The sequence below is a fragment of the Maylandia zebra genome, linkage group LG12 (genome assembly GCF_041146795.1).
Source record: "Maylandia zebra isolate NMK-2024a linkage group LG12, Mzebra_GT3a, whole genome shotgun sequence".
Taxonomy (NCBI): Eukaryota; Metazoa; Chordata; class Actinopteri; order Cichliformes; family Cichlidae; genus Maylandia; species Maylandia zebra.
Window position 1 is genome coordinate 3276344 of NC_135178.1, and position 1127500 is coordinate 4403843.

General features: G+C 41.4%; 22 protein-coding genes, 6 long non-coding RNA genes and 1 other non-coding gene across 58 annotated transcripts in view; 16 read left to right on the top strand and 13 right to left on the bottom strand.

Annotated features, from left to right (window-relative positions):
- Positions 1-3514, bottom strand: part of ccn1l2 (cellular communication network factor 1, like 2) — a 3946-nt gene extending 432 nt beyond the window's left edge. Inside the window, exons 1-5 of one of the 2 annotated variants that reach the window (XM_004558591.3) lie at positions 3136-3514; positions 2786-2995; positions 1218-1565; positions 845-1047; positions 1-751 (exon numbers count right to left, since the gene is read on the bottom strand). The exon at positions 1-751 is cut by the window's left edge and continues 432 nt beyond it. In XM_004558591.3, coding sequence (XP_004558648.2) covers positions 461-751; positions 845-1047; positions 1218-1565; positions 2786-2995; positions 3136-3433 — 1350 coding nt within the window. In that variant the 5' untranslated portion in view covers positions 3434-3514 and the 3' untranslated portion in view covers positions 1-460. Of the gene's footprint in view, positions 752-844; positions 1048-1217; positions 1566-2785; positions 3000-3135 lie in introns of both variants that reach the window. The other variant, XM_004558592.5, reaches the window with a different exon arrangement.
- A 2658-nt stretch (positions 3515-6172) lies between these two features.
- Positions 6173-8114, top strand: LOC143421321 (uncharacterized). Its single transcript, XR_013100941.1, has 3 exons — positions 6173-6389; positions 6706-6756; positions 7613-8114. It is a non-coding gene; the product is annotated as an uncharacterized LOC143421321 (long non-coding RNA).
- Positions 8115-17077: 8963 nt separating this feature from the next.
- On the bottom strand, positions 17078-44572 carry fkbp15b (FKBP prolyl isomerase family member 15b). Of its 3 annotated transcripts, none has more exons than XM_012921151.5 (30): positions 44363-44572; positions 34190-34293; positions 34023-34101; positions 33762-33831; positions 33595-33669; positions 33297-33395; positions 32938-33087; positions 32754-32822; positions 30377-30520; positions 30109-30251; positions 29978-30026; positions 29775-29891; positions 28069-28153; positions 27893-27993; positions 27707-27761; positions 27485-27594; positions 27289-27387; positions 27107-27201; positions 26453-26555; positions 25881-25964; positions 25195-25366; positions 23467-23603; positions 23206-23361; positions 22953-23090; positions 22456-22548; positions 21584-21697; positions 19571-19678; positions 18422-19086; positions 17775-17883; positions 17078-17604 (listed from the first exon to the last, which is right to left on the bottom strand). In XM_012921151.5, the coding sequence occupies exons 1-30, from the start codon at positions 44410-44412 to the stop codon at positions 17527-17529; spliced, it is 3651 nt and encodes a 1216-aa protein (XP_012776605.3). In that variant the 5' UTR covers positions 44413-44572; the 3' UTR covers positions 17078-17526. The 3 variants fall into 3 exon arrangements, with proteins under 3 accessions (XP_012776605.3, XP_012776604.3, XP_004558647.3); XM_012921150.5 differs by having other exon boundaries at positions 22953-23105; XM_004558590.6 differs by lacking the exon at positions 25881-25964 and having other exon boundaries at positions 22953-23105; positions 44363-44571.
- Positions 44573-47846: 3274 nt separating this feature from the next.
- On the bottom strand, positions 47847-53761 carry fgf17 (fibroblast growth factor 17). Of its 2 annotated transcripts, none has more exons than XM_012921141.3 (5): positions 53337-53761; positions 53215-53251; positions 52797-52941; positions 50861-50967; positions 47847-49052 (listed from the first exon to the last, which is right to left on the bottom strand). In XM_012921141.3, exons 1-5 carry the CDS (start codon positions 53366-53368, stop codon positions 48771-48773), a joined length of 603 nt encoding a protein of 200 aa, XP_012776595.1. In that variant the 5' UTR covers positions 53369-53761; the 3' UTR covers positions 47847-48770. The 2 variants fall into 2 exon arrangements, with proteins under 2 accessions (XP_012776595.1, XP_004558644.1); XM_004558587.3 differs by having other exon boundaries at positions 52797-52974; positions 53337-53759.
- A 36995-nt stretch (positions 53762-90756) lies between these two features.
- On the top strand, positions 90757-102922 carry LOC101480120 (ectonucleoside triphosphate diphosphohydrolase 2). The gene is made up of 9 exons (XM_014414629.3): positions 90757-90932; positions 93483-93600; positions 95709-95859; positions 95973-96132; positions 97937-98164; positions 98660-98932; positions 101153-101272; positions 102265-102399; positions 102496-102922. The coding sequence occupies exons 1-9, from the start codon at positions 90816-90818 to the stop codon at positions 102700-102702; spliced, it is 1509 nt and encodes a 502-aa protein (XP_014270115.3). The 5' UTR covers positions 90757-90815; the 3' UTR covers positions 102703-102922.
- Positions 102923-104536: 1614 nt separating this feature from the next.
- On the top strand, positions 104537-124013 carry nelfb (negative elongation factor complex member B). The gene is made up of 13 exons (XM_004558586.5): positions 104537-104809; positions 108045-108205; positions 108315-108414; positions 108996-109226; positions 113270-113455; positions 113564-113676; positions 113763-113865; positions 114643-114738; positions 117329-117471; positions 118886-118992; positions 120498-120639; positions 121367-121475; positions 123595-124013. Exons 1-13 carry the CDS (start codon positions 104708-104710, stop codon positions 123751-123753), a joined length of 1752 nt encoding a protein of 583 aa, XP_004558643.1. The 5' UTR covers positions 104537-104707; the 3' UTR covers positions 123754-124013.
- Positions 124014-131081: 7068 nt separating this feature from the next.
- On the top strand, positions 131082-135603 carry LOC101479832 (P2Y purinoceptor 2). Its single transcript, XM_004558648.2, has 2 exons — positions 131082-131140; positions 133946-135603. Exon 2 carries the CDS (start codon positions 133963-133965, stop codon positions 134956-134958), a length of 996 nt encoding a protein of 331 aa, XP_004558705.1. The 5' UTR covers positions 131082-131140; positions 133946-133962; the 3' UTR covers positions 134959-135603.
- Positions 135604-146340: 10737 nt separating this feature from the next.
- Positions 146341-156750, top strand: arrdc1a (arrestin domain containing 1a). Its single transcript, XM_004558585.4, has 8 exons — positions 146341-146529; positions 149438-149548; positions 149799-149849; positions 152405-152559; positions 153071-153253; positions 153812-153988; positions 154412-154946; positions 156073-156750. The coding sequence occupies exons 1-8, from the start codon at positions 146412-146414 to the stop codon at positions 156108-156110; spliced, it is 1368 nt and encodes a 455-aa protein (XP_004558642.3). The 5' UTR covers positions 146341-146411; the 3' UTR covers positions 156111-156750.
- Positions 156751-164312: 7562 nt separating this feature from the next.
- Positions 164313-177182, bottom strand: LOC101487098 (glutathione hydrolase 5 proenzyme). Of its 3 annotated transcripts, none has more exons than XM_076890557.1 (12): positions 177060-177182; positions 175097-175224; positions 174915-175022; positions 169999-170176; positions 169452-169612; positions 169080-169226; positions 168836-168966; positions 168197-168381; positions 168001-168092; positions 166339-166445; positions 166054-166164; positions 164313-165967 (listed from the first exon to the last, which is right to left on the bottom strand). In XM_076890557.1, exons 2-12 carry the CDS (start codon positions 175218-175220, stop codon positions 165830-165832), a joined length of 1482 nt encoding a protein of 493 aa, XP_076746672.1. In that variant the 5' UTR covers positions 175221-175224; positions 177060-177182; the 3' UTR covers positions 164313-165829. The 3 variants fall into 3 exon arrangements, with proteins under 3 accessions (XP_076746672.1, XP_004558641.3, XP_076746671.1); XM_004558584.3 differs by lacking the exon at positions 177060-177182 and adding an exon at positions 176425-177035; XM_076890556.1 differs by lacking the exons at positions 164313-165967; positions 166054-166164; positions 177060-177182 and adding exons at positions 167061-167125; positions 176425-177035 and having other exon boundaries at positions 166338-166445.
- Positions 174394-183298, top strand: LOC143421421 (uncharacterized). Its single transcript, XR_013101052.1, has 3 exons — positions 174394-174459; positions 174805-174847; positions 182627-183298. It is a non-coding gene; the product is annotated as an uncharacterized LOC143421421 (long non-coding RNA).
- A 3166-nt stretch (positions 183299-186464) lies between these two features.
- On the top strand, positions 186465-394112 carry dgcr8 (DGCR8 microprocessor complex subunit). Of its 2 annotated transcripts, XR_013101055.1 has the most exons (15): positions 186465-186604; positions 186924-187890; positions 188662-188824; positions 189915-190057; positions 190612-190951; positions 191061-191258; positions 191372-191473; positions 191890-191988; positions 192859-192941; positions 193147-193247; positions 193878-193984; positions 195202-195329; positions 196035-196148; positions 196369-196642; positions 394102-394112. XR_013101055.1 is itself a non-coding variant. In XM_004558580.3 (14 exons), exons 2-14 carry the CDS (start codon positions 187204-187206, stop codon positions 196450-196452), a joined length of 2349 nt encoding a protein of 782 aa, XP_004558637.3. In that variant the 5' UTR covers positions 186465-186604; positions 186924-187203; the 3' UTR covers positions 196453-198538. The 2 variants fall into 2 exon arrangements, 1 of the variants encoding a protein (XP_004558637.3); XM_004558580.3 differs by lacking the exon at positions 394102-394112 and having other exon boundaries at positions 196369-198538.
- Positions 198596-203111, bottom strand: trmt2a (tRNA methyltransferase 2A). 3 transcript variants are annotated; one of them, XM_004558581.3, is made up of 12 exons: positions 202961-203111; positions 201967-202594; positions 201753-201861; positions 201328-201509; positions 200998-201112; positions 200797-200912; positions 200565-200676; positions 199720-199842; positions 199515-199590; positions 199259-199375; positions 199079-199175; positions 198596-198994 (listed from the first exon to the last, which is right to left on the bottom strand). In XM_004558581.3, the coding sequence occupies exons 2-12, from the start codon at positions 202578-202580 to the stop codon at positions 198847-198849; spliced, it is 1809 nt and encodes a 602-aa protein (XP_004558638.3). In that variant the 5' UTR covers positions 202581-202594; positions 202961-203111; the 3' UTR covers positions 198596-198846. The 3 variants fall into 3 exon arrangements, with proteins under 3 accessions (XP_004558638.3, XP_004558639.3, XP_076746682.1); XM_004558582.3 differs by having other exon boundaries at positions 202971-203097; XM_076890567.1 differs by lacking the exon at positions 202961-203111 and adding an exon at positions 202788-202943.
- On the top strand, positions 204919-211680 carry LOC143421399 (uncharacterized). The gene is made up of 4 exons (XM_076890505.1): positions 204919-205443; positions 209595-209647; positions 209789-210040; positions 211592-211680. The coding sequence occupies exons 1-4, from the start codon at positions 205361-205363 to the stop codon at positions 211678-211680; spliced, it is 477 nt and encodes a 158-aa protein (XP_076746620.1). The 5' UTR covers positions 204919-205360.
- Positions 212314-215443, bottom strand: LOC143421422 (uncharacterized). Its single transcript, XM_076890558.1, has 2 exons — positions 215083-215443; positions 212314-212819 (listed from the first exon to the last, which is right to left on the bottom strand). The coding sequence occupies exons 1-2, from the start codon at positions 215340-215342 to the stop codon at positions 212549-212551; spliced, it is 531 nt and encodes a 176-aa protein (XP_076746673.1). The 5' UTR covers positions 215343-215443; the 3' UTR covers positions 212314-212548.
- Positions 247603-252184, top strand: ranbp1 (RAN binding protein 1). The gene is made up of 6 exons (XM_004558579.4): positions 247603-247760; positions 248635-248768; positions 248851-249008; positions 249582-249710; positions 249807-249875; positions 250984-252184. Exons 1-6 carry the CDS (start codon positions 247746-247748, stop codon positions 251115-251117), a joined length of 639 nt encoding a protein of 212 aa, XP_004558636.1. The 5' UTR covers positions 247603-247745; the 3' UTR covers positions 251118-252184.
- On the top strand, positions 250166-250294 carry LOC111500368 (small nucleolar RNA SNORA77). Its single transcript, XR_002721067.1, has one exon. It is a non-coding gene; the product is annotated as a small nucleolar RNA SNORA77 (small nucleolar RNA).
- Positions 252239-313782, bottom strand: zdhhc8b (zDHHC palmitoyltransferase 8b). The gene is made up of 11 exons (XM_004558575.5): positions 313201-313782; positions 268265-268386; positions 264893-265050; positions 263439-263611; positions 263184-263286; positions 262301-262392; positions 261307-261439; positions 258350-258455; positions 257259-257365; positions 256084-257150; positions 252239-255491 (listed from the first exon to the last, which is right to left on the bottom strand). The coding sequence occupies exons 1-11, from the start codon at positions 313302-313304 to the stop codon at positions 255359-255361; spliced, it is 2298 nt and encodes a 765-aa protein (XP_004558632.1). The 5' UTR covers positions 313305-313782; the 3' UTR covers positions 252239-255358.
- Positions 313944-318549, top strand: pgam5 (PGAM family member 5, serine/threonine protein phosphatase, mitochondrial). 2 transcript variants are annotated; one of them, XM_004558576.5, is made up of 6 exons: positions 313944-314704; positions 315115-315287; positions 315468-315593; positions 315705-315793; positions 316763-316896; positions 318092-318549. In XM_004558576.5, exons 1-6 carry the CDS (start codon positions 314475-314477, stop codon positions 318240-318242), a joined length of 903 nt encoding a protein of 300 aa, XP_004558633.1. In that variant the 5' UTR covers positions 313944-314474; the 3' UTR covers positions 318243-318549. The 2 variants fall into 2 exon arrangements, with proteins under 2 accessions (XP_004558633.1, XP_004558634.1); XM_004558577.5 differs by having other exon boundaries at positions 313948-314704; positions 316766-316896.
- ankle2 (ankyrin repeat and LEM domain containing 2) lies at positions 318616-336212 on the bottom strand. 4 transcript variants are annotated; one of them, XM_076890563.1, is made up of 14 exons: positions 335018-335162; positions 333724-334227; positions 331598-331789; positions 331023-331207; positions 330271-330459; positions 330045-330167; positions 329618-329681; positions 328834-329013; positions 328632-328734; positions 325790-325980; positions 324688-325546; positions 324249-324380; positions 320333-320473; positions 318616-319684 (listed from the first exon to the last, which is right to left on the bottom strand). In XM_076890563.1, exons 2-14 carry the CDS (start codon positions 334214-334216, stop codon positions 319660-319662), a joined length of 2877 nt encoding a protein of 958 aa, XP_076746678.1. In that variant the 5' UTR covers positions 334217-334227; positions 335018-335162; the 3' UTR covers positions 318616-319659. The 4 variants fall into 4 exon arrangements, with proteins under 4 accessions (XP_076746678.1, XP_076746677.1, XP_076746676.1 ...); XM_076890562.1 differs by lacking the exon at positions 335018-335162 and adding an exon at positions 336096-336212 and having other exon boundaries at positions 318616-320473; XM_076890561.1 differs by lacking the exon at positions 335018-335162 and adding an exon at positions 336087-336191 and having other exon boundaries at positions 318616-320473.
- Positions 336445-352632, bottom strand: golga3 (golgin A3). 4 transcript variants are annotated; one of them, XM_004558573.3, is made up of 24 exons: positions 352447-352632; positions 351225-351492; positions 349919-350185; positions 347804-347916; positions 346663-347375; positions 346320-346428; positions 345873-346179; positions 345580-345782; positions 345334-345471; positions 344968-345129; positions 344491-344859; positions 344185-344262; positions 342654-342917; positions 342461-342555; positions 342009-342225; positions 341312-341455; positions 340444-340641; positions 340212-340328; positions 339803-339942; positions 339543-339675; positions 339132-339254; positions 338856-339020; positions 338274-338440; positions 336445-338130 (listed from the first exon to the last, which is right to left on the bottom strand). In XM_004558573.3, the coding sequence occupies exons 2-24, from the start codon at positions 351391-351393 to the stop codon at positions 337941-337943; spliced, it is 4581 nt and encodes a 1526-aa protein (XP_004558630.2). In that variant the 5' UTR covers positions 351394-351492; positions 352447-352632; the 3' UTR covers positions 336445-337940. The 4 variants fall into 4 exon arrangements, with proteins under 4 accessions (XP_004558630.2, XP_004558631.2, XP_004558629.2 ...); XM_004558574.4 differs by having other exon boundaries at positions 350045-350185; positions 351225-351504; positions 352447-352631; XM_004558572.4 differs by having other exon boundaries at positions 351225-351504; positions 352447-352631.
- si:dkey-112e17.1 (uncharacterized) lies at positions 360172-388417 on the top strand. 3 transcript variants are annotated; one of them, XM_004558564.2, is made up of 7 exons: positions 360172-360375; positions 373020-373993; positions 377766-377817; positions 380672-380789; positions 381891-382027; positions 386703-386936; positions 387156-388417. In XM_004558564.2, the coding sequence occupies exons 1-7, from the start codon at positions 360295-360297 to the stop codon at positions 387816-387818; spliced, it is 2259 nt and encodes a 752-aa protein (XP_004558621.1). In that variant the 5' UTR covers positions 360172-360294; the 3' UTR covers positions 387819-388417. The 3 variants fall into 3 exon arrangements, with proteins under 3 accessions (XP_004558621.1, XP_004558622.1, XP_023007871.1); XM_004558565.2 differs by having other exon boundaries at positions 386706-386936; XM_023152103.2 differs by lacking the exon at positions 360172-360375 and adding an exon at positions 360611-360749.
- chfr (checkpoint with forkhead and ring finger domains, E3 ubiquitin protein ligase) lies at positions 388549-406621 on the bottom strand. Of its 3 annotated transcripts, none has more exons than XM_004558560.2 (18): positions 406461-406621; positions 405458-405599; positions 404625-404724; positions 402634-402743; positions 402474-402533; positions 401865-402053; positions 397951-398034; positions 397656-397803; positions 396779-396933; positions 396440-396602; positions 396105-396307; positions 393970-394086; positions 393570-393653; positions 392874-392944; positions 392624-392711; positions 392431-392538; positions 392224-392296; positions 388549-391394 (listed from the first exon to the last, which is right to left on the bottom strand). In XM_004558560.2, exons 2-18 carry the CDS (start codon positions 405558-405560, stop codon positions 391352-391354), a joined length of 1899 nt encoding a protein of 632 aa, XP_004558617.2. In that variant the 5' UTR covers positions 405561-405599; positions 406461-406621; the 3' UTR covers positions 388549-391351. The 3 variants fall into 3 exon arrangements, with proteins under 3 accessions (XP_004558617.2, XP_076746680.1, XP_004558618.2); XM_076890565.1 differs by having other exon boundaries at positions 401895-402053; positions 405458-405653; XM_004558561.2 differs by having other exon boundaries at positions 405458-405653.
- An 11274-nt stretch (positions 406622-417895) lies between these two features.
- On the bottom strand, positions 417896-708137 carry fbrsl1 (fibrosin-like 1). Of its 10 annotated transcripts, none has more exons than XM_076890570.1 (20): positions 706786-708137; positions 623825-624049; positions 581001-581096; positions 576391-576426; positions 522269-522298; positions 509255-509284; positions 451835-451883; positions 433891-434293; positions 433004-433263; positions 430885-431114; positions 427388-427438; positions 427089-427184; positions 425399-425470; positions 425193-425222; positions 424823-424894; positions 424014-424146; positions 423266-423349; positions 421956-422039; positions 420869-421127; positions 417896-420395 (listed from the first exon to the last, which is right to left on the bottom strand). In XM_076890570.1, exons 1-20 carry the CDS (start codon positions 707086-707088, stop codon positions 419099-419101), a joined length of 3840 nt encoding a protein of 1279 aa, XP_076746685.1. In that variant the 5' UTR covers positions 707089-708137; the 3' UTR covers positions 417896-419098. The 10 variants fall into 10 exon arrangements, with proteins under 10 accessions (XP_076746685.1, XP_076746684.1, XP_076746683.1 ...); XM_076890569.1 differs by having other exon boundaries at positions 423272-423349; positions 430864-431114; positions 706786-708136; XM_076890568.1 differs by having other exon boundaries at positions 430864-431114; positions 706786-708136.
- Positions 708138-733777: 25640 nt separating this feature from the next.
- Positions 733778-750274, bottom strand: LOC143421322 (uncharacterized). The gene is made up of 3 exons (XR_013100943.1): positions 750148-750274; positions 745771-745863; positions 733778-734274 (listed from the first exon to the last, which is right to left on the bottom strand). It is a non-coding gene; the product is annotated as an uncharacterized LOC143421322 (long non-coding RNA).
- An 80572-nt stretch (positions 750275-830846) lies between these two features.
- Positions 830847-837530, bottom strand: LOC143421423 (uncharacterized). The gene is made up of 2 exons (XR_013101056.1): positions 836653-837530; positions 830847-833333 (listed from the first exon to the last, which is right to left on the bottom strand). It is a non-coding gene; the product is annotated as an uncharacterized LOC143421423 (long non-coding RNA).
- Positions 837531-899631: 62101 nt separating this feature from the next.
- galnt9 (polypeptide N-acetylgalactosaminyltransferase 9) lies at positions 899632-1008269 on the top strand. Its single transcript, XM_004558551.3, has 11 exons — positions 899632-900790; positions 913400-913580; positions 928887-929053; positions 941950-942124; positions 958268-958465; positions 969007-969124; positions 991244-991429; positions 992809-992946; positions 996686-996781; positions 1006950-1007117; positions 1007238-1008269. The coding sequence occupies exons 1-11, from the start codon at positions 900550-900552 to the stop codon at positions 1007382-1007384; spliced, it is 1815 nt and encodes a 604-aa protein (XP_004558608.1). The 5' UTR covers positions 899632-900549; the 3' UTR covers positions 1007385-1008269.
- Positions 1008270-1023351: 15082 nt separating this feature from the next.
- On the top strand, positions 1023352-1024227 carry LOC143421323 (uncharacterized). The gene is made up of 3 exons (XR_013100945.1): positions 1023352-1023512; positions 1023826-1023974; positions 1024056-1024227. It is a non-coding gene; the product is annotated as an uncharacterized LOC143421323 (long non-coding RNA).
- A 39662-nt stretch (positions 1024228-1063889) lies between these two features.
- On the top strand, positions 1063890-1073731 carry atad1a (ATPase family AAA domain containing 1a). Its single transcript, XM_004558550.5, has 10 exons — positions 1063890-1064008; positions 1064419-1064619; positions 1064879-1064977; positions 1065047-1065167; positions 1067021-1067221; positions 1067605-1067711; positions 1067825-1067914; positions 1068553-1068603; positions 1068846-1069018; positions 1071408-1073731. The coding sequence occupies exons 2-10, from the start codon at positions 1064446-1064448 to the stop codon at positions 1071535-1071537; spliced, it is 1146 nt and encodes a 381-aa protein (XP_004558607.2). The 5' UTR covers positions 1063890-1064008; positions 1064419-1064445; the 3' UTR covers positions 1071538-1073731.
- An 11239-nt stretch (positions 1073732-1084970) lies between these two features.
- LOC143421324 (uncharacterized) lies at positions 1084971-1085460 on the top strand. The gene is made up of 2 exons (XR_013100946.1): positions 1084971-1085201; positions 1085289-1085460. It is a non-coding gene; the product is annotated as an uncharacterized LOC143421324 (long non-coding RNA).
- Positions 1085461-1127500: the final 42040 nt, after the last annotated feature.

Consider the following 1127500-nt stretch of genomic DNA (forward strand, 5'->3'; position numbering starts at 1 on the left):
TCAGTACTTGTACGGGGAACAGGTGGACTGTATCAAGCACAATCCATGTGAACCAACAATCGATGCCACTGCTCCTCAGCATTTTAAAATGTGGTGAAGAACAAAGATGCATGTCTTTGATAACCATTACTTCCTGTTAATATGCCTGTTAAAAAGCCTTCTTTATGTTTGACAAGTTGTCGTGTCACCCTCTGTGGAAAAGAAAACAAAGTTGAAAATAAATTAAAGTTTCAGTTAAAGCTCTCGGCCTACACTGTGGCATAGCAGTCACACTGTTTTGTGTCGTCCTCGAGACTGCATAGGACGCTGGAGAGGCACCGCCTGTAGCGTGGACAAAGTGACATCATCATGACAGCAAGCTTAAAGTGCAAGCGAGCGGACTCCTTTCCCACCCAGCGGACAGACATTGAGGCAGTGAGTTTAGCGAGGGGGAGGTGCAGAGTCCGCTGATAAGTCAGCATCAGTCTCTGAAAGTGTGGATGTCATTGTAGAGGTTGACGGAGGTGCTGGAGTGATAGGTGTGTTTACCACAGCTCGTACCGCAGCTGCAGCGCTGGATCCACATTACATTGTAGAGGATGTCTCCACTGGGGCAGTGGAAGCGGAGCTGCACGGTGCGAGAGAGAGACGGGGCGCAGCAGCGGCCGTCAGTGCAAGTCCCACAGGTCCGAGGCCGATATCGCTGAGCTGTAGAGCATCCACCAAAGGTGATGCTGACTGGCTCGTGTGGGCGGAAGGTTCGCTGACATTTCTTCCAGGATGACAGAGACAGCCACAGTTAAATAACAAATCTCAGATGTTCCTATCGGCATTCTACATCCATCTCCATTTGAGTATACACTACCTTCTTAGTTATGGGAAGCTGCAGGTCACAGTGCTGGATCTGGCACAGTCTGGTTTCTCTGACTAGCTGACAGTCTGGGTTGTGATTGGTCACACGACTTGAAATGCCCATCCCACATGTGGCAGAGCACTGGGTCCACTCAGTGGTCTGTGGGAAACACTGGGGCTCATGTAAGACCTCAGAGAGGGGGAACAATGCGATCTCTGCGTGAGAGCACAATACAGCAATGAAGTCATGGATGCCAGCAGACAATTAGTTACCTTGTGAGTCACTTCTTGGAGTTCTTGAGGGTTTTGTGAATATTTCACATCAATAAAGTCATCAACTTATTTGAGAGTGCTGCTCTGATGATTTACAGTATTTTCAACTTTACCTCTGAATGTATCTGCTCCGCTGGCAGCTGGGAGGGGATTCTGTCGCTGGACTGGCAGCAAAGGACTGATGTGGTTTGGGTGCAGCTGGCTCTCTGTTGGCTCACTCAGCTCCTCGCTGATGCTGTTGTCATCATCACACACCCATTCTTCACAACAGCCACCCTCGGGCTGCGCCAGCCGGGGCTTTGAGCATCGCCACCGAGGCAGGGGCACTTGGTAGGGACAGAGGGGCATGCAGCCCACCACACCATTCATGCAGGTGCACTGGTGCTGGCAAACGGGCTGGAAGTCCTCACCATGCTGGTACACTCGCCCATTGAATGCACAGGGTACGCCATGAGCTTCAGCTGACATAGAAAACAGGAAACTGAGCTGTTAGCAGACACTTTTGAACTTCATGGAAGGATACGGCAAAAACTTAATGAGTCTGTTTGCTGCGTTTTTGTGTTTTTACCTCTCACTTTGTATGTTGTATAGCTTTTTACGTCTCGCTCACAGGAAACACTGCTGATGAACTACCATTTTGGCTTTTCCATGCTTTCCCTCTGTTGTTTATCTATGTAACATGTGTTGAGGCCATCCTCTAAACACAGATGCTGTCAGCTGCCTCATAGTTCACCATTTTCCATTTTCGTTTCCATGCTAAAGCCACTTTTCTAGCTGAAGACTCAGAGTGTTGCTTTGAGTGTATTATAGTGGCAGCAGCTTCACAACAGGAAAACTGTTAGCGTTATCACGTCTGCAGCTTTGATGCTAACATCAACCAATAATCAAGCATCGTCTGTGTGTTAATGTGCTGCTGTGTCACTTTTTCTGCTTTAGTGCAAATCAAACTGACTTTTTATTTCCCTGAAGGTACATGTGTGAAGGTCAAGATCCATGGAATCAAAAAAAACACATACTCATAAAATCTGTAAAATCTGCTCAACCTTTTACTTTTCTTCACACCAGGCCAGCTGAGCAGTCAAAGAAAAGGTTTCTTATGGAGGACGAGCTAAAACAAAACATTTCTGACTGGAGGTCAAAAGAGATGCTGAAGCAATGTATTGCAAAAAAAGAATAATAAATAAGCATGTAAACATTATCTAGTAAAGTTAACCTGAGTAACCTGTAAGTGAGCCTAATATTGGCCCTTCAGCTAAGACGTCATACTCTAGAGAAATACACCAAGAAATCAAATGGATTTCCTATCAGGGAGATTTCATGCTTTTTGAACAGTTTAATGCTCCCTTGTGATCTGTAATGATCCCACAGATTCATAGCACCTTTTATTTCAAATAAATGTTTGCATTCCTGCTTTTTCATTTATTTATTTTCCAGCTAGACCTTAAGCAGCTCCTCCAGAGCCATTAGAGTCATTACATAAAAGTGTCCAGAGTTCCTTTGAAATGCATCTGCAGGGTGTTTGTGGACAGTTGCTCTGTAATTTCAACAGTGTGCATCTACCCTTGCTGTCTGATTCTCGGTACAGGAGCTGTGTTTTTGTTTGTAGCTTTTGTTCCAACATCAGAATAATTATTCCTTTAATGATTTGAAGCTGTGAGCTTTCAATAAACTCCTTGCTCACCTTGACACAGTCCTCTCTCTGGGTTTCCTCCAGCCCCCAGATGGCAGTGCAGCCCCTTGATGTGATCACAAGGTTCTGTCGTGCTGCAGTCCTCATTAAACTGCCGAGCACAAACTTTGCAGCAGCCACAGTCGTCAGTTACATGACTGACGCCGGGCAGGCACAGTGGAGGCGAGGGGGGGCAGGAACATTCAGCTGGGCATGCACTGTCTACCTAAATACCAGGGTCAGAGGTCAGCTCAGACTGATTTTTATTTATTTATTTTTTAAAATGGTAATCAAAATGTTATCTAAAATAACTATATGGAAGATCACAGAAATAAAAAGCATTTAAAGCCACAGAAACTCACCATTACTGCAGCTCTGCCCAGCATAAACAGGGTGAAGGAGATCCGCTGCAAAGCAACAGGACAAAGCATCCTGATCCCAGCAAATAAAGCAAGCAAACAAAAAGTAGGCTTTCACATCCAGATTCCCAAGAGGAAAGAAGTTATTTTTGCAGCTCCAGGATGAAAAGTATCCAGAGGTGAGTTTGGCACCCAGAGGTAAATTTGCCTGTGCCTCTCCAGCAGCGTGGCTCAGCTCTACTTCAGTCAGAGGTTTCTCTCTGCACTTATAGACACACATGCCCCTGCCCTGTGACATCATTACCGCGCCTCTCAGCAGAGCGTCCAGAGAGAGGAGGAGGAGGTGTGAAACACTTACAGATGTGTTAACGTCACAGTGTAATTATGGATGAGTCAAGGTGTCATTAAAGGTGTCACCAGGAAAACCCTGGTTTACAAGAGCTGCTAAGTCCAGGTTAAACTGCTTGTAGTTTTCAGACTGTGTGTGAAAATCGTTAGTTTTCTATGCATGAACACGCTAGAAAGGAAACAGCAGAGGACATACTTAGCACATGAAAAAAAGAAGCCAGTGGTTGGACAGGTGTAATGGAAAACTTAAGGAGGGAATCCCGCTCAGTGAGGCTCAGAATGATTAACTGTGAGAATGGAGAAACTCCCTGTAAACAGCTCTCTTCTACACTGAAGGACAATGTGCTCAGAACATCCTGTGTTCCCTCCGTCTCTTTCCTAATGGGCAGCATTCCAGGAAACACAGGCTTATCCTCGTGTTCCCATGATTGGCAGGAAAAACTCTGCATTCCCATTGTCACCGTGGTGGCACGTAAAGAGTGTTTTGCTGGAGAGCAGGAAAGTCCTTGCATTAAGTTGGCCTAGGCTGTCAAGAAACATGGGAAACTTAATTTGGCTTTCGATAAGGCTGCTGAAGTTTCTCTGGCCTGTTCCTTAAAAGCAGCACTGTGCAAAAGTCCACGATCGTCCCCTTAACGCTTTACATTTTGCACCTCACAGTTTAGTTTGTGAAGCCACTTAACACTGAGCTATGAATGTTTCAAGCCTTACAAAGACACTTAACTCAAGGGATGAACCGGTGTTGTGTCTACACGTAACAGACTATTTTAAATTGTATATACTTTGGACGGTGGGAGGAAGACTCCGGCTTCCTCCCACTGTCCAAAGACATGCAGTTAGTGGGGATAGGTTAATTGGTTAATCCAAATTGCCACTAGGTGTGAATGTGCGAGTGAATGTGAGTGCGAATGGTTGTCTGTCTCTGTGTGTTGGCCGTGTGACAGACTGGCGACCTGTATACCCCGCCTCTCGCCCTATGACAGCTGGGATAGGCTCCAGCGCCCCCCGCGACCCTGAAAAGGATAAGCGGAAGCGAACGGACAGACGGACAGATCTATACTTTGTTACTTGCAGCCTGTGACAAAAGCACGTCTACAAATAACATGACAAGGATAACACAATTCTGAAATAGCATATACATATCTTGGCATGGTGTGCAGTGTGTCCTTACAAAACTTGAGGAAACTGGACACGCGGAGGACAAAAGAAGAAGCAGGTAAAAAGATAAGCTATAACAAAAACTTGAAATCCTTGGCAGAGCCTCGACTATTGTGATTAGCCTGTTCCATTGATTCCTGTCGTGCATTTACAGCTACACTTTTTTTGAGAGTGAGAGAAAAACACTCATCCCCTGAACATAAAGAATAATGACGAAGAAGAAAAATGTCTCAGCATTTAATTTTTTTCTATTTCTAGGCACCACATTGTAATTCACATGTAATTCACCACACAATAGCATAAATGTGAGCAACGTCAGCCACTTATGTAGGTTGTGTTCTAGGCTCTACAAGAGTTCCCCACAGAACTCTGATTCAGTCCTGAGACATAGAACATGGATGAATGGGTGAATGAGACATATCACATCTATCACATCTATCACTCCCAGCATGTAAAGCGCCTTGAGCATCATTAGACCCGGTTTACTTGCAATATTTAACATGGAGAAGAAAGGCTGCTGAAACATCCACAAAGACTCCTTTCATTCCTGCAGTGGACTATTTTCACTCCTGCTCTCAGGAAGGAGGTCCAGGTGTCTCAGGACCAGCTTTGACCCTGGTGCCAGACACCTGAACTGTGACCCAGCCTGATCACATCCACATGAAACAGCCATGAACTGTCACTCAGTGCAGCTGCTTGCTGGCAGTTATCACTTTTCCATCTGCTAATACTCCACATGCCTATGAAGTTTATGTCATCTTTGGAGGATGCTTTCATTCTTAAACTAGCACAGTCCACTGCAGCTCCTATATTATAGTTATACATGCAAATATATTTTACTGCTTCACTTATCTTGTAATTCTGTTTACCGAAATGACCAAGACATTTCAAGGTGTCAAAGATTTCACATTCAGACGTGATTTGAAGACTCACCCAAGCCTCCCACAGCCCACCCTGAGAGCTTCATCAAATCTGAGCATGCTGCAGTGAGCCAGCCTGTGGCCTTCAGCTCTCTTCCTAACAGCAGGCATTGCAGCTTCAGACTGAAGCAGTCATGTTACTGTGTGCAACATCAAATCAAACACAGTGTCCCGACTTATGCAAGCAGCCACCCAGACAGCCCGGCCAGCTGGCTTGTAAAACAACTGGGACGCTGAGCAGCAATGGGAAAGGGGGGGGGGAAGCACCTTGCTGGGCAGCAGCAGGGAGGTGAGCAGTAGTCTGGATTCTTGGCATTCCTGGCCCACAAAGCCAGGATGTGTGCACTGGCCACGATGTGCATCGGACACTGATGCAGGAGCAGGAGGAGTTGAGGGTGGAGAGGTTGCCAGTTTGGCAGCCTGCTGCCCTGACTGTGTGCCAACCATTGTTTGTCAGCCAGGCAAACTTTTCCAGACCACATGGAGGTCAGGAGGCATCAGGGATTTGTTTGTTTTCTCAGTTCAATATCTGACACCAACCACCAGCCTAACTTCCTATCAACTCCTCCAACAAGTCAGTTTTCCTGCATGAATCAAGCAAGGCAGCACGAATGAATCCATGTCCAGCTGTCATTTTCTATCCTGATATTTTTAGATTCTTTCAATGTGAGACTTCCTGGAAATCTGGCAAACCAAATGGCACAGAAAGAGTGGGGATCACAGTTTCGAAGCAAACAGGAAGTATGTGCAGGATACGTGTGGAGGTGCTGTTGCTTCTGACCACAGCGAAACAAGAAAGACACAACAGGGACCCAGACAGGACCCACAGCAGTGAGTGGATTAGACAGAATTTATATATGTGAAAACTCTGCCCCTCTCACCTGGTGAGGGGCGATATGTATATGGTCTCAGTTTTCTGAGAATTTAATTTTAATTGAGCATTACAGAATATTAACCAAAAATATTAAACACCCCCCCCCCCCCCCCCCCCCCCCCCCCCCCCACACACACACACACACACACACACACACATAAAAGCCTCAGGATGCAGGATGCAAGTTTTCACATAACTCCACCATTAAATAGAATATTTGCAATGATTTCTGCAGATGGGTTGTCACTGTTGTTCCCACTTCTTCTTTTTCAGATGTCTGGGTTCGACGTTACCATTCACATTTTGTGCTACAACATGAAAATGGTAAGAAAAGAGCACACATGAATTTTACATTTTCCCTCAACATGTGGTAGCTGGTAAGTGGCTGAAGGACACTAGAGACATTGTTTGAGACATTGATGGTCATTAAGTGAAACACAGAAGTTTAGTGGAGGTGACCAATGTGAAATGTCTTTATAACCTAAAGCTAGCATTTTATGTCTGGTGCCTGTCTTATCAATATAATCTTCCAGTTCAAAACATATGAAACGTTTTTTTTCATTAATCCAAAAGCCTAAGTGAAGTGGTTCCATAGTGTTGTGGTCTACACAACAACATTTGCCCAACATGTAAAAGGTTCCTGTTTCAAAACTGAGACGAGACACAAATCCCCTGGGGGTTGCATCAGAAAGAGCAGTCAGTGTAAAAGGGAAAGAAGATCATCTGATGTGGTGAACCATGAGGGAGCAGCTGAAAGAACTTCAGTCCTAAAGCCTGCAGAAAAACCCACTGGCTGTTTTGTTGAGGGGCTAACTTGTGGAATTGGGATCTTCATCCCGATCTCACATTTGTAGCAGTTTATTCTGCCCCTAACTACCTTTCATGAACTGGTGTACGCTTTTATAGTGCCAAAGTACTATATAAGTTATATAATATAGTGCCAAAAAAAACCCACATTATTATTTTGGGCAATTTATATATAATTTCTTAGTTTTTACCTCCTTAATTTCTTTTTACATTCATTCATTACAGGCTACAGGATTTAGAAGCTGCTGGATCATGATTTAATAGAAGTTAAACTCTTCATCTAACAGCGTTTGATAAAACAGGAAATGACCATTAAAGTAACTGAATAAAAGTTAATGAAAATATGGGCTACTCCTCCATGTGGTGTCTGCAGGTGTGACTGTCCTGCAGCTGTATACAAAAGACAGTCATGGTTCAGCTGGCAGCTGCCCAGGAACCAGGACAGAGGGAAGCTGTGGTCTGCACATTCCTCCTCAGCATCTAATAGCAGTGATGACAGCGGGGAGCACAGAGCACTAGCAATAACCTGGCCATTGTGCGTCTGACATGAGCAGGTGTGCTGCAGCTCCTGATGGTCCCACCCCTTCCTCATGGTGCATAGAGAATGCAGCGAGTGGATTTAATCAATTAGTTTTCCTGGGTGCTGTGACTCAACAGCTTCTCTGTGGGCTGTATGTGTAGTCTCCGATGTCTTTAAATTGAGTATCTTACCCTTTTATTAGGTTATATAAACTGGGCAAAAATGAGTGCGTCTCATCGTATCAATGCATAAATAATAAAGAGCATCACCAGGAGCAAATAAGCCCAGAGGGAACTGCTTTTTTTTGTACTGCATTCATGCTATTGACTCATTTAAACCTAGTGATCAGGTTCAAAACCTGAACTTCACAATATAAAAACAAATTAATCAATAAAAATAAAATAACAGAACAATGGTTCCTTAACTTTTGTCATATATACAGTACTGTGCAACCACCTAATACTGAACAGAATTTGCAAAAAAGCAAGGCATCAACCAGTGTTTAATCTATGCATAACAAGCAGCTTGGCAAGAAAAAGAAACCATCCATCTTCTTCCGCTTTATCCGAGGCCGGGTCGCAGGGGCAGCAGCCTAAGCAGAGAAGCCCAGACCTCCCTCTCCCCAGCCACCTCCTCCGGCTTATCCGGGGGAACACCAAGGCGTTCCCAGGCCAGCCGAGAGATTTAGTCTCTCCAGTGTGTCCTGGGTCTGCCCCGGGGCCTCCTCCCGGTGGGACATGCCCAGAACACCTCACCCAGGAGGCGTCCTTGTCAGATGCCCGAAAAATAAAAGGGGTTTCTTTTTCTTTAGGAGTCAGCTGAGGTGGTTCAAGGTTCAAGGTTCAAGGTTCTTTATTTGTCACATGCATATACTTGTATAACTATGCATGTGACAAATAAAGAACCTTGAACCTTGAACCTTGAACCACCTCAGCTGACTCCTAAAGAAAAAGAAACCCCTTTTATTTTTAGATAATTTGTTATTAGCAGCCTGTCACAAAACAACATTTTAGTTTTTTTTAAATTGTGTTGTCTCAGTTTTAATTGTCTCAAATTGCGTGAGCAAACAGCAAAGGTAGGGGAGTGGCCAGTTGCATTAAGATATTTAATTGGGCAATACAGAGTCAGTAATGACAATGAACAAATGGGCTGCTGTCAGTCCTTGTACGGCCGGTGTACAGCAGCCATTCAGGCCGCCATCGGCCCAAAAGTGTTGGTCCACCGGCAAAGTGCCCAGGAAATGCCCTGTGTCCCAGATTAACAGTCCAATCACTATCTGCAGAGGGTCAAGCAAGTCCTTATAGTCAGCTGAACAGTGAGAACAAGATCGGGGCTATCAACACCTACGCCCTGCCGTGCCTGTCAGATACCCTGCTGGGATAATAAGCTGGCCACTAACATCAAAACCAGGAAGCTCCTGACCATGCATGGAGTCAGTACCACAGTCCAGGATGAGACAACAAACATCCACGAGTACATCAGGAAGATGTAGAAGATTAGAGGCACTAATCATGGCAGCAAAGGAAAAAGCTCTAAGTACAAGTGCCATAGAGGCTGGGGTTTGGGGGCAGGATGCAAGACGCTACCAGGCAGGGCATACATGGAACGCCATAATCAATAGTATACCGAAACATCTGTGCTGAGTATGGCCTGGAAGTCCTGAGGTCAAAATGGTAGACGTGGTCGACAACGACCGAGCTAAGATCCTGTGGGACTTCCAGACAAGTAGAGGAAGACGACCACTGTGTGTAGACATAGCGATACTGAATAACAGCGACATCAGGAAGAAGGAACATGAAGAGCTGGAGAAGTACCAAGGACTCAGAGAGGAACTCGAGAAGATGTGGAGGGTGAAGGTAACAGTGGTCCTGGTGATAATAGGAGCACTTGGTGCAGTGACCTCACAAGCTAGGCGAGTGGCTCCAGCAGATCCCAGGAGCAACATCAGAGATTTCTGTCCAGAAGAGCGCAGTCCTGGGAATAGTAAAATATTCCCAGTGAAAGACCCTCGAGCTCCCACGGCTCTGGCAGAGGACCTGAGCTTGAAGGATAAAGACCATCCGAAGGGGTGAGAGGGGACTTTATTCATACATGTATATAACCGGAGAGGGAAAGGAAAAAGTTAAATAGACTGGTAGCTCTGTCCTGACCAGTATCCTAGACCACATAGAGTAGGTGGGCTAGAGGAAGATGTTAGCCAAGATAATGTCCATTAGGGACGACACCTCTCACACCCTGCATGACTGTCAAGGCCCTGAGCAGCTCCTTCAGCAGTGACTGTTACAGCAGCACAATACCCACAAAGGATAAACACTGTTAAAAATCCATGAGTGTTATTATCGCTCCCACTGCACGTTATGTACACATAACCAAAAAAAAGTCCTGGTGTATTTTCCTACATCGTCATTATTCCATCCACTGTGCAATGCACCAGTACCACTGGCAGCAAAACAGCCCCACAGCATTATGCTGTCACCACCATCCTTGACTGTTGGTGTTCTCACCTTTATTCCTGCAAACATACCTCTTGTTATTGTGGTCAAACAGCTCAATCTTTGTCTTGTCTGATCCTTTGGCTTGTCCATGTGGGCAGATGAAAATTTTAGACAAGTTCGAAGGTGCTGATTTTGGAGTAGGGACTACTTTTTTGGTCGGCACCCTCTCAGTCCATGTGAGTCTTGGTGGTTCCTGGGTTGTTCACCTTAACCAGTTTCCTCTTATCTGACAGTCTGGGTCTTCTTCCAGACCTTGGGAAAATGTTGAAACTGATTTTTTAATAAGTGTGGGAGTGTGTTATTTGAGCTTGTATGTATACTTTTAACTATGTGCAAGAAAATCCAAAGTACATTTCAAATTTCAAATTATACGCCTTTGACGTGGTATATCAAAGGTGTACGCCATAATTCAACCCTGGAAAAGGAACAATTCAAAGAAATAATCAAAAGCCCAAAATTACATGACATTCATGCCCAAGATGAAAACGTATGTAAACTTTGGATCACAACTGCATGTGAAGCTGAGCACTAACTAAAGAAGGAAAAAAGAACTTTTATCAACTGGCGAGGCAGAGAAATAAAGCTGGAAAGGATGTGCAGCAGGTTAGGGTGTTTACAGATGTACTAACAAACATTTCTTGTTGAGACTGAGAAGAGAGGCCCCGATCAATGAGCAGCAGAATGACTTCTTGAGAATCAGTAAGAGCTCTTACAGATACAACGTTTGCTTTGTGCGTGTCAACAGATAAGTACAGAGAGGAGGTGCATAATGTCTGTGAATCTAATGACAGGATATGATCAGGTGAATCAGTAGAAGCAAGACAGAATGCATGTGTGTGAATGAGACAGAGACAAGAGTGAAGCTACAAACAGTAGAGTGAAATGTGGACACGTTTAAATACTCAGAGTCAACTATCCAAAGCAATGGACAGTGCACAGAGAGGTGAAGAAGAGATCATAGGTAGGTTGGAGTAAATGGAGGCGATTATTAGAAAAACTTTCCTTTACGTTTGGTGTGAACAAACTCCGTAACACACTTCCACTTTTGTTTGTCAGCACTTGGGGAGCTCCAACCGCTTGGGTCTGGAATCCCAGAAAGCACTGTGCCATCCCTGCAACAGGTTTCAGGAGATACAGACAAAAAGGACTCTGGAGGAGTCACGATTCATAATGTCACAGGAGGATAGAAAAAGCCAAGCCAACCAAGTAGCAGCGTGAAAACAGAACTGAAGACACTTGCAGGATTTAGCTAAAAATGACTGAGGCCAGAACATCAAAAAATGCTGCCTCTCCCTACAGCAAACCTGAGGTTATTTGACCTGCACACTGCATATTTAGTACGCTAGAATAAACAAACTGGTATTTCAAAGGAACTTTAGTGTGGGAGCTGGCAAAGTAGCCGACTGACAGACAGTGTCCTGTTAGTGGGCAGGGGAAAGGTGGCACCACCACACAGCACTGCCTGTGATTCAGAGGGGAAAATGTTATCGCAGTAAAGCTGTAAACACAAAATGTTCCAGAGCTCCCCTACGGGAACTGGGGCACTAACACATAAAGCTCATTGTGCCCGAGGAAGCTGGAAAACCATGTACACTAAAAGAAATCAAGTCATTTTTAATGAAATGACAGCACATAAGGTATTGTACATGTGAAAAAAACAGGCCTGGCTGTATTTTGTTTCCTTTGGTGAACTAGCAGCATTACTTGTTTACTTAGTAGCTAGCAGCACGCACTAATACCCAGTGACAAATACTCAGTGTTACTGGGAACTAAAATTAGGCATAGGTGTTTGTGCTGATATTCAACTGAACTGAGGTCATTTATTCAAAGGGCTCTTTGAAAGTCTTCAAGGTTTAGGGTGTGAACATTTGGGACCAACCTGAATGGACAGCATGCGTTTGAAATCTGGGTTTGTGTAGCTTTAAAATACAATTTATACAATCAAACCAAGCCAAGGAAACTCACTTGTAAACAAAACAATGTTAGTATTAAAGCTATTCTTGCTTCTGCTGTTGTTGGTCCTTAAACCAGCCGTGGAGAAGAGCAAAGCTATGACACACACTGAGGAGAAACTGAGCTTTAAAAACAATCAAAGTTTTCACTGCAGCCGCTTCCTGTGTTTTTACCTTTTTTTTCACATTTCTCCCACTTCCAGCGTCTCCCAAACACCACCATCACTCCCTTCCCCGTATGCTGTGGCTCTGTACAGGGGCCCATGTGCCACAAACAACCACTCTGGGACACTCTGGTTCTTTTTTGTTGTTGTCAGCCTGAGCCACAGAGAAGGCCTAAGTCATGATATGAAATGGATTTCTTCTTAATGAAATGAAAGCTAATGTTTAAAAACAGTACAAGTGTCCACTAACTGTTTTTCTGACTTGAGCAAGTTTGACTTTGAGTTGAGGCCTCCTTGCCTCCTGCTCTGTCCCACATTTGTCATCTGCATTTATGAAGTGAGAAACAAAGGAAATTGTTACCTTTGACAACTTACTTAGCTCAGGTGGTAGAGCGGGTGACCTACTTACTGGAAGGTTGGTGGTTCGATCCCATTCTGCTCTAGTCTGCGTGCCAAATATCCTTGGGCAAGGGTCCATGTTGCCCACCGATGCATCCATCAGAGTATGAATGTGAGTGAATGTTAGATAGAAGCATGAAAAACCTTAGATAAAGTGCTTGTATGATTGGGTGAATGCACGAGTTGTATAAAGTGCTTTGACTGCTCAGTGAGAGTAGCAAAGCGCTATATAAGGTAAGAATCAGTCCATTTACCATGATGAAGCAATGTGATGACAAAGTTCAGTGAAACCTCATGTTGACACCTGGCATAAACCTAAATCTTGTTGCAGTCCACATGGACCATTTCGTACAAAGACCTACTCTGCAGAAGAATGTTTTATGCTGGTTTTTTGCAGAGTTTTATTTTATGATTAAAAGGTCTTAGAGGATGTAATCTTTAAAAAACATTCAAGTCATAGTTTAACTGTACAAACCTCTCAGATTTCAACTTGAGTGCTTCCAGGACTTTTGGGTCAGTGCTGCACCATAGTGACTCGTACTATATTAGATAGTTTATATTAGGTTGGTTTTCCTGTTGTACCTGATGTGGCTGGATGACAGGAAATGACTTGACAATAACAAGTATGTCCTTTTACAAGTATCCTTGGCATACATGAGAAGCTTATGAGGAGTTGAGACAGAATTCATTTCCAGCCTTCCTGCATGGAGGCCAGGGGAATCAGGAAAATACGTGATCAACAAGCACTCTCTACACACGACACTGAAGACTAAACCCAGCAGTTGTGTTTGTATTAGCACTTTGATCTTATTCCCACTCTCACTGTGCAGTTCCTGCGAGTTGTCCAACTGAATCCCACGTAAAAGACAGTCCTAGGGAGGGTCAGAGACCTCTTTGTGTCTGTGTCAGCCTCTGATTTCTGGGTCAATATAGACTTCAAATGAGGCACTCTTAAGTTGGTTTTTTTGATAAATATGGTTTTATGCTTTTGATAACATAACAGGATATTAGTGGTGTAGTGCTGTTTTGTTATCTAAGTTTACTGTGGCTTCCCAACTTGTGCAGATTTGGGTTCTTTCACATATTGTCAAATTCCCAGGTGCAGTGTTTTGGTTGGCTTTATGTTTTTTTCACAACCTCACCAGTTGCAGTCCGGAGATGGGTCATTTCTTTCCCTCTACAAGTTTGGCTTACAGTTTTCCATGTACATGTTGCCTGGAAGGAGGCGCTGCTCTAAAGACAGTGTCAGTGCAGCATAAAAAAGATCGCCCAAAAAGACTGTAAAATGAGTGAATGTAACCCTGATCTTTAAGATATGCAATGATTCATCACTACAAGTCCAAAAGTAACACTGTGAGAAATCATGAAGTTGTTTTTGACCAGAACATATCATTCAAAGTGCAAATTAAACAAATATGTTTAATATTTGTGCATATATGCATTTGTGCAACATCTCTAAAATTAGAAAAATCCTGTCTCAGAGTGACGCTGAAAAACTAGTTCATGCGTTTCTTACTTCTAGGCTGGACGACTGTAATTCACTATTATTGAGATGTCCTAACAACTCTCTAAAAATCCTTCAGTTGATCCAAACTGTTGCAGCAAGAGTCCTGACAGGGACTAGAAAGAGACGGAAGATTTCTTCCATATTGTCTTGTCTTCATTGGCTACCTGTTAAATCCAGAATCGAATATGAAATCCTGCTCCTCTTGAATAATCAGGCCCCATCTTCTCTTAAAGACCACATAGGATCGTATCCCTCCAATAGAGCCGTTCAGGCTCATCTTCTGTGCAACCAGCTCCCAGTTTGGATTCGCGAGACAGACACCTCCTCCACCAAGTTAGCGCTCCACCTGAACTGTGGACAACCTTATTCCAAAGTGGGTTGAATTCATTTTTCTCCATGAACACCCAGAACACCCCATAATGACAAAGTGAAAGAAATTAGCTTCAAATTCATCAAAATTTATCAAAAAAATAAAAAAAATACATGTACATAAGTATTCACAGCCTTTACACAATAATATGTTGAAGCATCTTTGGCAGCAGTTACAGTCTTACGTCTTTTTGAGGATGACACTACAAGCACAGCTTGGTGTATTTTTACTCCCATTCCTCTTTACAGAACTTGAAGCTCCGTCAGATTGGATGGGAGCATCACAACCACGTGCTTCGCCCCAATCCAAGGTCCTGAGGAGGTTATCATCAAAGAGGTCTTAGGTCATTGCTGCATTCATCATTCCTGTACTTCAAATATAATCCACTTTCAATGTATGAGAATAAAATAAAGCAGGATACTTTCTCCTTGCTTCCTGCAGTAAAGCCACTTGGCTAATGGCAGTGCTAGTAGCAGCTTCTAAGAAATATTCTCCATTCCAGTGAGAGAAAATCCCAATGAGCCACTCATCATCAGCCCACCCTGACACATTAACCACAGTGATGGATGGAAACACATCATCTGGTAACACATATATGCTAAAATTAGCCATCAGCCTGCATGAAACACATTATTTCAAAGTGCTGCGGCGGGTTGAGAGATGTCCCCACCTTCATAACCTGTTGCTGTGGCCCTGCTGGAGGAAAAGATTTCACCAGTCCAGCCAAAACGAATACATAACAAGTGCATGTAAACATAAAAGAGGTTGTTGGCAATTTCAATTTTTAGACAACACAAGCAATATACAACCGAAAGTGAGCATATTTTCTGCCAAGGTGTGACATGGTGAGGCGACTTCCCTGGATTCATCCGCCAGTGTTTTAACACATTATGGTCTCAACACGTGCATTAATTTCAGTTGAGTCACAGTTTGGTAACGATTAAGAACCAAAAGATACTCGTTTAGGTTTCAGATCACGTTTTGGGTTTAAATGCCACTTTCTCAAAAGACCCCATCTGGCAGAAAGCCATGAAGGCTAACTTCTCTCCCATATGCAGTTATTTGTTTTTTATGACAACTCTTATAAAGAATAGTAAAAAAAAAAAAAGAAAAAAGTTCCCTTTAACTATAAATGTTGCAGTGATGCTTTTTTCCTTCCTTTTCGCAGACAAATGCCGAGGATCAGTAGGAGCTTGGCCTGTTTTAAAGACAGTTACCTGGTGAGTGGCTATGTAAGAAAAATCCAACAAAAAGTGGAAAAAGTTCGCTGATCCTCGCAGGTCTGAGACGATCAGGTGATTTTTGTACCATCATACTACGAAAATTTAGTTACAGGCCCTCTGAGGGCATCAGGGTGGATAAATGTTGCTTTTATTCACTTTATTATCACAATCATCTTTGAGACCCAGATTCATTTTCCAGGGCCAAAAAATGCATCTAAGATCTGTTAAAAACTGCAGCCTTGTCAAGTGTCATATTCTAAAGCTAAAAATAAATAAATCACATACTGGCACCTATTTGAGTATGAAGGTAAAATTATTACTTCATTAATTACCAAATATGGTGTACTTAAAAACACTGTATGTATGTAAATAAAGGTATTTTCGGCATTAATTGATACAAAGTAACTATGAGTTGGTGAATAAAAACTGACCTGGAGTAAATTGCCTGATGCTTAACATTTCATGGGAAAGCAAGGCTGAGAAATGCTTTTTCTGAGGACTTGCAACATAAAAGCTAGGTTCAGTTTATTAGTCCCACATGTTTTTATGCTGGGACAAATCAGAATGTTAGCCTTGAAAAAAATACCAAGTCACTAACTGTACTTAAAACCATGAGCCAATGAAAATTTGACAGCTATATCCCATTGGAAAGGACTACTCAGAAGTCATTTATATATGTTTATGTTTGTGTGTGTATATATATATATTTTTTTTTCTTTCCATATTTTTATAGAATTTAAAGGTACTAGATTTAAATGTAAGTTGCTGGGCCACTGAAAACACTGCACAGGGTAACATTAACCCCCCTAACAGACTAAATGTATTAAAGGCTCACTTCATGCCAACTAAAACTAGGAAAAAGGAAAAGTAGGAAATTTTGGCTTTTCTCACATTTGAATTGAATTCACTAATTACAGAAACCTTTCATCTGACGCCGAGCGTACATTTTCCTACAGGTTGCTCGTCAGCTTGATGGCGCTTACTCAGCAGCAGTGTAGCTTTCCTTTGGTCTAGAGCTCCCTCTCCTGGTCATTGGCAGACATGCCACTAAAGAGGCAATCATGCTTTGTGCTTTAACTTATAACCAATCAATAGTTTTTATATGTAAATAAAAGGATGATGTTCACTTCAGTGAATGTTCCTGAAATAGCCAGGACTGAACTTACACAGTTACAGTAAAACACATAACACTGAACCAGGAGAGTCAATAAAGGCCACGTGTCTCTGATCATTTATTTTTTGAAATTAATATCAGCTTAACAAAAGTACGTAAAAGTTCAGTTTTTAAAACTGTGATTAAAAACTTAGCGAGTACAGTCTGAAATCATTTATTCCTGCATGTGAATCTGCTACACTGCATGTTAAAATCTGGGCCTGAACTGATTGCATCATCAACTGTTATTAAACAAGTACAGAAAGGCATTTCATTAGATTCCTCTAATTACAGGCTTTCAAGGCTGAAGCTTTGCTTTGTCTGCAGCAGCCGATCAATGAGCAGGATCACACGGAGCTGCAGAGCTAGACTGACCATCCTCTGTTCAGTCAGTTCATCTCTTTCACCTTCACGGCTCTACCGTGGAGACACAGCTGGTACACCTTGCAGTGTTTGTAGCTTTGGAAATTAAAAGACGCAGACTAATAGTGCTCTGGTTCCATGTCAGTTCATCCAGTCCAGATCATCATCATCCTCGTCATCACCAAACAGGGGAGCAGGTGGTGGACGCCCCTTTAGGCTCTGGACACAAAGCAGAGGCAAAAAGAAGAAGAAGAAAATCACAAATAGTGTCCAAGTGCTAAAACATCTCCGACACAACACACAGGGGAAGGGCTGGGTTTAGTGGGATGAGGTAAAAGCGCTCAATCAAATCTGAGAGCTTTGCCTGAACTCTACAGATCCTTCCTTACCATCTCCTCTTCCTCTTCCTCCTCGCTGGGTGCTGCGGGGGGATTGGCAGGAGTTGTGTTCTGGAAAAATGGCTCCTCTCCATTTTCCTCATCAATTCTCCCAGTCAGACTGAGAGAATAGCAGAAAGAGGTGGGGCGAGGCAATAAAGCCAGCAGGATAGCGTTTATGCAAGCGGTTAGTTAGCAGGAGGGTATGTCAGTAGTAATGTAGACATAAATATGTTGCAAGTTACAAGTCTTTTCTTAACACTCTCTATGCGCTTAAGGTTACATTATTCATTGGCTCCACTGGTAAACTTTTCAGTATTACTGACAGCTGTTTGCCACGACAAGAAAGAATACTTGAAACGTGATGCGTTCAAGGACGCATTTATAAGCACGAATTATAAGTCCTCACATGACGAAGTACATGAGCCCCAATTAAAGCAACCATGTAACAGACCAATGTTCACTCTGTCCTGTGTGTATAATTTTATACTGAAACATTGTTGTGATTGGCTGGAATAACATTAACCATAAAGTGTATATGAAAAGTGGACGCAGCTTCCCAGTCTATAGGGAGGCCAATGAGGCTTTTTGTTTTTGACCAGCAGAGCCACAAAATCAAACTCGTAACTTTACCACCAGCCGTTATGACCTGTGCTCACCCTGCGTTCTCTCCCGAGGTGTCCTGAAGTTCGCTCGGTGGTGGAGGCGGGTTGGATGGGGGTCCAAAGGCTTTATGAGAAGCAGCATTTTTTTCTCCTACATCCTCTCCATCATCTTCCACGCTGTCCACGCATGCCTCACTGGTCACTGCAGCGTTCGTTTCTGACACAGCATCTTGCCCATCGTCAGGTGAACGCTCATCTGGATCCAAAGACTTGCTGGTGTCTTTATCTTCTGCAGAGCTTTCAGGAGCAGGTTGCTGCCCCTCCTCCTCCTGTACCTCGCACTCTGCTCCTGGTGCTGCCGTTATTGTCAGCTCTTCTGATTCGAGTTCAGTCGTTGAAACTGGATGGATATCTGTGCTTTGTGAATGTTCTGCCTGAGTTGTTGTGTTTGACTCACACACCGTCTCCTCAGCTGCTTCTTCCTGATCCTCACGAGTCTCCCTGACTTGATGAGAATCTGAATCAGCCACATGTTCCTCCTCCTCCTCTTCCTTTCTGACCTCTGTCTCTCCATTTATGTGCACATTCTGGTGAGGTTCTTCTTCCTGTTTCACATTTTCAACCTCTTCTTTCTCCTCTTCCTCCGCTGTTTCCTCCTCTTTTGTAATTGGTCTTGTTGCAGCCCCGCCTTTGGCACTAAGGAGCTGCAGAGTTACATTCTAGAAGAAAAGAAAACCACATTAATGGCTGGTTCTAGAATTCTGTGATTCAAAACCAAATGCCAGTCAAACACTTCCATTATCATGAGATGAGTGCTGTGATTGTACAATATGGATAAATGAACAATGCCTTTCCACCTGTGGTGATGTAAGACAAAAGATGTGTCGATTAGTCCAAACATTTAAGAACTCTGAATTTGTGCACAAAGGCTGCATATAAAAAAGAAAGGTGTGGTCTGTGGCTCTGCTGCAGTGGAGGGGTGGTACAGTAAGCTCACAGGGGGCGGTGCCAGGAGGTCTGAGGGGACAGGTGAAAGGAACTGGAACTAATGAACTCTTGGCGTGTGTGGTGTGGCAAGGAGCTACAAAGCTGGCTTCCTGGTTGAACATAAGGTGCCGAAGCAGTGGAAGTGTTTTAGAATAAAGGCGCTACGACTGACACTCGAATGCTGTGAGGCTCCTGATCGCTTCAAAAGGATTTTACCTTAATGGTAGAGACAATGACCCCCAGCACAGCCTGGCCGGTGTAGGATTCAGTGAGATCGAACTCCCCTCGCAGTGAGTGGAACACTCCGTTCATCACACGCTTCACCTACAAGAACACAAATGGTGAGTTATGTCCCAGCATGCACTGGCCTTCGACTTCACACAGCATCACACTAATGCGCGTACCAATAAGCAAACTTTTACTTCAGCTTATTGATAAGCGCTTTGAGTGCTCAGAGTAGAAAAGCGCTATATAAGAACCAGTCCATTTACCAGCTGTGATCCATGATGCGTACCCACACTAGGAAACCCACTGATTATGAGCGAGAACACGTGTTTGGTATTTTTAGGACTAAATCATAGAAGAAGAAACTCTACGTCCCAAAATCAGACCTACTGTTGATGTACTACAAAGGCTATGATGGTGATCGGTCATGCTGTCTCAGTTTAAAGGAGCGTGAACATAATCCTGTATTTCATGCTCCTCACTCGATTTTTCTATATTATTCATTATATTCACTCATTACATTTCATCTAATGATGTTTGATTTTACAGGAGCTGCAGAGCCATCACTCCTCTGACCTAAGCTTTAAGCAACCATGACTATGGTGCAAATCAGCACTGACTTCCTGTTGAACCTGATGTCTCAGATATGTCTGAAGGTTCTCAGTCATCTAGGTCATGGATGAAAAGAGACTTAAAAAGAAGAAACTTCAGGAATGTTTTTCTGTCTCAGCTCCTTGGACTGATTTCTCAGAGAAACCTGTTGTCCTAACTGTTGGCTTCTCATAAAAAGATGGAGATATTCGTACCGTTCTACATAGAAAACAAAATGAGAAAATGAATTTACTGAAGCATTATTTACGATACAAACCCTCTGTGAAAAACTGTGCTCTCAAGATATTAAACATTATACAAAGTGTCTCTTCAAACAATACATCAGTCATTTAAATCAAATTAGGTTAATATTAGGCCTCTGGAAATATATAAGAGATTTTGTTAAATATAAATGTCAACTTCATGCCAGGAAGATTTTAATAATTTTATTTTGCCAGGACAGATTTCACCTGCTCAGCAGCTTAAAGCTTTTCATAATGGCCAAAATGTTTCTATATAAGCACATCATCTTAGTCTTTGCTGTGTGATGCCGTGTTCTCCACAGCAGAATCGTGTACGTTTTCAATGCAGTCCTGTGTCAGGATCTGAACATCTTCAATGTTCGATACAGGTTTTACGTACAGACACTGCTCAAGATTCTCTGATTCTTTTACTGATATTCTGTAACATATATTATAAAATTAGCCAATACTTTACAGCTGTGCATGTAGAAATATTATTTTTAAACTGTTGAACTATGTGCCCACACAGCCTCTCAAAGTCTGGGACGCTTCCCCAACTTTACTTCTAGAAGACTCTGTTCTCTCAGACTGTAGGAAGCTCGTTTCATATGCAATCATGTTCCGAGTAAACCATTTAGTTTATATGGGAATTATTTTTTACCATAACTTTCTGTGTGTTATGACAAATCACTGGATTCTGCTTATATTTACATTTAAATCTCAGCTTTTTTTGTGTTTGTTAAATTGTACATTAAAAAGTTTCCCTTAAAAAAAGTCAAATTCCTGCCAAACATACAGCATTTTCTATAATGTATATGTTACGTGGGTAAAGTTGCTAGATACACTTGAAAGTATCTCTCAACACGTCAATATAATAAATAAGAAATGGTTTTAAAATGGGTTCAACCGATATTTAACATGACGGACTCAACATCAGAATCCAGTACTGGATTGGAAACATCAGGCAGTATTATGGAAAACAAGCTGAAAGCTAAGACTAAAGCGCCTGCACTGGCATCTGGAGACATTAATGAGCTGCTGCTGATCATTTCTGATTTTCATTCTGTGATTTCTATCAGCTAAACAGCTTCTTAAAGTGACAGATGAAGACAAAGGCTGCACTGCACCTTCTATTAATGGTTCTGTTTGAAAGGTTTCATGTACTTCTCACCTCTGCTGCAGTGTCTCCAGAAGCCTCCTGCTCTTCCAGTTTGCTCTCCAGTTCTGCCACTCGTCTTCGCAGCTTCTGTCTTACAGTCGCTCCCTGCTGCTCCAAGGCTGTGTACTTGAAGAGAATAACATGACATAAATATATGTAATGTAAATCACAACGGTATGGTTGTAACCCCTCCCACCCCATGCACGCCTCCATGATGGACCATCGGAGCACACGCAGCAAAAGACTGGAAATGCAGAACTGATCCTTACAACTCCTCCTCACTCTGTAGGTGATTTTCCTGAGGATTAATAACAAAGCTATTCTGTCATTCAGACCGTGCACCAACAGTTTTTCATTGAATGTTTGTTTCATCTCCCCATCATAGCACAATACTATGTCACTTTAGAATCACCTGCACTGATAAGCTTCAGGATTTAGTTATATTGTTACAGTTATTTGATCTTATATTTTGCACTATCCTACTGTATACTTGTATTCTGTTGTACATATTGTATCTTATTCCTCTGCTCCTCTGCCTCTCTCGCTGCACTGAACATGTGTACAAAAGAATTTCCCTCAGGATAAATAAAGTTCTTCTTATCTTATTTTAATCAGTCATAACAGGCATTTAACAGTTACTTCCCAGAGAAACAGAGGAGTCCCCGCCACACTTATTACCATCACTTTTAAGATCAGGATTCTGTGTAGCTCTGCTTTTTGTTCAGGTGAAAATGTCAAGATTTGGCTACAGCTTAGGCACAGTCTCCGTGCTAAAGGGCTAAATATTCCTGGGTAGTGAAGTCGCTGAAAAAATGCATTCCCAGCTAATAATAAATATTTAATCTTGTTAGACAAGATGAGTCAAATGCAGTCATCCATCTTACTTTTTCCTGAAGAGCGTGCAACTCCTCATGATGCTTGTGTTGCTGCAGCAGACTATGTTCTTCTGAGTCTCTCAGCTGCTTCAGAGCTGTAAACTATTGACAGCAAACATGATTCAACAACACACCATGTAACGTGTACGTGTCCCAATATAAACTTTTCTCAACTTTAAACTGAACAATTGAAGAAACTACTGCTGAGTGGCACAGGACACCGCAGTAATGAAACGTGTGGTAGTATTATATTATATATGTGGAATGTTTGCTAGTTACTAAATGAATGGTGAGTTAAAATGATTATTATTGTTATAATAATCATCTAGAAAAGGTCAGTGTACTTCTCACATTTCTACGTTAATTAAGAGATTCATTTAAAAGTAAGTTTTTTTGTTTTTTTAAAACACGTTTCAGTGACAAAGCAACTCAAAGTGCTTTACATGAAGTGCCAAAGGGCGTAAAATGAACATCATAAGACGATATGAGAGCACGAGCTCATGCACCTTTTCCTGCAGCTGGGTTAACTTGTCCTGCAGACCCTCTCTCTGCTCTGTTAGTTCAGCCACCTCTCTGCTGTGCTGCCCTTTAGCTGAAGCCAACATCTGGGAACACTTGCCCTTCCATTCCTGCTCAAGCTCTGCCTGCAGCTGAGACAGCTTCAATAAGCATGTAAAGCAACGTTAATGTTCACAAAACACTGTTGATCTTTCCATTTAGAAGATGTGATCGCCCTTGGGCTGGATGCAGAGATGTGACCTGTTCTGATGCAGCGTTGTCACTGCTGGTCCTGGCCTTGCGAAGTTGAGCTCGGAGGTTGTCGAGCTCCTGCTGGCTGCTCTTGCGGAGCTCCTCCACCTCCTCATCCCGACGCTGACGCTCCACCTGCCATTTCTTCTTTCTTTCTGAAAGTGCCTAAATGTGAGGCACACCTTTTTGTCAGACATCCCTTTTTGATTTTGTTTCCATGGTGACTGTGTATTGCTGTAATTCATTCACAAAAGAATGAAATCCGCTTACTCGTTCTAGGCTCTCCTTGTCAGTCTTCAGGTCCTGCAGCTCCTCTTCCATGGTGTTCACTTTCAGCTCCGTCTCTTTGCGTCTTTGTTTCTCTGAGCGGTACTGAGTCTGAACCCTCTCTGCCTCCTCCTTCAGCTCTGAAACACATGAACACACAGATGGTTAGTCCGGTCCATTTTTCAAAAAAATAGTCTGACATCTTCTCCTTTGCTCTTTATGTACCAGGCACTAGATGTTCTTACACAGGGTTGCCTTGATTTTCTTGTTGCTGATGTCACACATGCATATTTTTTAAAATCAAACGTTTCTGTTAAAGTAACATTCGTAGCTCAGATGTTGGAAGGGAAAATATCTGTGTGGTCGTTAGCTCTGGCCGTAAGTTTACAGGGAAAGACAAAAGATTTAAGGCATGGACAGAACTTTCCAAATCACCACAAGGACACTGAGGCTGCTCTCCATTTCAGCAAAAAGGGAAAGCGTGAGCTCCCTGCATGGTCGAGAGTAGAGAGAGCATACATTAAGGCATTCGTTGAGAATGAAGAATTCAAAGAGAATTCAAATATTCAAATCTATCCATGCATGGATAGGGGGAGGGGGGGAGAAGTCAGATACACCCTGGACAGGTCAGCCTCCTTCCACCCCCATGACATCTGTCTGTGCAGGCCACAGAGACAGCCAGATTTAACGATTAGCCTAACCCCATTAGCTGCGCGTCTTTGGACTGTAGGAGGAAGCCCGAGTACCCGGAGAGAACCCACACAAACAGGGAACATCCAAACACCCCACAGAAGGGATTCTAACCCAGTCTCTTCTTATTGTGGGGCAACAAAAGTGCTAAGCACTAAACTTCTGGTGCTAAACGTTATGAGGATACGGGACAGGCTTCCTTCTGTGTGGCTGCTGTATGTTTTGCAGTAAAACACAGTTTTGATTTCCTTTTCTAACAATCCGATTTCAGCTTCTGTGTGACCTCAACTAGTCCTGTTAACTGTCATAATAATGTGAAGGAACAGTTATGTTAAAGAAAGAAAATCTTCTGCTTTAAGTCAGACAATTTCAGATTCAGACAGATTGTTAGGAAAACGTTTGGGGAATGTTTAACAGTGGACCTAATGATGACTATGAACCAGCCAAAGTACAAGCTCGTTACACATTTAGTCAAATTTATGAGTTTGTTCGCTCTCTCGAGGCGCTCAAACCTTTGGGTGTTTTTGCTTCTTCACTTGTATGAAATGTATTCATCTGATAAAAGGATTTGTACATTCTATAAATAAAATGAGTCTTATCCTTCCATGTTATGTCTAATATGTCCAACATGTCTTGCTTCAGCATCAGCTGCTCTAAGTTTAAACAACAGGACAAAGAAGCAGTTAAACCTGCGTAAACCATCGCTGTGTTTTTCTGTTGGAGATGTTTTAGAGAGACATGAATAAAACTTTAATTCTTTAGTCCCTGTGTGTTGGTCCTGTGACAGACTGGCGACCTGTGCAGGGTGTACCCCGCCTCTCGCCCTATGAAGGCTGGGATAGGGTTCAGCGCCCCCCGCGACCCTGAAAAGGATAAGCGGAAGCGAATGGATGGATATAATATCTGCGGAGGTAGACTCTGTATTGAATGCACCTCTCTGATTGCAGCACCAAAAATTCTGATATTCATAAAAAGGCACAATTTTTATAATGTTTTTTATACTTATCGGGCACAGTGTATTTAAATCGAGCACACAAGCACCTTCCAGCTGTGCTTCCAGGGCAGCGACGCGTTGGCAGCGGCTCTCACCGTCCTGCAGCGCTGTGCTCAGTTTACCCTGCAGCTCCGCGGCCTTCTGCTGGTGAGCTGAAGCTTCGAGCTGCAGCTGAGACACCCGCGCTGCCGCTGAAGCCAGGTCCTCTGTTAGACGAACCTGGGGGAGTTGGCGAGAGGTGAGAGGGGAAGATGTACTGGTGGCACTATATCAAAATAAAAGCCACAGAGATGGTGGAACAACATAGAAACAAGCCTGGATGAGTGTCTGCTGGTGCTAGCAGTGTGTCCCTGTGGAAGGAAAATGGTGAGTGCTGATTGATGAAAAGGAAGCAGAAGGACAAAAACAGAAATAAGGTTAGTTGAGGTGCCAGTGAAGGATGATGAAAAAGGGTGATCCAGTGGCTGCAGTCAGACTGGGATCAAATAGGAGCTTCTCACAGTTCTTTGTGCTAAATTTTGTGCTTTCTGGTCTGCAATGACCTGGAAATGACTATTTAGAGTCTCGGGATTTTTTTCAGCTGCGCTCTCTTACAGCATAACAACAAAACTGCTTTAGGCAGCATTGTCTTCCTGTAATTTAAACATCGATTATAATTCTAGATGCTTTTTCTTATTTTACAGATTCTAGCTGACCCCAGTCTGATGGCACTACACAGAGGAAACAGGCTCACCTGGCCAGAGCCCAGGTCCAAAGGCAGAGGATGCTGAGAAGAGAGAGCAGTGAATAGGAGTTTTTCCTCAGAGCAGCACTGCAGCTTGAATACAATGAAAAGAGCATTTGGAAAAGAGTGGAATCAGCAGACAGCAAACCTTTCACCAAGTCCAAACTACAAACTGGCGACACACAAGTGTACAAACTATAGGAGCACAATAAGAAGGCAGGCTGGAATCACCAAATACACCACGTTATTAAACCTTACACCACACCCTTTGTACACTTAATAAGCAATTCAATTACAAAATCACAAATAAATCCAAAACAGTTTAACCAACATTTATTCTCAGGTTTTAAGAACAAAAAAAAAAAACAAAAAAAACATTAAATCTCAATTGTGAAGACCCGCAGCCGCCTGCCACAAAATCAGCAGACTGTAATATGCTGCATGTGACCACTAAGTCCAACACATGTCCTGTTAAGTTCTTAGTCCTTTCACTAAAAGGGAAGTCTGTCACCACAAACATCCAAAACTCAGCCAACAGCCTTATTTGATTCATTAAAGACCAAAAATACCAAACGACTCACTTTGTCCTGCTCAGCCTGCAGCAGTCTCGCCTGGTTCTGTTCACTGGACGACTTGAGGGAGTCATTCCTCTGTTCCAGCATCAGGTGACTCTGCTCCATGTACCTGAAAAATCACACGTCTGCATCAAGCACACTCAGGCTCAAAGACTCCCTCGTGCTTTCATTAGGCTATGTGGGACTGCTTGGTTACTGTTAAGATCAAATTACAACGTGACAGAGAGACAGACAATTAAACATTAGAACTAGAAGCAACCCATTCTGAACTGTTAAAAACTGCATCACACTAAAACTCGCTGGTACTGACAGAACATCCAGGCTTATGTCATTAAAAAGTCTGAATTACAGCCTGGTACAAAAAAATGTTTTAAACTGTTAATGTTTCTGCTGTTTCTATAAAGTTTCATAACAACTGCAGCATCAAGGAATTCATCTTCACGTTAGCATTTCAGCTGCTTCCACATTGTGCCTGTATTAACAAACAAGCAGCCACACACTTAACAAACAGGCTTCAAAAGTCAGAGTCTATAAATCTCTGAATTTTACTGCCAAGATCCCTGATGGCACTGTGCAAGGAATAAGAATCTGAACATCTAAAGAGACTTAAGCTTTAGGCTGCCCCGTATCTGTGCGTAATTCTTAATTCTTTCAACTCACCTCTGGTTCTGGTTGATGAGATCTCCGATCTTACGGTTTTGCTCCTCGATGCGAGAACTTTTCTCAAACACTTCTTTTTTTAAACACTCATTTTCCTGAAAGCAAAATAAGTGCTCAGAACAGCTGCAGATGGGGGGATTTAACAATGCCTCTATAAAGCACTGCGCTGCTGATGCATGTACCTGAACAATTCTTTGGATATTGTGCAAGATCATGGAGGTTTCCATCGACACAGTAGACAAACCCGTGGAAAGGCCCCCCTGCTTTTGAAGATCATCGATCTGTTAAGATTTTGAGGAAAGAAGAAAAAAAACGAAATCAAATGTTTCTGCTTTGCATTAAAGCTGCTTCATGATTTTGTACCATTTCAGAGTGTACCTTTGAAGCCAGCTGATCCACTTTATCGCCTACTTTTCCAACAGCTAAGCGAATCTCTGTGTTATGCTGTCTGGCCTCAGTCATCAAGAAGGAAGTCACATCCCCAGAGCCTTGAGAAACAACAGGAGCACACAAGGGTGTGTAATTTGAAACCATTGCATCCAGCATTATTATCATGAGGTCATCAAATGAACTAGTGGCTTCCTGGTGGTTGAATCCTACCCATGTATGGGACAGCTGGTGCAGGGTAGACCTGGCCCACAGGCTGCAGTGGAGTCTGTGTGTAGGAGCAAGGCTTTGAAATGATGTAATGCACTGACATAAACACACATTTTCCATCTCTGCCACTACTTCTTCCAACATGTATTAGAAAATATTAAGTTAGTACAAACAGTGGCGATGCTACACCTGGAACACGTGGCTGCTGGTTGGCAGTCCAGGCTGTGCTGTCACAGTGCTCATAACAGGAAGTAAGGCGGAGGTGGGAGGAGCATGAGGATGAGGATGTACTGCAAAAAAAAACACTGCAATTTTACAGATGCAGGAAGAGAGAACTGACGGATGAGTAAGGACAAGAAGTTTACCGTGTGCAGCAGCTGCAGGAGCAGTGGTGATCGGCACTGGAGATGAAACTACGGGATGATCCTTTGCTCTGCTGCCACTGGTGTCCTGGAGATAAACGCACAGCAGTGTGAACTCACCAATGATGATGCCAGAAAACATTTTGTGCGTCATATTTTCATGTGAAAGAGATGCATTAATCTCATCATTTTTCTTTTAGACTTAGATTAGATTTAAGGACATGGCGAGCACCACTGCAATTTAAATTTTTCCTCTTCGGCTCTGCTGTCTGGTAATGTCCACAGTTTTGAAATCAAAATGCAATGCTAGTTTCCTGTTTAACTAAAATTAATCTAAGAGCATAAGACAGTGTAATAATCCCACACACCTATACAGCCACAGACCATATTTATCAACAAGATGACTTAAAAATCAATAAAGACAAAGTGTTAAGAGCATTCTAAATGTATGAGAATAAATATATATATATATATATATATATATATATATATATACACACACACAAAGATACTTATTATTAGTTATTCATTATTAGTCATATTAAAAAATATGGTTACAATCGCAGTTTTGTAAAATCAAACTAACCTGAAATTTAATGACTCATACACACTGTCTTCTATTGCTAAAGACAAACATAAAACACTATTTTAACCATATGTTTTAAATATCATTAATAAAAGGGAAAAAAGTAAAACATGTAAATGTTTTACAAACAGAAAAACATCCAAACATTTGTGTTTGTGCACATCCATGGAGACACACAACAGTATGAAGTACAGTTGTGTTTGGGACAGTGTGGCTAAGTGCCAGCTGATCCACATTTCACTCAGATGCCACTTTAAATGTAACAAGAAATAACATACAATATAAAACAGTTTCATCTTTTGTGAAAACATAAGCAAGGAGCCATTTTATTCCATATACGGCGTTTGTGGGTTTTGTACAGACAAAGTTAAGCAATTAAAGCACTGGACTAATTTTCCTTTGTTTTTTTTTTACAGAAAATAGCCTCCTAATCTAGATCAGCTGTGAGAGCCAAGGAACAATCTCAGGGACTTCCTGACATGAAGTTTTTACCATAAATTTGTCCTGTGAAGCTTAAACACCAAGTCTTTTGAAGCAGGTACTGCAGATAACACTAATAACGCTAATACTTCTAATAACAACCCTAATAATAGTTAAAGTGCAAACGACAGTCAGGACCCATTCCATGACCTGAAAACATGAAGAAGCAACGCTCCCATCCACCAGTAAGAACCCCAGCATACTGGCAGCAAGTGTTTTCTATCTAACATTCATACGCGTATTCATGACGCATCCATTGCAGAGCACTGGGTTAGTATCTTGTCCAGCGGTGTTTGGTATGGAGACTGGAGCAGGCAGGGATTTAAACACCAACTTTCCAATTAGTGGATGACCTGCTCTACCTCGTGGACTACAGCTACAAACAGTACACTGGCCCTACAGGAGGGCGGTGGTCATTTCCAAAGATAGAAATCTTTTTAAAGAAATGCCTAAAAATACACTAAACCAGGCTTAGCTGCAGGATTCAGGTACATTTTCTGGAGAGTATTTTAAGCACCTGTGGGTTTAAAATGATCTACAGGTACAGGAATAAAGTTTATCAGGCTTTGGATACAAGGGCAGTAATATTTAGGTTACTGACAACAGGAAAATGCTAAACCAGTACACATGACAAGATACTGACCTCAAGCTCAGAGTCACTGGATTCAGGCTGGCTGGCCGCCCCTGTCAGAAACGGCAGCATGGGCTGGCCCATTTTTGCCATCCGAGAAATCAGTTTGGCTTTAGTAGCATCTGGGTTCTGAAATTGGAGAAGAATAGCAGCTCCAGTCTTCACAGCACCAAAACAAATGAATACCAAAAACACAAAATGAGGTGCTTGCTTACAGCCAGCTGCTCACTCAGAGAGTTTGACTTTGCACGAAGTGGTGGCTCCCTGGGAAGACAAATCAGCTACTGTGAGGGAAAAAAAAGTTTAGAATAATAGTGCTAACTATTTTATCAGGTTTAAATCTTACCCTGGTCTTCCTGAACCTGAAGAGGGGGCCTGTGCTGAGGGCTCTGGGACCAGATTTTCAATACTGAGGGCTGGGGAAGGAGCAGCAGAGTCTCTGGAGCCAGCACTTGCCCGATCAGAGCCACTGTCCTTTGAGAACTTGACCTAAACCACAAAACAAGCTCAATAAGCTTCTAATATTTCAGAAAGTGGTTGAACGGTAGACTATAGTTGCTAAAACAGATACAAGCAGATGAGGGAGATGTCGAGGACTGTGCAGCGGATGTTACCCGTCGAAGCTCTGCTTCAAAGATAAGAGTGCTGTTAGCCGGGACACGGTTAGGGACACCCTTAGATCCGTAAGCTAAATCGGGTGGGATGACAATGAGACGACGGCCTGCCTTCTTCATCCCCAGCATCCCTTCCTCCCAGCCCTGTGCATACAGCGAAGGAGAGGAAAGAGATGATGAGGTAATAACATAATAGCAACAGAAGAGTGATAAACGGCACAATCTCAGTGCTCACACACTAATTTAAAGCTATGCTAGAACCTTTCAAAAGGAACTGTAGCATTTTTGGATGATTAGAAATGCAGGACAGACCCAACACAAGAGCAAATATAAATAAGTGATGATTTAATAAACTGAAAATTATATTTATTTAATCGACAACATCATAAGTTAAGATGAGCCTAAAAGCAGCTGGCTAATCCACTGGTCTCATTTACGACCCCAGCATTGTAAAACAAATTAATATCAAACCTAATGTGAGAATGTAATATTGGCTTTTTTTGTCATTTAAGCAGGCAGTAGCTAAGCCGTTTCATGTATTATGTGCTTTTTATTTTTAATGAGTGAATGAACTGTAACATATCTTTAAAAATGAGGCATTCTCCAACTTTCTTGGTTGACTAACAGTCTGTGGACAGTGAAGAATGTGGGCTGTAGTCTCTCTAAGTGAGAAACAAACGGCTCTAAGCACAGTGCAGGTTACAATCTATAACATAAGAATAGAACCCTCTAGTGTTTTGTTAGCTTGTCAAATTACATCACAAGCTAGCATGAGGCATGTCAGACAATGATGATTATTCCCATCACCAAGTCTTGTACAAAGAAAAGAAAGAAAAAAGAAAAGCACAAAGATTTCTGCAACATCAGTACTGATAGGGATGAGTTTTCTCTCTTCACTGGCTGTACTGTAATTCATTATAATCATCAGGATGTCTTAAAAACTCCCTGAAAAGTCTTCAGTAGCAAGAGTCCTGACAGGGACTAGAAAGAGAGAGCACATTTCTCCTGTATTGGCTTCCCTTCATTGGTTCCCTGTTAAATCCAAAAACCTGCTCCTCACATACAAGGTCTTAAATAATCAGGCCCCATCTTCTCTTAATGACCTTGTAGTACCATATCACCCTATTAGAGCACTTCGCTCTCGCTCTGCAGGCCTAATGGGAGGCAGAGCCTTCAGTTTTCAGGCCCCTCTTCTGTTGAACCAGCTCCCAGTTTGGCCCAGGGAGACAGAGCTCCCCTCTACGTGTAAGATTAGTCTTAAAATTGTCCTTTTTCATAAAGCCTAAAAAAAGGATATAGTTAAGGCTGGATCAGGTGATTCTGAATCCCCCTCTACTTATGCTGCAATAGGCTTAGCTGCTGGGGGCTTACCATGATGCTCTATTTCACTCACCATCATAATCATTATTCATTATTAATATCTGACTCCCTTCCACAGTGTGTATTGTATGCCGTCTTCCTCCCATCAACCCAACTGGTCATGGCAGATGACCGCCCTCCCCAAGCCTCATTGCACCAGAGGTTTCTTCCTCTTTTAAGGCAGTTTCTCTTTACCACTGTCGCCAAGTGCTTGCTCAAAGGAGGTTTGATTGTTGAGGTTTTGTCTGTATTATTGCAGGGTCTTTACCTTATAATTTAAAGAGACTTGAGGTGACAGTTTTTGTCATTTGGTGCTATACAAATAAAACTGAATTTTAAATACTGAATGTAGAACTAAATCTTTTCCAAGAACAGTCAAGATGGGAAGATTAGGCAGCTCTCTGCAATATGGAGAGCATAATGTTTCGAGCTTAGTCCTTTTACAACAAGCTACTTAGTCATGGTAACAGGAACTCTGATCATCATACCTAAAATATGCTAGTTGATGTACATACCGTACATATAATATTACAACATCGTAGTGAAGGACAGTCTGGTCACACAGTGTGTTAACATGAACGACACACAAACTTCAGTTCACTTAAATCCTGTGTGCATCAGTGAGTTTATCAAGTTGCACAGAGCTCCATAAAAATGTAGCTGGAATTACAGTGTTTAGCTATGACAGCTACATTATTCATTCACGTTTTACTTGATTCAATGAATCCACACAGAAAGCAATTAGCTCAGCATGCATTATCTTGCTGCTGAAGGTTGGTTGCTAACACACATTCAATGCTCAGGCTGCCTAGATAATCCTCCGATGTATTTAGCACCCTGCCATGCCAATCAGCAACCACCTCATTTAGTTTCACTCGAACCACCAACTTCATATCGCCCGCACTTATTTCACCCATTCTTTTTATGGTGTTGGGTTGCCACATCACTGCATGTCACTTCCTGTGTGGACAGCCCTTTGAGCTACTATTCACAGTCACTGCAGTATACTTTCACTCACTCTGATCACTTTCCCAGCTCCAATCTTCAGTCGCAGCAACTTGTCTTTGTTTTGGTTGGAGTCAAACATCTGTAGCAATACAAATAAGATTCAAAGACTTGTTCGTCATCATAACCAGAAAATCCACAAGAGAAAAAACAAAAAACACTGATACTTGTTAAAATGAATGATGTGAGTGTTTGACCTGTCCACAAGTGTGGTTCTCCAAAAGCCAGCCCGTGTACACCACCTCCACAGAGTCTCCATTCTCCACTGACTGGCCCTCACCAAGACTGAGGTCCTGGAGTACCACTACATCTACAGTCGCAGCGCTGTTCACTTTTGCTAAACATACCTGATGATAAAAGATAAGATAACCTTTATTAGTCCCACACATGAGAAATTTGTGAAGACTTCTTCATCATGCTTGTACATAATGTAGACTACACACATCGTTTTTTGAAGATCGCCTGATACTTTTGGACTTTGTGCTGTCAATAAACAAAGTCTGTTTGTTTTGTGTTGGCCCAACTGTAATCACAGTATTTATTATTTGAGGCTCACCTCTTTGCAGAAGTCTGAAGCTGATTTCTCTGACTCAAACATAAGGGACCAGTTCTGCCTCTGGTCATCATAAAAAGTGCAATAATTGTTTTGCTGTACCTGCAGAGGAAGAAGAGCATGTAGCCATGAAAACAGTCAGTGGGGGAAACAGCTATTCTTTACAGCTGCTACAAGCTTTTCAAAAGAAAAACTATCTAAAGAACAGGGTTTAAACAGGTATCGCAATGATTATCGGAAATATATAACTAACATTTTCAGATGGTGCATCTACTTTTGTATCCTTCATGACTATACTCACCGTGAAAGCAAAGCCCACGTGAATCTTGGCAGAGGTTACTTGTTTCTGTTGGCTTAAATACAGAAGAAGCTTGTACTGAAGAAAAGAAGAGCTGAGCTCATTATTAAAAACCAAACAAAAGTCAAACCAGGAGCATAAAGTAAGAGACTAAATAACAAAGCTCCAACCTCTTTTGTTGTATGGTTGCCCAGCACAGCAGCTCCCAGCTTTCCCTGCTTCATGTACTGTCCATTAATACTACATGAGACAACACAGCTGTTCAGTGAACAGAGAGAGAACTTTGGGGGAGTAAAGAGTTTAATTTGTGTAAAGAAAAGGGGGATAATGCTCCAAACAGATGTAAAAAACAAATAAACATGAAAACTGACATTTAGAATATAGCACCTGACATATTTAGATGAGTGCTTAAAAATGGTTTTCAAACTCACTATCTGAAGGCTTGGACTGCTGTTGCAAATAATACTGCTGGAGCTCCAGGTTGTAGAGCTGGCTTCTGATTGGATGGAGCTGCAATAATATTAAAGAAATGATCAGTGGTGGCTCTGCACGACAACTGGATGTAAATTCAGCAATGCTGCAGTTCTGAGACTGTTACCTTGGTTGGAGCTCTTTCTAGGCTGTTTGGGGGCTGTGTACTGGAATGACTCGTTCCCCTGACTGGTTTCCTGGTCTAATCCAAACAGGGAAGCCAGCTTGGCCCTAAAAAACACAAAAGATTATGTACATGTGGTTGTATTTGCATTGCTATATGGTGCTTTAAAAAAAAAACAAAAAAAAAAAAAAAAAACATGCTGGACATCTATACTGATACTGGGTAATGTGTTGGGAATGAAAGTATGCAAAATAATGTCATGGAAATTAAAATGATTAAATAAAAATTATTATATTGTATGCATGTCTGAAACATCAAACCATGATCCCAAATAGATGACAGATGGTTTCCTGGGGATCTCCCCTCAAACAGAATCTTGACCAGCTGAAGTGACACCAACACGGCAGCATGGCAGAATGCACCAGTAGATGTGACATTGTTCCGGGGAAGGGCCTCTGTGCCACAGGGGCTGAGCAGTGAGCCGAACTCTTCAGCCCAACTGTTTACCACACATTGGTAGAAGGTTATTGCTACGGTGGTAATACTGTATACGTTTATACGTCTGATAGGCATGCTTGACTAAAATCTGTTCCCTTATGTCATTGCATTTTACTGTATTAAGTAATTAAAAATAGCTACAAAAGAAATAACAATGCTTGCTTGTTTTTATTATTATTTTTATTATTATTTTTATTATTAGTAGTAGTATTAGTAGTAGTAGTACTACAACAGCCAGAGACATACCAATTATAGCTAGTAACACTGACTACTGAGCTAACCAAAAACAGCCTGGGTTTCTATTTCTTACTAGGGTTGGGGGGGGGGGGGGGGGGGGGGGGGGGAATCGATTCTGTAGTATCGTGATATTTTGTTTACTAATAATGTATCAATACAGGGACAGCAGAAATCGATATTTTGTTACAAAAAAGGTTTTTGTGCTCTGACTTCAGAGCATGTTGATCCTTTTTCTGAGCAAGAATCCTGACATTCCTTCACTGTCCAAATGTGTTTAACTTTATTTTGGCAGCAATAAACATGACAGTTTACTTATTTTAATTTAAGACACGTTTTATTTTAATTAAGTTTAAAACTTTTTTATTTAATGTAAAATTATATTTTGTTTTAATTTACTTTTAAATTCTTCAGTTGCTGAAGGGGCTGCATAGTTTCCATAAATTGCATAGTTCAGAATAGCTGTAATTGTACCAGATGGTTGCATTCAGTTAAGTTGGACTAGACTGTAATACAAACCGTTCAGTTTGTCAACAATAAAACTGAACTGAGAGAAAGACTGAGTGTGAGACTTTGATATTAGATAAAATGAATATTGATAAAGTTTACCTTTATGTACAGAATCTGAATATCGCAAAATATTTTTAAAAAATTGCAATAATATCGTATTGTGCGTTAAGTATTGTGATAATATCGTATCGTGGGATGTATGGTGATTCCCACCTCTATTTCTTATACAGGTAGACTACAAAGACAGTTGTCAGGCACAGGCTACATCCACACTAGCCCGGATAGATTTGAAAACGGCGTTTTCGTCTGAAAGCGAAAGCGAGTGAGAATTAAAGAATTTGAAGAAAAGCTATCTGCAGCATGTACAAACTGATATTAATCTTTAATAGGACTGTCAAAATTGAGAGCAAACAAAACAACTGCCGTATAATGCCTTCTTAGTTTAATTGGTCACATGACTGCATCACATGACTAAAATGTAATTGTTTTCAAAAAGTCTTTTCGCTGTCCACACCGCGACGTGAAAGCACTGTTTTTAAATGTATGCATTTTCGAGAGCGTTTTCAAAACGCTGCATTTTCCTTCAGTGAAAACGCCGTCTCAGTGTGAACAGGAGGCCAAAACGGAGAGAAAACGAGGTGTGGACGTAGCCACAGTGTCATGGTGCTGCCCCCACCACCCACCCCTCTTTACTGAAATCCCACCTACTCTTATGTGTGATGGCAAGTCTTCAAGAGACAAAGACCAGGAAGGAACCAGGTCCAGACAGTGTGTCACCCTCCTGCCTCAAAGTATGCTCTGACCAGCTGGTTCCCATCTTCACACTGATCTTCAACAGATCCCTGAAACTGTGTGAAGTCCCCTCCCATTTCAAGCACTCCACAATCATCTTGGTCACTGGGTTAAATGACTACAGACCTGTCACCCTGATATCCTTTGAAAGACTGATGCTGGTCTGCTGGTGCTGGTTGTGAATCTTAGCTTGGCAATTCACCAGGCCTCGAGTATGGACAGCTTGTTGTACTTCTTAGGCACCAGTTTCTTCATCACACCTTCCTGCAGTTCTGACAGATGGCTAACTTCCCTCCATGCTGCCTTTATGGGCATTATTCAGACATATGCAGCAGCACAGCGCTCCCAACTACTGTACACCTTTTTTGTGTTTTTGTCCTCTAATGCAGCGGTCCCCAACACCCGGGCCGCGGACCGGTACTGGTCCGTGAGTCGTTTGGTGCCGGGCCGCAAGAGTTGAGGCTCGGGTGTGAAATGTATGGTTTTCAGGGTTTTTATCGTTAAGTCGGTTTCCCTGGGTCTTTTTCCGTGTTGTAGTCGTATGTCTTATTTTGAAAGAACTATTTACGCATTGCCATAGCGATCAGAGAGCATCAAGAAGCAGAGAGGAGGATCTCCAAAGGTTGATTCTGTTCGTCTGGACGTAGCGTTTTGTGGGAGAAACGTTTCGTCACTCATCCAAGTGACTTCTTCAGTCTCAGCTGACTGCAGGTTTCCCCAAACGCTACGTCCAGAGGAACAGAATCAACCTTTGGAGATTTACTCACTGAGCATGCATCAAGACAGAGAGGATGTTACTCTCAATGTTGTTGGCGCATTTCAGGAGGTGGCTGCTAATAAAGTTACACAATTACACAGTGAATTCGGTTTATTATTATATTTGCAAAATACCACAGTTTGTCTTTGTCTGTATCATTTTATTTTGTTGTATTTGTCCGCGACACCTTAAAGGCTGGTCCGTGAAAATATTGTCTGATATTAAACTGGTCCGTGGTGCAAAAGGTTGGAGACCGCCGCTCTAATGTGTGCCTTTCTCTTGTTTTGTATACATGTCTCATATTTGTTATTTATTCCTGCTGTCTTTATATTTTATGACCCAACTTCCTCACTCCCCCTTGCCATAGCATTTGTGTAGAGATTAAGGAGTCAGCTGAACAAGAAAAACACGATTCAGGGAGTTGCCACATATGTCCTGTCAGTCATCAGATACTTTACTGGGATAATAAGACAGTCAAAGGAGGAGACTGGTCCCACTGACATCAGGGCAAGAAAGTTCCCTAGCATGCATGGAAGGTTTCACCACAAAAGTCCAGCACTCTGACACTTTACGCTAAGTGGAAGGAAAGAAGCTTGGGACTAGTGAGTGCCAGAACCACTGTTCAGGATGAAACAAAGATCCGCCAGTATGTCGGAAAGATGACACAACTCAGTGGTTCCCAAACTTTTTTTGCTGGGCCCCCTTTGTTTTACAAGAAAAATGTTCGCGCGCACACATCCTCCAACCACACACACACCCATATTTTGCTCCATTGCGGTTTATTTCAAACATTTAGTAAATAATTAAGCAAATACAAGTAATCTGCAATAAATTACAGGTAGTAAGAAAATAAACGACTAACTCTTTTACGCTACGTCCGCACCTACACGAGTATTTTTGAACACGCAGCTGTTTCGTCCACATGGAAACGGCGTTTCGAATCACTGAAAACTGAGATTTTTAAAACTCCTTTTTTGAGTTTAGTGTGGACGAGGAATACAGAGTTCGTCACACAACATCAAAGGTATGTGCCTTTTTCCACGTCACGCTGTACGCCACGTTATTGTTTACATGAGATGAACTGCAGAATGGCAGACACAAAATACTGTTAATCTGACTGACTGCAGGTTTTACACACAGTTACTGTCCCTCCATTTACAAAGGCAGAGGCATCACAGTGTGATTATTTTACGTGTAGTTGTTTTTTTCCCCGTGTAATAATATTCAACATTGCTTTTTCAAAAAATGCCTCTCTGTGCAAAATGGGTTTAAAAACATAAACAGCTGTGGGATACTGTTTGTCCATGATTTGAACCGGGGAACAAATCGTGGCAGGATCAGCCTGATGTTATTTGTATCCCGCTGTAACTTTACTGTATAAAGTATAGTATAGTATGTACAGTGGGGTAAAAAAGTATTTAGTCAGCCACCGATTGTGCAAGTTCCCCCACTTAAAATGATGACAGAGGTCAGTAATTTGCACCAGAGGTACACTTCAACTGTGAGAGACAGAATGTGGAAAAAAAAAAATCCATGAATTCACATGGTAGGATTTGTAAAGAATTTATTCGTAAATCAGGGTGGAAAATAAGTATTTGGTCACCTCAAACAAGGAAAATCTCTGGCTCTCACAGACCTGTAACGTCTTCTGTAAGAAGCTTTTCTGTCCCCCACTCGTTACCTGTATGAATGGCACCTGTTTGAACTCATCATCTGTATAAAAGACACCTGTCCACAGCCTCAAACAGTCAGACTCCAAACTCCGCCATGGCCAAGACCAAAGAGCTTTCGAAGGACACCAGGAAAAGTATTGTAGACCTGCACCAGACTGGGAAGAGTGAATCTACAATAGGCAAGCAGCTTGGTGTGAAAAAATCAACTGTGGGAGCAATCATCAGAAAATGGAAGACATACAAGACCACTGATAATCTCCCTCCATCTGGGGCTCCACGCAAGATCTCATCCCGTGGGGTCAAAATGATCATGAGAACGGTGAGCAAAGATCCCAGAACCACACGGGGGGACCTGGTGAATGACCTGCAGAGAGCTGGGACCAAAGTAACAAAGGTCACCATCAGTAACACACTACAACGGCAGGGAATCAAATCCCGCAGTGCCAGACGTGTTCCGCTGCTGAAGCCAGTGCATGTCCAGGCCCGTCTGAAGTTTGCCAGAGAGCACATGGATGATACAGCAGAGGATTGGGAGAATGTCATGTGGTCAGATGAAACCAAAGTAGAACTTTTTGGTATAAACTCAACTCGTCGTGTTTGGAGGAAGAAGAATACTGAGTTGCATCCCAAGAACACCATACCTACTGTGAAGCATGGGGGTGGAAACATCATGCTATGGGGCTGTTTTTCTGCCAAGGGGACAGGACGACTGATCCGTGTTAAGGACAGAATGAATGGGGCCATGTATCGTGAGATTTTGAGCCAAAACCTCCTTCCATCAGTGAGAACTTTGAAGATGAAACGAGGCTGGGTCTCCCAACATGACAATGATCCAAAACACACCGCCCGGGCAACAAAGGAGTGGCTCCGTAAGAAGCATTTGAAAGTCCTGGAGTGGCCTAGCCAGTCTCCAGACCTCAACCCCATAGAAAATCTGTGGCGGGAGTTGAAAGTCCGTGTTGCTCGGCGACAGCCCCAAAACATCACTGCTCTCGAGAAGATCTGCATGGAGGAATGGGCCAAAATACCAGCTACTGTGTGCAAACCTGGTAAAGACCTATAGTAAACGTTTGACCTCTGTTATTGCCAACAAAGGTTATGTTACAAAGTATTGAGTTGTATTTTTGTTATTGACCAAATACTTATTTTCCACCCTGATTTACCAATAAATTCTTTACAAATCCTACCATGTGGATTCATGGATTTTTTTTTCACATTCTGTCTCTCACAGTTGAAGTGTACCTCTGGTGCAAATTACTGACCTCTGTCATCATTTTAGGTGGGGGAACTTGCACAATCGGTGGCTGACTAAATACTTTTTTGCCCCACTGTATATCTCCAAAATGTCAGAAGTAGTTAGTCATTACAAGAAGTGTTTGTGAACAAAAAATCACGAATGTGGGATACTGTTTGTCTCTGCAGGGAGACCTACCTCGGCACTTGTGCAGGTGAAGCCAAAGGGCAGATTTGCTTCACCATATTTTCTAGTCTTTGGCTTAGAATGAAACATATTCAGCGATGCTTCATCTCCTGCTTTGCGTTTCTGTAGGTGCCCGTGCTAGCAGTGTCCAAGCGTTTTGTTTTTTTTCCCCCCTTTCCATCCCGCGCCCCCCTGCCATGGCTCTGCGCCCCCCACACTTTGGGAAGGTCTGACACAACTGATCCTACAAATGGCTGGACAAAGCTGGACTAAAATACAGCACAGAGGCACTAATCATGGCAGCACAGGAATATGCACAAGACTGACAGAGGCTGGGTCTACAACACTAGGCACGAGCCCAGGTGCAGGCTGAAATGGTGGTTGTGGTTGAGAATGACCAGGCCAAGACTTCCAGATACTGATGGACAAATTGGTGGCAGCTAACCAACCACATGTAGTAGTGGTGGGCAAGAAGCGGAAGAAGTCTGTAGTAACAGATATAGCCATCGCAAGTGATAGCAAAGAACACAAAAGCTTGAGGAATACCAAGAGCTAGAGATGTGGAAGGTGAAGGCAACAGTGAGCCCTGTGATCATCAGAATACTGTTGACCACAGGCAGTACCCGCCAGACGGCGGTAACAGCACCAACATTTTATTTTATAGTCAAGTTCCCAGGTATAAACTGTATATATAGCAACCAGACATGTGTAAACAAGAAAGTGTCACAAAACCACACATCATCGAGCTGGCATCAAGATGTCATTATTGTATCCATTTTAACCACTACCAGCTGATGTTTGTTGTTTTTTTTAAATTCAAATATACTATTTTGTCCACAGTCATAATACCCATATGGAAGAGATATTTATAAATCTTCTGACGTTTGTATCTGTCTTGTGTGAAACTTGTATGAAAAGCATACAAGAGTGAAAACACATATAAGATCCCTTGAAAAATGATATAAATGAAACTTGTATCTTTTGGATATTTACTAAAACAATATATGAAAGTGGCCACTTTCATGAGTGAATCATATCAGCCTTATATGATTCACTATATGAAGAAGGCCACATCTGATGCAAGTCTTTTATAAGTTTATTCTATTTCTTTTCCATATGGGGGGTAAATTATGTGGGACAGTAAGTAAACTGTCTGTCACATATTTCACATGACATCAAGATTCTTTCTCTAATCACATATTTTATAAGCAAATGGCTGAAATGATTAGTTCGTTATCCAATTACTTGCCAAGTAATTTTTAGTCACTGGTGGCAGCCTCATACTGACCCCTGGAACTCCTTCCACTGGTAATCACTGGCATCTCCCAGAACAGACATGTTGAAAGCCTTAACGCATTCATCTCCGACGGTAAGGAACTGGGCTGAGGAGGGGCAGCCAGTTTGCATGTGTGAGTCAGAATCCTTTTAATGCTTGTTCCAATGCTCGTCTCGCTTGCTATGCTGACCACTCAACCCCCAGTGCTATCACACTTGTGTGACAAATTCAACAGCGTAGCAGAAAAAGAAGAAAAGCGCAGCGCTCTGGCTTTAGTGCTGCACGGGTCTTTGGAGGGAAGAGATGGGCTGTAGCAGAAGCCTTCAACTCCAGTCTACTCTAACAAGCAGCATGTGAGAGGAATTAGATTCCATAACACTTGTCCCTCCTCAACAACAGGCTCTACGCTTGCCACTGATCCCAAACGCTCACACACACACTGCACTACAGTCACACAGAACTCGTGCAGAGGGAGGAGGCATGAGAAAAGTGGCAAAGATTAAAAAGTCAGCTGGAAGCTTTCCTAATACTCAGTGAGTCTGTCCCATGACAAAAGTGCACCAAGTTTGGGTCTTTCAACACACAGATCCCTTTTTTCTTTAAAGAAGAAGAAATAATTCAAGCTTCTGGAACTACTTTTCCAATGACACTAAGAAAGCTGCAAAACGCTGCATTTTGAAAATAGTGTCAAATTAATTGTTTTAATTGTTATGCAAAGGTTCGAATTTACACACAGCTGCTTTAAGCTACCACATTCTAAGGCCAGGCTTTGGCTGAAAAATGTAAAAGAATAAATAAATGAATGACTAAATTTATTCATAGGTTTGATAGTGTGCTTGGCATCATTGTCCTGTTACATGGCTGTCTCAGCCAACCTTTAGCCCTCGATAGATGGCCTTTTACTCCACAATACATCTCCCAGATGCTCTATGAGTGTCACCTGGTCCAGCTCGAGACATGATTATCAGATAATGAGTTCATGGTTTTTAGAAATTTAGAGAGAACATAAAAATTTAACAATAAAATACATCACTGTTGCAAGAAAGAAAAAAATTAGATTAATACTTTATAAAATTGTTAATCTAGTGATTTAGTATGCAGTGGTAAAATACACAATTCAAAACAGGTTAACTGTTTTATTGCTGCGAGCGCTCTTTATAGTGCTGCACATTAGAGCTCTGAAGCTTAGTGGACACAGTCAACATAAAATATAACGTCCCATAGCGCAGTAAAGGTGAAGCGAAAATGATTTGGTTTTTTGGCATATCAATGTGAAACTGCTCTTACTGATTGAATGGGTATTTGTGGCACGTGTCCTATGCTCTAACTGCATTTCCAGTAGTGTAAAACAGACTAAGAAGCTAAGTCAAAATCAAGTATAAATATGTTTACACATTTTGTGAATGGTTAAATGAATACACACACATTCCCATGACAACGTGACACACAGTTTGCATTAACAACTGGGATTACATCATGTATTCCCCAGTACAAACTCTATAGTACTCTTAAAACACTGGTTTTTATTTTTCCATTGGTAGTATTTTAAAACACGTCCAAACGTCCAAAACTTGCTTCTACGGACATACGTCCCCATTCTTATCAATGACCGTTTACCTTCCTAATTCCTATGGAAGCAGTAAACTCTATAGAGTCATGTGAACTCTTTTTCACATAACTGTATACCACAGTTAAATGTAGTATAGCCATCAAAGTGTCTATATCACTGTGAATCAGCCTGCAGTGTTCTCATTGTATTCATTTTATTATTATTTTTAAACTGTGTGTCACAGTTTTAGACGTCCCATATCATGCTGCTTTTGTGGCTTTAGTTTCTAGAAGTAACCTCTTTATATGCACATGCACGCTTCCATAGTAAATACATTCATTTTCATTTACCAGTTATATGTTAATAGTCAGAATGTGGTTCAGTAAGTTGACTTGAGGAATCCTGTACTGCTTACATTGAGGGCAGGATGGGTTAAATGTTTTTCAAGAACACTTTGAAGCTCAAACAACAGTCCAGTATCTCACAATTTACTTGGCTTTCATTTTTTCTGAAAAGAAAATATCCCGATGTCAGATCTTGTTGTGCTCATTCACCCTGTGTGCAAAGCATCTCTCCTCACTCACACACATTTTTAAACAAGAAAGTCTGTGGCCAGTTCACGCATGAAAAAACATCACGCACCAACTAATTTTCACGCACCTGTCCATAAAATAAGTTAATAACTTCAGTAAATGAAAATAATGAAACTCTTTAATTTGCAGTAGCGTCCTTCTGAACGCGATGACGTTTACTGTGAAAAGGGGTAAACGTCATCGCGCTGTTTAAAAAAACAAAAAGCCCCGAAGTTTTGCAGGTTTTTGCCTGATAAAATCATCTACTTCTTTTATGCTTTTATTGCGGGCGACAGATAAACACGAAAGAAAAATTACATTTGATGAAGGCTTGAACAGTCTGAGAAGCTACATTCATGAATGCTACTTGGAAAATGAGCCACAGAATCATGTGAGCAGGCAGAACCAACACCGGAGTGTTTGATATAAGCAATCATACTGCCGCAAACCTATAAGAGGTCACACTTTGCATGACAAAACGATTCAAACCCGCTCATACCGGTTAACTTTACACTGCATTAATAGTCCTGAACTTCACTTAAATGCCGTTTTATTTTCTTCATTGTGTATATGAGGTCACTTTGAAATTCGGCACAGATATGTTGCTTTGACAAAACTTCACATCACTTCACCGGGATTCTCTTGATATTCCGGTAAAACACGTAACAAAGGGAATTAAAACCATAACTGAAATATGTACTACATGTTAGAAAGGGGCTTAAAATGATCCGCCTGCTCTTTAGACTTTTTTAATGGTGGTGGACTCCATTTAATCACGATTAATACAAAGATTAAAATGAAAGCTGGGTCAACGGCTAGAACATGGGCTAAATCCTGGTGAGCTAGTTAGCTTATAGCCTAAAGAGCATTAGCTCGGAGTACAAAACCAACTCACCCTCCTGTGGGAGACAAGAAGTCTCCGTCCTCATCGTCCCCAACGAACATTTTTTTAAAAGTTTGAAGCCTTCGTCTATTAAATAAAAGAAACGCACAAAAATGTATTAACTGTTTGACATGACTAGTCTGCGACTTCCCCTTCCTGCTTGTGCAAAAATCAGCTGACTGTCCACCTGATCCGAGTTCAATTGACCGCAACTACCACTAGAGGGGGCCAAAGACCATATATAATCCCTGAAACACGACCAGGACAGGTGAGGTAGGCAAACCGCACAAGGTCATCAGGAGTTGAGTGTTGCTCAGGCTGTGTCCCAATCCAGGGTCTGCAGCCTTAAAGGCCGCATTTTAAGGCCGATTACATTACAGCGGCGCGACGAAGGCTGTCCCAATTCAAAGGCTGCTCGAAATGCGGCCCTCAAATGTGGCCTTCATTTCCCTGAATTTTAAGGCTGTGGCGGTGTACATATCCCACAATTCATAGCGCGGCAGTCGGTGTGGATAATTTTGCCGCAGACGACAGAAGCGGAGCGGTCAAAGGGTAAACTGTCAAAAGTAAGTACTGAATATGATGTCACTTATTTATGTGCAAATGTTTAATAATGAAGAACATTAAAACATTACTGTTGGCCACATGTCGGCAAAGTTATGTGACATTAGTGATGTTTGTACTTTCAGCGTTTACTTTGTTTTAAACCCTTTAAAATATAATAATACAATAGTCGACCTTAATCTTACAGAGATTGTGATGATTTTGTGGATAATTAAAGTCAGTCATATATCCACAAACACAACAAGCTGAAAGTCAGTGATGCTGCTCGGTTTGCAGTCCTGAATATCACAGCACAAGCAGGATTCACTGCACTGTTAATGTGAGCTGTGTTATATTGCTGCCTCTGTTCGGTCACACATGTGTCCACTGCACCATCTGGGAACTCTTCTTGTTTACACTCGTAATAACACAAACACTAAATCCTGCTTCTCTGTGCTGTTGTGTAGCAGTGTGTACACCTGAGACTGTCACCTGTCTGTCTGTCCTGCACTCTCTCTCTGTTTCTTTCTCTCTGATTGTGGAATAAAAGTATGAACGTGTGTTTATAAGTTACACTTGTGTTTGAATCCTGCAGCTTATCACACATTTGATTTCCATGTGTGACACCTGCAAGTGTCCAGAGTGAGGACAGACTGAGGGACACACTGCTGCACATCATCTGTGAGGCTTTGCAGCCCTGATGATCCACCAGGACAAACTCAGCAGTGTGTGAGGAAGAGGAGGAGGAAGAGCCAGCAGCAGCTGACAGATGGAGAGAATAGACAGACTGTTCCCTGTTTGTGAAGGACTGCTAGGAAAGTTTAACATAACTGTCTGTGCTGAATCAGTCTTATTAGGTAATGTTCAAATAATGTGATCATCCCAGTGTTTCCAGTGTGGGAGAAAGTACTCAGGGCCTTCAAGTTACACACTATGAAAGGCAGCAACAAGTTTAATGTTCAGAAACCTAAAGTGTGTATCAGCAGCAGAATGGAGCTAAAAATAAATGTTGGTTTCAGTTCTATGAAGCTTTGAGGATTTTGGATCAGTAGCTGCTGTGTTTGTTGCATCATATTGCTGTAATTGTTTATATGCTTTATATATTCTGAGCTAAGTTGATCTATAGTGTTACATCATATTCTATAAGGATGTTATGTGTTTGTAGACTTTCTGCCCAGTTTGACCCATTTAGCAGAAGTCAGCCTGTTTAAGGCTCTGATATCTATTCTGTATGACTTAAAGCAGTTATGACATGGTCTGATTTTCTCAGCCAATAAAGGAATATTTCATATATCAGTCTACTCTTCATTCTATCAGAAACAGTTATCACAGCTCGTACATTTGCTTTTACACATATAAGTAAGCATTGAGCCAAATTTAGTAATGCCAACATATTAAAAGAACAATATTTGCCTCTTATATATAATACATCTATAGATACACTGTCACAGACACTTGTCTTTGAGTGAAGATTTAAGGTGATTGGAAATTTAAATAAACGCAACTTGAATCTTTACTGAAGCTCAGTGTTTGACACAGAGTTCAAGTTCACTGCTGTAATATAATAATCTGACAATAACTATAATATTGGCCATATTATATTTACATTACCAAAGTGAGATGATTTTAGTCTCACGACCAACATTAGCTAATTGTTATTTACTAGCTAATCTTAAAATGACTGTTCAGTACAGAAAAGCCCAACAATCATGTTTTACAGTCACGTGGTCTCAGCCTCAGATACTCAACTAATCAAAGTGATCTCATTGAAAAACAAACGAATTTACAAAAAAACATTGTTCTCCTTCATTTCTGTCAAACAAACTGTATGAAACGTTTCGCGCGGTTAGTATCATGGTTGCTAGGCAACCTGAGCAGCGCGACGAAGGCTACACCGTCCCATTTCACAAGCCTCGCACTTCCGCACTTCTCGTGCTTCCTAGCACGCGCCGTACCTAGGCGAACTGCGCGTACTCCGAAGCATGGGTCGCTGGATTGGGACACAGCCATTCAGGGGATGCTGTCCTTTAGTCAACTCTGACCTTCGACCTTACAAGAAAAAGAAGAAAAAGAGCAGAGAATAATTTCAAAGATAAAATAAAAGTAGTAAAATACATTAAATTCTGCTGAGCTTCCATTGTTATTCCTGATTTTTAAAAAAGACAAATGTGAAATTCATAATCAATGAGGGCTATGATCCCTACACATGCGACTGAAATGACTGCTGCTGTACTTTTGGGAGCACTAATTATTACAAATAATTGTTATTGCTTTGTGGTTATTATATATGTAGTACATTTCATATATTATATCAATATTTTTTTTTAATGAGGTGAAGATACTATACATACATATTCACATCTGGTTTATCAATATTAAATATTATCAATATTTAATGAAATCATTTGAATGTTATAAAATTATTTCTATAAATTTACTGTGAAAAACATTCTGAAGCCACACATCTGATTTAAATGGGATTATTAAATACTCGTGTGCTTCCTCCATCTTTTTTTTAAGTGTTTTCCTACCATTGTTTTAAAAATAGATCTCATTATATTCACATAAATGCAAGCACATTTCCCTCCATCAGTGTTAATACTGAGTAAGACTCAAACCTTCCTTGTTTGCCAAGTTCATTAAAAGAGCTACATTCACTGGCTCAACTCCAAACAGCATAGGTCAGTCCTGACCGACAGCAACACAGTTTAATGTGATATGAGCACTGGTGTTTGTATGTAAATGTATTTGCAGACACTAACAACACTCCATCCTTTCTGTGAAAGTATAAGTGGACCACTTGCAAGCACAGATTGGTAAACTGTTAAATGCAGACTGAGTTATCTCAAATAACTTATTTTTATGATGAGATGTCTGTTTGCCTGCGTCAGGCTGGCGACCTGTCCAGGGTGTACCCCGTCTCTTGCCCTATAGTAGCTGGGATAGGCTCCAGGCCCCCCGGGACCCTGATAAGGATAAGTTGAAGAGAATGGATGGATGTTCACGGCGTACACAGAACAAATCTTGCTGACACGGATAATGTACAGATTTCACCCTTGGCATTCCCATGAGGTTGAGTAGTGTCCTAAAATCCAAAACATTCCCTTTAGTTCATGCATGTTGATACATGAAATATCTTTGCCACTAGGCTAGGAGAAAATGTGGTATGTCATTGATCCGATTACAAAGTCAGAGCAAATATCTAGACAGTGATTGTGTAATACAGCTAAACATTTAATGTCATTTTATTAGGAAAAATTAGATTTTACATCAAAGTAAAATATGTTTCTCCATTCTTTCTTTTTTAATTGAAGTGGCAACCCCCCTTCTGATCTCTCTGGATAGATTACCCCTTCATAACAATGTAGGGCTGAATCCAGCCAGCATGTTTGGGCCAAAAATTCAAATTTATTTTAAATCTAACTGTCCAACTGTCTCCAATATGACCTTATTGGAACTCTTTGTTTGTTACCTGCTGCTTTAAAAATGTTTCCTTGTGGTATGAATGGTAGTATTGTGTCGACCCACTGGGATATAAAGAAAAACATCCTTTAAAGCACAACTGAATGTATTTTATGATTGATTTGAAATGTGAAAGTGTAGTATCTAATGGTGTCGTGGGCTGTTTCATAGGCTTCCTCAGATTTCTTGCTAGCCACCCTATGCATCGTGTCACTTCATCCCTCAACACTCGCACAGACGTAATAGACAATTTAATACAATCCACTTGCTTTACTCTCTTTCAGTATTTACAGCAATATTATGGCATCTAAGGTATTTTTCACTTGTCAAAAAATATACAAAAATAAAGTTGCATCTGTTTCTTCCCATGTCACAACTGTCATCAGTCCATCACTTTTGCTGCGCCTAGGAAGAGCTAGGTGATTTTCCTGTTCCGCTTCGCTCTACGTGTGGACGGAAATCTGATGAACTCAAATGGTTTACTTTGGTCCGTGTTGGGGAAGGGAGGTAATCCTGTGTGCAGCCTCTTGATGAAATGGACCTCTCTCTGATTCTCCCTCGTTCTGGAGGCTTTCATGGGCCTCCCTTTCCGGGTGAAAGCCACATACCAGCCCTCATACTTGGCATTCTGGAAGGCTGTGTAATTGTTCTCCAGTACAATCTCAGTGAAGATACAATCTTTGCTCCGGCCATTTGGCTGTGTGAGAAGACAGAAAGGTTTCTTGTGTTACACCTGGACAAAAACTGATTCATCTATATATAAAATTATTGCCTGAACTCATGGAATAAATGGCTTTATACAGTGTCAAAAAATGTCAGTGCAAACAGCTTAAAATAAGACTAACATTTGGAAGACAAAACCAAATTCTGATATAAATGAGATGCTGAGAGAACGAGCAATAACCCAGAACAATAACCCTTCTTATTTCAGTTTACTCAACAGTGAGCTTCTGCTGACTCACTTATGCAAATAGCTTCTGATGTGTGTCAGGTAGAATTATTATTTTCTTTCTTCACTAATTGCAAAAACAAAACGTATTCAGATTGCCTAAGGTGAGGGTTAGGGCTGGAACTGGCTGGAGCCTTTATGACTTGTATTCATGGATTTCAGTTGGAATTATTGTTCTATTTGTTCCCTTATTGCCAAGATTTGGAAGAAAAATGGAAAACCAAAACGTTCATATTATCATTGCCTACGATTAGTTAGGGTTAAAGTTGTGATCGTCAATGATAACGACTTAAGCCTCACATGGTTAAATGCTGGCAAATATTGTTACCTTTGCACAGAGATGTGCTAGCTGTCTTTATGCTGCGCTAAGCTTCTGATTTTAGATTATGTTAAAACAGTTGATAGGTATCAAATTAAAAATGTAATCACCCCTTTCCCCAATGATCAAAGGAAACTAATGTGATTTAATCATTTGTTGTCATCTTCTGATATGTTGATAACAGGTACAATCTATAATACTAGAAAAATGTAACAGAAAATGTGTGATGGTTACATTCAAGTTTGTTGCAACTTTGTACACAGAATTATTGAAAAGAACTGTTCTTTTTATCTTCACCTACAGACTGTGTCACTGAACTTCTTATCTCTGTACAGATATCACAGCAGCCACAATTTCAACACCTCTGAATCGTGATGAGAACGAGATTTATGACTTGTCATGTCAGCCAGATATGTGATTCCATCTTTTCCATTTCCGTGAAGGAAGTGGAGAGTTGACTTATGACCAAACACACAGGGTGTGCATGATGGGAGGGTACTTCCCCCAGTCATTGTCAACCATGGCCAATAGGACTGAGTGATATCACTCAGTCCTGAGAGGATCCCTTTTTTCCAGTACTACATCATGTCCTGAAGTGACTGACAAGGTATGAGAATTCAGTAACAATGGACTGGAGCTTTAGCATCTGAGCTACAGTGTATGTTTTATTGGATATGCAGTGTGTTAAAGTAAAGTCTGTATTTCCTCTGAGGAAAAGTTTTCTCATCAGTGGTAAGTTTTCTTATGGGAAGATGGTTACGCTAACTTTACATGCTACAGACGGAACAATAGCACTGATGTGTTCTACCTGATGTGTTCATTTTCAAGATGTTCAAGGTGTTCATTTTGCCTTAACCTCTCAGTATCCACCAGCATCCACCAGATCATTGGGAACCTAGGGTTACAGTTAGGGTTAGGAGTGGGGTTTGCGTTCAGTTAATATCTACCCCAAATAAAAGTTTTGGAAAAAAAATATATATACTGCATTGGCAAAGTGTGCTTCATTTAAAATATAAAATATTGTAGTTTCTGAAAACCTTCCTGTTTAGAGTGTAGCTAAAACAAAACCCAACACTAACCCTAGATGGGTTGACCTGGTGGATGTCTACTATAACACAGTTTGACTGCTTTTTTGTTTCTTTATTTCTTTTTGCTTCACCACATTTGTCCCCTACTTTGCTCACTAAAGTCAGCATAGGTGTAGTTTCTGTGTTAACACATACTCCTCAACACATACCTTTCCAACAAGCTTCCCCTTCCGGTTCATACAGAGGTAGCGCCCACTTTCTGCACCTCTTATCCTAACTCGACTGCCAAAGGTGTCTGTCTCAACAAACAGGCGAGCTGCGGGAAAGACACAAGACTGTCAGGGGGCTGAAGACAAAAGGAGCCTAGGACACAGCCACAGACTCACTTTTGTCTTGTGTGTGTAATAAGTCATGTACAAAATGTCTTTATGGGAATCAGGTATTATTGAAAACACACAGTGACACTGAAATATAAAGCCCAATTTCTGCTGTACCATGTATGACCAGCATTTAGTGTCTGCTATTCACTACAGATATAAAACCTGCAGGGATAATGAGTTAATGCTGTTAGTATAAGAATCTGCACTTCTTTGCTCTGTGGACTCTGTTGAGCTGAAACTCCTTAGTGATAACAACCTGATGAAAGTCAAAACACCAACTGATTAAACAAATGTTATGTCTGGTCATTAAAGACCTAGATCTTGCAAGCTGAATATACATTCTCACTTATTATTCTGCAGTTAATCATGGCCATTACAACAGTCTTGTGTATTGGGACTACAGAAACAAAGGGCTTGTCCTAATCAGCCACTAAATTCATCAGACGATGGTTTCATGGATGCAGCAGGGAGGCTGAATTAACATACAGGACTGAAAACACCTCAAAGTGGGAGGGACGGGCAGGCTGGATGTGAAACTGCTGGCTTTGCCTGAGGACATCAGTGCCCAGCAGGGGCTAAATAGCTGCGCTGTGGGGAACCACAAAACTCCAGATTGTCACTAATTCCTCGGAAGAGTCTCTTTAACAAGGCATTGTCACTGATTGCAGACTAGTGTACTGCATTCTGCCAAACTATGCAAAACCCTTAACCTCTTAACCTCCACCAAGTCATTTGTGACTTATTGGGACAGGAGTACGGTTTCGGTTCAGCTGACGTCTCAGTGGATTTCAACTGAATCTCTACTGAATATAGAATTTTCTCCTATTTGGAAGATCGAAATGTTAAAGCTTTTAACAGAAAAATATGTATGACACTTTATTAACATGTTCAGCTACTTTGTGGAAAATGGCCCTTTTTTAGTATGTGGCTAGCATCATTTTGTGCCTTTTGATAATGCAACTATTACAATATATAGAAATCTTGGAATGAACAAACTTCTTCAATTGGATTTTGGAAAAATAAATTAATACTCAAAGCCTACTGATGATATCCATGATTTTTAAATATCAAATATATTGTGAATGTAATACACATTTGAGATATGGTAAATAAGTATGCAATTGCTCTTTTCAAGGTTTCTGTACAGGTATAGTTACATAGTCACAAAATGTACTATCATTATTATCATTATTATTGTTATTATTATTACTGTTATTATTCTTATTATTATTGTTGTTGTTGTTGTTATTATTAATTTATTATTATTATTATTATTATTATTATTATTATTATTTCCTAAGGAAACATTAATAATAATATCAGTATTATTTTACATGAATATTCAGCCATAATATTAATGTAGAGAAAAGTTCATATTGTGGCAGCTCTATTCAAAATAAAAATACAATCCGGTGGTGAGTCTGTCAATATAAATGTATTAAATTATATCTAAATGTATAAAACCAGTTTGTGATCATTACATATTTATCCCGACACGTTTTAAATGATGTTAATTGCCCAAATGTTAACTGTACTTCACAGTATGCGTGTTTGAACAAAAATGTACCTTTACATTAAGAAAAAGAAGAACATAAAACAAATCAGTTGAAAATCTTTTTCACGTAAATGTTTTTGTATTATTTTTTCGAGGGATGGGCTGCTGGAAAGAAAATTGACAACTTAATGCTTTCTCATGAAATATCTACCGGTAGGCCTTAGTGATCGTAATCCTTGGTTATTCTTAAAGTAACTTGTTAGCTCTTACCGTACAGATTTCCATCCTCGGCGGTGGCGGTGACCCTTTTGCCGTGAATCTGGACGTGTTTCCCGCTAGTGCGACTGTAGAGCTGGTAAACTCTGACCTGTCTTCGGCTGAGCTGGTCCGTCACTGCGCCCTGCGTCCTCACATACTGGTTAAAATTAGGAGACGGGTGATTCTCCCCCTTTTTTATGCAAAGGGAAAAATGAAATACATAATGTTGTCTTTCTAATCTGGGATAAAGAAACGATAGCCAATTTTAGAAGCACCAAAATACGTCAGATTTTTTCACAAATGAATAGGCTATTCTTTTGCACACTAACATCGGCACTCATATTCAAATGTCGTTTGGATCGTAGCCTTGTAATTGTTCCTTCTTTCAGCTATTCCTTATTGTTAACAGGTTTAAGTTTTAGTGGCTTACCTGAGCCTGACACCACAGCACGAAAAAATGAAACGATCTGCAGGAGTAACAAAAAATGAATGAGCAACAAAGAAGTGATTTTTTTGTGGCTATCATACAATCAGAGTGTGTGGCCCGCTTACATGTAAATACAGTGTTGGTTTATTCCATACATTCTCTCTCTTATTTTAACCGGTCAAGGAGCAGAGTTCTTTCGGCAGTAAATCCCAGAAGGATGCGGTAAATAAATCCAAGCGTTCCCACAGTGTCGCATATGCACTCCTGACCTGTCCATCCACACCGACAAAGTCTGCAGCAGTTATTTCCTGTCACATTTATCAGAAAACTGATCCAGCTGATTGGGTAGTGAAAAATTCTTCGAAACATCAAAAGCGGACGCATCCATTATAAAGCAGAAAGGCTGTAATGCTGCTCTTTACATGACTAGGATGGAAACGTGAGGGGATCCCCAGCTCGCTGCGCTGCTGCTTGGTTTGATTCCAGCTTTTGAAAAGCCCTCTGTGTCACTGGGACCCGGCTACTCACTGGTTAAATGGTGAAAGGCTCAAGTCCCTCCTTGAAATCTTGTGGGTGGGGACAGCAGCGGGACCAATAATTTACAGTTTGTCAGAAGTGCTAAGACAGATTTCTCGAAACTTTCTGAGCTTTTCTTGAAACTGTAAATGCAAAATACAGTTTTCACAGCACATTTGCATCACACACAGTTTCAGTACAACGAAAAACACGTTTGCCCCGAACAAAGGTTCAGTCAGCCTGTTTGTTGCAGATGTTGATGATTACGCTTCAATTCTTTAAAAATACCCACAGGATCTATTTTTCAATTTACCCCTGCAATTCACTGCTGTCGTGGATTAGTGATATATAAATAACTGAAGCGAATACTGCTGTCAGTGTTGTGTTTAAGAAATGACATCTGTGCTTTAGTTATTTAACTTGTCCTTCCAGAGGGAAACACCTGGGACAGGTCGCCTGTCTGTCAGGGTTTAATCTACTTTCAACATTAATTACAGCACTGTGTTTGAAAATGAGAAGCCTATTAGCAATTTATGGGAAATGTTGGGAGGTGTTAATGAAACTACAGCAACCTCCCACAACACTTCTGCTTGTGTTACCTGGTCACACTTTGGGCTCATGTAGAGCAAATCATTTAGACAAAAAGTGTGTTTTTTCTTCACATGAGCAATCAGCATCCCGAGAGAAGCTCCCGAGCTGCGCTAACAGTGGAGTTCAGAACAGCCTTTTCTTAATCCGGCCAAAACAGTGTAAGAAATCTACGCAAGCCAATTTTGGATGTTGTCCTTAGGTTTTTTTTTCTGTTCCGATTTAATGTTGAAAACCACTCTAGTTTGTAAAAGCTCTCTGTTCAAGATAAACGACCTTTTGTTTTCCTACCCCACATAAAGCTTTATAACGTGAAAACAGGAGTGCAACTGGACACAATACCAGTGCAAGATTGTTGAAACCCAGCAGATAAACATCAGTCACCAGCTCTGCTATGTTTGCTACAAGTGTGAGACGGACAGCACATGAGTTTTCTGAAAAAATAGCAGTTTCTGCCTTACCTGAAGGCTCTTCCTGGAGCACTCACCTCACTTACTCAACTGCCTGCAGCATTCTCTCCACCTGTGGAAAAGCAGACCAGTCACCTCTTCCTCAGGAGTCCAAGTAAGCTACCTCACTTTCACTCACTAATTGGACTTTCCTTACAGAACTTATTTGGACTTCTCAGAACTAATAGCTCTCTGTTCACCCAGAGTCACACCTGTCATGTTCATATCAGCTAAGAAGAGTCACCTCCGTCCTTGCTGCCTAAGTTCAGCCCATGTGGCCCATTAAAAAAAAGTGGTTTGGGGTTCAGTGGTTGAAGCATTGATCTTCCACTCAGCAGATGCCCAGTAGACATTAAAGCAATAGTCAGTGGTTTTGAGACTGCATACTGGCCTCTGTGTTCCCGTATTACATTCCCTATGGGCTGTTTTAACTGCATGCAATCAACCTATGGTCAGATACACGATATTGCCAAAGGTAGTCTCTTTCCCATGTAAATCACTGAATTCGAGAGTTCCAATCCTTTCCATGGCCACAGGTGTATAAAATCAGTGACCTAGTCATGCAGACTGCTGCTACAAACATTTGTGAAAGAACGAGTCTCTCTCAGGAGCCCCCTGGGGAACAAGTCCAGTCATGAAAAGGCCTCGCTACTAAATATTCCACAGTCAACTTTTAATGGTACTATAACTATGTGAAAGCGACTGGTAATGACAGAAACTCAGACAAGAAGTGGTAGGGCTGAATAAAATCACTTAGTGTGGTCGGTGGATGCTGAGGCAGAAGGTCTTCATCTTTCTGCATAGTCAATTGTTACAGACCTCCCCACCTCATGTGGCCTTCGGATTAGCTCAAGAGCAGCGCATGGAGAGCTGCATCCAAACCTTATATCACTGAGCACAATGCAAATCCAGGGATACAGTGGTGTAAAGCACATCTCCACTGGACTGTAGGTGTAGACGGGTTCTCTGGAGCGATTAATCACGCTTCTCCATCTGGCAATCTGACGGATGAGTCTGATCTGCGGTTGTTTTTCAGGAGTTGGGCTCAGATCCTTAACTCCAGTGAAAGAAACTCTTAATGCTTCAGCATACCAAGACAGCTCTGGACAATTTCATATTCCCAACTTTCTGGGAACAGTTTTGGCATGAACGTTACGGTTCCAATCTGACCGTGCACTAGCGCACAAAGCAAGGGCCATAAAAGCATGAATGAGCGAGTTTGGTGTGAAAGAACTAGACTGGCCTACAGAGAGTCATGAGCTCAAACAGATGGAATACATTTGGGGTGAATTAGTATCATCAGTATCTGACCTCAGCTGACCTGGAAACTTCTGTCCAGGTACCCTCTCCTCCAACAAAATGGGAAACCCCGAACAAACCTTAATTCTGTGTTGCGTTGTCAGGATTTAGAAATTTGATTTAGAGCAGTAAAATGTTACCTGCACGCAAAATGCTCAAAAACAATAAACAACAAGATGAAAACAGAAAATCAAACAGAAATGAAAAAAGACGAATGAGACAAAATGAAAGAGAAAATAAAGGAAGGTAAAAAAGAGGAGCCAGAAAGGACAAGGAAAAGAAAGATGATGGGGAGAATTAGAACAGGGGAATATGAGAGGTGAATAGGAACGAGAGAAAAGGTAGAGAAGAAAAATGATCAAAGAAGATCTGAGAAGACAGCAGAGCTGGTAGATGGGCGTGTATTTTGTTAGCTGCTGGGTCCAGATGAGGTGTATTTTGTGAACAACAGTGTAACATGAAGCTTCAAGTGCCTTCACGTCTTGGCCTTCTCACGTTCTCTTGACCTCACTACTACAATCATCCCCACCGAGGGCAATAAAGCAGTAAAATGCAGCAGTTAGGCATCTCTGACATGTTGATCTGTTTTTAACTGCTTGACAGGAGTCACTGTTACTGACTGCTGATGTCACCTTTACTGTAAGCCCATCAACTCATCCATCAGTTCTCCTCTAGTGGAACAACAATTAGTATTGTCTTAGTAAGAAAACACACACTTAGTAATGTGAGTGATGATTTAACAGCATGATGCAGGCTGCAGCAAGTGTGTTTTTGTTTGCCTGGGGAAATAACTTGGCCCGTGCCAGCTTATAATGCTGCAGTGACAGTTCCACATCATCCATGCGATGAGAACGCTCTCTCCGATTCATCGTAAACTGTCTGAAAGAAAAAATAAACTGACAACAAAATTCTTACAAACAGCATAAATTCAGTGACTGAGTGAATGATTTGTTCATGTGATAAATGAAATGATAAAACCTGGATTTCAGACAATAAGAAAACTAAGACTAGGAAAATTATATTAGAGATTATATGGTTAGAAATAAAAAGTAAATACAAATATGTGTTTATTATTAACTGTGAAAGAAATACTTTGATCAAACTGGAAGCATCACTGCTTGCCGTGAAACTGCTGAACTGCAAATTTCTCAGAAGAAAATTTGTTAGTGTGTCTGTGCAGCGTTCCCTGATTCTCAGGGACATCTGAGGTGAAACGAGTTTGAAATGATTATTTTTCCAAAATAATTTCTATTAAAAAAATGAAAAGAACTTGGAGCACCATCCCTACAAATTACTTTGGAAACGGTGCACACCAAGGTCGCTGACCTACGCTATAACTTAAATAAGTTTTGTGCTCCAAATCAGTGTGTTGAAATTGTGACTTAGCATCCTAAGAATACTGTAGCTATCATGGTTGTTAGGTTGAGGGTATAAGATAAATGCCTGACCACTAATCTTTTCCTTAAGCCGAATCTGTGATTGAAATGCATCTTATCTAAAATCCATATACATAGTTGGGGTAGTGAATGGTGCCCTTTCATTGTATGTTAGTTTTTGGTTTTTATTATAATTTGGTTGAGTTTAGTGATACAAAATCTGGTTAATTTCTTTTATAAAACAGGTTTAGATGTCAAAAATTAATGGCTGGGTTTGGATTAAAAAAACAAACAAAAAAACAACAACCTAGTTCTAGTCTTGTTGTAGCCCTGATGAACAATCAATATGTAGCATGAGAACAGGTTGGGCATTAGCATTGTGCTGACCATTGCGTACTTGCATTCTGTTTATGGATCCTTACTCATCCCAAATACTTTGTATATCCCAGAAACACTTTTCACAAAGTGTCTGTGAAGGTTCTCAGTCATCCAGGTCATCGTAGTCAAAGGAGCTTGTCTATACGTACAAAGATTAAACATTCATAAAGATATTCTGTCAGCAGGTCTGCAGATTGCATTACCGTCAGTTAAGCTGCTTTATACCAGCTCAGAATATGTTATGGAACTGATTTCAAGACTTTTGGTCCCAGTTAAATTAATGACCTACTGGTACCACACAAGGCAGTTATAGTGCTTTAGAGCCTCAGACCTCGGGCCTCAGTGTGTGGACAAGTCTTTATCTCCTTTTCTGACTGCGTGCCAGCTGTTCCTTTGATGTGCTCTTGATAGTGCCTGACGTTGTTTTTTACGTTGTGAATGGAGATCATTTTTCAAAACAGTTCTAGAGTGGACAAAATTTTCTTTTTAACAAGTGTGTTGAAAAATCGCATTAAAAAAAAAACTACATACATGTTTGTATAGACAAAACTTAAATCAAGAAAGGGAATAGAGTATTGGCAGTCAGGGCCACTAAAGCCCTGGAATAACTTAGCAGGAGAAAACCAGGCAGTCTAAGTCAACAATGTATTTCAATCCCACCTTTCGAGGCTGTCTCTTCATTCATAGTATTTCAAAGACTCTTAAGCACTGTGCTGCAGCCCACACATGATGCAAAGCTCTGAAGCTGTTCAGATGTTTTTCTAGAGCAAAGCGCTTTTTGTTTCAATGTTAGTATTTCTTTTGCTCCTGACATTAGCTGACACAAACTGGACTTACTTTACAAGTCACATTAACAATTCACCTCATAGGTAGCATTCTGCAAGCTTAAGAAACATGACCCACAGTTACACAAGCTAGCAGGAATTATTCTGTACTTGATGTATGATGGCTGTTGCAGGACTTGCTGTCATCACTTTGGAACTCACTGTTTTCTCGTTGTCAGCAAGATGTTTATGTAATGGGATACAGAATGAAGATTCAGAGGAGATGGCCCTCATGTAGCTTGCCCTGCTCCTCTACATCGTCAACTTCCAATACATATGTCAAACACATTACTGCAGGGCAGAAGATACAGAAAATATTTAATGCCACATGCAAAAACTCTGTATAATACACCTGCAAGGCCCTTTATAATTCTTCTTAAATCCCGTTTGTTTTATCTGATAGTTATATCTTATTATTAGTAATAGCAGACAAGTGCTGCAACAAAGGAATACTCCAAATCTGGGGTAAATAAGACATTTAATATCTTTATCTTTACCCCCAAACGGTTGATTCTGTTCATCTGGCTGTTTTCAATTGGAGAAATGTTTGGTCACTCATCCAAGTGACTTTGGTGTCACCTGGACCTGGTGCACCTAAATGTATAATGAGGGTATGCTGGGAATGCCTAACAAAGGCCGTGGTCCACGAGATCTTCAACTCTCACCAAAGCATTTCAGCAGAAGGATCATCATCAGCACCTCTGTTGCTGAGGCTGCTGCACTGAGCGGTGGCTGCAAGGTTGTTGGTGCCTGTCATGGGGATAACCCTGGAACCAGCTGGTGGACACCAGAGGTTGAAGCAAAAACTTGGATCTGGGGGGAGTTCAGTGAGGCTGTGGAAAAAGAATTACAGACTGCCTTGAAGTGATTCTGGCAAACCCTCGGGGAACACAGGACGGGAAAGCAGTGTTTTACTGACACAGTGTACAGTGTGGTTAGTGCTGCTGATTTCAACCGAGGACTGAGGGCGGTGGAAGGAATACTTCAAGGACCTCCTTAATCCCACTGACACATCTTCCATAGAGGAGGCAGAGTGTGTGGACGAGGGGGGCGACTCAGGTTCTCCCCTCACTCTCACCAGACTTGAGAATGTGCTCCAACTATAGGGAAATCACACTCCTCAGCCTCACCATGAAAGTCCATGCCAGGGTGCTGAAAAGGAGAGTCCATTGGTTTTTCGAATCTCAGATACAGTAGGAACAATTTTTGTTTCACTCTGGTCGCAGGACACATATTTGAGGGTTCATGTGAATTCATTCAAACAGTCTAAATGTATTTTGTAGACTCGGAGAAGGCATTTGTCCCTTGGAGTATTCTGTGGGAGGTGCATCAAGGGAGTGATGGATCGCCAAGGGTACAATTTTTCACAGCCTCCTGCACCTCTTGGGTGAGGTGTTCCTCCATCAGGAGGAGACCCTGGGGCAAACCCTGAAGAGATTATATATCTCGACTGGTCTGAGAATGCCAAACCCAGCCATTAATGTTGTTCTCCTCGACAAGCTGGGTGAGATGGCTGAGGAGAGGGAGTTCTGGGCTTTTCGGCTTATATAAAAAAGAAAGAAAGAGAAAACTGATGAATGGATGCATCTTTAAATCCAGCACTATATTGTACACTTTACTGTCTGGACTATCGATTTGGCAGCTGTTTAACTGAAAGTTAATTCGACTTTACCTATAAGTTTTAAAAAGTTTGGACGTTTCTGTGACTTCTATAATGTATGATTTGTACTCACCCTCACTTTAACCCCCATTTGTACTGTTTTGCTGAACACACTGCTCAGGGGTGCTTCCCCCTTCAAACTCCCCAATTTTTATGAAAAAAGCGAAGAGAACATGGACCAGGGGTCCTCTCGTGTCGACCTGTTTGTCCTCCCTGGTTTTCCCTCTCTCTCACCTGTCAGCGTGCATGTGGTCTCTTTATCTGTTTCATAGGCAGGGTTCCTCGAGGGTTTTATAATACGAGGCTTGTTCAACATAGGTAACTTTCTGTTATCTGAATTCACTTACACTAACAATGGCGATCAGGATAAATGCCACACGAAGCTGGCTGTCAGCTCATTAAGTTAACCCTGAGTTTCCCCTGCACATTCACATTAAAGGGAGAATCTAACCAATCTCTACATGGATCATACAACTTTTCTTTCACAGAAACTGATGCTTATTAGTGCTGCCTACTCCAGAGATGTTATCAAACGGTGATTAAACATCTGCAAAGGACATAAAAATACAACAGTTAACTAGAACACAAGAGAACGTAATTAATGCTGCAGAAAATGATTAATCTGGTGAGTTAGCGCTCAGAGCAGTAAAATAAACATTTTAACGCCAGTTAATTATTTTACCATGATGGCTACACATTAGAGCTCTGAAACAGTTTGATGCAATTACACATAGAAGCTTACCAACCTAATAAAGGAGAAATTAGTTCAGTTTATCGCAGAACAAAGTGACATTAATTTGACTGATTGAACAGGTATTCTTAGTATGTGCTCTGCTATTTATTAGTTGCCGTGCCAAGTTAATTTCAGCAGCAGCCTTTTCAACTGCACCATATTTGCATAAAAGTCAATAATATTTGTTTAGGAAATTTAATGACATGTGGATACAAATGACAGCATTGTGTCGCCTGCAAGTTTTGGTTTCATCAGACTTTTTTCTTTTGCAAACTCCCACACAACTCCGGCCTTTCTCAGGGCTACTGTAGCTCCAGTGACAAACCAAAGGGGAGCTGGTGGTCTCCAAACAGCTCTGACCACATCGTAAAAATCTCAGCCATAAAGAGCAACTGGCAACTCTTTCTGACCCTGCAAAAATAGAGGCAAAGGTTCAGAAAGTGGGTGGTCCCCTTATGAATGATCAAAAGAAGAGAAAATTTTAAAAAGAAAAGAATGGAGGATTCACTTGGGCGAGCAGTGGGGGTCTTCTTGTCCTTCACAATCAGATCAATCTTCACTGCTCCCAGTCAACTGATTCTGCATCCTAGGAATGTTCTATTCAGAATGTGTGTCATTAGTTTTTATTTTGATGACGGCTCACAGGCAGAGAGAGATGAAAATGTACAACTTCGTGCTTATTACAAAGGCTGCTGACCCTTAGGTATTGCCCTGCCATTTGGAAGCTGACCATTTGAGCTTGCCAAATTTGACACAGCTGACGCAGGCAATAAATTTGAACTAGTTTCCCCACCCCCTATATCTATAATGAGTATTCCTCTTCAAGGTCTTTGTACACACACGTATTCAAGCAATCATAATGGAAATCCTAATGTGATAATCATGGGATAAAAGTTGCCTTAATGAAGAACAATGCCAGCACTGCAGAATTATGAATCTGCACATGTGAAAACAATGTTTAAAATGTAGCATCTGCAAGTCAGAATAAGGTGTGTGAATAACTAAAGCGGATATGTAAGAGGTAATGGGTGACAGACAACATTGTTAAAGTGACCAGACTGTGCAAATCCCTCCCAGTCCTGCAGCGCTCCAATGTCTGACAGGTGAAACCCAAGTTGCTGATCCGTGATTAACACTTGCCAGTTGCAGACAGGCTCTGCCTGCAGATGAAGCAGTCAGAGAACTTAGGAACATGTCAGACTTCAAAACTAATAAAGTGACTCACACAACTGCAATTCTCAGGGCAACAGACACTGAGAGTATGGGAGGGTGAGGGGTTACAAGGGGTGGTGCTAATGAAAATAGCTGGACGCTGCCCAGCTACGCAGAGTCCACAGTGTCAAACGGGGCCCAGCATCTGTGTTATTTTTAAGGAGCAAAACGTCACTGAGCAATGAACATGCTCAAGGCGCATATCTAACAGGGTTAGATGCAAGGTCATACCCGAGCCAGATCGCTTTCTGAAGACAGACGCTGTCGCTAATAGTAGTGACACACGTGCTGTTGCTTTGAAGCAGTAACTGAAGAGAGGGCTCGAGAAATTCATTGTTGCCTTTTAATTGATGGTATTGGCGTGAAGCTTTCTGTAGTGTAGTTTAAGAACTAACTGATATATACCCACAGACCAGAGCACAGATCCACAGGTGGGACTCTCACAGCTGCTTCTAAAATCTTGACCAAGACTAAATGAGTAAACAAACAATTAGCCAGAGCCTTTCAATTCTAGAGAATCTCTTCATACTACTCAAATCTCTTTTAAAGCCTTATACAAAAAAACATTTCTCTTTGTTCTCACTTTTGTTTTATATCTTTTAAGTATAATTTTGATCCTATTTATCTGTATTTTAAAATGCTTACAAATAATTTTATTGATCTTTTATTATCAAAATGTACCTATACAAAGCACTCAGCTGGTCATCCTGACTTCTACCATTATCAATTTAAATCTCATATTTAAATAAAACTCTGCAGGTATCTTTTTATGAAATTAAAAAAAAACCTGTCACTTGTCAATTTCATGTTCACGTGTACAAACAGGATTTATAATTACTGGGTTGCATACATCTGCTGGCCACCATACTACTGCATCTGACAAAACACTGAACACTTGGGGATTTCTGGGCTGACTGAATCGTATCTTATCAGCTTACTCCACAATCAGGGTGGTGACCGTTGGTTCATGTTCACGGCGGATGCTTTATTGCCAAGCGGAAGAGCCTCTAGTGTTTCAATGTTTCAAATCGTTCACATTTGTTAAAGTGCTTTTCACTCACCGTGAAAAGCACTTTAGACTTTTGGCACAACTTATGGTTTTAGTCACCACTGATAATGAGCAGTGTCTGTAAACTCTTTTAATGACTCAATGGAAGAAATACATGTCGGCTTCTCATTTGGAACTGTCTTCATCCACAAGCAATTTCCACTCATTCTTTTTCTTCCTATTACAATCAAAGTCTAGCCTTTTTTTTTTATAGTTCATTTATCCAGAATGCATTGCACACACAATGTAATGGTAGCACAGGTTATGGGAAAAAATCTATATTAAACAAACTGACGTTCAAAGCTAATTAATAATTTATTTTTGTAGTTTTGTAATGATGTGCTTTAGCAGGGAAAGGCATCGTATCATATAGCACATTATGGTCAACAAACTGGAAATATAGCAGTTCCTTTTACTGACTGTGTTTACAGCCAATATTTTTGTTTACAACTTTTATATGGACTTTTTTTGGAAAGAAAAAGCCGGCTACATGAACTGAAGACCAAAAAACTACATTTAGTCACGTGGTTAAATCATCACAGTGTTTGTGGTGAAATAACTAGCTCTCTTTAAACAAATGATATTGCCAATATTTAAAAGGTTTAGGTGAGTTTCTTTTAATTTATTATGGAACAATTCAAGTCAAAGTTTTTTTTTAAACAACCTCCGTGGACCAAAGTGCTGTAAATGTTATACAAAAACAATCACTAAATTAGTAAAGTGAAGCAACAGAATAAAGAGCTGTCATTTCAGCATGTAGCTAATTTTCATTTTAACATTTGATAACCTCACAAAATTACTGAATCCGACCAGAGAGGAAAAAAAGCATCCAAACAATGTGACCTCTGAACACCAGCTCAGGGAAACTGGACATTTATTAGAAATTAGTTATGGATGGAGAAACATGTGACCTCTTGCTCCGGGAGGACACATCAGGCCATTCTATTTGGCTGGTTTGGGATTTCAAGGACTAATTGATGGCCATTTTCAAGATTCATTCTGTCATCAGTTGACGGTAAAGCTACAGACATATGCCACGGATGTCACTGGGCCTCGCAGTCAAAATACAACCCCCCCCCCCCCCCCCCCCCACACACACACACACACACACACACACACACACACACAGACACACACACACTAGCCCTGAGGAATTCTTCAGAGTAATCCTTTTGAGTCAAAGACTTAGGTGTTCTTCAGTTCACAGAAGAAGCCGACAAAAACATTTGTAATCAAAGACAGAGAATCAACTTTATATATGTATATATTTGTGTGTATATAAATCAATTTAACAAACAGGTTTCATAGTTGTAGGCCACTGGCATTTTCTTCCCCTCCTCGTCTTTTCTGGGGGGTGGGGGTTTCACTAGTTCACTACTGGTACCATGAGATCATATCTGGACTCCACAGAGCATACACAGCCTCTCCTCTAGGATGGCACATCAACATGTGCCAATGGCAGAAAATTTGCTCTGTCTTCCAGCACAGTCTCAAGAGCATAGAGCAGATTCCAGGAGATAAACAGTTATTCTTGGAGAGCTCGACAGGGCTGTAGAAGTTCCTTAACGTATCAGCAGGACCCAGTGAGGATGGGTACCGCTGTATTAGGGTCCTTTGATGGGTCTTTTGTATTAGGAGAAACTGGATAAGCAGTGCCAGAACCCTACAAAATGACCTCCAGCAGGCTACTGGTGTAAATGTCTCTGGCCAAACGATCAGAAATTGACTTGATGAGGGTGAGGCTTGACATCCTCTAGTGGGCCCTGTGCTCATTGCCTGGCACCTTGCAGCCTGAGGTCCACCAGTGGGAACCTTTTTGCTTTTCACAAATGAGAGTATGTTCACCCTGAGCACGTGTCACAGACCTCAAAGGGTCTATTTAAGCCATGGAGAACATTATACTACCAATGTTCAGCATGACCACTATGGGTTGGGTCTGGATACAAGGCCAGCTGAGATCTTCACTCTTTGCTAGGTGCTTTCCTTTACCTGCCCTTGCTCTGTTGTGTTCCCTCCTAGTTTATTCTGGTACACATGCTTTGGTTGTATTCAAGAGTTGCTATGACAACAACCACGCCCATTAGGTAGTACTGGATTGTAATGGAAAATCAGTCAATCCTAGTCAAGTCGTGGCGATCCATGATGAGTCAATCTGAGTAGGTACTAATGGAAAAGATGCTCATGCTGCATGGACCCCTGTGCTGTAAATACCTGTTATACTTACTCGTATCCAGGCAATATTGTTTTCTTATTTCAGTGAAAGAGTTAAACTTGCATTGACCTCCTGGGTCTTGTACATACATACATTTCTATGTATGTATGTATGTAAAAAAAAATATCAATAATTAGAGAAGCTGTTCAGTTATTCATTATTATTGTTATAATTATTATTATTTGGAACTTATAGGCCAAAGATATATGATTGCATGAGTGTTCCTAGGATACAAACTGTATGAAATATGTGGAGGAAAAACATGTAGTTCCCATCTGTGCACAGTTCTCCTCCTACCAGCAGCATGTTCATTCTACTAGTGTGGTGAGAATGTGAGACCCTGGGCCCCAGTGCCAGTTGGTATGCTGCCGTGGAAGAGCTTTATGTAGAGCTGCAGCAGCTGTCTGCTCTCTCCCTCCTTCTCTGATCTCTGCTGTGCAGTTCACACCTGATCAACGACTGCACTTCACACAGGAATTTTCCATTTTCTATTTTCTGTCACCCTATGGAGCCCATCCCCTCCCCCAACCCCATCAAACAACAGCCACCAGACCAATGGCAAGACAAGTACCCTTCCAAATTGGCGGCTGGTGACAGCAACACCCATACTAGCCACTGACACAATAGCACGCCTGGTATTTCCATCCAGCTTCCATGACTCTGTTGCTGCCTGTCACTGATGAAAGAAAAGCAGCTAAAGGATACTGTTAAAGGTACTATGTTTAGGCATTTGTCATAACTACATTATTGTCAAATTCATTCTGGAAATAAGGATACTTACCTTAAACGAATAGGCACATCTTAAAGGATATTGTTATGTGGTTTGGGCTTATACCCCACAAAGAAGTGGACATTATGATTTTATCTGTTGGCATGAGCATCAGGACATCACAGACTTCAGAGTCTCTGGTTTACCCAGTTTGTGAGGAAAAATAAACAAACCCTTATGAAGGAGACATCTAACCATAAAAGTGTAATCTTCACAATGAAACCACAAAACACTACGCTAGAGTAAATCACAGTTAATCATCATCACTGCCTAAGAAGAACAGCAAGCTGCCCATACCTGAGGCCTTAGAAACTGGCATGCAAAGACTCACAGCCTTGGCCAGCCACTTACAGAGGTATACCAGAGACCTAGAAAAGCAGGAAAATAAACAAGCTGATCTCCACTGAACCATCTAAGGTGTACTCTCAGGGGCAGGGGAACAGCCCCACCAAGGCTGAAGATGAAGCAATACTAGAAGAGCACATGGGAGAAGGACGCATCACATAACAACAATTCTCAGTGGCTAATGGAGCTACGTGCAGACCATATAAGGAGCCGGATCCAGTAGGCATCACAGTGACAGATATCCAAGAAAGCGTCTCCAATATGAAGAGTTGGACAGCACCAGGCCCTGACATGATTCACACCTACTGGCCAAAGAAGCTGACTGCACTCCATGAACGTCTGGCAGCATAAATGCAGGAGACACACCTGGAAAGGCTAACTTTAGGTTGAGCATTCCAGATACCCAAGGATCCCCAGAATAGACTCAGCAATAACCTGCTTCAGTACCCTATAGAAGCTCCTGTCAGGCATTATAATGGCTAAGATAACCAGGCAGATGGCTCCATACATGAGTGGGGTATAGAAAGGAATTGGTGGAAACACCAAAGGGGCAAAAAAAATCAGCTTTTTGTAGAGAGAGCAGTCGGTTGAGACTGCAAGACCAGACTGACTAATTTGTGCACCGCCTTGAAAGACTACAACAAAGCCTATGACTCAGTGCCTTTCACATGGACCCTGGAATGCCTACAACTGTACAAGATCAACAGGACCCTAAGAGCCTTCATCAGGAATTAAATCAAGATGTAGCAAACAACACTAGAGACCAACCTCAAGCCAAATGCACAAGTTACCATCATGTGCTCTACCAAGGAGATGCTCTGTCCCCACAGTTGTTCTGCTGGTCATCTACTGATTGGGAGGTTGGTGGTTCAATCCCTGGCTCCCCCAGTCTGCATTCCAAATATCCTTGGACAAGACACTAACCCCAGGTTATTCTCCAATACATCCACCAGAGTATGAATGTGTGTGAATGTTAGCTAGAAAGCACTTAACAAGCATAGGAGAAAGTGCTTGTGTGAATGGCTGGATGTGGCATGTTGTATAAAGTGCTTTGAGTGCTCCAGGAGAGAATAAAAGCACAGTATTAGAATCAGTCCGTTTATCATTTGCACCTCAGCCATATAATTAACAAGACTGGTTAAATGTAAGATCCATACCAGGGAGGTGACTGCTTCTGAGGAGTTTCTGTCTGAGGCTTCCGTGTATTTCCTTTAAAAAGTAAACGCGCCCAGACCAGATAACATCCCAGGTCATGCTCTCAAAGCATGCGTTAAAAAACAGGGAGATGTCTTCAACCTCTCTCTGTGTTTTTTTCTGTCGTCCCCTGATGCTTTAAGAGGACTGCCATCATCCCTGTCCCGAAGAAACCTAATAAAGCTGTCTCGATGACTATCACCCACTAGCACTCACTTCCACTGTTATGAAGTGCTTTGAGCGTATAGTCAGGACTCAAATCACATCTTCACTTCTAGCCTACAGACTAAACAGATTCACAGATGATGCAACAATGCTAGCTCTGCACACTGTCGTTTCCCACCTGAACCATAAGTTCATTGACTAAAGCTCCCCTTTCAGCACCATAATTGTCAGGATCCTGAGTCTCCAGACCCAGCGTTTTTAGTTCTTTGTGATTTTTGTATTTTGTACTCGTGTGATTTATTCTATGGTTTCTAGTTTTGATTCATTGCCCTTCATGTTTCCCCGTGCCCCCTCTGTTCTGTAAGTCTGTGTTTCGTGGTCTGTGTCTTTGCATGTTTTGAGTTTCTTGTGTTTTCTGTCACTCTGTATAGAGATCGACAGACCACGGGACTTTTGCGCATTGCGGGGACGAGTGGCAGCAAAATCAAAACACTGCATCAAGCACTAGTATTTCCAGCACCGGTAATCATTAATTCTGCAGTTTTAATCCCTACTTGCATTTTATTTGCCCCAAAAACAGTTCTGTACAAAACAACGGAGAACATGGCAGCTCCGCACAAAGACAGACGTGACGAGGAGGCAAAACAAAAAGTACGAGGAAAAAATCAAAGGAGTGAACAGGAGTTTAGAGTTTAGTTTGTGATGGTCCAGTTTAGTTTAGTTTGCTTTTGTATGCTTTTTCCCTGCCAGCAAATTAAGCTGAGTTCCTTGTGTTTAAACCTCGTGCCTGCCACACAGCGCTGCCTGACAATAATTCCATTCAGGCTTATCACCAAGCTTTGAAATCAGCTAATCAGTGTCTTCTTATGCAACTGGATCCTGGACTTGCTGACGGACAGACCACAGGTGTCTGTCACGTCATCTACACTGACGCTCCACACTGGTGTCCCTCTGGGATGTGTGCTCAGCCCCCCTATTGTACACCCTGTTCAGCTACGACTTTGAGGCCACACACAGCTCCAAGACCATTGTTACATTTGCAGACGAACCCAGCATCATTAATTGCATTTTGAATGGAGAGGAGTCTGCTTACAGAGCAGAGGGGAGAGCCCTGGTGTTGGGACAACCTGCTGATCAAAATCACCAAGACCAAGGAGCTCATTGTGGAGTACAGGAGACTGCAGGGTGGAGGGCACACCCCTGCTGACATCGAGGGGACAGAGGTGGAGATGCTTCAGGTTTCTAGAAATTAACATCAGTGAGGATAAGAGCTGGTCACAACACGTGGATGTGATCACAAAAGCAGTGAAACAGTGGCTCTTTTCTCTGAGGATGTTTGGCATGGACTCTCAACTTCTATCGGTGCATCATTGAGATTATTCTGTCTTGCTGTGTCATGACCTGGTAGGACCTCAGCTCTGTGGAGGAAGGTCAAATCAGCACAATGTATCACAAAGTCTACACTGCCAGCCATTCAGAACCTCTACAGACAGCACTGTATGAGGTTGGCCCTCCAGATGCTCTCTGATCCCAGCAATACACTCTTAATGCTTCTGCTTGATGGCAGCAGGTATGAGAGCATCCACACCCACACCAGCAGATTCAGGGACAGTTTCTACCCACAAGCCATAAGGGTACTGAACTGCTGAAATATCTGACAGCTGCTTTTGCTGTATCACTGTACAAGTGTATACAATTACCTCTGCACAACAGCCACTACAGTATTTTGTCATATCCATCCATCCATCCATCTCCGCTTATCCTTTTCAGGGTCGCGGGGGGCGCTGGAGCCTATCCCAGCTAGGGCGAGAGGCGGGGTACACCCTGGACAGGTCGCCAGTCTGTCGCAAGGCTAACACACAGGGACAGACAACCATTCACACTCACATTCACTCGCACATTCACACCTAGTGACAATTTGGGTTATCCAATTAACCTATCCCCACAAGCTGCATGTCTTTGGACGGTGGGAGGAAGCCGGAGTACCCGGAGGGAACCCACGCAGACACGGGGAGAACATGCAAACTCCACACAGAAAGACCCCGGCCTGATATTGGAATTGAACTCAGGACCTTCTTGCTGTGCGGCAACAGTGCTAACCACCATGCCACCGTGCTGCCCATATTTTGTCATAATCTGTATTTATTTATTCAACGCTTGTTGTTGTTGTTGTTGATGAATCTATTACTTTATGTGCAAATTTTGCTTTTCTTGGTGCAATACTGAGGGGGCTCTGAGCCTAAGAAATACATTGCTGGTAGTGATGTGCCATTATCACCTGAATATGACAAATAAAACTTGAACTACTCCAATTTTTCGTTCAGGCCCTGGTATGTCTCTGTTTCCTTTCTGATGTTGCTGTCTGGGACATCTATCACAACTATGGTCTTCTGATTCTTGCTAAGTAGAAGTACAGGTACTTGTGTTAAAATACTCTGAAAGTTGAAGTACTGATTCAATTTCCTTACTCTAAAAGTTCTGAAAAAGTTCTGAAATGTACTCAAAGTAAGAAAATAAAAAGTAGATACTTTTAGGACCTTTTACCAGCATGTTTGTGCCGACCTAAATGAACCTTTTCTGCCTACATTTAATGAGAATCAGAATACTTTATTGATCCGTAGGGGAAATATTTGAATAAGAAAGAGGAGCATGTGCAAAAAGGGTGTAGCTACTGCAGTAAACAGTGTGTTAAGTGGATGAGCTGTACAGGGAGATGGCCACAGACAGGAATGATTTCCTGTGTCGTTCAGTGGTGCTTTTTGGTACTCTTAGTCTCTCACTAAACGTGCTCCTGTGACTGACCAGTGTGTCATGGAGTGGGTGGGAGGTGTTATCCAACATCGTCTTTATCTTGGACAACATTTAAAGGCCAATTTTGCTTTTGGTTAGTGCTGTTGCCTCACAGCAAGTTCGACTGAGTTCGACTCCACCATCTGTGTTGAGTTTGCAGAGTTTGCCTCTGGATGTCTGGAGTCTTGATCTCCTCTGTGCCTGCTTCATGCCCTGGTGGACAGGGCTGTGGCCCCCCCACACCCTCTAGCAGATCATTACATGAAGGAACCTTTTAAATACAAGCGCGTTCATGCTCACAGGTGTACACACGGGTGCTCACACACACAAACTACACCCTTTTTGGCTCCTACCTCAAAGCACACTGTGTGCTGTTGATCTTACGTGCTGCACAATAATGTTTAATATTTAATATTTACTGTTATATTCACATAGATCATCACGATGATGTTGTTTATTATGTTGCTCTTTTTTTTTGCTTCTTTTTTCTTTCTCAACAGGTGATTGATATTTATATTTTTTGTCTGTTTGTTTTGTTGGTTTTTGCCCTTTATCACCGTCCCTCTTCCCCGCTCTTTTTCTTTCCCTCTTTCTTTTTCCCAGTCAAGTCTGTCCCATGTTCAGCAAATGAAAATAAAATAAACAATAAAAGCGAAGGTGAATCAAATAGACCAATATGGCAAGGCTGGGATGGTCCATTTGGTAAAGTAATTCCGTTGGGCATCTTTCTTTACCTTTAGACAATAATTCTGATGCAAAAGAACCAAACGGGACAAAAAAAAGAGTTTGCATGTTTGAGCGGGTTGTCTCCACGTGGATTGTGGAATCAATCAGTCTCCGGCTACAGCTTATGTAGCAAATCATGACTGTAGACAGTCTCACTACCAGTGTTGGTCAAGTTACTTGAAAAAAGTAATCAGTAACTAATTACTGATTACTTCCCCCAAAAAGCAATCCCATTACTTTACTCATTACTTATTTTCAATAGTAATTAATTACTTAGTTACTTTTTAAAAACACGATTTACAACCTGAAGAGGTGATAAAGTGATAGATCTTTCAGCCCAATTCTACTTTTTCTACATAATCCATCATACAAAATGTAATCAAATGGAAAAGTCTCTTTTTAAAACTTGTTTTATTAGTTTTAATCTTTTAACTTTATGCATCAAGCAAACATTTAATTATCTGCAACATTCTCTGACTGGAAGAAATTAGTTTAACATTTAAACCTATTTTCTACACATTCCAGCACATAAAATAAAATATTTTTTGTGTTTACACTCAGTCTTTCAAATAGATGCAAGTAAAACACAGCAGAAAATAAATAAAGTCAAAGACTAGCGGTCCTGTTGCTCTATTTTCACCTGTAAAGCAGGAGTGGGGCAGGCGGAGGTTTACCCTGGTGCAGGTGTGCCGCAGCGGTCAGTGGAAGAATCCACGAGTTTCTCTGTGAGTTTCCCATTACGTCGTAGCTACTCGGTGCTTGCTCGGAAGTTTAGGGGTTTTTTTCGCTGTAAAAAGAAGTTTTCTTCCCACGCACGATGGACACTAATGAACACAGCTGGGGCTAACAACACAACGAGACAGAGAATGCAAAGCTGAACATAACACATCAGATGAGGAACCTTGAAAGTAAGTGAACCAAAACAGAACATGGTGCAGGAGACAGGAGACTACCAACGTAAAACAGGAAGTAACGGAAACACACAGACCAAACCCAGACAGACCCGACACAGACGACACCGGAAAATAACAGACATGAAATCATAACTGAGGCAACGAGACACAAGAGCACAGGAAAGGCAAAGTAACAAAACCAAAACTGAGTCAAAAGAACTCAGGTTGCCAGTGATGAGTCCAGAAAAATCAAAAGCCCAGCAGCAGGAGTCCAGAACAAACCAGAGGAGCTGGGTCAACCATGAGACAAAACAGAAAGTCCAAAGCAGTTCTGGGGGTCAACCCGGGGATCGAGAGCACCATAGTCCAAAAATGGAGCTGGTCCGGAGGCCGACCGTGTTGAAGACGGTGGCTGAGGAGCAGACGTGGCTGTCACCGACATCCCTCGGGTGCTGGGCCACTGGACGTGGCTTGGTAGGCGCAGGATGAACCTAGGCAGGACGAGCCAAGGCAGGAAGAGACGAGGCAGGACCAGATGAGAGTGTGGAAGCCTGAGGCAACGGCGCAGCCAGCAGTGGCATGGAAGCCACAGGCGGTGCAGGTGGTGGCTGAACGGACCTACCAGAGCCACCAGCAAACATGAGAAGGTGTTGGAAGGGTTCTCCCAAGCCTCCAGAAGGAACAGCCGGTGACTGTACACCAGGTGACTGACTCTTAACTGCTCTCCTCCAGTGAACAGGAATGGGTGCTGGGCCTGTCTGAACATCAGCCATCCCCACCCAAGGAACATATTCAGGTGCAGGGACGAACTGGGTTCTGGCTACCCTTACCCTGGGACCGGCATAGGTGCAGGAGCTAGCTAGACCTCTGCTTCTCCCACCTAAGGAACTGAAAAGGGTGCAGAAGTTGGCAGGGTCACAGTTGCCCTCACCCGGAGAACAGGGACAGGCACTGGCAATGACTGGGCGTCCGCCATCCCCACCAGAGAAGTAGATGTGGGTGCAGAGACAAAAGGAGCCTCCCCCAGCCTGGATACTGAAGCAGGGACCAGCTGGGCCACAGCCACCCTCACCTGAGGAACAGCCCTGGGAGCAGGAAAGGGAGGAGGAGAGAGAAGTCCAGGAGCAGTCACAGGTGCAGGAGTATTAACACAGGTTGTGTCTGAATAAACTGGGAAGGGAACAACTGTGTCCGGGGGTGAAGCAACAAAACTGACAGGCTGTGGAGTGAAACAGATGTCGAAATTCTGTTTGACATGTAAACACAAGAGTCCCTAGGAGAATAGTCACTGGAAAAATCAATACACTCGGGCCTCAGCTGGCTGGGAAACTAGAGAGGCTGACCTGCTAACAGAGTTACTCACAGTGAGTGAGGTGTCAGAGGGTCTGGGGTCCGAATGCTCGAACAGGCCAGGCTGAAAATCCTCCGGTGAGCCGGGCTGAAAATTCTCTGGCGGGCTGTACAGCAAGAACGCCAGCGCGCAGATCAGCAGCATCAAGTCGGGGGAGAGCTGAACAGAAGGAGGTGAAGAGTGTGTGCCCAGCTTAGTGTCTGTAAAGAACTGAGTTAACCGTGGGTTACTCAGAATGACAGCGTGTACCACGCTCAGCCCAACAAGAGTCTTCAGTGGGAACTGCACAGTCCTGGCCACAAGTGTTCGTCAATGGGTCCTGTGCAGTCCTGGTCATCAGGGCCTTCAGAGGGTCCTATGGCAACATAACCTAAACTCGAGGGTCTCGAGCCACCTGAAAATGAGCAGCCAGAATGAGGGTCCCAAGTTACCTGAACTTGTGTATGGATGTCCCAAGCTGGCTGAAAACAAGCTTGTGGGTCCTAAGCACCCCCACAGGTTTTTCCATTCATGCCACTGGCTGCCTCACCATCTTTGGCCCTTTCTTGGCCTCCTTCAAAGCCGTACTCCATAGAAGCTGTACCTCTGTTGCTGGTCTAACCTCCTTGGTCCTATATCCTGCAATACCATGACACAATTCCCTTTTAAGTGGCTATGACCTCCATGTAGACTGCCATCGATCTCTGTCTGTCCTGCTGCTTCACTGCTGGCATTCTATCTGGCCTCCTGGTGGGCTCTGTCTTCACTGCTGCCAGCCTCCTGAGGGTTCCCGTTTTCTCCTCCACTGACAGTGGTTGCTGGACACGCCTCTGGAAAGACCTCATTAAATAAATAAATAAATAAATAAATAAATAAATAAAGTTTTATTTATACAGCACCTTTCTAGACAGAGTCACAAAGTGCTGCACACAAGATAACAAATAATAAAAGGTCAAACAGACAATATAAAACAGGCAAAAATTAATCAAAAGCAGTTTTTAAAAGGTGAGTTTTGAGTTGTTTTTTTACAAACAACGACTGAGTCCACAGTTCTTAAGGTTTGGGGAAGAGAGTTCCACAGTCTCGGGGCCACAGTGGCAAAGGCTCTATCACCCTTAGTTCTCATCTTAGTCTGTTTTATAGCAAGTAAGCCCTGATCAGATGACCTCAGGGACCTGCTAGGGACATAAGGCTGTAGCAGATCGGAGATGTAGGCTGGTGCCAGTCCATGCAAGGCTCTAAACGTCAAGACCAGGATCTTAAAATTGGCTCTAAATTCAACAGGAAGCCAGTGTAGCTGAGATAGTAATGGTGTCACATGTGAATACTTAGAGGATTTTGTCAAAAGCCTAGCTGCAGCGTTTTGCACAACCTGCAGACGATCCAGAGAACCTTTGCTTAGACACATAAACAGTGAGTTACAATAGTCCAAGCGTGAGGAAATACCTCATTATACCTCTTCTACCCTCCTATCCAAGGCATCATAGAGCCTACTTTTTTGAGCCTATTTTTAGCTCAAATAAAGGTTTGTTTTTTGTTTCTTTAGTTCATCTCCGTGTCTGCAGTTGGGTCCTCTATACTGTAACAGAATGACACACTTTTCCCTGACTGTAGCCTCCATGAGGTCTGTCATCAACCTTTGTTAATCTCTCCTCACATCTGGCTTCTACAGGCTGTATTTTACCCTCCATGACAACTTCAGAGCCAACGAGAGCCTATGCAGACTCTGCAGCCCTGTTATCTTTGCTCTTGCAGACAAAATGCATAGGCTCTCTCAGAATGCCATCAGTCACGAGTTCTATACATATATGACTTCAGCAAACAAGGTCTTGTGTTACTTCAGTCAAGAGGTGAGAGAACTGCTAATGCAGGGTAGTAGCAGTGATATGAGGCTCAAGTACCATAACCACAACTTAAGGACATCTGTACTTGTTCTGGGCCACTTCAGAGTTGGCCCCAGAGTGTAAGCTATGGATGAACCTAAATGTAATAAGCCTGTTTTGTCGTGTGTGCTGTGTACTTAAATGCAGGGCTCAACACACTAGAGGAAGTAAACTTAAAACGGCAGCTTTATTTGCTGGAAAAAACTCCACAATGAAAACATGAGAACTAAACCAGAAACATGAAAACTAGGGAACTAAACTCGGAGAGAGAACTAGAAAATACAAAGAGCATGGAAGAAACACACAGCACGGAGAGGGTACGATGCAAAAACTATTGAAGAGAAACACAGGACTTAAATACACAAGCAGGACAACGAGAGGATGGGAACAGTAACACAGCTGGGACAAATCAGACCTAACAAGACAAGAGAAGCAAAATCAGACACACTGCACACAGGACAGAGACTATCAAAATAAAACAGGAAACACGACAGGCACAGAGGCTTGGACTTGACACTGAACAGAGGGAACTTGGAGCACAGAGATAGGAGACACGACTGACTGGGGAACAAGAAAATAAACATGAAGACAGAACTAAACCTACACTAAACATGAGGGGCAAAGGAACAAAACCCAAGAACTAGAAACAAAGAAGAACCAGAGAGCCAGAAATACAGAACCATAAACCAAGATGAATAAAAACACAAAACACTGGGTCACCAACCCAGGACCACAACAGCTTTAAAAATGTTGAAAGTATGAATATTTGAGTGAAACGTAAAAGAGAAAAAGTAAAAAGAACTCAGAAAAATCTAAACTCAATTAAAAAACAGCTACCTGAAAACTTTACTTCGATACAGTAACAAAGTATTTGTACTTCCAGCCTCATGAAACAAATGTCTAGGACTTTCTTTGTTTACATTTTTATTATCTTTCTGTCTATATTGTCAACAATAGAAATATCTATGCATTGTCCTTAAGCTGTACTACTGTAATTCTTTATGACTCGATTGCCCTAAAACTCTCAGTCCCAACAGCCTTTGTCAAGGTTCACAGTGTGGCAGGCTGAGAAAGGAGCCAAATGCAGGACACTGACATGAACGTAGCGAAAATAGCTTTAATGCTGAACTTGACAGACTTAGAGCAAGATACAAAATAAAGGCAAAGCTGGGAATGAGGGACAAGGGAAAAAAAGAGCACACAGCGTGAAGGAAAAGACAGTGAGACGTAACAAAAACAAAGGAAACGGAGGACTTAACAGACATGAGGTAATTAGGGAGATGGTACATAGCTGGGGAAAACAAGGCACAGGTGAACTAGGTCAGACTAAAAACAGAGGAAGCAAAACTAAACATAACAAACACAACACAAGGGGATTTCAAAATAAAACAGGAAGTAACTAGCATGCTGGGCCACAGACCGAGGACCAGAGGCTACAGCTATCAACCTTCTCTCCTGTTGAGAATCAGTATTAATCAGTAATTAATACTGATTTAAACTTCAATTAATTGTGCCACATATTATGATTTGAAACGGCCTTTTTCAATTATTATAAAATAGTTATTATTATACATTTTTTTAGTTTTACAATAACTGTTTAGGAATTGCAGCAGCTTTTATACATGGTCGCCCAATTTCAAGAAGTTAATCAATTAACTGGCAAACAGTTTCATGCCATAGCTGAACAACATGTGTGAATGACGATAAAACTGTTTGCACAGTTAAGAAAACAACTTCACCAAGTTGGGTTAGGTTAGGCACATACCATAACAGGAACACTGGTGTTTATTGATGATGTAATGAGGTAGCAGAGTTAACACTAAAGCATAAAGGCTTATACTCGCTGACACTGATCAAGCAATGCTTCACAGTGCAAATGACCAAATGAGTGCAAAACAAAAAAAATGAGTTTGTTTCTAACTGCAAAGAGGTGGGTTATTTTTCTAAGGTCAATTCAGTCACCTGTCAACTCAAAAAGCACGCTTGTCAACTAATGAATGCAAAACTAAATAGAGTTTAGTATCTGGTAGAGTATCTCAAGGGAACATATGATGGTGTCCATAGGTTCCAGACTTCAAGTAGTCATTGACTGCAAAGGATTTTCATCCAAGTATTAAATACCATCATTATCATTAAAATTATGTTAATTTCTCCAGTTAATTTTGTACCTATAAGGCACTAAAAAACAGCTGTTAATGCAAAAGTTTAATAAGCCCCTTGAGTTAAAGCTGAAAGTCTGCACTCCAATCATATATTTATTGTTTGATTTAAAATTTAGTGTGGTGCAGAGAATTAAACTGTGCAACACATTATTGACGCATTTGTTTATAGCTTGTACATTAAGACATATTTACACTGAAGAAAATGAGTCTTAAGTTATTTTTCATATCTTTTTCACACATTTAGGAATTACATTGCTTTTCTGCAGGTCTGACAGAATTAAAAAGGAGAGAGATCATAATATTTAACGTCAGGGTAACCCCGTCTAAACTATGCTCAGTGAAATGTCTAAAATGCTCAGAAAACTAGCTTAGTAACACCAGTGAGTATCAATAAGCATGTCATTATGCAGGAGGGGATACGGTCAGGTGGTCTTGGAGGGATCTCTCTAAGAGAACAGCACTTAAACACTTCAAAAAAACCCACACAAGTGTGTCTCTTTTTTCTTCTCCTGGATCAAGCCCTAAGCAAGTCCCTACAGGATCTATCAGTGTGGCTGCAATTGTGAGTGTTAACCTCCCATATCAGCTATTAATTGTCTCCATTAAGCCCTAACTTAGTGGCATTACTGCAATCAGAAGCTGGATCTCACTTGCTGATGGCCAAGTGGTCTTATTCAAAGGGTGCTCTGATAACAACGTTTGATCTTGTTTGGTTGAGTGGAAGGTAAACGACTGTGGGGGTCAAAGACGTTTGCAGTAATTCCATTAGCACATTCAGTTGGGTCATGGGTGCATGACCTAATTGGATGATGGTTGTGAACCCTCAAACGGGTATTAGCATAGTATTATGAAATAAACAACAGCTTTCTAATTACTCTGTACTAGAGCTCTTTTTTTAGGTAAACATTAAATGTTTCCACTTAAACAATTAAAAAAATTAAAATGTTCAGGAAGAAATATTATATTACCCAGATTTATTAAGTACTGAAAGACCATTAGCACAAACGAAATCTACTATTTTTCAATCGAATTCTTTTTTTTTTCTTTTTGTACTTAAGAACAGTGGTGCTTTCTAATGCCTGATTTACGCTTCAGTTGGAAATCCATATGTAACCTGCAGGGTAACTGCAAACCCCTCTGAACCCTGCTTCGTACCATACGATGTAAGCTGGTGTGCACCTCCTGAGGAATGTATTTCACATCAGGTCAACATAGCCCACAATTATTGCTATGCCTTCTTCTTGTGTATTTCTGGCTACTTTTTTTGTTGGAGTTTTTAAAATTTAACAGTAAGATAATATTAATCATCACCCCAGCATAAAGAATAATAATTATTGCCTTAACATAACGACTCATGAATATCAGGAGATTCCTGGAGGGAGATTGCTGACATTTTTGAAATGGACATAAGGGAATGTACAAAGTAGTGGAAAAACCTGAGGGACAAATATGTTTGCCTCTGAAAAAAATCTAAAACAACTCACCACAGCAAAAGCAGGGAAAAGGCCCAACATTTGATTTATTTCTATCACTGGCACCGACACATCTGTCCCCAAACACACAGTAATTCACACCTAAGCATGAAACAACTTCTCCATAGTCAATGTACAGAACATGGACCTAAGTTTATGTGACTTCACTGTTTTAAAGGGCGTTTTGCACCCAAACAGAAATGTTAAACAGCAAAACTGTGAAATGGTAAACCAGCACTTTTAGTGTTCTACAATGACAAAAGTTACAGTTTTGCTTTTTACATCAGTGGAGTCTGATGGCGTGGAAGAGAAAGAGTTGTGTAATAGTTCAATTTTCCATTGGCAAAAATCTCTCCAATTGAAAGGTACAGGAATGAAAATGCTTCAAATACTGCAAATACTTTCTCCCCTTTTAAGCAAACTGTTTTGGTTGTTTCTTTTATTTTGTTTTGTTCAGTAGAAGTTTTTCTGACTTCATTTGAAGCAATACATTGCTTACTTTCCAGTTACTCCTATAGTTTCTCCAAAATGAGGGTATACCAAATATCTACTGTAGGTAACGCACACAGGTAATACATGGATAAAGAAACTATCCAGCAAGAATCTTTAACGCCTTTATGTCTTAGTTACCATGCTAACATGTTTTAGTTAGCTAATTAGCACTCAACACTGCCACCTGGTCATAGATCAAACCAAAACAAATGTAAATGTTAACCTGATGGTGGTGGCAGATAAAAACCCAGATCGCAGTGACAAAAATGTTCAATTGATTGAGTTTTTCTTCTCCATTTCACCCTATCCTTAGCATCCTTTACCAGTCAGTGTCCCAGCATTTTTTAGTTCAATTCAATTTTATTTATACAGAGCCAAATCAAAACAACAGTTACCCCAAGGTGCTTCACATTGTAAAGTAAAGACCCTACATTAATACAAAAAAACAGGAAGAAACCTCCAGCAGAACCAGGCTCAGGGAGGGGCGACCATCTGCCACAACTGTCTGTGGGTAAGGGGTGGAAAACAGGACTAAGACATGTTGTAGAATAGAGCCAGAGATTATTAATAACTAAAAATTCAATAGAGAGAGGTGTATAAACACATAGTGAGTGAGAAAGGTGACTGAAGGAGAAACAGTCAAGGCATCATGGGAATCGCCCAGCAGCCTGCACCTATTGCAGCGCAACTAGGGGAGGATTCACCTGATCCAGCGCCAACTATATGCTTTATCATAAAGTAAAGTTTTAAGCCTAATCTTATAAGTCGCCCAAATCCAAACTGGAAGCTGGTTCCACAGAACAGGGGTGTGAAAGCTGAAGGCTCTGCCTCTCATTCTACTAAGGGAGGCAGGAACCTCAATGCTATAGGAACCTCAAGTCCACAGTCTGAGAGCAGAGAGCTCTAATGGGGTGATATGGTACTATAAAGTCATTAAGATAAGATAAGAAGACAGTTTAACTAATTGGTGTGTTATCTTACATATGAGTGAACCTGTATGCTATGCCTTGTAATGATACAGAAAGCATGACAACAGAATTGGTCCAAGCACAGAACCCTGTGGAACTCCATAAATAACCTTAGTGTTTGAAGGTGACTCTCCATTTACTGAAACTCTTCAAATGACCCACTCCTCTGCAGATGATCAGTTAGCTGTTGTACGACTACTCTTTCAAGACTTTTTGATAAGAAAGGAAGGTTGGAGATGAAGATGAAGCACACAATGCTACATAATGTTACGTCTGTGAGATTATTTTTTTTCTAATGCTTTCAATTTTAAACATTTAAAGCCGCCATGTTCACCACCTCACCCCTGTATTTCCTTCTTCCTCAGTGTCTCCAAACGTGCCTTCCCCCTTTGCTCTTCCTTTATTTTCAGCCAACAGTAGCACAGTTTCCACCGGCAACCTGTTGCCCAACAGCACCATAAGTGGTTGGCAAACAGGTTAATATGGTTGTTAACCTGTGCCCCAACCAAACATCGTTCTTTACGACCTGCACATTTGCTCTGACAGAGTTTTTATGCCTGATACTCTTCCTGATGCAAACCTCCCTATTTATCTTAGCTTGGGACCAGCACTAAGAGTACACTGGTTTACTCCTAGTGTGCTCCAACTGCACTAACCCCTCGTGGCTGGGTTAGGTATTTCTCCTTTTATATATGGGGAATTTGTCTTTGGGTTTTGTATTGCAAGCATTCTTTATTTTTGTCATTTGTCAAATATATTTTAACATTTCTGATATTTTAAATCAGCAATTAGCTTATTAGGAAACATTTCACTCTTTGGCCTGATTCTGACTTTTAACCCTTGCACCATAACTATCTGAGTAAGCTGAGGTGCACCTCTCCAGAAATGTAACTACATGTCAGGTCAATGCAGCAAAGACTGACTGGCGCAGAAGGTAATGGCACAGGATTAAAAGGGGCTCCTGGTTAAATCACAAATTACGACATAGAAGTCTAAATCACGCTTTAATGAGACTTCCAGTGAATACCTCTAAATATCTCCAGAGACAAAATAATGAAGCTACAGGGATACTTACAAGTTTTTATTCACCTAGTCCTGATCAAAACGTTCCTGGAGAGATGGAAGGAGGAAGGTCAGCTCCCATGCAAGGCTCTCAGGTTCTGACAGGATACATCAGCATACTGAAGGAGCAGTCAACAGCAGAGCAAAGATAAAGTCTGAGATCTGACAGGGGATATGGTTACATGTCACTTCTGATAGCTCCCAGCATTCCTGAGAAAATGTCTGCCTATACCTTACTTCAGCACTCCAGTCCCCTCTCCCTCCTTCCCGTCTCTCAGGTTGACAGGCTGGGCAGCAGACACAGGGGTCCACAGCAGGGAGTGTGTGTCTGTGTGTGTATGTGTGGGGGGCATTGATGGACAAGCATCACCCTCCTACAGCCTCCCTCCCCCACAGCTCCCTGTATATTTCCAGTCACACTCCAATTAAAACAGAAGCAGCTCCCTGCTCTCGGGGCTGGTTAGGTGCAGACAGAAGGTCAGTCAAAGACAAAAAGAGTTAGACACCCACTCCTCACAATGTTTTTCTTTTACACCAAAGAAGAAGATGTGCAAGCACGACTTCTAATCTCTCATGGCTGTTGGGAAAGAGAGTGTAAGCTTTCATTCTACCTGAAAGCATAGCAGTAAAATGTTCAAGAGGTTTATTGCCTTTTATTATTTGAACAAAGATGAGAAGCAGCACACGGGCCACACTCATTAAGCCACTTATTTGCCTGTTTCTGTAAATCTATTGTTTCGTTTTTTGTGTATTTTTTATATTGGCAGCTGTGGCTCACCACTCCTACTTTGTGAAATATTTGCGTGATTATCAACTGATAATATCAAAAAGTTTTTTCTCTTGTGGTGCTTCTTTAAAAGGGAAAACATTGTGCAAATGTTTGAGGTCTAATGGCCAGCCGATTCTCTGGCTGTCAAAAGAAGTTTCGTTGTGTAATTTAGTTTAATTTCATTTTTGTAGCACATTTTCACATCTGTGTCAGTGAATACACACATGTAATAGTAACATTTACACACATAGGGGAGAGAGGGGAGTGAAGGAGAAGTTCCTGGTGCATCATGGGAAGTCGCCCAGCATCCTGAAGGACTGAGCATCATTCTCCATTTGCAGTGTGAGGACAGACCATCGGGAACTGCAGACAGTCCGTCTACTATGACTATGGGCTACTCTTGCTTGTTCTTTTGTTGGTCTTCTCGGCCAACTGCCGAGAAGAGCAACGTTATAACACACAAAGAGTGGAAATAAAAATGAGTGTGAAAAACAATGAAGCTGCTATCTGCACTTTTCATCTTTATTTCTTTACCTTTGATGTTTCTTTTATGCTTCTCCTCTTCCTTGTGAACTCCACTGTCCCTCCCTTCTCTGTGCTAGCCCACTTGTCGACCATTCATCCATGTCGAGCGCTGCTTGCTACCAGGTAAAGCAGACAGCTGCTTAGGGCCGCAGTGGGGGGCTGGGAGGTTCGACAAACTTTGAACTACAGCAGTGGCAGTGTGATCTGTATAATCTGGGAATCTCTGATCTGAATAAAAACCAACACGATTGTACATTCCTGTCTTTAACCCAGCTTTGTAGACAGCAGAGATGGAAGTAACGCGTTACTGTAATCCGATTAGTTTTTTCAAGTAATGTCAAAGCAAAGTCCTCTGCTTTTGTTCAATGCACACAGTAATACTTTGTGTGTGGGTACAAGTTGGGGTTCGGTATCTTGCCCAAGACTAAAATCACTGGGGAGTGGTAGATGGACTGGTTCTTGCATTGCACTTTACAACTCTGAGCACTCAAAGCACTTTAAACTTGCCTCATTCAAACAAGCACCTTTTTCTTATGCTGTTTTAAATGCATTCATTGCAGGCTGGGACCAAACCACCAAACTTCCAGATAGTAGGTGACCTGCTCTACCACCTGAGCTACCTATTGGTCATCTCAGGTGGCTGAGTCGACCACCGACCTTCTAACTGGTCCATCTCTACCTCCTGGATCACTGTGTTGGTTTCAGTTTTCAGCCTGCTGACTGCTGCTAGACACTAGCAGACAAATATTTGCAAGCATTTTTATCCTAAAACAAAGCGACAGTGTTATATGCGTGTGTTGGCTGCTGCCCCCAAGTGGCTAAAATTCTCATTAGAAATCTGAATGTATTTCCAGTTCCAATAAATACCTTTTATGGTGCTTAACATTACATGCCATAGCAGCGGCTTTTGAGTGTAGAAAACCCCAACACCTGTAAGAACAAAGCCAAAGTGAATGAAGCTGCTCTACGATTAGATCTAACAGCTACACTTTCAAAAGTAATGCATTTCATGTCCTGATAGTCGTTTTAGCCCTCACTCTCAAAAAAATTGCAGAATAGAAGAAAAATGCTGGACCCTCACACATGCTCTCTTTTAAAGACATTCCAGAAGCTACCAATAATTGATGTCCTGCAGGGTACTGTATCCATCAGACTAACCCACCCACTGCAAATTCTGACCATCTCAATGCTCAAGTGCACCTGAACCGTGAAAGGAGGGTAAAAATTAAGTCTATTTTGGGGCATTAAAAAAAGCCTGCGGCTTATCTCCCGGCTGGAGCATTGCCCTCCCCTATCTGACACACAAGGAGGCAGGGAAGCTGTCTTGAATGGGAAACAACATGACACTTTACAAAGGCATGTTAGAAACAATTAGCCCTGAGTGCCAGGGTTTTGATTTGACCGTCTAATTGCCGGTTCAGTATGTGAGGTGAGGCTGGGAAGGATAGGGAGCTGTGAGAGCCCTGGGGGAGAGCCAGTGTCACACAATAGCTGCCTTTATTTCACATCCAGCTTCTGCAAAGTGGGTATGCTCAAAAGATTTAATCCCACATTCAGTCCTGACAAGAGAAGTCATTCATATTGAAAAGGTGGGTACAACACTGTTTCAGGTGCCTCCAGTCTACCTCTTATCCCTACCCACCCTCAAAAGTCTGAGAACATGAAAAAAATCAGTATTATAGTAGGTTTTTTCATCTTTGACTTTTTTCTTCTTCAGGTGAACAAGGTAGAGATCCTGATCCTCAACAGACTCGCCTCTGAATCCTTCACTGCAGCTCTTCTCAACGCACTTGCTTTTTCACAGAGGCCAGATTGTCCAGGATACTCTTCCTGACTGTAGTATTTGTGAGTGATGACTAACACAAATAACAGTAGGCCGTGCATGTGAAAGGATGGAACTAAGCTGTAGAATTACAGTGGTTTGAGCCTCATACTTTCACCTCCTAACATGGCTGAGATTTCACCCCTCCACCCCTCTTTTCCCTCTGTTTCAAGAAGTCCATCCTCACATACCACATCCCCTCCCAAACCCCCACTCTTAAATATCACCTGCTTTCTGCTCTTTAATCACCTCAATAGGCATTCCTTCATGCAGTTTACAGCAGTCTGTCATGCACAGGTAAGAAGCGAAAAAATTCTCAAAGCAAGAGTGAAGCAATCCATGCAAGCTACAACGACAACAAAGTCCTTGGAGCGCTGCACAAGAAGAAAACACACGAGGAACACGCCTGTAAAAACCACGAATATCTAAATGTGACAAAGAATTCCTACACACACAAACACAAATTCAGGGTTCATACAATTTGTGCCCAATGTTTAATAATAATAACCAGTTAGTTGAACTGGGATTAGAGGATTGTTCTGTAATTTTAGCAGCAGTTACTGTAGTTGAGAACAGATCGCAGTAGGAATATCTAAGAGAGCATCATTTTGCTTCTATCACAGCACACACTTTAACGGGTAGACCAGGATTTCTGTGGGGTTTGGTCATTTAATGTGCAATGTTAAGATTGTATTCATTGCTTTTTCACAAAATGTTGTGACACTGTAAAAACAAACAAATGTAAGAAAGTAACGGATTTAAAGAAACAGAAAGCAAGCACTATGTTTACATTTATATCGAAAAGGGTCTGAGACATCTGTCTTCTCATCTCATCTGAGAACAACACGGATCTTCACTGTTTTCAAAAGGTGATAAGCAGCAATACAGCAGCAATGGAATATGTGCTGCAGGTAACTTGGCTTTATCTTGGTGAATGTTTTTTTGTCCATACTGTGTGCCTTGAGGTCCTGGAAATCACAACCATTTATCATATTATTTGATATGAGCTGATTTAAAAAAAAAATTTTATCAGTTAAATGAAGATAATTGTGTCCTATTTTTATTTTCATTTTTACTTCTGACATTTTGCCAATCGAGGTTATGCATTTCGATGTACAAGAATGTTTTGAACTCATGATAGACTGGCTTGTCTCGAAGGACAGTCTCACTAAGCCTAGTTTGTAGAGTGTTTTCCAACAAGCCATATAAACCCAAAGGTGTGTTCACACTGATTAGAGAAGACCCTAAATTTCTCCATCACCTAGGTTGACATAGAAGGTCACTTCAGGCAGACACCAAGTCATAGGGGCAATAGATCCTGGGACCAACAAATGCACAAGTTGTAAAACTTAACAAGGTGTGAATGCCCTTTGTGTGCCCTGGCCCTGCAGTATGCAGGACAGCCTACGATAGTTCTCAGGACCTTTGATACACTGCAAAAGATGTTGAGTCTGAAGCTATGTAGTCTTTAGAGCTCAGCTGAATTACTTTTGACAAGATGCACAGAAAGCGTGTTCGCCTATCTAACATAGTAATACCATAGATGCAGTCCATTTTCATCTTTAGAGTCACTTCCATCGAGCCGAGCTTCTGAAATGTATTCAATTTAAGCTTGGACGGTAAATGATCAGTTGTCAGGAACTGTCAGTGGCTTGCATTAAATGATCAATTCACAGGAATTAAACACTAGTTAAATATATTCTGAAGTGTTCTGTTGGGTTACAGGAGGGATTTGGGAAAGCTGCTAATGTAGATAATGAAAGGAAGTTGATTAAAGCTATTAAAAGCAACTCTTCATTGATAGATACTGTCAGTGTTGTCATAGTTACAGTGCTGTGAAAACATATTTCACAATAACAGGAGTAAATACAAAATGCAGATTTTACCAGACCTGTTGAATCAAGAAAGCATTTAAAGAAAACTTGTCTGAGTGAAGTACGCTAAATGATGAATAAGCAACACTTCATGCTACGATCTGAAGAAATTCACGACTAGATGAGAAACTAAGTCAGTGACATCTGGCATGATGCTGTTTCTAAGACTCCAGTGAACCATGATGAAAGACATTATCCACAAATGGAGAAAACCTACTTCAAATGTGTGTCAATAACTCCTCCAGGAGGCCACAAAAGAACAAAATTTAAAGAACTGCAGGCCACACTTACCTCAGTTAAGGTCAGTGTTCAACAGTAAGAAAAAGAGTGGGCAAAAGTAGCATCCATGGGAGGGTTCCAAGGTGAAAACCGCTGCGGACCAAAAAAAAAAAGAAAACCCACAAAGGAGGCAATTACTTTTCCACATCGGAGGACGGAGGTATAAGTAAGTATGACAAATATGCAAAAAAACATAAATCGGGAAGGGGAAAAATACTTCTTATTGGCACTGTAGACAATAAGAGTAGTCTCTGTATCAGAGAAACAAAGAAGCCAAAGGTCATCATCTGTTTGTCTAGCTTCACTTCTGTTTATTTAGTCATTTATTTAAGTTACTGTTCACAGTGTGGATGAACCAAACTGCTCATGTGGAACTTGTCAGCCTATTTCATGTGTCCTGTTTGCCTCAGGACCAAAGCAACAGAACGTATACAAACTTTGATGACTTTTAATTTACACACAGATGATGCAAACTGAACATAATGTAACATCACAGTTCTAGTGGGGTGATAAGAAAAACAGAAGAATTGCTCTTTGTAATAAATGTTTTTAAATTACATATAGATGTTAATAATTGCTGTATGTGTCGTGATGTCTGTGCAAAGATTTGATCTGGTTGACTCGCCCATTACAGAGGACATAGGGTACATATTTGTTTATGTATGCTTAAATATACTTTTAGTTACTATAGTGAACAAAAATAGTCTTTTCATTTATGTCACTAAATGGTTTAACACAGTTTAAATGACACAAAAGCTGTAATTAAATTTTCTCTGAGACAGCTAAAATGTCCCTCGTAAGAACCGGCGACTTCATTCTTGAGAAGTTTGATGGATGTTTGCAATCACCACCTCTCACCTGCAGCAGTAGCGCAACAGCTGCAGCTGTAGTTACAAGTAAGAGCTGCAGGTGAGCACTACTGAAACAAAAACCATATGATTAGCACAGGTCAGGAAATATACAATTAAACCACCAATAACAACAAAAGATAACAGAGGAAGAAGCTTGCAGCAAAATTAAGGCTTGTTTGTGTGTGTGTGGGGGGGGGTTATTCCTGAATACTAGAAGAATTTCTTCTTCCGCTGCTCTTGCATGTGGCAGTCATGTGTGCAGCCTTAAAGCAGTACGTTTTTTACAGTGTAGCAGCTCTGTTGGGGGAGGAGTGGGTGTTTGGAAAGGAAACATCAGGTGGCTGGTTGGACGCCGTGCCTGGACACTTCTGATTTATCTGTGCATTTCAGAATTATGTTGCTGACCTCTTCACCTCATGGCCATTTGTGTCACCCCTTGAAGTTCTGTTCATGTAATCATCCCCACCACTACCACACACACCCCTACCAACCACAGAGACAAAACAAACTGCCGTGTCATCTACAGTTCAGTACAGACACATTTGGTAGATGTGACAGTCCAGCTTTAATTTACTTAAATCTACTTCTTGAGCAGCTGAGGAAAGGCTCCTTAAAGATGTCTTAAATTAATTCTGAAAAACATTTTACAATTATAAATGATGCCAAGGTGTTGCCAAGATATTTTCCCGGGAATGTTGACATATTATCAAGTGTATTGTATGTTGTGTGATGGTATTTTAAATGTTTATTGTTGTTGTTACTGTCAGTGAAACTAAATGTTGTCAGGTGACTCATGAAAAGGTCACCAACTATCAATAAACGCACTATTGCATATCATGCAACTACAACTCGTACTTAAGTATACATGTATGGTTTTTCTCATATTACCATGAGCCCTTGAAACTGATTAACTAACGGAAGAGTTGTAATATTCTGGAATCTGTATCTAAAGAAATTCCTGCACATAAGTCGAATCACACTAAATGCTATAAGAAGTCTCATCAAAGGTGCCTTTCAGGTATTAGACTGTGCCTCCCTCTGGTGGATGTCAAGAGTTAAGTTCTCCCTATTTATCTTCCAATGGGCCTGATCAAATCAGTTACACTTTTACATTACCTGAAATTTAAGCCCATCATGATCTTGGGTCTTTGATGAAACGTTTTTGCGCTGCTTTTCCACAGAATGAACCTTTTGGGATTTCCTTACCTGCATAACTGAGCATGCATCAAGACTGTTTGAGCTTAGTTTTTCCCTCAGTTTAACTTTTCTCATGCTTTTGTGTCAATTCCTCTGTTTATGTCATTCTTTCCCCATTTAGTTATTGCTTTTCTATTTCATGAAGCTGTTGCAGAAGGAGGAACCATCAACCTGACCTGTATATATGATGGTCTTATCAACAACATCCAGTGGTACCGACAATACCAGAGATCCAGACCTGCGTTCCTGCTCTACATCATGGAGGGAGGATCATCAAACTGTGTCGGGTTTCTCGGCTCACATTGACCAAACTAAGAAAGGTGTAGATCTGGAGAGCTCTGGATTTAATGACTCTGCTGTGTACTGCTGTGCTGTCAAGCCCACAGTGACAGGGAACACCAGAACTGTATAAAAACCTTTGGAGCAAAGACAACACAATACTCCACAACATCCACCAGAGGGAGCTACACACCTTTGTTAGGATACAAACTAGAGTCATAACACACAGCTCTGATGAAAAAAAAGAAATCAAAAGATTAGATTCTTTAAGTTTCAAAGAGATTTAGTTTATATATTTTATATTATACAGTAAATGTATACGAGTGACCGGCAATAGTTCAGTCAAATTATCCTTGAAACTAGCTACTCTTTTGTAGTTGCTGGCTCTCTGAAGTTTCTCCAAGGGACGGGAATTTCACATCCCAGTTCATGCATCCATAAGTGTCTTGGATAGCTGCTCCCTGTTCTGTGTTTTTCTCATTTATTTATTATAGTTTAAGCCTGAAGACTCGTGCTGACAGATTTCCACCAGCTCCTTTGTTTTGGCCACATTTAGCTGCAGGTGGTTCACCTCAAACCACCTCACAAAGCAACCAATCCACACTTCCAATAATGGCTGTGTCATCAGAGAATTTCTGAAGGAGACAAATTTCTGTGATGTAAACTGAAAACAGGCTGCAGTTGCACATGGGCAGGTGACATAAGTTGACCTGCTGTCACCCGGATCTGGAGCTGTACTGTAAACAAACACTGAATATACTTAACAAACTAAAATAATTAAGTACATCAGTTCCATGGCTGGAAACTCTCGATATCCGAGCAGAGTATGGATCAGTAGGTTAAAGTTTGCTAATAATCTCTGGTGATTTAAGCTACGCTGCCTAATGTTTCTGACGACATATAGAGAACAAATAAAATAAGCACACACTATAAGTCACAGCAACATTATCAGAATAGTTTGAACATGTGCTTTATTCAAGTTAAAGTGTGTTTGAAACTGCATCACATCTCTGCATCTGTTCTCTGCTGCAGCAACAAAGTCTAATTATTAATGAGAAACCAGCCTGTGTGTGTGAGACCGTAACCTGAGGACATCAACAACACTGGACATAACACCTGTTTTCATTCTATCAACAGAAAAGTTACAGAAATATTAAATTTGAAGACAAATTCAGAAAATAATACTAAAATGGGCTATATGTAAAATTTGGGGGTGCTCGAGCGCGCGGGATAAGTCTGTAAACTCCCCTATGAAGCATTTGTCTTGTGCTTCCCATGAATGAAGCTCATATTCTATACACAGTGTTTCAACCACGTCTGAGTGCCCGTGTGGGCACAAGTTAGAGGAAGCGGGACTCCGTAACATGCGCGTAACACGCCAGGAGCTCACGCGAAAGCCATGGTTATTTAATGCGCCTTTACGCGGAACTATTGGCGGCAAACATAAGCAGCAGCGTTCAGCATGGGTCTCCGGTGCTCCCAAACCGTACCGGCGGTTGTGCTAATCGTCGTGGCAGTTGTGGGGATTCTGTTGCTGGTCCTTCCAGCTAAAGAGATGGCGCTGCCTCCAGAAAACATGGTAAATATTATTGTAGACGCATATATTCATAGAGGCGCAGAACACCGTTTCAAATCTAGGTCAGGATTTTGGTAATGTGTGCATCAGAAATGCACATTAGAAGTTAAATTTGGGTACACAGCTAAGCCAGATTTTAATATTAGTTTGAAAAATGTCAGATTTTCATTTTAGAAGGCTCTGCGCAAAGGTGTGACTGAAAGTACAAGAAATCTAAACATGCACAGTTCATCCCATACTACGTTTTCTGCCATCATCATGTATCAGTCCAAGTAAGGAAATACAGAAGATCTTTATTTTAATACTTTATGTAAATTATACCACGGAGTTTACACTATGTGTAGAAAAAATTAGGATCCTAAAAGCCTGTCTCTGCTTTTGATACCTTTCAAAAATTTACTTTAGCTTGTATGTGTTGTCAACTGTAGTTCTTAGAGCAACAGCTTTGTATGATAGGCCAAACTAGGCCAAAAGGTATTGAAACTGCTAGATGTTTGTGGGATGTGTGTTGGTATACTGACAGGGAGCGAGTCTTTGCACAGTGAAAAATGAGCTCATTTAAAACTGCTCAGTGCTTGTCTACATCTGAGCTAAATGCTCGTAATTTCACATCCAGCTCTGAATGCATTTCCTGACAATGGTTTGCAAGAGGAAGTGACACAGAATACCCTGAACGAGTCAAGACAAAGAGTGTGACATAAAAGAAGTAGTTTGTTTTATTTGATAGTTATTCTGTGCTAATTGCTTGTGGGCTTTTCATTTTGTTCATCTCACAGACAATTTGAAATCTTTTAAAGGGCACCACAGAATAGGTATTTAGAAATAAGTCTCATGAAACAAGTCTGCTTTGATTTGGTCACTTCAAAGAGTACACATACATGAGAAGAAACCTAAGATGTATCGTTAAAAAAGAAGCAGTAAATCTGCACAAAAATAGCGACTGTTGCAAACTTGCTATGTTATAGGTTTTAACCACATCCTGTCAAGACCTCACTTAAAGTTCAGTAAGTGGAAAATAATACCACCTTCGCACATTGGAGTGGTTGCAACTATCAAAATGAGTAGGTTAGTGTACAAAAAAGTTGCAATTTGCAGCAGTATCAGCTCAATATCATGCAAAGCATGCAACAGACACACCGGTCCACTGTGTAAATAAGAAATGGACTGGGTCTTACAGTGCTTTTCTACTCTGAGCTTTCAAAACACTTAACACAACTTGCCTCATTTACCCATTCACACAAGCACCTGCTCCACCTCATGAGCTACCACAATTCATGCTTTGCCTCTCCAAAGTGTGAAATGGCTATGCTTGCAGACGTTGAGAATACAGACCATACACGCATTAGGCCACTAATTCTTAAGCTACTGCACAACTGAAAAATTAGACACCTCAAGGAGAATTGCTCTTCATGAGACAACAATGTATCGTTTCAATTAGAAATGACCACAATTTTAAATGGCATGTAATAAGTCATATTTATGCTGTTATATATCTACAAATAATGCTAATAAAAAATTACACACTAAAGATAAAGAAATATTTAAGAAAAGGTCAACAAAAAATCCATCCATCCATCCGACGGGCAATTTAGTGTTTCCAATTGACCCAACTCTATAAACAAAACAAAAAACAACAACAACAAAATGTTTGTAAAAAAACAAAAACAAAGATAGAAATAAACTGTCTTGATGCTCGATCAATCATCCAGGTAAGTAAATGCCAAAGGTTGATTCTGTTCATCTAGGTGAAGCATCTTCAATGGGAGAAACGTTTTGTTACTCATCCCAGTGACATTGAAAACGCTACGTTTTTAAATAATAATTAAAAATATATTTAATTGTACTAATCGAGTGTAACATTAAAATGTTACATTGTTTTGTGCTTGTACTGTAATTGTTTTGTTCCTTTTTTCCTTTTCTGTTTATATTTTTCCTTGTATTTCCGTTTTTTTCCCTTAATTGATTATTTCTGAAAAAAACATTTCTTGACTGTGTAATCCACTCACTGCACCACGGTTATTGAACAATAACAAACCAAAGTTGGGCGATATGAGAGGAGACACTTGTCTTCAGGGAAGAGTGTCTGTAGTTCAATACAAATTTATTCTGGGTGATCATGTTTATTGTTTGATCAAATATTTTATCCTAATGAGATTCGTCTATTCCCAGGACACAAGGGCTTACTGAGTGATTTCATGAGGATATAAATAATGTGAATTATGCTGTTACCCACAGTCACCAGCTCTCAGCCTCGCTTAACACACATTAAGATTTAGGACGTATGCATTATGCAGTTTTCTGTGCAATATGTTCTATCCCATCAGAAGCTGTTATTGACAAACGTCATGGTCTAAAACTTTAGAGCATTATATATATATTTATGATATATGTATAATTGTGATATATCTGTGGTTCATGTGTATATTGGAAGAGCAGATGGATGATTGTTAAGTCATTAGAGGGTCACAGAGATAGCTTACAAATACCCGATGAAGTTGGGAGGCTTACCTCTGCCTGTGGTCACCTACTATACTGTATATCTGTCTCTTTTAGTATGGAATCGTTCTGGATGCAGGCTCATCCCACACCTCCATGTATATCTACAAATGGCCGGCTGACAAGCAAAACAATACCGGCATCGTTACCCAGCACGATGAGTGTAATGTAAAAGGTGAGTTCATTTGCATTGTTCAAGACAAAGTTGATCAAAAGAGAACTCAATCATTACTTTATCTCGTGGTTTGAGTGGTAAATGTGGGCAACAGCATATACTCAGAATCAGAAGCGGTTTTTGATACGGGCGGTTGCCCGGGGCAGCATCGTGGTGGGGAGCGGCATCACGGGCATCGGCAAAAAATAAAAATAAAAATAGTTGCTCGTACTCATGCTGCCCCGGCGTCATGCCAGCGCATACTGGGAATGGTACAGGCACCGATCGGTTTTCTATCGCCCATTTGCTGGGAGTAAGGGCGCCCTCCGTTTGCGAGGTGCGCCTGCTGCTTGCTGCACAGGGAGGAGAGGGCGGGGCGGCGGGGGATTCTCTGGCTGGCTGGAGCAGCGTCTAATAACCAACTCGCAAAATAAAACAAAATAAAAACAAAACGAAAACACCAGACATCATGATACAGACTTATAATTTGCACCGACGTTTTTCTCAAATCTATACGCGAAAAGTGAGCGCGAGAGCCCTCGGTGCACATGCTCACTGCTGAAGTCAAAGTAAACTTTATTGTCATCTCCGCAACATGCAGTCCAGCATATAGAGATGAGACGACGAGGCTCCAGTTACAGCAGTGCAAGTAAACAAACAATAAATATAAGAAGAGTAAGAAAATAAATATACACTTTAGGACCAGGAGTAAAGGGATCAATAACAATTTATAATTTACAGTTTGATGATTTAAAGTCTCACACACAACCCGTTGAAAGGGGAGGGGGCCGGCTGCTTCCAAATAGAGCACATGCTAGCACTAGAGGGAGTGTTCGCCCAGGGCGCCAAACAGGCTAGGACCGCCACTGCTCAGAATGAAATCTAACTTTTAGTTTCTAAAAGTATAATGTCAGCAGAGCCTTCAGCTATCAGGCCTCTCTCATACGTACGGTTACATTGTAACCTTGGTTCACTGAGTGAGAAACTATCTCTCCGTAACTCCGTTACACATTCCATATGTATGGGGTAACTCTTAAAGACACCCCGCAAGGAGACAGCGCAGCCGAAAACCCAGAAAGTGTACCAAAAGAACAATTTTCAAATGTACATATATACATGCCACCCCAGTCAAGGCCACGCCAGACGCAAAGGCCGAGCCAGGGGCCAGAGGCTTCAGTCTGCCAGATGCAAGACTTACCTGAGCGAGTCCTGCAAGACGCAAGGATCGCAACTGAGCAGCCACTCATGGTCAGCCCTCAAGTTGCTAGGCTAACCAAGGACCTAGGCTACTGCTGATGGGCACCCAGCACCCAAAAGACAGGCTGGCTGCCACGTTCAAGCGATAAAACTGCATAAAGGTGGTAGCTGAGGACCATGCTGCTGCCGCACATGACCTAAGAGGTGGCCACCCCATGGGCCAAGTGGGCCCACACAACCAAGGGAAGGGGAGCTTCCACCCCTTCCCATCCGGGAATCACCTGCAACACTCACTGTGGACCGATAGTGCCTGGAGTTCACTAACTCTTTTGGCAGATTTTATGGAGGGAGGTTTTTAAGTGATAGCCACTTTATCTCAGTGTTCTCCAGAGGCTCAAAGGGAGGGCACTCAAAACTCAATCACCAGTTTTACATCTGCACACACTTAAGCTGTGGGGCATTGCCGGGTTAGCCAGAGTGTCGCCACAACATAGAGGGGGTCATACCCTTACATATGGAATATGTAACGGATCACAAATATTTCTCAAATTATTGCTAAGAAATACCAAAACTATTTATAGAAATGTTGCTGGTGTTAAGTGGAAAATGTTTGCAAGCCTCCAGAACTGACCATTTAACCCCAGAAGGTTCCACTGGTGAGGGCACTCTCACTTTCACTTCCACAATTTCACCCTATAGAAAAATATCCAGTGCCGTTAAGGATATTCAAATTGTATGTGTTGTGTAAGACTTAAGTGGTCCACTTCCTCGCCAGACATTCTTTGCTAACTTAGTAAGTACCAGCTGTTCCCCTTTTATTGGCCTTGTTATCAATGTTTCCTTAGAAACACCAGTGGATGACTCCAAGACAAGAAAGTGCAGCCTTAGATCAGGTTCTTAAACAATTAGAGTTACTTTTTCTTCTTGTCCAGGTGGTGGGATATCAAGCTATGCCGACAACCCTAGTGGAGCAGCAAAGAGTCTCGAGAAGTGCTTGGAACAAGCTTTGACGCATATCCCCAAATTCAGACACCATCAAACTCCACTCTGTTTGGGAGCGACTGCAGGCATGAGGCTGCTGAGGTTAGTAGTAGTGGTTAATAATTCACCACAAACTCCATCAGTGATTAATATCTGTATTGAAATGAATTCAGAAAGTCTTTTAACCAAGCTTCATTTAACCAATGTATTGATAGCATCACCAATGCCTCAAAGTCGCAGCGTGTAATGAAGGAAGTGGAAAACAAACTCCAGTCCTACCCTTTCAAATTCAAAGAGTCAATAATTCTGAGCGGGCAGGCAGAAGGGGTATTTGGCTGGGTCACTGTTAACTACTTACTGGAAAACTTTGTCAAGGTAAGTGCTGTCTCTTTGATGAATTTCTGCTTTTTCTGTTAACATGCAAGGCAGCTGGATAGCAGAGTGCACTGCCTCACAACCTCATGAAACATGAAAGGTTTTGTTTTTTTAGGATATGACTAGAACTGAAAGGGTCACATAAACTTAAATAGTAGCTTCTGATTAAAATATTAATTTATAATCACATAGATGTTTTTATTGTTACTGTTATTATTTGTTTTGGACATAGCCCATATCTGTACATACACTGAACAAAAATATAAACGCAACACTTTTGATTTTTCTCCCATTTTCCATGAGCTGAACTTAAAGATCTGAAACGTTTTCTACATACACAAATGACCCATGACTGTCAAATATTGTTCACAAATCTGTCTAAATCTGTGTTAGTGAGAACTTCTCCATCCCACCTCACAGGTGTGGCATGTCAAGGTGCTGATTAGATAGCATGAATAAATAAATGTTGGAGACTGTGTGGAGAAACAGAAGCTGATTACCCACATATATTTTGGAAGTGCATAAAAATCAAAAAGTATTGGGAAGACCTTAAAATGACCATGGATAATATTCTGGGTTATGCACTCCCAAACACCAGTCAAGTGATGTACCTTGGAAACATAAAGGAACTGGTATAAAAGGAGGACATGTATCTAGTAAAAATAATCCTAGCCGCAACAAAGAAAGCAATCACAAAGAACTGGTTACACCCAGACCCTCCCACTCAACAAGATTGGATTAGGATTGTAGAAGGTATCTCAGAAATTACTTTCAATATTAGACTGATGGGGTGTAAGTATGACAGACAATGGAGGAAGTGGAAAACATTTTTAAGTGGCACCAAAAACACGACATAAAAAGAGATTTGCATGTGATAGAAGGTGGAAAAAGAAATGTAAACTCCAGACTGGTTGTAATTTTCTTTACTGTATAACTAAAGCTAATAAAAATTAAAGTTGCAAAAAAGAAATACAAAGCCATTACAAGCCATTCTTAAAGAAGGGTAACGGGGAAAAAAGATGAGGTGTGTCACATTGCACAAGATCTGCAATGAAAAATAGGGGCAACAGGTCTGATGGAGTAAGCAATCAAAATTGAAATTTCTAGAAAGGGACTAATAACAGCGATCACCTAAAGAAGAGTTTTTATATTGTCCTTTTGTCCTTTTATTGTTTTATTGTCTATTGTCCTATTCCTGAAGACTACTTACAGAAATTACAAAAAAGCTCTCCTAAGAGATTTCAGGCTGATGATTAAAGACAGTCATCCTGAGTATTCATGATCAAGCCTGTTAGAATTGTTTGTTTTAACCTGAATATGTTTCAGTAAATCGCTTCACCTATTTTCCAAGTTAGATATTTATTAGTTAAACTGACTTATTAACTAATAATTTTACTTGTACTTAGCTGAGTATCTTGTTTGTGGTTGTTAACTTACTTACAGTGAGTATTATTAACAACATAATGAAAACTGAGTTCAGGATCTAGTTAACATTTTTAATTAAGCACTGTGTTAGAAATGTGATGGACTGACTGGTGTACATGAAGATGCCAAGTGCTGGAAGCGTCCCAGTTGAAAATTACATGGAGGTATTTTATGATGCATGAGTTGCATGTTTAGGTGGGGGTGTGGCCTCTTTTCCATTTACAAGTGAAGCCAAACAGCTATTTTAGATCTAAATTTCTCTTACAGTTTTAGAGCGTTCGAGTGCTTTGGTCATTTTTCCCTAAACGTTTTCATTGAATGTTATTGGTTGATTCTAAGAGATTCTAATTCCACTGTGGTGTCCTTTGTTATTACCCAGTATGGTTTTGTAGGTCACTGGATGAATCCAGGCAGAGACACAATTGGAGCTTTGGATTTAGGAGGAGCATCTACTCAGATTACTTTTGAGACCTCTGAAAAGGTGGAGAATAAAAGTAACACAATGGAGTTGAAGCTTTTTGGAAAAACCTACAGACTATACACCCAGAGCTTCCTGTGTTACGGCCAAGACCAGTATTTAAGGAAACTGCTGGCTCATCTCATTAAGGTACTGTTCAACAAGTTAAAAGACTCTAACTGTTAATGGCGACCAAATCCCTGTTTGTTATAATGATTCTGTATCTTCTCAACAACTGAGAAGTTCCGATAGCAAGACCATATAAAACAGCATGTGTAAACATTTTATTGTCTTGCTGCAGTCCTGCTAAGCTATAAGGATGTTTGAAACACATCTCCATTAAGCTTACTAAATGGATTAAGTTCACATTTGTCACATTTTGGGATCATATTGTTACATTCTTGCTAAGAGAGAGATGAAAGCTTGCCATACAGATTGGACAGGAGAACTGCTAGCTCGTTAACCAAATTAAATAACCAGTCTTTACCAGTTTTAGGAAAATCAGAGTTGTTGCTACAAGGAACCTTAGAACAATGCAGTGTCTGTGTTATGGATGGCTTTTATTGCTTCAACAGTGAAATGGTCTTTGTAAAGAAAAATAAAAAAAAATGTTTTCTAATAAAATTTTAATCTTCTAACTTTAAGGATAACTATCCAAACAGCACAGTGTTCCACCCCTGCTATCCAAAGCAGTTCAACGAATCTGTCATCCTGGGGAAGGACGTCTTTGATTCTCCGTGTACTGTGGACTCCAAGCCAGACAAGATTGACCTGGAAATGAATGTAAACGTTGTGGGCACAGGGGACTACCAAAACTGCTTAAAGAATGTAAAGAAGATATTCTCCTTTGAGAATTGCAAATACTCCAAGTGCTCCTTTAATGGAGTCTTTCAGCCCAGCTTGAGAGGAAGATTCATGGTGAGAGGCTTTTAGATGTTGTCTAAAATATCCTATATTGAGGCAAAAAAGCATAGAAGCATAACGTAGACTCAATTTTGGGTATCATTTTTAATTCTTTGTTCTTGGATTGCTCATTGTAGTGATTACAGTGAGTTTTTTTAGTTCTTACGTTCTAATTCTACTGTAATTATTAGCATTCGTAATTCATAGAAAAGCTCTAGGTCAGCTGGGTTTTTGTGTGCATGTTTTCTGAGTGATCAGTTAAAACCCATGCATGGTAGGTTAATCGAGATATCTTAACCTGCTGTTAGTATGAATGTGATGCTGAATAGCTTCCTCCCTGCTCTCTGACGGAGTGGCAACCTATCCAGCATGTACCCTGCCTCTTTTCTTTTTTCATCTAGGATAAGCTCAATGATCCCCTGGAACCCTCCATCCAAACACCTTCACAAAGCACTGTTAAAACATTCAACAGGTTTATTTACAGATTGTTAAAGTAAAATTGCTATCTTTGAATCGGAGGTTAAGAGACAGAGATAATACACGCTGTTCAATGGTGAACACACTGTCAACAGAAAACATGCCCACAGACAGACACAGACAGAAAAGAAGGAGAGAGTCAGTGGTAGTGTGGTAGTAATTGCATCAAACAGCTATGCAACCAGACCCTGGAATGTTCATTAGCGAACAGCCACCAACTTTAAAGATATGGAACGAGTGAATTGCTTCCTATGTGGACACAGTTTGGACAGGTGTTTGAACAGTTTTCCAGATGTTCTACACCGAAATCGTCACGTGTATGGGAGCTCTCTGGTAGATATTTTGAATCCCTTATGCACACTTTCTGCAATTTTTGCCTAAGAGACTTACTCGCACATAAACAGTCATACAGACAAGCATACAAGACTTAAAGAGCTGGAAAGTTTCAAGAAAACATTTGGATAAAATCACAGGAATCCGGCATTCACTTTATTACATATCAGTCACTCTGTCTCTGCTATTGACTATGTTGCCTCTATTCCATGTGCAATATTTTGGTCTTCCCCTTTTTCTGTGCAATATTTTGTTCTCTGTGCAATATCCTGGCAGATGTGCAATTACCATCCTCATCCTAAATGACCAGTGACCTCCCTTCCACCCTTATCTATATATTATATTGCTGCCCTTGTACACACACCCACAATGCTTCTGTGACTCATACCCGTGTATATATATAGAGTGAGAATATTATATACTAGTTAGATATATATTCTTATTTGTATATTGCTTTCTTTACTTTTTTAAAAATAGACTTTTGCACTTTGTGGTCTTGCTACCTAATTTCGATGTGCAAGAAACTGTACAATGACAATAAAAAAAGTTCAGATACAACACCTCTTTTACCAGTGACATGTGGGCCCACTGGTGGACGATGAAGGTACTGCAGGTGATAACAGAAGATAAATCTGAAATTACTCACAAGCATATACAATTAAATATTTAAATAAACGTATTTATCTATATGAAATTAATTAAACTGGTAATATGAGGTGATTAGTTTGCAATATGGCTTATTACTCTGACCTAAATATGTGGCTCTTGTTTTGAAGTTTGTGCCCTGGTGGTTGGCTCGGTCCCACGTTGGCCTTAATACTGATTTATGCATATGACTGGATAGCATTAACAATTAATAGCCAACAGCCTGTATTCCTTATGTTTTTTAATGCATTTTATTCAAGAAAATACATCACTTTCTCCTGGATTAGGGGGAAGACTTGAGATTTAGTGTGCCTAAGAGATTTTTGTGGGGTTTTTTAAGTGGGCCGCAGCAATCTTGACTTTGGGAATGGCCAGGTTTTTAATCTTGACAAAGCAGTAGAAACCAGTGTTCTAGTCAGTATTTCCTCAGTTCCAGGTCAATAATAGTGCAGTATGCTCTTCACTGAATGAGCACTAATTTTTGCTTTCTGATATCCTTTCTTCTTTACACACACACACACACACACACACACACACACACACACACACACACACACACACACACACATATACATCGATTGATTGATGATTGAAAATACTCCTAAACACTAAAGATGGATGCATTACAGGCATTTGTATCAGGACCTAATGGATTGTACTGACGCTTCCTTTGTGGTTACAGGTCACATTTTTAATTCTGTCTTCAAAAACAGAAATTCAGTCAAAGCAGCAGGGGGATACTTAACCTTCATCCATTGCACTATTCTTTCTTCTCCACAGGCATTCTCTGCTTTCTACTTCACTCACAAATACATCTCTACCCTCACCAACATGGATATGACGTCTCCTAATCAAACCGCAAAGGCTGTCCGGCGCGTCTGCAGCATGAGCATCTCTGAGGTACTGTCCATAAAGACTTTGAGACGTGTTGATTTGTAAATCCAGCAAACAAGCCACCAATTCTTCACCATGTTACTTGAAGGTTCTAAAGTCACTGTCGACATATATCTACATATATTATCTATTATATATTTTTGTATTGTATTTGTATTTATTTATTTATTGTCATTGTCAAGAACAATGAAATTGCGTTTGGGGCTTCCATACAACCCAAAAAAAAAAAAAAAAGAAGAAAATAATAAATACCCCTTAAAACCCAAGTGTACATATTTAACCCAGTGTGACTCCAATGCAATAAGACAATCCTTAGCAATAATGTTCGTAGAAATTCAGACAAAGACCTGAGAAACATGACAAAATACAACAATGCAACCCATTCAATATTATTGTACTGTGAGATATGATATCAGATATGATAGTTATCTATTTAAGAAAGAGGGGGGGGGGGCAGGAGGGGGAAGAGAATAAAGATATGATGCACCAATGCAGACCAGTTCATTGCTATTAAGAAGTTGGATATGGTTATTGTCCGGGAGAGGGGGGCAGAGAGTTCAGGAGCCTCACAGCCTGTGGATACAGGCTGTTGGCCAGTCTGGATGTTCTGGCCTGTATAGACCTGTACCTTCTCCCTGAGGGCAGCAGATGGAAAAGGTGGCGCGCAGGGTGATGTTGGTCCCACAGGATACTGTGCACCCTCCTCAGACAGCGAGTGGGGAAGATATTACTGATCTCTGGCAGACTTGTTCCAATAATTCTGCCAGCTTCTTTCACCACCCGCTGGAGTGCTTGCTGATCGGCCTTGGTGCAGCTGGGGAACCACACTATCTATCAATATCTCTGTTTCTACACTCGTTTTTTTATGAGTGCTTGATGTTTGTTGTATATTTCCGGCTTTGACAACTCAATTTCTCTCTGGGATTGATAAAATCTCTCTGATTATGAGCTTGAAATAACATAATACAAAACCTCACACATTGTATTTTCACTTATAGATGACGACTAGGACAAAGCAGGATGAGAAATACATGAAGAATGTCTGCGCCGTCTCCAATTTCGTCCAGGTGCTCTTAACACAGGGCTACCATTTTAACGAGGTTTCCCTTCCTTCTATTTCTTTTGAAAAAAAGGTGAGAGGTGAAACGAAATGATTTGCTGGAATTTAGAAACTGATAGAATCCACAATATGATGTGATATCACTGCACCTCTTCTTGTGTTTCTGTAGGCCGGAGGAGCATCTGTAGGCTGGGCTTTGGGTTACATGCTAAACCTGACCAATCTAGTTCCAGCCGAAAATCCTGTAGTGATGAAGGCCCTGCCCATAGGGCCCTGGAAAGGCATCCTCTTCCTCTCCATCATCCTCATCTTCTTTGCACTGGGATACCTTCTCTTTGTCTACAGAAAAGCAAAAGCTAATGAAGGAATGGTTTGAGAGCAAGGGTAGCCAAGTTGAAGTAAATTTCTCTCAGGCAAAAAGCCTTCAGTAAACACCTTTTTAATTTTGGCTTTTTATATTATGTAGCGAAAATCATTCTTAAAGTAAAGCTCGCCCTATACAAGTTTTGCTTTAGATTCACAAATTTCAGTAAATGTTCAGCTTACTCATGTCAGTGTGCACAAAATCCAAAATAAATGGGATCCTTTTTTAAATATTCCAGACTCAGTGTGCAATACAATACCACTTGTGATTAACTTGTCATTATTTAGCACTTTTCTAGTTTGAATGAGCACTGAAAGTAGCTTTTGCTACAAGCTATAGTACATAAACCCATTCACACACACATTCAGGCAGTCTATGAACGCATTTTCTATCACACACTACCTCTGAACAAATCAGGGACAACTTAAGGTTCAATATAGAACTGTGGCATACATACTCTAAGACACCACTAACAGCTAATGTGTCGTTCAAAATAGCCATGTGCCTAACAGAAGGCTTTTGAAGTAGTGATGGGATTTCCGGTTCTTTCGGCTCCGAACCGGCTCTTCAGGTTGTTTTGTTGCTTTAATTAACTTATTATTAACAATAATATACAATTATGCACAAAAGGATTAATTACTAATGTAAAAAAACGTGGTTTTATTTATATATGTTTATATATAAATATATGCGGTGGCCCCTACAGACAAAGCACGAACAAACTCAAAAACACATTCCTAGAGTTAACTGAACTTCCAAAACAGCTACCTAGATCACTTAAATTACACAATTGAAAGCATGTGTGTATTGTTTGTGTATTTATACACAGGCATTCATATATATTCAAATAATTTAAAAAAAAAGTTCATTTACCTGTTACTACCACACACCAAATCTGGTCGTTGGTACTTGCTGGCTTGTGTAGCCACTAGGTAACAAAAGCTCAACACTGCGCCCAGCATCCTGGAGCACTTCTGTTGTGTTTTGTACCTGCGTCGGAGTTTGTACGTGTTTTGAAGTTTGTACATGCTTTGTCTGTAGGGGCCACCGTAAATATACTTTTATTTATTCACGCCACATAAAATGTAATAAATAAATCATATAATACAAAAAACGGCTATTTACATTTCAACTTTTAAGTATTTAAATTTTCAGCTTTTTCCTTTTAAACAATTTTAAAGTGAAACAACACAAAACACTGCAAACCACAACACAATTAAATATAAATTCAAATATGAAAACAAAAAGATGCACATTCTCTCTCATATGGGCCTGCATGAATAAACTTTCTGAATCCAATAAGGAGCCGGCTCGCGTCGTTCACTTCAAAGAGCCGGCTCTAAGATCTGTTTAGTTTGCGACCGACACATCACTATTTTGAAGACTGATGTGTTATGTTTAAATTTTTAAAAAGTTGTTAGTTGTTTTGATGGAGTAAAACTTTTCAAATATGCTCAAACTTTTTTGTATGAGTCTGCAAATATGCTTTTTGATCTCTTTAGTTAAGCATTTAAAAATGACTTTATATGAGACTTTAAATAAAACTTTAAACGTATTTTCCCGAGGTAATTATACTTCTACCACGATCTTTGCCACAATAGAATCTTCCCATGTTTGTGAGTACGGCCAATTTACGGTGGAGCAAAGGGAGTTTGAAATAGAGCAGACAGCTTCAGCTGAGTTCACCGCGAACAAAAACACAGCATGAAAGGCACAGACAGTAAATGCAGTGGACACTTTTAACACTCGGTTTTACATCAGCTCTCTGTACGTTCGCGCTTCTCCGCAGCTTGCAATCGAACCCTTGATGCTCGCCCTTTTACCGCAGAGCACGCTGGAACGTTTCATCGCGGATGTTTCTGGCGGAGTGTTTACAAAGTTGCAACACAGGAAGCTCTCACTGAAAAGGCGAATGTGTTGTTTTCTGCAGAAGGAATTTACTTTTGTTGACTAAACTCCCGCCAGAAGACATCGATTTGACTCAGATAATTTAATTGATGCTTAAACTGAAAGCACGATGTTCGCGGGGCTGCCTGAGCTTGGTATATCCAACGGAGAGGATCTTAAAGAAACTCTCACTAACTGCACAGAGCCGCTGAAAGCCATCGATCAGTTTCAGGTAACACCCAACAGCTTAATGCTTCGAGTGATAGAGTGTACATTTCGACTAACGGTAAATAAGCGTTCCCGGATTGATAAACAAACGATAACGTATGTTCTTAACCACCCAAAGCTAGTCACCGTTCTTCGTTGTTTCCTACCAAGCTATTTTCATCACTGTTGTAGCGATAAACAACAACAAAACAACACAGATTGCAAAAAGAGAAAGTGGGAGAAATGGTCAATGAAAATTGCTCTCTACTTCAAGTTCATATTTTTGAGCTAATATCCTGCATTTAAAAAAAAAATCAAAATGCAGGATTTTCATCGCCTTCTCGCCCTTTATTCGGATCTCTCCCGCCAGATCTGTAAAAGCAGGAGAGAGGATTGGAGATGGCAGACAATCTCACAATGCACAGAACGTATGCCGTTCTGTTGTGTTTGTTTGTGGTGTGTTTGGAGTGTTTTTACCTCCATGAGGTGAGAGTAGGTGATATAAGTCGACGACAACTTAGAGCTTTAGAGAGTTTGAACAGCTATTTATTGTCTTAAATAGGTAATACAGTTTGAGCACAAACCATAGACTGTATATGAAAAATGGGCATACTTTTGTCATGTGAAAAGTGAAACCAGTAATCGTGCTATTTGGCCTTTCGGTTTTATATCGGTGCTCAGGAGATAACCCAGACTGGGCCCCATGGAGATACAGCAAAAAACAGATTCCTGCCCCTGTCGTGATTTGTGCATTTTTAATTTTTATTTATTTATTTATTTATTTTTTTGCGTAGAAGAGGTTGAGAAGATTTAGTCCCATTTTTAAAAAAAAAAGATATTTAAAAAGATTTGTACTCAAGTCAATCTTCCCTAAGTATTAGGGATGTCACAGACACTCTTTATGGCAACAGTAGGAAGGAAAAACTTGTTTTTAACAGGAAGGAACATTGTATAGTGGGATTAAGAGTAATGGCTCTACCATATCTAAACCTGCATTCTTTTACATAGACACCTTGGGGCAATACCTTTGGTTGTAGACATTTATGGGAAAGCAACCATTAAACTTCTTTGATTTGTGTCCTCAATAGACACTTTACTGGGTGATTCATGGGCTCAGTATCTAGTTTCAGTTTTATTTAATACAGCCTGATATTCATGTCCCATAACCGACTAAGATATGAGCATGCAGTGTCTCTCCATGGCACTGAACAGCGTGGTTCAGAACGTCGGATTGATAACTAGCAGGTGATGTGGCTAACTCCATCTTTTGCACATTTCTGCCCCTGCTGATTTGTAAATTCCAGCTATGTCGCTTGTCCTTAAAATTGCACAGATGTAATAGTCTTGTGCAGTCAAAAAGATGAGCACTATCCACGCAGTGTCCACGAGAGTATATAATCACTGTCTTATAAGGCCCGTTGCATGTGTAATTTGTTTCATAGAAGAGTCTCTGTAGGTTCTCAGTCACCCAGGTCATGGTAATCTAGGAGCTTGGAAATAAAAGTTTCTTGAAGATCACCTTTCATCCAAGAAGCTTCTTCAGTTCAGGGAACTATTTCAGAAAACTGAAGAAGCTTCTTGGATGAGAGAAACATGAACAAAACATCTTCAAGAAACTTAAAGAAGTCCAGTGACTGTGAAACTCACTGAACCAGTGATTGCCTGCAGTTTAAAGCTGCAGATCTCACTGATGTCCAGGTCATGAAGAGACTGGCTGTAGTAAAATAAGAAATACATTTTAATAAATGATTGTAAAAGTAGAAAAGTTAAAGTTTATCATCTTGTCCACATCTGCGGTGAATCTTTGAAATAAGATGCGCCAACATTTTTCCCTCCTGGGTCTCTTTTTTTTTTTGTCCTCAGTTTTTTTTAGGAGTAAACACATTTGTCCCTCAAGTTTTTCCACTTCTTTGTACATCCCCTCATGTTCCTTCCAATAGCTTCACTAGTCTTTGCTGACATCTGTAAGTCCTTGTAATGATGCTTTGTTTATTATTTCCTATATTGAGATGATCATAGTTATTCTTTCACTGATAAATTAAAACACTGCAGCCAAAAAGTAGCTAGAAATTTGAAGGGAGAATGAACAGTGCTGAATCAACCGATCACAGTAACTGAAGTAAGTGTGATTTTTAGGGCGGAGCATGTCAAGTTACAACATAGGTAATACCTTAGGTTTTCAGAGGTGTTACAATGTAAATTAAAATCTAACATGATTAAAATAGAAATATCCTGTGTTTGTGTTTTTGTCAGTTTGATCAGATTTGCCAACTCATAAGAGAGACTACGTTTGCATTAAACGTAGTCTCTCTTATCAGAGCTTTAACAATCTTGAACATTTTCAGCTTGGGAACATGCTGAGGCAGTTTTATTATTTTCCCAGATACCAACCATTATGACAGAGCTACAGAAAATCAGCGATTTAATCAAATTCAGATTCACTTGCAACAAATTCAGTAACTGTTTATTTGAGCTTTTCAAACACCAATCCTCAGCATTCACTGGTAATACTGAGTGTTTGTGGCTTTGTCGGGTGTTTGTTTGTTTGTTTTTTTGCATTTTTTTCATGCTAAGCTCAAAATATTTAGGTTTTTGACTGGTCATCAGGGAAAAAAGGATATTTCCAAAGGCGATGTGAAAAACAAAACGGCCATCACCAAACTTACTTTGGTCAGTGATAACAATTAAATTTTGTTTAACAAAAACATGACATATTGATTGAAATTTTTTTATAAGGGATTTCCCTAAACGTTATAATTCAGATGACTAACAAATGTATGGGGGAATATGAGAATAATTCTTTTTCTGGACAACCTACAATAAGTTGCCGTTTTTTACAGACATATGTTCCTATTATGCATATAGGCTATGCCCATGTCGTGTAGCCATTATAGCACAGTTAAAGTTGATTTGTTATTCAGCTCTCAGTTCGGTTTCAAATCAAAATATTCAAAATGAAAACATGGTGTATTTCTTCTCCTGACGTGCTTAATTCTTTTTTCTGTTTACATTTTTAGGCAAAGAGTCAATAAACCTACTAAGTTTATTCATTTATGCAATTTACATTTCATATTTAACTTACATTTAATACTTTGTGGACCATTTAAAGCCCGTATTATATGAACCATATCATGGAGTATAAAATGTGGTTGGCCATGTTTTACAGGTGTGTGCCCTTATGGGTAAGCTGACTTTGAATAGAGTAGCTGCACGGCTAGAACTAATTCCTGATGAGTCCTTGACATGTTACATTATTGCAGATGGAAAATGGAATCTTGCTGCCAACGCTCCAGTCTGCTCTTCCTTTTCTCGATCTCCATGGCACGCCTCGGCTTGAGTTCCACCAGTCTGTCTTTGATGAGCTTAGAGAAAAGCTGATGGAGCGAGTTGCCGTCATAGCCGAGGGGAAGGAGGAGGACAGGTCTGTGATTGGTTGTGTTTTGGTTTTTTTAATTTATTTGTATGCTTGCTGAGGGAACCAGTGTTTTTATGACTTTTTTTTTTTTTTTGCTCTTTTCTTCTATCTATAGATACAGGAAGCTTGAAGAGCTGCTCGAGAAGAGCTTCCCACTTGTTAAAATGCCATCTATTCAGCCGGTGGTGATGCAGGTCCTGAAGCATCTACCTAAGGCAAGTATTTCAACCATTATCCGTTATAGGAATTGATCCTTAATTGAAAGGATTAATAATTTCATCCGTAATTAATCCTGCATTGAAAATACAAAGCAAATGTGGCTAAGGGATTTATTTTAGTTTAAACTATCACCTGGGAGTTGGATTGGGCTCGGATCACTTTCACACCATAAACAAAGCACTCTGGAGTTCATTTGGAACCATACTCAGACCACATCCTCCAAAGAGCCTCGGTGGGAGGGAGGTGGGGGGAGTTTGATTTAAAGAGATTAAATACCGCAGGTGTGAGAATAACCTAAGACATGCTGCATTTGTTTCTTGGCCAACTCTCTTTAATTCCCACAGAACAATCACTGTGAGTGTCTACTATTGCCAGACACTGGTACAGCATAGAAATAATCAGCCATCGTGCAAACTGGAGAAGTTAACTAACTTCAGTCTCCAGCATTAGCTGATGCTCGTAGTAAGGGAGGGGAATGTTGTAAGCAGTACATGAGAAAATATAGTTTTGACAAGAAGCCAAGGATCCGTTTTAGGCGGACCTCTTTTTAACCTTTATTGCTTGCTTCTTCCTGCAGGTGCCAGAGAAGAAACTAAAGATGGTGATGGCTGACAAAGAGCTCTACAAGGTGTGTGCAGTAGAGGTAAAAAGGCAGATCTGGCAGGACAACCAGGCTCTGTTTGGGGATGAAGTCTCACCTCTCCTAAAACAGTACATTGTGGAGAAGGAAGCAGCTCTGTTCAGCAGCGACCTCTCCATCCTGCACAATTTCTTCAGCCCTTCTCCAAAAACACGACGCCAAGGCGAGGTGAGTTGCAGAGCACAATAACACTGGCTTCAGATTTATTTCAGACTAAACAATGTAACACAATTTTAATTTCCTTAAGCTCCTTTAGCAGCCATTACAATCTGGACATTTCTTGGACAGATTCCACCCATTCTCCATTTATAATAAGAGGGTAGTGGACCTGTCTGTGCCTCCTGAAGTTATGAGTTCTTTTGTTTTAAGGACATTCAACTTCAGGGTATTTTCGGAGCACTAGCGGAGCAAGTTTTCTATCTCCGCCCTCTGCGCTGTCTGATCTCCATCGGCATACTTGACGATGATGTTGGTTGGGTGGGTTGGTGTGCAGTCATAGGTGTACAGGGCGTACAGTAGGGGCTGAGAATGCAGTCCTGAGAAAACATAGTGGTGGTCCCAGCCAATGGTGGGCTTCTTTTGCACCATTCACAGACAGTAAAAGCCACTGTAGTGTTGTTTAGGTCGACAGGCTTCTATAGCTCTCGTCTCAGGCCATGTGCATTGTCTGTTTGGCCGTCCTTAGATCTGATTAGTGTCCCAGTCCCCACAGCTGTGAATCAGATTCATTTATTTAAAAGAAAAGAAGTTTGGTGCAACTTCTTTACTTGCACGGGTGTCATCCAATAAGCAAGCTCCAGTCAACCTTCTGTTACTTTCGCTTTGCATATGGCTCATGTTGACATATTGTGTGCAAGCTGTCATGGACCAAATTAGTTGAGAGACATACAGAGGACTTGCCTGTCCTGTTGTCCTGTTATGTTGTATGTGCTTTTCATAATGTGTCTTGCACAACATGCAGCTAGCTGGCACCTTGCCACGGTGTTATCAATCTGTAGAAGTCAAATGCTAGTTATGTTTGCATTGTACCATTGTAACATGAGTTACAGATGACTAAAGTCAATATGTTAGAATAAGTCAGGATTATGGATCGTGCTGTACCTGGTTGTAACTATTGGGTGCTAGCATCGTCACTCTGAAATTATTTTGTTAACAATTCTTAGCAGTTCTGACAGTGGAATTAGAAGAAAGGCATAGGCACTGAAAAGCAATGAAAGAGAAAATAACGTCACCAAAGATGCATAGGAAACTCTTAAATGTTCAATAGTGATGTGTCGGTCACGAACGAAATGGCTCTTGGAGCCGGATCTCTGAAGTGAACGACGTGAGCCGGCTCCTTATTGGGAGCTGTGGTTTTTTCTTCTTTCTCTCTCTCTCTCTCTCGCACTTTTTCCCGCTTCACTCCGCACATCAGCCTTGTGCTTTGCACTGGGCAGAGGGGGGAGGGGCGGTAGTTACACTCACAGTAGCACAGGAACAGAGCGGGAGGGAGAGAGAGAGAAAGAGAGCTTTCCTTAAGCTTAAGCCGTTTGCCTGCAACACCCTAGTCTTGAGTATCATGAGGAACCTGCAAGAGCTGCTGAGTCAGGATGCTTTACCACGAGTGAGTATACTGTGCATGAGAAACAGAAGAAGTGATACACAATTGTGCTGACAATTTGTGGTATTATACTGACTGACAACTTTGGGGTGATACAGCAAAAACACGCAATGTGGCGAAGAAAAGGAAGGGAAGCACATTTAGAAGTTTAGACGATGAAACAGTGCCACTCTAAGTGCAAGTTTTAGTTGTGCAACACAGAAAGTTGAAATAAACCCAAAACACAATAATTCCCTGCAGTTATTCTGCAGTGTCATATTATGTTTAAGGTTGTGAGGTTATTTCAGTAAAAGAAGAAAATACAACAGTGTAAAAATGGTTGATTTTAAGCAAGCAGTCAGAGCGGTGCATTTAATTCATGCAGCCACTGACAGAAACAGACAACCAGGGACAACAAGGTCACATTAGAAAGGTATAGTAATCATCCACAACTATTTTCAGTTGCAGATGATAAAGGATTCAGTAAGTTTATTCATGCATTTAAATAGTTAAAAGTTGAAATGTAACTAGTTGGTTTTTGTATTATATGATTTATTTATTACATTTCATGTGGTGTGAATAAATACAAGTATATTTACGGTGGCCCCTACAGACAAAGCACGTACAAACTCCAGAACACATACAAATTCTGAAGCACGTGAAACCTCCAAAATGCGCACAAACTCCAAAACACAACAGAAGTGCTCCAGGATGCTAGGGGGCAGTGTTGAGCTTTTGTTACCTCGTGGCTACACAAGCCAGCAAGTACCAACGACTGAATTTGGTGTGTGGTAGTAACAGGTAAATTAACTCTTCTTCTTTTTTTAATTATTTGAATATATATGAGTGTTTGTGTATAAATACACAAACAATACACATATGCTTTCAATTGTGTAATTTAAGTGATCTAGGTAGCTCTGCTAGCATTAATTGAACTTCCAAAACAATGTGCTCTGGAGTTTGTACGTGTTTTTTTTCTCTAGGGGCCACCGTATATATTTATATATAAACATATATAATAGGGGTGCAACGATATTCGTATCGATATTGAACCGTTCGATACAGTGCTTTCGGTTCGGTACGCATATGTATCGAACAATACAAAATTTGTAATTTATTTTATCAACTTTCCTTCTGACGATGCTGTCTGTGTTGAGCGCTCAGTGAATCTGCGTTCGACTACTCCGCCTAGGGTCGACAGTGCAGCCTAGGCGGAGTAGTCGAACGCAGATCCACTGAGCGCTCAACACAGACAGCATCGTCAGAAGGAAGAGCGCAGGGCAAGCTAGCGAGACAGAAGTTAAGCTCTCCTTGCAAGATGGACCTCCCCCACCCTCATTCAGATCTGGCATTTGGAATTATTTTGGTTTTCATGTGACGTATGACCCTGAAGGTAAGCGCGTCATGGACTAAAGTAAAACAGTATGTTGGATGTGCCACGCAATGCTCAATTACATGGGTGGGAACTAGTGTGTTAGCGCAGTTAGCTCGTTAACGTGTTGGCCGTCTAGCCCCACGCACGGGGCGATCGGCGGTAGCTCATTAACGGAGATTTGCCGTGTTGTGGTGTTAAGGTCATTTCAACGAGATTAACCTGAAAGCACTAGTGGGAACACAACGAATATGACTGCACATTTACGCAGACATCATCCTAGTGCAAAGACAAAAACAACAAGCATGCTACTAACTTTAGCCGAGTCATTTAGACAGCTGTTTAATATGCTGCTGAGAATATAGCCCAGAAGAAGCGGATAGTATAGCTTTTATTTTGGAAAGAGACATTTCTCTGTAATAAACTCTCTTTTCCAAAGATGAGTGATTCCTCAATCAGATACAGGGCTCGCAATATCGCTAGCCCAACGTCCCCGGGCTAGCGATTTTTTCAGTCGGGCTACCAAAATCTATCTCTGCCCTGCCCGTCGGGCTATTGTAGGAAAAATATATGTCAATGCTTTTGCATTCTTTCGGAAATGTAGCTGGGTAATTATGTCATTGGCATCGGTGAGCCACTGTCAATATGTGACATATTGAAATCGCGTTTGAATTTGCGCTTGTTTTTTTGCTTTCACTTTGCAATCGCGCGAACTGTGTATAGAGAGCGACAGCACTGATGCGCATTCGCTGTCAAAATAAAAAACGCGCACAAGGGTTAGGGTTAAATTTAAAAACTGTACTTTTGAGTTAAAATATATATTTATAATTTTAATAAATGACAAATTAAAAAGGCATGAACATTTTTTTGTATCGAAAAAATATCGAACCGTGACACCAAAGTATCGAACCGAACCGAACCGTGAATTTTGTGTATCGTTGCACCCCTATTATATAAATAAAACCAAATTTTTTTACATTAGTAATTCCTTTTGTGCATAATTTTATATTGTTGTTGATAATAAATTAAAGCAACAAAACAACCCGAAGAGCCGGTCCTCTAAAAAGAGCCGGAAATCCCATCATTAATGTTCGAAACAGCAGGTCTAAATAGTTGATGAAAGTGCTGTATTTAGGGGAGAGTAAAAATAACTTGGCATTCTTAGTCAAAGGTCTGGGGTTCTCAGGAGCATGTAAATTATATACAGCTCCTGTTTTGGAATTCCCTTTGCTGACTATTCCTGTTGTCTATGTACTGTAGGTGGTTCTAAAGCTGACTCAGATGATCGGGAAGAATGTGAAACTGTATGACATGGTGCTGCAGTTTTTACGAACTCTCTTTCTGCGAACCCGGAATGTCCACTACTGCACCCTGAGAGCAGAACTGCTCATGTCTCTTCATGACCTGGACATCAGTGAGATCTGCTCGGTGGATCCCTGCCATAAGGTGAGGGCACAGATACTGGTGGTAAATAAAGTCCCTAATCACATCTCCAGTGTATTTTACTTTGTGTGTTGAATGGGTTCTTCTCGTTTGTTTTGTGCACTTTGACAGTTCACTTGGTGTTTAGATGCCTGTATCCGTGAGAAGTTTGTGGATGGTAAGCGAGCCAGAGAGTTACAGGGTTTCCTGGATGGAGTGAAGAAAGGACAAGAGCAAGTCCTTGGGTAACAGACGAGGAGCTGGTTTATGAAAATAGTTGCTGATCATTGGTAGATGCACAAAATAATGTTTTGATCATTGTGCATTGCAGGGACCTGTCTATGATCCTGTGTGACCCGTTTGCCTGCAACACCCTAGTCTTGAGTATCATGAGGAACCTGCAAGAGCTGCTGAGTCAGGATGCTTTACCACGAGTGAGTATACTGTGCATGAGAAACAGAAGAAGTGATACACAATTGTGCTGACAATTTGTGGTATTATACTGACTGACAACTTTGGGGTGATACAGCAAAAACACGCAATGTGGCGAAGAAAAGGAAGGGAGGCACATTTAGAAGTTTAGACGATGAAACAGTGCCACTCTAAGTGCAAGTTTTAGTTGTGCAACACAGAAAGTTGAAATAAACCCAAAACACAATAATTCCCTAAGGTTGTGAGGTTATTTCAGTAAAAGAAGAAAATACAACAGTGTAAAAATGGTTGATTTTAAGCAAGCAGTCAGAGCGGTGCATTTAATTCATGCAGCCACTGACAGAAACAGACAACCATTCACACTCACATTTGGATTCACCAGTTATCCTTGGGGGCAGGAAGCTGGAATACCAGGAGAGAACATGCAAACTCATAAAGGCCAAAGCAGGATTTGAACACTGGACCTTCTTACTGTGAGGCAACTGTGCTAACCACGACAACACCATTACTGCCCCAGTACATGTTATGTTTTTAAAATCAGTTTCAGTTAGTGAGCTAATGTTATGTTGAATGTGGGCTTGTTTTAAACTAGTCGAAATAAGAAACAAAATTCATGCACTAATTTAGGTTAAACATAATATTTCAATGCTGTTCAGCAGTGCATCTCTAATTTTAAATGTTGTCTAATGCTAATTACTAGTTGTCTGTACCCACATACATATACTGTGATGGGGCAGCATTTTTGATAACAGTCTCATGTCGTATGTTTTTGCTCACAGGATAGTCCTGACCTGATGCTTCTGCTGAGGATGCTCTCACTGGGTCAAGGAGCCTGGGACATGATTGACAGTCAGGTCTTCAAAGAGCCTCGTTTGGTGCGTAAATGCCGACAACACAGGTTTATCTGAATCTGTGCATCAAGTTTTTGCTTTCACTGATTAGAAAACAGGGGACCTGCTGTGTACGTAAATATTGTTACTCACAGTATTGTAGTGTCTCTGGAAAAATCTGTATTTTTATTTAAACCAGCTATAAATCAAACTGAAGCAAATTCCTTTAGTTTGATTTCTATTTGATTTGAATTTCTTTCGGTTAATAAAAAAAAAAAGTAAAATGTATTCATACCATATAGGCCTTTGAAAGGCAAGAAACCAGTCACAGTGGGCTTTACAGAGGTTTCAATAACCAGCTTGTCTAAGGACAAAATGAACATGTATGAACTTGTAAAACAACACAGAACATGAAATATGAGCCAAACGCCAAACAGATGAGTTTTAAACTGTTTTTTAACACAGAGGCTGTGGTACGAAGAGAGGGTGGTAAGCTATTCAGTAGTTTGGGATGCACAGTCCCCCATAGATTTCAGACAGGTGTGCGGGACAACAAGAAGAATTTTATTTGTAGACATGAGAATAGGAGTGGAGTGGATCAAGGATGTAGGAGGGAGCCTCGCCTTGTAAGGGTATAGAAGTAAGAACCAAGATGTGAAACAGAAATCTCAATGTTACAGGAAGCCAGTGCAGAACCTTTGAGAACATTTTTGGACAGATTGGAGGGAATTAATAGATGCTTAAGACAGGCCAAACGGACTGATCTAAAATAAACTCATGGTTCTGCGCATTGGCTTTTACAGTGGATGAGAAGCACTTATTTGGCCAGCAGTACTCAGAAATGATCATTAGAATTATAAAATAATTTGCTGTCTAACCTTTGATTGCATTATGAAAATGTATTAAATTGAGTAATTTATCCAATTCATGGTATTTAATGTCAACTGTCGACAGATAATAAGAAATGGTTTTTAAAATACTGATAATCTTACAATAATAGTCGTATGTAATATATATTTCAATACTTGTTTTCTCAACAAGTACTGAAAGCTATGACAACAAATTCTCTTTTAGTCTACAATAAACTAGCTGCCTCAATCCCATAGAAGTGTAGGGGCGAAGACAGTTTAGACGCATGTCTCCATCGCAGTGCTGATGTGGTCACTACACCTGTAACTCATATTTTCAATTCCAAAATTTTAGAAGGTCATGGCCCTAGTGACTCAATAATTACTTCCCTCATGCCGTCCTTGCATTGTGTTATAGGCAGAGCTACACAGCTCATGAACTTGAATATCTCAATAAACCTTGATTTCTTGACACAGAACTAAATACACTTACCACAAAAAGTAAGATCATTCGTGTTTAGTCAGTTATTTCTTTCTTGTAAGAATGCTTCTTCGCCCTAAATCTTATGCTGTTGGAAAGCCTATTTATGTCCCATTACATTGTGCCACATTTGTAAGGCCAATCCATTAATAGGTTGAGCAGCAAAGTTGACTGTGGGTTGCACCTAAAATGTGGCAAATCTTCTCTACCAGTGCCATACAGCTAATTCTTCTATTGACTCTTGTCTTGAGCTTCTGGTACCCCAGGTGCTGATAGTCAGATGCCTGGTTTGTACCTGTGAGCATGGACCCTGCATGCCAATCTGGTTATGCCCTGTGCCATATGGCAACTTCAAGCTGGTGTTCCCCAAAACCAATTTGCAGCATTATTTGAAGTGAACCCTAGTACCATCTCCAATTGAAGGCCCAGCTCCAGTGTAACGTGAGATGTCAGAAATAGGCTGCAAAGTGGGTGTCCGAGGAGACAACGCAACGACTGTATCCTTACCCTCTCAGCACTTAGGAACCATAGACAGTCTTCTACAGATATGCTGAGATTATCCCTCTACCCAGACTATCCAGAACAGACTGCACACATCCAATCGCCATTCACTGCCTTTCACTGTCAGGTCCATTTGTACTGGTGATGGTAATATATGCTGGGAACTTGTGGAGGAACATTATGTTCAGCAGTGAGTCCAGATTCTGCCTATGGCACTTGTGATGGCACGGGGCAGCATCTCTGTCACTGGAAATTTAGCTTGTCATCACTGGAGGCAATCTCAAAGACTACATCCACTATTTGGGAGTGGAGAGAATGAAGTGGCCTGCATGCAGGTTCAACCCCATTGAATGTTTCTGGGATCAGCTTGGGTCTGCTGTTCTTGTCAGAGTGACCAATGCAGCCACTTTGGCTGACTTAGGTGTCTCAATTCATCAGAGATGGGAGCCCTACCCCGTAATAAAAACATTTTAGAAGCACCAAGAGCACTCTAATGCAACCTGAGTTTATATTTGGCATTTTCTGCACCCTGTTTGTACTGTAACAGCAACAGGGAAAGCTGCTTCTCCACCTCCTCTTTACCTCTGCACGTGCCTCGTTCCTTCCTCGTTTTGCTTTTAAAAAGTGATGATGCGCATTGTTGAAGTCTTTTATATTGTCCGGTTACAGTAATCCAAATCAGCAAATGATAAATCTCCATTGTAATAATTTCAAACATTACTTTGAAAGATATCACTGCAAGTATCAGGAAAGCAGTCCAGCAGAAGTCACCGTGACATTATTGGTATTTTTATGTCACCCTCAGGATTTGGAAGTGGTTACTCGCTTTTTGCCTGCAATGATGTCAGTGGTTGTGGATGATCACACCTTTACTGTGGAACAGAAGCTCCCAAGTGAAGAAAAGAGCTCGCTGTCATACCCCACCACCCTGCCTGAATCCTTCAACAGGTAAAAACACAGCAGCAAAAGAGGAGAGGCAGATGTTATATTGCATCAAACGCAGGTTGTCATCAGTACTTTCATCTCATAGCTTCCTTTCTCGGGAGGTAAGAAGCACTGTTACCACGGTAACCCTCACATCTGACTCTAATGTAGGTCACTTCTAAATTTAACTATAAAATGTCAATTCTTCACATGTTTGTACAAAACAAATCACCAAACATAAGTGAGAAATCATAAACCACAAGTCTTTAGTACTGCTCCTTTATTTTTCTTCTCAGAGACAGTAGTTTTAAATGATAAACTATAGAGATGTTGATGTAACATGATGTATGTAACCACGTATGAGGTGTAAGAGATCAGTTGCATTGACTTCATTACTTGAAACCTTGGGCATGTTTGTCTTTATGACAATGACTTCTATGCTTCTAGCAACTTCTCCTTGGGTCAGTTTATTATCCCAGCAGGCCAGGCATCAGTAGCATCCGATGATTGGCAGGGCATACGTGTTGGTTCCACAGATCTCGTGCTTCCTCTGCAGCTGTTTGGTAGTTGCATCTTTCCCAGTGGCCTCTTTGTGGTTAAAATTTGCCTGTCAGATTTCAAGGTATTTATAACGATCCTCAGTGTCTGCAGCGTTGCCTTCTATCAGAGCAGTCCCTACAGCTCCGTCTATCTAAGTGTTGTGGATCAGTGAATTGATGTCTTACTTATTTCTGGCATAACGTTGGAGTCAACCATCTGTAGAGGAGGTGGCCTGTCTGTAGCCTGTCATATTTAAGGACCTGAGTGAGGAGCTATGCAGCACAGCAGTGGGGACAGAGCATCTCTTTGGCAAATCCTGCACTTGATGGAGGCTTTGGCTTGAAGTTGGCCTTTAGTCTCATTTTCCATATGCCCGCTGAATTACTGTTGAAGGCTCTTGGGGTTTTGTTAATCTTTGCAGTTGTAGGCATTCCTGGGTTGAATCATAGGCTTTCCTACACAAGTACACGGGTTGGTCATTCTGGTCTGCTCTGTCTACCAGTAGCTGGCCTGTTCACTTTGCCCTAATGATGCAAGGGCATCCAGACTATCGATGACACACATAGAATAATATACTACCGACACTTTATTCACTTTCAGTCACTTTGATTTTTAAACTGTATATTCTGTGTATTTATTATCTCACTCTTATTGTCCTTATCTTCAACGTTATGCTGCTCTGTTGTATGTTAATTGCCCCTTGGGGATAAATAACGTCTTTCTGATTCTGATTCTGTCCTGGGTGGAATTTGAAATGGGATGTAGTGAATTAGTGGGTGGATCCGTTTGTGGAGGCAATTCATTAAGTCGGTTCACTAAGCTGAACAAATGGTGACAGTAGTTGTCTCCAGGACCACACACAGAGGTGTAGCAGGTTATTGTTTCCCTACCCCCTCAGATACCTGCAGGAGAACAGAGTGGCCTGTGAAATGGGTCTCTACTATGTCCTCCACATCGCCAAACTGAGGAACAAGAATGCCTTACAACGGTTGCTGCCTGCACTTGGTGAGTGTCTGAATTATAACTATAACAACAATTTCATCCTGTAACTTGAGTCAAAATGCAGTATCACTGCCTTTTTTTCACGTGACTGAGTCTTATACCTGATCTCTCAGTTACGTTGCTTGTTTTATGGTTTTGTTAATAAATCACAATATTAACAAAGATGTGCACGATTAGTCGACTACTCTACAATATTTTCAGCAGTCTGCAACAGACGCACCAGTCATGTAATATGATCGTTAATATTTTGATTGCTGTCCAGTGCCAGTACATAGTTGTTATGTAGCCCTCTGCCCCCAGATGGAGCTGCACCCCTCCTAACGTGGTTTGCTCCAGAAAATGAAAACAGAGTTGTATCTAGGCTTTGTCAGAATAAACTGGCTGTCAACACTCAACATGAGCAATACACATATTTAGCACAGGCATGGGGACGTTCATTTTCATGTAAAGAAAGCTTTTGCTAACGTTAGCCACACCAGTATGACATTGTTTACCTGAATATGCTACAGTCCGTAGCTCATCACAGCAGAAGATTTCACTCAGTGTTGTTGAATGCAGAGGCTTTCAAAAGTTCATTAAATATAATGAGCCTGAATACACGGTGCCTGGCAGACTGTAGCACAACCAAAACTGACAGAGGAAATGAAGCTAAGTATGCAACAGCAGGCTGTTCAAATTCCACGACAAATGAGTCGTGTGTCAAAAATCTGTCCTTTTATTACTGAAGGAAATTAGCAATGCTTTTAATTTGTGGATTAGAGGAAAACTTGGCAGCATATCTGCGAGGTGCTGTTAGCAAGTTGGGACTGGAAGACGAGGTCGTTACGTATCCAGACAACAGAAGCAATAAGGTAGTGGCAAACAACATCATGTTGGAGTAGGAAGCAGTTTCTTGTTTTGATGATGAAACTTGATGAAAACTGCCGGTTCTGATCTAAACAGGACAGTCACAAAGCTGATGGACGCACATGCTGTGTGTCCCTACCTTAGAGCTGTCAGATGACAATTAAGGGCGTGGTCCCTGTGCTCCCTCAAAAGTGCCACCACTGGTCTGTGTTGAACTTTTACCATGAGTTTGCTGAACAATACCCTCCTAACATAATTAAAACACACGAGGAAGAAATGAATAATTTTCAATTATAAAATAGTTCCCAACCCCAAAGTCAGCCATGTATTAGTCGTTTCCCATGACTACATCAACTTGCAAGTCGCTGTCTATGTTCCCACTACATCTGCTGTTGTCAAAGAGTTTTTCTGCTGCTGGACTTATTGCCAGTGAACTGAAATCACGTGTTTCACCCCTATGTTAATTTCGCTGAACAGAAATGTTTCTTCAGTAGAGTAAGGACACTTTCGATGTTTAGGCTTTTCTAGTTTAGTCAACTAAGAAATTAGTCACCAGGAACATATATTCAGAAACTTCACATTCAGTGTGTTAATGACTGACCATCCCACTTTATAGGAACAGTTTGAGTCTTACAAGTGTTTCCTTTTTTGTCCCCCCGTAGTGGAGACCTACAATGATATGGCTTTTGGTGATATCTTCCTTCACCTGCTGACTGGACACCTCACACTTCTCTCTGATGAGTTTGGATCAGAAGAGTTTTGTTCAGTTGTCTTTGATGGATTCCTCCTTACATCTTTCTCCAGGTAGGTTGACTCAGTGTTACAGTATAAGACTACATCCCCATTCTCATCCCACACCACCAAAGTTGACTAAAAATACACAAAGCTCTTATTACCACCCAGCTTCTGACAATAGCAGAAAGCTTAGTGGTTCAGTAGTTTCAGATCCCCAACTGCTGACCGTCCCCTTTCAACGCCACCAGCCTAAATTCGCTGAGCAGTTAGGAAGGTTAATGGATGACAATATTAACAATAAAGATTTAATTTCTGTAGCATCTTATAAACACGTTTTACAGAAGTTTAAAAGTGATTTTAAAGATGTAAGCAGGTGCTGAAAGGGGCCATCCCAAAACTGCCAGTCCATGTCCTTAAGCATGAAAACATGGAAAGATCATTTATTCTGTGTGTATCAGGACATAATTTAACTGTGGAACATAATACTGCATGTAAACGTGAGTTCCTGTTAGCATAATACAGGAAGCTAACAAGGCAATCACACAAGTCACCTTCAAGTGTGGCATAAACTGTGCTGCATAGGTCTCACCCCCTACAGTCCCTTTTACGTAGGTCACAGCACAGTGAACAGCTCTCCAGTTGGTCATTCAGTGTTAGAGAATAGAGGATTGTCATTGGCTAAAGACTCATGATTGACACGTCTTTGCCCAAAGAGCAAACACCCTTCTCTCATCACATGATTTGTTGTTGTTGTTGTTTTAACCAAGATTGTCTCGACTGTCTGAATTCGTTACAGTAAAGAAAATGTCCACAGACACACCCTGAGGATGTTACTGCATCTACACCACAAAGTGTTACCATCATGTATGGAAACTTTAATGAAAACGCTGGACCCTCCAAAACAGGTAGGTTTCAGGTGGAGAGCTCCATTTAAACCCTCGTGTTGAACCACTTTTTGGCACAAGGGAGCAAAACGATCGCATGAGTGCTGCTGTTTGGAAGAATAAAGTAGTCGTGGCAAAACAATCACATGACCACTTCACGATGACAAAGCAACAAGGTGATATATACCAGTTTTTAAATTGTGCTGATAGTCCACGTAAAACCAGAGTCATGATAAACAAGATATACGCAGAATAGTTTCGTCACGTTTAATATCTAAGGACAGCGCAGCGAGACCTCTCTGCTTATGACCTTATGTCAGACCTGCAGGTATCAGGCTGTGATGTTCTCTTAAAGTGGACAGAAATTATTTTTTGGAGTGGCACAAATAATTTGTGTGGCGTCTTATTTAATGCAGAACAGCTGATTGTTCTGTAAATAGGTTGAAATGTTTATTTAAAAAAGGGTAAAAGTTTGCAAATAACTTTGTTGTTTGCAAAACTTGTGCGTAGGATTTTAAAATTTGCAATTTTATTTGCATTTAAAGTTCTGAAATATGATCATTAAACATGTTTGTGGTTGTTACAGTAAAAAACTTTTTTCTACTCAGAGTTTATGTTTTTTGTCTGATTTCAGATCAGTTGTGTTAATACAGTATATCAAAATGAAAACATAACTGTAAATTCAGACACGTGAGGTTGTGTGAGGATGACACCAAACAAGGCAAATAAACAGTTTTTAAAGGTGAAATGTGGAGGAAACATCAAAAGTGGTCAAAAACAGCCTCTGGACCCCAGAGGGTTAAATATTTTTCTAAAGTAATGCAATAGTTACTTTTCCTAGTAATTAATTTTAACTCCGTCACTAACTCAGGTACTTTTTTGAATAAGTAATTAGTAACTATAATTAATTACCCTTTCAAAGTAACTTGCACAACACTGGTCATTATCACCAGAGGTTTCGGGAAGAACTATTGTGAGACATTACCCCACCCTGTCATGCGAACACTTAAAGTCACCTGACAAAAGGTGTGAGTGGGGGTTGAAGGGCCTGGGATGGACTCTCAAGAGTACATTTGCTACATTGCAGGTGGCAGGCAGCTGGTGTTGGAGCCTCTCCCTCTGTTCAATGATGGTTGATCACATCATTCATTTTTTACTCCGCCTTCAAAATATGCATCTTAACTGGCCCGAATACCTGTGTGTAAGGATGAACTTGAATATTTAGATGACAGTTATATCTAATTCAAAAATGTGACTTATCAATAATTGCTGGTAGCTGACCAGTGATTAAGCATTTAGAACATTGTAGAACTTCCTCGACCACAGTGGCGTGTACTTCCTCCCCCTCGCTGTCATTTCTCGTAATAGTCTTTCTGTTTTTGAAATTTGCACTTTGCACTGTGCCGCTGCACACAGACACACAGCTCCTCTACTCACTAAGAGCAGAATTAATTAACATTCATAACCCTAAACAACACTTGGAGGGATTTCAGAGGTAGAAAAAAGTTTCATTTTCAACAGCACTGTAGTGTTGAACAGTTATTAGGTTGACAGGTTATAAATGTTAACCTGGTCGGCACACAAACTGACATTAGATGTTTAACTCTTAGCAGTTATCCACCACATTGGCATCTGTTGTCTTTAATGTAGCATCTAGCAGCCTGTGCTTGGATAGAAGATAAATAATCATTCCAGGCTGAAAGGATCATAGATGGGATATTGAGCCCTGACCGAGCAGATTACAGGCAGAGGTGAACTGGGCGAGTCGGTGCTGTCTGTGCAGAGCAGCCAGATAAACTGAGAAGAAGGTTCAGAGTCTGGAGAACTAATCTGAGTACATAAAGATTGACGTCTGGAGCAGAGCAGTCTAATCAGATGTCAGGCCTGAGGAGCAGAGCTGCAGACTGAGATGCAGCAGTACGAGCAGGGGATCAGAGAGGCTGACAGATGAGATTCACGATTCTTTGCTGTCATATTCAGAATGAAATTAAGGGCATAGAGTGTGGACAGGATGATGCACTTTAACTCATTTTTAAAATGCGGACAGTGATCATTGTAGTCTTACACGCACACACACGTGTGAACGCGAGTTGAATGTCAGTATACTGTATGTGCTGACACGTGTGCTGTGTGTTCACAGTGCAGTGAGCCACTGAAGGAGCTCTACACCCAGCTGACAGAGAAGATGGAGGCGCAGAAAAAGAGCCCGCCTCCAACAGATGAAACTCCATCCCTGGACTTGGGGCTGCACCCAGTGACTGTTCCCACTACGGCCTCCACACCAACCACACCTCTCTGAAGATCTTAATCGCTGATAGACTTTACATGCAGGCTGCAGCTGATTCATGAAAGGCTGGAAATTTTACAGTTGTAGGATTTTTTTTCTTTTTCATCAAGGTTTCATTCCTGTAGACGTGTCTTCCAGCTCTGACAGTGTACTGCTGGTTTTTTTTGCATTATTGTTCAGATATACAATATTTTCATGTGTATCTGGGCTGTGTGTGCTTATGAAGTGTGTCAGTAGTGCAAGAACCCTGTAAATAAAGAACTGTTTGCAAATATAGTTTGATTTACTATGAGCCAGGCAAAATGCACCACCTGGATAATAACACAATCACTCGATGAGACACACTCGACTGCAACAGGAAATAAGAGACTGATGTGTGTAAACCCCATTGGTTAACTTACCAACAGCCAAACATAGAGTTCGACATGCTGAAGACTTGTTTGACTCTGGTAAGCTCTCACACAAGCATGAACATGTCAGTTAGATGTCCCTGCGCGTTTATTACACTTTGAGAAAACAAAGCAGAAAAACAGGGATTACAGTGAGAATTACAAGTACGGATCTGCTCCGAGGCCACTGGAAGCTGCATGAGTGAGTGGGACACACACACACACACAGTGAAACAAAAATGATCAGTGATGCCTCTGACATTATTGCACGAGTCTTGTTTTCTTCATCTGTGGGTCTTTTTTACTCAAATATGATAAATTATCCTCACCACACACACATGCATACACAGTGATGTTCTCGCTCTCAGGTATCCCTCTGCACACAGACCAGCTGAAAAAAAGGATTTTTTAAAATCCAAATGGCAGTTTTGATGAAGTATTTCTTTTCAGTTGTACACGCAACAAGAACAACATCTGAAGTTTGGGAATTGTTGCCTTGGCTTCAGTAAATCTCATTAACATAGTTAAAACGTAAATGAGATGACTTTTCACGCAAAAGATGTAAAAGTAATTTAATGTCGAAATACTCATTGCACTCTGATTGTCACGTTTTGACATATGGATATGTTGACTCAGCAAAGGTAATATTAATGGAAAATGTTTTGCCTCATTACTTGCAAGTTTAATGAAGCCTTACTAAGCTTTTGTGCTTTTTTGTGTTGTACCCAGAGGTTTCAACACAGCTGTTACATAAACTGCTTGAGGTCCTAATTAGTGCTGTGAGCAAAATGGTGCCAAACCATATTTTAAAAAGTAACTTTATTCTAAAGAAAATAAGAGTACAAGTACTTTTTTCCCTCATCAATCTGAACTTATTTTGTGAAACAGTTTTTGCTGTTTCTTTAGAAGTAATGTTATTTCTGACTGAATCCTATTTTAAGATCATCCAAATACTTTAGTAGGCATTGTAATCCTACTGCAGCGTATTTAAATCTTTTAGCCTACTTCACTTTGTCAGACAGAGAATGTTATGTGATTTATTGGCTGGTGAAACTCAGCTTTACAAACAGTGTGCTTAATTACAGTTAACAAGGAAGGCAATTACTTTTTCACACCAGGTAGGTTTGGACAGCTTTTATAATTTAAAACCTGCATTTTGTCTGCATTTTACTTGTGTTGATATTAAAATGTTCTCAATGATGATGAGGAGGAGGAAATATACAGGAAACTAAGAAAAATCGAAGGGAGTCTGTTTACTGTCCACATGGGTCACACTTATTGCTTATCTGGGGAGCTGAGCTGAGAGATCAGAGTCACAGTATCTGTAAATACACATTATACTACAAGTGTTTCCAGGATTGTTTTTAAGGGCTTGTACATCACAAACATGAGACATGAGGGCACAGGAAATAAGAATATTTGTTTAAATACACTGAGGACAGTTTTGAGGCATGAAGAAGGTTCGGCCCTGTGCTCTCATATCAGTGTATGTCATTAAAATAAGCTGCACAAGAGTTTAAACATTGTTTAGTATTGAATAACCATTTTGCAAAGAGAAAACATTTAAACATCAAAATACACTTTAGGAGTGAAAGTACTCATCATTGATGGAGATTATTTTAATCATTTGTATGCTGCTTGGTACTTTTATCTACAAGTACAAAATGCAACATTTGCAAACAGCATGAAATAGCCTAATAAAGTATACTGCAAGTGCAGAGTACATTCAAATATCAAAGTATATGTACGAAGTTACATTGCTACCCATGATGTCAGTGGCACTTGGCACTGTGAGATTACAGTACTGCAGTGCAGGGGCACTGGGAGAGACCGATCAATGCATTACAGTCAAAGCACAAAACAAATACCCTACAAAAGTCAGTGAAGTGTTGATTTTTTAAATTGCAATCACATCATGATCTAAAGAAACAAATCTGAAACAAAATAACTGACTTCTATCATTCTGGAAAGGGTCGCATTGAAGGTGTTCATGAATCAACAATAAGAAAGAGACTTGACAAAAATGGCATCCATAGAGCCACAGAGAGCTCCAAGGGAAAACCACTGCTCACCAAAAAGAACAACAAGGCTCATCTTATGTCTGTGAAGGTTCTCAGTCATCCAGGTCATCGTAGTCAAAGGAGCTTGCAAAGAAAAGCGTCTGGACTTCTTTTGGCACAGAAAAGAAGATCAGACACCAGCGAGGGAGGATAAGAAGGACAGACGCAACAACATTGTCTTGTATCAGAGAAACTCAGGAGAGTTTTCTCCAAGCATGACATCCCAGTGTATCAGACAGAAACTGGTTCACCCGAAAGACAAAACGGCAAAACACAAACTTAACAATGTGGTGTATGCTGTACAGTGCAGCGAGGAATGCCCAGACCTCTACATCGGAGAGACCAAACAGCCACTTCACAAGCGCATGGCACAACACAGAAGAGCCACCTCCACAGGACAAGACTCAGCAGTCCATCTGCATCTAAAGGTCAAAGGTCACTCTTTCAAGGATGCCAATGTTCACATTTTGGACAGAGAGGACAGATGGTTTGAAAGAGGAGTGAAAGAAGCATCTATGTCCACTGTGAGCGACCATCTTTGAACAGAGGCGGGGCTTACGACACCAACTCTCTGCCATCTATAATCCAGTTCTGAGATCCCTCCCCAGACGCCTTAACGCCCACTCACATCCTGGGCCATCTGACCTCAGGAATTCACATGATAAGGTGGGGCCAGGTTTCACAATGAGCTCACCCGAAACTCTGGCTGATTGGGACCCACACCCAGTTTCACACCTTGGCTCAGGCGATTAGAGGATCATCAGGGGTCCTTTTGTCCCTCTGTGGGGGGAAACTCCCACTAGGTTTATATCTGGGACTCTCCACCATTTGACCTTAGAACTGAAGAAGCTTCTCGGATGAGAGGTGAAACGTCTTGAAGCAACTTAAAGAAGTCCAGACGCTTTTCTTTGCAAGCTCCTTTGACAAGGCTCATCTTACATTTGTCAAAAATATCTTGCTGATCTCCAAGATTTGGGGAAAATATCATGTAGACTGATGAGGCAAAAGTTATAAAAAGAACCGTCAGCAGTTCATCCATGCACGGTGCTGACACTGTCATAGTCTGGAGCTGCTTCACTGTTTCAGGATGACTTGCCATCATTTATGGAACCATGAAATTTGCTCTCAATCCGAAAATCCTGAAGGAAAATGTCCAGCTATCAGTTCACGTCCTTAAACTCAGGGCGCACTCGAGTTATTCAGCAGGGCAGTGATTCAAAACACACCAGCAAGTGCACTCCTGAATCACTCAAAAAGGACGAAGAAGAAGGGTTTAGAGTAGCCTAGTCCTAAAAGGCCAGACTAAATTGCCATTGACATCATTCAAACTGTTTGTTCGTGCTCCAGTGTGACCAAATTAAAATAATTTATGTTTAAAAAATAGATCATCATTTCAAAACTGCATTTTCATTTATGTGGGTTAGCTTTCTGTAATATTACTTTTTTTTTTCATTTCAATATTTAAGTGTGAAAAGTATACAAAAAACTGAAAGTTTGCAAGGGGACAAATCCTTTTGTCACTGTAATGTATAACATGGTAAATTGTAAATGGCTTGTATTTGTATAGCGCTTTACTTAGTCCCTAAGGACCCCAAAGCGCTTTAAATATTCTTATATTATAACATTATAACACAAATAACACAGAATAATCGGAAGCAGTCCAAACAAATCTCAGACGTCTGAAAGCTGCAAATAAATGCATCAGTTTAAGAAAAGACTGCAGAACACATTCTGTATAAAGCAGTGTTCATGTCTGTCTGCCCTCAGACAGAGCACACAGTGTTATTCTGTCTGTACTGTCCAGGATTCTACATTTTACCACGATGTTGACAATATTTCCCCAGCTGGAAATATGCACCGTTTTTGTTCCCCTCATTGTTTTTTCATTAGGTTACCTGGCAATTCCCTACTGACTCTCACATCCTCTACACACTATCATGTGTCCCTGACATGTGTTACTAATAAAAGCAGGTCCGTTGTCAACAGAAGATGCAAAGCATACTTTTTCACACTAAGACTAGAAATTGGAACAAGTTTCTCCATGTGTTTACAGCTGACGCAGTTCAGAGTAGACTACTTCTCTCCAACATTATTTTAATATAAATGAATCCATCGGACAGAAAGATGATTTTGGCCCCTCACAGCATTTTAAAATGTTACTAGCTATGCTGGATTATGTCTTGAGTACTGGACCAAATAGTGGCATAACAGGACAAAACAGGAACTCTTTGAATTCACAAGTAATATCTGCTAATACACACACACTGCATCTCCTTCTTTGTGTAGTTTGTCATCTGCAAAAGGACATGTCTCTTCTTTCATAGTGAAAGAGCAAATGTTTTTCAGGCCACACGGGACACACGGGTTTCATTAAGTCACCATTGAAGCTCCTGCTCACTAAACATAGCATGTATATAAAAAAATCTAGCTTTCAGGTCTGAAACGCGACGCCAAACATGATGGCTTCTTTGGTTACAGTGTTGCCTGAGACCTTAGTGCACTTTTCTGATAAATTTAAGGTTGTTTTATGTCACGTAAAACACCATGAAATTAATTTAGTACATTTTGGTCCTTTTAGAATCAGAAAGAGGGCTAAGATGACACACTGTCGGGTGGCCCTGTGTTGTGGCTGAAAATTTAGCACCATATGTGTCTGCAGTATTTCTTGGTTTCATTCTCTGCATATCAGTGTGGTGGCAGTAAAAATGTCCAGCTCCATGCTCAGTGCAACTTTCCAGCATTCATCCATTACACAGGTCAGCAGGCAATAATCATCACAGGTACTTCTCTGTTAGTTATTTTCACAATGATTTCAAACCTGTACTTAGTTTTTCTCCAGGACATCTAGTTCTTCTGATGAACTTTTTTATACATTTTGTGTTTGTTGACCACTATTTTTGGACCAGAAGTCAAAGCGTACAGCACAAAAGGAAATGAAGACTTATTGGTAAAAGCGGTCTGCTGTTTGCATGGGTATGTAAGGACGATGGTTTTCGACTATGCATGTAAGCAACCAAGCTTTAAGCTTGAAAAGCATTCAAGTGGCTCTGTGAAAACTTAATCAGCTGCATACTGGGAAGTAAACAGAAAATGTGCTGCTGCATGTCACTGAAAACCCATTTCCTACATTCACATTTGAAAAGTCTGTGAATGGTGAGTAACAAAGGAGAGCGTTTCCAACATGATATTCAGCTAACAGAGGGTTGCTACCGGGGTTTCTGGAATGAAACTATGCTGAATGCTTTACTGTGACAATCCAGATCTAATATGGTACAAAATAAAATCATGCTCCATGCCTTTCTTGACATGACTGGAAAATAATAAAGGCACATGTAGAATCTGCACCAAAAAAATGTAGGAAAGTGTGTTTAGGTCACTTGCAAAAACTTTTTATGTTGCTTTGTGTTATGTGCTGTGCTTTGAAAAGCACCAACAAGGCACTGCATTCTGTTGCTTTTCAGAGCTTACAAGACATATGCCTGTATTTTATTTAGCAGACTTCAGTCACTTGGCTACAGCGTCAAATGTACATGGAAGAAGCAAGTAGTAAGGCTAAATCAGAATCAGAATCAGAATACTTTATTAATCCCGAGGGAAATTGAAGCCATCAGGAGTTGCTACAAATTGCAGTTCCTCTAACGAACACTTGAAGCTAATTCCAAAAGAATGTTAATGTCAATAGAATCTTACATAGTAACTTTACTGCATTAAATGGTGTGTGTCCAGCTTGGTGCAGAAAATAGATTCAAACCCTAGAGATAGTTTTCCCCTTCCTTGCTACTATATGGTGGATGAAAGTATATTTTAACATTCATCCACACATCCACGTCCACATCTGGCTGCTTGACTGACAGCATCCCAACAGGCAGCCGTAGCAAATCAATGTGTACTAGGCCTCACTTTCTCTACCAGAAGAGAAAAAAAAGAGTCAAAATTTTGATATTAAAGTTGAAAATCTATTTTGAGAAAAAAAAAAGTGTGTAAAAAATGAAAAATGTGTAAAAATGTGGAGATTACAGTTGTTGTTTCAAGACAAACTGCTACAGTTGCTACACTTTCTGAGCTGTTGAAATCCTTCTTCAGAATCAGTTTTAGCAACAAGAAAGTATTTAAACATATTGTGGTGATGAGTATAGGAGTATATAAATGGTTACATCCTCGTGCAGTAAAGTGGATTTATGATGTATCACAAGACAGATCCGAGACGACAATCTACACAATCAACACAAGGCTTTTGTAGAGAACAGCGGAGGCAGTTTGTCTTGGTTAAATTCTCAAAATCCTTTTTTTAAGAGTCACAAAACAGACAGAAACACAAGACAATAAATATACTTTGTATATGAAGCACCCCTCATAAAATCAGCAATAAGAAATTCATCCTCTGTGTGTGGAAACGGAGGTCTCGGGCTCATGTGGTCTGATGAAACTGCAGATTGCATAAAAGTAAAAGAGTTCACAATTCACATTAGTTTCTGTTACAACTGCTTTTTCATTGCATGTGAAAAGCTGCATACTGCAGAGGCATAAGCGTTACTGTGCACTCCTGACACTTTTTCTTTGGTCGAGTTTCTAAATGTGTTTTAATGAAGAACTCTATTAGAACGTAAACAGAAGGAAGATTTGATTAACTATTTATCAGTTATATGGCAGCAGTCTTATCGTTGTATAGATCCATTCACTGAAAAATCTAAAGAGAGCTGAAACAGAAAAAAAGGCTGCTTTGACTGACGGGCATCCCAACAGGCAGCTGGCAGTTTCACGTCATCTACACAAGGCACATTTAAGGAAATTGTTACTTTGAGTCCTGACATAGCTGGCAGGAAAAAAAAGCTGCTGTCAGTAGTTGTCACTGTAGAGCTCCGCCCCTAACAACTCTACATGCTGACACGCCTCAAGAGAGGCAGTCATTGTGTTACTGGATACAAATTACTGAGGATAACTTCAGCTCTGGTAAGATCTTTAAAACAATTGCAATTACAAGAAAGTACAAGACTTACATATTTTACTTTGCTTTTGCTTTAAAGCATGTGGTTCATTCATATATATGCGTCACATATGTATGATTGTAGCCAATGAAATCTTTCACATTTTCATGTAAGCTTAGAAATAACAAGAAACTGTGAGAAATTACACAAGTACAGTTCTAACTGTAAAAGTAAAAGAACATTAATATTTCAGACTGTGGACTAATGAGCAAGAAGATGTACTTTAGTGCTCCTCCGAACCAAAGGTCAAATTTCCTTGAGTTAAGGAGATGAAACTGATTTTATCAACTCATTGTTCCAAAAAACACTCTTAAATGTAAACAGTTATCGTGGACAGTATGGCATCTAAAAGTGTCAGAAGAGCTGTTAGTTTGATCTTAGACACAAGGTTGGTAAGACCACGTGAAGCTGTAAAACTCTTTGTGGAAACTGAATCAGTTGCATCAAATGCAGGAACAGGCAGACCAAAGGTGAGCTCACTATTGGAAGATCAGTTCAGTGAGAGATAGAAAAGATACAGATACAGGATTTGATTCCACAAAAAAGCACAGGTCCTATCAACAGGTGGTGTTCTTAGAGGAAAGTCTTCAAAACACTGTTCAGAAAGATAAAGCAGGACAAATGGCTCATGCAGACAAAGACATCCAAACATTTTACAAGAAGAAGCAGCAGCTCAAGATTCAAAACTGCATATAGGTTAATAGAATTCTTCCAAAAATTCTTGGATCCAGATCTCTAAAATCTCTGAAATCACAGGCATCATGAATTCTACTAACAGACATGATTTTTACATTACCTCTACCAGGGAGGTTAAAGTCTGAAGACAGAAGAAGACAAACATAACTGCATGTCACCTGACCTTAGCTCCACTGAACACTGACGCTGTTAGGAAAGCTGCCACATCACGCTGGGATGATGTCTGAGTCACCAGAATCTGGAATCCATGCAGCTCTTCACTCATTACTACAGCACATAGGATAGTGCAATTCAAAATGTTCAGACAGGATCATAGAAAGCCTGACAGTAAGAAAGTACCAAGCAGTTAATAAGCCTATTTAAGCCTGATGCATACAGGAGACATTTATTTATTTGTGAATAACAAATAAGAAAAAACGCAGACTGTTGTACTCAGACAGGCAGTTTCAAAGCTGAGCCTGAAGTCATATCAGCATGGGCAACAAGGGAAACTGCTTCAATCTCAAACTGTGCTGAGATTGAAGCAGATTGAAGAGAATGTGGCCGGATTTCTTAAAAGTTGTTCATTATTCATTCAGCATTATGAATAAATAATGAAAAAGAGTGCAAGGGCAATAATATAGAAAAGATTCAGTAAGAATAAACAGATCAAAGGAAAAAAGAATGAATAAAGTGAGATTAACATGAGGCACTGAAACTGAATCTGTTGAGTACTTTACTCTTACTTTACTGAAGTGGATTGTTTGAATGGTTTCAAGGTGAACCATGCTGCTGTGCAGTTTTACCACAGTAAAATGTCAGGAAGCCTTGTTTTGGGGAAGCAAGATGATGGACACGGATGTGTAGGTGTGTTTATAAAGGAAAAACAAACACACACTTCTCAGTTGCAGAACAGCATCAACAAAATGAAAGGATTTCTCTCCATGAGCTTTCTCTTTTTGGGAGGAATTGGCTAAACATACTGCCAATTCAGAGTTCAAACAAAGGCTTTGGGAGCCTGAAGTGACTGTCACTCACAGTCCTCAATAAACAGGAGCAGATGGCATTAAATGGTTAAAATAATAATCCAGAAGCAGGACAATAATACTAATATATTTGCATGCTGATTGGTCAGTTAAGGATTCCTAACAGCACACAACACTTCAATGGCATTTGATTACCCAGTTTATCTCAACTCTATTAAACAGATGGTAAAAATTGCCAGTAAAATGTTACCCCGTGTAATTTAAGGCCTCATTTATTTTCAGCAATCTCTTGATCAATCCCAAGGAGGGTTAGGGTTGCTTGCGTGAAAGGGTGAATGAGGCAAGTTGTGTAAAGTGCTCTGAGTGCTGGGTTAGAGTAGAAAAGAGGCACCGGTTCATTTACATTCAAATCAAATCAGCCAAATCCTCAACAAAATCTCAACTAATAAGCTTTTAAAAAAACAAGCAAACAAAAATCACCTAGAGAAGTGTGGTGGTTATGTAAGCCCCAATAAACCCCAAGCAAACACACAAGGTTACAAAAACTGAGATGTGCACAACTGGCCAAAACCATACCAAAATGTGACTTGCACCAGTATGTGTGTCATTTTGGGGCAAGAACAGTGAGTACAAAGGGCCCATTTATATTCACTGCTGCAACCTTGTGTCACAGTCACTTGTATTTAAAACCGCCATTGAGGTACAGGAGCCGCTGCAGTATTATCCTGAACAACAGGTGTCGACACTCAGACAATATTGTCACACAAACGCTGATGTAAAAGAGGAAGAAGTCAAAACCAGAAGCCAAGAATTTGTCATGTGTTTGTTTTTCACAAGGTCCAGAATTTTCAAACTGTTCCAACGTCTCCCTCTGTATGTCTGTATGTCTCTGCGCGGGAACATTAAACCGACACAACCATACACTTGCGTCTTGCCTTGGTCGCCACAGCTGAACAGCTTACAAAAAGATACACATGGTGTGACACCCACGACACAGGCAACGCAGTGAGCATAACTACCCATTACTCTGTTTGGAGCCAGCCTCAAGCGGTCAAACTACAGCTTTTGCCACATGACTGTGTTGTGATGATTGCTTTGTTTTCTCACAGGTGTAAGGAACTCAAAGATGCCTGGTGAAGTTCTCTCTCAGCTTGGGAATAACAGCAATGCTTCTGACCTTTGCCTGGCGGAGAGTCAGCATGTGTCCATCACCATCCTGCTCTGCCTGGTCTTCTTCATTGGCTTCCTCCTGAACACCTTCAGCCTGTGGGTGTTCTGCTGCCGGTTGCCCTGCTGGACGTCTGGAACCACGCTGCAGTTCCACCTGGCCCTCAGCGATGCCATCGCCACACCAGTCACTCCCATGATGGCAGTTTACTTTGCTATGGGTAACAACTGGCCATTCGGTCAGTTCCTGTGTCAACTCAAGATTGCCCTGCTGAGTTCACATTTCTATGGCAGTACCATTTTCCTCACTCTCATCAGCATTCATCGGTATGTGGCTGTTGTTCACTTCAACAGGAGCTCTTGTATAAAACGGAAGGAGTTTGTCAGGAAGCTCTGCGCTGGAGTTTGGTCTCTGCTACTGATCCAGGCTCTGATCTTTGCTTTTACTCTTCCTACCACCACAGAAGGGAAAAACAAACAATGTCTCTCCATTCATCAGACCAAACTGACAGAATCCTACTTTGTCATTAACTTTATCCTGTTTATCTTCGGGTTTTTACTCCCTTTCTTTGTGTCTGCTGCATGCTATAGCCGTCTAGCAAACACCTTAACTCGCTTAAACATTAGCACAGCTAAAGGTCTGAAAGTGAAGGTGAAATCTCAGAGGATGATAGGTGTGTGTCTGGTTATATTCGCTTTGTGCTTCCTGCCTCTGAATGTGGTACGGACTGTAGGAGTCATATTAAAAAAATACTACCCGCAACAATGCCATCTTCTCCTTCAGTTTGAGACAGCATATTACGCAACCTGGATTTTTGCGGGAGTAAACAGCTGCCTGGATCCACTGTTGTACTACTTCGGTTCGCAAAACTTTCGAGATACCTTCCAGTCTTTCAGGAAGGGGCAGGTAGACATTCAGAACAGAAGTGATTCAGAAATGACTGGAAATTTCTAACATGTGGATATGACATGGATATGACTGGTATCTGAGTCCCAAGATCCAGTGTTGGCGGAAGACTATGTTTGAAATTCCCATTTAGAAACAACACAGATGTTATATAGTTAGCTGGTTTACGGTGAAGATCTCTCTACGTACCCAAAATATTAACAGATATCACACAGTACCCATCTTTTATCTATTATTTCACAACTATCTTATACACAAAACTATTTTCTGTATTTTTTCCTTTTCTATATATATTACTAAATGGTGGTGGTAGTAATCACCATATTTATGAACTGCACTGGGGACCAGCGAGTGGGTGGGATTGTTAATAAACTTACAAACCATACAGCAGACATTCATGATTGCATCCCACCAAACCATGACAGTCTGTATTATAAGGGATTCTGGAATGATCTCATGTATTCTAACATTTTCAGTATCACCTGTGCGTTTCCTGTTGTCACATGCCAAACTGCCAGCAAGAAAACCATGTCATGTGTTGCCACACCACACTCCAAGTTTCACATCCAGACTCCAGCCTGTGGTTAGACAATAAAAGCACCTAGGTTAAGGTAAAGGAAAGACCATGGTGTGAAACTAAATGTTGGCTCTGAAGTCACTGTGTTCTCTGTGTATTAAAGTAACTGTCTTATAATAAAAAACAACTCCATATCTTGGTTGTGCAAGTTTTATATTATAGAAGACACAGAAATAATGTCTTTAAAATGGGTTTTCTTTATTTTAACCCTCAAAAAAGTTCAAAGAGACAGAATTCAAAAATATAATTAGTGGGCCCATAAAAGAGGTCAACTAAATATAACTCTAATCAAAACACAACTTCCAGAAACTGAAACAAAGTTGACACAATTTAACTCACAAACTGGCCTAATCGCAAAGACACAGGAGGGTAGATTTTATAGTGGTCGGCATTCAAAGCCCTCAGCCCTCGGCCACACCTTTTGCCCAGACAGGAAACAGCCACCGCCCCAAACCAGGTAACTCAAAGAAAGAAAAACATAATTAATATAACAAAAAACATCTTTAGAAAAACCACACAATGCCATTATGTGCACGCTTCATTAAATTAGTGTCAGGTTTAAGTAAAAACATTAATGAATTATATTAGTGAAGCAACTGCAAATCAAACTAATAAAGTGAATGAATGGACTTGTTTTATCTATGTGTGGCTGACGCCATCACACAATCACTCACACTGTAACCCATACAGCAATGCTTTTATTGTGCTAAGAATTTGATATAATAATTCCCAGTGCACCACTAATTTCCCATGCCCATTGATTCTTTGACTAAAATGCTCCAAAAACTAACAGACTTTGCCTTTGCAGATCTTAAGATCTTTGCAAATTTAAATTAGTCCTTCCCCAATTTAGAAAAAGGTCAGTTTCCTCTCCTTCCATAGCACAGATGTGATACACAGAAGCAGTTTCAATATTAGTAACACAGTAACTGTGGGTTTGTGAAATATTGCCTTAGCTCAAGTCCCAAGAGTCCAAGACTCTGTAACACTGTTCAAGTGACATTAACAGGCACTGCTGCACAGACCACTGTTGTGTCAGGTGGCCTCAACAAAAAAGATATTGAGTGTGCCAGCAGAAGTCAAATAACCACAAACTAAATGCTGGTGTGTTTCGAACTGACAAAAATATGGAGAATTGGAAAATGCAATGGCCATTTAATGACCCAGCACTCCAAACCACAAACTCCATATTATATTCTAACTTGGGGTGCATTCATCGGAGTGTGAATGTTGATTAGTTTGCACTTGTGTTTAGAAGTGCTTGTGAGACTGGGGGTGAATGAGGCATGTTGTATAGAGCGCTTTGTGAGTAGAAAAGAATCTATACCATATAAGAATCATTCCATTTACCATAACTTACTTCGATTATCCTCTTAATACATTCTTGTAGTGACGCAATAATCAGTGCCCAACACATGCACTGTCCTGAATAATAATGTTCAACTTCAAGAAAACTATTTTTTATTGTGACAAACACAGAAAGCATTACAGAGGAACAGACTTACATACTTCGCACATAATAATTTGCCAAAAATAAAAACATCTGTAAGGCAGAATGAGCCTATTGTTATGTGAAAGTTAGTGACTCATTTAGCTTCTTAGTGGTCGAAAGTAAGAGGCTGGCAGAACCGCTTCCTTTTCAGTGTTACTTTACACAGCTAATCGACACTTGCACTTTAATAACAAATTACATGGATGCATCAATAGTAATAAGTCATTTAAAGGCGGCAACTAGCATTTACAGACAGGTATTCCTAGAATAATCATTGCGTTCCATTAAGAAATACTTCTATCACCTAAAGCCTGTTTACGAGCTGAGCTCAGGAACCTGTAACTTAGAGGAGCCACAAATATAATGGGTCATTAGTGCAAACTACTTTTTGCAATCTGATTGGATCCTGTGGTGTCTAGGTTACTTAATCTGATTGGATCCTTTTATAAATTATTTGTCAAGCACATCAAAGTAACAGCGACCAATATTATTTCTGCATAGCTGATCTAGTTGCAAGTCCATTCAGACATGGGCTGTGTGACATTGCTGGCTTTAGGAAGGCTATCCTAGCTGCTATATGGTCAAAGGCAGGTTCCAAATTAAGTTAGACGTTCAAATTTCCAGTGAGAATGACCCCAAACTCCAAGTTAATGATCAAAGATGGCAGAAGTGCAGATGTGTCCTTGGGGATCAGGACAAGTCTTCATGCTGGAGACTGTTTCCTGGATATCTGTGATGGTTACTGGATCCTGTTCAGGGAGGTTCCTGCGGTCTGCTCTTAGCTCCACTAGCCTCTAAGCACTGTGGTTATGTCTTGAATCTTTCTCCCATATTCAGCACACACACAAATATATACTGTTACTGTTCTTATTGTGTTGAAGTGTATACACACTTGTGCTGCAGGGACATTTATTTTTAAAGAACAGAATTCCCACCATGTGCCACATGTCCAATACACTTATAGTGAAGTTAAAGCACGTGAACAAAGGGGCAAAACATACCTGTTAGCAGAAGTATGAAGGTGCGCAGGAAAATCTGATGTACATGGTAAACTGCACCGACGATAATTAGGGAGGAACAAACACATCAGCCTTCTGCCATTTTGGATGAACGCTCACGCCCCCGAGAGAACGCCAACTTTATTAACAGCCACACACATGTAAATCACACCTCAAACATAAATAAACCCTCTGGCTGTTTCCATAATTGAGAGCATTTTCTTTCTTCATGTCAACACCCCCACTTGCTCTCATATTATGACTCTCTTAAGTAACAAAAACACATATAGGGTTTCTCAGCCGGTGCTGTATATATGTCTGTATACCTGGTTAATGTCCAAACATAAACTTTTCAAACTTGAACAACTTAACTTTTGTTGCAGGTTTTGTCATTACATCTGCTACCATCTCTTCTGTTGAACAATAATCCAGAGTTACTTTTCCTTCACTCGCAGTTGACCTTACAAAGTGGTACTTTATGTTAACATGTTTACATCTCTGTCTCGTTACAGGATTCTTAGCCAATCTTCATAAACCTTTGGCGGTGCATATTCTTGTCCATCGATACCTCGTAACAGTTACATTAGGTACAAACACTCCTGTAGGTAGGGTTGCAGCTACAGCCATGTACTCAGCTTCACAGGTAGATGATGCAACAGTAGGTTGACTTTTGGTTTTCCATGAAATCAAAGGACCATTTAGAGCCAGACTTATACAATAACCAGTCGTACTACATCTGTCTGTTACATCAGCTGCCCAATCATCACTGTATGCCCACAACCTCAGTTCTTCATTGTCACGTTTTCTGTAACACAGTTCTTTCTCGGATGTTCCCTTCAGATATCTCAGTACATGTGTTACTGTGGTGCATTGGTCTTCAGTTGGCTCAGTGAAATACTGTGACAGTTTACTGACTATAAAACTCAAGTCTGGTCTTGTGCATGTAGCCAAATAGATCAGACTACCACCTGCCTCTCTGTACCTCTAGATTAGATTAGATGAAACTTTATTAATCCCCTGGGTGGGTTCCTCCGGGAAATTCCTCACTCATCTTTTCTGCACCATCAGTGTAGTTCAGTGTTTTCTCACAAGGTGTCAGTCTTCCTGCATGTTGAACCTTTCAAGTATTTTTTTCCACATACTGTTTCTGTGACATTTTTACACAGTTATCGCTCTGGTCAAAATCTATTCCAATGAAATGTCTCAGTTTACCCAAATCCTTCGTTTTGAATTTTGCTGCACAACAGTTAGTTCACTTTCATCACTAGTAGTGATGATCAGGTCATCTACCCATATTATCAAAATCCCACAATGGTCAGTGGGATTTTGCACAAAGTTGTTCTCACTCAGATATTCATGCAACACCTTGTTTTAGCCCATAGCTCTGTAACCATATGGCGACTTTTTCAACTTATACACCCATTTTTCATTTGTGTCAGGTTTCACCTCATAGCCCTCAGGTTGTTCCATGAATACCTCCATGTTCCATGCGTGTAGATAGGCAGCTTTAACATCCACCTGATGTAAAAGCATGTTTTCTTGTGCATCAACACTCTGATAGTAGTCAGGTTAGCAGAAGGGGAAAATCTTTCTTCATAATCCACACTTATCTTCTGACTGTATCCTTTAGCAACATAACGTGCCTTGTACTTCTCAGAACCATCAACATTGTTTTTGACTGTGTACACCCATCTATCATCATGTCAGTTTGTATTTGTCTCTACTCTTGTTTTGGTCTCAAACTTCACCAGTCTATGCTTCTGTACTTTTCTAGGTAGTAGCCCATATAAGCTGGACTGTTCCTGTCATTTGTGGCACTGCCCCCTGCTGTCTATTAAACAAAACTCTGCCTCCCCTCTTTGCTCTGCAACTCTGGTGCACTTAGTGCCGTCAGCCAACTCCACGTAGTGTGTCTTGGTCTGGAAACTGTCGTCAAATTTTCCGAACTTCGTTATATCTGTAATAATATGCGAAGTTGCCCCTGTGTCCACCATCAGACCCTTTTTGTTGATGCCACGTTCTGACTGGAACTCTGTATCCTTGCTGCTTATCCAGAATGCGTAGTCTTTGCTGCCCAACTCCTCGGAAACTTTTTGTGCATTGTTCTGTTGCTGTCTCCGTCTGCAGGTTGAGTCCCAGTAAGTGGTTTTACACTATTTACACCACTGCTTGCACTGACACATCTTGGCTTTGTGTCCCTTTAGTTCGCATCTGAAACACACCATGTCTCTGTTGCCGGCTCCCCGGTCATTCGAATGTTCAAACATGGGTTTGTTACTCGGTCGTGCACGTCCTTTCATGACGTTGTCATCTGATGCTGCAGCGTGCATTTTCTCTGTGTCTCCGTAGCTTCGCAGTTTGGTTTTGAATTCAGCAAAAGTCAATTCAACTTCACTTGGATAGCAAAAGGTTTGAATGATTCTGGCAGTCCCTTCAAAACCATTGCAACCAATCACTCAATGTTTCTCCAGCATTTCTCAGGGCTGTGATAGCTGTCTCTGATCGTATCACATACTCAGTCACAATCTCACTGCTGGACTTTTGGGGCGATCGTGGCTCAAGAGTTGGGAGTTCGTCTTGTAATCGGAAGGTTGCCGGTTCGAGACCTGGCTTGGACAGTCTTGGTCGTTGTGTCCTTGGGCAAGACACTTCACCCGTTGCCTACTGGTGGTGGTCAGAGGGCCCGGTGGCGCCAGTGTCCGGCAGCCTCGCCTCTGTCAGTGCGCCCCAGGGTGGCTGTGGCTACAATGTAGCTGCCATCACGTGTGTGTGAATGTGTGTGTGAATGGGTGGATGACTGGATATGTAAAGCGCTTTGGGGTCCTTAGGGACTAGTAAGGCGCTATATAAATACAGGCCATTTACTTGCATAATAGGTTTTTAAAATGCCCAGCGCCTTCCAACATCCATGCATCATTGGCAGCTTCTCGCATAACAAGAGACAAACTTTTATCACCCAGAAACTGGATCAGCTCCGCGTAGGCCTCTGCATTCCTTGCTCCGTCTTCTTCTCCCTCCACGTCGGTAGGCTGCTTCAAAATAATGTCTTTTAGTCCTTGCAAATGAAGGTGGCCCAAAACTTTGTCTGCCGTAGTTACTCCATCAAAAACTAGCCCAGACCAACGGCTATTTGACTCAGCGGCTCGTCGGCTCATGGCGCTATGGTATGCTGATCCTCACCGAGCACGCTGTACGTTGCGACATTTCTCTCTATGTGGCAAAAAAACTCTTTTAGAAAGGTTCTTAGCTCTCTGGGTCCATAACCTGTTAGCAGAAGTATGAAGATGCGCAGGAAAATCTGATGTACATGGTAAACTGCACCGACGAGATAAACACATCAGCCTTCTGCCATTTTGGATGAACGCTCACGCCCCTGAGAGAGCGCCAACTTTATTAACAGCCACACACGTAAATCACACAAATAAACCCTCTGGCTGTTTCCATAATTGAGAGCATTTTCTTTCTTCATGTCAAAAATACCTATGAAACATCTGCAGTGCTCACCACAGCAGTACATGCAAAAGCAGTGAGAAAAATCACTAGTTTGAAAGCACCGCCTGCATGCTGCCATGTAGCATCATAACTGCAGCTTAGTGCAGTCATTTGACTGGAATTTACTGGCATTCTGCATTCACTGTTTCAATGTCAGCAAAACAGGAAGAGACTTCAAACTTGTTGGCTTTTTATTTTCTGCTAGAATAAATTGTGTTTTCAGGCGCTCAAGAGCAAAACAAAGTTAGCCTTTGGTTATAAAACAGAGCTCAATATATTTAGTAAAAGTAAATCTATCACTAGTCTGTGTTGCAACTACACTACTACTACGAGTATTGCTTTTGGTGAGTGGAATAACATTCCATTATATTTTTACCCATTTTCATTCATTCATATGCAAAACAATTTTCCCCATATAGTGTACTTAACACAAAAATGTAAACTGAAAAATGAAAATATAGAAGTGCTAAAAACTGAGTTTCTAATGGGCACTTAAGGCTCATTACAAGTTGTGCTTGTTTTAGATAGTTCTCAACAGTTTCATTAGGGTGGATTTCATCTGTCAAGGCTTAGGGGCATTGCTGCTTTGATCTACAGATATCCTTACACTGGCAACTGCACTTTCACTCCAAGTAACTGAACTGGAACTCTCCACTGTGTTTGTGGTGTCAGTGTGTTGTGTTAACATTTTAATATAAAACTAGCTGACAAACAATTTGTCAGGGTTTACAAGGAAATTGGTAGCAGGTTTATCCAGTTAAAGATAATTCACAGGTGGCATCGAACACTGCAATAATTGCAAAAATGGAACTTGATACCGATGGACAATTGCTGGAGATGTGATGGCCAGGGTGCCTCGATTCTACATATTCTATGGAGCTGTTGAGGATGTCTGTTACCCACCAGCTCGATAGCTGACCGGAAGGTCGAGGCTCACTAGAACCGGCGAGAACACCCGACTCCTGACACATCGTTTTCTACACACCCCTGCCCCCTTGCCCACCCATTTAAAGTTCAGCTTCACAATTGGATTTTATTTAATATTTAAGTGTTACTTGGAGAGCTTTTTTTTTTTTGTCTGTTTTGGGTAAAAACCTCTCTCGAGCCTCCACCTCATGAAAGAATGTCTGGAGATTGTCTTTTGCCTCCGCCAAACACACTGCACCACCCCTCCTCTTCAGCAGAGCCACACCTTTGCCACAGGAATGTGAAGTAATTGAAGAAATATTTGCAGCTAAAATTCGATTCATAATAAAACAGTATCCTACATAAATAAAGTTGGGCTTTAAAATAAAATTTAAAAAAAACCTCCAAGCCATTCTCTTTTTCTTTTTTTTTTAAGGTGCCCAATGAGGCATTCTCATTGCATAGTTCAACTTAAACTAAAACTCCAATGCATTTCAGCATACAGGCCTGCATCAAAGATTTAACCAACACACTAGATACTAGATTTTTTCTAGTGGTGTTCCACCAACAGGTGTCATGGTCTCCCAGTCCTCCTGTTCCAGTTCACCCATTTCTCTCTTTTGCTCTCTCTCTCTCTCTTATATCAGTATGTGTGTTTTTCAAACTTGTCTGGCACTTTATGCAATGAGACCTGATGCGATGTTGTGCCAAAGACATTTTTGCTTTTTACAAGATGAGCTCTATAAATTCTCTATGGGCTCCTTGAGTTTGTATGTTACTTTTATCTGTTTATTCATTCATTTCTACACAAAATGTGTAGTATGACAATGTCTAAGCTGACAGGCAAGAAAATAAAAAAATTGAAGATAGGAGAAAATAGTAGAAAATATTTTTTAAAAAAAGGAAAGAGCACTAATACAAAAGCATGATGTATCGCTAACTGCTGTACCTGTAAGAAAAAAACAGAGAAAGAAAGAAAGAAAGAAAGAAAGAAAGAAAAAACATACAGCACCTTCAACAGAAAAATATGAGCACAGGAACACAGATCAACAATCAATTGATAATAAAGGTGGCAAGCCAAGGAAGGATACAGGAGATTCAAGGCATCCACAGTCCCCAAGGGTACCTGAAGACCTGAGCCCACACATCTCAGAGGCAAGAGAAGAAGGGAGGCTCCACATGGCCCACGGCCAAAAGGGCAAGCGTCCCAGTGAGCCAGACGCAATAGGCAATCCCACCAGAGGCTAGCCAACCTGACGAGGGCCAAGGGCAGGGGCCCAAGGCCCAAACTGGGAGCTGATTCAACAGAAGAGGGCCTGAAAGCTGAAGGCTCTGCCTCCCACACTACTTTTAAATACAATAGGAACCACAAGCAAGCCAGCAGCCTGAGAGTGAAGTGCTCTCATGACAGACACTAGGACAATGCTTCGTGGGCTGCCTCTGTTGACCGACATGCCGAGCCTCCGACAGCGTGCAGTGATGCCTTGGTGTTCGGGTCCCCCACCCGAGCCGGAGATTGATGGTGAGCCAGAGGTGGACTACTACAGGAGGCTGAGGGAGCGGCTGCGGGTGGTTCATAACTACACCTGCCAGGCCTAGGCCGGCGCCGGAGTACGACAGAAGAGGGCCTACGACATCAGGTGCCAGTGGGGGAGCTTTTGTGCTTGGTGACAAGGTTTGGGTGTACTGCCCTGTCCTTAAGAGAGGAGTGTCCTCCAAGCTCTGCAGTCACTGGCAGGGGCCGGCGGAGGTCGTGGAGCGACCTCCAGAAGTGGTGTACAGGATCCACATGCTGGGCCCGAGGGGTATGGTGGTGTGGCATCAGGACAGACTCTCACCGTACCGACCGCTCGCTCAACAGTCGCCAGGGCAGGGGATGCTAGTGGCACCCCATGTTCTGATCTGAGTGACTCTTCCCCTGCCGGTTGAGATCGGCCGGTGCGCCGAAAGATGACACCGGGACATTTGCAGGACTTTGTGTTGGGTAATGGGGTTGTCGGGGATGACTGACCCCTTAGGTGGGGGCTATGTAGCGGGTCAGGGCTGTTTGGGTTTTATTTGGCAGCTGTATTCGGTTGTTTCAGGCGGCAGCGTTATGTTCCCACGGTTACCACGTGACGCGCTCTCTCTGCGACCATGTTTTTCTGTGTGGGGTGAGAGAGTGCTGTTGTGTCGTTGTTGTTGAATGCTAATAAACGGCTCCCTGGCTAACTCGGGGGAAGCAAGACAAAACGACACCTCTCTCTCCTCCTTGTCTGAGCAATATGGTTTGGTTAAAGATGTTTTGGTTAAACCTTTTGCCTCTTCACCAGGTAAGTCTACCTGTCTTGTAAGCAGCCCAAAAACAAATATCAGAGGTGAAAAAGACAAGTCTATTAATATCTTTCCCCCCAGTAGGATATGCCCAGAATACCTCACCCAGGACGAACCTAGGAGGCATCCTAGTCAGATGCTCAAACTGCCTCGACTGGCTCTTTTTGATGTGGAGGACTAGTGGCTCTCTTCTGTGCCCATTTGAATGACTGTACTCTTCATCCTATCACTGTTGGAGAAAGGTCTCACTAGTTTGTAAATGTTCCCTTTCACTCTTTTTGCAATCCCTCTCTCACAATTTTCCCCAACACTTGTCTCTTGCACTCTTCTTTATCAGGCTGAGCCTGAGCCATCTGCCACGACTGATTGGGGATGAGGGTTGGGTAATCTGAATAAATAATTTCCTTAGGGATTATTAAAGTATTCTGATTCTGATCTGTCTTGCTACCTACTAGATTTCCCTTCTCTGCAGTGCATACTTTTTCCATTTCCAAATTCTCTGCCACCTGGGCCACCTCTCTACAGATCACAATGTTGTATGCAAGCATCGAAGTCTACAGGGACCGATGCCTAACCTCATCTGTCACCCTATTTTTCACCACTGAAAACAAGAACAGGTTTAGAAACAGTTCCTAATGCAATCCAGCAGCTGTTACTTTGTTCCATTAAGTCATAAGAATGTAATCTGCAAGAGCACTCCCTAATGACATCAGCACATTATACTACATTGCATAAATGTCACTATCTAAAGACAACGTTGGTATCATTGATAATTAATTGTCTTTGACATACTTAACTGTTTTAACATAAGAACAAGGTAAGTATGCGGTAATACAACCTCGTGGTTTTATTAATAAGCTTCATCCAAATGCAACTAAGCTCATTTGATATTAACCTGTTATGGAAACCCACCAAACAAGAGACCTTCTGGGGATGCAGCTGAGTTACGTTTAATTAAAAAAAAAAAAAACAGTCTGGAGAAAATATTGTTGGTTTCAATTCAATTCAATTTTATTTAAATAGCGCCAAATCACAACAAAAGTTGCCTCAAGGCGGTTAATTGATGGGTTAATTTTAGTTTGCTCACTGCTAACCTTAATATCACCGAGAATACTTAAATATCTTAAATGTTACAGTTGCCCTCAGCTGGCTCATGCTTCATTCAGCTGTGTTAATGTAAAAAGTGTCATTTTTAATGACACCACTGAATTTCCCGGAGGAACCGCACCTGAGGGATTAATAAAGTAATCCCTAATTTAACAGTGTTTAAGTGCTCACCAGTTGGTCTGATGGTGTATGTGGTGTGTCGTCGTCAATTCTGCTTCCCAGTTTCTGGGGAAAAACACTCTGGAATTGCTAATGGTTGTGAGGCGGTCCTTCTCCTTCAGCCATTAAGTTCTGGGAGTTGATCTACGATGAGAATACAGAGGCTGTGAGTGCTGCAGGTAAGTGTAATGGGTTTTTATGCATGTAGATATTTTCAGGCATATGATACTAGGCAAAGAAAATGAAACTTTGGAAAACTTTACTTGTTTTATGCTAAGAGATATGCTAAGAGACAACTTCGTTATTAATACGCCTGAAAAAGCAGTCTTTTATGTAACGTTTGTCCGGTGAACATGACGTCACTAAAAGGGGTGGGGACGAGGAGGTAAAAGTGAGTGCTGTCGCCTGTGCGCACAGGTGATTTTCAGTCTTGTTTCGCATTACGTCGGGTGAGAAAATGGGAAAGCTTCAGGAGTTTAAGATTGCCTTTGAGAAAAACAAAGAAGTGTACAGTCCGGGAGAGTCCATCTCTGGAACCGTGACAGTAAAACTGGGCCAACAGCTGCAGTGTAAAGGTAAGAGCCATCTGCGCTCAGCAGGTGGGAAAACGTCGACCTCGAGAAACGAGGAAGTGAGTTGATTTGGTAACGAGTCGTAATTCCTACACTGTTCCCACGCCTGGTTTTAGAAATAACTTCTTCTATTTGAAGATCACTCAGAGGTTGAAAAGCCATCCTGTGGTGTTCTGTGTTTGTGGTTCTAAAACTTGCATATGATTTTTCATTGGCCGTTTACCGCGGTGTAGCTCTGCACACTGATTCAATGGAAAATGTTTAATGAGGCCTAATGGGAAATTTGCTTCTGTGTTTTGTAACACTTGGTTCAATGTTTTATCCCAATTTCCCAAACTATCCAAAACACAAATTGACGGTCTTTCATTAAATTACAGCAAAATACCTGGATTTTGGACTATGTAAATATTCTGTTTTGATAGTTTATAATTTGTTTAACATGATTCTTAGTTCAACTCCTCAGTCCTACTCAGCTTTATAAGCATAGATTTCCTACTGTTTTTATGTTACGTGTAGATTAAGTTTAGTTAAAAGTTGAAAGATTAGCTCAGAAAATGAATTTAATTATACATTATTGCAGCACTGTATTCTATACACCTCTCTTTACCTACCCGACATTCATATTCAATCTAAAATGACTAATTAACCTAACATGCTTGGCTTTGGTGAAAACTAACTTGAGGAAACCCACACAGGCATCAGAGTCCCCAAAGAAAAGCACCAACCAGGATTTTAACCAGGGACATTTTTGTGAGGCGACTGTACTAAATACTCTATCACTTTGCTGCCTTATTCCAGTTTTGGCTCTGTGTCAAGGCCCCCCTCTCTGAAGGGACCCTCTAAAGCATAGGTGTCAAACTCTGGCCCGCGGGCCAAATTTGGCCCGCAGCCTAATTACATTTGGCCCGCGAAGCCATACCAAATTACTATCAGAGCTGGCCTACTATTATACAGCTAATATATATATTGTTTAGTATTAAGCTTTGCTTGTTCCATATTCAGTTTTTCAGCAAAACGTGTTTGAGTCCATAAGAAAAGATTCATTCTTATATCTGGAGGAATAAATATATTTCAGTAAATATTAATGTTAGCCCGCGACTTTGTTCCAGTTTTGAATTTTGGCCCACTGTGTATTTGAGTTTGACACCCCTGCTCTAAAGTAATGCACTGGCGTTGAGCAGTGTCTAATTGGTTCTGCTGTTTTATTTATTTTGTAGTGTTGTATAGTCAGACTGTACATTTAAACATACTTAAGACTGTCATCAAGAGACCAAAATGAAACTTGAAACAGGAAAAGTGAGTGTCATTGTCCAGATTGCTGTAAAAGCAACATCTCATCCATCTGAATGCACTTATTCATTCTTCTTATTTGGGATATTTAACATCTCAAAGGTTCTACTGTGTCAACAAGGACAATAAAAGGTAACACATTTGAATGCAGATTGCAAGGGAAAGGTTTCTTCTACTCTTTGTAGCTCTCAACCTGCTGAGTGGCGTCTTTGTGTTTTGTTACTTTGAATGCTTGCGAGGCCTCTGGTCTGTTTACATTCCTCTTCAGGTAAAGCTGGTCGGACTGTCGGCTCAAGATCTCTTATGCTACATGCTACAGTTTCACCGTTTAAAATACTAATGGTATATTAAACTATTTTAAGTACTGTGATGAGACGTGCCACTGAAAAATATTAACACTGCAATAAAAATCTTAGTTTCACTCACCACTATTCACTTAAACAGCCAGTTTATTGAAGAACCTACAAACAACTTTTCACATGTTTTGTTCTGTTTTGGGATTTCTTGAGACTGGTAAAGGTTGTGTTTAATATTCTAAACGTTTTTGGCGCTCTTCATTCTGTTCATGTGATGCCATCATTATAGCAGTGTGCTTTCTTCTATTGCTGTTAACTCAAATGTGTTACTGAGAACATTTTGAACATTTTTATGTGACTTAAAATTGGGAATATAACAACATGTATTTGGACCACAGACTGTATTGAAAAGATGGACATTCTTACCTTGATGTCAACCATTTAATTTCTGGACAAACATCACCACATTGTAGGTCCTGGACATTATTAGCAGGTATTATTGTTGCTGGTATGTTCTTTCAGAGGTAGATGTGCCTTTATTTTGAGCATATGCTGAAACACGTGAAATTTAATTGGCATTCAGTAATAGACACCATAACTCAATTCTAAAACTTTAATCACAAAAGCTGAAGCCCAAACTTCTTGGTAAGTCATTATTTTAACAAACCATATTACTCGTTAGATCATTTTTCAATCGAGATGGTTCTCCAAAGGCACCAACAGCACAAAACGGCTTAAATAAGTAATGATGTATGAACAAAATGGAAACAAATTTGGCTAACATTGTAGCTGTAAAGCAGGGGTATTTTTTTATGTTCATAGAATGTAGGACCTGGATTTTATGTAATGGTTACCTTTGTTTCTGTTAATGAAGGATTACATTAAAACAGTAATAAAGCATTCAGACTAGTTGAATAACCTTCAGACTTTGACCAACAGTAGACTGTAGGAACAATACAATGTTGTGGAATATTTGGCTGCCTTTCCTAATCTGGTGAAAATCTGGTTCAAGCATTTTATGGTTTTCAGTATAAAGTCAAGCTTTCTTTATACTTTTGACCAGTAATTGGTTTTTGGTCTGTTTTTGTTACAAAACATTAGCTGGCTTAGGCTATTTCCCAAATCAAATAATGCATCCTAAACTCTCCTGAAGGGTGTTTATTACAGGTCTTTTGCACATATTGATGTTGTATAAATCTGGAGCAATATGCCATTAAACAGACCAATAACACACCCTTGAGGAAAAGACTGATTACGAAAAGCGTTTCCTGCTGTGGCTACTACGAATCGTCTGTAGTTAAACTTGTGTATTTTCTTATCTGCAGCTATCAAAGTGAACTGCAATGGTTTCTGCGGCATCACCAATAAGTTCAATGACACAGCATGGACGATGGAGGAGCAGTACTTCAACAGCACGATCTCAGTGGCAGACAAAGGTGTGCTTCCAAATGCTAATTAAAACCGTGTGCAAATGTCCAGTGTCCACAAAATACTTCCTTGTGAGATGGTTTGTTGTGATAATTAAGACAAATTTGCAAATGGAACTGGTTCATGTGACAATATGTGAAGATTACAACTTCTCATTTTCCACTGCAGCCTTGAGGCATATCTGACTGTTTGGAAACAACAGAGCAACTGTTACTGTTTCCATCAAAGGATTTTATTTGTGCTTTGTGTCCCAAATAGGTACCCTGAAAGAGGGAATGCACACATTTCCCTTCAAGTTTCTCATACCAGGTAGGTGAAGTTGATGGGATATTTTTGCATGTGTTTATTTTCCCCTTTCATTTCCCAGTCTGTCAGACATGTTCTGGCATGTTGTGAGGATGGGACTGGTTTTCTTTTCCTCCCAAAATGTTAAAAATATATGTGTGTGTACACACACACACACACACACACAATATGCATGCTTTTGTTGTCTCGTCAGTTTGCCTCAACATACGCTCGTCATATTCTGTGATATGATTTACTCTGACATGTTTGACGAGGTTAGTGGTGTTGCCACAGCACCTCACTTTCTTGCCACATGTATCATCATCGCGTCTTGGCTGTTTGTGGAGGTAAAATACGTCCACACATGACTTTGTTTACGCTCAGCCATTGTGAGTGCGCACGCCAGAGGCTGCGACACATTTATTCAGCCGTATTTCACATATGACTGTGAAATGCGTAAGAGGAGGTAGTTCCTTCCAATTTAGATAATCCCAATGATGTAGTTTCTTTCCACTGTGTTCCTGTTAATAAAAAAACTACAAATTTACCCCAAAGTACTAAAATGGTGATATTTTAATATGAGAATCTATTTTCGAGCATAAATTACTGGTATTGGAAGAATCGATATTTCAATATCAATCCGCACACTGCTAGTGAAGGGTTATTTCTCATGATGGTTGGGGTGGTTTTAGTTTAACCTCCAGATAAAGTGGTTAAGAGATCAAATTGATTCTTTGTTTACAACCTGCTCAGAAATTTGTTCCTTTTATTAGCCTCTTCTTCTTCTGTTTTTACATTTTTGCCTGACTATTTGATCTTCAGCAAGGCTTTGGGTTGTTCATTTTTCAGTGTTGTGTTGAAAAACAACAGTGTAGTCGTGAGTCTTGACTGCGTCACTGACATAGGTATGCTGGGCAGCACTGACGCTGTGAGATAAGGTCACTCTAAATCTTTGACGCTGTCAGAATTTTGTCCATCAGTAGTGATAAGGCAATTGCAACAGTTCTCGTTTTGGGGCCACCACAACAGATAATTTGGCCCTTATAACCTGCCATCAGTCATCTTTTCTCTGGAACGGGCCACAATTGCAGAGCGTATACATGAGTTTAATGAGGTGCCATGATGGTGTCTAACTAAGAAGAGACTGGTGGATGCTTTCCACTACCATCCCTGTAATGGTTACTGTGACGTCAGCAGTATACAGTGTGTTCCACTGACTCATAACAATGCAATCTTTGAGAGAACTCCCTGGTTACACCATTAATTGTTATGGACTCTTAAGATAACTGTGCATAAAGATGACGAGACAGTTGAATAATGAGGAAATATTTTAGTATCACCATTTGAAGACTTGTTAACTTTTTATTCAGTGCCAAAACTGTTGCCTGAAATAAAATACTTGACTTCCTTTCTATACATTGTCTTGATTTGTTTTGGCTGTCACACAATAGAACACAGGCAACAGTGTTTAGTCATTGTGTAGGTGCATGTCTGCAAGATGACATGCAGACAAGACAAGAAGCCTTTTATGTAATGTAGCTAGGATCACAGAAACTCAGAACCAGTCAAGCCAGTTTTTGTGAATCTGATATGAATCATTAAGCTTGTTTGCTTTCACTCCTAGAGTGCTGGCAGGTGCCTACCAAGTTTTTGTTTGTTTGTTTTTTGGTTTGTTTCTGTATTTGTCAAGATTTGGAAGGTTAATAAAGAGAAGAGCTCTATACTTTATAAATTAATATCATAGTTCTTTTGGGAAAAGGTGTCAAAACTCAGCAGCTATTTTGGAATTAATCTGGATGGATTATAGCTTTAAATTCAGTTCAGCGGCTCGGACATAAAAACTCCCTGGACTGTGTCAGTCAAATCCAGTGAAAGCTATTTCAAATGTTGGTGCCCCAAAATAGGTAGTTAGTTTTTTCCCTGCAAGTTATGCTACTACCAATATTACTGTTATTACTGTTCATGCACACAGTATCAGAACTATACAGCTTCACTCATTCACTGCCATTGACGTCTATAGCCGTCAATGGCAGTGAATGAGTCAATGGGTTTAACTCATTCACTGCCAATGGCTGGCAGTGAATGAGTTAAAGGACTGGAGTTAGTGTTGACTGAAACCATGTCTTATACTACTTTATAGACAAAAACACAAACAGAAAGCGGAGTTGGTTACATTTTTACAATGTTTTAAAGCACAGCTGTACATGTAGGTTAATTAAACACAGCACAAAGTACAATTACTTTGTTCTGAGGTATCTGTATTTTACTTGAGTATTTATTCTCACAATGTTTTCTTTTGGTCCCTACATTCTTCAACAAGTCTTTATAGTCTTCATGTTCAATAAGTGTGTTACTTGAGGGTTAACACATTTTAGAGGAGTTACTCAAACATCCCTTCCAGACATTAAAAGGATTTAAATCTAAAATGACAGATTACTAATATTGTGGCCGCCTGAGGAAAAAATATCCCTGCTCCTGGGTGCTCTTCACTCTTTCTGCAAAAACTGTAACTCTTTTAAAAACTGTAGTTCACACTACTGTATAACTACAAACTAACACAGTTCACTTCTTCCCCACAGCCACTGCTCCAACGTCTTTTGAAGGCATCTATGGAAGGATCATTTACAGAGTGAGGGCTTTTATTGATACACCACGATTTTCCAAGGACTACACCACAGAGAAAGCTTTCTTCCTGCTAAGCCTTCTGAACCTGAATGAAGTGCCAGATATATGGGTGAGACATTGTAGCTGTATGTCTGTATTCAGTCCCTGAATGGTTGGTCCTAAACATTGAGTTAATTAGTCTTCAGAGTTCAAACACACAACAGCCAAGTTTTTTTGTTTTTTTGATTTGGAGCTTGGACCAACCCTAACACTTTGCTGTTTATCAGAAATAGTTCCAATGAATCCACAAACTCTAGATTTTTGGATAACTGGACAAAGAACACAAGAGAACTTGCACATCTTCCTCATCCCATGGGGCAGGTGCAGAGCTGAAAACAATGGGACAGGGAGGAGGTAGAGTCTGATGAAGAGCAGGTGTGCAGTTGTCAACTAAATGCAATAAATGGGGAATCTAGAGTTCTGCATTTGTGTGAACCGTTAATTCTAATCCTTTGAATAACTAGACAAGAAACTGTTTGAGTGTTATTTGCTTTGTTTTGTACTTACTGGCATTTAGATTCACCAAATTAATTTAAAGTCAATTATACTATTCAAAGTGTCTTTTGCCATGACCCATATAGGGAACCTGCTCATCTGCAGTGACTCAGCAGTTCACCTACATGTTGATGAAAACTGGCACAATAGTCTTGAGGGCTCAGACGCACATGAAGGGTTACACACCAGGAGAGATCATTCAGGTGACCGCCAACATCCACAACCAATCTGGGAAGAACACTGGCAACATGGCAGCCAGTCTGATGCAGGTTGGAACTTTATCTCCTTAACTCTGGTTACCTTCTGGTATTAGTTTTCTCACTTTTAGTGTTATGTTTTTACATTTACAATCCATGTTTTAAACTTATTTTCTATATCTTCTAAATATGATTGCTGCGTCGATAAACCCAACAGAAGACCAAACTTGAGTCTGACACTATAGGAATAACAGTTTCTAAATTTACTATTGCTAGCTACTAGCAGTCCTGCTCACATTTAGCAGGACTGGCCCTTCTGGCATTTTCTTCTATAAGTTAATTGAATGTCAAAAGTATTTGTTCATCTGTCTTTGCATGCATTACTTAACTTAACTGACATACCATTCTTAATGAATAGGGTTCTAATATGATGTTGGCCTAGGCTTTGTAGCTATTACAGCTTCAATTCTTCTGGGAAGGCTTTCCACAATGTTTGAAAGTGTGCTTATGAGAATTTTGACTATTCTTCCAGAAGCCTATTTGTGAGATCACACGCTGACTTTGGGCTGTATTTTGCAGTCAAAACACACTGATCACAGTTTTTGACTATCCATAGTCGTATGTTTTCAGAGAGTGACCTATGAGACGAAGAAGCCGACCTATGATCTGAGAATAATAGCGAAGGTGGAGGGAGGCGTGGTGAAAGCTGGCAAAGAGGTGGAGTGGAAGGAGCAGATCATTGTTCCTCCCCTGCCTCAGTCCTCCCTCGCTGGCTGTGAGCTTATAAAGATCGAATATTTTGTCAAAGTAGGTTCATATTCCTTCTCTGATACATACTCGGTATTGCTTTTCTACCTGTCTGAAAAATTATGAGTAGTATGTGCAATACTGTAAGCATGAGGATGGCTGCAAGAACCTATATTATTTATTTATGTGTGTGTGCATGCACACACACACACACACACACACACACACACAGAGTTTAAATGATGATCCCAATGTTTAGCCAAGGTTTTGAATAATCAGGTCAGTGACAAGCAATTTCTAGTAATCCCTAAGAGCCAAGAGCTCCCATAGTCTAAAAAAGGTGATTTATTTATTTATTTTGTGCTGATTTAAACTTTTGACCAGCTGACAAAGCAGATTTACATCCACTAATATTGACAAAGAATGAAAATCAGAGTCTATTCCACCAACCGACATTCTTTTTTTGTTCTGCTGATGAACCAGGTGTGTCTGAAGTCTCCTGATGTCATGCTGACACTACCCATCCACATTGGGAACGTCTCATTAGACAAAAAACAACGGCCTTCCAAAAAAGCATCTGCTCCTTCCACTGAGGATACGCCAGCCTCTGACTCAACACTAGACACATCCATTTCTGCCTCCTCGCCCACCTTGCCCCCTCGTCCAGCCCCAAAACCTGCTCCTCGTCTTGCCCCTCGCTCTAGGGGATCCTCCCACAATTCCCCCAGCGCTCCTCCAGCTGAGTACCACCCAGGAGCAGAGGGAGGGGCCTTGATGAATGAGGACTTCCAAAACAAGCGGCAGTCTCAACTGGTGTCACCCAATGCATTTAGTTATGCACCAGGCCTCTTTTTTCCTCAAAACCAGCAGCCAGTCGGACCAGCTGCAGCACCCAACGGGCCTGAATTTAGTGGGTCCACAGGGCCCACAAGTCTTTACCCCTCTTTGAATGGTACCACTTCAGTGGCAACACCACAGATCCTGCCTCCAGACTACAGCACTTCAGATTATCCAAAAGGTCAGTTGCCACACAATCTACCACTGTTGCTCTAGAAATCAGTAGACTCTACTTTTTAAAAACTTCAGCGATGGTTCAAGCCTCATCGCTGAGTAATTACTCACAGTATCGACTGCAACAACTTTAATGAACCCTTAGTTATTCCTAGAAGTTCCTTAAGTAATGGTTCCTGTAGCTGCTTATTAGACTTTGGACTCGATTTAACAGTCCTAGGCCATGCAGCACTAATGGTTAAGGCAGGACTCTGACATCCAGTTTTGATTTCTTGTCCTATATCAGCACTTATGTGGAGGTTTCAATAGCAACGCTTATCTTTTGGGAGAATACTACAGTGGCTACCTGTGCCGTCATGGCAAGCATAAATAGATGGCTGTATGATGATTTTACCAGCAACTGGTCTGGATATTCTGGGGCCTTCAAAACCTCTTGCTGCAGTTTTGAATTTATTGTTCCCTTAATGATTGAAAGACTGGGTAGCAAAGCAGTCCAAACCATGATGATCCCTCCACCATGCTTCATATTATGTGATAGTCTGTAGGAATGTTTTGTACCTTTGTGCAGCATGGCAGCCAGTTTAAAATCTCAATCTGCATGGAATTCTTTGGAACAGGAATTCATGTTGGTGGAATGCAATGGCTTACTAATTGTAAAGTATCATCAGCTCATCCCTGTTCACCAGAAACAACAGAGTCTCATGAACCCCAACTTAGTTCAGTAAAAGTTTCTGGTGTGATACAGTCACTGCAAGGTGTTAGTGGTGTTGCTCAGCAATCCCATGGGTGTGGCTCTTTGCAGAATCAATGCAGCTCTTCCCCACAGCAGTACTCTTAAGGAAATTAATAGGAGATTGATTGGCTCTACAAATTCACATATAGGAAAGTCCAGTTGCGGGATAAAGTCTAGTTACCCAACTAGCTTCATGCTGTGAAAATAGGTGCAGTAATTTGATCCATCAGAAGAACCACAGCTACTAATGTGGTCCAAACAAGAGTGTATTCCGATTGAACAAAGTCAACTGGAATACAAGGACCTAGCTCATACTGCTTGTTTTGTGGCAATATATAAAGTGTGGTATTTAACAGTGTTTAAATATTAACCAGTTGGATTGATGGTGTGTGTGTTTCAGAGGCTCCTCCTTCTTACAATGCGAGCTGCAACACATGATATGGACAAAGAAGAAGAAACCAGGAACGACTAACAATTAAATAGCATCTGTGATGTCATGTTAGTTTTTTAGAATATAATAATTGAAAACAAGTCCAGAATTTAATTATGTTGATGTCATTCCAAATTTAAACTGTAGGATTTGAAATGAAACAGATGTCGCCTTATTTTCTTGAAATGCTTTGTTCAGAAAGGGTTTTGTTTTAATATGCTTTTAATCAGTTTGCTGATGTGTGATTGTGTTAAACGAGCACTTCCTTTTGTAAGCGGTCTACATGTAGCTCTGTGAGGACATGATATGGTGGCGTTTAGCCAGATCTCCATCTGTTGAGGCATTTACTTTCATGTCTTGTGCTGTAGGACATAGAAGTAAATGACCAATGGGGTTGTGTATTCCTTCTTTTTCACTACTGCATGTATGTCACCTACATTATATGTTGGTTCTGTATGTGCCTTTTAGTTGTTCCACAATAAGGCAGGTGTGACCTGATGCTATATTTGGGCCTTCATAATGAATAACACTTGAGATTTGTCTTCATATATCTTTGTTGAATCACTTGAGCATGCTGAAAGCCCATTTATTTATTGTTCCAACTTCCAACTACTGTTTGGATTCTAATAAACCTGTGAAACCCATAAATTGTGTCATACTTAAGACTCATTAAGCATTTTTAAGACCTTTTTTAAAGGAATGCAGTTACACTAGCCGGTCATTTTCACCCACCACTTGCTAACTTGCCTATATTCCTGCTAAAAGCCTGACAGAGTCCATCTGTTTGTTTTTTTTGCCTAAGTGCAGTGTAGAGTGTGAGGCAGAGTGAGCATGTCCCATTGCTTTTTTGTTTTTGTTATTACTGGCTGCCAAAAACCTGGAGTTTCATGTGCCACTGAAGGTTTTTGGGAACACTTTGTAAAGGGGTTTTTTTTTTTGTTTTTTTTTGTGTGTTTCATGATTCTTAATATACAGTGGTGTGAAAGTGTTTGTCCCCTTACTGATATTTTTATGTATGTTTGTCACATTTACATATTTCAGATCATTAAACACATTTAGTTTCAGTTTAGCTCAGTGGGTGAGCAGATGACCCAGTCTGACCCAAGGCCCCCCAAAAATAAATACATCGAAATAACACAAGTGAACCCAAAATGCAGTTTTCAAATGAATGTAATTAACATTAAGGGGACAAATCGAAACCCCTGTGTGCCCCCTAAACTGCAATAACTGGCAATGAGTCTTTTACAGTTCTGTGGAGGAATTTTGGCCACTCCAGTCTTCATTTGGTTTTTGAGCCATTCAGAGGTGGACTTGCTGGTGTGTTTTGGATCATTGTTCTGCTGTAAAAAAACCAAGTGTGGTTCAGCTTGAGGTTACGAACCAGTTGGTTTTCTTTGTTATCTTTGTCTAATATTTACATTTGTTTAATGATCTAAAATGTGGCAAACAAGAAAATCAGGAAGGGCTCAACCACTAACTGCTCAACAGATGCCTTGAAACCTCTTTTTAAACTATAAAATAATATTAAAGTTACAATCTTCTTTTGGCTGCTCTCTTTAAGAATTACTACAGGAAAGGCTTACAAGATGGTAGTGAGACCGGCTAATTTTCACCCCATCTCTAGAATCTTCTATCACACCAACCCTATCCTTTAGGATTGTTTGGACATGTACAAGCTTTCTTCTTTAGCTTTGTCTTTAACCCACTCAACCCAAGCCGTTCCTTTGATACTCATTTCTAATCTTGTAACTCCCAAGAACTTCCATCATCTCTAAACTGTACCATAGCAGGTCTCACTACCATCTTGTAAGCTTTTCCTTTCTCTCTAGCTGATAGCCTTCTGTCACAAATAACCCCTGACATTCAACTCAACCCAATCCCCACCCTAACTGCACACGTTTACTTCAACTCTTGTGAACTGTTCATTGGATGGTTGACCCCAGTTTTTTTTTTGTCATCCATCTTCAATTACTTTATTGAAGTATATTGGAGATGAATCTTTTTACAGGGTGGAATAAAGCCTCTATTTTTAATAACTTTGGGAAAAAAGAATTTCATTTTGTCAAAATTGTACATACAGGCTCAAATAATGTTTAACATTTAACCAAATGTTAACCACTAATATTTGGTTAAATGTCCATCTCGACCTAACCCTTCTTGTTGCCATTAACAAGCTTCTGGTAAAATTTCGAACAGATATTTGACCACTCTTGGGTAGTTTTGAGGCACAGATTTGGAGAGCAGTCCACAACTTTTCAATGCAGCTGAGGTTGGAGCTTTGAAGCCATTGCAGAATCTTAATGTTAAATAAACCAGTTTTGATTTGTGTTTGGGATCATTATTCTGTTGGAACCTCCAGTTGTGTCCAAGTTCTAACTATAGTTACTGATTTGGAGTGAAGTTGAGGAATAACAAGGTAGTCATCCTCCTATCCCATCCACTTTGTGCAATCAGAATCAGAGAAACCTTATTAATCCCAGAGGGTAATTGAGTTGTTATAGCAGCAAATATACAACAAACATCAAGCACTCATTCAAAATGAGTGTGGAAACAGAGTTATGATACGTAAATATTAAGATAAATATAGAGATATAACTATACATATAAATCTAAAAGGACGAGTATGTCTTCAAATATGTCATGGTGTACATGGTGCATTGTGGTGTGATTAATTCTGTTCCACATTTGTGGATCTGACCTAAGTGGATGAATTAAAGAGTGTGATAGCAGTAGACTTGTAGTCAAGAGACCAAGACAATACCAAGACCAGAGGGTATGGAGACCAAGACTCAGACAAAAAAGTCTTTAAACTGCAGCCAGATGCTGCTTCGTTTACGGGTGTCAGCCATATTTATGTATTTTTGCAATGCACAGCCCTCCTCTCTCTCACCCTCTCTTGTTTTTCACATAATGATATTATCCTATATCCTCGCATGTAATTGGCCACAATATGAAGGGATTGGAGCATAGCTGAGCCACTGTGTGAGAGCTGAGCAGCCAAAGGAAATTAAGTGAGGAGCCGGCTCTCGCTCAATGGGAGTCTATTCTTCTGATTCACTACAAAGCGCTCTCTAAGCACGGCTCTTAGAGCTGATGCTTTAGCGCACGGCACATTATCAAACGTTACGTTGTGTGTCATGGATACTGTTGACTCCATAGGCAGAGCCAGACATTTTATACACCTGGGGCTTAACCCTAAAGGGTCGTATGCATGTGGGATGGGGGTCAGAAATGACTGTGGCTGTGTTTTGAGTTTTGTTTAAAAAAGAATGACTTCATCTTTTACTGATGGCATGAAGTTGGCTTTAATGTTAGTTGTAAGGTCTTGGGGTTGTTACAGCTTCACCTTGATCACAAACTACACCACCGTCGAACTAAAACATAACATAAAATTCAATGAAATAGTAAGATGAGTGAAATAAAGACATAAAATGATCTATATAACATACAAACATACCTCGCTGGCTGAGCCATGCTTTGAGGCAGAAATGAGCACTTTACAGATACTTTTAAGAAACAACTTTCTCTGAATTAAATTGGCTTCTCTTGCTTCAACTTGCCATGCTCACACATCAACATGGGCGTGCATCTCCCTCAGGTGCACCAGTGGGACCAACATGTAGTACAATAGTTCCTACATGAGAATTTTCACAATAAATTACCTAATGGCATATAAAATATGCATAGTGCAAAACAAAATACATTAACTGAAAGTAAGGCAGTAAAACTAGTTTTTAATTAAGCAGCAAGGCAGAACAAAATCAGAGCTGTATCCAGACACGCAGACTAAACCCCAATTCAACCAGACCCAGAACTGATCCTGAATTAAAACAGGACAACAACAGTTCAAAATCAGGACTACTTAGGATTTAACCACGACCAAACCAGAATCAGAACTAGATGATAGCAGCACTAAAATCATCATAAACTTGCACTATACTTGTTTTTTAATTCTACCAAAGTACAATATTTAGATTGAGAAAAATTTATATAATTATTTATCCTTGTTGTGCAAACAAGCCTGCAAAACTTAATAAATATAGAATTTGAAAAATAACAAATGGTATCTAAAAAGAAACACTAGGTACGAGATACATGTTCTGATGAGTTTTGGCAAACAACCATCTGACCTCACCTGCTCTTATTCCATCTCTCTCTGTTCCTCTCTCTCCCTCTTTGTGCTGACAATCATCAAATATACAGTTGAAACCAGATATTTACAAACTCTTCAGATCAAAACACAAACACTTTTTTAATTGTAACATCAAATCAGACTAAATGTTTATTTTTGTTTAGATTGATAAATATAAAAACACATTTGTTAACTTTAAGAGTAAAGAGAGAAAATCTGTATTTCTTAATTGCAAATGGCACCAAATTGTATTCAAACTGAGCCACACTTATGGAGCTCCACAGTTCTCTTCCTGGTGTTTTGTTGACATCTCTTGATGTTCCCATGTCACAGAAACAGGCTCTGTGTTTTGCCTTATATGCATCCACAGCTGTGCCACCAGTTTACTCACATGGACTCTACGAACCAATCAGAAGCTTCTTCAGCTCAGAATGGAATCGTCTGCAGTTTTCTTATTAATTAACATTAAACTTAGTGTACATGTACTCCTAAATTTGATGAAAGTGATAAAAATAGAAGCTCTGTCTCTTTTTATTCTGACATTTAACTAATTCGAAAGATATTTCAATATTTATTTATCTAAAACAAAACAAGTTTACTTTAAATTGATGTTGTACAGTAAAAAAAAATTGGTTTTATGTTTTTTCCCTAAAGTGTAAATATCTGGTTTCAGCTGTGAATATACTGCTGTGTGTTGAAGTTCCTCTTGTTTTGCATAGAAATATACTGAACAACATACAAAGCATAATATATAAAATAACATCTACCTGAGTTTTTCTTTGAAAGAAGCTCCTTATGTCCATTGTTGTGTTCATCAGTACATAACTGAAACGCTTTGTTTAGCCGTGGAGGGAAACAACTGAAAATATGAAATAAACACATGTGAGCTGAGACTCTCTAAAGAAACAGCTTTGTTGTTGTTCGGCTTTTCATTTCGCCATTTGTTGATTCACTTGAAGAGCGAGTAACGTAATATGGGTCAAGTGATCAGTTTGATATCAATCTTTCATGATTCACCGTCATATTTACATTATTTGTACCGAATTATTTGCTTTGGTACCTGGCAGGGGCGATTTTAGCCCATTTTGGGGGGTGCTTCAGCACTGTTTGCATTGACCACTGGTCAGTTCTGCATTTCGGGGCAATGAGTCTTTTGCTGCGTGTGCCCTGATGGTCCATCATGGAGGTGTGCATGGAGTGGGAGGGGTTGTCCATGATACAAAGAAGCTTTTTTAGCATTCTCCTCACAGACACCTCCTCTAGGTCCAGTCTGACACCCAGGACAGAACCAGCCTTTTTAATCGGTTTGTTCAGCCTGTTGGCATCGGCTGTCTTCACCCCACTGCCCCAGCACACAGCTGCAAAGAACACAACACTCTTTACCACAGAGTGATAAACATGGTCAGCATTTTCCTACAAACATTAAAGGACCTGAGCCGCCTCAGTAGGAAAAGCCGACTCTGCCCTTTTTTAAAGACAGCGTTGGTGTTCTTGGTCCAGTCCAGTTTACAGTCCAAGTGTACCCCCAGGTACCGGTAGTCCTCCAGGATCTCTACATCAGCCCCTCTGATGGTGACAGGGGGAGGAGGAGGAGCCTGCTTCCTGAAGTCCATGATCAGTTCCTTTGTCTTTGTGATGTTAAGTTGTAGATGGTTTAGCTCACACCACTCAACAAAGCTGTCCACCACACTCCTGCACTCCTCCTCCTCCTGTCCGTCTGATACAGCCCACAATGGCAGAGTCATCAGAGAGTTTCTGCAGATGGCATGACTGAAACTTGGACCTGAAGTCAGACGTGTAGAGGGTGAAGAGGAAGGGTGATAGGACCGTCCCCTGCGGCGCCCCAGTGCTGCTCAGGATGTTGTCCGAGCAGCAGCCCTTCAGCCGAACATGCTGTGGTCAACTTGTTAAGTAGTCTGTGATGCAAGCTACCAGTGGGGCATCCACCTGCATTTCTGTGAGCTTATTCCCCAGCAGTGATGGTCTGATTGTGTTAAAAGCACTAGAGAAGTCAAAGAACATGACCCTCACAGTGCTTCCAACAATGTCCAGGTGAGAATAAGCCTGGTCCAGCAGGTAGATGATGGGGTTGATAAGCAAACTGTAGGGGGTCTAGCCAAGGCTCCACCAGCAGACGCAGATGTCTCAGGATGAGTCTCTCCAGCGTCTTCATGACATGTGAAGTCAGAGCCACTGGCCTGCAGTCACTGGGGGTCGACGGGTTAATCTTTTTAGGGACAGGAACCAGGCAGGATGTCTTCCAGAGTGATGGGACCCTCTGCAGTTTCAGACTCATGTTGAAGATCCGATGCAGAACTCCAGACAGCTGCGAAGCACAGCACCTGAGGGCCCTGGGACTGACACCGTCAGGGCCAGCAGCTTTACTGGAGTGGAGTCTGCCCAATTCTTGATGTCATCTTCTGAAAGGGACAGGGTGAGACAGGCTAAAAATGTTTCTCCAACTGAAAACGCTACGTCCAGATGAACAGAATCAACCTTTTGGGCTATGATTAGTGTAACTTTGCCAGTAACTCTTTAAAGTCAACAGTATACACTACTGTGGCTGTAGCTCAGGTGGCAGAGCAGGTCAGCCACTAATCAGAAGGTCGGTGGTTCGATCCCAGGCTGCCTCCTGACTGCATGCCAAATATCCTTGGGCAAGATACTAACCTTGTTTGCCTACTGGTGGTGGTCAGAGGGCCCGGTGGCGCCAGTGTCCGGCAGCCTCGCCTCTGTCAGTGCGCCCCAGCTGTGGCTACAATGTAGCTGCCATCACCAGTGTGTGAATGACTGAATGTAGTGTGAAGCACTTTGAGGTCCTTAGGGACTAGAAAAGTGCCATTTACACTCCAACACATAAGGATTATTATAGATAGATTCTATTATAATTTAATAGAATCCTTGCCATCCCTCACAAGTGAGCCCCAAATACATCTGTGGGTAACATTACTACATTTACTGTAAAAACCACACAGGTTTACAGTTGGTTTTGAGCTTTATTTTTTGCTCAAAGCGCTCAAAATTTGGATGTGTTTGGTTGACTTCTACATGTTTTTTTACATTTTCTGGGAGTTCCTGTCATCAGGTTTGCTTTACTTACACAGTAGAACAAAGCTAGAAGCTGGAATAGAATTTGGTTTTATTTTTAGTCAATTTAACACTAAATGTGTTTTCCTTCTTTATAAAAAGTTGACATGTATTATATTTTGATGGACTAATTCTGATCAGTTGTAACAGTCCACTTCATGCATGCTGACTCGAATCATCCTCTGCTGAGCGACTTCTGAAACATGAAGAAACCTTTTTAAAATTTATACTGCTGTGAATGTTGTATATCTTGTAACAGTGACATGATGTTTACTGTGAGTGCTGAGCTTTGGTTATAGTAAACCTGCCTTGTGTTGTTTATCAGATATTCACACCAGAAGCATCAGCAAGAATTTTCTTTAAAAGAAAAGAAAAAACGAATCTGTTATGAAAACTGTTACGAAATCGATCACCTGAAAATAATGGATGTGTTTTTCTAGCTTTTCTTATCTACAGTACAAATATAGTGTGTATATAGTGAGGATGACATTTTTTTATTGAGATATTTTTATGAGTTTGCAGCTTGGTGTGTCTCTCTCTCTGCTTATATGAGTGAATGGAGCTCACCCGGCAGTATCTTGCTTTCTCCAATCTGTAAACCAGGATTATCAGAGTAGGATATTTATCTATATAATATTGATTTGATTACGCTTCAAATTCAGGTCAGAGAGAGGGTATTGTTTTCTTTTACACATGTGTGTTTAATAAATTAAAGCAGTAATGATTAAATTATTACAAATCACTCCAGTTGATAAAAATGTGAATTCTGGCGCCTGGCAGAACCTTGAAGCCGCAGGTGCGCCACCTGTTGGAACTGGGGTGAAGTGCACCAAAACTTCAGATTTTGTCAGAATTACGTGACCTGTGTGTTTTGAAAGCAATTGTTTTCTATAAGCTTCTGTCATCTCCGCAGAACATAAAGTTTCTGACTCGTGATTTCCAAAAGGCAGCCTGGATGAAATCCAATAATGAAAACTAGGCAGACATTAAACACTGAAGAAAGGAATTTATTGTACACAAAACTGGCAAAATAAAACATTTTCAGTTCAAGTCCGGGTTGTCTATTCCTGTCAATAAAACACATTAAACAACTATAAAAAGAAAAGTGTTGCTTCACAAACTGTTTGTCTGATTAACTTTAACCCTGAGCACATCAGCAGAATTACCCACACTTTATAACAGCAAAACAATAACAGGATGAACTGAGCAAAAAATCTTAATATGCAAACTGAAGAAAAAAACCTAATATTGAAAAGCATTTAAATGTGGTGTATAATATTCAGATAAAAACCTGACCTTTCTGTTTGGCTCGAACAGTCTGTGAGATCTAGTTTTGTTAATGCTGACATGCCTGTAACAGTAACTGCACTGCTGTTGTAGGACTCCAAACTTTTTTGGTTTTGTTTATTTGTTTAAGCTACAAATCAATTGATAGATAACTTAGGGCTGTCCTAAAGTGGACCTTACTTTCTCTCACTTCTGGACAATCCAGTGGGCTAAAATTTACAAAGTAAACATGAATTTGATGAGACTTGAAAATGTGAATTGTAGCTCTTTTTCCAACAATCTTTCATATAACCAAAGATTTCTGCGGTCAGTCTCTTCCTGCTGGCCTGATGCAGGTTGAAGAAACAGACACAGGCTTCACATTTCAACCTGAAAGCGGTGTCCTTGTTTTTATATATTCTATGATAAAAGAATATAATAGATCATATTGACTGTATAAAATCAAGGCCGATATATCAATCTCTCAAAAAAATTCTATCATGCTGTCTTTGCACTATTTTGCATTCAATTTGGGATTTAAATAATATTTTCAACACTCAGACAGTCGAAGCGGTCTCCAGGGTGAAACAATCGCACAAGTGCTGCTGATTTGCTGAGGAAAAATAGCCATGATAAACCAATCACATGACCAATTTAAGATGACATAGCAACAACCCAAGACAACCCTGAGTCTTCACTTTTGTGTTAAAAGTGTATGTTGTGTTGATAGGCCACGTAAAACTAGAGTCATGATAAAAAAAATATATGTAATGTTTTTTCCTGAATCGTTGTTTATGTTTACTGAGGGAAGAAACAGTAAAAACTGCATTTTCTAAGGCAAACACTCAAAAGCACAAAAATTATAAAAAAACAAGAAACAAAACCATCCTTTCCTATTGGTGTTCTGTAAACAGTTTGAAATAGTTATCAGGTCTTTAAGTTTGACGTCATTAACCGTTTCTGGGTCCCGCAGTCAAACGATCACTGTGGCATCACTGAGAGTTACAAACTGTCTAAATTCTTTCATCTTTAATAAGATGATCAGTGTTCTGCTCTACCAGGTGTAACAATTAAGTTTAACTTCCAGGCATCCATGAAAACAGAATTTATTAAATTCAACAGAGTTAGAAGTTAGCAGGAAGTTAGCTCGCTAGCTTCCACTTAAACATAATATGCCATGTCCAGCTCTGCTATCATAACCTTAAAGCCATGCTGTATAACTGACATCACAGAGTCTTGGTCTCAGTAACCAGCTGCTTCACCATTTTTCCTTTTATCAGACCACGCAGAGATACAGTTGCCCGCTTTTTCCACAGCGTTAACTGTGTTGTAGAATTTTGCTACTTTATGTCCCAGAGCTTCAAGACCATCAACTACATCCTGCAGAGCAAAGAGGAGAGAGACTCAGATGGAACAAAACCTGTAGAAATTATTAATTTATCATTTAAATACACTGAATAAATTACCTTTTCAAGCTTGGATTCAAGTGTTACTTCACTTTGAGAGTCTACAAGAACAACCAGAGTATCAATTGCCTCCTTAAGACTCTTTCCAAACCAAAGGTGGTTCATGAGCGCCTTGGAGAGAAAAAATAAATCTATGAGGTGAGAATGTGATGATTACAGGATAAATTAGGGTGAAGAGTCCTCTTACTGTGATGCAACCTTTAACAGCAAAGACGGGCATCGGTCCACATGAATTTATTTTATTTAATATGTAACGGCACCTTTGTGTGTACCATGCATACGTACCGAGGCCACAGCCGGTGGAATCATTTCAGAACCAGACCCTCCAATCACCAGCGTCTTCAACGGAGACTTCAGCACAGAAGGGGCCATATTGGAGGGAGGCCGCTCCCCTGAGAAATACAACAAAGACCTTGAACGGCGAAACTAGAAAGCAGAAATCAGTCTGTACACACATATTTGAGCATAAATCATTCATACAAATGTTTCATACACAAATCAGTGACTGTATTTTCTTGCAGTATTTTCATACCTGGATTGCGGGGGCAGTGGAGCCTATCCTAGCTATCATAGGGTGAGAGGCAGGTTAAACCCTGGTCAGGTCGCTAGCCTGATGCAGAGCTAACACAGAGAGACACTCAACCATTCACATTCACAACTATGGGCAATTTAGAATCACCAATTAGCCTAACCCTACTAACTGCATGTCTTTGGACTGTGGGAGGAAGCCAGAGTACTCAGAGAGAACTCACAAACATGGGGAGAACATGCAAGCTCCCCACAGGAGGTGGGATCGAACTCAGGGCCTTCTTGCTATAAGGCAACATTGCGCCACCGTGCTGCCCTATCTATATACAGTATAAATGAATATAAATATCCATATACTGTTAAATCACAACAGCACATTTATATTATAAGGTTAACCCACTTCAGTAGAGACAAAACTGAACAATAAGACGAGCCCCTTGTGAGCAGGTACTTAATGACAGTGTGAAGGAAAAACTCACTTTTAACAGCAAGAAACCTCCAACAGCACCAGGCTCACAGAGGGGCAGTCATCTGCTGTGACCAGCTGAAGAGTGAGGTGAGGAAGACAGGACAGATTTAGAGAGCTCGTGTAATTTGTGTTTATAGAAGTTCACTCAGAGCTCAACTGTGCCTGTTTTTGAACATTCAAAACATTTCAGTAGGCTATGGCATTAAATGGAAAATGGCATTTTAATCCAAATTTACATGATGTGCTTCAGTTTGGCAGTTTTGTTGATTGTTTTCATCAATTGTCAGATGACAAGGTGTCACAATGAATTATGAAATGCAATTTTCTGCGCTCATTTCCTCAATGGTGCTTTTGTTTGGTACTCTTAGATTAATAATTCATGGTGTGCAGTTTCCTGAGGTGTTGTTGTTTTTCTTTCAAATTTCTTATATTTGCCCCCCAACATGCTAACATGTGCAAACATGCATATTTATAAAGTATATGTTATATTAACCAGCGGTCCCCAACCCCCGGGCCTTGGACCGGTCCGTGAGTCGTTTGGTACCGGGCCGCGAGAGTTGAGGCTCAGGTGTGAAATGTATAGTTTTCAGGGTTTTTATCGGTTGTCAGTGTTATTTTGTTATCGTTTTTATTGTTAACTCGGTTTTCCTGGGTCTTTTCACGTGTGTTATGAATAAATCTTCTTTTTTTCGGTACCGGTACTAGTTTTATTTTGTTGTATTTATCCGCGACACCTTAAAGGCCGGTCCGTGAAAATATTGTCGGGCATAAACCGGTTCGTGGCGCAAAAAAGGTTGGAGACCGCTGATATTAACCATGCTAAACACGTTAGTTGAAGTAAAGATGAAGATGAAGTACAACTGCGAATTAGCACTATACAAATCAGAACTGAGGTCCAGAATATTTGTTAATAAATATTAAATTCAGAAGGAATCCTGCTGATCCCTTACCATGAAAGATGTTATGAGCTCGACCACAAAAGTCATTTAGATGGTTGTTGAGGATGATTCCAGTGCTTGAAGAGAGGACATTGGACCCAAATCTGTAAAGAGTAAACATTAAATGAACTAGGTCTAAACCCTGTGACACTGTTGTGGAAAAGTCAGCTGGTTTCTAACAGTGAAACAGAATGATGCAGGTACTGACTCATCGTTGATGCTGCTGGTGACAGACACAGCAGATCCATCTTCAGCCAGCACAGATACATGTGTGGTGCCGATGCTGTCCAGATATGAGTTTTTGCCGTAATACTGGGGATCGTGAGTCTTGTCGCTGCTGATCAAACTCCGTATGTGGTTGGCAAAGCTATCCTCTGTCAAATTCTTTGCCATCTGTGTGAAATACAGAGAATTAAGACCCATAATTAAATAAGCACATTACAGAAAATACATTGATATCAAGAAAATTAACAATTTACAGCCAAATATTAACAGAATTTTGATCATTGATGCATCACTGACGCTGCTGGTGACAGACACAGCAGAAGCATCTTCAACCAGCGACTTGCAAAGTCGCAAGCTCACCCCAGCAAATTAACCCAAAGTCCGACTGTGCAATGCTCAGAGATATTACAAAAAACTTCAGACCTCAACTCATTATCAATGTGCATAAACCGACTGTGGTGGGATGTGGTTTGTGGATGAGCTGCAGGCGGGGTGGAGCACAGGGTTCAGGCAGAGCAGAGGCTGATGTGGTGTTGCTACATTTACTCGTTTAGTCACTTAAATATAATCATACTATATGCAACAAAGCAGGTGCAAATCTGTAGGATTTTCAGATACTTACTTTATCTGAGCTGAAGTTTGGATCTCTGATATGTTTCTTTAATCCATTGGCAAATTTTAAAGCTTCAATATAACGGTGATAAAACAAAATCTTTTCATCAGTCATGTTAGGTTCTGATTCCATTTTGTATCCTGAAAATATAAATAATTGTTTGTTTTTTATTTAAAACATCCATTTCTAGTGTATCACATTTGTAAAGATTGATAAGGATCATCTCCACATGCTAGAAGCAACAATCAGGAACCTTTCATGGTGTTGAGGATGAAGCTGAGGATGGCTCCTCCTGAAGGAGGCGGAGGGAAGTACATCCGGTAATCTCCCAGAGAAATATTCCACGCATCAGTCACATTAGCTTGATACGATGCCAAGTCCTCCAGTGTGAGTGTTCCTCCTGAGCAAAAACATTAAAACAAATGATTTTGTTGAGCAAAAATGAACACAACGCATTTCATAATCAAGACTTTGAATGGATCCAGACAGATCAGAGTGTAGCACACAGTGATCATGGTAGATTTTTACAGAACGAATCGATTTGTTAATTTGTAATTAGATCATTGTGCCTGGCAAACAGAAAATGTTCAGAAAAGAGAGCAGGATGAATCCCGTCTGATAATACCTGCTTTCTGTATGTCACTGATTAAATTCTTTGCTATTGTTCCGTTGTAAAACACATCTGGTCCCTCGTTTGCGATCGTCTCCAAAGTGTCAGCCAGTTTCTCAAATTTCACAGTATCCCCGGTCTTAAGCAGGTTCCCATTTTTATCTAAATATAACTCCCTAAAACACAAAGACAGTGAAATAATAATAATAATGATTGCATTTATATAGCACTTTTCGGGGCCCTCAAAGCGCTTTACAACACCACTATTCATTCACTCTCACATTCACACACTGGTGGAGGCAGCTACATTGTAGCCACAGCCGCCCTGGGGCAGACTGACAGAGGCGAGGCTGCCGGACACTGGCGCCATCGGCCCCTCTGGCCAACACCAGTAGGCGACGGGTGAAGTGTCTTACCCAAGGACACAACGACCGAGACTGTCCGAGCTGGGGCTCGAACCGGCAACCTTCCGGTTACAAGACGAACTGCCAACTCTTTGAGCCATGATCGCCTAAAACATTCATTTGTATTTTTGAAATCACATTGTTGGTGTATTTCATACCGTAGTGACGTGTTGCCAATGCGTGGGATGTGTTGACCTTGGTAGTGAGGAATAGGGAATCCTCCTCTGGCTAATTTGATGGTCGGCTGAAAGAGGTCGGCCCACGGCAACTTCCCATAAAGCCGGTGTGCCGCTTCATAACCTCGAATTTCCCCAGGAACCCCAATCCATCTGCTATCTGGTTAGACAGATAATGGGTAGTCAGGGCTGGAAAGTCCCACATACATTTACTCGTGTTTTGAGTAAACTGTAAGGTCCTGACCTTTAATGGTCTGAGATGACATTTGTTATAATTTGGTGCTTTGTAAATAATCTATTCTATTCTGCTCCATTTCAGAGGGAAACACTGTAATTTTTAAATGTGTGTCTGTTTGTAACTGATTGTGTTAGAGATAACATTTTGCATCCTACACTTACTTTTAGTTTATTTCACTACATTTACATATTTACACTATTTCTGGCTTAAAGAAGCATTTAGCATCTTATACTTACTTTTCTTACTGTTTATGCAGCCTGTGTGCAGGAGTGTAGCACAGAACTCTGGACCCTATAAATAAATGGTGTCTGGAGCCCCCTTTCTTTTCTTGATCCATTTACCTCACACATATTTTAATTTCTATTTTCTTTATTTATTTATTTTATGTCCGCCACAAGTGAACTGCTATAATAAATACTCCTCGTATTGCTGTCCATCCCATAGGTCAAAGTCAACACACTATAGACAATCAGGAAGTAATGCAGGAAGGTCTTTTGTACTCTGCTGACAGCAACATAAGGGACAGGGACATGTGCATCCACAGCAGCCTGTGTCTCTGGCCTCACAAGATCTCACAAGATTTCCAGCTTAAACTCCATAGACAGATAATCTGCCACAGAACGAGTGAAGATTAGCCAAATTAGAAACAATGACTGATAAAGATGGACTTGTGAGGAAAGTTAAGATTTGTCCTGGGGACCAGAAAATGGGAAAGATGGACAGCATCCTGGCAAGCTGTCTACACAAATCAGAAAGTTCCCCAACCAGAAGCCCTGGATCAACGGTCAGGTACGACACATGCTGCGTACTCGCTCTCTTGCATTCAGATCAGGCAATGAGATGGAGTACAAAGCTGTGAAGTACACACTGAGGAAAGCCATTACAGCAGCTAAGAGGCAGTACTTCTATTCTTCTGCTGACCCCAGGCGGATGTGGCAAGGCACATCACAGAATATAGGGCCACCACCAACACCATCAGCTCCACAGGTGGTCTGCTGGAGGATCTCAACCCGCTTTACACCTGCTTTGAGACCCCCCAGACCTCCCAGATCCTCCACACCTCCCATATCTCCCAGAACCTCTAGACCTCCAAGACCTTCCAGAACCCCCAGATTACCCGACCCTCTCCCCCGCCAGCGGTCTCAATAGACCAAGTGCACAAGGTCCTGAGGAAGATCAACCACCGCAAGGCAGCAGGACCAGACAACATCCCTGGACGGGCCCTTAGAGCATGTGCTAACGAGCTGGCTGATGTTCTCACCTCCATCTTTAACCTTTCCCTCAGTCGGAGCATAGTTCCCACATGCTTCAAGACCACAACTATCATCCATCTCCCCAAGAAAAGCCCAGCCACCTGCCTAAATGACTACAGACCAGTTGCACTCACTCCAATCATTGCAAAGTGTTTTGAGAGAGTGGTGCTGGCCTACATTAAATGGTAAATGACCTGTATTTGTATAGCGCTTTTCTAGTCCCTAAGGACCCCAAAGCGCTTTACATATCCAGTCATCCACCCATTCACACACACATTCACACACTGGTGATGGAGCTACATTGTAGCCACAGCCACCCTGGGGCGCACTGACAGAGGCGAGGCTGCCGGACACTGGCGCCACCAGGCCCTCTGACCACCACCAGTAGGGTGAAGTGTCTTGCCCAAGGACACATTAAGAGCAATATTCCAGACACTCTGGACCCCCTGCAGTATGCCTACCGGCCAACAGGTCCACGTCAGACGCCATCGCTGCTGCCCTTCACTATTCACTCTCCCACCTGGAAAATAATGACTCCTACATCAGGGTACTCTTTGCTGACTATAGCTCCGCCTTCAACACAGTCATCCCTCACAAACTCATCCACAAACTGTCTACACTCGGCCTGCACCCCACCCTCTGTGACTGGCTACAGAACTTTTTCACTGGCAGGCCTCTGTCAGGATCAGCAACAGGACTTCAGTCAGCATTACCACAAACACTGGCGTCCCACAAGTTTGCGTCCTCAGCCCCACCCTCTACACCCTGTACACCCACGACTGTGTCGCCTCCAACAAAGACAACATCATTTTGAAGTTCACAGATGGCACTGCAGTGATCGGTCGCATCACTGGAGGGGACGAAGCGGCTTATAGGAGAGAGGTGGCCGGTCTGGTGTCATGGTGTGAGGACAATAACCTCACCCTCAACACTGAAAAACAAAGGAGATGAGCAGTTTTAGGTACCTGGGCATTCACATCAGTGAAGACCTCACCTGGACACTGAACACCACACAGCTGGTCAAGAAGCCTCCTGAGGAGGCTGAGGAAATTTGGGATGTTAGCCAAGATCCTCAGCAGCTTCTATAGCTGCACCGTGGAGAGCACACTGACCAGCTGCATCACTGCATGGTACGGCAGCACTACTGCTATGGACCACAAGCGCCTGCAGAGAGTGATAACAACTGCGGAGAAGATCACCAGGACCCCGCTGCCCTCTCTGCAGAGCATCTACCATCGCAGAGTCCAGAGGAGAGCTGCCTCCATCCTTAGAGACCCCACACACCCTCAACATGGACTGTTCACACTTCTGCCCTCGAGACGAAGGTTTAGGAGTGTGAAATCCAGAACATCTCGACTCACTAACTCCTTCTTCCACTGCTGTCGGACACCTGAACAGCTGACCTACCTCAACTGCAATTTGCATATAAGGACAATTTGCACACTAAGTTCATTTTGCACATAGAAATGCTATTCCTTCTGTACACATGAAAATAAACACTTTCTTGAATCTTTGAATCCAAAAATTTGTAGTATTGCACAGACTAAATTCTAAAGTATGTAAAGAGCTGTGTGGTTACAGGTTATTTTGAGTTTAGAAATCATTAATTTTATATTTCTCTTTGTTGTTAAAACACACACACATAATTTGGTGGAAATGTAAAATAATAGGACACTTGAGGACACTATTGAGGCCGTGCCACAGTCAACTTTCATTGTGCTCTGGGCTGCAATTGCTTATTAACCCTTTTTTTGTCTTTTAACAAATGTATTTAATAAAGGCATTTTAATACTGGAACCAATTTGCCTCAGCAATGTCTCTTCAAGCCTATGTAATTCTTTTGTTTAGTCTGAAAACACACTCTCTTTATATTTCCTAGGGTTGAAATTCCCCTAGGTGGCGCTGTTGCATTTTAATCATAACACCCCCTGACCACCTCGCCACAACAGTAAGCATGTACTTAGTTTTTCATGGTTCAGTGTGCCATCCACAAATTTAAATTCTCTATCATGCAAAAAAGAAAGTCATACATGAACATGATCCAGAAATGCAGCTGTCTTCTCTGGGCTAAAGCTCACTTAAAAAGGACTGAGGCAAAGTGGAGAACTGTTCTAATGTCTGACAAATCTGTTTGTTTGTTTGTTTGTTTGTTTGTTTGTTTGTTTGTTTGTTTGTTTGTTTGTTTGTTTGTTTGTTTGTTTGTTTGTTTGTTTGTTTGTTTGTTTGTTTGTTAGAAAATGTGGATCCTGCATCCTCTGGGCTAAACAGTAAAGGGCTTTAACAAGTGCTGCTGTTTTTGCAGCTTGTTATCACCACTCAATTCAAAACATTTGAAGGTGATTACATTACTGCCTATGGAATTGGCTGCTTGCACATCTGTACACAGGTCTTAGAACAACTTACGCTCCCATCGAGTTGACATCAGCAAGACCGCGCATACTGTATCTATTACAATAGCATGGTTTCACAGTAGAAGTACCTGGGTGTTAAAATGACCTGCCTGCAGTTCAAACCTTTGACCAAGAAAAAAAAAAACACATCGGATGCACCATGAAATGAAAGATATGACAAAAAGGACCCAGGACTTTCTTTGTGTCCAGTCCGTCTCTGTCTCATCTGAGGGTCCTGTCTTTAGTGTTTTGTTCTTTTGTCCAACTGTTTTGTCCCAGTTTGTCCCACTTTCATAAACAGGAAACTCAAGCCTGCTTTAATGTTAGCTTATAACCAGCTGTTGTTGTTTAGCTGGTTTTTCGTTGACTGCCTGGAGTTGGAAGCGCTCCATGTCTAATCTGCTTACAGTAATTAAATAATAATGGTTATGCATTCCTTAGTGTGTTAGAGCCCTGACTTTATTTCAGGAGATGAGGTTAGAGGTGAGGAGGAGGATACCTGTCATGCTGTCTCTTTCCTTCGCTTCTTTGGTGACAAGAGCCCTATCCCAGATGATAAAAAGTAGGTATGATCCTTCACATCTTGAGTTTGTCTTACAGACTAAGGTGCAGAATGTAAAAAATACCTCTGCAAATAACTGGCTACACCTTTAGAACTTTTGTGTTACATCTTGTGCATAATTTGGAAAAAGACCCGTTAAGACCTGTTTGGAGAAAGAAACTACTTCAATCTCTCTGGTTGCTTCTGAAACTAAGGAGCATGTGTTTCATGGTTTTAATTTATGCTAGATTATTCTGATAGTGTCATATACGACACCGACTCATTGTCTTGAATAACTGCCGACAGCCAAACCCTCTGTAGTGGTTTGCTTTATCTCTTTTTTTCTTTTCTTTTTTATTATCCCAGTTTCTCTTTCTTGAGGAATGAGGAATGAGGCTGTGTCATAAAGGTGAGTCCAAGAGCAGATTAGACTAAACCATTATAAATATTAGCATTATGGCAGAAAAACAACCCACCTTCCAGCCACTCCATGGTCCACTCTGTGGTTTTACGACACAACTTAAGCAGGTCAGAGTTCACATTTCTGGGGACAGTCTCTCTGGAGTTGATGATTTTCACTTTACCTTTGAAAAGATGACATATTATTATGTTAAACCCCAGCGGGGTTGAGCTAAGAGGAGCAAGGGTGTCTTGTTACCAGAGCTGTCCATCACAGTGAATATGACCCCGCCTCCGATGCCCGCGCACTGTGGGTTGATGATGGAGGTGCACAACAGCGCAGCAATGGCAGCATCTACTGCAGAGCCGCCTTTCTGAAGCATGTTCCTGAAACAGTTCAGAGAAATAGATCAGGCTGAAGTTCATGTCCCGCTCCCGGCTATTCGCGGGGATAAACCATTATTGCAGTCACTTTTAAAACAAAGTATCCAACTGCATAAAAGTACCACTGAGCATCTGGTTCCAGGAACTTAGAAAGAAAATGTTTGAAAGTGATGCAAGAATACTACGCTTGCGAGCATATGACACAGAAATCAGCCCTGTTAAAACTGATAGTAGGTTTAAATATTGGTGCAACTTTGGCATTTCCGCATATTGGAAAGCATCATCTGAAAAAGGCCTGGTTACCTTTCAACAAATGTCAGACAGTTAAAACCTGGAGAGGGGTTACTTCTTTAAATGTCTCCAATTAAGACCTCACTGTAATACAGATATTGTGTCCAAGGAGAGGGAATAAATCTATCTGAAGAAGATTGGTTTTTGGTTTGCTATATATATATATATATATATATATATATATATATATATATATATATATATATATATATATATATATATATATATATCAAACCAAAAACCTTCCAGTTAGTAGGTGACCCGCTCTACCTGAGCTACAGCCACCCCCATCTCTTTAAACATTTCTTTTCATGTTTGCTTGAAATAAAATATCACTGTTGGTACTGCAGCTTACTGCAACCTAAGTATGCGTTTAAATTTAATGCTTAGGAGAGGCAAAGGGTGATATCCACATGTTGGACCATCTATTACGTGCTTTACCGTGATACTGGAATATTATTCCCCTCTATGTTGTCATTACAGACGATGTCAGTAACAATAGTAATTTGTCACTTAGGAACGAAACAGATCTTAGGTCCGGATCTTTGAAGTGAATGATGGGATCCGAGGCATGATATTTTTAATCTCTATACTGTACTGTCTGTTGACAATACACACCACATCTGTAAGAATCATAGTTTCTACGTAATACGGCTTTTTCTCCGTTTTGACCAATAAATCATTTAGTAGGGAAATGGCATGAAGATTTTATACAGATCACACCGAATTTTGACTTTTATTTAAAAAAAAGGGGGGGGGGGGGGGGGGACATAACCGCACACTTCCATGATGAGACGCTGTCATGCAGTTTTCAAAGACGTTTTAGCGCTAAAGTTTGCATTTGGAACAGTGCATAATTTTATGTGTAATGCGAAAAACGAAAATGTGTCCGAAGTTTAAAATGTTACTCACCGTCCAATCTCTGAACAATTCCAGGAGTCTGCGGCCACAGCAGCTTTTGAGAAAGGGCAATTAGCACTGGTGTCCTTACACTCACTTCTACCCTTCCAATACCCATAATAATCAGCTAGTAGACCAGCTACTAGAGCACCTACAATTAGACCAACTACAAATAAGCCAACTGCTACTAATACGCGGAGAACTTTGGCCAGGCGTTTTCGTTTTGCTCTCGTTTTTGCGCTCTCAACGTCCTCGTCCTTAATGTCCTCGTTGGGGGGGCACATAGGAGTGGTATTTGCCCCCACAACGTCCTCGTCCTCAATGTCCTCGTTGGGGGGACACATAGGAGACGTATTTGCCTCTTCCACGTGCTCGGTTGACTCAGGCATCGCTGCTTTCTTCTCTGCGTAACCGTCGGTAATTCACTTCCTCCGAAAGTTAACCGCTTGTTGATTTCCCAGACAGCACAGCGATGTATTGCGCACATATATCCGCTGTGTGGGTACTGATAGGCACAACGCAACGGAGACGTGTGTTTGTGGTAAGCAGAGGTAGCTGCTCCCGGTGTGTAGGACGTTTTGTCAGAACACCGGTAGCCCTGATGTTTTTTGCTCATCTCTGCAAGACACTGGGTGGACTTTTCTTACCTCAGCCTTTTCCTCCATGTGCTTGATCCCACCGGGGATAGTGTGCACGTCGTTGTCCCACTGCAAAAGGATCGAATAACATCGACGGCTCTTATCGCTGCTTTATCGACCTCCTACTGTTCGCTGTTCATGAGCCACGCGCTGGTCTTCCTCACCCAAACCATAAATACTTTGCATCAAGATTGTGACTTTTAGTCTCTCAGTGATGTTGGTTCACTGACCAGAGTGGGTGGTGAAGTGGTAAATTATGATCTTCAGTTGGACTAATATTAAGTGCAGCTGAATGTTCGGGTATCTGTCAGCACTGCTCAAATATGAAGAAATATATTTGGTCTAAAACTGAAATAAAAATTCAAGTGCGAAAATGCAGTTAACTGCAATTTAAAACTAAACTTGAGGTTAAATAAAAACTGAAACAATATTTTGTATTTAAATTGAAACCTATGTGAACTGTATTTAGCTTAAATGTACTTTGTTAGCTTCAGATTTGGACAAATTTGTCAACACAACCATCATCAGTAGCGGTTTTAGATACGGGCGACACGGGCGGTTGCCCGGGGCGGCATCGTGGTGGGCATCGGCAAAAAAAAAAAAAAAAAAATGCTCGTACTCATGCTGCCCCGACGTCATGCCAGCGCATATGGGGAATGGTACAGGCACCGATCGGTTTTCTATCACCCATTTGCTGGGAGTAAGGGCGCCCTCCGTTTGCGAGGTGCGCCTGCTGCTTGCGGCACAGGGAGGAGAGGGCGGGGCTGCGGGGGATTCTCTGGCTGGCTGGAGCAGCGTCTAATAACCAACTCGCAAAATAAAACAAAATAAAAACAAACCAAAAAACACGAAAACACCAGACATCATGATACAGACTTATAATTTGCACCGACGTTTTTCGAAATTCTATACGCGAAAAGTGAGCGCGAGAGCCCTCGCTACTGAAGTGAAAGTAAACTTTATTGTTATCTCCGCTACATACAGTCCAGTATATAGAGAGACGAGACGAGGATCCAGTTACAGCAGTGCAAGTAAACAAACAATAAAAATAAGAAGAGTAAGAAAATAAATATACACTTTAGGACCAGGAGTAAAGGGATCAATAACAATTTAAAATTTATAATTTACAGTTTGATGATTTAAAATCTCACACACAACCTGTCGAAAGGGGACCGGCTGCTTCCAAATAGAGCACATTTCATTCATAATGTTGTAAATCCAAGCCCATTATCTACTCATGATTTGAATCCTGGGTTGTGCGAAATCCCAGAAATAAACCCTAGACAAAGTGAATCTGTGAACTAAGGTGTAGGTCTGTTAGGTTGTGTTGTGGTGATCCTCGGGTTGGGGGATGGGTGTTCATACTGGAGTGCAACATTAAAACCAATGGAAGATGGACAGGAAAAGTTCAAAGTCATGGGGTGCAAAAGATACAAGTAAGCAGATGTGTGATTGGACCATGGCAGGTCATCCTGAAACAATCAGAATCATAATCAGAATACTTTATTAATCCCTAAGGAAATTATGTAGGTTACAGTTGCTCCAAGAAGAAATTGTGAAAATAGCAACAGACTAAACTCCAAACAATACATTATGTTACAGATTTTACACATGTAAGAAATAGCACTATTATATACAGACCACTCAATTATAAATATCAAGAATTAACAGAGGTGATTTTAAATAAATATCAAGAACATTGGCAAGAATATTCCATGAAAGAGCACGTGTAAAAAGGGGTGTGACTGTTGCAGTGTTTACAGTGTATTAGATGGAGGAGTTGTACAGGGAGCCACAGGCAGGAATGATTTCCTGTGTCGGTCAGTGGTGCTTTTTGGTAATCTCAGTCTCTCACTGAACGTGCTCATGTGACTAGCCAGCAGGTCATGGAGTGGGTGGGAGTTATTATCCATGATTGTCCTTATCTTGGACAACATCTGCCTCTCAGACACCACCCTAATGGAGTCCAGCTCCACCCCCACAACATGTGGATCAGTTTATTTAGTCTGTTGGCATCTGTGACCCTCAACCTGCTGCCCCCGAATGCAACAGCATAGAGGATGGCACTGACTACGACACAAATACAACAAGATAACATTAATTAGTAGGCATAGTGAAAACTTGCCTACTAATTGTAGATTCAGTGTCTACTGTTTACTATCATAAACAGTAGACACTGAATCTTTTGGACTGTGTTCAGCACAATATTAATTAGTCATTGTGAATTGTTGATTTGTCCGATTCTCATTGTATGACGAATTGTGTTGGCTGTTTGTTAGTCATTTACAAACTATGCATACTGTCACTCTGGGGAGTGTTCGCCCAGGGCGCCAAACAGGCTAGGACCGTCACTGGGGCTAAATAACTATTTATCTGCATCACATTTTAAGAGATCTGGAATAAGCAGGACTTTATCATTGACAAGTGATATTTACAACGATACAAGTAATCTTTTTTTTTCCACTGTCGGTCGCCCTGTGTCTTTTATCCTAAAAGCCCAGGTCCTGTACCAGAGACCTGGTTCAGTGTCCGCATATCGTCACTGTTTGTAGGACTGGAGTCTTCTCTACAGAGATCTCAGATGTCATTTCTGGGATCACACAGCCTGCACCTGGGGGTCTTGCCTGCAGTGGTAGACCCCAGCCGCTACTGATCTTGTGCTTAGGCGTGTTCCCGCGCTCCATGATGCATGTCTATACAGGCTAAGCCTACGCTGGAAGCCACTGAGGTGTTCGTTAACGGGGGTGACGCGATATCACTGGTATGCATGCATTCATTAAACAGCCCAATAACTCCAGTTCAGTTTCAGTTTTATTTGTCATATGCAAGTTAGCACAGGGTCAACATTGCAATGAAATGTATTTGAGGAGCAGCAGACAGTCACTCGGCAGTACGTAAAAAACTGTAAGAGCAAAATGTTTAGAAATACAGTAGTACTTATCTTGTTCATGTTTATCTATTTTAACATAACAGCGCAGCGGTCACAAACTGTTTGTCTTCTTCCGACTAACAACACACCTGACGCCCATTGAGTGCGTCCACCTTAAATACCTTTACATAAACCTACCATACAGAAAACAGAAACAGGGGACCTCTAGCGGCAACATAGGGTATTAACCCAAAAAACTTTCATACATGGTAAAGAAACTTGTCTAGATGTCAGTGGCTTCTATCACCTGCTTTGGCCAGCTTATTCTCTCAGAAGGGACAAAAGCCTGTCAGCAACATCCCTTAGATCCCCGAGACACACAAACCCTCCTGCCACGGTAAGGTAGCTATTCATCGATTATTTTTCTAATAATGAGAAAACTAATAATAATAAATAATAATACATAGAAAACAAATAATAATAAAACAGTAAAACACAGACAATATATCAAATGTTTAAAATGTGACATTTTACTATTTTATCAAAAATATCAATTCATTTTGACTTTGATGGCAGGAGCAAACATGCTAGGTCGGGGCAACAAAATGTTTAAATAATAAGTGGAACTAAAAACAAACAGCTGGAGGAACATTTAAAAGTTAAGATAATTTGCAACAAGTCAGTAACATGATTGCACATAAAAAGAGCAACTTAGAGAGGCAGAGTTTCTCAGAAGTAATGCCGGACAGAGGGTCACCAATCTGCAAAAACATATTATGGATCAATTTCAAAATAATGTTTATTAGTTTAAAACTGTGAAAACTTTGTGTATATCTCATCATGTACAGCACATCACCAAAAGACTCACAGAATATGTGTGCAAAGGACAACACTAAAAGTCAATATTGGATGCCTCACAGAATATTTCAATTAACAAACTAGAAATCTAAAAAAACAAAACAAAATAACTGGGAAAACAGACCCAGGATAATAAATGTGCCATCCGAAAATGCAGATTACAGCGCTGCCATGCAAAGAACAAGCCATATGTAAACATGATCCAGAAATACTTGCATCTTCTCTGTGCCACAGATCATTTAAAATGGACTGAGGCAAAATGGAAAACTGTTCTGTGGTCAAGCTAGTTAAAATTTGGAATTTCAACATGCTTCTTTAGTTAAAATTGTAAGTACTGCCAGTTACTGTAGACAACTGGCATCATTGATTGATTGATGATACTTTATTTCTCCCGAGGGAAATTGTTTTAAAGGCTGCCAGACAACCGGCATGTGCTCATGATAGTGCCGGATAAGTGCCAACATAACAGTGGAAAGACAGAGAGGTACGAAAAAAACCTGTAAATACACAAAACATGAGGAAAGAGAAGGAGAAAAAAAGAGCCCCTCCCAGGCTGAGCTCCTAGTTTGAGAACAGAGAAGAAGAAAAAAACACCACAGCACAGAAAGCACAAAATCTTTCACATCTTACAACATAAAATCGAATGATTTCATGTTTATATCTCAGATACTAAAAGTTATGTCATAAAAAAATATTATTTCAACCATAATTAAGCCAGATTAGGTTATTAGACACACAACCACAACAAATCAGATATTAAAACTGAAAAGTTTTGTTCTCTAAAAACAATATAAGGTCACTGAATCTTAAGGTTGATGTCTCACAGATGATGTCACACATCCTTGTGGTATCACCATTTAAGATAATGTTATGAATAAATCTCTACAGTGTGTAAGCTTTGCTGTAGTGACATGGCTGTAACAGCGACATCAGCCCTGGTGTTTTGGATTCATCCTAATTAACTGTGATTGTGTGTTTCACATATACTACATGTGTTAACCTGAGCATTGTGACTGTGGTCATCTTGTTATGTGTTTTAAAACTGTTTTTGTTTTCTTTCTTTTGAAACCAGAAGTCCAGATATAGACAGGCCACCCTAAGCGTACTCTACTTTATGATCCTTTTGGACTATTGTGGGGTTAAAATGACCAAAATAAACATGCATTTAGTAAGAGTTAAAATTATGAACTGGAACTATAAACTTATTAGGACAGTGTTTACTGTGAGAATAATCAGCATCTTGTTTAATGATCTTTAAGTACTATGCACACTATTGGCTACAATTTTGTGATTTTGTGGCTGCGGGAGTATCTATAACCTTAAAGCCAGGCTATTAAACTAACACCCCTGGCTTTTGGCCTCAGTAACCAGCTGCTTTGCCTTTTTTCCTTTCATCAGACCATGCAGAGATACAGCTCTCCTCCTTTTCCACAGCGTTAACTACGTTGTAGAATCTTGTTGCTGGTTGATGATTGTGTCCCTTTTTCTTAAGAGCCTCAATTACATCCCGAAGTACAAAGAGGAGAAGAGATTCAGATGGAACAAAAGCAGAATTTCTTATTGTGGCATCATTTAAATACACTGAATATTTACACGTACTTTTTCAAAGTTGGGTTCAAACTTTACTGCATTTTCAGAGTCGACATAAACAACTGGAGCATTAATTGCGTCCTTAAGGCTCTTTCCAAACCAAAGGTGGTTCATGAGCGCCTTGAAGAGAAATATTAGAATACATTGCAGTCTTTCAGATGGGAAAGTGATGATTAGAGGATGGATTAGGGTGAAAACTTCTGTGACTACAGTGTTTACTCTTACACTAAAGAGGATCTGTATTATTTTCTCTCCTTAGCAATTTGTGTGATTGCCATGGACACGTACCAAAGCCATTCCAGTACTGGTCATACTCCCACCAGTCGATCCAACCACCAGTGTCTTCAACTGAGACTTCAGCAGAACTGGAGCGATAGAGGAGGGAGGCTGCTCTCCTGAGAAATACAACAAAAGCCTTGAGTGACAGCACAAAACTACAATCCACACTCATCACTGTTAAGAGAAAAATGATCACATATAAATTGCTTCTGAATGATGTGAATCAGATGATGATGCATTTATTCAACCCGGACACGTGCCATTTACTTTTGTTCAGCATCATCAGACACTGATGAATGCTGAAGGAAATGTTGTTTGTTTTTTGTTTTACTTTTTTCCTCTGAGAAATGTGTGTTGGAATGTAACAAAAACCTTGCTTATGAGTTAATTCTAAATAGACTTTATTCATTCCCTAAGAAAATAACTGCAGGAAATAAAATAAACTCTGTGTCATTAGTTTTGGAACAATCCTCACTGTGCATCCTGATCTCCACAATGCTCTTCCCTGTGCTTGTATTTCATTAATAATGAGTGTAAAATGTATCCAGCTGATCCCTTACCAAAATTAGATATTGTGCAGAAGTCAAACAGCACATCATTAAGGATGATTCCAGTGCTTGGAGGCAGGAATTTGGAGGCAAATCTGCAAGTAGAAAACGGTAAATGAATGACAACACGTACGAGTACAGAAATTTTGCAAAGCAGCTTCTAAAAATAATCTCTTAAACCTTTTCAATCTTTCAGTTTCAAAGGAAGACACATTTTTGATAGCTGCTTCCTAACAGTGAAACAGTTTCATCCAGACACTGACATGTGGTTGATGCTGCTGGTGACAGACACAGCGGATCCATCTTCGGTCAGCACAGACACATGCGTGGTACCCATGCTCTCCAGATTCGAGGTGATGCCGTAATACTGGAGATCGTGAGTCTTGTCGCTGCTGATCAAACAAAAGCTTTAGAGAGAATACAGGAATATCAAGAGAAAAAACAAATTAAAGCTGAATCTTAAAGAGATTTGAGTTCAAAAACCTCTGATACATATTTGTTTCAAATATTATGCCTTTTTCCATTGCAGTTTGACATCAATTTAGTAAAAATAATAACAATAATAATAATTATTATTATTATTTTTTTGAAACCAGGAGCTTCACTTAAATATTTTATCTATATTTAGTATTTTGTGCTGAAATGTTGCCATTTTTACTCCAGTCAGATCTAAATACTTCTTCCACCACTGTTCACTGTTCAAGTTAAACAGCTCAGCTCAACACATTAAGATTTCTAGAAAATGTCAATTTGTGATTTTGTGATTTCAGAGTGTAGAAGATCAGCATCTCTGCAGTCGGTGTCTTTTTGTTCCCTTTTGTCCTTTTCCTCTAAAGAAATCACCAGGCTCAGTGGTTGAGATGGGGGAGCAAAACAACAACATGTTAACAGAAACTGCTGAGGTTCTTGGATGAACTGGAATATTTGAAACGTCAAAGCCTTGATCTGAGCGGGCTGCAGTCATCCATGTGTCCTGTTCTAATAAACTTAAATGTCAGGAACCCTTCTTTAGATCTGTTCAGTTTTATTCATATAGCACCACTTAACAATCAACAATTCTTGTCTCAAAGCACGTTATATTGTAAGGTTGTAGGTGTACAGTGTTAATCTAGGACAAATGTTCACTCAGATTCATTCATGAAGTGAATGCAAGTCGATAACCAAAGGTGGGTTTTTGCCATAACTGACTGTATCATGAGTGGACAGACATGGATGTAAACCACAACTGAACTGTTTGGCTGAGTCAAAACAACCATAGCAGTGATTCTAGCTTAAAGATACTCTGGATATTGTTAAATGTGCAAATACAGTCCATAAATATTTAGACAGAGACAACTTTTCACTGATTTTGGTTCGGTAAATTTCCACAATGAATTTAAAATAAACAACTAAGGTGGAGTTTAGTGCAGATTTTTAGCTTTAATTCAGTGGGTTGAACAAAAAGATTGCATAAAAATGTGAGCAACTAAAGCATTTTTAAAACAAGCCTTCATTTCAGGTAGCCAGAAAGTAATTGGACAAATTAAATAAGTGAAAATAAAATCTTAATTTCTAATACTTGGTTGAAAACCCTTCGCTGCAACGACAGGCTGAAGTCTTGAACTCATGGACATCACCAGATGCTGGTTTCCTCCTTTACTGCAGCGACTTTTAGTTGCTGTTTGTTTGTGGACCTATAGTCTTCAACATATGAAATTCACACTCAGTTGGGTTAAGATCAGGTTGACCATTCAATAATAACAGAATGAAGGAATTACCCAAATTTCCCCCTGGAATAGCCTTTGAGCCAACTGTCCAATTACCTTTGGTCCCTTTAAAAAGAGATGTTTCAGTAAACAAGGAAAAAAACAACAACGACAAAAACAAACCTAAACTTGTGTCAGTGACCAAATATGTCTATGGACCTAACTGTTAGATGTCCTGTTTCAAGAAAACACTTTGGAGCCACTTGAATGCATATACAGTATATATATATATATATATATATATATATATATATATATATATATATATATATATATATATATATATATGCACAGTGCTATATACAAATCAAATAAAGGTTGGAAAAATACAAATTGTACATGGACTACACTGGTCAATGACTAAATTGTCCAGATTTAGACCAGATCTGGGTCCTACCTGTGATAAATGTCAGCAGGCTTCAGCCACCCTTCTACATATGTTCTGGGTTTGTTCAGTGCATCATCAGTTCTGGCAAGTAGTCTTCTCTACTCTTTCTAAAGTTTTAGGAGAGCCATTTGAGCCATGTCCCTTTGTTGGACTAGTTGGTACTGTCCCACAGGGTAGGCATCTGAACACAAATAAAGTTGAAAACGATAGCCTTTTATACTCTGTTAGCCAGGAGACAGGTGCTGTTGCATTGGAAAGACTCCTCACTCCTTTCATGTTCACATTGGATCATAGAGGTTATGCAGTATTTTAAACAGGAAAAGATAAGATGCTCCCTCAAAGGATCTACGTCCAGCTTCTACACTACCTGGCAACCATCTCTGACATTTACTGACAAATGGAAAGATGGATAGTTGCCTCTGTACAATTTGTGGAAATGTCCATAAATGTCAATTTTCCATCACACTGCCTAATTTGACCCCCCCCCCCCCCCCCCCCTTCCTTTGGCAGACAGGAGAGTGGGGTTTCAGTTTATAAGCAGTATGCTATTGTTGTGATTATATGATTTCTTTCAATGAAAAGACCTTGATTAAAAAACGTTACAAATATTTTCATAAATGTTCTAAAAAAACAACAACAGGTTTTTACAAGGTTTGGAGCTAAATGTGGAAAAATGTTGCTGTTAATGTTTCAGTTTACAAACCGTGCCCCATAGTACTCTGTGTAGAGTGTTTGTAGATGTCAACATATTGTTTGGATGATGAAGTAAAATACTTTTTTTTAGCTTCCAAAATATTACATGTGCCTTTATAGCTCTTGTAATTCATATATACTGAGAAATACTGAACTTTTACTTTTCTCAGGATATGCCCATCATTTGTTTTAGGTGGGTGATGCTTGAATATAAAGGTTTTTCCAAATATATTTATTTCCACTGAAAGGAATGAGAGTGCTGGAGACGTTGTTACAATTACTGTTGGTTTCATTCGAATTTGGACCGTGTCCCCTGCTTTAGGGAAAAGCACGAAGCATTGCCATGTTGCTGATAGGCCACGAGGTGTGACGCTGTCGTGTTGATTGGCCGAATAATGGCGGTTGAAGAATGCAGTGATTGGCCATGTGAACATCCGGTTCTGAAAAAGCCGGTAGAGGAAGGCGGGGCATGAGTTTGGGAGCCGCGGCTAGGATTTTCTTCAAGATGGCGGCGCGACGAGAATTGTGTTAATTTAGAAAGGTAGATAGTTGCCCAAGAGGAGATACCCGTGTCATATTTATCAGTGAGTACGCCTGTATCCCAAATATCTGGCTGTTTTATGGGTTGCTGACCTTTGCGGGTTTGCTCGGTGAGCTGTAGCTCAGCTCATTAGCATTGATGCTAACCTTAGCAGGGGCCCACTGTGAAGCTTCGGGCTGAACAGATGCGCTAAAGAGTGGTTGTTCCCCATTTTATTCAAATGTATAGTTTGCATACAACATATTCAAATTCAAACCCAAAACACGTCTATTTGTCGAAGCTATTTTTACGTTAAATATCGTATTGTAATAGTAATAAAGTTGTGCTTTCTGACATTATTCTCACTGGTCCCTTTTTTCTAGCTTCCACAAGATCGCAGTGGAGGATGATCAGTGCCTAGATCCCATATTAAGCTGAATGCATTGTGATTTCCAATAATTGAGACAGTGATTCTGAAAGCTGTCTACATTAATGAAAAGAACAATGTAGTCAGCTTAGCATATTCACCTCTGGTACGTGGCCTATGCAGGGATGTGCTTCTGCATGCATTCTGTGTTTAGATAAGAAGATAGCCTCTCACTAAGTAAAGAATTTAAAATTAAAATTTCAGTCTATTTAAGTTAGCTATATATTTATAAGGAAATGGAGATAGATGATGTTCTACCCCCTCTCCCCTTGGAGCCACCTGATGATTTTGGCCTAGATGAGGGAAGAGCACCTCCACCACCTCCCCTGCAAACGTCCAGTGACGCAGAGGTAATGGACGTTAGCTCTGGTGGTGATGGATACACATACACCCCAGGGGACGGGGAAACCAAGACACAGCAGCCCCTCAGCAGGGGCTCACTGACTTTCTGTAGTCATCTCTCAGATGAGGCCAGTCCCGCCCCACCGTGCCCCAGAACAGCCCGCCATGCTCCCCCGGTCACCAAGTTTCTGCCAGATCTCAAGCTGCTCAGAGATGTTAAGATTAGTGTGAGCTTCACTGAAAGCAGTAATAGCAAAGAGAGGAAGGTTTTATATACAGGTGAGAGGCAGGAGGCAGGGAGCGAGGATGGCTTAGAAAGTCTCAATGGTGAGTTGCACGACATGGCTAGTGAGCAGGAGGTAGCCGAGGTGACTGGTGGAGCAGCAAATGCTGCAGGCAGAAAGTCAGAGGACACAGAGGTAGATCTAGAGAATAAGGTTGAGTTTGCTGTCCTGGATGAGTTGGATGACCTCTACGAGAACTTCCTGGAGCCCGACGATGGAGAGCATGGAGGCTTTAAGTCTGACGTCATAGTTCAGCAGGAACAGGCATATGACGAAGTCACGGCTTATTCTTATGAGGTATGACTGGACTTTTATTTGCAGTATCCCCTTTTAGTGACAACTTTGCACTGAGTTTGTCCTTCGTTGTGAAATACATAATAATGCAGGACTAATGCAGACCACAAACACTACAGTCACTGCAAGTACAGTACACTTCTTAATGTCATATTTCATCACTCTTCTGCATCAAGCTTTTATTTATAAAAACAGGACCAAATGTTTAAGTAAATGTTTGATAACCAATGTTTTTTTGTTTTGTTTTAAATCACTGAAAATGTGAAGTGTGAAGCTGGAAGAGGTCAGTGTTTTAATTTTTACCTTCAATAGCGGAGTCTGCATTTGACCCAAAAGATCTTCATATGATTTTCTAGTAGGAGAAGTTACTGTTAGACGGATGAATTCTGGTGAGATCCTTAGAGAATCCATTTTGACAGGCTTTAAGCTCACTGTGGTTGGTCGGACCAGCTGGTACTTTTGAGGAAATATTGGCCAGTAAAATCACAGCTGTGGAGCTTTGGTCATTTTTTAACGTGCCTGCCCTTTTCCTATTTTCAAGGTAATTTTTTTTTTTTTTTGAAACCTGGCTAGTTAACAGAGGGGCATATCCTCTCTTTCTAAACTCATAATTGCTTTTATGCACCATTTTGCAGCTGTAATGTTTTTTTCTATATTTCTACAGAGTTACACACACACAAACACACAGTCTGAGAAAAGACTACAAAGAATTCAGTACTCTCTAGAACTGCCCAACAATCATCATCTGCTGGCCTTAACCCTTCACTCTTCTAGGAGGAATTTGACAATGATGTCGACGCTCTGTTGGAGGAGGGCATGCCAGTCCCAAAGAAGATGCGCCCGGCAGAGGATAAATATGGTGGGGACAGTGATCATCAGTCAGATGGTGAAGGAGGTGTTCAACCCATGATGACCAAAATTAAGACTGTCCTGAAGAGTGAGTTGGGGAGGGGCCTGTAGTCTGAAGTATACTGCAAATACTGTCTTGTATGTGCCACATATTTGTCTTATTAGTTACTTTTGTTTTTTTGTTTAAATAAACCATCTGAAATTGTAGGAAATTTATTTTATCTTTTGTATATTATATTTTTGTGTGTGACCTATGGAAATAACCTGCTCTCCTTTGAGACACTGCTTGGTAGATGTGCTCTCTATAAATACACTAGACAACTAAGAAGTCCTCTGAAAGGATCACACAGTCTAACAGCACATGGTCATTGCTGTCTTTGAGTGTTGTTGTTGCATTACACAGAATGACCTACTAAACAAGTCTGGTCTGAAATCCTAAAAGACAAAGCAGAAATATTTTCCAAATTCCTTAAAGTTCCTTCAGAAATCATTGTTTGAAGTTTCTAATTTCAACTTCAGAACCGTGTCTCACTTTTTCTTTTACCAAACTTTAAATTAATGTGGTTGCATTGGTCGCATTTTAAAGGCAAATTAATGAAAAGACTTCACCTTCCCAGCTAAGAAGCATTTAGGCCTGTTAATGATGGTTTTGATGTAATGAATAGCAAATAGTCTCTCAGTCTTCACCCCATACCCATGAGCTGAACATGATTCGCTCTCAAAGTTAAAAAGCGATGTCTTTTTCACAGGGGACAAACTCCCATAGATTTTTAGCAAGGTGCTTATTTACAACAAGGTGACCTAAAGTGTAATGATTACTGCTAAGAGTGAGAGGGATATCATGCACCTACACTGAGACTGTAAAGAACTTTTCTTTTCAAAGTAGCAAAATATTTACAGAAAAATAAATTCTTCTAATTTGCCTTGAATATCTGACAAAAACCTCACACGTGTTAAAGTCTTAGTAATGGTTGCTGTTCTGGCTTTTTTGGTTTGTTTTGGATTATATTTACATGGAAGATGAAGCAAATGAATAAAAATGCCTTCGATGTTTTTTGAATGAATGATTATTACAACTCCTAGAAATGTCAGTATTTAGTATTACTAATGAGGTATACCACAAAGTGTAGTGTACTATGTAGTACTTATATTTACATTTGCATTTTCTTATGTACTAGGTCGGGGACGTCCGCCCACCGAGCCTCTCCCTGATGGATGGATAATGACATTCCATAATTCAGGCATTCCAGTCTACCTGCACAGAGAGACCAGAGTGGTCACTTGGTCCAGACCGTACTTCCTTGGCACTGGAAGCATTAGGGTAAGAACGGCATAAATTTCACAACTGTTTCTGTTTATGAAACTGGTGGAATAAAATTTAGCTTTGCTTACATTAAACGTCTGCCTGTGTCAACACTCTAAACAGATTAGTGACAGATTTTGCTTCTGCTCTCAGTTTGGACTAAAGTAGTCTGCCACCAAAAGCCTAAACTCTGCACTGTTCCTCGTCTGTTTGTTCCTGATTAATCTGAGTTAATTCACATAATACAAAAGTAACAACATTTGATGTGGTGTTATTTTTGTTGTTCAAGTTAGTGTGAAATTAGTGATTTAAAGGGCTTGGGAACCCTGCCAATACTGACAGTGTTTGAGGAAACAAAGGCTCAAATGTTTTTGCCTAAAGAAAACCATAACGACACTGTTTTCCCCAAAACGCATATCGGCACTGGATGAGCTACATCTTGAACATTTTACAGCTGGGTAAACATCACTTTGAGAGATTTTACCTTATTTATTTAAAGCCTATGGACACTTTCCAGGTCATTTTAAAATTAGTCTCAAACTTACAGCACTGTTAACATATTGTTCAAACAGAAACACGACCCACCTGTAAGCAGCATCCCCTGCCTACACTACAAGAAAATGAAGGAACAGGAGGAAAGGGAGCTGAATGGGGAAGTGGTGCCTGATGCAGAGGAGTCTGTTGTCAAGCCTGCTGAGGAGGCCAACGGGGGAGAGCAAGTAGGCACATCAGATGCTACAGCTGAGGACCAGGATGTCATGCCACCCTCCAGTCTCCCTGGTGAAGGTCGGGATGGAGAAGGTACCACTGACAACAGCATCCAAAATAAAGAGTCTCTTCCCTGTGACTCTGCACAAGGAGCCTTAGGGCAGGTCAAGGCCAAAGTGGAGGTGTGCAAGGATGAGTCCATCGGTAAATAGCTTCCCACACTAGCAGTGACTTTTGAAATGTTCTTTTGTTTGTTTGCTTGTGTTTTGCTGCAGTAAAAGACATCATCTGACATCTTGAAACTTCCTTGCAGAACTTGAAGAATTTCGCCTGTACCTGGAGAAATGCTTTGACTTTGAACAAGTGACTGTCAAGAAGTTTCGCACCTGGGCTGAGCGAAGACAGTTCAACAGAGACATGAAGAGGAAACAGGCAGAGTCGGAAAGACCTATCCTGCCTGCCAACCAGAAGCTCATCACACTGTCAGTCCAGGACGCTCCTACTAAGAAAGGTGCCAGTACCTGTGATTCATACTGTGTACATTTCATACAGTTTGGGTGTAGATATTAAACATATCCTGTTAAGTTTTTGTTTGTTGATGCAATGAATTGTTTGTTTCCACAGAATTTGTTATAAATCCTAATGGAAAGTCTGAAGTTTGCATCTTACATGAATATATGCAGCGTATCCTCAAGGTTCGCCCTGTTTACAACTTTTTTGATTGTGGTAAGTTCCTCTTTCTTAAGCGGCCAAAGGTAATACAGTAATTTACAAGGGTGTACTACGAAGCAATATTAGCAGGTTAGCTACCTATGTCAGTAGCTCTCTTTTTACCTTATCTTAAATAGACTCAACAACTGAGCTGTAACCTGGTGTTGGATCTGGAGCAAAAACACCGGGTTAACATATAAAACTGCTATTAAGCAATGTGAAAGCCCGATATATGATCTCTGATTTGGTTTTATCAAGCAGCTAATGCACAGACAGTCAAATTCATAGTACGCTATTACTTCTTCCACTCATTTTCTATCAGGATTTTTTGTGCATAAACTAGTAAAAGTGTTTTTGTTTTTTTGTGTTTTGCCTGTTTTTGATGTTGACCTTTTTGGAATATCCATTTTAATTTGCCATTCTTTCCACAGAGAACCCAAGTGAACCCTTTGGAGCGTCAGTCATTATAGATGGAGTCACATACGGCACAGGGACTGCAAGCAGTAAAAAACTTGCCAAGAATAAAGCTGGTAATTCTTCTTCTTTACAATATTGGACATTTGATCATGTGGTTGATATTGGTCACAGCTTAATATATAAAAAAATTATGGTGTTGTATTAGAGGTTGTCCTTTGGAGTTGGTATAAATTTAAAAAAAAATCAGCATAATGACCTTAAAAAACATGTCAAGCCCCTTTTCCATTAGTACCTACATCACGTAGCCACGACTTGACTCCAATTCACTGGTTTTCCATTGCAAATGAGCGCCACCTAATGTGTGTTTTCGTTGTTATAGCAATACATCGCATGTTATTAGAATGCACCACAAACGCTACAACAAAGGTGGACGTTGAGGCAAGAATATACCCGCTGCTCGCTCTGTTGCTTTCCGTCAGACTCGGGGGACCCCGGCGTTGTTCTTTGTGGTCCTGTCATTCGTTGCCGGGTTTTTTAAAAATGATGGTTTTGATTTTCGTGAATGAGAGAGGCTCTCATCACTCATCAAGTGACGCAATTGACCAGCCAATCAGTGGCAGTGGAGTCTGACGACATCACATTTTAGTACCTGCTCAGACCCGGCCGAGAAGGTACTAAAAAAGTACGTGGTACCAGGTAATATGACCTAATGGAAAACCCTGAAAACGTGGTGAGTCGATTCGAGTAGGTACTGATAGTAAAGGGGCTTTAGTTGGATGTCACTGAATAGCTTGGATGTATCTGCTTTGTGAGAGAGAGGTCTTCTGAAAAGTCAAGGGGTTACACTTTCTTACACACTGCAGCTCCAAGAACAATCTCTTTGTTGCACCTCCCCACAATGGAGCAAGATAACAGTACACTGTATTACATGTGGTAAATATTTGCACATTCACCTGCTGTAAAATCTCACTGGGTGTTTGCAGCTCGAGCAACACTGGAAATCCTCATACCTGACTTTGTGAAGCAGACCTCGGAGGAGAAACCCGTCGAAGGCGATGAACTGGAGGTACTTTTTCGTTTTTTGACATTTTTTTTCTGTGTGTATTTCTTTTTTGTCTTTTTTTTTTTTTGTTGTTTACTCTTGAAGCAAAGCTAAATCCTGGTTCTGAAGCCAAGATTTTCATATAATACTTCCTTCAAATGTAAAACACATCTTTTTAGAGTTGAAGATGACACAGCAGTGGTGACATTCAGTGCATTCTCTCCTGCAGTATTTTAATCATATCAGTATAGAAGATTCAAGAGTATATGAGCTGACCAACAAAGCAGGACTACTATCGCCATATCAGATTCTTCATGAGTGCCTTAAAAGGTAAAGTAGATTTGAGTATTTATTAATATTGTTAAACTGTTATTGTTAAAGCGATGTGTGTGTCCTTTTTTCTTCTGTCTCTCTCTCTCAGGCCTCTTTATGTCACCTGTTGTGGGATTTATACTACGACTGCGTCCATATTGTTAATAGAGCAGCTCTGCATGATTAACTTTTCAAAATGATCCTTACTGTCTTTTACTGGCCTTATTGCAGTCTTTGATTTCACCCTCTATTTGAAACAAGCTGTTAGAGTCCCTCCTCACCATCTTTCTTCTGACTGACTGCTCCTTGTACATGGATTGAAACAACTGATTGGCTGTGTGCCCGAGATGCCAGTGTTCAGGATATCATCCAGAAACATAAGTGGGAAAATCAGTTTGAAATAGATCATTTGGCTTATTTGTACAGACACTGGTTTTATTATCGGTAACTGTTTAATATAAGCCTTTATCACATATATATGACAGAAAACAAGGAAAAGCATATAACTGAAATGATAAGGTGGAGCTGCTCGTCATCAAGATGAGAGAATGAAGTTCACAGCTGCTGATTGGACATTTGGGTGTCTGTGCAAAACGCAGACAGATTTCAAATATCCATGTGAAAACAAATGTTTGTTCCTTACTGCAGAAACCACGGGATGGGGGACACCAGCATTAAATTTGAGGTGATCCCGGGGAAGAACCAGAAGAGTGAATATGTGATGACATGTGGGAAACATACTGTGCGTGGCTGGTGTAAGTAGACCCTAATCTTTGCATTTCTATCTGGCGAGAGCATAGCTGGGTGTTATTTATAGATAAGTTCAAAGCAGCTGTCAGAATTGCTTTGTAAATGAAGTCCATATTATTACAATTATTTTCCTTTTATTTAGTTTTTTTAGTGGACCTGTTTTGCTAATGTAACGCAGACACTAAAGCTGATGTGCCAGAATGTCATGCTAAAGAGAATGATTCTTTTAAATACAAGGGGGCGAGCAAGCGAGTCAGACACCAAGCGCACAAAGATGAAGCAGGTCTGATCGGAAGCAGTTTATTACCAGGCCAGGGAGCATAAAAAAACCTACAGAATAAAATGTTGTCTATATAGTAAAACAATTCTAAAACCCATAAAAATACAATTTTCTACATCCACTAAAATCCCCTGATGTAATCATGCCACATGTTCATTATGGGTCCACCAGCAGGCCAGGAATTCTTTCTCCAGAGCGGAGTCCACAACAGTCTAGTCTCCAACAGACAAGGAGGAGCCTCCTATCCTCCTCCTATCCCTTCACTAGGCCCATCGCATCCCAGCCCAGCTTGCGTTCTGCACCGGAGTCCATCATGCAATGCCACCACGGCTCCCCTCGCATCAGCGCCCTGTAAAATAACAAATAGGGGCCAGAACAATCGTCCCAGAAGTGTCCCTGGCTTATAGCCATGGCGTCCCTCTCCCAACCCGGCTGCATCTGGCGAACAAGTGGAGACACTACTCACAAATGCAGGAGGTATACTTCTGCCCTGCTGCTAATCACACGCGTTTGTCTCCCACTGTCGCCGTTCCTTGCTGTCAGGACTGCGCCGCCACGTCTCCTGATTAGGTGTTGCACCCCCACGGTCAGGCAGCGGGTCCCTCTTTTCACCTGGCCTGCTCATATCTGGGGCCTCTGTCCTCCCAGGGCTCAGCTAGCCTGCTTTTAAAAGGTCTTTACACAGCACCTCTGGAGACACCCATACCTCAGCGGGTGATCCCTATCAACTAATTTATCCCATTTTCAGCCATTCCACAGTGGATTAAAACAATGTCAAATAACACACTAAAAACATGCAATACAAACAGAATAAAATCATGCAAATAAAAACACTAAAAATCAGAATAAAACCAATATAAGTGATAAATATAAATTTTCACTGTGACACTAACATGTGAGTTTCAGTGACAGGTTATTTGTATTTGTCATCTTTGTAACTAGGCAAGAACAAGAGGGTTGGCAAACAGCTAGCATCTCAGAAGATCTTGCAGATGCTACATCCTCACGTCAAGAACTGGGGCTCACTGCTGCGCATGTACGGCAGAGAGAGCAATAAGATGGTCAAGAAGGTAAGGACTGACAGCTGCTGTAAAGTCTTAAGAGAAAGCATTGAAGATGAAGAAAATTGTTTTGGTCTCTAATATAGTTCCTGTGGGTTTTAAGTGTCTTTAGATAAGAAGATACCGTTTTCCACAGAGTCGCAATCTCCAGCTTTAACTCAGCATTGTGCATCATAGTTTTTGTGACCGATACAGAGGGCGCCTGTTCAAGTACACTGATAAACAGTGGATGCTCTACTGAATTGGAGCAAGTGGCAGTCAATCTTTTTCAAACCACAGTTCATTTTGGGTCTGAAAACAGGATGAAGAGCAAGAAGATGCCGTTTTAAGATGCTGCTTTCTATTAATTTATTTAGGAACTGGGTGTCTATGACAGGAAAAAAGATGTGAGTGGGTCAGTGCTGGAACATTTGAAGTGTCCAGCTAAATAAAGCTGGATCCTTTGTTAATTACAGTCGTAAGCCCAAAGTCACTACTATGCATAATAAAATAAATGAGCTTATGTGATGACAAAGCTCTGCTCCTAGAGTGTTGGTCAACAGCGGATGGGCTGCTACGTCATTGATTTTGGGTTTTAAACCAATGACTGGGATGTAGAATTGAACCAGTTTTCTGCACATATTGAAATGGTACTGCCATGTGTTGATGAGCTGAATAGCGTGTTATCATGAAGTGTCATGTGCTATGTCGTTATAAAATGATCTTACTTCTCAGGAGAGCTCCGACAAGAGCGTGATCGAGCTCCAGCAGTATGCCAAAAAGAACAAGCCAAACCTTCATATCTTGAACAAACTGCAAGAAGAGATGATTAAACTGGCTGCACAGAGGGTAGGAATGGTTCTTACTGGGATTTTAGTTCTAAAAAAAAAAAGAAAGGGGGGGGGTAATGTTTAGCTTTATTTTTTTGTAAATAAAAAAGACAAAACAAAGGAGTGTAACTTCCAGTCTTTGGTTGGCCAGACTGCATGTACACTACCCAAAATCTTGTACTTGAGAATAATTGTTTTTGTTATCTTGCTTGTTGTACTTTAATTATTTTCTCTACCAGGAGGAAACGAGGAAGAAACCCAAGATGACCATAATGGAATCTGCCCAGCCGGGGAGTGAACCCCTCTGCACTGTCGACGTTTAAATCTCAAATCACTGATGAACCACAGCACTGAAAACCAGTCACTGTCAGACATCACACACATGCACACCCCACCATCCACCACTTAATTATGCATCACTGAGATCTAAATGGCAATATAGTAAAGGGTTGACCAGGCTGATATTACTGCTTACTTCCTTCACTTGTTTTAATTGGTTAAGCTGGTAGAAGTGTTGGACTGAACAGACTGTAGAGCGAATATCGTCTACCTCTCTAGATGCATCCTAATTACAGCAGTAGGAGAACCCCCCTCCCCCCCAGTGTCCAGAGAAGTGACCATTACTTGATAAGATGAACCACATCAAAATAGATTTGCATGCCTCTTAAAGTGGAGAAAGCCACTGCACACACTGGTTTTATTTTTGAAGGCTTGTTTTCACCAGTCATGAGCGCATAGTACCAGCAGCTGATAGTTTTCTCTGTGCTAAAAGTATTTGAAAGGGACTACTAATACTTGTATTTATACCGTTCATTTAATTGGAAGCAAAGTTCCTATTTTATTTGTTATTTTAATGGTAGGTGTTATGGATGTGGTGAGTGATGATTACAGCTGTGTGCGGGCTTGTTTGTCCCCAGAATTGACAGATGCTGTCTTTGGTTTGCACGTTGGCAACATGCGGTGTGAAGTGCTCACTGTTGTTACACACTCGTGTCCTGTCAGATGTTTTTGTTGACTGTTGCTTTTATTCCTGGAATAATTCCTAGTGGAATATTTGGGCTGACTTTTTCTTGAGGGTCTTGCCTTTTTCATTTGTTTCAGTAAAAGACATAAGCTAGAGCCCACCTGATGTCTTCATCGCTGATACCAGTACAGATTGTTTTATGGAATACGAAACTTCAGTGATGTCAGTCGATATTCTTAACAAAAATGCATGTTTGTTAAATACGACTGTATTAAAAAGGGACTCCTTCATTTAATAAGTAATGAATTTCACCGACTACTAACCCAGCTGTGAAGCTGGAGGTACTGTTTGGAAAAAAACTGTGACACCATCTCTGAATGATACCAAGCTACTACTTCTAAATTATCTTTAGCATAAAAGGGCACGCACATGTGCCCATACAAGTATCTGACATTAGGCCTAAGCCGGTGAAGGTCAGGTTCTACAAGAGCTTCCTGCTACATGGTGACACTGCAGTATACCCCAAGCACAGGGACACAGTACTGTAACATGTTGGGGATCATTTCACTTATGCGCTTAGTTCGCACTTGGATTTTTATTCATATGCTAATGCCATGCACAGTTGCTAACCACAAAGCGCATTTCAGTTGCTTTTCATTTATATTCTTATTTTAAAAAAATCATGTTGGTTACATGTTGCCTTAGTTAATCCATTTCATGAAGGGCTCAAGAGTATATATTGTACATTGGACCTAAAACACCCTTCAGCAGGAAGTGGAAAGACCAATCTCTATTTACTTGATAAAGAATTTAAGATAGTGTTTTCAGTTAAAAATGGCCAAGAAACGTCTCAAGAAAATGCCTACAACTCATCCAGATTTGTAGGATTCACCTGAATGGACTATTTTGTGTACGTTTGCCATAAATTGTTTTTTTTTTCTTTCAAGGCAAACTTGTAAAATTTAGTTGGCACTGATGTAAACAACAGCGATAAAGTCATTCAGTCCAACAAGCTGATGAAACTGTGTATACCAAAGCTTATAGTCTTATGCATTTTATAGAAAACTCAATGTTGCTGTGAACTGAAGAGAATATGGACTAACAGGAAAATGCATAGACCCGTCACTTGCTGGAACAAAATGGAAACTGCTGTGCACTCAAGTATTTGCCCCGCGGTTTTTCTACAAGAGGACACATCTGTTTACCCAAGGCTCCTGTGATAGTACAGATCACTTTACGAATGTGCTTTCCCTTTGTGTATGTGTTTTCATGCAAAGCCCATAAGTGTCGGGGGAGGGGGGGATACTGCTTCCATGCGTTGCTGTTAAGTTGTACCAATGACTTGTTTGAAGTGTTGCTGCCTAGATTATGAAGTATGTATTGCAACCTGAGCTCCATGACTTTGGTGATATTTGTTATGCAAAATAAAAATGTCTTGACTAATAGCTACAAGAGCTTTTGTTTATTCAGTGATTGAAGGATCAAAACTAAAAAGGGGGAAGTGAGCTGAGGTGGTAATTTATTGGTTAAGCTTTTACTGTTTGGAATAACAGAAAACACAGTATTAGTTTGAAAATTAAACTTTAGGTCAAAGCTAACAAAGGTTCATGCAAAAAGACACTACAGTTATCGCTCACTGTGAAAACTGGGATTTAACTTGTGTTACTTTTTGGCTTTACAAATATGTAAATGACAATGTTAATTCTTCAGAGTACTGTGTGGATACATTTATAGAGGAGGAAGCCCAATTTGCCTATAAAACTGAGTCTTCGCTGTAGTCCACTCTCTCCAGCAGCAGAATCATCTCAACATGCATGGTTTGAGGGAACAGATCCACGGCTATGGATCGCACTGGACGGAATGGGGCTCCATGAACTCTGTTTGATGGAGCTCTGCACAGACTGAAGGAAAAAACAATTCCACAGTTGGAGTCACATTTTAATTTTTTTAATTTTGGCTTATTTTCTACTACAAAATTCACTTACTCAATGAAGTTGGTCATTGCTGCCTTGGCATTACATGATACATAAACCAGCCTCTTTAAATGCTCTGCTCTCCTGATTGCGAGTATCACCTTTGAGTCTAAGGAAACAAAGAAAAAATAATCATCTCTTACTACAACCATCTTAACCTGAGTAGATCTTTTGATCATAACGTGCACTCACGTAGGCCTGCTCGTGGTGGATCTACGATAGCAGTCGCACTGGATGAAACGACAGCATTGAGGATGTTGGGGAACACATCCTCAGCTTTTCCACAGTGAAACTCAACATTACTGAGACCTTAAAAACACAAAAAATAAGCGAGGGATGCAGCATGCATACAATTACTAAAGTTAATCACATCAATACCACAACTTATGCGCTTTACCCAAACTAAATGCTACAAAAAGATAAAAGTGATGATGTTCGTGGTGCCTACCATTCAGCTTTGCATTAACTTTGGCGTCCTCCACTGCTTCCTGGCACATCTCAATCCCTATCACCTTTTTCACCCTCTAGATATAAAAGTGGGTGGCAAAAAAAGGCAACATGAAACCGAGTCAGTGTGCATTTGTCCTGCTTCATGACTAATGAGAAAATGCACACAACACCTATACATTGACAAAAAAAAAAAAAACCATTACCTTAGCCAAAGAGATGCCAATGGTTCCTGTCCCGCAGCACACATCCAGTACTATGCTGTCCTGATCCAGCTGGGCCAATTCCCCCACAGCAGAGTACAGCACCTCTGCAGCTCCTGTATTCACCTAGCACACAGAAACAGATTGTTAATGGAGGCTGAGCACCTGATGTTAAAGCTGGCAAACACAACTGGGACCATCGTCTACCATACCCGAGTGTCCTAGCCACAGATTAATAACAAAACAAACAAACATAAGATGAATGTATTAAATTCACAGTCACTCCAGCCTTGTGGGATATTTTTGAGTTAAGCCCTGTATTTGGAGAGGTTTCCACATTTTAGGAATGCCTGCAAAAAAAAGGTAAAGCATGGTGAAGTACAGTGATCTACTTCTGTTTGTTAGGCTCTGTGATGAGCCTTAGAAGAGCCTAGCTAGGGGGTGGGGAACTCCAGGCCACGAGGGCCTGTCTCCTGCAGGTTTTAGATCTCACCCTGGGTCAACACACCTGAATCAAATGATTAGTTCATTACCAGGCCTCTGGAGAACTACAAGACATGTTGTGGAGGTCATTTAGCCACTTGAATCAGCTGTGTTGGATCAAGGACACATCTAAAACCTGCAGGACACTGGCCCTCGAGGCCAAGAGTTGCCCACCCCTGGCCAGAGGAGTACCATTTCACCCCATCTGCAGAAGGATAACATGGTGAGATCAGAACTTCAGAAAAGGATTACCATGCCTGCGATAACATGTGTTCACTCATCCTCACAGAAAGAAATCCTGAAATATTCTAGTTGCAAACCAGACCTCATAACTTCCACAACATGCAGCTTCTGCTCTTCCTCACCTGGAAGAATGAATGCGGAGAAATCCTGAATTTCAAACCAAGCATTTCTTCTTGAATGCAGGTCTCTCCAACCACCAGCTCACAGGGGAGATCCTCTGGGTTTGGAGATTTCCTTAACAGGCAAAAAAAAAAATACAAGAAGTTACATAAATAGTCAGAGTATTATTAAGATGACATTCAGTCATTAAATTCATACAGATTATGACTTACTGAGCATGTAGTTTAGTTTTACCTTTGGCCCTCTCTAACAAAGTACAGAGAGGTCACGCCGCTGTCTTTCCCCTCTCCTTCTGTGAAGTACTCCTTCATGGAGTTCTTTAAAGCACCAAGTTCCTCTTCTTCAAGTTTCTAAGAGTCATTAAACAAATGAAGCGAATCAAAAGGGAGACCTTTAACAGCATGGGGCGCTAGTTCAGTTTCAACATTTCATCACCTGTGGGTTGAAGAACACCATGGCCATGGCATGTTTGGTCCTTGTAGTACGTACAGTCAGCTGCTTCCAGTGTCCTTCATATGTCTCTGGGCTGTACACAGAGTATGGAGTTGTTCTGTTTGCAAAAATCACAGCCAGACTGAGCGATTAGTCACTTTTAGACAACTTGCTTTGTTTTTTTCCACTTATTTGTATCATATTTCTCAAATAACATGACATGTACATTATGAATTTGATCTTTTTTTATTTAGGTTCAACTACTTTTTCCAAGCAGCTTTAGTTCCCCAAACTAAACTGTTCCTAGATCCTCACGAGCACACATAATAATACCTGATGAACTTTTGAAACTCGCTGACCATCTTCTTGGCCTCTGGCGGCACGTGGCACGTGTCAGCCGGCCCCACCACAGCACAGGACCCTCCCTTGTATTTCCCCAGGCGGAAACCGATGGTTTTATCCTCGCCATCTGCACCCACCGATATGAGGAACTCGCACTTGTTTCTGTACTCTGTCTGTCACGATCGGAAACCGGGTCAGAAGGATGAATATTAAATTATATACAATATTTAGAGACATGAAAACAGCTGAGAGATCGTGAAACAGAATAAACTTATGTACGTCATTTTCCATCTCTAATTAGTTACTTTTTATTTTGTGCTTTGCCTTTTTTCCATCCTGTTTTTTTTTTTTTTTTTTAACTGTTGCATAACCACCTGCCTTTTATGGACAAATAAAAGCAACTATTCAAAGTATACCTGTGTAGGAGACGGTCGGAGGGCTTCCAGAGGACAACACATGTTGTTGTATTTCCCTTTCTGTGCAAACAGCCACGGCACCATGGCTTTGTTGGTGCTGCCGATCTCTCTGAAAGAAAACAAAGGTTTAACTTGTACGGACATGTCAGCAAGTCCCATAAAAAGTACAACATGACCTATAAATAACCCCAAATCTGTATTATATTACACTTACTTGGCCAGCTTCTGCAGAACCACCACCACCTCCTGTTCCTTCCTCTTCAGCTGCTCGTCATAAGAGATGTTCCACAGAGGTGTCACGACGTTGGCGATCTGGACACTGAGCGGCTCCTCATCCTCGTCCCCATCATCTGTTCGTTTGCATGGGGGCGCGCTCTCCCCCTCATTCTCCTTCCTCTTTCTCAAGATGGGGTCTGCCTTGGGTTTGGCCAGCTTGACACTAAGCACCTGGCCCTTCCACTGCATGCCATGCACCATCTTCATGGCCTTGTCGCGCTCCTCCTCGTTCTTGAAGGTGACGAAAGCAAACGTCTGCCTGCCAAACAGCTTGATTTTGTGCGGGTTGAGGCCATGCTTGGCCAAGAACTTCTTCAGGTCATTGAAGCCTATGAACCTGGGCAGATTCCTGATCTCCACTTTGTAGATCTCCGACGTGAACAGGTCCTCTTTGATGTAGCGGTACACGCCGGGGTCAGGAGCCCCCTGGCTTTCTCCTTCAGCCTGAACATCAGGCTTGGCAACATCATTTTTGGAGAGGTCATCAGGCTTCTCCTCCAGGGAGAGCGAGGCTGGAGTGATGGCCGCTGGGCTGCTGCTGATATCTGCCATCACTGTGCTGATTCCTAAAGCACCAAACAATAAGTAGGCCTATCAGGAGCTCGCATTCACGGAGTTAAAACGTGAAAAAAGTCTCATACTCTACTCTCAAGCCTGGTTTAGGGTATTGTGCAACTTTCAAATAACTGCTACAATTAATGTGTCACCGTGACTATGTAAAACAATGCTGTTACTCTACATAACAGTACATGCACTTACTGCTTTTCAGTAATTATGTTTTGGTTATATGGCAAACTGAAAGACTTGATGTTAGCGCGAGCAGGAAGTTACATTCTTTGCAGTTTCAGAGGAACGACGTCGGTATCTTAACGGAACACTTTGTGTAGTGCGCTGTTTTTGACTAGCGGTAACATTCCACGAGAGCTCCTTACCTTCCCGTACCTCTGTATTTACTTTCTGCTCCACTTCTATTGAGCAGGCGACGCCATGTTGATTCAAGCACGTGCAGCTTGAACTATGAACTTTGTTAAAGTGACAGGCATCCCAGCGGCTTTAACTTTGTGTACCTTGGTCACTTTCATAGATAGGAGTGTTAAGAAAAGCTTTGCACATCACTGTCTACACATTGGTTTACGTCCTTAAGGTGTTGTGTTACTGGTGTTACTTCATACTTCATGTTGTGCAGGGAGGGGGATCAGATGTCCCTCTATAAGGGGGACTGCACAGCATTTTTATGCTTTCCCCCCTCTCCCACATCTTGAACCAATGTCCCACATTTTACAGGCTCTGCAGGACATCCACCTTTCTAAACACTGGATTTTCCTTAGTACATATTTAGGTCATGCTTTTATCATGAACAAATATATCATTCTGTGCAATATAGTGGAAAATACCACAAAGCAGATGACAGATATACTGAGAAATAGAGTTATTTTTCAGTTTCACATAAGAGAAAAAATGGTGTGAAGCCACACAGTATATTTGGCTAAAGATTCATAAATTGTCAGCTAGTGCTCCAAAAAGACCTATGGATACATCCTTACTCAAACCTATAGACTGTTACCAGACAGAATCGCAGCTGAAATAACAAGGGAGAGTGAAAGCTTCCCTTTATTCTTATGGTTTTTACCTAGCAAGAGTTGAAAAGTCCGACATGCGGCTTATTGTGATCTGGTCACCCTGTGTGCATGTCTGGTATGGCTACTCAGCAGCCATACATTACAGGGAATGAAAAAATCTTTTCAATTTGTTATTGTTGCAATTGCATTCTCTTAATAAAACCCAGTATCTACAGTGCAGGCTCTCCTACCAGGCACGTGCAGAAGGGGGGGGGGGGGGGCTAGAGGGGCTTGGGCACCCGCCCCTTTCCTGATGGGTGCCTGAAGTGCCCTTTTGTTGAGGCAACTTTTTTTTTTTTTTTTTTTTTAATTTTCTTTGTGTGTGTGCGTGCGGAGTCCTGTCTGTGCCCCTCAACAATAATATTTAACTATTAATCACAGTTTTGCCAAATAAAAGGATCTGGCTTGCATCAGTCACATGATCACATTTAACCAATGATCGCCCTTGACGGCAGAACGCGCTGGTTACGAGCTGGGAACTAGCTCACAAAGAGCACGCGCATTTTTTGTAGTCCGGAGCTGTAGGAGAAACACAAGTTAACTCAGAGACACAGACTGATGCGACAAAACCAGTAAGTAGGTGCACAGCGTGCACTGTAGTGTGTAGCACACAGGAGTATTAGCTTATTACGTACACGTTGGTAAGTTGTCTTGTTGCAACTGACGAACTGAAACAAACGAGCGTGCTGTGTGTGCAACAGCGCGACAAACATTACCTGTCCTTTTATTAACTGCACAAGCAGTGCTGGTCACAGCTGCTGGCTACCTGTGTAAGGCTGTCATGGATCTGTAGCTCTGTCACCGTTTTAGGGAACATATTTAGTTTTAAAGTAAGTTTCCGGGCTTTTCCTGCCTTTCTGGAGGGATTATATTTCACTAAAAACGATCTAATACGCATGTCCACATAATTGTGCATTATTATAATTATAATATATTAAAAACACACGCTGTATTTTAAAGAACATACATTAAGAAGCAGATTATATTAGATTTATATTTTAAATAAGACAAAAGTTGGATTTTACAGCAGTAAAATGATTGTATCTCTACAGTTTAAAAATGTAATAAGCTTTGCCCTGCACAGAGTGGATAGTGAAACAAATGGAATCATCATAAATACATTATTTCATATTTATTACTTCCCCCTCCTCATTGCTTTATTATTGTAGCTCTAGTAATAAATATGTAAGGATTCTGGATCAGCACCATGATGCCCACAGTATATACAGTATTCTGAAGAAGGTCTAAAATGTCCCTGTGTGTGCGTGCATGTGTGTGTTTTATTTAGATGGATTTTTAAAAAAAATATTACTCATGATATAACATTGTGCAGACATGCCTGGTAAGGACATGAGGAGGAAACAGCAGGAGCTGTGTGAGGCTACTAAAAGCAGGGCTATAACATTTTTCTGTCATCATTTTATTATAGATTAAGTGCAAGAGTTGTTAGGTGTGGATAATTAAATTATAGTTTATTGCAATAGCAAGTTGTGCCTTGTTCTCAGATGGACAGCAAGTGGAAAGTGATATATGAAAAGATGGGATGGAAGGAAGAAGAGAAGCAAAGAGTGATTCACAGGCAGAGCCTAATTTATTTCTCACAGTTTTTTGTTGCCTTATGGTTCCAAGCGCTGTCACCAATCTTTGCATTTTGTTATTATCTCATGACACTTGTTTAATTAATCAGCTACCATCTCTCCTGTGGACTTTTTAATGTCTACAGTCTCAGATCAACACAGCCCTGCCCTCCAGCACTATCCACAGCAACCCCTCAACAGCAACATTGTACCCATCAGGTAAAACATCGGCTACGTTTGCTTTGCCTTGTTGCCCATATTAGATTCTTGATGAATGTGTGTTGTTGTTATTCAGCCTGGTTCAATGTGCCCCTTTTTAGCTTTGAGCACCCGCCCCTTTAAACCTCTCTGCACGGCCCTGATCCACAATAACATTGTACTACAATCTTCTGTTTTTAACAAAAAATTAAATGTTTTGCAAAACAAATATAAAGGAAATCATAGCAAAAAATTAATAATATACAAACAGTAGCAATGGCGTCTTTGAACAAATAATGAAATGACAAGTTACCCCTAAGTAGGACTCTGTGACCAGACTTGTCCAAGCATAAGTGGTAAGGGAGATTTTGGATGTGGCTTTTTTTAGTTCATTCCTTAGTCTCTGCACTGAAGTTTCATACTTTCTCTCCATCATGCTTGTAAAATGACGCTTAGACGGCAGAGTGTAACCTGGTTGGAAAGTGGTCAGCATTTCTTTGAATCCCTCACCCACAGCAAGTGGTCTCTTGTCTTTTAAAATCATAGCTAAGACGCTCTCAGTAAGTACAGCCACCTCCTGGGGGGTGCATGGTGTACTTCTTCTCTGACAGTAGTCCTCCAGACTTTTCTGTTTATTCCTGAAATCATAAACCACACACAGCACACAGATGAATTCGAATAATTACTAAATAATTATATGGAAAGCATAATATCAAAATAATTTGATAAGGATCTGGTATAGATAGATAGATAGATAGATAGATAGATAGATAGATAGATAGATAGATAGATAGATACACACATACTGTTATGCCATGTGCTTTCATAGCATAACAGTAAGAGGTTAATAATAATCCCCAATGTTGAACTTATGATATGCAGTAATCATGATGGCTGGAAAAAATAACGTTTAAACAGCCATAGCTGATGGCACCTTTACTGGTGCACTGCTTTCTAGTCATTAGATGGCATAACTTTGATCTATAAGATCAAGCTGGAGAAGCATTATGTGTAAAAACAGCGTTCAAATAGGATGAAACACATTAAATTTGACAAATCAAGAGTTCATTGTCATTTTGCTTTTGCAAGCACTTTAACAATGTTGTAATAGTGTCCACGACGGCTACGTTTAGCAGGTGGTGCATTATCCTTGTTAACATTTCTCCTGCGGCCAATTCGCTGTCTCACATTTTTGTCTTTCGCCGATTCTGATAATCAGCCTGCGTGCATTCCGACTCATTTCGCCAGCATGGGCCACAAACCAAAAAAACAATAACAACTAGAAAAATTTGCATTTCCTGCGAAAATGCAGTGTGGATGCTTTAAGCTGAAGCTGCATGCAAAAACTAGCTGAAAAAGCTGAAAAGTTGCAGAAATTGTAAAAACTTTGCAGAAGCAAAGGAACTATGCTAAAATGGAATAACTTAGCAGAACTGCAATATCTCAGAGGAAACATAATACTTGGCAGAAATACAATAGCATAGCAGAACGTAGCAGAAATATTGTAACTTACCAGAAACATGATAACTTCTCAAAAATACAAGACTTTAGGAGAAATAGTATAAGATAACAGAAAGAATATATTTAGCCAGAAATACTTAAACATTATGGAAACACTATGATTTAGAAAAATAGTACAACATAGCAGAAATACTGTGTTTTACCAGAGACCCTGTGATGAACTATGAATATTGTAATTTTAAATTAAGACTATGTTTTAGCACAACTATAAAATGGCAGAAATACTATAATTTAGCATAAATACTATATTAAGCACAAATCCTTTAAAAAGCATAAATACTATATTAAGCAATATAAATATCCTATAAAAATCCTATAAAAAGCAAAAATACTGTACTATGATTTGGTAGAAAAACTACAATTTAACAGAAATACTATATTTGGCACAAATCTTATAAAATAGCAGAAATAGTGTGATTTTAGCACAATAGTAATAACTTAAACAGAAAAATTGGAAAAGCAAAATGGACAGCTGAAAAAATGCTGAACATGCTGAGGGTCCCTCAAATATACTTGTTAAATGAAAAAAAATATATATATAACAGCCACACAATCACAAATATGGACACATATGGAAACACATGCACAGAGAGACACACACACAGGATCCAATTCAGTCAACCAGTCTAAATATATTGAATTGGAATCTTACAATGAGATCATCCCATAAAAAGGCGCTCTCTCTCTCTCACACACACACAGACACACACACACAAATAAGTGTAAGTAAGTGTTGTCTATTTAAAATAAAAATGTGAATTTTTAGAGATATATGACATGGATGACTGGTTGGCTTACAAGCCGTGAAGGCCTCAATATGCAAATTTGAATGCCTCAGCCCTCAGATATGATTGGCTGGCTGTGAAGCCGTGCAGGCCCTGATTTGTAAATTTGAATGTCTCAATCCTCACAGAGGATTGGCTGCCAGGGGACCTGGCAGTAATATATGGAAATAGTATGATTAAGCATAAATACTACATTTAGTAGAAATACTATGTTTTAGCACAAATACTATAAAAAGCAAAAATACTGTACTATGATTTGGTAGAAAAACTATAATTAATCAGAAATACTATATTTAGCACAAATCTTATAAAATAGCAGAAACAGTATGATTTAGCACAATAGTAATAAGTTAAACAGAAAAATTGGAAAAGCAAAATGGACAGCTGAAAAAATGCTGAACATGCTGAGGGTCCCTCAAATATACTTGTTAAATGAAAAAATATATATATATAACAGCCACACAATCACAAATATGGACACATATGGAAACACATGCACAGAGAGACACACACACAGGATCCAATTCAGTCAACCAGTCTAAATATATTGAATTGGAATCTTACAATGAGATCATCCCATAAAAAGGCGCTCTCTCTCTCTCACACACACACAGACACACACACACAAATAAGTGTAAGTAAGTGTTGTCTATTTAAAATAAAAATGTGAATTTTTAGAGATATATGACATGGATGACTGGTTGGCTTACAAGCCGTGAAGGCCTCAATATGCAAATTTGAATGCCTCAGCCCTCAGATATGATTGGCTGGCTGTGAAGCCGTGCAGGCCCTGATTTGTAAATTTGAATGTCTCAATCCTCACAGAGGATTGGCTGCCAGGGGACCTGGCAGTAATATATGGAAATAGTATGATTAAGCATAAATACTACATTTAGTAGAAATACTATGTTTTAGCACAAATACTATAAAAAGCAAAAATACTGTACTATGATTTGGTAGAAAAACTATAATTAATCAGAAATACTATATTCGGCAGAAATACTATATTTAGCACAAATCTTATAAAATAGCAGAAATAGTGTGATTTTAGCACAATAGTAATAAGTTAAACAGAAAAATTGGAAAAGCAAAATGGACAGCTGAAAAAATGCTGAACATGCTGAGGGTCCCTCAAATATACTTGTTAAATGACAAAAATCTGCAAAAAAATATATAACAGCCACACAATCACAAATATGGACACATATGGAAACACATGCACAGAGAGACACACACACAGGATCCAATTCAGTCAACCAGTCTAAATATATTGAATTTGAATCTTACAATGAGATCATCCCATTAAAAGGCTCTCTCTCTCTCTCTCTCTGTCTGACACACACACACACACACACACACACACACACACACACACACACACACACACAGCAGCAGCAAGTGAACTGGGGCTGTCAACAGCATGTTTGTTCACACCGAACGCGATGGACGCGAATAGAGCGTCAGGTTTACATGTAAAGTCAATGGAAAGGCGCAATGACGCGCGATTGCGGGTCCCGCGAAAATTCGGAAGGAGATTTGCGTCGCCAAAACGCGTGAAACGAGCGTCAGTGTAGCGCATCTGGCGCGTTTGACGCGCGAATAAAACCACGCGCGTGAGTTTTTGTGTTGCATTTTGTGCATACGCGCGTTTCGCGTCTACTGCTCGAGTTGGAAAATCTGAACTCCAGCATCAAATCGCGCCGCGACAACCAATCAGGAGCCTGGTGACGTGGCTCTGACCTAGGTCAAAGGGGCAGATCCAGCCAAAGCCATTCATTCTTCATTCAGTATGGAGGAAAAGCTAATCAGTGCTGTGGCTAATTACCCCGAGCTGTATGATGCCAGCTACTATTTCTACCAAGACAGGAATAAAAAGGACCTAGCTTGGAGACACATAAGTGAGGAGATCGGGCAACCTGGTAAGTCCATTCCTTCTTCTTTTTAATTTTCAGACTGACCCGATGAAGCCGCACAAAAGCTAGCAAGCCCACCTACTGTCCCGCGATTTTCCCACTGTTGTACAAATACCTTTCCGCTAACCAGATAATGCGTTTATTCAGAGGACATCTGCAGGAGAAAGTGGAAGAGCCTCAGGGACACCTATAATAAGGAGAAGAGGACAGAGAAGGAGAAGAGGAGTGGGTCTGCAGCAGGATCGGGGAGGAGATGGAAGTTCTTCGCGGTCATAGGGTTTCTGGACCCCTTCCTCACCCCGCGGGAGACTAGCGGAAATATGGTGCGGACCGTGGGGAACTTCTCCCCCGAGGACCAGGGACAGCCCGAAGAGGCAGCAGGGGAGTGTCAGTCAGAAGGTGTATGTTTACAATGAATTAATGTAGGCAGTTAATTTATGCGTGTTGTCATACAGGAATATATTTTGTTTATTAATAAACAGTATACAGTAGTCCCACTGTTCATCCGTCACCGCCTCGCCTTTTCGCTGATTTTTTTTTATTGCACCGTACAGCTTTCAACAATGCGCATTGCATTCTGCAGCCCAAATGACAAATCTCCTCCGTGTCGTGTCTCCTGCGCTTGCCAAACTTATCATGTTTGGTTTTGATAACCATCATGTCCAATAGAAAAAACAGCACTTAACTATGACCCTCATTCGGAAATAGACACCTGCACCGGGAGCGAAAAAGGCGCACAAAAGTGGCGCCGCAGACGGAGAAAAAGCGCAGCATAATACTTTTACGTTTTAAAATCGACAAAGGTTTGCACTTTGAGAATCAACTTGTGAGAACTGTGACCAGTGTTGGTCAAGTTACTTGAAAAAAGTAATCAGTAACTAATTACTGATTACTTCCCCAAAAAAGTAATCCCGTTACTTTACTGATTACTTATTTTCAAAAGTAATTAATTACTTAGTTACTTAGTTACTTTTTAAAAACACGATTTACAACCTGAAGAGGTGATAAAGCGATAGATCTTTCAGCCCAATTCTACTTTTTCTGCATAATCCATCATACAAAATGTAATCAAATGGAAAAGTCTTTTTTTAACTTGTTTTATCAGTTTTAATCTTTTAACTTTATGCATCAAGCAAAACTTTAATTATATGCAACATTCTCTGAGTTGAATAAATTAGTTTAATATTTAAACCTATTTTCTACACATTCCAGCACATAAAATAAAATATTTTTTGTGTTTACACTCACTCTTTCAAATAGATGCAAGTAAAACACAGCAGAAAATAAATAAAGTCAAAGACTCAGCAGTCCTGTTGCTCTATTTTCACCTGTAAAGCAGGACTGCGGTAGGCGGAGGTTTACCCTGGTGCAGGTGTACAGCGGTCAGTGGAAGGATACGGCAGTTTCTCTGTGAGTTTCCCATTACGTCGTAGCTACTCGGTGCTTGCTTGGAAGTTTAGGGTTTTTTTCGCTGTAAAAAGAAGTTTTCTTCCCACGCACAACGGACACTAATGTTTTTGTCACTTTTTATGGAATCAAACTCAAAGTAAGGTCAGTACTTCCACGCTGCACGCTCATACTCTCTCCCACAATCGATATGTGATCCATTGTTGATCTGCACACAGCTGTTGTCACTAACGGCGCACTCGCTTACGTCACTGTCGTGAGACATTCTCGCAAAAAAATCACGGTTTTAGTAACGCAGTAACGCAGCGTTCCTACGGGAAAATAACGGTAATCTAATTACCGTTTTTGCAATAGTAATCCCTTACTTTACTCGTTACTCGAAAAAAGTAATCAGATTACAGTAACGCGTTACTGCCCATCTCTGACTGTGACTACTGTTCATGTGCTGCAATAAATGAGAGACCACTGTATATAATAATAAGTATATAATATTCTCTATGACTATTGTCTTCAGCCTGTTAACATTTAATATTCTCCTGATAGAGTCAAGTAATCATGCAGCAGAGTCCTCCCCTGTTGCTTCTCCTGGCTCCCCAGTCCCTCAGCTCCTGCTGCTGCACCCACAGGTATGAACATCAAGCACTGATAGCTTGTTACTTGCTTGAATCCCCTTGTGATCACCTTTACTAAATATCTACAACCAATCTGTTCATATCCTGTTTTTTTTTTCAATTTTGAAAATGAAAATCTAGTAGCAGCCTTCTCATTACTTTGTGGTGGAGCTGGCTATCCTGGAGTCCCTAAAGAGGCCACGCCCGTCTCCAACAGAGCATTTCCTCCTCAGCCTTGTTCCTGCTCTGGAGAGCATGCCGCCTCAGACACGAGAATTCGTGAAATTTCAAATTTATAAATTAGTTTTTGAAAACAGCACAGCTGTGTTAAATTTGGAAACATTGGACCCTAATGATCAGTAGTTTTCTGATGAGGCAGCAGCTCTCCAGGGCAGAAACAATGTTCTTATTCTTCTCCTCCTTCTCCCTGAGGCTCTTCCACTCCAAGCTGGGTCCTTTTTATTCCTGTCTCTCTGTAAATAGTTAAATTTCATATATTTATGTTTTTGTTACTGAATTTATATATTTTATCAAATAAACATTTATAATGACAAATGTCTCTGTTCTACTACACAGCAAATATTGGCACCCGACTTGACACATGTAGAATTTATTTCATATTATACTAATGACAAATATACTAATACAGTGGGATGCAAAAGTTTGGGCAACCTTGTTAATAGACATTATTTTCCTGTATAAATCGTTGGTTGTTACAATAAAAAATGTCAGTTAAATATCATACAGGAGACACACACAGTGATATTTGAGAAGTGAAAAGAAGTTTACTGGATTTACAGAAAGTGTGCAATAATTGTTTAAACAAAATCAAGCAGGTGCATCAATTTGGGCACCAGAAAAAAGAAATGAAATAAATATTTAGTGTATATCAATGTGTGTGTCTCCTATATGATATATGGGGTGCCTTTGTCTGGACGTGCTTCTCATCCAGAGCTGCACAGCACAGAGGAAAGTTCCAGCGCTCCTGGAATCCCTCTGTGATGGACCGCCAGTCTCCAGGTGAAGGCACAGCCATGAAGTCGTCCACTAGACAGTCCCAGATGGACATCGCTGCCTGGGGGGTGATCTGGCTCACCGTGGACACACCGACTCTGAAACTGAACGCGATGGTCCTGAAGGAGTCCCCGGTGACAAGGAACCTGGACAAAATTGTTCAAAATTAGTATTATGTGTACTGCAGTTACAAAATACATTATTCAAATTCCAAAATACTTTTGTGATGTCAGATTTAAATCACAAAACTTAAATCTTACATAAAACATTTTGTAATTATAAGGATAATTACAAAATGTATATTAGATCATATCTAAAACAGTTGTGTTTTGTTTTAACTTTAACATATCATAATTTGATTGGTAGCAACTTTTGCCACTACAGTGAGCCAATCACTCATAATCCCTAAACATGTCAATCAGGTAGGAATGAAGTAAGACATTAATAGAAATAAAGAGTTGTATGTTGACATGTAGCCCTTTCCTTGCTTAAATCATTAATATTTTTGAAAAATTAATCTGTGATAAGACATAGCTTATCAAGATAGAACCATGTAACTAAAGATGAACCAAACTGTTCAGTTTTATCTAACTCTGTTTTAATAAAGGCTGGTGACCCCTGCTATAGAGTCTGACAGTTGCAGGGATTATATACAAATATTCAACTATCCCAGAATTAAACCAGGTCTAAATTAGAGATGGCACGATACCACTTTTTTATGTCCGATACCGATATCATAAATTTGGATATCTGCCGATACCGATATGAATCCGATATAGTGTTTTTTAATCAACAAAACTGTTTTTTAAATATCTTGCTGCATTTTGCAAGTCTGCAAGTTCATACTCAAGTTTAAAACAACAACTACACTAAAGCTATTCTGTTATACCTGTATACAAAAAAAATATTTCATAGTTCAGCAATACTGATCAATCTAATAAACTTAGACCTACACCATCCTCCCTATTCTGGTATTTTAAAGAGTACTTAGCGTAAATATTAAGCAACCTAACTAATAGGGTTCCAACTCCCAGCAACAACAAAAATAAATAAATAAAAAATAGGGAACCACCCCTCACGCTCCACCTCATGATGCTTAATCAACGTAATCAACCTTAATTTGATGAAGTGTGAAAAAAATGCACAGAAATCAATTATTTTTCAAGAAATATTAAATAGATTCAACATCTTTCTTCAACAAAATTACAGACTGCACAGATGGTACCTTCCCAAAGGAAAATGTACTATAGCTTACTAGGGTATATATATTAGACTTAATAGTCACTATATACAGTAATTGACTTCTATTCATTTTACATCAAATTAAAACTTTGGGTGTCAGATAATTATTTATTAAAAGCTAGACATTTTAAATGAGAATAAGAAAGAAAAGTATGTCTTTGTGCCCCCTTTTCCCAGTTAATGCCCTATCGGCCCCCCTGGCTAAACTTTGCTAGATCCGCCCCTGCACAGTTACCAGCCGTCAGCTACGTAGAAAAAGATCCTGGTGTAGAAAGTAATATTAAATAAATTGTAACAACAGCTTATCAAGCTTAAACGTGCTGCTGTTGTTCAGCCGCTGGTTTGCTCTTTCTGGCGCAAAGTGGACCAAAAACAAACAAGAGAGACTCACAACAGAAAAGCCGATCAGCTGATCATTAGCAGTTTCACGATTGAAGTAGCAGCCGGAGAGCGAGAGGCAGTCGCTCGTTAAGCTTAACGTGGGAATGCTTTACAAACATTCAGAGATGGACTTACACACTTGCTTTACTTCTCTCGGGGATAACTTTGTCGGAGATGAAATGCCAGGTTGCTAGCGAAGCTCCAAATGCTATCCAGACCACCGACAGGTCCCGCATGCCACAGCTGCTCTATCACGTGATGCATACTGCTCCGACGTTCTGAGGCGAGTTACGGCGTGTTGCAAGTTTTGTGAGGTGCTTTCGTGATATTTAATGGATCGGATTACATTTTTTATTTTTCTCCGATATCCGATCCAGTAATTTAGGTCAGTATCGGACCGATACCGATACGTAATATCGGATCGGTCCATCTCTAGTCTAAATATAAAGGAGTGAGTATCACTACAAAGGTTAACTCAGTGGTCCTAATGCTACAGTTTGATATCAGCAAACACCGAGCGCATACATTGATGTGACACCACAGCCATGCTATCATTGCAAACACTGATAACAGCATAAATCGAATTAAATCGGGACTTGATGAGAGCTTCTGAGTATCACTAGAAATATTATAAACAGTCTCCATACCACAGTTTGCTATCAGTAAACACCGACAGCATTCACTGTTAGCATAGCACATCCATGTTAGCAGTGTATAAATGGATGGTTTAGCATATATTAGCACAGGTATCAATAAAGGACTACCGTATTAAATACTTTTACTAACCTCAGGCAGACGGACAGGCGCTCTGCAGGTGGGATTGAGCACCTGTAGTTGGTGTCTAGGCGGGCGATGCTGGGACCGACGAGGGAAAGCAGGTCCTCAAACTGGCCGACGGTGATAGCGCTGGAATCGGCCGTCATCCAGGCGCAGCTCCTGGAGCAAATGGTGAAACTCACCAAACTGCTCACGCCTCTGGAGGACCTGATGGACCCAGGTACGGCGAGGACGTCTTTTACGCCGCTGCTCTGCTCTCCACAGTACATAGAGAAGGGAGACTCTCTCTTCAAGCGCTAGCTCGACAGCTGCCATCTTGCAAAGATACCGGTCTGGCACAACTTCCTCCCACATTTCCGGTTCACGCGCGTCAAAACGTTGAGACGCGAATGTGCACGTGTCAAATTAGGGGCGTTTGGGGCGTTTTGTTCGCGTCCATCGCGTTCGGTGTGAACACACCGTTAGTCAGTCAAACAGCTGTGAGCTGCTGAATTTGAATCCACCAATCAGAGAGGCTGTGTACTTTTTCCCGCCAAAACAGGTGCACGCAGCACAGAGAGACACAGGATTTTTGCAGTCTATTTCTCATAATGACGACTCCCCTCAAACAAATGACCATAATTTCCTAACCGTAGGGGCTAGAACGGTCATTCTTAAACCGTTTTGTTCAGAAGAGATGGGGGAATCTTAAAGTGTTGACAATTTATCATTAAAATATGAATTATTAAAGATACTTGACTTCTAATGCACCATAACTGAGTAGAGCAAAGCAAAAACTGCCTTGACTTGCCCTCAAACAACGCTTTGTAACTCTAAATCTATTTGGAGTATTAATATCATTCTTTCACCGTAAGAGACAGCAGGCTTTGGTGAACAATCATGGAAATTTTCAGGTCTCTGTGGAAATCCATTAAAAAGATATGATGAGAGAAAAAAGTGGTTCATTTCCAGAGTTTGAAATCTGAAGAAATCTGAGCGAAGGACGAATTTCCTACCCTCAAACAAGTCTAACTCATTTCAGAACGGTAATAGGTGAGAAAATAATTCTTGAATTGTGAGCGTCAGGAGTATCTGAAGATATACTGGGACAAGCCTTATGTCTTAACTTTGCTTCGTTAAGGAGATATGACGATTCGAATATGCCTCTCATTACAGAAATCAAGCGGTGATTTTGAACAAGCTCTCCATTGACTTTCTATGGAGAGTTTTGCGACTTTGTGTTGGTCTGAGGAGATTTGCCAAAGTTCTATAAATCCCACAACAATGATAGTGACATTTTCGGAAAGCCAGCAAAAATACCTATGTTTTGATGTATAATTTGTGGAAGTTGAGTGGAAGCTGATTTATACCTGAATAGCCCAATAATTTGAGAACATTTTAAAGTTTGAATGGTTGTTCTACGTGAAAAGTAGTTAAGTTTCAGAAACAAGCAAATTTTAGCAGAATTGCAGAAGTTTCCCATTCATTTCAATGGGACAAATTAAGCTTAATATTTTAAAAAGTATAATAGTGAAAAATACCAAAAGACATAGCACACATTAGCAGAAATAGCAGAATAGTTTAAAATTTGAACGGTGAAAATCGGCTGAAAATTGTGGAAGTAGTTAAGTGCCAAAAAGTGTACGGAAGTCCCAAGAGGAACTCAATAGTGTACAACTAAACAGCAGCTGCTATATGTTACTGCTCAGCAGCTTAAATGAGTTTTGCATTTACGGAGGTTGGGTGTTTATCTCTGTGTCTATAAGTGAGTGTACGTCTACGGGGGGGGGGGGGTCTGGATGAATTAACGGGTAAAAACTAGTGTTAGTAAAAAAGTTGAAAACTTACGGTGGTTTGTCCTTTGCAGAAGCTGTACCTGGATGCAGTCGTTTGAGGTGCTGGTGCATAGCCGTCATGCTTTTATGATAGGCCGTTTCCACCTCACAAAGCCGGCAAACGACTGAATCACTTCCTTTTCTGTTAAAATATCCCCATACTGTAGAACTGCGTGTTCGGGTGGAGTGATTTAAGTTGACTGCAACTGCCTCACTCATGATTCCGCTACTCGCTGCCGCCATGTCTTTTTTTGAAAGTGACGACGCATCGACGCAGATTTTTTTACGTCGACGTACGATTACGTCGACGCGTTGTCCCAGCCCTAATGGCAGTACTGCACTTTAAAGAGGTTACGTGGACTCTGCTGACTCCATTGTTAATTCTTTTTTTTCCAACAATATCTTTATTATTTTTTACATTTTAATGACTTACAAACAGTCCAACATTCTAAATACTACATGAACATACACTCCTCTCAGACAGCAAAAAGAAAACAAAAAAGTCATCAGATTTATCACCCTGTTAAAGGCCTAAATTTATCATTATCCCAAATCAAATGTCATTGCCCTCAGTCCTCGTCCTCCTCAGATAATACAAATCCTTCTACAAAATTCAAAAATGGTCTCCACACCTTCTCAAAAACATCCAATTTCCTTTTCAGTATACATGTTATCCGCTCCAATGGCAAAGCCACCATCATTTGTTTTATCCACTGTGTGATACTTGGTTCCCTTGTTCTTTTCCATTTTAGTGCGATTAATCTTTTTGCTTGTAACAAACCCATATCAATAAACATTCTGTCACTTTTTGTGTATCTCATGTTTTCTGGGTACAATCCCAGAATAAGGAAGCCAGGATCCAAAACAACCTCTTTGGATAATATTTGTTTCATAGTTTGTGTTACTGCAACCCAAAAAGAGCCTATCTTCCTGCAATCCCAAATACAATGCCAAAAGTTACCTTTATCTTCATTACATTTATTACAAGTGTCTGGAATATTAGAGTTGTACTTATTCAATTTTTCCGGAGTAACATATATTCGCATTAACCATTTGTATTGCAACAACCTTAGTCTAGAATTAATAGTTTGTTTATGAGCTTTTGCACAAACCAATGCCCATTGTTCCACGGATACGTCTTTCTTTAAATCATTTTTCCAGGCGTTCAACCTTCCCAAAGAATTGTCAGATGTTTTGGACCTAATCAATTTATATATTTCTGATATTGCCCCTTTTTTTGAACTGCTTTTGCTTATTATGTCTTCCAATTCTGATTTTGGTGGTTTGGTGGAGGTATTATTTTGATTCGCTCTAATGTAACTTCTAATTTGGAGATATTTGAAAAATTGCTTTCTATCTATATTATATTTATGTCTAAGCATATCAAAGGACATCATATCTTGAGAATCTGTTGCATACAAATCTTGGATTTTTTGGAGTCCTTTAATTGACCATTGTCTAAAAACTTCATCCTCTCTTCCAGGTCTGAAATCCTGGTTTCCCCACATTGGTGTAAACTGTGACAATTAGAGCTGGGCGATAGAACGATAACGATATGTATCGCGATATAACTTTTTCTCGATAGAAAAATTAAACTACTGCGATAGACCTCGCAGAGCCGAACCAATCACAGCCGCAGCGTCACGTCACGTGACTTGTTACGTACAGCACAAGTGCCAAGCCGCACATGTGTATTTGTTTGGGAAGCAGCCAGCCACCGTACCGCCCGGGTAATGGAGGAAATGAGTGTGCCGACTAGAAAAATCAACCGAGCGTGACCGAAGGTTACCGAAGAGAAAACAGATGATGGTTCCAATGCCGGAGAGATTGTCGAACGGAAGAGCCATAGAAGTTCCGTAGTGTGAAGGTATTTCAGCTATTTCAAGCCTGACAAAAAACAGAGTAGCGCGCACTGTAAATTGTGCCGAAAGCAAGTCTGGAAATACAATAAACTGGTGCATGCTCAGGCTACGTCCACACGTACCTGGGTATTTTTGAAAACGCAGATTTTTCTATGCGTTTGCACCTTTCGTCCACACGTAAACGGCGTTTTTGGTCACTGAAAACAAAGATTTTTGAAAACTCCGTTTTTGCATTTACGTGTGGACTAGAAAAACGGAGAAAACGCAGCGTCAAAGGTGTGCGCATTTTTTTGACGTCACACTGTGCGCCACGTTATTGTTTCGGTGAAATGAATTTCTACAATACTGTTACTGTTAATTCACATTTTACTTGTGAGCAACGGCACATTTAAATCTTACAAATATAGTTATTTGGCTTATATCGTGATAGATATCGTTATCGCCTGAAATGAAAAAAACATATCGTGATATGAAAAAATCTCATATCGCCCAGCTCTACTGAGAACTAAAAGGAAATTCTCAATCTCTCCTTGTTGTATAGCTGAGCTTTTCAAACAGTTTTAACAGTTACTTTAGTCTGACAAAAGCCGAATGACGAATTAGCGCTTCCAGTCAGACACTGAGGCTACGTCCACACGTACACGGGTATTTTTGAAAACGGAGATTTTCCGTTTTCGTTTTAAAAAATAATCCCGTCCACACATAAAGGCACAAATGAAGGAAAACGCTGCTATGAACATGCCAAAGCAGCAGGTGGCGCTAGATTCCTAACCGTGCACAAATGTTGGCCAATCAGAAGTCTAGAAGCCTCGGTGGGAAAAAGTAAACAAAGCTGGGGCATAGAAGCAGAACCGAGTCGTATGTGTGGACGGACAGTAACTGTGTGTATATGTAAGCATTTAAACACTGCAGAGAGTAGAATTAACAGTATTGTAGAAATTCATTTCACCGAAACAATAACGTGGCGCACAGTGTGACGCATGCACCAGTTTATTGTATTTCCAGACTTGCTTTCGGCACAATTTACAGTGCATGCTACTCTGTTTTTTGTCAGACTTGAAATAGCCGAAATACCTTCACACTACGGAACTTCTATGGCTCTTCCGTTCGACAATCTCTCCGGCATTGGAACCATCATCTGTTTTCTCTTCGGTCACGCTCGGTTGATTTTTCTAGTCGGCACACTCATTTCCTCCATTATGCGCTGGCTGCTCAAACAAACACACGTGCGGCTTGGCACTTGTGCTGTATGTAACAAGTCACGCGACGTGACGCTGCGGCTGTGATTGGTTCGGCTCTGCGCTACTTAATTTGGATTGGCTGACCTTTTTTTTTTTTTTTTTTTTTTTAAGAGGACAAGAGCGGCGAGGTCTATCGCGATAGCTTAATTTCTCTATCGAGTAAAAGTTATATCGCGATACATATCGTTATCGTTCTATCGCCCAGCTCTAGTTCTCAGTTTATTTGATATTGACAAAAGTTAGTCAATTTTGTCTGTTCTTCTGTAAAACAAGCTAAGATTTATTTTTAGAATTAATATTTTGTTTCTAAGTGGAATTTAGTCTGTTTCGTTTGTTCTATTTTGAAACTTAAACGCTTTAGCGGCTGCCTTTTGTGTAGTTTGCAATATTTGCCTTTATTTATCTGAAAAAGTCTCATGTTCCTTAAGTACATCTACCCTGTTGAACTTATTATGGGAAATAAATATTCAAATAAAAACAAGCTGCTGATTATTTCACATTTTACTTGTGAGCAACGGCACATTTAAATCTTACAAATATAGTTATTTGGCTTATATCGTGATAGATATCGTTATCGCCTGAAATGAAAAAAACATAGTGATATGAAAAAATCTTATATCGCCCAGCTCTAGTGACAATACAACAGGTTCCTTCATATATCTTTTTACATCATACAACACTTTGACCATGTTCTTTACCATTGGATTTTTCGCCTTTTTAATCAAGTTTATTGCTGTGTCTGAGAAAAAATATAAAGGTAAAGGTGGATGCAAATTAATACTTTCCATCTCTGACCATTGCGGGGCGTTATTTAAGTCAAAATAGTATCTTATAGACCTGATTTGACATGCCCAGTAATACCACTCAATATTTGGACACATGACACCACCCTCGTTATATGGTAGATGCAACAATGATAATCTTATCCTTGGTCTCCCATTTTTCCATAGAAAACCGAGAACAAGCTTTTTGATCCTGCTAAACCAATCAACAGGAGGCGGCAGGGGGATGTTCTGATACGCATAAAGCACCTTTGGCAGTATACTCATTTTGTATATATTAATCCGACCAATTAAAGAAATTGGTAGAGACATGCATCTGTCCACTATCTCTGTTATTTCTTTAGAAAGTCTTTCATAGTTATTTTCCACGATCTCACTTAATTTGGGCGAAATCATTATTCCTAAGTACATAAAGTCCTTTACTGTCTTAAAATGAGATGTTACTATGGGTGGGTTTTTCCTTTCTTCTTCATTTAGTAATAAAATTGATGATTTAGAGTTGTTAATGACATACCCTGATATTTGACCAAACTCCCCTATCAATCTAAGCAGAGCAGGTATAGATTCTGTTATTTTAGAGAGATATACTATTACATCGTCTGCGTACAACGAAATCCTATGTTCTACTTCATTTACCATAATTCCTGTCAATGATAAACTCGAACGTACAGCTATAGCAAAGGGTTCCATAGCTAATATAAACAACAGTGGGCTTATCGGTGAGCCTTGTGGACATCCCCGTTTCACCCTTATTGGTTTAGAGATATTTTTGTTTGTCAAGATTTCAGCAGTTGGAGTTGAGTGTAATAATTGTATCCATCTTCGAAACACATCTCCATAACCAAATCTAGTCAGAACATCAAAAAGATAAGGCCACTCGACCCTATCGAATGCTTTTTCAGCATCCAGTGAGAGAAAGGCCCTCTCTGAAGAATTGTTTAGTCCGACTATAATATTAAAGACTCTTCTCACATTATGTAGACCTTGGCGCCCCAATATAAAACCGTTTTGATCTCTGTGAATTACTGAGGGGAGAGTATCTTGCAGACATGTTGCTAATATTTTACCCAACACCTTAAAATCAGAATTAAGTAAGCTTATCGGCCTCAAATTTTCACATTTATTACTCGGTTTTCCTGGTTTAGGTAACAAAAGGATTAGTGATCCTGTTACTGATTTAGGAAGACTTCCTTTGCTTAATGATTCCTGATACATTTCCAATAGTGGTTTCATTAATTTACTTTTAAATTTTTTATAAAAATCAATTGGGAATAATAATAATAATAATAATAATAACTAGAAAAATTTGCATTTCCTGCGAAAATGCTGTGTGGATGCCTTAACGCTGAAGATGTCTGCTGAAAAAAGCTGAAAAAGTTGAAAAAACAAAACAAAAAACATTGCCCTGAGCAGGATTCGAACCTGGCCCTTCTGGTCTAAAGGCGGCAATTCACCTCACTGCACCAAACTCATTCACACAAAGAAGAGGTGGAGAGAGTGACAATTGTGGTGAAATTAGCAGAAGCTGCTTAGAATTGTGCTGATAAGAGGTGAAAAAGCTAAACATTTGGCAGAAAAGAGGTGAATCAGAAGAATTTCTGCTGAAAAGAGGCAAAGAAGCAAAAAGATGAGCTGAAAAGAGGTGTAGAAGCACTTGCTGAAGATGGCTGTATGTGTAATGACACACTGGAGAGCAGTGACACACAAGAAAGCAGAGCGCATGCAAGCAGGGAACATGTGTAGCAACTGTCACAGGTAGGATTCAAACCTCTGCCACCGGGTCTCACGGCAGATGCCCTACCCTCTGAGCCAAATGAGTTCTGGTCACAAGCAAAGATATGATGAGAGGGACAATGTGCACTGTGGAGCAGAAGCTCAAATTAGCAGAAAAGAGGTGAAGAGGAAGAACTTTGTTGTGAAATGAGGTAAAGAAACTGAAATTTGTGCTTAAAACAAGTGAAAAAGCTGAACTCTGAAATCCTGCTAAAACAGCAGAAGAGGCTGACATTTTTCAGCTACTCATTGAGCCAAACTGGTTCTCACGTAACTGAAAAAAGGTGGAAAAGCTTACAATTCTAATGAAAACAGCAGAAGAGGCTGAGATTTGTGCTGATAAGAGGTGAAAATGCTGAACCAATCAGAGGTACTGCTTCTGTCTGCTTCATCAGGCTGTGTACTTGTATGTATTTCTGCCATAGACTGTTAACAAGAATGTGAGGTCCATATTAGAAAAGCTGCTAAAATCATAAAACTTTGCAGAATTGTAATAAATTATCAATATGAATTACCGGTCTGTGATAGTGTATAAATTTGTACTCAAAAACTAGGTGGGATAGAAGCATAATTCTTGCACTGGGTGAATCAGCGGACTTTGGTGTACTTTGACTACGATTTACATAGCTCTTTGTATCTCCGTCGCGGAGACATGACGAGAGAAGAAATGGCTTAATTTTCGGAGTTTGAAAAATGAGAGGAGGACAGATTTCCACCCCTCAAACATGTTTTTGCAGAAACACTGTAATTTCGCTTAAATAGTATGAAATAGCAGTAATACTATGATTTGGCAGAAATACTACTTTTTAGCACAAATACTATTGTACAGAATGGTGTACGTCAGTTTAATGCTGGGTGGTGCTGCAATAGTAACTATCCTCGGTCAGAAGGAGAGGCTGACATCCAGGGATTAGATTACCACAGGTGGAGTTTATTGGCGGTCAGATGGATGGTACAGGGAGGCATGGCATACAGTAGGAGGATGTGGAGAGGTGATATGGTGTGGTTTCTATGATTAAGAACACTGGCAACAAATTCCTCCACTACAAATCAGTCTGATACCACTTCTTACAGGGTTCATGTTTACTAAGGCACTACCCAAAAGGCGCCACAAGAGGGCACTCCAACACAAGAGATGACCTATTTACACTGTAAACACCCCCTACTTAGCCACTACATACTACAGTGATATTACAGTATACAAATTCACACAAATACTATGATTTGGCAGAAATACTATGACTTAGTAGTAATACTATAACATAACAGTTCAATGTTCTTGCACAAATACCACAATATGGCAGAAATACTATGTTTTAGCATAAATACTGTGATTTGGTATAAATACTACGATTTGGCACACATACTATATTCCGCAGATACACTATAACATAACAGATATTCTACGACTTAGTAGTAATACTATAACATAACAGAATTATTATTTGGGCACAAATACCACAATTTGGCAAAAATACTATGATTGGGTACAAATACTATGATTTGGCAATAATACTGCATTTTAACACAACTACTGAGATTTGATTGAAATACTATGATTTTGAAGAAATACTATTACTCCATACAAATACGATGCTTTGGGACAAATACTATGTTTGGGTTCCAATACTATGATGTGCAACAAATACTATGATTTGGCACAAGTACTATGATTTAGTACAAATACTATGATTTGGCAGAAATACTATGCCTTAGTAGTAATACTATAACATAAGAGATATACTATGGTTTTGCAGACAAACAAAGTTTTCTGCACAAATACCATGATTTGGAACAAATGCTATGATTTAGCAGAAATACTAAGATTGGGTACAAATACTATGATTTGGCAATAATACTGCGTTTTAACAACAACTACTGAGATTTGATTGAAATACTATGACTCCATACAAATACGATGCTTTGGCACAAATACTATGATTTGGCAGAAATACTATGACTTAGTAGTAATACTATAACATAACAGATTTCCTAAAAAAAACTATGAAATTGCAGTAATTCTATGACTTGGCAGAGATACTACGTTTTAGTACAAATACTATAACAACGCAGAAATACTATGACTTAGTAGTAATACTATAACATAACAGTTCAATGTTCTTGCACAAATGCCACAATATGGCAGAAATACTATGTTTTAGCACAAATACTGTGATTTGGTATAAATACTACGATTTGGCACAAATACTATATTCCGCAGATACACTATAACATAACAGATATTCTACAACTTAGTAGTAATACTATAACATAACAGAATTATTAATTGGGCACAAATACCACAATTTGGCAAAAATACTATGATTTGGCACAAATACAATGACATGGCAAAAATACTATGATTGGGTACAAATACTATGATTTGGCAATAATACTGCATTTTAACACAACTACTGAGATTTGATTGAAATACTATGATTTTGAAGAAATACTATTACTCCATACAAATACGATGCTTTGGGACAAATACTATGTTTTGGTTCCAATACTATGATGTGCAACAAATACTATGATTTGGCACAAGTACTATGATTTAGTACAAATACTATGATTTGGCAGAAATACTATGCCTTAGTAGTAATACTATAACATAAGGGATATACTATGGTTTTGCAGACATACTATGTTTTTGCACAAATACCATGATTTGGCACAAATGCTATGATTTAGCAGAAATACTATGAATGGGTACAAATACTATGATTTTGCAATAATACTGCGTTTTAACAACAACTACTGAGATTTGATTGAAATACTATGATTTAGAAGAAATACTATGACTCCATACAAATACGATGCTTTGGCACAAATACTATGATTTGGCACAAGTACTATCATTTAGTACAAATAATGTGATTGGGCAGAAGTACTATGTTTCAGTACAAATACTATGATTTGGCAGGAATACTCTGATTTAGCAGAAATACTATGTTTTAACATAAATACTATCTTTTGGCAGAAATTCCTGCTAAAAAGGACTATTTCTGCTTTTTAGCAGAAATACTGTAATTTGGCATAAATACTATAATTTGGTATAAATACTGTGATTTGGCACATATAATATATTCAGCACATATACTATAACATAACAGAAATATTATGATTTGGCCCCAAAACCATGATTTTGCACAAATACCATGATTTGGCAAATATACTATGATTTTTCAAAAAATACTATGATTTAGCAGAAGTACTAAGATGTAGTAGAAGTACTTTGCTTTAGCAGAAATACTATGATTGAGGAGTAATACCTAAACATAGGAGAAATACTGATACACAGACACACATACACAGACAGTAAAGGGAACAGGAGCTGTTGAGAGTCTGGGCTTGGTATATGTAGGTCAGTTAAATTAGCTGCACCTGCTGTAGTCAGCCCTTACACACGCAGACACAGAGAGAGGTGTGAGTTTTCTTCAGTGTATTTCTGACATTCAGGATTCCACTCGAACAAATGGCCATAATTTCCTAACTGTAGAGGCTAGAACGGTCATTCAGACATTGTTTTGTTCAGAAGAGATGGGGGAATCTTCAGGTCTTCATAATTCAGAGATAAAATATAAATTATTAAAGATATATGACTTGTAATACACTGTAACTGAGTAGAGGCGAAGCAAAAACTGCCTTGACTTGCTCTCAAACAACCTTTGGTAACTCTAAATCTATATGGAGCATCAAAATCATTCTTTCACCGTAAGAAACAGCAGGCTTTGGTGAACAGTCATGGAAATTTTCAGGGCTCTGTGGAAATCCATCAAAAAGATATGATGAGAGAAAAAAGTGACTCATTTCCAGAATTTGAAATCTGATGAAATCTGAGCGAGGGACAAATTTCCTACCCTCAAACAAGTCTAACTCATCTCAGAACGGTAATAGGTGAGAAAATAATTCTTGAATTGTGAGCATCAGGAGTGTCTGAAGATATACCGGGACAAGCCTCATGTCTTAACTTCGCTTCGTTAAGGAGATATGACAATTTGAAAATGCCTCTCATTAGAGAAATCCAGCGGTGATTTTGAACAAACTCTCCATTGAGTTTATATGGAGAGTTTTCTGACTTTGTGTTACTCTGAGGAGATTTGCAAAATAACTATGAGTCCCACAACAATGATAGGGACATTTTCTGAAAGCCAGCAAAAATACCTACGTTTTGGTGTATAATCTGTGGGGCTTGAGTGGAAATTGAGCGAGTAGCAAGAAGTTGTTTGGACATGAAGAGAAAATTCAAACAGTTTCACTGTCCCCTCTGAGTTAATTGCATAGCAACCATAGCAACGCATGTATTTTCTGAAAAATCACAATTTTGCAACTGAAGACTTAAAGAGAGATAAGATGAAAACAGTAGAAGATCTGAAAAAGCTGAATCATACAGGAATAGCCCAATCATTTGAGAACGTTTTAAAGTTTGAATGGAGTTTCTAGGTGAAAGTATGAGGCAGTAGTTAAGTTTCAAAGACAAGAAAGTTTTAGCAGAATTGTGGAAGTTTCCCATTCATTTCAATGGGACAAATTAAAGGAAAAAAGTGTAATATTTTAAAAAGTATAATAGTAATAAACACCAAAAGTCATAGCCGGCATAAGCAGAAAGAGCAGAACAGTTTAGAGTTTGAACGGTGAAAATAGCACAAAAATTGTGGAAGTAGATCCACGGCGAAAAGTGTACGGAAACACCCGGAATAATAACTAGAAAAATTTGCATTTCCTGCGAAAATGCAGTGTGGATGCTTAAAGCTGAAGCTGCATGCAAAAACCAGCTGAAAAAGCTGAAAAGTTGCAGAAATTGTAAAAGCTTTTCAGAAGCAAAAGAACTTTGCTAAAATGGAATAACTTAGCAGAACTGCAATATCTTAGAGGAAACATAATACTTGGCAGAAATACAATTATATAGCAGAAATGCTATATTTAGAAAGAAAAATATAATATAGTAGAAATAGTATGATTTAGCAGAAATACTATGATTGAGCAGAAGTACTAAGATGTAGTAAAAGTACTTTGATTTAACAGAATTACAATTATGGAGGAGTAATACTTTAAAATGGGAGAAATAGCCTAAAGGGAAGAGTATTTGTGCCATGGAGTGTTAACAAGAATGTGAGGTCCATATTAGAAAAGCTGGTAAAATCATAAAAGTTTGCAGAATTGTAATAAATGATGAATATGAATTACTGGTCTGTGACAGTGTATTAATTTGTAGGGAAAAAAACATGTTGACCAGGGTGGAATCGAACCCACGATCTTTGGCTTGCAGACCCGTGTCATTACCAACTGCGCCACTGGGAAAGAGAGCAGCCGTTTTGAAAAACAGGGTGATGAGGAGTCAGAATTAGATCGCGGTGAGAGGCGAAAAATGCCGTTTTTTGGAGTTACAACAGTTAAACAGAAAAATCGGAAAAGCAAAATGGACAGCTGAAAAAATGCTGAACATGCTGAGGGTCCCTCAAATATACTTGTTAAATGAAAAAAATCAGCAAAAAAAATATATAACAGCCACACAATCAGAAATATGTACACATAAGGAAACACACATGCACAGAGAGACACACACACAAGATCCAATTCAGTCAACCAGTCTAAATATATTGAATTTGAAGCTTAGAATGAGGTCATCCCATTAAAAGCCTTTCTCTCTCTCTCTCTCTCTCTCTCTCTCTGTCACACACACACACACACACACACACACACACACACACACACACGGAGAGAGAAGTAAGTTTCTAGCTCAGTCAAGCAGCCTTGGAGCTGCTGAATTTGAATCCACCAATCAGAGAGCCTGTGCACTTTTTCCCGCCAAAACAGGTGCACGCAGCACAGAGAGACACAGGATTTTTGCAGTCTATTTCTCATAATGACAACTCCCCTCAAACAAATGACCATAATTTCCTAACCGTAGGGGCTAGAACGGTCATTCTTACACCGTTTTGTTCAGAAGAGATGGGGGAATCTTAAAGTGTTGACAATTTATCATTAAAATATGAATTATTAAAGATAATTGACTTCTAATGCACCATAACTGAGTAGAGCAAAGCAAAAACTGCCTTGACTTGCCCTCAAACAACGCTTTCTAACTCTAAATCTATTTGGAGTATCAATATCATTCTTTCACCGTAAGAGACAGCAGGCTTTGGTGAACAATCATGGAAATTTTCAGGTCTCTGTGGAAATCCATTAAAAAGATATGACGAGAGAAAAAAGTGGTTCATTTCCAGAGTTTGAAATCTGAAGAAATCTGAGCGAAGGACGAATTTCCTACCCTCAAACAAGTCTAACTCATTTCAGAACGGTAATAGGTGAGAAAATAATTCTTGAATTGTGAGCGTCAGGAGTGTCTGAAGATAAACTGGGACAAGCCTTATGTCTTAACTTTGCTTCGTTAAGGAGATATGACGATTCGAATATGCCTCTCATTACAGAAATCAAGCGGTGATTTTGAACAAGCTCTCCATTGACTTTCTATGGAGAGTTTTGCGACTTTGTGTTGGTCTGAGGAGATTTGCCAAAATTCTATAAGTCCCACAACAATGATGGGGACATTTCCTGAAAGCCAGCAAAAATACCTACGTTTTGATGTATAATTTGTGGAAGTTGAGTGAAAATTGAGCAAGTAGCAAGAAGTTGTTCGGACATGAAGAGAAGACTGCAAAACCTTCAGTGGCACACTGGAAGCCAAGTGCATAGCAACCATAACAACGCATGTATTTTGTGAAAAATCACAATTTTGCAACTGAAAACTTTAAGAGGCATAAAAGTAAAACGGTAAAAGATTTGAAAAAGCTGAATCATACCTGAATAGCCCAATAATTTGAGAACATTTTAAAGTTTGAATGGTTGTTCTACGTGAAAATATGAGGAAGTAGTTAAGTTTCAGAAACAAGCAAATTTTAGCAGAATTGCAGAAGTTTCCCATTCATTTCAATGGGACAAATTAAGCTTAATATTTTAAAAAGTATAATAGTGAAAAATACCAAAAGACATAGCAGGAATTAGCAGAAATAGCAGAATATTTTAAAATTTGAACGGTGAAAATCGGCTGAAAATTGCGGAAGTAGTTAAGTGCCAAAAAGTGTACGGAAGTCCCAAGAGGAACTCAATAGTGTGGATGCTTAAAGCATCCACACAACTAGAAAAATTTGCATTTCCTGCGAAAATGCAGTGTGGATGCTTTAAAGCTGAAGCTGTATGCAAAACCTAGCTGAAAAAGCTGAAAAGTTGCAGAAATTGTAAAAACTTTGCAGAAGCAAAAGAACTTTGCTAAAATGTAATAACTTTGCAGAACTGCAATATCTTAGAGGAAACATAATACCTGGCAGAAATACAATAGCATAGCAGAACTTAGCAGAAATATTGTAACTTGCCAGAAACATGATAACTTCTCAAAAATACAAGAATTTAGGAGAAATAGTATAAGATAACAGAAAGAATATATATTTAGCCAAAAATACTTAAACATTACGGAAACACTATGATTTAGAAAAATAGTACAACATAGCAGAAATACTGTGATTTACCAGAGACACTGTGATGAACTATGAATATTGTAATTTTAAATTAATACTATGTTTCAGCACAAATACTCTAGTTTAGCAAAAATATTACAACATAGCAGAAATACAATTATATAGCAGAAATGCTATATTTAGAAAGAAAAATATAATATAGTAGAAATACTATGATTTAGCAGAAATACTACAATATAGCATAATAACAATGATTTAGAACAAATACTATGATTGAGCAGAACAGTAATAACTTAAGTGAAAATACTGGAAAAGTAAAATGACAAGAAATAAAAAAAAAGAAAAGAAAAAAAAGAAATTCAGAAATGTAAAGAGAGAGACACACACACAGGGTCTATGCCAGTCAGCCATTCTGAATATATTATATTTTTATCAAACTATGAGATGCTGCCCTAAAGAGGGTCTTTCTCTCTCTCTCTCTCTCACTCACTCACTCACTCACTCACTCACTCACACACACACACACACACACACACACACACACACACACACAGGGAGAGAGAAGCAAGTTTCTAGGTCAGTCAAGCAGCCTCGGAGCTGCTGAATTTGAATCCACCAATCAGAGAGGCTGTGTACTTTTCCCCGCCAAAACAGGTGTACACACGCAGCACAGAGAAACAGGATTTTTGTAGTCTATTTCTCATAGTGAGGATTCCCCTCAAACAAATGGCCATAATTACCTAACCGTAGGGGTTAGAGCGGTCGTTCTTAGATCGTTTTGTTCAGAAGAGATGGGGAAATTGTCAAGTGTTGACAATTTATCATTAAAATATGAATTTTTAGAGATATATGACATGGATGACGGGTTGGTTTAGAAGCCACGAAGACCCCAATATGCAAATCTGAATGCCTCAGCCCACATATATGATTGGCTGGCTGGGAAGCCGTGCAGGCCCTGATTTGTAAATTTGAATGTCTCATCCCTAAGATATGATTGGCTGGCTGGGAAGCCGTGCACGCCCTGATATGTAAATTTGAATGTCTCAGGCCTCACAGAGGATTGGCTGCCTGGGGACCTGGCAGTAATATATAGAAATAGTATGATTAAGCATAAATACTACATTTACTAGAAATACTATGTTTTAGCACAAATACTATAAAAAGCAGAAATACTATATTAAGCAATATAAATATCCTATAAAAATCCTATAAAAAGCAAAAATACTATACTATGATTTGGTAGAAAAACTATAATTATTCAGAAATACTATATTTGGCAGAAATACTATATTTAGCACAAATCTTATAAAATAGCAGAAATAGTATGATTTAGCACAACAGTAATAACTTAAACAGAAAAATTGGAAAAGCAAAATGGACAGCTGAAAAAATGCTGAACATGCTGAGGGTCCCTCAAATATACTTGTTAAATGAAAAAAATCAGCAAAAAAAAAATATAACAGCCACACAATCACAAATATGTACACATAAGGAAACACTCATGCACAGAGACACACACACACAAGATCCAATTCAGTCAACCAGTCTACATATATTGAATTTAAATCTTACAATGAGATCATCCCATTAAAAGGCTTTCTCTCTCTCTCTCTCTCTCTCTCTGTCACACACACACACACACACACACACACACACACACACACACACACACACAGGGAGAGAGAAGTGAGTTTCTAGGTCAGCCTGGGAGCTGCTGAATTTGAATCCACCAATTAGAGAGGCTGTGTACTTTTTCCCGCCAAAACAGGTGCATGCAGCACAGAGAGACAGGATTTTTGCAGTCTATTTCTCATAGTGAGGACTCCCCTCAAACAAATGACTATAATTTCCTAACCGTAGGGGCTAGAGCGGTCATTCTTACACCGTTTTGTTCAGAAGAGATGGGGGAATCTTCCAGTGTTGACAATTTATCATTGAAATATGAATTATTAAAGATATTTGACTTCTAATGCACCATAACTGAGTAGAGCGAAGCAAAAACTGCCTTGACTTGCCCTCAAAAAACGCTTTGTAACTCTAAATCTATTTGGAGTATCGATATCATTCTTTCACCGTAAGAGACAGCAGGCTTTGGTGAACAGTCATGAAAATTTTCAGGTCGCTGTGGAAATCCAACAAAAAGTTATGATGAAAGAAAAAAGTGGTTCATTTCCAGAGTTTGAAATCTGAGCGAAGGACGAATTTCCTACTCTCAAACAAGTCCAACTCATTTCAGAACGGTAATAGGTGAGAAAGAAATTCTTGAATTGTGAGCGTCAGGAGTGTCTGAAGATATACGGGGACAAGCCTCATGTTTTAACTTCGCTTCGTTAAGGAGATATGACGATTCGAAAATGCCTCTCATTACAGAAATGCAGCGGTGATTTTGAACAAACTCCATTGACTTTATATGGAGAGTTTTCCGACTTTGTGTTGGTCTGAGGAGATTTGCCAAAATTCTATAAATCCCACAACAATGATAGTGACATTTTCTGAAAGCCAGCAAAAATACCTACTTTTTGATGTATAATTTGTGGAAGTTGAGTGAAAATTGAGCAAGTAGCAAACAGTTGTTCGGACATGAAGAGAAGACTGCAAAACCTTCAGTGGCACACTGGAAGCCAAGAGCATAGCAACCATAACAACACATGTATTTTGTGAAAAATCACAATTTTGCAACTCAAGACTTTAAGAGGCATAAAAGTAAAACGGTAAAAGATTTGAAAAAGCTGATTTATACCTGAATAGCCCAATAATTTGAGAACATTTTAAAGTTTGAATGGTTGTTCTAAGTGAAAATATGAGGAAGTAGTTATATTTCAAAAACAAGAAAATTTTACCAGAATTGCAGAAGTTTCCCATTCATTTCAAATTAAAGGAAAAAAGCTTAATATTTTAAAAAGTATAATAGTGAAAAATACCAAAAGACATAGCCGTCATTAGCAGAAATAGCAGAATAGTTTAAAATTTGAACGGTGAAAATAGCACAAAAATTGTGGAAGTAGATCCACGGCGAAAAGTGTACGGAAACATCAAGAAGGAACTCAATAGTGTGGATGCTTAAAGCATCCACACAATAAAGAAGAAAGAGAAACAGGATCTCAATAGTGTGGATGCCTATTAAGGCATCCACACAATAATGGATACTTTATTGATCCCCATGGGGAAATTACTTGTTTTTCTCTGCATTTGACCCATTCACTCAGTGAAGCAGTGGGCAGCCCACTAAGCAGGCGCCCGGGGAGCAGTGTGTAGGGACTAGTGATGGGTCGTTCGCGAACGAAATGGCTCTTAGAGCCGGCTCTTTGACGTGAACGACGCGAGCCGGCTCCTTATCGCGAGCCGTCACGTGGTTGTTTTTTTTTTTTTTCTTTCTCTCAGCCTCTCTCTCGCACTTTTTTTCCGTTTCACTCTGCACGCGAGCCTTGTGCTTTACGCTGGGCAGAGGGGGGAGGGGCGGTAGTTACACTCAGTAGCACAGGAACAGAGCCAGAGAGAGAGAAAGAGAGGCAGGGACAACAACATTAGAAAGGTATAGTAATCATCCACAACTATTTTCGGTTGCAGATGATAAAGGATTGAGAAAGTTTATTCATGCAGGTCCATATGACAGAGAATATGCATGTTCTTTTAGTTTTCATATTATAATTTATATTTAATTGTGTTGTGGTTTGCAGTGTTTTGTGTTCTTTTCACTTTAAATTTGTGAAAGGAAAAAGCTGAAAATTTAAATAGTTAAAAGTTGAAATGTGAATAGTTGATTTTTGTATTATATGATTTATTTATTACATTTTATGTGGAGTGAATAAATAAAAGTATATTTACGGTGGCCCCTAGAGACAAAGCACATACAAACTTCAAATCACGTACGAACTCTGAAGCATGTACAAACTCCAAAACACGTACAAACTCCAAAACACGTAAAAACACGTACAAACTCCAAAACACGTAAAAACTCCAAAACACGTAAAAACACGTACAAACTCCGAAGCACATAAAAACTCAGAAGCATATAAAAACTCAGAAGCACATAAAAACTCAAAACACGTACAAAAGACAACAGAAGTGCTCCAGGATGCTGGGCGCAGTGTTGAGCCTTTGTTATCTTGTGGCTACACAAGCCAGCAAGTACCAACGACCGGATTTGGTGTGTGGTAATAACAGGTAAATGAACTTTTTTTTTAATTATTTGAATATATATATGAGTGCCTGTGTATAAATACACAAACAATACACACATGCTTTCAATTGTGTAATTTAAGTGATCTAGTAGCTCTGCTTTGGAAGTTCAGTTAATGCTAGAAATGTGTTTTGGAGTTTGTACGTGTTTTGTCTCTAGGGGCCACCGCATATATTTATATATAAACATATATAAATAAAACCACTTGTTTTTACGTTAGTAATTCCTTTTGTGCATAATTTTATATTATTGTTAATAATAAATTAATTAAAGCAACAAAACAACCTGAAGAGCCGGTTCGGAGCCGAAAGAGCCGGCTCTTTTTAGTGAGCCGAACCGAAAGAGCCGGATCTCCAAAAAGAGCCGGAAATCCCATCACTAGTAGGGACGGTACCTTGCTCAGGGGTACCTCAGGGTAGCCGTTAAGTGGATTCGAACCGCCGACCTTCCGATCATGGGGCGACCACTTTACCTACTGAGCTATCCCTGCCCCCATCTGGTCCAGCTTTTTTACCTGATCTCATATTGTTAATTGCCCTGCTTATTTCCTCTTCGGTGATTTCTGCATCTAATTGTTGTTTTACGTCATCAGCGATAGTAGGAATATTTATTTTATCCAGAAACGCATTTCTGGAGTTTTGATCTGATCTATCCTGGGATTCATAAAGTTTTTCATAATAGTTTCTAAATTCCTTGTTTATTTCAATCGGATCCATTATCAGTTCCCCTTTGCTGTTTATAATCGACGTTATATTTTTCTGCACTTCCAATTGTTTAATTTGCCATGCCAATATTTTTCCAGGTGTCTCTCCTTGTTCATAAAAAGACTGATTTAATCTCAAAATGTTCGAAGCTGCTCTATCTGCCGATTCTTTATTATATTGTGCTTTTAGAATTAGCAAGTCTTTCTCTATTAATGGGTCTCTACTTTTGAAAACTAGTTCCTCTAGTTTTTTAAAATTTCCTTTTCCATGTCCTGTCTTGTTTTGCATTTTTCTTTAGATTTCGATGAAGTATATTCTATCATAACTCCCCTTAAACATGCCTTAAATGCCTCCCACCTAATGCTAGCTGATGTCTGTGAGCTATTTATAGTAAAATACTCATCTATTTCTTTTCCTACAAAAGTGAGGAATCCTTCATCATTCAGCCATTTCTGGTGTAAGCACCATCTATGTTCAATTGTTAAGTTGTTATGTGTATATATGATATTGCAGGGAGCATGATCCAATATTAATATACTGTCATATGAACATGTCTTTATGTTTGATAGGAGGCTCGCTGATACTAAGAAATAGTCTATTCTGGAATACGTATTAAACGTTTTTGAATGGCAAGAAAAAAGTATATCATCAGGTTTTAACTGTCTCCAGATGTCTATCAAATGCAGTTCCTTCATGAAGTTAAGAATTGTCTTTCGGCTTTTGTTATGGGCCTGATCAGTCCCAGTCTGTCTATCCTTACTGGGATCCAGAACACAGTTCCAATCTCCTCCTATGATGCATTTTCCGTGGAGTGATGAAATTGTGAGAAAAAGATTAGTAAAAAATGTATCATCATCTGTATTTGGTCCATATACATTAATTAAGTTAATGGTTTCCTGTACAAGTAATCCCTGGATGATCAAATATCTACCAAATTTGTCTTTAATTACATTTTTGACCTGAAAAGGTACTGATTTATGTATTAATGTGATTACTCCCCGAGCATTGGATCTAAATGGTGCTGCATACAACGAACCCTGCCACCTCCTGCCAACCTTAATATGTTCCTCCTCCAGCAAGTGCGTCTCCTGAAGAAAAATTATTTTTGCTTCCAGATCTTTCATTTTGTTCATTACTTGCTTAATCTTTTTATTACTTTTTAGGCCTCTACAATTCCAAGAGGTACATTTAACTGCCAATTTCCGAGCCAACACGCCTCACATGCATTGCTAAATACTTAAACTTGTCTGAGAGTGCGAACAAAACAGAACCCAAAACACAAGCTTTAAATGAACAAACCGTACAAAAGAAAAAACACAAAAAACCCCACCCACCCAGTTCCTGGGTAACCCATGCAAATGTTCTACTTCCAACGTTAACCATATACAGATCCCAGTTTTAAGATCTGCTAACTCAAAATGACCACGGCTTTATGCCTGGCTCTTCCTTGTTCCCTGTATCCTTAATGAATCCTTTAGCTTTGCTAATATTCCACTGCCCCTTAATAATTAACTGCTTTTTTGTTGTCTTTAAACAAACAAACAAAAAAAACAAAACAAAACAAAAAAAAAACCTAGACACATAAATGAAAATGAAATGAAAATAAAAGTAAAGAACAAAAGAGTAGAATAAAATAAAAATCGAAAATTATCTTTATGTCTGTCTATTTATCCATGTAGATAAAAAAAATAAAGTAAATAAAATAAAAATAAATAAAAAAACCCACTTTGCTCTTAGTTACCTTTTGCTTTGATGAAGTTAACTATATCCTTTTCCAAAATGAATCATTACCCCAGATTGCTAGACCTTATAATATCATCCTCATTTCTGGCTCTCCTGGATCTGCTTTATGAAGCTTTGGACTTCTTCTGGCGTGCTAAATCTGTGGATTTGTTCCTTGTATGTTACTATCAGTTTAGCTGGTGGTACGATGCCACTTCTCAGTCCCATCTTTCAGAGTTGTTGTCGTACCCCTCCAAACTTCTTCTGTTGTTTGTGCACCTCTGTGGCGACGTCCTCATAGAATCTCACCCTTTTGTTCTTGTACAAAATATCCTTTTTCGATCTTGCTGCTCTGAGCACCATATCTTTCTGTTTGTAGTTAAGAAAGCACATTATTAATGTTCTTGGAGGTTCCTCAGGCTTTCTTGTTGGGCCAATGCGATGTGCTCTCTCGATAACCAGAGGGCTCCTTGACGTGTTCAACTCCAATACGTCCGTTATCCAGTTTTCCAGGAATCCACAGGTGTCCGCGCCCTCTTCTCCCTCTGGAACTCCGACCAACCTGAGGTTATTGCGTCGGGATCTGGTTTCCAAATCCACTACTTTATCCATCAGTGCTTTATTTTCTTTTTCTAATCTTGAAATGGTGGTCCCCATCACCACATGTTCATCTTCAACATTTGAAATGCGTTTCTCCGTTTGCTCTACTCTCCCCACACAGTCAGATAATTTTTTCTGCATTTCATTCATGGCTGCCACAACCTCATCTGCCTTGCTGGAAAACTTGACCACTGCGCCCTCCAGCTTGTCCCAAAGTGCAGTTTGCGCGTTTGCAAGCTTGTTTTCAATACCTGCAAACTCCTCTCGTATGGCACGCTGCAACCTCTCCTTCATGTTGCCACTATCCGCGGGGCCGTGTTCGCTCATGGTGGCTGGCTTCTTAGCTGCGCAGGTCTCAGACGCGCTAGCTTCACCGCCAAACACCGATATCTTGGTTTGCGTGGTTGACTTAGTCTTCTCCTTGGTAATTTTACCAGGTCCAGGCATCGTGGGTCTATAGCGTATTTCGTTTTCATGTTTTGGAGCTTACTTTTAAGGATTTAGCAAAGTTTCTTGCAGGAGCAGTTCAGAGCTCGACCGATTGCTACGGTGACGTCATCGGAAGGCCTCCATTGTTAATTCTAGAACATTTTCAAGTGGCAGGAAGTCACGAGGAAAGGTTTTGTTTTTTTTGTTTGTTTGTTTTTTTTATTGAAACAAATTTTCATATACAAAACAAGTCAAGGAAACAGACCAGAATTGTGACAATTTACATTATAAAGATGGTGAAGCAAGTCATCATAACTTTACAGGGAGAAAATAAAAGTTTCTAGGGTAAAGTAATAAGGAACATAGACCTTTTGACACAGGCAGAAAAATTAGAATAGCAAGTATTTTGTGATTTTACCGTATAGTACAGCAGTTTTTTTGTTCATATTTGAAATAAGCTTAAGTGACTTAAAATATTGACAAAAGTAATTCAAGAAGACGGTAAACATAGGAGAGGCATTCTTCCACTTACATAAATGAATAAAAAACTTACATAGCACTATTACAAAATTGACAACATCTGAGATTTCAGAATCCAGATTGTCCATAAAGTAAAGAATGTCCTTAGATGTGAAGGCAGGTACATTGGAAATCCTGAGTGAAACCCAACAGTGTATTTCAAACCAAAAAGCATTAACATACTGACAAGTGAAAAATAGATGCTCTAGTGTTTCTGGATCGGAAGAACAGAAAGCACAAGAGTCAGCCTCAAAATTAAACCTTTTATGCAGGAATTCTCCAACTGGATAAATGCCGGATATGATTCTGAAGTGTGTTTCTTTCATTTTAGGCGCAAGTGGGTATTTTAGGTAAAAAGAAAATGACTTTTCTTTCAACATGCTATCAAGGTCATGTCTGACATTGACATTGTAGTTGCAGAATACTATTTGCTTAAAGGTATTAGAGATGAACTTATTATTAAATTGTTTGTCCTTTATTGAGGTATTACCTATCGTCAGTGAAGGTAAGCATGTTCTTATTAATGAATACTTTAAAGTATTTACGATAAGATTTAACAACGGTGTGGGTATCGCTTTACAAACCTTATTATAATTATTAAATGAAATCTCTATTTTATACTTATCAATAAATTCTTCATAAGATAGCAAGTTTCCATTTTTATCAAGCAGATCAACAACAAAACATACACCGTTATCATACCAGTCTGATTTAAATAAGGACTTCTTATTGATGACTATAACCCTATTATTCCACAACACAGAATTGTGAGGTGAAAAATTGTGGGTGAAAATTAGTTTAGTTTCCCAAAATTCAAAGCTTGCTTATAGAAACTAGACAACTTAAGAGGAATCTTACATATTTCATAATCACATCTGAGCAAAAAATCTAACCCCCCGACCTTATTAAAGAGTTTGTTTGGAATATGGTACCACGTAGATTGAGGATAGGAAATGCAGTCTTTTATCCATGTGAGCCTGAATGCAGCAATAATGGATTCAAAGTCTAAAGCTTTCAAGCCCCCATTTTCATAGTCTTTAACTAGTTGTGATTTGCGTATATAATGTGTTTTATTCTTCCAGATAAAGCTGAATATAATAGAATTGGACAGTTTAATCATTTTAGGAGATGTAAAAATTGAATAACAGGGGTATATGAGTCTTGAAAGTCCTTCTGCTTTAGACAGTAAGATACGACCTAATATGGATAAATCACGTGTTAACCAATGATTAAATATTTTTTTAACTACATTTAATCTAGGAGTTATGTTATTAATCTCTCGATCATTAGTATTTTTACTGATTATTAAACCAAGGTATTTTACTTCCTCTTTTACTGGAATATTGTTAATAGTATTTTGATTACAGCTGTGTACAGCTAAGATTTCACATTTTTTAAGGTTTAGTATTAAGCCGGATGCTTTTGAGAATGAAAGGATTGTATTAATTGCAGTAGAGACCATATTTACATTCCTTAGAAATAAGGCAGTGTCATCAGCAAATTGACTAATTTTAAATTCTTTATCAAGAATGTTTATGCCTTCCAAATCTGAAGAGAGTTTGATATAAATGGCAAGCATTTCTGCTGCAACAATAAACAATAACGGGCTAATAGGCCATCCCTGCCGAATGCCACGATAAATTTTAAAACTATTAGAAAACCCTTGATTGAGTGCAATACTACTTGTTATATCTCTGTACAACATTTTCACTACACTAACAAATCTGGGACCAAAACCCACAGCCTCCAGAGCTTTAAATAAAAAATTATGCTCCAAAGAATCAAAAGCTTTAAAGAAATCAAGAAATAAAATAAGGCTATCATGAGGAATTAAATGATTGTAATCCAACATATCTAATACTAAACGGGTATGATGATGGATATGACGTCCTTTTATAAAGGCTGACTGTGTCTCATCTATTATTTGAGTTATTCCTGTTTTTAATCTGTTGGCATAGACATGAGCTAATAATTTGTAATCACAGCAAAGAAGTGTGATAGGTCTCCAGTTATCTAAAAGGATAGGGTCCTTGTTTGGTTTAGGAAGTAAAGAAATTATTCCTCGTTTCATAGTTGGAGATAGCATCTGATCATTTATACATTCATTAAATACCTCTAGTAATAGATCTTTAATGTCACTCCAGAAATATCTGTAAAATTCAATCGTGATTCCGTCAGGACCTGGTGATTTACCACTCGCCATTTGGGAAACAGCAGTATCCAATTCAGTTAAAGTGATTTCAGACTCACTGAGATTTTTAAAGTGTGTGTCAATTTGAGGAATTTTTTCATGGATAGAGCTAAAAAAAAGAATTAGTCTCCGAACTGGAATAATTTGTAGTGTAGAGGGCTGAATAGAACTCTGTAATATAGTTATTTATAGTCTGTTGGTCTTCAGTCAGGGTATTATTAATTTGTAACTTCATTATAGTTTTTTATGGTTGGTATGTTTGGTATGTACCAATTTAAAGTCATGCCATTTGGGCTTCAAGGTCCACCAGCGACATTCCAACGATTAATGGACCATTCAATTCAATTTTATTTATATAGCACCAAATCACAACATAAGTCGCCTCAAGGCGCTTCATAGATACAGAGAAAAACCCAACAATCATATGATCCCCTATGAGCAAGCACTTTGGCGACAGTGGGAAGGAAAAACTCCCTTTTAACAGGAAGAAACCTCCGGCAGAACCAGGCTCAGGGAGGGGCGGGGCCATCTGCTGCGACCGGTTGGGGTGAGAGAAGGAAGACAGGATAAAAGACATGCTGTGGAAGAGAGACAGAGGTTAATAACAGATATGATTCAATGCAGAGAGGTCTGTTAATACATAGTGAGTGAGAAAGGTGACTGGAAAGGAAAAACTCAATGCATCATGGGAATCCCCCGTCAGCCTACGTCTACTGCAGCATAACTAAGGGAGGATTCAGGGTCACCTGGTCCAGCCCTAACTATATGCTTTAGCAAAAAGGAAAGTTTTAAGCCTAATCTTAAAAGTAGAGATAGTGTCTGTCTCCTGAATCCAAACTGGAAGCTGGTTCCAAAGAAGAGGGGCCTGAAAACTGAAGGCTCTGCCTCCCATTCTACTTTTAAATACTCTAGGAACAACAAGTAGGCCTGCAGAGCGAGAGCGAAGTGCTCTAATAGGGTGATATGGTACTACAAGGTCATTAAGATAAGATGGGGCCTGATTATTTAAGACCTTGTATGTGAGGAGCAGGATTTTGAATTCAATTCTGGATTTAACAGGAAGCCAATGAAGGGAAGCCAAAACAAGAGAAATATGCTCTCTCTTTCTAGTCCCTGTCAGGACTCTTGCTGCAGCATTTTGGATTAGCTGAAGGCTTTTCAGTGAGTTTTTTGGACATCCTGATAATAATGAATTACAGTAGTCCAGCCTGGAAGTAATAAATGCATGAACTAGTTTTTCAGTGTCACTCTGAGACAGGATATTTCTAACTTTAGAGATGTTGCACAAATGGAAGAACGCAGTCTTACATATTTGTTTAATATGTGCATTGAAGGACATGTCCTGGTCAAAAATGACTCCAGGGTTCCTCACAGCGTTACTGGAGGCCAAGGTAATGCCATCCAGAGTAAGAATCTGCTTAGATACCATATTTCTAAGCTTTTCAGGGCCGAGTACAATAACCTCAGTTTTATCTGAATTAAGAAGCAGAAAGTTAGCGGCCATCCAGGTCTTTATGTCTTTAAGACATTCCTGCAGTTTAACTCATTGGTGTGTGTTATCTGGCTTCATGGACAGATAGAGCTGGGTGTCATCTGCATAGCAGTGAAAATGTATGCTATGTCTTCTAATGATGCTGCCTAAGGGAAGCATGTATAATGTAAACAGAATTGGTCCTAGCACTGAACCCTGTGGAACTCCATAATTAACCTCAGTGTGTGAAGAGGACTCTCCATTTACATGCACAAACTGGAGTCTATTAGATAGATATGATACAAACCACTGTAGTGCAGTACCTGTAATACCTACAGCATGTTCTAATCGCTCTAATAGGATATTATGGTCGACAGTATCGAACGCTGCACTGAGGTCTAGCAGGACAAGCACAGAGATGAGTCCACTGTCAGAGGCCATAAGAAGATCATTTGTAACCTTCACTAAAGCTGTTTCTGTGCTGTGATGAGCTCTGAAACCTGACTGAAACTCTTCAAATAAGCCTCTGCAGATGATCTGTTAGCTGTTTGACAACTACTCTTTCAAGGATTTTTTAAATGAAAGGAAGGTTGGAGATTGGACTATAATTAGCTAAGACTGCTGGGTCTAGAGATGGCTTTTTGAGTAAAGGTTTAACCCTTTAGAGCCAGTCGGAGCGGGCACGCTCTGTTTTACGTAACTATTTTTAAATCCCGGTAGCTCTGCAACCACGTGAGCTAGCACAATAATTTTTTTTGCATATGAAACCGGAGGAGTTGTACTTACATCTTATGCCATCAGCTTGTCCTAGGTCACGGTTTCCTTCCACATAAAGCTTTGCAAAAACTGCATAAAAAGCGCTTGCAGGAACAAAAACATAATATTCCAGAAACACGCTTTGCCGATCCGATCAGCTGTTCATAACACTTCCTACGTTGGAATAGACGTCAGCGCGAACTTTTGCATGTCCGCCATTACCTGCTTCGACGGTTTTGTCGAATATTGCACTTTTTTGCAATTTATGTAATTACTATGCACTTAATGCATACATATTATTAAAATCTGGGCTATAATTGTTGTATTGATGTATAGCAACTTGAAATGCTCCCAAAAATGGCTCCACACCATGTAAAAATATAATATAAGCTCTGGCAGACTTGGTTCTATGGTAGGACTTAAAGGGTTAACTACAGCTAGCTTGAAGGCCTGTGGTACATAGCCGATCATTAGAGATAGGTTGATCATATTTAAGATCGAAGAATTAATTAATGGCAGGACTTCTTTGAGCAGTTTTGTAGGAATGGGGTCTAAAAGACACGTTGAAGGTTTGGAGGAAGTAATTATTGAAGTTAACTCAGAAAGATCAATTAGAGAAAAAGAGTCTAACTTAACATCAATGGTACTAAGAGTAGCTGTAGATAATATTACATCTGTGGGATGATTACTGGTAATTTTTTCTTTAATGATAAAAATTTTATTTGTGAAGAAGTTCATGAAGTCATTACTAGTTAACGTTAAAGGGATTGTTGGCTCAAAAGAGCTCTGACTTTTTGTCAGCCTGGCTACAGTGCTGAAGAGAAACCTGGGGTTGTTCTTATTTTCTTCAATCAGTGATGAATAGTAAGATGTTCTGGCTTTGCGGAGGGCTTTCTTATAAAGCTGCAAACTATTTCTCCAGGCTAAATGATGATCCTCTAAATTTGTGACACGCCATTTCCTCTCCAGATTACGAGTCATCTGCTTTAGGGTACGTGTTTGAGAATTATACCACGGAGTCAGGTACTTCTGATTTGAGACCTTAGTTTTCACAGGAGCTACAGTATCCAGAGTCGTACGTAGTGAGGAGGTGAAATTATTAACAAGATAATAATTCAATAATAACACATCTCCCATGTACTAAGAGATGTGTCAGCATTCTCTGCAGCATATCTGGATGACGTGGTGGTGTACAGCCAGTCCTGGGAAGAGCATGCAGACCTACAGAAGGTGCTACACTCCATCAGAATGGCTGGACTGACTATCAATCCCAAGAAGTCCTCCATAGCCAACAGAGAAGTGGAGTACTTGGGCTTTGTAGTTGGCTCGGGGAAGATAAAGCCGCAGGCTGGAAAGATTGAAGCAATTCAGTCCTTCCCAGTTCCGACAACAAAAAGGAAGGTGAGAGGTTTTCTGGGTCTAGTAGGCTGGTACAGGAAATTCATACCTTCTTTTACAGAGCGATCCACTGTACTGAATGATCTCACAAAAGGCTTAGCCCCCAACAAAGTGCGTTGGACAGAAGACTGTGAGCAAGCATTCAGAGACCTCAAGGAAGCAGTTACACATACAGTTCTACACAGTCCAGACTTCAGCAAGCCATTCATCTTGCAAACTGATGCTTCAGGAGTTGGCCTTGGTGCTGTCCTTCAGCAAGAGGTGGATGGTGAAAGAAGGCCTGTGGTGTTTCTGAGTTGGAAACTACTCGACAGGGAGACGAGGTATTCGACGGTGGAGAAAGAGTGCTTGGCCATGAAATGGGCTATTGAGGCCTTGAGGTATTATCTTCTGGGACGTCACTTCACTCTGGAGACTGATCATCGTGCCTTCCAGTGGTTGAACCGCATGAGGGATGCGAATGCCCGCATTGCAGGATGGTACCTGTCTCTGCAGCCTTATGACTTTACGGTCCAGTATAGGCTGGGGAAGTCAAATGTGGTTGCTGATTGTTTATCTAGGATGACAGAGGAGTGAAGCACTTCGCGCTTAAGAGAGGGAGGAGGAAATGTAAGGAAGAGGACTCCCTTACTGCATTTATTTATATTATATTATCTGTATAGCACTTTAGAGCACACCTTTCACTTTATTAAAAGCACCTTATCAAGCACTTTATTTAGCATTGCACTTTAAGCATGGATTTGCACACAAGAAGTTTAAATATTTGACTATTTATTGGGAATTTTAAAATCAGTTGGTAGCCTTATTTCAGATCCTGCACAGCTGCTCCTCGTCAAGGAATGTGGTGGTTGTCTGTCAAGAGTAGTGATGGGACGTTCTGTATCGAGGCTTCGGAGCGTGTGTCGAGTAATGGAGGGGGCGTTTCCGCGAAGCGCGTATCGAGGCTTGCTTCATTTATGGGAGGAGCTGAAAATGATGACGTCCGAAGCCTCGCTGCCCGGCTGTACCACGTGACTGGTTCATGAAGTGGTTCGAACTTTGCCGCGAGATATGACAGCGATATAAACCCCTCAGACTTCATTCAAAATGTGGGTGTTTGATGGAGAGTTGCGGTTAGTGAGAGTTTGGAGACAGTTTGGAGGTTTATGAGAGTGAGGAGAGAAAGTCAGGAGAGAATGGAGCCAGCTAAGAAGAGGAGGATGTCCTCCCCTGTGTGGGAACATTTTGATCTTATTCCTCCCAACAAGGTATGTAAATTTCTACAGAAGATGTATTGTCATGATACTGATGGTGCAATACAATTTATGTTGAGCTGTCTTGACTTTTGTACAAGGTGAAGTGTTTGCTCTGTGCCAGGGAGCTGGGATATAACAACAACACCTCATCCATGCTTAGGCACTACAGAGCTTTGCATGAGAATAAGGGGGACACCGATTGTGGAGCAAGACCAGGTGAGCCATCAAATGCAATGATAATATAGCATGCAGTAATGTTACTAAATGATATAACAATATTATACAACTGTTATAAGTTACGTGTGTGATATTTATATTTGTGCTTTATCTTTATTGTCTTTCCTCAGGAGAACAATCTCAAATAGATGAAGACCTGGTTAGCATGGTGATTGAGGACTCCCAGCCATTTAGCATTGTGGAGGACAAAGGATTCAAAAGATTTGTTAAATCATTAAATCCTAGCTATGTTCTCCCCACTAAAAAGGACGTAAAAGCAGTGAAAATTTAGTTTTTACAGAATAAAATGTGAACGGGCAGGACTGAGGCTCAAAGCCTCAGTGTGTAGCTGTCCATACCTCAACGTTACAAAAGCACAACTATTGTCCACACCCCAACCTCACCTCACAGTAAATGATCATTTCCATTTCAAGCATTTCCAAATAATCATTTCCCATACTGCCACTATAAATATACACAGTATACTGCCATCACTACAATATACATGTTTTACACACTCCTTTTGTTGTTGACATTTACAGGCTGTGTGCAAAATGCCACACTCTTCAAATTCATGCCAGCTATTATTTTTACGTCCAGTAGGTGTCCTGCTAGAGCAAATGAAGCTTCATGAAGCTTCGCGTTGGGGTGAACCAATTGGATGAAAAGCTTCAGTGCTTCATGGGGCTTCATCTGCCCATCACTAGTCAAGAGAGAAGAATGAGATTGTGATTAAGGTTTACCAGTAAGGAAAACTAATGCAAATTTGTGTGTGAAATCTAGGAATAAAAGTGGCGCAAATAAGTGTTTGTAAGATAATGATTACTCACCTTTCTTGCCTGTGTCCTCTTCAAGGTGTTTGGGCAAATGTTTCCCCGGGGGCCAGACACCATTTAAAGGTTCCGGGAGAGACCTTTGGTAAAGAGAGTGTGGTGAATCTTGTGCTTGGGTTTCTGGGTTTTTATAATATTGGGTTTGGTGTAACATTAAAGTGTGAAATATTTATTAATATGTAAATGTGAAGATGTATTTATGTATTTATTTATTCTAATTGATATATTGTATACTGTGGTGGAAGGTTGGGATTTAAGAATTTACCTGAGAGTGGAATAATGGTTAAGTCTGTGACAGCTGAACATATTTAAGGCTGCCAGTTGTCATTAGAGGATAGATTTTTGTGCTGTGAAGAAGCTTGACAAATTAATTGTTGTAAGGAGAGCTGTATAGGAAATAAATGCTTTTTTTGTTCCACTACGCTTGCCTTGGTCCATCTCACTGTGTTTCCAGCCACTAAGGGCCGCCCTGTTACAAGCACATTTTATTTTAACCACTAATAAGTCTGATTTCCTGCTTTTATTGGGGGAAATGTATATTTTGAAGAGTCTGTTAATATTTAGATTGGATACATTTGGCTTTATTCACCAGCAAGTTTTCTACAACCTTTCAGTTTTATGCCACTAATATCTCAAAATCCCTCCTTTGTTCTGTTGTCCTTTTAAAGAGATAAAGGTAAAGATAACCTTTACTAGTCCCACACGTGTGAAATTTATTGTGTCACAGCAGAAAGTGGACAGTGCAAAGTTATAGCAGCAAAAATTAAGAGAAACACTGGAATAGGATAAGATAATAAGAATAAGATACTATATACAATAGAATAAAATACTATATACAACAGAATTATTGTAATGTAATGTCTCCATTACAGATTGGTGTTTAGTTCACTTGATAGTTATTGATCCTGTACAAACATGCTATTGCTTTATATATATATATATGTATATATATATATATATATATATTATATATATATATATATATATATATATATACATACATACATACATACATACATACACACACACACACATATATACATAATCCTATGGAAGCCTTAGTGGCTTCATATATCATGGAGGTATAATTTTTGCACATAGATTGAATTATTGTATCACAGATGATACTTAGTTAATATTATGACTAATATTTATAAAATGATCTGACAATTATCGAACCAGAAGTTTTTTTGGTTTGTTTGTTTATTAGTTAATTTGTTTTTCTTTCGATACAAGTTGTCACGTTTTTCTATTGACAGTAATATCCAGTAAAAACATTTTTGTGAAGAGGGGTATCCCTGAGAGGAGAGAGGCGGTGCGCGTGCTGTGACAGCGTGAGCACGGACATGCGTAGAGAATTCGGCGCGCGAAAGCTGTAGCAGGAAGTGAGAGAAGCTGAAGGGAAACGGCGGCCAGTTTGGGATTTGAATCTCTCAAACTACTCTCATAATCTACAAACATCTACAATAATATGGCAGACCCAAAGGTGAGGTCTATCATTCTAGGACGTGTAATGCTTTATGATTGCTGGGAAATAACAATTTTGTGACAAACATTGTTTTTCATGTGTCATAATTTGTCAAAGTTTCGAAAGGAAGCCGTGTGCAAGAAATGCCGACAATGATCTTGTCTTTGGTGATGCTATGAAACACTAATTGATATTTTTTCAGTGATGTAAAAGGTAACGGAACGCCAATGGACTTGTAAAAGTGCACAGTGTTAACCGTTGTAAAATTTTCCACTCTTAACACTTCCGTTACAGTTCACGAGCCCATAATTCAAAGTGTGCAGCCAGCAAACGTGTTAACATTAGCTTCATACTGTGAACATTAGCATAGGGAGGTGATGTGCGCAAGAGCATTAGTGCTTCTACTACACGATCACATCGGTCAGTTTTTTAAACTGGGTATTTTTCAATTAGTATACTTCTCACTAGCTCAGGGCAACGAGGTTAGCTAGGTTGCTTGCCTTTGTCTGCCAAGCACAATACTTGCTAACATTAGTTAGCTAGTGTTAGCTCTATATCAGGGCGCTGTTTACTGTCTGTTAGTAGTGACGGTGTTATATTAAATAGACTGCTCGAAAATCACACAAGTTACTGAAAAAATACTGCAGTTGTGCTAAGCGTTTTGCTTAGCACAACTGCAGAGGTGCAAAAAAAAAGAGAAAGTCGGATTGTTAGCTCCAGGCTAGCCGGCTAGTGAAAGGCCTGCGTTTCTAGCTAGGCAAGTTCACAACGAGTTGTCTTAGGAAAAAAATAAAGTTGGATAAATATTTGATGACAATACTAAAGTAAAATGAAGCTTCAACTTTAGGGGGCCGGGGGGAATTGAGTTAATTTAATGTACTTTTCCTCTTAGGACCAGGAAGACCATGATACCACTGCAGATGGTGCAGAAGACCCTAATCATGATCCCCACTTTGAGCCCATCGTGTCTCTTCCTGAGCAGGATGTGAAAACATTAGAGGAGGATGAGGAGGAGCTGTTTAAAATGTAAGTTGCTTACCATGTGAACACATTAACAGAGACACATTAATCAGTTTCCTAATACTGAGGTGTTCTGCTGTTTTCATAGGCGGGCCAAACTATATCGTTTTGCCTCTGAAAACGACCCGCCGGAGTGGAAGGAGAGAGGAACTGGAGACGTCAAGCTGCTGAAACACAAAGAGAAGGGCACAATCCGCCTCCTGATGAGGAGAGATCGAACTCTAAAGATCTGTGCCAACCATCACAGTGAGTCAAATCTGATTTCATTGCTATTCATGTCATGACAACAATTGGCCATATGTAACCTAAACAATATGGGTGAGTGGCGGTACAGGTAGAGTGGTGTGAAGATGTGTTATTTAAAGCCAAGGTGTACTCGCTGACTGGGCGTCCAAGTATTTTTTGCTTGTTTTTATTGCAAACATTTTCTGATGTACATGTAAGTACAAAAAGACCATAGGCCCCATGTGATTCCCCCCGTCACCCTTCCCCACGATCTTTAAATGAGTCAAATCCCTGGTATTAGTGGCAACAACAGAACTATAGATGAGCAAACGAGAGGTTGAGGGGTGGGTGTTAGAGGTACTGGGCTTGTAATCTCATCCGGTTGTGATATTATCCAGACTGTGATATTTTTTTGTGTGTTGGTTTGATTGGGAAAAATGTGTGTTTTACTCCTCCCTCCACTCATGTGTGGAGATAAGAAATGGTGCATCTGTGTGTTTAATTCCCAATTGAAACTACTAGATATTAAAAAAAAAAAATCTATTTAAGTGACTGTGCTCATACCAGCACTTTATGTGTTCTTGTTAACCACAGTTTTACCAATGATGGAGCTGAAGCCCAATGCTGGCAGTGACAGAGCATGGGTGTGGAACACACTAGCTGATTATGCAGATGAATGCCCCAAACCTGAACTTCTGGCAATCCGCTTTTTAAATGCTGAAAGTAAGTATTTAGGTACCCATTTCAACATTACACATTAATTCTCCCAGAGCTCTTTAACTTGGATTTTAAATTATGTTACATTATGTTCTGTTGCAGATGCTCAGAAGTTCAAGGTGAAGTTTGACGAGTGCAAGGAGGAAGTCAGAAAACATCTAGAGCAAACAGGTACATGAAGCTTAAACTTTTAGGTTTTTTCCCCCCCCTAGATATCGCATATGTGAATTTTCTGAGAAGCAAGTGAAGTAAAACAGTTTTGTCAACATAAACGAGTCCATAATGTAGATCACATCAACATTAGATAGGAATTGTCAGTAATTTTACTTGGAAACATGTCAGTAGCAAGTACTTTCAGAACCCTGAATGCAACATTTTGCTAAGGTTAAAATGACTTGTGTTGACCTAAGACTGAATTCAAACTGAGGGCAATGTGACATGAGGATAGGGGCTGTGAGCATGCAGACACACTCTGTTCTCTGCTGCCAACTTCAGCTGGGGACTTTTTCTGTCTGCTACATGAACACGCAGAATGTAACACTTTACTAGTTTTCTAAAAGACTGGTGTCGGTATGTTCTGCTACATTACAATTCAGTTTTCACAGGCCCATGGTGTTCGTGTCATAGAAAGGTTAGACTGTTGTAGAGTGTGTTGAGTAAACCTACTGTACTTCTGCACCTTTCAAAACCATGAATTTAATTCTTCGACAAGATGTGTATGCTGAGGGTCACTGTTTTGCTGCAAAGCCCATTTTCTTTTTTGTTAAGTGTCAGTTCATGTATGTATCTTTATTTATTTGCTGGTTTTCAGGGTGGGTGGACTGATTTCTAGCTCAATCATAGCACCATCACGTCTCACTAATATGGGATGAGCTTCTGAAGTTCTCCAAACAGAATGCTTCTTGTTTAAAGATTAAAAAAAAAAATCCAATTCATCAACAAAACATTGTTCATTCAAACCATTGTATCAGTCTTGATACATTTCCGCACATTTGGAGCTCATGCTCACACCTGATTGTCATCCTGGTGACTGTAAACATCTGGTTGTTATTTGAACTCTGGGTTTACATGCATGTGCCTCTTACAGATGAATATTGGATCATTTTCCTGACTAACCCCTTAAATGTCAGTCAGCGTTTCAATTTCAGTTGTTTTATTGGGTTATCCTTATTTTTGATTATTTTGTTTTAGGTAATATTTCTACAACACAACAGTCAAAGCTGTAGAATGCAGAATTGCTTCTTAGCTAATGGCACTTATCCCTGTTTGCTTTTCACAGGCAACAGCGATAGTGCGAACAAGGTGGCAGAGAAGTTGGAGGAACTCTCTGTGAAAGACAAGGCATCAGTGGAAAAGAAGGAAGAGGCGAAAAAGGAGACTGAGAAGAAGGAGGTGAAGGATGAGAAGAATTGAGAACCAAGAACTTGCTTTTGCTGATCTTCAATATATCGGTTTTTCCTCTTTTTCTACAATAGACTCTAAACGAACTGAATTTGGACACTTGCATAATATTATTAGGTTTTCTTTTTATTGTTTTTTGCCTCAAGATCACAAGTCCTTGATGCCAATGGGGGGAAAAAATACACGCTAGTGATTTTTTTCTGGAAAAAGTCCTTCCTTTCCCACCCCTTTCCCTCTTTGCACCGTGGAATGCCATGCTTTCCATCGTTGTCATCTACAGTTCAATGTTACTTCAAACAAACTGTGAAAAGAGGCTTGTGATAGTGATGATTCCCACATTGGGGTATTTTTTTTGTTTGGTTTGTTTTTGCTATTCTGATAAAGAGTTTTGTTTGTAGAGGGAGAGGATAACGTAGCCTGCTCGATGGCAGCGCAGGGTCATTGAACAGGTATTACAGAGGTGCATTTTAAGTATAAAATCCCATGTTGCATCTCAGTGGGCCGCCTTACCCTGTCCACTGTTAATGCTCCTACTGTTAGACAACAAGGCAAAGACTTCTCACTGACTGCCTTGCAGAAGTAGTTCCTTCTTTGGTCAGTTCTGTTGGGAACTGATTTGAAGGGAATCCACTCCAGAAAGTTGAGGGGCATCAGATGAGTACTGCTCTGTGCAGTGTGCACTGATGGTTGACTGATAGGAAATGAGATGCACTTAGCTATTTTTTTTTTTTTTTTGTCCTGACAAACATAAAGTCCAAAGTAAACAGTCCATCAGTTTGGTGCAGCTATGCTCTGACTTGCGTTCCTCAGTAGTAAATCAAGTTTGTATTGTTTAGATCATAACATTCCCAGACTTTAAAGCATGTAGAGTATATGTAACAGAGTGTGCCCTCTTTGATCTGTGTGCTCACCACCCTCTCCTTTTCTTTCCACTAATTGAGTTCTTAACCTTGCCTCTGAAGTGCATCTAAGTGCCAGTGCATCTGTAAATACATGAATATGGATGAAATGTTGCTTCTCATTTGCACAAATGATTTGAAATGTTTCGTCCAACTTCGAATAAAAGCTGTCAAAGACCACACGTTTGCATTCATATAAAGTCACTCGTTTGTTGTTAGGAATAATCAGTCTGATTCAAAGAGTCGGAAACTTTATTTACTCTGCTCAGGTCATTGGGAAATATTTCCTCTTCACAAAAATAGGAACGCATGTACAGTTACAGTATATTCTTCATTTTTAATACACATTGAACTTTCTATATGAGTTTCAGAAAACAAAAGTCAGCTTGTGGCTGATGCAACAGAGTCATTGCTGACTGTCAGGAATGGCCCCTGACCTGCAGTGATGTCCATCCCAGAAAAACAACATTGGACTAACGGCAGTCATCTTAAAGAGGAATGACATCGATTAGCTCTTTAGATATGTGGTCAAACAGGGTCTGGGAGTCACGATTGATCGGCTTTTTCAGCAAACTCAGCAGCCATTGGTCTGTTCTGGGATTTCAAGATGTTCCACTTTGCCATTCCGCTGACATTCCTACCTGTCCGAATTTCCAAAAAACTAGCCCTGTATACCACAGCCTCACAAACTATTTTAATCATTTCTCAAATACAGGAGTTGGAACAGACGAGCGCGACCGTGCTTTGCAGTAATGTCTTCATTGGTAAGGCAACTGGGTGAGACCTTAAATGGGAGACAACTCTTGCCACAGAAGGTTCAAGAAAGCGTACCCAGTCAGAGATCGTCACAGGTGTCACCTGCTGCTCAGTACAAAACACTTCTGCTATTTCACTGTCAAGTGAGTCAGCCATAGTTTGCTTTGTATGGAAACAAAGTTTCTTCCCAAAGGCAACAATGGCTTATTGTTAATGCAACCAAATGCAACATTTACATTCTAGTAACATCTGGCATGTTGTGTCATTGTCCACTTAGTTTTCATCAGCTATTTTAAAGGTATTACTTTTTTTTTTTGATTAACAAAAAAGTAACGGCAGTGCCAGAGCTGTACCAGACAGCTACTGCGAATGAATGAATTTGGCATTTTCACTCTTTGTGACATAGCATTACATGACCTATTTGTTGTCTCTTTGAAGATGTGGTGTGTAGCCGCTTTTGGCACTTAAAGGTCAAGGCTGCTTTTATGCAAAGCCCAGTCCTCAACGTCATCATTTAGACAGTTCATATCATTGTGGATTATGTCATAACTTCTGTTTTTAACACTGCCATGTAGAACAAATTCTATCTACTTTATTTACCCATCTTTCACAATCTCATCCATTTATTGAAATTATAATTTAAGAACAAACTCCACTCGAAACAGCAATTCCATATAAAAGGATACTTTTTTTAAAAAAAAGGAAAAGTACAAAATAAAAAGTGTGACCAATGTTTGTTTTTTTTAACTGATACTGATTTGTTTCATTTAATCTTCCTATATGTATAGTTATAGCAAAAACATAGCTTATTGACTAAATATTTTTCCTTTTTTGAGTTTGACAAAGTTTCATTTGGTTGCTTCCGGGGTGGACTCATTCTGTACTCAGTGAAAAACACTGGGATGAGGTATTCTGGTCTTTCAGAGCACAATATAATCACCCCAGCTCTTTTGATGTGGCTGATGCTGAAATCACAAACTGAAAAAACAAAAAGCCATGATTGGATACTGAATCCTCATTACGGGGTAAAGGGGCGGGGCTGTGCTAGTTTGCAACTCTAAAAATCTGTGCTCCACAAACAGGAAGCGGAGACATTTATAATATTCAATTTAATGTCAACCTGCATCTCTGCATGCATGAGTTCTTGAGAAAATTCTTTAGAAAAATAAAGTGTGTTCATTAAAAGCGACTTTTTCATTAAATTTGGAATGCAACCACCCAAAACTAAAGTAAAAGTTAGGTACTCTGTAGAAGAGTGGGTGTTCCTCAACCCCTTACCACGTGCTTTAAGGATGGATGGATCCCTCTGAAAGTGAAACCAGTACGTTAGTGCCTTAAACCTGCATTTGTTGTAATAGCCAGCAGGGGGCAACACTTCTGGTTACACAAAACAAGTCTTATGGAATTCAAAAAGTAATCCTAAATCTCACTTGATTTCTAATGCATCTTCCAAATGAGATCATGGTATCAGTAGCTAGGATCAAGTTGTTTTTATGTCGGTTTTTTTAATACTCCATGGTGTTAATTTAGTAAAACATGGTCCCATTTATAACAAAAGGAGACGGTCAGGCAGGGGATACACTGGGATGTGCAGTGCCCTCTGTTCCACCCTTCACTTTCTCTAGCATACTAAACCAGTGCTAGTCGGACAACTAATGAGTCAGCTGTTCTGTTTGATTTTTGCAGTAAGTGCAGTTTGTTTTAAGCCTGATTTTCACAGGCTAAAATTAGCATCCAGTTGATGTCACAGTATAAAACAGATGCAATCCGCTGATCGAAGATGCTAACTAATGTTAACTGATCAGCTGTGCCCTCCGTTTCAAATGTGTTTAAAAAGAGAAAAAAACTCAGCTAAATCCTAAAGTTAGTCCTTCAAAACAGGAATCTCCAAACAAATGGGTGATGTCATTGTATTGTGGAACATCTTTTATATACAGTCTTTGCCCAATCAAATAACCATGTCAGGGTTGAGGAACACCCGCTCCTGTTCTGCAGAGCTCTTTCCTTGTCACCATCTCCAGTTTCTCATCTGACTTGTGTTGCTTTTTTTTTACTGCCCTTGCACATATCGTCTCCACATAAACCTCCATCACATCTCCACCAGACATGGCATGAACAGTACAAGTTAATGTGAAGCACCTTGACTTTTTGAGGTCAGCTGAAAAGAGTCTTCTTGCAGAAATCCGTAGCAAGTCAAGTGTTTAATCGATCTGTAGTGTTTCTGTTCAGCCCTCAGCGTTCGCTGGAGCGAAAGTTTGCGTGTAACATTTGGAACAACAAGCGCTTCATAAACACAGATGAGAGACGACGGTAAAAACATTGACGATCTCGCTGGACGGTCCACGACGATGGACTACAAAATATTAAGGACAAACACTGCAACGTTAACAACCGACAACCCACCCCTCTGGCACAAACACACACGGGCATATAGCTAAACAAGACCCTCAAAAGAGCAAAGAGATCCTCTGATTTTGAAGAGTAAACAGGGGGGGGTACTATGCACCCCTCACTGCCTGTTATCTTATTAAAATAACAGAGAAGAATCTCTGTGGCAGAGCGTCCACTGTGGGTCATTGGTGGATGTGGTGTCCCTGCTCACACTGATATCTCATACGTGGTGCCTCCTACGCCTGTCACCTTTTTGACGTTACTGTGGCGACTGGGACTGAGGGCGGCACCCTGGGCACTCGGGTGGCAGTCCATCTGCCCATTAACTTTCATGGCCTCTCTGAGTGGAAAGAGAAGAATAAGAAATGATTCAACAAACAAATCAAACACTAAGGGATGTGAAAACATGCACATCAGTTGGAACAGCAACACAATTTTATATGTCAGTCAGAACCCGCCCACCCAAAAAAAAAAACAAGACAGCAACGTGGATGATTAGTCAAGTGTTTACTTGTTAGTAAAGTAAAAGGCTTGAAAATGTTAGTGGAGTCAGTAAAGAGCATGCAAAATGAAAAAGGAATGATTGTCACACAGTTTTATTCAACAGATTTGTTTGAAATAATACAAAAAAATGTTATTGATTTTTTTAACTTCTACTAGAAAGGCAAACAAACAAATCAAAACAGAATGTGTACGACTTCACACACCAGACATAACTTGTGAATAAATGAGCAGAACAGTGGGACAAAAAAAACCATACACGACACAACTGCTACATGTTGCCTCGATTAGCAGTACCCTAGTGCCCTATGTATTGCTGGTTGTGTCCAGCAGAGGGAGCAGCGTTTCCATCCAGAATACATTCAGTGACCTCCAGACCCCGGCTCTGTACAATGCATGCAGTACCCCAGGAGTTACATTAGGATTCATACCTTGGGCCCCCTAGACGAGGGGAGTCTGTCCTCTCGTGTGCACTGATGTAGGAGAGTTTCTGGCGGGAGTAAGAAGGGGAACGGGGCATAGCGGGGGAATGGGGCTGGTGGGCCGGGGAGCGATAGGGGCCTTCTGGGCCTGTGGTTCTGCTCTGGCTGCTGTTGATGCTGCTTTGATCTGTGTGCAGGGAGGTGGACGACGTCCTAGGTGCACGGCCCAGTGTAGAGCCAGCATGACGCAGCACTGGGGTTCTTTGACCATAGCTCATCAGTCCAATCCCCATTAGGTTGTCCCTGGAGCCTCCATAGGCTGGAGGTGTTGGGCCTCTTGACCCGGGGCCACGAGGCCCATCTGGGTAGCAAGCATTGGCAGGCAGGCCATAGCCCCCATCAAACACACCAGAGTCCTGGGCATAGATATGGGTCTGGGAGCGCCCGTGATGCATCTGCCGCCTCTCCCTCTCCTCCTTCTCCTTTCGCTCCTGGATGGATGCCATGATGGTCTGGGAGAGGTTGTCGTAGCGCACCGGAGACGGGTCTCTGTCCCTCAGGTGAGGGGACTGTCTGCCCACCACTCTGGGGGGCATCACTGGGCTGTAGGTAGGGGGGACCTGTTGTCTCTGCATATCAGGTTCCCGGATGTGGCACATTTTGGTGGGCAGGTAGGGTGAGTGGAACCCCACAGAGGGAACACCACGGTGGGCCATGGACTCACTGGGAGTAGCTGGGGAAATGCTAGGGTTGAGCAGGCTGTCATAGGATAGACTACCATTGCGGTTGGAGAGATTATTGGGAGAGAAGACACTCTTGTAGGGGGTTGAAGTGACTGTCCGTGGCTCCAGTGCTGGGAGCTGGCCCTTCTCCGGTCGGCCATGACCCTGCTTGAGGCTGAGAGAGCGGGAGTTGATGGGGTCTGAATCCAGCTGGAGGGGCGAGGACTGAAACGTGCGGTGGAGGGGAGCATTAGCATATTCAGGCAGGTCCAGGTTCGGCTCAGATCGATAGTCATGACCACGGACACCTTCTTCCAGGATGGCCGAGGGCTTCCGGTCATCAGATATGACAATCTGAGGGGCAAATGTCAAAATAGCATCTGAGCCTTTTGGCACTTTACGATGACTCACTGTTCATTGTTTCACAGAGATGTATAATAGATAATAACATTAATGCGTTACCTTCTCCTCTGTAGTGTGGTAGTGGACTTTGGGCATGGTGCCAAAGGTTGGCCTGAATTTGTACATGGCTGGAGTGGATGGGTGGGTCTTACCAGACAGGGAAGTCTCTACAATACACACAATATAAACCCTGTGTTAAAAAACTCCACATTAAAGCAACAACACATTATAGTATATAAGGACAAGAGATAAGAAGCTGTAGAGTTCTGCAAAACCACACAATCACAGTTTCTACACAACAAAACTAACAGGAATAGCCAGATGGGAAGAATCAGTTCTGCAACTAATATTTAACACATCTGAGTCCAGCAACAGCCAACTGCCCATCACTGAAAAACAACACTCTTCTTGAGTAAAATGCAAAACCCAAATGCATTTAAAGAAGGTGCTTTTAGCAGGCAGCCATGTCTCAGCGGGGATGCCTGAATCTTTTTGGAGAAACACGCAAAGAACACCTGTGTCCACAGGTTCAGAGTTCAGTAAAGTGCCTCGAAAGGCGAGGTGACGCTAGACTGGGCGCAGTGACCTGAAGTACCACCAGGCAGCAGTAGTGCTCTTTGGAAGAGCAGAAAGTTTCCAGTCCCTGACATAATGCACCATGACACTGGAGATCCGAGGAAGAAACCTGCCCTTAACACTACTATAAACCATTTCATACTGCTGAACGGAGGCTAAAATCCTTAGCTGTACCTCCACGGTAGGTTCGTCGTTTATACGGATGGTTTTCAAAAGGCATTTTTCAGTTGCCATTGTACCCCTCCCCTACCCGAAAAACGGTGGTGATTTACGTTGTAATGCTTCACCCTGGAATCGTACCACAAATCTGGTGCTGATTCACAGAGCAGAGCTTGCCTGCAAATCACGGCCGATTTTCTGGCCAGGCGTGAAAAAGGCCATCAACCTGCCGCTGGGAGGGACATTCATCAGGCTAATCTAGAGCCTGCTCCCAAACCAGGACACTAGTGATCTACAGAGGAAGTTCTGGGAATTGCTCTTTGGTGCAACCGTGACAAGAACAAGAACTTGGATTGATGATGACTGACAGGAGAAAGAGAGAGAGATGGAGTCAGGGCTGTTTCTGTGGTTCTTACCTTCACTGGAGGTCATCTGGCTTTTAAGCTGGTTGTACCTATCAGCTTTGGGTGGCAGCGGCGGCTGGGTATCCTTGTCATCTAAACCATCGAGGCTGCTTTTGGACTACACGAAAGACAGGAGACAAACACAAAGTGTCACAGAGGGTTTTCGGGGTGGCAAACCTGCACATGGCAACTAGTCTACGTTTAAATTTATACTTAGTAGTGGCTGTAAAACGAAAAAAAGAAATAACGGCAGAGTTGGATTAAGATTCTCAGATTAAGGGATGTAATGCTGGTAGCAGCTGACGCAGTCTTGAGCTGGAAGTCAGCTGTGCTTCTATTTAAGTCACCGTCTGCAGATTTCTTCCCTTTAAAAACTTGCATTATTAGGCCGAGATGGCACCAAACTTCAAATGACACGACTTTGTCATTTAGCAATCAATACAATTTTCTCCAGTACCTCTCAGCCAGCTCTTAAGAACTTAAGTTACAGGCAGAAAAGAAAATCCAAGTAATCAATCCTAGTTGCAGAAAGATCCCTGACTAAGCACAGAAACCAGGAAGTAATTACTCCATTGTAATAAAGCTAACTTTCCTCTTAATATTTTCCTTCCCAAACCATAGATGCGACAAACCATGGTTAACTAAAAACAAAACAAAACTTCAGCCAGACATGAAGAAGAGGGAGTTGCAATAAAATTAACTGCTCAGTCGAGGCCTACTTAAGAAAGCCGACTCGGATTTTCCAAAAGTTAACAACATAAGGAACAAAAACGTTCCAGAGTCTGGGGACAATCCAAGGGTGACTTCCCAGCCGGCTCTCGTTTCCATATCTCATCTGCCCCTTAAAGGCAAAAAGACAAGTTTCAGTCTGTTTAGTCTAACCTGTGGGTCAAATCAAATATGAATTGCTCAATATAATATTTCATTCGTTTAGTCGTTCTGACGCACGTGTTTCACCCCAAATTTATCAGCAAGTGCGCAGCAGTCTAGATTTAAAGTGAACTGAGGTATCTGTGCCATCCTCTGCATAACCCCCTGTATTTTTGAATAATAATGAAATAATATGTTGACACAAGTCTTGTTAGTATTAAAGTAGCCATATTGTTATACAGTGTTATCAGTGTATGCATTCATAAGAAAAGATTTGTTGTGAGATTTCTTGTCAGTCTCTGTGTTATGGGCAGTAACTGGTGGAGGATAAGAGCTGGAAATGTATTTCTTGTCCTCTGTGGATTAATGCTAAATGGATTCTTTTCACTCCATACATTATTGATGAATACTAGGATCATCTTTAGTGCCTATAAAAGTTGTAGCGTGCACCATAGTGCTCACACAGCACTTCAAGGCTCCTAATGACAACCGAAGTTCAACATGACCGATTCAACATTAATGATACAGGCCTGGATAAATGCTAGTGCAACCTGATTCCAAAAAATGTGGGACGCCATTTAAAATGTAAATAAAAGCAGAATGCTACGATTTGCAAAAACTCATAAAGCCAATTTGCTTTCACAGAAAACATATCAGATGCTTAAACTGGGACATTTTACTGTATTACACCGAATTTGATGGCGGCAAACGTTCTCAAAAAAATAGGGAAGCTGGAAAAAGTGCTAGAAAAGTGGTTGGAACTAAAAAGAAGCAGCTAGAGGAACATTTGGTGTCTAATTTAGGTTTAGTAACATGACAGGGTGTAAAAAGAGCATCCTAAAGAGTTCCTCAGAAATGAAAATGGGCAGAGCTTCACTAAACTGCAACAACACTGTGTCTAAAACATGAAACCTTTGAAAACTTAGAAAAAAGGGCGATTGTGGCTCAAGAGTTGGGAGTTTGCCTTGTAATTGGAAGGTTGCCGGTTCGAGCCCTCGACAGTCTCAGTCGTTGTGTCCTTGGGCAAGACACTTCACCCGTTGCCTACTGGTGGTGGTCTGGCTACAATGTAGCTGCCATCACCAGTGTGTGAATGTGTGTGTGGATGGGTGGATGACTGAGTGTGTAAAGCGCTTTGGGGTCCTTAGGGACAAGTAAAAAGCGCTATACAAATGCAGGCCATTTACCATATTTAATTGCCTACAGTAAGTACTATAGATTCAGGAAATCTGGAGGAATCTGTGTGCAAGGGACAAGATGCAAATACAGATTTGAAGCTCTATCAAAGAAGCAGAGAAGAAGCTGTATGCAAACATGATTCAGAAACTCTTCTGTCTTCTCTGGGCCATGCTCGTTTTAAATACCTCCATACAATCAGCGCCCAGTTCAAAAGCCTGCATCTCTTATTGTAAGGAGGTGGACCCGTGCCTATATAACTGCCAGCTTGCACATCTGGAAACACACCATCAATGTTGAAAGTCAGGTTTTAGAGGACATGTGCTCCCACCCACACGATGTCTTTCCATATTTCACCAGTACAACGATAAATCTGCATCTATTACATCAAAGTGGTTTCACAGCAGTAGAGTACAGGGGGCTGAACTCTCCCGACTGCAGTCCCGACCTTTCATCAATTTGATGCATCATGAAACAAAAAATATGACTCAGAAAACCCAGAATTTTTGAGCAGCTAGAATCGTCTATATGACAAATATGGGATGACATTCCTGTCCCAAAAGTGCATCAGTTGGTCTCCTCAGTTCCCAGACGAAGAAGAGGGGATTCTACACAGCAGTAAACATGGGACTGTCCCAACATGTTGCTGACATCAAATGTGGAACACGTTTTCTATTGCAGGTTTGTGAGATTTGCAAATCAGTTGCAGACATGCTTACTTTTACATTTAGTCAGACTCACCACATCCTTTTGAACTCAAATAATTTTCCCCATTTGAGTCGTCCGTCTTTAAGGTGTTAAATAATATTCTAAAGCTCTGCTTTATCGCACTAATGTGTCCTCTGTAGTGGAAAAAGGACTGTGTCGAGCCACAAACGATAGAGGAACAAGGGAAAGCTCCCTAGTAAGTGCAAGCTAGTCACCTTGGAGCTGATGATGGTGCTATGAATACCGTTGTCGGTGACTTTGATGGTGATTTGCCTTTCTGAGAGATCTGGTCTGATGAACGGGGGCTGAACTTTGACGTGTGGCTTCTTCCTGGGGTCCAGCATGTACCTTCATGAAAAATTTACAGCACATTAACAAACAGGTTATTTACAGTCATCTACTGAAAGTTATACTTCATTATCAACGCACGTCAGCCTCTCTGTCATGCACTGACACGCCGGTATCCCAACTGACTTGCTGCATGCTTTACAAAAGACATTTCACACACAGATGCGCACGTTTAGCTGGCTTTTCAGGGCCGTCGCTGCAGAAACTTGAGGAAAAAAAAAACTGTTCCATGTTTTCTGAGCAGTCGTGACATATTCAAGCAATCAACGCCTTTATAAAAACAGGAAACATAATGATTCTGCTGTCAGACTCACTCCCAGTCAGGTTCGATGTTATATGAGTCACTGATTCAGTAAATTAAAGCGGATCCCATCAGGCCTGTGCAACAGCTAAACAGCAACCACACAACATTTCACCCCCACCTGTTGTTGTCTCTCTGCAGTCACACTGTTGAATTTTATGGGATGGGGCTCATCCCAATAGGGTGTAATGGGGCGGGTTTTAGTGATGCTCTGTGTGCATGTGAGCAAAAAGCAGGTTGGCTAGCTCCGCGCCGTTTCCCATTAACTGTTGTTTCTACAGAGTGAGCCAATTCCCTCAGCCATCTGCCTTCCCCCCCCCCCAGGGTTGCTGGCTGCTTTCAGGCAGAACACCTCTGTAGCTACCTCAGAGCATGTGCTTGTGTTACCACTGCAGTGATGTGCTGGTACAGCATGGATTTCATGGCACATGAGTAAGCTGTGGTATACATATGCACGTGTATTGCCTTGATGTACTGCATGTAACAGGAAGACAAGACAGTTTCTACAATGTATTAGCTACCCATACTATGGACACACGCAGCATAGTAAAGCATCTTACCTGGGTGCTAGGGGACTACATAAAACGTACTCCACGTTGCCACAGCAACCCTTGGTGAAAGGATTTACTCCTCCACGAAACTTGCCCGTCACCTGCAGAACAAAATGCTGGTTTACAGCTGGAAGCAAAGTAAACACAAGGCCATGGCCAACATACAGAGAGTGGACACACACACACACACACTTGCCTTTTTATCTTAGTGAAGACATCTAATTGACTTAATGCTTTCCCTAGCCGCTTACCCTAATCCTAACCATCAAAAGTGAATGCCTAACCATAACCATAACCTGTAACCTTGACACTAAAACCACATTTTGAGCATCAAAAAGATCTTCAAACTTGTGGGGCCAAGAATTTGGGCCCCGTAAAAGACTGTTGGTCCCCACAAGCAGAGGTGCGACCAAGTCATTGTTTTGCAAGTCTCAAGTAAGTCTCAAGTAATGTCAGGCAAGTCAGAGTCGAGTCTCAAGTCATTGGTGTAAAAGTCCAAGTCAAGTCACAAGTCTTAGAACATTTTTTCAAGTCAAGTCTAAAGTCATAAAATTAATGACTCGAGTCTGACTCGAGTCCAAGTCATGTGACTCGAGTCCACACCTCTGCCCACAAGTATAGTAACAGTTGAATTTTTGGTCCTCACAAGGATGTATAAGTGTGAACACACACACCCAAAATGCATTCACAAGGCGTCTTGCATGGGAATATCTGTGCTGTTCAGTGTTGTGTGTGATATTCCCTTAAGTGTGTCTGTGCTTATTGCCTTTAACGTGCTCAACTAGTTTCTAATTTCTTCTTGTTCTACGTGGAGCTGTTACACCAATAAACAGTAACAATACTAATTGTTTGATTAATAAATGCACGTTCCTTTTCAGCAACATCTCCTCACCTGTTCGTTGGTTGTTCGACCTCGAGCTACGAGCACCATGTGAAAACCTGTGAGTCCCATGACTGGAATAAAGAAAAGACCCGCTATGCACATCACTACCAAACTGAGCACAAAGGTCAAGGTCATAATAATGTAAGGTCACAGTGCGAGTCATATATGCACGATACAAGGAAGCAAGTTTACAAGAAATAATAAAGAATCTAAAGCTAATAACACAAAATGATTTTTGTAGGATTTACAAACGTGTAAGGATACGTGACAGTGGTGTGCAGCGCTCCCAGCGTTTCTCTGTGATCAAGGACAAAGATGAGGCCAAAACAGAACACTCCCACCATGTGAGCGCTCAGCGACAGCAGGAAGAGGAAGAAGTAGCGGTAGTTTCTCCGTCCAATGCAGTTGTTCACCCAGGGGCAGTGATGGTCAAAGTCCTGAGAAAGGGAGGGAGTTTTCTATTTAGAAATTTTGAGAAACCAATCAGAAGAACTCTTTAAGGTTTTAAGAAGGAAAAAAAAAAAAAACCCCACACAATGTAAGTAAGTCATGATGGTACAGTTGGTTCAGAGAGAGAGAGAGGGGGGGGGGGGTTCAAATGCTAAAACTCTGCTTATTTTTGAGGCATATGAACATAAATTATAAATAAAAGATAGACGTGGTCACCATCACCTTTGTTTGTGCCTTAGCAACCAGTTGAGCGTGTTTGCTGTGGCCGGCATGTGACCGAGAAATCAAGGACACTGCACGTAGAGACAGCTTCACGGTCTATTTTACTGTAACTGGGACTATAATTTACTAAATTACCATCATGCTCTGTTATAAAAAAGACTTGATAGAAGGGACTGAGAACATAAAGTTTTTAGGAAAACATTTTCTGACTGAGGACCTTTTTTTTCTCCACAGTCAGAATTCTTTTTGGAACCTGGAGGCCAGAAAAAGAAATAAATAAAAATGCAGGTTTTAAAGCACCTAATCATCAGGTACAGTCCAGCTCATACATACAGCTCGAACTCTGGCATTCGTTCTTCTTCTCCTTGTTCTGCACTGCTTGGGAATTGGAAACTAGTTTTATGACTCCTGTTGTTTCAGTAAACAGTAACTCCGAATCACACTGCGCCTTAAATAAATGCCTTGTACTGCCTATTGCATGTGTGGTTTCCCGGTAGTCCTAAATCTTACTGAGACATAAATTCATCTACATCCCTGTAAAACTGTTCATTAATTTCATTGTTTTGATCATCAACATTCGACCCCTTTTTCCAGTTTCTAGAAGAAAAACACATGCAGGAATACAAGCTGCTTAATTCTGCATCTTGTGTATTAATATCTGATGTCCCTGTGTATTTTTATGCCTCTGTGTGTGTACCAATGTGTAGTCTTACAGTATTTTACTGTTGAAGCTGCCAAAAGCTTATATTTATTCCAGTAATTATAATCTTTAATGATGACATTTTTCTTGCCAGAAACACAGATAATAAGAAATGCTGTTTCCCCGCTTTAATCCTTGGCAGGAAGTCTAAATATATGCAAAAAAGAAAAAAATCTGCATTATTTTTCATATCAAATATGCCTGAACATGCCAACTGGACAGATTCTTGATAAAATACTTATATGTTACTCTGACCTTGATGCATATTTAGATTTCATATGCAGTGAACCCACACACACACACACTCTCTCTGTTTGCACTCATGCTTCTGTATTCACACACACACCTCCACACAGTTGTCACAGACGCTGCAGTGCGAGCAGCGAGGCGGCCTGTAGAAGTGACAGGTGGCGCACCACTTCATCCGGACCTGAATGCCCTTGATCTCCACGTTCTTGTAGAGCGGTGCCCGGAAATCATCCTCCTTATCCTCGTCCTCGTCCGCTGTGGGTGAGAAGAAGACATTGCAAACAAACCCAGAAAGAGACACGTGGTTGTGCTTTATGATTCCATTTGACAGGGACACGAGGGAAGCGCCTCAAACGAAGCCCACCCTGCTGTTAGATGTCTGCAGAGAGCAAACCCGTGACCTATTCGGTGTGCTTTGAGCTGATCAACTGTGTGACTTGTGTAGAGCAAGAGACTGCCTGGCTTTATTCGCACAAGTTTATACATTCTTAAAATGGATTTGTTTTTATGGGAGTTAGACCTCAAACCCTGGCAGAATTATCGGTTTGCTTTATCTGACATAAAAAGATAATTAAACCCGTACTTTGCAAACTGCAGTATGAGCTTTCCCAGTGTCCGACTCTGCTGTTGGATGAACTGCAACTGTTAGCCACAAGCAGAAATGCAAAGCCATACGCAAAGTATTCCTTATTGTCTCTGCAGAGAGAAAAACGGAACAACTCCTGCAGCTGAGAGCTTTTTTGTTTTGTTTTTACTGTGGAGCTGTACCAAAGCAACATGCCTTTCATCTGATCAAAGGAGCACATTTGATCGATTTGCATGAAACTCCAACTTCAGAAAATAATTTCACAGTACAGCAATAACTGACCCGGGTAGGTGAGTACACGCATGCAGAAGGAAACCAAGCAAGATAGCAGCAAAGGTAGAGCACAGAAATAAACAGTTCCATAGCGGGAGATTGCTCTGCTATTATGGCTCTCAAGTCGATTCAAATAGATTTTGAAGCAAAGCCGCCTGCCAAACCAGCAAACACAAACAGCAGTTAGGCTTGCATCTCCTCTGACAGATTCTTTCCTCCAAATGCTCCATCCGAGCTTGTTCGGTAACAAAGCATTGGCCTGTTTCGTACAATCTACACCGCCTTTGTCAAACTCAATTCTATTTTTGCATGAAACTCAGGAAACAAATGAAGTATGACCTAAAATATACAGTTTGTTTTTATTTTTAGCACTAAAGACTAAGGTACCTACATCCAGTCGCATCCACAGCGACCGGCCATCAGCCACAATATTAAAGTCACTGACAGATGAAGTGGATGGTACCTATCATCTCAGTCTTCTGTTAGGAAACATTGGGTTCTAGCATTGACCCACTTAAGCATTGCTGTAGACTAAATACAAACTCCTCTCCTTAATATAACAACGCACCCCAGTGGCAGCCACCTTCCCCTGACACTCCGAAACATTTTAGGATTGTTCTCGAGAAATGCAACAAAGAGCAGAAGGTGATTTCCCACATCCCTGTCCTATTGAGCATCCTCGAAAGCCTGATCCACAGATGCCACGACCCTCATGGTCCAAAACATCCACTGGCAATGCTGAGTACCAGCCACACACAGCAGAACCCCCTAAAATTCTGTGTCTGGGCTTCAATATGTATGAACTGTTTAAGGAGTTTTATTATTTGCAGCTGATTGTGTGTGTATGTACTTACAGTGTGATTCTTTATCATTGTTTTATGTTAACTGCGTGATGTTCAGATACATTTCATTAGCTCTGAATGCTTGTTCTTGAAAGACTGCCAGTGTGAAGGCCACGTAGAACATCATTCATGTTCTAGGTTGTAATGCTCAATTTGTTCTTGAATTGTGAGTCACTTTTTTTCCCAGCGCATCGTCACCGTCAGCATATGTTTTTGTCAGATGTTCATCCTTCACAAACGGGTGAACTGTGCATATTTACAGGACATGAAGCTGGCAAATTAAACACAGTGAAGGAGAAACATTTTACTATTGTGGTCAGTGATGATTGGCTGTTAGTGGGCATGAAATTATCTTTGCTCTTTGAGTGAAAAAACGAACACTTGAAACACATGCCATTTCCTATGGTGACATAGAGGTAGCCTACATGGACAAAAATGTTGGGTCACACCTCTTAATCTCTGAATTCAGGTGTTTTCATTGCAAAGTAGAAGTGTTAAAGAACCACAGCAACTCAGCCAAGAAGTGACAGAACATATAAAGTTGCAGAGCGGGCTCAAAGAGTGCTGAGGCTTATAATCCAGAAAAGTCTCAGCACTCTGTTGTCGCAATTACTGCAGACTTCCAAACTTCCTCCGGCATCAACAACAACACAAAAACTGTGCATCGAGGTGTTGTGTTTCCATGGCCAACCAGCTCCTGTAGGTGTAAAACATAGGTGGCCTAGTACTTCAATTCAATTCAATAAAATTGCATTCAATCCATGTAACACCAAATTACAATAATAGTCGCGTCAAAGAGAAAGCCCCAAGAGTCAAGCGACACCCTATGAGCAAGTACTTGGTGACAGTGGGAAGGAAAACTCCCTTTAAACAGGAACAAACTACAACATTAGCATTTTTATTGAAGTTTCAGTTTCTTTCTAATTGTCTTCAGAAAAATGAACTTAATAACTGCACAGCCTCATTAGCCCCAGTCATCTTTTTTGTGCATCACCTCAATTAGTGGCTTCCTCAAAAAAAGGGGGAAATTGCAAGTGCTGTCCATGACCTCAATCTGCACTTTACTTTTACAGTCTTGATGACACATATATTATAATTTGGCTGACAAATATAACATCAAGTGCCTAGAAAAACTCATCTGCCACCAGTCTATAAAACACAAGACAGCTGCTATAGAAGGCTACAGTCATGGCCTGGGGAGGCGGCTAACTGGCACTATACACAACCTACTAATCATTTCCCCTTTATGAGCAGAAAAGACTCTCTAAAGCAAGGTCCTTATCATCAAGAAGCAAATTAAACATGTCCAGGGATGGGTGAATTATCAGTACCCACTATGGCTGAGACTCAGGAGTCTGCCTGCATCAGGAGCAGAGGTCAGTGCAGCTTGTTTGACAGGCTGAACAGCTGAAAGATACTTAATACACCGTGCAATATGAAGGCTCGTATAACCTCCAGCAGTGCCCTGCATGTGAAGCTGGTAGACTGTAAGAGGCAGATAATAGGGTAATGAAACGCTGTAGGGTGGTTCTCTGATAAATGTGGTGCTATAAAAAAAAAGAAAAGAAATAAAGAGCACCTTCTAAATGGGGACTCAGCAGAGTTTACCCATTACTTACATGTAGCACTTACATTTATGTGCACATGCTTTATGACAGACACTAATGTTTTAGATGGCAGATAAATACTGTAATAAGATTTTGCTTAGAAAGTTTACAGTTCAGACTGTGATCAAAACATTTTCAAAGCTCCTCGCGTCGGTACAAACCTCTGGGGTAAACGCCAGGGTCCATGAAGGTTGCCATACTGAAGTTGGCCAAGACGAAGAGGAAGACCAGTCCATTGTAGAGAGGCACAGCGGGCGAGATCACTTTAGTCAACCAGGGGCACCTAGAGACACACATCAAGACAAAGACAATCAGGATCCTTCCTGTGTGTTGAGCAGCACATCGTAACAAACATTTAAACAGCGCTGCATTTTCATCAACCGTGCGTTTCCCCTTCTTGTCTTTACCATAACCGCGTAAAAAGTGACAGCAAAGGTAAAAGTGTTACAAGAAAACAGACTTTCCCATGAATGAGCCTCTATTGAGTAACGATGCAGGGCAGTGTCTAACAAAATGTCTATTTAACACGAGTACATAAAAGCCCGATGAGGAGGATTTGAGGTCTTTGAACTCAATTTGTATCTTTCTGTTTGGAAGTAATTCTTCACTGGAAAAGAACTATTGTTGATTTCTTACTATGCGGCTCCACTCAGTGCACCACTTTACACTTACATAAGTTGGGCTGTAGTGAGTCACTAAAGTCCAAGTACAGCTTTTTCCTGCATCAGCTTTTTGTGCCCAAACAATCAAAGCTGACAAAAACCCAAACTGGTTGAAATCTTCTAAAATCTTTGAAACTCCTGCCTTTAATAGTAGCTACTGTTCAATTAAAATAATTGAGTTTTTGGCACAACAGCTGATGTCTTACTCATCCACAATGAACTTTAAACTTGATGTAGTCTGCACTGGGATCTGCTAGCCAATAAATGCATCAGCTAGAAATACTCCAGCCTCAACACTCACACCCAAAAGCCATCACTAGCGTGGCTAAAAATATTCTCACCAAACCTCGATGAGCAACATTTTGCATCAAACCGACCTTCCCCACCGCCTGCAAATTATAGCTCAATAAGGGCTGTGACACATTCAAGTGTGGAGACACCTGAGTAAGACTCACAGCTCTGCTCAGTCACCTGCACTTAAATGTCAAGACACTGTTTGCTTCCTACGGTGTCACGATTCAAGCCGACTGCCTCTCTGGAGGTGAAACGCCATCGGAATGGAGATGTGTGAACACCTACAGCTGGACATACCACAGAGACCCTGCAGGTCAGAAACTCACAGAGGATTCATGAATTAATGAAATATCTCACAGGGTTGGGGTGTGGGGTGTGGGGCTGGGGGTTCAAAGAGAGACTCTCACTCTAAGTGATGACTAATACACTCACGGCCGGCTGGCACACAACTCAGATACAAACACTTGAATCTCCAAACATGCCTCCCCAGCTCATTGTGACGTCAAAAGCTCCTTCCTGTACTCGTGCCCCGAGATCAGCTTCAATCCATTTATCTCCTTTCCTGCTCTGCCAGTCTGCTGTTGCTTTGCTGAATTATTCAGAGCCATGGCTCTACAAAAGACCGAGAACAGAGAAGCGCTAACGGGGACGAGATGGCCTTTCACACATGCAGTCCTCTTCAGCTTTGTTAGACCTAGTATTGGGTTGATCCGCCCTCACTGTTGCATCATATCACTGCTAACTCTAGTCTATAACTAGATGACTAGTTGAAGTTTTCAAAATGGCCACAAAAATATTCATAATATATTACATCCTAAAAGAGCTGCCACCTAAGTTAACTTTATCCATGTAAAATCGGAAACAGGTGGAGCGATTTATTGCGACATGGAAATACAGGATATAAGGCAAAGTCTTACAAGGGACAGATTTTTGTTCCTGCTTATTCTCTGAAAACACACATTGCACATATCTTCCTTTACAAGACAATAACATCAAAGTACATCTCAGCAGAACTGGCATTCACTCAGCACACTGCAGTGAGTGCTATGCTGTGTCAACAAGTGCTTAAAAAAATTGATCAAAGAAGAGAAACAGGACGCAGCCCCACAGTCTCCCGAAATCCCAATTTACTTGCCTGTCAAGGGATCATGTATTTTTGTGCAGTGTGTGATACAGTGGAGTCAGATAGGAGGTGGGGGGTGGTGGGGTGGAGTGCAGCTGACAGCAACCATTTTGGGAACCTGGGAGCTGACAGCGTGGGAGGAAAATGTGACTGAAAGAAAGTCTAATTAAGCACACAGACATTGGTTAATTGTGTAGGAGGAACAAATAACAACAGAGTGCTTATCAGCCCTGCGTGGTAAGCAGTGTTCACGCTAAGTGTCGCCATGACACTTCAACTGAGGCAAATAAATACAGAAATAAAAATGTCCACAAAAAATAGCTTGGATAATTTGTTAAGCTGAAAGGGCTTTTTCTGCCAAAAGGGCAGTAAAGTAATGAGTTTGCTTCCATCGAGGCCTAAAGTCCAAAAAGTCCAGGAATCTTTTTGATGATTAAAACTACTGCAAACAGGAGCTGGAGAGCGTCCAGGCCGATCGGCATCTAAAACAGCAGCTTGCATGCGGCCGAATACCTCACAGACACTGAGGTGCAGAGTCAACGTCTATACCAGGGAGTAGAAATTAAAATCATATTTCGTCTCGTGACTGAGATGAGGATGAAAAGGGAGATAAAAGCACAGGATTGGGAAGAAATAGCCCACAGCTCGCTCCCATGCTGGCAGAGCAGCTTGCGGTCTCCTCACTAACCTTAGCCAGATCAATGAGCGCTTTCACAGCAAACATCTTCTAAATCACTTCTACTACTACCACTACAGGTCCCATCCATGCATGCCTACTTAAATGTAAATCCACCCGTCATTCCTCGGGTTACACATGTGATTTTCCTGCTGAACAGCAAAGGAAGAAAGTCTGTAGGAGGCAGACTGCGAGCTAAGAGCGCACCTTCCCCTCTGCCGTCATACATTTGCATTGTTAAAGTGCAAATGAGCTCTTTAAACATGACTCACATGTTTGGTGAACGATTATGCAAACGGCCTTGGGGTGGTCAGAACTACTTGGTGATTTAATGGATCCATACTGAGACGTGAGCAAAAACAATTAGAAGTGTAGAGCTGTTGTTTTCTAAACCAGAAATAATTACACGACACGAATTACAGCGCAGCGCCACGCCGCTGCATTAGCTGTCAAAACTCATCCTCGCTGTTGTCTGGATTCACATACACTGTAATTCAATCCAGCTGAATTCAGTGTAGTATAGTTAACAGTTTAACAGGAAAAAACGAGGAATATTTGGAGCATTTTCCAGACTTCAAAATCCCGATTTTATCATTGTGAAATCACTGGACAAAAATCACATGTATGCAAAGCTCAGCGACAACTGCTGAGTTGTTCATTTGATCTATATTTGCATTAAAAAGAGAGAAAAAAGGAGACAGAATGAGAGCTGTGCAGCTCATCTGCATGTGCTGCTGCTGCCCTCTGAACAGAGCAGAGGCCCCCATGTCTGCCGACTCTACCACGTTTAGGCTGCATCATTACTTGATATGTGCTTTTGACAAAATTATGTCACTATGGGATCTGCAAACAACAGGACAGCTTGAGAGTTCGTGGAGCTGGATTTGCTCACAGAGGGAGAAAGTAAAGACGCAAACGTTGGGATGGTTTTATGGAAGAAAGTCGTGAAACCCAAAATGAAACTATTTTAATAGATACACATCATTTGACAATAACAACAGAGTATCTGATATCTATTGGTGGGAAACAGCAATGGTGATGATAACTCAGCAGTCTTTAAAAGAAAAAAAGTAAAAGGGGAGAAAAACAAATCGTGTCTTAAGAAAACCACAGGCTTGAGTCTGTTGATTCAACACAAGCTCAGTGAAACACTTTTAGAGGTAAACCCCTAAAATCCAGAAAACCTCAGAGGGGAGGAAAAGCCACTGCAGTCTTTGTCAAGTAATTATGTGTTTGATGAGGAATTTGATGATTTTTAAGATGGCTCAACTGGTCCATTAGTCACAGCTGAAGCTTGAAACAGTGCTGTGACAATCAATCACCTACCATGACAAGCATCTATATGGTCTCCACTACATATCCTAAGGCTATTTGACTACTCGGATCTATCTGTCCCTCATTTTCCTTCTTTTGGATCACAGCAGAAAAAAAAAAAACAGCCTTCCCTTTGAAGTTGCTGTAATCTGCTCTTTTAGTAGCACTGGGAGAAATGGAGGGCAGAGTCTGAACAACCATCAAAGAGAAAGCTGACTGAATCCAGAGAGCTTTGGGGACTGATACTGAGAGGTGGCACTTTTCTTTGTCCAACATGGACATTTTTAAGACGCGGTCGTCTGTGTGAATGTGAATAAGACGGATTAATATGCAGAGTACGTCTGTGATTCATTCACAGTAATGCTCGATGAACTATACGTGTAAAACCTGACAGAAACGGACTTTTGATATTTCAGGCTGTCAAAATGTTATAAGTGATAGATGTTCACTACATGAACAATAAAATACTTTCCTGTCACCTTTTATCTGGATCTCAGAGCCATCATGAACAGTGAGTCCTCGCTGGAATTACACCCATAACGGTAGAAGACGCTGCTGGGCCAAAAGGAACACTTACAGTAATGTATTCAGCTCCTGCTGAGAACACCAACCCATTGATTAGTTCATTAAGTCTCAACCCAGTGGGACACACGAGGGAGGGTGTTCTTGTACTGACTGCCTACTGAGACCCAGTGATCCGAAATCCATTGTAAGGCTGGTATCATTTCACCCCCTAGGAAGGAAATTTTCATTAGGACTTAAAAAGAAAGAGAGGCAGTGTGAGAGAACTGTAGTCATGAAGGAAATTAGTGTGAGAGCTTGATCTCAGTTGTTACATACATGCCATCTACAATCATCTCCCAGGACCTCAGTTCCCACAGTCCATCACAGAATCCCACCTGCCAAACCAGTGCCGGTTCCTTCCTCCTCTGCAGTTTCTGTCAGACTAATTTTACTCCTCATAGGTTTCGTGAACAGCACCATAAGTCGCTTCTAACTCCCTTAGGAGCTGCCAGTCACCAACACAAACACATCCCTGAAGCTTTGTATTCACACACAGCGGCAGCGAGCCTGTTGTCAGTGGAAACAGAGGTGTGTTCACTGCAGATGTTAAGCAGAACGGTTTGAGAACTCACAGACCGAGCGGGTATCGTAAATTAAACTTCCTCTAACCCCAAGTTATTCCCTCCTTGCCTGCAAACTGCAGAGCAGCCCGGCTGGCGCTCAGCCTCGCATTCAGAGTATGTAGTTAAATTAGGTCTAGTCATTGCTTTTAGCGTGACATGTCAGAAAAATTGTGAGTAGTGACCACTGCAAGCTTGCAGAGGCCAAAGTGAAATCTTTGCATTGCTTTTTTGTCTGACCAGTTGGTCTCCATTCAGAATTAACAACCGATCCTTTTGTACAAGGGGAAAAAAACATAACCGGATTTATAAATATGATTTTTAAACTGTCCTCCCTCCGTGTGTTTGTGAGCTGGAGGCTTACTGCTCCTTGATTGGCTTCCCCACAAACTCTGTAAGCAGATCTGAGTCTTAACCGAGACTTAAAGTGAGCACAGTCAAACAACAAACATGTGGTCTTCAATAGCGGACTTTAAAAAATTCAATTTAAAAAATAGCCGTCTGTGTTTGATTTTATTTATGCTCATAAGGCATATAGAGTTTAGCAAATTAATACCAATACTAAAGACTAAAAAACCCACTTCACTTGTGTTTGCTTCTCTGGAGCCTCGCGGAAAGGTCGCCTTCGCTCTGAGCCTAGAGAGCAGAGGTGGAAGCCGAGCAGCCGCGGGGTACACTGTTTGCCATCTGCATGCTCGGAGCCCAGCGTGCATTTTCATGGCTGCACAAAGGCTTCGTTTGAAATCAAGTTAAATGCTTTTCACCCCTCATGCTGCCCTTTTACATTTGCATATTCACAAATCCCATTTTGATTGTTTACAGAAAGACGACAGCAGGAAGGCTGCCCAGCGCAGAAAAGCACAGTATCCAAACCAGCTTACTACAGTAAATGACATCACGTTATAAATACGCATACTGTGCAGTGACACTATTACAAGCGTCGCCTGACTCCACACGTATAAGGCTCATGCTAAAGCACATGGTTTCATTTCAAATTTATATTAAAAGAGCAGTGTGATTCAGTATTTATGGCTAAATGCTTACACTCGTGTTTCAGTGAAACATGACTTTATAAGAATAAAACAACCAAACATTTGAAAGTCATCCCCGGTACAGTTTCCAGTTAATGTGTGGAAGCATTTTGTAGGGGCAGATGGAGATGAATGACATTTGGTGATAAATGAAAATATTTTCATATGGAAGAGGAGAAAAGAGACAGTGTGTGTGTGTGTTTGCCTCATCTTCACTCTTCTGCCCACTCACTGTCTTTGTATTAAGAAAAAAACCCCATTACAATACTTTGTCAATCTCCCCGTTAATTTCCCCAATAACGATTTTACAAGTACTCATCTTTCCCACAGGAAAATAACAAGTCAACAACATGTGCGCTCATAATCCCATAAATCAAACGGGAGTCACTTTTCCTGATGAAAAACTGTTGGCAATGACATGTGTACCAAACTGGCATAACAAACACACTCATGTGCATGCACTGGATTGTGTGGGCTGTCCAAGTGATGACACATGGGTGGCTATTTTGTCGTTATTGGGATTTTTCTTTTCTTTTCTTTTAGGCACCCCTTGGGAAACTGGAAACCAGTACAGTGCGATGGGTCATTTGTTATAAATGAGGCTTATGGGGCCAAAGAAACAGAGGCTTAACAAGAGAAGTGCTGTAACTATGGGTTATTTAGAGAGTAGCAAAGTGTATGCATGTATGAGTGGCTGGATACTGCTAACATAGACACGCCATTGGTCTGCTCACTCAGTTGCCAGGCTGATATGTACGGAGGGAAAGCAATGTCTCAAGAAGTTTGCTTGCCCTGTGTCACATTCCCAGCCACTCTTATTCCAAGTCTCAAACATGGCAGCCTGCAAGTGTGGCCAAGAGTTTCAAGAGTTATGACGCAAAGAGGCGACAGACAGAGTCGTTCAGACTGGTTTGTGGCCTATTTTCAGATAATTAAGTGCTGGACCATTAGTGTTGCACAGTCGATACAACGGGAAGGATGAGTTGCATCCATCTTTTACAGCCAATGACATGAGAACCACAGGAATTTATTGTATTTATCTGACATTCAGTTTATTTATAATGTTGATAATTCAATTCAGTTTAATTTTATATATACATAGAACCAAATCACAACAAAAGTCACTTCAAGGTGCCTTATGTTACAATAATGGAGAGAAAACCCCAACAATGAGCAAGCACATGGCAACAGTGGGAAGGAAAAACATCATTTTAACAGGAAGAAACCTCCAGCAGAACCAGGCTCAGGGAGGGCCGGCTATCTAGCGCGACCGTTTGAGTGTGAGGGGAGGGGCCAGGACACACTGTGGAAGCGAGCCAGAGATTAACTGATGATTAAATGCAAATTCGGGTATAAACACACAGTGAGTGAAAAAAGGTGATGAAGAAACCTCAGTGCATCACGGAAAGCCTCCAGAAACCCAGGCCTATTGCAGTGTAACTAAGGAATGATTCAGGGTCACCTGATCCAGCCCTAACTATAAGCTTTATCAAAACGGACACTTTTAAGCCCAATCTTAAAAGTAGAGAGGGTGTTTGTCTGCTAAATCCAAACTGGGACCTGGTTTCACAGAAGTGGGGCCCAAAAGCGCCGCTGTCGTTGGATTTATTACCTCAGTCATAACTTTGCAATGTTATGTAATAATATCTCGTATTGTAATGATTTCAAGTCTTTTCACTCGAGGATTATGTTCTTTTTTGTTGTTGTAAAACTGTTGTAAGATACTAGTGCTATCAGTGAGGAAAAAGATGCAATTGAAAGCTCAGGAAAAGCAAGTGAGGGCCTTTGTTGAATTTGACCACTGAGGAGAGTTTGATGTTTAGCAATTTTAAATGAACCAAATAAGGAAACTCAATACATCCTGCGTTTTATCAAACATTTTTCGCTGACAGAGGCCAGTCAGTGCTCTTTGGCAAATGCAAATTTATTCGTAGCCAAAGCAGAGGGCAGCAATGCCAAATCCCTTTCAGCACACGGCTGACTCGACAGTTCTAAGAAGAAGCGAGGAGGAGATAAGAAGAGCTTAGCTGAAACCTGAGGAGCAGCATCTACAGAGACACACATGCAGATAAACAGAGAGCAACACAAACAAACAGGCACAATGCAAAAGTCAGATAAAGCCCGAGCCTTGTCCAAGTTTTAGGAAGCAAGACGAGGTCTTAATGCACAATGTGCCCTCTCCTCCTCTCTCTAACCGCACCCTCCATGGCTCTCTTATCACTGTTATGGCTGTTTATCTCTGTGCGCCATCTGCAATGTGCTCCATCCACACCACTGAGGTCAGTGCAATTCTCCTTTCCTTTCCCTTCCTGCAGGAAGTTGAGGCTAAGTTAGGGCTGGACACACACACACACACACACACACACACACACACACACACACACACACACACACACACACACACACTTCTTAGCCAGCCGGAGATATCGTGTGGAGGTGCTGGAGAGTTTCATGAGGAAAACAGGACACATTAAAAACACAAATACACTGTAACACATGGCTCGAACTAGAACACACAAACAGTAACATCAGCATGATGCAAGTCCTGCCATGTTGTTTGGGCTGAAGCCCTAAACAAACACCTGGCTATATTATATTATATTATATTTTATATATAGATATATATATATATAAATATATTCACTTCCAGGAAATAGCCATTCCAAACCGCTGATGCATCTGGTATCTTGCCACAGCAAATTCTGCTGTATTTGAAATCCACCTTTTGTGGCTGATAGCTTGTCTGCCCCTGCAGAGCCCATCAACCTAATGAACTGTTCATCAATCACTTTAACACACACACACACACACACACACACACACACACACACACACACACACACACACACGAACTGGCACGGAGGTTGGCAGAGATGAATGGGACTGGTAATAAAACAAGAGGGGATGTTCACACACACATCCTCCCTCACAACCGAGGGTTCGAGTTAATGTGGTTAAGTTTTGAGGGAATTAGCTCAAAGAAACCTGTGCACACACACCAGCTTCCAGAAGCTGCTCAGAGTGATAAAATGCTCCTGTGGGGAAAAGGTCTAACACTGAACATTTCTTTGTTTCAGGTATAGTCCTCCTTGCAGCCGTGTTTCTTGCATCCAGTAGCTTATTTTTGGTGGGCAGTGTTAGTCAAACAGCAAAAAGTGAGCCCAATGCAATAGGCAGCTATAGCTGAGAGCTGTCTGCTAGCCTTCACCTCAATCTGCATCTACCAACAGTATTTAGAAATTTGGTGTTTTTTCGAGCATTTTCAGTAGAAATATGTGGTATAATAGTGCCGTACTGTATGGTAAAAACTATCCTGAATAATTTTCTTCTATTATTTTGCTAGTCTGTTAAATAGCACTACTAAACAGATATCTGTTTCTGGTACAGTTTACAGATGCAGCATCCTATCAAAGAGTGTCTCACCCTGGTGTCCAGATATGCCAACTTCTAGGTAAAAACTCTAACATAATAGTGGCCAAAACACTGACGTTTCAAAATGCAGCACCCAGAAACCAATAGGGGTTGTCACAGTGCATATATCCATTTTAGCCACCATAAGCTACACTTGACCAGCAAAAAGAGATCAAAGGAGCTATTCTTTAGAAATTGAACTATTCTTTTCCACAACACACCAGACCTCAGAGGCAGTAACCAAACAGATTCTGCTTAAAGTATAAAATGCCAAAGAAAAGAGACTAACCCAACTTAGCAGTGATATTGTAAAATGTAACCAAGTCCAGCCCACATATTCATGGTAACGTAATTAACGTCTTCCCTGTGTTCTGAACGTTTCTCTCTGGAGCGGTCCCTAAAGCTTCTTTCCATTTCAATATGTGCTAAATCAAATCCAGTCTCTAGGCTCAAAAACTTCGGCTCTTTCATTTGGAGCAATATGGACCTTTTGCTCACCTTTAACACATTCGAGGCCTAAAGGCATTACTGGACATCCCCAAATATAATATTTTGGGATATTCAGCCAGAGTTGGAATATTATTATTTTTTAATCCTAAGTGATCCATCCAGTCCATATGCAGCTTATAATGCAGTACTTTCCATTTCAATAAAAGAGCCGACAGATGTGGAAAAACAAAACTGCATTCACATTCAGGCTGAATATATTTTAGTACAAAATACTATCTTACATTGCAACATGAGCCAGTGCCATTAAACAGTACTGACAAACATTAAGAAGATGATATTACAATTAAATGTTTACATAAGGCTCAGAAAATATCTCAGTGATTATTTTTTGCCAATGCTTGAAAAAAAGCAAGTTTTAATAACACATGAGAGCATCCCAGAACTGTTCTGGAGTTCCAGTACAGCAGACAGACCGTAAATAAGGATGACTGACGTGTCTTCACTACCTTGCTCTCTTTATAAAGAGTATATTATACAGCACAGGAAACCTGCTAAACAAAAACACTGCAGCTTCACAGCATCCACAAACTGTAGACAAGCTTTTTCCCCACTTACACCAGAGTGTACGTTCCTCGTGTGTAGCGTAAAACGTCTGTATCTAACTGGCGCTTTCACTCGTGTGGCAGAAGGCTTTATAATAGTCTTTTCTCTCAGGCTGCCCACATGCCTTATATATATTATGACAGACTAGGCCTGGGAGCAGACCATCCTTATAATAATGTTTGTCCAGGATCAACATTGCAACTGTCCAACCATGTTGTTCTGATGTCATAGCTTTGCAATGCTGGGGGTAAAAAAATCCTTTGTTTATTCAAAACTCTCTTCTGGAACTAATAGTAAGCATTTCAAATGTTGACTTTATTAATTTATACAGTAATATAAATATGTTAATAAGTTAGGCTCGCTGTTAGCGAAATTTAGGTTACTCATGTTGGTTTGCTAACAATAGTTTTGAATAGCTTTGGCTAACTTCTTGGCTAACGCTAACTGAATGTCACTGGTCAATATTGGTGTTGATCCTGGACAAACATAATTACGGTGATGCAGGAACGACACCAGCACAGGGAATAACAAATTGTGCATGCTTTTTTCACTGTGAGGTACAAGGTGTAGTCTTTGTGAACAACACCCTGTTTTCTAAATGTATCAGTGAGTTCTTAAAGTCAAAATGCTTGCTAGCGTACATCTCTGTACTTTTATTTAAAAATGTAAACTGAAATACACAAAATTAGATAGCGAGATGAACCATTAAACATGAAGGACCAGCAAGAACAAACAAACTTCAACTTAATATCTCACTGTACAATACTCACATTAGAACTCTCATCTAAAATGTTGTTTTAACTTCATTGTTTTTTGTCAGGAACTTTTTATGTTGCCCACCAGCTACTTCTATAAATCCATCTTAACAGAGGAGGCTAAAAGCAGTCCCCGCCTCACTATAGCTTCTTATTTATTGAACATACCTCAGAGTGGTATTGATGTCCTCATCTCATTTCTGGCAAAAATAATAAATAAATAAATACACATCACAAAATTTAAATAAAGCAAATTTACAAATAAAACCAGTCACTGGGGATTTGATGTAAATCCAGCTGAGACTATGCAGAACCTGTCAGGTGGTTGCTTCTTTGTGCCAGTTATGTATCAAAAAAAGCAGCAGTGATTTATTGATGTCGTATTCTAAAGAAGCAGATTTAAAGTCAAGTCACCTAAAGGGGAAACTGAGTCGTAGCCAAGGTTCAGAAGTTTAAATGAGAGAATTGAATCAAATTTCAGGATCTTTGAACTTGAAGGCACAAAAAAAAATCAACTTTGGACGATTCAAAGGAATTGCTTGGGTTTAACATGAATTAACCCCATCCCGAGCACCTTTGTATCTTTATTGAATTGATGTGTGCGTGCCAAACTGGCTAAAGGGAAGAATTTGCAGGACAAAATGTCCTTCACTTCAAGCTCAAACCTGCTCCCACCCCACCTCCCCCCTCTCAGTTGTTCTTCTCCATCCATCATGAGTCCCAGAGCTGAGGCAGGTGCTTTCACTAAACCTCCCTAAAGAGTGCCCCCCACCACCCCCTCTTCCTCTTCCTTCTTCTTCATCTTCGTCTCCGCGCCTCCCACCCCTCTCTGCTCTCTCCCTCTGAAGAAACTCATCAGCGGCCCCTTCACATCTGCGGGAATTTTAATTGTACATTGTCAAAAAAGATTTTTTTCCCCCTTTAAACCAGCAAGAGAGGCAATCTAGATCAGCTGCAGGCCTTGAGGGACACAAACACAATGAGCATTTACGCCCTGACACGTGAACAAAATGTGAAAGCCCTAGCAAACACGAACACTACCTATGAATGAGCATGCTTGCACGTGGAGATGCACAGAGCATGGAAACGTGCAAAGGAGAAACCTCTGAGATGATTGAATATGGCAGATCTTAATATCATAGTTCATTCCTTGTATCTGCTGGGACGGGGATGAAATGTGACTGTTCTAAGACAGAGAATACAAAAAAACCTAAAAAACAGACGCACTCGGTCTACAGCAGGCACCAATCGTGACGTCTGTACAGGCCGGGCTCCAAGTCCTACATGCTGCAGGGGGAACAAAGAGTCCCATTGATTTACCAGAGCGCAACAAGACAACACAATGATTCCTTTTAGAAATACAGGCTGGCAGCGTGGGGCAGAATCCCACCAGTGTTCTCTGGGAACTCGAGTACAAAGACGGGGACAGACAGAGGGCAGAAAGGTCAATAAACTGGGCTGAACTGTCTTGAATGCAAGCATTTTGCAGCTCAGAACGACATAATGGCAAATACATGACTGGGCACATTTACACACTGAACATTACCCTGCACAGTTGCATAATTGATATTACACCAGTGTTAGCGTTTAAGCAGAGAGCATCAATATGTTCTTTCACATCAAGTGCCAATTCACACGCCAGTGCCTAGTGAGCCTCGCTGGCAAACTCGCTGCCGCTGGACAGACGTAAATATAGGACACTGACGTTAAAGCCTCACGGGGACGGTTACGACGTCTATGCTCTACCATCAAAAATTAAGAGCTCCTCCTGTGAAGCGCATTGAATTGGGCATCCATTCTTTCCAAGGGAGCATTTTTTAAGCTGCTGATTAAAGTATAATAAGGACGGATGGCAGAGAGAGGAGCCTGGGCTAAAAGCGTGACCTGTGGCAATGTCAGTCGTGGCACTGCTGATCACAACTGATCAGTATGTGTGTGTGTGTTAGGGTTCATAGGGTGAAGAACCAAAAAGATGACATGAGACCGCTAATCCAACTCCCTGAGAAATAAAGGTGATAAATCATAGCAACCATGTGTTTTAGCCCTCGTGTTTTAAAATTAATCTCAGATTTTCAGCAGTAATAGGATAAAAAGAAAAGGATTTTGTACGAATGTAATATGTAAATTTGTGGGTTTGGTTCCTGCTGATTGAAACTGATTTAAACCAATTTGGACGGAAGAAAATGAAAAGCGTGGCCCTGTGACTTCCTGAAAAGCCCAAACCACGATTTACAGTTTCTGTATCTGGCTTCACTCACTCACCAAAGGATCCTGCGAACATCATATGAAAAGGCAGGCGCTATCTTCTAAAGCACCGGCTGCCGGCCTACTTCCCTTATTAAAGGGATTCCTCTGGATGTCTCTCCCTTGATGCTTTGGGTCGCACCATCTGCTCCTGTTGCACTGGGGAGTTTATTATGGCATGACAGCCCTGCGAATTGTGACCCTTAATGAAATTGTGGTGCGATATGTAAGGTCTGATCCGCTTAGGGGGGCTGTCGAGGTCTTTGTCGCTGTAGCAGTGGCAGACAGGAGCTGGAGAGTCAGAGCAGCAGGAGCCATATGCGGGGATAAACGCTGATGTCAAGTTGCCACTGATTCAATAAGGGGGGGGGACTCTAGCTAGGCTTTTACAATAACAACATTCACATTAAGGGTGTGGGATTTCATTACTGAATTGTTAAGTGATTCCTGGCCATATCATTTACTGAAAGGCTCAACACAGTTATGGTGAGTAGCAGGTTGGCAACATGCTGGAATAGAGTCTGATGGTCTTTATTAAGATTAATGCATTTTTCTCTTTCACTATATCTACTATTGCTACTACTGTGCATCCCTGGAGACGATGAGAAAGATGAAGAATTATTTTCTAGTCCTTTGATAGACAGAGTAATATAGCAGCTTAGGCAGAGGCTGTGTTTTACACTCAGTGATCGTCTAACTGGTCCTAATGACAGAAACTGATGAGAGCTTTTGTTTACTTAGCGCACAATTCAGGCTACTTAGTGCAACTAGCTCCGTTTTGTGTTTAATGGGTTTGGAAAGACATTCTGTCTATAAATACACATGCTGACCCAATTATAGGTGGAGTAGAGTCATCTGTGATTTAGTCTGTTTGAAGCCAGCCAAAAAAAATCCCCTTGAGTCTGGTAGGTGGGGCAAGCAGATTCTCTGAAAACAATTAGAGCTGAATGCATAAAGATGCAGCCAATATCCCATTTTCTAAAATAATGCCAATGTTCAGAAGTGCTTTCACGCTTGTAAAGGCGAGATCGAGCAAGGTTTAAAGAGAAAACTGTGTATTTCTAAAAGCACGACTGCATTTTGGGCTAATGTGATATCTGCTAAAATCTAAACACACACTCGCAAAAGCAAAATCTTGCAGTGCTTCAATCCTGAACTCGAAAATCTGGTATGAGGCCACAGTCACACAAAGCATACTGTGTGGTGCTCATGTGTCTGTCCTGCGTGTGCATTGAATCCACATGCATCCCTGAACAGATAGCTGCACTATCCATCTGGACGACCGAGAGCACATGTGGATCTCCTTATCAGGTCTCTGAAGGTTTCACTATGAAGTCGTCTGTAGCCTGCACTTTGGGTTTCTTTTTTTTGCTTGCCGTCAGCTTTTAAAAATAATACTGAAACCAGAACATTTCCTACCAAAAGGAAGGAGGCCCTGATGAAGCCAAAGAAAGCCACCCTTGGTTAAAGGTTTGATGTTTAAAATCACCATCAATAAAAGAATGACTTCCTCAATTTATGAGCACTTTTTATTTCGAGAAATGTGCTCATTCATGTTCTTGCTGTGGGTTTGATGATAAGATCAGTATGTAAACACCAGAGCAGTGCCTATTAAAAAGCTCTATCCAGCACTGCATGGCCAATGGTTTCACTTTAGGACATTATAATGGAGTTCAAAGAAGAAACCAGGCTAACATTTCATAATACAGCCCACAACTCGAAACAAAAATAATTACTATGTAAGTAATTTTAAATAATGCGTAAGTTCTTTTATGTAGTGCATGAACAATTTGACATCTTGCAAACATAAGGTACTTTAGAGGAAAGGAGACACAAATAATACTGTAAGTAATTTTAAATATAGCATAAGAAATGTATTATGAAGTGCATATAAATGTACTTATAATTACTCTCAGAATAATTTGTGTCTCCTTTCCTGTTACTGGACATATTATAAATTGTTACCAAAACCAGTTGTTCCAGGCATCTCCATAAGCCGGCAAGAGCCAGAGGGTGAGTTAATTACACTCTGCAACCACAGATGGGAGCCCCATGACTCTGTTTCACAGCCAGTCTGTCCTACAGGTGAGATGGGGAAATATGCCCACTAGTGGATAGCTAATTAATGCCTCCTATCCGCTCACACGTTTGGAATTTTTGCGATTATTTATTTTTTTCTCCAAGGATTTACTGATGAATGCATTTTAAAATGCCCTTCAGTCTCTTGCCGTCTGCAGTTACTAATCTGTGGTGTCGAGCTCAGTCCAGCATGCTGCAATCTGTTATTTGTCACAAGTAATTGCAACCCGTAACCAGGCTGGTGAGCTTGCAGAGCGACGCAGGTTGGTAGCAGTACATAGGACAATTCATTTTGCGTTTGCATTCTGAATACCACAATTTATGTTCTATTTTTATTTCGCTCTGACTGAATGACAGCAGAGATACCTTACATCCGAAAAACTGATTATCAGTGCAAGCCATTGCCAAATATTAAAAGAAAGAAGTCGAATTGGCTACTTTTGCTATAGTTATTAATGTTATCAGGTATGAAGCTAGGTTACACTAGCAGCTAAGTTAGAGGGGAGCCACAAACTACCACAAAAAAGTCACTGGAATAATCGTCTCTGGATCAGCTCTTAAAAAAACTAAACAAAAAAAATCAACCATACTGGTCCATCCCTAATCCTACTGTAAAAATAGAGCTCTACTTCCTACTAATCCCAGATGAACAGGTGCTTCTATTTAAAGGACCAAATCCTCTCCAATCCACCCTTTGGAATGCCAACACTCTTTCTCCTCCCCCACCCTTCAGTGTGTGGGGTTTTCACTTGTATTTCTTACTCTTCCTGACTCTCCTGGATTGTGGACAGAGAAACAAAAGCCTCCGGCTCGGAATGAGCTGTGGAAACCTGCAGGAGGAAAATCGTTTAAGAAACCAAAGCTTTCACACACCCCACCCCCCACCAGGAGAATGTTTGACTGTGCAGGCCTTCAAACACAAAGGTGACTGGGCACTTCTCCTTCAGCTTATTCTTACTTTAAAACTGAAAGTCAGTAAAACTCGAAAGCTGTTCCCTAACATTAAGCAGCCACACCCAAAGGCCCAGAAACTATTCAAATCCAACAAATAATATGTGAGTGTTTGGAGAGTGTTTCAGTCAAAAAAAGAGGTCAAAGAAAAATCTCATGACGTTCCAGAGTGCAGTGAAGACCAAAAGATTACCTTAACTTAAAAAAGTAATAAATATGACATAACATAAACAAAGATCTGCATTATAAACTTATATTAAACCCGAGTAACCACAGTGGTGAGGACACAATAACTAGGAACTAGTTTTAAACCTGATTTTAATCTGGGCCTGTTAATACCTGTTAATTTTAGAAATAGAAAAAGATTCTTTACTCCTGAGTTAATGTAGTCGGAATATTTCTGAATGGCCCATTGCACAGAATTTGGTTGCTAACAACTGGGGCAGCAAGGAGAAAAGATTTCCTTGTTTCCAGACAGAGGAAACGTGAGCAGAGTTCACAGTGGCTGCAGAGACAATATGAATTGCGGAAAGTGGTAGGGGTAGGAGAAAAGACAGAGTAATAAGTGGAAGGAGGGAAGTGGGAGGCAACAAGGTTTACTTTAGACTTTCCTTTGTTTTCTTCGACCTCAAGGCCGCTCGTGAAACCGAGACGCCAATCAGGCAGTGCAACGCTGGCGGACAGCGAGTGACAGGACAATATGGTGCGAGTCTGGCTTTGCCAGCAGCCACAAGACAGATTGATCGCACCCTTTGACTGAGCGACCGTCATGGCAAGAGCATCGTACAGTAAACCAAAGCTCTCACAAAAGGCAGCAGAGTTTGAGCTCTGCTAATTATAGCTTTCCCCCTGAGCCTGAAACCAATTTGTCTCGTTTTCAATAGTTTCCCCTATCACGCTGGCAGAACGGCTCAGAGGCCTGTTTGAAAAGTTGTAATGAAAACAATTTCTCCTAAGAACCAGTGGGGTCTGCGTTTGGCCTTGGAAAATACAGCAGGAGTAGTCCTCCACCACTATCACCATAAATGGGTGGAGAAGCCAGCGAGCAAGCAGACATAAATTCTCTTGTAGCAGTCAAAATGTGTTATGTTATCAAAGGGGAAATAAGGTTGACAGGCCCTTGGGGCCAGTCGAGGGAGCCGGCTATTCACACAAGCACAATCACAGTCTTTCTAAATATGAACTTTGTATGGCCGGTGCAGCTTTAGTTTTTGTGGTGGACACAATGTGACACGCATGGGTTGTGTCAGTTCAGCAACATACAAAAAGAAGGAAAAGAGCCGGGGTATCCGAGCATGGGACAGCGTTCCTGGCTCACTTAAAAGCCTTGTTTTTCCTTTCTGTGTCTCGGCTGTGAGAGGAAAAACAAAAAAGTCCACTCTGATGACTCGGTTTACCCTAACTTGGGATTTTAAAGCCAGTGACAGCTGCTGTTATGGCTTCTACTTAATCTTTCTTCCTTTTGGACAGACTTAAATTATCGCCATCTTTATGCTCCTGCTCTCAAATTAAACACTGAATACTGAAGCTATGCAGGAACAAGAATTAGCAGTCTTACAAGGTTACAAGAGTTTGTATGATACTAATGAGCTTTATTGTCAGTATCCACTATGACCACCTTTATTTCTATAAGTCTCTGAGCCAAGCCTACTTGTAATTTCTGTAAACAGTTTTCAGGAATCCTTTTCCAGGCTTCTTGAAGCACATTCAAATCTCCTCTTTGGATGTTGGCTGCCTTTTCTTTCATTTTAAGTCAAGATGATCCAACATTGCTTTAAAAATGTTGAGGTCCAGACTCTGGAAAGGTCAGTCCATGACTGATTGTGTGTTTTTCCATCCAGGTATGCTTTTACCACATTAACAGTGTGTTTCAGATCATTGTCACGCTCAAAAATGAAGCCTCTGCCTCTTAGATGCATCCAGATGGTATTGCATGGTAACAAAATCTTATGGTACTTTGCTGCATTATTTTATTCCATTAATTTTGACATGAATGCAGCCCCAAACTATGCCATAGTCTTCACCGTACTTCACAGATGCCTGTAGACACTCTGCTGGGCCTCTCTCCTTACCTCCATACATGTTGATGATGATTTGAACCAAAATGATCAACTTTGGAGTCATCATTCCAAAAGACCTGTTGCCACTGACTGTCAGTCCAGTTCTTGTGTAAGAACCAGACTTGTGTTTGCATCTCTTAGGTCCTGTGTCAGGTCCTACTTTGCTCCTACGTCTCAGACATTTTGTCATCTGCTATAGATCATTTTTTAGGCCTGCTACTTCTTCTTTTATCCTCCACTTGTCCAGTTTCCTTAAGGACAAACTGTATGCCATGACAAAATGTGCTAAATCTTTATCTAAAAGGCTTTTTGGGAATCATCTTATTGGTAGCAAGAAAGTACCTGACGATACAATTTAAAATTGGTTCTTTGCTAATTGGCCTGTAGACACAACAATGGTCTCTTTTATATGGTTGAATTCTTTGAATTATCAGTTGAAAACAAACAAAAAACCCTCATAGCTCTAACAATGGCCAGGTAGAAGGACTGGGCTGAAAATGAGTCCAATGAAAAAACAAACAGAAACAGCTAATGTCCACAGTTCTGCAGACCTTCAAGAATCCTGAGAAATAGACCACGTAAAAATACAAGACAGTCTGACTTCTTGGAAAAGCAAAAAAAAAAAAAATATATATATATATAATAAAAAACCAAAGAGGGGTGTCTCGAAACCTCTGCATAGTGCTGCTGATTAAAACCTCTGCATTTGTGTTAATCTTATCCTTGAGATCTTTAATTTGATTTAAGCGTAATTAGTCCAGATTTGTCAAATCCAGTTTGTCCTTCCTTCCAAGCTACTCTGTACATGTGCCACTGACCAATACCACCAGGGTGTAACTTGTTGTTTTTAACTTGTTAGCTTGTCAGCCTCTAGCTTTTCTAAGTATTAATGTTAGAATGAAATTTCACTGGGCAGCATTTTGTCAGCAGCCAGTGAACACTGCAGTTTTTAATCGAGCACAGGTTCTTATCTCTTAGTATAAATATTTAGAGATTCGCTCTGTGAAAGTGTGAAGTCATGACACACTCTTATCTATGATTAGTGGTGCAATGCTGATACGGCGTTTTCATGTATCAGCCTGTTGACTAAAAGAAATATTCAAATACAGTATGTCAGAGTAAACACGGGAAAAGTACTGGAAAAAACCCAACAAAATAGACACTGATGATGTTCTCATACATCATATAAATGAGTAGGTTTACCAGAGTTTGTACAGATGGTTGATAAAGTTAAAAGACATGTTCGTCTGCTCACTCAACTCAAATCTATTAACAGCAGAAGGAGCAACACAAGACTGAAGTAGCTGGAGTCACTGTGCTCTCCTGTGAATTCAGCCCCTCTCTACAGTTTGCAGGCGGTTTTGAAACATCTGAGATTCAGCTGATCGTCCTGCACGGACAACACTTTGTTCCAGTTTGGTTCCACTTGAAACACTCGAGTGCTGCGCTTTTACAGCATTATCAGTACGGTGGGCAGGACTCATGACGTCCTGCCCAGAGGGCCTGTGCCTGAACAGCACACTCATTGTTGACTACCAACATAGGACCTGACGCCATACCTCGTGACTCGCCATCAGAAGGCTCGACGTCTGATGTGAAGGGATTACCTGAGGACCGGCCGGTCTAACGTTTGCAGATTAATAAACAGCGATTGTATATGTGTGTCTGTTCTCTTAAGAAAGGTTTCTCCTTGCTGTGAACTTGACCCAGTCTGATGCAACAGGATGCAAAAGGCAATTTGTGATCCCACTTTCTAAGTATAATCTTAGGCCAAAGAAGCCGCTCGTGACAGAGAGAGCAAATGTTTCCTTCAGTGAATAAAAGCTTCATCTCTGCCCTGTTTGATCTCTGCAGCTGCCGAGACTTCAAACTCTCCTTTCCCCGCAGTAACCGAGCCACGACTTCAGCTTTCTTTGCTTTCCCCCCCCCCTCTTCTAGAAAGCCAAGACTTTTTATAATTCACTCTTTTACTTGAAACCACACCACCCCTCTCCATCTTCTTTTTCCATCTCCACCTGTTAAACCCTTGCGTGCTTGACATATAGGTTCTGCACATATGTTTGATCTCGGTGAGAATATCAGCTCACGGCCTGAAATCGCACAGTGAAAACCAAACAGTCGTTCTGACTCAAAGCGCCTCCTTGCTGGCTGAACATGTAAGACTTTCAATTCATTTTCCAGCAGGTTGAAAGAGATGGAATCAGCAAAGGATCCTTGGAGCGAGAAATCGCTTCCCTGAAGATGAGCTTATGGTTTTACATCGGATGTTGTTGGTTTTTTAAACGCCGGAAACTTAATAAATATGTAAAGTGTAAAAAAAAGACAGCAATTTGATTCTTGTTCTATTTGTGATTGTGGCATATAGCCAATCAGAGCAGCGACTCTACAGTGTGTCTCTTATGGCTTGTTAAGAGAGGTGGTGGTGTTGTGTGTGTTTGGGGTGTTACTGGCACTTCACAACTCGCACACAGAGAAAAGCGACACATGATTTTTGAAGCCTTTGAAACTGAAATATTCTTGATCCTTTTCCGCTACCTGGCCTGACTATAAATAAACACAGCGGAAATAACTTCGCGTCCCCACTTTACGGCCAAAAAAAAGTTTTAATTAGAGGATAATTTCTCTTGTTTACTGGCCTTGTGTCGTTATGTTCAGCAGTTTTTGGGGGGTTTCTTTGACAGTTGCTGAGAGGTGGTGGCTCTCTGTCTCTGCTGAGAAAAAAGCAGCAGACGGGTATTAATTGTCCTCTCATCCTATAATGATTCATCACAAAGTGAGAGGCAGGCAATAATGGCGAAACGCCAAAATCACATATGCGTGAAGCTATTTCTGACGGCAGGACTCTGATCAAAAAGCCTGGTTTTGAGTCCCATGGCTTTACGGGTTAATCAGTAATGTAAAGCATTCATTTCTCAGATCCACAGTAGACTAACATCTTGCTCATTGGCCTATTTTAGACTAAGAAGTAGGGAGAGTTCACAGTAAACACACGTATGTGAACCAAGGATCCCATTAAAAGCAGCCACTGAAATAGAGGTCTGCCTTTCTCCCTGCAACAAAGCTGCCTTCACCCCTCATAATCTCCCAAGAGTCTGGATTATGAGCAGCATAAGTTTATTTTGAGCCCCGAATAAAACGAACAGTTCATCTTACATCCACACCTACTCACAAGGAGAAGAGAGGAGTGGCTGAGTACAGCCTCCAACTTCCTCCCTGGGTTCAGTGAATGAATGGACGCTCTATTGGGCCTGGATGGTCTGTTGCTTCAGCCCACAGTGGAAAATATGACGACCCAGCAGCAGGTAGGAGAAAGAGGCCTTCTGGGACAGCATAGGTGGGAGGTCCAACCACTTTACACACAGTATGGGTTTGTAAAGACGAACTGACACGCACTGACTGTGGGGTTAAGGGTTCAGCTCATCTGAGTTTTGGGAGCAAATTAAACTCAAACATTTTGCACAGTGTCTTTCCCGCTTAGTTGAAATGTGGTCACCACAACATATTTTACAAGCTTTTACAACAGCGTAGGCTACTTCTTAACTGGCCCAGAACTGAAACCCAGCATGAAAGCAAACAATTTAAAGATCTAACTTTCTGTAGAGAGAACCAAGGACTATGATTTTACACTTGATGCGATGCAGTGAGACGTTTTCTTACACAGCGGCAGAGTTCCATGTTAGTGCTCCACATTTTCAGCACCAATTCAAGGGTTTTTAACACTGCTGACAAATTAGCAGACAAGGTCACACAGAAACATGATAGTTACTGGTAGCTTTATTTGAGATGTCTTGTTTTATCTTTGGAAAACAAAACAAAACAGCAACTAGTGGCCAGTTATGCTGTGCTTATTTTTAAAGTTTAGTTTAGCTAGTAACCAGCTAGTCCTGCAGTCAGACAGAATCAAACTCCAGACTGCATCTGCCAACAACGGTCCCTCATCTGCTTTTGGAGACCCACGACGAGTTAGAATAGAATAGAATAGAATAGAATTCAACTTTATTGTCATTGCACATGCACAGGTACAGGGCAACGAAATGCAGTTTGCATCCATCCAGAAGTGCTTTAGTGATATAGATATATTACAATATATATTAGCAATAATATAGATATGTGAGTATATTACAGAAATGGGTCTATTATGGTATGTTATAATGTACACGGTATGAAGTATGTTGTGAATATTCTATAACTATAAGTATGTACAGGCTGTAGTGAGTACAAGCTATGTACAGGATATGAACAGGATATAAATATGAAAAACTATACAGAATATGAAATAAATAACTTTACAGAATCTGAGATATACAGCTATACAGAAATGGGAACTATGCAAGTTGTAAACAGTTGTAGGATTAAAGATTATCGAATGTACAGAATGATTATTTACACAGAGCTATACAGTAGTGCAGTTAAGATAAGTGAGATATAATTCCTACAGAGGCTATATAAAGTGCTAGTGGTTGTGAGTGGTGGTTCAGTCCATGTTATTATGTTAGAAATGCGGAGAACCAGTTCATTGGTGTCTACGCTGAAAATCACAGAGGCTACCAGAGCAGAACAAACGCGACCGTAAGCAGCTGCAGTCCGAGACGCTGGAGTCTGAGTCCTCCACAGGATGACAGACTCACTGGAGAGGAAGCAGATTATATGCTCCACTGTGAAGGCTATAAGTTAGAAATGCACACGCATGTACATGTGCACATATGCAGAAATAGAAACTAAATCTGTAGGAAACACTTACAGATACTTTTTAAACTTTGGCATTGAATACGCAAAAGTAAAAAGGGGGAGAAATGACAGAAAACTTGTGCTAAGAGATCTCCGTTTCACCATTTCGTGGGCTCTCTGTTTTTATTTGGATTTTTTTTTAAATCCATTTTTCACAGATGACACCACAGTGGAACTTTGACCTTAATTGCCGCCAAAAGATAAACAACCTGGAACAATATTTAAGTGAATTATTGCACGCCATCTCCCACAGTCATCCATCCGCAGCAAATTACCTGACTGAGACAGTGAAGGCATCGCTGTCTTCTACAACCTCTCTAAAGGTATACAGTCAACTTGTGAACGTTAATGTTTCTTTTCTGAAATCCACATACATTACCATTTGAAAGGTGGTCTGTGTCTCACTGCAAATGTGCAGAAAAATACACGAGTTTATAAATGTATTTATAGGAACCAAACAGCAGCCATTGTTCTCTTTTAGTGTAACACCGAACATGCAGTTTAGCAATATGTAACAAAACCCACATTCAGGCCCTTTGGTGCCCTGAAGCTCCTTCAGACAACAGGATCCCTCGGATGTCATGTTGGAGGTGTGACTCACAGAAAAGTTGGAAATTATAAAATTTTCTAGAGTCAGCTCATACAGTATGTGTTCTGATAGATTGCTACAACATTTGAAGAGGAAATGAATCACCGCATGCTTTTAAATCATTTCTAAGGAAGTACTACCAGCTGGTGCCAGGAGTTTGCAGACTGGATTGAACCAGCTATGAGCAACTATGTCTGTGCCGCAAGCTGCTCAACGCTAGTACTATAGTAGGCACTCAAACCAGCCAACAAATCACTACAGCAACACAGGCTGCAACCACCTTAAAGAAAACTAATTTGGTGGTTATGTCTTAAACTGGTCACTGCAGATGGCTGCCCCTCCCTAAACTTGGTTCCTCTGGAGGTTTGATCCTGTTAAAAAGGTGTTTTGTTTGTTTTTTATTTCCACTGTTGCCAAGTGTTTTTTTCTCATCGGGGCAACATCATTGTTGGGGATTTCACTGTTATCGTAAAGTCCCAATATAAAGTCCTTGAGATGACTATTGTTATAATTTGTGTACAATATAAATAAAGCTGAATTAAACTGAATCAATGGATACAATTTCTTCTTCTCACACTCTGCATGGCAACAGCAAGGTAAAACTGAACTCCACTCAATGCTGCAGACTAACTTTAGGCGGGTTTATCTTGCACCGCTTTCACGCTGCCGTAGATGGCGTTTCCATTATTCCTGGAGTCACCCATCCTAAATTTGTACACCTTTCTAATGCAGGCACTTTGGATAAAAGCAGCACATTAATGCTCTGGGAGAGTCCCTACATATTTGGCATTGGTGGCTCCAGAAATGTGTTGTTTTTTTAAAAAACAAAACAAAAAAAACATCCATTAAATAGCAGATAAAATAAAATAAAGCAGCAGAATGCACTGATACAACGGGCAGAAAGAGTGGCGTAATCACTTAGCTGGGATTATGTGGAGTCAAGCATCCCATCCTGCAGGGATTAGTCATGGAAAACTAGGCCTTGCATTCACTGTCACCTTGCCATGACATCACACTTTGTTACAGCTGTGACAGGTCACACTCACACACCCGCGGTTCCATCGCCAAAAAACCCACTAACAAGCTAAAGCCTCGGTTAAGCACCTTGCCCCCGGCGTGCCCCGGCATTGTGCGCGAACAGCTTGTTGTGTAAACTCCTGTTTGTTCGGTCTATTCAAGCTGTTAGGCGTCACAGGAGAAAACGTCAGCGCATCTTTGTGTCTAACTGGCTATATTTGGAGTGTGGCACAAAGCGAGGAGTACGCTGTGATTCTTCGTAACACTGAGTCAGCTTCTCTCCCAGTTTCAAACTCACCTTTGCCCTGTGGGGTCAATCTAGCAAAAGGCACACAGCCTCATGCCAACATGACTATACAGGGGATGTGTCACTGTTTCTAGCCTACTGTTACGGAGTTTTCAAATGGAAATCTGCTCCCTAAGCATGTTTTTTTTTCTTAGCTTGACTTTAAAGGACACAGCTGGTTGTTCCATACCTCATGTGTCTTTGCTCCAACAGACTCAACATACAGGGAGTGCAGAATTATTAGGCAAGTTGTGTTTTTGAGGAATAATGTTATTATTGAACAACAACCATGTTCTCAATGAACCCAAAAAACTCATTAATATCAAAGCTGAATGTTTTTGGAAGTAGTCTTTAGTTTGTTTTTAGTTTGAGCTATTTTAGGGGGATATCTGTGTGTGCAGGTGACTATTACTGTGCATAATTATTAGGCAACTTAACAAAAAACAAATATATACCCATTTCAATTATTTATTTTTACCAGTGAAACCAATATAACATCTCCACATTCACAAATATACATTTCTGACATTCAAAAACAAAACAACAACAAATCAGCGACCAATATAGCCACCTTTCTTTGCAAGGACACTCAAAAGCCTGCCATCCATGGATTCTGTCAGTGTTTTGATCTGTTCACCATCAACATTGCGTGCAGCAGCAACCACAGCCTCCCAGACACTGTTCAGAGAGGTGTACTGTTTTCCCTCCTTGTAAATCTCACATTTGATGATGGACCACAGTTTCTCAATGGGGTTCAGATCAGGTGAACAAGGAGGCCATGTCATTAGTTTTTCTTCTTTTATACCCTTTCTTGCAGCCACGCTGTGGAGTACTTGGACGCGTGTGATGGAGCATTGTCCTGCATGGAAATCATGTTTTTCTTGAAGGATGCAGACTTCTTCCTGTACCACTGCTTGAAGAAGGTGTCTTCCAGAAACTGGCAGTAGGACTGGGAGTTGAGCTTGACTCCATCCTCAACCCGAAAAGGCCCCACAAGCTCATCTTTGATGATACCAGCCCAAACCAGTACTCCACCTCCACCTTGCTGGCGTCTGAGTGGGACTGGAGCTCTCTGCCCTTTACCAATCCAGCCACGGGCCCATCCATCTGGCCCATCAAGACTCACTCTCATTTCATCAGTCCATAAAACCTTAGAAAAACCAGTCTTGACGTTTCAGCTTGTGTGTCTTGTTCAGTGGTGGTCGTCTTTCAGCCTTTCTTACCTTGGCCATGTCTCTGAGTATTGCACACCTTGTGCTTTTGGGCACTCCAGTGATGTTGCAGCTCTGAAATATGGCCAAACTGGTGGCAAGTGGCATCTTGGCAGCTGCACGCTTGACTTTTCTCAGTTCATGGGCAGTTATTTTGCGCCTTGGTTTTTCCACACGCTTCTTGCGACCCTGTTGACTATTTTGAATGAAACGCTTGATTGTTCGATGATCACGCTTCAGAAGCTTTGCAATTTTGAGACTGCTGCATCCCTCTGCAAGATATCTCACTGTTTTTGACTTTTCTGAGCCTGTCAAGTCCTTCTTTTGACCCATTTTGCCAAAGGAAAGGAAGTTGCCTAATAATTATGCACACCTGATATAGGGTGTTGATGTCATTAGACCACACCCCTTCTCATTACAGAGATGCACATCACCTAATATGCTTAATTGGTAGTAGGCTTTCGAGCCTATACAGCTTGGAGTAAGACAACATGCATGAAGAGGATGATGTGGACAAAATACTCATTTGCCTAATAATTCTGCACTCCCTGTAAATACAGATCATAAAGGAATTGGAAGGATCCAACAACTGGCAGAAATTTGCCTTTGACAAATTTTATTTTATGCTGCAAACATTCCATTAATTTCTCTCCTTGGCTGTTACTGGAGCACATATTGCATGGCTTCAGAGCACATCTGAGTGTTTCAGAAGCATTTAGTCTGCAAAAGGAGTTTGATTTCAAAAATGACTTCCTGGTCTCCTCATCTGCTCTGTGCAGCTTAACGTAGCTTCTGTCAAAAGCAGTCTGGTCACATAGTTTTAGGGATGCAGAGCAGATTCCTGCTTCTGAGACAAGGCATCAGATAGTTCCAGTTGCAGCCTTTAATGCAACACGTGCCAACAGACAATCAGACAATTGACAATCCACTGTGTTTCGAATCAGCACCGACAGAGTAAGAACCATATTCGGATGAGACCGGCCGGAGGAGTACACACGTGGGCGATCGTGGCTCAAGAGTTGGGAGTTCGCCTTGTAATCGGAAGGTTGCCGGTTCGAGCCCCGGCTTGGACAGTCTCGGTCGTTGTGTCCTTGGGTGAGACGCTTCACCCGTTGCCTACTGGTGGTGGTCAGAGGGCCCGGTGGCGCCAGTGTCCGGCAGCCTCGCCTCTGTCAGTGCGCCCCAGGGTGGCTGTGGCTACAATGTAGCTGCCATCACCAGTGTGTGAATGTGTGCGTGAATGGGTGGATGACTGGATATGTAAAGCGCTTTGGGGTCCTTAGGGACTAGAAAAGCGCTATATAAATACAGGCCATTTACCATTTACACGTGGTTAAAAACAGTATTTTTTTTATTCTTTTTAAAAAACAAAAAAACAAAAAACACTATATTAAAAAGTTACATTACAAATGAGAAACTTGGGCAGTGGGCATCAACAGCCCTCCCCTGTCCACACATCTGGCTCGTTTTACTTTACATCTGGTCGGATAACAGCTGACATTTTGATGTCAACTCCAAAACTGTGAAGTATGTTAGAGGTAGGAACACACACACACACACACACACACACACACACACACACACACACACACACACACACACACGATGATAACAATACTCTCACTGTCACCTGCAGTTACAAACTGTTCTAATTTTTACAAAAGGCAGCACTTCACTAATGGCAATCAATTATCTGTTTCAGTAGCAACAGTCATTAAAATGCAACACACCAGGCTCCGCTAAAGACACAGTAAGTGTTTTGAAACCAATATCATAATTTTAAATGAGGTTAGTGTAGAGCTTTGAAAATAAAAGCTATTATGCAACAGAAATAAGCATCCCAACCTAATACCTCCTGTAATGTTTTGTTTAAAACACGGGAAACAGCAAATGTAATTGTAGTAGCGATCTCTTTGTGCGTTTGTTTACGGTGTGCAGCTGTTACGTAATTCGTTAAACCCCTATCAGCAAACCAAATATTTGAACTGCTGCCTTGTGCCCGCTAGCAGGAATGAAATGTTTTGTGGCTTTGCAGCCATATTATTTTATTCATGCAGTGAAGTACGGGACAAAATGTTACAACAGCACCACATTTATTATTAAACCCTGCAAACTGGTGTCTAGTTTCTCCAGCTGCCACTGTAAACTCTCGTAATGCATACTGTGTGTGTGTAAATGTATAAGCTTCACTTGAGGCAGTACTGTGAAGGAGTGTTGGATCAGAAGTTATCCTGTGTAGATAAATATAGCTTTATATCTGGCAACACGGAGAAATGTGCTGCATCCAACATACACCCCTGTCCCCCTTTACAAGGGGGTATGTTGGATGTGTGGCACACATAGTGCAATAGCCTGTACAGCAGTCCCTGGAAGGGGGGACAAGCCTCCAGCACAGACCCAATCCTCATCTCCTGAGTCAGTATCCGGTGTTGGGGCAGGGCCTTTGCCAGCTGGGCCTTCATGTAAACCTCATTAGGCCTGGCATCAAAGGAAGTGGCAGCAACCAAGCAAGAGAGCTCCTGTAAGACACTCAATTTCCTGTAAAATGCAGCAGGTGTAACAGGAGAAAAGCAGACTGGTCTGCATTACAGGCTGACGAGGAAGCCGCTGATATTCAGACTGATTTAACCTGTTCTGTGTCACAGAAATGCTCCTGAATCAACAGCTGGTGCTTTCAATATTTTCCATCAAAGACATATATGATATATATATATGGTTTAACAGTCTAGTACAAACAATGATCCAACCTCGGGGAAGGGGGGTCGTTCAGTAACCTCTCCACTTCTCTCACACAGACTGTGATGATCTCAACAGTCATTGCTAGAAGACACCACACGGTCTCCCCGCAGGGATCGCTCTGAAAGGAATAAGATCCCATTTCCTGTGATCTTTGTGGAAAAACCCTACAAGTCCACCACACCAGATAAGCAGTATTTTATAGCAAAGCTTGTGTAGACAAAGATTTTATAGCTTATTACTATGTGCCACAAAGCTCCAGTGATGTTTAAAATGTGCTAAAAACACAACAGTGAGCCACACGGGTGGACCTGGGCAGACGGCAGAAATCTAGTCTATATCAAGTCAGCTGCTCTGATGCTGCAAATACATGAAAGATTTAATGTGGATCAACCAGAGAGTCTAGCAGATGTCCTGTTATTACTCTGTTTTACACTGCTTTACATGAAACTGTGCTACAGCATTGTGGCTGCTATAACACCTCTAAGATTAGCCATTTTAAATGTAAGTCTTGCTAGACTAGGACTCATAGTAGCCTTTGCTAGAAACATGGAAATGCACACTCACACAGACATTAGTATCCTAATACAGTCAGATCAACTAATTGTGTTGATTTGGCTGAGACCAATTTGACCTCAGCCCACATTAAAAGATCACCGTGTGAATGTGAGCACATGCAGCTCTGAGAGCAAAAAGAGGCAGCCCTGATGCGCAGGAGTCATCAGCAGAGTCAGACTCCCCGTGCAAGTCCCAACCCATCTGTTTCATTCAGACGCAGCGGAGGAAGGTCACAGCCTCAGCTGATGATCACTGGTCAGACCTTATGCAAGCAAACAGGCCAAATCTAACAGCTCGTGATATCCCCTCAAAGTAAACGCCCACGTCAAGAGGCCGAAGAGTTCCGAGATTTATTAATGTTTGCACTCCCCTGTACTTGATGATGCATTTTGTCTGAGAGGGGGAAGAAAAGATAAAGTTCAGCAGAGCCGTTTGCTCTGGCTCTTGAGTTTGTACACATGGAAGTGTGATAAAAATGTCCTCCTGGATATGGCTTGAAGATAAGGGCTGGCAGCTGGCCAGCTCAGTCAGAGCACAAAATGCTTGTGTTTTTTTTTTCCAGTCTCGCAGCCAAGATAAACTCCTAAATGGTACCAGCAAGCAACAATTACAGAAAAGTAAAGCAATCCCAGATCTGCCGTGCTGTTTCTGCTTTGTTTTGTTTGTTTATTCATGATGTTGAGTAGAAAGACAAAAAAAAAATGGGAAATGAAAAGAAACTATAACTGCTGATTGACAACTACCTGCCCATTAGCTGTGCTACTCGTGTCAATGAAGGAGCACTGTGCTCCAGTTACGTTGGGAAGTTAAAAATAGGCCTCGCTCAGTCACCACTTAGCCTGGCAATATGGAGAACAGATTGCAAATGAGCGCAGTGAAGTGTTTGAATGGCAGCCCTTGTCGCCGGCTCTGCAAGCTTTGACGCACACACTGAATGTAAAGCAGCAACGCACACGAGCGATGGCTGAGCAGTAAACACGTTTGTCATGGATGAAGGGTCTGAACGCAGAGGTGCCCTGTGTGCTTACACTTTATTAGTACATTAATATTACGGCCTCTGAAGTTCCAAATCAGAGCTACAACTTTACCTCTGCTCTTCCCTCTGGGGGCACATCATATAGACTCGAACATTTAGCAGTGTGTGACAGCAGCTGAACATCCTAAAGGGACAAGTAACTGGTTACAGAGGAGTGAGTGTCTGATACAGCGGGGTGAACTGGTTATTCTGGGCTGTAGGTAATGTTACAAGTAAGCAGTGCAAACAACTGCATGTCTTTTACAGTAGACATGCAGTTGCGCGGCTATTCTGTTCACAAAGTAAGGAAGTAAATGGGAGCAAAAGCTCAACACGACGCCATTTTTTGCCTCCAACTGTGGCACACGTGAAGCTCCACCCCTAAAGAAATGATTAGGTCATGTCACTGCCTTCATAAACTTTCTCCACTGTGTAGTCTATAGAATATAATTAGCTTCAGCTTCATGCATAACCCATTAGAAGGAAGATCAATACTCTTGCTCATTCTGCCCCGTGCTTCATTAAGCATACCGCGAGGCATGATTTCAACGGGGCTTGAAAAATGTGTTGGCAGGACCAGCAAAGCTCTCAGCACCGCACGTCTGCTTTAACACACAGCCCTGCTTTCTCAGAGGTAAACAGGAGCACACGACCAACCCCGCGGGCCACAGAGACACGATCATATTAATGGGACACATAAAAGTGTCGACAGTCACATATAATAAGTCGTCATTTTTCCTGCAGGCTTGCTTAATGTTGCTGCTAATCATAGTTATTTGTGAGGGCACTTAATAGTTCCCAAATGATGTAGAGAGGAAAAGCACCATATTGGAGGTGGACGGATAAATCCAAATATTGACAGCATCGATACCGGTGCTGGTATTGGATCCATCGATCCACTAAATTGTGTTGAATAAATAATTTTTGGGGAATAAAAAAAAAAAATGCACGAAAAACTGAAAGGTGTGTTTTGTTGTGTTAAGTATTAGTGTGGACACAGTGTGATGATTCATCTCATAAGCCATGACACACCGCCCCCCCCCCCATGTAAGCAGTACTGGCCCTTTCCTTACTTGGTATCAGCTCAATACCAAAATCAGCACTACCATGCGTGTCTTTGTCATTGTCACAAGGCGCGAGGTTGTGCCAGTCTAGGATGTGTCCCATATCATTGCAGGCTCTACAAATGTCCACATATGGTGCTGATATCTGTGAACTGTAATGTCAAGCAGTATGCACACTTTCATATTATACTGCATAGTCTATCATTGTCACACGAGCAGGCTCTGGAAAACAACAGCTGAAATGTGTGCAAATATGCAGCTAGCATTATCTTTCCATTTAAGAGTGTTTAAATATTAATATTTAAACACTTAATTTTTTTGTTCAGATTCTGCAGTTGTACATACAATGCTTTGTTTTGTTTTAGGTCATCTACTGCACATGCAGTCTATAGGAGTCCTTTATGCTTGTTGGGGTAACAGAAGAAGGTGTTGTGAGATTTTACAGACTGCGGACAATGGCGACAGACCTGTTTGTCAAAGTCTACAGGTCTAGCATAATGACGGGCTCCTAAAACCATGAGACAGGTGCTCAGATTTGTATTAGCAATGGTCTAAAAATATCACTTTGTGGGACTCTATAGTGTCAGCAGGAGGCTGATGCACAGAAGCTGGTTGTTGTTTTTTTGTTTTTTTTCCTCTTTAGTTCAGTTCTGCATATCCGTGTCCTCTCATTCCAGCTGTCACCACACCTCAACCCATGTCACATGAAGGCGGGCTTCCCGGGCAGCTGTTGTCACGCTCCCTGTCACCCCACCTGCTGAGAGGAAAACCTTTTTTTCCAGCCGCTACAGACGGAACGGCAACTCTTCGCCCATCACTATCCGAGCTGAACCGACGTGTTTCCTGACATCTAAGCTACGTTTGCATGCTTACTTAGGGAGGTGTGTGTGGGAGTTAAGGCAGCTGTACTACTGCTGTTTCTGCACTAACCTAAACAATTGTTCATGCTGTTGGTGTTTCTTTTAGACAGGTGTAGTTTGTGACTGTGATTTCCACTCCTCCTCCTCCTCCTCCTCCTCCTCCTCCGTTCTTGGGTAGCTATTCATTTGGGCTTTCAATCCAATCTGTCACAACATTGCGGACGGCATTTATGGCTCCCTGGTTGGTCATCTCTCTGTTTACTGTGCTCAGACTCAAAAACAGGGCCAGTAGTAGCCATCTCAAGCCAAACGCGCTGCTTTAAGAAGGACTCAGAAGTGAGAAACATGCAAGAAATGTGAATACATATGGATAATAAAACGAGAGGAATAAAAAAACCCAAAATGAAACACTGCATTTCAAGAAATACATATGCAATAGAAGCTCTCCTTTTTAAAAAAAAGCCCACGAAAACTTTGTTCGGAGAGTAAAATGCGACAGACGTCTCGAGGGAAGAACTGAAACTCACTAATAACATTCTGCACACACTCTCAAGGGGAGCTTCTCAGTTTGCAGCACCCAGCACATTAGTGCAGGCAGGAATATGCTTATAGGGACGAGAAAACGCCAGGGCCTGTCACAGAGAAGCTCTGCAACCCTGAATGATTTCATTAACATGGAGCAAGACAGATATGGCAAGGCGGGCTAAACCCACAAGCACATATCGCAGGGACTGTAACCTGCCACAGAGAGATGACAAAAACACATGCGTCCCCTCAGAAAGGCGGCGTCTCCACAAACCAAAGTGGACATTCAATCGTGGCATCGTGGGGGGGAGTGAAAGACGTGAAGAAACTTGTGAAAGATGTTTGTGGAGCACTCTGGACTGTGAAGCTGACTTCGCTCGAATCACGGCAAAGACTTTAGGTGGGTAAAATGTTTGAGAGGTCAATATACAAAAAGAACGCACATTTGCACTGGACGTTATTGTCACAAAACACACGGTGGACGAGGATATGCAGGATCAGAATGTGAATTGAATTAAGGAGAGCAGTGCGTACAGAGCTGAGTACGGCCTCGTACAAAGATCGATAAAACAAACTACTTGATATTCACAGATTATGCCTGTCTGATATTCAGTGATGCTAAAAGCCAGCGTCCTCATGAGAATAATGCAGAGAGACACATTACTGCTGAATTATTGAGCTTCTGTGGTGAAACTGCTACAGAAGTATTTTAATTGCACGTAAGGTGAGAAGCAGAGAGAATACTTCACTTTGGTCAAATTGGCTCCACACTGACAGATGCTGTAACTCGCACAATACACAGCTGGATCCCACACTGGTAAGGATTTACCCCCAGGGCCACATTCAGAGAAAACATCTCTAGCTGTTGCTGTAAGACAGATTCAAACAGAAATGTTTTCATACATAACAATAGAAGAAAATCTTCCTATCATCTTGCGGGTGCGGCCAGATTAAAGCAGGCGATCAGGAACATGAACTGTAGTAAAGTAGCTCTCCTGTGCTCCATGTTTCTCTGTGTAGATTTGAATCCTCTCTGTGTTCTGGGAGACTAACACTAACATCAATTAAACAGTTTTGTTTTGTTTTTTGATCCTTCTTGATAAAGTTGTCAGCGTACGCTCGGGTCAGCAGAGAAATGTAGCCACAGTTATAAAAGTGCAAAAATGTCTGCAGAGGCAAAGTAGGAGATAAACAGAAGGGACGAATTCAGTGGATCAGTGAACTCGCCACACACAATAGGGCAGCTGAGTGTGAGCGCACAATGTGCTCAATTTTCAAGTGAGGTCATGCTTTAAAACCAGCTGCACGAGCTGATAAATGACATCTTTTTAGTTTCAAAGAGACATGAGGGGTACTTCCCACAATATGACCTGCACAGGCCGTCCGCTCTGTGTCCTCCTCAGTCATGCTGGTTACCATCATTGCTGCAGAAGCAGACCAACATAATGCTAATGCATAGGAGGCATAGCTTAAACTTCTATCCACAGCACATGGGGTCTGCTTCTTTTTGGGACAATCACTTCTTTAGTTTAGTTTGTTTTCAGGACCAAAACCATCTGGTAGAATTAGAAAAAGATCAGTTTTAGCCAGAGGGCTTAAATACATCACAATGTTTAGCTGTTATTTTCTAGAGTTATGAGTCTCAGCCAACATGATGTGTGATTAATTGTATGAAAAGGCAAACAAGCATTCAAGAATATAAATTACAAATGAAAAACCAGCACATATTTAGATACATACTAGTGCTGTCAGCGTTAATCTCGTTAAAATGACGTTAACGCGTTAGCGCCGTGCAGCCCCACGCACGGGGCGATCCGCGCTAACTCGCTAACGGAGATTTGCCACGTTAGTGCGGTTATGGCATTAACGTCATTTTAACGAGATTAACGCTGACAGCACTAATACATACATATTTAGGTAGATGCACTTTCTCATATTTAATCACCAACTATTTGAAATTTTTAATAAAAAAATATTCTAATGTAAGTAATAAGGTGGGAATGTTTTGTGGTTAGATAAGAACCACAGAAATGAAGGCATTACTTTAAATACATACATTCTGATCAACAAGGACGAGCTTTAAGGGTTTCAAGCAGTGCAAGCAGAAAAACATTTAAACCGAGAACACCACACGTGTCAGTCTAGACATAGCAATCAGCCCTGGCCCTTGATGGAAGGACGGCTTTCCTGTCAACGGGAACGCTTTTTAAACAATTTAAAGGATTAGCCGGATTTGGACAAGCGGCTAATACTTCTACAGCCGTTTAATCAGGACTTTAGCAATTATTCACACTGCTAGGAATGCACACGGTGGTAGTAGCAATGGGGACAGGGTTGGGCGCAACATACTTTGAGAGCAACAAAGTCTGTTGTTTACGTCAGCTCTAATCACACGCTTTGAGGCTGCAGTGCAGCCAGGTCACGGAATTAGATCCCTGCCACGCGCAGGTCAGATTAAAACTCCAAGTAAGATCCTAATTTGAAGTAAAATGCCTCCAAGCGCCGACATCAAAGTCGCGCATTAATTTCTTTGGCTTGCTCTGTTGACATTAATGGTTTTACCAAATAGATCAGGCTCTCAAGTTGGATCACTTTGACGCCCTGCAAGACAAGAGGCAAAACAAAGAGAAAACGTCCTACACCCTGAAAGATAAGGTGGGACAGGATTAAGCTCCGGGCCTCCAAGTTCAGTTAGCAACTCCCACTATCCCGAGTTAGCGTTTCTCGCTGCTGTTCTCAAAATCTTTCTAACACAGCACATTTATAATGCTGTTTACAATGATAGCAGTGGCAGATATACCACTAGAAAGTCAGAGCTTAGAGAGTGAGCATATCCTCAAAATACGTTTTAAAAATGCACAGAACAGCTGAACAGCACCGACACAAGCACCAAAACCTGCAGATACAAAACAGATGATCCACTTTGCTGTTCTGAACGGGGAGTGCTTACTGCTCAATAATGACATCATGTGCCCAGCTCAACTGTTATGATGTCGCAATGTTAAAAAAAAAAAAAGATTATATCAATTGAATGACACACTGAAGTTTCTCTGGTCTGTACCACTGAACTTCCCCCAAAACAAGATGAGTGAGAAGTGAAATATTTTCTGTGCACAGACGCTGAGTCAAACTTCCTGTCCTTGTTTTTCGGTTGAAAGAGCCATGACTGCATCAGCTGTGCATGTACACGACAGAAAGAAATGCAGACTTTTCTCCAGAATTGTTCCAAAGAAAACAAACCAACAGAGGAAATCCACAGCTCTGAGCTGGCCCACTGTTCAACACTGGACAGTTGCGCGCACCGTCTCTGTCACAAATATGTCAACAACTTCCTTTCGAGAGATCGTGAGCATTAATTCCTCCACTTTTTTGATTTTCTGTCACGTTGTGCACTAAAAATAGAAGTGCATCAGCGGGCTTCTTTATTGTTTTCAGAAACAGCAGCTATAACAGTATAAAACTATATAACAGTAGCTATAAAAAAAAGCACAAGTCGACTGCACAGTCTCTGAGCTGTAAAAACGATCCTCCAGGTTTAAACTGTGGTAATATGTAATAGCATGAAAAACAAGAAGGACTGTATTTGCCCGTTTGTTTGAATGCTAGAAGGACATCATAAAATATGAGAATGTACAAATCAGGTCTTGACGGGATAACGCTATAAAAGTTAGAAACAAAACTATGACATTCATTTTTTATGCCAGGCTTGTAATTTTTTGTTTACAGGTCTTTCTGAACAAGGACACTTTTATATGCTTGCAAATGCATTTTGGACATGAAATATGAATCGAATGCTACCTGTGTATGAACTGCCCAGAGTGGTGTGAAATAAGAGCATGTGACAGACATGGCAGGACAACGCTGCCTCTGTGGCGAGCTACAAAGGGAATGTACACAAGCTTCGCACAGGTGATCATGGCTCAAGACTGACAGCGTCAGAGACAAGAGTGAATGAGTACAAGTGCAAGTTTATGTTAAAACCTGCATTAGATCTGGGATTACCTTAGTTCAGGCAGGAAGGCAGAAAATTCAAGCTCCAGTGCTGCTCAGCTGATCTAAACTGAACTGCTGCAAACCACTTTGCAACCCAACTCAAGTCTAGCTGCCTCAATGTCATATCAATGTCCAGCTATAGTTCTGTGCTGTGGTCTGGCTGCTGCTCTTCCTGCTTCTGTCTTCCATGTATGCACATCCAAGGACGAGGAGGACGAGGAGGAAAAATAATAATCTTCCTCTGATTTTTTTTGTTGTAAAACTGGCTGGCTGTAACACAAAAATCACGCTACACCGACACACTGTCATCTTTTAAGCTGATATGATGGGATACTTGTTCACAAGCTGCTACAACATTAGGATTTATTTTTCTGTCAACCTTGCACGTGCGAATCCAGCATCCAGCATGCTCCCGGACCATTTTTTCTCTCTCATTACCAGATCCAGGGGTGCTAAAAGCTCGACTTAGTTGGTTGTTGGTCTCTCTCCCTGACAAAACAACAGGAGGGGAAAACAGGGTGGAGAAACCCGAGGAGGGAGAGGCTGGAGGTCTAAATTGATCCCACATGTTCCCCGAGAGGAGACTTTCCAGGAGGCCTGGGCTTGTTCAGCTGGTGGGAGGGCACAGAAGCACACAGCAAACTCTGAGAGCACCTCAGTGCACTTTCCCGCACTTTTCGCCCACACACTGCTGTGCGCCGAGTCCACATGGATCCATTTAGCTCAACTACGGCATCACAAGGCACAATTTACTCTTTTTGGCTCCACAAAGTTACTGCTTCAGAGAAACCAAAGGCACTTTAAATAGACACGGAGGAAGAAAAAAGTCACGAGCTGCGGTGGGAAGCAAGAAGAATCTAAAAAGTTCCATCCAACCATATTGATCTGGAAAACTTAAAGGCGCTCCCTCACTCGTTTTCATGCCATGTTACATTTGTGTGATTCAAACATTTTATATAAAAGACTACATGAGAAAATCAAATAAATGCCCACGAGTTCAGAGTTTGGCCTGATTTAAAGAACAAAGATTGGAGCTCACCATGTGTTAGGAAATCTAGGAGCATGTTATTTTATGAAAAACACCTCCCTCTACAGATTAAGGTGCTTAAACTTTGATGGCAAACCAAACTAATAATAAAAGAAGTCAACACAAAGCTTTTAAAGAGCTGAATTAAACTGTATTTTGAGTTCTTTAATGCTGTTTAACAAGCTTAAATAAATACACAAAACTTATTGCAAAGCTGGCCCAAATCACAAAAGCCCACCCTCACTCTAAAGCTTAACTTGATCCGTTTGTGTGACGCGCAGAGTGGTCAGTTGCTCAAAGACTCGTGGTACAGTGTCCCTAACGAGAAACAACTAACATTACTTTGAGGGGACAACACAGCTGAACATAGCTTGGCTTGACAGACATGGCAGATATATGATGTTTCCCTGCCACAGAGGAAAGCACTGGTTTATGTTTGTGTGGAGGGTGTGGGGGGGTATCTTGGTTGTAGCTGTTTGCTAATTGTAAGGCAGAACTCCCTCAGTAACTATCAGCATATTCATTCCACGACAAAAGAAACGTGTGAGATGAATACTTTGCAGGGCAGTGCTACAGCTCTCTTCTTGTCCACCTGCACCTTCAGGGTCACATACATTCAGATAAAAATACAAACAAACTGAAAAAACTAAAAATCCAGTTTGATAAAAAGGAGAATTCAGTGCACTTTCATTTTGAAACAACTGCAGTATAGTTTCCACTGACAATAAAAACCAGTGCCCACCGTGTTTTAAATAGTTTTCCTTTGTCAAACAAACTGGAATGTCACATGAAATAGAAAATCAAGTGTGGTTCTCAACCTTGCTTAGAGCCTGCACTGTGAAAATTGTGCAGTTTTGTGCTCGAGACAAACACAGCTGAGCTGGTCTTAAGATTCCTGCTCATTTTGACCGTTATCAGATCAAGATGTACATCTGAAAGTCACATTGATGGTCCTGTTATTGTCAGCAGCTGAAAATATTTTAGAGATGGCGTCCAGATTCAGGTGATGGAGTGACAACTGAGCGTCGAGCAGAGAAGCACCGGCGGTCCATCCAAGCTCTGCTTGCATTTACGCTCAACACGATGCACAAAACCTATGCAATAGATCAAAGTCGTGACAGGTGCAACAACCGCGCCAAGCTCGATCTCACTTACATTCCTACTGACTTTTGTAGGCACAATAACCATGAACCATTAAAAATAAAATTATGTGGGGCAAATTACAAATGCTAATGACGAAGAAAGTAATTGATACTCTGTGGACACCAGCACAGTCTCGCCGACCTAAATAACACTTTATTTTTTTTATTTTTTTACAACAAGTGCTGTTGCACACCGTTTACATTCTCCCTTGAAACAAAGAGCACATTCACCAAAACCAGTGTGGCTGTAATGAGCTAATATGAGCCACTGCAGTTTAGTTTCTGCCACATACAGATGAAAATAAATAAATAACAAAGCTGTTGGACTTAAATAGAAATGATCTCAGGCTGAAGCTCCATGACGGCATCAAAGACGCAGCCTTTCAAAGGAGTTTTGATTCTTTTCTCTCTTTTTTTTTCCATCAAATGAAGACATTTAGGGTGTGGGGACATCACACAGGGCCACGGCTGTTTGCAAGTGTAAATACTTCCCAGTCAACACAGTCCTTCACTCTGACTTAAGTCTGGTGTTTCAGGAAAAAAGGGACTATCTTTTGACTTCCATGTGGAGTAGCGGCTGCAGCAGCTTTGAGGCTGTGGGGAGCTGCAGAAGTAGGAAACTGGTCAATCTGTAATAATATTCCCGGCTGGGAAAAATGCCATGTGGTAAACCATAGACCACAATAAGAATGATAGTTAATCACAAGCTACCACACGGACTAAAGACATACTGTTACAAGCTATCAGAGTGTAATGTGAGGAGAGACGTCTCAGGTGAGTTTTATTTTACTCTTTAAAAATTAATTTAAGTGAAATGTGGCCCCTTCTGTCACCCTAACTACCTTCTGAGAGCGGATGTGACACAGCCCTGCACTGCACCTGTCAATCTCCAAGCCCTCACTCCAAGGTGCTGATAGATGAGGACCTACAGAGGAAATTACAGTGTTATCTAATCAGACAAAGCCACACTGAACTGATCTGCTACTGCTTTTACAGCAGCTCTCTACAAACCACGAGACTGCACCGCATGGACTTTATGAATAGGCCGAGGGGATGTTTAAGCCCCGGGGAGTCTGCACGTCTTGCAGCTGCTTTTAGCGTTGTTAAGATTATCAAAATTTCATCCTCTGTGTAACACGAGGACAAGATTGCGTCTTATCCAGCCGGGCTGAGGGACTGAAACCTAAAGCAGAGATAGCGTGCGAGGACAGAATAGTTCACCGAATACGGGCAGGACCCAGGGGTTAGGGTAGGACTTGTAAAGAAGGTGAGCCCTTCCCTGTGAGGTCGGAGCACCAGGCTAAGCTGCAGGCAGGAGAAATCAAGAAAGTTTTTTTCAGTAGAAAGTAGCTGAAGATGGATCCTGATGAACTTGACTTACAAGTTGAAATCTGCTATTCCTGTGGGAATCAGGGAACATTTTTGCAAAAGCTCACTGGGCTCAAATGTGCAACCATGTTGTGAAGTACACATCAGGGAGGCTTAGCTTCTCTAGTTTTTAAGATTTGATAGATGCTTGTTCATAAGCGCAGACATGGAAAGAGCCATTAGGCCAGCGGGTAGTTTCCTTCTTCTGAGACATGCTCTGCCCTTGAGACAGCTCGAACTTGACCAAGTGTCCTCGATCGTCTATTTAAATAAACAAACTAAACCCAAATCAGTCCCAGCGTCATATGAGCAATATTTAAAGCAGGCCAAGATAGTCTGGCAACCGAGCATAAACAAGACAAGACCAAGAGTTGATTTAACTACAGTCAAACCCACTTCGCCTCGAAGCCAGTAAGGTCACACGCAAGGAAGGCAAATGAGCTCCAACAAACACGAATACAAAGCGGTGAAACATTAATGATTACAAGTTATTTTACTGATCCCCTCGAAAAAACAGACAGCAGCAACTGAGCAGACAGAAAACACACCCAGGATGAGGTGGAGGAAACATTCATGATGGAAACATTCAGTTGTGCTTTCAGTGATTCAGTGTTACACAGAAAAGCTGTGAATAGCATTTGGCTGAAACACCTGATGAAACAGAACCAAAGTTTCCCGAAACTCAGCAGCGATCTTGGATTGGATCCAGTTAGTTGGGTTGAAGCACGCAGCCTATCAATGGGAGGACACCAGTCATTTTCACTTCAGTGATCACTGGGACATTAAACGTGCACGACTCCATAGTGAAGCGGGTTCATGTCAGAAAGGGCCTCAAGTTAAAATTCTGCCACGTCAATCAAGCAAAGCTACCCACTGTGGCGCCCCCTTGTGGTGAGGAAGCAGGCGAAAATAGCTTTTAGAAATGGCTTTAAAAGGCAAACAAATTTGTGGCAAATATAAGGCGTGCAAGACTTTTCCCGCAAGTTTTAGTTTTACAATGCACGGTCACAGTTTCATAATATCACGAGATGACGGGTGATTAATGCTGATTGGATCTTTGGGATGGTGGGTCTTTAGTATTTCTGAATTCTCTCCTAGATCCTTCAAGATTGTTTGAGTGCCACATCTTCTCCTTAAATAATGTTTGTGCCAGTTTACATTTTTTAAATTGAAGGAACAGACTAACTACATTGTAGCTGCAAGAGACCATGATATGTCAGGTAAATTCAGAAACTCGAATCATGACATGCAAGCTAACCATTAGCACTGTAGAGTGGGCGTGTCCTTAGTTAGACTAATCTCAACTTTGAGGCTGGCTTAATGATGTGTTCCACATTAATTCAGAAGTCAGGATCTTTGAGTTCCCAGTTGGAATTTTTGTTGGAATGCCCCTCAACTTGGATTTCTCTCTGGGGAAGTCGGAGCAGCCCCACCAACCCTTGGATTGTAGAAAAACTGAAGAACTTTAAATCTGTCCTGCTACTGTTGTGGATTTGTGACTTCCACAAAGATAAGCCACACAGACCAGGCTCTATCCGTGAACGTGCTGCAGTAGTGTGCTTTTCCTTTCCTCCTTCTAGCCCTTTCTAGACCCTCTATAGACTAATCTGCACTCTCTTCGCCACCATGTCAAAAATACCCTTAAAAATCTTCACAAGCACCTCTTAATGAAACACAAGCATTCAGCAGGTAGAGAATGAAGTTGGATTCACTGAAACAACGGCGAAAAAGAGGAAATGTGTGGAATTTGAAGATTAGTGTGCAGCTCTGGTCTCAATCCCGGTGATGTTCAGCCTCCAACCATCACTACTGACCACCTCTCTCATAAATCACCTCCACACGGCAAGCACTGCAGAGCGTAAGCCTCGTCCAGACGATCAACGCCTGTTTTTCAACACATCTCCACGCCTGCTCTAACATGTTAACTATTAGACTTGGAAACTAACAGTCTTATTTCCAGGACATCCATATGACATATGGTCAAGGTCAGTGATTAGACTGAAAAAATACTGAAAAGGTACAGCCATACAAAGCTGGGACACGTTTAGACACAGTAACAGGACTAAGCACCACAGATTAGGCTGCGATGATGACGATGATGCGATGGCTAAACCGTGACTAAAAATCCTAATTTATTGCCAGTATTTTTTGTGATGAGTCGTGGTCATGGTGTGAGGCTGTATAAATAATTCTGTACTAACATGTTCTAATTCAGTCTCAGTGGGAAACACAAACTGTCAGGCGTCAGTAAGCCAAACACAGTAACACACCACGGACACTCCAGTTGCCCATATGACACCAAGCGGTTTGCTGGCAGCAGTAAGACCTTTAGCTCACTGAGGCCCGGGAATAAAAAAAGATTTGTGTCCCTGGCTAGCTGCATCTACATGTGTGCATCAGGGACTGATGTAGTTCTTAAGTTTTAACTCCAGACTGCTGTAGTTTATGGATGTTTGCACTTTGGAGTCCGTAAATATGCATTAGATAAAAACTAGAAGCGTGTCTTTTCGCAAGGCTAGACTGAATTCAAAATAATGAAATAATGGACTCTGTGTGTGTCTGAGAATGAGGAGGCATGGCCTAGTTTGGACGTGTACCGCTCCCCAGGGGGGTTCCATTATACACGAGTCAATTCTTAGGGCCTTTTCCTGACATAAAGTAAAGCCTAATCCTCACCCTTTAACCATCTGCTAGGGATAAACCTTAAAGTATAGAGTGACATGAACACCAGCAAAAGACGGACTAATAATGCTCTTAAAAGATCTGTTGGAGGGGGACATTCTGATTTCTCATATGAAATCACAAAACACTGACTCTGTTTCAGGACTTGTAAATCAGACCATTTGTTTATGCAAAGCCCCAGACAGTACACCAGGCAGAGTTGGGATTTTTAATGACACAGCCCACAAGCACCATATGTTTCCTTTAGTCTCAGCCAATGACCTGACAGCAAGAGAGAGGGAGAGAGAGAGAGAGAGCAAAAACCACTCAGGGTGCAGATAAAGCATGTACTGTCCAGGTGGACACAAGCAATTCACACTGCGAAGACCGAAAAAGAAAAAAGAAAAAGCATCCTGTGCAGTTTTAATGTGAAAAGGCTACATTTGTATGTCTAAACTGAAATCAGTTCTAATGCTGCTGAATGAATCATCTCTACAGCCAGCATGTCTCCTATTGGCAGCTGTGGCATACAGCAAAACCTCCCTCTGCTGAAGGGTGAGGAATCCCATTCAGCAGTTTTTTACTCTTTAGCAGACCATCCAAGATGGAAGCTGGGCAAGCTATCCCTCTATAGGTCAGAGGTCCCCAAAATGAATTTCAAACCCACGCCCTCGGGGTATTTTGCAGATGTGAGATGGAGCGTGATGCTGATTCCATTGATAATCCATTCGCCTGAGGCTTACCACTTGAGGGGGAATGAATGAGGGAGGGGTGGTGATTCAGAGACACACCACTCTCCCTGCTCTTATCGGAGCTTCTTACAGCATCAGTTTTGACTTCCAGATGTAGGGAGTATGGGACATTCCTTTTCCAGGGTGGGGTGATCATTGACAGACAAGGTGATAATGTAGCAGATGAACCACTGTCAGCTTCCATGAAACCATGGAAAAATTCTGGAAAACTGATTTTACTGTGCCTTCTTTTTTAGCCCATACCTCCAGTTTCTCCTAAAGGAAAACCTGTGTGAGTGTGGATGCAGGACGCATTAACGGTAGATGTAACGAGCCCCACTGCTGCATGACTACACTTTCTTTTCTGTACCTCTTATCACTGTTTTTACCGCTGATCCACTGCAACCATTAAAAAAAAATGTGTCAATAACTGCCTCTGGCTTTTCTTTAAAGGGAAGTGTTTGCGGCCTAAACCGCGGTCTCCTCCACGATCATTAGCCCTGTTAAACTTGCAAGGCTCATTGGAAGTTTGCCTTGCAGGCTTTGCAGCTGAATGGCGTGTCCGAGGTTGCACAGAGAGCTGCTTTTTTCATTGCATCTCAGCAGTAGGGGATTGTCTTTATAAAACCCACTTATCCCACCTATGTGACTCTATCCACCCGTGCAAACTTCCAGCCCCTATCCACCCTGTGTCCGTGTCAATCTGAGGGAAGCGCACAGTTTGTAAAAGGAAAAAAAGAGAAAGAAGGAAAGAAAAAAAATCCCTGCACACACGAATGAGATCAAGAGGAAGCAATGTGCAAACTTACGTGAAAACGAAAAATAAAGTGGTCGATCCCACCAGGAGTGTGGCAGCAGTGGACACTGGGATGTATTTGGTGGGTTTAAATCTCTTTCCAACGCTGTTGGGCATTCTGTAATTTCCACATTCCTTAATTATTTATTCCGATTGGAGTCGCATGTAGAGAAGAAGAAGAAAAGGGAGCTCCAGTGTGGTGTGTGAATGTGCCTCTCTATGGCCGTGAAAGGTACACGCAGTCCGTGCTCGCTATCGCTGAAGCTGCATAGATCCTGAGACAGAGGCAGTAATACACAGAGCCTGTGAAAGCCTGGAAATCCCACCCTTACAATCCAGCCCACTGCTGAGGTCACTGAACCGCTCGAAAAGGTGGAGCCTCGGTGCAAACCCGGCAAGCGTCTTAATCAGAACCAATTGCAAGGAAACATATTTGCGCAAATTCTTTCTCATCATTTTTTTTTCACCCACGAGATTTTGCTGATACGCAGTAAAATCCGCTTTCCTCGAAAACGCTCACGCTTCACCTCAACAATCTGCTTTCATTAATTTAATGCAAACCCGTGTGTTAAAGTTTAGGGAGAGGACGCTGCTTAGCTGCACGGTGCAGGTGGCTCTCACCCGTATGTGCAACAGTCATGTGTAACACGCCTATTTCTTAAATGTTTAAATACTGCTCCGCTTAGCTGCGAGCACACACACAACACCCAGCAGTCAGAACTGATTTGTCCAACGACTCAGCTTCCACTCTTAAATTCAGCATCCTTATTATTTTTCCCTCAGCACTGACGATAGGCAGGAGCGAGCTCTTGTAAGGGAGGAAATTATGTGCGGCTCCTGCGATGATTTTATAGTGAAATGGTGCAGAATGAATGGAGTTCACAGAGCCTCTTCATTCAACGGAGCACAAAATGCCCAAGCTGTGGACCTTACTGCGAAGTTAGGGAGCTGCGCGCCCTCACGCGACAAAATCCCATATTTCAAGCGGGAGAGCGAAGGCTGACTGTTTTGGCTCATGTGGGACACCGTAAAGTTTAGAGGAAACTGATTAGTCTGCTTTCGCTTGTATCGACTGTATTTTTAGTATCCGTCCAACAGCCGGAGCTCAGCAGGTAGTTGCGCTTAGAGAACATATTGGATATTTTTTCTGTTCCTTGCTGTAAAGTTGGAATTAGAAGTCAAAGACCCGTTTAACAACAGCAGAGGCGGGGTGCACTTTGTTAATAGCGCGACTGTTAAGCACAGCTAATTAGCTAGCATTAGTTTCCTTGTTCTGCGGCTCGCGGGATGTCATTCAGGAAAACTTTGAAACTTATTTGCGGCTTCGCTGGAGGCTCCGCAGTCTTGGTTTTCGCTGCCGCAGCCGCCGACTCCAGCGGGTTTTTTGGAGAGCAGGGCGGAGAGAGGGTCAGTCGGTGGTCGAGATTCGCCGTCCTTCAAGCTGCCCAGCCGGCGTTTACCCCTGCCAGCCACACGCCAACCCCGACCGGACACGCCTGGGACTTCAACTGGGACAAGTAAGTTAACGTACATGTGTTGTGCCGTGACCCGCTGTTTGTTCTGACGTGGCTGCCACCGTTATATTTCATCCACTTTTCTACCTTTATATTGAACGTCATACCAAACGGGACCAAGCTGCTATGTAACGGACTGAAGCAGGCATCACCATAACTTGGCAGTCGAGGTGTTTCCCGAATGAAAGACATGAGCATAATGACTTATGACACCGTTAAAGTCCTCTTGCATTGCCGATGGCCAAAAAAGTGTTGTTGTTTTTTAACTCTTTAAAAGTCGGTCAGGCGTGGGTGTTATTCCCAAGCAGATTTAAAGTCAGTTACGTTAACCCACTTTTCCAGCTCTCACCCTAACCACGTGAGACAGTAAGCCACTTCTAATCTCAAAATCACTACGCTTGAACTTTGACCAGGAGAGATCCATCTGCTCTGACCAACGGGAAGAAGAAGGAGAATGCGACCGAAGACCCCACCTCGGAGCAGAACAACAGCAAACCGAAAGCTACACGCAACATCCTCCTCATCAGACACTCCCAGTACAACTTGAGCGGGAATAGTGACAAGGAGAAGATCCTCACTCCTTTAGGTTAGTCGTTCTTGTTTTTATCCACAGGAAACGTAATAGGCAGCCTGCATGCAAAGTAATGCTGGGAGGTAGCCTTGGTGAGTGCTGGGGCTGTTTGTTTTGCTCATACCCCGCAACCCCCAGATTTTCCTTGTTTCTGACAGAGCATTGTTGGAATGATCAGTGTCTCTCCATCCGCAGGCCGTGAACAGGCCGAGCTGACTGGCCAAAGGTTGGCTGCACTTGGATTGAAGTATGACGTGTTAATCCACTCCAGCATGACCAGGGCCACGGAGACAGCAAATATAATCAGTAAATACCTCCCAGGTAACTAGAAAAGGCAACACAGCCAACCACAAACTCAAGTTTGGTAGATTCTTAAAAAGTTACATTTAAAAGTTCTAAACTTGAAGTTGTCTTGTGTCCCTGTGGGTCCAGGAGTGGACTTGGTGAGATGTGACTTGCTGCGAGAAGGTGCGCCTATTGAACCGGTTCCACCTGTCACTCACTGGAAGCCTGACGCTGTGGTGAGAGAACCTACAGCCCATTCCATCTCTGGAGTGGCTGTAGGTTTGATATTCTTTCTTTTTTTTTCCCCCCGGATTTGCTGATACCTAAGGTAACTTTGTTGCCCACGTGTCTGTGCAGTTGTCCTGTCAAGTGCTTGTTGAGGCTTGCGGGTGCGAAAGTCAACCAATACATCAGTGCACTGGCATAGGAATGAATCATGAAAAGAGTTAATTTCCAAAATATTGGAAATGAGGAGTCTTGAAGCTGTTCAGTCTGGTTTTGTGTCATTATGTATATATTCACATGCTTTAAACAAGCTGGTAACTGTTGACAAAGGAACAATCCTATAAAGATGGATTTTTAATGTGAAAGTAAAGATAAGCTATTGCATTTCTTTAGAGACCGGAGTGCTGCTGCAGCAGTTTCATGTATTGATCTAGCGCAGGGGTCTCGAACTCCAGTCCTCGAGGGCTGCTGTCCTGAAGCTTTTCCATGTGTTCCTGTTGCAACACGCCTGAGTAAAGTTAGCAAGAGCATAGAACTTGACTGCATGCTGAAGTGGCAACCCCTAACCCTACTCAAGTAAATTTAAGTTAATGTAAGTGTTTGGGAAAAATATACTTCTAAAAGTACTTTTATTGCACCGTGTTCATTCACTCATGAGCTGCTGTAACATGAATCCAATGGCTGAATCACCACCACAGCATGCAGTTAAGGTCTATAGAGTCTTGCTAATGACCTACAGATTGTAATCAGGGGTGTTGCAACAGGGACACATGAAAAGCTTCAGGACAGCGGCCCTCGAGGACTGGAGTTCGAGACCCCTGATCTAGCGTTTGTTACATCTGCCACATAGTGGGCTTCTTTTTGGAATAAAACTCTTCATGTATTCCTACAATGCACACATGCATTGACTCTGCTTTGGGGTTCATACAGAACCCTTTTATGTGACAAAGGTGGCTTTCAACCTTTCTACTGTCCTCCAGCAGTACCACGAAGATGGAGCTCGCATTGAGGCAGCCTTCCGCCGCTACATCCACCGGGCTGACCCCAAACAGAAGGAGGACAGCTACGAGATCATCGTGTGTCATGCCAATGTCATCCGTTATTTTGTCTGCAGGTTTGTGCTGTCGCTGCTCAGCTGAGGCCAGACTTGTTGCTCTTTGCTTCGCTAATCGATGTATTCAAGCCATTTCACATAGGATTTCTAATTTGTGCTTCACTTGTGTCATTGTGCTCTCATTAAAAAAAGTTATTTCATTTAATGACATGCAAATGAATTTATAAGGAAATATGCTTTAGTGCTGGTTTTCTGCTAAGGGTACAGGAAGATTTCACTGCATCGTGGGGCAAATAGTCAGGGCCTTGTACTATAAAATTTTGGATGATAGTGTTCTTCCCTCAGTCAGAATATTGAAGATGGGTTGTGAATCAGTCTTCCAGCGTAACGATGCTCCAAAACATACCGGCATAGCAACAAGGAAGCGCCTGCTACCGACCAGTCAATCAGTGGCATGTCGTCTGACGTTACATTTTAGTACCTGCTCGGATCACCTGGAAAACCCTGAAAACTGTGGCGAGTCGATCCGAGTAGGTATAATGGAAAAGGGGCTATAAAGATTAGGGAGTGGCCTAGCCAGTCTCCCGATCTCAGCACTGTAGAAAATCTGAGCTGAAGCTTTGAGTTGCCAAGCAGCAGCCAAGAAACGTAAAGCATTTACAAAGTTTCTGTAAAGAGGAGTGGAACAAAATCCCTCCTTTTTCTTTATTCTTTGTATACATTTTTCTCTATAAAAGAGTAAATTATCATAAAAGTTATAGACTTTTTTGGGGGGGGGGGGGCGGCAGACTTTCAAATTTAGCAAGGGATCCAATAATTATTCCCCACCACTGCATAAGATATTGCCCATGCTGACATGATACTGAGATTACACAATACACTGCAAGACGTTTTACCCCTGAGCTTTTCTTCTTCACTGGAAATTGGTTAACATTTGCTTAGTTAACCCTCACTTATCTGATAAGCTCCACTGCAACAACTGTGGACCTCTGTTAAGGTGGGGGAATCTGTTAGCAGGAAGAGATTTGGCGCCAGTGTATTGATGCGTTACAAGAGGAGGCCTTGTGGTATATTGATGTATTGATGTTCTGTCCCAGTCCTAAAGTCACTGAGCTTCAGTTTATCCTCTGAATAACTGACAAAAAGTAGTTTAAAAAAATCAAGATATTAGTTAAGGAATTGCACGATCCAATTTTTTAAAAAGAAAAGAAAAAAGTAGATATTGGTAACACTTATCATATTCTTTATTCCTCAGGGCTCTTCAGTTTCCTCCAGAGGGCTGGTTACGCATGGGTTTGAATAATGGCAGCATCACATGGCTTACCATCCGCCCCAGCGGTAGGGTGGCCCTCAGGACTCTTGGAGATGCAGGATTTATGCCCGTGGACAAACTAACACGGACCTGATGGGCTGACCCATGAAATGTTTCTCCTTAAGTGTCTTCAAATAAATTATGGTGTTGTTTTGTAATTGAACTCTGATGTTATCAGAGACTTTGTGGTGGTGTTGTTACTTCAGTGCCATAGGATGCCAGCAGAAGTGATTAACAGCTGCATAGCAACTCCTCCTGAATGTAATGAAGAATTTTTACACAAGTGACTCATTTTTTTCAAACCAAAAAAATATTTGTAAAGCTGTTGAACATGCTATTAGCTTAACATTTCAGGATTATGTTGTGGTGCCATTGTAGTGAATAAAATCATGAATGCACAACTTGTCACATTTCTTATTTTACTGATAACACAGCCAATGAAATAAGTGGATACATTAACAGTAAAGTAAGAGTGAGGGTTTTTTATTGATTAATTGAAAGCAAATGAGGTCTAGACATACAGAAAGAATTCACCATGAAAGTTAAGTTTTAATAAAGCACAGAATGCTAAAAGCACAAGAAGCATGTTAAGTTTTTTTAAGGTACATTTTTGCAAAGTTCCACATTCAGAAACCAGAATTAGATCTGTTGTCATCTGAGAACACGAGGATGACGACACAATCTTCGCACTGAAGTAGTTTGTGCTCTCGGATAAAGGTATAGTTCACACAAAAAATACATTCTTTAAATGCGAGTGGCCATCTGAATATTCAGGATAATTGGCTTTTTAAGTCCTAGACACAGCTGATAAGCCCTCACCCAGCAGTGACGTTATCCCTACAATACAGACTGGATACAGCAGGTTTTTAGAGGACTGCAAGAACTTGCCGTTATCTACACAAGTTTACTTGAAGTCAGTTTTACCACCTGAGGGATTACTGAAATTTTGGGCCTCAAAGCTCTACTTAGCACTTTGTTAAAATCAAATTCTATCATGAGGGTCGCATGTTCTGCTAATCAACTTCATATTTTAAGCAGCTCTCAACTAATCTGTATTCTCTGTATCATAAGGCAGTTTCATTAACAAGACAGTCGTAACAGGACATAGAAACCCTATCAAGTTACTTTGAGTCTTTCTCGCCCCCTAGTGGTTACAAATCACTTCACACAGCTTTAAAGTGATCGCAACACCAGGCACTAGCCAAATCTGAAATAATACTATACTGATGGGTGTGTTTTGTCATTCATACATTGTAGGAGATGTTTGCCCATAAAAGATACTCCAGAAAAAAGATAAAGAAAAAAAATTGCACAGTCTCTAAGGCCGCCAACAGCGACAGAAAGAAAAAGTCCAGATATGTCCAGGAACTACCGAGAAAAGATGGAAATTGTATGAATTTATTGAAGGACAAAATAAAAACATGGAAGATCTCAGTTGCTTTATTTTCCATACATTTCATGTATGAGCTAGAGGAAATGTGTCCAAACTGACAGAGAGCTGGTCCATCACTTCAGAAAATTAAGGCAATTCCTGAACTGAGGGGGGAAAAAAGAACATAGGAAATGGCAGTCTGTTTTAACACCATTAATAAAAACATTTAAATTTTGTGCTACTGACCAACATACAAAAAATAATTTTTAAAATATTGACATTTTAATTTTTTTTAAGAACATCTTCAGTGACAATCCTTTTAGGATCCCTCACTAAAGTTTTAGTGATCAACTAACTTTGGGGGGTGTGGCTTGTGTTCACAATATTCATAAAAGTTGAGTCAGGCTATGATAAAGGTGCTTCACACTTGCCACAAATAACGTTACCGTCAATTCAACATGGTCCACACCCATACAGTACATAAATTAGCAAGGTTTGTTTTGTTTTTTACCTTTTAAAGTCTGGAGTTGACATCACAACCTAACTGTGATGAGAATTCCTGTGTTACGTAGGAGTCGTACCATACATCATTAATACAAATCTTCCAGACACTTTGTGCATATTTCTGTTAGGTTTGTGGTTTCTGAGCTCTGGTGTAGCCAGCTCTGTACAGCTGGATTCGGGTGTGTGAGAGAAGGCAGGGCTTGGAGAGGGTATGGCTGCATTGTAGCGCAGGAGGTGGGTGCAGTTAAACTGACGGCTCGTTCAAGTGCTTGAGGCGCTGAATGTAGCTAATGTTGGCAGGGCTGTACCGGCTGGGGCTGAAGTCCGGTGAGGCAGCGTGCCGAGCGGGGCTGAAGCGGCCGGTGGGGGACATCAGGCCGCTGATAGGAGAGCCGGGAGTCTGATGCTGCATCCTGAGTCGTGGTTTTACCACTGCAGGGCTAGGCCAGCTACACAATACAGATCAACACAATAATCAGTGTTTTAGAATAAATTTAATGGTAAATATAAAGCATATTATTTGGGGGACTGGCCTGAGACTAGTGATGTGCGATACCACTCATTTCCTTTCCGATCCGATACCAAGTAAAATCCAGGATGGTATCGAGGATACTGATACTTTGTACAAAAACTTATTTTATTTATTGTATCTTTTACTGTATCTCAAATTATAGCTTCATAATGATTATGGGATATCAGACTACTTGTTATCATTTAATAATGCAGAATTATCTTATAAAAATAAAAAACCTGAAGTTGTGGCTATTTGAGCATCTTGCCTGCCTGCAGCACTAAAGGACTCAATGAGAGACGTCTGTCTCGCCCTAGCAGCACCCGTCCCTGTCCTCCTCTTCAGTTCGCCTCAACATACACTCGTCATATTCTGTCATATGATTTACTGTGAGGTGTTTGAGGAGGTTAGTGGTGTTGCCACAACACCTCACTGTCTTGCCACATGTATCGCAAACCGCGTCTCGGCTGTTTGTGGAGGTAAAACGTGTCCATGGATGACTCCATTTACGCTCAGCCATTGTTGTGAGTGCGCACGCCAAGGAGCTGGACACATTTATTCAGCTGTATTTCGCACATGACTATGAAAGGCGGAAGAGGAAGTAGTTCCTTCCAATGTAGACAATCCGAATTACATAGTTTCTTTCCACTGTGTTCCTGTTAATGATAAACTACAAATTTACCCCAAATTACTAAAATATCGATATTTTAATATGAGAATTGATTCTAGACCATAAATGGCTGGTATCAGAGGAATCGATATTTTAGTATCAATCCGCACACCACTACCTGAGACTACCCTGCGTGGGTGCGTGTTTAATAGTTGCCTTTATCTCTGCACCCTGGATTTAAAGAGGTGTATTTGGACTCTTGATTTTGAGTTAACACATGATTTAAAGGGCAAAGAGCACATTCTTTGGGTGGCTCAGGTTGGAGAGTGGGTTGATCAATCCCCGACTCAGCGTGCAAGATGGTGAGCCCCAAGTTATACATCCATTTGAGTGAGAATATGACTGTGAGAAAGCACTTCGGTATAGAGGGAAGTCCTCTGTGAATGTGCCGTGTTCAAATTAATACAGGGAGTGCAGAATTATTAGGCAAATGAGTATTTTGTCCACATCATCCTCTTCATGCATGTTGTCTTACTCCAAGCTGTATAGGCTCGAAAGCCTACTACCAATTAAGCATATTAGGTGATGTGCATCTCTGTAATGAGAAGGGGTGTGGTCTAATGACATCAACACCCTATATCAGGTGTGCATAATTATTAGGCAACGTCCTTTCCTTTGGCAAAATGGGTCAAAAGAAGGACTTGACAGGTGCAGAAAAGTCAAAAATAGTGAGATATCTTGCAGAGGGATGCAGCAGTCTCAAAATTGCAAAGCTTCTGAAGCGTGATCATCGAACAATCAAGCGTTTCATTCAAAATAATCAACAGGGTCGCAAGAAGCGTGTGGAAAAACCAAGGCGCAAAATAACTGCCCATGAACTGAGAAAAGTCAAGCGTGCAGCTGCCAAGATGCCACTTGCCACCAGTTTGGCCATATTTCAGAGCTGCAACATCACTGGAGTGCCCAAAAGCACAAGGTGTGCAATACTCAGAGACATGGCCAAGGTAAGAAAGGCTGAAAGACGACCACCACTGAACAAGACACACAAGCTGAAACGTCAAGACTGGGCCAAGAAATATCTCAAGACTGGTTTTTCTAAGGTTTTATGGACTGATGAAATGAGAGTGAGTCTTGATGGGCCAGATGGATGGGCCCGTGGTTGGATTGGTAAAGGGCAGAGAGCTCCAGTCCGACTCAGACGCCAGCAAGGTGGAGGTGGAGTACTGGTTTGGGCTGGTATCATCAAAGATGAGCTTGTGGGGCCTTTTCGGGTTGAGGATGGAGTCAAGCTCAACTCCCAGTCCTACTGCCAGTTTCTGGAAGACACCTTCTTCAAGCAGTGGTACAGGAAGAAGTCTGCATCCTTCAAGAAAAACATGATTTCCATGCAGGACAATGCTCCATCACACGCGTCCAAGTACTCCACAGCGTGGCTGCAAGAAAGGGTATAAAAGAAGGAAAACTAATGACATGGCCTCCTTGTTCACCTGATCTGAACCCCATTGAGAACCTGTGGTCCATCATCAAATGTGAGATTTACAAGGAGGGAAAACAGTACACCTCTCTGAACAGTGTCTGGGAGGCTGTGGTTGCTGCTGCACGCAATGTTGATGGTGAACAGATCAAAACACTGACAGAATCCATGGATGGCAGGCTTTTGAGTGTCCTTGCAAAGAAAGGTGGCTATATTGGTAGCTGATTTGTTTTTGTTTTGTTTTTGAATGTCAGAAATGTATATTTGTGAATGTGGAGATGTTATATTGGTTTGACTGGTAAAAATAAATCATTGAAATGGGTATATATTTGTTTTTTGTTAAGTTGCCTAATAATTATGCACAGTAATAGTCACCTGCACACACAGATATCCCCCTAAAATAGCTAAAACTAAAAACAAACTAAAAACTACTTCCAAAAACATTCAGCTTTGATATTAATGAGTTTTTTGGGTTCATTGAGAACATGGTTGTTGTTCAATAATAAAATTATTCCTCAAAAACACAACTTGCCTAATAATTCTGCACTCCCTGTAGAAAACACCAGTTCATTTACATGCCAGAATCTGTAAGATCTGAATGTACAGTAGTTTAAATGTCAGTCTTGTAGATTTCAGTACTGATTTCTCTTTTTTCCACCAATGTTTCTGTGGATGCCCTCTGTCATGATGTAAAATGTAAAATAAAAATAACAGCTTCTAAGCTGTGTGCAGAGCCAGTTTTTAAGCTTAAACAGTAATGAAAAGCAAGATAATAAAAGCAAATGTAAGGGACGGGAACTGATAAGAATTTAGCAATTTCGATTCTATTATCAGTATCTCTTATTGATTTGATTTCTCATCAATTCTCTATCGATTCTCCTTGGCTACATTTTGAGAGTCACCACATTTGCTAAGCTGCATATCAAAGACATAACATTTGTGCAAATTAACCGCATTCTGTGTGGTCAAATGTTTGTGCATGTTGGAGGCGTCTCCCCTCTTTGTTGTGATCAGTGTTGGGGTTGTTACTCAAAAAAAATGTGCATTACACATATTACACAGAACTGGTTCTCAGTTCCCATTTCAGCAACTACTGCACTAAACTGACCTTTAGTGCTGATTAAAGACATGAAAAAGTATTATCATCATCATCATCATCATCATCATCACCTGGTACTGAAACCTTTGAAGCCAGCAGGATCACACCCACACGTGAAATAAGCATACAAATAACTATGAACAGGGTTTGCAGGAAATTTAACTAGCTATAATGCTAACTGTACGACAGAGGAAAACAATGGAGCTGTGCTAGCCTAGCTGCATCTCTGCACACTGTGGAGAAAAAGAGGGGGAAAAAACAAAAGGGCATACTTCCCAGCCAACACAAGCAAGAAAGCACCAATTCACAGTTTATGTAGATTAGCCAAGCAGGACCTAGCCTACTGTAATCCATGATTAATGGACATAAGTTGACAGATAGCAGCAGAACAGATATAATTATGTTAGCTGTTGACATTCACCTGGTTCATTATTCTTTTTAAGTCTGCCTACAACTGCCATCAAACACACACACAGCCTGTAAAACACTGGTGGAAACCCTGCATTGATATGCCAGCCAAGCTTACTAACCTCTGCATATCTGAGGCAGAGTATGACTTCACTGTGCTCTTCCACTTATGAATACTCGGATACTTCTGAGGATCGATGTCTGTGCCCTCTATTGCTGACAGGACCGCTCTGTCCAGTTTGGTTGGAGAATCACTGTAAAAAAGACAGACGATTAATCAGCTACTTATCACTTCAGCTCAGTTGGGGATCATCAGACTGCTCCTAATTGTACCGTCTGCCTGTCACATCCCACTAACAGCATCTAGCTCAGAGTGTGTTACACAGTACTTCTCTGGATTATCACAGAAATATTCACAAATGCTTCATGTAGTTCAGTTTCTTTTCCACATAGTCTCATATTTAATTTTATTTACAATACCAAACTTAAAGATTCTCAGGAACATTTTCTATTTGTCTGCTATAAACTGAATCCTCTGCAGTGAAAGCAAGTGCGACTCACCCATCAATAAAAAGTCCTCTTCTGACATGTGGTGGGGTCCTGGGTAAGAACTCATGGGAGTTCTCTAAGGACTTATAAGAGGACCCAGAGGATCCTGAGCTGCTTAAGTCCCTGCCCCCGTGGTCCCATGACTTGGACCTAGCGCAGAAATTGCGCAACCCTGACACTGACCCCCTAGTCCTACCCAGCATCTCCAGACTCTCCTCTGCTTCAAAGTACTCCTCTGAGCTGCCGCTGCTGTGCCTCTCTTCTTTACCTGCTCCCTCTGTTCTCCAGCCTGGCCCATCCACAGTCTCACCATCTTGACCGCTGTGACTGAGAGACAGAAGGTTCAGCCCAGAGCTCAGGTCTGTGGCTGAGGAGGAGTTATAGTCCCGAGCCTCCCTATGACGGTTCCCACCACTGCTCCTTCTCTCTCTGCAGCTGGTGGGACTGTCTGGTGGCTCCTGCAGAGACATGCGCTCAAACTCCACCATGAGATTGGAAATAGGCGACAGCATGCAGGAAGAGGATGGGGAGGTGCGTGGGGACACCTTGTCTCCATTGTGAGTCCTATCTCTGGAGGAGGAGCACACCCCGTTTTTACAGACTACACCAGGCGACAGGAGGCCGTCTTTGCAGCAGCACAGCAGGTCCTGCTCGGCAGCAGTCTCGATCAGGTCGGCCCCGTGGTGGCGGAGCGCGATGTGGAACTCGCGGCCACCCACAGCTCCTTTCAGGACGTCCTTGGATGCAGCACAGGAGGTGATGCTGGTGAGTGCTGCGTTCTGCCGGTTCTTCATCTCCTCAAGGCTGATATCGTCACCCTCGTCCAGGAAGGCACCAACAGAAATAGAGTTGCAGAACTTTTTGGGCTTCCCTGCAATCAGCGAAGAATGAGTAACAAAAAACTGTAAACTAAAGAGTGGTGCACTTTGCTTTAGGGCAAAAAAACGAGGTATGAAACTTTGCAAAGACCATTTAATATAACAAGAGGCTATACTTGAGAAACACACTGATTACGCTACATCACTAAAATTAACACATTAAATCAGGATGTGATCAGAAATGTGCACAGTCCATCTCAGCAACCCATACTTCTCAAATACAAAGCACTTTGTACCTGGAGAGGGGGTTTTAAACCTGTTGCTGGTTTCATTCTCGCCGGCCCCCTCATGAGTCCGTGAACTGAAATCCTTCTTGCTCAGGTAATCGTCCAGCTTGCGGAGCCCCTCACCAGATGACAGATCCACAAAACTATCCAGGAAGTCCCAATATTCCGCCCAGGGGTGTCCCATCTCATGAGCTAGGTCTCTGTAGGCAAGACGTAGATTCATTTAAATAACAAAGATATTTGTTTATTTATTGGTTCCCCATGATTGTGGCTAATGTTGAAGCTGATCTGCGTGGGTTAAAAGGATGCATAATCAAAATTAACCTATTACATTAATTTCGATTTATATTTCTACTGTTGGACTTTAAAAAAAGAAGCTGTGCATGTTTCCAAAAAACACAAAACTAGTCCTCAATTATCTTAAACTGGACTTTGATTCAGTCACTCAGGTCATCCGCTCTCTAAAATGAGCTTCTCCTTACCTTTAAGCCAGCTTTGTTATGATTTTCCTTTACAAATTCATTTGAACAGGAGGTGGACTTTGTTGCTCACAGCCAGATCTATTCAATTCAGTTTTATTTATATCACACCAAATCACAATAACAGTTACCTCAAGGCGCTTTATATTGTAACATAAATACCTTCCAATAATAGTAAGTAAACCCCATCAATCAGATGAGCTATGAGCAAGCACATGGCAACAGTGGGAAGGGGAAAAACTCCCTTTTAACAGGAAGAAACCTGAAATTATCATAATAAGGATATCCTCTCCAATATTTTAGAGAGCCAAGAGTCAGGGGGAAAACCCCAAACAAACCCAGACCTCATTAACTAAAACTTTAGCCATGATTATTATGAGTATCCACCATTATAGCAGAATAATAGTAATAAACTGCTAAATATTATTTTGGTAATTTGAAGAGCTGATTATTCCAATTATTGACGGGGAAGGTTAATGCATAAGTCGACCTTCACATAGTTACATAATGGGCTGTTCTATTCTCAGTGGTATATGGAATACAAAACATTTTAAACATTAAACAAAACATTAAAAACTGTCCACCATTTGGTTGACAGTTTTTGGTGGACACCAGAGGTGAAGGGAGCCACCAGGCTGAAGAAGGAGGCCTATCGGGCTTGGTTAGCCTGTGCAGTTAAACAACTCCTTGGTGGCAGAGCCCCTGGTGTTGATGAGGTCCGCCCCGAGTTCCTGAAGGCTCTGGACGTTGTAGGGCTGTCCTGGTTGACACGCCTCTACAATGTTGCGTGGAGATCAGGGGCAGTACCTGTGGACTGGCAGACCGGGGTGGTGGTCCCCATCTTTAAGAAGGGGGACCGGAGGGTGTGTTCCAACTACAGGGGGATCACACTCCTCAGCCTCCCTGGGAAAGTCTATGCCAGGGTGCTGGAAAGGAGAGTTCGTCCGTTAGTCGAACCTTGGATACAGGAGGAACAATGCGGTTTTCGTCCTGGTCGCGGAACACTGGACCAGCTCTTTATCCTCTCCAGGATACTTGAGGGTGCATGGCAGTTTGCCCAACAAGTCTACATGTGTTTTGTGGACTTGGAGAAGGCATTCGACCGTGTCCCTCGGGGTGTCCTGTGGGAGGTGTTGCGGGAATATGGGGTGTCTGGCCCATTGCTACGGGCCATTCGATCCCTATATAACCGTTGCAAGAGCTTGGTTCGCATTGCCGGCAATAAGTCGGACTCGTTCCTGGTGGGTGATGGGCTTCGCCGGGGCTGCCCTTTGTCTCCGGTTCTGTTCATAATTTTTATGGACAGGATTTCTAGGCGCGGCCAAGTGGCGGAGGGCTTTCGCTTTGGTGGCCTCAGAATCTCATCTCTGATTTTTGCAGATGATGTGGTTCTGTTGGCTTCATCGGGTGAGGGCCTCCAGCTCGCACTGGAACGGTTCGCAGCCGAGTGTGAAGCAGCGGGAATGAGGATCAGCACCTCCAAATCTGAGGCCATGGTTCTCAGCCGGAAAAGGGTGGAGTGCCCACTCCGGGTCGGGGATGAGTTCCTGCCCCAAGTGGAGGAGTTCAAGTATCTCGGGGTCTTGTTCGCGAGTGATGGGAGAAGGGAGCCGGAGATCGACAGACGGATTGGGGCTGCGGCTGCAGTAATGCGGACGCTGCACCGGTCCGTCGTGGTGAAGAGGGAGCTGAGTGTAAAAGCGAAGCTCTCAATTTACCGGTCGATCTACGTCCCTACCCTCATCTATGGCCACGAGCTGTGGGTAGTGACCGAAAGAACGAGATCGCGGATACAAGCGGCAGAAATGAGCTTCCTCCGAAGGGTGGCTGGCCTCTCCCTTAGAGATAGGGTGAGAAGTTCGGCCATCCGGGAGGGGCTCAGAGTAGAGCAGCTGCTGCTCCACATCGAAAGGAGCCAGCTGAGGTGGTTCGGGCATCTGACAAGGATGCCTCCTGGGTGAGGTGTTCCAGGCATGTCCCACCGGGAGGAGGCCCCGGGGCAGACCCAGGACACGCTGGAGAGATTATATCTCTCGGCTGGCCTGGGAACGCCTTGGTGTTCCCCCGGATAAGCTGGAGGAGGTGGCTGGGGAGAGGGAGGTCTGGGCCTCTTTGCTTAGGCTGCTGCCCCCGCGACCTGGCCTCGGATAAAGCGGATGAAGATGGATGGATGGATGGATGGGATGGATTAAAAACTGTATCCTACTGTGGTTTAGCTAATCATCCATAATGAAGTGAAAGCTTCCAATATGTATGACTATGTGAAAAGTGCAGAGATGGCATTTAACAGATGATATCTGTGCATCACAGCGGACACAGATATTCCTGAGAAAGTTACTGAAAATAAAATAAGACTTAGGTTTTGGACGTACCTGCCTACTCTCTCCGCCCCTCTGTCAGGATCAGACTTAAGTATGTGGTGGTAAAGTTCTGCCCGGTCTCTGGGTGGCGTCTTCCAGAACCGGCGAAAATCATCTGCCTACAGTGGAAGACAATATGTGTTTTAAAAAAAAAATTATTACGGCCTTCATAAACACTGATAAGCAGGTTTTTTTGTTGTTGTTGTTTTTAAACTTGCTTTAGAGGGGTTTAGGGGGCCAGCAAAGGCAGTGACAGCCATCATGGGATCCTTGGGGCTTCTTGTGTGTCGCTGGATTAGCGAGAGACTTTCTGAGGACTCAGGTGACCATGGAGCACCAATGATGGGCTGGGAGGTATTGTCAGTTGCTCTCAGCAAAGGGATATAGCAACGGTCTGTGAAACAACAGAGACTCAAAGTCAGCATGACAACATAACTCATGACAACATTTACATATCGTCAAAGGTGGAAGCGGTGGGAGTCGAACCTTAAGCTGGCAGAGTACGTCAAAACAAAATCTAAGTTTATGTGTTGTCATGTGGCTGCTGCATATGGCGTTGGCAGTGTGCGCATACCAAATGGTATAAAGAAATACAGTATGCAGAACGCCGTGCCAAATGCTCTGACGCTGCACACCAGATGCCTTCAACTCTCACCGGACTGAACAAAAACTTGTCATGATTTGCAAAACAAACTTGTTGCAGTTTATTCATGAGTATACCCGCTCAGTAACACTAACACATGCAGTCTCGAGAGCTTGAAAAAAGTAACTGGATTTCTTTAGTTTTGTAAATACGTTTCACCTCTCAAACCTAAAGACATCCAGGGCTCTTTTTTCAAGCTCACAAGACTATTATGACCGACACTTAACAGCTCCAATTTTACAAATATTAAAAGGACAGATTTAAAAAAAACAAAAAACTAAGATGTCACATGCTGTGTGTTGAACCAGCCCAAGGAGAACAAACTTAATTTGTAAGAAATGTGCTAATCCCTTACCCTCCAGGTAGTCACTTATCTTCTGTTTCACTTCTGGACTTTTATTCTTTCTGCTGCATATAAGCTGTGGGAAAGAGGGAAACAAAATAATGATGCGTGAACAGACATTTATGTACAGCTGTTGCTGGATCAAGTGAGGAAAGAATTTGCTCATCTAAGTTTAGCTTACAATGTTCAGTGAGTGATTGCTGCCAAAGGATTTAAAAAGCAAGCTTAGAGGTCACAGCTTAAAAACCTGTGTGGGCATAACTGCGCCTCCCTGAACAACTACTGCGAGGATTGCACTGAGAGAGACTGTATTTGCTAGACAGCACTCATATAAATGCGTACACATTCACGGTCACTCCTGTGGTTTAATCCATGCTCCATGTGTGTGCATCTGTGTGTGCTGCTCGTTTAAATAATGGTTCGAAATGTAAGCACTTACATCCCTAGGCGTCTGGCCATCCTTATTCTCACGGTTCTTATCAATGTCAGGATGCGAGCACAGGACATTGACCACATCTGGACACCCAAACTTACAGGCAAAGTGGAGCGGTGTTTCAAAGCCCTACAGTGGGGGAAAAACAAAATAATAAAGTTACTGGGCTCTGTTCATATTATTATTTAAAATGAATCTATTCAGGTTCAATTGGGAGTGTGAAAGAACTGACAGCTTTATCTGGAGTGTTGAGGTAAAGGTCTACAATGTAGCGGATTCGTTTCTGCAGCATGACTTCCTGGTCATCTGGGTACATGAGGCGCATAAACTCTGGGTTTTCCAAGGTGTCCAGCAGCAGCTGAGCAATCCCTGCCTGGTTTTCCTTGGCTGCCACGTGCATTACATTGTACCGGCAGCCCTCCTGAACATAACAAACCACAGAGGAACGACTGAATGGGTCAGGAATCCTTTTTAATCTCCAGTTAACAGAAACTGCACGTTTTTTTCTAAAAATCAGAATCTGACTTTGGGATTAATCAGGGATTAACAACATGCCACTGATTTTATTTGAATACCTGCAGCTTAATAAACAAACAGTTATTTATAATATACTAGCATCAACTATGAACACTTTAAATCCCAATTTTTAAAGTACTTTTAAATGTAAAACAAACACATGAATTACTTTGATGCAAAAATTCCATTTCAGCACATCCAGCAGGTAAATTCACTTTTGTTTTTGTCTCAGGAGCTACAAGCTTGACACACACACACACAGTAACTGAAAGGCTGGCGCTGATAGAGTCAAAATATGTATGTATCAACAAATGGCAAGTCAGGCCATGCTACTCTATTAATAGCAAAGACTTTCCAGAGATTGTGGCGGCATCTCTGTGCTATCTTAAGATGCTAAATACCATGCAACTTTCAGTCAGCGTTATAAACAGTCCGAATATACCAAAAGTATTCACTACATGTTCCCACCTGAACAATAGTGGGATTATCTCCTGAGCCAATGAGATAGCGTGGATTGCCCCAGACCAGTTCGCTGAAGGCCGTCTCATCGCCCTTCTCCACAGCTTTCCTTAGTTTGGCCGTCAGGTCCTGAGAGCGCGGGCTCTTAAAACTGTTGGCACGCTCCCGGTTGATGGTATCGACCTCCACGTTGTCTGGGGTGGAAGGGAGAAAGAGACGAAGCTGGTCACTGCAGTGAAGAATTTTTCAGGAGTGCCTTGCACAATGGCTCGGATTCTAGCTCGATCTGTAGTCTTTTTATCCGCTTGTGCCTTTTAACATGTCAGATACATCAGCAAACTGTGAAATCTTTGAACTATGCTGCACCTCTATATTCACACTGTAATAAATACAGCGATCAGCTCACAGATGCCACTTCACTTAAAAGCGATAACAATTTTGACTGATAACGGTGCACTGCTTTATCAGGCAATAAACTAACACAAGATGAGAAAATAAAAACTAATTCAATTGAATAAAAATACACAAAAAAAATACTGTGAAGCTCTTTTAGAAGCGAAGCCTAAATCATTTCATGTACTTACCTTTACTAATGGGCAGGCCTGGTTTGACAGGAGATACACAGACCGACTTGCTGGGAGAGGGAAAGTAATCACAGATCCCCTTAGCAAACTTCTCAGCATCCTCACGGTTGGAAAAGGCTTTAAAACGGGCTCCCTTCATCGTCTTTACAGCTTGAAGGGCATCTTTCTTATCTGAGTACACATGTGCTCCCTCTGCAGAAAAACACAAAAACCATTTTAATTCTTTTATTTGGTACTCCGTTTTTCCTTAATTGTTGTGTTTTACAGTGGCCTAACCGGTGGCTGGGTTTTTTCCACATTTTTTGCCCTGTCTGTCTTGTCAGCCACGTAAGTGCCACTGCTCCTGCAACTGCAAAAAAAGCCTGCCTTGACTGATTAACATTAACAGCACTGATTTTTATGGAAGCTCAAAGTGAATTTAGATCATTGCCCCAGAGAGGTCAGGCTGTCCTACTGCCTGACTGCTCACTGCCAAGAAAAGAAAATGTTTGTCCACTAAACAAATATATATATATATAAATAAATATATAAATAAAAAAATATCTTAATTATCTGATTATTATTGGATAAACCATATTTCTGAGACATTTCTTCTGTTCTTTGCCTTTGAAGTACTTTTTGTAACAACACTGCAAATTTAAATGCTTCAATCCAATATAAATTGTTTTTATTTAGTGAAGCACAGACTTTTAGCTTTAATTCAAGCGGTTTAACAACATTATTACATTAACTGTTGGAATTACATGCATTTTTATACTTAGCTCCTCATTTTCAACAACTTAAAAGGCTATTTGACAAACACTGTAGAATATCCCTTTTCTTTGCCTTGAGAAACGGGGCTTTGGGTGGTTAAATCAGTTTTGGAGATTATAACCCTGTACACTATGAGCAGTCACATGATGCCCATGCCATAATATTTACTGCACCATATTCAACAGATGAGATCTTTCAGATCATAAATGTTCTCTTTCCTTCTTCATATTTTCCTCTTCCCATCATTCTAGTACATTTTATTTTTGTTTGTGTCCGAAGAATCTTTTAGGAGTTTGTGGTCGGTTTTAGGTTTCTTCATCCTGAGTGGAACTGAGTAACTGAGCATGGTTTGTGTCTCGTTATAAACACTCTGTATTTCAATTCATGAAGACGTCTCTCGATTGTAGACCCTGACAGTTATGCACTTACCTACTTGAGATTTTTGAATTTGTTGACTTGGTGTGAAATTTCCTAACCCCCCTTTTTTTCCAGTCTTTCTTAACATTTGCTTTAGTTGTCTTCTGTGATTTTTCAAGTCATTTGGAGTTGCTAAACTGGACAGTGCATCTATTTATTTTCAAGAACAAACAATTGTTTATTTGGCCATTTCTTACATTTTTGCAATCAGTCTGATAGGATAGGTTTATTTTAGTTTTCAGCCAAATGATAGCCTCCTTCACTTGCATCAGTATCTGTTTGGATCTCATAGTGACAGCTGCCTGTAATCCTAAACAGTTACTGCAATTCTGTTGTTAGAGCCACTGAATTAAAGCCATTGTGATAATATGCTAGTCATATGACTAATATAAGTTATTACAAGACAATAATTCCAACAATTGTTACTCCAAAGTTCACCGTCTTAAAAGGACAAATATCATGTCACACAGTCTAGGAAACATAAACAGTAATAACTACATTTCTAAAATTAAACTAACAAATGCATGCAAAATAATGCTAACTAGTCATCCAGCAGCTGGGAGCATCTCCACAGCTAATGTCAATAACAGTAAAGACAGGTGAAGGATGGTGAAAAGAGAGCAAAGCTGCTCCAAAATAACTTGTACTAGGATAGAAGCTGTCGCTATAGTTCAGATTTTTTGGGGTTTATAAAATGGACTCATTTGCTTCATTCCTGCCATCGTCTTACTGGTGGCAGGGCTCAGTTCCTCTACACTACTTGAAACGCAAACAGGTGGGGCAAAAACAGCGTGTTGTACCATGTTTTTAAACTGCGTGAAGTAATGCTAAATTGTTTCAAAGTATTGTTTCTACAATTTCCAAAGTCAACAACACTTGGCAAGTAATTCTTCATACCAAAATTAAACATGATATCTAATGGACTCTAAAAAAGTAAGAAGCTGAGTTTCTCTTACCATTTCTTGCCAAGACATCCTCCCAAAGTGGACACACTCCATAATAAAGGGTTGGGGACACTTGTGCTGGCTTTGAAGGAGTTTCCACTTTGGACTGCAAGTTACTGCCCTCAGCAGAGCTGTTTGAGTTTGTATTTTCTGATATTTCTTCTTCCTCTGGAGGGTTGAGACCCACACCGTAGCCAAAGTCCAACTCTTCATTGGCAGCCTTTGAGGAGCTGCTGCTTGCTCCAGAGGTTGTGGGCACAACAGCCGAGGTGGCACATGACAGAGATTTGGCATGATCCACCACAATGTTCAAGGCACCAGCTGAAGAGCTGCTGTCTGTTTCAGTGGTACTGCTCTCTGGTCCAGCCAGGATACGGGCTAATTTCCTCTCATAGGTGGCACGGGTGGTGGGTGTAATGGGTCCACACTTGACGTTTGCCCGGGCAAACTCCTCGGACAGTTCATCGGCACTTAGCCCCCTCAACCTGCTCAGAGCCGCCTCCATGCTTCAGCTCCCTGTAACACAGCACAAACTTCAGCATTTACAAACAGCAGCTATTGATAAACAACTTCCTATACACTATAGTTTTATCATTACTCATAAAAATAAGTAGTACTTAAACTAAAAGTTGATGGATGTCTAAATCAAGCTTAGACTAGTATGTCAACATTTTCCACTGCATTCCACACGTGTGCAATTAAACAGTCTCTAATTACTGCGTGCACAATAGCTAAATGCCATGTATAATTTAATATACTCCAACAGTCAGTCCAAAGTTTTAAAATGTAACACACCGATACTACCATCACTGACACCCCCCCCCCCCCCCTTCAGTAGCAAAAAGATAATCATTTACATTTAATAAGCATGAGTCTTCAACAGCCTCAATGAATTTTTTAATTAATATGACAGAAAAACACCCGGTGGTACTGATGGTCTAAATGCTTATTTTAACGTAGCATATTATGCCTCAACAGAACCACCGAGACCAGTGTTGGACTAGCATCTACTAGCTAGCCTGCTAACCAGCAAGTCAGCTTTAAAAGCCGGGAGTTTGCCTGACAAAGCTAGCACAAGAGACGCTGCTCGGAAGGAATGTAGATGGGGCTGGAATACTGACCAATATAAATCTGCATTAAAGTAAGTGCATAATAACAATATTAGTATGTTCATTCGCACGCTGTCACGCCCAAGTATGTCATTCGAGGTGGGTTTTCAGGCTGTAACGTAATAAATGTGATACGTGTTCGCAGTGATGATGCTGATAAAAAAAATTTTTAGTCACAAATGTGTCTCTTTACTTACCAAGGAACATTTTTTATTGAATGTACGGAGAGCTATGGGAAACCGTTTAGTTTTGCACAGATCAACTGTTGGACAGACACAAAGCTGGAGACGGTCTGGAAGAGTCTCATTGTTTACAACACGTTCTGCGCATGTTCAAATTTAAGGGAGGGCGCACGATGCGTTTAGGACTATAGGAAAATTTACAACTAGCTCACTTGAAAGTGACAGCAGCCAATCACAAATCGATTTTTTAAACATTTCTTTCTCTTAAAATATGCTACTGTTGTGGTTAAAGATCATTTAGATGACACCTTACACTGGATGTGACATGGGTTTAAATAACATCACTGCTGAACTCTCTCTACATCACTAGTTTATTGTTTTAAATACCGTATGTTTCTACATTTGTTAATAATAATACTCAACGTAACATGTCAAATATTTTGTGCATGTTGGTGACAAGAGCCTTTATCGGGACATGGCTGCTGGTCTACAGTTAAAAATACACCGTCCTCATATTTACGTACTTTCTGCTAGCCTTTAATATAGCATCATGCTGTGCCTTAGTAGACGTGACTAATTCAAGGAAACGATAACCTAGCGCCGATTTTTGTAGTTAATAACAGACATAGTATTTTACAGTGAATAAGAAAAATACAAAAACAATGAAGAATCTGAAATGTAAAACTGGTATAAAGAAAATGGTAAATATTTTGTGTTAGCACAAAGCCATGTACGCAGGCCAAACTGATCACTTATCGGGTAAAACAAACGCAGGGCATGGCGAAGGTATTCAAATAACTGAAACGATCAACTGCACGAATGATCGTTAAATATGAAAATTAGATTAGAGTGACATTAGGTATGCGATTCATTTCAGGAAGCTGAGATTGTCAGCCATGCTAGCAGTCATTAGCCAGCTGGCAAGCCAAGAAGCTAACCACTCGAGCTACCGGTTAGTAATAATAAAAACTGATACGAACGTTAAACGCACATTTTTTTCTGGTTTTACATTGCATATAACCGTAAACATGTACCCCAGTCAACTGTACATCAATGATATATTAATATATAATTTTAATTGTACCATTCCCACCTCCTCCTCCTCTCCCCGGCTATTTTGCTAGGTGTCTTCTCACCGCGACGGTTTCAAAATGCACAGAGCGAGGACCCGCTTCCGTCTAAAATACTGCCTGAGCAAAAATAACGATTGAAAAGAAAAAATTCAAAGTGGAAACAGGAAACAAAAATACGGGGTAATTTACAGAGTTTCATATTTAACTTATACTTGAATGGGCACACCGTGACAGATGAATAGTGCAATTTTATGATAAATACCAATATCACATCTTTTTAAATCAGGGTCAAAATGTCTGGAAAAAAAAAAAATATATATATATATATAACAAAAAGCTGTAAGCAATAGAGAACACGGTCCAAAAACATATGGGAACACAGTATATCAACATGTTTAATGTTTTGTGTTATTTGCTTCATCTCAATAAGCATTCTCCAAGCATCGTCCCTTTGGAAATTCATCAGCATAACATGGTATTTGCCTAAGCATTTAGTGTGGGAATGAGCATCAGCACAGCAGCTGCAGCACAACTGCATGCAGAAAGCTACTGTATCATCCAACAACCACTCTATACTGAAATGTTAGTGCAGCTGCAGCAGAATTATTATTGTTATCCAATTTATGGTTTGCATTAGATTCCATTTTTCTTTACACTATCAATTAAGATGAATAAACAATCGTACAAAAAAAAGGACATGTACATAATATATTAACCTCTGGAAACAACAATTAACTTATCCCATTACCCATGAAACAGAAAAAAAGTGATTCAGGGGTATTCATTTTTTTGTAAATACAAACTTAATGTATTAACTGTAACAGAAACTGAACACATCTGATTGCACTTACTGTTATTAGAAGTTTTTTTTTTTTTTTGTTTCATCTTACAACTTTACTCCTCGGTCAGTCCAGTTTTGATCAAGTGTGCAATGTCAGTTGATGTAATCCACATATTTTACAACAAACTGGTTTTAAGTAAGCAGTCACACATATATACAATATAACAAGTGACATCTTGCACACAACCTCAGCAGAAATATATTCACCCAAACAAATTAGTCCTTTATACCATATTAAAGACTGCTTAAGGCTTTTTTTTTTTTGCGTACAAATTACTGCCGTCCATGCTAGACAAACTGATATTAACGTTGTTGTTTTTTTGTTGTTTTTTAGAGTTTAAGAACCCAGGGTGACACAGCAAACATATTAAACACTGCATCTTAACATGAGGCAATACAAAATAACTGACTACAACTGTGCGTGAATTTTTAAAGTTGATGAACAGGAGTGATAAAGTTTTAACACAGGCTGCCTGTTTAACCATGTCAGTTTTTTCATAGACGAACGACTTCACTCATAGACAGGCACACATAAATGGAAGAACATGTGGTAGCCAGCCTTTAGGCGGCCTCGTGGTTTGTTTCTATCGCTGAAAACACTTCTTTAAATGAAGCCAGTCATCATTAAGCAGCATGAATGCCACTGACCTAACATTACGTGGATAGTAGCCAATTTTTGTGAGGAAAAATGCTAAACTAACAAGGAGACGGAAAAAAAAATTATGGCCTGAAAGATTTGTATAGACGGGGAAAAGAAGCATGGAACAAAAAGTTGTAATCTCTCAACTCTAAATAAATAAATGTGACAAAGGCGTAACACAAATAAAACAACCATCAAATAAAGAAGAAAGAATAAAGCTATGGTATGTAAAGTATTACTCTGCGAATGCACCTCTGTGCCGATGGGAGAAATGCCAAATGTTGGCAGCAATTGTTAAAAGAGAAAGGGTGTAAGGGGCTAAAAAGTGCCTTGGTGGATAAAACTCCACTCTCCCTCTATTGGCCTGAGAAAAAAGTTCTTTAGTTATGATTGCTGCTGTTCCCCATGGTTGTTATTTTCCACCTCCATGTTGTTTAGCTCTGTTGAGTTGGAGATGTTGTTTTGAAGCCTCAGTTGATCCAGTCCTTCCTCTGCGTTTGTCCATGAGCTCATTGACTCATGTACTGTTACTGTGTGTTCCTCCATCTGCCTTTGGAGGCTGTCCATCTCCTCCCTGAAAGGGAAAAAAACAACAGAAAAAAACTGTTACATCAGTTCTGGCGTTTGAATAACTGCCCAGCACTACAAAAAAAAAAGTTTCATGTCGGTTTGCTGATAATGTTTAACCAAATCATTCACACAGAAAAAAGATCTTACTTGAGCTGTCGTAGACAGTTGTGGAGATTGTTCAGTGGCTCCTTGTTGACAGAAGTCGAAGGCTTCAGCAACTCATCCAGTAGGGAGGCAGGCACTGGGCAGTCTGGGATCTTAACTGGCGTTACTGGGGTGGATGGGTTCCCGTCACTTTTCAGTTCCATGCGCTGCTGCTCCAACAACAACAACAACAACAACAACAACAACACATTATTTTTATATGGCATTATACTTGCAGTACTGACCTTTACATCTCTGTAAAAGACAGAATTCCTTCATTACTCATACTGTAGAAAGTAATGGGCACACCCAGCTAAATGACAACATATTAGCCATTGCTAGTTGCACCCATATGAAATATTAACATACGTTTTATTTGCTTCGGTTTTAATCTTTTTAACAACAACCTCTCATGACGAGACTCTCGCAGAGGGAGAAACCATAATAATCACATGCAGCAGTTAATACTTTACTGTACATTATTTAGTGGACTCCTGAAGTTTAAATGATCTCACAGCTAGGAACTAAGAAAGCACTAAACACGTCACATAACACAACCGTTCACGGCATGAAAAGTTGCCTCACCTTCCTTAGACGACTCTGTTTGAAGTCCTGTTTGAGTTGCTGGTTTTGAAGCAGGACTGTCTTCATGCTGTTTCTCAGCTCACCCACTTTGGCCTGCAGCATAAACTTGTCCTTCCTAGTGCTGCTCAGCTCCTCCTGTACCGACTCCAGCTCCACTTTAATATTCTGAGTCAGACATTTTATTTTACCAGTAAATGGTTTGAAAGAGGCATAAATGACAGAAACATGGAAACATGAGACACTGTGCCTATACTGTATAATCAGGTCAAAGCTTGCCTGCAGAGCTGTCTGTAGGTTGTCGAGCTCCCTGTGGTGGCACTGCTCCATCATCTCCACCTGCTGTTTCTGAGCTTCAATCTCCCTCTGCCTTTGCTCCACCTCCCACTTCAAATCTTCAACCTGAACCAGCAGCCAGTGTTAGACGTCAGTGTTATTGAGAGGTGATCTCCAACAGTAAATTGGAAGGAGACTAAAACAGGTTTTAACGAACTGCAACACTGAAATGTTTATAGGAAATAAGGACTACATAACCCCAAGTGTTGTATTCGAATCAATTCAGCTAATCAGTATCAAATATTACAACAGTCACACAACAAAAAATTTTTTTTTTTCCCAAACTGACTTCTGTTGGTTAGAATACAAATGTAGCCCAACTAACAGGTAAAGTAACCCAAAACGAGTACTTGCCTCTTGGTTAGTGAGCGGCTGCTTTGCCAGTTCATCGTCCAGTTGTTTCCGGAGGATCTGGAGCTGGGAGTGAGCCTCAGCCAGCTCCTCTTGGAACCTGGCAACCTCCTGAGCGTGCTGCTCATCCTGAGCCCTGCAGAGTTTGTTAAGCAGCTTATAAAATCGTCAATTACTATAGGTTATGTAACACAGTATTAGATTAGAAATCATTAAAATTTTCCTGAAGTCACAGTATTCTTTAATCAGGCAAATGCACGCACTGTAGTTTGTGGGCTTCTTTCTGCAGAGCTTTAACCAGGTCCTCTTTGGACTGCAAGTCCTTCTTGATCTCTGACAGCTCCAGCATGGCTGCCCTGTAGTGCCGTCTATTGTGGGCTGCCTCAGCCTTTGCTGCTGCCACCTAAAGGAAACATTGCATAAAACAATATGGGAACTCCAAAGACCACACTACTCCCAATTTGGTGTCAAAAAGGAGAACGTACTGAGCTAGGCATGTGACAGTTTATCAGTTCGATTTATAGATTGTAAGCAGGTTCTTGCTGTGTCTTGTGTCAAAACAAAAAGTATTTAACTCCCAAAATACTTTAATAGGAGTTATTTTGAGGTTGTACTTCAGCTTAAAGAGAAGGAAATCATAATTTAGCCTAATATGCAGCACAGAAGTCTTACCTGTTCTTTCAGGTCCATGACTTTGGTCTTCTCTTTTTCCAAGGCCAGCTGTAGACTTTGTACCATCTGCTTCATCTGCTGGTCCTCCTCCTCTTTACGCTTCAGAACAGCTTGAACCTGAAACCCCACTTTTCTAGTTTAGTCTACAGGTAATATGATACTTTGTGTCACCAGGATAATAAAAACAAAACCCACATCTATATTATTAGATGCAATCCTTTTTTTTTCTTACCTGCAAATTGAGCTGGACAAGATCTGCCTCCCTCTTTGCTAAGGCCGACTCCAGAATGTTGGCATGCTCCCGCAGTGCATTGTGGGACTGAGCTAATCCGGCCAGTTTTCCTTTTTCGTGTTCCAGCTCAAGTGCCAATTTCTTGTTGGCATCTTCTAACTTTCGGATCCGCTTCTTGAAGCAGCGCGATTCTTGAAGCTGTGGAAGCAATACATGTCATTGATACAAAAAACTAAACAACAAACAAAACATATGAACTGAATAATTTCAGAAGTGCAAATAAACTGCTCATACAGTTGTATTATTGATGAAAAAGTTCATGAAATTATTTCTTTTTTCATGAACCAACTAAGCTCTGGGACACCTAACCTATCAGTCTATTATCAGTGATTGCATTCTGGTATTCATACGTAAGCCCGTTTTACAATAATCTTCCTTAAGTCTTCATTATATGATTCCCACATCAACAAAAGCCACGGTGTTAGCAAAAAAATTGACAGAACATGAAGTGACATTGTCTTAATGCATTTTATACTTTAAGATTGCTGTTCTTGAAATCTTAACATACGTATATTTTATTTATTCTTTTGTATATTAATCATGTTTGTCACAAGTAGATTGGACAACAGGAGAGTGTGTCACTCGAAGACTTTTTTTCTGTTTTGTATTGTTGCCTTTTGGTTGGTTCTCCAAAGCGTACGATCTTTTAGTGAAATGCCCATCTCAAGATTCTGGGGAGACACGTTGATAGCTGGAAGATGCCATGAGATTAACAGAGAAAAGCATGTCTGAAAGGGGCTAAAAAGAGGTTTGAACTGAGAAAAAAAAAAGTATATGAGCTATAAGATGAAAGATTAACAAAGTTTACCTCATCTTCAAGCTCCAGAACCTTCTCCTGGTATTCTTCCAGCTCTGTGGACGTTAGGGTGATCACTTCTTGAAGTTCCTTCTCTAGCATAGCTTTGCTGTTGGTAACAGCCTGCAGTTCAGCCTGTAGAGTCTCAATCTTCTTCTGTATGACAAATAAATAAATGTTTGAGTTAGCCAACAGCTACAGTTATATTCACGATGCAGGGGCATACAACCTTCTGACAAGAAATGGTAACAAATGACAAGAATACGGGTCAATCCATATAAAAAAATCTGTCAAAATAAAATAAAAACCTCACGCATTCAGAATCAGATGATATTTTTAACACTAACTTTAGCAAATGTAATGAAGCTGTAGAGAGGGCTGTTACAACATGGTTGCAATGCATAAACCTGGCGTTACCAAGGTTAATGCACATTTGAGAGTTGAGTAGTGCACAAAGGGACTAGAGAGAAAGACAGATGACTCATACTTTAACATGATCCCTACCACCTATGTAAGCGCTGTCCATCATAAACGAGGTGTACAGACAGTAACACATGTCTGTAGGAGTTAATGCACCCATTTTATTTATTGTGATACAAACTAAATAAATAAGAGCAGGTATAGCTTTCTAACAGTGATACTTCTTCTAATGCTTGAAACTCTTTAAATAGATGTTGCAGCTTGAAGCTTTAAAAGAAGTGCTCATTACCTGCAAGGCCTGGCTGTTCCCTTCATCTGATACCTGGGCCTTCAATTTAGCCAGCTCCTCCTCAGCCGTCTCCTTGTCAGTCAGAGCCTCTTGGAGCCTCCTGCTCAGGATGCCCACGGCGTTCTCGTAGGCCTTGTGTTTGGCCTTCATCTCCTTCTGAGCGCTGGTCAAATCTGTTCCCAGCTTCTTCACACGCACCTTCTGTTCAGTGATGGCTCTATTTCAAAGAACATATGAATGAAAAAAATAAATAAAAATGTATTTTAATTCCTGATATAACAAACACAGAATTTCTGAGGAGGATTTAAAAAAAAAAAAGAAAAATCACACATACAAACTTTTATTTCTATGAGGCGTTTAGGCATTACCCCTTATTTCTATTTATAAATACCAAATGACTACAAAGAGGGGCATCATGGGCCAAATCATCACTGTGGGACCACATGACTCACTTCTTGGCTTCAGCCTCCATTTGCTCCACCTGTTTCCTTAGACCTTCATTCTCCTGTGTCACTGCTGCTAGCTGGCTCTGATCAAACTGTAGAGACTGCATTGGGGGGGGAAAAAAAACACCCAAGGTTAATATAATATTTTCTTTATTATATAATACTGTAATGCCATGAGCAAATATCAGACAAACAGTACCTGAATCTGGGTTTCGAGCTGATCCCTTTCATTCTGAATGGTTTGCAGATGGGCCTCCATGTTACTCATCTGCTCCTGCACTCTCACCACTTCCTTTTGCAGCCGGGTCTGCTCCAGCTCTGCCTTCTGCTTCTCCCCCTGAGCAGCCAGTAGCTCCTGCTTCAGATCCTTCACCTCCATCAATAGACGCTTTTTGGTGGACTTGAGCTCACTGATCAGCTGGTCTTTGGAGCTGGCATCCCTGCGGTATGCTTCCACCATCACCTGTGAGGTAAATGGCATTTTTAACCCCAGTAAAAGGTTTAAAGTGGAACAAAATACTTATGAGGCATTTGCTCCTTTGGAGATGTGCAAGTAGTCTCACTCATATTTGCCTTGACTGACACAGCAGGGAAAAAACAAGAACTGACAGCACTGCAGGAGACAGGGCTGCATCATCTCCAGGGTTTGAGAGAGATTTAATTCACTGATGCCGTCTATTCATAGAGGAGTGGATAAGCTTTATTTTTGCAGGCCAAACATGAACACAGTCCACCAATGAAAATGGCTATAGTGAACCATTGTAAAACCTATAAGATGGCAAATATAATTCTAACCTTTTAATGAGAGGACACAAGTCTGTTGTGCCATTTATGAATTAGCAAGAAAAACATGAAAATGAAAAATCTCTCTAAGACTGAACTTGCTGATTTTTTTTTTAAAGTGCTACTAAATGCACATTGCTTTTTAACAAATTGACAACAAATACCATATTTGCTTACTTTTATCCTGTACATGTTTAAAATTAGGGATGTGCACGACTAGTCGACTAATAGTCGCTGCTGTCAGTAGTCGGTAACAGACTTACCAGTCATTTAATCTAATTGTTAAAATTTTAATTGATACCCAATGCTGGTAAATTCTTGTGTCCTAAATGTTGTTGAGAAACGCCATAAATCCGTTAATCAGATCGTTTGGTTAACACTATTATTGCTGGTTCTTTTAAGGAGACAGAATGAGATCGTGGATACAAATGGCGGAAATTAGCTTTCTCCGAAGGGTGGATGGGCTCATCCTTAGCAATAGGGTACGGAGTTCAGTCATTCAGGATTAGTTTATTGATAATAGAGACATTTTCACGAAAACTTACTTGGTTGTCATGTGTTGCTCAAAACAGTTCAATTACTATTTGATGGACCAAGATGTTAATGCATGCATATAAAGAGGGCCTACAATAACTCAAATCTTGAAAGGCACACAATGCAGTGCATGAGTCTGTCATTCTGTCAACTAACTCCACCCTTTTCATGACAGTCTGTCAATGCAAAATAAAGCAGCCTTGGACAATGCTCAATCCAGTGAGGCGTGTCAGCACCGCTCTCCTCCAGAGAATGTGTCTGCCATCTGGCTCTACAATACATACTCCCACGGCAGCCACAGCCTTAGCCAGCTGGGAGTCACTCTGACAAGTGGCTTATAAATGTACATGAAGTCTTTCTGAGTTGCTGCAGGCAGCATATAATGTCATGTAAAAGCTATGAAGGCGTCTTACCTTTTGTTGCAGGAACTGCTCCTTAAATTTCTGAGCTTGCTTCTTCAGGGAATTATTTTCTTGTTGTAAAGTTTCAATCTGTAACATAATACAATTGTTTCATTACTCACTATAAGTTGTATCAATGCTACTTGAGTTTTGTTTAAATTAATATTAACTACACTGAAGAGAAGGGGGTAAATCCTCATTCTTCAGGCACAAAAACAAGCCTTTTTGACCTATTGCAAACATTTCCAAACCGCAAAAAACATTTTAGGTAAATGTAAAATAAATTAACTCTACCTCAACACATCTTCTGTCTCATACCTGATTGGCTTTGACTTGGACTTCCTGTCGTAGTTGATCCAAGACATCTGAGGCCACCAGAACATCCTCGCCAAGCCTCTCAGCACTCTCATCAAGTTGGCTCTTGTCTGCTCGGGCTGCCTGCAGTGCTACCTCAAGGACAATCTTCTCGTTCTGGAGGTACTGGATGTTGTCATCCTTGGCAGTGCTTTCTGTCTGCAGCTCAGCCAGCTGGGCCTCCAGCTCCTGGTATCGGGCCTCTAGCTGGTTGATGGACTGCTCTTTGGTGTGCAAGTTCTCCTGAGTGGTTGTCAGCTGGCGCATCAGCTCCAGATGTTCCTTCTGAAGTGTCTGCAGCTGTGCATCCTTCTGGGAAAGGGTCAGCTTTACCTAAGACAGAACATTAAGAGCAGAGTTTACAAATGAAGAATTACGTCTAAGAATTTTATTGCACATGCAGGGTGACAAATAAGTCACGGTTACATTTGGCATGACTACCTGCTCTAGTTCTCTTTCCAGGGTGCTGGCTGTGTTGGCAAGCTTTATTAACCGTTCTCGCTCTTCTTCATACTCGTCCAGCTTGTGCTGCAGGTCATCTTCCACCATGCTCTTTGCATCCTGGATCTGCTTGTAAGCAGCTTCTTGGGTCAGCATGTCGGCCTACATTACAGAGAGTAAAAGCACTTTAAACAATGTTCAAATATAGTCGAGATACACAAACGGTTAAAAGTACATTTTACTGCAATTCCTGTGATTTTTTTTTTTTAATATTTTGATTGGTTTTATTTAATTCCCTTGGCTAAATAACAAAGTTAACGTGTAGTTTGTTTTGACTTTAGATTTAAACCTGAAGCTGGAAAATACCTCAATGCTCTGTAGCTGTACAGCGATGCGTTCTTTTTCTTTGATGGAGCGGTGCTGGGTCTCAGTGAGTTGATGTGACAGTGTCACATTTTCCAGCTTCAGATGCTCCAGAACACCAATCTGAGTCATCTGTCCAGCCTATAAAAAAAAAAAAACAGAACCAGACATGTCAATAGTTATGTCTCCTGCATGACAACTAATGCCAAGCCGTGACATTAAAGCCAACTGCACGGGCATTAAACTTACCTGCATGTTGGCCATTTCACTTTGCAGACGCACTCTTGCCTCCTGGGCCAGAGCTAGCTGCTGCTGGTACCACTGTCTGACCTGCTGAAGTGAATCGATCTCGGCCTGGGAGGTCTTCAGTCGGCTCTGTAGGGTACTGCGCTCCAGCTGCACCTGTTGAAGCTGACTCTGAAGACCACCCATCTGCTGACGCAACTCCTGAACTGCAAAAGCGCAGGATCAAAACATAAAATTGAAACATATGAGGTGGAGGTGAATATATACACTCAGCCATTTGAGTCTCCATCACTCACCTGTATTGTCCCTTGAGGTTACAGCGTTTTGCATCTCCTCCACCTTCCCCATCAGCCTGTTGTACTGGTCTTCAGCAACCTTTAGATCATTGCTTAGAGAAGCCAGACTGGCATTCTTGTTCTCTAGACTGCTCTGGAGCTCTACCATAGCCTTCTCTAGCTGGCTACAGCTTTGCCGTAGTGTGCCAACCTCTGTAGTGAGGGCACTCTGCTTCTCCTTGCTGACTTGAGCCTCCTCCATTTTAGCCTGCAGCTGTGCATTCACTGTTGCAAGCTGGGCCTGAAGCTCTGTCTTCTCCTTGAGAGCCTAGAAAACAGGGCAGGTGGTTATAGCATGTAGCCCGATTATTTTCAGTGTGTACTTGTATAATATTGGTCGCCCACAAGGTTATATTAGGAACTGAAGACCAAAAAAATAAATAAAATATTACTGATGGTTTGCATTACCTGATTGGCCTCAGATGACAAGGATTCCAGCTGGCCCTCAAGCCTCATTTTCTCTTTCAACACTTGGAGCACTTCATCATGACCCATCACAGAACTCTCCAAAGAAACACTAAAACAAATTTAAACAACCTCAGTGAATACGATCAAACAAATGAGTTGAGAGGTTCAACAAAAGATTATACATATCAATCTTTTTCCAAAATGAAAATTTTCAGGTTCCCTCATATACTCAGTCTGTGAAAATACACAGTAACCACAACTGCACTAATATTTTACCAACCTCACTACTCAAATAATAAATTCAAACATTTATTGATTTGCCTTTCTTGTAAGAAATCGTCACCTGCTGGAGAAGCTGTCCCTGCGGCTACGAGGCTCTGCTGTCCCTTCTCTTTCCTGCTCCAGCTCCAGGAAGTGTTGCTCTTCAGTGGCTGCTTGCAGAACCTCCTGAAGGGAAGGGAACTGACCCATGGCCTCAGGGGCGATCTCGCGTCCATCTACTGTGTATGGCCCCTGCTGCCTCTCCACTGCTGCAGAGAGCACACCGTAGGTTCCCCTGGTAGACACGCTGCTGTAGGAAGAGCTGTCACTGTCGTTGCCATCATTCCCGGGCCTTACCCCTGATTCACTGCCATCAATTTCTGACACACTGTCCCGGACGTGGAGGGGAGCACCGGACTGTGCCTCTGTCTCAGAAGTACCGCACTCTGACGTCACACTGATCTCAGACAGTGTGGACACAGAGCTAATAGTGGAGTTGACAGAGCTTATGTCTGCTGCCTTTATGCCTCCTCCTCCACCACCACCACCAGTCTCAGGAGACTTGTAATCAGCCAAGGAGTGGATCTTGTTAGGGCGAGGTGACCTGGACTTCTTTTCTTTGGGAGGAGGAATTCCAAGGCTACCAAGTTTAGGACCACGTGGGACACTGGTCCTGAGGAAGGAATACTCCTTGGTCATGGCAACAGTACTAGCCCGGGGTAATGCCTCAGGATGTAGCATAAGTTCTGGATCCAGGGTACTGAATGGTCTGCTCTTGGTGGTGGTACGATGAGACTAAAAAACAGGAGAGAATCAGAGGTTGTATTTGAAACAAAAAGAAAAAAATGACATCTATTCTTTAATTGGTAAAATGAGTGTCCAGCAAAAATAACCGAATAAATGTGTAAATATTTATATTCACATCAAGTAAAAGAACTTAGAATAAGTCCAGTAATTACTGTACAATTACTAATCTCAGTCACAAACATAGCCAAAAAGTTAAACTAATTTCACAGGAAAAGGCAGGAAAAAGTAAATCAGCAGAAACAAGTGACACTGTGCTGGTGCATCACTCTACCTCTCCTAAGATTACGTTCAAGGACTGCTTCTCTGACATTATCATGTAAATATTGTGATATAACTTTGCTCCTTCACCATGGTGCCAATGTTTCTGTGTATAATTTTTGCCAGAAAAACATCATTTTCCCTTTGCATTCACCCACCCTCTCCTTCTGTCTCTGCACTCTGTACTGTTTTAGTTGCTCCTCCAGGCGCCGGCGAGCCTCTAGGCGAATCTTCTCCTCATTCTCCATCTCCAGTGATGGTTTCTGGTTGGCTGAAAGGATGAAGGGCAAGGAATGTTAAAACAAAGAGAAAAATGCTACCGCTTAACATATACTATCCAACTACAGCAAAGCAGATTTAAACAGGCTGTTATGTCACGAATGCAAACGCTGGAATTTGGCATGGTGGTGAGTGAAGCTGCTTGAAGCCTGGTTCTCAAATGACAATGGTAAACAAATTATTCAAATTTTAGTTATTTTAATACTTGGCCATGGGCAGTAAGTCAAGGTTTGCCACTTGACTTAAGGATTAATGGCATTTTTAGAGCAGGTGTTACATAACTGTTGCGTGTTACACCCATAAAATTAAAGGCGTCCTATAGGATAGAGCAGGGGTCAGCAACCTTTCACACCCAAAGAGCCATTTGGAGCCGGTTTCCACGCAAACGAAAACACCGGGAGCCGCAAATATTTTTTGACATCTAAAATGAAGATAACACTGTATATATTGTTTTTTACCTTTATGCGAACAACTAAGGTGTGTTGCTTTTGAAATCCATGAAGTGCTACAGAGAAAATTACATTTTATTGATGTTATTAACACATTTTGAACTCTTAAAGAAATATAACAAAAGGAAAGCTGAACTAAAATGATCCAGCAAACAAAAACTGTTGTGAGCCGCCCCCCTTATATCGCCTTTGGGCTTTTGGAGCCTTGATCTGACTTTTAAAAAATAAAAGAACTATGCTGCTAAAAAAAATTTAAAAATAGATGTTTGCAAAATTGAATATGTATTTTACCTGGTTAATGTGTGTGGCAAGGCGTGGTCTGTAGGGGAGGCGGACGCACCTGAGCAGCACCCGCAATCACGCCTCGCCGCCTTAACGTCTGTGCTCTCTATGCTGTTGTGTTGGTGTGTGTCGGGCTGTGAGCTGAAAAGCTACAGCCGGCTGTGTGCGTACAGCAACCGTGTGTGAAAAGTGGTCAATAAAGAGATGCTGAAAAGCATGTTCATGCAAACATCGTCGGGTCTGCCGTGGTATGTTTACAACGGGACTTCTGCTCCTGAACCTCTGCGCACAGCGCCTGCAAATCGGGGCTGTTAAGAAGTCACATTCATCTTCACGCAGGACTGTAAGCTGTCGTCTGTGAGGCGTGAGCGGTGTTTGTTTGTAACATAGTTCACAGTGGAGCTGCCGACATAATGTGGATCCGAAGATCCATAATTGGCCTACCTGGGGTTGAAAGTCTCGGCAAATGCAGGCGTTTCGGCGGGTACACCGGCTTCCGCCAGTGTGACGCTTATTTTGAGCGATGAAAAATAATAAAATATAATTGTATTTTTATATTTCAATATCACAACAATCTTCCAATTTAGAACTACAAGTTAAAAAGAACTAACATAAATAAATTACACTTCAACTAAATACTCCTAATTTATTTTCCCAAACCACGCGGAGCCGCAGTATAAGCACTAAGGAGCCGCAGGTTGCCGACCCCTGGTATAGAGGTACGCAGTTATAACACTGCAATAGATGTACACTGAATTAGAGCTGTGTATTCACCAACAATTAAGAGATACTTCATGTGGGTTTTTCCTGTGGAGTTATTTTGATTCTCTGTAGGAGTTATAATGTGCAGGCAAACAAAATCAGTTATTGCCATGCTTAAAAATATAAGCTTTCATAACTGTGAATCAGGCAATGGTGCCAATTTTTAAAAATACCATGTAAAAGATAATGTATCAGAGCGATTAGTAGCAAAACAAAGCCGTGAATTCAAATAGTGTCTTGAAAAAGAAAAAGAAAAAAAAAAGCACCCACACAAAATTTTAGTTAAACAAAAGACTGCTATGGGAGTTGCTGGGAGGAGGTAAAGTCAAACAGCTAAATGAAATCCTCACTGAATCCTTCAGTCCAGATAACACACAGACAGGGGAGTTAAAGCAAACACTTGTACATGAGCCAACGACCAAAACACTCCACATCAAAACGGGAGGTTAGAATAGAAAGGGTTATAGAGGGGGCATTCACTGCACATAAATTTATGCTTACACAGTTCAGTCTCCTGCATAGGCATACTGAGTCTGAGTGACTGCAATGCATCACTCTTGTGAACCGTGACCTCAGCACTAGCCCCCTCAGACTTCTCTAGCATCATGGGTGGATAAGCAGCCACACCTGGGGAGGGCTCGCGGTTCTGTGAGTTGACAGGGGAGCTGGTGCTCTGGGGAGGAGCTGTCAGAGGCAGGGTGTCCCCTGCAGTATCAAAGCCCTCTGCCAGTCCATTTCCATTTGGCATCACATCTGAATTGACAGGACCTGAAAGAGGAAGGGGGGAAAGCCCTCAGGAATCCAACAATTAGTCATGAGAAATTCTTGTGAACTAGTTTGAGTGGATGTGATTCTTTTGGCAAACTGGCTAGACAACTTTGTCAAGCAACAATAGCTTACGTGCACAAGGCAACGACAAACACTCATGTAACACTATTGTTACTGAAGCATCCCTCCTAGCTGCATCTGCTCTTATAGGAGCAAAACTGGGATTCAGCTTGCAACACAAATACATCTAAAGGGACTGGAAATTATTTTCTTTGTTACCCACAGACTACAGACAAAACGTGCCATTTTCTGTCAGCGGTGGAAGTGGTTTGTTCATTTTACATGACAGACATTTTCTATGTCCTCTTGTCACTGGTTGAAGTAGTTATGGAGAAAACGGGATTCATTTTCAGCAATAGAATGCGGGAACGTCTGCCAAGCAGCTGTCATTCAAAACTGAAGAAATCATCCCAGAAATGTCCCGCTGAGAGGAGTTTATTTGCGGTAAAATCGTAATATCTTGTTAGAATTTTTTTTTAATGATGTTGTTTGTTGCTAATGTAATTATGGATATTTAAATGTACAGAAAATAAATGAGATATTCAAATGCTTTTTCCAAATATAATTACAAAAAATATTTCTGTACACTTTTCAGTAAAGCTTTTGTATTTCTGGGTAACGCACTGTGTGAGAAAATCTTCCTGCTACTTTTTCCAGTTTGTCTCATGTGTATCCTCAAACTCGTACACTTACATACGTTACAATTAGATACATTCTGTACACATTTTTTCTGTCAAAAACCCCCAAACTGAAACACTGTAAACGGATGATGAAAATTTTGAATTTAGCTCAGCTATATAATATGCTTGTTCAAAGGCCTGTGCAACATGGAGCTGCAGATGGCCTAGAGAGGCTCGTCATAACCACCAAAACAGGTCATGCATGGCAAAATAGTGTTAGATAAAAGAGACACCATTACACTTCAGAACCTCACAATCTAGGAATGAGTGATCCTTTCCAGAAAAGCATGCTTACTCACCGTTATGAATATCCCCCTTTGCATCCTTTGGGTTTTCCAGCCCTTTTTTAAATGTCGTTTCACGCTCCACAGCATGGGCTTGAGCCTCTTTGGATTTTATAACATGGTCCTCTTGATAAGTATTGGCCTCCATCTGGGCTGCCACTGACTGCTCAGTATCCACTTCCATTAAGAGAAGTAACAGTCACAGCACTGCTGGTGCACTTCTTGAAAGGGCATCTCACTACGCCATCTTCTTAGGAGGCAGATTAGCTGAGAGCATGTCAGTCTACAGGAGCACCTCCAAGCACATACAAGAAGAGAGAAAATATATAACAACTTTTAACGACACATGAGAAAGATCAACATGCGACACAGAAGAAGCCGTAGCGACTCACCAGGGATCTGTTTTACCCACTAATAAGGTTACGTAACAACAGTCTGCTTTTATAAGCTATAATTAAATACTAACAAACTACTTTGGTAAGTGGATTTTTCAGGTTAAATATAACTTAACTCTGCAATAATTTATGTGTACTTTAAAAACAAATGCAACAAAGGTTTCCCCGGCTTATCGCCTATTTGTCAGCCACGCACCACTGAAGTAAATCTGTGAGGGCATGTGTACAACCTACCCTATCAGAGATACCCCTTATTAAGCACAGTTGATATTTACATGTAAGCCTTTCCGAAGATTAAAAAACAGTGACAGCAGTACTCTGCAAAGCCTTTCCGCGTGACATGTTATATTATTATCGTATCCTACTATAAATGGTAACCTTTGACTCATAGGGTGTGCTGCAAAGACTGGTGCAGCCGCTGGACGCACAGCGGCTACAACTGCTGCTAGTAGCTAGGGTGCTAGCATCTACTCAGACTCAGACTCGGAGTCGGCATCTCGGGGAAAAAAGCAAGACAGTTGATGGCAAACATTACTGTAAAGCCCCTATATTTCCAGCGACTAGGCTGAATAATTTCACTTCATATAAAACTGGCAATGACAAGAAAGACGCACTAAACTTTAGGTGGGTAGCACTAGCTAGTGAAGCTAACGTGAGTGCTAATTAGCCACGGGACCTGTCAAGCTAAGAATTGCTACAACCTGGAATCGCCTTCACGCCTTCATAGGACCATTTTCTGAAAGTCATTCGCCGAAACACCTGGCTTCACCTTTGTTACAAACCCTAGTATAAATTATAAAATATATCACAGATAAATGCTACAAAATACAACAAATACTCACCTTCTTGCGAGCTTCGCCTTTTACTACGTGGCTGTTTAGTTTCGGTCCCTTTTCTGTCCGACTAGAAACACTGGGCTCAAACAATACATTATTTGAAACAACTAACTAAGCTTGTCGGGTCACTGACTGATTGTCTATGTGTACTCTCAAATGTTTAAATTTAAATAGAAAAACATATATTTTAAAGCCGCGCAATATCTGAAGATGTATATAGCAATAATACATGTATTACACGACCCATAATAAGGAACGGACAGCCGCTCCGGTGACTCTCTCGGATGTGGTACAATGCTTCACTCTTGTGGTCAAATACTGCGCCCTGCTTTCCAGCTGTGCTGTCAACCTGCAGCTGTGGCAACCACCAAAAGTACCGTCACAAGCAGCTGGTGCCACTTACCAAGACGGTGCACGGACATGCATTAATATACACACGATTAAATCACACCACTACTTAACGTAATTAGATTAGATTAGATTCCACATCTAGGATTTGAGCTACGTTTTTATTTAAAGGTAAAGCCCTTTCACTGGTACAGCACTGTTCAAGAGTCTCAAGTTATTCCTCCTGTCTTTAAAAACTCTGTTTTAAAAATTTAAAACAAACTTGAAAGTCAGTATTAGAAATCACGACATTTATTTTTCAACACAGCCTGAACTTTCTTAGACAAGCTTTCTTGTCATTTCTTTGAGTAGTCTTCAGGCATAGTTCTCTCTATGGCTTTGTGCATGTGGTGGAGGAAGCTGTCTTAGTGATGTGGATGTTCACAATTTTGTGTGCGTGTGTGTGTGTCTAATAGGCTGCAAGAGCTTCATAAATGTCTAAGATGCTGTACCTATAAATGTCTCTTTTTTGGTTGGTTGGTTGGTTGGTTGGTTGGTTGGTTGGTTGGTTGGTTGGTTGATTTTTAATTCTGACAAACAGGAGAGAACTGTCCTCCTCATGAGTCTCAGCTACATTTGCTATATTAAGAATATAAATATGTATGCCTGTACTGTTTTGTGCAAGTAGAAAAAGGCTTCAAGGGCTATATATTTTTAACTTTATTCAGGTATTGGTGTTATTTTTTTGGTCTATTTTATTTAACTGAGTCATCAAAAAATGTCAAAGATAACACAGTTTGACAAGGATAAAATAGTAATTTTGCTCCAGCAAGTAGATTCCCAGAGAACTATTAGTTAAAAACTTAGCACATCTTGACATGGTGTGCAGTCTGTCCTTTAAAAAGTAGAGGGCAAAAGAAGGAAAACATCAAGCAAAAAATATGACACTGGATGTGAGAAATGCATCTGTGCCGCAGGCCCTTCAGTCGATTCCTCTACTGTTCACTGAAGCCTCTTCAGAAGTGGTCTCAGAGGAAGGATGGCTTAAGCCAATCTTAAGGAACAAAACATCCATTTGTAAAAAAAAAAAAAAAAAAAAAAAAAAAAAAATAGGGGAAATCTCTGTCATGCTTTAGGACTGCATTTCAGCCAGTGGTGTTGGGGACTTTGTCAAAATTGATGGAATTTATTTATTTTTTGACATGACAGTGAGCCCAAACACACTGTTAGTGCAGTAAAAACCCGGATTAAAAGACATAATGGAAAGCTACACTTCATAAATGAAACGCAGAGCTCAACATGGTTGAAGCAGTGTGATTACAGACTGTTGGAAGACGGATCTGTGTGGAAAACACACATGAATTGGCATTTTTAAAAGGAATTAAAAACTTTTACTGCAACAAAATCTGAATTGAATTTGGAGGTGAACTGTTCACAAAATGTCTTTCACAAAAAGACTTAATGAAACACCTCCACAAATGTGATGAAAACAGTTATTTGATGATTTTCCATGTAAAATTATTATTAACATGAATGGAAGTTAATAGACTTTCAAGAAGAGCTGTAGAATGCAAAAAATAATAATAATAATAATTAAAGCACTGGTTTGAAAACATTATTGTTCTTTGTTGAGAGTATTTGTCAAAACTTATTAAATTTTACATGAAAATTGCTGAACAAGTCATGTGTATAAAGGCAGTATGTGTAGCTTGTAGTTTATGTAGGTTTAGCTACTTGGTTTTTTTTTTACACTTAGTAGATGTGTACAGTGATGTGTTCAAAATAAAGAAAGACACTGTTGGAAAAAAAGAAAATTGCTGAACAAAGATGAGAATTGGTCCAAATGAGTAAAGACCAAAGATCGTGCACTTTGGACGGGTACAGAGGTGAACACACTGGAGGGACGTAATGGTTGAGCTTAAAGTCAGCTTTTTTTATTGTCTGCAAGGTGGCTTTTATTTATAGTGTGCTAGGTCTACACAAGTGTCATATAGATTCTCTATTAAAGGAATGTGTTTTATGCAGACAATTTCTTAAGCCATACTTTACTAAAACTCCTGGAGAAAGCCCAGCTGTAAACCTAAAGCAGCCCAAACAGTCCACGACGTTGCCATGTGTTCTTATTATTATTATATTTTAATAGTTAGTCCTAATGCTGTCAATGCCAATGGAATGCAACATAAAGTGATTTCGCTGACCTTATATGTTAAGACAATTACACTATAACATGCAATTTTTACTATGTAGTATTTAATTGAATGATTATTTATTTATTTATTGTATTTTGTGTTTGGACAGTAATTGATTTTATGTAAATGGCTCTTGAACAGGGTATACTTCATATTCCCGTGCCCTCAAGTCATCAGGATTATTGACTGGGCCAGAGAGGAGTCTCCGTACAGCTCCATGGATGAGGATGAGTTTTGAGCCGGGGCAGTCTCTACCTGCAACCTCAGGCCTCAGCTCCTCAAACATAAAGAATGCTGCACAGTCAAGTTATGGCTGACCAGCTTCAAGCACCACGCTCTTCTGCCACCAGGAGGAGCCTCCTGAGCTTCCTTGCACAGAGAAAGCTGTCACCATGTCCTGCTTCCATGCAGGTGGGTATCGGACGTTCCTCCCACCCATGACGATGTGACCTTCTCTTTGCCTCTATGTTCAGGGAAAATGGCAGTGCAGAAAAGGATGTATCCAGACAATACAAAAATGTTTCAAGCTCAAAGAACAAAAATATTTATCAGATTACATGTGTTTAGTTCTTTTCATATTCAGAAATGTTTTACTCTGTATGAATGTGTGACATAAAATTGATCAACATTTGACATGTACCAAAATATAAGTGGTTGTACTAGAATGACTCTGTGAAGGTTCTCAGTCATCCAGGTCATCGTAGTCAAAGGAGCTTGCAGAGAAAAGCGTCTGGACTTCTTTAAGTTACTTGAAGACGTTTCACCTCTCATCCGAGAAGCTTCTTCAGTTCTAAGGTCAAATGGTGGAGAGTCCCAGATATAAACCTAGTGGGAGTTTCCCCCCACAGAGGGACAAAGGACCCCCTGATGATCCTCTAATCACATGAGCCAAGGTGGGAAACTGGGCGTGGGTCCCAATCAGCCAGAGTTTCGGGTGTGTTCATTGTGAAACCTGGCCCCACCTTATCATGCGAATTCCTGAGGTCAGATGGCCCAGGATGTGAGTGGGCGTTAAGGCGTCTGGGAAGGATCTCAAAACTTGATTATAGATGGCAGAGAGTTGGTGTCGTAAACCACCGCCTCTGTTCAAAGATGGTCGCTCACAGTGGACATAGATGCTTCTTTCACTCCTCTTTCAAACCATCTGTCCTCTCTGTCCAAAATGTGAACATTGGCATCCTCGAAAGAGTGTCCTTTGTCCTTAAGATGCAGATGGACTGCTGAGTCTTGTCCTGTGGAGGTGGCTCTTCTGTGTTGTGCCATGTGCTTGTGAAGTGGCTGTTTGGTCTCTCCGATGTAGAGGTCTGAGCATTCCTCGCTGCACTGTACAGCATACACCACATTGTTAAGTTTGTGTTTTGGCGTTTTGTCTTTCGGGTGAACCAGTTTCTGTCTGAGCGTGTTGCTGGGTCTGAAATACACTGGGATGTCATGCTTGGAGAAAACTCTCCTGAGTTTCTCTGATACACCGGCTACATAGGGGATGACAATGTTGTTGCGTCTGTCCTTCTTATCCTCCCTCGCTGGTGTCTGGTCTTCTTTTCTGTGCCTCTTTGCTGACTTTGCTGACCACCTCCACAGGACAAGACTCTGGCTGAAGCTCTGGCTGATTGGGACCCACACCCAGTTTCACACCTTGGCTCAGGCGATTAGAGGATCATCAGGGGGTCCCTTTGTCCCTCTGTGGGGGGTCACTCCCACTAGGTTTATATCTGGGACTCTCCACCATTTGACCTTAGAACTGAAGAAGCTTCTCGGATGAGAGGTGAAACGTCTTCAAGCAACTTAAAGAAGTCCAGACGCTTTTCTCTGCAAGCTCCTTTGACTACTAGAATGACTGTTTGTGAATTTTTTAGCAGTTTTTTCCAAGTTAAATTTACTCAGAAAAACTTTTCTTTTAATGTAATTATTTGCAAATTTTTTTCACTTCACTGTTATATTTTTTATGGTAAATGAGTGGGAAAAATTATTTAATCCATTTAAAATGTAATCCTCTTCACAAGGTGTAAGAGTGTCAATACTTTCTATAGTAATTTGTTTTTTTTAAACTGTTTTTGTGACTTTACTGGTCTAATATTGAGTTAAATATCAATAGTCTTTATCCACTGTCAATTTTTTCAACAATCAGGAGATGTACTGAGAAGGGGTCAGTCGATACAATTTTCAAATGATAACTGAGTAGAACAGTGCACATTTTATTTTAGTCTTTTCATAGAAAACAGCATATATGGAACATCGTGATATGACATCAGACATCAAGTATTTGTTTTCCTGATTTGAATTTGGGAACGTTAGCTGTGGTAAAATACTTCCAATATGTCTTTTGGTCTTTGCTACGTACACACAGGTTCTGTGATGCATGCAAGTTTTTCTTCTTTGGATTAATGGTCGCAAATTCTCCTGCCCACACTGGGGATGTGTCTCAAAAGAGCTTTTTGTCCGAAAACAAACAAAAGAACCAACGCAGTAAGATGACTTGTCTGTCAGCTCAACAGTGAAACAAAACTGTAAGAGTGTGGTGAGCTGAAGAGTCAGGTGATAAGTTTGGCGTTATATTTCTGCAGTCATCAAGGAAATCAAGAATATTGAATTAAACAAGAATTAGAATACATTTGGTGATGATTAGCTGCAGTCACAAACCAGTCATCTAAAACCTGTGTTTGCATCATTGTCCTGTTTGGGCCAGACTTTACCTGTCAGACAGATGTCCTCACATTAGACCCCTGAATACTTTGGTATATAGAGGACTTTATGGTTTACTCATTGAATATGAAGTGGCCACATCCTGTGAGTGACAAAACAACCCAAATCATCACCCCTCCACCACTGTGCTCAGAGTTGGTATGAAGTTTTTGTTTGGTTTTCTCCACACGCAGCATTATGACCAAACATCTTCACTTTGGTCTTGTCTGTCCAAACGTAATTGTTCCAGAAGTCTTGTGATTTGTTCAGATGCAACTTTGCAAATGTAAAACATGGTACTGTGCTATCTTGATGCATGCTCAATCATCCATGTAAAATCGATTCTGTTCATTTGGATGTTGTGTTTTCAGTGGCTGAAATGTTCCCTCGCTCATCCAAGTGAATTCTTCACCCTCAGCTAACTGCAAGCTGACACCACAATTTGCATATTAATGATCTTAAAACTAACCCCCTGGCCCATTGTTAGTCAGCGTTGCTAGATTCAGTCATTATGCAAATGTAATGCTTATAAGGTTGGGAAAACCTGTAGTCAGATGAGAAGTCCATTCTTTTCTTGTGGCGGTCACAGGTCACATGAAAAGTTGCCAGTTCCTGAAGCAGCCCCTCAGTATAATACTCCCACCCCCGTGTTTCACTATGAGAACAGTGTTCTTTGGGTTGAATGCCTCTTCCTACTTTCTCCAAACATATTTAGCGTCTCTTTGGCCAAAGAGCTCTAGTTTCCCCTTATCTGACCAAAGGATGCACTTCCAGTACACTTAACCTTTCTCCATGGTGTCCTCAGCATACCTCTATATGGCTTGAAGGTGTCTACTTCTGCAGAAGTACTTCTGAAGAAGAGTATTTCTTGGTCTGTAACCTTCCTTTGTAAGGTCCTATAGATTGTCTTCTTTGAGCCTACTTAACTAAGTCATTCACTAGAGTCATGGTAAAATTTTCTGGGTCTTTAGTCACATCTGTCTTTCCTTCTTTCCAGAGTCTTTGAAATTTTTCACATCCTACCGCCAGACTTGTTCTCTCTTTGAAATTCTTGTTGATGCTTCTCTCTCCCCTTCTTGACACTTGGAAATGCTGTGATAACTTTGTATATCCATCCCCCGCTTTGTGAGCATTAACAATTCTTTTTCTCAAGAAAAGCTATTTCTTTTGGGGTTTTTTGGTATAATACTTTCCAAAGTAACAGGCCAAATCCTTGCTGATGTTTTCATACACTGTGTAAATTGGAAGATAACCCTCAGTTTTAATTTGATTTTACAGGATTTGAGCATTACAGAGGTAAAGGACGTCATTGCACAGCAGTGGTTTCAGTTCACAGTTCACAGATAATTAAAAAAAAAGGTTATTGCGTGCAAATAGAAATAATTTATGCTTTCTAAAGAAAACTAGCATGTTTAGAAATGCTGTATTGAAAATTTCTGCAGTTTTTACCAGTCACACTTAGCAGCTACAGCTGTGGTTATAACAAATGCAATAAATCTTCATTTAAACGTATGCACCTTTCCCAGAGTCACAAGGACTGGTGCTCACATTTTTTGTCATATTTTTTATTTAATATGACTATATTATAAGTCTTTCCATATTTATTGTGATCACTGTGGAAAAAAAGAAAATATAGTTTTACTGTTGGGAAATGTATTATTTTTTTAAAGGCAAGAAAAATAAATAAAAAACACTAAAACATTATCCTCTCTGTTTACATGCCTCTGATAACTATTTTCCAAACCTAAGGCTAATCTGAGAATGTCTGGGTGACATGGAGTGATTACATAGACATCCAGGATAAGAGGGAATAATTCTGAATGAATTAAGGGGAAGTTGTAATCACACGGCCTTGTTTACTCTCCTCTACTTCTTTTCGGTTTTCAGTTGCCTTTGGCTCCATCTAATGGCGGTAACAACAATGACACCGGTAAAGTTTTTCCTACAGTCCAAATATAAACCATCACAATCAAATGAAACCATTCTGAGTGATAGCTTCAATGTTACACTAAAGGATGTTGTTTAAGTGAAGGATATTTCGGATTTAACAGTGTAGTTTGTGAGACTGAACTCCCGAATCTGCAAGCCAAAATTAATTTTCTTCTGATATAAATATACTGAAATAAAATTTAATCCTCAAAGCAGAAGCCTGGATTCAACACAACTGTGGTAATTCTGTGAACACGGCTTATATTTCTTCTTCTTCTTCTGATTCTACAAGTGATATTTAAAATACTTTGCATAATTTCATTTGGTTTGGCTTATGTAAAAAAATAAAATCTATAAAATACACATGATTTGATTTACAAGTACTCGGACAAAAAAGAAGGAACATTTTAAAAAAATAGTTCAGCTGAAAGAAACATTTCATAATACTGTAAAAATCCATTTCTAGCACTGGTACTTGAAAGAAACCACAATAAAACCAAACAAAAGTGATGGCTCAAATGTACGAACTAATAATTAAAATTACTGGGAAGGATAAAGTCAAGAACCGGAGACTTTTATTAGGAAGAGGTCCGGTCCAGCGTTCGTCCGTGTTTGCCCATGAACGATGGGAGCGCGCTCCCGACACTTCAGGTGAATGAGAGGGAAGCAGAGGAGCGGGATACACAGTTCAATGTGCGTGGCGTTAAAAAGAAACAATTAGGCAAAAATGAGCTACGTTACGTCGCTCGGGGTGCATGTTTGTATGACAGCATATCTACTCTTCGTGATGGGATGCGTTGCACAGAAAGTAAGTTGACATTTCTTTGCTGCAAAAATAAATCACACATTCTTAGCTCTGTTTTGAGTGTCGTGCTCACTTGTGTAGAGAACCGAGCCGCGAACTCCGTTCGGAAAACGTGATATTCTACAGTTGTTCGCTTATTGGTAAACTCATTGACTCCGAGAGAGTTGAACCCAGCTACTATAAGATAAAACAGGCGCCACCGTTCATTTCGGCACACGTCCGACGAGCAATTGCGTTAGCTACGTTTTCAATTTAAATGCAGTCCGCCTGTTACCATCAGCCTTTATTTTACCAACGTAACGAAGTTCTTACAGACGTCTCTGTGTGTAGGCGATAGCAAGAAGCAGTACGTAGTGTGAACTAAGTTTCAAAATATGGTAATGTAAACCTTTAAATGCCTTTGGTTGCATAACATTTCAGCAGAGTATATCAGAAGGGTACTCCGCTTCGAAGAACAAGCAAGCTTTTACTTTACGCTGGGGAGAAGTTTTGCAATTAGCATTGCCCCCTTAAATTTACAGCTTTTACTCTTAAAGTTCGCCTACGCCGTGCTTGCTAACAGGACGGGACATTAGCATGACCCTCACAGCGCGCCGCATCTCATTGTGAAAGCTGAGCAGGAGACAACTATTTAACATAAACAGGTTATCGGAATTACCCTGGGGTCAGTTCGTGGTTTGGCATTTTGTGTAACGAGGTTCTCAGTCGTTTAATGTATTATTTCTTAATTTATTTACTTGTTTTTACTTTTATTATATCACAATTTTCCACGTGGCTATATAGCAAAAATAACCCCTGTCACGTAATCGGTAGCCAGACTTTTAAACCTCCCCTCTCACTTCAGTTTGAGCTCCTCTCATGCACCTTTTCCATTCATGAAAAAGTGGCAAAAAAATCCGTCCTTATTCCTTCTTCCCTCCTCCTTTTTTTTTTAACTCCAAATTTTGAGGCAGTTATATCCTTAAAGATTTTCAAAGAGTTGTTTTGATGGCAAGGGCATGTTTTTGATGTTACTGCACTTCAGAGTTGGAGAATGGCATGCAGTCCAAACTGCTGAAATGAGAACCACATTGGGAACATGTTAACCTTATGTGAAACTTCTCATACTCGGTGACTGTGACGTCCAAAGCTTTGCCTCTGACAGGAAAACTTCATGATCCAAAGGCTTGTCTGGTGTAGAGGAAAGCAAATGGGCAGGAGCTGCTTCTCTGGTCTCTGACATACCACAGAAGAAGGCAAAGGGTCACTAAAATGTCAGATTAGTGCCTGTGAGCGCTTAAGAGTTGATTGGTTGAGGTTTTGAAGTTGCACTGATGAAATTACCTGAGAGAAGTCAGAGGTGTTAAAGTGTATAAGAGGGAGATTTCTACACGTGACTGAGGAAAACAAGAGAACTGTTTATTTTCTCTTTTTTTAAATTTTTAAAGTGCATCATCCGCTCAGTCTTCTGATCCCTGATTCTTCTGTTTGCCATTTTTGTGTGATGCAGTATATTGTCCCCATTTTTGTAACAATGGCTGGTATCGTTATATAAAGGGTTACCTTCGGCACAGATCTCCTCAAATGCGATTGTCACATTGTCGGTCAGGAAAAGCTTTGTGGTTTCCATTTGTCAACAGTTGTCTAGTTCCACTGATGAAGAATGATGGCTGAGCAGCACAGTCCTCAGAGCTAGACAACAAAAGCCCACACTATATTGAATTGTCAGCGTCTCCAGCTTTAGTTCCTGTGTGCATAGGGTTCTCACTATCTTTGCAATTATCTGCCTGAAGTGGCACAGTAAATGATGGCTTTGTCCTCTGCTCCCCTTGTATTAAGTTGATTTTTTTCCAGAAGAGCATAAACAAGTTTGGAATTTATTCTATTGCCGTCAGACAAAAAAAAGGAAGCATGTGTCGGTGTTTCAGAATGAGGGCAGAGTTATCTCTTTTCAGAATGAATAATGAACTCTCATATCTGATGAAGGATCTGCTCGGTCTGTGAACGGATTAACATGCCATAGTTTGTCAGTGATCTGCAGTTGGTAGAGATGAACTGATGAGCAGAGATGCAGATGGTGTAAAACCTGGATGATGTTTTAATTTGGTGCTGTCTGCTGGAATATTTAAACTAAGTTTCTGCTGGTGCTGCCTTCTGAGGGTTTTTTAAATTTATTTTTAAAGATCATCTGGTTTGTTTACTTTTGTTAAATCAGGTGCTTCGCTTCGTGACTATGAATATACTGCTCATATGACAGAGGCACACCTCTGAGTCAGATCAAGCTTTTTGGATAAACCTGGGATAAAAACATGCTTTTAGTACTAGTAGAGCTAAATCAATACATTTTAGAGCAGAAAGCTTTTCAGGGTTTGTCATAGCGAAGGGCTCTAATAGCTTTGTCAATATTTGCGACTGAGCACACTGGTTCAGGGATTATCAGTGATGTTGGAGATGATATTCAAAAATGATCTCTTCTGGCAATTCTGATGTTTTTAAACTTGGAAATATTGTTGCATCCTGACTGAATCCAATTTACTCTGTCAGCACAGCCTACAGCATTGGGCTTCTCATAGGGGTGCTGCCCAAACACTAATTATCAGTGATACATTGGCTCAATCTTATTCCAAAGTCTGGGAATGATTTCTCCAAACCAGTTGAAACCACTGTGAAGATAAGGTCATGATTCGCCACAGGGTTCCAAAGGTTTTAACAGCTACCACAGCAGCAGCACTTTTACCCCCCCCCCCCCCCCTTTTTTTTAGAGGAAATATGTTAATAGGTTTTACACCACAAACATGGAAAAGCCCACCCAGTCACATAGCTTTTAGAGAACCACAGCTGTAATAATTTACAGCACCCCACTTATCCATGTAGGCTACAGTGAATATCCAGTGATGGCTCTGTAAATACAAAGTTGATCAAACATGCATGAGCTCAAAGAGGTCTTTCATAAATGGCTCTTGATGCAAACTGTGATGAAAATGGGCTGAAGCGGCCAACAAGGGCAACCCCAGAAATGCCTGGATTTAATCAGACTGCCGTGCCAGTTACTTATAAAAACTCACCATTGGCTGAGCGTGCAGCCACTTAATCCCAGTAGGAGAGGCAGGGACACGAGGGGGATATGCGATAAGTCCTGGGCTGGAGTATCGGCACCTTTTCACAGTTGTGGAGAATTACTTCAAAGAGCTTTTTTTTTCTGTCTGTGTAGACTGTCACAAAGAGGTTAAGATTCAGTTGATTGCAGTCTGTCCTTGTTATTCTGGGGTTCTTGCTACCTGGAGCTCTGAGTTTCTAAGCCTTGGAGTTTGTTTTCTTTATTCTGTGAATGCTGCAGTTTCCCTTAAGTCCTTATCTTTGGAAACTAGTGTAACTCTGGGGAATTCCTAGATGTTTGCTGAACTTTGAGTCAAAGTGGTTAAATTAAATTAGAGAGACTCATAATCTTGTTAGGTTTTTCTCATCCTCGTGAATTTTATGTTTTCTATTTCAGTAAAGCTTTTTTTTTTTTTTTTTTGGTAAAATTTGTTTTTTATGCAGCTGTGTCACTTTGTTTACCTGAATTTTTTATTTTTTTTTGGTCTTCATACTTGTATCCCAGATACATCAAGTCCAGTCTATTTGAGAGGAGGTGAAGACATAATCCACGCATTTTTATTGGTTAAATATTTTTTTTATTCATACTGTTTACTGCATGGCAAAGTTTAGTTATGTTGATATTGATTCAGATTTGGTTCACAAGTGGAGTGTGATTTCAGTGCGTCCTGAGTGGGCTGCTGCAACCCAAGCACTAGCCTGCAAAGCAGTGTCACTTCTTCAGTAAACAGGGCTGGTGAGGATTCCTGCCCCCTTTTGAGGGGCCTGCCTGCCTGTTTATGAGCCAGTCCCAGGCTGTTTGTGCATGAGAGGCAGAGTGTGTGTGTTAACAGAACTTCAGCAGAAGCAGCTCGTGTTGCAGTTTTCACAGGGGTGTCGTCAGCCTGGGTGGTAAAACCAACCCCCCCCCCCCCCCCCCCCCCCCCAAAAAAAAAAAACAAAAACCAACAACCCCAAAACAAAACACTTTTTTTTTTTAAACTTTTTTTTTTTTAACAAAAGTAAAATATTATCAGACATAAGCTATGAAAGTATTTTATAGCTTCTACAATATAATGTACATATTTGGTATATTAATATGATAAACAGTAGTTTTTGTCATCAGTTTATATTTGCTGAAATTTGTAATAATATTACTACATGTGGTAATTGAAAGAGTTTCCACGGGACTCTGTGCAGTCGTGAAAAAACAAGTACACCCCATGATTCAATAGCTTATAGAATCTCCTTTAGCAACCATAATGAGAATTATTTGATTATTAATTATTATTATTATTATTATTAATGATTATTTTTTGTATGACTTTATCAGTCTGTCACATCATTGTAGAGGGCATCCGTTTTATGCACAGGTCCTGCCACAGCATTTGAAATTGATTGCGGTTTGGACTTTGCCTGGGCTATTACTACACCTTATTTATTGTTTTGGTACTTGTGTGCTTGTATTTTTTGGTTTTCTATTATTTCTTTCCTGTCTCAAACCTTCCAAACATGCTTTACTTGTTTTATTTTTTTCCCCAATTCTAAGGCCTTGAACTTTGACATGCTATTGAGCCCAGTAGAGTCTGAGGTGGTAGGTCTTTTTTTCCAGAGTATTGCATGGTCTGACCTTGGGAGGAGTTTGTTGGTAAGATGGATTGTGGTTTTGTGTAAACGCTCACCTGAACTCTCCTTAGTTCCTATGAAAGCAGTAAGGGTATATGCATAGAGTCCAGTAAATATGGTATATAAATCAGCTGCACAACATGAGCTAGTTAATTAGACAGTTAGTTTAATTAGACAAACTTGTCATGGCTGTCATGGAATAATTTTTTATTTTTGTTCTTCTTTGGTTTAAAAATCTGGTGATCCAAAGTGAAAACTGGAACAATACCATTTGCTTGGGGCCTCCCAGTAATGACAGCAGCTGGTCCAATATTTTACTGAACAAGTCATTTTAGACAATTATGTGCTCAGTTGGTCTACTTGTGTCCGGGGAAGCTGCTGTCAGTGGCATAACCAGCCTGCTCTTATGCCACGTACTTATTAGCATCACTTCATTAAAATATTATCCACATTCCCCATTTGTGGAGTGGTTCACCAAAACAGCAATGTGGCCCATTGTTTTGTCATGAGAAAAGGCATCCTTGAATAATTAGCGGCCTGCCAGTAGAGCGGCCTGTGATGTAACAGAACTGAGATGTTGGCATTATAAGAATGTCCCATTTCCATTAGACACCGTGGCACTTTGGGGCCCTTTCATGTGTAGTCTAGCATATACAACCCTGTGTCCAATGAAGATGGGACCTTGTACAAAATTTCAGTAAAAACACAGTGTGTGGATTTGCAAATCAGTATTCCCTGTTTTTTAATTTCAGAGATCCAAAGGCAACATGGCAAATATTCAAATTGAGAATTTTTATATTTTTGAGAAAGCTACACTCACTTTAATTTGAAGTTAGCAACAAAAACTTTGATATATGCACATGCTTTAAGGTGTTGCTATACATCCCAGCACGCTGATAAATAGGTTGGGACTGACTTTTTCTTTTCTTTTTTCTCTTCTCCTCCTTACATAATGGGCCTGGATTGGAGGCAGTCATTTGTAACACAGACTTTTACTTTGGAGACTTGTTATTTTTGTTGTTGTTGTAATTAGGAATAGATATCATTGAGATCTGTGATTCATGATTCCAATTATAGATAATGACTTTAATGGATGGAAGACTTACACAGCCTTTTGGGAAGGCCTACTTGTGACTGATAAGTAGCTTCTGTAGGAATTTGCCAGAGGTGTGGACTCGAGTCACATGACTTGGACTCGAGTCAGACTCGAGTCATTAATTTTATGACTTTAGACTTGACTTGAAAAAATGTTCTAAGACTTGTGACTTGACTTGGACTTTTACACCAATGACTTGGGACTTGAATTGGACTTGAACCAGTTTACTTGAAAAGACTTGATATTTTACCCCAAATATAAAATTTAACATGCATATTATATAGAGATTGAAAATGTGACGTCATTCACGGGTAGAACCGCAAAGGATTCTGGGAACTCGTGGCAAGCGGTAGTAGCGCACGCAGGCTTTCAATTAAAATCAGTCACACAGAGATAAAAAGAAACACAAAAATGTCAAGAAGCTGTTGTATTATTAACTGCAATAGCCGGTCGCATGACAGCCACGGGAAGCCGACGGGTAAAGAGATCGGTTGTTATCGGATTACGTCGTTGAAGAGAAATTGTTCGAGCCATGTTTCCGAAGTAACAAAGACGCGACTGGATTGCAGCCATTCAAAGATCAAATATAACGTCCCAGAACACTCCAGCTCACAGGTTAGTCTGCTCCAAGCATTTACACAAAGGTCAGTCTGCTGTTGTAGTTAATGCGTCATTTTTCTTAACATAATTGGTGATATAGGTTACAAGCAAGTCTGGCGCTGAACAGAAATTGTCGCGCTATGCTCCTTTATTTATTGTGCATAAATAGTAAATTGTCCTGACACAATATTGCGTTTCGCTTCTGTTATTATGGTACATTGACAAAAACATATACTTTTATTCACAGGATAAAACAGGTTTTTTGTATCACTAATTGCCCAGTGCGATTACAGACTGCGGTAAAGTGAGCCGTCATTTGTGAGCCGCGGTCAAGCCAGCCGCCTCCTATCCGCGCGGTGATTACAGCATACAATATTGTTGTCACTGCTACATTTCTGTAACGCTACCAGAAATTATTTCCACTACTAATTAATTACCGTTGAGCTCAAAGGTTATATTAATAAACGGTTAAGGAATGTGTATTTATGACGACAATTTGTGAGACTGGTAAACTTATGATACGTACGATGGTCTTTCGTTCTACACGGTGCATTTCAAGGTCCTGTACCCATCCGTCGGTAAACTGTACCTGGGCTTGTTGCAGTGACCTGAAGTTACTAAACTTCATGAGTGTATGCACTCACTCCAAGAACCGTATGCTTATAAATATGCATATAAATATGCTACAATGAGATAGCTGACTTCATCTAACTAGCAAATGTTGTCCAGGCTACGTTGGTGATACAGTTTTTTTTTAATGTGTATATTTTTGTCATGCGATTTTAAAGCTGGTCCTACAACCGCATCCAAGAATAACATGCAGCTTATCTCAGAACTGTCGGTGAAAATTATTCTTGGAGCTAGGTTTAATTGAGCTGCATTTTATAGAGGTGCAATTTCACAATTTGTGTATATTTTCTAAGTTCACTATTTTGTCATGTGTTGAGAAAAACACAGATTTTAAAATTACAAAGTCTAATATTTACATTTAGCATAACTGCAACATTATTTTTTCGTTTTTTTTTTTTTTAAAGACTCGAAAGGACTTGAAATTCAAAGTTTCAGACTTGTGACTTGACTCGGACTTTTACACCAGTGACTTGAGACTCGACTCTGACTTGCCTGACATTACTTGAGACTTGACTTGAGACTTGAGGATAAAGACTTGAGACTTACTTGAGACTTGCAAAACAATGACTTGGTCCCACCTCTGGAATTTGCACTCAGTTTCACAGTCAGATCCACCCCTCATTCATGTCTGGTTTCAGAAAACTAATAGCTATGGCCAAAAGGCCGTAGTAAAAAACTGTAAAGCCAAGTCTTTACAATAACACTCCACAAACTATGTTAATCTTTTACATGCAATCTGTGGCGTTAGTGCAATAGTTTCATTATCTCTGCATCAGAACACGGCGAAGAAATGGAGTAAAACAAAGATTTTGGCGCCAGTTCTTGATTGTGATGAGAACTGGTCATGATGTGATGATATTTTGTTAAAATAAGTGAGACCTTACTTGAAAAAGGGTTTAACCTCAGCAATGTTAAAGTTGCCAGGACTACCTAGGCTCAAATTATTTATTTAGAATTTTATGTTGTGAAAAAGCCTTAAATTGTGAAAGGGCAGGGCGATATGGCCAAATATATTTATCACGATATATATTTGAAAATTCGCGATAACGATATAACTGATGATATAATTGACGCGAGACAAAATACTTTACAACTCCTCAACTTTATTAGTGCAAAAAACCCCATCAATGTATTTTCACTTAAACAAGCAGCTGTTTTTATGCATTAAAGCTATATAAACATGTAACAGTGCAAATGCAAATTCCTCACTGACAGTTTAACCAAAAGGCATTTCCAGTGGAAACTGGCCGACATATCCTCAGCATAACCATGTGTAATATCCACAACACTTAAAAAGAGGTTATACACACAAAACGGTAATATTATGTTGAAGCACAGTACGTATCACTCTGCGAGGCTCCGCCTACGACAGCCGTAATGCTCCGACAATCCATCAAGCGGTGCGGCTTCGTAGCTTAGCAAAGTCGTACCAAAACATTTTTTTGACAGATTCTTGAGCGCCGTGTAGCACAGAAAATCGGTTCGGTAATAACGACGGCCCGCTAGCATGCTCTACCAAAAAATGTGCTTTGTTGTGTATCTGACAGACGAAAGCTAAACCAGTTCCACACCACTGAAGCTGCAGCATTTTTACAAACCAGTTCTGGTTCATCCGTTTCATTCAACGATCCGCTTTCGCCCTTCTCATTCTCCGTCGCCGCCATGCTTTTTCCGCCATGTGCATATGAAAACAAAGGCACTGCGCATGCGCGTTTTACCCATATTCTATCACAAGATTTCATTTTCTTATCAATGCCTAACATCATACTGGTATTACCGTGAACGGTATGATATGGCCCAGCCCTGCTATTTACACCCAAATTTGTAGATGCAGTCACTCCAGAATGAAGCGAATTAGATGTCATAGTTGTAGCTAGAAAAAATCTGGGACGTGTTTCAATCTCAGTGACCTCGACCTCCAGGTCCGAGTTCAGAGTTTCTGAAAATCTTGCAATAACTTGAGAAGAAGGCGACGTAGGATTTTGAAATTAATACCACAGGTGTATCTTCTAATGGTACCATTGGCTGGAGGCGGTATTATCTTTCTCTTTGCCATGTTATGCACCCTTGTGGTGTTAAGTGCCGTCATTGCCCAACCTTGCTGCAAACCCCTAATCAGCTTACTCTCTCTAACTTCAGCAGGAATGGCATTTGGCCCGTTCAAATGTCATCCGTGTAATTCTTTCCTCACATTAATCACATCACACACATCACATTAATTTCTACTAAGTGTGTAGGCTATCCAAACGTGTCATGCACTAATGTAGTTGCCTCAGAGTGTCAGGAGAAAATGATCAGAAAATGAGTAATGTCAGAAAGTTTTAAATACTAAGAGTGAGCAAAGATTTTGTATAATATGTCATTAGTATGCTACAAACACTGGTCTTTGGTGTCTTTGGCAATGCTATTACTGTTTGTAAAGTTAACTGTAATGTACTGCAGAAATCATATATTCCAAGTACTTTGATATAATGTGACAGACTGCTGAATGCCCACAAACATAAACGTTTGGCACTGAGCGAGATGGGTACTTAATGTGTGTTCCAGCGTAAGTTGATAGCAGAGGAAAGGGCAGATGTTAACTGCGTCTTTTTTTTGTCCTCGGGGATTTTTTTAAATTAACATTTTGTTTATTTTCATCAATCTGGGTAGAAATGCCTCTTGAGATCATTGAAATACAATTTGAAAGCTGCTGCTGGCTAACGTGGATCATGTTAAGGTACTGTTATGTAACTCACTATTATGCAAAGTGGTGAGGTCATAGATAAGGGTAACTTAAGTCAATTGTGAAATTTCTAGGATATGTTTCCAAATGTCTAAACAGCTGAGAACAGTCGTATTTTCTTTAGTTATGAAGGCCGTGCTGCCCTAGCTGACCCCCCCCCCCCCCCCCATGTGTCTTTAATATGCTGTGGCCTGCCTATGAGACTATATTGGCGATAATGTTTTTAGTTTCATCCTGATGACCTGAGGGCTGAGTGAGTGGTTCACTTTTCCAGTCAAAATTACATGCAGGTTTTACCAATTTAAATGAACTAACTGCAGAATGCTGGATGGGGGCGGATCACTCCTGTAGCAATCAGAGTTTAGCTTTCTCATGTCCCCGATCTAGGTTGCACAGCTCCCATGTGAACTATAATCTCAAAGAGATCTAGTACACTTCCAGCCCAGTCTAGAGCACAAACGTCGCCTGTGGTTGTTGGTTTGTTACCTGTCTGGAAAGAAGGATAGCCAGACTAGGGCTTTTTGACAGGCCACAACAGGAAAGACCAACAGGAAAGCTCATAAACACTCAGCCCCCCTACAAAGGTCTGCTTCTCAGCTGCTTGGCCCAACCAACTGTGCATCTGCCTCTCCTTAGGGCAAAGGTCCCCCTTATACCAGTGAACACCTGGGAAGAATTATAGCCAGCATGTTTAAAGAAATACCCCAGTCCCCTTCCCCAAGGTTACCCAGGTGAAACCTATGCTTTGATGTAAAGGAGGAACAGCAGAGTTGAATAGTTCACTGAAGAATGAAGCGTTTTGACTGCTCGACCTGAGTAGAAACGCGCTATATACAGATGTGGTCAGAAATTAACATGCACTCCTGGACATGAATGTCATGGTAATTTGGGGCTTTTAAGAGTTGTTTTAACCGTTCTTTTTCCAGGGCAGAGTGACTGTATAGCATACAGCATATAAGTTAAAAAAAAAAACTTTTAACAGGCTCAAATATATGATATATGATATATTTTAATTTGATAAGCTCAAAGCCTATTATCGTCTTGTTAGCGACCATGATTGACTATAACTGGTAGTTTCTCTTTGCCATCATGAAGTATTTGTTTGACAGCACTTATTGGTTTGACCAATTTTCAGAACATTGAGAAAGTTCAGCAAACTCATTGAATAATAAGAAGGAAAATTGTAGATTGATGCAGGTTTACAGGTTGGGAAGGTCTTATGGAGCTAGCAACAACAGATTATTGTAAATATGTGCATATAAGTACTGTTCTTGTGATTAATTTCCTAGTCAGCTAAATGAGGTAAAAAAAAAAAGTAATAACCAATCAGTCTGTAACTAAGGAACAATCAGATATCAAGTTAAATATGAGCGCCGTTTAATGGATGGTGTCAAAAACTACACAAGGCCATTTGAAAGCATTAATCACATTCTTGAAGAATGAATTATACTTTAAAAGCTGCTCAACAGTGTGGTAACATGCATTATACAAACATTCAAAGAAGGGGACCCCCCACTTAAACTGATGTTAAATATGATATTTACATATTTTTAAAACATAATTATCTGAAAAACGAGTAAATTGCAGCTGAATTGGGACGCATTCTGGAGAATTCTATAGTCAGACAAGACAAAGATTGAGCTATTTGACCACAGCGTTAATAGGTATGTTTAGAGGAGTAAATATAAATTTGTAAATCTAAGAACTCCAGCTGTCAAGCATGGTGGTGGCAGCCTCATGTTCCGGTGTTGATGCATTATACAAAGCGCATGGAATAATGAAGAACGAGGATTAACTCCAGATTCTTCAACTTCACCTCAAATCAGCTAGAGAGTTGAATATTGGACACATTTGGGTATTCAAATAGGACAGTAATCCCAAAACACACATTAAAACTGGTTTTGGAAGCGATAAAGCAAGATAACATTAAACCTACCTGCCTTACCAAAGCTCCAGCCTCAACCCTTTTAACATTTGTGTACTATGCTTAATCGTTTGGTCTCTGCCAGGACAAGAACAAGCCCGACTCGCAGTCTCTCCAATTCATCCCTAAGGTGTTCTGTTGGGTTGAGCTCAGGATTCTGAGCAGGCCATGTTCTCACAAGTTCTCCAAACCAGACTCACCTATGTTTTTATGGACCTTGCTTTGTGCAATGGTCATGCAGTCATGGTAGAACAAGAAGGGCCATACCCAACCTGTTCCCACAAAGCTGGGAGCATGAAATGGGCAACGGAGCTCCTGAGAGAGACCCATTCTTTCGCAAATGTTTGTAGAAGCAGTCTGCATGCCCAGGTGCTTGGTTTTATTCACCCGTAGCCATGAACATATGAATTGAATGATTTGGATCAATGAGTGTTTACTTTGTTTTACCCTGGGGGGAAAAACAGTTGAAAGAAAAAGGTAACAGCCCTTCTGTACAAGAAGGTTAGACAGAGTTAGACAAAACAACGATTCAGCTATTTGACCACAGTGCCAGGAGGTGTGTTTGGAGGAGTCAAGGTGGGGCTTGGCATTCATGCACATGAGCATATGTAAACTTCTGAATACAGCTGCAAGTCCCAGTCCATTTTACCATTTCAAATTGGTTTTGTTATGCAATTAACCACAAGTGACGTTTGTTGTTTGACTTAGTGGTACATGTTGACACAGACAGAAAATGTAATCAGTAAATTTCAGAATTAGACGGTGTAATGTATCACTAGTTAGCAATGAAATGCCAAAGAATAACAAAAATGCAAGTACTGGTGGGACATTGGGTTTTGCTTTTGTGCTTAACCTTTTGAGTTGCGTCCTGTTTATCTAAGGTCTTAGAAAGGGTGTCAATGTCTGAAATTAAAAAATGCAAGACTTTTTAGATCTACTTTAAAAGCAGATTTTGATATATGACACAACTAATTAAATAATTCCTGTTGCAGGTGTATTTTGACTGTGGTGCCAGGGTGGATGTGGTGGATGTTCAAGGCCTAATTCTATCTCCTGGCTTCCCATACAACTACTCCTCTGGGACACACTGCGTCTGGCAGTTTGTTGTACCTATTGATTACCAGCTTATTCTGGAGATATTTGACTTTGATGTTTTTGAAAGTCATGACTCAGAATCCAAGTTCTCTGCTTCTAAATTTGATGAAGAAGATGCAGAGGATGGGGCAACTCTCGCCCCTGGCACCTTAGGGGCTGATGAAACCTCTTCAGTGGCTAAAGATCCTGTGGTTCAGAGTGTAGGTGATGGCTCAAAGACTCAGCAATCCTTCCAAGATGGTGAGGTGAAGCAAATAGTTGTCCAAGAACAGTCTACAAAAATGGAGATTACCAAAGTCTCGAATTCTGCCAAAAGATCTGCAGATGCTGCCTCCAGCCTATCTTTGCCACCTCCTTCCACTCTCCTCCTCCTACCTGACGCTGTGCCTCCTGGGGACAAAGCCATCAACTCTGCCTCCTCATATCACCTAAGGGGAGATGCCAACCCTAGTACTAACCCGACCACAGTTGTGGATGAGACCACCATTTCTTCACCACACTCCACCAACAGTCTAAGTGTAAGCCCTGAAACCCAGCAGTCTGTCCTTGACGCCTGCCCCCACGATGTCCTCTACATCTCAGACCTCATCACCTTCTCCTCTAGGTTTTGTGGGTCTAACCGGCCTCCTAGCAGCCAGCTGGTGTTTGGCTCAAGCCAGGAAATGGTGGAGGTCATCATGGAACTGATCACTACCACCCACTGGGGACGTGGTTTTGCTCTTCTATTCCACTACCAGAACCTGACCGAGCCACAAGGAGACCTCCATGCCACAGCTTATACTGCCAATAAGCTAGACACACTGCTGGCTGCAGTGAGTGGAGCTGCTTTCTTCGCTATGATACTTACAAGTGCCCACTGCATCATTTTCAGGTAATAGAAGTGTTAACTTTATTATATTAAAGGCATTACATTTTGGAAACAGCACCACCTTAATCCAATACAGCACTGTGCACTGAAATGATACTTGACTTACAGTCCATTTTTATAGTTTTCTTGACTGTGAGAGCTTTACGATGTTAAAAGGATCAGGCTGGTGCTTTGCTACCTGAAGATGGGATAGAAATGTTTGTTTGTTTAAAGCTTTTATTTTTTATTTTTTTGACTAAATATTCATTCAAAGTTCCAACATCTCACAATAGAGAGAGAGAGATGGATATGGTACAGTGTTTATCAAATGAATTAGACCACCACCCAATGAAACATTTATGCCACAGCTGCCCTGAATAACAGCACTGGTAATTACCAACATCATGACCAACAACAAAATCATGTTGTTGGTAGTGCATGCATGTTATCATTCTGTGTAAAAACAGGACGAGGTTTTGAGTGAATTCTGGTAAAGCTTCAGTGGGAATCATGGTAACAATTCATTAAAGTTTGGTTTGCATTGATCAAGGTGTTCAAGGTCAACTTAGTGATTTTATTGGTCAAAAATTGACACAAAGCCTTAGAACGTAAACTATGATTCTTACAAGTGTAGTGTGTATTATCAACACATAAAAAGTATAGAGTATGTTTAAAAATATGTCATATTTGACCTCTGACCTGAAGGTCAAAGTGATAGTAATGCTATATAGAGCTATTTAAAACTATATTTCTTACTGTCATTGTTTCTATTGACAACATATAGGGAATGACGCATGAGGATTCTAAATATCATGTTACTTTGGACCTCTGACAACCTTTTTTTTTCTTTTCTTCTTAACTCCACAACAAGCTTCCTAAAGTACATTTAAGAAGAACAAAGACAACAAAATGCAACACTGTTCCCTTAAAAGTAACTATTGAGCTGCTTCGGCGAAGGTTTGTGTTTTGTTTCTGTAACAGTTAATCTATCAATATGCACAAGCTCTTGCTTTTATCCATGAATTTCACAATTTAAAGTTTTATAAAAAAGATGGAAAAAAATCTAAGATTATGATTTTTCATTTTTATAATGTTTTTCATTAAAATGTCAGTTATTTACTTAAATTTCTGAACAAACATTAGTTTTAGAGGTTGGATGTTATGCTTCATTATTTTTGGGCTTTTCAGAAAAGTTCACAGTACTGGCTCAAATGTAGGTATAACAACCTGAATTCAGTTTTCCTATTTACCTAATTTTTTAGTTGTTTTTTTTCTTATTCTTTTTTCCCCATATTTTCTATTAAAAGAGTGTAGAACCTGAGGAGTTGGGGTTTAATCATCTTTCGCTCAGGTTTGTAAGGTCACACTGCAATTTTTTTTGTGCTTACATGTTTGTTTTTTCCTAGAGGTTACCGTTAGATGTTAATTGTGTTCGCTAATAATCTGATCTTTTGTGTAGCTACACCACCAAGTTCCAGTTTAAGGGAAATGTCTAACACACATATTTAATTGATTTACAGAACAAAGGCTTTTCAGTAATCCCATCCCTTTTGTGTATTCCTTCTATCAAGTTCTCATCTGTCCAGTTTTGGTTAAAGACCAAAAACCATCCAAAAAATGATGCATTACCCTTCAGCCGTAGCTAAACTGTGGCTAACAGTGCCTAGCATGTGCTAGCATGCTACACTAACATAAGCATGGCAAGTTAGTGCTCTCACTATGGGCATATCAGCTTATTATTATTACTATTATTTAAAAAAAACAAAACAATGAGTGTACATATTTCTAGATCAGAGTCAAACACATGGCCTTTTATTCATTCCTGAATACACTCGCCCATACACCCACAAGTTAGGAGAACAAAAGGCCACAGATAATGGGCAAAGGGTTAAAGAGAAGCCAACCTATAGAGACTAGTTTTCTGTAGTCTTTTAAAAGAAACCACAGATTCTGCTGACCTAAAAGGCGGTCCCAGCATTTGGGCGCTACAACCTCAAAAGCATGATCCTTTTTTTTTTTTTTTTTTTTTTTTTGTGAATAGCTAGTGAAAGAGTTACAAGACAAGTTAGAGGCATTTTTGCATTAAGGTAAAAACCCTGCTTTTGTTAGAATTAAGCCTTCCAAATTCTGGTGATTTTACAGGTAATCTCTCCTCAGATATAAAGGAGCCGGGATGACATATTCACACGCACACACACTTATATACACATAGACTAATACCCTCACACCTACACAGTCATGACATTGTTATGTTGACTCAGCTGGAAGTCTCAGTCCCTGATGTGGTCACCCTCTGTGATTAGTTGGGTTTGGCTGCAACTGTGCGGCTTTCTTGATGTGAAGCATTCTCACCATAGACAGCAGGGCATTCAAGGTACAGCACCTGGCATCAATTCCACGGCACAAAAACACAGAGGCTGCATGAAAGTGAATGGGCGGAGAAAATGGGAACAAGGGACAACGAGGAGAGGTAAAACTCAGTTGAGTCAGTCAAAAGGTGTAGTTTACAAGTTGTTCCCTCTCCATCCCAGGGGACAATGAACACAAACTGGAGGGTTAAGTTTGGAGGTTTGTAATACTATCTGTTCTGACAAGCAGACTGGTTTAGCTTACTGGTCCAGATAGATTCAGAATTTAGAAATGTTTGGATATGTGCCCGTCTCAGTGTTGAGCTTTCAATGAGAAACCGTTAGATATGATTGGTGTTGATTTCAAATGTAGCTCAGTTTCTCCAACTCATCCGTTAGGCACAAATACCCTTGCGTTCTCACTGTTAATGACAGGGAAATTAGTAACACATGTTCAATAAAATCAAAGAGTAATTAGCAAAAACAAAAACACAAGTCATTCAGAAGCCAGGAAATGCATTGCCACAAAACATCAAGCTCACAGAAACCCACAGTAGCAGTTTTTTTTTCTATTTCAGTTGTTCCCTATTAACTTAAACAAGTTCACAGAAACCATTTGAAACCAACTAGCCTGGCGAGTCAGGCGGGATTGTGCAAGTTTAATGCAGCAGTGACGGTAACTCCCAAGATCCCCTGTTGTCAGAAAACAGCCCAAGGTGCATGAGAGTCACAGCAGGGGTTGCCCTGAGTTGGTAGCTGGATATGAACTCATTCAGCTGAGAGCCATTTTTAATAAAAGGGTACTTGCTCAAATATTCCTGGATGCTTCAGTTCTTCACGTGAACGTTAAGAACATGAGAAGTCAAATAATAACATCAGACGGATATGTTAGACCCTGATAAACAGGCGAGTGGTTTGAAGACTTTAATACTAATATCCACATTAATACCTGTGGAGAAGCATATCTAGCTAGATCTGCTGCTGATAGCAGCTACAGTGTTCACATCAGAGCGCTGCATGGGGTCAGAATTCACATATACTTGAAATGAGCATCAGCACTGACAAATTTAAAATCCCCAGAGGAAGAGTGTAATTTATAGCAAAGACGGCTCAGCAACAACCACCCCGTGAACCGTTAAAGCAGACTGGAGCGTATGTGTCACGGCCCCATCCTTCCACACGGTAACACAGCAATTACTGAGTGGAAATAGCTCCGGGATTGAGGCGGCTAGTGTTATCAGAAAGCTCTCATATCAATTCAGTTTTATGTGGTGGTGTCAATTTGAACATTTGTGGTCAAAATTACAAACCCCCAGAGGAGTTTTTTTATTTTTGAGAAAACACTGCTCAGAGTGGGGAAACAACTGAGGTCAGCCGTAAAATTTGAATATCAGATGTGTCTTTTAATATAAATTGAATTGCTGTGGTATTTCCTTTCTTTTTTCCAGACCCAAACTGTGTCCAAAAAGGGCCAGCTCCTGCGCATCCAGCAACTCTGAGGTACAGATATTACTGCCGTTAAGTGTAAAAAGTGATTCTCTTCCCAGAAGGTGTTGGCTTTTTGACATACTTGGACAAGTAAACATGCGATCTTTTTTTAAACGACACCTAAATATGTGTTCAGACAAGGGAGACATAAATGGCATTTTGCCGTTATATTTATAGTTTGAATAATATAAATGACAATGTATTCACATTAGGAAAAAAATAAGGTACAATCCTACATTTATTGCACCTTTTTAAATCCATAAAATTGGAATAGTTTTTACAGATTGGTTTCAAAGATCCTCAAGAGTGCTTGAGGATAATCTGAGGATGTGTGTGAAGCTTGTAGTTGAACCGAAAGGTTTAAGGTCAACAGAACGAGGACACTAAGCACACTTATTAAATCGACAAATTAGTTCTTTTTTAGTAAATTTTCCTTTTACTGAAAAAGAAGAAATGGAGCATCATGGAGTCACACTGTTTAAACCTAGATTTGAATTTTGTAGATTGTGCTGTACATGCACGAAAACCATCACATTTCATGCAGCGCAGGAAATTTGGATGGTGACGATTAAAAGTGTGAAAATTGCCCAGAAGAAGGGAAGCTCTTGAAACGAAATATTCACTAGGAAAAGTAGGAGGCACTTCACATCTCTGTGAGAGGCTTGTGTCCTAACAGTGTATTCATGCTACCAACAAAACACACTGGAGGCTTAAACTAAAGTTTTAGCTGTGATGTAGCTTTGCATGTTGCAAGGAGTCAAAAGCGTGGAATAAGAAGACGGTATTTCTAGGATGATATTAACTTTGTTTCACTTCGGCCGGGGTGTAATGCTCAACTCTGACAGTCTATTGGGATAGTACAAACACAGTATGGTGATAGTGGAGTAAGAGGGACAGCAGTTACCAGCAAAATGCCAACAATAAATGTAATTATTGATATTGGTGTTTAGGGCTGTGCGATATGACCAAAATCTCATATCCCGATATTAAGACATCTATCATCTGATAACGATATAAATCACAAAAATGTAACACATTCTGTGAATCTCAGGCAGCTCGACTTGCGTGAAGTGTTTCCAGCTGTGCGTCATGTAGCTGGAGTCGAGTGTTTTAACGATGCATGAAATGATACATTTTTAGACATAAGTTTTCTTTGTATTTATTACACGGCGTGCTGCGGGGAAAAGCCTGTTCTAACGTTTGAGTCTAAGGTTTATTTTTTAGCACCCGACGGCTCTTTTTTTTGCTTCTCATCCGTAAATAATCTGCTCTTTCACGTGATTCAGTTTATTTTGAAAAGTCTCAACAGGATCTTGAGCTTTATTGTGAAAGGTTTATGTGGAACAAGCGGACACTTGATGGTGTTACCGTCGTTGTTGCTAACGACAACGCATAAAAACAAACGCTTGTCTGTCTGTAGTGTGGTTATATTAAATATAAGAGAAAGAGAGAACTTTAATAAATTAATAAAGCCACTACAGTGACCATCAAAATAATGAAAAAATATTGCCGTAAACAGTTTATTTATGAAACAAACGATAGCGTAAAATGAAACGACAGACATTTTTATATCGTCATCCGATATATATCGTTATCGAACAGCCCTATTGGTCTTTATTATTTAGAACACAGGTACTATTATATTGTGTAATCATAATTTAAACAAGTACTGGTGGCGCCAGTGTCCGGCAGCCTCGCCTCTGTCAGTGCGCCCCAGGGTGGCTGTGGCTACAATGTAGCTGCCATCACCAGTGTGTGAATGGGTGGATGACTGAGTGTATAAAGCGCTTTGGGGTCCTTAGGGACTAGGAAAGCACTTTACAAATACAGGCCATTTTACCCAAATAAAAAATGATTTGACTAAAAGCTTATTATTATATTTGAACTATGTAAATATTAATTATAACACTGGTCCACAAAATGTCCTAAATGATGATTAAAAACAATACTAATAATACAGATCTGAGATCATAAATTCATCTCTATTAAATTAAGGAATTTCTGTTTGAGTCATTTGTCTTTTCGTTTCTCCAACCGTTCACACCGTCTACTTCAAACCTGTCTGATGTCTTGACGAGGATCACATGTAGTGTTGAATTTGAGGTCTGTTGGTTGAACTGTGATCTCACATTTGAGGTTTTTTTTTTTCCTGTCGCTAGGCAATCAATGGGAGGAACCTGAGGCATTAACATTACAAGAAAATGTCTAATGTTTCAAGACTCGCAGATTCTTGATTCTTCCATGACGTCTATGACAACACGGAGCAGTTAATCAAAGAGGGGAGAAAAACAAATCTTTTCATTGTGGAGACGAGGGGAGCAACAGGGAGTGAAAACGCAAACAAAACAATGCTTTTAAAAAAAGAAGTCAGTCCACGAGCTTATAATGTGAAAGCTTCCCGCACAGACGAGCGTGTCAAGTAAGAACCATCTTTGCTGGAAACCGACATCAAGCTCACAGGACGGGCTGACCCAAACTCTAGCCTGGAGACTGGAGTAACTCCCACTCCAAAACTGATGTCTCCACCACTTAGGGTGCTAATCTGTGATCCTTGTATGGATTCTTAAAGGATGTGATTAGAGAACTTCACCAGTGGACTTGGAAAGCTGTGAAATTTGCTTTCCCACAGTCTATAAAGAGACCTTCAAAACCAAAGGTGGACCAACTGGCACCATACCACTGTTTCATAAATCCGTCATTTAAGCTACATGTAAAAGAAGCTGTTAAAAGTTTGAATTTAACTGAATGTACTGAAACTGACCAAAAGGCAGAGGGACACCAGACCATGAAACTGCTGCTGGGTGAACAAATAGTTCTGCATTACTGGCAGCTCCTCTGCAGATAAACTTACAGTGTTATGTTGTAGGTGCCGGAGGGAGTCCAGAACACCGTGGCTGAGGTCAGTGAGCTGCAGCCGATTGCTGAGAATCAGGCCAACCAGGAGGCGACCATAGAGCAGGACAACAACAACCTGCCACACACAGGTTGAGAGGACACACACCTGCACATACATTGATGCCCTCCCCCCAGTGAACAGCCTAGTTCACTGGAATGCTTATGCTGGCCATTTAATAAATAAATAAATTGCATTCATACTCAGAATTAAACTGTGTAATAGTCTTACAAGGAATGCACTGAGAGGCATTGTGGCAAGCCCAAAGACTATGAATAGCACGTTACTGTGGATGTCATTTATAAATCATTTCGATTTATAGCTGCATAGCATGCTTGAACATTTGATGAGGATCATTTCAGGAATGACAATGATACTTCCGAGAATATAAATCTGTCATTAATTCATTTCCTGGGAAAGTGCTGATAAAGTTTAAGTGCACTAATTTAAAAGTGAAGACTTGGGGTTTGAGAAGAGGCTTGTGTTTTTATTGCTGTCATTTTTTTGTTAAGATTAATTGTGCGTTAAGCAGCATGCAATTGACTATCTCTGCTTGGCTCTCTTTTATATGTGTGTTTTGCTATGATGGTTATCTGTGCTCATGCCAACCACAAGCTGCTTTAATGTTTTCCAAACAAAAAGCTGCTGTCTCTGGAAAAGGAAACGGGGAAACTCTTTCTTGTTTTACAATTTTCCCAGCGGGCTTTTGTGAAATGGGTTTAAAAACTATAAATGTTGTAAAATATTAGATTAAAACGATGAGAAAGACTCTGTCGAGTTTTGAGTGGAAAGTAAAATTGCATTAGTTTTGGAGCAGCCCACAGGCTGCATCCTGGAACAGTCCAAAGATTTCTCTCGCGCTCTCAGTGGGACTGAACCCAGGCTCAGAGATTTGTGGGTTGTGGCATTTAACCCACAAAGCAGCCTGGGAGTAGTTTGATCAGCAGGGGAGCGCAGGCCCCTCTCTATGTGTTCCGGTCACAGACAAAACACACAGCTTACAAACAATGACTGAGTTAAGGTTAGCCTCCTCTGAATGTTGCTTCATTTGACCATTTTGAGTTACAGTACACAAATCATCAGTAGCAAAAGGTCCTTGAAGAATGATGTAGCAAGAAACCCATGTGGAGCGCTGGGCTAAGTGTAATGTCAGCAGCGAGAACTGTCTAAACTTGTCTTTGTGTTTCTGCAGTCACTGCTAGTGGCGATGTATCTCACAGTGCAGATGTGGACCTCTCCTGCAGCGGTTTGACTGAGCTTGACCTTGGTGCCGATGAAGTTTTCATTGTGTCCTCAGGCCCGAGTGGCCTCCCCCCCTCACCTCACACGGTAACATCTTGTTTCACACCAGTGAATTTCACCAGATAGTCATAGTAGAAAAAAGGTACAGGTTTTAGCAGGTCTTAAATTTGTGTAAATGCAGCCCCAAATGAACTACATATAACCTATTAACACACAAGTAAGCCAAAATGAAGAAGCAGTGTTTTAAAAATGAAGGACACTCTTACTGCTTCCATGGAATTAAGGAATACGAGCAGTAGTTTGGTGGTCTGGAGCATTAAGGTGTGTGATGCCAAGGAGGAAAAACATCATCAGTGACCTTAAAGAAGCAAATGTTACTGCCCATCAATCTGGGAAGGATTATGAGGCTATTTCCAAACAATTATTAAAGTCAACTGTTCAGTGAGAAAGACTATTGGACAGAATCTTTCCGGGTTTAGCCATCCGAGCAAGTTCACCCAAAGATGAGATTGTACAGTGATCAGAAAAATTGCAATAACCCCAAGAGCTGCATGTCTCACTCTATAGTTAACATGTTAAAGTTCATGACCGTACACTTAGAAAAAGACTGGACAAGTATGACTTAATTGGAAGTGTTGCCAGAAGAAAATCTTTAACTCTGCAATAGCCGAGACTGCTGGGGCTTCCCATGATGCACGAGTGTTTCTTCTTCACTCTGCGTGCTACACACCTAATCATTGGTTATTATTAATCTCTGGCTCTCCTCCACAGTATGTCTTTTGTCCTGTCTCCCTCTCCTCACCTCCATCCGATCTCATCAGATGGCTGCCCCTCTCTGAGCCTGGTTCTGCTGGAGGTTTCTTCCTGTTAAAAGGGAGCTTTTTCTTTCCACTATCGCCAAGTGCTTGCTCGCAGAGGGCCATCTGATTGTTGGACTTTTCCCTGTGTTATTGTAGGGTCTTTACCATAATGTATAAAGAGCCTTGAGGCGACTGTTGTTGTGATTTGGCGGTGTGTGTATATAAGTGAAACTGAATTGAATTCAAAAGAACATGGCAGCACAGTGTCGGTTTGCAAATTTGCGTCTGAACGAACCACAAGATTTGTGGAAGAATGTCCTTTAGACAGATGAGACCAAAGTGAAGACGTTTGGCTGTAAGGACAGAACCACATTTGGTGAAAACCAAACACATCAGCACAAACACCTCATGCCAGCTGTCAGCACGATGGTGGACGGGCGATGATTTGGGCTTGTTTTGCAGCTACAGGGCACCTTGCAGTCAACTGTTAGCTCCTCTGTAGGCCATCTGTCTGACCTCTCAAGCTTGGCCCAGATTGTGTCATGCAACAGGACAAAGATCCCAAGCATGCTTGATGAAATGTACCAAATCTGATGACCGCTTATTGTCAAACCCATCGTTTTTGTTTATGTGAATTAGGTGTAAAACTAATTCCCATCTAGGGCTGAACGATTATGGAAAATAATCTAATTGCGATTTTTTTTTTTGCCCCAAGATTGCGATTGCGATGCGATATGCGATTATTTTTTTAAGGTCTTTGTCTTCTGTATTATTAAACAAAGACAAGCAATACATCATATAGTATGGCCAATACTATATTACATTAATTTTAAACTGTTCTTTCCTGGAAGACAGACCTCTGTTATGATGACATGAGGTGATGCATGAATTGATGACTGACATTTTTATTTAACTTCTTCAATCACAACAGTATATTTGAACATACACAATAGTTTATTTTTAGCTTACAAACATCTGAGCATAAAGTGCTGACAAGGAACCCTGGTGTAAACATTAAAATGAAAGTCAGTACAATGTGCAGATTGCAGAAATATACATAAACAAAATCAGTGGCTTTACCACACTCAGTTTTTCGACATCTGTGAACTACTAGACAGTCATTCAATTAAAAAATAATATTAAATAAATAAAACTAATAAATAAAAAATACACACATCTTACTGATCTCTGCAGTCAGTAACATTACACATAAAGTGCAAACATAATAGCAATTGTATAAACACACACACAAACACGCCTTTAAAATTTAAAGGCGTGAAATTGGACGGTCTAGTTCTGATTAGCGTCACCGCTGTCTCGGTGGAGTTTAATAAACTCGGCCGTCTGCTTCTTGCTATCTAAAATATAACCAGACACTGGTGTAAATTCTCGACTGTCTCATACTTCTGTTTAATAAGTTTTCTGTTTGACGTTTAGTCAGCTGTGTGAAAACCAAGGAGGAACCCACCCGGGGGATTAATAAAGTTTTATTTTATCTAATCTAATAACTTTAATCTCAGCCAAACCGATTTACTCACGAACAAACAAAACACTGAAAAAAGCCCAACAATAACATTTTTAGGTTGTCTAAGTGACTTATATATTACGTTTAACCCGAGCAGCGAAACTCCGCGGTGATCTGAAAATGATGTGCCGGGAGTTGTGCCGTTCTCGGCCGCATCAGTAACCCTCGAGCTCCCGGCTAGCTGTCGAGCTGGTGGGTAGCAGACGCCTCTGAAAACGTCGAAGCACTTTTGCAAATATGGGATATCTTGATAAACCGAGCAGATATTTGATGTTTACACAACTACTTTCTCGCCTGAAAATATGTTAAAAGTTTATTTTGTGACCCAGAAAGATTAGTATGAGTAATTTTAAAACTTAGTAGCGGCCGCCATTGTTGGAAACTGGAGTTTGGCTGGGCCGCGCTATGAATTCTGGGATATGGTAGTAATTTGGACAGCCTTCGGCACGTTGCTGTGATGTAATCGGTCTACAAATGCGGCCTCAGGAGGATGCAGCCCATGAATTTGGACATGTCCAGAGTATAATCGCAGCCTTTGCGGTTAGAAAATTGCACTTGATCATGTCGCGATATTATCGCAAATGCGATATATCGTTCAGCCCTACATCCATTTAATTTAACATGCTACTGACATGGCTCTGGGGGAAAAACAAATGATGTGGATGTAGTCTTATATCATAGAGTGGAAAGTGAAATTGTGTGTTCAATCTCAAGGTCACACTCTGCGTGGGTGATCTTGTTGCTTTGAGGAAATGATCCCTGAAACAGTGAACATCAGAGGTGGCGGGGCATTCAGTGCTTTGAACTGACCTAGTGTTGCAATGGCACATGAGGATAATTAAAAGATAGGACATGTGTTGGGGAAGCAATAGTTCAATCAGGCATTTTTTTCTTGCTGCTCTTTTGTATTCTCAGAATAAGAGTTGGCATAAAACAGCTTTGGCAGCTTTTTGAAGGGCTGGCAAGCTTTTCTGCAGCCTAGGCTAATGGAGTATTATCTTCCGAGCCAGATTCCCAGCTCCAATTGTGTGTGTGTTTGTGTGTTGGTGTGTGTCATGCACGCTTTGACGCACAGTGTGTGTGGTCTGCCTGTGTGTGTCCTCGGTGCATGTAAATACGGTTTAGAAAATGTTGCAAAATTCATCTTCTCGGTGTCAGTGCCAGGTACGCTTCCAGGTTGGCGTGGTACTTCCTGTGTTACACACGATGCCCTGAGCCGTAAACCCCCTTTTGATAAATTTTCGCTGCAAAAGACCCTTTCCGAGAAGAGCTTCGATTTAGCAGTACAGCGATGAGAAGATTGGAAAACGTTGCTGTAGGCAGGGCTGATGAGATCAAGGCAGAGAAAGTCTGGATCAAAACGGTCTGGTACATTCCTCGCCGTCTGAAAATCAACAGACTTTATTCGGCTTGTTCCATTTTCTAGGGAGTACGTCAAACTTTTCCAAATATCCCTAAATGGTCCCCAGTCTCACCTTTGGAACTACAGTGTATAAGTGCACTGAGTTCTTGCCTCATCTTTCAAGACTAAAAGTTCCTATTGTGTTCTCAGGCTTTGGCGTGGAAAAGAACATTTTATATAAACCCCTAGCTAATTCTTGTCTAGACAAAGCTAGCTGCTAGTGACTCTGAGGGACGGATTATCGCTCTCTGATGAGTGCAACTCCCAAGACATTATAAAGCGATCTCCACACATCCAGGTTGTCGATATTTAGCCTCTTAAGCTCAAGTGAAATGACCTATATGAGGCTCTGACTCCTAAAATGCTTCTTTGTTTTGGTCCCGGAGTGTAAACGACCCACAGTAATAGCTGTGCTTCAGCAATACCACAGATGTCTCTAAAATTGTTCCAAAGCCTGCGCTGTTCTCTCGACAGTTTTAATATACTTAATAATGATGAGATTTGTACGTGAGCCACACATGCTCAGCTGGCTGGCTGTGTGACAGAGCTAGGCTAATCAGAACACTTCCTTTGTTAATCCGTTAATGTGGTACACAGGAAAGTCTGTGGGGAGATATTCAGGTGAGGAGGAAATGCAGCAGGTGCAACCAGCAGACAGTTGTTCCTAATGTTCACACCTGAGGGAATACATTGTTGCACAGAGATGCTATTTGCTGATTTGGCAGCAGTTTAAGTGCAGCACAGTAGAGAATACTTTGTTTGTTTGAGATTTAACTATTTGGTTTTCTGCTCTTACAATATTCCTACTGGTGTCTTAATTTGGTTATTACATATACACATCTGCTGCACTCTCCTTGGTGCCTGAATATTTTTTTCCTCCTCTTCTTTCGTGATGAGGTAGTGCTTCTGTTTTTGACCCATGCTTGACTCAGTAAAAGCTGCCTAAGATATTAAAGATTGTAGCTGCATTTTTCCTATCATGTGATGTTTTCACTTGCATGTAGCTTCTTATACTTTGCTACGTGTATCTTTCAGCAGCGGGAGAGGTTTCTGCGACACAGTGACACTGGTCCTGTAGGCGATTGGCCGTCACCACTAGAATCCTCCACCTCACCTGGATCCAGATCAGTCAAGGATGGCAACGGCTGTGCCAGGCCGAGGGCGTGGAGTGTCCGCACCTTCCAGGACTTCCTCCCTCCTTTGCCACAGCTTCATAAGAAGTGGTGCAGCTGGAACTCCACCAGTCCCTTCACCAAGCTGGTGGACAGCGTCAGTACTACAATCATTACATACAAAATAAAATGAAGCTACTTGAATGGTCAGATTCTACCAACAGACTACGTAAAATATGATTTGGATGAACTGACCCTTGAAGAATGTTCATGAAATGTAAAATGAGCAGTTTAGGAAAACTTTGTGTGAACTAGCAGGATTTTTCCATCACCAGTTGGTTAAATTAAAGTCTGTTAATTGTGAATATCGTTCCAGACTCCATCCAGTTTGGTTGCTAACTGCAGAGGTGGCGACAGCAGGAAGGTTTTCTCTGATGTTCACCTGGAAGGCAAGGCAGATACCAGCACAGCCTCAGACTCATCCATCAGCAATGCCTCCTATCCCCTCACGCAGCCTGCCCAAAGACAGCGGCGCCTCAACTCCACCAGCAACCTGCGACGTCCTCGGTTCACAGGGACGTGTTTTGGCCTCCTCTCAGCGACAGCAGACCTGGCGAAGGCCCCGGGCTCCTCCTCCTCCTCAGAGCCCGTCTCTAGAGCCTCTTCCTCCCCTCAGTGTCAAATTGAGAGTGGCCACGCTCGAGATTTCCCAGGCGAGGGTGATCACATCAGCGTGCCTGTGTTTGCCATCTCTGAGGAAGAGGACCGGCAGCCTCTGGTCCCAGCCGAACACCTGGAGCAGACCTCCGCATCCGCTTTGCTCAACGGGCTGGTTACAGGGACATGGGAAGGCAAGGCGCCTGTTCTAGGAAGCACCAACCTCGGCTCCCAGAGGCCCAGAGCAGAGTGGAGGCTTTGGGGAAGCCAGGTGTCAGGAGGGGTCGGTTCACTCTCTTCCAGCGAGTCGAACGCAGTCGACAGCAGCCAGCCATCTCTCAGTGTGTCCACAGGGCTGTGCAGTGTGACCAACCAGATGTGACACGATGGTGATGAACAGGGACTCTGGTGGGCCAGTTCTGCATTTCTGAACTCTTAGTGTCACTGGGATACATCTCACTTACTCCTTTAATTTCCAAAATCAACTCTTACAGAATTGCATCTCCTGTAGCTTCCTGTTGGTATACACGCATATTATTCTCACTGTAGTTTTTCTATTTTTATAAAGTTTGTTGTTTCGCACCTTTCAGTGAGTTGTAACTCCAACCACGGCACTGTTTTCAGTAGCTCTGTCATTGTGGATTTTCTTCTTCCTGTGCCAGCCTTTTGCTTTCTTTTTTTGATCTTCTTCATGGGGACGCTTCTTTAGTACATCGTAGCAAATACTTAGTTGCATATTACCTAAAAGTGTTCCACACAGCATAGATAATACATTTATATTAATGCTACAACAGTTCAGGCATTCAGTATGTACCCCTAAGACTGATGCTGGATTATAAAAGGGAAATCAAAATAAAAGCATATTAAGTACCAATATACACCATTACATAGCATAAAGACAGAACTAGCATTCACAATAGTATTTAAAAAAAGTCAGTATGAATAAATGTAAAGTTTTAATAAAGGCAAAATCATTTGCAGCTTGTGTTGTTGATTAACTCAGAGCTACACAGAGTAAAAACTTGTTTGAAACCATTCAAAGTCAGAATGAAGATTTGCACTGAAATCACATGTTCAAAGGTTACAGAAACTCAAAGTTAAAAGCAAGTCAGTTTTTCTTTCAGGTATCATTTTTTTTTAATGGTAAAGATTAACAGCAAAATCAGATCCATACGCATTTTTCAAAGACAATTGTAGAATACAACAGTGTGAAGAGACTTCTCATAATGAAAACCAAACACTTTCTGCATGTGCCAAGTGCTGCTCACACTAGCAGTTGATTATAGTCCAGACTAATTGTTCAAATAGTGCATTGCAAATAGTTTTTAGGCATCCGAAAATTCGTTCATCTCTCGCACCGACAGATGTGCAGCTCTTAGCTGATGTTACTGTGACAGATGCCTGTTTGTTCCCACTTTCCTGGGAGCTGTGCTGAGGTAGAATGAAACCTGCCTCTTCCATACTGCTGAGCAGCTTGGTCCAGACTTTTGCACACAAAGTGAGTAAATATTTGCCTTAGTATACAACATAACAATCATTCCCCCCAAACACACACCATTCAAGGGAGAATGCAAAGCACTTCTCCAAAGTCCTCTAATACTAATTCCTGATTGGAGCGGCTTGGGACTGTTGTTGGCTTAGGGTCCCCAGATCTCCTGTAGGGAATAATTAAAACTCAGCCACTCTATCAGGGGATCGACCGGGCTTGTGCTGAGGGCCTGAGCTGCTGAGGAATGCTAACGTAGACGCACCATAACCGAGGGGGTAAAAGAAAGGACAAGAAACACCTAAACCACTAACGTAACAAATTCAAATCAGGAGCTCAGGCAGAGGCCAGGGAAACGCCCCATTCACAATTCAATTTTTCTATCAGTACGCTAATGAAAACCTGATGATTCCCAAACGACACGTTTCATCCACATTAACCGCAGAAAATGTTAATCTTAATAAACCACACTCGAGCAACTGGTTCAAATTATCAAGGAGATTTTTTTTCTTGGCTACTGCATTTCTCCTTCACATCTCAGTCTGGAATGGAAGTTTTCATGATTACTCATCAGAGTTTATGAGCCTTACTTATATCCCATACACTGGATACAGACAGTTTTCCCATGATGCTCGATATAATCCAGCAAAATAAAAATGAGCCGACAATATGTGCAAAGATTCTTAGCAGTAAAAAATAAACACTAAGATTTTTTTTAGACTCAGTACGTTTTTGTTTTCTCTTCAAGTCAGCTAAAATACTACATAAATGTAGAAAAACAATACCACCAGTGAACTCACACAAAATGTACTGGATGACAGCTAACACCTGCTTTAACAGCTTCTACATCATCCTCCAGCACTTTCTACAGTGACTCTAGGTAAAAGTCAACTAACAGACTACTCCTTCATCCTTGTATTTAAATATAAGGCCCCTATGAGTGTGCACGCTTAAATCTGGCCACACTAAATAAGGCCATAAGAGGCTGATTTGTCAACCTTTACAGTAGACATCAAAAGTTCTCTGTGCATGTTTGCATGCGTTTCTGACACTTGGGTGATGATGAACAAATGGTCACTGGATTCAATAGGACTTAACAGAATTTTGAACCACCAAACATGGTTATACTGCAAATGAAACAAAAACCAGCAGCTTTCTGTACCTGAGGAAAGAACCAGAGAAAAACTGGACAAAATCCAACAAAGTCAACTAAGGTAAGCCTTAATAACACGTAGCTGCAATCACTGCAAATGACAACTTTACAACAGAATGCACTGTTGTGTTTGTATTGGCACAACTGTTCAGTAACTACATGCTGCAGGAGCAGTATGTCAAACCTCCATGCTACTAAAGATTTAACTATTACTAGCTGCTTGGAGTGCAATCTATTTTTCCCTCTGTTCTACGCAACCGTGCATTTCATCACAGATTAGCCCTTCCCACGCATCTCTCGCCAGGCGCTCCTCCTACTATACTTTAATCACTTTGGAGATGATTATCCAGAGCAAAAGCACACAACAGAGGCCTCCAGGCCCTCTGGCAGTGTTACAACTCAATGATCCCCTACCCACAGACAAAGTCCTACACAGATATCACATGGGATTACAAATCTACACCATTATGTGAAAGCTGCTTATACATGGCTTTTCACCTTTGCCTGGGAACAGACTAATGCCCTTGTGAAAAAGACCCTTGGAGGTTGTGCATTTACATTTAATAATATTGTTTAAATTCAGCAGTTTTGGTTCTCTTGGCCCAATAAACATGATACAATTTCTGTTACTTAACACTACTCATCATTGTTTCCCCCTAATGACATCAACATATTTTCATCAGCATCATGTTGCAGGAAGCTCTGGATTCTACACCGAGTAAGAGAGCTAATGAACATCAATACACATAAGGGCTATTAAGCCTCAACTTACCCAGGCTAAGGGGGTACATAGAAAGCGCTTGTAAGCATGTATGGCTCTAATCCATACAGATTGCCTTATTCGCATTATTTTTTTGTTGCACATGCTGGAGGACAGATTTATTAGGGAGAACCTAATTACTTCACCTTACAAATAAATGAACTGCTCAGGCAAATAATAGCTGATTACCCGCTTATGGCAGATAATGTAAGAAAAACAGATGAGAATTTAAATGGCAGCATTGTGTAAATTATCTATTAAGGTCTTCACTCCGAGAAGCAGCGTCACACATTTCTGAACTCTGCAATTAATTCTATATGAATGTGCATAGTGTTACTGAAGAGACACCCTTGCCACTGCTGTACATAGAGACTTGATTGTAATATCTGACTGGGATTATTGCATAAAGCGGTTAGCAACAATGGATGCAAAAAGTGATTGTGCCTCCTCGAATGTACGAGATGTTCAGTTATGTCAATTTGACACGGCTGAGGGAAGACGAGCCACGCTGCTGCTTCAGCTCTTGAAACGCGTCTGCTCACAGATGTGGTTGAATTTCCTGAAATTAAAATAAAGAGGGGGGAAAAGTGGTGTAAGATTTGCTTGTAAAGGCAAATGTCAAATGAGGTGAGAGGAACTAAAACAAGCTGGCACAGATCTTTAAAACATGAAGAATTATCTGGCAGTTTATACAAGGACTCCACCTAGTGGCAAGAGGAGTGAAAAACACCACGGTGTCTTGGAGCTCTAATGTTTTAATCGAGTGTAACGCACCGTTATACATCTTAACGCCATATTGAGAAACACTACTACGTCTGCTAGACAGCCTGTAACAACACCATCAGGATCACTCAAAGATGCCACCATCTCCCAGCGTTTCCAACTGCACTAGAGCTGGGGTCATTAATCTGAGTTTCTGGGATAATTATCTTGTTATTTTAGGCAAATGGGACACTATTTTGTCAAGTGAATGCATTGTGCTTCCATATATTTATTACTAAAATAAATAAGTACTTGGCATTAGAGTATTAGTACCTAACCAAGCTGTAACTATTCAAAATAAGCGTATAAATGCATAGAAGCTGATCTGAAACGGCAAACAAACTCAATTTGCATAATGTTATCCATTTGACGTCCAATATACAATTATCATTATGCATGCATATCATATCAAATAGAAAAGCGGGGCACATATTAGTGTTACAGTGCATTTGCTTTGGGTTGCTGTGTGCAGTTGGGCTCCTTGGCATTATAATGATGACAACAATGACGGGCTTGCACTTCTTGCTGGTCAGCAGCTTTTTTTAATTAGATCTACTGACAGCAAGAAAAAAATCTAAATGGCATTACATTACATAGTGTCAGCAACTTCAGTTTCACTGACTTACGCTGCATGATGCGCCTTCACCTGCGTGCGGCAGTTACGTCCCCAGTAACAGTCTGGACGAGACGTTACAGTAGCTGAAGACAGAATATTTAATGAGGTTAGTACAGCAAAGGTTTAGATATATTTAAAAAAAAAAGTTAAAAAAAAAAAAAAAAAAAAAAGGAGCACTTGAACTTTTGTCACAAATTATTTAGTAGGATTTTCTGACCTGGCAATTCAGATGAAGGGATGTTCTGTCTGTATTTGTAGGCCAGCTCCTTGAAGGCTCGCAGGCCACAGCAGAAACACAGGATGGCGTTTGCAGAGATACGACAATCTGAGAGAAGATCGAGTGTTATTGCTCTGATTCTAAACAGCACTGTGTACAGTGCATCTGCAGCACTCACTTTCAGTGGACTCACCTGTCAGAAGGTAGTTTCCTTGCTGTAAACCCTGCAAAGAGTCCTTCAGCAGATCTTTCCAAGACTGCCCCCTGGAGGATAAGTAGTTCTGGTGGAAGGATGGAAAGAGTACATGCTGACATACAGGTCACAGGTTGTAAGATGACTGCATTTATTTGGTGCTTTACACCACTGCATTAACTATTGCACTGGAAATAAGTGGTCAACGAAAATACTGACTCATAAAACAATGGACAAAAGTCCATCTTACCCGGAGGACCTCTGATTCGTAGTTATTGTTGTTCAGCGCACCATCCAGGCATTTGTCAGTCAGGTTGAGGTCTGAAAAAATGCAAAGTGGATTTTAATTGTCAACATAATAATAACACTAATGAATTAGCTGATTCACAGTTCTCAGACCATTTCAAATTTTAATTTCAGAGTAAAAACAACAAACAGTTTTTGGAGAGTTTTTTTAAATGTGTTAAAAAGACAACAGTTGACAACAAAAAGGCTTTGAATGGGAATGAGTGCTGTTTTTCTTAAGGTAATGAATTTCAGATACTGTTCATCTGCTGCAAATACTGTGTTTTTACAGTATTGTGTAAAGCTCTTTAGGAGTAGTGCTTTATCTCAACTGTTTAGCTGCTACAGTACTGTACTTAATGAACTCTTATTATTGAAAAACATACCAGTTATAGTTTAATGCCTCTAATAATAATAATAATACATTTTCAGAGTGTTAGATCATACACTGTATTCACCATAAAATAATGCTACGTCTAGTGTTTAGGATTTTTGTAAACATAGCTCATATAATAGGAAAAAAGAAAAATACAAATATTGGATTTGGGCACTATTCAGGATTCAGTCCTTTCAATTAGAGGCCAAAACAAATCCCACAAGGGTGAAGGTTTACAGTGAACACAGGATATCCTGGAGCTATTTCGCTCAAACAGATACATACCACAGAATCGAGCCAGACAGCCCTGACAACCGATCCTCTGGCAACCCCAGTACATATGACAGAAAGGTCGTTGGCACAGCACACCTGCCAAAACACCACAAATCATCCATCTAAGGTGCAAAAAAATCTATTTATAGATATGATATGACTCACAAATTTGGAATTTATCCATCAGTCGATTCTATATAGAATACATACCACAAGGCTACATAAACAGAGCAGCCTTACACAGTCCACTGTGCACCGGCTTACAGTCTTGTATTATCTGACATGATCTCTTTGCATTTCACTATAGTTGCATGCAAATTTCTGAGTGACAGTCAAATTGTAGTCAATCATATTCAGTCAACGCAGACGTTACATTTCAGCAGACGGACTAACAGGTGTTGATGCCACTCACATTGTTGAGCAATAACCTGCTGGTTGCCGAGCTCGGCCCGTCTGTCTGGCATTGGCTGGAGGCAGCAGGTGCATATGAGATGGCAGCCCTGAGGGGGGCAGCGGTACTCCTGAGGAGCTGCAGGCAGGAAAGAAGTGTTGGACAAGAGCCAAGATGCAAAGATGTGTTAGCAAATCAGGAGAAATGTTGCTGTTGTGCTAAAGGGGGCTTTAACATGCACTGTCTGACCACACAATCATTCTTGTTTAACGCGTTTGGTGTTAGAGTGCCAACCACAAAGACGCCTATTTATTAGGGGTGCAACGATACACAAAATTCACGGTTCGGTTCGATACTTTGGTGTCACGGTTCGATATTTTTTCGATACAAAAAAAAATGTTCATGCCTTTTTAATTTGTCATTTATTAAAATTATAAATATATATTTTAACTCAAAAGTACAGTTTTTAAATTTAACCCTAACCCTTGTGCGTGTTTTTTATTTTGACAGGGAATGCGCACCTGCGGACCACTTATGTGCAGCCCTGGTTATTTAGCTCGTCATATCGCAGCCACAGAAATTCTTTTGTCCATGAAACCATAAAGCTGCACTTTCTTTTTGCCTTATAGTCTGATTTGTCATAACTTCTCCGTTTTGTGGTAAGCTTTTCTTTGGCTGTCACTTCTTCACCCTGACCTGTCTTATTTGGCTCAGCAAAACTAAAATATATATCTGTCTGTGAAGGTTCTCAGTCATCCAGGTCATCATAGTCAAATATATATCCTGCTGCTTTTACACACTCACTCACATAAGCTCAGCGATTCTCTGCGCGATCAACCTCTCACATGTTTAAGCTGCGGGAGATTTCACTTGTCATGTTTGCATAGTAAGCTAACGATTAATAAGACGATGTCAGAGGAATTGGTGCGCAAATTATCATCACTCACAGATCAGTGCTGTCGCTCTCTATACACAGTTCGCGCGATTGCAAAGTGAAAGCAAAAAAACAAGCGCAAATTCAAACGCGATTTCAATATGTCACATATTGACAGTGGCTCACCGATGCCAATGACATAATTACCCAGCTACATTTCTGAAAGAATGCAAAAGCATTGACATATATTTTTCCTACAATAGCCCGACGGGCAGGGAAGAGATAGATTTTGGTAGCCCGACTGAAAAAATCGCTAGCCCCAGGACGTCGGGCTAGCGATATTGTGAGCCCTGTATCTGATTGAGGAATCACTCATCTTTGGAAAAGAGAGTTTATTACAGAGAAATGTCTCTTTCCAAAATAAAAGCTATACTATCCGCTTCTTCTGGGCTATATTCTCAGCAGCATAAGGAGAATCACGTGCTAACAGCTGTCTAAATGACTCGGCTAAAGTTAGTAGCATGCTTGTTGTTTTTGTCTTTGCACTAGGATGATGTCGGCGTAAATGTGCAGTCATATTCGTTGTGTTCCCACTAGTGCTTTCAGGTTAATCTCGTTGAAATGACCTTAACGCCACAACACGGCAAATCTCCGTTAACGAGCTACCGCCGATCGCCCCGTGCATGGGGCTGGACGGCCAACACGTTAACGAGCTAACTGCGCTAACACACTAGTTCCCACCCATGTAATTGAGCATTGCGTGGCACATCCAACATACTGTTTTACTTTAGTCCATGACTCGCTTACCTTCAGGGTCATACGTCACATGAAAACCAAAATAATTCCAAATGCCAGATCTGAATGAGGATGGGGGAGGTCCATGTTGCAAGGAGAGCTTAACTTCTGTCTTGCTAGCTTGCCCTGCGCTCTTCCTCCTGACTATGCTGTCTGTGTTGAGCGCTCAGTGGATCTGCGCTCGACAGTGCAGCCTAGGCGGAGTAGTCGAACGCAGAGTCACTGAGCGCTTAACACAGACAGCATAGTCAGAAGGAAAGTTGATAAAATAAATTACAAATTTTGTATTGTTCGATACATATGCGTACCGAACCGAAAGCACTGTATCGAACGGTTCAATATCGATACGAATATCGTTGCACCCCTACTATTTATGCCACTATTTACAGAAAAACAGACACAGTGGTGACACGACGGCATCTATAGCTGAGCAATAGCAGTTATTTTATTACATTTCCTAAAATCTTTGATTTTTCCTCTAACTTACACTCATTATTATTATCCGAGGATGTTGAGGGCATCTCTGCTGAGGCCTTTGCAGCCGCCTCCTCGCTAACTGGGTTGGGAGGTGGAGGCATAGGCTGTAGACTTGGCAGACCGGGGAACCAGTAGCTTGAGCTCGAAGCAAAGAGGAGCTGGTTCACATCACTCCTGTAGCCAGGACACTGTCTGCACATCACCAGAGGCTGACTGGAGACAAGGAGCCATCACAATAAGATTTTGTTCGCTACAACACCTATCTAAAATGATTTTACAGAAAAATATGATTTGAAACAACAGAAGAAACAAAACTACATGTCAGGTTTATTACTGATTTATTACCTGATATCTGAGGAGTCACTGTCATTATCAGAGAGCTCAAAGAGGTAATCTGAACTGCCCTCTTCATCAGAGAAAGAGCGCTCAACTTTTGGCTGCAACATGTCCTGAGTTATCTTGTTACGGCTGTCCATGCTTTTCAGGTCGTCCTCGCTGCGACACTTTTCTGTGGGACAGTTTGTTTAGAATGAGCTCATTAAGGAAATCAAGTAAAGTTAAGTGCGCCGATCTCTCGTGTTTCATCAATGGTACACAAAAAGACAAAAATCTGTGCAGGTTTACAGTGGCTGAGGGCAAAGAGCAAAATAAGACTTAAAAAAAAGGGGGGTCCACTGTGCACACCTGGATGCTGGATGAGGTAGGCCTCTACCAGGTTGTTGAGAATGTGGTTTTTATGAATCCTCTCCACAGGGCAGCGGCAGGTGGGGCAAAGGGAAGAGCGTTCCATCCAGCCAGAATAGCAGGCAGCACAGAAGACATGCATGCAAGGCTGCAAACTACAGGAAAAAAAGAAAAAACCAAACCCACACCTTTATTGGCATAGGATCAGACATTCCCAACAGCTGGAAGCTGCTAAACAGCTGGAAGCTGCAAAGAGATTAACCAGGTTCTACCATTTAATAATGATCCTAGTCATTGCTCCATGAGCATTGCTGGAGGTGAGGTAAATGAGGAAGCACCCTGGTGAGACTTTCTACTTGGTTCCCACCATACTGCTCACTCACATCACTCTAAACACCTTGGACCAGGCACATAAAGGACTATTTCTACCGCCAATAGAAAGTATAGCTACCTGCTATCTACATGCAACTACTTTCATATCGCTGCAAACGACTACCATAGCTGCACTACACCTAGACAGGGTAATTTGCACCGTGCGGGTTTTACAGCTCCATCCAATGGCTTCATTTAGGGAAATGTGACCACCTGTTATTGTTCTTGGTTTCTACCTAAAGGCAGAAATTATAGCGATCTCATGCACACTGAGATACTGTTCAATTGTAATGGAAAGCGACTGAAATTGAGTAGTCTAGTTAAGTACCAGTAGAAAAGAGGCTAAAGCGAGCGACAGGTCAACACCCTGTGTGCTTTGTTTCAAGCTTGTTAGAATTGCACAAACACTATTTTTGCCACATATACTGTTGGGCAGAAGCAGACACCTTCTTTTTATTTTTATTGTAACTTAAACATGAAAGGAAAAAGAAATAAATCAGGTCACCTGACACAGTCATGTAGCAGGTCCTGGCAGATAACACATGTCAAGCTTTCCTCCATCTTATCCGTCTTAGTCCCTTCTACTGGTGGTTTTGAGGAACTAACCACTTCTGGCCTTGAGCTGCATGGCACACCTAATTCATAAGATTTATCTGTAAACACAGTAGGTGCACATTATAAATCAGAACACACACAAAGCGTGAGATTAAAATGAAATGTGGCTTGGAACATGATGGCTCTGACAAAATCAGAGAAGTTAAGGGAATCTAGTTTAATCTCAAAGTAACATATTCATTAACCATCATCGGTTTTCCTCCTCTTGCTTGTTGGCTCCAGGTTTTCTGTTTCTTCCTCCTGTGTAGTGGTTGGATCGTTAGCTTGGCCTAATGAGACAAAAGAACAACAGTTGTGGGTCAAATAATGACTTCAATGCTCTAAACTACTTGTTTTTAATAGATAACAGATTACAACATTTTCCAATTAAGTTTAGTCTGGTCTAAATTTATTGGATCAACCAATACATGACTATCCATCCATCTCTCTCTCTTTATTTTTTTAGTGCAAGTGGAACATGAAAATTATACTGTAGACCGTTTTACAGCTGTATTTTAAATAATCCCACAAACTTTCAAGGATAAACAAAAGCAAACTACCAGACATTCAGTCAACTGTGGTTCAAGCAAATAAATAATACATAAATAAACAAATACAAATTCTGAGAAACACAAGAGCCGTATTATATAAACGAGGTGGCCAGTGAGGCTCGTATATGGATCAGCTGTGCTACTTGACCAGAAACCTGATGTGGTAGCAAAGTATGACACCAGTGTCCAGTTTACTAAATCCATTTATTTTTGACGTAAGCATTGTTCTGTAATGTTGCCGAGATCACATTTGCAGTTAAGTGCATTTAGTGGTGGTGAGCGCGACTTTATGTGTTTGTAGGAGTCTTTAATCCCATCAAACTTCAGACACGCTGGTCGGCACTGCAGCTCTATGTTAAAACACTTATCAACTCCAAGTGCTCTAACCTACAACAAACGTGTCATGCTGAAAAAATAAACAGCACTTACTTACCAACCTGTTGGAAACAAATGATACCAACCTGGCTTTTTGTGAAACTTTCAGACTGTTCTCTTTTTAAAATCACGTTTATTCATTTTAAATCAGGTAAGTTATTTTGAGTGTGAACACAAGGTACCAGCAGCCCAGCTGTCTAAGCTGGTGTAAGATAAGGAACATTTACTTAGTTTGAATTAAAAAAATAAAATAAAGTCATATTGTGAGGTTCTATTGAGCAGACAGTGTCACTTGGTAATCTGTGACCAGCTAACATGGTTGTGTGTCCCGAATAATGAGCAGGTGTTAAACAGCTGAGGGTGTACAAGATGTATGCAGGTAACACAAGTGTTTCCATGGAGCTGATCTGTTAGCCTAACCTGATATGACCAACTATTCCAGCCACGTGATTGGTTCAGCATGGTATTATTCTCATTGGCCTTTTGTGTTCTGGCAAAACATGGATGAAATGACTTCTATTGACCATGTATCATAACTCTGCTGAGGATAGCTTCTTTTACCATAATCATCTTTGTTTATTTACTGCAGAGAGTGACTGTAAAGAAAATGGCACCGTACCAGCAGAGTACTCTGAACCTAAGATTTCAAGATTGAGAAACAAATCAATACACAAAGCAGATGAAAGCAGACAGAAATGGCAGTTAAACACCGGGCCAGATATAATCAATAATGACCAGCTGGACACGTGCCAAACAATAAAGCTGAATTAGCGTAAAGTTCAGTATTGATCAGCTGTAAATCATCTTCTTCCCTCACTAACTGTAATCAGAGTTTCAAAAAGCAGCACAGAGTCCTCACAGCTCACTGTCTGCTCCTCTACAGCAGTTAATCATCCGTCACACTGTCAAAACACATGAGCTGGTGGTACCAATTTATGTCAGAACAATTACATTATTATTATTCTCAATATTCATTTCTACAACTATATTTTACTAAACACCTGCAATATTATAATTTTTTAAAGCAATAACAACCAGACTTTAGACAGCTAAAACAAACTACACAGGGACTATATTAATATAACCTATTTGGTGGCTGCCTTCCAGAGGAATTAGAGAAATTGGGAAAATGGGAATGCCAGTTTTAGTCCACGTTTATTGGACTCTCTCCATCAAAGAGCTGAAGCTACATGTGGAACAAAAGCAGGAGAAAACTGCTCACATTGCTCTGCTCAGAAGTACAGAAAGCCACCAAATAGCATCTCTACTGCTCAGCAATTAACACATATTTTACTTGTCTCATCTGGAGAAAATAGTATTGTTGTCTTTCTAAGGAGTTCCCTGCAACAAACTTCTGAGAGCCATGACCACAGAACACTATTCCCACCAAAGCAATCTAAAGATCCTGTAGTTAGTCCATGCAGCAGGCACAAGGGGCTTTGTATACCTCAAATGCAGAGTGTACCGGGGATTTATCTGAAACACACTTTTATTAAACGCTGCCATTTTTCCTAATAGAGATGCACCGATTGACCAATTTTCAGTGTTCTGAGTCAGACCAACCGGCTGGTCACCCTCCCATATATCAGATGCTCAACACACACTCACAGCAGCCACAAGCTAACATGTAGCTAGCATGGAAGCTCTTCAACGTGACTGAAAACATGAAGTTTGGTAAAGCATGAAAATATTCTTAACAGCAAACCTGATCAGACGCTGAAATCACCTTCCCTCATTAACATGGAAATTTAAAAACACGCTAACAAGAATAAAGTGGCTAAAGGTAAAAATATCTCCAGCTCAAAGCCACAAACCAGTATGAGCCTTCAGTATGAAAAAAAGCAGTTAGAAGTAGAAAACTGACGAGAGGAAAGAAGAACAAGGCTGATGTTATAAAAATACTAGAAAATGATGTGAGAACATGGCATTCGTCGTTTTTTATGAATCTGTTGCACCTGTGTTTGGTTGGTAAGGTAAATTATATCAGATTCAGGCAGGTATAGCAGCTCATCTCCATTTAATTATCTGTCCCTCCTTCCAGTAGCAGAAGCTTTCACTGTAGCTGTTTGAGTGAGAGAAAATCTCGTAACTTACTGCAGTTTAGGGGAATTTATAAAGTGCACCTATAATTTCTAATTAACTGGTCATGTGTAAACAGCCTGATGTCTTATTCTAAATTCCTCACATTAGCCCTTTTAATATTTTACAGTGTAGAAATGTTGTAATTGATGACCCATCCTGTGAGATCAATTAGATACATTTCCTGAAACACCAACACAAAGACTGTCCTCCAGCTTTACTGATCTCACTTGGAGTAAATACAAAGCAAAAAGAATAGAATTTCAACTTCAATACTTATATATCACTGATAAACCATTTCTGAGGCCATGGGGGGGTTATTATTTATTAAAAGATAACTACAAACATGTGAATGTGGTGCTTTTTGTTTTGTCAGAAGTTGCAACACTTGAGTTTCTCATCTTAATGTTCTTTGATTTAAAGCTGAAATATTTTGAAACAGCGTTCCATCAGTTTCTTTATGCACCAAAACCGGTCAGAGAGACTCTGCACTTGTTTTTAACACCAAATCCAAACAAGTAACCGGAGCAAATGAGAAAATTAAAATAAGAAGACAGCGCAGTGAGTGAATGAGTAGGCGAGGCAACGTGTCCCACTGCAGTGAGTGTGTCAGCTTGCTGTCTGACAGAAGAGTGGGCGAGAAAGCGCAGGTGCTATCAGTGTTCAGTGCTGTGTCAAATCTGTATTTAGGTATTGTAATATTTCAGAAAAAAAATGCTTTTTGTGTTTGGCCCTGGAGCAGGTCATCTATTAATCGGAAGGTTGGTGGTTCGACCGCTGGCTGCTAAAGTCTGCATGCCAGAGCATATCCTTGGGAAGGCTGCTCCTGGATCATCACAATGTTAGCTAGAAAGCACTTGGACATACAAAGGAGTGCTTGTGTGAATGAAGCATGTTGTATAAAGAGCTCAAGTGTTCAAGTAGAGTAGAAACATGCTATATAAGAAGCGGCCCATTTATCATTTCATTCAAAAGACGTGGCTGTTAACTCTTTTTCTATTTGAAGACGTAAAGTAATTTAGAGAAGCTCCAAACGGTAAATGTACATAATGTAAGACTTTAAAGAGTGATTTTTAATCTTATGAATACTCCCCGCTGTCCTTTTGCACACCAACCTTTTAAAAGTGCGTGAGTAGAGAACCCACCAGTCACAGGAGAGCCTGTGGTTGCCATGGCACCAGAAGAGTAAGCAGTCTCAATACAGAAGTGTGAAGCAGAGGTAGAGGGTTGAGGTTCCTCCTGAGTTGCATCCCGAGGAGCCTTTGAGAGCATTACAGGCTCTACAGAGAGGGCCATCTCTGAACCTGGAAGAGGAGGAGGACGGCTGTGGGCTGAAGTCTGAGTACAGAGTGGGAGATGACTAACAAAACAAACAGAAGTAAAGATCTACCGAGTTCAGCCACAAGATTAAAATCACAGACAGATGAAGTGACTCGTTTTGATCGTGTTGCTTTTGTGTAATATGCTGCTGGTGAACAGTAGCCCATTGCATTCATGTAACTAAGTGGCATGTACCACCCACCAAGCACTGATACCGACCAGCTCTGGACACCACAGGACACTTTAAGGACAGGCAGGGCTCCCAGAAACTGAGTGTGTTTTGGTAGCACAAAGGGGTACCTTCACAACATTAGCCAGGTGGTTTTAATGTTGTGTGTTGTGGCTGGTTTGTGTAATTAGCTCCTTTTGACAAATTAACTGTGGGGAACTACTCAGGTACTCACCATAATTGTGTTGTGAAGCGGTTTGATCCAGTTTGATGGAGTGGTAAACATAGGCGATGTCTACAGGGTGGCAAGAGCACACAGCGTACGCGTTTTTGTCTTCATATACACACATACAAAATAATATATCATTGTTATAGTTCACAAATTCAAAACTCACTTTGTTCAGGTTCACTTTTCCTGTACACAAAGTAGATGACATCGCCATTCTGCAGCATGTGAGTTTGTTTCTTGACCAGTTTGGACATGTTGATCACTGTGCCATTAGTGCTACGGACAGACAGACATGATATTTAACTATACTGCTTATACTAGGGCTGCTCAATTAATCGAATTTTAATCACGATTACGATCTGGGCTTTCAACGATCATTAAAAATGACTGAGCCGATTATTAGCCCCTCCCTCGTGCTTTCCTCTCGCGCTGCTCCGTGTGACAAATCGAGCGCACCTCTCTGCGTTTCGAACACGTGTCACAACAATTAAGAGCAGCGGTCCCCAACCTTTTTTGCGCCACGGACCGGTTTATGCCCGACAATATTTTCATGGACCGGCCTTTAAGGTGTCGCGGATAAATACAACAAAATAAAACTAGTACCGGTACCGAAAAAAATTAGATTTATTCATAACACACGTGAAAAGACCCAGGAAAACGGAGTTAACGATAAAAACGATAACAAAATAACGCTGAAAACCCTGAAAACCATACATTTCACACCTGAGCCTCAACTCTCGCGGCCCGGTACCAAACGACTCACGGACCGGTACCGGTCCGAGGCCCGGGGGTTGGGGACCGCTGATTAAGAGGACCCGAGGGAAGCTCGGAAAGCTAAGCAGAAGTTATTTGGAGAGGAGAGTGACTGCTGTTGGTTGAAAAGAGAGGTAAAAAACTTCAGTGGTGTGGAAACATTATGGGTTGGCGGAGTCAGACGTGGGTCAAGTAGACACAGTGTGTAAACTTTGCTACGGTGTCGTAGCTGCACCACAGAGCAACACTGCAAAGTTCACTAAACATAGATGTTTACATTTTTCATTGATTTCTTATATTGCAAACATTTGCACTGTTATCAGTATTTGCACACTATTTTATATTATTTTTGACAATCTTTAAAGTCATTATTCAATACATTGTTATTGTTAAATATCGTCAAATAATCGAGATCTCAATATCAGTGAAAATAATCGTGATTATCATTTTTGCCATAATAGAGCAGCCCTAGCTTATACGTCTGCTTTACAAAGGGGCATTATGAACAAATACGAACTAATGCTCACCATGTCCCACTTAAATATTCAGTGTGTGAACTGTCCATTTTTGTACTAGGTAGTGAAGATGTGCATTTTTTTGCAGCGGGGGAAAAAAACTGATCCAGCAGAGTGATATTGTGGTCATATTGTATCAATACAGGCCTCCGTATATCAACACTTTATTAAATGAATTGAAAAATCTCTGAGAATAGAACAAGCAGTCATCTCATGTGCCACTATCCAAACAAACTTACATTAAATCAGCTCAACTGAAAAATCAACACTCTTATCTTGACAAAACTGCCTCCTAATAAACAACAGTTTTTGATTCCAAGGCGATTACACAGGTCACCTGATAAAAGGCAACCTTTCTGCAAACAGTCACAGTCTGACTTGTACTGACTGCAGTCACTCTCAGACAGACTGTCAAAAGTTTGCAAACAACTGCGGTCTAATTTATAAATGCCTACATGTTGCCATCAGTCTGAATGAGTCTTTGTTAATGAGCACATCTCGAGGGGACTCGATTCAGCTGGCTGCCAGCTGCTTGTATTCCTATAAAACAGGAAGGTGGCTTAATATATTGTTTAAAATCGCAAAATCCATAATAGGCTAGCAAGTTACGATGCTCTCAGATTAATGGAAAAAAGTGAATGACTGAAAAGGAGCTTTAAAGTGTATGCGTCTCCTTTTTCTTTTCCCTCTATCTCAGTAGGACATTCTCAACCTGGTGGTACACGTTTCTGATAACTCCCAGTGTCTTTTCAACCAACTTCTTCTAAGAGTTTTATTTCTACTCAACGGTGCAGCAGAGAGCTTATTATTTTTTATAATAATATTTAGTTTGGCCCACTGGGAAAACAAGCAAATGATATGAGTGGTACAAAAGTTCAGCCTGGAGTACCTCATGTCTTCAAGCCACACCAGCCCTGAGCTTTCATCTTTCACAATCTTGCAGTGCTCCCCTGAGACAAGTTTATTCGCTGGAAAGGAAAGATAACATCCTGGAAACAAAAAAATGAAAATTGCTATCATGAAAATATAGAAATTCCTAGTTTTTCTGCTTTTAAAAGCCCATCTCGAGAGAACATTATAGGTTATAAAAGGCACCTGTAAACCATTACAGCACAAACATATTTTTAAATCCCCCTCCACCAAACATTCTATAACAATGCTTCATTAATCCAATACTATCTATATTGAGTTTTTAATCTTTAGCCAAATTTAAGCCTTTAAAAACATCGCATGTTATACCTGAAATTGTGCTGCTGTGACATTTTTAAATCATTCGCTGCCCAGACATAAGCAAACTAATTAAACCTAGCAGTTTTGCATTGCAAAAAGGCAGACCCCCAAAAAGCACTCGACAACAAAAGCAGACACAGGGGGAATTATAGACCTAACCTTTTCTTTAGTAAAAACCCAAACAAAAAAAAAAATCTACTTAATATTCTGCACGCATGTTCTCGATGGATGTCTTTTGTTCTCATCACAAGGGCCTGTCTAAGTTTGGTTCACTAAAAGAAAGCTTTGTGTTTTCAAGGGGGAGGTTTCAAAAGCTCCAGACACTGACAGCAACGTCTGCGCTCCTGACAGGACTGTCATTTGTTAATAGGCATCAGAAAATTAAGCGTTTCAAAACAAAAGGAGATAAAAACAAAGCAAAACAAACAAAAAAAATGCATTGAATTTAATGCCAATCGTTTCTCGTTCCCAAACACAGTCAAACTTAACCACCTTTTTTTCTGCCAACCATGCATTCACTGTTGAACAGCATCACAGTTTCACTGGAGTCCACTTTGACAAGCTTCCCCCACGCTCGTCCTCTCCTACTGTCCATGTCCCAGGATGCGTTGTTGTGTTTCTTCCCCCCCTTTTTCTACAGAAGTTAAGAGAAAACAAGTTTCACTTTGGCGTTTTTTCAGGGGATTTCCTAGAAACATGGTAGCAGAGAGAAAGTGAAATTAAATTTCTGCCTATGATAAAATTACAAAGCTCTTTAATTTCTTCGTCACTCACACCAACTATTAACAGTTAACAAGAAGCAAATGCTTACATTTAAAAACACTGGTGTTCTTATAGACACTAATAATAATTAGAAATTATTTTTTTCAGATTAACACACAAGAGCCATACGTCAACCCAGCATTTATTTTACTAAGCTTGTTTTTTTGGGTTTTTTTTTTTTTTTAAATATTTTATCATTACTTTTTAAGCCGAATAATTCTTCGAACTGTGTTTATGAAGTCCTGTTAAACATATCTAGTTTTAAACATCATGTTTACGTGTAGGATGAGTTTACAAACAGACTAAACACGTTAGTGCAGAAATGCACATTATTACATCAGCGAAGCTACATTAAACTGAACGAATCTCTCATGAAGTTTGGTACGAAATGATGGGGGGAAGACCCCCCCTAACGACACTGGGCTTAGCTTGACATACGTGAGTTTGCCTGCTACATAGCTAAACTACTAGCTGACTATGCTCTGCTACATGTTAGGGGGGGAAAGGTTATTTCAACTGTCAGCTATCAAGGTGACAACTTCTTAAATACGAGGTGCGGCGAGTTACCAACACACACGTATACACACACAACTTCAATAATAAGCTAACGCGACTGCTAACATTAGCAGCCGTTCATATTTTGCGACCAAGACAAAAACGGGAGTACTTCGGTGCGAGTACTAGCAATGTCTGTAACGTCGTTTATATGTCGTGTCGGAAACGGTTTCCCTACCGTCAAAAGCTTAGTTTGTTATCCCAGAAGCTGCGTGAAAACGAGCTTCTCCCGTTCATGTTCCAACTAGCTTCAGGCACAAGATGCACTTCCTGCCCAGCTTTGGGTTGACCGTCATCAGCTGATGGAGGAGGGGCACGTCGTGGATTCACTGGGTTCAACTTCCCACAGACTGCGCGTCTCCTCTGGTATCAATACGACACCAAGTAAAAACAGGGCCAGTATTTCCAATACAGATACTTTACTTTTATTATATAAAGGCAGCTTATGTAGGTGAGAGCAGCGTGTCACGATTTAGGAGGCGAATTATCATCAATTTGCAAATTCTGAACACATTTTAATGACCACCAAGTCCCTGCGATTTTTTCTATCCCACAATTCTTGGTTAACACAACAAAACACATCTTTCAGCTTTTCATGGGTTTGAAACCGAGATTTTTTAGAGAGCTGGAATACAAATGGTAATGTAAATATTTTTGATTGTTTAAGTTACTGTAGGCTATAAATAAAACAGATGTAACAATCAACACAAAAAGGCTCATTTGAGGCTTATTTTTCCTTTCTAAAAAAAAACAAAACAAAAAACCAGAAGGCTGTTTTGATGAAAAGTATTGATCCTAGTATTGATCTGACACCAATACCAGCGGTGGTATCTATAGAATCAATATTTGGATTGATCTGCCCACCTCTGGGTTCTAGATGAGATACACTCCCCCCCCCCCTTATACGCACACTTAGAGCTGAAGCACCTGGCTGTCCTCCACTGCTGACAGGTAACGATGAGGAGGTAGATAAAGTACTCCAGACATTTCTGGTCTTCCAAAGTTGAATGCTGCAGGCTTGAGTAATGAAAATGTTCCAGCTCGACTCTAAATTTAATTTTTGCAAACCAAATGTCTTGGCTTCGTACCGCCGCACCTGTACATGCTCAAATACTGGACTGTCAGAAATACATGAATCAATATGGATTTGTGGGCCTTTGTGTTTCACTTAGTTCCAGCAGATATTTCCAGTAAGTAAATCTGTTTATTCCATTCAGTCCTTAAAGTTTTCAAAACAATAACTGGGATTTGAAGAGGGGCTGGTGATAAGCTCCAAAAGAGCTTCACAGCGGACTTTGTAGCGAGGTTATTTTGTTGTTAACAACACAGGAACAGTCTCTGCATGAATATGCAAAACCTATCCCTCAAGCTATTATAAACAAGACAGCATGACAGACAAAAATATTTTCCCCATTAAAATTAAAAGGCTGTTAAATTTCCTGAGTCCCCACATGAAGTATTTTTTTGCATGCCTTTGTGTTTTGCCTTATAGAGCTGTCATATTTTGCTGCATCACCAGCTTGTAAACATCCCAGAATCAGCAAAACCTCAGCCAATTCTTTATGTCACTCACTAAATAGATTTAGATATGTTTTTGCACACTGACACATTTTTCCTGCTAAATTTGACCTCTGTGCACACCACAGTGGATTTTAAATCAAACACTCAACATCCTTTTAGCTTTAATTCAAGCCTTTAAGAAAGGTTTGCATTTGAGACCATTTATATACAGTCTCTAATTTTCAGAGGCTCAAAATTATCTGGAAATCTCACAGGAAATTTCCAGTGAACTCTGATATCCAAACAGATCTGGATGCAAGTGAGACAAATTATCCTATCAGAGAGATGATAAAACCTTTAGCAGTGGCTAAATATACAAAATACTATAGAAAGCAGAAATGCATTGGCCAGCTCAGCAACACTGAAAGGGCTGAAAGACTGCAAAGAAATGTAATGGATGAAACTCCTTCATGATATTTAGCCAAATGAGGAACTCTCTGAAGAAGGCAGGTGCACACTGTCAAAGTCTACAATCCAGAAAGTGGCTTCACGAATTTGAATACAGAGAGTTTACTATGAGATGCAAATACCTGGTTCCACTGAAAAAACAAACATCTGAAATAGGCTGCACAGCTGTCAGGCATGGTGGAGTCAGTGTTATAACATGGGCATGTTTGACTGCAAGTGGAACCAAGTCACTAGTGTCTACTGATAATCCGAGTGCTCTGAAATGTACAGGGCTCTACGCTCTGCTCAGATTCAAACAAATGATTCAGATACTGTTCACCTGCTGTAAGAGGTTCTTTTAGGTCTCCCACTTATTCTTTTTGTCCTCCACTTGTCCAGTCTAGTAAGGACACACTATGGCTAACATCTCTTTGGAAATCACCTTGTTGGTGAACAAGGCAAAAACAGAATTTTGTGTATTTATTTTTCATAGATCCAACTAAAGAAATGGGGACAAATATGTTTGCAGCATCCTGGTAGCAAAGTGTCTAAAGACAGAAAAGAACTGGTTGTCTGTCATGTGTAAACACAACAGTGGTTCAAGAACTAGATAAACAAAAACACCCCTCCGACAATGATCAGGAACAAGGACTGGACTGAAAAGGAGCATAAAAGCAGCCATTGTCCAAAGAAAAACTTTGATCTTTAAAAACGTGGAGTAAGAAATAATACAAAAAATATAAAGAACTTGGAGGTGGCTCAAGACTTTTTCACAGCACCATTTGAACAAACTTAATGATGACACTACTTCTACACTACAACAAGCATATCTTTCTTCAAACACAGTAAAAAACTTTTTTTTCCTTCTATTCTTCAACATACTTTGAGAGTTCGAGAGGGTAATTAATGCAAAGAAAAATGTAGGTTCTTCTGCCTTTGCACCATTTTAATGCAACTTAAATGTGTCATACAATGCTTGGATCTCAAGTAAAATGTCTATGGTATACTTATAACTGTTTATGTGGTATCAAATAAGTCTGTGAATGCTTTAAGTTACCTGTAACATGCAGGACCAACATTTTGTAGTCAGGAAAAACAGTCCCCAACATTTAAAACTCAATCCACCAAATGGTTCGCGCATCTTTCCTGGTAACACGACAAGGCTCCATTTCAAGCTCCTAAAACTCTTAAGGTTCCTTAAAGATGTGCTGGGAATTAATTGCACAGATATATTTCCACACAGTTTTGGGAACTAAATGAATTTTACTGTACTGTAATGTGACCTATATTAAGACATGACTCACCTGCACCAGTTTTCTGTGTTTCGTATGTAGCAAATACTATTACATTAATGCATTTGAAAGTTAGGAGTAGTTGCTCATCCACTCCAGTTAGACGCAAATAGTTATGCAACTACAGATGCACAGTTATTAAATGTACATTTACTTTGTCTTGATAGGAAATCACAGTGCTTCTAGTCGCTTTTCACACTGCAACGACTAATATAATATAATATAGGATTCCAGTCCCGTTACAAGTGGGCTGATTCTTCTTGGTTAAAAAAGACCAAGGTGTCTCTGTAAAAGCAAACGAGTCCTTAATGAAGGACTAATCTCAGCAAACCTCCATCTACTCTGTGCCAATGTATTATTAATGGGCAGGCGGCAGGATGGTGAGCGCAGGGCCCTCTCCTCACTAGCGCATTCATTCCTCGCTGCTCCATATCTGCTAGAGAAACTGCGCAGTGCGCACGTGCTGGAACACACGCGTGTTGTGCACACACGCGCAAACAAAGGTGTGCCATCTATTAAGAAACATTTTTAAGGGAGATTATTAACCTATTAGATGGCATTCAGTGGAGAACGCGAAACCTCTACAGATCCCCTGATATAGTCACAACATCAAATTGAAGGCAGCTTATTGAATCCCATGCGCACGCTCACGTCAATCGGCATTTCCTAATTGGATCAAAGATTACTTGTGGCAGCTGCATGAAACATCAAACGAGTAATTAAATGAAATAATGAGAAAATAAACCTTAATGTTGCCAAGTGGGAATGGAGGCGAGCTGAAGAACGTGATTTGGCTGTGTTCTCTGAAATTATCTCTCTCCGGCTCGGGCTAATTGCTGGAGGATGTCCTCTTAACTAAGTGTGAAAGGCTGTGTCTAATTACTGCAACATTAATCAGGCATTAGCATGTGATCACAAGGTTAACTTATCAGGAGGGGCCCAGAAGCAGCTGGATGTGTCATTCACCCGCAGTGCACTGGGCCAACTGGGCCACAAGGGGTAGTGCTTGTTCTTCCTGTGAGTCAATACCGAGAGACGCGCTGAAAGTGGGAGCTGAAATCAAAGGCAACCATGTTGGATTGGACCTACTGAGGCTTTCATATTCCTCGCTGTGGAATGGGAAATGCACCCGATCAATGTCAGCTATTTAATGCTCAGCGTGGAGCTGAAATGAGCGCATTTATCGTCAGAGGGGATTCAGATTTTTAAGGTTGTGATTTGTTAACGTCTTACTTTGCACAGACACGCCGGTGGAAAGATCTTTACTTGCACGGCTCCGTGTGAGGAATTACATGGGCTGAAAGAATCTGCAGAATCAATGTCAAGCAATTGCGTGCTTGGTGGAGCAGTGGAGTCCGATGTAATGAAGATTGACTGGATGGTGATTGCATCCTAAATTGCCCAACAAGAAGAATACACATAAAACATCAGCCGTAACATATTGTTCCAAAAAATACGAAACAACTATTTTCCACATAGCAGCATCTCTCTCTCTCTCTCTTAAATAAGCTTAAAAAAAGATGTGGTGACTGTATTTCTGTAAGGACTGAACTTGTGTGTTTTTGGTCTATTTTAGTAACATCTCAGTGAAAAATGTGCTTGATGTAATAGCACAAAGCTGCTTGTGCAACTCTGAGTCATCGCATGCCAAATGGCCTGCATGTGTGTAGATTAAAGGTCATTTCTGGCAGCAGGTTGGTCCTGTGCCCTGACTTCATTACCAGCAGGTCCAGAGTAGTCTCATCAGGATTCCAGCAGGGCAGAGAAGCCATACCTCCAGCAGCCCTGCCAAAGGCGCTCATTTGTCAGGGAGGCATGGAGATCACAGGCCGACAAATCTCCCACGTCTCCCAGACTGTCAAGCTCCTTTGCCTGCATATCAAAGACAAAGGGAGCAGAGCGGGAGAGTTAGAGAGCAGCCATTCTATTTGGAGATGGTCGGCTGTTTAAACCCCCCCCCCAGGCGCGCCCTTCGAAAACGCCTATTAGCCTGGGCGAGAGAGATTACAAGCAAATAAAATTACATTCATTGTGATATTTGATTTTATAATACCCCCAGAAATATAATTACACAGCACTCACACTTTTCATTTAAAAACCATTCGGCTGCAACAAAGAATCAGAGATAGGAATGAGCAGGTTGTGCATCCAGCGAGTGAGAGCACATTATCAGACCTGTTTCACTAGAAGTAACAATAATGGGAGAAGAATGGAAACACTAATAAGAATGTAATCAGGTGAGAGAGGAGGATTTAATGATATGGAACATAGGGCTTTATTTTCATCTGTCAGTCTTTGGGTGCACCAACAGGAGAGTGGGCTGCAGATTTTATTGTTTATTTTTTTTCTTTCTTACCGAGCAACACAAGGGTTAAACCGCCATCCCCCCCCCCCCTCAATCGCAGCTCAGCTGCAGCCTTTCTGTCTGTCAGGGTTACACCGAAAGCAAAATGGTTTATTACAGGGGGAATGTGGGCATATGCTGTCTGGCTTAAACCAACAAGCAGAAGGGAAGAGATAAGAGGCATTCTTGGGCGGCACAGAAACGAGACATGAAAAGGAGCCAGCATGATAGCAGTACTTGTTGTTCTGATGTGTTAAATAGCTGGCCTTCAACACCCCAATCAATCGCTGAGTGAGCCACTGTGTAGCCAAGGGCTGTGTGAGATAGCCAGATGGCTGAAGCCAGTTAAGCTTCGCCTGCTCTCCTGTGTCACTGAGGGATGGTCGTGAACATGGCCACACAGGCTGGGCAAAAGGCATCAAGTATTGCAGGTGGTTCAGGAGGTATCACAGATTAGGGCTTTGTGCAACAGAAGAAGCGCATCAGCAACATTTGTAGCCTCGTGTAGCTATCGTGCATTGTTTTGGCACTCTGATGAGAGAACTATCGCTGTAGATCTGACTGTCGGTAATGATGCTTACCAGCCATTGTGCGGTACTCCTGCCATTTGACACGGGAAAGTGGGAGGGCCGCCAATACGGTGAGGTGTGCGCACATGAACATCTGCGGGAGAAGACAAGTATTTTGTACTAGCTCCAAGACCTCCAGAGGCCCGCATTTACTAATCTGCAAACAATCTGCTCTCCAAGCCCCATTGCAAGTGGAAGAACAAGCCCCTTAAGCTGTGACATTAACGAACACACTGAGATAAGATAGGGTTTGTTGTTTTGGTGCATGAAACTCCTGGCTAGATAGGAGATAAGAGCCTTTCAAAGCATGTTTGCTGCCAGACAAATTTCCAAAGAAGCATGGGAGGCGGGGCTGAAGCCAGCCCTGGAATGCTGAAACGCCTGGTTGAAGCCAGTCTTATGAAGAATACAATCTCTTTGCCCTTTTCCACTATGCTGTGGGTGCATTCAGTGTTTTTGTGGACGAACATTACAACTCGATGAGAACGCAAAGTCAGTCTAGTGACCGTTGTGGCCACAGTGGCATTGACCGTGTGTTGCTGAAAGAAGTCAAAAACACAAAGAATGACCTCACATACAGATGATGAATTGTACAGTTTTTGTACAGTTTCCACTTCCTGATTTCTTACATGTTTCAGATCATCGAACAGATTTTAATATTAGACAAAAATAACCCGAGTAAATACAAAATGCTGTTTTTAATGATGAGTTCATTGATAAAGCGAAAAAGGCTTTCCAAACCTGACCCTGTGCAAAGAGTAATTACATGAATCTAAATCATGAATTATCAGTGATTAACCACAATTTAAAAAAAAAAAAGTTGATATCAATTTCACCAGCAACACAAAGGCCTGATCACTACCAGACCTGTTGAATCAAGAAATCAGTTAAATAGAACCTGTCTGACAATGTGAATTAGCCTAAAAAAAACTACACTTCATGAGTGGTCTAAAAAACAGCTGAGAAACCAAGTCACTGACATCCATAAGTCTGGAAAAGGTTACAAAACCATTTCTAAGGCCTTGAACTCCAGTGAGAGTCATTATTCACAAATGGACAAAACAGCGGTGAACCTCCCGAGGAGTGGCCAGCCTCATCCAGGAGGTCACAAAAGAACCCAGAACGACATTAAAGAACTGCAGGCATCACTTGGCTCAGTTACAGGTAGTGTTCACGATTCAACAATATGAAACAGACTGGAGAAAAATGACATCCATGAGAGAGATCTAAGGAGAAAACACCTGCTGACCAAAAAGAAGACAAAGGCTCATCTCACATTTGTCAATAAACATCTTAATGATCCTCAAGACTTTTGAGAAAATATTCTGTGACCTGACAAGACAAAAGTTCCAATTTACTTAAATTCAATTGAGATGGTCTGTATGACCTTAGGCCTGCCATTCATACTCTACAACTACTTTTTCACACAGGGATAGGGTTAGGCTTGGAAAGCTGTTAATGAACGAGACCATCATTGAAAACCTGCAATTTGTATTTATTCGGGTTTTCTTTGTCTAATGTGAAAATTTGTTTGATGATCTGAAACATGTAAATATGACAAATATACAAAAAAAGCCGTTTGTTCATCCCCCGAAACAGTTGCAAGGATTATAAAAAATCTGAAAACATCTGGACTTCTTGAAACGTTTGCTTTCTGACATTTTTTTTCTTGTATTTCCTTGTGTATGATGTCACTGAGAGTGGATATCCCTAATATGGTCATCTCAGGCAAACAGAAGAAGCCCCGCCTACCTGCTTTTTGTCTTTGTCTGATTGGGAACCCAATCGGAAGAACGAGTGAAATTGTAAATCATCCAAAAACACTGTTGTCACTGCTTTTGTAACTATATAAAAATATAGAATATTTTGTAAATAAAGCCATAATGCTAATAGTAACAGTAAATCACCCCCAACAAACCCTCCTCTAACCTCCTGAGAGAGCTGAAAACAAACTTAAGAATTTACTTGATCAAACACATCCCACCGCATTACTCCTAAGAGTTGTGCTTTGCACTGGGTCTTGAAGCTTGGCTCTAAGGGAAAACTGACAGCTGAATAACTAAGCTTCGTGTTTTCAGTAGAGGTCTCGCATGATTTTAAGTGGAAAAATGGGATGTTTGATTTTCAAATGTGTTGTTAATTTACAGAATGCAAAAACAGCCTTTTTGTCAATTTCATAGTTTCATATTCAAAATAAAATCCTCACACACGGAGAGCCAAGAACTAGGTGTCGTGTCTGTGCCAGCGTCAAACTGAATGAATACTTATGAATATGCCCACACCACCAGAGGGGATGGACTAAATCGTAATTCTCATTCTGTGGCTTGGAAAAAAAACCTTCTGCCTTCCCGGGTGCCAACGGCTCTGAGGCGATCCCAGTGATGAGCCAGGGAACGCTCTGCTAACTGAGCTCTGGAGAAATACGGTCACGGCAAGATCCGTATTCAAATAAACTTCACTCTTGGCCCGAGCACACAAGCCATGTTGTCACCAGCTGGCAGCGCCTCTCACTGCCCCTTCAAACACTGAGCCACTTTTGATTAACGTCTCTACGGCTAATCATGCGCGCCGGCTCTGCCAAATTGGACGAGCCACGTATGGCCTCCATTTTGCCCTGAAATCTCTTATTTTCTTAAACTCATTCGAAGCATTTCAGAAACTCCCTTTACACCGCCCACGTTTTGTCTTCTTGTGCCTCATGTCCATGCATAGAACAGAAAGGGTAGCGTGGCGGCACAGTGCCATCCTGTGAGTCTGTGAATGAGAGTCCTATCACTGCCAGATGTGCCCAGCTGCATAAATGTTATTCATTTTTATGGTTTGTGTACATAATACGGCCAGTGTTGGAGATTGTGAGGTTCCACTAAAGGCTGGAAAAATCCTCCAAGTTGAATCAAAGTGGAAAACTTATTTTGCCCGGTGGCTGCTCTGGACCTCCTTCTTTTCCATCTCCTCTAATTCTTTTCTTCTCCTCCCTGTCTCATATTGTGCACTTTGAGGTTCCTCTGTGACCGATTCAAGTATCCTCTTTCTTCTGGGCTGCATTACTTGGTCTGCTTGCCTAGCAATGGTAGCTGCGCTGTGAGACAGCTGGAATATTTGTCATAGGTCCAGAGGTGAAAAGACATTAGACAGCACTTTGTCACCAGGGCCTGGAATTCACACCATTTGGCTGTTTCCAAGTCAGCTCCTTAACCACTGACTGGCCTGGTTTTTGTCAGCTGCCGCTCTGTTGACACAGAGAGCTAAAAAAAGACGGGAACATGGAAGGATGCATGCGGCTAGCCTTTTTAGGTGGTCAAAACAACACGCATTCTAGAAAGAGTGCTGCGACAAGGATTCGCTGCCAAAGCCCTTGACTTGTGCGCTCTCCCTAAATTCGCAGTTCAGATATAGCTTAGTGGTTCAGAATGGCTCTCATCAGGGTTTTCTAACCCCCGCAGAGATGGACTTGAACTCTGAGCAAAGCTGCGGTCTCTCAAATCACGAGGCCCAGTGGAGGCCCCAGCAAATGTGATCACGGAGGGGGCCCCAGGTCTCATTACCAATCTCCATTTCAAAACAGCTTTCAAATGGGAACTAATGCATTAGCTCTCGCTGGGGGAAAAAAAGGATCTTGGGAGCCACCACATAGAGGCTCAAAAATGCTTTCATACATGTTTTATCAGTGGGGGAAGAGCTGCCCATCTTATTAGCTTGGCACTGTGTTATTAGCTGCCATTGTGCTCCATAAAAGCCCCTTAAGGCCTGTTCCACTGTTCTCTGAATCTGGGGTGAGCACTGTGCCAAGCGCTTTTTGGAGGTATTTGAGACCATGAAAATTCAATCCCAAACCCTCAGCATTCAGGTTTCTCACAGATAAATGAAGGGGATTAGTGGAACAATAAAACAATGTCTTACCTCAGATACCACCGTATCCTATTAATTGGGATTACAGTGGAGAAATGTGTCAAAGAAAACCAGACGCTTTTTTTTGCGACACGCTCTTACATTAAGTCCCGTCAAAGTAACAATGTTCCATCACATAGGAAATTGTGATCAAATAAATATAGAAAACTGTACAAAATCTCCAAAAAATAAGAAAAGAAAGAAAAAAAATCCCCCGGACACATGAATAATAGCTCTAGTAAGAAGCTGACAATTGCAAGCTCTGTAATAATCCACCTTGGGTTGGATATGCCAGGCAATGTGTCAATTGATTCCCATCTGATGATGGACTGTGTGCTGAAATAAATTGACCTTGCCAGACGATGAGTGAAATTGATGGAGCTTTTCATCTCCGGAGGGCCGTTCCACACTCAGCCGTAAAATGGATAGAGCACAGGACAGAGTGATTGAGTTGGGTGGGGGGGAATCTAAGGTGTGTGGTTTTCTCCAACTAAAGCTCGTCTAGTAAATAACAGTTACAGGAAGAAAAAAAATCCCTATGTGGTAACAGGTACAGGGGTTAAGTGTCTGCTGTTGACTAGATTATTAGGACTGAAAGCACACAGAGCTAAAGTGAGGCCGGCCACTGACAGATGCTACCCATAGGAAGAATATGTGGTTCAATTACCGAGAGGCTAAATTGAAAGCGATAGTGATTTAAGTCTTCCCAATACGCCAACCACATTCTGGCAAACAGTCTTTTCAAGGAGCCCTTTAAAAACCCTGTTGGAGTGCGTGAGACACAGGAGCACTATTGATTTTCAATAACATCCCCTAATGACCTGGCCACGGTTTGATCCACGCTGTCATTATGGGTTGATACCATGGGACTGGAATTGGTGGGCCTCACGGCGCACAGCAGCGAGATGAGTAGTCGGCGCATTATCGGGATGAATTGGCTGTCTCTGCTCAGGCAGCAGGCGCAGCCGAGGTCTTGTCAATAACAGGACAGGGCACCTCAGGGCTCCCTCTGCGGCCCACTCCAGAGTGCCTTCCGGCCTCATTAGAAAAGGAGATGAGTGGTGTGCACGAGGAGAGGAGGCATATGAGAAGAGAGGGGAGCCTCTTTTTCCACCAACTGATAGCCTGCCTCCCAGGCATTGCTCCTCTTAATGAGTCCAGACCGCGGGTCAATATGCCGCTGGGCTGCCAGTCAATACCGGTTACCTGCAACACAAACACTCAAAACCTGCTTTCATACAAAATCAATGTTCTATTAGTCCCTGCCTGTATTGCCTTGGCCCAATCTCATCGATCCCTGTGAAGAGCTCTGCAGCCCATGTATGACAGATTACGGTCAAATGATCTGATGGCTTAGGCTACTCTGCCAGCCAAGTCAGTTGGCTTTATGATTTTAAAGTAATATCTTGGTATCAGATGAGTAAATGCTCTAAATGCTAGAAACTAAGGCATCGCCGGCAAACCTATCAACCTCACATACACATAGCACTCAGCAGGTCCGGCTCACAGACAAAGTCACAGCTGGCAGCCGGCGCCGACGTCGAGCGCCAGAATTAAAGATGAGCAGGAAATGTTTGACATTAGGTCCAAACTTTATTCCGTACGTTTTAAACCATGAATGTTCATTTTCATTTTTTTTTGCACGCCTAAAACTCTACTTGTTTTGTATACAAGAGTCTAAGAAAAACAACTGCACAACACCACAAGGTTGACAGAGAGAGTCCTTTTGCCGCCCACTAAACAGTGTCCTCATTTTTCTATCTGGGGCTGGTCCAGTTTGTGACTTGGAAGTCTTTGAATTATTTAGTCGTTATTTCATTTGTAAATATAAACAGGTGTTAAATCCAGGTTGCTCTCAGTATCACCGGTATGGTCTTTTCCCTCCAGGTGATTTCTTCTGCAGGGTGCTGTGTGCTGCTTTGCATAGATTGCAGATGATCCGTTTAGGCCTCCTTACAACACCCTCCCTTCGTACTTCCTGTCCGTCGGCCACACTTGTCTCTCTCCGCAATATTCAGCAGGCAGGTGATTTTCCTGTGTTTCGTTTTGATTTTGTTTTTCTAGAAATGGTTAAAAAGCCTAATAAATTTACATGGTAAACTTGCAGCGAAGGAATAGCAACAAGTTATTTACATCTGTTTTCTTTACAGAGACTCAACAAAGACCTCATAATATATATTTATCTGCATATCTCAAAGGCAAAACAATTGAACAGAACAAATCGGTAATGTAGCATTGTACATTGTCATCACTGAGGATATCCTGGTACCATGAGGTTAAGTTACTGAAACCAAAATCCAGTCTTTACAGTGGGTCATAAGGGATATGTCTCACAATCAACTGGGATAAATATTGTAAAAGGCGTGACTAATGCACAAAATACATAAAATTCATAGAAATGATATCTATACATGGAACAAGGATAGGAAATGTACAAACTCATTTGAGGACCTCTATTTTGCACAAAGTTGAAAAAAAGGTATTGGATTAATATATTAATAATTATCAAATATTTAAGTCGGCAATAAACATACACATATTTATGTTCTCTTTACCGACGCTATTCGACCTCCAGTCCACTAAAAATAAAGTCATGGCATGTGCTTAATTAGCCTTACACACCTTTAATTTGTACAATCATACCCTTTCCCTTAGGGACTTTTGCTCTTCTCTGGTGGAGAAGAGCAGTGCATTTTGTTTACAACAAGCTTTCAGATTAGAGGAGCGGGGGCGTGTGAAAGCGCCCTGTAAGACATTTTTGCACTTTTCCAAGAAGCTACCGAGCCTCTACCTCTTTGGGGTTACGTGATGGGGAGTAGTCCCGTGGGTCCTGGGTGGTTGTGAGGGGGGTAGTCCTCCGGGGCGAGGCTGGCCTGGCACTGCCAGCTGGCACAAGGGGTGGGGGTGCGCTAAGTGCGGCGGTAGGGGGTGTTCTGTTCAGAGGGCCATTGTGTCCTGTGGAGGGGCTGAGTCTGGGGTAGGGCATGCCGCCTAGGTGGGGCATAAAGGGGGGCATGTGTGGTAGATGACCCTCCATTGGGGACTGGTGCAGCTGATGAAGCCGTGCTCTGTCCAGCTCCTCCCTCAGGTGGAGGCGCTCTCGCTCCTCGGCTTGCTGTCGCATTCTCTCGTGCTCCCTGCGTACCTCCAACAGGTGCTCGTGGTGGGAGTAGTCATGAGCCTCCCTTTCGCGGTAGGCTCGCTCCTGTTCGTACATGCTGGGGAAACGATGCCCCGGCTCAGGCCTGAGCTGGAAGTCCATGCGGCGTTGCAGATCCAGGCTGCGGTAGGCCTCTCTGAGCGGATCCCAGGGAAAGGCTGTGTGCGGCAGGCGCTCTCTTCCTGCAAGTGCTCCCATGAAGGGAGCCATGCGAGCCCGGTCTAGCACGTTGAGGCTGCCCATCTGAGGCATGGCGCTCATGGAAAGAGGCAGAGAATGCGCCATGGGGACACCATGCAGGCCAGGTGCTGAGATGTCACTACCACGCGGTGAAGGAAGTGGGGGCTGCTGGGACAAAGGTGGATGGTGGTGGTGCGGGTTTCCCGGTTGGCTGACGGGAGGAGGAAGAGCTTGGGCCGGTGGTTGGGGGGCCGGCTCCGAACTAACCACCATGACCTCCTGCTCCTCCTTCCTCTCCTCCTTAATCTTCATGTCATTTTTCACCTTATGGAGGAGCTCTGCAGGTGGGGGCTCCTTCCTCTCGCTGTCCTTGAGCGTAGACAGAGGCCCGCCTGCCATCTTGATGCCCTGCTCATTGATCATTGTCTTAGAGTAGGGGGAAGGGGAACGCTGAGTGGGTTTGATGGAGTCTTCTGAGGGTCTTCTCTCTAGCATCTCCTTGCCCGGCGAGCGACTCTCCTTCACCTTCACATCAGCCAGTGCGGAAGACTCTCTGTGTCGCTCCAGTAGCTCCTTCTCTGCCTCGCGGACCCTGTCTACGCTGCCGCTGTGATGCCGACCTGAATCGCTCGAGTTCTGGCTGCTGGAGCGAATCAGGCTGCTGATCTGGTAGCTGACTGGTGCAGAGGCCGGAGACGAGCGGTTGGAGTGGCGGTTGCGATCCACAGAATCCCTGTAACGGCACAATGTAAGAGTTTTATTTTTGCCAGTAGGTCGTGTTTGGTTAGTGTCTGATTAATTCTCAACAATAAAATCTGCCTTATAATTCTCTTTTAAATCGTACGAGTTGCCTTGCTCTTGTATCCCTCTGTTCTCTGTTTGACGGTAACCCTTCATTCTGCTGCCGTACCATTCATAGAAATGTCTCCAATTAATTTTTGACAAATAGCTTCTCTCGGCGCGTCGTGCTCTTTTATAAGCGTGCCGGTTGTTCAATTTATTTCAGTTTCCATGGATACGACTTGTAACCACCTAGAAAAAAACATTCGCTGTTTTTCCTTTGCTCTGCTCTGACTGATCAGCTTGTATGTATAATAATGCTGGTTTATCATAGTCGCTATTGTGGTCTTATTTCAGGAGTCGGTTTTTACATACTGGATGTGAGCAACACACAAAAACATACAACCAAAAGTGTGTTTCACCCACCGGTCTTTATCTTTCTCCTCTTTGCCAATCGACGAGTCTCTTTTCTCTCGCTCCCTCTCTCTCTCCCGTTCCCTCTCTCGCTCTCTCTCGTGGCTGTTGGCGGAGCTGCTTCTCTCAGCATCTGCGGTTTTGGGCCACTGCGGCGGGGTGGGGAACGACGGCGGGGTTCGTCGAAGTCGGTTCCAGGTGTCGTGGTGGGGGCTGCCAAATGTGGGCAGTCCTCCCGGCCCCTCCTTGGTGCCAAACATGCTGTTGGACCCTGAAGGAAAGAAGCAGACAGGCGTGGGACCCACTGTAAGTTAATTGGGCACAAAACCTTCTTGAGGACACATAAGATGAGAAAGACTCAACAACAAAAGCTGCTTTTGTCTTTGTCTCTGGAGGTTCTCTCACTGAAGCACTGAAGCTGTTTGAAAGAGTTAGAGGTTAATGCCCCCCTCCCCCCTGAACTGGAGAGAAAAAACCCCTACTCATTTGCTTTTAGACTAAAGGTCCCCCCCCCCCTCCCTTCCTTTTCTGCACCGGATGAACAGGGGAGACTCACTGCCCTCTGGAGATGATAGCTGTGAAAAGCCAAGGGGAACCTTAGCATTCCACGGCATGTCTATTCCAATCACATCCATTTTCACAACAGGGTGACCGATTTGGCACACAAAAATAAGAAGGATGAAGAGAAAGAGAGAAAGGCATAGAGAAGGGATGCAAAGGGAAAAGAGAAAACCCTCCATGGTGGTGCAGAAGGGGCTTGTCAAATAATTAATAGACGAATTACCACCAAACAGCAGACCTAAGAGTGCCTATTGGCAGCAACACAGCCAGATTAAAGCCAGGCTGTCAGGGACTTAGTTGGTAGATGAAGTGGAGGCAGGGAGGAGGTTTGCTGTGGTGTGCTGTGCTGCCTTGTTGGGCCTCCCTGGGATAGGACTGTTTTGACACAGAAACTAGAGCTAAGTGTCTAGATTTTTTTCTCCCCTCCTGGCTCTCCCTGTGGTCTAACGCTGTCCTGCTCTATTCTATTACTGGCCACAGGGGCCAGATTGAAGGGGGGAGCGGTGGAGGAGGAGGACGAGAGGGGGCCAACGCTTACCAAGCGAGGGGTTGCCTAATCCTCCGAAGGCACTGCTTGAAAGGTTGCCGAGGCCGCCAAAGGAACTGGAGCGACTGAAAGGATCTGCAAAATGCCAAACAGGGATTAGCAAAAGGGGGGGTGGCTGGCTAGCAGTGCTCACCCCAACACCAACCCATTCCACTCGGCTTTTCTCTTACAAGCGAGCCGTGGTTTTCTAGCGCTGCGACCCTAGCTCTCTGCCTGGTAATCCTGCAGTAGCCAGGTTGCCTGGATGCTGGATTCACTGCCACTAACTGGAGTGGAGTGTCTCTGACCTGCTGGGGCTTGTGGAATGATGCTGCTTGGTGGGGAAATCAGTTTTGAGTTCTTGGAGCTGAGCTGGAAATGGATTGTGGTAGGACAAGACAATTAGGAGCTGTGGAAATTAGCCTAGACAGAGCACAGTGATTTAACTGGTGAATCACTATCTGATGGACTCCATCAGTCACAGACTATAGCCTCCAAATTTACGGGGATAACAAATATTTAGTCTGAGAAGTCAGCGAACGGGACTCATTAACTAAGAATTTGCAGTCCCACTTTAAATTGGAAATAATCCATCAGGAAATGCACAACTTGCCAACCGATTGGGGTTCAAGGATTTTTAATTCTGGAGCTTTTCACGTATTAGAAAAGACAAGAATTGAGAAATCTCCTCTGCCTCACACATGAATTCCCATTTGTTGACTAAATCTTCATCCTCAGTTTACCATGTTTTCATAGGCACAGAATGGACTGACACTTAAACAGTGTCTCAGTCCGAACTGAGGATGATGAATAAAAATGCAAACAACCGAATGTACCAAAGAATCATACAGCACGAACGCCCCTTCATTATTCCCTTCTTCCTGGGTACGACGAAATCAGCTTGGCATGCTTATAGAAAATAGTGTCTTGTGTGCTGCTGCTCTGTGTACAGTTTGTCCGAGCAAATGAGGGATGACAAATCGGTCTGGAGGCTGGAAACTACTTCCATTTTAATAAACCCAGACTCTGGAGTTATTTTCGACCGTAGTATGAATCACACTGGCTGATTGCAGGATGGCTACATTCAATATTATAGTAAAGTAAGAGGCAGTACTGCAGCTGGCTGTTGCTAACGATATTGTACATTAACCTTGAAGTGAACCTGAGATCAAAAACTAGGAATACCTTTGGTTCAAATTACACCCTGGCCCTGGTGGCTTTTAATGTATTTGAAACATGAGTGTAAGAAGGAGTGAGTGAGAGACTCGTGTTGAAAGAGGAGATAAATGTATAAAAAAAAGATAAACATGGGGGTTACTTACACTTACCTGCCAAATGGCTAGGAGGCAGGAATCCACTGGGGTGGGAGGGGGGGCCGTATGGAGACGGAGGGGGGTGTCCAGAGCCTATCGGGACAGAGAGGATGAAATAGTGTTATAATCCATATCCGGCCGGTCGTCTGGTCGGTTGGGGAACAATCTTACGCCAAACCAAACCCTAAGTTAAACAAATGCATTTCTGCCGCAGTATCACAAACTCTGACGCAACGTGGACCAGATGAGCAAAGAGTTGGTGGAGTGATGCTACTGACTATATCAGCTGGTTTCATTGCAGCTGTTATTTGTTTGTGCGTGAGTCTGTACCAGCTTAGTGAGGTCAGCTCTTGAATGTACAACAAGTTGGCCTCTTTCACAAAACACTGCTACCATCACCCATATTTCATGAATTGTTAATGATAGAACCAATTACAGGAGTGCCTCTGACACACCGCTGCATAATTACCAGTCAAAGGCCGTTCTCTTCTCTGTTGCCCTCCAACACAGGGCGCATCAGTCAATTACCTAACTGAGAGCCATGCATATTCATAGACATATTTGACTCCCTTTACAGGCAAAACACTTGCTACCAAAGCACTATAATTATGTGAACATTGCACGAGAGGGAAAATAAAAAGTGTTTTTTCCAAATGTTGTTAAAAATGTTAATTTCCATAAAGGCAGTAATGACGTTAGGAGGCTTGAAGTTTGAGTGTTTTCAATATGTTGGTAGGTATTTTGAGCCTTGACCAACCTGTGGAGGGGAAGAGGGGTCGTGCCAGATCGTGAGGGTACGGGAACCCTGGGAAGACTCCTGGTGCTGGGGGTCGACTAAACAGGTCCAGCTTCCCATTCATGTCAAGTTTGTGAGGGTCCAGCTGCATTTGCTGTAGAAAAGCAGAGAAGGAGACAAAGAAAATTAGGTCAGTACGCAACAGCACGAAACATTTCCAACAAGGGAGTGAGCGTGAGCGATCGTCAGCTACACTGGGTGAGAGCTCAGAGAAGGACAGAGACTTTGACAATGGCTCCATGTTCTCAATTCTGACTAGCTGTGTTATAACAAATATATGTAAGCTGATTAGGGAAACAAAATCCTTGGCAACTGGGGTTCTGGGCCCAAGAAAAGCCTGAGACACCCAGGGCCAGTGGCATTAGCAGAGGATCTCCATGGCAAGGCCACACCATCCTCTGTCAGTGAGAGGAGTAATTCGTATAAGCATTTCTGTTCTGTGTTCACATGTTGCGTCTGATACCGAGTGCTACTGTTACCATCTACCCCTTCTCTTATGGAGTCAGAGAGAACCTTTATAGAAAATATATGTTTAAAGTGGAGCCTTCATGTGTTGGGCTTTGCTTCTTTTAAAGCTTTCTGCCTCTTTCCAATCATGTGATCGTTCTACGTTTAGACCCAAACAAAAGATCCAAGTCAGCTCGATCTGCTCTAGCATGTAGTGTTTTCAATAAGTTAGCTATTTGGCCCGTTTTCCATAACCAATATAGTGTATCTGGCTTTACATGACAGCAAGATTCCTTAAAAACATTACTATCTGTCTCACGCACCTTCATTTTCTGCTGGTGGTGGTAGATCTGCCATGCGATCTGGACATGCACTGCACACCACTTGCCAGGTTTCTAAAAATTTAGAGAGAAACTGAGGTTAGCCTGCTGGCTTTGATATGGGGAGCTAAAAATTGATTCTGGCATAGAGCTTTTCTGGCCAAACTACAAAGTGGGAACTCATCAGAATTTGCAACCAGGCAACATATTAAGAATATCTAACCCCAATACAGACCTCAAAGCTAAGCGTAAATGCAGCCAAAACCCTGCATTTGCTTAATCGAGAATTGTTAAAGAATTTTAAGGTTTTAGACTTTGTGGCCTGGCCAGAGAGATGAAGCATTTAACAGGAAAGGATAAGGCATCTACTTACCCTAACAGATGTCCTGAATGGATCTGTTATCTGTATGGATAAACAGATAATCATTATTACAAACAACAAAGACACATACTACTAACTGTAAAACTGAAATGCATGAGAAGAAATGTCTCTTTGAGACATATGCACTGGATTATGTGTGGCTATCATCAGAAGGAATATGAGCAGAGTGGCTGCGATGCTCTCGGTCTCATGCTTACCCGTGGGTCCTTCTGCAGAAGTGTATGAGGCACTGCTCCAGGACGTGCTGCTACATCGATGGGATTGGATGCCTGACAGAGAAAGACAAAGACAAAAAGATATATGGTGATCAACCACATCTGTAACATCTGCATGGGGAAAGAAAGAAACTGAACTTGGCACAACAATACAAAACAATTTGACCTCATATAATAATTCCCAAAGGGGGTCTCAGGCATCCTCAAGAGGGTCCTCTGTAGAACACTGTTAATTGCATTTTTTCCATTTATTTTTTTTAAATATCCCCTGAGAGAATGAAGAAGATTACTGTAATCCCAGTTTTCACCTTATTCTTATGCTTTGTGTCAGTGCTGTTATGGAGATAGCATGGAAGCATGTAAGACGAATTTCTTGCAAAACTACTCGAAGACCCTCCAGCATCTATTCCAACCCAGATAATTAGCTGCACTACGGTCAGCTAACGCCCAAGTATTTGCACAGCTATAGCTGATATAGGTAAAACTGCAATGATGCTTCCCAGAGTTCAGAGTTATGCCAGAGCAGCACATCTCTAATCGTTTCATCTTCAAGTCTGCAGAGCACAAGATCCTAGATCAACATTGTTCCTGGGGTTTTATGCTCCAGCAGGAAACACATGTCATTTCACATGGCCTAACCTGACATGCACCTCCTGAGAAATGTAACTATACATCGGGTCAATGCAGCCCACAACTAGTATGATGTGCTCGTTCAGCATCATCGATTCATTCGTGTTTCTGGCAACTTTTTTGCCACCTTTTTAAATTTTATCAGTGAGAGAATCTCGGTTTAAGGAATTATAATCATAGCATCAATATAAAGGACTCACAAATGTCAGGAAATACCTGGAGGGAGATTGCTGAAACTATGGGAATGAACGTGATGGAAATTACAGCGAAGTGGAAAAACTAGAGATATGTTTGAAATCCCCTCCCCCCCAAAATAACCAAAAGGCCCAGCATTTTATTTCTTTCCATCAGCTGGCACTGGATATAAAACACCAGGACAGGACTACATGGTAATTAACACAACGCACCACATACAAGCAAAAATGCCGCCAACGATGTCGCCACTTATGTAGGCTACACCGCAAGCACTACAAAGAGTCCCCGCAGAAGTCTAAATCAGGCCTTAATCTATTGCCTTATTAGAGATCGGGTGATTCTGCACAGTGACCAGGGTCGCCAGGCCCCACAAACAAACATACTTCCCAAGCTCTATCCCCCCAAGCTCGTCTCCAAGAATACTTAGCAGGGGCTTTGGATGCATAAAACTGTGCTTTGAACCATCTGGAGGGGCCTTCCACAAAAGGGAACCTCCATCACTGAGCCCTCTGGGAATAGGGCCAGCGGATTTAGGCCAGCTTTGATTGGTGGCTTACTTCAGGTCACAGCCTCTGAGCATCTGCCAGACTCACACCCTCCCGCCCCTCGACGTCCCCTGCATCTCCTCCCTTCTGCTCTTCTGGACAGGCAGACATCACGGTCCTATTTTTGGCCTGTCGTGACTAAGGCTAGGAGTCCACCTGCAGTTTTAAATTTTTGTTTTCCTTTTGCACACTTATAAAGTGTTTTTCTTGTAAAAGTCTGCACACTTTGTGGTTTCTTTTATGCTCAAGCTCCCTTAAAATCTCCTGTTTGTAGACAGTGGGTTAAGGGATGCGGGTCTGACCTTGGGCTGGAAGGCTCCTTGCAGCGAGCTGAAGGGTCCTGAGTGTGGGAGCAGCGGGGGCATGCCTGGCATGGTTGGGGGGTAGGAGGGGAAGAACTGGAAGGGGGAGGAAGGGGAAGATGGGAGACACAAAACAAAATCATACAGTCATACATACAAGACTCAAGCATATAGATACACACACACACAAAGCCACTGCCACAATAAATGCTGTCAAGGCAACATTCAAATATGTCAAATATTTGATTTGCCATATGCAAATACTGTTAACACATTTAAATTAGTGCAAAAAAACTTACATTTGAATGTCTGATGAATGGATTGTCCAGTTTGGGGCCATATTTGTCGAACTGGAACAGACAGAAAAGAAAAGCATTAGGAAACAAAAGTCCACATAATGATATACTCGAACAAAATCCCTCATACAACAGCCTTCTTTGGTAATAAGGTCTCATTATTTTTTTTTTTACATTACAAAGGCAAAAACACATGCTCAACATCTGTAACTGGTAACGAGCAGGGTTTGGTCCAGAATAACAAGCCCCGGGGTAAAGCAGCTGGCTTGAACTGGTCATGGGTTTACTTAAACAGCGTGGTCAGATAGGCAGTTAAATCACTAACAATACAACCGCTTAAGCACACTGCCAAGACGAAGACAGCCTGCATGATTTTTCAATTGAGCATACAGACATTGGGCGTGGAGGCCCAGCTTAGGAATCAGACAGTTTTAAGGCCAGACCAGTTGTTTCTAATCACTGGAAAATCTAGAGAAATGTGAATCTAATTGCTTTTGACTGCTGAGATTTTTTTGTGTGCAAAAAGCCCCGATGGTATATCTGGGAAGGAAGTACAAGAAGACATGTAACTTGTTTGCAGTGTTAGGAAACTGTACTTCAAAAGACAAAAAAGCGGGTCAGTCCGTAAAACCACGGAGGTCATATGTGAAGCTGTGTGAACAGTCTGCCTTGTATGATTGAGACTGATTTAAGGAGATGGGATTTCAGCTGATTAAATGCTTGAAACCGACACCACCTCAGAGTTGTGAAGAAACCGTTTCTGTGGCAGAACTTAGCCTATCAGAATAATTTTAGTTGGAATTTGCCAGATGAAAACAGTCTGGTTACATTTAAAATGTTTCCGATCATGCCCCGCGCGCACACGAGAAAGCAGTCGGTAAGCTGAGATGGACAGGAGGGAGGAAGAGAGAGAAGGGAGCATGAATGAGGACTTTGTATGTCTGTTCGCGAGCCAATACCAGCTCTCTATTTTGAAAACGTCTAATTACAAGTGACAGTAACTTATTCCTATTCCGTAAATACACAAACCATTTGCAGGTACTTTTTGCGAGTGTTTTCTCAAAGCTCAGTTGGCAGGCGCAGATGTTTTGGGTTTACATAATATGGGAAAATGAACGGGTATGAATCAGATTTTCTGTGTGCACGCGTGCAGCGACAGGGGTGGCTGGGGAGGGAGGGCGGGCTGGAGCTGGTAAAGCTGCTGGTGCAGATGCAGGGTTTGGGACACGGGGCCGTCTGGTGAAGCAGGTCCAATCACATCTGTGAGCAGAATGGTAATAACAGCGGCGATGGTGTCGGCGGCCCTGTTTGTGGGCGATAATGGCCCCGAATCAAAGACAGCCCATTGAGAGGAAATGCTGAGCCAGCTTCCGAGCTCATTAAACAGCTCCTCTGCGCTTCTGAAGGCGCGGCCTGTTTAATGTCTGTCACTGGAGAGGGGATTTCGGCTTTATGGCCTTGTTAAAAAAAACAAATAAAGAAAAAAAAGAAGTCTTGCCTTAAAATTTATGGAGGCTGTCACAGTTTTATAGTAAACCGCTTTGGCTAATTAACGCTTAATATTTCATCCTATAACAATTAAAAATATTTCTCGTCCAAAGACATGGCAGGAGCAAGGGGGCAGGCATTCACCGATGCCATTTGGCAAGCCAGCTGCTCGAGGGCGTAGAGCAATAAACAAATATAGAGGCTTCATAATTTCATTAATTACAGCCATTAGCCAAGGGCTGTTACATAGTTGAAATGACATGGGGCATCTAGAGAGCAGGAGGAAAAAAACGTGTGTGTGAGAGAGATAGACAGAGGATACACAGCTGGGAAACACTTGGTCTAGCTTTTCATAGCAAAACAGTAAAAACAGCCACAACATCATCATTACTCTGCTTCTTTAAGCACTAAGGAGAAGAAAGCAATATCGCTACTGAGGGGTAGGAGGGAGGGAAAGGCATACGTTAAGTAAAAACAGCGAAAACGACAAAATACACAACAGCAACATTAACGTCAGTGTAAAATCCCACTGAAACGACACAAAAGAGATGATGGTGGTGGTGGTGGTGTTGGTGGGAGGGGGGTCACTTCTTTCATCTTCAAAGAGAGGATTGTGTAGCGCATAATTCCTTCCATGTAAGGAATGAACAGCAGACCAGACAACAGCGTGTGTGCTGACCGAAGAATCATGTAAACGGCCCTTATGCTTATCTGACTGCGCCATAAATACCAGAGCTTTGATTTCTAATGTACAGGATGGGGATAATCTTGGAGTTGGGCCTTAATGGGACCACGGGCTTTTAATCAGAGGTCATGACAAGATGGATTAGATCTATTAGACTAATGGCAAAAAGCTACAAATGGGGAGCCGTCTGATTCGACTGACAGAGATTGCTGCGCATTTCAAATGATGGATGAATAGTCATAACCGTTTTTCCTCTGTACAAATTTTGAGAGCTGCCAGTGTTAAACGCCCCTCCCTCTTCCCTCCAGACTTGTTGGCATTTAAAACACGGAAGCAATTAGAAACGTTATCAAAACAGTTTTACAATGATGTCATTTCCCCCCTTTATCCGCAATGAGGTCATCTGACCCACTAGAAAAGCTTTGAATTTGTCATTGGAATGTATGGTTGCTTTTGGGCTTTGCACACACGTACACGCAGCAATAAGTCCCTGTTACACAAACACACACATATATGTCTGTGTATATATATGTATGTATAAAAGCACAAGTCTGCAGAAATGTATTCATACAGACACAGATCGGCTTATTAGTACCTTTGTTTTTAATGAAAAGGCATATCTAAACAGGAAATTAGCTTCTATAAAAACTGAAGCGTACTGAAACTCTACAGTCCTTTCTAATAATGTTGGGATGCTGTGTAAAATGTAAATAAAAGCAAAATAAAATATTTAAATGTGTTAATAGAATTGAAACAATCAAAGGGCAACATATCAAATACTGAAAGTGAGAAATGTTATCATTTGTTGTGTCGTTTAAAAAAGCTGCGGCTAAACATGCTAAAAACACATGGCTGAACACCACGCTGTTAATAATGAAAATATAATGGAATGAACATGCTATTGCTAATTTAAAATTACAAATAAACATTTTACATGTTGCCTCATCAATCTGTTGAATAAATACAAATATAGTTGCTGATAATGGAAATGTGTACTTGAAGCAATTAAATTGACAGTGTAATAAACATGCTCGTGTGTGTGTTTGTGTAATGGGAGGTGGCAGCCCCAATTAAACGTGATGCTTCCAGCTTGTCGTCCACAGGAAGAGTGCAAAAAAAAAATCTTTTAAAAATTCAAACTCAAAGTGTCAGATTTTTCTGAAGGGAGGGGTTCTTACAGCTACAGGACAAAACTGGCAAATTTGGGGGTAAAGAAAAAAAGGGAGGAGTTGATTGAAGAGGAAATTGGGAGGGGTAACAGGTGAGTTGGTGGGAAGTTACGGGAGCTTATTTTACTTATCCTCACATTTCTGGCTTGGGTACGCACCATGGGGGGTGCGGTGGGCGGGGTGAGGATGGCGGCCGGGGGCAGACTTGCGGGGAAGGGCGTGAAGGTGTGCTGGTGGGTGTGTTGGTGCTGGTGCATGTGCTGGTGTTGGTGAAACTCGGCCCTCAGGAGTGACACAGGGGCCAACGGCGAAGCGGACGGCCCCCGGCCCCGCTCTGAACTCTGAACCAGGAAACGGTTGTTCAGCTCCTGCCTCAGGAGGTCATGCTCTGCAAGAAAGGAGAGCGAGGGGAAACCCAAAAAAAAAAAAAAAAAAGAAAAGCAAAAAAAAGGAAAAAAAAGAAAGAAAAAAGGAGGGGGGGGGGGGGGGCGGAAGGGGGGACACAAGAAAAAAAAAGGCACGGGCGCCCAGTCAGTCTTCACAACAAGGGTAGAAGAGAAAAAAGAAAATAGTCACCTGGCATTCTCTGTTTCTCCAGCTCATGCTGTGAGGGTTTTCTACGTGGGGACTCATTGGTGGTGGTAAGAGAGTTGCCTGTGACAATGTGCCAATCAGAATCCCCGAATGAGGCTGGCAATACATGATTGGTTGGTTGAATGATATCAACAGGCTGGTATCTAAAGACAAGAAAGAACCAAGAGTCATCCCAGCAGAAAACACACACACTCTTGCCCTCTATGAGAAAGTCATTTCACAACTGGCATATTTACTGCTTATTTTGGAGACACCCATCATGTCTGGAGACATTTTCTTTTCTGATGAGATCGCCTGTTTCGATAGAATCTTTGAACATATTAAAAATCGTTACAAATCACTCGTGTTTGCATGCTAGGCAACACAATTTTGGCTGTGCCAGTTGCAGACTGGCTGCTTGCGGTGTGCTGTCTCCGACCGTGGTGGCTGTCTGATCGTTAGATGACATTTACTCGTGATGCATCCAAGCCCTCTTACAGTCCTTGTGCCCATTTAATATCTGTGCTACTAGAAATGCAGACCATCTAAGAAGGGACCCCAAGTGTATTTATTTCCATTTAATATACTTTTCCACTCTGTAATGCCCAACAGTTATTTCTATGCAAGACCCTTTGTACTTTTTTCAGTTTATTGATGAGCTCTAAGTGCTTACTGCCCACTGTGTTATTAGCATTAATATCCCATGTGCTGCATAGAGTGCTTTAAAGATTAATGCAAATTTGTCATTGCAATTTACTTTGCTGAGGCACTATGGAAAATGGATGTATAATTAGAGCCTTTTTTAAAACTGACACTGATACTGGCACCGATATCGGATGATTTAAAATCCGATAGCCAGTACACAAACCATAAACAGATATCCCTAGCATTCATCATGTGTGGTTATTTATGAGTCCTTACTAAGACTCATTATTTGTGGATTGCTGTGACTCTGCTCACATCAGCTGGTTGTTGTGGTATTCCAAAACTGTGTTGCCAATACAGTTTTGGAATACCTGTCTCTGGTTAACAAACTATGAAGTATTAACACTCATAACATGGTGTTAACAGTATTTCTATCATCTCGTCTTTACTTGAATTTTAATTTATCAGCTGTTATAAATTTATCGATATACCAGCAAATAGTTAATAGATCAGCACCACTGGTATATTGGTTCTATTTAAAATACTGAGATCTGGACAAACTAAACTTCTAAGAAAGGGCTAAATCCCTCACATGTCTTCACTTAGGAATAAATGCGTTGTAGAATAACTCAATAGCCTTTTTATTTAAAAAGAAAAAGTAAAGAATGAGCACTTACCAGATCAGCAAATGGTGCATAAACACTTGACTTGTTTCAAACAATGTAACATTTTTGTGCCATTAATGGTATAAAAATCCTCGACTAACTGTAGTAGGTTAAACAATATTTGCCAGGTTAGTATTTTATGCATCTATAAATCCTATTTTTAAACAACTGCAATTGCAGCATGAACACAGTTGTACAGCTAAGTGTAACTTATCTAATGATAAAATGTCCTGTAGAACCGCAACAGTGTTTGCAGTTCTTTTGTTAATCTCAAGAATAAATAATGAATCAAAAATGTTCATGTAAAACATTTTGCTCCCTCTGAAGTTGTTTTTCTTTGGACTTTGCGTCTCCGCTAAAGCTACCGTGCAGCATTTAAGGTGCGCAGCTTTACCTGGGTAGGGGGTGCCGGCGGGGTGCCCGGGCACCACTAAACTGTTGGTCGGTAAGGTCGGTGGCGGCGGCAGTGTGGCTGGGGTTGCAAACATGGCCGAATGGCGATGGGCTGGGCTCCGTAGGGAGGAATAGTGCGAGGTAGAAAGGTTGGCTATGGAGAGAGGCAATGCAGGGGCCGAGGACGGAAGCCCACTCAGGTGGTGGTGAGGGGACGGGGGTAAATGCTGTTTGGGAAGACCCACTGGACTGCTGCTGTGGCTAAAGATTTAATGGGGTACAAAAAAAATGCAATCACTATTAGCATCATTTACGATGTTAATACAAACTGTACATACATATCCACATACTGTGATGCTTTTTCTTGTAGGTATCTCGCTGTAAGTTCAGCTTACTTTGACCAAATAAGATTGATTTTCTAATAATGCTTCTTATATTGAATTAAAAGAGGTGAGGGCACAATCTGAAAAGGTGAAATGGGAAATCATGCTGTGTGCACTGCAGTGTTGCCCGATGAAAACAGTAAATCTGACAGCTGGTTATTGTGAGGGAGGAAAAATCAATATCCACATGAAAACAGTCAATACTGTGTGGAATATAGAATTGTCTATTGGACTAGATCATATTAATTTGGAAGTTCTGGCAGGTTATATCGTCTTTACTAGAGTGGTAGGAAACACAAGGAAAGTGTTAGCGTCTGCCAGACAACACTGTGAACAGGTACAAAAGGTGAGACGGTGAAAGTGAAGACAGTACTGGGTACTGAATTTCTGTTTGCTTTCTGGTAGTGTGCAGCGCTGAGGTTGGTGAATATGGCACTAACACAGCTGAACCGTGTGGTTTCTTTAGCAGGTTTATACTCATAATTCTTAGCCCCAGTAAAAATACCTGATTTCGTGGAGGCTGCTATACGGCAACGGGTGGTGCACTGGCCGTGCGTGGTGCTGTCGGGGCAGAACACGAGGCTCCTGGTGCGAGTGTGGGTGAGGAGGGTGGGGGTGGGGGTGGGGCGGTGCCCTCAACAGGGGAGGTGTAGGGACGGGCGGTGGAAGTTGCAGCTCCTTTTTAACACTGAGAGGAGGCGGGGTGGGAAGCCGTAACCTAGGAGGCTCTGAGGGTGCCGCCGCTGCAGCAGGGGCAGGGGAGCCCGTAGGTGCCGAAGCCGGGGTGGGGCTGGACACGGGAGGTGCAAAAGGCACCTCACTGTTGCTCTGCTCCTGGCTGCGCTGGAGACCGGAGACTTTGGCTGAGCTACAAGTCTTGGACTCAGGACTCTCATTCGTTGGCACACCTGAAATGGGGAAAAAACAGTTAAAATTTAAGGAGAAACATGTTAAACTTCATCTTCGTTTGCCTCAGTAACATCTAACACATGAAAAAACTGCTCCCTCTCTGCCTTTTTAATGTTGTCCCAGTGTCTTCTGCCCAAGGTTCCTCTTGTTTCCCTCTCCCTAGGTTCCATTAAGTGTTTAATCAGGTCATTTTCATGCTTGACTATAATCAGATGATCCAATTTCTTTCCGCGATCCAGTCAGTATGAATAAATCACAGCTAATTAAAGTTAAATGTCGGCCCCCATTCAGGGCTTTGCTGAGCACACAATCTGGCATGAAATAATTATGTTTCAATTGTGTTGTGAGGAGAGATCGTGGCCCCTTATCTTGGCCTCTCTGGCATCTTTCTATCTTTCCTTCTTGTTCTTTCAGGGGATAGGGGAAACCACAGGAAAGCACTCTGAACCCATTTTTTACCATTCATCAGCGGCTTTTCAACAGACAAGAAGCTTTTATAATCAGCATTCCACAGAACAACGACTTTTCGTACTTAGACTGTCGCAATTTAATGACTATAATTATATGCTGTTGTAGCAGGCAAATAAAAGTGGGAGAAAAAGCAGCATCAAAGCAGTTATGAATCTTAATGAATAAGACGAGCCAGTTGGTGATCTTGTGCTTCTCCCAGAGTTAAATGCAAAGGAAAATGGCCCGCAAAGATTGTGAGCTTGAGGATACGCTTGTGTGACAACTGCAACAGCAAAATCACTGCTGTAGCTTCTGAGCTAATCAAAGCTGCTACTGCTGGTATTCATTTTAACTATGCACACATGCACAGAGATAGACAGGCAGACAGACAGCTTGGTGGTGCCCTCTTGGTGGCTCTAAGCTACGAGTGCTCAGATACAGCAGGGTTTCAGTCAAAATGAGAAGAGCTGGGAGCTGCTGTCAAACCAGTGAGAACTCAACATGCAGCCCACTAATGGAATATCCAGGCCCTATTAACAGCCTGCTTAATCTTTCAAGGATCCTAACACCCATAAAAAGGCCAATAAAAAGGCAAGGCAGGGCTTTTATTTATTTCTTTATTTGTTGAGCTCCCCTTCCATTTACTCCTTACATTTATAGGAGAACTGGGGCTGGCTATGGTGTCATAATTTTCAAATGAATTCCTGGGTCCAGGCCTATATAGACCTCCGGATTTATTGGGGTCTGGGACTTGGATTAAACTGTCAGACTCTCGGTGTTACGGGGACAGAGAAAGAGGAATACTCAATGGCAAAAACACAGAGGCGGGCACAGACAGACAGACAAACGGAGGAGAAGAAGCAAATATCCACAGTCAAAATGTCGCTGTTGGGTGATGTTGCCATGGCAACCAGTTTTCCCAGACATAATGCAAGGCAAGTGATACTGAAGGAAGTCTCACTACGACCATAGAGGGAAGGTAGGGGGGTGGGGGCTTCGCATTCTAAGCCAGGGCCACAGCGAGCGCCGGGTTATCTTAATGATGATTCTAATGGGCTCTAATGGAGGCAGCGATCGGCACAGACCAACACATCCCTCATTAAAATCCCTCTGAAAGCTCACTCACACTCACAAGCGCGCGCACACACACACACACACACACACACACACACACACACACACACATATACGATTGCACACACAATAAAACACACCCACACGTGCACACGAATGAATGGCACATGGACAAGTTTTTACTGTTGGCAAACACATGCAACTTCATTTTAGTGAAGGGCAGAACAAAGTGAGGAAAACCAGACCGGTTTGTTGGAGAAAGAAAAAGAGTTGCATTATCCAATAGATTTTTATTGTTTGCAAACTGCCCTTTTTTTAATAGGTTTATCTACCATTTTGAAAAATATACAATATGTATGCATGATAACTCTGACACCGTCATACTCCTTCATAAAACCCTATGCTGCGTGATATTTTTCTAGAACTTGCACTTCTGGATACTGGTAAGGTTTAAAGTCAGGGTGTGGCTGCTTTGACTGGCAGGTGTGCTACCAGAGGGAGCTGCAGCGGCTTTTTTTCCTGCTATTTTAAGTTAGCCAAAGGCTGGACTGCATCACTGTGTTTAAGCTGTTGGTGCCATTTGCAGAATTTTAAATTGAATTTAAAATTCAGTTTAATATGGCTTCTTGTGTGGCACACACAAGATAGTACTTTAGTTTTGCTGAGTAAAATACGTGCAGCCATACAGTTTGTAAATGTAGCTAGCTAACCATGCTTTCCAGCCTTAGCTGATAACTTAGCACTCTGCCATAAGAACAAAATGGCAGCGGCTAAAATGCTAGCACAGAAGCTTTGAAGTCCAAAAACGTCCACCACAAAAAAAAGACTTTTTGTTTGTTATGTTTTTTTGGTCCCATCAATGCAAAGCAACACTGTACAACTGTCAGCTGACTGTCATGCATTTCATTAAGCTGCAAAAACAAAACACAAAGTTGTTCCTCTTTTCCGCAGGATATGTAATATACTCCCTGAAATTACATACTGAGGAAAACAGTAGGCCAGCCACAGGCGATCATGTGAAACAAATGCCATACGAGTGCGCAAAAAAAGTGCTGTCCTGAAGCTCTGCCCTGCAAACCTGAGCAGATGGTCTGGGTGAGTCAGACAGGTTGGAGGGCAGCCCAGTGGTGGGGGTGGCACCCCTCTCCCCTTAGCTGGGTTAGTGCACTGGGGGGTGGGGGGGCGCAGGGACATTCCCTAGGGGGGTGTTGGCAAGTCTGCTCACCAGATGACATCTCATCCCAGTATTGATCTTTTTATAGTTGTTCTCGTGGAGTTGCTTACTCGAGGGAATTGGGCCTCGCCCTGTGTGCACGTGCCTCAGTGTGCTATACCGTGGGTTGGGGAGTGGAAGGGGTGGAGCGTAGGGATGCAGGGACTAAGGTAGCAGACGGACAACAAGCCACTGGGATTTGTTGGTAATAACTGATGTGTCCAGAGGGGAATCTGAGGTGAACATGGTGTCGCTACACAGCTGTTCCTGCCTTCGATACCCTTAACTTGTGACCCTGTGTGTCCCTATGGAACATCTGGAGAGCTGTCACTGATCTGGTCCTCTGTGGCCTTTACGCAGCCAGATGGCCCAGATTGGAATTGCTTGGCCCTTAGCTGGACTGTGGCTTGCTGGTGCATGGCATACTCCCCGTGAGCAAGAGATTCCTTTAAGGTGTCTTGGCACTAGAAACCCAGAAGAAAAGCCTTGCACACATTTCCTCATCTTTAGAAATCATTTACTTTGAAGCTTGTTTAACTACTTTATTTTAAATACACACCTGGCTACCTGCAAATGGCCCCTGCAACCTCATGAATGAAACAAGGGCTCTAGAGAAAATTCTCATTTGGTTTCCAACTAAAACCCTCAGCAAGCTAATGCTGTGCATGCAAATGAGTGTGTTACATAAATTACCTGCTCACGGCTGACACTGATACCAGTATATACAACAGCCAGGGAAACAGAACCTGTATGCAAAAAGCCCTTTCAGATTAGATACGAGAATATGCAAAGTATCCCAATGATAAGGGGATGTCGGGGGCTTAGGGCCACTGGGTGTTCTCATTTACTAGGCAAACACTGCGGTTCACTCCCTTCATGGCTTTGCCAAAGCATAAACAGTCAGGGCAGTGATAAAATAAGGACATGAACAGACAGATATTTAAATAAAGCAGCATATCCGCCGAAAGACGTTGGAGGTTGCAGACAGTATGTGAGGATGCATACTGCCTTGATGCGTCTCCCGCTGGCTTTGGCTGACAGGATATTCTGCTGCTCTTGACGGTTGAGCTCACAATGATTTGGTTTTTGTACCTCTCTAGACAAGCAATCTGCACAGAGCCAAGGCTTAGCTCATGAGTGAGTGACTGTGGAAGATGGCTATAACAGATACTGGCAGAAGGCAGGAAACCGCAGTCTTGCCAATCAACACTTCGTTGCCGTGAGGTATTCAGTCATAGGAAACAGGCGGGGTGATTTCAACAAAATGATTTTGTACGAGAGGAACAGAAGGGCTGAGCAGTGTTGAATCATTGTGCTAATAATAAAATCATAGGAGAAATTTGCAACGGCTTGCTTTGCCTCACACTATTTAATCTGCCTCGAGCATCTCCAAACTGGTAACGAGGGGAGCCAAGGCGACATTTTTGCAAATCTCTGGGACATGTAAATGGGGGGGTGGAGGGTGGGTGTAAGAGGAGAAAGCTGGCCAAGATAGCTAAAGAGTGGGGACAGCTGACACGTTTCAATTATTTCTCTCTGTCTCTTTGCCGCGGCTCACCAAGGAGTGAATGGCACCAGAATGGGGATGGGTGTTAAGCTGTAACACGTTTACAGTCAAAGCACAGGCATAAATCGACAACCTAATGTTCATTTCACAGAGCTGGCAGCTCAAACTGAGAGATGAATCAGTTTTTCCTGCGCATATCACATCCCAATTCAATCTCGAGCCATATGGTGCAGGACACATATGCCAGTCATCCCTTATGGCACATATGCCATCGTTGTGGATGCGAGGCAAACGAGTACATCTTTAAATTGGAGGGAAAAGAGTGAGTGTGGAAACAACAGAGGTTGAGATGTTGACTGTCTAAACCCTTTTATATCATGCACGGTCCAGCGGAGCTCCAAAAGCAATGTTAAACTGTCATTAACCCCTGGCTATAATGTGTTGCTGCAAAGCAAGGCGTCTCCACGCTCGCACTTCCTTTTCTGTCAGGATCCTCCCTCCCCCAAGATGTGTCTAGCAGAGCTCATGTGCTTTGGGAAAGCCATCAGTCTCAGCTCCTTATGAACACTGCTGGGTCATCTAAGGTCAGTGCCACTGGGCTCTCCGAAATAAAAGGGTAGACATCTTGGAACTTTCAACAGAAAAACTCAAGTCTAATGGCTCCTCTGACACGGCCCACCCTGCCAGCCTAAAATCTGACCCCTTTCACTGTCACTGACCCATCCCCAACCTCTGTGACCCCTTTTCCCCTTTGGGCCGCAGTGGACAGGCAGCCAACACGGGGAGAACGGGAGGGGTAACTTGAACTTTGAGGCTAGATTTTGTCTTGAAAAGAGAAGGGGGGCCTTCAGGAGTTATTTGCGCGACGCTGAAAGCACTAGCCTTATCATTTCATTAATTAGCATGACACGCCTGCCTGATGGACTTGAACGCCGCAGCGGCAGCTGTCTCAATTGATTATAGCAGTGGACGTGGTGCCGCAATTATCGAGGTGACTGGAGACAACGGCTGCCACTACTAATAAAGGACTTAACTCCTGCTTCCCACATCACAGCTCAGCGGTGGGAGGACAGCGGCAGCCTCCCTGTGTCTCCCATACCTTAAAGACCTTTTCAGAATCTCTCTACAGGCTTCTGTGGAGCTCAGTGTGGGCTGTAGTTCTTGAGCAGCGTGTCAGCTTTACTTAAGCTTCCATACTGCCTGAACAGTATCACTTTGGTGCCCCGCAGGAAAGCATCCTCTATTAGCCTACCAGCTGGCTCATAATCCGCAGAGAATGGAGGGGAAGGAGGTAGGAATGAAAGAGAGGACGAGAAGGAATGTAGGAGACACAAAGACAAGGAGCTTTTTGCCAGGAAGCTTCAAGTCCAAGCAGAAATGGAGGGAGTGAGTGTGCAGCAGTGTAAACAGACCCACTGTTTCCCAGCTTCATTTCATGTATGAACGTGCATGAAGCCCACATGCATCTAAGTGGATATAATATTATCTTTCAGTGCCGTACTGATTACTTCTCAATGGGATGGAAACGGTTGGGTGAAAATCCTTCAACAAATCTTAAGTGGCATGACAGTAGGCTGAAAGAGCCAGCATGTTTTTCTTTACCTCCTCCTCCATCTCCGTTTTCACTCCTCACCCTGAAAGCAAAGCAACAACTGGAAGCTGACAGCTCCTAACCATTCACCATACCTCATTCACTGTTGTGACATATGCAGCCGTTGCAGTTTAGTGCAGAGAAAGGGGTGGGGCAAACATCCTTGCAGACAGATCACGTTTCCAGTGCATTTTTTTGAGATAAAGTGGATGAGTATTGCAAGCTGTGCTTTAACTTGAGATAGTGCCTGAGCTACTCACCTGCTTCATGCAAATAAAGCATCTTTTTTGAAAAAAAAAAGAAGATTAATAATACCCTTTGACAACCAAAAATGTGGAGACAACTAATGTTCTAAAGTCTTGGTATCACATTAGTGGGAATGGCTAAAAACAAATATCCATTCATCAGTGACAGCCAGATAGCAAGACCATCCATCAGACAGCACTTTTCTTTGTCTTTTCATGCTTACACGTTGATACTGCTTCTCTAAACATTCAAGACACTATCGATGCTCTAGCTGTACTCGTACAGCATGCCACAGGAATTTAAAACCAAAACACTGTTGCATTTACGGTCATATGCAACCAGTTGCAACATAACTACTGCTCCAAGTTTAACATTTCAAAGTAAATAATGTGTCATGTACTTTTTTCAGTGCAGAAAATTGACATTTTCCAAATGCACTGGTGAAGTCATACACTGTTAGTGCCATAAACTTCAAACTAGCTACACGCAGCTGTTTGGCATTTTGATGCAATAATGACTGAAAATGCTAGTTTATCAAAAATATTGTTTGATAACTAAAACCAACTTCTACACTCTTATGCCAGTTGATAAGTCAGTATCACTACAATAATCTTCAGCGTAAATGAAATCTGGTCCTAAGATCCCAGCGGAGTATCTGTCTAAAGATAGTGAGCTTCAGCAGCAGCCCCCCCGGCGGGGACACACTGTCCACTATAGAGTCACTGGTGTCATGTCGGTGCCACTTCTATAGGAGGATCCCACTGCTGCACGGCTCCTGTAGTGCTGCTGGGTATTTAGGCTTACAGATGGAGACGCAGCAGCTGCTGAGGACGGCACTAGTGCTGCCATTTTGCCTTGTTAAAGACTACATGCCAAAAGAGCCGTACTCCGATGAGCTACAAACCTTTTCTTCCTATAATAGTCAGAGCTTGTAATATCTGAAAGCCAATACTTAAAAAAACAAAACAAAAAACCACCTAAGTCTAGTCTCGAGCGTCGTTTTTCTTTTTTTTTGCTTTTTGGGTGGGGGGGTCGATAAATTACACATCAAGGCTTGATGACACACTTAAAGGACTGGAGTAGAGATGTTTGAAATAGCTCTCATTCACAGCTTAGTTAGACAAACACACACAAAAGCCTTCTCAAAAGCACTACCCTCCTTCTCCCCACTGCCGCCACAACAAGAGTGACAATTGGAGGGTGTATTAGGTTCACAAACATTCGCTGTCCTTCCTTGCACCTCATTCATCATTCTTGATTAGAGGCCAAGGAAGAGGGATAAAGTGACCCAGACCGGGGGGAGAAAGAGGAAAAGAGAGGTTAGTTAATAAGGCAGAGGGGAGGGAAGAGGGAGCAGAGGGTACAGAATCGTGTCAAGTAAACGAATGGAGACAAGGCCTGGATACTGACCTTTGAGGCTGCTGCTAACCTAAACCCAGCATCGTCTGCACCTAAACCCATGCCACGCATGCAAGTGGGTGCCAACAAACACACACACACACACACACACACACACACACACACACACACACACACACACACACACACACACACACACACACGAAGAATCTAGCCTCCTTTAGCCCTAGTGGGCAAGAAACAACAGTGTGCGTGTTTGCAGGGCTGCTGTGAGCGGCAGCATTTCACTCTGGTGTTCCAGGTGTGGAAAGTGAAGAATTGATTTGTTTGGAGTGTGAAGGCAGCGTGTCAGATTGGGGAAATGTGTGAATGTGAGTATGTCTGTGAGGAGAGGGGTGGTGCACGGTAAAACGGGAGCGAAATTGGACTCTGAAATGAGCCAAATCACTCGCAAGATGAAACAGACGACACCAGGGGAAGGAAAAAAGAAAAAGAACAGAGAAAAGAAAACAACACAGGGCCCCAGAAAAGTGTTGAGCAAGGTTTGCTGGCACAAAAAGGCAAAAAACCAAACCAAACAGGCTTTCTTTCTGCTCGACATATTTCAGACAGAATATGACAAAAGCAACACTGACGGAGTTGGAGGAATCAAAATCAAACCGCCAAGTGTGTCTGACTGTTTCATGAATCCATGTCGAAGTGGAGGCGCCACACCACATCAAACCCTGTAAATTCTCCTGAAAGCCTCCTCGCTCCCTTTAGCAGCCAGCGCTTAGATTATTGTGTGCAGCTAAAAGGTAAGTGCTGGGAGTGTCACACTTGAGAGTGTGTTTTAAGCACCATAAAGTATCAAGACCCAGATGGCTCATCGTCCCTGAAAAACATGACCACTCTACCTCGGCTCTAGTGGCACCTGCTACCAGGATTAGGCCGGCGCTACACCAGCCCGACACACTAATACAGTGTGCCACAGCTGATAAGGAGCCCGAGGCACTTGTCTGCACAGTTGATGAGTCAATAACTGTATCATTAGTGATAGAGATAACCATATATTGATCTTTTCCAAAAACACAGGCAGGCGTGATGTTGATGCAATTGGTCACAGTTAGGCTTTAACAGATGTGCTCTTTGGAAAGTAAATATCAGTGCTGATAACACTGGGCTGACTCTGCAGATCGCTTGTAATAGGTTGCGCTACCAGTTGTTTTTAAGATTACATTTCTGTACTAATAATGCCAAGATATTCACAAATATGTCAAGTATTTCAATATTTTGACATGGTCACTCTTATAACTGTTAAAATATAGTGTAAACGGGACATTTATAATATTTTTGACTCCATATGTTTGTTTGTTTTAGTCTTTGCTTGGTTTAAAGTTCACAGTGATCTCACAGTTTAGTCCCTCAGTTAATACAAAGTCTGGAACAATGAGTTTTGGTGACCTTTGAAGCCATCTTTATGGGCGGGGCTTTGTACCTGATATGAACAAATTAGGATAGCTCCACTTCTTGAAACCAGGCAATTTAAAACTTTGGCCATGTTTAAGGTGAATATTTACCCCTGAAAATTTACATAAATATGAACCAAAAAGGAAAGAAAAAATTATTTTATTCATTATTTTTAAAATAGCTCTGATACATGATTTAATCAGAGAAACAGCATTATACAAAGGTGGGAAATCTGATCTTAACAAAAGGAAAATGTCAGCAACACTACATATATCAGCCTAACCCCAGTCGATACTGCTGGTAGTCCTCTGTACACATCTCTCCGTGGGTTGTGTGACATTGGAACAATCTCTCTTGCTCTTTCCCAAAGCAAACAACAGTGAAATCCCAGTCCTGTTGCTCACCCTTCAACACAGCAGTACTAACCCAACAGCCAGAAAGGCTGGAGCCCATGCTCAGCTGAATGGGGTATTAGAGTCAGTCAGAGGTCATTAGGGGCCCCACCACCAGGGCCCAGTGCAGGGAATTCACCGGTAGCCAAAAACAACAGCCAAACAGATGACCGCTTGAATATTGGAGGAGACCACACTGTTCATGTTCCTTTTTTTTAACCTCCTCTGAACTGTCCAAAACGCAGGGCGCTCTGTCTCAGTGAATTACTCCCTGTCTGTTAACAAACACTGGGACGATTAATGCTGCTCTTTCCTGGTGAAATGCACAAGCAAACACAAGCCTGTTCTCAGGAGTGCGTATCGGGTTACATCTTTCACCATGTGTTGAGTTCTAGGCTAATAGCTAGGCTCACCTCTCCAGACCCAACCCTCACTCAAGCTAGCCCGAGCCTGTGGTTTTACTTGTAGACACAGTGGCTCTGATAAGCCACTGACAGAAACATGGGTACTAATATGCTACCAGTGAAAAGGTAAGGGGCTATGAATACCGAACAAACACTGGAGGCGGACCACCCATCTGGTTATACTCGGGAAATACGTTATACAGCAGGACGATACTTCTGTTGGATTTGGGATCGTGTTTACTGGGTTCACCTCCTTTCACCCCTAAATTCTCTGGCACATTCTTCTGATACTTGGACGTCCTTTGTCTCTCATGGAATCTGGAGCATTTTACATCCGTTTTGTTCCTGTTGATGGTTTTTCCATCTTTATAAAGCTGTGTGAACTGATCCCAATGCATTACAAGCATGTTCGTAATATCCATCTAGGCTGCTGAATGTCCCCCTGCCAGCGATTGTACATTATCCAAGTGTCATGTTTGGCCACAATCGCCTACCATCTGGCTTTGTCAGTGAGTGTTACAGCCTCATCTGCAAACAACATTGGCTCTGAACCTCTCAGCACAGATGAGCTTAAAATGCACATAGCGAAGAACTGGGATCTTCAAACAAATAAAGGGTGGGGTGTGGGGATGTGGGGAGGGGAGGACCCACTCTCGCTAGCAGAATGACTGGAGTTGAAGGATTAAAAACAAGAAAACCTGCAAGTGATCACAGGCGACACGCTTTACATTTCAGGCCTGACAGCTGTGATAAGACGCTGGTCATGTATTCTCATAAGTAAACAATGAAAACGCCTTCCACGATGCAGCTGGCTGTTGTTTTGGTGGAGGAGGAGGATTAAGATTAGATAGAAGATGTGATGAGAGCTGCTGCTGCTGTATGGACTTATCCTCTTTATATTCTTCTCTTCCTCTGGAAAAAAAAACAACAGCCACAAAAACCACTGAGCCTACATCCATTTATTATGTTTTTTCTCTGTTGAGACAAGACTCGACCTGAGCCGTGCTAGTTGGCCATCGGGGGACGCATCAGACCAAAGTATGACTACTGCGGTTAGCTTCAGCATGCTAGTTTGCTGCTGCTTAAATTAAATTCTCTGCAGGGTCTGAATGTTAACATTTATATAATAAATCAACCAGTTTTGTCAAAACAATGGCAATTTTTTTGTTTTAGCAAGTATACACAATGCTATGTGTGTGTAGCTGAGGTACAATAGTTTATCTGATCTGAAGAGACAACACTGAAAAGCTGTTCTTTGTACTGAACCCCAAAGGTATTTGGGGGATTTCGAGGCTGTAATGTTAAGTACACTGAAATTTGCACTATTTTCACTCTGACTTAACATGTAAGATGAGAAACAGCGTCTGTCCGCGTTCAAGCCAAAACGCAGACAACGTATCCTAAAATTCCCTCGTGGCCTTTAGTGATTTTGTAATTGCTCCCACTCCACAGCTAAAGCTGAATCCATACTCGGTCAATGAACGCAGAGGCACACAATGGAGCCTAGTCATACAGCGTTCAACGTGACTTCCATTTTCTCTCACAATAGCCGATCACCACCCATGGGTTGACTGACACAGATGACAGGGAGCGATAGGACTGACTGACAGGTGTCAAGCATCCTGACGTGTCACGGCTGACACACACAAGAGAGAGTTTCTGTTTCAAGAATGAAACTTAACCAGCAGTTATCAAATGCTCTAAAGGAAGGCAGAGTTAATATTCATGCCCGCTGGGCGATTTGCACAGAGCAGACGCTTTTCTAATGGACATAACAGAGGCCGCAGAGTGCACAGGGGGTTTAATGACATACCAGAAATGACTTTACAAGGCAGCTAATTGCCACGCATACAAAATCAAGACAGTCTTTGAAAACAGGCAGCTCGTAAAAGGCGATACAGTCTGATTTCACTGGCTGAATGATGCGAAACCAAACCAAATTCCATCCAGTCAGCTTTTTAAGGTGCCAGACCACAGAGGGCTTGTGGGTAATGTGGACTGGTCCCTTTGACTGTCTGCCACTCTACATGAATAGTACATGACTGTGTAATCATAATTTAAAAAGCCATAAATATTGAAGAAGAATTAAAATAATTTATGGAACAGCGCAGTGTGACAGGATGTATGCGTGTGTTGGAGCGTTTTGTCTCCTTCCACTTCCCTCTTGCAGTGTCCGCTGAACGATGGGCAGCAGCGGTGCAAACTGGGAATTCTGTAATTGCTTTTTCTGTCCCTGAAGCAGACCTTCCTGCTTTAAATCAAAAAAGGCAATCTCTGTCAGTAATGGCTCAATTAATAATTAAACACGTGTCTTATCTCCGCTGAGCTCCCCCTATTTATTTTCATCTTTCCGACAAGGATGGCTGCACAAACAGCATTAACACTATCAATAAAGGGAACATTAATATCGCCCTTTTCTCTGAAAACAAATCACTCATAAGCTGCCCTATGGCTGTTTACAGAAATAGCCCACAGACTGATAAGGAAACAAGTCATGTTTTGATTTTATTCCCCTGAACTCAGAGTGCCAGCTAATCTCTCTGCTTTCTGTATCCTGCTCTGAGTTCATGCTTTTTAATATTTAAAACAAATCCAGAGACATGTAAGCTTCTCTTCAAGCTCAACAAGTGAAAGAGGTATAAGGGACGGCTCGTTTTCAAACATGAAAGTATGGGGGCGATACCAGAAACTGTTATTTCAACAGCAGGAATATCGGTCTTGCGGATAAAGAAAACATTTCCTGTCTGGAATTAGTCAACAAATCAATTTAGGTACTCGACGTGAGCTTCGCCAGGCTTAGATTCCACAGCGGTGATGGCTGTTTTTCAATTCCAGAGCTTGCTGATCTGGATGGAGCCTTTGCAGCCCTTATGCTTCCCAGCGTCACGTCTGCCCTGCAGTCATCTAGCCTGCCTGTTAGCCAGTCAGCCACACTCTCTATCTAACTCCACTATATCCTGATTCAACGGGGGCGAAAAGCTGATTAGCTGGTCAGAGGGTCAACCTCCATTTATTATTTAATGGGTGAGAGCCTGCAAACAGTCAGGCTGGCCGCCGAGGTTAGTGATACATTACACTGACCTGGCCAGAGGAGAGCTGCTCAGGCGAACACAAACATGCTCTCTCATCTACTTCACTATGCCTGAGCCGCCCTCAATCCCCTGCCCCTGACCTTGCTGCTCCCTTTCCAATCACCCATCCTTCCTCCCTTCTCCGGCATTCAGAATGCAGCAGGTGAGAGACTGTTTCATTTTTATGTAAGTTTTCACTGTAGGAGCGGGCCTTTTGCTCTGTCTGGCCGAGGCAAGAGGAGGAGGCGGAGGTAGAAGAGACCATAGCTCTTTTATTGACATGCAGCAAACATCAGTGGTGGAACAAAGGCCACTCAGCACCTATTGAGAGAGCAGGCCTGCAGACAGGGTGGTTGATTAGCGATTCGACACAGGGACCTGGACTGTGTAGCACATAATGAGAGCTTAGGGAGCAAGCCATGAGCCGATGGGGGAAGGAGGTAGCGGGCGGGCTGCGGATAGAAAAGGGAAGAGGCAGGGCTCCACCACAAGGAATTGATTTCCTTCAAAAACAAACGGATGTATGAGTAAAAATGCGCCAAAGGAAAAAAAAAAAGCAAAAAAAAAAAAAAGGAGGCAAGGGTAGGGGTACATCCTAAATCCTTAAGCTACAGCAGTGGTAATGTGTTTATATATAAACAGTTAGAGGATAAGCCCTAAATCCACTGCCAAGCTAAATGGTTTATGAATCTTTTTTTGTTTGTTTATTTCTATGTCAATTAACCAAATTGGTCCGACATCCCTGATGAGCAAGAGATCAAAAGTGAGTTAATGCTGCATGTCCAAAAGCGTGTTTCTCCCCGAACATTACGTTAACCTCATCTTCACCTCTCACGTTGCCGCAGAGAGATGTTAGCCGAGATGTGCATCACGGCAGTTTGTGTGTGTGTGTGTGTGTGTTTTCTTCTCTTCCCCTACACGCTCTCCTCTTCCTTTGTTCCACTGGTCTAATCCAGTATGTGTGGGCCGGTAAGTTTAATGGAAACAATTTATTAAGTCCGGCTTAAAATGCCATCTGCAGCTAAGCCTCCCAAAGCCGCTAAGCTCCTGGTTTCGCCCCAGAGCTTGCTGTGTTCACGCTTACTGTAATGCTCTGTTTAAAATGAGCACAACGGGTCAAAATTAATCAGGATTACAAGGGCACAAATCCACTTCAGAAATGGGTTTTCTACCAATCTTTCGCCTGCTATCCCAAGATGCCCCAGGTTTCTCTGGTGGATGGCACACAGCGTGGGTTTACAATCACTCTGTGGCAGGTAGCATCTAGCTAAGACAATAAGGCATCAGTGAAAACTAGGAAGCAATCAAAGAAGGTATATACACTATACTTACTGCTCTAAAACCCACAGATGCTACATTCAGCACAGTCGGTGCACATTCCTCAGTGTTCCTCTCAGATATTTCTAGCTGCTGACAGCTAGGTGATAACTCCCCGGCACATCCATATGCCCGGCATTCTGAAATGTCACGAGAAGGCCTACCAGTGAGGTGTTTATCTGTGCTCTGTGGAGGTGCCCTGCGAATGCTCAGCAGCTACATTTAGATTCTCATTTGCCTTCAAGCAAGCGACAACGGTAAACTATGACCTGCGATTCAATAAGAGCAGCCCTGAGTGGAGAACGAGTTCTTTTACTTAAACATGCCATCCTCCAGGAAATCAATAATTTGCAGGAGGTTTAAGACAGCAAATAAACAAAAACCAATACGTGTTAGATAATGCTTGACCTCTGCTGCACCTTCCTACATCATAACCAGCAACACAGGCAGACATTCAGTGCAACTTCTTGCTAGCTCTTGGGTAACAACACCCAAAGAGAATTGCAGTGTGTGCTCTGTTATTACAGATACTATTCACTTGTGCTATTACCAGTAGTGTCAGCTTACATCTATAACAGGCTGTCAACATGCTAGAAATGCAGAGATGATGAAAAGTAAATATGAGGGAAAGACGGCGAGGGTGTCTGGGTTTTGCACAAAACCCTGTCCTGTGTGCATAATTACAGCGCTCTGCCATCAGTGATTACAATGTTGGTCTTTCTTCTCCTCTATTAACCCTGAACCGTTTCATTAACATGACAGACTGTGGGCCTGTGTACAATTTGGAGTTAACCTCGACTGTTTGTACACGTAATCGCAAAATAAAGTTCAGAAAGGAGCACGACACTGAAGAGCGAGGAAGAGGTGAAAGTAAGAGAAACACTCATTATCTAGCAATTTGTGGAAGCCAAACATCATCACAGCATTACATATTTATGTGTGCCATAATGTTTCGGTGTGTGTGTGCCTGAGTGGGGTTGCGTGCACACAGAAATCTGTCTGAGAGTCTTCCAGCCAACAGCTCGACAGGCCTGGTGATCAGTCCTATAGGATCGTGAGCGAGACGGGTAATGGGACACATACTCTCCATTCTAAACCAGAGGAAAACAGCCTGTGGGCTGCTTTGTATTGCACACACATTATACGTACACAGAGGAAAAACCAGCCTAGGTCTGAAACAAACACTGTCCTAGAATCCATTACAGCTGGACAACAACTCTGGAATGGGCGATGAGGCTGGCTGGCAGCTCTGCAATTTTAGCGTGATAACTTCTTCCTCACTGTCACCAAATCACTTCATCAAACTGCTGAATTTCTCTGTCGTCTCTCCCTTTCTAACCTCTAATTCTAATCTGGTGTCCTTCGTTTGCATCGCCCAAACAGAATCTGGTTGATCTGTGTGATAATCAGGAGCCTCTGATTGGATTGTCGGGATGTAATTCCGTGGACCTAATCCTCAGCTCTGTGTGAACATTAGCCAGATCCACAGAGGTCTTTCTACACTGGCTAAAATGGAAAATATCAAGTACGCACATGCCTGCGCAGTTCTATAGGGTAGAGTCTGCTTATATGCAGCCATGTTCTGCATAAACATAAAAGTAAGTCAACACCCTGACAGCTGACAACAGCAGTATTTCAACAGCCTGGTGGGGAATAGTTGTTGTTTGATGTGGTCTAGTTGTTTTCTAAACCATGCAAGTCTGGAAGTCATTGTCATTGTGAATGCTGGTTTCTTAAGGCCAGTGCTGGTCACAGGTCATCTACATCACACAGTCTGCAAGCCTGGTTTCTCTCCCTGCTGTCAGCCATGCTTTTCCACTCAGCAGTCAAAGCTACTGTGCTAAAGAAAGCAACACTTCGGAGCAACAGATCACTTTTGTTACATTACGTCCTTACAGCAAAAGATCTTTTAATACATTTTCAACAATATAACAGTATCAACAAATACATGTATGCATCCCTAACCGTCACATTATAATACACAAATCTTATTGTTGAGTCTGCAGACATGCCCCCCTCCAAAACCCACCTTATATTTTGCACTGTTTTAAAGCTCCACCTCCCTCCCTCTCAGTCTGTGTTAATGGGACCCCTTCCTGGTTCTTGCCCTGAGGGAACACGGTCTGCATGCTGCTATCTGTCAGTAGCACCTCTTCTCTACCAGGACGGTGTTGGTGCCTAATTTACAACTGCTCCTACACATTTCCACTGTGCCCCTCGTCCAAGAAAAAAAAAAAAAACTGGTGCCGGTGCAAAAAAGTTGGCAACAGCAGAGAATTTCAGGCACCAAATTCTGAACACTGACACTGACGCGCTACTGTAACTTCCTGTTGCAAGGCAGATCTGGCTTCTCACTGTTAGCAGGACAACATTGGTGGATGTGATGTAGAGTTGGCTGATCATGCTGCTCCTCTACTGCCTGCCCCTGTGTGTTTCTCTTTGCGCTGACCTGTCGACCAGGATTGGGTGATTTGACTGGGCTGGATCTTAGCCAAACCTACACTGCACTACTGTTTTTTCTGTTTTTTGTTTCTTTTTTTGGGCCAATTTATTGGATTGCCAACTTGATAGACTTTACAATGAACTTGTAACAGTAACAACATCGCAATATGATGTCTCGTTCCTTTTTGTTGTGCTGAAGTAGACTGAACATTTCTTCAGGAGCCTGTGAAGATCTGTTTGGTAAATATGGTGGACGTTAAGTGCTGTACAACAACCTCGAAGCCTTTGCTAGGTACGCTAGTTGCAACTTTTTCTCCAACACTATCACATGTTACAGTATCTGCAGCCTCATCATTTAGTTACATGTTACTAAATGGGGCTGAAAGCACTCATGCATCTGATTGGTTCATCTTTCTGTTATTTCAGGTGTGTTGGGGAGCAAGCACTTAAAATAACATGTATTTACCACACGCACTGCACCATTACATGTGTTAAATATAGAGGTGCTTCTGTGCTTGCATAGTTTCTGTATCACCTGCCTAATATACACAGTATGTCACTAGGTGCATGAAGCCACACAAATGCAAAAACTGCATCAAATCATGCTCATCCTGTGCAAAAGCAAAGGACTTGTAATCCATACATGTGCATATGGATGCACGCACACTGAATTTGTGCTGTCTGGGGGGCTGACAAAGCTCTTTCTGCCTTTTTCCTTTGGCATCCATTATGGTCCAGGCCTGCTGTCAGAGAGCTTGTATTGCCTGAGGGGAAGTTCCCATTTGTGGGAGCATGTGGCAGAGAGGCTCTAAATCCCCTCTAATGAACCAATATGTAGGAAGGCTAAGCCTTTGGCTAGGTCGTCCAAGAAACGCCACTCTGCGCCCTGGCAAAAATGTATGCATATGTAGTCACCAGACCTTGTTTATGTCTGCTGACATTTAAATCTGAATGGACCCAGTAGCTGATGTGAATAAATGAGGAGGAAAGACTGCGGTGAAAGAGAAAAAGCAGAGTGGGCTTACCTTTGGGTGTGGTAGGGGAAAAGAGCTTCTCCGATCCTACATCAGACACCTGTTAAAAAAAAAGGACAGCAGACCTTTAGTGGATTTGTCTCATTAGCTGGGAAGCAAACACAGATATATACTTTTGTTTTTTCAGTAAAAGGCTTATCCAGCCACAAATGTGGTCATAAGTGCTTAGAAGTAAAGTTCATCTCCCACACAGCATTACACAGTCAATCAACAGTCTTCAATCAGCCAGTGCAGAGAACTCCCTCTGTACCAAGTGGTCCTAGTCTGATTTTTTCCTGACGAGGAAACATTAGGTGGCACTGTTGTGCCACCTGAAATCCCTTAAAGGAAATGCTGTCAAAGACAGCAGAGACGGAGGAAGTCAGAAGATGGCTATGCAGCGTTACGAACACAAAGGCTCCAGCACCCTCTCTCTAGCCCTCAGAAATGATATTTCATTTTGTGTTATTTTTCAAGAAACGTACATATCTCACGAATAGAATATGTCTCTCATTTAATATCGACGACAGTATCAAAGTGATGACCAATCGTTTACAGACGTGGCTAATGCAAATGACACTGAGCAGCGGAGAGACCTGGTTGTCTATATTAAAATGGTGCTTGGGCAAACGCATGAAGAAGAAAGCCATCTGTAGTATATTAAACACAGAAGGATTATTTTGCCCTTGAATTTAGAACACCTAATAAAAGTAACATCAGCTATTTCTGCAAAAAACATGGCTGCTGACCACACAGCAAGTCAAAACAGCAGCAAAGCCACATTGTTCAAAAACACTGTCTGCGTGCTTGGAGGACGGCATTAACCATGAAAACCCTCGGCCTGTAACAGCAGCCAATATAGGGGCTTTGTTTAAAGCCACTATTTCCCTTTGCTTTAGCTGCTCTCATCTGGGATCTGCCGACTTGTAAAAAGCTGCAAAAGCTGAACATATGTTCCACCCAAAGGGCCCGAGTGTCCTTAACTGCCATGCTTGTATTTTATGCGGCACAAAGGGAGCATATGTAAAGAATGAACAGTGAATCAGAGTGAGTACAAGAGAGACAGAGACAGAAAGAGAAAGCAAATGATTTTGTAAACACAGATGGCTGTCCTTGGCATCCCTGTTAGTACTTCACAAGTGTTTTGAGGACATCCTCTTCTTTCCAAGATCTCCCAATTTCTCCTCGGCTGCCACTGTGTTACTGTTCAGAACAATGTTTGCATGTCTGCGCTTGATGCCTCAGCTCAACACTCAACAAAATGCAGGTATTGAACCTAAAGGGAAGATGCCACAAAGTGCCTCTGAACGATTGCATCTGCCAGACACATTTAAAATGATTAAACAACACAAGATTTGCTCTAAGCCAGTGATGTTATGTCAGCACTATTAGGCTTGAATCGAGGACACATTAGGCATTTATTAAATTCTTCAACACCTCAGCAACAATTAGACAGCAACAATTGCAACTGTCTCAGTTACGCTAATAATTAACTGCAGCGCTTATAGGAAGACAACTGGCGAATTTTGGGTAGTTCAATAACCTCAAGCAGACGTTGTAAGAAAAGGTCAATAACAGCTCTTCAGTCTCAGTGGGTGGAACATTCAAAGGAGGGCGAACACTCAGCTGAACTGCAATATTTCCTGTTTCCTCTTACAGTAGACAAGGTGAAAGACTATAGAGGAAAGACAGAGTGTTGTGCATTGCCCTCTTTCAGTCTCCCAGAACCAGGGCGCCAGCCTACAACACAGGCTCTTTGTTAGCTTTGGACGACATTAAACGCTCCAGTACCAAGCCTCAGCGCTGCAACAGCACAACCTCAGCCTTGAATCGCTGCCCTGGAGGCCCTGGAAGAAAAATATGGGCTCAGAATGAAATGAAGCTTGTCAAATGGACACGGGAGTTGGCTCGAGGACTCGCTTAGTGTGGCACAGGGTCACAAAACCAGAAAAGACAGGGTAGGTAATGCCATAACTCGGCGTAACAGTTGAAGCAATTGTTATGACCAGAGTGGTTCTCCAGACAGCTAGACAGACATAACACGTTCATGAGAAAGAGAACAGAAAACGCTTGTTCTTCACGTGCCAAGATCTCCTTATTCCTAATCTGGCTGTTTTCACTGTGCAGTGAGCTGTTTTATAGTGCAAATGTATTCCAAGTAACATCAACAACCAATATTTAGACTTTAATGCTGTGTTTTGCACCTGCCAAGTCTGCATGAGTCCGTTGTATAATCCACAATTACAAGGCCGGCTTGCAAAGAGCACTTCTTAAAAAGGCATGTCAAAGCAGAGCCCTGATGTTGCTAGCTGTTGTTTTTACAGAACTTTCTGGGTTTCGCTGGTCACGTTGACATTTTTTCACGGGGCTGTGCTGCTGGCAGTCTGAGTTGCCTGCGGTTGTGGTGTACAGAGGTCATGTATAACAAATTCTTCACACTCTCTTTGTTGAGGCAACACTGGGTGCCATTAAAAACAGATGGAGAAAGATGAGACAGAGGGGAAATATATATATAGAGAGAATGGGAGAGACAATGAAAAACAGAAAGAGGAGCAGAGGCCAGGTTTTCCAAAGGAAATGGGGAAATTTAACCATTTAAAAAATAATGGGGGAAATTCAAGCCACATTGCCTGGGAGCTAAAAGCCCTTGGAGCGGGCCGCAGGAAGCCTGACCTTTGTGGGGACCGTCTGCTATTTGAGCCTCGGGCTTCAGGGGCCTGGCCTCCTCTCTGGAGGGCCGTCAGCAGGCCTCAGCTTTCCTTCCCTATTCTATTCATTAGCCATGCTTTATGATTCAGCTTCCTCTGAGCCACACAAGAGCTCCCTGAGGAAAGAGACTGCTGGAGAGCTGGAGAAAAAAGGGAGCGAGACTCAGGGAGGGAGGGGGTAAGCAAGAAGGAGGTCATAGGGCCCAGCCAGGGCCCAGCTCTCAGCAGCTGTGAAATCCTCCCGTTTCCTCGGCAGGCGTAAAAAGGAACAAGAGGGAGAAGAAAAAGAAGGAGTCCAGGGAGGGAGCTTGGCCAGTAAACCCACCATCAGAGTGCTAACTCCCTAAAGAGCCACATGGAGAACCATAATTCCCAGATTTAGGGAATGCCAAATTACAAATTACACTGCTGTTTGTTTTAAAAAGTCCCCAACTTCCCCGAACACCAGTGACTTATTGACTGCATAAATCTCCAGATAATTGCAGAGTAGCAGAAGGAGAGCAGGACATTTCCTGCAAAGCCAAACGCATTTGCTTTCACAGCAAAGAAGCGAGGAGGAATAATCTTTGAAAATGTTCCACGTCCACGCTCCCTTTACTTAAAAACACAGCAAGCTAATTAATTTGGAAAATCTGAAACGAGCATAATTGCACTCTTTTTGTGTTGAAACGCTTCCCTGCTTAATTTTTCGCACAATGGGCCAACTGAGCGAGGCAACGTGGGCAGTAAGGGAGGGCAGTATAATCAGCTGAACGACCTTGAGGCATAAATTTATGAAAAGCATTGATCAGTTAAGGCTGTAATTTCACTGAGACAGGAAGGTCAGCAATTACCCAGATTCAATTAACCTCATTTAGTAAAGACTGCTGAGAGACCAGTTTCTCTCCCCCATCCACCAGACACCCCCCCTCGTACTTTTTATCAAACGATCCCTCGGCCTCCAGCTACCTTTGATCTTACAGCTGCTCCTTGGAGCCAGAACAAATGATGTCCAAACAGGGTGAAATCTTACAGCCAAAGGTTAGGTAAACCCAGACTAAATACAAGCAGATTCCTAATATGGGCTCCTCCTGTTCTGTTCTCATGAAGGAGGAGCAACCCTTCCCCTCCCTGCAGAGAAATAATTTTTAAACAAGCTGGCAAAGCTATCACAACAGCTGTGGTGTGAAAACAAAGAAACCTGTTAGTAGGCTTTGTGGTGGGCTCACGCCTGTAAAGACTATAATTACAATTTAGTTCTGAGTCATTTGGCACGTACTATGTTCCTGACAGACCGTCGTATGACAAGCACAGAGGTGGCTAATCTAAGCGCGTATATATACTCCAAACAAGTTTGCAAAATGACATTTTTCCTAATTGAAAAGGTGACTGTTGTAATTTGATTGACAGCTCAATAAGAGAGAAACAATTTAATGGGCAGCACCAAAAGACGATCACCTGACACGTACAGGAATACCATGGATACCAACTGAGCGTGTGCCTGTGCTGCAGCTAGCAGGAATGTTGTCCTACATAATCATGGGTAATAGAGCGGAGGAAGCAAACACAGCGCATCATATTGTCCGTGCTCCCCTGACTGGCAGGATGAGTGGGTCAAATGTCTTAGTGGAGGCAAAGACACTTGATGTTCCAGTGTAGGAGTACACAGCTGCTTTGTGCTGCACTGGTGTGACGTGCCGCTGAAAGACCTATCGGTAGCATGAAAGTGAACAGGAAGCCCACCTACCCCGAGAAGTGAAGTGCGCAAAAAGGACGTGTATCCTGAGATGGACGATCAGGCTCTCGATTACCCCGGCTGAACCTGTCTGACCGTGAATCCACACTTACTGCGCCCCCCTCCAACACCCACGTACACACAGTGTTAATTTGCTTCACTGCTTGGTGTTTCATCAATGTCAGATTCCTCCTTCACTGCCCTCTCTTCCAATTTTCCACTCACTGTCACCTGAAGCTGTGTCTCCTTTCAAAGTACAGGTCCATGTTTTGTCCTTGTTGTTGTTGATCTGGGAGATGGCCACCCGTGTTACTGTTTTAACACGCAATTACAGTAATTTGAAACCCTTATAAATACATATACAGTGGGGCAAAAAAGTATTTAGTCAGCCACCGATTGTGCAAGTTCCCCCACCTAAAATGATGACAGAGGTCAGTAATTTGCACCAGAGGTACACTTCAACTGTGAGAGACAGAATGTGAAAAAAAAATCCATGAATCCACATGGTAGGATTTGTAAAGAATTTATTGGTAAATCAGGGTGGAAAATAAGTATTTGGTCAATAACAAAAATACAACTCAATACTTTGTAACATAACCTTTGTTGGCAATAACAGAGGTCAAACGATTACTATAGGTCTTTACCAGGTTTGCACACACAGTAGCTGGTATTTTGGCCCATTCCTCCATGCAGATCTTCTCGAGAGCAGTGATGTTTTGGGGCTGTCGCCGAGCAACACGGACTTTCAACTCCCGCCACAGATTTTCTATGGGGTTGAGGTCTGGAGACTGGCTAGGCCACTCCAGGACTTTCAAATGCTTCTTACGGAGCCACTCCTTTGTTGCCCGGGCGGTGTGTTTTGGATCATTGTCATGTTGGAAGACCCAGCCTCGTTTCATCTTCAAAGTTCTCACTGATGGAAGGAGGTTTTGGCTCAAAATCTCACGATACATGGCCCCATTCATTCTGTCCTTAACACGGATCAGTCGTCCTGTCCCCTTGGCAGAAAAACAGCCCCATAGCATGATGTTTCCACCCCCATGCTTCACAGTAGGTATGGTGTTCTTGGGATGCAACTCAGTATTCTTCTTCCTCCAAACACGACGAGTTGAGTTTATACCAAAAAGTTCTACTTTGGTTTCATCTGACCACATGACATTCTCCCAATCCTCTGCTGTATCATCCATGTGCTCTCTGGCAAACTTCAGACGGGCCTGGACATGCACTGGCTTCAGCAGCGGAACACGTCTGGCACTGCGGGATTTGATTCCCTGCCGTTGTAGTGTGTTACTGATGGTGACCTTTGTTACTTTGGTCCCAGCTCTCTGCAGGTCATTCACCAGGTCCCCCCGTGTGGTTCTGGGATCTTTGCTCACCGTTCTCATGATCATTTTGACCCCACGGGATGAGATCTTGCGTGGAGCCCCAGATCGAGGGAGATTATCAGTGGTCTTGTATGTCTTCCATTTTCTGATGATTGCTCCCACAGTTGATTTTTTCACACCAAGCTGCTTGCCTATTGTAGATTCACTCTTCCCAGTCTGGTGCAGGTCTACAATACTTTTCCTGGTGTCCTTCGAAAGCTCTTTGGTCTTGGCCATGGCGGAGTTTGGAGTCTGACTGTTTGAGGCTGTGGACAGGTGTCTTTTATACAGATGATGAGTTCAAACAGGTGCCATTCATACAGGTAACGAGTGGGGGACAGAAAAGCTTCTTACAGAAGACGTTACAGGTCTGTGAGAGCCAGAGATTTTCCTTGTTTGAGGTGACCAAATACTTATTTTCCACCCTGATTTACCAATAAATTCTTTACAAATCCTACCATGTGGATTCATGGATTTTTTTTTCACATTCTGTCTCTCACAGTTGAAGTGTACCTCTGGTGCAAATTACTGACCTCTGTCTTCATTTTAAGTGGGGGAACTTGCACAATCGGTGGCTGACTAAATACTTTTTTGCCCCACTGTATATAGAGAACACAATGTGGAACACCTACATTGAGAAGTGTATCTGTACAAAAACAACAAAAACGCACAAGCAAGACACAATAAGGGGTCCGTTTTTCCCTTCATATGGGAGTAGCATAGTGCTTCAATTAAGACTGCTATCAGCACCCACTCAGGGTCCTCAGTTACTGCCACCTTTTCACCCTAGACACCCGCTAATGCTACCTTTGCAATAAATGCCGCATTAGACATGCACAGTGGGCCTACAGCTCCCTGGCTGCAATGGGAGACACCAAATTAATTATCTCGCCTGCATTTGTCCTCACGCTGTTCCAGAAACTTAATGACCTCCCGAGCGGTCGTTTATTATAAGTCGTAGCGATGCTTTGCATTCCCTGGGCAGAGAACATCTACCTTACCTTCAATTTCTACCCACCACTCTCACCACTCTCACCGCCGCCTGCTTGTCAGAACAGGTGTGGGCCAGCAAGACTGCAAACCCCCAGCGAGCATGATGAGATATATGGCGAAGAGAGAAGAAACGTCCCACGCAACTGTCAACCGACAGATACTCGCCTCAAATGGAGCATCATTAAGATGATAATGAATTCCGTAGTGGCTGTGGAGAATGGAGTGGCCTCCCCTCGCACACATGCAAAACACACGCAAACCTCTTTATGCTTGGCCCCGAGTGCCATTTTAACATGTAACATGTGTGTGTGCGTGTGTGCGTGTGTGTGTGTGCGTGTGTGACAGAGAGCCAGGGTTGAAAAGCTCCTGCTCCCTCTCCCCCTAGCAACAGAAGCAGGAAAATGAATGCAGAGAGAGCAGGGGGGCTTGGGCTTTGTGTAAAATATTACCCTTCGTCTCACTTACTGCACCCCACACTACCTATCCTCCCTCCCTGGCTGCGTAGCAGTTGCTAACCCTTATCACCGCTGCCTGTCAGTTTAGTATACAAATTAGCAATCTATCAGGGGAATGCAGAGGTCCGTTTCATCAGTAGGGAGAAGGGAAGAGGCACGCATTGCATTAAAGCCTCTTGCCGCTGTAGACGGAAAGGGTCACAAATCAACGCTGCAGCGGGCCCACAGCCAGCACTAACCAGATAAGGAGAAATGAAGGAAAAGGGATGAGGCATATTTCACTAGAGAAGATCCAGACCTGCTCCAACTAAAGGATGGAGGTGGTGCTGGTGGTGGTGAGGTATAGGAATCGGGGAGGTCACAAATCACTATCTCAACCCCACAGAGGCACAGAAAGGATATGAGAAACAGGTATGGAATAAAAAGTAGAGAAATTCCATTTATAAAAGTGCCTTTGGTTGATTAACGGCTACAAATTGCAGGAAATTAGGGCTAACACATTCCCACTTTCTCCTGTTAAGTGAACCTGCGCATGTTAATACCAGCAGAGACAAAACAGCTGCTAAGGGCTCTCATTAAGTGGCATAATGCAATGAGGCACAGTCTAAATTGCAGCAATAAAAGCAGACAGACAAATCATCTCGACCATCGCAATCCATTTAACTCAATTAATGCACAACCAGCATCTGAGCTCAGTCGTTTAAAAGCATGTGCGGTTCGATCACTGGTCGGGCTGGGGGTTAAGTTCTGCTTAAAACCGCGGGCACGGGGAAAGAAAGAGATAAGGACAATGGGTGACGTAAAACAAAAGCAGGAGATAGCGATAGTTCTGTTCGGTGCGGCGCAGCTGACTGTGAAAAGAGCGTGGCCTCCTTTCCTTTTTAATGTCAGAATGTGTGCCAGCAGCGATAAGAAGCCAGGTAATCTCCCAGCGGAATCAGGGGGCTGTTCGTCATTACTCCCTGGCCCTGATATGGATCTGAGCACCTGATGACTTCTCTTGGCTCTCCGGGCTTCTCGGCAGCAGAGATGGCAGATAGCCCTTTAAGACATGGCTCACTGCTCCCTGATTGGCTGGTCAACAGCCACAACCAAATCCTGGCTCCCTCTGGGCGGCTGCGAGAAGGTATGATAGGAAAGGACACGGAAACTCACTCTCCCCATATCCACATCATCCCTTTGTTGTAAAGCCTTTACACCATTGTCAGCGTGGGTGGTGGAAAGTAAAAAAGCCTTTCTGGATGTTATTGTCTGAGAGGCAGGATAACAGACAGGCGGATTATTTCAAAAACAGCTTTCTCCAGAGCTCTCACAATGCGGCACCGTTGTTGCTGTGGAGAGGATCCTGGAGGAGATAATAATAATATTCCTAGTCAGAGCCTCTGCTGCAGTAGAGCTGCCTTCTAACAGAGAGATACACATCATTCTGACTGGCCCGCCGTGACATAATCGCCCTGCGGAGAGCTGCAGGCAAGCTTGGTAGGCAAACCACCTCTCACTGCAGCTTGTTAAGAGAAAGGTGGCTTTAAGCACTGCTCAATAGAAACTCCTATTGAACTCTTTTTTTTTCACTCCATCTGAACAATGTCTAGGTGAGTCATAGCACACCTCGGGCTACACAAGTTACACTCTTCCTTTTTTCCTCCTTCTTAAGATTGCAGTGCGCTTTTGACTCGAATTTGCTAAGAGGAAAAAAAAACCAAACTCGGCAGGATCTTAAATAATGCAGCGATAAAAAAGCTGTGACCCTTTCCATTGCCTCAACCCACACATGGTGAATTTCTTCTGCAGCAAAAGACAGCACCACAGAAAAGAAGAAAAGGCAGAGCTGGCACTACATGTAAATGTGTGGTAGGTTTGGTTTGCTCCTCTGGGCACGGACACCTTTAATGAGAGGAAAAAATGCGCAGCAAAAGGCAGATCTCAGTCGTACTATGCCAGTGATTTTGAGTAATATGAATCACCTCCCGTCTAACACAAATAAATATTGTTCTAATACCAGTGGGAGTGTAATGCCGACTCTCGCCTAGGAAAACTATGGGGGATCTAGGCTCCGCTCGCCAGCCTCTACGCTGCATCCCACAGAGCTTCCTTAACCCTACACTGTTAACATGCTATATGCTTGTAACCCTGTGACCTTTAGCACGACACTTATAGCTCGCAATTCGGTGTTTCGCAGAGGGGTTTGACAACGGCGACTCGCTCGTAAAAGAGAATTTAGAAATGTATCTCGCCATCGTTCTCGTGTCATCTGCCACCACGAAAGCTGACCGTGCTCGGGATCAAGATCAATACAACCACTTGCCCTGCAGGGGATGAAGTGGGACTCGGGCAGGGGACAGCAAGTGGTGGAGTGGAAAACTCTACCGTCTCACTTTAAGGCACACTATCTTCCCAAGCTAGCACAAACAAACATGGTATGCGCTATATAAAGTAGTCTCAGGCCACCTAAGCCCCCAGGTCATATTGGAAGGGGATGTGGCAAGTTAAGTGGAATTTACTTTTGATGCAGACATCGGGCCTCAGGTTTCAGGCAGATGTAACCCAAGCTGTTCCCTGAGGCTTTACCAGAAGGGGGGACAGGACACCTAACGCCCAGGCAGTCACCTTCAGAAATGCCTTCACCGCTCAGCTGGCCTTATAAAGGGAGGAGAATGCCAGTGTTGTCTGTTAAGGGTTAAAGTGACTTTTGACAGGGACAGACTTTAATTTCATTAGCAAACAAAGAGAGGTGAAGCTGCTATTGGATTTACCATCTAGTATATAAGCAGTAGATGAGGTTTGTTGCTACTGGACTGCTGTGTTCTGAGGATATAAGGGGAATTTAATATAGCACATAGACCCCAGCAGCCCACAGTACACCCACTGCTTTGTCACAGCCCTGAATCCTTTACACTTTGATGTTGCTGTTTCTTTTAAACACCACTGCTTCTTAAACGTATACAGGGTTTTGATTCAGGCGTCTCCTGAGTCTTTAATATGGAAAAGTGTGGGCCTAAACTAAGCTATAAATTCTCTGCCCCCCTTACATCTCTTTCATGGCATAGCGCTCGAGCTTTTCTGTCACCGACAGTCCAGATGTGTGACTTAATGTGGGGATGGTGGGAGTGTATAAATAACCATCATGAGATATCAGTGGGGCATGCCAGGAGCTTTGCTGGGGAAGGGAAGAAATGATGGAGGAGGTGGCGAGTGAGCTGTGTACCATTTGAGAATCCAGCAAAAGCTAGTTTAACACCAACGCGACAACTGCAGAGATCTTGTGGGAGAGCTTATGGCTTTAAACTTGACACTTACTGTGTGACAGCGTTTGAACACGCCACACTCTGAGGCGACCTTGACAGCGATCGTGTTTGTGGTGCTTTTTAATTTCAGTTATCGTTGCTTTCTGCCGCTGTGTGTGAAACGATAATGATATGCATTGATTTATGGTCATTGTGGGTTATACTGTCATGTCCAGACCAATAACAACCCATCAATACTGGACTCAAGGTCAGCTTTATTAACCTTATGATTCAGTTCAATTCCACTTTTATTTGTATAGCACCAATTCACAGTAGCAGTCATCTGAGGGCACCCTTCTACATTCAGTTAATTACTAGGAACTCACCACCGGCTGTATTTGAATCAACTGCACAACGATACAACGCTAACATTTTGTAATTGCCTGCTCTTTTAGGAGCCTTGGAGAACTCTGTAAATCCCAGTTGTATTAATCTCCAAGTAAAGCGTGGCACCTGAGGACAGAAGGATTTGATCTAGAATCTATCTGAATACAAACTCCTGGACAGAAGAGGAAAAAAGGCAGCGTGAGGAAGATGCATTCAAATTTCTTTGCACCGCTGGAACAGATTTATGAGCAGTCACTGAAGACAAGGCTGCTAAACATCGTTGGCCATGCCAAGTGTACGTGGAGCATCATTTGCTCTGGATTAAAATATAATGAAGCAAGTGAATGCATCTTTGTCTTACATGCAACTCCTTAAATTATTCAAGTGCACAAAAAAAACCCAACAGGCAAAGCATGTTCCCCAGAGCACTGATACCCTTTTCTAGGCTTGTTCGCGATGGCGACGATGAATATCTTAGTGCTTGTTAAAAGCTATGTTTTCCTTGTGTATGACTGGGAAAAAAGAGTCGTAAAAAGAATACCATGTTAAATGCAGAGGCAGGGCATTTTCATTTCCAGTGTTGGCTCCAGTGACATTATTAAAGTTTGTGTTCATAGTGCACTGAATTGATTTTTGATTTTTTTGCAGTGTATGGGAAGAAGAAAGGTTTAAAAGGTCATTACCACAGTGCTGGATCGCTTTAACAAACCAGTCTGATGTCAATAAAACAAACCTGACGATCTCACTGTAAAATGCCTCTTCAATGTCGAGTTGTCTGCACTTACAAAAGGAAGCCTCTTCTAGCTTAAGCTGTGCAAAACCTTTTGTTATCTTTAAAAACTTGTTTGTTTTTTTCCTCCTGTAATTCTATGGCAACCCTCTATTTCCTTCGACTTACTTTCAACATTTGCATGTCCAGAAGCACTCAGCCTGGCTCAGGTGCCTTCTGCCTGTATTTGATTAAGAGATACGCAAACAGATGAAGTCAAGGCACCAGCTTGTGTGCTTAAGCAGCCTTTTCTCACATTTGAGAGAATCCTTGGATTAGCTGGTCCAGGCTCCTAGGCCTTTATACTGAATGCTATTCATTCAGCAGAGAAGAAAAGAAAAAAACGGTGTTTGCATTTCATGTCTGTCAGCGGTAAAGATGCATGTGGTTGAACTGTAGAAGCCAACGTAAACAGAGATGCAATTGAATGTGAACATAATAGCCAGAAGATGCCAGATGACACATTGAGCAGGAAAGAAAAAAAAAACATAAGCACATCTTTTTTTCTTGCACTTGTGTGTCAAGAGATTGAGTCAAAGCTTTGAGACTGGGCAAAGTAGGAAGATGAGGGATGTGGGGTGTCATCTCAAGTCACGCCTGACAAAAGCTGTTCTTGTTACTTCCCATCACACTCATCGCCATTGTTAAAGAAACACAGGCTGTTGCAGGTGCACACGAGTGCCAGCCACATTTAGTGTTTCCAGTCTTTATCCTATCACTGCTTGCAGTTATTGAAGGCAACTCTTCAGTTGCTGTATAAGATTCCCAAAATATGTTAATCCATGTTAAATGATAGATTTATCTTCAAAAAGATAAGTGCATCAAAAAGCAGTCCGCCTAGGGGGGACACTGGTTTGTAGTGTTAACGTTTTTTAAACATGCTCAGGTGCATTGCCACAGGGGCTCCCAACTGGCCTTGTGAACCCGCATGGCATCTCGTGCCACCCAACAACATGTAATTGGAGACTTAGCACGCTCTGTTGCACACCTGTAACGGGTCTCTGAACACTGAGATCCTTGCCCAAGCCGTCACCCACATCCAAGGCTGACAGGAGCCTGGCAGGAAGCCAGTGTAAGGAGGCAAGATCTTCTGGTACGCTGCCCTGGCACCCACCGCAGATCGATGCCTCCACACACAATTAGAGAGGCTAAAACAGATGTGCTCACAAGCCTCACTGCTCCATCTACACCATCAACTACTGTGACACCCCTTGCTTCTTATTAAAGGAACACAAACACACACATGTGCTCGCAATATCAAACAAAACACGAGCATGAAATCGTCCGGTTTGATTATCCAGAAAAAATATACTAGCAGCTTTTGCTAGCATAGCAATGCTTCCACACTGATTGGTCATAGTAGAAGAAAACGGGCAGAAGAAGGGTCAGTGGGAGCCGTTCTGTTGTCTCCTTCCCTCTCCTGCTGTGACAGATTTTAGCCTGTTTGTCTGACAGTGACATTTGTTCTATCAACTCAGCCCCCGCCCTGTCACTAACAGGTGGCCTGTCCCTCACAGCAAAGTCATTTGCTTTGCACAGCAGCAGTTGTGGGTAACCCCAGCCAAGCTGCATTTAGTTTTTCAGTATTACAACCCCAGCCAAAGACAGAGGCAGTGGAAGAATGCAGAGAAAAAGGCTGGGGGAAGGGAAGGGAGAAAAAAAACAACCTCCTCCGATCAAATAAATGCCACTGTAAGCACAAGTGACAAGTCTCGTTTGGGGTCGTCCCTGCTCAGGGCCTGAAAGGCCAGCACTGCCTCATCTCCTCAGCTATGTCTGCGAGCAAGGTGGGTGGGTTAGAGAGGGAGGGAGAAATGTCTGATTGGTGCCATAGCCAAGAGTGAGAGCAGGCCAATTATATTTCCTATCCCTCAAGAGAAGGCCAGAGCGAAGCCTCTGCCATCTCTCCTCTCCTCACCTCTCAAGACACTTCACATAGATAAATAAATGACAGCCCCACAGGGGCTTGGCCCAGTCTCCCAGAATACATTGCAGAGGCTGGCCGCTTGCCTGTCCGTTTGTCTTCACCTGGCATTACTGCAGATAGACATTTTTCACATTATTATCGTTGCATCGTCTCCATTGCCCTGTTCACTCACTGAGATGTGGTTGATGATGTCGGCAGAGGACCCGAGGAGATTGGAAGGAAATGTCTCCTGTCAAAGTCAGCATAGCCTAGCTTAGCAGAAATTTAACAAGTTCCCTGGGCTCTCTCCATTCACTCTCTGACGGAGCACGGAGCCAGGACATGGCCTGCTGACAGCCCTAGGCATGTCACTGTCACTGACACTTGATAGGCGAGAGAGGAAAGGCAAGAGGGCTGAACCCTACAAGGCTCACACTTAGCTACACAGCTCTATATTACTACTTTTCTTTAGACGTGCAAAAAAATTACCGTTGGAAATTTGACTTGATCTAACACAAACGGGACCGACTGAAATCGCTCTCGTGTTAACTAAACTACTCTGCAAATGACTATCTTTGAGTTGTCGCTATAAAATGCTTACAGCTTGAAAGAAAGCTAAACATGCCCGAACGTTAGTGTCTTTTTATCAAACATCATCCAACAGAGGAATACTCGAGCTTAAACTGCATGTGTAGTGCATGCACCTCTGCACAGTCTCACCATCCTCTGATGGTTAAACCGAAAACCAGATGCTTTGGATTAGTGGGGAGAAAAAACAAAGCAAATAAAAGTGGAGGGTAGAATGGTATGTATTAACTATAATCAAAAAAGAAACAAAAGGGAGACCATGATGCTTTAATTACTTCTCACACATAGTTTTGTAGGACCAAGCCAGGCACTAAAAAGAAAGAAGAAAGCAACCCTTTTTAAAATTACAGACTCTCAATTGTAAACTAGGTCGAGGAATGACTATTTGCAACAGTACATAAGGGTCATTTTAGGTTAAAAACCAACAAGAATCAAAAGAAGTGCCGTGTAAATGGTAATAAACAGCAAAGCGATGCTCGTAAGTCATGAATTTGTGAAAAGGATTCAGATTTTAGGGTGACTGAAATAGTACATTTATAGCAAAAAAAGAAAAAAGTGTTTGCAAGCTGGGCACATACTCTCCACCCCGTCCCACCCCATGCTCTGTATTATGACTATGGTGCATAACCTAATCAAGTTAGAGCCTACTTTGCAATTAGATTTAGCATTAAGTAAATGCTCATGATTTTAGACCAGAATCACCACATTATCATGAGCATCTGGACTTTGAAGAGACACTGCCATGGATCAGGCCTATTCAGAGGAAAAAATCATATTGATTTAGATTTGCTTCATGGCATTGCATGCTTAACAGTTTTGTGGCATGACAAGGTTGGTCCAACCTTGCGAAGTGATGTTTTTTTTTCTTGGAAATTTATGACTTTAGTTTCAGAAAATATTCTGCTTTTTGTCTTGTAAATGTTCAACTTTTTCTAGGAAATCATGACATGAATGGAAAGTTAAACCCCTCTATTGACCTTGCTTTCCTTTCTTTTCTTTTCTACCTCACAGCAGTTCTTGTATGACTGCATCGATACAGATAAATGTTCAGCATGGCCTTTAACAGAAGAAAGGTGTAGGAATGACTGCAGACTAACAAAACCGTTTTCTGCAACCATGTCACACATGGTAGAAACCACTGTTTACGTGATTTAAAAAACCCTTAAAATGTGATTTTAATACATTTGCACGCCATCCTGCCAAGTAGCTGGAGATATATATTATGTTTGTCCACTGGAGAAAGCTTGGATGAGGCCTGAGTGAGGTCCTCTATGAATCTACTTAATAGCCGTCCTCTGTTTGCAGAGTCTCTCTTGACTCACTGGTGTTGCCACAGTGCTAAATTGCACAGCTGTTCCACAATCTGTGGCTGTTTTAATTACGCAAATGTGAGCGGCAGCTCGTCAGTTCCTCACTAACGAAGGGGTCTGCTTTCCAGCGAGGGTGCCGTATGTTTGGTATGTAGGCCCATTTCCACCCAACGCTCCCCAGGCTGTGCGCGGACCACCCGACACATTCACATCCCGAAGAAGACGCATCTAATTAAAGCTCCCGAGTCAAATCTGCTTACTAAGGGGGAAAAACATGCGGGCTGGATTAAAAGATGGGGAAAGCGTTGAAGTGGGATGGGGGGCTTTAATACACTGCAAGTGAAAGAGCTTAGGAGGAAATATGAGAACTCTCCATAGTAAGATCCCAGGCAAGGCTGGAAGGAATTGTTGTAAATGTGAGCCGATCAGTCAGCGTTTGTCAGTCTGATTCCTGAGAACTTCCAAAGCCCCCAGGCAGAGACAGACAAGCAGGCTGTTGTCTATAAAAGTGGCTTTTTAGCAGTCCTGGTTGCCCCATCTTTCAGGAACATCTGTGTCATTTCTCAGCAACTAAAACAGATTCAGAGAACTGCAAACAGCCGCTACCAATCCCAGAAACACTAAATGGACCAAAGCTGAAAACAAATAATGATTTACAGCTTTGGTTGAGTATCCTTACACTTGCAGATGCACACAAAAATATGTCTTTTATCCCCCTTGCACGATGACAGTACATGACAGTAAAACATTCCAGTGTGTAATGCACTGCATTGCACAGCACATCACCCAACTTCTTGCATGCGATGTTGAAAACAAAGGTGTTAAGAACTCCCCTCGTGAATCAGACTTGCTGGCTAAAAGCCTAGCTGCAGTGTACCACCCACCTCCAGTTTTACACGAACACCACAGCCTAAAGTAGCAGTGGGAGACTACATAATGAATGCATGAAGCTAGGTGTCACGGGGGCTCGTATAGTGCACAAAACGATGGGGCAATTAGGCCCACACGACACCTCGGGATGGCGTGATGAAGGACTCCTGGGCTTGTCTCCTCCGCCTCTGTTCCACTATCATTAAGGATTGAGCAGCCACATCTGGCTAATGGCACGCCTGGGGTTCCTGCTCAAACACTGTGCCACGCCGTGCACATTTAATTACGCCTCATAAAGGTAACAAAAGACACAGTCTGCTCTCGGGGAAGTGCTGTTTGGAAATCGGTAAGGAAGACAGAGACAGACAGAGCGAATGAGGGGGAAAGACGAGAAACTGGCCAGCTGCCAGAATTACAGGTTGACCCAGGTCGGCGGCTTCAAAAGAGGCAAATTCACTTGAGTGTCTCTACCTCTCCTTGAGATGGGTTCCAAAGAGCTCATTGCGAGCAGGAGATGCTCTGCAGCTAAGAATGAAAGGACCTCTAGTTTGTCTCCGCTTCCCCTATTAGATCATGTACTGCACTAGCTGCTTTCTTCAACGGCTAATTGCGGGAGGACTGCAGGGATTAAAGGCAGAGCTTCTTTGAAATACATATGCATGGGATTTAGCGGCTGTTTCAAGTGAAGAGGGGAATTTTCTGTTAGGATACAAACAATGACAACATCACAGAACCAAGCGTGTAACAGCACTTTGGCCTGCCACTCCACAGGCACCGGGGCTGCTCATTACCACCTGCAAAGAGCTCAACGCATTGAGCCAAGAGCATGAAACACACATTGACCACCGACGGATTGGCTGACTGACCTGTGACTTAGTAGCATTTGGAGGCATTCAAAAGACACGTTTGAATAGATAGCTGAGAGTTTGAGTTGAGAGAGCAAAACCAAGATATTGAGAGATGAGCAAAAAGAGCCACAGCTCATTGTCAATTCGTTCCACTGTGTGGCAGTTTGAGAGCCTGCTAACACCACAGGGAATGTCTCCGGTCACTTCTGTTTGGACATGCACACAAATCCATCGGTGTCCGATACAGTTAATAACGGAGCCATTTCTGAAGGAACCACAATGCAATAAAAACAGAGGGAGATTTTTTTTTATTTTGCCAACATCTCTTTCCCTCCCTTCCCTGACAATTAATGGCCTCGCGCAGTTCCATGTGTTATTTATAACTTAAATGTTAAAAACAGACATCTCTGCAGTGCGTGTTAAAAGACAAGCCTGCCAAACGCCGTGCTCCTCAGCAGCCTCCTTTCCTGTAAAGTCTCCCCCTGCTTTCAGTGTAGAGAGAGTGTTTTATGGCAAGTCCCTTGTCAGGATTAAGATGTAGTTCCAAGTGCCACGGGGACAAGCATAAATTCTCCATCTCCTACTGTGGACCCACAAGTGGTGGAGCTTAGGGAGTGTCCTTGAAGTATGAATAACATCACATGCTGTGTGTCATCTGTTATACTAATGACATGTCCTCAGAACAATCCACATCCCCTCTGGGCCACCAGTGGGTAAATGAGAGAACAATTTGCTTCCTTGTCCACCTCCATACACGTTGTAAATATTTTTTTTTTTAAATACTGTTAATTAATCATACGAACAGTCTATTTGCAACAACAGACTGATGCTTGATGTAAAATCCACCACGGGTGACGCTGAGTCAGAGGATTTACAGATATCATCCTCGGCACCAGGAAAACATTCATCGTTTTTTATGCAGTGCAGAGGCCACAGTCGAGGACTGGGGATGAACCTGCTCTGCGTCAAGTAAATCATAAAGAAACATCAGGCGAAGATGGAAAAACAGTGTTCGAGCACAGTTCTGGCAGTGCTGGCCTTAAATGGCTTGCAGAATGAGTAGCATGGTGTTTTGAAAATCTACAGCACAACCCACTTCCATATTTCTTGAAGTTTCTCGCAGAGGGCAGCTTAAGTCTCGGAGTGTAAGCCAATTTGGATTACCTCCACATTTCAGACAGGTTCCAGTCGGGATTTACAACACTTTAAAAACACGTTCCTCCCTAAGCACGGCTTTAACCCTAAATGCATCAACAACATATTTAACTGACATGTTTTTTTAAATTATTTTATCCGCTGCTATTTCTCAGACTGTTGCATATTCAAAGCTAGACAACACTGTTCAAAACAGCTCTGCACTGAAGTATTACTTTATAACACTGGCTGATAACATTCTGGGGTTTCAGGCAACGGCTTCGCTGCTAAGAACACAGTGTTGCATCCAAATGCTTGGGCTATTTTCTTGAACCTCTCTATAGCTCATTTTTCACTTCTGAATTCATGCATAGATGCAGAATAAATCTCCATTTCTTCTTCTATCTCGTATCCAGGCTTCAGGGGGCACAAGGCATTAGTCTCATGATGCTGGGTTTGTCATGTCTTCCCTAGCTGTGATCTGCCTGAACTCTTACATTACAAATAGCTGGAGGATTTTTCACCCTCTTATCACATTTGCCAAGCAGGCCTGTCTCTTATCAGCTTTTCGCTGGAGATAAATGGGCTTTTGAAGATAGGAATAAGAGAGGTTTTTGCAAGCTAATTCCAGGGCCCCATCTGCAGTAGATTACAGATAGGTGCCAGGGAGTGGAGAAAGATACATATTTTAATATGAAGGTGGTGGAAGTATCAGGTTGAAGAGCGACTGGTATTACAGTCTCATATACTCTATAACCCAAAGACACGGAGAACTAACAGGCAATAATGAGAGATAATGGATGGACTGTGAATAATCTATGGAAACTTCATCATTGATCACATCAGTTACACTGTTAAGGAAATTTTCCAACAAACCCACTTTGGAGCTTGCAGCACTGTAAAAATAGCAGTGAATAAAAAGAGGCTTTTCTCTGTGCGTCTCATACATGGGGAGGATCCCGACAGGAATAATTGAGAAATCATTTGTTTAAATTTCCCAAACAAATGTGAATCCTTTTTTCCCCTGTACTGCCTCCACCTCAGTCTACGTCAGCGGCAAAAAATAACAATTAACAGCTTGTACTGTACATATATATTATAATACTAACAGTACAATTTGTAATTTAAGTCGCTGCAGTGGCTTAATGCAACTGTAAAACACAGTCTTTGTCAATAGACTAGGAGACTGTAATAAATAACTACTGTTGTTTTCTGATGCTTTGCAGATGTGCTTTCTAAAACAATCAGCGTCTTTAACCAGTAAATGTGATTTAGAAACCGTGTTTGGGTATCACTAAATTCAAATTAATTTAATTCAAATGCAATGCAGGGATAGGAATATCACAAGAGAAAGAAAACAGACTTTGTTTGTAGTTGTCCTTTCACCGCTGTGGCTACACTAAGACACAAAAATGCAGGGAGCAGATTAACAGCTGACTGTGTCTCTACTGAGCACAATACCTCCTGTGGAAACACAACACTAATACCTGGGAGAGAGTAGCCACACATAAACACATAATCAAAAGCAAATGTTGGCTTTCCAGCAGACTGATGAAAAGCGACAGACTTGTGCCATATGAGGCATCGCTGTTGCTCTAATATTAACCGGCGACGTGTGAGCCAGTCTAACCTTGATGGTTGAGAGCGCTGGGCGCGATGGGGGAAGAAAACCTAATTAAACAGCTCCTCCCGTCGTTGTGTAAGTCAGACACGGGACAGACCCGTAGTGTGTGCTGGATTTAACGGTGCATGCCTACATTGTGCTGCACTCGCAGGATTTATAAAACAATTAAATGTCAGATTTAAAAAATGAACGATTATAACCAGCGATGCTGTGCTGAATAATACAATTATGAAATAAAAAAAATATGTAGCCTCAATTTGCTTGCACCATTTAACCGTGTGTTAAAACCACAGCGCAGATAAATGTTTATCATGTTGTTTAAACCACACCAGGCTGTAAATGGTCTAACTTCAGTTTTGCCAGATTACTGTCGAAATAAATAAATAAATAAATAAATAAATAAATAGGGAATTATAGGAGCCACCGCTAATGTGAAATTTAAAACAGGAAAAGTAAGTTCGGCTCTTATTCGAACCTTCACTATATTTTCGGTTACAATGTGCGAGCGGCGGCTCGACGGAAAGGAAAATGCGCCTGCCACCGGCGGAGTCCAGCTATAAAAGAAAAATACTATTAGCGAACAGCTTTCTTAAATATTACGCTGACGCATTTGGACGGAAAGCGTAATTCTTGGAATATTTTTATTAATCACCCTAAGTGAACAGTTCAACAGGGAGGGAACAATGGAAGCAACAAAATCATCGGTGGAATAGCGCTAAACCTTACCGATTCCAAATGCAATGAGATCGGCAGCGAAGATATCCAAATCACCCAGGCTGGAGCAAATACGAAGACGCGTTCATAAAGATATTTGAGAAAGCCTTACTGGGAATAAATCCAATGGAGAAAAATATTGTTCAAAGGTGAGAGGATAAGAAATTTTCACTGAACACAGAATAACCTGCCGCAACAATAAATCTTCATCGAGAGGCTTTTCCTCCGTCTCTCGAAAGAAAAAAAAAACGACGGCGAGATCTTCAGGAAACGGAGTGAAAACGCAGTTTATTTCACTTCACTAAAGTTCTCTTGCTAATATTCGGACTCCTTGAGAGAACACAGAGAATCTTTGTCAAGCCGGAGCACCGCTCATAGGATTCCAACTCGGATAGTGGAAAGCGCCGATGACAGATCGTCCACAATAGATTCCCCGAAGTATCTGTCGATCTCAAAGAGAAAACGCGACGAAATCCAAATCCAAGAGCCGCGCAGATCGTTTCGTGCACATTGTGAACATCATCGGACGGTTATCCACAAGATCCTGGCACGTTCAGCACAGACGAGAAGTCCCGAAAAGACGCAGCGCGCTCCGCTCCTCTCGGACCAGCTCTCGGCGCGCAACAGAGCGAGAGACTGGGCTGTGCTGCGCGTCAGCCGGGGTGTGTGTGTCTGCGTGTGAGTCTGTGTGCGTGTGTGGCAGCAGCTGTTGAAAATGAGGACAGGACGAGACCAGAGCAATCAATGTACGAGGACTTGATCTGATTTGTTAACACTATTTCCAATAATGGACCCCGGGTTTTTTCCCATTCGTTCCCGCTCTTTTTGTAATCACCAGTTTATGTGTTTGTTATTTTCGAGATGACTTTAAAAATAATAAACGATATCCCACCTTCACATGGATGATACAGTGCTTGTGAACATATTTTCAGACCTAATGTTTACTGCAGCGCGTGCATGCGTGTTCACTATTTGAATAATGTAATAAAACGCATGTTTTTCCTGTTATTTGGTAATACAAATGGAGCTATACATGCAATAAGATTAAATCTCTCACTAAATAAAGATGAGTGGTCAGGAAAACCAAGTTGTAGGGAACATTTTAATTTCCTTCATCATGACCAACTCCATCTAGCAATTTATGTGCTTCAACCAAAAGTTCAAAACCTAACTCCCCCTCTCCCCCCACTGAGACCTCTATTCTGCAACAATTCCCTAAAACTCTTAGCAGCCTGGGGACTATGGATTGGCATCAGTCCTTACTGAGCATCCATCTGCTCCTTTTCCACAGTGAAGATGTTATTCTTAAAATGTACTTTAGAGGAGAACTCTCGGAGGCTAAAGAGGAGGAGGATAGAGCTTTGACGTCTCCTACAAAGTTAGCCCTGTGGTTATCCTGTTCACTCTTGTGACCTGCTTAACTTAGCCATGATTGAAGTCAGGTTGAAAGAGGCTTATGCTTGCAAAATGCCAACGCAGAGTAAGGGGGCTCTTTCAGAACTTTACTTCCCTGTGGAGTTTCTGGAGACAAGTAGAAGATTGGTGTTTACATTCTGCCATACTTTGTTATACTCCACTGATGCACCCGAGAGAATGGCAGCTCTGTTATGTGAAATAAAAACCCCTCAAAAACAAAAAAAGCATAAATACAGTATTGTGGATGGATAAATAATATGCTGTGATTCCTGCCACAAACTAGCCATTTACACATTGCGCCTGCAGGTGAGGAACTACTGTCTCCTAACAACAGTGATGTGTTATAGGCTACTCTGATGGTTTGTGTTTGGAATGCATGACTTGTAATTATTTCCCAGCTGTCTGTGATTAAGGGTGATCTTACAGACTTTTCTTAAAAACACAGATCACGACACAAACAGACACACAAACACATGAACCCACCATCCCAAATAAACAGGACAGGGCTTAACGTGGACAAGCATTTGGGATTCGACAGGGAAAATCTAGACGCCACTAAATGTAACTTTGGTCAATCAGACAGATGACTCGTAAATAACAGCCGACCGCAAGCGGCTGAAAATAAAATGCACCAAGATAAAACTAGGAAGCACCCGGCACGGTGTAGACGCCGGACCAGCAGTGAATCTGGGATAACTCGTCTCAGAGATGACGGGAATAAATATTTAGGGAATAAATGTATCACAGCTCCTTTAAAAGTTCCCAAATGTTCTTATCTAAAGGTAATTTTCTGTGAACTACAAAGTAACCACAATGTCGCAAAAAATACAAAATATATCTTGTATCCAGTGTTTCATCTTCTTGAAGATGTACCTTTCCATTTCCATATGACATCGACCACGTCAAATGCTTCATTTTCACAAATGTCACAGTATTCCTATGATATTTTTGAGACATCTGAAACGGACACATAAGAGAAATTCTAGCAGGTTTCCATCTTACACCAGCAAGGCCACATTCAGTTCCCAAGGTAAGGGTATAATCACTACATTACCTCTGGGGGAAAAAAAGGTGGGTGTATTTTCTGTCCTTCAGCACTTTAACAGCTAGCTTTCGTCTCGACGTCTATTCAGCGGTGGGCCACTAATGCTGCCAGCTTCAGTCAGGAGAACAGTTAATCTCAGGTAAGCCTGCACTGACTGAGTGGATCTAGAGCCCTGGTCCAAATATCTTCCTTGTGGAAATAGCATTTGGCATACAATATCCCCCTACTCAACAGCTTCCTAAAATAGGTGCATGTACAGTAAAAGCTGTTATGTAAAGGGAGAAGCCAGGAGTGTTGGCAGTAATATGCTGATTGCAGATCTGATGTTGACAGGAAGTATTAATATTGACCACGAAGAGCAAATTTAATATGAAGCTATTAGGCATTTTTTTTCTTGAAGGTTGATCTTTAGCTCATCATCCCGTTTCTCTTTTTTTTTTTTTTATTCGAGAGTAAAGAAGAGTAAATTCCATCCTTTAAAGAAAATTATATCAAGGCCAGAAGGCACTGGAGATAAAATACACATGAGCTCAGGAGTTGATTTCACATTTAGGTAGCTGTGTTTATGGTAGTCATGTCCATCCATCCAGTCTCTGTTGCTAGTAAAGATGACAGAGAGGCGCAACGTGGGTCGCTACCCACAAAATGGGACACGGTCATGTTTTATATCATTTTATTTCTGCAGCTGTACATTGTAATTTGTATCTGCAGAGTGCCTTGCAGAATCCATGATTTATTCATCGCAGGGGCTCGAGTAGCATAGACCAGCAATGTGAGAATCAGCACCTTATTCAATGACTCCCATCTTTCAATATGGACAACATTTCTAGGTCGTCCATGTGGAGCACCAGTGTACTCCAGAATACAAGTACTGCTGCTGAGAACAGAGGCCAGGAAATGTCAGACACTTTGAAGGACCCTCAGGAGACCTGACAAAAATTAAAGGACTTTATAGTGATAAAGGCTCCCTAAGGATGCACAAGCAAGCGCATGAGATAAAGAAGCAAACTACTTGGATTAAGATTATATGTGGAAATTTATTCTGCTAGTGATAATTCACACTTATGTTCAGCGGGTGAGTCTTTGCATTCAGAAATATGAATGCACTGCATGTTTAAGGCTTGTCAGGCAGCTTCTTTTTCGTTTGAAAGTTCTCATCAAAGCCCTCTTGGCAAATGTTTCTGTAGGTTCCTGTTCGACATGAAAAGTCATCCTGATTGATCGAGGCGATGTAGAACAAAAAGTGCCCTCCACCAGGCACATTAAAAATGAATTTTCTCTGGGATTCAAAAGGCTGTGCTGCTAGGGCAGAGGGAGATGAGAGCTGGTAACTCTGCTAGTTTGCCTCGGGAGCCCCTCTAGCAGCTAGTCCCAGCTGATCCATCCATCAGCGCTCAAGCCCACAGAGGTGAGTGACTGTTTGAAGGCTCTGCCGGCTAACTTATCCCGAGGCTTAACAATCCAATATTGGTTGTTGCCGAAGATAATTACTCTCCATTGATGGTAGAACACCCAGGGCTAGCTGAAGCCATTTGCATCGCCCAGCACCACAGATCGATCAGGGAGGAAAAGCAGTTGGGAGCTGATAACAGTGTTACGTTAGAGTAGCATTTCTGGGAGGGATGTTATGCTCTCTCTGCCTTTTCTTCTCCTACAACCCCACCCTTTTATGGCCTTCTTCCCCCACTCCCTCCTCTTTCAATGAACAAGGTAAAGAATGGCAACCGCTGATAGAATCAGCAAGGACATTGCTGTCTTTATTCTCGCGCCAAAAGCACGCACATGTCACCTTGACATTCTTTATCTTCTTCGCAGCACTGGTAGGAGAAAATGTGCAAACTAGATCCTGCATTTGATACACAATTGTTTATAGACCCACGGCTTTCATTTTCCCTCCCCCTTAGCTGTTTGGAAGATTGACAGAAGCAAAAACTATACTTTCCCGCTCTCGTCTAGAAAACAGAAGGCACCGCCTTGTGTGGTCTTGCTGCTGATTTGTCTCTACCGGGGTATAATTTACACTAAGAAAAAAAAAAAGATGGAAATTGGAGAAGTGAGATTAGCAAGTAATTTATGGGCACTTAGCAGGGAGCCTGCAATAGCAACCTCTGCTATGCTTCACTGCAACACTGCATTCTGAAAGGACAGCCATGCCACTTGCTGCAGAGTTGTAAAGCCTACATACAAGACAACCAAACCCCAACAAATTATGCATGAATACTGAAAGTGCTCGCAATAATCAGAGCTATCTCACGTCTAACCGCTGCTTGGGATGTGAAACGGAAAATGAAAAACAAGTGGTGTTATTTTCCCTTGTAATAAAATTTCCATTCCTTTAACAAGATAAAAGTGAATTGTGCTCCGACTCAGAAAGTGTGAAAGGCGTTTGGAGATGAATTTTTCATGCACATTGATAATTTAATACAGACTGGCACCAGTTTATTAACATTCTATGACTTCTTTGCCTCTCTGAGAATAATCACCCTACAATCTGTGGCTCTTTGGAGGAAATCACCATTAGTGCCTGATCAGGTGGTCAAAGGTTCTCGCTGTCAAATAGAACACTAAAAGTCAGAGGTGGCCTTGCAAGAGGATCTAATATCATATTAAAAACACAGAAAAGATGTAATAATGCATTATTTTACAAATTCATCATAAAAAGCAAGAAAAGAATGACTGAATTGTCCAATAATGGGGGATCAGGAAGTGCAAACACCACATAGCAACGAGCAAAAAAAGAACTACTGAATTTAACTGATGCATATGGCAGCGAATCACAACAACTGTTGCTTCCAGATGCTTTATATTGTAAGGTAAAGACCCTACAATAATACAGAGAAAACCCCAGAGAGATGATCCCTTACGAGCAAGCGTTTTGGCAACAGTGGGAAGGAAAAACCCCCTTTTAACAGGAAGAGACCTCTGGCAGGACCAGGCTTGGGGAGGGGCGGGGCCATCTGATGAGATAGGTGGGGATGAGGGGAGGGAGACAGGATAAAAGATGCACTATAGAAAAGAGCCAGAGATTAATAATAACTAATGATTAGATGCAGAGTGGTGTATAAACATAGTGAAAAGAAGACACAGTGCATGATGGGAAGTCCCCAGCAGCCTAGTGCAACATAACTAAGGCAGGATTCCAGGTCACCTGATCCCTCCATAGCTATAAGGATTATCAAAAAGGACAGTTTTAAGTCTAATCCTAAAAGTGGAGAGAGTGACTGTCTGAGTCCAAACTGGGAGCTGGTTCCACAGAATAGTGGCTTGAAAGCTGAAGTCTGTGCCTCCCGTTCCACTCTAGGAACTATAAGTGAGCCAGCAGTCTGAGAGTACAACAACTAAGGAGAATACTGAACTAGCATGTAGACACTGAGCTGTTGGGGAAAGTTTATAATGGCTGCAGCAACAGAAGACTCCTAAAAGCCAATAATGCCCAGCAAGGTGAGTAATGGAGTCCAGGTGCTGGCTAAGAACAATTTGCACAGCCAGACAAGCTGTTTTTAACACAAGCCCGACGTTCACGCTGAAGTTATTGAGATAACAGAAGCCGACACAGATAAGAATTTAACTTTCAGTTTTCCTGTATCAGAAAACAACAGACAATCAGCAGCAAACAAAGACTATGCAGTCGTTTAGGTGCAACCGTGGTTAAAGACATAAGAAGGAGAAAATGACAGAATATTTGTCACCGTGACAAACACAGAGTTGCCAGTGGAGACTGGAGTGAGATTAAATATAGGGTTACCAGAGCAAAGACCTAATCCATTCAGAGACAAAAGCGGCTCTCTGAAGCACATTTGTTGTGCGGCCTGAGGTTTAACAACTAGCATTATAACTCCATTTCTCATCATTACCTCCCCTGCACTATAACACTACAGAGAAAGGGCCAAAGAAAATAGAAGAGCGAGAGTGTGGCTGCAAAAAGGAGCACGAATAAGAAGAATGATGGAAACTGCAGAGGACATATTGTACACGTTGTATACATTTTTGCTTATATCTCCTTCAGTTGTCCAGTTTTTGATTTTGCGACTTTCCCTATGTAACGAGAAAAACCTGAACAAACGTGTGTTGATCAGCACAGTTGTGGATGACTGGAGCACAGTTGTGCACATGCCACGTCTCCATGGTCACCATATGTTGTCACATTTTGGTGGAGCACTGAATGCGGACACAAGTGCTCTCAGCAGCACGTCAGTGCCGTGTCAGATATGGAAATCCACGAGCATTCATGAATGATACAAGGCTTGCTCTTTAGCCCCACACGTCAAAGGATTTGCCGGGGTAGATGAGACAGATGCTTTGACAGATTTAAGGGGGCTGGGGGAGGGTCTTTTGGCTTCCCACTGCGTTGCGCACTAACTCTCTAGTGTTACAGAAGTGTATAATAAGACCCCTTGAGGAAAAATGTTGGGGAAAAAAGAAGCACCCAAGCTTAAAAAAAGGACAAAAACAACAAAATCTGATTGCATTCACGGCCTTATTAACATATCCTTTCACCAGCAGAGGATGCCACTGGTTTTAATTCAGTAAGACACAGCTGCTGAGGCCCCGCAATTTCTATTATGACTCTATGATTCAATCAATTATGGCTCTAAAACCATGGCTTAATTAACTCCATGCACAGGCGTCTGCTTTTCATTGGAGCTATTCAGGAAAACAGGAAAACAAAATGGCTGCCGGCTTCCCTCGCGCTCAAAATAGATGCTAAGATGGTGGTGGGTAGATTAACTATGCCCTGTACAGTTTTATTGATTCACAGTTTTGTCTAATAGGCTATGTGGAATGGGAACACTGTGCTATTCATGCAGTGCATGCAGCCCAGTCCTTACACCAAAAAACAAAAAACCTGCGACCTTGGCCCGTTTTCAGACGAGGGAGGAGCTTTTCTAATGAAGACGCTCAAAGACGAGGATGGCTGATAACGTTAGCAAGCCTCATAAAGAGATTACAGAATGTTTTCAACCTATTACGGCGTGTGCTGACTGCTGTTCCGATTTAAACGCGCTTTAAATGACTTTCTCGTGATAGGATCCACGAAGCTGCTCGGCGTTTGAATGCGGCACAGACAGCATAAAAAGAAATGCAGTAATTTAATATGAGCTCACGTCAGAGATGAAAACAAGCCTCCGTCGTATAGAAAAGCACAAAAGTCCCCTTGCAAAACACAAGTGAATGGCAAGTAATTAGTCTGAAATGAAATTGGGAACATCACATCATCATGCAAAATAAAACGTCCAACAGAATTTGAATTTAATTAGGGACTGAGAGGCTTTTTACGCTGTTCTCTCAGCGAACTGGTGGCAAGCTCTGTTTCTCCTAGAAAAACTCAAGGTAAACAAACCACAAGTCACATAATTGAAGTCAGGTGAACTGAGGTCTGCAGCAACTATAACCCAAAGACACAAAGTCAAACTTGAACGGGCTGAGCAGGAAACACACCGAGCACGTTTCCACCCAGTCAAGCTTGTGGACCTCTCCTTATCATACACACCCTTGTTGGACCACTGTTTGGCATTTCAGCAAAGAATACGCACTTTATCCTGCACGCATGAGAAGTCCTCTGGAATATCAGCTAATGACAAATTAATGCTGAAGAGACCAAGAAAATTACTGAAATTAGATTTTAACCACTCATAGCACATCAATAGAAAATTGGCTTTATTCAATCACATCTCATTATTATATAAACTACAGTCCAACTGAGGCCATGCCTAAGGCAGAGTTATTACTTCATATTGACTTCGTATGTGAGGACTTTGGGAAGTGACAGTGAGACAAGAAACACATTTTCCTGCTAGCCTAGTTATCAAACCTCTGCCTGTGAGTCACTGTAAACGAGTTAAGACATTAACAACAGTCAGATGGTTTCCATTTTAACCTACAGTTGTGCGTGTCAGTACCCGAAATCCCATATTCTTAGCCGGAAGACCCTTGCCCTCCAAACTAATGGCTTCCACTTCAGAGGTTAAGGTTCTCAGCCTGAATATCTTAACCTATAAAAACCTTTAAAGGGAATGTCTCCTCAGCAGTTTTTGATAAAAGCCCATTTTCACTCTAGACACTTATGTTCCCCATGAACTGATAGGTTTGAATTCATTTTGACGAAGATGTCTGCTAATCTGTGGGGCCTTTATGAATGTAATACGGATTATGCACTTAGCTCTCGGGGAGCTCAGTCATGATGCCAGAAAATCCTCTTTGCATCACAGCTCCCTTGTTCATCTGGCCACAGGCCTACCGTGACTTCTAAACCTACCTTCCCTCGGGGCACAGTCTGTTTGACCACTTCTTCTATTCCCACAAGTAAGCTGCCCTGGGACCTCTCAGAGCCCAGTGGGGATCGGGTGGGCTTGATGGTAGATTGGAGCAAGGGCAAGAGACTTCCTTGCTAATTATACCAACTCAGCTCCAGAGACAGAAGCCGAGTGCCTCTGACATCAGTATTATATCGGTCTTTTTACTGGTCTTTGTTCCGCGGTGGCTTTGTGGACTTGCTTGCACGCACTTTAAATAAACAGAATGAAAAATGACGGGATCCATATACCCTACCATTGTCAAATTCAAAGAATTAGACTGTGTTTGGTGTTCAAACATGAGATGAATGTAATTTATTTGAGCTTATTATTTCCTATTCTCTCACATATGGTCAGAACCCAATAATGCAGCTCTGTTCAGTTAGGGTTTCCACTTTACAGGTCGACTAAATTCAATAACAGAGAAACCTGAGAAACTAAGTGCATGCATGCTGTGCTACATTAGAGTGAAGTGGCATACATGGAAAGGGAGAAAATAGAGATGGAGACACATCACTGTGCAGCTATGGAAAACATATCTTTGGCCCATTGAGCCAAGAGCAGGTCACTAAAATCATGTAAAAATTAAACCTGACCACTTTAAATCCATCAAAGGTACAAAATCTTCACTTGGTCTCTCTATGGGACTATTTACAAGAGCCAGTAGTATATAAGTCTTTAAACTTAAAGTATTCTTTTAAAAAAGGTCTTTTAATTCCTGGGATTCTTGAAATGACTACATTCATTAAACAAAACCTTTTCAACATTTTAGTGTTGGCTCATCGTGATCAGGGTCATGATTGGCAAAACTGAAAATATAGATGATGCAGTTATTATAGCCTGCAGATGTTCACAGAGATAAACTGGTGACTACCTCAAAAAGACAACAAAGTCTGCACAGCCACCCCTCTAACATTTTGCATTTCAGGAATAAAACTGGTTGTTTATATAGTAATCAAGCCGCAAGCTGGAAGGCAAAGGAAAGATTGCAGAAGGGTGAGGAGAAAACATTTCAACACAAAACCACTCATTCTCACTCTGATAGAAAGCAGAATGATGGCATCTGACTGAGGGTCCGTCGTAAAGACAAACAACGATTAACTGGGATGTTTTAAAGGCAACAACAGAGGGTTTTTATTTAATGTCTTAAAACTTTAATTGGCACCTCTGTTATTTCCTCTTCAAGGGTCTGAGAGTAACAGTAAACCCAGTGTCAAGGAAAAAGGGACTCACTGGCTGTGGCGACCCAGTAACTGGCTGCCCTCACTGGGCCTCTACATCTGTGATCTTTACCAATTGAGCTCAAGAGGCTATGCTCCCCTGGCCCCCCAGCTGCCAACAAGGCAGGCCTCTCAGCTAGGGCCTAATCGGCCTAGAAGGGCCCTGTCAACCACTCGGCCTCAAGGTCACATATGGAAGTGACTAGAGCTGTTCTAAGTCATCTGGGGATATTCATAAATCTCTAGACTGCTTCCTTAAGCTAATAATTGGGGAGCGCCACCTCTGCCCGTGAATTGCGTCTGGCAATGTTATAGCACGGGTTTTATATCCAAGCAGGGGGCAGATATCTATTGCAGTGACAGTAAGAAAATAGCTCCCTAAACAAGCCCAAGTTTAGATCCCATGGAATTTAATGGAGCGCCATGAGAACGCTAGTTAGTTCCAGAAAATGCATACCACCAACTAATCGAGAGGTTCAACAATGGATGAGTGCTTCTACTAGTTTCTGGCTCGCTACATCACAGAAACATTCCAGTCAATGAACTTTATGCACACCGAGTGTCTGTCCGTCTCCGTCTGTGTTAACGGGCTATGGGTGGGATCCAGCAGACACACTGTGGAGCCAGTAAATCTGATACTCTCCTTGAGGAGAACAAGCGCTCCTTTATGTGAACGGCTTACCGCTCCATATGTATTTTCGATTCAGATTTATTTAGTGAGGAGCTCAGTAAGACCCCTAAGGGATCCATAAGCCTTAGTGCTCCATCTCCACCTCTCTTGTTAGATTTATGTCCTACAACAACACAAACAAAACTCTTGTTTCTCCCCCAGGAGCCCAGCTGTGAATCAGAGCAGCTTCTACCAAAGCTTAACATGCAAAACAGCAACAGATATAAAAAAAAAAAAAAACAGAGAGAGAGTGAGAGAAAAAAATATCTAGATTCACACTGTCTGGGCTAGACAATGTAGGAGGAGGTACAAGAGTAGGTGGATGGTGCTAGAAATCACTGCAGAATGTGGAGATACTGTTATGGTACTGACACATTCAAGGGAGTCCATAATCATTTTGAGAGGAAACACAATTGAGGAGGTTTGCCCAAGTGAGGCTAAGTGGAATTGATGGAGGAAAGCTCGGGCACTTGCCCGGACTGAAGACACATTGAGGTCTATGGTGAATACTGAGCCTGAGCCCGGGCTCACATACAGCATGATCTGGGCTTTACACAGTCAAAGCCCTCCATCCTCCCTTGCATTGTCTCGTCTGACACGTTGAAGGATGTGAGAGAGTCAGATGCAGACAAAGGCCTCTCCCTGCTGGCCCATTAGCTGGAGAGAGCAATGTCCAGAGCATTGGAGCATGTCCCCTGCTCTCGTGTGGAGGCTGTTTTATTAATGAGCCAATCGAATGAGAGTAGGCTGGGGGCTGGTCACCGCTGACTGTAGGAAGCACCTTGGGCGGCCAGCACGGTGAGTGAGTATGGCTGCGAGTCAGAGGGCCCATCCCTGCAGGGGCCTCAGCCAGTAATGTACTCCCTAGCGGGCCTCGGTGCAGGCACATTTGACAAATGGACTCCTTTAGCGGAGCTATGCCGAGGGTATCTGGGCTCTGGTGTTGGCTCACGGCTGGTTTACCTGCCCGCCGCCATGCTCGCTTCTTCATCTGCACCACCTCCCCTGAGCTCAGACAGCTACTGACTGATAATGAGGCCATGTACACATGAATGGATGGGCCAGGCTACCAAAGGCACTCAAATGTGCAGAAGCACACATACAGAGCCTGTGACTGTGCTGAGATAGACAGTGCTGCTGGGCTGATGTTGTTAGCAGAATGGAAGAGTGTAGCTGGAGCCTCCGCTCTGATGTCCATGATAGATTACAGTGGAAAACTGGAAAGGAAAGCTCGGCCTTTCTTTAGAAAAGCAGGGTAACAATAGGAGCATAACAGTGATTAGCACTGGTCATTATTTGACATCTGGATAAATGTTTCATCAGGCAAAATGAGTTAAAATAACACCAAATTACAGGGATTTGGTTCAGCTTATGGAAAACAGTTTATTTTTTATTTTTTGACAGACATTAATTTAGTCCTGAATTCCACACGTCATGTCTAAATCAGACAGAGACAGGAAGTCAGTGGCATTCGCAGCGCACTTCCTTTCCTCGGATTCAACTTTTGTTGACATTTATCAGGAACAAAAAAAACCAAAAACAACTTTAACAGACTTGCTTTTTTTTGGGGCAAACAACCGCTTGTTTTCTAGTGTTGTGCGGTGATGCTGAGGTGGGAGACAAGTATTGCGACAGATCTGGAAATGTGTGTAAACAAGGAGCTGAGTGCATTTGTGTTTTCTTCGTGTGGCGCAGGATTGTGACAAATTCCAGAGCAAGTCTCTAGTGAGTCCCACTCCTTTGGTGTCAGCACCGAGCGGCTGTCTGCGCGTGATGGAGCCGAGAAACGCTGAGCACCGTGGCCTCCCTTGGGATGCGTGCCGAACAAGATGTCGCCTGTCAAGCGGGGAGCATTTGAAAATAAATAACATCAATGATGATTTCAGTTTACTTGTCACGAGCGTGTGCGCTTTGAGAAGTGATGCCATCACTCTGGCTGGAATGCAATCTCTCCCACCCCCAGCCTCCTTCAGAGACGGGCCTCGGCTGCTGTGCACTCCATTTCCTATTCAGATTCGACATCGATCTGTTGGAGGCTCTAGATTATCAGTCCTAAACAACTGCAGGACGAGACTTGCAGTGATCATTCATTAAAGCCACCATAATAACAAAAGTGTAGCCCATTACTGAACATATCGAGGGCTACTTACATTACCTTGATAATCTCAGTGCATGTAATAAAACTAAATTACGCGTGTACTATTGCGCACAAACAGAACAATGCATTTTCCATTACCTCCAGCAATACGTGCAGCTTTAAGCATATTTGCATATTCTTCTAATCTGTATTATATTAAATTATTATGGAAAATTCATAGTCCCAGTGCAATCATCTGTCAAATGATGAGTCCGGCAACTTCGGTCTTGTTCCAGAACTATTCCAAGGACAATTTATAAGCCTTAACTGGAATTCAATTTGCTCAATAATTCAAAGCAAGAAGACAGGTGAGACAATGCATCAGATACTCAAAAGTGTGTGTGTGTGTGTGTGTGTCTATGCATTCATTTGGCCTCAGCACATTGGAACGCAGCCCAGCAGGGGGGCCTGAACCGATTGGAGTCTCAAAAAAGACCAAAGAGGACTTGTAACACAAAGAGTTTCATCTCAGCTCCTTAAGGAGAACCATCTGTTGTAAGGCAGCCTTTCTTTGACTCTCTCTCTCCGTAGCTCTACGCTCCGTCGTAGGTCAAGAGCAGGAAAACAAATGTGCACTGTGCACATGTGTCTGTCTGTCTGCCATTCCTTCAGCCAGAGATTACATATAAGAATGTTCTTTTGGCAGCACTGCAAAAGAGAGGAGGGAAAAAAAAGATCCCCAAGGTATGGAGGCCAGATCTGACTTCCTTAGAAAGGCATCATAAATTGTTTGCAGTGTGCTCATCTCCTGAAGACTGGGGCTCATCTCAGGAGATTTAAGACGGCAAGGATGGGAGGTGTTGGATAAAATGCAGAGGGACTAGAGGAGCTCAAGTAAAATATGGATATGGTGGAGTGAATGATGGAAGTTTAAGCCTCTGGGCTGACAAGCCCAGCAGAGGCGACATGTGAACGTGCTTGTTAAAGCCTCTGTGTTGTTATTTGGAGGCATGACCACTGACTAGACGCACACACACACATGCACACACACACAAAGTATCATTTGAGGTTATGCTTATGTGTGTTCAAAGCTTTGTATGTGCACTCAGGGAGTGCAGACGTGAATTTATACACGTCAGCATGTAAATGTGTGCCATGGTTTTTCATCGGCCCACAACCCCATCTCCGTCATCCTATTCTCTAGCTGGCCTGCACAAAGTGAATCAACCTCTTGCTGTGCACCTCAGAGCCACATGCCTCTAATGCCTCCATGCGTTTCCCTCTCACTCAGCACATACAGTGTCTGCCTTTGATTTGAGGCTCGTCTGAGGGTCAATCGATCACAGTTTAAAGGCCCCTAATCAGGAACAGGAAGGAGGAATGAATAAAATCATACATCATGCTTTCTGGGCGCTGGCCTCCTGCTATTCTCTTTGCAATGCTTTTTCTCTCTCGTTCACTCTCTCTTTCCTGTCGCTCTGCCATGACTGTTTTTTAATGTCTAGGAAGAACCAGAGGGAGAATATATGTGAATATATACTGACACACACACTCTGCTCCTGATGCATAGCAATCTGTAAAAAACATTTCTTTTGAATACTTGTTTGGACCTATACCATCGTCTTTAGGAGACCCAAGCGTTTTATTCAGAACACGTCACAACGATAACAACATGTAACCTTGCTAGGTTTGCCAGCCAAGTGAATGGCATCTTAAACACACTACCAAAAGTAATATTACCCCCATCTTCCCCGGGAAGCTCACCTGAGAGAAATTAAGTATAATCTATGACAGGGGTATTAAACTAAAATTTGAGGAGGTCCAGTTGGAGAAAATCTTCTCAAGCAGAGGTCCGGGACATCATAATGTCTAACTTACGTTATGATTGTGATAGAGAAGCAACCTTTTTTTCTTTCTTTTTTTAAAATTTATATCTGAACGTATGAACAATAGACTGTCAAATCAATGAAAATACAAGTTAAAACATTTCAACAAAATTTATTGTTAACACTGAAACACACAGTAGGCCTACATTAGAAATAGGGCTGCTGTTTAAAATGAATTAGAGAAAATAAATAAAATGGCTAAATTGTGCATCTTAAAACAAAGTGCTTAATTTCAGAAAAAAAAAGTTTCCCTTTTTCTTTACATTTTACATCTCGACTAAACAGTCTCAATACATTTTCAACAGATAACATCAAAACATTTTAACAATTTTACAGTTTCTCTTTCTTTCCCCCTTATATTCCACGTCCCAACTTTCTGTTGTTCAGTGAGAGAACTGAGCTTTAGTTCGCTCTACTAGGATTTTAAATCTGGGCTGGAATGGTGTCAGGGCCATTCTCATACACATGTGTAGGTGCTCATTGGTGATCCTGGAACGATATTTAGTTTTTATTATGTTCATTGTGGAGAAAGCTGCCTCACAGCTGTATGTGGAGCCAAACATGGTCAAGATGTACAGGGCTACTTTCCTCAGATTTGGGAAAGCTGTCTCAGAGACCAATTGGGGCCAGAAAGTGGCAGGTTCAGTTCTTCCAAACTGCTCTTTCAGGGCCACATCTGCTTGGAGATCAATTAGTTGCATTTGAAGAGGCCCAGCATTTGCCCACTTGAAGTGCTGTGTGACTTCCTTTGAGAACCCTCTGACATCAGTGATGGCAAATGGGTTCTTTATGAACATGGTGAGCTGCTGTCCAAAGCTGAAGCTATCAAAACGTTTGCTGAAGTTTTCAATCAGCTTATCAACAAAGTCAACAAAAGAGGACACATCTCTCTGTCCCTGAACCTGTTCCTTCACTGTTGGGAAGTGTGCATAGTCTCCTTGCAGGTCTTCTTTGAACACTTCAAGTTTCCTCTGAAAGCAGCGGACAGCTGTCATCAGTTCACAAATTGAATTGTCCTTGCCCTGCAGCTTCAAATTCAGTTCATTCAGGTGTGAAGTGATATCAACCAAAAAGGCCACAATATCCATGTTTTTCCCATCATTTAAAAAGAGAGAAAAGTTTGTTGCTTTTTGACTTTCCAGCTCTTCCAAGAAAGCTGCTACTTCACTTCTGATGGACCAAAATCGCTCCAATGCCCTGCCTTTGCTAAGCCATCTCACATTGTTGTGAAGCAGAAGATCATCAGCGTGTGCATCAACTTCTCTGAGAAATTCCCTGAGCATGCGATGCTGACAAGAAGAAGATGCCCTGAGAAAATTTATCATTTTTATCATTGTTTTCATCACCTCAGCATACTCGTCTGACAGGGTGGAGCATAACACTGACTGATGAATAATGCAATGATAAGAGATTAGCTCGGGATTGTCCTCTTTCATTCTTGCTACAGCTCCTTTCTCTCTCCCCATCATAGCAGGGGCTCCATCTGTGGTTATTGAAACCACTTGGTTTGGCTCTATTCCTCGCTTTGTTAACATTTCCTTAATGGCCAGGTAAATATCCTCTCCTCTTGTAGTGCTGTGAAGGGAAGTTACACCTAGCAGGTCTTCACAGAACTCTTTCTTATCATTGTTGAAGAACCTTACATAAACTAACAGCTGAGCATTGTCAGACACATCAGTGGACTCATCTACAGCCAAGCCTACACATGGTGTCTTATGAATAGCTTCTTCCAGCTGGGATAGCACATCCTGAGCTAATAATTCACTTCTCTTTGTGGCTGTTGATGCTGACATAGGTATTTGCTTTATTTTGTCATGAAGCTCTTCTTTTTGTTTACCCTCAAGTAATGTTTCTGCTACTGCACTCATGCACTCTTTGACAACACCTGCATCTGCAAAGGGCTTTTTGTGTTGACCTAAAATCCACGCAACTCTGAGGGAACATTCATGAGCACGTTGTTGGGCGGTGAAAGAACTGGTTAAGATCCTTGTGGACTGATCATATTGGGCTCTGAGACTGCTAATTTTCTGGGACCTGAGTTCAGACTTGGGTGGGTATGATTGTTCAAAAGCTTTGTGCTTTGTCTCATAGTGGCGTTTGACATTGCCACTTTTAATCAGTGCCACGGTTTCTGAACATATGAGACACACTGGTTTGCTGCTTGCGGCCGGAAGAATGAACATATATGCGTCAGTCCATTCAGTCTTGAAAGTTCTATTTTCGGTGTCTACTTTTCTCTTTTTTGAAAGCGCCATAGTTGTTTTACCTCTTGTGACTCCCGCTCACGTCTTGTCTCACTGTATCGTTAATCGTCTCGCTTGTCATTCACCTCTCACCATGTCTTTCCTCTGTCTGTCTGTGTCTGCACTCAGCGTTGCGATCGCCTTGAATGCGCAGATGTGATTGGCTAAGTAGTGTCACGTGGGTGGCGTAACTCGCACACAATTGGTTAGTATGTTCCCTGGTCTAATACAGCATGTTCCCTGGTCTAATACAATGTAAGGTTACTGCTTAAAATTGAATCGCCCCGTCAAAATTAAATATAATTTAATATTTTGTTAACTATAGGTCCGGGTCCATATAGGATGGCGACTGGGTCCGGACTCGGACCCCGGTCCGCCTGTTAGTGACCCCTGATCTATGACAAGCGAAGAGGCTTACGATGTTGGTGTGCAGATAGACAGAGGGGAAGAGAAAGTGAGAAGAAAAGAGAGCAGTACAGAGTACAAAACTCAGATGCCCCCCCATCATTTGTGGCCAGCCTGAGCCTTTTATCTATGCCTTCTCAGATGGAGTCATGTTGAGAGTGGAAGGCAGGAAGGAGGGTTAATGAGCGCCATTGACTGCTATCAGCCTCAACAGCGACCAGGCCCCTGGCCTTTATAAAAGAATAATATCCTTTCACCCTAATTAAAAGGCAATGCTTTTACCTGAAGGCTGACCCCTCTGAACTTGCTTCCGCTCTCTCTTTAACAACCAACGACCCCTCTCATCACTTTCAGTCTTTCCAGGTGATGTGTGGCCCCCCCGTCTCTGTCCACATCCCAGGAGAATGGTTAGCTGGAGTTGATGTCATATATATTCCTTGACCATCATGTACCAGTCTCAAAGATCAAAGTTAACAGTCACACAGAGTCAGAATAGACAGTTTTTTGTAATCAGGCTACATAAACCCTTCTTCTGTGCTAAGCACTCTTAGAATTTATGGAACATTTTATAAATTAAATTATAAAAACTAATTTAATTCTGCAATGGCATCTGATTTTCTTTCCTTTTATGTGAGTTTTAATTAAAAAATGAAATAATATAATTCAGGTTTTCATTTTGACATATAGGCATTTTATGTAGATATTAAAATAAAAAAGGAAAAGCGGTTTTTAGTTTGAAGTCAGACTTTGATGTACAGTGGACAATATTCAATGATAATTTCAATTTGACGATTACACACAACAAATGAGACAATCTTCCATCCAAACACAGCAATGTTGAGGAAACGATACAGTGACGTCGGGTTTTTCTAACAAGTTAAAAATTTAAATAGTTTTAAAAAGGTTTTTGATGTTTTTTTTTAAAACCTTAACTTGCTTGACAGCAGAAAATATTCTGTTTTACAATTTATTAATATAAAAATACAGATCTAAAGCTGAAAAGTAAGCCTGTATAATACAGTGATGTAGATAAACTGTTTTGGTTTTTGCTTACAGGAAATATGTCAGCATCAACAACAGATTACAGATAACTGCTTGCTGTGCAGCACTTTATTGTTAGATGCAGATAACTGGTGCAAGATTGGATGGACACATCTACAACAGCAGAAAAACTCTTTGAAACTACAGGGACTTTTGAAAATTGTATCTATTTAAAACAGATTATCTGCACAAACATGTGCTTATTGCAGGTTTGTGGAAACAAACTATGACCCTGTTATTTTACATCCTGTAGAAGATAAAGATTCCATCTCTTCTTCCTTCCCCTTTACTGTTAAACTGCACACTACAGCCAGCATGTTGTCACGTATTGATCCTTAGCTGCCTCTTGGCTAGTAAAACATCACTCATACTAACTTTCCCAGTTTGGGCACTGGTAGCCTCCTATAAACTCCTAATGGGTTGGTGTGACTGATATATAAAGTTCTAAATAGACAAATCTATCATAAAACCAGCTAGCTGGCTAATGCTAACCATGCAACATAACAGACAGATAACAAATAATCCAATCAGACATCTAACATGTATCAGTTAAGGTGATGTTGGTTTGGAAAGACTAACAGCACAATAGCCTGTTTGAGAAAATAAAATGTAGCAACATACCATCGTCAGTGATGTGTGACGGTCACATTGCCACATGTGCTTTTATTGTGAAAACCAGGGACAAATCTTTCCTATCCAAAGAGAGGAGAAGTCTTTAGACCACAGTGGGAAAGAGGAGGTGATGTCAGAACTAAAGACTCACCAAAATCACAGGAATGAGAGACTGCATTTTTATTTTTATTGACACCAAAGTACAAGGTGAGATGAAACAGTCTGAGGGCACTGTATCACTGCCTGCATTTGTATATTGTCCTGGTTAAGCCATAAACAATTTCAATGTTCAAACTGTTAGAAATGGTTGTGTAAATCTTTGAATTAACCCCTGAATACTGTCCAATGTACAGAAAAGCATGGCTTCAAAACAGCAGCTTTCCAAGTATGTGGAAATAAAAATGGAAATTGGATTATCAAAATTTCATTTAAGTTTTTACTCAAACAACACAAACAATTCATTTTCTAGTTTATCACGTCAGGTTTTTACAGTCCACCTTTGGTTCCTACTGTCCTGACTGCTTGTGGAATTGATTGACTCTGCGGTGGTACGGGGTCTCATTGGTAATTTGGGAGACTGTCCTATCAGATTACTGAAGCAGGAAAGTGAGGCCCGTTCATCCCTAAATTTCCCATCATCGTGCCTCTATCGCTCTGTCTCTCTTCCCTTCAAAGTACGATGCAACAAAATAGCCGCTGCAGGCATTATTAATGAACTAGAATGGGCAAGAAGGGAGGAGCTCATTTCTTATTTATGATAAGCTAACCAACTGGCAACCTCCCTGACAGTCCTATTAATGATCTTTAGAGGCCCTGAGGCCATTCCATCTCGCTCGCTCTCATTTCTGTACCTGTCTTCTTTCCTTGCTCACATCTTGCCAACCTGCTTCCCTCTCTTTGTAAATCCCCCATTCTGGCCTTCATCTCCTAACATGGCAGGATTGAAGCAGTGAGGGAGTGGAGGGGTGGGAATGGGAGGTGCAGGCCTGTAATTTGTGCTGGGGATTTAGACATTACAGGGGGAAAAAGGGCTCTCTTGGGACCAGGCAGTTGATCAGCCGTGGCCCTGGTGGAGCAAGCCAGACAAATAACAAATGACAGCTCTGTGATTAAATCAAACCTTCTACTTTAAGTGTTGAAGTATCTGCCTGTCACTAACAATCTAGGGCTTGTTAAGGCTCCCTCCTCCCCCACTTAAGAGCCGTGCCTCCCTCTTGCGGCACAGTCCCATCAAGCTCCTCTCCCCTCCTCATCCTCAACACCACCACACCCACACCCACACACATCCACTACCCCAAAACACATCAATCAAACAGCTCCCTCTGGACACCCTCCCACTTCCTCCCTCCATACTCCTGGCTAGCCATCTACTCTCAGGAGATTGAATAAAGTGACAGACACACACACACACACACACACACACACACACACACACACACACACACACACACACACACACACACACACTCCTGTATGTGAGAAAACCTCAATATACTCATAAAGAGATGCTTATAATACTGCGACATTAATACAAAATGTACATCATGACTACTGCAGCAGTGTCAAATTATAAAATTATCACTATATATCTGAATCCCCATTCAAGCTTTACTGTACTGCTGAGACCCATAACAGAGCAGCACGTTATACTAGTTCACAGTTTCTTACCTGACAAACCAACAGAGATATTCATCAGTGTAAGAGCTCATTAGAGAGAACTTTTATAGTTTTGGTTTTAACATTTTGGTATACAGTGTCTAAATCCCGAATAGGGTTATAATGCTGTAATGTGCCCCCCCCCCCCTCCATGGTGTAAATAGGGCCAAATATTACACTATTCTGTGCTATTTCAAACTAAAACATCGGGGTGACCTTTACATACTCATAATGCACTCTAATAGCAACAGACATCTAGCTACCATTTTCAGTTCACTTCAGTTCAGCTGATACAAACACAATACAAAATTGGCCGAACAGGCAGTCAGTAAGGAAGAACCTCACGGACGTTCAGCTGTGCTGGTTTCAGTCCTTTGTCCTTTTATTTTTGGTCTTACTTCATAACCTGTTGGAATGAATCCAAACAGCTTCTGATTACATTAAAACGCTGCATGATTCTGTGCCTACCTATCTCTGCAGCCTTTTCACACAACATTAACATCATTATGCCTCGTGGCCACAAAAGCTGGCTACACCGGGGGCCAGCACGCTGAGAGTCAAATTGCGGCCATTGGGGGGAAGAGTTGGGGCCTCTGCAACATTTATGATTTTCATCACTGCTTCCCTAACTCCATCAGCAGATTTTATTGTCTCCCAGGGTAAATGGAAATGACATTAACCCCTGTGGTGGGCTTATATAGCATTAACAGTGAAGGCAACAGTCCCTGGAATAGCAAACATTTACAAATCCCATAACTGACTAGAACGAACGAGGAACAGGAAGAACTTGGCCAAAGAAGTTAGCTGACCTTATAAAAGGTCTGGCTGCAGTGCTCCCTGTTGGGCAGGCTGTTAATGTCTGAAGAGTCACATGATTTAAGGCTAAATTAGTATTCATCACACTAGTCACAAGCCATTAATCTAATATCCCCAACATGAAATGATATGCAAATTGCTGCCCATTGTAATGCTGCACCATGTGTCAGTGCTTCAAAATGGCCACTGCTGCATCTACATCAAAAGCTCTGCAAAATTAAAAAAATATACAGCGGGGCAGCTAACTCTCCTCCAAATGAATGTGGATAAATGTAGATCAAAATTGCCTGTAATATATCTAAATCTTATTAGTCAGCGACTAAATTTCCAACTTAAAAACATGCTTATCCTGCAGATACAGGAAGAACCACTGAGGAAATATTGTTCCTACATAAGTGCAGGGTGCAAAATACCCCTTGCTTGTGAGTTGTGGTATTACTTCAGGTAATTCCCTTTGAAAAAGGCTTAGACTTTATGGTGTCCACCTTAAATTCAGTTAGGATTCCAGAGTGGTTTTCCAGATGTGTTCCAGATGTTTCTTTTTAGACGGTGTTGTTACTAGCAGAACCTGGTGAAACCATGCTAATCCACAAAGACGGTGCTTTTTGTTATAACACCAAGATACTGAATAAGACTTTTTGCACATCATTATTTAAGATTTTTATTATCTTATTAAGTAAAGTTGCTTCTAATACCTGATTTGACTTTGCAAGACAGTCTTTTACTCATTTCATTTCATTTTCCTTTCATGTGGCAAATTGTCTTGAAGCATGTCTATTTTTATTTAATGTTAATCAAATGCTAATTGCTTTGTCTTATTAACTTCAGAGGGTGTAAGCAATGAGCACTCTATGGTATGTATTGTTTGTGTACAGCCTGTTATTTGTTCATAGCTATTGCCAGACAGTATAATATGATTAAATCAGAAAAGAAGTTGATTTAGGTTCACTGTATTCAGACAGATCCTGCTCAAAACGTGCTGAATGTTTCTCTCACTGCTGAATGGAGAAGAACAGAGTGAGAGGGCATATCGAATGAAACTGGACCACATGTTTGTCATTCAAACATGCTCTAGTGTCTAGAAACTGTAGCCCTAGTATACACAAACAAATCGTTCCACATTGTACTGTGCATCTTTCCATCTGCACCATAAAGTCTTACAGTTGTAAGCATTAGCCACTCGCTTCTCCTCTGCTAAAGATTAATATACATAAAAATAAAAGATAAAAATAAAAGCACTTTAATGTCGCTGATTTGCTGATGATGCATGCATATGGGGTAAAACCATAAAGGGATGCACTGCATTCATCCATACACTCAATGTACTTAAATAATTATTTGATATAGACAAAGTAATATAGCTTCTGGATTATATTCTGACAACATATGTCTGAGGTCTATATCCACTTGTGAACACATCAAGTGTTACAGGATGTGAGTCTGCCAACACAAACAGTTTACATTACTTAGACATTGTATTTTCACCCCTCGCCCTAGCGCGGTAAAAGGACACCAGCGGACAACTGTGTCTGGCGGCGTGCCTGGTTTGGGGCCGAGGCCAGGGTCTGAGCTGTGTCGGGGAATATGCCTCGTGACAGATGCTCGGGAGACGCGGGCCATGGCAGAGGTCTACAGAGAGCAATTAACACAAACGAAGCAGCTATGTCATTAGCTGGTCTTTATTAACCTGAGTGATCAGTTCAGAGGCCATTAGTCTCCAGTGATTGGAGACTTCCCTGGTTGGCCTGGACCATTACTGGAGTGATACACAATGTGGTGAGACCCTTGTTGTTTTGTCAGTATTGTTTTCCTCTTGGTAAAATAAGAAATAGTGGAGAATTAGTGCTTGCTTCTGATATTGCAGAGTGAAGCAGTTCATGTCAACTTCCTGTCATGTTAACATTTTTAATAAACTCCTTAATTAATCAAACCCAAAGGTTAAAACAATTTGGCTCTAAAGCTGTGGACCAAAGAAGGTCAAAGGTGAAGTCTCTTTGTTTGAAGACATAAATTGCTACATTCAGTAACTTACTTTAACTGGCATACTACTCTGCTGTTCCTCTGACTGCTACAAATGTCATAATAAATTGGAAAAAATTTAACAGGCAATCATAATAATAAAAAATCTGCGCTCAGCAATCACATCAGTCGATTCGATTCGGATTCGTTTTCACAACTATCTGAAGCACATGGTCTACTCAGCTGTGGCTCGCCTGGTGGGAATCATAGCACAGAACATCCTGCTCTGTGACTCATCTGATAACACGGGCTGGCGGGGGGGGGGGGGGTCGGTGGCGGTACACCTTCCTTCTCTGACCTGCGTTGCATGCTGGGAAAGAGTGGCCCTGTGTGTTGTTCCTCTCTTTTGCGCGGGCCCTGGGAGACTTCCCTGCTAATGTTCTCCTCCTGTTTTACAACAGCACTTCCTGGAACAGCCCCCCTACTAGTCATCAGATGCTACATTAAGGGAGCACTCTGAAGTCTTCCTCTACCACTAAGGGCCCCTGATAAATAACTTATGGAGGAGAGGATTCAAAACATCTCTCCTATTACTAGCCTCGATTCATTTTTTACAGTCCCTCGAGCCTCCCATCTGTCCTGCACTTCAAACGCATCTGAATGCTCAGAGATGCTTTGCCTATTCTATCCTAGGGGATCCGTGTGAAGGTAGAGAACGAGGAGAGAGGTGGTGGGGATATGTGTGTGTGTGTGGCGGTGTGCTGGGTTGAGAGGAAAAAAAAGAAGTAATATGACAGAGCCAGGAGCTTTGAGAAGCAGAATGTGCCGAAAGCATCTCTCCCATCACCTTCCTTTCTGACTATTCTCCGTGGAGGGGAAGAAAGAAAGCATTTGAAGGAGTGGGAAAGAAAGGAGGGGGGAGGGAAACATTTGCGGCTGAAGCGTCATGGTCCGGCTCGGAGCTGTCAAATTATGACACATCCAACAACTCAGCTTCCTCTCAATCGCAATTACAAAATAGTCCATTAGGCTGCCGGCTGCCTGTCCTTTCTCTTCTCTGCGCTGGGATTTATGCGTGTCAGTGTGTGTAGACCCGTAAGGGTGGGCAAAAGGGAGGACAGCAGGAGGGAGGGGACCTTCCCTGGGTAGAAGATGGCAGTTTTCAAGTCACATAACGAGACAAACAAGCAAACCAACAGTTGTAATTTGATGTGATGTTGACAGTAATTGTCTTTGACGCCACGGATAGGCGTGAGGGTGCAATGGGGGCGCGGCAAGTTGGCCTTGAAGTGGTAGTTATGGAATATAAATGGGGACAGCTTGTTTTCAGAAGGTAGGAAAAGCGGTGTATATGTCAATTTCTGCGAGGGCATTAAAACGCCGCTTCAGTCAACCACCCTATCAGCTTAAATGGATTTTAAATTAGCAGTGAGAGCATGGATAACAACATATCTCAGCGGAAGAGGGCCCACTTTTCCCGAGTGAAAGACATAGATGTGACATGTATAGATTTTGAAGGAGTTAAGACAGCTTTTAGCGATCCCTTTTACTGATACCATTGCCTTTTCTCAGCTTGTGAATGAGGCCTATTCACATTTCAAGCAAATTCAATTTGAGCTCCAAATCAAAGACATGCATTAGGCCACTTTAGTGTAAGGTAATATTAACTGACTGAGAGATATTTGGAAGATGACAATCAACATCACTAGTAATTACATACAAATATAACATGACTTTTCCACCCCGTACATGATCAACGTTCGTCCCCACATGTGCATTTATGAAGCCTCAGCATGACTTACCTGAAAAGGGTTTCATTACTGAACACGCTCACGCATTTTGCACTGAAACTAGTGATACAGATTACTAATCGTGCAATTTGAGCTTTATTGGAAGTCGATCCACACTAAATCCAACCATTTCTGCTTTTTAGCCACTATTGAAACCAGTTATCACAAGTCAAAGCCCAGATGAGCATTTCTGCCCTGAACAGCACCCTGTGTATTTAAGTATAGACATAACCACGGTGTCTCGAATTAATAAGGTCAGCCTCGTTTTATTACTCGGAGAGTAAAGCTAATGAAATCATACAGGAATTAAGTTGTTTAAGGGGTAAACTCTGGCTGTAGGGAGACGATAATGAGCACGTTATGTGGGAACCCCCTACCCCTGTCCTCCCACCTCCTCAGTCTACGTTGAGCTAGTAACATCCTGCTGGTTCACAAATAAAGGACACAAGCAAGTCTTTTAAAGGACAAATACTGTGTGGGGGATTTGGGGGAGCCAGGGTGAACTTAACAAGCAGGGATCTTACAGATTTAAAGGTACTGCTAAAAATTTATGGAGGCATGTTTGGATGAGGGCCATGCTGAACAGCTTGGCCAGCTGAGCAACATCACAGTGGGATGCCTAATAAGCCTTGCACAATTTTTCACCCCATATTTTATCAATAAAAAAGCAGTTTAAACAGCCTCCCCTCGAACCGCAGCCGCTGCACTGCCTGCCATCTGGAGCCCTCTTTCATTTTATAATCCAACTGTCATTAAAATGCTTCTTGGCAGTTTACAGCTCGTTCCCCCTGTGCAGATGTGGAAGCGATCTTCAGACGGGCCTCACTGATCAAAGTGTTCACTGCTGTCAGGCAGAACACTTACCACCCTCAGGCTACCTTCCAGTCCTATCTGGACTTAATACCCCCCCCCCCCTATTTTTTATTTATTTCCACACTTCTGTATTTATCAGGTGCACCACTCCGAGCAGAGCTAAGGTCAGCTCCAGAAGGTGGCTGTAGGTGGGGTTGTGAGGATGCAGATTGTGCTATCAAGGTGCTTTTAAGCAAGGCGTGTGAGCTCGCTGTTTTCTTTAACAAACAATTACAGGGAAGCCCAGGAAATCTAAGTCAAAGCAAAGTTATCACCTTTGCTGGCAGTTTGGTGCAACTGAGTTGAAAAGGTTTTCAGATCCAGATCAAATCAACTTTTAGATAAAAAGCAGTAATATCTGTTCATTACTGAGGACATTAGCTTGTTATCAATCATACAGAGAAGTGCTTGGAACAGTAATTCTATTCGCCATTAGTACTAATAGTAGTTTGTCGAAAAATGCGCACATAGAGCTGGGCGATAGAACGATAACGATACGTATTGCGAAATAACTTTTTCTCGATAGAAAGGTTAAACTATTGCGATAGACCTCATCTCTCTTGTCCTCTTAAAAAAAAAAGAAGAACAGCCAATCCAAATTAACTAGCACAGAGCCGAACCAATCACAGCCGCAGCGTCACGTCACATGACTTGTTACGTACGGCACAAGTGCCAAGCCGCACATGTGTATTTGTTTGGGAAGCAGCCAGCCGCCGTGCCGCCCGGGTAATGGAGGAAATGAGTGTGCCGACTAGAGAAAAATCAACCGAGAGCGTGACCGAAGGTTACCGAAGAGAAAACAGATGATGGTTCCAATGCCGGAGAGATTGTTGACCGGAAGAGCCACAGAAGCTCCGTAGGTGAAGGTAGGAGTAGCGCGCACTGTAAATTGTGCCGAAAGCAGGTCTGGAAATACAATAAAGCGGTGCATGCTCAGTCTCTGACTGGAAGCGCTAATTCGTCATTCGGCTTTTGTCAGACTAACGTAACTGTTGAAACTGTTTGAAAAGCTAAGCTATACAACAAGGAGAGATTGAGAATTTCCTTTTAGTTCTCAGTTTATTTGATATTGACAAAAGTTAGTCAGTTTTGTCTGTTCTTCTGTAAAACAAACTAAGATTTATTTTTAGAATTAATATTTTGTTTCTAAGTGGAATTGACAGTTTAGTCTGTTTCGTTTGTTCTATTTTGAAACTTAAACGCTTTAGCGGCTGCCTTTTGTGTAGTTTGCAATATTTGCCTTTATTTATCTGAAAAAGTCTCATGTTCCTTAAGTACATCTACCCTGTTGAACTTATTATGGGAAATAAATATTTAAATCAAAACAAGCTGCTGAGTATTTCACATTTTACTTGTGAGCAACGGCACATTTAAATCTTACAAATATAGTTATTTGGCTTATATCGTGATAGATATCGTTATCGCCTGAAATGAAAAAAAAACCATATCGTGATATGAAAAAATCTTATATCGCCCAGCTCTATGCGCACATTAGACTGAACGTCGTCAAAACATGCACAGTATTGTGCGGCTCAGTCCTGCTGACATGCGAGCATGATTTAATCGCTCACAAGCTAAAACTGTGCACACAACACAACAATAATAAGCGTGAGCTTTATAACATAATACGAAGCGTTTCTGGCAGCAGACACAAAGGTGATGGCGGTGGGTCAACCCGTTGGCAGCGTCCCTGTATCATATCACTCTGCCACATTCACTGTGTGCACAAGTTTGACTTGTAGGCTGCCCGGCGACCCGCGGCCTCCTCACTGATGTGGCACGGCACACATGGCGTTAATACTCCAACCGGGTGTTGATTGAGCTCCCCTAAAGCCAGTGACGCATGTTGCCTTTGTTTGGCAGCCGTCCCGGTGTAAGAACTGGGGCCATATTCCGCCTGTCAGTGCCATGTGTTCGCTCTCCTCAGAGCACAGCGGCTGATGCCACTCAACCACCAGCCCCCTACCTCCCACCCTCTGGCATCTCTGTGGGCACCCCAGGCCAAGCAGGTCTGTACTAATGAAGTCAAATTAATTTAATGGATGCCCATGCCGCCTGTGTCGGTGGTGCTTGGCAGGGAGACCGTTCAAATGCTGGTCGATGTCTGTAGCTCCAAAACCTCATACATATCCAAGAGCTGGTATACCGCTTCTGTGTGTCAAGCTGCAACTGACAAGCATATCAGCTTCAGTTGTGCCAATGTGCCCTGCATGAAATTGGTCTTCAGTGCCCACAGAAACCATGGCAGGCAATGTTCCACAGTTAACTTCAGAGACAGTCCAGGTGTGTTCGCTAATTAAAGCTTGACAAAACGATACGAAGAGGGAAAAGGAACTGGCAAGTGAGCATGAGTGACAGCCATCATTAATGCCTGCTTTGCTCTCCCCCCCTGCTTCCACATTCCTCCTAACTTTTAGGAAAGACATAATTTTTTATTTCTCCTTCAATCTTTGAAGCCCTGTACCTCGTCCTCTGACTGGTGCACATCACAGACTGCTTTTGTGCATAGGGGACTGCCATGGCTGGGGTTTCTGGTTTAATTGAAGACAGCAGGCCCCTGTTTAGGCCTCTACTCTACGGGGCTCTCAGTTTTCCACATCACATACACATTCGCCCACGGAAAGTTCCCTCCAGAGCCGAAGTGACGCGAGGACCTGCGGTGCTTCAGGTCTGGCAGTCACCAGGCCGTCCACAGGCATCTGAGTGTTTAGATTTACTCGGTTAGCAAAAGAACGATGGTATATGTTTCTCTCAGCCGGTGGGAAAGCTGCTCACTGCTCACTTTCTTTATTGTCCGTCATCACCATTATGAGGGCTGCAACTGATCCTTCCCATACAGGTTGTGAAACCTGGCCTCAGTATGTAATTGAAGATTAAATAAAGAGCCTCAAGAAATAACTATAGCTTGGGACTTTTTTTTAATACGTGTTGATATTTCTTATAAGATTTCTATAAAAAGTGTGTCACACAACATTGCTGACTGGCTACTTTTTAAAAGGAACAGGAGCTCTTATTTTCCTGCAGCCACAGTCAACCTAAACTACATTTAATCATTTTCAAGGGCAAAGAGGAGACAAGGCTTCTTCAGGGAAACATTACCCAGAATGGTACTGATTCCTAATAACAACAGGGAATTCTATATTTATCCCTGAATGCATATGTCATTTGTTGTGAAGGAAAAGTGAGTCCTCTTGCATTAAGCGGCCTCATGCAGACAAGCCAAGGCTGAGACAGAGTCTTGGTGCGCCAGCATAAACGCACACAAGTCTGTCTTCCATTTCCAGCCAGAAGAAATGTGTAAGTAATTACAGTCCAACCATGTTTATTGAATAAAAACCCACTTTGGCATTATGTTTATGCACGATCAGAAACGCTCAAATCCTACATCCACATACACAAAAACATTTGTGTCTTACTCGCTTCCCACAGAACATCTGTATCCAATGTGGAGTCAATTTTACTTTTATTACTCATGTGGAAAAATGTATATAGTGCTTGGATTGTTATTCAAACAGAGGCCACTTGAAAAACAATGATTTCTGTGCCATGTGGGTTTGGAGCAGAGTGGACACACACTTAGCACAGGGTTAGAGAGTTTAGCCGCATGCTAAAGGTTTTGTCACACAAATGCACTGAGATTACTTCACTTCTGATTAAGTGACTGTTGTAAAAGCGCATCATTAGAAGCATATGACCTATAAATAAACCTCAACATGACTTAATTTTAATTATTTTCGAAATAATTAAATTGTGGGTGAAGCTTCCAATCCAAGCTGAAATCTTCTTTAACTTACAAATGCAACTATTAATTAAAAAAAAAGTTTGTTTTTCAAAATGTATACTGCTAAAAATATTCTCTACAAACATGGATATAACAAATAACGCAGTGCACTTATAGCATTATTCCCAACAGATCCAAATACTTTGATGCAGTACCAGTTAGATGCATTGTGACATCACAGCTGGTGTAAAATCTCACAACTTGTCTTGTTTGATATGGCGTGCCATGCTTTCTCTATTACCGTATCATTGAACTGACGAGATCTCTAGCAGAAAATTGTTCAATCGAGCGTTTCACCTGGCCGTTGCTGAAAACTCTTCTATTACAGAATCGGAGCTCTCAGGTGGGAAAAACAGTGTTTGAAGAAAACCGCCTCTAAAAATGGATCTAGTCCGGGTGGAAGAAAAACACATAGCAAAACCTGGTGTTCATCGAGGCAACAATAATTCCCCCAATAACAATGATCACAAGCTGTTGAACATGGCTGAGTGGTGACGGGATTTTCTTTTTTTTCAAAGAGCTAGCAGAGCACTGCTGTTCCAGAGACAGAGGGTAGGGTGTGTGCTATGATTTTAACAGAACAAAGGAACAACTATGTTCTATTAACACTCTCTGCCAACACAAACAGCCTCGCTGAAAGACGGCAGTAAGTGAAAGAAGATTACAGTCTGGATGCCATGTTATGTTTTCATACCTCCCTTGTTCTTAGTGGCTGACGTGGTTTTGGTTGCCACAGACCTTCTATTTTCATCTGCGATGCCAACATCTGTGCTAACCTTTAAGAAAGAATCTGGACCGGGATATTGGATGCCACATCGGTGATGCCACGGCTGCGTTGACTGTCCCTGCATTGCTGTATGACATGCATTGCTAGTGACAAGCTGTCTTTGCTGATGTCAGTTGGCTGTGTCTGCTGGCTGGCCCTGCAGAAACTCCAAGTCGTTCTCTGTCATCACGCCTCTTCTTCCCAACATGCACTGGGGCTGGTTTTCACCGCAGAGCGTGCCCTTAGTATCACTTGCTTCTAAGCTACACAAATACACACGCATCATATGCTGCTAAGACTAAATGTGTCCTTCTTCACTTCAGAGGCAAATCAAAGTGAGCTCTCTGATAACTGCATACTTGTGCACTAAATGTGCAACAGATGCGTTGCTTGAAAACCACTCAAAAAAAAAAAAAAAAAAAGAAGCCTGCAGAGCTCATATGAGCTGGAGCTGACCATAAATGAGAGCATGTTGCAAACAGCCCAATATCAATCAAAGAGATAAGTGCTTCCAGGTACATTGTAACAGCTAGATGTAATAAACATCATGAGACCAACTAATGAAGAATATATTTATTTCTGGCCAGTGTACAAAGCTAAAAGTCAGAATTATTTTCCTCTAAGAAGCTGATTATAGCATAAACTAAATCTTAACCTTAATCCATAAACTCACAGGAAGCTTTACATCCAAACAATACTGAAATTAGGGGGAATGGTTAATCTTCTGATTTGAATGTTTCTCCACATTTTCCACCCTTTTCTGCTTTCTGCCAGAAAGCGAAAACAATCCTGAAAGGAGGAACTAACTGACTAAGAGGAAGAAATGAAGGACGCGGAAGGAGAGAGAAAGACAAAAGCAAGAAGAGAAAAAAATGACATCTCCATATTAAGGCCTGTGTTGCCGGTGTCAGTTCTAATTTCACAGTGCCTGTGGGGAGCTGAATGCAACCAGTCAGCTCTGGTCTCATCTCGTTCTTCCTCCATTTTAAATCAGGGACGATGATTCCCAAGCTGGGGGGAAAGGAATATTACTGGCAAATTGGTTTTAGACTAAAGATGGTGGCGAGGCATTCTGCTTTCTCAGCTCTTTCCCAGGTGCACTTAATCTAATTTCATTAAAGAGATGAGGACGGATGATCACTTGTGTCGAAACATTAAGCCGGTCCATTTTTTCCATCCATAAAAAACGCTCAGGTTGTCAGCAGCCCGGTGCATGCCCTGTTTGTTATTGAATATGATGACTCTTGGAGACCAATCTAGAGCTTGCAAGGCACTGGGAGTTGAGTGTGGAGGCTATATCTACATGCATATATATTACTATTGGCTTCTTTCCTTTTTCAAGATGGTGACAGAGGAAAAGATGTAAAGAATGAACAATGGAAAAGGCAATTAAGAAGTAGCCAGTGAATGAAAAAGACCAGGGACAAGAAGAGAATAATGTTAAAACAATAAGAGAGGTGAAGGCAATGGTGCTGTTAACATATATGGTTTGATCCCCATCCAATCCTCCGGTAATGTTGTGCGAGTACTGCCAGCTTTACAGGACGTAACCTCCAACGCTTCAGTTGGGAGGATACCACCAGCCGACGAGCCATTAATGATAAGTCGCTGAGACGTGGTGATATGGCATTCATTCTGCAAACTGCAGGAAGATATGGACGTAGAGGGGGAATTAATGTGTCAGTCAGAGCCCATGTGCTGGCCTGGTAGAAGAGTACACCAGAGCCATAAAAGAACTCATTGACAGGATGTGGTAATGGTCCTCGGAGACTCCCTCGGAGACAGATTCACTTTCTGCTGAATGACTGCTCGGCAAAGAGGACCAAATAGAATTAGCTGACCGGGGTGTCCTCCGCTGTGTGGTAGTGTGGCCATTGAGGCTGCTGCATTAATGTTTCGCATACAGGCCACTATAATATTTGCACAGGAGAAAGAATACCAGGGAAATTGGAGGAGCTAGGGAAGATGGCAAAGTGAGGCCTAATGGAGATAGGATGACACTCCAGGAGAGTGCATGAACAAACTGAGAAGGGATAAAATACCACTCTATTTCTTTCCATAGCTCTCCAATGAAAGAAAATGATGTCCTGACTTGAAGTACCTCAGATGTGTCAGAGACTGGCCAGTTTGGAAAGTTCATTCATTGCAGAAGGATGGAGGCAGAAATCAGTAATACTAAAAGACGGTTTAAGTTAATTAGTAAATTGCTTAATATCACTGTCAAGTGATAAATCAGCAAAAAGAAACAAGAAATCCATGAAGTGGTTAGGAGCCAGAAAGATATTACTGCTGGTGATATGAGGATTTTGATGAGTTGTTGGGGAAAAGAGCGTAAAAAATGTGCTTGTTTACATTTTAAGTACATGTTGTTTGCTGAAGGTTTCTTCCTGTTAAAAGGGAGTTTTTCCTTCCCACTGTCACCAAGTGCTGACTGCTGGGGTTCTGTCTATTATTGTAGGGTCTTTAGAGCCTTGAGATGGCTGTTGTTTCGATTTGGTGTTATAAAAATAAAATTGTTTTGAAATTCTTTATACAATTTCACCCAACATTGACCCTGTGACTGCACACTAATTGTCCCATTCTACAAGCACAACCAATCACTCAGCCCACTTTCTGCAGAGCTAAGACGTGTTCTGGGGCATATGAGAGCATTTTAGCAGCTCAAAGTATTTAGATCCAGACTTAACGGTGAATGATGTTCCCATGTGTGCAGCACAGTCTCACGTGAATACATTTAGTTTCTGTGTTGCTACGCTGTTTCTTATTTAAGCTGTGGTTACTTTCTTTGCAAGCTTCAAATTTAGCATAGCTTTGTGCAAACACATTAACCGTTGCTTTAATGACAGTAAACACAGTGAAAAGACTGTTCTACTTAAGAATTCCTAATTTTGTGGGTTGTTTTATGCCTCTGAGGTGCAGGCATATGACGAGCCAATATCAAGGGTATATTATATAAAATCACACTCAATACTTCTCATTGTCAAACATGACATCACATGACAGGCCTCTCAACAAACACTGGTAACAATGTGAACACTATACCAAGATTCTGATTGCTTGTTTCATCAAGGCAGGCCCATCTATATGAAGCTATTTCTTAGGGCACCCTCGCACTTAACTAGAAACGACTGGGCAATTGCTAAAGATTTCAAATCTGACATGCTCTGGAAACACGCCATTGGGTGCTATATCAAAGCATTGCTTTGATGCAAGCGAGTTCCACAAGGTGCAGCAATCTAAACTGACTTTGCTGTAGCAACTCGTCAGTGTTATTTAAATACAGTGTAACTGATTGCACCCTGGGGGCACACCTGGAAGCAATATTCTAATTAAGTTAATCTGTGAAATCCCGACAATGTGGGTGTTCAGGTGCCTGGTAATCTGATGTGAAAGGAGCCTTTGTTTTCACTGGAAAGATTCGGGAGGAGCTGGCACCTGTTTTAGCAAAACGTTGCAGAAAATTATCACTGTCGAGTTATCCTGAGTGCAGGCAATTACAAATGACAGTGTTTGTCTTTCTCCTCATGGAACCCAATTTTTACACCGTCATATTTTTTTCCTGCTTTTGGTGATGGCCTGTCAAATTATTTTTTCCCCATTCTTCTCCCTTCCTCTGCAATTTGATATGGATGATTCGCAACTCTCATCACCTTGATTATGGTAATACGTGTTTCTGAGGCAATAAAAAGGGCAGGGCTGCTATAGCCTTTATCCAGATGTTCTTTTCTTCTTGCACGCTTGGAAAACACGTCAACACTAACAGAGACTTTTCAAAGAATCCACAACAGCGAAAGAGCGAAACGTAGTTTTGGAATTATGCCATTGCTCTGTTACATTTCCTGTTGGCTTTAGGAGAAATCTTTTGTTTACAGTCAATACCTCTGCTCGTGGGAATGGAACTTTACCACTACTGGAAGAACAGAACACTTTAACACTTATTTTTGAGGCCCCCGTTTTTACTTATCTAATAAAAATTTTTATTATTATTATTTTTTAGTTTCATTCTTCAACAAGGTAGTTAGATGATCATTTTTCAGTATAGTCCTGTGTGACTAGCCAGTCCACAATCAACTATGGACTGGCAGTGTATGCATACATTTTAGGTTCTTGTGTTCCAGTGCTGCATTCCTACCATATGTTGCTTGCTGAAGTCAAAATAATATTAGCTGGCAGCTAAAAAAAGGGGAAAAAAGCCAGGTTTTGGATTACTGCAAACAAAAGTGAATGCAGAGACCCATAAACAAGCAGCAACTGAAGGTGGCTGCAGTGAAGGCCTGGCAGAGGCTCTCGACAGAGGAAAACGAATCATTCACTGACTCCAAAGCGTTTTCATCCCAGTATTAAAAACTATCTTTATGTTTAAAATGTTGTTTTATTATTTTTATAAAGCTCTTGTTATGTGTAAAAATGCACATTAGTTTCATCTGAACTTTGCAGTTCATTTTATTCTACCTGAAAACAACAAGCATGTGAATATTGCTCCCTATCACTGCCACTAAGATGAGTCAACTTCAGTGTGTGAACGAGAGGAATAATAACACTGACGACTCTTTCACTGTACATATGGGCAAGTCAGTATTGCTTTAATATAGACTTGACAAAACATGAAACTTGTACTTAAAAAGCTTAGAACTGAGAATGGAAACTAAGAGTTGAGACAGACAAAAACAAGCTAGCGACCACACTGAAGCCTAGATAGTTTGACTAATAGTAACTTTCACAAGTTGTTTTCACTTGCAGTATTACTTTGCTGCTTATGGATTAGGATTCACATTGATTGTTCAGGAAGATGTCTTTTTGCACTAACATCTACAGAAATATGCACTGACTATGTTTCTCACAGTGAGAGCGCAAACTGGTGTGCAATAAAAGTGGCATTACTATTTTTCCAGAGATTTCTCAAGCTAAAACACTTCCTGATGACATACTAATGAAAAGTAGTCTGAGAAGAAGGTGAAGCTACAATCTGGCTCTTGGACTGTGAAATAATTGGCACGAAATTCAACAATCAGACTTGGCAGCAGTGTCTAACAGTCTACCATGTCTTGAATTGCGTCCCAGTCCACAGACAGGCTGACACATAACCAACAACACAGAAAGACAGCTGAGTTTCTGTAAAACTGTCAAAGCGCTTCTTGATTTTTCTCCTGCCCATCTTTATGTTTAGTTCTGTAGTACCAAACTTTTTTTTTTTCAATACTGAAAATTAAAACGAGTCTCAAGTAACCGAGAGGAAACAAAAACCCTTAGAAGGAAACACTTCCTTCTACTTTACTTCCCTCTCTCCTCCACCCACAGTGTTGCCAGGGAGCCGTATGGAGACTGACAGGCCTGCTACATCTCTCTGTCGTGTCAACTAGCTCGTGCCCTCGGTTCCTCCTCGCTTAAATGAAGAGATAAAAGCCTATTGACTTGCCAGGCTACAGTTAATGCAAATTGGGCTTGCTATCAATGTATTATTTATAGGGAGAGCTGGAGACATTTCCACAGAACTGGGAGCTAAGCTTACAGGAGATTAGGCATGCTATCAAATTCATTTACCAGAGAGTAATTGCTAAACTGTGCAGGAATTAGGATGCGTAAGGTTCCCCAAAGGCGTTTCATCTTGTAACCAGGTGCCTGCCATCAGCCAACCACCTCTGAGATGATTACAAACACTCAGAGGTGAAACTGATAGACTACATCTGTCAAATTGTGAACTGGTAACCTGATGACAACGCTTTCTGAAGAAAATCAAGGTGTTACTAGTTAGCAGCACAACTAAAGCATATTTTAAATGAAATTGTTGAACGATCTTGTTAAACATTCTGGTTGTAACTTGTAAATCTGTCATTCATCATACTGAAAATAAAACACACGCGTTACAAACTCCGGCTGCTGTCGAGTAACTTAGAAGCAGATAAAGGTGTTATGTGCTTTGTGAATAGATTAAATGCAGATTTTACTGCATGCAGCACACACTACGATCTAAGCTAGGAGGCATATGTAGGAAATATTTGTGCATAAAGTGTTCCAAAAATAATAGGTACCGCGTCTTTTCATAAAGAACAGAAAACCAACACTGAAAATCAGTCTCTTGATGTGCAACATTTTTCTTGTCACTTTCATGCTCCGTACGATTCAAATGATCAACAGTGTTGGGACCAGGCGCAGTTGCTTTTTACCCCCTTATCTTTTTTTCACTAACAATACACTATGACTATCTCCCCTTTCTCAGTTGAGAGCTCAAATTTGTTATTCGCAACTCTCCGATTCTTCATGCGCTGGGTGAGTAAACACAGGAAAAGCAGTCTTACCTTGTCGTCAATGTCACTCTCGCTGTCACACTGTAACAGAAAAGAGACAGACACAGGAAATATAAGGAATTATTCATTTGGCTCCCCACCCCAGTAGCATAATCAGTGCAGATGTTATTTTTGTGTGCAACCTCTCATTCACTGTCAGCTTTCAGTGCAAACGGCAGAGGATGAAGAGGGAAAGGAGAGTGCGGTAGTCTGAAAGAGGTTTTTTTCAAGTTTCAAAAGGAGCACAGTGGCACAAAACGCCTTTCTGGTGTTTCTGTCGCAAATTCACTGCTTTAAATTTGCAAAGGATGAAAATACTTTGCACGGGATTCTATTATAAAGAGTCTGTTTAGTGACTTGGCATTCAGCTGCAGCTTGTCATTTAGCCTTTTAAGTGTGCTTTAAAATTGGACGATAGCATCTCAAGGACACAGAGAGCGTAGGTTCTTTGAATTCTCCAGCACAGTGCCTATTAAGTGTGGTATTTCAAATCCGTGGTGTGACAAACCAGTCTTTAATTTGTATGTCAGTCTTCTACAGGGATAAAGGAACTGAATAACAAGAGAGGTTGTATTCTGAAATGTACCTTGTTCTAGCACAGCTAAAGGCCAAATCACCTTCCATTCAGTCAAGAAGAGAAATGGTTTGTCTTCAGCACTTCAAATTTCACCAATGAAATATGCAGTGATTGGGATCAAATATATCAAAAAGAGTAAAAAGAATATCAAAGAAAAAGATTTCAAAAAAGTCAGACCTTGCCACTTTTTGCAAACAGATGACAAGAATGCTGCAAATACCAAGAGCCCGGCCTTTTATTCCTGGTATGTTCACCGACACAAAACTCTTTTTGGCAAATAATAAAAACACGATTAAACTCGCACAAATACGGGAAATTATTTTCACCTTTACTCCGGAAAAATGTGTTAAGTTAAGGTAAAGTCAATAACCCTGTCTAACAGCATTTGTTTGATTTTCTTTGCAACATTCCTGAACTTGTATGCACCTTACGAGCTCCTGCGTCTAACATTCGCTCGTCACGAACGGCTCCTGGCTGGTTACACCTCAAAGATGGAGAAGCTGTGGAAACAGGAGTGGCTGAGCTGCCTTGCCAGGCCCACTGGACCTCACAGCAGGATGCATGAGGAACAGAGCAATTCAACCAAAGAGCCACATGGAGAAAGGACGACGGTGAAAAAAAACTGCCTTCAATCTGTCAATTAAGTCCCTGTGGCAACATATTTAAGTGGGCCCTCTCTATTTTGTTTGACTCCCTTTCAAAGTGGAGCACAATGAGGAGGGAGCTGTGTCAATGGAGGCACAGTGTCCTTTTGTCGTGAGCGTGGTGGGTCCAAATGTATAATTAAGTAACGAGAGTAATCAGAACAAGGGCTCGGTGGCCAAGATCTCTCAGGAGAGGAGAAAGGGGGGATGTGTGTGAGTGTGTGGGTTCAGGGGTGAGTCCATGCCCAATAGCTTATCCTACTAGGCAATGCCAAAGGTTGGTAGGAGTCCTTGGCTGCAGAGTCATCACTAACAACTCTGTAAGATGTGTGTGTTTACTTATACCAGACATGCTGGAAGAAAATACACTTGTTGGAGGGTATAAAACAAGTATGTGCTCTGAATAACAGAGTGTAGTCATGAACTGTCAAACGCACTGCTTAAATAGTACACACAACGACACCACAAGGAAAATAGTCTTTTCAATAAGTAATTCAATATAAATAGTGGTAAGAATTTTCCTGCCTTTTGATTATTATTATTAACCTTTATTTTACCAGGAAAAGTCCCATTGAGATTAAAAACCTCTTTTTCAAGGGAGTACTGGCCAAGAGGCGACAACATGTTAAAATTACAAAGTTACATGGGATTCATGTCTATATTTCTTCTTTTTGAGCAGTTTACTGGTGGATTTGCTCATGTGCTCAGGCTGATCCTGGTTAAAAGGTCCACTTGTAGCTCAACGAAACTTTCAAGCTTTACTCTTTGATAAGATGTAAAAATCATAGTTAAATCAATGACTGCAGAGATCTGCGATTTCCACTGCAATGTGCAACAGCTTGTAAGAGGTTTTTCTCCTGAACAGGGCTAAGCTACTAGTGATATACAACTTAACCTATATCTTGATCACATTACTACAAATTCCAGGCCTTTGCATATACGTTCAACAACTAGAAATGATATTTTTTCTGCTTCATGTGCCATTTACATTTATATATAACATAATACTTTTCTCAGTGTAGATGCCTACATTTACACAGATGTGATGAACTTTAGGTAAATCTCAAACACTTTTTTCTCTGTTGTTTAACTGAATAAAGTCTGAAATTTTCACCATCTGTAAATTATTCTACTTGCACTAGAAAGAGCTGCTTTATATAATTCGGAGAGCAGGTTAAATCCAATAGATGTCTTTGGGGATCTGTCAGTACGACACCACACATTTCAAAAGCAGAGACCACCAGACCTTAACACTCTAGGATTAACCTAAAAGATCCCCCCCCTCCCCCGCACACACACAAACACACACACACACACACACACAGACACACAGAGTACTTAAACAAATGAAAATATTGGACACATTTTTATACAAAATATCTTCTTTTCTCTTCTTTGAACTACTGCTTGTCAAAAGACAATCATTACAAAGTGCCGGGCATTAAGAAGAGAAAGTGGCAAAGGATTCATGTCAATCAGTTTCCATTCAGGCTGTGAATTCCAGACAAATTAATTGCAATCCATTTCTATACTGGTAGTTAGGAGCACATCACAACCTGTTATCATCACCCATTTGTTCCCTCAGAATTCTGGTATTTTACCACAAAGAAATCACATTCAAAACAATGCTTCTCTCCATCTTCATCTAACTATGAATTGCGAAAAAAGAAAAGAAAATTGATCCACTCTCTAACATTACCCCTTCCCTGCAGAAAATGGAGTAAATGTATTCTTAGCATGCAGCTGAACGGATGACTTCCATCTCACAGCAGTTGTGAGATCCATTCTATTACTGAGGACGAGTTTAAACCGTAGGTGATGGAGATGAACAACTGGCATGGTCTATTCCCTGGGTGCATGCTTGGCCTTGTTGTTGCAGCAGTAGCCATGACACTAGATATGAGGCCTCACAAGGCTGGAGCTGGCGAGGAGGAAAAATAATATCAAAAGAGCACAGCATGGTGCTTATCCTTTTACAAGTAGCATGCACTGTAGCAGAGCGAGAAGAGAAATAGTAGCTAGGGCTCAGACAGAGACAGAGAGAGGCACAGCACAGCAGGGGAGAGAGAGGTAGGTGGAAAGAGGGGAACAAAACAACAGTAAGAACAGGCGGGGGGGATGCTATAGAGATGAAGGGATAGGCAGTGTTACAGCAGTTTTTGTCAGGCCCACATGTGATTGCCCTGTTGGGCTATAACACTTGGTCCATTCAAAGAAAGAAACACAATAAAAGTCCAAGATTGGCTCGTGTTTGTGCACGCATTGTTGTTGGCGAGAGCAGCGCTACGTCGTTTAGCACCCTATGCTTCTTTTGACTGTCTGCACGAGGAAAACAATTTTCAGCAAGAAGGTACAAGAAAGCCAAATGATGAAAATGCAAAACCACAACCCCAAACAGAAGCCTCCCTAAACAGCATGTCTGGTGGTCAGAGGGGACATTGTTAAAATCGAAAAGATACGCTGCTCACTAAGCTGCCTGACAGGAGCCAAGCCCCTGGTGGGTTCTGTCTCTTGCAGTACCCCCCGCCCCCCCTCCGCCCCCCACCTCAAAAAAAAAAAAAAAAAAAAGGCTAGTTCTTCAGAGGCATGGAGCAAGCAGCAACATCTGCACCTGGCAACCGCCAGCTACGAAGGGCAACGGGGGACCAGAATCAGTGGATGGCTCATCCACAAACCCTCCCTCCCAGCTTTCCACCTCCTCTCCAACCCCTCCTCCCCTCAGCCAGCACATCAGACGAACGCGTTTGACATTTACACAGCTTTCAACACTTCAGAGACAGGAGATTTATTCCGCCAGCGGCCCTGGCTGGAGCCAGGCCTCGACCTGGGCTAGCCCCCATGACGACCCTGTAGCTCAGCCCTGAAATGAGGCAGGGCTGAGAAAGAGAGTAGCGTGAGGGAGGGGGAAAAAAACAGAAAGAGAGGGATGGATGTCTCGATTCTCCTGGACATTTCTCTGGCAGATTCTGATAGACGTGCAAGGGGAAGACAATAAGCGTTGCGCATCCCGGAGCACATTAAAACGACTGGCCAAATTAATCACACAGTTCCACTTGTCACACTCGGAGGACAGTCTGCCATGAATTCTGCCTCAGAGATAGAAAGAGGAACAGAAGAGGAACTTGCCCAGCAACGCAAATGCTGGCATGGCGTCAACAACTGTCTTCCTGAATACTGATCACAAGCCTGTGCTTGCTGCAAGAAATGTTGAAAAAAAGAGAGAGAGCAGGAGAGAGCTGCTGGCATCAAAGTGCCACTGTCAGTTCCTTCTCAAAATAAATAAAGCAGTAAATAAAATGAATAAAAGCAGAAGAGGAGAGCATAAAAGCGTCAGTGCTTTGATAATACTATTCGTGATAAAAGCTTGATTGGCTGTAATTTTTCAAAGTCACTGTAAGGTGTGTTTCTGCTAAATTACAGTCATATCTAATAACTGTAGATGCAATGGCACGACGAGGAACTGGATTAAAGCAAAATTAACTCCTGATAAGCAACCAGTTGTGTTCCATTCAGGCCCAAAACAACATTAACTGACGGGGAGATGGGCGCTGCATCATGACAGCAGCGAAAGAGCATCTGCTTTTCTTGATGTTTTATCCAAATGTATAAAGTTAAAGTGTCCGCGATGCAAAAGTCTACAGCGGTGGAAGAAATGGCTTCAATTTATAAGACATTTCTCCAGGCACATATACTGAGATACCCCTGATTCTAAAAGAAGACCTCTAACAAACCCGGATCTCCTGGAGTGAGAGCACACAGAGGAGGTAATGGTCCATTTAGATGGTCGCGGACGGAAGCGGTGTCGAATACTGGTGGAACAACACCAATTTTCTCCTGCAATTTCCCTCCTGCAGATACTGGGATGAGGTGTGGGAGCGTAGGCGTCATGACCATTCTGACGGGGTCTGGATGCAAAGCCTCAAGTCCACCGGGGGACCCCCTGCTTGGGCTGAAACATCAGCAGGAGATCTGAAAGTCTCACTGGCCCTGCGGCAAAGCTTAACTTCAACTCATCTTTCATAATTTATCAGCAGGACATTTTAGTTGCATGTTCTTATGTGCTAACCCTTTGTCATGACTCAGTGGAGAGTTCAGATTTGATTGCGTTCATGATACTATCTGCCTGGAAGAGCTGGACAATGCCATCCTCCATAGTGCTTATCAAAACAAATCAGGGTTAGAGACTGAATCCAAGGTGAACTAGGGCCTGATGGAGCCCTAGTGTGGGGAAGGTCAGCAGTCGGGCAAAGAGTGGGCTGAAGATGGACGGATGCAGATGCAATCTTTAACCAAACAACTGCTTGTCCTGTTACTGGAAAAGCTTAATGAAAGGGAACTGGCAATTCCAGGCCAGGCACTTGGCCTGTGCTCCAGACGATGATAGCTATGGATGAGTGGTGAAGCACCAGGCAGAACCAAAGCACAACACTATAGAATGTTTATATATATAACGGTAGAGTAAATGATACATGGCCATTGTGATGGTGTCTGGTTACATATATATGTAATCATGCAAGTGTGTTCAAAAAACCTTTAAATAGTAAAAAAAAAATCAATTACTCATTTCATATCTTTGGATGATCAGATAAACCTAATAATTTTGTATCTATGCTGAAACTAAATGGGGTAAAAAGCTTCGGGAGTCTGGTGCATTAATGCTATTCATAGCAAAAACACACCACTGCATTTAACTTTCACAACCAGGGAGAGGGAAAAATCAAGCAATTTATCTTGACCCTAATAGCTGTATCTGAAAGCACCACCGAGCAAAGCGATTTGATCACAGGATCAAATCTATACAGCCTTTTGACCCCTGACCTCCTCAGCAGGCAGCATGGGAAGTCAGCTGATTACCCAGGGTCAGCCTTAGAGCTCTGGATTAGGAAAGTATTGATCTCAGTGAAGATGTAGGGTCCGCGGGGAATAAGATTGAGAGAAAAAGCTCTACCGGGCAGAAATGATATCGACCAGCAGACCTAGACAGGCTCTCACGCAAAACCATATTTGAGCTTGGGACATTGGAATTGACTGTGCAAACAAGAGAGGACTTCAGCAAAACCTCCTTTCACAGAGGCCCATTGAGAGAGGGCAGAGAGAGAGAGTGATAGTGAAGGGGGATTGAAGAAGACAGGGTTGGAGAAAATGCTCTTTGCATTAGCCAGACACACCGTGGTCTCTGCTTTAGAACTGACACACTCGAGTAAAGAGCCAGTAGAGGCCATGTAAATCAAGCTGAGGTGAGGAAAGATATAGTTCTTGCCCGGGACCACACTAAGCAGACTTTAACATTACCCAGAGTCCACGTAAACAGCACTGAGACCTGGACCCTCTCTGTTTCAATTCTATGAAAGGTATTTGGTGAGGTCAACGAGCAAGAAGGAGATGGGGGGGGGGGGGGGGGGGGGGTGGACAGATTGACGATGATAACCCGCCTCCTTTCACTAAATTAGAGGACTGCCTTGCTCCCCATGCTTTCAGGATAACCCTGAGGGAGGGACAGAGCTGGCTGGGCTGCTGGTGTGATCCTTGGAGTAGTTTGGCAACGGGAAAACAGACAGTAATGGCAGATGTATGAGAGAACAGGGAGCATTTATTCAGCTCAGAGAGAAAAAGGAAACTGCCAGAAATCTGATGGGACAGGGAATACACAACTGTGTTATGAATATAGCTGAAGAAGAAAAATGGGCATACAGGTAAGGGAGAACGAGAGAGAAAAATAAAACACTGATTTATGTTTTTTTTATTTTTTCTACTTATTTCTTTATTTTTTTGTCTTTCATGGGGCCCCTGCAGCTCCTTCTCCTCTCTGCTGACTGCAGCTAGTGCTATCTTGCCTTCAGAAATTAGCGTGCACAGACACACACGCGCAACGCTCGGTACCTCCCAGAGTTCTGACATGGCCCTGGGCCTGTTGCTGCTGAGCTGCAGCGGCAGACACTGGGCATTGGAAATTTAAGTCGGGGCGTAGGAGAAATTAGGCGAGGAGGCAAGGAAATGGGATGTTGACTTGAACTGGCCCTGGGGGCAGCTGAGAGTCTCCCTGTGCAGCTCCGTTGGCTGCCTGACAGTTTGATGGAGCGAGTGGAGGCTTCCCCGCGGCCCGAGCCGCCGTCTCTAACACTGATATAGCTCAGTGAGGAACAGATTGAGCCTCCAGGCATTGCTCTGTACTGCTACCCCCCTTCTCTCTGACTCTTTCTCGCTCTGTACTACTGCTACTAACTCTCTCTCCTTTGCTAATCCTGTGAAGCCAACAGAGACATGAGCACACAATATATGTGCATATACATATGAGCTACTGTGGATGTTCGCATGAAATAAAATACTACACGCATGCAAATACTTATATGCATGCGGACACTTTGATACACAGGCATAACAGCAATCCCCACAGAGAACTTGGCTCTCACTCTCTCCGTCTCCTCTCTACGACAGTAATGTGATGAGCACTACAGATGCTGTTTACTGAGCTCTGGCTGACACACAGGGGGAAGGAAGAGGAGAGGGAGGGTGGGATGGAGGAAGAGGCAGAAGGAGGTAGAGTCAGGGGGCTGGCAGGCCACAGCCATAATGAAAAGAATCTGGCGGCAGCCCACTGTGTGCTGGTCATGAGAAGCATGTGCCGCCGGGGGGCTCTACTGCTAATTTCAGGGGGCAGCCAAGCATTTCACGCTAGACTTGTCATCGGGCCAGAGGGGGCATTCATACTGGGTGACAGCAAATGCAAGAGGGCGGGTAAAGGGTTCGGCGGGAGGGGGGGAGGCCAAAGAGCGAGGGCGAAACCTTCAGCTCCCTTACGTCCCGTCCCCCCCTCTGCAATGATCAAACGTTATAGGCAGGGTACAGAATTACAAATGAGTGTCCTGTGGCAAGAGCTGGAACTAGATTCAACTACTTTCTTTGCTCTGCTCTCTCCTCAGGTAGCCACGAGGGGCACACTTCATCCTCCAACCCCTGCTGTCCAGACAGGATCTGATACCAGTGCTTGCATCTTCCTTGTTAACCTCGCAATAATAATGTGTTACAAAATCTCCCACTTGCAGACAGATGTACTGTGTGTGCATTGCCCTTGGGCTTTTGCAGTATGGATAAAATCTGATAATGCAGCCAATTAAAACAGTGTTATTTTTCCACAATGCCTGCTATATTCTGACACGCCCACAGACAATAAAGGACCAAATACTAAAAACTCTGATGGACGACAACTGCGTGACCCTAACCCTGCCATGTCATTGATTTTTTTGCCTCGGTTACTTTCTTTCTTGTTTACAGGACAGGTAGTCTCTTAAAAGCTTAATGATTAACAGGCACATGTTTAATTTGAGATACAGACTGGTCTGAGGATTCAGCGTGCACTTTCTCTCACGAGTCACTCAGATAAAGAAAATCAGACGGGGGAGAACTCGCTGTCAACCCGACCAGTGCATCTAAGATCCTACGAGATCGATGTGAGGGAGGCAGAAAGATGTCGAGTGAGAGCAGGAGCTACCAGCTAAGGAGTTGATACTAACAGCTGGCAGCCTACCCACCTAAAAAGGGATGACTGAGTCTAGTCTGGAGAATCAAGCAAGAAAGCCAGGATGAAAGGAGAAGTGCGAGAGATGGAGTCACTAATAAAAGATGGTTGGGTGATGGTAGATGAGTGGATGCGGGACGGGTTGGGGAGGGGGGATTTTGAAACAAGCTGTCACATGAGAAAGAAAGAAAGGGAAACAGAAAAAAGTAAGACAGAGGAATCTAGACTGGAGGAGGAGAGAGGAAAGAAGGAGGCAGCCACATTGCACACTTCAGGCTGTGAATAATTTAGAGGAGCACTGGGGAGACGAGACGAAGATGAACACAAAACACTGGCAGCGTTTGACCTAGAGCTCCAGCTACATCAGTGCACATCACAGAGCGGAGAGCTCTCTCTTCCTCCCTCCCTCCCTCTTTCTCTTTTCCCCTCTTTTGCTCTTCATCTGCCTCCCTCTGTGTCAGGGAGGAAACAGCTGTACGCTATTCTTGTTTCGCCTCACATTCTATGAAAGTCAACAGAATGGCTGACAACTCAGTTTCATAAGGATCTCTCTCTCTCCCTACATGCTCTGGGCATGTCAGAAGAGTCAGAAGAGCCTTGCATATAAAGGATGGATGTGCATCCAGGCTATACGTAGCTGGATGCATGTCTGTCTGCAGATGCCCCTGGCATACAAAGGAGTAATGATGCTATTACATTTGCACAGATTTGTGGGATAAAAGCTTCAACTGCAGTTTTAGCCACCTCACTGCCCAAATGTTTTGTTGCAATTTTGTAATTTACGTTGTTTTGTGCTTTACATGTGCTAAAACTGTTATTTAGCAGTAATAATTTCTTTCGCAAATCTTTAACTCTCGCCATTTTAAATGGGATGATTTTGGTCTAATATCTTTGTTAATTGGACATTTTTGGGGTTAACAAGTGATCAAATTATAATTTAGAGAACTAGGAGAATGTGATGTCTAAAGTTGGCAGAACGAGAAAGTAAGAATCAGCTGATTAGTTGTGTACTTTCAGCTATGAAAATGTATGAATGCATGAACTGCACTTGGCAGATTTTCGCTATAACAGGAAACTAAATAAAAAGCTGTGAATCTCAAAACTCCAACATGAATTTTCTGTTCATTACTGTTGTTTTAAATACATTTCTAACTGTCATTACATAAACACAATCTATGTCGGGATCAGTGCTGCGAGGAACAAGGACCGGAAACTCATCTTAAGCCAGCAGTAAATAACAGCTTCAAGATTGGAGGTTAAACAGAGATTTCTAACGCCACCTTTGTCGAGGTGCCATACATCACCTCATCTGCTAATGTGTGTGTCTGTGTGTGTCTGTGTGTGTATGATGAAAGGAACACTGGGCATCTGCGGTGGGAGTGGCCGTTGGGCGGACAGAGGGTGATGTGATCAACCCAAAAGGGAGGGGCAATTTATTACTGTAATTAAGGAGCAGTGAGATTAGAGAGGCTGGGTTTGAACATGCATATTTATATATACATATAATACATGTCTTCATTTGAAAAAAAAAAAAAAGATAACATGAGATGAGCAAAAACAAAAGGTCTAAAGATGGCAACCAAATAAAACATGAACTAAATCGGTTCCCTCTGCGTATTTTCTCCCTCCCTCCCTCCCTCCCTCCCTCCTATGCCCTCTCACTCCCTCTCTCACTGTCTCTTGCTCAGTCTGTGTGTTTGATATTAATGGGACGTCCCTTGTTTGTAAATGTGCCAAGTTGTGTGCACCACTGCAGGCTGTCTATTATAGCAGGCCTCTGGGGCAGCTATTCCATATGGCGTCACATATGGTACTCAGCAGCATCAATTAATGTTGTTATAATACTGATTTTTATGAGCCGGGGTTTAAATCCTTTCCTATTTTTTCCCTAACCCACGCTCCCCTTGTGTTCTCTTCCTAGCATCGCTGTTTCTTTCATTTGTCAAACTGCTTCTCTGCCATACCTCAAACCTTTGACAATCTGACTTCTGAAGACTATCGAGAATACGAAAAGTTTTCTATGCCAAATAAGCTCCTACCAGCTCTGCTGAATGCTGCTTAAAGACCTTGAACACGTCTTTGTTCCTTCTGTGCTGCAGAACTAAACTATTGCCAATGTGTCAGTATCGTCTTTGAAGCTCAGAATTCGATCAGTAATAACACGGAAAACATGAAAGCTACAAAAACAAGGATTAGACAGGAATTACAGTGTGAAAACCAACTTACATTTGCATCTGTAACCAGACAACGCATTTACAGGAAATAATGTAGTTTTGGTCACATTAAACTAGCATCAGGGACTATTAATGTGTTAAATTAGGTCTGTATTTATGCACAAAGCGATAGGCAGATGAATGTAAGAGCAGAATCTGAGGGGCCCTTTTGTTTCCTGGTGCCTTTGGTGGCGGATCTGACAGGAAGGGAACAAGAGCGTAGCAAAAAGCCTCGCTCCCAGCCACACCAGCCTTGTCAGCGACGCCACAATTAGAGGCTAGATCACTGGCGCTTCCCAGCCAGAAACATCTCACTACCACTTCTCAATGGAGCTCTTTCGTTTGAGGAACACACTCAAAGCAGGATTTTAAAACGGTTCGGATGGCTAATCACTCTCAGGATGAAAGGCCCTGGCGTGTTCGTTTGTCTCAGCATGGGGAGCTTCCCTTGCCGTTTCTCTGTCTCTGATTCTGATTGTTTTTGTTCATTTCTTTTGCAGCAGGCAGGCGAGGCAGGCGAGCTGGCAGGCAGCACTGTTTGAAGGTGCAGTCAGACCCAAGTGCAGGCCTGATGCTTTGTAGTGATATTTCCAGCAGCACAATCTCATTACTTTTTGACGTGGCAGATGCATGCAGGGGCGGATTGTCATTTCACGCTGTCAAAAGTTCCATGAGGAAACGGAGACAGGAATGGAACTTCAATGACCTGCATGCCTTTGGCTCATCAAGACTGAATATATTAAACCAAATAAGACAGATGAAGCCCCATGAACCAGATACTTAAAGATGCTTTGTAAACTTAATGTCCACTCCCAGGAGTCTTGAGGGAATCGCTTTTCCTGATCTATATCTTTGTAATCAGAACTGTTTCAAAGCCTCGCAAAACCTGTTACTGTGCATTTGAGGAAGCCTAATTAAATACTGTGTACAGAACTGCACAAACACTCAGCTACATATGTATATGTGCCGCCTAAGACAAACAGTGCTTTGTGTCTTAAAAGGAAAACTCCTGAGGGCTGCATTCCACACCTCGCAGAAAAGTTTTCACATGGGACAATCACTGGCATCTCCCCTTTAAAAAGAAACGGAGGATGTCCCTTGGAGTTGATTTCACACGGACTTCTTTCAGAACAGAAGGAAAACTCGCGCTGTTCAAGAAGCTGCCAGGCGCTGATTGAAGCGCCTGGTTACCATGCAGACCTCGGCCTGTTGCTGGGGTGACTGTCCCAAAGTGCTTTCCTGGGTAATTTTCGAGGTCACTGGTTTGAGCACGCCTATGTGGTGCAGATGGGCCCACCCACATTCAAGACCCAGCAGGAGCTCTTTCATTAGGCCCAGTGAATGGCCTCATTCATCCCCTTCACCTCAATTGGTCACGCTGCATCTCTCCAGAGGGCCCAGGACAAACTTTTCTCTCATTCCACTTGCTGATCTTCCACGCACCACCCACCTTAGTCATGCTTCACTTTTGTTCAGGAGCATGTGGTGGCAGGCCTCATCTTTGGCCTCAAACTACCTTAGATGGAGTGAAGGTGGTATATAACTGACATTACTAAGTTTATCCTACTGAATGGCTCAGAAAAGCCCAGACGGATGCTACCGATAGAGATTACTGTGGATCAGAGACATTTTTAAGGTGCAGGTCTTTGTACAGATCTTCATGACTTATCCCGGAACCATGTTCCTTTAATTTAATTCTTTCTCAGTGCTGAAACAAATGCTGCAGCAGGCTCAATTTATCTCTAACTTGCTGCCCTTTCCACTGAATGCAGCTGCAGTGCTTCGCCATAGTAGAGGGTCCTCTATGCCCTGTCTCTTTTTGACCATCAAGTGAGTCTCAGGTCTAGCCTAGCGAGAAGTGACTAATTGTCTTGAGTTGTTAGTGTGCCTGGAATGAGATACACTTCACTTGGTGACAGGATGCACAATAATTTGGTTTCTCCCTTCCTCCCCTCCCTCTCTTTCTCCTTCTTGCAGCAGATTTAGCCCCCCCTGCTTCTCAAGCTACTGAGCTGTAAAATTGAATGGACAGCAGGCAGTATACAGAATGAGACCTGGCATCATGGACGCACTAACCTTGAGGAGGGCCACTGCTGCATGCTGCACCTAAAGAGATGGAGACAGAGCGTCAGCCATGTTGGACTGAGAAAGGTTAAAATGAGGAGGGAGGAAAGGCCAAATGCAGAGAGAAAGGTGGACCTGTGCTAAAGCAACAACACAACAGCTTAGCAAAGCAGGTCTTCATCGGCATGAGGATGGATATACACTCAGAAAGACACCAGTGACTCAACCACAGAAAGACACACATTTTATGAAAACAGTTCATCTTCAAAAGCGCGTTCCCCAGCAGTTTTAACAAAAACTCGTCCTGGTAATGAAATCAACTTGTAGCTACTCTTGGAACAAATCTGAGCAATCAATTAATATGAATCACAAATTCACTGGCTGTGGCTTAGATGTGAACAAATGGAGCCCCAGTCCCTTACAGATGATATTAGTGCTCTGAGCTGCTCTCTCCACGAGAGATTAAGCAGGTTTGTACTCTCCCTGGCGGGCAGCACTCCCCCCTCCAGGGTGCTGCACTATCATTTGCAGGAAAATTACTTCAGTAATGAAGAATCCAGGCCCATAAATCCTCATGGCCTCACCTTCCTTCGCCGCCCAAGTCTTGCTGAACAGCTAGTAAAAATTCCCTTTAAAAAATTCATAGTGCAATTTTGCTCAAATCCCTCCCAGCAAGCACAATTATGGAACTTTCATCTCAATTGATTTATGTCCTGGGCGAAGGGGGGGGGGGGTAGAACTCGGTGTAGGCTGGGGAAGAGGGTCTGGTTGGAGGGTGGGAAGTGGTAAATCACTGTTTTTAAAAGGGAAGGTGTACGGCCTTTTGTCAATTTCAGTGCATGCGTGCTGTGCAGGTGACAGAGAAGCGTATGAATAAGGGGAGGAGGAAGAGGGAAGAGAACATCTGACGGGTCTGAACGCAGAAGTGAAATGGCAAAAAGGAGGGGGCTGCGGCTGGGAGTGGGGGCGGTTAGTGAGATGGGGGCGAAAGGAGCGGTATTCCACTTGATTAATAACACTAATCAAATTATACAGTGTTCCACTGTGCCCTGAAATCTGGGGCCATAATGTCCTCTAATGGTGAGGTTCATGGAGCTAAACTTCAGAGGGAAAACACAGCGCTGACTGCTGCATGCCTTAATGAAGGCAGTAAAACATCCATTTCCAGAAGCCATGAAATGAAAGGCAAGATTGTAGATGTGCACCCAGTGGCTCCCCCACTGCAAAAAAAGAGAAGGCTGTTAACACAAAAGACGGTGCTGGGGCGAGTGAGACAGACAGACAGACAGCAAGAAAGAAGGAGAGCTGCAAGGCCTTAAAAAGAGAAATGACAAGATAATCATATAAATGAAGACATTTAAAGGGCAAGAGCACCAAGAGTAAGCGGGTATATATAAAGTAAAGGGATGATGAAGTGAGGATAAAAAGACAGATTGGTAGATACTCTTTGTGCGTTCTCTTCTGGCATGAAGACAATCATCTGGGTCTGCTGATTATGGATGAGCCAGGCTGCTTTACTATGTCTGTTATACTTAGTGCTGCTGACAGCGACCACTATTCATCACTATTTAGTTGCTGATGCACCTAACCACAGCATCCTCCCTCTCATCTATCTCACTACTACTCCATTAGAGAATCCCTCCGTCCACCCAGGCATGTATTGTGTTGATCCACCTATCCATCTGAATGTCCAGTCGTCCATCCATCCATGGGTACATTTGTCTACTCATTCAACCTGCCATTCATCTGTATGTCCATTCATGCTTTCTTTCATTCATTCATCCCTCCACCCATTATCCATCCATCCATCTATCCATTCATCTTCTTCGTCATTTGTCTGCTGACGATCCAGTCATCTGTCAATCCATCCAGTCTGGGTCAATAGAATGAGCTCAGCGTCAGTTAGTTGCTCCAGACAAAAGTCGACTTCTCATTTCTTGGCATTATGCAGCACTAAGCCAGCAGATCTCCGCTGGCAGTTCCACACTTGTATATCTGACATTAATATCTAAGCAACATGCAGAAATCATTAGGCACTGTGTGGGTGTGAAGTCCAGCAGAAAATTCCTGCTGCATTATAACAAAGTGAAACTCAAACACACTTAGATTTATACAAAAGCATTATGTTTTGCATTTAATCTACTAAATTGCGCATGCTACCAACAATCAAATCAGGCTTTGCATCTTGAGTAAAGTAAACACTGCTCGTTGTCCTTGGGGCAAAAAAATCATCTGGAGAGCAAGGGGGGAAAAAAACAACAAAGATGAGAAAACACAGATTGCTATTGTTATTATTATCATAATTACAGCTGTGCTTATCATGCGAGCAGCCTCAATCAGGATGAAATACAGTTTCATTTGATGAAGCTTCCTGTTTTGACTGGCTTGAGTTTGGGAGCCACACACTTGGCTGGCGTGCCAAAAACTCAATCAGGCGCAATTACATAGCCATCAGATAGAAATGTAATTGATTTGAAGGCTGACATGAGATATAACTACATTACAGTGGAGGCACAGTGGGGAGGATCCTTGGGGACAGGGCCTACGGGGAGCTCATTACCACCAAGCTTTGAATTATTGAGTGCTAAGGCAGTGACATTGAGGAATAGAGGCGGGCGATTGGCTGTAACAGCTCGACAAGTGTTTATCTCAACTTAGAGCAACCTAAGTTGTCAGTCCATGTAAGAATATTGCAAAGGAAGAAGTTGCAATGGTTTGGAGTTAATGAGAGCATATCACGTGACGTCTGCTATTTCCATTCTGAGTATTTGTAACGAGTACAAGAAAAGGCACAAATACACTGTAAAGTCATGTTTGGGCGTCACTTCTATACTAGTAACATGTGTTGGGTCACATATTTGGTGCTTTATGCACTTTTTATTTTGTGGAAACACTGCATATCATTTTCAATGTTGGCTTAGGATGTTACCTTTTAAAATTTACATTCACTTATGCTACAGCAGATTTTTCTCATTTGGTTTCTGTTTCTGTTAATGTGGTTGTTTGTGAGCTTGCTATGTTCAGTTCCCCATTCGCCCTGCAGGTGGTATTTATCCTTCAAGCTCAGGTCCTCTGTCAGAGGCCTGGGAGTGCAGTATCTTTGCTGGTCCTGGAACTGCACCTCTGGACAGAGATGTAGGATATAATTCCTGGATCTGCTGGAGCCACTCGCCCAGTTTGGGGGTCACCCGCCCGAATGCTCCGATTACCACTGGGACCACTGTTGCCTTCACCCTCCTGTTCCTTCTTCCTGATCACTCTGTATAGCTGCATCTATCACTACTTTTCCTCTGCTTGTCCACCACTACTATGTTCGGTTATTTAGCCATTACCAGTTTGTCTGTCTGTATCTAGAAGAGCTACAGGATTACAGCTTGACTATATGATGATGATAAAAATCCAGGTATATCTTACACATGCGCACACACCTGTATTTTTATTATTTCATCAGAAACCATTTAACCTGCCTTTCTCTTAATGTCACAGACACAAAGAGCTTAAATTAGGTGGAAATCTCCCTTGAGTCAGAAGGGTTGAAGTGGCCCATCTGCCTGACCCTTACCACTAGCCTACGGGTCGTTTCCCATAAGCGCTGAGCGATGAGTGCCGAGAGGATAAAGATATAAGTCACTGTGGAGGGACTCCTTCATCCCCAGGAAGTGGTGACTGCCTACCTCTGGGAGAGTTATGCCCTCTAGGCTACTACCACTGATCTTCCTGTGTCTATCTTATTCTTTCTATCACTCCTCTCTCTCTTCTCACACAGCTCTCCTGTGAGCTTTCTCACAAAAATGAGAACTCAATTAATTCAGGCGAAATGAGGACGAGGGAGGAGGAGGTAGAGGCCTGGGTAGCCCAGAGCGACATTGAATAAGAGAGAGGAAAGCCTAACAGAGCCGTTTGCCGATCTGCGGCCTGGAAACAGCAAACTGAGCATGGGGTGACTGTGCATGTGCGTTAAGTCTTCAGCTGAGTTAATCCTGCGTGCACTTTAAATATGGCTGATGAGCAAATGCTCCTCATTGCTGAGGGAGATGTTGGGTAAATAGACAAGTCACAGGAAGCCAGAGACTGGAAAAAGAGCGCAAACTGAAAGAGCCGAGGACAGAGGTGACATGATTAAAAGCCTGCTGACATTCGGTGCCCAACAAGTTGTCTGTTGTATGAATGTGATGTTAACTTTAATAACGTTGGTAGCAAACACTGTAAACGTGCAGTTCTAAATAGTTGCACTAGATGTTTCAGAAACCTCCAGTCTGTGAAGACTAGGTGAATGGGCTGCATCTATGTCACGTAATGAAGATGTCATGTGACCTATGACCTTGGGATCGAGAGCCTACTGTCAGTGTCACAGATGCAAAGTGCAGCCTTAAAGACATCAATCTTGCATGAGCTTGGTCAACCTGCTTAATGTTACATTAGGGTGCCACGAGCAACCACACAGCTCAGATAATTTTCTCGTAGCCTTGCAGAAAAACTGGCAGAAAACCAGCTCTTAGCCTGGGCTAAGGTTTGAGGGCCCCAGTGGATACACATAAGAACAGGACACACATAGACACACAGACTGGAACTATATAGAGTTATAAAATACACAATATGAGGAGACAGTACACTACATATGCTAAAAAATAAACCAACACTTGAGTCGCTTTTCTTTTAGTCTAGACTCTTACTTGAAGCACACAACAAAAAACAAAAAGCAAAACAAATAAAAAACAAATGACCCATTTTTACAAAAGTTATGTTCAGTGCAACAGCGTCATAAAAGTAACCGCTTCCCTGTGACAGAGTGTAAATCTCACAGTATTCAGGGATACTTTTATGTTCCATTTTGACTGCAGTACATATATTACAACATTTTATCAGTCCCAGCTCCAGGACAAGGCTAGTAAAACGCGCGAGTCAGACAGTTCCAAATTTTCATATGATAAATACCTTACTAGCGAGAAGCCAGGATGGGCTGTGGCATTTGGTGTTTCCAAGAAAATCAGTATGCCACTAGTACTCGGAGTGATTGAACAGGCTGTAAACAGAAGCAGCAGACTTGCTCGACGCTTTCTGGGAGATACTAATATAGCACTACTTCCAGGAGCTGAACTGTAGGATAGAGGAGGGGTTTTGAAGTTCATGAACTGAGCAGGGAGTGCGAGAGCTCTTAAAATTACCATGTCCCTGTGCACGACCCTGTGCAAGTTCAGAGTAAAAGCACAAGACTGCTGAGCAAAGTACGTCAAGTAAGTCATAAGACACCCTTGGTCAATGGCTGATAGTGTTCCTCGCATTAGCCCAAATTAAAATTAGATCTATCTTTAACAATCTAATAAAAAAATGCCATATGATGACACTTTGCCTCATTTATACTTTCCATCTTCTTCTCCCCCCATACCCTCGAGGAGAATTCATTCTCATTTGTTCATGGTGATTGTGAAAGGACTTTCTTTCTTTTCTTTTTACTCAAGTGGCATGTCAGTATTGTTGCTGTGTGAAAAATTAATCACAGTCAGAGATAATTTTTTCCAGATCTATGTCCAATCAAGACATTTAAGACTTCAGCTGGTCTCGTTGATATTATAGGTCAAATTAGAGCCAATAGAAGCATTAAGTACACAATTTAGGACTTTAGCTGAAGGGATGTGTTTGTGTCTTTACCAACATCAGCTGACGTTGATACTTTATTGAGCCTAAGGTTATTACACTAATAGCTGCACTAATATAAAAAGAAGGTCAGGTTCTTCCATGGCCTGAGTTTAAAGCTTGTTTCTAATGAAGAGACGTATGGAGCATTTTAGCACTAGGCAAACAACTCAACATGTTTATTATTTCGCCAAAAATATATCCTGTTTCTTCCCAAGCTCCAAGGTTTGGAGGCCTATCTCCCCCTACCACCACTTCCCCTGCCAGTGGCGGACCCCCTCAGACATCGGTGCGTTGGTGGTTCTTTGTGTCCGGGGATGGGCGTCCAGGTACACACCGGCTCACTCCTTGGCGGCCGCTTATCGGGGCCTGGAGCCTGGGGCTCGCTCGGGCCACTTCGGAGGTGGGGTGCCCCCGGCCTCTCGGCCTGGGGCTCGGTCACTCAGGCGCGGCTGGCTGCCGGCGGAGCTCACGGGCGCGTCACTGCAACTCCCCCTGGCTTCTGCTCCGCGGCTGCTGAGTGAACCCTCATCTGGGACTCTCCTCAGCTCTTTCTGGGACAGTGGCGCGGCTGCCCCTCTGTTGGTCTTCCTTGGTCTCTTGTGTTCTGGGGGCCTCTGGATGTCTGGAGTTTTGATCTCCTCCATACCTGCTTCACGCCCTGGAGGATGGGGCTGTGGCCCCCCCACACCCTCTAGCAGATCATTACATGAAGGAACCTTTTAAAAAAACAAAAAACAAGCGCGTCCATGCTCACAGGTGTACACACGGGTGATCACACCCACAAACTACACCCTTTTTGGCTCCTACCTCAAAGCACACTGTGTTCTGTTGATCTTATGTGCTGCACAATAATGTTTAACATTTAGTATTTACTGTCATATTCCCATATATCATTGTGATGTTGTTTATTCTATTACTCTTGTTCTCTTCTGCTTGCTTTCTTTTTTCTTTCTCAGCAGGTGATCCAGGTGATCGATATATGCATTTTTTTTTCTCTGCCCGTTCTGTTGGTTTTTGTCTTTTGCCCTTCTCCCCCGTCCCTCTTCTCAGCTGTTTCTCTTTCCCTCTTTCTTTCTCCCCTTCTTTCCCCCAGTCAAGTCTGTCCCGTATTCAGTAAGTGAAAATAAAATAAACAATAAAAGGTGAATCAAATGGACCATTACGGCAAGGCTGGGATGGTCAATTTGGTAAAGTAAATCCGTTGGGCATCTTTCTTTGCCTTTAGACAACAATTCTGATGGCAAAAGAGCCAAACGGGACAGGCAAAAAAAAAAGAAAACAAAAAAAAAAAAAAAGAGATAATTTTTTCCAGATCTATGTCCAATCAAGACATTTAAGACTTCAGCTGGTCTCGTTGATATTATAGGTCAAATTAGAGCCAATAGAAGCATTAAGTACACAATTTAGGACTTTAGCTGAAGGGATGTGTTTGTGTCTTTACCAACATCAGCTGACGTTGATACTTTATTGAGCCTAAGGTTATTACACTAATAGCTGCACTAATATAAAAAGAAGGTCAGGTTCTTCCATGGCCTGAGTTTAAAGCTTGTTTCTAATGAAGAGACGTATGGAGCATTTTAGCACTAGGCAAACAACTCAACATGTTTATTATTTCGCCAAAAATATATCCTGTTTCTTCCCAAGCTCTCGCAGCAAGGTGAACACAGTTCAGATGCATTTTAAAATCTTTAAAATGTCATCTGTTTGATGACTAATTAATTTTAAATTTAAGACGGCGTTTTCACAGAAATGTAACAGGAAGGAGGCCGAGCAGGCAGTGAGAGTTTAAGCTCTGCAGCTATAGCAGTTTCGTTGGTGGTGAGCCGTTGTGAAAATTTGAGAAAAACCACAACCTATGTGCCTATTGTGCAAACATGTGAAACCACAAGGGTGCCATGAGTTGCTAAAAGAGCAGCTTATCTATATATGGGGTTAAGCCACAGCTCCACACAAACTGAAAGTTAGTTCTGTGAAATACACGTTTAGTTTTCAAGCCTCGGACAGCAGAAAAAAACTTGATCTGTGAGGAGAAACATGAAAAAAAGCCAGACTGGTAACTACACAGCAGCAGGTTACTAAACGATCTATTAAAGACTTTCCTAAAAGTCAAAAATAAAGGGTACCGTTTGGAATAAAGTTGCTTAACCCTCAAAAAGAGTCACAAAGACTTTGTGGAGAAGCTCTGATGCTGCTATGGAGGCAATTGATGTCATAACAACCTGAAGAGATACTTCCTCTCGAAAAAACGAAGCGGCATAACAGACGAGTACGCCGTGTGTCTGACAATGAAGCTTTTAGCCCTATTCTGTGAACGCACCGCTCCATCCCCAGACACATGCACTACTTCTCCTCTGACCTGAACACGAAACCTGGACAAGAAACACTACGCAACAATTTGGTTTTGTTTGTCCCCCTGGGGCCTTCCTGGCTCTCGGAAATCTTACCCTGGCATTCGCCATAATCCCCGGAGAATGAAACCAAGGCCCAGCAGCACAGACAAAGCACCAGGTGATTGTATATCTGTGACAGACCACCGTAGTAGCCTCTAAAAGTGGCCCCCGTGACACCAATAATTTGACGTCCCTTCTCCTGTTCCACGCTTGGCCTCAAGGGGTTGCCCCGTATCGACTTACATCTAGCCAGCTACCTTTGAATAACAAGAGCTGCATCAGCTTTAACTGACTCAATTGAGAAGAACTGCACACAGTTAATCTGGCTTTTGGCTGGTGCTGGCAGAGTAGATGACATTGGTGTCTGGAGCTGGAGAGTATCAGTTGACCTAGACTAATTATTCATAAGGCCTTGTGATGGCTGCCGCAGTCAGTTCAGACAGGAGCGGCTGAAAGGAAAGCATATACCAATCTGTCTAAGACAGAGCTCAAACAGCTGGGGACCTACAAGAAGCTATGAATGAAAATCTGAAACCTAGAAAGCAAAACGATGTCATTAAGAGCAGTCAGCACTCTCTGAGTGATCTTGTGTAGCAGCCGTACAAGATTGTATATGATGAAGTGAAGAATATGACTTAGCAGGGTCACTCATGCATGGCTAATAGGAGAATGATGAATTGCCTTAAATAATAGCACACTCCATATCCTCACAACCAAGAGCAGACATCGCCTTGAAATTTGTAATAACAGTAATTGTGATTTCAACCAATAGTCCTCCAATACAGTAATAAATACACGCTGTGTTGCCCGTGACGAGTCTACTAAAAAAGCATCTGCTGGCAAAGCCTGAATTTCACTCTTGCACAGAAGGCATTTAAAATGTCCAGATGTCGGTGAAAATTTTCTGGAAACACTAAATCTTTGACTGAAGCATAAACTTAATGATTAGAAAGCTCGCAAGGAAAGGAAAGCGAACGCGGTTCAGCTTCGAGCTCAGGCGAGCTGCTTTCTCACCTCTATTTACAATCAAAAATGAACCGTAGCAATGTGTACCCACAAGCACACATACAAAAGGGGCACTTATGTGCAAGCACAATAGCGTGGCAATTAGCGGCTAGAGAGGAGAAATGCTGGATCGGTTACAGTTGTTGAATGTTAATTACAGCATTTTACGGCATTGAGGAGATAACGAGTTAGCGCCTGGTGACAGCAGCGACATGTCCTTTAACGAGAGCCGTGGAAATTTATGAAACTTGAGATCAGGGACAATGAGGCGTTACTGGCTTGTCAGGCGCTCTTCTGCTCACCCTCCCTTTGTCCTAATGAAGGCAGACATTTGTTTCTTCCTCTTCTCTGCTTGCCCCTGCACCGTTAGCCTGAAATGATTATTGCTCATCTAGGAAAGGTAAAAATCAGCTGCTTGGGATTCTGTCCTTGTCAACTCTCCTCGCACAGCACCGCTGCTATTGTCTAATCAGTTTCTGTTATAGTCGTAAGGTTGGAGAAAAACAACCACAAAACGTGTGGACACGTGGCCAAAGATAAACATGGGGTCATATTAGAGATAATTCCTTCTCTGGCGCAGGAAACGTAGCTGCTAGTCAGACAATTGTGAGTGACCATTCATTCCAGTCTTTTTAAATAGCCGGGGATCAAGAGCTTGGTAAAATCCGTGAGGTTAATGTGGTCATGTTGTGAAGCCTGGTTTGGAATTTAGGTTAATGGAATCATTGATAGGGCTCAGCTCTAATGCCTGCGATGCTTAAGAGGATCCATACTTTATGATTTAGACAAATCCTGGGACATTCTTCAAAGTTTCCCCTGCTGACCTTGGCAAAACAGACAGAGGCACACACGGGAGTGTGAGGATTTCTTTGGGACTTTACAGCCGCTGCTAAGTAGAATCCCCCAGGCTTTATCAGTGCCTGAATGGAATATTACATCAGTTACACTGGGGCAAACATGGGCCCCAGAGGAAATATTAAGAGTAATAAACTTGTAAAGAGAGCCTGTTTTCCCCTCTTCCCTGTCAAATTACTCTAAAGAATTTGAACAAAAATGTACAGTAAAATGGGGAATTCTTGAAATTGTAGCTCATGTCTAGACTAGGACTTGGAAAAAAAAAGTCCTCCTCTGACTTCACAAGACTTAGCTGTGGTCATGTTATTTATATCATACACCAGAGTGACTCCACTTTAATGCAGCTGTATTTCTAATAAGGAATGCAATTATGATGCTTGTGAGAATGTTAATGTTGTGATTTAACTTCTAATCTCTTCAGTACTGCTGCTGGCCTGCTACCAACACTTGTGCTGGGAAAAATGGTCATTTAATTGGGTTGTAGCCTGGAAGAAGAAGAGAGACTAACCTGCTGGTGAGAGCAAGGGGAGATCTTTTAAAACCAAAGAAGATGGTGTTCAGATGTCAATAAAAACAGGTGTTAACCAGCTTAGCTGAGATGTTAAGAGCTTGGATAATCCTAGCCTGGATCCAAGAGGGATCCTGCTCTGGAATACTAATGCTTAGGATGCACTGTTAAATCACACACGGTTGATTAGGGGATTGGATTGGGCCTGCTGCTACAGGACATCAAAGCTCAATTTGCATTTGCTAACAATTGCCAAGATTTGTAGAATAAGAACTGCACACATATAGTTAGAATTATGGGTCATCCAGGTTCACAATCAGCTACTGTGGCGTCAAAAGATTACGCTGAGGAGAGCAACGACACATTATGTTATGGATGTGTTGCACAAGATTCAGGATAGAAGTCTTTATTTTCCAGACTATAAAATAAACCACAGCAAAAAGTACGTTTCTGATTTGTTCCGACTTGCCTCATCCTCTTTGCTATTGAGAGCTCAAATAAAAATTAATATTAGTTCACATGGTGTTGTTTCTACAAGTTTAAGCCTCTGTATAAAAATAAATAAAAAACAACCCCAGCCAACTGCAGAGCTTTCATGCCAACAGCTACAGAAATGCAGCTCCAGTCCAATCAAAGTTACCCATAGGCCACTAAAGCAACAGCACGCCTGTGGGCACCACCCTCAGGCAAGCAAACTTAGGGGGTGGTCGTGGGGGTGTGCAGGGGAGCTGCTCAGCTTTGCAGATCCTGTCGGTTAGATCTGACTAACTGTGGTATTAGTAGGAAAAATTTGGTTTTCTTGATTGCAGTGCTTTCCAGTGATAAAATGATGTGCTTGTTGGGTTACATCCTGTGGAAACGGTGTCAAGCCCATAAACCTTGTTTTGGTGCAGATACATGAAAGAGCTACGCTCTTCCTTCCTCTCTGGCAGCCTCACGGTAGATTTCGATGAGCTTTGAGATGAAGAAACCAGCGAAATATCAGAGTTTTGTCGAGGTTCTGTGATTTGTCTATGATTTCGTTGCTTTGTCTGTTTGTCTGCATGTAAGCAGGATTACTTACAAAGTTATGGATGGATGCACATTAAATATTTTACCAGAGGAGGGGCTTAAAAATGTCCAGCTGCAGCTGTCCTGTTGGATCCGGGGACTCTATTCATCCTTGACGTAGGGGAAACTTTAAACCTTGGTGTAGATGTACAGCCTGGAACTGCTCCTGTTGTCTGCAGATTAGTAACTGTAGAAAAGATCCGACAGTGACAACCTCTGCCTCTTAGTTTGTTAGATGGTAAATCACAAGTGACTTTCTTGAGGTAGCTAATATATTAAAAAAAATCATTTTTTTAGAAGCAAACTGAAAAGTTCTGCAAGATTTATAATTTCAAAGAACTGCAGTTCTTAATACGAACCTACTGTAATAATGAAACGCTATAAGCACTCAAGAGCAATTTACGTCACTGAGGGGCAGATACATCAAAGTACTGCGCTGGTGAATGTGCTCATTTTCAGCTCAGAAATTATCTCAGTACAAACAGATAGCACCTAAAGGGAAGGAATCACCTAAGACACTAAAGAGAGAACATCTTCACAAGGAAGAATGAGCCCAAAGAAGAATAAGCAACAAACATGCTCTCCTCTTTTAAATATAATTCCAACGCAAGTAAACACACTAAGTCTTTCCCTCAAACCACCACCTTGTTTTTAAAATCCTTCATCAAGCTCCAGGATGAGACATCCATTTGGACAAACACCCCCCCCCCCCCCCCCCCAAAACAAAACAAACAAACAAACAAAAAAAACATGTGACGCTCATCTGTTTCACTTAATCTACTTTTAATGTGCCACCTGGTCTGCTACATACATTCATATACTCTTACATGCCACTCCATAATCAAATCAGCATTTGGTGTCAGGGTGGCTCGTGGTTCGGGCTGTTCTCATTTGTAAACACCACCTGCCAGTTCTCACTCCTCTTCACTTGCCGGGTGACATTAGCACAAGCGTGAAATGTGATTTTGCATTGAGCAAACCTCTGCACCGAGCACATCTGAGTGTGCCGACCTGGAAAGCAGGCAGAAATAATCTCCGGTCACCTAAGTCAGAGGGAGCTGTCATGCATTACACAGAACACAGACACTGGCAACTAATAATCAGCTGCTAGGTGCTGCTCTCAGTAACCTGGGATGGTTGACTCCTGTGGCCCCTCCGACAATTTGTCTCTTTTTCTTTTGCCACACAGTTTCCACAGTTACTTTGGCTGTTCCCTTTTTAATGCAGAATCAGGCCTTCGTTTTTACTGTGTGTTTGTTCACTTTTGGACTAAAATCTAAATGATGTCCTTATTTGATAAGCATTATATTGCATTTCATGCACGCCACCCTGCTGGCCACTCAGCCACAAAGTCATGATCATAATAAAGTCATAATCACTTAAACTGAGCTATTTATCTGAAATCTTAGTATCACACAACCCAGCGAGATCTGTGATGAGTTTTTATGCTGCATGACGACGCTTCACGCCTGCACGATCACGTATTCACTGACACAGTATTTAAACCACGATCAGAAACAGCACACATTTAGCACTTTTATGTCACGTACGCACAATGCACAGTAACACGGACGACAGATATATCACCTTTTAGCTGCTGGCATCGTGCCTTTTGATGAATGTCAACAAAGCAGTTAGCAGGGAGGAAATGAGAAAAAGAGAGAGACCAGAGGAGAGAAGAGGGGGGAAAGAACACACAATTATAAAAGCTTCATTTCTTCAGAGAACCATAAAGTCTCGTCCCAGAAGGGCAGCTGAGCACAAATCAATTTCTTTCAGTCGATTACAAGCACTGAGGTTCTAACCTTCATTTGTGAGTCTAATACTCCAACAGTTATGTAGAACACATACCAATTAAGCAATTCTGCGGAATAAGAGGGCCATGAACTGACGCGATTATGGAGGCCGGGCCCCTGGGGAGGTCGGGTTATCGGCTCAGGAGCAGGAAGGATGAGGGGAGCAGGAGCAGAGGATGGAGAGAAAAATGGTGAAGGAGGAGGAGAGACGGAAGCCGAGGAAAAAAGTCATTTATTAAGTCTAATACTCTGTGAAATGTTCCCATGGTAATAAGGCGGGGAGCTTGCATTAATATCAGGGAGCCATGCAGAAAAGGTCACTCGATAACTGTACCGCCCACCGGGGTCGTGCTGACGGGAGCTGCTCAAACACATCTGATAATGCTCTCAGCGTCGTCACTCAGCGCCAGAGGTCGAGAGGATGGGAGCTTGGGGAAAGGTGCCATTTGTGGAAATTGCACTGATGTACCACTGAGCTCTGACACAATTCTCAGTGCGAGCCTTGGCTCTGTGCAGGCAGCCGCACCGTGACTGTACGGAATAAGCACGATGACACCAAGTCAAAGATTATGGGGGATAAATACAAGTCTCTGTGCCGTATTATGCTTTCCAATAAGTTTCTGATTTCGCAATCACTCACATCCACAATGGCGTGAATATAAAGGAAAAGCAGCCGGCATCTTCTTTGCGATTTTCAATATGTGTTTGCACACGGGCTCATGAAAGGAAATGCATTAGAGGCACTCTCCATCTTTCTATTGTCACAAGCTAAATCTGATGCCATTTTCCTCTTGATTTAAAGAGGCTGAATGCATCTCTCCAGATATGTGGGGATCAACACATTGTCATTCACTGCTGAGATGCACCTTAACCACCGCCCTCGCTGCCAGAAGATTTATGGTAATTCCTGATAGCATGTGATAGGATGCAGCCCATAAACCCATGTGAGGTATGTGTTTCTATGGTAACCCTTCTCTCTATTCGCTAGCCCTATGCACCTTGGCGTTTTTACTTTTTTCCTTGCATTGTAGGCGCTGTCTATCTGAATGCCAGCGGTAGGAATGAGATGCAGATTTGTGGCAAAGCAAAGACACAGATGTTTCCTCATTGCCTTTTAATCTGCTATTCCCTCAGCGTCTGGCAAGAAACACTCCCCCTTTAGAATGGTAATTGGACGAGATGAATAATAAACAAAACGAAAACAGACCGATGTTTATGGGGAGCGTTTTAACACTTTGGAATGATCACACTTTATGGCTATTATTAGTGCAGAGGCAAAAGCAAGTGCTGCATCTTGTGGGAATAATAAAGGACAGAGCTTTACTTGTCTAATCAGGAGACCTATCAGGGTCTGGCAGAGGACGCCAGCGCTGTACTCATTAAGGCAGAGCAGCTCACAGTTCATCACTACCTTTGTTTTTCTTACTCATTTCCTCCCTGTTCCCCAAAGTCATTTTACAGTAAAACACACCCGCCATCTACTCGAATGCAAAATTGCATTCATATGCTTTGAATTACAAAATTAATAGATCAATTTACATGTCGTCATCCACATTTTTGGCTTTCTAAGTATCTGCCATCCACATGTTTACCATTTGGTCAGTAAAATCACCTTGAACTCGCTAGATCGATTGCTTGCAAATTTAAGATAATGATTTCATTACGTGCTGTCTGGCCTGATGAGCGCCTTCTCTTCGTTTCCCATCCAGCCGAACATCAAGCAAGTGCTCTGTGTATTTGTTGACAGTGCTGAGATAAGTGTGGATATTTAGACAGCATGTGATATCAGAAAACCGGCTATTTGCATGAAAGACCTGTCCCTCTTTCTCCCCGGAGAGCTTTATAACAGGAGGATATTTCAAACGCTATCAAATGTGCCAAACATTTACTTTGATAACTCCATCGATGGATCCCTGGATTTAATGGCAGCAATCTGAGAGTGCTGAGACACATGCCTGGAGCACAAACAATAATGGAATAGAAATGTGAGGAAGGGATGAATAAAATCTCTTTTAAACGTTCATAAATAATGCACCTCGTGTACCTAGAGAGTTGTTGCCTATTTAACAATGCATGCCTCTTCCTGGTTTCTGTGCAGGCGGAGATGCAAACACAGCGTGCATTGTGGGTCAACATGGAGGAAGACAGCCTAGCGCTCCCTCGACCCTCTAAACCTCGGCTTCCACACCCCCCTGTGGAGCGAGTGCTCCCCACGGCAAATTGCCAGTCACGTGACGATGGCATCGACAACTGCATTTTCTCGTTGCGCCGAAAACCGTAATGACAAAAGGCAAATTTACAAAATGACCGAGTGCTTGCCAAAATGAGGGAGAAGATTTGAGAAAATGGGAGAAAAACAAAGTGCAGGACTAATTATCCAATTAATGTGCAATTAAGCCCGTGCAGCCTAATGGTCTGTGTTGGATTTGGTAATAGCTCTACCAGACTGAGGAGCCTATTAAACTAACTGTAGGCTGCTGTACAGAGCAGACAGATTCAAAACACTGCCTCAGCGAAGGGGCCCACTAGTCGGATGTTACAATTACAGCAGCTGTCGACATTATCACTTAATATAAAAAATGTATGTTGTACTGTGAGCTCAGGCATGCTGACTCTAAGTGTGCGGGGAACCAAAAATATATAAAAAAAATCAACCTCCGACACCCCCACCCCCGACACATAATTCAACAAAGCATTTCATTAAGATTTTCATTATCTGCCATAGCAGAGTTTGCTAATAAATGCTAATTATATTCAAGCTAATATTTAATCACACACAATTTCTCCAGTCAACTCAGTTTGAGGAAATACTAATTCTAATGAATGCGTTTACAGTGCATTTTATGAACTTCAGCACAGGCGGAATAAAGAGAGGAAATAGGGAATGATGTTCAAAAGTGCTTTTTCAACTATGAGCTTTATTAGCTTTGACTTATTTCCTACCCTAATGAGATCCTCTTGGAGGGATGTTTTCGTACAATTAATAATGCACACAGAATAATCAGAAGCATAAATATTTATCAGTCTGTGTGTCTGTCTAGTATAGGATGTGGTGAGTTCAGGCAAACCCATCGAAGCAATGTGCTGCAGCCTTATTATCGTTACACTGTAATCCACGCATCATCGAAATCAGGCGCACATCTGGAATTGTTGGATGATTTTTTTTCTCTCGTTCCGAATGAAAAATAAATAATCGAATATAAAGTAATGGTTTAATGGTTTTAAAGACAAATACTGGTTCGCTATTCTAGAAGCAACATGCATACAGAAAGATTGACTGAACGCGACAATAGCACAGTAGTGTGAGCGCAATCACAGGCGCAGTCAGTTCATTTCAGTGAAAAATATGACGTTCTTCTTTTTAGTGCTACTAACCCAGATCGTGCGCTTGATTTAAACATTCTCCTCCTTTTTTTGCAACTCGAGAGAGAAACTCCCAAAAATCCACACACGGCAGAATCGCTGGTACATTCACTACATTCCTCATGTGTGAATGTAGTTATTTGCCACATGTTATCTTGATTTTCTGACCAAATGTCTCAACTCTCAAATTAAGTCTCAGAAGAATCGAAGTAATTACATGATTAAAACCTCTTCGATTGTCCAATTTGGAAAATTACAAGCATCATCCAGTTCAGCCGGTGGGCTTCTGGGAAACGTTGCATTGCAACAATACTGTAGCTTATTTTATCCACCAGATGCAGCACTGAGTCATTTCAGGTCTGTTAATGAATATGTTTGTTTGCTTTGTTTAACTTGACATTTTCATGAATAATCAGCATTACAAGTCACTAAAAAGTTTCACTTTGATCTACAGGTGAAGAAAATGCTTATTTTCCCACCAGATAGCCATTTAAGACATGGCTCTATACCATGTTAGTCAGCAACTGTGTTACAACACATGTGGACAAATGCATTCATACACTGGGAGTATCTTAAAAATCCCAATGAAACGAGGGTAACATATAACAAGTATTAGTACTTCTCAGTGCCACGCTAAAGAGCAGTTGATGAAGTTGTGTCTACCAAAAGAAAGAAAGAAAGAATTAATGGTTTTAATCAGTCTAATAGACTATATAAATGTGATCGGTATGATTGTGTAACAGTATTTGGATGTCTTGCTGTTTCACAACCGAAACTATTATCCCAGTCACGAGTTACAGATGCTAGCTATCAAACAGCCGAGTGATACCAGGCTGAATTCTCTTTTCATTGATCAACCAACATAAAGTGGAAGTATTGCTAGAACTCACACAACCTCAATAAAATTAAACTGGTATAATGTGTAGCCAAGTTCAGTTAAGACTCATATAACTCATATAAACAGAACATTACTCAACATGTCAGAGCTGATTGTGAGCGTCCACCATGCTGCAGCTATTGTTCAAATACACTCAAAGACTGCACAGTCATCTACCTCTTAGCCCACTTTTGAGTAACTTTTTCCTCTATGACCACGCAGGCTGAGCCATGATTCAGCCCCAAGTCTCCAGGTATCTGCTTCCTCAGCCGGCAGAGGCCAATGTCAACACAATGGAGCAGAGGTTGAAAGACAATCATGTTTGAGATGGGATTTAATTCCGGTTCAGAACCAGCGTAATGGAGTGTCTGTGTCTGGGTGAGCGATGGATTGTGAGGCAATGGTGTCCCTGGAGCCCGGGGCCCTCTGACTGCAGCCATCTGGAGTTGATCTCTATCTTGCTCACCTCAAAGCTCGACATAAAATGGCAGTCACTTCTCTCCCTTACTTCTTCTTTCTCTCTCTCTTAGTTCAAGGTATGTAAACAATCAGATACGCTCTGTCTGGCCATGATTCTCCAATTTCTTGTCTTATTGCCTCTAATCAGCCCTGCACCGGTTTAATTATCTGTAACTTGTGGTATTTGGCCCGCTTGGATTACACTCCCATATGTCAGCCTCCTGCAGCGTCCATTTTTCTTTAAGTTGCATTTAAACATGTCAAATATCAAAGAGAGGAAGTACGCTTTCATCTGTACTGCAAAAAAACATCTTGTAGCTTTCCAGGAGGCTGTGTTCACAGGCAGTGCTTTTGGTGCTCCCAGCAGCTATTTTCCATATAAATCTTATGAATCTCAGCGTTGACAGCGCTCAACGTCCTTGGAGCAAAAATGTCCACAGATTTTTGTTCTTCACTTGAAAATAACTCAACTTTTGGAAGATTGCGGCACTTGTCTGTTAATGACAATTCAAAACCAGTAAGAGGCGGGACTTACGATATCATCACTACAGGTAATTGAGAAAAATTTGGGGATGATAGTCTTTTGTAACCTAGCAACAATAAGCACTTCAGAAAAACACTCTGAAAATGAGGTCATGGGTGCTTTCAGCACTTTAATAGTTTGTGGACACAGAGCCTAAACAGAGTGAATGAATGGCACATTTAAACGCGCCAAAAGCAGGAAAGGTTGAGGAAACAGAGGGAAAAGATCTTTGAGCTTTTTCAGATTGAAACCTTTCCTGAATGTTGTATTCTCCGAGGTGGAAAGGGAGCTGCTCAACATAACTATGTTCCGCTGGAGCACAACTAGACCAGTAAAGGCAACTGGATCATAAAATGCCATGCAATAGCTGGCAGCTTGCATCAGTTATCAGACTGTTTTAAATACTTCCCTCAATGTGAATCCAATTACTGGCAGCTTTTTGTTTGTTCACACATAAGCAGCGATGTTCAAGGCCTGTCTCTCTCTCTCTCTCTCTGATTTTAATCAATTCTCTGGGGAAGCCTGTGTGGGAGATACAGATCAGAACTTGCCATACATCAGGGAAAGATGTACATGAGTGTATGTGTGTGTTAGATGCTTATGCACCTTCTAGTTGAAAATGTCTGAATAACTGGCTGATAAAAAACTGTTAAAGAAAGAGAAAGAATAAAGCTTTTTTCTAACAGTTTTCATTCGAAATAAAAATCTGATTTCTCACCTCATTGCTTTCACTTTTGAATTCCTCAAAGGCTAAAGTTCCTGCTAGTTTCCACGGCAACTTAGAGTGATACTCGAAGATAAAGTTTTCTGCAAACATTAATGTTAAATAATTATGACAAATCATGTTGTCATCATAACTTCAACGCCCGTTTCTTGTACCTAGAGGGGTTAGCACGTTACTTGACTACACGGCAGATGTTCTAATATGTCGCAGCATTAGGGATGATCCACCTGCTCCATATGGGAACTTTGAAGCTACCAAGCCTGTCGATTATAGCTTTCTTCCCAGGAAACGTTAGAGAAGGGCAGGATTGCAGTAAAATGAACAAAGCCAGAAGGTCAGGCTCTTTTATCTCTATTCCCTTTTAGAGAAAGCATTTGCAAGAAATGAGAACTCTCCCCACCCCCTTTCATAAAGCACGTTCCTTTTGGTTGTTGTTGTTGTTCCAAGGGGCCATGTCAACCCCAATGAATTCCAAAATGTTAAGATTTGCATTTCAATTTTGTAACTTCCCTCTCAGGGGTGATTAAGTCATCTGCCCCAAACCCGGCTCTAAATAACTTTAAGCACACAGCTATCTAAGGCCCTGCAACAATGTCACTGCGGTTTTCCCTCTCCATCATCATGCCCGCTGCTTTTTGTCGGCCTGTTTACAAGCTAAATAAATAGCTACACAAAACATCTGGAACCACAAAAAGAGACCTTAAGTGGGGCTCTTAAAAAGAAGCACCAGAGCAGATCCAGGCCTACTTTAACCCTTCCTATTCCACCCAAACCACTCAAAAGATGCGCACTTTGAATCTTTCTTAATGATTAACGCAAGTAAGACCGAGGCAGTCTGATAACTGTCTCTACAGAATGCTTTGCTCTTACTTGGAAATTACTACAGTTTCAGTTCATGCGTTGGCACTGACTTGCTGAAACAAACTTCCTAAAACTACTTTGCTGAAATATGATGATGACTTTACATTTCATTCTGTATTGTTGTATTGTTAAAACTGTATTGTTTGGATGATACAGGTACAATTTTGATTTCTGGATCTTGCCACTATGAGGGTGTCGTGGTCCCTGTGTGTGCCCAGCCGGCCCCGCGAGGCTACATGTGTTTATTGTTTTGCTGCTTTCTTCCTGTCGTCATTCTGCCTGGGCGGAGCTCACTGCGGGCTTCTGCTTTTGGCCCACACACCTGTCTCCAATTATGCTGCTGTTGTGTTTCTATGCCATTTAAGGCCGGGACTCAGATCCTCTCATTGCTGGATGATTGTGCGAGACATGTTAGACTCTAGCTTTCATAAACGTTTTTCTTCGTGAGTTTGTTTCCTCGTTGTAACTACCCTCTCCTGTGTACAGTTTCCCCGGACCTGTGACCTAATCTTGGGACGTGAGTGGGTTGGTGTGTGGAACTGTGAGGGAGTGCGAGTGTGAGAGAGCCATTCCCTTTCTCGAACCTCCCCTTTGGACCCTTGAAACCCCGGATTTCCCCCACTTGTATATGCATCGCACCTGGTGTCTGTGTAAATAAGAATCTGTATTGAACTGTGAATCCCAGTCTGTGCCTGAGTCCACTCCATTGCCCGTGACAGAGGGTGTGGCTCTGAGCACGTGCACAGAGTACCACTGTGGAATTTTGTGTCGTTTGAAAGCTCTGCCATCTTTACATTGTTGAATACTGCTGATCTCGCTCTCTCTCTCTCTTTTTTTTAGAAATGTGTTACTAAAATCAAATAAAAAAACAAACACCTTTTTCAAAAATTAACACATTTATCAGTTGACACACTCGCCCACTTTTAACACTGACTTATACCGCTGTTTTGTATTTATCAGCAGTAACTTAGGGTGGTTAAGTTCTTATTTCCAGGGTAAAAATGCCCGTAACAGCAGTTACAGCCATTACATGTACTGGCCGTTGATGCAGGGCATCGATTTGGTGACTTTTCAAAGTGCCACTGTGGTTCTGACCACATGCAGCTGGTGCGCTGAAACCTAATCTCGATGGCTTGTGTGAACTTAATGGTGCGTGGACCATTCAGGCTCCTCATCTTGTAGGTCAAGTATGCTTTATGAGGTCACTGTCTGAAGATTTATCACCTACATTTCCAATGACAGCAGCCAATATTTTGTGCATCGAAATAATGCATCTCAGTGTTCTAATGGTGTGGTGGGACTGTGACCTGCAGGTCTCATAGGCAGGAGAGGCCAGCAGGAGGCAGACAACAATATGAGCTGTGTAAACACACTGCCAGTTCCAAGGACACACACAGGACAGTAACGTAAGGAAGTTATGAGACTCCTGGAAGTCCATCTGTGCAGGAAGATAAGCCACGGTGAGAGGATGTTATGGGTTCAGTGCTTCTGGAAGGTGTGTTTGATGTGGAATACCCAGGCTAGTGTAAGCAAGGATCACATGAGAGAAACTATGCCATCCATCAGATGATCAGGTCATGATTCACGAGTTTCTCTGAAGACATTTAGATTTAAAGCTCTGAATTAGGACAACAAAGGCAGTGGTAGATTACAATAGAGTGCTGCTTAACATTCGTCCCCTCTTTTCACAGCTCAACATTAAATGAGTGGGAAGTAAAAAACAAGAAGTACAGAAAAGTTAAACCCCTCTACAAAAGCTTGGCTCTAATAAGCTGTTTGCGTAGGAGTGTGAGATGTTTTTGACCCTGACCCTTTAAGACTCATTTTTTTCATCTCACACACAGCAAAGTGAAAACAACTTCCAGTCACTTTAACTCAGCATTTGTGCTGGAAGCCCAGTGGAATAAATTGTTAACAGAAAACAAGAATGCAGTAACACTTATACAAGCCCTGAGGAAAATAATCAAAGTTCTGCTATAAGAGGAGACCTTATCTCAGCCTACTTCCTCCTGATTAGATGTAATTTTTTTTCAGAAGCATGGAAAAAATAGACAAAAAAATAAATATATGTAATAGAGAGTACAGACTGCACAGCAAACTGGAATTCCCTCTGCGCGAACCAGAAACACCATCTTTCATGTCCAAAACAAAAGGTCAAAGTCTCAGGCAACCCACGTTTAGACCCAAGAGCTAATCGCCTCACTTCCCCTACCCATCTGAGAGAATTACAGTGCCTGTTAAGTGTGCATAATGAACGCTATAAAGCTGGCCTATAAAGAAGGCTTTTGGCCAGCCCCTGGCAGTGAGTGGGAGCAGGTCTAAGCACAGATCTGACTGTGCTCACCCTCGTGTGGAGAATGGTTGCTGATGGGTTTTTATGAGAAGAGGAGGGGCGGGCAGCTTCCAAATCATTAATGAGCGCTAATATTTTAAAGGAGGACGCAGGGCCCGAGCACTGACCGTTATATTAAAAATCAAACGGTGTGACCTTGTTAAGATGGATGTCTGTTGCTCTGTCCCCTTGGTGCAGCTGAGCCGCAGACGGCGCAGCGCATTAAAGGTGGCTCTTTGCTTTTAAAAGCATCAGCTATGGCTGTAGATATACGGGGTGCACCGGGGAGCATTACGAGTGGCATTTAATTAAAGAAAAGTAAGCTGTGGGATTTTATAGACTCGCCGGGGATTGCTTGATCTAGTAAGTAAGTGGAAATGAAGGATGCTTGAAAGGCAGCATAAATCTAACACAGTGATAAGCTAACCTTCCCATAATTGTAAAAGTCAGGGTGAGGACACTTTAAGCTGTGGAGAATGTTATCTTACTCAGCTTATTTCAGTTTTAAATGACTTTCCAGAATAATAACATGACAAATGTTGAGATCATGCATTGCTTCATGCAAACCTGATTATGAACTTATTGCTAATCATTAAACAAAATCATGAAACTGATCAAATTTGTTAAAATGAGATTGAGATTCTGATACAGCTATAGAAAGCCTAGTGCTCAGCTGGGGCTGTTCCAGGTCAGGCTAGTAATTTATAGGTAGTAATTAGCCCTTGATGTTAAATGTGGAACACTAACACCTTTGTAGGCTGGTTTGTTAGGTAACATCTGAGGAACCTGACAGAGCTATCATTTTACAGAAAGCGCTTTATTACCCTGGTACCCTGGGCCACAAACATCCAGCTGTTTTTAAGTACTGCCGGGTAGAGGAAGGCAGGAAGGAATGAAAGCCTCAGCTGACAGCGCTTAGTGTAAATGTGTTGGGAAACACAAGCATCAAGACAAATAGCTCAAGGACATTTTTTGTTCCTGTGCTCCCTGGAGACCGGGAAGCCATTCTTGTTGGGGATAACCAAAGATGGGTTAAGTCAAAGGCGGAAGACTGACAAAAAGGAGGTCCAAAATAAAAGTTATTCTGCCGCAAAAGCAGAAAGAGGGAAATAACTGGTCCCGACGCTTCTTGATGCTGTGGCTATAATTTAAGAGTTATGCAATCTTGAGTGAGTTTCCACAGCACACAAAACAGAGCATCACAATTTAGTGATACCTTCAAGGGTGAATTTGGTTCTGCTTTCTACTTCTTTGTTCTAATCTTCTGATCTAAATACCTTAGTAATGGTATGATAATAATGTGGGAATAAGAAGATCTTGAGCATGCCCGCCACCTAATTTCACTCAATCAATGAAATAACATCGAAATCACTTAGTTCTTGATGTTACAGTTACAGAAGATAAGCATAATAGACCGTCCACCAGAAGAAGAAGAAACTTCATATACTGCATTGTTGGAGAGTAACGGAATACATGTACCGGCGTTACGTATTTAAAATACAAAATATGAGTAACTGTATTCCGTTACAGTTACCGCTTAAATAGGTGATAATTAGAATACAGTTACTTTGTTGAAATAAATGGATTACATGGCGGTCTGTTCCTGTTTCATATGTTAGGCTATCCACTCTCTAATTTTGGTAATTCCACGCATTGCCAGAAACCCAAATAAAACACGTAATAAGAGGCTCTAGTGTAAGCGTCCTGTTAATGTTGGTGGGGTCAGTTACACAATGGACCCGGAGCCAGCACAACAGATCCAGCAGTGCACGAGCAGGAATGCATTTTTTATTTTTCCAACACCACTTCCCATTTAAAGAAAAAAGGGATGAAATCTGACCGTGCAAGGCAAACTCTGTTTGCCAGCAACCAAGCTGCTCAGCATCAAAACACTCCAACCTAAACAAACACCTGGAAGTAAGTTCTTTAAAAATAAATGTTAGCCTGCTGCAACTACCTTGTTTTAGTTGTGGTAGCTACCTGGGTTATGTGCCACCTCAGTATCTTTGACGCAGTATTGCTGTGTGATTTATTACTATTACTGAAGGTTGTTAGCTGGCGTTAGCTGAGGTTAGTTCATAGACCGCAGACTGTTAGACTTGATGGACAGCATTAACAACCTGCTAGCTGCAAATAATCATGTGCGCTTCTGAAAGCAGTCAAAAAGAAAACAGAAATAGTTTTCTATACGAGATCACTGCAAAAAGTGCAGCCTTGCCTAATGTCCACCCTACTGTTACTCCTTTTATATTAAGCAACAGTATATTATATATAATAGCAATAGATTTTACATTTTACAATACATTTTGGGGCATGTATTCTGTAACCTGTAGTGGAATAAACTTCCCAACACTGTGCAGATGTTACTTTGCAGAACATCTGGCAAATACTACGTTGGCAGTTAAGGTGCAAAGTGCCATAAAGGAAACACTTCTTCCTCTTTAAGACTCAAGGTCCTTGTTTGACACCTTGCATCCTGTGTGGAGAGTCCTACTCTGGAAAAAACAGAGCCCATACTTCCATACTTTCAGAATAGTCCCCGCCGTCTCGCCTGTTGTGTTACTGAGGTCAACGACACGGCTGTCTCCCCACTGGCACATATTTATTTTCCTTTCCCTGTTTTGCTTAAGTCCAAAATTAGAGTTTCCCTGCTGGATCCCAGCACAGGGGAAGCGGCCTTAATTCATCTCATTCTCCAAATATTTGGATGACTGTTAATTTGCTTTTTGTGATATGGAATGATTTCCTTTCAAGAAATTGAATAATGCTTCCCATCTGTCTGCGTGCTGTGAAGTGGTGCTCCTATGTTTGTCTGAGTATATATGCTTATGTGTGATTGGCGGTGTTTGAGTAAGCAAAGGAAGTCAGAGGGAGGGCAGGTATTTTTCAAAGACGAAGTTGCTGTAGAGCTGCAATAGTGTCTTAACTGAAACTCGAGTGGTCTGGGGTTTTTGGTCACAATCAGACTGATGGCTTATTGTGATCTGTGTCAAGGGTGACAGCTCACAATATGAACATAATAGAATCTGGAAATAATTACCGTCACTAGACCTTTCATCATTCTCAAAGATACGAAAGACACCAGAACCAACAGCAATCCTGCAACAAATAAACATCCTCTCATAATGACACGTGGCCAAAGCATGTTCGGTACATTCACATTACCTTCAAATTCTGTGACTGAATCATATTTGAGCTACAGTGGGGCAAAAAAGTATTTAGTCAGCCACCGATTGTGCAAGTTCCCCCACTTAAAATGATGACAGAGGTCAGTAATTTGCACCAGAGGTACACTTCAACTATGAGAGACAGAATGTGAAAAAAAAATCCATGAATTCACATGGTAGGATTTGTAAAGAATTTATTGGTAAATCAGGGTGGAAAATAAGTATTTGGTCACCTCAAACAAGGAAAATCTCTGGCTCTCACAGACCTGTAACGTCTTCTGTAAGAAGCTTTTCTGTCCCCCACTCGTTACCTGTATGAATGGCACCTGTTTGAACTCATCATCTGTATAAAAGACACCTGTCCACAGCCTCAAACAGTCAGACTCCAAACTCCGCCATGGCCAAGACCAAAGAGCTTTCGAAGGACACCAGGAAAAGTATTGTAGACCTGCACCAGACTGGGAAGAGTGAATCTACAATAGGCAAGCAGCTTGGTGTGAAAAAATCAACTGTGGGAGCAATCATCAGAAAATGGAAGACATACAAGACCACTGATAATCTCCCTCCATCTGGGGCTCCACGCAAGATCTCATCCCGTGGGGTCAAAATGATCATGAGAACGGTGAGCAAAGATCCCAGAACCACACGGGGGGACCTGGTGAATGACCTGCAGAGAGCTGGGACCAAAGTAACAAAGGTCACCATCAGTAACACACTACAACGGCAGGGAATCAAATCCCGCAGTGCCAGACGTGTTCCGCTGCTGAAGCCAGTGCATGTCCAGGCCCGTCTGAAGTTTGCCAGAGAGCACATGGATGATACAGCAGAGGATTGGGAGAATGTCATGTGGTCAGATGAAACCAAAGTAGAACTTTTTGGTATAAACTCAACTCGTCGTGTTTGGAGGAAGAAGAATACTGAGTTGCATCCCAAGAACACCATACCTACTGTGAAGCATGGGGGTGGAAACATCATGCTATGGGGCTGTTTTTCTGCCAAGGGGACAGGACGACTGATCCGTGTTAAGGACAGAATGAATGGGGCCATGTATCGTGAGATTTTGAGCCAAAACCTCCTTCCATCAGTGAGAACTTTGAAGATGAAACGAGGCTGGGTCTTCCAACATGACAATGATCCAAAACACACCGCCCGGGCAACAAAGGAGTGGCTCCGTAAGAAGCATTTGAAAGTCCTGGAGTGGCCTAGCCAGTCTCCAGACCTCAACCCCATAGAAAATCTGTGGCGGGAGTTGAAAGTCCGTGTTGCTCGGCGACAGCCCCAAAACATCACTGCTCTCGAGAAGATCTGCATGGAGGAATGGGCCAAAATACCAGCTACTGTGTGTGCAAACCTGGTAAAGACCTATAGTAAACGTTTGACCTCTGTTATTGCCAACAAAGGTTATGTTACAAAGTATTGAGTTGTATTTTTGTTATTGACCAAATACTTATTTTCCACCCTGATTTACGAATAAATTCTTTACAAATCCTACCATGTGGATTCATGGATTTTTTTTTCACATTCTGTCTCTCACAGTTGAAGTGTACCTCTGGTGCAAATTACTGACCTCTGTCATCATTTTAGGTGGGGGAACTTGCACAATCGGTGGCTGACTAAATACTTTTTTGCCCCACTGTACAGCCTCCGCTGAGTAGGTGCAAAGAAACAATGATCCTTCAGAGCTCTGTGGGGCAGTGTTTAAAGACATGCAGTTGTGCAAACAGAACAAACATGTTTGGAAAGCACGGCTGTCTGTCAGTGCCAGCACACATATCACATCTGTATGTAATTGGTAAAGAGAGCACAAACAAACTTTTACATGGAGTTTTTCTGCTTTATTATACAGCTACACAAGACAGATCCCAAGACTAGAAAGGTCTATGCTGCTGAATCACAAATCCAGTGTGTCCATCAGTCTTGTGAGCAGCAAACTTGGCGAGGATTAACTTAGAGGTCAGCATGCACTTTGAAATTTACTCAGCCCACACAACGCAAATGTATTTCTCCAGAGCTCATTCAAGATTAAATCTATTTTCAGCTCTTCCTGTGTGAGTCTGTTTATAAAAATATAACCTACAATGGCCTCTATATGCTGTCAATTCTGATTTGATCTCTTTGTGCTGTGGAACAAACTATCGATGAGCTGTTGCAGGTGGTTAAAGTGAACGCTATCCACAGGAGAACAGGTGCTCCTATGAAGCTAAATGACAAAACCCAGAACTAGTTCAATAAGTTAAGACCTTTGAGTTAAACCACCACAAAACACAGTGTCAAACTGTGAGTTAGGCCTGGGAACTGCTCGTATAAAGAGCATATATTGTGATAACTATATTACTAATTTAGCTTCATTTTTCTGAGACAAACTGAAATCATTTCTCATTTTTGGCATGCAGTAAGTATGTTACAGTCGCAAAGTAGATCACTCTAGAGCTACCTACAGCTTCCCAGGGGATTGCACACACCATGCACGATAGCCTTTATTCTTACTCTGCATTTGTATGCAAATTCATTTGCTAGCCAAAAACACGAGTAGGTACATTTGCACTTACACTATTTCTTCTTATAGACACCCACTAGCAGCTCATAGTCAATATTTTTGAAATTGCTGGGAGAAACGCAAGCTTGTTGCAGCGAGAAAACCACATGGAATAAACAGCAAGAAACCCACGAGTCCTGTCACAGGCAGTCACAACACGAAACTGAGTGGGAGAGAGAAGTAGAGAGGGATAGAACAAGAGGGGAGTCGAGGGACAGAGGGTGAGAGTGAGGGGGTGTTAGATGGAGAGAGGCTCCGGTCTCTAACCTGCCCGGTGGCAGTAGCTGAACTGTCATCGCTTGGCCCTGTCATTTCAAAACTTTGCTGTTTAGAGGTGACAGCTGCCCACGGACACACACACTGTACACACGCCGCAGCGCTACACGCGCACAAACACACATGCGTACACACACGTATACTAAGGATGAAGAAAGGTTTGGGATGGTGAGTGGGCACTGTTTGACACTTCCATGTTTGACACCTCCACATCCAGGGCCTCCGCAGGGTTTTCTCGCTCTGATGGCGTGCCCGTTGACTATTTTAGAGGACGATGGAGTTGTAGGAGTGTGTGCATTTCTGAGCGCGAGCAAAGAATGATAAAGCTGTTGGTACATGAGATTTCAGCGACGTTATTTGATTATGTATTTATTGCAAAGGCAGTGTTTACTATGAATGTGAATGTCCATAGTTTTTATTGTATGCTTTTTATATGCACTTCCACAGGCATAGGAGATATATGGGACACTGACGTAACCATTACACGAGTATCTGTGTGACTCTTAACTGTCTAATTACAGGCGTCCTGGTGTGTGTGTGTGTTGAAGGAGACCGAAAAGGAGGAAGGGATGATGAAGATAACCTCATCAGCAAGCTGTAAATAATTTCGCCACCAACAACCTGACCCCCCCTCGTCCCTACCTAACCAGCACAATCACCCACACACACACAAAAATGGACACACCCACATTTATTTGCAATGCGATAACTGTCAACCTGCCTCATTTGAGCCTGAGTCCTATCTCCTGATAAGAATGTAGCAATAAAAATGACAAAAGATTGATACAAACCTTCTTTCAGACACACACACACATCGCAAACCACGATATAGGCAAAGGCAGAGGTGCTGCTGTAGATTGTACAGGCGAGATAGAAAGGAAATGTGATTTCACACTTTTTGTTTTTGTGAGCTGGAGCAATGAGGTGTTGTGTTAAATTTAAAAAAAGTTCTAGGTAGGAGACGTTTGTGTGTAAACAATACTGCAAAACTGAAAAGATCTATCTATCTATCTATCTATCTATCTATCTATCTATCTATCTATCTATCTATCTATCTATCTATCTATCTATCTATCTATCTATCTATCTAAAAACATTAGCAGGCTTCATAATGTCACAGCTCATCGATACCCTGGCGTATCATCATCACCAGTGTGCTAAGAAAATAGCATAAACAGCCATTCTGACACTGAATATAAACAAAAGGGGATGAGCGAGATGCCACAATTAATTGGGAGCAGTGTAAGGCTAGAATAGTAATACGGCGCTTGGTGGGGAGAGCGGAGGAACGAGCTGATACTCCGAATGGAAGGAAACAGCATGTTCACAGTTCATTACCACTTCCCTTTACTCGCTAATCAGAATGCAGAGCAGTAAAATGTGTCAACAAGGAAGTGTCTTCATTTTTACTCAGAATACACGTTTGTTTGTGTGTTTTTCTGTGAAGGAAGGAGTGGGTTTGATGTTATATTAGTATATGAGTAACTGTGTGGGGATGTAGACAGCATGTGGTTTGGATTCATGTCTGTGTTGGTGTGCACATGCCCAGCACTGTATACTTATGTACTTGCATATTATACGTGCAGAACACATTGCGGACATGATATGCGTTACTTTAAGTTGAGTTATTTTTACTACTGAATGAACAAGAAACTGAAAACTGGCATTTCAAGCACACAGCTTTGAGCAGGTTTGGTAATTAAGTGAAACATTAAAAACTGAAAAACACAAGAAAATAAGAACCCATCATTTACTGCATACTTATAGTGATACTTGTTTTTTTTGCCACCAAGCTATACGAGGTTTTATTGTTTCCCTTATACAGTATATACAGTATATATATACATATACATATATACAGTATCTGGACCCTTGTGACACAATCAGCCTACATCCAGAGAGCTGACTTGCTGCTGCACACTCCAGGCAGGCAGCAGGAAGCGGCCACAACTCATTTATGCCTTTCTCTGGGCTGATGCCGTTTATTAGCTGGAATCAAATGATCCAACATGTCTTGTGCCACAGGCACACCCAACACAGAGAAGCTTGGCGTGTGCATGACACAAGATAAGAGAAAACAGGGGACATAAAAAAAACTAATGAAAAAATGAGGAAAACAGGACCGCTAAATTCCATTAGAGGAATTTCAAGCCATCACGCAGAACCGATGAGCCGCAATCCACACCTGAGAAAGCGTGACGTTCAAAATTAAAAGTATATCTCAACTCAGACTGTGCCACCTGGGAATCTTTTTATGGTTTCTGTGAGATACTGGCCATTTTAAAAAAAGAACGAAGCTGATTAATTGTGATTGAACCTGTAACGGATTAGTCCTCGTATTCTCTAAAGATTTACTGTACAGCTTTGTAAGATTTTATCAGGCCACATGATCAGTAACCCTGCAGCTCCATAGGGGACTATGTCAGCGCAGGTTTTGTTCATGCTATATACCACAGACCTTATAAATAACACGAGGTCAGGCACTTAGGCTATCTACAGAAATACTCAAATGATAGTGTTGTTGTGCCGGATGTGCCGCGTCGGTGCGAGTGTGTGTGTGAAAGAGAGGTGTCACTGGTGTCTTCTTAACTGACGTGACAATCTAACATCTATAAAACTTAAGATCTCAGAGTGGATATGACACAGTCTTATAAATACCTAGGAGTGCACTCTGATAATAAACACGAGTGGCAATTTAATAGTTAACAAAACTCTAAGAAAGGCATGAGCAAATATTATTTTCTTAAGAGGCTGTACCCAGAACAATACTGAACATGTTTTTATGACACTATTGTGTGAGGACACTGTGTTAAAGCTCCTGATTAGAATAAACAGTTCAGGGTGCCAAGCTGGTCCTGATGAAGGCGTTCACATTGAAGAGAAGAGTACCTACACTTCTATCCTGGATAGCCCAGAATACCCAATTAATTAAACTAGGGGAAAAATGACAATGCTAACATGCTTTGAAGGTACACATACCATGCTAGCATACAATTTTAGCATACTAACATGCTAAACTAGCAAAGCTAGTGCTACACCTGAACTGCAGCGGAGGCTGGTGGGAATATCAGAGGTTTTACAGGTCAGTGCTGAACAAAGAGAAGTTTGACTTGATGAAGCTGCATGAAAACTCAAAGGATCCTCACAGTGACTGTGCTTTATTGCGAGTGGGATGTGAACGCGTGTGTGCCAAACTTCACCACAATCCATGAAATTGTTCCTGAACTATTTTAGTCTGGATAACACTGGATATCAAATGCTGTTCCAAGCAGCCACACCCCAAGGCATAATGGAAAGCTGGCCAGCATATAGTGGTAGTCGACACGATAGCATTTAAATGTGGGGATGGTGACTCACATTTACAGACAGCCTCTCCTAAAAGAAATTTAAAGCCCTGCACTTTGTTGTGCCCAAAACGGGTGCGATGAAAAAAGAGCTAAAGACTCATCTACCTCCATATACTTCACCAATAATGACATGAAGGGAGTATGAATGCTAGATTGTTGGTTTGAGGACGGTTATCATTAAGTCTCATCTACAATCTTAATTATTTTCTCACTCACTTTGTCACTTTATACTGTATGCAACCCATTAAAACTAAAAAATAATGGCGCTCATACTGAACTAACAAACACTACGCACCTGTACACATATTTCTATGCAACTTTTTTGGACTAAACAATATGGATTGTTAAGTTCTTGGAATCCAGTCTGGTGTTTGTGCAAATGTGGCTGTCCCCTTAAGGGTTAGATTTCTGCACCTGCAATCAAAGCTACCTTGAAATTTGTTCCTTGTCATATGTGCCTTTTCTTTCCAAATTCCACCGTGTCAGCTACTATAGTGTGGCAGCTAATTTGCTCTCCAAGGTTGTTATTCCTTCTCTCCTTCTCTTGTTTCCTCCTTCTTTCTGTCAGTTTCGGCAGTATCCTCAATTTGAGCTGGCCCTCATTACTCTCTGCTGAGTCTTTTGGCCTTAAGGCTGCAGTTTCTGTCCTCCATTCCCTAGTCTCGCTCCTTGTCATGCTGTGGGCTCCATCCTTATCTGCTTGGTCCACAAAGCTCCCGTGGATGTGTGCTGCTATCCACTCACAGCACGTTGTTCCAATCGTCTCCTTCCCACGTCAGTGAAGGCAGAACATTGTGCCAACTTGGCCCCACAAACAGGACAGAAAGGCAGCGCTGTGACAGGTTACAGCAAACAACAACAATTCCATATATTGATAGGCACTACTTTAAAAAAAAAGAAAAGAAAGAAATTTAGTCTCAATACTTTTGGTTAATCAGATGTAAAATGTGAGGTGATTATAGGAATCACCAGTTTCCCATTCTCTTAGCTGCTTAGGCACACTTCTGGCAAACTGTTGGACGTTTTCAGCTTTGAGTATTTCTCAAAACAGCTCATATATACAGCACAACATGAAAGACGGCCTTCAAAAGAATCCATCTTGCCCAAAGCATTTAATTAATTTGTCCAAAACAACATACAGGATACTGTAAAAACCTCACATAGGTCTACTTTGTGTGATGTTCTACTAGAGTAGGAGAATATTGCTCAGTATCACTGGACAACTTGTCACTTCTGTCACTTTGCCTCAGATTGTCATCAGCCCCACATCTACTGCTCTCTCAATGTGACAGGAGGGGAATCAGTGATTATGTTACCATCTATTTTCTGCGCTCCTCTGCATCTTGTTATAATTTATTGTCTTTCCCTCGCTACATCAGTGCCACCACTGTGCAGTGGTTTACACATTCGCCTAATAAGCAAAAGCTCCCTGGTATGATCCTGGGAGGAGACGCAAATTCATTTGGGGTTGTGACAGGAAGTGTGTCTGCTGTAAAAACTTTGCAGAATCAAATATGCAGAAAGAGTGAGGAGAGATTGGTCACAGCTTCTAAAAATATGCTTTACTTTACTCATATTAGTGATATCCAGCTGTTGGATTGATAGATTTAGTCAATTAGACCACTCTGCATGCAAAATAAAGATATTTTTGAGAGTTAAAATAATCAACTGACAGAGAAACGATCTACAGGGTGGGCCATTTATATGGATACATCGTAATAAAATGTGAATGGTTGGTGATATAAAAGTTCTGTTTGTGGCACATTAGTATAAATCCAACACTGAACCAGTTTCACGAAACTTAGCAAGCAGTTTGCTAACTGTAGCATGGGAGACGGGTGGTCTCATAGGGGTCTTGCATTGAAATCTGCTGCAATGACCCGGTTACTGCGTCCACAAGATATCAACACAATTTCGATCCACTCCTCACGTGTTAACCTCTTCGACATGTCAATGGCTGTGAATAAAGAGAAACTTGTAAATAACTCATGAAAGAATAAAGTTACGTTGAAACCAAGCACACCATTGTTTTTCTTGTGACATTACCAATAAGTTTGATGTGTCACATGGCCCTCTTCCTATTGAAAAAACACAAGTTGTATCCAAGATGGCCGACTTCTAAATGGCCACCATGGTCACCACCCATCAAGACTAGGGATGGGTATCGTTTAGATTTTATCCGATACCGGTGCCAAACCAGTACTTTTGAAACGGTGTCGGTGCTTAAACGGTGCTCAAACCGGTGCTTAAAGAATGGAGAACACAAAATTGGTCCAAAAACCTCTCATGTTCAGCTGTTTTTTTGTAAAAAGATAACAATGTTAGCCTTTTCTGCAGCTATAGGGCATATATGGTATCACTCTTGGCTGAAAGCAGTGCTTAAACAATGGAAAAAACACAAACTTTGTCCAAAAACCTCTCATGTTTAGCTGTTTCCCACTTTTTCTTTGGTCATTTTAGCCTTCTTGTCTGCCATCAAACAAGAAGACAGCCGCATGTAACTATGACGGTGTTTGCTAGTTCACCTTACATACATTGATTTAATAACATGGTTAGCCTACTCAACGTAAATTACGAACAACATTAAGCTACTCACGCAGAGAAGAACGGCTGCTGCTGCATCATCATCCTCATCATTTCTGCTACACTGGCAGGGCTAGGGGCCAGGACTCTCCTCTTCGGGTTTTTGGGGGATGTTGCTAACTCCGGGTCCGATAACAGGCACCACACCCGCAGTAGATGCGCTCGGTGTGAGGTCTCGCAGCAAGCTATCAAATACGGTGCATTTTTCGGCTTTTAAAAAAAACGCTATGCGTCGTCAGGTGTTTCATCGGATTTGAGGTGTTACCTCCTTTGACAGTATCACAGTATCAGCTTAAAGCACTTGTTGCTGCTGAGTTTGTATATTTTGCTGTGAAGTACAGCCAGACTTTTGACCGCTTCGCCTTGGGCATTTTTAATCTGTAGCTCTGCTCTAAAAGAACGTACGTACCTGGACCCGCCTACTATCCTCGGAAACGTAAAATGATTGGCTAGAATCTAAACTGTATCACAGGTCAGGAAAAAAAAGCACCGAAATAAAGCACCGAAATGTGCGCTGCTTTTCGGTCTGGTTACTATCGTTTATGTCAGAACCGGTGCCATCATGGCACCGGATACCGGTACCCATCCCTAGTCACCACCCATCTTGAGGAGTTTCCCCCTCAGCTATACTAATGTGCCACAAACAGGACTTTAATATCACCAACCATTCCCATGTTATTACGGTGTATCCATATAAATGGCCCACCCTGTACTTTGCAAAAAAAAAAAACAAGTAAGGATTTTACATATTGTTTGTCATTTGAAGTGAACTGAGAAAATTTGTAAATACATTTAGAGAACTCCTTTTCAAAGTACATCTCGTCTGTTTTCTCTGTATGGAATGATCAGCAGAATCAACCACAGTTGATTGCTGCAGACTAAATATGGGGAACTGTCGCTGAATAAAGTGAACAATGACACATTTAATTTACATCGACTAAAAGCACCTGAAAGATGCTGTGTCAGATAAAGACGTGCCTCAGACTATTGCGTGGTACACCAGTGAACAGAAAATGAATCATTTTAACTGTGAAATGCTCAGTGATCAGTCAAATTTGTGATAAACAGAGAGTGTTATGAATTTATCACGGACATGTACTGTAACAAATAAATTCTCTCGCGAGTTAATCTACATTTTGCTAGGTCACTTTCGATTAAGTATTCAGCCTCCTCGATCCAATTTAAAGAGAATGTCTAGTGTCAGAGAGAAGAGGAATTTATTCCGAGTTAATAAAAAACAGGCGCTTGGACGAAATCACCATCGGCAAGTCATTAAAAGTGTGAGAGGAACCGGGTGCGTGGAAATGGCTGATCGTTTCCTCGGGTGCTACTAACAACAAGAGACCTGGACATGTAGACCGTGGTCCTGATGAATTGAGCTATAAAGGTGATTGGGTCAAATAAAAGTCTGTGCCTCTGAGGCGGAAACACATCAGTTTGATTTGAATACATCACCGAGCTGAAAGGACAACACGCTAAACCTGGAAGAAAATGATACATGGGATACAGGTTTGAGAACAACACAAACCCAAGGCAGGTCTGGGAGGGCATCAGGGCTATCACGGACTACAAAAGAAGAACACCATCACCCTCAGCCGACAGTTCTACTCTGGCTGAGGATCTAAATCTCTTTTATGCCCGTTTTGACAGGGAGAACACCGACCCTGTCCTGTCCCCTCTCCCCTCAACCGACCCTGCTCCGGTCCTGAGCACTCATGAGCTGAGGCGTGTGTTCCGGAGCATTAACACCAGGAAGGCGGCCGGGCCGGATGGAGTGCTGGGCCGGGTGCTAAAAGACTGTGCTGCGGACCTGGCGGACGTCTTCACCTCTATATATAACACCTCGTTGTCCTGTTCACTGGTACCATCCTGTTTCAAAGCAGCAACCATCGTTCCCATCCCAAAACAGTCAAATGTCACATGTCTGAACGATTTCAGACCTGTGGCACTCACCCCCATTCCCGCCAAATGCCTGGAGAGACTGGTCATTAAACACATCAGAGCTGCTTTTCCACCATCCCTGGACTCGCACCAGTTTGCATACAGGGAGAACCGGTCAACCGAGGATGCGATCGCCACAGTGCTGCACACATTACTGAAGCACTTGGAACACAGGAACACCTATGCACGGCTCCTCTTTGTAGACTACAGCTCGGCTTTTAATACCATCCGGCCATACAAACTCCGTCCCAAACTCCACCAACTGGGACTCAACTCCTCTCTGTGCAACTGGATTGTGGACTTCCTCACTAACCGTAGACAGAGTGTCAGAGTGGGTAAGAACACCTCTTCCACCCTTGTGGTCAACACCGGTGCCCCTCAGGGGTGTGTTCTGAGCCCTCTGCTATACACTCTCTTCACCCATGACTGTATTTCCTCCTGCGCGTCCAATCTCATTGTTAAGTTTGCAGATGACACTACAGTGCTCGGACTTATATCCAACAATGATGAGACAAACTATAGGACAGAGGTGCAACAACTAGAGTCATGGTGCCACGACAATAACTTGGTCTTAAACACCAAAAAGACCAAGGAGATCATTGTAGATTTCCGGAAGAGGGGTCATAACAACCATCTGCCTCTCTTCATTGGCAGTGAGGCGGTGGAGAGGGTGAGCAGTTTTAAATTCTTGGGGGTAACTGTGACCGAGGACCTGTCCTGGGGCAACCATATCACCTCAGTTGTACGGAAGGCCCAACAGCGCCTCTACTACCTGAGGAGACTGCGGAGCGCACACATTCCCAGATCTCTGATGTTGAACTTCTACAACTGTGCCATCAGCAGCGTTCTGACGTATGGATTTCTAGTGTGGTTCCCCAGCTGCACCAAGGCCGATCAGCAAGCACTCCAGCGGGTGGTGAAAGAAGCTGGCAGAATTATTGGAACAAGTCTGCCAGAGATCAGTAATATCTTCCCCACTCGCTGTCTGAGGAGGGTGCACAGTATCCTGCGGGACCAACATCACCCTGCGCGCCACCTTTTCCATCTGCTGCCCTCAGGGAGAAGGTACAGGTCTATACAGGCCAGAACATCCAGACTGGCCAACAGCCTGTATCCACAGGCTGTGAGGCTCCTGAACTCTCTGCCCCCCTCTCACGGACAATAACCATATCCAACTTCTTAATAGCAATGAACTGGTCTGCATTGGTGCATCATATCTTTATTCTCTTCCCCCTCCTGCCCCCCCCCTCTTTCTTAAATAGATAACTATCATATCTGATATCATATCTCACAGTACAATAATATTGAATGGGTTGCATTGTTGTATTTTGTCATGTTTCTCAGGTCTTTGTCTGAATTTCTACGAACATTACTGCTAAGGATTGTCTTATTGCATTGGAGTCACACTGGGTTAAATATGTACACTTGGGTTTTAAGGGGTATTTATTATTTTCTTCTTTTTTTTGGGTTGTATGGAAGCCCCAAACGCAATTTCATTGTTCTTGACAATGACAATAAATAAATAAATACTAAATACTAAATAGGAGATTTGCACAGTGGCTCAGCATGAATTCCAGCATCAAACCTGGCTGGAAAATAAGACAAACCAGTGGGATACACAAGCCTTCATTACAGTTCTGTTACTGGTTGTCAGGTTACGGATGCAAGGCCTCGGGTGCAATGTGTGATTTTGGAGCAGCGGCTGCTGCTAATTACCAACCTAGGCAACATACAGCCATTAAAAACGCAACCCCCAGAGTCTGCTGAGCTAATTTGTCTAATTACATCTTTGTAACTTATGAAAAGACCTAACATTACCCTGAAGGCATGCTTTCGGAGTTGGATCTCTGCAGATAGTAAATGAAAACTTTGCTGTCTTACTACGCCCATACAAGTGCCTCAATAGCTGCAAGGCAGTGGGAGTATAGGAGAGCTCGAGAGGAGGAGGCGGTGGAACCCTTGTTGGGTGATGCTGTTACTATTTCTATATCCCTGAGATCTGTCTCCCCTGGGACAGACACCCACATTCTGCCAACAAGCCTCCTGTTTATTTTTATCATCATTAATGTGGCATTTTTTCAGAATATTTCAGCAAAACCAATATTTGGTGCCAGTTACAAGATATATAGGCTGCCTGTCAGTGTACTAGATTGTGGCTGAGCCATCACAGTAGCGAGGGCCTATGGCTGCCCTGCTAACAAGCATGTCTAAGATAAGAAAGAAGGAAGTAGGAAGGACCACTGTTACAGGTGTCAATTTGCTGAAGCAAATAAAAAAAACTTTTTGAAATGTGGACATGTCTATTCGAGCCGAGCCACCTGTTTAAGTCTGCAGGTTGTCTCTTGGTCACAACTCAAGTGTGTTACTGAGAAAGTCAAATCATTTTGTTAGTAAGTCAGACGCTTTATCATGTCACCTCAGACTGAATGACAGCTGTGAAGTGGAGTACATTCAGTCAGAGCTGATTAAAGATAGCGAGTCTAAGCTAAAAAAACACAAGACGAAGAACAAACAGGATGATGGCACCCACAACTTTCCTTCCTTCTTCCTCTTCTCACCAGCAACAGCGGGTGGTTGACTGCGATACCATTTTTTTTTTTTTACAGCAGTTCAGTTTCTGCACAACAGCTTGCACAACACAAGCAACTCAGCTTTGAGTTCAGATCTCCAGCCTATTTGGGGCAGGGTTCAGGAGTCATCGCACATGCTGGAACTTAGCTGGACTTGTGGGCTGCTTAACTCACCAAAGGTATAAAGGCCGTGGTTAGTCAGGATTCTAAAAATTTTGACCTCGTTTGCACAAATATGAAATGGAAAAAAGTCCTAATCTTACTCTAGCAATCTCTGTCACGAATTTGCAATCACAAGATAAAGCAATGCCAGTGTGGTTTGTAATCTGTCAGTCTTGACTCAACCCGAATCATTTGTGGAAAGCGTGGTGCACTCAGGGCCAGCCAGAGATGTGTCAACTGAAACCTAGACACAACCTCAGAGACCTGATGAGGCCTGCTATCTTCTAGCTTTTACTCACCTTGCCTCAACTCTTTCGCACTGCCTCTCTCACTCTGTTTTTTCTAATCAGGAGAGATTTTTATCAGCCCCCCCCCTGTCAGTAACCGCTATCGGTTGTGAAATTTCAGAAGGCAAAGCGTGTGGGAACCACAGTATCAGTTGTGCTCATCTCACCCAGCACCTTTACAGACGCGCGGGCGGTTTCTGAAAAGGTGAGAAAAGCTTCACAAAGAGCGTATCTGAGACTGGCTTAACACAAACTGACAGTGGAAATACTTTCAAACCCCGTTCAACCTCTTCTTCATGCTTCCTCCCTTTTCTCTGCTTGTTTACTTTTCATATTAACACCAGACTGCTCATTGTAAGATTGATTTACAACACGAAGAAATAACATTTGGGGAGAGGCCTGCATTTGTATGAGTCTGCCGAGCAGATGCAAGATGTGATAGTATGCCGGCTTAGAAATCTCTATCAATCGGACCATTCTTTGGCATAATAACACACACCTGAAAGACAAAAAGGAGAGCTGAATGATGGCCTCTCCCTCTGGGCCTACATTATGTTCACTAGTGCACTATTCACAGCGAGGACATTTTTCCTCTAGCTAAACTGAGGCTCCATTCAATAACACAAACAAATGTAATTCTTTGTGCTTACAATTGAGCTGGCTGATCAAATTTTAGGGCTCCAATAAATCATTAGAGTAGAGAAGTGGTGCATACACAAAGTTACCTCTTCAGGGCACCTGAAGAAGAAGCTTTACTCTGAGTTGGTAAAACGGGGGAGTTTAAAGGCATCAGTGAAACTTATCTGCTTGTGTAGCTGGTTTTAGCTTCGCTTGTCCTATACATTGTGCAAATGGTATGACTCATTGATTCATAACAGCCTTTCTTTAAAACAACAGAACACACTGTTACACTACATCACTTACTTTCACGACTACTGGCATTGCATATGAATATTCTATATCTAAAAATACAGTAACACCATATGGTTTAGCAAGTCTGTTTTAACAGTAATGGGTGGTAATGATTTGTGCACGTTCATTTCCAAAGAACTTTGAATACTGTGTAAAATGTAAATGTGCTGCAAATCATAAACCACATTTATTTGAAAGACAAAATGTAAAATGTTAAGATTTCAAACTTAGATTTTTGTGTTGAAAAACACATTTTCTCTTTTTAAATTTGATGCCAATAGCACGGTTCTAGAAAGCGCAGACATGCACATGTTTACCCCTGTGTCGCATTACCTCCTCTGCTAACACGCATGTGTACACCAATCGAGGAGATCTACAGTGGAATTTTTTCTATCGCATAAGAATTTCAGTTGCATTCCATTAAATGCTAAATGATTTCAATCGGTGACAAGTCTGGACTACAATTAGGCCAGTTGAGCACTCATAATGCTTCTACTGGTGAGTTTTGTTGATCTGGTGCTTTGGCGCTAGCAGACTCTCAGTGTTTTTCACATTTGCCTCACAAGTGAGCTCCTGGGTTTAGTCATGGGTGGAGATACAAATCTGTAGGCTGTGTCAGGGAGGGTATGTGGCATAAAAACATCGCTAAATCAAGGGAATGGATGGAACTGATTAATTGATGGAACCATGAATTTCGTTCGCCACCAGAAAATCCTGAAGGAGAGTGTCCGGTCAATAGTTCATACCCTAAAGCTAAAGCCATGTTTGATCGTAAGCTAACAAGTAATTTATGATTAAACATAGACTTCCAAGTACTAATTTCTGTAGTGTGATTTATTCTTGTCCTCCTGATCCCTTGAGATGCTGCTGTGTCTTTTCTTTCCTCTTTCTAAATGCATTAGCATAGTGTGGGGGCATTGGTGGCTCTATCAGTAATGTCATGGGCACTTTAACATGATGAAGCACGCTGTGGCCCCACTGGCATGAATAATTCACATTACCACACACCCAAAGAAACAGGGGGGTGGAGGTTGGTTGACTTTGCTACAATGAATTGTGAGAACAAATGTGTGATTTTTAAGGCGCACGGGCTTCTGTTTTGGGTGAGCGAGCCATTTTAATTCAATTTGATGTTTCATTTTTAAAGAGACAAGACCTTGATCCACCAGGGAAAATAAATAAGCTGGGATCAGAAGATGGAGCTATGGCTATGCGGTGGGTGGCGAGGGATGCGGGATCTCTTCAGCATCCATCACAGTGGCACTTCAATGATTGTCAAATAAGTAGTCCTGTCCAAACCCATCGTTTATCATTATGTATGAATGAATCTATCTGGGGATCGCATCATCCAGCACATGGGAGGGCTCTATCTCATATATGCGATAGGGAGACGATATGGAAATGGGACACATGATAGCCGAATAGCTAGGGTGGGATAACCGACCACAGCGGCCTTGGAGATGGAAAAATGTACAATCTAAAGCTCCCATTGCACAAGGCAGGCACACTCCAAACTGAATGAAGCACATGATTATTTTTTTGTCTACTAATACATCCTGAATGCTCTGCAAGTGGCACTGACAAATCTCCTCCTTTGCAAAACATGTTCCATTAAAAGTCTTGGAAATACTTAACATAATGTTTTCCATCCTTCAAATGCTTTGAGGTTTAGGCAGTTTTATACAGTTCCTCTAGGCCACTGGCTCCAAAGCTGACGTGAGAACTTCAATGTAAATAATTCAGGAAAGGTGGGTGAGAACTCTTGGCACCGGATTAAGAAGGCTGTGCTTGCAAAAGCTGCTCTCAATCCATTTCCAAATTGTCACGGGGCCTTCTAAGAGGCAAAACAAACCCACCTTAATCTCTGCTAATCATACTTAAGCATGAATGTTTCATGTGGAAATGCCTGGTTACAATTTAGAGGCTTTTCCCTCATTCCTAGGGTAACCCTGCTACAATCCAGAAATCCTTTTGGCCACAACAAAGACAAAATGTGATGTAGAGACATCAGATGTGGTACAGTGCACACAGCATGTAAGTAGGAGGAGGCAGAATCCCACATTGCAGATACCATGTTTGTTGACTACATGAAACGCTGGAGATAATGAATTCAGGCTGCCAAATTTCAAGATGTGCCAAAAGATAAAGCTGTTATAAACAAGAAAAAAACAAAACCCCAGCAACAACAGTGATAGCATCGGTGATTGGTTGTGATTAACATCAGACTACTTACTTGCGTCTCAGAAATTCAGATGTAAGCAATGCCGGGGACCAAACTAATATTATTATTATTTGAGACGGTGAATAACCCAACAGTGGAATGATTACATTTGACTTGCAATGATTTTCCCCACTGCATGAGAAAACAACAGCTTGGAAAAACTAATAGACATGTTCCCCGACGTAGCTTTGTTGCCCCTGCCTTGCTTTATACAAATTTCATCAGTGTGTTGATTTCAATGGAATTCGGAAAGTGGAGATAAAAGTCCAGCCCATCTGTCCCTCAACTTTGTGGGGTGCGGTGCAGTGGAGGGACAGATTTATAGCACGCTGCACAGTAAAGTGCATCTGCATCCGCCACACTGCTCCCACTCACATCATTATCCTCATTGCCTATCACTTCTCCAGCTGAGTCCCTTTTGGAAACAGGGGCTGCCACATCAACAGTGGGTAAACACCTTTAAAAGGATCTGACACCCTGTAATGGAAGAAAAAACACTTTGGTATTGTTCGGCAGCCCCGGCGCTGCGCTGGGCTTGTGGAGGAGTAAGCCATTGTCTGTTGTCACCTAATTGGATCAAGTTTGTGTGGAGAACAGATGTGTACGGCTGGCTGAGGTAAACACTGGACCCGAAGATGCCAGGGCTGAAATTGCTTTGAAAATCGTTTCTGCCTCCATAGAATGAGTGAGAATAGGAGCGAAAAATACTGTATAAAAGAACATTTGTGGCGCAGCCTGAAAAAGTAATAAACACTTTCCCTTTGGTGTAGATTCAAAAAGCTCCCGATTTTCTTTTGTTCATCTCGTGTCCCAGCCACATATCAGTGTCACAGCCAATGTGCTGTACACATCGACGTTCAGAACAAGCTAAGGCATTTGGGCATGGCAGCGCTCGCAGCACGAGTGATGATCCATGGCAAAGAACAGATTATACTTTGGAAGCATTGCTGATCCAATTAAGAACTGGCAAAAGGTGTCATTAGGGTCTGACAGATTTGAGCCCGAGTCTTTTTTTTTTACCTTGCAGTGAGGTGCCATAAAAGTGAGAAACATCTCCATGAACAAAGAGACTTGAAGAGAGACAAGGAAGCACTATTTCCAATCAGGCATCTCCCCTTCGACACAGCTCGATTTAACCTTGAAGAGTAATGAGATCTGACTTGCTTAAATGTTAGCATTCTTAAATCATCCGGAAGTGCCTCCAAGGAGCCGATAATCACTATGCCAAATTGCAGCGCTTGCTAATTTCATTCTCCCCTAGCATTTACTTGCAGTTAGTGTCGATTATTCAAGAACAGGCATTTAATGCTGCCAGGTCCCAGGGGTGTTACATTAAAATGTAATAACTTGCAACATAAATGAAAACAAAAACCATTACTTTCTTCCCCCCACAACTTTCTTCCCTCCTCCCTTTTCTTCCACCGCCTCTCTCCCTTCCTCTCTTTCAATCTCTCTACTCTCCCTCCCTCATTGGTGGGAGTTCGAATCTAATTCTCAGCCCATCTGGCAGGCGTAATGAAGGCGGGCTGGGCTTGTGGTGCCCTGCTGCCATGGCTCGGCGGAGCAGGAGGTTAGCTGGCAGATTGGGCCAGGATGAGTGAAGGGGAGTCGGGAAACCTGCTGAGTGAATAAGCCGGCCCAGTTAATCTCCCATGTGCCCCGGTGTGATCGGGGCCAAGGCCAACCACACGCTGAGGGCACAGAGCATGGGGTCTGGAGTGTGGATAGTTGTGGGCAGATGACTACGGGGCGAGTGTGGGTAAGACAATGGGTAATTCTGAAACAAGCATAATAAAATAATAAAAAACAACAACAGACTCATGGTTATGGTATGACTTCTACAATGTACCCACACCTGGGCCTGCAGTGTTTAGGGGATGCAATGTTTTGCAAATAACATAACCAATAAGTAAGTATTACAAAACACCTGCAAGCACATGTTACTGAAAATGCACAACGTCTGCAACAGTAGAGTTGTAACTTTGTCGAGCATATGTCAGAGGATACAGATAATTAAACAGGTAAATTCAACCCCAACAGGTGCAGCCTCTGAGGAAACAAAAGACAAATAGTGTCTTTGCACCATCTGGCACACACAGAAGTGCATAACAGTTTACATGCGGTCAAACGCAGCAAACAACTCAAGTTAAGCAACAAAACACCTTTAAAGGTATACTGAATTAACACACTTATATAAACTTACAAAAAGCTTTACTTTGTATACAATCATATTTTATATTCTTTTACTTTATTTTCTCTTTATAATAAATTAATTTTGCAGTTCAATGAAAAAAAAGTTGTACTTCAGGTTGTATTATAGCTACACCACTCACAGCTGAAACATTTATTAACTTAACAGTGGCACCTAACAAAGGCTGGGCTATAACAGGCAGGAAACTTAATGATGCGAGCAACTTTGACCATGAGAAAACTAGCAAGAGAAGTCCGCACTGATCAGGCATAATGTTATGATCAGCTGCAGGTCATTGTGTTGGTCCCCATTGCCTCCACTTGCTTGTCTTCTTCCGCTTGTGCATCCTGGTGCCAGGTGTTCCCCAGGTAAGCTACACACACACTTGGCCATCCACATGATGTAAAAGACAATGTGATGCATCAGACCACCACTGCACCGTGGTCCAGTTCTGATCCTTATGTACCTACTGCTGGTGCTTTGGTGGAGGATAGGAGTCAGCATTGGCCCCCCAACTTGTCTCCAGCTATTCAGCCACATACACAAGCCAAAAACAGCAATGCACTGTTCTGACACCTTTCTATCAGAACCAGCAATACTTTTTTCAGCAGTTTGATGCTAAACAATCTGATGCTAACCACGCCTCTTTCCAGCGGTTAGCATCTTCTTCAGTGGTTTTGTGCTCTGAGGAAACACTCAGCAAAATAACTTTGCAGGTCAGAGTTATTTTGGTTAATATTACGCAGTTGAAATTTTGTGGCTAACCAGTGTACTTTCACTGTATGTACAGGTTAAGGTCTACAGTAGTGTGTAGTAGTGCTGAAATCTTTTGCTGCCAGTCAAGCACTGGCCAAGGAGAACAGCGACGGGGAGAGTCCCAGTGCTAGAAACTGAAAATCTTGTACAATTATGATGAGTTATTTTTTTAAATCTGAACCCAAATTCCTCTTCAGTTGCTATGATCTGCCTGCTGTATGTGAAGGCACACGGAGCAAGTAGCAAGGCAAGACAGACCTGCAACAGCAATCGCCAGCTCATGTACGCATCAGCAACTGCGTGCATACATGTGTTAACCAATATGCGTTACCAAGCTGCTATGACCGTAAGACACCATCTTTTGTTTGCAATTCAGTCAGCAACCAAATGGTAATTGAACACATTACAGGAAATCTTTACCTACTTAGCATTACAGCACAGGCAGGGCCAACACAGACACATTTCAGAACATTAAAAAAACTAAACTAAACTTGTCTACAACAAATGGCATGAAGCTAGGCTGACAAAAACAGCAGGCTTCCCAGAGCTGTGCTGGGGCCTCTGGAGAAACCACAACACTGTCATTAACAGTTACTCTCCTCATAAACACACCAGCATCAGCTGGAGTTATAATTGCCCCTGCTTCTCCTGTAATCTTATACCTTACCTGCTGTTACTGTCAGACACCTTCTCCACTGAGGGAGACAGAGATAGTGAGAGATGGAGGGGGAGGAGGAGCTATGGTGCATATGTGTGAGTGTGTGTTGTGAAGCTGGAAGCACGGTAGATGATGCTTGTGTACTGTCAGATACAAGTTAGGATATGCAAGGGGGTGTAGTGAGAGAAAGGAAAAGGAGAAAATACATGCCAGAAAATCAAATGAGTGTGTGTTGCTGAATGAAATCCCAGGAGCAAGGCTGAGGGGCGCCGATGGAGGGAAATCATGTTCTTTTCGGTGAGCGATTAGAAGACGAGTGGCAGAACATGACCTACTTAGTCTAACTTTTTTTGAAAGGTTCTAGAAATGGTATTCATGAAGGTAGAGTTAGAGAGGCAGGTAGGGGGTTTGAACCCTAATGGATTCATAGAAACATTAACAGAAGTAATAATTGCCACGGGGTGTTTGTGAATATGGAATAAAATTCATTTCCTGACCTCTGAAGCTCTAACCAGGGTTGGGAGTATTTAGTATTTAGTATTTATTTATTTATTGTCATTGTCAAGAACAATGAAATTGCGTTTGGGGCTTCCATACAACCCAAAAAAAAGAAGAAAATAATAAATACCCCTTAAAACCCAAGTGTACATATTTAACCCAGTGTGACTCCAATGCAATAAGACAATCCTTAGCAATAATGTTCGTAGAAATTCAGACAAAGACCTGAGAAACATGACAAAATACAACAATGCAACCCATTCAATATTATTGTACTGTGAGATATGATATCAGATATGATAGTTATCTATTTAAGAAAGAGGGGGGGGGGGGGGGGGGCAGGAGGGGGAAGAGAATAAAGATATGATGCACCAATGCAGACCAGTTCATTGCTATTAAGAAGTTGGATATGGTTATTGTCCGTGAGAGGGGGGCAGAGAGTTCAGGAGCCTCACAGCCTGTGGATACAGGCTGTTGGCCAGTCTGGATGTTCTGGCCTGTATAGACCTGTACCTTCTCCCTGAGGGCAGCAGATGGAAAAGGTGGCGCGCAGGGTGATGTTGGTCCCGCAGGATACTGTGCACCCTCCTCAGACAGCGAGTGGGGAAGATATTACTGATCTCTGGCAGACTTGTTCCAATAATTCTGCCAGCTTCTTTCACCACCCGCTGGAGTGCTTGCTGATCGGCCTTGGTGCAGCTGGGGAACCACACTAGAAATCCATACGTCAGAACGCTGCTGATGGCACAGTTGTAGAAGTTCAACATCAGAGATCTGGGAATGTGTGCGCTCCGCAGTCTCCTCAGGTAGTAGAGGCGCTGTTGGGCCTTCCGTACAACTGAGGTGATATGGTTGCCCCAGGACAGGTCCTCGGTCACAGTTACCCCCAAGAATTTAAAACTGCTCACCCTCTCCACCGCCTCACTGCCAATGAAGAGAGGCAGATGGTTGTTATGACCCCTCTTCCGGAAATCTACAATGATCTCCTTGGTCTTTTTGGTGTTTAAGACCAAGTTATTGTCGTGGCACCATGACTCTAGTTGTTGCACCTCTGTCCTATAGTTTGTCTCATCATTGTTGGATATAAGTCCGAGCACTGTAGTGTCATCTGGAAACTTAACAATGAGATTGGACGCGCAGGAGGAAATACAGTCATGGGTGAAGAGAGTGTATAGCAGAGGGCTCAGAACACACCCCTGAGGGGCACCGGTGTTGACCACAAGGGTGGAAGAGGTGTTCTTACCCATTCTCTCCTTTGGCTTTGCAAACAAAAATATGAATGCATATGATTCTACAGACATGAAAGGTTAAAATGAAAAACAAAATATGAATTAAACATCATCCGACGCCCGCTAAAGGCTATAAGAGGAGGTTTTAGTACCTTTAAAACGAGTCCACGACGTGTGGTAGGACATGTGAAAGCAGAAAGAGCTGGAAAAATGCAAAACAAGAAAAAAAACTGCTTTCTCAATATCTGTGACTGAAAATGGCAAAGCGTTGTTTCATTTTTCTGCCCTATTACAAGCCCATAGTGGAAATCCACCGAGGCTGTGAAAAAGGAACACTTTAGCTCTGCTGCAGAAATGGGCCTGCCTCTGGCTCTTCTTAATTTCAGGCTTTGTTTGTGCAGCATTTGGGAGCTCTTATGGGTTTGTGGGAGACCCGCAGGCCTTTTGTCTCATCAGTGGAGGTGGTTTCTGCTTGGCGCCTGCAGCGATCTGTTGGCGTACGCCTTTTGTTCTACCTCTCCATGCAAGATTTGGCCACAGGTCGCAGATTACAGGCAACACAGCCATCACAGGTACACTGCTGTTTGTTTGCCCTACAACAACAGTTAGTGCTCAGGAGAGTCAGGCACAGAATATGAGCCAAAGAACGGGCGGCGTTCTATGAAGAAGTAAGCGTGAAGAACAACCGAGCACAAAAAAAAAGAAGTGTCCTTTTTTCCATGATGGTTCGGCCCAAACTAAAACGCTTATCTCTGAATTTTCCGACGGACACTGGCAAAGCACTGCTGCAAAGCTTCTTTAAATGACATACTCTAATATTACACTTGTGGTGCTAAATTAATAGGCTGCAGCAAGATAAATCTCTATGATTTATGATGTTCCCTCCGGTGTATAATCAAGTTGAATGTGAGAGGGTAAGAGAGTAAGACAGAAGGAGATTGGGAGGGACAGAGACAGAGCTTTGGTTTGGATTGAGACACAATAAAAAGAGCTCTCCCCTGCACAGCTGAATGGACTGGTTTACTTAGCATTGAATGAAAGTGTGAAACAGTCAGCCATAGAAATCAGTGGGTGCTGGGTTTAGCAGAAGGAGAGAGATTAAAATACCAAAAAGTTCAACGTGCAGTGTGCCATGAAATATGACATATGGAAGTGCCAAAAAAGAAATAGCAGACGCCCCCCCCCCCCCCCCCCCCCCCCAAATTGTCTATTTCTTTTGGAACCATGAATTCCACATAAGGATGGTTTATGGGAATATCACACCTCTATGGAAGTCTCATCCCACAATCCACAGGAGGCTTTCTCTCCCTCCTGCCTGCTTCTGTGGGGCTGCCATCATATTCATTCCCCATTCCCAGATAGATGTTTGTAATTGGAGCTCTAATTTATGATCGGGCCTTGGTGCAGGATAATGATATGGAGCATTGTAATTTGCTGATGCAAATTGTACGTTATAATGGGGAGCCATAAAAGCCCCAGCAACATCTCGGAGACTTGCCAAACACCCTGAGCGTTCATTACAGCCCTCATTAAAACATCCACGTCGGCAATGGGAGCTCTTACAAATGGAAGGAGCATGTAATTGCTGCTTGATTGTGGTATATGTAACATATGATAAAGTGGAATTACCACTCTTTTTTCTGCAGTGTTAGTGAAACTTAATGGGGAAAAAGGCTGCAGTAAACAAATCCTCAGAGCGTTGTTTGATTGTTACATTATAGGGCTATTTGTTTAAAGTGGGGCAGGTGAGTTAGGGGACAGTGCATCCAGGACAAACTAAGAAGGATGATAATCAAGCTTGGGCTTCGGGGGATAAAAGTAATGTTGTTACCCATGAGACTGTGGGTTTCATTTGGAATAACTCCAGCTCCAACTTATAGCTACAAGGCCAATAACATAGAGCTGGGAATACATTAACTGGATTTCATATAAGAAAAGATCAGTATTGTTCTTTTTTATTACGGGGCAGGAAAGTCATCAGCACTGCATTTGCTTTAAGAATCGTGGAACTGGGCCGCAAAAGGTTAGAATGAACCATTGAAGTCACCCCTGGTGAAAAAAATGTTTTGTTCTAATGCCAGTTTGGCCCAGTGGGGTAAAGAGTTTAGTCTAGCAGTTGATCAGTCTTAACGAATGGGGTATGAGGAACTTTGTGAAGCCGAATGTCCCAACTTTTAGGCAGCTTTGAGAGCAATTAAGAGTTCATACAAACAACTAAACTGTGCCGTCTTTTACATTTTTATATTTTTATAAACATTTTAAGCCCAGTCAACACTAATTCACTGTGTCGCTTTTTTATTTAAATGACCGCTTCCGTTTTTGTTTGGTGCCATTTTAAAGCGTCTCCTTTAAAAAAAACCTGAACTGCACTGCTGAAAATGAAGCTTCCCTCCTCGACTCTGAATGATAGCGGGCCTCTATCATCACGGCTCTGTGTGCTCAGCCACTGGAAAAGGATTTTCAACTGCACCATTCAGCCGGGGCCCAAGAAGCCTGCAGCCTTTATCAGACCGCTTGATTGATGTGTTGTGGGCCCTGCTGTGGTTAACAGCAATTTTTATCTGTTGCTAGCGGCAACAGCCCAGGTCCCTGGTGCGTAGAGAGCAGCAGGGCCCAGGATCTGAAGCCGGACCGCACACGGGGATAAACAAATAGATTTTTTAAGGCGGACAGCCCTCATAGAGCGACCACTGACAGGCAGCGCCCCACCCCAAGGCCAATAGAATGTCAGGGCCCCATCCCACTCCTGCTGGGCTCTTGGTTTCCTTCACTAATTTTCACCATGTGCAGAGCCAGTGGTATGGAGAGACCTGCACACCCCACTGGAAAGAGGCGCGGTGAGAAAGAGAGTGAGGGAGGCAGAGTTATGTACAAAGAGACAGACAAGATGCTCCATCTACTGCAGGTGAAGACGCCAGAGTATATTAACAAGAAAATCTTGTTTCAAAAGCTATAATTTACACCCAATTTCCTTTGAGTTGCTGTGTTTAGCATTAAATCCAGCAAATCTGTTTTACTCTGTTAAATAAAACATGGAGCTTTTAATGGCTCCTACTGTAATTAAGTGACATAATCCTTGTATTTGATAGAGATCTTGCGATAAGCTCTCGTCACTTAGACAAACAAGTGCATTTGTCACAACGTGGAGGTCGTGAATGCCAAATCAATTAAAACAAGATTGTTTAAGAATGCACACATGACTGGGACTGCTCTGTTTAGAGTGTACTCATTTAGCGTTAAATATGATTATGACAACCTGAGCACAGGGAAATGAAGAACGGGTGTGTCTGAGAGCTCCAAATACTCTTATTCGACACAAACACTTCAGCTAAGGTTTGACTCTCTGACGTAGCGGAGATAAATCCTCCTAATACAGACTAGTTAGATTATACTGTCACAGACAAAACCTGCATGGATTTATCGTCAAAGAAAACATGAGCCGTGGCTTGGCCTTGGGTGGTTTCAAAAGGCGTGGGGTGGGTGACTGGCGCTTAATCACTTCATCTGGAAGAAAAGAGCGACGTGTTGTCTTCTTGGGCTTAGCTACAACATCTCCCCCTCCAGACAATATATGTAACCCAGGGGTAATGACAGGCTGGGCGGATCGTTGAAGTGAGATTTTTTTTGACATTTTCCTGTTTCTTGCAGCACGTATCTCTCAGGTGCAGATGTTGGACTCTTTATCGAGGAGCCCCTGAGAGGATGATAAATCACCAGAGCCCAGACCCATCTCCACTGGAACAACAATCAGGTAGCAGCACCGGAAACAAGGAACAGATTTTGTCTCCCAAACATAGCCAGGGCTATAATGAAGCCTGCACTAAGCAGACAGAAGAGAGTTGGACTGATAAACAATTCCATATCCAGTCTTCCACAGCGAGCTAGATAGCAAGTCTCATTCCTGCTGCTACATATCAATGCTGGACTCAGTGCGCCGGAGATTAATCCTCACCCTGAAATGCGATGGGTGGGACAGAGGGTTGTGGGTTTTAGCAGGACAGGTGCAGCCTTTGCAAGACTGCCTGTCTTTCAAATGCATCAACTGGATAAACAAATTCTGTTCAGTTTAATAGTTAACTTTTAATAGTTTTATTACGAAGCTACTGTCTGTTTGTGTTGTGTAGTTTGTGCTGTGTGCATATAAAGAAGGTATGTTCCCGTTTCCCTTATCAAGGACAATTTGAACAACTAGAAATTGCATGAAAAATGCACGACTTAGAAAACCTGCTGTGTTTTGCTCCACTAGGTAAAGACATGTATTGGTATCATTTAGCCATGTGATATTATTCACTTCTTACTCTTCCATTTTTCTTTAAGTTTTATCTGAAAAATAGATTAAAAAAAATATCATACCAATGTGAAAACCTGTGTCTTAAGATTTCCGTTTACAAAAACACAGTTAGTACAATTAAACCAACAGCTAATGTGTTGTGTAAGCAACAACCAAAGCATTTAAAGAGAGCATTAAGGTATTTGGCATAAAACACTCCTTATGCATGAGTCTGGCACTAAAATGCAGGAACGTCCTCTACGTTCTTCTCTAAACCAATCAGTCAAGGCCACTCAATTCCATATGTCTTCCAGAAAGACCTATGGAAGCATAAACAAGCATCTCCGATAGAAGTAAAAGACAAACTGTCAGGAAAGATTCACTTTATTAAATCTTAGTGACTTGTGACAGATAACTGGACCGTGTACACCAGCTTGAGTTTTTATTGTGGAGGAGCAAAAAAGCAGATAGCGATGACCGCCAGAGGCCAACTATTAGATAGCTCTTCTGTGCTATCAGCGGCCAGTAGCGCAAAGTTGCCTCATTGACCCTCCCCTACTCATAACCAGGCCTCCGCCCACATACGTAGCCTCTTTTTTTCCAGCTATAACACTATATCAAGCCCCTGGTCTTTTCCTCGCCCTACTCCTCCTCCTCCCATATCCACTCAGTCTCTGCTGGCAGTTCCCTAAAGCCCCCTGACCTCGCACCCCATGTCTCTCCTTCCAAACCATCACACTATAAAGCCCGAAGCACTCACAGATAAGCAAACCCCAGAAATCATGCAGGCCCAGCAGCAGAGCAGATTGAGAGTCAGAGCTCAGTACCCAGGAGGTGCCTGTAGGCTAGAAACGCTGCAGATAGCACCACTGGATAGCTGGAGTGGGGAGCCAGACAACATGAAACTTCCTGCCCTCGTTACTGGACTTTCCTTTGCTTGCACAATGCCCCTGCCTCCCACACAACCACCTCCACGCCAACTCCACCTCCATTTTTGCCCTCTCTCTCTCCCTCTGTCTCTCTGATCCCCTCCTTCTTCCTTTCAGATAAAGAGAGGGCCTCGTTCCCTGCCGACTCAAACTGACAGCTCGAGCCAAAGGGCTCCACAAGCTTTTTTGGAAGGTCTTGTTTGTTTTCATCCATCTGTGAGCATGCAGCCACTGGGGAAAAGGAATGTGACATGTTCTATTAAAACAAAATAAAAAAGAAGATCGCACAGAGATCAATGTCTTCTGAAGTTGAGCTTTGTTCAGTGCTTTAACTGTAGTCCTTTGAGGCAGATTAAGGCTGACAAACCATTTATAGTTGTTTTGTTTGCCGAGATGATTGCTTCCAAGCTACAATGAGAACTGCCATATGCCACTCATCAGCTAAAAGTAGCACACTTTAAACAACGTTCCTCTTATGAGTTTCCCTTTAAGGAAAGGACATAAAGGACGACCGCTTGTCTGTATTATCCAGAGACTACACACATCATTGAAACAATGGGAGGGGAAGAACACAAATTTACGGTTCGAGAATGCACTGGGGCAAGGCAACAGATGCTTTCAGGGGATAAAAATAGTCCTGTAGTGACAATTTGTGAGCTAGTTTATGTTCAAAAGGTTTGAGCTGATGTTTTCTTAGGTGGCACTAAATAATCCTCTTGGGCACCTTTACCTTGAACAGGCGACATGTTCCAAGATTAAAAAATAACTCTCTAACTACCTCTTATTAGCACGCAGTCACTTCCAAAAGTCCACGGGACAGTTTTCACTGTAACATGCATACATGCAGCCTTCCTGCAGTGAAAAATGGATTTATAGCACAAAAGCAAAAGTCTTTTTAAGCATTTTTTTCATATGTGTGAGCAGAAACATCCGTCACTGACAGTCACTGGAGGAAGATATAAAACTCTGACATCGAAATTGCAGCTCAGGCGAACACAGCGCTGATCAATGCCAATAAAACGAGGCCCTTTTTGCCAAGGTAGCATAGGACACCTTCCTGCAATTTAATCAGTCAGTCAGCCAGAATTAATGTTCCTAATATCATGATTTCTCCATTACTCTATTTAACATAATTAAAATGTCGAGCGCCGGGGCCATAAAGCGGGTCGTTGGAGATTGTAATTCTGCCGTAAAGCTATGAAGCATGAAAATGTCACTTACCGAGTAGCCACGGCCTGACAGCGAGTGAGTGGAACTCTGTAGGGAGAGAGAGGAGAACAGGGATGACCTTTAAGGAGTGTTTCGCTCGCTCACGCTGACATGATGAAGCAGCGTAGCTTTAATATCAGTATTCACATTAACCTTTTACCCGCCCTACCATGCACCCCACGCCTGCTCACTTTGCTACCATTCATTCTGTTCTGAACAACAGGGGTAGCTGGTCTAAAAACAAAAAGTCCCATACTACAAATACACCGTGGAAAACATGGTCCACATCTGTGTAAATACAACAGTGAGATACTGGGTGTACTGGTCTGTCCTCATAATGCGCTGCAGTGCTACATGTGAAAATTAAGTATCATTTATTGGCTTGAATTTAGTTCCCATAGACGTCAACAGACGAATGAGAGGGACTCCATCACCTTCATCAGGAGACAAATTAAAAAACTATTTGATACAGGAATTATTTTATAGCTGAAGATTTTAAGTGTCTGTTTAGTGCTAAAAAAAACTCCTTAGATTAGGAAGAGCACCACAACAAGCTTTCTTTGGATGACTGGGCAGATATTTCACCATCGGTAAATATGGTGCATAAAAATAAGAGCTAATTTCCAAAATCATAGTCTTTCATAGCCTAACATTTTCAGTGTTCCCACCATGTTCATCTCTATAAAAAATAAAGAAATCTCTGTATGCATGTGTGTTGTTTGAATTTCTCAACAACAGTCTATCAGGTCCGACACGAACTTGTTGGGAAGGTGTCATTGTGGGGTCCTGCGGGTTAGGGTGAGGCCGTTCTATGTCATCATCCTTGACCTTTATGCTGATGCACTCTTTTGTGTCCACACAATGACACCATTTCAGGTAACATAGTTTCTAAATAACAGCGCACTGTCAATGACATCAAACGACAACAGGCACTCACTAATAATAAAGGGATCCATGCATCAGTGCGTTCTCTACGTTTCTATCAACTTTTCTTCTAAGCAGCTTCAAATTTGGCGAATGTTTGAATGAGGGACGGCCTCTTTTCAGGGCCTTCTCCCTGTTGCTAGACAACAGTGATTTGTAACCTCACGATGTCACGATGAGGTCACGAATTCCCGTCACTAGATTTGTCACCCATTTAAATAACGTATCTTATATATGAAGCTCTATGAGCAAAAATTGATCTGTTGTCACAGATCAAAGTCATCCTGCACACTGGAACGTCATCCTTTGATGATGCTGACATTCTTGTGATGGTGGACAGAGTTACAAAAGAAAGAAAGTGTAAAAATTATACACAGTGCCCATCAATTTTATGAGGTCTTTTACTTGTCTGTGTTTTATCTGTCCCTTTTTTATTCAGGATAAATATCTCTTTATGCAGTAAGGGATGTGTTTCGGCCCATTTAACTCCCGTGCTTTCTAATGCAGTCCTCTAAATACTGAACAAGAGCAGTATGGAGGCAGAAAAGGCTTGGTTTTGTTCTGTTCTCTTGCTCTGTCTGTCAGCGCCCAGCACGAATACCAATCTCAAAATCCCTCCCTCCACTTCCACTTTTCACTGCTTTTATTCCTCTGTCTAGATTGGCAATTTCTCCCCCCTGGTCTCTGGAGGAGACTTTTCTGCTAGACCAATTTCATCCATAGGTCCACCTTCAATCCAAAACGACCTCCCCCACACCTTCACCGCCACTGCCTCCCTTGTTTTGCACCCTCGCAATGTCCCTCATCCATTCTCCCACACCTGCTCAAAGCATCAGCCCTTGTCAACGCCTGTGTGCCCCTCTGATTTGCAGGACGGCTCCTGTGGTGACGATTAGGGAGGAGTCCTGCTGCGAACCGGAAAGTAGGCTCTGTGGGAATCAAAAGGCTATTCCCACTCTGCTCAACCTTTCTGCTATCCTCACTACCGCAACCAGAGAGGAGGCCAGAGTATGGGGCGTAAGAGCCGAACGGAAGGCAAAAATATGTGGATAAAAAAGGCCAAAAGCGTGTTTCAAGGAAAATGCGGTCTGTTGTTTATATGTGTGCGTGTTGTGAGTGCGTTAAAATGTGTGTACGTTCATGTGTTTGTGTGCGTAAGTGCATATGTGCATAGGTGGAGTGAGGCCAAGGCCATTTGGAACTAGCCTTACTATGTCGAGTTCATTCAACTTGCAGCATTCTGAGTAGAAAGAGAGGCTTATTTAAATGATAATGAGGGACAATCCATTGGATTTAGTGCTGGTGAAGGGAGAAAAAGAGGGGAGGGAAAGGGGGATCCATTAAAACGCCAGTGGTTCATAAGCCATAGGGTCGGCATACAGCTAAACACTCTCTCTTAAAAGCCATTATACATGGCTCTCAATGGATTTCTGCAGTGCTTAGGACTTCAAAAGGATTTAAGAACCCGCCCCCGAGAGAGAGAGTGTTGGGGGAGGGAGTAGGACAAGTATGTGTGTGGTGGCGATGGTGGTTGGTGGCGAAAGAGATGGGGCGGATGCTGGCGGCATTTAAGGGTTAACTAAACAGCCCCGGAGAAGAAAAATGTTACTAAATCCACCCCCTTATCCTCTCCCAATTTCCACGCCCCCTCCTCCACTCTTCCTGCAAAAAAAAAAAGAAAGAAAGAAAGAAAGAAAAACATGGCGTTAAAAGGGGAGGGTCCTGTCCATCTTCTCCTAACCCAGACTATTGGTTTTTTACCGTTGCATGAAGGCCAGGAGGCGGGCCAATCACTACTAGTTGGACAATAATAAGAGAAAGGATGTGAACACGTATGCCCTCTGTGGCTGGAAAATAAGGTGGGTGGGTGGGTTTGGGTGCATGTGGGTGGATATGTTGGTGAATACAGTTTGGTTTTCGAGACGCCGACAGCAGCACAACTGCCACCCCCTCCTCTGCAGGACACAGTTACAGTGGAACCCACCCCCTCTCCCACCTCACATTTCCCTAATCCCTGCGTGGCTTAGTGCAGGGGCCCTACTGCACTGCAGGCACAATTACCTAGTCAAAATAAACAGATAAAGACCCGACCATGGCAATGAACAAACAGCATCCCCTGCATTTTTTCCTTTTTTTTTTTTACCCCCTGCTCACAAATTGATGCATGACTGTTTTTACAGGCAGGCGGGTGCGTCCGCATGTCGCATTTGTCTCCGTTTCCTTTGGCGGTAAGACAAGAGAAATCCATTTTACTTGTTGCCAATGCGGCATCATTAGTTAAGAGCTCTTAAAGCTGGGGAACCACTTTGATGTGGTGGAGCGTATTTTATGAAAATTAGCAGAGCTCTCAGTGCGGTGGTGGAGATTTCATGGAGCTGAAAAAGTAAGAGATATAAGGGAGACAATGACACGCTGTGTGTCACGTCCAGGCCTTCACCGGGTGGAATACAGCCAGTGAAGAAACACGAAAAGATGGAAGGAGAAAAAGAAAGATAAAGACAGGCAGAGGAGGAGAGATGGATTGATATAGATGGCGTGGCTACAGCGATCAACGTCTGTGCACCATTTATTTGGCAGCAGATTAGAGAGACATGCCACATCTAACACCGTCGCCGATTACAGCGTGCAATTTTCAACCGTGTTCTCCCCCCACCCCTCGCCATTACAGCAAGCACCACCACTTCCACCGCCCCCCTTCGTTCATGCCCCCTCCTTCTTAGTGCTTGTCGCATATCCCTGTCAGAGCTGTCAACAAGCGTTGGGCTTTTATCTGACAAGCCCGCCTCTTCCTCCTGACTTTTTCATTAAAAGACAGCCTTTTACACAAATTCAAGAAAAACAGTGCGGAGGGGGGATGCATGAGAGAAACTGAGCAGCGAGGCTTAGAAAAAAGAAAATGAAGATAGGAAAAAATTAGGCTGTTTTTTTTTTCACGAGACTGAATTTTCGGTTGGAAATATGAATAACTTAAAACAATGTATTTAATAAGTTCTTTTAAATCTTTTTCCTTCCCATCATTTCAACCCTGCTGGAAAAGGAAGCTGCACATTTTCCTTCTTCCTCTCTTTCTCTCGCTCCTCCTGCTTTAGTCAGCTAAATGAACAGTCTGATTGAATTTAGTTAGGTTTGGGAGGCCTGCTTGACAGGCATTAGTTAGGAAGCATATTTCTACATTCATTTCAAATGAGCTGCTTGGGATTTTGCATAAATTCTCATTACTTCCCCTGTATTTAAATTGCATTATTTCATCCCTTATGCTGAACCAATGTCTGGTTTCCATTTTGCTTTGCCACCTACTCATCTTCTAAATGGGCTGGCATATGGATGCGGGCGCAGGGATAATTGGAACCGTTCCTTTAACTCGTTCCGTTCTGGGGTTGGTGAGGTCGACCCACACCTGGCTGAACCTGGTTATGTTTAAATTTAACTGGTCACGCTTCACGTAATGGCAAGCAAACTAGGTGATATTGTGTGACCAGTCCTTTCTATGCGCTGTTAACCAACTACCCTCGGGAGCTTGGAAAGAAAAGCATCTGGACTTCTTTAAGTTTTGGTGCAGAAGCTTTTCTTTCCAAGCTGCTTAGCCTACGATGACCTGGATGACCGAGAAGCTTCACAGACACATTAACCAACTAGCATTCTTCCCAACACAAAGAGGCTATCTGAGATTAGAGTTTGGGTCTCGTCTGTGGACTCACCTCACTGAGCTGCTCTTTGGAGTTGCTCCTGTGTGGTCGACTGAGTTCAGTCTCGTCCTCGCCAACTTTGACTGGATGAAGAGCCAAAGGTTTGATCTGCAGAACACACAAGACATGATGCCATCGTCTAAAAATGTAGTCATAGAATCGACCATGCCACTACTTAAAGACACTGACTTATTGTATTTTTTTTCAGAAACAAATTTAAAAGCTGCAACAGCTTTTTGCTATAACAAGATGGCAAAGAGAAGAAGACTGAAATATTTACACAGACCAGAGAAAAACAACAATTTAAAACTATCTTGTTGAGAGCTAAGTGTACTTCATAACTGTGGTGGGCGCACATTTTAGTCTCACCTACTTTGTGTAATGCAACAAACTATAGAAACCTCTATTAATATTCATGCCATCTAAAATTGTACAGAAGGCTGGGTTGTTGATTGCTGATTGCCTTCTATCGCTGCATTTTCCAATTCAGTGTCAGCCCATGCAACAAGATCTAATAACACCAAACATTTAATCACGCTAGAAAGATTTTAGTTGTGCATTAGCCAACTTTATATCTGACTGACAGAAATGACACACAAACACAATAATTGCAAAGAAGACCAAAGTAAAAAACAAAAACAATACATTGCACACAATGGTACATGAGAAAAGAATAGCAGAACTCTGATCTACCTGCAAATATGTGAAATTTATTAACCCTTTAAGACCTACCATAGAACCAAGTCCGCCAGAGCTTATATTATATTTTTACATGCTGTGGAGCCATTTCTGGGAGCATTTCAAGTTGCTATACATCAATACAACCATTATAGCCAAAATTTTAATAATATGCATTAAGTGCATAGTAATTACATAAATTGCAAAAAAGTGCAATAAACTACAAAAAATTTGAAAATCGTTTTTGTTTTCTTAACATATATTTCTAGTTAGAGAAATTTAAGAGAAACTGTAAATACAAAAAAGTTGCACAAAATAGTTTCCCACCACAGGAAATTTATTTTAAGTGTCTTCATAGTTTTATTTTTGAAATACACCAATTTTTATATACTGCAGGAAAAACGAAAATAAATATTAGAGTGCAAATTTGCAAAAAAACAAACAGCATATGCATCAAAATAAACTATTTCCAGCAGTGCAATATGAGTACTAAGCATCGCAGAAACGACACAGAAAGTCATAAAGTCAAACATAACTTTTAAAAACACCAGTATAGGCTCATGAGGCCCTGATGGTAAAAAAAACTACATTTCTGCAAAATGACGTCACTTCCGGTTTCGGGCAGGTCATGTCGGACATGCGAGAGTTCACGCTGATGGTCGTAGGAAGTGTTACAAACAGCTGATCGGATCGGCAAAGCCTGTTTCTGGAATATTATGTTTTTGTTGCTGCAAGTGCTTTTTATGCAGTTTTTGCAAAGCTATATGTGGAAGGAAACTGTGACCTAGGACAAGCTGATGACATAAGATCTAAGTACAACTCCTCCAGTTTCATATGCAAAAAAAATTATTGCGCTAGCTTACGTGGTTGCAGAGCTACCGGGATTTAAAAATAGTTACACAAAACGGAGCGTGCTGCTCTGACCGGCTTTAAAGGGTTAAAATACTTTTTCATTCACTTGGTTTCCTGTCAAACCGCAACCAGCAGTGGAAGTGGAAGTTTTTTTAATCATTTATAACAAGTCTGTTAAACTGTGTCTTATATTCCAGCTCATGTTATTTCCTCTAACTTAGTCGAATGTACTTTGAACCAGGTGACTATGTAAAGCACAGTCGAATAAAAATGGGTTCAACTGACCATGGAACACAGCCTTTCAAAGGAAATACAATGAGTGTGTGAGAGTCAGTTTATACTTTGGTTAAATGCAAAATCGAACTGGCTGCAACAAAAACACCTGGAACGCAAAACCTCAACCAACAGGTGCTGGTCGCACCAGCCAGCATGGGTAATGCAGCAGGGCAAATTAAGTAAACACAACTGTGCTGGGTTTACTTAATTTAAGGGATCAGTGCAAATGCAGTTGCTCCGTGTTGAGCTTGACTGATTTATTTAACTATAAGTCTAGTCAGCATAGTTCAGCTTGAGTGAAATAACATTTCCTTCTTGATCACATACTGTACATTAGATAATGTGAGGACACACCCGATCATACTTTGGGTAGGCAAAATTAACCAGGACAGAATAGCTCTGACCTGTAATATCCTTACCTTGGCTGAAAAATGAAAAAGCAAATAATATGCTGCTGGACTAAAATTCCAGTCCAGCCCAGTTCCTCAGTTAGCTCTAAAAGCTCCATAAGCTAACTTTAAAAGGCCGGAATGACCAAGCAAAAACTTAAAGGTAACGTGAACTATGAGTAGATAATACTGCAGACAATGTTGACATGTGTATAACATTTTAGAGAAAAAAAACTTACTATTTAGCACATACAGAATATCAAATAAAAGTTGATGTAATGTAAAATCATGGCGAAACCAAAACCTGACAGCCCTAATGCTAACATGGATGGTTTGCTTTATTGTAGGCCATCAAGTCCCACAGTTGGTGTGCAACCAAATTCCCAGCCAGATGGGAGGTTGGCGAGCTAAGCAAGGAAGACTGTGTGCTGCTGCAGGATCAGCCAATCACAATGTCCCGTGCTGCTTCCCCACCTTGGAGTACAGCAGCAATGGCCGCGGGGTGTAATCCATTTGACTAGCAGTTTGCGTGTAGCAGCTCCCCCGGTGGCAAGTATGGTGTCTGGCCCCGGTCTCCTGATCTCCACTGTAATTTAAGCAGATCACTGCTACAATTAACCTTTCCCGGTAAATATCAATTATGGCCCCCGGCTGGGCTAGAATTAAAAGGGTCATCAGCTAATCTGACAGGTCCTGTACGGTACCACCTGGCTGGGAGAGAGGGAGGGAGGCAGGGCGGCAGAGAGAGAGAATGTTTGTCTACCCTTGTGCCCACCATCTCACAAGCCAAGTAGACACAATTCCCTTTTAATTACCCTGCTGCCGCCAGGGCAAGCATGCTGATTGGCCAAGGGGCATTAGCAGTGTGCTGAGGTCAATAGTGACAGGATAGGGGTAGGGTGGGGTGAGCATGGAGGAGCAGTGGGGGGGAGCTGCCGCCTAGCAATCAGGGTGTAGAAATGGAAGGAAGAGAGACCTGGCAGGTGGGCCTAATTAGGTTTGACTTCCACCTCTACCCGCCTCTCCCTTGGTCTCTCTCGCTCTCTCTCAACTAGCTGTCAGCCTAATCACTCCTTGAATCTCAAAATAGATGGTGGCCCTTTTGATTTCCTCCTCTCAAGGAGAGCACAAACAGAGCAATCCTCCTTGGCAGGGAGGCAAGCACGTCAGTAGAGACGGAGCGTCGAGGTACAGCCACAGTTGTGTTGCTGTCAAGTGCTGGCGCTGAATACTTTGTTTACTCAGCATCAGCGTTGCTGACACATTCCCAAAGTGCCCAAAGTGCTTCCGTCTCCTCAGGGACTTTGGGGTTACATTTCCCAGTCAGCAATCAATTTGGCTATTGATCAAAACACAGCTTCTAATTAGGCACCTAGGTTAATGATGTAGCGTGCAAAGACCGTTCCCCAACCTGCTGTTCAATTGCATGGGATAGCAATTGATCTAGGCAGGAATTCACCAACTCTGACAAGGGATTGGCAGCTTGGACTGCCTGTGATTAAGTGAGGGACTAATTTCCTGTCTGGGGAGGTGCTTAATTGGCCCTAAACTCCCAGCTATATAGCTTTCATGTTTTTTTCCCCCTTTTCTTTTGTTGTATACTCATTAATGTTAAAGGACGAGTTAGTAAGCTTGACAATGGGACTAATTGTCTTTGCTAAAATTCAACTGCTTGCAAGTGGTGACAAAGTCCAAGGTTATAACTATTCTCTATTCCTAAATGATGTCTTTAAAATCCACTCTGGGCAAAACAGAAAGAAAACACTGTTATCACTGCTTCGAAATGTCACATAGTTTTTGTGAAAATAAACTTTATTTAGGTTTGTTCCAGACAGTATTAGGGGAAGGCTAATCAGGCTGTAGCAGCAACTAAATGTTCTTATTGTGATGCTATGTGAAGTGTGTAGAAACTGTGAGCACAGTCATGTAATACAGACTAGCTGAAAAAGTAATTAATTATAGTTACTAGTTACTTCTTCAAAAAAGTAACTGAGTTAGTAACTGAGTTACAAGATTCTAAAAGTAATGAATTACTTGAAAAGTAACTATTGTGTTACTTAAAAAAATGTTTAACCCTCTGGGCTCCAGGGTATAACTGGCCATTTTTAACCACTTTTGATTTTCCCTCCACATTTAACCTTTAAAAAATATTTACTTTGCCTTGTTTGGTGTCATTCTTTTCAGCACAACCTCACGTTTCTGAATTTATGGTTATGTTTTCATTTTGACACACCGTATTAACACAACTGATCTAAAATCACAGAAAAAACATAAAAACCGAGTAGAAAAAGATATATTTTTACTGCAACCATCACAAACATGTTTAATGAATCAAATTTCATAACTTTAAATGCAAATATAAATTGTCAATTTTAAAATCATATGCACAAGTTTTGCAAACAACAAAGTTATTTGCAGCTATTTACCTTTTACCCTCTTTTTTTTTATAACCATTTCAAACTATTTATATAACAATCAGGTGTTCTGCATTCAATATGTACGTCTTTCTCTCTCTCCCTCTCTCGCCGTCACCCCTAAAACTTCCCCCTCTTCCCCCTTCATGTTGTCATATCATTGTTTGATTGGTCAACATGGTACATTTTTCCACCAACACAAAAGGGCGTTTTTTTGTTTTGTTTTGTTATTTTTTGCTCAGAGAGTGCTCGCTGCGCTGTCCTTAGACGTTAAACGAGACGAAGCTATTGAGGAAAAAACGCCGCGTATACATTGTTTATCATCTACATCATGGTTTTACGTGGCCTATCAACACAATTTAAAAAAATATTCTTCCTCAGTCAAACAGCAGCACTCATGCGATTGTTTTGCCTCCTTAGCTCCAGGTGTTGTGCTAGACAGTGATCGTGATCACCGTCCGCAGCTGCTTAAAGCTGTAGCGCCCAGATTACTTACAGCTACTTCCTGCAACTGATATAAGGTGCGGTAAGCTGAACACAGCTTCAACCGTCTGTTTGTTGAAAAATAGTAACGTGACCGCATTCTCTTGTTAGTAACGGTATTGTAACAATAGGAATAGTAATTAGTTAGATTACTCGTTAGTGAAATAAGTAATGCCGTTAGTAACGCCGTTACTTGTAATGCCGTTATAACCATCACTGGTCATTTGATGCAGGGCTGTATTAGCACAAAATCATATAGCGTTAATACCAAACGAGCAGCTCGTGAGTCTTGACTATAAATTCTACATTTGGCAGCTCTTAGTGAAAACTGCAGGGATAACTAATTATTCAAAAGTGTTTTTAAACTTGACTTTTTTCATCCATCCATTTTCTTCCACTTATCTAGGGCTGGGTGTAGGGGAAGCTAGCTAAGCAGAGATCCCAGACCCCCATCTCCCCAGCCACCTCCTCCACTTTATCCAGGAGTACACTGAAACGTTCCTAGACCAGCAGAGATATAGTCTCCTCCAGCGTGGCCTCCTTCCTGTAGGACATCCCTGCATCATCTCACCTAGAAGACCCAGGAGGCATCCTTGTCAGATGCCCAAACCATCCAAAAATTGCAAATGCAACCTGCCTCTCACTGTCACTCTTGTGATTGCATCTGAATGACGCCATTAAGACCATTAAATGACCAGCATCTGAATTCCAGACAACAGAGTTAATGAAACCAACAATGAGCAAACAACAATGCTACGTATCCCATATCTGAAAAGGATGCAGTAATGTGTGTGTGAGTGAGACTGGGGAGATGACTTAAGACTACAGAGAGAAGAGAAATAGGAGGAAAAAAACACAGCTTCACTTAGCTGGCCTGTGTTTTACATGAATAATGTACTGGAAATTAGCTCCATTAGTCTCGGTATTGAACATGTCTGCAGACCATCTCTGGAGGCTGCTGCTCTGTGCTCTTTAATTATCTTCAAAAGGCCCTCCAGCATCTTAATTTCCCCCCAAGTTGAGTAGGGCCGACGTGGGTCTCCTCATTTATACTACTCTAACCCTGGGTGAAGTCGCAAAGCCCCTCTGCGTAGAAAGGGTTAGACATAGATGGACATAGTAGTGGCTCATATCTGCTCAGGCTTGGCTAAGTTTCTTTTTCCATTCACTCTTCCGCCCTCTTCCTGCAGTGTCTATCAATCGGCAGCTTGTCAGCAGGGAGCTGGCAGGAGGCTCGCGGGTGATGCTTTGTTGTACTGCTCCTTTGATCCTCCCTCCTTCTTCACCTTGCAGGGGGTTTTATGGGGGCATCGAATGACTGCGTGGTCTCCCACCTTTTCCCTCCTTGAATCAAAGAAGCTGTTAGCTCTGCCCTCGATTTTCCTCTCCTTGCTCCAGTTCCTCTGTTCGCTCTGCCTTGTCTCTCCCTAGCCTGCCGTCACCTGTCAACAGTGCTGAGGGAGGCTGTGATTTGGCCTTGTTCCAGTGTCAGTCCTCATTACCCTAAGATCTTGGACCTTGCCTCCCACACACACTCCCTTCTTTCTGCTATTCTTCTCTACGGGCTTCCCCTGCACAGAGTGAGGAGGAGATGAGGGGCAATACAAGAAGGCCTGAAGATGACTGATAGAGATCCTTCCTCTAATTTGTTCTGAAAAGTGTCCTGCGCAAAGGACCCTCACCCCCATTAACCCAACAACAGGCTGCTACCGCTGCTCAGGGAGCACATGTGTGTGTGCGTGTGTCTATCTGGGATCGTGTATGTGTGTGAGGGTGGCCCGGTGGTGCGGCAGGCAAAGGCACCTCTGCGCTCAGTGCCGAGCTCCGGCACCGGCTCAATCTATCGGCTCATTATCCCTCCCGCCCAAGCTGGGGCGCAGACAAGTGCACTTTAGGGCCACAGGCCAAATTGATTCATCTGCCTTCATTTTCTTCAGGCGCAGAAGTGGCAGCTGCTTGGAGGCAGGGAAAGGAGCTATAAGATGGTGAGACACACAGACAGGAGAGAGGCAAGGAGAGAGACTCTGTACGCGAGTGAGATAAAGGAAGGATGCATCGAGAGAGAAAGAGAGGTATTCCTGACTTTGTTCCTCATCCATGCGTTATTTCACTTTCCCTCTCTCTCTCCCTCTACAGCACAACCAACACCTCCCTCCCTTGAATCGCTATCAATACATGCACTCACTCCCCCACCAAGTCCCAAGTTGGAAATTAGCCCAAGGACAAGCAAGTGGATTTAGTACAGGGAGCGCAAATGGATTTTTGCTTTTATTTTGACGAGTCCCAGTGTATCCATTACAGCTTTTAATCATACATTATTCATAGAGCTCACTTTATAATAAATGACCACATAAAAAGGGATACACATATTATACAAGTCCTAAAATGCCCCCATAACGCTGTCTCCCACTGCACTCAGAACTACATCACATTTGTAAGCTGGTTTACAAATACGAGCCTGTGATGGTGTTTCCATTCCAAGCGCCGACGCCAGGACACGACAAGAGTCGGCAGATTAAAAGCCACGCTGCATATAAATGAGGTACTGTGCAAACAAATGAGAAGGTGTGACCTATTAGCCATTTGTGTCCTCTGCACAAAATTGCAGTGTAGAATGCAGCCGAGTGTAAAGCTAACAGGGGTGGCCACTGCAACCGCCCCGCACTGTAACAAAGCAGTCAACCTGAAAGCAGAGCCACCTACTCGGCCTGATTCCCAGCCAACGGGGACCTCAGGAGAGCCTGAGTGTCCCGCAGGGCCCCATCTAAAACAGATGAACTGGGGAGAAGAGCATTCCCTCTGGGCCCTGGGTCTCTCCAATCACTCTCACCATATGCCTCCTGGGGGAGTGAGGGAACAAGGCAAGAGAGGAGGAAGGGGAGGTGCATCTGCTCCCAAATACGAACCTATCCCTCAGCACCTGTCCCCGGGGTTCACTGACAACTGCAACCAACAGACACGCACACACACCTTACCTGTCATCCAAGACCATAGGAACAGTATCTGTCCTGAACAGATAAGCCCCTTACAGCGGAAACACCCCAGCTCCCTCCTCTCCCTCTCAACTCTCACTCCAAGGCAACCATTTCTCAAAGCTACAAACAACAATTAGGAGGATGATGTCAAAATGCTAATGATGTTATTGGAAGGAAAACAAGGAAGCAGTGCTGTGGATCTGCGTCTTGCTCTCCAATTGTGAAGCCTCTTCTTTATTTCTTGTTTTTTTGCGAGACACGCACAGCTTCCACTTCGGTGTACAAAGGTTCGCAAAGCTCTTATGCATGCTTACAAGAAAAATTCAAATGGTGATCATATTGGAGGCTGCTTATTTTTCCCCAACTTGCATAATCATTTGCAAGTCAAAGTTCACTTTGACTTTCAAAAAAAAAAAGAAGAAAAAGGGCACGTTCAAAGTCTCAGTAAACCAATTTCAGGTTGTGGTACATGCTGCTGGAAATGCCACATTTGCACTTTGTGTTCAGCTAAACCTTTAGGAGCGTAAGAGAGAAAATGATTTATTCATTCATTTTCAGGTGTGTGTGCCTTTACAGCCGTCTCAGCCGTCCTTTCCAATCGCCAAGTTAAAGTGAAAATAGATCTGTATTCTCTCCAACAGATCAGAAAATAAGAATAAAAATTAACTGTTTACACGTAACATTGTGTCTCTCAAACAGAGATGTGTGACTGATTGGAGGCATTTTCACTGCAGAACATATGTTACAAATGAGTTCCTTATGTCTTAGTTACATCATAATTCAGTATTGTAAAAGATACATGCAGTAAATAAAGAGGGCTTTTTGCCTATAGTGAGTGTTGACTCTAATAACGGTAGGATGGAAAATTGTGCCGAAGGTTTTGAGTGGAATGGATTTATCACTTATGACTCTCAACTACATCGCCCTTAAGTGGACAGAGATAAGACTGGTGTAAACAGTCTTATCAGCTGATAAGAGTCTGTTGGCGGGACAGCTCAGTGGTCCAGACAGATGTCGAAATGACACACGGTGTTTGGCTACACACGGAGATTTTCACAACTTGAATTCACAAGTTAACTGAAAATCAAAGCCAGAACTGCTCTCTGTAAATATGAAGCAAATCCAGATGAAGGTCACGCAATAAACAAAAGTACTGACAGCAGTTATCAGTATTATCATTAATGTATAACATTCTAGTCACTGCTCTCAGCCTAACCCCAGTTTCTTCAAAGATCAAGTTATTTTTTAATAAATGACTTGATTTCTACATTTTAATTTGCCTCTGATAAATTACACACAGGGCACTGTGCACCACTGATCCATGGGCAAAGACCATTCAGCTGCCGTGAAACCATTAATAATTTTTTAACACTTGAAAATGATCTTATTAGTTGTAAAAATTACATTTTTGGAAGTGCAACATTCACACTCTCTCCTGTGTCTGCACCTGATAACTTTGTCACCCTCACACGTACTATAAGAAATGTTTAATTTCCTCTAATGTAATCTGAAATAATTATCAGTTGAAGCTGACATTCGCACTGCAAAAAGGCTCCTTTTAACAAATTCACCGAAAGCACACACACACACACACACGCGCGCATGCACACACACAACTTAAAATACCTATCACTCACTGCAGCATAATTAAAACACTGAAGATGAGATTGTTGGTTAAAAGGAAATGAGCAAGTCATTAAAAGATAGACAGTTGAAGAAGAGTCCTAAACTTTTAGTTGGTTTAACTTTAGACTGTGTTCTTCAGTTGGTTGGGGCAATAGGTCATTAACAGGAATATCATATTTTCTAATCAATATGTGGCCAACCAGCACGGGGCAGAGGATGAGCTATGGGACTGCATAAAGGGAAAGTATAAAATGAGTAATATTTCTGAATCATGCTCTTGTGCTGGGTCTCTGGATTTAAAATTAGTCCCCTTTCAAGAGCTGTGACCAAGAAGCTGATCCTAAATGATCTTAACTGTATCTTGTTTATTTGTTTAGTGTGTAAACCTTTTACTTTACAGCTGACATACATATCAGCGCCAGTATGCCTGTAATAAGAATCTATTCTGCAACATAATATATTATTATGAGTATATTCATGGGGCTCCAGTTACAATGAACAGCAGCAGAAGCTAAGACAGCTCACAGGAAAACTAACCGCCAAAGCCAGTTCAAGAATCTTAAACCTAATAACAGACAGACTCAGGAGAACAAAGAACACACAATGTTTGAACTTTATTCAGAGCTAACTATGAGGCAATAAAGTGAAGAAAAAAACACGAAGAAGCTGTGTAATATTTGGACATTTAAGTCCTGGTGCTGTAGCAACGTATGCTAGAGCTAACCTGTGAGACTTGTGAGGAGGTGAGGCATGTCATCAGAGGTAACTGAAAGTTAAGAGGAAAGAGACAGAAAGAGGGAGTTTTCGAAAGAGAGAGAGGTGAGGTAAATGGAAGGATTCGCGAGGTAGTTTGCAGTCAAAGAGTGTGAGAGAGAGACCGGGAGAGACAGCCAGAGTGCTCTGGGCTTTTTAATAGGAGGCAGATGCAACACATGTAATGAATCAGCTTCGGTTCGACGCTGCTTCCCTCTGATGTCTGAGCGCTGGCCCTGCCCTTGGAAAACTTCTGGGACGTTATCTCATGCCTGCATAGCACACAGTACCAGTAAATTTTGCAGGAAGTGTTATGTGTTAGATGAAGGTGGGGAAGGGGAGGTAGGAGTGCTGTGTGTATTGGCACACTCATATGCATTTATCTGTGGTATGTGTGTGTGTGTGTGTGTGTGTGTGTGTGTGTGTGTGTGTGTGTGTGTGTGTGTGTGTGTGTGTGTGTGTGTGTGTGTGTGCATGTGTGTAACTTTAGGTATTTGAAGAAGAAGAAGAAGATGAAGACTCGGGCAGCAGCTTAGAAAGGGCGCAGACCCTGACTAAAAACAATTGTCTATGTATATGTATGTATGTATATGTGTGTATGTATATGTGTGTATGTATATGTGTGTATGTATATGTGTCTATGTATATGTGTGTATGTATATTGGCCATTTATGCTGTAAAACTGTGTAAAGCTTGTCTCTTTATGTCAGGTGAATTTAACACAGCCAATGAAGATGTTATGACAGCAGTCTGGTTCTGCTCACCGGAGTCTATAAGCACATTATATCAAGATGAAGATGTAATGTCGTCTAATACAGACCAACAAGCCCAACTTGCAGATAGATGAACTGAGGAATAGTTTACTGGGATACTAAATGGAGCAATGCAATCATGTAAGTTATTAGTTTCCATCATCCATCCATCTTCTTCCATTTATCCAATTCAGGGTTGCTGAGGGGTGATGGAGGGCTGGAGCCTATCCTAGCCGGGTACACCCTGGAAAGGCTGTCAGTCTGTCGCAGGGCTAACACAGAGAAACAGACAACCATTCACACCTATGGACAATTTAGAATGACCAGTTATTCTAACCCCACTAACTGCATGTTTTTAGACTGTGAGAGGAAGCTGAAGTACCCGGAGAGAACCTCCTGCAGGGGGAGAACATGCAAACTCCCCACAGAAAGGCACCCGAAGATGGCGAATTCAAACCCAGGACCTTCTTGCGCTGAGGCATCAGTGCTAACTACCATGCCAATTAGAAAGAAACTAATGACTTCAATGAAAAGTTCACCTATTATTAGGTTAGTTAGGTTAGTTATTATTAGTTTCTAATGAAAACGCCGAATTAAAATGTTCTTGACGTAAGTTTTGTTTAGGATTTATCTTTTAAACAACAATTTAACAGCATAGTTTCACTATAAAAATGGATTCCACCTTATACTTAGTAACACTGTTTACAGGAAATACCCTTTGTATAGTTCTCTGTTATGTTTGTGTATTCTTGCAAAAGCAAGCTGCTTAAGTTAACATAATAGTTAATAGTTAATAAAAAAGCAGAAATCTTGTACTTTCTTGGAACCTCCTTTTGTGTAGATATCCTTTAAATAATCAATATACAAATAAGACATAAAATGGTATTTCTTTATATATATACATATATATAAAGAACAATATCCCAAAATCACAGTAATAAATAAAAACAAACACATACTTGGCTCATTCCTCCTCCTAAAGTGCCCTTATAGCCAAGTCGTTTTTCCCAAGGAAAGGATCATCGTTCTCTTTGGATGTGCAGTAAATTGGTAGATTGGTAACGCATTACGGTGCCGTCACACAGGCATTTATCTACCTCTACATACAGGCCTGCATACGGAATGTTTTAAATCCTTATAAGCCCAGATGCAGAAAGCATGCAGCCTGTGTACCTGACATGCAAAAATGTGAAGGATGGAGGGTCAAAAAGACAGTGAGAAGACAGAGTCATTTATAAGAGAAGGAAATTGGGTGGAGACCAATAGTAGATTAAAAAGTGGTAAAGAGAGAGGTAGAGGTTGGACAGAACTGTGGATTACTCCTCACAGAACTATAATGCACCTATGAAAAGAGTAAAAAAGTATTTCAGATATGAAAGACGTCAGAAACAGAGAGTGGAACAGAGAAGGGAAGAGCAGAACCTAAACTATGCTAGAGGCTTCCTCCCTGTCATTTCGGTGTTTGACTATGACATGTGTCTATTTGCTGTCAGTCCTATCATTCTTGCTTGGACCTGAAGACACAGGTTTTAAAAGGAGTTTGAACAGGAGGAGGAGGAGGAAAAGGGAGGAGGGAAAGCAGATAAGATGAGAGGATTCTAAAGCTTTGGGTTGGTATGGAAATCAGGTCTTGGAAAAGAAAAAAAGAAATGCTGAAAACCAGATGGGATCAGCCGTTGACATGACAGCATCGAGCCTTGAGAGCGCAGATCTACTGCTCGTGCAATTACACGGTCGCATTTGCATCTATATGATCCCTCAAAATGCTGACATGTGTGGGGATTTGAGCGTTGCTATCTGTGAGTGCCTGTGCACTGTGTTTCTTTTCTGTGCGTGAAAGCATATTTGCAACATTAGCTGAGCTGACAGGCGCAGCTTGTTGAGGCTGTAGTTGGCAGAAGAGGATCATGTCAATTGTGTTAATAGGGATAATAGTTATTTAATAAGTGTACAAAGGAGGATAACTGTGCATTGTAATTAGCTAGGTCACTACAGCAAAGCTGCCGCTTATATCCGTCCATGATTAGGAACATATGGAACAGTCCACAGGATTTGACTAAAGTTTAAATGTAAATCTGTGCTGCAGAAAAGTGTTATACACTGATGTGGCTTAATTGAATACTAACCTGACCTCTTGTTGTTGTGGAATTGAGTGATTTCATTACCTGTCTGACTACATCATACAATGTCATGCAGCTGAATTATTTTATGCAAAGTATGCTGCTCTCCTTGTTGCTGAAGCTTTAAAATTGCAATATTTGTTTTGCTTGAAAAAAAATTCCAAGTGAGAGCAAACTGAGCTAAGGCAAATATTTGGCAACTGCGGAGGCCTGTTTCCATGTGGTATAATTGTCTTGTATTTTGCAGTTTAATGTGGATGCCCTGGATGATTCATGCATGAGCTCTCAGTTAACCTGCAGATCTTAAGATGCACAAACAAGATTAACATGTAGGAAGTTTCTGAAATGTTTTGATTCACACTAATTTTGGACATGAGACTACTGGTTTCAGTAGCACCCACATTTTCTTCAGTGCAGCACAGACATCCTTAATACGACACCGTGCACATCAACACATATACTTACGAAACTCTCGAGTTACAGGATACATCTCCGTGTCTCCAAGAAAGCACAATGCCAGCACTGTCTCTGTCATGTAAAGTGGCTTTGTTCAGACTTGTGCGTGTGAAAGTATGGATTGCTCACTTGCTTTCGTGGAACCAACTGATGTCAGTAACAGTCATTTAACACACAAACGCAATCTAGTTGTAAGAAACACAATGTGTAAAAGCTTGCAAATGAATGTCAAGAGCTCACAGCATATGAACTACCAAGTGGGAGAAGAAGGAGCAGGGAGGTGAGCAGTGAATGAAGAAATGACAGGAGGATGTTGGGAGGCTTATTGTCTCGAGGAGCGGCCCATTCGACCTTGGCAGGGTGAGAAGTCAGGGGCTTCGGCCTCCCCGGGCACATAGCTGCCAGGGTAATTGTGCCGTGATCTTGACCTTGCATTGCTTAAATTTTGCCCTCCGTTCTCTCGATCCCTCCCTCTTTCTTTATCTCTCTCTTTCCCTTGTTGAAGCTGAAGAGAAGCTCGGATCTGCTCTCTGCTCTAATGATGTCAGTTCCCCCGAGGAGGCGTCTGTCTGCTGAATCTCAACAGCTAGCCTTCAAAGTCCCAGGCTGGACCAGGGCCTGGCGGGAGGGCCTGGAGGATGATGGAGGAGGATCAACTACACGCAGTAACCCCAACCAGAACAACCGCATGACATTCTCCTGAAGACAGCGACAAAGGTCCTGATCCTCTTACCCTGCTAATGTTAATCAAGGCCCTCAACAGTTAAAACATAAGCACATAAGATTCACCATGCAAACAAAACAAGAGATTGTTCAAGGTCAGTGCACAAGTTTCATAATGTGAAGAACTGAACAGGTACGAACTTCGAACTGAGAAGTCCCTTAGATTAAAGCTAACCTCTTTGGATTGCTCACCAGATTTTGAACAAGCCTCATCGTAATAAGACATGGACAAAACGTGTTGTCACACATTACACCTGAAACCCATCCTTTGGGCTAAAATTAGTTTAGACTCACTATCTGTTTTCATTTTCACATGCTGTTTCGTTAGATTTAGACACTAACTACAGGAACCAAAACTCCTTTCACAAGGTTCAACACGTTTAGGAAGCTCCATTTTATCAGCTCCACAGCAGAAATAATACATCTTCACCCCAAACTGCTAAATGTCAGAGTTTCTGTTCATCAGTTTTTTTGAATGGACAATAATGCATCTTCTAGGCTTTAAGTAGGTAAAATAGGTCCCCTAGCAGCCATCCCTATGACAGTAAATTCAAATGACAAAAGCCACTCAGTGGATAATATAAACTCTTTAAACTCAAAAGCACAATGACTAAAAGTGCAATGCATGCTGCATTTTTGCCCCTTAAACCGTAAACAAATGCCTCTAGAAGCATATTCCATTATGAAAGCAGCCACGACAGTTCAGCTACTGTAATGTGTTTGGACTTTATCAGATAAAGATGCAGGAGATCAAATGATCTGCTGATCTTAAATCTCACTTAACCTAATCTGCTAACCAGCCAGGCCTACATATACAGGCTTTACGTTCATAATAAAGCAGCAGCGAGCTGGACAGAGCAAAAAAGTGGGCTACAGTCATCAAAGTCTGCGTTACAATTACCTGTGCTCTGCTTTGACAACAATCACAAAAAAAACTTGGATCAGAAACTCCTAAATTCCTGTTTAAGACTATGCTACAACATTGCCAAGTAAGAAGCTTAATAGCTGCATCAGACACACTCAATAGACGACAAATATTATTTTTCAAAGGATGGTGCCGATTGCTTATGAATGACTCATGCATCAGCCCATTCTCAACTTTGATGATGCAAACGCATTACACATATACTTACAGCTATATTAGATTTAACAATCCCAGTCCACGAGGGCCGGTGTCCCTGCAGGTTTTAGATCTCACCCTGGGTCAACACACCTGAATCTCATGATTAGTTCATTACCAGAACTTCAGGACATGTTGAGAAGGTAATTTATCCATTTAAATCAGCTGTGATGGATCAAGGACACATCTGAAAGGGACACCGGCCCTCGTGGACTGGGATTGGGGACCCCTGATTTAGATGATCATAACCTTTCAAAAAACCCAGGAATTGTTTTAAAGCTTAGAACCACTTTAGCATACAGTCTAGCTATTGAATTTCATCAAAGGGAGGGAGACAGTGGACCCAATCACATAAATCTATAGGGTAGCAGTAGTGTGAGGAAAACTACTCCCATAAGCCCCCACTCCTTCTCCAGCTCCACCATTACCTGTCTGCGATTTCTATCACAGTGCTGTTCAGTGAATCTCTGCTAGAGCCATTGTCACAGAGATAGTAAAGCTGTCTGTCTACTTGACCTTCCAGGGATAGAAAGCTTTTTATCCTCCGCTTTTTTTCATTCTCTTTATCTTTGTACATTGCAGCAGCTGCAAGGCCAAAGAGCATGTTTGCCTGGAATTTCAATACTAAGTGAAGTTGCTTTGAATGCAGCATCTTATGGCGATCAAAAAGCTCTAAGATTAATTTCTATGCCACCACATGGGCAAACAAATGCTAAGAGTTGAGTTTTTCTTAGCAATCACTATATATGTGTATCTTCACTGTGGATTAATGTGTAGGATTATTACAGGTGTATATTTATCTACCAGGGTCAGTGCTGCAAAAAAACATGTGCTTTGAGTTCACTAAGTCTTAGTCTCGTATCCTTAAGAAAAATGTCACAACTAAAGTTAAATGGATGACTTCATAAAACCCCCCAAAAGTAAACAAGCACCGGCACACACACTTAAACAGATGTAATACAGTTTATAATGCTCTCCTTTGCAAAGCACTTGGTGACAAATAAAGCAGCTGAGCAACATACTGAGCTACTTCTTTTGTGAGTTTGCCGTCCTGCAGCTAAACTTCAACTCCACCAACAATAGTTCTTGTTCTCGATCCAGGTTTAGGAGACCAGCACATGAACCAGTCGTCCACCTTTCAAGTCTGAAAATAAGGTTTATAGAGTAGCTGAGCCAGCTAAAGGTATAAAGAGTTAGGAGCCTCTATAGTGAAGTTATGGAATATTAATTTATATAAGCTTGTACCTTATATTTACAAAATGGTTCATGAATACAACTACAGTTAGAGCAAACAGGAAACCAGTTTCAGTGCCTGTATTAGTCTTCCCTTAACCCTTAACAGCAAATCTCTGCATTCACTCTCACAACCTGGCCAGGACTCTAGTTTTGAGTGCTACATAGACATGCATGGCCAATCTCACCAAAAGTCCAATCGATGTTGTGCAACCTCTTGAACAACTTTCAGAGTCCTTAGTGGTGTATTCTTTGATGTTGTTTCTTGCATTTCATCTTTATGGAAACCAATACCCAACCAGATAACTCGAACATCTACTTTTTCCCCTCATATAATATGTTGAATATAAAACACCAGGAGTAGTTCGTATAGATACATTGACATGCTTTCAAGAGTGGAACAACTTCAGTGTTCAGCCTGGCTACAACCACTATCCTCTTCAATGTAGCCGTCTACCGACTCCAGACAGTGACTATTGGATAGTCAAAAATCAGATTCTCTACTTCTCCACATTTTTTGAAGTACGTGTGACTTTTATTTTCAAGCCCTTTATTTCGCGTTACAGAAAGGGTGAACTTAAACAAACTAAACGTCCACTACAGTTTGTATCAAGCAAAACAAACTGCTGATCCCTTTTTTACCCTTTGTCCCACTAATCTTTCTCCAAAGCCCCGAGTGAATATTACAAATTATTCCCTTGTGTAAACGGTCCTCATAAATGGAGCTGGGAGGTCAGGCCTTAGGGAGCTCACAAAGCAAACACAACATGGCACATTGCTCTACGACTATATCCCCAGTGTGTTTTTACAGGGATGTGAATGTCTGCTCATCTGGGTTTGATCGATGCCACATCAAAGCCTACCTAGTACTCATAACAACACTGAGAGCAGAAAAACTTTAAGAGACCCTCCTTTTCTTGTTTCTGATGGTGATCAGAGGATATGGTAGGCAGGAGGAGTACACTGATACATTTAAACATGTCATTTCCTGTTCCTTCTGACTATCACTGTTGATATTATGATATCACCATGAATATTGGTATGCATTTGTGTTCAGGCTGGGACTCTTATCATCACACATGTGAAGTGTGGGCCAGATTTGACAAAGTGATGTGAATTACATTAACGTATTTCAGTGAATGACTGAAATTTGCCATGGTACCCCAAACACACCGTTCAGTGAAAACTCAAATGCTTGGCATATGTCATGAACAAGGTCTAGTGGAAGCCATGGCAAAATTAAGCTCGAGGTTCATCCAATAAAATCTGTAGGAGGAGTTTGTTAAAGTATCAGGGACGTTGTGTGTACCAAATTTTGTACATGAGTCTTAAAGTACTTGTTCAATGATTTGGGGGTGGTACAGACTAATTTGAACTCTGTGCCTAAAAAAACACACATTTTTTTCTACCATTTCTGAAACATGCAAAACGTCCGTTTTCAAGGATGTTTAGGCACTCAAAAATGTATGTATTTATTTATTTTTAGAAATAATAATACTAATAAACAATAATATCAATATGCCCTACTTTCATTGCTTAGGCCCCAATTAATTTATGATCTATCTTAATCCAGCAGTCTTATATGACCTTTGCCAACTGATGAATTTTGTATTCTTTTAGCATGCAGCATGTTTTCTCTCTTCTACTGTTTATTTATTTAAGTCAAACACTGAAGAGGTATAACTCTACAGTGTTTGCGCTGTTACTATTAGTGTAAACCTATGTCGAGCCCTATGCCTAAGTGATCTACATCCCATTTTAAAGGACTATTTCTTCCATCATAATGAAGTTCGGCTCAGTAGGCTCCAAATCATTTTGCTGACAAACAACAAAGAGTCAGAAGTACATCTGCCTTGTTGGAGAAATAAACTATGCAAGTGGTGATGTTATTGAACAAACACAGGAGCTGAACCAGAATGACTCGGGGATCAGCATCGGTTTACTTTCTTTTGTGCGCTGGATTGCTGCTGTGATACTACCAAACAGGTTACACACGGATATTATGTGACAGTTTTTATCGTAACCGTGTAAAAGGCTTTGACCTATTATCTGTAAGAATGCTTACCTGTGTCTGTGCCTCTATCTGACAGGCATCTGCTGGTGTGACCAGCATGACTCTCATGCACAGCTGACGCCATAAAAACAATAGGCTGAATAAATAAAATATTGTCTGATCTTGTCTAGTTTGATTTTGTCTGTGACCTGATTTGAGTTACCAAATACCAAAGAAAATATGCCAATCCAGAAAAGCAGCAAAAATAATTTTTATCATGTGTCCACCTCCACAAAATCTTTTTTTTATTGCACTTGTTTGGTTCCAAATTTTAAAACACTTTGACAGCTACACATCAGGTGAACGGTGTTTCAGAAATTTTGCAGGGCATAAATATAAGTACATAAATATATTAAGCTTCCAGTTCTCAATTTAATAATCTAATCCAATCTCTGCCCAGAGTTTCTGGTGTAGCATGTGATGCGTGACATCATGAGGCTGGCCTATTAAGCTCCAAACGTAACAGTAACAGCAGCAGTGCATTTCAAAGTGTTAAGAAAGGACATTCTGAATGCAAGCAGAGACCAGGAGGCTTTTCCAAGCTTAAAGGGGCTTCTGTAGGCTTACATCTAACACCAAGAGCTGAGTACTACCAATGGCAAGTCAATACTGATGATGAAAACCTTTCACAACGCAAAACATACTCAGAAGTAACGAGTACACAAATAGTCCAGATATGGAAACAGCCACTAAGGGGATTTTCCTGCTTAGTGACCAGCATTCCTGCCATGCGCCATGCTTTGTTACTTCATGACGTGCTTGCTTTGTCTTACCAAAAACAGTTGCCAGTTATGATACGCTATCTCCTCATCACATGCTATGCTTTTTGATGGTGGAGAGGCTTTGTGTTATCTTGACTGCTGTTCCATTTGCATTATGACTATAATTATGTGCATGTATCTGATAAGCATTGTAATCAGCTTTATCTGTGTGACAGGCATTTTTTCCCGCTCTCTTGTGATTTACCACATTAAACAAGAAAAGCAACTCCTACCCAGCATGGTGGCAAAAACACATGCTTGGATTGTCACTTGTAGGAACAAAGAAACACTGCAAATTATGAAGTTAAGAGCAGTAAATTAATGGCGGTCTAACTGTATAGCTACTACACTGTGTAAGTTTATAAAGGGCTGGTGCAGTGGAGGAAAGGGCTCAACTATTTTTGCATAAACCAAAGTTGGCACACAAGCACAGTTTGAAACAAAACCAAAACACCTGCTGATGTGGTTCTTTTAGTAATTCAATAGCAGATGTAAGTCATGGGGACTTTGCATCAGAATGAAAGGCAGGCTCCCCAGAGCGTCCAGTCTACTAAATAACATAAAACATTTTTGTGTTAGTTGGAAGAAAAGACAAAAGCACACATAAACTCAACAAGCAGAGCTCCGTCAGCTCTTTGTTGATCCCTTTCATCGTGCTATCTGCCACAACAGCCAACAATATGAAAAACCGTTGGTGATGTTGTGGCACTCTCAGTTGCACTTTTCCCATATGCATAATCATTTCCATACTGATTTGTATGAGCGCACGTGTGTGTGTGCACACAATACATACATATGCAAATCTGCACATTATACACAATTGTGCATAAATCACACATATTTTAAAAACTAGACACACGTGCAGCCAAAATCTCAAATCAGTCATTTGGAAAATATTGAAACCAGTGGAAGGCTCGTATAAGGGCAGCTGCAGTCCAACTGTGTAGGTATGTCAGGGAGACTGAAGAACAGCAGGGAGCCAGAGGGATGAGGTGAGAGGTGTGGCGAGCATAGCGCCATGTTGTAAGAAATCAGTACTACCTGGGGAGAGAGAGTTGGTACATGTTGTCCTACCACTTAGCTTTCATGCTGTTATTTTTGTAGTATTTACTGCCTCTCGCACTGACTCGTTACAGATGCTGTGTTAACTGAGCTGTTATGTGCTAAACACTCAAACTAATTTGTAGATTTTGATCAATCTTAATGTGGATTTGTACAAAAGAGCAAATAAAGAAAAACAGAAAGTTATTTACTGGTACATTAAGACAAACTACTAAGTCTTCATAGAGTCTTTACGGGGCATCATTATCTAAGCGAGGAAGACTGTGCAACAAGTAGACCAAAAACAACTCTGCCATAAATTATAGTTACGTGAAGCTTATACATTTCAGGGTTGTTGTTTGTTTAGATTATAAACAATCAATCCTATCTATTTTTGCACTGTATTATTCTGAAGAATGCTGCTGTCGTGTTTATCACAGTTCCAGGGCAGTTTTAATGCCATTATAATCCTGCAGCAGGGTACAGCACCTGAGTGGATGATGATGGTCAGCTGTTGGGTGGATGTCCACAAACACGTCCTTGTTCACCAGAAACAAGCGCTGCTGTAACCATAAAGGGCTATACTCCCAGAACTAACAATGTCAAATCAGTCATTACTGAAATGTAACACAAGTCCATTTAGATTATTTCAGGAGCAGGACCACGCCTCCAAACACACTCTTTCCAGTTGTCATCGATATAGGTTCCCCCAGTTCTGCAAGCTGTTCATTCTTGTTTACATGCCTCCCTCCTTCCTTGTTCTCAATTCTTTAACTTCTTCATTTCTCTTCAGTACACGGGGATCTGCCAGGCCCGGGAGCCGTCGCCAGTCGCCAGTCCCCTTCGAGGCCTTCCCCAAACCGCAGCTCAATTCATGTCAAAGCATCACCTTTACCTACTAAAACGCTGTCAAACCTCAAATGAGGACGTGGGCCCAGCTAGTGAAATAGTAGTATAGTATAAGTTAACATATCAGAAAACCAGAGATAATCCACATTAAAACAACCATTTTGAGTTGAAGAAGTCGGCTGGAAGTGGATCCTTCTGTTTCTTGACTAAAGTCAGTGTTTATTATTTCATTCATTGATTCGATTTTTATGTTTAGTATAAGGTTGCAAGCAACACATTGTTTTTCCAGCTTGTTCCCCACATTAATATATTCTTGTAACCACGCAATAATGACATTCAGTAAGGCAAAAAAGGCCTGCTGCTATCAGACTGTCTACTGCAGCAAATGACTGCCCCAAAGGGGGTGTGGGGTGCAGTTGGGGTCTATCTTTTGAAATGACAGATGCCCGGGGGATGCAAGGTGTCAAGGGGGACTTTGGTAAATGGCAGCATGTGGCAAGGTCGCCTCTTCATTTGTCTGCCAGTGGGATGGCAAAGGGCCGCTGCATACAGTGGCTATAGCTCTGTGACTGCCTGACAACCTCCTGCGGCCCTGCGAGCAATAGGAACCCTCCATCTTGTGTCACTGTGGGGATGTGTAGGACTGGCATGGTGCAGAGCAAAGTGCCCTCCCCTCCCTTTCATTGCCTCTCTCCACCTCCCGGAAGCATCCATCACAGTCTTCCCCAGTGGGGCGTGGGTAACAGATCGACTTTCGTCCGGAGCGCTAATCAATCCGACTCTCGCTGCCTCTCCCTGGGAACATTTATGGCCTGCCATAAAGCAGGCCTTTGGGGCATTACAGCACCCAGTAATCCTGCTAAGTGAGCAATATTTCCCATCTCTGGGGCAGCAGTTAGACGGGCTCGGGCCATAAATAGCAGAGTTAATCTGTGGCCATGACTTCTCGGCCAACCGTCAGCAGTCACAACCCCACTGGGGCCAGGTGGGAGCCACCTAGCAGCCAAGGCTAAACAGCTAGTGAGATGAAACAATGAGTTGGCCTCTCCGGTTAATGTGCTGGATCACCGCCTCTCCCTTGTTTCGTGGAATCTCTACTTTGGCAGAAAGAGTCACTGAGGGAGCAACAAACCATCACATAGGATCAGTTGGAAATGGTGCACCAAGGTAGTTTCATCCATTAGAGAGCAGTATTTATAAAAGAAACAGTTTGTCACAGTCCACTCCAAACACAACTTATTACTAAGCCATGTGACAGAGCGGATTCAAATAAAGTAGAGAATAAAAAAACCAATACAAAACTGGAGTTGGAAAGATTAACGGTTAGGCTGTCATGGTAACAATTTTATGAGATGATGAAGTCAGTGACCAAAAAACTCAGCACGCACCTTAAAAATAAGCCACAAAAGGAAACCCGAAAGTGAGGAATCTGGCTGTGATCCTTCAGAGTTCCTGCCAAGGTCAGTGAGTTCTCCTCAAAGGGGAGCCACTTCCCCGTTTAATGCCCAGCTGAGTTAAAACGGATATGTCGATCTGCTAGTATTTCTTTAGAACATCTTAAAACAGCCCGTTTTCTCTCAGGGCACCAGTGGGAGTTTCACATAGAAAAACATAGAAGATAGAAAGCAGAGCTAGCCCTAGGTTGAGTGTTGCCAGAGGGCTACAGCATCCACCTCCCCTCTACCAATAACTGCTGCTGCCCGGGTTGATCCCATTTTATTTTATTCCACCCATCATGCATCAAAATGTTTCCCCGAGGTACCTCGGCTTTGAGCAGAAGCCTCCGTCTCTTTTTTGCTGCAAGGCCAAGTCTCTCCATCACACCACGGGTGCAGGAGTCAAGGTCTTCAACCCCCAGCCCTCAGCAGCCCTGCTCAGCTCAGCCAACCCCCCAGGCTGCTTCCCTGTCAGTCAGAGAAGCTTGCTGACTTTTTTAGTCTTTGGTTCAGGTCAGAAACCCGACATTGTTTTTCTCATTCGGAGCCAGGCAGAAACATGACAGGTGTCCATGGAAACAACATTTGTGCAGATGTTTCCACTTCTTTGAGGACTTTAGAAAATGTCTTTTAACAAGTAAGGTCAGCTTGTACTGGGCTTTCTCACCTCCTGGATGGAAAAATCGAGAAAAGAAACACGACTTAATTGAACATTACCAGGAAAATATTTACCCTTCAGTTTAATATCAAATCCAAGCAGCGACAGAATGTATCAGGCACGTAGAAAGATCAATAAATCACCAACATAAAATGTTATATCAATTATTAAAATAACTGCTTCAAAATGACTTGAAGCTGAAGCTAAAACACGATAAGAAATGCCTCAGGCTGTAATAATCAATAAGCTTTATATATTCTTATGATTAAATAACCAACTTCTGTAGGACCGAGTAAATCACTGCTGCTGCTGCATTTACAAAATAAATCAAAAAGATGCTAGGTTAATTTAAAATAATGCAGCACATTACACACTACAATGATCACATGATTGACTCACTAAATATTGTTATGTTGGTGCAATCAATCACTTCAGATTATATTTGATATGACATTAAAAAGAAAGGAATAAATGTACATGCTGATGAAATTAAACGAAAACATGGATCTGACAGCAGAAATATTGTGTGGGTTTTATTTTCCTGTCATAATAGAAGAGTTTTGACTCTAGAAGAACCCACAATGGATGTTTCCCCATAGTAGAGGTCTGTCTCCAGACTGTCTTCATGTCTAAAAAATAAATTCAGTTAGGTTCTCAAAGTCATGAGCCACTCCTCATTTCTTTTCCATTTTTCTAGGAAAATGGGAAACAGGGCCAACGATTTCCTGAAAACTATGCAAACAGAGTTTACACAATGACCTTTTAGTCAACACTTGGTATGATTACTTTTATATGATTCACAGGTCAGTGTTAAGTGGCTCAACAAATGCCAAAATAATTTCTCTGAAAATGGTCAGGTATAAGGACTGGACTGGAGTGAAAAAGCAGCCAATGTCCCAAAAAAGAAAAAAGAAAAAAACCTTTGACCTTCAAAAGGCCGGGACAACTGTTACTCAAGACAACGTTTAAAAAATTACAAGCTGCGTCTGGATGCTTGGTAGCAAAATACAAAGAAATGAGGGGTGCCTCAAGACTTTTGCACAGTACTGCATTTCGTACTAGAAAGTGAACATATGCTTTGAATACTAACCAGTTAATCAAAGAATTTAAGACTTTAACTTTTAAGACTGCCTTACATTGTTTGTCTTACTCGAGGACATCCAACACCTGCCTTGTCAAACTATGATCCCATGCTGTGTGAGGTAGGGCTGGGCCATATTATACCGTTCACGGTAATACCGGTATAATGTTAGGCAACGATAGGAAAATGAAATATCGCGATAGAATATGAGTAAAACGCGCATGCGCAGTGCCTTTGTTTTCATACGCACATGGCCGATTGTTGAGTGAAACAGATGAACCAGAATTGGTTTGTAAAAATGGTGCAACTTCCGTGATGTGGAACTGGTTTGGTGTTTGTCCATCAGATACACGACAAAGCACATTTTTTTGCAGAACATGCAAGCGGCCATCGTTATTGTCGTATTTGTCGGACTAAGATGCCCTTAAATCTGGGAGTAATCTAGGTCCTAAACTCCGTATACTTCAGGTCAAACGAACACTGCAGCATCACTAAGAGTTAAAAACTGTCTAAATTCTTTCATCTTTAATAAAACGATCAGCATTGCTGCTTTACCAGGTGTAACTATGAAGTTTAACTTCCAGGCATCCATGAAAACAAAATGTATTACATTTAACGGAGTTAGAAGCTAGCAGGAAGCTAGCGGAAGTTAGCTCGCTAGTTTCGCTAGTTACCTAAGCATGATATAGCATGTTCTGACTGAGAGATTTCTGAAAAAAATCAAACGTACAGCTCTGCTATCACTTCCAACATAAATGAAGACAGAAAACTAAACAGCAGTGACGTTTGTAGGGTTACTGAAGTTGGGCTAGCTGGTATATAATGATGTGCTACGTGATCGCTAGCGACACAGCTATGTTAGCATAACATAAACAGTGAAGCTGGAGGACGAATACTAACACTTTTCCACTTATAAAAGTTAACGTTAAGGTTCCTCATGGTTAGAGACAAATGCAATCGCATGGCAGGATGCTGTAAAAGGACCAATCTTCAGTCAGGAGAACAACTGAGATAATCCGTCCACAATACGAGGTTAGTCATTAATATACTGCAACAACATGGGAATAGAGCCGCTGCCAGAGAATTCAACATTAATGAATCAATGGTACAGAAGTGGAGGAAGCAAGAAGAATGAGTTTAATAAAGTTTGATTTATCTGACTGCTTTGTTTCGCTTAATGTGCCTTATAATCCCGTGCACCTTATGGTCCGAAAAATAGGTACTGCACACTGCAGTTTAATGTTGCAAAGCACCTCTTTTTAACTTCAGTGGATATTATACGTGGTTATGCTCAGGATATGTCAGCCCATTTCTACTGGAAATGCCTTTTGGTTAAACTTTCAGCAAGGAATTTGCATTTGCACTGTTACATTTTTATAAAGCTTTAATGTACATAAAAACCAGCTTCTTGTTTAAGTGAAAATAAATGGAAGGTTGTCTTTTTGCGCTAGTAATGTTGTGGAGTTGTATTTTGTCTCGCATCAATTATATCGTCAGTTATATCGTTATCGCAAATTTTCAAATATATATCGTGATAAATATTTTTGGCCATATCGCCCTGCTCTAGTGTGAGGCATAAATTCTGAAAGTCTCTGACATGTTCTTTGATTCCTCCGTTTGCTGTTTTTCATCTTATCTTTTCATGTCATATTTATAGTAGCAGTTAGCATGCAGCCGTTTGTGGTTAACCTCTACTGATGAATCTTGTCAAATGTATTGTTCTTCTCTCTCTGCCCTCCCCTTTGAAGAAATCTGTGGGGGCCTCCTTCTCTATATGAGACCTGGGCACCATCCAAGAGGACTCTGTCAGCGCTCTATGCAGCCCAGCTCTAGCTCAGTGAGTTTCTGGGATGGCGATGGGGCCCCAAATCCCACAAGTCTCTGCTGTTGTTGTTGCCGATTGTCTTGGCCAAGCCTGACTAATGCTCTGGGGCTCCCAAATCATTTCCACTTGGAGTAGGAATGAACTCCAGTTACAATTGGATTCACATGGTCTAGATGGCTGACAGGACTCCCTCTCATCATCTCAATGCATGATAGCTCCCTCATCAGGCACAGGGTTCTTTGTTGTTTGTATTTCGGACTAATAAAAGCTCAAAAACTGATGTAATCAAAGATCAGGAATACATGGGGTGCACTGTAGCTGGAAAAGAAGATTAGACTGTTTCCCTAAAGACACATTATCGCTGTAAGACTCGATGACTGTGAACCTGCGATCCACTCCTACCTCATATGCTGGGATTTCAACTCCTCTGTGACTCAAAGTAGAATGAGGTGCGTTAACTTTGTACTGAGGACTGCACCACAGAAGGGGAATTAGAAAGCAGGAGGAGAAGAGATGATATTCTTAGCACTGACAGTGCTGCTGCGCCCATAAAACCTTTGCTTTATCTCTCCTAACAATCAGTCTAATTATGTTCATTGGAGGAGACCAATTAATCCTCTATTGTCAGCCAGTGGCTAAGTGTTTCTCTACCCCTCACACTGCCACACACAGACACAGTGGAATCTGCAATTAACACTACCCAAATTTATTTAGCGCGCCACTTGCCTCAGATTCTGACTCCCTCCAATTATGCCTAATCAATTCCACCAGAAGGTGGAGTAGGGGACTGGGAAGGTCACTGTCATTTGCTACGACAAGCCCCTCTGCGCCACCCAAAGGCCAGACATGTAAGCAAGGTTGTCATGTGACAAGACGCGCAAAGAATCCTCGCTGAATAGATAACTAATATTCCAACTGCTCCTGCCTGTGGTGCCCCCTCCCCCTTGTTCTGCTGTTAACTGCTAAAGCAGACTATGCTTGACTTTTGAAAGCTCAATGGATAAACATGTCAGGACCTGGCCTGACCTGCATTTAGTCTTAACCTAAATCCCATTTTGGTCACAATCAAAAAGTAGTAATCGAGTGTTTTTGACAAATGTCCTTTCAACATAAGCAACAACTTGTAGTACATTACAATCATGTACTGCCATAAAATGTTAACCATTTAAAATAAGACATTTGCTACAGCGCTGTTTTATAGAGCATCTTATAGTGACAGTGACATTGCATTATGTTCACTTCCTGTATATCCTGTGTGACAGATGTGTGACATGCACTTCTGCATGTTTGCAGCACGCGTGTTAACTCAATGCGTTATCTTTAATTATACAATATGTGCAGGTATTTGTGTGAAAACGTGTTTGCCAATCCTTGCTAACTTCTCCACATCGTGTGTGTCCATTCACTGCCCAAAGCTCATAGGTAGGTTGGTCCCCATCAAGCTAACCTTTTGTCTCAGGTCTTTCAAAGCAAAGCCCCAAAGTGTGCAAAGACAGTGGACAGGTGAACCGGATGAGTGTAACTGTGTTACAAACCTGCCGTGAAACATCACTAATATTTAATGCCTTGCTGTCATGGCTGAGGGGCAAAAGCACATAGAGGAACTGTGCAACCAAGTGTGTGTTCCCCTGCGAGGCTCACTGCCTCTGACTGTGAGCGGAAAGACAATCTGAACAAGGGTGTGTGTATAGTTTTGTGTGAGCTTCCAGCTGACAAATAAAATGATAACAATCTTGATTTGCTTGATATACAAATCACACTGGATGATTTTTTTTAAGCTCATAGCATTAATATTTACACTGAGCTGTGTCAGCTTCTGCAGATGCGCTGCAATGCTTTTCTCGCCAGAAACAGCCAGTGGTAAGTCTCCGCCTAATCCATGGAGTGTATCAGTCGATGGAGGCATCACCGAGCCTGATAGCATCACAGTGTCTCTGGAACGATCAAGCTGAAGAGGCACCTAGTGGGTGAGGCCAGAGTAATGGCAGCAGATATCAGATCATGGCCTGCTGCTGTATAAAACCACTAGCTGTGGTGAATCTTTCAGAACCAGGAATGCTGGTGCACCTGTCAACCTCCAATGAACAACTGTCTGAACGGCGCATCAATGGTGTGAATGTGTCCATGTGTGTGAGAGACAGATGTAAAGAACGTCTCTGCATGGGCATTTACGACAGCATGTAGCGTATGGGTGATTTGTGTGTGCAAGTCATTTGAAGAGCTCCAAGCACAAGTGTGTCTACTAGCATGCTGTTAAGGATGTGGAGTAGTTGCTGGGATGGTAACAGCCCCCTCGGACTTTCCTTTCTTTGCTATGTTGGATTTCCATTGCAGCTTTTTTGCCTGACATCAGCAGCAGGTTAAACACAGGGGCCGCTGCACTGGGACGATGCAAACGCAGGCACCTTAGAATGCTTTCCACTTAACACACACACTGAGACTGCATTAACATTTCAAGGTATTATTTCAAACTTAGAGGAAATTGCTTCTGAATATTTCATGTGGACCACTACATGTCATACCTATCCCTGTGCGGCTGAAGCAGCGGTGTAGGTCGGGGGTTGGCGGTTTGGGGGAGTGCTGGCAAAGACGAGCCCTGTGGGAGCTGAACTGGGCATTTAAACCAAGACAGCTATGTGCAGTGCCCTACATCAGAGTCAGAAGGGACACACTTTGAAAAGCAATTATACTACCACTACTGGGTCATTAATTAAACTGAAAGCGACTGGGCTAATTCAGCTTTGTAACCCTGCTAAACATTCTCACACCTCACTGCACTGCTCAGATATTATCCAATCAGTATTGCAACAATGCACTGCTAATTGGTGATGCTGTTATGTCTGCAGTTCAGTGTCACGGCTCCAGCCTGGCCTTTGACTTCAATCACATGTCACATGTTCCAATTACTCTCTAATGTTTCCCATGTGTTGTTTCTAAAAATGTGAAAATGCTCAAAAGGATTTTTAAAGGCTCTTTGTTTCCTATACTGAGTTATGTGGTTTTGAACAGAGGCGTATTAAACAAGTTTCTTTGAAAAACGGACACTTAGCAACTCATGCTACTAAAATTCTTTCTGAAATTTTCTTAACTTTTCTTATACAAACTGAATTTTCTTTAGGATCTTATTGTGAATCTAAAGGGGATCTGTAACTTTTGACTGAAAATACTGAACTGATGTTCACTCACTCGACCATCCTCTGCTGTCAGGGCCCAAGGGACAAACCTCCCTCCAAGGGGGTCAACCACAAGAACCACACCCCTAACTCCTCCAACTCCTCAAGGACTACTAGTGGGTGTGTCAGCACCTACTCATCCGCTTTACCCCCCACCTCAGGGTATATGCTCTATCGTGCAAAAGCAATCATTCTCACCCCCCCAATACCCTTTCTTTGTTTTGCAAATGGCCTCTCCCACATCATTTTACATACACACTCCAACCGCTGAGCTCTGGGGACCGTCCAGGAAGTAATTGTGGCTTTTGTGTATGTGCCCCCTCCCCCCACTCCCTCCCCGTCATTCTCAAAGGAGCCGCGCCCCCTTGTCAGCTGTCATCATATAACTGCCTGCAGACCCAGGGGCCTAATGACAGGATCTATAGTACATGAAAACACAATTATAGCCTCTGGTTCAATTGCTACTGTGTGAATGGCCTTTAAAAAAGGAAAAAAAGGAACCAAACATGCTGCCTGCTTGCACACACATATCCCCTAAATCACAACACATTAAAACATACAGAACCTCATTCTAAACACAAACATTTCAAATATGTCTAGCTTAAAAAACCAACCCTTTCCTCGTGTCAATATGAAGCTAATGCTAGGAGAGTTCTTACTGATTTGGACATGTTTGACCTTGTGCAGATGCTTGCTGTTTTAAGGAGCGACAGTGCAGGTATATACCACCCACACATGAGCCTCAGCATTCCAGAGGCATTTCATTAGCACTGACGATGCTGTTTTCATGGCAACATTTAGAAGCCACATTAAGCAGACATTACGAGACACTACAGGAAACGTTGATGAAACCGCAAAAGATCCACCACCTGGGTTCAATATTGTAATCCCTGATATGCTTTAAATTAGGCAGTCAAAATGGCAGGACGACAGAACAGAGGCTTCCACCTTCTTTTTCAAATGGGAACAGTGACCCCCAATGGACGATGCAGTGCAGTCTTTTAAAGGGTTAACGCGCCATCATCACTACCTCCGCATACATTTGGGTGCAATGACTGACTAATACAGCAGGGGTCAGTGTTGTATCACGGCAAATCTGTGCACGCTGAAAAAGAAAAGGAAAACTGTGGCTGCAGAGATCACATATGTCTCGGTGACATCAGTAATCCCATTTAATCTGTCTATAAAAGTCCAGCTTTGCAAGTCATCCCCTCCACATCTCCTCCAGGCACTTGGCTATGAAAACAAGGGCAGGGGCCTCAGCAGATCCCATTAACGTAGTGACCCTAATGGACTAAAGTGGCAACGATGACAGACACTTAAATGTTCAGATGCTGCCAGGCAGCCTAGCACCGCATCCCAGCTAAGCGAGGATGAGCACACGCGTGCACACACACACACACACACACACACACACACACACACACACACACACACACACACACACACACACACACACACACACACACACACTAATCTATACATTCATAAGCCCAAAGGCTTAGATACACACACAGAGGTACACAGATGTGAGCACAATGAGTGCACAAGTGATTACCTACAACCCATTAAGGAACACACACAAAATAAAAGCATGCACTTCACACTGGAACACACGCACACACACAAAAACACATTCTCCGAGCAAAACAACAGTTACACAGAGCATAATTAAATAGGTGCTAACAGAAGATCTAATTAACTTAAGCAAACTAAACAAACTGTGACAAGGAGAGAATGAAGCACTTGTAAGCACTTGATGAAAGCAAGCAATATTAGTGGAGCGTAGCAGGCAGCTGCAGGAACACATCACGATACAGCACGGTCACTCCATTGTCTTACCCCTCTTAGGCCTGTCAAAACACAGGCCTCCAAACAAAAGACCTGTTACAAGTACAGCAGCTATCTGCTTCACACACACACACACACACACACACACACACACACACACACACACACACACACACACACACACACACTTGGCCAGGAAACCTGGTCAAATAGTCCTATCGTTGAACTAATATGAGACTCTGGAGTACATTTTTCTTCTTTTTTGGCAAAGTTTTTGTAATCTTTGAAACAGTAACAAATCATTCAAGCCAGAATCTGCCACTTTTCATCTTTACATTTGTTTTTAGCTCAGACAAAACACAGGAACAAGGATCTGCTGTAACAAATAGGAAGCACCACAAAGTGCCACCTACAAACATATATGTATAAAACTTTATTATGACAGCCACCAAACTCTGTTTAAATGATATACAGAGAAAAGCACAAGAGCAGTGATTCAAAAACAGTACTAAATAGTTTCCACATACATATTACAGTTTTTTACAGACGCTAGGACACATTTCTCAATACTTAGGTCACGTTTGCAAAACTCCTCACACAGTGAGCACAACAGAAGTCTATGTGGGCTAAACTGAGGACCAGTTATCATTGTTTTGACACAAAATGCATTCAATGACTACATCTCTCAAATTTCATGAATTATCTTCTCACTCAGACACAACAACTGCCAAAAATCTTTGTACGTACAGGACATTTTGCATGTGCTTACATACTGTTTTCAAAACTGTTAAACTTATGGCCAAAACAATAACACAATGCAAAACTTGAAAAGACAGCAGAATCCAACAGCAATATTTTATTGAAACATATTTTAAATCTAAAAATGCAGTTTAACCAGCCACAGCTGATTCTCATTGTAGATGAACATCTGCACAGGTGTTACTCCTTCAATTTTTCAACTCCTTCAATTCTGGCAGCCAGAAGATTCTTTCCTAGGTGTGTTGCACTAGATGACATAAGATGTGATGTGGATGAGAACCTGTGGCCAAATGGAGGAGACCGGGTAGATTAGCATTACTATTGTATGTGTATCAGTGGATGGTGTGTATACAAATTCTTGTATTTTGGGATTACTTAGTGCAGAAAAATAAAAATACATAAACAAATATTAACGAATTCTGCATGATGTCTGATTCATTCCAGTAACATATACTGAAATTATAAACAGAGATGTGTCCTTGTTTTACACAAGAAAACACTGTGTAATGCTACATGTTGTTAGTGTTTTTTAGGTCATTGTTTTGTGGGTGACAAAGTGTGTTTGTCGGCTGTCAACCTTTGCTAGTGTTCTGGAAGAATGAGTTTATTTGAGACCTGAATGAAGTGTTTTGGTAGTTGTAGTGCATTTTGAATGTGAAATGAACTGCTTTGCCAAGCTGACGGTCAGTTAGGAGGATTGTGTGAAGAGTTTTGCAAAAGTGACCTAAGTATTGGGACATGTGTCCTAGCGGCTGTAAAAAACTGTAACACTTTACAGGGAACTCAGTGAAATACTTGGAAATGTAAAATTCCAGCCGTACAGGGTTATGAGAGAATATTACATATTACATAAAAAAACAAATCAACTCACCTTATATTGTTCCTCATCCAATAAATGGTTAACACGTGTAATGAGGAAATGCAAAGGCTACTGCACTATAATGCCAATGATCCTAATCATAACTTCAGTTGGCAACATTTCGTGACGGTTCCTCATTCATATTTACGTTAAAAAAAAAGCCTGGATCGGTTGACTTTAACATATCGGTCTGAAATGACATGAAAGGCAACACAATCTGAGAATCTGGGCTGAACGACCTCATTTCTAACACTTTGTTCACTGCTCCCCTGCGGTGAACTGAAGTGTGGCGTTCAGTGCCTGTTAAAGGCTGCTCAGGTTCAAAGCGACAGTGTGCTTCCTGTGACAACTCTAGTAAGAGGTAGATTTAGAGATAGATTGTTTTTGTTAAAAGTGAGCATTGCAAATGGCACACACACACACTCACACAGTTTGCAATCTCATTTCTTGTTTACATCTGTACAAGACCTTTGTGATAAGCCTGTTTGATAAAAAGCCTTTTGCAATAAAACTGACCTCACATGACTCGCTGTTTAAACTATGAGACGCAGCTTGGCAGAAAGCCTTTGCTGGAGGAATACGACTCCAGATACCCAAGATTTCCTGGAGCACACATTTTTGAACAGCTCCCTAAACATTACTGTAATATAAACCACAATGATCCAGTAAATCATAAAGCACAAGATGTAATAAAGTGTCTCTCCCTGCTGTCTGCTCTAGTTAAACATCTACCAGGAGCAATATATCTGTTGCTATAGCTACAGATTCTCCAGCAGATGCAAAACCAGAATATGATGTAGCTTGGGAGGTCCCACTTTAATAAATTACATAAAAAAAGAAAGCAATCACAACTAGCCAGCAAGCAAAGCACATACAAATTATGTCCTGACAAATTTATTACAGCTAACACCTGCCTCCTGAGTATAAAACCTAACAACTGCACTGAAAACACTCTGTACTGCAATGCAAAATTAACCATGACTTTAAGATAATGCGCTTATCCTTATACTGCAGTATCACAAAGAAAACAGTATATCCAGCAGGCGCTTCTCCTCGCCTCTGGTCCACTTCCATGCTTGCACGGAGCAATAGCCCCAGCTCCAACAGAGCATGACTTCAGACCTCTGCTAATTTAATGTTCCCATGCAGGTTTAACTGTCCCCAGAGTGGCTGCTCTGAAGTAGCCCTGCTGTATCTCAATGAATATGACTTGTTAAAAGTGGTGGGATGTGTGCATGATTATAGCTCAACAGTGAAGCAACCCAGCACCTTACATGGCCTGACATTAATCTTTGCTCACTGTCCGGAGCAATATCCACCTGACTAAGCACAGCTGGTGCAGTAGTTGTGTAGGTTTGGCTGTTATTTGTCATTCCCTTGTCTTTATTTCTGGATGTATTCCAGTATCTACATAACCTCCTCTTCTCTTCTTGCTAAAGGTGCTTGGAGGCTCCACTTGAAGAGTGGAGGGGTGATTGGGCTAAATATTCCTAGAGGCAACTACTCAGTGAATTCTTTGCTCCAATCACAGCCACATTCATGCATGGACCTTGTATCCATGTGATACATGAGTCATAGCAGGAATCTGAGCTTCAAATTAAACTGTCTTTGGACTAGTTCAGACTGTAGGCACCAAATCCTTCTATGCCCTCCCCAACCTCTGTTTCAACACTGATGGGACTCCATTCCCAGCCTTCCCCCAGCATCCCAGGCAAAGTCAACATAACCAGCCCCAGTGGAAACCCATGGGGACAAGTTTGGCTCCTCTCACCTAATCTGTGGTCAGTCCGTCTGCGGCACAAAAATAGATGGTATTTAGGAAAGTTTAAAAAGCGTACAGAGAAAAGAAAATGCTTCAAGATGTCACCGTCCTGGGTCGGTGGCCCAGTGTTTTGAGTTTCTTGTGTCTCTGAGTTTTTGTATTATGATCTTAGTTCTTTGTTGTCCCAGTTTATTCTTTAGTCTAGTGTCTTAGTTTGGCTTTCTTGTATTCTCTTTAGTTCTCTGAGTATTTCGTAGCTGCCCTCTGTGTCTCCCTGTTATTGTTCTCTGTGTTTCTTAGTTGCTCTGTCTCCCCTACTCAAGTCTGCGTCTATATTACGTTTCCTGTTTTACTTTGAAGGTCTGTGTCCTACGCGAATGTCTTGAGTTTCGCTTCCCTTGGGTGCCGTTATGTCCGATTTCTCCCAGCTGTGCTCCCCTTCTGTGTCTCAGTCCCCTCGTTATTTCCCAGTGTATTTAAGCCCTGTGTGTCTCTGTGTCAGTGTTGTGATCATGCTGTGTGTTGCTCCCTGCGTCTCCCTGTGTGTGTTTTGTTAGATTCTTCTCAGTTTAGGTCTTGTAGACGTTCTTGGTTCAGCAATAAAAGCTGCCATTTTGAGTTCAATCCTGTTTCTAGTGAGTTTGCGTTTGGGTCCATTTCCTGCCTGCACACAGTCGGATCATGACACGAGACGCATATTCATACAGGAAAATTATCTCAGGAACAGGAGTTCACTGCCCCCCTTGCCAGGAATGTAATGAATTTGAATAATGTACTTTTATCATGTGCAGAAGGTCTTGACTCTTATATATCATCTACCAGGATCAGTATCAGATTAGCTTATAAAATATGTGTTACTAGTAGAGAAATTATTACGGCGATATATTTGCTCTTCAGTAAACAGTCAGTCTGATTTCTATTCTGTTCTTTCTGTTCTTATTTACTGTATGTAATTCACATGCTAGTATTCTATTAGCTGTGCTGTAAACTATGGAAATGTTCAGTTATGTAATTTCTTGGTCCGCTAGTCATAAATCATTTCTTTTAAACCTTCCCAATGTGTAGCTACATGTACAGCAAATAAATCCTAAATGAGCTGTCTTCAGTTTGAAACACTGCCTTTAAACCATGGTTAATGCTAACAAACCACATTAGAAAAACAATGATTTTGTGAATGTGGTCTGGAACAGGTTACTGACACAGCTGGGGAATGACAAAGTACAGCTTGATAATATTTGTGAAAAAGGCTGCAGAATCTACAGTGTGTTAAAAATAGCACGAAACCTATTGAATTAAAGGTCTCTGCTCTGTGTTGGTACAGCTTACGCAGCCCACTTTGCTTTTGATAATCTCAGCATGCAAAGTTATCAGGTACAAATGACTAAGACGTTTAATTCAACAAAGGTAACACGACACAATAAAATACTCTAATACTGAGGATTCACAGGTAAGCCAGCCAAGAGCAAGTTCTGATTAAAAAAATCCCTCAGTGAAACAGTTTTTTAGTCACGTATTTCTTGCTTGTACAGGCATTTGTGTGTTCTCACGGTTGCTTTTTGTTCATGTCGCAATGACAGTTATCTGCTATGCAATCATGCATACATATTCAGGTTACATACAGCTACCCAATTCATCTGTCAAGGTCTCTTACTAGTCCTTTGCTCATCCCTGTCGTTCTCTATGCGCTCCCACACACGCGCACACACTCTGCCTGCAGACACCTCTGCAGCCTACCTCATTATCCACTCCTCTAATAATGCTCCTTGTTAAATTGCAGTGTTAACCTGAGAAACAGGAATAAAGACCTTTTCTATCACACTACTACTTACAAGCTTTCCAGCCCTGTAATTGCATCAAGGATTCCATATTTTAGGTCTGATCTCATTAAACGTACAACAGCCTCTCAATCAATGACAACTTTATAAGCAACATTGCCGTGATGTGAGAGGTCAAGCCTCGGGAGAATAAAGATATTCTTTTTGCAAAACTTGTACCTTCTTGCCAAAGTGAGCAGCTTCTTTATGGTAACAGTAATTTACTTCGATTCATCTAGCAGCTGTTTTCTCTATGAACACAACCAAAGTAAGTGTTGTTATCAACAACAATAAACTGCAGGTCACCAACTTTCACAGTAAGACACAGTCAGGAGGATTCACCTTGATGCCCATTTGAACCTTATTCCCAGTTTGAAGTGAGGTTAGCCCAGAGAGATATTATGAGATGAACTGCTACCGCTCAGGGTCGCTGCTCACCAGATAACAACCAGCCTTACAGTGTTATCACTCATCCTGATCGCAACCCTCCATTACCGCTGCACCACTGCTGATGCATAGCGGTGCTCTTGCGTACTGTATATCACAGCTCTCAAACTGCCCCTGAACCATGCTCCGATGCACTGTTAATGCCTCAGCTAATCTGATCTGTCTCCAGCTGGTTTACTACGTATACACATACCTTGATATGAAGCTGGGAAAGTAGTCTTGAAGCAGCTAGACTATGACAGGAGCATGTAGGGTGCTAGCTTCATTTTCACAGGCTGGCTGCTAATAAAAGGCTGGATGGGGATGTGGAGGATGCTACCTAATAATAGAGCATCCAGAGATGCGTTGCTATATCACGTTGTTAGCAGGGTTTGTAGAACGCAAAGTGCTAATGGACATTAATGGTGAAGTGAATGCGTGCATGGGCAAGTTAGCATTATGTGTTATTCATGACCCCTTCAGCACGCTGCTGTGGTCTGCAACCGGTGTTTCCAAAGTCTTACAGCAGTGATAAAACATATTTCTATTATTTTTATGTTTATGGATATTGCCTTAACTTTCGTACTCTAATAATGCTTTGCCTTCGACAGGTGGATGTGTTATATTTAAAGCCGTGTTATTCTGTTTTGTTCTTTGTTTGTTTTATTATTTTCTTAGAAAATAGTTTGAGCTTATAACGAGGTATGGTTCTTTGAAGCGTTATAGACTTTCATTAGTATGTATTTTAAAGTTTGCTTGTTTTAACATTAATCCTGGAGAGCGAGAGGATGTCTCAGGAATAGAGAACAGAGAAGTGAACTGTACTGATTTTCAAGAATGATCAAGGGTGATCTGCAGAGCAGGAGTAACTACAGGGGAATAAAGTTGATGAGCCATACCACCAAGATATTTGAAAGACTTGAAAGTAGGTTAAGAAGAGAGGGGACTATCAGTAAGCAGGCTGTGGCCTCAGGCTGAAAAAGAGCACCAAAGATGCCGTATTTGCTTTGAGAGTTATGGAGAAGCATAGAGAAGCCCAGAAGGAGCTTAAGTGCGTCTTTGTGGATCTAGAGAAAATGGTAAATGGTAAATGGCCTGCATTTGTATAGCGCTTTTCTAGTCCATAGGACCCCAAAGCGCTTTACACTACATTCAGTCATTCACGCATTCACACACACACTGGTGATAGCAAAGAGAGTAGGCAGAGCTGCAGGTGGCAATTTTGAAGATTCTGGGTGTGACCAGAACGAACAGCCGCAGAAATGAGTATATCACAGGGACAAGTTCACGTTGAGAAGTTTGGAGGCAAAGTTGGAGAGGCAAGGCCGAGATGCTTTGGTCATGTGTAGAGTAGGGACAGTGGATATATTAGACAAAGGATGATAAAGATGAAGCTGCTGGACACAGAGAAGATTCGGGATGCAGTGAACACACGGCTCATGTGACAGAAGAGGATGGCAGGGATAGGGTGAGGAGGAGGGAGGAGCTGAAAGAACAAGCACAACAACAGATGCAAACTATCCTGCCCAATTCAAACAATGTCCGTCCTGGACATCAAAAAACCTCGGCGCTGACAACAACATCAGTAAACAACATTGGACTGTTGCAAAAATGGCTTCTGCCATGGAGTGACTGAGATGGGAACAAGAAAGCTTAGACCTTGGTGTGCATATAGACAAAGTCACACACACACACTTAACCATTCTTGAGGTACTGACATGTCTTCTAATTGGATCAAGTGTCATCCTTGTTCCCCAGTGACAAACTCTGCTCTGACATTGCAGCTTCTGTCCTCCGGCAAGCTTCTAGCACCACAGGGTGCCTCAAGGAGATCGACACATCACCTCGCCTGCAGATCATAGTGGGTGACATACACTAGAGACACCTGCTCTAACTGAAGAGACGGCAAGAGATATGGGCAGGAAAAACTAAGCTGGACAGAGAGGAGGGCAGAGTAAAGGCCTTAGGAGAAAAAGTATACTTTGGGTGATATGGTGGTGGAAACTCTCAGTATATTCGATCATTATGAAGTACATGTATTAGTTACTAAAGGTTACGTATTTGTCACAATTTATTAGAATGAAAATTTCTAAAACTGTAAATAAGCCTGTGTCACATCCAGGAAAAATCCCAACTGTACATAACCACCTGCTTTAAAGCAGGGTGGCTGCTCCTTTCTTGTTATTACAGAAAGCTTTTATTTACATGTCCAAAGTCTCCTTTGTTATATGGAACAATTTACAGTACGCCCATACATAACTAAGTGTAAATGTGCTCATGCTATTGTTAACTTATCTTGATAAATGTGTCTGTAAATAACAGCACGAATGTTGTAGTTCATTACACATGTATACATACAGGGTAACGAAATACAGTTTGCATCTAATCAGAAGTGCAAGAGCAGTAAGTGCAATAGGAGCAGATTATATACAGATAAGAGTAGTATAAAAGGTGGGAATAGTTATGAACAGATTACGTACAAATAAGGCAGAGCCCAATCCATCTGAAGCAGATATGTTTTATATGCATGGAATTCCACAGTAAAGACAAACAGGTGAATGCAAACAGAGTTTGAATAGATTTTTCAGTCTATTGTATTCCTTACCTCTTATATCTACAGTACTTCCTTGTAAATAATCACTTGAGAGTCACAAAAATGAAGCGAGGCTTTGGTATTAAACTTTTATACCGACTGTGATCATTGTGAGCCACCCTTGAAAACACACTAACGCTAACTATCTCTTGAAACGTGAGGGATAGACTCGTAAATATATGAAAAGATGGTGACAGAGTAGGTGCTTTGCTGTGCAATGCAATAACCTGTGGATATATGAGAGTATTTGATAAACAGAAATGAAAACAATTAAAATGTCTGTAGGCTCTAACTATATTGTGTGGTGTAATTATTGTGAAATATCCTCTTGCTTGTCACACGCACAGATTATATTGGTAAACCTCTTAAAATTCTATTACTGGAGCAGGCGGGTAGATGCAAAGCAGGTTTTGCACAAACACCAACTGTACCTACAATTAAAGCGCTGATGAGCCATTCAGCAACTTTCTAAATGCTAATTACAGAACTTGCAAAGGAGTTGTTTCATATTTCATGGTGTTAGGTAATGCATTAGTTATGCAACATAATTTATTTGTATTGTGATTTTGACTGCAACTGTGTGCTGTTTTCCATACCATATGGATACAACTTAATATATCTGGGAGTTGGGGGTTATAGTTATGGATTAAAGGCATACTTAAGAACAGAAGTCAGAAGCTCACAGTATTCCTCAGCCAGACACTAAGATAAAGAAAACAACTAATAGAAGGAAAGGGGAAGGGATTGGAAGGTTTAAAAGTTAAACAAGGTTAAGTAACAAGCAAATACCTGGGCACATGTAGCCAGAGGTACTTCGTGGATTTATACAGCTGGGAAAATAGTTATTTACTGATCATAGGGTTGAGGTGTTTATTATGGGGATTTAGATGTGTGCGATCCCTCTGCCTTCAGGAGTTGAAACACCTGAAAAGTTTATGTTTATAAGGAGCCGATTCATTTCTGTGGATCCCTGATAGAGTCCCTGCCTGAATTGGTCTCGCTGTTGTCGCATTAGACCACATAACTGCAGTACTGGATTATTTATGGTATACAGTCTTTTAGGAGTATTGCCTGTAGCTCCATTTTCAAATGGACTGGAAGCAGATTTGTAGCTATTATGATTTCCTATGTATGTTTTAATATTTTACTACATTAAGCAAAGATATGGTCATTTTGATTAGCATCTGAACAGAAAAACCCAAAACAAACACATTCTCTGTAGATGTGTGGTTTGGCCGACAGCCACGCTGCTATAGTCTGAGGATAAAATAATTTTTGTGGAAGTGGTTCAAGATCAAAGATCGGGGTTTTTCCTAGGGAGAATGTTACTAATGGGTATTATTTGAAAAGGAGAAATAAAAGGGATTTAAAAAATGATAACTTTATTTTTCTTCTAGGTTTAGATCTAATCCCTACTCTCTGCTTAAAAACATGCTTCAAAACATAATTCTACAAAGCAGAAGTTAAAAGGTTTTTTCACTTGACAGCAGCATTTTGCTGACATTATGGAGTTATTGTTATTATCTGTACTGGGATGTAGATCTGGTTCAGTAATTGCAGTCTATTTCAAATACAGCATCAGCTGAATGCATAATTTTTAACTGTCTCTTAGCAAACTAAATATCCCAGCCAAACTCATTTTCAGCCAAGTTAACTTCCTAAGGAAATCTTATCTAAGAGAGATATTTTTGTCTGTGGAGGAGGCCTCGGGGCTACATAGCCTCATTATTTCGTTTGGCTTACTGACGACATTTCCTCTTTTATCCTTAACAACACTATGGTGGATCTTGGCTTTGGACTGGAGCATAAAATATCCACCCATTTAAACAAACTGTTAACACACAGATGGGCTATCTTAGTGAGGCAGATGTGGGCTGTGTAACACTGTTGGCTTCAATATGTTAAGAATTCTGTCATTCATATTTGGATCACTTATTACTTCGTGTTTTCACAAGTTCATTCAGGCATAAGTTTGACAGCAGAACAAGCAGCTATAGCATGGGTGGCATATTTACAATGCACATGCAACTGACAGTAGATCAAGTGACATATAATTTATGGGTATTGTTCAGGCTTAAGTTAAAGTGAACCATACTCACATTTCACAACTATAGACTCTATGAATATTCTACATATAGTCTATGTGTAAAAAACCTGACTAATTGCTAGTGAGTCCTAGACGTTGCAGGCAGCGACTGTGAAATTAACTGCTAAAGCCCTAGTACGTCTTTTATGTATGAGAATGTTTTAGTCAGACCCTAGGAAGAGTAGCTACTGCTATTGCAGGTGCTAATGGGGATCTTAATAAACTAAACTATCTAAACAACCATTCAGAAAGGCTGGTGACTCTCTGGTAACCACCAGTTGCAAGTGAAAAATTTGTATATCCTACAGGTTGGCAAATGGTTGCTAGGTGGTGCACCAAAAACCTTTAGTCACCAGAAGATTGCCTGTAGGTTGCCCACTGAAGAAAGTCTCATTAGCCAGCAGCAAAAGAAAAGCCAAAGATTAAACTCAACACTATTTCTAACTACAGGAATAAGGAAGGAACAAAGCCCTTTCATACAAATATGATATCAAAGATAATGAGAACCACTTTAATTTTAAAATGCCATATACCATTTTTCAATACTGCCTAAGTAAAAGTGACTTTATCGGTGAGAAGTCCACAATGTTTTGGAGTTAATGATTTTTCTCTAGTTCTGGACACTGAATAAGGTTTGCTCATTGACAGAGATAACTCATGTCTCCTACATAAAGCGACATCCATAACACTGCAAAGTCCCAGTGAACGCAAGAATCAGTAAAGCAGCTGACAATAATATCCATTCCCTCAACATCTTCAAATTTTACATTAGATTTGGATAAGGATGGAAAGCATCTGGAGAAAAAGACAGTCTGCAGTCTGCCTTTTAAATTAGATTCAAACTCTGCCCAAGCATCCGCCTCCTCTTCCTTCATGGACAGAGTGCAAGTCTCTGTTCTGTTGTCAGCAAAACACAAGCCAAGAATCCATGCAACATGCATGCAACCTTTGTAACTTTACTTGAACTTGTAGCCAGTGGGATATTTTGACTTTAAAATGCCGTGCAGGCACACACTAACCATTTTGTTCTTCTTGGAGTAAGTCTTCTTCAGCAGCCTCTCATTCATCCTCTCCTGCTCCCGCTGGGCGTGATGAAGGAAGCCGTTCTCCAGGGGATCCACCACTGGCTGAACATTCTCCTCTTCCTCCTCCACCTCCTCGTCCTCCTTCTTCTGACGCTTTGCCGCCTTTTTCTCCTTCCACCTCTCCTTCTTCTCTTGCGTCTTCACAACTCCACTCTTCTTCTGCAGAAAAAGATTTTGTTAGAACTTGGCAATTACGTAGTATTAATCAAAGAAACTAAACTAGATCAAGTCAGCAGTAGTGAATCTCAAATAATTCTGTGCTTGCACTGAATGACAGATACTGATCAGTGTCACACTGAGATTTACAGCCTTTGGTGTCTCAAGGATTTTCTTTGAATCCTTCAACGAGAACAAAGCAGACAGGTCTAGATGGATATACAAACTGGCAGGAGATAAATGTGCAAAAGAACAGAGGGAGGGTGTACCGCAGCTGGCAAATAGTCAAGTGTGCGGCCCCTTTCACTTCTGGCTTATACAAAGCAAGCAAACACTTGAGCAGAGAGCAGTGACGCTCCCTCTCTCTAAAGTCATATTTAATCCTGTCAGCAGCAGAACAATGCCTTACTGGAGCCTATAATCACTTTATGGCTCAGATATAATGAGCTTGTGATATGAAGTGCTGCTTTAACACACACTGGAGAAAATACAGCAGCTTTACATTTAGTCTATGACCACACAGTCTCCCCCTTTAACCTTGTTAGTTGTTGATTTCATGCTTCAGCAATGCCCTGTATGAAAGCAGTGTTTGTTTATTGGAATTTAAAGACAGTTTCTAAGTTGCTGGTATGTTATACAGCGGTAGCTCGTCCTCACCTCCCCAATTTTATGCCCAACACGTATAACAGAGCCACGTGGCTGGGCCTTTTGTTACTGAAGTCACTACACTGGTAAAACTGTACGAAACGTTAGATGAATAATATTCTATGTTAAAAGGTTTTGCTGAGGTAAAGTTTGATGGTTAGCCTTCACATATGCTCAGCCTCAGGATCTCTTCAAGCTGCCACAAACAACTGAGTTTCTAAGGAGAGATGGGTGAACAGCTCACATGAGTGGATTTTTTAGTTTGCAATTTAAATAAAAAGAATGAGCATCAATAATGAAATTACCCATGAACTGCAGCCCTAGTTTGATCCTCAACTGCTGGTGATGCCTCTATGAACAACCAAACCTCAGTAATTCCGGCGGGATAATCAATGGGAGCACAGACAAGACATATTCTACAACTCCTCCTTGCAAGGTACTGCACTTTGAGCTCAAAATGGCTATGAACCCATCTCATAGCACAGATCAGCTGTTCTAGACTCATACTTATAACACATAATAAGACACAAATGGTCAAAGGAAGGTCAAATAAAGCTGGCAAGTGAGTAAAGTCAAAGCCATTGCCAAGATGATAAAATAAAAAAGCGCACACGTGTTGGCATACATGCACAAGTCCTATTCCGTGACAACCCCTGATGTCTGCCTCACTTCTGTGTCAAGTGTCTGAATTGTTCCCTCCTCCTGGGCTTCAGCTGCTCCTTATTTCCATATCTGAAAATAAGACTGAGCTGGTGATGTCCTGCTGCCGGTGGTCATCACTGTGTGTTTGAATGGCACAGGACAACACGTCTCTGTTGGAAGCCGTATGGAGCTGAGGCCAGAGGGCTGCAAGTTCACATTTCAGCATCTGTTCACAGCCAGCAGCATTAAGCCTAACTGCAGATGAATCTGTGCTCCATATGAATAATCAAATTATCGACTCCAAAGGTGGGAGATTAGCAGATGGGTAGCACATTAGGCTCATAACTGCTAATGAATGACACCTTCCGTGACAAAAGGTGTTTATGTATCAGGTACTTAAAAAAAACAATACTCCCATAGAAAGGAGGACAAAAATCAATCTCCAAAAATGTAACTGCCAAGAGAAAGGAACCTAACTAAAACCCACCTTTATGTTGGAACCCAGGAGTCCTGCATAAATTGTGTTTTTCCTACACTGAAAATATTTCTAGCTGAACTGTTTCAGAGCTTGCAGTTCCACGCCTCATGAAAGGAGCTGTTTAAAAACAGGGTTTTCTATGTATAAGAATTTCTTCTCTCACACCTTTTAAGAGTGGGTACAACACTTGCCGATCACAGGGAAATCACATTTTCATTGTGAAAGGAATCAGCTGTTTGTTGAGCCAAAGGTCACTTTACACAGTAAACCTCACTGGGATATAAACGTCCTTTATGAAATAAGACCAACAATGTTTTGTTGTGTTGTTAAGAAGAAAACAGTTAATGTATCAGTCTTATTGTATGGGGTAGAATCTTATTGGATTTATCATTTTTCATGCATAGTAAATAAAGCGAGTCAAGTATTTACACAGCACCTTTCAAGATAAATATCACAAAGTGCTTCACAACAGGAATGGTAAACAACAAGAACAAACACTTAAACAAAAACAAGTTTAAAAAGATGAGTGCTACGGTTGTTTGTAAAAGAAACCAGAGACCACAGATCTCAGGTTCAATCTGAGGCTATGCGTGGGCAAGCCAAGTCTGAAAGAATGATGCTATCACTCATCACTTTAGTAGTGGAAAATCCTTTCACTGTTATTTTTAAATTTTAATCCATGTTAAGCAGCTAGTCCCAGGCCATCCCACCGCATATCCATATCCCCCAACTGCTTCTGCAAAAAGGATTACGCCTAATGGTTACACATAACCCAACTCCAGCACCTTCCCCTGTAGCTGGCAGTCATTATTATTTCGCTGCTTTAGAGATCTTCTGTGAGGTTTGGGCCACTCTAACCAGAACTTGCAGAAAGTGGAGCAGAGTGTGGAATACCAAACGGCAGTTCCTCAAGATGAAAGACTCACTTGGAAAGGAGCTGCTTATGTTATTTGTATTTGTCTGCAGGAGAAACTAATAGAAACCTAAATTTGTAGGAAACATAAAAAAAAAAAAAAAATTTGTTGAAAATTAAATTTTAAGTTAAAACTGAAAGAACACCCCAGCTCTGCATGTGTGATGGTTCTGCTTCAACTTGTAAGAATGTTTCATATGGTACGTTGTTAAGAGCTCAAGAAATAGTTGCAGTTAAAATGCACTTTATATGCCTGGACTAAAATCATTGTGCTGGTATTTATAGTTTGTATTATTCCACTGGGTGACATATTTACCCCATCACAAACGGCCGTTACCCTGCCCACACGTTCACACTGTGGTGTGATATCACACGGCGACTCAAAGTAACTCTTTTCTCCTCACGAGTAGACACATTTATTTCTCAAGATGCAACATCCAGGTGGTACTAACAGACGACCTCCCATGGCAATCATTGATTTTAAATCTGTCTTTAAAGAGCTTTCATTTTTTGACTGTACTGGTATCATCTTTGTGGGCTTAGAAAATCAGCATTATCTTCAGGAAAATCCTCCCCTGTAGTGATAAAAAGCCATAATTAAGTTTGTTTCTACATTTTAAACCCTCACAAAATCGAACCATTCCCCTGCCACTTTCATCTATTATTGTCTATCATAATAAACTCAGCTACCTTTAAACCAAATCTAGCAATATTACTGAGGTTTTCTTTTGATATTTTCTAATCCACATAATAGAAAACAGAGAATCCTTAAATCATTAAAAATGAAAGGACTACCGAATATAACATTGCTGCACATTCTTTTTAGTTTGACTGCAGTAAACCATTAACATGTGATCAAATACACATCTTATTTAAAGCCAGAAAACCAAACACTAGGTGCAACACCAATTTACGCACATAGTGCATATCCAACTTGAATCTGGTGAAGCTTCAAACATCTCACCACTATCTCTTTGACCTTCATGCTACATGTCTGTTTCAAGTGAAATGCAAACTAATAAAACACAAATATGCCTCAGGAGTAAATAAATATCAGCTGCTCAAAACTCAAACTTTCTTGCTAATATAGTGTGGCAGGTTGTGGCAGTGCCTCAAGGGCAGTATGCTGAGCAGCTGCCACTCCAAAGAAAACACAGATCATCGCCAGAGGCATGCAAACAATATATTGCAGTGTTAAGTCATATCAACATGTATTAATTTCTGCAGCCTCTTGCATAGATCTCACAACATACCACTGAGGAATTATAGATGCCATTTCAATGGAGGCAAAATGTACTACACAGCGCTACAGTGAGAGTAAAGGATGTAGATCTACACATAAAAATGTGTCATGCTTCTCAGTCTAGTTTTGTGTTTGCCAGCATCACAGCTTCTGTTAATCGCATTATCAGAAGCTCAAGCTCAAGCACACAGCAATTAGATTTTGTTTAGAGCATTTGCACCTGCTCTCATTGCTGTCTCATGTCTGCTGCATTCTAAATAAACAGATTTTAATTGTTTGTGTGTGTTATTTCCATTTATTCAGTCCATGCCTCAGACAACAGATCTATAATAGCTCCAGGAGTAGAAGGGTAATTCATCACCGTGTCTGCCAGCAACAGCTTAGTTGTGATATCATTTCCATATTTCAAAGGCCTGAAGTAGGGTTTTTCTTTTATGAAATGGTTATGAAATTATTTCTGCACACAATGGAGCAGTGTATCACACTGTGTACTGTTAAAAACATTTACAAATCAAAAGAATAAAATACTGATGCAGATAATTGTGACGGAGCTTACTAGCTGGTGAAAGTGCACTTCAGTGTACACCAGGTGAAGGTCTAACATTCATTATAGCATTTCTTTACCTTTAAGGCCTATGCAAGCCTAATATGAAAACATAACTTGCAGCCTTCTTTTATTCCCCTGATGTCGTGTCTACTTTTTTATACAATGTTAAAAGCCTTGCTATTCATGTCATGGTCCCCGTGCCTGCTCGGCTGGCCCTGTGTGGCTACATGTTATGTTTTGTCTTTTCTCTCTCTCCTCTCTCTCTGCTTGCTGCCTGGGCGGAGCTCATTGTGAGCTCCCGGCCTCCACCACCTGTAGGCAATCACCTGTGGCTCCTCACCTTGTTTGCTCCCGCTACTTAAGGCAGTGACTGAGAGCACCTCGCCGCTGGACTATTGAATAACGCTCGTCAGTGCTACTTTAGCCTCAGCCAGTTTTGAGCTCTGTCCGTGAAAGTTCCGTGCTAACCCTTGTTCTCTGTATGCAGATTTCTCGTGTTTGGTTTGGAGACTCTGGACGCTTTTCCCGACCCCGCTCTGCACCCCTGGGAACCCTGGCCCCCTTCTCCTTCACCTGTATATAGTGCACCTGGAGTGTGTAAATAAACCTGTTTTTCTGAGATTTCAGTCTGCGCCGAGTCCTCCCTGCTCCTCCGTGACAATTCATCTGTGAAGCTTTTAACTAGTGGTCAAAGTAGTGAATCTCTCTCGTTTTACCTTGTTCTGCCTAGGATAGAAAAGTGACAGTGACCTCAGCAGTAGAGAAGAAGTGGTTTAAGATATGATGAGGCAGTGGGGCTGACAAAAGAGCGGGAGAGAGGAGAGGATAAAAAGGACGAACACAGAGAGAGAGGGAGAGATACGGTGATGGTGGGGGGGTCTCAGCCTGGAACAGGAGAGACCGCTCGACTGGTTTGACCCGGCCACGTTACCCTGGCAACAGAATGGGAGAGCTTTGTTGCTGTTCCAGGCTGCATGGGGAGTGGAGTGTGTTTATGTGTGTGTATCTGTGTGGGTACAAGTGCATAAAATCCAACACAGGTTTCCTTTCCGCTAACAATAAAGCGCATGGCTTTACATGGTTATGCCACTGAGATCCACTGTGGAAGCACGTTTAGTTCCCAAAGGAGGGTTTATGCATTCTGCACAGAGGAATGTCAGCAACCCTGAGGTTTCTTGCAAAGGGTAACGGGGTCTTCATGAGGCATACACAAGCCAGAGTTTCACAAAATAGACAGTGTGCAGAAAGAGAAAGGGAGATGAAGACACTTAGTAGTGTCTGGTGCACATTATCATCATGCTTTCTCCACGGAACTCTCTTCTTTCTAAGGCTAGTAATTATTTAGGAGACACAAAGAGCTCTGCAGGGTACACCTCCCTTGACATTAAGCGGTACCACACAGAGATTGCAGGGCTGGCTGCCACAGCTCCTGTGCTCTTCAATGGAGTTGTGGGAAAACTATCAATTATATACTTCCAAATAGCATTGTACGTTTCACCGAGGTGCTGCAAAGTGACTAAAGCTGACTGAGCTTTGTGTCTTTTCTTCTTTTACAGTCCGAGACACCTGCACGTGCACCTGGTGGTGGTCAGAGGGCCCGGTGGCGCCAGTGTCCGGCAGCCTCGCCTCTGTCAGTGCGCCCCAGGGTGGCTGTGGCTACAATGTAGCTGCCATCACCAGTGTGTGAATGTGTGTGTGAATGGGTGGATGACTGGATATGTAAAGCGCTTTGGGGTCCTTAGGGACTAGTAAAGCGCTATATAAATACAGGCCATTTACCATATATACTCTGTGCATTAATCTAAACATAAATTATATTTCCACAGGTGTTTAAGATTGTCAAGTATTCTATAAAATCATGTATTTGTAGTTGGGCTGTCCTGTCAGGACCACATTTATCTGTAAAATAACAGCTTCTTGTGAGCTCAGAAAAACAGGCCCTACATATTGAAATTAAAAAACATATTAAAACATATTATTTAAAAAAAAATCACAGCTAAATTTAAAGGCTTGAGAACTGTGTGTCATGATTAACAGTCATATCTACAGAGGGATTAAAATATTAATGGCAAACAGCTAGTTATACTAAGAGATTACTTATATACATGCTAATCAGGCTGGTGGAGCTTATATCTGTTTAACACGCCTGTTTTGTCACACTTCACATGGCAGATGTTATTGTCCCCTCTTCGTGATATGAGTCTTCTCTATGAAGGCTCATTCATTCATTCAAAATTCATTTCAATTGAATTCAATAGCACCAAATCACAATAGCAGCCGCCTCAAGGCGCTTCTTATTGTAAGGTACACCTTACAACCTTATAACAACCAGACAACCTTTTATCAGCAACCAGTTGGTGACAGTGGGAAGGAAAAACTCCCTTTTAACAGGAGGACACCTTTGGCAGGAACAGGCTCAGGGAGGGGCCGACAAAGACCACATTACACGTGAGCACAAGATGGCAGTAATTTAAGGATGATGGAGATGCTCAGCTGGAGATGCTTTATGGCACTGAATGCTGTTCAAGATGTAAGGAGAGTGATCACTTTGATATGATATGTTTTAACTTTTAGATGATGATGCACTGATTGCCTTGTTTGCCCTGAGGAAACCCCCGTGCCTTGCATCTATTTTTTTAGTAGTAATACTAAAATATCTCTCTTACATATTTGCATCCAATTAAATCAATAAGAAAAGAAGCAAGCAAATTTATGTGGAAGGAAGTGTATTTAACACACTGATAAAGTCCGAAGATAACAAAATCTGCATTTAAAAATGACTGGAAAGTGCAAAAATCACCTTAAATAGTGGCTGCTGCTGTACATCTACAACCAGAAGGTGTATAATAAAATCATTATAATAAGCTTTCAGAAATCTTAAACAATTATACCTGAAATTTGCATGATTTAAACCCACCTCCATATACTCTTTAAAAACAATGTACAACACATTAAAAGAAGACCTTTAAATACACTGTACAATGTATTAAGTATGGATTTAAATTTTTATGCAAACATTTTTTATGAAGCTTGACTTGAAAATATCACATTTTCGGTCATTATATCAGGACTGATTCTCCAGTTGACTCATACTGAACTCTCAGGTCACCAAAAGATCCTGAACGTTGAGTCGAGCTGGATCTTTCACCACAATTTAGCTTTTGCTTGTGTCTGTGTATTTTTTTAGTAAGAATGCAAAATTTAAGCCTTTCTTTCCACATGACATAAAAGCAGCGAGCAGAGTCCTTTGTTGCATCACTTTTGCACTGTTTAGCTGCCTTTAGGCTGGCTGAGGTCTGGTTGTGTAGATTTATTGCTCAGCTGTTGTACTGATTCTCTACACATTATTGCAGCTCTTGGCATGTCCAATAAATCACCTTGATTTGTCATGTTGTAGACGGGATTGATTTAATCATGCCTGCTCCCTTTAGAAGTGTTCGTCATGTGACACTGTTCAGACAAAGTGGAACACACACCTGCTGTTTATGCTGCTGTCAGCTACATCAAACGCACCTTTGGTGAACTTAGAGCATATGCTCATTTACTCAGACGCCCTGTTTTTCCTCAAAGCACACAATCAGAAAGCTCTTGCCTCAAAGGTAAAAGACGTGAGAAGACATTTTTGTGCCAAGGAGATTATCAGGCTGTGAACGAGAGAAAGCGCATGTTTCTGCAGTGAGCACGCTGCACTAGAGCATAGAGTAAATACACCACACCTACTTCAGCTTTTGTTAAGTGATCTGATGTATTTTCTCTTATTTAATGTAAGCTAGTCTTCCTGTATGCGGTGTGTTGTGTGAGAACAGAGAAATAAAGAGAATTTGTAGGGGTTTAGCCACGAAGGATTAGCATGCAGCTATACTAGTTGACAGAAGCTAACCTTCAGGCAGGCCTCTCTTTCAGATCTCTGTCAATATTTTTTTCCTTGACATTAACATGTCTGTATATCATAGCTTTCAAACGTTTCCATTATTGTGTAAAAATCCATATGGCTATGCACTTCCATTAGTGCTACTAACAAGTGTGGCTTTTGGATCACATTTTGTATCATATCTGTAGCACTATTAGGGTTGTCAAGTTTGCTTTGCCACACAAACAGGCTCCTTTATAAGCAGCACTACAAGTGACAATTTGTAGCAGCAACAAGAGACCATTGAAATTCTGAACAAGTATTTTGTTAGATATTAACTGAAACCAGCTGCTCTCAAACTTCGAAAAGCAAATGAAAATGTGCATGAAAACAGGCACAGGGGGGATCTCTAGTATCTGGATGTTTTAACAGTTTTGGAGCCTGTTGTGTGCTCTTCCAGTGGCTCTTGGCTTGGGCATTCCTCTTGACAGCAATGCTGCTATATGCCGAGTGTGTGTGCAGGTGGTGATAACTCCCCATTCCTTCTCTCAGCTGCATTCCCGCGCCTCTCTTTTATTGTTCTCTGCACCCATCTGATTGCAGTTTTTGAACCAGCTGTGTGTGTGACCACAGAACGAAACTGCTGCTTTTATTACCCTTTAAGTCTTCTTATTGCTATGCAACCTAATGCTTGTTTATGTGCTTATGTAAACATGCACCGCTGATGAATATTTATGTGACTGTGAGAGGTCAAGGGTGAATTAATGAAAAGCATGTGTTTTAGTATCTTGAGTATTTGTAGCATTCGCTGGTGTCAAAATGAATGCCAAAATTACCCCTGACTTGTACCACTGCACATTTCGCAGTCAGAGTATATTTAGAGTATATGTGGAAGTGCTTGTATATCTGAATACTATTCAAGCTTGTGTATTCTGGTGGAAGTGTGTTTGTGCACCACACATGTTCAAGGGCTGAATTAGCTCCTGGAGTGACACCATCTGGCCAGCGGGTGCTGAGGGGAGAAGAATACGGGAATGCGGCAATAACAGGGTGGTACAGTACAACAATAAACATGGGCTTCAAATCTGTTTAACACCTCAGACAAACACTGAGGAAATATGAGACGACAGACACATATTCTGCATTTCAAGGATAAGATCAAGATTCCTCCTCATTGCCACTGTGTTAATAGAGCAAGTGAGTCTTGATATACTGTCCTATATCCATCCATTAATTATTTCCTGCTCCTTTCCCAAGTGCTTATGGTATATGTTGCCCTTCTTTCACAATGTAGTGCTACAAATACTACAAATGATCAAGTGATCAATAAATATAGCATTTATGTAGAATGTAACATTGTATCCGTCATTTATCTGCTTCACATACACAGTGTGTCTGCTTTAAGTAAAAGGAGCGATCAATAACATGAGCAGCAATCCATGGACAACAACAAAAATGCATCCAAATATTAAATAGGCAATGAATCAACATGTTCATTAACTATATGGGATGAGATGCACTCACGAAATTCAATAAGAATTCACTGTGACAGATAATGCAATTACTGCATGTGTCGATTTATTCTTACATGCTATATTAACCATGATGACACGTTGTTAATAACGGTCTGATTTGATTTCTGTGATTTCAAACTGTAGAGACCAATCCACTCCTTGTGTTCATGTTATGTGTTTTTGAGGGTGATCCACACATAAATAAACTATTCATCATTTGTGTTTTCTTGAGATTCAACAAACATAATCTTGATTACATCACAAAAGGCTTTAGTGGTGTTACACTCTGCATCAGCTCATGCGTTGGCTGAGTTGGCTGCCACCAACTGAGCAGTTTATTTCAGCTGTCAGACTCGCTTCCTCAGTCTGAGCTGCTGATCATTTTGTTGATTCTGCAGCAGCTGATGCATGCATCCAGGGGCCTGCTTTCTTCATGGTCCCTCACAGAAACCTCTGATCTAATGTTTGCAGGTTGTCCAAGAAGAAAACAAACCTTTAAAACTAACTGTTCAACTTTCTGTTTTGCGACTGTTAAGTCTAACAGTTTTTGAATCATTGCTGGCCATGGCAAACATCACCAACAAACAAAATTTGCTTACAAAACAGCAAACACACACACACACACACACACACACACACACACACACACACACACACACACACACACACACACAAAACAGTCTGATCCCTGAAGTCTAAATCAGAGCTTGTGTGCTACCAGTTAACACAGGTTTCACCTCCCACAGGCTCTTCTAGAGACTGCTAAGTAGCTTGTCTGTCAGGAAAGTGGCTTTCTACAGAGGCCAGTATGTCCTGTGAACCTCCTACCCATTGTCACAGGAAGCTCCCTGATTTCTGTGGCTCAGCCCACACACTACAGCCCAAAATACAGCCGGGTGTCATTCCTTGGGTTTCTCCTTTCCTCATATTCTCCAGAGAGAGGAAGTGTTGCCTCGGCAACAACTATTCCCATTGGTGGAGTGGAATAACAGAAAACTTCTATAAATGTGTAACGCTGGTTTCACACTGTCAACAAATCTGCCCAACATATTTTCTGTACCAACTGTTGAGTGTTTTTCCATGAGTGGAACTGCTAAAAGCACACCAGGGACATTAATGGCAAGCTTCTTCAAGAAGAATAAACGGCGAGCGTCTGAATGCTAACAAACACATTATTCTGTCGGTTTTACTGAACTCTCTATTTTTGACAGTTGTTCTCTGTGTCGTTTCACTACAAAGTCAAATCAAAACACAATTATAAAACGCCGACTACCTCAGAACGTAGCAGAAGTGTTTTGGCGTCAGACAAATTTTTGAGTGCATCGTGCTGTGAGCTGAACCAGTATGAGGATTGGCTTTGTTCACACAGCAGGGGGCCGACAGAGCATAGGAATCCCAGCAGAATATAGCTGATAGGAGAGAAGAAATCTCAGATCTACCAGCAGCCTCATACTGTATCTCAGCAGTCAAAGCAATACACCACCAAGATGTAATATCTATTTTATAACTAATGCAGATCGTAGGAAGTAATCTGCTCAGTGTCAAAGTCTGTCCATCATAACCCTCTGCTACATTCCTGCTGACCCAGTCAAAAAGCACAGCCCCAAAGCAACATTGTAAAGGCCTGAAAGGATACTGACACAAACTCTACATGAAGGACAGAGCCTGTTTAACATAGCAGTGTACACCTGCCTCACCCTTTCACCTTTAATCACAGTAAACTCATGTGGAAAAACAAAGAAACAAACTTCACTCAGTTAATATTTGTTTTTTATCCGTCATACAAGACTTCTGCCTCTTAATCTATGACTGACTCATGATTATGGCCCCTTTTTCTCATTATTTAACGCCTACATAATAACATATGACATAATTCTAAGTCGTACGACATCAGTTGTGACCAATACACGACTGACATCAACATATTGGCAAATAAGGTGTTCACTAATGTCACTCCCTGCTGTTTATCTGTCGTGTCACATCTGTTTTGTTAAAACTACATTTTTCAAATTAGAGTGATGAAGAGCAGTTTTAAAAGTGTTGCATTTTTTAAACAATTAATCATTTTTTTTCTTTCTAAGGCTCAAAAAGGGGAAAATACTAAAAAAAAAACACAAGTTGTTACTTTATTTGGCCCTGAACTTCATAAGTGTGCCTTATCTCTTCACTTAAGGTTTTATCTATTACTCTTTTTTCTGAAATACATGGGTGGAAGCATTGCTGCTCTACAGGCCATTCAGAGTTCTTAGCTAAGCTACTGTTATCTTTTCAAACTTGCTTCAGTTTGGCTTTTTTACTGTGAAAAAAAGAAAAGGAACATCTGGCAACCACCAGTCACCGGGGGAAAATGTGTTGTCTTTAACCAGCTGCAAGCAATAGTTGGAGGTAGCAATAGCAATCGCTATAAAGGACTGTCCTCCTGTTAGCAGTCAATGCGATCACATGGAGCTTTTTGGCAATATTTGTAACTGATTTAACATTTACATTTTAAAATATTCCATTTTATTTAGTTAATTTTAATTTGATAACAGTGGTAATGTCGCTATTCTAGTGTATATCAGCAGGTCACGATTTTGTGACCTTCAGCCAACATTCACAATCCTCAAATAAAACCCTGAAGTTGTACATGTACTATTTCACTCCCAAATGAAATCATGTAATTACTAACAAAACTGACTTCATTATTCACTTTGATGAACACACCATGCAGTCTTATGCACACAGCAATGGAGATTCATCGCACAAGTGCACAAGTAACAAAACGGGGTCCTTGTTAAAAGTGAGCCAAGCTGTCATCTGCATTTGTTACAATGGGAGAATATTCATACCAAAAGAGAAATCATGGTGATTTTGTTTGACAGGGAGGAGAACGAGCTGCCACAGAGAGAGCGCAAAGCAACGTGTCGGAAGCAACAAAAAACACAAGCGCTCCTGTGTGGTGCTAAAAGCCACCCCAGAGCACTCCCCAACCACTGAGTCAGCTGTGAACTGATGCCGTCACACAGTTTGCTAGATGAATGAGATTGTTTGGCGTACACACTCACACGCACACATTTAAAGAACCCTCATCCATCAGGAACAAACAGCTCCATGTTTATAGACGTAAAGCCTCCCTCCTACAATCACACGCACCCATCCATATTATCTCAGCAGTGTAATTTCTAGCCTTTCTTTTCTCACATTTGCGAAACACAGTGAGTGTCAATTTCCACTAACATCTTTCTTCCACTTCACACACCCATTCACACACATAAATACACAATCTAGAATTCTCACTCCTTCCTATGCAATACACTTGAAATGCAAATACATGACACAGTGTTATGTGGCAAAGTGTTCCAACACATGCACATATGCACTTGTAAAAGTCACTCCCTGCATGTACCCACAGGCATATATACATGTTGGCTTTGCATACTGGATTCTCTCTCGCACCTCCAAAACCTTTCTTCTTCAGGTGTTAGTAGGGAATTTCTTCCACATCCCCTTCTCCAGCACTTAAGAGCTTCAAGTGGCTGACCTTGCCAACTCAGTACATGACACACATGTGAAAACAGTCTGTGCTCCTATTATCCCATCATGTCTTTTATCTTTTATCAAAACATTTAGAGGGATGACACAGAACTGCATTATTTTAGTGCCATTAACCGCTTCTGATCCACGTATTACTAAAATACGCTTGAAGCATGAAATCACGTTTTTATACGTTGTACATAAAGATCAGAGAAAATGATTTGGCCTGTTGTTGCTTTTGTTACCTTCACAAGCAAGAGGCACAGTTATCTGAGCTTTCCTCAGTAAAACTATTTATTGGTGACGCCATGCTTTTTATGGATATTATTTTTGTGTGGTGAAACAGTGCCACCTTATGATCTCCACTATATGTATATATATATTTACTTTTACTGCACAACAGTGGCACAAATTCAAACAGAGTAGTCTCCAGTCAGTTTCCAATAACAATTTAGTACCTTAAAAAGAGAGCCAGTTTAATAGTATGGAAATGGTTTAGGTACAAGGGACCAGACCTTCAACAAAGAACAGAACTTTGTCAAATACGCAAGGAAACAATTCCTGCTAAAGTTGGAAACAACAAACTTGTTTTACCACTCCAGGTAAAAACACACCCTCCAGCAGAACCAGGCTAAGAAGGCACACAAGAAAGAGAGACTAACAGCCACTTATGTTTTATCCAAAAGCAAATAAATGACTTAGACTAACATTGCCAGAAAAAAAAGTCCTTCAATTTATTCACTTTAATAAATGGTTGGGTCTAAAATATATTGTCTTAAACATTATCACAAATTTCCTTGAAATATTGTTATATAATGTTGAAGCTGTGTCACCTAATTGCAACACAGATACACAATTCCCTCCTTATGAAAATACAAAGGAGTGATTAGTCAAGTTTGAGAACATAATAAAGGTTTTGAGAGCAGTTTGATAACTCCAGTGATAGCTTTGAACTTTAGCCTGTTAGCTTAACCTAGCTAAACTTAGCTAAAGTTCAAAACTATTGCAAATGTTTTAGCATCTTTTGGGCCATCTTTCTAGTAGCTCAAAAAGCTTCTGTTCTCTTCTAAAAACAACTTTTAGCTGTTTCAGCAAAATACTAGCAGCAACACTAGACATGAAAAGTTAGTAGCTATGACCAGCGCAGAGGAACATCTGGTAACTAAACAACCAGACCATGTGAATTCTTACTTATTCATATTTATAGATTCATAGCTGTTATTGCTACTTTTAATTGAAAAGGTTAAAACACATAATGCATTTAAAATATAACTGTAAGAGTTTGACAACAGTACCACAGGTGCTGCTAATATTCACACTAATGAGCCACCTGCTAACTGCCAAATGGTGCTATGCTGGAAGATAAACACTAATCACTTTGTTGCTCTTAAACACCAGCAATACTAAATTTCTATTAAAAATACAACCTTACCTTTGATTCTACAATCTGTTCATCTTAAAGAGCTTCTTTGGTTAGTTCTAGTTGGATATATTTGTGAGTTTTTAGCTTGTAGTGACTATTTAAATTCATTTTAGCTCAATTTTATTTATACAGCATAAATTCATAACAGCAGTAACTTCAATGTACTTGAAGGTTAAAGACCCTACAGCATTTAAAAGAACAAAAAAATGCTGAGTGACCCCCCAGTCAGATCACCCCCTATTAGCAAGTACAGGACAGTAGAAGGGAAAATCTCCCTGAGAGGAGGTGAGGTAAAAGAGAAGAGAGCACAGACAGACAGGACAAAAGGCACACTATGGCAGAGAGCGCCAGAATAATAATGACTAATGATTAAATGCACTAGTGGTGTATATGCACACAGAGACTGAGAAGAGATGATTGAAGAAACACTCAGTGCATCATGGGAAGCCATCCCAGCAGCCTAAGCCTATTGCAGCATAACTAAGGGAGAGTTCAGGGTAACCTGATCCAGCTCTAACTATAATTTATCAAAAAAGAAAGTTTTAAGCCTAATCTTAAAAGTACAGAGGGTGTCTGTCCCCCGAATTCAAACTAGGAGCGGATTCCACAGCAGAGGGACCTGAAAGCTGAAGGCTCTGCTTCTATTTTTCAAAAGTCTTGGAACCACAACTAAGCCAAAGTGTGCTCTTAGGATAATAAGACACTATGACGGGTGTGATTATGCAAGATTTCATATGTGAGGAAAAGGATGTTAAATTCAATTCCTGATTTACAGTGAAAGGGAAGCAGTGAGAAGATAATACGGGAGAAATGTGGTCTTTCTTTCTAGTCCTTATCAGAACTCTTGTAGCAGCATTTTGGATCAAGTGAAGGCTAAATGCAGCCAAATATTAGGTGTGACTGCAACACCTAACAATTTAATTGTGCACAGAACTGCACTTTAAGACACAGTAAAAATATAAATAAATAAATAACAGAGGACTCGGGAGTAACACAGAGCATTAGAGGACTAACATATTTATCCTGCCACCAACAACCACACACACACACACACACACACACACTCTCATCTCTCATCTGAACCGTGCAGATCCTTGACCAGGGCGCGTGTTTGAAAAACCAGAGGTCAAACCGTAAAGCAATTACACTGGCAACTCATCAACCAAGGGCTGACAGCAATACAATTATCTCCAGGCTGCAGCAGCCTGCAGCAGACTAGCGAGCAGACAGCGAGGGCTGTGTTTAACTTTGGATATAACGGCGCTCGCGGTGTAATTGCACCCTGCCGAGTGCACTTTAATCCTGTGGAGGTACAGAGCAGCACGACAGGGAGAGAAAAGAGGAGGTCCATTAGGTCGTACCTGAGGCCTTGACATCGCAATGCTTCTCCAGGAGGAAGAGAGACAGAGGGAGATGTATGGAAATGGTTTCAAGAGATAACAGACTGATGCAGTCAAGGCTGGTACGACAGCTGCTGCAGCACTCGCTCTTGATGGATGTAAATAATTAGTTGAAATGATACAAGGAGAAAGTGAACGAGGAGGTTGGAGACCCAGCTGCTAGCAGTGCATTAGGCAGCTGTAAACCTTTTACAAATTCATCCCCATACTTTTATAAAACATGGAACACTCACACAGCAAGTCATCAGCAGTGATGACGATGATGATGAAGGCCAGCTAGGAGGCTGTTTTCAGGGATCGCATGTGTTTACGTGTGTTTTCCCCACACAGGTTTGTATTGATTATGCCTCGTTTTAACTGAGAAGCTTCAAATTCACAATGTGCTTAAAATATAACTGTACAACAGGTGCTGATAATTTGCACTCTAGCGAAATGTTGGCACGACACTCGATTTCAACAATGGCCAAAGTTTCAGAACTAACTGTAACATGAAATATTTTTAAAGAACACTGGTAGAGTCTAATTTTCACCTCGTTTAAAGCGTCTCTTCCAGTTAAGGGCAGCTCTGAATATAGTTTTCCCATTAAATGACTCAGAGAACACCAAAGTGGTGCTGGGTCCGTAGCAAAATGAGCCAAAGTACTAAAAAAAGTTAAACGCTGTGATTGAAAACCAAGCAGAGTACTGAGTGAAAGGATCAGTGTGCTGAGTTTTAATGTCCTAAAGGAACTAATTTATAATATAAAGACAATGTGACATGTTGCACATTGCAGGACAATATCACATTAATAGCTAGTCATCCATGCACACAGTGATGTATGAATGCATACGGAGTCGGCACCATCTGTGAGCGAAACTGAATCGCATCTGTGCGTATCAGACGTTCTTTATGCTCTGCTGTAACTTCATAAATACACATAAGCGTAAGTGCTTTCATTTATATATTCCACTCTCATTATTTTCTTCTAATGCCGTCTTCTGTGTGGTTCATTGTCGCCTATTTGCTTAAGTCTCATTTATGATCTTTCTTTTGCTGCTGCAGCAAACCAATTTGCTCATCCAGGGTCATTAGAATTTTCCTTCTTTGCTGTGCAGTCAAAAAGTTATTAATGTGGAATAAGACAAAAATAGAACGCGTGGTATTCGACACTATAATACGATCCTCCCCTTTGTGTTTCTTGTGAGATTCCAAATAGTTCCGAGAGGAAGCCTAATCCAAATCCAAAACCTCCCACCAGAACCCAGCAAACACATGTCACTGACTTATGAACAACTCCTCAGAAAGATAACATTGTGAGCAGACTGATTAATGAGGAACCAGATGGGAGGAGGCTGGCTGCTGGAGGAAGTAATCAGTAAGTCAGCAGCCACCAGCAGTTGAGAGGAATCACAGTAAGAAAGTTTTAAAAAAGCAACCGACAGAACAAATCAAAGGAAGCTAGCTTGACCAAGGACCAGATGAAGGCTCTGCTGCTGGTAGAGAAGCCCTTACATGACTCTGAGCCCTGCGCATCCTCAAAAGCCGCCTCCCTGTAGGAACCAGCCTGTCACTCATCCAGTGGGGCGTGTAAGAGTAGCAGCAGTGGCCCTGTGTGAGGAGTCCAGCGGGCCTGAATGATGTCTCATCAGCTACTGTGGTGTCAGAGCAGTGGGGCGAAACCAAGTGTCGGGCTGGTTACTGCTGTGCCCACTCAGGCGCTACGTCGCTGTCCTCTCAGGTGTGATGAGAGGGAACCTAGACGGTAGCATGTCTCCAAACCACAACTGTAGTGGAAAGGCTGCGATGACTTGGTCTGCACCACCTGCTACGTAGGTCGCCGTGTGTATTTGAGTACATGCGCACGTAAACAGCGTGCTGCTTCCACCGAGCAGCAACAAACGGCAGCGGTGGCGGGTGCCTCTCGTCTCCCCGTTTTCCCTGTAACGATGAGTGATCCATTCGCCTCCCGTGGAGGAAGGATGTGTTTATACAGCTCGAGCAAGAGGAGAAAAACAGATTACAGAAGCACTCTGGTCAAGTGTCAACACAACACCGCACAAAGAGACACACATCAAACGAAGCAGCAAGAGTGTGAACAGGCAGCTAGCGCTTAGTGAATCAGCTAAAAACAAACAAACCTTTGAGTTTACAAATAGAGGAATTTCCTCTCTGCTGACCCTTGTTCGGCTCCAGTGGAGGATCTCATTCTTTGTTGGGGGTTTTTTCCTGCCCTGCAGCACTTTAAAATGGGGAGTTGCATCAAGCCAGTGCTGTAGTATGAGCTCTGACATGTGTTGCAGGGCTTTGCAGCACCTTTCACTTGAAACTGCCCCACAAATGATAGAAATGGAGCAGCTGCCAATTCATCAGGCAGCCCCCAGGAAGCGCTGCGTGACAGGCGAGCGAGTTTGCTGCAGGAGCAAGCGATTCATTACAAAAGCTCCCCCTCTGTGAAAATTAAGAGTGGAATCGGAGCACGGGGCTAACTGGGAGTCATCTTGCTGCCTTTTCTATTGCAGCTTAACTGCTGGCATGATGAAATAATCACAGTCAATAGGCCCTCCTGCCCAGGGAAATCTGTATGCTAAAGGCCAGGGGCGGTAAGCACAAGAAGGCAAGTGAGATTTGGCCCTCCTGCTGTAAAACCCAGGTCAGAGTGAGCCAAACTGCCGGGGCTTCAATAAGCACATGTGAAATTAACTAGACGTGTGACTGAATGCCAACTAAGAGGTGACGAAGGATAGGAAAGGAAAGGAAGAGAAAGGAGAGGAAAGGAAGTGGAGATGTGCTCGAGTCAGCTCAGCCAAAGGTGGAGTGGCTGGGCAGATGCCAGATCAGAGACAAACTAGGCACAGTGACAGATCTATTCCCCGCTGCCTCCAGCCAGCTGTCACTGCAGATAAACACAATGGGCACCTCTCTCCAACAACAGCATGCTGTAATCTGAAATTGACAGCTGACTCTGCCTCACAACTCCGAGGGAGCTGGGGGAGAAGACGCTGTGAGTCAATTAACTGAAAGAAAGGAATTTTCATTTGGATGCCTCTGAATGTAGGATAAGTGGAACGAGAGAATGGAGTATGCACAACAACATTCAGGTGCAGGGTATAAAAAGGAAAAGACCGTCTGGAAAGAAATTAGAACAAATTCCACAAAAGTCCCCTTTGGTCTTTAGTGTGCAAAGCTTACTGGGAGCAAGAGAAACATGTGGATAGTCCTCAAATCCCCAAACTCATCCAAAGCTCGCATATTTGTCCTTACATGTGTTCTCTGATCCGATCGTGCTCTTAGATCGGGTAGGTTTTTCAACACGGGCTAGCCCCCAAAGCCAGTAGCTCTTGGGGTGTGACACCCACCGAGTGACACATAAACTCCCAACACTCCAACGCTGGCTGCCAGGGGTTTGATGTTTTGCATGAAAAGCTGCCCACACAATCACTTTATATGGAGGAAAATGCGTCCGTAGCCTCCAAATCACTCGTGTTGCCAGCTTTTGCTTCAGTCTTTCCACGGGGCATTATGCACAGAGCAGTGGATCAGCGCACTGTGTGCTAGTTGTGACTGTCTGTTTACGTTTTCACAGGGAAAGCTGGCAGCCGTAGTGTGTCTGGGCCTGCCAATGCAAGCCTAGGCCTCAGCTGCCCTGGATTTGTATCTCTTTACAACAAAACGTTTTTTTCTTTACAGCCTACATAAAAAGTAATATCACACGCACACATATTTAAGTTCAAAGACCATTAAATGAAGTGAAAAACAGTATATCTTAGCCGAGCCTGTGGGGAGCTGCTCTAACCCGCATTCATTCAGTCACTCCCAGCCTCCCTCGGCCTAGTTAATGACATCCGGGCATAGAATTTTAAGAGGTCTATTGCCCTCATGTCCACTGACTTAATATTCAAACTGCCCTATAAATGTGGACTGCCAATCCTGTCCCCATTTTTCTGAAGACTCGAACCTCATTTTATCCCTATTACATTCTGATGGACTGATGTAACTCTGCCTCTCATTCCCAGAGTCTCTCTCACAGCAAGGGTAGTCATCCATTCACAGCAATCTGCTGCTGGCTTCATAAATACATGTATATTTGACTCTGTCCAAACCTACCGCTGAAGATGCAGGACACAAATCATTACTTAATCTTGAAAATATAGGTGAATGCGGTTAATGTTAAAGAGTTAGCTACTGTATAACCTTAGATTTCATTTATTTATAAAGCACGTTTAAAAACAACAGGGAGCTGACCAAAGTGCTGTACAGAGTAACAGTTAAACAATGACACTGACAACAACGACAGGTAAGAAAATTAAAAGAAAATTAGGATAAAAGAATTGGTAACTCTCATACCGTTTGAAAAGCCAGAGTAAAAAAATATGTTTTAAGATGCGATTTAAAAAGAGTAACAGTTGGGGCCTTTCTATTGTGGAGAGGTCGATTATTCCACATTTTCAGTGCCACAACCGCAAATGCCCGATCTCCTCTATGAACCATCCTAGACTTATGTAAGGTAGGAGCAGGTGATCGCTTGATCGAAGGGCTCTAGAAGGCGTATAAAGCTGCAATAGGTCAATAGGTGCCCGGCCAACTAGCACTTTATAAGTCAAAAGTAAGATTTTGAATTTAATTCTAAAACGCACTGGAAGCCAATGAAGGGAAGCAAGCACCGGAGTAATATGTTAGTGTTTCTTCACACGAGTCAAAAGCCGAGCTGCCAAACTGGACTGACTGACACCCACATATAGTGAATTGCAGTAATCCAGTTGAGATAAAACAAACGCATGAATTGCTCGTTCCAAATTTCTAAAAGATAAAAAAGATCTCACTTTGGATAGGAGCCTTAATTTAAAAAAGGACCGCTGGACAACTGAATTAATTTGTTTCTCGAATGTAAGTTTGCTATCCAAGAAAACCCCCAGGTTTTTTTTTACATGCGTTTTAACAGCACATGTTAGGTTACATAAGTCCAAATCTGGGGCACTAAAATTACAGCTTGGTCCAAAAATAATTACCTCAGTTTTATCCTCGTTGAAGGTAAGAAAATTTGAGGCCATCCAGGTTTTAACTTCGTCAAGACATTTGACTAGCGATTCTATGGGCGTGGATGTGTTTCTATTAAACCGAAGATAAATCTGGGTGTCGTCGGCATATGAGTGAAAGCAGATGTTATGCTTCCTAAAGATTAGGCCTAGGGGCAACATGTAGATTGAAAAAAGAATTGGGCCTAATACGGAACCCTGCGGGACACCACAAGTAAAAGGAGCTGGGGAAGAAATAAAATCATCAAGGCTCACGGAAAAAGTCCTCTCGGAGAGGTACGACCTAAACCATTCCAAGGGGATACCTTTGATACCACATTGCTCCAAACGGGAGAGCAGAATGCTGCGGTCAACAGGATCAAAGGCTGCGGTTAAGTCTAGGAGCAGGAGCACAGCTGGGCCTCCTGAGTCAGTGATAAAATATCATTAAGTATTTTTAGGAGGGCAGTTTCTGTGCTGTGGTGGGTTTTGAAGCCCAACTGGAACTTCTCAAAAATATTATGACTATTTAGAAAGGTTTGTAGCTGCTCAAATACAATCCTTTCTGAAATTTCTGACAGAAACAGAAGCTTGGAAACAGAAGAATCAAGGTTCGGTGTTTTAAGCACTGGCTGCACTACAGCGTGCTTGTATCCAGTTGGTACTACTCCAGAGCTGAGACTACTATTAAAAATAGTTAAAATGTCGGGACCGACTACCTTAATAATCTTTTTTAGAAAATGGGTTGGGACTCCATCTGAAGGGCAGGATGATGTCTTTATGCTATTGCAAAGATCTTCCACCTGGTTAAGACATACAGCCTCAAACTGGTCAAAAGCAGTTGAGGAGGTAAATGTTAATGAGACATTATACAGAGATGGGGTAGATGTAGATCGAAGCCTTTCTATCTTATTAATAAAAAACTGCAAGAACCTATCGCAAGTTTCAATGGAGCTATCTATACGGAAAGCGGGGGAGGTATTCAAGACCGAATCAATAACTGAGAAAAGAGTTGTTCTCAATAATGCTTGCAAGAAACTTAGATTATACTGCAGTTTTTCTTTTTCAGTTAAGTCAGACTCAGTCGAGTCGAGCCAAATTTCAACTATAAACTGATGCTGGATCCAGTTCCACTAGTAGATGTAAGATATTGTAAATATTATTGATTAAGGTTGATTCTGCAATGATAACTGCAGAGATTTACAGAGCTGTTAATGTTTAAATCTTGATTTTAGTAGTGTTGTGATGGTTATTTTATGTTTAGACTTGTTGTGGATGTGTCTCGTGGACTATTAGGCAGATATTGTTTATAGCTCAGTAACTGCAATTAGAGGAAATACAGTAATAAGCTGTTGTTGCAGATCACAGTAGGTACAGTGTGAAAAATGCCAATTTCATGTTGGAAAATGCAGCTGTCATTGTTAAACAGGGAAATCTGTTACAATGAAAGCTTTCATGCACTATAACATTTAATAACCCGGTGAAGGTATTTTTCAATGTGCAGGTTTGTTTGGTGACTTTGCTTCAGACTGCTGTTCATATACGGACAGGAATCAAACGACAGCCTCTCTTCTGATAGTATGTTCACGTGAAAATGAATTAAGCTTAGTGCTCAAGTCACAGCTGTTTGCTCTCACAGAGAATTCATATGTAAATATCTCTGTGGAACTTTTTTAAGAAATGAAAGCAAACACTATCTTTACTAAGGTGTTGATCCAACACTTATGTTACTGTGAAGAGCAATGTGTGCATGTGTTGCAGAACCTTTTGAACAAAGCTATGAAGTGAAGAAAGCCTGATCCGCTGCTGAAGTTGTCAAAACTCACAAATGCCTCTTATAAAGGCAAGATCTCACTAGTGAAAAGGGCAAACATGTAATACTGATTGCAAACGGTCGACTCAGGACCTTCCTAAAAGTTCAAAGCAAAAAAAATACAATTCTCCTCACAGCAACCAAGTCCTAATAACGCTTCACCATCACCTCACCATTTCAACAAGTGCTTTTCTGTAAAAGAATAATGATAATAATTTACAGTGACCCTGGTGGTACATTCTCCTCTTTTTTTACGGATCAGAAGCAGTTGACATTAATGTGACATTTAGCTCAAGTCAAAACACGGCAGCATTCTGGCATCCTTTAAGTAAACTCTCCTCCATCCTCCAGGCTCGCTCGCTTCAAATGTTACCTTCTATCTAACCAGCTTTTTATAATTTCCTCTTTGCATTGCGTCTGGTGAGACTACTTGGAGATAGGACTTGTTAAACCCGAGTGCACCCTGTGTGACTGGAACATATATGAGCTGAGCAAAAACCCCATAAATAAAAATTGCATAAAACCCATTTATATGTGTAGCCAATCCCCCAGACTACCGCTAAAATATCTTCACAAAATGCCAGATATATGCATGGCCACACTGATAACGAATGCCCAAATCCAGCCCAGATATCAATGTTAAAAAATGCTAGCCATTTATGACTCGAAGCAACTGAGAAAATGTGACTAATTTGCTTTGTGCATCGGATTACGGTAAATGTGACCTGCTTATCACAGGTGTAAATGTCATCCTCACAACACAGTGAAGAGTGACGATGACATCTATGGTGGGCGGCAGACACAAGTCTAGGGTGGCTGCTGGCACGCATAATGAGGTCAGGCACAAGAAGGGAATCAATAGCCGTGTGACAGCCGGGGGTTAAAGGTCAACACAAGCCTGACTCAGTCACGACATCGGCGTGCGTGTTTTTGTGTGGACACACTCGGCAGCATGGCCAAATGTATGCTACTATTCTTGTCATTTGTCAGCCAGTCAAAAAAGTAATTACTGTTTTGAAACATTGACTCATTACAACATGGAGACAAATAGCTTGTCTGTTCTGCCTGAATCACTGACAGCATAATAACAGACCATCTGCACCCCCCTCCCCCCGCCACCTGCACGCATTAAGTCGTATACATTCATCATGCAGTACAGAGCGAGCCCATGTAATTACATGACAGTAGCACAGTGCTGTTTTACTAACAAATAACACAGATGGTGATATAAGAGGAGGTAACTACTGCGGGTCAGTACGCAGGATGACACACTGACAGGACAGCAAACAGTACTTAACTTCCTCCTCCAATAGCATCCATAGCATCTCTCATAACCGCAACTTTGTAACTGCAGCATCCTGGCACCACATTTATAAATATGTCCGTCTGCCAGCGTTCATAAAGATCCCATGCGTTCTGCCTCTTGTCTCTAAAACACTGTTGTAATTTATTTTTTGGGGAGGGGCAAAACTGACTGACAGTCTGGACGGGTGACAATGCCACTTGGAATTGGTGCTGAATTTAATAACGAGGAAAGAATCCACGTGTGGAGCGTGCCATTCTTGGGCTCCAAGAAAAATACGTAAGGAATGCGACCACACGGCTCTGTTGTGTGGGATGCATATGTGCGCGCGCGACTGCACCAACACAGCCTCGTGCGTGTTATATGCATATGTCAGCTTTCTGTCTGCCTTCATTTCCATCTTGTCTGCCAATCTGTCAATCAGTGCATGTGTAGAAAGAGACCAATACTTCTATGTGTGGGTTGAGGGATCTGCCTGTCAATAGCTCTTGCTTTCTCTGTATTTTTATGTTTGTCTCTCTGCCAAGCTGCCAGTCAGAAGTGTTTTCAGAAAGAGAGAAGCCATCGTTCTCTGCTGAAGGGCTCCCCACAGAGAGAACTGAGAAGCCCATCTATCTCAGTGGGTATTTGTGATTGCCAGCGGAGTGATAAGATGCCCCCAGGGCAGTGCTCTGTGCTCCGGCAGGCAGGGATCTTACACTGCACTGATGAGTGCTGTCTAGAAGCTTTATCTAGGACAAAAGCAGCCTTGTTAAAGCTCAACACCAGCGCTTAAACTAGCCGTGAAGAAACAGAGAGAGACAGAGAGAGAGCAACTGTGGGGGTGAGAAAGGAGAAACGTCTCCGGCTGAATATAATTACCTAGTTCAAACGACGCTGAATATGGTAAGTAGTACTTATCTCCTCAGCGACCTTCCCAGCCTGCACATTCCACTGTCATGGAAACTTAATTGAGGGAAAGCTGGGTAATCACGCTGTTCTATGTGGCAGTGTACTGTACGTGTAATGTAAAGCACAGTGTGTGCATCATAAGGTGCAGGGCGGTCGAAACTGTGGTAACATAATCACACCCCTAAAAAAACATGTCAAGCATTCTGTTCACAGACACACGCTCTAATGCAACAGGAAGTGCAGCCTGAGAAGTCAGGAAAGGGTCAACTACACTTTGCTGGCAGCTGCGTGTCCATTTACACTTACTCACTTTAAGAACTGCACATATCCATTTCTTGTGTTGACACGGTACATATTATTTCAGAGAGAATGCCCAAATAACAGCCCATGTACACTACTTGGCATGCTTGCATAGCTAAAAGAGAATATGACATCTGAACATGCACAACCATGAAATTAGGGGATTTGCACAGCCACTCAGCAGCAACGCAGTATCTGCAGATTTCAGTCAGTGATATGTTGTGATGCCAGATTTGTGCTCAACTCTCATGTGTTTTGTGAACAAAGGCTCTGGTCTGTCTCGCGCTCTGTTTACATTCATTACTGTAAACTTGAACAGGATAACGCACATCCTGACTTCTGGAGCATCGCAAACCTGCCAATCTTAAGGTGCCTTAGTGAAGTGGAGTGATTCAGACGCTGCAGAAAAAACGAAGCGAGCGTTGGAGTCCTGAGTGACGTCACTTGTAATGATTAAACGAACAGTAATCAGTTTCTCACTGAATTCATTTGGCAGTTTTTCGTGCACTTTCATTGCTTGAGTGTGTTTCACTGCCATCAAAGGCTTTGTTGTTTAATTAGCATAAGATTGAGTATGTTTTAGTTGTCCCATTTTAAAGATATTTTTGGTGCTAAGCAATAACATCTGGCTATAACTTATAGAGAAGGTAAACAACTCATTACCTCATTCTCTTTTTCTCTCATTGGTTAATCAAACAGGTTAGTCTATGTAATGTATGCGTCTCTAGACAAGTTCTTTTATATGGCAAATGGAGGAAACGTTGTTCCAAGATTTTACACATAGGAAAAATAGAAATTTGCCTAAAATTGAGGTACTTCGAGTGAATTCTAATAAGTTAGTCCGTCTAGGTTCTTAGTACACGACTTTCATGACTTCTAGCTCTTAAGGGTTTCTATGAGTAAGGCAATAAAACAGCTGGGTTTGCCGTTAGCAGCCGTTAGTCAATACAAACTGCTACTGGAAAAAAAAAAGAATTAACGGACAATCCACACACAAGTGTTAGCTTCAGCCTGATCACACTCATTTAACTGTTGCATCTATAGCTGACAACATAGAATAAATCACACGTAGCTTGAATCATAGAGGCTTCCGTGGTAATGAGCTGTATAAAAAGATCATCCTAGTTTCAACAACTGGGATATGATGTTTAAATGAAACACAGACAAACTGGGTTTCTGCCTACATGGTTTCTGTTTCTACAAGCACCTATGATGCGTCGGTAATCCTTAAACTGACATTCCTGTCAAGGTTAACCTTAAAACCAAGTGATCCGACTGTTGCTATTCACGTGACTTGTTTTGGGAAACTAGGTTAGTAGTTACTGAACAAGTCAGCAAACGTAACACTTCAGTTTCAGAAAACCCAAATTCTGTTTCTCCACTGATCCGAAAGCGAGACGCTGCTGCCACAGTTTTTTTTTTAAACCTGGATGAGCACATGTAACGTGAGCCTGGTTATGTCTGAGTACCAGCAGCAAAATTAGGTAAAGGACTTACCAGGTAATGTTTACACGTGCAAGCACAATATAGGAAGGAATATATCCTAACCGGCCAATGTGTGAGCCTGTGGAAGCGCTCCGGGCCGGCAGGCTAATGAGCTCAGTAACAGTAATAAGCTTGAAGACAGCAGCTCACTCCTTATTAATATGAGACTGGACTGTTTGTCCACACAGCTCAATGGGCCCCTAAAAAGCTAATCACAGGTACCCTAGTATAAATATAAATCTTGGTTGCAGGCCAGTGTTTATTTTTATTGGTGCCTCAGAGCTCAACAAAAAAAAGAACTGTATGATATAAGCAAGCACTTTTTTTTAAAACAGAACCTGGTCTATTTGAATGTGCATGTTTTTGCAGTGTCAAGGACAGCTGGGTACATTTTAGCATAGGGGATGCAATGAGGTACCCTCATGATTTTGCATAGAAATACTCGTCTAAAATCCCCCTAACCTTAGCAAGTGACTGTCTTTCTGCCTGCGTGCGCACACTGCAAGAGAAACAGTAGTGACACTGTGCTGCTGCCAAAAGAGCCACTGACTGCGATTACTCTGAGCAGCATGCATGGAATTAAACATAATATATTAGACATGTGGATATTTCTTGCCTTCCCCCAGATTGCCCTGAATAACTCACTGCTGCAAGGTGTTTCCTGAACTTGTTACTGTATCTCTCTGTGCACGCTGCAGTGTCCTCTCTCGCCCCGCAACATTATCGGTTATGAATTTGTCTTTGACTATAAGTGAATGCACAGTCTGTGCATGTACTGCTAATAAAGAATCGAATCCATTGTGGCTCCTTCATCCTGTCTCCACAGCCAAAACCCATCCAATAAGCAAGAAAAGGGTTCAGCTTCTCAGCGACAAACCAATCCTTCTCTTTTAGTAGTTTAAAATCTGGCTAAGGTCATTGGTCTAACCGGGACAATTTGCCATAGCCTCCTCCTAAAGCTTAAGAGGTCAACGCTCAAGCAACACTTGCAGTATAAAAAACAGCTTCATTACTAAACGAATGTGTTTAAGTCTGTGAATGAAACTATACTGTTATTGTTTGAGTAAAGAAAGAAAATCCTGATGGGAAAAATTAGAAACAACCAGTCACGTGTCCAGTATGTGACCAGTATGTACACATGTGACTAAAAAGTGGGTGCTGTTGTGCCAGAAACCTCTGTTCTGTTTTCCTAAATATAATAAATGAATAATAAGATGTGTTGCCAAGGAGTGTTTTATAAGTCTCCATATAGCATCTCATGAGATGGAAGTGAGAAATGACTTAAACCTGATGTGTCATGGCACCAACACTGAATGAAACATTATGCAAATCTCTCAGTGGCTTTAACAGAACTGCAGTATTTGTTACCCTGGGAATAAGACTGACCTTTGGAAACGTGACCTCTGGACTGACTGTGACTGGAAGCCGAAGTTGCAGCTCAAAGACTCGTGTGACGTGTACTTATTTTGAATTATTTAACCTCGCATGTCTGTACACCTGGAGGAACCCCAGAGTCAGATACGTTTGCAGTGAGACGTATTTACAATAGAAAACATCTCCAGCCTACAGTGGACACTTGTCACTGCACATTATCCGGTTTCCAAGTGGGGATGTATTTAACTCCAACACAAAACCTGCACCAATCCAGATATAACAGTTTCCCCGAGTTTAAGTGACCCCACACGGCTGCTGAAAATACTTCCATCACGCTGACAGCACACGCAAAGAAAGCGCACGACGCTAAGGAGCGCTATCATCAAAGCGAGCTGTATTGCATCAGTGGCTCGGCCAGCTCATTCACAACAGACTATCGCCGGTTTTTACCGCCGATTACATCACTGAAGTTGAGGAGATTACACCGTTGTTTATGCTCCCGTTGCGGTACTACAAATGAGAGGCTTGCAGGCCTCCAGCTGTGTACCTAATAATGCAGTCTGTTTAAGATGCTCATGTCCTCTATCAGCCAGCCCCTTACATGTTTCAACAGCTAACTGCACATGCTGGTGGTTTACATCAGGCACATAATAGGGGAACGGGAGGCAATATGTTAACTGATGGTCTCAGACATTGGTGGGATGTGAAGAAAAAAAAATTGCCACAGCAAACAAGGCTTAGGAGTTTTCTCTCTCCAGGTTGAGGTGCATTTTGGGTCTCGTCTTTGTGTTGATATCAAGCAGAGTGGTTTCCCGTGACAGTGGATCATACAAACAGAGTGGAAGCAGTATAATCGGAGCAAAAGGCTGTGTAGCTAAAAAGATTGTCTACAGGAAACACAATAGGCCTCCAGTACCCAGGAGTACATTAGCTGAAAATAGGCCACAGGCATTTTTGTCCATAAAAGAGAGGAGAAATGAAAATCCTCCAGCAGCAAGGCAATAACTCAGCTTTTAATGACAACAAAAGGAATCAACAAAGCACACAGCTCTTTCTGAGCACGCTCTAATCAGTGTCGCGTCAACATTGTTCAGATCACATGAGACTATTGAGATGCTTTATTTGACACGACTTAAAAAGCACAGTATTTGGGCTTTAATATAATTTAATTACCATGGAGCCAACACAGAGCTGGCATAACAACTCCCAGTCTTGGCAAACAGCAGGCAGTTGCTTAATGTGATTAATTGGTGGTTTTTGAATTCCTATATGGGAAATGTCATTCAGGAATCATGATAGGGAACTGAGTAAATAATCACACAGTGGAGCACATTTCAAAAGCTTTTGTCATCGGGCTCGTTTACATGACATAACAGATGCCGTCTGTTAACAGTGAAGCTACTGTATTTTCTTTGCACTTTGTCAAACGCCTTAAAAATAGTGTTGCATTGTTTGTATTCTTCTCATCACTATTTGTCAGTTTGGATCCCGCGGTGTTGGTAATTGATCGTTCCCTGGGCAACAGTATTAAGTCTGACGTCCTTTTACTGTAATACCAATACTAACATAGTAGCTAGCAATCAATAAATCCAGTTAAAGTAGCTGCTGCTCAGTACTTATTAGCTCCTATTTACATGTGTTGCTCAACTCAGTCAACAGTGTTAAGTACACAAAGTCGATCAACACAGTATCTACACTGCCTGACTGCATGAATTCTCCATTCACAAAACATTCGAATCAAAACATGACCTATCTGTATATTAACGTATATTAGGCTCTCTAAGGCTCAGCATGAGGTTTCTACTGTATGAGAAAAACTGCTGTTTACCACGTGCCAACATAATCTGTGACCACACATGTCAGAACTTCCGTACTGCCTATTATATATTTATACACACGTTTTTTTCTTTGGAAAAAGTTTTCATATTTAGGGACAGCACATGCAGAGTACATCTGCTTAATCTTTGTCAGCGCTCCAGGGAAAAAGGTAGGAGTTAAGTTCTGCAGATAAGGTTCTGATGGTGTCACATTGAGGAGTGGCTTTTAAATATGTAGCGGATGTCTTCATACAAATCCTCCCTTTGAAGATTTGTTGTAGCGAGGCTGCTGAACATGCCCTTGTCTCCGGCAGCCTGGTTTTTGCCTCTGTCTATGCCTGGCTGAGCTCAGCAGCACGAGTGGAGGCGCACAACAGCTTTAAAAATGAGCTCCATCCCTGTCAGCCCTGTCGCTGCGTCTCATTGTGCCTGGACTGCTGCTGCTCCTGGTGGAGACCTGCCTTCTCCCAAAACACCACTTTTTCAATTTCACACTGCTTAATGTCAGTGCTGGCAGCTTCAGGTTGTTTTGACCTCTCTGTTAATAGTGGACGCACAAATGATCCTAAAAAAGCAGCAGGCTGTTTGACATTTCCCAATCGTTATTCTAAGCTAACATTTCTGCCCCATTTGATGGGGCTTACATACTCATCTTGCTCTTGCACATCAGCATCTCTGAAACAAATATTCTGAAGAGCCGCCCAGTGTTAAAATACAACATCATGTGATAAGTGAATGACCTAACTGTGGCCGCGTTCTTGTGCTCCTTTAAGCAAATCTAGCTGGTTAAAGACTGTGATGGAAACGCTGCAAACCGGATTTTGTTTTTCTTACATAAATATCCAATTGTGAATACAACTCGCCACCGAAATGATAGCTAGGAGGCGGAGTAATTCACGAAGCCATGAAGAGCGGATCAACTGCCCTGCAAAACAGCTGCGGCTCACTTGACATGTAGTCTGCCTTCTGTCGGCTGAGCTTCCTGCGCAGACCTTTCAATTCCCCTTTCCTTTAGCAAGGCTGGGTAATGAAAGGCCGTGGCAGGCTCGAGGTAGTTGTGGGGTTCATACATTCCTCTCCCTCCCTTCCTTCCCACACACTAAAAAGCATGGTGAGCTTGATCCTTGTATTTTTTTTTCAGCAGCCACATTCATCAAAAGGAATGTTTGCTTTCAATCTGAAAGGCCTGCTGCTACAATGGAAAGCGATGCTGTTTCCCTTGTGGGAAGAATTTCTTTTTCTTACTCTCTCTGTTTTTTTACATTCAGAGCTGTTGATACACATAAGCTGCTGCTGGGTTCATAACTCACTGACTCATGGAAGATTGGCTTAGCGGGATGACAGACAGGGTTCTCTGTTTGAGATACCGTTGATGTATTTCATTGATTTATCAAAGCTGGTCTCAATGACATAAGACACAACACAGGCTGGCAAAGCAGGGAGAGAATCACATATCAATCACCTCTTAGATGTCAAAGAAAACACGTCTCAGTGTTTGGGAAATTTTATTATGAGATCACTTTCTTGCGAGCTCGAAAAGCCTGATGCGCCGTATGTAGGTGTGATTATGGTAAACAATGCAATCTGTCCGTTCATGTTGCAACTAGCAAATTAACAAAGCAGCCCCCGTGTTCTCTGTGGCCATCGAGCTGTTTGATGTGGATCAGGAGGCTTTCATGAGGCTCACGCAGCACTGACAACTGACAGGTTTTCTTCCGAACAGCAGAAAGCCAGGAAATTGGGCCGCACCGGCTTTGAAGGTGTGAGATGTAAACTCGGCCGAACGAGCTGCGTGTGATGTAACGGCTGCGCGGGACACAAAGGGTAGACGCTGACGAAAAAAACCATTCAAAGAATGCTCCCTCTTAAATCACACGCTCGCCTCTGATTAACGATAAAAAGGGTGTCGTGAGACGTGAATTGAAGCATCTGAAGGCTAAAAGATATCGTGTCCAATTTTAATAATGAAAGTCAAATTGAAGAAAGGTGGAAATGACGTGCCGGCGCTATCTTTTAAGATTATCGCTATTGAGTCCTACGTCTCTCCTGGCGCCTGCAGCTCTTGGTGTTCCCACCGCTGTGTGGAGCCTCAGCTGTAAGATGCTTCAACAAGCACACTGCCTCTTTCTCTCAAAGAGGCCTCAATCAGAAGGCAGCAATGGCAGCTGAAAGTCATCCCCACCCCTACAATACTCCTCTTTCAAAGAGAGGCTGCCATTAATTGGTGCGCGGCACATTCTGCCATGGTAATTACACTCTTGTCTCTTGTCTCCTGTACCGCCTGGTTCAAAGAGCCGGGAAGCAGAAGTCCTTCTGGTGCTAAAAGCAAAGCAATATCCTGACAGCGTCTGGGCTCGGCTGGCAAAGCCTGCAACATTTATCACAGGAGGAAGATAGAGAGACACTCGATGCCGGTGAGAGAGTAAGTTCCCAGTATGAGAATGCACTTTAGGAAGGAAGGAGGAGAGTACGGGGCTTGGGTCTGGAGAAATCAAATCCAGCTGCTAAAGCAGCTTCTAGAGGGTCAACATCTGGGCAGTCTGAGGAGAGCAAAGCAAAAACCGCGATATAACTCTTTGTGGTTGGTAGCTGCTCAGTTCCCAACTATATTCGCATCCAGACAGCTCTATTGCTCGCCTTAAGGGCATCAGCCATTCCCTCCCAGTGAAATTCCCCAGTAAACTAAATAAAAAGAAGATACCAGAGAATTTGTTCACAGTGGTCGTCTTTGGCCCCAGGCTAAAACATCCTCTGCAGCTTCAGGTCAGGATGAGGTCAACATGACTGAGTGACAAACAGCTGACGTGATCTGTGGGGGTAGAGATGCTTCTTTATTTTGAGCAAAATACGCTGAATAGCATTAAATCATTTATTCTTTCTAACAAAAAGTTTCATGTGAAACCATTATGCGGGCTATTCTTTTTTCTCTGTCTATGGTTCTATTGTATGAAACCTCAATGCATTTCACGTGCCCGTAGCGACTAGCATTGAAACCTGTTAAACCCGCTGATTCACAGCTGATACATTTTTAAAGTTAATGAAAAGTAGTGATTAAAATATGAATGCGGTCATTCACAGTGACAACTGCCATCTCACTCTAAAGTTCCTGTGGCTATGGCTCAGGACAGCGGTCCCCAACCTTTTTTGCACTACGTTTAATGTCAGACAATATTTTCATGGACCAGCCTTTAAGGTGTCGCGGATAAATACAACAAAATAAAATGATACGACCAAGACAACAACTGTGGTATTTTGTAAATATAATAATAAACGTGACTTCACTGTGTAATTGTGTAACTTTATTAGCAGCGTCCTCCTGAAATGTGAGCGTAACGTCCTCCTTTCTGCCCCTTAATGCTCTCTGGTCGCTATGGTAACGAGTAAATATTTCTTTCAAAATAAGACACACAACTACAACATGGGAAAAGACCCAGGGAAACAGAATTAACAATAAAAACCCCGAAAACCATAAATTTCACCGGTACCGGTACCAGTCTGTGGCCTGGGGGGTGGGGACCGCTGGCTTCCAGTCTGCATGCCAAAGCATCCTCGGGAAAGCTCCTGATGCGTTCTCTGGAGTGTGAATGTGTGCATGTTAGATAGAAAGCACTTAAGCATAGAAAAAAGTGCTTGTATGAATGTGTGTGCATGGATGAGTGAGGCTTGTAGTATAAAGCGTTTTCAGTGCTCGAGCAGAGTAGAAAAGCGCTACATAGCATCCAGTCTATTTACCATTTACCATCTGGCTCTGCTGCACCAAACAGCCAACAGAGCTAGCAAACACAGCAGAGCGAAGCCAAAAAAACTCCCTCAGAAGCTGGCTGGCCCCACACAGGAGAGAGAAAGAGAGAAATAAATAGATGGAAACAAAACTCACAATCTTGTTAACAGTCAACACAGTCAAAATTGAAAAGTACCTGATGGGTGTGGCCATTTAATTCCAAATCAAATCATCAGACTGGTCAGGATTTGGTTTACTGATGCTCTTCCTCCATTTACTCAACTAGCAAATGAGTCACTGGGACATCACTAGTGTTTCTGTCCACACCAGATGATGCAAATCCTCAACACACACACAGCTACTCTATGTGGCATGATTTACATAGTGGATGAGCACTTTGCTGCCCTCTGACTAACCAGTAAGACTAGTCTCCACTGCTGCTATAATATACCAGACATCTTCTTATGTTTCCTGCCTTTGTGCGAGAACAAAGACACAATCATGGAAAAATGTGCTTTCCAGACCACTTGGGGATTTTAAAGCCACTGTAAACTCTGTTCCGTTTCCTCTGCCATTCAAATTTCTAAGCCTTACCACATGTACTCTAGTACCATACAAACCACTAAAGCCTCCTCTCATACTTGTCCAGCCACAGCTAATTCAATCTGGTCCTAATCTGTGCATGATGCAGCTCCTGCACTAGAGCAGCTTGCCATGTACTATTATATAGAGGAACAAGCATCTTGTTGATCTGCCTAATGTCAGCGTCCAGCGGTTCATTACTAATTCCTATCATTAGCCCATATTGATGGCGTGCAGCTAAGAGAGAGCGGCATCCAAAAGCAGCAGCAGCAGCAGCCAAAGACCAGAGGGGAGGAAATGAGGAGGGATTGATGGTCACTTCCTGCATCTCTCACTGTGCTCTTGAGGCAGCTGACAGCGGCTTCCTGTGGCTTTTTGTCGGCCACTGGGAGAGGGGGACAAACAGGCGGAGAGCGAGTCAGAGAGGGAGAGAAACGGCTGGAGCTGGGTTACTCCCAGCGCTGAGCGGTCTTGGTAGCGGCCCAAATCCAGTTGAGGTTCAGCCAGACGCAGTCGATGAAATTCATCAGCCGGCTTAGGGTGAAAATATTTACATTCTTTTCTGAGCTCGCCTTTAAAATCAGCAGTGGTAACGCTGTGGATCAGCAGTGAGCCTCACCAGGCAACATAAGAAGGCAGTTTTTAATGTTTTATTTTATACCGTTCATTTAAAAGGTAAAGAAAAACTTTACAACGGGTCAAAGTGAAACTTCTGTATTATTTATATACCATCCACCTTCTGCTGCTTATCCAGATCCAGGCCATGGGGGCAGCAATCTAATCAGAGGTGCCACCACCACCTCCTCCAACTCGTCTGAGTTATTCCCAAGCCGGCCATAGCCGGCTAGAGCACATTATTTAAATTAATTTGTCTATAAATGAAACAATAATTAGTAACATATAATTATAATTACTTTTGGTATATTTGGGCTTTTTTTCGCAGATTAACCACGAGTCTTGGTAAAGCCAGCAGCTGTCACCAGATAGTGATAACACACCTAAAGCACGCCTGTAGCTACACGTAGATCCTCACAGGATGCTGATTTGTCTGCACTACTGTTTTTTTGGGCCACAATCCAACAGCTTGAAACCTGATGATTTCTTGCACAAGCTTGCCAAAATCCAGCTGCGTCACACGATAGGGTCATTGCATTTTAAGCCAACAACAGAGATTCATAAATCACTTGTAAATGTTTAAGATAATTTCATTCAATGAAGAATTTGAAAGGATGCTACTGAATCTCAACCCCACCTGTCAGCACATGCCTAAATCTCACTTAAACGTAAAAGCTGCTGACTTGATCATATCAGTAAAAGCTAGGGGACCGCAGCTTAGGAAAGTCTAGACTATAAAAGTGCATTATAGGAAATGACTTGAAAAGGCTTCTGCAGCAAGTGTCAACATGCAGCAGATCTTATCTTGAAGAGGTACTCAGAGGGAAGAAAACAAAAGGACAGACAAGTCACATGAGGCTGCTTTTGTATACCGTGAGCGAGCTAAGATGCAAGCCGGGGTGCAGCTTGCAGCTTTAACCTCGCTGGCGCTCGTGTGGCTCCTGTGGTTGTTTTTATTAAAAAAAACAACATCTGCTAAGCTCATCACGCGACGCTTTCTACTTTTTTTTTAATGTTCAAATTTGTATTCAATAAAATACTTCAATGAGTGCTCTGGGATGAAAAGAAGAAACAGAGAGATGGCATATCCAGAGCTTGTGCTCAAGTTCAAACACTCAAATACGCTGAATCCTTTCAAGCCGTCAGTCCCACAAAATGTTTTCTAAGCCTAACAATGTTGCTTACATCCTCTTTTCCTATTTTGTCTTAGTTTCAACGAGCCAGTGCAACATCATGTCTTATTCACATCAAGAGGAGTGATAACCTGGACAGCGCGTTTTCGCTAAAAGACTTGAGAGGCTTTCACGACGTAAGCAATCAGGGTTGGTGGTTAAAATTTAATTGCCTGGTGTTAAAGATAGAGCACACTGAAGGAAGCATTGCTTTTCTATCAGCACATTGTCCCTAAGTTATCTTTAGGTATTTTGGGTTTCTTGCAGTAACCTGATACTTTCCGTGTCCTACGAATGAAAGGCCAGCTCTCTCCCATTTTGTGTACCCAGTTACTGAGATGAGTCACGTTTTTGTATTTCTAAATTGCAGCACTGTTACCATAATGCCTACACCAGGAGTAAACCGCCTTCCCCAACAAGGAAAAAAAGGCACTTTGACCTCTTTCTTAAATCCTCATTGCTCTCAAACATTAAGCATCTGCACTGTTACCATGGCTGTGCAGTGATAGAAAACTAACTGACAGACGTGATGATTATCAGCAAGACTGAGAGAGATAAGAAACCAGGCCCGATAAGATCGTATCACAACATACTGTGCAGGCATTTCTTAAGGCAACATGCCAGAGAGGCCAAAGTCATACCTCATTAGCCTTACTGTCAAAACCACTTGTTGCATACAGATAATGTGAAAACTGTGTTGAATTACGATCTGCTGCTTCATCGAAAACAAGAACAATGCACAGTCACATTTGGGAGGTGTCACAAGAGAAATGTATACAAGCCGTCAGAGTAAAAATGATGAAGTTATAAAATAGAAGCTGTATGTCAAGTATTTCAAGACAAATACATCAAACAAACAGCCACTGTTTTGAACAGTCCTCCATATTTTGCTTTTTCAGTGCAGATTATGTTTGGGTTGAATTACATAAATAGTTTTTATTTTTCAGTCCTTGTCCAGCCAGCATGTAACCAACTTTGTGTCGCATGCAGGTCACACATGTACACCGCAAGGCTGACTGTAGTCTGCACAAATGCACTCTTTTTACTGAGCAAATTACAATAAAACAATACACATTTACTAAGACTTGGTGACTTGCTCTGGCCAACGTGTTGCAGTGGATCTACCTAGTGTTTTCCAGCAGTTACAATTAGGCAAGCTTCAGCGGTCACATTTGAAAGCCACCGGTTCCAACTGAAATTTTTAACTTGCTGAATAAATATCCACGTTAAATCTTTAAAAGTCATTTGAATGACACCATAGTACAGACGTGTGGTTTTGGCTACAAGAGCCCCCAAACAACTGTGGGTCATATATAACAACACCATGACTGCATCCTAAGACGTAGGAAAAAGTGAGTCACTTTCCTGGAGGTAGTAAAGTCCTGAGGAGGAGACTAGCAGTTTGCTGTTGAGTGAACTGAGAAGCAGAGTGAGACGCCTTGGATCATACAGTAGTCAGCATCTCAGGATTTTAAACCACCGCTCTTCAGTGCTTTAGGTCATTTTCCTTTTTGCGATAAACGTGTTGATTTCAAGCACAGAGGCTTCTCTGTTTGTCTTCCTGTCTCTTTCTGTATTAGAAGTTCCAAATGATTGGATTTCTGTGGCAAAGCGATAATTTTTGGCACAATGCACGCTGATCATGCACATCAGAGTCTTTGCCAGCTTCGTCTGCCACATATGCAAAATGGACACGCTGGTGGAGCAAGTCTGTAACAAGGTCTATTTCTATAGACATGACTACAGACCATTAATGTGTGAGCACAGGATCCCCATTCTTGAATGATGTACTTCCTATGAATACCCTCTTCTTTTGCTATTTTGGTGGTGCAGCTGTGTATTTTTCTCAGCAGTTACACCTATCATTTAGGAGAAAACTTAAGTGCATTAAGCATACCTCAAACACAAGAGTTACAGAGCTGTGTTGAGGTCACTGTTTGCAAGTGCAGTGACTAATGCATCAAACACAACCTCAGCTTTACTTGTAAATTATGTTAAACCCTTAAATAATAGTGAAATGCCAACGTCTTGACAGTGTTCCCCCTAGACTGGCTGTTTTACAGTAGATATGCGAGCCAAAAGCCGTCCCTATATGGGCATTATGCTGTCTTGGTGAAGCTGCAAACCTCCTGTAACTTCTTTCATTTATAAATGTGCCTGGGCACTGCATTAGTAATGCTAAAGCTGAACTAAACGGAAGTTTAATGTGAATTTTCATATGAATTAAAAAGAAAAGATTTTTATCTCTAAAAGTCTGGCCAGTTTTAAAACAGCGAGGACGGCAATTTGTAGGTGGGGTCAACAGGTCACAGCCACCTCTATGAGGGACAGCTGCACAGACTCATGGCTGGCTGTGGTGGACCCTGCTGCAGGCGGGTCCATTGTGTCTGCAGACCCCCAGAATTGCCCACTGTGACTCACTCAGTTAACAGCTGTAAAGATTTTATTATCCCAGCCCAGCCTGCCATGAGACAAGATCAGAGCCGCCACAAGAAGAGTCCCCGGGGATGACTCCCTACCCACCTCTCCTCACTACCACCACCCTCCCCAGCACCACCCACAACCATGATGAATGACTTCACACTTTCCAGTAAGGCTGGAAAGTCGATACTTTAGTCAAATATCCCCAATCTGAGTTAAAAAAAAATGTTATGTTGAGTATTCATACATGCACATACACAGCAGTGTATTTGTGCTTGCAGTGAAAACACAGATAAAAAAGGTTAAATGTAAAACTCTATGAGAAAGAAATAGCACTGAAGAATAATTGCAAACAGAGATGAGAGATGTCAAGTGTTTCATAAAGTGCATTCAATTAATTTATTTTCTACATTCCTTTACTTTAACACACTGCATAAAGTAATATAAAAGCAAACAAATACGTGTATAAAAATGCTGAACAAATACAGTGTTGCTGCTCGGCACATTATTCTGGAAAATGTATACGGTAACCCAACAGTTCTGCTAGACATATGGCATTAAAACAAAGTGCAAAGATCCATTTAAAAATGGGCGACGGTGAACAGCCCTGCTGTTGTGTCACTGCGCGTTTACAGCAGACAGATTTCAGCAATAATTTCCAGTCATCTGTCAAACTCACATATTTTTCTTCTATTTTTTCCCTTTGAATCTTTTAGCATGTTTCCATACTCTTGGGTGGGGGTGGGGTGGGGTGGGGGTGGGGGGGGGCTATAAATCTTTATTCTATTATATAATTTGCTGTTTAATTAAATCCAATAACTTTAGCAAAACTATAAAAAATAATATCCGCTGCATACATGTAGCTGGTTAAGTGCTTAATTTGAACCGGAAAACTTTACGACTGCATAATATCACCTGCAAATTAGAACTCATTCCATTTAGATAGGACCATCTGTTAAATATCTAAAGGGAACAAATTGTTTTTAGACTAGTAAACACTAGTTATCTCAAAGGATTTAATGTCTGCAGAAAGAGCAGACTTCAACAGATCAGAGAAAAATTCTTTCATCTTTTGAAAGCATGCAAATTAATACAGCAGTTCTAGTCTCCGCATGCATTTCAGTATGACAAATACTCTTACAGAGGAAAGTGCCAGATTGAATTGGTCCTGTGTGACATTTTGCTTTGCTCCGTGTGACTGAATACCAGTATTTCCTCAGTGTTGACTTCTTCAGCAGAAAGCCACAGTCTCTCAATTCCTATTATTGCCTACTTGCACAGCCTCCGAAGAAAGAGTGTAATATAACTGCTCCAGAATACGTAATTACGTTTCCAACAGCCCAGTGAGTGCAGTGTGCGGTTTCGTACGTGAACGGTTGTTTCCCAGTTATTTTTGAAGAGTTAACCGTGAACTTTTTACAGAGATAGACGCTGTGTCTGAAACTGCAAATGATAAAATACTTTGGATAAAATACAAATAGCCTTATCACTCACAGTTACTTAAGATTATCATACAGTGAAACTGAAACAGCCTCGTGGTTAGTGTGTCAAAGATAAACTAAATCTGACAACAATGGACAGTAAAGAACATCTTAATAGTCAGTTTTAGCTTCCTGTCAGCCTTGAGTACAACAAATTTAGCGTTTTAAAAGGTCATTAGAACAAGACTGGATCCAAATTATTCTAAAGTTTAGCTGTTTAAAATGAAAACATTACAAAAGGCATCCTGGGATGAGGACCAAAGATGGCAGGTAATATACACACCACCTCTGTAAATGTAAAATAGTGTAATCCAATTCAACAGCTCCACAACAAACTCTTCTTCTCTGTTAGTGTACTATTATATTCCATTATCTAGATCATCTAAAGCTTCTCTGTTTACTGGTGAATGCTTATTTCGAAAGCATAACCTCATTTTTATTTCATATCAATCCAAAAATAAATACAAATAAAAGCACTGATACCAAGCCTTGAGACAGGATGTAATTTATGCCTGTAGACCTTAACAATACTCGGCAGGCTTTACAAATATCCCTTCTTTACATGTATTACATTTATTTTTATTTAGACTGGTCACTCTTGAGAATTTGTATTTTCATAGCTGCCTGTTACTTTAAGAGCTTAATCAAAAGTGGTTCATTACAGATATTCTCCGTATTAGAGCCTGACCGATATTTTTAAGACCAATACCGATAGTTGGTTATTGAAAAATCCGATATTTCAGTATATCTGCTAACTTTTTTCTTTCAGACACATAAAACAGATACACAGAATTCCTTAAGATTTGTTACATGTATTTATTTATTTACTTGTTTATGCGCTGCCCGACTCTTCTCAACAAGAGTGCCCTCTGGTGGAGAAACTATGCAAGATAAACACTAGTGGTGTGCGGATCGATATTGAAATATCGATTCCTCCGATACCAGTTATTTATGTTCTAGAATCGATTCTCATATTAAAATATCGATATTTTAGTAATTTCGGGTAAATTTGTAGTTTATCATTAACAGGAACACTCACAACAATGGCTGAACATAAATAGAGTCATGTGTGGACGTATTTTACCTCCACAAACAGCCAAGACACGGTTTGCGATACATGTGGCAAGAAAGTGAGGTGTTGTGGCAACACCAGTAATCCTCATCAAACACCTCAGAGTAAATCATATCACAGAATATGACGAGTGTATGGCGAACTGAAGAGGAGGAGAGGACAGGGACAGGTGCTGCTAGGTCTCTCATTGAGTCCTTTAGTGCTGCAGGCAGGCAACATGTTCAAATAGCGCACAGCTTCAGGTTTTTTATTTCTATATGATAATTCTGCATTATTAAGCAATAAGAACAAGTAGTCTGATGTCCTGTAATCATTATGAAGCTATAATTTGAAAATACAATGAAACATTAAGTTTTTGTACAAAGTATCGGTATCGGATCAGTATCCTCGATACCACCTGAATTTTACTTGGTATCAGATTGGAAAGGAAGTCAGTGGTATCGCACATCACTAATAAACACTAATAACATGGTTAAACTGTATTTTTCCCTTCTCCTCTTTATTTTTCATTTATCAGCTGTTCCAAATGTCGATACTGATAGATTGGCAAATAGCTAATATGCGCCATTATTACTGGCCCAACAATAAGCTGGTTAGGCTCCACTATGTATGGCTTATCTAAGTGCAGATATGAGGAAATTTATTTAACAACGACCCCGTCAATTTCTCATAACGTATTCGTATAGCATATTAGAGTTGGTCTTATGGGTGCACTGTCAGTGATTACTACATCGAATAAAAATCAGATCATGTTTTCGTATTGTTGGAAAGAAAGTGAATTTACATCATTTGGTGTTTATTCTGGAAACTGGAAACATCTATCACTATATAGTTCCTTTTATGTTGGCAGTCTGCAGAAATTATTTAGATCTAGCCTGAGTAAAGCTGCCTTTGGTTTATAAAAAGGTCAACTCAGCAGGTAGAGGATTAGCAGAATAACTGAGCAGGACCAGCTGAGTCCCTGAAACTTACCCATTCAACTCAAGACATTAAATATGCATTTCACAAAATCAGCAGTTGGAAAGAAAGCTTTACATACTTTCTCGTGACAATCTACAGAGAGTGCAGTGGTTCCCTGGAAGTGTGGGGGATGGGAGGGGGGTAACCTCCTGTGTGCAAAACTAAATACATTTAAATAACTGGAAATAAAAACTCAGTGGAAGTGAAGTGCGCTGAGTGATTCAATGGAAACTCGTCCGCCTACGTGCTATTCTCCAGAACAGTCTGCTCAATGAAACAAGAAAGCCTGCCAATAACGGACAGCAAAGAGTGAGAGAAGCTAAGAGGCGAAAAGAGTCAAAAGCTTTCATTAAATTCCTTCTGAAAACACCTGTCTCTCGCAAATGCTGAAAACAAGTGAAGGTTTGCAAAGCCACATTTGATCTTGGCCAGCAGACCCATTTTTTAAAAGGAGCATGCACTGCAGGAAAAAAACATGCTTTGCAATCACAACATTTTCCACTACACCCTCTTCTCTCAATTACTACATTCCGAAGAGGCTTCCTCAGAGCCCATCGTATTGAGCAGAGCCGAGCTTTATTGTACATGGCACGTCCTGGAATGGCGCCATTGTGGGTTGCTGAGTGTATTCTCATTCCATCCCACTAAGAGGAAATCTTTAGGGCCAAGGCAGGCGAGCACAATCCCAGCTATATCCTGTGGGACTGCAGCGGGGCGAGGAGGTCGAGCCGCGTGTTAATTGAACCCGTTGCAAGTGTTGCAGAGGCGAGGAGAGCGAAAGAGTTAAACAAGGGGAAGGGCATACATTACACAGCAAAGATGGTTGATATTTGAGATGGTTGTGGTGTGTGCGTGCGGCTGCGGTGGTTTCACAGAACCCAGCTGGCCCAGGGGCAAGTCATATGTGGAGGAAGGGAAACAACCTTCAATGAAACACACTGACCCATGTGATCCTGCTCATGCTCCCTCGGGCGCGCCGTGTCATCAAGTCAAAGACACACTGAAAGTGTGATCACAGTAATTAAATAGAAATAATTGGTCACGGGTCAGAGAACACTTCCACATCCACTCTCGGACCAAGAAAGTCAACACCAGCATGGTGAGGTCATTAGAAGGCTTCCAAGCTGTCAGCAGAACACTAGTAAACAGTGGATCAATCAATAATGAAATGATTAGGTCAAAAAGATCACTTGTTATTTGTTTACACAATCTTCGTCAGCATCTGCTGACTTGTGGTGGTTACATGTTTTTGAGGAAAAACTAAAAATGAAAAAAGTGATTTGATGACGCACGGAAAGTCCAAAGAAACAAGACATGATTGCAAGAATTAGAGATGCACTAATATATCAGTATCAGCTGATATGGCCCCGATGACAAATACAGATGGAATTTAGCAACGCCATTTGCTTAACTTTCCAGGGATAGAGCGGGACATTCAATATGTCTCATTATGTCCATCTTACAAGACGAACAGCATTATGTTGTATTTTCTTTTTGAGCTTGATAATGTAAGACTGCTGGCATGATTAGGTATAATAACTCTACCCCAGGGCTATCTGATGAAAATTTAAGGAATTCCAGTTGGAGACAATTTTATCAAACAAAGGTCCATAATACCAAAAGCAACAGCATTGGTTTATGGTATTTTGGCATTGGAGGGAGATACCACAACCACCCGACAAAGCCTAATGAAACAGACCAAACATGCTCTTGAGAATGAAGGATAATGAGGAACAGGTGAACTCAATCAGGCAGTAACGAGGATGGGAAAAAGAACAAAGGACGGAAGTGAAATGAAAGAAAACCATGTGAACCAACCACCTTCAAGATAAAATACAAAGGAAAAACCTTTAAAAACACAAGGGAAGACCGAAAAAGGAAATAACCAAGTTGTCACAAAGGCTGAGACACATTCATAAACAGTTTTTGATTTAAAAGTAAGACTAGACGAGTGGAAAGTGTTTCAGGGCAATTTACAGCAGCTTAAAGAAGCCATCAATACCACTGACACTTTCCACCAAAGCTAAGAAGTGCATTTGCAGTATTTTCTACTATTATGTTGAGACTGTGGACAAGTGATCTCGGTCTGCAAAAAAACCCCATCAGTAGCGCCTGAGGGGGAACATCTCTACAGAGTACCATACCTAAAGAGGAGACAGACAGTGTGAATGTTAGGTAAGCAATTGCCTCAATGGTATGCACCAGCTTCACAGAGTCCCTCTAAGCTCCCAGACACATCCTCAGTCTATAAACAATGTCCCATGGAGATAGAAAAGCTGTGTTCCACCCCATCTTACTCACTGCAGCCAGTAGCAGCAGCGCTTGAGTGATGCTCACCTCGCTCCAAGAAAAGACTTTAAAGCCGGTGTGCAAATCACCCTGCTCCCCACCCCTCCTGAACCCCCATGTTTGCCAACAAAAGCCAATTGAGGCAGCCATAAATACTTACAGATACCAGCTTAACAAAAGAGCTTTGGGTTGTGCAGCCCTGCTGAAAATCTATGCACTATGAGAGTGTCAAAGAGCATTCAGTTACAGGCAAGTTTCTTCTCAGTATCTTAAGGTGGAAGAGTGAATGGTAAACAAACCAGTGACATGCCCAAAAAAGAGGGGGAAAAAATGCCAAAAACATAATGTGACAGCAAATTCTTGAATGCGCTGTTATTATACAGAAATACTAAAATTGACTTTTATGCTGGCCAGCGTGGGGTTTTAGCACAATGGAGCACAGTGTATTCCATCAAAAGACAAATGCCACTACTGGCCTCTTGCTCCTAAATTGTCAGGCGCTGAGAACAAAACAAGCCTTTCAAAGGCTAACTCTGCAAAATTGATTATTGCTTTCTCTTTCAAGTGGTGCTGCTGCTTTGTGACTTGCACATGACTTGGCAGGAAAAGAACAGCTGGCTCTCCTTTCTGGGCCCTATTCACATGACTGGTGTCCCACAAAGAAGGCAGGCAGTAGGGCTGGAGGCCGGGCTAGACATCAGTCACGGAGCTAGAGTCTAGCTTTAGCACAACTGGAAGATCTTGAATTTTAAAAGCGAACGGTTAACAAGTCTCCGGCGACTGACAAAGATAAACCATATCATCTCCTCAAACCAGACAAAGGGATGACTGTTGGAAATGGCTAACCTCTGACAGCACATAGTTACAGGAAGTTATATAAATCACCGCTCACATAACCTCTTTCTAAAAAATGAGTTTGGTGTTTCCTCTCACTATTCCTGTTTGCTCCGAAGACAAAGCCTTGAGCCGGTGGTGAACCAGAGTATATTAACATCTCAGTGTTAGTCAGCACTTTCTGCTCACACCGACTCATTATTGTCATCCAGGCATCTCAAAGCTCATTACAGGTGAAATGATATTTCACTCCTCGGCCGTCTCGCAGCACGTGCTAACAACCTTTTTAAAGGAGATGAAAAGCTTTTATTGAGCATCTCCTTGAAAAGACCTACTGAGGGGTGAAGAATGCACATGTTTACTGCCTTTTGTGAGCTTCAGCTTGGCTTCACATACAACTAAAGCTGTGCTCACAAATCAAGCCAACAACATTTGCAAAGAACCACACACACACACACACACAAAATCACAGAAAAACTTTCACATTGACCTCTACATAGGCTCGTGACTAATCAGACCAACCAGCCAGAAAAAAAAATACAAAATAAAATAATAATAATAATAATAATAACCTTTGTTATTACCAACAGAAGAAAACAAAGACATCTGTTTGTTGCTCACTTTTGATATTTGCATTCTCTTCTTAATTCCCAAAATAATTGCAGTTCTCGTTGTTGAGCAGCATGTTGCTGCTTAGCCATGGGAGGCGGGAAATGAGTTGGAAGCCAGTCCTTTTAATTATCCTTCAAATGCTTCCTGCACTCAGCAGATGTTGGGCTGCGGGGCAGGCAGCCGAGCAGCAGGGCTCCCAAGCACTGCACACACAGATCAAGACGTGGCTGCTGACTTCCCCTGCAACTTGTGCTGGGTGGTACAATGCATTTTTAAAGTATAATGCCATTCATCTACATAATGCTTTTTTCCCTATGTAAACACTCATCAACATTGATTTATTGCTCATTGCCGGGTTTTTTGTCATCCATTAAATTACAAATTGCAGCAGTGTAGAAAGATGATTACAAAGTAGGAAACAGACCATTAAATCTGAAGCGGTAAAAACATTATTTTGCTGTTTTTCTGGGGTTTTTTCCTCGAAGAGCTGAAGAATTCATTTTAGATTTAAAAAAACAGTCTTGCCCTTATCATGGCTTTGATCTCTTGGCCTTTTCTATGTTCTCTGGTCTAGACCCAGTTAGCTCCCCAACTGGGTCTAGACTGGGTCTAGACTGGGTCTAGAGAGTATTTTAAATTCAGGGAATTTAAAATAGAAAGTAGCTCGTCCACAGAAGGACTGGTAGCTCCCCTTTCGATAAGGGTTCAGATCACGCGAACAGGTGTGGGTTTAGAGCTCTGGGTAGCTCCCCAGCTGGGTCTAGACTGGGTCTAGACCCAGCTGGGTCTTCCCTGAATTCTATTTTAAATTCAGGGAATTTAAAATAGAAAGTAGCTTGTCCACAGAAGGACTGGTAGCTCCCCTTTCGATAAGGGTTCAGATCACGCGAACAGGTGTGGGATTAGAGCTCTGGGTAGCTCCCCAACTGGGTCTAGACTGGGTCTAGAGAGTATTTTAAATTCAGGGAATTTAAAATAGAAAGTAGCTCGTCCACAGAAGGACTGGTAGCTCCCCTTACGATAAGGGTTCAGATCGCGCGAACAGGTGTGAAATGTGTGTGTTTAGTTAGTTTGTTTGTTTGCTTGTTTTAATCAATTTTAAATCATGCTTTTTATTTGTTTTTGTTTCTAATGTCTCTGTAAAGCACTTTGAATCACCTTGTTGTTGAATTGTGCTATACAAATAAATTTGCCTTGCCATTTGCCTTGCCTTCTCTTCTTCCTCATCCCCTCCTATAGTGCAACTCTTTCCTCTCTATGTTTGGTTTTTGTTCAAGGCCTCTGAGTCACCCTTGGCCCTCACAACAAATCTATTTCTTTATAAGATAAGATAAGATAAGATAACCTTTATTAGTCCCACACGTGGGAAATTTGTTTTGTCACAGCAGGAAGTGGACAGTGCAAAAGTTATGAAGCAAAAATTAGAATACGATAAGAATAAATACAGTACACAGCTGTACAGAATAGAATAAAATAATATACTATATACAGTAGAATAAAATAGAATAAAAATATACAATAAGATAAAAATAGAATACAAATGCTATATACAACTGAGTAAAAATACATATTATCATTTCCTTGTGTCTTCTGACTATGGCACACACTGTTGATGAGGCAAAAGGTGAGTGGAGGAAAAAAACATGAATCTACACTAGACTAGTTTAGACTGACTTGTTAAATTCTCCATGAATATGAGAAATCTATTATAAAAGATTTAAACTATATGTAGGTTACACACAGAAAATGGGCTTGTAATTGATGTCGTTAGCACAGCATGGGCTAACCATAATTGTTTTACCATTGGTAAATTAAATACATCGATGTCTGTTCCAAGAGACAACATTTTCCACGAGTCGCACTGCATCTTTTTTTCCACTCGACGAGCCTCTAAGTTTCAACATGGCACTGACACAAAGCTCTGAGAAACACCGAGATCCTCGATGAGCTGTCTTGACCCTTGTAATGATCTTCCAGCACGGCCAAGTTCTGCAGCTCCTTCTAAAGAGCTGCCTTAATTTCCATTCAAGCTGTACAAAATCATGCTGAATGGAGTAGAGATCTACCCACCGAGGCCAACTCCAAACATTAGCAACTTTCCAGCATCTGCTAGGTGCACCCATATTATCTGTAACAGGTCAGCTGCCAAGGCTGGCTACTCATAATGGAGCTGGCAGATGAAGCCGTCCTGACATTCACACTTCGGCTTGTGCGCTCTGCGTGCTTTGGCAAAACAGAAAACCTTTTTAGCTGGAGGAAAAAATAACTCCAGACATTTGAAAACAGCAGCTGAAATGCTGCCAGTTGTGAAGTTCATAGGTAAAACATCTGTCATGCAGAAGATAAGCTTTAAAAATGCTAAATAAATCCCTGGGTTTAGTTTAGAGACTGGGTTTAATGTTTTAGCTATTATGGCCTGATTTTTTTTTTTTAGATTAAAATATGGAGAGTTATACTTTTGAGTGAGGCGCCTATTTTCTATTCAATTATTGCCACATATAATTTATTTAGCACATTTTATTTCAGAACCGCCATTCAATGGCCAATTTATAATTAGATCCGACAAATGGCTTAAGGCAACTGATGCACTTGTATCTGTGTTACGGTATAATTAGAACTAAGTTTGAGCAGAATGTGGGTTAATGCCTCTTTCTACAGAATAATAAACTCATTTTGGGATTAGGATGATTCAGTATGCAGCAGAAACACAGCACATTAGACGGTGTAAATAGAGAGAAATCAGTTTCAACCAGCCTTAAAATCAGCAGTTCTGTCTTACTTTCTGATCATCAGATAAGAAACTGATTGATTCAGACTCTCTACAAATCGCTCTGATGAAGCCACTTCAGGCTGCTGATGACAAGTTGAGGCTTATGTTTTATCCACCCTGCTTTTAGCACATGAAACAGTCTGCCATGAATGTGACAGCATCTTAAGGGCGAATCTGCTACTCTCTTTTTTTTGACACATTTATGCAAAGCTAATTTCAGTTCAAGCTTCAAATACTTCATCAGTTGTACTCTTCCTTTAAGCAACTACTTTTTAAACTGGTTTCCAAAACATCCGTTTGAGTGCCTGTAGCTTTAGAAGAGGTCTGCGACTAACAGCCAATGGGATACCGAGCCCATTCTCATTCCCGACTCGTAACATACCAATGATTTGTCCCGAGGCGTCCCATGGGAACGCAAAAAGTAACCTTCCGCGTCCCTATGATACGCACCGGTTTGTGGATGAAATCCAATAGAATGACGCTCCCGGTGGTAAAACACGCTCCAGCCATGTATTCCAGCCCTAACCCTAACATTAACCAGCACTTTAATGACATTAGATAGTGTTTTCCAAAGCGATTTAAGTAAAACAAATATACATGTGCACCGTAAAAAAAAAATCCTAAAAAAACAGTAATAATCCGGCAGCTGGGGCGCCAAAATAATACCAGAAAATAACAGAAAATAACTTTCACATGAAAATACGGTTATTTTCAGTAATGACAATACAGTTTGTTGCCCTAATTTTACATGGGATTTTGCCTTTTTCAAGTGCTTTTAAATATTAAATTAGTAACATTTTAATGTGATTAAACAATGAAATGACCTATAAACAAGGTCAATGGATGCGGCAATATACAGTTAACAGTTGGTTTAAATAATAATGGATTGTATTCATATCGCGCTCTTTGAGACCCTCAAAGCGCTTTACAATTCCACTTTATAATTCCCCTCTGGCCATCACTAGTAGGTAAAGTGTCTTGCCCAAGGACACTTTACCCGAGAGTGTCCGAGCCGGGGCTCGAACCGGCAACCTTCTGATTACAAGGTGAACTCCCAACTCTGGAGCCACGATCGCCCTAAATCTTAATAATAAAAATAATTATTATTTGATGTAAAAAAAGTTTATAAGAATCATTTTATATATTTTTCCATAGTATTACATTTGAATTTAACAGTTCAATCTTTCAAATAACGGACAAATATTTGTGAAATTATAATACATTTGTGAATTATTTTACCAATCTAAATGTGCATATGTACAGACAGATACATTTAAAAAACAAGAAAATTATGTTTTATTACATTTACAGTGATTTTACGTTAATTTACATTTGAAATGTAAAATCAGTCTATTTATGTAAATTTTATGATATTCTAGAAGAACAGTACAAAACTGTAAAATACACAGTAAAATACTTTTATATTACTTTTTTTTTTTACAGTGTGTAGATTCATTGCAAACGGTTCTCATGTTTCCTCATTTTTCTGATCTCGTAATATAGGGATGTGTTGGATGCCCGGATGGATAATATACCGATGATTTGTCACCTAGCGTAAAATGTTACGCTTTGGGAGTGAGAACGTGTTGGGATACCACATACATTAATGAGGTCTTCTGTCCTTTCTAACAAACTCTTTGAGCAATCATTTTAAATCCAAATATTTGGGGTGGAGGAAAAAATTGATGACACATAGTATCACAATTTTTTGCGTGGCAAAGCTGTAATGACACAGAAACACAGTTGGCATAGGCATGCAAGAATTCAGACAAGCGCATCTCCATTTAAATGAAATGTATGACTTATCTTGTTGTGACAAGAGAGATGGATGAGATACAGTGACAGTGAAAATACTTTGGGAGTCCCATGAACACCAGGGCTCATGTCATGAGTCACCATCCTGAGATAACGTTAGGAGATAATAACACTCACTCCAGTAAATATAGCAGAAATGACAGCGAAAATTCCCGTGTCATGTCGTAAATATAGGTTTCGTGAGTTTGTTAGATGTCGCTTAGAAACTGCTTAAAAAGGACGCAAGTTAAAAAATGTAGTTAACAGGCCATAATTGTGTAAATATTCATGCTGTTTCTGTAAACAAAAAACGATGTAAATGAGAACAGCTTCATTGGGGATTTGGCTGCATTAGAGCAGCATATGAGAGCAGAGAGAGTAGGAGGGAAGCAAACGGGCATAAAAGGCTGACAAAAAGCCAGCTGAGCTTAGCTTACACTGAAGCACAAAAGGTGACATGAAAACAAAGTTGCTCACACCTGTGCTGCTTTTGCCAACTTTAAATCGGCCTTTAAGTTTTTGGTATTCCCCACAGCTCTGCGGTCGATGTTAAACGCCGCTGAAGTGTTGTGCGCTAAGGATTCTTCTATTATTGTGTTCACATTTTCGTCGAACAGAGTTACAGTTTGCAGACCGTATAGGGAGGGAAATTTAAGCATCTGATATGGACATACTTTCATACTTTCCGATCTATGAAGACAGGAAAACAACAAGGTGATGGTCTTTTCTCATAATCTGTGAGTCTCTAGAGACACTTAAAAATAATAAAAAGCATATTTGTCTCTTTTGAGTGCCGCTGGGTCAGCATAATCCGGGTTCAAACTAGAGATGGACCGATCCGATATTACGTATCGGTATCGGTCCGATACTGACCTAAATTACTGGATCGGATATCGGAGAAAAATAAAAAATGTAATCCGATCCATTAAATATCACGAAAGCACCTCACAAAACTTGCAACACGCCGTAACTCGCCTCAGAACGTCGGAGCAGTATGCATCACGTGATAGAGCAGCTGTGGCATGCGGGACCTGTCGGTGGTCTGGATAGCATTTGGAGCTTCGCTAGCAACCCGGCATTTCATCTCCGACAAAGTTATCCCGAGAGAAGTAAAGCAAGTGTGTAAGTCCATCTCTGAATGTTTGTAAAGCATTCCTGCGTTAAGCTTAACAAGCGACTGCCTCTCGCTCTCCGGCTGCTACTTCAATCGTGAAACTGCTTAATGATCAGCTGATCGGCTTTTCTGTCGTGAGTCCGTCTTTGTTTTTGGCCCACTTTGCGCCAGAAAGAGGAAACCAGCGGCTGAACAACAGCAGCACGTTTAAGCTTGATAAGCTGTTGTTACAATGTATTTAATATTACTTTCTACACCAGGATCTTTTTCTACGTAGCTGACGGCTGGTAACTGTGCAGGGGCGGATCTAGCAAAGTTTAGCCAGGGGGGCCGATAGGGCATTAACAGGGAAAAGGGGGCACAAAGACATACTTTTCTTTCTTATTCTCATTTAAAATGTCGAGCTTTTAATAAATAATTATCTGACACCCAAAGTTTTAATTTGATGTAAAATGAATAGAAGTCAATTACTGTATATAGTGACTATTAAGTCTAATATATATACCCTAGTAAGCTATAGTACATTTTCCTTTGGGAAGGTACCATCTGTGCAGTCTGCAATTTTGCTGAAGAAAGATGTTGAATCTATTTAATATTTCTTGAAAAATAATTGATTTCTGTGCATTTTTTTTCACACTGCATCAAATTAAGGTTGATTACGTTGATTAAGCATCATGAGGTGGAGCGTGAGGGGTGGTTCCCTATTTTTTATTTATTTATTTTTGTTGTTGCTGGGAGTTGGAACCCTATTAGTTAGGTTGCTTAATATTTATGCTAAGTACTCTTTAAAATACCAGAATAGGGAGGATGGTGTAGGTCTAAGTTTATTAGATTGATCAGTATTGCTGAACTATGAAATATTTTTTTTGTATACAGGTATAACAGAATAGCTTTAGTGTAGTTGTTGTTTTAAACTTGAGTATGAACTTGCAGACTTGCAAAATGCAGCAAGATATTTTAAAAAACAGTTTTGTTGATTAAAAAACACTATATCGGATTCATATCGGTATCGGCAGATATCCAAATTTATGATATCGGTATCGGTATCGGACATAAAAAAGTGGTATCGTGCCATCTCTAGTTCAAACATCACGCTGTTCCTGGACCTCGAAAATGCAGTAAAGCGATTCCGCCCGCGTGAGGAATGAAGGAAACGTGAACTGCTCGAACCTCTTTAAACTCACACTGTATCTTTATTGCAAGGCAAAGGCCATCAGGCTGGTATTTCAGGTGCTGCAACTGTTCCATAAACAGGCGGTGCTGTAAAATAATTACTTCTAATCATTTATTTTTTTCTTCCCTTTTTACAACTCTTTTGTAATTTGACACCGCTGTCACTGCTTTGAATGAGCCAACTACTTGCCTTGCATTTCACTGTTTCCAGCGTGTGACGCATACTGACAAAGGTCCCACTTGTACTTGACACCTGCTTTGTTGAGAAGCGTGTGCGCGGGAGCATTTACGCTTGTGTGTGGTGCACACAAGCAGCTGCAGAGTCAGTCAGCCAAGCAGTAGTGGCTCCCTGGAGCAGTGGGGAAGTTAGGAAGCAGTATGTAGGTAAATCAGTCTATTACTAACACTCCGCCTGCCTGGAGCAAGTCTCCTGGGACGCTGCTGACAATACACATGCGGCCTGCCTGATGGAGCATTCATCCATAGCTGGATAAACATACGTACACATACAACAGAGTCACTGGGCTTCAGCGCATAAGCATAGACACTGTACAATATGTATAATATGGCGAGAAGCAGGCATACGGAGGCATATATATGACGCCTACGCAGGTCATCTCACACGAGACGGAAAAGATTCAAGCACTGAAACCATCTGAATATTAGAATTAACCAACAACTTTTCTTTGCGCCCACTTTATCTTCATCCATTAATTACCCTATGTTCTCTGTCTCTGTAATACTGTTTAGGACCCATTTGACTGTCCTCTGCATATTTAATAACCTTTACTCAACCAGGAAGCCAAACACTGGAGATTAATGTCCTCCAGGTAAAGCAACAGCTCGAACAGCAGAACACTGTGTCGGAGCGTGCACAGGTGTTCATTTATGAACTCAGGGCAAGGCGAACACGTTAAACCTGCAGTAACCTGGGTAGGGGAACGTCCATATGTTCTTTATGTCAGTTTTGGGGGGTTTTATCCTCTCCCATAAAGTCTGAATTTCTTCGTAGTTCCAATTTACCTCCCGTAGCGGTTTTTGTGCTAGTTAGCTGTGTTGTGAGCCGATTCGACTAGCATGTTTACAATTATTGACAGATCGCCCCTGATGCACGTGGTTTTTGTTCTATTAAATCCGTCTGAGGTTTTCCCTTTTTTGAAATTTTTTTTGCTTACGCGCTGCAGGCTTAGAGAATATTACATCCTCAGTTTAATGTGCGTTATGGAAGTGAATGGTTATTTATAATAGTCTTGTGTAATTTTTATGGAATGAGCAGCCTAACAAGATGTAAAAACGCTTATCTAATGAGCACCTTTGTTTTACCTATGAAGAGCTGTTTATAAATATAATAAATATTATATGCATGTAAACTGCAGGGTGAGAGTTTTACGGAAGACATTACATTTTGTTTCAGTGGATATTAACTTTACCCCTTAATAATCTTCCACTTGCTTTTACTGCAGTGCCAATAAATGCGCTGATTATAGCAAGCATTTGAGAGTTTCTGCCTCCGTGTTTGTATTACCTGTGCCCTGTCGTACTCTTATAGAGGATAAACGTGCACATGATGATGCCTGCAGCCTGTAGAATCTACAGTTTGCTCAGGGTTTTTGCTCACAATACAATTGCGAGGGATCACATATTTTAAAAGTAATCTCCGAGAGACGAGATACCAGCATATAAGATGCTCTGGGTTTACTACCTGGTTGCTCAAAGCTCTTTGTCTTGTCTGTTGCCCACCTCTTATTTCAGGCCCCTGTAACTGATGAAAGGCCATGGTCAAGAACAGATGATATTAACTGAGCTAAAATTAGCATTCTACAGTGACTTGGTTACTGAGAGTAGTTTGGTAAACTTGGAACTTGAAACTTGGATCTGCATCAGCCAAACTCTTGCTTTTGCAGGAGATACAATGTCTTCACAGCAGTAAGGAAAGTAACACAATATAAAAATAAACGGCACACCAATCAAAGAATGATGCAATCTGTCTTTTAAATATGCTTGTCCCACTGCTGAGCCAGCAGGGAGAAATCAAACCCAGAGAAGAAAAATGCTAAAACAGCATCCCTGTTAGCTTCTGCCAGTGTGAAGTCCCAAGCAAAGTGCACACAAAGTTGTAATTACACTGAGTGGGGAGCAATTAGATGGATCACGGCTAGCCCGTTTAAAAACACTTCGGACCATTCATTACGCCGGGCGCCTTTAGACAAGAGACTCTGTCGGATGTCCTACAAACCGCTGCAGAGGCTTGTGAACTGCACGGTCATCAGATCCGCCTCTGACCTTCTTCTCTGGCGCCTGTAATCAAATGAGACACTGTGTGAATAATGCAACCTGATATACACAGCGCAACCGGAGTAGGAGGGCAGCAGTTACAATCGAAAAATATATTACCATAACCATGATGGAAATCAATAACGTGGCAATGTTTTGCGATTAGCTGAGAGGCCTCCGTCGCTACTAGCGCCGCAATCTGCTCCCGCTGCAAGGATTATAAACATCACATCACCTAAAACAATATGCATAAATGAAAATGACACGTATAATTTGCTCCACTGAAGCATTTTCCAGGGTACAGGCAAGGGAGCGCAGCTTCTGAATTTCTCCCTTCAGCCTAATGCTGAATGACAGATAGGAAAAGGAAAGAAACCCTGAAGAGTCAATTTGGAGCTGGAGTGGCATTTCAAACCCGGCTACTGAAGTGTTTGAGAGAAAAGGGGGAAAAAATTAACCTGAAACCTAACCAGGCTTTGGGAGCACGTCTATGAGAAGGATAAGGTAGCTTTTTTCTATCATGCCGTTCAGCAGATGATAACAATGAGCAAACCTGTCGTTGAGCGACACCGCCATTATCGCCGTCTTCAGACTGGTGTCACTGACTTTTTTTGGAACAGCGCGTGCATGTGTGAATGTTGCATCGCACATGTTAAAGCATTAACAAGTGTGCTCTATGCTCTATGCCAAGGATGTCAAACTCATTTTATAACGTGGGCACATACAGCCCACGTTCATTTTGAGTGGCCCAGACCAGTGAAAGGTTAACTGCACTTTTAATCCCGGAGATATCTTAATATAAGAAAACTAACAGTATGACAAAAAAACAGTATATCGTTTTCTATCTGATGCTGATGTAACAAAAACAAGAAATGGATTAGAACGACTCTTTGTGCTTAGTAGATAAGAAATAAATGTTCACATTGCCTCATTTACTGTTAGTACTTAATTACTTTGATTTGACATGAATGAACATGGGAGAGGTCTTCGTTAGTTAAAAATACTGTTAAATGTCCAAAATTAATGACCACGTTGACATTTCCCAGTAGAGCGGACCGGATTAGGGTCTTTGTTGGGTTGATTCTGGCCCCCGGGCCTTAAGTTTGCCACCCCTGCTCCATGCAATATGAACTTGCACATATGCATGTGAGATTACTGCATGCATTTAACAAGTGTGCCAGGTGCTGCTGAATGCAAAGATAGAATCACTGGTGAATGTGCAGCACTGCATTCACCACTGTAACCCAACGCTTGACACTGGTGTTCACCCCGAGCACCACAGGCAACACAGGAAATCTCCACCCTCCCGCCCCCTCCACATCATTCCCATCCGCTGAGCTGCTCGGTTACAGCAAAGCAGAGCTCTCCCGGGCCCTAGCAGTGGACTGCAACGCTCAAATCCCAGTGGAGCGTGAGCACCCCGTGGCATCAGTGAGCACAAACGCTTACAGACAAGTTCATGCGCGTGTGCACCAAATGTCAACACATAAGCACGAGCGCCGCTTAACACACGTGTACAGCGGACTGCCGCATCCGAGTGTGACTGCGTAAAATCTCAGTGCATTGAAATTCCCGAAGCAGCAACAGACTCGCGTTTAACATCAAAACCCATGCGGAGGGTAATTCGATTACATGGCTCTTTGACAAGAAAACACTTCTTTGCTCAGCTAAAATGCCAGCAGTGACATGAGAAAAGGAGAAAAACTCCCTTAAAGAAGGACAACAAACAGAAAAGAAATGCGGCACAAAGTCTGACAAGTATTTGTCACCTAGATTAAACAAGTCAAGCTGGAGGGGTTAAGGGGGCAGCGGTGGCGGCGGTAGTTAAGAAAATATTCCAGCCAGTTTCTCCCTGCTGCCGCCATCCAAACTCATTCTGTCAGCCTCTGAGTCACATTATTTACAAGGCGGGGAGACAAACTATTGACCTCCCTTCTTTTCTCCATAGCTGTTTGTGACACTGACAAGGACGCTCAGGGGGAAGAGTGCAAGACAAGAGGAGGACGAGAAAAAAGTGGCAAAGGAAATAAGGAGATGAGGAAAGAGATGAGAAATGAAACATCTTGCTAGAGGTCACTATCAGGGGCCGGTTTATATGCAAATATTGACACTGCAAACTGCGAGTACAGATTAGTTTGGCTTGCACAGGGATAGTGTTTCGTCTTGCATTTAGAAACCTTGAGTGCAGTGCAGTATTTAATGTTTTCACAGAGGAGAGGAACAGACTGACACGAACATACGGATGCTCGGGAAAGGATTTAATAAATAGGTGTATAAATATAACTGAGCTAGTGTTGCTTTTGAATAACGAGTTATTGAATTTTAAAAGCTGCCCCAACACAAGCGTCCACATAAAAACTCACTAAAACACAGAATGAAGTGACTAAATGCTTAATTAGAGTACACTGTTTCGCCAAGCTTTCCACGCCACGTCTTGATTTCTTGACCAGTGACATGAAAAGAAGTTACAAGTCTACAATCTGCTGTTCAGCCGTCCACCTTTGCAGAGCTACATGACCTGGAAGAAAAGAAATGAAAACATAAGCTGGGAAAGTGGGTCAGATGAACACAGCAGTGATTGATTAGGTGGCCATCTGCTACTTATCAAGTACAAGCACTGATGGATGATAAGACTCTGAAGGAAAGTATGGTTAAGAAATACATGTTGAATCACTATAAGCAAACAACATAATTTCATTTTGTTTGGCTTCATAATGGTGTTTCTCGAATACTGACCGAGGAACAGATTTCTGCATAGGGAACTTTAAATGATAACGTAATCTCATATGTAGTAAATTGAGGCCAAAAGGTTCTTTTCACCTTCTTCTTGGCTTAAAACCCACTCGTGCTTTATTGCATTTGGTCAAAGTACAAACTCATCCTACAAAGAGAAATGTCTTACAGTGACACTTGGCTTAAGTCTGCAGTACAGGAAGTAGATAGATGTGATCTTGAAACAGTGCTCCACCATATTTTGGAATCCTTCCACAATTACTGCTGATGGATATTTCCTGTTGTTATATGGCTTCTTGCCTCAGTGATTAAAAAGATATCCGTGCAGCCAAGGCCTTGGCGTATTGTTCTATTGTGACTGGGATCACTGTGAGCCCCACACCTTTTACAGGGCTGCCAGTCAGGCAGACAGACCGGCCAGTTCAACCGCTAAAACCACAACTATCATGGGGTCTAGAAACTGATACCAAACCAGAGGAGCTCTTCTTCCAAAATAGGACTGCTCACAAACAAACAGTGCTGTGAACCACGGGAGACAAAAGCAACACCACCACCAACAAAAACCCACAAAAAAGTTGGTGCACTCCTCCCCCGATGAGCACGATAATGTGATGGCTCCCTTATCACAAGGTATCTGAATGAAAAAGTCCACTAAGCCAAGGCTTTAGATTACCCCAAACCACCACTGCTACAAAGCAACTTGAGAGTAAGTGCTTAGCTTACCTAGCAACACCTCTAAACATCAAATAGCTTTAATAGCATGCTAAACAGAATAAAGCTGATATATTTGTGATGATGTGTAATAACATTTTCTCACTTTTATTTTAAGGGGCTAAAGAGCATTGCATCCAAGCCTCTCCTAATCTAGTCTCTAGGTCGACCTGTGGTAGCTTGGTGGATGCTTAACGTTAGCATCAATTTTTTGCTAACTTTAAGCTAACTTTTGTTTCATTTCTGCATCAGTTCATCAGTTCTTTTGCTATTATTTCACTTAATTTTAGATCTACTGTAAAAAAAATAATTTTTCCATCAAAATTCCAAACAGATGTACATTATAACAAAATGAGCTAAAAGAAAAAACAGGTGCATCATTAAACCGATGAATTTCAGTAGCTAATCTATCACTTTAAGCTCATTAACATTTGTCCAGGACACTGTAACAAATGGTGATCAATTATAAATATGGCAGGGAAAGCAGCATCTTAATATGACGATTCGACAAAGATAACGCCATCGCACTTCCACAGCACTTATCAGCAGATGCTGAGTATTCTCCACACAATAAATTCAACACACACTGGCTCCTGGCTCTACATGTTGATGTGTAGTGTACCTGTTATATCTCTGCTGCGTGCTAATGACTGGTTGCTGTAAAGCAAATTGTCCTTCAGGGATAATAAAGATTTACTGTGCACTCTCAGTGCCTCTCTTAATCTCCCACATATCTAAGAAGGCAATAACACTAACAGCATAAAGCAATATGACCTTTTTTTTTAACCACATTTTACTGGCAGCTACCATTTCACAGAAATCCTCCAATATCCTCAAACGTTAGCGTCAGTAAGCACTTTAAGATCTTCAAAAGACGCATGCCTTTACAAAAGTAGTTTTCATTTTATTAGATCTTCTTTGTTTTCATCATGACACTTGATGACACTTTAAAAAAATTTGTGGTATTAATTTCAACATGGATGATTTGCTCACTATTCAAACCTTTGCTGCTTCTTATCTTTCACGTCCTTATCTGTATCCTGCTGTATCCTGTTCTCTTCTGCTATGATAACCCAATTTCCCCGCAAGGATCATTAAAGATTCATCCAATCTAATGGATTTTTATTTTTACCATTTCATTCTCTGTAATTCACCCTGTGCTGGTGATGAAAGGTGCTACACAAATAGTTATTTTCATGATTATTACTGCTAAAAGGAGCTGGCATTCTGCATGAACGGGAAATAATTGTAGATCGACTGAAGTGAGGCTAACTAACCTTAATCATATTTAACTGCCCCAATTTACACAGCACAAAAAATAAGTAAATAAATAAATAAGTAAAAAGGAGCTCAGCGCCCTGAATGTATTATAATTAGTGCTGGACCTGAATTTACAAGAGATTATATACATCATCGCAGCTTCAGCACCTGACATCTTAACCTGTGGACACTGGGCTGTAAAGGTTACCACTTTCACTCCACTAACTTTGCTTAAAGAGTCTAAAGATATAGAGCAGATTGTTAATGTACTGCAGTGAGAACATATTTGGTACACATTATCATTAGGATGATGATCCCACCCCTAAAACTTTTAATCTAATGACCACTCACTGCCAGTCAAATGCATGTCATTCATCTGTGGAAGATGGAACCATGAAGTCTAACAGTCAAGCCACAGAAAGTGGTTCCTAAGTGCTTATTAACATTCATTAACACTCACAAGTACTATAAAAGTATTATATAAGAGCTTTACAGCACACTTACAATTACACACAGTCCAAGTCATTTGATTAGATGACGATGTAGAGCAAAACACCAACTGGACTTTAACTACAGTATAAAGAATATCTACTTTTTGCCACACCTGTGGCGCTTGTTCCCTTTGCTCATGTATGAAAAAACACACATGTACGTTCATTTATCATGCTGTTCTTTTGAGCTTCATCAGCAACAGCAACATTCACTGGATAAGGAGTAAATTACAGGCACTATTACTGTATGATAGATATGCATGATAAACCAGCGATCCCCTCCAAAGTGCCACTGCACAACAACAACATACACGTAACAGACTTAATATCACCATTAGTTCTGAGATGAATCTGTCACGATCTGGGTGTTAGAAAACTTATTTCCAAAAGCTGTATAGGTGTTGATAACCCTATCCTAGTTTAGCAGTTTATTTAAGTCCAGACTGATTAACGCATATTGGAGGAGTTACAGAACAAACTTACTTACATACACTATCATCATTATAGTAAGATATTTCCGCAAACAACAGGAGACATGGGCTTTGAAGTGCTTTCATATTTGCTAAGTCTGAAAAACATAAACACAGACTCTCATTCCGTTACGAAATCTATGCTCGATTTATCTAAATAACTGAAGCAGAGCTCTACAGCATCGGCAGTTGCTTTGGGTTTTTGGCTGGTTGTTATGTCAACGAGCCCCCAGTTCACCATTCAGAGAGTTTAACGCAGGACACGGAATACATAACAGCTGTTAGATTCAAGTTGCAAACAGTGTGTAACGTCGGTGCGTTCAGCAAGCAGAACCGCCGCAGTGAGAGGAACGCTTAAAGGCAGCATTACAATTGCATGTTAGAAAATGCACATTTTATTCTACCATCAGAACAACAGTTTGAAGACACGAAAGACACAGACTTACTTTAACAGAATTAGATGAGAACCATCAGACAACCCAAAATGCTGTAAATATTTATTTGTTTCATCTATTTTTCAACCACGAAGAAACAAGAAATTCAGACAAGTCACCCGGGGTGTTGTGAAGGTTTATTTCTCCAATACATTTTGACAGTTAATGAACTAAATTATTAACCGGTGATGCATTCAATAATAAAAATTAACAGCTGTTTGAAGGGTTGCGTTACATTTTATCTAGATTCCTCCATATTTACCACCGCGCAGGCTGTGGTTCCTTTAAAGGAGCTTCTAGGTGACTCTGGTATCCAGTTACATGCTCAGCACCGTGGAAATCGTGTTTAAATAGTGCCGTTCAATAAAAACCCACATGACAAATAACAAACAAGCATAGCATAATTATTCAGCTTTGGCAGAGGTGTTGCTTGCCACTTCTGTTTTCATTACTAGTGGTCGTACACTGGCTCATCACATCGCCTTTGCTGGTATTTCTGCATGGCTCTAATCCACCGTTGTGGCCCTGCGAGCGTGGGCCGATGCAAGTCTTTACCCGCAAGCCTGCATGCCAATTAGATAATGATTAACAGCGATACAAGGAGACATATCAGAAAGGGAAGGGGGGAAGGATTGTTGTTCCTCTACAGCTGAGATTGACCTGACAGATGAAGCATATTATATATATAAACACATGCAGATACGCATATATAAACACAGTAGGCCTCGGGTTAGAGCTATTTATCGTTCACACTTATCAGCCATTTCAATGTGACGTGTCTGAACAAGCAGGGAAACTATCAGCACACTCACTCAGCGCACACTAGTGCTGTCTTGAGTCTGGAGCTAATAGAGACAATTATGTCTTCTCTGCTCGGAGGCCAAAGCTTATTTAAAACCATTTACATTGTGCCGCTTTGCCAATTTCAGGTGAATGTGCGATTCATGATGCCGGAGACTCACCGCTGTGCCGAGCGTTGTCTCATTTGCCCTCCACCTGATTTTTTTCCCCCATCCATTTGTTTAGCCTGACAATATTTGCTAATTAGCATTAAAGTCTAAAATCAGCATCTCAGCAAAAATGTTCCCATTAGCATGAATGCCCAAATATTTTGATGACATCAGCTCGCATATCAGCTGCATGCACAGAAAATGACTTAAAGCATCACAGGAGAATAAGCAGTATTTATTTACTTCTATTTTTTTTATTCAAATTTATTTTCTGGTGCTGTTAAATTATCTATACCCTAAAAAATACACATAACATTGAAGGGCTTTGGTGGTGATGCTCCATTTGTAGGAGGCGATTTATCCAATAGCACGGCCCTCCTTTGTACTTGAATTTCATGTACTGCTGCTGTAAGAAATATGTGCCTGGAAGGGAAAGCTTGTTTCCTTTTCTTCTTCCTCCTCTTGTAGCGCTACATAAGAGAAATTGCCGGGAAGCAGAGGGGGGATCAACAGTTCATCTTGTTTGAATAAATGTCTTCAGGCATCCAATCCAATTGAAGCCCTGGCTCGATGACTGCAGGGCTGCATTGTATCTCTGCACGTTCAGTCAGTCACCATTAACCAAGCCTCCATTAACGACTTGCCGGTGGAAGAAAAGTCTGTTAACAACTGTTTTTTTCCCCCCTCCTCCCTTTATACAAGCAGTACATGAGCATCAACATCTACGTGAGACGCTGCATGTCTGTCTGCCTCCATTTGTCCGTGTGCGCCTGTGTGAACCACACTGCAGTCAGGATGTCTGCTTTTAGCCGGTTGTTGTAGGCTGATTAACTCTGACAGGCTGCCTCTCAGACCCACCACATACACAAGCAGTAAAGCAACCAGGCAACATTTCAAAAGCAAGCAAGTCTGCCCATGCAGCCCTGAGTGGTTCTTCTCAACATTTTGCTAATGAATGAATCCACTAAACCTGAACTCACATCAGTATATAACTTCTAGAGCAGGATCCCGTTGTTGTTACTTCACGTGAAGCGATCCTAAATAACCATAGAGGAAAGCTATTACTCACTCAACCTGCAACCGATCTGCAGCTCTGCTCTATGAGTGACCAAAACTGGTAAATGTAATAGCAGATACCTTAAGTAACCTAAGCTGCTACTTGGTTCTCCAGAATCTCCATGTTTCTGCTTTTGTTTTTTAAAAATGGACACGGACAAACTGTAGTTTTATCAGTCGTCTAGCAAGTGTACCATTCTAGCATGCTAAGACACTTCGGGTATACTTTTAACAGAGTGCTGAGACTGTAAGCATGCATAGTTAAGCTGCATTCAAACAACAGTAAAACTCCTTGAGTCTGCTGCGGTGCAATGCAGGCATCTCCAGAGACAGAGCAAGTTGTTTATCTTGTTTCACTTATTAACATTCAGGGAAACCTGCTGATATTTGTCTAGTTTTTATTCACAGCAGAGCAGAAACAATATATTATGTAACAGCAAAAAAAAACCCCATCTGTCAGTATCATGCACCTCGACTCAATAATGACACAAATATTACATGAGGTCATACGCTGCAGTGGGAAATATAAATATGACCTTTTCTCACTAAACCCGCAACGGACCTTAGGTGCATTAAGTGATGTCTTCTATGTGAAGAAGAATAATAGCCTCCGGTTTTAACAATGTGGTTACCATGACCGGTGCCCAGAGCTGGACAAAACAGATGGAGAAGCAGGGGATTTACCAGGAGCTGTGCTCTTTTCCCAATGCATGGGAAAGAAATATCAGGGCACAGCATCATCTGGTTTAATAAGGTAAATGGGTGCTTATAGAGTGCTTTTCTACTCGAGCACTCCAAACACTTTATACAGCATGTCTCTTTCATTCAAGCGCTTGTTTCCCTGTGCTTAAGTGCTTTATATCTAACATTCGCATGCATTCGCACGCAACTCGGGGTTCCGTATCTTGCCCAAGGATACTTTGGCATGCAGACTAGAGCAGCAAGGGATCAAACCAACTTTCCGATTAGCAGACGACCCGCTCTACCTCCTGAGCCACAGCCAGTGTTGGTTTTTGATAGCTAAAAAGGAGAATACAAACTGTATTGAATTCGCCAGCGCTTTTTAAATGAATGGAGCAAACCTGCGAGCTAGTTCAGGCAGATACTTGAGCCGTACCGCACCATTTACAGGTACAGTGTCTTCTGGTGCCCTGCATCCCTGCTGTTTCAACTGCTCCAGCATCTACCTATAGGCTCCTGGAGGATATTTACAGTTCACTCCTCAGTTTTTATGCATATTTGCGAGGAGTAATGAGCTGGCAGTGTAATACTGTACTCTTCTGCTGTAATAAATCATTTCAAAACTGAGTTGTTAAACCGAACGTTTGTTTTTGAGACAAAATTTTCACTTCTAGTACTTGCTGAGCAAAGAAGGGGAATCTGTTGAAATTAGTACCACCTTTTTTAGCATAGCCTTTAGGTTTTCGTGTTCTCTTTTTTATGAAGTGCTTGGAAACTTGCAGAAAAGACGGAACACTGGCCAAACTCCTCTCTGTTGATGTAACAGCAGCAAGTTGCAGGTTAAATGACCACAGCCAGTATCCAAACAGGTGGCGTTTGTGAGAAAGACCTTTTTCACTCCCTCTCTATCTTTCCACCCTTCGCTTTCCTTTAGCCCTGACAGGCTTTCACTTGTGCTGGCTTTGAACAGAAACACCATTGTGTCTTCTTCTCCTGCAAACAATGCCTGCTGTTTTGCCGAAGGGGGTCAAAAAACACACATTAGCTCTCTTTGCTCTCTTTGTCTCCTCTAGATTCCTGTCATGGATCTGACTGTGAGACGGTAAGTAAGAGCAGACTGGTTAATAAAATGACGTCAAATGGGTAGTGCGAGCAAAGCAGGCCACCTCACAGCGTCAGAGGTGCAGATGCATTCTGGATTTCCTGTCAGTGCTTGAGTTGTGGCGTTTCTTAAATCGTAACGTGATTACTTTGCTAATGCCACACCCCTAAGTTCCAAAACAGGCTGCCTTAAACCACAAGTACAGCACTGCAGGGAGGAGTTCTGCACCTTTATGTGAATCCGCAGCAGTATATATCTCAGTTCGATGACAGCGCCGACACTGTTGAGCCTGCCTTTGGTTTTAACATTCCTGCCTGCAGCTACAGAGGCTTGGAGAGGCCTCCAGAGGTATGTGACCCACAGTTACATTTATAGGATTCATGAGTGATAAAGGCAATGCCACGGGCCAGGAAATGACTGGCAGCTACTAGAAATACAGGCTTGTTCTGGCAGTCATAAAACAGCTCTTTATGCCACATCATTCAACGTAAGAGGAAAAAGAGAGGGCACGAGGGGATCGAGGAGTGGGGGCAAGATACAAATCAAGAGTTTAAACGCACATTTGCTCCTTAAGTGCTATTTGCGATTTTATTACGGGGGAGGCCTATCATTTTCAGTTTGGGTGAAAACGTTCTCATATTTTGAGATTAAATCAAAACCAGCGTCCTCATCAGTTTCCTCTACAGAGAACACGCAGCGACGATGCTGCATGACAACTCATTGGAAGACTAAGTGACTTCACAACCTTATTAATTGACTAACCAGCTGCCAGATTGACTAAGTGATAAACTGTCCTGCTTACTGACTGACTGACTGATTTACTCATTAAATATAAGGCTGACGAATTATAAATGATTGTTTTTTTGTTGCGTGGCCTTACACATGCATACACACACCGACCCCTCTGGTGTAGCCTGTCAGCGAGCATAACCGCTTTTCTCCTCTCGCATTATTGTGCAAATTGAAATGCCAAGTAGATCCATTCACACATACACGGAGAGAGCTAGTGGTGTGTGTGATGTGTCAGTTCGGCGGGAGGGGGGTCCATCCTCTTTACCATTTCAGTGTCTTGGCAAGTGGGAAGTAGAAATATGATTATCCAGCAAGGGGAATTGTTTCATCAACACCTGGAGCACATAAATGAAAATAGGAGGATTTATGCACTGAGAACAAGCTTACTCCTGCTGCCAGGAAACAATTAAGCAGGACGCCTGAATACCTCAGCCCATGCTCTCTCTTTCTGTTTCACCATTGTCTGTTTGTTTTGTTGTTGTTTTTTTAGCTCTACTCGTCTGATTGTTTCTTTTGGTGTGCTGGCTCACTGCTTGCTATACACCAGTGACACATTTTGGGGAACTGATATCAAGCCTTGGGGAAAGCTGACTAGAAGAGAGGACTGCTTATTTAGTTCCTCAAGTTGTCTCATTAAGTGGCCTTTTTAAAAATTTTCACACGTGCACTTTTCTAGATATTGCCTGCAGAAGTTACGTTTGAGAAGACAAATATCCAAATCAGTTGGCTCAGACAACAAAGAGAATTTATCTGGCCAGCTCCATAGCACAAAGTCCTGCACACTGAACCAAACACCTAATGGTATTTCAGTTACACCTTAAAGAAAGGTGGCAACATCACTGCGACTAGGTAAACTCTGTACTTGCTTGGTGGTTGTTTCAAATGTTTTGAAACTGCAAGTAGTTGCAGTGACCAGCTGGTTGCCTAAAAGTTGAGTGTGCAACATCATGAACTTCTGGGGGACCACTTCCAATCACAAACAATGACTCTCAGAAAGGCTGGCAAAGGTCTGCAAGTTACTGCCACCTAATTTATAAATACAGACAATATGTTTCAATCAATCAGTCTGCATCAACTTCTCTGCCAAGCACTAGAGACCTCAACTCAACTAGTACTCTGGTTATATTCCTATAAAAGCAAGGCTGCTCAGTGTCTATGCAAGTTTGCAGATAAATCGTCATCCTGCAACAACAACGTCTCTATTTTTGGAGGAATTTCTGAAATTTCTGCTTCATATCACTTAAGGTTTTGCTGAAATATTCATTTGAATTTAATAATAATGTATACTTTATTGATCCCCGTGGGGAAATTACTCTTTCTGTATTTAACCCACTCACTCAGTGAAGCATTGGGCAGCCGCAAATCAGGCGCCCGGGGAGCAATGTGTAGGGACGGTACCTTGCTCAGGGGTACCTGTTCAGTGGATTTGAACCCCCGACCTTCCGATCATGGGGCGACCACCCTACCTACTGAGCTATCCTTGCCCCAGGGTGGCTGTAGCTCAGGTGGCAGAGCAGGTCAGCCACTAATCAGAAGGTCGGTGGTTCGATCCCAGGCTGCCTCCTGGCTGCATGCCAAATATCCTTGGGCAAGATACTAACCCCATGTTTGCCTGCTGGTGGTGGTCAGAGGGCCCAGTGGCACCTGTGTCCAGCAGCCTCGCCTCTGTCAGTGCACCCCAGGGCAGCTGTGGCTACAATGTAGCTGCCATCACCAGTGTGTGTGTGAGTGACTGAATGTAGTGTCACTCACCCTGTCTGAGTCTGAAGCGCTTCATGTAGTGTGAAGAGCTTTGGGGACCTTAGGGACTAGAAAAGCACTATACAAATGCAGGCCATTTACCATTTCTGTTGCATGTAGACTGCAAAAGATTTTTGATTTTTGTCAATTAATCACAGTTGCCACATGATCACAAACAGCTTGGCCGCACTCAATAGAAAACTGATGGCAGAGTGACTCTGTTTTTGACTCTGTCCAAAGAGACTTTAAAGATGGCAGTTGACTAAAAGTGGTCGTAGTCCTCCTGGTCCCTTTCTTTGATGCAATCTTTTTATGAGACTGCAAGTACATCGCATAACACATTCACAATAATACTAACAAAGCACGTGGAGCATTTGCACCAGCATGAACACGCCTGATTTAGACGATCTAAGACTAAAATCTCAGGAACATACCTAAACCACAAATATACAGACAGTAATATCATTACAGGTGTTTTAACGTTATAACACATGTACAATTGCTGACATTTAAACATTTTGACCTTTTACTAAGTACACACGAGCAGACTTCCTGTCACCAGGGCAACTTGTGAAAAGTAGGAATGCATCAATTCATCTTTTCCCACTTGTAATTTAAAATAGATAAGCTTGGAGTATCGATCTAATTGGGTTGTTTGCAGATGACATCAAGCAATTTAGCGATGAAAAAAAACAATGGTTATTAAAGCTCCTCTCATTTATTTGGTTTATTCCAATACAGATAATTTTTCCATTTCCTTATTTTGGTTTTACCATTTGTTTCCTTTATTCCAACTTTTTTACCGAACAAAATTAAGATGAGAAAACAGTTAAAGCTCCTGATATTGGTAAACATCGTCTTATTTTAGGATATGCTAATATCAATCAAACAGTGCTGGCAAATACTGACATTCAGCCAATACGTGTACATCCCTTATTTAAATCAAGCATAGAGCATGTCCCGCTGAACCTAAACTCAAGCACACACCATGCTGACTTTTCTTTTAAAGATTTTTTTAATGGGCATAAATTGAAGCGTGATCCGTCTTTATTCACAAAGCCAGAAAATAGCTTTAATATCCCACACAAATGCTTTCAGTCACGACAGATGCCAAGCCAGAAAAGCAATCAATAAAAAGCACGAACTGTATCACTATGAAAAATGATAAACTCCCTTCCACTGTTTACACGATTACATTTGTAGTATGCAGTCTGCTTTTTTTTAAGACAGAATGAGATCCTCAGATGTTCTCTGGTGTTAATTTATTTAAACAATGATAACAAGAGAAATTCTAAAAAAAAAACACATTTGCATTAAAGTAACTGTTCAATTTAAGAGTTTTCAAGTGTAGCTTGAAGAGTTTTAAGGGTTTTCTAGTGCAGTTTTAATAAATGACAATATGGAATCAAACTAACTGTTTTGTTGGAGTAGACAGCTTGATTCATTAAAGGTCATACTTACAAATCATTATAAGTGTGCCTATGAATAGCATGGTATTTAAACTACACGCGTCTGAGGCAGCAGCGGTGCCGTGAAGCCAAGAGATGTGGAATGCAAACAGTAGCTTGGCAGAGTTCTGTTTATGTTCTCTCTCTCTCACACACTGTCTGTTTTTTTTATTGACTCTACAACTGGCCTTGTGCTCAGGCTCTGAATGTGTGTGTGTGTGTAATTTTTGATCTAATTCCATGCCTTGGGTAGAGCCCTGCTGGCTCTAAGGTGCGTGTCCTCGTTTCAGACGCGCTGACAAAGTGGCCCCTCTGAAATGAGCTGTGTGGCCTGTTCACAAGAGGGGAGCAGATGCATTTTACTGCCTTTGATCTATGGGCAAACAACCTGCAGATTACGAGAAAAAAACGGAAAAAACCAGAAAACTGAATATATGTGCTGTCTGTACAGAAAGAGGAAACAAATACTGACAATACTTTTTCTCTGCAGATCTTCCTGCCAGATCCCTCTGCGTGACAGCGATTGTCTTGCCTTTGCAGATTTTTACTGCAGCGGTGGCTGTGTTACATATCCCTTATTATATGTCCCATTATATTTCAAACACATTCTTCCTATTCACTCTGCTGAGCACACAGCCGGAACATTGACTTTCATAGACGCCCCGAGGATTCATAAAGTAAATGTCTGAGCTGGCATCAGGTCAAGCCTGTTATAAAACTGACGAAACCTTCAACAGACGCATACAGAACCATGGAGACTGCCTCTCGAACAGAAGTGTAACCATTATAGGAAATGTGTTAAAGCACGAACTATGTTTATATTAGCTTTAAACTGAACATGAGTTATGGCAAATCAATACATAATAAATTCGCCAGAAGGGTTTTGTGTTTCCCCCTGTAATTTAATCTTGGCAGCATCAAAAACCCTCTAAAACAGCACGTAAACCACATAATCGTAAAGTAAAAACCCACAATGTGATCACTCTTCAGTGACTTCTTATACTGTTATATAAACAAAAGTGATATTATTTTAAAACAATATCTGGCAAACTTATTTTGGGCTTCATCTGGGCTACTTGTGGCTGTGCTGTGGATTGGTTACGGCACCAGCGAGTATTCAGTTGGTCAGATATGGCCCAGGAGTTATGAAATGGGCTGATCGCTGGAAGTCCAAATGTCACAGGCTTCATGATATTTGGGCAGGACTCAACACCATCAGCTTTAGCCAAATGTGGCCCAACATTTAGGCCAAACACATATAATCATTCTTTTTCTCTTTTTCTCATAGAGCATCATTTAATACATGAAGGGATCTGTTTGTTTCCACATATTCTACAGTCACATTTTATTCTCATGATATCCTAAGTGTAACTTTACATGAAAAAAGTAAGTGTCCAACGAGCAACGTGCTACAGGTTTATATTGCACCCTCAGGTCATTTCTAAGCATTGGAGTTTTGAATTACGGGAAAGTCACTGAATACTGCCGAGAAGACGGATGGAGAAGAAGGATTTAAAAGTCACAAATCAGAGCAGGAAACTCCCTTTGAGTTTTTCTTGACAGCTACATTTTTAGCTTTTGTGCACCATCGGCAGATCCTGACAAAAAAACCCACGATGTAAGCCTGGTGACTGAATGGCTCTTTTGAAAATGCTCTATGGAAATGAACAACTCTTGTTATGACTTTCTTGCTGGAATTAGGGCTGTGCGATATATAACCAAAATCTCATATCCCGACATAAGGGATTTATCGTCCCGACATATATAATAACAAAAATTCTACATTTTCTGTAATCTGTGAATCTCGGGCAGCTTGACTTGCGTGAAGTGTTTTCAGCTGGGCGTCGTGTACCTGGAGTCGAGTGTTACATCAGTTGAAACGGCCTCAATTTTCTTTGTGACTAATCATTACACAGCGTGCTGCGGGGAAAAGCACCTGACGGCTCTTTTTAGCTTCTCATCTGTAAACACTCTGCATTCTATTTCACATGATGCAGTTTATTTTGAAAAATCTCAACAGGATCTTCAGCTTTATTGTGAAAATAAACATGCGGACGGAGCCACACGATGGTTTTACCGTCGTTGTTGCTAACGTCGCTTGTCGTAGTTTTTTTTTTTTTACATTCAAACCTTTATTTAAACATCAGTACAATACAAAATAGAATTAAACAGTACCATATTAATGGTGTTGTACTTACAAAAAAAATTGCATACCATAGACAAACAAATAAAAGAACAGTTTTCAGAACCTACAATATAAATATGTTAGGGGGAAAGTAACTGATCAAGCCAAAGAACAAAGTGATTGAAAGATCTTGATTTTTTTTACAAACACCAATAGTTTTTATAGCTTTTGGGTTAGTGGAGTTCTTAATTGAATTAAGATACTGTACAAGTTCAAAGGAGAATACATAAAAAGAGGGATGTCTTCCTAAACATTTGGACTTGTGAATATGAAATTTAGCCATTAAAATTAACAAGTTAATCATATATCTGTTATCAAAGTTGAATTGTCTTTGGTTTTTGTGCAGACCAAACAAAACATATTTCCAAAACACTACAAATCCTTTAAATACATTTTCTGAGATAAAAACACATAAACTCTGCCAAAAATCTTGCACAAGGTTACAAAACCAAAAAGGATGTGTAGTAGATTCCTTGGAAGTTTTACAAAAGCTGCAGCTTGTATCAATGTCTAAATTGAATTTGCTTTGAAGATAATCTTTAGAAGGATAAATTCTGTGTATTCATTTATAAGAAATATCTTTAATTTTGTTGGTAATTAAAAACTGATTAGGGAGTCTCCAAACTTCGTTCCACATAATACCATCTGAGAACCGGTTCCAGAGCAAAATTACATATGGTAGCGTGGTTATGCTACTCTGAAATAAAGATCTGATAGATTTATTGTTGTTTTTAGATTGCTTAGAAAAGCAAATCTTGCCAACAAAAGTTTGTATGGGAGATGCCAACGGCCTGTGGAATGAGGTGATATTAGGTTGTTGTACTCATGAGTAGAAATGTTCAAACACTGGTCATGTAACAGTGTCTGTGGGAAAACAAGAAAATGACTTTTCTAGCACTTTATCCCAATATCAAAGGTGTTTTTCAGTACTGAATTGTTGCACAGAACCATGACTGTATGTTTTCTCCCCGATTTTGTGGAGCACTCAACAGCATTCATTTGCAGCAAGCACAGAAAAGATCGATTTAACTGCTACCCAACATGCAAGAGGCTCGTCACTATCGTTTATTGATAGTTTTGAAAAACTTGCTATGTCATATTATTCACAGGAAGATAGAAAAGTTAATAAAATAAAGAAGATCATAATAACAAATAAGGCAATAATCCTCAAAGCCACACTGCACTATGAAAAGCAAGCAAGAAGACGCAAGGGGAAAATATACTCTGTTAAAAGGGTCATCTGAAATACCGACTGCACCACATATCAAGAAAACTGCCTGACAGTCATTATCAGAAGTGGATAACAATGGTCAGTGAAAGGGCGATAATCACTCAGATGGAGGGAAAAACGACTTTCCCTTCATTTACAGTGCATCAGGAGTGACAAACTCCTGCCCCCACACAGTCTTTCTGAGAGTGCGGATGGGCGACAAGGTGCTTCATAACGACGGCACAACTGAGCGTGGCAGCTCAATCCACTGTTGTCACACAAAAGTCATCCAGACAGTGAATGGAGCCGACGTAGCAATAGGAAAGAGAGAAATTCCACATTGCATAACCAACCTCTTATCTAAGCTCTATTATCTTGGCCACGGCTTGTTATATGGCTGCCAAAGCTATCGCACAAAACACTGAAGCAACAGTCCTTATTTGGCTTCGCCTGCACCCACACAGAAACTCATACACAGAAAAGGCTAAATGTTGCAAATGCAATCAACACACCAACAAACAATGAGCTGTAATAAATTGCAGCCTAACATATCACTGTATCTTATTTCAGATGGGGAGCTGAGTGCTGAGCAATTATTGTCAGCATCGCTTGGCCTATAAAGACTATTCCCCTCAGAGCTGGTGTTGGTAGTGAGTGTTGGTAGCAGAAGAGCATGTCGACAACTGTTAACGCTAATTGCTTTCACACCAAGAGCGATCTATTAAGAAAACATGCAGCAAGACTGCACAATGTCACGACTGTGTGAGTCATGCCTTTGAAAACAAGCCATTCCTGAAAAACATGACCACATGGACTGGAGGCTGATTTGTAATCTGCATGCTGTTTTTGAAGACTTGAGATTTGTGCCACTAATACCATGTTGCTGAATCATCCCGGGTCTCTAAAAGCTTTAAACTGTATCATGAAAGTGAAAGCTTGAATGCGGTCAAATATGGTATTTTAGTGTCAGCTGTAGAGATTTTAAACATTGTGTAGCATCTTTATCTACTCTGCTCAAATTTTATTTACTTATAAAAGTAAAAAAAACATCTAATGATACCACAGGTTGGCATAAAATACTATTTTTGCAGCAATAGAGCTATTAGCTGAAAACAGGGCCTTTTTTTGCCATGGTGTGCAGTGCGTCCTTGAACATTTTGAAGAAATTGAACAAGTGGAGGTCAAAACAAATAGTAGCAAGGAAAAAAACTATGAGAAAAAGCATTTGAAATAGGAATAAAATCCATTAACCCTTTAAGACCTACCATAGAACCAAGTCCGCCAGAGCTTATATTATATTTTTACATGGTGTGGTGCCATTTTTGGGAGCATTTCAAGTTGCTATACATCAATACAACAATTATAGCCCAGATTTTAATAATATGCATGCATTAAGTGCATAGTAATTACATAAATTGCAAAAAAGTGCAATAAACTACAAAAAAATTGAAAATCGTTTTTGCTTTTTTAACATATATTTCTAGTTAGAGAAATTTAAGAGGCTTATCCCTCAAAACTGTAAATACAAAAAAGTTGCACAAAATAGTTTCCTACCACAGGAAATTTATTTTGAGTGTCTTCATAGTTTTATTTTTGAAATACACCAATTTTTATATACTGCAGGAAAAACGAAAATAAATATTATGATGCAAATTTGCAAAAAAGCAGCATATGCATCAAAATAAACTATTTCCAGCAGTGCAATATGAGTCCTGAGCATCCCAGAAAAGAAACAGAAAGTCATAAAGTCAAAGATAACTTTTAAAAACACCAGTATAGGCCATGAGGCCCTGATGGTAAAAAAAACTACATTTCCGCGAAAATGACGTCACTTCCGGTTTCGGGCAGGCCATGGCGGACATGCAAAAGTTCGCACTGACGTCTATTCCAACGTAGGAAGTGTTATGAACAGCTGATCGGATCGGCGAAGCGTGTTTCTGGAATATTATGTTTTTGTTGCTGCAAGTGCTTTTTATGCAGTTTTTGCAAAGCTATATGTGGAAGGAAACTGTGACCTAGGACAAGCTGATGACATAAGATGTAAGTACAACTCCTCCGGTTTCATATGCAAAAAAAATTATTGCGCTAGCTCACGTGGTTGCAGACCGGGATTTAAAAATAGTTACGCAAAACAGAGCGTGCCCGCTCCGACCGGCTCTAAAGGGTTAAAGATCTGACGCAGGACCTGAGAGATTATCTCACCCTTGATCTATCTACTGTTTGTATCTCAAAGGAACGGTGGCTGTCGAGAAGACATCCTTAAGCCTTAGGTATGAAAAATTACTGGACTGAAAAGTCAGTGGCAACAGGTCTTATGGAGCGATTCATCCAAATTTGCAATTTCTGTCCGAAATTGTCAATATGTACACAGGATGTCGGGAGAGAAATACAACAGTGAGTCACTGGAGCCATCTGCAAAATGCAGTTTAGGCTCTGTCATGGTTTGGGGCTATATTTCAGCCAGCCAATGGAATGAATGAAGGTAGGAAAGTACCATCAGACGTTGATCAACCATGCAACACCATCTGGAAAGTGAGTGATTGGCAACAGCTTCATTTATGAGCGAAACCACAACCCAAACACACTGAGGATGCAGTAAAAGTATATCTGGATAGAAGAACACACAATGGAGCGCTCTCAGTCGTTGATTGGTCTCCCTGGAGCCCAAAACTCAACTTTATTGATACAGAACAGAACAAAAGGCAGAAACATCCAAAGAAGAGCTTTGAATGTACTTTAAGAAGCCTGGAGAACTAATCCTTATGATTGCTTTAATAAATTAAAAGAAGATCACATAAGAGAGTTCAGGTTATGTTGAAAAATAAATGCAGCCATACGAAATATTGACTTTTAAGCTTGTTAGAGTTGTACAAACTCAACCCCGTACCGATTTTCCCAGCAAAATGTAAAGAAATAAAGGTTGATCCAAGACTTTTGCACTTCTACGCTTACGTTTAGTAGTAATTATTCCTTATTCGAGCTCTCGGCTTGCAAGTTCTGCCTAGTTTAAAACCGGGATAAAGCCAAAGAGGCATGTTCTTTGTCACATTATGCAGCTAATTTTATCTTTATTTAAAGTACATAAACCATATCATCATTTCAACTCGAATATGTCGCCTGGTAAACTCAGGTCCTTTCTCTTTCTCAGGTACAGCTTGTTTCTTGCAAACAAGCAAACACACACACACACACACACACACAAAAGCTTTTATATTTGCTTGCAGCAGAGTGTTGTTGAAATCATTATCAATACTTTTCCCCAACACACAACTCTTAGTGACACCGCAACCTTTCTACAAAATAAGTCTGCAAGGCTGGAAAAAGCGACCTCCAATCGTGCACATAAACAAAATGTTGAAAAGGGATTCAAGTGATATGAAGGCTGAAGTAAGCCAGGCTTTCAGAGCTCTCTCTTTGCTCTATGCCAGAGAAGGACACGGCTGAAAAGGAAAACAGCCATTACTTAATGAGCCACTTAAAGAGTGCCCTCTCTATTTAGGTTTCATTACTTTTATTGTAAATCCTTCACAGCCCTCGTCTGCTAGTCATTCATTCAGAGCTTCCGCGGCCAAGTGCACCATTATATATTAACCAAAATCACAGGGCTGGAAAATACCTCAGCTGAATGACAATTATGATTACTATGAAGTTATCCCCCCAAAATGTCTTTTTCTTAAACTACTCAAATGAAATGTCTTTTGTTTACATTGTTTAATAACATTCATTAATCAAGAAGCCAGAGAGTGGTTGTGAAAAGCAACAAAAAAAGGGGGGGAGTACAAATCAGCAGCAGATAATTACTGTGGAAACCTTATAACAGTGCAGCTCCTAATCCATCGCAGGCTCAGGGACAGCATCTTAATCAGAAGCTAATTACATCCTGTCATTCACCGCAATGAAAATATGGAGACAGGAAGATGGAAGACGGCTCAGGACGACAAGCAGGAAATGGATATATATGCCTACAACAAGTTACCCACGTGCTTTTATGTGCCTCTTATTATGTGTCAGTGTGCACTGTCACCAAGCTTACAGCTTTGAGCTTGAAAACAAAGAGGCTCTTATTCTGACAGTTAAAAGTGTCGTTACATTCAGACCCCTAAAAACAGACAACTGACAGTTTCACAAAGCTCTCGCTGGAGAGGGCAGCCATTAATCCCACTGGTTTCCAACCTTCAGAAATCAACAAATACATATTATCACACATGATAAGAACATACAACTCATTCTTAGCTCGTGACATTTTTCATAACTTGTCTTCTTGTTGTTGTTTTTTGTTTGTTAGTAACTGAAAAAAATCTGTGCAAGTGATTCAATAAATGCACAAAAGAGGCCATCAAACGTGTTCTCAGGTTTGCTCTCTTCTCAGACAGACTGTTAAACCACCGACTTTCGCTTTCACTGCCATCAAGAACAGTACTTCAGAACAATGCTCCTTATTAATATAGTATTTGTGCGTCCTTGTAGCTGATTTTTGTAAACATCTTAAATCAAATACAGTTAACGCCCACGTTTGCGAGGTTGCCGTCTTCTTATCTGCCTTTACAGGAACACTATTTCCCTGTGTTGCAACCAACTGTTGATCCGAGTGAATAATGTGAAACCGGCAGCAGGAATGTAAACTGCATTGTTTGCATGCTTGTACCTGTGCATGTGCGGATGTTTGACTCAAATTAAACAAGAAATAGTAAAACAAAAACAAAACACTACTTTCTAGTTCTACTAGTGGTCAGAAGATACACAAGGAAGGTAGGTTTAAACAAATGTACCTATTTTGGTCCACTGTCACTGAAATCTATGATGCTTTGCCCTTCCAGTGTAACATGTGACTCCCTCAGGAGCTCTCCATTGGGCTGCTATTTATAGGCTGGTAAAATGATAAGGTCACAAAATCAAATCAAATTAAATCTACATTTTTTATTCACTCTCTCCCCTTTTTTTCTTAAACTATAATAAGCCAAAAAGCCATGTAACATTTCTCATTGGGCAAAATAAAAACATGTTCATATTCCTTAAAACAGGCACTGAAAAAACTGCACTGAACCTGCTATGGAATCTACAACAGCACCTAAAAATGAAAGCACCTGCACATTAACTCATTAACATCTTAACAGCTGAAACAATTTATAAGTGTTAATTAGAAATGAACAAAAGGGATGCCAGAACTGGCTTGCTGGTATTCACAATGCCAGTAAACCAAATCTCTTTATACACTATTTTGCAGTTGAGCTTTGGGAAACTGCGATGCTCATTTCCCCTTTTTTGGAGAAGATCATTTGCAGCCTAGATCAGCTTTGGGAAGTTCCTAATACAAATACGCGTTACATGCGATCTCTAAGCAGGCCTCACACTTTTGTGAATACGGTGTTGTCAGTAACAGAGAAAAGTGATCATCCTGCTTCCAGATCCGCAGCATCGTCATCAACCAAAAGTTGGTTGATTAAATGAATTGACGAAGGCCTGATGGGTCACAAAAAAGGAAAAAGCAAACTCAAACCGCATGGCACCAGTGACGTCATCATTAGCAAATCAGACAGTTAACTATCTATTAGCTATTTGACCGATCTGCATTTATATATACCTTTCAACCATGTCTGAGTGTTGATGTTGCATGCTTTGTCTACCAGAGGGCACTCAGCAACTCTCCTGTTGGCAACATGTGTTTGGAAGAGCACAAACACGACAGGCTGCTGATTCCAGCAGCATGAGGCAGCGCGTAAATGAATAACTCACGACTTGCTGTGACACAACAACATTATATTAGTAAGGACTCATAAACAATTACTTCCTGAAAGAAAAAAATACCACATTTTATCATGTTCTGATGTTATTCAATAATTAAATCAATATAAATGCACAATGACCAGTTGACTAGGAAGCCATTCTTTAAGGGAAAACTTTAAGAATATACAACTTGGACAGCTGCACGCTGGAGGTTCGGTCATGTGTTCGTGTCAGACAGAGAAAAGGCTTGCGAATGTGACCATGCATTTATCAGCCACGCTGTCGCCTACAGTGTGTGACAGTTAGAGACAGCCAGGGCTTGGGGACGTCCCACTGGCATTAAGAAAGCTCTCTCCATGGGATGCGTCAGCCAATGAGCAACGGAGCCTCGGGGGGCTGCCTTGTTAATTAAAGCCGGAGTTGTTTGTCAGTGCCGACATATGATGCACAGCACTATCACCGTTGGGGGAAAGTGAAAACACGAAGCAAGATTGCTGCAACCCCTGCAACAAATCTGCTGCCTCACCATGGAAGCAAGACATCTCACTACAGCAAGGACCGCTGCAGTTTAAGGTGCCAGTATTGGTTTGCATCGTGTTACTCAAGTGGCAACGAGCAGAGCGGAAACACAAAGCTGACCCAGGGAAAAGATGTGAAATTATAGGATTTTTGGGCTCTTTAAAGCTTTACACAATCCGTCAATCTGCTGAAAACCAAACCTTCAGTTTAAGCTCAGGATTTATCGGCACGTCTCTGCACAAGTGTGCTTTCTAACATGAAATCTTGAGTTCCGGCCTTACTAACGACTCCAAATAGTTAGCATGTGGTCATATCTGGGTGCTAACTATGAGACACTCGAGTGTAGCTATATTAAGGGGAAGTCTCTGGGGCGAAAAAAATCTTTCTAACTGCTGCTCTGACTTCATCGCAGCACTTGATGATATATAATGACACATATTTGTATCTGGAATGTTGCTGGCTTAAATCCATGCACCAGCTGCCAAAACACAGGCAGAGAAAATGAAGCAACAAATCTCAGTTTCCCTAACAACTACTGTCAAGCTCCTTGAGGGCAAGGGACTTAATTTCCCCATACTCCACCAGCGGTGCTACTCAGTAGCCAACGATCGAGGATGATTAGTGTGCAAAACTTGAGAAAACAGAGCCATGCAGGAAAACAGCAAGCAAAACGTCCCTGGATACACAAAGAGACAGAGTCTTTGATATATGAACCCATTTTCCGCCAGAATCCCAGACCCCCTTGGCCTCCTGCCCTTCACACTGTTGTAATATCACTAAATCAACTAAACCTAAATCCCCCATTAGACTGAATTTAGAAACCCACGCTGCGGAACGGAAAACCCAAACAAATCTGTAAATTCATGTTAAAGCAGATGAACAGAAGGATTGTGGATTAACGAGAGGGGATTTGCCACTCCGACATCACTCACAGAGCAAATGGAGCAAATCAAACATCTTATTAATACGTTGACAGATGGATAATTGTGTCATTTTATTATCTCCTCACTTGTTCGATACACACAGGGAGACTTCTGGAGGGTATAAGCTGTAAAGCATAATTGTTTTATATCGCTGCTATGTCCACGAAATTGGCCTTCAGGAACTGAAAGAATTCCCCAAAGTTACTCAGACTAATATACGGGCTAATTTATCCTTCTTCTTAAAGTCGTGTTTCTTAAAAAGAGAAAAAAATAAGGGAATAATTTTCCTGACTCATGCGCAATGATTTCATTCTTTACTTAAAAAAGAAATAAAAACCACAGAAACTGTGCATGAGCTTTTCTCCTTTTCAACAGCCCACAGTAACAGATTGACTCTTTTTGAATCATCACTGAATCATACCCCCATTTAAAAAAAACATCATCATAAGTTGCCCGTGACAAAGCAGCACGGCTGTGTTTGCATAGTCGATTTGCACAGGTAAGTAAGCGGCTTTCCTGCGAGAAACGAGGGGATTCAAAGCGAATAAACACGGTGTAATCAAATGCGGCTGTGGCTGCAAATTGCTTTCGGCTGTAATGAAACCGGGTTACGGGGTAGCAGGCAAGACCACCACACAGCCTAAGCCTTTATCGAGGGAGCTCGATCCTATCGGCGCTGAGCTGGAATATCAACTGAGTGAGCTTAGAGTGGAAGTGCTCTGGGAGTAACCCATAACCTCAGGCATGAGTTACAGACTAGAATGGGACAATCAAACAGCAGTAACCCAAAGGTGACGTAGATTTTATGAAACACATTCACCCTGAAGTGCATCAGAGAGCAGACACACACACACACACACACACACGAAAAAAGATTACAGGGAGATTTGAAAGCAATGAGATTAAACACAAGTAAATATTGCTATGTTGGCCATATGGGCTCACTGAACCCGGGGAGGGTGGAATAAATAATGACGGTGAAATCCTAATGAGACCGACTGTATGGCCTGACATAAACACAACCGTGCTGGCCATCAGTCACTTTAAAGAGGTCAGGAGGACCACACGCTCGCTCTCCAGAGGGTGTGCCAGCTTATCGGAGCATAATGCAATAAGTCAGAGCTATTCCCTGACTGCCCCCCCCCCATAATTGATGAGTAATTAGCACAGGTAGAGTAGGTCATGAGCTCCACTCAAGCACGCGGTGAGTAGGTGAAAGAATGACTCATGGACAGACGATGTGATGGTTCCGGTGGGCACACACCGCGGAGAGGCCATTTCACTCTCAGTGATGCAGCTAAAACAAATGTCATTAGCGTTGTCACTTACAGCAAACAATACACGAAATTAGCACTAAGTCAACACTCTGATTTCATTTACCACATGCACAGAAATCAGAGGCACAAAAAAAACCCCTATCTGTGCTCATCTCTTCTTCTAATTGTACCAGATCCACTAACATCATTTAATAAGCGCAGGCCATTTGCATGCAAATCAGACCAATTATCAACAAGTAGCTGGTATGTGAGTATCATTTCACATTGAGCTGTATCATGCCTCATTTGCGTAGCCTTGAAACATAAGCTTCTGTGCAGCGCACAGTGTTCTTTCTCTGTGTTCACTCAACACAGAGAATTATTATAGCTAGTAAATGTGTAAAACTAAAATTGGATAATTATCTGGCTTCGCCTCGCTCTCACAGAGGCAGCGTTTATTTACTGTAATGTTTTTATTAAGATAAACCCTCAAAGGATAAATCTAACCTCATCTCCCACATCAGAGACAGATGTCCAACTTGTGAACTAAAAAGACGTCTTACAGCATCACAACATGTGTTACTTTTCCCAGAAGTCATTAAGTGCAGCGCACTTCAAAGTCTTCCAGCCATCAGAAGTGGCTGCCATGCAGCACAGAGGGCAAAGGTGCTTTTACATACAAAATCACATGGAGATGAATGAGGAGAATGGGCAGCAACACACAAGTTTATCTGGGGTGAGTGCCGCTTGTGAAATTTAGCCTGATTAGCCAAAAAACTCTGCAGTGTCATTAAAGCAGTTTTACATCACTGCACTCGCCTTTTACATCATTATTCTTCTCATATAAGTTCATTCCCAACAATATTTCAGGGATCGCCCTTGCACTCCTATCTGCTTTCCCGCCTGCTTTAAGTACCATGAAGCTAAATGGAATTGCAGGATAATCACAGATGACCCTGACAGGTTAAACTTGTTAATAGCTGGGCAGTGGAGAATTGATTATCAGCTTCAAGTGAGTGAATCCTACATTCAGAATAGACAACTGGTTAAGATTTTATGCTGCAAACACGCAGTCCACCATTATATTGAATAAGAGCTATGTAGGAGGCATGACTGATGACTGATTAATAGCCACCATAGTTAAGCTTACATAGAAAGGTGTGATTGGATCCACGGCCTCTCAAACGAGGCCATCATCTTAAAATACACAGACACCAGTGAATATTAGGTATATATTTTTAAAGGTAGTTATTTATATACAGTACCATCCTCAGAATGAGCCATAAAAAAGCAACAACAAACCTGCCTCATCAGTCTGCCTAATATCCCACAGGGAGCTATGTTTCATTTGTCATTTTGAATGTAATGAGATAAAGGAGCTAAATAAAGGAGGGTGTCACAAGGGGACCTCCTCTCTTCCTGAAATCACTGCTCTGACATCTGACATAGCTACCACACGGTAATGACAGCAGCAGAGTTATCAGCACGTGGTGTGTGAGCCTCCAACACACGAATGATGTAATAGGCAGTTTATCAGAGGTCGGAGTGTCAAGAAAGCAGAAAACAGAAAAACGCACAAACCAGATCCAAACCTGTCCCACCAAAGCACCTGTTTATTCTCCAATCATATGCTGGCTCTCTGAAGCAAGTAATTTTCAAGAAACAGGTGTGTGTGTGTGTGTGTGTGTGTGTGTGTGTGTGTGTGTGTGTGTGTGTGTGTGTGTGTGTGTTGTAAACACTTTCATGACAAGGACTCCAAACAGACACACATCAAAGCGAGCACTGATCACCTTGAGGGATATCCTCTCATCTACAAATATCAGACGATTACAAGAGTAATCCTCATCCATCTCATTACCGCCATCTCAAGTAAATTGGCTACAAATTGGACTAGTCCTTCATGTTGCTGGTGAGTGGGTGAGGACCCACTTACACGCACACACGCGCAGACAGACACACACACACACTCTTGACACATGATGAAGAATGCAAACACACAAACAGTTAACGATCCGCTTCCTCCTTACCTCCAGACGGTCCAGGCTGATGAAGCTGGCGATAGCAAATCCATCAATGATGTCCTCCTCCTGCGAGCTGGACTCTCGTCTCTTTCGCCGCGGGGGGCGCGAGACTCTGGCGGCGGCCGCGGGGTGCGGAGCTTTTTTACCGGGCAGGGAGGCGGCGTCCCTCCCCGGACTGTGTCCCTCCCTGTCGGAGCAGGAGGAGTTGGGGTCGGGGCTGCGGGCGTCTCTGCTCCCAGCCTCCCGCAACCTCCGCACTCTCTCCCGCTTGGATCGACATCTCCGACCCTGCTTCAGTTTCCCATCCATGCTGTCAGAGAATTCTCCCAGAGTCCGAAAGAAACAGCAATATTACTCCACAGCTCGCGCAATATCAAATAACACACGCGCACGCACGCACACGCAGACACACACACCGGACTGAGGATCGTAGCCTGCGCTGCGCTATAACGTGGAGACAGCGGTGCGTGCAGGGCTCTGTAAATAACGAGGCGACCGTAGCCTCACAACAGTGGATGACCTTGAGTATAAACCTCGCCAATCTCCATTACGATAAGCAAACGTTCCAAGTATCCCCGCGCAGGCGAGCGACTGGGTGAGAGTGAGCGAAGCGACGCGGATCCGCACGCTATTCTGTCACGAATCTGCGCCGTGTCGACGCGCTGGCCGCTAAAGCAGGTGCAAAAAAACGGCGAAACGCTCAAAATCCGCGCACTGCACTCGTCTCGTAACTTTTGTGGCATCTCAGTAATAACGAGCGGCGTTCAAAGCGGGAGCTCGCAGCATACTGCAGACAGCGCAGAGAAATCATGTCGCTGCCCGTTGTTGTTTTCCACCACCCCAATCCATGATCCAAGTCTGGCAAGAAAAAAAAGAGAGAGAGAGACAGTATCGGGACAGTATCCGTCCGAGATAATGCTGATAATAAACGCCTGGTAAACGTGTCGATAGAAGCTGTCGAATGAGAGAATAATCCCGCGGACGACGCTTTGACTTTTAAGCCATATTCCTCTCCGCTCTGCGCTTCAGAAGCAAAGGATCCGAAGTCTGAGAGCTACTTAGGCTATGCGCAGTGTTTCCTAAATGACCCGAGCCGTCCGGATAAGACAGACATCCAAACTCCATAGGGCAACGAAGCGGTCTATTCCAGTTTAGATAACGTTGAGTTTCCCTACAAACCTCCACTCCAGTCCGTCCCTCAGTTGCTCAGTGGCTCCTGGTATTTTCTGTTCGCATAATAAGGCTTTGATAAGTGTCCTTAAAGCGACAGGAGTGATTAAAATCTCTCTCTCTGCCCCCTCCCCTCTCTATCTCTCATTCCCTTCATCCGAAATTAAGATACGCAGTCAAGCTTCAGAGAACCCACATAACTGACGTATTTCCGCCACCTCTGGCCTACAATTTACCATAGGAAGGAAGCGTGTGTAAAAAAAAAAAAGCCAGAGAGAAAGGGAAAATCATTCTCTCTCACTGTTGGGTACACTTTGTCATACAAGGCACTATTTTAGTCTGTCTGTCTGCCGGAGCTGATGCCACATCATGCCGTTTCCCGCTGACGGTTTGCGCTGTCTCCCTCTCACACACTCTCATCTATCAGGTTCTGACAGCTTCTCCATTCCGAGCATGCTGACTCTCCCCCCCCCCCCCCCCCCCTCTCCCCCCCCTCAACCCCCAACTCTCTAAATTCACCAGCAGACAACAGAAAGTGCAAAGCTGTAAAGCTGCGTTTCACTGTCGCATAAAGGTCAGAATTTCATGAGTGCACTGTAATAAAATATATATTTGAAATATGGGTTTGTCATATTTACCCTGCCCCAAACCTTTTTGTAAAGCCTGAGCAGGACTGCTGTGTCTCTGCAGAGTGAGCACTTCCAGGGGGTCCCTGAGGGAATTCCAGGGAATCCTGTGCAAAGTGAAACTGCTTAATTTATCTGCTTTCTATCAGGAGAAATCAGGGCAATAACATTATACAATCACTCCACTGTGTAATATTTTTTTCAGTTAAAGGTTTCACTGCCCTTACTGTGACTGTAACACCACCCAAACTGTAACAGAGACTTTTGCAAGCCTTTATAAATGTTTATTTTCTCCCCTGCAGAGCCATCAGGTTGTGATGCAGACGTGTAGGAACAGGTATCTCAGGTTAACACCGTTATCGATACTCTATACTGTGATTATGTTTTCATAAAGGTATTTTCTCAATCGACTTCTTCAATTACATGGAAACATAACCTCAGAAGCCAACAGTCCAATTTTCTAGGCAAGCTAGTTTATAGATTGTAGATTATGTTTACTTCCAGAGGATCTGCATCTCATTTCCAGTTACACAAGTCGAGGAAGTTGTTCCTTTGTAAATGTCTGGTGAGTATTTGCATAATACTTTGCTTAGTTGGAAACCTGTTCTCTTGCTGTGGGCTTAAATGAAAGAAGCTTGCTGTTTAGGTTATTATTACTTTATTAGCAAATACATGGCATGCTGTCAAGTGTTCTCTGATGAACTCGTAACGCATATGAATGAAAGAATTTAGCAAAATATTATATTGCAGCTATATTGTGACCGATGAATGGTGCTAGAGACTTAGTGTCAATCGTCTAATAAGTATGAAACCTGAAGATGAACCGCACCACTGAGTGTGAAATTTTGCTTATAGGAATCCTCTGGCTTATCACCTGATTTTCACACTATGCCAAACAGGAGAGTCAAAGCTACAAATGCTATCCTGGAGTACTTAGGTAGTTAGTGCAGTGGATAAGGTGTGGAAATTTTCTTTAACATAAGAATCTTTGGTGGAAATGCAAAGCAATGCATCAAAATGCAAAATGAAAGTACTTTTATGCAAATACAGAGTGCTGCAGGGTAAATTATCCAGCGCACTGCAGGTGATTAAACCACAGTCTGCACTGAGTGAGTGAGCATGATGATCCTTTTATGATAAACATCAGGTTAGGCTGTAACCTGTGCATATGCAATTATAAAATTGTAAGACTCTTGTCTTTTGTTTACAGCTGTCCACAGTTCAAGGCCCATATTGTTATATGCCCTCATTTACTTTTCATTGAAGTTGTCAGTTTGAATAAGGCAGCCGCTGGGCCTATATGTCACTTTGAAGAAGGATAACCAGGTGAGCGGTGCATCGATCTTTGCGCCGGTGCACTTTTCATCTTGAGACGGTATCGTTTTCATGTTACTTTAACTGCTGTGAATAAACCCCTCTCTGTTTGAGCTGCTTTGCGAGAACTCATTCAGTAAGGAGATTAAAAAAGGGGGAACAGGTATGGTGAGAGGGCCGTGGAGGAGAGGGAAGAGATTACCTCTGTTTCTTCCATGCAACTATTTGCTGTGAGCTTAATCCATAGCTACAGACTCTGAGCTCCCACATCCCAGTCATTCAAACGCTAGTCTGTTTGAAATGCTTAGCCCCAGCTGCGCTGGAAGCTAAAGGAAGGGAACCTGTCATGCTTTTTTATGATATTTAAGTGGCAGAATTGTTTTTCTTTGTGTCTGCCACCACGATAAGGATTCATTTGATGTTGCTGAGGTCAAGTTGCTCATTGCTTAAAGTTATTTTCCGCTGCGATAGTTCTAAGAGTCTGCTGTGTGGCGCTGACATGAGATTGAGAGGTGAGAGATTTGAAGCAGGCAATAAAAAGGCTCTCTCCAAGTACACGCTGTGTCCTTTGTAAGGAATGTAGCCCCACAGAAATCAATAAGGCTAGATTTCACAGTGGAACCCCAGATAGCTGTAAGATGCACAAATCCCTACACTGCTGTAAATAAAATAAAAAAAATCTTTCAGTGTCACAACAGAATTTGTGCACACATCGTGCCAGTATATTACCTCTGTTCAACAAACCATCTCTTTTTTTAAGGCATAGTTGAAATGGCGAACGCTTTTCCCCCCAGACAAAAACGTTGGTATAAGAATATGGACATAAAAACAAAAATCCATTCCTGGAAGTTTTTGACATTCTCAAGTCGTGTCTTACAGGTCAAGTATAGTGTGACGCAAATGAGGTAAAGTTATGAAGTTGGGTTAATGAATGATTAGGGTTAGGCATCTAAATCACTTGGTTATGGTCAATGAAAAAGTGTGTTTATGGCCATGTTACACACCCAACTGCCAATTAGATTGAATGTAAACAATAAGATGCTCGGTCTACTATCAATGGAATTTCTATGTAGCCTTCTGGGCTGGTTCTTCAGGCCAATTCAGTGTAATGACTGTGAACCGCCCACCCCTTAAGTTTATTATAAGGAGGCACGGTGATGACGTGTGTAGCACTGTTGCATAGCGCTGTGGGCTCACACACAGTTCAAATCCATTTATATTAAAAATCCTCTAAAAGACATCGAGCACTTTTCAGCCCCGTGAAGGGCAGAAATTCTGAGGAAACATAATTATGGATTAGGAAGTGAGGGCTGACCTTAACAAAACACTCACCTTTCCAGCTGAAATCACAGTCACCAACTTGTGCCAAAATCTGGTCCTCTGGTCCAGTTCCAGCTAGTTTGTCTTCATTGTTGAACTGACAGTCCACTGGGAGGATGCCATCAAGGAGAGATATGAAAGGAAGAAACTGCGATCCCAAAATGTAGAAGCTCAGGCTGAGGATGCTGTGGAGGTGGGTTGGAGGGTCTATGTGACAAGCACAAGTTAATCAAAGAGCTCCCCACTGTTGCCAAAGGAAGCAGTCACTGACTATGGCTGAAACAGAAGGAGACAGCGTGGTCTGCAGCACACACCCAGGTGTCATCACCCTTTGGTCAGCTGAGTGGATTGTGTGATGATTGGTCATGTATCCACACAGGTGAAAACATCACAGTTTACCATCAGCAAAATCGCCCCAACTTTAAGTCTCCTCCAACCCACTCAGGGCTGGTGCAGTGCTGCAGTGACACAGAGTTTAGCATCAGTGTGTGAATGTGTGTGTGAATGGGTGGATGACTGGATATGTAAAGCGCTTTGGGGTCCTTAGGGACTAGTAAGGCGCTATATAAATACAGGCCATTTACCATTTACCATCTATTCCAATTAATAAATTGCTAGCATGCTGAAATGCTACACTTTGCTTTTTAGCAACTTAAAATTGACATTTTTCTGAAAGCACCACCGTGTATCTGTGTAGAGCAACACAGCACTGGCTGTAAGCTTTTAGTCTTGTTCTTAAAAAGATAGTCTCAGATTTGCCATTTACTGATGAATTACCCCAATATCTGCCTCAAAATGATTTGCAATTGTTTGTTAAACCACAACCAGCATGCACGTCGATTCAATCCATCAGAAACTCCAGCAGCAATGACGACCAGCTGTTTTGAATATGAGATGTTGGATTCTAACTGAGACGTCTCAATTTGTCGCCCTAGCTGTCACTGAGGAATTACTGTGAGGGAAAACATAAGTCAGTGGTTTTATGCCTATAGGCCTTTCGGCTGCCTCTGTGACACATCATGGAGTAATTCACTAGTTTGGTGGCAATTTACAGGCAGGCTCAACAAGAAACCCGCCCGGGGGCCTCGAGCAACAAGCTGTCTCTCAGGAAACCGTGGCCAGCCATAGGATTGTCTGGGCTGGGGCCTCGCAAACTGCCGCATGAAAAATTAACCTGCTTGCTCAAAAGACACAGCTTAAACATCCTCCCGGCCCGAGAGCCTCCTCTCGTCATCTCTTACCCTCTCAGTCTCCCCAGCTGTCTCTTTCTATCTTTCCTTTATCCTTTGTTCCCCTCTTCATCTCACCTGTTTTATCTTCACAGCCTACGTTATTTAGATCTATCATTGAGCCTCTGCTCTATATCTATGCTTCAAAGGCAGCAGCTGTTTGTTCCATGCTGAACACAGACACATATATACATAGCGCGGGAGACTCGGCCACAGATATTGCATGTGTAACGTAAACATGGCCATAGCTGTGGACATCGGGTGATAAGGAATCATTCCAGCTTGGTTTAGAGCTGAAAGTCAAGTGGAAATCACCAACTTAAATAAGTGAGGATTAGTCAGGAAACGGATAGGAACGGTACTGAGGTGTCAATAATTTAACGGAGCAGGTTGTAAATCTAAGTGCCTTTGGATATTTCATAGCACTGGGGAGCAAAGTTTAATCAAACAGAGAGACTGGCCCCAGAGCTGTGTGGGTGAGAGAGATGAATCTACTGGCAGCCCTTGAGCAGGCAGTAGGGCTTTTATTACAGGCATCATTCAGGGCAAAATTAGCAATGTGACCTGATACTTTAGTGAAATAAATTGAGTTAAGAGACTAATGTGGATACATGTCATGTTAAATGTCATCATAAAAAATGTTTCTTTGAATTATTGTGTGCCACAAGGGGATACACTTCTCCTGTCATTGCCCCCCACCCCCCACCCCACCCACCCACACACACACACACACACACACACACACACACACACACACACACACACACACACACACACACACTGAGAATCCCTCAGTCAACATTTCTTGTTTTGGTTTCAGGCATTGCTCAACATTTAGAGAAAAAAATAGCCATAATGGTTTTTATTGATCCTAAATGTCTAGTGCCCTCTCTGTTGCTAAAGTAACAATGCTTTCTGCTCCTCCAAATTGCATCAACAGATGTTGTGACAGCAGAGCTTTTCATAAAAGGCCCCCTAAGGCAGTCAATATTTCCCCTAGAAACCTGCTTCGATTCCTGTCAGCTGCTGAAAGATAGAGTGAGGATGTCATTTGAGTTCATCACTGATGGCTTAACTCACATCTTGTGGCGATCGCACCTGTATTATCGTTTCGAGTCTGTACGTAGGCAAAAGGATATGAAATATCTTGTACTTCCTGCTTTATTTTGTTCTTGCTTTAGTTTATCTTTTCAGATCCTCCACTTCCTGCCCTTGTGTGTTTCCCACCTGCAGCTGTGTTCTGCCTCTATCTGTATATTAACTGCATTTCCTTTTTCTTTGCCAGATCATCTTGGTGCCACGTGTCGAGCTTTCCAGCATTTACTCCCTTGTACCTTTGTGCTCGATCGTCTCTGTTCTGCTATGTTTTTTGCTGTTTTTCTTCCATGTCCAGTCTTTGTACCCACGCCTCTTCTGTTTCTATATTCTTATTTAATGAAGATGATCTTCCAATTCTTAGCAAGAAAAAGAATAACTGTTCCTTTAATTAGACATTTTGTGCAGTTTTGCTCCTTCTTAAAACCCCTATGGTGCAGCAGACACTGAACACTGCGATGAAAGTCTTTTCATCAAGCAAAGTTTAGTTAATTAAAAAAGCTTATGTGCTGAAAGGTCAACGCACTCCTCCAAGCGAAAACGGTGGGTTACATAAAGCATGATTTTTTTTTAAAAATAAAAGTACTTTAACATATTTTACATGATTTACATGACTGAATCTGCCAGTGGTTAGATGCTTATGCAAGCTGTGATCCAGCATTAGCACACACAAAACAAAAAGCCAGTGAAGGAGACTCTGTGCATTTAATACTTTGCCTCCAGTTCCTATAACTCAGTAAATAACTCGAACAAAAGCAAATATTGACAGAGTGTAAGTGGTTTCTCTTACATATGTAACAGCTCTTTTCTTTGGTGCACAGAGAGCTATTCCCACTTGTCCCCCTGCAATTAACGCCTGAGCCACCAAACCCCGCAAGCTTCACTGATAACTTGTGCCAAGTCCCCAAACAACCATCTCCCTTAACCTCCTACACACACACACACACACACACACACACACACACACACACACACACACACACACACACACACACACACACACACACACACACACACACACACAAAAATCATTCTCCCTTCTTTTTTCTTTTACAGACATGCAACCATGTGGTAATGTACCCTGTAACTGTTTGCAAGCGGCAGATTTTTCAGCGTCGAAGGCCGTGTCACACAATGCCACATCAGGAGAGGTGATGTTTTCTCGGTGGCACTCAACAGGCTGACACAATGTGACAAACTGTCACATGGGAGGGCTTCACCACCCAGGACTTTGCTTGTTAGAACTCGTGAATACAGTTTTTTTCAGTCGCTAACAAGCGTTTGTCCAAACAGTTGTCACATTTGCAAAACTCTAAACACAATTAGCACAGCATCGGTCTGTTGTGGCCATACCATTCACACATTTCATGTCGTGTTCACCCAATATGCAGTCAGTGAACACATTTCCACAATGCTTACATTTTCTTAACAGACAAGCTATACCTCCCAACAAAATTATGGACTGTTTTTGTAGTATGTACGAATGTTAACACACAACATCCCACAATAGCAAAAACAATATTCTAAACCTTAGATACAGTATAAAAGCCTCTGCTTCTGCAATGATATCAGTACAAAACCAATATCAATATCAAAAATATATCTCAGCTGATAATAAACAAACAATTGAATAATTGACACACAGCTGATTTATGTTGGGTAAATTGGGCCAACCACAGCTTCTTCCATTCTGGCTTAGACTCAGTGGGGTTTATAAGGCAAGACCTTGAGGAGTGATGTTTTTGGAAACAAAAAAAAGACAAACACTGTAATGTCTGGTCGAGGAAGAGTAAGAGCAAGGGGCCCAGGGAGAAGAGCAGGCCCAAGGAGAGGGCAAGGTAGAGGTGTAAGAATGCGTGGTGGTGGCATTCCAAGGGCTGCAAGAACAGTAGTCAGTGATGAAATTCGTGCCACTATCATTGACCATGTAATCAACCATGGTCTTTCACTAAGAGAGGCTGGTGAAAGAGTGCAGCCCAATTTGAGGCGGTCAACGGTTGCCTCCATTATACGCATCTTTCAACAAACCAACAGGTAAGTATTGCATTTTACATGGATTGTTTCTATTCTCACTTGACATGTCAATATGGTCATACAGTAATGCATATGTTGAATTTTTTGTCTTTCTAAAGAATGCAACGTCTTCCACCCTCTGGGGGAAGAGGAAAGCTCCTCAGTAATGATCAGGAGCTTGCCATTGTAGAAATGGTTACTGCAAATAATGCAATAAAACTGCGTGAAATTCAAACTAGAATTGTGGCGGACCATGAGATATTCGACAATATCGATAGAATCAGCCTCACAACCATTACGCGGACATTGTCCAAACACAGAGTGCGGATGAAGCAGCTCTACACTGTTCCCTTTGAGAGGAACAGTGAGAGGGTCAAGGAGCTACGACGACAATATGTCCAGGTATAGTGTATATTCAATCCAATGTCCAGTTCTATAAGCTTTGCACTTTGCAAGTAGGTAACCTACACAATACTAGGTTACAGTACAGTATGGTATACAGTAATAACATGACTTACATAAACTTTGTTTCAGAGAGTTATGGAATTGGAGGCCAACCAGGCCCCTCATGAATTCATATACATCGATGAGGCAGGATTCAATCTGGCCAAAAGGCGTCGACGTGGACGAAATGTAATTGGAAAAAGGGCCACAGTTGATGTGCCAGGACAGAGAGGGGCAAACATTACCATGTGTGCAGCAATTGCAAATGCAGGATTACTCCTTCACAGATGTCAGGTTGGACCCTATAATACAGAGCGCTTGCTTGCCTTTCTCAATGATCTCCACCAGCGCCTGGTTCCAGAGCAGGGTCAGGAGGGTGAAAACACGAGGACCTTTGTAATTACCTGGGACAATGTGGCTTTCCATCACTCGCAAGCAATAACAACATGGTTTGAAGTCCACCCAAGACTGGTAAGTCTCTTCCTTCCACCCTATTCACCTTTCCTCAACCCCATAGAGGAGTTCTTTTCTGCATGGAGGTGGAAGGTTTATGACCATCAGCCACATGACCAGATGTCCCTCCTTGAAGCCATGGATGCTGGCTCCAGGGACATCACAGTTGACGATTGCCAAGGGTGGATCCGACATACCAGGCAGTTTTATCCCAGGTGCATCAACTTGGATAACATCAGATGTGATGTTGATGAAAACATGTGGCCTAACCCTGAAGATCGCAGAGATTAGATGCAAATTTTTTGCCTTTTTTTTTAGCCCCCCTCCCCCCCTTTTTATCTTGGCTTTTTGCTGTTGTTTTTTTGTTCAGAATGCTCTTGTGTGTTTCATGGATATTTTGTTCACTGTAAGCAATACTGTAAAACTTTCTCTGTCCTATCATACCGTGTTTCTACTGTAACTCCTGTAGTAAACAGTAAAGAAACAAAAACTTGTTTGCTTTTTACTGGAATGCTTTTTAATGTGAACATTACTGTACATGTGGACATACAGTTACCAACCAAGACATTTCTGGTGTCAAAATGGTGGATTGCATGTTTCGCATGCAAATACCTGTAAAACTGAAACATAAAAGTCTATGCAGTTTTTGTAATGTCAATAATAGCCAGTATTTTGAAACAAGGTGTACTTTGATTGACTGCATGTACCTTGTGAGGTGAAAACAAGTGTTATTCTTTGACAGACTAATTTCATTTTGAGTCAGATTTATAGTGTTTTTGTACAGTTAGTGTATGCAGAGAAAGATGTGTTCTATTTTGAAATGAAGAGTTAGTATATATTTAACAAAATGTATTTTTGAGAAGAAAATTATCCATTTGGCCAATTGTGTTTTGTAGGTGTGAGTCTGTGTTAAGAGTTTAGAAAAAGTATCTGAAGTATGGGTAGGCGCTTGTTAGCGATTGAAAAAAACTGTAAGTGAGCAAGTGGCACCAAAAGAGAGTGACAGAGAGAGAGCGAGTGAGCGTGGGGGAGAGAAAAAGAAGGAGAGACTTCCCTCGGCTTGTTTTCTAAGCATATCTGCAGCCATACAGCATAATGAGCACAATGTTAACAGACTGAGTAAACATAGAAGGCAGCATAAACAGGCTGACGGCAGGTGACAGTTATGTGTAATGAGGGGAGCTGCGGAGACGAGCCCATAAGGGTCTGGTGTCCACATGATTGTCAACTGTGGTCAGTTTATAGAGTGTGCCGCGATAAAACGTAACTTTAACTTTCATTTAAAGTTCATCATTAGCAGCTGCTGAGGGAAATCAACAGTACATGAGCTCACTCCTGCTTATACAAGCGTGCCCTTTGCCACAGTGTTACATTTATGTCAAGGTACACCTGCATGCTGTGGATGAGCTGTTCTTTTCTAATGTACACTGAACTGTCTAGTTAAGCCGAGTAAGATTAAGCAATTGGATGCCACTTGCTGATTTAATGAAATGCAGCTCATGCATTTTATTTGGCTTGTCTCAACTCTGTATATTTTTATATATTTTATTTATTGTTTACTCTATTTAATTTGTAAAATATGTGTACACACACACACACACACACACACACACACACACACACACACACACACACACACACGTAGAAAAATATTTAGTATACACATCCAGAAACGCATATACTATTATATATTGTACATATATTTATTAGTTTCAGATGTAGCCATTCTTGTATTTTGCTTGTTTACATTATTGTATTTTGCACAACTCTGTTGCTTGTGAAGCTCGCACACAAGAATTTCACTCACATGTGCTGTACCAATGTACCTGCACATGTGATGTGACAATAAAAGTGATTTGATTTGATTTGATTGTCTCTGTAACCCCGCCAAGGACTTTGTGTAGTGGTGGATACATTTTTGCTTTAAGATATAAATGTTGCATACCATCTGTCTTTATTATTTGATGACAATCTTATCGCATGCTGTGCAGAGTGTACAACAAGCAAAGATAACTTTGCATTTCTACAAAAAAACCACAACTGTGCACCCCCACAAAATGACAAAAAAACCCTGCCACAGTGTTTTGTCCTTTTGAGCGGTGCTGATATGCATTATCTCAAGTGTTAATATGGCTCATACATTCGAACAGCAACCGAGAGGCTTGCTGAATAACAAAGGAGAGGCAAGAATAGAAAATCAACAACTGGCAGATTGAAAGTTAAAAGGCTGTAAAATGAGCGTGTGTTCAAATAGAGAGAGAGAGAGAGAGAGAGAGAGGGAGGAAGGGGCTGTGAACGGGCGTATTATGCTTGGCTTCTTATAACGCTCCCCTGGCTTTCACAAGCCTCTTGATTAGAAAACAGCAGCCCCTGAGATAAAACACACTCATAGAAACACACTGGATTTGCATGCAAAGAGACATGGAGCTTTTCATGCATGCATCCACTCCAGGCAAATGAGAGAACACAATGCTTTAGATGCTGCTCCCTCTTGCAGGAAGGCTTGTGCTTCCCTGCTTTGTTTTAATATTCTTATGGGTCAACTTTCGCTTTTTAACAGATATTTATTTTTAGACACCTTAACAATTCGCCAGTCAGAGATAAAGTGTTTGCTTCTGAATTTCAAGAGAAGATGGTTATCAGTTGATATTTATCATATAGCTGTAGTTATTGCCATCTGCTTTTTGGGGACAGACGGGGAGGTTTACACGTGCAGGTGAAATAAAAACAGCAGCGACAACCCCCACAGGCATCTGTAGCAATAGATATAGCATTATTTATGTATGACAGAGCAAGTGCTGGGGTGGACGTGGGTTGCAAAGCAGCTTGCAGTTGTGAAGCAAACGTGTTTTAAATGTGTATTAAAAAATACAAGTTTGGATGATATAATGTTGAATGGATTCATCAGCTTGTAAATGATCCCACAAGCTGGTTTTGCGTTCCTGGACAATGTAATTCCAAATATTCATATACTCTTACTTATACAGGGAAAAGATACAGTGCTGCACCTGCATTCATCACACCTGAAGTCCTTCACTGGTGCCCAGATAGTTATAATAGAGAACATCAAGAAGATCTGCTTCCAGTGTGAGACGGTGCGAGCAGATACATGGATCGTTTGTTTTATAAATGAAGGCATGCTGAGGCAGCCCAGCGCACTACTTTCAACATGAGAACTACAGTTGCTTTTTGAGTTCAACTCTAGTAATGACTTGTTTAAATATAATTCATGACTGGGATCATAAGTTATTCACCAACTCGCTGATTAATTATGTAAGTCTGAAATGTAATATCACTGATTATGCGTGACAGCAGATTTTCATCGTTACAAATTGAGGGAGTTTCTAACAGTGGGCTTATGCCAAGCAGCTTTCTTTTGCAAATTAATAGAGACACATTTGGGCAAATATGAAAAAGCGTTACTCTTACTTGATGGTTTAGCACTGAAGGATTTTCTTCTGCAGTATTATGCACGTATCCATTAAAATCATTTATTTCAAGGCCATTATTTAATCCCTACAAAACCTAGAGAATCCAGACTGGGGAAGATAAGAAGATTTGGTCATACTCTCGATATAAAAAAACTAAAACCCACTTCGATTCAAATGATTGAATCTCATTTCTGAAGAGTGCTCAATTTATAGGAGGAAAGTAGTCAGAGTCATTCTGTAATGACACCAAGTACAGGAAATAATTTGGCCAAAACCTTTCATCCTTTTTTATACTTGTTTAACTTTTCCCGTGCACTGTTGTAAATCCATCTTCTACACACATTCTGTGAAGCCGTAGCTCAGGATTGATGCAGACAGCTTTTAAAATATTGACTGACCTGTGGAAAACCCTCTGAAATGGCAGGTTGCCCAGCTGAACAAAGTGAGTGATAATAAATGATGGAATGATTGATTGTACAGTGAATCAGAACATCAGCACGCGTAACCTTTCAGAAGAAAGACACCTGCTCCTGTGTCGTTTGATGGTAAAACAAACAAAAGTCAAACACACCCATTAAAAATGGACACTCCAATCTTATTCTTGCAGTAAAACCAGAATAGCGATGCGTGCCATGAATAATTATTCCTTAAAAGCAAATCAGGAAAAGCAAGTACCAAGATGATTATTTGTTCACGAGTCATTTTTGTTATATAGTGCACGCTCATGCTGAAAAGCAAAGGTGTTACCAAGCTTTCCAGATGATATTGCTTGGCAGAGAGAAAACACTGATGGTAATTTCTATTTCGATGTTTCCATCCACCTCTGAAGTACTGCGTCAGCTCTTAGCTGGAGTTTTCCTTTTCTTTAAAAACATGCCTTTCAGACATGGCATTCATCTGCTGGAGTTAGTTTATTAGGCCAGACACTTCTTCTTTTGTCCTCCACTTGTTTTTAAGGACACGTTGCACATTATTTGATCATGTGCCAAATGTTCTGCTAATAGCTTTCGGGAATCACCTTGTTGGTGCTAAAATACCAATTTTTTCCTGTCAAACTGGGTTATCTTTGGCAATTTTGTAGATTGTAGATAAAGAAATAGGAACAAATTGTGTTTTTTGTGACAGGCTGCTACCAACAAAGTGTCTAAAGCTAGAATATAAAAATGCTTCTTTTCTAAAAAATCTTTCATGCATGGGCAGAACACAACACTGGTTCATTTCCCGAGTTAGGTTCAGTTTTCTTCAATACTTGAATGATAGGGGGAAAAAAATCCTGTGAACATGGTCAGGTGTAAAGCCAATGAAAAAAAGTCCAAACAAAAAACTTTGGAAGACCTTCAGAAAGCCTGAAGAACTAGAAGTCTGGCTCCTTGGAAGGAATATATACAGATATGAGGTGTGGCTCAAGACTTTTGCACAGTACTGTATGCACATATACACATTTCGTCCCCAGTGCATGTTGTTGCTGTGTAATCAGTTGCTGTCTCTGCAGTGCTGTCTCCCAGCTGATCTGTAGTTAATCTCTTTGAGCTCTCCAGTGGGAGGAAATGATGAAGGGAGGAAGAGGAAGACAGAGAAATCTAGTTACTCTCTGCTGCTGCTTCCCGATGAGATTCCTGTAGCTAGCGCTCCCCGGGGAGTGCTCATATGTCTAAAACCCTTGCGAGTGATTATGGTGATAGTGTGTGTTTACGTGCGTGGGCTCATGTTTGCTTATGGAGTGAGACATAACTAAGTGTAAGCTTTTTGACATTTCAGTTTCAATATCAGGCAGAGTACTCTGAGAGCCGCGGGGAGTTAATGTCTTTATGAAATATGACAGATTTTAAGCATCATCTGCAAAAGATGTAAGGAATTCCTGACCGTTTCTGGACTGATATTTAAGGTTCTTTAAGACTTAATCTCTCCTGACCTGCACTTCACCTTCGGGCAGTCCCAATTCACTGAAACGGAAAAAGAAATAATGGGTCAGCTTTTTATGTGTTTCACAGAAAGATGTTTAAGTTGCTCCAATACAAAAAAAAAAAAAAAAAAGCAGACCCACATTTTCTCTGGCAGTGAGTCTGTCAAACAAAGCAGTCTTCAAAGTAAGTCCAGCAGATTGAGGACATGGCTGTTCCTGGTGATGGTTCCATTTGGTGGCTTTCCAGGTGGCAACCATGCTGACAGTTCTGGGCTGTTCCGCTGCAGGCTCCGCTCGCTGATATCTCTCCTGACATGCACTTCACCTTCGAGCACAAGAGATCAGCTGTGGAGAAGATGGAGAAATCGTTTTTCCCTACTTTCGTCAGCTTTTGCTCTCCCTCAAAAGAAGCGTGTGAGTGGGGAATGAAAAAGCAGGCAAGACGAGGATCTAACTTTTATCCGAGCTTAAGCGAAAACAGGTACACGCGCGTTCCCAGACAGAGCAAACGCTTTCACACATGCTGTCCCAGCAAATGCATACTTTCTCATCCCACTGTGCCTAAAGGAGTTCTCACAATTTGTACAAGATGAGAGGCAGAGGGGGAGGGAAAGGAAGAGGCAAACTGACAGAGAGAGAGGAAGAGAGAGGCAGAGAGAGATTGGATGCATTCTCCACCTTGCTTCACTTCTCCCTGGCACCTAGAGGCTTCTCCAAAGCTTTTAGTAAAAACACAAGCGGGTGTGTGGTGGATCAAACAGCAGCGGCAGCCACTTCCCAGCCTACCCAGCAGACTGTGGCTTTGATATTTCAGTCACTATCAGTCAGTGTGTTGTGTCTGTTTTATACACTGCCGGGTAAATGAATATTTTTGGTCCTCTCTCCACCCTCCAGCGCACAGCTGTTCCCATCACCCATCTTCCTCCTTCACCTTCAAACCCCGCCCCCAACTTATATACCACCATCAGTTGTCCCTCTCCTTTGTCTCACAGTTTGTTCAGCTCTCTTCTCCCAAGACTGACGTTAACTGCTTGCTGTGTTCCTTGCTTAGGTGCCAGTTTAAGGTGGATGAGACATTTGCAATTATAATTACTGCCAACCCTGTGTGCAGAAGGCACTGCTGGTTTTCACTATTGTTACTGTCTGTGTTTGAGGAAGTGGCATCAAGCCATTTTTCGACAAGCTTTTTGCGACATGTTAATTAAAGATGTTGGCCATTTGCCATCTTTACTTCCCCCCCCCCCCCCCCCCCCCCCAAATCTTTGATCATCCTAATTGGTATCTCTTGTCTTGACATCCTTTTGTAATTGAAGTTTAATAGGAGAGAAGCCATAAAACAGGTAAAGCAACTGCCGGCAGTGGCACAACAGTTCCCTTTGGTTAGGAGCTTACATTTTCTTTGGTTTGGTGTTATTGATAGGTTTGTAGCATAAACCTATTCGCTGGAACGTTCAAGACAATTCTACTACACAGCAAAAGCAAGACACGAGTAGGCAAAGTTCTTTGTGTTACTCATATGTGAGGGAGAGAACCACGACAAGCACCGTTCCTTCACTTGACCCTCCTTTATTGAGGTTCCATGAATATACATAGGTTCATTAACATACACGTGAACAAAGGTACCAGTCTGTATATTATGTAGGTGTGTGTGTGTGGGGGTGTGTGTGTGTCAGAATGTGAGCCCATAAACAACTTCCCTAAACCTGCTGGTCTGGAAGTCCAGCAGTTCATCTAAACAAAAACACTTATACTTAAACAGATATACGTGTGTTTGCTATGCCATATGTCAGAAGAGAAGATAAAGCCTTGCTCATGATCCCAAGAGTTGTGTGATCTGTGCCAGAACGCACCCCCCTCTTCATGCTACACAGAGTTGTTACAGACCTCCTAGGATGAGACGTTCTTTCAATCTACAAATGATTATATACTTCTAAGCATATATAAATATATATTTCTAGGCATAAATGACAATCCAACAATACAAATCTAACAGTTATGCTTTGGATTCAAAAGTTTGCAGTGCCATTCAAGGCACAGCCCTCATGATCATGTGACTCAATGAATCTGCACAGTCTGTGCAAACTGATGCCCACTGTTTGCCATCCTGGTAATGAAAGACTTTAAGCACACTTGTTTTATTTTCTTGTGTTATTCTTTTTATAACCAAACGTAACTGTTTTATTACTCAGAGCAAAGGTGTCCTCTAATGTGAACATAGTTGCGCCTGGTCTAACACAGCACATTACCAAATGCAAATGCATTAGCTCAACCTCAAACTTTCCTTTACTTGTCAGCTGGATGAGAGTTTCTAATAAAATCCATTCGACTAACTGCATGCTCGCTTTACATTTCCAGGTGCTGGATTATAATTGAGCTTTTAACTCCCCGCTGTCTCAAAAGAGCAGGCATGAGCTGAGGTTAAAGTCAAGCATCAGCTGAGCTTTTGCTGTTTTGTTAAATGGCTTTGGTCTAATGTGGGGACGGGATTTTAAAATCTTGCCTCCAGACTAGATTTCGTGGAGGCATCTCGAGAAGCTAAAAGACACTTTTCATTGGCATGCTGCGAAACAGTATTACAAACAGATTTAAGCGGTCGCTTTAATCTCGTTTCTCTTTTTAAAAATATCTTCTGTAGTGAGTTATACGATTATTGAACATTTTTAATGGCGTGTGCTACAAAAGGTTCCCCGTAAACGTGTCCTTTAAAGTGTTTTGAAACTCTTATATCTTTATGTGCGCCAAAGGGACTTAAGACCTGCTGAGTAAGCATGCGTGTATAATGTGCATTCAACACTGTCCAATACGAACGTGTCCACCTCAGGTCTCCTTGTGCTCTCACTCTCACTACCAATATTTACCTTTCATAGTAAGACATTGAAAGACTTACTGAAAAATCTGTGTCTTACAAAAGATGAAAAAGTAATTTTTGTGCTGTCGTGCATCTGTATTGTACATTTCATTGAAAAAAATTTATTACCATATGTGGTTCACTTAGCCCCTAATAATGACAGTTATGGATGCACGTTTCCTTATCTAGTATCTTTTGGTGAAATTTTTGTAATATTCCAAGGAAATAGGTCGATAATTAAATATGGAAGTATGTTGCAAAGGAGACTAATCATGTCATTGACCATCCTCGCAGGAGACACGTCAATGTAATGGGGACTAAAAATTCAGATGCAGCACAAGTGGTTTGCTCAATAGGAGATGATTCAGACCTTGTATGCACCCAGTTAGACCAAACGTCACCCCGACAATGATCCTGCTATCTCATATATAGATTAGTTACAAGGTAACAATTCAAGACCCGCTAACATTTTCCTTGTATTGTCAGAACCTCTTGCTCTCTTTATTGCTCACTCTCACAAGCTTTAGTCAGGAGGCCCATTTGCACTCAGGGTCAGCCTTTCCACATCCTGCATTTCCAGAGAGCTAAATGAGACTCTTGCTGTGGCCTCTGCGATTTTATTGATCCCCCTCTCTAGCACTCCAAGTGGAGTTTATGCACTAAATTTAGTTTGGTGCTAAGGGCTCTCATTAATAATAGATCTATCAGCGTGGTGGTGGGGGGCTCTCTCTGATTGATTTCAAAGAGAGAAAGTGTGTGTAACAGATAGAAGAGATTAGAGACAGAGAGAAGAAGAAGAAGAAGGCGATCTGTTTATTTATATGATTCAAATGTCCACAGCGGTCTTAGTCAGCTGTTTTTGAAACATTGTAGGCGCACACAAACCACCCACATCTCCTGGGTGGTAATGCTGTCATCCATCAGCATTTTCATCCCCCAAATACCAGCTTCAGCTACTTTGTGCTGAAAATTTAGTGAATAACTACCTAGATGTACATAAAAGCAGCAAAGTGAGATGAATAGAGAGCAAAAGCCTGTGAAATGGGTTATATAAGCCTGCACGCAGACACACCGTGTTTCAGCGCACAGTTCTCAGACAAATGGGGCAAAGCTCCAGTCATTAAACAGGCACATTTTAAATGTGAAGCAGTCAGATTTCAACAAATCTATTAGCCATCAGTCACAATCAGGCAGGAACCATTGTTAGAAAACGTAAGCATATGAAAGGTAATAATTTAAAAACGTTGATGGATGTAGTATGCTAACATATCAGCATTGAATTCTGTTATGTATTTGCTATATTCAGTGTAATATTTGGTCTATTTAAGTCATTTGCGAAGCAGATTATTTTGTTAGCCAATTAAAAAAAGAATTAGGGGAATATTTATGTTGTATTAAACTGCTGTTTGAAACCTTGGAGTGTTTCAGGTTTCAGATGTGAACATTTCTGAGCTGTTAGTGCTATAAACTACATATGATTCAGTTTTGTTTACAGGCAAGAAACAAGACGTTGCTGTCTTCCATTGTTTTGTACATGGCTACCAACAGCCGTACAGCAATATAGCAATATCTATATTGCTAAAGGGCTTTTATTATTATAGATGCTTTCTAATGTTCATTTACAACACAGCATTAAAAAAGCCTTACCTTAGCTGACCTGACCTGACCTATAACTGTAAATCTCCTATTTTCAGTTAAGTAAACATATTCTGCAGGCGATCACGTACAGTATACTCAGGAGTAAATTAATGAAAAATGACTGTAAAGGCTCCAAGATCCCCGTGACATTAAATTTCTTTATTTTAGACAATGATGATAATAAAAATAACAATAACGACACCATAAGCATGACTAATGCTGCTAGTACTAATAATGGCTTCACCATTTTCTGTGCACAAGCCATGCACGGGGTTACATTTTGAACGCCCGTTTAAGAACAGTGCAAAAACACTGATCAGTAAAAGGCAGTGTAAGAGCGATCTGTTTAATGATTGACTCGACTGCAAAGAACAGCAGTGTTGGCACAGGCTAATATACAGCAGGCTTTAGAGTTTGATGGCTTGTTTAATTCCTACTTACACAGAACATATTAACCAAATCCTGAAACCTGATAAGTGGGTTTAGGTGGGGCAGTTAGTTGTCAGAAGGGATCTTATTTGGGTTGGATCTAGCTGCCTTGCCACAGGGTGCAGCTGTAATGACAGGCCTTTCAGCAGCCACACAACCACACTGAGCACGGCTCATCACAGACAGCAGCCCTACAGGGGAATTATGTGGAGTGACCTGGCACCACAGCACTAGATTTTCCAGCAGACTGCCTCTTGGGTTATGTTGACAGTGAATAAGCCTTGAATTTACTCTGCCAGTCAATAAATCCCCCCTCACCAAACCAATGGGAATTGATGGATCATTGGAGGTGCTCTTTTCTTCCTGTATGTTGCACTTGTTTAACGCTGTGTGCAGCTGTGATGCTAGTGCGCTGTGTGGGCGTGTGTGCACTTCAGATAGACGTAAATATGCATGCATTTGTAAATGCATGCGTTGCTGCAATTTGCCACAGTACGTGATTAGATGATGTCGAACCTGCTCGTTACTTAGACGTACAGAAATATACATATTTAGTGAAAATTTGCACACACGAGCCCAGCAGAAAATGTCACCATTGTGCTGCAATTTGTGTTTATATCAGTCACAAAACACTGATTCCTCTGACGCCGTAGCACATGGCTAAGGTGTCCATGGCAATGTGTTTGTATGCCTCTGTATTTGCAGTTATTTTATTATGTGCATTAGAGAGCTCTCGGATCAAAGTGTCAAACCAATTCCCAGCGCAGCTCAGCAGGATGCGAGAGGTGTTTGTGTTTCCTAATCAGCCCCCTGCGTAAGAAGCCACTGGCTTTGTCCCCTCTGCCTCTGGAGATAATATGACACATGCAGTTGTCCTGTTTTAATTCATAATAATGGGCTGACTTGTCAGGTTTATTAATCAAAAGAGCTCCCAGAAAGCACAGCCTTGTGGGGAGTCGCGCACAAAGAATCGCATATCTGAATAAAATACTGCCGGCATGGTGAACCCTCAAGTTCAGATAGTTAAGCAATGATGTCTGTGTGAACCCCGAGAAGTAGCTGAGAGACCCGAGCATCCTGCAGCTGTTAAGTGTCTGAGTGTGACAGGCGTCAGCACAGCCAGACCTCGACCTTGCATATCTCAAACAGCTTGATTACCTGCAATCTACCAACATGTCATGCTGCCCACTGCAAAGGAGGGAACAACATAATGCATAAGTGCAGGATTTCAACCAAACTTAGGGCTTAAACAGTGCAGCTTCTTTTGCAGCTCTAATATGTAATGCAACAAGCTTAACCGATTTTACTATTAGTTTGAAAATGCTGTGTTGGGTTTGTCAATACAGATCAGTATTTTGCGATGATTATAATTATCCACACAACTCCATGGGAAGTACATTTATACCAAATGTTTTTTGTTGTTGTTGTTTTTTTAATAGTGCATGATCTAAATTCTCAATGTCAGTGCCCAGTTCAGGAAATAGTATGAGTTCATACAGTACACTGCAGCAAAAAGTAATGATATGGAGATATGTTTGTCTCAGGCGCTAAAGGCTGTGTGTTTTTTGTCGACATCCTCTTTGGTAAGTGGGCTGCCTTTGCGCACAAGGTTATACCAGATGCTGCTTTAACTTCGAGACATGTATGTTTCATACCCATAGCTTTATCCTACATGCTGATTTTGGACATTTAGGTCAAGATATTTTAGTAGCAGCATCATTTTTTTTGTCTTTTCTGTATTAGGCTATCCAGTTTCCAACGTTTTGAGACTTTTGCCAGCTTATTTGGATGGAAAAGAAATAAAAACTGTGTTAGAAGACAAAAACAACCGAAAACATCATAACTGACTTTCATGCAAGCGGCACCCCAGCATCCTGTTTCAGCAGGAAACACATTAACCACATTAAGATGTTGTCTCTGTGATTTTATCTTTGACAGTCACAGAAGCTGCAGTCGTGCACTTCTTTTACCTCACATGAACTTATTTTCATCCTTAGGCATGACCTCTTCCAGTGAAGCTTTCGATCACTCTTTAATGTACTGCGTGATACGATCAGAGTTAAGATTGTTGCCCTTCTGTTGCTTAAGATTGCTGTGTGTGAGTTAAGCGTGAGCATTTTGGGTTACAATGACCAATCGCAGGCAGTGGTGTTAAAGTGAGAGAGTCAAATTATATACCAAAATTTACAGGTTTTTTTTTCCAGTTCGGGTTCTGAATGGCAACCTTAAACTGATAAATCATACATGGACTATTAATTCTCATTCGTTGCGTCATCTGTCTCTACAGTCGCGACTAATGAACCAGTGCAGGATCACCCCCACCCTCCTCCTCCCGTTCCCTAGACGGAGAGGTTGCGGGGGGAGAAGTTGCCTCTACAGGACTGCAGCAGGGCTGGCTGGTCTTGTCAGTTGGCTGTGTTCAAGTGTCAGCTCGACTCTCTGGCTCAGCTTTCTTTTCAATGGCACCACCTCCCCTCTAATCCCTGCCTGTCATTCCTCTGCATTCAGAGCCCGGGCCCTCCCCTGCACAAGACCTCAGCATAACAGACTTCTCAGTGTATTCACACATCTCTCTCCCTCGCTGTCCTCCTCTCCTTTTTTCCCACTCTGCTCCACGCACTCGGTGTTAGTTCTCTTCAGATGTGCTCAAACTGCTGCGCGCCTGCAGAAAAGCGAAATTAGATTAGAAGCTGCATTATTAACAGTAGGTAATTAAACAAATATGCTAACAAACATGCTCGGCGTCTGCTGAATTCCACTTCCCCTGTGTTGCATTTCTTTCAGCTGTTCTCATTTGACTTGAAAGTCTCAATTTGCTCCCTAATGTGATTGAATGTCATGCCAATAAAAAAACTCAAAACAGCTCCGGTTGCAGCAAAATGATATCAAGACATTTCTCTCCCCCCCCCCCCCCCCCCCCCCCCCCCCCCCCTTCCTCTCTCCTCCAGCATGGTAATGTGCATTCCTGCCTCGGTTCAGCTGCCATGACAACTCCGAGGTTTTCTCCTCATGTAGGACTGTGGGACCGGAGGAGGACCTTACAAAGTACGTCCTGTACTCTAAAAGACAGCACGGGCATCTCAACTGAACGACTGATATTTTTCCATGCAGTAAAGAATGACATGCACTCTACGTTGTGCTTGGATGGATAATGACAGAGTGGAACATGCTATATATTTCCCATGGAGGTGTACACTGTTGTACTTTAATTAAAACAGTGGATTTGCGCAATGTAGTCATATTACCCACACTCTGTGTTATTAATATAGCATCTAGTATTCATATAAATAAGTTGATATCATTTTAATATAAAAATATCCATCTGGATTGTATAAGCAGTTAGGAAAATGAATTAATGGATGGAAGAATGAATGTTGCTCACTATGAAGGTACTGATTGTTATTGGCACTCTGGCCCTTCACTTTAATGTCTCCGCACTCGTTGTCTTTCCTTACCTTTTTATCTTTTTGCCAGTCAGTCTTGATATACTGTTAAATGTGCTTGAATGAGGTATTTTTGTAGCATCTAGATTTAGGTGCTTAAAAAGACAAAAACATTTTCAAATAATTGTCTGATTCTGACTGCACCACCTGTGTTTATTCATTTCAGAAGTATGTGTTACTTCCTGCCTTGCTGTTGTTACACCCAAAAACACATGGCGTTAGTTGTGTTTTCTATCAGATTAACTAGACATCTCTGTTAAGGGACAAGTACAGCTTGGAAAAATGAGCATACGCACCACGTGTTGGCAACGCACAAGACTTTTGGTACTAAAGCTTCCTAATAAACAGGTAAGCAGTAAGTTGAGAGCAAAGTAGGCGCTACACTTGCCAAATTTCAATCTTAAACCACTGGCTCTGTTCTCACGATAATTTAGCTTTTCATTAGCTCCTTGAAATTCCTAAACAAGGATCGGTGCACGGAGCAGGTCTTGGCTTGAATATCTGCTAGATACACCAGAACCTGCAAAATTATTGGCCGCTCTCCAGAGAGAGTAAGGCTGTTGGTGGTTGCCAGGTTGGTAAAAAGTTTGGCAAAAGGATCATCTCAAAGGAGAAACTGGGCAAGTTTGAATCAGGTCAGCTATTTGATTACGCATCACATTAAGTCGGATAGTATTCATCTGTAGGTCAAAACAGACGTCGCGATGAAATTTCCCCAGTCGATTACATCAGACAACTGAAAACAAAATGATTATCGTTACATTTAATTTTCATATTGTCATATGTTTTAAAGGCGCAAAGGAGGCATCTCATTAAACGTGCACAGACTCCGAGTGCACAAATGTCCTCTCGCTGAAATGCATATTTTGTCATATATGGCTTCTCTGAAAGAAGCTGTGTTATGGAAGCAAAACAAGTCCTGTTAAAACATTCGAAACTACACAGTTAAATGGAAACCTAAGTGTATGTGTAAACTTTGAATTGCTGGCCGTGCTGTATGCTGAATGTTCAATAAATCCATTGGTTTGTATTCCCAGCTGGTCTGGCAGCTCCATTAGCCATTTAAGAGGTGCTGCAGTGTTGCCTGATGGTTGATTTAGTCAATGATGCTTCAGATAGCTCTGTCAGTGTGGCAAGGTGACTGTTGCTGAAAGCAGGAAGGGATTGACCTTTAAACCTCCAGCTACACAGCTGTGATAAAATGCTGATACACTGGACGTCATTGCACCTTTCCCCCTGCCTTTCCCTTGGTCTTGGCTCTCTCTAGCTCTTTCAACAGTCAACCCAGTGTATTATCTACCACCTTCAAGAGTCAGCTAATTAAATCACACACTATAAATACACCATTCCTGACTTTTGTGCTCCTTTGTGTATGTATATCTTTAAAATACATCCCACAGAGCTGGAGAGATGCCTGGTGTTTCCTGCCAAAGACATTAAGCAATGAATCTAAACTCTGAGTGCGCGTCCATATGCGCTCGCAACCCGTGAATATTTGTGGCTTGTGTGCTGCAATTTGAATAGGGCAAGTGGAGATTCTTGGCGGGGCATTTTCTCTGTGATTAACAGCGGTGCAGATGGTTTACAGCTGCATTTTACAGAGGGAATTAACTCTTAATATTTACAACGAGACCACTGCAGAGCGCTTGGCTGTTGTTTTGCAGTCCTCGGAGCCAGAATCAAGTATGAAGCCCTGAGCCATTCTTAGGGCACCTTTGCTCTCTATCCAGCATTTTACACAAATCGATACTGTCGTATTATCAGGTGCTTTACTTGTACCTTGTTGGATACAAAGGTCATACGTGAGGAACGGCAGCAACAAGGAAAGTGTTTACAGTTGTTGTTGTTGCTGCTGTGTAACCACAAAATTAGAATGAAATCTTATTTACTAGGATGGAAAGTAATGTTGTGCATTTGGCTCTTAAAGTAAAGTGAGCACTGCCTCTCTACTCATCCTTCATTCTGTGCTAACGGTGAGATACGGTCTTTAGAGAGACTTGTGGGCAGCAGATTGCTGCAGAGATTTGTCTGTTGACACTTCTGGATTCAACACGTTGATAATATACTACTTCTCATAAAAGAGTTACTACAGTCATCAGTCACAAGTCATCAGATGAAGTCTCCAAGCTGGCACACTGGCTACAGCGGGATTCAAAAAGCAATTGTGTTTCTTCGCTGCCCAAGTTGACACTGTGTAGTTTTGTCAGTGGAAGAAAAACATTAAATCAGTTTTCTTTACGTGAGCTTTATACTGATTTAGAGTCCAATAAAGAATGCAACAGTACATTACACACTAGAAACTGGATGCTCGCGTTACTAGAAATTCAAGCTCCTTTAATCAATGAACACAAACAAAACAAAGTGCCCTTAAAAGAACAATGAATGGCTACTTTACAGGGGTGTAAATAGAACAAAGTATAATAATGTTGAGCGACAGCTGTTTTATTACCAGGCTGGATGTGTTGAAAATGCCATATTGTTTAATGCAACTCCAAGTATGTTTGCTTTTCCTGACACTTCCTCAAAGTTAACGCTGTGTAGGAACTTTATGAAATATTCCAGTCCTAATTACCCATCGATGGTGAGTTGTTTTAAGTTTACTACTCAAAATCACAATGCTAATACGCCAATAAACTATTTAGCCCAAAGTATGTTTTCCATGTTCTCTTAGCAGGTTAGGGAGTCGGCATTATATTGAACATACACAACGAGCTATGATGCACATGTGTATTTGGATTTTCAGCAGTTTGAGCTGAGCTTGCCTTACCACATGGGCCAGCCTTAGCTCCCCACTTGTATCTATAAGCCTTGGCCACCCATGACCCCTGTTCTTTCTCTGAATTATTTTTGATAGATACTGACCACTGTAGACCGACCACACCTCACAAAAGCTGCAGTTTTGAAGAATATCTGATTCAGTCGTCAAGCCGCGACAATGGTCCTTGTAAAACTTGTTCAGATCCTTATGCTTGCTTATTTTGTCCTGCAAATGTTCACTTGCTCTCCAATATATCCCACGCTCTAATGAAAAGATAATCAGATAATATATATATATATACATATATGCTTTCATGCCTCTTGTGTTTTAGTCCCCATACCCGACGTAAGCTCACTCAGCTGAAATGCCACGTCACCATTGTTTAAAAGTCTTAAACTAGTCGAGTCAGCCCATTTTCTAACTGACAAAAGTGGCAGTTAGAAGCATAACCCCTACGCATAAATGACACATTACTAACAAGTGTTGATGTGTGCTTCCCTCTTATGTCGCTCACTTTGTGTTGGCTCCTTAAACACCAAAGGACTTCTGATTTGGATATTTAATTATTTGGACTGGAAACGGCAGACTGACACGTGCCTGAGAATGTGGCTGAACAGTGACACTATTTCCCCCCCTCATTGCTCCAGTGTTCATCAGTGTTCATTAAGCCCACCTCCAGTTCCTTCCCCCCCCATTTTCCTTTACCTCGGGAAGAAAAAAACACACCTTTACTTTAAGGTATTCTTGTGCCGGATCATTCGCGCTGCGAAATAACTCGAATAGTGTCTCTAAGACTGAAAAGATGTTAACATGAAATAAAAACAGCAAAAATTGCAGTGGAGAAGTTTTTATTGTACACGGTCCAACTACTCAACCGCTTCTGTGGTTGAGTAACATCCCAGTGTGGTATTTTCTATACCACAATGGCAACATAGCATTATATATACAAATGTAGCAGGAGTGACCACAATGCTCTTATTTTAATCCTGTAGCACACACTCTCCTAATGTACACAGTACAGAGTAACACTGCTGCTGAAAAATAGCTGCCTGTGGGCGTAGTAAAGCCACACTGGGCCTATTGTGTATGAGCTGTATAAAACATCACCTCGAGATCCATTAAAATGCAGACGGGCCGCCTGACCAACCTGCTCTTAATCTACTGCAAAAAGGGAACATGTGCTTAAAACATGCAGTGCTAAGGCATGTGTCTCTCTCACAGCTTTTCTCATGCGTTCTTGCTCTCAGCAAGAGCTCCTGACGGGCTTCATCATTCATTCCTTCGCATGGGCGTAATTGGTGTGGTGAGAGGTGTGCAGCGTTTTCATGATCACGTGACCGCCTTTAAACCCCACAGTGACACCGGGCCTGTCCTGTAACCACTGAAACGAGAAGAAAGGGGAATTATGAAGTGGTGCGCGCCTGCTGGGGGCTGCGTTAATCAGGGTTAAATGAGGACTCTGGCAAACACACAGGGTTTATTTGACTAGGAGCTGGGTAATGGCCATCGGGAGCCAGATGCATAAAACTGGGTGTAGATTTATGAATAACACTGTGTGTGCAAAAATGTGCATATGTATTTAAGTTACAACATATGTACTCATGAACTTATTTTATAACTATATCAGAAAGAAATTAATTTCTCAGTCATGCTAAGCATTTTCAGCCGCTTATGCGGGACTGGGTTGTGGGTGCAGCAGTATAAGCAGAGACGCCCAGAGCTACAGGACTTCTCCACAGCCACCTGCACCAGCTCCCCTGGGTCTACACTGGTACCTCCTCCTAGTTAGACATGTCCCAAACACCTCACCTAGAAGCTGTCCTTGTAGAGCCACTTCAAGTGGCTTCTTATGTTGTGGAGGAGAAACAGGCCTATTGTTAGCCCATAAATGTGTTCCCATACACCTTTTGGAGGAACCTCATTTTTGCCACCTGTATCCATTATCTTATTCAGTCACTACTGAAAGCTTGTGCCTGTTGATGGGAGTGGAAACATATATCGACTGGTAAAACTCAGTCAGGCTGTTTGCACAACAGTTACTCAACTTAATTTAGTTAAGGTCAATTAATTTATTTACATAATTCCAAATAACAACACCAACTGCCTCAAGGGGCTTTATATTACCAGGTAAAAACAGTGGGATAGAAAAACTCCCTTTTGACAGGAAGAAGTGTTTGGCAGAACCAGAATCTGTGGGTGAAGGGAGGGAGACGGGACGAGAGTTTGTTAATAACTAAGGATTAAATGCAAAGGGGTGTGTAAATATGAAGAGTGAAAAGACTTTATGCTTACGAAAGAAAATAACAAAGATGTGAAAAGAAGAAAGAGGCGAAAATGATCAGTACTTGGGATTCTCAGTTCTGGAACCACAACCAGAGCAAAAAAGTCCAAAGCAAAGCATCCACAGATTCACACAGTGTTGCTGAAACTGAAACTGCAGATGCACGGATGGAACATGGTGCAGTATGTGGCTGTTTGACTGAGGATGATATGATTTCAACAATGAATTAGCCTAAAAAAGTTCCACAGCATCCGCTCTTATGTATAACCATTAGACTACGCCTACTGTATAGCACACTCAGTTGTTAAAGCAATAACAATGAAGTAGAAATAGAAATGCAAGCTATATTGAAACGTTTGTTTTGCTTTAAATTACATTCAGTTTCTCCGTATTTTCATTTCCATTTTCTCAGACTTGATTGGTTCTCCAGAAATGTGGTCTGAAGTATGTGTGCGTCCTTTGTTCTTCCATTTACATGTACATTTGTGTGTACCCTTATATGTATGTATGTATGTATGTATGTATGTGTATATATATGCTAATATATGCTAATGTGTAAGTACATAATCCCTGAGGAATTATTGTTTTTTACATGATATCCTTTCTTGACCCCGGTGTTCAACCTGCAAAAAAAAAAACATTTTGACACAAGCAAAGTCTTTGCAGGGAGCAGATAAAAAAGAAAGTTTCACATTAAACTGTGACATTTAAATCCTTCTGGAAACCTAGATGAGATTCTATGGACAATAAAACCACAATTTCAGCGCAAAATTTATGAACTCTCAAAGAATATTAGCCCCAAATTGAATAAAGCGCTTTAATGACACACAGAGAAATTGAGGGAGAGCGGTCCAGAGTTTGGTCGTTTTGTAGTTTCGAGATAAGCCCTCAGAGTGTCTGAGAAAGAGCGCTTCCTTATCTTCCGTGTCTTTATTCATACACTGCTGTATATTCACAGGACTTCACAGAGACAAGCTCAGACTGCAGAGAGAAATGGGTCACTTTGAAACGGCACTAGTGAGACAGGGGGAAGAAACTGAGGAGGTCAAGAGAATATATGATAGTTCCCCTCTTTTATTTTAATATTCATTGACTTTATTGTCATGACTCTTCATTATAAAATGGGCTTCCAAAGATATGATACATGATCAAATATTCATGTGAAATTATGTACAAATGCATGTTTTCCAAAGGAAAGGCATAGCACAGAACCTTTAGAGCCTCTTTCTGTCAGTGACCTGTAATGGAAGGAGTAAAAGCCTCAGCAAACCACTGTAGACAGCTGGACTTCTGAACAGTGAATGACAGAGAAAATCCACAAGGAATTTTCCTCAGCTGAGGCAGAGCAATGAGTGGTGATAATAGTAATAAGAATAATAACTGAGATGATTAATCAAAGCGCTTCAAGGCTGCAAGCAACAGTGAGGATTGGAGACATCAGTCATTCTCGATGACCTGAACACTAGCTAACCGAGTTGCTCCTTTGCTCGAACAAAAAAACCCCACACAGATCTGTAGATAGGCAGATATCATGCAAAGCACTTTCATGTTCAAGATAAATATAGCTGCAGATATGTGTGCTTGCATGATGTAAAGAGGTAAAGGGTAAAGAGTGAATAACAGTCTTTATGGTAAAAATGGCCTGCATTTGTATAGCACTTTTCTAGTCCCTAAGGACCCCAAAGCGCTTCACACTACATTCAGTCATTCACCCATTCACACACACATTCACACACTTATCTTAGATTTTCCCTTATTCTTATCCACCTCGATGCATCTTATAATTTTATTTGCAAAGCCTTTGATTATAAAACTTAAGGTGTTAAAAAGATGAAACAGAGATTGTAAAAAATGAAAAAAAAAACAAAACCCCAACCAAACAAGAAAAACATTCAGATTGAAATCAGGAGTAGAAACGTCAGTCAGTGAGGATAAAAAAAACTGCACACAAACATTTGCTTGAACTTTGTGGACTAAAAGACAGTATCTGGAAATGTTTTATGGTTAATGGTTTTATTGAACTGTGTTGAAAATGGATGCAGACACTTGTTTTTCTGTTTGTACTTTAGTTTTCAAATTCTATTCATGTGAAGCTTTTAGCGATTCAGCGTTGAAGGCCTGTTATGGTCGAAGCTGTCTGGTCTCTGAATGATAGTCTGTAGTCATTTGCAAACATCTCATCAGTGTACTATTCTTATCGCCTTACAAAGACAAACAGGCAAACTTCTAGAATCAGCAGTTTCTTCCTTTTGCAAAATCGTTTTGCAAGCACTCATTCCCAGTTTATCACATACTAACACCCAGTCACCGATCCCCTCTCATCAGATTTTAACAAATGGCTACTAATTTTCCTTTTAGTGTTGATTTCTAACATGATGAAGCTCAAACACAGACAAAAGTTCACTTTAAAGAATCGGTGATAAGTCAAGTTAAATCAATCAATCAGCAATATTCAGTCACAAGGTAATTCAGAGTGCTTTACTGATAGAAAGTGACATTTGAAACATCATTATATACAACATGAAAAAGCAATCCTAAAAATATAACAGCAACAATTAGAAATAAGTTGTTCTTCATCTTGTCACATATGTATGTATACAGTATCTGTCATGATAATTTTTATCGTAGATGTGATTGTCACTGCAAACGCAGGTCGTCCATGACACAAGCTTTGTGAAAACATTGTCAAAATAGTGGTAAAACTGTGGGAGGATGCAGTCCTCTATAGACAACTGTTTTACACTGATCTGTAATGACTAATCTTTAGACCATATGTGAACACGGGGAACCGCACTCTAGAAATGAATACAAACAAAAGCTTAAGAGGAGGCTGCAGAAATGGTTTACTGATAAGCCACTTCAAATAATAAAGATTCAAGTAAACAAAGCGGCGGTTATAGCTGGTGTTCAGGAAGTTTGTTGCAGAGGTGAGAACCAGAAAAACTAAAGACTTGCTTCACATTGTTTTTTTTAATTCTGGGGCCACATAGAAGACCTGTTGATTTGAGACTTTTGGATGTTTTGTAAAGCACAAGTAGATTTGAAATGGAACTAGGCCCAGGCCATTTGGTGCTTTGTAAATTAGTGTGTTGGAGTAAGGCGCTCAGCCTTTTTAGTGTTTGTTAAAATTCACGAAAGTTCAGGAAAATTCTGAAAGAACCGTAGCTGTCTGACTGATATGGACAGTAGTTTTATTTTTATTGCGTAAATAGACAAGACCCTGACAGTAAAAACAAAAACAACAGCTTTATATTGTTGACACAATTTTGGCTAGCTTTGTGTTAGCATGTGCAAAGATATCATGCTAACACAAAGCTAACCAAGAACCCAGAGTGATGTTAAAGCTAAGTGTGCGCCTTAGCTTTAGAACCTGATATTCAACAGGTAACAAAAGCAGTGATGAGCCGTCAGTGGTGTTGCCTCGGTTTCTCTCTGCTCATGTTTCTAAAGTAGAATCACTGTTGTGATCGCTTTGAAGTCTCTTTGAGCTAGTTTTCATTTTTGCCTTGTGCGTTTGCTTTTGTGTTCAAATCTAGTTACGAAGAGAAAGATCGGTAGCCTAAGGCAGCGGTCCCCAACCTTTTTTGCGCCACGGACCGGTTTATGCCCGACAATATTTTCACGGACCGGCCTTTAAGGTGTCGCGGATAAATACAACAAAATAAAACTAGTACCGGTACCGAAAAAAAGAAGATTTATTCATAACACACGTGAAAAGACCCAGGAAAACAGAGTTAATGATAAAAACGATAACAAAATAACACTGACAACCGATAAAAACCCTGAAAACCAAACATTTCACACCTGAGCCTCAACTCTCGCGGCCCGGTACCAAACGACTCACGGACCGGTACTGGAACGAGGCCCGCTGGGTTGGGGACCCCTGGCCTAAGGTTTAGATTGTTAGCTAATAGCTATGTGACAATACTTTTCAGGTCTTTGAGAAAAATGAGAAAGTAATGTTATGAGCAGTGTAATTAATTACCCTAATGTCCCTTAAATCTATATATCTATGTATCTATCTTGCTCATTGTTACATTTACATATCATTCTCTTGTTAAATGTTTAAAAACATCCATTGTTGTCATCTGAATATATACAGTGGTATTATGCATAGCAAGGGAAACTGAGCACCTTTGATATTGTCCTGTAGTTGTTCATTAGTGAGGCATCTACATTAAGCCTTCTTAAGAATTTGATTTCTGCTGTTTTAGAACCTCTTGGGAAAATGCCTGACCGGAGAGAGCTATTAATTATGTGAAGCACATCTGCTGCTATGAAGGTGAAAACAGCAAAGTATCCAAGCAGCAAACAGGGGATGTCATGTGTTGAACAATTCCTGTTAAAGAGTCTAGTGGTTGAAATTTGTCTGACTGGTAACAGTATCTGAAGGCTCAGGGCTTTCATGTTATTATGATTACCAATGATTTCCCTTATTTTCTTGACTTTTTGGGAAAAGAAGGATGAAAATCATTTCATGAGTTACTGGATAACAATAACGCTTTGCGGGGAGAGTGATGCAGGGGGATTTGTCAGTCTGTTGATGACAGGCAATGTTGTGTTCACATTATCACTGCTTTTATTAATAATCTCAGAGAAAAAAATATCTGTCTTGCCTGTTTTTGTTCAAGATTAAAAATACAAAGTCTCTTTTTATAAATGTCATAGTCAACCTGTTTTTCTGTTTTGTCTGCACACTCTTGCAATTTTACCACTGTGACATCCCTCCATGATGGTTTTTGCATCTTATTAGAAATATTGTATCTTCACGGAACCAATAACATTAGCAACAGTAATATTAAAGCGCTCAACATGGCCTAGTAGGATTTGTAGACAGAGGTGGTGTGTGTATTTTCATTAATAAAGTACTTTCCTAATACACCAGTTTTGATTCTTTTGCAGAGATGGCTGTTTTAAATAAGACAGAAATGGTCAGAGTGAACATCCCTAGGCTGTGCATGCTTTTGGAAATAATTACATCTAGGATATGTCCCTTTTTACGTGAACACAAAGGTTCTTTGTCATTGCTATTATTGCATTTATCAGTGTATATATTTAAACAGCCACTAATAATGTTGTTAAAGTCAACACACAGATGATAGTAGTTCAGCGCATTCTTCAAAGAAGCTTGTTTTGTATTTTGATGGACAAGAACTGAAATCCTGGCTTAGATTTAGGACAAGGAGCTACAAACTTGTGACAGCTGCAGAAGCATCATCAGGCTAATATAAATATAGCAGCATTGGAAATGTATTTAAAACAATATAGGACAAAGGTTAATATAAAAAAAATTAATAAAATTAAAAATAGTAAAAGTACAAGCTCAGGGTCTGTGAGGTACAATACCTGGAGGTCCCTGAATGTGATGTCGTATAAGACGATTCAGTTCACTAAAAACTGTAAAAGAGTATCTGAGATAGCAACACAAATAACATGAAGATAATATTTAATATATATAAAATATGTGATACTTTATGAAATGCTTAGCTAAGATCCAGCAGAATTAAAAAAATCAAACAGCCCAGAATCAGCAGATACGATGGCTTCAGCCCAATCAAGAGTGTTCTTATCAGGGGCACAAGGTGATGTATCGCAGTGAGAGATCCATTATTATTTCTCTGATAAAAATGACGACAAGATGTCTATTTAAGGTGTCAGTTTTAGGTGGATATCACCCTTTTCTGTAACAATGTTTCAAAGTTGTAAGTGCATGTTCAAATATGTCAAATGTTTCAATGGGATGAACTTATTGTGCAACTTGTTTCAAAATTAAAAGCTCTTGAATCTTCCTGTCAGCCTCCAAAATCTGAATAGATGATAGATTTTCTCTTAGGAGCTGTGCAACCGCCCCTGATACAGATGCATAATCCACCCAGCATAACATGGTTATATAGCTCGCAGCCATTGAGGAGTGTACACACATGTGAGTCATCTTTCTGAGATAAATAACAGACAAAACAGATCGGCTGACCTGCCTTCTTGATATGCAGAGCTGTGCAAAACACCACAGCAACTGCAACATTTGGCCCACACTTCTTCAGAGTTAACAAGCTACAGAAGACTACTTAACCTGTGTGCTGCAGGCATTATTCACAGACACTCCTGCAGGAGTGTTTTTTTTTAACAGCTGCTTGCAAACCCTTTCAAACTATTGTGATTGAACACTACACATGTTATACGTGGTATGATCTTAGCTCCAACTGTCTGTTTTGAACTCAAAGATCTTCTTTTAAATCTGCTTTCATCCATTGTTCTCTTTTGTAAACAACATAATTATAAGAAACCTTTCAAAACTGCCGAAGCCAAGTGCTGCCGTGCTTGCACAGATTCTCCCAACCCTGTTATCTAACAATCACAACTTCATTATCTTGTTATCTGCAGATAACAAGCTCTTCCCTTGTGATCACATATTAATTATCTTGCCACCCTGAGATAGCAAATAATGTGTCTTGCTAAATTAAAAAAAACAACAAGTTTGTCTGTTGCAGTAGCGGGCGACAACAAAAACATACCCAAATGTTGCTTTTAGGGTCTTAGCCCAAGCTTTAGTTACATTACGATCATTGTTACAACTCCAGCGTTTATAGGTCTACACATAGCATATTTTGTATCTCTATAAACAAAAAATGGATTGCAGATACAGAAAGTTTAGGTAATGATTGACAGGTATTTACTGACTATATAAACAGCTGCAGTAAAGTGAATTAGCAGTGTCCTTATGTGCTGTAATATGTAGGTAATACCCACATGTAGACCTGTGGCAGACACAGGGGAAGAAAACGCCAGACGAAACCCTGCAATTTGTAGCTATTTGTTAAAATTCTTGAAAAATAAGACCAAAATATATTTAAATCACATGAAAACAGAGAATTAGAAGAAATTTTGAACACATTTTAGCCAAACTTTAGCTGTCGGACGGATGGCCTCCCATTTGACTCTATATACTTTGATATATAGAGCAGCGGTCCCCACTCGCCGGGGTCCGTGAGTCATTTGGTACCGGGCCGCGAGAGTTGAGCCTCGGGTATGAAATTTATGGCTTTCAGCATTTTTATTGTTATTTTTTAATCGTTTTTATCGTTAACTCGGTTTCCCTGGGTCTATTCCCGCGTGTTATGGATAAATCTTCTTTTTTTTGTACCGGTACTGGTTTTATTTTGTTGTATTTATCTGCAACACCTTACAGGCCGGTCCGTGAAAATATTGTCGGACATGAATGGTCCTTGATGCCAAAACATTGGGGACTGCTGATATAGAGGACTTCACCGTTGGCTCAATGAGTGCAAGGTGACCATGTCCTGTGGCTACAAAACAAGCAAACAAGCCAAAATCATCATTCCTCCAACACCGTGTTTCACACCAGGTTTCACAGTTGTTAAGAGGTGTTTGTGCCAAATATGGTGTCTTATGACCAAACATCTTCACTTTGTTTTGGTTTGTGCAAAGCTCATTGGACCATAAGTCTTGGGGTTTGTTAAGAGGGAACTTTGTGTGCTATCATGCTAATTTTAGTGAGGCGGCTTTCCCCAGCTCACTCTTCCAAACCAGCCTTACTCATTCAGTTTTTTTGTGCTGTTGTGAACTTTAATATTTAACATGCTAACTAAGTTGTAGCTGTTGGATTTTTTGCATATTCTCTGAGCATCGCAAGGTCTGACCTTTCAATGAATTTGCATTGAATTTGTGTTGGCATATACCTAGTGGAAATGCCCCAGACCAGCAAACTTTCAAAACTGCTTTTACAGAAGTGGTTATACTTGCTTTTTCACACAACACATGGAGTTATTTGTTTTTCTAAGACTTGTCATAATCACATAATCACAAGAGCAATATTCTTTGTTCATAGCTGATAATGAACCTATTTGTATCATAATATATCATCAGAGTTATGCTCAGTGATACATTTGTTTTATTAGTGGAAATGGCCAACATCTTAAAAATATGTACTTAATGGCACACATTTCTATTATCAAGTACTAAATATTTTGACGACCCCCGAGTACAAATCACGGACCCCTGTGGATTCTTGGATCCCAGTTTGATGGTTACATTTTAGTCACTAATTTGCATTTATATATCAGCTCTATTTGTAGTCATGTGCAGTTCCATAAACCTGAGCGTGCAAATAGTTACACTATATTCATACCTGTCTCGCCTCACCTACTTAGTACAGGTTTGCAGTGTCTCGTCTACAGGCTAAAAAAAGACTATATGTACTGTTCGCTTAGTTGGTGTCAGCAGACGGTAAATATGAAGCAGCACAAACAGCAGGAGCTGATGAATTAGCTTTCACACTTTGTCTCTGTTTGTGCTGTAACTGATAATCAGAGAGGACGTCTTTGCTCTGCTTACTCAAAGCATCTAAAATTGCTGCATTTGTATTAATATGTGTAATGATGACAACCTTGCAGGTAATGTAGGCCATTTATTATTCTTGCATATAAAGATCTTAAAAGACGTGAGATAATCGTGTTTTTCCCCCTTGCATTTTACGAAAATAAAAAATGACTAAATTGGAGTCATCATCTCCAACACCATCTGCTCAAGTACTTTTGCAGTGTTAACAATATATTCATTTTACAGAAAGACTTACATCTGTACTTGTGGTAAATATTTTAAAGAAATACTGGGCTGCAAATGAATGTTACAATTCCCAGACAGCTTTCATGATCCTGTGCTGAACTATCTGCATAATTAATTGATGAACTTGCTGAGACTCGATTAACATTACTGCAAAGCTTTGCTCTGTTTCTGTGACAAAGTCAACACTGGCCTCCACATACTGAGAAGACAGGACAGAGTTTAAGCAAGGACAGAGCCATTTCTTGTCTCCCTGCTATGCAAACAGTTCACTACAAATGACTCCTGTTGAAACACAAAGTGGGGACATGGTTGCTCTGGCTGTGAAGACAACACGCTGTCCTCCTGCCACTGCTGCCTGTCTGAAAGCCCTCCCCTTTAGACAGGCTGCTCCTCTGAGGGGGCCTGTGCACAAGCTGCTGAGAATGCAACAATGAAGCAGCAGGCCCCCCGACAGCAGCAGCTAGCAGCCATTATCCAACTGCAGTGTGTTATCGTTTCTGCAAAGAGACGTGTGTGAGTGTGTGTGTGTGTGTGTGTGTGTGTGTGTGTGTGTGTGTGTGTGTGTGTGTGTGTGTGTGTGTGCGTGTGTTTGGGGTAAGTTTATGCTTCTAAGTCATTACCTGTAAATAACTGTCTATGCTTGCAGGTTTGATCACTTGCAGGCCTCTGGTGAGCGTTGGAACAGCAGACTAGATGGCAGTTTGATCCCAAACATGTAAGTGATCTTTCAAAGCTGCCTTGCTTTAGCACAAGGGCTTTATTAATTATGCTTAGATAAACTGGCAAAGGAGGTTTTGTTAAGTGACCTAGTGTAAAATACAATATTGTTGTATTATTGTATGTTTAGACAAATTAAGACAGAGCAAAGCAGCATCTTTCTCTTGTTCCTTCAGGAGGTTACAGGTGCACCCAGAGTTGTACAGGTACAAGCTCATGTTTCAACTCTCACACTGATAGTTGTCAATAACCATAATCAATTAAAAATGATCCAGAAGTTTATTTTTAGAGGTAACGTGTCTTGTTCTCGACAAGAACAAGAACAATAACGTATGACTGACAGTCAGTTTGCAGATCAGAAGCTATTTTGCTTGCTTGGCAATGCAGAGTTCATAAGAGGAAGTATTTGCAGGCAAGCGCTGCGCATGCTGAGTGGCACAAAAACAGATTTACAAGGTGAATTTTCTCTAGCACACGCACACCATCGAGGCCTTAACGAAATACCTGCATGCTTACAGTATGGCTACATTAATTTACTCATTTAGACTAGCAGCTTAATGCTGGCTCATCAGTCACTAGTGTTTGGCATTTTCTCAAAGGACATTAATTAACATGATGATAAGGCATCAGTGTAGCCGTACCGCCTCGGCATCGCCCCATTTGGAAGCTTAAGGTTGTAAAATACCTTACATGAGAGAGAACTGTGCAGCACGTAACCCAGCACATGAAGCATGTTCCAATAACAAAAGAAGGAATGCTGCTTTGGAAGGAAAAGAAAAAGGCCCAAGAGTTTAACGTGTCCTTCTCTTGAGTATTTACACCCACACGCTTGGATCATATTTAAAACCCAACATATGCATTTGAAGGACGCAGATATTAAAACATTTTTTTTGTGTCTTTAACGTTTGGCACTTATGGTCTGTATTGAATATGATGCTATTTTTATGTTCAACATGAAAATAGACTGCTGCTCAAATCCATTTTTTTAAATCAAGTTCCCATTGTAATTACAGCACAACTACTGTACACACAGTGGAATTTATAAGCTAGCATTCACGGTTTCATTGTGCTGTAAGTGTATGGAGTTGTGTATGTGAAGTCTTTCTTTGTTCAGCGTGTCACAAAAGACAATAAAGCTCCAGGTTATCAGTGTGTCACCATGATAAATCCCTGCATATACACTATAATTCACCATTAAAATGGCCTGACAGTGATTCGGATACTGTCTCTAACTTGTCAAGAATTTAGAAAATGTTCATTATTTCATCACAACCACAATACAAAATGAAAAATTACCCTTTTCAGACTGTCTCTGGAGTTTTGAAGCATTTTTTCCCTTATGGCAGATTCTTGACTCTTGATACCTGTTTGGCAAGTGGCGCACAATGCCTGCAGTGACAAAGATGGAGATACAGAGTTATTCCAGGACACTGAGAATATGTAGGCCTATTATGCTGTGGAGCAATAGGCCGACTGCCCCACTCATCTCTTTTTGCTGCCATTATTCTGCACTGATAAATGACTCTTGCAGCTGCCCCTGATAAGAGCCTTCCCTGCCTATTCATCAGCTCTCAATTCAAGGCTTTACACTCGCAGCATAGAAAGATCTACACTAGCAGAATTAGTGACTCATGGTTTGCTATCAGGGGAAAGGCTACCTCCGCATTTACTGTTCTTAACAGGGTGTCGATAAACCACCAGCTACATGTAATCAGGTGTGGATGCACTCAGATAAACCTACTCAAATCTGTTTGTTTTTTTTGGCTCAGTGGATATTCAGCTTATAATAAATACTTAAAGATCAGCATTACACACTTCAAATGCCTAAACTTCTGAATAGATATTGTGGAATAGATATGTAGACCTCCTAAAGCCTCATTAAGCATAAAACACAAAAACCACATCAGATTAGTTGGTTTTTAAACCAAATTTGACCAAACTGACAAAGACTAAAGCTAACAACTATATTTTTATCAAATAGCTTCGTGAGGTCACAAAACAATTTCATTTATTTTCTTAACCTCAGGGAGGCTGGAACCTGTTCCAGCTGTCATATGGTAAAAAGGTCAGGTACACCCCGGACAGACTGCCAGTATATAACGGGGCCAACACATTAACCGATCAACCTAGCAGGTCTGTTTTCAGACTATTGAGAGGATGTTGGAGTACAAGGAGAGATCAATATAGAAATAATAATCATAACACTTCTTACTGTAAGTGAGGAATATGAGCAGAAAGGTGAACATGTCAAGCTCTCCCTGCCTTTGTGTAAAAGTTATTGTGCACTTTTATTGTGCATTTTCTTTCTTGAGATTTACATTTGTGATAAATGGTGAAATATTTTTAATATATTTATAACACCCCTTTGTTAAACATCGTGAAAACTATGCCAAACAATTCCCAGATTAAATTTCCATCAGAAATCAGAGTCAACTTTGACTTCAGGTAGGCTGGACCGATACGGTTCGCTTTATTTCATTTATATAGTACCAAATCACACAAATCACTGTGTGAAACTCCCTTTTCTGTCAGTGTAAAGATGTTTAACTACAGATTTAATCCCAGGAATATCGTAATATCAGAAAAAAGTACATAGTCAAATACATGTCTCAGTTTGTCTACATGATAAAGAGATGTTGCTTTAGCAAGTAAAACATCCTATAAAATCCTAACCTGAAGGAAAAAATCTGTCAGCAGGACTTAACTTGCAAGAAATAAATGTCTAAAATTGAAAGAAGGGAACTGGTCGGTAATTTGCCAAACTGTCTTGCAATTATAAACAAAGGATTTTTCTTTAAAAGAAGCAGCAAAATGTGTAAAACTTAAGAAAATACAGTTAAAAGTGTAACATTTAAGCCTTCCTTCACATTGTCTAAAGCCATGCAGTGGTACAGATTGGAGCTTCTGCCAGACTGGCCCCTGGGACTTATGTTTGACATTCCTGGTTGACTTGATTCTATAATCTTCATATTATGAGATTCCACTGGGGTGCGACAGACTTATAGAGTAATAGTTAAGCCAGCACATGGTGCCGCAGAACACATTTTGTTAGTATTTTTCTTCAATTTGTCACCAATTTTTACAACTCACTTTTTTCAAACGGAAAGATGCCATCCAGGTTCTTAAGAAGTGCTCCCTCTCCCTTCCACACTTCAAGAAAACTCTTTAATGTAAAAAGACCTGTTGAAAGAGCAAAAGAGCTTTCTCCAAGGCATGAAACCCAATGCTAATAAACATAAAGTGATGTATGTCATGGGGGTATTGAAGTTAGTGGGTGTGCACATTATTTTAGCTTGGCTCTCTTCCAGAGGCATAGCCTCGAAGCAAACTCCTCACAGGCTGAGTCACTGGTAATCCAGGATAGAAGGCATGTCAGTGACAGTCTGTATCTGCGCTGTCACATCCCATCGCTCAGACAATGTATCACCCCATTCATAGCACAGCTAGACTTTGATGTGCCTGAATACACCCAGTAACACTGTCCTCTTTTAAGCTGGTAAGTGGGTGGATGTTGCTGACTCTTAATCTCTCTATCTTCTCTGTGATCTAGCACGCAAACTTGGCAAGGGAAGGGCATGGATTTATGAGGCATAATTGCTGTTAATAACCTTAGGGCTTGGAAGGTTTCTCTTCGACTCTGCTTATGTAAATATTATATTAAGGCCCTCGGTAAATTAAATAGTTCTTCACACTGGTATAGCCTTGTGCAGATGTGTGAAGACCTGGGAAGAAAAGCTTTGAGGAACAACAGAAAAATGGCCTCAGTTTGGAAAGAAACAAAAAGGATACCCTTTTGTTGTAGTTAGTTGGGACAATTCTAAGGCCTTAACAGCCTAAAAGACATAAACACTTCCAGGCTAATTAACTCCAGGTAATGAATATTCACTTCATAAAGTATACTGTCTGTGGTATTTTCCTCTGCAGTGCTAACAAAAAGAAGTGCATGTGCCTTCTCCCTTTGGCTTTGTGCCTGCAAATTCATCTGCATGCTGCTTTTAGATCACTAACAATTTTCCAGATTTCTAAACCAAATAGTAAAATAATGTGAATACTCTTGGTCCCCAGGGTTATGCATATGATTTCAGTGCAAAAGGCTTTTAGTTTGTAGCCAATAGTTGGAGCCACATAGGAGTGGAGATAATAAAAAAATGCTTTACTGTTTAGACGGGTCATTATTAGGTGATTTTGGGGCGTTTTCGAACGGAAAATGCAGACATGCTGTGTTGTCTGGCCAGATGCCAGAAAAAGATCAATAGCTTCCCTATTCTTTATTCTTACTCGAGCATCTGGGATGCATGAAGATTGAATTAATGAGCACTACATGCAACACTCTCCCCCCTGCCCACCATTGATTTGAGCTCATCAAAACCTCATTGTGAGAAAGTGCGGTTAGCCTCAAATGAACTCAACTGGCTTCACTCAATTAGACCGAGAATAAGCCTTCCTGAGGCTGACGCCTCTTCTTGTTAAGATGACAGTGATGACAAGGGACACTGAATAAAGGATATTGATGAAAAACATGTTGATTAATATGTCAGCGGTGGGCTGGTAAATGATGAATATTTCAGTAATGTACAGTGTACTCTGGGGTTTGACTCTATTGTGAGAAAATACCCTGAATCAACAGAATTTTATATCGTCATCAAGGCAGAAGGTGCCATATAAGATCCCAGGTTTAATTTTATTCAAGGCCAGTTTTTTATGCTTTGTTCAGCAAGTGCAAGCAAGATCCTGTTCAAGTCATCTTTTTCAAACTAATTAACTTCAATTTCTCAAAAGCATCACATCATGCAACAACCTAAAGATACTGAAGAACAACTGAGAAATGAAGTCACTGACATTTGTCAGTCTGAAAACGCTTACAATGCCAATTCTAAAGCTTTGGGATGCCAGCAAACAGTGAAAGCTGTTATTTACAAATGAAGTAAACTTGGAACAGTGGTGAACCTTCCCTGGAGTGGCTGACCTACTAAATTACCCCAAAAGCACATCGATGACTCATCCAGTGGGTCACAAAAGAACAACATCTGAAGAACCGCAGGCGTCACTTGCCTCAGTTAAGGTCTATGTTCATGATTTAACAATAAGAAAGAGCCTGGGCAAAGAGCTCCAATAAGAAAACCATTGCTGACCAAAACAAACACAAAGCCTTATCACACATTTACCAAAAGACTCAAGACTTCTGGGAAAACATTTGGTAGAGTGACAAGACAGAAGTTCCCAACTACCTCACCCATAAAAACACATCATACATGGTGGTGGCAGTGAGATGGCCTGAGGGTGCTTTGCTGCTTGAGCGTCATAATTGATGGTACCATGAATTCTGCTTTTTACCCACCGTAAATGTCCCACCATCAATTCATGTCATTCACAAGGTTTGGGGTGGTCTAGTCAAAGTCTGGGCTTAAAACCTATCCGGTTGTTAAGTGATGACGTGACGAATCCTACTTCCGGGCCTAAAGTAGCCTGCGTTTAATATGGCTTTTGTGTTGTTAACATGTTTAATGTTATGTATTTTCTTCTATTTGATCTCAAAAAGCTCCTAAAACAGTCAGTGATCACTGTTGACCTCCCTCGGCTTTTATTACCGCTAATCATTTATTTAAGCTCAGTTTTTAAAACCTTAGGATGCAACTACAGCCCAGCCCATGCAGCAGTATATGAATGACTAACCTCGTATTGTGGACGGATTATCTCAGTTGTTCTCCTGGCTGAAGTTTGGTCCTTTTACAGCATCCTGCCATGCGATTACATTTGTTCCTGACCACCGAGAACACTCACGTTAACTTTTATCGAGTGGAAAAAAAGTTAGCTTGCTTATATTATGCTAACATAGCTGTGTCGCTAGCGGTCATGTAGCACATCACTATATACCAACTAGCCAAACTTCAGTAACCCTACAAACGTCACTGCTGTTTAGTTTTCTGTCTTCATTTATGTCGGAAGTGATAGCAGAGCTGTACGTTTTAATTTGTTTCCAAAACCCCGCAGTCAGGACATGCTATATTGTATTTAGATAGAAGCTAGCGAGCTAACTCCCTGCTAACTTCTAACTCCGTTAAATGTCATAAATTCCGTTTTCATGGATGCCTGGATGTTAAACTCAAATGTTACACCTGGTAGAGCAGAACGCTGATCATTTTATTAAAGATGAAAGACTTTAGACAGTTTTTCAACTCTCAGTAATGCCATAGTGATCGTTTGATATATGGACCTGCAGCAGAGTTTAGGCCCAGACACGGCTAGTGACGTCAGGCTTAACGACCGGATTGAAATGCTTTAGCATGACCTTAAACACGCTGCTCATGCTTGGAGACCCTCCATTGTGGATGAATTAAAATAATTCTGAAACAAGAGTTGGCCAAGGTCCTCCACAGCTATATAAAAGAGTCTTTGTTAGCTATCGCAAACGTTTGTTACTGTTTTTTGCTGCCAAGGATCAGGCAGGTTTGGATGGTCCCCCCCCTTTCCCCCCTAAAATAATTATTTAAAACCTGGCCCCTTACTGGTACTTATTTGTGTGGTATTTAGCTGCTTATATGGCTTTTTTTGTTTTTGTTGCAGTCCATCAGCTCTGCTCTTACAATGCTTGTCAACCCAACTGTTCATATTAGTCTGAAATGTCTGTGCTCTGGATTAGGGTTGCCAACCGTCCCTTAAAATACGGAATCGTCCCGTATTTCGAAACAAAAGTACACGTCCCGTATTGAGCTAATAAGGGACGCACTTTGTCCCGTAATACAGTGAGAATCAAAAGTAGTCTATAACTTTTAATGGAATTAACGCTTTGTTTGAAAACATAATTCCCAGCCCCTCTCCTGCTTTGTGACCAATGAGCTGACAGCACACTTATGACAATTCGAGTATGACAATTCAGATTACCGCTCATCTCATTGGTCGAGGAAAGGTCTCTTACGGAGAAAATACCGGAAGACAACAGATGACCACAACAAGAAGCATGGCCAACAGGGAAACAAACGCCGACACGGCGGTGCAAGTCTCGGACGACAGTACACCTAAAGCTGGGCAAACACTGTGCGATTTTTTCAGTCACGTTATTCAGCTCCTGCTCAAACTGCACGATTGACTCGCAGGGGTTAGAAGTTGGTAGGTCACGATGCAGGGTCTCACACTATACCGCCCGATGCTCTGATGCGACCTGAGTGCTCACACTGTGCCTCCATAACATGAAGGTTATAACAGAAAATCTGTCGCGCTCTCTCTCTCTCCGTCTTTCACTCACACAGACACACACACCACCACCATCAACTTTGCTAAATTGCTAATGAAAAACACTCATCAGGCAGCTGTGATTGAGCAGCAGTGTAAATCCAACTGTTTTCACGGTTGTTGTGGTCGTGATAATTTTGTGATGCCACATCGAAAAGGCTCGGATGAGCTTTCCAAAGTTCTACAAGTTGTGCCTCCATCGCTTGTGTCCAGATCACACGCTGCACAGCCGTGCTGCTCCATCTTTTACACCAACGTTTACGTGTTTGCGCGCGAGCAGTGTGAGCGGCTGTGATGAGACCCTCACGAGCGATTGATGATCGGGAGCTGGTCGTGAGGTGTTAATCACTTCTCGTTACCCCACGTATACTACACGATGCACGATGAAGGCCAAAATCGGTCAAAAATCGGCTCAAAATGGGCCTAAAACCGCACAGTGTGAGCCCAGCATTAGAGCAGCAATGTTTGTTCCCCTCAGAGAAAGGGAAGAATGGGAAAAGGAAAACACCTGGCTGGAAAAAGTTAATATGGGCATGTGCAATGAATATCAGCGCTATGTGGCCAGAAGTGTGATAATATAATTTATTTTGTGTAATAAACAACTGCAAGGATAGATGATTACAACAAATAGATGACTAATACATAAAAGTAATACATAGATGAATAATGATGATGAGTTAAGATGCGTAATCATGGGAACAAGCGGGTTTGCAAACAGGAGCAGCTGATTAGCATTAGAAAAGCTGAAATAATATTTCAACTGAAGCCGATTGTACTAAATGCACTAAATGTGCACTGTTACAAGAATGTTTTTCTTTCTATTGTTTTCTATTATTTTAAGTTAAGCAGGACAGAGTTCTTTTAAAGAAAGATTTACTTATATTCTCAAAAGTTAAGCATGACAGGCTTCTGTTTAAGAAGGAGACCTGTTTTATTGTGTTAATGTTGTCATTTTGAGCTAAAAATAAATGGCTAAATGATCATTTGTTTCACATGTGTTCATATCACAAAGAATATGCATCTACTTAAATCAAATTCAAGTCAAAGGGTTAAAAAAATAATTTCACACACAAAAAAAGAGCTAGAAAATTCACCACACTGGGAAGGGTGAAGACAACTGGGTCGCCCGGCCCTGGCCACGAGGTGTCCCTTATTTATTTTTCAGGGAGTTGGCAACCCTACTCTGGATGGGCTGTCTGCCCTTGACTAATTCAGTTGAGAGTGATGAGTGATATTCAGTGTATGATGGGTCAGAATAGTTACTTTCCATCTCTATCTTGTCCCTAAAGCATTTGAATTACATCCAGATTTTGTGTGCGGTCAAATTGATTCTAAATTGCTCCTTTTAAAGTTCTTCCAAAGACTGTCTGACCTCTGGGTTGCATCAAAAGAAATGTCAGCCATTAGAGATATAGAGATCACTTTACAAGGGAACCAGCACATGTATAAAAACACAAAGCAATTCAGAGAGCGCTTGGGAAAAGCACTCTCTCACCTTCTCCAGCAAGGATAGAGTTGCATTTGTCTCCAAACAAAACAATAAAACCAGCCAGCCAGTAGTTGTTAATTTCCTTTTTGCTTCAATTGACTCAATAAGCTTTTTTCCCCCCTTGGAGACAGCTGCAGCTACTCTACAGGTGAAAGCAAGAAAAAAAGAGGGAAGGAAATAGAGAGAGGAAAAAAAGGAGGAGTGCCAGCGGCAGAAAAGCAATTGAGGACTTGACTTCCAGAAAACCCTGGAAGAAGTTAATCTAGACTGCTGTGGGAGTTTTTCATTAGCTTGGCAATCTGTTCCTGCGGAGACGATGTAAGCTAACTTATATGTTCTAACCGTGAGCTTTGAGTCATACAAAGAATACGGAAACATTTCATGGGACTAACTGCAGGCCTAAACACTGTCTTGACTTTTACAAATACATTGAACCATTCTAGAGAATTATTTTGATTCTTTTATTTCTTCTCATTTCATTACACTTTCAGTTTTGCCTCCTATCTTGTCGATCTTCTTTTAACACTAACACATTACACATCAAGAAGACAAAACGTTTTTGACACGTGTCATAACCTCAGATTTCATCATACACGACGAGTCTCACCTTTAGCTAGCACCAGTGTAACCCTGAAATTAGGAACAACCCTGTTGCTGGGCCCCTTGGCACAGCTTGTGTATTGCTAAATGCCACATTTATAGCATATTGTCACATGAGGTAATCATACATTCATGTGCTAAACTGAATTTGTCATCATGGTGTGTCAATCTTCTATTTAAAATGTCCTTTAAACCTGACTGAAAATACATTTTTGAAAGGCGGTGTGAACTCTCATGATAGCAGAGCCGGTAGAGGCTCAGCGCAGAATTATAATCAGCTCTTTCTAACAGAAAAGTCACCCGGCACCATCGCATTCTCCTGATCCTTGGCAACTTTTAATTAGTGTTTGTCCTTCAAGCCTGTGCTCCTCACAGCTATTAATGCCCTTAAGCCCTTTGCAAATTAATTATAAAAGACTAGGCAATCATAGTAAGTCAATTTGGCCCTGGGCTCTGGGCCTGGTCTTTGACCCAACTCCACTGGGTCCAGTATATAATAATGATAAATATAATAATAATACCATAGCAGATGTTACTCATACATCTAATTATTTAGTGATTTCATGATAAATAATGGTGGGAATATGATGGGATTGTTCTGGTCAATAAATCCTATTAAATAAACTATAACCAGCTAATTCATCCGATTAAGTATAGCATGTGTAGCCTCATTTAACAGGTTCCTTTTATTACTATGAAACACGGTTGTTTGTTTTGCATCAAATGCACATATTTGTCTTTTGCTGGTATAAATATGCACAACAAATGTGTATTTTTCCACAACCGTGTGACTGCCACTGACTTATTTTTAGGATTAAGTACTTGTGGTTCATGAATGTGTTTAATAGCAACGTCGGTGTAAAACAGAGTGCTGGTGACACTTGAAGAGAAGTCATGTTGCAGCATAAATAAGTATTATAGGATTATATTATAGTATATAGGAATATTCTGCTGGGGCCCATGTGCAAAATACAGACAGTTCATCCAACAGTTATGAATCCAAGTGCATTGATCAGCGCATGGTCTGCTGTAATAAATCATAAATCATCCTGCATAAAAACTAAAAAAGTCTTGAAAATGCTGTAATGTTTTAATTATTTGTGAGTGACTTGACATTTTTTCAGCTTAATGAATGCATTTCTGAAGCAGCGAGGAATCTTGCTGGGAGAAAAAGCGTTTTAAGAGTAGTAACAATTTCACAAGCTGATGCGGCAGCTGCAGAATCATTTCAAGCTCTACTTTATGATGTCAAGAGACAAGTGTGATACATGACTAAAAATACTGGAAGCAGAAATCAAAACGGACCAGACCAATTACTGTGATCGAGCTGATCTTGAGCAGCAGCTGGCAGCATGACAGATGCACAGACACACAGCTACACTGCACATCGCCTCGGGGAAGTATCATCTCTTCTGCGTCTCCTCTAAAGCTAAAGTTCATTCATAAATACAGAGAACATGTCTTATGAAGTTTGTTTTTTATTTTTCCAAGATTGAAAAACTGTCAGAATTCCCAAAGCTTTGAGAGTAGAAGGGAAAAAAAAGATTGATCAGTATTTTGATGAAACCCTGGCCTGGTAAAGTAACAGGTAGCAAAGCAAAGGTTTGGAGAAATGTTGTTACATAGACTCTAGAATCCTCATTTTGGGATTTACCATCATTGAGTACTTCCCCACAGTTGCAGGAACACACACACACACACACACACACACACACACACACACACACACACACACACACACACACACACACACACACACACACAACAGAGTGAATACCACAGAAAGGTAAGTGTTAAAGTAGGCCAATTAGACTGTGGGGATTGGCTGGTCTGAGCTCAGTTGTAGAAAGGAGGCCAGAACATGAAATGATGAGCAGCCATTCTCCATCTACTTGGCTGGCAAACCCTGCCTGGCATATCTGTAACATCAGAAAGAACCACAGACCTGGAAGTTTCACTGCCCCACAGAGTCCTGTTCTAGATATGTCATTTAATAATGTGCAGTGCCTGAAAGGTCCCCTGTAGCTGGTATCCTTTTTCTCTGTAACACAAACTGGCTAATCAATCAATACTAATGTGAATTGAATTGAATTGAATTCAAATTTATCAGCGCTTATGAGTTTTTATGAGTAAAGATGGTACTGAAATAACTGTTTAAATATTACTTGTGTACAAAATCAGCAAATTATTATGTGATTTTCATCATACATGTCTGCCTATTCTATACATGCAGTTTCTATATCCCATTAACCACTGAGATTAGTCCCTTTAGATAAGCGCTCACATGCATTTCAGCCGAGTAACAGGACTTGCCTCTAGAAGGAGTCATCAGTTTGAATTTAGGTTTGATTTATCATTTTATTTAGTAACAACACTTGCCAAATCCTTTTCTTATACTGGCTGGAGGTTGGAAAGCAGTCATATTGGCAGAGTGTAGACTCCACAAAGAGCAAAAACCAAAGTCAGACACCAACATTTAAGGTTCCCCCACCTGCCACTTTAACTTCTGCGCATAGAAGTAACAGTAACTACTTGTGTAAATCGCATGTAAAGTGTGCTCTGCTGTGGTCACCTGTAAATACTGTTGAAAAAATCCATGATTTAACAAGGGTGGGCAAGTAGTTTTTGTCACGGCGGGGTACACCAGTGTGTAATGGACCCAAAAGCAGACACTGGAGTGAGGAACTGCGGTTTTAAACCAAAAACAAGCCTCTATTAGGGCTGATGATGAAACGTGCAAAACAACACGAACAGTGACAAGAACTAAACTAACACCTAAACTGGAAAAACCTAAAACTGACTATGAAAACGGTGATAACTACGAAACAACAATGAAGCCTATGAAGACTGTGAATAAAATGACGCGATGTGGAAGGAAAACAGACGACCTGACAATGAACAAAGGAAGACAGACGACTTAAATACACACAGGAGGTGATCAGGGGAAATGGAAACACACGGGGAAACGGCTGAATAGAATGAACATAACAACGTCATGGGGAAGGGAAACTGAACACAATGACACACTGAGAAATAACAATAATCAAAGAATAAAACTAAAACTTACAAAACACCAGTACCAGTTTTTCACACACGGCCACGTACGTTTGGATAACTTTTCCCCTTAATAAATCAAATCGTAATATAAAAACTGCATTTTGTATTTACTTACTTTATTATCTGAAACTTTTAAGTGCGACAAATATGTAAAAGACTAATAAAAACAATTTTTTTATTGACACTTTGGGTCAAAAAGCAAGACTGTTGACACTTTTCCTGTGAAATGCTCCTTTCACTCTGTTTTTGAGATTCTTGTTTTAAAACGATGTAAGCATCATTTAGATTTACTGATTTTACCAACATGTTGTTTGCCACTGCTTATTTCAGACTAGTTGTTAAATTACCCACAAGTAAGCCAGTGAAGCCATGCTCATCCTGCTCGTGAGAACTTCAAGAGAAGGTTAGTCCTCTCGTTGTCTCCGCTATTCCAATTGTTTCTACCTGCTAATTAAATTGACAAGAGCTTATTCATCTTCTAAAGCCTCTTAAACATGGTTCATTACTGAGTCCTGCTTGTACTCATCAGGAGGATTTTTGCTCCCAAAACAATTTCAATTGTAAACAAAATTAAATTGTATCAGTTGTGCCAGAGCATGAAATTACAACCTGCCAAATACGGGGAAAAATTTGGCTGACACAAGGGAGCTGTCAGCGATAGCTATGAACGTTAATGAGAAATAGCAACTAGCTTGTGTTTTACAAAAACAAGCAGCACTTTGTGTCAGGATGGATTTATGCAGTCTAAAGCACACTGTCTGGGACCAGCAGGAAAATAGGGCTGGAAAAGTACATTGTTATATTCAGTTCTTGGTGTCATTCAGTTATATTGTCAGAAGCAGATCAGTCAAGTCAAGCAGTTCTTAACCATTTTTAGCTGGAGAGACGAAAAGAACAAAGATTTTGCACTGCAAGAGGCCTGAAGAGCGTTTTTTATATTTCTGTTCCTTCTTTGTTTTTAAAACAAGAGCAAGCCTGGTGAAGCCTGTGGGATGTTCATCTGTGCCTCTCTTGTAACATTTTTCCTTTAGTAATGGAAAATGAAGACAACATGAGAAAGCATGCGTGCATGCAAACGTAAGGGTGTCATAGAAAGGACAAAGCTATATTAGCCTCTGTCAATCAAAAACCATTTAAATCATACATTGTGTAATCTGAATGTTCATGCAATGGGAAAGAAGCACAAGTGAAACATGGCTAGATCTTGTATTTAATCACAAAGAAAACAGCCCAATGTATATGTGTCTGTTTCAGCCCCATGTGAAGGGACGCTTGTTTGATTGCAAAGCCCAGATATGTGTATAGAACAGGGCCTGGAGGTCAGTGCGGTAAACAATACTCCCTGTGATAAATCCTCCTGTCTGTTCTCTGTGTGTGCCTCGCTCTTTTGATTTATTCCTTCAGAGAGCATGAGGAGAAGGCAAAGAGAACACACAGATAAATAATTCAGAGGGACATTAACATCAAACAGTGCCGCGGGGAAACAAAAACACGGCCATTTGGGTCGATGTGCCGTTTTTGTATTAAACCAGACGTAGTGCGATTGTGTCTGTGCACCGCTTGGTACGGCCTGGCTGAGAGTGCAAGGCAGGTGGACATTAAGGCATGTGTGCTAACGCAGCCAGCTCTCACAGACAGATTGGATCACCTGCCCTATTTCACTGCTGGAGATTAAGATGAGCCTCCAGATCAGAGAGGAGACTGGGTTTAATTGATGCTGATGTTTTTGCGTTACTTCTGTTGCAACCGCTAATTCCCAGAGGACAAACAGACACTTTCAGATCAGCAACTGTTGTGCTAATGATAAATAAGGAAAATTAGCCCCCAGATGACTGTCTTGATGTTGCACATGTCCACAGGGATGCATTTCACTGCCGAACAGCTCTGTGTGGCGACGGCGTCTCATCAGCTTTTGTTATAACATTTCCATTCGTGGCAGCATAACTGTCCTGTCTCATTGCCGGAGGCCACGAAGCCTCTCCGCTTGATGCCATCTTTCCCAGAGAGTCAGCCCCTGGACCATATGGAAATGATGAGTTATTGTGAAAAACAATGAAGTAAAGTTTAATTGAGCCAAAATTAAGATTTTGGGGGAGAAAATTGGTCTGCAATGAAATGCCGAAGCAGAAGATGACAGGTGGCTCATTCACCGTTGACTATTCCTGTTCAGTTATTCAGAAACACTTCAGTTCCCAACAAAGACATTTACCAGATTTCACCGGAGGTTGAAAGAAACAATCATTGAAGGCAGCTGTGAGGTGGGAAGTGTGTCTTTCACGCACACACATCCAGTGCCTTGCTAAGTCTGCATTCACAAGAATTTAAACAAAACTTGCAGACGTCAAGCCAGTGTTTATTAATAATTTGTAAGTATGCACTAAGGGTTTTTGCAGTGCGTCCTATAAATATACTGCATGTTACAAACGCCCCACTGAGATAATAGCTGCTGACACATGGACACACACACTGAACTTGCATTGTAGGAAATGTTTGGTCCTGATATGGCTCGAGCAGAAGCAGCTGGTCTGGGTTTATAGCTGTGAACACACAGAGTTTTCTGGGTGACCTTGGAAAGTGTCTGGGGATGCTCACTTGTTTATCCATTCCTTAGTGAGGCCGCTCTTTTCTGGCTTGCATGAGCACCTGCTAATCACACTGTCTGCATGCCTCATATTATATGTATTTATGTGTGAACACTGTCAACAGTGGTCGTCCCTCCATTGTCATTCCTCCCAGTGTCTGTAGCACACTTTAAAAAACATAAGACTAACTAAAGAAAGTAAAAATATTAATTTGCAACATGCATGCAGTTTTACTCTGTCCCTGATGACCCCAGTATTAAGAATGGTTTCACCTGGTTTAATGGTTTAACCCTTTACCCCTTGAAAGCCTACTAGGAGTAATCCTCGAACTTTTACTGAACTAAGCGATTTCTTATTTCCGGCCTGCTTATAGAACAAAATCACTGGGCGTATATCAGAAGTTATTGAGGGCAGTCTCTGCCTGTGCAGCCACCTTTGGAAAACTATCTAGAAACTATCAGAAGTATTTGAAGGACTGTCAGAGGTATTTAGTCTTGGGGTCTCCACATTAAATGGGAATGGCTGTTTTTCTCATGCCCTGCCATTTGTCTCAATGGTCACAGACTCAAGGTTAATCTCTTGGTTAATTTGTCAGCCCAGTAATTACATCTATCCAAATACTGTTAACATTACATCATATTTATAGCGAATATTAATGGAATCTTTTTAAAGGATTCCTAATTCATATCCTCAGTGTTTAGATCAATTATCTCAGGATTCCTCCTGTACTACTGTCAATATTTGTCACTATGTGGCTAAACTACAAAACATCCCTCAAACAGTCACAGAGCTAAATTTGAGTAAGATAGATTTGTACTTCTGTGTTCCTGGAGTTAAAACTGACCTCACTGATGCAGACATAAAAAGCATAGGGGGGATGTTTCCAGAGCTAACATGAAATGGAAACTTTGGGTACACAAACATGCACAATCATCCAGCAACCATAATACTGTGCCATGTACATGCTGTGTGAACTGTGTGTCACATACACAGTTCGTCTACCAAAACAGTATGATGAATAAGGGTGAGAGACACGTGTATATACTCAGGGCCAGAAGAAAACCACACCAGCATATAGTGACCGGATACGATTAGAAGCAAAACTACATTAAAACTTGCACCGCACTTATTTAAATGGAACTATTACAGTCTGTACAGTCGAGTGTAAACGTGATACTTTTAATTACCTTCACGGAAAAGTAAAAAGTAGAAAAGTCACAGAAGAAGAACAATAGCATAGATGCACAATGCTGCAATTAGTGCTCCTATAATTTCTCCATCTGAAAGGTAACAAGCTTCAGGCTGTACCCTCTAATTCACTGCACAAACACGAGTGTCATTGCCCTCCTCTTATTTTTGGAACAATGTAATTCAGTTTCTGTTTTCTAACAGATTTCCACAATGTTAGAACCATGAGTTTGGCAGTTTGCGACTTGTTAAAAGTCTGTTTATTTATTAAGTTTGAATATTTTACACTGTGAAGGAAAAAATTCCATTTCAGTTTATAACCCTTCCTCATGTTTGCAAATAGTGGCCACAGACCACCGGACTGTCCTTATCCCTGCCGACTGATTTTTCCATAGTTTTGCTTCTTTGCTAATACCCTTTTTACTAGTGGTAGCATGAAATGCCTGCAGCCCATTCAGGTTGCACGGGTAGTTCAGCTCTTCGGGATGAGACGTTCATGTGTGCAGTCGCAAGGTTTGCTCTTTCTCCTCGCGCAGCTAAAAGAGCGTGGAAGAGATACTAAAGAATGGACATGAGGAGAGCAGGACAGGACCGAAGAAGCACATCAACCCCGTAACAGGAACTGTATCTACTCCTTTATGTGAGGAGTAATAACAGGAGCAGTGCCAGAGCCCAACAAAAGGACCTCCGGCAGCGTGTGTTTCTGACCAAATCATCAGAAACAGAATCCATTTCCTTTAGCGGGACCTGTGTCTACAGCCCAGCCCTGGCATTCACCCAAGGACTTCTTGCACTGGCACCTTATTCTCTTTACAGATCAGAGCGGGACCTCTAAAGGTTGATCATTTTGATTTTCACTGACTGTTTTTATATCATTTTATACCCAACAAATTACACAGTGTGTTTCCGTGAATATTTTCACCTTGAATATTTCATTCATTAAGATCTGGTCTAAGTTAAGTGTTCATTTTTCTGAGCAGTATATTTCGAAAGATATGAGTCCTTCACAAATTGTGTCCCAGATCATATGGTATGCATCTGGCAAAGCACAGTTAATAAAAGTTGGATTGAGTTTAACTGACATCAGCAGTCTTCTGTAAAGAGAGTCTCTTTTGGATGTCAAGCCAAGCCATGAGTCTGCCTGGATAGACTTAATAGTTAAATTCCATCCTTTATTAGGTGTTTGAGGTAATTAGGTTAAAATGTACACGGCAGTCTAATTTCAAAAGAAGAGGAAATTAATTTTCAAACGCACAGACCCCCTTGGGTGTATACACACACTGGCTGATGCTATTACAATGTGTGTCAGCCTCTTTTTTCCTGCCCTGCAGAGGTTCCCCCCACTCTCCACAGTCATGCCGCTGACCTCTGTGAAATTGCAAACATCCTCCTATTTCCTCTTTCCCCACCATTTATAGTGGTCTTTCTGTAGGCTGCAATAAACGATTTGCCTGTGCCTCACCATGTCATGCTTTTTACTATTTTATTTTCTTTTTTCATTATCTCTTGTATAAAACCAGTGGGTGGAATTTTAAAGCCAAATTCACCCATTTCCTACTAAAATTTGTAGTAAAGTCTTTACCTGCAATTCTCTCCATTAACTGGGCAGTTTGAACTGACGGTGGCGTGAAGCGTTTCAATTGTTCCGAGTAAGTGACTGACTCTGGGAGTGTAAAATTTTTGTTGACGTATAACGGTCATATGAGTTTTATTTAAATGTCAGTCGTTCAGCTGACAATTGGGAAGTGTCCCCACATCCCAGTAAAATCAGCACGTCCGCTGAATGGTTTTCCATTGTAGCGTCCTCTCCAGTAGCTCCCAGCTCTATGTGACACAATCGCGTGGTGTGTCAGCAGAGTCTTGAAATTGTCAAGTTAATGCAATTTTGTAAAAAGAAGGAAAACAAACTCAATTTTAGGGTTTTACTGTCACCGTGTTGCTCTGCCTGCATGTGCATGTTTTCTGCACACAGTGCAGTTTCTTGAGGCCTAATTTAATACTCTTCTATTTACTCTATTTCACTTTGAAGTATCCCATTAGCAAATGCCTTTAGACATTACATCATAGTAATGTGAAGGAGAACTGAAACCACTTCTGGTCTTTATAATTTCTCAGTATATATTGTGACAACAAGGATTAACAGACTCTTCCTCTCTGATTTAGGATTACTTGTGTTTTCTATTGTGATGTGCTGTGAGAACAAGGCTAGAATGCTGATTGGTGACAGATTTACAAGGATAATCTCCTCCAAGGGTTTAACAGCAATTTGTAGAATGTCTTATCACTTTATCCCTCTGCATTAAAGTCTATAGAAAGAATTACAGTGTACCAACATGGATAATGATGATGATCACTTATGATAAACCTTAAAGTGATTACCAAAAAGCCTGATAGTCTTTTTTTTCTTTCTCTGTTGGTGTTCTGGTGAATTTCCACTAAAGGCAATGCAAAGCAAGACCAAACAAAGTATTTAGGTGTGGTTTAAGTTAGTTTGAGATCTGATGAGAAGCGGAGAACTTTGATGGAATAGATAATCACTGTGTGAGGCCCAGCTACAATCATGACTAAACAAATCTAATCTATCTAAAAAGAAAGAGGATACTCTATTAGTCACCGCGTTTGTCTGGCTGTGTAGGACAGTTTGTGAATGCAGGAAAATGTTCAGTAGTATTTGACTTGGAGCCAAATAGAATTTGGCAGCAAATTAATGAAATAATGAGAAGCAGCCAATTCAACAGGATATGACAAACTCCGCAGCTTCAGTACTGGGCTGGATATCACTGCAATGTTATAATATTATAAGCAACACTTTTTTGGAGGAGTCACAAATTAATAATGTAGTGGCCAGCTGCGTTAATTTCAACAAAGCATTAGTTGAAATTAAATTGAACGCATAAACAATATTTTTGCTCATAGTACGACACTTCCTTTGCATTTTCCACAACTGTAAATGTATCATATAATCATTTTGTTAATTGAGCATTTGTTTTCGTGTTTATTATTATTTACTGTACTGCATTTTCCTCTCCCTGTGACCTTCTTGAACAAACATTACAGCACAGTTTGTGACTGCCCACTCATAAAACTCAAAGCGAGTGTTGTAAATGGTAACGATGGCAGAAAATGCCCAATCATATATCGTTTAGCCTCGCTCTGCTCTGTGGGCCTCTACTTTCCTCCGGTTATGTCTGAGCGTATCTCTATATCCGCTCGGGCCTCTTGTATTACATCGAGCCCTGGAGATGCTTTTCTAGTGAGACGCAGCGTCCTAAAAAGCCCTGCTGTTACCATGACAACCTGGAAGAGGAGAAAAAAAAACCTGGTTCAAAATACTGCCCTTGTTTTTTTAACCTGCCCAGCAAACCTCATCATCGGCGCAATGAAAAAACCTTCAACAAGCCAGCGCTGCTATTTTTGCTGTTAACTGCTGAATGTGATACTAGAATGTACTGGCGAATCCCCTCCGGACAATATGAGCTGCAGCTTTTGGGATGATTCTTCCTCCTTAAGAGTGCTCTGCTGTTCAAAAACTAGTGAAGATTTCAGCTTAACGGGATAATCCCACCAGCAGCACTCACCACAATAATGCCTGGATATAAACATGTACTGTATCTGTTATATGTCTTCAAACGTCTTCTTCTGTCATGGTCCGACTGAGTCATCTGTATTTTTCCATGGTGTCCCTGTTTCCTCCTCTCCATAGAGCATTCATCAGTACACCTGGTATACTCAGCTGGTGGAGATCCTGGCTAATCTATGGGCAGTATTTAAGACCAGTGTCCACTTTGCTTCTTTTCCAGTTTGTCAGCTAACTCATGCTCCTAACAGGCTCTCCTTGTGCTTGATTCTATGTTTAACTTATCTTACTCAGCTTGTGCCCTTATAGTCTTTGGATCCACCACCGCTCTCCCTACAGCTCCCCTTGGATGCCGGTCACCACCTTTCGGACATCCCTCGCCTCCCTTTGCTCTTGGACTCATTCTTCACCACCTGCCTGCCCTCCTGCCTGCGCTGGCTTAGGATCTCCAGATCAATCAGGTCGAACTCAATCTCCTTACACTCTTTGGGGGACGCTCACCTGGCCGTGCTTACTCCCCCCCGGTGCGGTTACCACTCCACCTGTCAAGAAAGACATAAACTCAATCTGTCTCCACATCTCCACTCTCGGCTTCTCTGAGCTATGGCTAACCAACCTCTCCCTCTGTTCACATAGCCCGCACGTCTGGGAGCCGCTCTAACATTATTTCCCTGTGCTTACGTTTCACTTTGTGTCACCAAATAAAGCTTGTGAGAAACCTTACCATTGTTTCCTGTGACTGTATCCGCATCTGGGTCTACGTCCACGTACTGGCCTTAGGGCCCCGTCACATCGTCCTCTCCTTCTTCTTCTTTTGACCGCTCTGATTGTCCCAGAAAATCATTGGTCTACATCTTACACCATCCTTAGCATCCTCCTCTGTCACACCAACCCTCTACATGCCCTTTAATACCTCCATAAACCTTCCCTCCTCCATATTCAGTGCTCTTTGCCCAATGTATCCACTCCAAGGATCTTTGCTGTCTTTCTGTTAGCGCCAATGTCTCTAAACCATACCTCATAGCAGATCCCAGGAGTATCTTGTAAACTTTCTGTTTCACTCTTGCTGCTATCCTTCTGTCACAAATCACCCCTGACGCCTCCTCCCCTCTGCCTGCACTCTCTTTTTCACCTTTCTTGTCAATATGTATGTATGTCATATTTGTCTTCAAGCTACAATACAGATATCCTGAAAAAGAAAGCCACATATAGCTGCATAGTTATTGCAGCACTGTTGTGTAATTTTGTAAGGTCCTTTCACAGCCTTTTAAAACATATACCAGCATTGTCTTAATAAATATACAAAGTTCTAATCTACAGGCATCTTAGAGAAAGATGAAATTAATAGATATACAAAAAAACTAGGCAGCACGCACATGACTGTGAACATGAATTTAACACACCAAAGTGAATTCAAAAAGCACTCAAAATAAAAACCGTCAGGTAAACAGTTGTAGAAGGAGACATTGTGACGAACATAATGTCACAGAGACCTGCTCATCAGTGCAAGCAACATACAAATAAAATACTAAAACTCCACTAACCGAGACTCGGCAGATACCTGTCGAACAGGTTGTTACATCAGTACCAAACTGCCAAATAACTGCATCCACATGAACTGTTAAGTGGTCCAGTTCATCTGGTATCTATGGTCACTGTTGGGTGAACATAGTCGCCAACTTCATTTCTTTTTTAAGCTGATGATGCTTTGTGAAAAACCCACGATAATATGAAAGCCCATCAACATCTGTGATTCTGTGGAGGAACAACCTCAGGGACAAAGTAGCAGCACGGGTCACTTGATCTCAAGCTCTCACTCTTCATACCATTAAGTTATTTATGTGAAGTCATTTTCCCTCAAGAACACTGTTAAACCAGGTCTTAGGGTTCGTTAACCCACTAAAACCCACTTGAAGCTCGGCAATGCTACGTTACTAAAATTATCAGAGTTGCAATGATTCTTTAGGTATTTCTTTAAAAAATACCTTGTATTTTTTAAACAACATAACAACTAAATAATCAGTGTTGTAACTATTACTGCTATTATTGTTGATATAAAATTAATTATAATCTGCAGTGTTACTGTTTCCTATGCTGCCGGGCAATTTATCCACTAAATATATGTAAAAAACTGCAGTGGCTGAAGCTACCGCATCACATAAATACTGTGATAATATTTCCCTGTGAAATAAAATGGAAATATAAATGCTAATATTAAAGTACAATATACATTACAACAAGACAAAATCACTGGCACATTCAGCTGGAGTCTTTCTTCGGCCTTTTCTTCTAACAGGATCCTGAAAAGCTGCTATAAATGATCCCCTACAGGCGCTAACACATATTTGACAGTGTCCAAATCAGAGTTGTACAACATAATAGATGGCAGCTTCTCATTAGTATAATTTCATTTTGACATCTGTAATGTCAAAATGTATGTGTGTGTGTGTGTGTGTGTGTGTGTGTGTGTGTGTGTGTGTGTGTGTGTGTGTGGATGGACAGGAAATAGAGCATCAAGCACTAAAACCAGACATTAAGCAGCAATATTGTTTCTCTTGGGAGTAAAAGTCTTTGTTCCCGTGACAGGTGATGTACATGATGATGACCTAACACAGTGGCTTTCAAATGTTTGTTTGCAAAGAATTGGACAAAGCAGACCTTCAATCAGATCTGCAGAAAATAGCCTTTATGTCATCTGGAATATTGTCAACTATTATTTTGATTTTACTGTCAGAAGGCAGTTTTTGTGCATGACACTTTTGCTTTCCAGTAAGCTTCCCTGATTTTACTTCCATCCTTTCCCTTATGAAACACTTTCACACAATCAAAAAAACGCTCTTGCTGCTGCTAGTTCAGATCGTTTGCCCTTTTACTTTACGCCAAGTTTCTCTAAGAAGGGAGATTTGATTTTCCAGCAGCTCTGCACGATTCCAACTGAAAGCTGTCGACATCCACAGTCTAGTGGAAGCAACAAAACAAGCTTTACCTCTGCGTGGGTGTTACGACTGTTGTCGTAATTATATGTAAATTTGAGTGTGCAGGTGCTCCTCTGTGATTGGTGCATCCAGGGTGGATGGCTCGCACCGATTGGCTAAGGACAGGGAGGCAGCGGATAAGAAGAAACCGCCAGGAACTGCCAGGTCATTCATCCTTGGCCCAACCCAACCGGCAGACCGTTCACTGTGTCACTATGTTGGTTAATGTAAGAGCATGTAGGGGTGGACCGCCTTTTTGTTTGATCAGTTTTCTCCTGTTTTTGTTAGGCAGGGAGGAAAGTGATTGCCGTTTGTGTTAGTTCTTTTGAGTAGGTAAGTTGTGTTTATTCCTGAGATAGGCTACCTTTTGTTTGTTGTTTTGGCCTTGGGTTCACCCTGAAGTTATGATATGCTCCCTTCCTTTGTTTAACTGCACTCATTGTAAATAAATCACTGTCACAAAGTGTTAAGTGTGTGACGTGCTGTTTGGGGTTGGACGGGGATGGATCACCCTTTATGTTGTGGTCTGGCTGCGCCTAGATGGGCCATAACAATGGGTGTTGCCCTCATCATCACAAGTCAGGGCCTTTTAATTTGTTAATCAAACATTTTGCACTAATACAATACACTACAGTTTCATTCATTCCTTTTTTGTGCAGGAACAGTATTGAACAGTTGACACAATTTCCCACGGCACCGCTGGACTTGCCTTGAGCCACGCCAGTGTGCCTCTGGACATCACTTGGGTGTAATCAGTCAAAAAATAGCGAGGAGGGAGGGAGGAAGGGAGACATGTTCAAATGTGTTGAAATCTGGTTAATATGAAGTCTATGATTCATTATCTTGCATACTGATTTGCACTGGCTTTTTCCTTCTACCCGGACTGACCCGTCCCCAGAGGCACAGATCGCTTCACTGTAGGGGTCAAGCCCTCCCCCCTTTGTCACACCTCCACTTACCAGAATATAATGATGGAGGACTCACTGAGCAAATCACATTTACCACATCTGTGTAGACAAGTGCTTGGGTGCACCACTGAACTCTCAAATGTATTAATCTTTTTCTTTAAAATGAGGGGTTCTGCTATAATATTCCTTCTCTGTGTAACTGTCAAAGGACTGTTCTTGGGCACAGTTTGCTCACTTCCTGAATGATATTCTCAGTCACCTGAGGAAGAGTTGATATCAGTGCCATAAAATGTGAGCTGTCTACTGCAGTTTCCGAGTCTACGTACTGAAGTCGCTCTATTGTCACTTAAGTCACGATTTCTGTTCAAGCACCAGTACTGAGCAGCCTTTGGGACTGAGGCTGCCTTCAATGATCACTCAGTGTTTCTTGGATCTTTTCTTCTTGCCATCTTGAGGTAACATCCACATTAAATGGACCTTATGCATTGCAATGACTGGATCTGTGTAGAAGCATCAGCGTTTGTTCTATATACCTGTCTTCTTTCATTTGTTCCCTGGCTATAGAATTCGCAAAAACTAAATATATTTTTTTAAAACATTAAAATTCCCACTTTTTACTGCCTTTTTTAGTCCATCACTTTGACCAAAAGACACAAAATCCTTTAGTCTGCTCTGAATATCTCATGACCTTTCCTTCAGGTCCTTGTAGAATGCCACAGAAAAGGCTGTCTGCTGTAAGGGTTTGGTTGTGATCAATACTAATCAGTTTGTCAGTCTTTTAGCTAATAACAAGCTGCTCGGAAAAATATGGCTTCCAGACCTCTTTAATTTGTCATAATAGGAGGGCAGAGGAAGCAAACGTGATTATCTGGCTCTTGGTCTCTGATTCCTTGTGTGTGGCAGATGTAATCTGAAGGCAAGGAGGGTTATTTAAGGAGGCCCACTGCCTTTTTCTGTTTAATGCTGTCAGCTGGATTCGATTTGGAAATTGTACCGTTGCTAATCACATTTTTGCGCTAGGCAAGCTCTGATGCCTGTGTGTGTGTGTGTGTCACTGAACACCTTGAGGAAAAATAAATAGAACAAACACAATATGTGATGTAAAAATGGTCTGCAGGAAAACTGTTGTTGACACGGTGGTTGAGATCTGCAATTTGACTTGTCACTTGAAAATGAAAAAGTAAATGGTAAAGTTGAAACATACATTACAAGCAGAGACAGGTGTATAAAAACACTACCGAAGCCTGGTTGCCTGGTTTGACGTATTTTAAAGGTAAAGGCAATCCTTCAGTTTGGGTCAGTAAGCCTTGACTAGGTCCAGCCCTTTCAGTTTGAGATGAATAACCAGATGGAGGATGTATGGGTCCTTGCCTTGGTTTCTTAGCCTGTCACCTCACCCCTTCAACACTCAGCAGCTCTTTAGACCCCTGTTAGAGCTGCAGAACAGAGGGCCCATTAATCAAACCCCAAAGGTCAGGAGCTAAACCCAATTTACCCGTATGCTCTCCCTGTCGCTCACAAGAGTAATGAATATGTTGGTGGCGAACCAGGAGGAGCCCAGCAGAGAAACGGTTCAGGGAGGGACTTTGTCTTAAAAATAACATAAATACAATTTTTCTCATGAGAGAGAGAGACAGTGTTTTTCTGCAGTTAGCTTCCGACACTCTATTCTTTTCTTTTCTTTTTTTTAAGACAAGATATACGTAAATATAAAGTAAATATAATTCCCTTTTGATTTGGTTCAAAATGCAAAATGCAAAACAAAATCGCTGTTTCTGTCTGGAGGCTTACATATTCACAAAAACAGACTGAACGCTGCTCGCGCTGCTGTGAGAAAACGCATAACAAAATATCGTGTTTAATGCAATTTTTTAAAACAATCTGTTAATGTAACTGATTTTATGTATATACACTCACTGCCACCTTTTTTGGGGTACTCCTATTCAGTTGGTGATTAATGCATATATATATAAGCAGCCAATCACACAGCAGCAAGTCATTAGGCATGTAGACATGGTCAAGGCAACTTGCTCAAGTTTAAAGTTGAGCATCCGAACAGGAAAGAAAGGTGATTTCTGTGACTTTGAAGGAGGCATGGTTGTTAGTTCCACATGGATTAGTCTGAGCATTTTAGAAACCGCTGATCTGCTGGGATTTACCTCCACAGTCAACTCTATGAATTATAGAGAACAGTACCAAGGGTGGATCTTGGTATCATTTTTTTTGTCCCCCCCTAAATGTGATTGCTTAAGTCAGTTCTGTACAACAATTTAAGTTCATTTTCTGTTTTTGTTTTCCGTATTTATTTATTTCTGTATTTATTTTGGGAAGCTTTTTTTTACTGAAGAGGTACATGCCACCCTGCCTACACTTCTTGCCAACGTACCCTTCTTCTGACAGATGCTTCCAACAGTACAACAAATCATGTTATAAAGCTCAGATCATCTAAAACTGTTTTTTTTTTGTGTTTGTTTGTTTTACATGACAGTGGTTTCACTTTACTCAAATGGGCTCTGCAGCCATCAGATCCATGAAATCCAGTAAACCACCCTTGGGACAACGGGAGATTTGCATCATGGGTGTACAGTTGACAAATCTGCAGCAAACTGCATGATCATGAATTTCATCAATATGAACCAAAATCCCTTAGGAATGTTTCCAGCACTTGCTAAAGCTTTGCCATGAAGAATTAAGTCAGCTCTGAACCCAATACTACAAGGCGTGCTTAAAGTGGCTGGTGAGTTTAACGTATGCTGTGCTAATGCTGCTTCCTTATATGGTTACAGCCTGACTGTTTTCATGCCTGAAAATCTCTGTACAAACTGTCATGGACTTCAAATGGCAGCGTGTGCCTTTAGATAGTCATTCACAATTCATTACAAATTTCCTTTTGTAAATCTTTTGTTAATCAATTAATTAGTTAAAGATACAATTAGCTACTGTATCCGTCCTTTTGAGTTAAACTGAAAAGGTAAATATTAGCTTTCTTGCAAACATAATCACAATCTGTCAAAGGTATTACAGGGCAGGCATAGCGACATAGAGATGCAGATCTCAATTACCGTGATAGGTCTGCTTGGTAGTACTATGTGGTGTAAAAACAAACAGTATTGATTAGGGAATGGAATGACCAGTATTGTGCCAATGCAGGCATAGTTTCATAGTTCTGTCAATAGATTTTATTGACTTAGAGTTGTGTCCCTTGGCCTTCCTGCATTTCAGTAAAAGTAGCTGTTCAAAAATCATTAACTTCAAGTCCAACACAAACCCCTCAGCTTCACTCATGATGGCAGCACAATGCAGACAAACCAGATCACAAGTGTCAATGCAAGCAATTCTGTAAAGTACTATAAATAATGCTTAAGAGGGATGAAAATGTTCCTTTATGATCTAATGGAAACATATGCTTACAAACCTTTGTAGTCTAATATACCTCTAAGATATATATATATGTGCCACAGATTTGGTGGCATAACTGGCCCCTATCATAAATTCTGTTTTAATATTAGAGCATAAGTATGTTGGGATAAAAAGATAAAAGGAGAGAAAGGAGACATTACTTTGTACAGTTCTGTGAAATTACACAGGCCAGTCTGTAATTTCCTTTCCTTCTTGGCAGGTGTTTTAGGCATTATAGGTATTAGGTGTTTAGAATCTGTAATATTATCTAAACTAAAGGGAAGACTGGCATTAATTTAAGTTTGATGTCTTCAGTTTTAATGAACTCCTGTAAGTCAGGTGGTGTAACTTACCATCATTACCACTGATAATCATCAGTCTTCAAAGCTGCCTTCAATTAACACATGTTCTATTACAGCCCTCTTAAGAAGTAGCAGTGAACAGTCTATAATTTCCACATCTCTCTTACACCATCTGTACACATACTAATTTAAAACACCTTTCCCCCCCATAACAATAACTAGGCTTTCATCTTCGCTTATCCTATTCCTCTTCCGCGTCCTTCAGCTGTCTGCCTGTTTGTCATGTGTCTGCAGAGTGTCCTGTCACTTCCCCAGCTTCCTCTCAGCACCGAGAATCCAATGACTTTCCCCTCATCCATAATTGAGAGACCATGCTAGGTGCCTGGAGAGCTGAAATGAATTAGCTGGAGGTATTAATAGCCGTCTAAAAATACAGCTGCAGGTCTATTTCCAGGGGCCTTCAGAGGCAAGGTGTTCCTGCTATTAGGAGCATTTGAAATTGCTGGAAAATGCAACCCTTGTTGGAGAAATTAGATGAAGTGTCAAACAGGAGCAATTATGTGAGAGTTTGAATGCCATGTCGCATGCATAACACAAGCTTATGTGTGAAAAAGCATTAATTAGAGTTAAATACTTATTATCAATCTGTACAGCAAAAGAAAAATGATAGTAATGTCGAATCTTTCGACAAATGCTGCCAGTAAAATTTCATCATTGCTCCTAAATTTGTTCAGATTTATTCTGTGTGAGTTCTGCTAAATTAAATCAGCTCACCTTTCTCCACCCATAATTCCACAATCTACTACACCATCAAATACCATCCACCCTGTCTAGAAACAAAGGGAGATCATCAGGATAATGTGGGTGACTTGCAGTCTAACGAGGCAGACACATTTCAGCTCTAATGATCTAAATGAACTCGTCACTGTCGTTCTCCTCTGTGTCTGAATGCCTTCGATGACCTGCTGTAATTACACCTTTCATTAGCCATTAGCAGGCATAGCCTCCTAGCCCTCGTGGATTGATCGGGTGTTCACAGGGTTGCTGTTAAACCTCACTGCAGAGGAGGACAGAACCGTATCCAGTTGCTTGATAAGGGCAGGTACTTCAGGGAAGGGAAATAATGGGAAAGATAATGGCTCTGATCTGCACTTAAATACAATTTCAGCCAATACTTCATGCTAAGATTATATCTATGATATGAATCTATGGACTTATCGGCATTAGCATGGACACCTAAGCAATAAAGCAAGAGTAGCAAATGCATCCCCACAGGTCAGTTTATGGGTGCTAAGTTATGGTTTTGCTGTGCCACTCTTTGGCCTCTAAGATCAAAGTCTCTGCAACCAGAGTTAAGCAGCTACATTTAAACCGTTTATATCAAGGATCATTTTTGCAATCACACATTTTTGCACCAACCTTGAGAATCTTTGATACAGCAAGTTTTAGCAGTCTATAACAATTGTCTGTTTGTTAAAGAAGAGTGACATAGTACTTAGTTTAACTGCGCTCACAGGCTGAAAACAGAACATTAGAAAAGATAAGCTAGGGTATGTTGAAGGATACTGCTTGGCCCACTGCCCGGTTTGCTGACTTCAGCTACAAGCAGGAAAGCAATGTTGTTCAAAATGCTGACCCAGCTACTGTTCTAGGATCAGTCAAATCTGCCATTTACAGTGAATAAACATTAGAAATACATAGATGAAGATACATAGAAAACTTAACCAGCTAAAGTTTTGGCAGGTGACGCTCATTTAGTGTTTTGTGTTTTGATGAAAATGTGTTTGATTTAGTTTTTGTCAAATTCTAGTCCAATTATATTGTTTTTAAACTTGAGAAGATAAGCTTGATCATTGAATCACTCACTGGATAGGAACGAGTGCAGCTCTCTACCACGCTTTGTGCTTAATTCTTAATCACTTTTCATAACATGTATTGCTGGTGCCAAGTCACTAAGTAAGACTTTGTGTGTGTGTGTGCGTGTGTGCGTGTGTGTGTGTGTGTGTCGCAAACAGCACTGGTGGCCAACTTCGAGCCAATAGCACAAGTTGCCATTAAGTGTGAGTTTTACCAAGGAGTTGCTCTGTCCCCACTGCTCTTCTCAGCCAGATAATTAACAAGACTGGCAACGGATACCAAGTGCGGAACGGAGCAATCGTCAGCCACCTCCTCTACATGGATGACATCAAGCTGTATGCCAGAGACATTGACTCACTGATCCACACCACTAGGATCTGCAGCAATGACATTGGAAAGTCATTAGTACTGGAGAAGTGTTGTCTAAGTGACAAAGACAGGGAAGGCAGTCAGAGCCAAACCAATGGGATCCATGAAGAGGCCACATCGGGAAGATCAGGCAGAAGGAATACAAGAAGCTGGAAAAATACCAAACTTGAAGAACGTGTGTGTGTCATTTTTACCATAACAAATAGATTACCAAAAACATTTTTTCTCATTTTTAGCTTTTCACAGATAAAATTTCACATGGCCTTCATAGATTTAAATTGAAGCTTTCCACAAAAAAATATCTAAGAAACTTGGGAAAATAAAAAATGTGGAATGGTGGACACAGATGTAAAATAACCATTGTGTGCTTTATTTTTAATATTTAAAAAATCTTAACAAAAATGTATTTTAAATGACAATAAACCCTCTAAAGCCATATCAAATCAAATCAAATCAAATCAAAATGTATTTCTATGGCACATAATAATACAACAAAGTTGACCAAAGTGCTTCACAGTGGGTCAGAGCAATAGCATAAGACAGAATAAAAACAGTTAAAAGGAGGGCAAGAAACAATATGAGTAAACAGCATAACTAACCACGAAATAACCAGCTAGTCTGAATCAAAAGCCAGACTAAAATAATACGTTTGAAGACGCAATTTAAAAGATTGGATGGAGTCGGAGGAATGAATATAAGGAGGAAGGTTATTCCAGAGTCTGGGTGCTACGATAGCAAAGGCCCGATCACCTCTGGACTTCAGACGAGACCTCGGTTGCGTCAGGAGCATCTGGTTGGAAGATCTTAGTGCTCTATTAGGATTATACAAATGGAGGAGTTCAGATAGATAGCTGGGAGCCAAATTGTTATGAATTTTAAAGGTAAGCAAGAGAATTTTGAAATTGACACGATATTCAACAGCGAGCCAGTGTAAGTTGGCTAAAACTGGTGTGATGTGATCATAATTTCTAGTACCAGTTGAGATATACTAAAGAATATGAATGTAATTGCACATAACTGTGATGCTGTAAAAATGAGTAACTGTTTTCAGTTCCACTTTTGAACTACACAAACTGCAGCTGGAACATCAAGTTGCCTGTTGCTACAAATTATAGTCTTTAAAACAGCTAAAAGAGGGCTGTGATTTCTGCTTTGCTGAGAAGTGAAGTATTGTACTATTACTCTGTAAACTGTGGAATACAGTTTTCACTGGGAATTCTGACCTCAGTTTTGGAGAGCTGGGTGAAAAAGTATAAAACATTTTGGGATCCAGTGAAGTGATATTGATTGGCCGGATGTCTCATAACTATCAGAGACTTTCCATTCCAGTCCAGTTTGACAGATTCTACAAGGTTTTTATGTGTGTGAGTTCTAATTCGTTCCCTGACTGCTGCAAAACTTTCTACAGCAGTGCTAGTGTGAAACTAAAAGGCACTGTGAGACGTGAGGCAAGAAAAAGAAAGAATATCTGTAACACTAAGAGCTGCCAGATCTTATCACCCTGGAAGTTGTAACATCCACCGAGTGTGATGAGTCATGAGTGTCTTCTGAGTGTTGTAATGCAATGTGAGGCAGATGTGGGTCTCGTCAGTACGAAGGGGAGGCCATCAAAATACCGACTGTTACTATAAAGGGAAAATCAAATGCTAGTGGTCTAATGTGGCATTAATGTTTAGCAGTTCTGCAGTTTTAGGTTATCAGAGGTAAATTAGCTTAATGTGCAGATTAAAAAAACTGGATAATGTGAAAGCCCTCAAGCATTAATTATTCCTTCCTAGATGCTACTAATTAATTAACTTCTGAACATGCAGTTTTATAAATCAATTTTTTTGTATCACAGTTTTAAAACCTTTATGTGAAACAATGTGTGATATTTGTCACACAGTATTTGATTTCTTATGTCTTTATTTATTGTCATTATGTAACTGCAGTTCCTGACATAGTGATCTACAGTACAAACCACTTGAAGGCGCAGCCAGTTTATTTAACAGAAAAAACGAACACTGATACTCATAAAAATACTCTGATTACTGTGTGTCCAGCAGATTGATGCACTCTTATAAACTGAGAATTAATCCGTTAAAATTACAAAGAAGCTGGTGCCACCTTATGGAAGCCACCATGTTGCCATCTTGGATACAGTGGCTGTTCCACTTAATTGCGTTTTATGTATGTGGTGAGAGACCGGCCACTTACATTGTACACTAAAGGCAGGGGAGAAGATAACCCATAGGTGTTCCTGTGATGTGAAGAGGTCCCCTCCACCAAAGAAGCAAAAACATGATGGAACCAGCCAGTGCTGTTGGCATCTGGATGAAGAGTCATCCTCTTCCTCCTCTCCTCATGCCTCATCTCCTGAACTGAAGTCAGGGCTCTAACACACAAAAATGTGCATTATCAGGCTTATTTATCCTGGAGTTTATCACACGCTTTACTCTAGAGTGTTAAAGTCCAGCAGTGTTAGATCCACTTCAAAGAAACCTTCAGTAACCCCAGCTAACAGCAGCTAAAAGCACTTACTGACAGAAAGGTTCAAGATTTCCTCAACAACTCACCTCAGTATCACTGTCATCAGACAGAAGTGAGCATCGCTGACTCATATCGAACTATTTCACAAAGCTTTACAGCCTCCTCCAGAGTAAATAGAAGAGGACACCTGGCACATTAATAGCAGCCTACACTCACTGCAGATGAATGGTCCCCAGAGTTGTTTGTCCTACAGCGGCCACCGTAGATAGGATTATGCATCTGAAGTCAGGAGGTGTAAGAAAGCAGAACTTGAACGCGTTTCATATTGCTGTCTCTAGTGGTGAGATCTTACAAACTGTAACTTTAAATCTTATAGTGTTGACCATGAATCGTGATGGGTCCTGCTCCCTTCTAGGCAGAGCTGGTAGATGTGTGAGGAGTTGTATTTTATTCCAAGTATAAAAGGTTTTCTTGAACGAGCCACGGGATCCAGATTGATTTATACACTGCACACTAAAGAGCTGTGCTGCAGATAAACCCCCATTATGTTTAACTTTCCTGTAATAAATTACTGATTTGTTATGGGTTTTTTTTTTCACTCCTTTCTTATTTGAGCCACAGCGCAGAGGCAATAAACTCTATCCACACACACACCACTCCATACTAACGAGCTAGGTAACTTAAACTGCCATGTTCATCTAGAAAGGTTATTCCCATGATGGTATTATGCTACTGTTAGAGTGTTTTTCCTCTTAGAAGTATTTCTGCTGGCTGATATTATTGACTTTTGCCATGTATCCCTTTTCAAATTTAATGCACACCTAGGCTGACCGTTTTTAAGGTTTTATTTGAATGTAGACTCTTGCTTTGGTTGTTTTGGTTGTTTCTATTGTTTCGAATATCCGCTATTACACTGTCCTTAAACTTTAACATAAACTTGGTGGACTTTAAGCCACAGACTGTTTTTGAATTGTCCTGTAAGGACGCATGTTTCTTCTTGGAGGGTACTGTGCACCATAATCATTTGGTAAATTGCCCTTTAGGGTTTTCATTGCAGGTTGCAGTGTTTTGTTAAAATCACAGTGCACATAGAATCATTCTTGTTGAGGCGACTAGCTTATTTATATGCTATCAGATAATACAGTGCACTTTTTTGTGTGTTTTGTCTCTCATTTCTTGTTTCCCTGTCGTCTTGTTTTTTAATTATTGTCACTCTCATGATTATTTTTGGTAATTAACCAGACAAGCCTAAAAAAAACCCCTAACTTGCCTTTTTACGTGCTGTGATTATATGACTACAATATGCATAGTAGTCTTTCAGTTACCCATCGACAGCACCACCAAAATGTAAACACTCAAAGAAAATCAAAAATAGCTGTAGGGGGATCAGCGTCTCTCTGTGCGCTGAGCAATTCTTTATGCTGCCAAAATTCATCTGCCATGCTTTCCTTCTCCCTTAACTAAATCTGTCAGCTCCCTTACAATGTACTGACAGGCTCCCTCATTCAGCATCATTCGATTATCAATTCTCATTTTGCGAGGCGCGGCTAAGCTCGTTTCAGATTTAGATCCCAGACTTCAAGCAGCCATAGATCACCTGTCACTTGTCAGAGCTTTCTGGCAGAAAAGGACAGAAAAGTGTCAGTGGCTTTGGGTAGTCAGCCAACGCTGGCAGAGAAATGACTTCATTTTTATGTGTTGGAAGTGGGACTCGGAGAAGACAGAAACCAAATAACTTGTGCGCATTCACACTGTGTTTGCTTCTTAATGTTAGCAGGTGGGTGTCAGCAAAAAACAAATCTTACATTTCTTGTATGAAAGGTCCGCCCACCAGAATGCTTTAAAATCCCATCAGATGATAAATGTGTGCTTCCACATTTGCTTTTGACAGATTTCCAGTCATATAACAGGTGAAAGCTGGATCCTTGGTCTCTTGGTTGGGAATCAGAATTGAGAACATGTGAATGCAACAACTGCCAAAATTTCATTGTCACAAGAGATATCTTAGTTATAGCCATACAACTGAGTATTGTGACTGGTATGAAAAACTTAAAGATAAGAGAAACATGGAACGGCCCACTCCTGCTTCCCCTTGACTGCATAAAAAGCACAGAGAGCTTTTGCTGTCCTGCCAGTAATGGTGCAATGGAGGAAATGTGAATTCATTTCTGCGGCAGTCTGAGAGTGGATTGAAGAGCTTCTCTCATGCTGTCACTCATATAACCTGATGGGCACATCACTCCCCCCTGGCCTCTCTTTCTCCCCCCCCCCCTCTCCCACCTGACAGACAGCTCTTCTGTTCTATTATCCCCAGCTGTAATTTCATGTCAGTTGACAGGGGGGAAAAAAAGGCCGATTAACAAATTTAACACCAGATCTTGACACCTTTGCTGTAGCTGTCAACTGTGGCAAACCTGCAGACAGAAGGAGTGGTGGGGAAATGTTATGGCATTGATTTTCACTGGGCTTAATTGAGACATTTATACAAATCCAAGCCAGCTTGCTCTTCATTGAATAAACACTGCTCATGTTCTGCCCAAGTACGAATGCGTTAGCTGCAAACATAAATTTACAGCCAGAGTCGTGCAGAGAGACGGAGACTATTCTAGTACCTCTAAATGCTGCGTCTGCTTGGTTTTGTGTACGATGCCGTCTCTAATGCAAAAAAAAAAGAATACCCCTTTTTTATTTATTCATCTCTTTACGCTACTGTGTTTTTTATTTATTGACACTGAGGGCAGACAGCAGGATATTGATTGTTTGCTTTCTTTCTGGGGTTTGTTTGAGGAGGGGATCCATCAGCCCTACACAGCCCACCCACACGAAGGCCTCCCGTGGGCAAGCAGCTGTTCTCCAGGGTGGGCCCTTCTAGGTGCACAAAAGCCCTCAGCGGACCTTTTTACCGACTGAGTGCTCGGCACAAAAAAAGCAATCCTTAATCCCGAAGCATAATCTCAACCCCTATACAGCTAAAAGCAACATCTACTGCGAAACGAGCTTCAAAAGGGAATTAGAAAAATTGCCATTTCCTTGAAAGGCATTGTGTTATGATTTGCCTGGTGTGTTTGTCAGGTTAGAAGGGATGGGCAAGAGGAGGTGGCAGGGGGCAAAGCCAAAGGAAAAACATGTCAGCAGTTAATCCATTTCTCCCATTGATATACGTATGTACGCCAGGCTTAACAGAGATTTAAATAATTCAAAGTGCTTGGACTGCCAAAGCTCCATAATCAGCTTGCAAGCTCAAGGAAGCAGCAGGATAGAGTGTACAGTACCATACAGGGAGACTGATCGCTCAGCCCACATGCATAATTAAGCAGGAATGGGTGTTCGGCTTTAGAGGGAGAGCCCCATTTAACGACAGATCTGAGGTCAGATAGCAACATTTCTACATGGACGAGTCTGTTTACATGATCGTATGGATAATGATCTGAGAAGTGTGGATGTGGGGTCGCTGTGTGGACTGTATTGTCAATGGTGTGGTATGTTGTCAGCAAATAAGCAGTCCCAAAAAAATGCAGAGTATCCCAGCCAGGATTTATGCTCCATATGGTTCGCATTAGGGGAAACTCAGTAGATTATCGCAGATGGAGTTGTTTAAAGCCTTATTAGTCAATAGGAAATGGCTTACTGTATTGGCCCCTACTGCTCTAATTCTACAGTTTAAATCTTTCACTTCCTAGAGCACACAGTAGAGTGTACACAGCTCAGACCAAACCTTCACTTTTATCAGATCTGTTGTGCATAGTTAGGTTTAATCACGAGGGTGTCAAATGTTTTCATTATTGCAAATGTACCACTCAGTTGCATTTGTTGAGAAACAAACAAAAATATAACAAGTGGGCTTGTTGGAAAACAAAGGCATGACTCTGCTGTCCTTTAATTTTTGGAATACTAATTGGTTAGAGTGGTTAGGAGCATATTAATTTCTCTTAACAGTTTTCTCTTTTTCTTTTTCTAACATGTCCTGACCCTCACGACTGCCACTTCTTCACTTCCCATCCCACACGCTACTATGGCACCAATAACAGTTTCATTTCTATACTGCTCCTGTAACAATTTGTGTTTCATAGAGACTAGGCATCTTTTATTTTCCCAGCATATAATTAAAAGTAATTGACCCATTTATATCTCTAGTGCTGCAGAGTGTTAGTTTGGCTCACACACTGATCAGCACAGGACTCTGTGGTATACTAGCTTGTTAGGTATTTAAATCAATATATTTCCATATTAGCTATAGCATGAATTCATATTCACCCGTACATGACCTGTCTAGCCTACTCTAAGCCATTTCAGTGTTTGCAGTTTACCTTTCTCACTTTCCGCCTAACCCACCCCTATTCTGCTTCTATAGCTGGGAGCAAACTGTGTCCCACTCACTTACAGGTTCTTTGAAGTCTGAAAAATTTAAGACCTTTTTATTGACTTTTTAAAACCTGTAACTACAAATTGGAAGAAAAAAAAAGACCATCACCGGCAGTGTGTGATCTTGAATTTCCAACACAGGCACACATCCTTCTGCTTTGGAGTCAGCATCATGTAAAACCATTGCTTAAATCAGTCATTTTCTTAAGTATAAAGCTGGATCAAAGATTACAGGGTGGTGCTATTGTAATTGTTACTATGTCCTTTACTGATTACATGATGTGAACTTATATTTTCCAACTTTCAGAATAGAAAACATCAAGGAAACCTTTCAGTTTCTGCATGTGAAATAATGTGTTTTAAATGAGCTTCAAAAACAACATTATGTGAGCTTAACTACTGTGCTACTAGCATTGATTAGTCTAGCAGTAGTGACATGCTGTTTTCCTTGAAGCTGTTTCATCCCAATTCTTACTTTTAAAAAATCCAGATAGAACTGAAGGGTCATACTGACTCCAGGTCCTCTGCTGAACAGAATTTCTTATTTGGGGGCTCAATTACTACATTTTAGCACTTTAACATGCTAAACTAAACACTAGCTGTGTCCCAAAAAGTCGGCTGCATCCTCCGGAGGCCGCATTTGAAGGCAGATTACGTCACAGCCAGGTGACGAAGGCTGTCCCAATTCATCGACTCCTTCAAATGCGGCCGACAAATGTGTCCTTTATTTCCCCGAATTTGAAGGATGGGTCGGGTGTGTGCTTCGTGGCCCACCATATCCCAGAATTCATAGTGCGGCCATGCCAATTCCAGTTTCCAACAATGGTGGCCACTACTAAGTTTTAATATTACTCTTATTAATCTTTCTGGGTCACAAAATAAACTTTTAACATAATTTCAGGCGAGAAAGTAGCGGTGTGAATTACAAATATCTGCTTGGTTTATCAAGACATCACATATTTGCAAAAGTTCTCCGACGTTTTCGGAGACGTCTGTTACCCACCCGCTCGATAGCTAGCCGGGGGGTTCAATGGTCACTCGAGCCGGCGAGAGCAGTGGACTCCCGGCTTCATTGTTTTCAGTATCCCGCTGTCTTTCGCTACTCAGGTTAAACATGATATTTAAGTCACTCGGATAACTTAAAAATGTTATTGTTTGGCTTTTTTCTGTGTTTTATTTGATCTGGAGTAAATTGGTTTGGCTAAGATCAAAGTTATTAGCTTAAATTAGATTAAATAAAGCATTATTAATCCATCGGGTGGGTTCTTCCGGGATTTTTACACAGCTGAATAAACGTCAAAAAGAAAACTGATTAAACAGAAGTTTGAGACGGTCGAGGATTTACGTCAGTGTCCTGTTATATATTAGATAGCAAGGAGCAGACGTACGGAGGCCCTGAGAGGCCAAACGGACTGCAACTACAGAAAACACTTACAAAAAGAAAAATGCTGCAAAAAGAAAAACGCTGCGAAAAGAAAAACACCTGCAAAAAGAAAAACACTGCAAAAAGAAAAATGCTGCAAAAAGAAAAACGCTGCAAAAGCACACAAGACACAACAGACAATAACCCGACGAACCAGATGCACAAACAAAAACATGTATGTATGGCTGTATCCCAATTCAGGGTCTGCAGCCTTAAAGTACGCAGCCTTAACGGTCCTCAAGGGCTGCGTACTCAAAGACCGCTGAGGCCAGAAGTGCGAGTCTTGTAGGCTTGTGAAATGTGACGGTCTAGCCTCCATCGCGCTGCCCAGGTTGCCTAGCAACCATGATACTAACAGCTGGAAACGTTTCATACAGCTTTGTTTGACAGAAATGAAGGAGAACATATTTTGTATATTTGTTTCTACATGAGCTTTGTGTGATTTGATAAGTATCTGAGGCTGAGACCACAGGACTCTAAAACATGATTGTTGGGCTTCATTTCTGTACTGAACAGTTATTTAAGATTAGCTAGTAAATAACAATTAGCTAATGTTGTTCATGAGACTAAAGTCATCTCACTGTGATAATGTAAATATAATATGGCCAATATTATAGTTATTATATTAATCATTATTAGTCATTACAGCAGGGAGTTTGAACTCTGTGTCAAACACTGAGCTTCAGTAAAGATTCAAGTTGCATTTATTTATATTTCCTATCACCTTAAATCTTCACTCAAAGACGAGTATCTTTGACAGTGTATCTATAGATGTATTATATATAAGAGGCAAATATTGTTCTTTTAATATGTTGGCATTACTAAATTTGGCTCAATGCTTACTTATATGTGTAAAAGCAAATGTACGAGCTGTGATAACTGTTTCTGATAGAATGAAGAGTAGACTGATATATGAAATATTCCTTTATTGGTTGAGAAAATCAGACCATGTCATAACTGCTTTAAGTCATACAGAATAGACATCAGAGCCTTAAACAGGCTGACTTCTGCTAAATGGGTCAAACTGGGCAGAAAGTCTACAAACACATAACATCCTTATATATCCTTGCCTCCACCCCGGGGGGAAGGGTAACATCTCTTGGGTCTGGGTTCTGTTTCCCCCTCTGGGGGCGAGGGTACCTGGACCCGGGGTATAGAGTATGTTTGGGGAGTGTGATTGTGTGTACATGTCCATTTATGTCAATCCTTACGTTGGGTGAGTGCTGAGTGTTTGTATATGTGTGCATCAGGGTGGGAATGCATGTTTGTGTCTGTGTGTGCCTGTTTGTCTGTGTCTATATTGATTTTTGATTTTTGATTTTTATTGTTTAGCATTCAAATATCTCAGTGAAAACAGAACAAAGATTTACCACAAAGCAAGAAAGCATGAGACAAGGCTAATCAAAAGGTATTGGCTGAAGCATTTGCTTATTACGCCAACCCTTTTCACAAAATATCTTTTTGCATGCAGCTCCTGTACACAGGGCTCGAAGCAAATAATAAAACAAAGCAAAAACCAACCAACCAACCAACCAACCAACCAACCAACCAACCAACCAAACAAACAAACAAACAAACAAACAAGAAAAAAAAAACTTTCCACCTTAGATAAGTAACTACATCAAAGCAAAAGAATCAAGAGGTTTTTTTTTTTTGGTTTTTTTTTTTTTGCTCTTTTCATTCTTGATTTATATATTTTTCTAATACTCTATTTTTAAACATATTTTTAAACAAGGAAAATGAACTACACCTTTTTAAATCACTGTCATAACTATTCCACAGGTTAACTGTGGAATGTGTCAGGTCGGGTCTTAGACTCCACCTCTCTGGGAACTCCCAGGCCCTCCAAAGTGTGGAGGCCTATCTCCCCTCACCACACTCCCTGCCGGTAACTGATGCCCTCAGGGGTCGGTGCATTGGTGGTTCTTGGTGTCTGGGGCTGGGCGCTCAGGTATGTACCAGCTCACTCCCGGTGGCTACTTGGCGGGGCCTGGCGCCTGTTGCTGGGTCAGGCCTCTGGGCCTGCGGCTCGGTTCACTCTGGCACAGCTGGCTGCCGGCAGAGCCGGCGGGCACGCCGGTGCAGCCCCCTCTAGCTTCTGCTCGGTGGCTACTGGGTGACGCCTCGTCTGGGGATCCTCAGCCCTTCCCATGAAGGTGGCACGGATGCCCCTCCGGTGGTCCTCCTTGGGCTCTCGCACTCTGGGGCCTCTGGATGTCTGGGGCCTGGATCTCCTCCATGCCTGCTTCATGCCCTGGGGGACGGGGCTATGGCTCTCTACATCCTCTTGCAGACCATTACATGTGGAAACCATTTGAATACAAGCGCGCTGATCCACACAGGTGTGCACACGCGTGTTCACTGTTCGTAGACTTAAATTACACCTTTCTTGGCTGCTACTTCAAAGCACATTGTGCGCTGTCTGTCCTGCGTGCTGCACAACAACATTGAATATTTAGTATTTACTGCTGTTTACACTTAGCTAGATTAATGCGATGGTGTTGTGTTTAGTATGTTGCTTTGGTTTTTTTTGCTTGTTTTCTATTCTTTCTCTCTCAACAGGTGATCCAGGAGATTTTATTTTATTTTTATTTTTTTCCCCCTTTCTCACTGTCCCTCTCCCCTTATGTTTTTCTTTTCCTTCCTCTTTCTTTCTCCCTTTCCTATCCCTCATGTCTGTCCCGTCTGTAATAACTGAAAATAAAATAAAATAAATAATAAAAACGAAGGTCGATCAAATGGACCAATACGGCAATGCCACGATGATCCATTTGGCAAAATAAATCCATTGGGTATCCTTGTTGGTCCTCAGACAACAATTCTGACGGCTAAAGAACCAAATGGGACAGGCAAAAAAAATAATAAAAAAAAATAAAAAATAAACAAACAAACTCCACCGAGACAGCTGCGACGCAAATCTGAAGGCTAGACCGTCCCATTTCACAGCCTCGCACTTCTGGCCTTCTCGGTCTTGTGGACACGGCCCACGTGAATCACGAAGGCTGGGTCCTCACAAGGATGCAGCCTACGTTTTGGGACACAGCTACTGTACCTGCTACAGCCTAGCATGTTAGTGTAGATGGACAGGTGGGCAAGATCACATGAGCATTTAGCTGAAAGTACCATTTAAAAAAACAAACAAAGCCAAAGCCGAGTTACTAAATGGTGGAAAAACAGCTTAGAAAATATCAGATCAAATAAAATGGCTTATTGTAACATTATAAAGAGCAGAGCAGTGGTGTTGACTACAAATTTTTGTCATAGCTTTTGTCAACTACCTTGTTTTCTGATGAAAGCAAGACAATAACTAAATAATAACCAATGCACTAGGACAAAATACCCCAATCACGACTAATTAACTTGTGTAGCGAGGCCGGACGAGTTTGTAAGTGATCCTATCAGAAGTAACCCCCTCGTGCTTTAAGGTTAGATGGACACATTTGATCTGCCCCCCCCCCCCCCCCCCCCTCCATTTTTTCTTTTTTTTAAAAACAGTACAACTACCTCCCGTGCTCCCCGTTTCTCATGGAAAAGCAACAAAACATCAGTGCCTGGGAGCAACAGAAGAGTAGACATGTTTCACATTTGACAAAGAAAATAAGAATCAATGTTAGATTTAGTTAACTATAAACTAAATGACGTTTTCGTCAAGACTATGACTAACACTAAATCAAACGTTTCTGTCAAAATAAACATTGGTGTACAGCTCAGTGAAGTTAAGAGATGTGACAATGCAGGGTTAAAATAAACTGTTTACATGAAAGAAGGGTCCTCTTCCAGAAAGTAAGATTAATAATCCCCTAACTATAAAGTCTGAGTTGATTAACTGAGATGTGTAACTCTAAGCTTCCAGTGAAATAAAGGCAAACAGCTGCGCAGTCAGCTCTGAGTTTGTTCAGCTGTGGCGTGTGTGTATCTATGTCCTTCTCCATACTTACATTCATTTGTTCAAAAACAAATGAAGAAATAACCTCAATGATTACAACAGGCAAATATTTATTGCAGACGTTTTCTGCAAGTTACTGATAGTAGGTTATAATACATGTGAGTGTGAGTGAGTGATGGTGTCTGACAAAAATGTTTACTCTGTGTTTACATGTAGATGCTTGCTTTGCATGACTTATAATAGATCACAATGTCTGTTGTGAATGAGTGATAGTAGATCACAGTCAAAGCTGCACATGACTGATTATAGACCATGGCAGGTATTTACTCTCCATTTATAGGGTAGATGCTCTTGGATGACAAATCATGAAAGGCATTTAATTCACATATACATGGGAAACGCTTCTTGGAGATGACTGACAGCAGAACACAATGATTAGATCAAAACAAATATCCATCACAACACATACTTTTAGATAACATTCATGGGAAATAACACAAAATAACAATCACACTGTATATTTTGTTGTTTTGAGAATTGTGCAGTTATGTTTTCAGTACATTTATAGATTATTTCATGGTATTACTTGAAATTATCTTATTGGTTAGATACACAATAAAGACAGAAACACATTTTTTCATGTTTAGTTTTTGTTACAAAACATTTAAATAATCGTTCGATCATAATTTTTGATATTAAAAGTGGCCTTTTTGGCTGTAATTTCCAAACAGGTCATATTTCAAACACATATTTTCTTTGACTTTACATGTATGAATAAATAGAACATTTTATATGCTAAGTGCAAACAAACATGAGTTGGCTAATGTGTGACGAGGTAATTTCCATAATAGTTACTTCCATCATTGTCTTTATTGACATTTTTTGTTAACTAACAAATTTTTCTTTACCAACTGTGATTTTTAAGACGCACCCCTCGTATATGTTTGGTGAAAGTTCATTGATTATGCCTAAATATAGCGATATTAAACTGAAGGTGTACTACTGCCCAAATAAATGCAAACCACTGTTTGTAACAGTCAAACATTAAACTTCAAAATTGATTGTTAAAGGTTTGATTTAGCATGACTTAATTATTCTGTATTTATAAAAACCAAGTTTCAGCAGCAGATGCTACGTTTTGTTGATCTCACAAGTAACCCTTCACACAGCACATTTTTGTCATTTTCAATTTTTCATTGGCAGTCATTTTAAAACTTTAGGCAACTTGTTTTCTTTCATTTGGAACGTAAAAGCCTCAAACTTGATAAAAAGTAGCTTAACACACTACAATTGACATTTATAAAGCTCGGAATTAGAGAAGTGAACTTTAAAATTAAACTGAGATATAATTTCAGGCTGTCTAAATCTATACGTTGATTACCACTCTTAAGGTAAACTGCTTAATTTATGTTTTAAATAAGAATTCCAACTTCAGAAAAAGCTTCTAGGTTCCAGCACGTACCACAGGCATGATGCAGCTTTCTGTCATTTGCTTTCTGCTTAAAGAAGAAGAAATTAATAAAAAATGATATTTTCCAACAAAGTTGTGAAAAATGACACATCATAAAAATCCCAAAATATGTTTTGTAGTTTTGAACGTTGTGCTGTTATGTTTTCAGTTGTCATCTTACTGTTTAATCTTTAATGATTAGGGATTTTTTTTATCTAAACAATTGAAAAATATAATTTTTCCAATCCTGAAAGTAAATATATTCAAGGATTTGGGCACATCTCTGTTTTGTTACAAATAAGAAGCGTGTCATGTAAACGAGAATTATATATATCAAAAGATATATATATTTTAACATTATTTAATTATAGTCGCTATCTGGAGATGGAGAACATAGAGAACTGAAATAGATCAACACATTTCCCTACATCTTTGCTAAATTTTCTAAAGCATTTGTGGCCAAAATGGACCACAGCTGATGAATTACTCATGTATCCACAAATGCTAGCACAGCAGCAGATGCTACGTTTTGTTGATCTCAGAAGTAACCCTTCACACAGCACATTTGTGATTTTATAGTCGATGACCCAGTCTAGTTTTAAAAGCATCCACACATGTTTGTATGTTCTGTCTAGTGTTGAAACAGAAAACCAAGAAACCAAGCCAATCAGTCACAGAGTAAGCTAGTTAGTAGGCTTGTGTGTGCATGACTTTACCCCCTGTCCTCACTCAAAAAAATAAGTCATTGGATGAACTCAATTGGACTGATGGCAGGTTTTCCACGTAATACATCTATTTTGGTCCAACCTAATCTACATACATCATGACAATTCAATTAAATTGAGTCAGTAGAACACAATTTCGTAAATACTGCTAAAATGAAAAAAAGTACATTAAAATGATGTGAAAGGTTTTGGTTGGTCCAACTCAATACAATGTCATTCACTTGAGCTAGATTTTCATTGCATTGAAATCATTATTTTGAGTTCAACTAAATCATAATTTTCATTACCAGAAAACTAATTTAATTATTAAAATAATGACAAAATGAATTTGTTTTTACAACTCAGGTTTATTCACTTGAATTAAAAGCAGAAACAGGATATTTTGTAAATAAACATACATGTCACATGGTCAAATCAACCTTAACAAAAATCAAAGTGCTCACAAAAAAGTGCTGACGTACATTTGTAATGAATGTCAAATCTGAATAGCACACACCTCTGTAATACTAGGCAATACTGAAAACAAACTGGAATCTGTAAAATCAGATTTCACTTCAGAATCATTGTATATATTTATAGTGACACTTGCAAATTCACAATGATAACCTACTAAACATTGCAATTCATACCATAGTATGGCAGTCACTGAAGATTTGAAACAACCCAACAATACATAAATACACACACACATATATATATATATATATATATATATATATATATATATATATATATATATATATATATATATATGTGTGTGTGTGTGTGTGTGTGTGTGTGTGTGTGTGTGTGTTTTCATGACGAACATTTTTCTGTTACCAAGGGGGAGGTATTTTAATAAAAAAAAAAATCTTTCAACTTTACTTCTCCAATGTTTACATGTAAACATTTACAAGCTTATAAGAACGGGAAGACCAACTTTAAAACACTGGAAGACACAAAACTTGTCAACATTTTTCTATTACCTTTGCAAATCCCAAAATCAATCAAAAAGAAAATGGTGGTTACAACCATGAAACTTTTTCTGAGCTAAATCCCCAGTCCTTTCATCCATCTATAGTAGTACAGATTAAAGGTCACATCACTCACAACCGAACAGCCGACAAAAATAGACAACTTCCATTTGGCCAAAAAAAAGAAAGAAAAAAAGGTCACAGTTTGAACAAAAGATATAAAAAGGCCAAAATCAACTTTTGTGCTGGGTCTTGTTTGCCTAAGCAAACATCTTCATTTTCATTTGCTGCATCTTTGTACTGAGCCTTTGTCCATCCAGATTCATCAAAATCTTCTGACAGAACTCAAAAGTGTACTTGTAGTCATTTGGATAGCTCAGATCAAGTGCATAAATCAGTCCAAAGAGGACGATGAATGCCATGATGACACTACCGAGGTTGTTCATAACTGTAGTACCTTCAATGACAACTCCAACATCCTCTGGCTCCTGAATCCCTTCTCTTCTGATGGTGTAAATGCCCATGACAGTTGCTGCAGTGGACCTCAACCGTTCATCCTCAGTGGAGGAGGTCTGAAAAACAGGTTGTTTCAGGTTTAAGGGCTCTGTCACTTGGTAGGGGACATATTATGCAAAACTCAGCTTTTGTATCCTTTTGTGCTGAAACATAGGTCTCTACCGCCTCTATAAACACTCCAAACATAAATAAAACCCATCAATCTGTTTCCTATCAATAGTTTGAGTTCAGGTATTATGTACCTCCCTTTGGGAGGGGCTTGATATAGAGCAGCAGCTCCTCCAGTGTCTATCAGTGTGTGTGTGTGTGTGTGTGTGTGTGTGTGTGTGTGGGCTGGGTCAATTTCCCTTATTTCATCACAATTGGGAACCTTTTGAAACAGCTTGTTTTATGCACATTATTCCTGAAACCAGGAGATTGCTGTAATGGCAGTGACACTAGTTAGTGTCTTGATGCAATCTGCTGTGTTCCTTATAATGAAGACTTTTTACTAATTGGCATAATAAACTGAACTCCATTGGAGTGTTTACTTTCTGAAGTGCCTTGAGATGACTGTTGTTGTGATATACCGCTATATAAATAAACTGAATTGAAACACTGACAGAAAATGGATGAATGTTTTGTCCACATTTACTGTGTTTATAGAGGCAGTAGATACCTACATGGCAGCACCAAAAGAATGAACAATTGAATTTTTGCTGAAACTGTCCCCTTAAAAAGTGCTCTCCAGTGCAAGTTTCAACAATGACTATTAAGAATAATACATATTTCACAATTATATTGTCTCTTTTGAATATATGAGGATTTTGTGTGCGATGAACCTAACTCAAATTGAATCTAGAAAAGAAAGTGTGATAAGCGTACCAGATACTCCTTGAACAGTAGGTCTGGATCTTCATTAAAGTAGATCACCAGGCTTTTAAGAGTATGCTCCCTCTTTATGTCGATGTCATCATACTAATGCAAGGGTGGAAAAAAAGGGTGAAAAAAATGGAATTGATTGATTGCATTTAATTGATGGGCTGAGCCAAGAACTTCGCCTGCAGGGGTTTTGTAGTGATCTGCAGGAACTCTGCACCTGGAAATAAAACATACATAAATATAATAAACTAGAAGTTTAAATACAGACTGCTGAATCAACACACTGAAAGTTGCTAAACATTTGAACCATCAGTGAAGTTTGTCAAGACCTAAACTGTTTTTAGCTGAGTTTAGGAATATATCGCCACCTGTTGCTTTGGCATGTTCCTAGCAGCGTTTTCCTTCATTTTTGCGTTTACCTGTGGACGGGATTATTTTTTAAAACGAAAACGGAAAATCTCCGTTTTCAAAAATACCTGTGTAAGTGTGGACGTAGCCGAAATCTTTTATAATAATAAATAGGTTTGAACGTCATGGGAGTGCGCATTGTGCTGCCTGCAGTTACTCTTCCGGCCACATGGTTCGCTTTTGGTAGCACCCTCAGTAAACTATGTAGTGCTTTTAAAGACACCTCAAAACGATACTTTCTACTAGAAAATGGCATATAATAATAAACACAGAATACCATATTTTTAGATTATAAAAAGAAAACAGTAAGAAAGAAGTTAGCTATAGGACATCATCTTTCATTGAGCACAATGGCTAGCTGCTAATAAGCTAGCACACGCTCCGACTTAAAAGTTGGCAGCTACACAATTTCTCCTCTAAAACAAGGCACTTTTGAAAAGACCTGGCTATATTGTCAAAAAAAATAGTATTCAAGCAGAGAAGAGAATGGTAGCACCACCAAAAGTTCAAAAAACAACTGTTACTTCTATGATAAATAGCATTGCCATAGATTTAGCTGATAAAGAAATACACAATTGGATATATGAAAAAATAATATGTTACCTTACCTGAAGGTGTAGTTTTATCCAAAAAGTACAGAGAGGCCAAGAGCAGCTGCATTCATTTAGGTGATCCTGAAAGAGCGCAAAATTTTCAAAGAAGGCGGACCGTTGTGTAACTCAATAACTTTGTGTTCTTGTGACAAAGACTGCTTTGAGAGAAAATAATTTAGGTTCACCACACGAATAATAATTGCAGTAACGCTGGAGTGCTACATTTGCGTTGAATGAGATTAAAAATAATGTTTAAGCTTAAAGAGGGGCTTGAATTTATTTCTTTGAGTTTACAAATACTTAAGTGCAAAAATGTGCTCCTCCTACCCCCAGTGCCCCAACAAACTCATTCATTTTGTGTTCAGAATCAGCCTCTGCTGGTTTTGAATAATTTTAGGTTTACACAAAGAAAATCAAATTAATTTGGTATTTTTTAATTGCATTTGTGAACAACTAACATAATTTGCATGTGTTCTTTGAAAGGAGGACCTGAATCTGTTTTTTGAGTGCTCCCTTCTCAGTGTTGAGACCCAGATGGCATGAGGCAGCAGTGACCAGGGCGATGGCCTGTCTGTCTGCCAGACTGACAGCATCTCAGTGCCAGAGGCTCATTTTCGAGCAGCAGCCACAGCAACAGCAATGACAACAGCATTCATCCAGCCTCCAGACGGCCGCATGCAGCTGACCACACACAACACAAATCCATCTGTAACCACTTCATGTCTTTAGTTGGTGAAAAAAATAGCCCTTATTTTTCCTGTAGCCTGCTGCAAGGCACACAACAAAAGAGAAAATAATCAGCTGTATTCATTAAAATTTGTAATTTGAAACTGATTATTGTTTGTAGATATAGTGACATACCAGGGACAAAAGTAAGTGTCTAGTCTCTTTGCATCACCAGATGCATTTTCACTGTTGTCATTTAAAAAGCCGTCGCACCTTTTGATTTCCAAATACAAGATGTGAGCAAATCATTACAGACACTTAATCATCTCACTTGGCACTGAAGCACAGTAGCCGATTAGGCCTACTTATGTAGCAAATTAGAGCTGGAAGAAGAAGCTGTGAGGCTTGACATTCAGTTGAAACACTTTCAACCCATTTGTACAAATTATTTTCTAGTGAGAATATGTGGGACTTTTTAAAAATGTCATTCAGATTTCTGTTTACATCTTAATTTGTCAAAATATCAGCAAAACCGAGTACTGAACTACTGTATGCTAATTTATGTATTTCGGTTGAGAGAGCGATCCCCACACTGACAATGATCTGTCATTTTCTCACTTAGAGTAAGAGTACTCCCTTTAATGACATGATAATTTGTAGAGTAAAAAGAAGTTAAAAAAAAAAATCACATCATACAGTTATCGTGCGCAGCTTGGTTTCTCGAGAATGCCATTTGTATCACTACACAAAACAGATGTAGTCGGTGTAGGTGTGCAGACATACAACCAATTTCCCATATTTCCAAGAGATGACAGGATGCCTGATATAAAGCAAACAGATGGTGGAGTGAATACAGCAGGGAGTACAAACACAAACACGTTCTCAGATAAATTGAACAGCATGAAACTCTAAAATTAATTCTGTATCACAAAATGGTTTTTTTAGAGCGGAGTTGTATTTCTGCAAAGATTTCTCAGAGACACTTGAAGCTTTTGCTCAGACAGAGATAATAATTGGCCAAGAGAAAAATAATCTCAGTGGAAGAATTTCAAATAGTCAAGAAACCTTTAAAAACTGAGACATTACATTTTAAATCATTAGGATGAAATTATGTTACTTAATAATTAATGCATGCATAAAATAGGCGTGTTTATCATGTCGTCCCCTGCACGGTAAAACTCCTTTCCTTTTGGTAAGATCAGTTTTAACGGATGCCTTTTTCTGCTGGAAATCTATTTATTTTGCAAGTGTTTGATTAACTGTTAAACTGGATGTCTCTGTGCTTCTGTTTCTGTCTGCCTGGAGAATAAAACACTGAGGACTGATCCTGATTAGTCAAGGACTGGTACAGAATTGCAGTTTAAATAAGAATTTACCTTTTATTGAAAATTTAGTTCACTGTGATTTCACAAATACTCACTGCTAGTATTCAGTATCAACTGTGATCATGCTGAAGATATTACTCTCTTCTGTCTGCCCAGATGGTTACAGACTTGTTTAATGTTTGAAAGTAGGAGGTAAAAACAAGGCTTACAATTATGCTTCTGCAAATGAGACTTTGAAGCATATAAACAGAATTTCTTTATGGTATTACTTTATATTTGTTGTTGGAGCTGTATTATTATGTTAATGCTTTTTTCCCAAGGCTTGTTAAATGATAGTGCATCATGATGTCCTTCTATTATGGTCTGTTTAGATTGTCCAAATATTGGACTGGGTGTAATTACCCTGATGTGCCCTTCAGATCACAGCTGCATGTCAGATGTGAGTATATTTTCCAATACATCTATTTTGACTCGAGTTCAAAACTTTATACACCATACATGCGAGCGAATCATGCATTTTCTGGTGGTATTAGTACACAATTATAAAAGTAAATGATATACTTCATCTTAAAGTCCCAAACAAATGTTTTCACTTATCCCACTTGCATTCTTCCATCAAAATTGTCTCTGGATTCGTTGTTATAGCTAAAAGTTCAATGTGCAGATACGTAAAAGACGACCTTTGTAGTTTCCTCCATGTGTGCCTTCATTGTCCCATATAGTGTAAGTCCAGTGTTGTTGATGCTGTGCTGTAAACTGGCACACTACACATCGTAGAACGAGCGTGAGTCATAGACACTTTGGCAAGCTTGTAACGTTTCAGAGCTTGCAATGACGTCAGCTCAGCAAAGCGCACAATATAAGCTAAACCTACTCTCTGAATTAACTCTATACAGTCATACTGCCAACAGACAAGACACAGCTGTGGGGCCCAGAGCAGGTTTTCAGCCAGCACAACATCAAGAATGCCACTAAATGACAGGACCCAAGGGTTTTCCTGTCCAACACTAACATATTTCTATTATTGTCCTTCTTGCAGCTAATATTAACCTGTCAGAGGAATTGGAACTAAATAATGAGGGTAGCAAATACACCTCAACACATCTGCTTGGAAACCTCTCAACCTCACTTGCTCTCACATATATTAAACTTATAACATTACATTCATTCAAAACAGTTCTAAAAATGATTAAAAACAGGTTTATTCTAGCAAAAAAAGTCGCAGTTCTTATTTTTGGGCAAGAGAACAGCAACTTCTTCATTCTTCACTCAACTTACTTGACCTCCATCTCTATATGTGTAAAGATCTTCATGCACCTGTGTGCAGCAAGTAAAACAACACAGAAATGTGGCTTTTTTCATAAAGGCGGAGGCCTGGATTATATTGAGCCTCTTTTGCCTACAAAGGTTTCACCCTAGCTTGGTTAAGGGGTGTTTTAATAAGACGATAACACATATATTTTCTTTTTCAGATTTTCCAGTTAAAATGTAAAAATGTAAAGCTGCACTTTGTGTTGCACAAAGTGCAGCTTTGATTCAAACAAAGAAAAACTCCTTGTTTTGAACAATTATCTATTCCAAGCAAGGTTTTCTCCCCACTTAACATTCTATTTTTAAAGTTTCTTTCTTTAAGTACCTTGTAAAGTCAGGACAAACAGTACGTAAAGCCACGTTTAAGATGTGCAACACAGCAGAGTTAGTGTTAATATAGGGCTAATACTGACCCTATTCACACAGCCTGCTACAAAGAACTGACAAGATCAATCAATGCTTTGAAAAATACCAGGAAAATACAGCTAAAGTTAATCCTTTCAGTGTTATGCTTGCAGATAAAACCTTTCTTGGATTGATGATTCATCTCCTCCCAGCATTTATTATGAATGAGGTCCTCTTGATGCTTTCATGACAGCCTCTTTTATCCCCAGAGACTCTGGAGAACTTTGAACTCCCCTCTCCCCACAGCTTACACGGTGCTAACAGTAGCAACAGAATACAGTTTCTTTGGAGTATACACGAACGCTGGTAGCACTTTTCTGGCAGTTTACAGAACATGCAGCCTTGTGTGTGTAAATGTGTGTTCAGCGTGTCATAATTAATCATAGCCTCGAGGATCTGTACTATGTTATGCATGAGAGTAAAATAGAACTATGAATATGTTATCCTGTGTGTTAAAGGCATGCTTTGCATAGCAGCTGCAAATGCTAAAAGACACACAGATGCACGCACAGCAGCTCCTTTATGAGGAAAAATTTATAGATGACAGATTTCTGTCTGCTCTTGAAAAATGGGCGAGTGGGGTAAAGTGTGGCTTTCCAGGGAGCGATTCCTTGAGTCTGTGGTCCTTATGTCGATGGTTGTTAATGGCTCCCTCTATTGCAAAGTCAACATCCAGCTTCAGTCTGAGAGTGAAATACCTCCTCTGTTGATGTCGTAAGCCTGTCGGAGGAGACGTGAAATATAGCTCTCTTTGGACCACCTTGGAGCTGAATACAGACTAACTGCTGATGTTTGTGTTACAGCTGGAAAGTGCTGCAGCTTTTGTTTCAGTCATAGCACCACCCATTTCTCCTCCTTCTGCTTACCGCTTCTTTTTTTCGTCTTCTGACTGCAATCACAGCGTGAAGACCTCACCCAAAAACCTTCAACATATGAAAGCTCTGATATTGATCGCAACCTAGTTGAATTCCTCCTTGTTTTCCACCCACTGAAGCATGCCTGGAATATGGAGTCCATGAAAAGCCCTTTGTGCTCATGTTGGAATGATCAGTGATTCTTCTTTTTTTAACCTCTACAAGAATTTAATTCAGCATAAGGTTTTCCACTTGGTCATTGTTGCTTGTCATCTATGCTTCCATGCTGATGTCTTTGATATCTGATATCTGTATGAACTGCTGTGCAGACAGGTGGAACATAAGAGTGGGAAAAGAGCGATTGTTTTGAGAGGTCTTGACATGATGGCTCAACACATAAAATCAAGAAAGCTCAGCCTCTTGCCTTGAATGCTGAAGAATTTCCCTTTGGCCTAAAATCAGAAAGGTTTTGACTTTTATCACTTTGATGGGATGTGCATGTCACCCCTGTGTCTGTTTTGCCTAAGTACTTTATAGCTTCCTTCCACAGTCCACACACGAAGCTATCTTGGTGACTCTAAGGGTGGCAGAACTGGAGGACCGTGTGCCTGGCGGGACTGTCGATCGAGGACGCTGAAGATATCTACCTATTCGGAACCATGATAACAGGGTTCATGCTGATCGGCGTTGGCTTAGCCCTGGTTTATCAGAGAAATAAGAAAGCGGAACCGGCTGTTCAAACCCCCACAAGGCTGCCCGCTGGATTCGAAGCGACGGGACGAGGTGCGACCTCTCACAACGAACGTAATATGGTCAACACCTTGGAGACGCTTACAGCTGCTGTGAAGGCTCAAAACAACACCATTGAGCGTATGAGGGGAAACATCAGAGAGAGGCCTGCTCAAAATGAGACCCTTGAGCGACAGTTGGAAAACATCGCGGAACGGATCACTGCAGTTGTGAGGTCTCAGAATCAAAAGACTGACAACACCACGGAACAGAAGTTTGATACCATCATGGGGAGGCTCGCAGCTCTTCAACGGGAGATCGAGAGACCAGCCTCGGAGTGCTAGAATTCGAGCTGCTCACAAAGGAGAAATCAACAATATTCAACATTTGGACACCACGGCCCCAGCTGCAGGCCAAAGGCTGGAGCCCACCAAAACAACTCCCTGATAACGACTGTGTGATGACTATTCTTCCCGCCCCATGAAGGACACCTGGATCGGCTGGAGGACTGTTTACTTAGCCTGATAGGCCGAAGGACACTGTCTCAGCTAAACTATGGACACGCACACACACACACTTACACTGATAAGCACTCACTCATCCCCCTCCCTTTCCAACGCCTTCGATGCTTGTGCCCTACCGGGGATGATAGCAGTCAACTGGACCAGCACAGATGCTGCAGGACCGGATGCGCTGTCTACGCCGGCTCTCTCTTACCCTTTAGCCGCCCCTGTTGCTTGTCTCGTGTTTCTATGGTGTATTGATAGTCATGTGCTTTTGTGCTGAGGTGTTTTTTCTTTTATCAAACTGTTCTCCCACTAGGAGCTCAGTCTGAGTGGAGGTTTTTTTCTCCTCCTCTTACCTCATGTAGTGTATTTTCGTTGTTTTTTTCCTATCAGCCTACCTTCTGACATGTCTGCCCAATGTGATGTTTGTGTAAAGTTGGTCAGAAGGTTCCTTTGTGAGTGCGCATGCGCCATTAGCGTGCTGTCTGCTGTAACCCCTAATTTCCCTCGGGATGAATAAAGTATTCTGATTCTGATTCTGATTTTCACCGCTATAGTTGTTTACTCTAATCTGAATCAGTTATTGAATCTGTAAACTTTTAGCTTTATTCCCATAGTTTGGCTTCTTTTCACATGGCAAAAACTTCAAGTGAACTCCAAGTGAACCATGTAAGAACATTTAGCCTCCTTATTGGTCAGATGTGTCTGGGGTAATGAAATTAAATACAGGAAGAAGGTGCTGCGTTCTGGCCTAGCTGCTAGCCCTTTGTGTACTCTGTACATTTATAACATCCTGTCGCATCCCAGAATGCAAAGGATACCTGGTTGCAGGAAGGCATGTAGCTCAGACTTGCAGCAGACACCTGATAGATGAGTCAGCTCATGTTCACACTCTGGAGATCATTTGACCACCACCTATGTGAGTTACTTTGTTCACATCTGCACACGTGAACCTCACCAAGCAGGAAGTCTAATTTTAACTGACTAAACACTGCAGGTGTGAAAACACCTTAAATGTGAACACGTTCTTGTCACGGACCCGGCTCTGGAGGACTCGGGGGTCCGTGAGCAGTTTTGACTGTTGTTATTATTATTATTATTATTATTATTTGGTGGCGTGTGTGTTTTTTCTGCACAATGCTGTGTTAGTCTGTGTCCCACTCGTATGTATAGGCAGGGTGTGGTTGTGCACGTGTGTATGTCTGCGGGTGTGGCTGGAGGATGGAGCACAGCCACCTGCAGGCCTGATGGGTGTGGCCCTGCGGAAGGACTGGCTACACCTGAAGTTCCTGCCACACCTGTTGGTGATCAGGGCTCGTTGGGGGAGCTACTTAGGAGAGTGTTGGAGCTCCCACTGGTGCGGGATCATTGAGTTATCGTACCAAGTTAGTGTGTCAGCATATGTCAGTGCTGTTCGTATATACCCGCTGAGGGTTAGTGTTGACGGCTGCTTCTATGGTTTCCCTGCAGGACTTCCTCTTCCAGTGGTCCAGAAAGGCAGCACGCACAGGGAGTGCGGAAACACAACAGCGGGGAGCACGAGCACAGACGTCGGAGGGAAGCACGCACACGGGGTTCAAGGGAGCAACGGGGAGTTATTGTGTTTACAGCTTTTCATTGTAAATAAAGAGCACTGTTTGCATTGCAGAGTCTGCGTTTTGGGTCCTCCTTTCCCCACATCCCCACGGTCTGCCAGCCAGACCGTGACAGTTCTTGTCTCTACACCGTGTGACAGATCAGTGACCTGTTGCTTAAAATTAGCCAGGACCCTCTAAAGGCTAAGCAGATATCATGACTGGATGGATATTTCACATTTACATAATCTGATTTCTGGAGCTCTTCTGTCAAGTGTTTGTTTTTGCTAGGTCATTAAAATGTGTCTTCTTCAATGTCCGATCATAAATAACAGCCATGATCAGTTTCTTCTCTGCTGTAGTTGACAGTGTCAATGTCTCTTCTTGACTTTGACATTTACAAGTGCTGTTGGTCTTCCAAAAGTTTTCTTTTTTTCTCCACTGTGAGTTGTGCTCAGCTCAGTTTTTGTTTTTTGTGCTGAATATTTTGTCACAGCATTTTTATCTGCTTTTATTTTGTGTTTGTGCTTTAATTTCAAAACCTGGCAAAAAAACAAAAAATGGATCGAAAATTGGGTAAAATTTCCATTTTCAGGGAACTGTTGAACTATTTTGAGTTTGCAAAACAGCATTTTTTTCCTCATGTTTATGATTCACGAGTGATGTCACAAATTAATGATAAAACATGAAAATGCATGTTTTTCTTTCTGCGATGAAAAATCTGGAACTTTGTGTGTTTTCTGTTTGTCCCTCAGCAGAAACCCAGCTGTGCTGAAGCACCGTGCCGCAGTGAACATTCAGTGCTTGGAAGTGCTTGACACATGCCATCGCTGTTTACTTCTGTTACTGTTGTGTCAGCGAAGCCCCCTCAGCTGACATCACATTACTGGTCTTCTGTGTAAGGCCCTCACAAACACTGTGACCTTTTGAACCCTGGCCGACATCCACCCGCCAGCTCCAACATTCTTCACCTGCTTCACTGCTATTTCATCCATGTGGAAGAGCGCTGCCTGTCGTAGTTTGCCTGTGAGTGCGGTAACCCTCAAGCACCCCTCCCCGAAACACTCCCTTGATATTGAATTATGTCCTCTGAACACAAACGATTGTATGTCTGAAATAGGCCTCTTTTTTCCCTCTGCATTTTAGACTACCGCTTTGAACTCTTTCATTTTGAATCACACTATCAAATTAGAATTCAAATTAGAGCAGCAATGATCCCATTAATTAATTTCATCCCGACAAAGTAACAGGCAGAGAGGATATCTCATTTGCAGCTCAGCATGATCTTGAAACGAATCCTCCTAATGATCGAGCGCTTTTAGTCAATAGAAATTTGTCCCTGCAAACATTTCTATCTTGATAGAGAAGAGTGGTCATAGTCACAAAGTATGTAGGTCATTTATTTTCTATCAGTGACTTGCTGGGTTAATTGCCTTTTAGGGACTTCAATTCAGCTGATGGAGTATGTTTGTCTTCTTTTTTTTTTTTTTTTTTTTGCTACTCTTTATCAGTTACACTAATGATTGTTCAGCAGCTCATGATTATCAGGCAAAAGCTCCCCCAATGTGAAACAATAATTCGATCCTAATTTGCTTTACCTAACATCACTGTGATTGGTCAAAGCGGATCATTTAAAATACGCTGCAGACACTTGTCTCCTTTATAGTCTCAGTGTGGACTTATGAATATCTGCTTACTTTGTAACCCATATTAGCTTCATGCATGTTGACTGCAACTCACAAAGGCACATTTAAAGGGTTTGCTTACTTTAATTACCTGTTTTTTGGATGTGTTTTCATTGTAAAACTTCTATTCTGGGACTAGTCACAGTTTAATGGCCAGGTGTTTGTGTTTTTCTCTAGTTAACTTTCAAGTTAGCAGATTTGAAAGTTAAGTGTTAACATGTGAGTCTGAACTTATTCCTCCCCCACGTCCTGGATCAACTGCTGCTCCACTGAGAAGGGTGCCAGAAGCGTCGGAGGAGAAATGAGAGCTGGCATCTACCTCTTATGTGTCACTTCTTTCTTTGTTCCAGCATGCCTACTTATGAATGATTTTTCATCACATTTTGTCTTATTTTAGGCCCCCACAAACAAAACAAAACAAAAAACATTTGAATCAAACACTTGTCATATCCCCAAATTGACATATTCCCATTTTGCCCCTAGTGGCACCTTTACACTTATTTCTATTTCCTCCCTAGCTGCCGTCCCTCTTTTCTCCCCTCTCCAGTCTCTGTGGTCTTTTTAATGAGCTCACTCTGAGCTGTGTTTAAGCTCATTAACCTTTGTGGGTGGTAAGTCTCACTGAGAGGGAAAGCCATTGATACACAGACACAGATGTAGAGAGGGAGATTTTTTACACTTTAAACACACAGTTATTTAAATTAGGCTATTAAGTTCTGCTAATTAAAATGATTTGATTTTAGAAGTGTGAGGAGTTCTTCATCCCACTATATGGAAAGCAGCTTTGTATGTGGGTCTCTGTGTGTGGCAGGCGTATTATTGGAAACCAAAGTTCAGTGTTGATGTTTAAGTGATTTAGATGAATAATATAATTTTTTTCTATATGTTGTTTTCTGTTACCGTTGTTTACACAAGGCTGACTGCTCCCCTCTATGGGGGCTTATACAAACTCACTCACTCTCATACATAATCAGACAGCAGAGGAGAAAAATTAGCCAAAGCATAGAAGAGACTCTCACACTGAGCTGAAATATGTACACATACATTTTTTTCATACAACAGTTTAATTATTTTTTATATGCTTTCTTTGTTCATAATGTTTGAATGCATGACTCTCAGGAAAGGTCCTCGCTGACTCCACTAACACTGACAGTTATTATTGATTATTAAATTAGCACAGGGCTTAAAAAAAGAAGCAAAAGCAACTAAACTGTAATTAAAAAAGTATTTCACAAATGCAATTTGCCAATTTACTATTGTGTTAATTTTCTCTCCTCTTTGTTTCACCCTGTATACACTCACCGACTGCTTGTTATGGACACTTGTTCAACTTGACGTTAACACAAATATCAGACAATCAAAGCATTTAGGAACGTAGACATGGGCAAGATGACCTGCCGAAGTTCAAACTCTGCATCAGAATGAGGAAGAAACTTTATTTAGGTGACTTTGAAGGTGCCAGCTAGGCTGGTCCGAGTACTTCACAAACTTCTGACCTAGCTGGATTTTCCCCAGAAAACCATCTCTAGTTTACAGAGAATTCTCAGCTGTCACAGGTCACTGGAGAAGGCAACTCAAATAATCACCTATTATGCACAGCACGTCAAACCTTGAAGCAGATGGGCTATAGCAGCACATGACAACACGTTATAACACTCCTGTCAGCTAAGAACAGGAAACTAAGGTATCAACTTTCACAGACTCACCAAAAATTGGATGAAAGTAGAAGATTCTGAGAAATGTTGCCTGGTCTGATGACTCTGTAATGACATTTGGATGGTTAGGTCAGATTTTGGCATAAACAGCATGGAAACTTGGATCCATTCTGCTTTTGAGGTTGAGACTGTGTTGGTGTAATGGTGCGGAGGATATTTTCTTGGAACATTTTGGACCCTTTAGCATCAGTTGAGGATTATTTGAACACCACAGCGTGAGTATTGTTGCTGACCATGCCCATCCCTTTATGCTCACAGTGTAACCCATCTTCTGTTGGCTGCTTCCTGCAGGTTAACATGACATGTTACAAATCTCAGATCATCTCAAACTGGTTTCTTAAACATGACAATGAGTTCACTGTACTCAAGTGGCCTCCACAGTCACCTCAACTGTCACCAATCCAATATTATTCCAATTATTCCAATCTTTGGGATGTAGTTAAATTGGGAGATTTGGAGCTAAAAAATGTGATGCTATCATGTCAACAAGGACCAACGTTTTAATGAATGTTTCCAGCACCTTGTTGTAGTCATGCCATGAAGAATTAAAGCAGTTCTGAAGGAAACACAGGCTCCAAACTTGTGTTAGGATGGTTTACTGTATATTCAACTCCCCACACAGGTATATAGAGGCCGATGAAAGGAAGTAAACATGAACAATAAACTCATTAATTAAGTGGAAGGGCAATAAAAGCTTGCCAACATATATTTACTATAACACAATAAAACTGAAACAAAGAGATGGAAGAAGGCAGAGGAACAAGTCCTCTGTTGGTTCAATGGCCCATTGTTGGTAAGGATATACAGTAACAGAGGCAAGCAGTCATCTGCTACTGGAAGTGTGCACGCACACTTAGCTACACACACACAGTGAGTCAGCTACATCGCATAAGTATATCTGGAGCTCAACTTAGTACTTTCATATAACAATAAATCTTTCTTTTCAGCCATGGTTTCAAACACAACTTCCACTAGCAGATTATCTCTATGCACACAACAGCTAAAGCAAGTTTTGGCTGCTGCCTTATTCGCAAGGGGTCGCTATAATAGGTAGCTCCCCATATTTGATTTGGCAGGGATTTTTTATATTCGCATTGTCCTTCCTGACATAACCCCGAAGGGATTTGGGACTCCTCCCAGAAACAAACTGGGGACCTTTCGCTTGTTAGGCAAACATGTAAACCATAATACTACAGAGCCACATTCTCTGTGCACACATAAACCCACACACATAATAGTGATAAAAAGCACGTGAAGTGCATTAGCTGCAGCTCTGACATCACATGTTCCATTACCAGCTGGCATTGTGCCCTGTTTTAGAGCCTCATAGCATCCTCCCATCTCACCAGACCAAACAGAAATAGGAAACTTGACCTTTGACCTATGATGGAGCAGCTGAGCACAACTTGATTATCTTTCCTCTGTAAAACATCAACAGCAGTTTTCCACATCAAATATACATCAAAAAACAAGGGACATATTCCCATGCATTGGATAGGGAATACAATAACACCAAATTTCCTGAACACTGATTTTATGAAATAACCATCTTTCCTGTTCACGTTCCTATCTTCCTCATCCTGTATCTTTCATATCATATTACCATGGGCCACTCTTCATATAATGATGGTAAATCTGAGGCTAATAATTGGCATAAATGGCAATAATTGAAAGGAAAATTCAACAGGAAAACATCCTTTCCCTCACTTCTGTAGTTACGATACTTGAATTCTTATGTACTTATGGTACTTGCAGGATGTTTCCATGCCTCTGTTTGTTTCCAGATTTCTTTTACAGCCACTGCTCCGTGAAGCCGTCATATTGTTTTCCACTCCTGCTGTAAACTATCTGCTGCTGAGCCAATATTATTACGCACTCTATTTTTTAAACAGCGGTTGGGGGGCTGGGGAGCACAGTCACATCTTTGCAGCTCAGTTCACTTATTCAGTGGCAGAAAAGGTTAAGAGCTAGTGAGACAGGAGGAGAGGATTAGTGCTGTGAGAATTGCTTTTTATTACTGTTAAGGTCACAGCCATATTTAAAATCCATGAGAGAGCAGCGTCTGTGGATATGTGGCCAGCTGGGAGAACTCGTCTCAGTGCCGTGCTGCAAATTCAGCTTCGAAGTTGATTTCATTAAAGAGACACTGTGAGGTTTCTTATGAACGGGAGATAACCGAGGGATTTTACTCCATACGGGACTTTTTAGTGCCCGCCCCAAAACAAGCTTTCAGTCAGTGCCAAAGGAAAATCACCAGCACCAAAATTAGAACAATTGAAGATAAATTTAGCTTTAATTCAGATGTCTTTGACTTCTGGCAGTCCACTCTGCTCTCACTAAGCAGCATTGCCAGCATTGACTGGGCCTAAGGAATCTCAATTTTATCCTCCAGAGCACTGGTGGAAATATTCTGTGCGGTAAGGGAACTGCCTGGGTAAGAGCGTGCACGAGAATGCACCGTAGCACATATGACGCCCACTCATTAAATGCTCTGGAATAATAGCTGCTCTATTTCTCATTTGCTCACACAGATCTTGTACTTTGCAGCTGGTAGGTTAATGTCCAAGCTCACTATGTCAGACATTTACATTCTTATATGCTCCACTGCTGGGTAATCCGCAAAAAGTCCAGTGCATCTGTGAAAATAGCTTTACTAATTTTTTATTTAATGGTCAGTTGTATTCAAATATCTGATTGCTTTGCTGATATTTATACCAATACATGACTATTATGCACCAACAAAAGATGCTTTAGACTATAAAGCAGGATCTTGTTAAGAAAAACAGGCATCTTAGTTCATTGTTCCTGATATTTTAATTCAAAATGATTCATTTTAACTACATTTAACTACTGCTAATGATAGTACTTCTTCTATAATTATCGGGAATAGTTTAAATATATCAGATCGTCTCATTCACATATCTGGTATATCATCCTTTTATAATTATGATCTTCAGGTTTTAATGATCACTGCTGCATTGCAAAGCAAAAGCTTCCAAAAATAAGCAAACTGCATTGCTTGCAGTCAAATAAGGTCGCATTGACTCATGCCTTTTTGCAGTCATGTAGTTCTTTTGTGAAGGCTGATCACGAACCAGAAAAGAAACCTGCAAACATCCAGCAAGGCAACAGTGGTATTCGCAAACACTGGAAATCAGAGTATATCCACATGGAGAGGAGCAAAGAGCCTGTTTGAGCCATGTGATATAAGGGTATGAAAAAGATTACATCATTGTTTGGGATGTAGGTGGGGGCATGGAGAGGGAAGACTTTGAGTGCCACCTGGTGTCTACATCACCAACTACACCGTCTTCTGATCTGAAAACAGCCATGCTGAAAGAAAGCTCCCTGTGGGTGCTGCTGAATGAGAACATTTGTTCTTCCAGATGTGCTGCAAGAATAACCAGCAGCACTTCTCCTTTCTCCTACATGAAAAAGCAAAGCGTCTACACACCGAGGTGGCGGTGATGGCCCAGAATCTGTGTATCCTCGCTCTTTACCAAATGCTGCCATTTAAAAGATGCCTTTAAAAAGCAGCGTTGTATTTGCAGAGCTGCAGCATAATGATGCAAGGGACTTTGTTTAGTGTTTGTCATTACTTAGGGATTAGAACTCCTTTTTCAAGTCAGCGCATCGCTGAAGAGCCTGCAGCGTGCAGCCACGAGGGAGCCATTGGGCCTTGTCTGGCAATGAAACAGCAACATGTTCTCACATATTTCCAGCACAGCAAGTGTGTTTGTGTTTGTTTGCAGCCAAATTGGGAGCAAATCTCAGAAGAGCTTCTTAATGGCACTTACAAACTAATAGCAAAATGGCTTAAAAGCCTCGGCTGCTACCTCAGTGTGAGTCTGTGGGAGGCACTCTGCCATAACAGAGCTCCTGTGGTAATTCAGAGTTTTACTTATCTCAAAGAAAGAAAAAAAAAACACGAGAGGTATATCGGATCAATTACATGTCATTATTTAGAAGTTTATTTTGCATTAGTGTGTGAAAAAGAGCGGCTGATTATGTGAAAACTGTCTCAAAGAACACCATGAAACACTTGTTGAGTCTCGGGAGAAGATTATGTTTCTCTCTTTAGACAAAGATATTGTAGCGTTGGGGGTTACGGGGCATTTACACCCTTTTGCAAATTTAATTTACCTGGATGCTGAGGAAATAAATGGGTGCCGTGGACATTTCTTGAGTGAATCTCTGGTTTTAGCAAGGTTCACCGGTAGATCTTCAGGTTGCCATCGGACCTACACCCCCAACCGGTTGTGCCTAGTTCTGTCAGATGTTGCTTCCTGTTAAAAGGGAGTTTTTCCTTCTCACTGTCACCAAGTGCTTGCTCATAGGGAGTTGTCTAATGGTTGTAGTTTTCTCTGTATTATTGTAGGGTCTTTACCTTACTCTATAAAGTGCACTGAGGCAACTACTGTTGCGATTTGTTGCTAAATAAATAAAACTGAATGGATCCCATCACCCCGAGTTTATCCATTCTTGAAGCTTTGATTGTATTATTGCAGTATTTCCTTTTTAATTTACCCTTTAATGTTAAGGGGATATGATTCGGCTGTGCAGTCATATTCGGGACACTAAACCTGCAGCAATACTGAAACCAGTAACGTTTTATATTCAGCGCTTTACTTGCCTCGCGCTGATCCTCGACTGAAATGTAAAAGCAAGAGTGTCTTTTTAATACACGAGAGTGGTTTTGAAGTGATTTTCATCATTTCTGTATTTTTTCAAGGACTTGCTGGATGAGAGATCCCAGCAGCAGCATAAACTATGTCATCCTGGACCTGCCACACCGCTCATTCTCAAAGAAAATGTAGCAGAACTAATAACTCCAAATATTAGTTCAATCATTCACAGCGGCTAACTGCCAGCTCAGAATACTCCACAGGCTGAGATATTTCATCCTTGCTTTGTGATTTCACAGCCGCCTTGCAAATGCTGCTTATGATCTCATTTTAGTTGCTAATGTATTCCTGACTCGCTTTGTTCTCCGGGTGGAAAGTGTTTAGTGTGCCAAAGTAATGATTTTTGAAAAGTGGTGTTTACAGGCTTGAATGGGAGTACCACAAGCGGAGTGAGGGAAGCCTTGAAGCTGTATGTAAATTTAATTAGGTTTTCAATCTCAGCTGGTGATTTCTGCCCCTTCCTCAGTCTGGACATCCTAATAAAGATGACTGCTGTGCAATTTATGTATTACAGAAGACAAAGCCACAAATTAAGAAAATCATTTGTATGATGTGCACCCTGCTGCCAAACTTTGCTACTGACTGTGACACGATCACAGACTCGAATATGAGATCTTTATCAGCTAACACTCAAGATTTTATGTATTTGATCTGTATAATATAATGAAGATCTGCAAAGCATTATAACATTTTTTTCCAGTATTATGAAAAAAGTATCACAATTAGCTATAAAATTCTTGCTTTAATACTGCTTACTCAGATGTCAAATATTGACCCACCATTTCCCACCATCAGCTATTTCACATGTGATTTTATTGAACAGGGTCAAACGCTCACATGCTGAGTGTGAATACATGGTGCGTGTGGATAAATAATGGTGCAGTGGTTCGATCTATTATCTCGTAGCATGGGTGCTGAGTTCGAATCCACCTGGAGGGGTTTCTGTGTGATTCTGTTGTTCTCCTGGTGCTCCAGTTTTGTCCAACAGTGCATCTACTTGAAGTCTAGAAGCCACAGGCACACTAAATGCTACATTTCCTGCCTTGAGAGATGCTCTGTTAGGCCTTTAAAACTGTCACCTCCAGTTTTTGCTTGTTTGTGGGTCTCTCTGCTCTAGTTTTGTCTTCAGGAACTGAAAAGCATGCTCTGTTGGGCTGAGATCAGGTGATGGACTTAGCCATGGTAGGATATCCCATTTCTTTGGCTTGACAAATGCTTGGCTTGCTTTTAAAGTAGGCTTTGGGTCATTATCCATTTGGACTGTGAAGTGCTGTCAGATCAGTTTTGCAGTATTTGTTTCAATCTGAGCAGAGAGTACAGCTCTGTACACTTCAGAGTTTATCCAGCAACTTCTATCAGCAGCCACATCATCAATAAACACTATGACCCAGTTCCACCTTGCCGCTGCCATAACACTGACTCCACCATGTCTGAAACACAAGGTGCCATGCTTTGGATCGTGAGCTGTTTCTCTGCTTTATCATAATTCTGGTTCATCTTGTTTCATCTGTCCAAAGATGTTTTTCCAAAACAGTACAGGCTCTTTTAGATGCTTTCTGACAAGTCACTTTCTGAGAATCCTCAGAAAAATGGACCTGAAGAAGGAGCTGCTGACCGTCTTCTACCGCTGCTGCATTGAAAGTGTGCTGACATATTGCATCAGTGTGTGGTTCTCCAGCTGCACCACAGCACACAGAAAGGCACTCCAGAGGGTCATCAATGTGGCCCAAAAAATCATTGGACATCCTCTTCCCTCCCTGAAGGACCTGTACAGCACTCGCTGTCTCAAGAGGGCACGCAGCATCCTACGGGACTGCACACACCCAGGACACGGGGTGTTTAAGCTGCTGCTGTCTGGCAGGAGGTTCAGGCTGCTGAGGTCCCGAACAAACAGACTCAAGGACAGCTTTTACAACAATGCAAACAGTTGACCTGACTGGCTACCTACCTGGACTTTTTTTTGGGGGGGAGGTAACAACAGTAAAAACAGTAACAATAATAATATTTATATTTATAACAAGGTGCAATAATAACAGTGTGCAATTCAAATACACTTATTCTTCTTTTTTATTACTAAGTTAATATACTGTGTTGTGTTGTGTTGTGTCGTATTGTGTCGTGTTGTGTTATATGTAGTGCCGACGTAGGACAGTTTTCCAATTTCATTGTAAAACTCCAGCAGATACAGGCTCAGGCTGTGTATGACTGTGCAATGACAATAAAGAGTCATCTCTCTAATCTGGCCTTCGGTCTCCGAGTGTAATGAATGGTTCGCACCATGTGTTAAATGCTCCTTTTTTCCATTCATGAGATGATGATTACACAATTCCACACCTATTTCCTCAAGAGTGTCCTTGACTTGGTTAGATGCAGTGAAGGCATTGTTCTTACTCAAGTAACAAATTCTGTCATGACCAACTTTAAGTGTTTTCCGTGGTCTTTCAGGCCTGTTGCCTCTTTCCTGTTGCTGAGCCGGCCCATGCATTCATTCTTCTTAAACAAAGTTCCATATTGTTGATTGGGCCACTCCTAAACAGAGATGGGCAGTAACGCGTTACTGTAATCCGATTACTTTTTTCAAGTAACGAGTAAAGTAAGGGATTACTATTGCAAAAACGGTAATTAGATTACGTTACTTTCCCGTAGGAACGCTGCGTTACTGCGTTACTAAAACCGTGATTTTTTTGCGAGAATGTCTCATGACAATGACGTTAGCAAGTGCGACGTTCGTGACAACAGCTGTGTGCAGATCAACAATGGATCATATATCGAGTGCGGGAGAGAGTATGAGCGTGCAGCGTGGAAGTACTGACCTTACTTTGAGTTTGATTCCATAAAAAGTGACAAAAACATTAGTGTCCATTGTGCGTGGGAAGAAAACTTCTTTTTACAGCGAAAAAACCCCTAAACTTCCAACAAGCACCGAGTAGCTACGACGTAATGGGAAACTCACAGAGAAACTCGCAGATTCTTCCACTGACCGCGGCACACCTGCACCAGGGTAAACCTCCGCCTACCCTGCTCCTGCTTTACAGGTGAAAATAGAGCAACAGGACCGCTGAGTCTTTGATGTGATTTATTTTCTGCTGTGTTTTACTTGCATCTATTTGAAAGACTGAGTGTAAACACAAAAAAAATTTATTTTATGTGCTGGAATGTGCAGAAAATAGGTTTAAATATTAAACTAATTTCTTCCAGTCAGTGAATGTTGCAGATAATTAAATTTTTGCTTGATGCATAAAGTTAAAAGATTAAAACTAATAAAACAAGTTTTAAAAAGAGACTTTTCCATTTGATTACATTTTGTATGATGGATTATGCAGGAAAAGTAGAATTGGCTGAAAGATCTATCGCTTTATCACCTCTTCAGGTTGTAAATCGTGTTTTTAAAAAGTAACTAAATAACTAAGTAATTAATTACTTTTGAAAATAAGTAATCAGTAAAGTAACGGGATTACTTTTTTGAGAAAATAATCAGTAATTAGTTACTGATTACTTTTTTCAAGTAACTTGACCAACACTGCTCCTAAAGCTCTTACTATCTCTCTGATAGGATTCCTTTTGATCTTCAGCTTAACATGGCCTCCTGAACTTGCGTCAGCATCGCTTTGAACCTAATAATGCGAATTCCTGCTCCAAAATACAAATAAAACACTTGGAATCAACTTTATATATTATTTATCTGCTTAATGTGCTATTTATTAGGAAGACAACAGCTCTCACTTGCCATGAAACTGATAATTGGTCAATTGTCCAGTTACTTTTCAGCATCTGAAAATGTAGGACTGTGTACAAAAATAGCCTTCCATTTTCAGAGGTAGATAGTGCCAACTGCTTTAATCCCCTCTGTTAAAGCTAAAAATCACATCTTGATGTAAAACTATAGACTTAAGTGTATATTAGGCTAGTATTTGATTTTAAATTGAACATAAGTGTGATGATGCTGTAAGGATTTGGCACCCTGTCCAAAGTAAGCTGGGATTGGCTCCAGCACTGTCTGGATAAACAGTTGAGGAAATGTATGAATGGATAGAAATGGCTCCATATTTCAGCGTTTTGCATAGTGTTTGTTGTCCATGTTTGTGTATCAGTTTACAGTGTAAAGACATATGGAATAATAGCTTTTGCATGAATGTGAAAACCTTATTTTACAAACAGGTTAAAAACATGTGGTGCTACTGTTAGCATAGCTAAAATGGAAAGAACCTTGCAAGCTAGTTCAGGGAGTCCATCGGAGTCTCGCTCTGTCTTCATGTCATATACCAAACACACCATTCCAATTTCTTGATCTATTTACGCCACAGTACATTCCAGTATTCTTGCTGGCCTCTGTTGTTGCCTGCGATGTCGACACCTAAACCGCCCCGGGGTCCACATGCAGGCTCCAGGGACTCATTATGTCCCAGTTTCTCCATGAAACACGTTTGCAGGCGCGTTCAGTCTAGGCGAGCCCAGACACCAAATTTTAACTGTATTCTGATGCTGTGGTAAATTGCGGGTTATTTGACTGCGCTGCATTCACATAGTAGCATCACTCTGTGAGACGGTTTTGTTTCCTGTGGTTAGAAAGCAAACAAACTACACAGCACAAAGAGTCAAGTTGAGTAGAGTACACTCAGCCGTGCCACAGCAGCAGAGGCAAGACTAAAATTGTTATTCAGGTCAAGCACCGTAATATTCTACTGAATGAGCATATTTTAATAGCGCAGGATCCTGGAGGCAACGAAACTCCATTCACATTCCAAACACATCACTTTCATTTACTGACCTTGAAGAGTCTTGTTTATACAAATTGAAATTAAACGCCAAAGAGGAAGAAAATCATTCCCTGGTTTAATTTACCTTCATGAAGTAAACAGATCACACAGGGAGAATATTACTTTGCCCACTGCTGAGATAATGAGCATTATTTCACTGACAGGACTGCTTACATATTCCCTGCATGGTCACACCACAGGGCCCTGACCTGTGAACAGAAAACAAAACAACATCTTCCATCTTTGTAAAAAATGTGTACTGGAGTGTTATGATGTGTAGTCTTTGGGTTTTAGTGTCTATAAAAGTTGCTGTAATGGAACCGGGTGGGTGTCAGGCACATGGTGGAATGGGGTGGGGGGACTGTAAGAATCTCCAGAGCAGGCTGTAAAAGCGTGGGTCCCCGGGGTCTTCTATATGTCACCCAGCTCTGCATCTCTGAGCGTTATGCCGCACAAACAGGCCAACCTTTTGAAATGTCAGCGCGATAAAACCCGATGGATTCAATATGCTGGACCCGGTGGTGTCAAACGCCATTAGTTTTAATCCTATTTGCGGTGAAATTGCTCTTGAAAGGTAAAGGGATCTATAACTGTCTGGGGCCATGGGTTTGGCCACTATAAATCTCTCTGTGTGCTGACGACTCCTCTCTGCAGGTTTATATGCTTGGAAGGAGAGTGTCTACATGCTGTGTGGAGACGTCGTGTCCCGCTGAACTCTTGGCTAAGTAATGGAGCTGTAGAGGATTGTGGGAGGCCATGTATCTCGTGGCACAGTAGTGTATTCCAGACGCTATGAAAAGAACTGTCCTTTCCACTCTACCGCTCCCCATCTGTGAGGGCCAGCGGAGCACAGAGATTCATTGGTAACGTGATGACTCTATATGCTGTGCTTTGCCGCTGCTGCTTTAAACTCAAATTGCTGTTGTTCATTTCTGTTTGCTCTGTGGCAGAGACGTGGGGAAAGAAAGGAGCAACATTGTGCAAAGGCAAATGTGCTGTATGAGAGAACACAATTAAATGAATGTAATACAGGGGAAAAGATGTAGCAAAGTGAAAGGACAAAAACAACACTATACACTATACAGCATTGGCTGTGTGTGGGTTTGCAGTTAAGATATATTTCCGTGCTGCTTTACTGGCCAACATTTATTCATGTTGGAAAATTAAAGCAAAGTTGTTGCTGTGACAACAGGCAGTGTTTTAATTACAGTATGGATGTTAGCACATCTTCAAACCATCAGCACAAGGAAATCTAGAAAATCATCACAGTTCACAATGGACATCAAAGAGTCACGCTTTCTGTATCTAACCAAATGTGAGGTATGGCCACCACCTCCACTTCTGTTCTGCATTTGTGCAACATCTCTAAAATTAGAAACATATTTCATTTCAAAGTGATGCCGAAAAACTAGCTCATGCATTTATTACTTCTAGGCTCGACTATTGTAATTCCGAAAAAGCGAGAGCATATCCCCCATACTGGTGTGGCCCTTCCTTGGCTCCCTGTTAAAGCCAGAATCAAATTTAAAATCCTTCTCCTCACATACAAGATCTTGAATAATCAGGCCCCATCTTATCTTAAAGGCCTCATAGTCCGGTTTCACCCCAATAGAGCACTTCACTCTCAGACTGCTGGATTACTAAAATAGGAGGCCGAGCATTATGCTTTCAGGCGCATCTTATGTGGTACAACCTCCCAATTTTGGACTTGGGAGACAGACGCCAGGCTGTCCCTCTCTAAGCCCGTATCTGCTGGAGCTTTCTTCCTGTTAAAAGGGAGTTTTCTCTCTATTATTGTAGGGTCTTTACCTTAGAGTATAAACGACTGTTGTTGTGATCTGGTGCTGTCTAAATAAAACTGAATTGATGTTGCTAGCATTATGTAAACGTTTTATGTTAAAATTAATGTCACCAATTGATTTTTAACTCTAAACACAAGGATATTGTTTTGATTTTAATTAATAACACAATATTTCAATACAACAAAATGCAGTACATTAAATCCAACGTAAAAAGTTCATTTAAAATGAACAGCACTTTAATTTGAAGAGGATTGTCCTAACAGGCTCTCCGTACTTCTCAGTTTGCACATGTGCAGTGTGGAAGTTTGAACAACCGCCATTTTCAACCGAAACTTGCATCATGCTCAGAAGCCTGGATAAAATCCATTGCCATTTGAGGATTATTTGGTAAGTACAACCATTTAAGGATGACAAATTTGGTTAATGTGTACTAAATGATAAACATCCGACATTTTCGGGAGTACTTCTGTATGTTTTATTTTAAAACAAATGATGTCTGGTAATTCTTTTTTTTAGCATTCTAGCATGTATGCCTCTCACAGGTGTTAGTAGTAGGGCATTTAAAAAAAATTGGTGTAATTTCCCAAAATGTTTTACGATTCATGTTAAGCTGCAACTTGCCTACTAAGAACTGCAGCTTTAAAATTACTCCCAACATCTACCGCGCATGCTCCCTGGTGTCAGTAATGACCACCAGGAGCGCCAGCGATACTATCCGTTTGAAGAATGAAATATATGTATAGTGTATTTTAGAAACATGCATCAAATAAGTTGCTACATTGTTTGAAGGAATTCTACCCCGTATTGATATCTGGTTTAGTGTTAATATCAGTGATTAAAGTGTAAGACATGCATTTATCTTGTGTCATTAAAATGCAGCATTATGTGTAATACAGTTATATGTAATGCATTTAACTCCTTGTATCAGTTCCATTGATTATCAAAGTGACAATTTGTGTGTTCCCGCCTTCATTTTACGTTGGTCAGCTAGTTCTGTCTGTCAGTAGATGGTGTTAAATGCCATGGTGTTAAATAAATGCCACAATAAAACTAAAAACTATGATATAGACTTAAGTTAATCTTTAGCCTTTTAGGTATGAAATGTTGTCACTTTATTATTTTATTGCAGTCAAACTATGTGTAACCTTTGTCATAACCTTTGTCTAACTCAGCTTTAACTTTAACCTGAGCGCCAGTAGATTTTCTTTGTGTACAGGCTGTGATCAGCAGACCTGCTTCTCTTTGTGGATTCAGCTGAATTCAACAAGATGTAAGGACATGTTTCATGAACTAAAGCTTGGCTGTTGTCTATCCCCCTTCATACTGTCTTTATACTAGACAGTATACAGTTGGCATAAAGGTTGAATTCATGCATCTACGCATCTAAACATCTAAAATAAATCTAAGCATCATTAGCTTAAATGCAAATGCATCTCTGCTAAGGTTGATGTAACCACACAGTGACCATGAGCACCACAGCCACTGTGCACCAGTCCAACATACTGTTAATTCTCCACATTACGACAAACTAACCTGTTTATCCTGCACCACAAAACTACAGAGTATTTTCATACAACATTCGAATAACATAGTATAGCTTTGTTTGTTTTGCAGGATTTTTTTACAATATGAAAATACATAATTTATCAAAACACATCATATACAAATCCAATATGTGATTAAAAATGATGATATTACATGTAACCTTTAATTAGCGGTTTATCAAGCGTCACTGAGCAGTCCTTACTTTTAAATATAACCTCTCTTCTTCCTCTCCTGTCCTATTTGTCTTCCCACATTTTTCTCCATCTCTGAGTGAAGTTAGCTCGCACTCTTTTCTCTCTATGTGAAATACAGCAGCTGCACCTTTAGCTAGCAGACGCATGGTGTGACAAACTGCACACATGTTGTGTGTTTGCTGATGTTAGCTAATACAAATGGGTTGTTTGAAATTACCTGAGAGTTAAAAACTTTACTCCCTTTATGCTTCCTCCTCTTCAGCAGCGCTAGCTAGATAATGAAGTACCGCAACCACAACTTATGGTCACCCACTTTAACCCTCAAGTATAAACACTATAAATGATAAAACCATTACATCCAAAAGTAACGCGCTTGTATTGAAAATATAAGGAGCTGAAAGTACCGATATTTGTGTAAAAGTGTAGGCCTAAAAGTAAAAAGTCGTCAGAAAAATAAATACTCAAGTAAAATACCTGAAAATTTGATGTGCAGTAACAAAGTATCTGCAGTTTTTCACTGACTGGTGGGCTTCAGTTTGGTGTTGTTATGACGATGATGCTCTGACACAATCTAATCTCTTGGAGGTGATCTCTGTCTGTTTTGATAAGAACAAATTAAAAACCGCCATGTAATAAAGTGCTCGCTCCAGCTTCTCTCCCACATGGAAAAATAAAACAACAGGGCTGAGAAACTGCACTGAGAGTGGGTGTGGAGCTGGCAGCAGGGATGGGTGATGAGTTTATTACCAACTGGTCAACAGTGTTTACGACTGGCTTATCAAATGACAGGAGATAATACTGTGTGACAGCAGGAGTTTCTAGAAGACGCGAGCAAAGATAAACACCTTTACAGAAAAGTAATACCACCAATCAAAAACATAAAGGGGAGTTAAAAAGACACTCTTTGTGCTTCACTATGGAGAAAAGTCCAAAACTGTCACAGAAAATGTCCCGATTACATGCAGTAACCTAGTTTTACACAAAATACAGAGAGTCAAAGTGTAGGACACATCAGAGAAAAAAATGAAAAAATGCTACACCCATACAAAAATGCAAAACAGACCTGCTAAATGTGCGATGTTTACTGGAAACGTGAAGTCTTGCATGTTGTGTTAGTTAACTCGCACGCCAATAAAATCCAAAGCGATAACAGTAGCACGATATTATTCATCTTGTTTATAGGAAATGTTTTAGCCACAAGATGCTCTGGTTATATTGTACTGTATGTCTGAACCACTTCCTCTCCGAGACAAAGAAGGATGCTAGGAGGTGCTTTCCACTTCCTGATTCTATGATGAATGTGGTTTCCGGTGTGAGAGTGACACTGTGGCTGTAGGACTTTTGGCTGATGCACAACAAGATCAGCTGTCTGTATTAATGAAATAATGTTCAGTAAGTAAGTATTAGTATGTAGTAGGATATACTAGCAAGACATTAATAAAATATGTGACAACTACATGGTATACATGATAGATATCAAGATGCATATCATACTTCTTTGAGTTTGGCTTTCCCTTGTGCTCGGTTGATGGATTTTAAGAAAATAACTTTGGGGCCTTCAAGGCACGTTTTTGCTCAGGGTTCAATGGCTTACCTTTCCATTTATTTGTTCCCTGTTTTGAACCCATACTGCTGAACTAACATGGCAGCTGCTGACTCCATTGTGCACCAGCCAGTCACAAGTGCTCACTTGTTTATGTTTCTGTGCCATCTCCCCATGGTGGTAACTGGAGTTGAGCCTCGGCAAGTAGTGTCAGGAAGAACAAGCCGAGCAATTCTGTCTCCCCGATGTCCAATAAAATCCCGTTCAACTGCGCAGATGCTGTACAGGCACTTTGGCTTCCAGGAAATCATCAGTGACTGGGAAGGACAACATCCTGTGGGCCTGGGTGAGCCACTCATTCTGTTTGTGTGGTTGCCAACGTTATGTATTATATGTCTCTCTGTGTTAGCGAGCGCCTATGTGAGCCAAACATGAAGCCTGGATGGGAGGACACATCACAGTCACAGGCCACAAGAGTCCACTGCGGTATCACAGTAATGTAACTAAAACCCCTCTAATTTAAAATATCAAGGGGAAGCCTCGGAACACCAGATGGTCCCTGTGCAGCCTTGTATCACTGCAGAGTCCCCAGTTTTTGGACGCTGATGTAATTCTGTGCAGTGGGCTCTCCTGGCAGCTGTGCATGTACAGCAGAAAATTCACACCGTCCTAAAATGTTAATCTAGGCCTGTTTTGGCACATGCACAACACAGCAAAAGCTTGACAAAAGCACATGAACTCAGCAGTTACAGCCCAGGATGAGCCCAGCTGTGTTTGCATTGCCAACGAGCCATAACTAGGCCCTCTCAAAAGGCTAAATTAAAACATCCTCACACCTCGCTGGCATGTAAATCAATTGTGAAACAAAGCCTCATCTTTTTTTACCCACTGAGGTAAACAAACACCTATCAAATGCAACACACAGAGGAAAGGCGCAGCATCGCAAGCAAGCCTAATCTCATTTGAAGTTAACTCATTCAGATTGCGGTGTCAAATGTATTCAAATTCAACATCAGGCATGCCGGTTGGTCTTGCCACTGTAGTACATGACACTGAATAAAACACTGAATAATACATGTTGTGAAGGCAGGGGAGGGGAGGGGGTGTCAAATGTACTCAAAGGTGGAGGTGCATCGTGATGCAGCAGGTACTTGCAGAAAAATGAATGAAATGAACTTCACCTTATTATATAAAGCACCCTGAGGTGACTGTTGCTGTGATTTGGTGCTATATAAATAATATTGAATTGAATTTCCAATCTTGCTTTCTTCTACAAAACCTGCATGCAAACAAACAAACAGTAAAGGAGAAGTCATTTACCTGCAGCCTATTTATTTCTTAACAATCCATGTAAGTGCAAGTCTTCTGTCCAAATGAATGTAAATGCAAAGTACATCTTTGATATTGACTTAATTTGTTTAAAGAAGAGGGGGTGGAAGGTCATTTGTGTTGATGGGTACATATCAGAAACTCCAAAGTTGCAGATTTGGGTCCTTTTTTGAGACACCTTTTTATATTTAACATACTAAATAAAGTGCTGGAACAAATGCACTTTTGCTTTTTATCTGAAGAACCCTCATTACCTCAAATGTACAAAGTTACAACTCCTGCAAGTTGCATTTGTTGTTGACGCCTTGAGAAGTCCTACAATTTTTGAGGAAACAGTGACCTCACGTGGTAGTTCGGTTACATGACACCATGGCACTCCTGAACTGCTGCGGTAGCTTTGTTTAACAAATTAGATTGATTATGTGTCATCATTAATAATGGAAGCATTATATCCTTGAGTTAAACTACAATAAATACAGTCCAATTTATCAAACAATTACCTCTAATTATACACTGAGCAAATGAAAAAACAAAGCTTGAACGTAGCCAATTAGAGCTGATATATCGTTAGACGCCATAAATGATGAAAATGTAGGCAACACGTCTCCATTGACGGATAGTGCTGACAGTTTGCAAGCAACTTGAAAATGACTTTTTTAGGTTTCTTGCAGAATTCAAAGTGTCACAAGAAAACTTTTTAGGTGGCTGCAATTCTACAAAGTCCCTCTAATTGGCTTTTATTCATCAGTGTTACACTTGCAATCCCAGAGTGCCAGATAAAAAAAAAGAATCCTTCTAAATACATACACTAATCCGGTTACATTTAATCAGCACACATAGGTTATATGGGAATTAACAGAAAGGATGTAGAACAGTTGTTATGCGATATCACTGTCACAAGTTATTAAAATAACCAAATATGATCTTATATTGATGCTGATTCATGTAGCTTTCCCCCCTAGAATCATCATTATGTGTAGGTCTTCAAGACAAGCTTATTAAGGGACTAAAACCACAAGGCACCAGAAAAATCACTCAGGGTCAGCAGGGGGCAGCATCTATTCATCCTGTGATACATATCCTACCTTTAGCTACCACATTGTTATCTGCTGCTATATGTGTTCTTCCATTATCATGCAACAGTGAGCAGACTCCTGATCATGGCTGCCTTAAGGCACTGTCAGAAATATTGCATTATAGCTCAGGCCTCACATGAATGACTGAACAAGGGCTAACTGAGAAAATCTGGATTTCCCGTGGTGGCTGAGTTGCTGAGGCATTACATTTAGGAGGCAGTCAGCACGTAAGGTTGGCTAGAAAGAGAAAAGACAAGTAAATAGCAAAAACTGCCATTAGACAAAGAACAAAGCAATAGCTGCATCCACGACTGCAAAACCCGCCAGTCATGGTGCAAAATAAGCACTTGAACACATCGCATGATAGCTAATAGTCATCCTGCGTCCACTCTGTTTGAATGTTTGTTCCCTACCCCCCCACATCCCCGATCTAATTTTGTGCACAATTGATCAGTGGAACCATTTCTGCTTTGTCTTCATTAACGGCTAATTAAAAGACAACTATAAAACCTGTGACACCGCTCTGCGGCCCTTAAGGAGCTGTCCACCGCCCGCTCAGGGAGGCTTGTGGCGGAGACAGTTACAAAGGTGAAAAAGAGATAAACACACAAATATTCCTGGCAAGAACAACTGCTGTATATACAACTCTGACAAGCCAGATTAAACTTCTCTGAATTCACAGCACCTCACTGGGTAACTGAAGTTGTTTTTCTGAAACAAATCACAGATTCGATGTTACCTGGAGCAGGGGTATAGTAGTCTGTTATTTATCTGTTGATAGGAATCAAAAAGCCACAAACAACAATCATTGCTCATCTGCCAGAGGCTTAGAACAATGAAAAATACGAACATGATTCTCACTTTTGCTCGGCTTGAAATACAGATTTTTATTTTTTTTTAAATCTCACAGCGATTGGCTGAAGGTTAAATGAAGGCTACTCCATTTAAACAGCTTTACGCCTGCATGCTTCAGGTGGTGCATGTGTACTGGCCACTGGGCTGTGTGTTCCTGTGTGAAGTGGTGTAGTGCTCTGGGCTGCGGAGATGCAGTAGTTCATGCTGAGCCTGAGGTCGGATCAGACTCAGAGGAGGATAGGTGAATTCATCAGCCCCCACAGAGCCTGTTAGGCACTCTGGCCTTATCCATCACCATGGAGTCCTGCTGCTTTACTGAGAGGTGAGCAAGGATGAGGAAAAAGGGCAAACCTCACCTCCACAGAGCCTAAGGTTTATATTTTTAAACTGTTGTTGCTTCTCATTGCCAAGATTTAGCAACAATAGTCAACGTTTTTATGTCGCAAATCGTATATTTATTCCCATTTCAATATAAGAAAGCTGACAGATTAAACATCATGCATGGAGATACGCTGACCTGATGCATCAGAAGCTTCTAAGACAAGCTGAAGCAGGACATATTACAGGTTTTATGACGTGAATGTGACCCTGAAGCTGACTGACGCGCACACATACTGAAGCTGAACCTTGAATTTATCTGTTTTTAAAATTTTTTATTTTATGCTGTTAGCTGTAGGTAATCAATGCCGTTTGACTTTTCTTCTTGTTTCTCTCGAAATTAAACCGCTTTTGTTTTGGATTTTTCATTTTTTTTGTGAGATTTAAACTTCTACATTCTGTATTCATGAAACCTTGAATAGTACACACCTCCCGCATTTTTAATTCTGGTCAGGTCAAACACTCTCCATGACCTGGTGTAACCTGTGTTTTATGACCGCCAGATAAATCCTGATATTTCAGTGAACTTCTCTTTCATAATTATGATTTGGCATTTGTGATGTGGGATGACTTTGTGATTCGACTGTTTTATTAGTCTTTTATTGACTTGCTTTAAGTTTGAAATGTGTTGTTGACATGTGACCTTATTGCTGCTAAACACTTGCTTGACTTTATGCCCCTGAGCAATTGCGAAACTGAGGTGCGGAGAAGGAAATTAGTGGCGTGGCAAAGAGGAGGGACCAGACCTTAGCGAGGCCAAACAGAGCGTGGCGAGGGGGATATCGGGCTTAATTGTGCTCAACTGGTATCATATGTAATGAACACAAGGGCTAATAATGGACAAGCGAAAGTAGAGGTGAAAGAGCAGGATCACTGGATGGACAGAAGAATGATAAAGAGTGTGGATATTGTACTGCATCACATTGTGGCAGATTTCAAAATGCTCATTTGTGCAAGCACTGGAACCATCAGTAACCTCGCACAAATGAGCACTGTTGTAAGTCCTTTCTCATCCTTAACAGAATGCATGTAGTGACAAAAGCCACACAGCAAGTGCCAGTGAAGGTTTGTCCTCATGACTGTAAAGTGCCAGTCATGAAGATTTTCCCAAGTTTTAAAGTCTTTTTTAATGATGTTGGTAACCTTCACTCTCACCTTGTGTCTCACTTTATCACACTGGCCAAATAAGTTTCAAACCAATTAAGAGACACTTATCTTTCTTTGTTCTTTTTAAATGTACTTTAAGAAGTTTGTAGTGCAATAAAAGCAAGTGCAAAGTGTATGCTTTGGTTATTTGCCCTGTTGAAACCCATGTAAATAATAAAGAATATTGTACATGTCATGTTTTGCTGTGTGGCAGGCAGGATGAGGACTCAAACGTAGGACTCAAACAAAAGGTAGAACTCAAAACGGCAGCTTTATCCGCAGGAGAAAACTTCAGACATAGGATGCAAAAACTAAACCGGGAACTAGAAACACACACAGCAATGAGGGTGTACGACATGACAACGGACAGAGGAAAACGCAGCGCTGAAATACACACGGGAGTAACGAGGGAATGGGAAACAGGAGGGAAACACAGCTGGGCCTAATCAGACATAACAAGACAAAGGGGAAGCAAACCTCTAAACACTGAACACAGGACACGAGACTATCAAAGTATAAAACAGGAAACGCAAGACAGGCATGGAGATGAAGACTTGACAAGGAGGCATGGCTGACAGGGAAGACATAGGAAACATTTCCAGACATGAAACGTGGGACACGGGAAAGGCACAGAGTAGACATTGGAAATACACAAACATAGAAACCAGGATAACCAGATGTAACACGGAAAACAGGGGAGGCACAAAACCTAAAGACTAGAAATCAGGAAATACTAAAGAACTTAGGTATGTATTTAAACAGTTACAACCTGTTACTGTAATGTACATAACAAAGCAAATGAAATAAAATGAGTCAAATGAATCAACTAAATTCAAAAGTATTCCATGCCAGCATGCTCTTGCCAGTTTAAAAACCTATTATCATTTAAATAGATCAATAAAGCAGAATTATCACTTTGACTATCAGGTCAGCTCCTCCTTCAAGGAATTGTTGACCTTGACGGAGAGGTCAGAGGTCAAATATGATATGATATTTTTGTCTTCGTACATTTTTTCATGCTTTTTGTCCATTTTTGACCAATTAATCATCAAGTTGACCTTAAAGACCTTGGTGGACGTAAGCCAAATTATAATGGATTGTTAACATTCAGTTCAATTCAGTTCTATTTATTTATCACCGAATCACAAAAGTTGCCTGGAAGTGATATATATTGCACGTTAAAAGTTCTTCAACAATAGAGAACCCCCACAAAATCAGATAAACTCCTATGATCAAGCTCTTGGTGGCAGTGGGAAGGAAAAACTCCCTTTTAACAGGAGGAAACCTCCAGGAGAACCAGGGTTAGGGAGGGGCGGACTGGTGGGGGGCGTAAGGTGAAGGAGACAGGATGAATGACACACTTAGAAAGAGAGTCAGAGATGAATAATAACTAATGATTAAATGCCGAGTGCTGTTTAAACACACGGCATGTCAGAAAAGGTGAGTGAAGAAGAAACACTGCAAATATGACCCCAGTCTGCACACCTACAAAGTTTTATTGTGTTTACACACTCAAACACTTCTGAAAACATAACCTGCTTGGCAGAGGCAACAAAATAAAACCAAAAAAAGAAACAGAAAAATAACACTTAAGTCAAACAGGCTCTTATGTAAACAGAGTGATGCCTGAACAAAGTCTGAACACAAGGCTTTTTACCTCATTTTAGTACAAAAACTGGCCCGTAAATAGTAGAACGTGTAATTAAGTTACACACAGAGAGCTGTCTATAAAATAATATTATTGCTTTTTGATGAATAAATAAGCCTAAAAACAAAAGGAAAAGAGGGCGATGGGGTTTAGTTCATTCTTTCAGCCTTGCACACATTTATCCATGTTGCACAACAGCAGTGACTTACTTAATTATTCATTAATTGTCCAGGACCTGACTGTAAATTGCAATCTATACACACACACAGTTGCATTTTTACAGTCAATCGTTAAACTTTGCCAGCGCTTGTGTTGAGTCTTCAGCTCCATCATCACTATGAGGACATTTGATTGGATTATTTGTGAATCATTACTAATTTGATATTGTGTTGCTGGATTTCAGCAACTTCATTTCAGCCATTTATACTAATAATTATGAATAGGGCCTATTTACCCAAAGTACTAAGACTAAACTCTAAACAATCATCTCTAGTGGTAAACTATTCCTACTCCTTGTTGAGCTTTATCTGATTAAAACAAGAAGAATCATCAATACCACCCTAACACACGATGCTGCATACTCTCTCAAAGCTTTGTCCTCTGTATTCTTGAGTATTTTAAAATATGCAGCAACATCACAGTTATTTGTCTCATGGGGTGAAAAGAAATGCGTATTTCCCCTGCACTTATCTGTAGAGATATACCAGCAAGTTCCTAATAGGACCCAGTCTTTTCCATGTGACTTTCCTCACCACAGGTATGACTGATAGCCAACATCTGACCAGTCCCTCCTTCCTTAGTCATACAGGAAATGGACTGCATGTCTCTGCGGGGCCCACCATCATATTAGTTGTCATTCACAGCAGGGCTGGCACTGGGAACAGGCCAGAGTGCTGTGGGGTTATTAAGGGACTCAGCTTGGCATCAGTGAACTCTTTGACTCTGTGCTGGAGAAGGGCTTACGCAGAGCTCGTGGGTTTGAGGAGAAGGGAGGAAATGGGAGGTTGGGAAGGGAAACCAGGCAGCTGAAGAAAAACTGTGTTTGGTTAAGTATACCCGTGAGAGCTGATTCTTGGCCGGTGACGGTTTCATTACCACGGTACTGATTGGAGGGAGATTTTGATAATGTTTTTAAGGAAAGTAGTTATTACTTAATTAGATGTTGCTACTTAAGATTAAACAGTAAGAACAAGAACAAATTAAATGGTTAAACACTGTTATATAACAGGGTATAACCAAAGTGATCCTTCTTCAGAACAAATGAATGTCTCTGGCAAATTCTTTGGCAAATCATTTAATTGGGAAATTGATGCAACAACACAAAAACCCAAAATGTAAACCTGAAGGTGGCGCTATAGGGATTCATATGTTTACTAGGACATTTTCTTTATAGAGGCGATCGTGGCTCAAGAGTTGGGAGTTCGCCTTGTAATCGGAAGTGTCCGGCAGCCTCGCCTCTGTCAGTGCGCCCCAGGGTGGCTGTGGCTACATTGTAGCTGCCATCACCAGTGTGTGAATGGGTGGATGACAGGTTGTGTAAAGCGCTTTGGGGTCCTTAGGGACTAGAAAAGCGCTATACAAATACAGACCATTTAGAGCATGATTTCTTTTCCTGCTAATTATATACAAGCATGAAAACATACATCATCTGCTGTAGCTTAGCTTTTTGAGTGAGCTACCAAACACCAGGGGAGAGTGCACTGCGGTTTGCAAGCTCTGGCTTCTTAGCTGCTAAGCTGTAGCAAAATACAAAATATATAAATTTACATGGACATGTGGACGCGTCACTTGGGACCAACTAAATGGTGCATTCCTTGTACACTACTGCATTGTGTCTCTAATTCTTTAAGGTACAAAGCCAATTAATCGCATTAGTTCTAATGTTTTCCAAAAGACATACAGGGACAGAGGATTCAGGAAGAATTTAGTCCAGTCCAACCTGTCCAGGGTGCACTCTACCTCTCGCCCTGTGGTAGCTGGCATAGGCTCTAGCCCCCTGGTGACCCTGATAAATGGAAGCGAATGGATGGATTAATTGATTAACACTGAAGAACTATTCTTAATAACCATAATAATGTGAAAAAAACCAGACCGTGAACAAGTTTAACATGCCTGTCTTACTAATCCTCGCGCACTTGCAGGCTACATACTACATACACAAGCTGTGCACTGCACACCACTTCACAGATAATAAATATTGCTGTGCAGCATGCTGTATGTTAAAATTACTGTAAGGTACAGAATAGCTGATAAATTCCTTCCATCTCCTGATGCACAAACACAAAGAGGAGAAGGAGTACGCCTCTCTTGGGTTAGCATTATTACTGTAAAAGCAGTTGCTCCATATTGATAATGTATCCCATGCCTGTAGCTGCCTTATTAATAAATTATAGGTCTGTGTAAAGCATATTGCACTTTACATTTTTGCATATTTATATTTTATAAATATCAGTACCAGAGATGGGCAGTAACGCGTTACTTGTAACGCGTTACTGTAATCTGATTACTTTTTTCAAGTAACGAGTAAAGTAAGGGATTACTATTGCAAAATCAGTAATTAGATTACCGTTACTTTCCCGTAGGAACGCTGCGTTACTGCGTTACTAAAACCGTGATTTTTTTGCGAGAATGTCTCATGACAGTGACGTAAGCAAGTGCGACGTTGGTGACAGCAGCTGTGTGCAGATCAACAATGGATAATATATCGAGTGCGGGAGAGAGTATGAGCGTGCAGCGTTTAAAGTGTGGAAGTACTGACCTTACTTTGAGTTTGTGTCAAGGGTAGTGTCGTGGATGAGAGAAGGAGGACCCAAACGCTGGACTCACGGGCAGGTAGGTGAAGGTGGATGTTTATTGCCGAAGGAGTGAGCAAACAGTACAGAGGGAGGAAATGGCTGGCTGACTGAATGAATGAATGAACTAAGGACTGACTGACTGGACATACAGACGACATCAGACATACATCATTAACATCAATGACACGACAGAGAACTGGTGAAACCGAGGAACTTAAATACACAGGTTGACTGATGACAATGATTGGAAACAGGTGAGTACAGGGCTGAACATAATCTGACTAATGACACGGGAGACAAGCTGACACGGGAAAAAACAGGAAGTGAGAACATTAATGTGGCGAACCAAACTGAACATGAACAAACTGAAATCACTGGGTCAACGACCCAGGAACCCTGACAGTTTGATTCCATAAAAAGTGACAAAAACATTAGCGTCCATCGTGCGTGGGAAGAAAAAGAGAAAGAAAAAAAACCAGAACAGGGTGGGCGGAGGGGGCCCAGGACGGAGGGACGGAGGGACGGAGTCCACACCAAGACAGTTCAGGAGGGCGCCCCCGTGGCCGAGACGAGACAGTTCAGGTGGGTGTCCACGCGGCCCGTGGCCGAGACGAGACAGTTCAGGGGGCCGACCGTGCGGACGGCAACGGCGACAGCACTGGTCCGGGGGCCGACCGCGTGGAAGGCAACGGCGGCGACGTGGACACAGTTCGGGGGGCCGGCTGCGCGGAAGGCAACGGCGGCGACGTGGACACAGTTCGGGGGGCCGGCCGTGCGGAAGGCGACGGCGGCCACTCAGGCGAAGGCGGTCCGGGGGCCGGCCGTGCGGAAGGCGACGGCGGCCACTCAGGCGAAGGCGGTCCGGGGGCCGGCCGTGCGGAAGGCGACGGCGGCCACTCAGGCGAAGAGGGTCTGTGGGCCGCCCACGACGGCGATGGCGCCCGGCCAGTGGCCTAGCCAGCGGTCTAGAAAATGGCCGTTTAGCTCCAGACCCAAACGAGGCTGGGCCAGGCGAGGCTGAAGGCTCTGAGGCTGAAGGCTCTGAGGCTGAAGGCTCTGAGGCTGAAGGCTCTGAGGCTGAAGGCTCTGAGGCTGCAGCAGACGAAGGCTCTGAGGCTGCAGCAGACGAAGGCTCTGAGGCTGCAGCAGACGAAGGCTCTGAGGCTGCAGCAGACGAAGGCTCTGAGGACGAAGGCTCTGAGGACGAAGGCTCTGAGGCTGCAGCAGACGAAGGCTCTGAGGACGAAGGCTCTGAGGACGAAGGCTCTGAGGCTGCAGCGGACGACGGCTCTGAGGCAGAGGCCGGGCCGGGCGTGGGTGCAGCTGAGGCAGAGGCCGGGCCGGGCGTGGGTGCAGCTGAGGCAGAGGCCGGGCCGGGCGTGGGTGCAGCTGAGGCAGAGGCCGGGCCGGGTGTGGGTGCAGCTGAGGCAGAGGCAGAGGCCGGGCCGGGCGTGGGTGCAGCTGAGGCAGAGGCCGGGCCGGGCGTGGGTGCAGCTGAGGCAGAGGCCTGACCGGGCGTGGGCGCAGCTGAGGCAGAGGCCTGACCAGGCGATGCAGGCGCGGAGGCCTCTGGCCGGAGACAGGCAGGGCCAGTAGGCGCGGAGGCCCCTGGCTGAGGAGCGGCCGGGCCAGCGGGTGCGGAAACCCCTGGCTGAGGAGCGGCCGGGCCAGCGGGTGCGGAAACCCCTGGCTGAGGAGCGGCCGGGCCAGCGGGTGCGGAAACCCCTGGCTGAGAAGCAGGAAGGCTCACAGCTGGCTCTGGGTGCTGTAGCTGCAGGTCCGGGAACTGGACGGGATGGTGGACAGGTGACTGGGAAACAGGAGGCGACTGGACTACAGGGCACTGGGCGGCAGACTGGACTACAGAAGAGTGGAGGACAGGTGGAGACTGGACTACAGGTGACTGGAGGACAGGTGGAGACTGGGCTACAGGTGACTGGAGGACAGGTGGAGACTGAGCTACAGGTGACTGGAGGACAGGTGGAGACTGAGCTACAGGTGGCTGAACTGACTGGAGGGCAGCAGGAGACTGGACAGCAGGTGAGGGAACTGATTGGACTAAGGAGACTGACGGATAAACAGAGGCCGGTGAGGCTAATGGCTGAGCTAAAGAGTGAGCTAGTGACGGAGATAAAAATTACGGCTTGGGCTCGTAAGGCTGGTGCCTGGGCAGGGGACAGTTCAGCTAGTCTAACCAGTGATACTGCGAGGGCGTGAAAAGCTGGATCAGGAGGTGGATGAAAGGGTGAAGTAGTAGGTGGACCGGTTAGCTCTTCCAAGCCTCCAGGGAGGTCAGGCTGGGTTCTGGCTGCCCTCAGCCTGGGCGCTGGGACAGGCACAGAAGGTGGCTGGACACCAGTCACCCCCACCCGAGAAACAGGAGCGGGTGTGGAGGTAGACTGGGTCGCAGCTGCCCTCCTCCTGGGAGCTGGCACTGGAGTGGGTGTAGGCTGACTGATAGGAGTGGAAATAACGACTGGGTGAGTGACACTGACAGGTCTATCGGGTTGTATTCTGGTCTTTCTGCCACCACTATTTACAGTTTTTGACTGAACAGTCTTTGGGGAGCCAGAGCAGAAAAAATCTTCCCAGTCCACATCATCCTCAAGGAGGGAAACTCCCCATGAATCAGAAAAGAGTCTGTTGTGTGTTTTAAGTGGATAATCAGATGAGGGGTGTGGAAAACAGTCACTGGAACTCACCACCGGGAGTTGCTGAACAGAGTCCGTTTTATGGCGGCGTGTGCGCCGCTTTCCCCGGGAAGAGGAAGCGGGCCGGGTAAACGGCTGAGCCGCTGGCGCGGTAGCCTCCGCTGAGCCGAGATGGGAGGTGTAGCCGCTGTGCCGTGGCGAGGCGGAAAGGCTGGAGAGTGAAAAGGCTGGCGGGCGAGCGAGGAGCGAAGCGGCGGGAGAGCGAGCGGCCGAAGCTTGGGCTGTGACGCCCACTCTCCGCGGCGAATGCTCCGGTGCAGCTGAGGCAGCAGGTGGGGGAACGTGGCGTCTCCGAGGCCCGCCCAGAGCCAGGCGAGTCCCCTCGAAGACGTGCTCTCTCTCCGCGAAGAGCCGCTGTTTTCCCCGAAGCCCCTCCGTCCAGCGAAGGAGCGCTGCCTCCTGCCGCTCGAAAAGTTCAGGGTCCGCTGGGTCCACAACGCGGGGTCGTGTCATTCTGTCAAGGGTAGTGTCGTGGATGAGAGAAGGAGGACCCAAACGCTGGACTCACGGGCAGGTAGGTGAAGGTGGATGTTTATTGCCGAAGGAGTGAGCAAACAGTACAGAGGGAGGAAATGGCTGGCTGACTGAATGAATGAATGAACTAAGGACTGACTGACTGGACATACAGACGACATCAGACATACATCATTAACATCAATGACACGACAGAGAACTGGTGAAACCGAGGAACTTAAATACACAGGTTGACTGATGACAATGATTGGAAACAGGTGAGTACAGGGCTGAACATAATCTGACTAATGACACGGGAGACAAGCTGACACGGGAAAAAACAGGAAGTGAGAACATTAATGTGGCGAACCAAACTGAACATGAACAAACTGAAATCACTGGGTCAACGACCCAGGAACCCTGACAGTTTGATTCCATAAAAAGTGACAAAAACATTAGCGTCCATCGTGCGTGGGAAGAAAACTTCTTTTTACAGCGAAAAAAACCCCTAAACTTCCGAGCAAGCACCGAGTAGCTACGACGTGATGGGAAACTCACAGAGACACTCGTGCGGATTCTTCAACTGACCGCAGCACACCTGCACCAGGGTAACCCTCCGCCTACCCTGCTCCTGCTTTACAGGTGAAAATAGAGCAAAAGGACCGCTGAGTCTTTGACTTTATTTATTTTCTGCTGTGTTTTACTTGCATCTGTTTGAAAGAGTGAGTGAAAACACAAAAAATATTTTATTTTATGTGCTGGAATGTGTAGAAAATAGGTTTAAATGTTAAACTAATTTATTCAAGTCAGAGAATGTTGCATATAATTAAATGTTTTGCTTGATGCATAAAGTTAAAAGATTAAAACTGATAAAACAAGTTAAAAAAAGAGACTTTTCCATTTGATTACATTTTGTATGATGGATTATGTAGAAAAAGTAGAATTGGGCTGAAAGATCTATCACTTTATCACCTCTTCAGGTTGTAAATCGTGTTTTTAAAAAGTAACTAAGTAACTAAGTAACTAAGTAATTAATTACTTTTGAAAATAAGTAATCAGTAAAGTAACGGGATTACTTTTTGGGGGGAGTAATCAGTAATTAGTTACTGATTACTTTTTTCAAGTAACTTGACCAACACTGATCAGTACATGTTATATCAATAGATGGATGGAGACATAACAGCAAATTAATAATTACCGGTTAGCAGACTAATGTCTATGGTTGGGGCAGCACTGGAGGTGAGTGTTATCTTACACTGGCTTGCCACTGTTTCCTCTTACCCCACAGATGCTTTGGACATGATCTTGTAGTCTCTTGAGTGGCTGCAGGCATCATGGGTGTTGAAGGAAATTGCCTTCCCGGGTTTCCTCCGTGGCGTGAGCGATAAGCAGAGTTCTGTCCTTTATAAGATTCCTAATTATTTAAAGTAACACTCAGGTATGCCATTCAGCTGGGTTAGTTACGACGTCGGGAGCAGCTTGGGAGAACAAGGAAACACAGACTGCTTCAGGTTGTCTTCCCAAATCGACTCAAAGGTTTATTTGATACACAGCAGTTTATATAGATGAAAAAAGGTTCGTGTGTCAGCTTTCCCAGTTCAAACCGGTACAGACCAAATAAGGAAACGTCTTCCTGCCTTCTGAGCAAAGTATCCCTTGTGTAGTTTATCAGTTCAGCTACAATTTATGATCATCCCAGCAAAATACACTCCTAGACATAAAATACAGAGTTCTTTCATCAGTGAATTCTGAAACGAACCACCTAGCCTTTAACGAGCCTTTTCCAGGAGATAAAGAAAAAGGGAGGATGGGAGTAAGGAAGTGGTCTCATCTCTGTGGTGTTTTTGACCTTCAGGTACCAGCTTGTGAGTCCTACACATTAATTCTTGGGTCACAGAGAAAGAGAAAAACAACTAGTAGATTGGCCTTATTGAGTAACAGTTTTCCTGTATAAAACAATATCCTGTAAATGCTTACCGTGGTATCAAAATACCTAACAGTTCCCCTCTTTTATTATTTTTAAAAATAATAACTCAAATAGAAAGGAAAAATCACAAATGTAATAACATAATATAAAAAGCAAATCATAAAATGTAATAGTTCACAACCTAATGTTCAATATACACATCAGGAACATCATCAATGACATCTGACACATAATCTGGGTCAATTTGTGCCAATTGCAAATACATTGAAGTAGCTGTACTAGTAGCTATACGGGTTATCATTGAACGTACACAGGGTACCACACAACAGACAATAATCATCAAAAACATGCTGCAACGGTTACAAAGGCTACAATTAGTTCCTTCCATCTTCCAAACGTGTCCTGTAGCCACTTATGTAGCCACTGACCGTGACCTGTATTGGCAATTAGTTCTATCTGCAATGCTTCAAGTTTATTCATAGCTTGTGTGAATGAACCGTTAGGGGCGGTATTATTGGGAATGAAAGTACAGCATACATCAACGGTTACTAGACCACAGGTACCGGTCCAATTAACAGGTAAAGCTAATCTAAGAGTATTATTGCACATCCAATAAGCATGTGGGATTGGTCTAGTCAGGCGCGTGACCATGTGTGATTTAACTAACTCCCCCCAGTCAGTGTCATTTAATACACCGTCTGGGGGAACAATGATCGATTCTCTGCTCGAACTTGAACTGTGTGTGTGTTCCTCCAGATATGATACAACTTCAGCCACAGAGACAGCTAGCCATGTCTCATTACAGCGTGCACCTGGGGAGTCAGAGAAGAATGTATAGTTATCCTTTGTATAATCTATGTGTGTGTCTGGGCCAGTTAACTTTAGTCTGCGCAGACATATCATACTAGTATTAAAATGGAGAGGGATCTGTCCTAAGGGCAGTGAGGGCTTTAACCTATTCTTAGGGCGTTTCATTGGGGCGCAGGTCCCTGCGGTGTCATTAGATAACTTCAATAATTCGCCTAATGGAGTCTCAGGGTTAGTTGGTGTGTGTGTGTGTCTAAGTAGGCAGTCGAGAGGGCTCAGAGTCAACTGTAAAGTGTCTTTAAAGAGAGCATTATCTCCACCGATTTTCTCTAGTCCCTCAGTGAGGGGGAAACCGGATATGGGGTATCCTACTATTACCTGTTCTGGATTAGCCTTTGAACAGACATAACAGTTACTGTTTCCTAAATCACGAGCGGCTGTTCTGGCATTTTCATACCAGGCGTTAGCTCCTGTTCTAGAGGGCGCATAAGATGGTTTATTAGTGGCGTCTATGTTGCTATTTACTGATTTTAGGGAGCGTGAGGAGTGCATTAAGTAGGTGTCTTGCAAAATGGAGCATGAGGTATAGTCAGCAAAATATGACCTGCAGAAATGTGAACATGGTTGCAGTTTACAATACAAAATAGCAAAGAGAAATCTTAACGTTAATGCGATAGATATAATAAATAACCTAAATATATGAGAAAGTATATAAGAAAAACAGTTCTTCAGTTGTCTCCTGGCCTGGTCCCAGGTTCGAGAGACATTGAATAAGCGTCGTATGATGACAATGGGCATTTCATTTTCTCCATTATCAGGATGAAATGAGTCTGGCTTTATCAGGTTAGACATCATGTGGTACTTTTGGCTGTCTGTTCCTGCTGGATGTTTGAGTACCTTGTTGTTGTTCTTTCAGACGTTGTGTGTTAATCAGTGATTGTGTGTGTGTATGTTGGATCCGGGCGCTGGCTCGCCTGAGATGTCATCTACCCGTGTGTTTATTTGCTCTGGATCCGGGCGCTGGCTCGCCGGAGATGTCGTCTGCTTGATCCGACGCCTGAGATGGTCCGATTGGGCTGGTCTTAACCCTGCTGGCATGAATCCACTGAGGTTGTCCGTCTGTGAGGATGCTGGTTCTTCGTCACTGCCAGTAAAGCCTGGGGGCTGGAAAACGCGGCCTCCCAGAGTGTCCTTGGTTTTAGTGGCTTCTCCAACATGCGTCTCCTTGTCTCCACTGGTGGAACTGTGGAGGGGAAAAGCTGAGAGAGACAAACTTTCTGATAGTTATTATTCAGTTTTTCTACCAGGTTGTGAACATCAGTGGACAATGCAATATACATCACCTTCTACTAGCGGTGCCCCTCTGGAAGCTGACCATGGTGTTGGAAATAGTCTTATTTCAAATGGAAATAATTTGGTTACTGCAGATGGAGTCATTCCAATCTCACACAGGACTTGAGTAAGTAATTTGACCCAGGTCATTAAAGTTTTAGCACATTTTTTAATTACTTCTCATGTGAATGAAGGTCCTCTATCACTGTTAATCTGGTGAGGTATTCCGAATCTGGGTATTATTTCATTGCTCAACTTTTGACAGACTACTTCTGCAGTTTCTTTTGAGGTTGGATAAGCTTCTACTCATTTACTAAATTGATCCACTATTACCAGTAAGTACTTGATACTTCCTTGCGCTGGCATATGTATAAAATCAATTTGTAATGTATGAAATGGAAAATCTGGTTGTGGTAAATGCTGATGTTTTGCTTTTGAGCTACCTACATTAGTTCGCGCACATGTTAGACAGGTTGCTAATATGCTTTTTACTGCATGTTATGTTTTCTCAATTACAAATCTTGATTTTATTGCCCCTATTACCCCTCTTTGTCCGACATGACTCACACAGTGAAAATGTCGGGCAAGGACTGGCATCAGGGAATATGGGAGGGCAATCAAACCCTTAAGATTTTGTATAAGCCATCTCTGTCATCTAAGGTACAGTCATTATTCTATGCAGAGGCTTGCTCTTGTATGAATTTTAAATCAACATTTGTGTCTAAATAGTCTGGGAGTGTAACAAGTGGCAGCTGTAGGGGCACAGACAATACTTCCTGCGGAGGTGGGAGCTGCGATGCAGCTGCAGCCTTGGCTGTCACGTCTGCTAGAGCATTACCTGTTGCTTCGTCTGTGTCAGCTGTACTGTGTCCTTTCGTTTTTACAACTGCAACGGCCGATGGCAGCTGTATAGCCTGAAAAAGTCTTTTAACAAAATCAGAATTTAGCAATTTATTTTCCATCAGCAGATCTAAATCCTCTCTGTCTCCACAATGTGCCAAAGTCATGCACGATGCCAAATGCATAGCGGCTGTGTGCGTAAATTGTCACATGCTTATCCAAATGTAGCTCACAGGCGCGTATTAAAGCCATGAGCTCTGCTTTTTGTGCTGAGTGAAATGGTAATGAGTGAGCCTCTAGTATGATGTCAGGCACTGTTACCACTGAATAGCCACAAAGAAATGAGTTGTCACTCGGCCTTGAACAGGACCCGTCCACATAAACCGTGGCTGAGTCTGAGATAGGTGTTTGCTCTAAATCTGGACGTGGTGCCGTGGATTCCTGTATACGTGTCATGCAGTCATGATCATCAAGCCTGTCTGAGCCATCCTGTCGGTCAGAAGAACACAGAATAGTATCAATAAATGTCATGGCGAATCAGGTGTGCTGCTCGCTTTTATAGTGAGATTTGCATATGTTGTTTAGTTATGTTTGCTACAATGGTCGTGACCTTGTGATTGGTGTGTAGAATAGTGTCATGTGAGAGTGTGAGCTTCCCGCAGTCCCTTATCATGATAGAGCAAGCTGCTACTGCCCTCAGGCAGGCCGGCATTCCTGAACAATTCAGGCAGCACCTTTGAGTGGCGGAGGTCAGCACTCCCTGTAATGCATTGAAAGAGGCAGTCATTTCTGTGGACCACAGTATTCGAGGAGGCTTGTCTTTTTTACAACAGTCACGCAGAATGTGGTCATGAAAAGAACAGTCTGGTATCCACTGTCTGCAATAGTTCACCATGCCTAGGAAGGACAACATTTCCTTCTGTGTAGTGGGACGAGGGACGGAGGTCACAGCTTTGACCCTGTCTGCAGTCATGGAACGTTTTCCGTGAGACAGTGTGAATCCCGAATATTGAACAGAAGTCTGACAGTACTGCATTTTCTTTGCTGATGCTTTGTGGCCAGTCTTTTGGAGGTGCTGGAGAAGCATGTGTGTAGCAGTTTGACATAGTTTTTCACTTTCAGCACAGAGGAGGAGGTCATCCACATGTGGATCAGGGTGCAGCCCTGGAGGAGTGAAGCACCATTGAGAAAGCAGCAGAGCTGTCTATCATGCCTTGGGGCAAACGAGTCCAAGTGTACTGCTTATTTCTATGTGTGAATGCAAATAACGGCTGTGTGTCTTCATGAGAAAAAGGAGCGGAGCATAAATCCACCACGGTAAAATGTGTATGCAATGCATGTCAATATGCTGTGAACATCTGAAACGAGAGGTGGCAGAGGAATGTTGACTGCATTAATTTGCCTCAAGTCTTGTATGAAACGCCATACGCCAGGTTTGTTAGGCTTTGGCACAGGATTGACAGGAGTGTGGGCTTTATTACTCCTGTAGTCAATAAATCTCCTATCATGACATCTAGGACTGCGGCTTTTTCCGTGGAAATGGGATGTTGCTTGACATATACTGCTTGTTGTGTTTTAATAGGTGTACGTGATAAAGTGTACAGTCAATAAATCCTATATCATTCTCACTTTTTGACCACAATGTCATATTCTGGTATTCAGCTGGCAATGTAACTGCAGAAATAGTACAGTGGATAGGGTAGGTTAGATCTATGTGACGACATATTTCGTAACCTATGTCTGAGTTATGTAACAAAATCACTGTTTGACCTTCACTTGTGTGAGCAGTTATCATGTTGTTGAACAGTGTGAGAGAAACAAAAGTGTGGCTCCCAGTCATGGGATTACCTGTTAGTGGCGTCTGTACACGTTTTTTTTTGGCACAGTGTGTGACATAGAGTACCGGACAAAAAGGATGTTGAGTTCATTCTCTGCTGAGGGTCCAGCTGACACAGAGGATGTTCCTTCTCCATCATGTCGGTACATAGGGCAGAGAAAACATAAGCTGTTATCAGTGTCAGCAAACATTTCACCCTTTATGTTAAATGAAATACACAAATTCATTTTTGCCTTGGGTGTCTGCGGCTGCTGGAAAACTGAGCTAAATTTGCACCTCTAGCTTGTCCAACAGTGCATAAAGCGTTTTATGAATACTAGGATAGATTCATCAGGCTTCTGTTTACACATAGTTACTGCATTTAAGTCAATTTTGTCTCTGGACATTGTTAGCAGGAATTTCTTTAGATTCTTAAAGAAATCGGCGACTTTGTCATTATTTACCCTCCTTTTGTCCATAGCGGTAACATTTGATGCATCACGTCGCGGCATTCTATCATATATTTTCTACAGGACTTTTTAAGCAGACTACTTTTCTTATCACAAATGATATTCAACATTTCTACTGACCTGTTTTCTGGCGATAATCGTTCGGGATAAGGCTCCGAAAAGAAATTAGAATGCATTGAACTTCTTAAGTTGTAAACAAAGTCAGTCACATAAGCACTCCCGCATGTTCTGGATACGTGATCATGGACGTCTTCACCGATTCGTGGACGTAGGTTACACGTAACCGGAAATGGGAGTTGTACTGAGCCGTTATTTGAGACTTTATTTTGTATTTTATTAATTTTTGGTTTTACAGGTACTTTAGATTTTTTTATCGGACCTGTCTGTGGTCTTTGAATAATTCTGACCCATGTTCAGTGATTTCCAGAGGGGTTTACACGCTAGGAGGATTTAGGTTAGTATTTTCGCTGCGGCACAGCTGAGGTCACTTTAAATTTATTGCTAGCAATTTTTTGTTTGTGTGAGCAACTCTCACTTAGCGAGCAACTTCTCGCTTAACGAAAACAACAGGCAACTTCCTGTGTCTTTCTGCTTTTAATTTACTGCTTTTAACCCTTGAGACCCGTGTTTTGTTTTTTTTGTTTTTTTAAAGAAAAATTAAACAATTAATTATTATTATTATTATTATTTTTTACGTATAAATGTGTTGTCTTTCCACTTGATTATAACTGATTTATTTATAACATTTTATATAAAAGAAAAACGAGAAGCACATTAATTCATAGTAATTTAACATAAAATTGTTTGATAGTGTTAATTTGGAAAGCCACAACTCTAGCGGGTCACAAGGGTTAATCTACTTTATTCGGGGACTGAGGAAGTCAGTCAGTGTATCTCTCTGGATCACTAAGTGAAACTTCGTCAGCATATCCCGTTTTTTTATGGATCGATCACTGAGAGAGGTATAATAGGTCTTTATATAAATATGAAAGACGCATATTTACCTTCTGTCAGTAATCCCACTTCTGACACCAAGATTGAAGGAAATTGCCTTCCCGGGTTTCCTCCGTGGCGTGAGCGATAAGCAGAGTTCTGTCCTTTATAAGATTCCTAATTATTTAAAGTAACACTCAGGTATGCCATTCAGCTGGGTTAGTTACGACGTCGGGAGCAGCTTGGGAGAACAAGGAAACACAGACTGCTTCAGGTTGTCTTCCCAAATCGACTCAAAGGTTTATTTGATACACAGCAGTTTATATAGATGAAAAAAGGTTCGTGTGTCAGCTTTCCCAGTTCAAACCGGTACAGACCAAATAAGGAAACGTCTTCCTGCCTTCTGAGCAAAGTATCCCTTGTGTAGTTTATCAGTTCAGCTACAATTTATGATCATCCCAGCAAAATACACTCCTAGACATAAAATACAGAGTTCTTTCATCAGTGAATTCTGAAACGAACCACCTAGCCTTTAACGAGCCTTTTCCAGGAGATAAAGAAAAAGGGAGGATGGGAGTAAGGAAGTGGTCTCATCTCTGTGGTGTTTTTGACCTTCAGGTACCAGCTTGTGAGTCCTACACATTAATTCTTGGGTCACAGAGAAAGAGAAAAACAACTAGTAGATTGGCCTTATTGAGTAACAGTTTTCCTGTATAAAACAATATCCTGTAAATGCTTACCGTGGTATCAAAATACCTAACAGGTGTCTATATAAATGATGGTGCATTTTTCATCGGAGGGGTAAATCCAGGGTATTGAAAATGGCTTCAACCACTACACTGGATCACCTAAAGCCACTCATGTGTCTGGCAGTCACCACCTCAGGAAGAAACAAACAAACAAACAAAAACTGGACATATTTCTATTCGTTTCAGCTACGGCAATCTTTGATCCAATCAGTGCGTACTTTCTGAATGTGCCTGTTGTCTCACCTGTAGTCCTACCTGGGTGACAGCTTACAATCTGAAGGTGAGATGTCTCATATTGAGCAGAATCTTCCTCTTTCAGTATGGTTCATGCTTGGTGATGGAGATTACGCTTCCCTGGCTTAATGTTTCTCATGACCTATTTTAAAGAGTCTGTACAGAACCAAGCCAATGACAAATATAAACCAAATAAAACTTAAAGGGCCTGAGTAAGTGGACGAAAGGCTCTTCCACATTATGAGGACCAGATGGTGAGTCATATTTTTAACATAATAATATAACTTCTTCTCATCTGAGTGCAGAACTACTGGCTGTTGTGTCTTTCAGTGTATCCTTACACCCTGTGCATAAGTGACGGTCACTTTGCAAGCCAGATGTGGAGCAGGATGACCTTTGACGAGACAGAAGTTTAGGAGGAGAGTAGCCATCCAGTGCATACGACCAATATTCAGGAGTGGATACCTGCTGCTAAAGTATGTATGTTCTGATTCTCCCCTGTGTAACACAAGGGTTTGCTAGTACACATAAAAGTGTAGTATTTCAATCACCAAAGCAACCTTAACTGTTAATAATTCAATTAACTATTAACAGTGGAAATTATTCACAGAACGTTTTTAACCAGACTGTAAACATATTTATTTCTTCTTTTAAGCTGTTGTAATTTGGCATTTTAAATACTTTTTAAATGAGAAAAAATTAAATGTTCACACTGTAGATGTTTTGGTGATGCCAATTTTTTATTTGATTGATTGATGGTAATTTTTTATGGCTAAGATATTATAATACCCTGATTCCCTCAGTGACTAACTCTGTCTCCTAAAAATAATCTTTAATTCAATTCAATTCAATTCAGCAGTATTTACACATAAATGAACTGAACAGAAAGAAAAACAACCCCAACAATCTGCTACGAGCAAGCACGTGGCAACAGTGGAGAGGAAAAACTCCCTTTAAAAAGGAAGAAACCTCCGGAAGAACTAGACTCAGAGATGGGCAGCCATCCACTGCGACTGGTTAAGGGGGCACAAATTTATATATGACTAAATATTAAAGAAAAAATGTTTTTTTTAGGCACTCTCTGGTTAATACAGTTATTTACTATTGTTGAAGTCAGTTAACTGAATAGTCTAAGGATCCTTTTTGGGCTTTTCCTCTGACATGTTTTCATCCTGGACCTCTGGATTTTCTTGCTTGGGAACACTGGCCTTTTTCTTCTTTTCTTCTTTCTTGCAGTTTCTTCTACAGTGTCTCAGTTTGGGTCTCAGAAACTTCCAGTTTGGTAACTCTGGCCAGGTCTGTTTCTGTGTGCCTGTTCCAGCCGTTCTTGGGGTCGAGAATGGCTTTTTCTGCATCTTCTCTGCAGCACTTTAACTGCAGGTGAAGTCAATCATTCAGTGTTTGGCACTTGGCAGCCTTGTAGTTTGCATTTTGTAGTGATTCGTTTGCTGCATGTGCTGAGATTCCTGCAGTTAGAATCTTAGCGCAATGATCTCATTTCTCACATTAGATGGAGGTCTGCCATCATATGGGTACAAAGTGGGGACTGGGTTTATGTTGCCAAAGTGCTTGAATGGGTCCAGGCTCTCATCCTCTGGGGTTTGGGTTTTCATTTTGATGCATATTGTGTTCATTTTTACTCTTTGGTTTGGCAGCACTTGATGGAGTCCCTTCATTTGATGCCTAGGTCCCTGTGAGTGCATCAGTGATGAAGCTTTCAGCACCACTAACAGTCTTCACTGCAGCACCTGGTGTTAAAACTCACTCTACTAGTTTAAAGAAAACACTCAGTGCTGCTTTCAGGAGATGCTGAGGAGAGTTTCAACGCTTTAGGGTGAGATAGAGTATTCAATTATGAACCTGATTTTTACACACATGAATATACATTACAAAAGCAAAAGTGTCACTACAATGGCGGCTGTTAGTGGGACTGGGCCCTATTTGAACTATTATACCACCAAAACCAGATCACATGGGAATCCCTTTCACAGGTAAGACTGATAGACTGCTTTTAATTGTATGTATGGGTGTTACCATGGTAACTATGTTGTCATTATGACATCAGATTGGAAAGGCTGCCTTTTGATGTGTGCCGCAGTAGTGACCGATGTTGTACCTGCATCGTCTGATCCGAGCTATCACTTACACTGAAAAACAAAGAAGGGCTGATGATTCCTTCTGAGGGCACAGCAAAGGTGAGCAGAATAGCTGAGTGTTTTATTTGCCAGCTATCAGGGCAAGCTGTCAAAGTATCCTTGATCGATCAGTTTTTCCGGGCTGAGAAATGTTCAGAGAATGTGTTTTGTCTCAAGCGACACATTGAGTCAACTGCCATTGTATTGTGTTCATGTCACTAGTGTGCATCTTCCACAAATTGAGCCAGCACCACATTGCCATGTGGAAGACTCTTCAGTTACAGTGTAGAACATGTAAAAAAAAAAAAAGAAGAAAGCTTTGCAAGAGTGTTCAAAGAGTTTTAACTCTCCCTCTCTCTCTCGCTCCGTGTAGTTGACTTAATTTGATTTGCTGCCTCACCAATAAAAGTCAGTTGACTGATCATTCAGACCTTCTGCTTGCTTGTGCTTCTTGTCCCCCCTCTTTATCTAATAATAATAATTGAATTTATAACCATTTATTCTTAAGTGTTTTTGAGTGGCTAACCAACCGGACATAGTGGTGGTAGACAAACAGAAGAAGACGGTCGTAGTGATTGATGTAGCGGTTCCCAATGACAGCAACATCAAAAAGAAGGAACACGAGAAGCTCGAGAAATACCAAGGGCTCAGAGAAGAGCTCGAGAGGATGTGGAGGGTGAAGGTAACGGTGGTCCCCGTGGTAATCGGAGCACTAGGTGCGGTGACTCCCAAGCTAGGCGATCTCTGTCCAGAAGAGCGCAGTCCTGGGAACAGCTAAGATACTACGCAGGACTACGCAGGACCACCCAGCCTCTATGGATCTTGTACTCAGAGCTTGTTCCTGTGCTGCCATGATTAGTGCCTCTGTGCTGTCTTTCAGTCCAGCTTTGTCCAGCCACTGGTAGGATTTCTGGATATCAGCCACCTCCTCTATCTGCCGGTGGTACATACCGTGCAGGGGCCTGTCCTTCCATGATGGTTCCTCGTCTCCCTCCTCTTTCTTGGGTTTCTGCTGCCTGAGGTATTCACTGAGCACTCGGTCAGTTGGGGCCATCTTCCCAATGGATGTTCGTTGTCTCATCCAGGATATATATATATATATATATATATATATATATATATATATATATAGTCCATAGGTCCCTCATCCTATTCATGTAGCCCCTTCCGCCGTAGTGATTGCTGTAGCAGTTCCGAATGACAGCAATATCAGGAAGAAGGAACACGAGAAGCTGGAGAAATACCAAGGGCTCAGAGAAGAGCTTGAGAGGATGTGGAGGGTGAAGGTGACGGTGGTCCCCGTGGTAATCGGAGCACTAGGTGCGGTGACTCCCAAGCTAGGCGAGTGGCTCCAGCAGATCCCGGGAACAACATCGGAGATCTCTGTCCAGAAGAGCGCAGTCCTGGGAACAGCTAAGATACTACGCAGGACTACGCAGGACCACCCAGCCTCTATGGATCTTGTACTCAGAGCTTGTTCTTGTGCTGCCATGATTAGTGCCTCTGTGCTGTCTTTCAGTCCAGCTTTGTCCAGCCACTGGTAGGATTTCTGGATATCAGCCACCTCCTCTATCTGCCGGTGGTACATACCGTGCAGGGGCCTGTCCTTCCATGATGGTTCCTCGTCTCCCTCCTCTTTCTTGGGTTTCTGCTGCCTGAGGTATTCACTGAGCACTCGGTCAGTTGGGGCCATCTTCCCAATGGATGTTCGTTGTCTCATCCAGGATATATGTATATATATATATATATATATATATATATATATATATACAGGTGCACAGGTGCAGGCTGTGTAAAGATGCCCCAGAGACAATCCAGCACATAACAGCAGGGTGCAAGATGCTAGCAGGCAAGGCATACATGGAACGCCATAACCAAGTGGCCGGCATAGTGTACAGGAACATCTGTGCCGAGTACAATCTGGAAGTCCCGAGGTCAAAATGGGAGATGCCCCCAAGGGTGGTGGAGAATGACCGAGCTAAGATCCTGTGGGACTTCCAGATACAGACGGACAAAATGGTGGTGGCTAACCAACCGGACATAGTGGTGGTAGACAAACAGAAGAAGATGGCCGTAGTGATCGATGTAGCGGTTCCGAATGACAGCAATATCAGGAAGAAGGAACACGAGAAGCTGGAGAAATACCAAGGGCTCAGAGAAGAGCTCGAGAGGATGTGGAGGGTGAAGGTAACGGTGGTCCCCGTGGTAATCGGAGCACTAGGTGCGGTGACTCCCAAGCTAGGCGAGTGGCTCCAGCAGATCCCGGGAACAACATCGGAGATCTCTGTCCAGAAGAGCGCAGTCCTGGGAACAGCTAAGATACTGCGCAGGACCCTCAAGCTCCCAGGCCTCTGGTAGAGGACCCGAGCTTGAAGGATAAACCGCCCGCAGGGGCGTGCTGGGTGTGTGTGTGTGTATATATATATATATATATATATATATATATATATATATATATATATATATATATATAGTACATTTGGATTTTTCCCTCTAAATGATAAATACCTTTATTTAGAAAATGCATTCTGTGTTTACTCGTGTTATCTTTGTCTAATGTTCAAATTTGTTTATTCATCTGAAACAGTTAAGTGTGATAAACTTTTAAAAAAAAAATTAACCAGGAAGGGAGCAAACACGTTTTCACACCACTGTATGTACTGTACATGTGCTCTCAGCGCTTCAAAAGCTGCACTACAGGAGCAGGATTATTAAGCCTCCATGGCCCTCTGCCTATCACACCCCAACCCCAATGCCTGTGGAAAGGTACTTTTCTGCTTTTACATCATAAAGCCAAAATGATTTAAGCATTCTGGAGCTTTCTACTTTGTTGGCTACCTCACAACTCTATAGACTGTTTCACTTCACCCTTCTGTCTATTACAGTCCATCTTGTAAATGATATATCTTGTCCTCATCATAATATAGCACAGTTTACTGTATTAATATCAGTACTTATACATGTTGCTAAAATACATTTTCTGGGAGTATTGAGAAAACAAAATGTAAAAGTTTCACATTATTTTTAATCCACTAGTTTTATTCTTGAATCAGTCTTTGTTCCTCGTATTCTTGCCTCTCCCTCTCCTTCCTCTCTTTCAGTTCCTCTCTTTTACTTCTCTGTTCTCTCTCCTCCACATGGCTTTCATGTGTTTCTATGTTGTAAAGATTTATTTTTTCATTGTATTATCTTTTTTTTTTTTTTGATGTTCTGCAATTGTAACCCTTTGGGATCAAGGGTTTCAGTAGATATACTGTGATGGGTGAAGGAAGCTCTGATATATGTGCAAAACTCATTTATTAACAGCATTTAGATTCAAGAATACTTCATAGTTTTGTTTTGTCCACAGTAACGTGGTCAGACATGTGAGGCAGCGCACTCTAAAATGCATACTAAAAGACTGTAAGGCATTACAGTGCCCTGTTTTGATAGAGTCTGTCTTCCTCACCAAACCCCCTCACTTTTCCCATAAAAAAGGAACATAAAAGAACAGTAAGTCCGCTGGCAGGTATATTGTGCTGTTACACTGTGCCTCTTCTTCTATGCGGAGGATTATTGTTATATTTTGTGCACTTACTCAAATCAGATTTGTACATCATTTTTCCTGGATCAACCCAAGAAGATGCAGGAAATTTAAGGGCTGTGCCTGGAATTTCTGTCAATGTGATATGCCATCTGGGATACCTTTGACATGCTGGAACTTGCTTTTATTTACAATCACTATGACAGTAGCAGATATGCCATTTTAACAGCTGTGTATACCTACACTTAGAAACTTGGAAGACTATAGTAAAATAAAAGTTCTGTGATTTCACTGTAATATCTGTAGTAGTTTTCCTAAATCTTGTATCTGATATGCCCTCGATACAATAATAACTAAGAAACACTAAAACTAACACTGAAACGTATAAAAACTAAACTAAACATTTTCAAATAAAAACTAAATAAGAAACTGAAGATATGTCAGGGTAGCTTTTTTTGCCTTAATAAATTAAATCATCATTTAAAAATAACATTTTGTATTTACACAGATTATCTGTGTATAGAAATTTGTTTGATGATCTGAAACATCAGTCATAATATCTGGCAAATATGGAAGCACATTTAGGCTTCTTGTATGTGATATCTGTATCTCTGTGTTTGTGCATTTCTATAATTGCATTTTACTGTGAGACACAAGCTTTTTGATGTGTTTAATTGTCAATCATACGTGTTTGTGTTTGTATGTGGGAGGATCATCATAGACTTTTTGATCTGAGTCAGGCAAAAGACAGATCACAGGTTCCTTTCTTGTCTCACGCTCTCTCTTTTTACACTGCTGCCTCTAGAGAGAAGATGTGTTTTGACTATGGTGACATCCGACCAGAGACATGGTCTCTGCGTGTGTTTGTGACGCACACAAACACACGCAGTCTTCTCAGGTGAATTTCACCTCTTGTCCTAACCCCTTGAGGCTGTATTCTGAACCTGAAGACTGAAGAAAAAACTGTCAAGATCTTGCCACCGCTGTAAAAGAACACCCTAAATTCCTATCTTGCACAATTCAATTTACATAAATATGTGTGAGACTTTTAAATAAATCAGAAAAAGAAACAAGACAGCAGTGAAGGTACATTTTTACAAAATACAGAGTTATAAATGTGTGCTGTGTGATATTATGCATGGAAGAAAACAGAAGGGTTAGGTTTTAGTTAGATCAAAGGACTGTGAAATATCACGAAAACTCAAAAAAAGAATTAATCAAAATGAAGCAAAAATGGATTATTTAAAAGAAGCCTATGTCTCAGACGGGAAACCTTGTGAAATGATTTCACAGATTTAATCATGATCATCTTTTCACTGGGTAAACAGTTTTTACTCATTTAGGGACAGGGACAAGATCTCGACTGTACCAGCAGATGGCCATTCTCTCCATCAGCAGACATTTCATTAACAAGCTCAGCAGGAACCTCAGTGTAGTTGACTTTCTGGAAAACATTTAAATAAAATAAGTATGTTTCATATATTTGCTTTTGTATATGCAAATTATAACACAATTAATTATAAAACTGATCAGAAAATCTATTTCAGAATGTTTTCAACACGATTTACAGAATTATAATTTAGCATAGCTAGAAAAAAAAAAGCTTAAAACTATCTAAGTCTGTTTGGATGTTTAATATGTTTTTTTTGTGTGAAATTCAATAATTAATGTGATATTCAGTGTTACAACAAATGATGCCCAAATATGTTAGCAGCAAAAAATAACAACAAGCCACTGATGAGAAGCAGTAATTACCTCTTACCACTATGAAAGCATGAAACATCTCCTACCATGTGTATTAATTAAAAACCGTGACACAACAAAGTAACAATCCAAGCTAAGCTTACACCTATTTTTTCTGTATAGTTTTATCTTCTTCTTTTATCTATTGCTACTCCTAAATGTTATTTTTCTGTTCATGTAAACGGCTTAAGTAGCTGTTGTTCCTGCCTAAGTCATTAAACATGAAAAAGTTGCCACAATGTAGCAACAAAATGTTCAGTGAAAAGACACAAAAAGTCACAGTGGCCGCCCTCTGCCCTGTCCATGAGGGATTCTTTTTTGTCTTTTCACCTTACCTCCTTTGTGCTACATTTTTGATTGTCATTGAGATTTCAGATAAGTGCCCATAAACAAAGGGACAGGAAGAGTCTGTTAATCTCTGGGGCGACTTAATGCTATTGTAAATGCAGCCTCTCCTCTGCAGTGATGAGAATCCATGCCAATAAAAATACCTTTAAAAGATCTTCACCACTGAAAATTATTTAAAATTTGAGCACTACAGCTGGTATTTCATTTAGTAAGTATTAAAATTAATCAGTAAAGTATTTTGGCTGTATAACAGAGCAGTGGATTAGTACATAGAAAAATCCTGCAACTATGCAATCATTTGGGTTTGTACCAACAAATCAATGTGAAAAAAGTGAAAAAATAAAAATCTCCAAAGGCAAGACATCAAATAACAGATGTTTTATGGCAATTTTTAATAAATATTTCACTAGAAAAATTAGATATGGAGCTTCAAGAGGGCATTAAAGGCTCTAGTTTTCAATTTTAAATAAATTATTATGGAACTGCACCAAAATCTAATGTTGTCCACATTTTCCTCAATTGTCATTTACCGTCCTGTCCTGAGACAGAGGTCACATTAAATCAAAAACATGAGCCCTTTACCCCAGTAATAATAGAACCACACAGTCCTATTACATTGTCCTTCAAATCATATTACAGTCCAGAGTCTCAGATTCATCCTAACTGATCCACCAGAACCCCCAAACAACATCATCAAAACACCAAATGAGGCAGCATCTTTTAGAGAATACTTTTCTCCCTCTTCGCGTCACGTCAAATATTACATATCTGTGAGCAAACCAAGTGTCTATACATTCCCAAATAGAAAAATGAAAATCCGATGAATGTACATCTGAATAGTTTAATATTTAGGTCCAGCTTTGTTACCGGTTTTCATACTAGAACACATATACTAAAGCAAACAAATGTCTGGTAAAAACTAAGGGAGAAGTTGTTTTATAACTTTTTAATAAAGTTTTAATAGTGTGAATGCCCTGCCTCATGAAACTTGCACAAATTTAGAGTAACTGGATAATTTATTTCATATAATATAATAAAACTGCTAAGGACATAAAATCAGGGTGTAATATCTTATGTATAATGTAACTGAAAAATATCAGGAGCTTGAATATTTGATTTTAAAGTCTGAGTTTCGTAAGGGCTTCATTTTATGTCCAGGGACCTGGTGGTAATTTTAAGTGAGAATAAACTAACATCATAAAGCAATGCAATTATAGACTCATGCAATTACGATTTATGTCAGCCAGCAGAAAAAGGTGAAAATTTTAAATTGAGCTTAGTTGAGTTATTTTCTATCTCGTTGTTAAAGCTACAGACATACACATCCTTAGGCTGACGTCCTTTCGTGTGCCAGTTTATTCAAAGCTTGCTTTGATGCTTTGCTTTTATGTTTTTTTTTGTTTTTTTGTTTTTTTCTGCCTTGGTTTTATTTATTTATTTATTTTAATAACACATCTGCAAAGCACTTTCTGGTGTAACATTGTTTCCAACAACTTCTGTCTTCATTGTCATATCTTGGCAGAGGTACATCTGGTGCCAGGCTAAATTTCAGGAAACTTGGTGGGTAGATGAAACAGTGACTGAGGAAGAACACACTGGATTTTGGTAAGTTTCCAGATCACTTTCTTTGAAACTGCAAGAAATTATTTTGGCCTTGGAGGAGGATGTGCTCTCCAAGTATCCTTCTAGTTATAATTTATCTGTGGTGAATCTCTAACTCTATTGAGTAATTCTTTCACTTCTCTCCAGACTTTGGGAGCTACACTAATAATATAAAGTACTGAGGATAGTGAGAGGGTTCATTAATAAATCCAGGCAGATGTTTGTTTCAGAATCCAATGTTGGTTACTTAGCATGGTCCTCCTTATTTAATGCAATAATGCGAAATTAAGTAAAATATGTATTCTGTATACAGCCGTCCTGATTTCCTATTTTTTTCTGTTTGTCACACTTAAATGTTTCAGGTCATCAAACAAATTTAAATATTAGACAAAAATAACAGAAGTAAACACAAAAGGCAGCTTCTAAATGAAAATGTCTATTATTAAGGGGGAAAAAATCCAAACTTACATGGCTCTATGTAAAAAAAGTGATTGCCACCTAAAGCTAAATAACTGGTTGGCTGCAATCAATGTGATAACTGAGTCTTTTACAGAGCTGTGGAGGAATTTTGGCCCACTCATCTTTGAAGAATTGTTGTGATTCAGCCACACTGGAGGGTTTTCGACCTTTTTAAGGTCATGTGACAGCTTCTCAATCGGATTCTATCCAAAGTGTTCATTTTGTTTTTCTTAAGCCATTCAGAGGTGGTGTTTGTGGCGATCGTGGCTCAAGAGTTGGTCGTTCGTCTTGTAATCGGAAGGTAGCCGGTTCGAGCCCCGGCTCGGCCAGTGTGTCCTGGGGCAAGACACTTCACCCATTTCCTACTGGTGGTGGTCAGAGGGCCCAGTGTCAGGCAGCCTCGCCTCTGTCAGTGCGCCCCAGGGTGGCTGTGGTTACAACGTAGCTTGCCATCACCAGTGTGTGAATGGGTGGATGACTAAATGTGTAAAGCACTATACAAATACAGGCCATTTACCATTTGTTTTGGATCACTGTTCTGCTGCAGAACCCAAGTACGCTTCGGCTTGAGGTCATGAACAGATGGCCGGACATTGTCATTCAGGATGTTTTAGTACACATCAGAATTCATGATTCCATTTACCGCAGCAAGGTTTCCAGGTCCTGAGGCAGCAAAACAACCCCAGACCAACACACAACAACCACCATATTTTGCAATCGATATGATATTCCTTTTCTGAAAATGCTGTGTTAGTTTTATGTCGGATGTAATGGGACTCAAACCTTCCTGAAGGTTCAACTTGTGTCTCGTCTGTTTATGATTGTTGAGACATGTGAAACTTGAGTCTCTTTAATTTTGTGACCTCCTGGATGAGTTGTCAATGTGTTCTTGAAATAATTTCGGTAGGCTGGTCTCTCCTGGAGATCTTCTCCATTGTTTCACGTTTTCTGCATTTGTGTATAATGGCTCTCACCGTGGTTCACTGGAGTCCCAAAGCCTGGGTTTTGTAACCTTTTCCAGACTGATAAATGTCAGTGACTTTGTTTCTCGGGTGTTTATTCAGATCGTGGCGTGATGTGTTGCTTTTTGAGATATATTAGCCTGCTTTACTTTATCAGACAGGTTCTATTTAAATGATTAACCCTAGCCCTAACCCAGTCTTGAAGGAATTTCCAGAGATGCTGAGCACTTGTTGACCCTTTTGCCTCCACTCTGCGGTCCATCTCATCCCAAACCATCTCAATTAGGTTTATGTGAGGTGACTGTGGAGGTCAGGCCATCTGGTGGAGCACTCCATCACTTTCCTTCGTCAAAAAGTCCTTATACAGCCTTGAAATGTGTTTGGAGTCTGTGAAATCCACCACTGCAGCGGAGCCAGAGACCACGCCTCCACAACAGGGTCATTGTCCTGTCGAAAAACAAATGCAGCTAAACGCAAACTGGATGAGATGGCTTGTCGCTGCTGGATGCTGTGGTAGCCATATTGGTTCATTCAGTGTACCTTTAATTTTGAATAAATCCCAAACAGTGTCACCAGCAAAGCATCCCCACACCATCACACCTCCTCCTCCTCAATGCTTCACGGTGGGAACCATACATGTAGAGACCATCCATTCATCTTTTCTGTGTCGCACAGAGACATGGCAGGTGGAACCAAAAATCTCAAATTTAGACTCATCAGACCAAAGCACAGATTTCCACAGGTCTAATGTCCATTCCTTGTGTTTCTTGGCCCAAACAAATCTCTTCTTCTTTTTGCTCTTCCTTAGTTGTGGTTTCTTAGCAGCTATTTGACCATAAAGGCCTGATTCACACAGTCTCCTCTGAACAGCTGATGTAGAGATGTGTCTGCTACTGGAACTCTGTGTGGCATTTATCTGAGCTCTAATCTGAGGTGCTGTTAACTTGCAATTTGTGAGGTTGGTGATTCAGATGAATTTATCCTCAGCAGCAGAGGTGACTCTTGGTCTTCCTTTCCCGGGGCAGTATTCGTGTGAGCCAGTTTTGTCATAGTGTTTGATGGTTTTTGCAACTGGACACGTTTAAAGTTTTAGCAATTTTCCAGACTGACTGACCTTCAGTTCTTAGACTAATGATGAACTATTGTTTCTCTTTACTTAGCTGGTTGGTGTTTATCCATAATTTGAATTCTAACAGTTGTCAAATAGGGCTGTCAGCTGTGTACCAACCTGACTTCTGCACAACACAACTGATGGTCCCAGTCCCATTAAGAAGGCAAGAAATTCCACAAATGACTAGGGATGGGTACCGGTATCCGGTGCTATTATGGCACCGGTTCTGACATAAACGGTAGTAACCAGACCGAAAAGCAGCGCAAATTTCGGTGCTTTATTTCAGTGCTTTTTTTCCCCTTGAGATGTCATACACTTTGGATTCTAGCCAATCATTTTACCTTTGCAAGGATAGTAGGCGGGTCCAGGTAAGTACATTCTTTTAGAGCAGAGCTACAGATTAAAAATGCCCAAGGTGAAGCGGTCAAAAGTCTGGCTGTACTTCACAGCAAAACATGCAAACTCAGCAGCAACAAGTGCTTTAAGCTGATACTGTGATACTGTGCAAAGGAGGTAACACCTCAAATCTGATGAAACACCTGGCGACGTATAGCGTTTTGTTAAAAGCCGAGAAATGCACCGTATTTGATAGCTTGCTGTGAGAGCTCACACCGTGCACATCTACTGCGGGTGTGGTACCGGTTTGGTACTGGTATCAGATAAAACCTAAACGATACCCATCCCTACAAATGACAAGGCACACCTGTGAAGTGAAAACCATTTTAGGTGATGTCATCATGAAGATTATTAAGAGATGGCCAAAGGTGTGCAACGCTGTCAACAAAGCAAAAGCTACTTTGAGGAATCTAAAATATAAAGCATTTATTTTTTTTATTATAGTTAGTGTGTGTATTTCTTGTTTCTTCTTTTTTTCTACAGTTATTGGGGATCACTCCGATCACTGTCCATAGCAGTGTAGGGACCAGTGTTGGGTAAGTTACTTTAAATTAGTAACTTAGTTACATTACTAGTTAATTCTATCAAAAGTAACTCAGTTACTTCAAGTTACTCGTTACTTTCAAAGTAACTAGTTACTAGGGTTAGTAACTTTGGTTTTACTTAGAATTCTCTTGTTAATGTGTTTCTTCCATAACTTTGCCAGTCTTCTAGCTTGCTTACTTGCCACAAGTGCACTGTGCCACCTACCAATAGAAAGGAACAAATAATGTGCATATTTCCACGAGAGAAATCCCACGCCTGGACTGTCATTGACCGCCACCATGATTCTAGCCTACGTAACAGCGTCATTAGTCATTAGTTTTGATATTACTCTTATTATTCTTTCTGGGTCACAAAATAAACGTTTAACATATTTTCAGGCGAGAATGTAGCTGTGTAAACCTCAAATATCTGCTCAGTTTATCAAGACACCACATATTTTCAAAAGCGCTCCGACGTTTTCGGAGACGTCTGTTACCCACTAGCTCGATAGCTAGCCGGGGTTTAACGCTCACTAGAGCCGTGAGAACACCAGACTCCTGGCAAATCGTTTTCAAACCCACCGCCGTCTTTCGTTACTCAGGTTAAACATGATATATAAGTCACTTTGATAACTTAAAAATTTTATTGTTTGGCTTTTTTTCAGTATTTTATTTGTTCCTGAGTAAATCGGTTTGGCTGAGATTAAAGTTATAGTTTTTACACAGCTGAATAAACGTCAAGCAGACAGCTGATCATCAGAAGTGTGAGATGCTCCAGAATATACTCCAGTGTCCTGTTATATTTTAGATAGCAAGGAGTTTATTAAACTTCACCGAAACAATCTGCAAATTTAATTAAAATTTAATAAACTATCATCTTGTCTTTATTTTTAGTTAGCACCTTAAACACTTAAAGCTGTAAGCTAATGATAGTTATATAAGAGCAGATGCTGCTGGTGCAGTAAGCTGAACGTTTTACGTCCAATGGATGATGATCTGATTAGTCGACTAATCGCAAAAATAATCGGTGACTAGTCGACTATCAAAATAATCGTTTGTGGCAGCCCTACATCTAATCTGACTGAGCTGGAGCTGTTTTGTAAAGAAGAATGGGCAAAGATTTCAGTCTGTAGATGTGCAAAGCTGGTAGACACATACCCTAAAAGACTGGCAGCTGTCATTGCAGCAAAAGGTGGTTCTACAAAGTATTGACTCAGGGGGCTGAATAATTACGCACACCCCACTTTTCAGTTATTCATTTGTAAAAAATGTTTGGAATCATGTATGATTTTCGTTCCACTTCTCACGTGTGCACCACTTTGTGTTGGTCTTTCACGTGGAATTCCAATAAAATTGATTCATGTTTGTGGCTGTAATGTGACAAAATGTGGAAAAGTTCAAGGGGGCCGAATACTTTTGCAAGTCACTGTATGTACAGACAGGAGAGAAATCAAAGGTCTTTTTAAGGTCTGGGGCCACCAGAAGAGCTGCAGTGCGCCTTGGTGTTGACTCCACAAAAATGTGGAACTGTACATGTGCCCTTGGGTTGGCCATTATCATCAGAAATGAGATCACTCCCATCAGAAGGAAAATGTTTCATTACATGATAAAGGGGATGACTCAGAATAACTCTGAGGGGGCAACTCAGCATAAACCATGCCAGCAAAACGCTCTCCACTGCATAACATGCAACAGAGTTAGTTTTTCATTCATTCGTGTGTTTGTTTACTATGTGCACATACAGGCTGTTTGTCATAAGGTGTTTGTAATATAATTCACAACAGTCAAACCGATGAAGATTAGCGTTCGTCTCCGATTTTCTCACTATTTTTCAACCTGTTTACACGACAACAGGTATGACACTGGGAAACGGAACTGATGCCTGTCCTTGAAAACCAAGGATACTGGACAGAGTAAGTTGGGTAGATGTGGTTCAGGGTGAAGCAGTCAGGTTTAACAGGGTTCTCTGTAACTCAAAGTCAAAACTTCATCCCTGCTCTGGGTCAACCAAATCCATAGCCCACATGCCAAAACACCCACCTCCTTCTTAGCCCTCTCAGCACTTGAGGTTGAGCTGACACCAGGAACAAGAAACAAACAAACAAAAAAAACCCCCAAACAGTCAGTGTATTGTAATTGTTTGGTAATAGAGATAGAAAACTGTTCTCTCTGCTTTCTATCTTCCTCTGTGAGGTCAGAGTTTTGCGGTGACTGAATTGCAACGCAAATGGATTCACAATTGCAGACCTGGCACTATTACCGAAGCCTATTCTAGGTCTCTGTTTCTCCCCTGGTTGTTTATCTCTTTCTTCTTTCTCCTTTCCATTTTCTTTTCCTAGTGAAGAATAATGATAACTGTGATGCACTCTGGGTAATCTGTAGAGAAGATGGAACAAGTCTTGTGGCATGCCCTTGAGACTTCAAATCAAATGGCATCTTAACCTTTATACAAATTGATTTCTTAACCCACCAGCTAGCATGGCCTGAACCTTGAATTATGTCACTGTTAGGCAGGAAATGTTGAAAACGAATCTGGTGATTCTCTCCTTCCTTCAGACTCACAAGATGGATTGTTTTTCCTGCTTGAAATATTCCTGGAACAGACCAGGAAATCGGATTTCATTTCTCACTCACACAACCCCTCTGCCACCTCTAATCCAGTGGTGACTTCCACAGTCATCCCCCCATCAGGCTTAGAAAAACACGATTTCCTCACCACATCAATAACTAGGGTTTATTCAGCAGCATGGTGGTCCATGTGGACAGGCCGGCTGCCCTGCCTCCTACCGAGGTTTATTAGTATGAAGGGACAGAAAGGTGCACTAAGACATGGCGACATAAAGGAGAAGCAGCAGCAGATAATAACATACTCTATATTGATAGCAGTCTAATTCTGGGGATGAACTCACTTTTCACAGCCATATGAATTTAAAGGAAAGCAACAATCAGGCTAGTGGAAATAGATTACCCCTGGCGCGTGCACGTGGCATTAACATAATTCAATCTTCTGCAGAAGTAACAGTCAAAAAACTGTTGATAGATTTAGCATCAGGACTGTTGGATAGGCAGCAAAGATTTCTGAGAAATTCATTTTTCCCAGTGTGGAACGATAAAGGGTTTATTTCAATGTTGTTAGAAAGGATCATTCATTAATATTAAAGAAATAGGCAACATTTAGCCCTTAAACTATTATGTAATGCTAATAATATAGAGTGTGACCAAAGAAAGTTTTCTTTTCCTCTGTAAAAGCCTAAAAGTAATAAAAACAAAGAAACTGTTCTACGTGGAAAAACTTCCACAGCTCCATGGCGACCCATCCCAGATCCTAGTTCTCACCTTTGTTGTTACTGGTGTCATTCACGTGTCACTTAAATAAAGGAATTACATCACTTTCCTTGGCAGCAGAGAAGGGAAAGAAATGGAACAAAGATAAATGACTAATTACTAGTGACACGTGCACACTATAAAACAGAGCTCTTCATGTCCACATACTGTACATGTGTTTAGGAAGCATCAACTTCCCCTTCTTCTTTACCCCAGATACATGTGCATGTCACATCACTATGCTTCCCTTCACTAACCATGTTTGTTGCTGGTATTTGAATGTAAGCACTCTATTACATTATTTATTTATTTAGCTGGTTTTTTTAATCAGTTCTTCCAAACTGAGCTGAGTGATGAAAACAGTTTCATTAATTAGTATTTTTCTACCTGATGTGAAAAGAAAAGAAAACTATGATATTGAGCATTTTACTTCATCTAACGACTCTTATTAAATGGAAATAAAAATGAAAACAGTTCTCAGAAGTCAGGGGCACTATCACTATTTCCTTGAAAAAGGTCACTCTTGAGACTTTCCAGTCAAACAAACTTAAACAATGCCAGTAAGGCTAGAAGCAGCAAAAAAAGATCAAAGACAGTATTGTAAATTTCAACATCTTCCTGACCTTGCACATTACATCATTGTAAGATGACCCCATTTTTTTACCATGCTTTCTTAAAGAAAAACATTTGGTAGAACGGGTGGGTGCATGTTGTCCTGTTGCCCCTGAGAAACTTTATCAGCATCTGTTGTAATTGAATAAAATATACTTTTTTAAGCTTCATGTCTACTCCTGCAGTGCATGCAAAATGTGTTAAAGCAGCTTAATATGGAAAAATGAAGTATGTGGTTTGCAGGTAGCATCATAACAAAAAATATTTTCTTTTTTGTTAATTTAGGTCACTAACAAAACAAAAGCAGCTATAAAAACAAAGCAAAATTATAGTTATTAATATCTCTCCAGACTGAAAACACCACTATGACATGGGTATCATCAATGTGTAGTCAGCAGCTGTGGAGGCACTGACTGTAATGGAAGCCAGATTTGCACATTAGGGATTGTGATATGTAATTATTTTTTCAAAAGATAACCAGTAGCTGACAGTCAGTAATAAACTCAGATTATTAGGGAAATTACTGATTACCCACACTGCATGTATTGCACACGCCACAAAATATGCCTGATACACGTGTGCACATGAAATACTCTGCTTTTCCATGTTCCCTTTCTTACATCTACACTCAGTCTGAAAGGGTTTAATTCTGGAGATGGTCACAATCAATCCCCCAAATGCCCGGTATCGCTATAACAAACATGGTAAGACATTGTCTTTGTCCAGTTCAAAACAAGCATTTTGAACAGCTTTGCCAATCACTGGTAATGTGGCTAAGCACCATGCAGATGCAAAGCCTAATGAATGATACTACAATAGGCAATTCTGTGTAAACGCTCATGCCTTTCCTTTCAAATTAAACACATCAACCATAAGCTCCAGTTCATCAGTTTATTTTATAAAACCTGTCACATAAAGTAATCCTCTCAGACCAGTAAAATGATTAACATGTCGTGTAATTCAGTTACAGCCAATATAACTGGCTCATTGTGCAGATCAGTGCTGTGCTGCACTCCCATATTTATCATACCTGAGTCTTGCAGAGGGTCTGGGTCGTACTTTAAGATTAAAAATGAACTTCCCACGCCGTCAGATTAATAACAAACTAACATCAGTGGGTAGTAGGTAATTTAAATGTGATTGTGTGGTCGTTAGGGAACGCTACAGTTAGATCCACAACAACATCACAGTGGATTTAAAATCAAATAGCCATCAAATAGACACTCAACTTCGATTCAAGGAGTTTAACAAAAAAACAATTGTTGTCATATTTAAAATTATGTTCGGTTGTCCAGTTATTGTTGAGCTTCTGAAAATAAGTTATAAAATTGGCTGTAATAGCTAAAAAGTTAATAGAAGATTAATGTTAAAGACCATAAATAAAAGATGAAAGTCTGCACTTCAATTAAATTTTGAATGTTTGATTTAGAATCCACTGTGGTGGTGTACAGAGGCAAAATTAATTAAAATGATATGTATAATTAATTTTAAAATATGGAACTGTCCAAGTACATACAAACCTAATTGAATGCAGAGATTAATAAATCTTCTTTTATGTAATTATCTTACACTGTGCTAATCTGCGTTCAGTTCCAAATTGTGGTTTGAAGTTTTTCTAAAATACTAAAATACAGCCGGTAATCGAAATGCAAACAGCATGTTCATCCTTAGATCACAATACTGTTGCGTATTAATCTCCAGCCACAGTGCTGTATATGACAAACAACATGACAGATGAGCAGTTCAGCAAAACAAATATTTCGATCATTAATATTTTATGGGATCACTTAACAGATAACAAAGGTGTTTGCTAAAATACATTATAAGATTTACCTACAACTTTTAGAAAGACCCACTGGCTGAAATGTCAGCATCATTTCCAATTTGTTTGCAGAGCAGTGGCCTGGTGGCAAAACATCAGCTCTCACATTGCCAGACTGCTGTGAAGAGTCCATTGTGTTTATCACCAACTGTCTACAGCTGTCAGATATGTTGTCTTTCATTTTCAGGTCCCAGCATGAAGTCTGTGGGTGCGTGATCACTTATGTGCATCAATATGAGAGCATGCTGGTGTGTGTTTCAAAGCCTATAAACATGAACAATACATTTTCTACATACTATGTCCTCACATGTGCACAGACTGGTTTCCCCACAGCAGTGATACTATCTCAGAGATTTGTGCCTTGGGTTTAGGCTCCTTTGTCCCTGTGACTTAGCAACCTGTGAGACGAATGTTCACACTCCCACTCTCATCTCTGCCTCTGCTGCTGACATTTCCTGACTATTAGGGCCCACGGGGAATAATCTGTAAAATAGGTGTCATTTTCTATAATGAAAATTTCAATCACAAGAAGTCACAGTAGGAGTATGAAGAATAGAGGAGGATGTAAACGTTTATTGATATTTGAATTCAATTAAAAAACATCAGCTAGAATTAGTGTTATTATTGCTATTTAAAGAGGCTGAGCGCTAAGGCCCCCAAGCCCCTTAGAATCAATCCATTAAAAACAGTGACCAAGATGGACGTCACTGTTCTGTTTAATCAAATTTTATATTTATGGTTGGAGACCAGCCACATGTTTAGTAAGGCAAAGGTGGAGAGGAAAAGAATTCATAAGGATTTATGGTCAGTTGTGTCTGCACCTTCAGACACAATACATGAAGAACTGTACCTCTGTTTTATCATCTGAGAAGAGCTCCTCTTCACCAAAGAACGAAAGCAGCAATGTTATTCTCTTCCTCCTCGCCTCTAGCCTCATCTCCTGAACCAAAGTCAGGTCTCTAACACACTAAAGAGTGCATAAGCATGGTTATTTATTTCCAATATTGTTATTATTATAGTTATTTATTGTCCGCAGGTTAGACATGTAACCAGCCCATCATATAGAATTGACAACGAAATAAAAGCTAAACAAACAACAATAACAACAGCTGGTTATAAGCTATCATTATATCTGTTATAGCTCTGATGAACAGTTCGATTCTCACATTGTATGAGAGTTTATTTAGTTAGGTCGTTCAAAGAAAGTCTCAGCAGGGCTGGATAACAGACAGAAAAGTAAATAGACATGGAAACATATTGACAGCTGCAGTAAACAAAGGACTAACAGATTACACTCACTACAGATGATCAGTGGCCAGAGTTTGTCCTACAGCAGCCACAGTAGCTAGGATAATACAAGTGAATTGGGAACCAGAACTTTTACAGAGGTTTTACGTACTTCACCTTTAAGGTTTTTGGCAAACTTAGTGGTAGTGACAAGGTTACAAAAAAGACTTAATGAACATATTTAGCATATTAAACAAATAATAACTGTTAATGTTTCAGCTAGAGAATCAGGAGCAACTGAAAAACTGTACATACACAAGAAGTTACAGGAAAGAAACCTTGGACTAACAGACAATTTATTCATTTACCAAAAAATTAAATAAATTTTAAAAAACCCACTGCAAACAGTGAAAGCCACAAACTGATACATGAAAAACACATCAACAGCTGCTCGATTTTAAAAATAAACCCAACAAATGGGCAGAAGGCAAACTAACAATTATTACCTCTCACAAGATTCATCTCCATTCCCTAATAGTTCCTTTACACATAATATTCAGCCGATTACATTTGGCAAGAGGTAACAAATGACACATGAAGTGACAGGATCATAAAAAGTTCTTTTTCACCCATCTACACAAAACAAATATGGATTCTTTTAAGCTTGACTTGTTTTGTTTGCCATTCACAGCCAGCTCCAAAGAATTCGATCTGAAGTTGCGCTAAAATAAGAAAATCACAAAGCTGATATCGACAGAAGAGTGGCTGAGCTTATGTAATACAAATAATATGTGATGTCCCTTCCTGTAAATCCTCTGTCCTGTGGTCAAAGCTCAATTTGTCATCAATAAACATGCCAAGGTATTTGTATCTGTCGAGCTGCTCCACAGCTTAGCTCTTGATAACATCGGCATCTGAAATCGATCGACACGCCTGGGGGCGAAGCTACAAAAAAAATGAATTCTTGCACCACTCAGGCTGTCCATTTGTCCCGTGGGAGTACATCTGTAAAAGCATAGTCTGTGGTCGATCATATGCTGGGGTATAGTGCAGGAACAAAAACAATAAAAAACGACCAAATTCAATTTTCGACTACATCCTTAAGATACAAATGCACAGTGCAAATCATACAGGAATAAAAGATTTAGGAGATAAAACAAAGAATACTGAATCAAGTCAATTAAATGTGACCGATCAGCCAGACTTTGTTTTTCTGTTGGTTTTGTAAATAAAAAGTGCAAGATTCAAAAAGTAGACTGGAAACTTTAAGAAGAGTAGGGGTATTATAGAAGAAATTTAGCAGGGAAAGTATTAAGACAGCTGCCCAAAGCCTCACTCCCTCTGCTGGTCTCCTTCCACCCATAGTTCACCCTGGTGCCAGGTGTCCCCAAGGTTAACTGACGCACAGGCCACCTTCCATCTATCTTGCTTTAAATGGGTTTAACATTTTGAGCCAAAGCACACAGCCAATAGCAGCAAAATATGGTACATCTCTTGAATATTACAAACACACACGGGGATGCTCTTTAAGAGTTGAGTACTGAGGGTGACAAATGATTGAAATCAGAATGGATCAGTGAAGGTTTGTTTTAGTTCTTTTCCTCTCTCACCCTCAATGCAAAAGAAGGCTGAGCTCAGGTTGAAGGGGGAAGCGCCTGACATATCTTTAAAAGCAGCGTGCTGTGCTCAGCTACTGCCTGCTGTGCACTGGCTTTGATAGCAGCCAGAGAAAAGTTGTATAAATGATGATGCTCATCATGCGGTAGTAGCAGGAGTTTGACATTCTGCATTGCAGCTCCAGTTCCCAGTAACTCGGTGAAGGTAAAAAAAAATACCTTAAATTTTTAAGGATCTCCTCGTTGGATATTGCAAAAACAGATTCTAATATGTGAGTGAGGGCATTACTAACATTTAAAAAAGTTACATGTCATTCTGCAGCAATGAAAAAACAAAGACACATGTTTTGCTCCTTTGAATTTTGATGTGTTTTTTTTATGAGCTTGGTAAAAACACATTGGCGTTTGTGAACAATGTTTTATCGTTGTGTCCTTGGGCAAGACACTTCACCCGTTGCCTACTGGTGGTGGTCAGAGGGCCCGGTGGCGCCAGTGTCCGGCAGCCTCGCCTCTGTCAGTGCACCCCAGGGTGGCTGTGGCTACAATGTAGCTGCCATCACCAGTGTGTGAATGGGTGGATGACTGAATGTGTAAAGCGCTATACAAATACAGGCCTTTTACCATTTTATTAAAGCCCTTTTTTTTCCCATTTTGCCCATTAAATGAATGAATGAATACTAGAGTGTTGCATTTTTCCCGGGTTCACAACTGGTGATGCAGTTAAAAATTATTTTAAACCTGTGACAAAATATTGTTTTATCAATTTAGCCCATGAATACAATTAGGTGTAAAAACACCCCGATACCCAAAACTGTGTCTGTATTATCAACACTAATCCAAAATGTGCTGTACTACTTATAATAAAGGTGAGATGTAAGCTCATTCGTAAATGTATTTGTAGTTTTATTTTCGTGTTTTATTTACTATTTTCCATATAATTAAAAATGGCTCTACAGTAAAACGGATTTATTAAACAGTTACAGTTTGACATATTGTGAGTTACACTAGTACAGCGGTCCCCAACCTTTTTTGGGCCATGGACCGGTTTACATCCCACAATATTTTTACGGACCGGCCTTTAAGGTGTCGCGGATAAATACAACAAAATAAAACCAGTACCGGTACCAAAAAAAAGAAGGTTTATTCATAACACACGGGAAAAGACCAAGGAAAACAGAGTTAACGATAAAAACGATTAAAAAATAACGATAAAAACCCTGAAAACCATAAATTTTACACCCGAGCCTCAACTATCACGGCCCAGTACCAAACGGCACCAAGCGGTAGCGGTCCGTTGCCCGGGGGTTGGGGACCGCTGCACTAGTCGACTTACTACATACACTGAGACGACCATTTCTACGACAATAAGATAATTTCTTCAAACCAGGGCCATGTAGAAAGCATCACAGTAGTGGCTGTGTTAGACAACACTTTAAAACTATGTGGTAAAATATTTTGTATCTATCACTTACAGGACACATTTGAATGGATATAATTTCCTATAGACTGATACTGATGGTGTCATTTTCACCCATCTGTGAGAGATACTGTTAACACTGTGGTATGCTGAGTGGACACCTGCCATCCACAGCTGAATCTGCACTCTGGAGCTTAAAATCTTTATCACTGCCTTTCCTTGTAATATTTAGAAGCTTGGAGCTATTAGTTTACTACTTCTCACCCAGCTAAACCCATAAAGCAAACCAATCAAAACCCCAGCGCAACACGGAGGCTTAGAGAAATCTATTGGCTTTACTGGGCTATTGATCTTGCCCTCCAGAGCCAGGGCCTGTGTGTAGCTTTATCTTACTTTACAAGTAAGATAAAGAGATATCTATAACAGTAAAAAATGACAAAGATTTGAATGAGGGCTGTTTACCTCTTTATTAGGGGTAAATTACTTGATTATTATTATCACATGTGGGGTCGTGCAGCTTGGTGTCGGCCTGAAGTCAATTGGATTTTGTCATTTCATTTCTAATGGGAAAATAAAATAAAATGTAACACTTGCACAGGTCATGGATGAGGCAGTCTCAGAAAATCAGCTGGCCCTTTGCATGACACGGATGGTCGATGTTTCCGTGTGATAACAGCAAATTGGAAATGTGGGAAGCGTGTAGTGTTCTTATTCACTAGGGCCTCTGTAGCAAATACCCATTTGCACAATATTGTTGGGTGAAGAAAATGGCTGAGCACTCAAGTTAAACTCATTAGCAAGCCCAGCGGGGGCTTTTTTTTCACCAACTACCAAGAAATCTGAGGCTGCTTTCATTATGCATTCTCCCATAGTGCTTCCAGTCTCTATTTGGTTGGATAAAGAGCATTTAAGATTTGGAGAGCAGAGACAGAAACGACACTGGCTTCAAGCAACATGCTTTAAGATATTAGTACATATTCTTAAACTGTGCTTCTTGATAACAGATCAGTCTAGATGGAAACACGTAAAGTCAAGCTTGATAGTTGGGAGTTGAATGGATTAAGCCTCCACTAGTCCTCCACCTTCCAAATGCGGTTTTTCAAATATCATTTATTTTTTTCTATAGACAATCTAACAGTATTAGCTTATTAAGACAAGTATGGTGTGAAGTGACTCGTTGGAGCTGTTGTTTTGTCTTCTGATCATAATGATGATACATGAGCTGCAGCAGAGCTGGTCCTCTGTATCGTGCTGGTGACTGCAGGTGTATGCCTGGATCAAAGTGTAAATGGATCTTGGAGTCAGTTTGACAAATCCTGGCAGGCAGCACCCACGCATTCCACACACATCCCTGCAAGAACAATGCGGGTGAGAGAAAAGGCAGAAAACCACCCCTTTGTAGGCCGTGATGCTCAGGGGATCGATCAAGGTCAACACCGCCTGCATCTGGTTTTGGAAGTACTTGTGTTCACTGATCAATATTTATCTGTTTATGATTCCTTGAGAAAGAGCGTTTCATCCTAGTGGTGTCTGTGGCCATCTGTAATCTGATTACTTTTTTCAAGTAACGAGTAATGTAAGGGATTACTATTGCAAAAACGGTAATTAGATTACCGTTACTTTCACGTAAGCACGCTGCGTTATTAAAACCGTGATTTTTTGCGAGAATGCAACGTTTGTGACAACAGCTGTGTGCAGATCAACAATGGATAATATATCGAGTGCGGGAGAGAGTATGAGCGTGCAGCGTTTAAAGCGTGGAAGTACTGACCTTACTTGGAGTTTGATTCCATAAAAAGTGACAAAAACATTAGTGTCCACTGTTCACTGCGTGGGAAGAAAACTTGTTTTTACAGTGAAAAAAACCCCTAAACTTCCAAGCAAGCACTGAGTGCGCTACCACGTAACAGGAACTTCACAGAGAAACTCGCGGCTCCCGACGACCCGAAAAACAAACGCAAAACAAAAAAAACACAGCACAACCAACCCAGGGCGGGCGGCCGGGGGTCCAGGACGGAGGGCCCTAAAACCTCTCCGTCAACACTAGACAACAAAAAAGAAAAACCAAGTTCAATAGTCCAACCACTGCCCTAATGGCAGCAACAGTTCTGGCGGCCGACCCAGTGGACAGCAAAACAGACGAAGCCCGCTGTGGGTCAGGCAGTGGTGGAGAAACAGTTCAGGTGGCCTACCTCGGGTCCAGTGGCAGCAATCGAGCACGTCAGGCGGCCTGCCACGGGTCCAATAGCGGAGACACTGCAGCTCCGGCGGGTGACCACGGATCCGGCAGCAGCGGAGAAACAGTTCAGGTGGCTTGCCACGGATTCGGTGGCGGTGTTGCATCTCAGGTGGCCTGCCAAGCGTCCAGTGGTTGCGGCGTAGCTCCGGCGGCCTGCTGCGGGTGCTGCGGTGATTCAGCTCCGGTGAGCGATAGAGCAGAAAGGCCCATGATCCCCGATGAGCTGAACGTGGACGGCGTGGAGGGCGCGCTGGACTTGGACGGCGTAGACGGTGTGGAGGGCGCACTGGACGTGCACGGCATAGACGGCGTGGAGGGCGCGCTGGACGTGGACCGCGTAGACGGTGTGGAGGGCGTGCTGGACGTGGACGGCGTGGAGGGCGCGCTGGAGATGTATCCTGCACACTGACCCCCTGCTTAGGCTGATCGGGTCCCTCTGACACGCCGACCTCTGATGGCGATGCGCGCTCCTCCAGCCCGCCGAATTCCCGCTCCGGCTCACAGGGCTCCTCCTGCTCGCCGAGTTCCCGCTCCGGCTCACAGGGCTCCTCCGGCTCGCCGAGCTGCTCCTCATCAGGCGGTGCGGGCTCCTCGCCGAGCTGCTCCTCGCCGAGCTGCTCCCCCGGCTGCGGCGCGGGCTCCGCCGGCTGCGGCGCGGGCTCCCCCCGCTCGCTGAGCTCCTGCTCTGGCTCGCCGAGCTCCGCAGCAGGCGGTGGAGATGACGGCAGTGTAGTTGAAGCGGATGGTGGAACAGATGATAGCTGAAGCGGCCCCTCGGACCCTTCAGCAGAGACACATGCGTGACCAGCAGGTATCGAGATCTCTGGCAAAGATGAAGTTGGTTGAGACAGCACCTGGCTCACAGCCGGTTCGTGATGCTGCGGATGGGGCTGTGCGGGGCAGTCAGTCTGTTCCAGCCCAGGTAAACAGTCCTCACTTGACAGACTGAGCTCCTCTGAACATCCTGCAGAGGATCGAAGGGGCTGGGCAGCTGGCTGTGCTACGGCTACAGGCTGGGCAGCAGGCTGTGCTATGGCTACAGGCTGGGCAGCTGGCTGTGCTACGGCTACAGGCTGGGCAGCAGGCTGTGCTACGGCTACAGGCTGGGCAGCTGGCTGTGCTACGACTACAGGCTGGGCAGCAGGCTGTGTTATGGCTACAGGCTGGGCAGCTGGCTGTGCTACGGCTACAGGCTGCGCAGCAGGCTGTGCTATGTCTACAGGCTGGGCAGCTGGCTGTGCTATGGCTACAGGCTGGGCAGCTGGCTGTGCTACGGCTACAGGACCAGCAGGCACACGGGCCTCTGGCAGGGACGGAACAGGACCAGCAGGCACACGGGCCTCTGGCAGGGACATGGCAGACTGCAGCTGCACAGAGCATTGATTGTGCTCAGGCAGCGACGGCCGGGTGCGGTCCTCAGCTGGCTTCTTAACCTCCAGGGGTCCAGAGTCTGCTGGGGGGCTGAAACCTAGCCTCTGGGGAGGCCCTGGAGTGCATCTTAGTCTCAGAACTGGCCCGCTCTTGAGGAAAGTTTACAGGATTGTTTGGTTTGTCTCTCTGCCTGGAACGAATGGGTGAACAAGGGTTTCTTTCGGGTGAAATTGACCTAGCTGGTTGTACAGGAGGAGTGGGTGAAGATGATGGCTGAACAGGTGGCTGAGCTGAGGGCGACTGAAGTAACGGTTGAGACAATAATGGCGGGGAAGTTGGAGACTGAACGGAGGATAAGGCTAATGATTCTTCTGCCAACTGGGCTACTGACTGGGCTATGGATTGTAACATGGTTTGTAACAAGTCTGGCTGTGACTGTAACTGAGCTTGAGGCCGGGCGGCTAACTGAGCTTGAGGCCGGGTGGCTACCTGAGCTTGAGGCCAGGCGGCTACCTGAGTCACAGGCTTGGCGGTCTCGCAGTGCCTAAATAAACAAACAGATGGAGTGGAAAATGAAAAATTGTCTTTATGACTCACCACAGCCGGTTGTTGTGAAGTCCAGGAATCCGGCTGCGGTGAAAAGCGCCGGCGGCGCGAGCGTCGCTTCTTAGACGATGCCGGGGCCGGCGTGTCAGGCTGCGGATCCCCCAGCTGGTCGGGCTGGAGAGCAGCCTGAACAGGAGAGTCGAGGTGGAGCGTGTTAGCCAGAAAGTCCGCGACGATCGGGTAGAGCGTATCCAGCACCCAAGGGAAGCAAGACAGCGTCTCTTTCAGCCGCTTTTCCACGACGCGACGAAATCCTTCCTCGTGCGCCTCCAGCCAAAGGTCGCAGAGTCTATTAACTTTATCCGTCACCTTCCTCCTGAATCTCTCCGATGAGTCCGCTGGGTCCATGATTGGCGGGATTATTTTGTCACGGGCTGCGATGGCAGACCGTGGAGTTGTAGAGAAAGTAGGGCAGTGGATTTATTTATGGTGAGTGGACAGAAACGACAACTATATACAATTCAAGCACTGTGACTCCTGTGGCGATTCCTCTAAGAATCCCACACAGTGCACGTGTCCATAGCAGTGAAAAGGTGACAACTCCAAAAACCCGATTCCACTCCGTGATTTCCCCTCGTGACGACGTTCCTGACTCCCGACCCCTGGTGACACAAAAACACACACAGCTCAGCAGGCAGCCTTTAGTAGCGAAGCCGATCTCAACACACTAATCTTCGGAGGTACTTAACAGGTTCGACTTAGTATAATCCCGCGCTGACTGGGGCTCCGCCACCTTCTTAAATAAGACGCCCCTCATGAAGCTATCAGCTGCAGCTGGTGAGGGCTAATGGGCGACAGGTGCGGCAGTCCCCAGTGCGGGAACACTTCCGGGTCGCAGTCCCCTCAGCGACCCCAAAGCATCCGGGAGCACACAGGGAGAAAGGACAAAAAGGGAGAGAAAACCACCAAAACATAACATACGGAAAAACATATACAAGAAATACATGAGCTCTGGGTCATCAGACCCAGACCATGACAAAAAGTAGCATTGGGCTGAAAGATCTATTTCTTTATCACCTATTCAGGTTGTCAATCGTGTTCTTAAAAAGTAACTAAGTAACTAAGTAATTAATTACTTTTGAAAATAAGTAATCAGCAAAGTAATGGGATTACTTTTTGGGGGAAGTAATCAGTAATTAGTTACTGATTACTTTTTCAAGTAACTTGACCAACACTGGTGGCCATAGAAAAAAAATCACATTACATGTAAGATGGCTCCAGACAGCACCAACAAGGCTAAAAACAGGTTACAAGTGCATTTAAAATACTGAAAACAGTTATTTAAGTGGCTGTAATCAGAAGAGTCGCAGTTGAGTGTAGAAAGTCAGGCACAGTGAGTGTGCATATTTTCACCATTATCATCCTAAAGCTTGTTTTATGACATAATGTCTAATCACTACATAAGCCGATTCTCAGCATATTCTCACTGCCTGCCAAACCATGCTTATGTTTTTGGTTTTTGTTTATTTCATAAACATGGATGTCCAGTTTGGTGTCCTCGAAGTTCTACCTTTGCTCTTGGCATTTTTCTTCTTATATGGTTTTCTGTCAATAGTAATTGGAAACAGTGTCAGCACTAGGTTTACCATTTGTATTTTTTGTAGGCAGAGGGGCACACTTGTCATATGACAGTGCCATAAATCAGAACTCTCCACACGTTTGCAGCCTGGTTACGTTGAAACTTGGAATGACATGTAACCGTCTGGAAGTTGATCACAAGATAAAAATGTAATTGTAACCACCTAACAACCTTTGACTAAGTCAAGAAACGAGGACCTGTAGTTGTCCACATGAGCCAAATTAAAGGAATGGAGAGTTTAGACATGAAGTGTAGAGGGAAGCACTGAATGACTCATGCAATGCTAACTATTGTTTCAGTAAATACAATCCATAAAGTGCCTTGGCTATGTTTAAGGGAGAAGGCTGGATGAAGCAACAGATAAAGTACTAGTTGTTTGTTAGTGCAGAGAAAAAGTAATTCAAATGTTCCTGTTATTAAAGTACAGTCAGTGAAGTTTTAAAGGACCCGCATGGGAAGTGATAAAAGCTATGTCCTTATCTGAACCTGACATGACACATGAAAAGTGTTTGGAAGCTTTTAAAAGTGCTTTTGGACTGGTAGAGTCAGGAGATAACTTAAATCTTAAGGAGGCTTGAATGTTGCTTATCAAAAGACATGAGGTTGGGGTTAGGGTTAGAGTTATGAATAAAGCATGTGTCAAGGAGCTACTTAAAGGTGCAGTAAATGCAAACCCATGAACATCCTTGAGCTACTGCATGAAATTCGCATAGAACAGAAATGTGAAACTTTCTAAGCTAAATTGAACCTGTCAAGCTGCACTGTTCATGTTAAACTCGGGGGAAAGTAAACTCTCTGAGATATACAGTTTGAAAGTCGAAATCAAAGAAGTAAAATCAATGTTTGCAGCATTCACGTAACAACCTCATTGAAATTGTGAGTTGAAGATTGACAAATTAACAAATTAACTGAAGAAGCGTCTCGGATGAGAAGTGAAACGTCTTCAAAAAACTTCCAACGCCCAATCGCTTTCCTTTCCAAGCTCTTAAGAAAGCAAGAAAAAATGCCTGGATGAACAAGAGCCCTTTGGAACCCGAATGGATGAATCATGCACTAAAACTTTAAGAAAATAAAACACTGCCTCCCTAATGCTCCAGTTCTGGCTTTCACAGACCCTAAAAATCCATACGTCTTGGATGTGGCATAAGTGGCCTTGGCGCTGTTTTATATCAGAAACACCCAGAAGGTTTCAGGCATATAGCATTTTCCAACCAGAAACTCAGCGCCTGTGAAAGAAGCTATCCCATTCATCAGAATTCTTGTCCCTCAAAGAGGACAGTTGTTGAAAAAATTCCATGATTATTGATTTTGGAAGCGTTTCACTGTACGTACTGACACCAATCCTCTAACATCAGCGCTCACTTTAGTGCTACAGAGCATTACCGGCTCTCGGATCTGAACCTTTCAAAACAGTTTAATATAGTTCATTATTTTCTGATTTCAGTGTGGTGTTCTATTATTCTTTTTATTACATAGGTACTAGGTTTAGAGTATATTAGTGATTTAGCATCACATTAGCATTTAAGTATGAGTTACTTTTGCTACTTTTGATACCCACATTTGATAGTTTTAAGTATGGACACTCATCTAAAGTAAATAAGACATAAAACAGCAATGAAAGAATAAATAGTTCTCTCATTTATGTATTCACTATTCATATTTATGTGTTTACTCAATACAGTCAGTTTAATATATTTAAATAATAATCTAGGCTGTTATATACGTGCAAATGGGCTACAGATACGTGGATGTCACTTGTCAGGGTAAAGAGGGAATGCAAGAGTGCCAACGTATTATTTCACAGTAAAAAAAAAGAAAAGGGGGGGGGGGGGGGGGGGGGTGCTATTGCTGTGGTTGTGCCTGCAGCTTTATGACATAAATGCAAGATGAGGCTTAGCCGCTACAGCGAATGACTTATTTGACTTTAATTTATTTTATGCATTGAATGGTTTACTCCCAAAGGTCATATTCCGTAGATTTTTGGCATGATTTACTTTATACAGTCAGTGGATTAATTGGTCATGGTAGGGGTCAGCATAACAGGTTTCGAGAGAATGTTATGTTAATCTCCATTTACTTTGATGTTGCATTGGTCTGTGCTGTGGCATCAAGGTTTGTGATGTAAAAAAGGGTCTGTGTCAAATTCAGTTGGATGAGATATGTTACGATGATTGATATGAAGAGCTGTTGCGCTGATGAAATGGATTCATTGTGGCAACTGAAGATAATGAGCTTTACTCAATCAGCTTGAGAGGGTATCCAACTGCCATTTCAATTGAGATCTTGTTGACTGTTCGGGGCCTATTGGGGACAGACTAGCAGTGCTGCTCTCCAGCTGTGGGCTGTAGACTGTTTAGGAAGGACAGACACTTTGTCTTTTTTTACTTTGCACTGAATTTTTTGCAGACTTAAAAGAACAGAACAAAGTAAGAACAAACAAACATAAAACAAAATGGGGTTTTCAGAACCTGTTTTGTGTGCAGTGTTAGTTAACCTGGAATCAAATCAAATCAAATCAAAATTTATTTATATAGCACATATTAAAACAACAGTGTTGACCATAGTGCTTCACAGTCAGTGAAAGCATGAGACAATTAAAACAAACAATAAAACAGGACAACAAACAATAGGTAACAACACAACAAGCTAGAATAGCCAACTAGTTAGAATCAAAAGCCAAAGTAAAAAGATAAGTTTTAAGACGTGATTTAAAAGACTGGATAGACTCGGCAGTACGAATATGAACAGGGAGGTTATTCCAGAGTCTAGGTGCCACGGTTGCAAAGGCCCGGTCACCTCTTGACTTCATTCGAGACCTAGGTTGTGCTAGGAGCCTGTGATTGGATGATCTAAGTGCTCTGTTGGGATTGTATAAGTGGAGTAGTTCAGAAAGATAGCTGGGAGCTAAATTATTCAGAATTTTAAAAGTGAACAAAAGAATTTTAAAATCTATGCGATATTTAACAGGGAGCCAATGTAATTTGGCTAAAATTGGAGTTATGCGTTCATAGATTCTCGTACCTGTTAAAAGACACGCAGCTGCATTTTGAATTAACTGAAGGCCGGTAAAGAGAAGAGTGTTGGAGGCCTGAGTAGAGGGAGTTACAGTAGTCCAATCTGGATGTGATAAATGCGTGGATAAGCTTTTCAAGGTCCTTTAAAGGAAGAAATGGCTTTGCTTTACATATCTGACGCAACTGGCAAAAGCTGTTTTTTACCACAGTGGAGACATGTTTCTCAAGTTTAAAAGAACCATCCAGGAACCAGAGGTGGGACCAAGTCATTGTTTTGCAAGTCTCAAGTAAGTCTCAAGTCTTTATCCTCAAGTCTCAAGTCAAGTCTCAAGTAATGTCAGGCAAGTCAGAGTCGAGTCTCAAGTCACTGGTGTAAAAGTCCGAGTCAAGTCACAAGTCTGAAACTTTGAATTTCAAGTCCTTTCGAGTCTTTAAAAAAAAAAACAACGAAAAAAATAATGTTGCAGTTATGCTAAATGTAAATATTAGACCATGTAATTTTAAATCTGTGTTTTTCTCAACACATGACAAAAGTGAACGTAGAAAATATACACAAATTGTGAAATTGCACCTCTTTAAAATGCAGCTCAATTAAACTTAGCTCCAAGAATAATTTTCACCGACAGTTCTGAGATAAGCTGCATGTTATTCTTGGATGCGGTTGTAGGACCAGCTTTAAAATCGCATGACAAAAATATCATACACATTAAAAAAAAAACTGTATCACCAACGTAGCCTGGACAACATTTGCTAGTTAGATGAAGTCAGCTATCTCATTGTAGCATATTTATATGCATATTTATAATCATACGGTTCTTGGAGTGAGTGCATACACTCATGAAGTTTAGTAACTTCAGGTCACTGCAACAAGCCCAGGTACAGTTTACCGACGGATGGGTGCAGGACCTTGAAATGCACCGTGTAGAACGAAAGACCATCGTACGTATCATAAGTTTACCAGTCTCACAAATTGTCGTCATAAATACACATTCATTAACCGTTTATTAATAGGACCTTTGAGCTTAACGGTAATTAATTAGTAGTGGAAATAATTTCTGGTACCCATCACAGAAATGTAGTAGTGACAACAATACTGTATGCTGTAATCGTACTGGGCAATTAGTGATACAAAAAACCTGTTTTATCCTGTGAATAAAAGTATATGTTTTTGTCAATGTACCATAATAACAGAAGCGAAACGCAATATTGTGTCAGGACAATTCACTATTTATGCACAATAAATAAAGGAGCATAGCGCGACAATTTCTGTTCAGCGCCAGACTTGCTTGTAACCTATATCACTAATTATGTTATGAAAATGACGTATTAACTACTAAAAAACACTGACCTTCGTGTAAATGCTTGGAGCAGACTAACCTGTGAGCTGGAGGGTTCTGGGACGTTATATTTGGTCTTAGAATGGCTGCAATCCAGTCGCGTCTTTGTTACTTCGGAAACAGGGCTCGAACAATTTCTCTTCAACGAGGTAATCCGATAACAACCGATCTCTTTACCCGTCGGCTTCCCGTGGCTGTCATGCGACTGGCTATTGCAGTTAATGATACAACAGCTTCTTGCCATTTTTGTGTTTCTTTTTATCGCTGTGTGACTGATTTTAATTGAAAGCCTGCGTGCGCTAGTACCGCTTGCCACGAGTTCCCAGAATCCTTTGCGGTTCTACCCGTGAATGACGTCACATTTTCAATCTCTATATAATATGCATGTTAAATTTTATATTTGGGGTAAAATATCAAGTCTTTTCAAGTAAACCGGTTCAAGTCCAATTCAAGTCCCAAGTCATTGGTGTAAAAGTCCAAGTCAAGTCACAAGTCTTACAACATTTTTTCAAGTCAAGTCTAAAGTCATAAAATTAATGACTCGAGTCTGACTCGAGTCCAAGTCATGTGACTCGAGTCCACACCTCTGCCAGGAACACTCCAAGGTTTCTTACAGTGAGCGAGAGATGGCTAGCGAGAGGGCCTAGGGCATCAGCTAACTGGTCTAGCGGAGTGTGACTACCAAAGACTATGATTTCGGTCTCATTCTCGTTCAATGTAAGAAAATTATGTGATAACCAAATTTTAACTTCATGCAAGCAGTTGAACAGAGATTGCAAAGAAGCAGACACATCGGATTTCAACGGTGAATAAATCTGGATATCATCAGCATAACAGTGAAAGGAGATGTTGTATTTTCTAAAAATTAATCCCAACGGCAACATGTACAAAGAGAAAGGAGCAGGACCGAGCACGGACCCTTGAGGCACACCACAGTAAATAGCAACAGAGAACGCCCTCTCTGAGAGGTAGGATTTAAACCAAGTTAAAACCGTACCTTTGAGACCAACAACATGTTCCAGTCTTGATAGAAGAATGTTGTGGTTAACCATGTCAAAAGCAGCAGTCAAGTCAAGTAAAACTAAAACTACGGAATATCCAGAGTCAACGGTTAAAAGAAGATCATTAAAAACTCTAAGTAAGGCTGTCTCTGTGCTGTGGCGAGGTTTCAAACCAGACTGAAACTTTTCATTAATACCATTTGCATCTAAAAAAGGCCTGAAGTTGTTTTAGAACTACCGTTTCCAATATTTTGGAAATAAAAGGGAGTTTGGAGATCGGCCTGTAGTTAGTGAGACCATTAGGGTCAAGATTTTTCTTTTTCATAATAGGTTGCACAACAGCATGCTTAAAGACAGACGGTACACAACCTGATGACAATGATGCATTCAGCAGAGATAAGATACAAGGACCAATAACATGTAAAGCTTCCTTAAAGAAACGAGAAGGAAGAATATCATGCGGGGAACCAGAGATTTTGAGATGATCAATTATATGTTTTAAAGCAGAATAAGACACTGGCTCAAACTGTTGAAGGACAGTCAAGCATTCAGAGGCTGGAACTGGGTCTAAAACTGATGATGAATGAGATGGATGAGAAGCCCTTAGAGCTGAGATTTTATCAGAGAAATACTTTAAGAATTTATCACAAAGAGCAGGGGAAGCATTCCTATAAGTGGTAGTGCTAGGGTTTATCACAGAGTTAAAAGTATTAAAAAGGGCTTGGGGGTTGTAGCTATTAGTCATAATAATGATAGACAAAAAGGCAGATTTAGCAGCTTTAACAGACTTTTGATACTTAGATAAACAATTATGGACGATGTCCAGAGAGACGTGGAGTTTGTCTTTCCTCCATTTTCTTTCAGCACGACGACATTCACGCCTGAGGGCGCGAGTAGTATCATTTAGCCAGGGTTGTTTAATCCTCAGAGGTGCCACAGAGTTAAGAATGTCAGCGCATGTAGTATAAAAGAGGTTAGCAAGCTCATGCGCTGATAAAACAGTTAGCATCAAAGAGGGGAGAGTCAAGGAAAGCGTCAATAAAGTGGGCGATTGACTGGGAGTTAATCGTGTGCATTTGCCGCACAGGACCATCACTGTTCAAATCCATATCGCTCACTACAGTATTAAACAAAACCGGGAAGTGATCAGAAATCCCAGAGTCCTTTATGTCTGTGATGCAAATATCCAGACCATAAGATCAAAAATCAAGTATATGACCTTTAGTGTGAGTTGGTTCACTTACCCACTGGGTGAGATTGAGGGTGCTAATAAGACTGAGGAAATCCTTAGCTAGCAAACTGTCCTCACAGCAAACATGAATGTTGAACTCACCAACAATTAGTATACGGGCATAACGTAGCACAAGGCTCCCCAGTAGATCAGCAAATTCTGGAAGAAAATCCTTGATAAGTTTCGGGGGGCGATACATCACAGCGCAGAGGATGGAGGGGACGCAGTTCATTTCCAATAACTGCACCTCGAAACTGGGGGTACAGAACAGGTGGCAGCTGCCGACATCTAAGTTTGTTTTTAAAAACTGAAGCTAGCCCTCCACCTCTTCCAGTGGTCCAGGGTGAGCTAATAAAAGCGTAGTCAGGTGGGAGCAGCTCCGAGAAGGGAAAATTTTTTATAAAACTTATATTAAATGATTTACTCACAACCAATATAAGTAGATTTAAACCACAAATTGGAACACATGAATTTATATAAGTTTACATCACTGCTCATCATGATCCTTCCATGTGAGACTGTGGTTTGTTTGACATTATGGCGTCAGGTTTTTGTCATGGTTCTTAAGATCTGGAGAGGTCGTGGTGTGTGTGTTTTTTGTCTTCGCCTCTCCCACCAGGGCGGAACTGGACCTTGATTCCCTGCCTCTGAACCCGCCCTGAACACACACCCGTGGCTCATTCACACTGATCCTGGCAGACTACTTAAGATGGCAAGAGAGGCTGCTTCCTCGCTGGATTGTCACACTACCTAGCGTCAGTGTAGCCTAGCCTAGCCTAGCCTAGCCTTGCCTTTGGAAGTATTCCTTGTGATCACCTAGAGTTTCCTCCTGACGTTGTTTTTCTCTGTGTACAGGCCTTCTAGATTCCCTGCCCGTATTCCCTGCCGTCTGGATTTCTGTGGATGTGTGTGAGTGAGCGTGAGCATTTTGGAGTGGACATTCAGAGTGAGTTGTGGATTAAGTTGAAGAGGAGCATGTGTACCCCGCCTTGGACCTTCCCCTCAGACCCCCCTCCACCCCCTGGAGCCCTGTGTTATCTGTTTCACTGTATATATGTAGATATTCTCACTTGGTGCCACGCTGTAAATAAACCCTCACCTTCTCTCTAAACTTCAGAGTCCTGCGAGTGAGTCCTCAGCCTAATAATCTGTGACAGTTTTCATCTGTTCCTACCTTAAAACACTTACCACACATTACTACCATGGTACTCTCAGTTTAATTAAAAATAATCTGTCTCACATCCAAATATTTACATATGGATGCTTCAACCCCATGAACATTTGAGTTCTCTGGATAAATCTCAGCATAATTTTTTAACGTGAAGTGATTTATGTTGCAAAAACTGGTATTTTAAATCAAACCCAGAGGTGGCAAAAGTACAGACATTCTGGACTTAAGTAGGATACTAGTGTTAAATGCTCCTAAAATACTCCAGTAAAAGTTGAAGTTCAGATTCAGTCTTTGCTCAAGTAAAAGTGAAAAAGTAAAGATTCTGAAATGTATTCAAAGTAAGAAAGTAAAAAGTTTTTGAAGGATGTTTCTATCAGCTATTTTTGTGCAAAGCTAACTGAACTGTGTGCTATATTAATGCAATAATAAAATAATATCAGTAGATGGTAATAGAAACTCTATTTCAGTCTAAATTTGAATTCTAAAACATGTATTCAGCTTGAATCAGTAATGCAAAACATGAGCAGAGAAAAAGAAGGAACTTTACAAAAGAGCTCTATTTTCTGTTGTCTACGTTGTAGATGGTGACCTGCTGCTCTTTGTGGAGTTATACACCTGAATTCAACCTGATGTAACAGATGTTTCATTAATTGTCCTGGCTGATTTCCATTCTTTAGACTGACAGTGTGTTTATGCTAACTTTTTTCTTCACACCCCTCACAGTACAGCAAACTAACCTGTTTATTCTGAATTTACCTGCAGAGTGTTTGCATGCAACCTTTAAATAACACAGTCTACTTCAGTTTTGCATCATGTTTCACAACATTACAAAAAAACACAATGTCACATGTACACAACCATCTAATTTAAAACATGAGGACTTACATGTAAACTTAAAATCTAACCTCTCTTCTTCCTCTGCTGTCCCGTTTTTCTTATCTGTCTCCATCTCAGAGTGAAGTTAGCTCTCTTCCTTTTCTCTCCCTGTACAGCAGGGACCTTTAGCTAACAAGACACTACGACAAACTGCGTACAAACAGTTTGTGTGTTTGCAGATGTTTGTGGAGCTGATAGAAATATAATGCTCGCTAATCTTTTGTAGCACTAGCTAGATGCGGAAGTAATGCAACTCATGACAACCTGTTGTGCCGAAAAACAAACAAACACTTTAACCCGTGACAATGGCACATGATTGTGACCCTTCATCTCTTTTTATGCGTCATTTGTTGGTGATTAATGAATGAATAGGATTGCCTTCCATGTGTTACTGTTCAGGCTCAAATTGGTTTGATGCTTGAAGGTTGACGTGAAATAAAAACCTCCCTCTTATGCCTTAAATGAGCCTATTTTTAAAATGTAAGGACTAGAAAGTACAGATACTTGTTTAAAAATCTAGGGAGTAAAAGTAGAAAGTTGTCACAAAAAAACCTACTTAAGTTAAGTACAGGTACCTGTAAACTTTACTTAAGTACAGTAACAGAGTATTTGTACTTGGTTACTTCCCATCTCTGCCCAAACAACAATATTTTTCTTAACTTACCCACGCAGCAAGTGACGGTAAAACAGAAACCTCCAATAAGTATGCAAACCGTAGCCACCTGGTTGACTTCTTTTAGCTTGTTTTAGCTTAAAAATGTCTGATATTTAAAAATACATTGTAATATGTGCTGTGCAAGTTTCATGCAGTACAGCTACAGCAATCAGGTAAGGGTGTTGATTTCTGTCGGCTGCGTCTTATGGCAGGGATCAATGTGCTTCATGTTTTCTAAGGTCTGCAGTGTGACTGGAATTTGGAAAAAAAAATGTTAACACTGTTAATAATTTTTTCCCATTAAAAAGGGATTTAAAAGCAGTTTATTCAGCAACAATTTGTTAGTAGGACTTATCCAGATTTGATACACAGCAGAGCTTCAGGGGGATTTGTTTTGGTTTTGCATTCTAAATGTTAGAGTCCCAAATTACATTCATGAAAATCAAAATTTTAAACATGCTCCGCTTCATCTCGTTTTAAATTTAACAAATGGTTAAATGAAATCTATTTATGGCCCCGTGGCAATGTTATTTTAAGCCATTTCATTTAAATAATGTGCAGTTAATACCAACATTTAGGGCACTCGCTTTGGTGTAAAACGCAGTCAGCAGCCATGGTGTGGGTGCACAGGATTAGCAACAAATACAATGCCTATCAAAATGTCCCTGCACCACAGTGTTCTGACACTTTTCTTATAGAAAAGACAGTGCAGTACAGATCTGTCACAAAAGCTGCTCCAAAACAGAAACTGATGTCCTTGTGTGGGTGGTGCAGCGTCACTCCAAGCCAATACTGTATACAGCGGTACGCTTTAAAATAGCTCGGGGGGAGGCAATACATCTGGTTACTTTGTTTTTCTGATCCACTGTCTGGTGCAAGAAAGGGTTTAAATATTATTAGCCGATGACCTAGCTAGCTGCAGACCTCAAGCACAGCTTTGCAGGAACAAAAGGAACACCCACCATCCCTGACATTTCAATCCCAACGAAAGCACACACTCACATTTATCTGTATCTAGTTAGCATGAAAAATGTGGTTGACCTCACACATTTTTTTCTGCTTGAGAGGCTTATATTAAATTGTTCATACTGCCTCAGTTGGTAGGAACACAGAAATGGCACAGAACGCAACTGCACCTCACACGTTTGACCTGGACTGTGCAGAAAGTGTCAAACAGCTCAAACCCTGGGGATTCTTCAGACATCCACCGAATTATTTCTGATAGTTTTTCTGTTGCGCTTTTGTGTGTGTGTGTGTGTGTGTGTGTGTGTGTGTGTGTGTGTCACGTGACCTCGGTGTCAAGAGGCAGTGAGAGAGGAACATTTCAGACATAAGGAAATATGTGTTTATGTGAATCTCAACAGTAATCGACACAGTAATGAATGGCTTGGAATGTGTTGCTATGAGCTAATGTCAATAAAGGTGCAAATACTCATTTTGTGTCTCTTTTGTTGTTTTATTTGTCATTGTGGTCAGTTTGCATCTGCTACTTAGTATCCCAGAGATACAATAAGACACCATTGATGTATCTTTTGTGAGCTACTATATGATAACTTTTTTAGATATTGAACATCTGTTTGCAGTTTCTCACAATCATTGCTGTCTCTATTCATTTTGCCTCTATCATATTAACAGTTATTCAGTAATTCATGTCCATACACAGAGAGAAATTCTGATGATTCATCAGCTTCTTGTATTTGTAGAGGACAATGGTGGCAAATCACTCCTGGCTACCTTTCTTGTTCCGCCTCTACTTACTTGTGATGTTCTTTTTTCCTGTGAGGTGTTTTTGCAAGAGAAAATATAATTATTTAGAAATAGTGGTTATCTCTCCATGATATGTAAATCTCTTGCCAGAATTCTAAATATCAAAATATATCAAGCCTTAACTCTAGAGAAACGTTTAAAGGTAATTTAATTCTAACTAAGCCTTTCATGCTGAGATAAATGGCACATTTGTAAAGGGAAAACTATCACAGATTAAGCGGCCTGTCTTTTATGTTTGAAAGCTGTTTTTTTTTCCTTGCTTCCTCTGCTTTTTAAGTATTTTCTTTCTTCATAGTGGTAACAGGAGACAATACCCTCTAAACATCCTGTGCTCTTCCACAAAGGGGTAGTGGTGCCTTTTTGCAGTTATCTGTTGTGCAGGGAGCACTGTACATGAAAGGACCCAAATGCAGCCCACAAAAGGCAGCCTGCAAAACAAAAGACACATTTTAATTCAAAGCTTGTAGGGGCCCCAAAGTCCAAGTGACAATAACAAGATGCACAAAAAAGGTAGAAAGAAAAAGTACAATAAAAAAAACAATTAAAGTAAATAAATAAAGTAAATGCACTTGGTAAACAATAAGCAAAAACCCACAGAATCAGTAATGTATGGCAACATCCTGTGAGGCTGTGGGAGTGTGTGGGTGGGGTGTTTGCCCGCTCTCCCCGCCTCCTCCTCTCTTGCCACTCCTACCCCCTCTGTCTCTCTCACTCTCCTCTCGCCCCAGGACACAGCTGCTTTTGATTGGCCTCGTTTGCCACCTGACTCCAGTCAGCAATCACCTCTGAGGCTATTTATTAAACTGGGGATGAGCTGTGAGCAGGGTGGTTTTTTCCCCTCTGTGGCACTACATAGTTTTGTGCTAGGTTTTGGACAGACAGCCTCCTTCTGACTAGTGAGTAGACGGGCTTGTGGGCCCTGAGAGTGTCTCCCCGTGGTGAGGAGTAGTGTGGGAAGTGCCTCCCTTTTTTGTTTAGTAGCCTTCTTGTCTTTTGTTGCTGCGAGTGTTTCCTTTGTTTCTTTGGCATTATTGGTAAAACGGCGTTGCCGGCTCTTTAAGTTAATGTCGTTTGTAATAAACCTATATTATTTGTAATAAAACTATATTAATACAGAACAACTCTGTCTGTTTTCCTCTTCATTCTGTTTCCGGACTCACTTGTTACTGGTCCCCCTCACTCGCATGCCTAGACCCCTTCGGGGGGAACGTAACACAAGGGTAATTAGAATGCATACAAACAGTCATGTCAGTTTCAAAGGTACAGAAAACACAAGGTTGAGAAGTGCCTGCACCATGCCACATTAAGAACAACGATCTGTTTAAAATAAAATAAACTTAAAAAAAACAGAATCACATTGTCCTTTCCTCAGACTTCCTCTTCTTCTTCAGGATTACATCAAGCAATCTCATTGAAAAGTCCACTGCCTTCTCTCCTAGACATCTTCAAATCTCCGCTGGTAGGTCATCTGGATCATCTGCCTTTCTACTCTCCATAACTGCTCCTTACTAACCTCTATACTTCCTGATTTGCTAGCTTTCATCCATCTGTTCTCCTCTCTCTCATTTTCTCAATTCATGAGCCCCTCAAAGCACTTCTTCCATTGTCTGAGCAGCACGGCAGGCTCTCTTCAATCTTCAGTACATTTCCATCTCTCTCCTTAATCACTCTAATCCGCCGGACATCCCTTTCAGCTCGATCTCTCTGTTTAGCCAATCAATACAAGTCCATATGTCCTTCTTAAGTGTCCATCCTTACATGCAGCTCACTATAGGGCTTTTCATTTGCCTCGTTCTTTGCTGTACACCTGGCCTCCCGGAACTTTTGAGTATTTTTTCTTCCAGACTATCCCACGTTTTCTTTGGTAACGTCTTCCTTTAAATACTTCTGTGTACCTCCTGCGCCTGTTTCAACCCCTCACTAAACTCTGTGCAACATTCTTCCTTCTTCAACTTCACCATTGAATCCTCGGCTCCACTACATGTCCCCTGAAGTCTGCTGCAGCAGTCACCACTTTCTCCCTTCAAGAGACAATATTTACCACCTTACTCCAGATTTCATCTTTCTCCTCTATGTGACATCCAGCTTGTAGAGCAATGTACAACATTACCCCTTCAACTTCCAGCCTCAAACTTATGATCCTGTCTGGCACTTCCATCATCTCCATCCACCTTCTTTTAAGATTAGACCTATTCCATTTCTCTTCCTATCTACACCATTTGAATCATTTCCAGTGCTCCTGTCCTTGCTTCCCTTCCACCTGATCTCTTTCGTACACAACATATCTGCCTTATTTCTCTTTGTCATATCAACTAGCTCTCTCCTTTTACCAGTCATTTAAATTTAAGATGCCCGTACTCTCACCTCCACATTCGCTGCTTCTGAGGTGCCAACTGATCCCGAATGGAAATCGGCAGTGTTTAGCTGATACTGAGTTCCCAAGAATGGGACAAAGAATGAACAATGTGGACCATCGCTGGCATGGAGGCATCCACAATTTCTTAGTATGTGTACAGTGTAATAAAACCAGGAACTTGTCCTGTCCTATCCCCCAGTCATGTCTGTCCCGTTTGTAGCAACCGAAAATAAAATAAATTCATAATTATAATAAAGGTCAATCAAATGGACCAATATGGCGAGGCCATGATGATCCACTTGGTAAAATAAATCCGCTTGGCATCTTTCTTGGCCTTAAGACAACAATTCTGATGGCTAAAGATCCAAACGGGACACAAAAATAAAATAAAATAAAATAAAACCAGGAAAGAGGATGCAAGTTTCAAAAATATGGACCCCACTGCTGATGAATCTTCAAAGCTATTGATATGACTGGATGATTTTAGCCAAATGGTAAATTAACTTTTATGTCTGTGACAAAATAACTGTTATATCATCCTCTTTGTTAAAGCTTGGTTTAGCTGCTCAAGCTTTGAGTGTCAAAAACAGGCAGTGAGTATGATGGAAAAAAGCTTATTTGGAGAGATGTTTAGTGAGGACAGTCAAAGCCAATCGGATCTGATCCTCACCCTAGAGGGTAGTTTGAACTTTACTCACTGATCTGCACTTCAGGCAGATGACTTAGCTTGGATTAAAAAAGGTCACTTGATGTGCTGTATTATTATTTTAAATCACATTTGCAGCCAAATCAGTACAAATTATGGATTGAAATAAACAGAATTCAGGTCACTCTCTTCAATGTCCATCAAGCCAGTGCAGTCTTCCACACAGATTCTTCCTTAGAACGCTCATGGACACATACCTAAACACGCTCTACCAATCAGTGCAGGCCAGCTCTCTGTTCTTTGCAGATGAATGCAGGGGTGTAAACATCAAGGGCGAGGATGCAGACAGGATTAGCAAACTGGTGAAAAAGACAAGGCTCTGTTGGAGAGCTGAGCCAGTACACCCTGAAGGATGTGAACTGAACTGAACTCCCTCCTAGACAACGTGGGGTACACACTTGAGCACCAGGCTCTGCTTTAAATCTGCAGATTTTCTTTTTCATTTCTTACATTTGTGACATTTCAAGTATGTGTGTATTGCACATCGTATCTTTTTTTCACTTCACTGAATTGCTGACACATTCCAAAAATGCCCAAAACAGTGCAGTTATATGAAGATGTAACCATCTAATCTGGTTTGCTGAATTGTGCCAAACATTTCAAGCAGCAGCTTATTCAGTTTTCTTTGTTAGGATGGGTAAGAATGCATCCCTTTGAAAGGTGTTGATGAAAGAACGACAGTGAAACAGCCCCAGAATTAAAGGTTTCTTCCACATGTTGAAGATGCAGTGTGCCTGCAGTGCTGCAACTGGCTATGTCACTGGTTAATGTTTGTGTACTGGCTCTTTAAAATTACATGTCACACATGTACTATATACTTACATGAATATACAAGCAGTTGTTGTACGGTAATGGTCACTGCAGCTCCACTGAGGAATCACTTTGCACATGACAATACAATTTATTGAAATACGTGCAAACACACATGAAAATACAGCATATAAGGCAAAAACAGAGGTCGTTTATTCTTCAACACAGCCTGAACTCTCTTAGGAAAGCTTTCCTGCCATTTTTAAGGGGTCTTCAGGAATAGCTGTCCAGGCTTCTTGAATCTGATTGCTATCTCTGTGTTCATATTTCCATCAATTCTGACCAGATCCCCAGCATCAATGACTGAAATTAAGTCCCAAACCAGCCTCAACCATGTTTTTTAGAAATGCCTGTAGACATGCAGACTATTGTACTTCTCTCCCAACCTCCTCCAAACATAGCGATGAGAATTTGAAATAGAAATTTCAAATTTGGATTCATCACTGCCACTGATTTTCAGTCCAGTTCTTGCCCAGTTTGGCAAACCTTAGCCTTTTCTCCCCATTTCATTTCCATTGAGACCATTTCTGAACAGGCTTCAGCAAACAGTAGTTCTATCAATTAGTCTTTGTTGGATTTTTCCTATTTTTCAAGAGAATGACTTTCAGGTACTTCAGATACTCTAGCTCTGCTACCGACAGACTTTAGGCCAATCCCTTTCTTTTTCTTGGAGCTGTAGGGTTTTGGCTAATAGCTTTTTGGGAATGACCTTGTGGGTGCATTGTCTGACAAACTGCGTTATCGTTGATTTTGTTTGGGGTTGTTATTGTAGATTTTCAAAGGAAATTTGAAAAAACAATCAGTTTTTGGGATGCATACACATGAAAATATATACTTGTGAAAAAAATTGTAGAATGACACACAGGTCAGGCCAGCGTATCATTTTAATCCTTGTGCTTGACTGTTTTAAAATGAGTCAAAAAGCAGACAACTATTGCATAAAGAGGGGGGGGGGGGGGGGGGGTGCACAGTAGAGTAGTGCTTTAATTTCAAGTATAAAGAAATGAGAGGTGGCTTAAGACTGTTGTACAGTACTAAAAATAAATAATTTAGTAAGTTAGATCCAATTCCATTGTTACTTAAGAAGATAAATAAATAATTATAGTATTTCTCAATAATTAAAGATGTGGTTTTTAATGTTTTCAGTCACATTGCTTTGAATTTTTTCCAACCATTAACTTTTAATAAAAAATACCAGCTCAGTTAAATGTGACCTCTTGTGTTATCAGCAAACACAAACTTTACATTTTTCCTTTTGCTTCTGCTAAAATTATAACAAGATTTCATTCAACAGAATTATTGGAAAAGTCAGTTTTCTCTCATTTTCTAGATTTGTTTTACCTTTTTTTAATGATTGACTGAGTCGGCCTGCTTAAGTGTCCACTCTCCCACGGCCTGTTTAGAGTACAGGATACTGAAGCTACTGATGTTTTCTTTTATTCATCTTACGTTGCATTAAAATTCCAGTCTTACCTGCTGTGGATGACGCAGCAACCCAGCATCCCCTGCAGAATGCACTGTGCATGTATTTAAATCTTTCATTACAAAGTTTCCGTCTGTTTTATAATCATGATTGAAATGAAACAAAGTAAACCATTACCATATTACTTACCCTACACCGTATTTGGAGGATGCCTGAAAACTAGACAACCTTTATCAAATGAGGGGAATGTGCAACAATAACATTTACTCCAGGAGAAAGCAGGGAATAATTACTCGTCTGTGGCTTGAAATAGAACAGTTGAACAGCGCACAGATTAGAGTGCATCCTCCAGTGCCCATTAATCAAATGCTTTGGAATTAACTTTCAATTTACTTTCTTATCCTTCCGCATAAAATAGATGCCATGGCTGAAAAATGGAGTGAGCAAGCAATCTTTAATTTGAAGACAAAGTTTGTCACGCCAGTCAAAAAAAGGAAAAAGAAATGAAACGATGGAGGAACTTCAATTTTCATTTGTGTTTCAAAGTAATAAAAGAGGCCCAGAAGTGCTTTTATTTCAATGAGGATTCTCCATAACAATGGAGAGAATATTAATGGGAGATGATTGGTGATCTTTGTATTTTTTGAACATCCATTGTACTACTTTGTTTCCCCCTTTTAGTCAAGTCCTTCTTAGAAAAAAATTTTCTATGTGCTGTATAGATCAATCTTAAACTCGTATGTTTTCATGGTAAAAGGAAGCAAAACCTGCCACTGAAAGGCTTACTGAAAGTCGACAGTTGTGTTAATGGGATTGTTGTCACTAATCAACAGCAAAGTGCTCATGTAATGAATCTGTAAGTGGTTTTGGCAGATTTTCTTTTAGCACACCTGTAAAATGCTACATTTTCTGCTTTTTTGCCATCAGTAACTATGTCATCCTTGCTGCTGAATGCTCATAGATGAATTTAAAGCAACAGTTTGACATTTTGGGAAAGGTATTTTTTTTTCTTGCTGAGAGTTAAATAAGATTCATATTAGTCTCATTTGTGTATAGGGAATAAGACAGTACAGTGCATGGCTACAGCCTGCAGCTTAATAGCTTAGCTTAGCATAAAGCTTTGTGTTAGAATAAAAAATGTCTACCTTCTGACTAGCTCAGACTTGAAAGTTAGGCACATAACCCCCTGCAAAACTGTCCTGGTCACACTATAAAATGGACCAGCTAAATTTATCCAGTAAATCCTTCAGCAAAGTGCAACTTCATCTCAGCTGTATAACAGCAACCTTTGAAAGGTCAGCAGGGATTGATTAATTAACAGCCTTTTATTGTGCAACTTTCCACTATGTCTTCAAAGTCAGACTGGATAATGACATTTGGCAACCAGTTATAGTCAGCCCAGACTGTGTATACAACTCTCTTTGGACATTTGGTTGGACAAGATTTCAAATTAATTGAATAATGAATCAAAGACTGAGAGTAAGCATATGTCCAGTTACCGTACCCCCAGTGGCCTGTTAGAAACAGAGACACAGAACCCCTAAATATACAGGGACAAAGTCTACATTTGTTAAAGTACGACGGCTCCAAGAAAACACAATGGCACAGTTTTTTATGTAAGCAGGATGGCTAACGTTAAGTCAGAAACAAGAATTCAAATCTAAACTTAATTATAAGCCTAAATGTATTTCCAATGAGAGAAAATGTGACATATTTGGTTCTCATTCACCAAATATGAGTGAGTGGTGAGTCGATGATGTCATTGCCTCTAGGAGACAGATTTTTTTTCTCTTACTCAGATGTCGCAGAGTCGTGGTTGGTCTGTGTGTGATGACTCACAGGTGTCCGTGGTCTGTGTAGTCCTTCAGTCTTATGTTCAGTTATACACAGTTTTAAAGGATACTTTGTTTGTCTGAAATATACATAATCATATTTTAATATATAAACAACGTGTGTCTGACAGCTAACGAAGGATTTGAAGGAGCATGTTTGCCACTATTTGGATATCTAAAATACGTTGTCTGAGGAATCTGAACACTCGTATAATGGGCACAATACAGTATCAGAGTGAACAAGACTCTCTCTCACATGGTATTTAAATATCATCAGATGAAGCATAGACTTTATTTTTTTTTAAAGATGGGTCACTTTTAAGAATAAGTACTACAGGAGTAAGGTGATCTTTGACGAAATATTTTTAGTAGCAGGGAATTTGTCTCTGTATTCTGGGATAGGCTGAAAAAATATACACCGGAGGGTGACTCCTTTCTTGGAGAGTGTTTCATTTCAATAAATTTACATGGTAAATCTGTGTCTGTACTGCAGTATCTTTGTAATGTGTAATGCGTTGTCCCTGATGAATACACTGAGCTTATATAAACTGGTTTCTGCTCAGGGGTTTGAGATCAAATTGTAGCTACAAGTGCTGTAAGACGCCTAAAAAGTAACAGGTAATCCTGTTATTCAACCTCTTTTGAAAGCACAGTCAGTATACACAGAAATTTCCTTCTTAAAGTCATTAGTAGGCTTTGACTTTAAAACCTACTGCAGAGACACTAATTATGCTGGAATTGCATTGCTAAAACTCCATAATGACAATCAAGGGAGCAGCAAACAACTGTCTTTTCTTTTCTTTTCTAATAGAATAGAATAGAATAGAATTCAACTTTATTGTCATTGCACATGCACAGGTACAGGGCAACGAAATGCAGTTTGCATCCATCCAGAAGTGCTTTAGTGATATAGATATATTACAATATATATTAGCAATAATATAGATATGTGAGTATATTACAGAAATGGGTCTATTATGGTATGTTATAATGTACACGGTATGAAGTATGTTGTGAATATTCTATAACTATAAGTATGTACAGGCTGTAGTGAGTACAAGCTATGTACAGGATATGAACAGGATATAAATATGAAAAACTATACAGAATATGAAATAAATAACTTTACAGAATCTGGGATATACAGCTATACAGAAATGGGAACTATGCAAGTTGTAAACAGTTGTAGGATTAAAGATTATCGAATGTACAGAATGATTATTTACACAGAGCTATACAGTAGTGCAGTTAAGATAAGTGAGGGTGTAGATAGTTTCTACAGAGGCTATATAAAGTGCTAGTGGTTGTGAGTGGTGGTTCAGTCCATGTTATTATTGTGTTTGAGGGTACAGTTGTCCATTGTGGGTGTGTGTATGTTCAGTCCATGTGTTAACGTGGGTCAGATGTCAGGAGGCAGAGTTCAGGAGTCTGACAGCTGTGGGGAAGAAGCTGTTCCGGTACCTGGTGGTCTTAGTCTGGAGGCTCCTGTGGCGCCTCCCAGAGGGCAGGAGGGTGAAGAGTCCATGTGATGGGTGACTGGGGTCTTTGATGATTTTCCCAGCCCTTTTCAGACACCGCTTCCTGTAGATGTCTTTTATGGCAGGAAGTGGTGCTCCGGTGATGCGCTGGGCAGTTTTCACGACCCTCTGCAACGCCTTCCGGTCCGAGGCAGAGCAGTTCCCGTACCAGACTGTTATACAGTTGGTCAGGATGCTCTCGATGGTGCAGCGATAGAAGTTCACCAGGATGTCTGAGGACAGGTGGTTCTTCCTCAGAGTCCTCAAGAAGAAGAGGCACTGGTGAGCCTGTGGGTGTGTGTATGTAATGAGCACAACCAGCCACGATACCATATAATACATACCAATTCAGTACTGGTTCTTTCTTCTCCTTTTCCCTTCTATTATAAGTGAATGAGTGCTACAAGGAGGCAGAAGTCACCATGCTGAAACCATCATTCCAGGTGGTTGTTCCTATTTTTTTGTTGTTATTTATTTATTGCAAAATTTGTATACTCAGCATGTCACCAGGGCACCAGGTTTTTCTTAATAAAATAATTTTTATATTTGGTCTGGCACATGTTATCAATACAATAAGTGCTTTGAATTCAAACTTTAATCATATTTATTCTTGATTAAATCTATCTGGACTACAGCCTTACAGCAGCGCCAGTGCTCAAGTCATGGTAACGTTGCAACAATGTTACAATTAAAGGCTTGCTGCTCACTGAAGCAGCAAGCCTTTAATTATAAATTAGAAAAGCACAATATGACAGCCAAGTCAAGACAATATTTTTCTATGCTTCTGAAAAAAGAACACTTAAGCAGACAAGCTGTGTTGTTTGATTAAATGAGTTTTCTTTTACTGATTGAAGAGCCACGGAACATAGCAGTCCTCTACACTTGGAGTCAAAGAAAGGGCACATAGCTTGACAACAGTGTTAAATAATCACCAATCTCCTCTTGAGTAAACAATTCTTAGCTTCAAATGGCAAATAATTAGTACAACAAAAAGGCGCGGCTTGGTTTTACAAAAACGCTGTGCAGGTTTAGAATTTGTTGTTTTTTTAATTTGTAGTATGCAACATGAGAAGGACGCGAGCTCTAATCTCTCTTTATCCAGGCTGGATGATGCCTGCTTGATGGATCACCATCCTGCTTCACTAGCTCACTGTTGGCCATCATGGATCACTATCTGGATGCACTTTCATTATGGCTACTGTCATGGACCACTATCTTGTTATGCTGCAAAAACATCAATGACAAATCAAAGCCACAAGCACATGAAATTAGCTTGAGTGTGTGCTGGGATTTTGTAGTGAGCATGATATTTACCTGGTACGGTGCCAAGAACACTGAACGAATGGTTCTTAGAAAATTAGGCGCGTCATTTCACCCTCGCCTCCGTTTCACATTACATCCCGATCGGCCTCTGGTGGGAAAGCTGTCTTATTTCTATCTTTTTTCTCTCGTTCCACCCTCTAATCAGCCATCAGGGATTGTGTGTGTCAGCGTGTGTGCATGTGTACAGGGATTGTGAATGAAGAGCAGTGCAAAAAGGAGCGATGACCCACAGTCCTCTGCACTCGCTTCGACCTCAACCGCTGCAGTCCCCTGTGGCTTTCCCTCCCTCCACGCACGCACACACCTCAGCCGCTGCACGGCTTAACATTCATTTGCCACCACCACCCCTCCCCTCTTCTCCTCTCTCCACCACCTGCATGCCCTCTTCACTGGAAGAGCCACATAATTATTTTCTCTGGGAGACATACTGCTCGCGTTCGCCTCTATCTTTAATTACAATCAAGCAAAAGAGAGCTTTAACAGGAGGGACCAGGCGTGCTGCTTTGATGTTGTCTGCTGCTGGCCCCTCTGCTTTTTTCCCCCATGCAAATGGCAGAGCGCTTACATGTCAACACCACCCTGAACACCCAGCATCATATTCCTTGACAGCGAGGAGATGTAAAGCATGGTGTCTGTGTGAAGCAGATTGTAAAAATTTGGATGCAAATCTGTTGGCTCTTTTTTTTTCAATTTTGTTGTTCTTTTCTGGGGTTGTGATGTTAGTTTAACAAAGGCCAGCATGTTGTTCTGCTATAAACCTAAATTCCAGTTTGGCCATCCGCGTGTTTTGATCCCCGCTGCCAGTGAAGACTTTGTTCCTTTGGAGGAAACCCAAGCGGTGGGGATTTGAATGTGTGCAAGGAGAGTGTGGGCATCACTTAGCTTGTACTGCAGGTTATGAAGCATGTCTTCACATAATGCATTCACGCAACACAAAGTTGCATTACAGTAAGATTGCAGGAGAACTGTCGAAGCTAAAATGTATTTAACTTAAATAGATTTGTGTTTGCTGGACCATACGTGCAGGAACTGGTTTGCACCAGGATGCATTTAGGCTTGTTTGTGCGCACGTGTTTGTGACTGATTAGCGGCTAGATCTGTGATTGCTGCTGTGAGCCTGTGATTAGTGTTGGCTGAGATGTTGGCTGCTGATTCTTTTGGCCACAAACGGACAAGAAGCCGGACTGAATCAGCGATTGCAGTCTGCCACCTTCTAGAGACGGTTTTCTGTCTAACTCTAAGCTCAGTGTAGCCCTGCTCTGTGAATAAAGCATCTGAAATGAAAGCTGATACAATGTCTTTTCTCATCCATAGCTATTATGTCACTCACTTTGTGAACAATGGATGCTAATATCCTGGTATTAGTCTGTGATACAAGTTATTCTTCTGTGTATTTTTGTTTAATTATTGGCTAGAACTACAAAACTAATGAAAGTCTGTAGAGTAAAGCTGGAAAATATGCTGTTGTTGTTTCAAATATGAGCCTGATCCAAATAAATGTTCTTTCACAAGACGATTGATTTGATGCACTTGTCACTCTGTATGCTAAATATATAGCCATCCAAAAATATTGTATTTTTATCTATCTATACACAGCTGTGGTGAAAAGCTTGCATAAACTCATCATGGGCATGGATGTCATGGTAATTTTCAGCTTTTAATGATTTCTTTGAACTGTTTGTTTCCAGAGTGAAATGATTGTATGGTATATATCTTCAATAACAACAAGAATTGGGGGCACGAGGTTGAATTTATTTTGGATTACCTCTCATCCACACAGGGTCAGAGGTATACATACGCCCCCACTAATATTTCATTAAATGTTCCTTAGCAAGTTGCTCCTCAACCAGATATTTTGGTAGCCATCAAAAAGTTTTGACTTCTGGCTGAACGTTCGACCGCTCTTCTTGGCAGAATTAATGGAGTTCATTTAAATTGGTTGATTCACTGTTTTTATACATAGTCTAACAATTTTCAGTAGGGTTGACGTCGGGGCTTTGGAAAGGCCAGAACCTTCACCTTAATTCTAAGCAAGAGTCTATCATTTATCTGTCTCTCAGTCTATCCATCTATCTATTTGTGTGAATTAGTCCATCTGTGTGTGTTTGCACAGAGGAGGCTGATTTGTATTCATTCATTTTGTCAAGTAGAGCAAGTTTATTTTTCTCCCTGTTTTCACTTTTGGAACTGAGTCAAACTAAACTTCAGCATGAATAAGGACATGATATTATTCTACAAAAGTATTAAACTAAAAACTCTAGGTCCATAGACCAAATTTATAATTCATGTTTTAATTCATGGTTTTGTCTTTTGGGCAACACGGTGGTTAGCACTGTTGCCTCACAGCTGGAAGGTCCAGGGTTCGATTCCACCACCTGGCCGGGCGTTTCTGTGTGGAGCTTTCATGGGTTCTCTTTGTGTACTCTGACTTCCTTCCACAGTCCAAAGACATGCAGTTATTAGGGTGAGGTTAACTGGTAATTCCAAATTGTCCATAGGTGTGGGTGGTTGTCTGTCTCTGAGTGTTAGCCCTGTGACAGCTGGGATAGGCTACAGCCCCCTGTGACCCTGACGAGGAAGGATGGTTTTGTTTTTCTATAAAAACGACATCATTTTCTACTTTTGCTCCACATTTTCCACCATAAAAAACATATACAAAAATTCTAGGAAATGAGATAATTTCTTCTGACTCAGCATCAATGGGACAGTATGGAAGGGCCATGAGATCTAACCAAAGATGCAACAGAGTCGTTTATAAGTGATTTAAATCTACCTGAAATCTATCTGAACTGGTTCTGAATCCTAAATTGCATTTATGTATTGTTGCATGTTCCATTTTCTAGGGCAGAAATACCGTGGTAACTCGCACATCTCATGGAGGAATAAACCACATACACGCTGTTAGAGTTTTACATCAGAGGCACACGCCTTCCTCTGCGCCATCCTTTATTGAACACACACTTCCGTATTTATACCTTTCAGATTAAGAGCACATACATATATGATAGGGCAACACCCCCACTTGCTCTTAACACTGTACGTTACATATTTACATGATATTCACATATTAACATTTATGTTCCAAACAAAATATGCGTAAATTTATCTATTTTCACTTTACTTACAGCCTTAGTCATGATGTCTGCTACCATGTCTTCTGTTGCACAATATTTAACTTGTACTTCCTTCTCAGTTATAGCAGACCTAATAAAGTGATACTTGACGTCGATGTGTTTACATCTTTGACGGTTTATAGGATTTTTGGACAATGCAATTGCACCTTGATTGTCTGCAAGAATGGTAACTGGTGAATATTGCCTTTTAATGTCCATGCCATTAAGTAGCTGTGAGAGGTATAAGCTTTCTTGTACTGTGGCGGCCATCGCCATGTACTCTGCCTCGCACGTTGACAAAGCTACTGTAGCTTGCTTCCTGGTTTTCCAGCAGATCACTGGCCCATTTTTGGATAGTACAAAACAATAACCCGTTGTACTTCTCCTGTCACTCAAGTCTGTGGCCCAATCTGCATCGCTCTGTGCTATAAGATTTAGGTTTCCTTCTGTCCTTTTATAGCACAGCTCTTTCTTTAGTGTCCCCTTAAGGTAACGTAATACATGTTTTGCTGCTGTCCAATGATGCTCTTTTGGCTCAGACAGGGATTGTGACAGTTTGCTCACTATCCAACTCAAATCTGGTCTTGTACATGTCATTAAGTAAATCAAACTGCCCACTAATTCTCTATATTTTCCTGAATCAACTGATTCACCATGTGCACCAAAATCATTTTTGAGTTCACAAGGAGTAGAACGTGGCTTACAGTCAGACATTTTGAACTTTTCCAGGATTTTTGTGACGTACCGTGTCTGGTTTAGTCTTATCTCATGGTTCTGTTGTATACAGTCAATACCCAAGAAATGTTTGAGCTCACCAAGATCCTTCATTTTAAATTTCTCATCCAACATTTGTTTCACGTTTCTGATAGCGTCTTCACTGTTGGCAGCTATGATTACATCATCAACCCAGATGATAAGAATCACTGTCTCACTCGCTGTCTGTCTGGAATATACACAATGGTCTACAGGATTTTGTTTGTAACCTTTTTCACATAAATGGTCATGTAACATCTTATTCCAGTTCCTGCCAGATTGTTTCAAACCATATAGTGATTTGTTTCGTTTGCAGACCAGTTTTTCACCTGTGTCTGATTTTACTTCAAAACCTTCTGGTTGCTGCATATACACCTCACAATCGATTGGGGCGTGCAAATAAGCAGTCTTCACATCCATTTGATGGAGTTTAAAGTTGTGCTGTACTGCTAATTGCATCAGCGTACGCACTGACGTCATATCTGCAGTCGGCGAAAAGGTTTCTTTGTAATCAATGCCTTGAACTTGGCTATAGCCTTTAGCAACATATCTTGCTTTAAATGTTTTAGTCCGATTCGGGTTCTCTTTTATCACATACACCCATCTCCCTCCCACTGCATTTTTACCTTCTGGCAGCGTGGCTAGAGTAAACGTATTATTGTCTTTCAAGGATCTCATTTCATCTTCCATAGCATCTGACCAACACTTCGAGTTCGATGACTGCATAGCTTCTTCAAATGTCTTTGGTATGTCGTACATCACCCTGTAACAGTAATCTACAGTCAGTGATGTTTGGTCGTCTTCTGCAGTTTGGACATAGTCTTTCAGGTAATCTGGCCTTCTCCTGTTTCGTTTGGGATATCGTTCAGACTCTGTTCTGTCACTCTGTTTGTCTGAGTTTTGTGTGTCATTTATGACATTGTCCTGAATGTCACTTTCAGGTTCAAGGATCATACTTTCATTTGATCTCTGGTCATTCCCTGTTTTGTCCTTTCTAGCGGGGTACTTCAAGATGTCCCCTGGAGTCAAATCATCATCTCCATCGTCATCATCCTGAGTGGTCTGGGTTTGGTGCTCAACTACACTTTTAGTGAGGAACTTGACCAACCTATGTCTAAGAACTCATCCTGTTTTAGGGTAGTAGATTAGATACGATGGACTGTTTTTATCGTAACCCACAAAAACTTATTTTCATACCCTCGGTAATGTTCTCTAGTTTAACCAAGTCTTCATAGTTACAGTGGCCGAGGATTTTGTGCCAAGTTTCTACATCATGACAGCCATTGCATTCGTCGTTGTCAACATAATGATCAGATGTAACACTGTTTAATTAGTATAGGCGTTCATATTCACTTATCTTAAACCTTGTCCCGTTCTTATGGATAAGCTGGTTGCAGCCCTTCTTGAAGGTTACTGAGGCTCCTTTGGCCGTCGCTGCCTGGACCGAGAAGATATCTTGCGGGTAAGAGGGAATGTAAAGTGCTCCCTCCAGTGTCGCCTTCACCTTTAGTCCCTCGCTGTCGTAGATAGACCTCCACATCTCCCCTCTTCAGTGCGACCCCACTCGTCCTCGTCCCGTCAGCTAACTCCATGAAATGTCTTCCAGGTGTGAATGTCTCATCAAAACTTTTGAATCTCTGAATGTCCGTAATAATGTGAGAAGTGGCCCCTGTATCAACCATTAGGCCTCTCTGTTTCAGCCCTTGATTTCCACAGTCTTTAGCTTTGAACGCGAAACTATGGTCTTCTGCATCGGTTACGTGTTTAGCAGTAATCTTCTTTCGTCGGCGACAGTCGCTGTCCTTATACGTTGAGCTTTTACAGTAACCGCACCACTGCTTCTCTTTTTGTTCTTTCCTTTCGGCCTTTGTGTAACACTCACGTGCTATATGACCCTTTTTTTCACAGTTGTAACATTATGATTTCTGCATTGTCTCTCTCTTTCTTCCAGTTATTTGCCTTCATCACATTGTCTTCAGAACATGTGGCCTTTTCGGTGCTCTCATAGCTTCTTAATTTAGCTTTGAATTCACTAAATGTCATTGCTTTGTCACTGTGGGTTACATGTATGGCAAACGGCTTGAAAGATTCAGGCAACCCTTTTAACACCATTGCAATAAGCAGTCCATCACTTAATGTCTCTTCTGCATTCCTCAGAGCTGTAATGGCAGTTTCAGCCCTTATCATATAGTCTGTGACGCTCTCGCTGGGCGTTTTCTGTAGCGACGTTAGCTCCGTGTACAGGCTAATCACACGTGGTTTCCCCTTACCGGCGTGGTGCTCTCTCAGAATTTCCAACGCTTTCCGTCCGTCATCCCTGACATCTCTCATCACGAGTGAAAGACTTCTATCATCCAATACTTGGATTAGCTCTGCATAAGCTACTTCATTTTTTTCATCCAAGTCCTTGTCTTCTTCCTCCGACTCGCCGGGCTCGTCCAAAATGGCGGCCTTTAGCCCAAGTAGCCGCAGGTATCCCAGGAACTTTGTTTCCCACAATTCGTAGTTTCTCTCGTCTCCGTCGAAGCACAGATGGTTCCACCGGCTTCCCACATCCCTTCTGGGCCCATAACCTGTTTCATGTTCCATTTTCTAGGGCAGAAATACCGTGGTAACTCGCACATCTCATGGAGGAATAAACCACATACACGTTGTTAGAGTTTTACATCAGAGGCACACGCCTTCCTCTGCGCCATCCTTTATTGAACACACACTTCCGTATTTATACGTTTCAGATTAAGAGCACATACATATATGATAGGGCAACATGTATTGTATTGCTTCACTGTGTTCCTTTGCTTACTATGAAACTATTGTTTGGCATTTGTGCTTTTGATTGGCTTTGTTGGTCTATTTGAAATCACTCAACATCATTATGAATGGGTTCTAGCCTTGAATGACTTTTAAAAAAATTATCCCTCTGAAGTCATCAAAAGATGGATCTTGTGTGTTTGTCTGTGTCTCTATGTATATGGATCAAATTTCTCATTTCTGCAATGTTTTGTAAATCCATCAACAGTCGTTTTTCTCACTAAGAAATTCTCCCGTCCACCGTCTCGCCCAAAAAACTGAAAACATAAACTGGAGGAATGCTCGCAGCCGTGGAATATCAATCAGTCTCCAAATAAGTTGGAGGTGTCAGCAGCGTAATGGATTTTGTTTGAGAACGAGTCCATAGCTGCTGTACACAGGGATTTAAAACAATAATCTTTCCGGCATAATGACTGGGTAATATGGATAGCCCATTTATCTTTGATTAGTTTTTTTGATGTAGGGATAAATTCCCATGACTCCCTGTTTCATTATTCTTTCTAATTACCTGCACCGATTCGCCCATCAAGCATCGGTACACTGGCGCGATGTAATTGCTTCTGCCATAAATCAAGAAACATTTGGGGGCGTCTCCAGAGTATCTGCTCCATTAATACAAAAACATTGAGGTGCCAAGCTTATGCTCATATTGATAAATCTAATCATTAGTTTTGACATTTTGATATTTGATATGCACAATCTCCAGCTGAGCGTCTTAGCAGTCTTATACTGATAATTGCTGCTTCTGTTTTACCCAAAAGCATGCGTACAGAGGCGACATCTGCTTCTTTCTTTATGTTATTCACAGGGTCAAGATTTGCCACGTCTCCACTTGGAAAAAAAGGCACTTTGCATTTGCAATTGGGATGCCACTGAATGACGCATTATGGTAAAGCCATAGCTGGCTGCCAAGGTCAAGGAGCACATTGTGTCTTAATGAGGCCCCAGGCTCTGATAAACATTCGGCTGACAGCCCCCAGTGTTGCCTCATCTCTGTTGTACAAAAAAACAAGTAAAAACTTGCCTCGAGCTGAACATCACATATTCCAGTCCGCAGGGTTATCATTCTAATTTAGTTAAGGAATTAGGCAAATCAACAACTCCCGTAGCACCACAGTAGGGAGAGGTTGCTGGAGGTGGAATGTGAATGAGCTAAGTTAAGGCAGACAGAACTGGGGCTTAGCTGTTAGCCTCGGGGTCAAAGTGATAATGTATGAACTTATCTCCAGCAGGCCAGCAGACAGCACTACATTAGTGGCCAACGAGTGTCTCAGAGTGGGCGCTTTACTCTGAAAGTGACACGGCAAGTTTGCATGCCAGCCAGTCAGGAACAAATGTGGATTACTTGCTGTGCCATAAAATTACTCATGTTCCTCATGTATCAGATTTGTTACTTTTAATGCCTTTGCACAGTGGTTGATTTGTTTGTGCCTTTGCCAAAACATTATGCATACTAACCACTGCGAATAGGAAAGGAAAACAGATTTTGTTTTCTCTTAGGAAAGCACATTTGCATTTTTAGGGAGAAAGTTTTGAATTAAATTAGCCTTAACAGTTTACTTTTAAAATGCTGCATATTTTATTTTGTGCTCAGCGCTTGTTAATTCTGACTAGCAATTTTGAGCTTGTATTACACTGAATACAAACTACTTTACTTGTAAAGAACTCCAAAAAAGGTTTCTTGTTCATTGAATTCTGTCAAGAATCCATTTTGCATACTGTTAGAATGGCAGCAACACAGAATTGGCATCAACACATTAGCACCCTGAAAACTGACAAGAAGTAACTGTGATGTTTGCCTCTGCTGTGGACATGTGTGATGTGTTGACTTCCAGCTGTCCTTGCTTTGTAGCATCTTGTCTGAACACATTCTCTTTGCCTGGCCTCTTGTGAACCAAACACAGAGGAGCAGCTTCAACTGACAAGAATGCCTAATGTACTAAAGTCACTGGAGTGTAGCAAACTAAATGGCCCCCAACAAAGCACTTACTGCCTTGTGTTTTACAGTAGTTGCTATCTTCTTTTCAGCAAAAATATATCTAAGCTTAACCTTGCCTGGGTTCACTGTGAGATTTCTGTAGTGCAGTGTGTTTTCCTTTTCTTTTTAAAGCTGCTCTGGTTAGCGTTTTTGTATAACCAACAGCTCAAGTGATTATGTTTAAAGTGAAAGGTGTGAGTCATGCTGATAGACACACAGGAAATCATTGCTCTTTAAACTGTTTTAGCATCATTCTTTTCATTACTTAGGTGGCCTTCTTTTCTCCTACCTGATTTCCGGATGCATGAGCTAACTTTATTTTTTTAGGAAGACAGCCCAAAATAGTGTACACCAAGTTCACAAACAAAGTTGCAATTGGAAATGTAGCTGCTGAAGAGCCGGGTATTTTCTAAGACCACAACAGACCTGAAAGAACCATAAACATGGTCACCTACAGTGGCTAGATCACCAATACTTGTTCTAAATAAGTAATTTTAAAACATATCTACATGTGCAAACATGTAACTGCTTGCTGATTAGGTTGTGTAATTATGATTCAAGCAAAAGCAAGAACAAACCCCAAACCTCTTTTAAGTTAACCTCCTAAGACCTGAACTCTTCCACGGCATGCATTTTTCATTTCTCTTTGATATTTGGGCATATTGGGAACCAGTGAATGTAAAAACAAAGAATTACCAGATTTTTTTTTTTTACCTGATTTTTGTTTCTAAGAAAAATGAGAGCCACATATGAGGATATTCGTTTAAAATTTCGATAGAACAGTAGCAGTATAATGTCCTCGTAAGTGGATATCAGGCCCTTGTAGAGCAAAATTGAGTATTTTGGTCTAAATAACCCAAAATGGGATGTCCACATATGTGGATGCCAGGTCCTAGGAGGTTAATACTCTTGTCTTGTTTGTTACCGTATCCTTACACTTTATCCAGCACCTTTGCTTGTTGTAGCAAATGTCCACTGTGGGCAAAGGGCTCTAGTTTTGAAAGGTAGACAAGTAAACTAGTTAGCTAGCATGTATTTAAACTGAACATAAAATGTTCTGATGATATTTTCAGTGCATTGCCATAAATGTCTTATAAAAACACAGAAATATTTAATTCCCTTTAAGTGATGAAAAAATATTCTTTAAAAGCATGTGTTTATATTACCGGCAGACTGAAAGTATATCGATAAGCAGATTAAGTAGCACGTTTGAAAAATTAGTTTCTGTTTTTATACGATAGTTAACACCTCATGAGCCCCGTGAACGCAGATCACATGAACACAAAACAGTAGATATTTATGGCTTTAACAGCGCTACTAGACTCACACGCTTTTGTCTAGCTCGTGCTCTCCCTCTGAATATGTTCGAGTGGCTTATGCGGAGACACTGAGTGGGATGACTGTGGTGCAGCTTGCAGTGACCCAGGTTAATATGGTTAAAACACTTGAGTGCCAGTGTCTGCAGTTACAGAGGCATGCAGGGTGCTGAATGCTGAAAACAAGTCTTCAGAGAGTCTTATAGGGGAGCGCGGGGAGCTGATATACAGTGCTGTAGCTGCTGTATAAGCAGCTGTGCTTAGGCCTGCACGGTGCCTGAGGTGTCTGTAACAATGATTTCCCCACAGACTCTTTCTGCAAACTATGAATCAAAGCAGCACCTTGTGTTCACCTTATTATACATTCTATACAATGAAAATCCTTTTAAATGTCCTTGTTATGCAGACCTGGGAGCTGTAAGGCAATAGAAAGTATGCATCACCATCATCATCATCATCAGTATCATGACCACACAGGGAACAGTATGAGCCCTGCCTAAGCTTTGTTATTCTACCCTCTTAAAAAGAAAAACTATTTTGGAATGCAGGAGCTTTGTGGAACAAATGAACCTCTCAAGAACATTTGTGCCTAGACTTATATGACAAGGTCTCGTTCTTTGAAAACACTAAAAATAAAAGCCCTCAAATCTGCTCTCAGAAAATCAGAACCGATTCCATCTTGAAGACACGCACAATCAAGAAATGTGTATAAGTATAAAATAACTTACAAGCTCACGTTCATACCAAATGTCCTCCGACAAAGAAATGTGCAGACTATAGAGGCTTTAGCTACCCTGGCACTATCTTGGTGTACTGAAGCAGCAAACAAACTGAAGAGCACAGATCTGAGATCCTCTGGTGGGTGTGAAGTGGAATCAAAGTACTTCGGGCAGCCACTACCGTGTCTGGGTTTGCCTAATCAAGTAAAAGTACACAGAGAGCCCGAAGCTCTTTGTACGTGATTTACTGGAGCCATAATTCATTTGGAATTGGAGATGAGGAGCTGGCAATGGCAGGTTACAGTATGGAGTAGGAGTAATTTGAACTGAGTAATGATTAGAATCTGGATGGCTCTATAAAACAGATGTCCTTCAATATCTGTGGGTTTAGTGTGGAGTTTTAGTCACCAGTGTGTGGTTTTGCTTGATTGTTTTTCTTTTTTTGGTTGGCAAAACCTCAAATTCTCTCCTGAGAGTGGATTTGTATTATAATAAACAAATGTTGCATGCCTTTCTAATTCAAATATATACATATTTATTCTGTTTAGCTTGGCGTTAAAACTGTAGTCAAGCATGTGATTTGTGAAATGATCCTTATAGCCTACTTCTGAAGCAGAGCGTGTATGTATAGGAGTGCATGCATGCAACCTGAAACATATGTGCGAATTGGTTAACCTAAAGGCTCGGCCTTGTGAATAACATAGAAAAACCATTTAACACATCTTCACACAGATTTCCACAGCTCACCTGTACAGGGGGTGGGGTGGGGTGGTGTAGATTGCTCTACCAAGTGGAAGTACACGCTGCTTCCATGGTCGCGCTATTTATTTTATTCCGACACAACACTGCTTGTGAATATTCATGATTGTGTGCCTCTAAACGTCAGGACGCAGCGGTGGCTCTTCCTCCCTGACAGAGCGGGGAGACTGAGAGAGGAGCGACAGCATGCCAGAGCCCGGCTGCATCGCTCCCATCGACATCGAGCGTCGTTTGACTGCGTTTGAGGGCAAATCTGCTCTCAACTCATCCCACGGTGCAGCGCCAAGGGAGGCGGCGATGGTCTGACGGGACACAAACACAGAAAGAGACTCGGAGGCAGAGAGAGAGAGAGGAAAAGGGAGAGGGGAGAAAGAGAAACGCCGCTTTGTTTTTGAAACGCGCGCACACACACACGCATATATATATTTATTTATTTGTTGGACATAAGCGCATTTGGATTCATATTTGCAGAGCGGGACGGATCGGGTGACCACAACGCCTTTGAGGAAGGAGATGCCACAGAGCGGCGAGAGCTGTGTGACGCTTCAAAACCAGGGCTTTTCTTGCGCGATGGACGAGACATATTGATGCTAAGGAACTGGCGAATTACCACGTTGCGGAGGAGAGATGTTTTGCAACTGCCGGGGGCTGCTCGGGAGGATGAATGCCTCCCGTGGCGTCATTTCTCGCTTGTAATATGTAGGTGAAGCGAGTGCAGCTGTTTGTCGACTAGTGAAGCTCATAAAAGCATCGCTCGCTGGTTGGAGCCGAGCTCCGGGGACGCTACTAACATTTCCCACCTTGTAAGTTCTATGTGACCGGTGCGGTGTCCCACTACGGAGCTGTCCGTGGTGCTGAACGGATCTGCCAGCCCTTCGGGTCTCCACGAGTTGACCTTCTCTCCAGCGAGCACAGAAATCACCCCGCCGCAAGACACACTGTAAGGTGACAAAGGAGGCCACCACTCATGAGCTTTTGACGGGCTTGACTGAGTCAGCCAGACAATATTCTCCTTTCATGGCTGTGGCACGCAAAATCAAAACTTTGCTGACCGTCAACATCTTAGTGTTTGTGGGGATTATACTGTTCTCGGTGTACTGCAGGATCCAGGACCGATCCGAGGAGCTCATCCAGATAGGGCGTATTTCTGACCAGAGGCTGCGAGCCAGGAATGGCAAAGTTTCCAACTTGGTGGACAGGCAGTCAATTCTCCAGAGGCTGGAGAGGCTGGAGGATGTGGTCTACAACCAGCTAAACGGTAGGAAACTGAAGTTCTTAGTTGTTAAATCCGTGATCTATGAAAGCAAAGATTTTATATTTAGCACACAGGGAGTCCTTGTCAGCCAATTTATCAGGTAATAAGATGCGCTCAGGTGAGTTTGACCTGGACCATGACTCATGCATTTTATTTATTTATTTATTTATTGTCAGTCTAGCCTCATTTCTTTGGTAAAAGCGCTTCACTGTCACATAAATTAATGGCTATAGTATCAGACTTGCGCATTAATAGGCTAATTATGCATTGTATACCTTTTGCATATGCTTAAGCACAAATCGGTGTTAATGTACTTCCCTGTGCTGTCACTGACCTGTTGTAAACTTCACACGAATTTCTGATAATTATCGAGGTCGGTGCAGAATCGCACTTGGAGAAAGTCTGTACGCCAGCAGCATTCCTGCCATTTCACTGGAAGCATCGCTGGTGAGATATGCCAGGTTTAACTGGCAGTCTGCGTTTTGAAGGAGAGTCTAATGTACTACCTGTATAACACAATGACAGACTTTTACAGGATTTCATTACACGGGCATTAGTCTGTGGGTCAGATCTGGTCTTTTTGACCACAGCAGAAATCCTTTTAAATCAGGTTAAGTCTTACTCTGCCTTACTGTTTTATTTAATACATCTATGTGTTTTAAGCAGGAGAAGGTCGTGGTGAGTGAGTGGGCTTCAAAAGATTCATGAAATGAATGAGGCATGACTACATCAGCCTCAGCCTCTATGTTTATGTGTACTTCATATTTACATGCACACTTTCTACCAGTACTTTTTATTCTCATGAGCATCATTTTTCTTAAGGGAATTTCTTCAATTCTGATTCAAATGTTAAATAGGAGTGAATGGGCTTTTTGGTCAAGGGTTACGCAACCACACATATAACCTATTTAAACGAGTTTAGCTAAAATATCCAGTGTCTTTTGCATTCCTGTAAGCGACTCTGCACCAAAAATATCTTTGAGTACTAAATAATACTTTGGCAGTTTTTTTTTTTTTTTTGCAATGAAAGAAACAGATTTCTTGAATTAAACGTTTTGGTTTTTTTTGTTCCAGAGTGCTCACTCACATAATAAGGGATAAGTGGGATCACAACTAATATGTTCTCACATCCTGTGATTACCACAGGAGTGCTTTTCTACCGTGCATCATGAACCGTACCAGATGCATCAGCATGAAGTGGCTGACTTGATGATGACTCAGTGACTGCTAAACTTCAGCCTTTTGAAGAGTGCATCCAGTTTGGAACTCTGTATTCACAGTTATTTGGGCAACCTCTTCTCTCACTAGTACAGGAGGGATCTGTTTTTGATCCAGTGATGCCTCATCTACAAAGACTCTTGTTTTCAAGCCAAATAATGAGAAGGCTGCATGGTAGACTGTTACACTGAGTTACTGATTTGTTTCTTGACACTATAGCTAAGGCTTAATGATAGAGAGCAAAGATTTCATCATAACCTTTTAATAGTCAGCCTCCTGAAAGCCGTTTAACCCAGAAATTTTACAATAAAGACATAAACAATTTGAGGAAAGTAAGCATGTCTCTTTTGCCACTGAAGTTGCATCATTTTATCTTAACTCTATGGAGAAAGATTAAGAAGACAAGGTGGGGCACTCCATTCGACTGTTTTCTTTAAGACCCTCACCAATGAATATTATTTTTTAACATTGTTTAGTAATTTGGAACAGGTTTTATCCTATATTATCAACATGTGATTAACTGCCTGATAATTACCTGTGTATTGATTCTATTTAAGCTAAGTGTGAGTATTGCTGTCATTTGCGGTCCTGCTACTTTCTCTCTGCGCCGCATTCTGTTTTGCTTCTGTGTGCGACTTGAACAGCAAAACAGGGACACACAGTTTTGTTTTTGTAAATTTTAATAGGTAGAGCCTAGCCATTGCTTCAGGCACTTTAAATTTTCAGATGCACTCATATGATTTAGTTTATCCTCTCTTAGCACCATGCTGTGTTCAGGAACATCCTGATGTACAAGTGAAGCAATGTGCATAAGTGTGTTGTCCTCTCCCTTCCCCACTCCTGCTTAACATGCACACATTTTAAGTGGTACAGGGCTTTCTAGTGGATGCTGTGGCAGGAGTGTGAGGTGGGAATTAATTTGCATATTCATAGATCTGTGCATACAAAATGAGGTAACGATGTGGAATTACATCAAGACCATTTCAAGGCAAAAAGAGGTTATTTTCGTAGAAAAAAAATCTAAATATATATTTTTAATGATCAGAGATGAGTTTTCAGGTATTTCGTGAATGCAGAGGGACTTGTCGAGTTAGATGGTGAACGAGGACCCCAGATGGAAGCAGCAATCAAAATGAAACCAACCTTTTATTGGAGGCAAAACAGCAGAAAGAAATAAACTCCATGAACCAACATAGGAAGATTTAGGGGTTGCTCTAATAACTAGGAATCTGGCATAACCAGGGGTGTTCTTGGTGACTGTGGTCCCAACGTCAGATCGTCATTGAGCTCCTCCTGTGTAGTCTTGTGCTAATCCAACACCTTGTATTCCATTCCAGCCTTGTGCAAGTCTACAGTCTTGTCCCTGATGTCCTTTTACAGCTCTTTGGTCTCAGCCATGGTGGTAGAGAGGTTGGAATGAAAGAAATTTGTTCTATGGACAAGTCTGCTTTATATATATATAAGGAGCTAAGGAGATCATGAGAATCTGTATTGATTGATTCATTGTAATCTCTGTGCCACAGGGACACACAGCCAATCCATGGGAACCAGAATTCAGGATGGTTTGTAAGGGATCAAATACTTAATTTACTTACTGACATTAAAATTTGCATTGTGTTGTTTTATGGATATTCGCTCTCTCTCCATTAATATGAAACAACAATAAAAATGAGAGACTGTTAAGGTCTCTGTAAAAGTGTGCAAACTTACAAAATCAGCAGGGGATCAAATAATTATTTCCCCCACTGAAGACAGGATGAAAGTGAGACAGTCAATACAGCAGAGTATCACTGCTACTGGGCATGAGCACACAGTGTCTGCACAGATCTTGCTGACTGTGGGACTCAAGGTCAAGCAATAGGCTTTTATATCTACACAAAATGCACTTTTCAGATTCTAAAGACGAGCTGCTGTCCCAGCTGAAGAAGTACGAGATGTACGTTGTCTCATTCCATGAGTGCGACGTATATTTGAGTCTTTGAATGCCGACTATCTCCTGGAAGGCGTGTTTCCTCTAATGCTAGGCATGCGCTGTCAAAAGAGTCACATCAATTTCATAAAATATTCTCAGACCTGACTTGTCTTTGCTGTTGCACTGCTGAGTCCAAGTATCTGGAGCACAATTTGCAGGTTTTTCACAAGTGTGCTGAAGAGGGGAACAAACCACAAAGTGCAGAGCTGGCACAGTTCCCTGCCTGCCAGGTATCATACAAAATATGACAGAACGAAAGCATTTTTTTGACCTTGGAGTGAGATTCTTTGATTAACAATGACACTGAGTGTCAGGCTGTTACACTGGATTTCAAATGGAGCGTCACATGACAAGTTGCTGAATTCAACTGCAAAAGTGCTGCTGTACAGAGTGACAAATGCAGATGTATTACTTGTAAATAATCTCTATGCGGTCCAAATCATAAACATCAATCCGTTTCGGTATAGTCATTTGTCTTAAGCAGAAGCAGGAGCGCACAGTGGATGGATGCTGACTGTCACAGGCCTTGCATGGTTTTTCACAAACTGTATTCTATGGCCACTGGGGATAACTATGGTGAGAGGACTCAACGCGCCAATAACTATTATCATGTCCAGCAGCGATATTAAGTAATCGCCCATTCCTCCTGTTGTTTATTGCCTACCTATGGCATGCCATGGGATATGCAGTACAGTCCAATTAGATTTGAAGGACATAAAGAAGCCAGAGAATTCTTATTTCACGGTTGCCTGAAGAACGAGCACTAGACTCCCAACAAGAAAACAACGGTCAAGCTTTTCCAGCAGCCCATTCTGTGCAGAAATGAGTAACATGAGGGTTATCAGCAGCATTGCTCTGCTGTGGATGCCACCAGCTTTGAGCAATCAGATGAGAGGTTTTAAGCTTGTTAACAAGCTTATGAAGTAGTGTTTTCGACTTAAGTACAACATTAGCACCGGTAAATACTTCCTTGCAGGTACTTAGCTGCTGAAGCCCTCTAAGTCTTACTGACTTAAATGCACACTATAGCCAGATATTGATGGACATTTAGAGAATTTCTTTTGACACTGTTAACATGTTTTATTTGGGGTGTTTTGGTCAATATTGAGATGGAAATCTTTTACTTTAGAGTTAGACATCCATCATGAAGTCCTAAATTTCAGTTATTGTAGGGAGGGGGAAAAGAAGCGCATGATTGCAGGATTAATTCACCCAGTGGAAAAGTTGACTGTGACTTTTAAAGTGTATTTGGGAAAGAAACGTCGATTGATTGATAGATATTCTATGTCAGTTTTGGCACAGCTGGAACAACTGCAAAAACAAACTAATTTGAATTATGTACTGTTCCCATTCACATGCTATATCATTTTGGCATTTATGAGATGTAGTGCACAGTGTTGTAGGACTGTCAGCATAAGTATTCTGAAAAAAATGTTCTGAGAAAACTGTGTGTCGAAAGCTAAATACAGCTCAACTTCAAGTAATATGTTTTGAGCTTTAAACTATTAAGTCCACTCTTCTTTACGACATTGCTTCAGTTCATTGAGGTTTGAGGCTCTCACGGTCCCACCACAGCATTTCAATCAGGTTGAGGTCTGGACTTTGACTGGGCCATTGCAGCAGCTTGATTATTTTCTTTTTCAGCTGTTCTGCTGTAGATTTCCTGCTGTGCTTGGGATCACTGTTTACACTACAATCATTAGAATACTTTGATATACACTGAAACTCATGGTCCACTCTATCACTGTAAGGTGTCCAGGTTCTGTGACTGCAAAAACGCCCGAGATCTTATAAAGTTCTAAAAAGATATAGTAAATCTGATCTCATTTGCAGTTGAAGATGTCAACAGTTTTTTTTAAATGTCTCTTCCTTTGCTTTTTGAAGGTAGAGGAAGACGCAGCACTAATGAAACATTAGCTTATTTCAACAACTGAATTAAAATAATTTTTAATAATAAAAGTAATACATTTTATTAAAAGCGCCTTTCAAGACACTCAAGGACACTTAACAATAGAGTAAAAACACATAATAGAACAAGGACAGAACAAAGAACAATAAAAACAAGATCAAATAAACAACCAATAAGTTCACAGTGAATATGCAAACGTGAACAGATTTTTAGTTGAGATTTAAACTGGGGGAGAGGACCAATGTTTCTAATATCCAGGGGTAGGGAATTACACAGCCTGGGAGCAGAGAAACTGAAAGCTCTGCTTCCCATAGTGCTGAGGCAGAAAGAAGTGCAGCAAGTTGAATAGAAAAAGAAGATCAAGTGAGTGGGCAGAAGAGGTAGTTCTAAACAGGTCAGAAAGGTAAGGAGGAGCAAGGTTATAAAGGGGCTTGAAAGTGAACAGAAGAAGCTTGAATACTATTCGGAATTTCACAGGGAGCCAGTGAAGTTCCTGAAGGATAGGGGTGATGTGCTAGTAGGAGGGGTTCTGCTAATAATGCAGGCAGCGGAGTTTTGAACCAGTTGAAGCTTATGGAGGCACTTTTTGTGGAGACCATGTAAGAGAGAATTACATTAGTCAATGCAGGAAGTAATGTGGCTGTCAGTAGTGAGCTGTCAAGGATGACACCAAGGCTCTTAACCAGAGGTAAAGGGAAAACCGTGGAGTTCTCAATAGTGAGAGTGAAATGATTTGCCATCAGCAAGCTGGATTTGATGCCGATGAGAATTTTAGTTTTGTACTCATTGAGCTTGAGAAAATTAGAACTGAACCAGAATTTTAATTTGCATAAGCATCGTGTAAGAGAAGGTCAAGATCAAGGTCAAGTGGCTTAATTGTCATCCCAACCATGTGCAGTGGTACAGTACGCAGTGAAACGACGTTCCTCCAAGAACATGGTGCTACATATGACATATAACAGACAATTGACACAGGAATACATAAAGTGCAATGTGCAAAATTGCAAAAAAATTGCAAAAATTGCAAACAAAACAAAGAGTGCAGCACCAGACAGAACAGAACAGACACGAGACGATGCAGACACAGCAGTGCAATAGAAATTTGCAAAAGACTGAGTGCTGTGCAAAAAGTAACTTGGTGTATGAAGGTGTTCCTGTATGTATGTATGAGATTGTTCAGATAAGTGCTTGCTAGTGACGTGTATGATGTTTACGAATGTATGCGTGTGTTTGTCAGTCCAGTGGGAGAAGAAGCTGGGAGGCAGGAGTCCGGCCTGCAGGAGAGATATAATTGAGTGTCATCAGCAAAACAATGAAAGTGAAGATCAAATTTAAGGAAAATGGTACCAAGAAGAAGAAAATTTATTATGAAGGGAAGAGGGCCTAAGACTAAACCTTGGGCTACACCAGAAGTTACAAGGAATAAACAAGAGTGGAAGGAGATATGATTGGAATCAGGCTAGGTGTGATGCCAAGAGAGGAAAGTCTGTTTAGCAGGATGGAGTGAGAGATAGATCCAAAAGGACGAGAATGTTGAGAAGACCAAAGTCAAGTTAGTGACTTTAAGTAAAGCGTTTCTGTACTGTGACATGAGCGGCTTTTGGTCATATTTGGTATCAAATAAAACAAACTACAAGTGCTTATATTTTGCAAAACAAACACACAGCTTCAGCTGTTACATTCAAACTGTTCAGCTGTTTTTACATAAACCCGTACAGAGCGGTTCAGTGTGGGGAGATTTCCAGAGCTTGACAATTGCTAAGCTGCTTGGATAACTATTGTTCCGAGAGGAGCTATAGTCAGTCAGCAATTGCAAGATTAAGCTATTTAAAAATAGGCTTATACAACACATCAATATTTATATATTTGGCTATTTTCATTCTGATTGTCTTACTTGGATTGGACACCAATGAAAGTACCTGAAAGCCATTTGATTCGCTGCCTCTCTTCTTTTATCACCTTAGAGCAGAACTGCTCTAAAAATAAACTTCTTAAAAAAACAGACATTGGTGTTAGAGAGCCTGTGTACTGCTATTGTGTCTACTCCTTTTCTCTGACCATCACTGGAAGCATCATTGTCTAAGCTCAGCTGTCCCACAACTTACAGGCACACTGAGGCGCTTGTCATCAGCCATGCATGTCACTTCCTGTCTTTCCTCACTGCGTAGGAGCTGATGGGCTGGCAGCCTCGCGGGTCCAGCTGTAGCACCAGATATGCTTCTTATCTATATGCCCAATTATAGGGAAAAATCTAACGCTGTTTATAGGCCAAGCCAGCTCAAACAAAGACTTGATGAGGATGGAGAAACAGCCCTCTCACTCCCCTCCACGCTGGCAGGCGCTTGGCACTCAAACTCAATTTTAATGATACGTATCATGGTGCGCGTATACGTTTTGCAGCGTGTAATGGTGGTGGCTGCAGGGACATCACATCTCTGCGTGATGAATCCTGATGAAATGAATTATATTATAATAATGACATGTAGATGAGGCGCTGGTTGACAACACAGTTTCAGAAACAGATAACAATCAATTCTGCTCAGCCTTGAGGAATCACGATAACGAATTCAGCGGCTCACCTGACAATCAGCAGGCAGCCGCAGATAATAATGTCAATTTCAGATGGAGCGAGCATCCCTCTTATTTATACTGCTGGCTTAGAGTCATGCAGTGATTACATTACCAACATTTAATGATGATATCCAGTGACTGAAGGGCATAGGCCAGTTTGCCAGGCTGGATAACTGATCATGTAAATTTTCTTCATGATTTCTTGATGCAGAACAACTCCTACATCCTACGGAAAGGAGCTCCTCGTGACTGGGTCCCGTCTCAGTGTTGTAACATTCTGACACACTTCAAAGACTTTTTGCTATTTTTCCATCGACAACCTTGTTCTTGCTTCATTTCATTGCACACTTTTAACCCGACCAACACGGCAGTAAACATGAAATTTTCAATGATTTATTTTATGCTTTATATCTGGAGTACATGAGCTATTGTCAGTGCTTTTGCATGTTTAGAGATAACTTAGTGGTCTAATTGGTATCAATTTCCAAATCGGAGTTCTCATCCTCTTAAGATGCCTGGCTCCCAGATTTAAACCAGTGCTTCTCCCAGCTCTCAATGTTTCATAGATTTGTTTTGGCCTTTGAAGACTTTAAATCTCTTTAGAATGAGTTATTTTCCTCCTCTTCAAGAGTCCACAGAAATCCTCCACCTCCCCTCAGCATCAATATTTAGAACTCTGCTGCATCACTTTGGACACACTTAAAACCACTCATCATTTATTAAAAATGGGGTCATCTTTGAATTTGAGACTCTTTCTTGTAAAGGCCACATCGGAATCATTCTGAAGGTTGTTAGATAATTTATAACTGTTGTGGCTCTTACTGTATCATGTCAGATGGTTTTGGACAAACCATTGAGGGTTGAGAGGAAAGAGCTCAGAGACGGATACAAGCTGGGACACAATGAGACTGAAACCGGTGCATGTCGTCGCAGATGAGCCACATTGCGCTGATCCTTTGGATGGGAGTGAGGCCTGAGAGGGAGAAGCAGATGCTGGGCTGTAATTGCCTCAAAGTAAAGTTGTGAAAGTGCAACGGCGCTGCTTGAAGGGCTACTACCACTTTAGAAACAGTGAATGGGAGAGAAGCTCATGGAAAATGTGAAATAAATTTTTTTTATGCTGGAATATTAGTTTTCATTCCCTAGAGTTTCACATTGTGTTGTGAGCTTTTAGTCACTGTCCTTTTTTCCTTTTTTTGACCAGAATACAAGAGCCTACTAGCTGGATGCTTTTATACAAAGTACCCCGCAGGATCATGTGTACATACATTTTTAACTTGTGTAGCTGCTGTGGCAGGAGAGCTTTTAGTCCTCACAATGTTGGTACCATGCTCTACCCACAGACAAACAGTCTAGGTATTTCTTTCAGATAAGCTTTCTATCTGAAAGCAGTCCATTTTTGGAAAGAAAATTTGCTGTGCAACAGAAGTATGTGGCTTTTGCCCTTGATAAATGTATGCATATTCAAGTGATTACTTCCAAACCAATTTTACACAAATAGACTCCAAACTCTAGAAAACCTGATGAATGAATCAATGCCAGTGAAAGCTATTTTATTATATGAAGTCATCTCTGGAGCAACATCAAAACAGCAGCTAAATTTAAAAAGAAAATCTTCAATAAAGATATTAAAGCTTGTTGCGGTACAGTTTACATGTCAGCAATCCAACCTTTTGCTAAAACGCTAAAAAACAGACAGCGGCGGATCAGACTTTAAGGTCTCATCCCATAAAGGAACCTTCAATCAGACCGAGGCAGCTGTAGACAGGAGGGAAGCAAAAAATAACGCAGTGACCAGAAAACAAAGCTGGCAGGAGTTGTCCTGCTTCCAAGACACACGCAGAGACAGAGAGGCCCTCCAGACTTGAGACTCTGGCTCTGGAGGCTATCTGTGTTATTGTGTGACACAGGCAGCTATGACAGATGGCTTGTCCGTGACGTGAACCCCACCCATACTTGTCAAAATGCCACCACATTGGCTGGTGTCGGGCATGCTAAATCCCTCTTGTGGGAGAAGCCAGTTTCCAACCATTCAGCTCCAATTACAAATCTTCAGTCGCACCCGAGGATTTGAGGCCATCCAAATATGGTGATTACTCCTCAGTTCCTGGAGGGGGTGAAGCTGAGAGCTGAGCTCTTCATCGGTATGCGCTGTTTGCTTACTGTCTGTGTGTCCATCTGTTGATACGGAGAACAGACGCAGCTCGATTATTCTGTGGAGGCCACAGTGGAAGCTTGGCTCGCATAACAATTATCTGACATTATCCCACAGTTTCATGGAATTTTAAATAGTCAAACAATAGTGAAGGCTGGCACGGACGCATGACAACATGTCCTTATAACAGTCTCTTTGTAGTTTAGACACTGCACAAAAATTATTTTTGGAGGGTGGGCGCTGTTAATGGGAGTTTTGCAATGCGGGCATTTTAATTTTCCCATGGCAAAGACTTATATTGTATTTCTCCCCAGAAAAACACTGAATATAAAAATCGCTATTTTACAAACATGGAGATTGCTTGCACCATAAAAATTGCAGTGTTTGTAAGCCTATAAATGAGGACAACAATTATGTCCTCATATTAAGATTTTATTTTCCTGTGATGTCATCAAAGCATTACTATGTGCAATTAAATGTACAGTGCAGAGTTCTCCAACCTGATGACAGATTTTCAGCAGAGCCAAAATGCTTCTAGTAATGGCTAAAGTGAAAATAAAGCTGGCTCAGGGCAGCTGCTTGTGACCCAGGAGGGTTTGGATTTTCAAAAGTCAGAAACTCAGTCCCCACCTCAGTATTTTACAGTACTGTGGAGGTCTGCACTTTTTCCCCCCCTCAGCCGAGATGTCACTTTTGACACCGCACAGCATTTTTCTCCATCCCTTTCTGAAAATGTCAGTGTCACAGCACCAAAGCGACGGCTCGTTAAACACAGTCATGAGTCATTTTAATAAGAGCAGAAGGGCGGTTTGAGTCCGGCGCTGAATTTAGCTGTGTTAGACCGAAGGAGCATACTGTAACACGATTGAGGCTGAGCGAGAATGGGCTCCCATTCACTGCTAAGCACGCAGCCAGGCAATCTGGCCACTCTTTGGGCTCTTTGTGAGATAAAAGGACCTGCATGGAACAAGCGCTGTTTGAATAACCACTCCACGGTCGTGGTACTGCTGCACACATGCTCCCAGAATGCTTCTATAATTAGCTGAATAGAGCCATTAGGTGTTCAGTGCAACATCTGGTGTGGCCTTGTTGAATCAAAGGTTTCTGAAAGAATCAGCCATTTTAAATCTACAAGAACAAACTAAGACTTCAAGACAGAGAAGTTGTGTATGATCAAATATTGTTTATACAAATTGATTTTGTTTTACATCTATGCTACCACCAGCTGTTCAGCTGATTCACACATATATAAAATCATGCATACAGTCATTTCACACATGCTAGCAAAGCCGCGAGCTACCACGTGTGTTCTCTAAGCAAATTAAAAATAGTACAATGAGAACAAATGCTTATGTGATGTGTTTGCAGCAGTCCACACACATTCCACATCGGAGATTAACCTCAGCTTTATACCGGATGCAATGTCAGGCTGAAGATGGAAACTGAGTGCAACAGCTTGACAACAACTCCACGGTGATCATGCCAGATTTGAATTTGTTCCAGATTGTTTTTTGCCGATATTTCAGTAGGATTGCAAGTTTTTTTTTCTTCCTGTGAAGGTTTTGCTTCGGTTATTTCTCGTATCATTTCAGATAACTGGTATCAACCTCAGACAGAGTTATTAATTAGTCTGCCATCTTTGTGATCTTAATTAAAAGGAAACCTTCTTTGAGTTCTCATGCAATATGGGGAGGAAAAGGAATGCTTCTGAAGTCTGAAAACTGCAGACTAGTGCAATGGTTTGCAAGAAGCGTGAAAACCATTGATAGTTTATAATAACTGAAAAGAAATCCCAGAACTCTAAGATGTGAGGGGTTTAAAGACACACGAATTTGGTCAAATTAACACTATTGAAAGTCCTGCTGTTTTAAAAAGCAAAGAAACAAGTATCTGAAAGTGATTTGCCGACTGCGTTTCTCACTGGAGTCTCAAGGAGATCCCGATGAAGGATCCTCCAAAGTCTGATCCATCTCTGTTGTCATGATTTTTTTAAAGTTGTTTATGATGTGGTGCTGATGTTTTTAAAGCGCATCCTGCATATTTATCTGGAGCATATTGTGTTTTGGATGTTGTTAAAAAGGCATCCACACAATAATTAGATCCAGGGAGAGTTATTCACAAAATTCTAAACTCTATCTGTTGTCTCTGTAGTAGTAATTTTAGGTTTTTATTTATTTATTTTGTTGTCTGTCAAACACTGAATCGAGAGCCTTTTAACAATAAAAGGAGGAACATTTTAATCTGAATGTACAAACAAAAAGACAACGCACATCTAGCTTTGTAATACGGAGCTTTGATTTGATGACATCAAAGTGATATGCATTAATAAAATGGTAACTTGTACAAAATGCATCTGCAACCCAGGTAAAACTATAATCATTATCCTTCTCAGTGTGGGTTTCAGAGAGTTTTTCCTTTCACACTTGATTAACCACTGACAGTTTCATGCCCGCTGTTCCATATGTGACCTAAAGTTGTGTATAAATTCTGTCTGGTGTCTGTTGTAGAGTTGGCCGTTCTGCCACGGTGTCTCTCAGCTTCAGCTCTTCTTTGCTCTTCCCTGTGACGGTGTGTCGGTGTGGGTGTTTTGCAGCTTCTTCATTGACAGACACTGTAATGGTACCCTATGGATTCCTGGGTCTCAGAGCTGCTGTGCACCAGTTTCTTCACACTGCTAGGCAATGTCAATCACCTGCCCCCTCTTCTCACCTCTCTATGTCTGCTCTGTGTTGGAATTCATGGCTACATCTGTATAATTGTCTGTCGCATGTGTTATTTTCTTGGCAGGTTTAGCAAAGCCCATGGGGCTGGTAGAAGGGCCCGGAGGCCTCGGCCAGGGGGGAGCTGCTGCCACTCTGGGAGAAGATAGCCGCGATGTCGAGAGGAAGTACGAGGAGTATGGCTACAATGCTCAGCTCAGTGATCGTATCTCCCTGGACAGGAGCATCCCAGACTACAGGCCTAAGAAGTATGTCTGCCTGTGTTTCTGCTCATTTTATGTCATGTACATTCTTCTTCCAGCTACAGCTCTACACCTGTTTCTTTCCCCCTGTGGCTGGCTCTGTAGCCTTCAAAAAAAGACTTGTTTTAGGTTTGGTTGGCTTTCATTTCATTTCATTTATTTATTCATTTTCAGGCACAACAAATACCTATATTGAACATAAAATACACGAAATGTAAGGCAGAACTTACATTATCATTGAGTGCACTGTGCATTTATCCTCATCCACTTCTTTTATTTATTTATTTATGTTTTGCTTATCCTCTGTGACATTTACTGTGCAAAGTTGAAACAGACCACCATGCAACTAGTGTTAGAATTGATAAACTGTACAAATATAGCCTGAGCCTGAGGATTAGTGGATTTTGCAAGAGCTTCTTGCAGGTTCAGGTGAGGTCAAAAGTGCAGGGAACAGTCATGTCTTTGTAATACTTTCTTCAAGTCAGAAAGTCACATGTGGATGTGTTCTTACTTTTACATATTTTCTTTTTCATGCATGCAGCAGTAAAACGACTAGCGGCCATATGAGTTGACTCAGCTTCTGGGTGCAGGCCTCCACTGTTTTAGATGTTTTTGAATAGACAGCTTTGTGTCAGCAGTATTTCTGTGTAGCATGTCTTTAAGCTAAGGGTTTAAAAGCTCACAGTGTACACTACAGCCTCCAGGCTCACTCTGTCCTGAACATCAAAAATTTAAACACCTCAGAAAGAAGCAGTCTTAGGCTAAGTTGTAGCATTTCCACATATTAAATACTGACCCCCTGGATCTTCACCTTAGCTGATGTTTTTCCTGTTTTGTGTCTTTTTTTCCTGCCATAAAATGGTATTGGTCTGTGCTGTTCAGGGACCCAGGTGCAGCAACCTTTAGCATGTTTGCTTTTGAGAGCAATTTAACTGTAAATGTATATTAGCCATATAATAGCTCTGTAGATTACACAGATTTTATATATAGTCATGCAATAGACTGGCAAACTGTCCAGGGTGTACCACACCTCTCGAGCACCTCTGAAGCAGGAGAAAATGGATGGATGCATAGAGTCTGTGGAAGCTAGCAATGAGGTAACAGATCATTATATATGAACTAGCCGAACTTAACTAAGCCTCTATAGCATGCTGTTATATAGTTTTAGCTCATATTTTTTTAGATCGATAGATGTAGCAGTGCTGTACATTTTTATTTTTTTTTGGTTTTCTGACGTTATATAATCTTTGATGTCAATTAGCTAGCTGACGTAACATCTAACGAACTCAAGCTACCAAATCGTCTTTTTAGTGTATGCCTGGACATTATGCTTTGTTGTTACACCTGGAAAAAATGGCACAGTGATCATTTCACTGGAGTCAAAAGAATTTGGACCATTTTTAACCTTCAGTAGTTTCTCAGTGATTGCTTAATATTAGGAATTGAAGGAGGTTTTGGAAAGAAACTAGCTAATCACGTCAAGATAAAAAGCCAATTCCACTGCCAGCATGCACGTATAAGCTTAAGGTGAGACGCAGCATGTTCCATCAAAGTGTACTATTATGTATTTTCAGGACTTCTTCCACAAGACACTGGACCCTCTGTACTTAGTACCTGCTGTAGGCGAGTTGAGGAGGTGTCATGTAGGCCAGAAACTGTCTCATGCCAGTTTTCATATTAAATAGAAAACTGCGAATGTCACTCTTGTAAATTTAATGGCAACCAGCGGGAGAAATACTGTGGTTTATATCATTAATTTTGCACTGACTGCACTGAATGTCCTATTAGCACATGGCATGTAGTAAACTTGCCCCGAATTTAAATGAGGAGCCTCATAATCCAGCTACTTTTGTTTCCTAGTAATATATAATATAATTTTGCAAAAAAGTACATTTCTACTGTATTTATGGGAAGTGACATGAAAGCACATTGCTAGACATCCCTAATATGACAGGAAGTGCAATAAGATGAAAGCAACATTTGAGCTGTTTTAATGTTAAAATGTAGATTTTATTTTCTTTGCAAAAGAAACCCAGCTGACACCCAACGAAGAGCCTTAATTTTCCTTTTTTGAAGTTATATTTTATATTTAGAAAGTGAATTATAGTTGTGAAACAATAGGAGGTGGAGGAGATGGCTTGGGTTTTGGGGGATAATCGGGGCTGTCAGTGGTGTTGATATCAGACAATGTCAAAGAACAATGGTGACAGGCGGAAACACAGAGAGGAAATTTGACAGCCCAGAGAGGATTTTAGTGTGGATAGCTAATGATTTCATCCATGCTGCTTTGTTTTAAGTTCTTTTTCACACCCAGAAAAATTAGACAAGAGAGGAGTGGGAAGGAGGAGATTGGGTTAAAAAGAGCTTTTTAATTAATAACGTTAGCTAGGACAGCCTCTGGAATAGAGAGGTTTTACGAAAGGTTTTGTTTTTTTTTAATTAAAAGGGTTGGCTGGTTGTTGGAGGCTGCAAGATATAAAAAAAAGTGTGTGTGTGTGTGGATGGTTTGGTTTCCAGTTTCAAATGATGCTGCCTTTATTAGTGTTAGTATTCAATTCAATTCAATTCAATTTTATTTATATAGTGCAAAATCACAACAAAAGTCGCCTCAAGGCGCTTCATAGATACAGAGAAAAACCCAACAATCATATGACCCCCTATTCAGATGCTTATTGGTGTTTGGATTTTGTGCTACTTCCATCATGGACCAGATTCTGACAGCTTGTCTTCCTCCGCTTTCCTCTTTCTCTACCTGTGTTTATGTGTCCTTATATAAATGCATGTATTTTCACAATTCTTCACCCTCATATACCCATATACACAAAGACATTCTCAGACTCCAAAAATAAATACACAATGTCAAACTAGATACCGCTTTTGTCATTTTTATTTTATTTTAGAAACTGCATGAAAATCAATGCAGTGGAAAGTGAATGCAGTTTTTTTTTTCCTTTTCTGTTTATGTCACTGAAGTCGCACTTTGGAGAACAATAGAAACATCAAAGCGGTGCTCTGAGCATGTGAAAGAATTGTTTGGAGGGATAAAATATTGCGTGTGCAATCAACACAACACTGCAACAGCCAGCATTGTTGTGGCACTAGTGATTGTGGATTTCTTTGCTGCCTTCACACGTTGTCTTTCTAGTGTTTTTGTCCAGAAGTTTTCAGCTTTTTTAAGGCTCGTACAAAGCCTTTGAGGAGATTTCTGCCTCGGACTTCACAGCTGCACTGCTTTAGCGCAGGGACCTTGTTCTAGTCCCCCTTTTAAAGTGATGTGACACCAAAGCTAATCTAGAGCTGGTTGTATGACTAAGACTTCAGTTGCTGTAATGTACACTAAATCTAATGAACTTATATGAGCAGTGACCTGGAGAACATTGTATACATCAACCCACAAATCAGAAAGTAGTAGGTACTTATTGTTTCTCTGCAGCGTGTGATTACAGTTTATTAAATGAAATTAAAATTATTAACATCTCGCAACTATCACGTGTTAATATTATGATAAAAGACTTTTTGCCTCATGTTTCTGCCTGGTAATTGTTACTCGTTGTTGAAGGTTGAGTTGCAGTTTAATGATGCAATAATTATGATAATGAATAATGCTGAATCTTTTTTTTTACTGCATTTGCAGCTCCTGAGCTTGTTTTAGGATCAGAGGACAGAACCTATGAAGCAGTAAAGTTTGGCGTGCTATGGGGTCTTTTTGTGACAGAAATTACATTTTCAGCAAAACTGTCTAAACACTGACACGCATATCACTTCTTTTGACTGTATTAGTAACATGACATAGGGTTAGCCATACAGTGTGTCAGTCACCTGTCACAACCAATAGAAGCATGCCTTGAATCATACCAGTGGTAGACTATATAGATCAAATGTTAGGAAATACTGTATGGGAATAATATTCATGTATCTGTTTCATTTCTGTTTGGTTGCAGATTCAAAAACAATATACATTAGGTTGATTAAAAAACAGTAAAAAAAAATACAAGATTTTCACTTTTATAGATGCAATAAATAAGTTTCAAGGGTCTCCTGTCTTAAAGTACAACACATTGTAACCTCATCTTTGTATGCTCCCTACATGGACTCTTGTGTAACCACTTCACCTTCTTTTCGCTGACCATACTTATAATCAGTGTTGGTCAAGTTACTTGAAAAAAGTAATCAGTAACTAATTACCGATTACTTCCCCCAAAAAGTAATCCCGTTACTTTACTGATTATCTATTTTCAAAAGTAATTAATTACTTAGTTACTTAGTTACTTAGTTACTTTTTAAAAACACGATTTACAACCTGAGTAGGTGATAAAGCAATAGATCTTTCAGCCCAGTTCTACTTTTTCTGCATAATCCATCATACAAAATGTAATCAAATGGAAAAGTCTCTTTTTAAAACTTGTTTTATTAGTTTTAATCTTTTAACTTTATGCATCAAGCAAACATTTAATTATATGCAACATTCTCTGACTGGAAGAAATTTGTTTAATATTTAAACTTATTTTCTGCACATTCCAGCACATAATTTTTTTTGTGTGTTTACACTCACTCTTTCAAATGGATGCAAGTAAAACAGCAGAAAATAAATCACATCAAAGACTCAGCGGTCCTGTTGCTCTATTTTCACCTGTACTAAGACAAAATGGCGCCGGTGAGGTCGGCTGCCGTGCTGGATGCTCTGCCCTAACTTCTCCACTTTTTGCAGTTTTTCGTCACTTTTTGCTATATCTGCGATAATCTTGCATGGGCATCATGCAAAACACACAAATCCGCTACAGTAGAGACACTTTGGTTTCTATTGGTTTGCAGTACACGAACATTTCACCATGTTTAACTCCGGACCCAACCTGGCCAAAGGAGATCCTGAGAGAGAACAAAGGACGCGACCCTAAGCGTCGGCCTCGAGGTAAAAGAGCCGGCATCAGGAACAGGCTACGGGCTCGCGCACACCGCGCACCCATGCCCAGTATCCTGCTAGCCAATGTTCAATCCATCGAGAACAAGCTTGATGACCTCAGAGCCAGAATCAAGTTCCAGAGAGACATTCGGGACTGCAACCTCCTCTGCTTCACCGAGACTTGGCTGAACCCAGCGATACCAGACCACGCCGTGCAGCCGACGGGGTTCTTTTCGGTTTACCGCATGGACAGGACAATGGAGTCGGGGAAGAAAAGAGGTGGTGGAGTGTGTTTGATGGTGAACAACAGATGGTGCAACAGCACAAACATCTCCCCACTCACACGCTCTTGCTCGCCCAATCTGGAGATTTTGATCGTTAAGTGTCGCCCTTTCTATCTCCCTCGGGAATTCACTGCGGTCATTGCCTGCACTGTTTACATTCCGCCTCACGCGGACTCGGACACTGCCTTATGTGAGCTACATGAGGCTCTCACACATCAACAAACACTTCACCGAGATGCCGCACTCATTGTTATGGGAGATTTTAACAGAGTGAATCTCAAACGGACATTTCACAACCTTCACCAGCACATCAACTGCCCCACCCGGGGCACGAGGACATTAGACCACTGCTACACCCCGTTCAAGAACTGTTACAAGGCTCAACCCCTGCCGGCATTTGGAAAATCGGACCATTCCGCCATCTTCCTCATACCAGCTTACAAACAAAGGCTAAAGCAGCAACCACCAATCAGGAGGGAGGTTGCTCGCTGGACGGACCAATCGGTGGCCACGCTGCAGGACGCACTGGATGACGCAGACTGGGACATGTTTCGGCGCAGCTCTGATGACATCAACATGTTTACGGAAGCGGTTGTGGGATTTATCAGGAAACTAGCGGACGACACAGCCGAAAGAACTATCATCCGAACGTTTCCCAACCAGAAGCCGTGGGTGGATAAAAACATCCGCGACGCTCTGAGATCACGCACCGCTGCCTACAATGAAGGGCTTGTCTCCGGTAATATGGACCTATACAAGGCTGCGTCCTACAACGTGCGCAGCGCGGTCCGAAAGGCAAAGCGGAGCTACGGGGAAAAACTAGAGTCACAGCTACGACAGTGCGACTCTAGGAGCCTGTGGAAAGGACTGCGGACTATAATGGACTATAAACGACCAGCTTCTTCAATGATGAATGCCGATGCTTCACTGGCTGATGAGCTGAACACGTTTTATGCTCGCTTCGACGCCGCAGCAATTAAAACAACAAAAGGCTGCGCGCGCTCGGAGTGCACCAGTGAAGAAAATGCATTCGTCATCACAGAGCATGCCGTGAGGAACACCTTCAGGAGGGTGAACACCAGGAAGGCAGCAGGACCAGATGCAATCCCTGACCGGGTCCTTAGAGCCTGCGCTGATCAACTAGCACCGGTGTTCACGGAGATCTTCAACCTCTCCCTGGCCCAAGCTGTGGTTCCCACGTGCTTCAAACAGTCCATTATTGTTCCTGTTCCAAAGAAACAACAGCCCGCTTGCCACAATGACTACCGTCCAGTAGCACTGACTTCAATTGTGATGAAGTGTTTTGAAAGACTGATGAGAGATCACATCACTTCTTCACTTCCTCCCACCATCGACTCACTTCAGTTTGCTTACCGGACTAATCGTTCCACAGACGATGCCATATCTCACCTGCTCCACACATCCCTGAGTCACCTGGACACTGGCAGAGGGAATTATGTTAGGATGCTGTTCGTGGACTACAGTTCAGCATTCAACACAATAATTCCCTCTAAGCTTTTCACCAAGTTGACGGATCTAGGACTCAGCTCATCACTGTGTCAGTGGATCCTCAACTTCCTCACAGACAGACCCCAATCAGTGAGGGTAGGAAAACAAGTCTCCCCCTCCATCTCACTCAGCACTGGAGTGCCTCAGGGCTGTGTTTGAAGCCCCCTGCTGTACTCACTATACACTTATGACTGTGTAGCCACATCCGACACCACCTCCATTGTCAAGTTTGCTGACGACACTGCTGTTGTGGGCCTGATCTCCGACAACATCGAGACGGCCTACCTGGAGGAGATTAGGAACCTGGAGACCTGGTGCCAGGAGAATAACCTCCTCCTAAACATCAGCAAGACTAAGGAGCTGATCGTGGACTTCACTACAAAGCAGGCGAGGAATTACAAACCCCTCATCATCAGTGGCACGCCAGTGGAGAGAGTGGACAGTTTCCGATACCTGGGTGTCCACATCACTCAGGACCTGTCATAGTCCTGTCACATCAACATCCTGGTTAAGAAAGCCCATCAGCGTCTCTTCTTCCTCAGAAGACTTAGAGACTTCCATCTGCCACTGAAGGTGCTCAAGAACTTCTACTCCTGCACCATCGAGAGCGTCCTGACGTCAAACATCTGCACCTGGTTTGGGAACAGCACCAAGCAGGACAGACGAGATCTGCAAAGGGTGGTGCGCTCGGCAGAACGTATCATTCAATCAGAGCTCCCTGACCTGCTGTCCATCTACACCAAGCGGTGCAAGTCCAAAGCTAGGAAGATTATGATGGACCTCTCCCATCCCAACAATGGACTCTTCTCACTGTTGAGGTCTGGGAAGCGCTTCCGCTCCCTTAAGGCCAAAACAGAGAGAATGAGGAGGAGCTTCTTCCCCCAGGCTATTCGGGGCCTGAACCAGGTGTAGGACTGGACTCTCCCAAACACGTCACTATAAGACTGGACTCTCACACACGTCACCACACGCACCACCACACATTTCCTATAATCCTATAATTCCTATAATTTATAATCCTTATCTTTATAATCTCTTCTGCTATTTGCACATTCTTTACTGTAAATTCCTAAGTTAATTTGTAAATTTTTGTAGTAAATTGTAAATATTGTAAAACTTTTCTTCTGTCATTTAATGGTCGGGCATTGTACAGCTACAAGCATTTCACCCCCATGTCATACTGTGTATGGTTGTGTGTGTGTGACAAATAAAATTTGAATTTGAATTTGAATTTGTAAAGCAGGAGTGGGGCAGGCGGAGGTTTACCCTGGTGCAGGTGTGCCGCAGCGGTCAGTGGAAGAATCCGCGAGTTTCTCTGTGAGTTTCCCATTACGTCGTAGCTACTCGGTGCTTGTTTTCGCTGTAAAAAGAAGTTTTCTTCCCATGCACAACGGACACTAATGTTTTTGTCACTTTTTATGGAATCAAACTCAAAGTAAGGTCAGTACTTCCACGCTTTAAACGCTGCACGCTCATACTCTCTCCCACACTCGATATATGATCCATTGTTGATCTGCACACAGCTGTTGTCTCTATTGGCGCACTCGCTTACGTCACTGTCATGAGACATTCTCGCAAAAAAATCACGGTTTTAGTAACGCAGTAACGCAGCGTTCCTACGGGAAAGTAACGGTAATCTAATTACCGTTTTTGCAATAGTAATCCCTTACTTCACTTGTTACCTGAAAAAAGTAATCAGATTACAGTAACACGTTACTGCCCATCTCTGCTTATAATGGTTGCTTTTGTGAACTGTCTCAATGAATATAATTATGTGCTGTGATAACTTGATTGAATAAATGACCTGTTAGGTTGTTGTTTTTTTTAAAGGGAGACACTCTCGGCTATCCATGTAGCACCCACTGGCTCTGTTCCACTTGTGAAGACGTATTGCTTCAAACACCAGTTTTCTCAAACTTGATCATGAACAAAATTTATAAATGCATGAAGGTCTTCATCTTAGTTAACTTGTAGTCTGTGTATCTTATTGAGAGACAGTTATATTGATTGACATTATAATGATGATCTGCAGTTTACTGAAAGAGATAAACATAAAGACCGCTTCCTCGAGGCCTTTCTAGTTCCAACCTCTACTACACCCATCGTCTGATCTATTATCTCTGTGATTCTCAAATCCCCTTTCAAATTATCTATTGTTATGGAAAGTTATACATTTTTACACTGAGAAATTATTAAATTAAAATGTAAAATTAAATCCACATTGGACCACAGCTTGTACTGTAGTGTGTGCAGCTTTGCTGACACATTTTCTCCCCCAACATAATATTGCTGAAGGAACTGCTTGTGTCTTTTTCCCTCCCAGGTCCACTTGGTGGAATATTTTGTTTCACTTGTTCTTCTCGATTAAACTTGCTCACTAACAAAACACAATTCTTATACAGCAATTGAGAGGTGTTGATTAAGCCTAGGAAGTTGAACAGATTTGTTTGTCAGAGTGACAAAGTTTGTAAGTTTGTCTGTTTCAGAGAGTTTAGTGATTGCTGCATCAGGAAAGCTCACAGAAATGTATGGGAAGGTTCAGGTATAAAAACCTATTAAAGAAAGGACCACTGGCTTCCTGCTTTAGGTGGCTGCACCATCCTTGTACGGAGTTACATATTTCTGATTTCTAATTCAGATTCAGTAATTATATCCTGCCGGCAAAAGGTGACTGCCGCAGTACCGAAGTGAGGTTAAATGCAGGAACCAGGCACCTCCTGTCTAATGGGCTTTTAATTGAGCAGAAGCCATTGAGCAGAGAGGACTTTGATGACTACAGGGAAGCAAAGTCCATCACCATAACCAAAAGAATCGACACATTTCCAAGCCTTCTCTTTTTAAACCTGCCTGTCGACAGCAAAACCAATTCATAATAATACAGCAGCGTTTGTGTCTCTCACAAAAACCTGTAATCCCCGCTCGCCACCTGCTAGTCTGTATTTCTTCTCTCTGCCCTTCTTTCTGCAAGTGACATTCTTAACTGAAATACCAAAGGACTTAAGTAGGCTCTATTTTATGTGACTTTGTACCTGCCATTCGCTGTCCTTGGGAGGCTTAAGTATAACAGCTCATTGGGCTGTGGAGAACAAAGCGATAAAGGCAGACAAGCTAGAGAGATTACTGATGCCCAGAAAACAAACAAACATATATATATATATATATATATATATATATATATATATATATACCCTCCTGTTATACGTGAGGATTTTTATTCATTTACTCCGAATCTCACCTCTATCTTTACTGTCACTTTGCTGATTTGATTTCTGTTTTGTCAAAATAGCCGTTAAAACTAAAACCGTATCGAAGCGTAACGCGTGCCCTTCTTCCCTGAGGACCCCACATCTTCTGTTTGCCCTCCTGTGGGAGGGTGATAACCAGCAAGGGAGGCTGAAGAAACAGGCTTACCTCATCTCCTAAGCGTCTGATACTGCAGAATGGGATCATAAGGTCTCCGTGGTGCAGAAGCTCCTGCTGCAAATTGATGCTCTTTCCAGTGTTACAGTTTATCGCCCGGATGGCGGGTGGGGGTCGGCGTGAGTGGAGCGTTGGTGGGGGGCAGAAAAATGACAAAGCAAACTATTATCTTTCAGGGAGGAGTGTTCGCAGATTGGAAAGTTGCTTTGGTGTTGCCTGCAATGCGCGGGTTATGGGAGGTTAATGTGAAATTACACAGCAAATAAGAGCGGCCAGCGGGGAAAAAGTCAGATGGAGTGGCTGGGGCTGCAGGCTGCTGGAGAAGGAGAAAAGGGGGAGGTGTGATAGGAATACATCTTAATCTGGCACTCTGTTTCTGTCAAAGCTTGTTCCGGGTCAAATTATGAGAGCTGGCCAGTGAGCTCAGTCCCATTACTAACAGATGAGTCGATCGCTCATCCTGTTACGGCTTTACAAGGCTTCCCCGCTACTCTAGACAGGTACAAATTTAAGGTTGAGCGATGCCCTAAATTGGATCCAGTAACTAGGGCAATGGAACTACAATATCACTTTACGATGTCGACACTGAAATCCACTGTCCCACCACGTCTCTACTAGAAGCAGCCATGCTGCCCGCGACATTTTCAAGATCACTCTGGTAATGTTCATTAAACACAATCTCTGCACTGCATATATGACTGGCAGGGGTGAAATATACATTACTTTGTTTTGTCATGCTTTAATTGTGTCTCTGCAAAGGAGAGCTGCGGCGCAAAAGAACCCTCCTCAAACTCACTGCCAGATTTGTCCTTGTATTTATAGACCTGGCAGGGCAGACTGAGAGAGCCAATAGAGAAAGCTGCGAGAGGGAACAAAGGAGTTTCTGAGCACAAATGCACACGGAAGGGCTGCAATGATACAGTGGAGGGGTTATCAATCAAAACGTTCGTGCATTTACTCGCACGCAAAACACAAGAATCTAGCTTAAAGCATAAAAATACACAGAGCGCTTCATCATAAACACTCTCTGTGGCTTGGTTGTCCTTTCATGAGCTCTGCTGTCAAATACATGTAGGCTTGGGTGAGGGTGTGGTTGATAACAGAGCGTGACGTCAAGCTTTACAAGTCAAGAGAAGCAAACATGAACAGCTAGAAGCTTCAGCTGGCTATAAATCCTGTGATTAAAAAGAAATCAGTATTGAAAAACATCTCATAAAGACTACAGTTGCTTCTCAAATAAACCCAGATTAAAAAAGAGAAATCCAACATCATGCCGGCCAAGTCATTTTGGTTTTTTCTTCGTTTTCACTGGTTGTTTGGTTTAGTTTTTATCACTAAAAACGACTCTGTTATGTTTAGGAAAAGTCGTTTCTAAATGCTTCTTTCCAACAATAATCCTGCACAAATTGCACTCAACAGTATCCTGTCCATTTATATGTCACGCCCAGCAGCATCCACATGTGACGAGTTTGGAGTGAGTTACCCATCTTTATGCATATCTCTGTTTTTGACATAAGGTTAGTCTTATTCTATGTTTGTCCCTTATTTCTTTCTTATTTCTACACATATCAGCCAGAATATTAGAACCTGATATTGTGTAGGCAGCCAAAACAGCCGTGACACATGAGGGAATTGACTGGGACCTCATGGGGTATCCTGTTGTGTCTGTCACTGGGAAATTGACAGTGAATAGGGCTTGTTCCAGCGCATCCAGTGAAAGCATGATTGGACTGGGATCTGGGGAGTTTGGGGAGGCTGGGTCAAAACCCTTGAGCTTTCTGATGTGTTCAAGGAACAGAGCTAAAGCGCTGTGATGGTGCCGCTGTGCAGGAGTACCATCGCTGTGGATGGTACCTGCTGAAATGTTTAGGTGGGTGTTAGGTAGGTGTCACATGAATGATGAGTTTGCCAGCTGGACATTCTAGCAAGATAGTTAACATTCATAAAACGTCTGTTTTTTAATGCCGTGGCTGAACAGTTTATGTGTCCAGTGATAGCACATGCGATATTTTGCATTTAGACCTCAGACTTCAGTTCAAACTTGCAGTTTAAAGTTGAGAGGCATTAAAAAGTTTAACTTTTTCCAAAATTTATATTCGCTATACTAAGATGTGATACGGAGAGCATGCAACAGATATGCAAAGTAAAAATGCAAAGTGGATGAAGGTAAATAGAAGATGACCTTTCAGAAATGCTTTTTTATATTTTTATTTATTTATTTATTTTAGAGAGATATGGAAAGCATTTACTATATAACTTCACAAGTAAATAAGATGCCATCTGCTGTGCCATCCCACATATTTGTTACTTCTTCCTTTGCCAGTTCTCATTGTTAAAAGGTGAGAAATTTCTTCACTCTCGTGCAAACACGCACACAAACACACACACACACACACACACACACACACACACACACACACACACACACACACACACACACACACACACACACACACACACACACACACACACACACAGACACTCAGTGGCTGTGCAGTGAGCACCAGGAGTCTTCCACTGGGTGGAACAAGGATGTAACTATAGCACCATGCAGGGCTCCATCTGCTATGTGGCCATCCCTCTGTGGCCTGACCCCCACGGATGCTGCTGAGTCAAAGTGACATTCTGGTTCACAGGGGTATTAGAAAGCCGAGCACCAGCAGAGAGGTAGCTCACAGCAAGAGTGGACGAGTAGCAGACATACCCTTTTTTTTCTTCACTTTTTTTGTCCTGATTGACATTTTGTCAGTCAGGACAACTAGAGCCAATAGAAAATTGTTATTTCCTTTTCAGTAAGTTATATTTGGATCTAGTGGGAATAGCAGGCCGTAACCAGCTTACAGATAAGACAGGTAAACAACTTAAATAGTGCACCCTAGATGAGGTCTAATTGGATGCGTCAGCTGAGCCATCGGCTAATGTGAGCTGGCACTAAGATCGACTGATCTGGGAGGTCCCAGCATTTGTGGCCTGTCGTAATATGTCTGACTACATGACTATAGAGATAACTGAAAATATCACCACTCTCATTACTGTTTTTACGACTAAGGATGATGTCAGCAGCGTTGGCGCCTCTCCGTCTTCGTATTTAGCAAAACACTTTAAAGGCTGAGAAGGATTTACTGAAGCTAAATGGGAATCATAGTTTTGTTTACCCTGTAGTTCATTTCTATCAATATTCAGACGCAGAACAGTACTACAAGTGTTTCCTGCTCTTGTAAATAATTCAGCCACAGCAGTTATAATAGCCACCTCATTATCCCCGCATAATGAATTAGGGACGTGGAAACATGGGGAAATAAAAGCAGATGTGAGTGAAATGTGTTTGTCAGGCATTGAATTCTGAGCCTAATTGGGGCCGTGTGGAGGGGTGGGGGGGGTGGCAATCGCAAGATGCTGACTGCGTGTATTCACAGTTGCCATAGGAATCATTTAAGTGCTTCTGTCCAGTTAACACTGTTATTTCTTACTGCAAACTCGCAGTGCGTCTTTCAGAGAATACTGTATTTTCCAGAAATGACAGGGACGTTTGCCAGACTTGAAAACAACTATTATTAGCCGCGGAGAGTCTCAGCATCGTGACAGAATGTGTGAACTTAGAACAAGTGACGCTAGTGCACAGATCATTTTAATAATTGGGTCAGTCTCGGTAGCGGCACGATGTAGGACTCTAATCACAGATGTACAAAAGGGGTTGCTGTGGAGTCTGTGTGAGGAGGAGGCAGAAAGTTGAAAATGGATAGGGAGGGCTCCGCGGTTATGAAGGATGAAAGGAGGCTGAATGGGAGAGGGAGGAGGACACCGAACATATCAACAGCCTTTCTACTGCAGGAACCATGAGCAGACACCCTGATTGGCCCTGTAAGCCTTTTTCTGTGCAGTATAAGATCGGTCTGACTCACACAGTGATGTAATCATTTTGTGACAGGTGCAACCCTGCATTCGTTTTATGTTATTTCTTTTTTCTCCACCTCTGTGGCAGATGGTATTATGTTTGAATGAGCAGCAGTCTGTTTTTCTTTATCTTAGTTCCAATATTTAGCTTTTTCCCCCTTTTTTTCAAAATGGCACATGTTCCAAGTCAAAGCAATCAACATTGAGGTTTTCAGGGACTCTCAGAAGTACCCACTCCAGAGTAGGTCCTTTTATTTTCCCTGAAAACGGCTGTCAAAGACTTTGTTAAATTGTCTAATTGTTGTTTCGCTCAGTATTTCTAGCATTTGTATCTCCGTTTTGTGTATGTTGTTTTTGAATCTGATTTGGTCCTACATTTGAGAAGAACACAGAATACCAATCTTTATTATTGAGTCTTTATTATTCATGTATTTGGCTTCTTCACATTCAGCACGCACTCTCCCATTACGCACAACGGAGATAAAACGCAGTCAGTTTGACTTTTGGCTGCCTGCTTCTACTAGGATATGTTGTCTTCATCGTACCATTAGCACTGAAAGGATACTATAACAACAAACTTTACCCTCCATGTTACCAAAGTCATACTTACAGTTTCTGGTAGGCTGGCTGTGCTGTGTGTTTTTCCATGTGGTCTCTTTGTTATCTTTAGTTTCTTTTCTTTTGCAGATGAAAACTGGGTCATTTGTAAATTAAAATATTTATTATTCCTCTGCCTTTGAGATAAATAGTTGTGCATCGGAGAGAAATATAAGTGTTTGCACTATGAAAATTCCTCTTTTACAGACCATTTTACTCACTCAAGGGAAAAACTTCTTTTTTAAATCCAACCAGCAGAAGCAAACAATGATGCCGATGTTAACACATTCAACTCACGAACATCTCTGATATGAACATTTTAGCCTTTGATATGGTTGTAACTCATGACTTTTTCCTTGCTTACCTGAACACCTAAAAGGACCAGAGCCATTATTAATACCACGAGTTACTCCTGTGATGTCCCTGCTACAACATTTCAAAGTGTCGGCTTCAGCCTTCCTGAAGGTCACAACACGACCCCTGAGATGGCTCCACAATTTTCAAACTTAGCAAACCTTTCCTTGCTGTAGACTCACATTAACATACATGTATAAAACTCACAATCTACCTTGCAGCAAGCAACAGCTTCTTGAATATACTCTTTGTCTTCTCTAATATAGTCATATTAATCCTTTGAAGGAAAAATGCAATTAATAAAGTCAGCGTAGGTTTAATATCGGTGAATAATTCTTGCATTTCTTTTATCAGGTGTAAGCAGATGACGTACCCAGAGGACCTTCCTCAGATCTCAGTAGTCTTTATCTTTGTGAATGAGGCTCTGTCAGTGATCCTGCGCTCCGTCCACAGTGTGGTCAATCACACACCGGCACACCTGCTGAAGGAGATCATCTTGGTAGATGACAACAGTGACAGTGGTAAGACCTTTCACGGTTTTATTAATATAATATCTTATATTGGTTTTAATTCTCTTAAAAAATACCAGTTGTTTTTCTGTTGAGGTCAGTCTTTGTTCTTTAACATTAACTGAAAGCTTTAATTGAAATCTAGCCAGTTACAGTATTTCCTTATTGCAACATGTTTTTGTTTTTTGTATCAGGATCCTATCTCTAAGCTTATTCTCGGACAGGGAATTAAAAAAAAAATCTTATGGTTTGCTTATTCAGTTGAGACAGCCACTTTATTTAACTCTGGCTGTCTTCTCTCATGGAACAGCGCAACGTTTTTAAATTCATGTCTGAATTGTTGGTCTGTTTATGCTACGGTATATTTTAGTATTTTCTTATGTGTTCCTGTACCACACTTTTCTGAGTTTTTTATGTCTGTTTGGGTTCGTGAGTAACGGTTGAGGTGATGGCGAACCCCTGAGGGTAAACACTTGAGCACCAGGTTTTAAAATAGCATAAAAAAAGTGGGGGGAGCAGGGATGGATTTGTCTCATCTACACTGCCGTGTACTACTGTCTCCATGGCAATGTGGGCAAATCCTTCAGTGGTCTCCACTCCTCGGTGCCCACAGCAGCTGATGATGCTTAGCTTCATCTCCCCAAAGCTTTCCTGTTTGGAGAGCGAGTCACAATGAACTAGATTCCAGACCATGCTTGGCCCTTCTTCACTTGGCACTGAGTAGCAAGCCTGCCTCCCTCAGGCTGGCAGAAGAAAAGGACGCATAAATAACATACTAAAAGAAGGCAAACCAGGAGTCACCACTGGCACATTTCCATTCCCCACTAAGCCTCTAACTGCCGACCATTAAAAAGGGAGGCTTTAAAAGTCAGCGAACAGAGAGAATGGAGTCTGACCTCATGTCTCATTATATCGGCTTGACTGTAGTAGTAAACAAAACCTCTCCAGTGACTTCGTCGGTGGATTATTTTCAAACGAGGAACAGTTGTTATTATTTAGTAGTACGAAAGCTCGGGCTAATTGGGTTGGCATGTGTTCTGCAGTCATTTCCCTTTGAAATATACTTGGCTTCCTGTCTGTTTTATTCTTTCCTGCTTTTTAGACTATGTATCTCGCCTTCATAGTGTTCACCTATGTCTTGTTTCCTACTAGCTGCTCAGTCACACTACAGTAAAGATAGGACAGCAACCTCCATCCGGCTAGAAGCAATTGGTGGCTGCCCCGTGATTCAATTGAATATTTTTGCATTTAGCAAGTGATTGCAAGTAATTACGATAACCAACTGGGTGCCCAGTGTATGCACATGCAAAGTCCTCAACCTCTGGGCGACTAATAGGGGTGGATTTAAAAAATCGATTTCCCAATTTGACTCGATTTTAGTTTGAACAAAGCAATTGTGATTCATCAAATCCTGAATCGATTTTGAAATCTAAAAGTATTTTGCCAGAAATGCCAGAATCTCAGCTTCAAGCTCACAAAACTATTTTATCAACTGCCAAACAGCTAAAACAGCAAATAATTAAAGAGCAGGTAAACGCATGCCGCAAAAAGATATAAACACAAAGCGCGACCCGACGACACGCACACGTACATGCTGTTGGTGCTGAAAGACGATGTCTCACAGATTCTGAAGCTGCAGGTTTCGTCACTCTCCAATCCAAATTCATCAAAGACAAGAAAGCCTCATTTTAAAATTATGCCAAATTGCAAAACGCTTAGCTGTGTCTCTAATTAATCCTCTGTAACTTTACCTAATGCTGCTTCACTTCAGCAGCATTAGGTAATGTTCATATGTTGATTCGTGGTTTTCCTCAGTTTTTGTTCTACTGCAGAATATTTTTAAGGCGGTTATCTGCCATAGAAAGCCAGGCCAGAAAAATCTTCATGTTTTCTGTTTTTTTATCTTCAGTTACTTTGACACAAAGCCACCTGCTGTGATGCTCAAACCTATGGTGAAGTCTCACGAGTGTCAGCTTTGTTTTTATATATACATATAAAATATGGATATGTAATGATAAATGATCACAATGATAATATTTTTGACTGTCTGAGTTGAAATTGAATCGAATCGGAACCTTGTGAATCAGTGACGATACCCAGCCTGGTAACCACTTTTAATTGCAAAGGGATTGTGCAGGTCGCCTGCACATAATTGCAGTCCAATTTATAGAGGAAGAGAGATTGCCAGAAAATTTCAATAAATCCAAGTCAGCTGTGCCAAGCGTCTATGTGTTTCTTTGCAGTAGGGGACTCAGCTCTGCTGGCTGTATTCTGGTCATTTTCTCATGCTTCTTAGGTTTTCCAGCACAGATCTTTTCCTGATTTATTATAGCTTATTACTACATTATTATAAACAGCTGCAAGTAGTTGCCAACTTGACTACATTCAATTGCAAACTGATGGCCCTGGTAGCAGGTTTTTGTCACCATCTTGAAGTGCCAAAGTTGTTCTGAACACTGCGAGTGTTGGTGAATGGTCACAGACCTGGTCAACATCTTCAAAGCAGCCATTTCAAAGGCACCGATAATGCAAGTTCTGGTCATGTCACAGTCTCCACTTGTTGTTTTGTCTAGTGCGATTGTTTCTGGTCCAGTACCTGCCTGTGCTAGCTGTCTCTTCTTTAAGGTTCTCATTCAAAGAGTGTAGGACACATTAATGCAGCCAGTCAGTCAGCAGCATTTGCAAAACAAATACATAATTAGGTTGCATTTCTAAGTACATGGCTACGTGTAGAACGCCTTCAAAAATCTAATTTTGAAGCAATTACCTAAAGAAAAAGGAAAAAAGAGGGAATCAATTATGTATTTGTGAAGTAATAAAATCTGGGTTTACAATGTTTTTATCCATTCATCATCACTCATTTTGACTGATAAAAGCATTGCATGGATTCAACATTACATTTCCCTTCAGTCCTGTAGTTTTACCAGTATTCAACTCACTCTTTTGATTTTATCTTCATCTTTATTGCTTTTTGGTCCATGTGCACGGTTCAGCAAAAAAGTAATGAATGCTGGCTCAAACGTAAAGTAGCAAAACATAAAGCCGGCATTCTTTTCCAAGTTATTTCACCCCAGAATCGTGGCCACTGCAGGAATGGAAGCTTGTCAAAACTGTCACAATAAAGTTGTCTCTGCTGAAAACGGACAAATTAAAACTGCTGTAAAAGAGGTTAACGTTAGTCTGCAGACATCACACTACATGACTAACAGCATGTGACTGCACTGTGCTTTAATTGACCACGTGCCTCATTCATCTGTAATGAAAGGTCAGTTTCAGGTCATTATCGCATCCATCAGCTTCTCTTAGTGTATGTTTACCAACACTGATGATAATTTGTGCAGATGTGCGAGTGGTGTCTTGGGAGTTGCGGCGCTGTGACATTAGAAAATTAACATGCAGACTGGACTGTTTGACCTTTAGTGGCTGCCTCTTACTGTCCCTGCTCGTTTAAGTAAAACTCAGTGAAATGAACTGAGGCACAGCCACTCCTGGAGTAAAAAATCACACACAGGAAACATGTTTGCCATGCCACGGCGACACATTTTCTTCACTGTGACATTTCTTTGATGACAGGTAGCACTGCTTCTAGTGTGCTATACTAAATTTACCCTTCCCCATTGATGAGCTGTGACTGTGTGTGTCAGTCAGGATGACTCCAGTTCATAGCTGTTCATAATGCGAGTAGCAAGGAAAGACTCAATGAGGCCTACGGTATTAAATTCCAGCAGATACCATCATAAATTGACAACTTAATGATTCATATAATGAAAACACGATATAAACTGAAAGCCATGTTGATTACAGCTTGTAATATACATTTCAAGTCAATACTGAATTGCTTTAAACGTTGCATACATTAAATCAGATTTATTCTTCAGAACAGACGGCATGCTCATTAGCAAAGAGCAAGAAATTCCTCTCACAGACAATTAATTAGGCAAAGAAAATGCACATTCAATTGAATATACAATTAAATATATTTCTTTTTGTTTGAATGGAACTGAGTCCTCATTTGCAGAAATAATTAAGGAACAAGAGTTTTCTTTGGTTAAATTTGCAGCAGGAAGCAGAAATCTAGAAAAATAGATACACAGCCTTCCTCCTGCAGCTTTTCTTTCTCTGCTCTAAGCTCCTCCCACCAGCAAAGGCTTGAAACAAATATATGAATTAGAAGTTCGCACAATGCAGAACTCCATTTCTTTATTAACTGCATCTAGTAGTCTCAGAAAAAGGGGTTGGCGATATATCGAATTTACTCGAGGTATCGCAGGTTTTTCCAAGTATGATGGTTCAAATGGTTTTATTGCAACCGTCGAGTATAAATTGCCATGCGTGTTGTATTCTGTTGAAACTATTGCTGCAAAAGGTAGCAAATTTATTCCACCAGCTGAAAAGTCATCCATTGCAAAGTTATCACTGTTTTAAACTCTGCATATCAACGTCTCCCCACACAGAAAACATTAAATAAACCAGCTGTGACGCCTGTGACTGTTCTTGGTTTGAGGTCGCTACATTTTTTTGTCTTATAATTCTTATATATAATTCTGTCAGTCTGCCCCAGGGCAGCTGTGGCTACAACTGTAGCTTGCCTCCACCAGTGTGTGAATGCGAGAGTGAATGAATAGTGGCATTGTAAAGCGCTTTGGGTGCCTTGAAAAGCGCTATATAAATCCAATCCATTATTATATGTTACAATTAAAAAAAGAGCACCTTTGTAATTTCACTTGTTTTATTTTGTCTCGTGAATTATTGCTTGATGTCCTTTATTGTTGCTATTTGTTTGTTAAAACCACAGATAGAGATTTACTGTGGCAATACTGCCATTTGTGAAAACATCTGTGTGCAGCTGATGGTTAAATTTTTTTTTTAATTCATTCTGATTTTTTGTATTCAAAGTAGAAAACAAATATGGAGTGGTCAATTTGAATGAGTATACCAGTGCATGTTTAGGCACTATATGCTTCAAAATAACATTTGTATTTGAATGTTATTTAAGCACATCATGATATACATCGTGTGTCGTGATATAGCCAAAAAATATTGTGATTTTAGATTTTCCTCATGCTACCCAGCCCTACTTAGAATAAATACGTTGCTCTAACTTAGTTATCTTAAATAAGCGCCACCAAGTTTCCATAATTTTTCTAAGTTCTGGAACATAAAAAATTAAATTAAACTGTCCCATATAACACATGGTGGTGAAGGTGTGCATGGATTTTTTTTTCCTGTTTTAAAAATAAGTCATACGCCTGACTTTAGTCTCACCCAAGTGTTAGACGTGATCTTGTGTGAGTCTTTGAGACGTCTGTGTCATCAGCTTAATTTTTCTTTTCCTGACAAAAACATGAAGAAATTGCTCAATAAAAATCTTTAACAAATTTTTAAGCAATACATGCAAAAATGATTCCAACTAAAACTCACATATGCAAATTGATGTTTATTTATTTATTTTTTCATAGAAGGTTCAAGAAACAATTTAGTTAAAAAATGTAAATGTTCTTTGTTTCATGGTTCAGGCGTTACAGGTTTAACCTGGGATTGCAATCGTGCTCTCTCAGGGGAAACTGGCCCATCGCACCACCACGTCGTACTTCCTGTGTTAACCTTTTTACCCTTTTAGTCTGGACTGATAAAACTGGCTAGGCTTTCTAAATCCAGATAACAGAGCCTAGAGTAGCTACAGGACTCTAGTTCCCTCTAATTTCACTTCCAGTATATTGAAAGATTAGCGTAGACTTTTTTCCCCTAACAATGTCAAAAAGCATTTTGCCTGCTACAACTTTTACAGCTTTCAGTCATTGCTTGCAGCAAACAAGCTGTACAGTATCTCTAGCAATTTATCTGTCAGTTATTCAGAGAAAATCAAGCAAGATGTTGAGCGATAAGAATTTAAAATGAAGCAGATGCTCAGACATTAAGATCAGGTACGTTAGAAGAGGAAAAGATCAAACACCAACCAGTTTACTGTCATGCTGTTCCCAATAAATGCGTGAGAGGTGGGTGACCTCAATATTGCTGACATGCCGCGGCACAAATCATTTCTGCAACTCTGAAGCGTGTTGACAAAAACGTTTTCCACTTACAGTGACGAACTGTACTGTACTCTGACGCAGCGTTTCAGCTGGAAGCTTTCGTGTCAGGATGACAAGCACATGATTCCTTTTTTAATATTTAATCCATCATCACATTACTTGTGGTGAGCCAGTTTACCCATTAGGTAACTTTACTATTCTGCTCATGATTGATGAAAGCGATCGATATCTGGCCTGTTCAGGGATCAGTGTCGGAGACAAGTCAATAAATCCAGAGTTAAAAGAATGTGGCCTGTGGTTTGTGTTGCACAAGTAAATCTCTTTCCTCTGAAGGTGATCATTTTACTTCGCCAGACAAAAACATAATTAAGAGGTGTTCTGAGGCTGGTCTTATTGGAGGAGAAAATCCTGGGGGTTAATTTTAATAGACTGCCAGTTAGACATCTCTTTGGACAGCAGGAAGGAGTGAATGTTCAGGCTTTAAAAAGAATGTTCAGTAACACTTCATCATCCACCCTTAACACAGCACTCTATAACCTCCCATGACTTCCAGGGATTCATGGTGTTCCTTGCACAGTATGTATTCATTTAAATTCACAGTATGATGGATAGTTATCCTCTGCCATGTTGCATTGCCAGTACTTTAAAATGTATTCCCAGCTCCATAACTCTCTTCCGATGGATGCATTCCAGCGTTTTATTTGCAAGGATCAGAGAGAGCCCCATAACTTTTCTTCTTTCCAGCAAAGCCTAGTAATTATTACACCCTAATAGCTTTTATTGTATTGTAGCTGCAGGGTAGACTGATGATGAAGGAGCCTCACTGCACAGGTCCGAAACCTGCTATGGGTGCAATCAGAACTAAGCTGCTGAGGTGCTTTACAATGCAGCTTCTAACAGTGACTGATTTAAATTCAATAAGATGAACCCTACAAACCTTATAGTTCATAAATTATTTTACGTGATGTTATTATTAAATTCCCACAACGTTTTCATGTGTATCCATCCCTTTGTGATCCTTTAAAGAGCTGGATAAAAAGTAGATGAAAGAGAAAAAGTCAAACTTTAATAAGTCCAGCTTTTGCAGGATGGGATGCTTCTTACCATTTGGGACACATTAAAGGGGTATCAACACAGAAAGTGACTAGCAGTGAGCAGAGACCACAGGAAGTCAATGCCAACATTCAACCTTCAAGAGATGACAGGCACAGTAACTGCTGGTTACATGGAGTGGGTGTATCCCAAGTTAAACCTTTCAATACACTGGAGACAGCAGTAGGCAGTGGTTAGGGACCAACTGCTACAAAGTGATGCATAGCAAACACATTCCCTCTTCTGTCGTTACCTTTTCCATCCATCCATTTGTTATCTTATTCAGAGTTCAGCTTCCATAGGGTGAGAGATGAGTACACCGTGGACGGATCGCCAGCGTGTCGCAGTGCTGGAACAGAGAGACAGACAGACATTTGCACTCACAGTGCCAATTTAGAATCATCAATTAACCTAACCTCACTAACTGCGTGTCTTTGGACTGAGGGAGGAAGCCAGAGTACCTGGAAAGAACCCACACAGACGCAGGAAGAACATGACATGCAAACTGCACCCAGAAAGGCCCTGATGTTGGATTAGGACCTTTTTACCTACCTACACCACCATGGTGCACATCATTACCGATTTATAAAGGGGGGGGAAAGTCATAAAATTATTGATTTTTCTCTTGACTTTTAATTTGAGTGATTTGAAAATATCAAACAGTAGAAGCTGATTTTGATTCAAATTAATCGACATCATCTCAACCTGTCAGGATGAATGTTCTAAATGACCACCTCATATATGTCATCAGCAGAGGAGGTACTCAAATAGTTTACTGCTGTAAATGACCCACAGCAGACCTGACAGTTCAATGCTTTTCAGCATACTTATTAACTTGGATGCTGTACACACAGCGGCTGCAGCTTTCCAGCCGCACACATCACCATCTCTAACAACCACAGACAGACAGCACAGCTTTTTATGCCAGAAAGGTGGGATTGCAGATGCTGTGCAGGTGCATCCGTCTCTCAGACCACGCCCCGCCACAACTACAAACACAGAAAAGATGTATGTCATCACAGTCACAAATATTAAAAAGTAATTTTTTTACAGAAAATGCTTCGGATGACTGCTCTGTAGTAGCTGTAGTAGTGGCAAAAGTACCACGGTGTCAAAATAAGAGCAGGGGCAAAGCTGCAATATAAGTACAAACTACCAGTATGCCTTCAAAGTTTGTTACCATGGCACCCTTGTTAAATACATTTACAGTAATAAATGGTCATTCAAATTCTGTCTAATTGTTTACTTACCTGATGTAGTGTTCACGTGGACTTCAACACCATTAATCTAGCTTAGCTTAGACAATTTTGCAAATTGCCTATTAGGGAAGTTGTATCTATTGCATCTGTATCTGTCTACAAAATGAAAGAATACCCTTTTTTTTCCTTTCTTTTTTCTTTAGCTAGGACCCGTGGCAAATATGAGGGGCATCTATTAAATCTCCAAAATTACATACTTTTGACTGGGTTCCCCTAGGACCTCAACATACTGGTACTTTTAAAAAGCAATATGTAAAATAGAACTAGAAACGAATGATATGAAGTCATTGGGAACTAAATGACAAAATCATGGAAATTAAAATGATGGGAAAAAGCCTCAGGGGTCTGCAGGTACTGCAGTCTGTGGGATTACTGGTTAATTTAGTGTTAAATGCTCATGCTTTTTTTCTGTCTCTTCGAGGGCCAGTAGGATACCAGCAAATTCACCCTCTCTCCCTGCAGCATTCACCACTGTATGTTAAGACCTTCAGCTAGAAAAAGACTCCTGACAATCCTTCACTATGTCTCCTCAATGACACACAGGGGATTAGACTGCCATTTTTCTTATACTTTCACCGGCTGATTTATGTTGCTAGCTGAAGTCAGAAGCTAGGTGTGGATGCTGTTCAGAGCCGATGTGCCACACGCTTCCTTATTAATCTCTCCCTCAGAAAGTGGAGCGCTCAGCAGTAACCCAGAGGAGAAGCTCAAACAGCCATCTATCCTCCGACGAAACACAGACAGCAATTTGCACAACTGGCTGTTTACCCATCAAACTTTGTTTCCAGTGATGACAGCCAGCCTCATCCGTGAGAGGAGAGCAGAGCAGAGACAATATTATAATCCAGTTGGAATAAAGACTTGCGATGAGGAATGCCTTAGGACTACAGTAACTTGTATAGAAATCGTTAACTTGGTCTCAAGTGACTAGAATAGAAATACACAACATTAACATCTATACACATCTATACAGAATATTAAAGGAAAAGCTCATGTTTTCCAGCAGTTTCTAATTAAATGAAACAATTACTGGAAAATTTAAGATGAATTTCTAAGTAAGACGAGATAAGATAAGACTTTATTGATCCCACAACGGGGAAATTTTTGCGTCACCTCAGCTCAGGTACAGATATCAGAAGGAAATACAAAAATACAAATAAGTACAATCAATGAAAAAAAGTAAGATAATACACTATATACAATGGTAGCATACACAGTATGTGATTATGGATATGGTTGGAAATATGGAAGACATAAACTATATAGCTTGATTTAGCTATTGTACCACTATTATTCCTATTTACACACACATGTACACACTAAATATACATATGTATACATATGTACATTTTTATTTTATTCTATTCTGTACAGTTGTGTACTGTATTTATTCTTATTGTATTCTAATTTTTGCCTCATAACTTTTGCACTGTCCACTTCCTGCTGTGACAAAACAAATTTCCCACGTGTGGGACTAATAAAGGTTATCTTATCTTATCTTATCTTATATACATACGTATACCTGCACATGTCCATACACATGGAAGGTCCATTATGCATGAAGTGGTGACCGTGGATGTTCACAGTGTCCAGTGACTTATGACATCGTGATTGAGGAGTTATAAGTATTCTTGTGTTGGCTATGCTCCCCTTTTTTTTGAATGGAAGCATGGTCTAGTACAGCGGTGCCCAACCCCCGGGCCTCGGGCCGGTACCGGCCGTGAGAGTTGAGGCTCAGGTGTGAAATGTGTGGTTTTCAGGGTTTTTATCGGTTTTCAGCGTTATTTTGTTATCGTTTTTATCATTAACTCTGTTTTCCTGGGTCTTTTCACGTGTGTTATGAATAAATCTTCTTTTTTTCGGTACCGGTACTAGTTTTATTTTGTTGTATTTATCCGCGACACCTTAAAGGCCGGTCTGTGAAAATATTGTCGGGCATAAACCGGTCCGTGGCGCAAAAACGGTTGGGGACCGCTGCTCTAGTATGCTCAGAATCAGTGTTCTGCTTCATTATGAATCCTTATTCACAATGATGCAAAGCAGAGGGTTCTTACTGTTCTTCTGAAGCAGACCTCTTTCTTGTGTTTAGTCCTCTCAGACCACTATCAGACATTTTTCTTTTGACAGAACTTTGACTTTCTGGATCCTTCCTGTATTTGGTTTGCCAATTCTGTATCAATGATCAAAGCTTGATGTATTGATCTTCTAATGGCGTACCCACTTTTGGTCTGTCTTTTTACGCTTTGGATTCCACTGATCAAGTTTCTATCAGACTAAATGTTTTAGATTGCTGTGCTCTGTCTGCTTTGAAACCTTCAGTGTTTCCTTGGTTTGATGCTGAGAAAGCCTGCAATGGTTTTAAGTAAGCAATATTCTGCTGGTATCCCCTTTATTGCAAGTCAGCAATGGCTGCAAGTTGATTGTCTTGAATAAGCCTCTAACGAGTACATCAAATCCACCATTGTCCTCTAAAAGATGCTCTAATGGAAGCAATACAACTGAAGAAAACTGAGCTTTTTTTCAAGTTTCAAACTTCATTTCAAGTTCTGAATGATTCAACTCAGTTTAGTTTTATTCATATAAATATCATTTATCTGATAACACAAAGAGACATTCACAAGACAGCTGTAGTTATAGCAGATGTTATCATATGAAAGTGCTGAGACTCTGTGTAAAATGTAGGTGAAAAAACAGAAAGCAATGATTTACTAATCTCACAAACACATATTTAATTCACAATAGAACACAGAACACACATTAAATGTTTAAACTGACCAATTTTAATATTTCATGAAAAAATAATTATTGCCTTGTTTTGAATTTGATCGCAGAAAAACATTTAAAAGAGTTGGGACAGGAGCAGCAAAAGGCTGGAGAAGTAAATGCTCCTAAAGACGAGAGTTTCTAAGAAGAAAATACAAAATAATATTCTTCAAAGTAAAAATTGTAAAAATTTTGAGTATCTCATCATCTACAGTTTATAATATCATCAAGAGATTACGATCATCTGCTGTGTGCAAGAGACATTAAAAACAGGCATGATTTTGTTGAGGAAATCAGTGCAGCGGCTCAGGAACACTTCCAGAAATTCAAAAAAGCTGGTTGAAGCCCTGCATGCAAAGAAGAAGTTGCATGTTTTTGAAAAACATGCACAAATCATCTAAACTAAAGAGCAGAGAGGCCATCCAGCTTAATCCCAGCAGTCATTTCAGAAGCGTCCTTCATCGGAGGTGCATTAATGCCCATGGAATTGGCAGCTTGCACATCTAGAAAAGCATCTAGATGTGCTGTACTGCATTTTTTAAGAAAAGGACTTGTCGTGCACCAAAAGGACAATGGTGCACGACCACATACTGCTGCATAGTGCAGATTTAGCAAACACATGGCTTCGTACCAAAAGAATCTGAGTGCTTAACTTTCCCACCTGCGGTCAGATCCTTTCACCAGCTTAAAACATTCCTCGTCTAAAAGTCCAGCAGCTGGTCCCCTCAGCTTCCATCAAATTCAAATTGAGTTTAGATTTTTTCTTAAAATTGTACCTTTGCTCAGTTTAAAGACTTGATCTGTTTTCTGAGTTTTATTTTGAATAAAATATGTGTTGATGAAATTTGCAGTTCATTGCATTTTGGCTTGATTTCCCTTTTACACAGGGTCCCAACAGTTTCAGAATTGGACATTGTGGAGTTAGCTGTAAGAAAGCTGATGTATTTCACAGCCTTTTGAATTGATCCAAATTTCACTCCAGTACACGCTGATGTGAAAATGCTTCAGTTTAACTTGGAGAGTACAGGAAACTAAAACTGCCAGCTGGATATTTGACTTGGTGACAAACTGCTTGCTGCACAAGTAGACATATTTAGTGTCAGGATCCCAGATGTTTCCCTCTTCTTCTTGTTGATGCCTCGGGTCTTATTTCTCGTATGCTCAGCTTTTCAGCTCACACAGACTTTGTTCTGGGTACCTTAGTCCCATTTGTAGTACATCATACCACACTGGAGGTGAGAAGGAGGTATATAATCATGTTTTTCTGATTTTTTTGGTCTCCTAGCAGAAGTAACCGACCAGGAGGCACCATGACCACATGTAAAGTCACCAGAACGCGATCAGTTGTCTGTGGGATGAGCAGGACTCTATTAGGCTCTGTCTCTCTGTTTGACTGAGCTGGCAAACCTCAGTCACTGATAAGCACACATTCATGAATCACTGAATAAAGCTTCAAACTCAGAGTAGATGGGGTGTGCGTTTGATCAGAGCTGGGTTGGCTAAGAAAGTAATGCTGCTGATTGCTCTTGCTGATGAGTACTTAGTAAAGAAAAGTAATGGCTTTTTTAGTGAGTAATACGAATAACTGATTGCATTTGGTGATCACTATTTCTCTTTAGGTGTAATCTAAAAGTTAAACACTCTGAAAGGGGAAAGAAGGGATTTTCTGAGCTAAAAATCACTGACTACAGCTACCTTGTTAATGTTTTCCTGTTGTCATGTGGGTGTCTTTTAAAGGAGGGCTCTCTCTAATCTCTTCCAGTGGAGCTGAAATTCAACTTGGATCAGTATGTGAACAAACGTTACCCAGGCCTCGTAAAGATTGTGAGAAACAGCAAGCGGGAGGGTCTGATCCGGGCCCGTATACATGGCTGGAACGCGGCCACGGCTCCCGTCGTCGGCTTCTTTGACGCTCACGTCGAGTTCAACACCGGCTGGTAAGGTCATGTTTAACTTGAAAAGGTCTAAGCGGTTTCTCTGTCCTCTCTCACCTTTGCGCTTTGCTTTTTATGTTTTTTAGAACAGAGGGATGTCATGTAAATTTATTATCACTCAATTATGCAGTCTGGTCTTATCTAAGCGTTCTGATAAAACACCAGGCGAGGTTCTAACCGAGACAGCGTTTTTCAGGACAGTGGCGCTTATTATGCAGAAGGGTTTCTAGCTGGTAATCCTTTTCCTCTTTGCATTTTCTTTTTTAAATTGTAAGAATCACTTTTGGTTAGAGCTGGATAAAAAGACAGCCCGGCTAATATGGCATTACCTGTCGAGCAAATACACACTTACGACAAGTGAGAGCGAGTCAACCACTGTGAAATGTGAGAGTGAGTGTAATTAAAGAGGTAGCTCAAATGTTGTGCATTTCAAAATTATTTTACTTGCAGGCTCTGGGCTCATTTTGCGATATGAAATTACTTCTGGGGGTCTCAGTCCAATGTCTGCCTGCTGCTTAAGTTTAACGGCAAACAAGTAACTCAAAAAGATGTAATTGGCACCTAATTTGAGCCTGTCATGCCGTCAGTGTCTGATGAAGCTTTGTTCCCTGGAAGCTGCCTGAGAGTCAAGAAAGGGACAAGGAAGAAGATGAGGAAGACTGAGTCTACAGCATCTCTGAATGCTTTTCGATCTTTACAGCTAAATAGATGCAAGAAATATAAACACATCCAAATGTGCTATTCAGATTTGTGACAGCTGTCATGCCAGTTCTTCTTAGTCATAAACTGGTCAAAAGAAAAACACAAAGAAATAATGCACATGTCTCTACAATCAACAGAACTGTTGATCAAACCTCCCAAAATTTCCCAAATAAGTCAAGTCTTCCTTATAATTATGACATTCAGATATTTCCAGTGTATTCAATGCTTCTACAATTAGGACAATAAATGTAAGCAATTGTTAAGGTTCAAATATTGAGGAGGAGAGTACAAACAACCATGGTCCAGAAGATCTTGGTCAAACAATTGATTTTAATGAATACACGCGTGGGAAGACCTCTCTGTACGCAGACAGGAATTAATCTTCGACTTAATCAAAGCATAAACAGATTTTTTATACCATCAGGGATTGAACTTACTGACACCCCCTCACGCGTCATCAGACAGAATATATGGATACGTCAAATCAAAACCACAATGACTTTTAACACAGTTTAAAAAGAACATTGTCTTCTATCTTCATGGCAGGTACTTCCTGTCACTGCCGGATGCTTGCTTATCATCTTGACACATCAGCAGCAGTTCTGCGACAAACTGCTCTTTTTGCAACCCCGAGCAAAACATGATTAAACTTCCACCTATAAATGATTCTCTTTAACTAAGTGTGTGTGTGTGTGTATCTGTGTGCTAACCACAATTGCACCCTATTTCACCTCGCCGACTAGCTCCTGACCTCTCACCAGACAGAGAGACAGAAGCCACTCTCATATATGTAATAACCGAACTGAAACTATGTATATGTCATCTACTAAATAAATGTTTTAATCAAGAACCTCTACTAAAAGCTTAATACAAGAATATAAAAGTATAACAGACAATTTGAATACCCTAGTTATTCACATAGCCTCGTCTAACCAGCTCCTCAGAATGCTTTCGGTTTCACTTCTGCAAACTTTCTGCAACCCTGCAGTTTCCTGTCAGCCTGTGGCTTAGTCTTTCTGAAAGACACACATTGTTTAAACATCTGAATGCAATATCAATACTGTAGATTACATTATTAATCTGGACAATAGCAGTAAAATAATTTCCCTGATCTCCACACAATATATAATCAAGTAAATACTCCTTCACTTCTTCTCTCCAGACTTCACTGTTCACTTTAAAATAAGATGAAAACTGATATTATAATAGACATAACTGATGACAGTCAGTATTTAGTATGACCGCCTGTGGTGTTTCGACAGAAGAACGGAGACGGCTTGGTTTGTAATGGAACGTATATATTCAGCAGTAGCTCGCCATTTTACATCTCACCATACACTTCACTTCTTCTCTCCTTCCATCATTCTTAGTCACAGAGCCCCCTACTGGTAACTGAGTATATGTTCATATTCAGTCCCCCTTGTAAGCAACCCTTCACCATCTTAGCAGTGTATGTAAACACAACATCTCTCCTCATTCTCACAGAATTCTACTACCTCAGTATTACTTACTTAGCATGGCAACATTACTATTTGCACAGAACATTATCAGTAGTAAACTTTGCAACCAGACAGCATTTTCAATACCTATTTCACTTATAACATTACTGTTTGAACTATGCCCGTGATCTTAACATACAATCTTGTTATGGTGCCTAAATCGTCCTTTATAATGAATACTTGTACCGTTAAGGTTACTGTAGTAACTTAACAACCTTAAGTCACAAAACTCACAAATAAATCACAGTAAATCAATCCTCTATTATACTTGGACCTCAGAACTAGCAGTATGGAACTTAACATTAGCACCCAACAGCTCAAGCGTGTTTTTTTTTTCACTTTTTTTTCTTTTCATTTTTTTTTTTAAACTCATTTCATAACATAATCCTTGGTCCAAGCTGGTAACTGTCGGTCTGTTAGGAACAGAAGGTCTTTTAGGAGTTTCTCTTGTGTTATTTTCAACCTCGTCACCAGCCTGCAACGGCTCAGCATTCTCTGCGCGGCAGAGTGAGAGACGGGCTGCATTCCATCTCTTTCCATCACTCAAGATGAAGGTGCTCAGTCCAGTCTGTTGCTGCACTGACAGTGGATCAGTGAACTGTCTCTCTCCCTTCCCCACTCGGAAAGGTTTACGTATCCGCACCCTGTCACCGACCACAAGCTGGGGAGGTTTTGCCCCCCTCTTTGCATCAGTGTAGCGTTTACTCTTACGTTGCTGGTGAGAGACTCTGGCCCTGCATTGGTCATACTGTCCTGTGTCTTTGGGAAACGGCAGGACATTTAGCTTTGTTCTCATGGGTCTCCCTCTGAGAAGCTGGAACGGAGCTGCTCCAGTCGTTGCATGAGCTGTAGCACGGTAATTCTGTAGCATCTCTGTCACGGCGGGCTTCCACAGCTTCTGGGACACCTGTGCAGCCTGAACATAGTCCTTCAGCACTCTGTTGAATCTTTCAACACACCCGTTCGCTTGAGGGTGATACACACTTGTTCTGATGTGCTTGATGCCCCTTTCCTTCAGGAAATCAGCAAAGGCAGATGAAGTGAATTGTGGTCCATTATCTGTGGTAAGCTCACAAGGGTTTCCCTCCCGTGCAAAAACTGAAGACAAGAACCTAATCACAGTGTCTGTAGTAGCTGATGAAGTAAAGGCTACTTCTGGCCATTTGCTGAAGTAATCGACCAGTGTGATGGCAAACCTGCAGTCCTGCGACCCGCGGTCAAAAGGTCCAACAATGTCAACGGCCACATGCTGAAAGGGACCATCTGGAAACTGAACCGGCTGTAAGGGAGTAGGAGCAGTTTTGGCCGTTTTGTCACACAATTGACAGACTGAGCACGATGACAGAATCGCATGGACTTGAGTATCCATGCATGGCCACCAGTAAAGCTCTCTGAGCCGCTGCTTTGTGCGAACTATGCCCTGGTGACCTTCGTGTGCGAGACATATCACCTTTTCCCGCAGGGACCTTGGGACCACCAGACGTGTCCCCCGGAAAACCAACGGTGATTCCACAGCAAGTTCATGTCGCACCAGGAAATACGGCTGTATCTCAGGTGGGAGAGACCTTTTCACCTTAGGCCAGCCTGAGCGGATAACCTGTCGCAGCAGAGAAAGGTCAGGGCAGTCCTCACATTCAGCTTTAAAATCCGTCAACGGTGTCGCTGTCAAGAGAGGAGAAACTTCAGCTATCTCCAAGAGAAGGTCTTTTTCAGCATCAATGTCAGTGCTGGAGTACATCAGGGGAACCCGTGAGAGGCAGTCTGCGATGACATTCTGAACACCAGGACGGTACTGCACATCATACTGAAAACACATCAACCTTGCAGACCATCGTGCGATTCTCATGCCCGCTCTGTTCATACCTTTGGTGCTGAGAAGGGTAGTAAGAGCTTGGTGTTCAGTACGAAGCGTGAATCTGCGGCCCCATACATATGTACGCCACCTTTCCACCGCCCAGACACAGGCTAACGCCTCCTTTTCTGTGGTGGAGTACTTCCTTTCAGCAGGAGACAGTGTTCGGGAGGCGAACGCCACAACCCGCTCCACTTGATCTGGATGTAACTGTGTCAACACAGTGCCTAGCCCATAGTCTGATGCGTCTGTGGTGATAAAAGCAGGTAAGTCAGGGTCATAGACGGCAAGCGCGGGACTTTCCAGAAGGAGTTTTTTCAGGTCACTGAAGCTCTCACGCGCTGCCTCGTTCCACTGGAGTTCAACTTTCATGTCTGTTTTCAGCAACTGTCGCAGTGGTTCCACCAGTGTAGCATAATCTGGAATAAATTTACTGAACCAGGATGACAAACCCAGGAACGAGCGCAATGCAGCCATATCCTTTGGAGCAGGAGCCTCGGCAATAGCAGTAAGGTGATGTTGGCTTGGACGTAGGCCTTCCTTTGAGATTACATGGCCTAGGAATGTGATGTGTGACTGGCAGAAGGAACTTTTCCCAGCATTAATCTGCAGGCCGACATCTCTGAGACGTTGGAGAACAGCTTGCAGGCGTGTATCATGCACCTCCTTTGATTTTCCGTAGACGATGATGTCATCCAAGTAGTTGCGAACACCAGGCAGATCTTTCAGGACCGTTTGCATCATTTTCTGGAACGCCGAAGGTGCTGATGCTAGGCCAAATGGGACACGTGTGAACTGGAACAGTCCCTCATGAGTGATGAAAGCAGTCAGCTTGCGGCTCTCCGGATGCAAAGGTAATTGGTGGTATGCTGAGCTGAGGTCAATCTGGCTGTAGTGAGTGGCACCTGCCAAGTCAGAAAACAGATCCTCCATATGAGGAAGAGGATGGCAGTCAGCAATAATGCTCTTATTGGGTTCACGAAGGTCAACACACAGTCTCAACTCCTTTTTTCGCTTTCTGGCCACGACCAAAGGACTCACCCACTCAGCTGCATCGATCCTTTCAATTATGCCAGCTTTGAGTAAGCGAGAGAGTTCTGCTGACACCTCTGTACGTACACTTAATGGCAGGCGTCTCATCTTTTGGCGTACAGGCCGCACATTGTTGTTTACCTGTACTTTATGGATGAACCCTTTAACACATCCAAGTTGAGCTGGTGGAATAGGATCAACATTGTACACAGCAGACTTCTGGTTAGACGAATCCGGATCATCTGCAGTTTCATCCTGAATGCGGTCCACTTTGCCTCCGACGATGCAGACGTTCAGTGCTCTAATGAGGTCGAGGCCTAATAGCGGGGAACCAGCTTTGACAATGTAGAAGACTGTCGCACCAGTGAACAGTCTGCAAAATACTGTCTGTAGATAGTTTCTGGCAGAATAGACACAGAAGCTCCAGTGTCTACTATCAGCTCTACTGTCTTAGAGCCACCTTGTACAGTTTCAATGTCGACAGTGCAGGTAAGCTTATCTTGAATAGCTGCCATCATTTTAGCATCTTGCACGCACAGTACTGCCAATTCTGGAACCACTACTTCTCTCACTTCACTGACTGACGACTTACATACCTTGGCAAAATGTCCCTTTTCCCGCAGTTATTGCATTTTGAAGAAGCAGCCGGGTAGTTTTTATCATTAGCTAAGTGCTTGTGAGAACCACACCTGAAGCACTTCCGCTGCTGCTGCTTTGAACCTCCCCGTTTGCGTTGGTCTGGAGTCCAGCCTTTAGCGGGGCGAGGTCCTCTCCTCTGGTGAGAGTGGGAATTTGCCGCGTCGACTGTCTGAACAGGCGCGGTCGGACACGAGCCGGGTGTGGAGAGTAGAGTAGCGTTTTTGACTGCTGCTTCTACCTGGCTCGCAATAGTTAGAGCCTTATCCAGTGTGAGTTAATCCTCCAGTAACAGTTTGTCTTTCACAACGCTGAGATGAGCATTGGAGATCAACTGATCTCTTATCATTTCACTTTCCATTTGTCCAAAGTTACAAGATGAAGCTAACGCTCTGAGAGCCACCACATACTGAGAAACAGTCTCATCCGCTCGTTGAATACGCTGTCTGAATGTATGACGGCACGCCACGACATTCACTTTCGGCACAAAGTGCTTCTCCAGTGCGCTCATGGCGTCAGCATATGTATCACCTTGCTCCGGTAACGTGTAGAATAACCGCTGTCCCTCCGGGCCCAAGCAGTGTAGCAAAACAGCGCGTTTCCTAGCATCCGGCCATGCGTCTCCCGTGGCATTGATTACTAGCATGTAATTGTCGAATATTTTCCGCCATGTAGTAAATGGAATCGGCGGCTCACCCACATGTGGAAGAAAAGATGGTGGACTCGGAACTGATGCACTCATCCTCGTCGCCAATTTTTGGTGTTTCGACAGAAGAACGGAGACGGCTTTGTTTGTAATGGAACGTAAATATTCAGCAGTAGCTCGCCATTTTACATCTCACCATACACTTCACTTCTTCTCTCCTTCCATCATTCTTAGTCACAGAGCCCCCTACTGGTAACTGAGTATATGTTCATATTCAGTCCCCCTTGTAAGCAACCCTTCACCATCTTAGCAGTGTATGTAAACACAACACCGCCTTTATTCTTTAACACAGCCTGAACTCTTGTAGACAATCTTTCTTGTAGTTTCTTTAAACAGGCTTCTCGAAGGATATTCAAAGTTCTTCCTTGGATGCTGGCTGGCTTTTGTTTCATTCTCTGTCAAGATGATCCAAAATTGCTTCAGGAATGTTGTGGTTCGGGCTCTGGGGAGGTCAATCCATGGCTGATAGTGTTGTGTGTTTTTCCAATCATACGTGCTTTTACTGCATTGGCGCTGCGTTTGGGATCATAGTCACACTGACAAATGAAGCTGTTTCCAGTCAGATCTTTTCCAGATGGTACTGCATGATGGATCAAAATCTACATTCACAATTCAGTTTGGAAAAGTAATGTGTGTTTGTGACAGGCTGCTGTAACAAAGTGCCCAAAGTTACAATTGAATTTGTTTCTTTTTGGGGTTTTTTGCTGTTGTTATGGCCCATTTGTCTCACTTGCCACAGATGCTCCAGATCATCTTTGGGTTTATCCAGTCAGCTATGCAGCACATTGTTTCTATGTCATTCTGGTTTAAACAGCATTTTAAAACTCGTCTTTCTTTATGTGATGATTTTGATGATCATTTAACAAGCATTATTTATTCCTTGGGCTCATTTACTACTACACTATGTGATTCTGTGTTAAGTTTTACTTATGAATTTGCTTTTAAGGATTTTCTGAAAATGAAGCAACTACAATGATTATTTTAGAACAAATATAAACTCCAATATTAACTTTCTATCATATTACCAGTAAAGTTTCTCTGCTCACAGGTAAAACTTTTATAATAAAAGACGTGGGAACTTTGTGTGTTTATTCTGTAAACTGGCATAATGTAATCAGAATGTTCTGTTTTGCTTCATTAAGATGAAATTAAAGCACTAAAGGTCAGAGTGGGCCTGACCTATAAACATCCCACCACAACATTAGTCAGCAATCAAAGGGACCTTTACCAAGAGATGACTTGATAAGCCGCGGTTATTGAAGCTTGACGGGCCATTTATGGCCCATATGGGAACTACAGGCCCAGAAGTGGCACGACCCGGGCAGGAAACAGCACTCACAAAGGAAGTTGCATCAATGCCTAGGTGCATATCTGATGATAACTGACACCCCAGTGGTTCCCTCATCTGCTTCCCCATCTGTTCTTGCTCAGAAGTAGACTTGCCTGTCATTGATGCAACATACCCCACTCACCTCCGCGTAGGCTTCCTCCTCTCCATCCGTCCCTCTTCCACATGCCAAAGCCACCTCAGCATATTTTGTTCACCGTGCGACGCTCTCTTCTTTCTGCTCCACACACCTTCACCGATGTATCACCTTCGTCTTCCTTTGACAACCTGCAGCTGAAGATTTGTTAGTTTTGTTTTATTTTGCAGCTCCGGTTTTTGCTTTTTGCATGAAGTGTTATTTACAGAAGTCAGTGGAAAGTAGAGCAGAATGCCTGTGATATTTTTTTTTTAGTAGTAGTCGCCGGATAAAGGAATATAGCAACTGAAGAGATGACAGCCAACTTCTACAAGCTTGCTCACGCCGCTTAGATTTCTTTGTGTATGAGAGAGTGTGTGCATTTATTATCTACTGTATGCCTGCAAACAGCATGCACTCTCTTACTCAGATTCACTGGCGGTATCTACACTTTCTATTTGTTCAAATGGAAGAGAAGCCGTTTATCATAATGTGATTATTCACTATGACACATACAGTGATAAGTGAGATGGATGTTTCCTCTAGATGTTGTGGTGAATATCCCTCAATGACCTTGTACACAGTGCCTATGCATACTGAGCCAGAGACAATGCTGCCAGCTCTTAGTAGCATCGCTGTGATTCATTGGCGTGGTATTCCCCGGAGGTGCTGTACATTTGCAGCTGAAATGTATTGCTACTTCGCATAACTTATTATTGGGTTTAAGCAAACATAATTGTATCATGCTGTATCACGCACTTAGTCATTTCCCATTCCCTCACAGCATGTTGGTTTATGACTGTGGTTCTCAAACACGGGGGGCATTAAGCAACTGCAGGGGTGGGAGTGGGGGGGTGACCAGGAGAAAAATATGAGGTGAATAAGCATGATTTATGGGGATTAAAAACAAACTAGAGTTTGCTAAAATTCACATTCGAGGCTTTTTTATTACTTACTTCCACCGTGAGTGCTTGTGACTGATAGAAATTATGTGGTGTCAGGTGCTTTTTATCAGCTTTGTAAAAGGAAGATTGTAAAAAAAAAAAAAAGTTGGTGAAGCACTTGTTTTTCAGGAGTTAATAAGCAAACGTTTTGCACCACAAGAGCGATGGAGTCTGATTTCTGTGGCTTTGCGCCGCTTGAATATGAGGATATGAAATCGTCGTTGTGGTTAATGCGGTTTTGCACCGGCTTAATGCTCGCAGTCTATCTTCTCCTGTAGTTTCTAACCATCCATCCTTTGGGCAGCCGTTGTCCATTGTGTTCCAAAGACGACCAATTTCCTTCCGCGTGCTATGTAAATAAACAGGATTGATAGCAGAAAAGAGGAGCATGTTGTAATTAGAACCTACTGTATGCCATACTTCAGCCAAACGGTTGCGGAGGGGAGGAAATTGATATTTATTTGGTTTTGAAGTCTCTTGCACAGTTGCAATCTCAGGTTATTAACGATTAACCATTAACAACGTAGCAGCAGCTCCCGTAAGTGTGCGCTGGAGATAAGGTTGTCGATGCAGGGAGGTTGTAATGAAATACATGCTTCAGAAAGCAACACTTTGATGAATGTTGAATGTTCTGCTGCACTGTGACCTGGTGAGTGTTTGTAAGGAAGAGACAAACTGGTGGAATTCAGAAAGCTAAGGAATGGATTAAACAGTCCTCTTGTAATTTTTAATTATTTTTGCCACATGTATATTTGATATTGGCTCCTTTGGTAATCTCACAGAACTCCTTCTGCTTATTATTATGCCATGCAGGTGCAGTGGTATTATATTAAATTCAATGGTACATAAATTCCAGAGGTCTTGAAGGCTGGGGAAATATTTTTTTAGATAAAGTAAATCATGTTTTTCCTCTCGCTCACAGCGTCTGGCAGTGGCTCAGTGTTTATATCTGTCTGGAGATGAGAAAGGAGGCTGCAGCCTTACTGAGTGCTTCACAGAGCACAGGCCAGGCAAACCTCCAAAAAGCACTGAAAAGACAGGGCTTTATGCTGCCTTTACGTTTGTATCATATCAACCACGTCTTTGGCAAATGCATTTAGAAGTGGTGAGGAATCTAACATTGCGCCTTGATCCTTTTCCAGTTCATGCCTCTGCATCCCGCTATCTACTTCAAAAAAGCCTCGACCCTGTAATGAATTTAAATTCTGCATGGCTACCTTTCCCTTCTTTGAATCCTGCATCTTTTTTATTGGAGGCAGGAGACTGGCCCAATATTAATATCTACTCTACATATGCATGTCTGAGCTGCTCTGTAAAACAGCCAGGCGAAAGGACTGTGGACGGCTGCACATTTAAAGATTAATGCACTTAAAGATGGCCAGAGGCACTGCAGGCTTAGATTCTTTATCCTATATAACACAGCAAACACAAATTAGCACTGTCAGATCTAAATTGTACCATACTGCAATGTCAGTTTGACTGGTTTTAAAATGTTGTGATGAAATACAATTTTTTTTTAAAATCCCAATAATATGCAATAATTTAATTGGCAATTGCATTGGCAAGGCCCATATTGGGTTCACAACCTGCTGTTAATCATATTTTAACTATAGTGAGAAACCTGATCATAAAAGCGCAGTTATGAAAAAAAAAACATTCAAAATAAAGATAAATATGTTTTAAGAACTTTGAAAGATTTCACTCAAAGCAGATTTAAAGACCTCAGTGCTAATAGATCTTTTTTTTCTGCTAGGGGTCTGTTAGGGTCTTTTTTTTTTTTTTTTTTAAGTTACTGAATTTAAAAAAAAAGCTACTTCTATAGGGCAGCTCACACGGTCTGCAGCATTGAGTTTAATGCAGAATTAAAGAAGATCTTATTTTAGGCACTTAGGGCCCTGCTGCTCTTAGGGTGTAGTTAGATCCCATTATCTGATAACTCTCTGCCTGAGTATCGTTCTCTATTTGAGATCCATTAATCTAAAATTTTTAAATAAAAAATGCAGCCTTGAAAGGAGGACTGCAGGGCTTTTACGTCAATTCTGGGCAAAGGTAGGACAGATAATGAGACATCCTGTGATTCTGCTGTTGTTAAATCAAGTAGATATGAATAGATCAAATCAAATCAAATCAAATCACTTTTTATTGTCACATCACATGTGCAGGCACACTGGCACAGCACATGCGAGTGAAATTCTTGTGTGCGAGCCCCACAAGCAACAGAGATGTGCAAACACAACAACACAAACGAGCAAAATACAAGAATGGCCAACCTGAAACTAATAAATATATGTACAATATATAATAGTGTATGCATTTCTGGATGTGTATACTAAATATTTTCCTACGTGTGTGTGTGTGTGTGTGTGTGTGTATACACATTTTTACAAATTAAATAGTAAAAAAATAAAATAAAATAATAATAATAATAATAATAATAAAATATATAAAATATACAGAGTTGAATATGTGCAAAACAAGTGGCATTTATATACAGTGTGGAGTGCATAATGTTGAAGTTCCAGTAGTGAAGCTGAGGTGTCTATGACGTGTTCAGCAGTCTGATGGCCTGGTGGAAGAAGCTGTCTCTCAGTCTGCTGGTACGGGACCGGATGCTGCAGAACCTCCTTCCTGATGGAAGTAGTCTGAACAGTTTATGGCTGGGGTGACTGGAGTCCTTGATGATCCTCCCCGCTTTCCTCAGGCACCGCTTCCTGTAGATGTCTTGGAGGGAGGGAAGCTCACCTCCAATTATCCGTTTTTTTTTTGTTTTTTTTTGGGTGAGTCTTGGTGGCATCCCTCATGATGGCCTATGGCGAGGATGCCAATATATAGTCCCTGTTTGGTTGCATTTATCAAGGGAATGGCTAAGAGTGCTCAGGTCTTAATAAAAAAAGTTTTTTGAAAAATATATATATAAAAACTCAACTAAAAACCAACATGCGAACAGACCCTCCCACACCTCCATAGGGGAAATCTCACCCATTTTTATAAGAAAGTTAATTTTAGTTTTTGGAGTTAGTAAATATAAGAAGTCATGCAGCTGGTATGAAACACAGCAAACACAATTATTTTTCAACACTTTTATTTACACATCCATGTTAGTACATTGTTGGAGGTTCAGGAAGATCTGCTGACATATCGGTAATCTTGTTAGTCCCCTTACTTGGGTTGGACTTACTTATAAAAACTTTAAAAAACATAAATGATCATTAAAACATAAATAATTATACCTAAAAAAACAACCTTAAAACACAAGCCTATTCTACCTCTCACGATGTTAAAAAATGCATTAATAAGCTAAAACACATTTTCACAGGGAATTATAATAAAACCAAGACCATTCCACTGACCGCCCAATACTAAAACCCACAGGATGATATTTATGTTAAAATTCTCTTCATCCTGGGTGGTCCTAAGGTCAGTTTATCTAATTTTTCATCTTTAAAAGAATCCAGCCCGCTCCCCAGTGCATCCATTTTATCTAATCTATGCCTCCACATGATTATTAGATTGTGTTTCCTTGATTTTTTTTTTAATATCTGAAATGCATGCACAGCCTGGTGTGAACCTCCACAAAAGTGCAGACTGCACTGAAAGACAAGTAGTCAAAGAGTTCATTAATCAAGAGGACTTCTGCTTTGAATATAAGAAATGGCATTGTGGAGCCAGTGGTGATGGATGTTGTCAGCATGTATTTGCTGTACTGGATGAGTCATTACTGGTAGAAGGGAAAATCTCATTGCTATTTGCAACTGAGCATGATTAGGACCGATGTGGATGAATAACGGCCTCAATGTAAGGAACACGAGATAGCAGATAAAGAAAGGAGGATCACACAGCCTCGTCTGTCAAAAGCAGATGTGTTCTCATTTCCACACTGTCTCTTATCTTATCACTCTCATGTATTCCAGCAGTAAAGAAGGTGTAGGCTGGGTTAGGGTGTTGTGGGAGCTCAAGGACAGAAGGAGATGAATGGAAAAGGTTGGAATGACAGGGTGATCTGCCCAAGGTAAGGAAGTGCTCAGAGCAACACTTTTGCTGAGCATGTCAAGCAAACCACGTCATGCATTCTGCTACAGTAAAAATGTCTTCAAAGTAAAAGCAGAGCCTTTGTTTCACTACATAGTCAAGCACTGTATGGCACATCTGAGCCTTCAAAAAGATTGTTCTTACGCAGGTTAAGAGACTAAATTGTTGGATTGAACACCTAACCCTTTAAATGGCTTGGAAATATCAAATGATTTAAATGAAAAATCAATGCAAATTTCACTTAACGTGAGGGTTATTGTTGCCTGTCAGATATGTTTTATTCTTGTAATACTGTAAAGAAGAAGAGGTAGAAACATACAGTGGCTAACAAAAGTATTTGGCCCCCTTGAACTTTCCCACATTTTGTCACATTACAGCCACAAACATGAATCAGTTTTGAATTGAATGCATGTAAATGAGAGCAAAATGTAGGAATGCATAAATGAAAATGCATCTATGTTAGAGTGAAAATTTGTAAATATGTACATTAAAATAAATGTATAAGAGAGGACAATATTGCAATGTGTGTGTTAAATATGTGTAAACATGAGAATAAAAATAACTAAATATAAAAATTAAAATAAAACTATGTGAGAGTGAAAGTATATGTATGTGAAAGAAGAATATATGTATGTGAGAGTGAAAGAATGAATTTTGGCTTGTACGGCGTATCTTGTGCAATATTAACAAGCTTTTATGACTGAGCCTACAAGGCAGCACACATAATTAGTGAAATTAGTGATTGCCATTTTTCATATAGATGCTTTGCCCAACTGTGCATATATATATATGTATATATATATATGTATATATATGCATATATATACATATATATATATATATATGTGTATATATATGTATCTCTCTCTCTCTATATATATATATATGTACACACACACACACACACACACACACACACATATAAGCATAACTGATATTTAGTGAAAATGTTTTGTTTTGTTTATTTTTTGTTTTTTAAACTGTCTACTGTAGTTTAGTCTACCCTGAATTTTTTCATTTAATTAATGATTCTTTTCACTTTGAATTTAGTGAGCACCTCATTTTTTGTGAGTTAATGAAAAATTACAGCGTAAATGACCTAGATCATCTCCCCTGTGCAATGTTGATGCTAGAGGACTGATCCGACATAAAATAAAACTGGAACTGGAACAAAGGCTGGGGAAGCTTAAGTTTGAAAACTATAGGGTTAATTTTGTGAAGGGACAAACATTTGACTCAAACTACCATTATTTTCCCATAACCAGGTAGCGTTGGTGCCTAAGTGAAGAAATTACATTAAATACAACTGAATTAAAAGACTGACACCACGTCTGTTAATATGAAGTTTCCTTAGGTTTATATTATCATAAAATATATTTGTATAAAATAAAATGAAGACAAAAAATAAATGAAAGAGCTTTCTTTGTTCTGTACCACCATTTCTAAAGCAAAATAATACGTTATTATTGTGTTCGACTTACCCACATCCATCAGTAAAGTCACAAATTAAATGAGGGAACTCATGTTTCTCTAACAGTTAATACAGTAAGTACAGATAAGACTGTATGTTCCAAAGCATCCATTTTCTAAGCACTTGTCCCATACAGGATCGCGGGGGTGTCTTAGATTATTCCTGCTGTCATAGGTTCAAAAGGTGGGCTAGACTTCCGACAGGTGGCCAGTCAATCACAGGGCTTTCAAGTTATTAAAGGATTATTTTGTCACCCAAAACAGTTCAGTTCGTCTCACTCCCCTCTGTAGTTTCTGTCCTTTACCTTCATGTGATAAGAAGTCATTTTGTTTTTGGAAGATGAATGAGTTCCACTTTTTGAAGAGGGCGAGAGAGGAAGTAGGACATGAGTCAGGGCCAAGAAACTGACAGTTAGAAAACTGGAGAGGGGAGTGTGTGTGTGTGTTTTTTTTTAAAGAAATGCATTTATCAAGTAATGATTGCAGCCAGTTTTTGTTTTCTTTCTTTCTCTTTTTTAATTTGGAAAAGTGTTCCCATAACCAAGTAGCATATGAACCATATGAAGTGCTCTTTTAAAAATATGGAGGACATCATCTGTTAGCATAGGAAGATTATACAAATATAACTAGGGCCAGAAGCACATGACTGTCATTGTGTTCTGCCCATGGCCAAGCTAAGGAGAGGTTATTGCATGGTATGCAGTGCTATGTTTTATAGACCAAGTGAGTCAAATCATTCTAAATGTCTTTTAATTTCCTTTGAAGATAATACCAGAACTATTAACTATTACTACATTTGCTATTAACAGAACTGCATTTTGGTGATTCTAAACTGACTGTAGGTGTGAATGTGAGCATGAATGTTTGCGTCTCGATGTGTTAGCTCTGCAGCATGTCAAGTGTGTACCCACTCACCCTATGACAGCTTGGACAGGCTCCAGCCCCCCACAACCCTGAATCAGATATGCGGAAGAAAAATCAATGGATGGATGGATGGACATACTGGAGTCTTAGCTTCACCATGTAACTTCTCTTATATGCTGTAACTAAGATAGTTGTGAATTGGTTTTATCTCATTTATTAATATCTCGATGTTGCCTTGAGATTTTTAAAGTCTTGAAAGCGTGTAGTCCATTTAATATGTGCCAGCCAAAACTGCCTGGGAGGGAAAAAGTCATGAGATGACGATCACAGCAGGGCTGTCTCAGACTCTTCCTTGCAAGCGTCTCTCTGTAATGCGTGTCACTATTTGACATTGGATTTTCGTGAGTGAGGGATATCAAATATGATATCATTTGTCGTTACACAGAAAATTCATTTCGCAAGAACTTCATATCATCAACAGGAGAGGGAAGCAGATGCTGGAAATTGGTTTGAAAGTTGAATAAATGCTGGTTTACCAGACTGCATCTACACTGAAAAAGCATGTCAGTGTGGCAACGGTTTAAAAGTCGAGACAGTGTCTGCAGCTATCTGTAGCTGCTCCTGGCATTTTTTGTAACTATTGACTAAAGAACTTTTTGTTTAACATTTAAATGCATTGGTTTCCTGCACATACACATCCACAGCTTTCACTTTACATTCATATTCAGTTAAGTTATCCATTCAGTCAGATTTGACCAGCATTTTTGCAATATTAATGCTTCAAACCTCTGCAGATAGAATGAATATATGCACAGATCTGTTACTTGCCCTGTTGCAGACTCTACACCTCTCACTCTTTTCATTCACCTCCTGCAACTATGCAATGAATCTTCGGCATACCTAATCCAGAAAGCCAGCTTTTAACTTCTGTCTCTTTTCTTATCCATAGGTCTGAACCTATTCTGACCCGGATGAAGGAGGATCATACCCGCATTATCTTGCCCGCCATAGACAACATCAAGTACAACACGTTCGAGGTGCAGCAGTACGCTAATGCCGCCCACGGCTACAACTGGGGTCTATGGTGTATGTACATCATCCCTCCACAAGAGTGGCTGGACAGGGGCGATGAGACAGCCCCTATCAGGTGAGGGCCTCAGCCGGTGCAAAGTGTCCATTATAGATGAGGATGTCTGATGAAATATGAATAGCCTTGGGATATGACTTATTCATATGTAGAGGCATCAAACTCAGGCACACTATAGTTTACTATGCCACACGAACACATGAATAAATGCTGCCTTTAGAAAACTTTCCAATTACACTGAAAAATATCATTTTGAAAGCACAGGGCCTCAGCGGTGTGGTGTCATTAGTGTAACTTTGTGTTGGCTATTAGCAGGGTATTATAATATACCACCTTAGATTAAAGGAGACCATATGCTTCTGTCGGGTTTTTATATAACTCTAGAAATGCTTTTGTGTATCCCTGGCAAAACTCTACTGGAATGCAATACATTAAAGAAAAAGAGTGTAGCACATCAGCATTTCTTAAACTCTTGTTGCTCTTACAGATGTTCTGGCTGTGTGGATAGGATGGGGACAGGAGCTGAACTTGTTGATGAATTTGAATTTGTCCCCTGTGACTGTAGAAAATTTGTGATTGACGATTGTTAGTAGCTGTAATGTTTAGAAGTCTGCTTAAATTTAGTTTATTAGAGGAATAAAAACAAGTGAACTTGTTAATAGTCTTGTGTTATATAGAACTCTTTAAAGATGCACTGAACTTTTCTTATGATGCTTTATAATACATATCTGTAATCACGTAGCGGTTTTGTTTTAGTGTTGTAAGGCCAAAGGCAGTGCAAGCACCAAGAACATAAGGTCAAGTCCACCTGACTCAGCTTAGCTCTTGGTTTTCCTCTTCCATAATTATGGGGCTGCTGAACTGCTTAATGTTGCTGCATCCCTGGTGCAATTTTACAACTAGTGCTACAGTAGAGCATCAAACTTGAACTGAAGATGCCGCATCCTGACACATAAACATAAATATAATCACAAGGAGGTGCGGGTCAGCGGTAGCGAGAGATCGGCAGCTTTGAGCTGCATTTTTTCTTATCTCATTCAAGGATGCTTCAGTGAAATGGATCCAGCTGAAGTGTTCTCTGAACACAGTTCATCTGGTTAAAGAAGAAGTATTTCCTCTTTTCTCAGACTGCACAGACTCAGTAATACATCTGTTGACAAAGACAAGCATTTACAGGAGGAAAAGGGTGTTGTTTTTAAAGATCTGAGATGTGCAATGCGCTAACAGGCCTTCATCTCTGTATGAACATGAACTTGGAGTGACCCATTTAATCAGACATTTAAACTGATTTAGATTCGTAAATGAAAATCCACCACGTTTTTGAGATTCCTATACTGACAAGCACAAAACAAATACTAAAAGATCAGTGACAGGAGTAGAGGGCAAAAACATTCAGAAAAATCAAAAGTCGAACTGATCACATACTGTAAGTAAAGTAGCTAAATTTGGCTACCCCAAAGGCCTGATCAATGAGGATCTGTGGCTGCATGTTCACCCTGTTGCCATCTGGCAAGCGATACAGGATCTGTTGCCGTAGCACCAGACTTTGGAGCCATTTCTTTCTTCAGGCTGTGAGACTACTGAGCTCTTCCCCTTCACTTCACCACAAATATTAGCTTAATTTACTTATTTATTTTAGCAGCATAACAGGAAAAACATCTGAAACGTCAATGTACAACCCTGTGCTCCACAATGATGAATAAATGCCTGCAGAATGTCAGTGCTGATTTTGTAAAGCGCTAAAAGGAATCAATAATTCTTGTCTGCTGGTGTAAACCTATGTTCAAACAGCATTGCTGCTATAAACAGAACAGGTAAATGTGTTCATTTGTATCACTTAATGTCCTGGACACTGCATTTTAACCAAGCCATAAGCATGAAACCTACTGATGTGTACTGCCACGATGTCTTCCATTATCCCAGACACCAAGACATTCACACACACTGTTCAGTTCTGACCACAGGCAACAGAAACATGAATTGGAAGCCAGAGTTTCATTACCTACCACAGACCAGTGCTGGAAAAGCAATAACAATTTCATTTGGTACAGGGTGTTCTCATACAAACAACTAGTGTGGACCTAAATATTGGATGTCTTATCAAAACTCCACGAGAATCATGTATTACCAAATATCAATTGCTAGAGTTGAGATAAAAAGAAATGATAAGAGTAGACATTCACGCTGGTTCGTCTTCCCTATTGAAAGTTTGCTGAAAATGAACAGATCGCCTCAAGGGCCAGCTGGAGTGTGTCAGCTGGGTGGATTCCTATTGGAAATCATTTTCCTGCTTGCTTCCTCAAGGTTTCTACTCATCAAAAACAGAAGCTCACTCACAACATCTCTGGTTGTTTGGACGCATTCAACAACAAAGAGGGTAAAAGGGTACGAGAAGGCACAAACATGTTGTGAGAACAGAAGATTGCAAGCATTTTGGAGATATTGTGAAGCAGACTCACGGGCAGAAGTATGTATTTTGATGATGTGGCTCCATCAATTAAAAGCACTGATTCAAAAAGAAACCTTTTCTTTTTTTTCAGCTGTTTGAATCAAGATCTAATGGAGAATTTTACCTCCATTTTATCATCTGGAAGAGACGGAGTCTTTATCTTGCCATATATTGCATACATCTATCAGACATTTACACTGCAAGCAGGAGACAAGGACAAGAGTTGCAAGGGGCGGATGAGTCCTGCAGGCTGACCATCTGCACACTAAAAATAACTAAACCTCGTGACGTTAAATGAGAAATCCACTGGATGATTACACCATCAATCTGTGATGTCTGATGGACTCCAGAAGTTGTTTTGTGACTTATGATTTCCTGTTTTTTGAAGGCCACGCAACGATATCTCTGTTGTGCGTGCCTTCAGGTACAAAATACAGACACAACAACAGCGTTGGCTGAAAGGAAGCAATACAAGTGTGTGTCATTCGCCCATGCAAAATATTAGCAAAAATCAATGCCAGACCCTTTGTGTTTTATATTCACCCACTTGCATAAGAGTTTATTGAATGTTCTTGTAATGGAGAAAACTAGCATGTTTTTTTTTCTTGTTTATAACTTTTTCACTGCATAAAGACCTTGCAATACTATGTAGAGTAACTCGTGAACCAGGCTATCTGCCTTAACAAGTTGGATGAAGTGAAGAGAGAAAAGAAGAGCATAGGGAGACCACAACTAAAAAAAAGTTCCCAAATAGCTCCAGAAAGTAACAAACAGACAGAGGACAAAGTACAAACTGCAGGAGAAACAAGGCACAAGGTTAATAGCATGCAATAGTGGCATATAAATGCCTGCAGAGTAAAAGAGAGTAGAGGAGAGGTGCTCAGTGTATTATGGGAGTTCCTCCAGCAGCGTGTGCTTGTACCCATATAATTATGAAACCTTGCAGGGTCACCTAATCCGGCCCGAAAGATAAGCGTTATCAAAAAGGGAAGTTTTAAGCCTCACCCGAAAAGCACCCAAACAAGGTGCTCCTTTCAAAGAAAACGGACCTAATAGCTAAAGGCTGTCCTTTATGTTCTGCTTTTTAAAACTTGGGGAACCACAAGAAAGCACTGTGAAAGCAAAGTGCTCTGTTGAGATGATATAGCGAGGTCTTTGCGATATAGTGTAGCATCATTAAGGGTTTGTATGTGAGAAGGGTTTTAAATGCAGTGAGGAGAAGCTAACAGGGTAGAAAAATGATCTGTCCTGCTAGTCATTGTTAGTTCTCTCACTTTTGCATCTGGTAGAGGCTTTTAAGAGAACTATTAGTGCATCCCTCTGATAAGTAATTACCAGAGGTGTGGACTCGAGTCACATGACTTGGACTCGAGTCAGACTTGAGTCATTAATTTTATGACTTTAGACTTGACTTGAAAAAATGTTCTAAGACTTGTGACTTGACTTGGACTTTTACACCAATGACTTGGGACTTGAATTGGACTTGAACCGGTTTACTTGAAAAGACTTGATATTTTACCCCAAATATAAAATTTAACATGCATATTATATAGAGATTGAAAATGTGACGTCATTCACGGGTAGAACCGCAAAGGATTCTGGGAACTCGTGGCAAGCGGTACTAGCGCACGCAGGCTTTCAATTAAAATCAGTTATACAGCGATAAAAAGAAACACAAAAATGTCAAGAAGCCGTTGTATTATTAACTGCAATAGCCGGTCGCATGACAGCCACGGGAAGCCGACGGGTAAAGAGATCGGTTGTTATCGGATTATGTCGTTGAAGAGAAATTGTTCAGCCATGTTTCCGAAGTAACAAAGACGCGACGGATGGCCTGGATCGCAGCCATTCAAAGATCAAATATAACGTCCCAGAACCCTCCAGCTCACAGGTTAGTCTGCTCCAAGCATTTACACGAAGGTCAGTGTTTTTTAGTAGTTAATACGTCATTTTCATAACATAATTAGTGATATAGGTTACAAGCAAGTCTGGCGCTGAACAGAAATTGTCGCGCTATGCTCCTTTATTTATTGTGCATAAATAGTGAATTGTCCTGACACAATATTGCGTTTCGCTTCTGTTATTATGGTACATTGACAAAAACATATACTTTTATTCACAGGGTAAAACAGGTTTTTTGTATCACTAATTGCCCAGTACGATTACAGCATACAGTATTATTGTCACTGCTACATTTCTGTGATGGGTACCAGAAATTATTTCCACTGCTAATTAATTACCGTTAAGCTCAAAGGTTATATTAATAAACGGTTAACGAATGTGTATTTATGAAGACGATTTGTGAGACTGGTAAACTTATGATACGTACGATGGTCTTTCGTTCTACACGGTGCATTTCAAGGTCCTGCACCCATCCGTCGGTAAACTGTACCTGGGCTTGTTGCAGTGACCTGAAGTTACTAAACTTCATGAGTGTATGCACTCACTCCAAGAACCGTATGATTATAAATATGCATATAAATATGCTACAATGAGATAGCTGACTTCATCTAACTAGCAAATGTTGTCCAGGCTACGTTGGTGATACAGTTTTTTTTTTAATGTGTATGATATTTTTGTCATGCGATTTTAAAGCTGGTCCTACAACCGCATCCAAGAATAACATGCAGCTTATCTCAGAACTGTCGGTGAAAATTATTCTTGGAGCTAAGTTTAATTGAGCTGCATTTTAAAGAGGTGCAATTTCACAATTTGTGTATATTTTCTACGTTCACTTTTGTCATGTGTTGAGAAAAACACAGATTTAAAATTACATGGTCTAATATTTACATTTAGCATAACTGCAACATTATTTTTTTCGTTGTTTTTTTTTTTAAAGACTCGAAAGGACTTGAAATTCAAAGTTTCAGACTTGTGACTTGACTCGGACTTTTACACCAGTGACTTGAGACTCGACTCTGACTTGCCTGACATTACTTGAGACTTGACTTGAGACTTGAGGATAAAGACTTTAGACTTACTTGAGACTTGCAAAACAATGACTTGGTCCCACCTCTGGTAATTACAATAGCTCAACCTGGAATTCACAGGTGGGTGGTCTATTTTCTCAGCATCACTCTGAGACAGGATGTTCCTAATTTTCACCATAGTCTATTATACAGATGAAAGGAGTCCTTGAGATAAGTTTATTGTATGACTTACAAAAAATCCTGAATGCAAGGTTTCCAACAGGGGTACTGGAATATTTGGTATGAGTCAGATTTACTAAAGAGGAGCAAATTAGCATGATGATGCAACTGCAAACATTTCCCAAGGGGAGGTTAAAGTTCTGGGGGGATCATCTACTCACTTCATTGTAATTTATAAATACAGCAAAGCCAGTTCCCATTAATGATTACCAGTATTTTATGAAGAGTGCAATAAAGCTACGTCCACACGTACCCGGGTATTTTTGAAAACGTAGATTTTTCTATGCGTTTGCACCTTTCATCCACACATAAACGGTGTTTTCGGTCACTGAAAACGGAGATTTTTAAAAACTCCAGCCAGGGTGGATATTTTTGAAAACTCTGTTTTTGCATTTACGTGTGGACGAGAAAAACTGAGAAAACGCAGAAAACGCAACGTCAAAGTTGTGCACCTTTTTTGACGTCACACTGTGCGCCACGTTATTGTTTCAGTGAAATGAATTTCTACAATACTGTTACTGTTAATTGTTCTCTCTGCAGTGTTTAAATGCTTACATATACACACACAGTTACTGTCCCTCCACACATACAACTCGGTTCTGCTTCTATGCCCCATCTTTGTTTACTTTTTCCCACCGAGGCTTCTAGACTTCTGATTGGCCAACATTTCTGCACGGTTATGAATATATCGCCACCTGTTGCTTTGGCATGCTCCTAGCAGCGTTTTCCTTCATTTCTGCGTTTACGTGTGGACGGGATTATTTTTTAAAACGAAAACGGAAAATCTCTGTTTTCAAAAATACCCGTGTACGTGTGGACGTAGCCTAAATTGGTTGGTTGAAAACAACCAGGCCTGGTGTGGAAGTAAATACTGTACTAACCAAAATAATGCAGTGTAAGTCCAGGTCTCCCAGCATTACAATTCAAACACACTTCAGATCTGTTTAAATCCCATTGACAGGCATTCCAGTATGGAATTTAATACATTCAGTACTATTGGAATTCAGTTCAGTTCAATTATTTTCTATGTTATCAAAATAACAGTATTAATAAGGACCGGAGACGTGTGGAGCTTAGTTCTAAAGATTCGGGTTGAGGAGTCACAGCTTTCAGCCATCCTCCAGTGCCAAATAAGACATGGATGCAAAATAAGATGTGACCTTTTTTTCAGCATAAATTCAACAGAATTTTCTATGGCACACTTTAATAACTCATGTTTGCACAGTTCATTTAAATACTGTCCGCCCCAAATCTTGCTCTGTGAAAGGGAAACTCTGAAAAGACCAGCCACAGAAATGCCTGTGTCCGCACCTTTTGGCCGTTATATTGACATGGCACCACTTACCAACAGCAGCGTTTTAGTGCCAAATATTTTAGGGGCGATCGTGGCTCAAGAGTTGGGAGTTCGCCTTGTAATCGGAAGGTTGCCGGTTCGAGCCCCGGCTTGGACAGTCTCGGTTCGTTGTGTCCTTGGGCAAGACACTTCACCCGTTGCCTACTGGTGGTGGTCAGAGGGCCCGGTGGCGCCAGTGTCCGGCAGCCTCGCCTCTGTCAGTGCGCCCCAGGGTGGCTGTGGCTACAATGTAGCTGCCATCACCAGTGTGTGAATGTGTGTGTGAATGGGTGGATGACTGGATATGTAAAGCGCTTTGGGGTCCTTAGGGACTAGTAAAGCGCTATATAAATACAGGCCATTTACCATTTAGTCCAGCAGAGCCCATTAGAAAATCTGGGCAAATATAAATGATAATCATTCTGCAATAGCATAAGCATGAGCATTTAATAAGGACCAGAAATGGTTAGTAGAACAAAAGAGGAATGTCTGTTATTGGGTTTAAGGGATTGGATCATTTAGAATTGAGGGGCAGAGCGGATGACTGAACCAGGCCGTTAGCTGATATATTTCAAGGTTTCAGAGATAATAAAAAATAATTGCTTGGTCATCTATCAAACCATTTCCCAACTTTTTCATGAGTAAGATCTAATGCTCTTTTATTTAATTTTATTTGGTTTGTGCTTTTGGTTTTATTGTAGAAGTCATTAATTTTAATTAGATCTATATGAATAGTTTGTCATGTGTTGATTTTGCTTTTTGTTTCTTTAATTTAGGTGGTCAGGGAGCAGACTCGGTCTCTGTGGTGTTTTGGGGGCTTGACAGCTGAAGGGAAATTGCAGAGAAGCAACTCTACTTTGTGGTCTCATTACTTTATTTTAAAATTTAAAAATGAATACATTAATCATTATATTTATATGACAGATGCACCACGCAAAGTGGGATGGATGCTGTCCCTTTTAATCAGACCAGGTTTCCCTCGCTTGGTTTCTAATTACCAGTTTTAGCCCTCATCCTATTTCAAGCACTTTACCATAATCAGTGCCATAGTCAGTGTCATTCCAGTGGATACAAATGTTTTTCTTTCCTTCTTCATATATCATTCTTTGCCAGTTAAGACTCTGGTCTTAAGAATATGTTGGAATATATTGGCCTAATTAGCCTAATTTAATTGGATATTTAATGCCATTAAATACCATAAAAGGCCTGCTTGATAATGTTGCCACCAAACTTGGCAACAATTTACTCTTTTCTTTATTCTTAACTTAAAAATACAAATATGCAGGACATCAATTTGAGGATGTTTGTTTCACAATATAAAATACACAGTGTGGAAAAATGCTAAACGTTCAATCGTGCAAGGATTTTATTTCATTATCAGATGCGTCCAGCTTAATACGGTGCTGAGAGTGTACTGAGGGAGAGAGACGTGTTTACCTTGCCAGGAAGCTTAATCTAAAGGGAGCACTCAAAGAGGTTTGCACAAAGTTTGCAGTACAGACAGGAAGGCCACTTGTCAAGGGAAGTGAAAGGATAGGATGAATCAGGCCGAGAGTGTGCAGGGTCTGTCTTTTTCATCTACACAGCCAGTAAAAAATGATGGCACTTGAAAGCCTGTCTGTCACCCCCTTATAATTTAAACAAGACTGTGTGTCAGGAAATAAAAGTATAGAACTCAGCAAGCGTGATTCATAAAAAAAGATAGACTTGTAATTGTTACTGCGAGAGTGTTTAACTAGAACTGCCAATCTGTGATCGCAAGCCAGTTTCACTTTTAAATTGGGTTTTCTTTATTGTGTTTGATTTTCAGCTATTTTAAATTAAAGTGACACAGCTCATGAGACGTATATACTGTGAATGTCAAGCTCTAAAGACATTTATGAAAAAAAACAAACAAACGGTGAAAGTGCTTTCTTGGCGATATATTGGTTCAGGGGGTTCGGAGCTCTGTGTCAATTTTTTATTTATCTACTGGTGCAGGATTTTCAAAGTAGCAGCCCATGGTTATATTTCAGTCAGCCTTTTATATGGGGTTTAAACCTAAAAGCACCTTTCTTTTTGGCTTGCACGCCATACAGCTTAATGCTCTCTTTTAATACAGTCCGTGAATCAAAATGCAGCTCTTGCAGCACTTTACAGTACTTCCTGTCTGTCAGACTGAAGTGGCTGACATTCGTGTGTGTGTGTGTGTGTGTGTGTGTGTGTGTGTGTGTGTGTGTGTGTGTGTGTGTGTGTGTGTGTGTGCGCATGTTTGTGTAATACATGGTGAACTCACCTCAGGCATCATTTCAGATAGAAAATCCATGCTTTCATTGGTCACTTTAAAAAATAATGCTGTTCAAGACCCTGTATGACTATAGTGCTCTTAATGGGGCTTTGTTCTGAGCACTTTAGATGGGACCGATAATAGTGCTGAAAGTAGCCCTGTCAACTAAGTGGGACCGTTTCTTCTACTGAAGATGGAAAATCTTGCTTTTGTTAAAAAAAACATGCACCCTCTAAATGTTTTATATCAGCTAAATTTTGGTAGATGTTTTATTTTCATCTTTATATTGTATAATGTGTTTCATTTTGTTTTAATTATTATAGCAACCATTGATAGGTTTGTCTTACTACGCATGAAATTTATTTGCCAGAATGATTAAATAATTAGATAAACAAAATATACCATGAAGCTGTCACGTGGCTCTCATTTGGATCACTGGTGCCCAGAATTTTGGGCTGAAGTGGAGATTTCATGGCTGATAAAACAACTTACTCACCCCTGCTGGCATGTACTTCAGAGTGGCTGCTGCGGTGAGCTAGTAACTGCTTGTGCTCAATAACACACTAATATAGTTCTCCTGCACCTTTACCACTCTCCTCAGTAATACTGAGCAGTTGGGGTCTTTAAGCTTATAATTGTGGTCTTAAGGTTTGAAAAAATTCAGTTTTATTGCAGGGTATATAAGCTGTTCTTTTTCAGCACCTTTAGCAAAGGTGGTTAAACAACAGAGTCTTTGTGCTTAAAATTAAACTGAACTAGTGTCTGTTTGTTTTTTCATCTTTCTGGCATTTCCACACCTTCCCTCAGTCAATCAAGCCTCAGTCTTCTCCTCATTTAAAAAAGCAGTGTATAAAAGTTTTGGATCTTTGGTCATAATCTGGCTTTCTTTAAAGTTTTACTTAAAGTTCAGAGAACAGCAATTTGTCTGTGTCTTTGTCGAACATTAGGCACTGCTGTAGAAACCCTCTAAAAACTAACCTGCATGATGATCTGCTAGAGAAACGAGACCATCTTATATATTACAAAAAAATCTTACACATTGCTCTTAAAAAAAGCCACACTAGAAAAGAGAACAATGAAAGGTTCACTGTTGGAGGACGCTGTTTCTTTCTCATCTCTTGTCTGCTGTAAGATTGGGCCTTAATGGAAACAGTCTTTCTATGCTATACAAAGACATGTACATGGAATATCTGCAACACACATTTATTTGCAGTATTTGAGGTTTAAAGTTTAGCTTTAAAACCCCACTTAAACCTGTCTGGGCATTTAATGTACATTAAGAAACCTTAAATTATTATTTTTTTGTTCTTGTTTGATCTTTTTAGCGGACTTAAAGAAAAAAGGTGGGTTTCATGCGGTTCAATTCCATTGACGCATGCTGTGTCTCTCACTCTGCCCGACTAGAACTCCAGCCATGATCGGCTGCTCTTTCGTGGTAGATCGGGAATACTTTGGTGAGATCGGTCTGCTGGATCCTGGCATGGAGGTCTACGGAGGTGAGAACATCGAGCTGGGCATGCGGGTAAGGACCACATTTTATTACCCAAGCTGCTGCTACAATGTAGACTTTTATAAACAGCCTTAGAGGTAGACTTTGTTTTGTCTCTTTAAACTAAATGAGAAGCCGCTGTGTTAAGAGAGAGATGAAACTTCTCAGAGAAAAGCTGCGAGAAAAGTTATGTTGTTAATGAGGCTTTCCTTCAAAGCTGCAGAGGTTTGTGTCTGAAGTTCTACACGAGGAAGGCCACACAAAGAGCCATAATTACAGAGCCAATATTTGAGGGAGTAATGCTTAGATGAACAGTCTTTGTTAGAATGATTTGTGAAATCTGTATTCAGACTTTGGAACAGCTTATGATCAAGTTTTCTTATGTTTCACAGCCGGAGGGATACAGCTTAAGAAACAAAACCCAGGGGCATCAACAGAAACCATGATTAAACTTTCCAAAGTTTTTTAGATGGGAGTGGAGGAGGGAAATAAAAAAATCCCCTTAATGCAAATCTTTAGCCAACCCAAAGGCTCTAAAGCTTGTATACAGAAAATGTAAATCTCTTTGGCTGCTGCTTTGAGTTGAATTTAACGCTTCATGTGAGCGAAGGGCTTGCTGAAGAATTGGTTAGCGTTTAAATTCAGAAAATGTTTCTCTCCAGCCAAGTGGAACCTTTCTGAATCGAGACGCTCTCCTTGGGCTTATTGCAATGAGAAATGCTTGAAAGATCCCACTCTTCATTTAACATCATGCCCACATACATTTCAAAATCTCGAGATTCCATCAACGACACCTCTGAAGTGTCGGCTGCCTTTGAAAGAGCACTTAAACAGAGGCTGGAGAATGTTTTCATGTTTGTGCAGTGCTTTACTGAAGACGTTTGTAGTTGCTGGTGATTATTTCAGAGCCTTCTATTATTCCACGTAGAGTGGCTTTTCCTGGTTATATAAATGGCATGATTCATTGCCGTCTGCACAATGATACAATGATCTGGCCTCTTCTGTCTTTAGCTCGTAGTTTTACCATTATTATGTAGTAATAACTCACTATTTTCTATTATGTGCCAACCACTGACAGCCGCCCCCAAGCTTACAGAGTTTTCACTTTCAGCAGCCCTGCTTATATGCACCTAACAAACCATGCAGCTGTGTTAGACGATGTTCGTGGGGGAGATCAATTCAGCTACAGCAGCTAAATAAACCTAGAACAACTCTATTGAACTGTGTGATATAGTTTAACTGGCTCTGATACGCACCAGCTCCTCATTGTCTCTCTTTTCTCACTGAATATTTACTATCGCTTTTTTTCATTCATAAAGTGAGAAGAATAACCGTCTGTCTGCAAACAGAGTGCCATCACAAAGGCAATTACCTATATTCCTGTTTGGACTGTTTGTGTGTGGAAATGAAACACATGCCACGAAAAAACAGGCCATTCAGCTCACACACACAAGCCTGATAGGTCGACAGTCAGCAACTAGCTTCGTCCATTCATAATGTACAGCCTTTAATAGAATGGAGACGGGATCCCGGCAAGTGAGCCGCGGTTACTCCTCTTTGGCTACTGCGGCTCAGGCAGCTCATTGTAGTGCCGGTTGAAGAGCTGCCACTGGGATAGGTTTGATTGACAAGAACATGTTTAACAATTAGCCAGGGCAGCTCACAGGAGCCCAGGATCATCTGACTGCAGGAGCCTGATGAGAGGCAGGGTTCACATTCAAAGGTTATGGTATAGTTATCATCTAACGTGAGTTGTTCCTTTGTGTCTAAGAGGGATGCAAAGAATCTTTCGTAGGCAGAAGGGATGTGCAGGGGCTGATTAGGCTGCACATAGCAATGTGGTGCGGTGTCACTTTTGACAGGTAGACAACAGAATAAAACCGGGGAGGAGGGGTTTCTCACCGATGTGTTTGCTCAGGAATGAAATCATTTATAAGCTAGGACCTGTAAATGAAGAGAGACAGCACAGGCAAATCACACTGATGAAAGATCACATAGAGTTCGTCTGCAGCCTCGTGATATCACTCTCTCGCTTACATAATCACAACAAATAAAGGAATGCATTAAATGCGTTTGTGCTGAATGATTTTTTTCTTTTTAAATCTTCCAGAGAATCTTTCATTGCCCTTGTAAATAATTGCAGATGGCATGTTTGAACTTACCACAAGGCCCCTTTTGCAAACAGAGAAAAATGCTTTGGGACAGTAACGGTGAATTCTGCCAGAAGTGTCAATATGAATTTATCTTGCAATAAGATAAGATAAGATAAGATAAGATAGAACTTTATTAATCCCTCGGGTGGGTTCCTCTGGGAAATTCGACTTCCAAAAAAAGCACAGCAACGACCAAAGTTACAGTTACAGAACTGTTATATATATATATATATACATACACACACACACACACACACACACACACACACACACACACACACACACACACACACACACACACACACACACACACACACACACACACATATATATATAAATACAGAGACAAATATAAATAAAATATACAAAGGGGATAAATAGAATAAATAGGAATAAAAAATAAAAATACAAGTGAATTGCACATTTCAAGTATTGAGTCTATTGCACTGTTGACTATTTACAAAAAGTATTGCACAAGGTATTGTACAGTGAGGTGCAGAGGCACTACAGCTTAGTTGTTCCCCCCTCCTTTGTCCTCCTGTTTCCCCTCCCTCTCCCCTCCAGAGAGGAGTTAAACAGTCTGATGGCGTGTGGGACAAAGGAGTTTTTAAGTCTGTTAGTTCTTGTCTTGGGGAGAAGCAACCTGTCACTGAACAGACTCTTCTGGTTGTTTATGGCCGTGTGTCTCCCACACCTGCTTCACTGAGTCTTTGCTGATATAGAGCCCCAGTAGACCTGGACACTGCCTTTCATTTTTCAAATTCCTATGTGATACTGTGATACTCACTTCGCAAATATAATACTACACAAAATCTACCAGGGGTCACTCCTCCAGCTGCCGTCCCTGCTTTTTCCACCGAAACAGGGGAAAAAGGAAACCTTTTGAAATGTGGCAATTAAGCTTATGCTAATTCTTTCACCACATTAAAGCAAGAGGAAAATAGAAAACCAAGTCCACAAATGCTAGCAGCTCAGGTTTCATTACTTCTCTTTGTAAATAATAAATATAAATAAGAAAGGTCTGTGCAGATTCTTAGTCATGCAGGTGTGAGTATTCTCAAGCACTTGAAATGAAGGCAGCTGGGCTTCTTTTTGGTTTTAGGCTATATAAGTGTTGGACTTCCATCAATTTCTGTTTCCAGTGAGTAAATAAATGTCTGGCACTTCTGGGAATGAAAGGATTAAGGTGTTAATTTGACATAATTCAAGCACTAGGAGTAATATATAAACATGTTGTGCCCTATAAGTTTATGAAGCTGGGAAACTCATCAAATTCAGCAAACTCTGCAGGCAGATCTATAGTTTCTGTTAGCTTCATGCAGCTGCTCGCAGCTCATTTTTGCTGCCTAAACGCACTGTGTACTCTGTGTTCACACAGTGCTAAATGCATTTAGTAAAAGACTTGTGCCATGCTAAACTAAAACTGCTACATTCAGTCATGCCCTTCCCTTCACATCCTAATCTAACAAAGTCAGTCTGGCATACCATTTTATGACTTGCAGAAATTTAATTCGTAAACATTTTTGCCCGCCAAACTATGATGGCAACCATGTTTCTGCCAGAAAAAGTCTAGAGTCTAGATGGGTTTACCCACACAATATGCCCATGAGCTTACATTGCCATCAGGAAGCCATCCAAGCTGCTTCATGAAATCTGTCTCATTTTCATAACAGTCTAATCAATCAGTCCAAGAACCTTGTGAAGTGTGATCTCATGGGGTGGCCTGCTTGTCTTGATGACATTTATTAAACTCACCAGGAACTCCTTTCAGGAGTAATGAACCAAAAAATAATCTTTTTTTTTCTTCTTTGAAGCCCCATCTCCATACCCACCTGGGCTGGGCCTCAAGGCATCTGCTCATAATCTCTCTGTAGTGAGGAGAATTGAGCTAATTAAAGTGTAGCAGTACCAGCAGCTAGACAGGAATGGGACATAATTACACTTCACTTGGTTCTTTCTGCATCCCAAGCAGAGTTATTATGGTGGGATCAAAGTATAGCATGTAACAGTCCAGTATATGTATTATATTGGTTTTAGATCAGTGCATTTTTTAATCCCATGCATTTACAATGTGACACTACATAACAGGTTAGACCTGTTTCCCGGTTTGTTGTAATAACTGTCAAATTTAGATAAGCACTTGATGGACGTTTGAACATGAAGTGTGATGTCATCAAGGTTAGTTTGTTAGCCCAATATGTGAAAGGCATCTGAGTTTAGGACTCACAAAAGTCTTGAGTCACACCTCCCTACTTTTATTTTGTCAGACTTTCTTGCTTTTTTTTTTATGTTCTTCAGCTGTAGCTGTAGTATTTTGAAGGTAGCCATACCAAATACTGATTTCTAGCTCATTAGAATTGTAGGATTTTGCCTCGAGCACTACATTTTCATACACGTTTGCACATTTCAATAAATCTCTATTTACCATTTTCCCAACAAAATATATAGAAAAAAGGGGTTGCTCAAGATAGTTGCACAATACTGAAGATTAAGTGAGTCTTAAACTCGGGTCCCTTTCACATATTAGGCTAACAAACTAACCTTGATGACATCACACCTCATGTTTAAACTTCCATCAAAGTTTTTTGGATTTTAGCTTCTAGCTTGGGCAGCACGGTGGCGCGGTGATTAGCACTGTTGCCCACAGCCCGAGGCATTCCTGAGTTTGATTCCACCATCTGTGTGGAGTTTGCATGTTCTTCCCGTGTTTGTGTCTGTTCTCTCCGGGTACTCTGGTTTCCTTTCACAGTCCAAAGACATGCAGTTAGTGGGATTAGGCTAACTGGTCATTCTAAATTGCCCATGAGTATGAGTGCAGCTGGTTGTCGTCTCTATGTGTTAGACTGACAACTAATGGATGGAAAGCTTCTAACTTTTAAAAACTTTTAAGTGGCAGGTGACACAGTAACTGTGCAATCATACAGCATTTTAAAATAGCTAGCTAGCATTTAGATGAAGCAGCGCTAGTTTCAGTGCAAGAAACAGCGTTGATGTCAGCTGCAGGTTGCTTATTAACGCCTGCTCATGTTCTGAGGCTGTCAAACAAGCTGAGGTCAGAAAAGTAGATAGATGGATAGAATTTTATTTCAAACATGCAAATATAACTGAAATAACAAGAGAAAAAACAAAAACAGAACTTAGAAAACATCAAGTTTTCATGTATATATGTACGTCTACAGAATGTGTGTGCTCAAAAAGGAGTAGGATGAAGTTTACACTTCTCCTGTTTCTAATCCCTTATTTCAAATTTCATTACTTACAAATCCACATTCAGAATTCACTATTCACAAGTGTCACTAAAAGTCACTTTCAGCATTATGACCCTGCATAGCTGCAAATTTTAAGCACTGTGCATTGTTATTACAAACTCAAATGTCTGAAATACAATATTTCTCAAGTAAAACCTTTAGACAGATAATGTACTTTTGTCTTTCGCTATTTTGCTAATAATTGATTTCTTTAACACAACTCACTGTTTTAAAATCTGTTATTCATTACAAGGTGACAGTGGCATCCACCTCTAAGTTGTAGCTGTTAATAAATCTACAGATTGATCCTTTGGGCTTATCCCTTCGTTTTGCTTCCACAGAAGCATATTAAACAGAATGTGCATGTGTAATACATTCATATTTTGAGCAACAACTCTGATTATCAGATGATAAACCCAGCAGCTCAGCTAGTGCTTTGCATCTTATGCCACCCACCACTTTTTTCCAGATGGTGGCTTTGTTTAATGAAAGCAAACAGTGCCCCCACCCACCCAAAAAACAAAAAAAAACAAAAACAAAAACAAAGAAAATATAAATTCAAGATAAACCAGTAAGCATTACTTCAGGTGGTACTATAACAGGTGCAGCCTCGTAGCAGTTGGTGGATGCAGTCAGATGTTGCTTTCAGTTTATTGTGAGAACATCTGCCACACTGATACAAATATGAAGCCTGGACAATTTAACACAGTTGATCAACCTCACAAGCCATCTGGATTTGAAGATACAAATGGATTCAAAGGAAGGCGACAGCCTCCGGATGTGTTTGTTTGTAAAGGATATGATGACTGTACACATGGATTCTCATCGGTTGATTTTTCCATCTAACAATACGTTGTGTTTCACATGTGAGAGAATATTTGTATTAAATAGTTTCTTTCCCTTCGAGGGCAGAAATTCTCATGCTACATTTTGTTTCCCTGAAAGTTATCATCATACTGTCTATCTAATTATTATGAATGAAGACAGGGCTGTTAGAGTCATCCGGTTGCTGTGTGCTGTCGACTTTCTCAAAGAATCTAATAATGCGATGTTAATAAAGAGCTTCATCCGGCATCTGTACCAGGATTACAATACTAAATGTTAATCGCATTTGTGGTTTCGGTGACCTATCATGGGCAGCTCTGAGAAACCCACAGCAAGCTACCTTTTACATAAAGCCACCCTCTCTGGCTTTTAACACATGTCACACTAGGAATTATCTTCATTTAGCATTCAGGGATATTCAGATCACACACAGAATATATCTTCACTATTCCCCGTGACCGACTCAGACTCCTCCTCCAGGCTGCAGCCCTCCGCAGCGGAAAGCAGTCACCTTGAGAAAGGACAGAAATGTCGTTATGAGCCGTAGCCATCTGTGGACACCAGCCATTCTGGCAGCTTCCAAATCAACATCATGCTCATGTCCATCAAACGGCAAATGACAGTGGGCGCTCACCATATGTGAGCCCTTTCCAACAAAGTGAGTCATTCCAAAGATGAGAACAAATCTAATGCCTCCGAGGGATTCTCATGTTACACTTTTGCAAGTAGAAGGAGATAAATGTGGGGGATTACTGGACAAATGCCATAATGGGGAATGCTTTATTGGACAAAGCATCGCATAGTGTCCAATATGGTTGTCCCATATGGTGGCGCGTTTTCACACCGAAATAAACACAATTTGCGGCGATGTTTATGCTGAATTCTTTTTTTAACAGTTTAAGAACTTGTTTTCTTCCACTGTCTCTTGTCTCTTCAGTGACCAGTGTTGACTAAGGTATCCTTTACTATAACCATGCGTTGTTTTATCACCTTGTCAAAGGCGTGATTCATTCTCTCGCCACAACATGTGAGAAACTATCTGCTCTCCATCGATAAAACCAACGTGAAAGCAACAGTACCACTGGATATTGATCAAGCATTTGTCTTTTTTAAATCCTGCATTATTCAGGGGCTGAATCAATCTGTTGGGGCTTAATGGACTCGGGTTTACTTACTTCATGGTTCATTACTGTATGTTCCAGCCCGAGTCCATCTATGGGAGAAAAGACAAATGAGAATAGATGCGGCAGTAAAAGTTACAAGACCCAGATCGAGGATTGTTTCAGAGGAACTACCCCAGCTATTGAAGGACTTATTGCGACCATATGGCAAAGCAGAGAGCTTCTGCGTATGCTTTTTCGTGCTGACATTATTATACGTGATTTGGATTTATGCATCGACATGTTTGGTGCATGCATAATTTAAGATTTATATTGCCTTCTTGTCTCCTCGTGTCTTATAGATCCAGACTGTGTCCATAATTTACACCACAATAGAGTGCATGTTTGAGAACATATGTTATGTTTGGCATTTAACGATGACATCGAGCATACTCCTCTGCTTCAAGTGGCTTTGGAAAAATTACTTGGCTTCCTGGGCATGAGCGTACCTCAGAGAGTTGCCACTTTGGCGTTCAGAGCCAGAGGGATAAGTAATTAGACAGGCCCTGTCAGCTTACTTATTATCCCTGTGAATCATAAACTTCATTAAAAACCTCCTTCAGTAGTGACTGCAGATACCCCCACCCTAATTTGAACACATTTTGACAAGGTAATTAAGATTATTTCACAAGATTTGTGCATTTCGCATCCTCCCACCATTGAAGACAATCGAATTATATAGAGAGGTATCCAAATGCTCTCTCCGTGGACAGCATCATCACCAGAAAACAACAACAGCAACACTTGACAGGCAGATTGGCTCATCCCATTCATTATCTCAGCATTAGCTAATCTGTTCACGTAATTGCTTGTGTTAGATGTCTAAGACTCTTGCTGAAAACTTGAAATGATCTGACAAGGCCAAAGCATTTGACGAGCACTTGCGCACACTGATTTGGCCGCAGCAGCAAATCAGCCGGCATATCAAAGAGGAAGGGCAGCAACTGGGTGGAATTAGCTTTTGACAGGCGTAGTTAAAAGGGCCTACGCGTCTGTCTGTCTCTCCATCAACAGCCTCCATTTTATGGATGCGCAGGCACGATGCCCAGCGATGGCACTGTCACCTCACAGCAAAAAAAGTTCTTGCTGATGGGCTGTGGACTCTGCGTGTATTTTCTCTAAATGACATGCATGTAAGACTGATTGGTGATTAAAAACTGGGAGTTGTCTGGAGACAAGCTGCTCACCCATCCTCTCTGACCCTAGTCGGGCAGTTTATCACACTAATAGAGATTTTTTTAAAAAGAACAGCAAATACTTATTAATGTAGAGGTTCCTATGAGTGCCTGAAAATAAATCAAAGTATAAAGTTGGCATGTATGTGCTGCACTACTTTGTGACTGTGAGCTTCTTGAACGACCAAAATATACTGTGATAAATATACTTCCTGTTAAGTGGATTTTTCTGACCTCTGGGGAGCTACAGCATTTCCAGTTGTTTCGTGCTAAATGACGCTAAGCGTTGCTGTGGATACTTCATAAATATGACACTAGTCATATGGCCAGTGACAGATCTAAAAGATTTTACATGGGAGAGCAAAATGGGGGCGAGAAGTCTAGGCAGGGTGGCACATACCTCTTCAGTGAAGTATGTGAAAATTCCCTATATGTAAATGGAGTCAACAAAATATCAACAAAATCACTTTCAAACTATTTATTGTATCATTATCTCTTCTAAGAAAACAAAGACGGTTTTTAGGTATAAAGTTCCCGGCTCTACAGCAGGGGGGCAGTTGCCCCCCTTGCCCCCCTGTAGATCCGCCCCTGCTTGTGGCTTAAATGAGGTATTGATTTTCTCATGTAATTCTCTGCAAGTAATTAAGTGAAACTTTCTGTGAGTCTCCTATTAATTAACCTGAATTACTTTTTAAAAACTAATACAGATGAAAGTTCACTCAAGTTGCAACACATCAGTAAAATTTGAAGAGCATTCAATAATGGCTCGAGGGTGTGGCTTCACGCCAGGTAAGGCACAGGGAATGAATATAGGTATACTTTGCTTGGTGCTCAGATTTCAGTCTTTCAAAAGTATCCGCTGCTCAAGGAAAAAACTTATTACACATTGTTCACTGCTATTTTGAATACTTGTCAACCTTTTAAATAAATTTCATTTTGTAAAAATGGGAATTTATCATTTCTGCTAATTAGCCGCTGCTGTAGTCGGTCCCAGAGAGCTGTCAAAGTTACACATGCTGCTCTGCTGATGGAGTTTGATATGTTATGAATAACTTAACACACATTTAACTCTTCAAATATGGATTTGAAATTGAAGCGTGCTGCTTTATTCAGTGAGATCATTTTAAGTTACAATTCATGAGAGAAATATTGGACTAGTGTGAAGAGAGCAAAGCATGTCGTGCTGTTGTGAGTACTATGTTCGCTGCTAGATTTCTGTTATCTGAGGATAACAGGGTGTTGGTACTTGAAACTGCTTTCTGGTCTGGAAATTAGCATTGGTTTGAATTAACACCGGAGCTATAGACGAATGAGTGACAAATTACAGGAAAAGCCACCCATTGTGTTCTATGCTTCCAATCTTGGCCCTCACTCAGTAGAGCTCTACTGGATGTATAGAACAACAGTCTTCCAAACATATTCCCCCATTCTTGTTTTGATGATGGTAGCAGAGAGCACTGTGTAACATGTTGGTCCAAAATCTCCCACAGTTATTCAGTTGGGTTGAGATGTGCTGATTGTGAAGACGTGAGCATGTCTTTATAATGACCAAACTCCTCAGTAAACCCTCATGCCCTATTGATCAGGGAAGTAGTCTCCTGAAAGAGACTACTCCCAAACAGATAGAAATGTTTCTTCATAGAATGAAAGTGATCACTCAGAACAGCGTTGTATTGATTTGCAGTGGCCCCTTACCCTTAGAGGATAAGTGAACCCAAACAGAAAAAGCAGCTCCGCAGGGGTCAAAGGTTTCGATTTTTTTCTATAATTTGAAACCTGTTTAAATAAGGGAAATGGTGTTGCTGTGTGTTGCTGTTTTGCCTTCATATGACAGAAAACTACATCATAGAAAATCCCTTGATATTTTAAAATCTTAATGTCAGTCATTAGAAAAGTTGTAAATATACCGTCTGGTCTGCCAGCACCCTCAATCAGCATTTCTTTGAAATAGGTGGGACTTTTTGCAATAATATACTACAAAAAGACTTCCCTTGGGTTTTGACTGAGAGTGTTTCTGTTGAGAATATAGACATGTAAAATTCCCCAGATGCTACTGAGTGCTTGAGTGCTTGCAACTTACTTCCCCAAGAGGTTACAGAATGCAATTTCACAGCTTTCTTCTGAGGTATTGGTAAAAAAAATTTCCACATGAAGTTCAAAGAATTTCCATGACAAAGGTCGGCAAAAGAATCCATTCCACATTTCTGAGGATGAATACAATTCTTTGTCTAAAATGCGCTGGCACTGGAGCCTTTTGTGCAGACTGCAGGGATTAAAGGCCTGTATACTTTTTTTTAACCACGCCATGTATCAGTTTATCTTCCCCTGCCCTCTAAGAGAGAGGAAAATAACACTTAAATGTCAAAGTAGAATCGTCAATTAACCTATTAAGTGACCTCTAAAGGAGTTAAATTTCCTCTAAGATTAAAATAAAAGTGTATACCTCTGGGTCATTTATTAAGTGGTAAGAGACATGAAAATGCTGTTTATGAATACTTGTCACACAGATAGATAGATAGATAGATAGATAGATAGGATGGTATAGTATAAAGTCTGGATGACCTCAGTACATCCTTTCATCATCTAATACTGGACGGTAGCTTGGAGAGTTGTAATGGGCAGACAGACACAAAGTGGTGAAACCACCTTTGTGGTGTTTTGCCGCTACAGTCCAGGAGCAGATTGGTCTCATCACACCCATTTTTAAGATCTTGATCTCAACTACACATCTGTAATAGCCTATGTTTGTAGCTTGCAGATTTCTGATACAATTTCACTGACAAAAAGTCTGCACATACAGGACATTGCAAAACTTTTGAACGGCTCATTTCTTTTCCCATCATTTTGCTTTCAAGGAGCCAGACGTTCTTATAATCTTTAAAGCAGTTTTGCCAATAATTCTCTTCAAGCTTTCTGAATCTCTTTCAGTGTTTTTATTAAACCACTGGCTGCTTTTTAACTCATTTAACTCATTTTCTGTCCAGTCCTTGTGCCTGACCATTTTGAGAGGATTACTTTGGGGTTTTTTTAAGCCACTGAACACTGATCTATACATAGAAGGGCACCTAACATGAGGGATGAACCAGTGCTGTGTCTGCGCATAGACAGTTTAGAAAAGAACCAAGTTTAGATTGTGTCTTCAACCACTTTGTTACTAATTCTCAAGGCAGGGAAACGAGGAGAAATGAGTTATGAGTTATGTGAAATTACACAAGAACTGAACTGAAACTCAGTGGCAGCAGGTTTTGTGAAGTGATGAATCAGAAATTGATGGAATGTCATGGTCCTGCGGCCATGACTCAGTGACTTTGTGTTTATGTTCTTTATTGTTATTACTTTCATTATTATTCTTGGGCTGTTTTGGGATGGTTTGTGTTTGGGATTTTAGACACTGGGTTCTGGGTTTGTGCTCCCTCTGTTGGTCCCTGGTGTTAGTGTTCCCCTGTCTCATCAGGTTAATCAGGTCCAGCTGTTTCCCCCACCTGTGTGTGATTTCCCAGTGTCTCTTTGTGTACTTATAGTGTGTGTTTTCCTCTGCTCCTCGTCGCGTCGTCTGTGTTCATACCCGGTGAATTTCCCTGCTGTTTTCCCTGCTGTTCTCCCTTCATGTTCAGGTTTGCCACTCCTTTGTGTAGTTTCTCCCAGTTTAGTTCGTCCTTAGTTCTGTTTGCCATCTCCACTTTATGTTCAGTATTGTCAATAAATCACCCTTCACGTCTGAAATAGTGCTGCGTTTGAGTCCTCCTTCCACTCTTCACACGGCCGCTGCCCCGAGCCGTGACATGGAAATACAAACACATAGAAAAACACACAATGGAAGACTATTTATGGATTGGCCTCCCCAGAGCCCTTAACATTATTGAAGCAGTGTGGGATCGTCTTGACAATGATCTGAATAAAAGGCACCCAGCATCCAAATAAGAGCTTTGAATGTCCTTGAGGAAGCCTGGAGAACTATCCCTGAAGACTTTACATTACATGACAAAGAAGATTCAGGCTGTGTTGAAGAATTAAGGTGGTCATAGCAAATATCCTTTGCAAGCTTGTTCGAACTGTACAAACTTATTTTTTGCGTTACATACTGTTTTTCCGTATATGTTTTAATCAGTTGCTGCACCTTTTTGCCATGCTCCTTGCAAGATACAAATAAACAGTACTGTATAAAAACCTTCAAGACTGATGTCAAACACGCACACACAAACAGGTAACCTCAGGACAAAAAAAACCCACCAAAGCCATTTTGTCACAGCTGGTAAATAAAAAACAACATATATAATTAGAGTTGCTTTTGAAAAATGCATGTTATATGAAAAATATACATGTTAAGTTTGTTGTTGTTGTTGTCATGTTATACTGCGTGATGCATCTTAATCCATAAGATTCACAGATCTTCTGGTGTTGATGTGATTTTGTGAGAGACTAACAACTGGGATTTAAGATAAATGTTAAATGCTGATGGGAGCGCAAACTCAGCTCGGATGTGTGCTCAAGTACAGATGATAAATTCATGTGTGTGCAAAATCTGAACGCAGCAGTCACTGCAGGATGCCAGACTGTTCGTTTTTTTTTTTAATTGTTGCTTTCCCACAAACCAAGTTTTGATAGTGGAAATATTTCACGTACACTGAGCATGCAAAGAGTTCCCAAAATTTTCCTTTATCACAAGTCACCACACTATAGCTGAGAGGAATATTACATATACACAGCCACCTGAACGTAAAGGGATGAGCTCTTATAAAAGTTTATTTCCAGTTCTCAGCTGCCAGTGTAGTTTTTATTATCTTCAGCTCCATATGGAGGAGGAAAAAAAATCACAAGGTTGGTCAGAATTAGGCAGGTAGGCTGGATTATATCGCTTTGCAATGTGACACCTTAAGCAAGAGCCCGTTTTTCTTTTCTTAACTTGTGAATTGGTCTTAAAGTTCCTGTTCAATACCACCTCTAGCAACGTGCCTCCAAAGTGTCAATAATCTGATGGGTGTGACTTTCCAAAGAAAGAAACCATTAACTAAAGCATTGATTTTAAGGGTACTACACCAAGTACGTGAGCATGTACATGTCGAGTGTATAGGACGATAAACGGCAAATGCGATACATTTGTAAACTAGTGAAAAGGGCCAAAAATGTACACATAGAAAAAGATCAGGCTCCAAGCAGATTGTGAGCATTTGAGCTATCAGCATTTCTTGTCCTAATGAGCATTTCAAAAAGCACCTCGTGCAGGATTTTGGCCTCCAAGTCAGTTCCGAGTGCTGGGGAGGGCATCTCCGTCCGTTTTGCTGCCTGGAATCTTAAATGCATCTAAATAGGACATGATGCATGATGCATAATTTCATTGAATGTATATCAAGGAGAAACTCTGTGAAAAATGTCACAGTAGAAGAAGAAGAATTTGTGTGTTTGTGTGGCTAAAAATGACATCATGGTATATCTTGTTTTCCAAATCAATGCAAAACTGGCAGAGCTCAAGAGTTCCATCTAAATATCACATTTAAAAACTGATATTTCCTCAAACCTGCCGGTAAATGTTTTCGTCATGCACCGAGAATAGCTGAGAAACACGGAGATGAACCCCTATGGACCCGCGAGCTAGTGCTACACTCATTTGGGCAATCCCGAGGCTTCTGTTTGCTACTGCAGGATAATTCTCCTCCCTGTCTGTCAAACACGTTAGCTGTCAAGCTGGATGTGACATAATATAAAGTCTGCATGACCCCGGCACATTCTTTCATCATCTTAGGCTGAATTCTCAGCCGCACGCTTGCTCTCTCTCCCTGCACTGCTCTCCATTTTGACCAGTGATGGAGAAAAAGTCTGATGGCTAATGTCATTTTTGCAGTTTCTGGAAAAGTCAGCGGCTATTTTCAAACGGCTTAGAGGCAGTAGTGTATTCCAGAAGAAGTACTTGTTGGATGGGTCACACGGTGATCGTCCAGGTGTGAGGAGCCGAGAAATGAAGCGGGGTTTTTAACTTTCTCTCTCTTGCTCGCTTTATTCCTTTTTTCTCTCCACACAGTGACACAATTCTTATTATGTTCGAGTGTCCAAACAACCATGAATGTTATCCCCATTTTTAAAGAAGTCAGCCCAAATATCTACACTCTCTTTAGAAGCTCAGCTTTATCTAGGTTATCTCAGATGTGTAAACCTAGAGACAACAAAAGCTTTTTGAGGGGAGTGCTTTTAAAATCGAACTCACTTTACAAGAGTGCTACAAAAGTATGGAAGTTCTACGGAATTTGGAGCAAGCCCCCAAATCACGTGCCTGTTTGGTAGACTCGAGAGGGACTGAAATGGCTGATCAAAAGACCTGTTTTATTTCCAGCATCCATACATTTTGTATGTGGTTTGCATATTGCTGCCTACACTGTTTAAGTCACATGTCTATTACCCGGTCTGGTTGAGCGGCCATGCAGAACACGTATGATATGTTAGCCCTCAAAACAACCTTGGGGAATCAGCTGAGCCTGGTAGTCTGAAGCCAAATCACTTGGGCACAGGTGGTTTGGGTATATGCCAATGAGCAGCACTGGAACTTACTCTGAATTTGAATTGGCCGCAATGTTTAGTTTCCGTTCTGACTGGTACAAATGTTGATCAGGTCCCTTACAAAGAAACACCAATCTAGCCACACCGATGCTGCTGCATTTTGTAATGAAAATATATGAAATTATTTATTACAGCAGCAGAATTTGGCATCAGACTACAAGTTCATCACTCCCCCTCTGAATGTGATGCATATACTGTGGAAACTGGGGATGAGTAGCTATCCTCTACTGGGTGATGCTGTTGTCGGTGAGTGTGTGAAACAGCAGTCAGCTATGCAGGCCATGTAAGGGGTAAGACATGGGAAGTGTTACAGCTTAAACAGCCAAATTTTCAGGGTGTGTTCGGCATATTACGTGAAGAGAGTAAGGCATGTTAATTGTGTATGACACAGCACCGCTTGAGCTCTCTGATTGAAGTAGCTCGCAGCCTCCATTTAAAGCAAGTGCTCAGTTCCAAACTCTGTCTACATGTCCACCATCAGCCTCCATGCACTGCATTTTCCTGGTGTATTGACTGTATTGTTTAATGGCACTGATAGAAGCCTGTTTATGGCTGTTAATAGCTTTTATGCTCTTTATGGCTGATGTTTTCGGCAGCCTCGTAGAGCTTTTCACGCAAATGATCTAGCTGCAATTAACTAACAGCATGTACAGAGACAATTAAATTAAATTAGCAATTACATCACCACAACATCAAAGTACTCTGTGTTAAGTGCTCTCTCTTAATGATGCAGAATGCAGTTTTATGAAGGGTCACCTCCAAATGGACTTCACAAAAATCTAGTCCTGAGAACCTGTGGGTGGGATGTCATAGATTAAAACAGTCTTATTTGGTATTTAGATTTTATTATGTTTCCACAGTTGTGAATATTTAAAGGTGTAACCTGTATCTGCAGGATGCTGCTGCCCTTTGGAGCTCTGTTTTCACCGTATACTACATGAAACCAAACATCCATGTCTGTGTGGAGGATATTACTGTATGCTGATTTATTTAAATTATTAAAAATTGCGATTCCATTAGTAAGAAGAGTAGTGCATTTTTTAAAAAAAAGATGCTTAATACAGCACAACAATAATGAAATGAGTACAGCAACACAAAATGAGACCCTGTCATGAGCAGAGGCACTCTCTGCATGGTGTTAATGCTTTCCTGTGTGAGCAGAAGTGCACAGGCATCCTTATTATGTCTTTATACTTCGGAGGAAAATATCTGCCATTTGGCCTGATTTGCTTTGTGAATGCTTTTTCTAAAGCCTTGTTTATGAGCCTACAGGCAGCAGGATGGAGTCATAAGCAGTCCTGGAATGTAACACGTACTGTTTTAGCCAGCAATCTGTTGGGCACCACCTGTTTTCCCTCCAAATCACCGGCGTTTTTCTCATGCGTTGAAAAAGGTCACATCAGCATTGATGATCCTCACAAGCGGAGCTGACTCCCTGCAGCTGCCTTAGATCAGGTTGTTCGTCGCTAAATCAAGAAAGAAATGTACCCTTGCCCCCCTCCCCATCTTCACCAGCAGCTTTGTGGTTAGTGGCTTGTGATTAGCTCTTTCACATCAACACATAGTGTCTTAACTATTGAGAATAAAAGTGGCATTGGAAGCGGATGTTCTCTTTTGTAGTGAAATTGACTTTCAACAGTGGTACACATTTACATGTAGGGAGAATTGTAAAACCATCGTAGAGGTTGATTCAGTCCAGCGAAGTGAGAACAGAGTGGAAGTCCCAAAATATACAAACTGCTACATAGACTGTTTGCACAACCAGCAGCCAATAGATGTGGTTATGAGGGATGCAAACGGGGACAGCAAAAGTAAGACAAGACCAAGACTTTGTGTGTATTGCTCAGAATGGGGGGGTAGTGGCTTTTTTTTTTTTTAATTTTAAAAATTTACTTCTGGGAGTTTCAGGCTTTATCTGACAGGCCGGTGCAGAGAGCAAACAGGAGACCAGGGAGAGAGTGGGGGCAATGACACAAAGGAAATGAAAGATCCAGAGCAGACTCAAATCCAGGCCCCTAGCCTTTGGCATATTGGCTGCTTTCTAAACCAGGTGAGCTCCCAGACAGTGTGAGACGCAACCAGGCAGCCTATAGGGGAAGGGAAACGGCTTTAGCACTGCATGGACCTGAACCTAGTCTAAGCTTTGCTACAGTGTAACTACATCATCATCCAATTAATAAATCATCCAGACAGATTCCAGTCAGATTAACATTATTCAGCTTGGAATCATGAAAAAAGACATGGCCCTAATAGCTTTCCAGAATCATAAGATCCTGGGCCTAGCCCTGTAAATGACAACATTATTATTTTAGCTTCAGACTTACAAATGATATTTCCTTGTCTCATTGGCATTTGAAGTATCACCTTGTGAAAAAGCTGTTGGACCTTTATCTGTTGAAATGTTATCACCATTAAATCTCAGAAGCAGGAAACTTTATTAGCATGCAGTTAACAAGCAGATATCATCACTGACAAATGCAGTAAATAATTGATGGAGGATCAAAATGACTTTGAGAAGATTGTAGTCCAGATAGAAATGAATTATGCAGAAAACAAATAGAGGCAGCCTTTGTCCACCTGGATCAAATGAAGTTCACTGTATTAGAAACCTATGCTTGAAAGGTCACTTCAAACTATTACTCCCTTTCCGTTCACTTGTAATGCCATGATAATGTGATTTGATATGATTAAAGAAATTATAATTATAATGTTAAACACGAATGAATATAATAATTAAGGATAAATGATATTGGCAATAAAGATAAACCACGTTAGATAAAATGCATGCAGAAAACATCCAGAGCCTTTCAGGTTTCACCATAGAGGAAGCACATAAAATGTTATGCTTGAAACACGTAAAGCAGGTCCATTTGATCACGACCGCTATCTTTTTGTTGCTGCTGTTGAAATGCGTCTTTTTCAGTCCTATAAATTAGAAACACCTGCAATAATTAAAGAAAAATGTTAAACAGCATCTTTTTATATACATACTTAATAGTTTGTGGGAGTTTAGATGGCTTTTTAATTTGCAACAAATCCTGCTGTGAAATATACAGTAATATAATTAGAATGAGAGCTGCTTATAGAGATAAGATGAAAGGTCTGGCTGTTACAAGGGAAATAATGAGCGGTGGAGTGTATTACTGTTGCCATGCTAAAGCAAAGAAGAGAAACAGCTGGTACTCAGTGTATTTCATTTATTTATGTATTTATTTGTAACATGGAAATTAAAAAATAAAAAATAATTTGTCTCCTGCTTCTTATAGACAAACAAATGCATTATTTTTAACAAGAAACTCTACTTGAAGCTTAAAGATAAAAGTTTAAATTAATGCAACAAAGCTTTAGTCTGTTTAGCCAACTAGCTAGCACACAGCTTTCTGACCCTTGCAAGTGGTTGAGGAAATATTGATCAGCAGTTTGCTTTCAGCGCCAGGAAAGCTGCTAACCGCAATTTCACTTGCACACATTTTCAATTATCCACGAGTGCTTCATAAGTGGTTAAAACACTGATACTTTTACTCACATACAATCAATTTGGAGCAGGAAACCAAAGAAACACAGCATTACGCAGAGCTTACTATGTTTCCAAAGGCAACGGGCGGGATCTGCAGGGACTAAAGGCTTCCCATTAAATCGGTATTGCACTCACACCCACACAAAGTCGCCAACCGTGAAGACTGTTGCAGAAAAACAGCATTTGTCATGAGCAGCAGCAAAGCAGGTAAACCCTGCTCCAAAGTACTAATGGATTTTTTAGGCCAAGGTCATTGTGGATCATCAGGAGTGAAGAAGAGGGGTCAGTCAGTCAATAGAGGTTTTTAAGCTCAGGTCAGCTCCAGCGAACTACTTCACCACTGATACAGCTGAAGCAACTGAGAGGACAGATGCTGTGATTGCCCTTATTAACATACAATTAAGCACAACCTCACAGACTCCCTTTAGCACTACAGCAACGTGTAACATCAGGGTACCTGTAGTGTTAATGTGAACTGACATATCCATTCTTTCATAAAATGAGAATTTTCCATATATTTCCTATTCTGAAATTTACACAAGCCACTAATGAATTTAGCCCACTAAAAAGAATGCTCATACCCAAAACATATTTTTTGCCTGTGCCATTAAGCTCTGTTGTTTGAACAATTAAAGAACAACTGAGTCATGCAGTTTCCCTGGGTGACATGTTTCTTCATTACAGTGAACACTGTACAGGAGTTTATTTTGAGTCAAGCCCACGTGTTCCGCCTTGCTGCCAGAATATCAAAGGAACAATGTGGATTAAACTACTCCCAAAATGATGCACCACACACCACAGCTTGGATAACATTTTCTAAGAAAAAAGCTGTTTAGACACATCTCTTTGGTTTATTCAAACAACATTTCATTAGAATTATTGAGAATAACAAAAATGTAACTTACATTATATTGTACAGACATGCTTTTTCCCTTAATAAACAAATCCAGGGATTGGTAAAACTGCTAACTTTGGGGTTGAAAGGAACCAGTTCAGGTGCTTTGGCCGTCTGTGTAGGATGCTTCCTAGGCAAGGGGTTTGGGGCATTGTCCTCATCGTAGGAGGCCCTGGGATAGACACACCACATGCTGGAAAGCTTGTATCTCTCACAATTCTGCATCCTCCTGGATGAGCTGGAAGAGGTTGCCAGTTGAGTAAAGACTGGGCTATGCTATTTAGACTACTGGCCCTGCGGCCCAAACCCAAATAAGCGGGAATCGATGGAAGGATGGATGTTTGGAAGAATGGACAGATGAATGGATGGAAGGATGGATGGATGGATGGATGGATGGATGGATGGATGGATGGATGGATGGATGGATGGATGGATGGATGGATGGATGGATGGATTAAAATATGTGGGGACAATGTTGGGGGAGACGCTACCATCCCATAGAGCAGGGGTAGGCAACTCCAGGCATCGAGTGCCGGTGTCCTGCAGGCTTTAGATCTGTCCTTGATCCACCAGATGATTCAAATTGCTAAATTACCTCCTCAACATGTCTTGAAGTTCTCCGGAGGCCTGGTAACGAACTAATCACTTGATTCAGGTGTGTTGACCCAGGGTGAGATCTAAAGCCTGCAGCACACCGGCACTCGAGGCCTGGAGTTGCCTACCCCTGCCATAGAGGTTGGGGGTTGATAGATAGTTTATAAATGGAGACATATTTTAAGAACTTCATACAAAAAAAATCCATACTTGTCCTTTACCTAACTATCCTGTCATATCTCCCCAATACTTGGCACTACTCACTGATGATCTGGCCTACAGATATACATCCAGCTACACACCTCAAACATTTCTTGATTGCATCTGGTCACAGGTTGTTAATAATAAATCACTGGGAGCAGGAATCTCTGAATATATTTAAATTACCATACTAATATACTCAATTCATTGGTGAAAGGGCCTTTGCTTAGCACTTTAAGGTTTCCAAATGGCATCATGAAGTGCCTTCAGAGTTCAGTAGTACTCTTTTAGTCTTACAATAAGAATCAAGAGTTTGAATCATATATCATTATTTTGAAAATGACCAAAAACAGACGCTGTATTTATTCACATCTTTTCACATGACATTCAATAAGCATGATGTGCAGAAAACGGGTATCATCCCAGATCTGCACTTAATTGAGAAAATAGTTTTGCAGCAGCATGTTCCTTAAACACCAAGCAGGGGGTATCGTTTTGGGGTCATAGAGAAGTTAATGAATGAGAACATCTGTTACGCTTTGTGGCAATTGTCATTAAGAGACTGTGGGTGGTGGAGGCGGTGATATTTTGTACGGCTGGAAGGACATACCATATGCTGTGGCCTTCCAGTGATACGGCATGAGAAATTGCTCAGGCACTTTGTAACACCATGGCAGAGATTTGAAGATATGGATGTGTTTTTGCAGAGAGTTTTAAAATTCAAATCTTTTCTGGCACTGAAAGAAATGGGTGCATTACTCCCATGTGACTGCCTGCCACTGTAGCTTTCCATTGAGTATGTCAGTCGAGGGTCACAACATCACACAGTCTGCAATCAATCAGTTTTCTGAGCTGTGATTGATGCTTTTAAAGAAGGCATTTTTCACTGCCTGGCTTCAAGCAGTATATCCCTCTTTTTCAGTGTCATATGCACAGCACTCCGTGGCATCAGAGTTCTCCAGTTGTCATAGGTACCTCTATGAAGACTGTATCTACAATATGAGCCATAGGCTTACAAATCCATTTGTCCCTCATTTTGTCGCTCACTTCAGCAAATAATATAAATAAATATGTAATAATGTAACAACTAAATGCATCTTTGAGAACACGTGTGCTATGTTAGAAACAAGAAGAAGGACATAACATAGCTGTAAACTAATTGCAAGTATGTTTTTCCTCTTTAATAATGAAAACCTATGCAGCACTCTGTCGCTTTGAATGGTGGATAAAGATTGTGACCCTAAATGTGCAGCAGATTTCTGTGTCGATGCATGTATCTTATATTTTTCAAGCAGTTCGCTGATGGAGATAAATTGCAGCAAGCTCAAGTATGACCATGATACCATGGACAAATTAATGAAGATGCCTGTTTGACCTTGTTCACTCCACTATGAGAAGTCATTAAAAAAAAATCAAATGCATTTATTTGAGTCCTCATTTGTGCTTCTGCCAAGGCTGTTTGCATGTGGCTTTTCAACATTTGACTTCATATTTTAATGAATATTTTTGCTCTGAAGTGGAATTCAGTTCTGTTCAATACTACATACAAAATATACCTTTCTCTAGTAGAATCTGAGTTTTATAAAGCCAGTGAGGAAGGATTCCTGTATTTCCAAAAAGACATCAGATTATATAGACATCTACTATGAGCAAGGGAATAAGGGATAATAGCCAGCTCTACATTCAAAACCAAGTTGTAATAACCAGCAAACCAGTATTTTTTGTATAAATTAAATTAATTATCCTTAAACCTCAATGCCTGTAGTTTGATTGGCCTCTACATTAGGCGGGAGCTGTGTAGCTGTTGATCTGAACTCTTTCTTTCTGCTGTGTAGGTGTGGCAGTGTGGTGGGAGCATGGAAGTCCTCCCGTGCGCCAGAGTGGCCCATATCGAGCGCACCAAAAAACCCTACAACAATGACATAGATTACTACGCCAAGCGCAATGCCCTGCGAGCCGCTGAGGTGTGGATGGACGAATACAAATCCCACGTCTACATGGCCTGGAACATTCCCATGAATGTAAGTTTTTCTCTGTCTTAGATTACACCCTCATTGAAATCCACGAGCTCTCTTTTGCCCCGTCTCCTCCTGTCACACTTTCTCATTCAGACATGCAACCAGGCCTCTGGAGACGCTAGTCAATAGAAATTCAAAATTCAGATTTCATCCCGTTTGACCTTCACACTGGCAGCAGAGCACAGGCAGAAAGCAGTAGATGCTCTTTCCAAACAGATGAGAGAGGTACATCAAGTGAAGGAGATTAGCCTCATTTCCAATCAGTCTAGTTTCATACGTATCAGTTTCATTTAATTGCTTTCAAGAGTCTAATAATAAACAGCTATTTTCATTAATAAAGAGTTTAATATTGAATCCTAATTGCCTCTTCAGCCATGCAGAATGAGATGATAGTCAGTGAAGGACAGCAGTGAAGGCCTCAAGAAAGCCGTCCAGCACAGCTCACTGACATCCCTAACAAAATAATTACAGGATGTGGGCTCGTCACACACTGGTGTGGCACGCTGCTGATGCCTGCATGCCGCCTGGAAATGTTGAGTCGAAATGTGGGAGCTGGGGGTGGCAGCACCTTTGACAAAGTAGTCAATCAGACCACATCCCTTCTTGAGTGTAATTACAAGCACAGTGGCATGGCATGTTATTACCTCGGCTGTCCTGTGGCGCAGAGTTATTTTGTGTACAGTAGAAAGGCCTAACTACGATTATTCCATCTACCCCCCTCCCTCTCCTCCCAGCCTCCCCCTATACACAATCACTGATTTTCGTTATTGTCTAAGGTATCTGCTGAGAGCACAATTACCTTGGTGGGGGAAGGCTTTATGATTCACCAGAGCGGCCGGCTCCAAGTCCAAACACCAAACAACATCTCACTGAAATTGAATGCATTTTTTAGTGTCGCTTTATGGTTGCTACAAAAAGTGGATATTTCCATCTAGAATTTATTATTAACAGATGTTGGAAGCACGTTCAGCAGCTGACTGTGGATTCCAACACAGATGGGGGCGAACTGACTGAAGAGTAGATGGCTGCATGTGTGTGTGCATGCGTCTGAATCAAGCCTCAGTGCCAGGTAGTGCAGCTATTAGGCATTCCCCCAATCAATCTAGGAAGCCACCTCCGTAATGCCGGCATGGCCGTGAGGGCTCATAATTAAGCAGCTGATTAGAGTTTGAATCACGTGTAATGAAAGAACAATGAAGGTCCTTCATGACAGGTGCATCTATCCAGCTCTTAACTAAAAGGTTGGTCTTTTCTTTTCAGCACCTCGACACTCTCGCATATTCCATTTCTCAAGCAGCTTTCACTCTAATAATTAAAATGCCTGCTGGCTAAGAGGCTTTTTTCATGCGTGTTTGTCTTTGTTTTGTACCATTTGTTGACAGAACCCTGGGGTTGATTTCGGGGATGTCTCGGAGCGCTTGGCCTTAAGGAAAAGGCTGCAATGTCGGAGTTTCCGCTGGTACCTTGATCACGTCTACCCAGAGATGCGAATCTATAACAACACCATCACATATGGCGAGGTGAGGAAGACATTAAGCAAATGGTTGAAAGTAAACACTGATTTTGCCATATCATCAGGGGACAAACACCTTCCAAAGAATTCAACTTTTGCCTCGTCGGTCCAGATACAATTTTCCCAGATGTCTTGGGGATCATCGTGATGTATTTTGGCAAATGTGAGACGTGCCTGGTTTTATTTTTTTCCTTGGTCTCCTTTGGTCTGCCAGTAATCAAGCCTGAGTATGTTTAGTGAAACTAAACAAAAACAGGGGTTAATCACAGATAATTCATGATTAAACAAGAGGGGCACTTACTTTTACACACGGGACCAGGTAGGTTTGGACAACTTTTCTCCCTTAATCAGTGAAATCAACATTTAAAAACAGAATTGTGCATTTTTCACTTTGAGGATCTGAAACATGTGAGGGTGCCAAATATTCACAACACCTGGAAATCAGGAAGGGGGCAAACACTTTTTCACACCACTGGAGTTTGCAGAGGATGTGAAAGCTGAGGCAGGGAGGCTGATCCTACAAATAAATCACAGAAATAAAGGAGTGAATTATTAGGATGTTTTGTGACATGTGATGATGACCTTTAATGTGATGGAGTGGTACATCTTAGAAAAAAACAAACGATTTGAGTGTAGCTAGTCTAAGGTATGATATTGCTAAGGAATTGCAACATCACCACACAGGATTTGTACCAGCTCCTCATAATGAGTTTTAATCAAATACTTTATTAGTTTTCCATTTTAATTTGATTGGGCTTGGCTATGCACTCAGCACAGTGGGGGGAAGACAACAGGATTATAACAGGTTGAAGAATTGAACACACTCCTGACTCAGACACTATTTGGAGGTTCGCTGAGACGCATTGTTTACCTCATATCAATTTCAGCAATGGACACCTGGAAAACTAGAAGGGCATTGGGAAAAAGCGCAGATCACTGCCAAAGGCTAATAGATCAAATATCATAATCATTTATTAGTCAACCATAAATAATGCAATATTCATCTATGTATGGGTTTAAATTACAAAGTAGTAACTGCAAACATCACGTCACAACAATGCTCATTAAAGCAATGCGACACACTCCCATTCTGGAACTGATGGGATTTTTCGTATGCCCTAGGGGAGGTTTCCAACTGAGGACAACTGTTGGGGGCCCCCTTAACAGCCTAGGGTGTTGTCTGGCATGCCTGTTCACAAGCTGCTGGTCTGACTGAATTATTAAAACCTTTTTTTCCCCTTTTTTTTTTTTTTACCAAATCTGGCCTGGTTTTTGCTAAATCCCACTCACAGACAGATGGACTGGCAAATAGGTGGGAACAAAAGAACAGCCTAATCAATATGCTGCATATCAGAATTCACAATTCATCAAAGCCCTATGAATTTACTCCCCCTTTTGTTCCCTCTGCTGCCTGTTTTGGCTCTGGCACCCAGATGGATTCCTCAGAGTGGCATTAACTTAAGTGGCACTATTTCAGATCTGTCAACAAGCTGGGTAACATTTACCTTGTCTAGCCACACAGCCAGCAGAGCAGAAGTGAGCCTCATCTGTCACCGAGCATCAGCACCGCGCTCGGCCATGCTGACCAGACCAGCCGAGTGGAACCCTCCCTGACAAAACTACATGATAGACATGTCGCAACCTGGAAATGAAGCCTTACTCATTCAAATCACACCAAACATGGGCCTCATGCTCAGTGCATCATCTGCAGGTCTGGAGGACAGGGGGGAGACTGAACTGGGGCTGGTCGTGTCCCGATAATATCTATCAAAGCTCAATCATCGCTTTGAGAAAATACAGCCTGCTGTGTGAACAAACCACAGTGGATCTAGTATCACAGAGGTATTGTGACATGCACAGAGGAATTAAATGGTGGCTCACATTCAAGAGACTATTATCTACCTTCTTAGATAATAAATAATAATAGGTTTTGAAAGGCTGCTCTGATACTATTATTTTCGTTTGAACCAAATGTGAAACCGGTAATTTATTAAATTATATAATATTGGGCCATTTTCATGTGGTAACATTTTGTACAAAATATTCATATTTACCCCGTTTTCTCAGCTCACAGGGATCCTCTTTGGCTGTTTTCTCATTAAAATCAATGCTAAAGAAGTCTTTTCCCTGGTTTAGTCACTTTCTGTTAGACTTTTTTTCTAGATTGACACTAAAACATGTCAAGAGTAAAATTAGTTGTGTAACAATAACCGCCCAACAGACAAATTAAAATGTGTCCCAGAAAGCTGCCATTACTAATGTCTTGTTGAGCATTTGTACTGTACTATCTGCAGTGCTCGCACCCCTTTGCCTCTCTTCTTCACTGCATAGATTGTGCCTAAAGGAGAATTAAATCCCACCTACACTAATCTGTAAATAAAATGGAAAAGAAAGGCAGGAGCCGACCGAAAAGGCTGAGAAGAGAGGCAGTAAGAAAACTGCTCAATAATACTCAGCGAGCTTGTCTCTACCAGCTTCTCCTTTCACATACACCAGTGGTTCGCAAATTGTGAGGTGCACCCCACTGGTGGGTGGAGGTGGAGTATGGAGTTAAGCTATTAATCTATTTTTTAGGGGGAAATATCTTCTCAAATATGTTTTTAAATTCCTGATTTAAAAAAATATACCTTGTGGTACTTAACACCTTATGTACTTGATACGTTTGCACTTTTGTCCTTTTGTCTTTCTCCCATCACTCCAGCCCCTTCCTGAGCTTGGTTCTTTCTTCCCATTAAAGGGGAGTTTTTCCTTCCCACTGTCGCCAAGCGCTTGCTCATAGGGGTCATCTTATTTTTGGGGATTATTTTTTATTATTGTAGGGTCTTTACCTTAAAATGTAAAGCAGCTTGAGTTGACTGTTGTTGTTATTTGGTTATATACAAATACAGTTGAATTGAAATGTCATGAATAGTCCCACAAATATAGGAGCATAGGCATTTAGATCAAGTTCAGAGCTTTGACATATGACAAAATGACATATTTTAAACAAACTGCATACTTTTTCATAACTTAAACAAGTAGTTTTGTTCCTTAAAGCTAGTCAAACTGCAAGTGCAAACTCAAAAACTAGAAAAGAAAAGACTGCATTCAACCAGAAAGACCTGCAGGCAAACTTTCTCCACTAGCTGATGTGAATTAATCAGAGAGAGAGAAAAAATTTCCCTTCCAGACTTCACTCAAACTAATAATTTTTCATCTAAATACAGCCAAAATCATGGCAAACTTTAACTTATGTATATGGTAATTTTGTCAAAAGACATTTCCAAGAATTACATCTGGACTTTCCGTGCAATGGAAAAGTGTTGCAAGCTTAATTTCAGTCAGTGTTTCATACTTTTCCAAATTTTCAGACAACAGACACCCAACACACAAATAAAATATGCAAATGAGAATAGTTTCATTGAGACTTCTGCTGTATTTAAATACAGAGGGCCCAGAGTGTAGGAGATGGTAAAATTATCTGGCACCATGCTAACCGTATACATATAACACGTTCCTATTGTTGAGGGTACACTGCCATTAGAATCGAATAGAATATAGAATAGAATAAACTTGTGTGGTTCTCCAGTTCCTCAGATGCTTATGTACTTTTTTGTGTTTGCTCTTGCACCTAACACTCAAATGTTCAAATGGAGAATATTTGAAACAAGCTGTTTGTTTGGTTGTTTTTAAGAATATTGGATATGTAAAATACTGGAGCTTTCAGCAGCTTCATAGAAACATCATCTTTTTTGTTTTTCTTGCAGGTGAGAAACAGCAAGGCCAGTGGCTACTGCCTGGACCAGGGTTCTGAGGACGATGATAAAGCCATCCTGTACCCCTGCCACGGCATGTCCTCCCAGGTCAGCAGATCTTTCTCTATTTCCTGTTTATTTTGACTGCTGTCTTCGATACAGATATTCAACAGTCAGTAATGCCATTAATTAAACTGTTTGTCAGTGCATTGTATTGATTCTTACTCATTTAAGTCTGTAAATTGGGCGTCTTTGCAAAAGGTAAACATACAGAAACCTACAGAAAATTCTTTAGCAGATTTTTTTTTAAATCATCACATTCTGCGTTTTAACACTAAACCTAAAGATGATGTGGTGCAATTAGTCTCCTCTTTAGGCAATGTAGCATCCAAGTCAGGTTTTACATAGTAAGTGTGAGGCACAGACATGCTATAAATAGAAATGTGTTCTTCCCATTGGTACTCGCTGATTAATATAGACCACCACACACATCCCTCTACGGGTTTTTAAGCAATGCAGGATGCATATACTACAAATATTCTCATGGTTAAATTAAATTGAGGTCTAACACAGAATACACATAGAGGGAAAACTAGCATCCTGTGAACTTAATGCTAGTTTGAAAGACCAATACTCACCACATGGTGTTCTCACTTTTTACAGATTAAGTTATGTTTGGACACTGCAAATATTTCAAGTATTCTCTCAGAACCTGTTCACTCTAAATGATGTTTCGACCTATCATTTGCTCTTGCAGCCAGAATAAATCTTCAAAAATCTTCCACCCCTACCATGTAACATGACTTGAAGGTGTCTCAGCTTCAAATTCAGCACCCACATGAACTACAGCTTCTCAATCTCTGTGACTCGACCTGAAAATATTTCTTGACTTTATCTGCATAGGAGTGCTATTCCTACTGGCGTCAGTGTTAATGCAATGACCTGCTCGGTCCAAACATATCTGGATTCAGTAGATACACCAGAAAGGCTTAGCACAGCCCTCTGTAGCAAACTGTAATCAGTATACTGTCTGAAGTTTGCCAACATCATCAGTTAACAGCATGCTTACTAATAATAACAGCCTAACAACCAATCAATGTGACTAGCTTGTTGCTGTCATAAGTGGCACTCTGTTCATCTTATTAAGCAACAATTAAACAATCATTGTCAGTTTCTGCAGTCAGGCAGTTAGCGTGCCAAATGCTAAACATCAGAGGTGGGACCAAGTCATTGTTTTGCAAGTCTCAAGTAAGTCTCAAGTCTTTATCCTCAAGTCTCAAGTCAAGTCTCAAGTAATGTCAGGCAAGTCAGAGTCGAGTCTCAAGTCACTGGTGTAAAAGTCCGAGTCAAGTCACAAGTCTGAAACTTTGAATTTCAAGTCCTTTCGAGTCTTTAAAAAAAAAAAAACGAAAAAATAATGTTGCAGTTATGCTAAATGTAAATATTAGACCATGTAATTTTAAATCTGTGTTTTTCTCAACACATGACAAAAGTGAACGTAGAAAATATACACAAATTGTGAAATTGCACCTCTTTAAAATGCAGCTCAATTAAACCTAGCTCCAAGAATAATTTTCACCAACAGTTCTGAGATAAGCTGCATGTTATTCTTGGATGCGGTTGTAGGACCGGCTTTAAAATCGCATGACAAAAATATCATACACATTAAAAAAAACTGTATCACCAACGTAGCCTGGACAACATTTGCTAGTTAGATGAAGTCAGCTATCTCATCTTAGCATATTTATATGCATATTTATAATCATACGGTTCTTGGAGTGAGTGCACACACTCATGAAGTTTAGTAACTTCAGGTCACTGCAACAAGCCCAGGTACAGTTTACCGACGGATGGGTGCAGGACCTTGAAACGCACCGTGTAGAACGAAAGACCATCGTACCTATCATAAGTTTACCAGTCTCACAAATTGTCGTCATAAATACACATTCGTTAACCGTTTATTAATAGGACCTTTGAGCTCAACGGTAATTAATTAGTAGTGGAAATAATTTCTGGTACCCATCACAGAAATGTAGCAGTGACAATAATATATGCTGTAATCGTACTGGACAATTAGTGATACAAAAACCCTGTTTTATCCTGTGAATAAAAGTATATGTTTTTGTCAATGTACCATAATAACAGAAGCGAAACGCAATATTGTGTCAGGACAATTCACTATTTATGCACAATAAATAAAGGAGCATAGCGCGACAATTTCTGTTCAGCGCCAGACTTGCTTGTAACCTATATCACTAATTATGTTATGAAAATGACGTATTAACTACTAAAAAACACTGACCTTCGTGTAAATGCTTGGAGCAGACTAACCTGTGAGCTGGAGGGTTCTGGGACGTTATATTTGATCTTTGAATGGCTGCGATCCAGGCCATCCGTCGCGTCTTTGTTACTTCGGAAACATGGCTGAACAATTTCTCTTCAACGACATAATCCGATAACAACCGATCTCTTTACCCGTCGGCTTCCCGTGGCTGTCATGCGACTGGCTATTGCAGTTAATAATACAACGGCTTCTTGACATTTTTGTGTTTCTTTTTATCGCTGTATAACTGATTTTAATTGAAAGCCTGCGTGCGCTAGTACCGCTTGCCACGAGTTCCCAGAATCCTTTGCGGTTCTACCCGTGAATGACGTCACATTTTCAATCTCTATATAATATGCATGTTAAATTTTATATTTGGGGTAAAATATCAAGTCTTTTCAAGTAAACCGGTTCAAGTCCAATTCAAGTCCCAAGTCATTGGTGTAAAAGTCCAAGTCAAGTCACAAGTCTTAGAACATTTTTTCAAGTCAAGTCTAAAGTCATAAAATTAATGACTCGAGTCTGACTCGAGTCCAAGTCATGTGACTCGAGTCCACACCTCTGCTAAACATGTTGCTATCTACAACAATGAAAGTTTAAAAGTAACAGTGGTAGAGTTATATAATCAAGATTGGCCTTAATATGTGATACTTAACCTGTGTGGGTGTGACTATATGCTATGGATAGATATATAGCATTCCACCCCTCGGTCTATCTGATGCTGTCATTATTTAAAAGCAAAGAAAAAAAGCCCTAAAACAAATAATTACAAACTCTACATACCATCTAATAGCCAGCAGTGGTGGCTCTTCTCGTTGAAAAGGAAGACAGATTGGATTGTCAGTGAGAAAATGACCGTGCTCCTTACTTTATTTATTACACCAAAAGAAAGGTTTTTCCTAATGAGGTTATCAAAATAACCTACTACTTTCAAGTCCCTCACCCCTTAGATACAGCCCAGTGCTCATTGTGTGAATTATGGTCCCATTTACAGCAACATAGGCAATAAAGTAGGGTATGCTTTAGGGCATGGCTACCCTGTATTTGATAAGTTGCTACTGTATGAGCAAGTCTTTCATTTTATCAGATTTTTTTCTTTTTGCTAATTTAATGACAAAAGCCAAAATGCTCAGTTCAAGACTCCACGTGGTGAATTTTAGAACAGCAACATCCATCTTTTAGGGATTTGTATATATAAAAGGAATGTGCAGCAGTTAGGCTACTAAACATCTTTATGCTGAAGAGAAACCTATGAGGTAATGGATGCACTTGGACATCTTGAAATGAAAGCAGCATCACAGCTTAATACGCTTTATTGATGGCTTTGGATTTTATATCTATCTATCTATACATACATTAGTGCTGGACGACGCTGGACAGCATCAGCGCGTGTCAAGGGATTTTTGTTTTCATATAAATTGATCAGCTTCATGAAATGTGCTTTTTGTTGATCACTAGGCAATCTACATGTCTATGTGACTTTTCACCTAATAACTTTTGTGATGAACTTATTCAGCTACTAAATCACTTCCTGTTTTTAGAGAACAGATGTAGAAAAGGGGAAATAACCCGTTGCTCTGAGTGACGTTGTTATTTTTACACACACACACACACACAGACATAAGACATGTATAAATAAAGTACGCAGGCAGTGCCGAGACGCAGATCGCAGGGTGCGTTCGTTACTGCCCAGACGACTGCAGTGTTTCTGTTTTCTAACTCAGGTGTCTTAGCTGAAGAACTACGGGGTGATTTTTAGAAATCCCGTGTCAGCGCGTTAACGAGCTAACTGCGCTAACGAGCTAACTGCGCTAACGAGCTAACCGCGCTAACGCATTGACACTGTGCAGCCCCATGCACAGGGCGATCAGCAGTAACTCGTTAACGGAGATTTGCCACGTTAATGCAGTTATGCCTTAAATGTTGCTCATCTCAGTTTAATTCATATGTACTGTGAGCATCACTTGCCTTTATTGTTGCTGATAAACATGCATGAACTTTGTCATGGCACTCAAGTACTCTGGTTTTGCAGCTGGGTTGGAGAATTTGCAGCAGTTCTTTTGGATACTGAGACAACTTCAGTTGCTTTGGTCTCTTCATCCCAGATAGACTCCATAATGTTGAGATCAGGGCTCTGTGGGGCCCGTGCCATCTGTTGCAGGACTGTTTCTCTTCTTGTTGCTGAACAGATCTTTCTGATTCTGCTGTATTTTGGCGGTTGTTGTTATGCTGCACAGTGAATTCAGGAATGAACTGCTGCCTCCCGACAGACTGAAACTTTTTTGCTATAATGTACACTATACATGATATAAGCAGTGATCCATGTGCAGCAGTCATTTAAAATGAATGAACCATAAGAAGGCAGCATGTTGCCTCCTGTCCTCTTAACCAGCTCTTGAACCCCATGCAGGTTCCAAACAGAGTGTTGAAGCTGGGGAGTATGAGATGACATGAACATGCAAACAGATGATGTGCAAGCACTAATTTTAAAATGTGAAAAGATCAGTCAACATAATCACTTATAGTGCTGACATACAGTATGTCTGCAGTTAGATTTAAACACACGAAAAGTGAAGAATTTTTCAGAATGTGATTAAATATGCTGCGATTTATTTTTCTTTAACGGTAAGAGAGGAGAACATGCAGCTCTTGGGAGTTTGGTATTAAATTAAATCCGAAACTCATTTTAAATGTGGTCAGGATTTGAAGGAAACACTGGAAAACTGGGGCACTCCCAGGAAACAATTATATGAATATGCAGGAGGATGCTGCTGGGGGAAAAAAAGAGAAAGCATCTTCTCAGCACAACCTTTACTTGAATAGATACCAGAACAAATGATGCTGTGGGTGGGAGGCCCTTGTCCTGTTTTTGTGCTTATTTTCTTCTCAGTGAAACCAAATCCAGTTCTCAAGATATGCATGCAAAAGCTACCCATGCATCATTTTTCAAACATTTCCCAACTTTCCTGCAAACTGCTCTCGTTTTTGGTGATGCAAACCACCTCACTGGCCTCTCCTGCAAAGAGCTCCATGGTGTCAGTAATGCAAAGCTCGATCAACTCTTAATCCTGCTCCCCAGGGGGAAATAAACAAATGGAAATGAATTTGATTTCTTTGCATCATTAGATTACACTGATGACTGACATTATTTTGAGCCAGCTGTATTCAGTTTTGTCATTTATAGAATTTCTTCTTTTAAGATATAAAAAAAAACTAGAATTGATCAGAATGACTTCTCGCTGTGCTTCAGAGAAGTGAGCGTGTGCACGCTCTCCCTGAGGAAATCTAACTCATGGATAATGTCTCACATTTGTTCAGCAGTGCAAAGCAGTGAAAGGATGGTGGTGGAGGCACAGAGCCGGCCCCATTACATTACTAGCGTGTGCGCACATCTACCTTCATAAAGCAAATGATGCAATATTTTATTGTCCACTGATAAAATTTTGGGATTGCTTTCTTTGCTGTATCACGATCCTCCGGTAATCTGGCTTCTCTCACAAACACAGGCAGAGTATGAAGCTATCGGCAGGCTTGTGTGCGTAGTGATGTGCGTGTTTCATTTAATAGTGGCTCAGTATTATTTGCATGTGATTTAATAAAAAGAAACAGAGTGGACAGCTGTGTGTAATAACGATACACTTCTCTGATAAGAGGCTGCAGATTTATCAAAATATCTGTCCTGCTGTCTTCAGATGGCTACAGGAAGGTAATGAACTTAAAGAGAAGCTTTTCATGCAGTACAACAGACAGAGTTGACGTGACCTTTTTAAATTATCTATTTTAAAGGGTTTCTCAGTGTTTCACCAGCACATTTTAATAGGATTTTGGTGTATGTTAACAAAATCACACGCTCTGTTTCAAGGCTTGGCCACAAGACAAACTGTGGTATGACTTTGTGGTGCAGCAAGGAAGTTGCTCCACGGTTGCACTATCACCGTAACAAAGAAGACTTGCTATTAGCATGACCTCCAAAAAATGTTCTGCAAAACTCTGGTGATTGCAGAAACGCAATGGAGTGTGTAATGTTGCTGCATGAGCCACAGGTTAATTGGCTTGGCAGAATCATTTCCTCACGTTAATTATTTGTTATGGACTCATTTTAAATGAATTAGCATATAAAACGCTGCCAGACTAAGCTGTAAACAGGTATTAGTGGGGATTATATGGAGTTTGTCTTGTGCCGAGTCATAGTTTACACCTTTATTAAATCAGTTTAGAGCATTAAAACCTTGAAAGACCCAAGAGGTCTACAGAAAATTCTTAATAAGACCATCTGTAATAATGACCTCTGCCTAAAGGTCATTAAACTGTGTCTCCCATTGTTGAGTTTCAAAGAAATAAATAATAATACGTTTCAAATGTGCATGTGACATGTACAATGAGAGTTCCATACACATATTTGGATGCATATTTTACTAGGATGCTGATGAAATATGTATTGCAGTGATCAGCTCAGCCAGCTCCAGTAGACTTCAAGTGAACCAAGATATGGTGCTTTATTGTTTTCCTGTTTGTTCTGAGTGCCTCTTTATGACAGAAGATTGGATTAAAATCCACATGGATCTCCCCTCTCACATGAACAATCACCCATAGAGGCAGCATGTGCATTTCTAGTTTCTCCATCCATGCTCTATAAAATCACCACTCAGACAAACATGTGCTGCAAACATTTCAAGGTTAAAATTTATTGAGTAAAACACTTTAATACAAAGCAAAATGCTACAAAAGCATTACCAGGTTTAGAATTTTAGTCTTTATGGGATTCATTTTACAGGTAAGCAGCTCATCTACTAATCGGAAGGTTGGAGGTTCGATTCCTGGCTGTTCAAGTCTGAATATTCTTGGGCAAGATACTAATCCCAAACTGCTCTCTGGTTCATCCATCAGCGTATGAATGTGTATGAGTTATAGATTTAATGCACTTATGTTGAAAAAGCATAGAAAAAGGAGCGCTTGTGAGAATGCTTAGAGTAGAAAAGTGTTATATAAGAACCAGTCCATTTGCAGTTTTATAACAGTACATGTGTTTTAAGGTTTTTTTTATTTTTTTTTATGTGATTTTTTAAGTCCGACCATTAGAACAGCTGATCTTAAAGAAAATAATGAATAATTGAAATCACATTGGTAGAACAGCTGTGGGTTATTTTCACATGAATAAAGTAAAATAAAGAAATAAGTTTTTCAGAAATCTTGATTCCTGTTATTACACCGATTCTTCCAGGAAGTTACATAAATACAGTAAGTTATATAAAGTACTTAACATGTTACTACCTACTCTGACAGATCGTGCATTTTGACGATTTAGGGTAGCCAAAGCAGCTTGGCCGTCATAGTGAAGACCTCCCTAGCTTTGGGGTCTCATTTTTCAGAGAGGATCATTCCCATAAATTATGAATGTTATCTCTACTGTATCCTTGCATAATAGAGACGTATCACGACAGAGGCTTTCATGCACCGGATTACACAATGAGGGATCAAATTTTGGTTGTTAAGAGAAACTGTACCATAAATAAGCTGCACTGTGGCTTCAATGCAAAGTAACTTGAGCCTATTTTAGTATATGAAATACAAAGCTTATTAGCAATTAACAACTGGAACAGTGCGAAAATCTAAATTCCAGAAACTGCAGCAGCTTCTATACGACAAATCAATCAGTATAGTGTAGCATCATAGCGAGAGAGCTTTAAATGCTTTACGGTGGCTATTTAATTAGTTTGTGGTTGATTACAATTCATTTAAAGTAACTATTAAACTGTCTGTGTTGATATTATGACTTGAATTTAGTTCTGTTCATGCCAAGGGTTGCAGGAATAGTGCCTAAATACAGACTAAATACAGAACAACTTAAAGCCTGCCTTTTATTTCAGCTGGTCTACAATCTGCAGAATCCTAAAGTCCACAGTGGACACAGGAGGGTGACGAGACACACCTGAAACTAAGTAAAACAACAACTAGAGGAAGTAAAACAAGGCATGTGACTATCAAAATAAAGCAGGAAGAAACTAAACACTGACAGAAATGAAGGCTTGACACGACTCAAACAGATGCTGGGGAAGCTTGGAGTAAACTAAAACATGAAGATTCAATAATAACAGAAACAAGAATACAAAACTATTAACTAAGAATTCTAAATATCAAAAGATTATAATCAAAACTGAAAGAAAAGAAAATACGCCAGAATGTCTGTGAAGGTTCTCAGTCATCCAGGTCATCGTAGTCAAAGGAGCTTGCAAAGAAAAGCGTCTGGACTTCTTTAAGTTGCTTGAAGACGTTTCACCTCTCATCCGAGAAGCTTCTTCAGTTCTAAGGTCAAATGGTGGAGAGTCCCAGATATAAACCTAGTGGGAGTGACCCCCCACAGAGGGACAAAAGGACCCCTTGATGATCCTCTAGTCGCCTGAGCCAAGGTGGGAAACTGGGCGTGGGTCCCAATCAGCCAGAGTTTCGGGTGAGTTCATTGTGAAACCTGGCCCCACCTTATCATGCGAATTCCTGAGGTCAGATGGCCCAGGATGTGAGTGGGCGTTAAGGCGTCTGGGAAGGGATCTCAAAACTTGATTATAGATGGCAGAGAGTTGGTGTCGTAAACCCCGCCTCTGTTCAAAGATGGTCGCTCACAGTGGACATAGATGGATTCTTTCACTCCTCTTTCAAACCATCTGTCCTCTCTGTCCAAAATGTGAACATTGGAATGCCCAGATCTCTACATTGGAGAGACCAAACAGCCACTTCACAAGCGCATGACACAACACAGAAGAGCCACCTCCACAGGACAAGACTCAGCAGTCCATCTGCATCTTAAGGATAAAGGACACTCTTTCGATGTTCACATTTTGGACAGAGAGGACAGATGGTTTGAAAGAGGAGTGAAAGAAGCCATCTATGTCCACTGTGAGCGACCATCTTTGAACAGAGGCGGGGGTTTACGACACCAACTCTCTGCCATCTATAATCCAGTTTTGAGATCCCTTCCCAGACGCCCTAACGCCCACTCACATCCTGGGCCATCTGACCTCAGGAATTCGCATGATAAGGTGGGGCCAGGTTTCACAATGAACACACCCGAAACTCTGGCTGATTGGGACCCACGCCCAGTTTCCCACCTTGGCTCAGGCGATTAGAGGATCATCAGGGGGTCCTTTTGTCCCTCTGCGGGGGGTCACTCCCACTAGGTTTATATCTGGGACTCTCCACCATTTGACCCTAGAACTGAAGAAGCTTCTCGGATGAGAGGTGAAACGTCTTCAAGTAACTTAAAGAAGTCCAGACGCTTTTCTTTCCAAGCTCCTTTAAAATACGCCAGAGTTCAGAGTCCCAAAAATGACCTTGGCAGTTCATTCGACTTCTATTAATTTCCCATTATTATTATTTTCCAAAATTACTATTGTGTCATCGTGCCTACCCAACATGCTCTCTCTCAATTTGTACTTTGATTACATAAAAGACAGGCTGTAAATTACTTACAAAGAAAGCTGAGAGGCAGTACATGTCACCTTTCAATTTAGAGAAAATTATCCTAAAGTTGCTGTATATATAATTCAGGGCACTTTGCAATTAATTGGGATGATAAAGTGGGAAAGATGCACTCGTGGAGGTATGTGGTATTATGTGCCCCAAACATTAGGCTAAGGGTTTCAAACATATGCTCCAGACAGAACCGGTGCAGATGACTCAGATAACAGTGAAGGAAAAACACAATCTGCCAATCAAGCCTTAAACCCATTTTCTCCTTTCTGCTTCTGTAATTTCTGCCTGTCTGCTTTTGTAGAGCAGAATAGGTAAAGCACATTACTGCAAATCACATTCAATCACATTCAATGAAGCACATTTCCATCTTGCGCTTTCCACCGATGCCCTCTAAAAAGTCAAGTGTTTGCTTTTTATAAAGCTGTGTTTTCCACTGCGCTCTTTAATTTAGGTAGTGTAACACATTTGATTCCCTTTGGCTTGCAGCTGGCTCGGTACTCTACGGAGGGGCTTCTCCAGCTTGGTCCCCTGGGGTCCACCACCTTCCTGCCTGATACAAAATGCCTCATTGATGATGGCAGAGGACGCACTCCCAGTCTGAAAAAATGCGATGCGGTGTCGAGGATTTCCCAGAGGCTTTGGGACTTTACACAGGTAAGAAGAAAACGTGTAAACGGATTTAAAAGTGATGATTGGACGTGTGCATGCAGTCTGTTTTTTCCTTAAAAGCACTTTAAAAATTTGCCGTTATTTTTGTCTGTGTTTTCATTGCAGAATGGGCCGATCATCAGCAGGGACAGTGGCCGATGCTTGGAGGTAGAAATGTCCAAAGACGCCAACTTTGGCCTTCGCCTTGTGGTCCAGAGATGCTCTGGTCAGAAGTGGATGATACGAAACTGGATTAAGCATCCCAGGCACTGAAACCAGAGAAAGACCTCTGAGACAGTTTGGGCAGCGTTTCAAGTCACAGTTAGATCTTAAACTGTGGACAGTTCAGAGAGATCAGAGCGCCGGTGGTGCTGGTGTGTGGTATTTCACACCACAGACTACACAGTACACTGGGTCTCCCTCAGGCCACAGAGCTTTCCTATACTGAGTTTTAAAGAAGAATATGATCAATCTGTGTGTTCCACTGAGCTGCACATTCATACCAGACCTTATGGCAGGCTGCACCGTTTGAAATGGCCCACATCTGATATTCAGCTACAGCTGTACATGTATAGAGCAAGTCATCTGAGTGCAGCCCCTGAAGGTGGTTCAACGTTCTAGTAATTATATTGTTTCTACTGTAAAAGTATCAGCTCTTTGGAGATGAGAAAGCGTGGGTGGGTGTGTGATTTCTTTTTTTTTTTTTCCCTCAGTGAATCGGAGCAAATCAGAAGATATAATTGCTGTCAGTTGCCACATGAAAGTGATTATTTTGGGCTGTGATATGGAAAATTGCTTTGGACTTAATGTGCTGCCCTGGCAAGACATGTAATAGGCTTCAAAGGGGCTGCCCATCATTAGATCGGGGGACATTTCAACTGCACTCACATAAACCACGACGGTTCTTTGTTTCTTTGGACTGTATTGCTCACTGTGGACACGAGCAATCACGTGCCTTTTTGTCTCATTTTTCTTCATCTGACCAGGGAATGTCAGTCCCAAAAGCATGTACAAAATTATTTGAAAGTTATTAATATATAAAACAATGTATAAAACAGTAATGATAGTAATATATTGTAAAGGGAAAAAACAGTGGAAAATTGATATCCGTAATCCGATAATAAATTAGGATAATAAAATCATTTTTATGACAAATCACCTCTTTGATGTTTTTTTTCCCAGCGCTTTATGAAACTGGTGTCAACTTTGGCTTCCTGTTGATACTTTTTTGTTTGTTACTACTATATATTGGAAGGCTTGAAGCAATCAACGGCTGCAAAATCACGTCTTTTGTTGTGCCCGCTCTTACAACCACCTCAAGCCACCATCGGGTCTCTAGCCTTGTGAAATGCAATTGCTTCACATGACTCACAGGATAGTTGGTGTTCAGAGAGCACAGAGAGCCTTCCAGTGATTGTGCCCAGAAGGTAACCTCTTTACCATTTTTCTCCGATGTAAGCAAAAAGGTGACAGGTGACCCTGCTGGTCTCTTTTCAAATGTTTTTACTGTGTTTCTATCAGAACATGCTATAATACCTTGACTCCACCAGCACTGCTCTCGCACAGCTTCCAGTTATATGAGGTTGGCGTTTATATGGCCTCGACGCCAGTAAAGTAGCTTGTAACAAATAGATGGTGTTTTACAGGGTTCTCTGTAAAACACATATACAGGATATCTATTGATTTTGTTTGAAAAAAAAAACATCAACAGTTTGCTGCTAAAATCTAAAGTATACTTGAAGGAGACATGGTAGTCAAAGGATCCTGAATTGCAATCTTTTCGAGAATACCGCAAGAGCAAAGATGGGGATAGAAGTAACACTGCAACTTTTATGTTCACCGAAGCTGCTATAATACAGTCTGTCTTTGTACTCTACACAATCGGGACTTCTGCAACTAAACTTGGCACACATATTATTGTCAGTAACATGTACCTGACAAAAATGCATGAATTTTATACTGTTATTTCACCAAATTTGACTTCATAAGTTGATGTGGCAAATTATGTAATATAATGCTATATCCATACTGTAAACATCACAATTTCAAGATATCAAAAATTCTTGCTGCTTTGAGCGTGTGTATGACAAAAGAATTTCCCTCGGGATAAATGTCTCATTTCATCTCATCTCATCTCATCTCATCTATGTTATCGTCACAAGATTAAAATGCTACATGCTTTTTTAAGGCATTACAGGTGCACAAATAAAATAGGTTACTTTAGCTAATTGGTAGGTGTTGCTAGGCAACATAATGATGAAAATAGTAATTGCACTGGTCCTTATAAAGAGCTTTCCTTCTTTGAGTAGAGTTGGGTTGAGCACTCAAACAGTTATACGCATGTCTTGTTCACCCAAGCAGCCCACCTTTTTACTAAGTGCTTTCTAGCTAACAGTCAGAAACATTCACACTCAGTGATTCGGTATCTTCCCAAAGGATAGACTGACATGCAGACTGGTGTAGCAACTCCAACATCATTGTGAAGTTTGCGGACGACGGTACAGTGGTGGGTCTTATCACCAAAGCTGATGAGACGGCCTACAGGGAGGAGGTCAGCGCCCTGACCCACTGGTGTCAGCAGCGCCTCTTCTTTCTCAGGAGACTGAAAAGATTCTGCATGAGCCCCCGCATCCTCAGGACCTTCTATCGCTGTGCCATTGAGAGCATCCTCACTGGATGCATCACCACCTGGTACGGCAACAGCACCGCTTACAACCGCAAAGCTCTCCAGAGAGTAGTGCGGTGTTCTGAACAGATAATTGGAGGTGAGCTTTCTTCCCTCCAGGACATCTACAGGAAGCGAGCCTGAGGAAAGCCGGGAGGATCATCAAGGACTCCAGTCACCCCAGCCATAAACTGTTCAGACTACTTCAATCGGGAAGGAGGTTCTGCAGCATCCGGTCCCGAACCAGCAGACTGAGAGACAGCTTTTTCCATCAGGCCATCAGACTGCTGAACACGTCATAGACACCTCACCTTCACTTACCAGAACTTCAACATTATGCACTACATACTGTACATTAATGCCACTTGTTTTGCACAATATCCAACTACCAACCTCTGTATATTTTATTTTATTGTTTATTCTATTAAATTTGTAAAATATGTATATATATATACACACACACACATTCAGTAATGTGCATACACTCTTATATTGTACATATATTTATTCATATAATTCTCAGATTTAGCCATTCTTATATTTTCCTTGTTCTTATGTTATTGTATTTTGCACAACTCTGTTGCTTGTGAAGCTCGCACACAAGAATTTCACTCGCATGTACCAGTGTACCTGCACATGTGATGTGAGAATAAAAGTGATTTAATTTGTTATTTGCAGCACAATAGATTTCAGTCATGTTTATCATCATAATAACTCATATGGATTAGAATGATCATGGACTCAAGAAGTACTTGAGTGCCAGTTTTGGTTGTTCAACCCCTGACTGTGTCTAAATTGGAGTTTGAGGGCAAGCAGACAGATTTTATGTCTTCGAGCAAGATTAAAACTGTGTTTGACTTGCTATAGTACAGCAAACTGCCCGTGTCTACTATAATTTCATTTTATCCACTTAACTAAAGCAGCAGGAGCATGACTACTTAATGTGGAAAAAACAGAGTTTTTTTCTTACGCAAAAAACTGCCTGTTTTCTTGTTTAAAAAAAGTATCAACATATTCTCATAAAGCTGCCTTTCTCAGTATTAAAGCCATTTTGTTGTAAGTGTACAAAGAACCGACAGTGTAAAGACACACTATCACTAAAGGAAATAATATTTTAGTTCTACATTGCAGTCGGTATTTCCTGACAGCATGTTTGTGGTCTGTGTGTCAGTGTATTTCCTGCATGTATGTCTTTTAACATGAATGTATAGAGAAAAATCCATTGTTGGTAGAAATAATAAGCAGATAATGAGCATAACATTTGCAGAAAAGAGACATCCTGCTGTAAAATGTTGTTGTTTACTTTTGTGCCCTCCACACTCATATTTCAGATTCTATTCTTTTTCATTGTTGCATGGATACATTTAAGAAATTACAGTTCAGTTTCATGACTTTGAAGAGGAAGAGCATAGTGGCATTGGGTTAGTTAGACCAAGTGAGAGTCAGTTAGGAAGTTTAAGGTAGGACAATCTTAAAGAAAAAGGAGCTGAAATGGCCAACATTTTTATTTTTTTTAGAGTTGTGACTTATAGAAAGCTGCTATAGTAGGTGTCTGTAGGATCCCTCCATATTCTAAAGGCCTATTTAAATTTTTTCTTCCAACTGGTTTACCCTGAGAGATTATCTGCACTTGCCACCATATCATGCTTCTCTAATCGTTTTATATAAGCAATGCATCATCTCTATGTCCTCTGCACAAAGACCATTCCTGCCCTTCTAAGGTAATATCTTATTCTGGTCACTGACATGGGTTACAAATACATTGTCACTGAAATGTCTCACTGCCCCTATGTCAGGAAATAGCCTGAACCAGGAAGTTATAACTCTAGCAATATGGATTTCCCCTGACTGAATGAATGAAACCAAACAAAAGACGAGGAGCATGAACCAACACTGAGTCCACAAAGACACAAAAACAGTTCAAAACACGGAGGCAAATGTCCAAAGAGGTCAGAAGGTCAACCCGGAGGGGCGACAGCACAAAAGTTCACAGTTCGACTGTTCCGGAGGCCAGCCGCGGGGAAGACGGCGGCTCTCCGGCGTCGGGCGTACTGGTAGAGGCTTGGTGGGCACAGGATCAGACGAGGCAGGACCGGACTGTGGCGTGGTCGGACAAGGCGAAGCTGAAGCCGAAGCCGAAGCCGGACAAGGCGAACAAGGCGAAGCCGAAGCCGAACAAGGCGAAGCCGAAGCCGGACAAGGCGAAGCCGAAGCCGGACAAGGCGACGTTGAAGGTGAAGCATAGGCCGGACCGGGCGTGGGTGCAGCTGATGCCGATGCTGGACCAGGCAATGGCTGAACGGGTCCCTCGATCCCTCCAGCGGAGACGAGGAGGTGCTGGAGAGGTTCGCCTGAACCCCCAGCGAGAACAGACGCAGAGCCAGCTGGTGCGGAGACCTCTGGCTCAGCGGACGCTAACTGTAGCTGCACAGGGCACGCAGTCGGCTTGGGATGCAATGGCTGGGGCTGTGCAGGGCAAACAGTCTGTCCAAAGTTTGTCAGTACCACGCAGTCCTCAGCTGGCAGAGAAAGCCCACAAAGGCTTACAGCTGAGGTTGACAGTGTCTGAGCGGGTTGCTGAGCTATGAACTGAGCTGGTGACAGAGTTAATGACTGAGCAGGTAATGGAGCTGATAAGTGTGCTAGAGACTGAGCTGGTGACAAAACAGGAAACTTTGCTAACAGCTGAGCTAATGACTGCGCTATGGACAGAAGTGCAAGTTGTAGTGGTGGTTGAAGTGATGGTGGGTAAGCAGGTAGTTGAACTGGTGACTGAACAGGTGACTGGCTCTTGGCTGCTCTCCTCCGGGGAACAGGAACGGGTGCTGGGCCTGGCCGAACACCAGCCATCCCCACCCGAGGAACAGATACGGGTGCAGGGACGAGCTGGGCTCTGGCTGCCTTTACCCTGGGGGCCGGTGTAGGTGCAGGAGCTAGCTGGACCTCTGCCGCTCCCACCCGAGGAACTGGGACGGGTGCAGGAGCCAGCAGGGTCACAGTTGACCTCACCCGGGGAGCCGGAACAGGCGCAGGCGACGGCTGGGTGTCCATCAACCCCACCCGAGGAGCAGGTACGGGTGCCGGGATGAACGGAGCCTCTGCCAGGCTGGGGACAGAAGCAGGGACCAGCTGGACCTCAGCCACCCTCTCCCGAGGAACTGATACGGGAGCAAGGGAAAGCTGGGCCCGCGCTGCCCTGGTTACAGGAACTGGAGTTGGAGAGCTGAGCTCAGGAGCAGTAACAGACACTGGGAAAACCAAGTTAGTGGAGCCAAACACAGTTTCAGCAAACAGACTTACGGCAGGCCACTCTTAGCAACTCTGCTGTTCTTAAGCTGTCCATGTTAGAAGTAGCAGCCTTTAAAACAGTCATTGTACAGGAAAGATCCAGGCTTAGCAGAGTTAGAGTCTGTAATTCTTGGCTCAGAAGGAGCGGTTATAGAAATAGAAGCATTCTCATAGACTGTTTCTAAATACGCAGGTTGGAGAGCAGCATAGTCCAGGAGTGAAGAAACACCACCCACAGTCTTATACACAGCAGGTACAGGGGTAGGGGAGTTAACACAGGTGGTGTCTGAGGCAACTGGGTGCGAAACTAACTCAGGAATAGTCAACCTGAGCTCCCCTAGCAGTTTAAATGTGACGGACGGTAACTTGTTGCACTTAACCTTAACAACTGTGATTGAATGCACAGTCTTGGTGTTTTCAAAACCTGAGTTAACAATCTTTATCCCTGGAGAAACAGATTCAGAGCTAACAGACAAGGCAGGGAAATCTAAATGTGACAGAGGGTCAAAAGCAACCTGAAGAACAGAAAGCGCAGCCTTTGAAGGTTGGAAGACACAGGTCAGTTTCCAGGTGGTCCCCTCCGGTTTCAGCAGGAACAGGAACCTCAGGACTGTTTGTTTTAATATTTAGTTCACAAGTATGCAACTCAAAAATAGTCTTTTGCTTTTCTAAGGTGAGATTATCAGTCTGTGTGTTAATTACTGCTGACCTGGGAGGAACAAAGGAAAAACAGTCATTCTCAAACATGGGCGTGAGGGTAGGTAATGCAGCCTCTGGATTAACTGACCCAGAATTACCAGACACAGAGTTAATGGCCTCTGGGATGACGCGCATAGAGCTTACAGTGCCAGAAGTTTTTAATTCAGCGTGAACAGCAGTCTCTAGGGGGGCAATGAACTCAGTCTCGTGCTTAATAGGTGCAGAGGTGAACTTAGAAACATTATGAGGCCTGGAAACACAGTCATTTTCAAACTTACTATTCGTCTCTGATGAGTTACAGACGTGAAAAACTGCGGACTCAGGAACAGAATATTGTCCGAGTCGGTCCGACTTGGAAGTGGCATGGAAGAAACAGTCAGATTCACTCACCACCGGAGTTTGCTCAGTAACTTTAGGGTGGCGACGGCGTGAGCGCCGTTTTTTCCTGGGAACTGTGCCGTGAGTTCCCGAAGCTGTAGACGCAGGCACCTCAGAGACGTCGGCTGACTGAGCCGATGACGGGCCGGGCTGCGTTGAAGAGACACGGAGCTTGTGCAGCTCCGAGCGTGGAAGTCCCAGGAAGAGCGCAAAGGACTGCAGCGGAGATAGGCTGCTTGTCGGAGGCGCGAAATCTCTCCTCGGCCGCCGAGTAACCCTCTTCTTTGCGCGGGAGGTGGGCGGCGACTGGGGAGGTGAACCGGAAGGTGAGAAGGCCGGAGGAGTTGTGGCAGGCGATAGGCTGAATCCTCCAACTCTTATCACCGTGGGATGATGTGGCCCACCTAGAGCCAATCGAGTCCCATAAAAGGCAGACTCGCGCTCCCGGGCATGCCGAGCCTCCTGCCTTCCCCTCTCGTTAGGGAAGGCGGGGTCTGCACGCTGCCGGTTCCGTAGGGAGCTTGCTGGGTCCATTACTGGTCGCGTCGTACTGTCATGAACTAGCTGTGTGGAGGCAGATGAGGACCCAAACGCAAAACTCACGGAGACAGGAACTGAACTTTATTGCAGGCTTCACAAAGAAACAGAACTAAACTGGGAATGCTAACAGAAGACCGAGGGAACACAGAAAGACACACAGGTCCGGGGAGGAGACTTTGACGACGCGACACTGAACTGAGGGAGACATGCACATAAATACACAGAGGGTTAACGAGGGAAGTGGGAGCACACGGGGAACACAGCTGACATAGATAATCATAACGAGACACGGCAGGAGTGAACACAACATGACGCATACTAACGAGACACTGTCAAAGTAAAACAGGAAGTACACAGAGGTTCAGACAGGAGGAGAGCACAGACATAACGGGCTGGGGAAAACATTAAATGAAACACGAGGGGAAACGAGGGCTCACAGATACACAGAGGGGCACACAGGGGGTAATCAAAAAAGGAACATCTTTAACAGAACCTAGGAACCACGGCACACAGAACAAAATACAAAATTACAAGAAAACTAAGAATGCTGGGCCAACATGGCCCAGGACCATGACAGCAGCAGGCTCCAAGGAACAGCACGAATTGAGAGCTACAGTACTGCATGTTGCTTAGATGTATTTGAATTAGTATAGTTTACATATGCATATAAAAAGATTGGTATTGGTATTTTTTTCACACCTAAAATAACAGCAGTTTAGATTTTTATAGTGCGAAGCGACCGTCATCTTAGATCACCTCAGTGACTCTGAATTCAAGCCTCAGCTCTGCATGAGTTTAATAGTTTAATAGTTTAATTATTTATATAGCACATTTAATTACAACAGGAGTGTTGACCAAAGTGCTGTACAACAATACAACATACATAATAAAACAACTTAGAGTATTAAAAGCAAACACCAAATATGAATTAACAAACAACTCTCATGCTGTATTAAAAGCCAGTAAATAAAAATGCGTTTTAAGATTTAAAAAGATTGACAGTATGAGCCTGTCTTATGTGTAGGGGTAAATTATTCCACAGCTTAGGCGCTACGACTGCAAATGCTCGATCACCTCTATGAACCAGCCTCGACCTTGGTACAGCTAAGAGCAAAAGATCACTTGATCTAAGAGATCTAAGGGGGGTATAAGTCTGCAAGAGGTCAGACAAATGCCCGGGAGCCTGTCCATTCAGGGATTTGTAAGTCAACAATAAAATTTTAAAATTAATTCTGAAGCGGACAGGGAGCCAATGAAGGGAGGCAAGTACCGGGGAAATGTGTTCACATCCTTTAGTACGTGTCAGAAGATGAGCTGCAGCATTCTGGACCAACTGCAGCCTTGCCAGGCAGGTCTGGCTGACTCCAGCATATAAGGAGTTACAATAGTCCAGCTGGGATATAATAAAAGCATGAATCGCTCGTTCAAAGTTTTTAAAAGATAAAAATGATCTCACCTTAGATAAAAGCCTCAGTTTGAAGAAAGACCGCTGTACAACTGAGCTAATTTTGTTTTTCAAAGGTGAAATTGCTGTCAAGTATAACCCCCAAATTTTTGGCATGTGATTTGACAAAAGGCTCAAGACTGTGCAGGTTAAAATTAGAAGTGTTGGGATTGCCGCTTGGTCCAAAAATTATCACTTCGGTTTTGTTCTCATTAAAGTTAAGGAAATTAGAGGCCATCCAGGATTTAACTTCACCGAGACACTGAAGTAAGGGTTCCAGTGAGGCAGGACTGTTTCCCTTCAATTGAAGATAGATCTGAGTATCATCGGCATATGAATGAAAATAAATGTTGTCCATCCATCCATCCATCTTCATCCGCTTTATCCGGGGCCGGGTCGCGGGGGCAGCAGCCTAAGCAAAGAGGCCCAGACCTCCCTCTCCCCAGCCACCTCCTCCAGCTTATCCGGGGGAATACCAAGGCGTTCCCAGGCCAGCCGAGAGATATAATCTCTCCAGCGTGTCCTGGGTCTGCCCCGGGGCCTCCTCCCGGTGGGACATGCCTGGAACACCTCACCCAGGAGGCGCCCAGGGGGCATCCTTATCAGATGCCCGAACCACCTCAGCTGGCTCCTTTCGATGTGGAGCAGCAGCTGCTCTACTCTGAGCCCCTCCCGGATGGCCGAACTTCTCACCCTATCTCTAAGGGAGAGGCCAGCCACCCTTCGGAGGAAGCTCATTTCTGCCGCTTGTAGCCACGATCTTGTTCTTTCGGTCACTACCCACAGCTCGTGGCCATAGGTGAGGGTAGGGACGTAGATCGACCGGTAAATTGAGAGCTTCTCTTTTACACTCAGCTCCCTCTTCACCACGACGGACCGGTGCAGCGTCCGCATTACTGCAGCTGCAGCCCCAATCCGTCTGTCGATCTCCGGCTCCCTTCTCCCATCACTCGCGAACAAGACCCCGAGATACTTGAACTCCTCCACTTGGGGCAGGAACTCATCCCCGACCCGGAGTGGGCACTCCACCCTTTTCCGGCTGAGAACCATGGCCTCAGATTTGGAGGTGCTGATCCTCATTCCCGCTGCTTCACACTCGGCTGCGAACCGTTCCAGTGCGAGCTGGAGGCCCTCACCCGATGAAGCCAACAGAACCACATCATCTGCAAAAATCAGAGATGAGATTCTGAGGCCACCAAAGCGAAAGCCCTCCGCCACTTGGCTGCGCCTAGAAATCCTGTCCATAAAAATTATGAACAGAACCGGAGACAAAGGGCAGCCCTGGCGGAGCCCATCACCCACCGGGAACGAGTCCGACTTATCGCCGGCAATGCGAACCAAGCTCTTGCAACGGTTATATAGGGATCGAATGGCCCGTAGCAATGGGCCAGACACCCCATATTCCCGCAACACCTCCCACAGGACACCCCGAGGGACACGGTCGAATGCCTTCTCCAAGTCCACAAAACACATGTAGACTGGTTGGGCAAACTCCCATGCACCCTCAAGTATCCTGGAGAGGATAAAGAGCTGGTCCAGTGTTCCGCGACCAGGACGAAAACCGCATTGTTCCTCCTGTATCCGAGGTTCGACTAACGGACGAACTCTCCTTTCCAGCACCCTGGCATAGACTTTCCCAGGGAGGGATGGTCCCCATCTTTAAGAAGGGGGACCGGAGGGTGAAAATAAATGTTGTATTTTCTAAAAATTAGACCTAAAGGCAGCATATAAATGGAGAACAATATTGGCCCCAGTATAGATCCCTGGGGAACACCACAAGAAAGGGGAGCTGAGGAAGAGATAAAATCGCCAAAGCTCACAGAGAAGGTCCTGTCAGACAGGTATGACCTGAACCACTCTAATGGGGTGCCCTTTACGCCACAATGCTCCAACCGTGAGATTAAAATGCTGTGGTCAACAGTATCGAAGGCAGCGGTCAGATCTAAAAGCAGAAGCACAGCTGAGTCACCTGAGTCAGTGGCTAATAAAAGATCATTAAGAACTTTTAAAAGTGCAGTTTCTGTGCTATGAAGAGTTTTAAAACCAGACTGAAACCTCTCAAGAACATTGTGTCCATTTAGAAAAGATTGCAGCTGAACAAACACAATCTTTTCCAAAATTTTCGACAGGAAGGGGAGCTTTGAAATAGGCCTGAAGTTAGTGAGGACGGAGGAGTCAAGATTAGGTTTTTTAAGTACAGGCTGTACAACAGCATGTTTAAAACAGGCTGGCACAACACCTGAGCTAAGGCTGCTATTAAAAATAGCTAAAATGTCAGAACTGACAACCGTAAAAATCTTTTTTAGAAGATGTGTTGGAATAATGTCATTTGGACACGATGATGTCTTTGTGCCACTACATACTTCCTCCACCTGATCAAGACACACAGGCTCAAACTGATCAAAAACAGCAGAGCAGGTGAATATTTTAGACACGTCATGTGAAGGCAGGGCGATCATAGATCGAAGCTGTTTTATCTTATTGATAAAAAACTTCAAAAACCTTTCACAGGTGTCTGAGGAACTATTAATACAAGAAGCTGGGGAAGTATTCAGGGCAGAGTCAATAATTGAAAAAAGAACCCGAGAATTATTGGAGCTATTCTCAATAACATTAGAAAGAAACCTTGACTTTTCTGCTTTAACAATGTCCTGATACCTGTACAGACTGTCTCTCAACATGAGCAGGCAAGGTATGAGTGACAGCTCAACCAACACATTTTGGGTGGATTATAATTTAAAGTAACATATGTGAATTAAAGTTTGAGATTAAATTCAGTGTACATAACCAAGAAAAGCCTCTGATTGTCTTACAGGTGAGTGTGCCTGCTGAGCGTCTGAGCACTGTACACTCGAGCGTCAGACAACAGCTCCTGAATATGCTGCAGCAGGTGAACAGAAAGGTTACCTTGCATTCAAATTTTCATTTTCTCTCACAGGCAATGACAGTGTAACAGTGAGTGATGGGCTGGAGAGCAGGAGGGTATAGGACCGTGCGTGTGACTGAGTGGGGGCTGGAGGCGGAGAGCAACGATGGGGCCTGGTGGGTGCTGGATGGACAAGGACATCACATCAGTCACCTGAGCCTGGGACCCTCGTTCGTTCTCATTGTGATGCTGACAGTAGTTTATTTTATTCCTGGACTGCAGCCAAGAGGGATAGGTGACTTCATTACTCAGACAGCAATGGGCTGTGGGTGCAGGGGGCTCTGTGGCTTCTCTTTCAACAGCATCTGATACAAGTGTGGCAAAATGCAGCAATTCCAAACCGATGCTAATTCCCAGGACCAATATACAGTTACTGGATACAGTCTGCACATATATTCATAACTACGAGAGAGCCAGGAGAGTAATCAGTTTATTTATCTGCAGAGAACCTGACAGCAATTACTGGTGTGTTTGGAACGCACAGAGATCTGGACAGATAACCAACTCAAAAGTAAGAAAGTTTTAATGAGCAAAGTTAGGGGGGTGAGCTCAAACCTGTATAATTATCTAGTAAATATATCTAAAGATACATTCTGAGCATCGGTGCATTGCAGATGTTATCTTCAGACATGCATATTTAGACATATTCATCAAAGCCATTCAGCACTTTAGGAGATTTTTATTTATTTATTTTGCCCACAGCCAAAATGACCTTTTTGTTCTCTTAACTCAAATTCATCCCCAGGGGTCTTTTTTGAAAGTCATTGTTTCCTGCAGTCTGCTTAACAGCCAGTCTTTATGGTCACTGTCAGGGTCATTCTCATACTGATTAATGCCGTGTAGTTTATGAGCCTTTCTGAGGATAAAAAGATCATTTTTCTTTACAGTATGTCACCACTTTATTAGCTTTTTCTCAGGGCCAGCCAAGGCTCACTCTATTCTGCATTCCCTTGTCGTATTAAAGTCCCTGTTAAGACCGACCCACTTACGTACAAGTCGAGAATAAAAGAACACTCAAATAAACTCGACATATATACGATGCACTTTCATTTTGAGGTCCCGTTCTGCAATTGTAGCCACTATACCAAAAAGAAAATCCTTTGATATGGAAAAGATATAGAATAGGTAAAGGTCATTAATTCTAACTGTAAACCAGCTCTCCTGTTGGTCCTGATTTTATTCAAGGTTCAGCAATATACCTTCCAAAACCTCTAGAACAAAACAAGGCCGATTTCAAACACTACATGTAGCTCCATCGTTGTAAAGATATATAGAAAACTATATTAATTAGAACATGTAAAACTCTGATTACTTTTTGCATTTGAATTAAATGAGCTGCAATGGCTGCAGTCACAAAAAGTACAAAAAAAAGCTGCAGCCATAGAAATTGAGAGGCTCTAAAAATTGAATGCACTTGATTAACTGACCAGCAGCACATGTGAGCACCTCTGTAAAAGCATACACTTTAAAGTTTGCTGCTTTGGACCATTCATGAGTGTGTTAACACAAAGCCAAGGAGGAAATACATGAGCAATGATGTTGGAGAAGAAAAAGAAGCAATTGTTGCTGCCCATCAATCTGACAAGGGTTATAAGGGCATTTGTAAACAATTTGAAGTCCAAATTCACCTCAAGGTCAGACTATGAAATGCTCAAAGGAAACTGTAAGTACATCTTAGACTCCACAAGCCTTAATTAGCATGTTAAATGCTGAAAGCTGATGACAGCGTAATTAGAAAAGGACTGAACAACCATGGATTGTTTGGAAGGGTTTCCAGGAGAAAGCCTCTTCTCTCTAAAAGAACTTGGCAGCCAAGCTTGAGTTTGCTAAACTGTGCCTGAATAAACTAGAAGGCATCTGGAACGATGTCCTTTGTACAGACAAGACCAAAGTGAGGATGTTTGGCCGTAATGCACAGCACCATATTTGAAGAAAACCAAACACAGCAAATCAGCATGAATATTTCACACCAGCTGTCAAGCATGGTGGTGGACTGGTAATGATTTGGGTTTGCTTTGCAGCTAGAGGACCTGGGCACCTCGCAGTCATTGAGGCCATTTAGTCGAGCCCATAGAATCAAAGCAACATTGTAAAGCGCCAAGTGGGCCAAAATTCCTCCACAACAATGTGAACGACTGGAAACCATTTCTTCAAAGGTGCTTTTCACACACTGCTTCTGTAGTAAAATGACAGTTTGATAAGTTGTATGTTGCTATTTATCGGAGGTTGTGTTTAATCTGAAGATCTGCTTAAGTTGAGATGATTCTAAATATGTCCTGATATGCAAAACCGAACTGAAAGAGGATGTACTTTATTTGTCGCATGACTGTATTTCCCCACAGTCCCCTCCATATAAATAGAGTTCAGTTAACTGCATTAAGAGTGTAAGAGTGTCATTTTTCTGGCTTACATTGTAAACGTGTGTGATGTGCATTTTGTTGCTCAGAGCATTTAAACAATGTGTTCATTGTGTACTGTTTCCAGTATATCATAAATAATTCTAATTAAAATGTTTACTCCATTAAGCTGTGTACCAAATCTTTTGGTACTACAGATCTGCTGAGTCCTTTAGTCCTAGTGGAGAAGTGATTGTGTGAATTTTCCCAGTTCCCAAACTTAGCTACATGATTTTCTAACACAGGCAGTGTGGACACAGCCTGGACTTGTTCAATGCACATTACTCTATTTAGACAACTTTTGTCTGTTCACTGTTATCCCCCCCCCCCCTCAGCTACAGACACTCTGCTATCAGCACCGATCCTCCCTCCACACACCTCCGTCCCAGCGCACTACTGCGTGAATAAGGAGACGGCTGCTAGCCATGCCAGCTGGCTTCCCCTGGCACGGCCCCCTGAACCCACTGTGCCACTCCACCCCACCACCACAGAACTATTTGGTCTTGTTTATTCTTGCACCACACTCCACTGGGTTTTGCTGAAAGCTTTAAAAACTGTTCATAGTGCTTCATCGTAATAGGAACAAACAACTAATTGCAGGAATAATCAGTAACAAATAGACAGAGAGGCTTCCAGGATTTCCCATCTTCAAAGTGATCTATGCACGCTGAAGCATTTACTAATAACATTGAAGTAATGTGTTTTGCTGTTATAGAAGCAAAGATCAATAACATAAAAGCTATGTTGTCGATTGTCATCATAAAATGAGCACTGGAGTCCTAAAACATCTGAACCTTTAAGGCAGCCTTTGTATACTGATTATCATGTACAAAACAAACTTCCTTCCAGCTCCAGGACTGTTCTTGAAGATGATGCAGTATTTTGTTAACGTCACTATCAGCAAAGACACCAATAATTGCATCTGGTATGCATACACATGCCTGCAAGTATGTGTTACCAGTATGTGTTCCTTCTAGTAGTTGCTTGCACTATTTTATATATTAATGCAATAATGCATTTATAGAATGAATTATTCAGACAAAGATCAGATAAAGCAGCAGAAGAGAAAAATTATCAAGGGGTGAGAAGAAAAGAGTCTAATGGCATAGCATCCAGAAAGTATCATGGAGAAAAAAAAAGAGTGATAGTTTGGGTACTTCAACCATATCAGCTGTCAATTGGCCAAAACTTTACAAAGACTTCTGAGGACACAATGTTCTCATTGCTCAGATCAGAGATACTAACAAGACAGCCAGCAGCGAGATCAAAAACCTCGCCAAGCAGTTTGTTTCTTTGTCTCTATGCGTCTTTCTTTAGGTGCAAGGTGCAATTTCCTAATCAACAATAATTACTTTATTCTGTCAATACTGCAACGGGGCGATGGAGATTTCAGACAGTTATGCTGTACAAGCTGATGGGATGAGAGAGTGAAGAGAGCGGGTACGTGCTGGAACAGCTTGTGGATCTTATAATGAGATCTCCAGAGATGAGCAGCACAGTAGCTCCAAGACACAATTAGGCCCAGCGTTCCTCTGCCTTCGAGATAGAACTGTATAGGCAGCACTGAGGTGGTATGTGAGCATGTGGAGCTGTGTGTGTGTAGGAGTGTGTGAACATACTGGCATGATAGTTTAGCAATGCTGTAAATAATGCACCTTTTTTGGGACTTTATTACAGCATTTCCCACACAATGCCCGGTTCAAATTGAAGGCTGAATTGACTGTATCACTGGTCTTTTTCACTTACTATGTTTCATTTCAAACTTGCATTAGTGTTTAATATTCATTTAGTGATACAACACGGAGCTATTTATTTATATAGAATTTGGACAGTCTCAGCTAAGAGAAAATTCTGGCTGGGTTGTAAAACTAACGAAAACTAGATCCTAAAAAAACTCTCTGTGTCATGGTCCGCGGCCCGGCGTCTGAGGTGCTGATGGGATGCCCACTCCCGTGGGCGTGGCCGCTGACTCCACACCTGCATCCCATCCCAGGCGATCACCAGGTGGACCATTTAATCCTGCCCAGCCTGCTGCTCCACGCCAGTCCGTAGTCGTCCTTCAGCGGTAACGTACACCTGCGGGAAAGCCCTTATGTAAATCAGTTGTATATAGCATTCGTATTCTATTTTTATCTTATTGTATATTTTTATTCTATTTTATTCTACTGTATATAGTATATTATTTTATTCTATTCTGTACAGCTGTGTACTGTATTTATTCTTATTGTATTCTAATTTTTGCGTCATAACTTTTGCACTGTCCACTTCCTGCTGTGACAAAACAAATTTCCCACGTGTGGGACTAATAAAGGTTATCTTATCTTATCTTATCTTATCTATCCGTGTGAACTAACACTAACTCTGCCTTGTATACTCAGATCACAGCTCGGCGTGTTTGAGCCACCAGCCTGTCCACCTGCCTGTCCGGAATTTGGATCACAATCAGCCCCAGCCCCCTCGCCCTTTCTGGAGCTTCTCCCCACGGACCCTCACCCCTCCCTCCGGTTCCCTTGGCCCCGCTATCATCGTAAGACGCGTACACTACCTCCCCTCGTATGCTGCCGGTTTACCCGCACCCCAATAATCCTTTTTTCTTTTTCTGTTTCAGCCTCCCACGGTCCCGCTCTCGGCGTTTCCTGCGCGATTCTTCTCCCGGTCCCTCGGTTTCTCTGGTTCCGTGCGTTTTCTCCTTTCTACTCTCCCGGGACACTCTCAGTTATAATAAAGTTTATTTTTTCTCTCGTACCGCTGTGTGTGTGTTCTGCTCCTGGGTCCAGCTTGTGTGTGTTGAACTTCGGTTCTTGACACTCTGGTCAATTTGTTAGGAAAGCAGCAGTCCCCGATGCTCCAACAAACCCAACTGTGTGAAATGCAAACTGCTCGAGGGTTCATCATCTCTCCTGCAAGCCAGTCTGAAGATGTAGGCTTTGCTGTATTCAGTGGAATTTCACTGATCAGACAATAAAAAGTTGTTTGTAACATCACCCATCAAGCACGGTGGTTGAATCTATGACATAATGTTGCTCTTGAGTTAATATTAGAATCATAAAAAGGGCATAAGCTGCATTCATCACACTAAATAATCTATGAACTTTACAAGACCAGGAGAAGTTGCATCAACACTAATAAAACTTAGTTTTTCCTACACAGGTCTCTGGTACCAAAGTCTGATCTGTGCACAGCTCCAGAGTTAAAGCTGGAAAGTCAGAAGCTTCTGGTCAAATAAATTACATGGTATTGATCAGAAGCTCTTCCCTGATTCTAAAGTCAACACAAACTCCTGGCCTCACACATTTACATACCAGACAGCCCAAACTTATTGCTGGTTACAGTTTTTACTAGGAATAAAGACACAACACCAACCAGGAGACACTCGCACAAATGATAAATGTTGAGAAGAATGGCAACTTGTCTTGCAATTTTTAATTTGTGAATCACATGCGTCTGCCCAGTTTCAATAAGCAAAGAATTACTGAGGTATTATTCGCTTTACTGAGACGATGTAGTCGTATTATTTTAAATGTGTGAACAAATAAAAACAGATAAGAACAACATCACAGTGAAATACAAAATGAGCACTTGGAACTGGTGTATTTCAGCTCTGAGGAGTTTCACTTCAAATTTGGAGAAGCACCTGCTAGCTAAAAACAGCTCTACAACACTGGTGGCCAAGTGAGTAGTTGAATGATACCAGTGATATGTCTCAAAAACAGCAGCAGATGCAATTAGCTAAGGTAGAACTGTCACATCGAGGAAAATAACAAGCTTATTGTGTTTTACGCAGCAGAGGAGATGCTGCCAATATGCAACTCCCTAAGCAATGTGCAAGAATCAATACACTGCAAGACGTTTGGTAGACTACACGCCAATAACAACAATAACAATATAACCAGCATGTGCAAGGAACGGCACTCAAATGGCACTAATATTGTTGTGTAATAAGTCACACAGCAACCTTATCCAGCACTTTATGGCAGTAACGGTACACAACCGGCTAAATCAAGTGCTTTATAAATGTTTTCTATCCGCAAGAAATTAATCAGAAATGCAATGTGGGAAGAGGGTGGCTCATTATGTTGCTGTTTTTATTTACAATTCACATTTCAACAAAAAAAATGAATGAATCAAGAGGCCTGGAGGGCAGCCAGTGAAGCCTTCAGCTACAAAAAATAATCACTTCATTTATTTACACTTTGAATTTCTTTCTGTTATGCATCCTATTTTCTAACTTCTCAATACAAAACACTAAACAATGAGCATGACTGTGATATTATCGTTCTATTTTTTTTCTCTAACACAGGTTTATATGAAACAGCTTGCAGAGCCGACTACATTTGCATGCACACACCAAACACCAAACTCCACCCAGTATGTGAGGCCCAAAGGGCTCCTTTATGCTAATAAGCCCCATCAAGGTCAGCCAATCTTTTTTCGCTGGTCCCATATCCCTGAGTTCTCTGCACACTGTAGACAGTGATGACTTTAATGACACTATTTCACAAAACAGCATAGTGACTTGAGGGGGAATGCATTACCCACAGCAACATTTGAGTTTATTTGCTACAATAAGGTTCCCTTAGCTACTGAAGTGTTTTTTCTGCAGCTTCATTCCACCAGACATCATAGACTACTGTGCCAAAAAACATACTGCAAAAAAAAAGGCTCACTGCTTACGATCGGTCCGCCTTAACGAAGCAGTTCATGGAGTAAAGCAACATTAGATCTATCTTAAAATCACAATGCGAGCTTGAGCCCTTCAAAGCCATGGCTTCCCTCAGCCACAAAGTGCCGGAAGTTGAAATAGTGCACAGTCTCAGGATGATTTTAGGTCACATACTGGGTGATAAATTCCTGTCAAGTACTGCTTTTTGTTATGAACTGCACCCTGATCTAGCAGGAGAAGCGCAGCAAAGATGAGGAAACACAATCTAATTTCGGGGTTGTGGATTATTGGGATTGATGTTTGTGTCACTTCCATAAAAATGTTAGCAAAAGCACCTGGTGTGAGCCAGGGTGGGTTCAGTGATGCTTCTGTGGTTTCCCCGAGTAATGCACACATGAATAGATCGAGTTCAAAGGCTTTGCAAAGCTTCCTGAGTGCCTCCCAATGTGACTTTGATATAATTCCCTAAAGCAGAACAGAGTGAATGCCACCATGTCCTTTTAACTATAGTAGTCTTTGTCATTCAGTGTAGAAGCATGATAGACATTATGCAGGCAGCCATGTCCTCTATAAATATTAGAGACCTGCTGGTTGATAAATTCCTGCTGTTTCCTGCTGCTGCTTTATGTGGCTCGTTGCCAAATATCACAAAACTAACTTCTAATTTGGCCCAGTGGATCTCCTCCAGCTAATTTTATGCTACCTGTGTTATTTCTACACCTCAAGGACACTAACTTCCACATGGATAAGACTTCAAATCAGCAGGACTTTTCTCTTTGCATGGAGGATCTGTTGATCCGCTGTACTGAGAAGGACAAGAGGGGATATGACATCGTATTCCTCTAAGTCAAAACAAGTCACAGTGGCCAGCTTGAGCGTCTTTTTGGCTTCATGCAGTTTTAGAGCCAGCAAAGTTGTGTTACAGTGTTTGATTTTAATAAATTAGGAAAAGGAAGAGTGCAGAGTCAATTTTAACCCCAGTACAGGTTAAAGTAATAACTCATTTTACAATAAACTGGATCTCTCATGTATTGTACAATAAAAAATTCTAGTGTTCAGAAACCTTTCGTACTTAGTAAGACTGAGGTTATCAAGATTGATTAAGCCTTGTTCGGTTTGCTGATAATTTACATCTAGAAATCCACTAATTTGTACTTTTCACCTTTTGGAAGCTGATTACAGGTTTTGAGTTGCATTTAGACAAATCAAGCAGATTTAATCACACTAATCAGCAACGTAGATGATTTTTATTAAACGGATGGCTTCTCTTGTTTTAACACACAAGATTTCTGTTTGCTGGACTATTTCGCATATTTTTGTTTGTCTCTATTTGAGAGGCAATATGAGTAGCAGCATGGATCGGTCAGTAATAAAAAGGTTCTTTGGGGAGATCGAAGCAGCTGGCAAACAATCATTTTTACATACTCAGCACCGTTAGAGAAATAAAAACCTTTCAACATCCCATGGCTTAATTTGATTTTCCATAAATATGATAAGTGACACAGTAAATGTAGGTTACCGCATTTGCATAGACAAGTCAAGGTCAATCAGCAAACCTGAAAAAAGCACACAGTAAGCTGGTTTACATTATTCAGCAGATTTGAGATGCTTGCCAGTCTTGCAGAGCACAAATCCAGAAATAAAATTGCAGGTTATACATGAACTGCAGCTGGGACATGAATGAATATTCATTGATGGCACAGTCGTCTTTTTCTGAGAGAGTAGTGGAGAGAGTTGTAATTTGAATGAGTTTTTAGAAATATACTTTTGCTAACTCTCTCCAGCTTTACAGTTCTCCAAATACTTGTCTGCAATCTTAAGTGGATATTGAGGTTTCTCAGCTGATGTCATGAGCACATGTTCAAGACTTGGCCGCCATATTGGACGTCATACAACAATTAGTTGTGGGGAAAAACCTTTCTGATTTCTGAAGTTTGCTGGTTCTTGCTGGGTAAAATTGGACGCAAAGACACGCCTGCACTCCTAGTGATTGTTTTGGTTTCTGGCAAATTACCAGTTGGCAAAAGCATTTTTTCCCAGCAAAAAGTGGATGCCTGTGTGACTGGCAATCATTTTTCCTTCAGCAATCAGTCGCAACAACTCAGGGAATATAAAGTTTTCCCTCTTGACCAGTGGTTGCCTACATTTTGATTGTCACACAGTCAAAATAGTGGGCTAGTTAATGTCATATTGTTAGTGGTCCCATTTCTGCAAAACCGGAAAGTGGGACCTCCCCAACACACACACCCAAGTTCACCCCGTCCATCCACTCCATTAACCTGGAATCCTTTCAGCTAGTCAACATGTTGGTTTTGTTTGAAGCACAACCCAAGGATGCCATCACTTTACAATAGGCTGGTCGTCAGCAAAACCTACTGATGCAGGTCATGTGGAGGTGGTGCAAAGATGGAGGGCGCTAATTGAATTGTCAGTAGTGCTCTGCTGGGCCATACTGTACTGCCCCTTCACTGGCTGCCCTCCAGGCCTCTAATAACACGGATGAATAGAATCAATTTCACCATACGCTGAAGATGTAATAAGACACTCAGACATCTATGCATGTGGGTGGTGTTAGTCTGAGAGGAGTTAAAAAGTTTCCAAAAGGGGTGGATGTACCTGACTTGGTGAGTCTTCTGATCACGTATTACCTCCTGAAAGAAGAAACTTCTTTTTTCTTTGAAACCTCACACATGTAAATACATTTACTTTCTCTGTAGATCCCCGGTCTGCTAAGTTCTCTAGAGATCATCATATCAGCCCACACAAGATGGAGTGATCAAAAACTCTAATCTACCCATCCTCTATTCATCTGGAGAGGCATGGAAACATGGTAGAAAATCACATCCCATGACTTCTCCAGTGCTTTTCAAAGTTTCAAAGCCCATATCTGTAGAAGGCTCAAAGCAATGTTCTCTACCTGATTCACCTCTGGGTCATACCACCTCCAGAGCTCTGGGATGACTCTCCCATTGTGCCGTGCACCTGCAAGTACAAAGAGAAGGAAGCCAGGAGTTCGATGTGCAAGTTTGGTAGTGCAGTTCTGACATTTGAGCCCCCAAAAACTTCTCTATCAAAGATGGCTTTTGCTGAGCATGCATGCATATATTTCAGCATGGTCTCTCTTCAGATATATAACATAATTATTCAGTTATTCGGGCCACATACTGTTGTGGTTTCTAAAAATGTTCTTGCTGACGGGAAAAAAATGGCTGTCATTATTTTTTCTGCATTTTTTCAGCAAGCCTGAGGCATATTTCTCCTGCTTGTGTTTTGAGGTATTGGTCAAGAAACAATATGCTGGTATAACTTTTGAATTTTGAGCTTGATTTAATTTTAATATTAGTAATTATCCTATCTATAATGAAAAAATAGTATTTATAACATGAAAGAGTTTTCTAAAACCTGATCTTCTATGAAATTCTGTCTTCACCCATCACCACCCTGCCTGCTCCCACCCACTGACTCTGCTGCTGAGATCTGTCACAGTTACATGAAGTTCAGAAAACACGATAATTTTCCTAAGGAACCTGTTTTGAACTCTGCACAAGCCAAATAATTTTCTTATCCTGAACGTAATGAGTACTTTTGGCACCTCAATCTAAATCTGAATATCCACAAGCCAGTCAAAAACTAGTGGGTAACTGTGTCTGCAAGACAAAAGTGCCTGTAGAGGTTTTATTTGCAAAAGGGAGTAATACACACTTCTGAGAACAAGTGTGTGTTTACCTTTCCTGTGACAGAATATTATGTCTATTGATATTGCAAACTGTAACATAAATAATTGAAAATCAAAAATTCATTATAGTATTGTCAAGTTTACGCAAGTTTACACCTTTCGGCTGCTTAAACTATGTTTAAAAGGACTAAATGTTTGCTGTGTTAGTGTTTCACATAACTCAATACTAAGCTGTCTATCAGCTGAAAAAACAGCTAATCTAGTTGTCATAAACTGGCCGTGTGAAGCAGGTGGGAATGGACCCAGATGCAGACTCACAGAGATAAACTGAACTCCAAAGGCACCAGTAATACAAAACTAACTAAACAGGGAATACACATGAAACTAAACAGGTAGAACACAGGGTGGAGATCGCGATGCTGGACAGAGGAAAACAGAGGGCTTAAATGCACAAGGAAAGATGAGCGAACAGGAAACACATGGGGAACACAGCAGAGACAAATTAGGCACAATGAGACAGAGGTAGCAAAACTAAACACAATAAACATCGAACGCAGGACTCTTACAATAAAACAGGAAACGATGGAACGCAAGACTGATAGATAAGCTTGACACAGAGTGAGGAAAGGCAGACGAGAGAGAGAGCGAGGGAACATTAGTGAGCGAGCAGAAGAGAGAGACATGATGGTCTGGGGAACATGGATTAACATGATAGGCGGGGGAAACACAAGGAGAGGAATATGGGAGCAGAAAGGAGACAAACACAACCCACATAAACACAGACACATGCAGAGGGACAGAGAAGGACAGAGACACAGGGGGAAATCTAATACTCAAGGAACTAAACAGGGAATAAAAGAAACTCATGACTAAGACTACTAATGAACCAGAATATGAAACATTATACAAAATATCACCAAAACACTAAAGCACAAGAAACTCAAAAACAATGGGCCAAAATGACCCAGAACCACGGCCCTCCAAAAACAAAAGCCTTAATTACACGTCCATTCCTATTATTTGAAAAGAAATGCAGAAAGTAGAGGTTTTGATTGTTTTATCATTCCAAATATGCAAAGCCCTGAAAAAAAACACAGCAACGCAAACATCAGTCCTCTCTAGAATACTACAAGCTTTGTTTAAATGCCAGTCAGAAATTGGCTGACGAGAAAATGGAAACGTACGTTTAGAAAAGAAATTCTCAACAGATGTGACTCATCTCAGAAGTGAATTTAAAATATTTATTCAAATAATAATTCTCACAGGTTCTCGTTTGTATCCTCCCCCCCATTTTCAATTGATGCTGTGCACGAGTGTCTGTGAGTTCTGAAACTTCTCTGCTCTGGTCAGTCACTGGATTGTTAAAGTGGTAGGTGTTAGTAGAGATATAAATGGCCTTGGTTTGCTGCTTTACAGTATCATCGCAGACAGAGTATTGATTTGACCTGCGGGTTGCTTTCATTTGCAAGTATCAGTTCTGCCCAGGCACCGTGTACTCACTTCTCCTTCTTTACTCATCTCTGAATACAAATGAGTTTTGTCCTCTTATCTTTCTAAATAATCAGCTGTGTCTGTTCAAATGTTGCTAACTTGCTGATGCCCTTGATGCAGTTCTTAAAGGGGACATTTGTACAACAAACAGTAGCGACAACACTACTCCTTACCTTTGCCGAGCACATTCGACCTACACCGTGTCTGAAAGCAAACTTTCAGACTTGCACGAGAGATTTAATAAAAGCAGTCTTACAAACTGAGTGGCAATCTGTCCAAGGTTGTTCTTAGAAGAATAGAGAGCTTTCATCCTACTTCTCGATAACCTCAGCAATCAGTTGGTGAATCGTTGTAATTGGGAAAGGTGGGGTAAAATAGATCACTTGCACCTGCTATGAAAATCAACAATTAATAACTGTTGCTGTGCTCTGCTACAGATGATTATCATCAATTGGAAGCATTTCACCATCAGCGCAGAGCTTTTCCACTAAAATGTGTTCAGTGCATTACCTATGCTCTCTTGAAAAAAATATGCCAAGGACAACCTATATCAGGAAAATCAAACACTTACACGATGGGTGCTGCTGGCTAATGAAACATTTATGACTGTCAAAGCTAATCACTTGAGTATGTCTGGCCTTAAGAGAACTACCGGTACTGGAAACACCAAAGCTGCTTGCAGACACATTTATAGTCAGTCAGCAAGTCTATTTTAAGCACTTTACATTATTTATTGTTAATAAATATTTGTTATGTACTTTTATGACAAACACTACCATCAATGTCAAAATATGCAGCTAAAGTTCAGAAAGAAATCTATGTCAGTGGACCCAAGATATAAAGAAAACAGTTACAACCAATTTTAAACTCATCAGTAAATGATTTTAACATGTGTGCTTTTTCAGTCACCTTTTATAACAGACATTTTTTTAAGTGGTGAAGTACTGACCCTGTTTCTGAGTCCAAGCATGTCTTCTTTGTAAAGTCTTATAATGCATCTCGTTTTATTTAACAGAAACAATCCTCACAAATATAATCAGTGGTCATCCTCTGCCTCTTTAAGCTAGGTTTTTAAAAACTCACTATCTGCATTAGAGCCCTCGTGCTCGGTAAACAAGTATCTGAAATCTTCAGAAAATACTCACTCTCGCCAGCTAAGATTTCAGGGTGGCCATTAAGCTGAGTATCAGGAATTTCTCATAATGAATAATCTAACTGTGTCACGGCGAGTGAGGTGAGCCGTGTGGAGGAAATGAAGGACGATCCAAATGCAGGCAGTCGTGAAGGTGTAAAGGTGGTTTATTGAACATGAAAGTAAATACAAATGGCAAATGGAGCTAGAACTAAACTATACTGGGATCAACTAAACTACAGAGCACAAACCTTAACGAGAACGACCAGAAGAGACTAACGGCGGACAGCAGGGAGAACACACGGGTGAGCCATGGTAGAAACGCAGATGAAGCAGGGTGGAATACACAGACGGACCAGCAACTACAATGACGGCAGACATGACTTAAATACACAGAGAACCACAGGGGAATTACACACAGGTGGTGGACACAGCTGGGAATAATCAACAAGACGAGACAAAGGTAAAACTGAACACACTCACATGAGACGCAGACCATCACAATAAAACAGGAACAAGCAACCATCACACTAAGACACAAACTCGACATAGAGAGACAGACAGAAAATGGCACATGGAGCTAGACAAATACTAAGCAGACACAACTGAAGAACAAATCCTAAACACCACAGAAACATGAAACTCAAATAATAAACATCATCATAATCAACACTACAAGAGAACAAGAAAACAATCCCTGATGCAAACTAAAACCAAAACATAATAAAACTCAAACTACTGGGTCCGACGGACCCAGAACCGTGACAGTACCCCCCCTCTAAGGGCTGGCTCCCGACAGCCCCAAACAAAAAAGCACAAAGCACCAAGCCAGGGCGGGCGGAGGGGGTTCAGGAAGGAGGGTCCGAAACAAAAAACAAGGAGCACAAGAGACCAGAATAAACCAAAAACAGGCCAACACAAAACAAGACCATTCACGAGTCCACAGTAAAGTCCGGGGGCCGACAACACAAGAGCCGAAACAGTTCAGGGGGCCGACCCTGCACACAGCAACGGCGGCGACAGGCAAACAGTTCAGGAGGCCGACCGTGCACACGGCAACGGTGGCGACGGGCAAACAGTTCCGGAGGCCGACCGTGCACACGGCAACGGTGGCGACGGGCAAACAGTTCCGGAGGCCGACCGTGCGTGCAGCAACGGCGGCGAGGAAGCAGGTCCGGGGACCGACCGTGCGGACAGCAACGGCGGCGCGAATGCAGTTCTGGAGGCCGACCGTGCACACGGCAACGGCGGGCAAACAGTTCCGGAGGCCGACCACGTGGAAGGCAGTGGCGGCCACCGAGCAGGTCCGGAGGACGGCCGCGATGCCAGCGGCGGCGACGAACACCTTCCGGAGGCCGTCCCCGAAGGCCATGACGCCATCTTAGGGGCCCGGAAAACGGCCGGCAGAGGCGAGGCGGAACGGGTCGAGCTGGCACCGACGGCGGCGTGGCAACCACAGGACCAGACGAGGCAAGACCAGACGAGGACGAAGCAGTGGCTGGACCAGGCGAAGATGATGAAGACACGGAGGCTGGACCAGGCGAAGATGATGAAGACGGCAGCGGGACGGCTGCGGAACCTGACGGCGGTGATGCTGCAGGAGGTGATGTGGAGATGTGCTGGCTGGGTCCTCCAGGACCACCAGCAGATGTGAGGATGTGCTGGGTGGGCTCCACGGGCCCTCCAGCAGACGTGGCTTGAGGCTGGACGGGCTCCTCGGGCCCTCCAGCAGACGTGGCTTGAGGCTGGACGGGCTCCTCGGGCCCTCCAGCAGACGACACTTGAGGCTGGCTGGGTTCTCCTAAACCCCCAGCAGACGACACTTGAGGCTGGCTGGGTTCTCCTAAACCCCCAGCAGACGACACTTGAGGCTGGCTGGGTTCTCCTAAACCCCCAGCAGACGACACTTGAGGCTGACCGGGCTCCTCAGGCCCTCCAGCCGACGAGGCAGGACGCTGGCTGGGTTCACCTGAACCCCCAGCTAACATGACTTGAGACTGGACGGGCTCCTCAGGCCCTCCAGTGAAAGCAGTCTCTGAAGCAGCAGGTACGGAGACCTCTGCCAGTGTGGACACTGGCTGGGACTGAGCAGCATCGTGGCGAGACTCAGGCAGCAACAGTGGGATACAGTCCTCAGAGGGCTGAAAGTGTTCCCCAATACACTCAGCAGAGGACTGAGGCGGACGGGTGAACTCACTTGAGCTCTCAGGGGGTGCTGAGAGCCGAGACTGTTCAGGTGAGTTCTCCGGTGAGGCTGCTGGTGCTGGCGTCTTGACCTCTAGGGGTCCAGAGTTGGCTGGTGACTGACACCCAGCCTCTGGGGAGGCCCTAGAGGGAGCAACTGTCTCTGAGATGGCCAGCTTAAATGAACCAGCAAAAGTTTGTGTGGAGTGTGTTCCCTGCTTGTAATGAGGCTGTGAGGATGAAGGCTGGGTAAATGAGTGGACAGGCTGCTGAACTGGTGGTAACTGAGCTACAGGTAGCGAAGTAGTAACAGGTGGTGGAGTGGCTGGCTGAACTGATAATAAGGCTGATGAATCTCTTGCCAACTGAGCTATTGACTGGGCTATGGACTGTAACATGGTGTCTACTGGGTCTGACTGTGACTGTAATGGAGGTGATGATTGAGCGGCTGACTGAGTTAGCGACTGCTGGGCAGCTAACCGAGCTACCGGCTGAGCAGCTGACTCAACGAACACAGCCCCGGTATAAACAGTCATATGAACTGGCGAAACAGACGGAGCGTCTTTTCCACTCACCACAGCCGGCAGTTCCAAAGTCCTAATCTCCGGCTGTGGGGCGACGCGCCGACGGCGCGATCGTCGCTTCCTCCCGGGAACAACCTCCGGCGGGCCGGGCAAAACCTCCGGCGGGCCGGGCAAAACCTCCGGCGTCCGGCTGGGTTGGGAAGCGGTAGCGGCTGGTGGGTGTAGGTGAAGTTCGTGAAGGATGAAGTCTTGCACGAGTGGGTGTAGTGAGTCCAATACCCAGGGATAATCCGTGAGCAACTGTTGCAGTCTGGCTTCCAGAACGTAGAGGAATGCTTCTCCCTCATGCTCTAGCCACAGGTTGATTATTTTTGAAGCGGAGTTCGTGATGAGGTCCCGAAGCTCCGTGGGTGGGGTGAATGCCGCTGGATCCATATCTGGCTGGTCCGTACTGTCACGGCGAGTGAGGTGAGCCGTGTGGAGGAAATGAAGGAGGATCCAAATGCAGGCAGTCGTGAAGGTGTAAAGGTGGTTTATTGAACATGAAAGTAAATACAAATGGCAAATGGAGCTAGAACTAAACTATACTGGGATCAACTAAACTACAGAGCACAAACCTTAACGAGAACGACCAGAAGAGACTAACGGCGGACAGCAGGGAGAACACACGGGTGAGCCATGGTAGAAACGCAGATGAAGCAGGGTGGAATACACAGACGGACCAGCAACTACAATGACGGCAGACATGACTTAAATACACAGAGAACCACAGGGGAATTACACACAGGTGGTGGACACAGCTGGGAATAATCAACAAGACGAGACAAAGGTAAAACTGAACACACTCACATGAGACGCAGACCATCACAATAAAACAGGAACAAGCAACCATCACACTAAGACACAAACTCGACATAGAGAGACAGACAGAAAATGGCACATGGAGCTAGACAAATACTAAGCAGACACAACTGAAGAACAAATCCTAAACACCACAGAAACATGAAACTCAAATAATAAACATCATCATAATCAACACTACAAGAGAACAAGAAAACAATCCCTGATGCAAACTAAAACCAAAACATAATAAAACTCAAACTACTGGGTCCGACGGACCCAGAACCGTGACAAACTGTGCAGCAGCATTGTAATGACCTATGTCATATTGTGGATAGATCATCTCAGATCTCCTCTCTGAAGTTTGGAGTGTTTTCAGCATGTTTTTCCTCCCATATGTTGTTTTTTATTTCTAGCCATCAGTGATCCTCAAACGTTACCCTTACCTGACGTCCCGGGGCTAGCGATTTTTCCAGTCGGGCTACCAAAATCTATCTCTGCCCTGCCCGTCGGCCTATCGTAGGAAGGAAAAATATATGTCAATGCTTTTGCATTCTTTCGGAAATGTAGCTGGGTAATTATGTCATTGGCATCGGTGAGCCACTGTCAATATGTGACATATTGAAATCGCGTTTGAATTTGCGCTTGTTTTTTGCTTTCACTTTGCAATCGCACGAACTGTGTATAGAGAGCGACAGCACTGATCTGTGAGTGATGATAATTTGCGCACCAATTCCTCTGACATCGTCTTATTAATCGTTAGCTTACTATGCAAACATGACAAGTGAAATCTCCCGCAGCTTAAACATGTGAGAGGTTGATCGCGCAGAGAATCGCTGAGCTTATGTGAGTGCGTCTGTAAAAGCAGCAGGATATATATTTTAGTTCTGCTGAGCCAAATAAGACAGGTCAGGGTGAAGAAGTGACAGCCAAAGAAAAGCTTACCACAAAACGGAAAAGTTATGACAAATCAGACTATAAGGCAAAAAGAAAGTGCAGCTTTATGGTTTCATGGACAAAATAATTTCTGTGGCTGCGATATGACAAGCTAAATAACCAGGGCTGCACATAAGTGGTCCGCAGGTGCGCATTCGCTGTCAAAATAAAAAAACACGCACAAGGGTTAGGGTTAAATTTAAAAACTGTACTTTTGAGTTAAAATATATATTTATAATTTTAATAAATGACAAATTAAAAAGGCATGAACATTTTTTTTGTATCGAAAAAATATCGAACCGTGACACATATATATATATATATATATATATATATATATATATATGTATATATATATATATATATATATATATGTGATGTCATGACAAAAATGAATGACCAACAAAACATTTTTCTCCTTCACTTCTGTCACACAAAGCTGTATGTAATGTTTCTCGCGGTTAGTATCATGGTTGCCACGCAACCTGAACAGCGTGACGAAGGCTAGACCGTCCCATTTCACAAGCCTGTCACTTCCGCACTTCTCGTACTTATAGTACTCACCGTACGTAGTGCGCGTACTTCAAGTAACATGGGAATGCTTGGTGATATTAAAGTCCTGTTTGTGGCACATTAGTATATGTGAGGGGGCAAACTCCTCAAGATGGGCGGTGACCATGGTGGACATTTAGAAGTCGGCCATCTTGGATACAACTTGTGTTTTTTCAATAGGAATAGGGCCATGTGACACATCAAACGTATTGGTAATGTCACAAGAAAAACAATGGTGTGCTTGGTTTCAACGTAACTTTATTCTTTCATGAGTTATTTACAAGTTTCTCTTTGTTCACAGCCATTGACATGTCGAAGAGTTTAACACATGAGGAGCGGATCGAAATTGTGTTGATATCTGGTGAACGCAGTAACCGGGTCATTGCAGCAGATTTCAATGCAAGACACCCTACGAGACCACCCGTCTCCCATGCTACAGTTAGCAAACTGCTTGCTAAGTTTCATGAAACTGGTTCAGTGTTGGATTTGCCAAAATGTGGATGCAAGAAAACTGTGACTAATGAAGAAACATCAGTGGCTGTCCTAGCTTCATTCAGCAAGAGCCCACAGCGTAGCACTCGCCGCATGTCACTGGAGAGTGGCATTAGTCGAACATACAACAATATTAGCTACTCACAAATGGCACCCTTACAAACTCCAGCTACTGCAGCATCTCAGCGAGGATGACCCAGATCGGTGCACAGAATTTGCAAAATGGGCAAAACAAAAATTGGAACAGGACCCTCAGTTCACGCAGAAGATTCTGTTCAGTGATGAGGCAAACTTTTATGTGAATGGTGAAGTTAACAAACAAAACCACCGCTATTGGTCTGACACTAACCCACACTGGATGGATCCCTCCAAGACTGTTGGAACAACAAAAGTGATGGTTTGGTGTGGTATATGGGGCACAATGATAGTGGGTCCATTCTTCATCAATGGAAACCTCAAGGCCACTGGATATTTGAAATTGCTACATGATGATGTGTTTCCCTCTTTATGCACTGAAGCTGGCACGTTCCCTGAGTTTTTCCAGCAAGATGGTGCACCACCACATTATGGGTGCCAGGTCTGAGCATTCCTAGATGAACAGTTTCCTGGAAAGTGGATTGGTCGTCGTGGGCCAGTTGAATGGCCCCCAAGGTCTCCCGATCTGACCCCCTTAGACTTTTATCTTTGGGGTCATCTGAAGGCAATTGTCTATAGTGTGAAGATACGAGATGTGCAGCACCTGAAACTACGGATACTGGATGCCTGTGCTGGCATTTTTCCTGCGATGTTGCTATCAGTGTGTGAAGCGTGGGAGAAGAGGGTTGCATTGACAATCCAACACAATGGGCAGCACATTGAACACATTTTATAAGTGGTCAGAAACTTGTAAATAACTCATGAATATTAAAGAAGAATAAAGTTACGTTGAAACCAAGCACACCATTGTTTTTCTTGTGACATTACCAATAAGTTTGATGTGTCACATGGCCCTATTCCTATTGAAAAAACAAAAGTTGTATCCAAGATGGCCGACTTCTAAATGTCCACCATGGTCACCACCCATCTTGAGGAGTTTGCCCCTCACATATACTAATGTGCCACAAACAGGACTTTAATATCACCAAGCATTCCCATGTTATTACGGTGTATCCATATAAATGGCCAACCCTGTACTTCAAGCAGTTCTGAAGCTAGCATCAGGCACGTTGTCCAGTCAGTCATGATTTATGGTTTGTTGGTTCCATGAGACAGAATAGCAGCCTTTGATACCCACAAACAATTGTGACGCTGTGTGCTCTTGTTCTTTCTGAATAAAGTGCCATTACCTAAGAATAGAGGAAAGTGCTTTATAGTTTCTCAAAGTCAGTCATGCACACACGCACATGCACGCACACACACACACACACACACACACACACACACACACACACACACACACACACACACACACACACACACACACACAGATGGCAGAAATGCATCAGCAATGCCAGAATCGCAGATACTCACAGACTACAGTCACTATGTTCAATTGCAAATTGGACATACTGACCACTCATTGTAACGCTCAACAAACACGAACAGGTTATTTCAGTCTGTACATTCTTGTCGAAAGGTCTCATTTCGTTATACTTTACATCCAAGCAGCCATACTTTCTTGTATTTTTAAGGTGATCTTGAGCAATAGTTCTCCATTCAGCCTTTCCAAAGTTCTTCCAATGTTTTTCCTTTTACATCGACTTGTTTTTCACTCATTTTCAGTCCCGTCTCTGTACCTGACCGTTTTCACAGGAGCGTTTTTCTGTGTTAAGCCACTTACCACAGACCTATGAATCATGCAAGCTTAAACGGGCATCTAATTCAAAGGATGGACCATTGTTCTATGTCTACGTAACAGAAAACTTAACAAAGAACCCATTTTTAAATTGCGTCTTTAGACACTTTGCTACTAGCACCCTGTTGCAAAAACAAATCTTTTCAATTTCTTATCCTGAATCAACAAAAAATGCCAAACACAACACAGTTTGACAGGCATAAAACTGTTGTTGTTTTGTTTTGTTTGCATCAACAAGGTGATTTTCAAAGAGCTTTAATCAAAAACTTGGCACATCTTGCCATGGTGAGCAGTGTGTCCTTAAAAATTTTGAAGAACTGGAAGACAAAGAAGAAGTGACAGGCCTAAAAAAAAAAACCCCTCTATACCACATGAACATTGTGTGAAAGTTACCACTGAAAAGCATCATTGTCTTCATGGTCTTGCATGTTTTGTACATGAGAAGACACGCAGTGTCAGTGTTTGGATGAGGAAGTGTTCACTGTTGCTCCTGCAAACACAGCAGACAGTAATGTCATTGGGCATTTCAACATTTCTGCAGCCAGTAAAGATAAGTTAACAAAGCAGTGGACATCAGAATAATAAGGCTTCCAGCTCATTCTTGTACTACCAGCAAACGTGCTCATATTTCCATTTTGATTGTTAACAGTGTATTAAAATTAAGTTACTGCACGACCAGGAGAGATTAGATATAAATAAGCAGGATGTAATAAAGGTTTTAAAACTGGATAGATATTGAATTGGTTAGAATGACAAATTCCCAGCACTCTCAGTGCAACGCTGTAAGCACTGACTGCTCCTGCCAGTGGTACTATATGACACTGTAGCAGCACCTAAGTGATCAAGCTTGCACAGTGCTGGCTCTGAAAAGTTTGAAAGCATTGGTGGAAAAAAATCATATTAATATGAAGATGAAGACATGGAATGTGTCACTGATAACTCACATGGTGTCTTCACTGGAAATAGTCTTTTTACTTTAATCACACTGTATAAAACCTGGAGACCTAGAGGGCACTCACAAATTAGTTGTCACTGAATGTACCATAAGTGACTACAGGAAAAAAGATGAAATGAAATTTTGCACCTGATAATAGCCAGAAAATGTAAATGCAAAACCAAATCTGAAGTAAAATGAAGCAAGGTTAATTGTATTTTATTTTTCTTACTGAGAAGCTGATTGTTCCATAAAGGTTTCTGATGAAAGGTTACCTCCCAGACCCTCCAGACCCCCCAGACCACACACACCCCCACCCCCGCCAGCGGTCACAATAGACCAGGTGCACAAAGCCCTGAGGAGGATCAACCCCCGCAAGGCAGCAGGACCAGACAACATCCCGGGACGGGCTCTTAAAGCATGTGCCAATGAGCTGGTGGAGGTTCTTACCTCCATCTTCAACCTCTCCCTCAGCCAGAACACTGTCCGCACATGCTTCAAGACCACAACCATCATCCCTCTCCCCAAGAAAAGCCCAGCCACCTGCCTGAACGACTATAGACCAGTTGCACTCACTCCAATCATTGCGAAGTGTTTTGAGAGAGTGGTACTGGCCTACATCCAGAGCAACATTACAGACACTCTGGACCCCCTGCAGTATGCCTACCAGCCCAACAGGTCCACGTCAGACACCATCGCTGCTGCCCTTCACTATTCACTCTCCCACCTGGAAAACAAAGACTCATACATCAGAGTACTTTTTGTTGATTACAGCTCCGCTTTCAATACTGTCATCCCAAACAAACTCACTCACAAGCTGGCAACACTCAACCTGCACCCTCCCTATGTGACTGGCTACAGGACTTTTTGACTGGCAGGCCTCTGTCAGGATCGGCAACAGGACTTCAGTCAGCATTATTACAAACACTGGCGTCCCACAAGTTTGCGTCCTCACCCCCACCCTCTACACCCTGTACACCCACGACTGTGTCGCCTCCAACAAAGACAACATCATTTTGAAGTTCACAGATGACACTGCAGTGATCGGTCGCATCACTGGAGGGGACGAAGCGGCTTATAGGAGAGAGGTGGCCGCTCTGGTGTCATGGTGTGAGGACAACAACCTCACCCTCAACACTGATAAACAAAGGAGATGATAGTGGACACGAGGAATAAGAGGAGGCCTCACCCACCGCTGTCTATCTGGGGCCTTGAAGTGGAGAGGGTGAGCAGTTTTAGGTACCTGGGCGTCTACATCTCTGAGGACCTCACCTGGACACTGAACACCACACAGCTGGTCAAGAAGGCTCAGCAGCGGCTGTATTTCCTGAGGACGCTGAGGAAATTTGGTATGTCGGCCAAGATCCTCAGCAGGTTCTACAGCTGCATTGTGGAGACCCTGACTAGCTGCATCACTGCATGGTACGGCAGCACTACTGCTATGGACCGCAAACGCCTGCAGAGAGTGATAACAACTGCGGAGAAGATCACCAGGACCCCGCTGCCCTCTCTGCAGAGCATCTACCATCGCAGAGTCCAGAGGAGAGCTGCCTCCATCCTCAAAGACCCCCAACTGTTCACACTTCTGCCCTCGAGACGAAGGTTTAGGAGTGTGAAATCCAGAACATCCAGACTCACTAACTCCTTCTTCCCCACTGCTGTCGGACACCTGAACAGCTGACCCATTTTGAACAGTAATAATAATTTTTTTTTCCACGTCTGGTCATCTTACATATTAAGCCAGCATATTGAACTATAGCTCTTTTGCACACATCTGTTTCAAATCTCCATGTTTTGTCTCCTTTTCTGTCTTCAGCTATTTATTTGTACTATTTGTATTTATATGTTCTATTTCTATTGTATATATTAATCGGCATCTGTGGGTGGACAGCAAAGAAAGAATTTCATTGCACAAAGAAATGACAATAAACACTTTGAATCTTGAATCTTGATTGATTCAGAAGTCAACATCTACAGGTTCTTATAAATGATGTTTTTGCCACAATATTTTCCCCCATATCTAAAAAAAGGAAAGCTAAATAAATTACACATTGGCACATTTAAGCAGTGATCCTTTAACATGTTTTTAATTTCAACTACATACCTATAATAGACCTATATTTGCTAATAAATAATCAGACATGGGAAGGACTGATTGCTATAAACCTCCTCAAGATATTTCATCTGTTATTCCAGGTAGGAATTTCTCCAGGAAATGTTTGCAGTGCTATGAGTAAAGCGATATGCTTTTGTATCCCCACACTGGAAAGAAAATCCAAATTTATAAAAGAATGTTTTGTAATTTGTGGTTTACCTGATGTGCCTGCTAGTGTGCCAGGTAGTGTATGAAGGTAAAACTAAATGAGATTTAGAAATCAGGATCTCTGACCATGAAACCAAAACAAAGAACAGAGATGAAAGATCTCCCGTCCCTAGATGTGTTAATGCTGCTGTTCATTATGCATTTTTGAATGTATCAAAATGTTACGTCCCCCTAAAAAATGATGAAATGGAAACCGGGAAGCATGCACTACAAAATGAAACCCTTAAGATTTAAAAGAAGAACTATGAATTTTTGTGCTCTATTGTAATTCGTATATTATGGGTAACCCACCTTTTTTCATGTGTTATGTGATGCTATTTCAATTAAATATGTGGTGTCCTTATCATTTTTAGAGAATTTGTAGGACAAGGTAATATACTATTTTCTTTCATTTGCTACTTTTTGGCAAAGTTTACTTGCAGATGGTTTCTGTGACACATTTAAACATCACGTGTGAAGCTATTACTGCCATGTACTTCTCAAATGACGACTTGCTCTTCTTTGACAAACACTGAGAACTGTGCATATCGGTAGATGCTGGTGTTTTGGTTGTCATTATGATTCAAAAGTTGTGACAACGACATAGCTCTCGTTTTCAAAGGATAACTACAATAGACTTAAAGGTCATCACTGACTCAAAATGGAAGCTTACACGTGTGTAAAAGGAGTGACTGGTTGTGATGGTGAACAGTAACTGGAGTGTCTACTACGTGAAATTCTGTGACATCTCCAGTACTTGCAGAAAGCATTTTGATACAGCTAAAAGATACTGAAATATTTGTGGTCTCAACCACATATGTCAGAAACATAAAAAGAAACAACATTTTTCCTCCATCTGTAATGGGCCAAATAACCCTCGAAGCAAGACATTTTAAAACATCCTCGTTGCTTTTACTTCTGTATTTTGCTGTTATTTATTTGTCGTGAATGAAAAGCACACTGTGGGGCAAGTGTGTCATGAAAACAAAGGTGACACGATTTTATGACAGTGACTGTAATGTCCTTCAGGATTGTGCTTAGTGCTAAACGGATATTGATAACATGCCAGGAGTTTAAGGAAAGACGACATGTGAGCAGTCTTTGAAAACTTTTGCTGTTTACATCTATATACGGTTTTTACTACAAACCGTGCCAAGTCTGAATCTTGAAAGACTCGAGCAGCTGATGTCAAGCAGCTGAAATCCGGCTCTGTCTCGATGTGTGCCTATATCTTGGCTGCATGCCTACGTACGCTTTCTCTTTCCATTCACAAAGGAGCTCTCATTGTTATTCACCATCCTGTATCGACAGATTTAGATTGCTTTCCATGCTTGATTGATGACGAGGTGAAACAAGTGCGCTCTATACACTCTCTTAGTGAAGCTCTATCTCTTGTGTGAGGCACTCCATAATTTATTCAGGTTACTCTACAGAAACTGTGCTGTTCCATAAGTCCCCCTGACTTAAATAGCTGCAGTACTGTCCTTGTTGCCTTCTTGAGTGTATTTTCTCCCTCTAGGTGCTGTTCTGCCTTTTGGAAATGGGACCACAAGTCCTATTTTCCATGTTCTAGTTTGAGAAGAGAGTAAGTGAGCCAGCAGTTCTGTGGATGCCAAATTATGCTCTCTTGACCTGCTGGCTTATCACCAATGAAGACATCTTTTAGAAAGGTTGTGATTTTCATTAGTGGGAGCTGTAACTTTCTATGCATGTACAGTAATGTCAATGAAAACAACGGTTTGTGTGCTGGTAATTAATTATACCCCATCAACATTATATTTAAAACAATGCTATTTAAATGTAGGCTCCACAGGAACACTCATTAATCTTTCCGAGATACAGCTCAGTGCCCAGGGCCACGTTTTCTGTTTATTTCCCCCTGTATTACTTACTATATGCTGCTTTCCTGCTTTGTCTCCATATTTTTGTTTTTGCTCTTTGATTTCGAGAAAACATATACAGAACTCGCTTTTCCAACCGCCGGAGGCACGCGGAGATATAAAATAAGTTGTTTCGTAACAAGCCTCCTAAAGGATTCAGCGTTCTTCAGCAAGGGTATGGTCAGTAAGTAGGACGCATTTCTAAACATGCTGAGATGTAAGTAAGTCACAAGAAGCTGCTGACTGAACACATTGGTCCAAAAAGTCAAAGCAAAGTCATTTTTGGTCTTCCTTTTTCACCAGGAAACTATCACAGCCACTCAGCGTGCTCTTCTCTCCCTGACAAGATGGGTTTTGACAGTCCTGCGCTTGAGTGTTTGATCTGTAGGCTCTAGAAGACGAAGCAAGGGCCCACGGGGTTTGGCAGCAGCAGTGTTGAGGAGCCCAAGGGACTGAGCATCAGCCGCTGCTCTCAGAAACGAGCCTGGTGTTTTCCTTCTAACACCAGCCCAACATTTTACAGATCTCAGAATACCAACAAACACTATTGCAAAGACTGTACGCACCGTCAGGGAGGAATGAGAGCATTTCACTGCGCTTCCCAAGTGGCCCCAATTCATTCTAATAAATCCAGACAAGACCAAAGCACCGGCGCTCTGTTTTGTTGTTTCTTATACAGCTGTTTCAATAGAAAGCGATTTTTCATTTTATTACAGTGTGTCATACAGTATTTGCCACAGCTAGTTGGGAATAACAATATCAATAAAACCATATCTTGTAATTAAATGCTTTTTGGATGCAAAACAAAAAGTTATTTTTTGGCAGTTAAAACTTGCAGAGCACATTTATTTAAACAAGGTTAGTTTAAAGCATTGTTCCACTTTTTTAATACGCATTAAAAAAGGATAAAATCTATCTTCTGAGCCAGCAATGTTATTCTGAAATACCTACTCAACCATTAGATAATAATGTAATCTGCCACAAATTGTCATTTATGAGTCTGCATGACTTTGGTGACCACCTGATATTTCTAGTAATGGTGAAGTCATGTTTCGTGGCTAGAAGGATTACTTCTAGATCCTGCTGGTAAAGGACAGTCAGCAATCAGTCAGTAATGTGCATCAGTTAAATAGTGAAAGCAAAGCAGTCCTTGGATGATGATGAAAGGAGCCATAAAATAGAAAAAGAAAGAGGTGTTGGCAGTACGGCAAGCAGAGCAGTCATTAAGTGCACCACCGAGTTTGTCCTGTCTTTGCTTCCCGGTGTCAAAGGTCAAATACAGTTGGCATGAAAAAAGAATTTTCAGTGCCAGAAGATGAAAAGAGTCCACTTACTGTTTAATTAATGCAGAGACAGGATGAGATCATCAGAGTTTGTTTTGTGAAGCTGGCAAACAAAACAGTGCTTTACTGGAACTGTCCAATTCTGTAAATTCATGTTGTAACTGAGTATAATTTGTTAAGTCATAATTACACAGAAGATACTGATGCACGTCTCCAGTGTGCCAGTGTGTTGATTTCTCTTTGTCTATCAGTGCTGATTGTGTTATTCAGAGATGACTGCTGATTGAAACCAATTTAAATAAACACTACTGGTGTGGATAAAACATACGGCGCTGCAGCAGTCTGAGTCACCCCTCATTTCTTTACAGTGTGTTGAGAAATAGAAATCCTGTGCAAACATATATGGAAATACAGAATAAAGTCTGTATAAATCGAATAAGCTTTTATTATTCAATACAGTGAGAACTGTCATAGACAAGCTTTCTTCTCATTTCTTTACGTAGTCTTCGGGAATAGTTCTCCAGGCTTCTTCGAGGACATTCAAAGCTCTTCTTTGGATGTTTTTGCCTTTTGTTCTTTTCTCTGTCAAGATGATCCCACTGCTTCAGTACTGGTTGGGGCTTTGGGGAGGCACTCCATGACTGGTAGTGTCCCACTGTGTGTTTTCCTATCCAGGTATGCTTTAACTGCACAGCAGTCTGTTTGGGATCACTGTTATGCTAAAAAAAAAAAAAAAAACGTCCACTCCCAACAAGAGCCTTCTAGATTATGTTGAATGATGGATTAAAATCTGATGGTGCTGTTCAACATTCATAATTTCATCCATTTTGACAGCAGTGCCTGGCGGAGCCTCCACTGCTTTACAGATAGCTGTAGACTCACTCTTGTACAGGGAGTGCAGAAACATTAGGCAAGTTGTGTTTTTGAGGAATAATTTTATTATTGAACAACAACCATGTTCTCAATGAACCCAAAAAACTCATTAATATCAAAGCTGAATGTTTGTGGAAGTAGTTTTTAGTTTGTTTTTAGTTTGAGCTATTTTAGGGGGATATCTGTGTGTGCAGGTGACTATTACTGTGCATAATTATTAGGCAACTTAACAAAAAACAAATATATACCCATTTCAATTAGTTATTTTTACCAGTCAAACCAATATAACATCTCCACATTCACAAATAGACATTTCTGACATTCAAAAACAAAACAAAAACAAATCAGCGACCAATATAGCCACCTTTCTTTGCAAGGACACTCAAAAGCCTGCCATCCATGGATTCTGTCAGTGTTTTGATCTGTTCACCATCAACATTGCGTGCAGCAGCAACCACAGCCTCCCAGACACTGTTCAGAGAGGTGTACTGTTTTCCCTCCTTGTAAATCTCACATTTGATGATGGACCACAGGTTCTCAATGGGGTTCAGATCAGGTGAACAAGGAGGCCATGTCATTAGTTTTTCTTCTTTTATACCCTTTCTTGCCAGCCACGCTGTGGAGTACTTGGACGCGTGTGATGGAGCATTGTCCTGCATGAAAATCATGTTTTTCTTGAAGGATGCAGACTTCTTCCTGTACCACTGCTTGAAGAAGGTGTCTTCCAGAAACTGGCAGTAGGACTGGGAGTTGAGCTTGACTCCATCCTCAACCCGAAAAGGCCCCACAAGCTCATCTTTGATGATACCAGCCCAAACCAGTACTCCACCTCCACCTTGCTGGCGTCTGAGTGGGACTGGAGCTCTCTGCCCTTTACCAATCCAGCCACGGGCCCATCCATCTGGCCCATCAAGACTCACTCTCATTTCATCAGTCCATAAAACCTTAGAAAAACCAGTCTTGAGATATTTCTTGGCCCAGTCTTGACGTTTCAGCTTGTGTGTCTTGTTCAGTGGTGGTCGTCTTTCAGCCTTTCTTACCTTGGCCATGTCTCTGAGTATTGCACACCTTGTGCTTTTGGGCACTCCAGTGATGTTGCAGCTCTGAAATATGGCCAAACTGGTGGCAAGTGGCATCTTGGCAGCTGCACGCTTGACTTTTCTCAGTTCATGGGCAGTTATTTTGCGCCTTGGTTTTTCCACACGCTTCTTGCGACCCTGTTGACTATTTTGAATGAAACGCTTGATTGTTCGATGATCACGCTTCAGAAGCTTTGCAATTTTGAGACTGCTGCATCCCTCTGCAAGATATCTCACTATTTTTGACTTTTCTGAGCCTGTCAAGTCCTTCTTTTGACCCATTTTGCCAAAGGAAAGGACGTTGCCTAATAATTATGCACACCTGATATAGGGTGTTGATGTCATTAGACCACACCCCTTCTCATTACAGAGATGCACATCACCTAATATGCTTAATTGGTAGTAGGCTTTCGAGCCTATACAGCTTGGAGTAAGACAACATGCATGAAGAGGATGATGTGGACAAAATACTCATTTGCCTAATAATTCTGCACTCCCTGTATGTCTGTCTTGACCACACTGACAGCAATATGAACTAAAAATGTAAAATTTGGATTCATCACTTCATAGCACCTTGTTCCACTGATATTCAGACCATTTTTGTGTAATCTGGTTTACCTCAGCCTTTGATCCCTGTTTTCCTTTCTTACAAATATTTTATTTTAAGCCACCGTTCCACAAAGACTTTTTCTGAAGCAGATGGATGAACTCCATCTGCTAAAGGCCACATTTATCTCTCCAGTCCTGTATCAGGTCTTTGCTGGATTTTTCTCTGTTTCTTAAGGGCTTAACTTCAGATACTGTTTGTTTGCTATCAAACTGTCATCTTTTTGGGCATTTTGTGTTTGATTCACAGCTCAGTGTTAAGTGGCTTAACAATCCTCAGAAAGTGGTCAGTCACTCTAAAGTGAGTGAAAAAGCAGCCAATGTCCAAAGAAAAACAAAAAACAAAGCCTGGAAAATCTGGAAGCAAAATATAATAAACTAGGGATGACTTGTGCGCAGTACTGTCAGTGATTGATTAGATTTGCTATGAAATATTAAAAGCCACTGCGGCACACTTCTAATGTTATTTGAAAGGGCCGTGGAAATAAATTCTAAAAATATAAAGTGGACAGACACTGACGTGTCTTAGTGCAGCTACGGCTGATACTGAGAACAGGAAATACTTTCACCCAAATACAATATTGATGGTAAATGTTTTGCTTTGCTGTTGGTAAAGAGAGTAACATCATTCACAAGAACATTTGGTAAAACAAGGGGATGGCGATTTGGGAGAGAAATAAAGAATTCATACAAAAAAAAGAATGAAATGAATGATGAATGAAACCCAGACATAAAGCTTCAAGAAAGCTTCTGGTTTGTTTCATATCGTTTGAACACTGACCGTACGTAGAGCTGCTTCTTGGGTGAAAAGGACATCTGATCATCAATTATCCACTATGTATAGCTGTAATGAGGGCTTTCTTTATTATGCAAGTTAAATACAACATTAATTCTGGGCAAGCTTCGGTGTTCCCTTCAGGAATTAATATTGAGAAAATATCTTTTTTTTAATGTGCAGTACACAGTGAGAACTGGGGGAAAGGACACAAAAGCTTAAAAGCCATGCCCAGTGTTTCCTAAGCCAATTTTCAATGCTGTATTTATTTCTGACTGAACTTTCTCATTCACGAAGATTAAACATTTTGTCTTTGTATATCAGCTTTACTTGATATAATTGCTGATAGTCATACTCAGATTCATGCTTGGGATTAACTGAAGGAAAGAGAGAGAAGTGGTGCTTTACTGCAGAAAGCAGGGACCTTAGTTTGCACTGAATAGAGGAAGCAAAAGCCTGCAATATAATTTGTGCAGTGGAGTTTCGTGATTACTGTGGTTAACTGTTACAGCATCCGCAGTTTGTTAGCTCTCTCTAAAATGAACATCGTGGTTTACATCTCTGCACAGCTGAACATTATGAAAGAAAAACACAAACACAGTGAGAATATTGAGTGTTCTGCACCCTGTTTCCATTGTACTGAAGCTCTGCTTCTTGTGCTAAATATCTTTACAGTATATAAAATATATATATATTAGGGGTGCAACGATACACAAAATTCACGGTTCGATACTTTGGTGACACGGTTCGATATTTTTTCGATACAAAAAAATGTTCATGCCTTTTTAATTTGTCATTTATTAAAATTATAAATATATATTTTAACTCAAAAGTACAGTTTTTAAATTTAATGTTGCTGAAACAACAAAGTAATAAAAAAATAAATCTATCGGATGGAGAAATCACTCATCTTTGGAAAAGAGAGTTTATTACAGAGAAATGTCTCTTTCCAAAAATAAAAGCTATACTATACGCTTCTTCTGGGCTATATTCTCAGCAGCATATTAAATATATCAGGTCCCCATAAGGAGAATCCTGTGCTAACGGCTGTCTAAATGACGCGGGTAAAGTTTGTAGCATGTGTGCTTGTTGTTTTTTTTCTGCTTCCACTTCTCTTTGCACTAGGATGATGTCGGAGTAAATGTGCAGTCATATTCGTTGTGTTCCCACTAGTGCTGTCAGCGTTAATCTCATTAAAATCATATTAACGCCACAACACGGCAAATCTACGAGGTACCGCGGATCGCCCCGTGCGTGGGGCTGGACGGCGTCAACACGTTAACAAGCTAACTGCGCTAACGCACTAGTTCCCACCAATTGAGCATTGCGTGGCACATCCAACATACTGTTTTACTTTTGTCCATGATGCGCTTACCTTCAGGGTCATACTTCACATGACGATACATATGCGTACCGAACCGAAAGCACTGTATCAAAAGGTTCAATATCCATACGAGTATTGTTGCACCCCTAATATATATATATATATATATATATATATATATATATATATATATATATATATATATATATATACACCAGATGAAGGAAATCCACTTTTGACTGGCTGTGTGACTGTCTCAGAGATGTTTGGCTCTAAAATTATGCCCTTGATGGATAGAGAGAACGTCTACCACTTAAAAGGGAAGAGAGAGCAGCATGCCGCTGTTTGGAAAATAACTGCCTGAGGGGAGGAATGTTTGTGCCATTTTAAGCTAGCATCCCATCTCAGCTCTCTGATCCATTAAACCAAGCTCATCCTCAGACTTTGTTTATATGAGCAAGCCTGTGGTATAGTGGCGGGCACACTTGCCAATACGGCCTATCTCAGTCTTTCCTGATCCAAAATTTTGATTCTTTCAGCAGATTTGGTTGAACCTGGGATCACATGATTAGTTGTGCGTATGGTTACGTGGATCTAACACCTGTCACTTCAATTCAGAGCTGCTTTGATGCTTTTTTATCAGAGCGTCGGCCTGCTCCCTGCTGTTCTTCATCTGCAGAACTGCTGTCTGTTTACAAATCGTACCAAAACTGATGCAGAGTAAAAAAGGGTTTGTTTTGTTTTAGGCTTAAAACTTTACCTTTTGATAGGTAACCATGCTATAGGTGTTGACTAATGGGAGGAGGGGGAGACATGCTGTATGCCTATATGCCACAACTGATGACCATTAATCTTTGCATTTTTGCTTCCACTGTATGCATTTCAAGTGCAATCAGCAAAGAAACTTTACCAGAATTAAATACATGGCAGTGATTCAGGACCATAACATCATCCCCACCACCACCACCACCACACACACACGCACGCACACACACACACACACACAATGAACAGCAACAAGTAACAATAGTTAATAGTTAATGCAAGTTTACTTTTCAAAGCATCTAAGGTTTAATTTTACACTTTACCTGGGGACATATGCATATTTATAGCTCACTTAATTTATGAAGGCTGTGCTGTGCTAATTGTCTTTTTCTTTTTACTAGAAATACTGTGATTTTTTTCCATAATCCATAAACTGCTTCTATGCTGTTTGATTAACTGTAATGCAGAATTATGAATTCTGCCTCCTACTTTTATTTGTGAGTACTCCTTTAGTTTACTGTAGTCCTGCTTTTCATCTGCATGCCCAAGGCCTTGAGGCATGAGCTCGGCTTTCCCTCGCTATTTATGAGAGATTAATGTTTTTGTTTAATTTCAGCCATGGGGGCAGTTGGGCATTATCAAAAAATAACCCTGAGTGAGAACCATTTAGCTTCTTACTTATGGAGTTTTAATATATTTCATGATGATGTGAATTTAATGATGTGTTGGCCCATTAGCGTTTTTGTAACGATAAAAGAGTGTGATTGTTCGCACCTTATTGTGGGATGCCGGAAACATTATAGGATTAGATAAACATTTTGCAAAATGCACACATTAGTTTTCTTAATGTGAAAGTTGAAACTGCTCTCATGTCTGTGGGGCTAAATATGCCAGCGGAGAGTTAGCATAGCATATAGAAAAAAATGGGTAAACAACTAGCTATCTACGTACAAAGGCTAAAAAGGAAAGGAAGACAGGAAGTACTCGTACACTATCTAGTTTGCTGTGTGTAACAATGTGAGATATTGGCGCACTGACTTGCTGAAGTTTTGTCCAGACTTACCTCATTAAACTTTTTTGTTTAAAGCGTGATTTCAGGACTCCATCAGGTTTTCAAAATGTGCACACAGAATTGTTAAGGTTACACTGCACACACACATGCCAAGATATGTTAAATTTTCACCTAATAGCACTTTGGGAATCGCCTTGTTGGTGCAGGAATACCAAGTGATGCCTGTCAAATGTGTTATCTTTTGCATTTCTCATTGCTAAAGAAATGAGAAGAAGCAGTGTGTTTTTGCAGTTGGCCCTTAGTAACAAAGTGCCTGTTCTTTGTTAAGTTGTTAGTAGGTCTTGAGCTATATGCCTTTGTTATGCCAAAATCAAAGGTCACTATCAAATATTCCTCTGAACATGTTCAAGAAGCCAACGTCCAAAGAAATACTTTGAAAAACATTCAGGAAGCCTGGAGAACGATTACTCAAGACCATTTTAAGAAAATTGCAAGAAAGTTGGGCTCATTGGAAGCAAAATCTAAAGAACGAGGGGTGGCTCAAGACTTTTGGGATGTAGTGTAAATCTGATCCACAATCCCTCTGTAAAACAGCCCTGGAAGCACTTTAGTTCAAAACCTCACTGATGTTGGACAGGTCTGGGCCCGTTTTTTGATTTAACTGAGAATTTAATAAAGAATGTCAAAGCAAGTTCCTGCTCTAACACATTACTGAAAGTGAAATAAGGTTTATAAAATGCATTACCAGTTTTGGTTTGGAAATGTTGATGCTTATTCACATCTTTTTGGGTGCAAATTTATTCCACTGGCCTCTTCGTTCAGTTTATTTTGTTAACATTCACAACAGTGTAGATGACATTGATTTCACCTTGTGAGCATGTCATCAAATCAAACTGTGTTTCTACTGTCATTTATTACCACTGCATCTACCACTACAATTTCGTAAAGTCTTTGTATCTCTTCATAACTTTATAACTTTGTGGGGATGTAAACAATACAGTAGTCGGGCAAAGGGAGCATTTTCCACTCACTTTATAATCCAGTCTCACACTGTTTTTAATTTATACAGAATTTATGACTAATTAATTTTTTTTTTATGTTACAATATTTTGATGTATGAGATATCTGAGGACACTGTTGTTGTGCGGTTTTCTTATTTCTGCTACATCAAAGTGTGAAGTCATATATCTGAAGTTCATGCACTTCCAGTGACTATGAAAATGAATAAACTTCATTATTCTTGTTACACGGATAACAGAAAACTTGAAATCTTAAAATGAATTGAAAATTACAATATAGATCATTTGACACAAATCAGTGTGATTGTTACATCTTAATTCTGAGCCGTGTCTTAAATATCTTTAGAGAGTCACAGAACATAAACATATTGTTGGCATGACAGTATGAGAGGTCAGCATTCCTTCACAAACTCCACAGCAACCCCGTCACTTAGCAACAAGAGCATGATGGAGAGAGCCAGGACCTCTTAAAATAGTCCTAATCCACTTCTCACTGATTTTAAACTACGATTAGAAGTACTTTTCACTGTGATGACCTTCTGAGAGTATAATCACAGTCTGTGTAAATGTGTTCTCTTGGACGTGGAGGCTGACCAAAGGCCCCTAATCCAATCCTTTAAAAAAAAGCACACGTTTCTTTCGATGTCCTTCATATAGATAGAGAGATCATGCTCCACCTGGAACTTAATAACACACTTTTCCAATGCAAAGTAATTGATAACTGGTTTACAGAGCTAAATCTTAAGAGCTTTAAAAAAGTAGTTTGAAGGATGTCTCACCTCTCATCCAGGAACCTGGAGCAGCAAGTAGCAACGGACCAAAAGCAGATTGATGTTCTTGTTTAATGTAGAAGACTGTTTAGCCCACGACTCTGTTGATGTGTGTATATAGTTGTACGGCTGTAAGTTATTAGTTCTCTTGTTGCCCAGGGATGGTATGATGAGCTAATACTGGATACCACTGCTTTAAAGCACTGCCTGTAAATGTCCAACCTATATGAGTCCTACAGAAACAAAAATAAAACAATTGTGTCCAGACAACCGACTGAACAAAAACTGAAAACTTCCTGTCTGTGCTCTGAGTCCCTGGAGGTTGAGGTGAAAAATATTGTGAACAAGGTCAGCGTGATCAGACGTACCTCATCTACCCGCCTTGAGCCTGGCTGTGACAATTTCATCTGGGGGAAAATTGTCAAAAATACTGTGATTCCCAGAGGCAGCAGGCAGCTTAATGGCCACTGCTTTTTTTTGCCTGATGATCATCGTGCTCTCATATCTGCGTATTCTCCTGTGATTTAATTTTCTACAGTCTAAAATGAGGCACACAGTCTGGCCCAACTTCAGTCAGTTAACCGTTTTCCGCATCTGTCATCCAGGCATGAAGACTTGAGCGAAGATAGATTATCAAGACTTTATTCAGTCTTCAGAACAAATGGCTGTTATGTCATACACTATATGCAAGAAACCTGCACATTTTAAATATGCCTTTAGAAAACAGCGAGCAGTTACTATATTAATGTTTTGAAGAAGAGATACATGTAGAAGAAGAGGTACATGTATCAGAATCAGAATCAGAAAGGGTTTTATTGCCAAATGTTGAGCGGGTTTACAACATTAGGAAATTGCTGCGGTGCTTCAGTGCAAACATACTGTTATAAATTAAGCTTAAATAGACATGAAAATAAAAATGAGAATAAGAATTAAAAGTGCTAAGTAGATAGATAGATGATACATGATATATACATGAGTGCAGGTGGTGATCAGTGCCAAACATGGAATGATGCAGTGAACAGTAGTAAATGATGCAGTAGTAAATAGCAACGTGCATCCCATTGCATCCCCATGCACGTGTCCAACGATATGTGGTTAGGTTAAGTGGTGATTCTTGGCCATTTCTTATGAGTGTAAATGCTTGTCTATCTCTGTGTGTTAGCAGGGTACTCTGCTTCTTGCCATATGGCAGTTGGGATAGGCCCCTGCGATGCTAATATGGATACACAGATGACGCACAAGAAGTAACAATAAACAACTTGGTTTTGCTAAATAATACATTTAGACTCCAGGTAATTCACAGCCACACAAAAAGTTACGACACACAATTTTCAGCTGGCAAGTCAATGTGTTCACATCGGCCCATATTCCTCAACAAAGCCAAATGCACATGACGCCTTGCTGGATGCCTTTTGAAAGCAATTCTAGCTACAAGGTTATTTTAGTACACAACACAGAATATTTCTCAGTGAAGTGGAGTGCACCATGCTTATTGTTTTGGGTTTTATTTATTTTTTTAGAGTCAATCCTACAATTTAATTTTCCACAATAGTGCAGCCTCAAAAATACCAGGAGAGTGGGGAATAATTTGAAAGAGCTATTGTTGATGAGTGGCTGGTAGCGACATCACATTGGAGTGAACTGTTGTGTTTTGTGAAATGCTGTTGTGTTTTGCACCTCAGGGCAGGGTTAGCAGCTAGCTGGTGAGCTTACACTGTAGCAAAAATATATAGCAGTTCAACAGCCACCAGAATTTGTTAAGAAGCAAAACAGAGTTTAAAATGTTTTTATAAAAACAATTTCAGTCATTTGCATTTCTCTCTCATTGGCCTTATTTTCTCTTAAAAGGGCAACATGGACACATTGAGACAAAAAGATTTAATATGCGACCAATGTCCACAACTGTGGATGCACTAGGATCGGTGTAATCACCAAGAAAGGGAGCCTTACCTATTTCCATTCTATTTTTAAAAGAGGGCAGTGTTGCAGTTGGTAAACTTTACTTGGTGCTGTCACAACCAAGCCAAGGAGTAAAATCCAGACAGCCAGCAGTTAAGCAGGCATCTACAGCTCAGATATGTTTAGCAGGGAGAGCAGGCAATGGCAAGAGCAGGAAGAGGAAGAGTGAGCTCATTTGGGCTGCCAGCCAGTGTCCCCTAGGCTACATGAAACACTGATGGACTTGATAGATTGGTTAGAGTGCCAGGGGGTTTGGGCTGAGCTGAGCGCCAACCAAGCTCCAGTGCTGGGAGGAAAAATAAATCTGGCTGACACCAGCTGAGTGAGATCCGCTCCATGCAGAGGCTCCATCCAGCAGCTCAGGGCTTATCGGGGAACAATCAAAACTTAGATTGTTTTTGAGGATAAATATGCCATGTGGCGGTGGTCTCGGGTGGGGGTTAGCGGGGGTCGGGCGGTACAAAATATGGCTTCTGATTTAATATCGTGTCAAATAATAAATAAAGAAATATGGAAGGATATTCATTATCTTTGGACTTTGATTGACGTGAAAAATGTTCCATTATTTCGGATCTGCCTGGGGTAAGAATTGATGCATCAACTAAAAAATGAATGGCGAAGCATCCACACCAGCCACTTTATTTGTGCTTCACGGAGACAGCAACAGCAAGCTAGAAATTATTCCTTCACTTCAAATACACATGCAGAGAGTAACACATGTATTGTTTTTGGGTACATTTAGAGACAAAAACCACACATCCACCTGTCAGGGAGGGCGTCTCGCTGTGCCTCCAGGTCCTATGTGGCAGGAGTTTTAATCAAATTCAAATTCAAATTCAAATTTTATTTGTCACGTACACAGTCATACACAGTACGATATGTAGTGAAATGCTTGGACAATCAGCCAAAGTAAATGTTGCCTCTGGATCCCCAAGGGTGGAGGTTAAGGGGGGGGGGGGGGTGAGAATGGGGAAGATGGAAGTGTGTGTGTGTGGGGGGGGGGGGGGGGGGATGCAGGTAGTGACAGTGATGTGCCCGCCCTCCATTAGGCAATTCTGGTGGTGATGGAGACAACACTAAATCTGCTGATGGAATCTCTGCAGTGCAACAGATAGGCTCCCTGCACACATCCACCCATCTCCACCATCCGTCTTCCCCCAGATGAAATATAATGGAGAAAATGGCCGATAGGTGATGGAGATTGATTCAAAAGAAACATGAGTGTTAATCAATATTGTTCCCTGTGCAGCCAAGCAACACAAGACTCCCCCCACAACTCGCGCACCACCCACTGCTTACCCCAGGGTAAAGTTGGGTGCCATCGTGCTGCCTGTATGTAATTTATGATGAAGGTGTCACTCAGAATGATATGCCACAGCTGAGGGAGCCCAGCTCATTGGGAAAATAAGAGCCTTTTTGTCCGCACAAGGGTGGGGGGAGGAGGGGAAAAAGTTGCTTGTGCTGTTCAAATCTGTTTTGTTCGAGCGATGATGGATTGATCCAAGAAATCCCATAAAAAGTTCGAACTGAGTGATGCATTTAAAGTGGCTTTGAGTGACAAATGACACAGAAGAAACGTTCTCAGGCCTCCGTTGCAAAATGGAGTTTTCATTCATACTTATTCAAGGGGATAGTTTGGCAATATGGGGAAAATGGGAAAGTGTTAGCAGAGAAGATTGATACCGTGATGCATCCTGGCATCAGTACGCTACAGCAGCCACACACCTGCACGCAGCGTACTGAGCAGAACGTCCTAAGTAATGCTGGCACATGTGCTGAGAGTCTGCTGCCTATACTTTGAGATTTAGCCTAAAGCTATGAAAACTATTTTCTTATCTAACCATAAACAAGAAAAAATACGCATATTTCTCCTGTGAGGAGAACCCTGTGTTTCTACTCCCCCTTCAAAGACACTCCTATTTCTTTTGACTTGCACACAAAGGGAGCTTCATATTGCATCACAGAAGCCTATAGGTAACCGTCGAAACTCTGCAGTAACAGAAAGTGATAATCAATAATGGATATGTGGCAGGTCATAGCTCAAGAGCAGGAGACATAGGGTGAGGTAACCCCTTTTTTTTAATAGTCAAAGTCAAGGAGAGGATGCTGATGCTTGAGTTTCCGAGGTCAACTACTCCACATGACAACAAGCAGCAGCCATGCTGCAGGGGTTACGGTATCAGCGGATGAACAGCAAAACGGGAATTGTAGAGATTAAATTTTATTCCCACTGTCACAAATCATTTGCATGTCATGTGTAGCAGGGAGCAGGAAACCTCATGCAAGTGTTTCATTCTTGGAGGATGTCATTTTGCCAACAAGGGCTGAATGGTATATATACTGACAGTCCTCTCTGGCAGTGTCTACCCAGCAGGCTACTCTTTATCTGCACACTGAATGCATTCTCCTTTATTTATTCATTCATTTCCACGTGGCCAAGTGCTGTCACTTTGATGAATTGGAGCTGGGGCTGGCCAATTGTTTTCACTCGACGGGACAAGTCTCACATGCTCTGAACTTAAACGTCCTCCTTGTCAGAGTAGCTTTGCCACTTCTGTGCTTTTTCGAAGCCCACATAAGGGCTGCCACCGTTTGCACACGTACGCAGACACCAGCCCCCACTATCTAACTTCCCTGGGGTGTTTCTTATTCGAGTTTTCCTGAGGAATTTGAGGTGCTCATTTCAATTTCATCTCCTGCGTTCACACCGCTTTATGTCACGTGGAGATTATGGACCCAGCAGGTCCAGCTTCTCCTGTGAGGATGTCATCCTGTTGAAGTGGTGAGGTTTTCTGGGAACATTTGCTAATCAACCCCCACCCCCACCCTTTAAACTGGATTCCAGTTCACTATGATAAATCAGTCTGAACTTCTCTTCCTGAACTGTAGCCTTTATTCCTTCTCAGGATGTTCAGGTGAAAATATCACAAAAGTCAGAGGCAAAGGAAGAAGAGGAATATATAATAAATAAAAGTGAAGTTAAGTTTATGACTGTCAGGTTTTATGTCATCGTTAAATTAGGTGTCAAGTCAGTATGACAGCAGTACACAGAAAAGTATTCAGCACCTCAACAATAAAGACGTATCCCACCAAACTACAGTGTGCACAGTGTACAGAGCCCTGTTTAGCACATATATGTGCAAACATTTGACACAGGCGTTAATTCAAGTTGACATAAAATAATACCCAAACCAGTTCAGTGTGTTTTGTATAAAGTGTTGCATGTTGCCCTTTGTAATTCCCGTGCAGGCGTGACATTCTCCCGGAGGTCTCCACAAACACTGCCGCTGCATGTCATTTTAGAAAGAGATAATCAGGCCCAACAGCCTGTCAACGATGACAGGTGATAACACATTATAAGTCTGCGTTTACGGAAAGAAAAAAAGTGTTGAAAATCCATCTCATGTGATAGCGCTGTATCTGCGATCTGTGTCTCCGGGTGACAGAAATCAGCTTATGTTACCATTTTCAAACTTTCACTCCATGACAGTAACTTACAGTCGTTCTGCTAGCCATCTCTGGAAAACTTCCCTTTAATAAGACACTGTGTCAAGCTTTCACATGTCAGTTAATATACCTAAATGTTTTATTCGGTTACACTATTATTATTTGTCTTTTTAATCTTGTCACTACTGTTATTTTGGTAGATAGATAGATAGATAGATAGATAGATAGATAGATAGATAGATAGATAGATAGATAGATAGATAGATAGATAGATAGATAGATAGATAGATAGATAGATAGATAGATAGATAGATAGATAGATAGATAGATAGATAGATAGATAGATACTGAACTGAATGGGATAGCATGTCACTGCTGGATGCTGTGGCAGCCATGCTGGTTCAAATCCCCAACAGTGTCAACAGCAAAGCACCCCCACACCATCACACCTCCTCCTCCATGCTTCACAGTGGGAACCATACATGTAGAGACCATCTGTTCACCTTTTCCACGTTGGGTGGAACCAAAGATCTCAAAATTGGATTTCCACTAGTCTAATGTCCATTCCTTGTGTTTCTTGGCCCAAACAAATCTCTTCTGCTTGTTGCTTTTCCTTAGTGGTGGTTTCTTAGCAGCTATTTGACCATAAAGGCCTGATTCACGCAGTCTCCTCTGAACAGTAGAGATGTGTCTGTTACTGGAACTCTGTGTGGCATTTATCTGGCCTCTAGTCTGCGGCGCTGTTAACTTGCGATTTCTGAGGCTGGTGACTCGGATGAATTTATCTTCAGCAGCAGAGGTGACTCTTGGTCTTCCTTTCCCGGGGCGGTTCTCATGTGAGCCACTTTCATTGTAGCGCTTGATGGTTTTGGCAACTGCAGTTGGGAACACATTCAAAGTTTTAGCAGTTTTCTGGACTTGCTGACCTTCAGTTATTAAAATAATGATGGACTCTTGTTTCTCTTTACTTAGCTGATTGGTTCTTGCCATAATAGGAATTCTGACAGTTGTCAAATAGGGCTGTCAGCTGTGTACCAACCTGACCTGCACAACACAACTGAGGGTCCCAGTCCCATTAAGAAGGCAAGAAATTCCACAAATGAACCTGGACAAGGCACAACTGTGAAGTGAAAACCATTTCAAGTGACTTGATCATGAAGCTCATTGAGAGAAGACCAACGGTTTGCAGCACTGTCAACAAAGCAAAGGGTGGCTGCTTTGAGGAATCTAAAATATAAAACATATTTAGAGTTATTTATCAATTTTTTCATTGCTAACTCCATAATTCCATATATCTTGCTTCATAATGTCTTCAATATGTCTCTACAATGTAGAAAGTATTAAAAATAAAGAAAATCCATTAAATGAGAAGGTGTGTCCAAACCTTTGACTGGCAGATTATGTATGGAATATTTACCCTGAATTCCTGGCTGCATTGATCCATTAAACAACGTTATTTTCACATCAGAATGTCTGACAGAATCTAAATACCTAATCTAAATGCATGGATTGATGTGCCATTGGGAACGTCTTCTCACCTGCCTCAGGTGATGGAAGAGAAGGTAAAAACAAATTATCTCTTGGCTTTTGGGGGGTATTTTCTATGTGTCGCCAGTGCTGGAGTAACCACACTGAGGCCTGCAGATTTGAGGAAACAGTAGAGGGTTGTCTGTCTGGAACTACAGCTGTTATCATCCTTCTCTGGCAATGTCGGCAGGTTGTCGACTTGTGTGAGTTAACTTGGCAAAATGAACAAAGAGTGCGGGATGCCTGAGGAAGCCTCAGCCTCATGTGAAATCCTTTTGTTGAGCAGTATCGAACCAAGTCTCACCCAGACATCCATTCTTTCATGTGTCTCTTGTCTGTTCATCCCTCTGCTTTTCATCCATGCCAAATGACTATGATCGGCTTATTTGTCATATGACAGACATGAATCATTTATACTACGTCCCTGAACAGTTATCAACGGGTAGGTGCCAAAAAAGGGCAAGCAGAAGCCAGAGAAGCACTGCAATTAAAGAGAATAAATGAAGGTTACGCATAGGAAGCAGGCTGCTGATCTTGTTTCTTTATGACCACAAATGCCAGAATGTCTTTTTTTTAAAAAACTAAAATCATAACAAAAATCACAGATAGATAGATAGATAGATAGATAGATAGATAGATAGATAGATAGATAGATAGATAGATAGATAGATAGATAGATAGATAGATAGATAGATAGATAGATAGATAGATAGATAGATAGATAGATAGATAGATAGATAGATGTTATTTAAAAGTAAAACCTTGCACTGGCAAGCAAATAACTCACTCCCCAATGATTCCTTATCCTGTGCAGCTCCAGGTAATTTCTCTTCTTCTGAGACCAAAAGGGTAATTAAATACTGTGTGTGACCAGCATTTACTTAAGTGTTTAACACTTTACCTTGTGCACTTAAAAAAAAACTAGACTAATCCCATTATCCTTTTGTCACACACATAAAAAAAATCAACTAATATAAACTGAGGGAAAAAGAGTGGTGCGGTGGAGCATAATGACAGAACTATTATTACTCGACAAGGATTTATATCTCTAACAGCAAAACAATCACTTGCCAGACTGTTTTCTCCAAAGAATGCAATTTTGGCATGTGAAAGCTCCAAGCAGCTAGCTTTAGGTTTTACTTCAGCCTCCGCATCGTGGAGGTTTGACAGGGAGCTGAATATGTTTTTTCTTTCTTTCTTTTTTTTCTTCTTTTGTTGTACTCCCACCCGCTTGAGAGCGGTTGTTTGGGCAAGGTGCAAGGCGTTGTGGGAATGTAGAGCCCCGGCTGCACTTTGCAGATACACAAGCCTGCGCTTTTATGCCCAGACCCATCAAAATGGCCGAGTCAGGCTGCTATCTCCTGGGACTTGCTGCTGCAGTACAGGGGGATTGAAGCTTTTCATGAAACATTTTCACAGCCAAAGGTGTGCAGAATAGCAGCCTGTGCGCCATTTTCCACAACAAAGGTGGACTTAACTTCACTGGATGGTTAAAGCTGTAACCGTGCAGAATTTAATTCTGCATCCAATTTGGGCAACTAATTGGTCTACACAGGGTAGAAGCTTTGTAAGATTTTACTTAACTCAAATGGGGAATTAAAAAAAGTAAAATTTTAAAGGACAAATTCTCATTTTCTGGAGCATTATACAAAATGTAACTAATCATGCCCAAATGGTGTGGTAAGCTGTGCCAGGCTGTTGTTTATTTGGATCTCAGGTTAAAGCAGGAGCTGTGTGTCTTGCAGAAATCTGGGTGTTCATTAAATCATTTGATGTAAAATTTTGTAAATTAAGCAGTTCTTACATAATTAAAACAGTTTTTTACACTTTTATACTTTATATTTTTCTTAGTAGTAATACGGTGATGAAAAACAGGGATTCGTTTGCACAAAAGCTCCAAAAGCATCATCAAATTTAACTTGGACTCCGTGACAATTAACAATCCCTCAGGCACATGTGTGATAAATTGCTTGTAGGAGAAGGCCATTTGTTACAGCCTTATCTTTGAGACTGCTGTTTAGAAGACTGAATTATCCATTATCAGACCGTGCTGAAGATGAGTGGAGACCAAACACAGATTACGGCTTGAGATTTGTCCTATCTTTTACTAGGGTACATTTGCATGAAGCATACCCCAGGACATGTTTGGGTGTCCAATCACAGTGTTTTCTAACAGATCCCAGACACCCACAGAAAAGCATTTCACCCAAGAGCAAAAAATACTGTAGAGCCTTTGACTTTAAAACATAAAAAAACAAAGAAAATCATTTTAAAATCGTGAAAAAAATAGAGATTATGTGATTGGTTATTATAAATTATGTTAGCTACAGTATTCCATGATGCTGCTGACATTTTTGTACAAAATATATGTAAAGCTATTCCTTTTATAAATGTAAGCTTTTACTCAGTTCAATCAACATGTCCACAACTGACTTGCCAAAACTATAAATGTTATTTCAAGGCTCTTACCTTTCCCTTGGGGAGTAATAAGAACTACTATTTCTGCAGCACTGTAAATGCTGTCCATGCTACTGATGCGTGAAATAACTGTGTGGACGTTCTGCCATCCAGTGGCTAACTCTGTGAACTCCTCATCGTGCTTTCTGGAACTAAAGTGTTTGTTCCTACCCGGACGTCAAAGGTTGTTGCACAGTGAATACATTTTCGTTACGTTCCCGTTTTGTAAGTGTCACTATTTTGTCTTTTATATCATAGTAGAGGTTACGTTTAAGCGTAGCAGCACACGTAGCAAGGGTGAGACGTTTTATTTCGCGTGAGGTCAAAATTTCACGATGTTACAAATACAGTTTGCTGCTTTCAAGTTGAAGCTCTAGCCTGTTAGCTTTAGCTTCCCCGGAGAAGCTAACCTGCGAATTGAGTTCATTTATTCCAATAAAAATGTGAACCACGAATGTAATTTATTTACTGAAATAGCGACATTGCGTTTGCATAAACATGACCCGCAGTCCTAGCTTAGGCATCATAAACCTAATACAAGTGAGAGCTTGTTTAGCCTTATAAAAGGCGAGAGCTGTAATTGACCTTATGTGGTTGTAATAACTTCGTTTGTATATTTCCACCTCGTTATCCAGCCAATGGATTGACATCAGCCATCAGAGATGCTGCTGAAAGATCTGCCCAGGGAGGCCCTGATGCGGCCGTTGTCTAGGAATGAAGTGGTTGGCATGTTGTTCAGGTTGACCGTCTTTGGTGCCGCCACGTACTACAGCATCAAATGGGTCTTAGATGCAATGGATCCTACCTCCAAACAGAAAAACCAAGCCAAGAAGAGGGTATGTCATGCATCAGCACACATTATAAACACGCAATCTGTAAAATACCGTAAGCTCAAGGTTGATGCTGTTATTGAACAGTGTTCCAGAAATGCTGCCAAGGTCAGGCGTTTTTCCTGGCTCACAATGCAGCAAGCACTATCTGTTCTTGTACATTCAAAGCATGATGTAAAGATGCTTTGAGATAAAAAGAAAGATTGTGCACAATGTCTGTTATCGTTTTGTGTCTTCAGCTAAGAAGTGTTTCTTGACCCCTCAGGCAGAGCAGCTGATGAAGAGGATTGGTGTTGAGGGGGTCAGACTTACAGAATATGAGATGAACATTGCATCTCATCTAGTTGATCCACAAACTATGAAGGTAACGGTTGTAATCATCAGTCTTTTTTATGTTGCTCAGAGATTTATGAATAACTTCACCTTCCTGCAGGTATCCTGGAGAGATATTGCAGGTCTGGATGAAGTTATCAGTGAGCTTCAAGATACAGTCATCCTGCCCTTTCAGAAGAGACACCTTATGGCAAATTCCAAACTATTTCAGCCCCCCAAAGGTACCACAGCATGAAATCTAATCTAATCTGGAACTGATCAGATTTTACGCTGACTCTTTAAACAGGAACTCTTATGCTTTTTTTTATTTCCTCTCATGTTGACGATAAGGACAGTGTACATGCAAGCATTCCTTCAGACTTCTCTAAATACTGCTATAAGTGCTGACAAAGGATGAACTGAGGGGCTGCACCAAGATTCTGTATAAGATAAATAAGGCTTATTTTTAACTGTGTCATACAGTGCTACTGTAGTAGTGTCTGTGATCCAGCTGCAGAGACATTTAATCTTCATGTTCCCTTTAAGGAACATAGAAGGTTCAAATTTGACATACAGAGATAAAATATAACAAGGTTGAAACAGTTAAAATTAGATACATTTTTAAATTAGTTTTTGGGAGTGGAAAGCTAGTTCATTATGTAATTCATTGGTTAATGCTAACTAACAGAGTCGAGCTCCACCTCCTGACATTCAGTTTTGCTGTAGCCAGAGGACTGACAGTCACTAATAAAAGAGCCCATAGAGCTATATTTTTGTTTTCAGGTAAAACCAAATTTAACTCTCTGTGGAGGATTGATATTTTCCAAAGTATAATGGATTTTTACTCTGAGTTTTCAGTTTTGCTGTGTGAGTTGAAGAAAATGACAATTTGGCAAGCAGTTGAGTCAAAACCCCCTAATGCAGAGAGACACATCTCAGACAAGTTGAGTTCATCAGTGAAGACTGGTTTCAAATTATTGGCAGTCTATCTAGTTTTATAGCCTAAATGAAAACACAGTTATTTGCACATTTCTGCCAATCTTTCGAAGAGTGATTGCAGTCAGACTGCGATTATTTGGAAATCGGCCACCAAGCGACCTGAGCAATCAAGAGCAGTCACTGTAAGTACTTGCAATTGATCCCCAAATGCTAAAAAAAATCACTGTAGTCATTAAGCAAACACCAAGCTTTCTTAGTTGCAAGGAGGTTGCCATCCCATTTCTACTCTGGTGTGACTGAGCTATTGTGTGAATGGGATTTGGTTTTTCTAGTCATTCAGAAATCTTACTGTAAATGCAGTCTAGCTTTCTATAACCTTGTTCTTTGTGTATTTTACTTTGTTTCTAGTGAGCTGTGTTAAGTTGAGATTAGTCAGTTGCCCAGTGAAGATTTGTGCATGTTCAGGATCATGAACTCAAGTTTAAAAACCTTCAAATTACCCTTGAATTCATCGTGAAAAATCAGAATCTGTAGCTCTGTAAGACTGAGAACAAAGTTACTGTTAGATTTTAAATGTCCTTTTTCCCCATCATGAACATTAATGTGGATTTGCATCAAAAACTAGCTAACATGAAATTACCTTCTGAAACTGTGGTTATAATTTTCTAAGTTTGTATTTTTGCCATCCTCTGCCTAATCACTGTCAAAATATCTACCCAGTGAATAGCACTGCGATTTTAATCTGCCAAAAAAAGCAGGATTTATCCACTTGGCAGCGTGACAGTGAAAAATCACTAAGAGGAATGTTTTGCTTTCTGTGGATAGTATTTACACATAGCTTCAGGATGAGTCAACCTCCAAAATGAGCTGCTTTGGGAATCAAGTTCAGTCTCTAGACTTCAGGCTTTGTTTGTATCGCATCATTTAAAACAAACCAAAAGGAAAAAAATGCTTCTGGGACGAGATCGAGCCAGATTTGATACACGTGTTGCAAATGTCAGTGCAGTTGCCAGTGAAGGTTAAAACGAGTCAGGTTAAAATTACAAAGTCTATAAACTGCAGAAGTGAAAGTAAAAATCTGTTTTGTTTTTGTTCAGATATTACAAGATGTGATGAGAATCACTGTATTTTAATTCTTTACTTTTCGTCCTCTCAGGTGTTTTATTATTCGGTCCTCCGGGCTGCGGTAAGACTATGATTGCCAAGGCAACTGCCAGAGCGTCGGGATGCAGGTTTATCAACCTTCAGGCCTCCACGCTGACTGACATGTGGTACGGCGAGTCACAAAAGCTGACTGCGGCAGTCTTCTCGTTAGCTGTCAAAATTCAGCCTTGTATTATCTTCATCGATGAGATTGGTAAGCTTCATTTGCAGGACGCATGTCAAAAGTGTAGAATGTTAGTTTATTGCACTAGTGGATGTGAGCTAGCTTCATTTTCATTCATTCAGATATGACAGATATTGTTTAATTTGCATTACATTCTTTCCATGGTTTCTAAGTGGATTTGACCTTGTGATCGATATTGCAGTGCCCACAATAGCTGTAATTTAAACAGAATCTAAAATGTATCTTGCCTTTTTGTTAATCTTGTCTTTAAATTATATGAGTTCAATATAAATACGTTAGCCGAGTCCTAGGCACTCATTGGCCCCACATACTGTGTCATAGTCACTGCTGCAGAGCTGGCCAAGTTAGCAAGATTAGTCTTGTGTAAATGTTTTCTATGTGCTGCATGTTAGAATCATTTCTAAGGAATCGCTCCAGCATGGACCACGAGGCCACAGCCATGATGAAAGCCCAGTTCATGAGCCTATGGGATGGCCTGGACACCTCATCAACCACCCAGGTAACACAACCAGAATGCTTTCTTATACTGTAATGCAATTGCCAGAAAACATTGCAATGCAGCAGGTAGTTCCTGTGAAATAATGTATTAAAACTGTGATTCTCAAAATTTAGGTTATGGTGATGGGAGCCACGAACAGGCCGCAGGACCTGGATCCAGCCATTCTCCGCAGGATGCCCACAACTTTTCATATCGGCTTGCCGGTAAGATGTGTGCAAATACACAAGGAGGCTTTATTCTGTCTACAGTTGTGTCCATATATTTCTGGTCACTGACAGTTTTTACCCCTCAACCATAAAAGGCTGATAGGGGATTATTGTCACCCCAACAGGTAAGCAGGCAGGGTGGACACCCAAGTTTGTGAGTGCAATAATTTCTGAATAAGGCAACGTAGGATTTTGAAATTCAAACTTTAGGTCCATCTACTACAAATCTCAGACAAGTTTGAATTTCAGTGACCTCAAGATCAAGACCAGAGGCCAAGCTTTCTGATAATCTTGTGAACACCATAGGAGAATCTACTAGGAGCCTGAGGGGTAGTACCTAAAAAACCAGCGCATGTAATATCCACTAGGGATTCACTGGCTTCTGATAACCAAAAAAAATCCCTGAAAATGAGTTCACCCCTCATCTTAGAGACCTCAAACTCAACACTACACTTACTCGGCTTTCCAGCTGTACCTCTGCCAGGTTTGAAATGGATCCGATGAACACTTTTCAAAGTTGGAGAACAGCAGAGGAGGCACATGCAAGCATTCCTGAATTTATGCAGGAGATGTATGATGATAGGCTAGACAGCAATTTACTTTCCTAATATGAACGACTGTCCTCTCCTTTGCAGAACACAAGGCAGAGAGAAGACATCCTGAGACTCATCTTGGCAGGAGAAAACGTAAGATGGTTTCTTTTTATCTTTATCAACAGCAGAAGAAATTGTTCAGCTCTGCTGTTATCTTGTTCCATTATCATAGACTCATTTCACACCTGTATTTCCACTGTCACTTCACGTTAAAATGAATCAGATCACCCATGATTAGTTGGCATTTGATTGGCAGCAACAAGCACAGTTCAAAGATTAGTGACAGCTCAATTCTGTATAATCATCTCACATTGCTTGACGTCTTTTCTGCTCAGCTGAGCAACGCAATAAATCTGAAGGAGATTGCTGAGAAGACAGAAGGCTACTCTGGGAGTGACCTCCGGGAGCTCTGCCGCGACGCTGCCATGTACCGAGTACGGGACTATGTCCGCAAGGAGCAGATGAGGCAGATCGCTCAGCAGCTGCAGGACTGCCAGGAGGAGGAAAGGTATGACTCATATTCAGACACCCACAAGATTTCATAGCACTTGTGTTCACTGAGCTTCAGTGACAGTTTGTGACTAGACCAGGCTGTTTGTTTGTTTTTAAAGCACATATTACATTAAGTGATATTTGTACTGGTACACAGCCTCACATTCAACTTCATATTCCCACAACTATACCATTACATCCAGTTTTCTTCACAGATATTCACACTTCAAGACCGCTCAATAGTAGTGATTATAATACGACATAAAAGGAAGGATGATCTTAATTAAAATGATTACATCCTGATTCCTTACATACACAACTGTCAGCATCGCACAGTACTGTTATTAAACTAGGCACTGTTAGAAATGGATGACTGGTTTTTATTATCTGAGCATATATAAAAGACTTATAGAAAAGATTTGTGAAAATGTCTGATCTGGGTAAGCCTTTGTTCAGCTGTTGCTAAGCGACTACTGAAACCACTGTTGGTGCAAGCCATTGTTGCTGAAAGAGTATTTTTAACTTTTAAGTGTTGAGAACTCAAAAGCATTCATGGATAGGCTCTTTCCAATTATAAAACCAAGGAAAAAGAATCTGAAGGTGATGGTGAAGTGAAGGCTCTGAACTAAATCACTGTAGTTCTCGGTAATCATTGCGATAGTGAAATCACATATTTCACACAGGATGGTAGGGGTCTTCCAGTTTCAGTGTGCACATTAATTCTTAGTACGTGGAGTATGCAGTGTGTTTGCAACAGAAGTTTATATCTTATCTCATTCAGACAGTTTGCATCCTGTAAGATAAATCTTTTACAATCAGTGACAGATTTTGTGAGACAAGAGAGTGAAACATCAGGCCTTGGGGTGCAGAATCCAGCCCACTGGAAGGCTTTGGGAAATGTAAAGGAGAGCATACATTTTGGACTTTAAATTGAATTTTAATTGAATTTAGATGGGAGTGGGGGGCTTACACTGGATCCACAGTATAAATATATAAATAAATAATAATAAAAGGGAATTTTCTGTAAATTAACAAAAACTTTCTGCTTCATAATTAAAGCTATCAGGAATTTTAGTGTGATTTTACACATGTATTTCATACAGTTTAAGCCCAAAGAGTTGTGCTCTTTCATTAACCTTCAGCAGCAGTGTTTCTGTATTATGTAGAAAAACAGAGCTATACTGTTAAACTGGGGTTTAGGTTTTTCCTTTTTTCCCTTTATAAAGATATCTCTGGGAATAAAGGTGCAGGTAAACGTCTTTACACTGACAGGAAGGAGCCCACTTCAGCTCAAACTGAGCTGTGTGTATTGTAAAAAAACCAAACAAAAACATTTTATAGTTATTTTTTATTTTATAGCAAAGAGAGCATATGTAAGTGTCTACATTTCGTTTGTGAAACCTTTGGAATTTTCCATGACCTAAAACATGAGATTTGAACAAAAGTCACAAAATTAGAAAAACATAACACATTTCAAATTATTTTTGTATTTATTAAGGAAAATGATCCACTTTTGCAGATCTGTGAGGGGTGAAAGTATGCGTGCTTTCAGTATTTGGTGTGACGCCATTCTTCAAAATAGCTGCAGCAAACCATTTCTGGTAACGGTCGGTCAGTCCTGCACTTCCACTTGGAGGAAATTGAACCGATTCAAACGCCCAAAATAGCTTCATCTCGGGGTTGAGGTTTTCTCACAGCTGCTCAGACGCCTTCCACGTCTTTTAAGTTGAATGCAGTTGGATTCGGGCCGTCCCAAAACGTTATACTTCTTTCACCAGTCTGTGGTTGAAGTACATTCGTGCTAAGAGTTGGTGACGTACTGCGCGGCCCACTTTTTCTTCAGACCTCAGACAGATGTCCTGACATTTTCCATTACAATCTGACATTGAAATTCAAAATGTGTTGCTCCATCATGGCCCAGATGCTGCAAAACAGACACAAACCATGACAGGATGATTATGATTATGCAGTGCACAGATGGAATTAGGTTATTATGTTGGAATGCAGTGTTTTCCTCTCTTCTGACAGAAGAGATGGGTTTTTTATTTGAGCCCCAAAAGATGCTATTTTGGGCTCATCTGTCAACAAAACATTGTTCCAAAAGCCTTCTGGCATGTCTGTGTGATCTTTAGCAAACTGCTGACGGGCAGCAATGTTCTCTTTGCAGCCCTGCCATGCACACCATTGTTGCTGGGTTTTCCCTGATGGTGCCAATGTGAGAGATCAATTTTCTACTTTTAGGATTTAGTGTGGAAATCTGATGCTTTAGGTCATATTCATGTGGAAATCCATAAAATTTCTCCTGCGACTCTAGTACATGTCGTACGCTGTGTGCAGTATAGAAGTATAAACCTGCTATTAGGCCTCTGTGCCTGACCTCTGATCTCTTGTGTCCTTGGCTCCAGACCTGTGGATGAGGAGCGGTTGCGACCAGTCACTCAGCTGGACCTCCTCTTCGGCCTGGACAAGATGAAGGAATCAAAGAAAGCCACAACCTTCATGCTACCCATCGTATCAGAGGTTGCTCTGGATTAAACACCATCTCTGGACCACTGAGGAAAAGCGAATTCTTCCAAGCTCTGTCCGCAGTGTGTTCCAACTTGCCAAGCTGAGACTCTGAGAGTGTTAGAGGTGTAGTTGAAAAAGGCAGCAGACAGACATGCTTTTCTTAAACCTAGTTTCCCAGACAGGGAGTTATTCTGAGCATGCTTATCTTAAAGGACACACGTCATGTGTACAGTTACAACATATTTAGAGTCATGAGGTCAGTCTCCTTTGAAAAGCACGCAAGGGCACTGTGACAGCTTGTTTCAGAAGAATACAAAGCAAAGACCATTTTAAAATCACCAAATGATGATGATATGATGATGATGTTTGGGAACTTCACTGTGTGTTTTCAGATGAAGGTAATCCTTCGAGTTCCAAATCAGCTTTTACACCAATCTTTGATCTTTGGGGGAGTTAAAAAGAGCAACCATCTAAATCACTGTACAGTCATATTATCCCAACACTCTGGAAGGAACATTTCAGCTTCACTTTGATGCTGTTGAGTCACACACAGCGCATGCTCTGCAAAAGTTCTTATATGATAGCAAAGTGTCCAGCAAACACTAGGAATTTTAGCCTCAGGAGTAGCAGTGTCCAGAGAAAGAGGCATGGTCAGACAGTTGTGCACGCTCTACTGCATTACTCTTTAAAACAGAAGATTTACGTTTTACTATTGGAAATCAATTCCACTTCCATTTTGCAACCTGTGTCGTCTTTATTGATCCCTGTCAGATGATAATGGAAGTAACTGTCACTTTGTTTTGGTTGATGTACTCATATTTCACATTTTATTTTCCAATGGCGAATTAACTTTTTTTGTTGTGGTTGTTGTTTTGGGGGTTTTGTTTTTGTTTGTTTTAGGTGGTTGGTTGCATCCTTACCTTGGAAAGTAAGACGAGAATGCATATACCTCATTTGATCCTGTAGTTATGTATTACTCATGTACAGTTGTTGCTCCCAAGGAGCATTTTGAAGAATATTTCATTTGAAATTATTTAAGATATAAATGTCTACTGCATGTTTTTAGATGTAAAATCAGCTCTTCTGTAAATGGCAACAAATCATGGTGTAACTGTAAGGTTCACAGGCATTTGGTGATGGAATATAATTTTGTAATTTGGCCGCTGCGCACCACCACAGTGGGTTTGAAAGCACTGGTGATGTGATTAGAATTGTAGAATTTCAGGTTTAACTGAGAGTTGTGCAACAGTGTTGCAAAACTATTTTAAAGCCATTTTAATGTGTTCATTTCCAAAAAGTAGGAGTAGCTGGGATATTTTTTCTTTCATTTACAACAGTTATTGCACATTTTTAAACTCAAGCCTAAAAGAAACCTTTTTATTCTTGTGAAGAAAATGCCTGAGCATTTGGTCGTGGGGATTGCTTCTACACACACTGACCTCATTACTTGAAATTATGGCCATGTTTGATGTTTTCATCCAGTACTGTGGCATTATAACAAATAATAGGTCCTCTTTAAAAGCACACTCATGGCCTCACTATTTCTCGCCAACATCACACTCTTAACTTCTGTTTTTCAGTCCTTTCTCCACTCCTCTTACCTGCCCTCTTTTCTTGTGAATTAGGTAACCTTAGCCTGCTCACTGAGGAGGACGACTAAACGAAACGTGAGTCTAAGACAACAAAGATCTCTCGTGGCACTGTTAGAGCAGTCCTACAAGTGGACAATATTACCTCAGTAAACAGACTTTTGCTTCTTTTGGATCTGCCAGTCCAAAGAGTAGCTGAGGGCAAGTGGCACAGTTATCGCGTTGTTTTAAAAACCAAAACTTTGTCAAGCTTTTGAGAAAGCGCCAGCAACTGGAGCTCCTGAACCCCAAACACAACCTTCACTCTTCTCTAAAAGCAATCTTTGTCTGTGTGTTGTTATTTACAAGGGACTCTGACATGTCTGAATGCAAATTGCAAAGCACTTACTTTTCATGTGGAACGAGGGTCACTGTAATAGAAAATACAGCTGTAGCGACGAGTGATGTGATCCAGGAGCAGCAATAAAAGAAGAATAATGACCATAATCATCATCTTGTAAATAAAAGTAGGAATGTATTTAATTGTTGGATCAACAGTCCGTCCTTTTCAGTAGATCTGTGGTTTGTAAAACTGGAAGCAAAATGTTGGGTTGGAGTTGAGGCCAAGATTGAATAAAGCTGAATGTGATGTATTCCCCTTCAGTGCTGTTTTTATGCTGCTTTAATGTCTTTTTATCGTTTCCTCTTCAACCCAGAAAAAAGGCCACGATGATTTCTCCTGGTTAATTTAGCCATTCGTGCTGGTAATGTGAGACTTGTCGGACTATCATTAGTGAGATCCTATTATGGTGATCATTTTCATGTCCTGTTCTGCGCATTATTTAATCAAGCAGTGACAGCAGTTTTCATCCACTGAACAACACATCCAGGTTTTCTGTTGTCAGTTACTTTATGGAGAGCATGGTTTTCACATCCAAATGCTTCCCATCAGCTGTCAGTAGGAAGTTGTGTCAAGCTATTCTGACTCCCCTTTGTATCAAACTCGTTTTTTTGCCGTATGCTCACAGCATGTGTTTATTGATCTATCTGTGGGTCTCGTACAGACCTCCTTCCCACACAGTCTGAGTAGGCCAGGGTATATTTGCCACTAAGCCACATGGTGGCACAGTATCTTCACCATGTTGTTACTGAAGCAGTTGTTACCGACTTATTTTTATTTAGAACAGTTTTATAACATTATGGTAGTACAATGAAACGGAGAAAGTGGTTTGTTTCTCCCTCATTGGTTTATCTAGTGATAGTTGGATATGTGTTGCTTTTGCTTGGAGCGCCTCAGGTGACAGTTAAAGGTCAAAATGTTGCCATGTGAACCAGTTATTGTGTCAGTGCTGCTTGAGCATCTTAGTTGCCTTTCGGGGAGAAAGGTGGCACCGATCCAAATTCTTTCCGTTAGTGCAATATCACAGCAGATCCTTCGTCAGTCATGTTGCAGAAACGTGCATATGTGTGTATGCCGAATATGAAAAATATCTTTAGTTACCCTGAACATAAATAATATCTGCTGTCGACCAGCAGTTCCATTGTGTTTCTCTTTTAACATAAGCATATAAAATAAATGCTGCTTTTCACCTCAGTGTGAGTCTACTTCATCTTGTTGTGTGTCTCTTTCACATACAGACAAACATCCCAACTTGAATCTGGTGGCAAAAAAGCAGTCAACCTACCGGAAACCCTGATTTAGTGTTTAGACAATTTATATAAGGGTGACGTAGATCTATCAGTGAGGACTGTTTATATTCTTTTTTTCTTATGGTCCAAAGAGCAGAAAAGCATAACATTTTGTCAGGTACTTCACTGGAAGTCTGAATTTATCATAAACTGTTTGTAATTCTGTGGCTGTTCCAGTCAGTCTGTACCCTTTAGGCATGCAATAATAAGCCATTGTTAGCCATAATCAAGCTCCTGCTCTTTTCACTCTGTTGCTGTTTACTTTATTGCCATCATCTAACAAAAGCCTTGCATCTCTTATGTCTACTTTTCAGGACTTTGACAGCCAAACAGTTTTAAAATTACATCTGAGTTTTAATGGATGTCCAGACAGTTTCTGAAAGGTCACGAAACTGGAATTATCCACATATGAGTACGATGCAAAATCTTATCCAGTGAGTGAATAAAAGGTTTTCAAAGTTTCCATATGGCTGCTAGTACATAATAATTATCCTACTTTCAGCTGCCCTCTCATCTCAAGGGGTCACCACAGCAGGGAGCACAGCATGTTTGATTTGGCAGAGTTTTACACTGGATGCTCTTCCTGACACAATCCCAAACGGGATTTGTGTTGACAGCCTTTAGCTTGTCAAGTGATTGTGTTAAGCGCTACACTAACTGTAGCCTAGTGCATAATAACCCACTGCTAGACACCCTCAGAACTCAGACTGCACACACACACATACACACAGAGTTGAAGTGGATGGATGCTTTGCCACATTCCCAGACGAGGCATCCGGATTATAACCCTAAAATTTAGCCCTGGCCTTTTTTTAGCAGCACCATGAGGCTGGCATTTTGTGTTTTGAGTGAAATCTCTTGACACTTATTGATGGATTGCTAAACTTTACTGCAGATACTGGACATACCTCAGATGATTCCTAAAAATACTGATACTCCTGTACATCTTTATCTACTTGTCACGGTCTGTGTGGGGATGTGAGGAATGAGGACCCAAAATGCAGGACTTGACGAAGAAGGCAGTGCGTTTATTTACAGTGGTGACAATCCAAACAACAGTAAATCCCCCGTGCGATCCCGACTCCCGTTCCGTGTCTTCTCCCTTATCCCTTGCTCTGTCTCCGTTCCCTGTGTACTGTACGTGTGCTGCCTCCTGGTCGCCACAATTCCTCCTGAGAAACACGCATACAAAAGGCAGCCGTGAGTACAAAACCTAACGGCAGACTTGCACTAACCTTGCACATTAAACTAAGACTGACGGGAAGTCACTCAACGATCCAGCGTCGAGGAGCTCTCAGCCACACTGTTTTGAAGCTCCTCTGACGAGGCTTGATCGGCGCCAGGTGTGTGTGGATTCCTGGGTGTGACCGGTCAGCTGGCAGGGCCACACCCACCAGGCCTAGAAGTGCCTGCCACGACCGCACCCTCACACACACGCACACACCCATAAACACCTGACAGAACACAAACACGGAACACAGGACAGCAGACACAACCATAATAATAACAACAATAATAATAATAACTACAATAGTAGTCCACACTGCTCACGGACCCCGAGTCCCTGGAACCGGGTCCGTGACACTACTATCATTTCTTTCTTTCTTTTTTTCCTGCAAATGTAATGACATTACCATCAACCTTACTGAGGCTGTCACGAGATTTATTAAAAAAAACAAAACAATTTAAAGCTAGCATGCAGTTTTTATGTATTATTTTTATAACTGAAAAGACCGTATAGATTGGTCGAGGTTTTCCTGGCTTCAGCCATTAAACACAGTTTGATTAAAGTTTTACCTGAAATCAGGCTACGTGTAGCTGGTTTTTCCTCCATGTGCAGGAAACTGGGACCATAGAATTTTCAGTCAAGTTACTTAACCTCCTAGGACCTGGCGTCCACATATGTGGACATCACATTTTGGGTTATTTAGACCAAAATACTCAATTTTGCTCTACAAGGGCCTGATATCCACTTACGAGGACGTTATACTGCTACTGTTCTATCAAAATTTTAAACGAATATCCTCATATGTGGCTCTTATTTTTCTTAAAAAAAAAAAAAGATTTAAAAAAATCTGGTAATTCTTTGTTTTTACATCCATCGGGCTCCAATATACCCAAATATCAAAGAGAAATTAAAAATGCATGCCATGGAAGAGCTCGGGTCTTAGGAGGTTAAACATGGACGTAATTACAAATCACAAAATTATGTAGTTCATTAAATAATTTCCCACGGCACACCGGACGATCTCTCACGGCACACCTATGTTTACTTCTTTAAGTTGCTTTTCAAGCAACTTAAAGAAGTCCAGACGCTTTTCTTTCCAAGCTCCTTAGACTATGATGACCTGGATGACTGAGAACCTTCACAGACTGTTGTGAGGGAACTCAATTCAATGTGTATTTTAATCACATATAATAGATGCTTGCTATCAGCTGTTTAGCATTAGCTTGTCACATCCGGATCTAGTTCTTCAAGTCATTATATCCCCCAGAAACAATCCAGTTTTTGTTTTCTATTTCAGTTTTCTTTGTTTTCTTATTTGTTTGTATTTTCTATTTCCGTTGTGTTTTTCTGCTGCTTTTCTTAAGGTGCGGTCTGTTTTGCCCCTCAGGGCCACCGTAGGGGAAACAGCTGGTTTTCAGCTGATCATTTCCAACACGTTCTCATCCCAAAGCGTAGGCCACCCAACCAGTCTGTATGTTATGCATTCCGAAAACCGTTTGGAATCAATCTACAAATGTACATTTCTTTAATTTCTCATCATTAATTGCTTTGAAAGAATACTATTCAATACGATTAAATGTGCGTGTAAATGTCCATCCTGCCTTGTATCAACAGCTCCGGCTCCTGGTGGTTGTGTAACAGTGTAAGGCCAACAGATGCCATCAGAACTGCCTGAGAGCAAGATAATAAAGTAACTCCACATATCACATTGAATAAGATAAAAATTAAAGACATTGCTATTTCAGTGTCATAAGAGACCTGCAGCTCAAGAAAGGATGTGTCAGTGAGCGGACGCACCTGAACTGAAAAACAAGTGATTACAACACAAAGCTGCAGCTTAAGACATGAACAATCTCAGACTCTATCCATCCTTCAGTGCTCAAAATACCCTCCACCCAGGGTAGATCCCAGCAAACTACATGTGGGCCAACATGCTGCGAAGTATTTAGCAAGAACATCTTTTATTTAAATGTGACCTTCCCAGACTCTTCACTAACCAAACACAATAAGCATAAAAGGAAGCTCAAGTTTAGTCTATAGATAACAGACTCTCATGTATTCTCCTTTTATTCCAGTAACCTTTAAAATAGTTGTTAACGTATATTGAAAACAGGGAAATGTTCTCTCTAAAAACTATAGGGTTCAACCTTTTTGTGTGTGTATATGTAGTGGAGTAGTCCTGCTGGATGAAGTAGCCTTTCACTTCCAAGAAACAATCCACTTTCCTAAATATAAGGTATAGCTGAAAGCTGCTTTGACCTTTTTCTGCTCGGCTCACGCCAATTGCAGACTCACTCACCAGAATGTATGATATCAAAGCAGTGTTCAGCAAAGGTCACGCCAAGCCCGTCTGTAGTATTTAACTCCTAAACTCTGACTATTATTTGGGAACTCCTGACACAATCGAGTGAGTGAAGTTTATTTATCTAAAGGAATGTAGATTTTAACCAATAGCAATGGCTGCTGGTGTTTTCACCTTGCATCTCCAAGATACGCAGCCACAGGCGTCCAACATGCAATCTCATGTATTACTGAAAATGCATGGTTCAGGTTAATGGGTGCTGTGGCTGGATGGAACCCATTTTATGTAGGTCTCTATTTTTAAGTGTAGATAATTGCAGCCTCTTGTATGGACAGATGGTAAGATGATATTTACACTTCAGTCTAATGAGGCAAAGTCGGGAGTGTTTTCCTCCGACTAAGTTCTGCAGGGACGCGCGTCTGATCTTTGATTCGGGATCATTGATTAGTTATTCATAAAGCTATCGATGAGTTATTCATGAAGAGGGAGTCAAAGTGACAGTCTCCATTCCAGCTCTTTTCAATTAGAGGACAGCTCTCAGTCGATAAACACGATGGAAGAAGCTCTCCACTGCAGCACAGCTGGCTGGGGATGTCAAAGACTTCCCGTGGAGAGCTCGGACGCAGATAGATTCCCCTTTGTCTGGCCACGGTCTGTCAGCATAGAGGCTCTCAGCACCGCTCTGATGGGCTCAACCCTTTTTCCATCAGAGTGGTGGAGAGAGTGTATAATGGCCCCACTCTGCTCCGTGACAGTCCTCTAAAAGCTTCACTGCCATCGGACATGATCGAGCAAGCCCAGAGAAATCAGAAGCAGCTGTTATCCTGCCGCATTTCTCAGCAGGATATCCTGTTGCCTGCAGATGCACAGGGTTTTAAAGCTGGAGTAGATAACTCACAAAGCCAGACTGTGTAAGCATATGAAGAGCAGCTCCACACAGGCACTGAAGGGAGGCTAGAAGGTAGCAGTGCAGTGCTGATTTTTGTTAATTTGGGGTTTGGGGGAAACTTCATAATATAGACGTCCAACAAATGGGCACAATTCCCCTGTTTTTAAAAGGAATTTCAATGTATTTTATTTGAAATTATAATGTAATTAGATTTGCCTACCAGTACTTCAAGATAGGAAGACTGGGTTAAGGGGGAAACAAATAAATAATCATAATTTAATTAAATTTAAGTATTGTGGAAGTAATTTCACATAACTTCGTAAATTTTATGACAAATTACAGGGAAAATTACAGTTTGTGTAAGCACACAATATTTCCCCACAATACATTGTAACAACACGATACATTTTGGGGCACAGGCCGTTTTATGTAGTAGCTTAACCTTGCCTGACTTCCAGGTATTTTACAGGAAATGAGATACTCCTTTCCTGCACATGTTTTTGAAAGTTATGTTTAAACAGTGATTGTGAGAGACAGACAATTGTGTCCGACTTGGCTTCGTCATTATAAGGTCACATAGTCCTGCAAATTTTGATTGTAATAACAGCCTTTATCACATTTATATTGGTGTAATAAAAGAACACCTGAGTAGAACATCCATCCACATCAAATTACTGTTAAATAAAGATGTAAAACAACAAGGATTAGAACACTCCATAATTTATGCTGCTTACTTAAAATATAATTATTTATTTGTTTCCTGCTGTATTCCAAAGTTTTACCAGGTTTTCTTTAGCCAGTGATGTCATAGTGCGTCAAAGAGTAGCCTGCAGTCATATATCAAAGATCTTGTGACATTTTAGCAAACAGGCAAAAGACTGTCATTGTAATGTAAAGAACACATACATTTTCAAGCAGTTTTACACAGTATCTATCTCAGAGTATCTATCTCACAGTAGGGCTGCACGATTTTGCATAAAATGAGAATCACGATTTTTTTGCTTAGACGTGCAGCCCTATCTCACAGTATCTACTGAAAGCACATCGTGTCGAGTTAAATGAGCGAGCAGTGAACAGTATACGCTGCGTATGGTGCACAGCATATTTAGCACACATTAAATAAACCATCAACTGGTTAGTTTTGAACATGTGAAATAGCTTTATATTTATCCTTCAGACAGGAAAAGTGGTATTTATTGTCTCATCACACTGTTGGTAAGAAACCAAATGCATGTATTTTTCAGCATATCAGACTATTCCTTTAAAATAAAAATGCCTGATTGAAGGATCAACTATGCTCACATTCATGATGTCATTGTTAGATGGTAGCTCAAACAAATTAAAGGCATTTGCCATAGAAAACAGAATTATTTGTATCCTGTGTTTTTCATTGATGGCAGCAGTTTCAGCCTGAGTGCATGTGACAGATATAAAGAGGTCTGGAGAAGCTATGGAGAGCATTAATCTCACTGTGACACCATTCAACATCATTGGTTTTTGTGGTGGGTCGGTGATGGTCTAGGGAAGCATATCCATGGAGGCACGCACAGACCTCTACAGGCTAGGCAATGACACCCTGACCGCCATTAGGTATCAGGATGAAATCCTTGGACCCACTGTCAGACCCCACACTGGTCCTGGGGTCTTCCTGGTGTACGACAATGCCCGACCTCATGTGACGAGAGTATGCAGGCAGTTCCTGGGCGATGAAGGAATTGATAACACTGACTGGATTGCACGCTCACCTGACCTAAATCCAACAGAACACCTCTGCAACATTATGCACGTCCATCCTGCCAGGTTGCACCTCAGACTCTCCAGGAGCTCAGTGATGTCCTGATCCAGATCTGGGAGGAGATCCAGAACACAGACTATCATCTCATTAGGAGTGTGTCCTGAAGTTGTCAGGCATACAAGTACGTCAGGGCCATACAGACTACTGAGTGACATTTCGAGTTGCTGCAAACAAAAATTGCAAAATGGATAAAACCTGCTTTTCGGGGGGGGGGGGTCTTTAAATTTAGCCCCCTGTAGGTTGATAATTTTAATTTCTGTCAAATGATGTAACATCCTTTCGTTCCTAACACATTCGTCAGTCCATATCAGTGTAGATTTCCAGCATGGTTTTTTCCCATTAAGATCTGATATGTTTTCAAACTATTCCTTTATTTATTTAGTTTTTGAATAGTGTATGTAGAGCTCCTGCATCCACAGAGTCTACAGAACACACTCAGAAGATCTTTAAGATTTAACTGCATATTGCATGTTATTTGTCTCTGCCGCATCGAGAGCTTTGGCCCTATATTAAGCTCCCAGAGCAAGGCTGTTTCATTATTTGCGTGAGTGCTGCTACAGTGTCATGTTAAAAGCCACTGACATTATTCGGAGGGGCCTCACTCACCTCTAACCCAATATGCTGTAAAGCAGTGGCAGCAAATAAAGCAATTTGTGTGTTCACATCATGTCAAGCTTCAGCGTGTGTGGATTACTTGACAGTTCAAAACGTACAGTCGAAGCAATGACAGCAGATACTGCTGCATATGATTCAATATCACCACAGCCTTTATTTGTTTACTCAGAGTGCCCTCTGTGGTCAAGTGCAGCAACTTAGAGTCACAAGGCATATTGCAAAAGGCCAACAGCGTGAATCTGGTTACCAGTGAGTAACCAGAAAATGCTGGTGAGTCACTGCAGAATCATTTGTGAAAGTAAGTCACTTGGATTTGTTTTGCTGAGACCTGCCACAGCTGAAAAAGAATGATTTCAGTATTATTACCAGGTTAATATCCTTTCACATCTTTAAATATGTTGTTTTTAAATATTTTGGCTTTTTTAGGGTCATGAAGTTGCAAACAGGAAACCAAAACTCCTATTAGGGGTTTAAATGCATCTACATTTTTTTATTTGTTCTTCCAAACTGTGTGAACTGATTTTTCATTGCAAATTCACTTTTTTTCTTCCCTTTTCGGGGGAAAGGAGTATTATAAAGCAACAAGTACCTCTCTCCTGAGTTCTAGCAATCTTGCTTTTTCTTGTCTCACATTTGCTCCCTCACACTAGATGGAAGGCCAGGTTAGAAGAGAGGCTGCTCCATTAGCAGATGTAATTGAAGAGTCTGATGGCCGCAGCACACCAGATGAGAGGTAATCAGAAGGTGTGCAGTCTGTCCGAGTAGGTGTTAAGAGAAGGGTCAGCTTTAAGGGCTCGGGGCTGCTTTTATGGATTAGCCCCCCCTGGACTGAGAGCACTCAAAAATTAGAGGCACAGCTTATCTTTTCCATAAGTGAAATTGTAGAGGACGTAGTGTACAAAAATCACTATAAATGTTAATACCACAGTAACTTGAATATCTATGTTTTATACTACGCTTTATCATTTTCAGTTAGGTAAAAAATCCATCCAAGGCTGCACTACTCCAACCCTGCCCTAAAAATGTTAAAGCTAAAGTCAGGAGTGAAGTCACTCTTTTAATTCTTTTAAATCTCAACTAAATCTCTATCATTTATAAAATTACTTGTGTTTGTTCTCCCATTTCAAAGATCTACTCTAACGAGACTGTTTCTTAGAGGAAAACATGAGACAGCTAAAGAAATCGAATCTTCTAAAGCAGATCCACAGAGGCGCGCACACACATTCAGCGAACTCTGAATGCAGCGGAAGAATACACGCAAGAGCAGATCAACGGTGGCAAAACAAAATGAAAACATTATAATTGGTATGTTTTAGAATCTTTTTAATCTCTAATTTGATTCCAGGCTTTACTTTTCACATTTGTTTTTAGGTAATAGCCGTCGTTGTAGGCCTTGGTCCCAGGTGAGCCAGTCATTTAAATCCTGAATACATTTCAGAATATGGGTGCCGTATCCATGATGTCACTGGGTAATTACCCTGTACTCAAATGAGCTATTTGGGTGAAATAATCATGAGAGTTGTCACCTTACAGTAGTAGTCTGAATTATACTGCGCTATAATCAGCACAGAAAGAAGAGGCACCTGATTGCGCACGTATCCAACACCTTTACTGAAGGCAAGCAACATTTCTTCAAAATGTCCAAGCCAATGTTTATTTTTTTATTTTTGGGGGGTGAATGAACATTCATTTGAAACTTTGTTCAGTTTTATTTTTTAATGAATGAGCTGCTTTTTAGCTCAAGCGCATTAACACTGCCGCTCACCCCACTCTGAAAGGAGTCTAATGACACCCTGGCTGTCACCCCATTGAACATTTCCTTCCTCCCTTCCTTCCTCATTTTCCCCTCTTTGTCCTGATCTCGCAGAGAAAAGCGCAACACTAAAATAAAAGAAAGACGCATGATCGCAAAATCGGACAGTTTCTGCCAGACCTCTGTGACACGCACGTTCCCATGCCCCACAGTCACGCCAAAGGCGGCTGGTTGTGTAGCTAGCTATACTAATAAATGCAAGGACAAAAGCACACCACCCACTGAGAGGAGCGGAGATGGGATAATGATCACTAATTAATCATGCGCCAGGGTCGTGTAGCTCATCTCTTCACCAGCAGCACAGAAACAGGAGGGAATGACTCACTTCCCGCTGAAATCTCCACATAGTAGGCAGCTAGATGAAGTGAGACACGGGTTTCTCAGCGTGACTCCTTTTAAAAGTCTGAGCCAGTGATCCAAACGAGTGAGGTCCACTCAAAGAGAGGTATTTAAGGAATATTTAAGCAGGGCAACTCTTGTATTAATTAACCCCTTGTGCATATCTAAAATAACATCTGTTATTGCAAAGCATGTTTATCCGTTAGAAAAGTTCCCACGAAAATCCACAGACTCAGACACAAATGAATAAGCAGTGGAAGCAACAAACTATTATTATTCTTGTTCCCAGTTTTTATGCTTTTGAATAATTCTCACTTATTAGAGAAAAGCCTGCATGGTCCCCAAATGGTGTGCATGCAGTATCCATTAGTAAGTAATGTACTGATTTTCACACAGCATGCCATGAGTTGGGAGAAGCCTTTGAATTCTGCAGCACCAGTAGGCACAACAACCCAGTCAGGGAGAGTGTGTCTAAAAGTGAGGTTGAATATCGCAATGCTAAATAACCTTCTACTTATATGTAAGATAGACCGCGGTGTCTTTCAATGGCATTAGCTCGAGTAATGCGCAGAGTATTTCCATTTTATGCTCCTTGTATCAACTCAGCTTTTCAGGTGAAACTTTTGTGTTTCGATCTGGATTTACTAGGCTTTGCACGAAGACTTCGTGGGCATTAAATTACCCAACATTCAGTGGATTTTGTTTTAAATTCATTCCACCAGATGCTGCTGATATGCAAATGCAGATCTAGTAATGGCTCAATATTGTAGCATACCTTAGTATAAGGTATTAGATAATGAGTAGTCTGGTTTAATGCACAAGATTTTATCCTAGAGCCTGTAGCATACCTCTGCAGAAAGCTCACATGCACTCATCATGTGCAGGAATGTTAGTATTTGATCATGTGTGGATCTGATAAAGTTCTATATGAATTCAAACTACTGCATTTTTAAGTCACTAAGGGTGTATGCTGTGCAGTCATTTCTTCTTGACAAAGGAACATTTCAAAGAAGAAGTCCAAAATTACCATGACATTCATGCCCATGGTTGTCTGAGCACAACTGTATAGTTCTGCTATCTGCAGAAAGCACAACACATATAACGTGTAGATATAAACTAAAGTGTCACGGACCCAGTTCCAGGGATTCGGGGTCCGTGAGCAGTGTGGACTACTATTGTAGTTATTATCATTATTATTGTGGTTATTGTTATTATGGTTGTGTCTGCTGTCCTGTTTTCCGTGTTGGTGTACTGTCAGGTGTTTATGGGTGTGTGCATGTGTGTGAGGGTGCGGTCGTGGCAGGCACTTCTAGGCCTGGTGGGTGTGGCCCTGCCAGCTGACCGGTCCCACCCAGGAATCCACACACACCTGGCGCCGATCAAGCCTCGTCAGAGGAGCTTCAAAACAGTGTGGCTGAGAGCTCCTCGACGCTGGATCGTTGAGTGACTTCCCGTCAGTCTTAGTTTAATGTGCAAGGTTAGTGCAAGTCTGCCGTTAGGTTTTGTACTCACGACTGCCTTTTGTATGCGTGTTTCTCAGGAGGAATTGTGGCGACCAGGAGGCAGCACACGGACAGTACACAGGGAACGGAGACAGAGCACGGAGCACGGGATAAAGGAGAAGACACGGAACGGGAGTTGGGATCGCACGGGGAATTTATTGTTGTTTGGATTGTCACCACTGTAAATAAACGCACTGCCTTCAGCGCCAAGTCCTGCATTTTGGGTCCTCATTTCTCACATCCCCACGGTCCGTGACATAAAGTACAGAAGATATAGGTTCATTATTTCAAGGATTTCAAACTCCTTTAATATCACGGACCACCACATTGAGTTTATGTGGGCGGGGCCAGCCCTTTCTGTCTGTGTACAGGAGTTTAACTACACTTTTAATCCCTGAGATATCTTAACAACTGAAGTGCTATTTCAACAGAAAGAAATCCGTCAGCATGACTCTTTGGGATTCAATGTTAAAACTATAACTTAATTACTTTGGTGTAACGTGACTGGCCATAGGGGAGAGGTTTATTAGCAGGAAAATCTGTAAAATGCAGGACAATACAATTACAAGTCCATAATTTCTGTTCTACACATTTTCCAAAGACAGGCAGCAGGGCATATTGCAGTTTTTGCCAGGTCGATTCTGGCCCCTGGGGCTTATGTTTGACACTCATGTATTACCAGTGTTGGGGAGTAACAGAATACATGCACCGCCGTTACGTACTTAAAATACAAAATATGAGTAACTGTATTCCATTACAGTTACCATTTAAAAAGGTGGTATTCAGAATACAGTTACTTTGCTGAAGTAAAGGGATTACACGGCAGTCTTTTCCTGTTTCACATGTTAGGCTATGGTCTCTCTATTTTTGGTAATTCCATGCCGGTGGAAATCCAAACAAAACACGCATTAAGAGGCTCAAATGCCTGTGTCTCAATCTCGTGTCTCATAATGACGTAAAGAAATATTTTTTTAAATGATTTCATATGAAGGCAACAGCAGAGTGTTACAGGCATCGCCCTAAAGAATGTAGCCTGATGGGCAGTGTAGTACGTGCTGCAGGGAGAATGGACTGCCATACATGTTATGTGTCTGTGAGCAAGGAGGGAGAAAAAGGAAAAGTACGAGCTGTCACGGAGCAGAAACGGGAGCTGGAAGCATGTAAATATAATAACAACCACTGCAGCCAAGAAGAGAGCCTGACCAGCCCAGCTGTAAGTAAGCTGTTAAGACTCGACTGTACACCGTGTTCGTGTTTTCCTCTGAAACAATAAGTTCCGTTGGAGCAGCCTTTCAACGCCTCTCTCTGTCTCTCACTAGCAAAGTTGACCCAGACAACAAAGTAAAGCTAGTTTTCAGCTACGAGCCCGGCACGAACCCGACGTATTAGCCAGAGGTCCCTTTATAGTTCGGAGCCGTAGACCTGTTTTATATACGCGCGGAATAGTTTTCTATACGAGATGACTGCAAAAAGTGCAGCCTTACCTAATGTCCACCTACTGTTACTCATTTTTTATTAAGATTTAAAAATCTAAAGCAACAGGACCACTCTCAGCATCGACCGTGTGTGTTTGCTTTTGGAACTGTGTCTTCATTCAACCTACTTCACATACAAGGGTCAGTTCTACAGGCAGAAACATGGGTGTGCCATGGGCTCCCCAGTTTCACCCATCGTGGCCAATTTGTACATGGAAGAAATGGAAAAGAGGCCTTTGGTATCCTACCCTGGAACACCACCAAGCCATTGGTTCAGATATGTGGATGACACCTGGGTGAAAATCAAATCTCAGGACGTACTACATTTCACGGATCACATTAACTCGGTGGACCGACAGGGAGGATATGAAAAGTGGCAGGTTAGGCTTCTTAGACTGTGAGATTTCCATCAGGAATGGGGGACATCTAAAAGCTGACGTGTACCGTAAACCTACACATACAGATCAGTATCTAAGGTTTGACTCTCATCATCCACTGAAGCATAAACTGAGTGTCATCAGGACGCTACAACACAGAGCGAACACCATCCCCACAGACACAGCAGCCAGGGAGGCAGAAGAACGGCACATCAAGAAGGCCCTGAGTAAATGTGGTTATCCAAGCTGGACTTTTGTCAAAGCGGGAAAGGCACCTAGAGAAAGCTCCAGCCGATCCAGGAGAGAAGGACAACCGCTGTCCAAGTGAAAACCTGTAGTGATCCCGTACGTGTCAGGAGTATCGGAGCAGTTGAGACGCATTTTTTCTAAACACTGGGTCTCTGTGGCTTTTAAACCCCAAAACACGCCGCGCCAAAAACTGGTCCACCCCAAGGATCGGGTCCCCCGACGCAAACAGAGTAACATAGTGTACGCTGTTAAGTGCAGGAGGATTGCCAGGATTTACACATCAGGGGAACCAAACAACCTCCGGCGAAGCGGATGGCACAACACAGAAGAGCCACCTCGTCAGGCCAGGACTCTGCAGTCTATTTACACCTACAGGCCAGTGGACACTCTTTCAATGATGAGGATGCACACATCCTGGACAGGGAGGAACGCTGGTTTGAGCGCAGAGTCAGGGAGGCCATTTACGTGAAAAGGGAAAGACCATCTCTGAATCGAGGAGGGGGCCTAAGGGTACATCTTTTGCCATCTTACAATGCTGTGATTGCAGCCATTCCCCAACTCTCTGTGAATGGTACTCATGGCCATTGATCAGCGGGTTTTGGTCAGTGGTTGTTGATCAATGGTCATGAGAATTTGCATAATTATGATTAAGGAACTGACCTCCCAGCCCATTGTTCCTTCAGTGGGCTGGTTTCAGTCATTATGCAAATGTACTGTTTATAAGATTGAAACCTGCAGTCAGCTGAGACTGAAGAAGTCACTTGGATGAGTGACGAAACGTTTCTCCCACAAAACGCTACATCCAGATGAACAGAATCAACATTTGGAGATTTAAAAATCTAGTTGGTATTGGTATGGTGAGTAGCCTTCAGTAATAGTAATAAATCACACAGCAATAGTACATTCATGTAGTTGTAAAAAAAACATGATAATATATTAAGTAATCCAAAGTATTCAGAATACGTTACTCTCATTGAGCAACGTAACGGAATACGTTACAAAATACATTTTGGGGCATGTATTCTGTAATCTGTAATCTGCAGTGGAATACATTTTAAAAGTAACCTTCCCAACACTGTGTATTACTATATATAGTGGATTTGTGCTACATGCTCTTGCATGCTGCTGTAAAAGATTATGCTTTTCATTAATTCTTTTTTTGGTTGTTTTAAATTACTCAACTTTTGTTTCAGATACCTTGCCTTATTCTTGTATTTCCCACCTTATTTTATCTCTGCCCTACTCTAATTACTTTTTCCTCCTTGTGATATTTAGCTTCTTTGTTCCTCTTCCCCTGTGCCAGGTCAACTTATTACTTCTGAGTCTGGTGGTCCAGCCATTACTTGTGTATTCCTTGGGGTACCGAATCAAGCTTTTATGTTTTTGACTCTTCCTTCGCTCTGCTTTAGCCTTAGAATACATTTTTGTGTACCAAATCATTGCTCAGTAAAGACTTTTGACCTTTATCTGAATGAGGCTCAGATCATGAAGTGTGTGTTTGTACTACTGTCACAATAAGTAAGTTAGACGTGTGTACACGGTACCAGCAGCAACAGACAGATCTGCAGTGCTTAAATGAGTCTATACCACCTTGTTGTCTTTTGACTTCACTCTTGGGTCAATAACATGTTTTTAAGGACATTGTTGTACGGAAGCCATAGAACTTGCAATCATTAAAGTTAGAATTAATGTCAACATTTCATTCATTCATCAAAGAAAGGTTATCAGACATTAGCAGTTATATCTCAGAAAGATGAGAACTAAATAGCAGCCAAGGAGAAATCCCCTGAAATATGGACACATGCTTTTTCTGTGCATTTTGTGGATCAGGTTCAAAATGTAGCAAGTATTAATATATGATTCATGCATTAGGGTTATCCTTTGCTAATTTACTTTAATAAGGATATGACAGTTAGCGTTACGTTTTTCCAAGCTTGATCTTGATCTCAAGATATCAGCATTAAAAAATTGACAGTGGCCTTCCTTTTGTTTTGCATGGTAGAACTTTACTGTGGTTTCACTTTTGCAAACCCAATAAAAAATAATGCATTAGAAGAATTTCTTCCTATTTTGCTGCACAAGAAACTACAAAACTTAAGAAAAACCAGCTTTGTTCTTGACATAATGCATTAAACTTTTATCTTGCATTGTTCAGCACTGTAATTACCTTTTTTTTTTCTTTTTTGTTTTCTGCTCCCTCTATGCTATCCAACTGGTAGCCTGACATTTGATTGCTGTGAGTTGCTTTTATAACTGCTGACAGTTTGACAGGCTCTGTGGTCTACACCTTCGCAAGTAAAATAGCAATAATAAAAAAGACAATAGTAAGATAGACTTGCAGGCCTGGTTGGCTTTGCATATCACAACGTTTTGACTTAATGGCACTGCACTTAGAGATAAATTATAGCAAAAGCTTTGTGTAATGACTCCTCAAAAGCTTTTAGCAAACAAGGCTCTGTGTCCAAAGCATGAGAATGGGCTGTCAGGAAAAGCACTGAATCCCAGTATGCATAAGCTGCTTTGCATGTCTTCTTTAGCAGTAACATTCAAAGGCGCTGTTGATTACGCATGTATGCAGTCATTTAACTAGATGAATACAAGAAGGGGATTTCTCAAACAACTTTAAGTAGTTAGGTTCACTAATCAATATTCAAGTGGGTACTTGAAAGGGATTTTAAAGGATGGGGCTGTAAAAGCAGCTCCAGTTGTTAATGACACTGGTTGCTGAATATGTATTTCCATCATTTGCAAATGTTTGTAATTATACAGCAACGTGTATATACTTAAACATTTGTATGCTTTCAAAGAAGGTCTATGGTGCGTCACTGAGTGTGTGACCTCCAGAGTCAGTCTAGCATTTAATTGCACTTATAGATGATTATTAATAGGCATATGCACAATCTGTGTTATTAAGGTAAGGGCTCTTTTCTTTGATGATTGTAAATGGAAGATCTTTTGCTACCTTAAAGGTAATAACAGTGATTTATATCATTTTAAAATGCTCATTTTTTATTCTCTTTTGTTTCCTATATTGATGTCAAATCAAAGATCTGGCTATTAGAATTTTGAATAAACACATCATAATGTGTACCTTTTTTGCTAAGGAGGCTGCACTGAGCTGTGAGGCTGTTGGTGCATGTTGCATCAGCAAGCAGTGAGACAGATGGGGAACGATTGAGATGAAGAGTCCTGTCAAGCCTCTGAAGGCAGCTGACAGGTACCGACAGGCAAAGCAGAGTGCAGCTTTGGTAGTGCTGCTAACTTGGGACATAGTGGTGGAAAGAATACTTGATCTACTCGATCAAGTATTCTACTGGTACATCTACTGGATCTACTAAATCCAGTTGATGGCCTAAAAAGAGAAGACACAACTGAATCTGGGGAAACAACTGGCTCATCATTGGGTTATGATTACAGAGGTATTTAATACAATTCCTTGATGGCAGGAATCCAGGGATGGATGAGATTCACCTTGAATTCGTTAAAGTTTCCTCATGGAGACATTTTCAATCTGGTTACAGGACATTGGACCAGCTCCAAAGGATACTTGAGTGGCTATTTGCACTTTGTCTGTGAGGACTTCTTTGGGAAAAATAGACCCATCCGGTGGATTTTCAGACTGTCCATGTCTTACCATTGTTCATATGTTTTTTTGTGTAGCCAGAGGAATGAGTGGCCTCAAAAACTGCTTATTCTTTTTTCCAAGGATGATGTGGTCCTGTTGGTTTCATCAAGCAAGTCACCAGTGGCCACCGGATCAGTTTGACGCAGAGTGTGAAATGGTTGGTTAAGAGCCTCCAAGTCTTCAGCCAAAAAGAGTGGATCACCCAGTTTAAGTTGGAATTAAGTTATTGCCTTAAGGCAGGGGTCGGCAACCTGCGGTTGTGGTTTGGAAATTGTAAAAGTATTTAGCTGAACTGTATTTTATTTGTGTTAGTTCTTTTTTAACTTGTAGTTCTAAATTGGAAGATTATCATGATGAAATATAAAAATAAAATGATAGAATGGTTTTTTAAGAGCATAGTGCTTTTTTCCAATTATTTTTAAAATTCAGGCTCCGAAAGCCCAAAGGTGATATAAGGATGACGGCTCAGTTTCTGTTGACTATATGGATAATTTAAGTTCAGCTTTTAATTCATTTAAAAGTGACCTTCAACTGGATGTTTTTCTTTTTTGTTATAATTTTTTTCAATTTTAGTTCAAAATGTGTTCATTACATCAATAAAATTTCATTTTCTTTCTAGCACTTCATGAATTTCATAAGCAACACACTGTAGTTGTTTATACAAAGCATAATGGTAAAAAAAAATGTATGCAGTGTTATCTTCATTTTAGATGTCAAAAAGTATTTGTGGCTCCCAGTGTTTTTTCTGTGGAAACAGGGTCCAAATGGCTCTTTGGGTCTTAAAGGTTGCTGACCCCTGCCTTAAGTACTTCATGTATCTTAGGGGTCTGCTCATCGGCGGGAGAAAGACTGGAGTAGGGGAATAATAGATGGATAGGTGTAATATAAGCAGGGATGCTGAGACTGTGGTGCTCTAATGTGCAGCAAGAGATGCTTTGCTGATGTAAAGTTATCCATTTACTGGTTGATTCATTTTCCTAACCTCACCTCTGCCCACAAGGTGTGGGTATTGACTGAAAGATTAGGATGACTTATACAAGGAGTGGGGAAAAATAAGTTTCCTCTTAAGGATGTCTGAACTAAACATAGGTGCTGGGTAAGGAGTTCAGAGTAGAACTGGTGCTCCTCCACATCTAAAGGAAGCGGTTACTAGAATTTGACTAGGATGCGTCCTGGATGTATCCCAGGTGAGGTTTTCTGGACACATCAAGAGATCATGGAAAAGGTCGAGGACACTAAGGAGACATTATGTTGCTCTAAAACTAAGGGTTTTGGAGCAACAAAGAAATGCATGTTATGTTAAGTGTCGGGTAGATAAAATCCTTAAACTGCATAAAATAAAGCACTGTGTGAATTTATGATTCTGTTGGTTTTCACTCTACGGTGAGTAAGACTAGAAAAGCATTATACAGAAGCCAGTCCATTTCCATAAATGAAATCCAAACAGACCCTGCTTTGATACCGACCCCCATTATTGTCATTTCTGTAATCTGCTTTTTAAGTAAAGGTTTAACTACAGCCAGCTTGAAGGCCTGTGGTACATAGCTGATTATTAGAGATAGGTTGATCATATTTAAGATTGACGCATTAATTAATGGCAGGACTTCTTTGAGAAGTTTTGTAGGAATGGGGTCTAAAAGACACGTTGATGGTTTGGAGGAAGTAATTATTGAAGTTAACTCAGAAAGATCAATTGGAGAAAAAGAGTCTAAATGAATATCAATGGTACTAAGAGTAGCTGTAGATAATATTACATCTGTGGGATGATTATTGGTAATTTTTTCTCTAATGATTAAAATTTTATTTGTGAAGAAGTTCATGAAGTCATTACTAGTTAACGTTAAAGGGATTGTTGGCTCAAAAGAGCTCTGACTGTTTGTCAGCCTGGCTACAGTGCTGAAGAGAAACCTGGGGTTGTTCTTCTTTTCTGCAATCAGTGATGAATAGTAAGATGTTCTGGCTTTGCGGAGGGCTTTCTTATAAAGCAACAAACTATTTCTCCAGGCTAAATGATTATCTTCTAAATTTGTGACACGGCATTTCCTCTCCAGCTTACGAGTCATCTGCTTTAGGGTACGTGTTTGAGAATTATACCACGGAGTCAGGTACTTCTGATTAGAGACCTTAGTTTTCACAGGAGCTACAGTATCCAGAGTCGTACGTAGTGAGGAGGTGAAATTATTAACAAGATAATCGACCTCTGTTGGGGTTAAAATCACCCACAATAATTATTTTATCTGAGCTGAGAACTAAATCAGATATAAAGTCTGAGAAATCAGACAGAAACTCTGTGTAAGGCCCAGGTGGACGATAGATGATAACAAGTAAGACTGGTTTCTGAGTTTTACAGCTGGGGTGGACGAGGCTAAGCATCAGGCTTTCAAATGAATTAAAAGTCTGTCTTGGTCTTTTGTTGATTAATAGGCTGGTGTGAAAAATTGCTGCCACACCGCCCCCTCGGCCTGTGCTTCTGTGAGACTGTAGATCTTCCTTATTGAACTTACCCATAAAACTATCACAAAACCTGAATGTGAAGCTCTTTAGGTTGCACAGGTGCATGTAAGCCCAAGGGTGGAACCAACACAGAAATTAATGTATTGCTTTATAGCTTCTGCATTTTACCATACCAATGCAAACCTGTCATTGAGTTAACTTAATGACATTGCAGAGGAAAATATATTAGACTTAACCATGACCTTTGTTGAGGTAGCGTTGTCAAATACTAAGCTTGAGGCTGAAAACTGAAAGCTATCCTTGAGAAGATTTGGAGAAAGCACTCATGCTTTAAAACACAACATCTGGTACTGTGCATGGAACAATAACACACATTGTTTCAAACTTTGTCTTGTGTTTAGCATGTATGTTAGTAGAAGGTTCAACTGTAATATCTTTAAGGAGTAATTAGCTAATGTTAGCATTGTACTAAACATACATGCTAAATTTGTTAAGACAGCATGCTCATTTTCTTTGGGAAAGTGTTAGCATAAGTTGCTAGCGTGCAGTTTTATCCTGGATTAAAACATCTATTGTGTCTTACATGTTTAAATATACTGTAAGCATGATTGTTAAAATATAAAACATAAAAATGCCTGTTATTTTTCATATACCTTGCTTAGCCAGCAGCAGGACCTTAGCCCTGCACTCAGACTGCATCAGTGTCAACAAATGCAGATTCATGCACCCTGTCGCCTGATTTTTTCACTTGGTGTTCTTGGGAGCCACACTACAAATGCAGGCCTCAATATGAGCTGACAATGACTGATTGGATTAGGCACTTTTGTCATGGATTGCTGAGAGACTCGATACTCTCACACAAAAATGATCCAATCCAGGTTTCTGGACTCCTTGAGGAGTGACAATCTTCACACCACCCACAGCAGCAACGGTACGTGCTGTTGGGTGGCTGATCTGAGCCAGCTGTAGGCTAGTGCCAGTGGTGGTGTAGCAATGAGCAGGATTTGCAGTAATAACAGATACATAATTGCTCCTATTCATTGCTCTGCTCAACTTTAGTTTTACAACTTTCCCACAAGGTGAGTATCATATACCAGTAAATGTGTCTGTGCTCGTTGAAATGACACCTGACAGCTGGTTCAACCTATGGTTTATGGTGTGAAAACACCAAAGCATTATTGCAGCCTCTCGTCCGTAGCCTACTGGGCTACATTCACAGAAAGCAAGAACTGAATGCATCGAGCTCTGTTTACTCAAGGTTATTTCAACTAAGCACACACGCATTTCCTGGAGGAGGAAATCCTAGCTGTGACGATTCAGTGTGGGCAGTACTCAGCCTTATCTGCACTCCTTTTGAGTTGTGGCTGACTTGTGGGTCCTGGGAATCTTAAAAGACTCAAACTTCTCCAACGCTCAACATTATGTTCACTTCTGTGACTCAGCTCAGGCTGCTGCTGCCCTGCTTGACATTCTGATGTGGAACAAACAGCCAGCGGCCCACTGGCTCACCCTCATCAGCAAAAGCTGCTTGTATCTATCTCCTTTCTTCCCTCCCTCTTATATCCTCCCTTTCTTTCTTGTTATTACTTTGATTGGTTTAGTGTGCACTGCCCTGCAGCTCTACAAAGCTATCAAGGGAATGTTGTTCAGCTTAGAGCATATATAATTTACTGCACGGCAAATACTCTCATCTATTCAGTGTAAGCTGTAACATCATCAATGAATTACTTTTCTTGGCCCTTTCAGATGAACTCCGAGATAGATGAATTCTTTAACCAAAACCAGGAGATTATATGATATTTCAATACAGCGTACTGTGTAATTAATAGAGTGGCCTGTTTTTCTCATAGTGGCAAAAAGGCCAAAATATGATCAAATGGATAAAATTCACTTAAAAACAGGTTCTGCCTTCACCTCAATATTCTTCCTGTATGGACCTTTTTACTAATCTAACTTATTAAACTACTAAAAAGCCTGGTCAGTTAAATTCCTCTTCCACTACAAACTCTGCTGTGTGGTGTATGGGCTCTGGCCTCGACTCATCGAGAACAAAAAAGTGAGGTGAGTTTCACAAAGAAGCTCATACATGCTTTCTTTATAAGGTTTGATGTGCATGGAGTAATCACAGATTTGTTCGTGTAAGTGGTCAGACAGAGGATTTCCACAGAGTGAACAAAATGTACACTACATGGGCAAAAGTACTGAGCAATGTACACATTACACCCACAGGAGACAAGGAGACTCAATCAGTTTTTGTGCTGATGTTAACTCCAGAGTTATTATCAGCACATCTGCAGTTAGTGGTTATGGATTTATTCATTTAATAAGAAATGTGGACGAGTAGCTGGAGTAAAGGGATGCTGTGTTGAGGATGAGTTACTCTGGTGTGGGACTGCAAGTTTTCTACTCTTCAGGAAATTCTGTAACCCAGATCTGGTTTGATTCCTTTTGGCTTGCTGTTACTCAGGTGTGTCAAACTACGATCAGGGCTGATGTGTGTCAGCATTTCATTGAGGTCTGTTTACAGTGACAAATCTTTTCTTCACTTGCTTAGACAGTAACTATTTATAACTGCTGAGGGACTGTTGTGTAACTATGACAACCAACTGCTGTAAGCTGGCATCCTAGTTTCAGACTGCTTATTTGTGATTTCATTAACTGTAAAGATGTCAGTATGAAAATTTGTAGTTAAAATGTATGCAACTTAGAATGCATGCAGTTTATGACTCCATGCACATCATGCAACCTATGACTGTCATTTATGCTGTCACACAAAGACAGACAGGCCTTTTTTTTGCTAGTAGAAGCAAAGTGACCATCACCTGAAATATGAAGATGAAAGAAGTTGTGACAGCCACGTTCTCTGTGTGCTCCAGGTGATAACACAAATGTGACACCCAGTCATCTCTCTAAGAAAAGAGTTTCCTGTCCTGGTTTATACTGGGAGACATTATAAGATGGGAGAACACACCAGGTCATGCAGTGTGTAATAATAAAATTTTATGTGATCAAAGTGACAAAATCATGATTATTTGCATGGAACCAGTGGCAAATGATAATTATTGTTAGTTAATAAGTATCTTCAAATTAAACATTCATGGTTATTTAAAGATAAGTTCATTCAAAATTTGCTTAGGAATTAATCAGAGCTCCTTGAGAATTGATGACTTATTAATAAGTACCTTTCCAATGATCAGTTCATCGTTATCTGTGAAGCCTCTATGTCTACTGCTTTTTTTGTGTTAATGTTTTCGAGCATCCCGTTCAGTGAGATATAAAATGAAATGGACCCTCGTCACTTCATCGTCGTCATCTCATCATTACTGTGAAGCAGAGTGGTTCATTGTACTGAGTGCTTACTCAGTACTAAAGCATTACTTCATCATTACCTGTCCATTAGGTACCACTGGACATGTGAGCTTGAAAAAGATTAACCAGTATTTTTTTCCTCATTCATTCACCAATCAGAATTCTGTGTTTTGGCAAGTTTTTCTTCTGATGTGCTCAGAAAAGAAACAGAGGGCTGATTGATGCAGGAGTTGGAGATGTGACATAATGTCTCTGTTGCAAAACAACTTCCTAATAATGGCAGGAAACATAAATGAGACAAATAAATGAGGATGTTAACGTCATAACAGGCTTTTCTGTGACAACAATCCAATCCCTGAACAGATCTCCAATCAGGCGGATTCCTGTTGTTCTTAAAATAGCCGGAATAAAGTGAATCCACATGGACAACGAGCCAGCTGGAAAGACTTTATAGCAAGTTGGCTGCAGCCCGTTTTCTCTGCACTGGCTGCCCTGACAGTAATTACAGCCCTGAGTGAGTGTATGTGTGCCGGTGCTTGTTTGTACGGTAAAGTGTGAAGAGTGGGGCTGGCATCCCAGATAAAACCTGAGGCGAGGCCCCTTGGCGAGAGGTGTGGGTGGAGGATCGTGCCACTGCAGAGGCAACCTTTTGGATAAAAGCCACTTCCCTGCGCGAAGTCCAGGTGAGCACACAATTATACTCTGATAGAAAAAGGAACTGAGAATGCAAATACATTTCTCGCATTTCAACTACGGGAAAAACAGAACTTTCCTTTCCCCACTTTAATATAGACGCACTGCATGAATATTACTTCTGCATTTTAAGACTTGCTCACAGCCGTTGTGAAAGCGTAATCACAGTCAACACCTAGAACACAACAAATAAAATGTCCTTGACGCAGCCGAAACAAGAGAATATGTCATAATTGACGTCAGTGAACTGCATGCAAGTGCTATCAAAATTACACTTGCCTGGCTGCTTTTTGCACAACAGAGTTTAATATAAAGAATGAATATTTAGTTTAAACATACCTTTTATTTTTATTTGTCACACTGACGTCCGGGTTTAATGCTGGTCCAATCATGTTTTTGTAGCTAAAAACAATAAGTGCTGGTCACATTGGTTTCTTCAGTGGTCTTTTTGCATGAATTTCTGCAAATCAGAACTGACAACTCACTGTATACTCAACTTGTTAACAGTTAAATAGACCTTCGTGTCCACACGAGTGCAATATGGATCATTTTTGCTATGCTTTTTTCAGTGTGATTGGGTTAAATGGAGCTTTGTTTGTGCTTGCTAGTTAAACCATTGTTCTAGCTAAATCTTGACACTTTATTCTTTATTTATTGAAAAACCCTCATTCTGTATTATGGCAAAAATGTGATGTTCTGCCATTAAAATCTTGTTTTTCTGCTGCTTTGTGATGATGTTGGCAGTCAAAACTGAACTGCCACACCAGCTGAGAGAATCTGCGTGGGGAAAGTCGACTATGACTCTTCCCTTGTTGAGCATAAAGCATAAAGCAGTTTTCTGCTGACCCCTCCACTGCCATTGCTGAGTGCTTAGAAGTAGTACATGATACAACAGATGGGAAACTCTCAGCCTAGATCAGACAGCAGTTGTCACTGAACACAGTATGATGAAAACAGTATCAGGAAAAGCATTTAATCCAATATTTAGGAAACATTCCAGTACCCAAATGTGACCAGCTGTAAGAGCATGGATTTATTCTTCTACTGCTAGCACTCTTCCTGCACATGAATTGTTTTCATTCATGGTCAGGTAGAGCAAATGATGTGCACGCAGCTAAAAATCCTTCCCCTTCCCGGGTCTTGGCTCTCTTGTCACTCCAATGCAACACTTGATCTTCCTTAAGGACTAGTAGGACCGTTGTAAATGGAGCACTCAAACGCTACGGAGACATTTCTACACTTTTATTACAGTCTCAGCTATGTGGAGCCTTCAAGCAGTCTGTGACCATGTTTAAGCTCATTTGACAACCAATGCACTCTGCAGTATGAATGAATTTGCTTATAGTGTGTTTAAGCTTTCCTTTTGGGGAATACCCAACGTTAATGTTGTATATATCCTTCTGAAATAAATGATATTAGTGAATTAGTGAATGAAAAATGAACCTATTTTCTTACAATATAATTATTTAATCTTTTTCTGTACAGATAGGTAAATCCCTGAGTATTAAACACTGGCTCCATGCTTGAAAGATTATTTGTACATGTGCAAATCTTTCTTTGCATTTTTAAAGCCACTTTTTGTGCTACTGTCTCAACACTTGTTATTCACACCTGCCTGTCGATTCTGCTTAAAGGTTCCACTGCCACTACAATCAGCTGATTTCAGTTCGTATTTTGGAGTAGGAAAATAGTGTCACAGTCTACAGCATTGATATGGACATTACTTTTATTTTTACTGCACAAAAGAACAAAACTGTGATGGTAAAGTGGAAACTGCATCCAGGGCAGAGACAACTGCATTATACAACTTAACTCAAAGGTCGCCAAGAACCCACAGTGATGTTAGCTGAGTGAATGCCGACCCAAGCCCAGCCGCCAGACCCTGAACTTCACCAAATAACAAAAGCAGCAATGAGCAGTCCAGCTGCAGCCTCCGATTCTACCTGTTCATGTTGCTAAAGTAGAATCACTGCAGCGATCGCTTTGAAGTCTCTTTCTGCTGGTTTTCATCTTTGCTCTGTGTTGCTGACTTTGTGTTCATACTTAACTATTAAGAGAAAAGTCATATGTGTGTCGCCATTAGGATGGGGATTTGTGTTGGTGTGTGTGACTGCAGCCTGTAGGTTTATGTTGTTAAATGGTAATTATGTGACAACGTGTTTCAGGTAGTTTTACAAAATAACACGGGAGGGAAGGAAGGAAGGAAGCTGCCAAAGAGGATATTTCTTTAGAGCAAGTGAAGAATTTCAGGTTTCATGGGTTCTCGTTAGGCCAAGATGGAGCACAGGATAGAGAAGCATGAAGGTGTATCACTGACAGTATCACACAATTCTGGTTGTGTAGAAGTTTATAGGAAAACTGCCCTCGACTCAATTCTACTGTGACTTTGGTTGCAACTCTTATCTAATATGTTTACAGCCTCAGTGTATAGTTTCAGGTTACACTGGATTCGGCATGGAGTTGTACTGTATAAACCAGGACTAGCCAGGCTATGGTCACTGGCTAATAATGTGTGATGTTGCATGTCAAAGGCCCATGAGTGAACTGTGTCACTCACACCTCAAAACTCAACAACATGGTGTCACTATGAGCGTAAACCTAACTGCATGCAGGGCCAACAACCCACCATCAACCCCTACCACCTCCCTGTGACCTGTTTGCTACAGTGTCACAGCATAAGGTGAAGCGGACATAACCAATCAGCAGCTACACGAGTTTGTTGACTAAATATAAATCCCCTGATTTTCTAAAACGCACAGAGATGCAGTGTACTGATATTTTTGTCTCACAAATCGAGACTTAATCCATGCCTCTATTGGGTGTGCACCGTTTGATATTTTCTGCCTACACAAAATAATACCCGAAGCATTGAAATGCATCATCCAGCAGTGATTACAGAACTGAATTGGTGACAGAGTAGCTGTTCCTCCAATCACTTGTGCCACCTTGCCTGGCCACCTCAATCATGTTTTCTTATTAGGCTTCGGGACTTTAGCGGAATATTCATGTGCAAGTTGAATATAATTGTGCCTGGGAAATGAATAGGACAATTGGGGCAAGGATTTGCATATCTCGCCGCTCAGATGTTAACCCTTATTAAGTCAGGAAATAATGTGAATTTTTGCAACAAAAGCCGCATGGACCCTGAAGGGAATTATCTGTTTAATGCATGATCCTACTTTGCATTTTTTTGACACACATGCTCTATCAGCTGTTACTGCAAATGTAGTATCATAACCACTAACCATACGGTTATTTTATTATTTTCCTGGACCCATCTTTTAATGACTGCTTTCAGTGATTATGATTACAGCTGCTCTCCTAGTTGAGTAGCACTGATTATAAGTTGCTTTGCATAAGAACCTTGCCAAATGACTAAGACGTAAGTGTGAATTAGTGTCAATGTTGAGGATGCCGACAAGAGGACTAAAGATACTGAGAAAGCTTCTCTCCTGAAATGGAACAGACATGCTTGTTTCCAATACATTTCACTGTACATCTATTTGGCTGGTGAAGTTCAGTGTTTCTCTACAATGCAGTAAATTGTTGTGATCTGGTACCCTGAATTTTACAAGAGTAGGTGTCAGTTTTTCATGCAAAGTAAAGGATGCCTCATTTTAGACCCAAACTCTTCTGCTGAGGGCTGTGTATACAGAAATAAATTTATCATGATGTGAAGTATATGAAGTGGACCAAGTTGACTGCTCGCTCGCAGCATCAACCCACAACAAGTGTCTGAATCCCACACTTCTTGTCAACTAAGTGTCAACACAATAAAAATGCTGTTTTTTGTACGCTTTACTTCTTAAGGACAGAAGTGCTGGTTGTTAAATGCAGCGCAGTACTTTTGTCTCCCTTTTTATGAATGAGAAACTTTCAGCGTCTGCTTATCATATTGTTGATTGTAAAATATATTAGGATTTTAATATTTAACTATATATAACTAAAGATGGATTTACCTGACATGTTGAATTTGGAAAAGGGAAATAGTAAAGCTTAAGCAGAAGTCTTAATAAACGTCCTTCCCTCCAAAGCTGAAACCCACTTACTGTAGATAAAATTTCAAGCTCCAGCTAAATCGTGTAAGTATAACTTACTTACAGCTCCCTCAGCTCGTTGTCTAACAATGCAAATTCTCACAAAATTTGTTGTAAATGTTAAGTGCTCCAAAGTATCACCTACATATTTTTCTATACCTTTACTGTGATAAATTCACTAATAATATTACAGTAAGTAATCAAACAGTTATGTCATTCCTTGCATTACTTAAGTTATTCACTTATTCACTTTTCCTGCACAGTTGCATTAAAATCAGCTCAATTTAGTTCCTGCGAAGAAAAAAATGTGTCGAGAGCTCTACAGCTTTTGAGGAGTAGAGAAGTGGACAAGAGTGCAGCTGCAAACATTACCGCTAACACAGCAGCATCTCTTTCAAACCATCTACAAAGAAGATGCTAACACAAAGCTAGCTGCATATAGCCTGCGACCCAGACACGCACTAAAGCCGAGTGTATTCAGACCAACCGAGTAGCCAAAGCTTGATTTTCAACTAGTAACAAAACCAGAGGAAAGCAGTCAGCCTCGTGTCATTGTAGCCTCTATTTCTACACGCGCCTGTTTCTACAGCAGAATCACTGTTGTCAGAAAAATGTTGAAATAAAGCGTTCTGTGACCTAGACTTGTCAGCTGCATGTTAAAACGTAAACACTAAAAGAAAGATTTGATGTCCTCATCAGATCTGGGATTTATGCCAGTTTGTGGTCATGTACCGTACGGTTTACAGTACTGAGCAAATGCTGGAAACAAAGAATGCTTTCAGAAATAGAAGTGTTACTCATTTATTTTCATCAATCATAAAAATGCAGGGAATGAACAAAAGAAATCTAAATTTGGTGTGATCACTCTTTGCCTTCAAAACAGCATCAATTCTTCTAGGTACACTTGCACACCGTTTTTAAAGGAACTCGGCTGGTGGTTGTTCCAAACATCTTGGAGAACTAAGCACAGATCTTATGTGGCTTCCTCACAACCTTTGGCCTCTTCATGTAATCCCAGACACACTCAATGTTGTCGGGATCAGGACTCTGTGGGGACCATACCATCACTTCCAGTACTGCTTGTTCTTCTTTATGCTGAAGATAGTTCTTAATGACTGTGGTCTGCAGGGCAGCCCGGGTGGGGTGAGTGAGGTGGACCCAGGAGCAGACACAGGCACTGAACTTTAAACAAAAGACAAGCCTTTATTATGGCTGATATACGTGGAACATAAATCAAAACAAACTAGACTGTGAAACCATGACCTAACAAAGAAAACTATAAATCAACTAAGACACTATGACAGGTATGAACTGACTATGATCTCTATGACAAGAGGAGGATACACAGACGACGTGACAGAGGGAGACAGAGGACTTAAATACACATGAGGTGATCAGGGGAAGTGGAGGCACCTGGGGAAACAGCTGACACACATGAACCTAATGACGGGACAGGGGAAGTGAAACTGAATACAATGAGCAAAGAACACCAGACTCTTTCTAAATAAAACAGGAAACATGGAGACTTGGACATAACACAAGCTTAACAGACCTAAAACACATGACAGGCTAGACAAGGAACCAAACACAGAAACCAAGGAGACAGATCATACATATTTGCTGGCCTAAACCTCCACTAAACCCTAAATAAAAATAACATACAAACTTATAAACACCAAACTTACATGAAAACTTCAAAATTACAAAATAAAACTCAAAACGCTGGGTCAGAGACGCGGCCTGTGACATGTGGGGCCATTGTCCTGCTGCAAGAATACCTTTGGGGCCAATAAACAATCATTTATATTTCTGAAAGCATTCTTTGTTTACAATATTTAAGCTTTTCAGTGGGCTTAAAGTAGCACTATTGGTTATGGGGAAAAGATCCGTGGAAACTATGAGTGTTGTGTTGTCTTTTCAAATCGGTGGGATTTCAGATTTTTAATAAGAGCATTTTTTAGTTTGTTCCCCTTTCAAACGTCTCATCAAAATGCTTCTTAGACACTGACTGCAGGAGGAATTTGAGGCGTCACTGCACAGATGGCAACTTACAGGCTGCAGCAGCCAACTGCAGCTGGAAATGGAAATAATCAGGATTGTTAGGTTTGATTAACTAATGCAGTCACGACTTTTTTTAATTCTTAAAACTTTTTTCTAGTAAGGGATGAAGCAGGAAACTACAGCAGTTCTTGTTATTGGATTGCTTATTCTAAATCAAATTAACCAAACAAAAGATTGTTTGAAATCAGAAAGTCTCGCCGCTTTGGCAAGCCCAACAGCTACACGGGATTGTTTTTCTCTGGCATGTAATTAAGGGCCTTAGTTATTTGTGTTTCCTAAGCCCCCTGCTATTATAATAGACCCTGCCACCGGGTTTTAATTAACTGCTTTTTTAAAATGTATTTGTTTGTTTTGTTTGTTTTTTTAGGACAAACAAATCGCTGGACAAATAATGATTAATGATTAGTTTCTCCAAATTTATCCCATTATGAATTATTATTACTTATACCAAGGAAATGGTTTAACTGGTAAATGTTCAGAGGCAAGCTGTATGATGGTATGTGCACTATGTTTATATCTTCAAGGCATTCATGTACACAGAGTACTTACAAGTGTTTAGTTGTGCTGACCAATGAAAATATGTTGTAGAACTAAGTGAGGTCATAGTCTAGCTCTATTCATACATTCAAAGAGTCACTGCATTAAATCTGACTGGAGGACAAGGAGGAAGAAGAAACATGTTGTGACAGAGCTTTTTAACCTAATCTTGAGCTGTTATCTTGAGAAGCATCTGGTGTACTGGTGGGAAACAACATGATCTTGCTGAGCCTAAGAATTCCACGAACAGATGTGGAAACAGCATGAAGAAACATCTGGCAGGGCAGTGAGGATGTGGTGGCATTTTTCAGCCCACTATTTCCAGCAACAGTACAGCACATAGAGTAGTTAGAGAGTAATGAACGGAATGGTTGACATGATTAACCAGGACTTAAAATTCATTCTCACATATAATCTAAATAATAAATAACAATTTAAGATTTGTTAAATACAGAAAACCTTATCATACACAATGTTAAAATGGTGTCTGATGTCAAAATAACAAAAATGACATTGTTAATATTGCAATCATAAAAAATATGTACGCTCCTGCTGCTGGAAGCTGTCCACAAGAACATATAAGGCGTATTGTAGAGTAGAAGAGTATGTACACAAGTCTTTTTTTAGGTGGTGGGTCATCCGCATTCGTGATTTGGTAAGAGTGTAATAACTGGTTTGTTTGGTCAAGTAGTGGTGTGTGTTTCATTTTCATTTTAAGGCCTGAATAAATGTATTAACCAGTAGTTAGTTCTTCTCAGGATGAACTATTTTTTTCATAGAAATTAACAAATTTCAGTTCAATTCATCAGTTTAGCTCCATTTAATTCGTTTTTTAGAACTAACACGTATTTGTATTGTGATAGTCTGCTGAGCTGAATTGCATTTATACACATTTTTTTTCATATTCATCAATTATTAGCATATGTGTTTTGAACATAATTAAGTATTTTCCACTACACTCTTCATTGTAACTGGATTTCTTTTTCCATGACGGCTTCTTCGTGTGTTTTAAGATCTTTACATTTTCAATATCCATATCTGTTGGATGTGAGAGGAAGAAAACATTTTCATGCACAAATGAGAAAATCAACTGTGAGGCTTTTATGCTGCTTTCAAATCTTACAAACAACAAAGTGTGAAAACTGAGGGTGTCAAACGGAGAGGTGTTGGGTTTTTTGTTGTTGTTTTTTTTCATGAAATTGTGTGATAATTGTGTGTATTGCATTCGCTCCAAATCAATGGAACCAGGATCAGTCAGTTAGTAGTGAAGGGCCAAGGTTTGTAGCGCCTTCTTTCAAAGTGTTAATTGCACATTTTTGCTTATTAATAAATGTTACTTTTGTTACTCTGTTTCACCCACAGACATTAAGCTTTATTCCAAGTTGCATCACATGAGGAGCCCTAATTATCTTAGGAATAAATGCACACGAAATGACGTATTTTTGTCATGGTCCTGGGCCATGTTGGCCCAGTATTCTTAGTTTTTGTTTGTTTTGTATTTTGTTCCCTATTTATGCCTTGGTTCCTGGGTTATTTAGTTAAGATGTTCCTTATTTGGTTACCTCCTGTGTGCCCCTGTATATCTGTGAGCCCTCGTCTCTCCTTGTGTTTTATTCCATGTTCTCCCCAGCCCGTTATGTCTGTGTTCTCCCCGTGCTCTCTCTCCTCCTGTCTGAACCTCCGTGTACTTCCTGTTTTACTTTGACAGTCTCTCGTCAGTATGTTGTGTTCACTCCTGCCCTGTCTCGTTATGGTTATCTGTGTCAGCTGTGTTCCCCGTGTGTTCCCACTTCCCTCGTTAACCCTCTGTGTATTTATGTCTGCGTCTCCCTCAGTTCGGTGTCGCGTTCTCCCTCATGACTGTGTGCCCCGCCGTGTGTTTCCTCGTAAGTCCGTTCCTTAGTACTTCCCAGTTTAGTTTCATGTTATTTTGTATCGCTGTTATCTTTTGTCATCTTTTGTCAGCAATAAAGCTGTATTTTGAGTTCAGTCCTGTTTTCCCGTGAGTTTGCGTTTGGGTCCTATTTCTTGCCTGCCACACAGCCGAAACATGACAATTTTACATTCACAAATTCAGCTGCATAGGCTCGGACACGGCCTACACTGGGTCTCTTCTAAAAATACAGTCATGTGAAAGTCGTATGCTTTCTCTCATTGTTTTAAATTTAAAAACAAGTAGAAGTCAAAAAGTAAGTACACGCCAAAATTTGTCACTGATTAAAATTCACAACCAGAGATGGGCAGTAACTGTAATCAGATTACTTTTTAAGTAACGGGGAATGTAAGGGATTACTATTGCAAAACAGGTAATTAAATTACTGTTACTTTCCCGTAAGCACGCTGCGTTACTAAAACCGTGATTTTTTTTTTTGATTTTTTTTTTGGCGAGAGTGTCTCATGACAATGACGTAAGCGAGTGCGACGTTAGTGGCAACAGCTGTGTGCAGATCAACAAAGGATTGTAGCTGTGTCCCAAAACGTCGGCTGCATCCTCCGGAGGCCGCATTTGAAGGCCGATTACGTCACAGCCAGGCGACGAAGGCGGTCCCAATTCGTCGACTCCTTCAAATGCGGCCGACAGATGCGTCCTTCATTTCCCCGAATTTGAAGGATGGGTTGGGTGTGTCCTTCGTGGCCCACCATATCCCAGAATTCAGAGCGCGGCCCAGCCAAATTCCAGTTTCCAACAATGGCGGCCGCTACTGAGTTTTAAAATTACTCTTGTTAATCTTTCTGGGTCGCAAAATAAACTTTTAACATATTTTCAGGCGAGAAAGTAGCGGTGTGAATTACAAATATCTGCTTGGTTTATCAAGACATCGTATATTTGCAAAAGTGTTTTCGGAGACGTCTGTTACCAGAGGTGTGGACTCGAGTCACATGACTTGGACTCGAGTCAGACTCGAGTCATTAATTTTATGACTTTAGACTTGACTTGAAAAAATGTTGTAAGACTTGTGACTTGACTTGGACTTTTACACCAATGACTTGGGACTTGAATTGGACTTGAACCGGTTTACTTGAAAAGACTTGATATTTCACCCCAAATATAAAATTTAACATGTATATTATATAGAGATTGAAAATGTGACGTCATTCACGGGTAGAACCGCAAAGGATTCTGGGAACTCGTGGCAAGCGGTACTAGCGCACGCAGGCTTTCAATTAAAATCAGTTAAACAGCGATAAAAAAGAAACACAAAAATGTCAAGAAGCCGTTGTATTATTAACTGCAATAGCCGGTCGCATGACAGCCACGGGAAGCCGACGGGTAAAGAGATCGGTTGTTATCGGATTACGTCGTTGAAGAGAAATTGTTCAAGCCATGTTTCCGAAGTAACAAAGAGGCGACTGGATTGCAGCCATTCAAAGATCAAATATAACGTCCTAGAACACTCCAGCTCACAGGTTAGTCTGCTCCAAGCATTTACACAAAGGTCAGTCTGCTGTTGTAGTTAATGCGTCATTTTCATAACATAATTGGTGATATAGGTTACAAGCAAGTCTGGCGCTGAACAGAAATTGTCGCGCTATGCTCCTTTGTTTATTGTGCATAAATAGTGAATTGTCCTGACACAATATTGTGTTTCGCTTCTGTTATTATGGTACACTGACAAAAACACATACTTTTATTCACAGGATAAAACAGGTTTTTTGTATCACTAATTGTCCAGTACGATTACAGCATACAGTATTATTGTCACTGCTACATTTCTGTAACGCTACCAGAAATTATTTCCACTACTAATTAATTACCGCTGAGCTCAAAGGTCCTATTAATAAACGGTTAATGAATGTGTATTTATGAAGACGATTTGTGAGACTGGTAAACTTATGATACGTACGATGGTCTTTCGTTCTACACGGTGCATTTCAAGGTCCTGCACCCATCCGTCGGTAAACTGTACCTGGGCTTGTTGCAGTGACCGGAAGTTACTAAACTTCATGAGTGTATGCACTCACTCCAAGAACCGTATAATTATAAATATGCATATAAATATGCTACGATGAGATAGCTGACTTCATCTAACTAGCAAATGTTTTCCAGGCTACGTTGGTGATACAGTTTTTTTTAATGTGTATGATATTTTTGTCATGCGATTTTAAAGCCGGTCCTACAACCGCATCCAAGAATAACATGCAGCTTATCTCAGAAATGTCGGTGAAAATTATTCTTGGAGCTAGGTTTAATTGAGCTGCATTTTAAAGAGGTGCAATTTCACAATTTGTGTATATTTTCTACGTTCACTTTTGTCATGTGTTGAGAAAAACACAGATTTTAAAATTACATGGTCTAATATTTACATTTAGCATATAACTGCAACATTATTTTTTCGTTTGTTTTTTTTAAAGACTCAAAAGGACTTGAAATTCAAAGTTTCAGACTTGTGACTTGACTCGGACTTGCCTGACATTACTTGAGACTTGAGGATAAAGACTTGAGACTTACTTGAGACTTGCAAAACAATGACTTGGTCCCACCTCTGTCTGTTACCCACCTGCTTGATAGCAAACCGGGGGGTTCAATGGTCACTCGAGCCGGCGAGAGCAGCGGACTCCCGGCTTCATTGTTTTCAGAATCCCGCTGTCTTTCGCTACTCAGGTTAAACATGATATATAAGTCACTCGGATGACATAAAAATGTAATTGTTTGCCTTTTTTCTGTGTTTTATTTGTTCCGGAGTAAATCGGTTTGGCTGAGATCAAAGTTATTAGATTAAATAAAACTTTATTAATACATCGGGTGGGTTCATCCGGGATTTTCACACAGCTGAATAAACGTTAAACAGAAAACTGATTAAACAGAAGTCTGAGACTATAATTTGACCCAAGGTATTTTGAGGTGAAAACTGAAGTATCTTAAGATTAACTTGGTTTCACTGCCGTTCTTTTTTCTTTTTGTTGAACTCATAAAACGATCAGAGTTAAACTGATACATTTTAGCTTTTGAAATATGAAATTGGAAAATTCTTTAGAAAATATAGCAGTGATTTGGAAAAAAAAAAAAAGAAGATCTGATGAGACGCAAGTGATACAAAAGATCACATGCCTTACTTCCAAACCAATAGACACCCTCAGTGAATCTGATAAGATAGAACTGGTTGACCTGCAGCACAGGTTGGATGAGATTTACAAACGCAAAGCTGACGGCGCATTTATTCGGTCTCGCAGAAAATGGCTCGAAGAAGGAGAGCAGAATTCAGCCTATTTTTTCAGACTTGAAAAGCATCAATCTAACACCAACTCTATCCTACAACTAAATATTAATGGGACAATTTGTAATGATAAGGATACCATAGCAAAATATTTTTCAAACTTTTATATATGGGTGATCGTGGCTCAAGAGTTGGGAGTTCGCCTTGTAATCGGAAGGTTGCCGGTTCGAGCCCCGGCTTGGACAGTCTCAGTCGTTGTGTCCTTGGGCAAGACACTTCACCCGTTGCCTACTGGTGGTGGTCAGAGGGCCCGGTGGCGCCAGTGTCCGGCAGCCTCGCCTCTGTCAGTGCGCCCCAGGGTGGCTGTGGCTACAATGTAGCTGCCATCACCAGTGTGTGAATGTATGTGTGAATGGGTGGATGACTGGATATGTAAAGCGCTTTGGGGTCCTTAGGGACTAGTAAAGCGCTATATAAATACAGGCCATTTACTATAGCAAACTTTATTCTTCCAGTTATTGCCCTGAAGCTTGTCTGACTTTTTAAAAATTCTTTAGACAAAATTACTCAGCTGAATGATGAGGAAAGTCAGCTTTGCGACAGATCAATTTCTTTGATGAGGTTGCAGATGCTATAAAACATCTAAAGATTAACAAATCACCTGGAACTGACGGCCTTACTGCCGAGTTTTACAAACAGTTCGCTGACAGTTTAGCCCCGTTTCTTTTAGAAGTTTTCAAGGAAAGTATGGATAGAGGTGCACTCCCTCCCACTTTATGTCAAGGTTTGATCACCCTCATTCCAAAACCAGGAAAGGATCCTTTGCTCTTAGACAATTGGCGACCAATCTCTTTACTGAATAATGATTATAAGATATTGGCACAAATTCTGGCTAATAGAATGAAACCTGCATTAGATAAAGTTATTGATGAGAGTCAATCTGGATTCATGCAGAATCGTCATATCTCAAACAACATAAGATTAATTCTAGACATAATAGATTACCCAGAACTTGTACAGGGTGATAGTCTTATTCTTTTTTTAGATTTCTACAAGGCGTTCGACTCCTTAGAGCATGAGTTTATTTTTACTGCTTTAAATAAATTTGGGTTTGGTCAATCCTTCTGTAATGCCGTTCGGACACTGTACTGTAACAGCTCCATAAAGCTTGCCACTGGTACTTCCCCGAGAGTCTCTCTAAAGCGTGGAGTGTGCAGGGTTGCCCCCTATCCGTATATTTATTCCTTCTTTCTGTGCAACTCCTTAATTCACACATTAAACTCAGTTCTTTAAAAGGCCTGGTCATTGCTAACAGAGAAATACTCATAAGTCAGCTGGCAGACGATACAGCTCTCTTCCTCAGAGACGCCTCGCAAGTTTCAGTGGCCATTAACAATATAGCCATTCTCTAAAGCCTCCGGACTTTCACTCAACCTGCATAAATGTGAACTTCTACCAGGTAAAAGTTGTTTAGCAACTTCAATTCATGGAATACCTGTAAGAAACTCTGTAAGATACCTTGGAATTCAAATGATAAAAAATGAGCAATCCAGATGCTCCACAAACTTCATTCCTATTATAGATAAAACCCAAAAAATCTTTAATTATTGGCTACAGCGAGACCTGTCGTTGAAGGGAATAGTTCTGCTATCGAAGGCTGAAGGTATCTCCCGTCTAACCTATGCTGCTCAGTCACTACATGTTGATAATACAACCTGTAAGTCAATTAACAAATTATTATACAATTTTTTATGGAAAAATAAAACTCACTACTTGCATAAATCAGTAGCTTTAAATTCATATGATAAAGGAGGTATAAATTTTATTGATTGTGGTGCTCTTAACAGCACTTTTAAAATAAAGTGGATTAAAAAGTATTTAAAAAATCCCACTTCTATCTGGAACTTTATCTCACATCATGTGTTCTCTAATTTATGCGCCTTAACTTCCTACTGCTCTGTAATTATAGTATTCCACAAATACCACTGAAACTTTCTCACTTTCATCAACAAATTCTTTTGGCATGGGCGCTGATTTACAAACACAATTTCTCTCCACAAAACTGTTTTATTTGGAATAACTGCAATATTATTTATAAAAATAAAACTCTTTTTTAAAATAAATTAAAAATTTGGAATTTAAAAATGCTATAAGTGCAATCCAAATACGGATGACCGAAGCTGAGGGCCGCATCTCAGATGTGGAAGACAAAATGAGGAGCATAACAGAAGATAATGGCAAAAACGCTAAAAAGCTCGAACAACTATGGGGCCGAGTAGACGACCAGGAAAACAGAAACCGCAGAAAGAATGTTCGGCTTATCGATCTGGAAGAGGGTCTGGAAAGTGGTGGCAGCATAAATGATTATGTGATGAAGATACTCGCGGATGGCCTAGGTCTACGACGGGAGGAATATGAGCTGGAAAGATGCCACAGAAGTACGAGACCACGCCTGGGACCTGGTCAGCCACCTCGAACCGTGCTGGTGAGATTTCTCCGTTACACGACAAAAAGTTCTCATGACCGCTAAGCAGAAGAAAGGAATACTGTACATGAAGTACATGAAGCTTTTGCATTTGGACGACTCCCTGCAAGTTTTAATCAGGCAGTGATATCACTAATTCCAAAAGGCGACAAGGATTTAACTGATCCAGGTAATTACAGACCGATAAGTTTAATCAATGTGGATTGCAAAATTCTATCCAAAGTTTTAGCAACAAGGTTGGAGGTTGTAATACCACAAATTATTCATCAAGATCAAGTAGGGTTTATCAAGAATAGATCTGCTTCTGATAATATGAGGAGATTACTACACCTGCTGTGGCTGAATAGAAATAACACAAATCCTGTATTGGCTATATCTTTAGATGCACAGAAAGCTTTTGATAGGGTGGAGTGGAACTTTCTGTTCACAGCCCTGGAAAAGTTTGGAATAGGTGACAACTTTTGCAGATGGATTAGAACCATGTACTCTGGTCCAGAAGCAGCTGTATTTACAAATGGGGTACTTTCTCCTTTTTTTAGTATTTCCAGATCAATTTAAGCCCATTGCTATCCATTCCATCCATTCGCTTCCGCTTATCCTTTTCAGGGTCGCGGGGGGCGCTGGAGCCTATCCCAGCTGTCATAGGGCGAGAGGCGGGGTACACCCTGGACAGGTCGCCAGTCTGTTGCAGGGCTAACACACAGAGACAGACAACCAGTCGCACTCACATTCACTCCCGCATTCACACCTATGGGCAATTTAGATTGTTCAATTAACCGGTTAATTGTAAATATTGCTATTTACAATATTTTTAGAGCCATTAGCTATTCAAATTAGAGAAAATGCAGAGATTAAAGGTGTATTTGGGGGAGGCAGAGAACACAAATTATTCCTGTATGCAGATGATGTGCTGGTATTAAACCAAGACCCAACTAATTCTATCACAAATCTATTAGAGGTGATTAATACACACTCAATGTTTTCAGGGTACAAAATTAATTGGCATAAATCAGAGGCGATGCCAGTTTCCCGGGCTTGCAGTCATAACTTAATATCGGGCTTTAATTTTAAGTGGGTGGACAAGGGAATGAAGTATCTTGGAATTGAACTGAACCCCAATATTGAGGATATTATGGCTAACAGTATGGGAAAATTATTAAACAAGATCAATAAAAACTTGGGTAAATGGAGTAAACTAAATTTGACGTTGTGGGGAAAAGTGAACACAGTTAAAATGGTTGTGGCACCGCTCATCAACTATTATACAGGAATGCTGCCTATGTGTATCCCGCGACGGATGTTGCAAAGCTACAATAATATGATAAAAGATTTTCTTTGGAAGGGTGGTAAACCCCGTATTAACATTAATCGACTGTGCCAACCTAAGAAAGAAGGGGGGCTAGCCCTGCCCAATATAGAGTATTATAGCATCTCTTTTGAAAAGGCTTGATTAGGCAAACATTGGGCAGGAAAAACAATATAGATTGGATTTTAATAGAACAAGAGCTTGCATCTCTATTCACACCAATTGATATTTTATCACAAAAAGTAAATAATCACGGTAAGACGCAAAACCCAATTTTGAAATTTTCGAAAATGGTTGGAGGTGCATAAGAAATATAAACTTGTGCCATATGTACAAAAGTATGCCCCCTTGTGGTATAATCCTAAAATTAAATTTGGTAAGCAGACTGTTACAGTGGCTAAGAAGAGGTATCAGAACTGTTAGTGACCTATTTGAAGGGGGTGTTTCATTTAGAGGGTATTTCTGATATACCTTTATTAGTCCCACAAGGGGAAATTTCATAAGGCTGCCGACCTATTGCACGCAATGCCGGCGCCATCTTACCCTCCGACCATACATACATTACACAAAACATCACATGGGGAAGACAGGTCAGAGAGGTATAACAATGGAAAATGCACCACATGAGGAAAGATAAGGAGAAAAAAAATAACTCCCCCCAGACTGAGCTCCAACAGGGAGATCAGTTTGAGAACAGAAAAAAAACACCTCTGCACAAAGATCATGAAACAACCCTTAATACGCCAAAGAAACACATGACAAGCAACAGGGGTGGGTAAAGGGTGAGAGACAGCCGAATTAGACAGTACATCCGAGCCTGCAGCCTGTGCGTTGGTCTCCTTGATCCCCGTCAGCATCGGAAGGGAATAAGCATCGAAGGCATTTGGAAAGGGAGGGGGGATGAGTGTGTGCATATCAGTGTATATGTATGTGTGTGCGTGTCCAGAGTTCAGCTGAGACAGTGTCCTTCGCCCTGCCAGGCTAAGTAAACAGTCTTCCAGCCAACCCAGGTGGCCTTGCATGGAATGGGAAGAACAGACTAAACACAGTCGTTATCAGGGTGTTCTGGAAGTATTTGCAAATAAGAAACTGTTTAAAAGGAGGAGTTACAATAACGCGTAACTAATTATAGAGAACTTTATGCTACTACCCCCATTTCTATGCACAGCTGCGAAATGATATAATATTTGCCCATGGATTAAAAATAATATAAATAAGCGCCTGAAAAAAGCATTTTAAAGGGATCTAGGGCGTACAATGGATGAAGGTACATGGGATTCTATATTGTCGAACAATGGATTATACATTAGGGAAGCCAGGGGGAAATTTATTCAATACAAAATTCTTAGCAGATACTATTATACTCCTTCAAGGCTGTATAGAAAGGGGAATTGGTAGAGATGACTTGTGTTGGAAATGCCAACAAGCCAAAGGTACTCTGATACATGCCCTCTGGGAATGCCCGCTGGTTTTTCCAGTTTGGAACACTGTACTGAATTATTTGCAGGGGGGGACACTTTGTAACCTACCCAGATCACCTAAATTATGTCTACCAGGAGACAAAGGAGAGGTGCCGCAATTAAATAAACACCAGTTTAGAGTGTTAAGTACTGCATTGGTAACTTGTGCCCGTGTCATTTTGGAACACTGGAAGGACTCCCATACTCCCATACACTTAAAATGTGGAAAGAAAGAATGATTGGGAATGTTGCGTGCGAAAAGATGTTGGGAAAGTTGCATTATGTGACGGAAGCTGCGCTGGAACAGTGGGACAATTTTTGCACCTACATGTCTACCTGACTTGGACATTTGAGCTTAATACAACAGATGTTAAAACCTCACTGTTTTTGTTTTGTTTTGTTTTGTTTTGTTTTTTGTTTGTTTGCTTCTTGCTTTTGGTTGCTGCATTTTTGTATTTGCTATTATAAAATGCAAAATCTAATAAATATTTGAATTATAAAAAAGATTAAAAGTAATAAAACAAGTTTTAAAAAGAGACTTTTCCATTTGATTACATTGTGTAAGGCAAGGCAAGGCAAGGCAAGGCAAATTTATTTGTATAGCACAATTCAACAACAAGGTGATTCAAAGTGCTTTACAGAGACATTAGAAACAAAAGCAATGATGTATGATGGATTATGCAGAAAAATAGAATTGGGCTGAAAGATCTGTTGCTTTATCACCTATTCAGGTTGTAAATTGTGTTTTTAAAAAGTAACTAAGTAATTAATTACTTTTGAAAATAAGTAATCAGTAAAGTAACGGGATTACTTTTGGGGGGAAGTAATCAGTGATTAGTTACTGATTACTTGACCAACACTGTTCACAACACCGATAGAGAGAATGACAGATGGGAGCTGTCTTATTTAAATCTCTAACATTTAAGTCCCTGAGTGGTGTGCTGTTATCCTGCTAAGATATTTAAGGTTATTCAGATAATTTGAAATAAATCTTGCCAATACAGGAAAAAAAATCTGAAAAATTATAAACAATTCCCAATTTGTATAGGACTGTCTGCCCAAAATTCAGGTTCATTCCACATGCAGACAGTCTTCAAGCTTCAATCTTACAACACAGAATCTGCAGGTAAATATTGCAGCTGTTTGCATCAAAGTAAGCAATCACAGAAAACCTTAACGCCCACTCACATCCTGGACCATCTGACCTCAGGAATCACATGATAGGGTGGGGCCAGGCCCCACAATGGGTTACCCGAGACCTTGGCTGATTTTGACTTACACCCGTTTTCAAACCTTGGCTCGTGTGATTAGGTAGGGGGTCCATGCCCCTCTTGGGGGGACACTCCCATAGGGCTTAAATCTGTGACTCTCCACAATTTCACCTTAGAACTGAAGAAGCTTCTCGGATGAGAGGTGAAACGTCTTCAAGCAACTTAAAGAAGTCCAGATGCTTTTCTTTCCAAGCTCCTTAGACTACGATGACCTGGATGACTGAGAACCTTCACAGACAATCACAGAAAAACTACCCAAATTTGACTCACGTGGGAGGCGTGTCAGGAAAAAAAATCTTTGCTGTTCAAAAACAATAGTAGAAGAAAACTGGGAATAAGAAAAAGTGTACAAGCAGAATACATACACGTTAGGCATGGAGAATTAGACAGGCAGATAGCCCATTCAGACCAAATGCACACAACTATTAGACAGCTCTGTGACTGCCTAAATAATAGATGGGGGTTTTTTGTTATTAACAGATCACTTGGTGCATTGGCACCATCAAAAATCAAATTCAAGTAGCCAATAGTTTCCCAGTTAACAAGAAAACACAGCAGAAAGAGTGAGAAGTGTCACTGTCTTCTCTCTATTGCTCGCTAACCATACTTATAAATTCTACACACTGTATTTCATGTGACTACTTCACAATAAACGACACCTGTGTTTTCCCATTTAATGGCTTTTTAAATGAAAACTACTCTGACAAAGATGGTAAAAACCATGAACACTCTCAGGAATGAGAAACTATCAAAAGAGAATTTGTGCATCTCTTATAAAACATTGTTGCTGTTGTTGTTTTCTTTCTTTTTGTTCACTTTTGTTTTTAGGTTTTAAATGCACCTTTATTGCAAAATGCACTTAAACCTGACTCCGAGTCTCTTCGTGACGTAACTCCAACATGTTCCACTCAAACATCTGAGCTCGCCTGTTTCATCGAGAGGTACCGCCCCCTCGCTCGAAGAGCTTAGTGTTTGTTTCTACTCTGCATTTCAGAAGAGTTGAAGAGTTGAAACTTTATGTGAGTCACACACTGTTTACTATGGGTGTAACTAAATAATCTGGGGCAGCAGTTACAGTAAAAACCATTAAAGAGTCAAAAATGGGATTCATATTCTTCTGTTACTGTAATGTGAATCCAGTGAGAGCACACAATGTGAGAATTAGAGTAACATGAAGCTGTGACAATGAGTGGCCTGACTGACTTCCAAACTCATCAAGAACTCATTGTTTTCTTAATCTTTTTACTTTTTTGGCTGTAGAAACCTGAGATATTTTGCATAGAACTGTTTTTGTTTGTTCTCTTTGAGCTCAGTGATCATTTAGAATTTGGAAAATGTGCACAGCTGTTGTATGACACAAAGAACCTCTTACTGTGATGGGTCACTAGAAAGAAAGAAGAAGAAGAAAAAGAAACAGACAGTCCCGATGTTGTGTAGTCACACAGCTGGATGTGCAGCATCAGCTGCTGTAAATAACTGAGTGTAATAAAGTCCCAACACAATCATAACAAATATCATAAATTTAGGATTTGTTAGTCCAGGGCTGGACTTCTTAAATTCTGGGAAGTACACTGAGTTTCCAGAAGCTAGACAGAGGTTGCAAAGTCATCTTCATATCCAGCAAAGGCTTTCAGTATCCCTAGTGGTCCGGGACCCTCAGGCATTTCTTGCTTTTTTTCAGCTTAGCTGGTCACTTAGGACAACTTTATATTGATTCGAAGTGACCCGTCCCTCTAAGTGGACAAGCAGACAATGCAAGCCAGCCTTGCCATGCCAGCAGAACGTCCTCAAGCATGGACTGCATGACATCATTTTGCTGGCAAGATATGACGTCGCTTGTTGCTGCTTGGTCCTTTCCACTGATTAACCTCAGCAGTGTAAAGCAGGAAGCAACAGATATTATCTTTTTTTAAAAGTAAACATCAAATATGCTTTAATTTTTTGGTGAATTTAAATGATCTTAACAAATGTTAAGCACTGTGATTAAATTTGTGCATTTGGCTGATTAATCTTAACATTTTCTCGCTGATGACATTTTCCAAAACTAACCACGAGTCTAAAATGTGATTACTTGTCTTTGAAGAACTTTTTGTTTACTTTTTTCAGGAAAGTGAAGTGAATTGCAAAAATCTGAGCTCTCGTGCTCAAAATGTTCTTCGCAGTGAGCAGTTAATTAAGTAGAACAAGACCTGAAAGTAGAGCACTTTGTCAACTAGTCCCGAGGTCAGCAGTTTGATCCCTTACTGCTTGATCTACATCTTAATATATTAAACCACTGAAAGTGGAGAGATAAAGCACTACATAGTGTAAATGAACTGGTGCTTATAGAGCGCTGAGCGCTTTATGCAACATGCCTCACTCACCCAAATACTTTTTGCTACGTACTAGTGCTTAATATCTAACATTCACACTCCGATGGATGCATCAGAGACCAACTCCGGGTTCAGTATCTTGCTCAAGGATACTTGGTATGCAGAGTGGAGCATCCTAACCATCAACCTTCCAATTAGTAGATTACCCACTCAACCACTCATAACTCAGGTGCATTAGGTTGGTGTGACAGATGCAGATGCTAGGGATAGGGGGAGATGGAGGCCAATGATCCGCTATGGCGTCCCCTAAAGGGAGCAGGAAGAAGATGGATATGGTTTGTAGGTTCAGTTACTTTAAGTGGTCTATACATGTATGAATGCCAGTACATTTACAAACATCTTCTTTAATCTTGGCCGTCTGTCCAGCAGCCACAGGCAGCTACCTAGCACCATCATTACTGTGCCAAAGCATGAGGAGGATAGTTAGAAAACAGCAATGTGTTTTCACTCATTTTATTAGTTTTTTATGTGAGAAATTACAAATTAAGGTGTCAAAGACCAAGTAAACTTTTGAATAGGATACGATTACTATAAAGGCTAATTAAACACTGCAAGGATTTAGCAGGTCAAATATGTTCAACCACAGACAAAGTCATCAGAACAAAAACCTTTTTGCAAATAATCATCCACACAAACTGAATTCTTTTTGGAAACATGGCCTGGGGAGTTAACGTCCACCCGAGGGATGTACTTTGAGTTCAACACAGCCAGGCTTTCTTCACATTAGGTCGCTTGACAAAACCTAAAACTCCAGCTAGAAATAACAGGTATCACAACAGTGGTTATCAACTTCCTCTGTCAGGTTGGCCTTTCTGCTTCGGTTTTGGTAAACACTCACATAAAAAGGGGCATTTTTTTCTGCAGAAAAGATCCATCTTTGCCACCTACTAAAATCAGAGATGTTATCAGATGATGGTGATAAAAATAATGATAAAACTTGATCTCCAAAGCAGCATAAAAATTTAACAGTGAATATAGGACTGTTGATAATAAGACAAGAGATTAATGTTGCAGAAAATCATTAATTTGGTCATTTAGTGCACAAAGGGGTAAAATAAACATTTTAATTTAAGTTAATTAGTTTATGGCCCAGTGCGCTCACGATGCTGCTGTTTATTTCTAAGGTGATGGCAGCAAACTTTAAACATTATAGCTTACTGTCTCTCAGCATGATAAAGGAGAAGTGGAAAATGACTTAAGGTTCGATGGCTGGTCAAAGTAAACTCAGTTTCACTGATTGAAACAAATATTCTTGGTGTGTGTCTGTTTTCCTGCAATTACAAGAGTGTAAACGAGAATCAGCAGCAGATTAAAATCAAGTATGACAATGTTCCAGTGGTAATCCGGTGCTTCATCCAGTGGTTTTAATAACATGTGATTTAATAACGTACACATATTCCCCCAGGCCGCCTGGACTTATTTTGTAATTTTGGCTGTAAAATTACAAAATAATCCTCAACCTTCAGGAACCTTTGGAATTTTCTCTCTGTCCCAAAAAGGTTGAGGAGTTACAATAATGCGAAGCGCACATTTTTTTTGTCTGTGTTCAGACAGAAAGCCTTTATCTATACGGGTTGGTAAAGACTCAATGTCTTATTTAGAAGAGAGACCTGTTTGAGATGAACATAATAAAATTACACCAATAAGAGAAATCCTTTGTGCCACTGTGATACACTGAGTATCGACATAAAGCTCGTCAAATATAATAAACCATTTGAATTTTGTCTCTTGCACAAATGGTAACAGTTACTGTAATTTAAAGAGCACTTGTAAAGTGAGCCCACCGGGCAGAAAAAAGAGTGAAAACATGCTGCAAATAAAATAAACAGTAAAAATGTGAAGCTTCCAGCTGATTTAACCCTTGTGTGGTGTTCGTATTTTTGTTACTCAGCCAGTGTTCATGGGTCTGGTGGACCCGCTAGAGTTTTGGCTTTCCAAATTAACACTATCAAACAATTTTATGTTAAATTACTCAACAGATGTTTACTTCATCCCAATTACAAGACATATGAACAGCAAACATGGTTAATTTTTTCCCTTTACCTTTGTTAGATCACATTTATGAATTAATGTGCTTCTCGTTTTTCTTTTATATAAAATGTTATAAATAAATCAGTTATAATCAAGTGGAGTGAGTGGAAAGACACAACACATTTACACGTGAAAAAATAATTAATTGTTTAATTTTTCTTTTGAAAAAAACTGAACACGGGTCTCACAGACCCGAACACCATACAAGGGTTAAACTAATATGTTATGTGTCCAGTATAAAGTGGCCATTGTCCTGGTGGATTTTAGGAGCTGAAAACAAACTTTTTGAATGTACAAAGGTATTTTGGGGTGGAAAGTTTGTTTGTAATTCTTAAGCATGGAGGTATTTCAACCAGATAATGATACAGGGATAATTCATTAGTTTAGGGAATACTTGAAAATAATCCATCCATTCTCTTTTGCTTATGACCTTCTCAGGGTCACGGGGGAGCTCGAGCCTATCCCAGCTGTGTTAGGACGAGAGGCAGGTACACCCTGGAAAGGTCGCCAGTCTGTCGCAGGGCTAACACACAGAGGCAGAAACCCATTCACACCTATGGGCAATTTAGAGTTTCCAATTAACCTATCCTCATTAACTGCAAATAGGATAGTTACTACAACAGGAGAAGGATTAAAAAACAGACTTCAAACTGTCTCAAAAAGGACAAGCTCAAAGTTTCACAGTGACCCTCACAGTCCCCTGAACTAATTATCATAACAAATATATGGCTGGACTCTAAAAGAGGAGTATATGTACAACAGCTTAATTATCTAAAGATCTAAGGGGCCTTTGTAAAAAGAGCTTGGAATATAAATAAAACATGGAATGAAATGTGGTTTTGAAGATTTCTTCTCATAGCACAGGGACGACTTGCAGGCAATCATCTAGAACACACAGTGGCAAAATATGTCAACAAAGCTGATGAGTTTACAAGGTTGTAAGACCCAGACTGGAGGTGTGAAGTGGCAATCAAGGTGGAGGTAATGGGCCAAGTGAACGACCTCAATCCGAAGATGCAGGCGAAGAATGTATTTGTGCACGAGCTGATATTCACACGTGCAATCAAACTAACGCCATGTCGATGTGGCGCCCTGTCACATCCACAAATATACCGCTACTCGTCCAGGACTCCACGCTGGCATTTCACTGGCTTTTCAAAAATTCATGCAGATCTGCCGGGGCCAGAAAGCACCCCCCCCCCCCCCCCCCCCCCCCTCCCAGATGTGTAACTACAGCTGACTGAGATCCACTGTGACACTCCTCTCAAACAAATTTTCAGTCCACTAACACCGGACAAACTCCGCAGCTCCCTGAAGAAACACTCTTTCCAAGCCTTCACAGACAGTGGATGCTCGTTGTATACGACTCTCTTACATCTGTGAACCAAACCTTCTTGGATGACCTACCACAAGTCATACTGACAGCTTACTGATAATGAAATAAGCCCCTTGTACTTCAGCATTGGGCGTCAGCCAAACTTTGATCAACCTGCAAGGAGGGGTGACTATTTTAACAGCTCCTATTAGAATAAATGACAATTTTATGACAGTGGCAGAAGCAAAAAGCAGTCTCACACAGTGAATTGAGTAATAACAGATTAGAAAATAAGTTCCTTTACAGAAAGCCATGTTCATATTTGGTGTCTTTGAATAGACATTTCCTCATTCACTGACTGTAAACATGTGGTCAAAGGCTAAATTACATTTTGATCATTGCAAAACTGTTTTTTCTTTTTGAAATCAAATAATGACAAATTATCGGTCATAGCTGCTAAACTCACGCAGTTTAACATATCTCAGCACTGTGTGTGTAATGTCTCAAATTACTTTTCCAGGGTGTGACCCTTGGATTACTGCATTGAAGCCAATATGACCCTCAGGAAAGAAAAAAAGCCCACCCCTGATTCCTATAAAGACTCTCAAGCTGTTGGGTGGACGCCACTGGTCAGGCTTCAAGCAGCTGAGGCGTAGATGATCAGGGCAAACAGGAAGTGAAGCCAAGAAGAATAAATCAGATTTCTTTATGGAAAAAAAGGGCTTGCTGATATTAACCTTTATTCAAATACAGGTAAACTTAGATTTTTATTTTTATTTTTTACACTTTCACATGAATGATAATAACTTGCAGGGGGCGGTGTGTGAACTTTGTTTGACTTCTGAAGTGGGACATGCTTGAACAAGTTTAAAAGCTATTGTTTAGACATTATACCAAAGCTATGATAGTTTATCATTTCTTTTTAATAAATCAACATTAAAGCATGGATGATAATTTATAGGCCATGTATTTTTCATGAATTAATTTAATACATTTCAGTATAGATTCAGGTAGCCTATGTTGCAGAAAGGGGACTGAAAAAGTAGATTTCAATTTTAAAATTGAAAAACCCGACGTGTTAAGGAGTAGAAACTAATAATAACAAAATGACAGAATTATTCAGAGAATAAATCACAAACGTTCATAGTTTCATCCTGTATGTGCGTCCTATCACAGATATTTCCCGTTTTGCATTTTATAGCCTGTTTGTGTGAGTACATGACTTTCCCCAGGCAAATCTGTGTTCCCTTGGTGCATATTTAGCATATTTCCTTTGTGCGATATATTTTGGTAAGTATGCTATTTGCATATTTAAAAGGACAAAATGAAGGGGAGAAGGCCAGCTTTTCATGCATGTCCTGTCATATTTTAGAAGCTAATCACAATAACGCTTGTTTTCTAAGAAGACAAACAAATGATTATGTGATATCAAAAAATCAAATGATGCACAGTGGTATCCATGGTATCTTGTGTTCCTCCCACATAACAGGATTCACATTCGTTGATTTTAAAGCACTGATGTCTATCAAATATGCATTATGCACAAGTCGGTTGACCCAGTCAAGCAGTACTGCTGTCCTTTGGAAGATGAGTAATAAAAGCGGAGCTATCAGCAGAGAACTACTAAATCTGCTCTATCTCACTCATCGCCTGCATGCAGACAGGGTCGCAAATGGAAACGACTCCAACCTAAATAAATCCTGATTGCAAGATGCACAGTGGTGCATGGCTTGGCTGGGCTTTTTGACTTTTTAACCTGGACAAAAATAGGAGTTGCCAGCTGTGCTGATTGACCCTGCGTAGGCCTGACTTCTGAGAATATTGTGAGTAAAGGATGTGAGCAATCCTACCCCACACTTGTCAGGTTTGGGAAGTGGAACATCTGCAAGTCATCAGCCCAAATGGGATACATGATTCATTAGTAAAGAGGGTTTTTTTGTGTATTGCAGTTAAAAGAATAGAATAGTGTTTGTTCTCTTGGGTTTTAAGTGGCAGAGTTTGCTCTGTCGTTCAGCATGTATAGTTAGGTCTATCAGTTTTTAGAGAGTAACACTGTTGTTGGAATGCTACTATGCAAGTAACCCTGGCGGAAGGGGCTACATGAATAGGATGACGGACCTATGGATTCTTCGATACCCAACATCCACAATGACGGCGAAACAACTAGTAGCTCAGTGTTCCAACATTCGAAAGAAGGGACTGCTCTCACAGCTAGAGATTGACGAGGTACAACACAAATGCTACGGCAAGGAGGAGTCAGGACGCCAGGTCAGGGGGGCGATATCATCACCCCCACCCGAGATTGGATACATAGCCCCAAGTACGATAAGAGAAGGATCGTTGAGTGCGAGAGGAACTGACCTGAAAAATAGGATCATGGCCAAGCTTGAAACCTGGATCCCCCGTAGCCGGTTACCAAGATTACGTGAAGTACCCTCAGAAGGTCTGCTAGATGATGTTAATGCAGCACTACGGGCAATACCTACAACCACGATTACCAACACTAACAAGCTGATCTACAATACGGCAGCAGTGATCAGTGAGATGCTTGGCTACAAGTTGAACAGCGACAAGGGGCAGTACCCTCCATGGAGAAGGAGGCTAGAGGGCAAGATCAAAGTAGCACGGAGGGAGGTTAGCCAACTAACGGAGTTGCAGAAAGGTGCGACAAATAAGGTGCCTAAGAAATACAGCAAGCTGTCCATATCTGAGGCCTTGGAAACTGCCAAGCAAAGACTCACAGCCTTGGCCAGCCGCTTGAGGAGGTACACCAGAGAGATAGAAGGCAGGAGAATAAACCAGCTGTTCTCCACAGAACCAGCAAAGGTGTACTCTCAGTGGCAAGGGAACAATAAGAGAACAGCACCACCAAGGCTGGAGACGGAGCAATACTGGAAGAGCATATGGGAGAAGGATGCAACCCATAACGGCAATGCTCAGTGGCTAGAGGATCTGAGGGCTGACCACAGCGACCTCCCTGAACAGGGTCCAGTAACAATCACAGTGGCAGATATCCAAGAACGGGTCTCCAGTATGAAGAGTTGGACAGCACCAGGGCCCGACATGGTTCACGCCTACTGGCTGAAGAAGCTGACTGCACTCCACGAGCGTCTGGCAGCACAAATGAACCAGCTGCTAGTTAACGAGAGACACCCGGAATGGCTAACTGAAGGCCGGACGGTCCTGATCCCCAAGGACCCCAAGAAGGGACCGGTCCCCTCCAACTACCGACCAATAACCTGCCTCAGTACTACATGGAAGCTCCTGTCAGGCATCATATCGGCTAAGATGAACAGGCACATGGGTCAATACATGAGCGGGACACAGAAAGGAATTGGCAAGAATACCAGAGGCGCAAAACACCAGCTACTGGTAGACAGAACAATCAGCCGAGACTGCAAGACCAGACTGACCAACCTGTGCACTGCCTGGATTGATTACAAGAAGGCCTATGACTCAATGCCCCACAGCTGGATACTGGAATCCCTAGAATTGTACAAGATCAATGGGACCCTAAGAGCCTTCATCAGGAACTCAATGGGGATGTGGCGTACAACACTAGAGGCCAACTCCAAGCCCATAGCACAAGTCACCATCAAGTGCGGGATCTACCAAGGAGATGCTCTATCCCCACTGCTGTTCTGCATAGGCCTGAACCCCCTCAGTGAGATCATTAACAAGACTGGCTACGGATACCGACTACGGAGCGGAGCAGTTGTCAGCCACCTCCTGTACATGGATGACATCAAGCAACCCTACATCGATCACTACGGCCATCTTCTTCTGTTTGTCTACCACCACTATGTCCGGTTGGTTAGCCACCACCATTTTGTCCGTCTGTATCTGGAAGTCCCACAGGATCTTAGCTCGGTCATTCTCCACCACCCTTGGGGGCATCTCCCATTTTGACCTCGGGACTTCCAGGTTATACTCGGCACAGATGTTCCTGTACACTATGCCGGCCACTTGGTTATGGCGTTCCATGTATGCCTTGCCTGCTAGCATCTTGCACCCTGCTGTTATGTGCTGGATTGTCTCTGGGGCATCTTTACACAGCCTGCACCTGGGGTCTTGCCTGGTGTGATAGACCCCAGCCTCTATGGATCTTGTGCTCAGAGCTTGTTCTTGTGCTGCCATGATTAGTGCCTCTGTGCTGTCTTTCAGTCCAGCTTTGTCCAGCCACTGGTAGGATTTCTGGATATCAGCCACCTCCTCTATCTGCCGGTGGTACATACCGTGCAGGGGCCTGTCCTTCCATGATGGTTCCTCGTCTCCCTCCTCTTTCTTGGGTTTCTGCTGCCTGAGGTATTCACTGAGCACTCGGTCAGTTGGGGCCATCTTCCTAATGTATTCTTGGATGTTCGTTGTCTCATCCTGGACTGTGGTGCTGACACTCACCAGTCCCCGGCCCCCTTCCTTCCGCTTAGCGTACAGCCTCAGGGTGCTGGATTTGGGGTGAAACCCTCCATGCATGGTAAGGAGCTTTCTTGTCTTTATGTCAGTGGCTTCTATCTCCTCCTTTGGCCAGCCTATTACCCCAGCAGGGTACCTGATCACGGGCAGGGCATACGTGTTGATGGCCCGGATCTTGTTCTTACCATTCAGCTGACTCCTCAGGACTTGCCTGACCCTCTGCAGGTACTTGGTGGTTGCAGCTTTTCTAGCGGCCTCTTCATGGTTCCCATTCGCCTGTGGGATCCCCAAGTACTTGTAACTGTCCTCTATGTCTGCAATGTTGCCTTCTGGTAGTTCAATCCCCTCAGTTCTGACTACCTTCCCTCTCTTTGTTACCATCCGACTACACTTCTCCAGTCCGAACGACATTCCAATGTCATTGCTGTATAGCCTGGTAGTGTGGATCAGTGAATCGATGTCTCGTTCACTCTTGGCATACAGCTTGATGTCATCCATGTACAGGAGGTGGCTGACAACTGCTCCGTTCTGTAGTCGGTATCCGTAGCCAGTCTTGTTAATGATCTCACTGAGGGGGTTCAGGCCTATGCAGAACAGCAGTGGGGATAGAGCATCTCCTTGGTAGATCCCGCACTTGATGGTGACTTGTGCTATGGGCTTGGAGTTGGCCTCTAGTGTTGTACGCCACATCCCCATTGAGTTCCTGATGAAGGCTCTTAGGGTCCCATTGATCTTGTACAATTCTAGGCATTCCAGTATCCAGCTGTGGGGCATTGAGTCATAGGCCTTCTTGTAATCAATCCAGGCAGTGCACAGGTTGGTCAGTCTGGTCTTGCAGTCTCGGCTGATTGTTCTGTCTACCAGTAGCTGGTGTTTTGCGCCTCTGGTATTCTTGCCAATTCCTTTCTGTGTCCCGCTCATGTATTGACCCATGTGCCTGTTCATCTTAGCCAATATGATGCCTGACAGGAGCTTCCATGTAGTACTGAGGCAGGTTATTGGTCGGTAGTTGGAGGGGACCGGTCCCTTCTTGGGGTCCTTGGGGATCAGGACCATCCGGCCTTCAGTTAGCCATTCCGGGTGTCTCTCGTTAACTAGCAGCTGGTTCATTTGTGCTGCCAGACGCTCGTGGAGTGCAGTCAGCTTCTTCAGCCAGTAGGCGTGAACCATGTCGGGCCCTGGTGCTGTCCAACTCTTCATACTGGAGACCCTTTCTTGGATATCTGCCACTGTGATGGTTACTGGACCCTGTTCAGGGAGGTCGCTGTGGTCAGCCCTCAGATCCTCTAGCCACTGAGCATTGCCGTTATGGGTTGCGTCCTTCTCCCATATGCTCTTCCAGTATTGCTCCGTCTCCAGCCTTGGTGGTGCTGTTCTCTTATTGTTCCCTTGCCACTGAGAGTACACCTTTGCTGGTTCTGTGGAGAACAGCTGGTTTATTCTCCTGCCTTCTATCTCTCTGGTGTACCTCCTCAAGCGGCTGGCCAAGGCTGTGAGTCTTTGCTTGGCAGTTTCCAAGGCCTCAGGTATGGACAGCTTGCTGTATTTCTTAGGCACCTTATTTGTCGCACCTTTCTGCAACTCCGTTAGTTGGCTAACCTCCCTCCGTGCTACTTTGATCTTG

Coding starts and splice junctions, on each gene's coding strand:
- fkbp15b (XM_012921150.5), bottom strand. CDS start 44,412: ATGTTCGTTGGGGACGATGAGGACGGAGACTTCTTGTCTCCCACAGGA. Junction 27,595..27,706: donor ACCAGCTGTCCCATACATGG/GTAGGATTCAAC, acceptor TTGTTTCTCAAG/GCTCTGGGGATGTGACTTCC. Junction 26,556..27,106: donor CTCATCAACCAGAACCAGAG/GTGAGTTGAAAG, acceptor GTGATTTTTCAG/GTACATGGAGCAGAGTCACC.
- fgf17 (XM_004558587.3), bottom strand. CDS start 53,368: ATGTATGGAATAAACCAACACTGTATTTACAT. Junction 53,252..53,336: donor AACCAACACTGTATTTACAT/GTAAGCGGGCCA, acceptor TTACTCCTGCAG/ATCGTTTCATTTTTTCGTGC. Junction 52,975..53,214: donor TGCTGTGGTGTCAGGCTCAG/GTAAGCCACTAA, acceptor TGCATAAAAAAG/GGGGAGAATCACCCGTCTCC.
- LOC101480120 (XM_014414629.3), top strand. CDS start 90,816: ATGGGTCTCCGGTGCTCCCAAACCGTACCGGCGGTTGTGCTAATCGTC. Junction 98,933..101,152: donor GCTTGAGAGGAAGATTCATG/GTGAGAGGCTTT, acceptor TCTTCTCCACAG/GCATTCTCTGCTTTCTACTT. Junction 102,400..102,495: donor CTATTTCTTTTGAAAAAAAG/GTGAGAGGTGAA, acceptor GTGTTTCTGTAG/GCCGGAGGAGCATCTGTAGG.
- nelfb (XM_004558586.5), top strand. CDS start 104,708: ATGTTCGCGGGGCTGCCTGAGCTTGGTATATCCAACGGAGAGGATCTT. Junction 114,739..117,328: donor TCTTCAAAGAGCCTCGTTTG/GTGCGTAAATGC, acceptor TGTCACCCTCAG/GATTTGGAAGTGGTTACTCG. Junction 121,476..123,594: donor CGCTGGACCCTCCAAAACAG/GTAGGTTTCAGG, acceptor GTGTGTTCACAG/TGCAGTGAGCCACTGAAGGA.
- LOC101479832 (XM_004558648.2), top strand. CDS start 133,963: ATGCCTGGTGAAGTTCTCTCTCAGCTTGGGAATAACAGCAATGCTTCT.
- arrdc1a (XM_004558585.4), top strand. CDS start 146,412: ATGGGAAAGCTTCAGGAGTTTAAGATTGCCTTTGAGAAAAACAAAGAA. Junction 149,549..149,798: donor GATCTCAGTGGCAGACAAAG/GTGTGCTTCCAA, acceptor TGTCCCAAATAG/GTACCCTGAAAGAGGGAATG. Junction 153,254..153,811: donor TGGCAGCCAGTCTGATGCAG/GTTGGAACTTTA, acceptor GTATGTTTTCAG/AGAGTGACCTATGAGACGAA.
- LOC101487098 (XM_004558584.3), bottom strand. CDS start 176,801: ATGCCTGAGTCAACCGAGCACGTGGAAGAGGCAAATACGTCTCCTATG. Junction 170,177..174,914: donor GACCATGGAGTGGCTGGAAG/GTGGGTTGTTTT, acceptor CTGTCTAACCAG/ATAGCAGATGGATTGGGGTT. Junction 168,967..169,079: donor CATCCTCAACACCATGAAAG/GTTCCTGATTGT, acceptor TTATATTTTCAG/GATACAAAATGGAATCAGAA.
- dgcr8 (XM_004558580.3), top strand. CDS start 187,204: ATGGAGATAGATGATGTTCTACCCCCTCTCCCCTTGGAGCCACCTGAT. Junction 191,259..191,371: donor GGACGCTCCTACTAAGAAAG/GTGCCAGTACCT, acceptor TTGTTTCCACAG/AATTTGTTATAAATCCTAAT. Junction 191,474..191,889: donor TTACAACTTTTTTGATTGTG/GTAAGTTCCTCT, acceptor TTCTTTCCACAG/AGAACCCAAGTGAACCCTTT.
- trmt2a (XM_004558581.3), bottom strand. CDS start 202,580: ATGGCAGATATCAGCAGCAGCCCAGCGGCCATCACTCCAGCCTCGCTC. Junction 199,376..199,514: donor AGTTAATGCAAAGCTGAATG/GTAGGCACCACG, acceptor TGTGTTTTTAAG/GTCTCAGTAATGTTGAGTTT. Junction 199,176..199,258: donor TCCACCACGAGCAGGCCTAC/GTGAGTGCACGT, acceptor TTGTTTCCTTAG/ACTCAAAGGTGATACTCGCA.
- LOC143421399 (XM_076890505.1), top strand. CDS start 205,361: ATGTCTACAGTCTCAGATCAACACAGCCCTGCCCTCCAGCACTATCCA. Junction 205,444..209,594: donor AGCAACATTGTACCCATCAG/GTAAAACATCGG, acceptor CTACCAAGACAG/GAATAAAAAGGACCTAGCTT. Junction 209,648..209,788: donor TGAGGAGATCGGGCAACCTG/GTAAGTCCATTC, acceptor GCGTTTATTCAG/AGGACATCTGCAGGAGAAAG.
- LOC143421422 (XM_076890558.1), bottom strand. CDS start 215,342: ATGTACTGTGGAGAGCAGAGCAGCGGCGTAAAAGACGTCCTCGCCGTA. Junction 212,820..215,082: donor CGCCTGTCCGTCTGCCTGAG/GTTAGTAAAAGT, acceptor AATTTTGTCCAG/GTTCCTTGTCACCGGGGACT.
- ranbp1 (XM_004558579.4), top strand. Junction 248,769..248,850: donor GAGGAGGAGCTGTTTAAAAT/GTAAGTTGCTTA, acceptor CTGTTTTCATAG/GCGGGCCAAACTATATCGTT. Junction 249,876..250,983: donor AAAACATCTAGAGCAAACAG/GTACATGAAGCT, acceptor TGCTTTTCACAG/GCAACAGCGATAGTGCGAAC.
- zdhhc8b (XM_004558575.5), bottom strand. CDS start 313,304: ATGCCCAACAGCGTTGGAAAGAGATTTAAACCCACCAAATACATCCCA. Junction 265,051..268,264: donor CCCTGGCGTTTACCCCAGAG/GTTTGTACCGAC, acceptor TCTCACCCACAG/CGGACGAGGACGAGGATAAG. Junction 255,492..256,083: donor CCTCGTCTAGGGGGCCCAAG/GTATGAATCCTA, acceptor CTTTCCACTCAG/AGAGGCCATGAAAGTTAATG.
- pgam5 (XM_004558576.5), top strand. CDS start 314,475: ATGTCATTCAGGAAAACTTTGAAACTTATTTGCGGCTTCGCTGGAGGC. Junction 315,288..315,467: donor GAAGATCCTCACTCCTTTAG/GTTAGTCGTTCT, acceptor CTCCATCCGCAG/GCCGTGAACAGGCCGAGCTG. Junction 315,594..315,704: donor AATCAGTAAATACCTCCCAG/GTAACTAGAAAA, acceptor CTGTGGGTCCAG/GAGTGGACTTGGTGAGATGT.
- ankle2 (XM_076890562.1), bottom strand. CDS start 334,216: ATGGAGGCGGCTCTGAGCAGGTTGAGGGGGCTAAGTGCCGATGAACTG. Junction 331,790..333,723: donor GGATGTCTTGGCAAGAAATG/GTAAGAGAAACT, acceptor GTTTTTCTGCAG/AGGGAGCACATGTGTACTCA. Junction 325,981..328,631: donor GGGGCGGAGAGAGTAGGCAG/GTACGTCCAAAA, acceptor TCTTGCCTACAG/AGACCTAGCTCATGAGATGG.
- golga3 (XM_004558573.3), bottom strand. CDS start 351,393: ATGGAAGTGGATACTGAGCAGTCAGTGGCAGCCCAGATGGAGGCCAAT. Junction 346,180..346,319: donor TGTCATCTGAGGCCAATCAG/GTAATGCAAACC, acceptor CCTGTTTTCTAG/GCTCTCAAGGAGAAGACAGA. Junction 342,226..342,460: donor ATGGAGGCTGAAGCCAAGAA/GTGAGTCATGTG, acceptor TCTTTGAAATAG/AGCCATCACTGAACAGAAGG.
- si:dkey-112e17.1 (XM_004558564.2), top strand. CDS start 360,295: ATGAGCTACGTTACGTCGCTCGGGGTGCATGTTTGTATGACAGCATAT. Junction 377,818..380,671: donor GCGCATCCAGCAACTCTGAG/GTACAGATATTA, acceptor GTTATGTTGTAG/GTGCCGGAGGGAGTCCAGAA. Junction 386,937..387,155: donor TCACCAAGCTGGTGGACAGC/GTCAGTACTACA, acceptor ATATCGTTCCAG/ACTCCATCCAGTTTGGTTGC.
- chfr (XM_004558560.2), bottom strand. CDS start 405,560: ATGGACAGTAGGAGAGGACGAGCGTGGGGGAAGCTTGTCAAAGTGGAC. Junction 396,308..396,439: donor AGTGACTCCTCAGATATCAG/GTAATAAATCAG, acceptor CCTTGTCTCCAG/TCAGCCTCTGGTGATGTGCA. Junction 392,297..392,430: donor CCCTTCATCTGAATTGCCAG/GTCAGAAAATCC, acceptor TTCTGTCTTCAG/CTACTGTAACGTCTCGTCCA.
- fbrsl1 (XM_076890568.1), bottom strand. CDS start 707,088: ATGGATGGGAAACTGAAGCAGGGTCGGAGATGTCGATCCAAGCGGGAG. Junction 624,050..706,785: donor TCAGCCTGGACCGTCTGGAG/GTAAGGAGGAAG, acceptor CTTTTTCTGCAG/AAGAAGAGTGGAGTTGTGAA. Junction 425,223..425,398: donor TTCTGCAGAAGGACCCACGG/GTAAGCATGAGA, acceptor TTATCCATACAG/ATAACAGATCCATTCAGGAC.
- galnt9 (XM_004558551.3), top strand. CDS start 900,550: ATGGCTGTGGCACGCAAAATCAAAACTTTGCTGACCGTCAACATCTTA. Junction 929,054..941,949: donor AGATGACAACAGTGACAGTG/GTAAGACCTTTC, acceptor AATCTCTTCCAG/TGGAGCTGAAATTCAACTTG. Junction 942,125..958,267: donor GTCGAGTTCAACACCGGCTG/GTAAGGTCATGT, acceptor TCTTATCCATAG/GTCTGAACCTATTCTGACCC.
- atad1a (XM_004558550.5), top strand. CDS start 1,064,446: ATGCTGCTGAAAGATCTGCCCAGGGAGGCCCTGATGCGGCCGTTGTCT. Junction 1,065,168..1,067,020: donor ACTATTTCAGCCCCCCAAAG/GTACCACAGCAT, acceptor TCGTCCTCTCAG/GTGTTTTATTATTCGGTCCT. Junction 1,067,712..1,067,824: donor ACACCTCATCAACCACCCAG/GTAACACAACCA, acceptor CTCAAAATTTAG/GTTATGGTGATGGGAGCCAC.